This window comes from Pangasianodon hypophthalmus, chromosome 1 (genome assembly GCF_027358585.1).
Source record: "Pangasianodon hypophthalmus isolate fPanHyp1 chromosome 1, fPanHyp1.pri, whole genome shotgun sequence".
Taxonomy (NCBI): domain Eukaryota; kingdom Metazoa; phylum Chordata; class Actinopteri; order Siluriformes; family Pangasiidae; genus Pangasianodon; species Pangasianodon hypophthalmus.
The window spans coordinates 7,379,545-8,441,731 of NC_069710.1; the positions used below are offsets into that span (position 1 = coordinate 7,379,545).

Consider the following 1,062,187-nt stretch of genomic DNA (forward strand, 5'->3'; position numbering starts at 1 on the left):
GGAACAGCAAGAGAACCTGCCTCAGAAGGTCCCAAGACTTGCAACCTCGAACTTCGCCTGAATCAACTTTTCTCCCAGCCATTCAGACTCCATCCTCTCTCTCCAGCGACGATCAATAACTCCTCTAACATCCTCCAACTCCTATCCGACTAGAACCTGCTGACCAACACCAACTCCTTCCACTCATCACCTAAGCAAAGCAAGTATTGATACCTCCCAACTTCATTTAAGCTGGTGCAGTAAACCTAAAACCCTTTTTCATTGACTAATGCTGATATAGAATGATGGCTCACTCAGGTCAAGGTCCAGTAAAATTGTCATGCATATGCTTCAGAACTCAACTCTCTGGTTATTATCACTGGTTCTTCTCATGTCATATCCCCACATGTATGAATGTGTATGTCTGTGTGCGTGTTGATTGTGTGTAGTAAGTTAGGATGTGTGTGTGTTCATTGTGTGTAGTAGTTTAGGATATGTGTGTTGGTCGTGGGTAATAGTTAGTATATGTGTGTAGTAGTTTAGCCTGTGTCTGTTGTAGCCTAGTATAATAAAGTCTCGTCTATGTTCAAGGTGATGTTGTGCTGTGATTTTCTGCTCGCCATCTGAGTTCCTAGGGTGCCCGATCAGTAGTACCGTGCTCTATAAAGGTTGTCCTCAAGGGAAGTTATTACTGTCGACGGCCGCGATAGTAATGACTTGCCAGAGTGAATAAGACGCCTCGTCAAAATTATTTTGATAAAATTCCCTAAGATAATCAATATTACTGTTTACATTAATGATCTTTACATCATAATTACTGTTCAACTATTCATCCAGCGATAAGTTGAAATTAGTGTATTTATTAATTTTGCAAGGGATATTTACCTCCGTGGCCACCGCCAATAATATCCTAAATATAGTGAAACACTATATTGAGAGCACAGTAACAAGATTCCTTGTTACCAAAATCCTTCCCGGGTTTTGGCACCAACGTAACAAATTCAACGATTGGCAAGGAGGAGGCGGGAACCGAGTGAACTCAAACGTAAAGTTTAATCATAAACAGAAAATAAACAGCACATAAAACACAAAACCCGCATGTGTGTGTGTCTCTCTCTCTCTCTCTTCTCCTCACCCCAGCTCAGTGCAACACAAAATACTCTTTAGTAAAATTCCCCAAAGGTGTGCATTCCTTAAACTGCATTCCTCTCCTCTGACACTAATTAGCATACTGGTCTCTGAGTTATGTGATTTGCAAACTTTCTACAAGTCAAAGTTAGACTTTGGTTATGAATTTTGTAACTTGGATATAATAACATTGTACTCAAATTTACTTTGTGTTCCTGGGGAGAATAAAGGTCTCATTCCCCCCCCCCCAAGTTATCAGCTTTACCATCCTGTTGGTGAGCCATCTGGTCTTGGCCAATGGCCTGAACCAATGAGTTTGAATCACACCTACCTGAACAGAATGTATTACCCAACGTTTTTGTAGCTGTTTTGAATTACTAATTGTTTGAATTGTGCAAGCCAAGCCTGCTAATTGAGAGTACAAAACTTATTTTTCCCACAATTTTGCAGATGTGTATTGAAGTATTTTTTGTTTTCTTGCATGTTTCACTTCTCCTGTACTGTGAAATCTACAGTATAGTGTTTACAGTTAAAATGATTATATGTTTTCCTGTTTATTTCATCAAATCATGCTGTTTGAGCACATCAGTATTTCACTAATGTTTTTACATATAGTATCCAATATGTGTGACATATTGGTGTTATTTTCATGAAAATTATGATCCTTAGGCCTAACAATAATGTAAATAATGTTCATAAAAATGTTTTACTGTTGTATTCTATAAGTGCCTGTTAAGAGCATTCCATTTATTGGCACAAAGCATTGAACACTGAAATAGATGGCATCACCCGGTTTGAACAGAACCAACCATTGCATCCAGAAGAGGATAGAGTTGATTACATGCACACAATATATGTACACTGATAAAGAGACTCAAAATGACACACATTTAAAAGTTTTTTTTTTTATTGTATGCTGGGTTAATTCCTTTGTAACTCTGTACAGACATTCCTTGTTCAGTTTCACTGAACACAAACTTGTTTATGATGAACTTGTCTATTCATTTGTGTCACATTGTCTTACCTGAACTCCTACGAACCTAGCATTTGTGTACTTACCTACAGGTGGGTTACATTACCATTCAAGTCAAATGGAGGGCACTGTCGAGCACTGTCGAGCATATGAAAGATTAAAAGTACACCGAAAATGCTTTTCCTTACGTCAAAATGAAAGGCATTGTTACATTTATACCTATCATGGAAAAAATGTATTTAAAACCATTGTTCCAGATTCTGCCATTGTTCCAGGTTCTAGACAGGAGGAAAAACTGGAAAAACAAAGCTCAGTATAATAACTTTGATTCTTCAATATGCACATTGATCCAAAGCATGCTCTATAATGGAATTTTACTGAACTCTTCATCAGTATTGCTTTTATTACTTTTTGTTTTTGAATTTCAGCATGGAATACTGTCACCAGCAATTAGTTCCACACCACTTATGAAATGGTACGTCAAAAATAATTATTAGACGTAGGCTTGAACAAATCTGTGTGCTGTCCTTTGCATCCTTTTAAGGGTCAAATGGCTTGACTGAAATGGCTTGCTTCTCTTTTTAATTTGAATACAAGTGCTTTTAAAGTTACCATGTTTGCATTTAAGATGAACAAAAATGTCACCAGTCATTCAAATCCCAAACAGGATAATTAATTTGGAAGAGTTCAAATGTTATTCAGTGAAGATGCCCATGTAAGCATGAAATCAATATGGCATGAAAATCAAAAATAAATGAGTGTACCGAGTGAACAATCATTTGAAATCTACTGCAGCATTGACTGTATCCTTTAAAGCAGTGAACTGGCTCTCACATCTCATGTTTTACATAATGTATATGACACTCGCCAGATTTAAAATTATATATTGCTGGGGTTCATGACCTAAGGGAATTCTTTTTTTTTTCTTTTTTTTTTAACCCAGATTCAGCTGGCTCTCAGCATACATTATCTAAAATAAGCTTTTTATTGTTCAGTAATGTCTAATGAGTCAGTGGGTCTCTAATGGGTCTAATGAGTTGCAGTGTGTCTCTCATTTGCCCAGTGTCAGTTTGCTAAATGGTCAAATAGCTCCTAGTTTTCTTTGCTTTGGTATAGCTGTAAAAACACATATATATATTAATTATGGTAATGTGTATATTGTTAAAACACTTAAATTTCTTTTTTTCTTTGTGTGCTCAAATAAAAAAAGGTGTGCTCAAAAACTCCTTGTGAGCATCTTACTAATATATAATACTGATTTCATTTACATTTGACTCTCATTTAATCGATCATCTGGGCAGAAAAGCATTCCGCAAAAACTGCAGCATGTTACCGAAGTTTTTGATACTTTTCAGACATGGTTTCCTCTGTGATCTCACTTATCTAAAATCAGACACATATTATTCCTGATCTACTACTCAAATCTCCTAAAATTGTCTTGCTTATCTTTTGTCCAGTGGTTGAGAAATATTAAAGTTTGCTGTACTGAACTCTAGAATTTTGCAGAGAGTGATATGATACTGCAGTCCAATAGTATGCCTTATGTCTCCTTTATTTCATGTTGTGTCTTTTCCAGGAAATTCAAAAAGCACAGACATATAGACATTTCAAGGAGTAGGCAAAAACTTACACTGTAAGGTAAACTTTCTGCTGTCTTATGCAAAAGTAAAAGCCACTAACAGATTTGACATTACATTTGCATTGATGCGATGTGACAATCTATGTTAAATGTTACTGTCACAGTTTGGTAGAAAAGACCCATAGCAGTTTTGGGCAGAATAAAAGGAAAATAAGGTTGAGAAGTGGGAAGCAAATAAACAAATTCAAGCTTTCAGAATCTCTACTGTTTTGTTCTCTTTTTGTTCACAGAGACAACATTTGGCAACATGAGGATGGTCGATGCTGTTTTAGTGTCACCTCCAGAGCCATTTGTACTACAATCCAGAGACCAATCCTGTGTGCCATCCTGTGTGCACTATGGCAGCTTTCGTTTGAAACATACCTGCTAGTAGTCGGACTTGAAAAAGTTGCTGGTGCATGGAAATATCATCCTCCTACACTGCTCAGTGGGAGAAGGGTGTCAGATTTTCCAAAAAAAAACAAAAAAACACTCAGAGTAGATGCATACAAAGGCGCCATCAAGGCTTTGGACTAGAAGGGAGCATGGGATGATTTTCATCCTACTCCTACCTGGTCCTGAAGGAATTCTGACCAATCATGCCATTGAATGACTTAAAAGCTCTAGGGTAAGCATAGAAATTCAGACCTATACACCTATATACTGTAAGAACAGTTATAGAAAACAATGCTGAAGTGCAAGAACTCAGGACTCTAGTGTTATCTAATGCTAGCTGATGCACTAACACTCACTCTTAAAATTAAATCTGCCAAAGAATGTGCAGCAAAGTATGTGTAGCAGAAACCAAACTTACAACTATTTTTTTCCAAAAAAGAGCAAGCTATGCTGCCCTGATGAGATATTAGAATAGGTTGCCGATATATAGCCACAGATATTGTGACAGCATTGTGGGAATTGTGGGTCCACCATGCATGTCACATGTGCTCCAGACTGCCGATGCAGATGATGTCAAAAAATTATTTAATCACTTAGCCAAATGGTGCCACTTCAAGTCTTGCACCACACACTATTATTAATACAATGCAGCCCCACACCACCATTTTTTTTTTATGTGTCCAGAATATCGACACAAATGCTGTGTGCCCCTGCTGCTTGATAATGAATGTACAGTCAGGTCCGGAAGTATTTGGACAATGGCGGAGTTTTTGTGATTTTACCTTTATACACCACCACAATGGATTTGAAATAAAACAATCAAGATGTGATCGAAGTGTAGACTTTCAGCTTTATTTTAAGAGGTTCCACAAAAATATGGCATTTACCATTTAGGAATTACAGCCATTTTAAGCAAAGTACCTCCATTTTCAGGGGCTCAAAGGTATTTGGACAATTGACTGACAAGAAGTTAATTGACCAGGTGCGGTCCATTCCCTCATTACTTCAAGACAAATGAAGCAGATAAAAGGTCTGGAGTTGATATCAGGTATTGTGTTGGCATTTGGCAGCTGTTCGACAGGAGCTACCAATATGAAGTCCAAGGAGATCTCAATGCAAGTGAAGGAGGCTATCATTAGGCTGAAAAAACAACATAAATCTATAAGAGAGATAGCAAAAACCTTAGGTGTGGCCAGATCAACAGTTGGGTTCATTCTTAAAAAGAAAGAAAGCTCTGGTGAGCTCAACAACATCGAAAGGCCTGGAAGACCATGGAAGACAACTAAAGTGGATGATTGCAGAATCTTTTATTGGTGAAGAAAACCCCCTTCACAAGATGAACAGAATTCAAGAATACTCTGGAGAAGGTAGGCGTATCATTGTCGAAATCTACAATCAAGAGACGACAAGGTGCAAACCACTGGTAACATTCAAGAACAGGAAAGCCAGATTAGACTTTGTCAGAAAACATCTAAAAAAGCCTCCCATGTTCTGGAATAAGATTCTTTGGACTGATGAAACCAAGATTAACTTGTACCAGAATGATGGGAAGATAAAAATATGGTGAAAGAAAGGAACAGTTCATGATCCAAAGTATACCACATCATGTGTCAAACATGGTGGAGGCAGTGTTTTGGCTTGGGCATGTATGGCTGCCAATGGAACGGGCTCACTGGTGTTTATTGTTGATGTGTCTGCTGACAGAAGTAGCAAGATGAATTCTGAGGTGTATAGGGCTATACTCTCTGCTCACATTCAGTCAAATGCTACAAAACTGATAGGATGCCGCTTCACAGTGCAGGTGGATAATGAACATACTGCGAAAGCAAACATACTGTGAAAGCAACTCAAGACTTTTTGAAGGCAAAGAAATGGAATATTCTTCAAAGGCCAAGTCATTCGCCTGATCTCAACCCAATAGAGCATGCTTTTCACTTACTGAAGACAAGACTGAAGGCAGAAAGACCCACAAACAAGCAGCAACTGAAGGTGGCCTGGCAAAACATCTCCAGGGAGGAAACACAGAATTTGAGTTTTGAGAACATGGGCTCCAGACTTCAGGCAGTCACTGACTGCAAAGGATTTTCATCCAAATATTAAAATTATGGTTATATTTACAATTATGTCACTTTGTCCAAATACCTTTGAGCCCCTGAAAATGGAGGTACTTTGTTGAAAATGGCTATAATTCCTAAATGGTAAATGTCATATTTTTGTGGCACCTCTTAAAATAAAGCTGAAAGTCTCACATCTTGATTGTTTTATTTCAAATCCATTGTGGTTGTGTATAAAAGCAAAATCACAAAAACTCTGTCATTGTCCAAATACTTCTGGACGTGACTGTATATATGTATATATATATATATATATATATACTGCCTGGCCAAAAAAAAAATCGCACAATCTAATATTTTGTTGCACTGCATTTAGCTTTGATTACGGCACGCATTCATCCTGGCATTGTTTCACCAACCTTACGCAACTTCACAACATTTATTTCCATCCAGAGTTGCATTCATTTTTGGCTGAGATCTTGCATTGAGGACAGGAGAGTCTAACCACTCTGTAAAGTCCTCTCCAGCACATCCCAAAGACTCTCAATGGGGTTAAGGTCAGGACTCTGTGGTGGCCAATTCATGTGTGAAAATGATTCCTCATGCTCCCTGAACGACTCTTTCACAAGTTAAGCCTGATGAATCTTAGCATTTTCATCCTGGAATATGCCTGTGCCGTCAGGGAAGAAAAAGTCCATTGATGGGATAACCTGGTCATTCAGTACATTCAGGTGCTCAGCTGACTTTTTATTTTATTGCCACACAATGAGGCTGCGCCTAGACCTGACCAACTGATGCAACCCCAGATCATAACACTGCCTCCAGAGTTTTGTACAGTAGGCACTATGAATGACGGGTGAATCACTTCATGCATTTCCCTTCTTACCCTGACACGCCCATTGCTTTGGAATAGGGTAAATCTGATTTTATCAGACCACATGACCTTTTTCCATTGCTCCACAGTCCAGTCTTTATTGTCTCTAGCAAATTGAAGTCATTTTTTCTGATTAGCCTCACTAACAAATGGTTTTCTTGTGGCCACACAGCTGTTTAGTCCAAATTCTGTAAGTTCTTATCACATTGTGCATGTGGAAATGCTCTTACTTTCACTATTAAACATAGCTGTGAGTTATCCTGTCGATTTTTTACATCATTGGTGTCCAGCTACCTTCCATCAAAGACAATCATCACAAACTCTTCTTACAGAGGGTGAGAAATATAATCAAAGACATTTCTCACCTCAACCATGGTCTGTTTACTCCTCTACCATCTGGGAAACGCTATGGGAATCTTCGCTGTCGCATTAGTAGACTCAGGAGGAGTTTCTTCCCATCAGCTGTCAGCCTTCTGAATTCCGAACTCAGGCGCTGAAGTGTACACCCCAATTCTGATCCATGTTTAAAAAAACTGTACTGTACAATATTAATGCTGTGCGCACTCTTAAATACAATCTGTATCTTGTCATTTGCACTACCATGGTAACCCTTGCCCTTACAATTCATTCAGAACTTGCCTCCTTGCACATTACTGACTAATTACTACATGCACCTTCCATATTTGCACATATATATATATATATGTATATATATATATATATATATATATATATATATATATATATATATATATATATATATATATATACATATATATATATTTTTGTGTGTATACAGACACACACCTCATATCTCTGTACAGTGGTACAATGCACCTTATATATTTGCACAGGGCGTTTTGCACTGAGCTGGTCTACTTTCTCTACCTCATACCTTGCACATGTGTGTATATATATATATATATATACATATATATATATATATACACACATATATATATATATACACTATATTACCAAAAGTATTCGGTCACCCATCCAAGCATAGTGCAAGTGCAAAGCGCATAGTGCAAAGAGGTCGTCGACTTTCTTCAGAGTCAATTGCTACAGAGCTCCAAACTTCATGTGACCTTCAGATTAGCCCAAGAACAGCACGCAGAGAGCTTCATGGAATGGGTTTCCATGGCTGAGCAGCTGCATCCAAGCCACACATCACCAAGTGCAATGCAAAGCGTCGGATACAGTGGTGTAAAGCACGCCGCCACTGGACTCTAGAGTAGTGGAGACGCGTTCTCTGGAGTGATGAATCGCTGACGCTTTTCCATCTGGCAATCTGATGGACGAGTCTGGGTTTGGAGGTTGCCAGGAGAACGGTACATTTCGGACTGCGTTGTGCCGAGTGTGAAATTTGGTGGAGGAGGAATTATGGTGTGGGGTTGTTTTTCAGGAGTTGGGCTTGGCCCCTTAGTTCCAGTGAAAGGAACTTTGAATGCTTCAGGATACCAAAACATTTTGGACAATTCCATGCTCCCAACCTTGTGGGAACAGTTTGGAGCGGGCCCCTTCCACTTCCAACATGACTGTGCACCAGTGCACAAAGCAAGGTCCATAAAGACATGGATGACAGAGTCTGGTGTGGATGAACTTGACTGGCCTGCACAGAGTCCTGACCTGAACCCGACAGAACACCTTTGGGATGAATTAGAGCGGAGACTGAGAGCCAGGCCTTCTCGACCAACATCAGTGTGTGACCTCACCAATGCGCTTTTGGAAGAATGGTCAAAAATTCCTATAAACACACTCCTCAACCTTGTGGACAGCCTTCCCAGAAGAGTTGAAGCTGTAATAGCTGCAAAAGGTGGACCGACATCATATTGAACCCTATGGGTTAGGAATGGGATGGCACTTAAGTTCATATGTGAGTCAAGGCAGGTGACCGAATACTTTTGGTAATATAGTGTATATATATATATATATATATATATATATATATATATATATATATATATATACACACATTGCTATTTGCACTAAACTTAGATGCTAAACTGCATTTCATTGGCTCTGTACTCTGCACAATGACAATAAAGTTGAGTCTAATCTAATCTAATCTTAAAAAAAAAGTATTGTATATATATATATATATATATATATATATGCACAAAATCCTCGCAAGCTCCACAACATCTTTTCTTCACTACTCAAACCACCGGCTAGTCCTGCTCCATCCTCCCTGATTGCTGAAGACTTTGCCACCTTTTATGATGGGAAGATTGAAAAAATCTGCCAGACATCTGGTCATGTACCAACTGCATTCAAGGGAGCAAGTTATTCCCCTCCTGAAGAAACCCACTCTGGATCCCTCTGACATCAGCAACTACTGACTGGTATCACTTCTCTCTTTTCTGTCTAAAATCGTCAAATGAACCATCTACAATCAACTGTCCCTCTAGCTTTCACAGAACAACCTCTAAGATCCTAACCAGTCTGGCTTCAAAGTGGCACAGTTCCACAGAGACTGCCCTTTTGGCCATCACTGAGAAGCTACGTGCTAGATCAGCCAAACTGTCATCAGTCCTCATCCTCACTGACCTTTCAGCAGCGTTTGACACAGTGAACCACAAGACTCTCTTGTCCACACTCATGATTCTTGGAATTCGTCGTGCAACATAGCAATGATTTGCTTCCTACTTGGAAGTTGATCATATCAGATGACATGGAAGGTATCCACATCTGCTCCCCACAGACTCTCCACTGGTGTCCCACAAGGCTCAGTACTTGGTCCTCTTCTGTTTTCATGCCACTACTATGCAGATGAGACTCAACTCATCCTCTCCTTCCCTTCCTAAGACACTCATGTTTCTGCTCTGGTCTCAGCATATCTGGCAGACATCTCATCATGGATGACAGCTCATCAGCTGAAAATTAAACCCAGCAAAACTGAACTGCTGTTCATCCCAGGTGATTCATGCCTATGTCAGGATCTTGCAATCTCCCTGGACAACTCTCTGATCTCACCTTTGGTTACTGCATGCAACCTTGGTGTAACCATGGACAATCAACTGTCCTGTTCCTCTCACATTGCTAATCTGAGGAATATGAGGAACAGGACAGTTGATTGTCCATGTCTGAACAGCTGAGTCACTTGCAGTTTTCAAATGATGTCTAAAGACTTACCTCTTCCTAAAGTATTTAAATTAGCACTTAAAAACAGCATTTAGCCAAAAAAAAAAAAGAAAAAAAAATGTCTGAGTGCTTGTTACTATATGACCTCCCCAACACAGTTTTTGGACTGATAGTATTCTTAGTCTGTGACCTAGTGAACCAGTATCAGAATGTATTTATTGATAGAGGCTTTCCAAAACACTTCTGTAAGTCCCTCTGGATAAGGGCGTCTGCCAAATGCCATAAATGTATGTATATATACATTTTTATATATATATATATATATATATATATATATATATATATATATATATATATATATATATATATATATATTTTTTTTTTTTTATTATTATTATTATGTTTGAAGGCATCTTTGCTTTACAGCATTTCTTTGCATATGCCTAAGACTTTTGCACATATCGTTTCCTACAGGTATAAGAGTAATTAAAGATGAATGTGACAATGTTTAGCTCTAGGGAAAGTGGTTTCATTATCAAAGATAATGATAGCATAGCATATTTGCCTTTAAATGTTTTATATGCTATGTGTATACTTCTAACACCCCTGCATAACACTTCAGTCTATTTAACACTGCAAAAACATCTTAGCAAATATGTATAGAAATAGGTTTGATTGTCTTACATTTGTAATATAATAAACTCATAATGAGAAATATTAGATAACTTTTCCTTTATTCAACATATCTTCACTTGCTAAGATACAATATTATGCAGCAAAAAAAAAACTAAAGCTAATACATAGGGTTGTCTGCAAAAATATAACACATCCAAAACAAAATCCTAATTTTAAATTTGCCCAGGAACTAATGGTCACTTTTTGTGCCATAGACAAATATATGAAATATACTCTGTGTGACGGCGGGCGGGCAGCCCGTTCACAAAAGGCACACATCGATCCTCGCACGACTGCCGGCAGGGTGCCGAAAGGACAGCACCGCTTCAGCACCCCTATTGTTTTGGACAGCCAGAGAGCGCGTGGCTGCGAGGCAGAGCGAATTAATTCTTCACGGCTGGCAGACAATCTCCACCGTGGCAGCAATCTACCCTCCTGGAGGAGCCAGAGGGATATAAAAGGAGCCCGCGGCAGTGCAGCAGGAGAGGTAGGAGAAGTATTCAACACCACTAACAGTTGTTTCTTTTTCTCTCTTTCACCTGCACTCAACCTCACCAGCCCCTTCACATTTGACTAACAGCTGCACAACATATCACTGTAAATAAAAAAGCACATTCCCCTAACCAAAGACCTCTCTGTGCTGTGTTCCTTTGTGTGCTAAGGTCTCACTCATCACAAGTGCTGGAGAATGAGGGCAGCACAGCATACAGAGAGAGGGGCGGATAACTTCCACCAGTTGCTGCAGATGAGTCTGCAGCACCAGGCCAACACCGAAAAGCTGGCCCGTTGACTTCAAAACACCGCCAGAGAGCTTATAGAATTGAAGAAGATGATCAGTGCTGCTGCAGTGGTCCCCCTCCCCGACCCCTGGCATGAGGCCCAGCGCATCTTGTCTAAGCTGATGCCCAACAAAGATGTTGAAGCCTTCCTCCTGACATTGAGGGGGTTGCCCAGCGGGAAGACTGGCCCAGGAAAGACTGGGTCCCAGCCCTTGCTCCACTTCTCACCCACCAGTGCAGTGGCAGAGCTCCATAAGTGGACATATAAGCCCAAAGCCACGCCAAGGAGCCAAATGGACAGCCTGCTGAGGATCACAAAACGGTGGCTCCACTTGGAGGTAGCTGAGAGGGTGGCTATGGACCAGTTTCTGAGGGCTCTGCCGCACGAGGAGCAGAAAGCCATGGGGAAGAGAGGAGCCCAACACCCCAGAGAGATGGTAGAGGCACTGGAGCGAGCGGTTGCTACTTTGGAAATCAGCAGGGGTGAAAGGCGAGAGCTCCCCCGCCCCCTACTAGCTTGATTCCTGTAACACATAACCCCTGGGGAGGGGAGACCCAAGCCAATTCGCTCCACCTATGAGACGCCACTGGACGTGTCCATGCCCACAGAGTCACATCCTGCTGCCCCGCAACCCCCTAGATAAGCCCTGGCTGGCCGGCTGTGTACTCCATAATGCAACGACTCCCAACTACTTCTCAGTATGAAGATCGACAGCTGCCCAGTAATGGCACTGCTGGATTCAGGAAGTACCGTAACTATAGCCCGGCCCTCTGTTCTGCGCACACCGAGGCCCTCCAGCGTCCTAAAGGTAACCTGCGTCCACGGGGATGTCAGCGAAGTCCCACTGGCCCAAGTCACATTCTAAGCACCCCCTCACTGTGGGTCTCCTCCACGAACTCCCCATTCCTCTACTACTGGGCCGAGACTGGCCAGGGTTCCAGCCAGGGCAATGCGGGTGACAAGGAAGAGGAGAACAAGGACAACGCAGCCACGTATCCGATGAGGAGCCTTAAAGCACCTGGCTCATTCACATCCCCTCAGACGTCACCTTGGGGCTCAAAATACATCGGAAAAACTAAAGGACCGCTTCATCTGGCCTGGTATGGATGCTGAAGTCAGGGCCTTCTGCCAACAGTGCCCCCAGTGCCAGTGAATGAGCCCCCAGAAGCTTGCTCCTGCACCACTTATTCCTCTCCCCATGATCGGCGTCCCCTTCGAAAGGATTGGCATGGACCTCGTAGGGCTGCTGCCAAAATCTGCCTGGGGTCATGAATATGTACTAGTAATTGTGGATTACACCACCAGATACCCCAAGCCACCTCCCGTAACATCGCGCGTGAGCTCCTGCTCCTCTTCAGCCATGTGGGCATCGCAAAGGACATCCTCAATGACCAAGGTACGCCATTTATGTCTAAATTAATGATAGATCTGTGTCGGTTGTTAAAGGTTAAGGACCTTAAGCACCTGAGGACGTCCGTCTACCACCCACAGACGGATGGTCTGGCGGAATGCTTCAACCAGGCCCTGAAGAGAATGTTTCACGGGGTGGTAGACAAGGAGGGCAGAAACTGGGACCTGCTTCTCCCCATGACCTCTTCGCTGTCCGGGTGATTCCCCAGGTCAAGTCAAGTCAAGTCAAGAGGCTTTTATTGTCATTTCAACTATATATAGCTGACGCAGTACACAGTGAAATGAGACAACGTTTCTCCAGAATCTTGGTGCTACATAAAACAACATCGTCACCTCACACAACATAGAGATACAAAACACAGAGCTGAGGACTAGACTAAGTTGTCCTAGCCACATAAAGTGCATCGTGTGCAACCTAGTGCAAACAGTGCAAAACAAAACAGTGCAGAACAGACAACACGAGACAGTGCAGGACAAGTACTGTACAGGACAAGTACACAAACACAAAATAGCAGCAACCCGTAATCTACTGTATATATATCTATATACAGTGCAATGTGCAAATTTACAAGTATTGAAGTGGCAGTGCCAGTGATGCAAAAAGAACCGAGCAGAGCAGCAGAAGCAGTGGTGAAATGTACAATGTAAACAGTAGAACAAGCCAACTTGTTTGTAATAACTTAATGAATGTATGAAGTTGAATGAGTGTGTGTGTGTGTGTGTGTGTGTGAGTTTAGTTCCAGTTCAGTTGTGTGTGTTGAGAAGCCTGATGGCTTGAGGGAAAAAACTATTGCACAGTCTGATTGTGAGAGCCCGAATGCTTCGGAACCTCTTCCCTGTGGGGTCGTCCACAATGCTGTTGGCCTTTCGGATGCAGTGTGTGGTGTAAATGTCTGTGACAGAGGGGAGAGAGAATCCGATGATCTTCTCAGCTGTCCTCACTATCCGCTGTACGGTCTTGCGATCCGAGACGGTGCAATTCCCAAACCACGCAGTGATGCAGCTGCTCAGGATGCTCTCGATGGTCCCTCTGTAGAACATGGTCAGGATGGGGGGTGGCAGATGGGCTTTCCTCAGCCTTCTTAGGAAGTAGAGATGCTGCTGGGCTTTCTTGCTGATGGAGCTGGTGTTGAGTGACCAGTTGAGGTTCTCCGTCAGATGAACACCAAGGAATTTGATGTTCTTCACAATCTCCACAGAGGATCCATCGATGTTCAGTGGAGAATGGTCGCTCTGTGCTCTCCTAAAGTCAACAACCATCTCTTTAGTTTTGTCCACGTTCAGAGATAGGTTGTTGGCTTTACACCAGGCTGATAGATGTTTCGCCTCCTCTCTATATGCTGACTCGTCATTCTTGCTGATGAGACCCACCACGGTCGTGTCATCGGCGAACTTTATGATGTGATTTGTGCTGTGCATTGCTGCGCAGTTGTGAGTCAGCAGAGTGAACAGCAGCGGGCTAAGTACGCAGCCCTGAGGGGCTCCAGTGCTCAGTGTGGTGGTGCTGGAGATGCTGTTTCCGATCCGGACTGACTGAGGTCTCCCAGTCAGGAAATCCAGGATCCAGTTACAGAGGGAGGTGTTCAAACCCAGTAGGCTCAGCTTCTCGATCAGGTGCTGAGGAATGATTGTGTTGAATGCTGAACTGAAGTCAATGAACAGCATTCGAACGTATGTGTCTTTGTTGTCCAAGTGGGTGAGAGCCAGATGGAGAGTAGTGGTGATGGCATCGTCTGTTGAACGGTTAGGATGATACGCAAACTGCAGTGGGTCCAGTGAGTGTGGAAGGTGGGATTTGATGTGCCTCATGACAAGCCTCTCGAAGCACTTCATAGCGATGGGTGTGAGTGCAACGGGATGGTAGTCATTGAGGCAGGAGACTGAAGACTTCTTAGGCACTGGGATGATGGTCGTTGTCTTGAAGCATGTGGGAACAACGGCGCTGCTCAGGGAGATGTTGAAGATGTCAGTAAAGACATCTGCTAGCTGTTCTGCACATTCCCTGAGCACCCGGCCAGGGATGTTGTCTGGTGGGTTGACTCTGCGTAGAGTGTTCCTCACTTCATCTGCGGTTAGACAGATCACCTGGCCATTGGTAGGAGGTGTGGTCTTCCTTGCCATCACGCTGTTCTGTGCTTCAAACCGGGCGTAGAAGTCATTCAGCACATCTGAGAGGGAGGCGTCACTCTCACAAGCAGGTGATGTTGTCTTGTAGTTTGTGATCGCCTGGATGCCCTGCCCCTTGCGCCGAGTGTCTCCTCTGTCCTGAAAGTGACCGTGGATTTTCTTGGCATGTGCGCGTTTTGCCTCTCTGATGGCTCTGGACAGTTCAGCCCTTGCTGTTCTTAAGGCCGCCTTGTCCCTTGCTCTGAAGGCGGAGTCTCTGGAAATTAACAGCGCACGCACCTTTGCAGTCATCCACAGTTTCTGGTTGGAGCGTGTAGTGATGGACTTGGAGATGGTCACGTCATCAATGCACTTTCCAATGTAGCTGGTCACTGATGATGTGTACTCCTCCAAGTTAATAGAATCATCGTTGGTTGCAGCCTCCCTGAACATATCCCAGTCAGTGCACTCAACACAGTCCTGAAGAGCAGAGATGGCTCCTTCTGGCCAGGTTTTTACCTGTTTCAGAACCGGTTTTGAGCGTCTGACAAGTGGTCTGTATGCTTCAATTAGCATAACAGAGATGTGGTCTGAGTATCCGAGGTGGGGGCGGGGCTCCGCGCGGTCCGCGCCGGGTATGTATGTGTAAACAAGATCCAGCGTGTTTACCCCTCTCGTAGCAAAGTCCACATGTTGATGAAATTTAGGGAGCACTGTTTTGACAATGTTTTGACACTGTTTTGACAACTCCGACAGTGAAAACGGTGGTGAATTCCCGTGGTAAATAAAATGGTCTACACCTTACAGTCACAAACTCCACTAGCGATGAGCAGATGCTGGAAACCAGCACAGAGTTCTTGTACCATTCCGTGCTGATATAAACACACACACCACCACCACGAGTCTTACCGCACAGAGCTGCATTTCTGTCGGCTCGAAACGCGGCTAGCCTGTCTCCGTGAAAACAAGGACGCAGAAGTCTCTGAGCTCTCGCCGTGTAGTCCGCTGGAGTCCAGTTTATTATCCAGGGAGCAGATATTTAATAGAAAAATGGACAGGATAGCCGGCCGGCTAGGGTTAGCATTTAGCCTAGCGCGGACACCTGCCCGCTTACCACGCTTCCGCTTCCTCGAGCACCGCTTCCAATGTCCTCTCTCCTGGTCACCGGCATCAGGCGACGCCGAGGACTGGGGGCCTGGTCTATGTAGCCGGGGTCGCAGTAAGCCGAGGTCACGAAGTTTGTTAAATACATCATCATGTAGACTGGTTGCTGCATGATTTCTGTACTGTACTAGTGTCTGGCGGTCGTATACATGAACACAGTTGTCTTTGGTGTTCATGTACATCAAAGGGTCGTGCTAAAAACACTAAAAGCACCATTTTGGATCCGGAGAGGCCGCTGCGAGCTACTGCCGCGCCGCCGCCCGGCTTTACCCCATTCAAGCTCCTCTTCAGACGGCGACCTCGGGGACTGCTGGATGTGGGTCAGGAGGTGTGGGAAGAGCAGCCTTCCCCCTTCCGCCCACTCATCGACTATGTCCAGGAGATGCAGGAGGGGATAGATCATGTCAGGCCAATCATGAGGGAGCATATGGAGGCTGCACAAAGAGAGCAGAGGATTTTCGCTCTACCTAGCAGAGATTCGTCTGAGTGTGCCTTGGTCCACCAAGGAGAGGAGCTCACGCCAGCTCAGTCCCAGGAGCTGACAGAGTTGGTGGACCAGTGTGCTGACATCTTCTCCTCTGTCCCCAGCAGAACGCATCTGGTCCAGCATGACATCAAAACTCCGCCAGGAGTTGTGGTTAGACAGCGGCCCTACCGCGTCCCAGAAGCTTGCTGTCAGGCAATTGAGGAAGAGGTCAAACGGATGCTCAGAGATGGAATTATTGAAGAGTCAACAAGTCCCTGGTCCAGCCCGATCGTTGTGGTGCCCAAGCCCGACGGGAGCATCCAGCTGTGCAACGACTTCCGGGGGCTAAACCAGGTATCAGGCTTCAACACGTATCCCCTGCTGAGGGTGGAGGACCTGATGGAGCGACTGGGGAGAGCACGGTTCATCTCCACACTCGACCTCACCAAGGGATACTGGCAGGTGGCCCTGAGCCAGGAGGCCAAGCCAAAGACAGCCTTCACTACCTCCAGGGGACACTGGCAGTACCGGGTTCTCCCCTTTGGGTTGCATGGAGTGCCCGCAACATTCCAGCACCTCATGGACATTGTCCTGAGACCACATAGGCACTATGCAGCAGCCTATATAGACGGTGTGGTAATCCATTCCTCCACCTGGTCTGACCACCTCTACCACCTGAGGGGAACTCCGGAAGTTTGGGCTAACCGCCAACCCAGACCCCCCCCAATGTCAGTGGGGAAGACGGCCCCCTTTCTCCTCCTGCTGTGCTTGGGGCTCTCTAAAAGCTACCACCACCAACCCTCCATCTCCTCAGAGTGCTGCAACACAGAGATTGCCACACCAACCTGGGAGGCAACCTCACCTGCACTCAACCTCACCAGCCCCTTCACATTTGACTAACAGCTGCACAACATATCACTGTAAATAAAGCACATTCCCCTAACCAAAGATCTCTCTGTGCTGTGTTCCTTTGTGTGCTAAGGTCTCACTCATCACAAGTGCTGGAGAATGAGGGCAGCACAGCATACAGAGAGAGGGGCAGATACCTTCCACCAGTTCCTGCAGATGAGTCTGCAGCACCAGGCCAACACAGAGAAGCTGGCCCATTGACTTCAAAACACCGCCAGAGAGCTTATAGAATTGAAGAAGATGGTCGGTGCTGCTGCAGTGGTCCCCCTCCCCGACCCCTGGCATGTGCTAAGGTCTCACTCTTCACATCTGCCTGACTAAGGTTTTTAAACAACCTATATTTTAGCATTTTTGTTTAATAGACCTCACTGGCAATACTCTAAAATCTGAAATCTGGCAATACTCTAAAATGGAATAGGTTTATGTGGACTGAGAAATCCATCCATTCATTTTCTATACTGCTTATCCTACACAGGTTTGTGGGGTAGCCTGGAGCCTATCCCAGGGAACTCAGGACATGAGGCAGGGGACACCTACCACACATGCCTTTGGCCTGAGGGAGGAACCTGAGTACCCAGAGAAAACCCCCAAAGCAAGGGGAGAACATGCAAATTCCACCCACACAGGGCAGAGGTGGGACTCAAACCCCCAACCCTCGAGGTATGAGGCAACAGTGCTAACCACTGAGCCACCCTGTCCAAAAGCTTTTAACCGAGAGTATATGCTTAGTATATATTTATACTAAGTTACAGTTGTGTTTTTAATTAATAGTTTTAGACTCTCTGTATTATATTATATTATATTATATTATATTATATTATATTATATTATATTATATTATATTATATTATATTATATTATGCAGATTTGCTGAGTTGGAGTGGCACTGCTGTGCTTGAATCAGAGTCTAAGTAAGAATTAATGGGCATGTTCTCCATGTGTGTCTAAAGCTTTTTTGTCTGTGTCTCTCCCTGTCAAAACAGAGTGATGCAAGTCAGGGCTGTGTCATGTAGGCAGGCTGTTAGCTCTCACTCTCACAGCTAGCACTCATGTGATAAGAGACCTTGTTCTTAACACTCTGAGAAAACTCGAGAAAATCAATTGTTCTAAGGTTTCAGGCTGCCACAAATCAAGGATCGCTTGTGAGTTTCTGACATGGCGCTTGAGACCACATTATGCTGAATTGTCAATGCAAAAGTGTTATATTTGGTGTACAAGTCTATGATTAAACAAAATTAACAGCTTCTATCTTAACTCTATTTGGTTGCATTGTCAAATTAAATTAGATGTCAGTATCCATTTGGTATAAGGTTCAGTCTAATTCTAATGTTCTATTAACCTTCTGTTGTCCATGACATAGAGAAATAGGACAAGGACTTTTTAAGACTTTTAAGGGTCATTTAGAGCACTAAGCCAAAATAAATACTCTCTGCATCAATTAATTCCTAAATGTCATTTGAGTAAAAGACACAGAAAGTTATGATCAATGATGAAACACCACCCATACTCATATGCCTTGTGTGTTGGAATAACTGAATTGAAGTCAAGAATTGTATGTGTATAAATATATATGTGTGTGTGTATATATATATATATATATATAGTCAGGTCCATAAATATTGGGACAGTGACACAGTTTTGGTAATTTTGCCTCTGTACACCACCACAGTGGATTTGAAATGAAGCAGTCAAGATGTGACTGAAGCGTAGACTTTCAGCTTTAATTCAAGGGGTTTAACAAAAATATTGCATTAACCGTTTAGGAATTACAGCCATTTTTTACAGAGTTCCTCCATTTTCACAGGCTCAAAAGTAATGGGACAATTGACTGATAAGCAGTTTCATTGCCAGCTGTGGCCTGTTTCCTCCTTATATCATGATAAATTAAGGAGATAAAAGGTCTGGAGCTGATTCCAAGTGTTGAATTTGCATTTGGTAGCTGTTCATGGGAACTCTCAATATGCCGTCCAAAGAGGTGTTGATGCGAGTGAAGGAGGCCATCATTAGGCTGAAAAACCAAAACAGACCTATCGGAGAGATAGCAGAAACTTTAGGAGGGCCAAATCAACAATTTGGTACATTCTTAAAAAGAAGGAATGCACTGGCGAGCTCAGCAACACCAAAAGGCCTGGGAGACCACAGAAAACAACTAAAGTGGATGATTGCAGAATTCTTTTCTTATTGAAGAACAACCCCTTCACAACATCTAGCCAAGTCAGGAACACTCTGGAGGAGGTAGGCCTATCATTGTCAAAGTCTACAATCAAGAGCCACCTTCATGAATGTAAATACAGACAGTTTACCTCAAGATGCAAACGGCTGGTAACACTCAAGAACACAAAGGCCAGATTAGACTTTGCTAAAAAACCTCTAAAAAAAAGCCTGACCAGTTCTGATGCAAGATTAACTTGTACCAGAATGATGGGAAGAGAAAGGTATGGAGAAGGAAAGGAAGGGCTCAAAGCATACCACATCATCCCTCAAACATGTGGAGGCAGTGTTATGGCATGAGCATGTTTGGCTGCCCCTGGAACTGGGTCACTGGGGTTTATTGATAATGTGACTGTTGATAGAAGTAGCAGGATGAATTCTGAAGTGTACAGAGCTATACTTTCTGCTCAGATTCAGTCAAATGCTGCAAAACTGATAGGACAGCGCTTCACAGTACAGATGGATAACAACCCAAAACATACTGTGAAAGCAACCCAAGAGCTTGGAAATTAAATGTTCTTAAATGGCCAAGTCAGTCACCTGACCTCAACCCAACTGAGCTGCTTTTCACTTACTGAAGACAAATCTGAAGGCAGAATGACCCACAAACAAGCAGCAACTGAAGATGGCTGCAGTAAAGACCTGGCAAATCATCTCAAGGGAGGAAACTCAGCATTTGGTGATGTCCATGGGGTCCAGACTTCAGGTAGTCATTGACTGCAAAGGATTTACCTCCAAGTAATAAAAATAATCCCAATATTTATGATTATATTAGTTTGTCCCATTACTTTTGAGCCTGTGAAAATGGAGGAACTCTGTAAAAAATGGCTGTAATTCCTAAACGGTTAATGCAATATTTTTGTTAAACCCCTTGAATTAAAGCTGAAAGTCTACGCTTCAGTCACATCTTGACTGCTTCATTTCAAATCCACTGTGGTGGTGTACAGAGGCAAAATTACCAAAACTGTGTCACTGTCCCAATATTTATGGACCTGACTATATATTTATTTATATTTATTTATATATAGTCTTGGGCACATGCAAAGAAATTTTAAGATGCCTTAAAAATAATGAAATTAAATGTTTCTACATTTAAAAAAATTCTATAAAGAGCGATAAACTGTAATAAATGAAACAAAGTATATATTTTGTGTGACAACCCTTTGCTTTAAAAAAATTACTAGTCTCAGGTACAATTTGTACAGTTTTATAAGGAAATTAGCTGTAAGTTTTACCGAGCATCTTGCAGAACCAGCCACAGTTCTTCTGGAGACCTCAACTGTCGCACTTGCTTCTTATTTTTGCAGCAAAGCCCAGCAGCCTTCATTATGTTTTTTGTCTGAAAAGTGGTCTCTTAAGTAATATGCTGCTTTCCTTATTGACATACATATATTTTCCCCTAACATTTAATTTTGTGCTGGAAAACTAATGTTTGGAAATCTAAAATGTTTTTGTACTGACTTGATAATGTAGACGTCATAAAATAAAAATCTAAAACAAAGTTTGTACTAAAAAAAAGTAGGGTGCCTAAGACTTTTGCACAGTACAGTGTGTGTGTGTGTGTTGATATATCAAAAAAAATATCGCTTGTGAGAGTTGTGCAAGATGCTTAGATAATTATGAAATTTATATTTTTTTCTTTCTTCTCCAACTACTGAATTTTCTTTTTCCATTTCTTGCAAGACATGAACACCGGTATGCTAAATCCCATTTATGCTTGGCTTATGTCCCTGACCTTCTTTTCATTTACAGGAGAAATGAATGTGAGTCATTAACGGAATAAATGCAATGTTGTGGAACCAAACACTGGCTCGAGCAAACTGTGAGCTCTTTAATGCAGGTCACTCTCTTTTGAGAGTATATGTTAATTACTGTTGGAGTGAAAAATTGGCTGACATGTCTACTGGCATGAGTGAATCTATTGACTCTCAGTGGATTCACCAAAACAATAATTATTCTCTCAAAGAGTACAAATAAAGGACGACAGTGTTTATGCAAGCCTCATAATTTCCAGACACTTTAGTGTAATTGTCATGGGTAAGTAAATTTCGATGCCTATGGCTAGTTATGACCAGTTTTTATATTGAATAGGAGGGCTATAAAAACCTACCTATCAGTGACCTGCTGTTACTATTATGAGACAATTAGGACTGAGCCTTATAGAATGAGGGCTCATCATAGGCACAAACCTATAAGGCATACTCACAGCATATTTATTGGAAAACAAATACAATCCATAGGTCATTGTTTCTTTTAGGTCAAGTGTTTCAAGTCCATAATAATGCCATGTCTCTTCTGAGTAGTAAGCATGGTAGAAAACCTTTGCTTGGTGTTAGCCAGCTTCTTCATTCAAACACAAACTTACATTTCTGTCATTTGCACCTTTTTGAAATTTTTGCTTTGACTGGACATGCTTAGTCGATTTACTTGTAGTTTCAAAGGCATTTTAAAAAATTAATGACCGAGAAAGAGTGAAACCCCTATATTAGCTCTGGTGCAACCAGTTACTATCAGATGTCTGAGTTGAGTCTACCTGCAATTAAAGTGTCACATGATCTAACTGTAAAAATATGTGTTCCTGGGAGGCTGCAGAGTTTGTTAGAGAAAATATGTAATCAAACAGCATCATGAAGACCAAGGAGCTATGAAAACAAATCCACAGAAATATCAATCATGATTTGATTTGTAAAAATAAATAAATAAATAAATAAATAAATAAATATCAAACTTTGAACATACAGCACTCACCATTTTTATTAAATTTATTAAATTACACACAGGTGAGCTTTTCAACCAACTCATGTTTGCGCCAGAACAATTTAAGGGATTTCACAGCAATAGGCATAAATATGTATGCAATCAATTTTTGTAACAACGTATGTTGCCCCATACAGTATTTCACATATTGTCTCATGACATATAATCCCAATCAATTCCATGTTCACTATATGTAATCATTTGCTACACCTGTCACTGATATGCTATATGAATCTACAGTCTGGGCTAGAAAGAAATCAGCTCCAGGATCTGATTCATACATGTATTTTTTAATGATGGCTGGTGGTGCTATTGTTCTTAGTTCCAATAAATAAATTAATGAATTAATAAATCCACACCTCTACAGAGTCCTCCTTGCTACAACAGTCTCTCTGGTGGTGTAAATAGGAAAGGGAAAAATTATTATTATATGTATGATGAATGTTCTCTTGCCAAGGACACTACAAAACATGACCCACCAACCTCAGAATAACCAAGAGAGTAACCATCCATATGATTCCAAGGACAGCCTTTATTATACATGACTAAATCAGTATTACAATGCCTTATAAACCCTGTTTGATCAACAAACTCCCTTATGTATCACTCGGAGTGATGGAATCTGTCACTTTATGTAACTTAATTGTATTTATTTGTGTTTATCCCATGGCACCATCTGTTAATTATTCACCCCACACAATTCCATTAATTCTCATCACGGTTGATATTAGAAACACAATATTATGGGATTGAAGAGCAGGGAAAGAGAATGGCAGGGACTGATTGCAGTGCAGATGGCTATGACGTTTGGGCAGATGGCACGTCATACTGATTATGCCATAGTCTTGGCTGCTTGTGAACATGATGCATTGATTGATTCAAGGCAGGAAATGTACAATGTTTGGGACAAGTCAAAGTAGGTACATGTTTGTAAGCATACATATAAATATATGAAACACTGCATCACTTTCAGTCTCTAGCCACCTGTCTAACTTGTCTTTGCAACCAGCCACCTGCTATATTGTAAAATTGCCTTTCCATTAAAGTGGTTTCACATGATCTAATTGCATTCTATCGCACTTATAAGTTCCCACTGTCCTTCTTCTATCCATTCCCCTGCATTCATCTTCCATCTTTGACCTTCTATTATCTTTCTTTAGGCTTGATTGGAATTATCAGATGTTTACTGAGGCTAGCATTATGTATAGAAGCAGATGGATAGACTTATACATTATGGATAGAACCAGAGCAGATTTACATGGCAATGCTTATACAAGGACAGTGTGGCAACTGAGAATATGGTATGTGTGTGTCTGCAGTAGGCGTTTTCTTTTCTTTTTTTTCCATTTTTCAAGTTTACATGAAATACCTCACCACTCCTTTAAAAGTGCTTATTCTTAAGAAACCACTGTGCATAGGCTATATGTCAATACAACACATAGCTATCAGTAGCATTTCTCAGTTTTTTTTGTCCTCACAACAGGAAAAATGTCATAGGTCAAGTATGTGGGTTGCTTCTATGTTTCTGACTAGAAGTTGTGAGGATCTTTGGTGGAAGCACATGACAGTCTGTATCTGTAACGAAAGCACGCTGTTGCCTGCATACATTTTAAAGATGATTTACAGCCTCTTTGTATGTAGCCAATGAGTACGAAAATTACTAGGTAGTTCTTCCTCAACATGTACCTGAGGTTTACCTGTGCATCATGCACTGCAGTTGGATAAAAATAATAGACTTCTCTTTAGATCTGCCCTTTTTCCCAAATTGAGAGGTTAATGCATGATAATGTTTTCTGTTGCACTGCAGGCACTGCAGAAAAAATATCACCTCACTTAATTTTAAAAAATCACCTTATTTAACTAATTTTGGTAAAGCTGGTTTATTTTTTCTTAGAGTTAAACATAATTATGCCAGCTGTTACACACAACTGAAACACATCAGCTTTAAGAATGGACCTGTGTGCACAAAAGTTTAAAAGTGCACACAATAGGTAAAACTACAGGTGAAACACATTAATTCATCTACATATTCATAGTGTTATTCTACTTTTAACACATACAATATGAGGCCATTATTTCTTGTGTCATAGAGACAGTATCACCAAATTGTTTATTCGAGTGACCTATCTAGCTAGCTAACTTTAGGTAATAAGCTCATTAGCCAACTTTGCTGACATTTTCATGTCATGGTTTTAGATAAGTAGGTAAGTAAGTAGGGAGTGTTTTTGTATTATTCAGTAAAAGCTAATTTAGAAGTTTTGACTTAAGTGATGTCAAGAGCAAGTACCTGCTAGCTAGTACCAACATGATCTAATCGTGTATTTACAAAACTCTGAATAAAATTTAAATCAATGCTCTCACCTGAACTGAGGATCAAATCCAGGCCACTGATGTTCTGCAACAGCTATATCACCGCTGCACTGTTCTACCGCACGTTAGTCACGTTAAATTTAATACTATAGCTCTAGTTCCTGTCAGTGCTAACCTCCTTGCAAGATTTCATAATGTAATTGGTTTACATTAATAATATGTGAATTGATCATGCTCACTCTACATAATTCAATCTAGTAATTAGAATCTTGTTTAAATTAAGTTTAGTATAAGCAATGAAATCACGTTTTGAGAAACGTAATATTTTTATGTAAACTATACGTAATATATTCTCTTAAATCTGACCAACTACATATTCCCTTTTTTCAGTGTATGTATAATGACAGTTTATTATTTTCTTTCCAGCAACTTAACGTTTTTGTCGCTTTTGTTTCTGCTAACTAGGTCTTATTGCTCACTGACAGTTTCTTCACAAATTATCTTAATGATGAAGGTTCAGTTTAGAAGCATTCCATATTCTTCTTAAATGGTTTGTTACCATGAGTTTATTTAGCACGCTCATGGGCCTGATCTGACAGGCGAAGCAATTAGACTTTTACAATAGCAGCTGTTACCCATTATACATGTGTTAGATAGTTAAAAGTCACCCCAGTCAATAAATTATTGTCACCCAATGTGACTCCCCTGGAATGATACATTGTGTCAATCATGAGCATCCTCCAGCCTAGAGAGATATTATCAAAGTCTCCTTAGGAGAAGTGATGGTCAAACTGATGTGGCATGCTGATTATTTGATGATGATGTGATAAGATATGAAGGATTAGGAGAGAGGGAGGGAAAGAGACCTCCCAGAAGGTGGCAGATGTTCTGTCTCCTGAATATCTCTATCACAAGACCCTGGCATCTCAGATGGATTGAATGTGACATACATAATCGGCTCTCTGAAAACCATGTGTATTAACAGATGTTAATTACCTTGCCTTGCCTTGTCTTAACAATCTTCCTAAAATCACTGTGGTGATGCTATGGCCCTTGTCTAAAACCACCTTTCATAAAAGTGTCTCTTTTACATCAATTGTTATTACATTATAAGGCTTCATAGACAGCGATCACTGACATTTCTCCACTAATGAATGATGTAGTAGTATGTTCACAAATGATGTTTGCATAGTTTGGTAATTTTGTTGACAGATTGCTATATGCTTTGGTGTTATATCAAAGTGTCAACATTGTCAGGAGATTAAATTGCCCCGAGTTGATAGAGGATTCTTCTCTATAGCATGCTCGGGCAACATTAGTCGTCTCGATTAATGCAGAACCAAGATCAAACATACTGCAACCTTGACAATCTACCTAGTGAAGTATTTCCTATAATTATGATGCATGATACACATTATTAGAGAAATATCTAGGGTGGTTTCCAGCTCAGTTCTCAGAATGATGGAAATGAATTGGCAGGTGACCAGTGTGTCAAAAGTCAGCACATAAAAGCTGCCAACATTGAAAAGAAACCACTGTTATCTTTAAATATTGTTATACACACTTAACATTTTCTGAATAGTAAACATACATATAAAATCCTGGCATATAAATGCTCTGAAAAAATCATTTAAATCTATGTAGCTCCCTGCTCACTGACCAGAACACAACAGTGTTATTTCATAAAGGCAAAATGCAGCATCTAGGGAAAATGTTTGCCAGAGGAACCTACCATTTGCTTCTTTCTGACTACAAGAACTGTTGGGGCTGAAAGCACTTCTTTTTGCATTTTCACAGCTGGTCAACATAAAATCAGAAACCAAATCTCTGTCTGACAGAGAAGTAACCATTAAGGACATAGCTGAAGAAATCCTCTGAACCCCTTTATGCTTTGTGGAATGTAAAATTAATCTCTGGCGGCAGAGGCGTGGTTGAACACCGTTTGTGACTGGACGGCGGAGTCAGGGATAAGGAGCAAGTAATTCTATGAATGAGACTACACCTGTGTGTGATTAATGTGAGTCTATTTATATGTTTTTCAGTGAAGGAAGGTGGTGTTGAGCGTGTCTACACTGAGCTGCTGCGGCAGAGCAGAACCTTGTGCTTGTGTTGCCCTTTTTACCGTGAGTTGGTGAGCAAAACACTGAAAAGCACTTCAATAAAAAGAATAAAAGATAAAAAAAAAGAAGAGAAAAGTCATGCTCTCTAAATGCTGCCTCCTGCATCCAAATTTCCCTCCTTACCCACCAGGGTGTCACATAATCATTACATGCATTTTGACTCATTTTTGACTCAAGTTGAAGGTGAGGTAGGATCCAGTAATGCAGAGCTGAGCACCTTGTTCAAAAGCCTAACATGATTCTCTGGTAATCTGGTAAATTGCTGTTGTGCCATGTTTTTTTTAAATATTTTTTTCTTTAAGATTTTTTAAATAATGGATTTAATGGTGCTCCGTTGGATGCTTGATTGATACTTTTCTTGAACTTTGTTTTGATAGCTCCCTGGTCTTCATGGTGTTTTTTGTTTAAGTATATTTTCTAACAAACTCTGGGGTCTTCCAGAAACATGTGTATTTATGTATATTGAGATCATGTGACAACTGCACACTGGTGGACTCTATTCAACTAATTATGTGACTTCTGATGACACCAGAACTAATTCAGGGGTTTCACACCAACAGGAGTGAACACGTATGTATTCACAACATTTATATTTTTCATTTTTAAAAGTTTTACAAGCTATATTGATCCTGTCCCCAAACTTCAATATTATGGATTGTTTTGTGTAAATTCATGACATATAATCCCAATTAAATCCATTTCAGTTACAGGTCCAACCATTACAAAATGTGGGGAAAGTTCCAGGGATATGAATACTTATTGCAAGTTACTGTAGGGTGTCCTGCTCTCTTAATATCCACAACTAACTTGACAGGGACTTGACTAACAAGACTGGAAGTGGGTTGAAGAAATTTTGTCTGTAGAAGCTCTAAAGCTGGTGACCTAGTCTCCAAACAGTACATTACTGAATAACGACATATCACAAACCACCAAGCAGCAAACTGTACCACTGGAGATAGGACAAGTGGCACACATACACCACCAATACCTGCCCTCAGTGATAGGAAACTCCAGAAAGGAGAGTATAAGGGTATTATCAGTGTTGTTCTCACATTCATCTTATTCCTCCTTTTGAAAGAGAACCGAGGACAATGGAGATTTCACACAGCATCCCTCCCTCAAATGAGAGTTATGTACAAAACCTGCCATTTTCAAAGCACTTCTGTCGTAATGCAAAATAAAGTAAAATGGTCAAAATGCTGTTTTTGATGAAAGGTGTGTCAACATTTTTTGTTTGTGTACACAATACATAGACATTTACAGAATGCTTTCTCTCTCTCTCTCTCTCTCTTCTATATAAACATCCTTAAGGACAGTGTTTTTGAAACATAATTTAAACAGCCTTTCCACATTCATTTACATCCTATTGCAAACAGAAGCTGTTTTTTTATGCAGCTAGAGAGACAGCAGAATAAGAATGAGACCCAGAAGGATGAGGAACACTGATGCAACCTTTAATCAAATTTGGGCAAGTTTGAAATTTTAGCATTCCCTCATTTCTTCCATAGATCCACTGATTTCTACATTTATAGATTCCATTACGAATCCCATTGGATATAAGCTCCTTAGTATGGAGGTGCAAGTGAGGGAAGACAGAAGAAATAGCTAAATTTTAAATTACAAAACATTTCAAACATTTTGTGAGTGACAAATATGAAAGACTTTTCAAAAATGCCTGTATCCTAACCAGACTCATGTTTATTCTCAATCAGCAGATGAAATTCTTTGACAGAGAGAAAATGAAAGCTTAACTTTACACAAAAATGAAACTCTGAAACTTGCTAGGAAGGTTTCATTCATATCCAAACCTGCACTTGATTTTGATCATTCAGCCCTAGAGTGCTGAATTGATCATCCGCTTTACTCATTTATCTTCAGATTCCCACCTTCTGCTTGGTTTGCTTGTTTTTTAAGTTGTCCTTGTGTAATAGAAAATGTCAAAACAGCTATTTCATTAAATTTCTTCAAAAAGCTGATGCCAATCAGGAACAGAGCCAAATAACAAAAAGGCTGAATCATGCCAAACTAAAAAGTGCTCAAAATAGGGAGAAAGGGGTGTTTTTTCCTCTCTCTCTTTATATTTTTTAACATTTATTGACAATACGCAGGCTGAGTGCTTCACTTTTGTACATACAAAAAAGAGAATCAATTCATTACTTAAGGAATTGTTTCAGTGATTCTATTAACATGGTTTTGGGTTAAAACACAGTATATAATGAATTACTGTAATAGAATGTTCCTGGTTACTACTTTTCCTCATTTCTTGTTTCAGTATCACTGTTGCCACAACCTTGATCTTTACCTTTGTGTAGCTTGGTTCAGCCATGCTTTGTTTTCTTTGCAATTGCAGTTTTGAGCACAAAAGCGAGTAAATTTTTCTCAAGGTTACAAATTATCTATTGGGAATCAGGGAATATACTGTAGATGTCTTTCTTTATTAGAGAGGAATACATTCTTAGAAAAAAAGGGTTGGAACAAAGGTCTGTAGCCACTACAGCTACAGAGAGCCCAAATGAAGAAGCAGTGAACCAAACACTTGACTGCTGAGTCCAACACCGGAGTCAGTATCCATCAGGACAATCCCTAAAAAGATTGGTCCCACAAAAGAAACAAACTAACTTATAACTGATCATGGTGGTAAATTAGTATAAAATTATTTTCTGTTAAGATATCTTTTAAAATGTGTACTTTCTACAGGCTACTGCTTCGCTCCAACGACCATACCCATTCTCTTAAATAAAAAAAAAAGGGGGGGGGGGGGGGGGCATGCCATAACACTTCCTCCACCATGTTTGACACGATGTGATATACTTTGGATCATGAGTTAATCTTGGTTTCATCAGTCCAAAGAATCTTATTCCACAACATGTGTGGCTTTTTTAGACGTTTCTGGCAAAGTCTAATCTGGCTTTTCTGTTCTTGAATGTTACCAGTGGTTTGCACCTTGTTGTAAACCCTCTGTATTTACATTCATGAAGGCGTCTCTTGATTGTAGATTTTGACAATGATACGCCGACCTTCTCCAGAGTATTCTTGACTTCTGTTGATGTTGTGAAGGGGGTTTTTCTTCACTAAGGAAATAATTCTGCGATCATCCACTTTAGTTGTCTTCCGTGGTCTTCCAGGCCTTTTGATGTTGTTGAGCTCACCAGAGCTTTCTTTCTTTTTAAGAATGTACCCAACTGTTGATTTGGCGACACCTAAGGTTTTTGCAATCTCTCTTATAGATTTATGTTGTTTTTTCAGCCTAATGATGGCCTCCTTCACTTGCATTGAGATCTCCTTGGACTTCATATTGGATGCTCCAGTCGAACAGCTGCCAAATGCCAACTCAATACCTGATATCAACTCCAGACCTTTTATCTGCTTCATTTGTCTTGAAGTAAAGAGGGAATGGACCACACCTGGTCAATTAACTTCTTGTCAGTCAATTGTCCAAATATCTTTGAGCCCCTGAAAATGGAGGTACTTTGCTTAAAATGGCTGTAATTCCTAAATGGTAAATGCCATATTTTTGTGGAACCTCTCAAAATAAAGCTGAAAGTCTACACTTCGATCACATTTTGATTATTTCACATCCATTGTGGTGGTGTATAAAGGCAAAATCACAAAAAAGTCTGTCATTGTCCAAATACTTCGAGACCTAACTGTATATATATATATATATATATATATATATATATATATATATGAGAGAGAGAGAGAGCGAGAGAGAGAGAGACAGGGGACTGCCAAGTAACCCTAACCCTAACCCTAGCACTTTTTGATGTAAAGAGGCAGAAAAGCAAATGCTATTAGAACGAGCTTTTTCTTGTAATCAGAATACACCACAGACTTAACTGGCTGAGGTGTAATGTCCCATAATGTGCAGCATGGTGTATATCAGTCTGGTGGCTCAAGGTCCAAACTTCCTCTCCATAAATGTAATTAAATGACGAACTATAGTAAAGTAAGCATCTTATTCTCTATGAAACTGCTTGCAGCTGGTTTACAGCCTTTCACTTCTTTTTATAAGCGCTTTAGCCTACTGTAATTATACTTTACTCATGTTGCTACCGATTTACAGCATGTTAAACAAAATGCACTTCACATGCTATCTTTTAATGGTGGTATGTTGGCCAAATGAAAGCAGTAATGTGGGCCAGTACTGGGACATTACTCATTTGTTACCTGGTTGGCCCACAAAAGCATCTCTGCAGTCCTGTGACCAGACAGAAATGATCTGGTCACCCTAGTCCAACATGAGTCTATGGGAATCATAAAGCTTAAGCAAAATGATAATTTTATCAGACATCATGCATTTTGAATGCAAACAGACTGTTTTTGCTCTTCCAACATTATTTCTTTTTAGCAAAGAAATTGGATTTTTTTCACTGCATGTCTGTCAACCATTTTGTAACATGGGTTGTGCTGTGTTCTTCCTTCACTGCACAAATTATTTGAACTACTCACCTACCATTAGTTAGCCATCTAAAATATAAGGTCTGGCTGAAAGGAAATGGGTTGCTCTGCTGCAACCTCACAGTGCACTTTCCCCAAGGTTCTACACATCTCTGGGTCTGTCAGACATAGCTAGCCTACATATAGCTAGTTAGGTGAAATATAGTATAGAAACAAAACTATAATTCCTATTCATTCATTCATTACACAATCACTGTTCTCTATGTATTTTATTATCTAATATATGCATTTGTTCTCCAGTCTATCAAAAAAGTTGCACAAACCAGACAATGTTAGCACACTAGCTACAACCCTCACCAGAGCTTATAAAAACACAGATCATGCACTGGGGGCTTGAGTCACACACTCGCCAATATAGCGAAGTTTGAAATACAAAAAAAAAAAAAAAATCAAAGAAACTCACCACCACATACCATTACTTACCAACCACCATTAGACACTTGTTGCTATCATGAGTTCTCTAGCTCACCAACTTCTCAACTGGGTAATGATACAAACTCACAACAAGGATAACCATCTGTCTTCTGTCTATAATCTATCATTCACTAGCTCCACACCAAATTAGAGAACAAATAAGTATCTTACCTGTTTAGTAAGTGTAACATCCAGAAACAGGATGCAAGTGCAGGTGCTTGGCAAGATATTTATTATTATACAGTACAGGGATTAGGGTACACAGGATTATCACATGTGAATCCATAATCATAAGCATGGCAAACAGTCAAAGATCAAACCAGGAAACACTAAACATGGAACCAGAAAACTGAAAAAGAAACATATCTAAGATTTAGACTACACAAATGCATTATATAAAATAAGACTTTACAACAAACAATGACACAATAGGGTATACATAGACAAACTAATAAAGGACTAACATACAACAGGTGAGCACAACTAAGCAAAAGACCAACAGGACAGGACAGGGGCAGAGACAGGACTGGATCAAAAACCAAAAGAAACAGTAGCACATGCCATATGTTGCCATGGAAACCTACACATTAATGGGTGAAATTGTGACAGTAAGAATAAAGCTAGACCTCTATCAATCCTGAATCATTTTTCTTTTATAGTGTAGTATCAGATACGCTCTCCTTCATTCTCTCACTTCTTTTTTGCTTTGTCTACACGCTATCTCACTCATTCTCACTGCCAATCACCATATAGTTGGCCTTGTTTTGTGTCTGAAGTTGGCCCATGATAAAACTAGACATACAGTATCTGAACTGATGTATGTCTACAAATTTCCTCCTAATTCTGACCCAACACCCCTAACACAGTTCTGACTGTGAATTACTCTTACAGCATTCTCAGGACGACTCACAGCAGCTTGGAAACCTCATGTTATATAGTATTTTTTCTTTGCCGACTTAATAATCATGCTTTTTTTTGTTTGTTTGTTTGTTTGTTTTTCAGTTTTAACAAAAAATGCAATGCAAAACTCCTGTAGCTTTAAATAAGGATCTGCATAATATCTTATTCTCTAAAATTAATACATATGACATTATAACTATATGTTTTTGTTTAATGATGGTTTACTTATTCTGATAAAAAAGAATTAGTCACCACTACAATACTAAGTACGCATGCAACTATAGCATCGTTCTCATTAGTGGAACACATATATAAGATATGACTTAATTAGACTTAATTGGATTTCAATTTCAACACTCACAAATATCCTTGTACATTGTATTAATTCATTATGGCCTTCCAGAATCCCTGTTCCCATCATGAATACCAATTGTGCCACGTGTCCATATTCACCCTTCAAACAACCGTTCCTCTGCTCTTCACATATTTTCTTATTGGAGCTGTTGGAGATTTTGGAGCTTAACTGCAGAATCAGGACAGCATTTTACATTTTTCAGTGTCAGACCTGGATAATGACTGCCTTTTAATAACGGTGCAGTGCCTCAAAGAGACTACAGTTTCTAATTAATTTACTGTATGGTGGCTTATTCCCAATTACTATCACCACCAATATAAATTGAAACAACCATTGTGATCTGTAATGAGGATATAGGCTAACATTATGGTCATTGTTGTGCATTCACATAGAGTCACAGTAACATTTTGCTATCATCATGTAATATATACACTCACTGTCCACTTTAATAGGAACACCTGTACGCGTGCTCATTTATGCAGTTATCTAAGTTTTGGTCAGTCTTGGCTGACAGGAGTGGAACCTGATGTGGTCTTCTGCTGTTGTAGCTCTTCCACCTCAAGCTTATTTGAATTACTTCCTGTCAGCTCAAACCAGTCTGGTCATTCTCCTCTGATCTCACTCATCAAAAAGGTGTTTCAGCCTGCAGACCCTCCTCATTCTTTTTTGTTTTTTTACACCATTCTTTGTAAACTCTAGAGACTGTTGTGTGTGTAAATCCCAGGAGATCAGCAGTTTCTGAAATACTCAAACCAGCCCATCTGTTACCAACAACCATGCCACGGTTAAGGTCACAGAGATCACAATTTTTCCCCATCCTAATGTTTGATGTGAACATTACCTGAAGCTCCTGACTTTATTTTATGCATTGTGCCGCTGCCACATGATTGGCTGTTTGGATAACTGCATGAATGAGCAGGTATACAGGTGTGCCTATTAAAGTGGACAGTGAGTGTATATTCATATTGTTGTTGTTGCCATGCAGTACTGTATGTTTTGTGTTGTAGGATCAAGGATGAAAACAGTATATATAATATATTCTAATTAAGCAATAATATCTAACTACAGAATAGTATATAGTGCAGTGGTCAACAAAAGTAGCTAACGGAATCAGTAACAGACAAATTTTAGCAAGTCTACTACAATGAGATTATCCTCATAGCTACCACAGACCCACTGGCTTGACTTTACGTACCACTGGGGGTCCCCAGACCCTACATGGTTGTAGGTTACAGTGAGAGAGTTGTCTAGAACATTCAAATGACACTCCTCATACTACCACACCAAAACTTCTCCACTGGGATACCTCAATCTGGTGAAAATCATTCTCCAAGCATTTTCCATAGCAATTGCACTGCAATGACATACGCTGGGGTTCATCCAAATGGTACCCAACAATATTAAAGACCACAAGCTTATTAAGTTGTGGCAGTTTCACCCCTGTAATGAGGAATATTCTTCAATTAGCCTACCAGTCCTTTATAAAGGAAGCAGTATAACCCCAAACCACTGGTCACCAATGAGAATAAAACAGCAGAGTTTAATATTTAAGGATTCATTTGTCACATCTAGGAAAATAAAACAGTCATTATTCTTTTATTTGCTAATTTGCTTTTAATGATATCATTACACAATTCACAGATTTTCTTTTTGTGTGACATTAGGAGAGAGCACAGCTAAACACTGAAAACACTTTATTATAACACACACACACACACACACACAAACACACACTTATCCAGAAACTTGATGTGAAAGTCACTGGAGTTTTTATTAGATTTATTGCTGGTTTTCTACCTTTAAAAAAAAAAAAAAAAAAAAAAAAAAAAAAAAAAAAAAAAAACTCTTGTTTCCATGTGCATGTCCTGTTAAGGTCTCTTCCTTATGTTGTCTCAAGGAGTTTTTCCTTGCCACTGTCACCTCTGAATAGAATTGAACTAAATTTCTATGTATTAATATTCCATTGCAAATTTCAATACTGTCTGTGTTTAAGTATGTTCATTCCTAGTAAACATTATTCTTTTTTCCCTTTTGATCCACTTTCCTCCATCCACAGTTTATGTCACATAAGCTACTGACTCTTTTCTATATGTTCTCAGAGTAGGATTAGGCAAGAATGTTTGTGACATCATTCTGAAAATAAGCATTAGTGCCACAATTAATATGCTATATTGTATATTTCTTTCGTTTCTTATTTCACACATTGACATTAAACCAGAAATCTATAGACAAGACTGGTACAGGTAAAATATTATATGGCATCCAGTTTATCCATCTCCAATAGATGTTACAATGAGGTAATCAGTGCGTGCAGCTCAAGGGACAGGATCGGAGTGGATTTAACAGACACACTGTAAATATTGTTCAATGAAAACTTTATTCCAACGTGTGGCCTTAATGCCCAGTACAAGCCCTGCTTTTCAGGGTTTTGTATCACCCTGTCAGTGGGCTCCACTGAGTAATGGTGGGGTGGGAACCTCTCATCATCCCACTTAAGTACTCTGTGTGATAGATGTAGCGGATATCACACAATAATGATTTACATTGATACCATGATCTCCACAATGAAGGACAAGCCTATTCCGAGTCTATTTATCAACTTGCAACTATTGGCTTGTTCAAATTTTATCATATAAAGCGTTGTATATTATCTGACAAGATTCAACACTCAAAAGTGTTGCGTAAAAGTGCACAAGGTACACTTTTCATCACAGAGGAACCCAAACTTCACTTTGATAAACACTGAAAACTAAGCAGAGTTAGGGATTACAAATTCTGGAATATATTTTTCTTTGTTTTTTAGTAAAGTGTTTTCAATAAAAGCTTTGAATTCTCATAATTACCTAATATAATTGCCTAATTTAATAGCAATTCAAGTATGCACATTTTATACATAACTTAATTTCATATGCACTCCAGTTTGGTTTGCATGTAATTGAATTGAACAGACTATATATACATCATGTCCAAAGCCTTACACAGGTGACCCTCATAGCGATCTCTCACCAACAGCAATCTGTTGCTAAGGTTATTCATTAACTTAGCTCTCCTAAATTAGGCCCTTCTTAGTAACAACAGACCAAAACAAGATGCTATGTGTCCACTGTGCGCAGCGCTAATATCTCCCCAGGTGCCTCACCACATGAGGGGCACATATGTCTACAACACAGGAAGGGAATGAACCTGTCAATCATGAAATCATGGATTTTAAATAAATTAGTTTCAGCAGTTTCAGCTGAGCCTCCAGGTAGTTTAATAAATAGTTTAAATAGTTAAATAACCTTAAATTGACACTTCTCAGACACTTCTTCCTGATGGTGCTACATTTGCTTTCCTTCATGTAATGTCCTGCTAACCTTACGAACTGACTCATCTGTGTTTTTAACTTGGGGACCAGACAGGCTACAGTTCCTGCAGTTTTTTTTCTATCTGGGGTCACACATACACATTCTCCCAGACAAACCCAATATACCATATATCCTTCCACCTAATTGCACGCTTCATTGGTTTGGCCGTGAGCTCTGCCTGTCTCAGCGATTTCAGAATGCAAATGCTGCACATGCCACTTCTAATCATGACTGAAAATTGTTATACTTTATATCACCCAGATATGTGGTGTCATATGCATATAAGTCTTGGCATTTTATCCATTAATTGACGAAACACCACAGGGCACAGGACAAACTGAGCTGAAAGGTAACAAATTGGTGTATTTTCAAACAGAATGCTGAAATATTGCTGAAAATTTCCTATGGTGAAATGGGAATCTGGCACTAGCTCTTGAGCAGTACCCTGCCAATCCACTGGTTTATTGATGTGTTTATCAGTGGAAGGTAGCACAAAGGGGCATTTGGGGGAGCAAATACAACAAACACCCTTGTAAATGCCCAGCCAAATAAAATGGGCACATAACATAACACAGTGATTTATAAACTCTGAGGTGACAAACCGCTGAGGTGTTAACTTTACCAAGGAAGGGCTGGGGAAGACAGAGATGATATCTGTTGCACAGGTTTCTCAAAGTCTGGGGGCAGGTGCCACGTAAGTTTCGTGAAGTCTGGGCATACTGCCAAATGAATTCTGGCCAGCTGTACCACCACTATAAGGGATAACGGTTGATGGCATTGACCCCAGCTAGTCATTGCGACTTCATGATCTCCCTGGGCTGGTTCTTTCATTAATTCATTCATTCTTTCATTCATCTTCAGTAACTGTTTTATCTGGGTCATGGTGGATCCGGAGCTTATCCCAGGAACACTGGGCATAAGGCAGGAATAGCCTACACCCTGGGTGGGATCAACAGTCCATCACAGGACACCATGAACGCACACACACATTCACACACTCATTCACAACTATGGGTAATTTAGAATAGCCACATCACCAACTGTTTTTGGGAGGGGAAGGAAACCAGATAACCTGGAGAAAACTCACAAAGGCCCCGTTCACAGCTGATCGTAAGTGGACAGTTCTAAGAACAGGTGTGAACGCGGTCAAATGCATCTCAAAGATGTATTGTGATTTAGTTACTCAAACCACATTCGGAGGTCACCTGGAACACATATGGCCAAATCAGATTTGTAGTGTAAACACAAATGATTTTTGATGCATCCTGGATAGCAGCAAAGGACCACCTAATTGACTGTGTCATTACCTTAGCCGGAGACTGCAGTTATTGCGAGACTATTTGGTAATTGCGATAAACTGCTAATAACTCTTCACTATCCATTGATAATAACTCCCCACTGCCTTTCTAATATGTACCCATAGCATTCTATGGGGTCTTCTGGCTAAAACAGCAGAAACAAAAGCAGGCGATTTTTATAGCTTCTTTCATCATCTCATCTGCGATTCATTTTGTTATCAGACCACAAGAGCGAAGCATTTGAAAAAGACTGTACGGTACATAAAATAGGATTCACAGGACATTTCTGCCTAAAAAATGCAGCAGAAGGCTGCCATAATAAATGTCTGCGACACCCTTCCTCCTGCAGAACTGATGTATGGAATCCGAATGCAAGTTGTTACAGGAGACGCAATTATAATGCCAGGTGTGAAAGGCTATTTGTACTGGATGTTCAGATCACATGAGATGGATGTTAATACCAGGTGTGAGCAGGGCCACAGGCACAAGGAGAAATTCTGCAGATATTAAGCCAAGGTCAGGATCAAACCAAAGCCCCTGGAGCTGTGAAGATGCAGCACTACCCACTGTACTACTGTACCACCTATTGGGCTGGTTCTTGTCCCATAAAAAGCACAGTCTATAGACATCAAGGAGTTGCTACGCAATGGCAATTGGGTGAGTAACATTTTGATCCAGAGCTCCCTGAAGCAGCTTTGTTGTCATTCAATGTGAATCCCACTCTTTCCATGGTGGCTTCCCACTGAAAGGAATACTCTATTTGTGCCATGGCTAGCAAATTCTATACAGCCATTCGGGCCATCCCCTGACAGAAGGGGAAGTAATCGAAGTGGATGGTTATCCCCGAACCAAGCACAGGCCACAGAGGTCTTTTAGAAATCAATTAATTCCTCTGGGTCATCTCCTGCAGCCATCTTATTCAAGAGGCCAGCCATCACTGGCACCTTGTAGGACAGGGGCGGTAATAGCCGCTTCAGCGGATCCCCAGGGTAACGAGAATTATTGACACTGTCAATAGTTATTGCAACCTGCTCCCATGTGCAACTCACACACAAAACTCTAAATGCTGAAAGTTGATATGGTGACAAAATTAGCACAGCACAGAAACTGATTGAGTCTCAGTGTTTAGCCTTGCTACCTATCATCATAATGAGGCAGTAGTGTGACCCACATAGCTATTTTTTTTAATTAATTAGCTTGTAATATAATCAGACTATTTTTTTGGCTTAGTAACAAAATAGTGCTGATAAATGCTTAATTACAGTTTGGAGCAATATCTCTGCTTCTTATTTGCTGGTTGTTAACAATGCTTGGTAACATTTTGCACTGAGGTTCTCTTAACTAACATATCAACTCAAGCATGTTCATTAAGGTGCTGGCTCATATTGGTCATTGTGGGCTTTATTTTATTCAGTGATGTGTAGGAACTTTGAAAATGATATTACCCTAAGATGTGTCTTTTCCAATACAGCCAAAAATAATACCAAGAATGCAGCACTTAGGGTTAAAACCACCCTGACATTAGAGAACTATAAACTCCACTTTCTGCCTTCCAGATATTCATAAACTACCCTGAAGTAAGTACCTTCACCTTTGAAGCTTACGTGAAGACATCTGACACATACCTCAGAAGACTGCTCACTCAGTCTGCTTAGAACCTTAAAGTAAACCCTTGAGACTCCCTGCTAGCGTCAAGATGGCCAGTGAGTTACACCACCACCAGGCCACTCCATCCCCAGGGGGGCAGAGCCATAAAAGATAAGACTGTCCCTCCAAGAACACTTGGACAATGGAACAGAAGTTTATCCAATTCTTCAGTATTTTATCACCGAAGACACTTTCTTTTCAAATACACAAAATCATAACATTGCTCAGGACACTAATAAACTCCCTTTTCATGCACTGTGTTGTGTGTGTGATAATTATGCTTAATGAATGTGTTCTTCCATTTTATTGAAATGCACAGGGATCTCAACAACCAGGTCATATTTGGTGTCAAGTCTAAGCTAAGATTATGTTTAGAACTATAGTTCCACAACCACAGAACACTTCTGTTTCATGATATAGTCATCTTATGAAAATGCATAAGGTTGTCTCCAAGACACAGTCCTTAGGGGTGATGTGAAATGAATTTGCACCCTAGAACATCCCTTTTGACAAAAAACCATCTTTAGACAAGCTGATTCAACTGAGGATATGGCTGGACCTTTGGCATAATTCTCACTGAAATTTGAGCAGACAAAGGAACAAGACTTTCATAATCTCCAGACAAACAGACTTGATGCCACTATATATAGATATGCCACTTGATGCCACTATATATATATATATTCCATTCTCATATATATTTTTTATTATATTGGTGCAAACCTTTCTTCTTATTATTAAACTTACTTTTACTTGTGTGTGTTTCTCTCTCTTGTCACAAATGAGTTCTACAAACTATTAACAAACTCACTTCATAGATCTAAATGAAATATCCTTCAGATATTAGGCAAACTATTAGTATTGTTTATCTTGTTAATGCAAATGTCATCAAGTCATATCTCATTTTCATATTGTTTTGTTCATTGGACTGGTGCCTCATTTAACATAATTATTATTGAAAATAATTTCTAATATTCAATTTAGTAGTAATAATTTACCGCATCGCTTACCCTAGAGATGGCATGAACACTGCTCAATGCAGATGTTAACTATTTGGCTTATTTATGTTATTATTTTTTGTCAATTGTCAATTGTTTTACCTGTAAATCACTTTGTTAAGGTTACTAATGATGTATTAATGCTAAAGTACTTGGTTTGTTCATTGTTTGTTACTAGAAAACATTTTCAGGAAGAATATTCCTCTTTTTTTTTTTTTTTACACCCACTATGCCTTTCTTCTACAGTCTAACCAAATATGTACTGCTGTCTTGTGAGTAAAGGAACTACTGCTGGACACACAAAGAGAAATTGTTTTCCTCTGCAGCCCACAACATGTTTTTATCTCACAACTTTTGTTAAACTTTTTTTTTTCTATCCAGTATATTAGTTCCTATCTTATCTCTCATGGCTTTTGTCAGCTGGATTGTCAGAGTAGTTGTTTTGTGAAGCCTGATCTAGCCACACTCTCAAGACACAAAGGCAATTAAATCTTGACAATCATGGAAGTCATCTCTGCCTTTATCAATCACCTGCTGTAGGCTGCCTTAAAAAGATTTTAAGGCCTTCTCTCAGTGTATTGATAGGGGTTTTCAAAAACTGCTGACAACAAGCCTTCGGAGACTTGAGTCAATCAGAAAAGAGGAAAGTTACAGAAATGTTGCCTACAATTGTCAGACTTTCCTTGTCAGACAGAGTCCTAAAAGATTCTAGAGTCATGCACTGAGGCAGGCCAACTAGCATCCAAGCTTGTGACCCCATGAGCCCTTTGCAAAGTGCTTTTAGGTCAGTTTCACATGTTTTGGGAGGCAAAAATGGATTAAATAAAATCTGTGCTTATAGGTAGCAATAATGTATAGAATGCTGTATAGAATAACTGAACACTGAGGCTGTGAATAGAATAGAATATCTTTTCACGAAAGAGTCTAGCATGTTTGAAATGGCAGTGCAAATCCAAGGGATTTTTTCAGTATCTAATATACCCTTGAACTGCAAAGTGTCTAATGTTTGCTTCTAAATTCAATGTATTTTTAAAGAATGTTAAGGCAATTTATAGAGTGTACAATGGAAGCTGAATTTTGTACATCAGGTAATTAAATATAATTATCTTTTAACATCTGATTTGGTTTAGCTTTATATTTACAATCTTTAATTCTGCTCAGAATAATACCTGGTGGTTACTGTTACAGAAAATCCAGGATTACATTGACTTAAATTTGGAGACAGCTTGCTAACCAAGAAGTTCTGGTTATGGTCAAACATTACATAAACCACAACATGCCTGACCTCCATTGAAATATAAGACAGCAGTGGAACCTTTGTCCAGCTGCTCTTTGGTCTTGAAGCCTATGACATTATGAAAGGGCAAGTCTGGATTGCATACAAATGGAACCACTGAAAATCTGATGTCTCTTCCCTTGCAAGTGAAATATTTCTTAGAAAACCTGAATGTTATTGCAAGATGGCTGTGGGACATTTTCAGTGAGCTACCTTCTTCAAGGTTAAAAGAAATTAAGTGGAGCTGGAGCCGACTGGAGTGTGTGATGAATAAGACAAGGTCTTAGCATCATGAATCTTTAGTTTGTTCCTCCTGCTACTGTGGCCCATGTGTCATATTTTATTGAACAAAGGAGACCCTGGGGTAAGAGGTTCATTACCAATTCTCTTCTGTCCCACTGGTTGTGTTGATTACGTATAATTTTATGATGTGAATGACAGCAGCTATGAATATTAGCATAATAATGACAAAGCATCTTTGAATATTAGCATGATATGGACTGGGCAGACTTTCATTCTTAAAGTAGTTAGCTGATAAAGACAGGGGAAGTTTGTGTGCTGATGTTATCACAGCCTCTAATAATCCAGTTGTGTTGCATGAGGTGCAAAAACACCACGGATGCACAAACATATTCACACACTCGCTCATACATGGGAGCAATTTAGTGAAGCCAATCCACCTACCAGTATGTTTTTAGGAGGTGGGAGGAAACCTACATGGACAAGGGGAAATGTGAAACTCCACACAGACAGTAGCCTGAGCTCCAGATCAAACTGGGGACCCTGGAGCTGTGAGGTGGCATTTGTATAATTTTCTTTTGGTAAGAACATTCTGCTAACAGAATTGGAAGCTTAAGTTTAATGTTTAATGTTTAAAATGATTACTAAAATATAATAAAGTTTAACAACATAATAAGTGATACAAAAGTCGTGTTGCTTGAAAGATTGTGGATCTTCTCTGAACAGGAATGTTTCAGTTTCCTCACCAAGCTCTGATGCAAAATTTGAGATGATATAAGCGTGTGAAATAATTAATTCTCATTCTATTGGGAATTGCTGAAACTATAGAAGAATTTCCTTCCTGTTCTCTGAAACATCTGATAGTTGAGTCAATAATGGGATACCACTAATTTAAAGGCAGCAGCTGTGAGTCCATGCACTGTTTTGTTTGCATAATATGAGATGGGTAAGTACTAAACAACACTGGTCTGAAGTGGTAAAAGAAGTACATCACTGAAATTATGCTCACATAGTGAGACTGCTAATCTAGTGTCATAAGGCACTCTTCAACATTTTCAACAAAAGTTATACATGATGGGCTTTCATTGTGCCCTTTTAGTAATTAAGGTCCCATCTAGTTTTCTTCTTGTTCATTTTGCTGTCCTGTTTGTTTGCCCACCTCTCCATGTATAAATAATGCATGCTACAGAAGAATCAAACAACAAGCTAACAACCCCACTGTGTCCAATACCAACCATCAAATTTCTGCCATGCCGCATTTTAATTAAAAACACAGATTCTGCATATGTAGATATGAGCATGATCCTACTTGCTGAGGCTAGGTTGAAAAACTTCACCACCTTTAATGAGCTCTTCTATAAGAGACACTGAAGAAACGGAGAGCTGTGTTTCTTCTGTGACCTACATTCAGCAAATCAAGCAAAGAAAGAATAACAACTAGACAGCAAACAAGCTACTGCCAACATGCTGTGTATTCTGAGCTTTAATCCTAGTGGTAATAACCAACAACAAATACAGTCACAGTCTATTATGACTTCATAGGTCAATGCAAAACCTAATGATTAGTAAATTATTTGTTGCTACAACAGCAGTTCCAACTACCCGAAATCTGAGCATCTCACATTGAAAAGTAAGATGATATTACAAACTGCCGAATACAAAGTAATTGTTTTGGAGATGTTATTAAGAGCTTAAATGGAAGAATATACATCTTCAGACACAGGCACAAATGATTAGGGTCCAAGAAATTAAGCCTACAGGTGGCTAATCAGTAACTGTTCAGCTTCACTGGTTTCTAATCTAAGGACACTAAATCTAATAGGCCATTGTTAATACTACAAATATCTCAGATTTTCCACTTTCCCTGTCAGTATGGACTGAATAGGCTGACCTACACCAAATTAATGTGACTAAATTTGTTTTATTTGCCCCATCATGCTAAACTAGGAAATCTCGTGTCAGACTACAAATTGTTAGTCAGCTATTTTCTTGAGATTATTTTGTACTGGCTGTTTTAATGGATAATGGTGGCAGCATGGTGGATCAGTGGGAGCAGTGCTGCCTCACAGCTCCAGATCCCCGAGGTCCCCTGTCTGTGTGGGTTTTTCCAGGTTCTCCAGTTTCCTTCCACCTCTCAAAACATGCTGGTAGGTAGATTGGCTAAGACAAATTGCCTCTAGGTGTGAATGAGTGTATGCATACCATCCTGATAAAGTGGTGTCCCATCCAGGATATAGTCCCAGCATAAAAATAGTTACTGAAGATAGAAAGATGAATGAATAAATGTTTTAGACAATGGACATGGTATCATAGCTACATATTCTTTGTTCTGATTGGCTAATTGTGTTTGTCATGAGGGAATGGTCTGGCGTGCAAGAATATAGAAGAACAAATCTAGGCTCATAAAAACATCATCAAAATAATCATTACATTATTATCACCTAGGTAGCAGCATAACTAAACCTCCCAATGCTCACAGCATTCTGCACTAGAACATACACAAGCAGTTTGTAACAATTTATATCAAATCATATGTAAATCATAGGTAAAACAGCAAATGTTAGGGTTAGTGGCAAGGTAAGCATTCATGTGATTTCTTACAATTTCTTTCTTATGATACTGAACCAAATAAAACCACATCATCTTCACTCATTTATATTTTTGCAAATTTTTCAAGAAATATAGATTACTGTTTAGAGTTTTACATGTTTTCCCAGTGTCTGTGAGAGTTTTCCTGTGGGTTCTCCAGTTTCCTCCAACCTCCCAAAAACATGGTGTTAGATGGATTGCCTACATAAATTACCCAAAGTTGTGAACAAGTGTATGGATATGTGTGCATGGTGATCTGCAATGGACTGACATCATCCCCAGGGTGAATTCCCACCTTGAGTCCAGTGTTCATGGGATAAGCTTTGGATTCACCATGACCCTGACCCAAATAATGCAGTTACTGAAGATGACTGAACACTGAAGCCAGTCACAATCATTGCTACAGAGCAAAACCTAGATGTCACGTCAACTCAGTCAACAAACTCAACTTCCCTGAACACACAACAACCTACTACGCTTCCCAGAGCCTACTTACATATCACCTCACAGCATAAAAGAGCCTCTCACACCACACTCGGTGCAAAGTAATGATCAGTTTGTTTTGTGCACCTGACATTACCAAGCCTGTTATTTCTGTGATCGCTATTCTGGTTGTGACTTTGCTAGTTTCCTGCTTTACGTATTTCGACATAGCCCTGTTTACATTGTTTTCTGATCGCCTGACCTATGCATGTTTCTCGACCTTGACTTTGCTTCATGTTTGTGTGCCTGCATTTCATTAAAATGCTTAACTGCAATTGCATCTGTCTCAACCTTCTCTAACATGACACTCTACTGTTTTCAAATTCATGCAGGATGGTGTCAGAGCTTAACCTGTGCTATATTCAGAATACTTACAATATAATAATCAGGCGGTGTACATTTGTGCAAGTGCAATGCATAAGCACTCTGTGGTCTGAACCTCCTCTCTTTCCATAGTCAACACCCAAGTTTAGTGGTATTTAGTGAGCAATTTAAGTTGTTTTTTCCCTTTCCCTGTTGCTATACACATCGTAAAATTATAATATTCACACTATTATACATAATCTTTGCCACATCATCCTTTATTCTCAACTTCATTCTCATACCATTGAATGTTAGAATGATGGGAGAAGACAATGTCACCTCATTGTCATGCTGTTTTTGCATGTACATAATTCTTTATTGTAAATTCACAATTCTTTGCTGTAGTAAGCCTGTTTAGTATAAAGTTTATGAACACTTTACCTGAAGTTTTGCTCTTAGCCTCTCTAGCTCATGGCATTAATGGTATTCAGGGATATTGTGAATAGATCTGAACCAATAAAGAGTCATTAACATACAGCAGGAGTGGGCGAAGATGAGGATTGTACGAAGGGTCAAAACATTAGGCTGAAGTGAAGCTGAATTGCTAATAAGGGATCCTACAAGGAGTAGAAATTGTGGCCTGTGGAAGTCATATGTACAACTAAATTGCATAAAATGTACTCATGTAGGACGTGAGTGTAATAAATAGATTACATAATGTGTAATAAAAATATAAATGGTGTTTTTCTTCAGGCTTTTAAAAAAAAGATCACCTTGATCTTATATCTGTAATACTTGATCCATAATCTGTTCCAAACCATAAGCTATGTAACAGACAGGGCCAGCTTTCACGTAGTTTAAAAGACAGGCTGATTTTTTATATATAACTTCAGAAAATCAGTGCATGCTATTTTGACAGTTTTATCTCAGTACACATAAAATAACAGAAATTCATACCAGCGTTAATTTACTTATTTATATCAATACTGCATTTTGATGCAGCCAATAGCTTGATGTTAAATTCCTTTAACCTTACTGGATCAATTATCACTATTTTGTTTGAAGAGTGTCCTGTTAGGCAAGCTTTGTTCAATCAAATGCATTACATATTTGAATAACCACAAGCTGTGAAAATAAAATGTTGTGCTATGTCATTATTTAGAATTATTATCTGATTATTTTTGACTTAATACTTAAGACCACACAATATATCAATAAGAATTTATCTAATATTAGATAGAAAATAAGATAGACATTACCTTAGAGGAATTCCATAGACAAATACAGTATGTATATACATGTTCAAATACATGTTCAAATGGCATGTTCAAAGATTTGTCTCCTAACACTTAAACTGACAGATTTCCATAATGATCATTGGGATTATTTTGGCTATCTGAATTCAACATACTTATTTATACAATAATACAATAACCTACAGTTCATTATATTAATATAGTATTCCTATTAGCACTGTCACCATCACACCATTAATTGGAACTAAAAAGTTCATTACACTGAGATTGTTAAACACATACTGTAAACATGGGGGGAAAATATATATATATATATATACATACATATATATATATATATATATATATATATATATATATATATATATATATATATATATATATATATATATATATATTGGCTGTGATCGTGACAGAAAATAATCAATAATTAAATAAAATGAATATGCTTTATTGAAATAACATGGTATTAAATCAAATTAAGGAGATATGAAGTTATATCAAAACAAATTGAATAATATCAAAACATCTTGAAATAGTGAGTTATTACTTTGAATTGCTTTCATTAATAACAATAGGTTTATAATTTGCATAAATAAATAAACAGATGTCATTTATTGTTCCTCAAGGGAAATTTGGATGCTAAAGTAACATATATAATAGTGACGTACTTACACTTACTCACAGACTCCATGCACCAACAAAGACATCTTGAAAAAACAACAACTACAACAACAACAGCCAGAAAACCTCAGAATTTGTTATGGATCATGTGAAAAACATTCAGTGGTGTGTAGGATATGTGGGTTATTGTTTAGGGATACTGTCCTATTTTTCTCACTGAGTGACTCGGGACAAGGTTACATGCTGGAGGGAGGCATTGTGGAGACTGATGGCAGTCAGCTGAAAAGAATAACTTTTCCCAGAACACCTTGGTCAAATGAACTCACTGCACCCACCTGAATCAATATTCAGATGCTGTATATAATAGAAATAATTCATTCTAAATCCTGGGGCATGGCTTATACACGCTTAACACTGCATGACACGTCACACCTGAATTTCCACTCTTCTTTAAATCCACCTCTGTTATTGATCTTAAAGAGGCCTCTTGGTGGAATGGAAATAACCAGATTGCTGGTCTTTTTCAAATAAAACTTGACACCTAGTGCATTACATAAAATTATTACTGCAGATGAATGAATGTATGAATGAATGAATGAGACCCTATACACTCACAAAACAAAAACTTTGTTACGCATTCCAAAAGTCGAGAGATCAAGAGGAAGATGGGAATATAATTAAGCCATGACTTATGACTTATTTATAACCTGACAACAACAATTGCCAGAATGTGTAAGTAATCCTCTCTTTCTCTTTCTCTCTCTCTCTCTCTCTCTCTCTCTCTCTCTCTCACACACACACACATAGAAAGTGATACTCTTCATTTGTCTTTTTTGCTCATCCTCCCTCAGAGACTGATGGTATTAATAATTTCACCCCTGTGAAGTCCAAACTTTTAATGATTTCCAGCTTGGCAAGGCATCACAAGTAATAGATAGGGCTTCACTAGCAATCTTTAATGATTAAATTTGTCAGAAGGAAGAATTTTCTTTTTTTGCAAGGGAAAAAAAAGTAAAACATCTGCAATTATGAGAAATCCCCACTCTGTCACAGTCATCTGTTCTAATCATTACAATAATGATTTACCCCTTTGTTCGTGACCCTTTTCTTTTTATCTCTTTGTTCAGTTTGATTTATATAATTTTACCAGAATTAATGAGTCATTGAAATGTCTCAAATATAGATAACCTTTTATTAAAGTTTGATGGATATAGCAGGTGTCTCTACAATTCACTGCCTGTCTAAACCTCACCTGATTCATCAGAACAAATCCCTGTTTCCCTGTCTAGATATCATTGTAAAGATAAACATTCATTGAATACTATGAATTCATGAGTTTGGCAAATGGCCCAGGATTTGTGATGAATTCATCTAATTAAGGGCTATTACTTATCAGATGGCTCAGAGTGCAACATTAATCATACTTGAAAAACTGCAAAGGGGTGTAAATTTGGTCTTGCTCTTAGGAATATGAATAAAAGCGAGTTATCAAGCGATCAAACATGAGAGCACTCACATCTTGAGTGTTGGCCAAGTTGTTAAGAGTGACCACAATTACAACAGGAAGAGTGTATCATCAACTTTGCTGAGTTTGATAGATGTTTCCAGTTAGATGAGAATATTTTCCTCATTATGGATGTAATTTTACCATGAATAACCGCATCAAGCTTTGCATACAAAATGAAAACCACTGAAACTGTCCTATAATCATTGTTATTAATTTGCCTGCTCGATAATTTGCCTGCTTTGATCTTAATTTTGGTTCGTCACTTAATATCTGTTTCGTAATAACCTTATAGGTCCAAATAGTTCATTTAGTTGTCACAATTTTGTGAAACTGAGCATCCACAGATCGTACGGTATATCCATACAAAAACTAGGACCATCATTACAGCTTTCCTTTTATAGCTTCTTATTATGATAAGGCAAGAAGGAGACTTACTCAGATGAATCCTGACACGTTGCTCTGAGTATGTGTAGGAACTGTGAACTGTGGGAGCTGAGAGTATTTTTAATCATGAGCAAGTTCCAATTGTTCTCTCTGAATAATTCTGCTTCATCTGATTCCAGCTGTTGGAGATCTTCAAGTCAAGAGGGAAAGAGAGTGTGACAGCTGTGGTACCTCCAGAGAAATGCTTTCAATGTCACACGGGCTGACAGTAATTTTATGTATGTTTAACAGTCCATTATTCTGTTAAAATATCACAATTCTGTCACATAAACCTCCTGTTTATTTAGTGTTTTCCCCAGCACCTGCTCAACATCCACCATGGTCATACATCTTGATTATTTCTTAATCTTCTTAATCTTCTCTAACTGTATAATCCCACTATCTTGTGTCACCCAGAGGTAGGATGAGTTCCGTTTTGAGTCTGGCTCCTCTGAAGGTTTCTTCCTTATGTCATCTCAGGGAGGTTTTCTTTGCCACTGTTGCTTCTGGCTTGCTCATTAGTGATCTACATCTACATAGGGAGTTTTGGTAGTCTGCTTTGTGACAATGTCTACTGTTAAAATTTGCTATAAAAATTATTGAATTGAATCATTATTGCCATCTAGGTGTAATTTGTTTATTTCCCAGCTCCCAGTACTTTTTAGTATTTTCTGATTTTCACCCTAACCACCCTAACAATTCGTATCTGACTATGTGACCCTAGGTGGTATGGTGTTGCCCAAGGTAATGTTGCCATCTCACAGTTCCACAGTCCCAAGTTTGATCCTGAGCCAGGGTTACTGTCTGTGTGGAGTTCTCCCTCTGTCCGTGTGGGTTTACTCCAGGTTCTCTGATTTCCTCCCAAAAACATTCTGTTAGGTGGATTGGCTACTCTTAATTGCCACTAGGTACAAATAAGTGTGCAGATGTCAGTGTGCATGGTACCCTGCAATAGACTGGAACCCCATCCAGGGTGTATTCCCACGTCATGCCCAATATTCGTAAGATAGGCTCTGGATCCACCACGACCCTGACCAGGATAAAATGGCTACTGACGATGAATGAATGTGACCCCTGTCTATGCGTTCTTTGATTATTGGTTGTGGGATGGCTTTTGCCCATGTTTGGCTCCTGAATGTTATAATCAATGTGTTCCTGAGCATGAGTCTCCTAACAGACTATGTGGGCTGCTTGTTTTTTTTTTTTACTTGCATTACTGTCTTTCATTTAAATGTCTTGGGGTCAAACATACTACCTGAACAGCAGCACTGAACAGCTCAATGAATTAATGACTGATTCAACTCCTGAAGGACTCGCTAATTAGCTAATCAGAGTTGGGAAACACTAACCTGCACAGTGCTGAGGCCCTGCAGACCAAAAATTTATGCCCCTGTCTTAGAACTAAGGTCCTAAAACTTCCTGATCCCACATGCGTCACTTCTGACCATTTGGTCGATAGCTGAATTATGTTTTTGAGGAAAAACTCAATGGGAACAAATGATCCGTTGCCATTTGGCCACCTACTTAACATTTTTAATTTACCCAACTTGTTATGGATTACTAGAGACTTTCCCTCTGGGAAAGAAACACTCTAGCATTTTCTCTCTGTTTCTTTAATTAGCAGAAAAAGCTAAACTAACAGTGTCAGTGCAGATAAAATGAACAGAATACATGACATTAAATTGAAAGGTCACGGGTAGCTGATTGCTTCCAGCTGGCTACAACAGACTTGTTCTTTTTAACATGAAACAAGTAGGAATGCATAGTAGGATCCATGTCACATAATGGAGTAGAAGATTCTGTCAGGTGTAATGAACCCTCATTAGAGTAGTGTATCCAGACACCCTCTTTAGGTATATACTGTGTAGTGCATGAAGAGAATGAAAGGATGATGATGGACCTTATGTAACATTGTGTGAGGCTAGTATTTGTAAGATAGGAAATAGCACTCCAATGTTTGATGCACTAGATGCAATAGCAATAGCAGATATTGTTCATACTGTGGTGGTCAGAATTGTTTTTCTACCAAGAGAACACCAAAATTGCAGTATGGTGAGCTACTAACACTCTGAAATTCCTCATTATAAGATATCAGTTCACTTCAAAGTAAAGTCTATTTCAAAATTCTTAAAGTTTTTTGGCTCCATGAAACCTTTACTATTTTGTAGATTAAATACAATACAAATGGTGTCTCCATTATATTTTAAAAGAGTAATAACAAAGAGATTGAAAGATATTTTAGTTTTGTGTGACCAAACCAAGAGGCAAACCAGAATAACATGAACGAACAGAAGGTCCAAGTCACATCAATTAATGACTGACATACCTCGAGTATATATATGATTAGCTGTCACCTCCTCTCACTGTACACTATCTTGTTTTGGATCCTTCATAAAATCTCATGACTCATAACACTGCTAAGTTTATAATTCTTATTTTTACATGTCCTTCTCTCCAGAGGACTCCTGGCTCTTCTTATTGGTGCAGTTAACAATGTGTAGCAACTTGATGCAGAAACACCCTCAGTTTTCTGCCTCTGAGCATGTATATATGTACTTTCTTTTTCCACATTTTTTGAGATTTCATAGTTACCAATATTGATTTTGAATATGAATCAAGTTGCACTTTGACTTACTCCAACACTTGTCTTTTGCTGTAGCTCTCTTTGTTCTTCCTAAAACTATCTTGCACTGTATTTTGTCTATTGCTGGAAACTCACTTCTACACTTCTACACTTCTACAGCAGTTATATGACTATCAGCTACTATAAAAGATGCTTGATTAATCACTTTGGATAAAAGTGTTTGCCAAATAATGTGCTTCTATGTCTTCTAAGTACTAGTCTCCTCTCTAGTTTGCTTTCTGGTTTTATATATAATAATTTCAGTCATCTTCTATGTAGTAGCGAAGTCTTGCCAACCATCCTGTAAGCGTGACTGTTTTTATTCCTGACTGCCAAATGACCCTTGCCATGTTCCTTGATATCACCTTTGAGTGGTCTTTTTGCTTGTGTTTGCCTTGACTACCTGTGGACCAACCATTGCCTGCATGATTTCCTCGAAAATCCTTTGATTAATCATCATGCACATGGGTCCTATCTCTCTGAGTCTCTGTCATTACAATGTGAGTAGCATCCATCATTCATTCATCTTCAGTAACTGCTTTATCCTAGTTAGGGTCATGGTGGGCTTGAGGTGGGAATACACCCTGGATGGGACCCGGACTATTGCAGGGTACCATACACATACACACATTCACACTCTCATTCAGTCCTAGGGCAACTTAGCGGCGCCAATCCACTTAGCAGTATGTTATTAGGAGGTGGGTGGAAACCAGACAAGGACACAGGAAGAACTCCACACAGGCAGTAACGTGAGCTCAGGATTTAACTGTGGATCCTGGAGCTGCCAGGCAAAAATGTTACCTATATGAATAGTAATGATAATGTCAATGTAAATACAAATGTGTACAGTATATGACCTTGTATAAATAAGTGATACATTATCATTATATGTTACAGGGCAAATAAATAGAGAGAAGCTACAATGACCTCCTGTGACTTCAACCGCTTGCTGCTTTAGAAACTACACAAATGCATTCACTTTTCAGTCACTGCATTCTTCAAAATATGTAGTCTTTAGAGAAATCTATATTAGAATACAAAGGAAGAGCTAGGCCATGTTTTCTATGTTGTCTGTGCTTAGAGTCTGCTGCATTCTTCAAAAAGAGCAGTCATTAATGCAATCTATATTATAATACAAATGAATAGGTCATGATGTTTATGTTGTCGGTGCTTTCAGAAGATTGATAAGATTTACTTTAGATGTCTAAGTGGTGGTTTCTCTGACTTGTAGCACTTAACTTGAATAGGCAGCTAGGCTGTGTCTTGCTCTGCATTAATCTGGCTCAGGTTGTTCCATACATAAATTATATAATTTAATCTGTTAAGTCCAGATGTGTGGGTTAAGTCCATGGTGACAGAACAGAATCACTAATTTGCCCATATTGTAAATCAAGCGTATGGTGGAATTGCAGGTCAGTTTCAATGATAGGCTCAAGCTCTCCAAACCTAATTCCTTCTAAGTATGTAAAACAAATACTTCCTTGGACAGATCCCCTTTTTTAGACATCCATGAACAACTGGGAAGCATTTATTCTGGCCCGCTGTCTAGACAAAACCATGCACAAGACTCAGATTCACAAGATCCTTGTTAAAAGTAAAATGCATAGATTTGCCTGTATAAAGAGTTTTATACTTGTAAATGTAAATGTCAAGTGTCATAAGTGTGCCTTCTTCCGTGACTGCACCCAGGAGGGGAAAAAAATCTTCTCAGAATTTTACCAGTTAAGAGCTTGAGCTCAACAGCTGGAGATTTTAGTGTATAAACGCTTCTGACCCTCCATTACCACTGTCAGAGTTGGTAATGGTGCAGCCATGAACAATAATAGCAAGGACCCTGAGAAAAACGCAATCACTTGTAAAGTAATAAGTTGGGTTATCCACATACACCATGAGGAAATCAGCACCTCACTGAAAATGAACAGATGACTAGTGGTTTGTTTGAAATGGCTACATGAAGCCTCAAATTCAGAACAAAACAAAAGAACAATAAATTAAAAGCGATCATTGTTCTGTGGAACAAGTAGTGCCTTGATGTAACCACTGGCAATTACATAAATGAAAATGCAGGGATAAAGAGTGTTTTTAAGGTATTATTATTATTATTATTATTATTATTATTATCATTATTATTATCACTGCTGTGATTCAATAAAGCCGATTTCTATCAAACCTATAGTATGTACTTACATGAATTAATTAACATATAATTCCATTACTATTATTTAACGTAAGCTAGCACAATGTAGCTAACATTAATTATCTGACCCTGTTGCTTGAATAGACAGTGGCTTGGTTATTTAGCATATGATGTTACAGTTAAAAACAATCCCTCACATTTAATCCTTCACATTCACACTTTAACATCCCGAAGTTGGAATCAGGTATCTGTGCATTCGCATGTTGGCACATGGCAAACATACAGCAGTGGTGATGTGAACCAGCTGTGGAGTGTGTAAAGTGGAGAATCAAAGTTAAAACTATAAAAAAAAGCTACAATAGCGTCATCAATTCCCATCAAACCTGCTGTCAGAATTGTGTACATGCACTTGAAGTCCTAGCTATAACTATACCAGACAACATTTACTATATTAGGGAAACTAGATGTACAGTCAGGTCCATAAATATTGGGACAGTGACACAGTTTTGGTAATTTTGCCTCTGTACACCACCACAGTCAAGCAGTCAAGATGTGACTGAAGCGTAGACTTTCAGCTTTAATTCAAGGGGTTTAACAAAAATATTGCATTAACCGTTTAGGAATTACGGCCATTTTTTACAGAGTTCCTCCATTTTCACAGGCTCAAAAGTAATGGGACAATTGACTGATAAGCAGTTTCTTGGCCAGCTGTGGCCTTTTTCCTCCTTATATCATGATAAATTAAGGAGATAAAAGGTCTGGAGCTGATTCCAAGTGTTGAATTTGCATTTGGTAGCTGTTCATGGGAACTCTCAATATGCCATCCAAAGAGGTGTTGATGCAAGTGAAGGAGGCCATCATTAGGCTGAAAAACCAAAACAGACCTATCAGAGAGATAGCAGAAACTTTAGGAGGGCCAAATCAACAATTTGGTACATTCTTAAAAAGAAGGAATGCACTGGCGAGCTCAGCAACACCAAAAGGCCTGGGAGACCACAGAAAACAACTAAAGTGGATGATTGCAGAATTCTTTTCTTATTGAAGAACAACCCCTTCACAACATCTAGCCAAGTCAGGAACACTCTGGAGGAGGTAGGCCTATCATTGTCAAAGTCTACAATCAAGAGCTACCTTCATGAATGTAAATACAGACGGTTTACCTCAAGATGCAAACCACTGGTAACACTCAAGAACAAAAAGGCCAGATTAGACTTTGCTAAAAAACCTCTAAAAAAAAGCCTGACCAGTTCTGATGCAAGATTAACTTGTACCAGAATGATGGGAAGAGAAAAGTATGGAGAAGGAAAGGAAGGGCTCATGATCCAAAGCATACCACATCATCCCTCAAACATGTGGAGGCAGTGTTATGGCATGGGCATGTTTGGCTGCCAATGGAACTGGGTCACTGGGATTTATTGATAATGTGACTGTTGATAGAAGTAGCAGGATGAATTCTGAAGTGTACTGAGCTATACTTTCTGCTCAGATTCAGTCAAATGCTGCAAAACTGATAGGACAGCGCTTCACAGTACAGATGGATAACAACCCAAAACATACTGTGAAAGCAGCCCAAGAGCTTGGAAATTAAATGTTCTTAAATGGCCGAGTCAGTCACCTGACCTCAACCCAACTGATCTGCTTTTCACTTACTGAAGACAAATCTGAAGGCAGAATGACCCACAAACAAGCAGCAACTGAAGATGGCTGCAGTAAAGACCTGGCAAATCATCTCAAGGGAGGAAACTCTGCATTTGGTGATGTCCATGGGGTCCAGACTTCAGGTAGTCCATTGCAAAGGATTTACCTCCAAGTAATAAAAATAATCCTAATATTTATGATTATATTAGTTTGTCCCATTACTTTTGAGCCTGTGAAAATGGAGGAACTCTGTAAAAAATGGCTGTAATTCCTAAACATGTTAATGCAATATTTTTGTTAAACCCCTTGAATTAAAGCTGAAAGTCTACGCTTCAGTCACATCTTGACTGCTTCATTTCAAATCCACTGTGGTGGTGTACAGAGGCAAAATTACCAAAACTGTGTCACTGTCCCAATATTTATGGACCTGACTGTATGTGTAGGAATGTGACACATCTTATAGAAGAAAAGTATGCACTCCATTCACATAGTTAGTGATGATTAATTGCTTTTGGCAGTGCTGCTGTCTTTTGTAGAGACAATATGCCTCCCACACCTTCACCACAAGCTTTTGTAATGACACATGGCAGGATCCTAGTGATTGGCAATAGCAATGGCTGTGGAAAAGCCACAGAAATAATTAATTTCTGCAATTATTGTATATTTAACATTGTGCATAAGCGTACTTGACAGTAATGAGCCGTTCATAGAATTTTGCAACTGTTCATCATCAGTGTTCATCATAATTGTGGATTTAATAAGGGAAATTTTTGTGAAGACTATGAATGCATATCTAAATGTGAGTCTGCAGACCTTTGGTGTTATCAGTAAATAGTTAAATTTCATAGACTGTAACTATACTATGAAATATATATATCTACTATATATATTATATAATTATATTATGCAATTCCATAAAATTATTGTGCCATATAAACATTCTGAAACAAGTATTCTGACCAATCATGTGAATTACATTTTTTTCCACTCTTTTTTTTTTAAATCCTTTAAAATGTATTAGGACATTATAATGTGCTTGACTCATATGTGGAAAATTGTGCTGCAGTTGGCTGTCTCAAATGCATGCTGCCTTATAGAAATAAACCTGCCAACCCTTGTGGATCTGTTCATCACTAAAGCCAGGAAGCAAGCTGGAAAAATCATCACCACCACATATTTCAACTCTTTCCCTCCAGCACGTGCAGATCAATGTGTAACTAGACCACCAGGTTCTGGTTTCATAGCATTTCATTTTTTCCACAAGCCATGATGCTGATGAATGTTTAATCCTTCCATGCATATGATAACTATGCTACTGTCAGCAATGCGTAACAAAATGCAATAACTTGTACTTACTGTGCAACCTCTCCTGTTTGTAGCAACTGTGAGTGTATAAACACTGTTATTTGCATCATTGTCCTGTAACACCTTAGTACAGAGTCACATATTGACATTAATTCTTGACTGATAAGGAGTGAATACAGCAGTTATTTGGCAATATAACAGCTTATTATTTCTTTATTTTAGATTGTATAGTTACATTAGTTATATAGTTATAATGTATAGTTAGATTACATTGTAGGTGTTCCCTGCTTCTCTTTAATAACTACTTAATAAACTGCTAATCTTGTTGAACTGCTGTATTCGCTACATATATGCACATCTACTGGCTATAAATGTTTTCATTTACCATCTATTACTTAATATTTGACACTCTATACTGAAGTGCTAGTCAACCAATTTACCTTGTGATCCTGATACAGATACATTGATATTTCCTTAGCGTACTTGATACAATGAATGCTAGGAATAGTTATAAATGTTTTCTGTATTTCGGTAATGAATCCAAACCAAAATGCTGTACTGAAATAGTAATGTTTATGATCATTTTTTTTGTGCAACCCCAGTTTGTATCAAATGTATTTTAAAGTATACTTTTAGTGTCAGTCTAATACACAGCTTAAATTATTAATTCCCAGTAGTTAACCACCTTTTTTTTATTTCAACAACATACAGAAATACGTTTTCAGGTGCTACCACCAGAGTATGTACCTCCTGTACTCCCTACATCCAAGTAAGATTTGTTTAAACACTCAAACAATAGCCATAACTGGACATTAGACCATCGACAGGAAGATAAATCAGCCAAAGAAAGACTAAGCTGAGGTCTAAAGGCCAGTAATGATGATGAAGCAGCAGAGAGCAGTGGAAGTTTTGTATAGTGTTGGTTGTGATAATTGTACGGCAGCACTAAAAATAAAACAAACAGGACCTGTCTGTATATGAATATGTGTGTGTGTTACTTCAGGCTATTGAATATATCATCAAATGGAATAAAGAGAACAAAAAATTTGAAGAAAAGACAAATTAATTGCAGGTCTTTCCTCAATATGTTCAACGTGGTGCCGTAAAATCCTTAATCCTTTCAAGAAGGTGTGTTCTTGAAACCTTTCTCTTCAAATATTTTGGCCTGTTCTTTTGGCTAAACTGAGAAATTTTAATAAAGGTAGTTCTACCCATAAATGAACTTCATTAATATCAATTAATGCAATGAATGAAATTAAAACACAAACAAGGGGCTGATATCAATTAATTCTTAATATTAGATCTTATCCAAGCATTTCTCTTTATTTTAGCTCTCTTATTTATATTGTGGTAGGTGCATTTGTAAAACTTAACTATTATAACTGTTCAGTGGCTAGGGTATGTGAAATTGAAGTAAACCCACAGAATTAAACTGACATGTCATGGACACAGAGTAGTTGGTGACCTTGAGGAGAAAATGAGGAGATCTTAAGGAGAAAAATAAACCTTAAACACAATTATTCTAATATTCCACTCACATAATTGAAGAAAGTACACAATTGTGTTTATTTACCAGTCTTTGGCCAAGAATTATTTTGCACACATACGGTATATACATTTGTCATCCATCATTATAGGGAAAAAACAAAGTGCTTCCAAAACAGATACAGTACTGTGCAACAGTCTTAGCCACCCTAGCACCCTAGCACCCTTTTTAGTACAGACTTTGTTATAGGTTTTTATTTGATGTCTTCTACATTATCGAGACAGTACAAAAACCTTTTAGATTTCCAAACATTAGTTTTCCAGCACAAAATTAAATGCTACAGAAAAATGTTTGTATGTCAGTAAAGAAAGCAGCATATTATGTAAGAGACCACTTTTCAGACAAAAAACATAATGAAGGCTTCTGGGTTTTGCTGCAAAAATAAGAAGCAAGTGCAACAGTCAAAGTCTCCAGTAAACTGCATCTGGTTCTGCAACACGCTAGATATCACACTGCAAATCTCACTTTGAAAACAGAATGTAATGCAGAGTTATTTACATTTCTCAGATTTAGCATATTCCTTCCTCCAAACCAGCAGTTGCATTTTAATGACCCTGTTATGCATGTTTCACAAGATAGACAGCAGTAATAAATGATACAGCCCCTGTGATAATTATACAGTGCAATTCATTTGTCTTAACACTGGACAGAATTGGCACAGGCACACAGCCACAAATGAGAAATGTATTCTCTTGTTTCAGATGATTTCCCTTTTCTTCTCAAAAGGAATACATTTTGCCAAAAATCAATGTGTCTCAACTGCTTTCATACACATGTTGCTATTGATTTAGGGGTATGCAGCAAAATGAAGGGAATGAGGACATTTAAATGTGACAAGTAATGTGCTGAGAAACTCGTCTATGTGTGATTCCTTCCTCTCTATACATAATACAAACACAAACACATGCACACACACACACACACACACACAAACTCAAATAGCCATGATGACTGTAGCTCTCTGCTCTTTCCACTAGCTGAATCATTACCATAATGCCAGGGCTTCATGCCAGAACAGCAGAGAAGACCTTCCTCAGACTTGATGTAACAAATGGGTCAAAGGGTTTTTAAATTGTGTGCAACCGTGCCATTGCCATTCTGCATTGCAGCCATGCACGGGTCTGACAGCAAATTCTAATTAATGGAAATCGGATGCTTGAAATGAACTCCCACCACTTAACACAGAAAGACTTTAAACCTGATTTATTAGGCTACAATAATCCCTTGTCATGCAGCTCTTGCTAGGCCTACACAGTCACAGCTGTAGCATTAGGTAAGCAGAAGTGGAAGTTAAATGGGGACTGCAGTTACAATGCTTGACTTGTCTACTGATTTTTAGCAGCCTCTAGCTGTTATTTATATATTTTCCCTTCAAAAATGTTTTCCTTTGTAACCAATATGTGCCTACTCAGAGGCATAAAAGAATTTCCCATTACACAATAGGACGTGACGCAGTGGCGCAGGAGATGGCTTTGCTTCCTCACAGATTGAGGGTACCTGGTTTGATCCTGAGATCAAGTTACTATCTGTGCAGTCTTTGTTCCCCACCCATGTCTGCGTAGGTTTCTACTGACCTCCCAAAAACATGCAGGCAGGTGGATTGGCTATGCTAAATTGCCTCTAGGTGTGTGTGTTTGTTCATGGTGCCCCAGCCAGGGTGTAATCCCACCCAACACCCATTTTTCCTAAGAAAGGCTCCTGATTCACAAGGCTAAAGCAGTTTATGAAGTTCTGAATCTGGATATTATTTCAATTAAAAACAATCAATAGAATCAGTTCAATACATGTTAAAAGTTTGCAATCTTGCCATAGTTGCAGTGAAAGCAGACAGTGTGAAACACAGTGAGAAACACAATGAACGTTTATGCTTATTTGGACAAGTCACTCAGCGGGAAATGCGTAATGAGGTATGAAATACTTTCCTTGCTTGATCAGGTAATGAGGTATTTAAATGCAAACCACATTCTCTGCATGGCTAAGCTGAAGGTGGACAAAAGTCCAACACGTTAAAAGAAGTGAACCAACAAGATTTGGGAGGCTGGAAAAATTAGAAAACTAGTCATGCCTCCCCAGTAGTCTATTCTCAATAAAGCTTAAGAGAAAATGAAGCAGAATTATCTTGCTGCTGCTCCTGTGTCTTTTATGAACAACAAGATGGGTTTCTTTAAAACATCTGTGCTATATCTGAAGTACTTTGTTTACACACTTCCAGCATCAGTGTGAGAGTCCATGGAGACACAAAGGCTCAGTTATATGACAGAACACTCACTCCTCCCTTGGAAATAATTCAACAAAGAGCATCCTTGTTATGTGGTTATATAAGTGCTCACAAATATGTTTACAATGAATTTAACTTTAAACCTGAGAAGAAAAAAAATGTCTGTGATGCTGAGATTTATTCAATCTTTTAATGACAGCCTCCACAGGGGTGGACACAGTCATGGAAACATGCCAACAGCATATTTTAAAGTTGTTTATATCTCTATTAAAGATGTCTGTTACCTTTATGTTTCTAAAACAATATAAGCAATCTTTTAACTGAGAACATGTGGTTGTCCATATTGTAGGTGTCCATGTCACAGGCACAGCCATTTGTTTCACTAGTTCACTACATACAGTATACATCAGTATACATCACAAACCTCTGCTCATTGTGATGTATTGCCCCTAGCACATCACTATTGAACTTACCAAGCATGTATCTTTTAGTGCATGCTATTCTAGTTTTGACATTGATTGTTTAAGTTATCGAGTTTGCTTTGTCTGGTCTAGTCCATTTGTTGATCACCTGAACCATGTCATGTTTTTGACTTTGTCTCTGCCCTTTGGATTTGTCTGCCAATAAACCTGCATTTGCATCCAAACCCCTGTCTGCTCATGGCACAGCTGACAACTACCAGATTGTATTGTTGTTTGCTTTTCATTGGCTAGCCATTTTGTTAAGACTCCACATTCATGCCATTATATTAGACCTGTGTTTCAGTTTATGTGCAATATATGATAACTACTAACTAGCTAGATTCATCAGTCAATATAATTTTTAGTGGAAATTGTGAAAGAACAAGTCATGTTCGTTTATATATATGTCACTTTTTGTAAGCTGAAATTTCATGAAAGAAAACATTTAAGATGTTTAACTTTATCATGGATGGCACAGTGGCACATTGGGTAGCAGTCCCCAGTTTAATCCTGAGATTGAGTTACTGTCTGTATGGAGTTTTGCATGTCTTCCTCATGTCCAAGTGAGTTCTCCAGTTTCCTCCCACCTCCCAAAAACATGGCAGTAAATGACTTGCCAACTCTAAATCGCCCTTAGTTGTGCATGTGCATGTCCCATCCAGGGATGAGCACCAGATCCACCACAACCCTAACAAGGACAAAACATTTCATGTCTCATTTTAAGATTCACTTTACAAGCAGTCTACATGACATGTACCTTCTTCATACAAACATACAGTAGACGTACATAAACATCATCATTCAACAGACATCTTAAACAGCTATCATAAATACTGCTTTTGGCATTGCTGATGTAACATAGTCAAGTGACAAATATATGTGCTATAACACTTTCCAGGAAGATTTAAATGATCATGCTACAATAATCGACTCTGTAGCTCGGTGTACTTCTGTCATTATTATTAAAATTACTTAATGAAAATTTGTTTTCAACTGGTTCATTGTCGTGGAACTAAATTCACACTAATTTATAGCAGTTTCGTGTTTTTCTCATAGACTTTCACAAAAATCTAAATTATAATCATACTCATAATCACATATATGTCAGATATGTCATAGAAAATATGTGAAACATTATTAAGGGTTTGAGATAATATGCATAACTATGTTGTTACACTGTAATGATTTTCAGTATCAAAACCTTTACAATCGACGCTGATATTACCAAATACAGGAGAAATTGCAGAGCATATTTTGGCAGACCTGACATTTTTAAGCTCACTATAATCTAAAAATAGTTTAAAATATGAACTCAGTGAAAATAAAAAAACACACAAAAAGCACTTATTCTTCGTGTTGCCCTTGCTTTTACAGTGGTGTGAGAGAGGAAGGCAGTAGATATGAGAAATTTTCTCCGGAATAGCAGTGAGAACTAAAATGATAAAATGCCCACTGGCATAGTTTGTCTTGCTCAACAGAAGCTGTAGATTCAGCGCTTTTTTTTTTTTTTGACCTAACAGACTCTTGGGCTCATGTTCTTGCTCTCAGGAGTCATACAGGTCAAAGCCATTGTTTCTTGCTTTAATTCAGGGGAAATACTTATATATTTATCATGTGGCAACAACTTTTCTGTTATCAAGAACTTATTGTCTGCAGCTGGTGGTTCTTCGCTGGTTGGTCTACTAGTGTAATCTCTTAAAACAATTAGGAAGATTTGTTGTGAGTTGGCTTCCTGCCTACACCAGCCCTCCAGTGTAGAATACAAATATCAGGTCAACGCTTATAATTCCTTTCTTTCTATCCTGTGCAATGTTTGTGAAGGATATCCGACTGTTATGACTTATTGACGTACCACCACCACTTCCTGCATCCTAATGAGTTTAAGTTGCAGAGTGATGTTCATCAAGATGGATTTAAACCTCAGTCAGTCAATCAAAAACTCTACTCTATACTCATAAGCGGCCAAGCGTTATTTCTTCAGATATCTTGGGAAATTGCTTGAGTGAACGCACTTGTGCCTCAAGGGACAGAAAAAAACAATGTTGTGAGTTTCAGTGAGCTGCGATATTGGTGAGAAAACATTGAGTCAATGCATACACACAATGGCCTGGGAAGTCAAGCTGCAACAGCAGCATGATTGAGTGTATGGAAGAGAGAAACATGCCATTTTTCAATCTCAAGGACCTCAGAACTTTCACCTCCCCTACTTTTCCTCTTTAACTTTTGAACTTTTCCATATTAACTTTTGTTACCCCATAGAGTATAGGTGATCAAAGTATAGACAAACTAAAAGATTTTGCACCCTTCTGCTTATCCACATGCTTGCTCAAGGTTTATACAAATTGTACTAAATCCCTGCATTTTTACTTTATTCTCTTTCAGAAAAAAATTTTGAATATCACACTTCGGATCACTATGATTAGTCCAACAACATGTCTAAGCACAAGTGCATGAAAAGGCCTTTAGAACTGTAGGTGTAAGGACTGAATGGTCGTTATAATCAAGGTCAATTATGAAGGTTAACATCATTATGATTTTTTAAATGTGTTTCTTCATGTGATTCATATTGTGTGATGTTAAATATAATGAAATTTGTGCTGCATCTGAATAATATATTGCGTAATATGTATTGTAGTTTCACTCCATTTTCATTTGTAGTCTTTGTAAATACATTATCTTATTTAGGGTGAATGAAGTCTATTGCTGTGTATACTCTGCTCTAATGTGTGAAGATGGCAGCTGGCTGTATTAGAGCAAAGTGGTGGTTTAGTGACTCTAAATTGCCACTAGATGTGAATGAGTGTGCAAACATTTGTGCAAACCTGTGTGCATGTTGCCCTGCGATGTGCTTGGGATAGGCTTTACAGAGAATCCATGGGAATTTCTCGTGAAATCAGGGTGGCGCCTCTAAATGTGGGTAATATCATATTATTCATTCATACAGTACTTTGCTAAAGTGTTAGGCACATGAAAAGAAATTTTATAAAGTAAACATGCTTTTGAAAATGGTGAAATGTCTGAAAATATATATGTTTTTAATACTATACATGGTATAGGCTTAGTGGTTAGCACATTTGCCTCGCACCTCCAGGGTTGGGGGTTGAATTCCCGCCTCCACGCTGTGTGTGTGTGTGTGTGTGTGTGTGTGTGTGTGGAGTTTGCATGTTCTCCCTATGATTCAGGGCTTTTTCTGGGTACTCTGGTTTCCTCCCTCAGTCCAAAGTCATGTTTTGTAGGATTGGTATCTCTAAATTGTCCATAGTGTGTGAGAATCCCAGACAGTCTCAGTTATGTTTCTGAAAAGTTTTTCTTCTTCTTCTTCTTCTTCTTCTTCTTCTTCTTCTATTTCCTCTTCTTCAATCAGGACAAATTAATTGTGTGTATAGACAAAATAATCCAGTTCTTGACTCAAAGCCTATGCTACTCTGAAAGGTAAAACTTTTACAATTTTAATTCATTAATGAACAATGTATTTCATTTTATTTTTATATTTATATATGGGATGTCCACAAGAAAGTTTAGTTCCTATTATCGCTTACATTATGAACAGTTGTTCCTTCACCAGCGTCTCATTTATTTTCTCTCTCTTGAAGTTAATACCCCAAAAAACGCAGCTTGTTTTTTTACGAAGAAACCAGAAAGCGTAGATTACTCTGTCCTGAAGACTTTTTTGTGCCGGGAAAATTTACAAAGCACAGTGACTGTTACATAAACATCTTCAATTAAAAAACTTGTTGCGTTGTCAAACAACATTAGTCTGCTTATTATTAGCCTGAGATTATGAGGAAAGTCCACATTACAGGTCCCTGTATTTGAGCTGTTACTATAGAAACAATAATGTATTAGAACAAATGCATTAATAGAAACCAATTGTTTACGTTACAGCCAGAACTACTGTCTGAGCCGTGCGGTTATATACTGTATAATAAATCCACAACTTCTGACCAATCAATTTCAAGAATTCTCCTGTGCTATGATATAAGTAATTATATGTAATTGACTAAACTCTTCTCACTAGTGTAGCATTAAGCCACATAAGACATCTTCAGCCTCTCACAATGCAGACAATTTGCAGTGAAAATTGTATTGCCATCCTCTCTTGAGATAACCTGACCAAATGAAGGCCAAACTCCTTAGCTACACTGAACAAAGTAGTAGATTCAGTAAGTGGCAGACATGAGCTCTGGTGTTTCATCCAGGCACAGAAGCATATCAGGAATCTATCAGCGAGAGTGACACCAAACCCTCCCCTTGGTGGAACCATACCATAACAACAAGCTGTCTTTGCAGAAAAAAACATGACAGGCACAAAATATCAAATGCCAGTTATAGTTGGGACAAGAAGGCAAATGAGTGACATTTCATTCACCTTAGTCTAGAGTGCAATATGAAAAAAGAAAAGAAAAAGAAATTGACCTGAATGTTGAATTTGTCTGTAGTATATTGATGGAAAGAAATTGAAATGCACTCATATAACATAAAATTCCAATCTGAAAAAAGGGTATGTGTTTTATATCAAAAAGTAAGGGTGCAGATATTTTGGGGAAAGTGTAGTTCAATTGTGGTTTGACACATCCATGTTTGCATGCTGTCACTGAACCGAGAGCTGAAGTAATGAGCCGCTGCTATTGTGATGCTGTTAAAATGGGCTTTATTCAGCTTGTAAGGTCAACTAAAAATACTGAAGCAAAGTTTCACTTTTCAAAAAACCTTCTTTTTATTGATCTTTTCTACTGGAAAGTTGTATGATCTGAACAACTTTTAATTCGCCAAACATTCGATTTTGATTCAGACAAAGCTGGTAATGAATTTTGGAACGTGTAGACAATAGTAATGTTCATTATACACTTCAAAGCTCTGTATGATTTCTGTAATTATAAAATGTCTTTTAATCATAATGGTGATGGTGCAGATAACAGCATTTCTTTATGTCTTAACACCCCTACCCTCAAAAATAAAACACAAACACACACACAAGAAATAGGTCTCGATTTATTTAATAGGCAAGGGGAAAGTACTGCAGAATACTATGATTATCAGTTTGGGGGAAAAAAGAAAGAAAGAAAAATCAGTGTTTGATATGGCCTTAACATAATCGATAAAAGCTGGCAAGTATGAGAAGCTTGAGTTCTCTTCCACAAAGTGATGCATTGGGATGAAACAATAGATTAGGAATCCTCCAGTGAGTGTATAAACATAATGAATTCGTGTAGGCTTCAAAAAAGTTTGTCTAGGCAAAGGTGGCTTGCCACTGAATGATAGGAAATAATTGGACTGGGACTGCTGCTATGAGACTGAAGTGAAAAGGAAAGGGGGAAAAAAGAACAGTGTGTTATAAAATCTATAAAGCAGTACTCTGATCTGCCGCAGAAGGAGATGGTCAGTAGGTGAAAATAATTGGAACATGGTCAGAGTAAAATTCATAAAGAGACTGAAATAATGAATAAAATGTAGAATATAATTGCATTAGCTGCAGGGCAGAATATCAATTGCCTTAAAGTCTAATTTGATAAGTCACTAATTAAGTTACCATCTAACTTTTCGTACGACCATTCCCTAGGTGATACGTCAGATACTTGGATCAAGTTTACAGGGGAAATTACTGATTTCTTCTAAATTAGCTCAGACTGACAAAAGGGACCTGCACTATAAATAAGCAATCTATAGAAACTGCTTCAGTAATATTATGATATAGACAGTGATATTATAGATAAGAATATAAAACAATCAGTCACAATTAATGACAAAATTCATAGGTAGGGCTACATGACAACATCATAAGCTTGTTATTATCTTACACAAACCTACATGAACATTAAATGGCTTTTTCCAACAAACATTAGACATACATTTTTTTCTTGACCTAAGGTTGTGTTATGACTGTTTCCTGGATGACTTGGTGATTAAAATCAAAGCTTCTGGTAAATGCATTAAACATACTGGGTGTGAGGCCAGAATAGACCTTGGATGGGACACCAGTCCATTGCAGGGCACCACACACACACACACGCACACACCCATTCACTGCTAGGGCCAATTTAGCATAAGCAGTCCACCTACTAGTATGTTTCTGGAAGGTGTGACGAAACCAGAGAACCTGGAAGAAATCCACATGAACACAGGGATAACAGGTGAAACTCTTCACAACGCTGCCATTGTCATTACATTCTAACATTATTGAGCTGGGAAAATGTGACAACCTTTAATCAACAAAAATCTGCCATTTAACTGATATGTGAATTTAATCAAAATTGACACACAGCTAACGGCTGTTGGAATAGGCCTTTATAACTATTTATGCTGTTCTATTTCAGTTGTTGGGAAGGGCTTCTGGTAGTGCCATGTAGCTTGTCGAATGCTGTATGGAGTTTAAACAGTAACATTAAGACATAATGTTTTACAATTACAACATCAAGAATGTTGTGGCACGGAAAGCCGAAGTGCTGCCCAAACAGATGCCATAAACTCATTTGTATGCTGAACAAAATTAGCTAGCTAAATGCATCCGTTATGGGCAGCTCCACAGTAAGAACATGACCTAGCTATCTAGTTAGCTATCAATTTTTTTGATATGGAGCTACATAGGATTGTTAATGCAATATAAATTCTGCATGTTAACTAACTAGCAGGCTAAGCTGGTTAAATTCTTAATTAGCAAGCCAACTACACTGATATCATAGGTGGTTATTTAGCTAAGATGAAATGAGCACTGCAAAAACAGAGCTCCTCTGAATAATTATCTCTCCTAACTGCCTGTGACCACAGCCATCTTCTGTTGGCTTGGAAAGGTGGCTGATTTGATAGTATGCAGTAAAAACAAACGCGTTTATGAACACTATTCCAAGTCAGACATGCATCAACACAACATGCCATTTTAGAAAACAAATTCTGGCTCTGCTTTTAAAAATGACTATAGTCTCCTGTTATACATTTATAACCAGGAGGCGTGGCTAACATCAGAGTGACGTGTCTCATTCAAGGGTCTATTCCCACCCCCCGAAGTCTCAAAATTCATCTTGATTCATGAGCAAAGTGTAGTCAAAGCAAAGTGCGAGCATGGGTCACTGCTGACTGCATGCAAAATGGAAATACACTCATACAGCAAAGCTTCTCTGTGCACTCAACTCACTGCTCCACAATCGCAAATAACTTTGTGTGCTCACAAATCACAACACCTCCCACTCTCTGTTAATAAATATGCTTGCTAATATTGTTCTGCGCACTCAGCTCGGCCTCCCTCATGCTCTCTCTTAATGATACTCTTTAAATTCTGTAAATAATGTGTTATGGAAACATTTCTGTGTTTTATGCATAGTTCTCCTGCAGAAATGTCTGTATATGTGAAAATAACTATCTATTAACAAAATATTTTATCAACTGAAAATATGATGAATGAATGTAGCTAAAGCAAAATATTTCTCATTAGTTAGTTAAGTTAAATATGTTCTAATGGAAAGGTAAACAGACAAGTACATGGACTATTAACAAATATTCAAGAAAATAGGAATTTAACTAAGGTAATTTTTAAATAAAAATAGAATATCAGAATAAAAGATTAGATATTAAGAAGCATTTGTGAAAGTAACTAAAAGATGATGAAGTGAAAATATACATGTAGGGTTTGATGAAGCAGAAATAAAATAACTATTGTTTACAGATTGTTATATGTAACATATGATATGAACATTGTACTGTAGTGCAGGGATGCTGTTGGCGTATCTTGTTGTGCTAGCTTTGATGGCTCTGAGTCTTCTTTATCCACAGGGAAGTGGCTGGAAGAGGTGATGTCTGGGGTGAGAAGGGTCAGCTGTAATCTTCCCACTGTGCTTCATGACCCTGCTGCTGTAAATATCCTGAAGTGTTGGCAGACTACATCCGATGATCTTCTCTGCTGTCCTGATTATGCATCGGAGTTTGGCTTGCTTTTGTGAGGTGGAGGATCCAAACTAGATAGTTATAGATGAAGTGAGGATGGACTCAATGATCGCTGTGTAGAACTGGATCATCAGTGCCTGTGGTAGGCTGAACTTATTCAGCTGCCTCAGAAAGAACATTGTCTGCTGTGCTCCCTTGGCCATGGAGACCATGTTCCTCTCCCATTTCAGGTCCCTGGATATGGTGGAGCCAAGGAACTTGAGTGACTCCACAATGGAAACGACAGAGGCATTGATGTCGAAGGGAGGTGGGGGAGTTTCATCTGAAATCTACCACCATCTCCACAGTCTTTTGGATATTCAGTACCAGGTGGCTGTGAATGCACCAGGGCATCAGCCACTCATCTTCTTTCCTGTAGGCAGACTCTCCAACATTGGTTATGAGGCTAACCATAGTGGTGTCATCCACAAACTTCAGGATCTTCGCAGACAGTTCCTCGGAGACACAGTCATTGGTATAGATACTGAAAAGAAGGGGCAAGAGCGCACAACCCTGCAGAACTCCAGTACTGATTTACTGTAATTCACAGTATTTTCACTTGACATAGTTTTTGATGCAGTTGTACTGTGTTCTATTAATATTGTGTTTTCCAATGGATATAAATGTCTTTTTAAAAAGTCTTAGTTATTTTCAAAGGATGAGATCATTAATGCAATGAATGCAGTCAATATAGACTTGCGCTCTATATGTAATGTACTTCAGTGTGATCTTTAATGAGAATTTCACGCTTTGATTATCACAGAGAGCATTATTCGCACATTTAAGCTTCTCCATTTTTTAGCCAATATAGATATAATTAGTTTATTTATGACAGGTAATAAGCAGAGTCAGATTTTTTTTCAACATTCAATTCACAAGAGTCTTGAATGGATAGTCAACTATTTGGGTCTGGGCTATGACTCACCACTTCTTGTGATATACACATGGATTTATGTAATTGTCTATATAAAGTTCAAGGACTATTTAGCAGCCATTTTGAAGCTGTAACTATTATGTGTAGATGGAAGCATGTGAATTCCCCCTAAGCATGAGCCTAATCCTGAGATGATTGTTCAGCTCCATTGATTTTCTCTGACTAAGGATCCTCTCAGGCTCCTGAAAATTAATCATTTAGCTCTGTGGGAGAAGGTGAAATGATTGCAGTCCAATATAAACATCCATCAGGTCCCATAGTGCAGCCTAAAGGAGAATATAAGCAGTGTCTCTCCTATTGCCTCTATTCCTATAAGCTTTGAAACCTGGACACCACACACTCTGAAAGGGCTCCTCAAATCATTGACCTTTCTTCTGTCTTTTCACACACAAGTGCCTGGGTTGGACCTGCAGGGCTGCCACTGCACAGATATTGGTTCTCTATGAATGGGTTTGAAACTCAGATGATGAATAAGATTGCAGCATTGTGCTGTCAGGATGCAGGGCTTTGCAGTGGAAAGACGAACTTTCAGAAAAAGCAGCTCTAGGTGCGACTGCTCAGTGTTCAAAGAGCAGTTTCACTTTTATATTGGTTTGAGTCTAAATATCACTTATCAAGGTTCAAGGTTCAAGGTTCTTTATTTGTCACATACATATTACGTACATGTGACGTAATGTAGTGAAATGTTTTTCCTTAGTGCCTCATCCCACAGTGCAACAATGATACATAATAAAAACTAAAATAAATAAAATAAAATAAAATCTAGTAGACTATATGTAAGAAAGTTTAGCAGCCTTTAGAGGAATGAATTGTAGAATATGAATATGCATAAATAGAATATGTTTAAAAAAACAGATAGACAGAGCAGTAGTGTGCAAAAAACTTGTCTCATAGTGCAACTGTTTCTGTATAGAAATACACAGAGCTGTACAGTGTTAAAGAGTTTTTATGTAGTGTGCAAAAAATTAGCAAAAAAAATTATCAGAGAGATTACAAATTCTTAAAAATTCTTATAAATTCTTTTTATTACTATTATTTATTAGTATAATATTATTTATTATAAACAAATAAAATGAAAAATTATTATTATTATTATTATTATTATTATTATTATTACACTACTACTACTAATAATAATAATAATAATAGGGACCCCTAAGTGGCGCAACAGAAAAGTGTTAGCCCTATCATCAGAAGAAATTTGGAGCAAAATTGGCCACACGCTCTGGATGGAAGTGGTGGCATTACTCTCTCACATCTGTCAATCATAGTAACACTAGTGAATCATGGGCATCTGTAAGCTCATGTGTGTGGAAGGGGATGGTTAGTGATTTCCTCCAAGTGTGTTCAGCACAAAACAACAGTATATAGACTATTGTCTATATAGTTTTGTGTTTCAATTTCAGGTCATATAGAGTAGGACAAAGCATCTAGTGCAATCTTTTGTGTTGTCATCATGAAAACCTGTCTCAGTCCAGGCCTTGTGATTGTTGTTCTGCCAAGTGTTTGTGTTTTCCTACTCTCTTGCAGAATGGGAATATAAGTTCTTGTAAAATGCGGTCATGCTGTTACCACTCTTTACGGAGAGTAAGCACATATATCTATCTGCCAAAAGGGAGGTAGATGGATTTGATACTCCTGGGGAAGTTTGCAGGTGTGAAGCAGAACTGGTCATATTTTGTTGTCCATGTGATAGTAGTGCAAATATTTAAGAGGAGTATTTATTTAATGAGGTATCTAGTGGAAAATTATCAGCTAAAATAATCAATTTCTAATTTGACTGAATCTGAATCTGAATCTGTTGCTAAAAAAATGGAATGACCTTGCCTCATTGTTAAAACATTGGAGACTCAATGACAAACCCAATCATGTCTCAAACCCAATCACTACTCATTTGTTGCTTGTGTGGTTAAAGTGTATTTTATCATTCCCTTGCTGATGAGGCTTGACCATGCTCCTCATCTCTCATTCCCATGAGCCACTCTGTTAACACCATACACCTGCAGCACATCTTATCCAGTGCCACAATAAAACCAAAAAAGACAGATGGAGGTGCTCAAGAAGCCTCATGGAATCTGTGTGCGTATGCTAATGTTATCTGAGTATGTTCTGATGTACATACTCAAATAACATTAAACAATAACAGGAAACAAGTCTGATTGAGAAATACACAGATTGAGAAAAACGTACCCTGACGTGTTCATCCATATTTGCCCCATTTGCTTGAATCCAATGTCTTAGTGAAATGAATTAAAACAACTTTGTTTCATAAAACATCATTTATTGAATATATTTGGCTTCTGAATCGCATTGAAACAAAGATAAAAGGAAGTTTTAAATAAGTAGTTTCAAAGACAACAAACAGCTCAATATTTTTTGCCCCTAAAATATGATGGTGCCAAGCTTAACAGTCTCATTACTGGCAAATGAAGGTCGAGTGTATGCTTTCACTCATATTCCTCCTCAGCAATCTGTTGGTTTCTTCACAAAATAAGCCATATCTTTGCCTCATCAGGGAGAGCAGAGGGCAGACAAACATGCATTTGCAGAATAAACTCTCCTAACTACACAAACATTGGGTTCATCTGGGTTTCTGCTAATAGCTTGGTTGCAAATATAGGAGTTTAGTGAAAAATGAGAGGCCTCTGATGTGGGCAAGGGAAAGACTTTTTCTGTCTTGGCAACGTCATTTGTGAGTCACTGCTCCTCTTTTATGCATCTCACTCCTTTTCTCTCATTTGAGTCGGCCGTTCCTCCATTTACCAACCACGGATTTCTCTCACTTTCCCATGTTGGCTATTTTTTCTCTTTCATTGTCATTTTTCTTCTCTGTCATCCTTTTCATCATTCCCTGGCTCCTTCATGAACACATCTAAGCCTTCCAAGAGACCAACATATGGTGCAGGCTGCTAGCTGCATATAAAAAAGGAGAGTGCTCCCTGGTGAGAAGAGATTATTCAGGGCAGCTCAGGGCCACCCAAAGAAAAAAAAAAAAAAACTTATTGTGGAACTGCATACGTATTAAAGCACCACAGGAACAGAGGAATATTAACGTACCAACTGCCAAGCAGGCATTTGGGAGCTCTTCAGGAATGACTACCCTAAGTAAGTCACTCTTTGTTTCAAAAACCAATGAGATTATGGCACCAAAAGCAAAACCAGAAGAGACATGCTGAAATATAGCATTGTTGACAGTCTGCACACCCCCACATTCAGTGAAATGCAGTTGTTTGCAGCTGTGTTCTCTCTCTCTCTCTCTCTCTGTCCAGTGGAATATATTCATATCAATTCTAGCAAATCTTGTTTCAGCATCAAAGCAACAATATGGTATGGAGATAGGCCTCTTTATGCATTGTACTGCTGCCACATGATTAGCTGATTGGATAATTGCATAAATGAGCAGGTGTACAGGTGCTTCTAATAAAGTGTTTGGTGAGTGCAACAATCCATGCTACACTTTGATTAAAAAACCAGACAATTTCAGAGAGCCAGTTTCAGAGATATGGAAGGAAAAGTGTAATGCAATGTCTCTCTTTCATACACGAAACCTGTGAGCCATCTGTCAAAGGCAGCAGCTGATGAGGCTCTCCAGTTCTGGCCTGATCCGGTTTTGAATTATCAGGGGAATAGCTCTCAGTTTGCAACTGCTGCACTCGTTCACTAAAAGTTATCAATGGCAGACTGTAATGGAAAGATTTGAAAATGGACCATTTCTATGCAGTGCATATAATGCATTAATAATTCAGAGAATGCTTGATGTATTGGGTGTGAAAGCATTTATGTATCATGATAAATATTCAAAGTCGTAAATGGACACTGCATCACAGAAAAGATGATTTAAGATATACAGTGTGTTAAGTACACATTGGAATGTGTAATGAATAAATCAGTTTAAAATGTACTTTACTCTCACTGAACAGCATAAGAACATTTTGCTAGAGAGAATGCCACTTATTCAAATGTAGCAAGTGTGTCATCTTTAATATTAAGTAGGATTATAATGAGAGAATGTAAACATGTGTCAGCAGATGTGCTCAGAGAAAGAGCTAAAGTAGGTAAGACGTTAGCGAGGGGCACAGAAGCCCAGCAGGTGCTGCTCTGAATCTGTCTAGGTTCCTCACAGTCACGCTCAAGAAAAACAAAACGGGCATTGCCATCCGCCCACTCTGACAGCCCCAAGATTCACACAGCCGACAATGTGAAAAGACCTCTATGGTTGCAGGGGTGCACACACAGCTGGCTTAGCTTCTTACTGTTGCTCATCTGTTGCACCACTGATCATTTTACTTTGCCTTTGGGCAAATTCAATCTGGATTTCTTTATTCAGGAGTTCCTCTAGTTTTAGAATAAATGCAGTACATTGCACTGAATAGAAAATATTCTGCTATTTCACCTGTGAAATAATCAGAAATCAAAGCTATGGGGAGCTGGAGGGGAAGATTAAAATCTATTTGCTTATATTAGATTAAAAAAATAGATCATACTTGTTTAACAGATATGTCTAACATTGTAACATTACACGATTATAGTGGGAGACCATGTTTAATGTATTTTTTCCCAGTAGTTCCCAGGGTGATAGGGCTCCTGCTGAAGTCAGCACCATTCTCGCAGACTAGTCCATGTCTCCTCCAGTGTGGATAATGATCCCACTATATCTTTCTCAACCACCTGCCATGCAACACTAACAAGAGCTTCAACCCACCCAGAAAAAAATACTAATCACTCACCTCTGCAACAAGACTGACACTGAATTGGCACATACCTTTCTCAGCATCTTTACAAAACATATAATTAATCCAAAAATGTCTTTTGTTCGAGTGTACCTTTCAGGGATAATTCATCTTGACACGAATCATCAAACTGCACTTAAATGTAATTGTACATAAGTGGATCATAGTGTTCAACTTAATTCAGCAACTTTAGTTCAAAAGTTACATCAGTGTTTACACTTGGAATGTTCTGTGTTTACAGACTCATGCTACACAGATGCTTACATTTGCAATTCTGGGCAGAGTTTTCATGTTTAGAGCAGGTGTACCTTTCAGGAATAATTGTTCTTGACCAAAATCACCAAAATCGCCCCAGTTGCATGTAAATATATTTGTACAATCCAACTATAATGCTACACAGATGCTTAATTTGAAATTCTGGGCAGACTTTTCATGTGTAGAGCTCTTGGGACAGTGACTAGGAAGCATATTACTAAAAAAAAAAAAATCAGGGAATAGAAAATGCAGACTGATAAAGCAGACCCCGTCCCCCTGTTTTTGAATGAAATACGATGCAGCATAAAAGCAAGCAAGAGGTTAAAAATATAGTTTAGACTATTACGGCAATATGAGAAGAAGGCAAAGGTTCAAATAAAAAAAATTAGTACTATAATATATTAGACTAATATACAAAGTCCTATTGTCATGAACAGGACACGTAAAAATGTGTGATAATCATGTTAATTTGCAGTCACAGCCAATAAAATAGCATTTAATACAGCCTATTCTTTTTTCTCACCATGAACTAAAAATATCCTTGCCTAATATTTTCTACCTACAGCAACAGAAAGAATGTGTTTAAAGAACTGTATATGCTGTTGAGACTTGCAGGAGAAGTGGCTGACTTTTTTTATTTCATAAATTGGAACGCGCATTGATGTGACAATGAGATACAAATTGAGGTCATGTGTAAGTGCAGTGTACTCTTTTATGCTTTTTTATGCTTTATGCTATTTTTGAGCTTAGGAATTAATGAATTGTGCCCTTGTTTTGGTAAATGTGAGTTCTTCCTAGAAGAAAATGTGCCGATGATTTAATAGATATCTGCTATCTGCTGGGTTTACACCTCACTGTAAGACTGCAGTATAAAGTTTGAAATAAGTATTGTTCCTATTAATACTGTCTGTTCCAAGCTGCTGTGTGCTCATCAAAAAAAATGCACAGGGACAATTCTTATGATTAATTGGTTCATAATGTTATATACCTATATTTAATATTGCCTCAAGTGGCATTGCCAAAATTGAGTGTATTTAAATTCACGGTGAGAAAACACCAGATGAGAGAATATCTTTTAGAAGAATGGTGTTCGTCCCTCCAGTACAGCTCCAGAGATGTGTAGAATCTATGCCAAGGTGCATTAAAGCTTTTACGGTGGCTTGTGATGGCCCAACATCTTACTAAGGCTCTATAATTAATACTGCTAGTGTTAAATAGCTCCATGTTGCTTGTTTTCTATGTTTACAGCTTCCCTTAGCTCCCCAGATCATTTGCCTTAATTCGATTATGTTTTATCTGTAGTGTGCATTATTTCAAGTTGGATAGGGTTTGGTTGGATTGGATTTTATTTTCTGAATCTGTATTAAGCTTTTACTTAATAAAGCCTATATATTTGCCCACTGTGGATTCTGACCATATTCTTTGGAAATGGATGAATAAGCAATAAAATTGAGCATTTATCAACTATGATAACAACCACATGCTCGTCCAATGCTGCATTCTTTAGCTAGGAAGTATCTTCTGAAATCTGCATATAAAGAGGGAACATTAAGAGTATATTTTTATGTTACAATATATCTGAAAGTAAGTCTTTGTAATGTAGGTAATGTATACTAGGCTTGTGTAACCTTCATATGGATACAAACCTCCTTTGTGTATCCTTTCAAATCCTTTAATATCACCTTAGGATTCTTTGTCACTTATTTGAGGATTCTGTGGATTTGCACTTTTGCTGAGCTTTGTAGTGTACTCCTAGGGAGAGCAGCAACAGTATTAATTTCTTCCATGTGTAAACAGTCTGTGTGCCTGTTAATGCTGTTCCCACTCATGAGCTTCCACAATGTTTTTTTTTCTGTGGTTCTCTGAAACCTCTTTTGATTGGGCTATATATATATATATATATATATATATATATATATATATATATATATATATATATATATATATATATGATGTATATATATATATATATATATACATCATTCTTGGATAGAATGATGTTCTGAACAGCAGGTAACCAAGATTGTGTGTTTTTATATGGCAGCACACGTCTAATACCATCATTAGAACAACTGGCTCCAATAATCTTGTTTTCAAGAGAACATTGTAATCACATGCATTAAGAGGTTCACTTTTTTTTTTTTATTATTATCTTAATGGTTTAATCATGTGCTTAGTTAGGACACACCAGAGATGGGGAGTCAAACAAGGGGTTCGTCCTCAAGTTGCACTTCAACTGACTCACAGTTTGACCAAATTTGAACTTAACTGACATGAGAATTATAACTTGTTAAAGGTCACCCTGGAAGCAGAAAGGTTGAATAAACCATGACTGCCAAAATAACACAGTAAATAAATAAACTGCTCTTTTTCCAACCTTATGTAACAGCCATGACTGCCATGTGCAGTAATTTATTGTGGTGCTATTTAAATACAGCTTGCAATGGTAAAGTGCAACACTGGAAAAAAAAAAAAGTGCAAAACATCAAACAGTGTTAGAAGTGGAGCTGTTCTGATAGCACAGTTAAAGTCCCTGAAAGGCAAGTTACAAAAACAGGTATCCTTGGTTACAGAAGAAATTGCAGAAATGGGATCTAAAATACCCAATTGTGCTACAGATGGATGGGTTTTGGTTATCCTCACGTGATAGGTATGATTAATGTATCATTAAGAACATTAATACCATATTCAGCTATTGATGTGTTAGTTTATTGTCACTCATCTGCTTTATTTTTTAAGGACAGATTATTCATTATGTCTTTCTGGCTAAACACACTATACAGTGGAACTATTATTATTACTTATATCTCATTCCAAGATAGTGTGGGATGCATGTAAATGTGCCATTATAGAAATGATTAGCAATTGAGATTACTGAGTTGCACCATGAAAAAAATATGACCAACAGAAACCACAAACAACATAAATGCAGATTTTTTTATATGCTGTTGTTTCTGTCTGTAATTGTCTGAGCTGATATTTAGTAATGCAGTAAGACAGTAAAAACTTTGTCCTTTTAAACAGTAGAGAAAAGGGTATAAAATTTTAATCATATTTTAATCTAATAAAAACATTAAAGTAAATCACTGTGCAAAATATTGATTTTCATTGGGCAGAGTATATTGTTTTGATGGATAAGTTCAACCCTGCTTTTACAGGGGACATTGTCCTGGGCTCAGGTTCAGGTGGAGGCCATTGACATTTATTTGAAAAATATGTTTGTCCCAAGCAAATTTGTTAATAAAAAAGTCTGGGTTCACATAAAAACAGTGGGCTCCTTAGTGGTACAACAGATAAATGTTCACCCTATCATCTGGAGATCATGGGTTTAATCTGCGAGTTTGCAACACCCAGACAAGGGAGCATAATTTTCCATGCTCTGTAAGTAGGAGGGATGGAATACTCTCTCTCTCTCTCCTCTGTCAATCACAGTGACACCAGTCAATCACAGGCATCTATGAGCTCTGGTTTGCAGAAGAGGGTAGATAACACTTTCCTCTGTGTTACACTGATGTGTACTTGATGTATAAGGGGAATCAATATGTTATTCACAGGGCTAAAAAGGTCAACAGAGAGTACCTGAACACTCACACATACATTTATTGGTAAATTTGAACAGAACATGATTGTGAAACAAATTCTTAAAAAAGAGACTGGGCAGCCTTTGTCCATGGTAATGTATAACTTTTTTTTCCACAACCTTTGCTTGGCAGTTGACACCTTCATACCCATTTTTTTATTTGTTGGTTTGCTAGTTTTAGAGATCACCATTGTGGCGTTATTGTGAATGTAACAGTAATCAAACAACTATCATAATGAAAACCAACTATACTAGTTTTAGAGATCACCATTGTGGCGTTATTGTGAATGTAACAGTAATCAAACAACTATCATAATGAAAACCAACTATACTAGTTTTAGAGATCACCATTGTGGCGTTATTGTGAATGTAACAGTAATCAATCAACTACCGTAATGAAAACCAGCTAGTGCTTTGCATATTTGCATGTCACACTCATTAGCACCCTTAAAGGTCTAATCCTAGATCCTCCCCTGATGTGCACAAATAAGGTAAATTTGGTTAGAGACAGTATGTATCATTTCTAATATTTAATAGAAGTAAGGTTGTACAGTGTGCACTGTAGTGTTTTCCTTAGAAATAATACAGCAGAGTTTACTTATGTGCAATAAAACCTACAGCTAACAAGCTGAGTTTTAAATAAAGTGCATGACTAAAGACTTGAGACTCAGATTTGCAAAAAATAACTTGCGAACATCTCAATCAGGAAGTGGCAATGTAAAGTTACATCATTATACTACGGCACTATACAATATTGTATCTTTTAAAAAAAGTGGCCCTGGAGATCTTGTTGGTTGGAGGGTATGGAATGAAGGGGACATATGGGCTTTTTCGGTTGTTAAGCCTGGCAAAAGTCAGCAAGTACTCCTATGTCACTTTCAGCTGCATGAAGTGTAAGCAAACTTAAGAAGACTTCCATAAGCTCAGTGGGTGTAGGCACCCACTTTCCCAGGAGACAGCATGCCACAGTACTAGCTGAGATCTGAGGAACATCTTGGCACCATATCAAACAAGGTATTTCCTTTCTGCTCCATGAGTGACAGTTTGTGCAACCTCCTTACACAAAATTGTGGCCATAATCATAAGATGTTGTCAGTAATTGTAGGGTAGTCATTGACTCAGTCATACAATGTCTGTGTACTGCCTTTCCCATAAAATATTCACCTGTTTTAGCAGAGTGAGTCATCTATGGTCCAGTCACCAACTTCACCAGCTTCCTCTGCTGAGGGGTGTATTTGAGTACAAGGCTTAGTATGACACAAATTAAAAGGCTATATGTGGAAGTATGTGACACCACAGACCTCCAAACCCACAAAGAAGAATAATGAGTAATCCAAGGAAATAGGGGATGACAATATGAAAATGAATATGTGCAGTAGTAATTGAGTAGATAACTATATGAATGGTAATTACACTATGTAATAATAAAAAAATCTATAGTAGGTATAAGTCATAAATATATGTAGGAGATATATACATTGTATATACAACAGTATCCAGATTATCCATGGATATTATACAATGTATATACAGATAATATACAGGTATATAAAGACAGCTAGGATATACACTATGAATCTTCAATTATATAGAGATAATACAGAATATACAGTATAGAATAGAACTGCAGGATAATTACAGGCATTAAAACGTCAGTGGCCTGACGGTGTAGTGTAGAGTTCAGTAGGGGTTGTGGGGAAGAAGCTGGCGCTGAGCCAGTGCAAATGTCTGGTGCAAATGTTCCTGTAGCTCCTCCTGGATGGAAAGAGGTTGAAATGTTTGTGACTGGGATAGGAGGAGTCCCTGATGATGTTGCATGCTCTATGCAGACATCTTCTTTGCTGAAGATGTAGCTGGGCACCAGTGATGGGTGGTTTTCACCACCCTTTGTAGGGCTTTTGTTTCAGACCCCGTGGAGCTGCCATAGCATACTGTAATAGAGTTCCACAGAGTTCACTCCAAAATGACTTCAAATGTATGTTCATTATGATTAAAATTATTTGTAAAGTGTTAGACTATTGTGTAAAGTGTAGGACTATTTAATTCCATTTTTTTCTCTTTTGAAAATTTTCTGATGTTGACTGTCCTATATTGTATAATGTTAACTAAGTTGAACATACATTAGTATATTTTATTACACATTAATGAACTCCCTTGACAGAAAGTGAGGGTGCTTTCAAGTAGGAAAATCAAGTCGAGACAGGAGCACCGGCCAAAAGATTACTCATGTCAGATAGAAGGAAGGGGCGGGGCCTCTGGGGTGTCAGTTAATATTGGAAAATGTAAAATATACTCAGTTGTCAATCATATGTTGATATGATAGTATATACTCAGTTGTCAATCATATGTTGATACGATAGTTGTAGCGGTGTACTCCGATGCTGAAATGTGGAGTTCCTACACAAAATGTGTAAAGGTTGTCAAGTCTGTGAAACTCACAGAATCCCCTTTTATCCATTCCATAGGAAGAGTTGCCTTACTCACAAAGCTCACTTGGACAAGCCAAGGCCAATATGTCACCCAAAGTCAATACCTCTCCTCAGCATTACAGAGATAGATATGTACCTGGAATTAAAAGAGACTCCATAATCAACAGATCAGCAGATCAGATAGCACGGGGCAGGGGGCATTTGGGGCCCATTGATTCAAGCCAACAAATTGAGGACCTTATATGAGAAGAGACAATTGGAAGGGAGTACTGAGATTTGTTTATAAATACTTTATTCCTCCTGGCAGGAGGGATCTGAGGTTTTAATGAAACTGTCAGGGGCAGTGAGACCCTGACGAGAGCCCAGACAGTACCGCCCATCAGACACACACACGTACACACACAAACAGGGCTGAACCATGGTCCTTGCCAAATATAATTATGTCCAGATTACTACAGCCTAAGATCCCTCTGGGTTCTCCCTCCACCCTCCACCCTCCACTCCCCTTCTCTCGTTCATTCTGTCTCATTCTCTCTCTCTCTCTTCTTCTTCATCCTCTTCTCTGCAATGCAGTGCAAACACAGCAGTCCAGTTCTTCTTCATTAACAAAAATGAGATTATATAACCCAAGAACTACTTTGACATTCACACTTACATCGTTCTGCAGCTCCTGGATTTCTATAATTCCGTGTGCAAGTTGTACTGGAGAAGCCATCGTGATGGAACAAATTGTAAATATGCATTCAGTTTAAAAAAAAAGTAAAGAGAAGACATCAAACACAAACACACATCCTGTTCAATATGGACTCTGTGTATATTTATTCATAAGCAGACAAGGATCAAACAATGGAGAGGGGCTATTTGCATGAGGTGACTGAAAGTGTGCTATTGGATTCCTTTCATAGTCTCTTTGCTGAGTCAGCATACAAATCCTTTACAACATTCACCTCCCAAAGACAAAGACACAGCCTCCTAGAGCACGTTGGGTCTGAGATAGCCATTAAAGGTACACATTGCGCTGTACTGATTTAGATAGACAGCTTTTTTTGTGGTCTTAAGAGCACTGCACGGCAAAGAAGTGCAACCAAGGACTTGCATTGATCTACGGCCCTTATGCGTCAGTGAATTCACAGCAATGATGCAAATGACTCACTCTCTTTGAGTCAGCAGTGCTTGGTTGGAACTCTTACATCCCGGGATTTGCATTGCGTTGTATACACAGTGTACAGAGGTTGTGAAAGCTTTTAGATGAAGCTTCATCAGCTGTAGGAGGTTAAACCAGCTGATATTTTACTTTTGTATGTTGAAATCATTTATTCTCTGAGGTTCCAAAGATCAAATATTGATGCACATTGCTGTTGAAATGTCTCACCATTGCAAATTAAAAGTCCCAGGTGTTTTGTGAAGTAATCAGCTATCCCTTTTTCTTCTTTCCAATATCGCATGATTGCTACCAGCCAACTCCCTATACTTGATGCTTTAGGGCTTGTAATATTCTGTGCATTATATCACAGAGTGGCTTGCTAGTATCATTTTTATTTATTTGTTTGTTTGTTTGTTTGTTTGTTTGTTTTATTTATTTTTGCCAGACCATTTGCTAACTTAAATTGATCCATCAACTTAAAATGGATTAAAATTACATTTTGACCGTCAAAAGCCTGACCACATGTGAACACATTTAACTGAATTACCAATCCATTAGATATATACGTGTCGACTGAATTCCATTAAAGCAACATCTGGCTTATGTCTGGAAACAGAAAATGGAATACGAATTATGAGTTAATATTATATCTATCATGCATTACATGATAGATTGTGGGGTGTTAAATATTAAGTTGAAATAATAAGATAATGACTAGAAATAATAAGATAACTTAAAATAATAAAACATTAAATAGAACTTATGAGTTATTAAGTCAAAATATTGGCATAATATATTGAAATCATGAGATAATAACTAACAATAATGATACAATATATTAAAAAAGTAAGTTATTAAGTCAAAATAATGACTTGTTGAAATAACTAGACATTAAGTCGAAATAACGTGTTAAGTCAAAACAATGAGATAATAAGTTAAATAAATTGCATAATATTTTGAAATAACAAGTAATTAATAAAGTCGAAATGAAAGATTAAGTCAAAAATAATGATATCACACTTCAATAAAAACTTTTATTATTGTTTGTCTCCATTTACCTGCCCAGGGACTGCAGATGGAAATTAGTTAATAGCTAACTCTGCTGCACACCATATTTTCTCATTTGAGATTAATGGCTTTTGTACATGGTCCCTGACAAATAAACTTAAACCATTTTTTCACAACTTGTGCTTCAAGGCTTCCATAGGAGTGAGATAAATGGTCTTCGGATGAAACCGAGTTTATTTGTGAGAATCTCTTCAGCATATGCTGTACTGCTTCTCTGTAAATGTTCAATTTAGCTGTAATTAGGTGCTGGAATAAGCCTTGGATAGGTTTTTCAGCAGGTTTTTCAGGAGAACAATTTGACCTCAAACCATTTCACAAAGAGCCTATGACATTGTTACAAACAGCTGGGAAACATTTTTTTCTGCATCATATTCAAATCACTGCCAGTAGTGACAGTAATATAGAGAGAGTCGCACTAATTAAATCAATATCAGGTGTGGTCATTAATAATTATGAAGCCTGATTATAATTGAGAATCATCTCAGTAACTTTCAGTAACTTTCCGTAATTCTTATTCAAGAGATATTATGTTGCATTTAATACCTGAAAAAAGAAGCATCAGTGGTCTGAGTGAGACATATTAAATCTTCAGATTGATTCTTTCAATTAGACTAGATAGTAAAAGAAAACTATACTTTACCTTGAATAAAGAAATGTTCCTCTTTCTTCATGACCTCATTCTTGTTTGCCAGCTCCAAATAGGGCTCATATTAATGCCCTTATTTTTCTTTGTAAGAGCAACTATTCTTATAGCCCATGTTCTTGAAATAAAAGCAGCTGTTTTCCAAAGTTACATAAATTCCCACTCCACTCTGTTTTGCTTGCACAATGGGGCATGTTGTTTTGCATAAGCATATTTAGAGCTCTAAGGTCCGGTGGCTGTGTGGATGCTGAATTAATGGTAGTGTTGGAACAGATCCGAACCAGGTGAGCAATGGTGAGCTACTCTTCTTCATTTATCAGATCTAAAAGAGGGCTGACACGCCACACTGAGCGAGAATGTGCATCCCGCAGCTTGGCTCCATGTAAATGTTTTGAGTGAACAAAGCAGTGCATCACATAAATATGAATAAACCCAGTCTGTCTGGTGCTAAATGAAGTTATGAGAATAATTCTAAGGAATGTGGCAATTTGTCATGTTTTGGAAATTTAATAGGATAATGTACACAAGTATATTCACCATAGCCTGCCACCTGTCTCTTCTTGGAAAATGAATCTGTGCAGACAAATGCTGTGAGAATCTTAAAACAGTAAAGCAGGAATATACACTACATATCTAAACAATTCATAATATGCCATAGATGAATATAAGTCCTTGTATATTAATTGTTCATTTTTTTATTTCAAAGATAAAAACTGTTAATATGTGTATTGTGCTTGTAAAGGTACTTGCGCAACTTCAGACATGCAAAAACAGAAATTCTACCAAATAAAATGATTAAAATCTGTGTAAATTGGTTCATAACTACAGCCACTAAACTCACCACTCACCTTCTAGTTTTCAAACAGGGAGACCGTGATCCAGATGTACTTTGCTCTCAATTTCATGGTCTATTAGGACTCATTCTGCACAGAAAACCATGCGTGTAATGCACAAAACAGGCGTACAAACCTAAACATGCAATTTTTATTTGGCATGTACATGGCAACATGGAAAGTGTACACTGCCAGGCAAAAAACTGGACTCATAGAAGAGATTTCTTTATTTTTACTATTTTCTGCTATTGCAGAATAATGATGAAGACAGTAACACTATGAAATAATACATATGGAATTATGCAGTAACTTTTCTTATTTTTGAAATTCTACAGTATTTTTAATGAACTTTTGCACACCCATGGCATCTTTTTAATTTGATTCATGAGTGAGATTTTCTTAAAATTGCCCAGAAGGCACTTGTTGGCTGCTTTCCTAAGTTCTACATGAAAATTTGTCTGGGGGAAACAGTGTAGTTTTAAATAAAACTATTTGTTTTAAGTAAAATATATATATTTTAAGGGTTTTTATTATTATTATTATTATTATTATTATTATTATTATATTACAGTTTACACTCTATTGGCAAGTAAATAATTAAATACAAAAAATAACAAATGTCTCATAAAATTTATAAATCATTGTGTTTAAGGACCTCTTGGTCATCCATGAGTGCTTTATTAGATAGATAGATAGATAGATAGATAGATAGATAGATAGATAGATTACTTTATTAATCCCAGAGGGAAATTCATAAGAGACTGGAACACAGTTTAATTTCACGCTTTTATAAAAAAAAAAAAATAAAATAAAATAAAAAAGTAGCTTATTCTGTACACAGCAGTCTTTTCATAGCTTGGAATCTAATGACATATCAGTTGCATTAATGCTCTCTACACTGTTTACTTGCTCTGACACAAGTGCCTTAAAAAAAAAAAACACTGGATTTATTAACAATTTTGTTTTCATTACAGAATGCATTTCCTCTTTAGTCCTTAGCTCTTTGAAATCTCTATGGTTGACTATTTCTAACATTTCTCAGCAGCTTTCAAACTGAAATATGCACCTCAAGCAGAGGGCATTTAGTAAGTGGTCCCAGATGCAATTTGTGTGATAACCTACAGCCTTAGTGAATTAAACATTAATATCAGACACACTGTGAGTGCATTTTTATGGTGGCATCAAGTCACATTTTACATCACGCCTTCCCACGTATGTACATCTGGTCTTGCATTACTATAGTAAGTGTACTGTGTGTTGTGTTCTTGTCTTTGTATCTCTCCACGCTCTAGATCATGCTGTAGGTCTCACAGGTCTTTTTTCTACACAATATAATCATAAACTGACCATCTGTACACTATAACATCTTTCTCATCCCCAAGCTTCTTCTACAGAGATAATTATCTAGAGATAATTAATATCTCTATATATTTCAATTTAGCTCATTTTAATGGAGATTCTGCTTACTGGTGCTTTGACACACTGAAAAGATGAGCTGGCATGACAAGCGTCATTGACTCAAAACAGATTTAGAATATTCATCTTCATAATTTCAAAAATAGGATTTCTGTTTGCTCCAGTTGGGATTGTATTCTGTAAAAAGCCTCCTACTAGAGTGGCAACAGAACCTGTAGATGTATGTAGATTAGAATAAAAGGTTCATATAAGCAACAGTTTCACCTATTAGCTTTATTAATTAACCATGTAAGATTATGATTCCCCATGAAAGCCAGAAGGATATGAACCTTTAACATTAAAATAGTATGTTAATAAGCATATGTCAGTACATATGTATGTCCATCATACTTCTAATGTTTTTTATTAAAAAATGATTTTATCCTTAGATTTGAAGATAGATTTGCGTGACTTTGTTCCAAGCTCAATAAAAAGGAGCTAAATAAGAACATGCTGACTAATTCAGTAATTATGATTTCAGAAAATTAAACACATCATTTGAGATGTTGATTTAACTCATGGGGACATGTAGGGCACTAGCAATGATGGTTAGCTTACTGATGCATTTCAAATGAGTAATGTTGGACCACGATGGGGCAGCAAGTCTTAGTAGCTAATCCATTTCCATGTTCTCTGTGGTGATAGTTCATTAACTGGTCCACGGAAGTGTGGTTGCTGCAACTTTTATCTCGTCAGAAGCCCTCCCTGGAGAGCACTATCATTTTTTCCTGAGCGCTCTAGGAAAGAGTGGCCGTGTGCTTTGCGCCAGTGCAACTTTGAAGGAAATAACAGATGGCGTTGCGCAGTGGAGGAGATTACCAAGGTTAATGATACTGAAAAATTAGCGAGATTGATGCATAATTACAATGATGGATGAAATCAAAGCCATCCACTTGAAACTCCATTAGAGTGATCACATCTCAGCAGTTGTTTGCGCGATCTTAAGAGACTGAGTTGTTATCTAAATGTCAGGCAATAGGACGGATCATGAGAACTCATTGTCATGTCCAGTTGAGACATCCCGGCATGTCAGACCTCTCAGCGGAAGGATCAATGATAAATCATTCCCTGGGTTAATGGTCTTTCTATACTGACAGGATTATGAAGCTGATTGTGAACCACGCAATTTCTCATGTTGATGATCAGAGCCAATGGTGCTGAGTTTACATAATGTTCTCTGAACAATTACTAATGAATTCTTGAATATGGAGATATAACATCCTGTGCTAAGCTGTACCTTTCCTTGTCACTAGGATGGTGGCCCTATGGGAACATGGTATCTTTATCCTGTGAAGGTGCGTGTATTGAATCTTTAAAGCTTACTCTAAAAAGCTAATTAAAGATACAACAGTCATCTTTAAGGTCCAGTTATGTACTATTAATGTGTGTCAGTCTGAGAACACCTGTTGCTACAAATTAATTCTAACAAACAGACAAAAATTATGAAAAATCCTGTTTTAGTCCAAAATTTGGACAAATTTTCTGCCTATAACAAACTGATAACTTTAAAAAGCATAAATATATTTCACAAAAATATAGAAGAGTTTGTAGCATTGCCTTGGATTTCTGCAAACATCACCATGAGCCAATTTAAAAATTGATAAGTCTGCCTAAAGATATTTTAATTGTTAGTTTGCCAGCTAAGTGTGCTTTCTTCATGTCAAAAACATATTTAAAGTTGGCAACTTGCATTTAAACGTTACATCAATAGTTATTTAGGGGTGTAATGATTTTGCAGTGACTGAAATGAATCATAGCAACAATCATAAACCAAATATTATTGATTATAACTCATTATAAAACAATTATTAGTGAAAAAAGACAGACAGCAGGTGTGTTAAAAAATAATTTATATTTTTAAAGTGGTGTGTATTAGGTGATTTGCCTGTAACTGTGACACTTACAAATCATCCTTCTCTGTGTAATAACTGCTCACGGTATATCCCAGATTGGTCACATATTGTTCGGAGCCTACTCAATCAAATCATATAGTATTTTATCATATGATATTGTATTGTATCATAGCAGATTCACTGGTAACCTTAAGTATGAAATTGTCGCCTTATGAATCTAAATCGTATAGTGTTGTATCATACTGTATCGTATCAGATTCAGAAGTCAAATATTGAATAGTTACCTTAAGAATTGAATTTGTATCATATTGCCATAATTGTCATAATGCCATTCTACAATTTTTGGGAGTGTATTTAAATGGCTAAAATGTCTTTCAAGGTGAAATACTGTGGTTACAATGAGTTGTCAAACTGTGGCTCTGGCCTTAATACTGCTCCTCATGTGAGCCAATATTGAGCAAGAAAAATGGGCTTAAGTTCAAGTTCACAATCACACTTAAATGAGGCACTCCTGTTTTCAAAAAACTCAGCCCTGTGAATGCAAATCCTGTACAACCGAAATAAATAGCATTTGCTTTTAAGCATTAATGTGGTGGCGTCTTTCAGTGGAGTCTTTAAATGCAGCTCCCGTTTTACATTTAGGAGTAACCAGATTTTAAAATGATTTAATTTTCCCAGTGATTGAGATACACGAAAAAAAGAGAAATGTATTTCAATTCATGAAAGCCTGCAAGATTTCACCATATGAAGGATTTTCCCAGACTGTCACACATTTCATTTTAAAATGTATACTATACTGATGTGGGTTCCACCCAATGATAAGAAAAAAATACATTTTACAGTTAGTCTTAGCATTTTCTCTAATGTTCAAAAAATATTTGACTACATATTCCCTTTTACTGTGTTAACCATTGCTTTGAATTTTTTTTCAGAATCTAATAAAAGCTAAAAAAAAAGTTGTGTAAGATTTTAAATGCAAAACTTTGCCATTGTAAAAACTAGTCTATTCCTGTTGAGCATGCAGTATCTATCCAATTAATTACCTCCACCTCTCAGTTCATGTTTTCTTCTTATACTGTGATTCATCACACAAAGCTGCAATACTTGTAAACATCAGGGAAATGCTCCCCACCACTTCTGACACTTGTGTGACTTTGTTCATCTTTTGAAGAATGGTACTGAAATAAATAAGAGGAGGACTCGGACAGTCAACATGATTACACTCTCATTGTGCCATCGTCTCTATAGCTCACTCAAAAGCATTGACTCACATTCGTCTATCCTTCAGATCCTCTACCTGATCCTTAACTATCCTTAGCCTCTCTACAGGTGTATCTGATGCTGGGTATGAAGATGGCTGCCATGAATTTTCATGTCTCCACCACTCCAGTTTGAGAATACTACAAGAAATATGACAGCACTCAAAAATATATATCAGTCTATTTCTTCTAATTCTAACCTCCCATCCCTGAAGAGGCTTTCTTGGCGTAATGTTGTGTTAAACTATTATGTTGTATCTTATATGCTGTGGATGTATTCACAATGCAAAGAGTGTGAGCTAAAAGCAAGAATAATGAGAAATTGTCTCACATCAACCAGTAGCAACAAACAAATCTGATTAGCAATTTGTATATCATGATCATTTGCAACTTTTAAGATCAATTCACTGAGTGTTTCAACAAAACTAAACATGATCTGAGTAAGCCCTGACTCCTGCCAGCTCTCATAAAAGGATGGCATGAAATGTGCACTAATATAATTAGCCATACATTTATAATGTGATTTTCTTCAGACTCATCAGCCAAATTTAGACCATGACTAAATGAACATCAGCAGACTTTGAAAGTTTCATGTGGCTAAATTTACAGTCCTCCCTGTAGTTTATAAGTCTTGTCTTGTTGGGCTATGAAAAATCAAGGTCAATCCTAGGTCAAAGTCAACACTTTAGTGAGCGAGACTCAGGTCAACAGTGGATAATATTTTATTTCAATATACAACTTTGCTGTCCAATTCTCATTTACTAGCAATAAAGTTTTTACAAGCCTAATGATAAGTACTCTAGTTACATCAGGAAAGAATTCAATTACTTTAAGACTGTGATGACAGTCCATTATGGTCCAACTGTGCGAAAAGGACGTTTTGGTGCTCTTCATCCTCTATGAAACTTTGCTAGCTAATAACTCTTTTGTAAATGAATGGACATACCAGACTACTTAGCAACTGTCATACGTACTTATTTGAAGAGGTCGGGAAAATGCTACTACCAGCACCAGAAATGCCAAAAAAAAATATGCATAATGGATTTTATTATTTTATAAATGAAAATTTTGGGGAAATCTGGGAAACATGGGAAAAGTTTTTGCATAAACATGTGGAGACCATGCCAGCCTGAGTATACAGGGTCATTCAAGAAAATGGTGGACATACAAAAGACTAAGACTACTTTTCACTGAAGTTGTTGCTGAAATATAATTTCTAATGTAAAATTTTGTATTGAAATAGAAAGTTAAAATGCAAAATTGAAGCAACTTCACTCAGTCATTTAAGCCACATTGTATGTATTTTGGTTAAAATTTCTACTTTGTAATCAAAATCTTTTATCTTGGAGCACTTTTCAACTGTTGACTGGGCATTTATAACATTTATTTATAATATTTATAATATTTATTTCCATCATGTGTTTGACATTCATTCTTAGAGAGACTTGTGTAATGATAGCAAAGGAAACTCATCTGTCCCCTGCTTTGACAGGACTGAGTTTCCCTACAAATTCAACTCATTTGGCAGAAATAATTCATCTTAAGCAGTGCCGCAAGTCCTCCATGCCCTTCTGAGTGGACAGGGGCTGTGCTCCAATTACTCATAAAGTTACTATGTAGCTCTAATTCAGAATTAAGCCACAGCTCCTTCCCAATCAATAGTCCTCTAGCACTGACCTGTCTTAATATGATAAATTATGCACTTGATGTTTAATTTCCCTACAGATGGAGTATTGACATGGGTTTAAGGAAAGTAGATGTGCACGTTCCTAAGACATTGTATTTTTAAGGAAAGACTAATATTTACCGTGATATTAAATATCGATATCATTTGCCTAAAATTGGGTCAATACATTAATCTAGTCATATTCAGAGCCTGTCTGATGGATTGTATAGATAAAGTGCTGAATTGTAATTTCATGTAAGTTCCCTCATGGTAGAAATTAAATGCATTTGAAGAAGAGAGAATATAAGTAGAAGGGCATGCACTTGTATGGCCTTGAACATTACCTGTCTAACTAGCCCATATTACATTAATTTTTCTTCCGGATTTCCATTTTGTCAGAATCCCTGTAGTTACACATTCATTTTTCTGTTTAATATGAAGTCAGTGCTTTTAATTTCATTGCTACACTATATGAAAGTCAATGGAGAGTGTGATGGATTTCTAAACATTTGAGTGCCTCTTTGAACTAATGCACTGCAAGTCCTTCCCTCCCAATTGACAGGGCATCAGCCCAACATAAATCTCAGTCATCTCCATCTGATATTAATTAATTTCTCCACATATTCAATATTCTGTGCCGCTCTCAAAGGAGAGGCGGCCCCATGGACATAGGTCATTTGACTATGATTTAACTGGGGTGGACAAGGCAGGAGGCAGAGTGGTGGGTGGGTGTGTGGAGAATATTCACAGACAGCATAATTAACTAATGAGCATGCCCCTGTGAGCAAATCCATGACTGATGGTATGCCTGATTGGCTGGGATGCTAGAAAGAGGGCAAAATGTCCCCATCCATTCTTTGACCTAGTGCTGACTGACAGGCTTCTGTCTTTCCCTCCCTCCATTAACCAGAGGCCCGATGGTGAAACTCCAGCAGGTCAGGGCAACTTATGTTTGATAAATCAAGCCTTATTAGGCTGACATGTCATTAGACTGGTGGAGTTGACAAGGGTTTGAAAGAGATTGTTCAACATGAATGACACTTTTAATGGTTTATCTGTACAACTTCCTTTTCTTTGTGATTTGGGAGTGGTGTCAGAACTCCCACATGATTAAGATTAGCACATTGTATTGTATGCATGGCCAGCTGGTATAAATGGGCTAGCAGGGTTAAGCCCTCTATCTCTTTTAGCATCCACATTGTCTTATTTGGTGTTAACAAATGGCTTAAAGTCTTTGCTGTTTTTTCTCTCTCTTTTTTTATTTACTTTTGTGCAACCAAAAAAAAGCACCATCAATGTTATAAGTAAAAACACACAGAACGGTATGATGTAGAAGCAAGCCTGGAGCTGATTTCTTTCTAGCCCAGACTGTAGATTCGCACAGCTTATCGCTGCCAGGCTTGTCAAGTAATTGCACATCAAGAAATTCTCTTAGACTGTATGGAAGAGTGCTCAAAATTTTGCACAAATAGTTAGATTTGCACATATTGACATGTTCAGTAATCTGTTTATTCTGTACATAATGCTAATCTGGATTTTGAGTTGTATATACTCATCTTTATTTATCTACACATACAGTCACCAGTTACTTTGAACACCTAATCATGTGGCAGCAGCACAGTGCATAAAATCATGCAGATACAGATCAAGAGCTTCAGTTACTGTTCACATCAAACATCAGAATGGGAGGGTGTGATCTCAACTCACTGAAACCAGGTGATGTTTTTCCAATCTTCAGCTGTTCGGGTTTGGTGAGCCTGTGCCCACTGAAGCCTCAGATTCCTGATATTGCCTGATAGGAGTGAAACGCAATGAGATCTTCTGCTGTTGTAACCTATCAACCTCAAGGTTGTGCATTTTGAGATGCTTGTCAGTTGACCATGGCTGTAAAGAGTTGTATTTTCAGACTTCCTGGCCTTAAATAATTAAACCAGTTTGTCTGGCACAAACAACCAGGCCATGGTCAAAGTCACTGAGATCACATTTTTCCTTCATGGTCATGTTTGATATGGGAGCATTAACTGAAGCACTTGACGTGTATCTGCATGATTTTATGCACTGCATTGTTGCCACATGTTTGGCTGATTGGATAATGAGCTGGGGTATATATATATATATATATATATATATATATATATATATATATATATATATATATATATATATATATATATATAGTACATGCCTGACCATCACACCCATATGTGTTTCTTATGTGTTTCTTATGTGCCCACAACTGTATAGAATGTCTTCATATGCTGTAACTTTACATTTTCCCTTCACTGGAACTAAGAGGCCCAAACCTGTTCCAGCATGACAATGTCCCTGTGCACAATGCGCGAGCTCCGTGGTTTGCCAATGTCAGAGTGGAACAATCAAGTGTCCTGCACAGATCCCTGACCTCAACCACACTGAACACCTTTGGAACACCGACTACACAGCAGGCCTTCTTGACTGATCTCACTAATGCTCTTGTGGCTGAATGGACAAATCTCCACAGCCACACTCCAAAATCTAGTGGAAAGCCTTCCCGGAAGAGTGGAGCTTATTATAACAGCAAAAAGGGACTAAATCTGGAATGGGATGTTCAACACAGACATGTGTTATGCATGTGATGGTCAGGTGTCCACAAACTTTTGGCCATGTAGTGTACCTATATATATGCATAATACTGTTTATGCCCATGATGAGAGCCCATGCTAAAACCATAAGGGTTTCATAATAGTAACCCTGAGTTACTGAGAGTACTTTTTTTAGTACTTCCACCCAATATTGTGACCAGCCATCACTTATTATATGTATGTATGTAATTAGATATGTATGTATACTTCCAGTAGCAATAGCTCCAATTACCTAGTAATAATTGTCATCCTTAGACATTAACAAATGTCTATCTTACATTATAAAAAACAAGAAAAACCTGACATTTGTAAATCTTGAACAGAAATATGAATGCATTCAATGAACACTTGCATCTAAGCTAACTGGTGATACATTAAAGTGACTGGACATGGTGGTATAACCTTGAAAATATTTTTTCCACTATCTGCAAGGCATCATCATTTCTAAATCAAGTCCCTGTTGAAGCACATCGTCACGATTATACAAGAAGTCAAGTACTAATACTAGACTTTTGAGAATGATTGAAAAATTCCACAGATGTCTACAAATAACATGATGATGAAATAGCATTTTGACTTTTGGTAAATAAATGTTATCACATCTAATTCTCAGACCACAATCCTCACAGGACGAAAGACTACAGTTTTACTATTTTTCCTTTCCCAGAACATCTAATTCAACTGATGACGAGAATTAATATGTTGACTACATGAATTAGAAGGAATTTCTAGGAAAAAGCTTAACAGTACTGGACAGTGGAGTGGTCCATTCTATAGAGTGGAACCTGCTTTAAAGGGACGCAGCTGGTGAATCAAAGTCTGATCATTGGTTTTTCCCAATGTCCTGTCTGTCATTTTGAGTCAGGCTGCAGTGACTCACTTTCTCAGAAACTAAGCCCAAGGTGTTGCATTACTCTGTGTGATCTGGGCTGATTGCATTGTGCTGTGAAGTACTCATTCTGACACTGCATTGCATATAACAGATTTATTATGCTTTAGCGTTCAATGCCACTATGGCCAGGGTGTTGTTCAATAAGATACACAAAATACATAGTTTGTTTCTGAGATCAGTTTTGTGCTTATTCATATAAATGATAAACCAGATTACTGTCCTATATGAAATGCATCTGTAATATTCTGTCATCAGTTTTATTGTTTTAATTATATAATATACAAATTTAAGGCCTTGTACCACAACTACATTGGCCTACTGATATCAGTTAAATATATAAATCAATGTATTTTTGTTTTGTTTTACATTTTCTTTGTAAAGTGTATTTAAGAATGCATTTGATGCAATATTTCATTAAATACAGTATATGCTATTTTTCATTTTACAAAAATTCCTTTTAAACAATAGATGAGAGGATGTTCATGTAACGATTTACCAAAATATAATTTTTGTCATATGGATAAAAATTACATTTAAAGTCAAAACTACACAGGAGACTAAGAAAAGTCTGGCTTTAAGAACAGTACATGAAATTATGTGTATATGGATTATACTTCCTTTGAAGGCTAAACAAAATGACTTGGCACAGCAAACATGTCATTTTGGGAAAATGTCCAATAAACATAAAGCCAGAAACCAACAGAATTCCAATTAATATTTTGGCATGAATTATTATGACATCTAATAATGTTCTCTATTATGTTTTAGGAAAGAGCCCTAATGATATAAAGTATATGCGCACACACACACACACACACACACACACAGGTTAAAAAGGTTAAACCATAGGTTTATGGTTTAACTCAAAGGTTAAACCATAATAATTTCTCTATAATAATTATTGATTATTGAATTATTGAGTCTTTATAAAATTATAAATTATAAATTATGCTTATTTCAATAATTATTTATTTCCTTTTAGGAAGGAAAATGGAAAATATCCCAAAATCAAAAATTTGACAATTACAGACTAAATCACAATATGCCTCTGGTGTTTATCCTTAATACAAAAAATATATATTGTAGACAAAACTGTAATGTATTTAATTTAATAACCACTGTAAACCATTTTAACTTGGGACATCTAATCCATTATTGTTTCTATGGTAACAACAAATTCACAGCGACTTGTATTGCAGATGCTCCACATATGTCTAACATTAAACAGATTTTTTATTTTTTTTTTAATGTTGTTATTTTACAAATGATGCTTTCTATAAGTAGACATTTATTTAACATTTATGAAAGAAGACTTCAGTCAGTTTCAGTGCTTTAAAGTAACAATGGAAAGTTCAGGGCAAAGGACTTCTGGTTTCTGGTTTCAGTTATGTGCCAGGCTGCTTTTTTAATTTTTTTCTTCATATTAGATTCAAGAGAGAGAGCAAAAAGAGACACTGGGGAAATAATGACTGCCTGTATCTGTTATAGAAAAAGTGACAGGAACAGGAATTAACATGTCTCATGTATGTTAACATTAAATCTATGAAGAATATGGTGTTCAAAAAATAAATTGTAATCATTGGCAAACTGCTGTGGGATGCGAGGAATAAAACACTTCAGAACATGCTGTTTGGCCACAATCACCACCCTGTTGTTGATTATTTGATTACTTTGGGAAATAAGTGCCCCAATCTAAAATTTAATATATAGAAATTTAAAACACATGTTGAGCTTTTAAAAAAATGAAAAATTGGAAAACACAGCGGTATAGTCAATGGTGTTTGAACAAAAGTATAAAAGTTTAAAACAATAATAATAATAATCAGACTTTTTAATAATTATTGATAGAAATTCTATCATATAATATTATATTATATATAATAAGTCTATTTCCCTTTAGGAAGTATAGGTATTAAAGTTATAGATGTTATAGAAATATCTAAAAATTGACAACTCAAGACAAAATCACCTTTTTGTCTTGTCTAGCCTTTACAATAATATATATAAATTGTATAAAATTTATATTTATATATATATATATATATATATATATATATATATATATATATATATGTATGTATGTATTGTAGACAGAAAAGAAGCATGTATAATTAATTTAATAATTTCAAGTGAACCATTTTAACTCTGGGCTATCATACACCATTTTGTGGGGAAAATAAACGAGTAAAACTCTTTGAAAGCATGCCAACAATGTGCCAAATCTCTAGCACAGTACTGATATTTTATTTCTCAACACATTCGGAATGATGTCAAATAAAAATCCAATTATTCCCAGCTGCCACACTAACATACCTGTGACAGCCAAAAAAATGGAAGTGTCAGATGTAATACTGTGCTGCATAGCTGCTTCGCCAGCATACCAGCATATTTGTTTCAGACAACCAGGATAGTAAGAGGGTCGCTTTCACATCTGGAACATCATATCTCATCGGCAGATGATAATCATATGCGTAATAATAAATCTTTCAATTTAGCTGTGAACTCTGTTCAGCTCTACATGGCTTAAATCACAAGGTAGCCACTCTAGACTCAAATTAAAGAGAGTGGGTAAATATGGAGTGACATAAATAAACATTCAGAGAGAGAGAGAGAAAGAGAGAGAGAGCGGTAGGGTAAGTATCATGCTGTGTTAGACAAATGAGGTGTTTGTGAGCTGCGGCCCTGGGTTCTTGGTATGAGAACCGTAAAATTATTAGGTCAGCTAGACCACAATAGTATTCAATGTTTCATCAGTGCAGGCAGTAATAACATGGCAACTTGGAAATATCAACAAGGAAATGGCAATACTTTAATTGCAATTATGTAAATTGTCACAGCATGAAAAACAGCAATTTTCAATAATATGGGTCATGAATAGAAAGAAAAAGGATGAATATTTGGCTTGGAACACAATGGATGTAAATGTCACCAATAACTGTTCATTTCTAAGGACTATTCATGGAGCTGTCCTGTGCCCTGTGTCATGTACAAATCCACCTTGAAACCCTAATGAGATTCACAAGCCTTGTGTTTTAGAAAAAAGGAAGACTCCGGCCAGGTTGGATGTGAGAGTGGGGCTTTTAATAAATGATTCAGTCAAAACAAACCCAACACAGAATTCAGAAATAAGTAAAACCACAAAGCTAGTGAAAAGGGTCAGACTAGAAATAGACTTAGAAATATCCTGTGAAGGCTGCAGTGAAACTTTGTCAAGACAAAGTATTCAAGTGACATTAACAAGGACTCCGTCTCAGTATTGTTTACAGCATGTCCTTGCTGACTTCACTGTGTGACTTACAAAAGTGGTCCACTTGCATCTGAATGCACCCTGGATGAGCCACCAGTCCACCGCTAGGCCTGAATAGTTATATAGAGACTAAATGGAAACGTATTCCCAAAAGATGCAAATATTTTTTTAAAAAAAATTCCGAGATGGATGGCATTCTCCTGAAACACCACCCAATCCCAGTGTTTGCATGTCATAGCATAATATTAAAGTATAAACGTTTGTTTTTAAATTTCTAAGAGCAATATGTGTATGTATGTGTTTGTATTATCTTTAAAATAAATTAAACCTAGCTATTTGCCCTGTTAACATTGGCACTCGGAGTTAGCTTGCTAAATTTTGCTATTCGTTTGACAAAGTACAGTTAAGCGAACAAAAAAAAAAGGGCCTTAGTTCTATTTTTAAAAAGTTACAACTGTAGCCAGATTTAGCTGTTAGTGGTAGCTGAATGTTATGGACTAAACTTACTGACTTGACTTTGGTTATTATTAACTTAGTGTAAAAGAGGAGAAGTGAGTAGCAGAGAGCAGATTTTTCAAGAGGAACACACTTGACCTTGGTCTGGGTTGCACGTACAAACAGCTTTGTGCATCATTCTTTCTCTATTTTGAAAAGTGTCAATCTTGTACCTAAAGTCTAGAGATATGCTGATTCGATCCCCTTGGGCCTCCAAGAGGTCATCTAACAAACTGAATAAAGCACTGACACGGCCTTCAAGTCTTTCAGAGTGTCTCAAAACAGGGAAAATGGAAAGCGGAGTTGATAAGCGCTCGATAAACAGAGTATTGAATTGCTCTGTAGGTGTTCGTGATGACATGGTGTGGGCTGTTGTACATACTTAAGATTTATAAAAGAAAAATACATTTTCTCAGACAGAGAACCGGTTCATGGTTATATATGGTCACGGTTCAGACTCATGTTATGTATGTCACATTTGAGAAATTTAATTAACTGGTTGGCTCCTTTTGCTATTCACTACCAGGACTGTGTAGAGTAAATAGTTTCCTGTTAGCTATGTGAGTTTAAAAATAAATTCACATGGAAAAAATCAATACAGGATTTATCACATATCATACCACAGAGCTGTTAAACCAGTCAGAAGATGGTGATGAATTTTCTATAAGAGTAGCTCTGACAGAAGTAAACCAGAGGTCTGTATTAATGCACTCATTCTAAAACATTATTATAAGCTTTCTGTACGGAGACATTTATTTAACATTTCTGAAAGAAAAATTCAGTCAGTGTTAGTGCTATAACGTAAAGCTCTTCCTTTACTTTTCTGTCTCAGCAAATGTTCAGGACAGAGGACATTATGTTCACAGTTTCCGAGTTATGTGACATTTGTGACATTAAGTTACATTTTTCTTCTTTTTTTTCTTTCTGTGAGCTTCAAGAAAGAGGGAGAGAAATGAGATGCCAGTGAGGGAACGAGTGTCTATAGCATATACAGTGAAACTTGTTTCATGGATATTCTATAGCATTAAATGGATAAACGCTACAATGTGTTGTTCAACAAATAATAAAAAATAAGCAAACTGTTGGCAAATTGCTGTGGAATAAGAGGAATATAACATGAGATGTCCTGTTATGTAGTTGAGCAACAGGAACACCTGTACTCTCAGTGTTTTTTGTTTTTCACACCAGTCTGCATAAACTTGAGAGACTGTTGTGTGTGAAAATCCCAGGAAATCATCAGTTTCTAAAATACTCAAACAACAACCATGCCACAAAGATCACACTTTTTCTTCGTACTGATGTTTGATGTGTACATGACCTGTATCTGCACGATTTCTTTTGCACTGCGCTGCTGCCACATGATTGACTGATTAGATAACTGCATGAATGTGCAGTTGTGCCAGTGTTCCTAATAAACTGGATGGTGAGACAAGTGGACATTCTGTCTTTACCTAGATTGAGCCTTATAATAGAAAGATTAGGTAAGGTTAGGTTCAACGTTATCGTCATTGTCAGAGTACAAATACGGAGACAACGAAATGCAGTTAGCATCCAGCCAATAGTGCAAATAGCAAATAAGATAACTGAGGTAATAAGGTTAGGGTGCAATAAGCTAACAATGTACAGGTAAAGGTAAACAGTATGATGCATACCAGTAATGCAAATGGCAATTAAGTTAAATGAAATTAATAAGAATTATGGTGCAGTAAGTTGAGATAGACAGTATACAGGTAGAGGTAAACAGCATGCAGTATGATGCAGTGGATACATACAAAGATAACAAAATACTAAGGTTACAGTATCTATGCTATGTTTATGCTAAATTTTTCTCACTTGGATAGCGGCAACCTCACTATTTTTTAAAGCTGTCAATAATAGAATAATAGACGAATAGGGGCTTAATATGTCTGCTTGAAAAGGTGAAAGGTGCAAACAACAAAGTGAAGCTGGTAAATTAAGTACAATGAGGAATAAAAATCACATGCGGACCAGATTAATGGCTGTGTAAGACACTCCTTCACTTTCACTCCTCAGCACACCCTAAGTCCAACGAAAAGGTCTGCAATCAATTTTAAAACACCACGAAGCAGAGCTAGCGCGTGGTATCATACATCAGCAGCGCCTACAATTCTCGATAAAAGACGTTATTCACTGTTTTAAGGGAGAAGGTCTCGACTCATGAAGCTCCCCTGCTGATCCCTCCGCCAGCCCCCTGCATGGACGGAGAGGGATCCACTCTGACCAATCTGCAGACTTCAGCGTTCCTTGGCCCATGATGTACGGCTATTGCTAGAGGCTGTAGTTCACAGAGGAAGAGCGAGCCTCCCCCTATTGCCGTTAATGATGATCAAACAGGTTGTGGCGATGGCTACATGCCCCCCGCGCCTGTCTGCTCTCCATGCCAAACAAATTATTCTAATGCTGCAAGCATGAAATTAAACCTGCAGGGAGGGATGTGCTCGCTCAGCCCAAGCCTGGCTAAAGGAGTGTGTGTGTGTGTGTGTGTGTGTGTGTGTGTGTTTATTCATTCTTATCATCCACCTTTCATATGTATTATCTGCATACATTTGCACCAACAGTTCATGTTTATCTTTGAGAATTCTGCATTTCTCTGAGCCCAATGCTTTTATTATACCAAGCCCAGGATAACAGTCTGATTAACTATTTCCTGCTCACCGTGAGTGTGTGTCTGCGTGTGGGCCCATTTTTATATCTTGCTGGGAACCTACTGTCCCCACAAGGATAGGAATATCTGAACATGTTGTGTGTGTGTGCGTGTGTGTGTGTGTGCGCGCGCGCACTGGGAAAGGTCCATACTGAGCATAGCCGAAGGACAGGATTGTGTGCAGATGAGACCCAGAAAAGCTCTGACCTGAAATCACAAGATCTCGCCTGAAAATTGCTTTCCCAGTGTCTCATATTACCTGGTAGTTCAGTATACTGAATAGATAGATGAATAAATGGAGGTGAGCATAAGTAGTTAGACAGATAACAAACTTAGATACATATACAGACCTTCTGCTGTTGCTCTATAAAACATTGGTTTTCAGGCAGCAATACTTCCACCAGCAGTTCACAGTTAAGACAAATGAGTGAGAATGTGCGCAGAGGGTTACTATGGTTTCTGATATGAGAGGCTGTTTGTGGCCCAGCTGTTCTGTGCAGCTGCTGCTCAGTGCCGTGTTCATTAGCTCCCTTCACAGGCCACTCGCTCTACATTCAGGCCCAGCCAAGGATGAATTCAAGGCAATCACAATAATAGGTTGGCCAATCAGGCTAAACTGTCTTCAGATGCAATTATTTCTGGCCTGTTTTTCACCAAGAACATGTCGGCACCTTGAAAAGGCACCCACACTCCTATGTAATAGGTGTGAGCCAGAGGTATCAGAGTCCAGCCCTGGTTAGCCACTACACTGTTCATCAAACATGTCGAATTTAGACCATGAAACACACAACACTGTGTTTTGCATAACCAACCTTACACTCTTAGAACCCTTAAAGGAAAACTTCACCTTGAAACACTTTTTTATTTCTGTTAAAATATTTATAATGCTCAGAGATTCTGGTGTGAATTTGTTGGTCGATGCTGTATTTTCTTTATTCCTGTGGGGGGGGGCATTGCTTGAACATTTACACTGATGTTTAATAGGAGAAAAAAAAATTCAACTATCTCAAATATAAGGGATAATGGTCAGTTTTGTCTGTTAGCACCTAAAAACAAAAGAGCAAAGGCTTTTTGTCTCACACACCATTTTCCAGCAATGATCAATATCATATTAATGTGAACTCAAAGGTGGAAATATTGGAGACAGCAAACCCTGGGCTCAAAGCTCCAGAATGGCATCCCGGATCTGGTGTATTTCTACCTCACATCCAACATTCCTGGGATAGCCAGGACACAGGAAATGGGGTGCTGAGGATGCTGCATTAAACTAAAATTCCATGATATTTTTTAACTGTAAATGCTACAATGATAATAATACATAGAAAAACAATGAAAAACATAAACAAACTTTAAAATGAAGTATGTTGAGGAGTTTTTGTGTTTGTATTCTGTAGCACATGTCCACCTTTGGAGTGCTGCTGTCAACTTAAAGGTGAAGTGAATAACACTGATTATCTCGTTAATGGCACCTGTCAAGGGGTGGGATATATTAGGCAGCAAGTGAACAGTCAGTTCTCGATGTTGATGTGTTGGAAACAAGAAGAATGGACAAGCATAAGGATCTGAGAGATTCTGATAGAGGCCAAATTATGATGGCTAGAAGACTGGGTTAGATCATCTCCAAAATGGCAGGTCTTGTGGGGTGTTCACGGTGCAGTGGTTAGTACCTAACAAAGTGTTCCAAGCGAAAGGCTAGCCCATCTGGTCCGATCCCACAGAACAGCTACTGTAGCACAAATTGCTGAAAAAGTTAATGCTGGCTATGATAAAAAGGTGTCAGAATACACAGTGCATCACAGCTTGCTGCATATGGGGCTGAATATCAACAGACCAGTCAGAGTGTCCATGCTGACCCCTGTCCACCGCCGAAAGCGCCTACGGTGGGCACGTGAGCATCAGAATTGGACCTGGACCATGGAACAATGGAAGAAGGTGGCCTTGTGAATCATGGTTTCTTTTACATCCTGTGGACGGCCGGGTGCACATGTGTCGCTTACCTGGGGAAGAGATGACACTAGGATACACTATTGGAAGAAGGCAAGCTGGCAGAGGCAGTCTGATTCTCTGAGCAATGTTCTGCTGGGAAACCTTGGGTCCTGGCATTCATGTGGATATTTCTTTGACACGTATCACGTACTAAACATTGTTGCAGACCAAGTACACCCCTTCATGCCAACGGTATTCCCTAATGGCAGTGGGCTCTTTCAGCAGGATAATGCGCCCTGCCACACTGCAAAAATTGTTCATGAATGGTTTGAGGAACATGACAAAGAGTTCAAGGTGTTGACTTGGCCTCCAAATTCCCGTCTGTGGGATGTACTGGACAAACAAGTCTGATCCATGGAGGCCTCACCTCACAACGTACAGGACTTACAGGATCTGCTGCTAACATCTTGGTGCCAGATACCACAGCACACCTTCAGAGGGGGGATATACACAATATTAGGCAGGTGTTTTTTAATATTTTTAAATTGTTTATATATATATATATTTTATATTAAATTGTTATATATATATTTATATATATATATATATATATATATATATATGTCATAGTGCATAGTGCATGTCACATGTATGCTGCTTAAAATTCCAGCACCCCAATTTAAAATGCCTTCCTGCATTTCTGCTGGATAGGCTCCGGATCCACGATGACCCTGACCAGGATAAAGTGCTTACTGAAGATGAATAAATGAATAATTATCTTATAATTATGGAGTTTGTACCATACACCACTCTTAGACCCCCCAGAGGGACAATCAAAGTCTTTATTGTCTTTGAGTGTAGAAGCTTCTAAAACCTAATCCAGAGTCACCCCACAGAAATATGTAAGGCATGTTGTACAGAAGTACATGTTTGTTCTACCATGTTTTAATCTGTAATAATAATTAAGCTTGCTTTCTAATACGAGCAGTCTCTGTGTTGTGGTAATTGATTGCATTTGAGCTTTTGTATCACTGCCAACTGAGTTTCTTACCATGACAGCATGGGGAGAATTTATTGGCATGCACTACAACTGTGCAATCAAAAAAGCATGACCAAGAAATGTTTATTAAAAGCCAGAGCTTTCTTTTACTCAAAATATTTTTAATTATGCAGCATTTGACACTGGGCAAATCACTCCCAGTTATAGATATGCCAGTGAAACACCACACCAGGACAGTTCAGTGATTTATGCGAGCAACTGAATTTTTATTTAATTGCTGTGGGTAAATTTCTTGCATTAATGAATGCTTTAATCTAATGTAGCCAGTGTTTGTTGGTAAACTATGCTGTGATGTTCACTGTATGGTCCAAGATTAAGCAGAAGGGAGAAATTCTTTTCCAGACCAATCTGGATGGAAAGCCTACATATGCTCGTGCTATAAACAACATATTGCTTACATCACTTCCGGTCTCTCAGGCTGCCTCTGCAGTAATTAATGGGAAAAAATCAACCCACACGTTTAGTCACACATTTTGAGTTTGGCAAAGGATAAAGAACCCATACGAAGGCTGTATGTACAGCATGTTTTTTTTTTAATCTCCTGGTCTGAAGTTTCTTCTGATTGAGTTGATATTGCTCATAAAATAATAATAATTATAATAATAATAATAATAATAATAATCATAATAATAATAAAACAGCATCTCACTCATCAGTAGAGGAGAAAAAAAAACTCTTGATGCTTCATATTTATGTTTCTGGATATATAAATAAATAAATAAATAAATCTGTAAATAAGGTAACGCGCGGTTCGGTCCCCGGAGGCTGCGCGCGCGCGCTGTAATTAAAACGTTTCCGTCTCGCACGCGCCGCCGAGTGTGACGCAGCACAATGCAGGTGTTGGTCTCGCGGGGTGGGGGGGTCCGACGGAAACGACAGAAAAGGCACGCGCGTGCGTGCATGTGTGCGTGCGTGCCCGCGCGCGCTTCTGAGCGTGTTTTGAGCCTGCAGTATGGCATCTCACATCCTGCTCTTTTTAATCTTCGCTGCACGGCCCAACAGGCACTGTAGGAGCTCTGCGTGTTTGTGTGCCTAACTATCAGGCTTAATGATACTGAACTTCTGCCTAATCAGTTTATTTCTTCCACGATTGCCAAGTTTTGATTGACAGTCTCCAGCACGACCCTGGTTTAAAATCAGCCCAAATTCATTATAACCCTGTGCTACGCTAGCTGTCAAAACTCAATTATATTTTCCAGCCCAGAAGCATTTTCATCAGTGGTATGTCCAGATTTTTGTAGCCATGAGCTTGCACAGGGGATTCAAGAGCAGCAGACTAAGTGGTGCCATCTCTTAGGACGTTTTCATACTTGCGTCATTTTTGTGCACGAAAATTTGCAAAGTGATATCATTTTCCTCAAGCAGTGAGGAACAGCGCTTTTTGGATGCATGGCATGTCATCATGCAGGAATACCTACAAACAAGGAGTATAATATAATACACTTTGTACTGTAGTTATGCAGGCATGCATTTTTCTCTCTGTTTTAAGTGCAAGCACTTGCACCACAAAAGTGAGTTTTATAGTGTATATCAATATATCTCCTCCACTGATCATAACAAGCCTTTTCTTCAAGTAACATGACAAGTTGAACCAATCATGTCGTCTGCATGCAGGGCCGAGACAGGATAGCTTCCACACTCGATGCAGACCAGATTTTCACACAGCTTCCACACTCAATGCAGATTTTGCTAGCATCAAGTCCCAAACAACCATTTTCAAGAGGACCAGGGGTTGCTTCTCTGGAATGCTCCAAGGTTAACCCACCCTGCATCTGTTTTTTTTTTCTTTCGTTAAATGCAAGGGTGGAAATGACCATGATTGTTGGCAGTACGAGGATTTGAACCTTCTGATCAGCAGCCCAAATCCTTAACCACAAAGCCACCAATAAATGAATTGTTTTGCCTGATAATGGATTTAATTAAAACCTACAGCACTACAATGATTACTCAAATCAATATGTTAGATATGACTAATTGACTCTAGAAGTACTAGACCTCTGGGCGTCACAACCTCATGGGTCCTCAGTTCGATTTGGGCCTCACGTTACTGTCAGTGTGGAGTTTTGCACGTTCTCCGCATGGGTTTCTGTTCAGGTTCTCCATTTTCTCTCATTTCCCAAAAACATGTCCTTGGTGGATTGGCTACAGAAAATTGCTCATAGGTGTGAAGTATATGAATCAGTGCGTGCACGGTGTGCTGTGATAGACTGGCGTCCCATCCAGGGTGTACTGAATGAATAAATGAATGAATGAATGTTTTGTAGTACTTGATACACTGTAGATTTAGTGAAAATCTACAGCTAGATATGATTATCTATGAGCTAGATATGATTAATTAAGCCTGCATGACTTGCATAGAAGTAACAGACCTCACAGGAATGTGACTGGGTGTCAGAGGTGTTGTGGCCGTGCCATTCTCATCCCAGCCCTGGGTGTTGTTGGGAACATTCCTAATCAGGCAACACTGAATTTTTGATGTCACGCTTCCTTCTTTTTTTGCCTGCAGATGAGAAACCTGACTGAGAGGATGAGTTGCTTTTATCGTCTTTCTTCAGATGAGCCCAGCAGTCGACAAGAGACGAAACAAAGCATTAAGATGTTCCCAGATTCAATCTGAGTGGAACCAAATGCTCAATGTAGACTACAGTTTCTTTTACTCCTCTTTGTTCCAGCAGGAAGGCACATGATGCTTTACAGTTGTAATAGCCTATTTAGAGCATGATGTTAAATTTCCTCCCATTCTGAAATGAAATATGTAACCTCACATTGATCCAGCATCAGCACAGTTTTATATACAGGGACGGTGGGGGAGGTGGAGGTGACTCACTGAAGATGCTTACAAAAACATCATTGAGCACGCACACATTTAGCGGAATTACTGCACAGCCCTCTAGTGGAACGTTATTGGTACTACCTGACTTCCAAACAAGTGTCATTTCGATGTCCAGAGTAGAAAAAAAATGTTGTTTAATAAAGCCTGGGACACCTACCTGCTGCCAAGGTGCAGTGTGTGAAGCCAAGCTGCACTCAGATCTACGTCTTAACTAATCACAGCACAACACTGTAGCTAAATGATATCTAGTTTTCTCTAGGTGGGCTTCCTCTGGCTAGGAACATGAAAGCTTTTGTCTAAACCATAACCCAATTCCAGTCCATGAATTTAATCTAGTGAAGGGCAGAGTAGGATTGGAGGAAGGGAAATAATTTAATATTCAAGTCTTCCATGGTATTTCTGCACATTAGTAATGCTCTCTGTGCAAATTACAGAGGTGAGGATGTTCGTGAATACCAAGACATGAAATCGGATTTGTGGTGTCACAATCATGGAGTGCCATTTTGGCAAATCCTAGAACACTCTACACTGGATCTTTGGCTCAGTGTTCTCTCAGATAGGCATGTCCTATAAGCATGCATGCAGTAGGTGAAAAGTAAAAATAAATAACTCAACAGTGTCCCCTTCTGTCTGTTTTGGAAGGTGAGTAAACATTAAAATGTGGCTCTTTCTGCTGACAGCAGCTTGACAGCTTTTAAATGTTTCCATTTTTTTTTTTTTTTTTTACAGATTTCAGCACATATCCATATGTCATGTCCAAAATGATTCATGATTCATTTATTTTATGAAAAGTTCCTTATCTCATGTATCCACAGCAGAGTTTGAGGGAAGGACTTTGAGGGGGCATGTTCTTACACACTGGAGCAGAGTTTAATGCCTGCAAATGGTCTGTTGTTGGTGTAAGGATACTTGAATGTAGGAACCACCTTGGGAACAAACCTGCAGCTCCACAGTGTTTAGGACCTCTAAACAAATGAAAAAGAACTGCATAGACCTTTACCTGCAGTATCAAAGCATGCCCACTAGGTGACTATACTGTCCGGCAGTTTCTAGTCTTTCTGTCCTGGTTCGATTTCTAAATACTGAGAACTGACTGCTTAGGATTTATATATCTTAGTTTATCTGAAATAGGAAGCATTAACGAAGATGGTTCCCATACTCACTCAGGAAAATGACATTATAACATGACATATATTATATAACATTATATAAAATAACATATATTAATTATAAATATCAGACGGAAAATGTGGTCTTTAAATATATACATATATATATATATATATATATATACACACACACACACACACACACACACACAGTACTGTGCAAAAGTCTTAGGCACCCTATTTTTTTTTAGTACAAACTTTGTTATAGATTTTTATTTTATGTCAGTAAAGAAAGCAGCATATTACTTAAGAGACCACTTTTCAGACAAAAAACATAATGAAGGCTGTGGGTTTTGCTGCAAAAATAAGAAGCAAGTTCCTTTCCTTATATAATTGCACTAATTGTACCTGAGACTACTATTTTTTTTTTTTAAGCGAAGGATCGTCACACCAAATATTGGCTTTGTTTCATTTATTACTGTTTACTGCTCTTTATATATTTTTTTTAATGTAGAAACATTTAATTTCATCATTTTTGAAGGTATCTTTGCTCTACAGCATTTCTTTGCATGTGCCTAAGACTTTTGCACAGTACTGTGTGTGTATATTATATATATATATATATATATATATATATATATATATATATATATATATATATATATATATAGACCACACTTATATATATATAAAGACCACATTTTTCCTCTGATATTTATATTTAACTTAACACCATAACTCAATTTTGCAGATTTTTTCTGGAAAACTGACAAAAAGCAATGAATTTAAACCATTATCACTAATTAATAAAATAAGAGTAAAGCAAATGATCAAAACAGCAGTTTGTGGTTAATTTTGTTTTATGTCTGCATATAACTATTGCTGTAAAACTAACAAAATTGGGTTTGAAACTTGCAACATTTTCTTTTTAATTATTTATTGCATTATTATCTATCTACCCATCCATCCATCCATCCATCCATCCATCTATCTATCTATCTATCTATCTATCTATCTATCTATCTATCATTAGTATTATTACGTAGTAGTAGTAGTTGCAGCAGTAGTAGTAGTAGTAGTAGTAGTAGTAGTGGTATATAAAGTAACAGGAGTTCATTCTAATGTACACATATTTCATGAATTGTGAGTGAGGAAAAAGAAACCTTGATGAATCATAAGCTAAAAATACATTTTCTTCTGTTGTTTACAGAACGTGAAGTGTGCCTGTTGTTAGTGTAAGGATACTTGAATATAGGAACCACCTTCACTGTAGCTTTAATATTACGTTTCATTGTATAGAAATTGTACAAGAGGTTAGATTAGTTATTAAATATGGAAACTGCATTGGGCGCAAAGTATAGTTTGTTTTGACATATTTATTCAGCAAGAGATGCTGCTACTAACCTCAGAGAAATTAAAAAATTCTTGTTCTGGTTTGGCTCTATAAAATCCATAGCTATTATAGAGGCAGATATTCATTTTTTTATTAATCCAGATCATTTGCATGGTTCAGTAACATACAGTCAGTAGTTAGTCAACACACCAGCATTTATATTGTGCCATATATAAGTAATAGACCTCTCAGGATTGTGATTGAGTGACAGATTTGGTGGGGAAAGGCTTGTGTGGCCATGGTTTTGAGTTTTATGTACTGCTGCTCTTAAATGCCCATTAACTATGATTCAAAAATGAATGGTTTTGGTTATGAATAATTTACATATTGCCTGTCAGATATAATCACAACAACCGTCATACAGCCACTTTTGATTAATGTCTCCCATTCCCATTCCCTGCCTTGTCTTGTCCTATAGAGCTGCACACTGCAGACACGTCGTCTGAGTTTAATGCTGGCCAATGAATCATTTCAAGATACGTGCTGTCTGCGCTCTCATTTTCTGAGGAAAACTCTGGACACTTAAATTACTACACAAACAGGAAAAAGTGATGCTGGTCATTGTATCTATTCCACCAGAAAATGTGGCTAAGTGCATTTCCATTGAGCCTCGGTCCATGTAATAATTCTTTTGGGACAGTTGGACAGTTATATCTAAATTATGGTTTGATTATCAGATTTTCCTTTCTAGGGTTATTTCAGGCCACTAAGTGGACATAAAACCTGACAAAATACTGGGAAAAGAGTCCAAATTCAATTAAATAAATAAATAAATAAATGCAATACAATCAGGTGAAGACAGAATTTTTATCATGTAACTTACACAGATGTAAACTTACATAAACCATAATATATGTTTCAGTGAAAAAGTAATAATTATACTTAATGAAATATTAAGCAATTGCTGGTTGTATCACTGCTTGAGTTGTCTTTAATAAATGTGAAAGGCATGCAGATGAGCACTCCAAAGATATTCTCCCAGGCTCAATAATTCATAAGAAATATGTAAGATCAGATGGTATGTTGTAAGGAAATGCCTTTGTTGTTCCTGAAATATTAATGGTAGAGTTTGGCAAGAATGAGATATGGAGTAAGATTATGTACATAGTCCAACACAGTTAAAGTAAGAAGGATGTTAATCTTATCAGTTCACTTGCTTTTTCATTATTATTATTATTATTATTATTATTATTATTATTATTAAGGTTGCATTCACTTGGGAAACATGCAATGAATTCCAGACAACAAGTAGCTAAGGAATAAAACACTTCTTTGATGAATAAAAATGTAAACCATTAGCAAATTCACTGTGGTATAAAAGGAATAAAACACTTTGTGATGTGCTGTTATTGGAAAGTAATCAACAGTGGGGTGGTGTGATGTGGTTCAATGTGAAGCAGAGTTATTATCACCACAAATAATGTTGATTATTATTTTCCTATAACAACACATCCCAAAATGGCTTATACCACAGTGATTTGTTGCAAAATGTCTGCAAAAGAAGTTAGTTCCTATTCCTGCTTTTGTAACAACAGCTATAAACAGTCGCTCTGTAGATAATAAGAGAGAAAACAGCATAAACAGACTCATAAACAGGTCAAAATGATCATTTTGGACTCAAGTAATGTTAAAATAAAGAAGGAATGTTTACAGAGCTTTGACTGTAAGTCAAGGATGTTAGTGGATGTCACGTCCTCTTACAGTATGTAGTCCATTGGTGAACTGCACTTCAGGTGTTGCTTTATTCTCCATGCACAATAACAGCATATCAGCAAGATAATGTCGAAACGCCTCCTTAGTAACATGAACATTAGCACGAGAATTCAGTCAGATATACTACATTGTAGGCTGGATGCAGGTTTTCACTATGCACTAGTACTCTATTTCCCTTCCTCATCCCCATAATAATACAATATGTACAATATTTCCATTAGGTATTTCATGCATTTTCAGTTAAATACAGATTGTTATGTTATGGATAAAAAGAAAAGCCCTACGTCCTGATGACTTGCCTGCGATGGAAGACTTACAGTGTTACATCTGACTGTTACGTAGCACTGAAACTGGAGACTCCTTCCAAAAATGCCAAATTAAGGTCTACTCATAGAAAGCCATGTCAACTATTACACTTTTTTTTTTCCAATCTGTTCATGTGGAGTATCTGCCATACAATTTCCTGTGTGAGTTTTTACTAAAGAAACGATAATTAATAGAAAGAAAAAAACGGATATAAATATAAAAACGGATCTACTGTCAGAGCTGCTGTTATAGAAAATTAATCAACACCTTCTGACCAATCAGAATTGAGCTGCTGCTGGGGCAAGACTGCTGGGGCATAACAAAATTTACACAGTGACACATGGTCAAAATGATTGTTTGTTATTTCTTTCTTTGTTTGTAGATTATTTCTTTAGCAGATATCACTGTCATGACGTGCAGGCTTAAAAATCCTCCCATTAATCCCACTGATACATGTCATAAGGTATCCAGATTGAGTATCACTTTTTCTGTGGATTGCAATTTGGAGAGATCAAGCGATATAGTATGGCCAAAAGCAGACGAACACATAAGTAATGCCAAAAAAAAAAAAAAAAAAAAAGACTACTAAATGAAAGCACTTAGCTTTTTGAAGAAACTGTATATTGTTCATGGCCCTTTCTTTGATGCATGAGCTTTTATAATGATGTAACTATATGTGATAATGATTTATGATATCAGTATAAGCCTTATATGAGAATTGTGATCTGGATGCAGGTGATAAATTCTTTGGGGAAAAAAAAACATTTGGCATCTTATTTGGTCATTCAGTCAGTGCTGTAACTTAGCATCTACCGTAGGTTACAGATTTGTCTAACATCAGAGTGCTTTATTTGTGATTAAAGGTATTCCATGTTAGGAAGCTAAGTTCTTTGCTACTATCCTGTATCGCTGCCTCAAATTAAGGTCATCATGTCATCATCGTGATGATGATGATGGAACATGTCAATGTTCTCATTGATAATCCATGTAATGAACATGGATTCACAACAAGATAGGAATATTTGCATGTTTGGGTTGTAGTTTTATATTAGGTGCAGTATCTCCAGCTCTACAAAAGGCACCTAGATTAGTGATTTTCCACATCTGACAAAAACATCACCAAAAATAAATAAATAAATAAATAAATAAATAAATAAATAAATAATAATGAATAGGTGTGCATGATAATTGCTGAAATGAAAATTATGATTATTTTGCACATTATTTAAATAATTATTTAAGATTTTATTTTATTTTATTTCGCACTTTATTGTGTCATTCTTTGAAACCAACTGAAAACTCTGTGCACATTATAATCCCATATTCTTTCAAAGGTATGATGATCAAAATAACATTGCTCTTTGGTCACACAGTGGATCACTTAAATGCTAATATAAATAACAAGAAAAGAAATAAATGTCAAAAAAGGGGAAAATGAGTGAATGAATGAACGAATGAATCACAGTTTTAATTAAATACATCAAACTCAGTTAAAAAAAACAATATCTAACGTTCATCAGTTAGCACACTTTGTGCAGGATCTAGCTAGGGTTAACTGATTGAGAAAGCTAAAAAATAAATAAATAAATAAATAAATAAATCAATAAATCACCATCATGATTGAAGAATAAGAGGAATTTTGCAGAAGCCATCCTGACAGTGGAGTTCACGTGCTCGCGGGTGCTGTGGTGGGCGGAGTCAGAGCGCGCGTGAGAAAAGGCGGACGCTGATTGGTTGCTGTCCATGGTACCCAGTGAAGGCGAGCAGATGGGGAGAACGCGGCAAGCCGAGCTGCTTTAGCACAGCGGTTTACTGTGTGTTCACTTCCGTATGGGAACCTGCAGCTAAAAACATTAGCATGGGGAGCACACCAGCATGGTCAGTGATGGGAGCATGATCCCCAGGCAGGCTTTATTCTCCCAGGTAAGCCGCTTTTTTATATCACTCTGTGTGACTGTGCTTAGAGAAGCTAGTATAAGGCTTTCCCACAGCGGCAGGTCTTTAAACATGGCAGAAACCACTGGCTGGCTGGCCAAAGGGCTCATAACACACTGATTACACTTAACCTACTATAAATAAATTAAACCACAAGCTATAAACACACCTGAGCCATTTAACACAGAAAAACATGGCCAGATGAGTAGTAAAGTGTGATTGTATAAAGATAGCATTGAAAATATTTTGTGTTTTAATGTTTTCATAAGGAATAATACACAACAGGGTGTGCTGCAACAGGAAAATAATCAACGATCTTTCAGTGAAGTGACACAAAGTGGAGTTATTGCTATCAATCCGAAGTATGTTCCGCACATCCCAAAGTGTTCCCCTATTATAAAACATCGTTTGCCAAAGATGACATTATTTTATTAATTAAAACAACAACATATTTGGGGATCCTGAAGGACTCGTGGTTAGGCCTCGGCGTTTTCACTGTCGCGGCCCGGGTTCGATTCCTGAGCCGGGGAACCGAACCCCGACTGCTGGTGTTGTACACGATAAAATTGCACAATAAAGAAACAATAACATGTTAGAATGAGCGCATTAATATAAAGCTGTGATTTGCCTTGCAGTCGGAACATCTGTCAGAGCTGCTTTTATAAAAAAATGAATTAACATAATAAATCTGTGATTTGTCATGCAGCTGGCACTACTGTCAGACCTGCTGTTAAAATTATACAACAGTTAGTTCCGGTCCACTAATTTGATTGGTCGAGCAGCGTTCCAAGAGTGCCTACATTTATTATAACCACACTGGGGTGTTTCGCTGTGTGTATCACTCCGCTCGTCTGTATTCGCCATGTAAAATTCTACTTCCTAGTTCAGAACAGTTATTACAGTAGTGTTCGTGATGTCATCAGTGGGCAAGGCAACGAATCATTTTCAGGAATATAACGTTTGACTTAAAATATAAAAGCTCTTCAGATGAAGATGAAAAGGAAGAAGGGAAGGCAGTTTTACCAGAAGCACCTTTAACAGGAATGTAGAAAGCCATGAAGTGTAAGTGTGGCTAAATAGACAAAACATTTGGCCATACTGTGTCAGAAAAGTCAATCACTTGACATTATTTTCTTGCTTATAGAACTGTTGTATAAAAGCAATATTGTGAGTGCGATATTACCGAATTACCTTTTGACCAATCTGAATCCAGCTTTCAACAGCACTGTGATATAAATCATTTTAATTTACTGAGCAGTCTCTGTCAGTCTCTACTAAGGGTTCACACAAACACTATATTGTTAATTCATGTTTTTGACCTCCCACAGAGTTAAATGTACAGAATCATTTCTGGTGGTTGCTTGAAGAATTGAACTTGTTCTATTTTCTCAGAAAGCATATGATGTAAGATATTCTCCCCGTCAGCCAATGATGCAACTTACACTATATGGCCAAAAGTATGTGGACACCTGACCATCACACCCATATGTGGTTCTTCCTCAAACTGCCACAAAGTTGGAAGCAAACAATTCTCTGTAATGTCTTTGTATGTTGTAATATTACAATTTCCCTTCACTTCCCTTCAACTAAGAGACCCAAACCTGTTCCAGCATGACAATGTGCACAAACCAAGCGAAATGAAGCCATGGTCTATGAAGGCTGGAGTAGAAGAACTTGAGTGTCCTGCACAGAGCCCTGACCTCAACCCCACTGAACACCTTTGGGATGAACTGGAACGCAAAATGCACCTCAGACCTCCTCATCTGACATCACTGCCTGACCTCACTAATGCTCTTGTGGCTGAATGAGCACAAATCCCCACAGCTACACTCCAAAATCTAGTGGACAGCCTTCCCAGAAGAGTGGAGGTTATTAAAGGTGAAAGGGGGACTAAATCTGGAATGAGATGTTCAACAAGCACATTTGGCTGTGATGATCAGGTTTCCACAGACTTGGGGCCATATAGTGTATCATCTCCCTATAATGAAGCATTGTGTTTTATATATAAGCTTGAAGCTTGTTTTCTCTTACTGCTGACATTGTGCAGACCTACTGTGTATATTCTACTAGATCAAGCCATTGCTCTTATTAATATGTCAAGTGAAGATTAAGAAGATGAACATTTGCCTTTTTGTGTTACAGTTTTGTGTTAGGTCTCAGTGCAGGGTTAAAGAAAAGGCACTAGATTTATTGTACAATTTGGTGACTTCCTGGCTCTGATTCACTCCTCGAGTTAATTCTTAAACTAATTATTACATAAAAAGTGAGGCATTGTGCTGTGCTCTGACGCTCCAAGGCTGTATTTATAGAACCAGAACCTTGCTTTAGTCCAAAGAACCTCTTACGAAATGGTCCCCTACACAGACAAAGCATGTAGGCCCTAAAACTTCATATGATTTTATATGATCTAAAAGTAGTTAGAGTTTAAGATGAAGTTAGTGATTAAGACAAGAATTAATCTCGTTAATTTATTTATCAAGCTAGATTGGAACAAATTGTTCAAAGGAGCATTTACAGATGGAATGGCATAGCTATGACAATACAGTTAGTTCATAAAAGAATTGTATCCTACAAGAGCTCCTACAAGAGTTTGTATAAGTTTGAATTTTTATGTTTATATTACCGATTATGTTTAATTTAATTACATACACGACTTTTGTATGGAAAAAACGAAAATTTTCTAAATGTTGTTTGATACTAATGACTTGGAGGAAAGCAATCCAAAACAATCTAATGATGAAGATAAATAAGTCTAGCCATATAATTAGCAGAAAAGAAATGGCGCCCTAGAAAAGGAGGAAGAGTTAGTGAGTGTTTGTGGTCGCCAATGCACTGCAATGGCTGAGCTGCATTACTGGAAGATATAGCACTCACCATGCCTAGGAGGCAAGCTTTCACCATTTAGTCATCATTTTGATGTTTTCAGGTTGCTTTTTTTGGTTTCATTACATATAAATCAGCTGTGCCATGAACGCTCACTTTGTGAGTGTAAAGGAAACGAGAGGTACCGAAATGTTTGTAAATCTGGTGGGAATTTTTTACTTTATAAACATTTTTTGCTTTATGAAAATATTTACAGACACCTTCATTAACAAAGGAAACTTACTGTACATATTACTGTCAGAAATGAGGAACTTCCAGATGATAGAAATCCTCTCAACCTGTGTATTTGAGAAAGGTATTTGAGAAAACAAAACAAATATTGTGTTTTTGAAATTTTGAATTTTTGAACTTAAAACATCCTTTTTATATTAACAGGAATCATATTTGTCAGTAAAAATTCACTCTTCTCTGAGATGAGGAGAGAAGCACCCTGCTGAGTCAGACAAGTTCATATAATTTATATAATTTAAATATTATCTGATATCTTACACTGACATAACAGTCTTTTGGATTGGAGGATAGGAACAGTTTATAATAGATATTCCTTCAGATTTATACTCAGGTCTCAGCAGAAGGTTAATATCATAGCAGAACTTAAAGATTATACATTTATTATATACTGTACAGTTAATCTGCATAATTATTGGCACCCTTCATGTAAATGAGCAAAATAGTATACAGTAAAGCATAGAATTTGTGATATGAGCTTCAACATATGGTGCAACTGTACAGTATACTTCCGTTTTAACACTATATACTTTTTTTCCCAAACAAACACAATAGTTACACAACCCCAACACAATAGCTTCACAGTAGTTGGTGAAGCTTAAGAGAGAATAGAAAATAACAGCATTCAGACTCTTCCTGTCATGGCTCTTAGGGCTGGAGAAACTTGTAGAGGGATCTTGGACTAATCTTCCATGCATTTCAAGATCATTTATATTCTGAGCATTGTGCATGTGGAATTTTCTCTTAAATTCAGACCATGGGTTTTCAATAGAGTTTAGACTTCCACTGATTTTGTGTTTTTGCAACCATTACTGTGTTGATTTAAAGTTATATTCAGGGAAACTACCTTGCTGAAAGCTGCATTTATGGCCAGGTCTTAACCTCCTGGCAGAGGTAAACAAATATATTTCTACACTGTATAAAACCCAAATTGAAAAAAGTTTAAATGACTGGTTTTGTTGTCTTGGTTGAGCAAAAATCCATGAAAAATCAGGACAACTATGTCTAATACACTTATTCAACCTAACCAAAGATTTTTTCTCATAAACTTAAAAAAGATGAGTTTTGTGAATGATGCTTTGCAAGTTCATCAAAAAAAAAAAAAAATCTCTGCAAACTTATTAATTTGAGTTAAGTCAATATCGAGTGAAGCTTTGCAACATTTCTGGAGACTGAAATCGATTTTAAAAAGCTGTTTCAAGCATGATTGCAGTTACTGTAAATATTCTTTGTGGTATCAATAATTTTAGGACATACAGTTATTCAAAGAAAGAAGTTCTTATGAGAAAGATTTGTTGTTGGAGGAAAGGTAAGTGCCGTTTATGTGGAAAATGTAAATCACTGTGTGTGATGTTTGTTTTATACGCATTTACTTTTGCCCATTCTCTTGATAATTTACAATAATTCTGGTGTTGACTGTGTATAGTGTATGATTAACATGGCATCTAATTGGTTCATTGCTTGAATGTGTTGAATTTCATGTTGTTCAACTTTAGTGTAATTAGTTGGTCAGTGTTCTCAGAAGCCCCGGATCAATAATGTGGTGAATTTTGGTAAGTGAAGGAACTGCTTTGTTGCTTTGTTTTGTATTAAGTAGGACTATTGCTCCTTGGATGATCCAGTGGGAAAGATGGAGGGAAAGGACAAAACACAAACTAAGAAGTGTGGCTACTTTTAATGTAGTTGAGGTCAAAAGTTTACATCCCCCTTTCAGAATCTGCAAAATGTTAATTATTTTACCAAAATAAGAGGGATCATACAAAATGCATGTTATTGTTTACTTAGTGCTGACCTGAATAAGATATTTAACATAAAAGATGTTTACATTCACCACATTAACTTATTTTGTCTTCTGGGAAACATGTAACCATCTTCTGTAGCATCTGAAGGGCAGTACTAAATGAAAAAGTATGATATTTAGGCAAAATAAGAAAAATGTACACATCTCCATTCTGTTCAAAAGTTTATTATTATTATTATTATTATTATTATTACTTTTAAAGTAATAGTTAGCAATATAATATGATACATTTACAGTCTGGAAAAGCCATTCCAAGATACACAGCAAACAGTTGTAAAGCACCATGGCACACTTTTATTATTTTATTTTATTTATTTATTTTTTTTCTTTAGGAAAATGGGTTAGAAAGGACACTGCAAAGCATTGTGTGTAATGAAGATAGTTTGTCTTTGTGGAAAGCTCCATACAGAGAAACAGGAAGTGAGTGCCAGAGGCGCTGGTTGATAACCTTACAAGAACTCGTCTCTCTGAGAAGATCTGACCTATATTCGTGTCGGTGCTACCCACACGCGCTCAGACACAAACACTGTCATGCTTCACTACACTCTCCTCCTCTGAAATTGTAATGTAATGTTCAGAGGTTTCATCATTTCTCCAAGCGTATGTTTAGATTTGCTGGAGAATGGGAGAATGGGTTACTGCTTTGTTGCCTCACTTATGTACACCAAAATGCAATTTAGTAGGCAAGAAGTAGGAACAAGCCTCAAGTGTAAGAACATTCAAGTTGTTTCATTTATATATTATATATGCTAAAGATGTGAGGTATGAGAAGCTATTACTGTGCATGCTGAATGAATCTGTAAGCAATAACCTTTATATATATATATAAATATTATATATATTTATATTCCACTTGCTCATTTCTGCTTTGAGGTTCTGAATAAACAAAGAATACAGCAGGTATTTAATATATTCTGCATGTTTTAAATATGACATTAATCCATTTCATAGATAGACGTGAATGGTTTAGCAGTTCAGCAATGTTAGATTTGGTTATCATTAAGTTAAATATCAAAATAATATTCCTCCCTCCGAGTGTAACTGCACTATTGTTCCACTATTGTTCCACGAGGCACAGCATACCAGCACATCACTCTATTTTCTGTTTAACAATGCACAGGGAGTGTGTGTAACAGGAATGCTCACTTTTAGTCCTGTAAGACAAAGCCAGGATCATTCCCACTATATGGATTAACAGTGTTGAAGAACATTTGCTCCCTCCAGGTGAGAAGGTGTCGATACACAAAGATCAAACTTAATATTTGGACCAGTTTTGATCTTTTTGGTTGTGCGTGATAGTTTGCTCTTGGGTACAACCACAAAATGCCACTATCAGGTGTCACCCAGAAGCGGATTAGTTCCCTTTTAAGGTTTTTCTCAAGGTTTCTTCCTCATTATCATCATCTCAGGGAGTTTTTCTCTATCGCAGCCACCTCTGGCTGGTTCAAAAGGGATCGAGTTCTATTACAGATTTCTGGAAAGATAGTTCTATAGTTCAAACTGCTATAGAAATACAATTGGACAGGCTCCTCAAGGAGATACACTTGCTAGATGTAATAGGTGCTAGAGAATATTTTTTGCATGAGATATCTTGTTGATGTTTAAGAAGAAATAATGCAGTTCTCATATAGCAGCTTGGAATTCTACAGATATCCCTCATATATTTTTAGTAACACTTTACTTGAACCCTGCGTCATAAGACTGGCATTTGTGTCATAAATGTGACCACAGCTCTATAGCCATAAAAGCTGTCATAATGTTTGATGTCATCACAGTTTACATCACATATTAATTTTTGCTAAGTATGCGCTAGTTAGAATTTGTGCGATTATAGATTACAATATTATGATAGATGGTTTGAAAATTGTAACTTAATGTCAATTGTCAGAACACTTGACAGAATAAGTGCTGCATTACTCTGACCTCATATGAAATGCCAGTTCTTTCATGACATTTTATTCTAGTCTATGGTAGCATATAGGAGCTTGTAATGATATTTGTCGCCACATATATACTCCGTTAAGGGGAAAAAGAATGGGCGAAGCCCAAAATGGCAAATATTAAGCTTTTAATGGTCTTAACAGCAAATCATTGGTCAGAAAAATAGCAAGAATTCTGTAAATGTTATCTCATTTACACCAGGGTCTGAGTACAGTATAGAGGCTTTGTTCATGTTCATTTCATAGGGCATAAACTGTCATGACATTAAATGTTATAGCATCTTTCATGACAGTTATAGGTTAGGGTAATATGAAGTCTATGAATATCAGTGGGCATAATCTATAATGGCAACTCATCTACATTACGACATAGAAACCCTTGTGTTTATAAAGTGTTTCCTTATCAGCAAGGATTCCAAGTAGAACCCATTTAAGAAGCAAAAAAAAAAAACCTAGTGTACCAGGGTCTTTTGTTGAATAATAGTGTTTATCCTACTTTTGGTTCTACAGCATCTTCTACAATCTAATGAACATGTACTTTCCCATTAAGACCTGCTAGAGATTTCTGCAGGAAATCCTTTCATGCAGGGAGCAGAGACAAGAACAAAGCAAGCATTTGGGAAGAAAGAGTCAGCAGATTAAGGCTACTGTGGATCTAGATTAGAGAGTGGTACTAATTAGCCATTAGACATGATGTGCCTTGTGAATACAGAGCCTTAAAGTGCACAAATAGGAAATCCGAACCTTAGATGTGATTGTATGGGTTCATTCTTGCAACAGCAGACACTGAATAATCAGTGAAGTAATAATTATGGCAACAGCAGACACAGTGAAATTGGTTTCCTTTCCCTCAGAGATTGCTTGCTGAGAAATCTCAATAATCCTGAAGGAGCAGGAATGTGGCTGCTTGGCTTCTATGGCTAACAATGTCCTCAGAGCCTTGTGCAAGGATTTCCAGTGTAAGGATTTCCAGTGGGGATTATGGAATAGATGTGACTGCACATTGCCTTCATATGTAGCCTAATAATACAAAGGAAAGGAGGTACATCTACCCCAGTACTATATTTGTGTGCAAAAGCAGGTCTGTGTATCTGTGTGTTTGTGAATGCTTATAGAATATTAAGATTTCTGAAGAGAGTCACCATCATTGCACTCCAAGTGTTAGTGGGTTAGAAAGCATCCATCCATCCCCAAGCGCGATGCGCTCATGCGTGTAGCGCCGTCCCACTCCCACTGCTGATGGAATTTCAGCTGTTATGGCACCGCCACTATTTTACAATATGCTTCTTGCACGTTCAGCTCCACAGAGAACTGCTATATATGTCACATCATAATGCCATCTTGCTTGCATGCAATTTGTGAAATCACATTGAAGAATGAGAAATAAAGACATCAGGAAAAAGGCTGTAATGTGCTGCTCTCTGGGTAACATTAGATTTGTGTAATACAAAACACACTCTAAATGGTTCAAAGCCTTGTTATTTACAATAAATGAGTTGGTGCTTATATTGAGAACTTGTTCTTGAACATGATGAGGTTTCTGTCATGTTTAGTTCTTTTAAATGTGCACTTTTACTAGACATTCATATTATTCATTATATAGGCTCTATCACTAGTATACTGTATAAAGATTTTACAGGTTTTACAGGTATTCTATAGGTATATAAGTTGCAGTCTGGGTGAAATTCTGACACTTTCTGCAAAATATAGTTCTAAAAGCTACAGACATTCGTTAAAAAAAAAAATCTCTTTTGCATGTATCTTGACCACAAGTAAAGTTATAGCATTTAAAAAAATAGTAAAAGGGAAGAAAATTGCATGTAAAAATATATTTCCAAATGCAGAGTAGGAGAATCTTAGACATTCTGAAATCCTGTATCGGATTACAAACTGTACTGATTAGATTTATGTCCATTTTGCTACACCATGCAGCTATCCAACAACCTGATTAAAGCATGACGTTCACTGTGTGAGGAAATCACACATCCGCTCTAGCTAGCAAGATTTTAGACATCTTAAAGGCATGTTTAGGTTTAAACTGTCTCTTTACTCAAAGATTGAAGTAAAAAAAAAAATAATAAAATTCAGTGTAATGTTGGTAATATATATTTATATATTGGTAATATATTTATGGTTTCTTACAGTTGAAGTATCATAATATGTTGCAGGCAGAAAAACCCAATTCTGACCAAAACCTGATTTTTTATCTTTTTCAGCAGTTTGCCAAAATTCAGCCACAGTGACATCTGATGGGTTTTCCCAGACCGCCACACATAATTGACCTTCTTTACTGTGTTTCCGTAGAATCAAACGTAAGCAATAAATGCTGAATTATCTTAAAATAATAACAAATTGGGATTGGCATTACAATTGCATATTTGTTTATTTGTACATTATTCAGTACTGAGTCACTTGACTGATAATGGCTCAATTACAGGAATATCACAGTGGTGGGGGGGGGCCTTGAACTGTTCTCAGAATTGACTCCTCATGAGCTGTGAATCTTATCTACCACTTAGTTCACTTAAATAATGTAGTGAGACACTGCTAAGAGTAGGAGAAACCTTCTGTCGGCTCTCAGACGTTGTAATGCTATCATGGATCAGTGATGTCTGAGCACATTTTCTCGGACATCACTGAGATCTAATTTGATGTGTGGGTTTCTTTACCTGTGGATCCATCCAGTCACAGATGGATTTTCCATTCAAGCTAAAGCTACGAAAGAGACTCGAGTCCATTTTTAGTGATGGTTGTTTTAGAAGTAACGAGAGTGCTTGTTTCAGCTTTTACTTAGTGTAAGCCTTTTGTGTTAGCCTTTTCGAGTCTGCTGGTCTAAACAATTGATTGCCATCTTATTATTTCATCTTGGGGTTGTTTGGATATTAAGCATTCTTAGGAAAATTCACAGATGGACTGAAGAATGCTTTAGGGTACTAGATTGTGTACAATCAGGATGAGCAAAAAAAACCCAAAAAACAAAAAAAAAACAAGTGTGTAATAAATAAATTTAATCATTCACTTAGCTCTTTAAAAAGTTTAAATACCATTAAGGAGTATTAGTTAAATTAACAATAATTTCATAGTCATGGCAAAACCATGTGCTTACAGTCCTACATCTAATGAGTACTTTATTAGTTTAAAAATGATTAAATAAACCCAAGCTAACCTAATTATGGTATGATTTGTTTCTCTAATTTTCTTAAACATTCAACAGATTCATTAAAATATTGTCTAACTGTCTTGCTTTTATTTCTCTCTACATCCGTGTTAATATTTGCACTGTGTACGTCTGTGTGCATGTTTTTTTTTTTCAGTGCACTGCAATGTATAGTGGTTTCTTTACCTACCATGAGATTAAACTCTTTATTCTTAACAGAAAGCACATTTAGGCTTGATAAGGAAGAGGAAAACAAAAGACCATGCAGTCCGTGGTTATGGGTATCGCATGATGAAACCTGACAATCCATGTTCTTGTCATTTTTGGTGGTGTGTATTATTGTTCCTTTTTTCAGTTAATGGAAATGTATGAGTATACTGTAGACTCATCCAAAAGAATCTAATGTCCATTGAATACAGGAAGCATATAATAACTGACAGAAATTCCTGCACACTAGGACATGTTCTTAATTTATAATATTTGCAATGCAATACTCGTGTTGTTCTGTCAAGAGTATGTTCACCACGTGTTGTTCTGTCAAGAGTGTGTCAGCGTGTCAGTTTTAAATTAAAGCAAGGTCTCACATTTTGAATGCATAAAAAAACTGGCTGATGTCATGCCAAAAAAAAAAAATCATGATCACATCATCTTTGGTGTGTTTCATTGCATCGTGTTAGTATTTGCAGCATTAGTTCCGAATGGTTTACTAACCTACAGAAACAAATAATCAGCCAGTCATGTTTAAGCTCTACAGCATGTCCCAAAAGTCTCCATACATAGGGGAAATTAACACTTTTTAGCAAAATGTCTTCCACAATTTTTCATACTTTCATAGGGTCATGGGTGCCCAGGGCCCACTGATGCACGTAGGGAACCGAAGGCTAGCCCGTCTGGTCCGAGCACACAGACCATGGACCATGGAGCAATGGAAGAAGGTGGCCTGGTCTGATGAATCACATTTTCTTTTACATCATGTGGATGGCTGGGCACTTGTGCGTCGCTTACCTGAGGAAGAGGTGCCACCAGGATGCACTATGGGAAAAAAGCAAACCGGTGGAGGCAGTCTGATGCTCTGGGCAATGTTCGGCTTGGAAACCTTGGGTCCTGGCATTCATGTGGATGTTACTTTGACACGTACCACCTACCTAAACATTGTTGCAGACCAAGTACTGCACACCCCTTCATGGCAACAGTATTCCCTAATGGCAGTGGCCACTTTCAGCAGGATAATGTGCCCTGCCACACTGCAAAAATTGTTCAGGAATGGTTTGAGGAACATTACAGATAGTTTAAGGTGTTGACTTGACCTCCAAATTCCCCAGATCTCAGTCCGATCTGTGGGATGTGCTGGACAAACAAGTTCCATCCATAGAGGCCCCACCTCGTAACTTATAGGACTTAAAGGATCTGCTGCTAATTTCTTGGTGCCAGATACCACAGAACACCTTCAGAGGTCTTGTGGAGTCCATGCCTTGACAGGTTAGAGCTGTTTTGGTGGCACAAGGGCGACCTACACAATATTAGGCACATGGTTTTTAATGTTATGGCTGATCAGCATGTAGCTATATATATATATATATATATATATATATATATATATATATATATATATATATATTATTTTTTTTCCAGATAGCCATTAACACCACCTTTGATAAAAGAAGAACGTATTGAAATCATTCTCATGGCTGGATCAGGAAATTGTCGCAAGGTTGCGATGGACTTTAACAGGAAACATAGCAAGCACATCACAAGCGACGTTGTTGCCAAACTGGGAGTCAAAGTTGGGAGAGCCGACTCCATGTGTGTTTACAAAAGAAATGGAAATCATGTAAAGGATGTAAAGGATGTAAAGTTACATTTTGCTAAAAAGTGTTAATTTCCCCTATGTACTGTATGGAGACGTTCGTGACACCCTGTAGAATGGGCCAGTGAAATTCACTACATTTTTTCTGCGCTCCAAAATGTGAAATTGAATGGGTTCAATTATGATATTTTTTATTGTCCTTTTTTTAACCACTGGTGTGTTTAGACTTTGTGTTTTTACACGATATGTATTCTACAGTGTCTACAATAAATAAAGTGTCTACAATAGTACATTAGTAACTTAATAATTCACCTGGAAGCTGTGTTCTGGGAGATTGTGTTGTGGGAAAAAGACAGCAGACGTGTGTGTGTATGGTGTAGTGGGAAGTTGTGCGTGAGTAACCTCTTGACCCTCTCTTCAGGATTTGATGTGCTTTGAGTTGGCGAGTCATTATGCTGCTACACCTGTGTGGTGTTAAGGTCAGTGCCCTTCACAAGATATCATCTTCATCCTCCTCACCCAGCTTTCACATCACGCCACTTTCCGTGTCCATCAAGGCCCAGTGTGGGGTCATCTCAGCCTTGAATGTGTGAGAGTGTGTGCAATTTGTGCTTTTTATATTAGAGAAGTAAGTGCTATGGATGTTTTGTGTCTCCGGCTGTGTCATTATCTGTAATCACTTCATCCTGTGTGCTTTTTTCAGATGACATTTCTTTTCTGTACAAATTTCTCTTTCGCTTGTCTTCTTGCACCAAGCTTCATTTGCACCGAACCAAATGTTCTTTAGGTATGCAGATTGGCCCCAATTTTAAGGAAAGTCTGATAAAGGTCAAGCTCTCAAATCATTACCAAAGTTTGTGAATGTCAGTACAAAATTTCATCATGTTCAGAAGGTGATGCTGGTAAACAACAGGTTTTTTATAACCACCACATTGAGACAGTGCTGGAAATCACATAGATAAGATTGATGGAAATTTCTTTTTAGTGATGTCAGTAGTGTGCACCTACAAATTCACATCCATCCATCCACCTTCTGTACCACTTATCCCAGGGGACTCGAGGCATGAGGCGAGGGACACCCTGGACGGGGTGCCAACCTATCACAGGGCACAATCGCACACACTCACACACCCATTCACACACCCTATATTCAGCCTACAATGCATGTCTTTGGACTGGGGAGGAAACCCCCGAAGCCCGGGCTGAACATGCAAGCTCCACGAACGCAGGGTGGAGGCAGGACTCGAGCCCCCAACCCCGGAGGTGCAAGGCAACAGTGCTACCCACTAGGCAACCATGCCTTTCTTTTTTTTTTTTTTTAAACAGTTCTATAAACAAGAATTTAATATCGAGCTACTGATGTTCCAGACACAATATAACTAAATACACTACTAATATTAACCAACTACCCTGGTTAAACATTTGTGGAGACCTGATGATCACACCCAATTGTGGTTCTTCCCAAACTGTTGCCACAAAGTTGGAAGCACACAATTGTATGGAATGTCTTTGTATGCTGTAGCATTACAACTTCACTTCACTGGAACTAAGAGTCCCCAAGATGTTCCAGCATGACAGTGCCCCTGTGCACAAAGCGAGGTCTGTTAAGACATGGTTTGCCAAGGTTGGAGTGGAAGAATATTCTCCACTTTTATATGCGCTTACCTTTCTTTAAATGTTGTTGTTTCTTGTTACATATACAAGACCAGGGTAGATCAGAGTGTGCAGGACTTTTCTCCCTAATTATTCCTAATTAGATCCTCATTTGAGGATGGTAATCAACTAAAGCATTGAAATTATTAACCCAGACATCCAGAAATTATTAATCCAGGCTTGGGATCAAACCCAGAACCCTGGAGCTACATGTTGGCAATGCTACCCACTATGCTGCCTACAAATTATTCAAATATGACAAAATTCCTGACTTCCTGTCACATCCATCCTACATTTAAAAAACATACAAAAGGCATCATTGCATCCTTCATGACTCATCTATCACTGAATAGGATTTCCCTATTCCCATTCATTGAAATATGTCGTTTTAAGTTTATACTGTTTATATCATCCAGGCAGTTGGTACTAGCAGATCTGTTCTACCTATATTTCTTGTTTTTAATGATTATAGGCTCTAAAATACCACAAAACGATGTGCCTGATTGGCTGAGCCAATTACATTAACATAGACATAGACAAAGCCATGCTCATAGTAACTTTATCCACATGAAGCTGTGCATTAGATCTATGCGAATGAGTCTAAATGGCCTGTGATAATTAATATAAGTAGGCTGAAGATACTGAAAATGTCTTTCACTTCTCTCTCTCTCTCTCTCTGGTCTATGAGTACATTCTGCACTAAAGGCCAGTAAGACATAGACATAGCAACATCATTATAACATGTTTGGCATTTCTGTTTATATATTTTTTTCTGCAGAACCTGTACCAGAGCAGGTTTCTGACTGCTATGTCCTCGCCATCCCGGAGCTCCCAGAGCCATCGTCGGTGTAAGAACAGGGCACGCTATAGCCTCACGGCTGAGCAATGCCCCCCCATCGACCCCAACAACCCCTTAACCCTGCCACGATCTTCTAGCGACCCAGACCTGGTGTCAACCCACAGCCGCTCCACCCTCACAGTCAGCACCTCGAGCTACAGCATCGGCCAGCCTCAGGACATCCTCATCTGCTGGGACATCAAAGAAGAGGTGGACGCCGGAGACTGGATCGGCATGTACCTGATCGGTGAGTTATCATCTAATCTGTACAAAACAATCCAAACAATCTGTAACCTATGCTAAAATGAGATGCATTTTTGTGAAGCTTGTTGTGAAAAAGTGCACTTTCTGTTCTCCTGTAGATGAGGTTCTCTCCGAGAACTTTCTGGAGTACAAGAACCGTGGGGTAAATGGATCCCATAAAGGGCAGATTGTTTGGAAGATTGATGCCAGCTCATACTTTATGGAGTGTAAGTATTCCCTACTCTTTCTTTCTTTCTCTCACTCAGTCATCTGGCAGCTCAGATGAGATGTCTTTTTTTTGGCAGAAATGTATCTCCTTTTTTTCCTGCATAATACAAAGAAAAAACAATCTCCAAATCCCATGTATAATTTATGTAGAAAAAATGAATTTAACTTCAGGATTAAAACATCTTTTACTGCCAGACCTTATCATCATATACAGTATTTACTTCCTAATTCTGTAAGTGTTGTCACAAGTTGTCCGAATATAGGCTTTTCTCTGACTATTTCTCAGTTTTTCTTCCATCCTAGTGTCACAGTGTCATATTGTCATATTATGCAAAGTGTCTTGAATATGCAAATGATGTGTGGTTCTTATTTTGATTTATATCTCTGATTAGCCACAGTGTAAAGTATTTTTTGATGCTCCTGATAGCTTACCCACTAGGTCGCTAGGAATTCGCTAGGAATTCTTCTCCCATATGCAGTCATCACTACATGAGCCATTAGGACATGTAAAATAAAACAAATGTAAAAATCCCTTATGTAGATGTTATTACAGAATTTTATTTGCAAAATAATCTTACAACAGGCTATGGGAAAAAGTCTGTGACTGAACATTTGCAGTGTTAATCAGATTTCAGTGAAAGTAGGCAGTTCTTGGCCAAGTTTACTGAAAAAACATACTAGAACCTCTAGTGACGTCTGACTAGCGAGACTAGCATGATGCTATTTAAAAATGATGCAGTAAGTGCTAAGTGCTACTCCTAAGTGCTATCGGTAACTGGCTCAAACAGGAAACTGTTCCACATTTATCAGGAGACAGTGGGCCAGATGTGGGCTGCTCAGTGAGCAGCTTGTGTGCACAGTGTACTATGAATGCTTATTGAGCTCTTACCATTTTTAGAAGGCATAGGAACTACACATGGGGACATATTTAGCTTGGTTTATGCATTTTTGAGAACACTTTTGAGAATTCCACCATACAGTCAAAGGCAGCTAGTATAAATGAGCTTGAGGGCTAAGCCCCCATGTATTACAAAGATAAAAGACTTCAGTATAAGGTTTAATTTTTGGCATCCACATCAGATTAACTGCTGTTATCAAATATCTTAAAGCGAATTATTTAGGCTTTTTTTTTTTTTTTTTTTTTTTTTTTTTTACACAGAATGGTGTAAAGAAGCGAGGCTAGAGCTGAGTTCTTTCTAGCCCAGACTGTAGATTCATGCAGTCTATCAGTGGCTGTCATGTCAGATGATTACATAGACAGAAACGCTCTCTTAATTTGATCTTCTTTTGGGCTGAGCCCATTTTGTTATCTGAGCCCATTTTGCACATCTGTAACAAATCGTCAAGAGTGTCTGAGAACGTGCATCTGAAATACAGCCTTGGTTATAATGAACGTGAATGAAGTGGATTATTTACTCTATCATGCTATTTTTTCCTCCCAATATGCCTTTGAATGTAAAAGTAGATAGACTGAGAGCACACTAGAATGAAAGTACAATTTAGACAAAAGGACAGATGAGAGAACCGCAAGTTTAGTGGTTTTTGTTTTGTTTTGTTTTGAATGAAAGGATAAATTTTTTTTACAAATAAAAATTTTATGTTAACCATGTTTGATATTTGGCAGAAACATGATGTAAGCCTAGTAGGACTTTATGTACTTAAAACATGTGTCTAATAATTCATCATTCTTATTACTGTATGCCATCAATGAAACCTTGTGATATAATGGATCGCTCAGCTCCAAATGTATAATCATTAAGCTATGATTAGATATTAGATTTCAGCCAACTCATCTAACATCATGACCAGGCATCACTGCATGCAGTACTGTGCAAGCCTTAGACAAACGTAAAGGAATTCTGCAAAGCACAAATCACATTTGGAACAAATTAAAAAGAAGTAGAATAATACAAAAGGTTCATCACAATCTCAATAATGTTGAGAGCAGGGCTCACTGGAGGCCCTAGCATCAGTCCTTATTCTTTGTTATGCTGTAGATCCTTCTAGGTAGGAAATAAATGTATTGAACCATTTGCTATACAGTAAATAGACTTAGCTGACCACATAAACCTGCAGTCTATAGTCTCATCTGCTATCTACACTTTTGTGTATAACATTTTGAAAGTTGAGTTTACAAAATAAATGCATTTAGTTATAAAGGTTTTACAAACATGTTTAATTAACCATAATTCTGCCCATGTTTCATTTGCTAAAGCTTGCACTATTAAGTTAAAATCTTATTTATAATTTTATTTTCTTTCTCTCATTATATAGCTGAGACCAAGATTTGTTTCAAGTATTACCATGGAGTGAGCGGAGCACTGAGAGCCACCACCCCCTGTGTAACTGTGAGAAACCCTTCTGCTATTGTGAGTATACACACACACACACACACACACCCACACACACACACACACACACACACACACAGGATTGCTGTTGTCTGTGACCCTAATAAAACATGACAAATGATATCACATGGGTCAGTGAGGCTAGTGACCTTGTGGCTAAAGGCAGGAATCAACAAAGCACTAACAAGACATATTTACATTCAAAGCCCATGTATTGGCATAGAGTTTAGTGATGCTCTAATAAACAGGTGAAAAGATTATATTTTTTCTGTCAGAAGAGGCGGTCTATGGTGACCTGTAGCGGCTGTCTAGAACTTAATCTTCCATTTTTACAGATACTACATCAAGAAGCTTAGGCGATCATTTTACATACTTCAAGAATCACAAAGGATTACATAACACATCAAGACTTCCCATACTGATCTAATCAGTTGCTTGTATTGACTATACTTGGAAGATATATTAGGTATTTTCTACAAAAGATCCATTCTCAAATGTAACATAAAGGTAAGTCTTTCCACTGAGTAAATTCGTTTAAAATTTCAATCCATAGCATTTTTGTTGAGGATTCCTTTTTACTAGCTAAAAGTAGTATTTTAAGTAGGTATTTATTATTTTTCCCCATGAGTTGAAGCACTTCACCGAGGTAAAAGGAACAACCATGAAAACACAAACTTAATTCCAAATGTATTTTTTCTAATCTCCCTCCACTAAAATTCAATTATTGGGCATCCCCAAAAATATGAGAGTGGCCAGCCGTCTGGGCGTCTCACTGTCGTCAGTATAGTCGCCTTTTACCTAGCAACGGTTTTCTTTTAGGAGTGTAGACATCCCTGACCAGATATTTCCTGTTGAGCTCCCTCAGTCGTCTTGAGTTCAACCATGTAAACAACTGATCACAACAATTATCCCAGTTCCTATGGGACAACTTCCTATGAAATTGATATATTGCATTCTTTCTCAAATTTTAATTTTACATAGGTTGATGAGTACCTTTTATTTGTATACTCCTGTATATCCTTAAAATCAACTTCCTATTTTCCCTTGTTTTGGATTTTTATTTGTGCTTGTGACAGATAGAAAGTTAAACCAGATTTGTTTACAGACTGTAAAAATGTCCTTTCTTTTTATTTAAACTTAAAGTGCTGCGTTTTTAATAATTCTGGGTTTATACAAAGTGGTGATACACCCATACATTTAAAGGTTAATGGACTGTGTTCTCCAGAGGATAAAAAATTCTCTAAGTTTGTTTGTCCTGTCCATAAAAAGATCACTTATCCACTTATCCAATGTGAATATAACAGAGAAGGATATTCTGTACATCATGTCCTGGAGCGTGGTTTCATCCAGTTTGAGTGGCTTGTACTTATGAAATAAATGCTGCAACATCCACATCCATGATGTAGAGGCGGTGATTAGCACACCTTAGGCTCACAAGCCAGGCTTCTGGGTTTGGCTAGAGAGTCTGGTACTTTTCCGTCACTAAACCTTGCCAGTACCTGGCCACTTTTACTAAAAGACTCAGACTGACATTGCAAACGTATGTCAACCATGTTTTAAGGTAAACTAACTTATAATTCATTGTTGAAGAACTAAAACTCACATGTCTGAGTGAGCAGAAAAAAGCTTCATTCTTCAGACAACATACTTTATTGCATCAGCAATGGATAAGATACAATATAGTCTTTTTGTTGTTTTTATTTGTTTTATATTGGCTGTAACCCAAAATTATGTAACAACTGGGAACCATATACTTCAAGTATGCTAGTGAAGTCATGAGCAATTTAGTGAGTATTTCCTTTCAGTTGATATCTGTTACTGTTTTGTAGAGGTGACACACACATAGAAAACAATACTCATAGAACAGTGTGAGCAGTGAGCTTCCACACACACATACCAAGGACAGAAGAGACAGGGCCACAGAGGCTGTTCTACAAAATGCATTCCAAATGTATAATACTGTATACTTTCACACACATGGAGACTTGATGGCATAAACCTTTTTTAATAGTCATCTTGTTCCAAAAACCTCATTGTGTCTTGATGTTGAACGCTTGCTTTCCCGTGTACATGGAGGTATGTATACAAGGATTTGCTTATCAGATAGTAGCCTTCAGGATTCTGAAGCTGGTGGCCAGATAACGGTTCACAAAGCTGTCAGATCAGGGGCCAACCCAGAAAAAATGTTCACGTGCAATTTATCTGCAGCAGTTTCTACTTGAATGCTCCATATGCCACATTCTGGACCAACAGTTTAACCACATCAGCTCTACCAATTCACTGTTTGAATAAGATCAATATGTAATAAATAGTTTGATCACTTTTTTAAACTTATGCAGCATAGCTCACTTCATGTGTCATGTTTGGGCTTTATGATTAGACATATGATTAGACTTACTGGGCTCTTGAATTAAGCTGAACAGTCACAATCAGGGTTGCAAGTCACATATTATGGTAATGTGGGTATTTTCGAAACACTGAAAGTCTTTAGGGTGTAAATTCTTTAGGCTACAGAGACTACAGAGGCTTTCCCCATTTTGAAAATACCTGATAGATTTTAGTCCCTTTAGTTACTGCCTTTGGTAAACCCCAGTTCGTGATGGCTGTTTTTGTTGCATGCTGCATCAGCTCATATCGTCACTTCATAATTGATCGATTTAATTATGAGGAAAATGTTGCACACGGTTCCTAGTCTGCTGCCTTTAGGGCAGCTGTTCGTTGTTTCCGTCTATAAGATTAATGTGTCGCCTTTTATTTGTCTCGCTGACCCTCTGTTTTTCTCTCTCCCAGCTTACAATGCTTCTCTGTCGCTAAATTAGATTAGAAATTAGAATGGTTTTAAAAGTCATGGCAATCAGTCACTGCATGTCCAGTTTTGTCCACAGTTAGTACCTGGCATGTTGATGCAGACTCCATCAATCGTTTGCCATTCTAACCTCATCCACACACTTCTTTTGCTCCCTGAAGCATAAAGAGTCAAGACATTGTCCTTTCAAGATCATTATCCCCGGTTAGCATCCAGCTGAAGAGTTTCCGGAGATAGAGTTACTGTAGCCCACTGCTATTGTGCTGCCGCCACCCCAGGAAATGCTGAGCACCCCTGAACTTGATCCCTGTGCCCTTTCTGGGAGCAGCATTTAAAAATAACTGCTGGCGGAAGCAGGCACAGAAAAACCAGGTGTGAAAGAGAAAGTGAAGCCTGGATGACAGGCAAATGGACTGCACACTTCTCCATCTATACTCATGCACCCCATTTACACACTGTCTTCAGTGCTGAGTCTGGGGCAGGCTGAATTTGGGCTGATGTCACCCAGTCAGACTGAAGGCAAGAGGAGGAGGAGGAAGAGGACTGAGTGCTCCGTCACCTGGACGCCTGACTGGGTGAAGGTACATCATCCTGTTACTGTTATAACACCGGCTTAGAGGGGTGGAGGTATGAGGATGTGGATGTACAGTAGATGGGCAAGGTTCAGGTAAGACGGCAGCTTTAATATAGATTTTTACATGTGGTCTCAACAAAGTTTGATGAGAATAGAAATTGATAAAGAACCATATTCAGCTCAGTCTCTGATTTATTTCTGCTTGAGTGTGTGTTCAGTTGCCAGGCTGCTACTTCACCTAATCTCATATTGTTATTATTATTTCTCTCTATTATTAATATTATCATTCCAAGTTAGCCTTCTGTGACTCACAAGATCGACAGTTTGATTGATGGTTGTGTTTAGTTGGCACTGTTTTTGGTCAGTTTGTGAAAAGTTCTCTCATTTCTACCAAAGTTGCAAGTCACTTTGCATGAAAGCATCTCTAATCTGAAGCGATTAAATGTAAATGTAAAAGTTGAACTTACTGTATATTACTGAGAGGCAAAGGAGAAGAAAAATTTAAACTTACAACTAGTTACTTCTTGCATTCTTGGTTCATTTAGCAATTTGGTGTTTCATTCTTGAAAGTCGATCAGGTTGATCAGGTTTAGACTTCCTTTTAACTATGCGTATGGAAATGCAAGATTGCAGCTCTGCACTTCCTGTGTCCATTCGGCATGTTTACTGAGCAAGTCTGAAAATAATTACCATGATGCTTGCAGTACTGTAAGGAGTAGGGACAATATGGTGCAATGTGATGCGATGTGCAGAACAGACTGAAAAAAACAGAGCTGTGTCTCAAATCATATACTTCTGTAGTATTCTAGACATTTTAACACTATTAGAGCTAACCAATTTTCTTATTAAGGTTAGTGTTTGAATTTTTTTAAAGCTCTCGTAGCCTTCAAACGTACTGAAATGTCCATTTTGTGTACCAATATACCGGATATTGTAGATTAGTAAATACTTTTGAATGCAGTGTCATAGTTTTCTATTTGAGATGGTTCATGACAACAATTGTGATGGCAGTATAAAGAGAATTAAAGAGTTTGTTCATGTGTTTACCATGTGCATGAGTTCCCAAAAATAAATATGCGTCCCAAAAATAGATGGCATGAAATCGCAATACATTTTACAGGTCGACATGGAAACCTAACAGATAGGGACGTTTTGGCATTGACACAGGCAAGTAATTGCATACATAATCATGTGTAAATTATACACCTGGCCTTTTTACTGTCTTTCCATCGCATTTGTTTTTATGGTTGGATGGGTGGATGGGTGGATGGATGGATGGCACTTATAGTCTCACTCTAAAAATAAGATTTTGAGTGTGTTGCATTCATTCCTCACATGTGGCTCTACTCAGCTCATGTTCTTTTTTTCTGAATACTCTCAGAAAACATTTTTTCAGCATCATCACTCTGCACTTTCAGCAGATGGGAAGAAAGTGTTTTTGGCTGTCTGTCTCTGGCACATGCAGCTCGTGCCTTATCTCAGCATAAGCACATTCAGGCAGTATTGTTCTTTTTGTCCTTTAGGATCAAATGACTGAGGCTTTGATGATGCTGCTGCTGACAGGACAGAGTGGAGTAGCCTTTCTTTTCTGAAGGTGATTCAGTGCTGCTCCAAGTTGTTTTTTGAGGATGATGATGAGGATGATGATGACAACATTTGCAGTTCCTTTTATAAAGGCGGAGTTTCCATTCATTTCATTTAGAATCCTAAATGAACACAAAACTAGATTATTGTTCCGGGTTTTAATAAGCTAGACAAAATCAGTTGCAAAAAGGATGTGTATATTAATAGGAGTGTGACTTCCTTTGCATGTGATCTTTTATAGCAATGGAATATGTATGAGGTGAACAGATGAAGGTGGCTGTGTTTGTATTCCTGCATAAGTGAGACTGTCAGGAGCATGCTGTATATACCGGCAAAGTGGCTTTCTCTCCAGACAGTTCAGAAATCAGTTAGGGAAAAACGCAAGATCATGGGTAAGCATGAACAAGCATCAGTGTACCTTAGGTCATCCTGTAAGTCCAGGCTCTGGTTTTTAAATAGATGTATATTTATGTATGATGCTCTCTGCTGTTGAAATGTGCTGACTCACTGCTGCATTAGGATTTATCCATCATACTGCAAGGCCCGCCTTTTCTTCTTTTTTTTTTCCTTTCTCTGGCCATCACTTTCCCCCTTTCCATCTCAGTGCAAGTCTATATTGGAAATCTACACACACGCAAGCACACAGAAGCACATTGTTCATCCTCCGTGTGGATGGTTTTTAAAACAATTACACACAGCACAGCTGAGCATAGATTTAAGTGGTATGTGCTTTGACTGGGCTAAACTGCTGCCACTGGATCCACTAAACATGTCTTACACTTGACTGTGGGCATAAATAGTAGGAAAATTTGACCTCCCCATATCTTTCCTTCACAGTGAGTGAGAGCAGAACACCTCTTCGCTCTGAAGGTAGTGCTATAATAACATGCCTGGTATTATTAATGGATGAGAATCTGGTTTGAAATGCATTAAGATGACAAAAGCGCTTTCGTATTTGAAGTTGTTCGTTTGCCGCTCCTAGCATCCTTCATGAAAAAGAAAATTACACCCTGAAACACATTAACTGCATTCATATTGGAATATTTGTGGTATGTTTAGTGATTCTGGTTCTAATTTGTTAGTTGGTGCTGTATTTTCATTATACCTGTGAGACTCTGGACATTGATAGCACAATTACAGTGGCATTTAATAGGAGAAAAATAGTCAACAATCTCAAACACAAGTCAAAATGGTTTTGCGGCTTAGCTAGTTGGCAAACTACAAGATAAGAAGCATGATGGTGTTGGAGGTATTACTGTGAATGCTGAAACTTTGCAAGCTGATCTGTTTGAGCAGTATACAGATGAAGAGGTGAGAGCTGGACAGACAAAAAGACTAAAGCGCTGCTGCATCAGTCTCTTTAGGTAGAGATGTAGCAAGGGCTAAATCCCACTGGCACAACTCTCAGCAAAGTGAAAATAGAACAAAATGTTGACTCAGAATTAATTATAAAGATTAATATGACAGTTATTCAGGGTGTAATTTTCCTTTAATACAGAACAGTTTATACCAAATCCATTATATACTCCTCATCTGACAGAATAAAGATACAATTCTGATTCACACTGCATCATTCAACTCACCACATTTGCCTCACCCATCCCCAACCTGCCATGTAAGCTTAATTCAGTTTCACTGGCAGAAAGCCCATGGACACAGTTTATCTCTAATCAATCTGATACTAATGATGGGATTTCAGGCTCCAGCAGATTATTTTATTCTGGCTGTGTATTTAAGTAATCTGTGAAGAGTCTGGTGTTGCTGTGCATCTGTGTCATGGGGGGGAAGACTTCTCTGTTTAACGGTCAATGGAACAGGATTTGCATCTCATTTTAGTGCCAGTGGGCCAAACACCTGCTCTTCTTTCAGCATGTTTGCTCTAATTTTCCTCTCAGTGCTTATTGAGCCTTTAGATCTCATGGAGGCTTCTATTATAGCGGTTTGTACAAGGGCTATCAAGAGCTTGCGAGAGAATTTGAGGAAGACAGCATCTTGTCCATTTTGCATGTTTTCCTTAATGAATATGCAATTTTCTATGCAAAAGGCAAAATACAGGGTGGTATCAATGCAAGCACATTAATTTAGCCCCTGTAACGAGTTACTAAAGCTACTAAACTTCAGGAGTGCAAATTAAATTGTAGGTATTAAAGTGGCATAAACATGTTGCTGCCAATTAAAAACAAAACAAAACCATTATTTTATTAATAATGTGAAAAGATGAAAAGACTAGAGTTTTACAAAATTATCACTAAATCAATATAGTCTGCATATACTGTAAATTTTCAGTAATTCATGCCAGTTATACAATTTGAAGCAGTTGAGGTTTAAATGAGTGAGTCTCCTTATACGTAAATTTACACAAACTCAGGAGCTGGATTTTCATGGATACCACATTTCTTCTAGAAATGCGAACCAGTTATGAATGAACTCATTTGTATCCAGCCTAATAAATAAGCCTAGTGTGTGAATATGAAAGAAGGGCAGTGAAAAGGTTGTCTTTAAATATACTACAGTATATTAACAAAATACACACTTGTCTACACTCTACACTACACTACGTTCATTTTATTCTGAATGCTTCTTTACTCTTCAGAGTCCCTCAAAGATTCAAGCTCATGACAGCTATCAAAAACAATTAGTACTCACATTAGTACAATACCTCATTTAACTTTGTCCTCTACTACGTTGCATTTCACTTCATTTACACAACTATTCTTTAAATTATGTCTACTAATTGCGTGCACAATTTATAGCAAAGCACACGTACACACAAAGTTGCAGTCTGTATTCAGGATCTTAAAAAATAAAGACCTTAGTCTAGCAGATAGCATATTATTATTAGTTGAAGTTCATTTGAACAAACTAATCAAAACTACTAAATGCACTAAGTCAAACCCTGCAAATGTGTAGACCTGGCCAGACGTTGTCCATCAGTTCATCCATTAGAGTTAAAACTCAGTCTCTCCATGATGAGCACGCTGCTCTCTGAGACTGTCTTGTCCCTGTTCTTCCTGAAAACCGGACCAGTGAAAGAGTAATGAATAATGTAAGGTACTCATCTATAGCCAGCCTACCAGAATGGTGTATTAGCACTGTAGCGTAGAAGAGGAATAATGGAGAGGAATTAGAGAAAGTGGATGGTAGGAGAGTGTCTGAGTGTCTGTCTCTCTCACAGCTTCTTTACTATTTGATCAGCTGTCTTAATGCTTTCAGTTCTTTTTAGTTTATATTTAATATTTGTGCCTTAGTGCAAGTTAAGCAAGACTATATGTGAAAGCTTTTTTTTTTTTTTTTTTTTTTTTAAATCTTTCTCTCTGTTGATCTCTCTTCATGTAGGTCTTGAAGCCTGTGATGACTCAGGATGTCACTCAGAGTCTGGGCAACAGGAGGCTCATCAGCTTCTCCCTGTCAGGTAGGTTGACAGTAAAATTCTTCTTTTATTTACCAGTTGTGAAAAATATTTTTGTTAACCCTGAATTAAAGATGAATCATAATTGAAGTTATAGATATGTATATGAAATTGCACTATGTTGCAAACCTCACCAAAACTAATAATTGTGATATGTATTGTGACATCCTATTTTAGGCATGTAGCTCACTTGTAACAATAGAAACCCAGAGGGAGGGAGGGAGGGAGAGAGAGAGAGAGAGAGAGAGAGAGAGTGTGTGAGTGTAATGTAACAACTCAATGAAATCAGGCAGGTAATGATTAGTACACAGGTAGTCATGGCAAACACAGGCAAAAGGACAATACAAAGGGCAATATCAACAAAAAGGCATTTGTCATACACTCAAGAAGGCAGTCAATAAAACTCAGAACTCTATACAGGATGATTGGCAAGACTTCGCAAATACTAAGTAGAATTCATGGGTTTATACACCTGTGAACTAGGAAACAAACCGGAAGTCAATGAGAGAGCTATAGGAGTACTGAGGAGATGCCCTTTGCTGGTGGGAAAGGATAGCATTTAGAGTTTTAATATTTTAATATGTCTGAGAGTGTTACTGAGTGTTAAGTATAGTAATGGTCTTTTTTTATTTTCACACCCGCCTTGCTCCAGTAGGTGGCTGGAAGCTTGTACATTCCCTTGTGTATGGAAAAACACTGAGCTAATATTAAAGACTTCACTGTTGGTTTAAAGTACTTACATGCTTTTGGATGCATAACATGCAAGCTTAAACATATATTTACAAAGGCATATCTAATATGTCATATACAAATCTGATATCAGATACTGTTTTTTACCTTAAATGCTCAACACACTGTCCATTACTTTTGGATTCGGATCAATTTACAGTATGTGTATTGGAGAAGCTTAGCATAAGCTGGTAGTCTGTCTAAATTCACAATTTCAACAAGTTAACCAAAAAAATGTCAATTTACCAGAGATTTTTAACCTGTGTAGTTGTATTTTAATTACACTAAGGGATCGTTTTTTTATTCCTCTAGAAAATCTAGAATCATCTTCAGTTTGTCCTTCCTTTAAGGCCAGTAAAGGTTCTTTGTAAACCCCCACAACAGCATTTCCCTATCAGAGAGAAACCTATACAGCATTGAGGATCCATTTCTCTAAAATTGTCTCTCATAATGTCAAGAACTAGAATAACTATTTTGCCCGTCAGACTTCATCATATAATCTCATACATCTAATCCATACCAGAACCTATCCAAGAAGTGCAGGCCCTGCTAACATATTATGGAGTGTAAACTCCTTATGTCTGTGATGCCCAGAGATATGCAGGAAATTATTCAGACCTTCTGCCACCCTGCTGCCAAGATAACTGATGTGAAGACATGAGATGTGCTTAGCACCTGGTGTGCATATGCCGATGTTGCAAAACAATGACACAGTGCCACATGGACACACAAACACACACACATCTAATGAACAATATGTCATTTGGCTATGGAGAGGTGCCATGACATTATGGGATTTATAAGGTTTTGTGAGACTTTGGGAATTCTCTATGTGGGCTGAAAGTTGTTAAAGACTAATACTAGGTTTGTTAAAGATTTATACTAGCTTTGCAATTCTGGTTGGTGAGAAAGTGTTGATTTTTTTCTGTAACAATACAGCTCTGACAAGTAGTGCTGGCTGCAAGGTAAATCCCAGGTATAGTGTTTTAATCCACTATTCCAAATCCATTAGCATTTCTATAGTAACAAATAATTCGAAAGAACCTGTAGCATACTGCATCATTTATCATTTATCATTTATCATTGTGGGGCAGTCATGGCCTAATGGACAGAGAGTCGGACTTACAACCCAAAGGTGAACCTGAAGGTTGTGGGTTCGAGTCTCAGGTCCGGCAGGGATTGTAGGTGGGGGAGTGAATGACCAGCGCTCTCTCCCACCCTCAATACCACGACTGAGGTGCCTTGAGCAAGGCACCGAACCCCCAACTGCTCTCCGGGCGCCGCAGCAAAAAAAGGCTGCCCACTGCTCTGTGTGTGTTCACTGTTTGTGTGCACTTGGATGGGTTAAATGCAGAGCACAAATTCCGAGTATGGGTCACCATACTTGGCCACAAGTCACTTCGCTTCACTTAATAAACAGATATTTTAAAAAATATGTTGTTTACTACAAATCGAATTGTAACATTTATGGAAGGAGTCTCCAGTGTAAGATTGGTTTCTTGGTTTTCCACCATTGGAAAGTATTTAGGACAGAGTGCTTCTCGGTAACATCTCAAGTTGCAATTTTTATATTATTCATTTCAGTAGAGAGAAAAAAAAAAAAAAAAGAGGCTGGTGAGGGAACAACTGTTTGTAGCTGCTATAACGTAAATGATACCAGGAACATACTTGTTTCATGGATGTGTTGTTCATTTTTAAATAAAAAATTGTAATTGTTGGCAAATCAGTAACTTATAAGAGGAGTAAAACTTTAGGACATTATAGGAAAATAATCAACTTTGGAGTATTATTATTATTCTATTGGTGATGGATCAGCTGTTTATAGCTGTTATAATGTAAGTAATATCAGGAATAATTTTATAATTATAAACAGATTAAAATTACAATGTATTGGCTCTTTGTTGTACTTTTTAAATTCACTAGCACTAGGCTAATACATAATAAACTTTTATCATCTGAATGTTTTACCCAGCTAGGGGTTTAGGGTTTCCAATTTGTACATGGTGCAGTAGAATTGATATAGAATAGAAATCGGTGTGTGCACCGATAGAATCGATCTATAAAAATTCTGACAAAAACATCTCAAAATAATCATCTTCCTCCTATTAGTAAAAAAGTACTACTCCCCACCCTTATAGTGTCACCCTTCCTTTAAGAGCTGCTTAGCTGTCTTATATTTTATTCATAGTCACTTTTCCTGCCCTGGGTAGCAAGTCCACTTTAACATGCTGCTACACATACTGTACACATTACTGGATTAGAGAGGGCATTGACATTCCCCAGCGAGCTGAGAGTTGATCAAGCTGCAGTGATCCTGAGCAGAGAAGGACACAAGTGGCCCTGTTGACACAAATCTTGAGTGATCTCTCAAAACACTAGACATGACAAAAATAAAAACAGCCACAAGTGACATTCTTATTACTAGGAAGATTGGTGTGTGTGGTGGTCTGGGAAAACCAATACAACCTGAATTTACAGCAAAGAACCAAAAAGATAAAACTGGGTTTTGACCAAAATTAAGTTTTTCTGCCTAAAATATACCTTGACACCTCATCGTGAAGAAACCATAAATGCATTTCATGAAAATGCCATGCTAATGTTTAGGGGATCAAGCACCCAAGGTACGTAGGCACCCTATTGTTATTCTATCTTGTCTCCTTCTGGCTAGGGTGTCTATGGCAGCCCATAGAACCGTCTGTTAAAAAGTTGTGAAATTTGGCACACTGATTGGGGAGGGTCTAAGGAACATTCTGACCAAATTTGGGCAAAGTGCTGCCAACGCCCTAGCGCCACCATTGGGTCAAATTTTGGCCTAATTTGGAAGTACCTTTATAGTCATAACTTTTGAACTACGTGTCTAAAATTTGAAAGCCCCTGGGTGTAGATGAGTTCAATGCACCCTATGATGTCGATTTCCATCTAATTAGATTTTCTAATTGTTTTATTCCTCTTGTACCACAATTTGTCAACACTGACCATTTATATTTATTAAAGGACACACCATACATTATCATTTTAGAGATATGTTTATTGTTGTCACTTATGCTATAGCAGCTATAAACAGTTCCCCCTACATCCTCTCTCTTTTCTCTCTTTTGTAGTTAATAAGACAAAAAATACTGATTGTAATATTACTGAGGAACCACAAAGTGTAAAATCTTTCACGCTGAAAAATTTCCTGCGGTGGAAAGCGTAAAGTTACATCTTTACCTCTGATTCTTACAAATCACTGACACTGGAGACTCCTTCCAAAAATCCTAAATAAAATGTCTTATCAAAGAAAAATGCACCATATCATACTTCACAATTACACACTTTTTAAAATCTGTTTAAATGAATCATCCTCCATACAAGTCTACAAGTAAGTTGTTAGAAACAATAATGTATAAAAACAAGCACATTAATATAAACCTGTGATTTGCCTTGCAGAAAATTGATGAACACCACCTGACGAATCAGAATTGAGAATTCAGCACTGCTGTTTAAGTAACATTACAGCTGATAGACAGATTATATCTGTAGATAATAACTTGATATCTAAGATGTCAGAATATGAACTATCTGGTCATTGAGTAGGGGTACTTTTTCCATTTTTGGGACTTCAAGATGTATTATTTTTATTTCTCCATTCAGACAGGGATAAAAAAAAAAAAAAATCCATCTGTTAAATGGTATTTAAATACTGGTCACATTTACAACAATTATAATTTAAGATCCAAAATATTTTTTCCTCAAAAAAGGCACAGGTAAAACATGCTTATCTGAGTTGCTCAGATCTACAGCCAGTGTTTTTTTATTATTATTATTATTTTTATTTTGGAGAGCACAGGCTCACTCAGACATGCTTACCATCTCCTGTTCTCTTGTTAATGTCAGACATCCAAGCAGTGGGTCTGAAGAAGGGGATGTTCTTCAATCCTGATCCATATTTGAAGATTGCAATCCACCCTGGAAAACACAGCATCTTCCCTGCTCTCCCCCACCACGGTCAAGAGAAGAGATCTGGCATCATCTGCAACACCATTAACCCTGTCTGGAAGAGAGAGGTCAGCCCTCATCTCATTTCTCTACTCCACTATAACCATGTGCAACACACACACACACACACATACACCACTGGAAGCTATAACAGCAGTTTGGGTTATATGATGGAACAACAATGTACAGTCTGAACAATTTGTGGAGATATTTGGATTTTCAAACATCGTTTGATGTGTCTTATGTTAATACACTTGCTTTGTAGCGCACTGAGCCCTGACATCAGAGTTTTCCTTTCCTGCTTTGTTGTCTTTGATTATGCTTTTCTTTCAGCTTTCGAAAACTAAAATGCTGCTTTCGACAGTTCAAATATTTTGTCTTTTTGATTTTTGTCTCCATGTATTTTAACACAGTCTTTAAAGGAGTCTGCTTATTGGAAGAAAAGAAAAAAAAAAAAAAGAGAGAGAGAGAAAATGACAAACAAGTAGTAGATAGATCATTAGATGCAAGGAGCTCTGATGGATAATGAGGTTATTTTTATTAGAACTCCAGCTTTTGACTTGAACTCTAACTTCATTTTGGCAGTTATAACATTTAAAAGTTCTTATTATTTATGGTATCTAAGCCAAGTGGTTTTTAATTGTCATGCCTCTATATAGTGTACATCAGAACAAAATCTCATTTCTCCAGGACCATTGTACAACACAGAACAGTACGCAAGACTACATAAAGTGCACTACACAAGTGTGAGACAAGTGCAGGAGAGTGTGTGTATGTGTGTGTGTGTGTGTGTGTGTGTGTATATAAAACACACAATATACACAGAACATGTAAACTATTTTGTAGTGTAGCAGCCATAAGTATAACAGCAGTATTGGCAGCAAAAAAACACAATAAAAGTGTGTAATGCAGCTTTGTAAGGTGCAGATGTGCAATGTTTTCGAGTCATACTGGGTTTGGTGTTTGACTAGCCCATGTGAGCACTGAGAGGCAGCAGGCTGTTGAGTAATCTGACTGCCTCAGGGAAGAAACTGTTGGAGTCTGCTGGCGGTGGCACGGATGCTCCTGTACCTTCTGCCAGACAGCAGGAGGGTGAGGAGTCCATGAGAGGGGTGAGAGGGGTCATCAGCAATGCTGACGGCTTTACAGATGCATCAGTTGTTGTATGAGGTGTCGATGGTGGGTAAAGAGACTCTGAGGATCTTTTTGGCTGTTCTCACAATTCACTGTATTCTTGCAGTCCTGTCATTTAAGGCTGCCTACACACTACCTACCGTTTTTTTTTTTTTTTTTTTTTTAAAAAAGACTCTTTTTTCCACTGGAACTTTATCCTACATGTTTGTTTCTCACACTTGCCCCCACGCTTTTTAAAAGCAGTCACATTTCACTCACCTTGCAGCCTGTTCCCATAGGATTACTATCCAAGTGTGAAAGCAGCCTTATGGGTGTATGACATGAGCTAGCTCCATTCTTACCTACACAGTTGCATATAACTATAAAGTAAGCCCCCTGTCATTTTCCTATTATCAGGTCAATTTCCAGAGAACATATCTATGATGTTACCATGGTAGCCGCTGATCTCTGCCGTTTTCTCAGAACACAGCTAGATTCCTTCACATGCAAATTTGGTATTGTTAACCCCAAAAAAAAAAAAAAAGACAGGCAACGGTGAACACCTGAGAATATACTAAACTGAATCTTAAAAAAAAATAAGAAAAGAAAAAGAGCTAGGAGCTGGAGTACACTAGGATACTAAGAGAATTGGGGAATCAAGGTGGAGACAAATAAATCTGTCTGTTTAGTGACAGGACTAGAAAGACACCAAGAATTGCATTGCATTATCATATCGTATCATATTATATTATAATCCTTCCTTCCTTCCCTTCAGCTGTGTGTTTGTAGGGGTAGGAGTGTGAGGGAGTGTTTGTTTTCCCCTGGATCATACCAGTCTTAGCTCTGTTAAGAGTTCAATTATGTGCTTAATCACATAATAAAAACATTTTACTGTACAGTCGCTGATTAGACATGGCTTCTCTGTCCTCGTTAAACACCCAGTTATTATATGTGGATTGAGACTTCCATGCCATACTCCAACATACTTCATCTATTAGTTTTACTGTAGCTACTGAGTCATTCATAACACACACTTGAAAAGCTACTTTAAAATGAAATAACCAAACAATAAGTCAGGAGCATAAAGAGTTAACTCCCAAAATAGATTTCCAGCAGCCAGAGAGTCTTAACCATCCATGAAATATATAACTTATAGCGTTAGGCAGCCATCAGCACACCATGAGTGTGAAATATGGCTTCATCTCAGACTCAGTGCATGGCTGATCGTGCAGAAATCCCCCACAGTGTGGCATGTGATCTCGAGACTGATGCTTCTCTCAGAGATAATGGAGCCATTATGAGCCTTGGGAACCCTGGTGCCTCGAGCCGAACCTGATGTGCACAGCCACTGGGGATTTACGCAATACTTTTCTAGTTCATGCTGATACACTGTATTGTTTCACACTGTCCGTAGCTAATGCCCAAATTGAAGTATATATAAAATGTGAAGGCTAAAATCGAATATCTATCAATAGCTCAGCAATGAAACTATTAGAGTTGGGCAATGAATTGTACCAGGAGGTCTCGACGATGGCATAAGAATGATGTACAGCAGATTATTACAAACACATTTAAAGAAAAGATAGGCAGCTGCATTCATGATTTCTAATTTCTTAAGTGTTTCAAGTGAGTAATACACGACTGGGTCGATACTGTAGTCAAACAAAACAAAACAAAAAAAATCCAGTTGTGAGAGCTGTCCTTTTGAGTAATACTTTCATGGTACATGAAAGTCTCCTGGAGCTTATTCTACTTTTGCAGGGGTGAGTCATATGAAAACATTAAAACTGCAGCATAACTTACAGAAAAAGTACATTAAATTTGTAGCTGCAAAAGTTTACTTACCAGTTTATTACTGGTCCATTGTTCTCAGTAGCCCTTTCTACTGCTACCTTATACAGTTGTGTGGCACTTACTTGCAATAAACAATGCAAAGTCAAAATTAAGGTTTTTATTTGACTCACCCTCATAGTTTCTCTTCCAAACATATTTGGGGGGGGGGGAATGGATGATGGATTATGCAGTCTATGTTCACGTTCACTACACCCAAGACTGTATTTCGCATGCACCTTCTCCTTTACTGTTGATGACGTGTTACTGATGTGTCAGTGAAATGGGCTGAAAAAAAGCTCCACCCAAATGGAGATAAAATCTGCAGGGCGTTTCACTCTGTATAACCACCTGACAGGACTGTGTGGGCTAGAAAGAAATAAGCCCCAGCCTTACGTCCTCACACCATTCTGTGTATTTTTTTAAATAACACTGATGGTGCTGTTATGCTTGATATTACAAAAGTCCAAAAGAATTTTGTTAAGACGTTTGTTAACATCAAATAATGTGACGTGGATGCCAAAAATTAGATTTAATGAATATAAAAATTCTACATACCCCTGTTAAAATGGCAGGTTTTTGTGAAGTAAAAAAAAATAATTAAACCAGGATAAATCATGTCAGAACTTTTCCCGCCTTTAATATGAAATTGCAAGATATACAAATAGTGAAAAATGATCAGAAACTTTTTAGAGGGGGAAAAAAAACCAAACAAAAAAAAACCTTACAATAACCTGGTTGCGTAAGTGTGCACACCCCTAAACCAATACTTTGTTGAAGGACCTTTTGATTTATTACACCACTCAGTCTTTTTGGGTAAGAGTCTATCAGCATGGCACATCTTAACTTGGCAATATTTTCCCACTCTTTCTTACAAAAACATTCTAGATCCACCATATTGATTCAAGTCTGGGCTCTGGTTAGGTCATCCAAAAACATTGATCTTTTGGTTAAGCCATTCCTTTGTTGATTTGGATGTGTGTTTGGGTCGTAGTCATGCTGAAAGGTGAAATTCCTTTTCATCTTCAGCTTACCACCAGACACCTGAATGGTTTGCACTAAAATTGACTGGTATTTGTAGCTATTCATGATTCCCTCCACTTTGATAAAAGCCCCAGTTCTGGCTGAAGAAAAGCAGCAGTAAAGCATGATGCTGCCACCACCATGCTTCACCTTGGGAATAGTGTTCTGTTGGTGATATGTCGCATGCAGAGAGTAATCAGTACTTGTCAGATATTTCTACAGCTCCTTTAATGTTGCTGTAGCTCTCTTGGCAGTCTCCCTGGTAAGTTTTTGTCTTGTCCTTTTGTAATTTTTTTTTTCCCCCTGTTCGTGGTAATGTCACTGTGGTGCTCCATTTTCTCCACTTGTTGATGGCCTTCACAGTGTTCCATGGTGCATCTAATGTTTTGGAAATTCTTTTATACCCCTCTCCTGGTCGAATAATTTCATACAGGCTTTGTAAGCTCTTTGCAGACCCTGGTCTCAGCAGTCATATGAAACCAAGATGACCTGAAGAAAAGTCCTACAGAAACAGCTGGTCTTTATTTGGGGTTAATCAGAATAATTTCATTGATGACAGCTGTATGATAATTACTTTTGTACATGAGATTGAATGTGATTAGTTCATTCTGAACACAGTCCATCCCCAATTATAAAAGGGTATGCATACTTGCGCAACCAGCTTATTGTAACCTTTTTCGATTTTTCTTATTTTTCCCTAAAAAGGCTTGATTGTTTCATTTTATTTTTATATATTGTAATTTCACATTGAGGATGGAAAAAGTTCTGACATGATTTAGCTTAGTTTCTTTTTTTTTTTTTTTTTTTACATCAGAGTGCAGGGTCAGCCATGATACAGCGCCCCTGGAGCAGAGAGGGTTAAAAGCCTTGCTTAAGAGTCCAACAGTGGTAGCTTAACGGTGCTAAGGCTTGAACCCCGACCTTCTGATCAGTAACCCACATTTAACCACTGAGCCACCACTGCCCTTCCTCTTCAGAGTGACAGCAGCTGTCTCTGTCCAAATTCTTTACAGAAAAATGACTCCTTTTTATATGAAAGCATGTACAGTACTCATGGAGGGCTGTTTCATTTCTCCATGTGTTTCTCTCAGTCCCTCTGGGTGGGGAAAACATGGGGGAGGGGAAGCTATATGCTCAAACGTGGAGATTGCAGCAAAGCGTGACTGTGACGCAGTTAAACGGATCTCCTCTATGGTGAGACCATAAATCGTATTTCCTCTCCCTCACCAGCGATTGATTGGACTGAGCTTGCACTCCTACATACTGCTGCATCCTCTTCTTTTCTTTCCTGCCGGCCACTCCAGTCTTCAAAAGCAGGAAGCACATAGGTGCTCTGATCGACCCTCTAAAATGTTTGTCCTACTACCTTTGGGAGGACTATCCTTTAATTTATTTTTATTTAATAATGCCATGCTTACACCTAAATCTAATCCTAACCTTAACCTCAATAGCCAAAAGGTAACATTTTGGCTCCAAGTGTTTTTTTTTTTTTTAATAAAAGTAAAAGCTGCAGTTTTTGAAGAAAAAAAAATGACTATCCTTTTGGGGACATTTGGTCCCCAACAAGGTATAAAAACATTCTCACACAAAAACACACACACACAGCAAGGTTATTCTTGAATGATGCAATTTCTGCTACTTGCAGGTAATGCCCTCCAGGTTGAATACTAATTTTATCCTCAATTCTGCAATGCTACTTGTTCAGAGACTATCAAGTAGTATTACACTAAAAATCAGAGGTTAGTGGATATTGTATAATGAATTTATAGTCAAATAAAATGAAGTAGGGCTAAATAGTAGAGGGTTGGTGTTCAATGGAGAAAGGGCATATTTAGTAGTGCTCACACCAAGCCCTATTGCTGCACTGTTTCCTCATCCAGTTTTCAACCGTTTTGAATAATACATTGAATAGGCACAGTTAGGTACAGCCTAATTTACATACTTAAATCTTTAACCTGTACACCTTAGATTCAGCACTTGAGTCATTTATGCCAATTTATGCATTTAGCATTCCTGCTATATTTATACTGCATAGTGTACACCCTGGAAGGGGCAATTTAGCAGAGCCAACTGACTTACCAGCATGTTTTTTGGAGGACTTGGAGGAAACAGGAGGACTTGGAGGAAACAGGAGGACTTGGAGGAAACAGGAGGACTTGGAGGAAACAGGAGGACTTGGAGGAAACAGGAGGACTTGGAGGAAACAGGAGGACTTGGAGGAAACAGGAGGACTTGGAGGAAACAGGAGGACTTGGAGGAAACCCAGTGTTACATACTAGGGTAATCTTCTACCCTTCCAGAAACCCAGAAAGTTTTTTTTTTTTTTCCCCCCAGAAAGACTATTTTACTGCCACACCATCAGAAATTATAGCCAACAAACAAGAAGCATTAAGCAAGGTCAAAAACAATAGAAAAAACCCAACACTAACTCCCCAAACAAAACTACCTTCACAAACATAAACAAAAAGAAAAGAAACTACAAAATGGTTCCCTAACTCCCTTCCAAACCCAAAACCAGGAAAAAAAATGATAAGGAAAATGGCACTTACTTCCATCTGGCAGTGGTGTCAACAAGAACATAGACAGTAGACAATAGACACTCAGTAGAAGTTTATATAACCAACTAACATGAAGTAATTACACTTTCTTACACAAACTATTTGCAACAACAACTGCACACCACCACAAAGAAAAAGAGAGTTTGCCATTTTCTTTTCCTCTTCTCTTCGTGTATTCCATGCAAAGGAAGTGCCCCACCCGTTGTACTCAGCGGCCTAGCATGGTGATGGCTCCCCCTGGGGATATGGAGGACAGCTGTGAGGCAGCAATGCTACCTGCTGCACCACCATGCTGCCCTAAATTCTGTAATATCTTTAGATTTTCCATTACAGCTTTCAGTTGGCTGAGAGGCGATGGTGAATACAGCGCAGATGGAGTCAGTGCTCGGCAGAGCGATTATTATAATGATAGTATCTGTCAAACATGCACACTGTTAGAGTTTTTTTCACCATATTGTGTGGTACAGCACAGTATCATACCCATAACTACATATTTCTATGTATGTATGTTGTACTGTTACTGTGCCGGATACTGGGATATCGAACAGGGACATATGGCTAGAAATAGTGCAGACCATTGATTAATTTATAATGCAGTCATCACAGAATCATCGTGGGTCATTCCTCGGGTTAGACAAGTATTTTGAAAAACTTCTAGCTAGATCTGTTTGGTAATCATAGTCTGCAAAAAAAAAAAATTCTCTTTGATTTTCAGTTTTTTCTTAAACTCTTGCTGTATGTGTCTCTTCACATAAAACCAAATGCTGAGCAAAATGTAAAGCAGGCCTTAAAACTCAATGTTAATGTTTACTGTCAACACAAATATGATGAAGGAAATGATATCACCACTCAAAAACCTCTAGAAATCTCCTCCCACTTTCACTGGTAACTTTATATGATGATGACTGTGCTGTACTGCTTGGTTTGGTGAATAAGACAGCATTTTGCATCACAAAAATTATAGCCATATTTCAAAGAATCCCACATATTTTTTAATCTTCTGGTAAAGCGTTATTGGATCTGAGTATATAATAAGCAGCTGAGTGTTTGATTCTTGCTCCAAATCCATTTATACCTTCCGTCTTAATGGCCCAACCCAGCACTTTCTTTAGATCCTCTCTAGATGAAGTGAGAGTTGAGTGCTATGACACAACATTGATTAGATTGCCTGGAAGCATCAGATAACTCCTGTTTGTTTTTGGTTGTTTAATGGTTGGTTGCCATGATTATGCTATTTTTGGCAAATAGCTATCTACCATTTATGACATGTATAACTTATATATGGAGCTCTGTAAAAATTTAGAAACCTTATAGGTTCTGTGGTTGTCCCTCTGGGAGAACCTTTACATGTTTTACACTATATGGCCAAAAGTATGTGGCTACCTGACCTTCATGCCTATATGTGGTTCTTCCCCAAACTGTCAATGCAAACATGGAAGCACACAATGGTCTAGAATGTCTTTGTATGCTGTAGCATTAAGTTTTCCTTTCACTGAAACTAAGAGGCCCAAACCTGTCCCAGCATGACAATGCGCCTGTACACAAAGTGAGATCCATGAATACATGGTTTGCTAAGCTTGGTGTGGAAAAACTCAAGTGGTCTGCACAGAAATCGGATCTTAACTGCACTGAAAACCTTTGGGATGAAATGGAGTGATGGCTGCACACCAGGCCTTCTTGTCCGACATCAGTGCCCAATCTCTTGGCTGAGTGGCTGAATAGGCAAATCCCCACACCATGTTCCAAAATCTAGTGAAAAGCCTTTCCAGAAGAGTGGAGGCTGTTGTGCAGCAAATGCAATATTAATGCTCATGTTTTTTGAATGGGATGTTCATTACTCAGGGTTCCACATATTTTTGGCCATATATTGTATGTAGAACTCTACAGCAAAGTGTCACAGAGTGTTTTATCAGAAAGGGTTTCGACTAAAATCTTTTTTTGGAAGTTAAGAAGACTTAATTATTCAATAAACCATTAAAGAACTCTTGAAGAACCTTGTTTTCTATGGGGTGAGAATGTGGTTGAAGTAGAGAACATCAAGGTTGTAGCCACTGTTAGAAAAAGGACAAGTTGCTAAAAACTTTTTTTAATCTCCTAAAACAGGTCACACTAATTGTTAGTAGCCTGACTGTATGGTTTCCAGAAGCAATATGCTGGTTCATTGGATCCATTTGATTTCCCTGTAGCCTTTGCACCATAGTCTGCTCCCTGAACATTATGCAACACTAGTGGGCACAGTTATGTTATTAGTATCCATGTTATTGCTTAATCTGATTTCTATAATAAATAGATGGGTGATTTTATACCACAGCACTGTTGAATTCTTAATTCTGTTTGGTTTTCTATAACAGCAGCTCTGACAGTAGTTCTGGCAACAAGGCAAATCACAGGTTTAGAATAATGCACTCATTTTAATGTGCTATTGTTTCTAGAGTAAAATCTTACAAAAGGACTTACATGGTATACACTCCACTATGCATCCATAAACATATAAAAAAATGAATGAAATTATTGATATAGTGAAGTTTTTTGTGAAGAGATGTTTGTCATTTTTCAACAAAGTCTCCAGTGTCAGTGCTTTGTAACATTCACAGGTAAATCTGTAAGTTTTCTTCAGCATGGAGAGCTTTGTGGTTTTTCAGTGACATGACAAACAACATGATAACAAACTTGTTTTCCAGACGTTCAACAACATTAACTGTAACCATAAATGGATAAAAAATTTTTACCAAAGTGTTCCCAAACTGCTGTGATACAAGAGGAATATAACACTTCATGCTGTTTTTGGAAATAATCATTTTCTCCTCTTTCTTTGGCCTGCACCATACCACCTTGTTGTTGATTATTTTCCCAGAACAACATGCCCCATTTTCCATCATAATTTTAGCCAGTACAATATGTAATGACACACGATTGTATATGTAGTTCTTGTAGTTCATATTTCCTGCAAGGTTAATCAATAAAAGCTTACAGAGCATTAGCAAGCTATCAAGCACCAAGTTAGATAGCTTAGCTAGCACTCTAGAAAATGCTTGCATTAACTATAACTAATATTGAAGTGCACAAAATAAATGTATTCGTTTTCGGTTCGAAAATTTTAAAATCCTTGATATACAGTATACACGCCTGTAACTGTATCACAACAATTACATTCTGTATTACTGTTCTCTCCATAGAATATCCTAATCTTTGCCTGTTATGTTGCTTAGCAACCAGTGCTTACTGCTAACAGTCTACATTGTGTAGCAGAAGAATTGTTTGCTTTTTAAACACTGGATTTTTAATAATATATTGTTGCCATTTTCTGAAAGCAATAAGCCTGATTGCTTTATTAATCTATCTTTATAACATTGTCTAATGTGCCTAGTTAGTTGACATTAAATCAGTTAGCTCACACTCAGCATTGCTCTCAAATGTGAGCAACATGGAGAGCAAAAGCGCCACATGGGAACCCATTCACCACACCACAGCCTTAGGCAGTGGCCTGTACAACCGAATGGATGAGCCAGCACTGCTTTCCAACACACTACAGCAGTTACTTTCTGGTTAATTATTAGAAGAATATCAGCTGCTATCAACTTGTCTTTCTTTTACTGCTGTTCTTTAGAGAGCATCATTACAGCAGCTTTCCACGTGGCCCCAGGGTGAAAAAATGCAGCATTTCAGGAGAGATCATTACATTCCCCTTCTGCTAAAAATGTCTCAGGATCTATAATAAATGGTAACACGATATGGATGACCTACGTTTTTTTTTCTTTAAGCATTGATTAGGAATTATTGTGACAGCCCGAGGCTAGCCTGATATAATGTCTAGCTGTTGTGCCTTGATGAAGAATTTGAGAAGCCCTGTGTTGCTTTGTGGAGACTGATTTAAGTTAGCACATACTTTTAACTTTTTTTTTTTTCCCCCAACAGCAGCAGACCATTCTTTTTTTCATATGTTTAATTATTTAAAGTGCAGTGTTAATTTTTAAATACAGAAAGGCACATTTACATACCTATGTGAGTGTTTGGGAGAAATGAATGGTCTTAATTAGGAAAGGTTGTGGATATTCCTGCTTTTTGTTCAGCTAAACAGCAGGGAAAAAAAGTTCATTTGAAGTCAAGTTCATTTAAAATTGAACAAAATGGACGATAAAGCTGCAGGGGGCTGAGAGGTGACTGCTATGTGATTATTGCCTTTATATGCACATATTACATTACATTACATACATCATGCAGAAAATGGGAGAAAAAAAGCAAAGCATTAGATATGATGTGCTTTAAACTAAAGACTCTGCTTTCAGTAATGAGTTTCTCATGCTGACTGCAGTAGAAATATAATAAAAGGTCCCAAGAGTAAATTGCCTGTTAGTCAGCCAAATTTTCATAGTGCACTGCTCTGAGATGAAAGGATATGGCTTCTTCTCAGAATTACATAAAATTTATCGCTTAACCTGCAGTTGAATTAAACCAAATGCTCAGGCTACATTTCATCATCTCTGAACAGCAGTGCTGCATAAAGTGTCCTACACCTCACAAAGCAGAATTCTCCTTATGTCCTTGGCATTTGGACCGAGTTCAGGTTTATCCCACAGACTTGGCTAAGGCAAGGCTTTTTAAAGAGGCTTATTCAACATGCAGGCACTGCTGCTTGGCTCGGCGTCTTAAGCACTAAGGGTAGCTCCAGGGACACACAGGTTCTGGGTTCTGCTGTCCTTCAGCTGTGCAGGACAATAGTAGCTGATGAGAGGAATTGTCACAGCTCATATCAAGTCCACTACCAACCTATTTGATTTCAGGTCATGAAACTGATCCGTATGTAGGTATGTATATTCACTGAAGCCTCTCTCTGGGTTTCTCTTCCATTCAACCATAACACTTCATTAAACAATTAATACTTAATTAAATGCATTGTCATGTATGTGAAAGGTAGTCCAGAAAGCACCCGTTTAGCACCCGTTTTAGTCCAGCTTCCAGTTCCCTTCCTTTTCAAATGTGGTGCCACTTCTGCTTTAGCCACATAGGAATCCAGCACATTCTGGAGAGACAGAAATCGGGCAAGAACAGAGAGGTTTGATATTTTATTTATATCATGTACATACCATGATGTGCCAATAGAGGTACATTCTCTAACTGTAGCTGAAGTGTGGTTCAAGGGTTAGTGTCACCATTCTTCCATGAATGAGTAATGTTTAGGAAGCCTTTTCTGCTGTTGTATTAGCTGATTCCACAGCTAATCAAAAGCTTTTATAATTATAGATGTCTTTAGTCAGGTAACTTTAAAACAATATGAGCATTAGAATGCAGAACTGTGCAGGAGCAAGACACCACAATCCCCAACCTGGTGTTCAGAATGTGTTCACAGTAGCATCCACATATTAAAATATCAACGCTTAGAATTGCTGTTCATTTGTGAATGCTTATACACTATATAGCCACATATGGGTGTGAACCTGACCTTCACACCCATATGTGTTTCTTCTGTTGCCACAAATTATTGCCACAAAATTGGACGCAAACAATTGTCTAGATTGTTTTTGTATGCTGTAGCATTACAAATTTTCTTCACTGTAACTAAGAGGCCCAAACATGTTCCAGCATGACAATGCCCCTTTTCCACAAAGTGAGATCCATAAAGACATGATTTGCCAAGGATGGAATGGAAGAACCCGAGTGGCCTGCACAGATCCCTGATCTCAACCCCACCGAACACCTTTGGGATGAATTGGAATGCCGGCTGCGCATTAGGCATCCAACGTCAGTGCCCAATCTCTTACACTCTTGTGGCTGAACGGACAAATCCCCAGAGCCATGTTACAAAAGCTAGTGGAAAGTCTTCCCAGAAGAGTGGAGGCTGTTATAGCAGCAAAAGGGGAACAAATCAATATTAATGCCCATGGTTTTGGCCATACAGTGTATCAGCAAAGCTTATCTGAATCACACCACACTGAAGTGAGTTTGGTTTTGTTATCTCTCATGTTTTAACCCCTCGATCAGGGGTGTTGGCTGCAGGTTTCCTTTCCAACAAATCAAGAGCCACACCTGCTAGGTGATTGAAGGCAAAGATCCTGTGACTAAACAGGTAGAATCAGGTGTGGCTCTTCCTTAGTTGGGACTAAAACCAGCATCCACAGCAGCGCTTTGTGGATAAATTTTGACACCCCTGTCCTGGATGATGCATCTGGTAAAAGCCGTGGTTCTCCATACAGTTATTGGCCATACCATCACCATAGAGCAAAGTAGGACAGCCTAGCAATGCTGAATGGGCCGACAGTTTATGAAATTGGAGTGTTAGACAGTATTAAATGTGCAGTACGTATAGAGGATGTATCTGCAGCATTCAAGTAAAGATGAAAAAGAGAGGAAAATATGGGGCCTTAATATAAAAGTACATGATAGCCTTTTGTTTTGCTCTATTTTCACAGAGATTTAACTTTGTCTCTCTGCCCACGGACGTTTTGGAGATTGAGGTGAAAGACAAATTTGCCAAGAGTAGGCCCATTATCAGACGCTTTTTGGGCAAGCTGTCTGTGCCTGTGCAAAGGCTACTGGAGAAGCATGCTATTGGGTAGGTGTCATACAGTAAATAACATGATCACTTAATGATACGTTTCTTGGAGCACTTATAAAATGGTGTCTTTTCGCAATTTTTTTTTTTAAATAATACCTTAAATTTGCTAAATGTCTTTATATGTGTATGCATATTTTCTAGAAGACTATAGGAATAATTTATTCTAGTTTCAATTCCTTATTCCTTTTTATCTCTTCAGATATTTTCCTTTTCTCAGTGACTTATATGTCAGGAATAGTAATAATTGTGTGTGGGTGTGTGTTTCTCAACAGAGACCGTGTGATTAGCTATGCTCTAGGCCGCAGGCTGCCAACAGATCATGTCAGTGGCCAGCTGCAGTTTCGCTTCGAGATAACATCTTCTATTCATCCAGGTCTCCACTATTTTATTATATCAAGTCTGTATTTATGTATGAGACTGGTTACTATGCAGAAAAGCTGTTTAGGAATAGATTTCTCACCTTTAGCAACAAGTTGTCCGGATCTTTCTTGCAGATGATGAGGAGGTGTCTGTTAATGCAGATGGTGCTGTGACCCCTGACCAGCAGGAAGTGGAGGAGCTGAATGTTGACCCACCAGCAACTGCTGACTTGGATGCAAAAGATGAAGATCTAAATGAGCTCAATGAGAATATCTCGCTGGATGTAGAGGCACAGAATCCTTTGCCCCTATCTTCTTCCACTAAACCTAGTTCTCCTGTTCATATTATGTCTAGCACAGAGGAATCAGAGGAGGCCGGAAATCTAGAGGAAGCACCAAATGAAGAGAACAGGCCATTGGAGGATTTGTCATGCACAGTTCAGCTCACTGAACATCAGGAGCAGAGCCCTGAGGAACCAGCTGAGGAGCTGGGAGAGGTGCATCATGAAGGAGATGCAGAAGTTACAGAAGATATTGTGGATGCTCATGGAAATGAAGCTGCAGATCAAATAGACACAAGAGATAAGGAGGCGGATGAAGAAGCTATTAGGATAAGGAGAGAGGTTGAAGATACCAGAGAATTGGAAGGAGCTACAGGCTCAGAGCAGACAGAAGTAAGAGAAGAGGGAGAGAGTGAGAGTGTAGAACCACATTCTCCAAGGACAACATGTATGATGAAGCGAAAGGCCATGAAGCGCCGGCCTTGCTCGTTGCCTGTCTCTGAACTTGAGACAGTTATTGCCTCATCTTGCACAGAACCTGAGACGCCACGGTCGCACTATATCCGTATACACCACCTCCTGCACAGCCTCCCCTCTGCCCAGCACGGCTCCCAAAGCCAAGACGATGAGGAGACAATCGATCCAGACTCTTCTGAGGATGTCAGTCTGAAACCTGCAGAGGATGAAAAGGAGGTGGCTGATGAGAATGAGGAAGGATCAAGCGAGACTAGGTCTCCATCAATAGTCCCAGAATGTCTTGGACCTTGCTGTCGAAGGACTCTGCCTCCGAGCCTCTCTATCGAACGGTTGTCTGAGCTCAACCAGCTCTTGGACGGCGAGACCCGCTCACGGTTAGAGAGTGAGGATGGGGAAACTGAAAGTGTTGGAGGAGGCCACCGGGTTCACAGGGAAAGTGAGTGTGAACTGTGTGACACCTCCTGCTACAGCACCTCATGTTATAGCACATCCTGTTACAGCACCTCCTGTTACAGCAACTCAGGTCACGAGGGACGAAACCGCTTCTGCAGCCATACACGCTTGTCGTCTGTGGACAGTACACGTCTGTCAGAGAGCACCGTATTTTCCTCGCAGGAGGAAGAGGAGGAGAACAGCGCCTTTGAGTCAGTAACAGACTCAGGACAGAGCCCAGAGGCAAGGGAGTTGGGAGACGTTTCCACCCACTGGATAGAGGAGCAAAATGAGGGAGGTCACTCTCAGTCTCCAGTAGCTGGACCCAGTGTTGGGTCACCAGGTGAGGAAGAGATGTACCTTTATCATTTGAAAAAAGAAAATCTGGCTTGGTATTGATTCTTATTTCACTTGGCCCAAAATGTGGCCTCAATACCACAGTTGATTGATTTTCAGTTACTTGAATAACTGCCATAATAATAACCATTGACCTGAGATTTACCCTCCTTCTCCCTCTGTGGTACAAAGATCATTGTCACTTCACCAAATTTACAAGGATTTAAATTGACATTTGTTGGTTTTTCTAGACCATTTGGGGGTTAAGTACTCTGCTCACTAGCACAGTGGTTGGTAGATAGTGTATTGGCTGACTTCTTCATGACTCATCCACAAATACTGTTTGAGTCCTGTGAGTTTGCCAACATGTCTGGTAGGGATTTATGTAGTGACATTGGAGAAAGTGATGCAATGTGGTACTGTGGTAACAAGTCAGCTGATTTTTACAGGAAATGTTGATCTGTACTGTCTTTAAAATAGTTTAATTTATCTGCCGTTAAAATAGTTGAACTAGTAACTAAATATTTCCTGTGTTATCCTGAAAGCCATTGAAATTCTCCAGTTTGATATGATTTTAATTGACTATACTACACTCAGTGGCCATTTTATCAGGTACGCTAAACATGTAGATGCACTTTCAGGGTATATAAATACTGAGTAATTTGTTGCTATGTACAATTTATCAGCCCACCAGTGGAAAGGGACCACCACAGGACCACTGCTGACCAGATATTATTAGGATAGTGGACTATTCTTGGGGTTTTAGACACTGTTTACACTTAATGCACATTATTAGACACTCCAAACATGTTGGTGCACTGTGTAGGTGTACAGTTAGACATTATACAGTAGCTCATCTTTTTCCATGGCAATTGTCATCTAACACTTCCTCTATGTATTAGTATGGCCACAGGACAGATGTTGTCTGAGTATTTTTAGTTGTCTTGCAAATAAATTTAAAAAAAAACTGCAATGGGTTCCCAATTGGCGCAAGAGACAAGTGTTCATGAACTTCTAACAATGTCGCAGCCATCCGTAGCTGTGTGTCTAGAGAGCGAAATTGGCCATGCTCTCTGGGTGGGAGTAATGTCATATTCACCCCATAATGCAATCCTGTTTTTCCTCTTTCTCTTTGAGTTTTTTCTATTTTGAGCAGTTTACTTCAGCATCTCATTGGCAAGAAAGCCACTTTCATCCCTAAGCAGTAGAGATCACTTTAATATGAATTGATAGAATTCGAAGTTGATATAATATGAATTAATAATATGGAATTTCTGAGACAAACACCCATAAAATGTATTAATCATTGTACCCTCAGAACAGTCTGAACCAGACAGTACTCCCGTGGATGTTTTTCATCATGTTTCTCATCTTCCAAGGACTTTCATCATGTTTTTCCATTTCATTTTTTTCTTTCATGATTGTCCATGTCTCTTAGATTATGAATAGTGAATCTCCATTTTTAATTTTCATCACCTTTGTAGGAACTAGTCACCGTCCAATCAGTCAGCTTCCTGCTATGCGGGCCACCTCCCACCATTACCCCAGTGTTGATGAATCATTGCCGCCAAGTAAGCTAACCTCTGCCACTCCTTACCCTTTCTCCTTCATTTACATCTGAGGCGGTGTGTGTGTTGTGTGTGTTTGTGTGTCACACAGAGTGTGATGTGTTGGTAGATCTTACGAATTTGTGCTTTTGGGATGATAAGGTAAACACTCAATTGGATCACTGTTCAAGTGGTTAAATTTATGCGAACACTGTTGCTAGGCAACTGGTAACTATGGAGACCAAGCATCAAAGTTAGCTAATAACTGAGACTAAAGATTTAGCCAGCTAGCACATTGATATTATGTCTTAAATAAAGACAAAGCAAATGAATAGGAATAGCAAGATTTCTCTCAGATAAATTACTAAGAAGGATTTAATTACAGAATCTTAATTGGAATCCACAATATTAAGAAATAATAATAATAATAATAATAATAATAATAATAATAATGATAATAATACATTTATGCCATGCAAAAATGGCGAAGTTGTATCACAACTCGTGAAATTTGAACACAGCATGTGTACATACAGCCAAGAATTTTAAATTTCACTAGTAGATTGTGCTTCCCAGAAAATTGTAACAACCCATAGCTTTTCCCCAGCGTCCTACACCTTTTCCATTTAAGAGCATTTAAGGACATTTAAGGTTTTTAAACCCCATGGTTACATGTGTTTATCTAGTAATAGAGCAACTTGTTTGGACATGTTGTAACCTCTCCTTATATTTAGCTCAGTCAAATTGCAAAGACATGGCATACATGGAAATAGAGTAAGGAGTATAAATATATAAGAATCCTTATTGTATTAGAGTCCTTTATTGACTTGAATCCTTATTGACATGGCCTTTTCTGGGATGTACTATATGCATCAGTATAATGTCACAGGACTTCTCAAGGACCCGCAAGGCTCCAGAAGTACAAACAATCTCCTCTCTCCAGTGATCAGATTTACACTGAGTTGAACTCACATATATAGTCAAGTATGTCATTTCCAAAATGACAAACCATCAGGGGACTGTCCTAAATCCAAGAATTTAGGAAGCTGATTAGAAATTCCACCAAGCAGTCTTGCTGGCAGAAGTGTTTTCAGCAGAAAGAAAATGAATGCAGTTTGCATTAGCTTGCAGGGTCATACATCACACTTAAGAATGATGTATCATTCAGAAATATGGCTCCATGCAAACTGCAATTGGCACTCTGCCAGGATAAGCATAGGAAATATTAAACGGCAGGTTTTCGTTCCTCCAGAGAATTCATGAGTCATATTCCTTTTATACCATGCACTATTGATATTCAATAACAGCCTCTTTCTGTAAAATGCCCCTCTCCATGTGAAGTGCCCGCAGTGTATTTGAAGTAAGTCAAACCCTGCTGCTCTAAACTGAGAGAACCGTTCCTCTCTGAAATGTTCTCCTTTCTGCAATTGTCACTTCTGTGTTTTAGCAGATTGGACGCTGGTAATAAAAAAGCTGCTAGGAACAGTGCTGAGCTTTGGATTTTCCCATGAAAAGGGAACATGTCCAATATGATAAAAATAGCCTGCCTCGAAAATACTTCCCCCCAGGGGGCACTTCTAGAGGACACTGTGCTACCCCTGTGCTACCACGGGCATTTATCTCTATTTTGAAAAGGAAAGTAACACAATCAAGACTAATCACTCATGACTGAGGAACAATAAATCTAAAAAGTCTCTTTGGGTCTCTAGTTTAGAATATGCTTAATCATTAGGGATTAATATCATATTGCACCACAGCGCTGTTCAGTTCTCGATTCTGATTGGTCAGAAGGTGTTGATCATTTTCTATAACAGCGTTTATCCAAAGTAACTTACAGTTGAGGGTTAAGGGTCTTGCTCAAGTCACAATCAACTTCCAATCAGTAGCCCAAAGCCTTAACCAGTGAGCCACCACTTCCTCTTTTATAATTCCATTATTGTTTCTACTGTATAGTAACCATTCATGCAGAGGGACTTATATGGCAGAACCTACACATAATCTAGGACTAATAATAAATATATATTTTTTAAAAATGTGTTATTTAACAAAGAAAAATATATAATCATTGATGTGGTGAAGTTTTCTGGGTGGAGACATTTATTTTAAATTTATGGAAGGAATCTCCAGGTCCAGACTTTTCTTCTCTGTAAAATGACAAGTTGTGTTTTCTTTTTTGACTTATTAAATATAAGAGAGATTAAAAAAAGAGAGGTTGGTAAAGGAATTAATGTTTATAGCTGGTATAATGAGAACTGATTTGCCTTGTGAACATTCAATGACATTAAACACAAATATTTAAGATTAAATGTACAATATATCCTTTAATAAATGAAAAGTTGTAATTGATGACAAATTGCTGTGGTGTAAGAGGAATAAAAGACTTCGGGACATGCTGTTGTGATGGTGGTGTGATGGCTACCACCCCAAACTCTGTTTTATTTCTCACATATGATCACAATATACTATTTTCCTGATGCGTTCTAAAAAAAACTTCATAGAAAAGGATTCATTACTGTATGAGTGATGTGTTGAGGAGTCCCTTAGTAAACTCATTTGAAAATGACTGTAGGATGGACGTGTTCAGGATTCTTAGAGCTGCCTTCCTGTACTAGACTATTACATGGAGTCATAATTCCTCTCTCCTTTGCTTTGTCATCTCTTCACTGCACCAGCTAAGTAATCCCTCAGCTCTCAGCCCATATGCTGAATTGCTTCCTCGACACAACACGTGACTGCAGTGTTCAGCACTATAATGGCTTTTTCCTAGGCTCTGTATGCCTATTTTGAAATATTTGTTGGCAATGCATCACTGGGCTAAATTCAAACATATGGCTCAGACCTCCCCATGCGCTCCAAAACATTGGCTCCTCCTGCGCTTAAGATTAAAGTCGGAGATAGATAGGGGGTAGGAGAGAAGGCGAGAGGTGATTAATATGGAAGAAAAGAGTGCAGCAGAGCAGCAACAAACAGCAGGTGTCTGAAAGAGCCGAAAAAGTTCAAGCTTGTAAGACACGTCCCAGAACAATGTGATATTTGTGTTCTGGCAGTAGTTACAGTCTGGAGTCCCACCACACTGTTACCCACAACCCACAGCTGCCTAAAGACCAACCATTAAAGATATAATGGTCTGGTTCCTGGTTCAGACCTATACCAGCAGCTATTCAAGCAGCCATGTTATGTTGGTCAGAACACTGGATGCCTACTGGCTGCATGATATTCCCTATTTGGCATAACTTGGTGATTTATGAGCACATGACTGCAGGTTTTTCCTGAATTTACTTCCCCTGTCTTACATCTATAAAGTGATGAGCCTGGATCACATGTGGGCTTTAATGCCTGCACTTTCTGTGTGTTGCGGTTTGGGAGCACTGATTTGTGTACAGCGGGAGTTGCCATCTCCCGAGCCGTGCTGTTCAAACACACTCATAACCAGCTGACAGTGTGACGGAGTGTTTGCCTGGCTCAGGAGATAAATCAGAGCTTGAGCGCTCTCTCCTCTGTGCTGGGGCGTGCCACTGAATATGCTCATCGCTTTATTTACAACCATCGCCTAGTCAGAATGTGTGTGTGTGTCTGTGTGTGTGTGTTTGTGCTATAAAAAGATTGTATGGTTGCCTTTGTGTGTGATCTCCCTGATTAAATGTGTTTGTGGGCGTGGGTATAAGTTGTTTTTGTATAAATGCTATGGAAGCCACACATTGTTTAAAACCACACATTGTTTAGAAAAAAAATTGTGAAGTGCTATGTCCTTATTTTGACTTAATATCTCATTATTTTGACTTAATAACTTATTATTTCAGGATATTATGTCCTTATTTTGACTTAATAGCTCATTATTTTGACTTAATAACTTATTATTTCAGGATATTATGTCCTTATTTTGAGTTATTATGTTATTTCAAAATGGCCACATTCCATCAATTTAAGTGTTGGGAATCAAAACCTTGACCGTACCATGTAAGTGACTTACTAATTAGTTGTATACATGTCAACTGAATTCCACTAAACCCACATTTGAGCTTATTTACTATCTAGGAAGCAGCACAAAGAATAAGAATCATTATTACTATAAGCTAATATTCAGTAAATTAATCTTACTGATAGATTGTGGGGTTGAGATAATGAGAAATAGATGAGAGTTGAATATGAGAAACTTTAAAATAAGATATTACATTTAATTTATGTGTAACTAATGAATGAAATAACAAGTCAAAATAATAGGATCTTAGGTTGAAATAATTACATAGCACTTTAATTTTTTTTTCCAAATTTCCAGTTCAGGGTTTTCTGAGAAAACTACAAAAAACTGCAAAAAACTGAAAAAAAAAAAAAAAAACTGATTTATGCAGTGTGGGTTGCTGGGATTTAAAAGTCATGCCAGCATTTGTGGTGTGTCTCGGTATATTTAAGATGAGATTATTGTCAGTATAATGCTAAGGCTTAAGCTTCATCTCAGAGTCAGTGTAGGTTTAGTATAAAAGATTAGCAATAAACATAAGATTGCTTTTGTGTGCCTTTTTCATAACTCTAAGTCTTCTGCCTCTCTCTCCCTCTGTGTGCTCAGACTGGGAGGCCAGGATAGACAGTCATGGCCGTGTCTTCTACGTCGACCACGTGAATCGCACCACCACATGGCAAAGACCCAGCCATGCAACAAAGTGTCCCAGCATGCACCGCTCCAACTCCATCCAGCACATGGAGCAACTCAACAGGAGGTATTTTAAAGAGAGTAGTGTAAAGCAGTGTAAAAGTTTCTTGAATAGCAGGATTTTTTTTTGCATAGAAATCTTTCAGCATCTGTATGAAGTGTTCGTGATGCTGTAGAACAGGAGAATATGCGCAGGTGTGACTGCAGGTTTTCATTGCAACCAAAGAGGACGGTCATTTGAAGACCAAGATCGATCGATTCAACAAGTGAAATCATGTGTGGCTCCTGCTTTTTTCAATCAAATTCAGCCACACCAACACTTTCTGGATGAAATCGAAAACCCCTGTTTTAGAAGATGAAACCAGTTGATATTAAAATTCTAATGTTCAGTCTATAGCGCATAGCTCAGGTCCTTAACAACCTGTGACCTCATTTCTACTCTCCATAGTATCCTTCTTTTTTTTCTGCTTTGAATAATTTACCAATACTCAAATACCCAAATTTTGCCATGTGTGTTTGTAGCAATGTAATGAGACATCACTTATGTTTTAGGTTCATATAAAAACGTGTGGTGGTGTTATTCACAGTTATACCATATATATCACTTATTGCAAGAGTTTTACTGCTGTGTATGAATATGGTATAGAGAAAAGTCATGTATCTACATAATACTCTCCATATTATTTAAATTATTGCATATTGGCATAAATTAAAAACTACGTCAATAGGTTTGGACATGCAATTGCAATATTTGTTATAATTTCTACTGATTTTTTTTTTGTTTGTTTGTGTGTGTGTGTGTGTGTGTGTGTGGGTGGGTTATATGCCACCAACAATTTTTCCTACCAAAACATACACATACTAAAACATCTTCTGCATGATTGGCAAATCAGAAGTGTCATAAACCTACCAAACCAAACACCAGCAGCTTGGTGTGAAGACTCTGTAGCTCAGCATGCTATGCTGCCATCTAGAGTACATAGTCGTAGATGCACAGTTTATGAATTCATCGCAGAGCATGTGTTCAAGCTGATCTAGGACCTGTTTTCCGTTTGTCAAAGGTGTTGCTGGTGATGCAGAATGAGTGAGGAGTTCATAGTTCAAGTTACTGAGGAGGTCAGAATGCCCTCAGGAGCTGTCATTTAGTTGGTTCACAATGATCGTAACACAATAAATTAAGGAACTCCGTCTATCTATAGGGCCAGGTCTCTGTAATGTCTACTTAAATTTAATCCATAATCCATTTTTCTTGCTTCTATTGTTAAATGTTTCTCATATAGAAAACATTACTGAGGAGCTGCAGTATATTCTAATTATCTTTCAGAAATCCTGCACTTTATAATACATTAGTTTGTGGTCCAATTTTATTTTTTTTTTTGTCATGCAATCTCTATAGTGGTTTTCTGTCTTTGCTTTGCTGCTCAGATATCAGAACATCCAGAGGACCATGGCTACTGAGGACGAGTTTGGTGGCCAAAGGCTGGACAGCAGCAGCAGCCCAGAGTCCGAGAACGACGTCCCGTCTCAGCCTGCTGGTACTGCAGCTCCACATAAAACATCTTCACGTCAATGAAGAAACCATTTCTTTTGTTAAAAGTCTGTCTCTCTGGCTAGAGATTATGTCTCATAGATTTAGACTATATTCAATTTTTTATCAAAAGTTATCTCCTGACATATGAACCTTTAGATATCACATGTATCTGAGATTATTTCCAGGCCTCCTTTAACATTTTCTACAATTCACTCAGATGAATAGCTTGTAGTGTTTCCTCTAGTCAGCATGGTCATGGACATGTGACTACAGTCATCACCATGTGTTCCATTAAAAAATAGGTCGTGATTTTTTTTGGGTTTTTTTCTTTTTTCTTTTTAGATTCAAGGAGAGAAGGCTCATCCTCACCAATGAGCAATCAGAAGATCACTCTGCTACTGCAAAGTCCAGCAGTCAAGTTTGTCACTCATCCAGAATTCTTCACCGTCCTCCATGCCAATTATGTAAGGAAAAAAGAGGACATTTGTTATATATTGTGATAGTGAGTAACGGCTATTTGTGTAATTCTAGTACCTATAAATAGCTTACGGTTATGACAATAAAACTATTAGTGTTGAGCTTTATAGTACAGGGTCTCACCTTAGGCATGATATAGTGTACAGTATGTGCATGCATATAGGGACAACACACTCACACAGAGATAGGCAGCTGCAGTCATGCTTCCTAATGGTTTCATTAGGAAATGGTCCATTATACTGTGTTTCCTCCAAATGGAAAGCATGATAAGCAAAAAGTCATTCTTGGCTATGCTTGCCCATTAGACAGCTCTTATGGTCAAACTAACCAACACAAAATATACATTTCTGTCAGTTGTCCTTTTGTGTAATTTGTACTTACAACGAACAGTATTGCACTTCATTATTGTTCGTTACACCCTGCATTGTATTTCACTTGCACCTGCTCACTACTGATGGTGTGTGATGGTCGCGTCAGCGAAGCAGGTATTAAAAAATTGCCTAAATAAAGCTCAAATCTGAAATCTGATGGTGGAGTTGTATAGAGGGAGAGGAGGGTTTACTATGTATAATCACTTAACACAATTGTCAACGTTATAATGGGAATGTGGGAAACTACAGTATGGGCTAAAAAGAAATCAGCCCCATCCGAAATACCATCCAGCCATTTTTCTTGCAACCATTGGTGGTGCTATTGTTCTTTGTTTTGTATACAAAAGTATAAATAATCAGCTTCCAAGCATTTTAACAGCAAAAATAGTCGTGTGGATGCTAAAAATTAGAGCTTTTTTTTTTTAAAGAAGGCTTAGCCCCACTAGCTGGCTGTGGTGAGAGTATGTACAGACTTTGTTGTGTGTTAAATATATGGAAATGGGGACAGGAGATATTTTTGTGAGAGGATATTTTGGACAGTTAATTTAACCACAAGAATGTGTTTTCAGGTGAAAGACGATGCTGTTTGATTATCTATTATTAAAGCTACCGTACTATTGATTAAGTCTCCTGAGGTGACAGACAGAGACAGTGGATATAGGCACGGGGTTCTAGCTCTGCTCAGTTGTGGTGCACAAGGCAGAAAATAAAACGTAAAGTATAAATTTGGCCTTTACCTTGTACTCTAGTCCTTGACTTGTATGTCTGATTTGAGTTGCGCTTGTCTTGATTCTAACTTGGATTGGGCTTGTTTATCTGTGACCAGAAACATGAATTGGATTTGAGCATGTAAGACTCAGGCTTCGACTTGGAAATATTTCTGCAATGTTGCATGTGCTAACATGGTATAATTATTTTATATAAATAATTTGTCTCTAATATTAAAAGAATGTTAACTTGGAGTTGGATGTTAAGACTTGGACATGGGGGGCAGGGCCTTGTTTACAGCGTTGCCTTTATCACATGATTGTACTATCAGTAATCCTCATGGTCTGTGCCTGTGGTTAGCCAAGCTCTTATATATGGATCTGTTAATTTGTGAATATAAAGTCAGAATTGATTTTTTGTTCTCAGCATGTGCCTACTGAAAACAGTGTAATAACCTCCGGTCAGCGATTTCCAACAACCAAGTCCTTTGTTTCTGTCAATGTGACCTTATTTATGGACATACTTCCTTCTGGGTTACAACTCTGATTTTACCAATTAAAGCCGCACACTGCCAGTGTTTATTGAGCTGTTAGCGAAAAAATACATACACACCTACACTCTGTATATGACACACATCATTCTATGTAGTCTACACACAGCCACATTTACCATGCTGTCAATCTGGCTCATTTGCAGGGGGCGTACCGGATGTTTACCAACAGCACCTGCCTCAAGCACATGATTCTGAAAATCCGGCGAGACGCTCGCAACTTTGAACGCTACCAACATAACCGCGACCTTGTCACTTTCCTTAACAAGTTTGCCGACACACAGCTGGAGCTGCCAAGAGGCTGGGAGATCAAAGTAGATCCACAGGGCAAGGTGAGCCTTTCAACAAAGTCACAACCCAGGCTCCTTTCACTACCGTGTCTATGTATATATCCATCTAAAATCATAACAAATGTGTACTGTATATATCCTTTCAAAATTCTAATGTTCATTAAATCTTTTTAAAATCATGGCATATGGATATGTCTTTTCAAATTCATAGCATGTGCATATACTAATACATGCATATGGGCTGTTAAAAGCCCCTGGGTGCCTTCTTTTCATTCTGTAAAGGAAATATGCTCTCAAAAACAAATTCCATTATTAAATAAATATTTGCTGTGACCATCCTGTGCCACCAAAATTGCATCAGTTTTCTTATCTTTGCTGTTACGCAGTACATTAAACTACTTAAAAGTCTGACTTGCAGTGTGCAATTGTGTTCTTTTCTCTGTTGCAGTCATTTTTTGTGGACCACAACAGTCGAGCCACCACCTTTATCGATCCCAGAATCCCCTTTCAGAATGGAAGTTTGCCTAATCACCTCACACATAGGCAACATCTACAGAGACTACGCAGCTACAGTGCTGGAGAGGTGGGTGAACACACACACACACATTCTGTACTCTTACACACTTAGTCATAGACATGGAGACTGTGAAAGGGGCAACCAGTAGAATAGACCATTTGCCTTTCACTAAACACGATGAAGAGTGATTGTGGAAGTGTGGGAATAACTCCGAAACTTGGGCTGGTGTGAGCGAATTATCGCCCCCAAATAATAGGGAGGAAATGGGGAAGTGGTGGGTGTGGAAACTCTGTCACTAGTAGAGAAACTGATAGATGAATTTTATAGGAAGTTAACTAGGAAGCTTCAGGGGTGGTGTTTCTCCTAAAGTTCAGTTATATAATGCATAACTCCAGGTAAACATGCTTTGATATATTAAAAGGCAGAGTGTCAGAAATGACATAGAAAACAACATTTATTTTAAAATCTGGGGGAAAAAGTTATTATTATTTATTTCTGTATGTGTGTGTAAGTGGCTACATGTTTTTGTGCTTGTCCACAGGCGTCTGACGTGTCCCGCAGCCGAGGTGCGTCTCTCATAGCCAGGCCTGGCAACAGCCTTGTTGCTGCCATCAGGAGCCAGTACCAGAATGACTCAGTGCCCTTAGGTCAGTGTCTCACACATACACACACACACATACAGTTTCTAAAATTAAACAAATTTCTTCTGCAAGCTTCAAAAATATTTGCTTTTAAAAATGCAAATGCATTTGCTTTTAAAAATGCAAATGTTATGGCTGTCAAACACACTCAGGAAGTTTGGTGTTTTGGTGTTTTCTTTAAGTTGAACCACATACTGTATCACCTGTTACAATTAATCTGCCTTCGGTCATATTTGGGCAGTATTACATGGAAGAGATAAGATAGCTGAGTAATTTTAGATTTTACAAGCTGATGTCACCTTTTGCCCTGTGTACGTGGAGTTTGTATGTTCTCCCCGTGCTTTGGGGGTTTCCTCTGGGTACTCCAGTTTCCTCCGCTGGGCCAAAGACATGTGTTGTAGGCTGAATGGCATCTCTAAATTGTCTGTTGTGTATGAGTGTGTGTGTGTGTGTGATTGCGTCCTGCGATGGATTGGTACCCCGTCCAGGGTATCCCCCACCTTGTGCCCTGAGTCCCCTAGGCTCCAGGCTCCCTGTGACCCTGTGTAGGATAAGGGGTACAGAAAATGGATGGATGGATGCTACAGTCATCCTTCTGACAGTCACAAAGCAATGGATGCTTCATTAGTCACCACATCCTCTATGAAGTGCAAATACAGTCCTTGCCCTAACTCATTTTTCGGACACTTTCACATCCTTATGTTTCCTCACGTTGCTAAATCCGACTTCTTGCACAACTACATGCAGGTTTTTCTCAGTAGTTGTCAGGTACTTCAGTGCTGTGGCCCCAAGACTTTGGAGTGCTCTGCTTCAGTCTCCCTGTGGCTGCTCTCCTACTGCATCTCATTTGATGACAACCTTTTTCACACAACACTATCCTTCTCTTTTTACTCTATATACCTCAGTGTTTTTTGTTTGTTTGTTCTTCTTCTGTCTCTTTTGTGCTTCTAGTTTATAAAGGGATATGAGAAAGGCACCATAGAACATCATAAAAACATATTTTTTTTAGAAAAGTAAGCAAGCAAACAAACAAAAAACAAATAAATGGTTGGCTGATTGATTGATTGATTGATTGATTACAACACAGCAATTTGCCTTCAGTTGTAATTTTTAATTTATCAATGTAGGACACAGTTGTGTTGTGGAACGTCCACAAGACAAGTTAGTTCTTGTAATCATTTACTTATAGCGGCTATAAACAGTCATTCTTTCACCAGCCTTTCTTTATTCTTTCTCTTGAAGTTAATAAGATGGAAAAACGCAGCTTGTTACAACATGTTACCGAGAAAACGAAAGTCCTCGATCCTGTGGCAGAAAATTTTCTGACCATTACAAAGCACTGACATCCAAGATTCCCCAATATAAGTCCCTGTAAGTTAGCTGTTACTTTAAAAATATAAAGTAACCTGCTGAGCAATAAGATTGGAGAATTCAACAGTGCTGTGGTATAATCAATTTTTATAATATACCTTACTATCTCTTTTGGATCTTTTGAGTCTGGTTCCTCTCAAGGGTTTTTCTTGCTACTGTGGCCCCTGGCTTGCTCATTAGCAATCTAAATCTACATTCGGATTTCTGTAAAGCTGCTCTGTGGCAATATCTATTGTTAAACGTGCTGTGCAAATAAAATTGGATTCACCTGAATTGAATTGAGGTGGTATAAATGTGAATATTACCTATGGGGTATTTGGTTTGTTAAGCTGAAAAAATCATGCTCTGTGGTGGTCAGGTGAAATATATACACACTATAAGGACAAAAGTATTGGGACACCTAACATTTGGGACACATTAATATGGCGTTGCCCCCGCAGCTATAACAGCTTCCACGCTTCTGGACAGGCTTTCCACAAAATTTTTGAGTGTTTCTATGGGACCTTTTTGCCCATTCATCCAGTAGAGCATTTGTGAGGTCAGGCACTGATGTTGGACAAGACAGCCTGGCTCGCAATCTCCATTCCAGTTCATCCCAAAGGTGTTCAGTGAGGTTGAGGTCAGGGCTCTGTGCAGGCCAGTCAAATTCTTCCACACCAAACTCATCCAATCAGGTCTTTATGGACCTTGCTTTGTGCACTGGGGCACAGTCATGTTGGAATAGAAAAGGGCCTTCCCCAAACTGTTCCCACAAAGTTGGAAGCATAGCTTTGTCCAAAATGTCTTGCTATGCTGAAGCATTAGCATTTCCCTTCACTGGAAGTAAGGGGCCTAGCCCAACTCCTGAAAAACAGCCCAATACCATTATCCCGCCTCCACCAACTTTACAGTTGGCACAATGCAATCAGGCAGGTAATGTTCTCCTGGCATCTGCCAAACCCAGACTCACCCATCAGACTGCCAAACAGAGAATCGTGATTTGTCACTCCACAGAACACATTTCCACTGCTCCAGAGTCCAGTGGCGGCGTGCTTTACACCACTCCATCCAACGCTTGGCATTGTACTTGGTGATGTGAGGCTTGCATGCAGCTGCTCGGCCATGGAAACCCATTCCATGAAGCTCCCGCCTCACAGTTTTTGTGCTGATATTAATGCGAGTGGAAGTTTGGAACTCTTCAGCAATGGAATCAGCAGAGTGTTGGCGACTTTTACACACTATGCGCCTCAGCACTCGGTGACCCCGCTCTGTGACTTTATGTGGTCTTATGCTTCATGGCTGAGTTCCTGGTGTTCCTACACGTTTCCACTTTCCAATAATACCACTTACAGTTGACCGTAGAATATCTAACAGGAATGAAATTTTACGAACTGACTTATTGCAAAGGTGGCATCCTATCACAGGACCATGCTTGAATTCATGGAGGTGTGTCCCAATACTTTTGTCCATATAGATTGTATATATAATGCGTGTGTGTATGTTATTCACTTCACAGACAGGTGAAGTGAATAACATTGATTATCTCATTACAATGGCACCTCTCAAGGGTTGGGATATATTAGGCAGCAAGTGAACAGTCAGTTCTCAAAGTTGATGTGTTGGAAGCAGGAAAAATGGGCAGGCGTAATGATGTGAGCGACTCTGACAAGCACCAAATTGTGTTGGTTAGATGACAGGGTCAGAGAATCTCCAAAACGGCAGGTCTTATGGGATGTTCCTGGTATGCAGTGGTTAGTACCTACCAGAATTGGTCCAAGGAAGGACAACCGTTGAACTGGCGACAGGGTCATGAGTGCCCAAGGCTCATTGATGTGCATGGGGAGCGAAGGCTAGCCCATCTGGTCCAATCCCACAGAAGAGCTACTGTAGCACATATTGCTGAAAAAGTTAATGCTGGCTATGATAGAAAGGTGTCAGAACACACAGTGCATCGCAGCTTGCTGCATATGGGGCTGCGTAGCCGCAGACCAGTCAGAGTGTCCATGCTGACCCCTGTCCACCACTGAAAGCGCCTACAATGGGCACATGAGCATAAGAACTGGACCATGGAACAATGGAAGAAGGTGGCCTGGTCTGATGAATCATGTATTCTTTTACGTTTTTTAAGATGGCTGGATGTGTGCGCGTCGCTTACCTGGGGAAGAGATGGCACCAGAATGCACTACAGGAAGAAGGCAAGCTGGCAGAGGCAGCGAGATGCTCTGGGCAATGTTCTGCTGGGAAACCTTGGGTCCTGGCGTTCATGTGGATGTTACTTTCACACGTACCGCCTACCTAAACATTGTTACAGACCAAGTACTGCACACACCTTCACGGCAACAGTATTCCCTAATGGCAGTGGCCTCTTTCAGCAGGATAATGTGCCCTGCCACACTGCAAAACTTGTTCAGGAATGGTTTGAGAAACATGACAAAGTGTTCAAGGTGTTGACTTGACCTCTAAATTCCCCAGATCTCAATCCAATCGAGCATCTGTGGGATGTGCTGGACAAACAAGTTCAATACATGGAGGCCCCACCTTGCAACTTACAGGGCTTAAAGGCTCTGCTGCTACTTCGTGTCAGATACCACAGCACACCTTCAGAGGTGTTGTGGAGTCCATGCCTCGATGGGTCAGAGCTGTTTTGGTGGCACAAAGGGGACCTACACAATATTAGGCAGGTGGTTTTAATGATTGGTTGATTAGTGTGTGTGTGTGTGTGTGTGTGTGTGTGTGTGTGTGTGTGTGTGTGTATGTGCTTCTTGTTCTGAATGCGTGTAGGAAACTGAACAAATCTTTATTCGTTTTCTTTATCAGCCTTTATCAGCCAAAATAATGATCACATCTTCATGGAACCTGAAGTGTGTATTTGCACTGATATTCTGCCTGTCGAATCATTCAATTATCAAAGCAGCTCGTTTAGCTTGCGAGCAAGAAGATGTAATGTGATGCTTCCTCAGTGTAATGCTGGCTGTCGATGCCAGTGCATGGGAAATAGCTAAGCTAAATTTACTAATGTCTTGCCTCAGGATTTCCTTTAGAGAGAAGAGAGAAACCCTCGCTGGGGAAGTGCTGTAACTGGGCTGTAACTCTAAATGGCTGATGGCTTTTGGAAGGCCTCATTAACTCCAGCTTGAGAGAGAAAGTACACACCTGCAGCTTTTCAGAGTTGCACTTAGCCATTCTTTTTGTGCAGTCATTCAGAGGAGAAAATAAGCTTTTTACCAGAAAATCAACCCTGCAAAGCTGGCTACAATGCCAAGGGAATTTTCCTTTCTTTGTAGAGCTAAAATGTCACACAGACGTGCTACACAATTTGTGTTTATGTTGTTCCAGTACAGCCAGTTGACTGCATGAAGGTTTTGTAATTAGTTGAGTTGAATAAGGTATTAATTCTGACAAAATGCTATGGTCTGCAGTGTTATGGCCCTCCAGGAGGCTGCCATCTGTCAGCCCTCAGTGTTTAATATCCCTTGTGCAGAGGATTAATGCACAAATTAAGCACATTTAATCAGACAGATAAATGTTGCAACCAATTGCAGAGATGTGGATAAACAACTGGTAGGACTTTACAACTTAATGTGGACACATAACCTAGATTTCCAGTTGAGAAAATTTGGGAAATAAAATAAGCCTGAAATAACACATTAGTGAGTGTTCTGATGTCAGAAAATAACCAATGAACTGAAGGCAAAATACACTATGATGTAAAGTGGAGTGGTATTTTCCACCAAATAAGATGGCACGTAGTTTTTGTATGTTTTATTATTTTATTTAGCTAACTTACTAAATTACTTTATGCATAATTACAATCAAGTGCAACAGTTAACATGAGCTGATATCATAAAAGACAGATATTTGAAGAAATCAAAAGATTTAACATGTGCAGATGGGTGACAAATTAAAGGAAAAACCAACCATGAGCTTCAATGCACCTCGGAACTGTACTGGGAGCAATGAACACCATTCTTTGAAGAGATATTCCCTCAGTTGGAGTTTTGATGATGGCAGTAGCATATGATGTATCTTTGTCATATGCTCTAATTAATAGTTTAGCGTGACATTCATCTTTTCTTTGTTGTCAGTTGCAAGAGCTGGAGCTAAGCATATAGCTAATGAAAATTAAATTCAACATTTCCAGTGATGTTGAATTTTTTTTTTTCCCAGTGGGTCATCCCTGTCAACATTATTAAAGTGATTAAATGTGAAGTGGTTGATGCCAGGATCCTCTGCTCCTAGCTGTGCTCCCCAAACAAATTGCAACCCGTGTTAAAATCCATGTCATTCATTTTTCTTGTTTTTATTTAACAACCTAGCGCATAAGCTTCTCCAAAGCCATTATTCATGCCTGTGGTCATGCTTTAATTATGTTTTTGACTGGTTCTTCTCAAGGGTTTTTCTTGCTACTGTGGCCCCTGGCTTGCTCATTAGCAATCTAAATCTACATCCGGATTTCTGTAAAGCTGCTCTGTGACGATTTCTATTGTTAAATGTGCTGTGCAAATAAAACTGGATTCAGCTGAATCGAATTGAGGTGGTATAAATGTGAATATTACCTATGGGGTATTTGGTGTGTTATGTAACATGCTGAAAAAGTCATGCTCTGTGGTGGTCAGGTGAAACCACTGGTGCCATAGCCAGGGTGTGTCCTAGTCTAATTTGTGACCATCCATATGACTGTAGCAAGTATGTGACTAACACATAACCACTGTTCTTTATTTTTCTGTTTGCATGACCTACCTGCAGATTAACCCCTCTTTTTATCTGTTACAGCATATAATGAAAAGATTGTGGCTTTTCTACGCCAGCCGAACATCCTGGAGTTGCTGCAGGAGAGGCAGCCTAGTTTGGCCCGCAATCACACACTCAGGTGAGGAGTACTCCGACTTCATAAGAATCTTTCTGTATGAGAATGGAGTGTAAAATCACTTAATCATGTACTGAAGTGCCTGTGTCACTGAGCATTAGTTTAACACCCAAACAGACCCTGACAACTATCACGTTTGGGACGCCCTTCAGCAGCGGTGTCAGGTCTGTGTGATATATAAAAAAAAATAAAAAATAGCCCGATAAAACTTAAACTCTGACCACCCCAAACCATCATTTTACATTTACCTGATACTTTTATCCAAAGTGACTTAAAAATCAACACAGAGTACAACTGAGCAGTTCAGGGTTAACCGCCTTGCTCCTGTTGAAGGACCTTCACTGGCAGCATGGTGGTGCTGGGATTTAAACTCGTGACCTTCCAATCAGTAGCCTAAAGCTTTAACCACTGAGCTACCACTGCAACTGTTTAACAGCATTAAAAATGTTTCCTTAAACATCCAGGTTCATGTATTATAACATGTACTGTATATTGCCCTAAATAAAGAATACCTTTTAGAATGAGTACACCAATTTGCTGTCTTACAAGAAACACATTCATACAGTAAGAAATACTATTTTTATTTCATATGAGTCTACTATAGTTTCCATACCTTTATTTTTTTACTGATACACCATCTGTTAATTCATTTCCATTTTATTTCTAACAGCCCGCATAGAGTAAGTATGTAATAAACCATGCATTTATTTGATTGTATTAAAAACTTCTTACCTATTTGGTTTACACTGATATAATTACTAAACTCCAAACTGGAATCAAAAGACATCAATCTGGAGCACCACGCCAAAAGTAGCCACAATTATGGGAAAACTGAGGACCTGGAAATCCTGCCCTTCATTGTCTTCAGACATAGATCATTGTTTCTTTATTTCCACTTGACTTGGTTGAGTAGTTTTGTAGTAGTGGCTAAAGTTTTCAGAATAACACATATGCCTTGCTAGCTAATAAGCTAGCTACGTGTCATTGAACACAAACACAGATACACTATATGGCTAAAAGTTTATAGTCACCTGACCATCACACCCATATGTGGTTCTTCCCCAAACTGTTGCCACAAAGTTAGAAGCACCCAATTATACCGAATGTCTCTGTATGCTGTAGCATTACAATTTTACCTTCACTGGAACTATGAGGCCCAAACATGTTCCAGCATGACAATGCCCCTGTGCACAAACCGAGCTCCATGAAGACATGGTTTGCCAAGGTTGATGTGGAGGAACTCGAGTGTCCTGGACAGAGCCCTGACCTCAACCCCACTGAACATCTTTGGGATGAATTGGAACACCGACTGCACCCCAGGTCTCCTTGCCCGACATCAGTGCCTGACCTCACTAATGCTCTTGTGGTTGAATGGACAAATCCCCACAGCCACACTCCAAAATCAAATGGAAAGCCTTCCCAGAAGAGTGGAGGTTATTACAACAGCAAAGGGGGACTAAATCTGAAATGGGATGTTCAGAAACCACATATGAATATGATGGTCATGTGTCCACAAACTTTTGGCCATATAGTGTATGTTCACAGACAGATAATTCAGTTTTAATTGTAAATATGCTCCTCAGACAGAGTGACAGTTTGGTCCACCGTGTTTATCGAAACATTAGTGGAACTTGTGTCCTGTGAGCACAATTGCAGGATTATACCGGGATTGTCCTTAGATTTGGCCAAAATGAAGGACCTCAGAAGGCAGCTGTCTTATGAATGAGCTTTTAATTATTTCACCACTGTGTGTTATGCAGCCCAAAAATGTTGTTTACCTATGTAGAGTCTAACTTTGGAATGCAATATAAGTTTAAGAAATATTTATCTTAAAGGTCAGTGTTTCCTAGAAATATTTGCGGGAGCAAAAAACAGGAAGGGACATATTACTGAAAACATAGGTCATGACATTTATCTTTACAGAAAAGATAGGACAGGTATAATGATCATGTGATCACTACGACAATCTCTGAGAGACGACTTAGATGAGTCTGGGTCACCGTAATTTATCTTCTATGCATCAGTACTATATGGTACATGCTACTGTGTTTACTGTCAGTGGATGATGGATGACATGGCTGCTGTCCTCAAATGTGATAAGAGAAACGTTTATGTTGGGCTTTGCAGTATAGAGTTACACACTGAGACAGATTCCTATCTTCCAAATGTGGACTTCTGATCGTTGTCTTAAAAGCATTCCTGAACGCCACCTATTACAGCTCCATTCAGCAAGGTGAAATGCATTACCTGTGTGTTTAAACACAATTAACATTCCTCGAGCCATTCAGGACTAAATAAAAAGGAGCCGAAAATTGAAGAGTTGGACCAGAATAATATCCTGAGTGTCCTATTTTGTTCCTGCAGGGAGAAGATCCATTACGTCAGGACTGAAGGGCCACAGGGGGTGGAGAAGCTGTCTTGCGATGCAGACCTGGTTATGTTGTTAAGGTGTGTTTCCTTTAATAAAGCCCCACGAAGTGAGAGCTCATGCAGCGTAAACCTCAGTGCCGAGCCTTAATCTTGTCCTTAACAGTGATTTGACACACACACACACAGGCTAGCATGCAGTGCAGTAAATCTCTGTAGTCATATCAGTATCTAACTGCATGTTTGCCTGTTTTGTTAGGTTTCTTAAAACAAGTACCTGTTGAAGTTGATTTACTCTCTGTGTGATTTAATGATTCTGGTTTGGTTTTCCATGACTGAACATTTCTTGTCTTGTTTTCTGTGATTTAATGTTTATATGCTGCTTTTCTATGATTAACTGATTATAAACTGCTTTTTCAAACACATGCTGGTTCTAGACTTGTGCTAAATTATCCTGTGAGAGAGATAATTATCCATTCAGATTCTTTAGTCTAGTACTAGAGAGGGAACTACAATTACATTTACCTGTCTAGCAGATACACTTTTCCAAGTGAGGCAAAGAGAATTTACACTATATGGCCAAAAGTTTGTGGACACCTGACCATCACATTCATATGTGATTTCTGAACATCCCATTTCAGATTTAGTCCCCCTTTGCTGTTGTTATAACCTCCACTCTTCTGGGAAGGCTTTCCACTAGATTTTGGAGTGTGGCTGTGGGGATTTGTCCATTCAACCACAAGAGCATTAGTGAGGTCAGGCACTGATGTCGGGCAAGAAGACCTGGGGTGCAGTCGGTGTTCCAATTAATCCCAAAGATGTTCAGTGGGGTTGAGGTCAGGGCTCTGTCCAGGACACTCGAGTTCCTCCACACCAACCTTGGCAAACCATGTCTTCACGGAGCTCGGTTTGTGCACAGGGGCATTGTCATGCTGGAACATGTTTGGGCCTCATAGTTCCAGTGAAGGTAAAATTGTAATGCTACAGCATACAGAGACATTCGGTATAATTGTGTGCTTCCAACTTTGTGGCAACAGTTTGGGGAAGACCCACATATGGGTGTGATGTTCAGGTGTCCACAAACTTTTGGCCATATAGTGTACAAGTGAGCCAAAAGACAATGCAAGCACAGAACATATACAGCCAGTTTCATAATTACTGGTATCATTGATGTAGATAGATTATGGGAAATGTTTTTGTGGATAATTTGCTTAATTACACTGAAAATATCTAACCTTTAATTGTTGTTGTTGTTCTTCTTCTTTTGGCTGATCTCGTTAGGGGTCGCCACAGCGGATCATTGTTCCGCATATGTGATATGGTACAATTTTTAATCCAGATACACTCCCTCTCACAACCTTCCCCAATTTTATTCGGCTTGGGACCGGTACTGGGAGTGCACTGTCGTAGTTCCCTGGCCGGGAATCAAACCCAGGCCGTGGCAGTGAGAGTGCCATGGCCTAACCACTAGTCCTCCAGGGACCCAAAATATTGAACCTTTAATTGAAGTAAATTAATTCTAAAAAAAAAAAAAATCAGCCTTTTCAAAATGTATGTTTTTAACAAAGCCACATGGATGGTCTTGTTAAAAGCTTGATTCTGTGGCCATTGAACCATTTAAGTGTGGATTTGGTAGATGTTTTGTACCATTGTCCTGCTTGAAGATTCAACCGCAACCCATTTGTAGCTTCTTGGCAGAGATTTGTTCTTGGCAGACAAATTTTCATTTAAAACTTCCTGGTACTTCATGGAGGCCGTGATTCATTGTACCCTAACAGTACGCTAGTATGTGTCCTACTTAACCATCCTTTTCATGCCAAACCCTCCATGCGTGTTGCCAAAAAATTAATTTTGGTCTCTTCTGACCATAGAACCCAATTCCATTCAAAGTTCCAGTGAACTCCAGGTGCTTATATTTGTAGTTAAATGAAAAATGCATGCTGCCATAAGCTACAGCTTATATTTTTATGGGATGAAGATGGCTAACATGCAGTAATTACACTAATACAGAAAAACAACAATAACACACAATATGTTATTCTGAGGTCATCAGCTAAGCTTAACTTGTAGCATCCTGTAGTATCCGGTGTTCAGCTCTGTTTCTTATCTCTCTGCAGTCTGTTTGAAGAGGAGATTATGTCATATATCCCGGCTCACCCATTCCACCCTGGCCTCAACTTCTCTCCGAGATGCTCTCCTGGAACCTCACCTCAGAATTCACCAGGTATGTGTATGCTGTACTCTTAAAAAAAAAAAAAAAGCTGTAGATTGATGATACTGTCGACCCTGGCAAGAACTTGTCGATAAAGGTGGGGGAACTGATTTTGTTTACAAAACCTATTATTGAAGCTAGAATATTATTCATGTCTGTTGACATTCTCAGTAGCTTGTATAATGAATACTTTGCAACTAGGAATAATTTAATACAGACACATAACCTAGAGCTAACAGTGTGTTTGTATTGGCAGGACTGCAGAGAGCCAGAGCACCTGCTCCATATCGCAGGGACTTTGAAGCCAAGCTGCGCAATTTTTACAGGAAGCTTGAAGCCAAGGGCTATGGCCAAGGGCCAGGAAAAATCAAGTATGTGTGTGTGTGTTTGTGTTTGTGCAAGTGTGTGACATTGGGATTAGTTTTTAGTTGATAGTTACATTATAAAATTAAAGCAGCTCTAAACAGTTGCCCTCTGTCCTGATACAAACATCTATTTTTTTGTGAAAGGTTGATCATCAGGAGAGAGCACCTACTCGAAGGCACCTTTAATCATGTGATGGCATATTCACGCAAGGAGCTCCAGAGGAATAAACTCTACATCACGTTTGTGGGAGAGGAAGGGTATGAATCGTGGCATTACAGCACTTCCGGTCTGGTTCCACCATAAAAACATTGCTGTTTTCTCACACCATGTAATTATATATATATATATATATATATATATATATATATATATATATATATATATATATATATATGTATATGTATATATATATATATATATACAGTCAAGTCCATAAATATTGGGACAGTGACACAGTTTTGGTAATTTTGCCTCTGTACACCACCACAGTGGATTTGAAATGAAGCAGTCAAGATGTGACTGAAGCATAGACTTTCAGCTTTAATTCAAGGGGTTTAACAAAAATATTGCATTAACCGTTTAGGAATTACAGCCATTTTTTACAGAGTTCCTCCATTTTCACAGGCTCAAAAGTAATGGGACAAACTAATATAATCATAAATATTAGGATTATTTTTATTACTTGGAGGTAAATCCTTTGCAGTCAATGACTACCTGAAGTCTGGACCCCATGGACATCACCAAATGCTGAGTTTCCTCCCTTGAGATGATTACTGCAGCCATCTTCAGTTGCTGCTTGTTTGTGGGTCATTCTGCCTTCAGATTTGTCTTCAGTAAGTGAAAAGCAGCTCAGTTGGGAAACATTTAATTTCCAAGCTCTTGGGTTGCTTTCACAGTATGTTTTGGGTTGTTATCCATCTGTACTATGAAGCGCTGTCCTATCAGTTTTGCAGCATTTGACTGAATCTGAGCAGAAAGTATAGCTCTGTACACTTCAGAATTCATCCTGCTACTTCTATCAACAGTCACATCATCAATAAACACCAGTGACCCAGTTCCATTGGCAGCCAAACATGCCCATGCCATAACACTGCCTCCACATGTTTGACGGATGATGTGGTATGCTTTGGATCATGAGCCCTTCCTTTCCTTCTCCATACTTTTCTCTTCCCATCATTCTGGTACAAGTTAATCTTGCATCAGAACTGGTCAGGCTTTTTTAGAGGTTTTTTTAGCAAAGTCTAATCTGGCCTTTGTGTTCTTGAGTGTTACCAGCGGTTTGCATCTTGAGGTAAACCGTCTGTATTTACATTCATGAAGGTGGCTCTTGATTGTAGACTTTGACAATGATAGGCCTACCTCCTCCAGAGTGTTCCTGACTTGGCTAGATGTTGTGAAGGGGTTTTTCTTCAATAAGAAAAGAATTCTGCAATCATCAACTTTAGTTGTTTTCTGTGGTCTCTCAGGCCTTTTGGTGTTGCTGAGCTCGCCAGTGCATTCCTTCTTTTTAAGAATGTACCAAATTGTTGATTTGGCCACTCCTAATGTTTCTGCTATCTCTCTGATAGGTCTGTTTTGGTTTTTCAGCCTAATGATGGCCTCCTTCACTTGCATCAACACCTCTTTGGACGGCATATTGAGAGTTCCCATGAACAGCTACCAAATGCAAATTCAACACTTGGAATCAGCTCCAGACCTTTTATCTCCTTAATTTATCATGATATAAGGAGGAAACAGGCCACAGCTGGCCATGAAACTGCTTATCAGTCAATTGTCCCATTACTTTTGAGCCTGTGAAAATGGAGGAACTCTGTAAAAAATGGCTGTAATTCCTAAACGGTTAATGCAATATTTTTGTTAAACCCCTTGAATTAAAGCTGAAAGTCTACGCTTCAGTCACATCTTGACTGCTCCATTTCAAATCCACTGTGGTGGTGTACAGAGGCAAAATTACCAAAACTGTGTCACTGTCCCAATATTTATGGACCTGACTGTATATATATATGTATGTATATATATATGTGTATATATATATACACACAAGGATGTGAGAAAACATCAATGTTATAAAATTTATTTAAAAAATTTAAAAAATACATACATAATTGTAATTATAATTGTTTCTTTCACCTTACAATTTTACTTAAGTTATTTTACTTAAGTAACCAAAACTTTCTTATCCTTTTAAGTTCCTTCAAATTCACCGGGTTACAATGTTTCTTTTTTGTAAATAAAATCACAAACACGTTTTATAGATCAAATTCTTTTCTATATTGAATAATACATTGCAAAAAAAACCATTTAGTGACACCAATTGACACCGAAGCACGTGTATATTAACAGATACCACCATAACACACCCACCCCAACTGAAACCAGTGTAAAAATGCATAATAATGGAATTGGTTGTTGCAATTTATGATGCAATAACTTTTAGTAGCCACATATTTAATACTGACTCAGATTTCCAGCTCTTCTTTGTTTCTTCAACGATTACGGCAAATCCCGTGCAGTGAAGATTTTTATATCCAGCATTCAGCAGCTTAATTTACATTAAAAAGAATTTAATCATAAAAATATGCTGCGTGAAGTCTTATAAGGCCAAACTTAAGTGTTCAACATAAATTTTGACTTATATTCATTTTTAGTTTACAATGTATCTTTGGTAGTATTATTGATATATTTTTATCCTAGTAATAAAACATTTCATGCTTAGTTCTGGTCACTTGGTTTCTTTGTCTTGTATAGTCTGGACTACAGCGGGCCTTCGAGGGAGTTCTTCTTCCTGCTGTCTCAGGAGCTCTTTAACCCATACTACGGCCTGTTCGAGTACTCAGCCAACGATACCTACACCGTCCAGATTAGCCCCATGTCTGCCTTCGTAGAGAACCATTTAGAATGGTGTGTCATACCATACTCTCCCTCTCTCTCTTTCTCTCTCGCTCTCTCTTTCTCACTTTTATATGACTTATTTTAACATTATGACTAACAAACAAAATGTCATGTTTGTTGAAGAAATAGTGATGAAAGAAAAGAAAATCAATGATAAGTGTCTTACTTTTATTTATCTTTATCTTTTATATTTGCTTCACAGGAATGGCAGACAAACTCTTGTCTATTGATGTGAATGTTCCCACTTATAGGGTGACTAATAGGAAAAAAAAACCTGCTAATATATATGGCTACCTGTAGCTGATACCTAGCAAATCAGGCAATACATTAAGATGATATTGTATTAACACTTTATATGTTATGGATTACATGTAAGAGTGTGCCAGTCAGATAAAAGTGCGCCAAGTGCAGTACCTAAGTAAGTAAAGTTATATAAGAGCATTAGGTGATGTAAGTGTGTTCACTAAAGCTGTCCTGCCGCACAGGTTCCGCTTCAGTGGACGTATTTTGGGCCTGGCACTGATTCATCAGTACCTACTGGATGCATTCTTCACCAGGCCGTTCTACAAAGCCCTCCTTCGACTGTGAGTCTTCTGCTCAGCACGCATTAAACCCGGCTAGATCACCTGTTTTATGATTACTTAAATTATGATTTTGGTAAAGGATCTACTGAGACCTAAAAAAAGATGACTTCATGTGTGTCAGAGGAAGATTTCTATCCTGCCATAGGTGCTGCGATAGGTCATGTGATCTCATTTTCATTTTATTTACTGTCTCTGGTCTGATCAGTGAATTAACATAATAGCTTGAATAGAATAGCAAAGAATATTTAAAAAGGAATGGGAAGAAAAGGAAGTACTCCTTGCATCAAATTCAGAATCAGTGTATCTCATCTGTTTAGAGTCCATGGCACTAGTCAAAAGTCATAACATAAAGCACTGTTACAAACAAAACTAACCACTTCAAATGGTGTTATTTATAGCCATAATGGTTACACATTAACTGGTATTGTAACGGTTGCTGTTCATGTTAGTTCACTATCTGGAGCTTTCTTGTAAACAAGGATTTTTTTTTAACTGGACCTTTTCAAATGTATTTGAATACCCCGGTCTAGATTAGAATTTAAACTGTACTTTAATTGCAGTAGATTAACATGCATGCAAACATTGCATGTGTGCTTTATTCTGGACAGAGCGACTGATTTGAGTGATTTAGAGTATCTGGATGAGGAGTTCCACCAGAGCCTGCAGTGGATGAAAGATAATGATATTACAGACATTCTGGACCTGACCTTCACTGTGAATGAGGAGGTCTTTGGACAGGTACTGCATGCCTTACCCCAATATTGATACATCTGATTCAATATGAAATAAACTTCTATCATGTGTGGAAATTTGTTGCAGTTTTTTTTATTTTATTCACAGTAAACACAAATGATCTCAGAATCCATAGTGGAAAAATACTCATAATAAACACAGTACGTTCCAAAGGGCGATATAACAGTGCTTTATGTACACAGGTAACGGAGAGGGAGCTGAAGTCAGGAGGATCCAACATCCAGGTTACAGAGAAGAACAAGAAGGAGTACATTGAGAGAATGGCCAAGTGGAGGGTGGAGAGAGGGGTGGTGCAGCAGACAGAAGCGTTGGTTCGGGGTTTCTATGAGGTACGCAAGCACATTTGAACAACCAACAGTTCATATTGAAATTCATACAACAGTAGTAGAAACCAATATGAATCTTTAGCTAGGTATTTATTTTTGGTGTAGCTATTTAAATAAAAATATATGGCAAATGAATAAATATATGTCAGAATAATATGGCAGAAATGATAGATGGAACAAGAGGATGATACTCTACACTGAACACTACACTGAATTCTACACTTTCCTTTTTGCTATTTCTGTTTCTTTAGTGTGTATCTTATACCTGGAACTGTAAATACAGTATACCTTAAAGATTATTTATGGTACATAGTTAGGACCAATGATGTATCTTAGCCTTTAGAGTAAAGATTTAAAGGTACACTATGTACACTGTCCCAGACGAAAGACACTATACATACTAAAGCTACAAAATTAAAACATTGAGAGCACTACCACAGTGTCAAGGAAAGGTTCAGTTTAGCATTTTCTGAGAGTTTAATTACAATAATGTTGGCAGGGTCAACATACATTAGTGAAAAAAATATAGTTAACTTCCAACTATGTACTTTACGTACATTTATACTAAACTCCATGGTTAATTTCCAACATATTTATTATTGTTGTTATTATTATTGAAGACTTAATCCTGATTGGTCAGAACAGCAGCTCTGTCAGTAGATCTTGTTGCAAGGCAAATGATAGGTTTATATAAATGCATTCTAATATGTTAGCTTTTATACTAGCAACTTACACAGAGACTTGTATGGCAGATACTCCATGTAAATGGATTAAAAAAAAACATATAATTGTTGATATAGTGAAGATATAGTGACATTTTATTTAGCATTTTTGGAAGGAGTCTCCAGTGTCACAGGTAAAGTTGTAACTTTAAGTTTTCCACTACCTACTACAATGTGTTGTTCTCTAAGAAATAAAAATTGTTAGCATTGGCAAATTGCTGTGGTATAAGAGCAATAAAACACTTGAGGACATGCTGTTGGAAAATGATCCCATTGCAGCACCCTGTCTTTGATTACTTTCCTATAAAGGCATGCAGCATTGTTTTTTTTATCCCTTATTTAATGGATGAATAGGCCCACAAATAACCCAAGGACATCAGTTGTTAATAATGGAGCCTGACTGAGAACTTTTCTAAAATGAAATTACAATATCTCACATGTAGGAATGCTTGATTGTACCAGTTATGTTTTCGATCAGGTGGTAGATTCACGTCTGGTGTCGGTTTTTGATGCTCGGGAGCTGGAGCTGGTCATTGCAGGAACAGCAGAAATCGACCTGAATGACTGGAGGTCCAACACAGAATATAGAGGAGGTGAGAGTGTAATGCTTCAATGAATATATTGGCATTGACATTTTATGAGCTGGGGCGTACTCCTAATGTGTCTTGAGTGAGTCATATAACATCATGCTGCTCTGTCACACTAGCTGGTCACCAAGAACTGTCATTTAAATATGTAAATAATTCATATATGTCTTGATACAGCAGCAGGGCTGTCAAAAAGCAGTGACACTGATATTTATCCTGTTGCAGAGGCCCAGTTCTGTGCTCTATTTATTTCTCATCTAAATGTCAGCTGTAGTAGATGACATTCCATGCCAAAAATATTCATAAACATCCATAAGTCATTAACCTCCAAGAGCGCTGTGGTGGGATTGCCAAAACACTCATCTGGCCCTTATTACAGCCTGAGCTCTTAATTGCCCATGCTAATTATCTGCTCCATTTGAGCCATTTAACCCGCTTTTACTCAAGACATCTGCAATCAATCAATCTGGAGTCCAAAACACCTTGTCCAACCTTTGCTGCCAAAACAAGCCATCTGTTTGTCTCACTCACAGTTTATTGCCATAAGTGGAATTTTTGACATTGGTTTTAAAAAAAAAAACCCTCAGTGATATTCTCTTGAACCTTCTGCCTTGTGGTGGAATGACCTCATCCATAACTGTGACACCACTACTAACCTTTCACAGACAAGTCCACATAACACATTTTAGTCATGTTGACAGGGGCAGGAGATGAATGTGTTCTCTGATAAATGATTCCATCCAGGCTACCATGACGGACACATCGTGATTCGGTGGTTTTGGGCGGTGGTGGAGCACTTTAATAACGAACAGAGGCTACGTTTGCTGCAGTTTGTGACGGGTACGTCCAGCGTGCCATACGAGGGCTTCGCGGCTCTGCGTGGGAGCAACGGCCCACGCCACTTCTGCATCGAGAAATGGGGCAAGATCACCTCTCTACCCAGGTATGAAAAAACTTCATTCCCATTAATCCATCAAGTTCCATCAAGCTGCTGTGAATTTTTCTGCAAGGTGTGTCTGCTAGATAACGTTTAAGGATGAACCTTGTGTTTAGGGCTTCAGCAACATTCCAGTGACTCAGAAACACTGTGAATATTCAGCCTTCAGATATGTGTCACCTTACTGACAGTTAGTGACAAAACCTGCTGTGGAACTATGCAAAATTTAGAGCATTTTGTTACCTCAAATGATCACCAACCGCACGAGGGAGCAGAAATCAGCGTCTGCTATTATGAGACCATATAAGGTTCAGTTAATTAGTTAATTATTGCTAATTACAATAAGGGAAAAAGGAGTTTCCATTATGAAAGTGAAAAGCAATTGGTGGAATGTTTTTAAATTCTAAAATTACCAAATTTTTGTGTCATTTATAAATGACATGGATCCGTAGAGGGTAAAATAGCAAGAAGCTTTTTTTTAATCTGTTTAGATTAAACAGATTAATCTGTTTTAATCTGTTCTGGCTTAGATCATGTGGATTGTCCACCATACTACCGTGTCCAAGCCCATGTGAATGAGTTGTTACTATAGAAATGAGAACATATTAGAATGAGCGCATTAAAATAAACGTATCATTTATGTTACGGCTGGAACTACTGTCCGAGCCGTGCTGTTGTAGAAAATCTACACCTTCTGATTCATGAATTCAATCACATTGTTGTATAAAATGTCTTATACGACAGCGTGGTTGAATTCTCAAGTCTGACTGGTCATGAGGTGTGCATTATTTCTGTATAACCGCACGGCTCGGGCAGTCATGCTTGCTGTATCATGAATGTTAGGATTATATTAATGCATTGGTACTAGTTCGTTATTGTTTCTATAGTAACAGCTCATACACAGGGACTTGTACAGCACTCGCTGCACATAATGTAAGACTAATAATGAATGGATCTTAAAAACCTGTTTAACAAAGAAAACGTAGAATCATTGACGTGGTGAAGTTTTTGTTAGGAGATATTTAACATTTTTGGAAGGAGTCTCAGGCGTCAGCTCTTTCTAAAAGTCACGGTGCTTTGCAAGGTTTCACAGCTCAGCGAAGTCTTCATGACAGAGGAGTTTACGCTTTCCGAGAGAGAGAGAGAGAGAGAGAGAGAGAGAGAAGTAGATGCTGGTGAGAAAATGACTGATTGGCTGTCATGGCTATAATGTAAGTGAGAACAGGAACAAACTTGTCTCTCTGACGTTCCACAAGATTAAATCTAACTATAAACTGTTAATATGTTGAAATACATTAAACATTGTAATCACTGGCCAGTGGCTGTGGTATAAGCAGAATCACACACTCCAGACCATGCAGTTATATGAAAATAATACACTTTGGCATGTTAATGGCCCTCTGTTTTGCTTCAGGCTGTATCCCACCACCCCAGCATGGATTATTTTCATATACCAGCATGGTCTGTCATGTTATTTCTTACATAATTGTCAGATAGTGCCATATAAGGTCTATAGTTTTGTACAATGTCTGTTCACATTTCCACATATCAGCAGTATGTGCAATAAGTGACCATTTTATCTTCCATAAAAACACCCAAAAAGGTCACCCACTCACTCATACTCAGTAAAGTACAAATAGCTCTTAGCCCAGAGGTGTTTAAGTTGAGATTAAGTGTGTGATACATGCTGAATCACTCTCACATGTCCTCTCTAGCTGCGGGACAGTGTTCACTCACAGCATGATCACAGATCCCCTTCACTCGGAATCATAGTTTATATCTTTAAAATGTCCCAAATCAGTTTTATGACCTGAAGAAAGGGTACCTGATTCACATTTCTCATTCTAACTCAAAAAGTGTTCTTTTTCAGGCCTGATTTAGGTTAAACTTGGGGTTAAAAAATTATTTTGCTCCCTATAGCTATAGGTTATCTTCTCATAGTCCATAAGGAATAGAAATGCCACATGTTTGATAGTATATTATTGATAGTATACTCCAGATTTAATGAGTTAAACATTAAATGTTGTGATTAAAAAAATTCCACTTAAATAATAAAACAGTATAAATTAGAAACCTTAAGAATATATATAGAAAAATTGCTAATTGTTGGCCTTTATCAAGAAGTGGTAATTAAAATGTTCTATAATTCCTAAATGATTAATAAAACTGATAAAATAGTTAATGCAATATTTTTGTTAAAGCTCAAAATTTTTGTAATTGTTTGAATTAAAGCTGAAAGTCTACACTTCAATCACATCTTCAAATCTCAGGTGTGGTGGTGTACAGAAGCAAAATTACAACTGTGTGTGTGTGTTTGTGTATGTGTGTGTGCGTATATATATATATATATATATATATATATATATATATATATATATATATATATATATATATATATATATATTTGTGTGTGAGTATGTATACACACACACATGTATACATACACACTCACTGTCCACTGTATTAGGAACTGTACACTGTACGCCTGCACATTCATGCAGTTATCTAATCAGCCAATCACGTGGCAGCAGCCCAATCCAATAATCTTCCAGATGCAGATCAAGAGCTTCAGTTAATGTTCACATCAAACATCAAAATGAAGAAAAAGTGTGATTTCAGAAACTGCTGATCTCCTAGGATTTTTCACCCACAGCAGTCTCTAGAGTTTTCACAGAATGGAGGGAGAAACAAAAAACATTGAGTGAGTGAGTGACAGCTCTGTCTTGTCAACAATGTCAACAATGTCAGAGGTCAGAGGAAAATGTCCAAAAAAGACAAACAAAAAAGACAAAATATTGTGTGCGAGTAAACTCTACCTTGTCTTTTTCTTTATCATTTTCATGTATTATCATGTATTTATTATCATGCATTTTAATATGTATTTATATGAGTATATTATTAAAAGAGGAGTAAATGTAGTTTCCATTCGTTGGCTGTTTTTCCATTTGTTCCCCCTGATAGCTGTTCATCAGTGCCATGTGAAGTGGATCAGAGCTCAAGCAACAAGTAACAGACTACGAATGGGAATAAGGAGCGTATTCAACACATCACTGCCTACTCAAATCATGCCAACCCCTTTACAAAATCTTTCTTCTCGAGATATTCGGATGGATGTTTTGTTTATTGGCCTCATTTCTTTGATCATTCCCTGGGAAAAATGAAGTGAGCCAGTCATTCATTCAGCGAAGACTCAAAGAAGCCGCCCTTATCGCACTGTTTAGACTTTTAAATAAAGTTACCCGAGATGACAAAGTGTGTCATCCTAAAATTGCCCGTTTGAAAAGCTTTCACTGATGCATCTAAAGTTTCACCTTGAAATGTTGTTTTTCACAGAGCTGCAATGACAAAAGGAAGAGGCGGCGGATCAAAAGCAAGCCGCTGTCAGCAGGCAGTGCTGCACCGAGTTCATATTTCACTGGCACAGACAGAACCGACTTGTGTTTGGCATTGCATGGAAGAGCATCAGCACAGACTGAGCTGAATAAGTGCAATATGAGGGAAAAGCTAGTTCCAAATTTGCATATTATCATTTAAACAGCTGCACTTTTTTTCATTTTCAGCTAAATACACACCACTGTACAGTGACTTGCATAAGTATTCATCCCCCTTGAACTTTTCTATATTTTGTAATGTTACAACCTGGAATTGAAATGGACTTAATAAGGATTATATTTCATGAATCAACACAAATAGTCCATAATATTGAAGCACGGGAAAGTTACTATAGCTTGCAAAATTATTTACAAATAAAAAAAGTTATTGCGTAAGTATTCACCCCCCCTTCATATGAAACCCCCATGGAGCACCATTACAACTTCACCCACTTCAATATTGTCTATTTTGTGTAGAATGATGACAAGATCCCACTTACGTCCATTTTATTTCCAGGTTGTAATGTGGAAAATGTTAAGGGGAGTGAATACTTATGCAAGCTACAATATATGCTGATAGCAATGATATAAAACCTATAAAATCAGAAGCACTGATTTTATAGTCACTATTCTTCATATAACGTGAGAAAGAATGATCTTTAAATCTGCTTTTATTATTTTTTTAATGCACCAGAGAATTCTGAACTGATGCAGATCCTGGAAGTGCATACCTGCATAAATTCACTTGCTTAACCCTTGACCTTGTGGTTTGTTTGTTTTTTTCTCTCTTTTTCTTGCAGGGCTCACACATGCTTTAACCGACTGGATTTGCCTCCGTACCCTTCGTACACCATGCTGTATGAGAAACTGCTGATCGCCGTGGAGGAGACGAGCACTTTTGGTCTGGAGTGAAAGATTCATTGACAATGGAGAGACTATATTTTGTAAACATACTGTGCTTTTGATTTTCAGTGCCCGTATCCTCAAGAGACTGCTATTTTATAATGAAATCTATCTGAGGATTCGTTTGGGATTTGTGTTTGTGAAATTATGTTTGTATTTACCTGAAAATGCATGAAATACCTAATGGAAATATTGTACATATTGTATTATTATGGGGATGAGGAAGGGAAATAGAGTACTAGTGCATAGTGAAAACCTGCATCCAGCCTACAATGTAGTATATCTGACTGAATTCTCGTGCTAATGTTCATGTTACTAAGGAGGCGTTTCGACATTATCTTGCTGATATGCTGTTATTGTGCATGGAGAATAAAGCAACACCTGAAGTGCAGTTCACCAATGGACTACATACTGTAAGAGGACGTGACATCCACTAACATCCTTGACTTACAGTCAAAGCTCTGTAAACATTCCTTCTTTATTTTAACATTACTTGAGTCCAAAATGATCATTTTGACCTGTTTATGAGTGAACATTATTCGTAAAAGACACTGAGATTAAAGGAATAGGGACACACATAATCACTGTGATCTGAACAACGTTAGGATCTCAAGTCCCATCGCTAGCACCTGTTCAGTTACAGCTTGACGTGATATTAGATTGGAAAGCTAAAATCTAATTTCTATCAATAGCCCGACAAAGAAACTGGTAGTTTGAGCAGTGCATTATATCCCAAGGTCTCACAACTAGGCAGCTGCATTCATGATTTCTAGTTTTTTTTAAGTAGTTCATGTTCATAATGACTTCAGAATACGAAACATGGTAAAGAAAAAAGTTGTAACTCTTTCACTGAAATGAAAAAAGAAAAAACACTAATCCTATAGTTCTGACATCTGTCCTTTTGTGTCCTGTGTACTTTGACTGGACAATGTGTGCTAAGTCTATACACAAAATGAATTTCAGGGTGGAAAAGGATTATAGAATAAATAATCCACCTTGTTCACATTGTTTGAATCTACAGTCTGGGCTAGAAAGAAATCAGCTCCAGCCTCACTTCTCTATACCATTCTGTGTACATTTCTTATCAGTGACGCTTGGTTCCACAAAAATCCAAAATAATCTGCCTTAAATCGTTTGTTCACAGCAAATAATCTGATGTGGATTCCTTATACTGATGTCCATTCATCAGTTAGCCAGCAGACTGAAATTATGAAGCAGTCACCTTTCTCTATCTTATGTCAGTGTCCTCTCACTGCAGGAGGTATAAAGAAAGCAGGATGATCTGGGTGATGTAAGGGAATTTACAGTATACCCAGATTAGCATCTTAAATACTAATCTCTTCAGGATGCTCTGGTATTTCCAACTCCAAAATAACATCTTGAGTGTTTTCACTTGAGAATTCTTTCATGATAAGTTAATGATGTTCATCAGATGATTCAGATGCACATTAAAAGGCATGATGTTGTTGCTTCAATTGTCAATCACATCTCATTCTTCAAAAAAAAAAAAATTAGGACCTCTATTTGCAAAGCCGAGAAAACAGATAAAACAGATGGCATATCACTCTTATACTAGTATTCATTAAAAATATGTCAGTGGTTGCCAATATGCCAAACTACAGACCCAGGACTGGGAAAAACTGGAATATGCAATGAACCTTTATAAGGAACCTTGTGCATTTAACATCATTATTTTTCCTTTCCTATGAGCATTAGCCATTCTACGTCCATGTTTATTTAGAGCAGTATACATTATTGAGACCACTGAGATATCCATATTAACCCTTGTAGACATTAAGAACTAGGGATTTACTACAATTTCCAATATGGCCTCTGATACTGACATCTGTAGGTATATACAGTACATATGCTTACTGTGTTAATGTATTTATTTTGTAGCTCATATCTGCTTTATGTTTCATGATACTTATTATAATGCAATGCCTTTTTCAGTTGCTTGATTCATTTTTATTATTTATTGTTTGTGGTGTTGTTTTTTGTTAGCATGGATGTGATCAGATGATGGTGACTGACAGTAATGTGAATTGATGTCATTCATTACTTACAATGTTTTATAGCTTATTTCAATGTGTACACCTTGTGTGTGTTAATTTATTTGTTGTTGTTTTTTTGAAGGGACCATTAATAAATTACAGACAAGTTTTAATAACATTATACCAATGCCTGTGATCTATTCCTGTAATGCACTGAATTATTTAAATATGTAACTCACAACTATATTTAAATTGTGTCATCTAATAAAAAGATCTTTATAAATTAATATTTGCCATTCAATATTATGTAACTTGTCCACACCCCTGTTTATTTTGCATTTTCGTTTATTCACAGTGATACATTTATTTGTGTGTGAATAGTGTGTTAGTGTGTGGTTATGCTGTGTGTAATGTGCTTTGCACTGACACTCTCCAGTTCTGGAATAGCTATCAGCTAGCCAACGTTAAACCCTAACATGGACCATATGTCATGGAAAGTATATTTTCCTTGTTTCTGTTCTGTTTTAAATATTTTGACTTCTGTTGCAGCTCTATTGTGCGCACACACACACAGACTTAGTATATATAAATCACCAATAGGGCAGCACGGTGGTGCGGTGAGGTGAGGTAGCGTTGCCGCTTCACGGCTCCAAGGTTCCCAGTTCAGTCCTGAGCTTTGGTTTCTGCATGGAGTTACGCATGTTCTCTCTGTGTCTCTGGTATCCTCCCTCCTCCCAAAAACATGCCAGTAGGTGAAACTGGCTATAGATTGCCCCTAGGTGGGTGGGTGAGTTTTGTGAATAGTGCCCTGTATTTCTGCCTCACGCCAAGTGTTGAATTGACTCTGACCGGGATAAAGTAGTTACTGAAGAAATTCTGAAGAAAAATTCTCCAATATTAATTAAATATATTTACCACTTAAGACTTGATCTCTCACATTTTGCTTCTCCTGATTTAGCTTGTTTCATCCATTGTCATTCTTCTCAGCCTTTCTTTGTTCTTCATTATATCACTGGAAAATGAATATCAATTAAAAAAAAACTCTTTTAAGTGCATTTTGCTTAGCTTTTTTTTTTTTAGCCATTGCAACTTTTTCACTTTACTAATGGTGTGGTCAGGCAGCCCGGTGGCACAGCGGATAGCATTGCCACTTCACCACTTCAGGGTCCCCAGTTTGATCCTTGATCCTTGAGCTGAGGTTAATATTTATGTCAAGATTTGTGGAAAGTTCTCCCAGGGTCTGCATGGGTTTCCTCCAGTTTCCTTCCATCTCCCTAAAACATGCTGGTAGGTGAATCAGCTATGCTAAATTGGACCTACACTCCTGGGCAAAGGAAAATGGGCCAAGCCCAAAATAGCAAAATATTAAGGTTTTAATGGTCTTAACAAATTATTGGTTAAGAATTAAACAAATAGATAAAGGAACTTAGTATGAGAGAGCTTTTCCCTTTGATTTCTTTAAAAGTTTAAGCCTCGTGGCCGTTGATGGGCTGCATCAGGTGTGGCAGATAACCAAATAATGACCAAAGAAAAAAAACATCCCAGAAGATATTTTTGGAAAATTTTGTACACCAGACATGTATTAGTTTGAATTTTACATCAAACATTTTAATCATTATCATGATTTTATCTTTGTGTACAAGAAGACTATATAAGTGAATTTCTCTGTTTCTAGCTTCTCTGTTTCTAGCTCACTGCAACAAATTAAACAAATAATTGGTGGCACAGGAGCTCTCAGGAGTGCATTTGTTTAATTCTTGCTAATTTTCTGATCAATGATTTGTTGTTAAGACCATTAAAAGCTTAATATTTGGCATTATGGGATTTTGTCCAGGAGTGTAGGTGTGAATGTGTGTGTTCATGGTGCCCTGTGATGGACTGGTGTCCCATCCAGGGTGTATTATCAGGATAAAGTGGTTACTGAAGATGTAAGAATGAATGACACTGTGGCCCACAAAAAAGTGTCTTAAGTCTCATGATGATGATGGAAAAACTTCAGTTATGATTTTGCTGGTTCTGCTGGAAGGCATCAGTAATATTTTCTACACTGGATGTAAAGGGCTCAGTAGGCCAGTTTGTTTCCTCAAGGATGCAGTACAGCTTCATCATTTCCCCTCTCACCAGCAGGGGGCGGATTTGCATAACCTGTTCATTTGCAGTTTTTGCACGCAGACATTATCTGGTCAGTCATTCTAACCTATAACATATGAAACTCAGCTTTAATTTAGCTGCTGAGCCCAGAATGTGTAGTTATGTGGGAAACATTAGCATGTTAGCATGTCCACGCTGCCTATAAACGCCTTACTGTTAGTCAGTTCCTATTATTGTTATTATTCGAAGTTTTTCAGCATTTCGTATGTTTTTATTTGCGTCCATCTCATTTTCACGTCGTGTAGTCTAAATTACATTCAAAAAGAAACGTAAAAAATGTATCTTTTTGTCAAACATTTGAAGGGAATCGGATTTGACATCTTGGCTCAGTGCCTGAGGGAAACCCTGATTACAAAAGCCCCGCCCTCTTTGACTGAACTGCCTGTCAATCAAGGCTGTTACCACGGCAACGGAAATCAAAGCGCGTTTGCAGGGAAAAGGCTGAGAGAGAGAGAGAGAGGGAGAGGGAGAGACTGTAGTGGATACACACACTTCACAACCAAGATGAAAGTTTGGGAGGTCGCTTTGTTATTATAAAGCTGCAGTTTTGTTGAACTCTTGCCGTTGTGTTCGGCTTCACTTGTCGCTTACAGTCAGCTGGTCTTGTTCATTCGGTTAGCCAGTTAGCTAACTACTGAAAACTAACTACCTAGAACGAAGTTCACAAAGTTGCCTCTTTTTTCGCGCGTCGTTAGAGTTAGAAGCGTTCAGAGGTGCATTATCAGGTAAATTACACTTCATAGCAGTAATTATTCCGCCGTTATGATGCCTGAATGTCCGTCTCGGACCGTCGAGGCGAGAAGCCGCAGCCGGCGGCAGGAAGGCGGTCAGAGCCGCTCCGGGTTACTGTGCGACATCCACAGTGTGATCCAGAGAGAGCCGTTCACCGAGCATTACACTCTCATCCCGGGGAAAGAGCTGGGCAGGTACTCACACACACACACACACACACACACTCACACACACTCACACACACACCTCAGAGCACATGCTGCAGGAGTTAAGATTTGATTTTCACCACACTTTCGAGTCTCCTTCAAACAAAAACAATCCAATTAAGTGTATTTATTTATTTATTTATTTATTTCCATACCAGGGGTCCTCAAACTGTTTACAGTCAGAAACTCCTTATACATTTTTGCCTATTTTACAAACCAACTAGTCAAAATATTAGGTATACTGTCTTTAAAAAAAAAAAAAAAAGTGTGTTCAGTAATATTTTGGAGTTATTATTACCTAGAACCAGGGAGTTTTTTATTTATTTGTTTGTTTTTGTTGTTTTTTCCTTCTTCTTCTTTTTAAAGTGCATTCAGAAATGTTTTGGAGTTATTATTGTCTAGAGCCATGGAGTGCTTTATTTTTATTTATTTATTTTTTTTAATTCTGAATCTTTTTAACCCATGTTATTAGAACTGTTTCTGGATTCCAGCTGATATTGTACAACATAGGCTTAATAATAAAACTTCTATAACAGTTATTCGCAAATTCAGAAAGTCACAGACCCTTTGGTTATGCTTCATGGACCCCCTGAACTACGGCTCTGTGTAACTCGTATACACTGGACTGAAATGTTGTTTCTTCAGGAAAGCACACAGAATGACATCAAGTGCAGCATAACAGTGCAAGACAAGTGGAAAACATCTACAACAAATACACAAGACAGTGCATGCTAATTAGACAAGACAGCAGAACAGTATTAGACGGAAGAAAACAGTGCAAAGAATTGTCTATAAACTGTAAAGTGTACATTATAATGCAGTAGGAAAAAAAGATGATGAAAAAGTGTAGCAGCAAGATCAGCCCAGTAAACATGTCTCATAGCAATGCTTACAGGATCTGCAGTTTAACCAAATACAGATCCCTGGACAAAGCTTGAAATGTTTAACTCTTTAAGTGTGAGGTTGTTCAAGCGAAAGGGCATTGTTAGAGCGTTTTCACACTCAGGTGAGTACGGCAAGAGTCGACAAACTTTAATGACATTGTCTGGCTCTGGTTTCCTGGTGTACCCATCTTTTACCTTGTGTAGCCTAAAATATATCTTAATATTCAACATTTTGCATTGTAAAACCATTCTTGTAGACTACATGACTCTCAGTAACACAACTTTAATAAGTCACTGAGCTCCTTACAGGCGGTTAATTCATCACTGGTTCACAAACATGTTTAGTGGGATTTCTGAAACTTATGTCCATCCTTGATATTTATAAGGTGTTTATAGGATATATTGGTATTTGCACATTTATCTCATTGAGTTAATGCAGCTTTCTTGTTTTATATTGTTTATATGTGTGTTTAGGTACAGGATTTCTTCTAGGTTTTGTTCATTTTTGTTGACATGCTTTTTAAAGTTTTTGACAAAATGGTGACCCTCACTTCAACCCTTTTTGCGAGGATTGTTAGTTAAAAAAAAAAAAAAAAAAAAAGCTTGGATTAGGTTAGATTAGATTAGGTTAGCAGGTCTGTTGGAAAAAGATCAGCGTTAGATGACTGAGGCATCTGAACTACTTCTCTTGAAGAATCAATATTTTAGGACTGATAAATGAGATGGGTTCTCTTATCTCTGGTATTTGCTTGTAGGTGTATTGGAGTCCACTGTGGGATCAGTGCTGCTGCTGTCACTGACGTGAAGATCCACTGTCGTTTAAGCAGTTCAGGTCGTCGTTGCAGTATTTAACTGTGACAGTAACGATAGCCTGTGTTCACTATCTTCACCAAGAAAAAAAGACCATTTCTCCCTTAACAAGCGACCGGTAGTAGTTTTAGAAAATGTTATGACCTCTAGTGGTTTAAATTTATGTAGCATTGATTTTGAATCAGGGTGCAGCATGGTCTGGTTACTAATCCAAATGAAGAACTATCCGTCCCCTCGTCAAGTATGTTGCATAATGGTACATGTGAATGCAGACAATCTTTGGAAGATGTGAGTGGCTAGCGGTGGGGCATGTACTGGTGGAGTAGTTGTTAAATTACCACCTTGTCAATTAGTAAAACAATACTGAAAATGTGCAAAATTATTTTAATATTTAATCACTTTCAGTAAGCATCAGTCAAATTCACACTTATTTATAAAGCACTTTAAAACCACATAAAACACCACAAATAGCCAATATCTGTTCCACACCTAATGATCATTATAAAGTAGCAAAGTCTTCGTTAAAGCGATACGTCTTAAAACGTAACAATAAGCTCAGAAATATAATCTGGTGCCAGTCCATGTAGAGCTTTAAAAACATACAACAGCACCTTATACTTTATTCTGAATTGAATCAGTAACCAGTACAGAGATGCCAGAATAGGGGATATGTGTTTCCTCTTTCTTGTATTAGTCAGGAAACCTTGCTGCAGCATTCTGAGCCCTTTGCAGGCAAGAAAACGAAGACTGACTTACACCCAGATACAAGGCCAGGGCCGTCCCAAGCATGGGGCGAGGCCCAGTGTGAGTTCCTATCTTGTATATGATATTTAATACTACTACAGTGAATCCTTGATCAAATACACATAAACAGGATTTCAACACGCAAAACTAAATCCGACCGTGCCACGCAAAGTAGCGTCACACACAAAACAACAAAAAAACAGTATACCGTATATAGCTCATATAATGTTTAAGAATTAAGTCTTACTTCATAAAATCAACTAAAACTTTATAATCAATCAGAATGTTTCATTTTTTTTTTTTACTTTAATTTTTTATTATTATTATTTTAAATATTTCCCATGGCCGTGGGCCCCCTAGAGGGCGGGGTTTGGTGTAGTTGCACCAGTTGCATCACCCAAATGACAGCCCTGTACAAGGCATTACAGTAGTCAAGGTGTGATGTAATAAAAGCATGAATTACTTTCTCCAGGTCATGAAATAAGACAGATTTAAGTTTAGTGATATTTTGCTGTTGAAAGAAATTGTTTTTCACAGCTGAGTTTATTTGCCTTTATTTGTCAAACTTTAGTTCTTTGTCAAAAATAAAACCCAGATTTTTGACATAGGAATGCAAATTAGATGCCAGAGGTCCTAACCAGACTCTCTGCAATATTATTTACACAGCTACTAGGGCCAAAAATTATGTCATTTTATTTCATTTAGTTTTTGTGTCATTTAGCCAGAGAAAGTTGTTGTCCATCCAGCATTTTACATCTTTCAAGCACTCGAAAAGAGATTTAAAAAATACATCCTCACCAGACTTCAAACGGAGGTACATCTGTGTATTGTCAGCATAAAAATGGTACGAAAAATACCATATTTTCTAAAAGTAGAACCAAGGGGGAGCAATATATAATGAAAATAATACTGGTCCCAAAATGGAACCTTGAGGGACCCCACAGGTGATAGAAGCTGAAGATGATGAGAAATTTCCAATTTTGACAGAAAATGTTCTGTTGTGTAGATAAGAGGTAAACCAACTTCAGGGCAGTTCCTTGGATGCCAACCTGCTGTTCAATAAGAATAGTATGATCAAGCATATCAAATGCTGTGCTAAGATCCAGCAGAACTAAAGCAACACAGCTACCACTTTTAATAATAGGTCATTAGCTATCTTAAGAAGAGCTGATTCTGTGCTATGACCAGATCTAAAACCAGACTAAAATTTATCCAAGACTTCATTCCTGGTCACGTTCATGTGGAGCCAGAGCTTATCCCGGGAACAGTGAACATGAGGCAGGAATCTCCAGTCCATTGTAGAATATTTTAACACGGACATGAAAAAAAAAAAACGTGTAATGGCTTATTTTGCGCTAAATGTGCAGGGACTCAAAGGGTACAAAATACAGCAACCTTGATCTTGGGGAAAAAAATAATTACAAATGAAAAAACTAGTAGACAGTCGCTACAATACTACTAAAGATCTTTCTTCTTTTTTTTTTATTTTTATTTTTTATGGCGGTCATCTAACTTGAGTGCTGACTCTTTCTAGCTCCACCAATATATCCCTGCTGAGTACTGTTGGTACCCTGGCAAAAACGGTAACCAAATTCAGCATTGTTACTAGGTTACTGTACTTGGCAGTGGAAGTAACAACACAGTGTAGAGGTCATGGCCTTTTTACCCTAGCGTGCTGTTACACATTGTACAACAAGCATTACTATTAGCAAGTATTACAGGTACTGTAGAAAGGTTTTGAACTTTGTCACACACTGATGAAATTCTGTAAGGCAGCCACCCTCTTGCTGTATAATGTCCTAACACATCTTACTGAAGAGTTAACATCACCCCATCTTCCCTTGGTAAAAGAAATGATGAAACCCTGAATTATCCTCACATGCAGTGCATTTGAGCTCGGTCATGTGACGGAAAAAAGAAGGGCCACTGTTCAGATGGTTTGTGGCTTTGAGGCACACGAGTCAGCCTAATGCTCCTCGTCTGTATCATTGCTTGTGGGCTGTCGTCTAAGCCAGGCAGCTTTCAGAGTGCAAGACATGCAAATTTCACAGCTGAAACTCGTTCAAGAACAAGAGCATTGTCTGTGATTTTGCACAGAGTTGGGTGGGGGCAGGACAAAGAATAAAACACTGGAAGTCTCTTGGCATTTCCTCCAGACCTTTCAGTTTAGCCATCATTCAGTCTGATGGCACACGTGCGTGCCCGCATCTTTTTCTGAACTTAAAAGCTTTAAACTGGGGTTTCAGTGTCCGCTGAAGGAATTGGGATAGTTCTTTTTTTTTAACTGAGAAAATAACATTATCGGACTTTGAATATGTTTAAAAGTTTGCAGTAGAGCCTTTTGAATGCAGGTTCCTCAAATATCAGGTAAAAGAGGAAACATCATACTAAATACGTTTTCCACTATATTCATTTTCGAGTGTAAAAGCTAAGAGGCAATAAATCTAGATCTACCTCAAACTTCTGTCACTGTGGGTACGTTTAGTATGTTTGGGCTGGCTTAAAACAAAAGGCCTTAATGTCGTACTGTATATAGTGCTAAAAAGTCTGGTTTAATGATCTACTGTGCTGGTCCCTGCTGAGTGGGGAGGAAATGTTGGGCTGTCTGGATTTTCAGCTCACCCGTGGGATTAGACTAATTGACATATTTACAGCCAGGCTGTAAAACCATCAGTCATGTGCAAAGTTGTTAAGAACGTCAATTGATACTTTTCTCAGTGTTCATGCTCACTGAAACAGATTTATGTTTTGAGAATGATTGGTATTTTTTTTTTTTTAAGTCTGGAACTTATGAGGCATAATGACAATACAACCCAGTGTTAGACTACTGAGCATTAATGTCAAAGCAGAAAATCTAACCAATCACTGTAAATACAAAGAATAATTAAGAATATAGTCTTTCCCGGGGCAGACAAATCACAGGCCAAGGCTTTTTTTTTTTTAAATAGTTTATAGTTGCCTCATTGGCTAAGAAGGCTATTATTTTAGCTCTTCCCTCATTCAACATCCAAAGAAAGAACAATAAAATACTCTTGACTTTCAGTGCACAAGTTTTTCTTTGTTTCTTTATGCTTATTTAAACAAATATCTGTGCTTCATATACTGCATCACCTCAGTGCTGTAACTTTAGTCCACGCCACTCCTTCAGAATGCCACCCCCTGCTACACACATCAGCTTTTAGTCTGATTAATTAGCTTGTAAGAATGACATACAAAAACGACGTGCAGCATAAAGCTGTCATATGTAACCCTCTAGCTAGCAGAACACACAGTCACCTCGTGGTTAAACACATAGAGAAGAAATAAGGACGCTAGTCAGAACTGATTAAAAGTCGAACATTGGTCAGTGGCTTTCTGACATTTTGTTGAGCGTGCAAACAATGCTGCTTCTGACTCGTTCTTGGGAAAGTTTAATGACTACGGTCGAGTCGTCTCCGATGTGGGAATTAATTCTGCAATCGACTTAACTTGGAAGTGGGAAGTTGGGGCTTGTAAATATGTCCTTTTTTTTTTTTTTTTTTTTTTAAACCCCTGTGCATTAGATCTACAAGGGAGAGCATGGACACCTCCATGTTCATCTTTTGTTAGCAAAAATCTTGCAAGCTAATGTACATATTTACCTCGTCAAAACAGTGGACTGTATAGTCAGTGTTATAGATTTAAAGAGCAAATATGGATGTTGACTGAGCTAAAGCAAAAACTAGTTTATTACTTGTGTGTGTGTGTGTGTATTTATACATACAAATAATAGTGTATAGGTCTGTTAAATGTAAAGACATGCTACTCTGTTTACAGCCGATGCTGTGAGCAGCCATGTTGATGTGACGTCACATGCTGAACTCTGGGTTGAGGAGACCTTTCTGACTTTCTTTGAATTCTAAGTTGATGGCGTTTTTTTTATTTGTTTGTTTGTTTTGATTTTTTTTTCCCTTTTTCCTCTTCCCTTCTACTCAGAGTTATGAGTTTTAGTCGCATGCAGCGTTGTGTACTTGTTTGTGCCTGTATTAATGCACTTAATTAGCTAGCTAGCTTGGTGTAATTTTTTTATATTTATGTTAGTTACCAATCCTTCTCAGTCACGTATCCAGGCAACCAAAACATGGGCCTGGGCAGCACACTGGAGCTTTTACTTGGACAGTGGGCAAACTAATGGATTTATGATTTGTCCACCCCTACTTTGAGTGATTTTCTGTGGAGTTTTTGTACCAATGTCAGTGGTCTATTCTGCTGGAAAAATTCTGCTCTGTTATAGTAAAACCCACCGTATATATAAACCATGAGGTGAAATCAGAGTGGTTATGTGGTTTCTAGATTTACAAATATGGATAATTGCAGGCTTGTCACACTGCATTCCACTGCTCAGGGAACACCCAGTCCTGTCAGATCACTACTATAATGTTGTGCAGTCCCTTGCCAAGTAGCTTAGCTTAAAATGCCTTTGCCTGGTGTGTAGAAACTAGAAACACATTATGCGCTGCTAGAGAATAGACGCGAGTTTATTTGCTCCGAGATAACCGGTCTTTGAAAAATGAGATGTATAATTTTGTGTGCAAACATTCGGTAAGCCATATCTAATGTTCCAAAGTTCTTAGACTGCAGGGCACACAGCTTTAAATGGCAGCCTGTCATTTGACTGCATTACCACTGCTTTGAATTGAAGCCAGTTAAAAGTTTTAGTTTAGCAATGAAATTTAATTGGAGATTTATTTTTTATATAGACAAGTGTGGTTCTTAACTCATCTACGTTTGTTTGAAGAAATCCGTCTCAATTCTTACCAGTGTAGTAAATCAAATCTAGCTGTAGTCTGATAGAATTCTGTGCTAATAAATATTGCTATTGCTAATATGTTTTCTTTTTTTTTTTTCTTTTTTTTTTTTCTTTTTTGGGGGGGGGGTTTGCTTTGTTGAAAAAGTCTTACCTTGATTACAATTGATACTGTCATCAACATTATTTAGCTGCTGTCACCCACTTTACAGCAAGTTGATGGTTTGTTATCGTTGTTGTCATTTCATGGATTGTGTTGTGCAAAAACAGCAATTTTCAGTTGTTCACCATTCAGCTGTTTCCAGAGTAACAATTTACTGCTATTTCTTTGCACATGCTCCATGCAAACAGCCAATACTTTGCTCTGTACAATTGCACAGTTAGTACATAATCCAGATGTCTTTAGAGAACTCATTACAGCCGATTCTGGTTAAGACTATAAGTGCTGTCCATTCTAAAGTTATGAGCCCTATGCAGGGTGTTTCAAAGCTATTTGTATTTGGTCGTTCCAAACTGGACACTTTTTTCTTCATGTTTAGTGCTGTGTAAGGTAAAAGCCCATAGCTTTTGCATTTGTATTTGTTTGCTTCTCCAAATAAAAAAAATTTTCAAAAATCAGATTACATAAAAACATTCATTCAACCGTTCATTCAGTTTCCGTATCTGCTTTATAATGGACTAGGTCACGGTAGATCCTATCCTGGCTTGAGGAGGGAAGAGAGCCTGGACCACGCACACAGCAGCTCCTAAATCAAACAGGTCAAACTGTGTTTCTTTGTCCATTTAATCATTATTAAATTGCAATTCTTGCTTTTTTTTTAAAGTCTCAGTCTCAAAAACAAAGCCTTTGTGTTCCAAATGGTTGTTAATTTTGACCCCTACAATATTCTCACTGTGAAGAGTGGTGCCTTCGTTGTCAGTCAGGCATAGTGTCGATTGCTTCATAATGGACCACGGATTACAACTGTTTATTTGGTAATACTCTACTACTGTGCTAATTGTTAATGTGAGCTGATTAGACTATAAGAAAAGAAAAAATAAATCCCAATCCTGAAGCTAAGCGGAAGCTCTACTTTATCCTGCTCATTATGTGACTACAATTTAACACAGAGTATTTATTTGAAGTAAAGTTTTTTTTAACCAGGATTTTGTACATGCTTGCAGTGCCAACGCTACTGCTGAAAGGTATGCCAGTAATAATCACTGAACATGTGCTAATGTTACCTAATGTGTCTTTAAGTATCACATTATGTAACACTTTTCAAAATGCAAATTAACACACTAGCCTTTACCGATGTTTCAGTATTAAGCAAAGCAAAAATTTTTGATAACCTCCTGCTAATGGCATAAATAATCAAAGAAAAATGTCATTAACGTTAATATTAGCTATTGTCAATTCCCTAAGAATTGTTTCTAGCTGCATTTTTTTGTAGCTTCCAAAAATGGATGCAAACAAAAGTCATTGTGTATACAGCTCATCCAGTGAAGAAAATGAAGTCTGTTTTTATATAAAGCTTTTACATGAGCGAGTTCCCTAGCTAAAGTGTGCTAAATACTGCTCATGTTTTCACAGAGCATTCCAGAGATCATCTGAGCCCTCAGTGGCTGTTCAGAAAACAAAATCTGTCATCTTTAATTAAGGTCAGACACCTCATAGGTATTTGGGAGGGCTTTGTTTACAGCCTGTACTTCTCCTAGTCTGGCCATCAGCTAAAGTAGCATGTCATCAGCTGAAAATGTCTCACCCTCCCTCGTAAATCTCAAGGCCGCTGCGTGCGGTTCCGTCTCTGGTTGGGGTTTAAGGGCCTGTCGGATGTGTGCAGTGTGGTCCCTTTCACTTACGCCACAGGCCCCCCTCTTCCTTTCCCATCTCCTATTCTTACAGAAAGGAGCTGTCTCAGGCCTGACAGCTGAGACGGGATACCATGACATCATTGCTCCACTTCTCACTTTGTTTGGGTCTCAGGCTCCGATGGCAACATCTGCGGAGCACCATGGCAATGGTGAGAGGGGACAGAAGGGGAGGGTGGCCATGTGAAAGCTAAGTTTGTTATTGAGGCCCTTTGGTGAGGAAGACTGCCATGCTTCCATCTCACCAAGTGTCAGAAAGACTCCCTGTGATGCCCATTGTTTACACACTGAGAATGCCATGCTAAACTTGAGGAGGCAGTCATAATGTTTATTCAGTTTGACTGTTGACAGATGACCTTTAGACTAGTTGTCAAATAGACACCACAATCCCAATTAAAAACAATTATGACTTTGCCACAGGTTCTTGTTTTAAACTACGGATATTGTTAGAGCTTGTTTTAAAGGAGCAAGTTTACTTTGCAAGAAAAGTTCCCCAGTGGTGGACAAATGATAAATTCATTAGCTTGGAGGCAAGTGTGAGCTCCAGTGTCCTGCTCAGTGCCACGTTTTAGTTGCCCAGAAACCTAAATGATCATAATAAAATGTGGCAAATAAGGTCATGTAATAATGTATGGTAAGCTAGTTGGCTAGGTAAGTGTATTAATACAGAATAAGAAAATGAATGAGCAGCCTATACGAACTCCAAAAGAGGGGGCAACTGTGTAGCCATAGTCTCTCCTGATAGAGTTTTTAATGTGTCACACTGTGTTTGAGACTTTGCTTTAAAAAAAAAAAAAAAAAACCAAAATCACTGACAAACATTTCAGCTGTGAGCTGTGGTGTTCCTTCATTCCCTCTTAAGGAAAGATCTAGGTTAGCGTCTTTATTTTCTCTTGACATGATGAACTGTGAAGTGACGTATTGTGCTAGCAGGAGAGTTAAATGACAGCTTTTCAGTGGGCTTTATTTTGCTCAGTTTTGTCATTGTTTCCACAAACCTGCATGTTCCTGTTTCTGAAAAGACCCTCTGTTACCAGTGCATGCTAACTAATCCATGTAGTAAAAATTGTTCATCTGACACCCAGATCATGTGTAGGCTGATGTGTGTGGTGCAGCAGGTGGTGGGATTCGGGAACGCATGCTATAGTTACAGTATCGCGGTGCATCTCAACCACCATGAAGCTTGTTACAGTTAAACACAGCTACAAAACAAATGAAAACTTTTCAATAAGTAGGGTTTTTGTTTTTTTTAAATCTGGCTATTGAACTTGTCCTTTGGGCAAATACAAATATAAAGCTACATACAATTTGAAATCCTGGCTGATTGGGATAATTCAAAGCCAGCAGTTTAGGCACACCATTTACCAAATTTACAAGGAAAGATGCCAATGAAGTTCATCTCAAAAGCGATTTGTCTGTCCCCACTACTTTACAGCAGTTCTTGCTGTTTTTTTTTTTTTTTGTTTTTTGTTTTGTTTTGTTTTTTTTTTGTGTTTTTTTGCAGCATTATTGCCATGCATCGAAACGAGAGAGATGCTGAAAGGACACAGGCACATCTGAAAACTTTTGCTCCATGACACAGATGAGGTAATGCACTTTCCCAAAGTATTTAGAAAATGTCTGCCTGTGTGCCTGGAGACTGTGTGAATAGGCGCCTCTTTCTCTATGCTGAGGTCACATGTCAGAGTTCATTAATTCCTCTTGTCATAGCCATAGAGTAAACAGGCCTCTGGTTTCAGTCCGGGAGCTTTTTCCCTCTCGCAAGAAGGGATTTCGGTCATACTTTTGTGGTTTTGTTCTTGAGATAAGGTTCTTTTACTCCTGTCAAAGTGGCTGTAGTTACCTTATTACCTAAGCTGCTTCTAGCTGCCTAGGTGACTAATGCAGCGTGAACAGCAGCACTTTCGCTGATAGGCTTGGCGGTGAAATGTACACAAGCAAACTTATTTTCTGTTTACCCAAGAACTCTCAGCTATGATGGAGTGAAATTCTGCTTTGAAATGTTCCTTAATTTTGATTACCTGAATTCATTACTGCTACATTGCTAATAAACTATAAAAAGCAGGTGGAGCACATACACACACACACATGCACACATATGCGAAGAGCCTTCACTGTTGAGCATTCTGAGAGATTACTTCTCAAAATTGTGATTAAAGAGGTTTATTTTTAATAAATAGTGATTTGAAAAGAACTAGTTGTCATTAATGTCTAGGTGGTAATATGTATTTTTATTTATTTATTGTAATGCCTTACCTACAACAAGCTTGGGGTTGCCAGATCAAATGCAGTCCAAGTAGTGGTTTAGATGAGTCAACCAGCTCCTTGTGACCCACCCAAGGCTGGGGAAAAAACTATAGTTAAAAAAAAAAACAAACCCTAACTTAAGGCCATTTTTCTGACTCAGGTGGTGTAACCCATTGTTGAGTAGTTATGTGTTACCTGGCAACACCCAGTGGGTTTTTGGCACTTGTTTGTGTGTCATACAATTAACTATGCAGGAAATAAAGGAAACAGTGCCTTCATTAACTCTATATCTGTTATTATAACTGATTTGTCTGTTATTATAACTGAAGTGATTTGAAAAATGATGTATTTCATATGTTGATGTATGGAAAAAAAAAAACAAACAAGTGGTGGCCAGATTTTTCCCAAATCCAGATGGTCTCAGGCCAACTGGATCAGTAAGCTGTATGACTACATGAAGATCTTTTTCAAACCAGTAAATTAATGATAATCCTGTTAGGATTTGCAGACCGAAATCTTCACTGATGACCTTTGAGGTTGATCTACAGAGCCGTGTAGTTGAATAGACATTCTATACCATATCATTTGACTGTTTTTGCATTGTCAACAGGTAACACACATAGTTACGGATTTTCTCTAATAAGTGTGAATGAGATGTACTTCAGCTGGATAGTGTCAGAATGTCACCGCCCTGACGTCATGTCTCTAACATATCCCTGCCAAAGGCTCTTTGCCAAGCTCCAGTCTTACTGAGTCCATCTGTCAGCATCCTTAAAGCTTGCTTTTAGACCTACTGTCGTCTATTGATCCCCTTTACTTAAGAGTAGGAGTCAGTGCTCTTGTGTTAATTTGAAAGCCATCAGAAGCCTTCTGTCCACGTTGCTGCTAGTTGATGGAAGTCTGTCAGTAGTAGAGTTTACAGATATGCTTTTTCAACAGGTTTAAGCTCTATCTGTTTGAACCAATACATTTCAAAAATAAACCCTTTGCATTCTTTATGTATATTTCTATATTAAGATGGAAATCTGCTTTGACCTCTATCTTACTTAGCAGGTCATGTGTCTTTGTGTGGAGGTCTGTCATAAATAAGACAAAGTATTTAAGCTCCTGGTATGTAAAGAAATCCAATCTTTAGTCATCCAATACATGACTGCCAAAGCATGCCACATTCAGTATTGTGTACAAAAAGATGTCCATTAAGAGTCAGTAAAGGTAATGACCTGGGCTATTGCATAGTTCCACTCTTTAATGTTTAATGCTGTGTTAAATGGGCATGGTTGAACCCACCAAAAGCATCATATAACAAAAATTATAAGATGGCCAAGCGAGTCTTTTTAAGAGACTTCTTTGGGATGGTTTGGAGTAACTTTCCTGACTAGGATTGCAGACCTATATAGACTGTGGCCCTTCTGTCAACCCTACAGCTGCACACATGAAAATCATCTCTTTCAGGGTGTTGTCTGTGTGAGGCCACTGGCTTTGAAAATGTGCTGACACTTCTCCAGAAAAATGCTGTGAGCATTTTTAAAGACATTGTAGGCACAGACTGTCTACCCGGCAAGAGTGAAGACTTTAAACGGCTGGGAAAACAGAGTGCGTATTTTGAATCTCTCACTATAATAAGACTTATCTAAGACTTATCCAAACCAGGGGTAAACAAATCATGAATTTGTTAGCTAGTCCACCATGCAGGTAAAAGTGCCAGTGTGCTTGCCCAGTCACATTTTTGGCTGGAATCTGTAGCCTAGACAATCTAATCTAATCTAATGGACTAAGCTAAAATGTGATGGCTAACATATCGTGATAACGTATGGTGAGTTAGCTAGTTGAGTGCATTAATACAGACTAAGGGAAACAAATATAATTATCATTATCTAAGTTTTAATGTAACACACTCTGTTTGTGTCCTCGACAAAAAGTCATGAAGTCGTTGACTTTATTTTGCTCAGTATTTACGCATACCTGCATGTTTCTGATTCTGAAAAAAATTATGCTTCATTGTCATGATAATTAATCCACCTAATAAGGAGCGGATTGGTGGCTATCCTGTGATGGGAGAGAACTGGCTGGTGGGTGGGAATTGGTGGGAAAAGTCCAAATTAGAAGCATAAATGAAGCATACATTTTTTTCAGAATCAGAAACATGCAGGTCTGTGAAAATACTGAGCAAAATAAAGTCAACAACTTCAACGAAAATGGGGAGAATGTCAGTATTTTTTTTTTCTTTTCTGGTTGTTAAACCTACTTCTCTGCCTGGCAACTATGAATAAAAAAAACTATTAGTCCGAACACAAAAACTGCTTGTCCTTGTCCTGGGCATCTGATTTTTTTGTCCATTCTTTCAAACATCATCCTCTTGTAATTGCCTAAACAGTCCATTTTTTTGTACAGTTCACAGCGTCATGAAGGCTAGGCTAAGGAAAAAAGAAGGCATATGAAACATTTCACCTCAAAGCCCAATTTCTCCTCATGGTTGAGCAGCGAGATCTGTGTAGCAATGGCCATGCCTTGCCTGATTAGCTGCAAACCTCTGGAGTGGCTGGTTTTATGTAAGGGGATTAGAGACGCTCCTTTATTACATTCAGACTTGGCATTCCTGTTTTTAAGAAGCCAATCTTTAGCAGCAGGGGTCAGATTAGCACACTTCTATAGGAGTAAAGGCACGCTGTAACTGTGCAGTCAAGGTCAATAAAATCCTGTTAGGTTTTCAGATGAGCGGAAGAGGCGATATCGCTCCTGAGTCAGTTAGCCTCAATCAGGGTGATTAGTACTGGTCTGCTTAGATTGTGTGTTGGGGTGGGATAAAGGTAGACTTAAAGATGTAAAATCTATCATGTATTACCATGGTTGTCAAAGTGGACTTAGTGAAGCATAGCCAGGGGTTCTGCAAACTGTTCGAATCACGACCCACAATTATAAGTAAAATCGAGTTTTATGATTAATTTCTTATAGTTATTAGCCTCTGTGACTGGTCACTTGAATGGTTTTAAACCCAAAAACAAGTAGGGCTGATAATGTCAACATGAATCTCATGACATTAATGAATTTAATAAAATGTGTTCTTTGACTGGAATGTTCATAGACAGACAGACAGACAGACACAGATGAGCCTGAAAAATTATTTAAAAATGTGATAACCTCTGGTGTATTCAGTCTTGCAGCTATACTTTGCAAAACAAAGATTTGAATGCCTCCACTCTCAGTTGATAATGAACTAATAACGCTTCTTATAGTGTAATCAGGTGTTATACTGGATGGTTGGAACCAAAGTTTGAACCTTTAGAATAGAGACGAGAAACCATTAACAAATTAGAAAGAGGGATGGGAAATATGGCAAAACAATATCACAGATATGTCGACAGTACTCTCCAAAAGTGCATGGTGATGTAGTTTATCACATTTATCAGACATTTATTTCTCTTCCTTCCACCTTCCATAGTTTCAAAGAGGAAGGTAGTGGCAGCTGTATGTAGTAAATCTGTAAGTGAGGCAGACAGAATGGGGCTGAAAAATGGGGATGTTTCCTGTGGGCCCTGAAGCCCACTCCCAAGTCCATGATTCTCTCATGAGTGCTGTCAGCAGCCATTTCTGTCTGGGAGCAGGAGGGAGCAAGGGATGGATTACCACCAGAAAAGCAGATGCAGCACCATGCTATACTACAATATAGTGAATATTAGTGATTTAAGTAGTCAAGTACTTGAAAACAGGTAATTAAATATTTGATCTTTAAAATAAAGTTCAACCAAGTTCACCAATTTAATAAACAAAGTATACTTCCTATCTTAAATGTTTCAGGTTTATTTTTATTCAACCTGGTATCCTGATCTTTTTTTTTTATATATATATATATATAAAGTGTCACCATGGCAGCATTGGCAAAATTACAAATGGCTTCCTATCGACTATAATATGTGCTGCTTTATAGTCTATAATATAATACCATTATAGCACCTACCTAGTCTGTTACATGCCCAACACTCAGCAACACAGTCACACTCATCAAGATGAAGCCAAAGATTCTTCCTTGTCTGCTACCTTCATCACGAGCTGCGTGCAAGAGTTGCAGTCTATATGCACAATAATAAAGCTATAAAGGGAATTTATTCTGCTTGGAGGAGTGTCCAAATTCCATTTGCAATTGTCTACAAGCTTGTTAGACTTTACAGGAAGAGAATCCTACATTACTGCAGTTACACATCATTGGCTCATTTCAGAAATCATGTATACATAGAGATAAGCTGTAATTAATGAAGTCATGGAGGCTTGACTTTCATTTTTAAAAGTATAGGGGAATTAATATACAACAAAAAGAGTCTTTTCTACATATACTGTACCATTTGGCAAATGGAGATAACTGGCAAACTTACAGACAGGAAAAATAGATATCTTGTTATCCATCCAACAACTGGATACAAGCTTTGTTGTTCCTGCAACATGATTTCTGTGATTTCAAATGCATGCAGATGACTGGATTGGCACTTTCTGCTATTTGTTAGACACGAGACTGAAACATCAAGTTCACACAGTATCCAACTGTGAGAAGGAAATGCAGAAAAGCACCCTGCAGATCAGTCCTCATACCCATACAAACCCTTTCTACTGCTGGCATATTTGAAAGCTGGTTGAAAGAAGAAGAGCTATCATATCGCTAACCCACTTGTCTCTGAAGATGAGCATTAATCATGCTTTGAAAGTGCCAGATTGAATGAGGTAGTGTGTTCATGGTCAAATATGCACAGAATCATTCAGCCATAGTGCATTTGAGTCTGGCTTGCCGCATTGTAAATCACTCTTGTTTAAGTAGGGATTTGTCTGGTGACAGCTTTCTTCCAAGGTCACCTTCCAGTTCAGAGGAAGTCTTTTTGTTGAACAAAACACCAAGCCTATCACAAGGTTAAATCAACAGCATTGCAGTGGAAAGGTCGGTTTCTCACACTGAGATGTTTTAATTTTGACTATATCATGAATGGCTCATTGTGTTGGTCCGTTTTTTTTAGCGTAGAAATTACTTCTTTTTCTCCCAGATACTGAGACAGTCTTAATCATGGATGGTATAACTATGGTGAAACAAATTATTAATTAGGATGCTTAGGGCATAATAGATCTCAGCAGGGGATGTCATCTTGATATATAAAAGGTTCCCCCAGGCAACAACCACTGTCTGTGTGTGAGGGAGAGAGTCTCACCTTTTGAACATCCTATCCAAAAGTGGGTCACCCACCACAAAGTGGGTACTTGATTGTGAGGGGGGAAAAAGGGAGGACTTGGGCAGCTTTCATTCCTTAAAAATGCAAGTAGGACAAAGGCACGTTCAGCCTTGAGGATAACAAGTGTGCCATCCTTAAACAATTGCTCACCCCCACCTAATACACTTTTAACCACCCTCTAGCTCTTCTTTCAGTGGCATGAAATAATAGTCTGAATAAAGGGTCTGTGTGTAGCCTACAACAACCAATATAATGCAAAGGAAAGCTATCCTTACCAGCAGGTCTTAAAGTTTTTTTTGTTTGTTTGTTTGTTTTTTGCGCTTTAATGCATCAGCATGAGGAGTAAAGTTTGTTTCAAATTGTGGTATGTTTGGTGATCCATTACATTCTTTGGTGTACAGTTTCTGCCTTATTTTCATTCAGAATTTATCATTTGTCCATTGCTGTGTTGTATACGGAATATGCGGTGAGAGGTCTGTGTCTCTCACTTCACTAACCGAAATGCACTTCATCTCTCTGTCACCTCCTCACTCTCAGGGGGAAGTTTGCAGTGGTGAAGAAGTGTGTTGAGAAGAGCACCGGTCAAGAATATGCAGCCAAGTTCATGAGGAAGAGGAGGAAGGGCCAGGACTGCAGAGCAGAGATCATTCATGAGATTGCTGTGCTGGAGCTGGCATCATCCTGCCACCGAGTGGTCAACCTGCATGCGGTCTATGAGATGCCCAGCGAGATGGTGCTTGTTCTAGAGTTGTGAGTATATACATATAGAGACGGCATAGCCTGATGATTTGTTTAGCAGTACTTGATCAGCAGTGGTGAATTAAGATTTAATCTAATACATTTGTTCTAAGACAAAAATGCAGTTCAACATCTATAACTTGCCGAATGCCACAGATACATAAGTGGATATAAGGCAATACTTTTCGGGTTTTATTGTGCTCACACAAGCTATTAGACTACGTAGTTTTGCAGCATTATAATGTTTTTAGTAAGCCTGATAAATACCCAATAATAAATGAGGGTGGGAGATATGGCAGAATGGTACTTGAAGACATCCCTCACGATACACCATATATAGTATATCACAATATAGAAACATGCTGAGATAACAAAGTGGCAATAATGGTCACTATGGGGTCAGAGATTTTTTTTAAAAAATATTGAAGTATTTCAAAAAGCAAAGGAATAAAATTTAAAATAATTGGTACAAATTAGTTTTTAATCTCCATTCAGTCTTTTTTGCAGTGAGTAACAAATAAAGTGATAATGCTGATACTTGAAAAGTGTACCATGTTACTGTATCACAATATCAATATAATAGTGTCATATCACCCAGTCCTATATGTCACTTAACTCTTCAGAACAGGATGCATATTTATCAGGAACTGTAAATAATATGATTAACATGTGACTAAAACCAAAATATGGTTTATCTTTAAAAAATGGTAACAAACAAATGTTTGCCATATTAATAAAGAAGTATCATTTGCTATTTGCTTTTATAAGTGGCTACCTGGGAACTAGCAGATTGCATAGTGTGTAAAGATGATTAAGATGAGTGAGCCCGCACGTGTTTGCCCTACAGCTTCGTCAATGCTGGGTGACCTGTTTCCCAGTGCCCAATGTGATTGCACTGGCCCTCTGTACACACACACACAAACACACATGTCCATATACAGAGAGAGAGAGAGAGCGGTCACTACAGTTTGTTGAATCTGCAATGCATAGACTTTTCTAAAATCATTGTATCTCAATCATGAGTCCTCTGCTTAATGAGAAGACGTGAACACATGAGAGATTGTGGTGAAGGAAATGAAGTGTGCAGGTTAGAAGTTAGTAGGGGGAGCTTGGTATATGCATTCAGTATAATCATAATACTTACTTAATTTGAGTACGCAAGCTGTATGTACGCATTGTGTTTGCTATACCTTTATGGTTGAAACAAAAAAAGAGGCTAATAATTTTACCCAGAGAAAACAGTTTGAAGAGTCAAGTAGTAGCGTGCCACAGGCCCTTATTACCACAGTGCAAAAATAGCTTATTGTTTCAGATATTCCAGATATAAATCACTCCAGACTGTGATTCTGAGCACCATTTAATTGGCTCTTCATTTTCATTTTGTTTGACTGGATTTAAGAGACCTACAGTCACTCTGTTTTTATCGCATCATTGCCAAACGTGAAGCTTGACTTGTCTTATCTCCACTGGCCAAAGAAGGGTTCTCCTAAATAAAAGATTGCTAACAAGAATCTGATAACCAGTATGGCAGAAATGGTCATATTCATTCACATTACCTATAAATATAGGTAATAAAAGTTGTTGTACATCTGTTCAGAGTCATCTGCAAGCCTCATTCATAGAGCAGCATGACTTCTCCTCTTTCACCACCTCTCTCTCAGTGCAAGGTCAGTCTCATTTCCTTTCTCCCACCAGTAAATGGCATGCAGTCAGTTCCCTTTTAGTTCAAGTCCATCATCTGACCACTCTCACACCCATGTCCCAACAGCAGCTGGTGATGAAAGCTGCTCACTGAATTGGAATTTGGGCTTTCCAGTTGATCAGCCATATCATATTTCAACTCTGGAATGATTAGAATATTTCCAGGTATTATTGTGTTCCAAGTTACCTAAAACAGTCTTAAAAAAAAAAAAAGGTTCCAAAGCCCTGAGAGAGAAATGTGAGTTTGAGAGAAGGTTTTAGTGTGTGTTTGTGTGCAAATGAAACAGAAACACAGATTTCACTTATAATAAGCTTAGAGTAGAAGTTTCCTCTCGGTCTCTGGCGCTTAGCCATCACTTGGCACCTTCTGCAACTCTTAAACCTTAAGAGCATACAACATCCAGGTTTACATATTTGTGTATGTATGTATTGTGTAGTTGCATGTATGAGGGCACACCAGTTTTTGATGAACATCAGCCAAGTCAGATTAGTTAAAAAGTAATTTAGTTCATCCTAAATGCCTGAAAAATCAACAGAAGTTCATTAAAGGTCTTTTTTGGGGGGTGCAGGAAATGGGCCGTAATGCATTGCGCTTTTGTGAAAATCCATCATGTTAAATGAGAGCAAACCTAATAAAAAGTTAGTTGTTAGACCCTTTTCATTCATCCCGTTCCCCCCACTTATGGGTCTATTTTGGGGCACTGGGGCGATGTGGGGGAGGGAAGGGGACTTTGGCTTTGGTTGGGGTCAGTCCACAATGATAGAAGCCTATTCATGGTTAATGGTGTTTTTTTTTGAGGGGGACTTCATCAGCCTCGGCTCAGTAACATGCCCTCATTGCACTGTGGCCTCCAGCTGAGGGCTCATAATGTAGTATGTTGTGCAGCGGCACGTGATGGCCTGGACCGTGGACGGATCTTGCACTGTATATTGCAGCTCCCATGTGTAATGATTGTTAACAGCTTCCATGCATGTGCAAAAGTGTCTATCTTCATAATAAAAGACAACTGAGGATGTAGTAGATGTGTATTAGTTATGTTTTGTGCACTGCAGAGTTTCCAAAAAGGGAAACAATGTAGGATCTGGCCTGATTGAGCAGAAATCTAAACAGCAAAACAATGCGACATGACAGTGCATCTTTCAGCAACTGCCGCTTCTGCATTACACTTAATACTGTCACATGCACATAATGTAATCTAAAGCCTCCCACTCAGTGGCAACAGAGGGACTGTATTAAACATGCATTTGCTGTGTCTGTGCATCTTCTTTCAGCTGTTTTCTCCCCCAGAGTGAGAAAGCAGAGCAGCTGCAGCAGCCCACAGGTGATATGTGAGCCTGAAGGCCTTGCCTAGAAGAATGCGGTGGGCGTATATTGAAGGAGTTTCACCGATGGGGAATACCCAAACATGAGTCACGCCCAGAAACTGTAAGGTTTAGCAGCTGCACTTGTCTTGCTCCTGCTCAGACGACCCGACTGTCAGGACATGGTCCTCTGCAGTGTTTATGCTGGTTGCTGTGAGATATGATGATTATCTTAATGGACACAGTGGCCATTATCCTTAATGTTTAATTTTCTATAACAGCAGATCTGACAGTAGTGTCAGTCACAAGGTTTATATTAATGCTTGTTCCAATACACTATCGATTCGAGAATAACAACTAGCACAGAAACTTGTATGGTAGATGCTACCCATAAACAGATTTAAAAAAAAAAAAAAACTTGTCTACTTGATTTATATGAAGTTTTCAGTGAGGAGATTTTTGAAGGAGTCTCCAGTGTCAGTGCATTGTAACACTGAGAGGTAAAGCTGTAACTAAGTCACATGAACTAAGCTTCATGATGGAGAGCTTTGTGGTTTCTTTGTAACCCAACAAGCTGCATTTTTTGTGTTAATTTCAAGAGAGATAAAAAGGCCAGATGAGCAAACAACTTTTTAAAGCTACTGTTTAACATGAGTGAACAGTTACTAACTGCTTTCATGGATGTTCCACAACATTAAATGGGTATGGATGAAATTGTGGTATAAGAAGCATAAAACACTTCGGGACATGATGTTATAGAAAAGTAATCAACTTTGGGGTGGTAACAGTAACTCTGTGTCAGACCACCCTGTCACTGATTATTTTTCTATAACAGCAAGTCGTGTTATATTCCTTATATTCCATAGAGCTGTGTATCTTAACTCCAGGTGCTGGGGAAACACTTGGTTTTGAACATTTGTAACTGCTGCCATGCACAATCGTAATTAAAACCTCTATTTAATTTTGAGGATATTTACGGAAGTGGTCAGTTCTGAATTTGTAAGTCATGCAATTCTTAATACACATAAATGGTTTAGTGGTGGACTTTAAGAAGACCAGTTCCTTGTAATCTTCTCTGCATTTTCCAACTGGGTTACAGATTGTAAAACTTTGCTGCTATTTTTCTGCGGCCAGCATCAAGGAATCCTTTGATGTAGGCTTAATTGCAATTAATTACTCAGACAGGCTCAACATGCTGTACTCATTTGACAGTAAGCAGCGGGATCTAGAAATAGATCCGCTGGTAAAGCTCACTCCTCTTTGTAATCTGTTAGACACTTATTGTACAAGAACAGCTTTCATATTTAAAAGAGCAATGAAAGGCGTCTTGCAGGGTCAGTGCCTGGATTTGTGTGTGTGTGTGTGTGTGTGTGTGTGTGTGTGTGTGTGTGTGTGTGTGTGTGTGTGTGGTTAGATTAGTGAAAGCTAACTCCATGCTGTTTGAGTACTGTGGTGCCCGGACATGCCCTTACCCAGCCAAAAACGTGACCTACTTATGATTTGGCCAGATTTTCATTTTTCCCTTCTCCTTTTAGTCTAGTGTTTAGAGTCTAACGGCCTGGCTGGGCATTTCTGGACTGTAATTAGTGCAACCTCACAGTGGAGCATTTGCATTTTTTAAATCTTCAGAAGAACCAGAAGGCCTGGCCAGCTTTGAAATCCATCACAATCTCCAGCTGGTCAAGTGCTAATTGCTTTTCCCTACAAGTCTATTTTATTAGTGTTAGGGAGGTGCTGTTCCTGCTGTTTGCTAAACCCGAGTTGCTCATTTGAAAGTTAAGGCAACATTGACTAATGTTGACTAAAGTCTGATTTCTATCATATCACAGGATGCTTTAGATTATGTCATTTTAAGCACATTAGTAAGCATAGCCTTATTTGCTGGTAATATAAAAATACATTTATGCCCAAATAGTGTGATCTGTAGCATATAATATATAGCATACTCTGTTTATGTATCAGGTGTGTAAAAATCTCCATTTGTACCCTACTAAGGAAAAGCATCTGACAAAAATTATCTAGCTTGGATGGCTTATAGCATCTATGTTGTTATGGACATCAAGGGCTTTTTCATTTCTTCTGTATTAGTAAGTGGCTTTTAAAAATCAAACCGATCCTGTACTCACCCAGAAGTGCCAGTTTATATAAAAGACTTGACTAACATTTTATCACCTAATATCAAAATGAGCATGCTACTTGATGATTTCCATTCAATTCCATTCAGTTTTATTTCCATTAGGTTTTATAGCCCTTTTAACAGTATACATTATTGCAAAGCAGATTTACATAAGTCAAAATGTAGATTTAGATCCTTAAAGAGGAAGCCAGAGGTGATAGTGGCAAAGAAAAAAACTCCCTGAGACAACATGAGGAAGAAATCATGAGAGGAACCAGACTCAGAAGGAAGCCATCCTCTTCTAGGTGACACTGGCTAGTGCGATTATAAATCAATACAGTCTACAGGTGTAGAAGAATAAAGACACACACTATTAAGTGTGTTGAAAGGATGTTCAGAATTAGCTTATTGGAAATATAAATATAATATAATATATTTTTGGGAAGTGCAAATGTTTAGGGTTTTCGTGTGGGACCATCCACAGCAGCAGAAGGAGAGTCACAAGTGCACAGGCTTGAAGCAGAAGTGGGGCATCAGGATGAATCAAGCCGGTCCAAATGCCCTGTAGAAGTCGAAGGCAGTAGGAGCACACATACCACTCGAGAGAGAGCAGATTATTAGGTATACCCTTATATAGTGGTTTAAAAGGGTGTACGTTGCGGGTCCAAGTGGTCTAGGTATAATAACAAAAGGTAAGATGCTTTGGAAAGCAGATCCACATACTAGAGCTTGGAGCAGGAGGTCCTGCAACAAACACTGAATTAAATACATACTCAGTGAATTCTGAGACCTTTTGCAAATCTGGCATGAAAGACTAAAGATTAGGTTGTGTTTGCCAAAACATATATGGAGAATCAAGTACAAAATTTTCTCTGTGCTCTGTGTGGTTTTATCATCATCATTGTAATTCATTATGGAGAATTACTCTGTTTGGTGAGTGTTTATGAGAAAACTGCAGAATAGGATTACAGACCGTGCAAACACTGATCCAAGCTTATCCAAGTGCTCACTAAATCCTACACGTGCATGCAGTTACATACACACATACTGTACATGCAGCTAAAACAAAATGCTTAAAAAGGTAAAAGAACATCCCCCTGATATTCATGGGATTGGTTCTTAAAGTTCATCATTAAAGGTTTTACAGTCTTAGTGTGTATCACTGCAGTATGTTTGTGCATTAATCTGAACTCTGTAGTAATCTGTGCTCATCCATTTTCAGCCTAACCATCAGCCACATGGACACATGAACATAAAACAATATATAGCCCATAGCGAGACCCAATCGACTCCAGCCTTGTGTTTAAGGTCACTCATTCTCTCTTGGCCATGCTGTAATTGAATTTGACATGCCGTCTGCTCTGAGAATCTCAGTGTACATGCGATTGTCTGGCTTCTTCTAAGGTTTTGCCTTCCTTTTAGTCATTAATGCTGGCTAGACTACTACCAGCATTAATGACTAAAAAGGAAGACAAAGGAGACTGTCTGAATAAATGGCTAAAAATGAACTAATAACATTTTATGTTATCCTTTTTTCCCCTCAGACACAAATGAGTGGACACTGGCAAGGAAAAGAAATGACCCCAGAACAATTAATAAAGAAGAAAAAAAGTTGTCTTCATACGCTATGTTTAGCCAGCACAGTAATGTGTCTGTAATGTCTTGCTGTATGTGTGTGCATGCACATGGTTGTGACTGTGCGTGTCTGTTCCAGTCATTACAGCACAGTCATGCACTTGTGGTGATTTACACTGAGGTTAAATTAGGCCAGTACACTTAAAGACATCTGACCTATCGGTGATGAGTATAAGACTTCCCATCTTCTACTTTTACGGTAATAATTCAGTGTCGGTGTTAAAAGGTTATCACAGAGCAGCCTGCATACCTTTTGGAGGAAGAGCTACCAGGTGGTCCAGAGGCAATAAACGCATCTCTCCTTTTTTCTGGAATGTGACATTTAACGGAGCACATAAAGAAAAGATGTCTGTTGCTCACTCTACAGCTCTGAACCCATATGACCTGCACTCATTAAAGTCCTTGCATGCCAAACCAGGAAAATCTATAGAACTATAAATATTTCAAGTTTAGCATGTAACAAGTGTTGGGAATTATGTTTTATGTTTGCATTTTTAGTGCTGCTGGTGGAGAGATCTTCAACCGCTGTGTGGCAGAGAGGGACGAGGCCTTTAAGGAGGAAGATGTGAAGCGGCTGATGAGGCAAATCCTGGAGGGCGTAGCTTTTCTTCATAAGAACAACGTGGTTCATCTGGATCTGAAGGTAACGGGTTCATCGTGTCAATAAGTGAACACTATCAATTTAAATAGACTTTGTGTTACAGGGTGGTGGTGCACTTATGATGCATAGTACAAAAAAAGCTCTGCAGCTATGGTCATGGCTTTCAAAAGTGGCTTTTAAAATGTAACTGGGGAATATGTGATGCTAGAGTCCACCTAGTGGTCAACTGTTGTCAGTGATTTATTATTATTTTTTTTTAAAAGGAGCAATGCATTGTATATTGTTTGTATATTTAAATTTAATCAGCATTTACACTTAATTGCAGATAATGGAGGCAGCATTAAGACTTAAGATTAAGTTTGTAAAAAGTCTTAGTCAAGAGTGTTAGATATAAGTCTTAAGGAGCATTTTAGTTTATCATTTATCTATCTCATTTAACACACCTAAGTAGCTAATCAGATCATTATCAAGATGTGATATTTTTTTTTTTAGTGACACCAATTTTTATGGATTATGTTAGTAGCTGTGTTTTCAATCACATTCTTCACAGTTTTGAAAATATGGAAATAAACTTTGAACAATGAGGTGCCAACACTGGTCGGTTATTACACTCAGAGGTTGTAGCCTGCTCTGCATGGTCGAGGGTCAGCTGCCAAACTGAAGTGCAATTTGAAATTTCCTAAATGCACTGAGTGAGAACTGCACTACACCGCAGATGCAAATTAGGAGCAAAATTTTAGAACAGACATTTTCCGTTTTACCAGTGGTTGTGGCTGTTCTATAGTAATTTGTCACATACATGTAGTGCCATTTGTAAGTGTTCAGTCTGATATGTTACTACTTAAACAGGCCAAGGAGCTGTGGCCTATTTAACGAGTTTTTTTTTAAACCTCTATAGCCACAGAATATTCTCCTGACCAGTGACAATCCTCTTGGGGACATCAAGATCGTGGACTTCGGCCTCTCCAGGATGGTGAGCAGTAATCAGGAAATCCGAGAGATCATGGGCACACCTGAATATGTTGGTAAGACATGCTGTGGCTTGTAACACTCAGTTTTGAATATTCAATATCCACGATTTTAGTCTTTTTACTCCTAATTTTTTTTTCCTCCTTTCTAGCCCCAGAGGTTCTTAATTATGAGCCCATTAGCACAGCCACTGATATGTGGTGAGTAGTCTTTCTATAAAGGTATAAAGTACTTGGATATGTAATTCACTAATGATGCTTAAATGAGGCCAATAAGGCTATTTAGTGCACTAGATAAAGTACAGCATGGCGTAATGCTGACCTTCTCAGTATGAGTGTAATGACTGTGGCCAGGACTCATAAGCAGCCCTGCAAGTTCAGCCTCTTGAAAGCCATTATCATAAAATGTTATGCTAGTTTCATTTTCGTCTATTTTTTCTGGTAGGAGTATCGGTGTACTTGCCTATGTGATGCTGACTGGTACGTCTCCATTCCTGGGAGCCGATAAGCAGGAGACCTTTCTCAACATCTCCCAGATTAACGTCAGCTACACAGAGGAGGAACTGGAATGGCTGGACAAGGCGGCCATCCACTTCATCAAGTCCTTGCTCATCAAGGAGCCTGAGTATGCACAGCGACAAATCTCAGAATACTACGATCTAATATTAGCACAGCTGTTGGAGTTGAATTAGAGGACTTTAACGTCTTAGTATCAGAGGTGCATTAATCATAAATTCATTAGCTAGCCCACCCCACAAGCTCCAATGTTCTTACACAGTCCCATATTTTTGTTGCCAAGAATTAACCTAATTAATTAGGCTAAAAATGGTAACAAATAGTCATAACACAAATTGTCATTCAAATTACTGAGGAGAGGAAGTATAGCCATATCTCTGTATAGCCATAGTCCTTATCCTCTTCTCATATAGCTCTTCTCCTTATCCTCTTCTGATGTAGCAAGTCTTTGCCTAAAATTTTGGCTCTGAGCTGTGGTTTTTATCTTCTTGCATCACATATTTAAAATGTTATTTAAATTTGGCCATGACTTTGTTTTTGTTCACATACTATATGACTCAACTGTTAAAAGTTCATGTGATCTACTGATGGCCAGAATGTATCCTGGGTTGATGTGTGGAGTTTAGCAGTGTGCCCATTGTAGCCTCAGATTCCTGTTCTTGGCTGACAGGAGAGGAACCTGATGTGGGCTTCTGCTGTTGTAGCCCATCCACCTCAAGGTTCATTTTGTTGTGCATACTGAGATTCCTTTCAGCTCACCACAGATGTGAAGAGTGATTATTTGAGTTATTATAGCCTTCCTGTCAGTTGGAACTAGACTAGTCATTCTCCTCTGATCTCTCTCATAAACAAGGTGCTTCTGCCTGGAGAACTGCTGCTCACTGGATGTTTTTTATTTTTCTCACCTTTTGTGTAGAGTGTATGTTTTTTAGCTAGAGACTGTTTTGTGTGAAAATCCCAATCAGCAGTTTCTGAAATACACAAATCAGCCCATCTGGCACCAATAACCGTGCCACACTCAAAGTCCCTGAGAAGACATTTTTCCCCAGTTCTGATGTTGGATGTGAACATTAACTGAAGTTTGTGACCTGTATCTGCATAATTATATGCACTATGCCACCACTAGATGATTGGCTGATTGGATAACTGCATGAATGAGCAGGTTCTCCAATTAAAAGTGTATAAAAGCTTTGCAGAAGTTAGTTAAACATGTTCTTTCTCTGACTGGTAAATGGGAGAAATAAATGCTGGTGTTGACTTTATCAGCATCCTAATGAACCTACTTGTCCACCTGGCAAGTATAAATAAAACCCATCTCATTATGTGTCTTTATGTTTGTGCTGTTACAGTGATAGAGGTCTGACTTTCTAGTTTTGTATGACCAGTGTATTTGAGCACATGTTAAAAACAGAATCCATCTTGTTTGAACAGGGATCGTGCCACTGCAGAGCAGTGCCTGAAACACCAGTGGCTACAAACACAGGAGCCAGAGTCTGCAGAGGAGAAGGGGAAGAACACAGCCTCCTCCATCCCTGAACCAGTCAGCACAGCTGTCTCTACTCAGTGCAGTGACGAGGATGTCGCGGAGGAAAGCAGACTGACGGAGGAGCTCATCGTCATGGCAGCCTACACTCTAGGGCAGTGCAGGCAGTCCTCAGACAAGGAGAGCCTGACCCCGGAGCAGAAGGCCATCTCAAAGCGCTTCAAATTTGAAGAGCCCTTCCCAGGCCTGCAGGAGGTGCCGGGAGAATTCATCTACTAAACCCCACGATGGCCAGCCAGCCACTAAGCTCCAACTAACGCTGCACTTCTGACAAGTCTTTTGTTTTGTTTTGTTTTTTTTGTCTTCTTCTCAACTTTTAACCCACTTTGTTAAATATTTTTGTTTTTATTTTTTTTATGTTACTTTTCCTAGGTTTTTTGCTGTTTTATTTTTATGGATTATATTATAAAAGACTAAGCCTTTGTGTATGGTGCTTAGTTCCTCTCTTTTGTGTGGTGTTTCCCCCTGCCTGTGCCATGTTTATTGATCTGTGACAATGTAGGCCATCACATCTCTCTTATATACATGTCCTATTCCTTGTTTTCCTTGCTTCCGTTTCCTTTATCTATTTCATTACATTTTCTTTGCCGTTTTGGTAAATGTGTATGTTGTTTGTGCAGGGGGAGAGCAGGGCTGGTGGAATTATGTAAATTTAACTAATTTTAAGAGTTATGTCTATACTTTTTATGTTGTGTGTTCAGTTCCTGACAGGTTCTTGTTCTTGTTCTTGTCAGGCTGTACAAATTCCCACATGACACAATGTATATTACTGCCTTTTTAAATGTCCGTTTGTTGTGAATTGGTCAGTGTAAAGAGTATATCTTTTGAACGACAACACGTTTGACAGTGATTGTCCTGATATTGTAAATAAATTTCCTCTTTGAAGAAGTTCTTGTCTATTTGTGTGCTAATTTGGGACACAGTGATGGTGCTGTTGTGAGTGTGAATGAGTGCACAGTGAGACAGGGAAAAAGGGCTGCGTGAAAATCAGGACATTTACACTTCCTTGCTAGACTGATGCACTTTTCTCTATTTGCTTCTGAAGCTGTCTTTTTTGCATTTCCTAAGTGCTGGCAATGTGAGAAAAACTGCATATTATTATTGTTATTGTCGTTGTTCTTGATGATGATGATGATATTATTATTATTATTATTATTATTATTATTATTATTATTAATAGTAATAGTAATAGGGTTGCATTTTGCTCAATAGCCAAGAGATGGCGGTGTTGACTAATCTAATCAAAATGTGAGAATTTCTCTGGTAAATATCTAATTTTTCTCATTTTTTAATTTAAAGATTGTTTCCCCACATATTAGGACACTACTCCCAATATACAAAATACGTAGTAACAATAATATTTAGCATTTTAATAACAAAAACAAAACTAATATTTAGCAATAAAAATCCTGAGCAAAAATGTTATTTTATTTATTTATAGTTTTAATTTCAGTGTAACAACTTTGTTTTCATGTCTATATGAGCATTTTTATTTCTATATGAGCATTTATTATGTATTTATTAATTCCCTGGCCGCTTGCTGCAGTTACATGTTAAATGTAAACCTCTAGGCTTAATCCCAAATGACTCTCTACAGGACAGATAGTGCACTATAGAGGGCGTAGAAGCCTTTCATTCATGTACGCGATATTGTACTTCTATAGGATTTACTGAGTAGGATACAGGTTTATGTTCGTTAAAAACAAAAAAACAAAAACCTTATCTCTATCCATTCTTAATTCCGGTGTGTTAGTGTAGCAAGTCGCCATCACTGACCGCGCAGAGGTGAAACACACACATACACACATACACACACACAGCAGGACTAACACTAGCACATCCACGTCAGGACTCCATACTGCTTTAAAGTCACCGTGGAAACCCTGTCCACCACCCCGAAGCGGTTCAGCATGAGCAGGGAGACACACTGCCGCTGTTTCCGCTAGTAATCCGCTCAGTTTCCGCCATGAGCTCGGACACGGAGGCAGAGAGCTGGGCCGAGTGCCTGGATGTGGCCGTGAGGACAGCGCTCAGAGCCGGCCAGGTAGCACACACATTACCGCTCCTAACACCTAAACACACACACACACACCGCTCCTAACACCGATATATACACATTACCGCTCCTAACACCTAAACACACACACACACACACACACACACCGCTCCTAACACCGATATATACACATTACCGCTCCTAACACCTAAACACACACACACACACACCGCTCCTAACACCGATATATACACATTACCGCTCCTAACACCTAAACACACACACACACACACACACACACCGCTCCTAACACCGATATATACACATTACCGCTCCTAACACCTAAACACACACACACACACACACACCGCTCCTAACACCGATATATACACATTACCGCTCCTAACACCTAAACATACACACACACACACACCGCTCCTAACACCGATATATACACACAACCCTCCTAACACCAATATACACACATTACCGCTCCTAACACCTAAACATACACACACACACACACCGCTCCTAACACCGATATATACACATTACCGCTCCAAACACCGATATATACACATTACCGCTCCTAACACCGATATATACACGTTACCGCTCCAAACACCGATATATACACATTACCGCTCCAAACACCGATATATACACATTACCGCTCCTAACACCGATATATACACATTACCGCTCCAAACACCGATATATACACATTACCGCTCCAAACACCGATATATCCACATTACCGCTCCAAACACCGATATATACACATTACCGCTCCAAACACCGATATATCCACATTACCGCTCCTAACACCGATATATACACATTACCGCTCCAAACACCGATATATACACATTACCGCTCCAAACACCGATATATCCACATTACCGCTCCTAACACCGATATATACACATTACCGCTCCAAACACCGATATATACACATTACCGCTCCAAACACCGATACATACACATTACCGCTCCTAACACCGATACATACACATTACCGCTCCAAACACCGATACATACACATTACCGCTCCTAACACCGATACATACACATTACCGCTCCAAACACCGATACATACACATTACCGCTCCTAACACCGATATATACACGTTACCGCTCCAAACACCGATATATACACGTTACCGCTCCAAACACCGATATATACACGTTACCGCTCCAAACACCGATATATACACGTTACCGCTCCTAACACCGATATATACACGTTACCGCTCCAAACACCGATATATACACGTTACCGCTCCAAACACCGATATATACACGTTACCGCTCCAAACACCGATATATACACGTTACCGCTCCAAACACCGATATATACACGTTACCGCTCCAAACACCGATATATCCACGTTACCGCTCCAAACACCGATATATACACATTACCGCTCCAAACACCGATATATCCACATTACCGCTCCTAACACCGATATATACACATTACCGCTCCAAACACCGATATATCCACATTACCGCTCCTAACACCGATATATACACATTACCGCTCCAAACACCGATATATCCACATTACCGCTCCTAACACCGATACATACACATTACCGCTCCAAACACCGATACATACACATTACCGCTCCTAACACCGATATATACACATTACCGCTCCTAACACCGATACATACACATTACCGCTCCTAACACCGATACATACACATTACCGCTCCAAACACCGATACATACACATTACCGCTCCTAACACCGATACATACACATTACCGCTCCAAACACCGATATATACACATTACCGCTCCAAACACCGATATATACACATTACCGCTCCAAACACCGATATATACACATTACCGCTCCTAACACCGATATATACACATTACCGCTCCAAACACCGATATATACACATTACCGCTCCTAACACCGATATATACACATTACCGCTCCAAACACCGATATATACACATTACCGCTCCAAACACCGATATATACACATTACCGCTCCAAACACCGATATATACACATTACCGCTCCTAACACCGATATATACACATTACCGCTCCAAACACCGATATATACACATTACCGCTCCAAACACCGATATATACACATTACCGCTCCTAACACCGATATATACACATTACCGCTCCAAACACCGATATATACACATTACCGCTCCTAACACCGATATATACACATTACCGCTCCTAACACCTAAACATACACACACACACACACCGCTCCTAACACCGATATATACACATTACCGCTCCTAACACCTAAACACACACACACACACCGCTCCTAACACCGATATATACACATTACCGCTCCTAACACCTAAACATACACACACACACACCGCTCCTAACACCGATATATACACACAACCCTCCTAACACCAATATACACACATTACCGCTCCTAACACCTAAACACACACACACACACACCGCTCCTAACACCGATATATACACATTACCGCTCCAATCACCAATATACACACATTACCGCTCCTAACACCGATATATACACATTACCGCTCCAATCACCAATATACACACATTACCGCTCCTAACACCAATATATACACATTACCGCTCCTAACACCGATATATACACATTACCGCTCCTGACACCGATATATACACATTACCGCTCCAATCACCGATATATACACATTACCGCTCCTGACACCAATATATACACATTACCGCTCCTGACACCGATATATACACATTACCGCTCCTGACACCGATATATACACATTACCGCTCCAAACACCGATATATACACATTACCGCTCCAAACACCGATATATACACATTACCGCTCCAAACACCGATATATACACATTACCGCTCCAAACACCGATATATACACATTACCGCTCCAATCACCGATATATACATATTACCGCTCCAATCACCAATATATACATATTACCGTTCCAAACACCAATATATACACATTACCGCTCCAAACACCGATATATACACATTACCGCTCCAAACACCGATATATACACATTACCGCTCCAAACACCGATATATACACATTACCACTCCAAACACCGATATATACACATTACCGCTCCTAACACCTAAACATACACACACACATTACCGCTCCTAACACCTAAACATACACACACACATTACCGCTCCTAACACCTAAACATACACACACACACACCGCTCCTAACACCGATATATACACATTACCGCTCCAATCATCAATATATACACATTACCGCTCCAATCACCAATATATACATATTACCGTTCCAAACACCAATATATACACATTACCGCTCCAAACACCGATATATACACATTACCGCTCCAAACACCGATATATACACATTACCGCTCCAAACACCGATATATACACATTACCGCTCCTAACACCTAAACATACACACACACATTACCGCTCCTAACACCTAAACATACACACACACATTACCGCTCCTAACACCTAAACATACACACACACACACCGCTCCTAACACCGATATATACACATTACCGCTCCAATCATCAATATATACACATTACCGCTCCAATCACCAATATATACACATTACCGCTCCAATCACCAATATATACATATTACCGTTCCAAACACCAATATATACACATTACCGCTCCTAACACCAATATATACACATTACCGCTCCTAACACCAATATATACACATTACCGCTCCTAACACCAATATATACACATTACCGCTCCTAACACCAATATATACACATTACCGCTCCAAACACCGATATATACACATTACCGCTCCAAGCACCGATATATACACATTACCGCTCCTAACACCAATATACACACATTACTGCCCCAAACACCAGTATACACACAAACTGCTCCGAACACCAGTATACACACACACAAACCTCTTCAAACACCAATATACACACAGCACTCCAAATACCAGTATACACACACAACCACTCCAAACACCAGTATACACACAGCACTCCAAATACCAGTATACACACATAACCACTCCAAACACCAGTATACACACAGCACTCCAAATACCAGTATACACACAAAACCACTCCAAACACCAATATATACACATTACCGCTCCTAACACCGATATACATACACACTGTTCCAAATACCAATACACACCACTCCAAACACCACACACACTGCTCCAAACACCAATACACAACACTCCAAACACCAAACACACTCTGCTCCAAACACCAATACACAACACTCCAAACACCAAACACACTCTGCTCCAAACACCAATACACACCACTCCAAACACCACACACACTGCTCCAAACACACACTACGTTAAACGTGATAAAACATACATAGGCATTTATTTAGCACACAGGAACCTATATTAGATGTTCTGTTACCAGATAAAACATCACCCGAGCACTGGCTGCTGTGCTCTTCATGGGGGAAAAAAAGTGGTGCAATAATATAACACACACTCGAGTTTCAGATCTCTCACTTTCCAAGCGACTAATGCTACAATATGCGCACAGGAACTGTTATGAACATGTTATACCTATTTACATTCTGATATACATGTCTCATGTCATGCTTACATCTATTACAGACTACATTACAGTTGACCTTTTGCTGCTGCTGATATAAACGCACACTCTTTCTCTCTCTCTCTCTCTCTCTCTCTCTTTCCTGTGATATAAATAACCCTTGTGTTTCTTCTGATAAGAGGCAGAATGTAAACAAGGTCAGGTTTCCGCTGACAATACCACAGTTCCTCTACAGACCAAATTATACAGGCTGGCCTATGCAAGACAGACTGCATGTCTGAAACAGAGTTACCAACTCTTTTCAGGGGAAAGTATCTAATGCACACTCAAAAAGTCGCTAAAAGGCGCCAGATGACGCCTTAGAGTAATTTCCATATAGTCAGATTGGTTAATTGGTTGCATATCAAAATGTGTTACATGAAGAAGTAGGATTTTATGGAGATACTTACAGTGGAAGAGAACAGAATAGAGTTTCATTAGAATAGAAAATAAGTAAGGAATAACACACAACAAAAGGTGCTGCGCAGTTATACAAAATAATCCACGCCAGGGTGGTGTGATGCGGCATAACACGATGCGAAGTGTATTATTTTTGTATAGCCCCACAGTCTGTAGTGTGTTATTCCTCTTATACCACTGTGATTTGTGAACAATTACAATGTTTAATTTACTCATGAACAATGCACTGTTTAATTTACTCATGAACAACGCACTGTTTAATTTACTCATGAACAACGCACCTCTACCATTGTAGAGGTTGATAGTTACATATAATGTTGTGGAATGTCTGCGAGACAAGTTAGTTCCTGTCAACTTTTTATAACTTGTTATTTATAGCAATTATAACTTGTTTTTTCATAGAAAACATAATTTTTGTTCATGGCATCACAAGCTAATCATTTACATATTTACAAATTATTACATTTCCTATCAATAACATAGACAAAAAAGAAGCAGTAGTAGTAGTAAGTCGTAAGAAATAGTCAAAATGTCTCCAAATCTAGTGACAAGGTTTCTAATTTGGTAACACTGGTCCATAAATAACTATATTTTTTTTGCTATGTAGTGCACTAGTTATGTTTTTTGCCATGTGTAATAATGTCTGAAGGTCTTGTTTAAAATAAATGAAAGTGAAAGTGAAGTGATGTGTGGCGAAGTATGGTGACCCATACTCGGAATTTGTGCTCTGCGTTTAACCTATCCAGGTGCACACACACAGTAGTGAATACACACACACACCGTGAACACATGCAAAATAATGCACCTTGCAGTTCATAGTGAATAATGATATGGGTAATTTTCTTTCTTTCTCCTCCTTCTTCTTCTTCTAGGTGTTTTCAGCTTGTGGGGCCAATGGGCACGTGATGACAATGAGATGAGAAAAAAATTATATATAGCAATTCATCATTCATCCAATAGAGGGGGTGCAGCTTTCTCACTAGTAGTCTCAAGACACAAAAGCATAATGTTTACAAGTATTGTCTTGGTCCGCGTTCATGCGATTCTCTACGAAGGACCCCCTAATACTGATTATAACCACAGCCCGAGTCATTACAGCGAATTCTTTGATTGAAATGCAGTAATACAAAACCTATTTTTGCAATGTGATAAAATGATGGTTGTTGCTTACCATTAAACTGTAGTGTACAAACCAGAATTCCCAGGTGATTTGGCTATGCTCTGTTATATGCAATCGAATTAGACCTCATTTCAAAGTTTAATGTTTAGAATTTGTCCATTAATGGAGCGGGATCACCATAGGATCACCACAAACCAGATATTATGCGAGATGGACTATTCTCAGCACAGCAGTGATCCTGACGTGGTAGTTAGGAATGCACTGATCCCACTTTTTCCACATTAAAGCTGTAAACATTGGCTAATATTAGTTGACATTCTCACTGTATCAAAACCAATTCCCTACCAATCTCTAGTGTGTAAGTTTGGTAAAGTGTGGTTGCAGATAATTTGTGTAGTGGTCCTCTCTCCCTCTCAGATGGTCCGCGTGTCCGTGATGCAAGAGAAGCGTGTGAGCAGTAAAAGCACTCCTACAGACCTGGTGACAGAGGCTGACCAGCACGTGGAGGAGCTGATCATCTCCACACTCAGGGAGAAGTTTCCCTCACACAGGTAGAACATACAAGAGAACTCTGAGCTGACAGTCCCAGTGAAGGAGGTGTGGCCTCTGTGTCTGTCAGTCCCAGTAAAGGAGGCGTGGCCCCTGTATGTGTCAGTCCCAGTGAAGGAGGCGTGGCCTCTGTGTGTGTCAGTCCCAGTGAAGGAGGTGTGGCCTCTGTGTCTGTCAGTCCCACTGAAGGAGGTGTGACCTCTGTGTCTGTCAGTCCCAGTGAAAGAGGCGGGGCTTCTGTGTGTGTCAGTCCCAGTGAAGGAGGTGTGGCCTCTGTGTCTGTCAGTCCCACTGAAGGAGGTGTGGCCTCTGTGTCTGTCAGTCCCACTGAAGGAGGTGTGACCTCTGTGTCTGTCAGTCCCAGTGAAAGAGGCGGGGCTTCTGTGCTTGTCAGTCCAGTGAAGGAGGTGTGGCCTCTGTGCTTTTCAGTCCCAGTGAAGGAGGCGTGGCCCCTGTATGTGTCAGTCCCAGTGAAGGAGGCGTGGCCTCTGTATGTGTCAGTCCTAGTGAAGGAGTCGTGGCCTCTGTGTCTGTCAATCCCAGTAAAGGAGGCGTGGCCTCTGTGTGTGTCAGTCCCAGTAAAGGAGGCGTGGCCTCTGTGTCTGTCAATCCCAGTAAAGGAGGCGTGGCTTCTGTGTGTGTCAGTCCCAGTGAAGGAGGCGTGGTCTCTGTGTGTGTCAGTCCCAGTGAAGGAGGTGTGGTCTCTGTGTGTGTGTCAGTCCCAGTGAAGGAGGTGTGGTCTCTGTGTGTGTCAGTCCCAGTGAAGGAGGCGTGGTCTCTGTGTGTGTCAGTCCCAGTGAAGGAGGCGTGGTCTCTGTGCTTGTCAGTCCCAGTGAAGGAGGTGTGGTCTCTGTGTGTGTCAGTCCCAGTGAAGGAGGCATGACTTCTGTGCCTATTACTGTCAGTGAAGGAGGGTTTTCCGTGCCCAGTGATGCATCCTTATAGCTAGCACGTCTTTCTTTCAGAAATTTGCACAGTACTGAATCACACATATCGTGTCATATTGCGCCACATATTTTTGTTCTGTAGTTGTTCCATGGTACGCCTAATTGGTACTTCAGTACTGTGTAATTTTATATTATATATATAAAAAATCATTCTTTTGTTATGTGTTGTAAATATGTTGGTATTGAATGACAGTATTGTAAATATACAGTATAGGTATACTCTATGTGAAGTTTGAAAAATAATATGACACAGTCTATTGCTGGAAATATCAGTTTAATAGAACGATAGAGATTGTTTTACAGATTGTTTTCGCTTCATTTCAGGTTTATTGGAGAGGAATCGTCTGCTGCAGGAGAGAAGTGTGTTCTCACAGATAACCCTACATGGATAATAGATCCTATTGATGGCACCTGTAATTTTGTTCACAGGTACATAATGTGCAGTACTATAGTTGAGACCGCCAACTAATTAATTATTAATTTCAGGAACATGGCTTCATTTAAAATACATGATATTTAATTTGCAGTTTTCCCATGGTTGCAGTAAGCATTGGCTTTGCAGTAAAGAAACAGGTAGATCAATGCCAAAACCCCAATAACATAAATATAGCTTCACTTTTAACAGTAGACATCCGGGTGGATTTGTGATGATTGTCAGTCACTGCATGTGCTCTGTAGGTTTTTATGTTTTCTATTATAGAAAATATACAGAATGATCATTTGTACTTCACTAATTTGCAGCTGGAGTTCGGTGTCATATACCACTGTTTTGATGGAACGTTATACACAGGCAGGAGAGGTCACGGGGCATTCTGCAATGGAGTCCGACTCCACGTTTCAAAGGAGAAAGGTTGGTGCTATCTTTTTGAATTCTCTCTATTTTTTTCTAAAGGTTGTTCATTGCCATGGTCTTAATTAGCTGTTGTTTTTTTTTAGATCTGTGTGAAAATAAACTGTTTTGAAATATGTGTGCAAATGAAATCTTCCCAAATGACCCATTCCTCCTCTTTTTCTCAGATGTTTCCAAAGCTCTCATTCTAACAGAGATTGGGGCAAAGCGAGATCCTCTCACACTGGATGTCTTTTTGGGGAATATGAAGCAGCTGCTGAGTACACCAGTCCACGGGTGAGACACGTTTATTTGTGCCAAAAGATGCTAATACTTCCATATGAAAAAATACATTTCTGAAAAGCACCATATGGTTGATCTTTACTTTATCTTTACATTTCCTGATCTTGACAATCCATGTCTCCCAGAGAATGGGACAAAAACAAATCACAAATCACCAGTCATTTAACACTTTTATTTCACCTTGTCCCTCTCGGGCTACGTTTGCCAGAACTTATATAGATGTATTATTTGTCATTAAGCCACAGTGCTGTTGACTTTTCATTTCTGATTGGTCAGAAGGTGTTGATTCATCTTCTATATCAGCAGCTCAGACATGTTCTGGCTGTACACTGCAAAAAATGTCATCTTAGCATGTGAAAATACCTTGAAAATAGAAATAATATTTCCTATTATAAGATTACAATAAACCAAATATAAGATTATTAAACCTATTTCAAGCCATATGTACTCATTTCAGGCTTGAAATAGGCTTCTTCTATTGGCAGATAATCTTACTGATTTTAAACATTTATTTCTAAAACAAAGCAAAATTATTTGCCAATAGAGTAAGAAAAACTACAAGCTTGAAATGAGTAATAATGTCCAGAAATAGGTTTAATTATCTTATTTTTGGTTTATTGTAATCTTATAATACTATATAAATTTGACTATATTCAGAATATTTTCACTTGCTAAGATGACTTTTTTTTTGCAGTGTAGTTGAATTCATAGGTTTATATTACTGCACTCCCATATTAATCTGCTCGTTCTAATATTTATATGGAGTCTCCCATGTCAGCACTTTGTCACAAAGGTAAAGCTGTAACTTTAAGCTTTTAACATGAGAAAGTCTTCAGGATAGAGGGCTTTGCACTTTCTTTTTTTTTTTGTTTTTTTTGTTTTATTAACTTGAAGAAAGAGAAAAGTGAGTGGCTGCTGCTGCATGAGTGATAACAGGAATTGACCTCGGACATTCCACAGCATTAACTATAAATCGTTAAAACATGCACTATGTCAGTGTTTAATAAATTAAATGTGCAATCACAAATTGTTGTGATATAAGAGGAATACACTCGTTGTTAATTACTTTCCTAGCCCTATCATGTTTTATTTCTTATCAGTGATACATAACACTCTGGACAAGCAAAAGAACATTAGACTGGGTTGAATATTGGTGTTATGTTAGTTAGTTAGTAACTAGGGCTTTAAATTGCAAGTTTCATGACGATCTACAATGTAATATCGATTCTTTTAGCCAGCGATTCGATATTTGCTGATACCTCAATGACTACAGCGATTTGATCGATTCAGGGGCCTGTGATCGACATTTTAAATGATTTTTCATGTTCACAGAAATTAAGTGGAATATGAGCTTTTATTTAACAATTCCTAATTCATAAAGAAAGTAATTATAAACAAATTGAGTGTATAGCTTGAATGAGTGTATAACTTAATTATTGGTACCATCATTGGCAACTTCATTTACACTTGTCTGCTGTAGATATTGGAGTTGAATATTGAGTTAAATATCGAGTATTTTTGGTAAGTTAATTATGATATAAAGTCTCAGTCATGTCTTGTAATTTATCATTGTTGTATAGTATTATAGTATTATATGTTTCCCTTTCTGAGTGGCGCAACAGAAAAGCATCGACCCTATCATTGCGAGTTCGAATCCTAATGATGCTATCGCCATTTGTGGCCGCAGGGTTAAGAGAGCAAAATCAGCCATTATCTCTGGATAGCAGGGATGATATACACTATACGGCCAAACGTTTGCAGACACCTGACCATCACATTCATATTTGCTTATTGAACATCCCATTTCAGATTTAGTCCCCCTTTGCTGTTGTAATAACCTCCACTCTCCTAGGAAGGCTTTCCCCTAGATTTTGGAGTGTGGCTGTGGGGATTTGTCCATTCAACCACAAGAGCGTTAGTGAGGTCAGGCACTGATGTCGGGCAAGAAGACCTGGGGTGCAGTCGGTGTTCCAATTCATCCCAAAGATGTTCAGCGGGGTTGAGGTCAGGGCTCTGTGCAGGACACTCGAGTTCCTCCACACCAACCTTGGCAAACCATGTCTTCATGGAGCTCGCTTTGTGCACAGGGGCATTGTCATGCTGGAACATGTTTGGGCCTCTTAGTTCCAGTGAAGGTAAAATTGTAAGAGACATTCGGTGTAATTGTGTGCTTCCAACTTTGTGGCAACAGTTTGGAGAAGACTCAGATATGGGAGTGATGGTCAGGTGACCATAAACTATTGGCCATATAGTGTACTTTCACTCCCCTGTCAATCACAGTGACACTAATCAGTCATGTGCATCTATGAGCTCATATATGCAGAACAGGGTAGACAGTGGTTTCCACTGAGTGTGTTACACTGCCCTGTGATGCAGTATGAGCAGCAGTTTGAAAAGATGCTGCGGTTGGCTATGAGTGTCTAGGAGGAAGCACATGTTTGCCTTTACCCTCCCTGGTTGGAACTGTAGCTGTCGTGTGAAGGGGGGTGGGGGTTGTGATTTTGATTTTTCACCAGCTGTCTTACACCAGGCTCATTTGTGTGTTTGGGTGTGCTCAGAGTGAGGATCATAGGCAGCTCAACTCTAGCACTCTGTCAGGTTGCGTCCGGAGCAGCCGAGGCTTACTACCAATATGGTCTGCACTGCTGGGACATCGCTGCAGCAGCACTTATCATCACTGAAGCAGGCGGCTGTGTGATCGACACCACAGGTCAGCACACTCTTTCTTATACTGCACACCACAGAATTATTAAACTGACTTTTCAGACAAACATTTCACTTCCTGTTTAAACTAAAGCATGCTCTCTCGATTACCACAAACTTGATTTTGACCAGAATCCAAATGAGAAATAATATTTACACAGAAAGATTTGGCAGTAATGTGACTGGATTTTTCCATTCAGAATGATGTTGATTTGATTCTGTAAAATAGCAAATATTACTGCCAAGTTATTTATAGCTAGTGTTATGTGAATTCCTTGAAAGGATGTTGGATTTAGTTTGGGATTTGCACACGTATAAATAATGCCGTATTTGGTTAGCATTATTACAGTTGTGGATATGCATAATGCTTTTGATCCAAAGCATCCAGGCTTTGGATTAGTGTGACAGATATTCCCTTCATTCAGACAGAATCTGTAATACCCTTTTTAAGATATTTCACTTGATATCAAGAAGGTGTGATTGGAAGTGATTTGCAGTTACGTGTAGTATAATGAAGAGGTATAGTGTCATTATACTACGGTGCTGTGGAGTTCTCAATTCCCATTGGTCAGAAGGTGTTGATAATTTTTTTTTTTTTTTGGAACAGCAGCTGACAGGTTTATATTAATGTGCTCATTCTAATACATTAGCGTTTCTATAGTAACAATATACACAGGGACTTGTTTGTTGGCTGCTTCATCTAAATGGATATAAAATGTGTGTAATTGTTGAATGGTGAGGTTTTCTGTGAGTTAGCATTTATGGAAGGAGTCTCCAGTGTCAGTACTTCGTAAGATTCAGAGGTAAAGTTATTCCTTTAAGTCTGTTCGTTTGACATGGGAAAGTCTTCAGGACAGAGGCCTTTGCACTTTATGGTTTCTTGGTGACATGACAAGTTTCAAGAGAGAAAAACGAGAGGCTGGTGAGGGAACTGTTGTTTATAGCTGCTATAAGGTAAGTGATAACTTTTTTGGAGGACAGTCCACAACATTAAATGTAAATATGTACATATGAAAAGTATGACATGCTGTGGTATAAGAAGAGTAAAACACCTGTGTTATAGGGGAATAATCTGCTTCCCATCAGGCCACATCTCGCCACCTCATTGTGTATTGTTTTCCTATTACACCGCCCTCCAACACAAACTATATTATCCCTTATACAGTATTCTCCAATAAATGTACAGCAAATAGCAGGGATCCCAGAGCCTTTATGTCTTTAATGGAGGGCTCAAAAAGCACCATAAGTTTGTTGCCATAACACACTGTTATGACGGCCTGCTCCCTATCACGTGGACATCTGGGATTACGTTGTGATCTGCTAGAACATAGGAAGAACCTCTTTATCTAACTTGAGAACATGAACTTTTCAGACATTAATCCTCTGTGTGTGAGGTAATCACTACCGACATTATCACATCAAACAGCTTTTCACATCTGCTTCATACTTTACTGAATACAAACTTTATTCCAATCCCAGATATTTGTCTCTGTTGGAGATATTTGTACAGCCTACAAGGCCAGGCTTATGGCCTTATGGAAGGTGGGCAGCAGTGTGTCATGGCAGACTACGTTGTGTGAGAGTACACAAAGAGCTTCTGTTGGAGAGGGCAGTGAGGTCAAGATCATGTGGTCAGCCAAATGCTTCACCTCTCACTCCGTCTGTGAGAAAGAGATAGAGGAAGAGGTATGAGGGAGTGAGAAGCTAGAGAGGAAAGAGGCAAATCTGGGAGATCTGTGTAAAGGGAGTTGTTTTCACTGATGTCTGATTTGCAGTGTATTGACTCTGACCACGTCACTCCATTGATCTAGAGAGACGTGAGCTCAGTAAAAAAAGCAGTTCCAGCGCTTTCTCATTCAGACACTGTCCACTGTTAGTGACACTGGCTGCACTGATTTGACAGCCTTGTCTGGTTGCACTATAACTGACAGTGGCAGTGACATTGGGTATTGGTTTTCTACAATTTGTCAGATTCATTTTCTTCTGTAGGTTGTTACTAAAAAATAAACTAGCACATTAACTGAGGTTTGTCCTACTGTTGTTAAATATGATTAAAAAAAATGCCAGTTTAAATACAAATTTAAATCTTCTATCACCGTGCTGCTGAATTCTCAGCTCTGATTGGTCAAAAGGCATTGGTTAATTTTGGTAAAAAATAGTGCTGGCTATAATGCACATCACAGGGTTATATTACTGCACTAATATGTTATTAATTCCATAGTAACTGCTTCTTCACAGGGACTTGTATGGTGAACATGCCACATAATCTAAGCATAATAATAAACAGGTTTAAAAAAATGTGCCGTTATTTAACAAAGAAAAACGTAATTTTTGACATGATGAAGCTTTCTGTAAGAAGATTTAATATTTGTTTATAATGTAATGTTATGTAATATTATATAATGTTTATTTAATATTTATGGAAGGAGTCTCCAATGTCAGCGCTTTGTAATAGTCAGTAAGTTTTCTGCCAGAGGAGTTTGTGCTTTTTCTGGTTTCTTAGTAACACTGGTAGGCTGGTAAGAGAAACTCTGCTTTGTGCCATCACATCACCCCGTCGTTGATTATTTTCAAGTTAAGCATTCTCTGTCCTGTTTTATTCCTTGCATAATATTTACATATTCAAATGACCCATATGTCACTCAGTCTAGAAAAATAGGTCTGAATAATTGCAAGCCATTTCTGCCATACTTTTAAATTACATATTCATTTTCTAATTAAATAGTACGAGTACAAATCTTACTTGGAAGTAGTTCATTTCCAGGAGGCACATATTGAAGACTGTCTTTTCTTAGATTCATCTCAAATGGCATTGCATTGGTCATATGCAACACTAGGTAGGATCTACAACACCATGTGTATAATGAGTATGAAGCTGTTTGGGATTTGACCTCACTGTGTATTTAAAAATAATAATAATAATAATAATTCCTGTTTGAGTTCAATCTAAAAATGGTATATTGCCTTCTCCTTAATTCTCTGTGCTTAGGAAAGTGATACATCAACACATAACCGTGGGCATAATTCTTCCTACATCTTGTATTTGTATAGTGATTTATTATGCAATCACGTTTTCTTTTTCATGATGAGAGGAAGTCGTATACTGATGGTTTATAGCAGTGGTCGCTCTGTGGTTAAGGCCCTAAATCCTCCACTGCTTCACTTGTAAATTGACAGGAATTAAAAACATCTGCCAAATATGTAAATAGACAGTAGAAAGGCAGGGCCACCATCATCTATGAGTCCTTGCATTGATTAAACTCTGTGTGTACGTAAATGCTAAAACACTAATACACTTCTCTCCCAGGGGGTCCTCTTGATCTCATGTCCCGCCGTGTTGTAGCTGCTGGTTCCCAGGAGATAGCAGATTACATCGTCCAGCAGCTCAAGCCAATCAGCTACGGGCGTGATGACGATGACCCCTGACCCAGTGACCAGCCTTGAGCCCTTCATCAGCAAATCTCAGCCTTTTACCTCAAATCCCTACAATCCTGCCATGTTATCTGCAGTGTCTTTTATGCAATGCTCTTTTTTTATAGAGTTTCTGATTTTTTTTCGTCACTCCACCGGAGGACTACAGTAATGCCTTATATTGCAGTGCTTTTTCCTGAGGAAATATATGAGTGAATAAACTGAACCTAATTACTTACTGCACTGCACATTCCTGAGCATTAGTAAGGATTTTAGAAACTAGGTCCCATTATGCAATTCATGTATTTACTCAGGAATTAAACAAGTCTTTTGTAATCTAAGGCTTTAACTTATGTAAGAAAAAGTAACCACTGTATAATGACACAAAATGAAAGATAATGTAAACATATAAAAAATTATCATTATTGTGTTTATTTATTAATACCAGTGTGAACATCTTTGCTTATGTAGTTTACTGTGTTGTGTGTTGCATGGTCAACAAAGTTCAGTGTATTCCTACAGCTTCAGATTTACTCTAGGTTTGGAACAGACGAGTGTTTTTCATACATGTTCTTCTGTAGCAAATGAAAAAGCACTGAATATAAGGAATTGAGGTTCCCTGCTGTGGGTCCAGCATTTTATTATAGTGAATAATGCACCATAATAATCGTAGTGTAGCTCCCATAAAGCCTTCACCATGTGGCAGGAATATGAAGTGGATTATTCTCTATACTGTAAAGCCACAGCACCTGTGAATAAATAGACGCTGTAGATAGAACATTCAGGAGTAATTTCACTTGGATTAAATGGTTCAACCACAAACAACTTTCAGGAAATTTTCACTGTATTCACTGTAACAGCTTACAATGATTACAGTTTACCATTTAGTAACCCATGCTCCATTTATGTAGACTCCATATGGACTAATCCACTACTTTGCCTGTGAATTTGAATGATCTAATCAGCCAATCATAGCGCAATGCACAAAATCATGCAGATACAAATTAACAGCTTCAGTTATTGTTCACATCAAACATCAGAATGAAGAAAGAATGTGATCTTGGTGACTTTGACCGTGGTTGTTTGTGCCAGATAGGCTAGTTTGAGTATTTCAAAAATTGATGATGTGGAATTTTTCACATGCAACAGTCTCTCAGGTTTACACAAACTGGTGCAAAAAACAAAAACAGTTCATAGAAAATTTGTTCTTTTCCAATTTTCAGCTGTCTAGTTTCGGTAATCCTGTGCCCATGACAGTGTTCAGATTCCTGTTCTTGGCTGACAGTTGCAGAACCTGATGTGATCTGCTGTTATAGCCCGTCCGCCTCATATGTATTTCGGTTTCTTGGTGATGTATCAGTGTATATCAGGGATACTTTTCTGCTCAAGAGTTGTTGTAAAGAGTTACCATATCCCTCCAGTCAGCTTGAACCAGTGTGGCTATTCTCCACTGACCTACACACAACAAGGCCTTTCTGCCCTCAGAATTTCTGCTCACTGGATGTTTTTTTGTTTTTCACACTATTCTCTGTAAACTCTAGAGACTGTTGTGTGTTTAAAGGACAATGGGTAGACCCATTGATAAGATTATACACCCTTGGTGTAGACTGTAAATACTGAACTGTAATTAAAGTTTTAATCTGAATTTGAGTGACCAGCCATTAGTGTACTTGGCTCTCACATGAAGGGGATAAGCTGTTTTAATATTCACGGTTTACCTTTTTATGAATTTTATAATGAGCCACTACACAAATAACAATTTGTCTCCTTTCAGGGCAGTACCTGTGTGTGTGTGTGTGTGTGTATGTTAGATGAGCATTCCTCACTGATCCCATCTTGTTGTGAACTGAACACTAATGTACACATAGTACTGCTCTTTTATTGCCTACAATGTTAGCACCTGTATGAATTTCAGGTGGTCATACAGTCAATATCCAGTGTGTGTTTCAATTGAATTATAAATAAAGTTTGAAGACAGTTTAACAAGTTTGATGACTAATTCTTTGCTTATTCTTTATGGATGATAAGTTGATAAGAATTCATTAAATTGTCTCAGCTAAGCACTTTTATTCCAGTCACAGTCACATGTCCCTCAAAACAATGGGTGGCATGGGATGCCACATCACACACACACTCATACACTCATTTACACTGAGGGGACATTTATAGTGCTCAGGCTTTCTACCAGCATATTTTTGGGAGGTGGGAGGAAACTAGTGTCTGTGGAAAAGAGCTACTCTCATCCTTCAACTAACATACTGTACCTGATATACGACACTCACCAGTCACTTTAATAGGAACGCCTGTACACCTGCTGCCTCGTGCAGTTATCCAATCAGTCAATCATGTGGCAGCAGCACAATGCATTAAATCATGGAGATACAGGTCAAGAGTTTCAGTTAATGTTCACATCAAACATCAGAATGGGGAAAAAAGTGTGATCTCTGTGACCTTAACCGTGGCATGCTTGTTGGAGCCGCAGATCTCCTGGGATTTTCACATGCAAGTCTCTCAGTTTTACACAGAATGGTACAAAAAGCATCCTGTGAGCAGAGGGTCTTCAGGCTGAAACATCTTGTTGATGAGAGAGATCAGAGGAGAATGACCAGACTGGTCTGAGCTAACAGCAAGTCTATAGTAACGCAAATAATACAATTCAATTCAATTCAATTTTATTTGTATAACGCTTTTAACAATGGACATTGTCACAAAGCAGCTTTACAGAAATAAATGGATTCACAAAAATATATTGTAAATATTTGAATTTATCACTGTGAATTTATCCCTAATGAGCAAGCCAGTGGTGACGGTGGCAAGGAAAAACTCCCAGAGGTACAAAATCTATTGTAGGTACAAAATAAGCACTCTATAAAACTGTGGTGAGCAGAAAAGTGTCTCAGAACATACAACACATCAAACCTTGAGGTGGATGAGCTACAACAGCAGAAGACCACATCAGGTTCCACGCCTGTCAGCCAAGAACAAGAATCTGAAGCTATCATGGCTAACCTGACTCACCAAAACTGGACAGTTGAAGATTAGAAAAAGCCCAGGTGTTTTTTTTTAACCTTCAACTGCCTAGTTTTTGTGAACCTGTGCCCAGGATAGCCTCAGATTCCTGTTCTTAGGTGACAAGCCTTTCCACTTCAAGGTTTGCTGTTTTGTGCATACTGAGATGCTCTTCTGCTCACCATGGTTGTAAAGAGTGATTATATGAGTTACTATATTCTTCCTGGAAGCTGAAACCAATCTGGCCATTTTCCTCAGACCTTTCATCAGCATGGTGTTTCCACCCACAGAAGTCAGCTGTGGTTGGTGTTTCTTTTGGTGGCTTCACAGGAAGCTCACATCTTCATGTTTAGTGAGAAGAGCCACACAGATGAGCGTAATACTGGAGCTGGACTACTCAAGACCACTGATTTACACTGATTATTTCAAAGCAGATCTTTTAAATATATGTTTACACACAGCAATCAAATTTATTTAGTCATTTGCTCTTTAGCCGATAGGTGGAGCTCCTCTTCTTCTGGATGTTACACGGTATACTTCACTTTCATTTCTTTTCTTAAGCAAGTCAAATTAATAATAATAATAATAATAATAATAATAATAATAATAAACACAGTTATTACAAGAAAAGGGCAGTATAAGCTATAATCTGAAACAGACACTAAACTGCCACTTTGCATACAGGTCCATGCTCTATTATTTTGAATAAATTTTCAAGATTTTAGAGGAAGGTTAACTTTCTGACCAGTTTCTTGCTCTCTCCTTTAATCAGCATGTTCTCGCAAATCGACTCTACAGAGCTTTCGATTCTCTTGAGAGTCGGTTCCTTTTGAACGACTCTTTTAGGTGTGTGAGCAAAATGATTCACAAGCACGAGCCACATGTTTTTTTAAAGATATTTCTTTCTTTCTTTCTTTGCTGTATTGCAATGCATGTTATTAATGAAGCAGTGTGGTGGGATATTTTAAACTGAGCTAGATTGTGAATCGTAAATGTGGGTTTAGGTAAACTGATATGATTTCACAAGAAGGAGTGTATTTCTGTTTTTATGGACACAACAGAAGTATGACACAGTGAACATGTATACTGTACAGCTACTGTAACGGTCGGTGATAGAAGCTTTACCCTATATAACTGTTTATTTATTTCTGGATACAGATTTTAGTGGTGAATCGAAAGAAGCCAAACGAAAGAATCGACTCACTAAAACGAGTCGCGAAGCCTTTAATTAGCATCCAGATTTAGCGCTTTTAGGCTCAGTTTGGATGTTTTTAATGGGTTTGGTGGTATATTTGGGATTTTGTTTTTTCATTTGTTTCGATATTATTTTATAGGCTGATTATGAATATGGTAAATTTGGTGTTATTGTGCAAAAAAAAAAAGAAAAAAGAAAAACAGCTATACCGTATACACAACACTCCATGTCAACACAGCTGTGGCTCTAACGGTCGCGTTATGGTGAACACTGTGTTAACACTGTGTCCTAGATTGTTTACTACTACAGCTACAACTAAACACTTAACCAGTAAACACTGTGTCTAATTAGCATTCTACCTGCAGCTTAATTGACTTACTGTCCTCACACAGGCCTAATATTTAGTACATTAGTAGTCCGCTGTTTGCTTCTTTCAGCAGCTCACTGGAAAACAGAAGGCGGTGCCGCGGAGTTTCTCCTCCTCTTTTGATTGGCTGAGCCGCCTGTCAATCACGTGCTGGTCCGGTTCATTTTCTCAATGATGAGCGCGTTGAGATTGAGAGGGATTTCTCCTACAGCTGTTTCCCAAACGACTCTCACTTAAAGGTCTGAGTGTTACTCTGGAAACCTCCAGCAACGCGCTTGGGCGTCTAAAGCAACTTTATTTTGAACGTTTTGAAGCTTTGAGTTTGTCATGCAGGGACTACTTGAGACTAGTATTTACTTTCGGACCTGAGACTATGATTTCTGCTGTCAGCAGGTCATGAGGAGAACCTGGGAGCTGGACTTGGCTCCTTTACACTGGCATCTCACGAGCTCACATATTAAACAGACTGAGAGTGTGTGCTGCAGATGTGTGGGAGGATTTGGATCTGTGGAGCAAAAAAGAGCAGAAACCCGGACAGAAAACTTTCCTCATGAGGACTCAGTGAAGGTCCAGCACTGGAGTTAATGTGGTAGGACAAGAAGAGCATGATGCACTCTTATCTTGTGCTTGATGACTGGACTTGAGCTCTGATCAGAAGTCTATAGGAGTTTAAAAGAAAGACAGCAGAGGTGTGGGCAATTTGATGAAGCTGAAGGTGTGGAAGATATGGCCTCTGAAATGGTATGCGGACTCATCTTCAGACTGCTTCTGCCAGTCTGCCTTGCTGCAGGTAACTGACTACTTACAGTTAATTAAGTAGGTTTAACTGTTCATTAGACCACACACCTGATCTATGAAATGGAGGACTTGTGTATAAATAGATTTACGTTTGAACAAAACTCTTCACACAGAGTAGACCTTTTAAAAAAAACAGAATTCAACATCACCATCCTTGATTATAATATATCAGTGTCTGTCCTTCGCCTTGGTAAATTTCACATCTATTCGCATTTATGTGACAGTTTTAGTTGGTTTTAGAAAGATCAGCTCCTTCTAAATCTATAAAACACCAGACCATGTACAAGTCTAGTACAGTCCAGTCTAGTATATTCAGCTCCCTCCGGCCTCATTTCTTAAATTCTGCGTTAAAAGCTGAAACTGTTGCCATTGTTTTAAAGTCTAAAACAGTCTTAAGTAGCCAAAGAGCTGTCAAAATGTCATTATTTTTCATCAAGTGGCACTTGAAGAGTAAAAGCAGTTGCTACTGTTACATCCTTTTTCACTCCCAGCCCCGAATTGTGTGTGTAATCTTTTACTTGTCAACTTGAAATTTGATTGATTGAACATGCGGGTGTTGGCCAAACTTTTATTACGATAAAATGATACTCCTACTACTCCTACTCCTACTTCTACTTCTACTCCTACTCCTACTACTACTAATAATAATAATACCACAAACATTGTGTTATTCTTGCAGTTAATGTACTAACTAATCAGTTTGTTTTGTTACTCTTTACAGGTAGTCAATCAGGGAATTCAATAAAAATATTTTGTCATTTATGCAAAAGAAAGAGAGAACTTGTATTCTTCTTCTTCTTCATTATTATTATTATTTATTTATTTTTTCCATTGTGTATCAGACTTAAATATGTTTGTTCAAAGTATTATAGAGCATAAGAGATCTCTAATATGGATAAAATGCACTATAATGGAATATAGAGGTTTTTTTTTACACTTTATTTAGCATTGAGGATCAGATTTTTTGAACACACGTCTAAGGTACAATATGTATTTTATTTGAAATATGGTATTTAATCATTTTAATTGGACAGCTATGCAATATGTGCTAAATGTGTCTCCTAAAATAAGTAGGAGACACTTATTTCATAAAGCAGAACATAAACACTGTTGTGCCTTAACGCAAGTGAGAATATGCATTACTTTGCAGTGTTTCATCTTTTGATAGGTTTTTTTTTTCATTATCTAAATACTTAGTTTATTGTACAGTATATGTTCACGTTATCCACTACACTGTTAAAGGCATCTGGCATTTTATATATTAGAACCAGCACCAAACAAATGGGCTTTTCATGCTTGTATGCTTTCTGATCTGGAAGTCTTCTCGTGTGATATGGACAGACGTGGCCTCAGCTGAATGTTTGCTTTCTATCCGCTGAGACTGACGGAGAACTTTAACCAGATTGTGGATCAGCGTGTGTGCCGGAGAGGTAGTGAGCCTTTAGCAGAGACATGAGAGACTTTTCCAGCACATTGACACGTTTACTTTGTGTGTTCACTTGATACGTTGCCACAAACGTTCCTCTCTTACTGTAATCTTCTTCATCCAGACAGCAACATGGTTCCTTTAATATAGCCCAGGGAGTTCTTATAATTGGGCTATAAAAATTCCATGTGTACCTGTTTCCTATGCTGGTTTCATACTACACATAAACCTGAAAAACACAGGATGTTTAAGCTCACAACAAACACACTCACAGTTACAGTGGTGTATGGTGTGTCTGGAAGTGATGTATAACATTTGGCAAAGATGCTTCTGATATCTATAATTTGTCTCATTGTAGAAGAAATGACTTTGGAGTGTGGAGCTAGAACTTGGGTTAGACGTTTTCAGCTTCAGAGTCATTGTCCTAGAGCTGCTGCTGAAGAGACAAAGACTCTTTCAGACTTTTTCCCGACTAATGAGTCACAAAATCTTTGCATGTGTGTCTCAGCAGGCTTTTGGGAAGTTTTAATTTTGTGAACTTATAATTGCTAAACACATTAACCTGTAATGTACACTGCTTATTTTTGGTTAAATGTCAAGAAATGGATTCAAGTGAAATCCTCTAGAATGAGAAAATCTGCTTGTGAATTTTTATTTTATTGGGAAAAAAAATAATCGAGAGAAAAAGGCTGATCTGGATCACTCTAATTAGGCACATATGGTATATTTGTCTTACTGTGTAATATCAAGCCAAGACAAATCTAGTCTTGCCGCAACCTCTTCACCAATCAAGTGTGCTTGCCTTAAATAAAGCACTCATTTAAAGTCCCATTATCTAAGAGTGGATGATGAAGTAGTCCTTAAATACAAAGATTTAAGTATTAAACACTTATTTAGATACCAATAGTGAATACATTTTTATACAATATTTAAAAAATGTATCTTCTATGATTAACTTGTGGAATGTCTACATAACCAATTAATAATATTAATAATAATATCAGAATTATATTGCTCAATTTATTTCAAAACAGGGCTTTTGGCTAAAGCGACCATCCATGTCATGGTCTGCAAAGGACTGCTGTGTATCAGCATGCTGTCAGATACAATGGCTTTTTATTCATACTCTTCATTGTTTGAATGCACGTCTTGCAAATCTTTTGGCACCAGAAGAATCTGTGCTTTTCTCAGTCCAGATACTGCTAACTGTCCCCTCAACATCTGCAGTGCATGCCTCATGAGTTTTTAATCAAAAAGTCTTGTTTTTGCAGACACACGCCAGGCCTGGGCTTTTTAAACCTCCTACAGTCGAGAGTTACAATCGAAGTCCAGAGTTTCCCACAAGCCAAACGCCCTGGAAAGCCTCATTTACAATAGCCACAATGACTGTTTATCTCTGCTAGTAGCTGGGTCAGGGCAGATCAAAGAGTTCACCAGCGAGTCTGGAAGATCTGATATTGGCCAAATTTATAGACTTTCTCCTCAGTTTCACATTCTGAAAGTTATTCAGCTGTTTTTAAGGAGTTTAAGTTTAAACGCAGCTACTTTTGGTTCAAAGAAGGAAAGTATTTGGTTGCAAGAGTGACATTATCTTGGCAATAGTCATAATTTTTCGCTGTAATTTGCGACTGAATACAAGTGGATTTGTTATTAATGCTCCTTTTCTAAATAGCAAATTACCAAGTGCCAAGGATTTCTGCTTCTAATCTTACCAGCCCTCAGCCTACTGACCTTCCTCAGTCCTGTTTTTTTTTAAATTCCAGCTCTATAAACATCAGAGGAATAAGTTAAAACATATAACCATGACTGGTAAAACTAGTGAGAAGGTGACCATTTGTATGAGCATTTCTTTAAACATGTTAGTCCTTCAGTGCGTCCCTCTTGTGTGGGCTGAGAACCTGGACAAGGCTCGTTTTGCTAATACTTAAGTATTTCTTTGCAGTTTTCACTTTGAGCAAATGTTTTATTTACTCTGTATCAGGCTGTATATAGAGATTGTAAACTTTACAAAGAGTCGTTTTGTAAGTTAAGGTGCGCATTGACAGAGTGATGAACTATATTTGCATAGTGAAGAGTAAATCTGTTCAGGTTTCATGCAAGGAAGGAGTCATGATTTTTTTTTTTTTTTTTTTTTTTTTTTTTTTTTTTTTTTTAATTCTTGACTCAGGTATGAATAATATAGTTAGAGCGGTGGTCTGTCATTAAAAGTGCCACTGAGAGAAAATCTGAGTGCAGAAACATTTGACCTGCCTTTATTATGGTAGCCTTTTGTGAATCTTGTTTGACAGCTACCATAAAGGATACAGTTGTATGAGACTGAGTTGTTTACTCTCGATAAAATACAGTGTAAACAACTCATTCCCATAAAAAAAAAAAATTATAGGGATAATGACTGAGAGCGAGGTTTGACTTCATATGAAAGCGGTCCTAAGAAAATGCACTAATGACCACTAATGCTGGCTCTCACACTAACCTAAACACCTTCAACTCCCAGGATACACTGGCATCCCAGATTTTTACAGACTTCCTTTCCTCACTCTTGTAACTATATACAATTCACAGTAGTAATGGAATAGATGAGAAATAAGATGAAATGTTTAGCTAGTTGTTATTTTAAAGTGTCTGAATTCTTGCTAATTTGTAGTGCTGGTGTGTAATGTGTCTAGAATCTGATTCAACCTTTTAAAACAACAAAGAACAGAGCTAATTTTCAAGAACAGATTAAGCTGAGTTTAAAATCAGTGTATATTATCCATAGAAGTTCCCTGCTTACATAGAATTAGGCTTAGTGTGTATGCAAAAATCAGTCAGCAGTGTGTATAGTTCACATACCATCCCATGTTCACATTCAGTCATCATTAGTCTGTACTTGATTAACAGTCTGACCAAAAAGGGTCACAGTTAAGATTCACATGACATAGTGCCCTTTACTAAGGTTAGATGTCGTCTGACTTTATGCCCTCAGACACAAATTAGTCTTCTGGAAAAGAGAATTTGGGAAAGGAAATGAAAGTTTAAACTGACTAGACTGCATCCAAAATATGTAAGTAAATAAGTAACACAAACTAAAAGTAAATGAATGTATATCCTTGATCTGTGTATAAAACACACAGTTGTATGTAATTCATCAACATGAGACTTGAGAGAGTCTTAACTTGCTGATAACGGCTGTGTCTCATTAAATAGCAGCACAGTCACAGACTAGGCACCGTTTCTTTCTGTCTGAGCAAACAGGCCCTCAGGATAAAAGTCTGTAAAGCTCTCTCAGTGTGTTCCAGCTAGAATAATTTGAGTATAAAGTCTGCATCAGTTGTTGGATTTTCAGAGTTGAAACTTGCCATTCACAACGTGTTTAAGAAGTGCTTAAGAGGCACATGGAAGCAACGAGCTTGTAATTTTTTTAGAGCTACAGAATACGTGAAGAGGGACTGCGATTATTTACAGCCTAAGTGTTTATGACATTGAGTACAACTGCACAATATTGGCAAAATATAATCTTGCTATTGCGATAGGCCTTAGACGATATATTAAAAGCGTATGGCATGGTTATGATGTAAGATTGCTTTCCATTATATTGACCTATATTTTTTTTGTGTGTGTGTGTGTGTTCGGATCATGTAAAAGCCGTTATTCATCGAACCCACTGCAGAAACACTGATGTGGAGCAGCTGAGATTAGTCAGGATGTTCACAGCATGCAAGAAAACATTCAGTGATTTGTAAGATGGTTCATATGCATTTTGTGACCCTCTGTGAAAACTCTATTGCACAAAGGTCAGGTTTGTGATAAACTATTAAGCCGTTGCATATAGAGTATAATATGTTCCAGTGTTTTGTTTCAGGAGTCAGTCTTGGTAATAATCCTTCACTTTGTTATGTAAAGCCTGAATACATAAATCCTCAACCGCTTCACTTTCAGAGACAGTTGTGATAAGTCCAGAGTTTCTTAAAAGAGCACGGTGCAAAGCATATTTGGCATAAATCAGATTTTGATCACCCATGTGTTCCTTCTCGGTGTTGCTTTTTCTTCTCTCTCCTCATAGTAGCACTATTCATTCAGTTTTATCTTAACCGTTTCCTGTCTGTAATCTGACAGTTCAGTCTCTGAAATACACTCAGTCACCTGAAAGCACCTTTTGTGCATGCTCGTCCTGCCACACTAAATCCTTTTTTTTTTCTCACCACAGCAATTAAATAGAGGCTACGAGGAACAGGCCAGCTGTATATCACACCTCCGAGAGCTCATATTCGAGACAGGAAAATAGGGTGCAATTGCTTGTTGCTTGTTTCTGCAAGTTCTGCAGTTGTTACAGAAATCGACTGCACATGTTCTTTTGTTTGATTTGGTACTTGAACTTGCATATGTAGAGATCTAGTGTGTGTGTGTGTGTGTATATATACACACACACACATCTCTCTCACATATATATATATATATATATATATATATATAGGGATGTACAATATAGACAAAAGTAATGTATTGTGATTATAATGCCACACACTACAGTTACTATACACCTTTGCAACATATTAAAACAAACACGATTCATGCATTCATTTGATCAAAATGAATCATTTCTTTGGTTTCTGCCAAAATTTAAGATTGATCAAAATTCCCGCAGAAAACTTCTGGAACCTGAAATGATCACAGTAAAGTATTCTGACACGTTAGAGGGTTCATTTGCTTATATCAAGTCTCTGCCGTAAAAATATTACAAGGCTAATATTTCTATAACAGTTAACAAACAGCATAATGTGCAGCACACAGTTAAAAGTCAAACAAGTTTATACCACAGCATGATTGAATTTTTGCTTCTGATTGGTCAGAAGGTGTTGATTCATTTTCTATAGCAGCATTCCTGACAGTAGTTCTGGCTGTAATTCAAATCACATGTTCATATTAATGTGCTCGTTGTAATACTTCATAATTTCTATAGTAGCATCTCATTTACAGAGACTTGTATGATGGACACTACACATAATCTAAGACTAATAATAACCGAATTTTAAAAAACATTGTTATTTAACAGAAAAATGTATATTTCATACGGTGAAGCTTTCTGTAAGGAGACGTTTGTTTGATATTTTATGGGAGGAGACTTGCGTGTCAGTGCTTTGTACCCGTCAGTAAGTTTTCCGCCACAGGAAAGTCTTCAGGACAGATGACTTTCTCACAGATGACTTTCTTGCTAACGTGACCATTTGCGTTTTAGTCTTATTAACTTTAAAAAAGAGGAAACAGGCAGGCTGGTGAGGGAACAGCTATTTGTAGCTGTTTAATGTAAGTGATAACAGGAACTAACTTGTTTCACGGCTGTTCTACAACATTAAATGTAACTATACCCTAGACGTGTCATTAGTTAATTAATATAAAATTGTAATCATTGGCAAATTACTGTTCTATAAAGGGAATAAAACACTTCACTGCTGTTATAAGAAAATAATCAACTTCTGGGTGGTAACAGTAACTCCGATTCGCACCGGGCCGCATCACACCACCCCGTCATTGACGATGTTCCTATGACAGCACGACCCCAAGTGTTTTATTCCTTACATAACCGGCATCTACATTTGTCATTTTTCTTAATGATACAGGTGGCTCCTTCTGCATGGTAACACACTCACAGATTTATTTATGTTTCTGAAAAAATCTCTACAAGTGCTCATCTATGTGTAAATGAAGCCAGACATGAGCAGATGTTGGCAGCAGGTTTTTGCTGCTGGCTGAGATTTTGGTGTGTGTGTGTGTGTGTGTGTGTGTGTGTGTGTGTGTGTGTGTGTGTGTTGAAGCTGTCCTCTGTGCTGCTGTTGGGTGCAGCTGTGAGCCTGGTGTGTTTGTGAGACGTGTTAAGTGATGAGTGGACTCTCTGAAGGTTAATAATACAGAGCTGTTGCACTATGGGATAAAATGACTGATTGTTTTTCTAATGTGCTTGTTGCAGTCATGTGAACATTATTCAGTAACAGTAAGTATGGCAGGAGGCTTTTTAAATTGTCAGTGTAAATATATGGCCTGTAAAAGACAGATGAAAGCAGATTTGTTTTCTCTGAGCACGTTGCATTTGATTGACATGTGAATAAGCATGTCAGAGAATAATATGATGCTGAAAATTTGGTTCAGTTATACCCCAGCGATGCTGAATTCTCAATTCTTGAAGGTGTTGGTTAATTTTCTATTCATTTTCGAATAGAAGTTCTCGTAGTAGTTCTGGCTGGCTGGCTTTTGAGTCTGATTCCTCTCAAGGTTTCGTCCTCATGCCATCTCAGGGAGTTTTTCCTTGCCATCATCACCTCTGGCTTGCTCATTAGGGATAAATTCAAAAATTTAAAACTTACATCCTGAATTTATATATTTCTGTAAAGCTGCTTTGTGACAATGTCCATTTTGATAGAGTGACATTTTGTATGAGGAGCTGTTTGAACAATACATGATAAATTACAGTAACTAACTTGTTTCGTGGATGTTCCATAACATTAAAATAACTATAAATGAATTAAAATGGAGTTGTATGGAGTTCTTTTATAAATACGAACAACTGTTTGCATTGGCTGTTGTATATAAGGAATAAAACACTTTGGGATATGCGGTTATTAGAAAATAATCAATTTTGTGGTGATAATGGTTATTTTCCTATAAAATTACATCTTGTTGTGTTTTATTCCTTCCATATCAGCTGTAAATTCCTCTTGAAACACAACCTTTAGGCTTAAAGCAAGGCATACTGTTACTTAATGTAGCGATAGGTAGGTTTAGATGTCAGAAACTTTGTCAAATATAAGATGAAATTTAAGGAATAAACAAAATAGAGTGTGCTGTTAAAGGAAAATGATCAACAACAGGGTGCCTTTACCACCCCCTGATTTTCTTTTTCCATAACACCATGTCCACCAAGTAACACCAAGTGTTTTATTCTTCTTATACCACAGCAATTTATCAACCATTTCCATTATTAGTTTATTAAAGAATACAGCCCTACTTTTCACTGTGTATAGCAACTTCAATGTTGTGGAACATCCACGAGACAAGTTAGTTCTTGTTATCACTTACGTTATAGCAGCTATAAACAAACAGTTCCTTTTCCAGCCTCTCTTTTATTTCAATTTCCTGAAGACAAAAAAAATTAAGCTTACCAAGAAGCAGGAAAGTGGAAAGATCTCTATCCTGACACTAGCGATCCTGGGCCTTACTGCACGCACTGACACTGGAGACTCCTTTCATTGATGGTAAATAAATGTTTTAATGACTAGTACGTGCATTAATATAATAATATGATATGTTTTCTGGTATATTCGTTTGTACTACACCCTGTTCTGGAAATTTTATACACTGGAGGATCAGCAGCTCTGCCCTGCATGAGTCATGTGTTACTGCTGACCTTCACTTGTGACTAATGCTACTTTGGGCTCAGTTTAAAATGAGTAAAGACAGAGCGAGATTGTTATACAATGAACACCATTGTGAGGATTTCATTGTTTGTTCACATACAAAGTTTGAACAACGATCATCTCTACCTTAGCAGAATGACTGCAAATGCAGCAATAAAATAGGAACAGAAAACAATTTGAAAAAAAGTTATTTGAGAAAAGAAACTGTGAATGTGTGTGTTAGCAGGATCGGGACACACATACACACACACACACGCACCATTCTTGCCTCACAACCTCCTATAAATTCCCTAGCATCAGTGAACTGACACATTTATGTTTAACATTAATATTTAGCTCTTGTATAAAATTTGGTATTTTGTTAATAATTTTTGGACATATTTAGTCATCTTTGGTATTATTTCAATGTCAACACTGGCTTATTTAGCTTGGATGTGAAAGTCCACATCAGGAATGTTGGCGCGTTCTGAGACAGCTAACCAAATAGAAGACTTTAACCTCAGAGTCCGGTATAAAATGTGTGTATATTTTCAGGTAAGCATGTTTGACTTTGTTTTGTGTTTCACTCTTCTTCATTACTTAATAGAGTACTTGGTTTGTGGCTTAGTTTGACGTCGCAGTCCATTGAAGTGTTATAATATACTTTCAAGTAAAAAAACACAAACTTGGGGATGGTAATAGATTTTTAATGAACGATTTTATATATTTAAAAAATAATGTAGGCAAGCGGAGTCGGGGGAATTGGGGGTGGCGGAGGGGGGTTGTATCTATTTCTTTTTTTTTCTGTTTAATTAAATTAAACATTGTATCCCAAAATATTTTCCACCTTTAAATGTTAGACATACAGTTTTGTGTAAATCAAATGGTAAAAATCCCTATTAAGTCTGTTTCATTTCCAGGTTGTACCACTATAAACATTAAGGGATGTATATATTTATGCAACATAAATACACTGGGATCCAGAGGTCTGAGAGCACTATTGAAAATGCTTTTCTAATTTAATACAACAATTTTCATTGCAAATTATATTATTGACTTGAGTGAAAAGTAGAATCTTTGGAATATTTAAATGAATTTCAGAGTTTTTCAGTATTTGGTATGTTCTCCTTTGTGCTTTAATGACAGTGTGCACTCGAGCTGGCATGGTTTTGTCCGAAACCATTTTTGTGTTCCATTTTAGATCCGATCCATCGGAGTGTTGTCTGAACACGAGCATCAATAGAAGAGATTAGGCATGAGGAAAATCTGACCTTTTGCACAAAGCAGTTAACATAGTGCAGACTCGTAAATATTAAATATGCAAGATATTGACCATTTACTTTCTATGTTTCTAAATATTTTAGAATTCTAAAGCCTTCTGTTTATTTCCAATTTTAAATGAAAAAAAAAATCTCAGATTTTCAACATAGTCTCAGACTTTTGGACCTACTGTATATATGAAACATACGAAATAGGATGAATATATGTCTTCAGATGAAGTGCCAGACTGCGCACCAAGGAGCCAACACGATAAATAATAGGATTTTTAATAATGTCGACTCCATACAAAACATTAACAACTGCTGCACATGTAATTCTGCTACACAAAATAAAATTCATACTAGCGTTTGAAAGAAGCACAAACTTAGTTAATCAGCATAAATGAAACATCAAAATCTTTACATTTCCACACTGCCAATCCCAGTCCTCACCCTAACCTTAACTTAACCTTAACCTTAATTTTTCACATTTTTGTGTGAATTTGAGCTCATGTTGAGGGAGCTCATGTCTCCACACACGTTTTTGATACGTTGAATAAAAATCCCAAAACTCATAAGACCTCCTTCTGGTCCCAAAATGGTTAGTCATACATTTGTTGTTTCACAAAGGGCTCATTTTTTTGTCATCTTGGCTGTAATCTTGGTTTACTGACTCATCTGAATGAAAGAGTACAGTGGTCTATAAGATTGCCAGCAGGGATTGAATGTTTCTCTCAGACACTGTTCGAGGCCAGAGCTCTTCCCCACACACGAGGCACTTAGACGAGGAAGGCCACGGCGGCTCTGACTCACACACAGCGACTCAAGAGAACCATTGAAATGCTCTGAAATGTTAAACAGTCACTGAATTGCAAAAGACTGGAATTAGCCAAAATGCTGAACTAAGTCCACTGGTTTTGACTGTGTATATACTGCTAGGTGATTCAGGGGTTCTAAAATGCTCTGATATTACTGAATTATAATGCGCATTTCTCCATTAGTTATCAGATTTCATGGCTGGCACTCCTAATCAAATGCACATGTTACAGAGAAGAGCTCACAGTCTTAGCCACACATTAATACCAGCATGTTTATACAAAGTCATAACAAGCCATAATGAATGTCAGTCCTGAACACACCGTCGTGTGGAGCGTAGAACAATTTGGACCTGCCGCACACAGAGGGCCATTCTTATCATAACTATCTCCAAATTCTAAGCACTTATATTCAAACAAATCTTTCAGCTAAGGCGTAGGACCTGTGTTGAAAAATGAAATAAAGGTTGGTTAAGTGGACCTCCCACTGACACGACTGCCGAGGGATGTTTACTTTGTTTTCGTTTTATTGTAAAATGGCTCGTCTGTCATTTCTCTGCTGTAACTGATACTCCAGCAGTTCTGTTGAGGGCCTGAGCTTTGAATCAACAGCTTTGTTCCATCATCAGATTTTGATGGAAGCAATACACCATTTTCTTAACTCATAGTTGCATGTTAGCTATCTATCATATCAATCCTGAATCACTTGTGGCCCTACAGGAGAATCGGGATTTTAAGGAAAAATGCTTTATTCAAGGCATGGATGGATGGTATGATAGATAGATCTGTAATGTCATGCAGATATTGTACAGTACAGCTGATTTATTATGTATGGAGTTACATTGTGGAGTGATATTTATTGGGAAATTGTCCTTGAACTGAGTAAGGGAATTGCTGGTTGTATAAAAATGCCATAATAAGCACTGTGTGTCATCTGACATCCTGTCTCAGGGACTTTCCACCGCTTGCAATTGTCCTACGATGCCAACAATATTTGAAGACACGCATATTCAATAAGTGCATTTATTGCTGCCCATATGCATTCTTTGTTTTATTTTATTATTATGGCATATAAATATGACTATTTTTGTTATACTGATGTAATATAATATGTTTGAAGCTATGTATATATTTTAATTACTATTCAATTTATTGGTACTTTTTATAGTGGTGTGTAGTATAAAATATAGAAATAAAAATTAAATTAATTACTGAGGCACACAAATAATTAATCCATTAATAATTATTTTCATAACAGAGGAATAAAGGAGAATTAATCTCTTATCTCTCATAAGAGATTTTAACTCAATGGAGCAGTAAAAGGAGACATTATATTTATATATATATAGAAATTTTTTAATCAGAGATGTAGAAGTATCCAAATTCTTTCATCTGTGTAAATAAATACTCTTTAAAAAAAGTTAAAATACAGCTTCAAATTGTTCAGTCGACTTAAATTAGGAAAGTTTTGCATAAAATTAAAGTAATATTTAAGTAAACTCTAAAATTTACTAAAGGTATGAAGGTAAAAGTACAGGAAAGATTCACAAAAGGCTCAAGTCACACTTCAGTGTGATTTTAGTTACTGGTGGCAAATTAGTGTCTCTTTCACCAAGGGATGTAGGAAAAACATTAGCTAAGGCGAACTAACACATGATAATACTGACAGTACGAACTAGCTGAATGCTAATAGTTTGCTGTCAACAATACACACACTGCCTTGATAAATACAAAATGTACGTAGCAGCAGATAGATTACAGTGATGGGTATTAGATCTCATTCTCTCTGTCGCATCCGTTAGAGTTTAGATTTGTCAGGATTTGTTAGCTGTTTGCTACTAAAAAATTGTCTTATGACTTCATAAATATAAGATTATAGAAAAGGTAGTGATGTCATGATTGACAACGTAGTGAGTCGAAAGGAGAGCTTTTGAAATGTAGTAAGGAAAAAAATCTAAATAATTGGTTGAAAGAAAACGTAAGCACAGATATATAAAATAATTTAATAAATGTGTTAAACCCCACCTCAGTTCATCTCTCAGTTCAGATCCACAGTGGCATTGCTCCTGAATTCATCCCAGTGTTGGTTTAGTTTGCATTAATTCTGTTTATCTTCTGATAAGCATCAATTTTTACAGTGCAGCCTTCTGAGACTGTAATGGATCAAAAGAGATATGGGTTTCACTGCTTTAATCCCAGTTTGATACATTTACAGTTGTAAAAACAGGGTTTCTTAGAGTTTTTTTTAACAGTTCATAAAATAAAACTATCTATCACACATCTATCGTATTTTTATCAATAGTCTGTACTCAAATAACAACCCCATTCATGCTATTGGTTATATTGTTGGCATGAGGTGCTAACTCTATTTAACCTGAACTCTGTCGAGAAGGCGATGGTCCGTAGACATGAACACAGAAAAATATGCATCTGGTCGCCTCTGGGCATATCTGAGAGCCAGGCGTGTTTCATGCTTGTTTTAACTTGCATAATGTATTCATGGCCAATGAGTGTTAGTGTTTGCAGCAAGGTAAAGAAAATAAACGTGCATCGTTTCAGGAGATGGTGCATTTGTAATGGCCCGGGGCCCACCGTTCTCTCTCCAAACAGCCAGAGTCCATGGGTAATTTGAAGCACTGCCACTGGCTAGTTCCTTGTGTTGTTGCCAATATGAGGTCACCATCTGGGAGGTGTTAATGGTGGGCTAATCCTGCTAATACCGCAGAAACGAGCTCCCGTCTGGAGATCTGAAAAAAAAAGATCTGCATCCAAGAACCTGCTAGGAAATAATAAATAATTGTTCACTGATATGGAGACGCGAAGCTGGCATAATATTTATCCCGATATGAAAGCAAGACGGAAGAGAGGGTTAGATATGAAACGTCCAAAATAGACAAAATACACACCCTCCTCTGAGGGTAACTGATAAGTCCATGTTGAGTTTTATTGAACTGTTTAGTGCAAATGAAAGATCCATTTTCTGCTTAATAACATTGGATCTCTTGCTTTCAATCCCAGAGACAACGGTTTTGGTGCGGTCAGAAACTGGCCACAGGGGGACAGTGGGGTGGTTGCCCATTACAGTTTCAGTTATATTTAATTTCCAACTTTGGAAAAGCCAGGATGTGGCTTCAGATGAGACAAACCCAAACCTCTCCCTCTTTGCTTGCCCTCAAACAATTAGCGTTGCACAATTTGTCAGAGAACACAAGCTTTATGTTTTCAAGGAAATCAATGAAAACAAATGGTCCTTGAAAAAATACACAATGGCTCACAGCTTGCAAAGCTTCAACGGGAGTGTGGAGAAATAGAGCCAAAACAATTGCAGTGTGTCAGAAGCACTCAGTGTGGTGACAGAGCGAGGACTCTGGGTCCAGCATTGCATTGGTTCCTGCTGGTTTTCCCACCTAGTTTCAGAAACAGGAAGTGTATGCAGCGAGCCAGTGCCTGTATGTCATCAGTCTCATTAAACAAAGCGTTATAAGCCTCATTTAGTATAGTGCGGATTGCAGGTCTCATGTCAGGGTTAGTTAAGGTGCAGAGCACATCATCTGAGAACGCGGAGTGGCAAAAACAATGAGGGGATACGCATTAGTTAATGCTGCATTCGACTCACCTCATAAGCAGAGATTTGCAGGATGGAATGACGTATCGGTCGATCTCTGTGCCTTCGACTATATGAAGTGGAAAAAAACATGGACGGCTCTATTTTCGTCATTTGTTAGCAACAAGCTAGCTAGCTAACTGCGATAAGGGATGTACATTGTCCTCCTCAAAATAGCAATCTGTGTAGCCAATGCTATAGACTTAACAAGCGAATATGTCTGTATGTTGATTGAGGGAACTCACAGTTGAGAAGAATACCCCAAGTTGACGAGAAGGAATTTCAAGTCGACGAGGTGCTTTCTTTGGCTTTTCCTCATTGGAGGTTGGGAATAACAAGTTGGAAACTCTATTCGAATGCAGTCTTAATAAGTCTCCTAAACCTTAACCTCTAACTCAACAATACACACCCATCACTAATCCTACACAAAGGCCTGCTAATAAAATTGGACCTTGTCTAACTGATTAAACTTTCCTCCTGAATTCCATTGCCTTTCAGCACCATTCTGCATTCTTTCTCCTCTGAGGATGATTATGATGTTTGATAAGTTAGTCATAATAAAATTGATCCACTCACTTTAATGCATAAATGGATAGAGATGTGGCATAGTTGTTTAGAATAATAAGAATGAGCTGCTGTATGTCCCTGGAGTTGCATCCTCATGTCAAGATCTCGTGATCTCTCTGGGGAATTCTCAAGCACTGCAGATTTGGTATGGGTGTAGTTAAGGACAACCACCTATCTGTCTCTCCTCATATTGCGAACCTGATTTGGTCATGCAGGTTACTCCTGTACCTCATCAGGAGGATTCTTTTCCTTGGAGGTCACCAAACAATGGACACCCACCTACCTGAAGGCACAAACCTCAAACCTTGCTCTGCATAATGTCCCCTCTTAGCTCCTAGCATAGCTCGACCCACCATCCCTCTAGGTACAAGGAAGACAATCATCATGACTCTTCTCTATCCTGGCACCCACCTTCCCCTGGATGTCTGAACAACTGAGTCACTGTCTGTCTTCAAAACAAGACTAAAGACCTACCTCTTCACCAAGAACATAACGGAGCAGTAAATCCTGAAAGAGATGGGGGAATAAAAACAACAACAGACTTTGTTGCTGTACTAACTCATTGTTGTATTATCTCTTCTCTAACAAGGTTTTAACTGGATAGAATTCTTAGACGCTGACCTATTTGTACTATGAGGATATGTTTTTGATAGAGACTATAAAGCACTTCTGTAAGTTGCCCTGGATGATGGTGTCTGCCAACAGCTGTAAATGTGAATGATGGCTGTTGTAAATTTTAGATATCCAGCTCTTATCTGTTTGTTTAACAGTGTAGTCTGAAATATTCATTACACAATACTATTTAGTAATTACAGTGGATAAAAAAAGTCTACACACCCCTGTTAAAATGGCAGGTTTTTGTCATGTAAAAAAAATGAAACCAAGATAAGTCATGTCAGAACTTTTTCCAGCCTTAATGTGAAATTACAACATATACAAATTAAGCAAAAAAGCATATAGATACTTTTGTACAGTAAAAGGAAAAAATTAAAAACTTACAATAAACAGTGGCATAAGTTTGCACACCCCTAATCCAATACTTTGTTGAAGGACCTTTTGATTTATTACACCACTCAGTCTTTTTCGGTAAGAGTCTATCAGCATGGCACATCTTAACTTGGCAATATTTTCCCACTCTTTCTTACAAAAACATTCTAGATCCATCAGATTGTAAGGGCATCTCCTGTGCACAGCCTGCTTCAGGTCTGGGCTCTGGTTAGGCCATTCAAAAACATTGATGTGCTTTTGGTTAAACCATTCCTTTGTTGCTTTGGATGTATGTTTGGGTCATTGTGAAAGGTGAAATTCCTTTTCATCTTCAGCTTACTAGCAGATGCCTAAATTTTTTGCACTAAAACTAAAATGGTATTTCTAGCTATTCATTATGCTGCCGTCACCATGCTTCACCATGGGTATGGTGTCCTTTTGGTGATGTGCTTTTTTGCACCAAGCATACCTTTTGGAATTATGGAATTATTATACCTTTTGGAATTGGTCTCATCAGACCATAACACATTTTGCCACATGGTTTAGGGTGATTTAGTTGGGCTTGGATGTTTTTTGTGAGAAAGGGCTTCCATCTAGCCACCCTACCCCATAGCCCAGATGTGAAGAATACAAGAGATTGTTGTCACATGCAGAGAGTCATCAGCAACTGTCAGATATTCCTGCAGCTCCTTTAATGTTGCTGTAGGTCTCTTGGCAGCCTCCCTGGTAAGTTTTTGTCTTGTCTTTTTGTAAATTTTGGAGTGACATCCTGTTCTGGGTGATGTCACTTTGGTGCTCCATTTTCTCCACTTGTTGATGATGGCCTTTACAGTGTTCCATGGTAATCATCTAACGTCCATCTAATGCTTTGGAAATTCTTTTACACCCCTCTCCTGACTGATATCTTTCAACCATTGAGATACCATACAGGCTTAGTAAGGTCTTTGTGGACCATGGACTCAGCAGTCATATGAAACCAAGATGCTGTGAAGAAAAGTCCTACAGAAACAGCTGATCTTTATTTGGGGTTAATCAGAATAAGTTGATTGCTGACAGCTGTCTGATAGTTACTTTTGTACATGAGATTGAATGTGATTGGTTCTGAACACAGCCACATCCCCAATTATAAAAGGGTGTGCATACTTATGCAACCAGCTTATTGTAATTTTTTTTTTCCTATTGTTTTTCACTTAATTTTTATACATTGTAATTTCACATTGAGGGTGGAAAAAGTTCTGACATGATTTATCTTGGTTTAATTTTTTTACATCACAAAAACCTGCTATTTTAACAGTGGTGTGAAGACTTTTTATATCCATTGTAAGTAAATCTTGTCTCCCGTTGAGGCTATCAGGTCAAACTGGTTAAGCCTTTGTATGTGTGTTTTGGTTTTAATTACTGAATAGTTGCTGAATAGTTGCTCAGTTTTATTCTGATGCTGCATGTATAAGATTTTCATGCATCTAGAATTAAACAATGTCTGACAGTGTGCCTGAGTAAAATGATTTGACTAGGAATATACAAATGTGAGTTTTTACTCTTTTCGCATGCCTCTGAAAATTTGGATGAATGTCTCATGGTCTGTTGTTAACACTGTTGGAATGTCAAATGCTACAAGTGTAAATCAGAGCTAGCAGCAGCAGGCCTCGTTATTGTCCTCAGGGGATTCTGTAACACTCTGTATGATCTCAGTCCTTTAATACTCAACTCAATGGTGCTATTTCTGCCACTTGTAATTAGTCTATACTGTAATAAGGGTTCTGATTTAGGCCTTAAAGCAGTCTGTTGTTTGTCTGTAGGCATCGGAAACACTATGTCACTCATCTTCTCTGCTTTCTTTTTGTTATAGCATGTCTGTTCCGGTACAATGTGCTGTCTTTCGTCTACCTTATCTACCTCCTGCTCATCCCGCTCTTTGCAGAGCCGACAAAGACAACAATGCAAGGTGAGATTCCAATACTTACAAGCTCGGAAATAAACACTTGCTCACTGTTTACTCCAAAAATAGGCATTGCAATGCTCCGTGTGTGTGTGTGTGTATGCACAAATAACAGACAATGAATTTTTCCACTTGCCTCTAAGAACTTTGTCAAGTCTCTGGCAGTTTTAAAGATACAGGGTGTTAGATGTTTTGTTTTTTTTTTTTTTTTAGAAAATGTAAGATTTTGGTAGAAAAGTAGGCAAGTAATACACATTCAATGACACTTCAGGTCTATGGCTATGTCTCTAGATAGGAGATGTTAAGTACTTATATAGAGTGCCTAAATAGTATTGTATTGACGAGATTGGTATACTGACATACTACATAGTCTATGTATTATGTGGTTTTGAATGTAGCCCAAGCTGAAAAAAAAATCCATCTGTGGCAATGATTGAGATCTCCAAAATATTGCAGAAGTAAAGAGAGTAAAACCAGTATTGTACTAGGTGGAAGAGCAAAACCTCCTTTAAAAAGAGCTTGTCTTTAGCTAGCATGCTAGTGTTAGCTTTTAGTTCTCTAACCTCGGGTGATTTGTGCTTTATTGCAATCCCGCAGTGCTGAGTTGGTGAAGTGCTGCTTCAAATGCCCAATGTTATTGTGTTAGTTTTGCGTAGAGCTGAGAGTAGCAAGCTAGCCAGGCCCTGTTGAAGGAGAACCTGTTATGATCATCAGTATGCTGCTCGTTCGGGTTTGTGGAGTGAGTTACGAGCTGTCCAAGGCACTACTTGACCTTAAGGTTGATTATCATGAGCAATCTGGCTCAAAGACAATTGAAAAGAAAAGGCTTCTCAGTTGCGATGCCTCTGTTATGAAGCAACTCTGTGTACCGGAAATTTGGGGATGTGTCTTTGGCTGTACTACTTTCAGGTTTGATGATGCAGGATATATCTGAGCTGGCATATGATGTTTGTGTTCAAAATTTCCTGCCAGTTAGAACCCAACAGCTCTGAGGGGCAGCTCTTAGCAGCTCAGGAACATCATGTCCTTGACTGAACAATACTTTTGTTTTCATTGTTAAAAAAAAAAATATATATCCTGTATAGTTATAATGTGAATGTGTTCTCAGATTCAGCACAAGACTGCTTGAGAGTTTGAGGCTGTTTTGAGTTTTTCCAAACTTACTAAAGAAAATACGATGATTGTTTTAAATTATTAACCACCTCAGTGAGGCTAAATGAACTAAGTAGACAAATGTCAAAGCAAGTGCCAACTTTTAATACAATTAAATGAACAAATAATTCTGTTGCAGATGTAAACTATAAAACAGAGGTGCATTTTGAATTTTTCCACCCAGAAACTTTTTCATTCGAACGTAAGCCACAATTTTAATAGCAGCTACCGAATGTGCATAATCCCGTTGCATAATTCGTTTATATAAAGCTTAGTCAGAGCAGTTGGGTAAATTGGACCTTTGTGGTATGAATTTCATGAGTAATGGATAGCGGTAAATGGAAGGAAGTGATTGTCCAAATTAAGGCATTGTCCATTTATGACATCTGTGTGTTGCTATCGTGAAACCCATAAACCAGGATGTGTTTCTAATTTAATCCTCTGTGGAACCGAGTTGCATTTTCCAGGACTGAGCCAAACCTAATTGCTTGCTGTTTAAACCTCTGAATCTCACAAACTATGAATTCTCTGGGATTGAGAGTTCAGATATGGGATATGCGTATGTCTCATGTGATGGTTGGCATACTGTACACCCAGCGCATTCTGTAAGCGTTTAGAAATAACTAAGACATCAGCTTATAAATCAATACAAGAACTTATAAAACCAAAATATAGCAACCTATAAATGTTGCATTGTACTGTGCACATTACAGGCCCACACAGTGCAGCTGTAGGAGCCAACTTCCAACTTCATTTTAACCCGTGTTAAGGACCAGTCAAGGCTGTTTTAAGAAATGAGACACTTTTCACACCCAGAGTGCACTGAACATACCAGCAACAGGCAGTGAAAGCTCCACTGAGTGATCTGTGTGAGGAGGAGGAGTGTCTGAGCAGGATAGGAATGCAGTTTGTGCGTGTGTGAGTGTGTGTGTGTGCACATGTGTATACGCTTTCCTTTCACCCCAAACACCCCCACACATGTGTCATCAGTTCACTACTTCAACCATTACTTCATCACGTCCGTCGGTTGAACCCCGGGCCACATCAGCACACTGCATGCTGGACTCAGATTGAACCTAGCTTCCTACAGTTAACAATTCTTTGTTTGATTTTCTCAGAGAGTACGAACTTTTTCATGCATGCATGCATGCAATCCTCCTCTAGTATAAGACAGTCGTACTTTAGTGTTGATTTAGTACTTGACACTATTCCCTTTTCTCTTATCTTTAGCTTATCCCATAATTCATACTTAGCTTAATCCTTGTGATTAAATCAGAGATTTTATGCACAAACGTTGGACCACAATTGCTTTATCCATCATACTTTTTCAGTCATTCATCTTATTCAGTAACCGCTTTATCCTGGTCAGGGTCACAGTGACTCCAGAGCCTATCCTGGGAACAATGGGCTGGAATATACCCTGGATGGATGCCAGTTCATTGCAGGGCACCATGCACACACACACATCCACACACTCATTCACACATGGGGGAAAGATAGTGTAGCTAATCCACTTACTGCATGTTTTTGGGAGGAAACTGGAGAACTTGGAGGAAACCCACACAGACATGGGGACAACATGTGAAAAGCCACACAGACAGTACACTGAGATCAGGACCCTGGAGCTGTGAGGGGCAACACCACTTGCCCTTCCTTCATGCTTGCTAAAGTTACCATGATATATAATGAGAGGAACATAATAAACCTTGTTACTGGATGAACAGAAATGACCGGTGGTGTACTTATTTTGTACCATTAGCATCTGGTCATTTAGAGTTTCAGGAAGTCTCTCTTGAGCAGTCTCTCTTCCTCAATATCTCTTCATCAGCACTTACTGACACATTGTTTATGGAGGCAAGCTGCTATAATCAATCAGACATGTCAACAATAGCAGGCTTTTGACAGACTGTAAAAGTAAGCCATCACGTTTTTGAGACTGATGTTCGCTGTTTATTTAACTGACTTAAGAACACCTTAGATGTAGTTGCTGTATATCTTTATGTTCTGCGGCTCCACAGGTACACAGTCCATCGTCTAGGAGATTACATTACTAAGTTCACTTTGGCATTAACTCAAACTGGTCAGTATTCAGTCTGCTGTATGTGTAAGTAGTAAGTATTGCCTGTGCGTCAACTGATTTCAAGTGAACTGAATGTTAAGAGGCGTTAAAAAGTTGTGCGAGCGTCTTGAACGAGAACGGCACAGTTCCTAGACAAGTTCCAAGATTGTGTTTCCAATACACTCATCATGTAAAATAAAAGTGACCCAAACTGTGCGACAGAGACTCACATTATAAGCTTCCTAGGACGATTCCGATTTTTTTTGCTCAGATCCATTTGTCTTAATGACACACATTTGTAATCACAACTGACCCATATCTTTAATTACAAATCTCCTGGACAATTGTTCACTAAGTTCCTTCCAGTTTTGCTTGAATCAGTTCCCCACATATCAAATAAATCACCAATTTCCTCATCCTTCCATTGAATACAGTCAGTGGTGCTGCTGTCCTCCATTGTTGTTTTGCAGTGCTGCTGACGCTGAATGATGACGACGACAGTGATGTGCGCATTACCGTTGGGAAAAAGCCACAGGATTTCCAATCTGACCATTCTCATTCATGGCTCATGGCAACATATCGGATATGTATCTGAATTAGAAAAAAAAATCAGATTTCTGACACATTAAGACAGAAAATTTCATTTGTGTGACATTTCAGCATGTGGCAAAATGACATGTACGATTTAGTAACCATGAATATGGTTGAGGTTTAAGGTGTGTTGTGCTTTATAATTTTTTTGCGTTGTTGTGTAGCTTTTGTTAATCAGCTCTGCACAGTTCTACATTATGAGCTTTGTCACTTGCTGTGAGCGCCTGCTACTAGATACATGAACAAAATACACTGTGGTGATGTTTTTAGTCATTCTGTGAAGCTTGCATTGACCAATCAGCAATGTTTAATAGGGCAAGCTCCTCCACAGTAGCTCCTGGTCTGTGCCTACCCTGGAGCGGGAACTAAAAAAATGGCCATGGTTTCAGGAAATGAAATCAGCTCCTGAGTTTGTGAAAAATCACCTAGGCTCCTGAAAAGGTTTTTACAGTTTGTCTCCTACTCTTGATTGCTAGCTTTGGCCCGATTCCCGGTTGTTCTAGTGAGACCAGAAGAGGTATGGACAGGACCGAGTGACTGACCTGACGCAGCAGAGTCAAAAAGATGTTAAAGGAAAGCAAGCACCATTTTGGCAGTGATTCAGTGAGCTGTGACAGCTTGAGAAATTAAGAAAAAGCAGGAAAAACGAGAGGAGTCAGTGAGAAAAGTGCCTGTGAGAGGTGAAAATGTTTCATTTCGGTATATGCTCCCACATACCACGAAACGTCCTCATATCGTGCACTGCCTCCATCAGGCCTGCAGTGAAACACTCCGTAAAAACTTCTGAGCATTATTATACCTCCTGTATGAGTCAATATCACATAACATTGACGTTTTAAGGAATATTGGCAATGTTGAGGTTAAATCCCAGAAATTCTACACTGCCTCAGCTGGGCCTCTAAACAGCCAAGGGCACCTCAAGGGTGCTGTATAATGACTGATATTTCCTGCTAAACTGGAACTTTGCTGTATTTTGAACATGTGTATATGTATATCTGCAGTAAAGTTGAACTGAATTAATTAGGGGGAAAAAATCCACCCTGAACAAATAATAGCTAACACATGATCTTCAGTGGCATCCAACACTTATTTTATAATGAAATTCTGAAGTTAGTTTTTTCATCAAAAAAAAGTCAGTCTATGTTCATTTTGTTAATGGTTTCCTACATTACCCACAATGCCATTCAACTGCCTAATGATAATGGTGCCAGTCAGATTTAGCCCTTGCTTAATCTCAACCTAAGGAGAGCTCTTTCACCTCCTCATCTGTACAGTTTGCTTAAACGGCTCACCGTCTAGATCGCAAACTAGCTGAGCCAAGTCTCTTCAATAACTAGCAATTGTGTCATACAGCTGCATTGCATTCTGGATCTTTGAGTCCAGCATTTGCAGCAATGTCCGCACTAATTCTACACGCTGTCCCAAAAGTCTCCATACCTAGGGGACTATATACGCCAGTACCATATCTCTTGTGCCTTCATCAGTGGATGTTCATGGACGTCCACTTCTCGGTTCATCCGCAACACTTCCAGTCTTTTCGAATTCGTTAATAAGTTTGGTAGCAGTGTCGTGTGTGATGTGCTTGCCATGTTTCCTGTTAAAGTCCATCACAACCTTGCGACAGCTTCCTGATTCAGCCATGAGAATTATTTCAATACGCTCTTCTTTTGTCAAAGGCATTTTTAAAGGCTATCAGAAAAAATATATATATAAATTAAGTGTAAAAAACTTTGGAAGGCATTTTGCAAAAAGTGTTAATTTCTCCTATGTATGGAGACTTTTGGGACACCCTGTATATTTCTCATTAGTACGACATTAAACACTGGAAAATGCTGAGTAGAAAAAGAAATTCTTGCTCTTTTGTTTTTAGCAGCTAACAGTGAAACCTTGTGGTTATCACTTATGTTTGAGATGTAAATTTTTTGTCCTCCTGTGATGTCTGAGCAGCAGACTACTAACTTCTCACATGAATAGTGAAAATACAGTAGCACCAAACAAATTAGCACCACAATCACTAAACGTATCACAAATATCATCACTCAATCACAAATATTACAGTATAAGCCTATTTAATGTGTTTAAGGGTGGAGTTTTCCTGAATCACTAGTCAAGTCAAATCGAAGAAATTCAGCTTTAATTTCTACATGCTCACTGCATTAAATATTTAAATAATAATGATTATATCTTTAACATTATCGAACACTCTTTCCATCTTTACTAAACATAACCTTATATCATATTTTACGACTCCTAACCCCAATATGTTAACACAGTCCAGGAGACACTTGAACAGCGATCTGCTAGACCTTTTTCCCTCTGGAAGGTGTGGAGCAGTAGATTTATGCTGGTCTATAGACCATAAGTGCCTGTGGCTTTGTCCGGCTTGTGGCGCCTCAGTGCGGGTGTTTGTTTGGTTAAGAGAGCACTAGAGCAGGAAAGGGGAGAGACAGTCTCTGTTGGTGCACCTTGGCCGGCCCTTACGTCATCACCACCAGATGTTGGCTATTAATTATAACGCCAAAACTGCTTCACCTTTCCCGAGGCTAAATTGTTACAAGGTGATGATTTTGATTGAGTGAAAATTACAGAAGATGTGTATTCCTAGTTCAGCTGAAGCCTAACAAGATCCTACTTCAGTGTAGATTTAAGCAAACTGATGTTATATCTATAAAATTTCTATAACAATTCCTGTCATTTCAATTCCTTGGCAATATGTTACTGCTGTACCGGCCATGCTAAATTCATTTAGCCGAACGTTGAAAATCGACCTTAAATATGGTTATCTCAAAAACATTGACCTTTATTTAATGTTTCAGTGATTCAACTTGACATTTAGACTCAGACTTCCAGAAAGCACCTCGTTCTGTAAACACACTCGCATGCCGGTTCTCTCCAAAAACCTGAGGGAAGAAAACAGCAGCTCAAGGCCACAAGGCCATCCTCCGCTCTCGCCTCAAAACAGATGCAATCTGTCCACTTGAGGGAACGCAGGAGACAAGATGGCTTCCTGAGGAAACAGAGCAGAATGGAGAGGTCGTAGGAAAGGGACCTCGACCCTCGTGGATCTCCGTAAGCCAGCTTCACAGCGCTTCCTCAGGAAGACGATGACTCACAGGGCTCAGTGGGGCAACAGGCTCGTTTTTCAGTTCCGTCCTACTGATTTCAATCCAACTTATTCTTTTAGCTCTCAGTTAACCTCAACAAACAACGTTCATGTGATTAAACGCTCTTTAATTTGTTTTCATATTTAGTTTCACAAAAAAAATTGTAAGTTTAAATGTTGAAGATTAAATACTAAAGGAATTCAAGAAGGAATCTTAAGTATCTGCCGATGTGCCTACAGCACGGCAAAATATCCTTTGGAGATATTCAGATTTGGACTCAGGAAAGCACTGGCTCTTTGTTACTGATTCTGTGACTCAGTGTGAGCTTCTCGCTCAGTGTCTCTCTCCCTCCCTCCTACTCGTTCTCACACACACTTCAAGAAAAGCACATATCTCAGCTGTGAGTCACGTCATAAAATGTAATCAAGGGCTGCTTGAGTCGGCTCGTGTCTTTTACTGGCTTCATATGTTATGGTGTTAAGTGCAGATCAGTTACGGTGATTTAAAAATGATTCAGATCCAGATTCAGATACAGAGAGGTTCTGTGGCTGACAGGTGAAATTAAACGCGAAGCAGAACTTAAAATATGGTATCAGATTCATCACATTTATAATAAAGGTGAACTTTGGAAACATTCTTTTTCGACAGTGCATCTCCTGAGTCTCCTATTTTATTTATTTATTTATTTTAAGAAAAAGGGTTGTGCTAGCTTTTCTAAAATAGAAACAGATAAGTTGAAATGGAATCTGGCGGATCTTAAAGATTTAACAGCATAATACATTTAGTGTGTTTTAAAAAGGAAACATTACTGCATTAGTTTAGTGCACTTAATGAGTCTAACTCACGCTGCCTCTCTGCTCCAGGAAATGGTGTAGACATTCTGCTACATTTTACATGGTAAATACCTCAAGGCCCCTTTCTTTCTTTCTTTCTTTCTTCTGCCTGTCTGTCTGTCTGTGTGCATTTCTTTCTGTATGTCTTTCTTTCTGTCTGTCTGTCTGTCTTTCTTTCTTTCTTTCTCTCTTTCTGTCTGTATGTCTTTCTTTCTGTCTGTCTGTCTGTGTGCATGTCTTTCTTTCTTTCTTTCTTTCTTTCTTTCTGCCTGTCTGTCTGTTTGTATTTCTTTCTTTCTTTCTTTCTTTCTTTCTGCCTGTCTGTCTGTCTGTATTTCTTTCTTTCTTTCTTTCTTTCTTTCTTTCTGCCTGTCCGTCTGTCTGTTTGTATTTCTTTCTTTCTTTCTTTCTTTTTACTGCATGTGGTTTGTTGCAGCTTGCACTTATCTTATAAGTTATTAAACTGTCTGCAGTGATTTTGTTTTGAAATTTGTGTGAATAGATGAAATTTAAATATGAAATATCAGTGATTTATCAGTGACTAAAATGCTCTGTATTTTAAAGTCAGTAGATTAGATCCTACACACTTTAGGGTGAAATGACTTTCGTTTCTGCTGTCAGATGGCGTTTGACAGCTCTCGATGTACAAGGAAGAAGGAGTTCATTCATTTCATGTTATGGAGTCTGATTTTGTGGAATTTCTTTTCCGAGTGCACTGAGGCTCCAATAATCTCTGGAATGTCCGTTTTAACTAAGATTAAGGATCAGAAAAAATATATCTGATAAATAGTGGTACACTAAAGTGCAGTGATGCAGCAAGTGAACAACTTCTAATAATTAATTTGAGAAGTTGTATTGCGTCAAAATGAAAAACACTGCACTACACTCTTAGGAAAAAAAAGGTTTCTCAAATATTTTTTATTATTATTAAGTATTATTTTTAAGTTATTACCCTTATTAAGTGAAGGGTTCAAACTGAAAAACCTTCAGGGTTATAGATTAAATTTTTTACTAAGCATGTACACCATATTCCAAATTATTATGCACATGCCATTTTTGTTTGTTTTTCCTAAACAGTCATTAATTAATGATTACAGATTTTTTTTAATCCAATTATATTATAACAATTATATCATAATGTGGATGTTATGACAAGTGAAAGTACTGATAATAACAACAGCTTTATTGAGATTTTGAAAAGAACACAAAATACATTGTGCCAAATAATTATGCAGAATGCAGTCTGAGAACATTCAATGGGTCATAAAGAATTCAGAACAGAAATCTGTTATATTTGTTTTTTTGCAGCATGGGATAGTGCGTTGTCCTGCATTAAAATTATTTTATTTCGGGAGGCACGATTCTTCTTTTTATACCATGGCAGAAAATGGTCGGTTTTCCACATATCTTGCAGAGGTTCTTCCCAAATCATCACTCCGCCACCTCCTTGCTGACGTCGCAGTCTTGTTGGAACAGGGTGGCCATTCACCAACCATCCAGATCTGGACCATCCAGTGTAGCACGGCATTCATCACTGAATAAAACTGTTTGAAAATTAGTCTTCATGTATTTCTGAGACCACAGCAAACGTTTCTTTTTGTGAGTTTTGGTTAAGGGTGGTCGAAATGCAGCTTTATGCACAGCTACCAGCCTCTGGAGGATCCTGCATCGAGAGGTTCTTGGGACGCCAGAGACACCAGCAGCTTCAAATACATGTTTGCGTCTCAACAAAGCAGCCCTTTTTTATAGCTGCCCTTTTAATGCCATTAATTTGTCTGACTGAAACTTTCCTTAATAAGCCTTTATCTGACTGAACTTGCCTGTGCTCTGAATCACTCATAAATCTTTTCACAGTTCGATGATCTCTATTCAGTTTTCACGAAATATCAGTCATGTTCATGCCTTTTGCAAGACGTTGCACTATTTCACACTTTTCATCTTCAGAAAGATCTTTCTTCCTCCCCATATTGCAGAAGAGCTTAATAATGTGGAACAACCTCTTTAAGTAGGTTTCCCTTTAATTAAGATCAACTGGCAAACTAATTACCAAACCTGATTGAGATTGATACCAGCTATCTAAAATGATATGAGAAATAAAACAAACACTTTCTCTGAGAAATAAAACCTAAACGTTTATTTTACTGAAATCCTACTGATATGTCACTTGCATAATAATTTGGAACACGGCGTATGAAGTCATGCGAGTTGAAATCTTAGGACTGCCAGAGAACCACAACAAGGCCTTTAAGAAAGACCCTTTCCTTTTGGATTTAGATTGTGTTCTACTTCACTTGTAAGTCACTGTGGATAAAATGAATCTACAAATTGGCACACGCAGTACAGGAAGGTTAAATGTATTCATATACATCAGTGCTGGACTTCTTTACTTGGGCCCCAGTTGAAATGGTTGCTGTCCAACAATGAATTGATTCAAATCAATTATTTAATTCGTTACATGAAAGCTTCTCCCAGTGGAGCAACATTTTACAGTTCATCTGATTTTGTTTGGCTCTCTACTGTGTTACACGGACAGTACTGAATTTCAGATTAATGATGCCAAGTATGCCAATAATGGTAAAAGCTTATAGAGGCCCTGATAGGATTACCACATGACACTGGACTTCCGCGAAACATCAGTAATGTGTCTTTGTAAAAGCTTTTTTTTCAGTCTCCAAGAACATCCCATATTATGTTCGCATACAGAAGCCAAGTTGCAAAACATGCATCTCTGATTCACATGAGCCAAACTCTCAGCAGGGGGCTTTCTAAATGACCTAAGCAGTTCACTCCTAATTTTGGCAAGACAAAGTCATCAGGGAATGGTGTATAAATACAATTAGACTGATGAAATTTCAACATTCAGGGTGACAATATTACCGCTTTGGCACGCGCAAGGAACTTCATAGAACACGTATTCTGTTGGTTTAATCCAACTTTATAACCTTCCTTATGATCCACACAGACGTATTTAGAAAGTCTAACTGAAGTAGTATTGGAGCACAACACAGAAACTCATTCAATCATCACAGAATGGATGAAGTAGCCCATCAGGGGGAAATGAAATCAGAGCCTGTTGGCCAAATGGCGAGCCGATAGGCATGCACTAACACAACCTCCTTTGTTCTTGCGTGCCGACATCACAAACACATCTGGTCCATATTTGAGCTTCCTGTGCCAGGATCAGCCTCCAGCAGCCCAGGAGTTTATCCCTTGTGGTGTTTTTAAGGACATTTTACTGTTGTATCTCTTAAAGCTCTGCATGGTTCCACACTCCATCAACACATGTGCACAAAAGCAACTATAAAATTGACTAGATTTTTAGTTTTAGCTACACGTATTGATTTAATTCATTTTTCCAAAAATGCCCCTTATACACCTGGTAAAATTCCATATCCTCCCTTGCTACCTACACAGATATCACCTTCCCCTACCAGTACAAATTATAAGCATATAAAAAAAACACAATACATACCTGTATGTAACATTAGCATTAATGTACAAAAGGGTTGAACCTCTTTATTAGCAATAACTGGTGTGAATATTTTTGCTTTAGTCTAAGTGCTGTTGCTTTGTCACCTGGTACGAAAATTTTTTTCATGACTGTAACAAAATGCTATCTTCTGTTTTTAGACAAATAGCATATAGATAACTTTCCCTGGTTCTCTTCTAAACAGTGTATACGCCTGTGTTTTAGATTTAAAGGCATCTGTTAGTAATACAATGGTGTATACTGTATTTTGTAATTTTACATAAAACAAATAGACTAAAATCCATTTTAACAGTCCCCTAGTTGTTAGAGAACTGCTGTAACCCATTCAACCTTCTGTAGTGTTAGTATCTGGTCAGATTAGTTACTAAATATCTACCTTTATGTCTGTTTGTTTTGAATGGTGGTGCAGTAGGTAGCGTTGCTGCCTCATAGCTCCAGAGTCCTCGTTTCGATCCTGAGCTCAGGTCTGTCTGTGTGGAGTTTTGCCTGTTCCCCTCGGGTTCTCTGGTTTCCTCCCACTGTCCAGAAACATGGCAGAAGGTGGATTGGCTACACAAAATTACCCCTAGCTGAGAACAAGTGTGAGAATATGTGTGTGCATGATGCTCTGCGATGGACTGGTGTCCCATCCAGAGTGTATTCCTGCCTCGTGCCCAGTGTTCCCGGGACATACTCCAGATCCGCCGTGGCCCAGCCCAGGATCAGGCATTTACTGAAGCTGAATGAGTGTGTTTTTGTCAGCCACAACACCTATTCAGTCATAATTTTGGAACAGTTTAAGGCTAAGTCGTTGCATGGCTTTGTAACAATTGATTTTCCCTTTTCATTTGCTGTTATGAATAAAACACATTCTAATCAGAGTCAAAGCCAAAGCAAACCATAAAAATGAACAATAAAAATAGCATGGCTTCACGGGGCCCTGTAAAACATTTTCACAACAGTAAAGCATTGTAAAAAGAATGACACCTTGGCAGACGTAGCTTGGCAATGTGCACAGCATCGTTTTAAGGTTTCCACAGTGATTACAGGTAGGTGCTGAAATACAAGGCTGAGTTAAATGTATACGTGATGTATAATATCTCTTTATTTTAAATAGGAAAACAATGTTCAGCTTTAATGAGAATCATAGTAATCATAGCTATAATCCACTTGCCATAATATTCCTCTTGTTTGAACGCCAGAGACACAAAACTTGTTTTGCTGAAACACATAAAAACAGCATGTATGCGTATTAACACAACAGTTATACTGTAAAAATGTGACTCATAGGAATAACAATTCTAAGTCACTGGGACACTTAAATCAGAAGTTTCTTTTTCCCCTAAATAAAGAAGCTGAAATGTTGAAGATGTTATTATATAGACATGAAGTTTTTACTATGTGAGTGTGTTCTGGTTAGTACCACTTTTCTGAAGTACTCTGTACTCTGCTACTGTGGAGGGTTTAGTCGTGAGACTGTTTATGAGCCTTACTCTTAAACGTGATTGTGGATAGGCTGCATGTGACAGCTTGTTGACCCATGGGGTATTACCTGTGGGAGAGGAATGGAAGTGTAGCTTTAGCGTGTGTTTAGAGGAGTGCAGGTCTGCACTGTGTCTGTGGTCTGGCTGTCTCCTTCATCCAGACACACTCCAACGCAAAGCCTTACTTTCAGTCACACTCTATGCAGTGGCCACTTTTTCATTTCAAGTGGCCAGTCATCACTAACAGACGTCATTATTTAAGCGCTGTGCTTTTTAGCCCAAAGGGTGAAAGTGCAAGGATTATCTATTACTTTAACGAATCTCGTGAAATATCCTTGTTTTGAATCCTTTATTTTTACACAGAGATGGTGAAAGTTCTCAAATTCTACTCAAGTGAAAGTGCAAATACTCATATGCATAAAAGTTCTGATAAAAGTTGAAGTACAGCTACAAATTCTTCAAGTAGAAAAGTATAAACTCTTAAACTATGAAAGTCGCAATACAAGACTGCTGAAAAATTGATAAAAGACTCAAATGACACGGTGGTTTGAATCTGTGATGATAAATTAACACCTTTTTCAGCAATGAACCTAGGAATGTGGGAAAACTTTAGCTAAAGCTAAGAACAGCTTTTTTCCTAATCTCTCAGATGTTAGCTAGCATGATAATAACGCTGAGCATAAAAACTAGCTAAATGCTAAACTCTAGCTGTCACGATACAAACTGCCTTGATCGATACAAAGTGTACGTAGCCACAGATAGATTACAGTGAGAGGTGTTTAGTCTCATTCTTCATGTCACATCAGATGAAATTTACATTTGTTAGGAATTTCGATCCACTCCTTGAAGCTGTCTGTTGCTTAAAAGTCAATGTATGACTTTACAAATATATGTTTATAAAGAAACGTACTGATGTAGTGTGTATTTAAGTGTAAAACTTCTTAAAGATGAGTAGATATTTTCTTTTGAAATGTAGTGAGTAAAAGCCAAAAGTATTTGGTGAAAGAAAAACTCAAGTATATTAAGTACTGTAATACAGTAATTGTACTTTGTTGCTTCCTACCTGTTTTAATGTGTGCCACTGCAATACTACTGTATATACTGTATATTTTTATTTAAAAAAACTATGAAATTCTGTAATACGAATTTAGTTTAAGTTTTGTTTTACTGAAAATGCTTATGTGATTCATGAGCTCTAAATTTAATGAAAGGACACTTTTTCATGCCTGTAATGTAATTTTTAGAGCCACTCTAATATTTTAAATCTCATTTTAAACCTCACATAAAGGGTAGGGGAAGTAATTCCAACACACTTCCATCCACACAGGATATCCATATTGTAAATTTTGGGGAAATTACCAAAGTAATATCTCCTGGATTTACTTGTGAACTAGAGAAGTAGTTTGATTATTATGGATATTCTTCTAATATTATATTTTTATATAATCTAGCTCAATTGTTATCATTTAATTGTTTCACTAATAAATTATTACTAACACATTGCAGTGTTTCTCTAAGTGTCTGTGGTTGAGTTTGTGGCTGTGTTTCTGTACTATACTCAGAGTGCCACTATATCAAAATTACTGACTTTTACAGTGACCGTGATAAACAGTCATCAACATCCACCCCCAGCTGTTTCCATCCGTGTGTCCCATCACGTCATATACCAGAGGACAAATCAAGTCCAACTTTTTTTCTCCTGCACGCATGCTGTTTCAGTTGAAGTTTTCTGAAAATGGCACAGCTCTGAGCTCACACTGCGCTCAGCGGTCTTTGCATGACGAACGGTCTACTGGCTGCCAAAAACATCAGTGGTATGTTACTACTGAGAGACAGAGAGAGAGAGAGAGAGAGAGAAAGAGAGAGAGAGAGAGATGTAAAGCAGGGTGTATTACTGCTAACAGTGGTGGATTATGGCAGCTCTTTCACATAACGTGTAGACACAGAGGATCGCAAGTGTACTTTCACCCAGACAACTGGATTTCTGGATTTCCTCTCCATATGAGAGAGAGCCACAATCTGGGCCCAGAGCTTTTCAAATCTTTATACCTCTTTAACAATAATTCATTCAGTAGCACTGCATGAATTTTCTTTAGGAATAAATGTGAGAAAACTTTATATTTAAAACGCCTTTACAGTCACTGATCATCTGGGGACACGATGTGCATCAGTGTCTCACGTTTTCCTAAACACACCTGTGTCTCTCCTCCAGGCCACACAGGACGCTTGCTGAAATCCCTGTGCTTCACCAGTTTGACCTTCTTACTGCTGCACATCATTTATCAGATCACCATCAACAGCCTGCTAGCAGGAGACAACATCGAGCCCAACTTCAACTGTAAGTACTAGCCTAGTCTGTCTCTCAAAAAGATATTGCGGTGTAATAAATGCATTTAAACATGAACTCAGCCGGACTCTGATCACTGGTGCAGGAGACCAAGTGTTAGAAACTCTCTCCTGGATCTTGTCTACCCTGACACAAGGGAGGGGGGGGGTTTATCAGAAACCCCAAGACTGACTAGGCATTTACCCAAGCAGCACTGCTCATAACTGGCACGTAGCAGTATACACGATCTCTGAGCAGCTATAAGCCACAACATCTGCGCACAAGATGGAGAATCAGCACATAATGAAAAGAAAAGTGTTCGAATCCAGCAGAAGGGAGAGAACGTAGAGTTATACAGTCATCGGTCTAGTGTCCACGCTGCAAAAATTATATCTTAGCAGGTGAAAAGATCTTGAATATGGGCAAATTGATCTAATATTTCTTACTGTGAGATGATTATAAATCAAACATAAGATTATTCAGCCTATAGACGCTTTTGCTTCTTTCTAGAAATAAATGCTTAAAATGAGAAAAAATGATCTACCAACAGAACAAGACTATTTCAAGCTTGAAATTAGTAACAGAATGTCTAGAAATAGGATTAATAATCTTATATTTGGTTTATTGTATCTTATAAAATACGAGATAGACTTGGCTATATTCAAGATATTTCTTCTTGCCAAGATGTCTTTTTTTTTTGCAGGGCATGTGCTAGAAAGCTCGCCTAAACAGTGAATTTTCATCAGAGACTCTCACTGCTTCTCTTTCGGGCCTTTTTTTCAATTCAATTCAATTCAATTTTATTTATATAGAACTTTTAATAATAGACATTGTCACAAAACAGCTTTACAGAAATCCAGATGTGGATTTAAATCCATAACGAGCAGGCCAGAGGCAACAGTGGCAAGGAAAAACTCCCTGAGATGGCAACGGAGGAAACTTTGAGAGTAACCCTTTCTCTTCTGGGTGACACCGGATAGTGGGATTATAAATCATTATAGTATACAGTTCTAGAAAAGTACATGCAAACATTACTAAGTGTGTTGAAATGATGTTCAGTATGGAAAGACTGTGACTCCTGGGATGAGCACAGGACAGTGTGTATGATTACAGCAGCAGGTCTTAGGTCCAAATCTACAGTATCCACATGAGCTTATCCACTAAAGCATGGGTGGGATTCAGGCATTTTGAAATCCAACTAATTCATAAGAATAATAACCATTTTCTTGTAGAGTTTAAAATTCTATTTAAACATCATAAAATAAAACCCTACCAAGCCCACAATACCTTATTTAGTCTATGTGTTTTTATAAACAGCATCATCTCATTCTTGAAAATTTGTATAAAATATAACGAAGGTAAAGATTAGAAGGGTTAGAGACGGAGTTAGCGTTTAAGGTCTTTAAAACTGGTTCATCAGCGTGAGTAGTTGAAGTATTCCCAGGTGCTGGTGTCCACCATTCCTAATGTACCGGAAAATTGAATGATTTAATTCAGACTGTTAAAATGGTCATGGTGCGGAATTGGATCTAATGACTTTTCTGTCTGTTCAGACCAGGTCTAACTGACGCCAAGTATGTGGTAAAGGAGTGCTGAAGCCCACAGCTGGTATATGAAACACTTTATAATGCTCTGATGGAGCTCCAGAGATTTAAACGTACAACGTTAATATCTGTATATGTGTCACATATTTATGAATATTGTGTTGTTGCAGCTGATCACAGAGAGAGATGAGGACACACACATTCACGCATGGTCACAAATCACACAGACACGTAAAGCTGTCTTGTTGAGGTTAGAGGTCAGGTGCATTGACAGCTAGACGGAGATGAACAGCATTGCTGGAACACGTACTCACTCAGAGCAGATGTGCTGTGTCGCCTTGTGTGGTATACAACACACTGTGAGCCTAGCCTGTAGAGCTGTCAGATATGGCCAGTAATCTTAGCACATTATATAATATGCATAACATCTGATATCTATATTTACTGATAATTCCTGTATCTATTTCCTGATGCTTAATCATAAAGCAGAATTATCTTTTGGATATTTTGAATCATAAAATATTATTATTATTATTATTATTATTATTATTATTATTATTATTATTATTATGGGTTTTTTTTATATATAAATTAAAAATGAACTTTAAAAAATTTGACAATTCAGCCTTGATTTCCATAAATATCCTCATTGTTATATCGTCAAGGCTTTTTTTTTTTAACCCTCTCATTCTGTCCATATCTCTTTCTTAATTATTTAGGAATTATGTCATGAAAGCATTGTTGTTAAATGTTGAACATCTATGACCCTACCCTTAACATTTTGGTGTGGACACTAACAGTTTTTGGTGTGTATTGCTGTATAGGTATAATCAAGGATTAGAAACATTACAGGGAACAAAAACAAAAACCGAACATTTTTCATTGAACGTAATTGAAACCATGAACAAAATCGCTCTAAATTGTTTCCGGAAGGAAACATTATTTTAAAAATTGATTAACCGGCTAGTAAAGGTATTTTTCTGTTCCAGTGTTATTTCCAGAAAGTATAGCCTAAACCTAGGCATTTTCCCAAAAGGCATAAATTCCTGTCCAGAGTTTGTCACTTCCTGCACACCTGGCTACAGGCAGATATAACGCCAGATAGCCGCTGTAGCTGGCTTCTCAAAGCTGGAGCGATGGCAGGAAAATCTGTACAAAGTGTTTGTTTCCTATGATTCTTCAAGCAACAAATCACAATGCAACGAAGAATGCTATGAATAAGAAATAGACATTTCTGATTAATTGAAGTGTTTTATTTAGAGCAGAGTAGTGTAGCATATGTAAAGAACTGTTTTTTTTTTAATTATTTTTTATTTTTATTTAGTTTCAGACTAAAGAGGAGCACTGGTGCAGGAATCTAAAACTATTTTGTCCGTTCAAAACGAACCAAAATGAAAAATAAATCTTTTCTGATTCCTACCTGTAATAACGTCCAGTGATTGGCTAGCAATGGGAGTTTAATTATTTTTTACTTTGTTTTTTTTCTTTCTTTTAAAAAGACAGCAATGTTTATGGTATAGCTATCGATTTTGGCAGAGGTTAACTGATGCTAGCTGTTTTAAAACATTAAAAAAACCACTTACAGCCTGCCCCTTTTAGCCCCTCCAATACACACTGCAACATTAGTTGGTTGGGGTTTTTTGTTTTTCTCTCGTTCATAGAGCCTCGTCCAGGGCCACCACTGAGGCGCGAGCTTCTCCTCTGAACAGATATTCTAGTGAATCTGCCAGAAAGCGAGGAGAACTAAAATATTATTAAAAGTGTTCTCACCTAAAAACCACTGACCCCAATTTTAATAAACAGCAACATTTGACCATGAACCAGATATGAGTGCTCCGTCATGCAGCATTAATGAACTGCCTCTTAAGTTATTCACATTCTGCAAGTTACAGGATGTGAAACAGAAAGGTCCACCTCAAATTAGTTCAAATAATGCGTTTAATAAATTGTGTTATGACTGGCAGACGAACTCGCTGACCCCAGTACATAAGTTCATGGACTACTGGTGAACCCAGCAGATTTACTATATCAGCTATGTGTAGTAATAACAAATGAAACTTAGTGAAAACTTGGAATGGGATTAGAGCATGCGTGAACATGCACATTTAGACACACACAGACACTCACACACACTGGACACATTGTATTCCGGTATTTCTTTTCCTCAAATGCATTGCACACCACCAATAAAATCAAATAAGTAAAGGATCTGTATTGTATTGGGTTCTATTTTTCCTGTCCCCACCTCAATTGGTCTTCTTCTTCTTCTTCTTCTCTCTGTGTTTCTCAGCAGTGTTTCACACCTGAAGGGTAGGATTCCTCATTTACTGCTGTCTAAGGCCATTATCCTATTCATAGCTCTTCTCCGATTTCACCCAGGGTTTCCTGGTGTACCTTTATTTAGTAGCCAAAGAGAAAACTTGCTCAATATTTACAGGTATGCATGTGATTTATAAGCAGATTCAAATATAGGAAACTTTTAAAAATAAATTTTGTGGTTGCATAATTGTCACCTCAGAATACTTTATGTAAACGTGTATATTCCTCCACCCGGTCTTTTACCAGTGTGATTCTGAAACATCCAACCAAAATCCAAAATAGCCAAACATTACAAAAAGGTGAATATAACAGCACATAAAGTAACAAATATGACTAGACCATTGTCAATGCACTAACTCTGTGTCATATTAAATTCAATAAATGTGTGATTCTGGAGTTTATTCCATTGGTGAATGCCTGTTTTTGCTACTACCTTGGTCAAGTTCAACAAGACATAGGCTGCAAACATTTTTTGCATGTTAAATCAGAAACATACAAGAAACACATTCTGAGACAAACAGGCCTCTGCGATTGATAGACATGCATAAACCATTTCCTTCGCTCTTGGTCAGCAGTGGCCCCAAGTGGGATGAGTGACTGATCTCCAGCTGGACTCACCACGGCTCCCATATTACCCAATTTGTTTAAAGTGGATCTGGTGCTGCTTCAGTTGTGATACACAGTGTGATATAATGGTGTACACATATACGCTCATCCCAGTACATACAGTAGAGAAGCTCAGCGCCTGGTCTGTCCTCGTCCATACGCCGTCAAGAGGAAGCAGCAGCTGAGCCGCAAATGACGTCTGGAAACAGCTGGTATTTGGACAAACCACATTAGATATACACATGGATAGAGTTAGTATAGGCTAACAAATTCTGTCATTTTTAATCCTACATTTTAGCTAGATATTTTACAATATTTTACAAAGTCACTTGTTTCCCATTGGGCAATATGTGCAGAAGTCTAGACAGGAGGTATTCAACTACCAAAAAAAAAAAACATGACTGAATAGTGATGGAGCACAATTCAAAGTGGTTATGTTTTGTTTTGCACTGGCGCTTTTTGTTACCACTTTTGACTAGCGCCGTGGACTCTGAACAGAGACATTTGTTTTGAATTTAAAGCAGAGAAATAACACCTACTTCTCTGTCCAGTAGTCTTAAAATGATCAATTTCCCCATTGACTTTTTTTTTAAAACAAGCCATGCTGTCATTTCACTAATAACGCCAGAGAGGATAAATATGATTTTAAGATAGGAAAGTCTGTGAATATAATTCCCTTTCTCTGTGAGCTGCTTTTAGATTAGTAATTCAGATAAATGCATGTGATTGGCTGCTGTAGAGGATCTGCTGCAAAAGCCCCAGGGGTTCATGTTTAAAAAGTTTGTTGCTGAACAGCAGCCAGTTTTTTCGTGTGTTGATCGGCTGCTGCAATATTTTTTTGGAGGGCTCAATTTGATCCTGCTGGATTCACACCCAGACTGTGGCCCACCAGTTGATGAGCTCTAGTCCTCTGGAACTGAATTGAATAGAAACCCTTTAAATACTACGCTGTGGACTCATTAGCGTGCATCAGTTTTATATTACAGTGCAATAAATTATTCATCTATAATATATAAACTAACTCCTGCAGAATGTCAGTCTGTTTGGTTCATCATGTGCGCGTAAAATTTTCTTCCTTACCAATTGTTCTTCACCCTTTCCCTCTACCTCTGAATGAGACTAGTGTTAGAAAGCTTCTGTCTCTTACCAACAAACTATTACATGCATTGCATAGGCAATAACTCAACACATTTATGTGAATCCTGCTCTACTTATCATCAGCTTCCTCTCCTGTCTCCTGACCGCTTTTAGCATCTCTTTAAATCTCTGTACAATGATAGATGCCAAACTCATGCCAAAAATGACATCTCCCACCCAATAGCTGTTGGCAGTGAATAAATTTCAGCTAGTTGTCAAAAAAAAAAGGAGGCAGTGTGCTTCAGCAGTGCATCCCTTTGAGCCGGGCCGCACTGAGGTGCAGGAAAACAAGCACTCTTTCTGTAGAGGGGGAAGCTTAGAGATGAACGGGCTTGAAAAATGAGTCCCTGTGCTCAAAGGGAGTGTTGTGGCAAGAGGTGAGTTCCTGCATGAAGCATTCCTAATCGGTCAATGAACCAAACAGCACAAACCACTCCCAGATCATCTCTTCTGTCTCACAAAGTATTTAATATTGCACTTGTAAAAGTGAAGATTAAGTCATTAATCACATTAGGTTTCAATTAATAAACATTGATGGTTAAGAGGTGTTTTAAGAGGTGCACAAATCCTATTCACTGTGGTTGTGTTTATATTTACAGTATATGATAAGGGAAATGTTAACTGATTGATACGATGTTTAACTCTGTAAATTTGTTATTATAAATGTTTAGAATGTGAAAGCAGTTTGGGTTTTTTGACACCCTTTTTGTAGAATTTATGAGAAAGGCTGTTTAATCAGTTTCTATGTAGAAGTTTCTGGAAATGTTATGTAATCGGTCGCTAAGCAGTAAGAATCGAGAAAGTTCTTATCCGCAAAGTGCTGGTGCAGGTTTTCGGTTCAGTCATGCTGAAGCTTGATTCCCCTTTTAATATATTTTTCTTGGTCTTCAAATGACTATAAGACTTGGCTCCTATTTGGTTGGCATGAAAACTGGTTCTTTGTGAATAAGATTGAAGATGTCTCTTCTAGAAACTGTGAAAATACAGAACACTATACATATCAAAATTCAGTGTGTTCCACTGTCACTGAGAGTGAGTAACTGAAGAGTCTCGTTCCTCTTGAGGTTTCCTCCTCACACGTCAATGAGTTTTTTCTTGCCACTGCCAGGGATCTAGATCTAAAGCCAAAATTCATTCTGCTTTAATACAATGTATATTATTAAACACACTAGACACACCGATCAGCCATAACATTAAAACCACCTGCCTAATATTGTGAAAGGTCCCCTTTGTGCCACCAAAACAGCTCTGACCTGTCATGGCATGGACTCCACAAGACCTCTGATGGTGTGCTGTGGTATCTGGCAAAAAAAACGTTATCAGCAGATCCTTAAAGTCCTGTTTTTTACGAGGTGGGGCCTGGATCTGACTTGTTTGTCCAGCATATCCCACATTGAGATCTGGGGAATTTGGAGGGAATTTGAGGTCAACTCATTGTCATGTTCCTCAGACCATACCTGAACATTTTTTGCAGTGTAGCAGGGTGCTTTATCCTGCTGAAAGAGGCCACTGCCAATAGGGAATACCATTACCATGAAGGGGTGTGCAGTACCTGGTCTGCAACAATGTTTAGGTAGGTGGTACATGTCAAAGTAACATCCATGACCCTGTCGCCGGTTCACCTTGGACCACTTTTGGGAGGTATTAACCACTGCCTACCGGGAACACCCCACAAGACCTGCTGCTTTGGAGGTGCTCTGACCCAGTCGTCTAGCAATCACAGTATGCTTGCCCATTTTTTCCTGCTTTCAACACATCAACTTTGAGAACTGACTGTTCACTTGCTGCCTAATATATCCCACCCCTTGACAGGTGCAATTGTAATGAGATAATAAATGTTATTCACTTCACCTGTCAGTGGTTTTAATGTTATGGCTGATCGGTTTATATTCATTCATTTATTCATTTTCACTAACTGCTTTCTGCTGGTCAGGGTGTTGGTGGATCCAGAGCCAATCCCAGAAACACTGGGCATGAGGCCAGCTTGGAAGGGACACCAGTCCATCGCAGTGCATTATGCACACACATTTCCACACTTATTCACACCCAGGGGCAATTTCGAGTCATCAGTTCACTAACAGGCATGTTTTTGGGAAGAAACCAAAGAAACCCATGCAGACATGGAGAGTTACCTGAGCTCAAGATTGGACTGAGGACCATGGAGCTGTGATTGGTTTGGCAAAGTGAGAAATTGTAGAAAAATTGTGCCAGCCATGGTTGGAAGAGCACTCATTTGTGTTTGTGTGTGCTAACAGTAAAAATAAATGAAGAAAAGCTGCTCCTTGGAACAATCCTCAGTGTTCTTGGAAGTGCTTCACTCCTTCCAATCACCTAATCTACAAAATGAATTTTGGCAGCACAGTGGTTAAAACGTGACACATATACACAAAAACGCTGTGTATGTATATAGTAAATCATTTGTATAAGGAACAGAAGAAACATCTGTATCGGTATTATTAGAACTGCTTTACATAATTCAGCTATGAGAGTGGATGTGTAAAATAATGAAAGTTAACAACATTAAGCCTCGAAAGTTAGATCATGTCTTACATATTGCTTAATCATTTGAAATGATTTGGCGTAGAGACTTTAAATTGCATCTCAACTGAGAGACCCATGGCTTTCTGCAGAACAAACATCATGATTGCATGAAAATCAAATCAGTGTAGCAGTGAAAATGTGTTTCGTATGTTTGATATTTTGTTCTGGTTAGAAACAAGCACTCCACTGCGATTTTGTATTTTTATTTATTTGCTGTTCGATTTTCAAGGAGAAAATTAGCTGTACTATAAACAGCAAGCCTGCAACTTTGAACCAATAATACGTCTTTGTTATTCAGTCTCTACACCAATCAGAAGATGGTTTTTGTGTATGTCCATAAGAGTTGTAAACCATATAAATGGGTCATTTCTCCTAAACTAATAATAAGCATAAGTATCAAAAATAGGCTTAACTACAGAGTCATATGAAGCGGATGATTATAAGACGTTGTTAGTCATGGCTGTTTTAGTTTGTTGTGGCATAGCTAAGATCTGTGTACTGGAATGTATTAGGATGTTTTTAACCTGACTATTTACTTTTACAGTGAGTTTTGTATAACTATATATTATAACATAAAGGTTCTGAGTGTAGTTATATGGTTTGCTTATCAGTTAGACTCCACGTATAAGGGCAATGCATAACCATGTAAAACGGTTCCTATAGTTTTAAGTTCTCAGATGGTAAAAATTCTTGTGGCAGGCGAGCGCAGTTTTACACAGCATCTCCAGCCAATCTGAAACACATATTGTGGAATGTGAAAGTTTTTTTTTTTTTTTTTTAAAGCCCAATAAGCCCACTAATGAGACATAACTCTGTCTCCCACATCACTGTGACCTCCTGTCGTGACCTCTTGGTGTGAATTAATAAGCCATTGTGCGCCTCTCTGGCGCATGTGTAAGCTACAGGAGCTTTGTCCTGATGCCAGAATCCTGACTTTTCAACCGTCCCCAAGCTGAAAAGCAGCCAGTAATAATAACAACAATGTCCCAACGTGTTCTGGTGTGTCATCAACAGCTCATGAAAAAACGCATGATAAGAATCATCTTCCCCAGGACGCACAACCCACACACTCTAAAAATACGCCGACGCTCTAGCCCATATTTTTTTATATGAAGCCGCTAACAAAGGGCAGATATAAATCATTACCCACGCGAGGTTGGGGTAATGATGTAGTACTGTATTTGTGCATCTCGCAAGGGTGGAGTGATCTTGGATAGAATTTCATTCACAGAGACTCCAGTAGTTTGTGCAGATGCTTACAGTCTTGATGCTCTCCAAAACGTACAAGTTTTTTTTTTCCTTCTTAAGCTTTGGTTTTATTCTTGTTACAAGATTTTGTTGATTCACAAATCTAAGTGACAGTCACATTAATACGTATTATGAAGAACCGTCTTATGTCATGTCAGATGCATGTGTCTCATCAAGACATACATGTATACATGTGAAACTCATACACTCCTATAAAGAGTTATATGTTGAATGGCATGTTGAAAACCATTTTTAAACTTTAAATCTTAAAACTTTTGAAATTATTTTTTGAGTTTTTATTTTTTTGTTGGAATGGGATTAAGTTGTGATATTTAAGTGTTTAGTTTTCTCGCCTCTGCTTGTTTAGTGTCATATTTTTCTCTCTTTCTAGTCCTATGAAAAGTCTGGTTTCAGTAACACTTTTTTTTTTTTGAACTGCACTCTTTGCCGAGCTTTGGCATGCACTCCGCCTTGGCAGTGGCTGTGTTTCAACAATAAGAAACCACTCGCTTTCTGCAAGGGATTGGTTTTAGTGCAACTATGCCGCAGGTGCCTTTATAAAAATAATTTCTGAACTGCTTGGTATTTGAGCAACAAAAGCGTACAATTTCAGGGAAAGGCAGGGATCGCCCAGTTTATTTATTTCTCATTGTAGCTGTATGTGACAGTGTAGCATTTTTAACACTTTTAACTTAAGCACCAACTTAAAAAAAAAAAGAACAGAAAGCAAGAAGGCTTTTATTTGCCCAAGAGGCTCATTGGCATCAACATTTGTTATTATTCTTTGCATAGAACATTGTTATTAAATCAGCACACTCTGAATTGAACAGGCTTTATTTAGACTTCTACCCCATCCTGTGTTCTATGCTTTCCTGAACTTTATTGTCTTTAAATTCACCACCAAGGCCTTGAGCTGATCCTGCAGCTGCTCTCCTCCACACCACACTTACAGTCTTCTGCCTTACACACACACACGCACACACACACACACACACACACACACCTGACAAAACACCACTTCTTAGACTACCAGAAACAAGGAGAGGAAAAGAAACAGAAAAGGTTACAGAGATTAAAGTTATAAATTATTTATATATTTGCAGGTTCAGACATGCATGGATAGTTGGAGAAAAGTTTTTGAAAAAAAACCAGAAAATAAAGTAAAAAAGAATCATTGTTTGTCGCAACCCTCAATCGTGGGGGTTGTATAATCACATGCTTTAGATTGACCCTAATCCATGATGTTTGAGAAAATGTAAGTATTGTATTGAAGAATAGATGTTGGATAAGAATAGATGCTGAATGATGTAATACAACCAACTCAGAAAAGGTTTTTTCCTTCTAGATGCAGATTTTATTCAATTGTGAGTGATTTAAAAAGAGTATGTGCATTATCTATGTCATTTGCAAAGTAGAAAATAATATTTAAATTCAGTTTTTGTATGTGTTGTTTGTTTTTTGAAGAGATAGGATAACTTAGAGAATCTCAGGAAGGCCAAACTGAAACCAAACCTAGCCACACGTGTATACTTGCGTATCCGGTACAACACTGATTTAAGGATGTCAGGAAACTGTACAAAGTACAATATGAACATGAGATAATAGTGTATGATCTGCTCATATGGTTTTCACATGTGGTGAATATCTAATGTGAAACAGTTTGATCATTTTGGTGTACTGAGGCATAATACTCATAAACCTTCTGAGTCTTCCTCTTGTGGAAATGGACTTCTGTAAAAAATTTAATACATGGTCACCAGATGGATTTATTTGCTCACACAGTCGCCCTTACTGAAGGGACTCTCAGATTTAATAAATCATATTGCGGGTGCTAAATTTCTTTTTTATTTATTTAATTTTTTTACTTTTAAGTAGAAACGCCCCCAAATTGCATATTCATTAAAGCAAACATGCAAAATTGGACAACACGTGCTATTTTTGCCAAGATTTACATCTCCGTAGACCCTGTTAGTAAATCAACCTGCACGTTTGCACGTTTCTATAAATACAAACCTTTAGTAAATTGGGGCTAGTATAGGCAAAGCACTAAAGGCCGGTTCATACTGAAGAGTTTTCTCAGGTATGTCTCACACTATTTTAAGCAGTGATTAATCCACACTAACTCTATTAAGGGTTAAACCCCATCCATCCTGACTTGAGTGAATACAGATGCACTGTTTGACATTGACACCATTATCAACACATATACATTTACAGTACAATGAAATTCATTTCTTCTCATATCCAATTTGTTCACTGTTCCACTGTCTCATGTTATGTCTGTAAGTGAACTGTATTGTAATTACAGCTAGTCGAACGTTCACACGTGCCCTTCCACACCCATTAAATTGACCCATAGACATTGCTGTACATACGGACAGTGGTTTAATTGATAAAAACACAACATCTTGTTGCACTATTCCCACCAAATACACAGCACTACTAAATGTAACTGAGTCTTAAGTGGTGTGGAAAGTCGCTTAAGTCAGGATAGTTCAGTATGACTATCCTTTAGAGTTCCTAATATATTCAAAGACCTAGATGGCGGCGCTCCATTTAATCTAAGCCTAACAATAAGATAAAAACAATAAATTGTTTTTATCAATTTTAATTTGGGTAGCACTTTTAACAATAGAAAAGCAGCTTTACATAAATATATATATTCCAGATATGAATGTTAAATTTATAAATTTTCCCTAATGAGCAAGCCAGAGGCAACAGTGACAAGGAAAAACTCCCTGAGATGACATGAGGAAGAAACATTGAGAGGAACCAGACTCAAAAGGGAACCTCATCTGGGTGACACTGGATAGTGCGATTATAAATAATTTCTCTTCTCTAACTGTACTATATAGTCAAAAAGTGCTAGTTGTGTTAACTTATGAGCGATTATAAGCATCAGAGTCATTTCTGGATTCATTATAGTTTTAACTTAAAGTCTGTTGTATCAAACTGCAGATATTAACTGTTCAATGAGAACGAATTGTTCTTAGCAATTTGTTTCTTTCAGTATTCAGGACTTATTTGCAGTTTTTCATTTATGTGACAAGCTAATTGGCTTATTAGCTTCGAGACAGCAAGAAATAAAGAGAGTTTGCTGAAGGAATGACTGATGATAGCTGCTATAACATAAGTGATAACAGGAACTAGTTTTGCAGTTGTTCCACAACATCACTTGTGGATGATTCCTTCATGCATGAGAAGTCTGTCTACTTCATTTTCATGTATGGAGCTGGTCACAAGTTGTTGTTTTTTATTGTACAGTTATGCAGAGCTTTGTAATGCTGAGTCAGAATACACCATGAGCTCAGGAGACAGAAAGCTGTAGCACAAGTTATGATTTTTGAAGCTAGGCAGCTAAAGATTAAGGATGATTACTTCTGCCTGATTTTTTTTTTAGGGAGCAGCAAGAACACAAGCACACTATACCTAATGAAAAACTAGGTGAAAGGATAGGAGAGAGGGTTATAGGAGGATTGGGGAGTCAGGAACCTTAAGCACACAGATCCAGTTTGGAGTTGAGTTTGTGGAGAAACCAAAACTTTGAAGTTTCACGCAAACTGACCAGAAAGTGCACACAGCACCGATAGAAAAACATTGGCTGGATGTTGAGCTAGTATTTTAGCCTGTCACTGAGTAAATCTTGACTCAAGCCTTTGCATTAATGAAGAGGAAACAAGTCCAAAATCAAGGTAACTCATGGATCTGGTTTCAGCTCTGCTCCCAGTTTTAATGCTGCTCTGAGGCACTGTACTATGTAACTCTATGAAAAAAAACTATAACGAAAAAAAGACACACAGAGAGAGAGAGAGAGACGGGGGGGGGGGGGGGGGACATCATGTGCTGTGCATGTGTACATATTGGGTGTGTCTAAATTTACTAAAAATAAATCATCAGTGAACCTCAGAGAAAACATATACACTTCATACAGTATTATTGTTGTTAAGATCAATACACAAAAGACACTGTAAAATCATTGAGACCCTCATGTCAGGTGCCCAAAGTAAACAAATACGTCACAGGTGTCTGTTGTAGTGGATAATGTCATCTTTCTATCATCAGTCCAGGGCAATACCAGTGCATGATGTGTTGCTTTTGGCACTCAGGTGGTACAGGCGGAGACGCTTGTAAATTCCAACACAACACCAACATGGTGAAAGTGTACTGTATATACGCAGGTTTTAACACCTGTCAGTGTAACGCAACATACCTGAACAATACTGTCTATTGTGCAGAGCATTTCATCTTTTGTCTTCTTTGGCACTTTTCTGTTGAACTGATGAAATATCTATGAATGTATGCATGTACTGGTGAAATATCTTGAAGATGATAACCCAAGTTGTTTTGCCTTGACTCACTAATACTATACACTCAGAGTTGAGTCACGTGAACATAGTGAGGATTAAAACCCAAAATTGCACACAACAATATTCAGACATTAACGTACGTGCAGAAGTAACTGTCCATGGAGTGTCCCTAAAACAGAGACAGTTTAGTTCTGACAGTTTAATCTAAGCATAATGTCACATTAAAAGGAATATTCTGGGCTGCAAATATACTAAAAAGAAAACTAAAGAATGAAATTTGCCACCAATATTAAATACATAAATAAAACAATATTAATTTATTCATTACTAAGTCTACAATTTTTTTTTTCTCAGAGGAGACAGCATCTTAATATCTTAATCAGAGACAGTCCTTAGGTGAAGGTCCAAATTTTTTATGTATACAATTTTGAATGAAATTAAAGTGTGCTGGAAATGTAGCAGATAAGTGCTTGGTCAGCTTATCATTTAAAGCATGTTCATGTTTTCTTTGAGCACTTTGAATTATTTATTTGTGTGTTTAATTTATGTACTGCCTATATATGTAACACCCAATTTTGCTTTACAAATACATAACACAATGTAACGGCATAAAACTTTAAGGAGTAGAAAGAGAAGAGTACTAGCGTTAACCAAAATAACTAAAACGTTGGCATTTTTTTTTTTATTTCAAATTAAATGCATGATTATATAGTATATCCTATGTGCATATTATATTTTTTCTATGCCTCTAAATATGGAGAACTTTCTTCACATAAATAATGACATAGCTTTCAAAATTTGCTGATTCTGAACATCGTCCTCAGTTACTAATCATCTGGGAAACTGCAAAGCTTCAGAGATATCAGTGACACTTGTTTAAACTAAAAAAAAACAAAACGTTCAGTGCCACACAAAGACATTAAAGAAATCTTTCAGCACCTTTTTTTTTTTTATTTATTTGACATAGAACATTTGTAAGAAGTGCAGTGTTCCCAGGATAGGCTTTGGATCCACTGCATCCCTGGCCAGGATAAAGCGGTTAGTGAAAATGAATACACTCACACATTTTAACCTAATCTCTGCGTTTGTGGTGTATGTGAGAATACCACAGCCATGAATTTCATCATGTCTCACTGTAGTGAGAAAACTCAATTTATAATGGGAGACTAAGGGCAGATTTTTGATAAGTGGTTAAGTGGTTAAAAAGATGACTATATAACACAAATTCAAATTCAAAAATGCAACAATACAGTACATCTCAGGGTGAGAAAGATACTAGAAAAAGTCTTAACAAAGCTGTTCTCATGGAGTTTTACCCAACTTCCCAATACTGGAGCAATACAGTAACAAGGAATTCTGGGATTATCCATGTGCAATCTGGTGGAAATGGAGGCTCTATCATGTTTACACTGATAAATTGTAGCCACCAACCAACTGTTCAAACAACTTTGACTAAAGACTTCATGAAACCATTGTGCATAAAAATATATTTTGCACATACACTCCTGGGCAAAAAAAAAAGCACAAAATGGCAAACATTAAGCTTTTAATGATCTTAACAACAAATCATTGGTCAGAAAATTATCAAGAATTAAACAAATGCACTCCTGAGACCTCTTGTGAATATTAAAAGCTTAATATTTTGCCATTTTGGGCTTGGCAATTTTTTTTTTTTCCCAGGACTGTATATATCTTATTGATTTCCCAGTAACTGGCCTTGGAGCTGCATTATAAGTGAGTTTTAAGTAAACAACCATTTTCTTCTTTTCTCAGTGCAAGGAAACGTGGTGAAATTCTTGTCTGTGGTCTGTGTGTACATGCTACAGATGTGGTAGATAGAGATTAGCTTGAAAAATGTTGAAAAAAAACAACAGAGTTTTCTTTTCAATATCCAGGGACCACATGAAATTGTCTGTTCATTGCTCTTGGAAGGCATAAAGTTAATATCAGCCATTCTCAGACACACACTGAGTCTTCAGAAGGCTGTGTATGTAAACACATTTCGCACTGAGCTTCAGTATAATCAACAGACTCTCCATCATAACAGGAAGGTACAGTACGTCATGTGTGGACAGCTTGCTTCGGTGCTTTTATCCTCTCGATCACATGTGAGATTGAGCATGATGCAGAAACCATGGGGAAAGGGGACTAGAAACTGGGCTCACTCCAAACGTACTGATTTGTTATGCATGGCCTCCGACAGCTTGCGTCTGACTCGTGAAGCTGCTCAGCTCCCAGGGTATGTGTTGCGATTTGAAACACATGCTTTCTATCAGTGAAATGTTGTAAATGAGGTGTGAATCACTGCGTACAGTGTGTATATCTCATACACCCTTCTGTACAGCACTTTCAGGATTGAATGAAATCCTCACAACTGAGTGTTGCCTGGTTTAAGTGGCCATTTTTAATGACATCAAATGACAATGGTGCAGCTTGTGTGTATTTTTTAAAAAATTATATTTCACTTTATTCAAGCCTTGATAGACACTTGGTAACATAGCAATTAAAGATACAAACATTATAGAAAAACATGAAATATTATAATCATATATAGTTAAATAAGGTCTATCTGCAGACGTATAGGGATATATGCTGTCAGGAGCATAACTAGGAACTATCAGCCCCAAACCATTTAAAATTTTATATTGTGCTTTGTATATAAGCAGAAATATATATATACATACTTACATACACATATATTTATATACAGTGTATAAATATATATATATATATAATATATATATATATACACATAGCATATATATTGTATATATCCTTTGTATATATACAGATTTTAATTATTTGCCACTAAAATTATCGCAATAATGGCGTGGCTTTGTATACAATACGTTCATGGTTATTGCTATACTCTACCCTGTTGTATACTCTTATATCACTGTTGTGTATCTCTGTAGTTTATATTCAGTAAGTTGTTTCTGCTTTTTTTTTTTCCCCGCAGGTTCATCATGGGAGAAATCAATAAGACAGCTGGGCTTTGAAAGGTAGGAGTGTGTTGCCTCCAGATTATAAATTCAGCTGGACAGCGTTTACATGTGAACGATGACAACAGACAATTTACTGTTTGCTTTGATCTGCATGTTTTCATTGGAGACCACTCTTTCTTTGCCACAACAAGCCAGGATATTAGACTGAAGAATATTTTATCAAGCCATGAACATAGAAGAAAAGAACATTTATTCATATGACAGTCACTTTTATCCAAGCGTGAGGCAGAATCCAGTCCAACCTAAGCACAGAGCTGTTAAAGGAGCCGACAAATTTTGCTAACTTACCACACACAAGTGTAAGATACTTGTCGGAAGAACAGAGGAAGAAAGAACTCCCCACACACACACACACACACACACACACACACACACACAAACACACTACATCTGCCAAGTTAAAGAACTTCTATTAGAGAGCCAAATAATACACATAACCACAAGTAAGAGCAACACACTGAGTATCTGTGCAATTATTTGTACACACAATCACACACATATACACAAACACATACCACACTTACATACTGGCCTGACTGTAAACAGAGCTATAAAATAGGAACAGGAAAAATAGGCAGTTATTTGAGAAAACAAACTGTGATGAACTGTGTGCTAACAGGACACACACACACACATACACACACACACACAGGGCCAGATGTGCGCACATAAGAAGGCTGCACAAGACACGACTTCAAGCAGTCCCAAAATGCATTGGGTCTGTCATTAGATTAGATTACTATAGCTGTAGCTCATCACTTTCTGCATGAAGGCACAAAATTCAAATTTCATAGATAAAGGAACTTAGTATAGGAGAGCTTTTCCCTTTGATTTGTTCAAGGACTGCATCAGCTGTGGCAGATAACCAAATAATGACTAATCTTTTAAGAAAAAAAAACATTCCAGATGATATTTTTGGAAAAATTCTGGACACCAGACATGTGTTAGTTTGAATATTGCATCAAATATTGTAATCATTATCATTTTAATCATTTTATCTTTGCTTACGAGAAGACTATATAAGTGAATTTCCCTGTTTCTAGCTTTTCCCCAAACAGTTCACTGCAGCAAAAGTAAATGAGCAAATGTGGCACAGGTCTCAGGAGTGCATTTATTTAATTCTTGCTAATCGTCTGACCAATAATTTGTTGTTAAAACCATTAAAAGCTTAATATTTGCCTTTTTGGGCTTGGCCCAGTTTTTTGCCCAGGAGTGCACATTTTAGTCTAATGAAAAGACTGCTGTATATAGAAGTATGTAACTGTATTCCATTTATATTTACATAGTTTTTCTGATTTTGCCTTTATACACCACCACAGTGGATTTGAAATAAAACAATCAAGATGTGAACGAAGTGTAGACTTTCAGCTTTATTTTAAGAGGTTCCACAAAAATATGGCGTTTACCATTTAGGAATTACAGCCATTTTAAGCAAAGTACTTCTATTTTCAGGGGCTCAAAGGTATTTGGACAATTCACTGACAAGAAGTTAATTGGCCAGGTGCGGTCCATTCCCTCATTACTTCAAGACAAATGAAGCAGATAAAAGATCTGGAGTTGATATCAGGTATTGAGTTGGCATTTGGCAGCTGTTCGACTGGAGCTACCAATATGAAGTCCAAGGAGATCTCAATGCAAGTAAAGGAGGCCATCACTAGGCTGAAAAAACAACATAAATCTATAAGAGAGATAGCAAAAATCTTAGGTGTGGCCAAAAATGAACAGTTGGGTACATTCTTAAAAAGAAAGAAAGCACTGGTGAGCTCAAGAACATTGAAAGGCCTGGAAGACCACGGAAGACAACTAAAGAGGATGATCGCAGAATCCTTTCCTTGGTGAAGAAAAACCCCTTCACAACATCAACAGAAGTCAAGAATACTCTAGAGAAGGTAGGTGTATCATTATCAAATCTGCAATCAAGAGACACCTTCATGAATGTAAATACAGAAGGTTTACGACAAGGTGCAAACCACTGGTAACATTCAAGAACAGGAAAGCCAGATTAGACTTTGTCAGAAAACATCTAAAAAAAGCCTCACATGTTCTGGAATAAGATTCTTTGGACTGATGAAACCAAGATTAACTTGTACCAGAATGATGAGAAGAGAAAAGTATGGCGAAAGAAAGGAGCAGCTCATGATCCACATCATGTGTCAAACATGGTGGAGGCAGTGTTATGGCATGGGCACGTATGGCTGCCAATGGAACGGGCTAACTGGTGTTAATTGATGACGTGACTGCTGACAGAAGTAGCAAGATGAATACTGAGGTGTATAGGGCTATACTCTCTGCTCACATTCAGCCAAATGCTACAAAACTGATAGGACACCGCTTCACAGTGCAGGTGGATAATGACCCTAAACATACTGCGAAGGCAACTCAAGACTTTTTGGAATATTCTTCAATGGCCAAGTCAGTCGCCTGATCTCAACACAATAGAGCATGCTTTTCACTTACTGAAGACAAGACTGAAGGCAGAAAGACCCACAAACAAGCAGCAACTGAAGGTGGCTGCAGTGAAGGCCTGGCAAAGCATCTCCAGGGAGGAAACTCAGAATTTGAGTTTTGAGAACATGGGCTCCAGACTTCAGGCAGTCATTGACTTCAAAGGATTTTCATCCAAGTATTAAAATTATGGTTATATTTACAATTACGTCACTTTGTCCAAATACCTTTGAGCCCCTGAAAATGGAGGTACTTTGCTGAAAATGGCTGTAATTCCTAAATGGTAAATGCCATATTTTTGTGGAACCTCTTAAAATAAAGCTGAAAGTCTACACTTTGATCACATCTTGATTGTTTTATTTCTAATCCATTGTGGTGGTGTGTAAAGGCAAAATCACAAAAACTCTGTCATTGTCCAAATACTTCTGGACCTGACTGTATATGGTGAACTGAAGCTCTGTTCATGTACAAAATTACTACAAAATTTCACAAAAATCCTGTTTAGTGTGTTGAATTTTTTGTCAGAAAGGAATTTGATGTGAGGAATTTGATGTACGAGTTTGTGACATATGTGCTGTAACGAGGGTTGCCAGATCTGTTTGACAGTACTAACCTAATGGACCAGTAGTTTTAAAACAAATTAGTTGTAGTTTGACAGACAGACAGATAGACAGACAGGAAAAAAAAAGTACAAATATACCAATTCTACACACCTGGCAACACTGCCTGTAATGCCCTGAATAACACATTGTGTGGTAATTTATTTGGGGAGCAGGGGATTTGGGGAGCAGACATAATTCTGCACAAAAGTTGTGCGCAACCTTTACTTGCCCGGTTTGGTTACATTGAATGGAATATTTGATCAGCGACACATTCTATTTCTCCACCCATTTTTGTACCGACATCTCATTTATTTTGTGGAATCCTGCCAAAAATCCATGCGTATGAGGAAGAAAAGTGCATGTTGCGTGTTGTCAAGTGCATGCTGCATAAACTGCTCCTTTAGGCTCATATGCCAGTTTCAGAGTGCACCTGAAAACAGCTTAGTACATCTGGCCCATAGTCAGAGAGACCCATGCATAAAAACCCATGCATGCTGAATCTCGTAGAAGGTTGGGAGGGAATCTGCAGAGCAACGCTAAAAATATTTGGATGTCCTGTCGGTTTATTCGGTTTGATTTTATCATTTCTCAGACTGTCATTTCTTAATTGAACTCACCCCATTAATGTTAATCAAAGTTAGATTAGGAGATGAAAACAAAGACCATATCTCTGCACAAGGCACCATCCAACAGCAGCCTAGACGCCACTCATTTATTTCACAAAATCAAAGCTCTAAACGGCACTATCAGAGATGACTGGCAACAGATGCATGTGATTAAATTAGTCCTTAGGACAGGTGGCACCGTTCAAACCAGGCTCATTTAGTTTCTTTATAATCATGTTTGCAGGACTGATATTACGTATTATTGGTATTATTTGACTGGCTGTGTGTCTGTTGACCACCACGAGCAGCTTTTGGGGCCTGCTGTGGCTCGACCATGGCGGCTGTCTGACTTCCCTCCTGTTGGGAAGTGACAGTTGGAGAGAGAGCGAGAGAGAGAGAGACAGAGAGAGATGACTAATGATTCGGATGAATGCCAGTGAGCCGAGGGTGTCTGAGAGCTGCTTGGTGAAAAATGGCCTCCACTTAAAACTTGAGCTGTGCTCAGACCTGGGCCTCAAGACCTGAGAGCAGATGTAGAGAACATTTCATTAGATGCTCTCAAAGAATAAGTTAAGCATGCTGCCACGCATTCATCAGGTACTTTACTATTCTCTGTTTGCTTTAGTAGCTATTTGCAGCTGCATGACATGCCACTCACCTGGATTAATTGTCAACTTGAAACCTTCTTTTTACATTGTATTGACTAAGACGGATGCATTTTATTCACCTACATGCATCACAGCATGTGAAATGTGCATGTGTGGGGTTGCTTGGAATGTCCTCTGCATTAAATATATCATATGTACTATATACACTCAATGACCACTTTATTAGGAACACTTGTAAACCTGCTTGTTCTTGCAGTTATCCAATCAGCCAATCATGTGGCAGCAGCACAGCACATAAAATAATGCACATTATAACAGATATGATCTCAGCGACTTATATATATATATAATCATGATATGGTTGTTGGTATCAAATGGGCTGGTTTGAGTATTTCACAAACTGCTGATCTTTTGAGATTTTCACACACAACAGACTCTAGGGTTTATACAGAATGATGAAGAAAACAAAAAAACATTCAGCGAGAGGTTGTTTTGTGAGATGAACGCCATTGTTGATGAGAGAGAATTGCCAGACTGGTCTGAGCTGATTATGGTAACTCAAATAAGCACTCTTTACAACCGGGGTGAGCAGAAAAGCATCTCAGAATGCACAACACATCGAAGCTTGAGGTGGATGGGCTACAACAGCAGAAGACCACATCAGATTCCACTCCTGTCAGCAAGAACAAGAATGAGATGCTACAGTGTGTACAGGCTCATCGAAACTGTACAGCTGGAAAAAACAAAACAAAACAACAGGCTGTGTTGGTACAAAGACAATAGCACTATGGTATAAAATGAATTCATTCATCTTCAGTTATCACTTTATCCTGATCCATTGATAAAAAACTAACTGTAGAAGTATAGTACAGACCATTTGCACATGTAATATGAGGAAATGATCACAATAGTTAGATAATTACATAATATGCATGTCTACGTCTCTAAATAAATTAGCAAAGGAAAAGATGCTTCCTTATATCTAACGAACATCCTCATATCCTCTGTCTTTCTGTTTTTATTTACATCCGCTGATGCAAAAGAGGAAAATCTGTCTATTTATTGTTTCTTGGTTTAGCCTTATTAGGTGGCTGTTTGTTCTAAAAATCCTCCAGATAACTAAATTGCCTGGGGTCCTCAGAATCTGCCTCACAAAATGAATTCCCATGAAAAGTTATGTCGATCCTCTGAATAAATACGTGGGAATAAGTTTTTTTGCTGTCTCTTATAAACAACCATGCACAAGACACAGTACAAGCTACTGTTAAGCGTAACTGGTCTAACGCATTGGACTAAATTTACGTTACTTGTTAAGTACGGGAAAAGGTTTGCAATTTGGACTAAATTTATGTGACCTGTTAAGTACGGGAAAAGGTGTGCATTTTTTTTGGCGAGGTTTCCTTTCACATTCAGATAAGAGCGTATCTGATGCTGGGGCATGCTGAGATCAAGCAGGCTTTTGTAGATTCTGTTGTTTGGTGGTCTGGACGTTTCTGCTAATCATATCAGCATTTCCTGTCATGTTCTGAAGCCAGCAGAATAACAGAACAGGTGAATGTAATGAGTTTCCTTTAAAATATTTTTGTTCAAATTTTATGCTGTATCTTCAGACAGGCTATTTTTGCATCAACGTATTGCTTTTTAGTATTTAGTTTAAATGTTTGTTTGAAGTTTCCACATTTATTTTGAATTTATTCTTTTTAATAAATCATATTTCACAGATACTCAGTGCCTTCTAATGAAGCTGATCATTATTTAGGAAGTCAACCATCATTGGATACAGATGACAAATTGATGAAATAATGATGATAATAATAATAATAATAAGAAGAAGAATATATGAGCCATTAAACACTATCAAAATAAATCTGATACATTGCCTGTATAAATGGTATTGGTGCAGAATAAATTAGGTTGTTTTGCTTGAACCAGTGATAAAGGTCATTAAAACACAAGGGAGATTGCAACAGGCATTTCCCTATCCTCAATGCCATGTGAGCCCTGAATCGTAGCACTGTGCTGCATGTTGGCTTTGGACAGAAATCAGCCAAAAGCCTCGGTGGCCATTTCTGCCCTGTGTATTTGGACGGTTTCTTATTTGCTGTGAAAATTATTAAGCAGTAAAAGCCACACTCAGAGGCCTTTATTAGGGATTAGCGGGAAGTGAGCATGGCGTTAATGCTAAAATCTGTACTCGCCAGCCTCATTACCATATGACCTTAGGCAGAGGAGAAGCTTCCTGAACTGGAGGTTATCATCACGTGAAGTTCTGCTCAGCCTGGAAAATAAGAATAAGTCATGATCATCTGGTTATTTACTCACATCAATTAATCACCATGGCCAAAACAAGTAGTGTATTGTGAAGGTCGATGATTCATCCTTCACTTTATTAGTACTTTCCCTCTTTTACTTTCCTTCAACCTTGTTAAATGGCTATGTTTAGGTGTTCCGTGAAGCCAGAAGAGGGTGTCTGAGAAGCTCAAAGCTAAAAACAAGAAAAATGGGGTGTGTTTGTGAGCTGTCAGTGTCCTGAAACAGACCGCTGTGCGACGTTGTGGCTTTGCCAGCCTCACTGACTCACTCTGCAAACAACAAGGCTAAAATGATTGAGACTTGAAGCCAGTCAGGCCTCCATTTTCTTAGCACAGAGATGGGATAAACAGAGCAAAGTATAGCAGGAAGTTGGAATCGTGCCGGGTAAATCTGAGCTAGATTAAAGCCAGACTTGTGTGAGGATTAATCCAGATCTCTGTGCAAGCTTGCTAGGTCATGAATAATGTATAACCCATGATCTGTGTCTTTTATATTCTGCTTGTCTGCATGGTGTGTGCTCAGTCAGCAACCAAGCTGACAAGAAGCTACTGGTGGAGCTGGAAAGGGAAATTATGTGCATATTATTTCTCCCTGAGGATGTTAGCCTGTTGCTAAACAATCCGGGAACATCAGTGTTGCGTGTCTCTCTCCTGACAGCGGAACAACTGGTAGCCTTACATCCGAAAGATGACAATTACTGAATGTCAATTACTCCTATTAGCTGTGTTTCCAGATCAAAGCAAGCAATCAGGTTTCAAAATAAATTGGGAGAGGGATCAAATAAGAAATAATCCATTTTCAGGGCTAACAGTCTTTATCAAATAGTCATTACACTGACACTGATATTATATTGCTAGTTTCTTGCAGTTAGGATGAAGTGTAGCCCATTAAAGTCCTGGCATATCATTCAGTTATTCATGTTAAGTAAGGAATAAAATATCACGGGATGTGGCGTTATAGGAAAATAATCCGTGACTGGGAGATGCGAAGAATGATAATTGAACTTTTTGTCCTTTTAATAATGTGGAAAATCAAAACAAATTATTCCCTATAGACAATGTGTCCCTCACCAGCCTCTCTTTTTTCGCTTTCTTGAAGTGAATAAGAAAAAAATGCAGCTTGTCTCTGTCCTGAGCATGTTCGCATGTAGAAAAAAGTTACAGCTTTAGCTCTGACTGCTACTGTGCTGACACTGGAGACTCCTTCCAGAAATGCTAAATAAACGTCCCCTTACAGAAAACTTTACCACATCAACAATCACACTCACTTACTTTCAATAACTGCTTTATCCTGGTCAGGGTCATGTTGGCTCTAAAGCTTATCCCGGAAACACTGGGAGTGAAGTGGAAATACTCCCTGATTGGGACACCAGTCCATCACAGGACACCATACACACAACCGTTCACACAATCTTACACACATAGGGGCAATTTGTCTTAGCCAATCTACCTACTGGCATGTTTTTCTGAGGTGGGAGGAAACCAGAGTACCTGGAGGAAAGCCACAGAGAACATGCACAGGAACTGCACGCAGTCAAGAACCCAAGCTCAGGGTCGAACCTGCGTCCCTGCTGCACCCCTGTGCTGCCCCCGAATGTCCGTTATAGAAGTCCCTGAGAAAGTCGTTACTATAGAAACAATAACATATTAGAACAAGTGAATTAATATAAGCCTGTGAAAATCACTCAGACCTTCTTGCCAGTCATTTAAGGTCAGATTTGAGAATTCAACATTATAAAGCATATTATTCTGTAAATATAAATTATTCCCTAACTACAGTTAATCTAATAGGTGAAGAGTTATAAAAGTGAAGAGGTCTAGACTCAATGATTGGACATGGGAGTTAAACCTTAGCACCGCTTTAATTCAGCAAAAGATTAAGCAAGAGGTAAGCTATGTTACTGAAAAAAAGTTTCAAGGTTATCTCTGTAGTATCACAGAAGGTAATCCGTTTTCTGATGTTCTTCCACAGCTATTTTCTGCACCATGTGATATGCACCATGTTTTTCTATTTCACATTCTCAGATGTTGTCTGTGTTTTTTCTTTCTGTCGTTCACTTACATTAATTTCTCCTTCCGCTAATTGAGCGCTAGTGAAATCTTTGGCCCTTGAGCTTAAAGACTGCACTGGCTGCTCGTAAGATTTTGACTCTTGAGCATGCAGATGTACAGCCAGGACAAGCGTTAAATGAAGATCCAGAGAATGCCAGTGAGGGAAACTGGAAGAGATGTCACCATGCGGCCAGGAGATTGGCACTAGCTTTAGAACACTGACATGGTGGGCTTCTCAAATCAACATGTTGAGATGATGCCTCTTGGCATTACATTAGTAAAATATCTCTGATTTTAGAGAAATGGCTCTTAGTTGCACTCAGCTCTGTGAACAGTTTTTGTCGGTGTGTGGTCCAGATGCTCTTCTCTGGGGGATGTTTGAAAAAATTTATTTATTTTTCATAAATTTGCTGCTCTATTTAGAAGTAAAGCCCAACAGACATTCACTAGGCTAGAGCAGTTTAGGAAAGTTAGTCACCATATTATTTTATCAGCATATTGATTATACCGTTCTAATATTTTATGGCATGTTAAAATGTCTGTAGATTAGAAAAATATCAGTCTAGTTGCTCAATCTTCTCAGAATTGCTGATGATGATAGGCCACTCTCACTGCGGATCTCTCTGAGAGAGAAGATTGGATTACGCGACAGCCAGAAAGCCAGCTGGACCTTTGAAATTTAGTTACAAATTAAATTTCATTTAGTAACAAACTTGCCTTCATCAACATGTTGACCTGCTATTGTGCCCACATTTTCTCTGTAAGTTTCTGGTATTTTACAAGTCACCTCTATTAATATTTAATTACATAATAATGGCCATATAATCTCTTCTGTGGTAGAAATGCACAAAACACATCCAATCTTTAATTTAATAATGGCTAGCAAACAAATATGTCCAAAAACTAAAGAAATATTCTAGTGAAATGTTGTAATGGTTATAGTAACTCAAATAATATAAATGGTAAAATATTATATATGTGAAAATCGATATGTATTGTTTTAGACCTTAGTCCTGATCCTATTGACAAACAGCTTAAGAATTTAAACTTGGCATGCCTTAAAAAAGACTTTACAAAGTAAACATGTTTTAATCATTAGACAACTTAATGAGGGACATTCAAGAAAGCTAACTATAACATGTCAACAGGGGTGTGCAAACTTTTGAGCATGCTAATAAACATAACTGCTGAATTAATTGCGCTGATGTTTAGGCTGTATGTTGTATTTAAATAAATCACAATGAAATAAATATAAAATTCTGTGTTGTAAGGTAAATTGCAAAATAGAGGCACTTTTTTAAACTCAGAAACCAAGGGGGTGTAAACTTTTGCACTCAGTTATATTTTCTGTTATGGACTTTTTCAAATTAGAATAGTCCTGATTCAATACAATTGCTCATTGTAGTTTATTGAAGTACAAATAATAAAAAATATCAAGCTAAAAATCTTTATTCTACTATGGAACTGAATCATTGTTTAGTTTGAGAGCACATATATGCACAAACCACCAATATTAAAATAACATAAGATGAGCTTTTAGGCGCTATGTATGAAGATACTGAAAGCAGAGCTTTATTTAGGTCTCATGCTTCCTTTTAAACAGTTTCAACTTTGCCTTGCTGAAAGCTCAGGTTTTGTGGTATTTGAATCCTGGATCCTTTCTTGCGCCTGCTGTGGAGATGGAGGTATTGTCGGTCGACGTGATGGCCCGTAGATCCTCCAGACAGTCCATTATCCCCTGCTGATGTTCTGGCTGCAGTGCCAGCTAATGACTGTTCACCCCCCACCAGCATCTAACCCGCAGTCATCGAAGAGTAACTCAACCCCAGCACGAGCGAGACTCCAACCACTGAATAAATGCAAGAATTATAACCACTCAGCGCCTTCTAAAAGCAAACCAAAAACACAGATTTTTGTGTGGAGCCAACAATATTCTGGGTGTCTCTTCTAATTGGTGCTTTCACTGTGAACTTTGATAGCGGCTCTCTTTAATTCTTTTTATGGGCCAAAGTTGCCTAGTTAATTCACCGCACTGTCTTATACCCAAATCAGTGCCATCTGTAGGACCTTCATTTTGCCAGCTCATGCTTTTGTCTTTATTAGCGTGCTGAGATGAAAGGTGGCCTTAAGCAGCAGTGCAAACTGTTTAGATACAGGGAGGCGCCTTTGGAAAGAGTCTGCGATGGACGAAGCAAATCGCAAAATACTCGCGTCAACTAGCGCCGTCTGTCACTTATTAAATTTTATGAAGCAAACATGGTAGACTTCAAAGAGGCTGCACAGTCGCCGACATTTCTCTTTGAAAGCCGGATTACACGTGGAGCAAGTCGCATGTGTATCCAAACATTTGTTTAGGGTTGTATGAGTCCCAACATCAACAAGGTGCGAGCTGATTTCCTGGTCAACCGCCACTTGGCTGCTTATCACTTATTTGAGCTGTTTTTCTTTTTCTCCTTGGGCTATTTGTAATTTATAGAGTGATTGATGAGAATACAGTGTGCAGTAATTGACAAACAAGATATAATTCAGATGGAACAGGAATCAATTTACTGTTTGTCCTAGCATATGTTAGCATTAGACGTAGCTACAATGGAGTGTGTTCCCACTGTATTGTGAAATGGTGTTGCAGACTGTTGAGTCACTGTATGACTGTGGTTTATGGGTCTCTGGGCAGCCATCAGTGTGGTAATGCACTCCAGTTTACCAAAAGACCTTCAACTCTTAATGCCATATAACCTAACCTTGTCTATGTAAAGCTTTTATAGATCTGAAAATGAGGGTCTTGCGGAATGGAAGCTGAGTGATGCCTGGATAGGGCAAGGATGAAACAAGTGAAGTTTCAGTTTTCAGGACAGAAACGTGCAGCTCTATAAAGAAAGGCTGATCTCTGGATTGAAAGGATTGCTTCCAAGCCAGGAAACTCGAGCCGAGAGAACGGCGAAAGGCTGTAGTTTGCTTGAGCATGGAAATGAGAACCAGACGGGCTAGCGCATTAACTGAGGACACTGGCAATCACAGGCCTTCATTGTGGCTTAGAACATTTTTGTGCGTGTTGGTGAGGTACTCCAGCTCATTGTTGCACTAAATACCATATTTAACAAGATAATTTGGCTCAAGCAGAAGTTTTGGGATTCAAATGTACCTTTTCTAATTACAGTGTTTTTAGATAAGATATATTTTATAGAGTTTTGACTACTGGGTTGAACAGAGTGCCTGAAAATGTCTGAAATAGTATAAAAACTGACTGTGAACTGGGTGGTTTGTAGTTGTACTTACCTATAAATATCTTAGACACATACTAAGATTATAGTAGAGTATATAGAAGAATAATACAATATACAAATAGTTAATGTGTTAAGTATATTTGATTAATAGAAAGACAAAGCATAATTTATGAAACATGTAGATTTAAGTTAAAAGTCCTAAACACCTGGATAGGTCAGTATGAAGACGAAGAACTGTGCAGGCACATTGATGCAACACAGACAAGGATCAAGTTGAAGTTTAACACCATTAGCTCCAGCTTGGAAACAGTCTTTCTAACATTTTTACGTGTTTCTTTACAGTGTCCGGGGGGCAGATGCAGGTAATGGCATCCGTGTTTTCATCCCAGACATTGGCATGTTCATTGCTGGTCTGGTAACATGGCTCCTGTGTCGCAGTCTGGAAAAACCTCCAGGGAAAGACATCTTGCAGCATAACACTGACTTTGACATGGGGAACCAGGTGAGTTTACACAACATTTGATGCTTTGAAGGACTTGTAAGGTTTTCTACAGAAGGTTATCATACTATCAGTGAGCCTGACAGTGTAAATGATCAGGATTATTCTCTTATTCTTAACAAGGCCATACATTCAGTTAAGTATGTTGAGCTGGATTAGGGATGGGAAATATGGACATGTCAGCAAAAGAAAATCATGACAACATTTGGTTTCAAATTAAAGGAAAAACTGGTGGCTCTGTTTTGCTATTAGAAACATTTTGCTGGGATGGTTTGGCTCCACTTGTCCTCTTAAAATGAAGAATACTATATGGCCAGATGTATATGAACACCTGAATATTGAACATCCCATTCCAAAGCCACTGACATGAATATTGAGTTGTTTATCCTTATAACAGCCTCCACTCTTCTGGGAAGGCTTTCCACTAGATTTTGAAGCGTGGCTATTGGCATTTCTGCCCGTTCAGCCACAAGAGCTCAAGAGTTTGGGCACTGATGTGTGTAGTCGGCATTCCAGTTCATTCCAAAGGAGGTCAGTGGGGTTGAGGTCAAGGCTCTGTGCAGGACACTCGAGTTCTTCCACTCCAGCCTTAGTCACCCATGTCTTTATGGACCTCACTTTGTTCTCAGATGCACTGTCATGCTGGAACAGGTTTGAGCCTCTTAGTTCCCATGAAAGGAAATCTTAAAGCTACAGCATACAAAGACCTTCTAGACCATTGTGTGTTTCCGACTTTGTAGCAACAATTTGCCACATGCCATATGGGTGTGATGGTCAGGTGTCCACATACTTTTGGCCATATAGTATATAACTGTAAGTCAATACTACAATGAAACATTTTTATCCTAATAGGAGTGGTATCTTTCAGGATGACCTCGCCCCCATCCGCAGGGAACGAGGGTACACTGAATGGTTTGCAAATTTTATTCTATGGCCTTCACAGGCCCCAGATCTCAACCCGGTTGAACACATGAGATTTTGGACCGATGTGTTAGACTCTCTACCATCATCATCAAAACAACAATTTAGGGAATATCTTTTGGAAGAAAGGTGTTCGTTGCTCCAGTACAGTTCCAGAGATAGAGTGTAGAGTCTAATGATAATAGTGTAATGGTTCATAGTGGCTAAAAAAACACCTTAATAACACACTGTCATTTTTTTCCCTTTAATTTGTCACCTATCTCTATATTGTGCTGCTTAGATTTGTAAAAAGCAAAGCAGCAGTGCTGCATCATAGTACAACATTATTTCTGTTTACCTTATAAATAATAATTTATTTAACGTGGAAGGGAGAAGGGTAAATAAAACATTTGGAAAATATCTTGGCCTCCAATAAACTCCTGGGAGTACCAATAGAGTCTGTCAGTGTAATAAAAATTTAACTAATGATACCCGTGATATCTCAGAAAAATGCAGTGTGATGGAATTAATAGTGATATGGATATTATACTGTCATACTGGCGAGCCATAATCCAGAAAACGATGTTCTTCTCTGATAACTAGGACAAATTTTCCCTGCTGGTACATTGTTTGTTGCCCACTCCTTACTCGTATCTAAGTTGTTCTCTTTGTTCTATATGAGGCTAGTTGATTAATACTTTCTTGGAGCACACAACCAGAGGCCAGTAATACATCTTAATCTTTTACTGAGGGAAGCTGCTCCCTTTCAGCAAGATAGAAAGGTCTCTTCGGTGATAAATTATAAGCCACAGTTATTAAGAGGATAATAAGGTGAACTCATTACTGTCTGGATGAATACCAACCAGAGACATTTTCATAGTGCACAATTTCTCCCAAGGCTGCTGTTCTTCCCTCCCAGGATGGACCAGAGACACTCGGCCTGGAAACCTTCCTAAATGAAGAGACTGCCATTGCGTTAGATCAACTAACGTACACTCTGTGCCATTTACTACTTATCTGGTGGGGCTTGTGGATTGAGAGACAATGTGGTTGGAGATGTGGAGAGTGTTGTGAAAAAACATGCCTCTGAGAACCAAATAGAAATCAGTTTTACTGTTTTTACTGATGAAGCATCCAGTTTTTTTCTTGATGTCTTGAGTTGTAGAAAGCTCTCATGACAGTCGTAAAACATCAGGGAGATCACAGGGTCTGTTAATTTAGAACTAGCAACCCATATGTGGTCATGGTGGCACTTCATGCTCAAAGATTGAAAGATGTTCAGTGATTTTTGCTAAATTATTTTTGAACTCGCTATAATGCACTGCAGTGGGCTGCTTTGATGGAACAAACCCAGTAAAATAAATTACTCTTATAATAGAGACTATAACTGAGAGGCTCACACTGTATTATCTGGCAGTATAAAGGCTATAGCACATGATCCTTTCATTTCTAGTGTCGGGAAACAGGTGCTAACATGGAAATAATTATTCTATTCTATGCTTCTTTTTATTATCTTCTATCATTATCCATTTTTTCCATTGTGTTTCACTTTTATGACAACGAAAAGATCCATATAATCCCCTGCAGATTCCTGGAATGCTACACAAGTGTCAGAATCATTCTCTTGCTGTACAAATTAAGTTCACATTCAATATAATGTGCACAAGAAGTTAATTCGTCCAATAAGAGCACCAATATTTAAACAGCATCGATTTCCGCTGAGTGCCAGGTTTGAACTTGAGCCTCTCATTGATTTTAAGATTCTCCGGTTCCTATCATAATAGTCGTACTGCCTTGGGCTCTGGCTCTTTACTTGTATGACATATAAAATAATGGAACAGATCATTTTTGTGGAGAAAGAACAGGAAATCGAAACATCGCACTGGTTAATGAAAACATGTTAGAAATCTTAATGGAATAAATAAAGGGTATTCTTGCCCTGGAGAGTTCTCATGTTAAAAAATAAGGTTAAAGAAATGCAGTTTGTTTGTTTTGTTTTTTTTACAGTAAAATACTGTAGACATCCTTATAACAAGCTGTTGATACTGTTGTAAATTACATTCAGATTTAAATTTAAGGCTTTACACCCTGTTTTAAAGGCTTTTTGTCCATACCTTATAGAGATATGTTTAGTAATTAAAGAATATATGCTGTTATAGGAAAATAACCATCAGTGGGCGGTGGGATGCAGCCTGATGCCGAGAGGAGTTACTGTTACCACCCTGAAGTTTCTTACTTTCCAATGAGAACATGTTCAGAAATGTTATATTGTTTTTACATGACAGCAATTTGCAAGTGATTAAATTTTTTATTTATTAGTGAAAGACGTACTTTTAAACTGTTTATACTTATGTTTAATGTTGTGGAAAGGTCTGTGAGACAAGTTAGTTCCTGTTATCACTCAAAACAGCTATAAACAGTCGTTCCCATAACAGCCTCTTGAAGTAAATAAGACAGAAAAGACAGCTTGTCATGCTACAGAGAAACCAGAAACCACAAATCTCCTCTTCGGAGAAGGTTTCTCTTGTCAGAAAACCTAAAGTTACAGCTTTACCTCTGACTGTTAAGAAGTGCTGACACTGATGACTCCTTCCATAAATATTAAATAAACATCTCCTTACAGAAAACGTCACCGTATCGATGATTATACATTTTTAATTGTAAAAAAAAAAAAAACACATTTTTTACATCTGTTTTTTATTAGTCTTAAATTATGCAGAGTGTCCACCTATCCCTTTGAATTAGAGCCAGCAATATTGTCAGAGCTGCTGTTATAGAAAATAAATCAGCGCTTTCTGACTAGTCATATTTGGGAATTCGACAGTGCTGTGATATAAAATCACAGTATCACACAAACACCCTAAAATATCCTGTATATACATGAAAAAAAAAACACCACTGCATCACTGTCCTTTTTTTGCCTAGCCTTGGTTTCTTGAGGACTGCCAGTCCTGCTCCTGTTTGTCCTGGCAGCACTGCTCTGGCCTAATTCCTCTTCTACTTGGCATGGAATTTGTTTATTTTTGATGATTCCCCTCTGCCATGTCTTGTTTTGCAATCAGGGCAGTATTTATTCAGGTAAATGGCCTGTTTGACAGGAGGACTGATGGATGTGGAGTCAGAAGGGAAACGGACAGGTGGAGCCTGCAGACCGATGGGTTGTTTGTGCTAGAGAGGAAATACTTGCTCAATAATAACCCTGGTCTTATATCTATGAAGCCACTTAGCATCTTTCTTTGGCCCAATATCTGTCACGAAATGCAGATCACTGCTTTGGTTCCTGGTGGCGATCCACATTTAATTCTGTTTTGGAGCATTGCGGTCCTGGTCAAATGGATATTTGGATAGCAGTAAAAATGTGTAATCTGGCATGCATGCTGAATAATTTTATTATTTTGGGTCACACAGAAGTGTTCATGCTCAAAAATACATTTTTGCACGAAATGCAAATAATAGGAACACCTGTACCCCTGCTTATTCATGCAGTTATCCCAACCTGCCGCAGCAGAGCAGCACAATGCATAAAGTCATGCAAATACAGGTGAAGAGCTTCAGTTAATGTTCAGAAAATCAGAAAATCCTTGTTAATGAGAGATCAGAGGAGAATAGCAGACTGGTTCGTCCTGACAGGAAGTCTGTGGTATCTCAACTAACCAGTCTTTACATGTAGTGAGCAGAGAAACAACTCAGAATGGCCAACACACCAAACCACAGTGGACATTTGAAGATTGTGTCTTTTTCCAGTCTTCAGCTGTCCAGGTTATGGAATAGACTGAGGAATTTAAAATGGTAGTAAGTTCCTGTATACTTAACTCACCAATAAGGCATAATAGTTTTACAGACAGGCTTTGTTGGAGATTTTCACATGGCTTTGACAAACCTCACATCCTTTGAGGATGCAGTGAACACACACCAGTAAACTGTAAACTGTCGTACATGATTTTAATTCCATGAAGCTTTTTAGTCATCCAGGTCATTTTGAAATGTCCAATGATAATAAGCCAAGGTGAATGGACTTATGCTATAATCCTGAAAAAGTTATTTTCATTCTGAAGACTATATGAAGTTCAGTTGTATGTTTATCCTACTGGCTGAGAAAATGCTTTCAAATATAAGTAAATGAAGTTTCCAGATATCAGTATTGCAGTCAATAGTAACTAATTCCATTTAATACTTGGTGTGTTTCCCTTTGCCATTAAAACTGCAGTTCTTTAGGGTAAACTGTTTAACAGAATTCAACTGGTAGGTTTTTTGAAGTATCTTGGATGCTTTGGCTCCTTTTACTTGTCCAAGACATGTCCAAGACAACCTCAATGATGTTTTTTTTCTCCAGAATCAAAAAGCTATTACGTAAAATGTTACATACTGACATACAGACATTCCTGTAACTTTTTTTTAAATAAATGATTAAAATCTGAACATTTGCTCTTATCGGCTGACACACAAATGCAGGTGACATGTAACTAAACATCTAAGACAAAATGCATCTTAAATGTGTGGGGCGTCTGTGACTATGACACACATCTGCACATGAATAAATGTGCATACAGAGCTATTATACTCAATTGTTGTCCATAAAAAGTGTTTTCCGTAAAAGTCTGTATTGTCTAATTATAACAGCCCCTGTTAAAACAGGCACTGTTATTACTAACAAATGTGTAACTTGGCAGCAGGACCCTCAAACAGCCAATTTGGCTTCCATAAATTAGCCAGAGGAAAATTTGGCCATGACAAAGATATTTCTCTAATCTATGATAAACTGGTCAGTTGATTGAAACTATACAGTATATTTTACTTTAATATACGAGTGAAAAATGTATTGGAATTGGGTTAGAATTTTGTATCTTAATGTAATCTTATATAACTGTATCTTACTTGATCCTATTCAGTTATTCATCTAAAAGCATATTATTCAGCATCTATATAATGAATTATAAATTACTCATTAACTGAAGTGATAGTTGTAGGAAAGGTGTGGTTATGAATGTGAGGAATGTAAGTCTTGGGAGTCTAAGGGGTTAAATTCTAGTAGAGCAGAAGTTAAAGTACAGATGCTTTATTCATTATTGGCAAATGCTGATTCCTTAATCATTATCAGCAGCTGAAGTTCAAAAGTTACGTCAGTGTCTGCTGTAAAAGAATACACTTCACTCGAAGTAATTTGGCTGTGTCTTCTGATCGTTTCAATGCAAAATAAACTCATTTTGTGGCGTTTACAAGGACATTATTATTATTATTATTATTCAGTGAATAGTGTCATATTTATCTATTTATTATTGCTCTTTAATGGCATTCCATAAGAAATTAGATTGTATTCACAGCCCAAAACATTGTGACACATTGTGCTTATATCAAACTATCAGACTTGATCAGACTTGATACTGCTCCTCTCTCATGCTGCTTTTACGTAAGAAAGATGGGTTTATGTCCAAGATTAGAATTACACATAACTGAGATACACCTCTGTTTTAAGCAAACTTCGCCCCATTGCACAAATCTTCTGCTGTCCAAGCAGCACATAAAGCCATAGCTGTGCCAAACGTGTGAATACCGACGTGCACAATTTCGGTATCAACACCTCAGCATGCGCATGCGCAACTCAACCCTGAATACAGCTTTTTATGAATATTTTTATAACCCCTCGACTTTAGATCAAATGTAAATTCAGTCTCTGTCAGGAGGGAGTATGAAGTATCTCAGTACAATGCTGAATAACTGGCGTAGTGCACTATCAAGACATCCTGCCAGTGAAGTGGGTGCTGAATAAACTTGAGGGAATTTTGGTGAATGCAACATTAATCCTGGTACAATATTTATATAGCCACACTAAGCTACATGTGCAGTGCGGCTACACTTCCTCACTTCAGCGTGTTTCACTGCCATTAACAATGAATGTGCATTCCAGTGTTCTACTCCATGTGTGTTTGTGTAGGTGTGTAAATCAGTGGTGTGTGTGTATGTGTGTGTATGTGTGTGGGACTGGAAAGAAGGCCACATCTGGAACATATTAGCTGATGTGTTTTCGGTGGCAGCGACGGTGCTTAAATTACCATCCTTCTCTCTCCTTTGTCTTTCTCTTCCTCCCTCCCACTCTTCCTCTCTTCTCACTGTCTGTTTCCTTCTCTCTCTTGTCCTCTTTCTTTCTTTCTTTCTTTCTTTCTCATGCTAAGTTACTTTTGTGTTGTCAACCAGATGCCAAACTGGACTGCTGAATCAGAATAATTACAGATCACAAACAGACATGTATAGCCGTAAACACACCATCATACACTATTTAAACTTTTACTCACTACCCTGAATTATGGGCTCTCTCTTTCTTCTCCTCCTGTCTGTGTCTGTCTGTCACTCTTCTTTTTTTTCTTACATGGAAGTGTTTTGTCTTGATGTGTAGTCTAAGGGTGGTAATAAGGTGCAGTGTTCTCCCCCCTGGCCAAGAAGTTTATGGATAGTGACACACAGATAATTAAAACCAAATTCCACCGTATGGCCTGTAGTGGAGTATAAGTGCATGCTTTTTTGTATGTGTGTCTGTCTGTATAACAGAAATATCCTGTTTTCCTGTAAAATTTACTTTATCAATGAATTTGATTGTATGTGCACTTAATTTCAGCACCATGGACAGCACACACGATTTGCATTTAATTAGGCATTTTCTATTAGGCAACATTTTAGGAAGTTAGTGAAGTAGCCTAGTCAAAGGAATGTCCTGTAAACACATTTAGTGACTGTATTTACCGTGACTTTTTGACTCCTTTACACTGACATTGATGAGAATGATATATTAACGGACATCTTGCGCCAACGCATGCCAATGGTTTCAGGTTTCAGTCATTCATGCTAATGTTGAGGAAGATGAAGAAAAAAAGCTAACTGTATTTTTCAGCACATTTTCTGTGCAGCTGTACAATGAGGATGCGCTAGATGCACTGGAGGTGCTTGCTTTTATCCCATGCTATATACTGTAATGTTGAAGATGTTTTTCTGCTCCTCCGAAGACTATACCAGATGTCCAGCTGACATGGTCTTTGCATGGTCTTCCCCCTCACAGCTCCAGGGTTCCAGGTTCAATCCTGAGCTCGGGTTATGGAGTTTTTCATGTTCTCCCTGTGGCCACGTGGCTTTCTTCTGGGTTCTCCAGTTTCCTCTTACCTTCCAAAAACATTCTAGTAGGAGGATTGGCTACTCTAAATGAGTATGCAAACATGTGTGTGATGGTGAAGTGACCCTGAACAGGATAAAACGGTTCCTGATGAATGAATTTATGAACAAAAACACCTATTGGAGGGTGCATAAAAAATAAAAAATTTCTGTTTCTAGATACCAAAATTGCTGTCAAAAGCAAAAGACAAAGAATATTTAGTGTGAAAAACCAGCAATATATATCGATGCATTTTCTGAAGGATTCCAAAAATTCTTTCTAAACGCACGCTTTGAAAGTGTTTGGACAATTACTTGGTAATTTATTATCCATCAACGAAGACCCATTTTCATTCTTTAGCAGTATTTTCTCCTTTTAAGGGAATTTTTTGTGTCTTGGAGAACCTTCCAACGTGATAGTGTGTTTGTGTGCGCACAGGTTAATTAGGTTAGATTGCACAAAATACATTTCACCTACAGCCCACAGAAATGTTTATGACAAGCCAGGAACGCAAGTGAGAGTGCTTTCAGATGGATTCTAACATTTCCTTGGAAACACAGCCTTTAGATAATTGGTGTCCATCGATGACGACACATTCTCAGTGTTTAGAAACATTTTTAAGTGAAAGTTTTGGTGAAATTGTGGAGGCGGGGGCGTGGTCGAGCGCCGGTTTGTGAATGGAGGGCGGAGCCAGGAAAAGTGAGTGGTAAGGACCTACACTTGTGCGGGATTTCTCTAGTGTTCTGTGTTTCGGTAAGCGACAGCAAGGATAAAGGGGGGAGAGACGAGAGCCACGAGAAAGAGCCGAGCAGCACAGAGCCGAGTGTGTGTGTGTGTGTGTGTGTGTGTGTGGATAATTTGCTTCATAAAATAAAATCGCTGAAAAGCAAAGAAAATAGTAAACGAAAATAAAGAGCTCCTTTTGAGTTGACCCAAGCCTGCTTCCTGTCTCCTCATGTTCGAGCCAACCCGTAAGAAATAAAGTACTTATCAAAGTTTCTCACACTTTGCATGATTTAATTCGTTTGAAAGTTAAACAGATTTAGTTTAGGCTATATGTGAAATAGAGTGAAATCCAAGCACACCGTTTTTAATCGTTCAAATCTGGAATTTCTTATAAGATAAGGTTCAGTATGTGAGATGAAACTCCTCAGTCTTTCACTCTGGATGAATGCATGGCATAGCTGATATCCCTCTACATACAGACACGGGCCAACACCGCCAAACTCACCAAATGCAACTCATTTAATCAGTGTGGATGCTCAGTGGTCTGAGTTTAAACAGATCACAGAGGGATTTTTCTTCCTTTCGCTCAGCCATGTGAAAAAGATTTGTTTGTATAACTTTGCCCATCTAGATAACTCCTTAATGGTGCTGCACAGAGATTTCATTCACCACAGTGGTATGATAAATACAGTGGGGTCAGACATGCTGGGGATTTTTACCTTGCAACTCCAAGATACTTTTCATTGGTCCACTTGAGCTTTATTTATTTATTTATTTATTTATTTATTTTGTTTGGTCGTATTCAATCTTTGCTTGAACAGAAGAAGGCTGTAATACATTTTTTAAAAAATTACTTCGCTACAGTTACCAGAGAGAAAATAGTAAACTATTACGCACGCTGCCTGAGAATGACATTTGGAGGAAATACTCCTAACAACTTTGAAATTGAGATCATATGTGAGTCAGTGTCTCATACGCCATCTTAATCCTTCACTAATGAAGTTTGAAGAACTGTTTGCTTTTTCTGAGACTAGGAAACTCCAATTTTTGCTCTGTGAAGGATGGTTTTTTTCAAAGTATTGAGTGTGTGTGTGTGTTCAGAACCAAATCATGTTGAATTTTATGCAGCCAGAGTTTACATCTCTGTTCCAAGCAGAACATTAGTGTCTGTTGTATGCATTGTTTTTGTAACAGGACTCTAACAGGCTGAATTGAGTCGTGTTGAGTTATAGTCTCTTGTGATTAAATCAGCTGTGCTTTGTACGCCTGGAGTGGAGTCACTTTGGTATGCTGAAGCCACTCAAAGAGATTAGATTTACTTTAGATTAGATTGATCAGGTACTGGGAACTTTTCTTTTTTTTTTTTCTAGTTTGGCCTATGTGCAGTGTTAACATATACTGATATTTTGTATTTGTTTCCCATTAAAGTCAGATTTTAGCAATGCTTGGTGTTTTTTTTTTTTTCGATTCAGTTTAAATGAATTTTATTTGTGTATCAGTTTTAATAATCGAAATCATCACAAAGCAGCCTTAAAGAAATGCATATGTAGAGTTATAGTTAACTGCTACAAAGCACTTCTGTGTATTTTCAAATGTATTAAATGTTATATACTTTGGACAGAAGCTCTTACCTGTTCGTCAGGTTGTAGTGTTCCTACTGTGCAGATGAAGATCTTTTGAACACTTACTGACTTACAGAAGCACTTTATTCTCAATCGAAACATGTCGTTATGCTAGTACAAAAAGGTCACGGTCTAAGAATACCATCAAGCCAAAAACCCTTGTCAAGAGGAAGCTCATTTAAGTGCTTAATTATTTTTCAGAGACAAAATGAATGTGTTGGCAATACACGTGCCTTATTGTGTGGAGTATTTCTCATTCATGTTTTTTTAAAGCTATTGGCCTATATGTACAAAAGTAGGAGAGATTTGTTTTTTTTTTTTTTTTTTTGGCTGTGTCTTCTCACAGAAACATCTCAGACAGGAGTGTTTAACTCCAGTCCTGAGCGAGGTTCCCTGGGGACAGTTTAACATTGACATTAGGACTGGATTTAAGAAGCCCTAATTTAAGACTTAATAAACAGACACGATTTAATCAAGCACAGAGATGTTCATCTTGTTCCACTCCTGTAGGAAGTATTTAGCTTGGTGTAACTTTCTAAGGTGATACTTTGGCATAACACATCAACTCATATCATTTTTAGAATGAAAACACAAAAAGACCCACACTTTTATTTACCAGTTCTGTAATGAATGCAAATAATTACCTGGTATAGTTATAAGAAAACATAAACAATACTTTAATTTGTAACTTTTTTCATCACATTGGCTTGTTAGGTAAGGAATAAAACACAATGAGGAGTGCTTTTAGAGGAAAATAATCAACAACCAGGTCATGAGCTGCAGCTCGACACATAGAAGTGGATTGTTTTCCTCTAACAGCACATCCAGAAGTGTTTTATTCCTTTTATACCGCAGCAATATTACTAACAACACTTCCTTTTATTCCTTTTATACCGCAGCAATATTACTAACAACACTTCCTTTTATTCCTTTTATACCACAGCAATATTACTAGCAACACTTCCTTTTATCCCTTTTATACCACAGCAATATTCCTAACAACACTTCCTTTTATTCCTTTTATACTGCAGCAATATTACTAACAACACTTCCTTTTATTCCTTTTATACCGCAGCAATATTACTAACAACACTAACAATTTTTTAAATGTATTAAATAATGACACATTGTAATATTTTGTCTTGTTGTGTTTACATCTAATGTTGTGGAACATTCTAGAAACAAGTTAGTTCCCTTTATCACCTAAGTTATATTAGTTATAAATAGTCGTTCTCTCACCAGCCACTCTTTTTTTCCCCTCTTTCTGGAAGTTAATAAGAAACAAAAACGCAGCTTGCCATGTTACTACGAAAGTCGTCTGTCTTGAAGACTTTCTCATGCCAGTAAACTTAAACAGAGTTGTATCTCTGGCTGTTACAAAGCACTGACACTGGAGACTCCTTCCAAAAAATGCTAAATAAACATCTCCTCATAGAAAACATCACTGTTTATGTAGAGCATCCACCATACACTTCCCTGTGTAAGTCGCTACTATAGAAATGATTACGGCTCACATTCGAGAATTCAGCAGCGCTGTGGTATAAATTTATTTAGCACTGATATGTTGATTTATAGTTCTTGTTCATGGTTTACTGGGTTTTAAGTGCTGTATGTCCTTGAGGGTGTAACATTAGACTGCAGAGTCTTGAAATAAACGAATCATGTTTGATATTATTGATATTTGCTTCCTGCTTATGTATCTTTTGTGTACATATTACTTTAAGTACAGCCAAATATTTTGCATCATAAATGAGTCAGACCTCTTCTTAGCTCTTCCCTCTCACATCTGTTTAGGAGCAGGATGACGAAGAAGAGGAGGAGGAGGAGGAGGAGGAGGAGGAGAAAGATGAAAAGCTCGAGCTGGAGCCTGAGCTGCACCTCGAGGAAGACTTTGAGTTGGGTGTTGAAGACTGTGAACTACCTGATGAGGAGTTAGAAGCAGGGCAGGAAGAGCTGGAGGGGTTAGAGCCTGAGGAAGAAGAGGAGGAGAGCACCAAGATGAAGATCCTGAGGCAGATAGCAGAAGTGGCATCCAGACTAAAAGAAATCATTGGAAATCTGATTGCGACTGCAGGGAAAGTAGTCGTAACCGTATTACTGGGCCTTACAGGTACATATACCTGGAGAGTGCCTGCTGTATATCACTAAAACCACACTCACACACACACACACACACACACACACACACTTAAACTAAATGTAAGTGATCAGAGAAGACGTTTTTTTCTGAAATCTGCTTCTTTAGGATTTTACACTCTTAATAAGTAGTATTCCATAAACATTGCCACATATACTCACTGACCAATTTAATAGGAACCCCTGTACATCTGTTCATTCATGCAAATCTCTAATCAGCCTATCATGAGGCAGCAGGTCAGTGCATAAACGCATGTAGGCATGGGTCAAGAGTGTCAGTTAATATCAAGATCAAGCATCAGATCAGGGGAAAACTGACCTCAGTGACTTTGACCATGGCATGGTTGTTAGTGCCAGACAGGCTGGTTTGAGTATTTCAGAAACTGCTGATCTCCTGGGATTTCCTAAAATAACTGTCTAAACTTTATACTAGAGAATGTTGTAGGGAAAAAACACAAAAACTGCAAAAACAAACAAAAAACACCACCCAGTAAGCAGTAGTTCTGTGAGAGGACATTAATGAGAGAGGACAGACTTGTTCAAACTGACAGGAAGTGTACAGAAACTCAAATAATCACTCGTTACAACAGTTGTGAACAGAAAAGCATCTCCGATCGCAGTGTTACCCAGTTTTAGAGCGGGGTTCCTAATAATTTGGTCACTGAGTGTACACTTGCCTGAAATCATATCCAGTTCAGTTCCTAATGTAGTTAAGGTCACAGTATGAAATATTGTAATGTACAAACATCTTGATTTAGATTTTTTTGTCAGTTCTATGCAAATGATGCATTAAAGTGACAAACACAAACAACGGGCTTCAGGTTATTCCTCAGACCAAGACAGCGTAGTCTGTCTGATGAAACGTCTGATCCTGAACAGTTTCTCTCTACATTTAGTTCTCATTCAACAGCATCAAAACATGGGAGAAATATACATTTTACTGCAATATTATATACATTTAAACAAAAGCAACACTGTTATATGTATAAATTATACAGTATACTTTTTAGTTGTTCGTTACTAGCATCTCTTATCAGAAATTTTAAGAAGTTTGGACAGTCCACAACACGTGACAAAGGTTATGCGGGCAGCCATCTTGAACAGAGCGGCTCACATTTGTCTTTAGCTCTTCGGTATATTTGTAAATACATAGTATCCATACTGTTTTACAGAATTTTCTTTTCTTTCTTTTTCTTTTCTTCCAGATATATTATTGCTGATTCATTTCATTTTAAATTAAGATGATGTAGCTCAATGTTATTTAAAGAGCACACAAAGGTTTCGACATGTGTTTTATGGAATAGATTTTGGCTGAGATAGACTTCCATTTCACTGCCTCCATTAGCTTCATAGTACAAAACTAAACAAACAGACGTCAGGCACCAGCAATGTCTTGGCTGATCTACATTTGGGAGAAATGGAGAACTGTTTCTTTGAATATTGATGGTCAAAACTTTATTGTGCTCTGTATCGTCCTGCAGGCATCATGTTGCCCTCCCTCACCTCTGCCATGTACTTCTTTACCTTTCTGGGCCTGTGCACGTGGTGGTCTTTCTGCCGCTCGTTTGACACGCTGCTCTTTAGCTGCCTTTGCGTGCTGATGGCGATCTTCTGCGCGGGACATCTCATCATCCTCTACCTCTACCAGTTCCAGTTCTTCCAGGAAGCCATTCCTCCTGGAGATCGTTATGCCAGGTCAGACCACCGGCATCGTATGCATCCACTGAGGTTTCTCTTTTCAGTGTTTGTTGTAGCATTCGGAGTAGGGGACTAGGGTATTATTTTGCCATGTAGGTCTGACAGTATTGCTGATTTATGTCACTGCTTTCTGAGGTTAATTTGTAACTCCATATTTGGCAAAGCCTTTTCAGTTAGTTTAGGCTTTGAATTACCGAATGTCGCGTTTGATTTCATTATAGAAAGCAGAATGTTATACAGGTGCTGTAAAACAAGGTCCATAAAACGTCTCAAGGTTGATGGTCTGATTTTGGTCATGCTCATTTTTGCAGTTAAAAGGCTTTTCAGCTGCACGCTAACCTTTCCAGCATGAGACGCTGTCATGTGACCTGTCTTCACACTGTGACCAATGAGATTACAGCTTTATATAAATTGGATCATGATATGAAAAAAACTCGAGAATTGATGGTGATGGGATCAATCTAATGGCCACCTGCATGAGTCATATGATGTCTGTGTCTGTGTGTGTGTGTGTGTGTGTGTGTGTGTGTGTGTGTGGTACGCAGCAGATTGCTGTCCATCACTGAAAAAACTGTCCCCTGAATTTTCTTAATTCAGTTGTGTACATAGGTTCCACGTGAATGAATTAAGATGCATTAACACAGTTTGTTTTCATACAGCCAACATGATCTGATCATGTATTTTTAAAGTCCTGGAATAAAATCAAACTCACTTGAGCTCAGGATCGAATCTGCATTCTTGCTGCTGTGAGGCAGCAGCATTGCCTATGGCGTTATCATGCCACACACGGGTTAATTAAGTTAAATTCCTACTTCCTGTCAGCACCAACATCCTCACCAGATTTTATAGCGTAATTGACGTTAATACTGCATCAGTTGATCACGCTCACTCTATATTATTCTGACTAGTAGATTAGATGCTTGAAAAAAAAGGAACATGTGGTCGATCAGATTTAAGAGAAAATAAAAAAAGATAAAAAAAATTCTCATTAAAACATGAAGACTAAATTAGTCTAATCTAATTTAGTCTTCATGTTTTAATGAGAATTTTTTTATGTAAGTTATACATTATATTTTCTCTTAAATCCGATCGAGCACATATTCCTTTTTTTTCAGTGTGTACAGAGTTGTAGGGTTTTGGCCTCATTCCTCACTGAAGCATTACGCACCCATCTGCTGTCAGTAAATACTCAGCTGCTTGATTAAAGGCAGAATAAAACCTCTAAATCAGCCAGGTAACAATGTGTTTGACAGCTGCACAGGGCAGACTAGCATACCATCTTTCATCTGTGAAATTCTTTGGCCTGGCTGAAACTGCTGAGACGTGAATGGAGAGAGAAGTGGGTGTAGTACTGTAACTGTACTGAGAATGTCTAGTGGAAAAACACTGAGTACCAGCATGGGAGGAGAATATTAAGGGAATATTTCAGCGTTTTTTTCAACCTAATTTCTATCTAATGCATGTGTAGCGTATGTGTGATAATCAGTCATTTTGATGCCTTTTAAGATTATTTCTTGTCACATTGCATTAAATGAGCCCCAAAAATTGCCAGACTGCGCGATATATTTTCTCCATGTGAAATTATAAGAGTCATGAGTCATGCACAGTGATGCAGCATGGGTTTTACCTCTTCAACTGGGAAGAATGAAATAGTTTCACTTTGTCATAATAGTAAAAAAAAAAAAAAAAAAAAAAAAAACTTGACATGTTTGAAAAGAGCATTTTTTTGCTAATTAGCTAGCTACCTATAGCATACCTGGAAGCTGTAATTAATCTTCCTTTTTTGCTACTGAGTATGGCAATCTAGTATCTTAACTCACAACCAAAAAAATGATTTTCCACTATCTGTTTGCGACAGTAAAATTGGGCAATTGTCTCACAGTATAAAGCTGGCTTAAAGGCAGTTGTTGAACTCCATTGATAAACATTCAAAATAAGGAGCTACTATATAATGCAAATCCAAAACTACAGCCTTAACAGTCTAACATTAAAGGTCCTTGAATGAGGCAGATGTGAGAGAAAATCATACCAATGCTGGTTTTATGACATTTTGTCCAACACTAGAGCAATTATTGTGGTTACTTGTGCTTTCTCTATGGTTGTATACCATCCATGTAAAAGTAATCCCATCACTGAAAGGACAATATATATACAATTATACAGATTTAGAGCTTCACTCGCAGACAGATTTGGATAAAAAAGAATTTAAAAAATACATATTTTGCATAAATTTTGATTGATTGCTGTAACGAGTGCTATTAAACTTCCCTAGCTAACAATTATTGGTAAGATTTCTTTACGGAAATATGAGAGTGAGTCAAATGAAAACTTCTTTTTTATTATTTTTGTGCATTGTTTATTGCAAAATGTGTGACAAAATTGTATCAGGTTTAAGACCACAGTAGAAGAGGCTACTGAGAACAATGGGCCAGTAGTACGTTTCTACAGGTTTAATGTAATATTTTGCTAACTTATGTTGAACTTTTTTAGGTTTTCATTTGACTCACCCTCATATTCCTAGAAGGTAAGTTTGTAGTTTAGAGAACGTTGTGTTTAAATGTTCCCAGAACGTTTTGAGAGCAGTGCTTGACTTTGTTAACTGAAACAGAACGTTCCCAGAACATTACGAAATGGTTTCTAAAATATAAATAATAACAAAAGCCGAAACACATGCTAATATTAGGGAAACGTTCCGTGTTTGTGGAGTCCACTCTAAACACATTTTAATATATCATTTTGATATATTTTAAAGAGCTAATAATGTGGTTAGCTATCAGTCATATATTCCCCATAAGTATAGCAGGTCAAAGAGAGACTCAGTGAAGATCTGATAGAGACAGATTGTGTATTGTTTGATGTTTATGAAGTTGTTTGTGTGATTGTGCGAGTGTTATACACTGTGCTCGGAAAGGCAGTAAGATCAGATTTTTTTTTTCTAAGTGATACATAGCTGACCTTTATCTTGAAGTCGTAACAGAAACAAAAATCCGACCAGGATTTTTTTTATTATTATAATTATTATTATTCTATGAAAAACCAAGTGTGGTCTATACCCTTTTGTTTAAAAGTGTTGCCTTACTTATTCACAGTTCCTCCCATATAACTGGTAAGAAATGTGAGTCACCATGTACTGTGTAGGTTTGAGTTTGTCTTCCTGTATAGCTGTATATTATTCTATAGAAAATGCTAAAAGCTCACTCAGAAACTCACACTAAGAGAAATGGAAGTGGGAGCGACAGCCTGCGAAGGTCCAGGTGGTTCTCATTACGGCAGGATGCCTCTTGGCCTGTGCTGAAATTACACAGCTGGTTTCAGGGAATTCTGCACAAATCGCTGCACAGAGAGGAGAGAGAAATACAGAAAGTGGGAGAGCGAAAAAAAAGACAAAATGCTGTAGGAGTTAAGTAGATGCAATTATTCTAAATTAGGTCTTAATCAAAGTAAAGCCACTCAGTGGCGTGGAGCAAGCAGTGTGCAGGGTGTGTACGGTATAATATTTCTCAAAGCACACCGCTTCGTTTTCCCAGGTCTCATTAGTGGTGGACTAATTGTGTAACTGTTGTGTTATAAATGCTTTGCAAATGTGCCCTGTAACTGAACGCAGCTCTATACATCATCTCTCCAGAAGGATCCATCCCAAATCTGCTCTTTGTTTCAAGTTTTTTTTTCTTCAGGTTAATTTGGGAGCTGTTAAGCAAGATTACAAAATGAAGAATTACGCCATGACCTAACAGCGCAAATAAACACAGGCGTTTTGACCTCCGGGGAAGCGAAACTTCAATGTGTTAAACATTTTCACTTCATTCTCTCAATCTAGGACAGAAGGCAGCATACGCATTCAAGGCACCATAAAAGGCAGATATTTTACATATGTGAGCTGCAGAATGAGGTTTGAAACACATTCAGGGAATTTGTGTGGTTAAACAGGCTGAACAAAGAAAGTAATGTAGACACAGAGGAAAACCTTAATCATTTAGACATACAAAAAGAAGAAGGGGACTGACGGTGTGCAAAGACAGTAAAAGATTTTATAGAAATCAATAATATTTAATAGATATAATATTTAATCCGGTGAATGATTTCTCTCTTAGTTAAACCGAATATCTTTTCAAATTAATCTACACCTCACTCTAATACACTTTCAAAAATATAATACTAACCTGTATCTTTAATTGTCACTGTGGTGGTACCCTCAAGGGTACACCTACTGTACGTTTAATATGCAGTTTCTCCTGGAAATGTGGATATAGTGCACCGTTAAATATGTTTAGACTGAAATTACTTTTTAGAATGAAGCTTCATGCACTTTTCTAGGTAGAACGTGCATACTGAGCTCTGAAGCGGTGCAACAAGCGAGCCAGGGGAGTCCAAGGGAGCAAAATTGGTCATGCACTCTGGGTCATAAGGATGGCATACTCTCTCCCCTGTCAATCACAGCAACAGCCAACAACAGGGCGTCTGTGTGCTCAAGTATGCAGAAGAGGATGCATAATGCTTTCCTCCAGATGTGTTATACTGCCTTGTGTCAGCATGAGCAGCAGTTCGACAACATGTGTTTGGATGGATTCGTGTGTGTTAAAGGAAGCAGCCTTTACCCTCCTGATTGGTAGTTGTTGTATGACAGGGGAGCTGGCTGCTAGGTGGGAATTGGCCAAGACTATATTAGGGAGAAAAGTAAAAAAAAAATAATCAATCAATCAATCAATAAGATGCATACAAAAAATACAAAAACTCCAGGTTAGTACCCTTTTTTTCTTCGAGTCTAGTACAGCTTTGACTTTAGGAGGTAAAAACAGAACTGCTATCTGAAATTGATTAAGCCGAAATAACAATAAATAAAATAAAAGCTTTACAATCCGCTCGAGCTTTGCAGATTTCTTTTCACATTTCCAGCCTTTAGCAAATTTCCTTATCCAGAGCGACTTTCAGAAGTGCTTTGTAGTCTCAATTAAAAACACATCCTCATGCTAATACAAATCAAAGTTGTTGTTTTTTTTTCCTAGCCCAAGTGTGCATCCGTTTCAGTTTAACCCAAAATGCAGTAATGAGCCACAGAGGGCAGAAAAATAGCAATTTAGAAAACCACCATGTTAGAAGCCACTGGAGGCCTTTGTAGTGGAGTGTACAAAAAACACGTCCCTAACAAACGGTATTAATTATTCCCACTTTTGGTCTCTGTGGAAGTCTTCTTTATATCTGACATGGAAATGGGTTTAAACAACAAGCTGGAGCAGCATCCTAAAAAAATCCCACAATACCACAGTGGTTCAGTAGTGTACCTTTTCCTTTCCTCTTGAATAAGTGTTCAAAATAAAATACGAGCTTTCATTATTTCTCTGCATCTACAAATAATTATTTCATGATGGAAGTATAGCTTGGATGATGTCCATCTGCTTTGGAAGATACAAAAAGACTTTGCTTCGTTTGGATCCTGTAGCATACAGCATGAACTCGAATCCATAAGCTACACGCAGGCACTCGGCTCATCCTAGAGTTTAAGCTTCATTCTTCATTGTGGGTTTTATTTATTCATAACCATAGCCAAAAGTGACTGGTCGTTTAAATAATTCTGGTCGTTTAAAATGCTTGGTAACAAATGAAACTGAATGACAGTTGGAGAGCTCGCCCGTATTGTTCTCTTTGGCTGCTCTTTTGTTTTAGCCCTTTTGCCTCCTTCTTTTTATTTTTATTCTCTTAAACAGGAGGCTGTTGTTTTTGATTTGCTCCTCAGGCACTCCAGCTCTATTGCCAGAGCAAAAAAGAAACAAGAGTAGAGGAATTGTAACTTTGTATATTGAAGAAAAGCAGAAAGATCTGGTGTGGATTAGCAGCCGAGAGACTGAATACACCATGCTGTAGAGGACAGACTGTCCTCCGCGAAGTCGCAGTAATGATTATTTGTGAGAAAGTGATTTCACATAAGTGTCGAAATGCACATTTTGTTTATACAATGAACTGTTCCCAAAGATACACGATTGTGACATTTTACCAACAGCACCCTAACTCGACAATCTTTTGCTTCTCTATCTCAGTCTGTTCGGTATTTCTCCGGTGGTGCTGAGTGACTGCTCCCACACCTGGATGTTTAAGGTGAACCCTGAGCTTGACTGGCACCACTTCGTCAATCCCATCATGCTCCTGGTGCTGTATTACACGCTGGCCACGCTCGTCCGTCTGTGGCTGCAGGAACCAGTGGACACGGTCAGTCTCCAGACAAGCTCTCTGATACTAAGGGCTCAGTTTAATCATTCAGATTGGAATTGGCAAACTGGATCAAAAATGAATTGATGCCGTGGCAAAACAGTGATTAATGACCCTTTGAAGTATTTTATTTATCATAATCATCTGACTCAAACATCATTTTCTGTTTCTGATCATTTGTTTTCATTTCTTGACTTTTATTCTTCTGTAATTGAGATTCCCTAACTCATTTGCAATTAAGGATTTAATCCTATTTAGCGATTATGGTCTATATTGCTTATCCAGCAGGTAAAAGAGAAAGAGGAGGAGGCTAAAGTAACAGAGGAGAATGAAGAGGAGCCTCCTGTAAGCACTCAGCTCCATCAGACAGCAGAGAAAAGGAGAGAGATGTGGAGGATGGCACGCTATCTCCCAGACGAGAGAAAGGTAGAATGGATATTTCCTGTTTCTTATGACAGAACCACTATAAATAATAACATGCACACATCTCTTATGACAATTAACCAAAAAATGATGGTTCCTCACTGTAATAATGTCATCTGTACGCCACTCACAGGATACACAGGATACCCAAGATAAGATCGCACAGCTTATTTAGTCAATAACGTAAAACTTTTCAACACAGATATCTTGCAGCTTTCCAGCTGTCTTGACATTTTCTGCTTTGCTCATCTCTTGGCTACACACACGTATGCTCAGCTCATTGCTCAAGAAGAGGAAGGAAGAAAGAAAGAAAGAGAGATCACATTAATATACAGAGAAAACAGGGCTTAGGTGTGCTATGCTGGTCATTACCTCTGTAGCTCATCCCCCAGACAGCACCCTCCCCCTGCAATAAACCACACCCACACCTGCTTTCTCTCATATTTAAACCCAATACATAATGTAAGTAAGTAAATCTTATTTAAAAAAGCACATAAAAAATGACCAGAGTTGAACAAATTGCTGTCTATACTGTAGTTAATATCATATAAAACATGCTTTAAAACATAGGTATAAAAAAGACACTGTATGTATAAAACACTGATAAAAGGAGAAATATAGTATGTGTGTGTGTGTGTGTGTATATATATATATATATATATATATATATAAATATATATATACATAAATATATATATATATATATATATATATATATATATATAAATATATATATATATATATATATATATATATATATATATACATAATAGCTTTTAGAAAACGATCACTGATAAAAGCTGTTTTTTTTACCACAAGGTTGATTTGCCGATCAAATCTTCTTCACCCATGGTCTAACACATTATGCCAATACTCTTAAATTATTTACAGAATATTTGTAGATGTGGATGCAGTTCTGATGTGTTCTTATTTATCTGCAGAAAATTGTTTCTCATCCCGGTCTTACGTCAGTATCCTCAATGCACGCGTTATGTAATAGAAATGATGTCATAAGATTAAAATAACAGTGTTAGAAAAGGAACAGAATAATATACAGTAGTGGACAACATTTCATTATAGCTCACAGATTTATAAACATGCTGTACAAATTTGCTGAAAAACATGAAATATTTACTACATGTTTAAATCTGTGTTAATATGTACTGTATGTGTATTAAGGATAAGCAATAGAGCACTATGATATCGATATAGAGATGTGATATTATATTAGCACAATGCTGAGAGTGCCCTGAGATTGACTGGGGTTCCATCCAGAGTGTATTCCCGCCTCACACCCAGTGCTCCCAGGATAAGCTTCGGATCGTCCGTGCCCCTGACCAGGATAAAGTAGTTACTGAAGATGAATGAATGATTGAATCCTGATGAGTTCTGGGAGTTTAAGGGGTTATATTAATCACTGATACCATAAAGTACCACAGTTAAACCATGTACTGGATAACCATAAAATGCACCAATAAAAAAATACGGTGTTTTATTGTGAAACCACTGTAAACGAGTGAGTTTTTATAAACAGTACCTTTTTGCCCAGGTTTTAGAGTGGCATCTTTATTTCAAGTTCATAAATTAGATTTTAAAGTATTAGTTTTGCTTGCATCATGATGCACTGTAACTAAATTTAACAAATTGTATAACTATAGACAAGCTATGGGCCTGTTAGCAATATGGGCCTATATATAGTGTGTATTATGTTGCAAAAATGATGTCTTATGCAGCTGCTGAAATGCATTAATGGATATTGAATTGTCTCTCAGGTATTGATTGTGACGTCCAACGGAGGCCCCGTGGATCTGATGACTATGTCACGGGAGAATGGACCAGTTTCTGCAGAACTCTACTCCACCCCAAAATACAAAAGTCAGGATGAGTCGGACGAAGGTTAGTCATCCCTTACAGTGGACAAAGATATAGAGGTGCAAATTCACGTCTCATGTATATATTTGTACATTTTAACATGTGAATAAGCCATAGAGACATGATATTGCGGTATGTAGGGAATAAAACCCAATGGGGGATGCTCATATCGAAACCACAACCATTACAATTACAATTTTCATTTCTTAAAGAACAACGCATCATACTTTTTAATCTGTTTATAGTTACATTTAATGTTGTTTGTTAACTAAAAACTTAATTATTACTGGAGCTATAATAATATTTGGAACATTTGCCATGCATGTTTCAGTGGAAGTTGTTACCATAGAAACGATAATCTATTAGAATTAATATAAACCTCGCAGCCATTACTACTGTTAGAGCTGCTGTTAGTGAAAAATAATCAACACTTACTGACCAATCAGATTTGAGAATTCAATATGGTATAAGTTAACATTAAAATTTGTGAGTATTGTGGAAATAGGTCTTGTGTGTTTTCATAACGGTGTAGCTACTCACTGTAACAAGTAAATGTTTAGACGGTAAAATATATTATTGTTAAATAAGTACATTTTATGGCTTTAATGTTTTATGGCACTTTCTTACAGGTATCCCAGTATATTTTTGTCTCGTCCCCCACCTCTATTATGCAAATAGTCTGCGTGACACTAACAGACAAAGTATTGTTGTAAATTGTTGTTGTATTGTGTTTGCAGAGAGAATGGACAACAGTGTGTATGAGATCAGCCCTGTGCTCTCAGGGGTCCCAGGTTCGCCTGAGAGGACCGTCCGAGTGAACGCAGTGGTCAAGATCTTTCGCTTTGTGATGAAGCAGAGCTACATCTGTGCCCTGATCGCCATGATGGTGAGTTTATACTAACTGCAGTGTTTTAAGCCTCATTAATTAAAGCTTAACTAACAAACTAGCAAACGCATAGGCATAGGCATAGCTAAAAATAAGCCAGATTTCAGGACAGAATTATATCTAAACTCAAAACAACCTCTAGCTCCCACAGCCTATAGTCTAATTAAGCCATTCGTGCTTCTCTTCCTCACAGGCATGGAGTATCACCTACGTGAGCTGGCTGACCTTCGTCTTCCTCATCTGGTCATGCACCTTGTGGATGGTGCGGGACAGGAGGAAGTACGCCATGATCACGTCTCCCTTTATGGTTTTTTATGGGGATCTGCTCATAGTGCTGCAGTACATCTGGAGCTTCCAGACTCTGCAGCCTGTGCCGGGCCTCTTCCTCAAGAAGGAGGTGCCCTTTCGGGAACTGGGCTCCAAGGTAGGAAGCGTCAGTGGAGAGTGGGTGTGTGTTTTTGTCTGTGTCTGAATCCAGTTACTATGAATGGACTTACAGAATAAATAGAGTAAAAATGAAATGAGACTTTTTGTTTGAGGTTTGTGACTAACATTTGCTTCTTTAAACTTGTACTGGAGCAAGAAGGCTAATAAGTATGTTTAAATAGACTACCAATTTAGCATTGTGTAAGTGTCAAACACCTGCCTGAAAATACTGTTTGTGCATCAAGAGTTTCATAAATTAGCAGAATATGTGTATACTGAGATAACTATACAAATTAAATAGAAACTTTATTATCATTCAAGTTACTTTGAAAGTGCAATTCTGCCCTCAAACTTTAGGCCACACCTCCACCCCGAGTCTGACGCTTGCATGTAGTGATGCCAGGCCCTGAAGAAGTCAGCTCTGCAATGTCCTTTTGCACAATTTTATATATAACCGTGTGTTACACAGTGTCTGAAACCACACAGTTCAATGATGTTTTGAACAAGATGTTTTGAACAAATTTTCTTCAGTGCAAAGGTGAAGCCAAATTTAGACACTTTACCTAGCAACAAAGTCTTAAGTTACTGAGATTTATGTAATTGTGTAAAAATTAATTTTTGGCTAATTTTTGTTGTCCGTGTTCCTGGTCTCTGGATTCACTCTGAACAGGATAAACTGGTCACTCAAGATGAATGAAAGTGGGTTAATGAAAATATTAACACACTGTTGTCTAAATTGTGTGCCTCAAAAATTATTTTTAGAATTCAATACACCTTTATTTATTGCATAGGGCAATTATGAACACTCTGTAAAAACAACCACCCATACACAAGACTGCCAGTAATGGCATAATACCCAGACGTGCTTGCAGTCTAAGCCAAAAATAAATAAATAAATAAATATTCTATTTTTTTATTCAGTAAGTGTATATCAGAGGGGAGAACTGTGATTACTCTTACATCTGTGTAAGCTTTAGTGATGTCCTGATGACAGCAAGAAGGGCTTGTGAGATTACGTATGTTGCAGTGTTTCAAGTATACATTTCAATTTCCTAACAATTTGCTGGTCACAAAAGAATCCAGATCTCTCTTCTTCTTCCTGATGATTTTTAAACAAATTTTAACCATAATAATTAAACTTTTCTTTATTGCCTCTATTGCCCAATTCTTCTGGTTTATGAAACAAATTGTTACTTCTTTTTGAATATAACATTCTACACAGAGAATGAAACATAAGAAGAAAAGAAGTCTGCCAGTTCATTCAAATCATCTCACACACACACACACACACACACACACACACTATAATAAAAAAAAAAAACCTGGATTCTCGCCTTACTGCCCTGCATCCAACACTTGTCTTTATAGCAGGCCGTACTCGCCTAGAGACAGGCTTAACACAGGAACCAAGAACATCCTGTTATGGTAAGATCTTCCAAATAGAGTCATTGGTAAAGATTTGTATGGATCCAGAACAGTATCATAACAAACATCAATTTTAGTGTTGCTCTGAGTTGTTTTATAGCTCACATCCTGATCATACTAATCCTACTTGACATTATATAGAAGGACAGCATGTGTAACATAGTTCACATTTTCACTGATATCAAGTCAGCGTCTCTGGACAGTATTGGTCTGACCCTAATCCATTATCATAAACACTGTTAGTGATCATAAAAAATGTATAAAAAACTCCCATGTATAATTAAAAAAATATTTCTTTGTGTGTATGTAGATCATGTGTCTTCTGAGTTTCTGGCTACTGCTAAGACAAGCTTTGACAGAAAGGAGAGAGAGACAGAGAGACGAGACACAGCTGTCTGATATCAGGGTGGAGGACAGCTCACAAGGTGAGACCTTTTCCTCTCGATCAAAATTAAACTTCCTGAGCAACTTCTTTTACTTCCACTCACATTCATATTCCTGCTTTCACGCTGACCAACCTTACGTCTGTCATCATACCCGTGGTATCAGGTCAATAAAAGCAAAAAATGGTGGTTCGCATATCAGAGTAAAAAAAGAGCACATTCGTATAGCATCCTCTAACAGATATAAGAGATATGCAGAGAATTGCGTGTAGCCCAACAACATAAAGCAAGCTAACGTAGGTCATGTGATAACAGCAGTAGTCACATGGCCTAATGTTAACAGCAACCAGTGAGCTACTGTAATGTAAATGTGCTCTCATGTCAGCTGGAAATACTTCACACTAAAGGACACGTTTGGAACAGGAAATGTTTAAATATAAAGAGACTTGAGTATATTTTTGTTGGAATAGATCTGATTATACTTTATATTTTATATTTATACTTGTAATGTAGGTGATTTTTATGTGAAAGAGTTTAACTGTATTAAAAAAAAAACTTTCCAGGTTTTGTTAAGTCATGTTTTTAGCTACAGTATATATTTTTTTTCTGTATTTTTATTGAAATGCTTTAGTTAAAAAAAATTAATACTTTTTTAAAGAAAAATATTATACTATTATAAAAAATATTATACTATTATTATCAGATCAAGGTTTCAGTATTGATATTGAAGAAAAAAAAAGTGGTATTGTGCCATTTGGTAATATACGTGTGTGTGTGTGTGTGTGTGTGTGTGTGTGTGTGTGTGTGTGTGCTCATTACAGAGAAATATATGGATGGAGAGGTTGGGGAACAGAGAGAGATGATGGATGTGTTGGGCAGTACGCTCATGGCCATGTTGAATAAGTATTGGATCTACATCTGTGGAGGAATGTTCTTTTTCGTGAGCTTCGAGGGACGCATCGTCATGTACAAGATCATCTACATGATGATGTTCCTCTTCTGTGTAGCGCTCTATCAGGTGAGTCAGTAGTATCTGTCTGAATACTGAATAGTTCCCCATTATTAAGCTTATTACAGTAGTTGTGTAGTCTTAATACTTTACTGTTAGTGTTAATGCCTCTTTCTTAAAAAAAAAATGTGCCATTCTGTAATGTTTATGTGCAGCTGAACTATGAGAGGTGGAGATGGATGCTGAAGTACTTCTGGATGTCAGTGGTGGTGTACACCATGCTGGTGCTCATCCTCATCTACACATTTCAGTTTGAGTCCTCTTTACACGTCTGGTCCAATATGACTGGCTTGAGCAAAGAGAAGTGAGTATAAATGTATGGGAGGAGGATGTAAACATGTGCATGCACACATCTGAGTTGCTATTGGCAGGGTGAAAATATGGGCTGTACAGAGAGGTGTGTACTATGTGGTGGCCTGGGAATCTTATATCTTAAATCTTATATCTTAAAATTATAATTTTTTAATATTATTTTTTTATATTTTTTTACATTTTTGTGTATGTAGTTCTGGAAACAGCAAGCTTTTCTGAACTGAAATCAGTGTTTATTTTGCACATATCCCAGTCACAAGTAAAGTTTTTTACATTTAAAACAATATCTATTTATGGAAAAAATTTTAAAGATTTGGTTTACCATAGGAAAGGCTTATTATCATTTTGATTATTAGCTTCATCCATATCAGTGCCTCTCAACACCTGAAGTTTAAGTCACTCACAGCATTTAAACACAAGGTAACATCCGAAGGGTTTTCCCAAACCACCATACATAATGTTATAGTTTTTTTTTAACAAATAATTGACTTTATTTTAATGTAATTTTAAGACTTTTCATTAAAAAGTAAGGTTGAACACTGTGTGTAAATAATCTCACTGAGCTCTTTGTGTGTGTGTGTGTGTGTGTGTGTGTGTGTGTGTGTGTGTGTGTTTGCGTAGGCTGGAAGATCTAGGCCTGGAGAGGTTCTCTGTTCCAGCTCTGTTCACACGAATCTTCATCCCCACCTCCTTCTTGTTGGTGTGTATCCTCCACCTGCACTACTTCCATGAACGCTTCTTGCAGCTCACCGACATCAAGGCAGTCGCAGACAAGCAGAAAAGCACCATCTCCAGGTGAGCCCAGTTAGACAACAAGCTCAAACCTGATCCTGAATGTGTCCTCTGTATGTGTAGGGTTGCTCAGGAATTTTGTGTTCAGCAGCATTGAGGCATTCCAGTAATATACAGCCTATTTCATATTTTCTGAATGGCATACCAAAGATTCTTCTGAGGGTTCGTTGCTAAATTCATCTCTGGCTCGCTCATTAGAGATCTACGCCCAAATTTCTGTAAAGCTGTTGTTGTTGTTTGTTAAAATTGAATTGAGTTTACCTTGTCTTTTTCAGACTTGTGCATCTTGATGGCAGTTTGGCAGATTTATCTATGATAAAACCTGAGTTTAACCCCTCTGTAAAAGATGAAGAAATGGGGGAGAAGGTGGATCTTGACGAGGAGGAGGATGACATTAAAATAAGAGAAGAGGAAGATGAAGAGATATGCGACGTGTACTGCAAGACGGCGAGTTTCTCCTGCCAAATACTGTCAGAACCAGAACCTGATCGGGCAGACGGTAACTTTTACACTACACAGTCCATCAATTATTACTTTTATTATTGCCCTTATATATTTTACTGAAATACGTGTCAGTGGATCTTGGGGTTTGGAGCCTGATGTGTATACGCAACAGAATTGGGGTTTAACTGTAGGATAATGGTCAGTCATCAGTCAGTAAAGCCGAATCATATCGTACGCAGTAGGGTTAGAAATTTGTCTACTGACTGAAATGTGAGAGGGAATAGTTCATCAGAAGGCCAGAAAATCTAGGTTCTCAACTCCACTCAATACATAACTCTGTCACTTAAAAAAAAAAAGTTTTGTTTTTTTTTTTTACTTCCAATCACTTTCACTTCATTCCTTCCAGCCAAATTCCACACACATGAGCAGTGATTCTGTATAGTGATTGTTTTTAACTGTCAGTGAAATAATGGTAACATGACTGTGACAATAACTGACATTATTATTATTATTATTATTATTATTATTATTATTAACCTTTATTTTAAATAGTGCCTTTAAAAAGGCTTCTCAAGGTGCTTTACGTAAGAGTATATAGACACGTGTCAAAAAACAGTTAATAATAAAATATAATTCAAATATTAATAACTATAATAGTAATGATAATAATTAAATAACAAAAACAAAAAATAAAACAAAATAATCAAGTAAAAGCAATCCTAAAGAAATAATTTTTATTATTAGTTAACATGAACAGACTATGAACTTCAACATTAATGCACAATAAGTATAGTAAGTAATTTACACTTGTATTATTTTTATAATTAATAAACCAAATAAGACAAATAATCAACCCCTTCATTAACCAAAGTTCATACTACTACCGTATGTTCATACAATGTAAAATTAAGTTCACATTAATGAACATGTTGTCAGAAAATTCAGAACTGAGTCAGAAGCAATTTACAATATTTACACCTGGAGGACAAAGTTCAGTAGTAACTTGCTGTAATTGAATTATTTGCTGTTTGAAGTGGAGTTATTTATTCAATTTTAGGATTGAATATATATTAGTCAATTTATAACTAAACATATCAGTGAATATGTGTTAACTTACTTTGTTGACATTACGTTAATGCTTTATTAATGCTGAATTTGTTAATAAATAATACAGTAAATACTTTTACTTAAGGGAACCTTAATGTTATTATCGAATTATTCATCTTTAACCTGAATCTGAATTACACAAATTTCAATGAACAAGGGTTAGAACTGAATCATTAATATATCCTGTAATAATAAATATATCCAAATTTATTCAAGTCCTTGAGCTCCAACAAAACCGCTGGCAGAGGCCTTTACTGCAGACACACTTGCGGACAGAGCAGCACAGGACAGGACCAGAGAAGTAAACAGACAGGAGTAAAAGTGTCTAGACTTGTTTGATAAGTAAACACACTTGCAGACAGAGCAGAGAAAAAACACTCTTCTGCGCCATTGTCTACATTCAGTTTGGAAGAGCAGAGTGTTTCTGTGACACCTATTTTAACACCAGCTTACACCGCATGTCTACACTTCCAGCCTAGTATTGTTTTTCAAATTCTTTACTTTATTCTTACTATCTTATTTAAGAAAAATATATTTATGATAATTTTTTCTCATCATACACTTTTAATAGGGAAATCCTCTGTTTTACATAGAAGCTTTAAGGCAACTAAAATGTGTAATGCTCCAGTTTCATAAAACTCCTTCTTTTAAAAGTCCAGATAAGCAGCTAACATGACTAAATGGCTAAATGAATTACTGTTTAACACTATTAGTGGCTATATAAATGGCTTATAAAGAAGACTCTTCACACTAGTGCTACCACTTTTGACCAGCTCCACAGAAAAAAAAAAATACATTGGTGGTAAATTTTTTTTTTAAACAAGCCTTATCGTCATTTCAGTCAGACCAATGTTTCTACCCCAGGATCTCAGGTATGGGCCAATTGGCATCCTTCAGCTAAATAAATAAATAAATGCAAGAGGATTGGATAAGCCACAACAGAGGATATGCTACAGAAGCTGTGATGGTTCATGTTTAGAAATCTGGAGTTCCTGAACTTCAGCCAGATTTTCATACAGTGAATGCTCCGCTACTGTATTTTTTCAGTTCAGCTGATACATTGCTGAGTCCACATTCAGACCATTCAGATCGTGTTCCACCAGTTGGTGACCCCTGATTTAAGGGTTTCCTCAAACTGACAATTCAAAGAGGCTTCTAGATTTAACCTTTTTTCCAAAAGTGTATGTCTGTGCTTCCTTTGAAGCTTTCTTATGTTGGTTGTTGTACCACAAAAAAAGATATCTCAGGAAACATATTTAAAATTGGAAAAGTACATATCTTTTTTTTTTTTCTTTCTTCAAATGAATAGCCAGGTAAGACCTGAACTGAGTTTGGTCTTGCTCCCAGTGTACCAAAGTTTCCAACAACACTTTACTTAACACAGAGCAGCTGCTTTGAAATACGCATAGCTTACACCAGTGTTGATCAAAAAGGTTTGGCGTCATCAGAGTTTTTCATCTGCTTACATTTTATAAACCTTTTTGTTTCTTCATTAATCAGGAAGTGACATAATGTGTCAAAAAATGCCATGATGATTCATCAGTGTTTGAGGATGTTGCGTGGTGCTCTCAGGAATTTACTGCTTTTCCTCTTTGTTGTCAAGAAACTAGACTAAATGTTTTGCTTTACACCAGCTGTTCACCTCATGCCCTCAAAACATGACTGCAACACCACTTATGGGTAGTAATTTTTGATAAATGGATTATTAAGTGTGCCGTCTACAGCAATCGGTCTCTGCCAGAGTTAAGGAAGAGTGGCTGAAGTACAGAAACATGAAATAATGATGATTGAATGATATTGCTTATACACATTGTTCTCTTGACACCAAGGCCCACCAAGTGTTGTTGCTATTCTATTTAGAGGATCCATTCTTGGGTTTTCTCACCTGTAAACATTCCTGCTGGTCTGTTATTATCTGTGTCAGATTGTAATTGCTTTTTGGAGTAAGTCACTCAAAGCGCTTGGTATATTGTTCCACACATGCAGATCTGAGGAATAAGTGGCACCTGGTGATGGACCGTCTGACCGTGCTGTTCCTCAAGTTCCTGCAGTATGTCCATCAGCTGCAGCTCTTCATCTGGTGGCTTCTGGAGCTTCACGTTATCAAGATTGTGTCGTCTTACATCATCTGGGTTTCTGTCAAAGAGGTGAGCTCACTGGTGGTTATAAAGAGAATGATTTGGTGCAGAGTTGATAGGGTTTGTTGTAGGACTTTTCTTGGATGGTATTAATGAAGCAGAACTGACTCTGACTTATGGGTTACATATGAACTCATTGGTCTAATACTAGCTACTAGTGTCCTAATACTCTCACTTTGAGCCTAAACAATGCTACTGATCTTGTATAGCTCAATACATACTTGATCTGGATTAATTACATTTGGGTTTTGTGTAGACCTGGAGTGAAAGTTATCACAGTGTTTATATTCTGTGTAGGTATAGGCTGGGAGATGATTGTTTTCTTTCTGGGAATCATGATTCATATTGACGCCGAAGCTTAGATACTAACACAAAATTGTGTTTGGTCTCCCAAGTGGTGGCAGTATCTACCGTTTTGCCCTGTATTTTTGTGAGTTCGAATCATGATAACGCTTCCTCTTGAACACTTTGCCATGGAAAACTAAAAGTTACAGTTTTACCTCTGACTGTTACAAAGCGCTGACACTGGAGACACCTTCAAAAAATGTTAAACAAATGTCCCTTCAAAAAGAGTTTCACCATGTCAGTGATTATGTTTTTCTATGTTAAATTTTTTTAAATTTATTATTAGTCTTAGATTATGTAGAACGTCTGCTACACAAGTCCCTGTGAATTAGCAGTTTCCATAAAAACAATAATGTATTAGAACAAGTGCAGTAATATAAACCTTACAGACAGTACTACTGTAAGCACTGCTACTATAGAAAATTAATTAACGCCAGTGACCAGTAAGGGAATTCAACAGCACTCTGCTATAAATAAAATATATCCATTTTTTCAACATATGCTTAATATTGTACTGTATTTATTATTTACAACATATGGTCTACATGTTCACCCTTACGCTCTACACATTTTCTCAGCCGCTGTATCATTTTTGTTTTGCGGATTTTGCTCAACACATTCAGATTGACATATTTGCTCAACATATCCCCATTGTTTCCTGACTTTTCGGACTTCCTGTATATAACTCATCTTGTAGCTCTGCCAACTAGCAATAACTCTATATAATTGTATAAATGACTGATTGATACTGTTTATGATATAGGAAAGTTGTAAGTAAGTGTGTAATGAGCTTGGTGTTGTGTTACCAGGTGTCCCTGTTTAATTATGTTTTCTTGGTGAGTTGGGCTTTCGCTCTGCCCTTCAGCCAGTTTCGCCCTCTGGCCTCCAGCGTGTGCACCGTTTGGACCTGCGTCATTATTGTCTGCAAAATGCTCTACCAGCTCACCTCCATCCAGCCTGCCACATACTCCAAAAACTGCTCCATGGTGAGATACAAATCACACACACACACACTACTACCCTACTATAGCACCGCAGAATGAAGGCATGCACACATATAGTATACAAACACACGCAAAAACACTTGAAGTGAAGTGAAAGTAAAACACTTGTGTGTAGAAATGAAATACCGTGTGGTGTGAGTATCTCATCAGTATTCATTACAGTTAATTGCTTATGTTGTCCTCTCCTCCTCCCTTTATTCATCCTCTCTCTTTCTGTCTCAGCCGGATAACTATACAGATGTTCAGAGGTTGGACATGGCCAGGTCTCTTCTCTACAGCAGCCCTGTAGACCCTGCCAACTGGGTCGGTCTCAAGAAGTTCTCTCCATTACTGGAGAATTTAAGGGTAGGCTTAGTGTAAAACCACAAACGGATGGCTATGTATGCTGTTTTGTTTTCTTTAATATTTCACGTGTCTTTCTGTACAGAATAACTTGTTGATGTTGGCCCTACTGGCATTTGAGGTAACTGTCTACCGGCACCAAGATTTTTACCGTATGAGAAACAACCTGACTGCTCCTGTCACCAGAACAATCTTCCACAACATCACACGCCAACACCTGGATGATGGCATCATTAATTGTGCCAAGTACTTTATCAACTACTTCTTCTACAAATTCGGCCTAGAGGTACTACATATCTGCATCATTATATGAGTTTCTATATGGGGGAATTATTCTGTATTACTTTGTTTAACATGGAAAAGAAGCTTCCCGTTTTTTCTTTTGGCCAGCATACATAACTGTAGAAATATAGTCATATTATAGTGATGTTCTATTACAGAAGTTTTCTGTGTTTGTAACCTAAACAAGAATCCTCCTTCCTCTAGACCTGCTTCCTGTTAGCAGTGAACGTCATTGGTCAGCGGATGGATTTTTGTGCAATGCTGCATGCGTTCGGGTTGATTGCAGTGCTGTACCAGCGCAGGAGGAAGGCCATCGCTGGGGTCTGGCCCAAATACTGCTGCTTCCTGGCCTGCATGCTCACCTACCAGTACCTGATATGCATTGGCATCCCACCAGCAGCCTGCTCAGGTCAGAGGGCAACACATGGCCCTACAGAATAGCACTTAGTAGTAGCTCAGGTTTATTAAATGTTTTAAATCAGTTGTAAGAAATTGGTTAAGTGTTGCTTTAACTATCCAGCTACTGTATATAATGGCTGCTGAATTACAATATTGACAACATACTAAAGGGTATGTTGCATGGGATCCATAGGCTATCCATTCATTCATCTTCAGTAACTGCTTTATCCCGATCAGAGTCACTTTAGATCCAGAGACTATCCCGCGAACACTGGGTGCAAGGCGGGAATATACCACGAATGTGACTCCAGTCCATACCAAGACCTCAGGCACACATGTTGAAAGACTCATTCATACATATGGGCAATTTAGTATTTGCTAATCCATCAACTGGCATGTTTTTGGGAGATGGCGGGAAGCCAGAGAACCTGGAGTGAACCCATGAGAATATGGAGAGAACATGTGAAACTCCACACAGATGATACATTGAGCTCAGGATCAAACCAGGAATCCTGGAGCTATGAGTATAGACTAACACCTATATACTCCTGAGCAAAAAAAAAAACTGGGCCAAGCCCATAATGGCAAATATTAAGCTTTTAATGCTCTTAACAACAAATCATTGGTCAGAGGATTAGCAAGAATGAAACAAATGCACTCCTGAGGGCAAAGATACTCAAAGATAAAATCATGATAATAATTAAAATGTTTGATGTAAAATTCAAACTACACAACTAATGTGTAGTAAACTAATGTGTAATAAACTAATACATAACAACATTTTCCAAAAATATATTCTGGGATGTTTTTTTTCTTTGGTCATTATTTGGTTATCTGCCGCACCTGATGCAGCCCATCAAGGGCCACGAGGCTTAAACATTTAAAGAAATCAGAGGGAAAAGCTCTCTCATACTAAGTTCCTTTATCTATTTGTTTATTTCTTGCTAATTTTCTGACCAATGATTTGTTGTTAAGACCATTAAAAGCTTAATATTTTGCCATTTTCAGCTTGGCCCATTTTTTATTTATTTATTTATTTTTTTGCCCAGGATTGTACATATAATAATATCAAATGATATTTCATGTATATTTCAGACTATATCCAGTGTATATCCTGTGTCAACTGTCTGACATTTACCATTCACAATAGGATAAAATAATTCTAGTAAATTATAGTAATAATTCAGTTAATAAATAGAGGAAGTATCATTTATATGACCAAATAATGTACATAATCTACATTAAAATAAATAATGTACATCCACCAAATAATGTACATCCCCAAAGATACAAAATAGGACAGAATCTTTAATATTTCTCTTAATATTTCTCAGGAGAGTACTGTTTTGGTTTTGTGTTTGCTCTAAGCGAGAGCCTCGATAGGTAGTAACGTGGGTTGAGATTTCGCTGCTCCTTGTCGCACCACTCTACCAAAGTCCATTCACATGTGTTTATTTCTGGCAAAAAAATAGCAACTGAGTGAGAACAGAAAAGATGGGCTAACATGCTGCACAGTCAGCTAATTCTTCTGTCTTTATGTGGTTCTTCTGTCTGTACTGTGGTTCAGACTATCCATGGAGACGTCCATCATCCAGCATGGACTCCAACGTGGTCAAGTGGCTCTATCTGCCTGACTTCCATACCAGACCCAACCCTCTCTTCCTCCTCTGTGAGTGGTGGCATGCAGAGGACATGCAAGGTTTTCTCTGAGACCTGATCAATGCTCCATTCTAATCCCCTCTATATCTCTCTCCATCTGTAGATGATTTCATGTTGCTGCTGTGTGCATCGCTGCAGAGACATGTGTTTGAGGAGGAGAATGATCCCGCAGTGCGTCTCCTGGCTGGTGATAATGTGGAGATCTGCAGAGACTTGGATGCTGCCACCTTCAGTCAGCATAACCCTGTCCCTGATTTCATCCACTGCAGGTAATACTACAGTGAGCAGACTAGTCAGTTACTCTGTACATCCCTCATTCTCATATACCGTATTGAGATAACAAGCTCCTTATCATCACAGATTTTCAAATAGTGAGTTAAGTGAAGTGTTCTTTCTATGAGGTCTCTAGTAGAGACTCAGATTCAGTTTATGCTTCTAATTAATAAAGATACTGTAGTGGGATAAGCCAAACAGCAACATGTTACAATAGTCCAGTGTAGATGTTCTGAAAGCATGCGCTAGTTTCTTAGCGTCATGTGACATATTTCTTATTTCGGCTATGTATCTGAGATGATCACAAGCAATTTTAGACATGTTACTTACATGGGAAATATGGTAAAGCAGCATCTAGAGTTACACCAAGGGCCTTAATTGTAGCTTCTGGTTTTACAGAAAAGCTATACTTAACATACTTACTGATGGCAGACCTACAACCTAATTACTGTCTTGTCAGAATTTAGAAGAAGGAAGTTTCTATTCATTATCAGAGTAGAAGTGGAAGCCAACATTATTACATGTTCAAGGGGTTAGATGTAAATAGAGAATAATAGGGGACCTAAAACAGAACCTTGTGGGACACCAGGATCTGAAAAATCACCAATTATGCTAACAAACTGGTGATAGTCTGACTTATATGATCTAAACTAGGCAATAACTTGACTGTCCAACTGTGTTTTCAAGCAACTGTGTGGTCAATATTGTCAAATACCGCAGTCAGGTCCAACAGCACTAAGACAAAAAGCTAGACTCCTCTTAGCTTATCCTCCTGGATTTCGTGTAAGTTCCAATTTTCCCACGTATATTTCTGGATCTGTGCCTTAAGACAGACTCTTAGATTGTGATTTCTCACACATGAGCTAAAAAAAATGTTGGAGGTTGTTCTATACTATATAGACTCCAAGAGAAAAATCAGATAAAATCACACTTTTCAGCAATCCCATTCATCACATCAACATTGTTTTGACATTCAAAGTGAGACGTTTTTTTCATGGAGAAGAAAAAAGGTCCTCAGTAGCGCGCTGCTCTCTCTCCTGCTTCATATCAGATAACTCCAGGATGTTAGTCACTCTGTACAACCCGTAATGACTTCACCAGTCTTTGACAATCTTCACCATGTCCTGTAACCCAGTAAGGTCTGCAACATGAACCTTGCTCACAACCCATCACTCATATAAGTAGAAATCCACAATCGTGTGGCGTGTTTTGTGGCAGCTATTTCTACTTGGATTCTGCACAAGCTCATTCATCAGTGTAAGGCAAATGTGCCGAGCGTGCACTTTCTGTGCTGCTTACAGCCAGTTTAAACAAATGAGCAAGAAGGTGTGATGATTATGAGGGCAAGGTTATTGATGGTTTTCTGAAAAAGAGCTTTGGGTTTTTTTATTCTGTGATTCTTTGAAAGTGTTGGTTTGATAAACGTACTAAACAGAAGTATGTGCATTGTCAGTCAGAGGAATTAAAAATGTACACAGCATTCCAATAAACGAAGTCACTAGATAACTGCCAAACTAATGGGCTTCTGCAGTATTCATTTTTCAATTATATTTTCGCACAAGTATGTGTGTTAGTCAAGCCCCAAACATCCTCGATAATTAGAGATATGAGCTAAATGTTTTTAATTATTGTTGATAATATGAGCTCAATGTTTTTAATTATTGTCAAAAACAGAATGACAGAGAGGTTGAACATTACTTGGCAGACCATTTACAAGCTAGTAATAAGCGAATAATTCAAAGCTAACAAAAATAATATTGTGAACTTTTTCTGTGTAAGAAAACAAATTTTTTTTTACTTTTTACTTCCAGTCTTTTTGAATTCGTTAATAAGTTTGGCAAAAGTGTTGTGTGTAATGTGCTTGCCATGTTTCCTGTTAAAGTCCATCACAACCTTGGGACAGCTTCCTGATCGAGCCATGAGAATGATTTCGATACGTTCTTTCCTTGTCAAAGTGTTTTTAAATGATATCTGAAAAAAAAATTTATATAAACTAAGTATGACAAATTTTGTAAGACATTTTGCTAAAAAGTGTTAATTTCCCCTATGTATGAAGACTTTTGGGACACCCTTTGATAAACATCTATATGTCTATTACTAAATAAGATTGAAATGGATTAAATACTTATATCACAGAAGCCTACACACAAACCCAGTCACACCTCCCTCTCCCACATCCTCCTTCTGTGCCTCTTTTGCTCTCCTTCTGTTTCTTTTAGATCATATCTTGATATGCTAAAGGTGATCATGTTCAGCTATCTGTTCTGGTTCGTCCTCACCATCATCTTCATTACGGGGACAACACGCATCAGCATATTCTGCATGGGTTACCTGGTAGCCTGTTTCTACTTCCTGCTCTTTGGTGGAGAGCTGTTACTCAAGCCTATTAAAACCATTCTGCGTTACTGGGACTTTCTCATCGCATACAACGTGTTTGTCATCACCATGAAGAACATCCTCTCTGTGAGTAAACCACATCCAGACAGATAGATATCAGGGAAGGAGGTGCTGTAGTCTTGAATACCATCCACTATAATCTATGATGATCCAGTACAAAGTGCACTTAAATATCATAAATATGATTTCATGAACAGTCATAAAGCCACAGCGAAAAAAAATAGAAGAAGGAGTTCAGTTAAGTTGTATGGGTATTTGTGTGTGTGTGTGTGTGTGTTTTGTGCTTTAAACATCATTTCCTTGCACCACATGCCTGGAATGTAATAAGGCCAGATTTATGAGTCTGATGACACTGCTCCATCTCTTCTCACTTCTCAGATAGCTGCCTGTGGATATATTAAAGCCTTGGTGGTTAATCACTGCTGGCTCATCCAGCTGTTCAGTCTGGCATGCACTATAAAGGGCTATTCACGACGTAAGTTATCACCTAAAGCATCCAAAAGCTTTCTGAGTCTATTAGTTGTTGCAGTAACAGTCACAAAAAGTGTGTTTTCAGTACTTATTGTGTAAATCATGCAATTAAATAATGAATGCATTAAATTATTTTTCCTGTCTCTTGTTATTAGCGGAGCAGCAGGCTAATAAACAGTGTGAACTGCCCAGTGATGAAGCAGGTATCATCTGGGACAGCATCTGTTTTGCCTCCCTGCTGCTGCAGAGACGGGTCTTCATGAGCTACTACTTCCTGCACGTGGTGGCTGATATCCGCTCTTCACAGGTCCTGGCCTCCAGGTATACACACACACACACACACACACAGTTTACATTTTACATTCCACATTCCATACACACTGTGGCAGTGAAATGTGAAGTTTCAGGTTCTTCAGTTTCGTACTGAACAATGAATTAGTACTACTGAAAAGCTCAGTTAATAAACTAACAGTGATAGAAGTGTGTAGTTTTGACTCCAGCACATTCCTGACAGAGCACCAGGAAGTATACCAAGAGTCTGGTGATGTTTACGACTTACAGACCTCTGGAAGTCATTGACTCCAGAGGGCCAAGCAAACAAGTGCAAAACATGCCAGTGTTATTTAAGATTATATTAGTATTCAAACTACATCAAGCTGGATAAGCCCTAAGCATAACAGCTGTGCTTAAGATTATGCTAATATGTATATATGTATTGAAATATGTCTAATCGCATATGTGTATGTACAGAAAGAGCTGTTCTGTTATGCTTCTTACAATGTCAAAATAACAAAAATGTATGTAGAGATAATTACTGTAAATTAGAGTCCCAGTGTCATATTCTTATCCAGCAGAAGAAGAGGAATGCACCTGTACTGATAGAAAGACATAATGTGTATGCTGTAGATCACTTTCTGTGCTTGTGGACTGTTGTAGGCCTTCACTTTCTATTTGCATGACACATTTGCTTAAATGATTTCCTTAATAATAATAATAATAATAATAATAATTACAATGAAAAATCTGGGACCTTGGTGATCTAGCAACTAAGGATCCCATGCTGCTGTGGCCTGGGTTCGATTCCCAGGCTGGGAGTGTATTCTCAGTGCCGGTCCCAAGCCCAGATAAAAAAAAAAATGGGAGGGTTGCATCAGAAAGGGCATCCGGCATAAACCTGTGCCAAATCAAACATGTGGACCAATGACCTGCTTTGGCAACCCCTAACAGGAGCAGCCGAAACAACAGCAACAGCAATGACAAATCTGCTATCATTTCTGAATGTAGTTGCTGTCTGCAAGATTTTATTCATGCACATATAATTGTTATATGGTAACGTTTGTTGTGAAAGGTAATGTCTCTCACTTATCTATTAATAAAGACTAATGCTTAGGAAAGTGTAAATGTTCTTTTAAGAAAAACAAACCAAAAACTCCTGCCAGATTAACAAAGCTTTCAGTAATGCTGATTTTCTTTGTACTCATAAGCATATTTTGATAGAAGCCACCCATAAGGTGCAAGTTAATGACACCCACAAACTACATGAAAGGCAAAAGTCAGTGCTAAAAATGATAAAATGACTAAACAGTGGAAGAGCATAGGTTAGTAATACAGTAGTAGTAGTGAGTCTCCTTATATGTAAATTTACACAAACTCAGAAGCTGGGATGATTTTTCATTAGTTTGGGGGGAAAAAATTACAAATTTTTACCGATTTACAAATGAGTTCATTTTTATCCAGCTTCATAAATGAAGTCTAATGTTTATTTATGGTGCTAAATTCAGAATTCACTGTGTTTTACACTGACTGTGTTTGACACTGACCTCAAGAGACCAGCTGTTTGTCATTGAGTAGCTAAAGCATTAGACAAAGCCAGACGCATTAATCTGAATCGTGTGGTCTTTATTCTCTGTGTCTCTGCATCTCTCGCTTTCTGTCTCTCTCTCAGAGGAGCTGAGTTATTCCAGGCCACAATGGTGAAGGCAGTGAAGGCACGACTTGAAGAGGAGAAAAAATCCATGGACCTGCTAAAGCGACAGTGGGTTTATACAACACCTCATAGTTCACACGTCACTATTTACTATTCTTGAAACAGTCTTGGACCATTATGGATATTATATTTACCTAAGGAGTAATACCCTGCTTTGAGGAGCTAGAATGTGCTTTAAAAATATCTTTTTTACCTAGTTCAGCTAGTTACTCAGTTCTGGTGTGCAGTGTGCACGTCAATAAAATGCACATTTTTTTAAGTTAGTGAATAAATAATCTAATTTTATATAACTTGAAAGCTGGTCATTATAATGTAGGATTATGGGTGATATAAGATTCCTACTAATTCTGAGAATTTGATTTTAATTCGTAGAAATGACAAAACAGTAACGATTTCTTTCACTGTAATATCCCAAACTCTGCTTTAACTTAGTGTTTTGTTGTCCACATTTCGGAACTGGTGCGCTTAGTCAGTACAATGTGTTTACAGGACATCTGCAGTGTGTTTATATGAGACAAAAAGGATCTTTCAGCACCAGTACGCTCTGCCTGGCTTTACTTTCCCCCCTGTTGAAAGACAAAGCACTTAGCACTTCTGCACATGCCTCAATATGAAATAACTCTCTCAGCCTCTTTCCCCAATTAAGGCCTGGTGTTATTACTATAATTCTGTCCAAGGGGAAAACTCATTCAGCTCAACCCAGTGAAACCGGACATAGTAGGGACTGTCGCCAATCTCTCTCTTGCTCTTTCTCTCACTCTCACACAGGATGGACCGTATTAAGAGCCGGCAGCAAAAATTTAAGAGGGGAAAGGAAAGGATGTTGAGCTTGGCACAGGAGAGTGGCGAAAGTCAATCACTGTCCAAAGAAGAAGTGGAAGATGACGGTGTGTGGTAGAGTGTGTCAGATAAATATGTCTCATTTGACTGACCTATGTATTTTGATACGCTGACTGCATGTTAATTTAATTATATGCAATTAATTAATACATACCGTACATTAGTCTTACTTCTTTTACACTGAATATAGTGTTTTAAAACATACAGTTAGGTATTGTTCAATGTCACATTTCATTTCGTCAGAAATAAAGCTTCAATGCAGCAGTCAGGTTTGGGTTTGAGTGTACTGAAAGTTCACAACACAGACGAGTTCATAAATTCCACAGGTGCCTGAGCTTAACTACCGCCTTAAATGCACAGCAGCACAATTGAAAACATATGAGCTCACACATACCAGACGTTAGGACAAACTCTCTTATCCGTGCGGGGCTTCTTAAGGTTCATGTGTGCTTCGTTGTATTGGGTTTTGCAGGAGAGACGAGTAAAGAGATGAGAAAAGGGAAAAGGAAGCAGTGGTGGAGACCCTGGGTTGATCATGCCTCCAGTGAGTGCTCACACATTACTTCTTATCTTTTATAATGGTCATTTTAGGCAAAAAAAAAAAATCATTGATTGATCGGTGAGCTTCCTTGGTCAGGAGTCCAAGAGAGTGAAATTGGCCATGCTCTCTGAGTGCGAGGGATGGTGTTGCTCTGTCCTCTGTCAATCACAGCAACACAAACCAATCATGGGTCGGTGAGTTTATGTATGCGGAAGAGGGCAGTTAGCACTTTCCTCCGAGTATGTTCAGCTGCCCTGCAACATAGCATGAGCAGTAGTTCAAAAACATGTGGTGGCTTCACGTGTTCCACTGGAAGCACATGCTAGCATTCACCCTCCCTGAATGTGTGAAAGGGGAGCGCTAGCTAGAGATGACCAAATTGGAGAAAATGTGGTAAAAATACAAAAAGAGTGTATACATGTTTTTACGTTTCAAAATAGCCACACTGTTAACTGTTAACTGTTGTTTCAGTGGTGAGAAGCGGGAATTATTATTTGTTTGAGACGGACAGTGAAGAGGAAGAGGAAGAAGAGGAGAAAAAAGAGGAAGAACTACCTAAGAAGTCTGCATTCCAAGTTAGTCATATGACATATTTCAGTAACATTTAGTACTTATTTTCATTTTTAATACTGTTAACACCTTCTGGTTTGTTTTTATGAATTTAATTTGCCCTGTATATATGGACCATGCAAAATCAATAGTCTAACCCTTGTGGCTCTTCAGCACTGAGATCATGTAGACATTTTGTTTTCTCTGCATTTAACAATGTTTCTTTATTTGTCAGACCACTAACTGCTAACTTCCTGTATGGAAGCGTGGAACCACCATAGTAAAGACTACACGCCATGTCCTTACTAACTCAGCCCCTGCTCTGTCCTTCTTATAGAGAGCTATCCGAATGTTTGCCTCTGCTTTGCTGGCTTTACCAAAGTCTGTCATTAAGCTCCCCAAAACTATACTGCAGTATGCAATCAGGGCAGCCAAGGTACTTCCACCAGGCCTAATATATCTCTCCTCTTCCTCCATTTTGTACTGCTGTGCCATTGTTCTGTGTGTGATATTTCTTTCCCTCTTTGGTCATACCCAGCCTGTGTGCTTCGTTGCACACTGAGTTTTCCCGACACTCGCTTTTAGTACTGTGCATTCAGGAAAACTGGAGCGCGGTCTGAGCCTGAACGGCCGAGCATTGAGGAATGTCTCACAGCTTTGTATGTCTGTTTTCCAAGCAGCTTTGCATGTGAAGGAAGTGCAGTGTAATGTGCTTTACTGTAGGATGCATGAGAAGCAGGGCTACTTTTCAGGGGAGACTTGGTTTTGTGTTGGTTGATGTTGAGGCTGTGTTTTTTCTCCAACATAAAGCACATTTACATAGCTTAAAACATTAAAAACAGAGACATCCACTACACTGGGTTAAAACACACCCTGAGCCTTGTTTTACACGTTGTGTATACCTAGTGGCCAAATTGTTCTTGCATACTTGACAAGAGATCACAAAAATAATCCAGATCATGACGTCCAAACACTAACCAATCAAATCTGTTCCCTCACCTCTTCTGCCTGTCTTTGGCATTGTTCTGTCTCTTCAGTTCGTGTATCATGCATGGATCACAGACTCCAAAACAGCTATGAAGGAACGCAGCAAAGAGAGGCGGCGTTTTTGGCAGAGATACACAGAGGGACGCAAAACCAAGAAGGACCAGCGGGAGGGTACGTAAAAGATCCAATCCAGATATTTTATTCAGAACAAGGAGAAGAACTGGCTGGCCCGGAGTGATTCAGTTTCTTCTGTCCACACTTGCTGCAGTTATTCTTCACTCTTCTCTGTAGCACACTTTCACCCCAAAATGGCATGTTTTGATCATGAATAGAAATTTTGTGTTTGCTTCTATATGAGGAACTTAATACAATTCTGAAGGGCTTGAACAATTCTCTCGCCGTGGTCTTTAAATGGGTGCCATGCCATGTCCAGTCCTGAAAGCGGCCAACTCTGCATTGGCACTCTTCCTTTCAGATCTAGGCGTTTTCAGGAGGGGGTGCTGAGAGATAAAGACCTGCATGTTGCATTTGCTATGGTCAATTCATCCCATATGATGGCTGGACATGACCCCAGAGGAGTAACTCAGCCAAGTCAGCCAAGAACTTCAAGCATAAATGTGCCAGATACAGTTAGTCAAAAAGTTGGAAAGAGTGTGCCTATTAGGATTATATTAACATGAAGACACCTTTATTTGTCACATATACATTGCAATACAGTGAAATTCTTTTCTTCAGCTGGTTAGGAAGCTGGGGTCAGAGCACAGGGTCAGCTATGATATGGTGACCCTGGAGTAGATAGGGTTAAGGGCCTTGTGCAAGGGCCCAACAGTGGCAACTTAGCAGTGCTGGGGTTTGAACCCCCGACCTTCAGTAACCCATGTGCCAATATAGGGATAAGTCAATATAGGGATGTCAAAGTTTTACGAAATTCTTTGTTAGGAATTTTCTTAGACTTATTCAGAATCTTGAGGTTGATGTATTTAGTTACAGGCTTCATTCGGACAATGGAAACACACGCTGAAAGAATTCTGCAGCCATCATTAAAAACCCCTATGTACAGTAGAGGTGTAACGCAATGACACTATCTGAATCTGTATGTGCTCCAAATCATCATATCTGTATCTGCATTGCAGTTTTTGCCCGGACTGGGTATGGCCTAAACCGGAAGGATTATTTTTAAAAATACAGATGTGGACAGGACTGTTTTTTTAATCCCACTCGTTCAGTTATTATTATGTTTGTAACTGTCTGCAATATTATCTGACAAATTTAGTTGGATCTATTTCCCAGTCAGGATACACACCGTTAGTTTGAACTAGAATCTGTGTTTGTTTTTGTTTAATATAAATCACCTGTTCATTCAGAATAATATATACGTATTCATTTACATCCCTAGTGTAGTGATACTTCACAAACCTTTCTGAGTGTAGCTCACACTTTATAACTCAGTGACATTCACACGTAGTCATTTGAAACTGAGAAACTGAAGAAAAAACGAATGCCTTCATAAATCAACTAGTAGTTTTGGGTGAAAACTACTAATAACTAGTGTCTAACACTATACCAGCTTCAATACCATTCATAAAGCCATATAAAGGCTTTATAATTTCAGAGTTTAGTGATATTAGTTTAGTGATATTATTTGCCTCTCTTCAGCAGCTCATGTAGCCATTGAGGTGGGAGATCAGGTGGAGGACACAGTTGAAGAAGAGAGATCAGATGGGCCAGGTACATCATCCTTGTGTTAAACTGCACATATTTACGTACAGCCATTAGCTTTTGGTTAACCCCTACACATTAAGATTAAATCAGACATGAGTTACACATGATAAATTTAAAAAGGGTATACTTATATTCTTTCTATATCTGTACACTTTCTACTGTTTGTTGACTCACAGCTTTCCTTTACGTTTCCAGACAACATCCTGAAGCGTGTGTTTAACATAGTGAAGTTTTCCTGGGTGCTCTTCCTGGCATTATTGGACAGTTTCACTGCCTGGCTCAACTCGATGTGCCAGGAATACATTGACATCTCAACTGTGCTGCGTACTGAACGCTGTATGCTCACACATGAGGTCAAAAAGGTACTGATGCTGCCACACAACCAGCCTTACCAAACATGTCTAATGCCACTAGAGCTGGACGATTTATGATTACGGTGATGATTTATACCACAGCTCTGTTGAATTCTTATTTCTGATTAGTCAGAAGGTTTTGGTCCATTTTCTATAACAGCAACTCTGACAGTAGTTCCAGCTGTAAGGTTTATATTAATGCACTAACTGTAATATGTTACTGTTTCTATAGTAACAGCTTACACAGGGACTTATGGGATTTAGAAATGCTTGTAATCATTGGTATGGAGAAGCTTTCTGTAAGGAGACATGTCTGTAAGACTGGATGCACCAGTAGGTCCTGGGACTTGATAGAATTATTAACTTGCGGGCTTTCAATCATTATCACACTAAAACTACCCACAGGCTATGAGCTCTGTGCCTCTTTAACATAGCATTTGCTTAGAGTACTCAGAATTGTTTCTCAATTATAGAAACAAATAACAAAGCAATTGAGTTGCCAAAGTGTCTTCAGTCATCTGTTGCTAGCAATAAGCATAAATATTTCTCACATCCTGTGGGAGGACATGCTACAACTGGCAAAATTACATCATCTGGCAGCTCCACTTCTCATTATGAGAGCAACTGACTGTGGTTAAGATGAGGAGATGGTGTGGAGATGTTGATTTAGTATTTTTTGGAATGACTCTCCAGTATCAGAGATAAAGCTGTAGCCTTCATGATGGAGGGCTTTGTACTTCGAGGTTTTTGGTAAGAAATAACAAGCTGCTTTTTTGTTGTATTAATTTCAAGAGAGGCTGTTATGGAAACGACTGTTTATAGCTGCTATAACATAACTGATAACAGGAACTAACTTGTTTTGTGGACATTCCACAACACTAACATATCTATAAATGCATAAAACATGTAACGTGTCATTCTTTTATTGATAGAAAATTGTAATTGCTGGTGAGGCACTGTAGAATAAGAGGAATAAAACACTTCAGAATGTGCTGTTACTGAAAAATATTCAACTTTATGGTGATAACAATAATACTGCTTTGCATTGAGCTACATCACACCACCTTGTTGTTGATTATTTTCCTATAACAGCATCCTTGTCATCATGTTTTAAACTTTACACAACAGATTATTCATCAACTACTTTTATTTATTCAGTAACTACAGTCAGTAAATTGTAGCACCACATTGGTGTAAACAGAGAGGTTATGGGGGAAAAATTCACTTTAAAATAAGCCTTTGGATGCAATTGCTATAAAACCACATGTAGAAATAGAACCCACTGTGTGATACTGAAATGTTTTTCCCTAACGTGTTCAGGGAAACACCCCATCACGAGGGATCATACACATGTATTACCAGCAGCAGTTGTGCAGACCTTCATCCTCTGAGACTGTTCTGGAGGGAGCAGAGAGACTGCAGGTTCACCACGGCTCTGTCTCAGCACAGCATCAGGCCAGAGAGGACGAGGGCATGAGCTCTCTTCCCAATAAAGACAGTCTGACCAGGTACATCATTACAAAGTACATCCCTATACACTCACAATTAAACCATGCAGTGCTCCCTTCACCTTCTGTTTCATTGGATTATATATATATATATATATATATATATATATATATATATATATATATATATATATATATATATATATATAATTACAAAACCTTTTTTCTGATGTTGGGGTTTCTTATGCAGCATTTTTTACAGATTTCCGGAGGAATGTATTTAATCCATTTAGAGTAAGGCTGTAAAGTAACAACATAAGTGAAGTGAAGGGGTCTTTATACTCTATGAAAGCACCATAGATTTGTCATTTGGCCTCCATACAGTTAAGATCCAGCAGGTATTCCTCACAGCTTTCTTCTGTTGACAGACCACTTTAGCCACATGTCAGCACACTTTATATTCGGATTTACTTCCAGGGAAACTGTTCAATGTTGTATCAAATAAAAAAGCTTTCATCTTATGCTTAAGTCAAGTGTTTTGTAGAAACTGACAAAAACAGGGCTCAAATAACTGTGTTATGCTCAAATGACCCAATTATCCCAAGTGTTTCTATGACAAGATGAGAGTTTTGCAAAATAGAGAGAGGACAAGTTTGGACAAGAAGTATGTTTGTTAAGCATTTTACATGTTGGTACTGCTTTACACAATACAGAGTACTATACACACGTAGGTCCATAAGTATTTGGACAGTGACACAGATTTCATGTGATTGAAGTGTAGACTTTCAGCTTTAATTCAAGGGGTTTAACAACAATATTGCAATAACCGTTTAGGAATTACAGCCATTTTTTACCGAGTCCCTTCATTTTCACAGGCTCAAAAGTAATTGGACAAACTATCATAATCATAAATATTAAGATTATTTTTAATACTTGGATGCAAATCCTTTGCAGTCAATGACTGCCTGAAATCTGGAACCCGTGGACATCACCAAATGCTGAGTTTCCTCCCTTGAGATGCTTTGCCAGGCCTTTACTGCATCCACCTTCAGTAGCTGCTTGTTTGTGGGTCTTTCTGCCTTCAGTTTTGTCTTCAGTGACAGTGCATGCTCAATTGGGTTGAGGTCAGGTGACTGACTCACCATTTAAGAACATTTCATTTCTTTGCCTTAAGAAGTTCTTGGGTTGTTTTCACAAAATCTTTTGGGTCATTATCCATCTGTAATGTGGCGCACCATCCTATCAGTTTTACAAAATTTGACTGAATCTGAGCAGAAAGTATAGCTCTATATACTTCAGAATTCATCCTGCTACTTCTATCAGCAGTCACATCATCAATAAACACCGGTGACCGGTGATAAAACTGCCTCCACCATGTTTGACAGCCATGTGGTATGCTTTGGATCATGAGCTGTTCCTTTCCTTCTCCATACTCTTCTCTTCCCATCATTCTGGTACAAGTTAATCTTGCACCAGAACTAGGCAGGCTTTTTTAGATGCTTTCTAGTAGTCTAATGTGACCTTTCTGTTCTTGAGTGTTACCAGTGGTTTGCATCTTGAGGTACACCGTCTGTATTTACATTCATGAAGGCGTCTCTTGATTACAGACTTTGACAATGATATGCTTACATACTCCAGTGGGTTCTTGACTTGGCTAGATGTTGTGAAGGAGTTTTTCTTCACCAAGGAAAGAATTCTGCAATCATCCACTTTAGTTGTGTTTCATGGCCTTCCAGGCCTTTTGATGTTGCTGAGCTCACCAGTGCATTCCTTCTATTTCAGAATGTACCAAAACGTCGATTTGGCCAGTCCTAAAGTCTCTGCTATCTCTCTGATAGGTCTGTTTTGTTTTTTGAGTTCTACTTATTTTTCTGGGCTTTCCTGTTGCAAAGCTGGCTGTTTTATGGTTTGGCCTAAGAGATGGCCAGGGCTCTGTTGGGGATGGAGTCTAAGTGAGGGAATCAATGAATAAATAAATAAATAAATAAATAAACAGCTAAGAGCCTTACTTTTTTTCCCACATCCCTGGCTGGCAAGTCAACTGCTACCACCCATTGTCTACATTGGTTCTTTCTCTGGGAACACCACAAAGACCAGAACAATAGGAACAGCTAGAGTGAAGTAAGAGACAGAACTCCAGACCCACAGCCAGTTCCAACATGGCTTAAACAGTCAGTGAGTCAGTGACTGAGTGAATGAATGGGAAAGAATGGCTATCTCTATAAGTGATTGGGAACTAGTAATCTGGATCAGGGTAAGGTACCTTGAGCACCCTGCCTCCACCCTGATATCTTTTATAGCTCCTGCCAAAGAAAAAAGGCAAAGTACCCTATGGTTAAAAAAAACAGATGTAAATTGTAATTGGTTCAGCACTGCTCAGTGGGAAAAGGAGGGGGCAAAATAGGTCTTAATGCAATCTGTAGCCCATATCTGACTCTAAACAAATCCTACATCTATAGCTGCTGCTCTGCCTTTTTGCAATAGCTATCAAAGCCATCAAGGTGTACGAGGTCGGCACAAGCCACCTTACCCTGGGCCAGCTTTCTAGCTTTCCAAAGGAGTTTCGGAGGCCTGGGCCTTCTTGGTTTGTATCTCAGGTTTCTCTTCGTTCACACATAAATCTTTCACCTTTTACTAAAGATTTCTGTGGGGAGCAATGTTGATGAGTTCTACTTATCAATGATGGGCTCCTTCACTTGCATCAACACCTCTTTGGGCCACATATTCAGAGTTCCCATGAACAACTACCAAATGCTACTTTTATCTACTTAATTTGTCATGAGGAAACAGGCCATACCTGGCCATGAAACTGCTTATCAGTCAATTGTCCAATTACTTTTGAGCCTGTGAAAATGGAGGGACTCCAAAAATGGCTGTAATTCCTATTAATGCAATATTTTAATTTAACCCCCTTGAAGTAAAGCTGAAAGTCTACACTTTAATCACATCTTGATTGCTTCATTTCAAATCCATTGTGGTGGTGTACAGAAGCAAAATTATGAAAATTGTGTCACTGTCCAAACACTTATGGACCTGACTGTGTATATACATATATATATATATATATATATATATATATATATATATATAGGCCAATAAAAAAAGACTATATTAATATTTGGTGTAACCACCCATTAAATTTGTATTTTTTTCTCAGTTTTTATATGTTGTTCTAATTCTTTAAGAATTTTCCAGTTCTTTAGCAGCTCTTATTTGCTTCTGCTTCTGCAAGTCCCACAAGCCTCCATGCTTTTTTTTCTCAATATGTCATTACAAATCATTAATATGACTAGTGATGCATGACCTCTGTGGTTTGTGTGTTCACATTTAACTTCTGCGGAGTCCAAATGAATCTACCAACTGTGTTAAACAGTAAAACATGAAATTAAATCAAGTGAAAACCTGAGCTTCAGTGTGACACTGCTGAATCCTTTAGACACCATCTTAAATCAGTCGTATGGTCATGCAACCTACAATCACAAAAATTCCCTGTGATTAAGAGAAGCCACATGTGTATGTTTTTGTTCTCTGACTGTGTTTGCAGTGTATACACTGAGTCCACGATAGCGTACAGCCAGTCCACATTGGAGTCCAGTGAGACCGGTGTGGACCGCGTGCCCAGGACGAGCGAGAGGCATCGACCCAAACTGTGTCGCCTGCAGGGAGTGGAGCTGTCTTCCTCCTCTTCCTCCTCTTCCTCATCATCGGCAGAGAGTTCAGCCAGTGCTGCAGTCAGGTAGCACCAAAAAATCTCCACACTCCACACATTAAAACTCAAAACTCCAAATGTGTTTCTGAAGTGTTTTTAATCACACTTCTAATGGATCCCATATGTTTCCATTTTGTCTAATGTTTAAATCCACAACTCTGTGAGTAAAGATGTGAGCAAACCCTGATTGTGATCTATTTTCTTTTTCTCTCTCTCTCTCTCTCTCTCTCTCTCTCTCTCTCTCACTGAGTAATGTGAACAAATTCAGGGCCTCTTTGTGAGAGGAAAGTGGCTAAAGTAAAGTGGCTTTACTGTCTTTAACACAAGACGCAGGTGGCTGTTAGACACTGGGATTTTCTTTTGTTGTCTAAATGAAACACACATTACAGCGTGGGTGGTTTCTGTTTCTGCTCAGTGGTGACAGACAGGAAGGCAGTTTCCAAAGATGTTTCCAAAGCTCTCTGATCAATGTGCAATATACTGGAACTGGGTCACTCCATGAAAACCGCAGCGAAACTGTGACACGAGGGTAAAATTCTAGAAAAAGACATTTTGAAGAAGACTTCCACCCTTATGCTGACATTACCATCAGATATAATGGCATATGGGTCAAAAGATAACATCTCCACTCAAACATGAGTTATGAGGCGTCACATTTACTGCGTTGTGCATGTAACAAGGAAAGAAAAATAACAATGAATTTATCAATAAACATTTTATTTAAAAAAAATTGGAAAATATTTGACAAGTCAATAAATAACATTAAGAGAAGTTTGAAAATAATCAACAAGTTGGACTAATCTCAAGATCTGTTATATTTGTTATTGTTGTTATTGTTTCATATTAATTGTTATATTATTGTTATAACTTAATATTTCAAGATAACGCTTTAGTCTATTTTCAGTCCAATCAAAAAGAAGGTTCAGAACATATACAGGTTATCAGTGTAACTTACCTGGACACGAACATCACAGGTTGTCAGAACGCTTGCGACCCGCCATGTTGATTGTCGTAGGAGATCCATAAGTACTCTCGGTTGATACACATCATGCCTGAATGTGGGGTCTGGTGGGAAATTCGAAGCTTGGGAATAAGGCTTACTTATAAATCTTTAATGTTTAATGTTAAAGACGCAACATTCTCAAAAAAGGACATGATAAAACTACAAACCTTAAAATGTTGATTTTATCTATAATATTAAGTTCTGGATTTTCCTCTTGCTTTTTAAATACTATAAATTGTGCTTGACTGACTGACAGAGAAATATTTTTGTTACTAATGGGAAACTTGTTTTTATTAAAACAGTTACATTCGCAAAAGACCTCACACCCAAAACGGTCTGTGACCCTGAACAACCATTCCCATACATAACTGTTAAGTAGCCTCTGTACTAAAATAGGAAGACTTTTATTACAGAAAAGGGTAGGAATTAAAGCAAAAAAAAAAATAATAATGACTTTATCAGATAAGGTAAGGAATATCATAATAATTACAAAATGCTTTTCTCTAGTGTTCCAAGTGTGTAATACTTCACACAGTGGACACCTAATAGTCACGTAATGGACACCTAATGGTTTTTCTATTCACTAACCACCGATTGCTTGCTTCTGTCATCCTCTTTCCTCTTACGACAGTGAAAACACACAGTGCACAGCATTATGCTCTCGTCAAGGCACTGGTGATACCATCGAAGAGCATAGCGATGCTAGAGAAAGCCCTCACTGTGGTGCCGGCTGGACCCCCACAGACCTGCCTGAGCCCTCAGCTATCCGGCGTTGTAGCAGTGAGGTGCAGACTCTCAAAGGAGGTTTAGCGTCAGAGTGGGACACTGGATTAGCATCCGAACAGACGACATGGCCACAGCTCAGTAGGTTCCCTTCTGAGGCAGATATTCCTCCGTCCTACAGCAAGGCCACAGGTCTGGACTCTGTGTGTGAGTCAGCAGCTCACACTGAAGAGAAAAAGCTCAGGATAAATGCACCAGACAACAGCACACTCCCCTCACTGAGCCACGAGCTCACAGCCAGTGAACTGCTGCGCAACAGGTGAGGAAAACCTTGTGAAGCATAGCCAGGGGCTTCTCGATTTTTGCATTTTGTTACAGTGACGGAAATCATAACTCGTCATTATTTTATTTATTATTGAGTTCTTATTGTTATTAACCTGTTCGATTATTCCAATTGAATAGGTTTTATCCTAACCTCAAAAAACAAGTAGGCTGTTAAATAATTTGAATATAAAAACTTGAATATAATGGCAATATTAGTCTAAGGTACATATTTAAATGAGCTTAATATTTGAATAATTGGATTATGTTCACAAAATAAGTCTGTACTGAAGTGGGTCAGTGAAATTTGTCTAAACGGTTAAATGAGTCTCTGTCAGCAAAAGGTTTCGAGACCCCCAGCTTTAACCAAATAAACATGAATAGATGATATAATAATTCTATTGTTAATGATGTATCCCTAACTCTTGTACTGAGTGTCTTAACTTACTAATAGTGTGATCATTATCTACAATTATCCAATTATCTAAGGGGTCATACATATAAACAGCAAACTTAGGATTCTTTAATAAATAGGATTAAAGCTGTTAAAGCTGTTATCGGAGTGCAGTAAATTCTGTATATAAGGAGAAAAATGTGTCAGCATGTTTGGGACTCAAAACTAGCTCAAGACTAACTAACTAAACATTTAGTAGTGAAGTGTCTCAGAATATGAATCAATAGAAGCTAATAATCATGCTGAATTATGTGTAATATATAGTAATAAAATTTAATAACTTTAATTTTATCAACATTACTTCATTACTTTGTCACTAAAACAGTTTAAATACTTACAACATGATACATGATACAAGGAGAAACACTAACACCTTCTAATGGAAATTGAGATTAACTAATAGCACACTAAAAGAAATCCATTAATTGAGCGACTTATGTAAATGTCATAATGAGAAATGTTAGATAAATTTACTATATTCGAAATATTTTATCTGCTAAGACATACTTCTGAGTTTTCCCTAACATGTAAAACAAAAACAGCTGTTTGTAGTGAAATTTTGGACACCACATTATGTGCTGCTACAATGATGCACTGAATCATGAGCACAATGAATACGTAAGGGAAGGCTTTCCTGTGACACCCTCTTGTGGATGTTTCACATCAAAGCTGCAGAATATTGTGGAAGTAGCAGTGTATATTGTGTAGTAGTGTCAGTACGTGTGGTAAGGATAAAATAAACCATGATTACATGTTGCTTTATTCAGCTTCATCTGGTGAGTTTGGTCAAATGCTCTGTCCTACATTTCCTCATCTACAGTCTTTTACCATTGCTTCTGTTTCTCTCCAAAAGGATGTTTTATGATGAAGAGCTGGAGGAATCTGAGCGCTTCTACAGCTCCCAGCCACAGATCCTACAGCTGTGCTACGCTCTCTATAACATGCTGGTTGCCCACTCAGAGATGGTGTGCTACCTAGTCATTATCCTTAATCACATGGTCTCAGCCTCGGTGGCCACGCTGGTGCTGCCCATCCTCATCTTCCTGTGGGCCATGCTGTCTGTTCCCCGGCCCAGCAAGCGCTTCTGGATGACTGCAATAGTCTACACAGAGGTACAGCTAACACCGTCAACTCCATTAGAACTTCAGTAACACCATCATCTGTTACAGCTTCAGTAACACCATCATCTCTGCTACAGCTTCAGTAACACCATCATCTGTTACAGCTTCAGTAACACCATCATCTCTGCTACAGCTTCAGTAACACCATCATCTGTTACAGCTTCAGTAACACCATCATCTGTTACAGCTTCAGTAACACCATCATCTGTTACAGCTTCAGTAACACCATCATCTGTTATAGCTTCAGTAACGCCATCATCTGTTACAGCTTCAGTAACACCATCATCTGTTACAGCTTCAGTAACACCATCATCTGTTATAGCTTCAGTAACGCCATCATCTGTTACAGCTTCAGTAACGCCATCATCTGTTACAGCTTCAGTAACACCATCATCTGTTATAGCTTCAGTAACACCATCATCTCTGTTATAGCTTCAGTAACACCATCATCTGTTACAGCTTCAGTAACACCATCATCTGTTATAGCTTCAGTAACACTATCATCTGTTACAGCTTCAGTAACACCATCATCTCTGTTATAGCTTCAGTAACACCATCATCTGTTACAGCTTCAGTAACACCAACATCTGTTATAGCTTCAGTAACGCCATCATCTGTTACAGCTTCAGTAACGCCATCATCTGTTACAGCTTCAGTAACGCCATCATCTGTTACAGCTTCAGTAACACCATCATCTCTGTTATAGCTTCAGTAACACCATCATCTGTTACAGCTTCAGTAACACCATCATCTGCATCAGCAGGATTTTGAATTTCACCAGTCACTAAACTCATATTTGTTATTACATTTTTAAATGACAGCTAAGATGACAGGTTGCAATCAGAAAACTACTACTATTCCTATGAAGGTAACTTTTTTCTTTCTTTTTTCCACATCTAGGTGACCATAGTGATAAAATACTTCTTCCAGTTTGGTTTCTTCCCCTTCAATCAGAACATAGAGTTGGACAAGACCAAACCGTTCCACCCTCCTAATATAATAGGAGTCGAGAAGAAAGAGGGATATGTCCATTATGACCTGGTCCAACTGCTGGCACTCTTCTTCCATCGCTCAATTCTGAAGGTAGTTTTTATATTTATGTTTATATTAAGCATTATACTGACCCTACTATTATGAGGTTCTATCTGGGTAAACAGCAGTTTTAAGAAGTCAGGCATCAGAGTTTTGACATTTCACCTGTAGTGTAGTGCTTTTGATGAAACTTTATCAAGTTTACTTTAGTAAATAGTTTACTTTATTCAGTTGATGTCGAAATCAGTTGACAGGTAATAAATTATTTCTAATTTATAGAAAATCACTTTTCAGTTTCTTTTGATTCTGTAAATATGAGATGTTTAGTCATTTTACAAAAAGACAGCATTTCATCATATTTGCACTGCATGTTTTATTTTTATTTGTGTGAATCTATTTTCTAAAACATTATATTCAATTTTTTAATATTTTATTTTTATGTTTAATTATTAAGGAGTTGTTCGTATTAAACCACATTAAGATCTTCATAGAATTTTTCGTTTATAATGAATCAAAACACAATTAGGTAATAACAATTTGCCAACCATCAGGTTAATAGTACAATTCTTAATAGTTAACAATTTTTATGTTAGATAATTATGTTAGATAATTTATTCCCTTCTTTTACTGTATTAAACTAGAATGTTCATTTTTATCACCTCTGTCACCTCTTCATCCAGGTTCATGATTGGTTGTTTGTGTTAGAATGCCCTAATACCAAATTTATAGATGATTTTCAAGATATTTTTTAGTTTTAATCAGAAAATTTGTGAAAGATTAATAACACCAAAATGAAAGTGTCTTCCAGTAATGAAATTTCTGTGAAATCAGTTTATTCATCTTCTTTTCAAGGATGAATTTTTTCTGCAGTTTGCTTTTATATTTTTAGACTTCTCTTTAAAGTAATATGCTTTTGATTTTAATTTTAGTATAATTTAAATTAAAAATCTGTTATTCACTCGAATACAGAATTTAGGTTTTTGTGTTATTATTTCCCAACACATTCACTGATATGACTTGTGTAACAGCCGTGTAGAAGCTGATGTGTGTATTCACTCTCCTCTTGAATCAGTGTCATGGTCTGTGGGATGAGGATGACACCAGATCAGAAGCTAAAAAGACACTGTACAGTCACTCAGACTCGGACAGCACAGAGAAACCCCCAGTCCGAAGGGAAAGGACTTCAGTGACCCGCAACACTTTAATGGAGACTACACACATCCGCATGCCAAGAAAACTCTCAAGCACGGCCTCCGCCATGCGCCGGCAGAGTTCCAGTGCAGGATCACACATTTCTCACAGATCAACACGTTCCAGAGGAGGTTAGCACACATAGTGAAACAAATGCAAGAAAGTGTTTATATTTTGTCTTTTATATTTATTACATGTTTCATTCCATGTTTGTGTGTGTACATGTCCACAGGCAGTTCAGCCACGAGGTCAAGTGTGTCTCGAGCGGGCAGTGTGGTAGGAGTTCAGCAGAAGAGTCGCAAAGAGCTCATTTTGGAGAAATTCCGAGAGCAAGTCATCAAAGCCAAGAAATTCACAGTCAAAATGTAAATGTGCATCATGTGTGTAGTTCTGGTTAGCTTCACTCCAGCTCTCAATGTTCCACATGCATTAACCTGCTCTATAAAAATGATTTGATTCATTTGTAATGTATTCCATGAAGCCTGTTGAGTATTTTATGTAGCAACTCACTAGCATTAATGTTTTATTTCTGAAGCCAGATACACTGAGGATGCAAAACATCCATAAAACCCTTGTTATGAGTTTCATGTTATCTTAAAAATGCCTAAGCACCATGATTTATTATTATTAATCTTATTTATCACCACTACATACAGTAATTGTTTGACATATGTGTGATTTCAGAGCCCTGGATATCTTCATTCCAATTCGCCAGTTCTTCTACAATCTGATCCACCCAGAATACAGCGCAGTGACAGATGTCTACGTGCTCATGTTCCTGGCTGATACCGTCGACTTCATCATCATCGTTTTTGGATTCTGGGCTTTTGGGGTGTGTTCAGCACCGCTATTACCTCTGTAGACCTGAGTGTAATATAGGAGCTCACCCACTGATTCACTGTATGTGGTCAGTCATTTATTGGGTGTGTCCAAAATGTAATAAATGCTCCAGTTTGGCTGTATACAGAGGCAGGAAGACGTCAAGTTATGTCTGAATTGAATGTTTGCATTGGCTACTACCTTCTGACCTACATGTAACCTAGATAATCCTGTGCATCGGCCCGGGTGCAGCAACTGGCCTGGACAATAATGGTACAAGAATGTACTACTGAATGGGAGCAGTTTATAAACAAATAACTTATATGTTTTTTTTTTTTTTTACTCAGGAATTTATTTCTAGTGAGAAATAGCTGCTGTTTTTACAGAATGTTCTATACAGTATTCAGTATGTTATCTTTGTAATGCTGCTTTCTAAGACACTCTCTTATGAGACATACAGGCAGTCGGGCCTTCTGTTTCAGAAGTTTTATGGTTAATTCAAATCACAATGGAAAACAAAGATATGGTGAAAACCTAAGTTACCCAAAATGTTTTGAAGACTGTAGCTTTTATCCTGTGTTCAATAATAAATTGCTTGATGTGGTGGTTTCACAGGAAAATGCAATTAGACAACAGAAAAATGCCTGTAAGTTATACTTCCATCAAGAAATTCTAATTTTATCGTCAGGCGGCGGAGATGGTGACAGTTGCAGGTTAAGAGTCTTTATTTTCAAGCAGGCAAACAAATCCAAAACGTGGAGCAGATTTAGAGTCAGGAAACAGGCAGAAGTCAGGCGATGTGCAGACAGAGTTCGTAACCATAAATACGTGAGCAGTAGAGCATAAGGCTTGGTATCAACAGCTACAGGACCATTTCCTGCGATGACGTGACATTTATACAGTAAATATATTCATTCATAGAATTAATAGCCATCCCCTTTTCCTGGTAAATCGGTGTTGCATGGCCTGCACTTGCATATTGAAAAATTATAAGCATTCATATTTTATAATGAAATTAAACTCACGTGTCGTATTCAACACTAACTCAGCTTTTCCAACAAGATAATCATCTCTCTTTCATGTTTCACTTCAGTGACTTTTTTTTTGTACTATGACATTGGAGTTGTTGTGTTGAGAAACACAGCATTTTTAGAAAGTTTGGCATGAATTTAAATGCCGCCTCTCTCCATGTCTTAATAGAAACACTCTGCTGCTGCAGACATCACATCGTCTCTGTCTGAGGATCAGGTCCCTGAAGCATTCCTCGTCATGGTCCTCATCCAGTTTGCGACTATGGTGGTGGACCGAGCACTCTACCTGAGGAAGACTGTTATGGGGAAGGTCATCTTTCAGGTCATACTAGTGTTCGGTATCCACTTCTGGATGTTCTTCATACTTCCAGGAGTCACTGAGAGGTAAATACTTCCTGTCTACATGCAGGATGAAACTTTTCCACAGTTTCCATAGAATTTATATAATAAATATAAATTTAAAAAAGTATCCTCAGTGCTTTAATTGTTTTGTTATTTGTTCTGCTAGGCGTTTCAGTCAGAACATGGTGGCTCAGCTCTGGTACTTTGTGAAGTGCATCTACTTTGGTCTATCAGCCTACCAGATCCGCTGTGGCTACCCTACACGTGTGCTGGGCAACTTCCTGACCAAAAGCTATAATTATGTCAACCTTTTCCTCTTCCAGGGGTGAGAACCATCACACACATCACTGCCCTGCCTCGTAAATACTGAAAAGCAAATATACAGATTATGCACATTAATAAATTAGGCTGGACTGATGATTTTACAGCATTTGGGGAAAATAATACAGCTGGAACTTGAAGTGTCAATTTTTAAAATCTGTTAACCCTAAATTTAAAATTTGATTGAAAATGAAATCAGCTGTATTTAAAATGAATCAACATTATGTGTCCATATAGTCTCTGCAGTCCTCAGTAAATCATCATGTCTGTGCGGGTTTCGCTTTCAGGTTCCGGTTGGTTCCGTTCCTGACTGAGCTGAGGGCCGTGATGGACTGGGTTTGGACAGACACTACTCTGAGTCTCTCGAGCTGGATCTGTGTGGAGGACATTTACGCACACATCTTTGTACTGAAATGCTGGAGGGAATCAGAGAAAGTGAGAAATATTCATTTACATTTTACAACATGTATGCATTCAGAAAAGTGTCAGATTAACCAAAAAAGGAGGAGTGAATATAAAGTACATGGATGAAGCAGTTGTGATGCAGTGTGTGTGAGCATGCTTTTATACTGTATCGCAGTGGAGACCCAATGTCTCACAAGGACAGGAGTATCTGATGTGGGGACATTTGGCTGGTCCCCACCAAGTAAACCCCGCAATGATAGTAAGGCAAACATGCATGTGTGTGATTCATCAGAGATATCCTCAGCCACGTGGACAAAAGAAGAAGAAGGTGGTTAAGTATGGGATGGGAGGTATGATCGTCATGTTACTCATCTGCATCGTCTGGTTCCCGCTCCTCTTCATGTCTCTGGTCAAATCAGTGGCCGGCGTCGTCAACAAACCCCTGGATGTCTCTGTCACCATCACACTGGGAGGATTTCAGGTGCATCTTCACTTTAGTTTTACTTTAGTTATTATATTTATTCATGCAGGGATTATATTTATTCATGCAGGGATAAATTTTCACCCCCTTGAACTTTTCCACATTTTGTAATGTTACAGCCTGGAACTGAAATGGACTTCATTGGGCTTATATGCCATGAATCTACACAAAATAGCCAATTATAGTTTATTAATTATTAAGTGTGAGGGGAAAATCTATAATATTTTTTTAAAATATTTACAAATAAAAACATGTAAAAGTGTGTGATTGCATACATATTCATCCATGTGTGAAACCAAGTAATATTAAATGTTAAAATAGCTCTGGTGCCATCAGAAGTCATATAATTAGTTGAACGGGGTCTACCTGTGTGCAGTGAAAGTGTCACATCATATCACTATATCTGCACCTGTTCCTGTAAGACATGAGAGCATCATGAAGACCAAGGAGCTAACAAAGCATGTCCAGGACAAAATTCTGGAAAAATGTAAATCAGGGTTTAGTTATAAAATATGTATATTATTTAAACATCAAGCACAACACCATTAAATCCATTATTAAAAACTGAAGAATATGGCACAATAGCGACTCTGCCTAAATGAGGAGTTCAAGGGGTGAATACTAATGCAAGGTGCTGAAGGAAATAAATAATTAAGGTGACAATATTCAGCAAAATAAGTTATAATACTGGGTCCAACTCACTGGTTTGATTCAACTTTCAGTTCATCACTAAATATAAATCTGTGTACATTAAAGACTGACTTTATTACTGTGTGTCTTGCAGCCAATCTTCACAATGAGTGCTCAGCAAAATCAACTGAAGGACATCACCGAGGCAGAATTCCTAGATTTTATGAATTCCTACAACTACATTCCGGTATGTTTGCATAAAAAACACATAGCTTGTATAAAACTACTTCGTATTCACAACATGTATTATGTAAGAAATCCCCTTCTTGTCTTGTTTCCAGAGTGCAATGCAGTTTTTGGAGGCCTACACTGCAGAGGATGTGACAGTAGCTGAGTTAGAGGGAAGTTCCAACTCTCTGTGGACCATCAGCCCACCCAGCAGGAAGAGCCTCATGGAAGTACTGAGCAAAGAGGACCAGTTTCCTGTCACCATGTCCTGGACTATACAGAGGTAATGAACACATCACAAAATACAGTGTATGTAAAGGTAGTGTGAACTCACCACTGTGAGAGAAACACTAATATTGCTGCCCGTCAGTGAAGAATACAAAATGTGGACTTTTTTAGAATATATCAAGGTTTTTTGTGCATCGTGTCTTTTAGGAATCTTAGTCTTGGGGCTAAGGCTGAAATTGCCATGGACAAGCATGTTACATACCTGGATATGAATACAAGACAAGAGTTAATAGAGTTGCTGAATGGAACAAGGAACAAAGCTGTGTGAGTAGAACTGCTGTACTGAGTTTAATCAGTATTTCCACCGAAGAACATAAAGGCATAAAGCTGTGTTCTGTTTCATGTTGCTTACAGAGTTATAAAACACGTCTTCCCCTGTTTCATTCGAGCACCCAGTGACTCAAATGCAAAACCTATAGAACAGCTTTATAAAGGTAAAGTATGAATCTAAAGAGCATTTTATTTGCTGATTATTGGGATATTGCAAATACTGTTCATTTTACTTTCATAGAAATACATCAGTATTTTCCTGGGTAATCTCTATCCACCCAATCTGTATGTGTGATTACTGCTGAAAATAATTTACACGTTTTCCAGTATGGCGAAATGAACGTGAAGGCTGTTTACTCAAATCTCATTTATAATGGAAGTCTAATGGCAGTTCAGTTAAATAAATAAATAAATAAATAAATAAATAACTTTATACCACAGCACTGTTGCATTCGTGATTCTGATTGGTCAGAAGGTGTTCATTAATTTTCTATAAAAGCAGCTTTGACAGTAGTACCAGCTGTAGGACAAATCGTAGGTATTTATTAATGTGCTCAATCAATATTAACGGCTACACAAGGACTTGCACGGCAGATGCTCCACATAATCTATGACTAATAAAACAGATTTAAAAAAAAAAAAAGTCTTGTTATTTTTAACAAAGAAAAAAAGCATCTAATCTGATAAGGTGAAGTTTCCTGTGAGTTTATTTAACATTTATGGAAGGAATCTCCTGTGTCAGTTCTTTGTAACGGTCAGTATGTTTTCTGCCACAGGAGAGGACAAAGGACTTTGCACTTTCTGGTTTCTCAGTTACAATACAAGCTGGTTTTTTTTTTAGCTGCTATAATGTAAGTAATAACAGGAATTAACTTGCTTCAGAAGTTTCACAACATTATAATATTATCTATAATATTATATATAATCTATAATATATAGCAATATATTATATATAATATAATCACTGGCCAACTGTTGTTGTATACGAGGAATAACACTTTGGGACATGCTGTTATTGGGCCGCATCACACCACCCCATTGTTGATTCTTTTCCTATAACAGCAGGCCCCATCACGTTTTATTACTTACTCTCAGCATGAATAGAAATCTACAACCCAATACACATGCTGATGCACTTCTGTGTTTACCTTCAGTTACTTTAACAACATTGTAACTAGAAATTTGTCTCTCTAAAAAGTAGTCCCATCTCAGAAAGGCCCAGTTATATTCATTAAGAGCTTAATTTACAAATGCATATTGATTAAAGAAGTGTTCTAGAGAAATACAGATTTTGCATACATTTACTGTCCTTAAGCTCCCATTATAACCATGTTTCAGATAAACAGTTTGGTTTTTTTCTCAGTACAGAGAAACTCAATGTTGAAATTCTTGTCAGTGGTAATCAGATACACATTACAGATGTGGTACCTAGAGATCAGTTTGAAAATGGTGTATTCCTATACTGATTTTCATGCACAAGGCATTTGTGAGAAGATCAACCAGCTCTATCCCTTACTGTAGAGGGTGACTATAAGGACATCCTGTTGGACCTGGAGCGCACCAATAACAGCAGCGGTGAGATTCAGGAGTGGTGGATCGTGGACCAGCCATCTGCAGAGAAGATCAACATCAGATCTGGAGCAAAGGCAGAAAGGATGGGGGAGGCTGGACTGCAGCTGTATGTCTTCAATGATAAAGTTAGTCCTCCCAGCCTGGGCTTCCTCGCTGGCTATGGGTAAGATCAGACAAACCTATATAATAATAAAAATAATAAATAATAAATATAAATAATAAAAATATAATTTTTTTCTGTACTTTTTCCACCCCAACTTGCCTACACACAGCAGAATTTAGCAGTAAGTCATATTAAAGTGTTGTTACTCTTCTCTCTCACAGTATCATGGGTCTGTATGCCTCCGTGGTGCTGGTCATAGGCAAGTTTGTGCGTGAATTCTTCAGCGGGATCTCACACTCTATCATGTTCGAAGAGCTGCCCTGTGTGGATCGCATCCTCAAACTGTGCACTGACATCTTCCTTGTGCGAGAGACTGGAGAGCTGGAGCTGGAGGAAGATTTGTATGCCAAGCTCATCTTCCTCTACCGCTCACCTGAGACCATGATAAAGTGGACCAGGGAGAAGACTAAATGACCCACAAGAGTCTACAGGGAACGAGAAGAAACGAAGCGCAAGATGAAGGACGTGCCGGCAGAGGAGTGTGTCCACATCATCAGTGCGCTCACACAATAATGAATAAGAAAACAGCCTCCAAATGTGGAGTCTTCAACAATGTGACCTACAGGTTTAGCTAAACTGAACCTGAAAAGCCAATGGACTGGAGGAATAGAGCAGCTGCCATAAACTTTAATAAGCAGGGCTAAGCTGTGTTCTAGCACACCCTACCTGTTCAAACAGAAATGAACTGGATTGTGCAATATACTGTCATGGTAGCTGTAAACACAGATATGACAGAGCAAGAATGGAACAGTGACTGAAAGACACTAGCCACTTTTGACTCAAGAGAAAATTATGAGAAGTTCTTGGGTCCTTCGTAAAAAAGTCAAATGACATACCGCCAGGATTCATTACTAGTGTTTGAGAGTGTGAAGAGAACCACGTGTGGGAACCTGATGACCATGTTGTCAGGAGTGTCATCTCATCAAAACAGTATATAGTTTGTTTTTCCATATATGGCAAAGAACAGCCACAGCATCAAGAACTCTTCTGTCCTGCAGTTACAGATGCTCTGTGTACAGTGGGGAGGTATTGTGGTTCACTGACCTGAGCATAAAGCACATTTTGGAAACCTGGTGTCTGAGGTGTCTTTTCTGTCTGAGCCATTCATTTAGTAGTTGTAATAATCAAGATCACACTTTGGGAAAGGACAAACATTGGGGTGTCCATCAGAAATGGGATGCTGCAGGACCCACTTAAAAAGCTGCTAGAGCAGGCGGTCAGGTGTGTAGCTCACAGGACAAAAAGGGCATGTTTATTAGCATGGGAGAGTATTGGATGCTCGTGCTGCACTGTGTGACACATTTATCACGTTCAGTCTGTCTCCAATATCTGCTTTCTCCTGGCCAGAGTCATGATGCTTTAACTTACTAATTTGTTTATGTCATGGGAAACAGAACCAACTGAGTTCTTTGCAGGAGCAAACAAAATAATAATACCTTCTGGAGTGGACAGCATTGGTCAAATTTTCTGTGGGAACAGGTGAGATTGGCCAAACTATCTACAGGAGCAAGTAGAAGAAGGTCAAACCTTCTGCAGGAATGGACATGACTGGTCAATTTTTCTGTGGTAGCAGGCACAACTGGTCAAGCGTGTGTGAGAGTGGGCGGCATTGGTTAGGCGGAAGAAGGTGGGATTGCAATTTCAGGAGCAGGTCTCATTGGTCAAGCATTTGTGGGAGAAGGGCAATATTGGTCAAGTGTGTGTCAGCGCCTACAGCACTGGTCAAGTGAGGAGTGCGTGAGTGGGCAGGATTGGTCGAGCGAGTGCAGGCGTGGGTGGCATTGGTCAAGCCAGTGTGGGAGCAAGTGGGACTGGTCAAGCCAGTGTAGAATCAGGAGGGAATGATCAAGCCAGTGTGGGAGTGGGTGGGTCTGGTCAAGCCAGTGTGGGAGCAGGTGGGACTGATCAAGTCAGTGTAGAATCGGGTGGGAATGATCAAGCCAGTGTGGGATCGGGTGGGACTGATCAAGCCAGTGTGGGATCGGGTGGGACTGATCAAGCCAGTGTGGGATCGGGTGGGACTGATCAAGCCAGTGTGGGAGCGGTTGGGACTGATCAAGCCAGTGTGGGATCGGGTGGGACTGATCAAGCCAGTGTGGGAGCGGTTGGGACTGATCAAGCCAGTGTGGGAGCAGGTGAGACTGATCAAGCCAGTGTGGGAGTGGTTGGGACTGATCAAGCCAGTGTGGAAGCGGTTGGGACTGATCAAGCCAGTGTGGGATCGGGTGGGACTGATCAAGCCAGTGTGGGAGCAGGTGGGACTGATCAAGCCAATGTAGAATCGGGTGGGACTGATCGAGCCAGTGTGGGAGCAGGTGGGACTGATCAAGCCAGTGTGGGATCGGGTGGGACTGATCAAGCCAGTGTGGGAGCGGGTGGGACTGATCGAGCCAGTGTGGGAGCGGGTGGGACTGATCGAGCCAGTGTGGGAGCGGGTGGGACTGATCAAGCCAGTGTGGGATCGGGTGGGACTGATCAAGCCAGTGTGGGAGCGGTTGGGACTGATCAAGCCAGTGTGGGAGCGGTTGGGACTGATCAAGCCAGTGTGGAAGCGGTTGGGACTGATCAAGCCAGTGTGGGAGCGGTTGGGACTGATCAAGCCAGTGTGGGAGCGGGTGGGACTGATCAAGCCAGTGTAGAATCGGGTGGGACTGATCGAGCCAGTGTGGGAGCAGGTGGGACTGATCAAGCCAGTGTGGGATCGGGTGGGACTGATCGAGCCAGTGTGGGAGCAGGTGGGACTGATCGAGCCAGTGTGGGAGCGGGTGGGACTGATCGAGCCAGTGTGGGAGCAGGTGGGACTGATCGAGCCAGTGTAGAATCGGGTAGGACTGATCAAGCCAGTGTGGGAGCAGGTGGGACTGATCGAGCCAGTGTAGAATCGGGTAGGACTGATCAAGCCAGTGTGGGAGCAGGTGGGACTGATCGAGCCAGTGTGGGAGCGGGTGGGACTGATCGAGCCAGTGTGGGAGCAGGTGGGACTGATCGAGCCAGTGTAGAATCGGGTAGGACTGATCGAGCCAGTGTGGGAGCAGGTGGGACTGATCGAGCCAGTGTGGGAGCGGGTGGGACTGATCGAGCCAGTGTGGGAGCAGGTGGGACTGATCGAGCCAGTGTAGAATCGGGTAGGACTGATCAAGCCAGTGTGGGAGCAGGTGGGACTGGTCAAGCCAGTGTAGAATCAGGAGGGAATGATCAAGCCAGTGTGCGAGCGGGTGGGACTGATCAAGCCAGTGTGGGAGCAGGTGGGACTGGTCAAGCCAGTGTAGAATCAGGAGGGAATGATCAAGCCAGTGTGCGAGCGGGTGGGACTGATCGAGCCAGTGTAGAATCAGGAGGGAATGATCAAGCCAGTGTGGGAGTGGGTGGAACTGATCGAGCCAGTGTGGGAGCGGGTGGGACTGATCGAGCCAGTGTGGAAGCGGGTGGGACTGATCAAGCCAGTGTGGGAGCAGGCAGCATTGGTCAAGCAAATGCTGAACAGGCAGGACTGCTCAAACATGCGGAAGTGGTATTTTAAAAAAATTAATTAATTAAAAAAAAACAAAAAAAAAAAACAATATTAGTACTAGAAATATAATACAAATCACAACAATGTAAGATTTATATTTTATATGAGAGTTTTGTTGGGTTCAGGAAAGTGTTGCACTTTTTTCATCAAAATGTTGATTCGACACATTAACACAGTACGTTTACATGCAATTCAGACATTTTTGAGTAAGAGTTTACAGACAGTTTTTCATAGAACATGCACACATCATCTCAAAGCACAAAGTGGAATTATAAGGACAAAAAAATTGTACGTGCTATCTTCTAACAAAATCTGTCACACTATACATCAATTTCTTCCAACACCTAGCAAAGTAATTTCTTGCTAAACTACTTCAAAGAGAAATTGTTCCCTGAAGTTTCAATTCATAGAGTATGTTTTTCCCCATAACCAATATGCACGAAAAATGCATTCTGTTAAGATCCAGGAAGTAATATTAAGGCATTTCATGCACCTTTTTTTTAATCATATAGTCATTAGGCATACCTTTTGTATATAGTCTGGATTTGAATGTGTAAACACATGAGGGAAGAAAAGTGGCTGAAGAGTGATGTCAAAATAAAGTAAGTGATTGATTAAGGATGGATTTTTAATAATTAACGTTTCCTTTGACTATTCAAATTTTCAGGCACGATTGTTTTCAACACTGCAGCATGTAGGGTAAACTGGTATCAAGATTTGAAATTATTTTAAATATCACTCAAATTTTAGTACTGATTTTAGAAAATTTATACTATAATAATAAGTTCTAGTGATGATTGTCATGGTAATACTTGGTAATTTTTATAACAGCATGTTACCATGATAAAAATAAAAAACACAGGTTATATTAAATAAGCTTTTGATTTCATGTCACTATAAAACACCTATTACTATATAGTATTTTGGAATTTACATATATCTTCTTTTCTTTTATTATTCTTCATAAAGATATAACAGTATTACACACTGCAAAACTTATTATTTAACTTCATAAACACATGAGAGAGTACTCTTATGTCAGGAAATGCAAAAGCCAGAACTTTCAAATCATCACTGTGATGACTGAATGCAACGATCATGCTTATGCCTCAGTACTCAGGCTGCAGGTGATATGTATGTACTGCATACTGCCCTTTTTTGCTGAATTTATTTGATGAGGCAGATCAAACCATGCTAAGGCTATGGAGAGTGTTTCCTCCAGCAGCTCGGGGAAAGACATGGTGCAGTAACAGAAACTACACTCTGAGTGGAAAGCTGCTCTTGAGTGTTCAACTACATCCCATGATGAAATAATAGCCTTAATGCCTCAATCAGGAATCTCAGAGGCAATGAGCAACAACGTGCAAAGCCACACCCCCTACGCTAGTAACACTCAGAGTGGATTAAAGGAAAACTCCACCCTGAAACACAATAAATACACTTACATTGAAATATTTGTACTTAGCAACTGTTGTGTTAATTTGCTGGTTGATGCTGTATTTACATTACTACTGTGAGAAGTTAGGTGTTGTCTGCTGCACTAACGTCAGAGAGGGATGTTGCTAGCACAGTTACAATGGCATTTAATAGGAGAAAAAAGTCAAAGATCTTAAACATAAAGGATAACTGTCAGGGTATGGACCATTTTCCTGCAGCATTCAATGTCATATTAATGAAAACCCAACGTAAAAGTATTGGAGATGGCAAACGCTGGCTTGCTGGCGTCAACTTCTTTATAAAATAAATCTTGGATGCCATTGAAGAGAGCATATTAAGTATAAAAATTAATATCAGGGTGGATTTTTCCTTTAACCTAGAACTTATTTTGGCTGTGGCTCAATTCACCAATTCCTGATCAAGCATTAAAGCTAAACATAAAATACACAAAGAAAAAGATGGGGTTTATTTTCAACAGCAGGATGTACAGTCCTGGAAAATCTCTCCATCTGACTGAAAATGGATACTGGGATCAGCAATGTTATGGACAAACTAACTAACTAACAGAGTCCTCCTGCATACTCGTCCTCCTCTTCCTCAGGCTTATCAGCTCCACTGTTCACTCCTCCGTCTCCAGGAGCAGCAGCTGCCTTCTTCTTCTTCCCTCCTCCAGGCACATTGAGAGTGATGGCCAGTTTAGCATACTGGAAAACAAAACAGTAAGGTCTACTTGACAAGTGAAACATAAAAGGTAAGAGTCGAAGGTGTGAATATATTAATGAAAGGGACATTACAGCAGATAATCTCAGCTCCTAACATAACAATCAGGTATTTTTACATGTCCTGGGAGCTGAAATAGAGAAGATATGGAGTGCTGGGTTTGGAAACACTAATATAGACATAACCTACAAAACACTAGATACATTACAGAACTATTGGCACCTTATCAGAATTAATCTTTAACCCGATTACCATAGTGAGTGACATTTTGAGCTTACATGTGAACACACAGTATAGCTTTATTTAAACATAATTAAATATTAATCAAATAATCAAAAATATTATTCAAACATAAAAAGAATACTTACATAATGATTTTTCCTGTAAAATCCCTACAGTTAATATTTGGAAATGTCTCCTTTACAAAGAACAGCAGCAATGAGCCACTTCCAGTGAGATTTGGAAACACATGTAGAGGAATCTGAAATCAATCCTTGGTGCATAACATTAATCACCTTTACATTTACAGATTTGTGCATGTCTCAGCCTTCAACAGGCATTCAGGAAAGTTTAAATCCAGACACTGAGACGGCTGTTGCAAAGCACTCTGTGTTCTTCTTTCAAGATTTTCTCTTGTGGAAATGTCAATCATTGTATGTAATATTTATTCATACAATATTTTTGCTCATTCTCTTGAAGGGTGCCAATAATTCTGGAGTTGACCCCAGTCGTGTCAATCCTTATAGAAGGCATGGAAGTGACTTGACAAAAACATGAAGAAACACTACGTAAACCGTGAAGTGTGTAGGATGCATAGTGTGTAGGATGCACTGTTTGTTACAAAAAAAATAATTGAGTCAGAGAATCAGTTCAGCAATTCACAAAAAAAAAAAAGAAAAAAACAGAGCTGCAGGATCTCAACAATGTACAAACATCTGAACTATCAGGCTAATATTTGAGCTCTAGCTAATAGAGAAGCTCATATTAAATAAGAGAGTTTGCTCATTCACTTGGTACTGAGTAACACACTGAGGAGTAATGATGTGTCGTTTGTGTGTGAGTCGACTCATATATGTGATAAAGACTCTTATTTTTGGTTTGTTTTTTGGGGGGTCTTGTTGGGGGGGGCGGGGGGGATAGTAGTGGGGGAGTAGTAGATGTAGGCAATGGCATTAATCAAAATGCTTCGATGGAAACCTCTTTTTAACATCTGAGTTGTTTGCTGAATTGAGCGTGAATAGTGGTAAACTTTGGGAGAAGAAAGAGTCGATTCGCATGGGTCAGATAAGCCAAATGAGCTGAATCACTGAAAAGAGCCAGAATTCCCATCACTACTGAGGAGTCGACAATAACGGTGGAAGAAACCGTAATTACATCCTCTGAAACTCAAATACTTGGGCCGCAACCCAAAATGCATACTACGGTTCTATATACTGTATCAATACATTAATGATGTTATTATAGGTATTTTGGCATTTCTTTTAGTGTGCAGAATGTAATCTGAGATGCAGCCATAAATTCTTAGTGAAAGTGGATTACTTCACTCTTGTATTACTGCAGCACAACCCCGTTACAAAATGGAGCTCACGATACCATTTTTCTGCCAAAGAGGAAAAAAAACTCCTAAATCTACCTTTAAACAATTTTAAGTCAGAAAGCTTAAAGTAATGAGCTCATGTTTTCAGGCAAAGCCAAAGTAACACTCACGTCATTGTCCATGTATTTGAACAGTGGGGAGTTGCAGACGCGGGCCACCTGCTCTTCATCCTGCTGATCATATCCCTGTAACAGCTGCTCCAACGCAACACAGTCCTCACTCCCACTGAATCCTGGGATACTGTAGCTTTCCCTCACACACTTATCCGCTGCTACGTAATCTCCTCTGTGTAGGTGAACCAGCACTTGTGCGATGGTTTTCTAAACGCAACAGAACAAAAAGATCCGCTACATTATGAGGTATGTAAATGCTGAACTGCTGATTCAGAGGACTGGGTAAAACAGGTCATACCTTAAAACATGTCGGGTAATTTTCTATGTCTCTGTACATGTTCTTCTCCTTTTGGATCGACAATGCTGCTTCATCAAATCTTTAGGAGAAAAGAAAAACAGGAGAAACTGTGAATCAGGACAAAGTCCAGCTATAAAGTGGATATTATACACTTTGGAAACATGAGCTTGCTTTACTTCTTTTGTCTGACGAGGAGTCGGGACGCTTTGCCGAGCAGCTCCACAGCCTGCCGCAGACGTTCCTCATTCTGTAACAGAAAACATTAACTTCTCAAAATTATGCTGATAATCTGATATACTGTAGTATTTACACAATATTCTTATCAGGAACATTGGTATATGTTCCAGTTTGGATGAGAGTGCATGGACGCACACAATGTTCAGGTAAAGTTAGAGCTCCCAAGAAAAGTCTCTCTCACTCAGAAGGCAGCATAAGGACACCTAGCTTCTAAGGTCCTTATTTCATTTTTTGACACTTTATGAAGGCAGCATCACATGGGTTCTCCTCAGAGAAGGCCATCCTATAATCCAATTCACTGAACAAGCGTTAGTAAAAGGTTTGCAAAACATGGTGGGATGGATTCAAATTAATTGAACCATGTACTATGCAATCAGAATCTCACCTGTTCATTTGTACATGTGTGAACTAACTAAATAGTGAGCTGTGTTTGTTAGGTTAGCTTTCACCTGCCAGGGTTTTCAGACTTAAAGAGGCTGATTAAGTACGAATGCATCATTTCAAACACATGAATAATTAATTTTGGTCTTTGTGATTAATAAAGGATCTTTGTGATTAATAAAAGGTCTTTGGGATTAATAAAGGATCTTGCAAAAGCCTTAGATTATGTGGTTTAGCCACCTATTACAGAGCATACATGCCTCTGTGAATGAGCTGTTACTAAAGAAAAGATAACGCATTAGAACAAATTCATTAATATAAACTTGTGATTTTCACTGCAGCTGTCAGAGGTGCTCTTTTAGAAAATTAATCAACACCTTATAAGCAATCACAATTAAGAATTGTAATAATAAAAAAAACTGTAATAATAAATAGTTTTCTTCCCATATTTCCTATCTCGATATTCAAAGGCATTTTACAATAAACAATGTTTATCACAATATTCAGTGACAGCAAAGCAGTAATGACCCATCGTGAGTCACTATATATTTATTAATCATGTACATCAATCACTTATTTAGCAGATAATAGCAGATGATACCTCAATATGATATCTCAGATATAGCAGATATATTGCGAGGTAATGTAATGTTATATGTATTATTATATTATATGTAATGTTATATTATTTTGTCATATAGACCAGCTCTAATAATAAAGCTAGGCAATTATCACAATATGAAAATGTAAATATAGTTGACTACCTGCTGATCCAATCAAATAAAACCTTATGATCATAAATCCAAAAGCTAAAAGTCAGTGATGTTTTCTTGCTCAACCATTTTACAGTCACTCACCTCAAACACTGATGCAGCTTTCTGATAGAGGTCCACAGCTTTGGCTAAATCCACAGGTTCTATCAACCTGCCAATCATATTGTCACTATTATTCTAATAAAATACAAATGATACCTCATTCTAATGGTGTAAGGTTATACAAATATTTAAGTGATCTATTATAATAATATTTAATCACTCACTTTCCAGCTCTGTCGAGAGCCATGGCAGCAGTGTCTGGTGTGCCATTCTCTATGTACATCATACTGGCTTTCTCTATGTACTGAATTGCCTCAGGCAGCCTCTGCATGTCCTGTAGAAGACAGAAGCAAAATACACCATGTTAACCTTTACTGAAGAGTTATACTGGCAATATAGAACGTTATAATGACCCTATTTGGATCAATTCCAAAATCTAATCAGTTCGTCTGCTGGTTGCAAAGATATTTCCATATAAATCCTACAAACATTAAAAAAATCTTTCCTGACATATCAGGCTAACGAGCAACTCAAACGGGCAGACAGACAACGAGAAAATATAACGCCTCCACCACCTAGTGGCATAAAAATAGGAGCTGAAACTCTCATTAGAAAATCTGAGTCAGGATTGAAGACACGACTGGCAAGTATTGTTGTGTCACGACATCTAAGAGCCTATCAGGGACCGATGTGCAAATTCAGACCATGCAATGCTGGTTTATCAGGAGAAAGGGGTGGTCCCTATAGATTAGGGGGTGTTACTAATTTGCATATTTATATTGTCCCCGGTGGTCCAGAGGCTAAGGATCCTGTACTCTCACTGCCGCGGGGCAGGGAACCAACCCAGCCACTGTGCCGATCCCAAGCCTGGATAAAATGGGAGGGTTGCTTCAGGAAGGGCGTAAAACCTGTGCCAAATCAAAAATGTGGACCAATGATCCGCTATGGTGACCCCTAATGAGAGCAGCCAAAAAAACAACAACAGCAACAACAACTAATTTGCATATTTATAGACTATTGATTTGTTGATGAGGGCGTATTTATTCATTTGCTGTTATTCATTTCCCCTACTGCTACTGAGAGCATCCTCACCTCCTCTATCACCATGTGGTTCCTGTCCTCCTCTTTTCAATTCAAGAAACTATTACAGTGAGTAATTTGTACTCCTGAGAAGCTATCTTCAGGTAAGCACTACCAAACTGTATGCACCAAGAGAGCTCGTCACCACGACAGCTTCTTCCCGTGTGCTCTCAAGCTCATCACCCCGGACCAGTGATGTTTCTGATCTCTACAAGAACTCACCTTCAGCATCATCCCGGCCTGCTCGAGGGCCCTGTGGAGAAATCAGAGATCAGGTTCAGTGTCGCCTGTACACACACATGCAGAAATCTATGATGTCTGTTAAGTGCTTCAAATTCTTACTTTGCAGCATGGAAAAGACTGTAGCATGACTTAAGGAGAAAAGTCCAGCAAGAGCATGATGTATTTTTAGTCAACACTGTGTGGATTAGGTCTCATTCAGCAGACACAATACACAGTATTATTAACTCTATAATAAAGGTTAAATGGGACACCATATCCAGATGCGTTTAGCTAGGAAAGCCACTGAGAGGTAAAAGGATACGTTCTGTTGTTGGTGTGAGCCTCTGCCTCTTGTAAGTAAGCATCTTTTGCTTCTTCAAGTTGTTTGGCGTTTTTGAAAGCGACAGCTGATAGTAAACAGAAAAAAACGTTACAGAGGAGAAATACTCAAAGCGTGTAAAAGGAACACAGCGGCTATATATGTGTGGTACTACAGAAACTTCACATCTTAGTAAAAAGAAAATCTAGGGCTGCACAATTAAACCTATCTAGCTCATGATCAAAATATTTGGCTTCCTTAATTCATTAAACATATCCAACTGCAATAATGGTAAGCTTAGCTAAAATGTATTTAAATATCTGTTTTTATTATCCCTGATGAAAATGAAATCACATATACATCGATGTGTAGAATGTCATTGTCTATACAGGTTAATTTAGTATAGTTTAGCATTGTCAGTTAGCATAGAGCAGTTTTATTGTGATTCAAAGTTTATCCATTTGAAGAAATGTAGAAGAAAGGCTGCTTTCTTTCTATATAAAATAGCAAAATATTACAATGAGTTAAAATTTGTACAAAATGCAATACAACATTGGGATTATAATTTTAGCCATGATTCTGTAGTGTAATGAAGGGTGGAGAGTGACAAGTGGAAATCCCTCAGTCCTTGAAATATATCACCTGATCAGTCAATTAATAAATTCTATGAATTGAATAAATCCAGCAAGACGTACATCATCAAAGCATTGAATAAATACATCATTCCTTGAATGGTTAAATGAATTATTCACTGAAGCATTTATTTATTTACTGATTTATTTATAGAAAGAGGTATGGGTTTTATGATAGTGAGAAATCTCTCTCTCATTTCTCACTATCCGCTTTCCATACAAGGTTGCAGGACAAAAAATTGGTTTTATTTGCTCACTTTGTAGCAGAAATACAATATATGGCCAAAAGTATGTGGACACCTGTATGTGGTTCTTCCCCAAACTGTTGCCACAAAGTTGGAAGCACACAGTTGTATAGGATGTCTCTATATGCTGTAGCATTACAATTTCCCTTCACTGGAACCAAGAGGCCCAAACCAGTTCCAGCATGACAATACTCCTGTGCACAAAGCGAGCTCCATGAAGACATGGTTTGTGAAGGTTTGTGTGGAAGAACTCGAGTGTCCTGCACAGCGCCCTGACCTCAACCCCACTGAACACCTTTGGGATGGACTGGAATGCCGACTGCACCCCAGACCTCCTCATCTGACATCAGTGCCTGATCTCACTAATGCTCTTGTGGCTGGATGAACACAAATCCCCACAGCCACGCTCCAAAATCTATAGGGTGTCCAAACAGTCAGGAACCAATGAGAGCAAAACTACATATACTTAATTTCCATCCATCCATCTCTGCATAGCGTCGTGGGGAGCCTGAAGCCTATCCCAGAGGACTCGGGGCATAAGGCCAGGGACACCCTGGACGGTGTGCCAACCCATCACAGGGCACAATCACACACACTCACACACCCATTCACACACTACAGACAATTTAGAGATGCCAGTCAGCCTACAACACATGTCTTTGGACTGGTGGAAGAAACCAGAGTACCTGGAGGCAATCCGTGAAACATGGGGAGAACATGCAAAATCCAAGCACACAGGGAGGAGACGGGATTCGAGCCCCCAACCGTGCTAACCACTAAGCCACCATGCCACCTATACTTAATTCTGCATTTATTACGCATTTTCTCAGGTGCTGTATCATGATTTTGCAAATTTTGTTCAGCATATTCAGATCGACATACTGACACATCCTTTGGTTCCTGACTTTTCAGACACCCTGCAGTGGAAAGCCTTCTCAGAAGAGTGGAGGAAAGGGGGACCAATTCCATGTTAACGGCCATGGTTTTTGGAATGGGATGATCATACGGGTGCGATGGTCAGGTGTCCACATACTTTTGGAAATATAGTGTATGTATGTATGATGTATGTTTTAGATTTGTTTCAATGGAGGCCAGCATTCAACTTCTAAATTATGTAAAAGGAAAATACTGAGATATATTATTCACATTATGATGTCACAGTGCAGCAGCTTGTATAGAGGAGGATTAATGCATCACTGTGTCAGTATACTGTACACACTCTGTGTGTGTGTGTGTGTGTGTGTGTGTGTGTGTGTGCATTAAAGGCTTTACCTGCTTTAGCGTACTCTGACGCAGCGCTGTCATAATCCGGCTTCCACTTCATAAAACTGGTCTTTAAACTGAAATATGAACATTCAGACACAAGGCAGGACACAGCAGATAGTGTGTTTATACATCTGTCACTCTGTCACTAGCGCCATGGAACAAACAAAACAAACAGGACCGTAAACACTTACTATTTTTCCGCTTTCGCGATGTGCTCATGGGCCTCGTTTATTTTCTGAGCCATGCTTCTGATGCAGCTCCTTTCACCATGTAGTGTTTATATTAAACTAAGATCTACGCAGTAACATAGAACAACCGGTTTGTTGTGATCTTTCCTCCTGACGTGAGATGACAATTTTGTTCACTTCCGGGTCGCAACTGATGAGCGTTATTGCCCCGCCTCCTGCTCTGCGATTGGCTACTTCACTGTCCAGTTAGGAAAACGCTCGTGACAACAAACGAACAGAGAGCTTCCGGCGCTAGAGGGCGCTCGAGGCAGCTGTGCTGACGTGATGATGTTAGTAAAGAAAATGGTCCATTAGCCATTTTTAAAAAACCCAAAATAACAAAATAAATACTTCCCTGCTACAGCTATACATTTTAACGTTGATTCCTTATCGATATTCTTTGAGAAAGATGTATGTAAATAAAAGTAAAAGACATTTCTTAACAAAGATAAAGTGTCCTTCACAACAACCATGTACATGTTTCAGATAGATAACTTTTAATTACATTTAAACATATCAATAATGCTTAAATACACTTTACCATGAAGTATAATTACTAACATTCACCTCATGGCCAAAAGTTTGTGAACACCTGATCTTCCCGGACCTGTTGCCACAAAGTTAGAAGCACACAATGGTCAAGAAGGTCTCTGTATGCTGTAGCATTATAATTTCCCTTCACTGGAGCTAAGAGGCCCGAACCTGTTCCAGCATGACAATGTCCCTGTGCACAAAGCGAGCTCCTGCAAAGCGAGACGTAGTTTACTGATGTTGGAGTGGAAGAAGTCTAGTGTCCAGAGCCCTGACCTCAACCTCAAAGGTGGACCGACTCCATATTAATGCCCATGATGTTGGAAGGAGATGTTCATCTGGTTGTGACGGTCAGGTGTGCACATACTTTTGGCCATATAGTGTATTTAAAATTCTTATGTGTTTAATTAATGTGTGAATCCATTTAACATCCCGTGTTTGAAAACCTTCTTTTTCCATAAGTCGTCCATTTTGCATTATGAAAAATGTACATTTTACTTCCCACTACTTTCACTCAACCCTGTAAAATGAACACATTCACCCCATCAAATATGTGAAGCATTTCCCAAGTCACATAGTCACAGAAAGTTGCATCATCTGAACTTCCTGAAGATTAGGGGAAGAAAAAAAGTAAGTTCTCTCATTCTTTTTTTCTTTACTGTTAATAATCTTGTGATATTGACTGACAATGGGCCTCATTTATCAATCTTTTTTACTAAAGGTGTGTGTAAATGTTTGCACAAACCAAACTGAACTAAAATTTTCCATCAGACTCACAAAAGTTTCGGTAAGGCTGATTTTCTTCATACTCATATGTGTATGTTGATTACCCGTAACGTGCAAAGCGCGTTCCCAACACAGCTCATTTGCATTTATTGACTCCCACAAAATGCCATAAAAGTTCAAGTGCACAGACAGCTGGGAGCACCAAAGCACAGACCCTCCTGTGTTTACATGATGGCATTTCTTTTGTCTTAATTGATTGATTAATCATATTTGTCTTAATTTATTGGTTTGTACTGGCTCACTTTCTTTATTTTTTCTAATATTTTTTTATTAATTCCAATAATATAAAAAGACTGGTTTTCACATAATGTTCTCAGTAGTGATTTTCATATCTAGTGAACTAGCATGAGGATATGTTTTTGAGAGAGGCTCCAAAGCACTTCTATAAGTCACTCTGTTTAAGGGCATCTGCTAAATGCTAAAGCAATTTAAACTTGACAGTATATTCTATGTATAAAAGTGCAGGAATCCATGAAAAATATTTGACTGAAGTCAATCAAGTCGAGGTTTATGTTAGTTAGTCTTCTTATGCGTAAATCTACACACATGCAGGAGCATTGAGTAGGATGCATATGTTTTTTTCAGGGATTTTCATAAATACCAAATTTCTTGTGTAAACGCTTATACAAATGATTTAAATGAGACCCATTGTCAGTTTGAAAGTAAAAACCATGTCACTCTAAATACAGACTGAAGCAGAAGCAGCCTTTATTTGTCACATATACATTACAGCACAGTGAAATTCTTTTCTTCGCATATCCCAGCTTGTTAGGAAGCTGGGGTCAGAGCGCAGTGTCAGCCATAATACAGCGCCCCTGGAGCAGAGAGGGTTAAGGGCCTTGCTCAGGGGCCCAACAGTGGCAGCTTGGCAGTGCTGGGGCTTGAACCCTCAACCTTCTGATCAGTAACCCATTTGCTAATTCTCTCCTAAAAAAAAAATCAACCCTGTTACTTTTAACCCATTACAGAACAAAATGAAGCCAGTGTCAGCAAGAAACCTTTTAAAAATGAGATTTTGGCCTCAGATGGATCAATACATTTTTGAATGTCAGAGTTATCATCATGCTAGCTAATATTTGAGAGATGTTAGAGATCACAAATTGATAGAGCACAAATTTACCATCAGTAGCTAAAATCTTCTTTTGTGAATTTTACTTGTATTTTTACTCTCATACTTTTTTTTTAAATTAAGTATACACTTTACTTTAATTTTATACACTTAAATTTACTTTTTAAAAATAAATTTAAGTATACATTTCTACTTTACGCTAAGTGAAGAATTTAAAGCTGTATTTCAACTTTTACCAGAGTATGTATTAGGAGGAGTAATTGGTCTTTTACTTGGGTAAAGAATACTTTTACCACATCTGCTAATACGGTCAGTCTTATCCTTCAGATCAGCTTCTGTACTCTTTGGAATGCAGGTCCTGAAAAGTGTGTAATGAAACAGAAGTGAAGTGTCCAGATTTTTAACCATGGGAAGGCAAAGATGGGGCTCAGAGCACACTTAGGGCACTGCTTAATTATGTGTAGGACAAAGCTGAGTCTAATTTGTTTCTCAGTGTAAAAATAAATACCCACATAAGGCTTCATAGTTACTCTGTAGCTCCTAATAACCAAAGATTTGGTCAAAACACAGCATCTGAATCAGATATGAGTAACAGACATCTCAGAGATGATGTGGCAATTGGGGTGGCAATGCTGTTTTAAAAGACAACAGCTACCATATGACCATTTTCAGTATAACACTACACTACAAGGAAGCCACAATGGACTTCCCATAAAGGTTTAGATGTTTGGGATGTCTGCTGATTGGGAAGGGAGTATAGAGGACATCTGAAGCTTTCTAGTGTTCCTAAAACTACTTTGGAATTTATTTAGGCATGTGCGACCATAGGGAAATCGTAGTGGAAAAGTGTTTAACATCTGGACCTGTAAAGTGGATTTATATTACTTAGCCATTACACAGTTACACAGAGGAAGTATTAATGTATTATAATGTGATTCCCACAGAATGACGCCCATATTGTTGCGAGGCTGAAACACTGGAATGAATGGCAGGTCTGAGACCTTTTCTAAACAATTCATGAGTCCTTAATGATTTTTGGTTTTGCTTAAGAAATGGCTCAAGCTATGTATTCCTTGCACTGGTCTGTTACAAAACTTGCAGTTTTGTTGGAGACATTGTGATTTTTGCCGAAGACCTTTTGTGGTATACGGCAATGATCTTCTGTTGATATATCCTAGATAGTGAGCTTTGAATTTGAGTGACCAGTGCTTCTTTTAATTCCTCCAGTCCATGTATGCATGACATATGACCTCATGGACATTTTAAATCTAAACTGCTTTTGTCAGGTCAATTATGTTGACTGTAGTAACATAATGAGGTTTGGATCATGAGCAAATTAAATTCATGCTTAATCATGTGGGAAACTGACAGTTTGTAGTAATCTGAAATAAATCGTTTCATAAATGGCTCCAAATGACCCAATTTTTGCATCTCTCTGTGAGTTTGTACCATCAGGGGGCAGCAGTGTCATTGTGGCTTTGGACCAGGGAGATACTCTCAGAGGTCAATCACAGATATTAACCTATTTCTATATTCTGCAGCCCTTTGCATGTATCACATTAGCCCAATGTATCATTTATAGACCAACTAACATATGAATAGTCATTAGCATCATCACAGTATGCACATTTATAATGAAAGTCCAACCTTTAAAGCATGTTAAATAAGTAGCCCTTTATTTATAGCAGCAATACTTTCTTGTATCATTCATCATTTCCTTCAACCAACACCTCTATTAAACTGATAATAGCAAAGCCCTTCTATTGCCATAATTATTGGGGGCATTTAAAGGACCCATATTATAGAAAACTGCATGTTACATGCTTTTAAATCAGTTTGTTGTACCATGTAAACTTTGATATTTAGATACGGAAACTAAAATGCAGCCTGGTTCAGCATGAGACATCACTACCATGAACACAATTACAAATGCAAATATATAACAGAGGTACTGGTGCATGCAGAAGACGTTGGTGAACACAGCAAAACGGTGCTAAACATATCTTTACCTTGCCTTCCAAAGGATCTGGAAATGAGAAAGTAGTGGCTTTTTTTCATGAGGAATTTGGAAATTTGAGCTTATCTATTTTAATCTGGATTGCTTTTTGATCAAGGCACCACACTGTGCAAGTTTTGCTGAAATGTTACTGCTTATGGTTGAATAAGGCATTTCACCTAACAGCAAACACACAACAGGACTTCATTTCACTGTAATATTTCATAAGTTTTCCTGATGTGTGTACTTTTGTAGACCCGAATGGGTGAATAACCATTTTAAATAAGAGGCAGTTTAATCTGGGCTACTGATAATTAATTTTAATTTAAAGTTAATATTCACAGACCATAACTATTTGCCTGTTTGTCTAATTATCTCTACATTTTTACAGCTTTGTAACAGCTGATGATTCTAAAGATGGATAAACCTGCCACTTTATTCTATGGTTGTAGAGCAGATGCCATTTAGAGTCTTCTGCAGATTTCCATACTATTTTACATGTCACAGATAGGGGGCATGAAGAGGTCAGCCAATCAGCACAGAGGTTACTTACATATGTCACTCTTAAAGGCACAATACCAATACAGCCCATTTGATACTAAGGGACAAAAGAGGTTTGAAAATGGTCATTTAGAAGTGAGTTACAATTGTTTTTTACTTCAGCATTGTAGTGTATGGGCCCTTCAGCAAAATACAATAAAAACATGTTTGTTTTTAATGCAATGCTAGCTATTGTCATATATGATTTTTAAAGTGCAAATATCCACATAAAACAGTATTATACAAACACCATAAAAGAAGTATGGACATAGTTTAAAAAAAAATTTAAAACACAGATGTTTTAGATTAAAATAAAGCAAAGTACCTTTGGACAGTGGTAATGCCACAGACCCAGCATGTTCCAGATTTACAATTTCATTTAAAGCTTTTGGAGACATATCGTCTTTCAAAACCAGACAGACATAACAGACATTAGATAGAATACCAGTAACCTTTTTATCTGATAAATATTATTACACACATCATGTAGTGGCAAGGTAACTATTTTTACAGACATATTGCACACCTTGTCATCTTTAGCCTAACACACTCTCAACAGCAACCAACCGTAAAGCTGCGGTAAATAAACCGCTTGTCAGAAGACCCCCATGTGCTCAGTAAAAAGCCGGGTTGGTGTGTTCAATCACACAGCGTCTGCGGTGGCGTCGTATCAGCCGCAGCACCTCTGCGGGCACTTCACACTCCTGTACATTAAGCATCTGCAGTTCAGGACATCCTGTAGCTAACGCCTTCAACCCTCTGCCAGTTACACTCTCACATCCTTTTAGACTGAGCCTTCTGAGCCCAGCGCAACAACGTGCCAACACCTCAAGTCCCATGTCTGACACCAACGGGCATCGGCCCACGTCCAGCGCCCGCAGCTTGGGGCAGCCGTGAGCAAGATGGCTCAGGCCCTGATCCGTGATACCTTCACAGCCCCGAGCATTCAGGTAGCGCAGACGTGGACAGTAGCGTGCCACATAGCGCAGGCCTACGTCAGTGACGCGGCTGCAGTGCGCCACGCTCAGATGACGGAGCTGTCCCTCCATGCGGGCCACCTCACGCAAGCCAAAGTCGCCCAGTAAATGACAATCACTCAGACTGAGCTGGCGCAGAGCAGGGCAGTGAAGAGTCAGCTGGCGTAAGGCTTCATCCGTCAGCCGGGTGCAGCGGCGCAGATAGAGATGGGTGAGCAGTGGGCAGTGAACAGCGATGGCACGCAGACCTTCATCCTCCAGAGATGAGCAGTCTGTCATGTCCAGATAGCGCAGGCCGATCTGCTGTCCGTGGAGTGTAGAGAGGGGCAGTGAACTCTCCTGGGTCAGATTTATACATGTCACTTTAGGGCAGCCTGAGGGGAAATAGAGATACACTGTGAGTGCTTCATCTTAACTCTACTGTTCTGTTCGCTTCCAATGCCCAGACCATGTTTTCCAACACATCTGCAGTCCAATTGTACTGTTTATTAAAAAACCTAATATGCAATATCCTATCTCAATTACTATCAAGGTAGGTAGAAAAATAAAGCCTTAAAGCCCCTACATAGAAATCATCCTGATGGCAGGTGTTAGTGTAATATGTGTAATGTAAAAAAGGAATAAAGTCCCTTGAATGAAGGTAATAAATGAATAATCAAAGGGCCATTTTTATTTCACTTTATTTATATATTTTTTTAATTTTATCTCACCTTGCTACTTTCAATGTCATAAGGACCTGAACCTAATCAAGTTTTCTATTTCAATTTGTTTTCATGTTATGAATCCATTTATTTGTTTATTTCATAACACACTCTAAAGAAAAGCACTATCTACCCTCTTCCACATACATGAGCTCACAGACTCCTGCGATTGGCTGGTTTCGCTCTGATAGACAGAAAGGATGATGTCCAAGTAAGAACCCACAAATACACATTACACACTGTTTCATGTGGCCACCGTATTGCTAGGACATTCTTCTGACATTCTCAGTCGATGTCATAATTTAGATTATTATTCAAGGACTCAAAAGATTTTTGTGGTATTTTTAAGTCGACTCATGTTTTACATCTGCTTTTGGGAGTAGAGAAAAAACAAAGAAAACATACAAAAAGGTAGGAAAACACAAGGCAACATTTAATATCAAAGGAAACATTTGAGTGTCTGTTTTCCTTCAGTTTAAATTGATATGGCATCTTTCTTTTCTCACTCTCAGCATGCATGACCACAACTAACAAAACCTATTCATATGACAAAGGGTTTACTTCCTTTTCTGAATGGTGCACCAGTAGCTTTGCCCACCAAGGATTTTTTGAGTGTGTCAGTGCATTAATGAAAGCAGCAGACCGGCCCTTCTCCTTGAGGTTAAGACTCTCAGAGCTCGGCAGTCCTTCTCCCAGAGGGAACTGTAAGACTGGCAGTAATTCCCAAATTCTTTAATGCTTTTCCCAGCTTTCCGAGCAAAGCAGCACTGCTATGAATTACTCTCCCAGCAAATCCAACAGTGTACAGCGTGATGGATGATGGCAGCGATTCGGCATCATGAAATATAGATTATACGTTGATAAGTTCAGCGTGTCGACTAAGCCATGTTGGTGAATCATCCATACCACATGTCTAACTATTACGCAACATGAAATACACATAGTTCTCTCTAAAAACCCTTAGCACTTTATTTCATTCATTCATCTTCAGTAAACGCTTTATCCTGGTCAGGCCATGGTGGATCAGGAGTCTATCCCAGGACCACTAGGCACAAGGTGGGAATACACCCTGGATAGGACCTTTGTCCATCCCAGGCACCATGCACACATAAATTCAGACACACATTCACATCTTGAGGCTATTTTATTGTAGCCAATTGACCTACTGCCATGTTTTTTGAAGGCAGGAGTAAACCAGAGAACCTGGAACGCATAGATAGTAACCCAAGCTTAGGATCAAACTGGAGACCCTAGAGCAGTGAGGTAGTGTGAAGAGGTAGAATTCCTTACTGTTAATTATTATGACTCAATTATGAAATCCATGCTGCTTTGCTTACCTGAGACATCCAGGTGCTCAAGGTTAGGACAGCGGGACACGACATCAAATACTGCCTCATTAGAAATGTTATAACAGCCTGCCACCTCGAGGTGCCGTAACTCAGGACAGCACTGAGCTAGCACACGCAGGCCGCGATCAGACAGCCTCAGACATCCGCTCGCCACCACCATCTCCAGGGTAAGACAGACATTGGGGGTGTCCTGGCACAGGCGCTGAGTGAGGACCTTCAGGGCTCTGTCGGCATGGAGTAACTCTCCGCTCAGTTGGATGGTTCTCCAGAGACGTGGGTCCCAGGCCAAGCTGTACCAGCGGCGGCACACTCGGGCACAGCGACACAGTTGCGGAGTAGACAGGTGAGAAAAGATCTGCAACAAGACGGGGTCTGGAAGAAATTCGACAAGTGCTGTCGAGTGAGATTTGGAGGCCTTTTTGCAGCTTCCTGGAGGAGCATGGACTATAGCGACAGTTTCTCTAGGAATGGTAGGGGATGGAGATGGAGATGGGGATGAGGATGGAGACTCATGGCCATTGGGGAGAGTTTGAGGAGAAAGATGAGAAGGACTCAAGTTCAGGATGAGAGCAGGACTCGGGGTGCTGTGTGTCCTCATGCTCAGGTCTGAGTCTGGAGAGAGAAAGAAATAACAACAAGAACACTTATTATTACTGCTTAAGCTTTGATCAACACATTCTAATGTATTCAAATGTAATGTAAACCATCACTTTTAGTGTGAAACACAGTCTGATTAACTTATCATGTGTGTCCATTTCAGCCTGGTTTACCAGATGTCATCAAACACTCAACTTTTTCACTGAAGCTTTCAGCCCAGATCTGGAGGGCATTTCCACAGCTATCATCTCAGTGCAATTTTGTGTTGATCAAGTGTCACTTTTATCTTAAATGTCTCATCAGATTGTTCAAAGGGAAGACATTAGATGGCATGTGTGGTGTTTCGTGATTGGTCGTTATAAACACTGAAAGTCATACTATCAGCAGATGTCACTGATTGCAGAGATAGAGAGCAAACATATGTAGTACCCAGTGATCGCTTGGCTGGATCTCATCAACACCAGTGGCGTGACATGAGGTCTCTCAGTCTGCATTAACATCACTCTTTATCCGATTCTCACATCGCAACTGGCCCTCGAATCCAGCATGCTCTTCTCAAGCGCTAGCAGAAATCCCATGAACAAGGTGTTACACCAAGCAATTATGAACTAAAATATCTGGGAATTAAACAATAATACCTTGGTCTCGGATAAGAATCTTTAGTCAAAAGTCAAGGCAAAGATCTATCTGTGTTAGATTTGAATGCTAAACTCTTTGCTAGATAAGGAGATATACTAAGTCGGGAAAATTCTTATAATCTGTTCCTGCTTTCCCATCCACTCTGTTTCTCCATACAAGAAAATATCATAAAAGCAAAAACCACTTCCAAAGTCTGACTTGTACATGCATAGTCCCTGTCTCCACGAACTCACAATAAACTGCTCCATTTGCAGAGTTTTGGGAGATGATCCTGGTGAGGAAATGAGGGTTTAAATGTGATATGCCTTTATGTACAGGAAATATCTTTATTATTGCACCTGGTCTTCTCAAGGTCTTTTCGTAAGGAATCAGGATCAGTCTGGAGGAATTAGTGAGGCATCCATAACACCAGGCCCAACAGCCCATCAAATTCCCCGCTGCTCTGCCATATTCTGGTCACAAGACTGCATGAGGAAAACATTCATGCAGCTGTAGACCTACCTCGTGTTCCTTTTCTCAGAAGATAAATTAGTGTCAGATTTTCATGTTAAAATTTTGTAATGAGCTCTCATAAACTACTTTGCATGTAATGAATATTCCAGTCTTTATTTCTCACAGTGCTGGGTGAATTCATAGGTGCAAGTGAACACATACATTGTTTTAAGATGGTGGCAGTCTGAGTGGCTGACTTGTAGATTTATGCATCACTATGGGCAGACGGATCCTCTTCTTAACATTTTAAAGCATAAATGACACACAAATCCTCCTGTTTCTCTGCCTTGTAAATCTCTGTGACTATGGTGTGTGTGTGTGTATGTGTGTGTGCATACAGTATGTCACATAAATTTGTATTCCAGACGTGACCCAAGACCATGTTGACTGGAGGCCAGGTCATGATGACATACACAGATTCTCTCTTCAGGGGCAAAATGTCTTCACTGGGACAGCAGACAGCTTTCTGAAAACTAACCAACCATCCAACCATCTCTTAGACATGCACAGACAAACCAGGGATTTACTCAGTACTATCTAGAGAGTACTATGAGGCAAATGAAAATAAATTAGCTATACATAATCTATTATTGTATGTCTGTATAGTTTTAAAGCCCTGATGCCAAAACATTTTTTGTAAAATTATTTATCTTGGAATAAAATACACATTCACTGAAATTCATTTTTGTCTAGACATGTCTGCGTCCCATGACGATTGTAGTTTCAAATGAATCGAGTAGCATGAAGTTATTAAAAAAATATTAAAAATTACATACTTTTAACTGTTCCTCTGACAGACTTAATCATAAACTGGTTTTAGTACAATGACAATATGACGCACTCCAGTGGAAATATTTGTCTAACCTTAGCTCACTTTGCTTTATTGCTTTTAGACTAATGAAAAACGTAGAGATGACTTTGGCCAGGGATGCCATATTTTATTTAGCCATATGTCTTTGACACACATTGGGCCTCATTTATCAAACCGGACTGAATTTATTAATAAATAGTTCGCAAGGGCATTTAAACAAGAATCATGGTAAAATGTATGTATCCTACAAGAGCTCTTGAGTTTGTGTAAATTTATGTATAAGAAGACTCACTAATGTGAACTTCGATCGATCAGCTTCAAGTTATATATATTTGGCATGAGTTTTATATAAGGATTACACTTAGTTATTTGAATAACACACACCATTTTAATGAAAAAAATATGAAACAGCCAATTCATGTTAATAATTTGAAAGAAAGCAATCCAAAAGATATCCATAAATTAAAACAAATAAGTCTTGCCATTAAATTATGCCACATTATAAAAGTTAGTGTGTGTCTATGGTAGCTGATGCGCTGCAGTGGCTGAGCTACATTACTGGAAGATTTCAGCCTTGTGAGTTTTGCCCTTTATGGAGTTTTGTGGCCATTACTAAATGAAGATCAGCTGTGCTGTAAACACACTTGGTAATTTACAGTTGATTGACATTTATCAACATACACACATGAATATGAAAAAATCAGTGTTTTGGTAATTTTGATAAATCTATGGGAATTTTTAGTTTGTTTTGGCCTGCAAGGACCTTTACACACAACTTTACTAAAAGATTGATAAATGAGGCCCAGTGTGTGTTATTCATAAATGTTTGCCTGTTTCTGTTCAGATAAATACTGTATGCACTGAAATCCTTTTCAGCAAAGAGCAAAACATTTCTGGACTGAATAATTATAATTATTATAGGATCCATAAATTGAAAGATGTCCTAGATTATCACTTGATTACAACACTCAGTCTCCACTGTGTGAAAGTTCAAGGTCAAACTAGTAATGAAGAGCTGGTGTAATAAAGAGGAATTTCAATTAATATTCTCCCACTGTTTGACTACTCTATCCCGGATACACTGAAGCACACACAAAAACGAATCTGCACTGAATGTGCCCCAGGACAAGATCAGCTTCAGTATGAAAGAGAAAGCTGCAGAAAAGGCAGACAATTGAAACGGGAGAGAAGAGGGATTAGGTCAATCCCTGCTCAATGCACCAGCCCCTCTTCAACAGAGATCTTAGTCCTGGGTGGTCTCCCTGTGTAGCCTTTCCCAGTGGATCTGTAGCATGTAGCACATTCAACACATTATACACAGCTGGAATCGACCCCTGGAGAGGCAAGTTCATTTCTACCATTGTGAAACAAGTCCTTTCCAAGCTACCTGTTAAATTTCAGTACCACTCTCCCTGTAGCTGCATTTAAAGAGCTACATGGCAAAGGGACCACATCTGCCATGGGTTTCATGCTTGTCATTCCTGCATAAAAGACTTCAAGATGGTCATTGTGTCCCATTGTGTTTATCCTCAGACTTTATAAATACTGAAGCAGTCTTTGGCTCGTATCCAGTGTTTAAAGGCACGTACAGTCACGGCCAGTTTATTCTGCTTGGCCAAATAATATTTACTCTAAACACAAGTCCATATACAACACACAATATAGCCCAATTAAATTATAAAGCATGATAATAATAGAAGCTGGCATTGTGTCTTATATATGATTCTCTACATGGTTTGTCTAATGTGAATGAATAAAAAAAAATTCAAAAGCTCTGTTTAAAGAAAAACTCCACCCTAAAACACATTAAATATGTTTATACTGAAATACTTGTGATGTGCTTAGTGATTGTGTTGTTCATTTATTGGGTGGTGCTGTATTTTTGTTATTCCCGTGAGAAGACAGTGTTTATGTGCTACTCTGGCATCACGGACAAACATTTCCAGTGCCGTTACAATGGTGGTTAATAGTAGTAATAGTAATAGTATTTTAAATGATCTCAAACTGAAGGGATAACAGTCAGGTTTTGCTGTTAGCTCCTAAAAACAAAAGAGCTTCTTTTCTCACTCATCAATTTCCAGTTCCAGAAATAGTTGAGATAACAAACATTGGACCTAAAGTTCCAGTGTGCAACGCAGCTATACAACAGAGTTGTGCTGAGTTACGGCAGAGACTTGGCTCGGCTAGTTAGTGATCTACGAGATGACGAGCCTGATGGCTTTGACTGCGGTATTAGCGTGAAGGTTGAAGCTTTAGAAGCTTATCCAAATATATACAGATGAGAAGGTAAGAAAGTTGGATAGACTAAAGGACTAAAGTGCTGTTGCATCACTCTCTTTAGGTAGAGATGAAGCAAGGGTGAATTCCCACTGGCCATCAGCTCAGAATTTCATTACAAAATAAATCTCAGATCACTTTGAAGATCTCATATTAATTATAATGATTAATAAGTGAGTCATTCAGGGTGGCGTTTACTTTTAAATTAGGATTAGATGTGCAAATATGTGGTGAATGAATCTTTACCGAGGTGACATTAAGTCATGATTTTGAATAAAAGTTCTGATTATTTTATTCCAGTATAATTTAGATAAACATTCTCATTATTATGACTTTGTTCTAAACTGGTAGAAACTGGGTTATATCTCCAGGCATTAATTCAGACAACTGGCATTCCCAAAGTGACTTTCAGACTTGTTAAATCTAACTAATCTCATTAGTGTTTGCATTGACTCTGCCTTGTGCACTCTTAGAAAGTTAGGGACCCTTATGGGTTTTTCAGTTGTCCATCTGGAGGAACCCTTAAAGGTTCTATGTAGAACCATACAACTGAGTGTTTCTCTATCAGAAAGGGTTTAAAGAAGAACCTTTTTAGGAAGCTAACACAAAATGTGCTATTTTGCTCATGTGAAAGACGCAATTCTCTGTAGACCTTGTTAGTAAATCAGCTTGCACATTTTCAACAAGTTTGCACATAGTAAATCAGGGCCTTAGTGAGGTAGGTTTCATGTTTCATTATCACAAGGAACAAAATTAGTCAAATAGTGTATGTTAAGATATTAACTTTCACCCCTTTCATTTCAAATTAGTTTTCATTTTTACACTGTAGTGTCAGGTTAGCGCCGATAGTGACGCGGGACTTCAGTACCCAACAGCCACTGCACACCACATGTTCCCATCATGCACGAAATCACATGATCATGAACACCTGAACCACATTTATGCACAGTGAGCACTAGAATTTAAATAATGGTTGTATAGCACTCTTCGTCTAGGATCTGTTGTAAGTAGAGATGGTGTCGGTTATCATATCCATGCCATGTTCATGTGTATTCATGTTTGTCTACTTTGTATTTGTTACATAGCCCTAGTCCTTGTTCCTGTGTGTTTCACAATTAATAAAAGACTCTGCACTTGCATCTGTCTCCAAACCATCTGTGACATGTAGATTAGTTGCTTTTTTGAAGGATATTTTTGAATATATAGGAGTTCTTTGGTTCTGTAGATTGTAATTTTTTACATACAACAACCATGGGGTACGCAAGCCTATACACTCATCTATAAGTCAGAATTACTCCTGTAGTCTCTATCTTATGTTTTACAGGCCCAGTGATAATGAAAAACCAAACCAATACAAATGAAAAGCCCTGGACAGCTTTGTCCCATAGTCTATCCAAAGTAAACCACATTAACCTCTTTGTAACTGATGCTACTCTACATTTTCTTAGTAAAGAATGAATCACACTGAATTAAATACTCCACACCAATTGCCAACCAATGGCTCACTTCTTCCTAATCAACAGAACGTACTTGAACTTGGGATCCATCCATTCAAGTCATGGCCAAGAAGCAGTTTCCAAAAACACTAATTAGTCTACATGTGTCCCTGATCAGGCAATGGTCCATAGTCATCTAATCAGAAAGGAGATAATTAGCCCACCTACTTGTACTCCATCTTGTATCACAGCTGGCAGGAACAACTAGATCAAGACTAACTTTGGGCTTGTTTTCTTTAGCTCTATTCTGGGACTAAGTGGCTGTTTTTTTGTTGTTTTTTTTTTCTTTTTTTTCTTTTTTGAAAAGCCCAGTGTAGTCCTTGGTGTAAGTGTAGACAAAGTGAGGTCAAAAAGTTATCTTCAGCTATCATAGGAAAATCATGACTGAGACTTCAGTCACACTTGTTCATTATCAAGTGTTTTAATTTTACTGGCCTTTTAATTCATAGAGCACATTATGTAACTGTTCTATTTTGTAACTTTGTACCTATGTATTTACTACAGTTTCATGATGATGATGATGATGGATCAGTTAAATTCAATTCTGTTTTATTTATATAGCACTTTTAGCAATGGACATTGTCACAAAGCAGCATTACATAAATCTGGATATAAAATTTAAATTTATCCCTAATGAGCAAGCTAAAGGCGACAGTGGTGAGAAAAGACTCCCAAAGGTGACAAGAGGAAGAAACCTTGAAAGGAACCAGACTCAAAAGGGAACCAGTCCTCTTCTGGGTGACACCAGAGTATGAATTAATGAAGGAGTTTAATGACACCAGATGGTCAATATGCGTAAGGTCCCAGACAAAATATTAGCTGGATGCCTTGTTGCACAATGTCAATACACTGCACACCTGCATGAATTTAACTTAACACAAAACCAGATGGTCAGTTCTTCTGTGCTTCATGTCCAAGCAGAACATAACACTGACATTCCAGGATGACAACTGGAAATACAGCTGCATGATTCTTAATGAAATAGGAATCACAATTTTTGGGCTTAGAGACCACAATTCTCACTTATGATTCTTTGACCAATTTTGAAAGGAACAATGTGTATATTTATTCGATTGTTACTATAGCAGAGCCAGGTAGCTACGTTTTCCTAGCAGATGTTTATGAACGACGACTTGCCTGCATTTTGAATTACTGATTTACTGCACATTAGTACTGCAGCCCAAGTCCTGAGAAAAATAACTACCGTTAAGCATATTAGGGTGCAAAAGGACAGTGTGTCCTCCCAAAGTGAAAAATAAACCCACAATATTAATGGCTGGTTAAATAATTAGTCACAGCAATGTTTCTGTTCTTCTGCCGAGAGCAACTCTTAAGAAATTTGTGGGTGAAAATCAGTCTTGATAAATGCTCTCTATGTGTAATGAGTCATAAGGAGCCCATTCATTTGTTAACTTCATACATATAGTCATTGTTTAGTAAGTGGGAATTTGATATTCAGTATATAGTATTAAACATTTGTTTGGGACAAATTTGTTCCTTATCATTACAAGGGTCATTTTATTATTTTATAATTTTTTATAATAATTTTATTTGGGTCATTTTTATAATTCATTCACAATTTCCTGTACTGTATAGAGTAGCCATGCCGCTGTGCTTCAGGTGAGGTCATGAGGTCATGTGGTACAGTGTTTATGGTTATTGTTCACAGTGAATTAGGGAGAATAGTGGAGAACTGTTTTGTGCAATAGTTGTACAAGTGCAAATGCACAAACTATGCTGAATTGCATGAAGAAACAAATCAAGATAATGGTTTTAATATGTTTTTTTTTTTCAAAGATGGAAGGTGCCAAATCTGTAACTTGTTCAACAAGCATGATGGAACACTGGGACACTTTGAGTGGCCTGCAAAATCATCAGACCTCCACCCCATAAAATACTTGTGGTATCATTTGGTACAGCAGGAAAAACATTAATATAGGCACCAACAAACTGAAGCTGCAGCCAGTCAATGGAAGAGTGGACTAAAATGGACAGGAACACAAGACACTGACAGGATTGGTGCTGTTATTCAGCCAATGGGAGACATAAGCAAATGTTAGGAAAGAAATGACACGTGACTAATTTTTTATCCAGGAAGATTATATATAACCAATTATCCTTCTGGAATTAAGAAAGTCAGTATAGTTAAATTGGTGGCATATATAATCAGCGCTTTTGACATCAGAACACAGCAACTACAGTTTAAAAAGGAAATACAACTTCAGCAGTTTCAGTCGTTTATTAAATATGACTAAAACCTAACAGCGAAGAAGCTCTGAATCTTTTCCCGGCATCACTCTGAAGCCAGAACATATTAAAGTTTAACTGTACCCACTGGGTTTGTAGTGTGTGGAGAATTAGATTTGGGATTTAAATCCAAGACTGATTATCTTTTTAGACCGAATAGGAAATCAAATCATAAACTAATCTTCATACCAAAACTAATATACACTCAAGAGCTAAACAGAAAAAGAGAGCCAAAGCTCTGAACACCCACATGAGACAAAACACGAAAGAGGAGCCAAAGTATCTCAGACAAAACAGAATTGGTACATTGGAGGGAAAAATGTGTACATACCCTGGAAAGGTTATCAGAATCAAGACATGCCGCAAGTATGACGTTACCAATCTAACATGACCCAATCAGAATTGCTGAATTATTCATAATATGGATGTTGTTTATATTTAATCAGACTGCTGTTTGTGAGCATATAATGAGACTCATATCTCTTCCAGCAATCTGACCTTGACATGAACCGCTAGTAGCTGCACATGGTCGAGGAATCCACATGTTTGAGATATCAAAGAAAAAAAACAAGTTAAACATCTGGACTTTGGTTTGGATAGAGCACATTAAAGAGGGGAAAAATACATGTGAAAGAAAACCTTCTGCATTTCAAGTGGGTAACCACAGCAAGGTATTTTGGCTGCCACTATTTGCCAGTGATTGACAAACCAGCAGGGATCAGCATTTGGGCTCCTGAACGGACGTCCCTACAGAGCAATCATTAGCTACTATATTTCAGTGATTTGAGCTGTAACTCATAAAGCTGAAGATAATGGCTCACACCCCATTAATGCGTTACTGAATATGACATTAAATGGACAATGGTGGGAAAGGCAAATATGTTAGCCTAATGTGTATTTCAGAAATATCGAAAGAAATGTGCATTTGAAACTTTGTGTGTTTGAAGCATATTTCAATAGCATTTTGACATTTAAATCTTATTCCCAAAATACAGGGCCAAGTTGGAGACCTAAGTAGGAAACTTAAGTTCAAGAGGTACATCAGTAATTATGCGGATGAAGTTATCCATTTCCAGACGGCTAACACAGCGCTTAACTTTATTCTTTTGGGGATGGCAAATTCAGATTTTTAAACTAACCTAATTGTACTGTATAGACTAATAAACAAATGAGAAGAAGAAAAAGATTCAAATAAACCTCTAAAAGTAGTCGAATATATTGAGACTGATATACTGTTTTATTGATTTTTTTTTTTTTAATGATTTAATATTGCCCTCAAATCACGGATCAGTTTTTTGTGTGTATTTATTCTGCTTAAATCATGAATTTTATGGTGAAATATTAGTTACAACAGATATTAAAACTAGTGGTGCTGGACTAAATACTGCCTCTCATTATAGCAGATACTGCACAAGCCTTGTGTTCAAGTTTAGAATCATGAATAACTAAGACAAGGTGGGCAGCACTGCTGACTCACAGCACCAGGCTCCCTGGTTCGATCCTGAGCACGGGTTACTCTCTGTATTGAGACTCACGTGTTCTTGCCATGTCCTCATGGGTTTCCTCTAGGTTCTCTGGTTTTCTCCCTCCTCTCAGAAACATGCCAGTAGGTGAAATGGCTATGCTAAATTGGCCCTAGGTGGAAACGTGTGCGTGTGTATGGTGCCCTGCCTCTCCTCTAGTGTGTATTCCTGCCTCACACTCAGGATAGGATCCATCATGATCCCTACCTGGATAGAGCAGTCACTGAAGATGACTAAATAAATGAACGAAATAACTGATACATGACTCTGGTTTTGTTGAACTCCTCAATCGTGTAACTGTGCAACTGTCCAACCACTGTCCAGAAATTAATTTCAATATTACTTCCTCACTATACATGTTTAACTCAACTCTGCATATGGCCCATAGTCTTTTTCTTTTAAAAAGAATAAAGATTTTCTTCCAAGAATGGTCTTGATTCATCTAATAAGGCAATAAAATGGCTACGGAACCACTGTCAGGTCTAATTAGTACATAAGTTGAAGATGATGTACAGAGAAAGGGTGGATATTTTTAAAAATGAAAGGCCCTTTTGTATTGTCATTGAGCCAATGCGCTGTACAAAACCAGTAAAAATTGTACAGCATGGAGCAGCTGTGGGCTGAGATGAACCACTCCTCCCAAAATTCTCCCATGTTGTAAGTGCAAAATCCTGCACTCATGCCAACGATCTACTGCAGTACTGCTTGGCCAGACCGTCATACCCATCAGGTACATGCCAGCTCGCTTGTGACGAGTGCCTTTCCATCTGGCTTTTTTCATGCACTTTTCATTCTGCCAAAGAGTATCCACAAGCATGAGAAGATGTGAGAAACTTTCTGCCACTTGCTGCTGAACTCTCACTGGCAAAAAGAACACTGGATGTCACTTCTTCACAATAAGGTGAAGAGGAAATAAAATGTGAGACTGAAAAATGGTATGACACCGTGATGAAAAAAACACTGTGCTGCTTGGTAATGAGGCCAAAGAAACAGACTTATAGAATATGCGGCTTTATAAGTCTGTCATAAAACTCAGTCAAAAAGTCAAGAGGGAGCGTTAAATAAATCCACAAGAAAGGAAAGAGGCGGGGCTGCAGATGACTTGTAATATACGGACAAATATGATACGGAAATAGCTTAGGTAAACACAATTCTCCCAGTGTTCTCCAAAACATCCAACAGCATTTGGGGAAATAAGTGGAAACCCAGACGGCCGAATTTATAGCTACTCATTGGCAGCCATGCTTATCCAATTCAATTTACAACTGAAACCAGATACAATTCAAGCAATTAAGGATTAATGCTTAGCATACAGTAAGTGATTCTCTTGCAGTCTTGGGATTTGTATCTATCTATTATTTGTCCAGCACTTTTAACTATATAACAATACACACTGTCACAAAAAAGTCCTGGTCAGGGTCACAGTGGGTCAGGAGGGAACACTGTTGGGAATACACACCGTACACTACGCCAGCCCACTGCAGGACCCTATGCACACACATTCATGCCTAGGGGCAATTTATCATTGCCAATAAACCTCCCAGTATGTTATGGGAGGTGGGAGAACACAAGAGAACCTAGAGGAAACCCACAATAACAAGCAGAGAACATGCACAAAAACTCCACACAGGCAGTAACTCGAGCTCAAAACAGATTTACAGACAACTGGATGTAGATTTAGATCCCAAATAAGCAAGCCAGAGACATCTGTGGCAAAAACTCCCTGGGACGACATGAGGCAAAAAAATCTTGAGAGGAACCAGTCTCAAAAGGGAACTTCTTCTTTATGACACCTGATAGATCTTTCAGATCAGAACAGCTCAGAACCATAACCATTAAGACACCACAACCCATTCACACGGTGCTGACGTTCGTCTGTTCATAACCCAGCATCACTTTCAATATGCAAAAGGCCAAGATCACAGTGACCACATGAAAGAGCTTTCATGCCCACTCACTGGAAAAGGAAGGACAGTGTCCAGACTGAGTGTGTGTAGTTGTCTTCTGACTTCTTGCTGGAGAGCTCACAAAAAAATTTAAAAAAATAAATAAAAACATAAACCCACAGCAAATTCCACCATGAGTGCTGCAAAGCAGTGACGGATCCTGGCATAGGCCAGGATAGGCACTGCCCACGCACACAGCTTTCAGACACGCTCTTCACTTCGTTATAGTTCATTTGAGGTAGTTTTACACAGGATTGTGCCCGCTCTCTGTTTTGTGTGGCATGCAGGGCTCAACCCTCTCACTGAACATTCATTCTTTAGCAGCTCCTTGTGGTACACCTCTCCTTTCTGCCACCCCTCACACTTCTGCTGCTGTCTGTCTGCTCATGAAATGTCACCTGCTAGAAGCATCAAATAGGGGAGGGATGATATTTTAATAGCACCATACAAAAAAATTAACTAAGTGAAATCTCAAAATAAAATGCTTCCTAACTCCTGATGTACAGTTGCAATTTCCTTGGATTATTGCAAAACATTAATAAATAACAACGAGAGACTGACACACTGTACACCACTAATGTGGAATGGTTTCATTCATCATCATTACCTCATAGTATCATACCTCATTATTGCTAGTATCATACCTATCTTGCATTCTTGCACATTTCTGACTCTTCTATTTATACCATGTCATTTTACTATAATTATTCACTTGCCATTTGTATACTGCACATTATCCCTTTTCTTTGTCAGTTGCACACACACACACATATACATATACAGATATAATATCATGTCTGATTTCGCCTAGGGCTTGCAGTTCCCCACATTCTCCTCTCAGTTTTGAATTCAAGTTTTCTTTAATGGTTCCCCCGAGCAGGCCTTGATTTGGGGTTCTTTTCAGCAACCTCATGTCATTTTGTGACCCATGTGGCAGAGTTTTTTTTTCTTCTAAAGCAAGTTTTACTAGTAGTGTTTCAAGTTCTCAGATGTGTTTCTAAGGCAAAGCTGTAACTTAGATAGCTGCTCACTACATTACCAGTGAGCTGAGCTTGTGTGTGTGTGTGTGTGTGTGTGTGCGTGCAGCCTAAAGCTGAGCAGAAAGCAGTGAGCTGAAAAGCTGTGACGTGATTTGTTTTGAAAGTTTTATGTTACTGTTTTATCTACCATGCCAAGGGCACATGCACAAATGAAAAAAGCTCACATGCACTCTTACCCTGGGTCTGCTGTGTTCTGTATGCAGCATACTGTCAAGATTGTTACACATCTTAAACATCTTACTTTAAATTCTTGCGTAAGGAAACACACTGGAATTGTACCTAAGTGCATTATGTGCCAAAGTCGATCTCAAAAGCCTGAAAATTCAGGGTACACGTGAAACTGTGTTCACAGGCATAGAGTGTTGTGGTGAAATGGGATGTTTGGATGCTGTCGCCCCCCCACTCTCACACGTTCACTCAGGTTTGTCGACGGTGGAGTGGCTGGCTGCCTTATGTCCCAGGGTGCCCTCATGTCTGTGTTAGCTTCTGGCTCTCCCTTTCAGTTATGCTGTCATAGCTAGTCTTGCCGGAATCCCTGCTTGCACTCTGCATGCAAAGTATATTGTGCTTAACCATTAGAGGACAAAAGCTCACCTAACAATCTCTTCCTTTCTCTCCATCTCTCTCTCTCCCTCACTCTCTGTCGAGCTACACATGCTACTTCTGAGATGCCAGTGATGCCAGTGATCCTGACCCCTTCTGCTCCTCGACGCTGCCTGACCCATCCTGATGCCCTACTTCTGGTTGGAGTTCTCATCGGTTGAGTTCGCTCGCTGCTGCTGGGGGTGGCCCCATATGGACTGCCTGAAGAACTGTTTGGATTGCTGGGGATGGTGCCACCTGGGGGCCGTGGAGATGGCTTGGGGATCACATATGGGCAGCTGTACTGTAATGGCTTGGGACTGCGATTGCTGTAGTGGCTTTGGGGCTGCAGTTGCCACGAGCAGCTTCGTACTCAGGACTCCATCAGTGGACAGTGGATAGATTTTAACCAGCCGGACCTCTTGCAAATACTGTGATGAATTTATTGGTTGCACAATTGCACTATTTGTCCATATAGTACACAATAGAAGGGATTTATTTATAATTGCACTATCCGTTGCACCCAGATGAGGATGGGTTCCCTTTTGAGCCTGGTTCCTCTCAAGGTTTCTTCCTCATATCATCTCGGGGAGTTTTTCCTTGCCACCGTCGCCACTGGCTTGCTCATTAGGGATAAATTCACAGTGATAAATTTAAATATTTACAATATATTTTTGTGAATCCATTTATTTCTGTAAAGCTGCTTTGTGACAGTGTCCATTGTTAAAAGCGCTATACAAATAAAATTGAATTGAATTGAATTGTTATGCTGACTGGCTGGGGAGTGTTCAGAGGATGAGAGCAACAAAACAGAACAAATAAAACTATACTATGTCCATGAGGGATGGCATGGTGGTTCAGCTTATAGGGTCCACGATTTGATCCTCTGGTTACTAGCTGCATGGAGCTTGGTATAGGTTTCCTCTGGGTTCTCCGGTTTCCTTCCACCTCCAAAAAACCTGCTGTTGGGTGGACGGGCTATGCTAAATTGCCCGTAGGTATGAATGAGTGTGCGAATCTGTGTGTGCATGGGTGCATTAATGCCTCATCCCCAGTGTTTCCAGGGTAGACTCTGCATCTCTCATGACCCTGAGCAGTGTACTGAAGATGAATGAATAAATGAATGAATTAATAAGACCATGCAGAATCACAGTTCTGCGAGCAAAAGTACATGTCTCCTTAAACATTGCACGCACACGTCACACACAACCCACACACTTCAAACACCATGTGCTTGCTAATAATATGAGACAAAATATAATAAAAACTTGTATTATGGTCTTTTCTTGGACACAGAAGCCCGAATTCTAAAATGGATGAGGTTTGGATATGTAGTTTTAGGTCACACAGAGCTAATTTTTGACTCCCCTCTAACCATAAAGTCATTGTAAAATATTCCATGAACAGTCTTCAAGCAGTCAATTAAAACCAAGTTTGGGAACCCAATAACCTTTGGGATGGCAAACGCTAAAGAGTCAGCTGAGTCGGTTTAAATGGCAAACTCTATAGTTTAAATGGCCTGACGCATACGAGAGGGCGAAGTCTTGTCAAAGTCAGCATTTTATGTGATAGCCATGCTTTTATATGCATTTAGTAAGAATGTGGAGGTACATCAGGGTGTCTTTTCCAAGCAGTGCCCAAAACACGACTCGGCCACACATCATTGTGTCAAAACTGAGTGAAAGAGATGCATAGACCATTCTCATGCCATAAATACAGACAGAGTACATTTGGTCCAAGTTTGTAGGAGCCAAACCCTCACTTTCCTGCTGGGCTCTCATATTCCTCTTCCAAATGAAGTCTTTCCTGATCCATGTCCAACAGGCTTATTATATTAATGTTGAATTAGATGGCTGAAACTCAAACTGGATGAAAAAGAAAAAAGTTGCCAATATAATAAAACTGGTAGGTGTTACTTTCTACTAGATTATTGAGGTGTTTGAAGAGGTGTGGTTCTCCACTGAGCAATATGACATTGTGTAATAATTGGATTATAGCATGCACACATGGAAACACATAGAAACAGTGAAATACTTCTCAGGAAACTTTGCAATGTTGGCTTGACAAATTGAATAACAACAAAGCGTTCTGTATTGGTGCCAACTAGGAAGTTCAGTGGACATGGTTATAGTATGAAATTATGTTATTGTAGGGAGGTATTTCACCAGGAAACAGTTTAGAGCACATAAAGAGGACGTGGCCTCATACTGAACATTTCGCTCCAACGGGATTATCCAGTTACGCTAAGGAGCATAGTAATACATTATTACATTTATTATCTTTTAGGTTTGCTCCTTGTGATTCACCTGAGAAGGATCAGAGTCCTTACAGTGTGGAGTGTCTTATATACAAACTGTTTAGTGACCACATAAAAGCGTCCTGTAACAGGATCCAGTTTGGATCCAGACAGAGTCATAAAGAGAAGCCATCTTCCATACGAAACTTGCTCGTTGTCTTACTCTTGTGCCTTACTCTTTTTGTTTATATGAGGTAAACTCTTTTCACTCCTGCGTCTCTCGTTTAATCGGCTGCTGGCTTTTATTTGTTTCAAACAATCCCACTTTCTTGGAGAGAAAGGGAAGAGAGGAGGGTGAGAGAGCTCAGTGAGAGATAAGGGGGCCTTGAGAAAGGGAAGAGGAGTTGAGGTTGTTACAGGACGAGAGGAATGTATCCTTATGCTTTTTCAAATAACAATGCTTCATGATGTTAGAAAAAAAATGAGTTTCCACATGAAATTTGCTACCTTTATCATAATAATAATGAAGCCTTGTCCATTAATTATATTTGGATGCTACTGTAAGGTTCTTAATAAGAGTTTTATATTGAAGACAGCTGGCAGTAGGAGCAAATGTAGACTCTGTAAACTGAAGGTTAATGCTGAAACCTGATGCTGCAGTACACGTATTGCACTCCCACTTAGGGTAATTCTTCAAATCAAGCTTAACACATTAAACTCACAACTTAGACTTTATATTTACATTTTATCTATTTAGAGTTACATTTATTGAAGTGGAATGTCAAAATATAAGTTAGTTCCTGTTATCACTTACATTATGGCTACTATAAACAGTCATTCCCTCACAAGCCTCTATTTTTCCTCTCTCTTGAAGTTAATAGGACAGAAAAAAAAAATCCAGCTTGTCACGGTACCATGAAACTGCAAAAGGCAAAATTCCCTATCCGTAGAATTTCCTGTGATGGAAAACTTGAATTTACAGTATTTCCTCTGACTATTACAAAGTGCTGACACTGATACTCCTTCCATAACTGTTAAATAAACATCTCATCAAAAAGCTCCGCCTTATCAACAATTACATAAAAAAGTTAGATTTCCTTTATTAAAAATCAACACTTTTAAATGTTTTATTTCCTTCTTGTTAGGTTTAGATTATGTGAAGTGTCTGCCATACAAGTCCCTATGGACATGGTTACTGCTGTACATATACAATAGTGCATTATAGCAAGTGCATTAAAACCTTTCATTTGTCTTGCCACTGGTAATATGATCAGACACTGTGCTATAGAAAATTAATCAACACCTTCTGACCAATCAGATTTGAGAATTCAACAGCACTATGGCATAAAAAAATTAGTCAGTCACCATATCAGTAACACTGGTGCAGAGGTACATCTGAACCTGAGAAGCCATTCGGATGTGTGTTACAGGCAGAACACAGTCTAGATGTACACTATAGATGCTTCTTGAAATTTCTAACTAGCAAAGACTGAAAAGACTGTCATTGGTCTTTCTATGCCATAACCACTTAATCAGATGTCATACACACTCACAGTAGTTACAAGGTGAAACATTTGTACCATGTTGTTTAATTGGAAAAAGAAAAAAGTATTTACAGTATTCCTCCATCATTCTTCACCTCATATTTACTTTGGCCATTTGCTCTATTACAATCAGGAAATGGTGATTTGTTGGAAATGCTTGGTCTTGGATGTCTAATCTGGTGTTATTTACAAACCCCCAATAGTAATTTGCACTGTCACTTGACTCTATTTAAAACTCCATTACTTTCAGAGCAGTTTTTTGGGGCCCTGTAAAACAAACATCCATTCAGACCTCCATTTTCTGGCAAGGAGAAGATCAACACTGACACTATGCACCATGGATATGTTTGTACTACAAAATAAATGGATGAAAACATGGAAAGTGTTGGCATTTGGCGTGTTTACAAGCAGTAGTATGAGAGCATTACAGTGTTACAGATGTATGGAATAGTCCGGAGAGTGTTTAGACTGCTTTGACATGCTCGCCTCCATTGACCCCACAGTACCGAAAGAAAAAAAAGAGAAAAGGACCACACTTATTATCCACATTGAGAGGACACGGTACAGTGAGTTTAATTACTTCAGATGGAAATACAAGTCGGCTCTTGACCTAGGAAAAGGGAATATCTGTTACATAAGACAAAAAAAGAGTAATTTGCTTCAGTATAGGGGAGGATGTTAAGAGTGTGTTGTGGGGTGACTGGAGTGACGTGTGCTTCAAAGATCATCAGTTGGAGAACTAATGAACAATGATTTAGTGTTCTACTGATGAGTGTTTCTTCCAGCTGTGCTGACATGTCCCACAATTGGAAGGAACACTTGTAATGATAAATCATGTTTCAAAGAAAGAACAAATGACACTGATATTAAAAAATGAGCTGAGCTTCAGGATGTTGTGGCCCATAACTATTCTTAAAAACTGCTAGTTAATGTCATTTATAACATAACTGACCCTAGATTAGACCCTTAAGGAGGTAATTTCCATTAAATTCACATCATTATTTATCTATTATATGACATTCTGCATATAATCACTAGTACCACGAGATGAGTTTTTACAGCCAGTCAGCAACCACAACCTGTCTGAACCATCAGCAGTCCTCTGAAGAACATCCTCCTTCCTAAAATCCAGATCTTGTGTCCATGATCCTTGTACCACAAAGTGAACAGTGAGGATTTATTTCAGTTTAATTTCCCGGACGTGGGAGGAACACCTTGGATGTGGTTGAACATAACAAAATCCTCTGTGCTGAGAACATCTCCCGGCTATGATGTATTCGTGCTTGAAACAGTTTAATGTCCATAAATCTTCAGAAGCTTTCAATTAACTTGCTTTGCAGTCAGTACTATCCATCACAATAAGATGGGTTCTTTATGTTCAGCTATAAAATGGTGTTTTTGTCTGTTGGATTATCTGTGCCAAAACATGGGATTACTCTTGTAAGTGTTCATAGAAATAACCTATTAGTGTTGTGTCATTTGTGAACGAGTCGACTCTTTGACCTGGCTCATTTAGGTGAACGTTAGGAGCTGATTCATGTATTGCATATAAGAAAAGGCATAATACTCCCTTTTTAATGCCCTTTCCTCAATTTGGTCATCTGCCAATTCCAACCCAGTAGCTAACTCTCCCCTGTTACACGACAGCTACCAGCAGGGGCGCTAACATGTGCTTCCTGCGAGCCTCATGAAGCCAGCCATTGTAACTTTCTGACCTCATGTTACATCGCAGAGCAGCTGAACACACCAAGAGGAAAGCACTAAATTGCCCTCTTTCTCATGCATCCTCATGCATCCATCCTTCACAACCCGACAGGACAGCCAATTTGGCTCTCTTGGACTCTTCAAATAAATTTTATAGCAAGCACAATACAAAGTATAGTGTAGAGTCAAAAAGGCAAAGCCCGTGAACTTTTGGTAAAAACTGGCAAGGAGCAGCTGGGCAGCTGAAAGACTCAGCTCTTACTGGTGAACTGAGCTGACTGCTCTGACTCACTGAAAGGGTCAGAATTTCCATCACTATGACCAGTGGCTTGAGTCCAGACAAAGCAAACTGATAATAACATCTTCTTTTGTAAATAAGCACTTTTGAACCAAGGAATAGGTTCATGAAGGTTATACAAAAAGATGCTCAGTTATATTGTAATTACATGGCAGGAAATTTTATATTATTGATCTTAAATTATAACATGGGTCCATTTGACCTTTGAGAAAACATTAAATACACATAAAACAACTCTGTCTCGCTTAATATGTTGCCTTTTCAGCGACTATCAAATGGTTCACAGAACAATAACTTAAAATACCAAATAGAAAAGTGTCTTATGGTGCTACAAAAAAGGGCTAATAACAACCCAAGACCCAAAGCAGTGAGTTCCTTCATGTACTCTCTGTGGTAAAGGATTTAAAGCCATGCCCCAAAGCCACGAGCATGCCAAAGAAAACCATCGATGACAGCCCTTCCCAGGCTAGGCCAGAATTTATAATGCTTACATTGAACCTGGTTTCTCCCTGAGGAATGTGCAGCATAGAGCCTGGAAGTAAATCAGGCAAATTCTCATTCCTAATGAACAGCAAGATGTAAATGTGTTGAATTAGGCTATTAAAAAGGTGAAAATAAAACAGTCTAATGAACAGAACACCTGGTTTGGTTAATGTTCTTCTCATAAAGTGATTTTTAGGGATAACTTATCGTTTTTCATGTAGTGCTTGAAATAAACCAAGTTTATAATTTTTGGATGAGCCAGGCCCATCCACCATCTGTTCTGTCCACAAACTGAACAAAGAAACACCACAGAGTCCATAACAAACTGAGGGTGCAGGTGTTCAAAATACCATCCAGGAATCTCTGAATCACCCAAGCCTGACCCAGAATGCAACAGCTTATTTTTGATTTACACTTTTTTTATGTCAGGAAATATGAATAGCTTGTGTATGATGGCATGTAGACAGCATTCTCATTTTGAGATGGGAAGTGCTGATTTTGAGTTTGGTTACTTCTAAGACCTTGTAATTTCCATGCAAGGTAAGAACATTTTTAACAAAATTAAAAAGACAGGTTTTGATCAAGTCACTTTGGTCATGTTGTTTCCAGTTCAGAAGGTGTAGCACAGACAGACACGAACAGACACGAACAGACACACAGACACGACCAGTTTGTCTAAAATCTCCCAGAACTGTTCAACTGGATTGATATCTGGTGACTATGAAGATCATATCATATGATTTACACCTGTTTTTCACCCTCATCAAACCATTCAGTGAGCCCTCGTGCCCTGATGATGGGGGCGGGGTCATCCTTGAAGACATCACTCCTATCAGGATAGAAATATTTCATCATAGATTAAAAGTGATGAGTCAGAAAAAAACTTCAAACTGATTCACAGATATGATTCTATCTTAGAGGGCAAGTGGATCCCCCTCACAGCATAACAGAGCCACTGGTGTACATCCCAGAAACAAGGATACAGTTCTCACTGAGTACCTGGCACTTATTATTGCAATTACAAGCAAAGGCACAAGAAGATTGGGGCAAAATACAGAGTTGGACTCGGCCTTACTGGCATCCAGCCTCGGAAAACTGAGTGCCACACCATAATGAAAACAATGCCCGCCTGGAAGGCTGTTTTGCAAAGAGCAGTACTTGTGCCCAACCACACACTGCCCTTATAACTGCACCATTACTGCCACTATCAACAAGATGGCTTTCATTATAGGGACTGATAGTGGTATAAAAAAGAAACACTAAATTCCTTGGAAAACGTTTCTACAAGTGAGGTTGAAGGCAAAACAGGAAGAGGTTCTGCAGCTAAGAAGTTAGAAAAGCAGCCTGCTAGACAGGACAGCAAGTGTCGACTCCTGGGAAATAATGCTTCGACTGTTCAGCATGCTTGTTTTTTGATGTCATGTCTATGTTTAGTACATGGAGGGCTTAAATCTTATATCTATCAATAACTTGACAATGAAACTATTAGGTTTGAGCAGTGCATTATATCACAAAGTCTCACTGACAGTACAATAAGAATGATTTGGGGCAAATTGTCTCACACACACACGCACACACACACACACGCAAAGGCAGATATGCCTGCTACATATTTCATTTCCAAACGGAAAAAAATGGATGATAGTAAATTATACACCTTGTTCAAGTTCATTACACCCATGACAGAATAATTCACTTTAAGACATTTGCTAAAAGCAAATAATCTGATGTGGATTCCAAAAATGTAATTTTTTATCGATGTATTTTATGTTTGAAAGCCAGTGAGGCTCATACACACAAGAAGACATACTGAGAAGTATCTTTGCAACAGGTGAACACATCAAAATAGACACAGAATACTGCATCAGGAAGGGATTATTATCATTGAACCACTACAAATTTACAAGTTTAATGGTGTTCACTTTTAAAAAGTCTAATTTACACATTCTACAAGATTTGAGCATTTGTGACCAGAGAAATTTTGCATAACATAAAGATTACCAGTAATAATTTAATAATTTTAAAATAAAGCTTGCAAGTTAAAATTGCAAATGCAGCCAATCTGAGAATTAACACCCTTTTTTGTTGGTTCACTATTATATTAGATTTACAAGTAAGACACTACAAGTACTGCATTTAGACCAGTGAATAAAAGAAAGAAGATTTTCAAAATAGAATAGATGAGATACATTAACAATTTATATAGTAAGCCTATAGTATCTTAATGTTTGCAACTGATTTAAGATTTTACCACAATAATTCATTTAAGTTCAATCGTAATCTCACTTGCAATCTTCCTTTAAGGAGCCAATTAGGAAACAAAATAGTTTCTTGCATTCCAGCAGGTCTAAACCCTTCACTGGCAAACTTGAAAGGACTCATTAAAAAGCTTTCAGCAGAGAGCACATCCAGATAAGACAGTGCAGTTATAAGGTATATGTTTTGTTTTAAATAATTTGCTATATAAACTGCCTGCAGGTGCTTCAGGTCTTATGGGAACAGCGAGTTTCACAATGTTTTTGATTTTAGGTTATCCACGAAACACACAAGTACATAAAAAATAGCATTTCATAAGATGGGGAGTGTTGAGCAGGGAGTTTTGCACATAATGAGGACCAGATGCCTTACCTTCACTGGCAGTTACATTCCTGGGAGCTTTGGTGGGTGTATGATCGGTGCTGGAGCTCACGTCGGAGGAAATGCTGGAGCTTCCTTTACCTGCGTAACCAAAAACACAGTAGAACATGATTCATCATTGTAAATGTCTACTTATCTGGATGGCATCGTATCTATTTTTATAATGTGAAGGTTTATCATGATGCTGAATCACCTTAACAGTGAGAAAGCCGGTGTTTGCTTATATAATATATAAAGACGGGGATTGAAAGTTCCCACTGCAAGTCAATATTATGACAGATGCCCTAAAAATGTAATCAGACATCCAAGCCTTGTTGGCCAGCCATTTGTTGGATAATTACCAGTGGCATTGTGTGTTATTTTTAATCCAACCTGAGGTTTGAGGTTTGCATGATTAAGGATTTTGAGGAAAACTCATTAGGAATGCACTGGAGATGAGCTAAATCTTTTTCGGTTTATGCCTTCCTGCCAGTGAAAGAGTAGCCAGTATCCAGCACTGGAACAAAACATGGAAGAATTTGCTCAGTTTTATCACTTATGGGTTTTAGTTATGTTATGATCCCTTATGGTAGCACTGCCTTTGACACATTTAATCTTTGTTGACCGCTCATGCAAATCAGAGCAAAAAAGAGACCCGGGGCATATTACCAAAATTATACTTTAAATTACAACAATAAAATACTATGTGTATGTGGTGATACATGTAGAATGTAACCACATGTAAATTGAAAATGGCAAGGACAGGAAATAGTGTAATCTTATGGATTACTTGGGAGCCAATTTCAATGAACAAGTATCATGAAAGAAGACTTTCTTAGCACATCATTTCGCTGAAACCAAAACCATCAAAAGTGACCAAATGCAGTGAATTTATAAGCTTGTCATAGAATGGTATGTGCACTATTTTCATAATATATTCATTCATTCATTCATTCATTCCTCTTCAGTAACTGCTTTATCCTGGTCAGAATCATGGTGGATCTGGAGACTACTCCATGAACACCACTGCATGGATGAAAGGCCAGTCCATCGCAAAGCACAGTGCACACACTCATTCACATCTAGGGGCAACTTAGCATAGCCAAACCACCCACCTGCATATTTTTATTTCTCCAGAGGAAGCAAGAGAACCTGGAGGAAACCCATATAGACTCAGGGAGAAAACATGCGAAACTGCACACAGTCAATAACCCAAGCTCAGGATCAAACTGGGGACCCTGGAGCTGTGGGGCGGCAAAACTACACAGCCAAAAAAGTTCCATTTCTCTTGAATTATTTGGCAGATGCTTTTATCCAAACTGATTTAAGTGATTAAGAGAGGATACAGTTCAAGCATAGAGCTCAACAGTTGAGAATCTTGTTACAGGGTCCAACAGTGGTTCTTTGGCAGTCCTAGGATTTGAACTCACAATCTACTAATCACTAGCTTAAAGCTAAACCTCCACTATCCACCAGTACAACTGTCATTCTGCCCTCCGAAGAAAATAGTCCATTTACCAGGATTACAAGAAGAATCTCTTGATCTTTATTTGTCCATAAAAGGGCAGTTTTATAGATTAATTATAGTAAACTTAACATACAAATCTATAGATGTTTGTCTTGCAAAAAAAGGGCTACAGCAAGGTCTTTAGCAAAGACTCTGGAGCCACAAATGCAAAACCGGCAAAAATGTGTGTTCGTGTGTGTGTGAGGGGCCTGTTTTATGGTGGGCCATAAACTCAAACCACCAGTGGCTTCGTGCAAAATCATTGTGGGCCTTTATTCCACATGAGGCGTTCACCATGTAAACAAGCCTTTCTTCACACGCTTTCTTCAAGTGCTCATCATACCTACACACACAAACACACAAAACAGTTTACATGGCCACAATGCTATGCTGCACCATTACCATCATGCCTAACCCACATAGGACTAGCATTAGCCTTGCTAAATTTCAAACAAGCCTCTAATATTACAACTGGTGTGGCAAAGCCCACCTTATTGGTAACGCCTACACAAATGCCCCATGATAATTCAGTCATTTCCAGCATTTCTTCTTTGGTAAACCAACCAGCGCTGTATTGTGGCTAACATGAGACGGGCTCCCTTCATCACGACCGTTGTAAAGACATGTGGTGAAATCACCGAACCAGCACATCTGCTTCGTTTTCCACATCAGGCCCCAAAATGTGACTCACAAAGCAAGTGGATGCAATTTGCTGTACTGTCAAATGGCCTCAATTGGTTGAAATTATGAATGCACATAGCTTTGTTCACGCTATCCTATTCTGCACAGCTTCCTAACGAGTGGTGAAATTTATTATGTGAAAGTTGTAATTATATAGTTGACTAAAGCTACCCAACACTCCCCATCTATGAAATTAAGAAGCAAAACCACAGAAGTCTGGCAAATGATTTTCTCTCAAATAGAGTTACTGTCTCTGCTACATACCATGTGCTCCAGTGTATGCTAAGTATAAAACCCCAAAAGAGTAATAAAGTACAGAATAGTAGTCGGTATATGATGAGTAGTCAGCTGTTTGTTGACTGTGGCTCACAGAAATTTCCTCCTTTGCATTGCGATCTTAATCAAGAGCTCAAGACTAACCTACTGAGCTCAAAGATGTAATGATTTACTCCAATGGATCACTCTTTCTTGCTTGGCTACCAGTGGTTTTCTTCCATGTTGAAATGCCTGGAAAAGGGGACATTCCATCACTCTATCTTCTATGCATCCAAGTGAGTGAGTGAAAGTGCTTCACTCACACAATATGAATAGGAATATCATCAGTCATTTTGCCATTACATAAACAGCAATTTCAGCTCACTGAAATATAAGAGCTAAACATTGAAAAGACATTTGCTTGCATTGATCAGTTTGAAGAACTGACCAGCTCAGCTTTTGATCCTGCAACCTTCATACATTCTCATTTGATTGAGGATTGTGGTATTATTGAGTATTCCAGATGTACACTGAAATAAGCAGGACTGAAAAGCAATCCCAAGTCTAATCTGTTCACCTTGGTTCCTTTCCATCAATGGTTGAACCTCTTAAAGGAACCTAAAACCTATCAACCTGAACGTTATCCTCTTAGTCCGGTTAAGCCAGTGAAAAGTCTGGCCTTTTGATCAGCCTCACTTCATTAGCAAACCTTTAATAAAAGGACTTTTTTTTTTTTGGCAAGATGTAGATCTTCCAAATGATGTGTAAAAAAATTCACATGCACAAGCATTTCCATTACTCAGGAGCTTAGCACCCATTGACAATTATTTTCCAGTGATCAAATGTGAACATTTGAAACAGAGACAGATACAGCTTGAATTCATAAAGCAGAGGTTTGACTCTGCTTCTGTACAGAGACCACAGGCACACCTAATCACTTTCTGCTTCAAATTTTTGTGCATGGTTTCTGAATTCTGTTTAATTAAAGCAAAATAATGGGATCATTGCACTTGGGAATAAATCGGATCTGTTTTCCCAGTCATATTTCACTGGTCTTCCTGTTTAAGATGCAGAAAGCTGGGCTGCTTCCCAAAAACCACTGACAAGGATTTATTTCAGTGGAATCCTTCCTATTTTCCTATTCAACCCACTTTTCCAGCAGATACATCCATGTCACAACTGACTGAGATGCGAACGTGAGAACACCCTTGAGAGTTTAGCACTGTGGTCTCCCCCACCATTAACATACGCTCACCACGTGCCAATGACACATTCTTAAGAAGTGGTTTGGGAAAAGCTCCAGGGCCAAGAGACCTGTTTGCTTACTTTTCTGGAAAACAACCTGTCAAAAACTTTCACCAGTTTCCTGCCTTATGCTTATGTAAGGTGCAAAGAGAGCTTTGTGGAGTGGTTGTTAGCTAAGTGAAATTCAAGACGAGGTCGAGCTCAAGTACAGATGCTTGTGGCACAGATGGAGAGAAATGGCATTTATAAACCCTTGATGAGGTATCACGTAGTGCAGAGATGCACGTGCAAGCCAAGTTACTCATATATGTCTGTAATCCTGTCCAGCTTTTAAGTCTAACCTTTCTGTAGTAATTAATTGAACTGAAATACACTCTGGCTAACATGAAGACTGTCTTGAGAAATGCGCCAGTAGTGAGCCAGATGCTACATTTCTAAATTTGTAGATAATAAATTCTGTCCATGATTGGATCCATATGATCTTCTAGCTTAAGATGAAATGGATAAATCAGATTTGCATTTTCTCCCTCTTTTTGTCGAGTTTTGACAAGCAATTGGCATGTTACCTTTTGCTGAAATATTGGGTCAGTGTATGAATTTAGGTCAAACTGGAACTTAAAATATTTGCATTTGGCTGTAACTTGTTAGCTGCCTCAGGTAAAACATCAGGCTGCCTTGCTAAATGGAGTCTAAATCTGTATCGTTTTTAGAGCCAGTTCAAGCAGCCATTCTCAATGACAAGGACAGTTTGTCCTCATTCACTTTATTTGGCACATCTGAAGTTCACATATTCTTTTGTTTTCACTGATTTTTCTATCAATTGCTTGCACATCTTTGTTTCATTTAAGCATCTTTCTTTGTGCTTTATGACGGGATGTGCAGTTATAGGAAAATAATCAACATCAAGTGGCATCAAGTGCAGTCACTGTTACCACCCTGAAGCTGACTATTACCCTATTACAGCATGTTCTACATGTTTTATTCATGTTATACCACAACAATTTCCAACTTTTACACTTAATTGCATTAAATAAACAACATGTTGTACTTTTTATCCTGTTAATGTTGTGGAATATCTGTAAAACATGTGCCTGTTATCACTTATGTCATAGCAGCTATAAACAGTCATTCCCTTATTTTTTTTTTTTTTTTGCTTGAAGTTAGTAAGACAATATACAACACAGTTTGTCATGTTACAGAGAAATCAGAAAGACCTTGCCTGAAGACTTTGCCTTGTCGGAAAACTTGAAAACTGACACTGGAGACTTCTTCCATAAATCTTAACTACGGTTACGGAAAGCCTTGTTACAGAAAGCTTCACCATATCAACGATTACATATTTTTATTTTTTTTAATGACAACTCATTTCTTAATCCATTAATTAGTTAGATAATGTGGAGCATCAGACATACAAGCCCGTGCGTAAGTTGTTACTATAGAAACAATAATGTATCAGGATGAGCACATTAATATAAACCTGTGATTTGGCTTGCAGATGGAACTACTGTCAGACCTCCTATTGTAGAAAATTAATCACCAGTGTCTGACCAATATTTTGCCTGGCTATTATTATTACTACTAATCAATAAAGAATGTCTACTGTTGCCCTGACTCTGTGCTGAGATGGAGAATTACAGGCATTCATGTCTACGTTTGTCTGTAGCTGCTTCTTTTCATTCTCTAAAGGAGGACAAGTTTAGGGCAGTGTGTAATATGATTGATGATTAAGTTGTAGGCATCTGGTCTGTAGGCCTACATTGCTGTAGATAATGAGAAGTGGTCAGATGAGAGAGAGAGAGAGAGAGAGAGAAAGCTGAAGATCTTTGACGCTTCCCTCAGGGTTCCTCAAGGACTTGACTGAAGCTTAAAGTTTAAGTTGGCCAGTTAGCTCACTATGTCTGAGCGGTAGGTTGTGCCCCAGATGTGGATGTTTGCCTTGGACTGTTGAATAGTTTAACGTTTAAGCAAGTCTCATGGCTGCTCTAGGGAACATTCTTAAAAGGCAAATCATGACAAGGATTAATATTAAACTGACTTTCATTTTTAAGTATATTCCTGTGAACAAATCACTTCATGAGACATTTTAGAAGTAGCTAGTGTCTTGGTTCTCAAAGTGGGGTCACCTAACACCTGTCCATGGCATAGAGGAAGCAAGCATACTCATCTATGCCTTTTTTCCCCTTAAATTGACCGTTATTAAAAGAGCTATAGTTATAATCAGAAATACCAGGTCACTCATATAGGCAAAATGTTGTTTATATATATATATATATATATATATATATATATATATATACTGTATATATATATATATAGTCAAAGTAAATCTAATAATGATAAGAAGAATACAGCTAGGAAGTGTGTTTGGGTTCTGTAGGTGAAAGGTTCAGGAATATTATACAGCCCTTATGGCAACAACAAATAGGCTAAATGTGGTGATACATATTTGTCTAATGTGCTTAATATTTGAATAGTTGGGATAGTATACATGAAATAAAACCGAGATGCTGACATGACTAGCGGATTTATTATTATTATTATTATTATTATTATTATTATTATTATTATTATTATTATCATATTTGTTTATTTTATATTATTTATTTATTTATTTATTTATTTAGCATTGCTGCAAAAAAGTGCCTGTGTACAGCTTTGAGAAGTTTGACTGCAACCATCATGCAAGCCATCCTGCAGTGTCTGCTGGACTACAGAAGGCGCACAGGGATGCATCAGAGAGTGCACCGGAGTCTCTAACAGCTCTGACATGCTGATGTATGTGTCTTGTGTGAAATAGCCTGGTAGAGGTTTGGATAGATGACCTACCTTCGCTTCCGCACTGTTTGCCGTTATTCGCTCCCATCCTGAAGAGCGCATTGTCTATCCCCAGCACACTGCAACACACATGACGCTTTCACACTAACACGAATACAAACTCAAAACAAAAAAAAAACATCCATTAATAAGTATTTCCAAGTTCAGGAGCGCGATGAGGAAAGAAAGAAAGATGTGTAAAGTTGAGCACAGCCATCCATAACAGCTGCAACAGCTGCAACAGCTGGAGCAGCAGCAGCATCCTGAGAGCCGGGCTTCCAGCCTGCAGTCCCTCTCTGCAGCCCCTCACTGCAGCCCCTGCACTCACACTTCAACACACACTGACTGATGTGAGCACAGGGACCTGGAGTTCTCTCTCTCTCCCTCTCTCTCTCTCTCTCTCTCTCTCTCTCTCTCTCTGACACAGGGATGTCGGGGCTGAACAGCCGGCTTTTAAAGAGACCGCAGACATTAACCCTCAATGCACACAGCTTCATTTCATCCAGAAAACACACCTCTCCACTACTTCAGCTCTTCTCTCCTCTTTACTCAGCAGCTCAGCTGACATGGTGAGTCTTCAGTCAAACCAAAACTGACCAAACACTTAACCCTTTCATGCAGTAGTGTCTACACTTATGGACAGGCAATTTTTAAAACAGTCTTTTTTTATGTTTTAGGAAAATATAAGATGTACATCATCTGCAAAACAGTTACGAACATTACTGTAAATAAATATACGTTTCTGTAGCTCTCTTTCTACATAAAATAAAAAACAAACAAACAAAAAATTAAAGAAAATTAAAGCTGCAAGCAGCATTTTGGGGGCCAAGCACCCAGACTCGGTGAGCCACACATTCGCAGACATGCTACAGTTGTTGCCTAAGCAATCACAGGAAAGCAGAGCCATAACTTTAGGAAACGAGATTTGAGAGTGGTTTGTAGTTTCACTCATGATGTGTAGGTTTTGACCACGGACAGTGGTGGAATTCTCTGACTGTAGGAGGAAAGGTCTAGCTGAACAAATGAGCAGCAGGGTGGAATTGCTGTAGCTTTGTTCAGACAGGTGTCAAGATGATGTGAGCCAAATGTGGTGAAGATTGGACAAAATTTGGAGGAGGAGGAGTAAAAATGGCGGTTAGAGATAAGCATTTTTAGCATGTTATTATAAATTTTGACCAGTAGGTGGTGCTAAAATTTGTTGCATAGCCTCAGGTCATGGTCCTGAAGATGCCTCCCAAGTTTTGTGTCAGTGAGCAAAGTCTTTGCTGAGATGCAGCCTCACTTCCTGTTTGGCGGCTTATTGATGTCTTAGGGTGCATTGAACTCGTCTCCACCCTCGCTTTTAAAGACACATGGTTCAAAAGTTATGACCATAAATTTACTTCTAAGTTAGGCTCAAATTTGACCCGATGGTGACGCTAGAGCATTGGCAGCACTTGGCCCAAATTTGGTCAGAGTGTTCCTTAGACCCTCCCCAATCAGTGTGCCAAATTTCACAACTTTTTACCAGACGGTTCTATAGGCTGCCATAGACACCCTAGCCAGAAGAAGAAGAAAAAGAAGAAGACATCAACATACAATAACAATAAGGTGCCTTCCATGTTTCACCCCCTAAAAAATGTTTTTGTGCCAGACTCCACGTATCACCGTAGATTTTTATTTTTTTTTAATTAGTGCTGTTTTTGGGAAGATGTTTTTTTTACCTCCTTGTGTCATGCAGCTGTCCTAAATGCAACTGTCCGTTTTTAATTATTATTTCAGGCCTACTGTTTTAGCCTCTTTTTTTACTGATGGACAATCCTATTAATTTTTAATATCAGTAATATTTCAATAGAATCAAAATTTATATATTATTATTATTAGATGCTCAAACATGTTCCCGCATGACAATGCCCCTGTGCACAAAGCGAGATCCATAGTTTACCAAAGTTGAAGTGGAAGAACTCGAGTGTTCTGCACAGAGCCCTGACCTCAACCCCACTGAACACCTTTGCAATGAACTGGAACAGGCCTCCTCTTCTGACATCAGTGCCTGACCTCACTAATGCTCTTGGGGCTGAATGAGCATAAATCCCCACAGCCACACTCCAAAGTCTAGTGGACAGCCTTCCCAGATTCTTATTCAGCCTTCCCGGTTATTAGCAAAAACGGACTAAATCTGAAATGAGATGTTCAACAAGCACATATGGGTGTGATAGTCAGGTGTCCACAAACTTTTGGCCATATAGTGTACTTTCAGTAACTGAGACACAGAGAAATCAGTTCATTTATACCACTGTTTCTACAGGAACCTAAGCATTGAGATCATTCATTCACTGATCTTCAGTAACTGCTTTATCCTGCTTTATCAGGGTCTAGGTGGATCAAGAGCTTATCCCAGGAACACTGGGCACAAGGCAGGAGAATTCACCCCTGATGAAATGCCCGTCCATCACAGCGCACCATGCTCACACACATTCACACAGTAATTCACACCGAGGACAAGTTAGCATAGTCAATACACCTACTGGCATTTTTGACTCTAGGAGGAAACCCACACAGACACAGTGAGAACTTGCGACATTAACACATTAACTCAAGCTCAGGATCAAGCCAGAAGCTCGGAGGTTGCAATTCTTCCCACTGCACCACTATGATGCCCTGATAATTATCTTGGAATCATGTATTAGGACATATTGGAGTCACTGGTGTTGAGACATGGATATATTCCATTTTTTCATCCATTCCCACTGAATAATTAACTGGAGGCCATGTATTATTTATGATGTTCCCACAACATATAAGTTGTGGGCTCAAGTTACACAGTTCATGGCCATGACTTTTGTATCTTGTGGCCACAACATCATTCAAAAACTCATTTGTGGCATGCTATTGACAGTTCGTAAGAGTTGCCTGAACAGTCCACGCCCTCATAAAAATAGCAGCATTTACAGCTGTGTTTAAAGAAATACTGCAACAATTTTAAACCTTCTCTCTGTCAGCAACATCTTAAGCATATTTGTGATAAGATAATACATTCATAACGTTTCTCTGCTGAGGAAAGAACTGAAAACCCAGTGACTTGACTGGATGACTTGAAACTCACTTATAATGCAAGTCTAAATGTTGAATTCAGTCAAGAAATATTTAAAATAAGTGATGATATAACAAATTCAAAACTACAACAGAGTTCTTACTATAAGATATGACTCTTATGTAAGGAATAAAACACAACAGGGCATATCGTTATAGGAAAATAATCAACAATGGGGTGGTGTGTTTATTATGTTGGATAGACCAGTCTATTCTGACTTAGTGTGTTCTGACTTTTCTAGCTGATCGGAATTACGGAAGCTCAAATTGGCCAAAATTCCCTTGACTTCCAATGAAAATTTTTGGACTGTTATAATTCCTAAACCTTTCAAGCTACATTCACCAAACTCAGCACAGCCCTTCAGGCTATTTTGACTTATCACGGTATTTTTTTTAACTGATCAGACTTACAGTTTTCCCATAGCAAACAATCAGAAATACCCCTATAGACTAACACTGACAGAATGTTCAGAGTCTGGCTCGGCATGTTCAAGATTTCAAACTCCAACTGTCAAAACTCACACACCTGAGTGCACACGGCCTGGAGCCCCTCTTCTCTCCCTCTCCCTCTGTCAGTGTACCTGTAACAGAGACTCTCACTTCATCTATTCTATCTATCAATGCCACACACTCTCTCCATCCTTCTCTCTATCAATCTACCAGTAGCACACACAGTCTCTCACTCTATATCTCTCTCCATCTGTCTACTTGTGTCCCTCTCTCACTCCATCTGACTACTTGTATCACTATATTCGTCATCTATCTTTCCACCAGTAACTGTCTGTCTTTCTGACTGTCTGTCACCCTACATTTCTTTCTTTGTGTCTTTCAACTACAAACTATCTTCAAACTTATGAAACAGTTTCAAACTTTCAGACTGGCTTTGTCAAGAAAACATCAAAGTCTGTCATGACAAACTTTACCTGTCTAGTTCAATGATTTATTACATTTATTATTAATTAAAGAATGACATGTTATACTTTTTTAAACCAGTTTATAGCTACATTTAAAGTAAATAAGTTAGTTCCTGTTAACACTTATGTTATAGGAGCTATAAACAGTTGTTTCTTCACCAGCCTCTCTGTTTTTCTCTCTGATGAATTTAATAAGACAAAAACACAGCTTGTTAGATTACAATGTGCTGACACTGAAGACTCCTTCCATAAATAAATATAAATATAAATATTTCCTTCCGGAAAGCTGCACTATATCAGTGTTGATAAGTTTTTCTTTGTTAAGCAACAGCACATTTTTATTGTTAGTCTTAGATTATATGGAGCATCCAACATGCAAGTCCCTATTAATTAGTTGTTAGTAGAGATATGATAACGTTTTACAAGCATATTAATTCTGGTTACTTACGCTTTCCCAAGTTTTGTCATATTCTTGCACACACAATCAAGACTGGACTACTTTATCTACGTTGGCATGTAACCACAAATCCTTCCAAAATTATTCCCACCTATTAAAAAAAGACCAATTGTACAGATTATACAGAGATTATACAGATTTAATGTACAAATACCTTTGGCTAAAAAAATCATGAGTGTTTTACAAGAAGATGCATTTCAACAAATACCCAACAATTACCTTTGTAATTATAAAGTATAAACTTATATATTAATAAGTATTAACTTATATTTTCCCCCTTTCTTAGTAATAGAAACCATGCTGAATTTTATATCTGTGGTAATCACACATACACGAGAGTGACAAACACTGACATATTGCTTTAAGAGCCTTGAATCTGACCAATGGTAATTTATTGATCTGACTAGGTTTTTATAAATCCATGCATAAAACATGCATTTGTTGCTGCTTTGTGATTTAATGATTTGAGGACATAAAATCATCTAATTTCTGCAACTCAAGTCTCTAAAACTCAACATTTTGGTGCAACTAATATAATGCCTGCTATCCAAAATGTTTTTTATAATGGTTATTTTTCATTAAAGACTCATATTCTTCCAGTAAACACATATCTTAAGAATTAGGAGTACACAGAAAAGGATAATCCATGTGTCAGGAATGCCTGATGAATGAAAACAATGTGTTCTGTTAAAATGCTTTCATATGCACTTGTCATGTGGATGTGGTGTGTGATGCTTGTGTTCTCTCTTTTCCTTGGGGTCATGGAGTACAAATGGTGCTCCATGATCCAATTTTATTCTTCACATCAACATGAATGATGTAACAAGGACACAGGGAGAGATGTTAGATTATCCTAGATCAGCATGCTCGCACAGAGACAATTATCCACATGACCCAAGGTCCACAAAGTACACTGACAGTGACTAAGGCTTTATTGTCTGGCCTATTGTAAGTCTCTTAGACTTCCTGAATGAAATTAAAATGGCTGACCTCCATCAACGGAAACTTTATTGTGCTGTGCAGGAACCCGAGCATAACAAGGATGAAACTCATATCAGTCCCTTTCATTGTCTTTATGGAGCACAAAAGGACAAGGCCTATTACTGCTTTAAGTGCCTGCTGGGATTAAGATATGCAGTATATACTCTGATATAACCAAATAGCAACATTTATTTATTATAACAATATATATTAAAAAGTATCAAGATCTACATTTGGATTTCTAAACTAAATGAAGTTCAAATAGAGCTAAAGAAATAAAGATGCTTTCCTGCTTACCTAGTCCATGGCTTTAAAACTGCATGAGAAAAAGTCTGTAACATCCTTAATTATTGGCAACTTTCCCTTTTGCAAGGAACATATTATAATATGGCCAAACCACAAAACTTCTGAACTTTATAAATGGTTTTGGACGAACACATCTATTCATTCATTACAGATCTGAACACAATCTCTGTAGCATGGCTAATGTCTGAAGAGACTGTTTTTCCAGGAGCAGATTTGAGAAAATTCTAGGTACAACAACTACTTTTACTTGTTTATTTGGCTCGCATGGTACCAATCAGTGGTGTGCCGGCTGTCTGGAACAGGGTCAAATGCCAAGCCCAAGAAACCCTTAACAGCCAAATGCCTCAGCAGCATGCAATAGAAGAATGCTGTGTACTTCCTCTTTTAAAGGTCTTTCTTACACAGATTACTAGGAGGCATGGCAAATTTATTTTTATATAAATTTATACACACACATACATTATATATATATATATATATATATACATATATACACATATATACACATACACACACACACACACACACACACATACATACATGTATGTATAAAGGAAGACCTTCAGCCTCATTTATTACAACCTAACCTTTTTACCCTAGTATGAGTATTTTAACCATACTGGATCATCATGTGATGATGTTTCAATGCACAATGAAGCTATATTTAGGCAGAACAGATGCTATGTATTGCTGAAAAAATGTGTTTAGATACAAAAAAATATCTCTAGCTCTCTGGGAAAATTCCAGATTATGTGACATCTTCCATTTAAAATATCTTTATTAATGACTTTCTTCAAAACAAATAATTTACTACATATCTCTCAGGCATGATCATCCTTTCCACTACTCTAAATCAGCTCAGCTGGAAAGCTGCTGGCCACCCAGTGTGAATAAACACCCACAGAGGCACAGGGCGAAGGGTTAGCAATTGCATCTGTATTAGCACCATCAACTGCCGGAGCAGCAGCTACAGACATGACATAGTGGCCAGGGTTAGAGGGAAGATCGTCCTCCCCCATGGGCTCAGGGGAGAGCACGGCAGAAGGGAGGACTGCTGGAGTGTTTTCTACAGCACAATGTGCCGGTGTAGAGGATGAACTCTCGGCTTTCCTAGAAGAATCAGGTTCAAGTGGCAGTTCTGGAGCCCTCAAGCTGGATATCCTCTTCCGTAAAGCTCTCAAAGTGATGGGGATAGACATGCACCTAGAAAGAAAGGAATGCATAAGCCCACCTATAATGAAACATACATATAATACTTCTGTTCATAGTTACGTTCATTAGGACTGCACAATATATCAATTTTTAATCATGACGATAATACTGGCCTTTCCAGTGCTGATATTGTAGATATAAACTGGTTTCACAGAAGCTGTGAGTGCTGTGGTGATAAATAGCATCATTGGAATGAAATAACCAAAACAACAGTCAAAATATTGACTGTTAGCCAACATAATAAGTCTTAGTATGGTTTTGGACCACTACGAGTCACAAGAACAGCTTCAATGTGCCTTGGCACAGACCCTACAAGTCTCTGGAACTGGAGTCTAGAGATGAACATCATGCTTCCAAAAAATATTCCATCAATTGGTGTTTTAATGATGATGTTAGAGAGCGATGTCTAACACATCGCTCCAAAATCTCCTATGTGTGTTCAATTGGGTTGAAATCTGGTGGACAGGAAGGCCATATCATATGATTTATGAATATTTAAATCACTTTCATCCCTATCAAATCAAAAGTGATCAGTCAGAAGAACTTTGTACTGATCTGCAGTAATGCTTTTCTCTAAACTGGGGACAAGTGGATCCAAATCATGTCAATTCATAACATTTTTTTTATTTATTTTTTTTTTTTTTATGTAGCACTTATAACAATGGGCATTGTCACAAAACAGCTTTACAAAATTCCAGATATAGAGTTGCATTTTGAGCTCTAATAAGCAAGTCAGAGGCGACAGTGGCAAAGAAAATCTCCCTGAGATGACATGAGGAAGAAACCTTGAAAGAAGCCAGGCTCAAAAGGGAACTCGTCCTCTTCTGGGTGACAGCGGATGGTGGGATTATAAATCATTACTCATACACAAGTGCATACTACAGAGGCAAACAGTACTGAGTGTGTTGACAGGATCTTCAGTATGAGCGTAAGGGTTTTTTTTTATTGCTTCAATTCTATACTATTCAAGTGAAGTTATCCAATGAATAATGAATGAAACTTGGGTATAGAATGAATTCAGTAAGTGCAAATCTTTAGGCTATCCAAGTGAGACCATCAACAGCTATGTTTAGGGGATCCCTGTGGTACCAACCACAGCAAACTTCAGGCTACTCATGTGGTGCTATCAGTAGCAAGTGATTCTGAGGTGACGGAAGCTCATAGAAGAAGTGGAGTATCAGAAAGGATCAGGCAGGTCCAGAGGTCTAAAGGAGACAGGGGTCATTATGTTCTGTCCTTGCTCGTGTTTTTCTCCTATCTTAGCCTTGGGCATTACCTATATGGTCTAACGCATGTCCTTTTGCATGCACACATCAGTATAAAAGCCAGCTGTGTCCAACTTTTGTTCAAAATATATAGTATAGTATAGACCACTTAAAAACTATGAAGATGGATTTGGACTGCAACTGATACAAACAGTTTTTCTACAATGGCTTAGGACTGCAATTGCCACTAACAGTTTTGCACTCAAGTCTCCATCAGTGAACAGTTAATAACTTCAACAAAATAGACTTCATGTGAAAACTATAATGAATTTCCTAGTTACACAACTGCATTTGTCCATGTAGTACACAGTTATAGAAGGGATTTATTTATAACTGCACTATCCGTTGTCACCCAGATGAGGAAGGGTTCCCTTCTGAGTCTGGTTCCTCTCAAGGTTTCTTCCTCATATCATCTCAGGGAGTTTTTCCTTGCCACCGTCACCTCTTGCTCATTAGGGATAAATGTATACATTTAAAATTTATATGCTGAACTTGTATATTTCTGTAAAGCTGCTTTGAGACAATATCCATGGTTAAAAGGACTACACAGTTAAAACTGAATTGAACTGAACTGAACTATAGAACACCCCATATAAAAATTACAAATAAAGAAGGTCTTATTTATTACTTATAAAGAAGGTCTTATTTATCTGGGCAGTATCTGAGGCATCAGTGGCTAATCATGGTGAACAAGAAGCACTTGATACTTATAGTCTAGAAATTGTTCTTGACCAAGACCTGACCTTCCTAAAATACAGCAATGTGTTTATGTGCTTTGCGAGGTGGGGGAATAATGAATAAAAAAAGGACTCCTTCAGTGCATTTTAATAAATTGTAAGACATATTACAGTTGCAATATGTTTGCAATTTTGTAATGAATTATTTTAGTCATATCATGCAGTCCTAATATTCATAATTCAAGTTTGGAGTACTATACATGGAAAAATACAGTGTAGCTGATACTGTAGCTGTTTTTTATATTGATAAATTTATCATATTTTCTTTGCTATGCAGTAAAATGTATATTTTCGTACCGTGTGAGGACTCTGGAGATATAGTCATCTAGAGAGTGATCCACTGTACCAGGCATTAGCAGCTTGCAGCGCAGCTGACGACAATCCACCACAGAAACGAGCACTAGACGCCGATACACAGAATACGGAGGACAAGAAGAGAGTGAAAAATCAAACAGCATGTGGTGTGTACACCATGAAATATTAAATCAGGTTTCATCCACCACAACAGACATAAAGTAAGCACATACAAACTGCCAATGTGTCGCTGTCCGGGACGCTGAAGGTCACAGAAAAGCTGCAGTCAGACTCGGGTAAGATTTCACCACTAAGGTCACATGCTAACTCTGCCATAAAGACGTTCACAAGTTCAAGAACAGATGTTACATTATAAATTCAGTGAGTTTCTACATGCATGGTTAACATGCTACCTGGCTGGTGCTTAAGACTGGTGATGCAGCTCGCCAGTAGGGTGTTAATGGCAGACTGATACCGGAGAAGGTCCAACAAGGCAGGCACGTGGGCAGGATGGGTGAAAGGAACTGTGTGAATTAGGGATCCTTTCCAGATGTCACACTTCCACTCAGCATCAGCGATCAAATAGCTGTGAAACTCAGCATCTGGCAGAGACTAAGAGCAATTTCCAAATCCAAGTTTCACATTTTGCAGCTGCATATGAAACCACTGAAATGCAATGACGAGTTTGTGGTTTATATGGTTTATACAGATATCCAGGTGATTAATTTGTCCACTTTTAATGAGTTAAGGCAACTGGAGATGTAAATTTAAAGATGTTGCACTACTCATTTGAGAGGATTCATCAGTTCATCTGTGGTGGGAAATTCCTTGGCAAATTAAATCTGTGTTATTCATGCCTAAAACATCATGAAAGTCATTAAGGTCACATGACTCTCACTGCACCCGGTGGTATCATGGTGCCATGTGGCACCCTAGAAAAACCCTTCACATATACAGCTTTTGACATTTTCTACTATATATAGTTTTAAGAACTACAGGCCTTCCTGAACTGAAATATATTCCACTTTGGCACGTATCTCAAGCACAACTGGTCTGTTTCAGTTAACCCCAAATGTCAAGAGGAAGAAAACTGCTTTTAAAGATTCTATTCCAATTTCACTGAAAGATGCCTCTCCTATCTCTCCTATAACCTAATCGACTGATGGAAAAACAACACTACTGCCAAATGTTTTTAAAAGAATTGCAAGTTTACAGTGAAAAATGAATTCTGTCTCATCATCTGAGGTAAAAGTTACATGCAGCATTTAAACACGAGCCTCATCACTGTCCCTTCACTCGACTGATCTCTTTCAATGCCAATATTGAGTGGGAAATAATCGCAGATTACTTCAGTCAGTCTTGTCCAATTGTCTTCTTATGCCTTTTTATTAGAACATTTAAACATTTTTAACTTATCCACATCATTTTGGTGAAATATAATTATGTTTCGGAAATGTAGAGAAGTATATTTTGGCAGAAAAACTCAATTTTGGTCAAAACATGATTTTTCATCGTTTTTCCAAAACACTGCTACAGAAATATTTGATGGGTTTTCCCAGACCGCCACATACACTTGATGCTGTGACATTTATGCTTAGCTCTAGTTACAGAAATAAAAATCATGAGAATAATAGCAGCATAGATAATATTCTTTACTCTGAAATGGTGCTTTGACAAGTTATTAAGTATAAATAATTTAAGAATATTAAGTATAAATAATACAGTATTATGTTTTACATACTACAAGAAAGTGAGCATCTTTTCCATCACATGATCTCTCGTCCTCTAGAACAGCCGACTGGAGCAACTGGAAAAGTGGCTCCCCCTTCAGGTCAGCATCTGGGGGAATGTCTAAGGAAGATGAATCAGGATCATTTGTTAGCATCCTCAAGGACACCTTCAAGGACATGAAATTAATGCAACTACAACTTCATGCTTTAACCAGAGTGTATATCAATCCAATCAAACACTATTTCATCCTGTAGTGCTGTCGGAGACACCTTCTAGATAGATTAGTGACCTGTTATCTGGCTCATCTTGTGGATGAAGGTGTTGAGCATGGGCACTGGCGGCTTGATTTTGAGAAGGAACAAGGCTGGCATGGACTCGGAGCATTTTTCAGACAGCGGGATGAAAGCAGGAAGCCTGAAACATATTCAACGGGTGAAACAGAAATTATTTAAATCCATTACAGATAGACAAGAGAGCGAGAAAGAAAGCGAGATAGAGAGCGAGACATAGTGAGAGAGAGAGAGAGAGAGAGAGAGAGAGAGAGAGAGAGAGAGAGAGAGAGAGAGAGCAAGAGCAAGGAGAGGTTTTTTAAGATGCCATTGTCTACTTTCCCTACTGACTCAGAAGCATGTAATACCTATAGGAAGGAGTGAATTTATAATAAATGAGCATTTGGTCTCAATAATAAGCACAATAATGCAACAGGCAATTTCATTAAAGATTTTTTTTTTTATATAATTTATTTATTTTGAGTGTATTTAATTATACACATAAAGTATTTTATTGCTATACACTGATGAACAGCTTTATTTGGCGATTCTTTGTGATCCAAAAATGTAATTGCTTCATATCACAATGATTTCTGGGCAAGTTCTGCTCCCGAAATCTACAGTGCATACCGTGTCCCTCCAAGGTGTCAACATCAAACTTAATTTGAGCTAATATAGTAAAGGAACAACCCTTAAACCAGCGTCTGAGATTCACCCAAGGGGAAATGGCGAGGGCAAGTCACCAAGGACATTTTAAAAACAGTAGTGAAACAGGGCACTGGAGTCTACAGGTACTGCAGTTAAATATAATACTAAGTTAAATGTAATATATTTAAGTATACAAGGAATTTGTATAGGGAAGTATATAGGGAATTTGTCTCACCATCAAAGTATGTTTTTATAGCATAGTAAACACCAAGCCTCACTAGCTGATACAGATTTTATCTAGTGTGGCACGGTGGCACAACGGGAGCGGTGCCCCCTCACAGCTCCAGGGACAGTCCTGAGCTCAGGTTACTGTCTATGTGTCTTTCTGTGCATGTTCTCTCAGGGTCCGCATAGGTTACCTCAAAGTACTCTGGTTTCCTTCCACCTCCCAAACACATGCCCTTAGGTTATGTTTTTCACACTTTGGGTGCAAAAATATATATGTGTGTGGGTGTGTGTGCACGCGCATGGTATCCTGCGATGGACTGGCATGCCATCCAGTGTGCCTCACAGCCAGTGTTCCTGGGATAGGAACCATATTCACTGCGACTCTGAGCAGGATAAAGCGCCTACTGAATGAATGAATGAATAAATGAATGGGATTTTAACTAATTCAACATCAGGTAGCTAATTTTAACGTTCCGTGAACACCCCCACCCCATCTCATATGAGGTACCACATGTGAATAATCAAATTATTCAAGGGCATAAAAAATATAGCCTTATATTTTTCAACCATTCATGAAAATCTGAATTTAAGACCATTTAAAACAGCCAACCATTCATTTGCAAAATGTAATTTCAAAATGATTATGACCTTAAGAACCCACAGACATCCTGAAGTCAGACGAGTCCTACATCTCATTACGCACCCTAGTGAGTCCACTTGAGGTGGTGTGGGAATCAGAGACTCCATCTGTAACCTGTGTGTAGCGGCACTGACACCCACCACCACCAGGGCCGTCTGGCTACGGCTGCCCTCCCCTGTCACAGGAAAAATGAATCAGGCAAGAATCCAGCTTCTGTAAACTCACTAGAGCACCACATATTGGTTTAAACTCCTATAAAATGCATTTGTGGTTATTATCCCTCCTAGGTCTTACAACTCTATATAGCCACGAATTATGTACCTGGATGTAACCGCTCCATCAGAGCATCTGAGGGGCTGATGTAGTACTCAATGCTCATTGGGCTTCCTGGTAAGGAAGGGATACCATTACATTCCATACGGACATCCATTCATCACCAAAAGCATTGAAGACACTGGCACTTTACCTTCTCTGCTAGGTGTAACACTTCCAATTCTGCCATTCAGAACCATATCAACATGAGCGTCACTCTCTATCAAACGTCTAAAAATTAAATACATTTCTTTTTTTTCACTCTGGCAAGGATTTACACATTTCATCTGATATTAAAATATTTTGTTCTTCATACCTTGGTAAATTGGAGATCTTCAATAGGTCTTTCTGCAGATGCTGAAGGGATGTGTACACCTTTAGCTTGGTATCACTGCGGGATAAAAAAAATGCACATAAAAACCTAAATAAAATAGGTTGGTGGTATTGATGCATACTTGGTGCAGTAATACCCGTCGCCTGGTATGTTGTAGAGAGAAGCAAGGTCATCCAGCTTGAGTGAGAATTCCTTAAATTTCTTCATCCTATATTGATAGGAAAAAGTCAGTATACACCCACTGACCGCTTTATTAGGAACACATGTAAACCTGCTTATTCAGGCAGTTATCCAAACAGCCAATCATGTGTGGCAGCAGCGCAATGCATAAAATTATGCAGATACTGGTCAAGAGCCGCAGTTAATGTTCACAGCAAATACCAGGATGTGGAAAAATGTGATCTCAGTCACTTTTTAATGCACAACAGTCACTAGAGTTTACACAGAACTGTGCAAAAAAAATTAATTATATATATATAATTATGTGCAGAGGGTCTGCAGGCGAATATACTTTGTTGATGAGAGAAATGACAGAAGAATGGCCAGACTGGTTCTAGCTCCCAAGAAAGCTACACAAACTCAAATACGCACTCTTTACAACCGTGACGAGCAGAAGAGCATCTCAGAGCGCACAATACACCGAAACTTCAGGTGGATGGTCTACAAAAGCAGAAGACCACATCAGGTTCCACTCTCGTTAGCCAAGAATAGGAAACTGAGGCTATAGTGGGTACAGACTCACTAAAACTAGAAACTAAAAAGGGAAAACATTACCTGGTCTTTTTTCCTTTGCAATTTCAGTGAGCCTAATTGGATAATTGCGTGAATGAGCAGGTGCACAGGTGTAGCTTTTAAAGTGGTGAGTTGGTGAGTGTATGTCTATATAGATATGAAAAAGAATTTTTTTTCTGTCACAGTTTTTTTGGCTTACACAACAGGAATAATTTATGCAGTAATTTCTTACCTTAGCAGCTGACAAAGTGATGCATTTGACTAAAAAAAGAAAAATGAGTAATTAGTCAAACACTAAGAACAAGTGACTGACTCCTCATAATACATCTGCATTCTTCATACCTCAGGAGCTGCTCCATGCTGAGCGACTTTCACATCCTCAACCTCTCCCCCAGGCAGCAGCAGCACCTCCACATAGAACAGATCAGCTGTCAGATAGCACGCAGTCTCTGTGGGACTCAAGTGGGAGCCCAGTCTACAGAGGTCAGACGTTCAGCATGTAGTTAAGCGCTCATGCATAAACTACATATGTTGGCTAGGAGGTTTGGTTTTTCTCATTGTTTCACTAAGTATATGAAGACATTTTTATGACTATTCACATCCTAAGTCAAGGAAGATTTACAGTGACTTATCACCACAACTCATACTACTCAGATACAGTGTAGATGAGGTTTAAAAAAAAAAAAAAAAAAAGAACAGACCTAACTTAAAGGAAGGCTTAAAGGTGCAGTTTGCAATTTTTTAAAGGCTAGGGACAAAAATTATTTGCATTATTTAGATTAACATCATTTAATTTTCATAGAAAAACAGTGATTCACTATATTATGGCTGACTGTGTTGTGCAGAGATAAGCAGAAAGATGACAAGAGATGGACAGAAAGGAGAGAGATTGTTGCTTGCAATATGAAAAGCCCTAGATTAAGTCATCATGCACGCTCTTGGTGTGAGGAGGTCTCTATTGAACATGGGGATATCCATAACAAATATAGGCAAGCATTTGGAGAAGACACTGTCCCACCCTTTCCTACAGTCTCTACTGCTCACACTCGCTCCAGCGGTCTCTACTGCTCACGCTCTCGCTCCTACAGTCTCTACTGCTCACGCTCTCGCTCCTACGGTCTCTACTGCTCACGCTGTCGCTCCTACGGTCTCTACTGCTCACGCTGTCGCTCCTACGGTATCTACTGCTCACGCTCTCGCTCCTACGGTATCTACTGCTCACGCTCTCGCTCCTACGGTCTCTACTGCTCACGCTCTCGCTCCTACGGTCTCTACTGCTCACGCTCTCGCTCCTACGGTCTCTACTGCTCACGCTCTCGCTCCTACGGTATCTACTGCTCACGCTCTCGCTCCAGCGGTCTCTACTGCTCACGCTCTCGCTCCAGCGGTCTCTACTGCTCACGCTCTCGCTCCAGCGGTCTCTACTGCTCACGCTCTCGCTCCAGCGGTCTCTACTGCTCATGCTCTGTTCCCTAGACCATGACTGGCCATCTGCTGGCGTCAAAGAGGTGCAATGATAATCAGTGATTTCACGCTGTCTATTTTACAGGGAGAAAAGAGAGGCTTGTCATTTTTTTAATTGCAAATGTAATTTCCCCAGGTAGGCAGGAGAGAGCTCTAAAATTACAAACAGCTCCATCAACCAAAAGTGGTAGTTGTATTAAAGAGTTCAAACCCTCTCTGTTTGGCAATCATCTCCAGTCTCGTCACCATGGCACTCAGAGAGGTCACTGTAGATTAATAAAGACACAAAAAGAGCACCTCATCATAAATAGATTCATTATTGTTTGTTCCAGCATGCACAGTTCCTTGGATAGTACATTGTTTGTTCCTTTCTAAACAGGTTCTATCTAGTATGCTTTAAAATACAGCCTCAATGATTCCCTTACAGATAAGCAGAAGAACTTTTTTCGAGACCAATATTTAACCTTTTTTCTCCCCCTAAAACTGCATTTTTCACTATTTCAGCGTGATGGATGATGTGCTGGAGATTATTACCATTCTGAGCTTCCTGGAGTTTCTGCAGGCATCTCGTGATTGGCCCACAGTGCATAATGTCTGTTCTAGATTTCTCCTGGAAAGGCAGAGAAAATATATTTTTTTAAAAATGAACAATGTTTTAAGACACTAAGGACACTAATCAAATTATGTGGAAAACTGTGCTGATTGGTTCCTACTAGCTTCAAAAATTCACCTGCATTCAATCATTTCTGGGTTAAAAAAAACAATCTATTTGTATTTTGATTTATATATTGTATCAAAAGACTGGCAGTAATGTAGCGGTATACTGATGAAGCTTGCTAAAAGCATTACAGACTTGAAGCAGACTCTCATGACCTCAACATTAATATTGTTCTGTTTAAGACTGTACATTGGGAGTGATAATTTTTGGGCTTTGGCTTAGCTGTTAATTCTCCTCTGGGCAGAAACTTTTAATGGATATTTTCAATAAAGTCAAAGGCCCAGGACCTAGGCCAAAAAATCTGGGGTTACACTGTAGAAACTTTTGGGTGGAGATACAGGGTTCATTTATTGCGTTCATGTGGTGTAATTATTACCATAAATCACTGTTTGACTGCTAAAAGTCAAAGAACTATACTATACATGCTACCATCCTGGTTTGCTTTTGCTTCCTGCTAGAGAAAAATGTCTGTTTGAGGTTCAGTAATCATTTAAATGAAATCACATGAAACATAAATGTGTACAGTAAATTAAGGTCACCCTGAAAAATTGAAGAAACAAAAAGCAGAACCGCCTCTGTGAGCACGCAGAAGCAATACTCTCCTCTTCCAACCTCCAGAGAAGGAAGCAGCTGTTTACGTATTAGTTTGGCACAGGGCTGTTCCGGCCACAATAGTCTTACTTAAGCCCTGCATCTGGAAGACATTTGTTAGGCTGTGCACGCAACTCGCTCAGCAGCCCAGCAGCGGTCAGAGCACCAGGCTAGTGCTTGTGTAACTGGTTAAGACATGGAATATCACACAGAGGAGAATATGACTGAAGCAAGCAGATGGTCAGTATTACTCTCAACCTTGAGCTAAATCACACCTTACATCATCCCGCATCTAGCAGGCTCTTAATATTTCATGTGAGAGCAGACGATTTGAGGTTTTCCTACCATGCATCTGTGCACCAGCTGAAAGGTCTCACTCCATGGTTTTTCTGCATATTTGGACCTTAATCCAGATAAATAGGTCGTCTTCAGGACTAGGAGGTCAAATGACAAATGACAGTGAATAAGTAAATACTATATATATATATATATATATATATATATGAAGTTTCTATCTGGCCCTTTGGTTTTAAAAGGCACACTCGTTTACACACAACTGCAGATACAGTATGTGTGCCATGGGCAATGTGATGTGTTGCTGAACATTTGTTCAAGTCCATGAAGTTCACTGTTCCTCTTACCATCCACTTTTGAGTCCATCTCAGCTGTTTCTGGTTTCTGCTTTCTTCTAATGAAGAGGAAGCAAACAAGGCATTTGCATTCAGGATTAGATTATAGCTGAACTTCGCACATAATGAAACAAAACCCTTAATAGCTTAAGTATAATAGCTATACTGCCTTATTGTATTGTTTTGTTCATTATAAATTAATTTCTAAACCGTTACTACAGACAGTACAATAATACCACCTTCTCACCTTCCAACATTTAAAAGCATGGCTTATGTGCAAGCCTATTTACGCATGCGCAGAAGCATCCTACCAGCGCGTCTCCACGCTTGTCTCTACAGCGTCGCTGCTTCCTGTTCGAATCCAGGAGTCGACTCCGCTTCCTATCCCAAGCGTCGGGAATCAATGGAGTCGATTCAAAGAGTCGGTTCCACACACTCAATGAACTTCAGGTGCAGTGCTGAATGAATCGGCACTAACACCACAGCTGTGTAATATCAGCTCTTTAATAGTAGATTATGAATCTAATGCCACTGTTTTCATTTATGTGAACATTGTTTTGGACATTCAAGTGTCAGATTTCCTTTATGGCTAACAGAAGTTAAACATTAACACGTTTTCTTGCTTTGTTTGTCCACTTCTTCAGATCCTGAAGTTCTTTTGCATTGGCGACGATATCAACAAAATCCAAAATAATAATCTGATTTCTGCTGCAAATTGGACGTTTTATTTTATTCTGCTTTGTTTTTCTGAAATACTGATGTTAGTGGCATGAAGATGGAGGCAGACATTTGCCAAACTTTCTCACGTGTAAGCTGAGGAAGAATAACAGTGTGGAACCGACTCTGAAGCTTTAGAATCGATTCCCTATTCCCAAAACCTTGGAACTGGAGAATCGATTCATTCATGGAATCGATTCCCAGCCTTACTGCTGTCTGACCCTCCTGTCCCGAGGCGGTGGTCTTTAAGCATTAGGCTAATGACTGGCGGTTTATCCACCGGATTGGTGTCAGTTTGGCTAAACACTCGGGGTTGATAAGAACATTTTTAATCACAGTCTGGATCCGGGATGTCGGGCTACTGAGTGTCACCTGGCTGTAGGAAGAGAAGAGCAGGGAAGAGAAGAGAAGAGAAAGGCTCCTCCTAGATATATTGTGTTTAAATTTGTCTCTTTGTTGACCGGCTCCTAAGAAGCTAAGGTAATTTTGCTCCTTGCAGATATGTGCTGCATGCAGAACTGTTAAATACTGAAAATCTGAATGTTATAAACATGTTTACAGACACTGGATTCAGAAGAATAGTAGTAGCTATCTAGTTAGCACTACAGTCACATAACGCTAGCCGGCTAGCTCATGGACTGAATCTCAATGGGGTGCGTTATAATAACTGATGCACTCTGTAGAGTGTGAACTGATGCTTTTAACTCCCTACTTAGTGCACTACATGTGCAGGACAGAGTCGTCTGGATTGGCAGTGATGACTAGCGAGCTAGTGGCTAAGCCTGATGCTAATGTAGCATTAATGTCCAACCCATGTAGTCAATTAGCTAATAAATGTAGCTCTATGATACAAACTATGGACTTTACACTAACATTTTCAGTTGTGAGAATGTGAAATACTTCATTTTTGTATTATTTATCACTTCTTCATTTATTTCTGAGGGTTTGTCAGTGACACTGCTCTGGATTTATATCATCCTTACATCAGCTTTACCAGCTTTAGACAAATGTTTTAGCTTTCTGCCTGAATAAATTGTACATATCTCTAATGGTTTTAATGTTTTAGAGGTTTTTCAGCTATCTTTATATGTGACTAGAAGAAGGCAGTGTGTGATGTACAGATATGTGAAGAACTGATTATACCACAGCACTGCTGCAGTCTTAAATCTGATTGGTCAGAAGCTGTTGATTAATTTTCCATAACAGCAGCTCTGACAGTAGTGCCTGCTGTAATTCAAATCCCAGGCTTATATTAATGCACTCTTATATAGTCTGATAATACACTACATGACCAAAAGTACACTCCCGGGCAAATTAAAATGGGTCAAGCCCGAAATGGCAAAATATTAGCTTTTAATGGTCTTAACAACAAATCATTGGTCGGATAATTAGCCAGAATTAAACAAATAGATAAAGGAACTTAGTATGGGAGAGCTTTTCCCTCTGATTTCTTTAAAAGTTTAAGCCTCGTGGCCGTTGATGGGCTGCATCAGGTGCAGCAGATAATCAAATAATAACCAAAGAAAAAAAACATCCCAGAAGATATTTTTGGAAAATTTTGTACACCAGACATGTAGCTATTAGTTTGAATTTTACATCAAACATTTTAATCATGATTTTACCTTTGCGTACAAGAAGACTATATAAGTGAATTTCCCTGTTTCTAGCTTTTCCCCAAACAGCTCACTGCAGAAAAAGTAAACCAGCAAATGGTGGCACAGGAGCTCTCAGGAGTGCATTTGTTTCATTCTTGCTCATTTTCTGACCAATGATTTGTTAAGACAGTTAAAAGCTTAATATTTGCTATTTTGGGTTTGGCCCAGTTTTTTTGCTCAGGAGTATATGTGGACACTCGACAATCAATCCCATATGTGGCTCTTCCCTAAACTAAGCATACAGTTGTATAGAATATCTTTGTATACTGTAGCATTATGATTTCCCTTCAATGAAACTAAGAGGCCCAAACCTGTTCCAGCATGATAATATCCCGTACGCAAACCAAGCTCCATGAAGACATGGTTTGCCAAGGTTGGCAGAGTAGAACCCTGACCTCAACCTCACTGAATACTTTTGGGATGAATTGAAACGTGACTGCACTCCAACCCTCCTCACCCAACATCAGTGCCTGACCTCACTAATGCTCTTATGGCTGAATGAACACAAATCCTCACAGCCAAACTCCAAAATCTAGTGGAAAGCCTTCCCAGAAGAGTGGAGGTTATTATAACAGCAAAGGGGGAAGAACTCTGGAACAACAAATCTGGAATGAGATGTTCAACAAGCACATATGGGTGTGACGGTCAGGTTTGTTCAAACTTTTGACCATATAGTGTATGTTATTCCTTCCACATACACAGATTTAAATGTGTCATTGATGACATCGTCATGTTTTCTGTGAGGAGATGTTTATTTTGTAGTTTTGCAAGAAGTCTTCAGTGCTTCATAATAGTCAGAGGTAGAACTGTAAGTTCTCCAACATGGGAAAGGACAGATGGCTTTGCGGTTCTGGGTGACATGAGAAGCTTTTTGTCTTATTAACTTGATGAGAAAGGGGGGAAAAAGAGAGGCTGGTGAGGAAACGACTGTTTATAGCTGCTACCGCATATATGTTTTGCAGACATTCCACAACATTAAACTTAACAGATAAAATGTACAACATGTCGTTCTTTAACAAATAACAAAATTGACTTGTTGGGGAATTGCTGTGGTATAAGATGAATAAAATGTGCTGTTATTGGAAAATAGCAATTTCGGGAGGTAAGAGTAACTCTGCTTCAGGTCAGACCACACCCCGTTGTTGATGATTTTCCTATAACAGCATGTCCCCAAGTATTATATTCTTTACTTAAAAGATCACCTTATGCTTCATGTCGCATTGTTTTGCACCATGTTATCATTAGACGTAGAGTTTAGAAGTATTAACAATCAAACAAATGTCATGGATGAGCTTTAAATGCCTTAGAGCAGGGGTTCTAACCTTATTTCTCAGCTGAACCCCTTAAACCTAAATGATTTGTGTTTGAGTACTCCTGGAGATGTGAAGCAAGCTAACATTACGTGAAACTTTTTCCTGTTGAAAAAGTTGGTTTTACTCATTTACAGCTTTTGTCGTTGTTTTAATCTGTGCAGCCTTGCCATGAAATATGGTTTTATAACCAGACTTTGTTTCCAAATGTTTTTAAGAATGGCTTCATACTTTCATTAGAAAGCTACTTCAGATATATAACACACTTGGGAAAGGGTTTGGCCTTGTCACAGTCCATGCATGTGAATCCAAATTTTTAAGTACTCATCGCTGTACAGAACGTTCCCCTCTTTAGCAATGTTGTCATCTAACTTGTGCTTGGATGTTCCTCATCGTGAGTTTCTTTTACTCACAGTGTGTCCATTTTAAGTGCTTTTAAGGAGTTTTAAGTATGAAGACACTTATAGCCATGGCGAATAATTTTACTGTACACTGTAATTTGTTCACTCTCTAAAAGGAAATGACCCATGAGTAGTTCAAACAACTTCAATCACTTTTTACATTACAATAAAAAAAGCTACAATAAAAAGCTTACAATAATACTGATATTAATTAATTTTGTTTTTAACTGTAAAACTGTATATTATTAACATAATAATCTGTTATTTAACTTTATTTAGCTTTAAATATATTATTAAAATTAATCATCTCTCTGGGAGGGAGCAGGGTGGCATACACTCTCTCCCCTGTCAATCACAGCGGCAGTAGATAATCGTGTGTATCTCTGAGCTCATGCATGAGGAAGAGGGCAGATGGCGCTTTTCTCCGAGCGTGTTGCGCTGGCCTATGACACAGCGTGAGCAGCAGTTTTGCAAATATGCACATGGCTGGCATGTTTATTGCCATCTCACATGTAACTCCTATTAAAAAAAGCTGAAGAGATTGGCTACTAGCAGGTTGTGGGGATCCAAAAACCAAAGACTGGCTTGATCAACACTGCATCATTGCCATTTTCTGAGCATCACATGACCAACAGGAATCCACCAGGAAGCAACCTTCAGGTGTTTAATATGCCCAATACTGATATGCATTTTATTAAAATCTTCCTGTTATGTATCAGGTGTCAGGTCATTTAACAAAATCTGAATGGTGATAAAATTCTTTCAGACTCTTACCAAAACATTGCTATATCAGACAGTGGAACTGTGAATGCATGAATAAGACATTAGGTACAGTGATTCCGACTTTCTTTAGCACCTGCATAGTGTCTGCCTCTTAAAATATTCTCTTGGATCAATTCTGTCCTCAGCTGTGATTACTTGAGATCCTTTTCTTTTTCCAGGTGCCAGCCTTGGTCCTGAACATTATCTTCTCCAGACTCCAGAGTCCACGTTGCTCCTCATCACGTCTGTGACTTAGACCATTTCCCTCTTCCCGATCTCTCCTCACTGCTTCTCAGCACTCTCCTACATCTCCCATAATCCTCCTCTCTATCCCTGACCTCCTGAGTTGCCATGGCAACCGCCAAGCCAAAAGGGCAGAACTCTCTGGCCCTGCATAAAGTGATTATGGTCGGCAGTGGAGGTGTGGGCAAGTCAGCTCTCACCTTGCAGTTCATGTACGATGAGGTAAGAACACCAGCACAAAAAAGCCTTTATACAAACGTATTAAATAACAAGACAAATATGTTCAGACATCAGATTCAATCAGGAAATATTGCTTTTTGCACGCCTCAGCTAATTCGACTTTGTGGATTATCGGGTAGGGCTGGAGGCCATTCTTCACCATTCTTGATAGGAATAAGGAGTTATTATATTTGTGTTATTGATCTGTTGCATGTTACCAATATTATAGCAGTGTGAAATAACCTTGATAATGTTGTGTCTATACATTTTGAAAATGGGATTATTAAGTGACCATGCAAACTGAGCTATTAATGTGATAAACAAAATGAAAGAAAGGACTAATTGTAAGTCGTTGCAGGAAAGTATGTAACATAAATAAAATAATAATTTTCAATTCAGTTAACTAAAGCCCTGTTCTGACTGGGTTAGTTTTACATGGGAAATCTGGGTAGAGTGAATATTTTCCTTTTCCTGTTTCCTGTTTGTGTGTCTCTGGGATTTTAGTCCCTTCTGAATCCTTCATGTCAGTATATTTTACAGATATACTGAATTTGCACATACATCTGGAAAAGCTATGCCACGGTTTACTTGCTTCCCACTGAAAATTGACTGAAGCCAAGTATTGGTCAGTGTAAAATGCAGAACAATAAGCTACTGATGACATTTAAAAGGACTTTTGAGGGTTTTAAGGTATGTTATTGGGTTCCTAGCATACGTACAACCTACATACATATTATGGGAACCTGCTAATGCATGGCCACAAGCCCAACAAGCCATTATAATAAAGGTCAAAACAGTTTGCATTAATATTAGGTGTACATAGTATGCATGTATCATGCGTACAGTGGATATGAAAAGTCTGCACACCCCTGTTTAAATGGCAGGTTTTTGTGACGTAAAAGAATGACACTAAGATAAATCATGTCAGATCATTTCCCACCTTTCATGTGAAATTGCAAAGTATACAAATAAAGTGAAAAACAATCTGAAACTTTTTAGGGAAAAATAAAAAACTTACAATAACCTAGTCGTGTGCCCACCCCTAAACTAATATTTTATTGAAGCACCTTTTGATTTTATTACACACTCAGTCTTTTTGGGTAAGAGTCTATCAGCATGGCACATCTTGACTTGGCAATATTTTCCCACTCTTTCTAGATCCATGAAATTGTAAGAGCATCTCCTGTGCACAGTCCGCTTCAGCTCACCCCACAGATTTTTAGTTAGATTCAGGTCTAGGCTCTGGTTAGGCCATTCAAAAACATTGATCTTCTGTTGGTTAAGCCATTCCTTTGTTGATTTGGTTGTGTGCTTTGGGTCATTGTTGTGCTAAAAGGGGAAATTCCTTTTCATCCTGAAGTGAAGTGAAGTGAAGTGACTTATGGCCAAGTATGGTGACCCATACTAGGAATTTGTGCTCTGCATTTAACCCATCCAAGTGCACACACACAGTAGTGAGCACACACACCGTGAACACACACCCGGAGCAGTGGGCAGCCTTTTTTGCTGCGGTGCCCAGGGAGCAGTTGGGGGTTCGGTGCCTTGCTCAAGGGTCTCACCTCAGTCGTGGTATTGAGGGTGGAAGAGAGCGCTGGTCATTCACTCCCCCCACCCACAATCCCTGCCGGACCCGAGACTCGAACCCACAACCTTCAGGTTCACCTTCGGGTTGCAAGTCTGACTCTCAATCTTTTGCCCCAAGTCAATCTTCAGCTTACTAGCAGACACCTAAAGGTTTTGCACTAAAATCAACTTGTATATGTATCTATTCATGATTCCCACCACCTTGATAAAAGCCACATGGTTTGGTGTGACTTAGTTGAGCTTGGATGTTTTTTTGTGAGAAAGGGCTTCCGTCTAGCCACCATATATCATAGCCAAGACATGTGAAGAATACAAGAGATTGTTGTCACATGTAGAGAGTAATCAGTCAGATATTCCTGCAGCTCCTTTAATGTTGCTGTAGGTCTCTTGGCAGCCTCCCTGGAAAGTTTTTGTCTTGTCTTTTTGTAAATTTTGGAGGGACATCCTGCTCTCGGTGATGTCATTGTGGTGCTCCATTTTCTCTATTTGTTGGTGATGGCTTTCACAGTGTTCCATGGTACATCTAATGTTTTGGAAATTCTTTTACACCCCTCTCCTGATAGATATCTTTCAACAAGTGAGATACTGTACAGGCTTAGTAAGGTCTTTGTGGACCATGGACTCAGCAGTCATATGAAACTAAGATGATGTGAAGAAAATCCTACAGAAACAGCTGATCTTTATTTGGAGTTAATCAGAATAATTTCATTGACAGTTGTATGATAATTACTTTTGATCATGAGATGCCACATCCCCAATTATAAAAGGGTTTTTTTTTTTGTTTTTTTTTTACACATTGTAATTTCACATTGAGGGTGGAAAAGGTTTCACAAAAACATCTTAATAGGGGTGTGTAGACTTTTTTATATCCACTATACATTGTGAAGACACTGCCATCTTTGTGATTTATACAGAGAGCAAATTGAATCATTACTACAGATGTACTCCAGCAACACTATTTAAAAGACATGTCCGGAAACCTGAACTTGTACCTGATAGTACTTTAATTTAATTTCCATTGACCTGACATATTGTTATCAGTAGTAGTCATTTTTTAAGGTGAATAGTCAATTTTTTTCCTTACTTGTACAATTAACCATGGAAGATATGTAGACCATGATCAGAAACAGTATGTTAAGCCATGGCCTTAGCAAAAGTTGATTAAATCACTGAGAAAACCCTTTTGGAAAACTGACTTCCAGTCCAGAATGCTTGTTTGTGTTTGGATGTGCCTCCTGTCAGTCATTTTATAAACACTATTCTCTACGACCCACTGTGGATCCTGGGGCGATTCATCTTGATGAATAGGGGTGGGAATTATTCAAATATCGAACCCATTTAACCGTTAGAGGCCTAATCTGGAGGAAAAAAAGACTAATCTTTTGCCTAATGCACCTTTAAATTTGGTAAAATTGACTGAGGATTAAACAAGCTGTGATTGCACAAGTTTTCCTAGTTCCCCCAAAAACACCTGTCCAAAAAGCTTAATTTTACTCATCCTAGTACTTTTTTCCTTCTATGTCTCAGTTTGTGGAGGACTATGAGCCTACGAAAGCTGACAGCTACAGGAAGAAGGTAGTCCTGGATGGAGAGGAGGTTCAGATCGATATACTGGACACAGCAGGTCAAGAAGACTATGCGGCCATTAGGGACAACTACTTCCGCAGTGGAGAGGGCTTCCTCTGTGTCTTCTCCATCACCGAGCTGGAATCATTTGCTGCGACTGCTGACTTCAGGTAGAGTAACCTTGTACAGTAGCACTGTGTCTGAGCATGCTTGGTTAACACTGTTAAATATGAACGATGGAGAGGCCATGCTGAGCGATACCTACCCTGTGCAGAGAGCAGATCCTGCGTGTGAAGGAGGATGAGAATGTACCCTTCCTTCTGGTGGGGAATAAATCGGACCTGGAGGATAGGAGACAGGTGAGCGCAGACGAGGCCAAGAGTCGAGCTGAGCAGTGGGGTGTGTGCTACGTGGAAACATCCGCCAAAACCCGCGCCAACGTGGACAAGGTCAGTATTCTGTGATGGAGCCTGAACGGAGATTCAGTTCAGCTCAGGTGTATAGACTCAAGGGATAGTGATTTTGTGTCACATTCAAAAACAAAGCCATGTTAAAATGTCACACACAACTTCTCAGGCTCGTTCAAACATTCTAGAAACAAATTCAGATCTAGCACTAGGTTTGTTCAGATTAGCGCATATGACTGATGTAGAACTGAAACCCATCTCATTATCTCCTTCAAATCATTGCAGAATTTTAATATTTACCAACCAACGTTTTCACGCTGGTAAAGGAAAAAACGCCAGGTGTTGTGTTTTTTTTTTTTTTTTTTCTCTTTAATGTAAGTATGTGACGCAGAGCAACTCCAGATACAGACTGAAAACAATATTTGAACTGAGATTTTCTCACTTCTATGCAAATTACTTACAACATGGTACAGTGAAAAAATCCAAATGATTGGGTCTAGTGAATGCCTCCGACCAATCCTAGCAGTCGTACAGCACAAGAGCCTCTCTACTCTCAGCACTTTCACTCCTACATGCCCTATCTGGTGCTCAAAAATGGAAATGCTGTGGTCTCATATTTTCCTGTTTTTTTTTTTTTTTTAATACATTTTCCCATTCCCACCCACTACCTAACTCTCCCCTGTCACGTGACCTCTACTAACCGGGGAGGGGAAAGGCTAATGCATGCTTCCTCTGAGGCACGCGAAGCCAACCACTGCATATTTCGGAACTGCTGCTCATGCTTTGTCCCAGGGCAGCTTGATGCACTTGAAGGAAAGTGCTATCTGCCCTGTTCTACATGCATGAGATCACAGATGGCACAGAAAGCACAGCCAGTATTGCTCCATTAGACACCATTAGACAAATTATAAATTGACACATTTTCGTTAAATTCCAGCTATTGTACAAGCACAGTGATACAAGTGGGATGAACTATCACATTACCTGCACAATGACATAAACAAGACGATATAGTTCTGCACGTAGAACTGCATGAAGAGGAATAGTGTGATAGGTGTCAGACAAGAACAGTCTACAAACGTACCTGTCCTATAAATAAATAAAATAGTGCAGTAAGAAGAGCAGTGCAGCACAGGAATTACAGAGGACAGTACAAGTATGAAATGCATCAGTTATTTTTATAGAGAGACCCCCTGCCTACCTTGAAAGTTGCTTCAGTTACCTTACTGGAATGAATCAGTTTATTTGTAGATGAATCAGACCTGAAGAAAAATCTTACAAATATTCCTTGGAAATTAACACCATCATTGTGTTCCAGCTCTTCTGTGGGTGTCAGTCATGTGACAGTGTTGCTTACTGTGTGCCATTGTGGATGTATACATCACTCTCGTCTTTTCAGGTGTTCTTTGACTTGATGAGAGAAATCCGTGCCAGAAAGATGGAGGACAGCAAGGAGAAGAACGGGAAGAAGAAGAGGAAAAGTCTGGCCAAGAGAATTCGAGAGAGATGTTGCATTTTATAGTAAAAAGTGCTTTAACAATCATTACCATGCTCTTCCCTAATGTTTTAAATATGTAAATATGTCTGTTCTATATTTCACCTCACAGCCAGCTAATCCTGGCGTGTGTGTGGGGTTTGCAGCGTTGTCACGGTGATTGTGCGTCAGAGCCGGAGATGGTTTCATAGCGCTTTAGAGTTTCGCCTCAGGTGAAGCTACTAGGAGCTCTTTTTCAATTTCCGCCATGTGTTCCGCCATTATGTACCAGAAATCCACAATATCTTGTGGAGAGTCTTTGCCACATGTTGGCAAAAGTCACGTTTCAAATTGCTCTCAATCCAACCAGTGATTTTTACAGGTTCGGCACAAGCCCCGGGATCCTGATGCTCGATGAAATCCTGAACTGGAACCAGCGGGTCAAAAAAATGTGGACCACTCGTGTAAACTATGACCCCTGTTTTGGATTCAGGTCTATTATGTCTGGGCTATTTGTTCACTTTTTTTGTGAAAAAGAGGTCAAATAACCCACCAAACAGACCTTGAACTGCCTTAGAATGAAATCAGATGGAAATATGGTCAGCGGTCACTAAGTCTCTAATGGGCCATTCTGTGTCCTTATTGTAAAAACATAGTTTTTAACTTTAAAATTTAAATATATTGTTGTTACAGTTAAAATGGTGTGAACTGATTGGCTGTCAGTTGTGATAAATTGTTGCTATTTAAATGAAAAGCACAGTAACGTCTTTGCTAGCTATTAACCCAATATCAAACACTGACACTTACGAACTATGAGACACTAGCTGTGTGTATGTTTAACTTATAGTTTCCCCCTTTATTTAATTTTATGCTTTTTGCTAAACTTGTGAGAAATGTGAATTGGCAACAGGAAGTTGCTTGCAAAGCATCTTTGGGCCATTTGACTTCCTGATGCCTTGATGTCCAATGTGAATGTGAAGCTCCGTATTCAACCTTTTAATCAAGTGTCATATTGGAGCAGTAGTTTGCAGGGAATGCCACTGACCCTGTACAGCGTTATTTTAAACTGTTAACACTGTGCAGGGCTTTGTTGTAGTTTGTAAAGGTGGTGTTTTGCAAGTTGTTCTCTGCCATAATATCAGAGATACAATTTACAAAAAAAAAAAAAAAAGAAAAAAAAAAAGCCATGAGTAATGCTAATGCCCTGTAAAATATCACTGCAATGTTTGTCTTTTTCTGTGTGGTATGTGAAGTGGTTGTTGTTGTATGCTTTATTCTGTACATCTTTTTTTTTTTTAAGAAAAAAAAACACATCAAAACACACCTTATAAGATAATTAGATTAGATTTATGTTTTAAATCTAATTTAAATTTATGCCATCATTATGTTTTTATTTTGTTTATTTTTATTGAAGACAGAATGACTGATTTTATTTTAGACATTTCAAAATGTAAAATATTAGTTTCACTGTACTCTTTGGTTCATACAGTATATTCTATATGTATTTCTGTTGGTAATATACCTCTTTTGTACTGTATTGCTTCTTAGCAAATGCTCTAACATGCCAATTGCTTAATTTACCAAAACTGTCAGATTTAAGTGTAGTTGGAGTAAAGGCTTGATGTGTTAGCTCTCGCCTTCAAAACATGTTAATAAGAATCATAACTCCGTATTCTTCAGTAAATCCAGCTGGAAACACTAAAAAAAGCCAGGCATGTGTTCTGCAGTTTTTTTTTAATGGACAAGTGGCACTAAAGGTTCTAGATAATGCAACACATCATTGCTGGGTGTGTGATTTTTAAAAGTGGATAGAACTACTACTGCTTTGTAAAAATCTGAAACCTTGGACACTCTGAGCAAACCATTTTGTAGATTTGATCAATTTTGTAAACTTGCTGTTGGAAATCAGTCGAGATACTTACACCAGTAACTACCATGATTTATTGTGACTCGTAGTTCACGGTTAATATGGTATCAAATGTTGAACTGTCTCTCTGTTTAAGCTTAATATGTATGAAATACTGTATGTTGGAATGGTGGCGTGAGATAACCATGGTGGGCTTTTGTAGCAAAATTACTAAGCTGTGCTTTGCCTGCTTACTTACTAATCTTGTTATGGTGCTAATTTTTGCTTATTTGCAATGGCTCAAACTTATCTGTTCATGTTTGTGCAAGGATGTGCACACGCACACAAGATTTTTTAAAAAGTGTATGAATGGTGTACATGTCCATACAAATTATTACATTGAATTTAATACATCCCAATTTAATTAATGTACAGACTTGTTAAAATATTTTCTTTGTGTAATACATGATCTGCCTTATATTTGGCAGGAACCATCATTCCCATTTGTAGGAGCAGTGAAGATAAGCTTTTTTTTTTTTCTTGCATTGCCATTTTTAAAAAGCTTAGTTTGTTTGTTTCTTTCTAATCTTATCTGTTTGCAGCTCTCTTCTTCCAGCATTAATTTTCTGTCAAAAGTCATTGTACACTGATCAGCCATAACGTTAAAACCACTAACAGGTGACGTGAATAACACTGATTATCTTGTTACAGTGGCACCTGTCAAGGGGTGGGATATATTAGGCAGCAAGTGAACAGTCAGTTCTCACAGTTGGTGTGTTGGAAGCAGGAAAAATGGGCAAACGTAAGGATCTGAGCAACTTTGACAAGGACCAAATTGTGATGGCTAGACGACTGGGTTAGAGCATCTCCAAAACAGCAGGTCTTGTGGGGTGTTTCCAGTATGCAGTGGTTAGTACCTACCAAAAGTGGTCCAAGAATGGACAACCTGTGAACCAGTGACAGGGTCATGGTCGCCCAAGGCTCACTGCAAGGTGAGAGTGCCCATGCTGACCCTGTCCACTGCCAAAAGTGCCTACAGTGAGCCCGTGAGCATCAGAACTGGACCATGGAGCAATGAAAGAAGGTGGCCTGGTCTGATAAATCATGTTTTCCTGTACATCATGTGGATGCTCTGGTGTGTGTCGCTTACCTGGGGAAGAGATGGCACCAGGATGCACTATAGGAAGGAGGCAAGTGATGCTCTGGGCAATGTTCTGCTGGGAAACCTTGGGTCCTGGCATTCATGTGGATGTTACTTTGACACGTACCACCTACCTAGACATTGTTGCAGACAATTACTGACAAGTACTGCACACCCCTTCATGGCAACGGTATTCCCTAATGGCACTGGCCACTTTCAGCAGGATAATGCGCCCTGCTACACTGCAAAAATTGTTCAGGAATGGTCTGAGGAACATGACAAAGAGTTCAAGGTGTTGACTTGGCCCCCAAATTCCCCAGATCCCCAATCGAGCGTCTGTGGGATGTGTTGGATAAACAAGTCCGATCCATGGAGGCCCCACCTTGCAACTTACAGGACTTAAAGGATCTGCTGCTAACGTCTTGGTGCCAGATACCACAGCACACCTTCAGATCTGGTGGAGTCCATGCCTCAATGGGTCAGAGCTTTTGGTGGCACAAGGGGGGGATCTACACAATATTAGGCAGGTGGTTTTAATGTTATGGCTGATCGGTATATATGAATGCACGGCCAAAATTGTTATTTTTATTAATCACTGATCAGTTTGCAATTTATGTAACTTATGCATTTTTTGTACTGTATATAGGCTTCTAATGTGACACTTCCAGATGATTTACACTTTATAGGTTTACAAATGACCATGTAAATCAGTTTAACTGCATCGCTTTAAAACTTTTTGCTCTAACTCTGCCTCCTAGCTCTCTGCAGCAGTTGACCACACCCTATCTCACTGGCACCCACTTTTTTGTTGTTGTTGTTGGCTGTTGCATTAGCCATACTCCTGTGTACTTGTCTGTCTGACTTGTGTACTGTGAGCCATTGGAAAGAAAAATAAATTGAAGGTGATGACTGTTTTTTTATAAAAGAAAATGGTTATTCAGACTCTGTTTTAAACATGTTTACATAATTCTGATTTTGACCCATGTTACGATCTTAGTATAAATGCATAAATACTATTCACATGGACAAGTAAAGAAAACCCAGCAAGGAACAGACTTATTACTTTTTGCACCTGTAAAATCGTAGTCTTGTCATATGCACTATATGGCCAAAAGTTTGTGGACATCTGACCATCACACCCATATGTGGTTCTTCCCTAAACTGTTGAAACAAAGTTGGAAGCACACAATAGTCTAACATGTCTTTGTCTTTGTTTTCCCTTCACTGGAACTAAGAGGCCCAGATGTGTTGCAGCGGAAGTGAGGTCCATGGAGATATGGTTTGTGAAGTTTGGAGTGGAAGAACTTGGGAGTTCTGCACAAAGCCCTGACCTCAACCCTACTGAACACCTTTGGAATGAATTGAAACTTGACTGCACACCAGACCTTCTCCTCCAACATCAGTGCCTGACCTCACTAATGCTCTTGTGGCTGGATGAGCACAAATCCCCACAGCCACACTCCAGAATCTAGTGGAAAGCCTTCCCAGAAGAGTGGAGCTTATTATAACAGCAAAGGGGACTAAATCTGGAATGAGATGTTCAACAAGCACATATGGGTGATGGTCAGGTGTGCAGAAACTTTTGGCCATGGTGTATTTGATCTTTCTGTGGCTAAAAACAAGCTTTCAAGTAGTAAATACTAGGTGAACATACATCTTATTTACACTTTTTTTTTCCACCGGAATGAAATATTTGTTCTTAACTACTGGTGGAAGTAAGAGAATCTTAATCCCACATGTAGGCCGGACTCGCCCTCTGGTGCTAAGGGGATGTACTGCAGGATTTACGCAGTTCAGAGAAGTTAATAAGTGCCACGGCTAGCATGCCTGCTGGATTGAAGGCCTTTACAGTGCACAGAGGCCTTGTAGTAACATGTTATCAACGCGAGTTTCGCTACACACACCAAAAAAAACCCTGAAATTGTATTATACCAAAATCTTAAATACTTAACAGATGGTATTTTAAATTTTCTCGTAATTATAGCAAATTATCTCTCTGGAAGCAGCATTCTTTGTTTTGTTTTTAAATTTATATTTATATTGTTGAATCTGCTGAAAGGGAATGTAAGCTAGCCAGCGGGGGAAGCCTAGCTTTGCGTAGCTACTTCCTTGTTAGTGAGAGTCAGTAGTGTGAGGGCAAAAGCGTCAAGAAGTTTCACTCTGAAAGAGTACACGAATTCTTTTCTTTGCTTTGTTTTTCTGCGGGAATCTTATTTTTGGCAGGTCACAACAGCCACTGAACACCACTCCTGTTTACAATGGAGAAACAGTGAGCGGTATGAAGCCATGGAAGACGATTTGAAGAAGAAGAAGAAGAAGAAGGCTCTTCATGCGATGGCTCGCTAAGTTAGCGGTAGCTAGTCAACTGCCTAGCTAATCACAGTTAGCCGGCTAGCACATGCTGAAATGCTCTTAACTGGATTATCCAGATCTTGTCTCGGGTTTTGGACCATTTAAAGAATATATTCTTCTACAGATTATTTGTTCGCAGTACTGATGCAGTGGATTGGCTTTTGTGCAGAAGAGACAAAACCCGCGGCTGGAGGAGACTCTGGCTATTTTAGCTAGCTAAATTGGCTAGCTATATAGCTAGCTACCAGCTATATTTGTTTCAAATGTTTTGCTTTGTTTTTACCGGGGACCGGTCACCTGGAAACAAACATTTCAGAACGGGGATATTAAACTCAATCAATGCCTAATCCGGAGATTTCTCACGACGGTCGGGGCCGGAGCCCCTCGGCACAAAGGAACCGCAGACATGAGAGGCGGAGTAAAGCTCCCGGGAGCGGCGGTGCTAGCGTTAACGCCGCCCGGCGGGAGAGGCACCGGGACGGGAAGCGGCGCTCGTCGGCGTCACGGCGCAAGAGGCGCAAGCACGGCAGGGAGCGAGAGGCGCGGCGCTCGCCTGAGAAACCGGACGGCTTCGACAGGGACGGGGACGTTCACGGTCTGGCGGTGGAGTACGACGACGTGAGCTCGCAGTCGGAGCGTTTCTCGGGCAGTCCGTCACCCAGAGCGGACCAGTGGGCCGACCTAGCCGAGCTCCGAGACGGCGACGTGACGCCGGGAAGGAAGTCGCGCAGAGAGCCCGACTCCTCGGGAAGCCGACAGGACAGGGACTTGAAAATCAAAGATCAAAAATCGAGTCGTGAGAAGGAAGCGCTGTCCAAGTCGCGGGATCGGACGAGAAACCACGACAGCAACGGCAAGAAGTCGTCCGCGGACAACAAACGCGAGGCCAAGCGGCACAAAAGCAGAACCAAGTCGGACAAGGAGCCTCCTTCTGCGTACCGAGACACGCCGCAAGCCTACCGGGGCGATCGCGACGAGCTGCGGCCCTACCGAAGAAGCCCGGGCTTTAATAAAGCCGAGAGCCCGTACTCCTCCTACCCGTACGGCTACCAGTCTCCCAGCTACAACCAGTTTTCGGGCTACGGGAGCAAAAGGCTCTCGCCGAGCTCGACCTACTACAGCCGGGACGCGGAGCCGTACAGCGGCTACAGCGCATCCAAGTCGCCGTCGAGCAAGCGGAAGCGCTCCCCGGGAAGCCCGTACGCGTGGCGCCGCTCCCCGAGTCCTTACGAAGTGTGGGAGCACACCTCCAGCCCGTACAGCCGAAAACGCTCCCGGAGCCCGTACAGGAAATCAGTCAGCCCCAGTTCTGAGCAGAGGTAACGCCACACACACACACACACACACACACACACACACACACACACACACACACACACACACACACACACTTGTATTTAACTCTATGCTTCATTTAAGCCGTAAAGGTGCTGGCATGCTTCAGAGCTTCCACTGATTTGCAGTCTCAGCCCAGTGCTGAAGCTGCTCCTCTGGGGCCTTTTCTCATATCTGAACCGCACACACTGGTTAATACATGCTCCTCCTTCATGTAGGTGCCTCGGGTAGTCAGTTCCTTTATTTTTCCTCCACACACACATTCCTGCGTGCAGCAACAGATCAGTGATCAGTCAGATTCATTTGCACAGAGTCCTATGTGGCCATATTGTGTAAAGTTTGTAGTGTTATACTGTCTGTCAGGCCAGAAGTGAACTGAACCAGTTGCTTGGGGAAAAATAAGTCATGCTGCTTTATACTCTGACCCAAAAAGACATCATCTTTCTCTTTTAGTAAGCTTGAAACTCAGCTGTAGGATGAACGTTAGCATTTATGTGTTCAAAAAAACAGTGTTATGTAAAGGTCATGAGCTGCCTCTAGGGTGATCTACATTCACCTATCTGTGGTGACTAATAAGTAACTAACAACCCGCATGACATCCTCTGGTTAGCTGGCCTAATATGAAAGGCTTTATGGAGTTTGGTTACACATTTTATACTTCTGTTTCTCTTAATGGGCAATATGTCTGATCTTTTTAACATTTGACCTTGGTTTAAGCAACTAAAGACTGGCTAAAGTTTTCACAGAGGTCATGAGATGGTCGAACTTTGATCTAGTTGAAGACACAGCCTTGTTTTGTGTGTGGGTGTGTAAAACTAATTTATCGTGTTGCAGGGCCCCATTCTGTGGAATTACAAGCAATATTAGCCACTACATAACTCATTTCTGAGCGATGATAGCACCCCAACAAGTGTCATCGAAACCTTTTAAACTATAATGTTTGATTAAACTTCACATGACATCTAATTTTTGTGTATGGCTGACTTTTGTTTACTTGTTCCTGTTCTTGATTGTATTTTTTCACATAACACGTTATTGAGGGGAAATTCAAAGCATGCTTGAAGCCGCGATGTGTAGAATTGAGTGTGAGCATTTTGGTATAAAGATCAGTTTCAACACTAAGCTCTGTTACATACGTTTGCTGTCATGGTACAGTGGAAAATCTGTTTAATATTAGTATATGTGTTTGTGTTGCTGACAGAAACCATCCTTTTATAGGCTCCTTTTTATTGTTTTGCTGATTATTTAGTTGATATTTAATGATTGCTGAGTTCTCCCAGGTGAAATGAACTAGTTGCTTAATTAAGCTGTGAAGAAAATGAGAGATGTTAACATGATCTACTTTTAAACTCTCATGTTTGCTGCTCCAGGCGTCCAGGGAAATCACGCTCACGCAGCCCATACACGTCATCACGCCGCTCACGCTCTCGTAGCCGTCACCGTCACTCACGTTCTCGCTCACGGCCCTCCAGCCTCTCACCCAGCACCCTCACGTTCAAGAGCAGCCTGGCTGCCGAGCTCAGCAAGCAGAAGAGAGCCAAGGCTGCTGAGGCCGCACGCGCCAAGAGCTCCAGCAACGCTTCAACCCCAACCAAGGGCTCATCTTCCTCTTCCACTGCGCCCCAGCCCAGCCCCATCACCAATCACACAGTGAAGAAAACACGGCCCCCGTCTCCTCCTCCGGCATCTGAGAAGGGCCCCAGAAGCCCTGCATCAAGCCAGCCACAGTCCCCTGTCGACAAACCCACCAAGAGCTGCTCGGAGGTGCCTCCGTCTGGCAGGGAGGGCAGGGTGAAGGAGGACAAGAGGAAAGGACAAGCTGCTCAAGGGAAGGAGAAGGAGAAAGGGAATGCTCCGGTGTCCTCACTGTCCTCTCTGCCTCTCCCCAACTTCATAGACCACATAGATGGAACTGATAGGTCTGTACTATTTATTTGTGTTGCTTGTTTCTTTGTGAAAGTATTTGCATCATTTATCAGCGAAATTGACCCCTTTTTGTCTCTTATTTAGCTTGAAGAACTCTACACACTCAGGGAAGAAGAAACCAGAAAAGAAAACCCGCCATCTCCTGACTGACCTCCCCCTCCCTCCAGAACTCCCTTGTAGTACGCTCGGCTCGCCTCAGAGCCCACCAGAAGAGAAAAAGGCCGCCACATTAAGAAGGAGGCCAAAGTACGTCATCACAGAGCTCTAGTGCAACCACACACGCTTTGCCATTTTCATGTTTGGTGTCATTTCCTTCATCACATATGCTCCTGTGGAGTTTGGAGTTTGTGTGAATGTTTGTAGTCAAAGTCAACATTCACAAATCACATCACAGAATAGTGGGTCATCTGATTTCAGCAACGACCATCTCTTAAAAGTGCTCATGTAAACAGCAGCTTAAAGCGGTGCTCTCATTTTAAGAAATCTGATTATGACACCTGGCGTGTATAAAACATTTGTACAAACAGATTTGATGGTGAATTCCATAGATTTGTTTTTACGTTATGTGATGTACAATTTGGGATTTACAAAACTTGAAACTGATGTGAAAATATCCTTAGACAGCTGCAAGCAGAAAGGAACAAATGGAATTCCCAATAAAAAAAGATGGACAAATAGACAGAGCATAAAACTATCATTTTAAAATGGGCTATTAATAAGTTAACTATGTGCTATTAGTAAGTTAACCAGGATTTGCCTTTGACCTCACAGGTCTGATGTCATTAATCACTAATGAGGTTAATATGTAGGCAGAAATTTGAGAATAGTAAAGTGCCATAGATGTTTTTTTTATTTTTTAAAGAAGATCGTATCAACATGACATTACGCAGAAAGTGCCTACATGTTCCTTTTTTTTCGCCCACGATTAGTGGCTTGTGAGTCATGTTTGGCTACCAAACATTTTCACAGCCTCCCAATCAACATAGTTAGATTTCCCACTAACTCCAGGAGCCTATTTAATGTGCCAAATAATATATTTAACACAACCGTAACTTTTTTTTTTTTTTTTTTTTTTTTTGGTCTGCGGGTGACACTTTAACAGAAAATTAACACGACTGGTTAGTTAACCTGCCATTTTTATGTTGTATAAGGATCTAAGGGTCATTCTATAGGTGAGGTCCATGTGCTCCTTCATATGCACATGATTTTAATATGATTTGCGATTAATAAAGAGGGCACAGTTAGGGGGAAAAAAGTTCATACATTGAAAAAAAATTTGACCATAAAGTGATTATTTTGCACATCCAAACATTTGTTCTTAGCCATAAATCCCAAATGTAATGTCAGATTAATATTTCTCTTTTCTGTGTGTGTGTGTGTGTGTGTGTAGAATATGTGGTCCACGCTTTGGAGAGATTAAGGAGACAGAGATAGATTGGGGAAAGCGATGCGTGGACAAGTTTGAAATCATTGGGATCACTGGAGAGGGTACCTATGGACAAGTGTACAAAGCCAAGGATAAAGACACAGGTAAGATTCTCACTAACTAACAGATTTACTTCTAACACTGTATTACTCCCATTGCTGCAATACCTGTTTAAATGTAATGGTTTAATGCAATAAAGACAGCTGTAGCACTGTCTAGTTTCAGTAGTACTTAATAGTACAGTAGTGCATCTTGTTCACGTGTTAAACAGGAACTTTCGTTTACGCTGCATCAGATTCAGCATTGCGTTGACTAGCATTCGAAATCCTTACTTTTCTTATCTCTCTCTCATTAATTAAGCTGAGATGGTGGCTCTGAAGAAAGTACGATTAGACAACGAGAAAGAGGGCTTTCCTATCACAGCTATCAGGGAGATCAAGATCCTACGGCAGCTCAACCACAAGAGCATCATCAATATGAAGGAGATTGTCACGGATAAAGAAGATGCTCTGGACTTCAAGAATGATAAAGGTATGTGCTGTGTGCATGAGGTAGTGAAAAAAAAATCAACTAGCCTTCGTTTCTTACATTTGATATGACCTTAGCATAAATAATCTAAATGAACAAGAGGCTCATAATGAATTGTCAGATATCTTGAATATCAATCAGCTCTGAAACTTGTCTAAAGAGAAGGGTGTCAAGATTTTGGCTCTTATGGGCCGAAGCCTGGTATCATGGGCTTCTAGCTGAATACCTTTTAAAAAGAAGCATGTTTCAATAAAATCGGGAAGCAACTATTATACAGGAGCTGTTTATACAGTTTTATACCACAGCGCAGCTGAATGAGCCAGTCTTGATTGGTCAGAAGGTGTGTGTTATTTTTGTATAACAGCACGGCTTGGACAGTAGTTCCGGCTGTAACATGAACAACAGGTTAATATTAACACGCTCGCCATAGTACGTTATTGTTTCTATACTAACAGCTCATACACTTGGACTTGTACAGCAGATGCTCCACATAATCTAAGACTGATAATAAACAGGATGTGCTGTGTACATGAGTTAGAAAAACATCGTAGTCATCCATTGATCCTTACTTCTGTTATCGTCAGTGAAATGAGTGTGTATTGATTGTGAACCATGTCTGACAGGGGCATTTTACTTGGTGTTTGAGTACATGGACCATGACTTGATGGGGCTTTTGGAGTCTGGCCTAGTCCATTTCAACGAGAGTCACATCAAATCCTTCATGCGGCAGTTGCTGGAGGGTCTGGACTACTGCCACAAGAAGAACTTTCTGCACAGAGACATAAAGTGCTCTAACATTCTGCTCAATAACAAGTTAGTGTGCTTTAGAAAGTCTATGATACAAAATAACAGAAAGACAGTTTGTTCCTGGCTCGACTGAGTATGTTATTGTGTGTGATGATTTATGAAATTGTTGCTGATTGTGTTCCCTAAATAACACCATCCAAACTGGCATACTTTTAATTCATATTCCCTCTTCATTAGGGGGCAGATAAAGCTGGCGGATTTTGGATTGGCTCGACTCTACAACTCTGAGGAAAGGTCAGTGTTCTCACGTTAAGCTTGAATAAGACTAAAATTAGACTAAAGATTAACACTTTATGGAATTGCACAACGATCATCACAATATTTATGACTTTAACTGCATTTTTTTTTTTTTTTTTAAATAGCCGGCCCTACACCAATAAGGTGATTACTTTGTGGTACCGTCCCCCTGAACTTTTGCTTGGGGAAGAGCGGTACACACCTGCCATTGATGTGTGGAGCTGCGGGTAAGAGATGAACGCTATCGTGGAGATCTATATAGCGAGCCCGCCCTTACCGTTTCCAGGGTTTAAATTTCCTGTTGCTATGTTTTCTTCTATTCCAGGTGCATTCTGGGTGAACTCTTCACCAAGAAACCTATTTTCCAAGCCAACCAAGAGCTGGCGCAGTTAGAGCTAATTAGGTAACTTGGTCTTCATCCTCATTTTCAGAGTCATAACAGTTTAAGATGTATCTGTCTCACAGCTTGGTTTGATGTCGCATGCTGTTATGTACTAACACCATTTCATTTTCTCTTCAGTCGTATCTGTGGCAGTCCTTGTCCTGCTGTGTGGCCCGACGTCATCAAACTGCCATACTTCAACACCATGAAACCAAAGAAACAGTACAGACGCAGGCTCCGTGAAGAGTTTGCTTTGTGAGTAACAGCACAAGTGATTTTAATACAGGGAATAGACTTGAACACATTATTATTGAGAGGTGCATTGCAACATTCAAACCATAATGCAATGTAATATCTTTTTGGCCACATAGTCTACTGACTTTATGGTGTGGTTGATGCTATGTAAGGAATAAAACGAAAGGGTATGCAATCAACTACCACCCCGTTTTATTTATTAAAGCACAACACATCATACTTTTTGGAACACTTTCAAAACAAGTTAGTTCCTGTTATCATTTGTTGTTTCAGCAACAGACAGAAATGTGGCTTGTCATGTTACTGAGAAACCACAGATCTCTCCACATTAAAACTTTCCTGTATCTGAAAACTTAAAAGAACAGCTCTACTTCTAAAGCCGCGTTCAAATAATGAGTGTTTTGTGCTTCGCTCATCTGTAAGGTAGGAGAATCATACGAATAATAAGCTTTATTACAGCGAGGTTGAGGTGGTGCAACGTCCAGACCAGTTTGAAAACAGATCATTCATAGAGCTAGTCCATTCTGCATGTTTCTAAATCCAGCATTTATCTAAATCTCAGAAAAATGGTTCTGGCTTTGGTAGTCCTTTAGAGAGAGGCCAAAGCAATCGGTGTGCACCAACCAGAGCGCTGCTGCCAGTGGCAAAGCAGCACTGCAGTTTTCATACAGAAACAGTGGCTTCACAGGAACAAAGCAGTTTTGCCACTGATTATCTGTAAGCACCCTGTTATAAAAATAAATAAATGTCTCCTCACAGAAAACTTCACCACAGCAATTACACACATTTTCAATCTATCAAAACTTGTGGCATGTCTGCCATACAACTCCTGTGAATTAGCTGACCAATGAGAAGTCAGCAGCCCTGTGTTATCAGAGGCAGACCCCTAATCAACCCCTGATGTGAAGTGGTCCATTTAAGTGCACTGGTGTTTGGCCATTTAATACCGTTTGATTGAAACAATCTGCCTGTTTTCAGTTTAATTCCCTCTTGCAAAATATTTCAGTTAGAGTTAGTGGAGTTCTAGTAAAAGGGTATTAATAGCCTTAGAGTGTCAACGGGCACATTGTTAAATGTCCCTTACAGACAACCCAAAACTTTTGATCTAATCCATTTCGGCTTGAGAGATTACTAGTTTCTCACCCACAGCAGAGAGCTTGTGATTAGACACCTGTTTCATCTCCTTGTATTACAAGTGACAAGTCAAAACATCCACATCATTTGTTTAGTGTTTAGTTGGCTTTCATTCATTTCAGCATTTCCATCTATAAATGCAAAACCCCACATCGTTTTAGAAAAGAGATCACTCAGTATAGAAACAATGCGGTGACTATTTTACATTTCATCATGTCACTACTGAAAAGTAATATGGAAAACATGAATGTTGCACATTTTCTACTGCAATGACTGCATATCAGTGTGCCATACTTTGTACACAATGATGTAGTTATTTCATTTAGACTGTAAGACTACTATGAACTTCTGAAAACTTCTGCTGGTTGTTTGCTTAAGAGGAATTTCATTTTTTTTTCTCCCCCAGTGCTAAATGAGTTTTTCTTTTTCATCTTGTTGCCCTGCTGTATTTAGTATTCCTCCGACAGCCCTGGACCTATTTGATCACATGCTGGCTCTGGACCCCAGTAAGCGCTGTACTGCAGAACAGGCTCTCAGCAGCGACTTCCTGAGAGATGTGGACCCTGCTAAGATGCCTCCACCAGAGTACGAGTGCCATGTCATTAGTTGAAAAACCTTTCCCTTGCTATTTTCTCTAAAGTACTTTCTTATTGATCAGTACTATATAAATAAAATGTTATCAAGGTGGACAAATCCATATATTTATTAGCAAGCCCACTGGGCAAGTAAAAGCCCCGGTGTGCTTCCCATGTTTTGGTTGCCTGGAAACCTCATTGACAAGGCAAAAAGTGATAACTAATGTAACGTAATAAACTGTGGTGCATTAATACAGACTAAAGGAAACAGATTATTACTTGATCAGTACCATCTTCTATAATTATTTAACTAATAATTATATAACTTTAATGTGTGCACATGTGACACAAATGTCAACAGGTCGTTGGCTATCAACTGTAAGCTCTGGTATTCTGTCCTTCTGTTGCATGTAAAAGGTATTATTTGAGCTCAGCTGGTGTCTTTATTTTCCTTCAGTATGTTTAACTGCAAAGGGACTGTTACTTGTAATAGAAAGGTTCATCAGTGTTAGCCCATACCTATGGGATTCTCATCCATGTGTGCAAATTAATCTGCCTCTTACAAGCTGTTCTACCTTTAACCAGATCGTGCCTCAGCCATGTGTGTAGTGGAGCAGGCAGGATTCTGAACGAGTGGCACGTGCTGTAGTTTTTACTGATTTGTCCACCCTTGATTATAGACAACACATGTCGATGTCGCACTGGAAATTGAAACAGACACTCTCTCTGCCTTACCAGTTTCTCATGTGTACACTTCTCCTTCTGTGTCTCCAGTCTCCCTCTGTGGCAGGATTGTCACGAGCTGTGGAGTAAAAAACGTCGGAGGCAGAAGCAGATGCCGGAAGAACTAGCTGCTCCAAAAGTTCCACGGAAAGAGCTGGGACTGGACGACAGCCGCAGTAACACACCTCAGGGTTTCCCTTCTGCTGGAGGACACAAAGGGCCCAGTGCCACTGCCGCTACCATGCTGGGTAACATAAGACCCCCTCTGCTCTTCAGCCGACTGATATACACCTCAGAAGTTTCAGTAGATATCAGTTATACACAAAGGGATCTGTCCCTGTGGATTTTGTTTATGTACTAAATATTTGTGAATTTGTTCCAAGCTTGGTACACTTACAGTCTTTGCCATATCGAGCATGTATTTAGTGTTAAATGTTATTCGTCTTGCGGAGATGCATGCCTGTTAAATTCACACTTAAAGTAGCAAGTCAGCTGTTGATTATTTAATCAACTGATTGTTAATTGGTAATGTTACAATTAGTTTTTACAATTATCATAGTGTAATTAAGAATCACCACCAGTGATCAAGTCTGGTATCCAAGTCTGAAAAGTTTAAAAAAGCTAGTCCAATTTGATGCAATGTATTTTTTACTTTTATGCCCTAAGAAACCTGTTATGTCTCCCTCAGACCCCAAAGGTCCTAATTCTCAGCTGACCCAGGAGCAGCTGGCTGTGCTTCTGAACTTGCTCCAGTCTAAGAGCGCCCCAGCAGGTTCTGCGCAGCTCTCCCAGGCCATGGGCTTTAAGATAAACCCTGAAACCCTGCAGCACCTAGCCAAGGCTCTTCTCCCAGGAGCAGCTGAGCCGGAGAGGCCACCGGAGCCTCCTGCCCAGTCTCAGTCCAAAGCCTCCAAACCCCCACCCCCTGTTCCAGCAGTGGGCGGAGCCCCCCGAACCCCACCCCTGCCCAAGCCTCCGTCACCCCCCACTCCGCAGCAGCAGGGCAAACACGACGGAGATGTCTCAGCCGCAGCCACGCAAACAGCCGTCACTATGCTGCTCGCTCAGTTTCTTAAGGTCCAGCAGAGTGCAGAAGCCCTTGGGACGGAGGGGGCGGATGCAACCATTTCTACAGCAGTGGGGGCGGCTGCCCCACCTCTTCTCCCGACAGAGATAAAACAGCCACCAGAGCCTAGCCCTGTTTCACCAGGTAAAACCATTCCTCCTTCTAGGATCATTTTGTATACAAACAATAGACATTCAAGTTGACAGTTTCCATTTTGTAACTTATTTAAAAATTGGTGACCAAATGAATTCCAGAAATTGTACCTGAATTCTAGCAGTACTAGAATACTACAGTGCTGTATGATGTTAGGTCAGAAGGTGTTGATGAATTTTCTGTAACAGCAGCTCTGACAGTAGTTTCAGCTGCAAGGCAACTTGGAGGTTTCTAATGCCACTCGATCTAATGTTATCTTTTCTATATTAACAGCTTATTCCCAGGCACGTTCACATAATCTAAGACTAATAATGATTATAAATGTTATTGATCAAAGAAAAACATACAGTTGATATAATGAAGCTTTCTGTAAGGAGGTTATATTTAACCTGTATGGTAAAGGAGTCTACTGTATCAGCACTTTGTAACAGAGGTAAAGCTGTTCCTTGAAATGTTCTTAACAACTTAACACCTAGCACTGAATATAAAAGTAAAGCTTCGTAACAGGCACGAATGGTTGACTGATTAGGTACCCACCTAGTTGATTAAGTTAAAAAAAAAAAAATGTAATTTTACATTAAATTATGAATTAATGGTATGTGTCATTGCTTGTAACTGCTTGTTCCCCTTTTGGCTCATATTGAGCATGAGACATGATGAGTTTCTTGGCCTGCAGGGAACAGTGACCAAGTGTGGGAATATGTACAGAAAATAAAACTTTTAGACAGCATGCAAATACAACAAAAACACAAGTGTACACTATGAGAGGCTGTTACTTGGTCAGGTGATATTTATGGGTGTCTACTTTAAGTAGACACCCATTGTAAGTACTCATTTTCTAAGTAATGATGAAATAATGAAGTGATGAAATGTAAACTGTTCTTGGTGGACTTGGACCTTTGGACCCTAGTTGTTTCTTTCTTGGTGATGAAATAATGTTTTTTGTCTCTTGTCTTTCAGCGACTGAGGGGAGCGGATCATCCTCCAGAGCTCCTGAGCCGCTCTCCATCCTGCCTCCTGATCAGAGGCCACCGGAGCCCCCAGAACCCCCTCCATGTGCAGACCTGGACTACCGGCAGGCCCCTGAGAGCCAGCCTCTCCTGTCCTCTTCCTGTTCCACTTCTGCGGGATTAGGAGAAGCAGCACGGCCACCCGAGCCTGATTATCCTCCTCCTCCTCCACCGAGAAGCCACTTGCCTCCTCCACCCTTTCCCCCTACAGGCTTCGGAGAAAGCTACCTCAGCCACATGATGGGAGGAGGAATACCCCCTCATGCGCATGCTCATGCCACATCCTCTGCCCCGGTGCCCTTCCCTCATGGAGCAGCACCAGGTGGCAGTACTAGTGGAGCTTCTGCAGGAGCCAGTGGCAGTATGGTGTTTAGCGGAGACAAGGACCATCGCTTTGAGTACAATCATAGTCCTATACCCGTGGAGGGCCCCTCCCACCCCCCTAGCATACATCTCTACAACCCTGCTATTGGCCAGAAGGATGGAGGAGCACCGCCCCCTTCTATTCCGCCACCACCTCCAGGCCAAGTGTGGGGCTCCCCATCCCAGTCTGGAGCTCCACCCCTTCCTCTTGGGTACGTCCCCCATTTAAACACTGCAGCACTAAGGGGGAGGGGACTCCCATATTGATTGGCTCCCAAGAATGGGAGGGACAACACAGTGACACTCACACCTCAGAAAAGGACGACTGTAAAAGAAGCAGTTGCCATCGATCAAGCCAGCACTGAGTGCACTACAGAGGCACACTTAATTTGTAATAATTCTAATTATGGATGCAGGCAGGCATTTCATTAGGTTACTGTGGCTTGAGCTGCAGATAGAGGGGTGTGAGATGAGAGGGATTACTTTTCCTCCTCACCCTTTTTTTTCTATTAGTTACCCCTCTCTATGATTTGGTAATCTATCAAACTGCTGTCTTTTAAATAAAATTTGACCTTTTTTGAGCGTACATTTACCAGCCTGGGTAAGTGTTTTTATTATCTGTACCTTAGTGGCGCCTTTAATTGCATAAGGACAGACTAGTATTACAATGTTTTGCACTACTGAGTAAAGTAGGTGGAAACAACTAAGATATGAAATGATTTTGATGTGCTGTATCTGCACAAGATGAAATGACCAGTAATGTAGTTTTTTTTTTTTTTTTTTTTTTTTTTTCCCCTAATGACTTAACATTGGTGGGCTCGGTCCATTTTTCACTGGAGGAGCTTTTTAAAAAAGCACTTGGCTCCAGTGAGATTGGCAGCACTTGGGTGACTAGGCTCCTTTAAATTGGTTTGTCTACTGAACAACTGAATGAAACAAAGCTGTATTTTCTCACCAGTTCCACCAGCCATTGTCCACAGCCATTGTAAAATGGAACAAAGAGACCAGTTTAATCCAATTTCAAAAAGGAGAGGAGCGGCAATGTGGTTTTTTGTTTTTTTGGTTTTTTTTTTTTTTTTACTAAAATGTTTTTGTTCTTTTGGCAAATGTTTATTAAAGAAATGCCAACAATGTATGTCCTGTTGTCTGTGTTCTTGTAGTGTTGATTAGGCACAATCGAACGCAGACTGCTAATTTACTAAAACTGTCTCCCCATCGCTTGTATCCTCTTCACCTGTGAGTTAGTACTGCATTCAGCAATTCAGCACTGTAGTTTTTTTTTCTTTTGTCTGCTTGAACAGCTAGCTGCTTCAACTCCACAAACCAAACTCATGAGCTGAATTGGGGCACACCACTCAACTCTGCACTGCACAGAGAGAGAGAGAGAGGGAGGTGTTTCTCCTGCCCTAACACACCTGCATCAGCTTCCCTTGGTTCAGTTATGGCTTTGTTTTTTTTTTTCAGTCTGATCTAAGAAGGGAGAGTAAATTTTGTGTGACTGAAATTTTTTGAAGCTTCTGAGCATTTAGTAGATGCCTTTATCCAGAGTGACTTGAAGTGCTTTGTAGTGTCCATCAGATACATGTTGTCATGTGATTACAAATGGGCATGGCCTAAGAATACTACAGAGAGGAGTTGGTATAATGCATTAGTACAGCAAAGAAAATAGTCACAAGGATTTTAAGTGCTTGGTTCACAGGCAGGTCTTCAGTCATTTGAAGATAGCCAGCAGAAGTTCATTCCACCATAGAGAATAATCTATGTATGTTTCCCTTGTATCTTGAAGGATCGTGGGTCAAGTCAAGCCATGCTTGAGGCTTTAAGGTAAAGTGGTACAGAGTGTGGTTTCATTAGTGCCTTCAGGTAAATAAGTGTCTGTTTTTGGCTTTCTAGGCAAGGATTAGTGTTTTAAATCTAACCCTGGCAGCTACAGGAAGACAGTGGAGGGAACACAAAACTGGCATGAGTTTTAGAAGAACTTGGGGAAACTGAAAACAAATTATGTGGCTGCATTCTGGTTGAGTTGCAGACACTTATGGCATGCAGGGGAAGACCTGCCAGGAGTGAAATGGAGTAAACCAATCTTGAGATGACAAGGGACTGAACAAGCGTATGAGTAATCTCTCTCTGGAAAAGAATGGCCAGATCCACCTGATGATGTACAGGAGTAATCTGCATGACTGAGGTTAAAGCACTGTCAGAAGGTATGATATGAGTCCTACAGGGAAATCACTAGATTTTGACATGGGGTTACTGTATATCTCCAGGGATATACAGCAGCTCAGTCTTGAAGTTAGCTCAGTTTTTATACACCAGTTGTCTCTTTTTTTTTTTTTTAGTAATAAATTTATGCACAACTGTAAATGATAATCAATTTATGATTGTTGCCTTTGATTCATTTCAAACATCGCTTTTTAAATCAATGAATCAATCCAAATCATCTGATCATTACCTCAATATGAGATGCAAATTCAGTTTACACCGATGAGCCATAACATTAAAACCACTGAGAAGTGAAGTGAATAACATTGATTATCTCATTACAATGGCACCTCTGAAGGGGTGGGATATATTAGGCAACAAGTGAACAGTGAGTTCTTGAAGTTGGTGTGTTGGAAGCAGGAAAAATGGGTAAGTGTAAGGATCTGACCGGGTGACAAGGGCCAAATTGTGATGGCTAGATGACAGGGTCAGAGCATCTCCAAAACAGCAGGTCTTGTGGGGTGTTCCCAGTATACAGTGGTTAGTACCTACCAAAAGTGGTCCAAGAAAGGACAACCAGTGATCCGAAGACAGGGTCTTGGGCACCCAAGGCTCACTGATGCGTGTGGGGAGTGAAGGCTAGCCTTTCTGAGCCAATCCCACAGAAGTGCACAAATCTCTGGAAAAGTTAATGCTGGCTTTGATAGAAAGGTGTCAGAACACAGTGCATTGCAATTTGCTGCGCATGGGGCCATGTAGCCGCAGACTGGTGAGAGTGCCCATGCTGACCCCTGTCCACCACCGAAACAACAAACAAGCAGCTACTGAAGTCAGCTGCAGTAAAGACCTGACAAAGCATCTCAAGGGAGGAAACTCAGCATTTGGTGTTGTCCATGGGTTCCAGACTTCAGGCAGTCATTGACTACAAAGGATTTGCATCCAAGTATTAAAAATAATCCTTATACAGATAATTGTTAGGTTGTCCAATTACTTTTGAGCCTGTGAAAATGGAGGGACTCTAAAAATATCTGTAATTCCTAAACAGTTAATGCAATATTTTTAAACCCCTTGAATTAAAGCTGAAAGTCTACACTTTAATCACATCTTGATTGCTTCATTTCAAATTCATTGTGGTGGTGTACAGAAGCAAAATTATGAAAACTGTCACTGTCCAAATACTTATGGACCTGACTTTTATAGTGCTTTTAATCCTAACTTTAAATTGTATTCATACTGTTGCTACTTTTCAGGAGCTTTTGCACATTCCAGTACACACTACACAAAATAATTTATTATTATTATTTTAACACTGTTTCAATTAAACCATTATACCTTACTAGTATAATAAAACTAATCCTTTTTATACTTAATTTTTTTTTAAACTGCTAATTGTCCATGAAACTGCTAATAAAAGCTGGTCAGTGTGAGACAAAGGGTAATGCTCTAGTTCAATAGATGCCAGAAATTTCTAAAGAGTCTTTAGAAATGAAAGTGAAACAGTCCCAGATCTGAATTATATCTAAGTGCATTACTGTGCAGTGTACCAAAGAGGAAGAAATCATCTTAACCCATATTATGTAGCTTTGTCATCACATACCATTTTCTATTCATTTCTGAACATCACTCAGCTTTGTACCTTAAATTTATGTGGTTATTAATCTGTCTCTGCCCAAGGTGTTATTAAAATCATAACAATGATTTCACAGGTTTTTTTTTTATAGAGAATCATTATAGGCAGTATGAATAAATGAGGTCCTTGGTCTGAGACAGTCAGAAGCACAGAAGTAACTCAACTAAAATTAGTGCTTGTCCTTCTGCTGCCCTCTACAGGATCACTTCCCCATTACACTTCCTCTGTACTGAATTATGAAATGAAATTAAACACAAATTTACTTTTGTGCATGCTCTTGATCCAACAAGTGCTTCATGCTCATGATCTTTGCAAGATTGTAGAGAAGTTTCTACCTCATGTCAGAGTAATGATAATTCTCGTTAATAAACAAACGTATGATGTTTTTAAGAGTCTGTTTTAATAAATAAATTCAAAACAGCATGGCAATAGTGAACATTTCAAAAGGCACTTAAACATAAAGGACTAGGCTAGGATTTGAGGCATTGTGGGTAACATAATACTGCATTACACATCAAATATCAAGAATTTTCCAGTTATATGTCTTGGTAGTTGCAAGAAAGACCTCAAAATGGCAATTTCTTTATTTTAAAAGTAAACACATCATCTTAAACATTAGAACAGAATAAAACATTTAACCACACAACCATGTACCATGAAAGTTTTCACAAATCTAATATATTTTTTTAAATGGTATCAGTGGTTTAATTTTTTTTTTAAAGCAGAGATTTATAACCTCAACATCTCTTCTGAGAGGAAAAATGTCACTATATCAGAGAACATTATTTGCATACATATGCAAATATTCATACTTGTATGCCAAAGTAAATCAGCAAGTAATGATATATCTGTTTTGCAGGAGAAACTACACTGTCAATCATTATGCAGTCTGACACGCCCACAATGTTTTGGTTAAGTGGAAAATAGGAGTTTTCGTATAATAGCTTTCAACTATAATTAAACAGAAGTTTAGGATATATTTCCTTACTCTACAACTGGCATTTGTTTATTCATTGACAGATTTTTCTTTTGTAATCACACTTTTCTTTCTATTTTGCCAGAGGCTTTAACTGCAGACATCAGTAAACATACTGATTTCAGGACTACATACAAACGACTCTCAGTAAAGTACACAATCTTCCACAGACACAGGTTGAAGGCAGATATACAAAACGTTGCAAAATTGCTCATTATATAACATCACTTGTAGTAGAGAATTAGATTGAGAGAGAAACTCTGAACAAAAGCCATGAGCGTTTGAGTGAAATGCCCCTAAAGCGTCTGAGTGTGGCATAAAATTGTTGTATTGTTGTTCTGAAACGAGAAATGTTCTAAACATTGAAATATAACATAACATAAAATAACATAAGTCTGTAACATGCCTTCAATACATGCTAAGCAAGTATCTCTAGATTCATTGACATAATTAAAAGAAACCCATACAAATAAACAGTACTCCTGATTGTCATGTCAGACCTTACACACTCAGTGATGCTGCTGCGTAACGCTTTTTAGCTGTCTCTAACATGAAGACTAGCGGAAATGAAGACTAGCGAAAATAATAATGTATATAACTGTCGCAATAAAGGTTCGCTTCATACCTTATGTATCGCTTATGAAGGACTAATAGCTGTCTGTGTCACACAATGTTCTCATGAATGTGTGAAACAAAGGGAAATAATACAAACAGTACTCTAAACAAGAGCTTCAGATGCTGATAAAGTCTTTACAAACTGTACATGTTTCGCAGTAAAACAGAGGAGGCACAAAACGCAGTGCTACAAAATAAATGCATAGTTCTACAAAATAAAATGAAAAGAAATTTTAATGGGAGAAAATATTTCAAACTGAAATGAAGAACACTGCTCTGAGCACAGTGGAGCTGAGCATTATTTGCCTTCATATTTGGGATTGATGACAGTTGTAACAGCACTCTTGTAGATTGGATTTTCGCCCTGTGAAAAGCAGAAACATGAACACGTGAAAACAGGCAGAGCAACAGGATTTTGAAGATTCAGTGGTCTCAAGTTTAGTCCTGTCAAAAAGCAGAAAAACACCCAAATTCATTTGTTAAGGATCTGAATGAAAGAGTGAAACGGATGCAATAGTACAAGCTTCAGTAAGATGATTAGTAGTTCATCAGTAAGATGATTAGTTCATAACACATTTCTCTGTTAAACTAATGGACAGGGAACATGAGTTGTAGTAGCAATGTACAGGTGAGTGAGGTGTCAAAAATAAATCTCAATATATTTAATAACATTTTCATAGTACTCAATATGTATCACAATATTTGATTTTTAAAAAGTATCATAAAGGGGGGGGGAAAGCAAGAATAGAAATAGAAAGCAGAAAATTTGCTTTCTAGCTTAGTTTTTCCAACAAAGTCATAAAAAAGAGAAGAAAAGGAAAAAAGGAAAACACAAATGATTATGCTGAGGTTTGCCACAAAAAGAAGAAAACAGAAAAAAATTTTTTGCAGAAATTTGTCACAAAACAATGGCACCAAAAAAGAAGAAAAACAGAAAAAAACATTTGGTTTTGGTAATTTAGGGCAACAAGAGGGCAAAAAAAACATTAAATATTATAATAAAACAGTATAATCAAAGTATAATTTAAAAAAGAAGAAATGCAGAAAAGAAAATTTGTTTCTGCTGACATTTGCTAAAAGGGGTATAAAAAAAAATTAAAAAAAAAATTTTTTTTTTACACGATACACGATTTTCCGTACATTTACAAAACATATTTAACCTAGAACAAGCGGGCAAAAAAATCAACCAACTGTTAAAAAATATTTTAAGTGTATTGTGATGCAATCATCGCACCACTATCATATTGTGATTTCATCCAACCCTAATGAAGTACTGTAGGATTTTTGCTCTCACATCCCTAAAAACTAACCACGAGTTTACAATACAGTAAAAAAAAGTAATCCATTTCAAAGTTTTACTTATTAAAAATATAAATAATTATAAATAGTTATTCACACAATGATTTAAGATAAATTCAGTTTTAAGATCACAAGCCACAAAAACGAGCAACAAAATGAATCTCTCTCACACACACAAGACACAAAAAAGACCATGCAGAGGCGAGCAGAAAGTAATACACACTTAAAGAGCTGCAGTTTTATGTCCATAGTTTGGATTCTGGAACTTATTAACAGGACTCTTGTAAATTGGATTCTCTTGCTAAGGAAGGAAAAAGGCACAGAAAGAATTTGAAGGCAAGATGGAAAAGGGCAAAGGAGATGAAAAACACAGCAAAAGCAAGAACAAAGATGATAATGAGGAGCCAAGTGGAAGAGGAGTGATTTTACTGGAAAGATCTTGTTTGAAATTCCTTATTATTTCACAACCATTACAGCGACTGCTCTTTACAAGATGGAAACTCTTAAAACAATTAAATGAGCACTAGGAAGTACAGTGTTGATGTGTTCTGATGTCCTCTCAAATAGGACTTGATGATATTGTTCGATTCTGACCTATTTGTACTAACATGAGGATGTCTTTGATGGACACTATGAAGCATTTCTGTAAGTCTGCCAAAGCCTTTAAATGTAAAAATCTATTCCCTTTCCCTTTTGCTTTACTCTGTAAATGTAGAGGAGAATTCTGCAGTCCTCGGAACTACTACATCCAACAAACTCAACTGAGAGAACACAGCCAGCAACATTTAAAAAAAAAAATAAAATAAAATAAAAAAATTCAAATACTGGTCTCATAACAACAGCTGAAACCACTGAAATCATTTTCACGTCATCCATCACTGTGTGCACAGACTACAACAAACTGCCTGCATGGCTGGCTAACCAGCAGCAGGGCCAGGAAAGCAATCACCCACACATGCCTCCTGCTTCACAAATTCCCCATCAGATTGTGCAAGACACACCATCTGATGGTGTCTTTCCAAAACACTGTTTCTGTTTAACTGGAAATACCCCCTCCACTGCACAAATAACTCTTTACTCAGCAGTGTGCTTCTTGACTGTGCAATATGCTTACTCATAAAGTGCATAAGGCCAATAAGCTGCTTCCCTCTTTAGTTCCTGCTGTGTTACACTCAGTCACTCATCACTCATCACATTCACATAAACATACATACAGTAAGACAGCACAGTTACTTATTTTGTCTCTGTTCAAAAAAAATAAGTGTAAACAAACTTGTAAACAAGGCACATAGATATTGTGCAAGAAGGTGAGGAGGTGCCAGTTAAAATGTGCCATGGGGTTCTACTACTACTACTAATAATAATAATAATAGCAACAGTGGCAACACACGTTCAGCTACTACTACTAACAATACAAATAATAATAATAATATATATCTAATATTTAATAATAATAACAATAATATTTAATCACACTAACACTTTAGTTTCATAGTTTCATTACTGCAGTCTTTCTTTAGTCATACAGTAAGCATGATTTCTTGGAGTAGGTCAGGTTCCTGGATCACCATTCCTTTGTTCTTCCTTTAATAACCCAGTCTCTGATTATCTCTGATGTCATCACTGTGAGTCACTTCTCCCATTCCTGAAAATTTCCTCCAGATGCACCAGTCAGACCGAAACCAGACGAATTACTCACGAGTTCTTTTAAAATAGGTTGTTAAGACAAAAACATAGGTTGTGTTGGTTGGTAGTTAAAAAACTCATCAACATCCTAACAATCTCTTCCTTTCTCTCCATCTCTCTCTCTCCCTCACCCTCTGTCGAGCTACACATGCTACTTCTGAGATGCCAGTGATGCCAGTGATCCTGAGCCCTTCTGCTCCTCCTCGCTGCCTGACCCATCCTGATGCCCTGCTTCTGGTTGGAGTTCTCATCGGTTGAGATCGCTCGCTGCTGCTGGGGGTGGCCCCATATGGATTGCCTGAAGAACTGTTTGGATTGCTGGGGATGGCGCCACCTGGGGGCTATGGAGATGGTTTGCGGATCACATATGGGGAGCTGTACTGTAATGGCCTGGGACTGCGATTGCTGTACTGGCTTTGGGGCTGCAGCTGCCATGAGCAGCTTCGTACTCAGGACTCCATCAGTGGACAGTGGATAGATTTTAACCAGCCGGACTTCTTGCAAAAACTGTGATGAATTTATTGGTTGCACAATTGCACTATTTGTCCATATAGTACACAATAATAGAAGGGATTTATTTATAATTGCACTATCCGTTGCACCCAGATGAGGATGGGTTCCCTTTTGAGCCTGGTTCCTGTCAAGGTTTCTTCCTCATATCATCTCGGGGAGTTTTTCCTTGCCACCGTCGCCACTGGCTTGCTCATTAGGGATAAATTCACAGTGATAAATTCAAATATTTACAATATATTATTGTGAATCCATTTATTTCTGTAAAGCTGCTTTGTGACAATGTCCATTGTTAAAAGCGCTATACAAATAAAATTGAATTGAATTGAATAACAGTCAGTCTGCTCAAAGATGTCTAAAACCTCGCTAGCTGGGTGTGATGTCCTCACACAGTGATCCAGTTATTGAATAGTTAATTACTGTTGCAAAAATGGAAATAAGCATACATAATTCAGTTTGTAATCAGATACCAACTCTCAAAATGTCCATGATTTATATATATATATAACATTCCTTTACATGAGGGCTTTTAGCACTTTGTATGAGAAGCTATCAAGCCTAATGCATTGCCTAGCTGACCTAGTGTTAGCAAGCTTCAGTTGTAGTTTAGCTAAATATGATCAATGTTTCCATATTTTCAACAAATGAACAATTAATTTAATATGAACTGAAATGCAGAGCTACATTACATGCCTTTCGACAAGTGCGCTCAGGTGGGAATGCAAATGGATCAGGAGTCAGAGAAGTAGGATACAGGAATAGGAGACACACTGATGACATCAGAGGGCAGTGATTGGTTAGAAGGAAGGTTAATCCTGGAATATGTCTTACTTGAACAAACAGATTCAACCATATGATGTTTTAAGTATGCAATGAGTGTGAGTTATATGGGTTAAATGTTTTATGTATGTTGATGGCTAATCTGTTGATTTGTCGAGTCAAATTACTGCTTCAGTAATCTCAGTTTTAAAGTTTATATAGCACAGTCCAAAATCTCGTAATGCTTTACATATAGAAGATGAAACAAAGTATTTCTAAGACCATGTGTGATTAAAGAGATCTACACTTATTACTATATTTAGCTATGAATCTATTGGCTATGCTACAAATCATAAAATATATAATTAACAAGATAAAAGAGATACTATGAATAGGACAAGTCAAACAAGTACTTTAATTACTACTTTCAATTTTTAATCTGAATTTATAAAGCATCTACAGACCTAGGAAAGTGTGATGATATCTGAGAGTTTAAAGGCAAGATAAGAATAAAACTTATTCTTGGCTTAAAAAAAGAAAATACATCAACAAATAGAAACAACTACAAAAGCGTCCCTGGAAAAAACACGATGGAAACCAGAGCACTCAATATAACTGTCCCAACCTTCATCACAAGCCACACACAGCCTTTGAAGTATTTTAATCACAGGCCCTGACAGACAAAGTGGCTGAACTGTAACTGACACCACGGCCTTTGCGTTGCCATAATAAGAGCCTCATGAACCTTTACGGCCCTGCCCATGTCACTCACACACACTCGTACGTTAGAGAGGCAGCGTGATTCATCAAAGCTCCTACATTTGCACTGCCTACACTCAATAAAAAATGGACTTTTGTTTGAAAGTGTGACTGGTAATCTGTAAAATAATGATAGTATCTGAAAGTTTAAAAGTATTGGTGGAGGCATATCCAAACATGAAGTGTTGATTTTTTTTTTAATCTTTTTCGTAGTCTAAATACAGAAACGACATTGTTTTTTTTAGTCTAAGACTAAAAAATGAGACTGTTTTTTATTTCTGACCTGCAGAGGGCAGCACTGAGTAACCGAGCCTTGTAAATCTATTCCAAACAGACCACACCTCGGAGAACCAAACTCTCCAAATCCAAAATGGGTCTGTTCTGTTTTCCAGCTGCTAGAAGTATTAACCCAAAAATATATTCAAAGCCAGCTGGCCTTTGAATAACTTTACCATGAACTAAAGACATAAGAATGGGTTGAGACATGAGATAGGGAAAAGAAAACAGGTTTTAGACACAATCTTAGTCCTGCTATCTTTCTATCTAGAGGAACAATACATTTAGCTAATGTAACAAGCCTTATCAGAGCAAGGAACTGTAGTGTTTTAAGACTAGGATTGAATACCAATAGTCTAAAACAATGACTGATCTCAGAAGTAATCAGTTATACCCTATAAAATCTGAGATGAAAACAAAAAGCAGAGGCGTTTTTCTTACCATATCCCATTTGGCATTAATTTTCTCTTTCTCAAACTTGGCAAACTCGCGGCGGTCATGAATGATCATGAGCAATTTCCAGATTAACAGAAGGGCTAATCCAATCAGCACGATTCCTGCAACCACTCCAGCCACAATGGGGATGATATCAGGAGCAGCTGGGCATTCTGGGAAACAAAGGATTATGATTATGAAAATGATGCAGCAAATTTCTACTTCTCCGACACATTTCAGTTCTAGTAAACATACCAAAATTACACAATACATTTGCTAATTGATTTCCCTTTAATATAAACGGCCAGTTTGATCATGTAGACTTCTTTTTACATTTTATTACCCAGTGTTGGCAATTAAATCTAAACAAGCGCTCTATATAATAATTAAAGGTTTGTATTTAAGGATGTCTTGATCATCCCCTCTCAGATTGTAATGCACTTTATTAAAGGCAAGTGGTGACATAGTTACTGTAAGACTGTAAGTTACTGTAAGCCAAGATTTGTCTTACAGTCGATATTAGACATTATTATTAGATACTAGTATCAAGTGTAAGACAAAGATATGATGTGTGCTACAACATACGTCAGCCTTGTCAGCTTTTTCCAGATAGAGCTATATTTCTCTGTTCATTTATACCTATTACTTGGAGTATTAACTTGAACCAAAATATTAATACAGGATGCTCAAAAACCTTTGACTGGCAGTGTACACTTCTGAGGTGCCCTATGGAGTATATAGGAAATCTGTGGCTGAGAAATTTGTAACATACTTTTGTTTGTTGTGTAAAGCTTGGCAACATTTTCAAAATTTACCTAAAGTTTCGACGACATGGACCTCGGTGTGGTTAGTGACAGAGTAGGTGTAGTAGAACCAGCAGTCGTTAGCGTCTCTCTCCTTGCAGTGCATGAGTGGGAAGGCTTGTACAGGCTGAGGCAAGTCATCTGTATCTTTCACTTTAATCAGAGTGAAGTAGTTGCAGTCTCTCTCACAAGTGTCTTCCTTTTCTCCTGTACCAAAGGCTCGGCATTGCACACATGCCCTGTGAAAAAACAAGCTGTTATACATCTGCCTGTGATTAACTTTCATTCATTCATTCATTCATTTAATCATTTTCCTTTCACTTTTCCTGGTCAGGGGTTGTCGTGGCAACAGGCTGAGAAGGTCACACCAAACTCTATGTCTGTCCTCTGCCACAGATTCCAGATCCTCTTGGGGATCCCCAGGCTCCACACCCTATCACAGAGACTAAGCTGCCAACAACCATGGGGAGGACCATCATTTCTGCCACCTGCTATCTTTCTATCTAGAGGAACAATACATTTAGCTAATGTAACAAGCCTTATTAGAGCAAGGAACAGTAGTGTTTTAAGAGTAGGATTGAATACCAATAGTCTAAAACAATGACTGATCTCAGAAGTAATCAGTTATACCCTATAAAATCTGAGATGAAAACAAAAAGCGTTTTTGTACCATATCACATTTGGTATTAATTTTCTCTTTCTCAAACTTGGCAAAGTCACGTCGGTCATAAATGATCATGAGCAATTTCCAGATTAACAGAAGGGCTAATCCAATCAGCATGATTACTTTATTTTGACTTTATTCTATCAGCAAGTACTCACCCACAGAAGAGAACTTCGTCTGCAAACTGAGTTCCTGCTTCACCACCATACACTGCTACAGCAACTGTAACACTGCTGCCACTGATCTGATCTGTCAAGCTCACACTCTCTTTTATCTCAAAGATGCATAACTTCCTCCACCAGGAGCATGTAATCGATCAACTTGTATACAGGAATGAGTATGGAGTCTGTGGTTAGTGCTCTATATATATATATATATCCTATACCACAGCATTGTTGAATTCTTGAATCTGAAGGTGTGGATTAATTTTCCATATTTCCATATAGTGCCAGATGTAATATAAATGCTTTATATAAATGTGCTTGCCTAATTCAGTTACATTTCTATGTATTTATCTCATTCACAGGGACTAATTATAGATGGAGTAAAAAAAAAATTATGTTATTTCACAAAGAAAAATGTACAACTGTTGATATGAAATGTACAGTAGGTGAAGTTTTCTGTAATGCGACGCTTGTTTAACATCTATGGAAGGAGTCTCGAGTGTTAGCACTTTTTTGACTGTCAGTAAGTCAAAGTCTTCAAGACAGAGGACTTTCTGATTTCCAGTTATTCGGTAACATGACAAGCTTTTTTGTCATTTTAACTTTGACAGAGAGAGAGAGAGAGAGAGAGAGAGAGAGATTGGTGAGAATATGTTTGTTTACAGTTGGTATACTGTAAGTGATAAGAGGAATTAACTTTGTCAGCACAGGTAGCGTGTGAACGGAAGTGGTGAGTGGTGAGACTCTACATGGTGTTGCCCTGCTACTTAAACTTCAGTCTTCAGAACAGTTTGTGGATAAATGCTTTGTGGAATACACAACCTGAAAAACAAGCCAACCCCAGGAAATGCAAAAAAAGACTAACCACTGACAACCCAGGAAACAGCGAACTAAACCTACTCGAATCCATGCACAAAGAAATACAAGAATTGAGAAGCCAAGCAGAAATCATCACCATAAGAAATGAAAATACAATACAATACACCACCATACAAACTCTTACCGGCAGAACGGACACATTCATCAAAGAAAATAAGAACCAAAAGAAATCGTACTAGACATTCAATGCTGAAGCATGAGAAAAGCATAATCTTTTGTGGAATAGAGGAAGACACCACAGATGACCCAGAGGGAAAAAAAACTTTATGCACTCAGCCCTAAAACTTTTTCTTGAAACAGTCACCAAAATCATATTTCTCTGCATTAATAGACTCGAATCGAAAAAAATAAATCATCGTCAAGACCAATTATAGCAAATCCGAACATTTCAAGCAAAATTATATGGATTATAAGCAAAGGAAGGAAGCAATCACTGAAGGAGAAGCCTAAAATCAACTAAGAAGAAATGGAGAAATGGAGCATTGTTGAAATGAAGTGGCTGCTGGCCATCCGTGGTGAAAATTTAATTCTGCATCAGATGAATATGTGATACATTATTTACATCATCCTAGAACTATCTCAACTTGTATCTGTTTAATTGTTTAAAAAAAATGAATCTTGTAGCATTTGTATCAATGTCAGATCTTTTATCGGTCAGACTCTTTAACTGATCTATGCTTGGATTTTTTTTCTCCTTCGCAATACAAAGCAAATAAACTGCTTCGGGTAAAAGGATTTCTATCCGAAAACCTCCCTGTTAAATCTGTTGGATTACAGCTCTTGAGAGCTTGATGGAGGTTTCATACACTTACTTGTGTTCAGTGCAGACTCCAGGGCAGGTGGGGCAGATCTCACACGTGGGTCCCTGGAATTTAGGATCAGTGCACCTACAGGTTCCACATTCACAGATGCCTCTGCCATTACAGATCTGATTATTGGAGGCCAGACATGTTGATGTATCCAAGGAGCAGTCACATGCACTTCCTGTGTAGTTAGCATCACAAATGCATACTCGGCATTCACAGCGGCCGTGGCCTAGCACAAGACAGGGACAGACATTAACAGATTAATACATACAGTGATGGTAAATCTTCAGTGTTTTCAGTGGTACAGTTCAGTGGAGAGCATTTATTACCTCCACAGAGCTTGTTGTTGGAGCGGTCGCAGTTGAAGTTGTCACACTCGCAATACTCGCCGCTGTAGTACTCCTCAGGGTTGTCCCTCTTCTTACACTCGCACTTGCCACACACACACTCGCCGTTGTTGCTGCAGAGATCGGTGCCGTTGTCCTTGCGGCAGGTCTTTTCCAGGTCCTCGCTGGACACCTCATCTTTCCAGCACTCACACTCTCGGCCAATACGATCTTTATTGCACCTAGGCACAGGTAGAGAATTTTAACATTGAGCAGATGCTTGTAGGTTACTGCATTCAGTGGTGCTATATTATAATCAGGCATTTTTTGGTTTATTCCTGATTGTCTATAAAAGACATCTCCAAGGATGTTTACTTGTTATGTGTATATATAAATTGTTCTAAAGTGCTTTTCTCTGCTTGTCGCTTATAACTTCTAGACACTTATGAACAGTTTCCCTCAGTGAACAATCGATCGATCTATCTATCGATCTATCTATCGATCTATCTATCTAGTGCATTTTCACCACAAGATGGCACACAATTGACTGTCATCAGTATTCAAAAACAGACATCACATAGTAATTAACATTGATTTTACCATAGTGCTGCAGAATTCTCAAATCTCATCAGAAGATGTTGATTAATTTTCTATAACAGCAGCTCTGACTAAACCTCTGAAGTATCAGAACAGTAAACTGACAGTTAATCAGTTAATCAGCAATACCAACTTAACTTATTACCCTGGAGTCACTGAAGTAACAGTAGCTTACTCTGATAAAACAGCAAATTCACTAGTAGTAAGCTCAATAAAGTAAGAAGCATTCTGCACATCACTTCAAGCAAGTCTTCGTTTAAGTGGTTTACATATTAGTGTAAACCACTTAAAAGATCTGAGCAGGAATATGCTGATTGAATATTTAATTTAATAATACCCAAATCTAAATTATTTGCATACAAAATGTTTAAAGACTAGGGACAGCAGTTGGAACATGATTATAGATAGTTTTCTTCAGTTTTTTTCCTTTTTACTCTTTAGCTAGCATTAGATCATCACAAAGTGTCTAACTTCTCTTGATCTGCCGTTACTTGCACTGTGTAATGATCTGCTAAACACGGTAGAGAATGCAAATACACTCACCAGTCACTTTTACAGGGACACTTTTACACTTGCTCATTACCTAGCACAATGCATAAAATCATGCAGATATAGGTCAAGTGCTTCAGTTAACGTTCACATCAAATATCAGAATGAAGACAAAGTGTGATCCCTCTGACTTTAACCATGGCATGGTTGCTGGTGCCAGATGGGCTGCTTTGAGTGTTTAGAAACTTTTGATCTCCTGGGCTTTTCACACACAACTGTCTCTAGAGTTTACACAGAATGGTGCGAAAAACAAAAAACACTGAGTGAGCAACAGTTCTGCGGGTGGAAACACCTGATAACAGAGATCAGCAGTTATAGAAATACTCAAACCAGCCCATGTGGTACCAACATCCATGCCATGATCAAAGTCACAGAGATCACACTTCTTCTTCATTCTGATGTTTGATGTGAACACTAACTGAGGCTCTTGACCTGGTTCTGCATGATTTTTAACATGGTGCTGCTGCCACATGACTGGCTTTTTAGATAACTGCATGAATGTGCAGGTGTACAGATGTTCATAATAAAGTGGGCAGTGAGTGTATATTTGTGGTGTCAAGTAGATAAAATCAGTGGTTTTGTCTGTGATCAGGTAGATACTTGTCCCAGCTGAGTTGAAAAAATGCACTAGGTACAGATTTTCACCTTTCCTGAGTGTTGCTTTAACTCCTTATAGACTAACAAAATAGCAGCAAAATAAAAAAATATATTTGTATTTAAATATAAATATATTTAAAATATATTTAAAGTGGCATAACAATGAAATGATCAGAAAGCACATTCTGAGCAAAAAGACAGACTGAATAATAAAACCTTTCTCCAAATATAGAAGCAAAAACATTTCTCTATGAATATATTCAGCTTTATATGTAAATTATTTGTGCATTGACAGATCATTACCTGCAAGCGCCACATTCAAAGGTGCCGTTGCCGTTATGGCAGAGGTCACTGCTCACAATGCCTTTCTTCTGGCACTCACAGTCACAGATAAAGCTCAGTTTGATCTCCACTTCCTCAGTGAATCCCAGAGGTCTGATCTTTAGGATCTGAGGTTTGCCTTGTTTGGGGCAGCCATTAACGGTGATGTTTATGCTGAAGGAGACCTGTCATCCAAAAAGATAGAAATTCAATGACAATAAATAACTTTTATCTTTTAGTTAAGAATTATAATTTATAAAAAATACCACTAAACACAGACGAACACAAGATGATCTTTATACTATACTATACACTAAAGGTTCAGTATTGTTTACAAACTGAATCTCTTAGACATATGTCCATTTCGGTATTACACGTATTCAACGACCTAATCAAACAATAACATTCACTATGTGGGGAAAGCGAACTTAGTTAGCTTAGAAAAAAAAATGCATTTAATCAGACTGACCATTTTACCACCATGTTTGTTAAACTAGTCTGATCTTTGAAAACTGCTGAGAAAAGTTTAGAAAGTTATCAAAAACATCTCTATACCATTTTGCTGAAATATACACCATTCAGCCATAACATTAAAAGCCACCTGCCTAATATTGTGTAGATCCCCCTTGTGCTGCCAAAACAGCTCTGACCCATTGAGGCATGGACTCCACAAGACCTCTGAAGGTGTGCTGTAGAATCTGGCACCAAGACGTTAGCAGCAGATCCTTGAAGTCCTTTAAGTTGCAAGGTAGGGCCTCCTTTATAAAGCACATCCCACAGATGCTCGATCGGGGATCTGGGGAATTTGGGGAATTTGGGGGCCAAGTCAAGACCTTGAACTCTTTGTCATACTCCTCAGACCTTTCCTGAACAAATTTTGCAGTGTGGCAGGGCACATTATCCTACTGAAAAAGGCCACTGCCATTAGGTAGGTGGTATGTTGTCATGAAGAGGTGTACTTGGTCTGCAACAATGTTTAGGTAGGTGGTATGTATCAAAGTAACATCCACATGAATGCCAGGACCCAAGGTTTCCCAGCAGAACATTGCCCAGAGCATCACACTGCCTCCGCCAGCTTGCCTTCTTCCCATAGTTTATCCTGGTGCCATCTCTTCCCCAGGTAAGTGATGTACACGCACACAGCTGAACTCTATTACCATGATGTAATAGAAAACATGATTCATCAGAACAGGCCACCTTCTTCCATTGCTCCATGGTCCAGTTCTGATGCTCACGTGCCCATTGTAGGCACTTTCGGCGGTGGACAGTGCATTGGCGGTTCTTTAAGATAAGCAATGTTATTCACTTCACCTGTCAGTGATTTTAATGGTATGGCTGATCGGTGTATTTATGTTTTCTTACAGTTAAGATGTCAAAAGTACACTGGGGAGAAACAGAGTTTCTTAGTATTTGGTATGTCCCCTTTGTGTTTTAATGACACTGTGCACTCGAGCTGGCATGGACTCCACAAGTTTGTACAAAAACTTATGATCCATTTTAGATTAAATCCATTGGAGTGTCATCTGAGCACATGCTTTGATAGAAGAGATTAGGCATGAGGAAAATCTGACCTTTAGAAAATCTGCAGCTAACATGGTCAATATCACAAATTAGCTAACATTTTAATATACAAGATAATTCATATTTATTTCTTTGTTTTAAATATTTCAAAATTCTAAAAACTTTATTGACTGTTTTCAACCTCAGTTACATAACCAAACCCACGAGCTACATAATAAGATAACTACAGATGCCAGGAGCTAAACAAAAGTAGAACAAAAAAATGTGGATCCTCTAGCACTGATTTATTCATCAACGCCCTGCAGAAGCTTTTCTATTCTTACCTCATCTCCAATTGAGATGTTGGAGCATTTGCGCCCCTCCTCTCCAACACTCACTACTCCATTCTTGCAGCGGGACTGATATGTGATGGTGACTCCTTCAGGCAGTTTGCTGTTCTCTAGAATCACCTCTGAAGACAGAGACTACGGGGTAAGACGAAACATAAAGACATAAAAAGAAAAGGTCACTGAGTGCTTTACAGGTGAATAAAGAAACAGTTCAGAATGAGTAAGCCGATATACTTACATTGTACGCATCAATAATAAGGTTGATCACGTTGCTGGAGTTTGCAGACAATGTTCCCACAGCAGACTTTGGAATGAGGTTTTTCAATTCCTGTGGAAGACAAAAAAAACCTGAAAAATGTGTTGGGGAGTGAACCACAGGATGGAGACAGATATAAAACACTGCAGTCTAGGACAGACAAAAAAGGAGCCTGTATTATAAACGACACGTTCACGTTCCAGGCAGGAATTCTAAATGGTGATTTCAGAGCACGGAAAAAGCCAGGTCTTGAGGTGGAAACTATTTTCAGAGTTACGGCTATCCAAAATACCGAGCGAGGCGGACTCACATTGCTCGAGACTCAGCTGACAATTCTCAGTGAGAATTCAGGTCTCACTACAGACAATTATCTGCTATGCACATTATTAATGAGTTTTTGCTAATACATTACATTAAGCTTTTCTTATTGAACATTTACTGCATTAGTGTGCATAAAAACTAAAAACTTTAGCATTAATACACCATGTTAACAGTAACAATTAACAATATAAGTAACGTATTAATTAGAGTTTGTATAATTGAAAATAAAATACACCTAAAACATTGGATAAAAATGTTTATCCAATCCATGACTAAAAATAAAGACCAAAATAAAGCAAATTAGCAGAAATTAAATCATAGCATATTCTTAACTTACTCAACTCCAGGTGTAAACACTGGAACTTTTCAGCCTCAGTTCTGATTAATTACTTAACACCAGAATCAAAGTTTTGGTTTATATTTTTGGTCATCGTAGGCTTAATTTTACTCACTGATGGGATAAACCTAGGCTTATGATGGTGTTGATTAATTGGCATTTTGTTTATGATGAAAAAAAACAATTACTACAAGTTTACATATATTAATACATTAACATGAGTTTGACTTATGTTGTTAATGTTACCTACTGTGTATTAATGCTGAAGTACAATCTTTGTTAATATTAACTAATGTGTTAAATAATGCCACTGAAGGAAACCTTAATGTAAAATACAGTACCACTATCTATTAATCAAAATTTTGGTAAATTCCATAAACAAAAGCAAGGGAGAAAGTCAATAGAACATTAGAACGCAGATGTCATAAGCATGCATTTATAAACTTCAAAAAGATGGGACTTTGCCGAACACAGTAATGATTTCAAGTGAGGAAAAAAAAAAAGTGTAAAATAAACTAACATCAAATATAATGCAAAGCACATACATGCACACACACAGTGTTTAGTGACTGAAGGAAGCCTACTTTATAAACAGGCTGAAATTCCTCTGTGACAGCGAAGATGGTCTGGATGTTGTTTTCACTCAGTTTCTGCACCAGATGTGCTATCGAAGGGTAATCCTGCAATAAACCAATAAATCAATGAACAAATACCCAATTATCTGAATATCACCAAGCAATGAGTGATTCACACAGTACATACATAATGGTGGCTCATGGTGTACATGTTGTTTTCCAGGTGACATTTGCCATCATTAGGAAGCACAATTCCACCTAGCTTTCCATCTCCAGCAAAGTGGAAACCTGCATCCGTAGAAAACACCAGCAAACGAGTGACATTTCTCCAGCCAATGTGCTCCTGAGAAAGAAAGAAAGAAAGAAACAAATGTAGTGAAAATATATACATGCATCCAACAGACAAAAACTTGATCACTGCACAAATGTTCTATTCAACACTATTCAAGACTCTTACAGAGAACTCTTTCAAAACCAACAAACCATTCTATTAAACGTATTCATACAATAATCAAATACATTTTCCTCTCCTCAAACCAACTATAATTGGTCTCTCTCTTTATCATTGTTTCTCATCATGTTGAAGAACAAATAGATTCCCTATTCATTCATCAAATATACACTGCACATTAAAAACTTCTGAATACATGGAGGTTTCTTCAATTGTATTTGAAGTTTACCCACTTTTGGTAGTTAAATAATAATAATAAGCATTCTATCAAAAAAGAAAAATAATAAGCATTCTATCAAATAACTAAATCTTTGTATTTCTGGCTACAAGTGCCTAATCAAAGTGATCCAGTTAAGATCTATCTTTAATCAACTAAATAAATAGTCACAAATATTTCTCAGTTCACTTGTACCTATTTCTTATTTAGATTTTTCTAATTCTAGAGCATTTCACTTGAACTAATTTTTTGAAGTTTATCCAAAAATGTTAATAAGACTTTTGACTGGCAGTGTAAAATTTTAGAAAAAAAAATCTAATTAAATCTAAAGAAATTTTAAAGCTCTCCAAACTCACCCCACACACAGCGACTTGCATTATGGCATCAAACCCTCCCTCTGGAGAGTCCAGATTGCCTGAGATCTGCTGCTGGCCCACCAGCGTGTTGAACTGCTCGCCATTACTGGTGAGTTTCAGCACATTCTTGTAGCTGAAGGGACTTGTGCAGTTCTGGTCCCCGGTGCAGGGGTTCAGGAGCTTAGCAGGGGTGGTGCTGATGTAGGGCATAACCGTCTTCTCCACAAACGAGCCAAAACCTGACAAAGAAATGCAGAAATACCCATCATGAAACATTTAGCACACACATACACTGTCAAACATTTTTAAAAACGCTGTACATTTTTGTTAAAATGTAAGAAATACTCAGGTATTCAGGTTCAGGTTAAATACTCCAGGATTAAATCTGTCAATGTGAACATTGTGACTTTTTATTTTATTGAAATAAAAAATGTATTTTATTTTTATTTTATCTAAGTGAAAAGGCAGACTTGGATCGCTATAGGCACTTGTAGCACACAACTTTCATTTATCTTAGAGTTGATATCAACACCGTCTAAGACAAATTTAAGCTTACAGTAACTTACAGGACCTGCTTCACCAGTCAAGAGCACTTCTCATTAATAATGCTCTCAGTGATAGTCTCATTAGAATCTGAGAGTGGACGATAAAGATGACCCTAAATACAAAGATTTGGGTATTTGATAAAACACTTAATTAATTTTTTCTCTATTTAATAGCAAATAATGGGTAAACTGTAATAAAACCTAAAAAAAAAAAAAACTCTAAAATACCTTCTAAATGACATTTAAACAGGTGCAAGTACAGTATACACTAACCAAGTGATTTTCTAAACAAGTACAAGGGATTTTAGTGCCCAAAATAAGATAAAACGAGTGATCTCTTTTTTTTTTTTTTCTTTTTGCACTTCTGCCTAATTAATACACTTAGGGAAGTCTTCCAGGTAGTAATCCAGGCTTACAGTAATTAACCATCTAAACTCCCATGATCCCATGGATCCAGATTCACATTCCTCACTCTCATAACTATAAAACATTTCATATTAGTTTCACTGTTATACTTAAGCAATATCAAACAAACAAGAGTGCAGTTATACTGAATATCAGCATCAGCCATGATTCACTGCAGATTTTGGTTTTATACAACAGAAATTAATATCCTGTAACTGACATTTTGGACACAATATGGCCAAATGTTCTGTTTATTTTTGCTCCACTAGCAGAAATAGATCCCAAAGAAGCCACACTCACTCACATCGCCTAGCTGGCTAGTTGGCTCACAATGATTTTTACATTCCCATTAAAGGTGCTTCCAGTAAAACTGTCGTCCCTTCTTCCTTTTCATCTTCATCTGACAAGCTGTCACATTTAAGACAAAAGTTATAGTCCTGAAAAATATCATATGCCATGTCTGCTGATGACATCACTAACCCTACTATAGCGAATGTTTTGAACCAAGAAGTGGAATTTTACATGGCAAACACAGATGACTGGCATGATACACACAGTGAAACATCACACAGAGCGGTTATAGGGAATGTAGGCACTCTTGGAACGCTGCTCAACCAATCAAATTAGTGGACCGGAACTAACTGTTGTATAATGAATAATACATAGTTTTAAGTCTTAAGGTGGTAAGCAGGTTTATGGCTAATCATGGTCAAAGCATTAATTTATTATTAAATCATGGTTAGTGAGACAACATGTCCAGGTTTTCAATCAGATATTACATTACAGTTAGCTTATTTGTGAAACACCTCTAGTAACAAAAGTTTAGTGAAATACCCCAGATTTGAATGCTTGCTGACAGGAAGACCTACACAGATCATGTTTATTCAGCACTCAGCATGTGTTCATTAGGTAAGATGCCTCTGTGTTTATTCACTTGCATGTTGTTAGTAGATCTGCTAAACTGGTCACCAGAACAAATGGTCACTAAAATGGCTATAATCAGTGTTTTTCTTAGTAAATACAAGCCTATACATTTGTATTATATGCTAACGTTTAGAGACTACATATCACAGACCATAACACCCATAATGTACTTAGATGCCTTTTAATTACAAGATCAATACTCATTTTCCCATTCAAAGCCTCTTTGCTATAATTTAAAAAAAAAAAAAAACAGAAGCAAGAAAATGTATTAAATGTCACAAGAGCCTCCTCTCTGCTTTCTGTTTTCCTGCTGCTCTAGCTTTACTCTGAACTCTCCCCTGTATACTGTTCACATTAGTTCCTCATCATAGTCCTGTTCGCTTGTTTCATAAAATCTTTTGCATGTTTCATACTGAAGCTCTTATGTTTTTTTTCTCCTGGTTTTCCTGGAATCACCTAGGTTTCAATTGTCTCATAGTTCTCCAAATGTTTTTCTGATATTTTCTGGTCTGGTCTTGTGTCCTGCTTTTGGATATAAATGAGGTTTTGTTTTTGATGAAATTGTCTGCCTGTACTCTGACCCAAGCGTGATATCTTTTCACTGATGGGTGGAAATAGTAAAACAGAAATGCTTATCATTTACTTGTCTCACCTGCCAAGAAAATGCAAACAAAAATAGACCTTTTATTTACTTTTGGCTGACTGGTTGGAGTGTGGCACCACACAGACAGAGTTTCTTTAAAATATTTTTCTTATGCAAAAAAAAAAAAAAAAAAAGTTTTTCACCAAATATTACAAAAATCTAACTTAATGTCACCCTAACTTTAGGTTCAATAATCATTTTCACCAAAAGTAGTTTAAAAAAATTATTTAAACACGACAAGACTCAAACTTAAAAACAGACCAATTCTGAAGTCTGATGTGATCTTGGACATCTCCAGCATCAGGCTGGTGCCCAGGTTTTTGACATTTTCCAGATCATCCTTCATGGAGTAGGACAGGTCCATAAGGTAGTACAGGTCAATGGGATAGTCCTCTGCTCTTTTAAACTTTAGATCAATTGTTTGTGGTTCTCCTACACAAAGAGAAACATATTCTTATTCAGCCACATCACAAACATTCACCATTTATACTCTCCCATAGTATATGTATGAGGTTTAATCACAGAATTACAGATTTATATCATGAAATATGGATTAGAGTTGAAACACACACCGGATCTCAAGCTGACCGCAAGTTTCTGGGGCTGGATCTGGGTGATGTCCTCGGGTTTGAGTTTCTCGCCTCCTTTCTTGCGGTTGGTCACAGGTTTGTTCTTGAGGATTTTTAGGCTCCCTTGAGGGTTTTCAATCATTGACACTGAACATCCTCTCTTTCTCAAGGACTCAAGCTCATCACAGCGTGCCGACGTGGGCTCGCCCTGCTTCAGGAACTCCTGAAAGGCAGGAATCGTGAGTAAAAAGTTGTAATCTCCACAGAGAATGAATCAAAGAATCAATGTGTCAGTGAATCAATTAATAAATCAATCAGTGATATTCTTAAAAGTATGCCACAGAGACTGCCTTGGAAATTTGGTTGTGGCACGTTACTCTAAATCACATGTTCCCTCTTTATTTATCCCTTTAATAGGTAAACACTTTTAACAGAGAAGTAAAAGTGAAATGATAGCATACAATTTCTACACATTAATAATTTCCTGAAAAAACCAAAAGCCTTCAGTTGCAACAAAGACACACTGGGTCTTCGACCAATAATTTGATGATGCAGCAATAATAATGTATTGATTTTTACTGAATCATCCATGTTTTCCAAAATCAATAAAGACACTGAATAAACAAAATACACTGACATTTAAGTTAGCAAGTTGTCATATTAATACATAAAAAACACATACGAAACCAGTAAATAATAGCCACATTCGCTCAGCCTCTTTCGCTTTCTCACCTGATAAAGATAGGTCACTATTCTTGGTATGATTTTCGCATTGTCAAATGCAGTGTGAAAGAGCAGCGAAGTATCATCCTCGCAAGATGTGACAGCGCACTCCTAAGCCTTTGAATCGAGATTAGATTATTTAAACCTGATTTTTTGTGTTTTGTGTGCAGTTTTGTGTGTCTTAAGGGCAGCTACTTCCTCTGGGAAGCTCTGAACCTCAACAGTACAGCTTCTGCTCCATATGACTGTTCAGAAGCGTAACAGAACACATGCAGGGAATTGTGCTGTTCTGCTGCAGTTGTGGATGCTTTCCCAATTGATCCAGGCAGCTTGGAGGTCTGGTTGTAAATCTGGGTCATCCCAGCCTCTCTTCTGAGCCCACAGCTATTGGATGATCACCTTAGCTCTGGTGGTGAAAGGTAGTATGAACCCCGATGGATCATATTGAGACAGCAGCAGCTGCTAGGCTGTTCTCATAGTCAGTGCTACATGCTCAATGAGCCAATACTGATAGCAAAGGGTGTCAGTTGCGCAGTTCCTCCCGAAACCTAAGGTGGGCTACATAGGGTCAACACGGTTCTGAACTAACCACTATTCTGAAGCTGAGGACTGTGCTTCAGTTGGAATATGAGCTACCATGGCTGGATAACTGATAGCCCACTATCTGAGGTCGAATCCCCCTGCTGCTAACGTACTGTGCAACTGATCCTCTGTTTGCCTGATGTTGCAGAGCGAAGATGGCACAACATGGACTGCTTGGTGTACCGAACGTGCCACTCATATACATCTGGAGGGTCCTCACTCTGCAGCTCTCTATAAATGAAACGAAGGAAGGGTCTGTCTTCTGGCAGCAGACAGACCTGATAGAACATGCCCAGATGTCTGCGCTTACAGCAACATAATGTTCCCTGAATCTCAGGAGAATGCCTAAGAGCAATGGTCCAAGTACAGGACCTGACAGGAGTTGATCGTTTAGCAATAGACTGTGATGTCTGAACAAACAGTTGAAAACCAATTGTGGCTTATTTGTTATGGTTCACCAGATGGTGGGCCTCTGACTAGGTTTCTTCCTTATGATTGAGCTTGGCTAAATAACCTGCCCGGAGGAGCTTAATAATCTCTCTAATCTCTGAATAAATTGATGCCTTCTCAGGGTCTTTCTTGAGTCTTCCTTCAGTGTTCCTAAGATTGGCAAGAACAGTTTGTATGGAGCCTTCGAGTTTAAGGGTACCAGGTTTCCAAAGAAAAGGGAAGGTGTAATGTTGTTCTCCTCTGACACTGACTTGCTGAGTTTGGGACTCAAGAAGCTGCACAGCCTCTTTATCTTTCCTAGATCAGACAACCAGTTTCTCACAGTGATAGGGCAGAATATCAGGTTGCCATAACCTTTCAACATTTCGGTAGAGAAGATCGACTGAGATGGCAGCGGAGAGGAAGAAACACTGGTGCATTGGTGCATGCAGTACTAATTTCTGCTCCTTGAAGAGCCCACCCAAGCGCTGTATGGACTGCTACTGGAACCCCTCTGGCTCCTTGGCAAATAGGCTCTTTGGTCATAATAAGATGAACTTGGTATGATCCTATAAGCACCAGTTGACATACCTTGTGAAATGACTGGAGTGGAACTCCCCTTAGATGTGCATACCTCTTCTCAAGTTCCCCTGTTCCACCAGCTCTAGACCTGAAGCTGTAAATGCTCCAATCACCTGATAGTGTTTCGATTTTATTTGTACAGCTCTTTTAACAGTGGACATTGTAACAAAGCAGCATTACAGAAATCCACATATAAATTTAAAATGACCATACCTTACCCCTAACAAGGACCTTGACAAAATATAGCTGATTATCTTACTATTGATTATCTCACATTATCTCACATTATCTTACTAGCTTCTGTGCTTTGAAACATGTAACAGCCATGCTGTGTATCTCTGCTCAGAATCTCGTCACTATGTCTGGTATAGTGACTTGTATTGGCCCTGCAGCTCAGAGCACATTTTTTTCATTAAGTGTAGCAGACGTGGAGAATACAAGTAGCTGTACTTGGCGTTCTCAATTTTGCCCTTAAACCACATAAAACTCAAGTGCTGCTGGAACATTCAGTTCAACCACTATAGACCTGAAGAATGGAGCAGGCTTGTGAAGAAGAGTCGACACTGACAGCTTCTGTTTATAAAATCTACATTTTTCCAGTCACAATATGTTCACTGATTTATTCATTGACTAGAATAAGTAGGATGTAGAGATGGATAACTCATGAACATGCTTTGTGCATTATCACGCAAGAATTTCTCTTTCCCCTAACGGTTTTCTAACATCTGTGACAAATGAAGGAGTCAGATAAGAAGAACATGTGAGCAATACTTACTGTATCTGTGCACCACCCACACTTGGCCCCTACTTGGATGCAGTCACCGCAGGACTCAGCGTTAGCCTTGATGCACTCGTTCCCCTCTGTGGAAAACAAAAGCAGCGTGGATGAGTTTCAACAACTGTCGTCATGCAGGAAAAACAAAAATCCTCTGGCAATGAGCACTGCCTCTCCCACGCCCTTTCATTCAGTACTCTATGGTCCTCAGTGGTTAGAGCTAGAGAGAGACCGGGATGTGTTTCCATTATGTTATGATACTTCAGTTTCATCTGGATAATGACATTTAAAGGCATGCACTCTTACAGACAGAGAGAAAGAGAGAGAGAGAGGGTTTGTGATCATTATAAAATCCAGTTTAATCATCTTGTTGCAATTAAACTATGAGATAGTATGTTACATAACTTCAGTCTAGACTTCATTAACTTCAATTTAAGATTATTAAGTGTGAAAGTTACCTGGCTGGGCGTTGCTGTAGCATATGACTCCTAACAATGCTGATATAAAAAGTAGTTTAAGGTCCATCTGAAACAAGTGGAGGAAAAGAAAAACATAATTATATAGCAGCTGTACAAATCATACAGTTTACCTTAAATTATAATGAATGAATGGATGGATGGATGGACCTAGACTTTATTTAAAAAAAAAACCTCTACTGATCCCAAGGGGGAAAAGTGGGCACTACAATAGCTAAAGAACTCAAGACTTTAAATACACAGATACGAAAATATACACCTAATTTCACACACACACACACACACACACACACACACACACACACACACACACACACACACACACACAGGGCAACAATATCAATGCAGAAACAAATCCTTAACTGAAACATTAATGTTCAGTGTATGTAGGATGTGAGGTTATGGCTTGATGGAAAATGCTGGTGAGCATTTCTGATATTCTTGTATTTCTCATATTCTTCATTTTATTCAGCAAGGCATGTTTTCAGAATATTCAAGGCACATTATTGTAATAATACCATGAGTGGATTGTTTCACGACATAAAATGTTAGAGACAAAATGTCAAATGACTAAACTACACAATCAAATAACTGATCTTTGTTTGACTGATAACATTAATAATGATAAATAAAAAACAAATGTTCTAATAATCTTCTGAGATTGAAATCTGTAAATCGGCCAGGTTAAACAAATATCTAATTAATTCAAATTTGAAAACACTTATAGACTTTGTTTTTCTAACTTCCTGCAGTTCATTTAGTCAATTCATTCATTTTCTACCAAATATGAGTTTTTTTTTTTTTTTGAAAAGGTATGTTCAAATTTCTAACTGGAAGGAATTGAATAGTGTTAAAGGTGAAATGCTATTATCTAGTTTGCTCATCTTAATCTTGCTGTGGTTTATAGTTTTGTTAGTCAGAGTTTGCATTATTATTTTTCAACATTCCAAAGTGTAATAATGCCTTTGCAGGCTATTTGGCAAAATTTCTAAATGCCAAGATTTTTTCCCTAAGGAAATGAGAGACTGTATATTTTCTTCATGTTTCTGTGAGCTATTACTGTAAGCATCACTGCCTCCAGTGATCTTTATTGAACTGACAGCCGAGTATAATGGTGTAATGTTAAGTAGAAATAGCACTGATTCAGTGCCCAGTATTAGTATCGGGCCAATCATACATCGGCGATTCTGTAATAAAGCTACCAAGAAATATCCCAGAATTGCTTGTAGTGCAATTTAAGATAGCGTAAGCATATAATGTTTTATAATATAAAGCATAGCTAAATAGCTAACTATTTAACAATATTATACTACACAGTTCTTTTATTTTAAATTGTCTAATCACACTTTAAAAAATATAATAAAAATTAAGTAAAAAAGCTGCAGTTCTGTATAAGCAATGTTGACTATTATGTATTTCGTCCTGCTGGGTAGTCAAGTGTTTGAGCATTGTGGTTATTTTAGATGACCATGTTAAACTAAAATGAAAAATAATTCATTTTAAAGCTTAGAAGGTAAAAACAATATTGGATCAGTATTGGTCGATACTGAAAGTCTCTGTATCAGTATTGGAAAAGAAAAGTGGTCTCATGCCATCTTTACTTTTAAACAGAGTTATGAAATAACTGAAGTTCTAAACAGACCATACCTATAAACTCCCATTGGTCTATTTCTGTACTACCCAAGACTCAACCCAAAACTCCAGCCAAGGTTCCCCCATGACTCTTCACATCATCAAGGTCAGAGTACTTATTTGACACTAGAAAGAAGTTTTAACTAGCAAAATCATTTATGTGCAGTGCTAAGAACAGAATGACAATATGTCTTTCACTGCAGGCTCACTCAATAAACAAAATGAACAATGAAATGCTTTCAAACTTAAATTTAGAAAATTCTGAATATCGCACCTTTTACAAAACTAAAAAACTAACATTTATTGAACAAAACGGTAGTGCGCATTAGTCAGTGTCTGTTCACAGATAACCTAGTAGTCTGTATGAGGACAGATCATAAATAGCTTCAGCACATACCACATGACACTCTGCTTCCAGGTCAGAGGTGAGTTATACAGTGTAACGGATACAAGTCACAGTTATAAACCTTCACCTAGCAGCACTGCTTTTCTATTCTGAGTTTCAGAGGAACCAGTGCTGATTTCACTGCTTCCTTTTTTACATGGCATTCCAGCCAAGAGTTCCTTCCTAGGAGCGCTTTCCTTCGCCTGAAATAGTTCACTCTTTTTAGCACTGACATGTCACTATGGGAAAAACATGCGATGTTGGGATAACTTACGCTATCTGGATAGATGTTTCTGTTTTGCAGGATTTTGCTGCTGCCACAGAAGCACCATAGGTTACACAGGCATGCGAGTTACTACAGAGTGGTTTAACACAGTGAGAACTACAGAGGGGTGTAAATAGTTGTTGACGGGGGTGCCGTGGAGCAAATGGTCCATAACTCCTAAGATGTGCATTGCAAAACAGCAATTGTGTTTGATTAGGATTACAAAACTCAAATTGTTCAGCTTCACCTATTTGATTTTATGCTAATCCAAAACAACCTGCACAATTTTAAAATGCAGCTGAAATCACAGCAACTGACCTTCACACATTCTGACTCAAACCAATCAAAGTTTGTTGGCACACCCCCAACATATTTTAATGGACAGCTCCATGTTGGAAAAAGTGCTCTACATTTTCAACACATCTTCAAAATTTACACGGTCTGTGGTACAGAGAAACCTAAGTTGGGATTTGGCTCAAACTCACATCTGATCTTTCACAGACTTGACACACCATAAACAATGTTGCTTCCTGTCAAACAGTTCTTTACAAGAGCCACTAATGTTGGTGAAATGCTATAATTCTCCATCTATTGCAGTTGAAACCATGTTAAAGATTAAAAAGAAAATCTGAAAATCGTCACTGATAGCAATATTAAGTACCAAAAGGTCTCGTTATAAGAAAACGATCAAAGAGTTTTATCTGTATAATGTTTTTAATAATGGACATGCAACAAAGCAGCTTTACAGAAATATATAAATTCCTGATACAAACTTTAAATTTATAAATTTATCCGTTACAACCCCGAAGTTGATCTTTTCCAATAATTGTTTTATTCCAGTTACACCACAGCAATTTGCCAATGCTTACAATTTTTTAGCTATGAAAAATCAAAACACATAATACTTTTTATCCATTTATAGTTACATTTAATGGAATGTCCTGTGTCAGAAATTTAACCGCTTTACCTCTGACTGTTACAAATTTGGTTCGATTTTTGGCTTGGTTTTGAGATGAGTGTGACTTCAATCTCAGCCATAGACTTACATTAAAATAAAGCTGTTATAATTTCCTCAAAAACCAAATCATCAGCACAAATTAGCACAAATAAAAAAAGTTTTATTCCATTTCTTTTTTCAATAGGGTACTAAATTCATAGAAGTCTACAAGTCAATGGAAACTTTACATTGGCTAATTTTATCCACCAATTGATATATTAATTAGAGTCTAGTTAAAACACACACACACACACACACACACACACACACACACATTCCTAGATCCCCTAAACTGGCAAATGTGCTCCCTATGAGCTAAAAATCTTCTGTTATGTGCCATGTCTCTCCTTATTTGAAACCTTTTTATCACTTATGTTGTATGTGTACATTTTATAATATAACACATAAAAAACTAAGAATAATAACAAGACTATATAGCATTTGTTGCTGGATTCAATTTATATCCATATAAATATATCAATTTAAATGCAGTTTCTCATACACAAGGTGGGGCCCCAAGGTATACCGATAGCCACCCAAGTATATTCGTCCCATTTTAGAAATGCTTCACACTTTGGTTACAAAAAGGAGGTGAGCAGAGCAGAGCAGAGCAGAGCAGAGCAGTAGTAACAGAAACCAACAAGGACAAACAGCTGATAAAGTTTCTCCTTTCTTGCTAAGTGTTCCATGATTGTTTCATGCTCTACAAGTGTGGTTGCTTGTAACTTTGACCTGTATATAAAAAACACCCACACCTTCATAACACTACTCAAACTGCAACTCGCTTCTGGCCCAACACCCAGGTTTATTTCAGAAGTGTGGGAAACACTATAAATCTGCTTTTTGAATGTTTTAAAGGTTCTGCATTAAGTTTCATTTTAGCATACAATGTGTAATGTATAGTAGAAAATTATACTAGTCCTGTCATGACCCCAAAACACTTAACTGAACATATGAACCTGTCTCGGTGCCATAAATAATTTAGATACATTTGGATCAGGGACATCTGTTTACCATTATGTCTCCCCGCCCCCCCAACCCCTCCCCCCACGGCCCCCAAAAAACAAATTCTGCTCAACGGCCATTTCTCAGATAACACTGACATTCAGACTGGGTGAGAGTTCAATACACAAATGGCTTTGCTTCCAGGTAAAGGATTATTGATTTCTGCTGCATATGGGACACAGAGATGACTCAGGCTGATTCATTTGCTGTTTTAGGCTTCTTATATCAGAGTTATATATACACATTACACTGATTTCACCTCCTAAAGACTCAGAAGCACTTTGCTTGGACATTTGTCTGCATGAAATCATAAAAAACAGAAGTCAAGAGCTTCAGTTTATGCTCATATCAAACATCAGAATGAGGAAAAACAATGTGATCTCAGTGACTTTGACCATGGTTGTTGGTGCCAGACGGGCTGGTTTGAGTATTTCAGAAACTCCTGAAATTTTCATACACAACAGTCTCTAGAGTTTACACAGAATGGTGTTGGGAAAAAAAAAAAAAAAACATCCGGTGAGCCTCATGGATGTGAGAGATCAAAGGAAAATAGCCAGACTGGTCTGCCTTCAATATAACTCAAATAGCCACTCTTTACAATCATGGTGAGCAGAAAAGCATCTCAGAATCTTAGACTACATAGGCACAGAAACTGGACAGTTGATGACTGGAAAAAGCCCAGGCAATGTTGCGTTGAATTTACTTGATATGTATATCCATATGAATAAAAATATAACCTTAACACAATTTTGTCTTTTAGGTAATTAACTTTTGGCAATAATTTTGTTGATGTACTATATATTATTAACACAGAAATGATATTTGAATTAAATAATTTCAATGCATCACTTTTTTCAGAATATGGCCATAAAAATTCAAATTTACACATTCATTAAAGGACATGTCTTTCAGACACTCTGAAGCGCAGCACTTTACTGAAACTAGCACAAAGGAAAAGAACTTTACTGAAACTAGCACGAAGGAAAAGAAAAGATGCAAACGCTCTTTAAATTGGCATCACACAATAGGAGGAGAAATCCACATTATAATGGCATGAAGATGGAGTGTAAACAAAGTATGCTTGTGCTACCTCAAAATTACATGGCATGTCTACAGGCATAAAGCTGGAACAAAGCAAAACATGGCAGCTAGGTCTGACTGAAGTGCAGGAGCAAAGAGTCTGACAGGAGTGTGTGGGGTCAGACTAGAAACACTCCTCCCCTTCTGAATAGCACATGTGGTTCACATTAACACTCAATGGGTAGAGGTGAGGCAGCTCTGGAGGAATTTCACTCCGTTACTCTCTGAAATCATGCACAAGCGATTTACTGTTTTCAACATTGCTACTACAGGGGTGCTTTCTTTTACAAGCTTACTGGGAAAACAACTGTGTTTCACTGTTGACAAAAGTCAGCTGAAGACGGGAAAGAATGCTATTGAGAGCTACTTGTATACTTGAATACTTGAATATTTCAGAACGTGGGTTGTGCTACGATGCTCTGATTGATCTAAAGCCTTTTGATTAATTCAGGGCTGTGCCCTAAATCACATTTTATGCATTAAATAGCACCGATACCATTGGCGTACCAACATACCATAAAGAAGGGTACAATGTGGTTTGGGACATGGCCTAAATATTTGAGACTGTGAGGATAATTGCTGTTATCACCATTCCCTCAGGTTTATAGGCAGATTACATAAATAAAAGTTTCATCGTTTTTAATCAATCTACTAACTTGTCTGACATAACCAAGTTTGGAATTATAAAGTACAGAGAAACACCAAACATGCATGGTTAGCCACTAAGTGGATAACAGTAGCATGCTGTCTAATACAGAGCAGAAAATAAAAAGACAGATCTGTAGATAAAATACACATAACTCATTCAACACACCTCATTAGCCACTCTCATGAGTTCTTTAGCTACATCTGACATTAATTTTAAATAAGCATATACTAATAAAACCTGTAAAGTATCAGTTACTTTGTACGTGTGTGTGTGCGTGCGCGTGTGCACATGTGTGTGAGTGTTAGGTTGATCCATTGCTCAGAGCCCATTATACACCAAGGACAGACAGTGTGTCGGTCAGTAAGACCAGATTAGCTCAGGTCTCTGTGGCACTACTGTAGAAGGTCTAAGCTTTCTGACATTAGACTGATGCTATTCTCATCTGCTTAGCAAAAAACACTGGCTGTAATCATGACCTGTGCTGAAATTCAATTTAATTAGCGCTGAGTAATTTTCACGATTAATTTGAATTAATTTTTTTAATGCGATTTTCAAAATGTTCTAATCGAGATTGTAGCACACACACACACACACACACACACACACTTATTTAAATCTTTTAATTAAAACATCCATTAAAAATTTTAAACCAATACAAATGAAAAACACAGCCTTCTTAACCTGATAAATGCCTCCTACATCCTGCGCTACTCTCAAACTCTGTGCACTTAGATTTTAAAAAAGACTGCCAAGATAAACAGGCAGCACTTTGCCGAGGACTGAGCTCTTAGCCAAGAAAGGTGCAAATATCACTTCAGAGATATGGAATTGGTGCAGGTTTGAAGTCAGATGAACAAGTTTATGTAAAATATAATGCTGCATTACATCCTAAGTGGTAATTCACCAGTCGGAATTGTCATTTTCGACCTCGGCATATTCGAAGGTTGACGCCCCCTTGCTCGTATTTTTGTCAGCAACTCGGATGAGTGATGTATATTTTCCTTCTCAGATACTGAACTGTATAGTCAGTCTTTTAGATTTAACAAACAAATATGTCTGTATGTAGATTAATCTAAAGCTAATACTTGTATATACAGTATAAGTCATTTACATTTACGATATTTGGCATATGCCCTTATCCAGAGCGACTTACAAAAGTGCTTTGAAGTCTCTATCAATAAATACATTCATTTAAAGGTAAGAAGTTTTGCTTTGTTTATTTCTGATGCGGTGTGCAGCCATGTTAATTTAATTAATTTCACTCTGTAAACGGGGAAGGAACTCGACTGTTGAGAAGAATACCCGAAGCTGACTTCTCAGTTGTGGTGGCATTTCATGTCATGAAAGACATGATCCCTATTTACTCTGTCAAGAAAGAAAGGTTCACTAAGTTGAGCAAAAATAGTAACAGCGCCATCTATATCAAATAGCGCAAACAATGTTTTTTTAATATCCTTTCTTTAAATATTCTTTATTTAAAAGAACCATTGTTTGCACTATTTGCTATAGATGGTGCTGTTACTATTTTTCCAAAGTCCATTCTAATAAATAAAAAACTTTATAAATAAATTGAGTAATTTTTCAATTGCATTATGTAAGAACAAAAAAATATCGAAATCATAATCGAGGATTGTTCATGAAGTTGAAAAAAAATTGAGATTTTTTTGTGCAACATCACCCAGCCCTATTCACAATATTAAAATATTATATTACATTGTATAGAAAATATATAGCCTCATGCAGCAAGTACAGAAAAATCTGTCTACAATAAAAGGAAAGAAACCAAGACCTTAATAATGCTGCTTATGTAGGCACCTTCATCCTAAATGAAACACAACAGCAGTGATAATTACATGCATACTGAATATTGCAATATACTGCATAAGAGTTATCTACTGGAAACGTGCACTAAAACTAAACCTGGAAACATGCACTAAAACTAAACCTAAACTAAACCTGGAAACATGCACTAAAACTAAACCATTCGAAAACCAACACAAACTGTAAATGCAAGACTATGCTGTGAAAAATAAACAAATGTAAATTTGACCTTTTTGTACAGTGATAAGCTAAATAAACAGCCTTCAGCCTCTATTGACTGTTTTTAGCCTGAAACACAGCTCATGTCAGTTAACTCCATAGTTGAATATGGCCAAGTAAACATCAGTTAATTAGGGTCGATACTAACAAAAACCCACCAACTCCGAATTGTGAATTAAGTACTTTAAGCTCTGCTTGTAAAACACCAGGAAGGCATCAATTTCAAGGGAAAAAAAAGAGAAACAACTGTTTGTGCTTCAGTGTGGCTTAGCAGCTGGAGAGAGGAATGCGGTGGAAATTCTCCCCTGAGACATCGTTCATCTGTGCAGCTATCCATCAGCAAGGTATAAGATGCATGTGGAGTTTCTCATGCATTTCTCATGCATTTGGAGTTTTTCTTTTGTCTTCTGATCTACCCATCAACAAGGTATAAGATGCATTTGGAGTTTCTCTGACACTAAAAAAATGACAAAATATGTCTTGCAAAGTGAAAACATTTTTAGGAATACCGCCTATGCTTAGTGTTATTTTTACAGTGAGAGACAACCATTATTACAAAAGAAGATTTTTCTTTAGTAAAGTAAACCTCCATTCAAAAGTATTAGAAAATACAGAACTGTTAACATACACTTCCAGTCTAAAGTTTTTGAACATGTGGAGGTTTGCAGTTTTACGTTTTAATTACAATTTGTCACATATATTTAGTAAAGAACGAGACTCTAAATGAGTGACAAATTAAAGACAAGTGCACTTGTTTGGTGAAGCTTTACTGTAAAACTATAAGTTACTCTAAGCCTAGATTTGTCTTACAGATGATATTAGACAGTGTTAGTATCAACTGTACAGGGCTGTGAAAAAATATTTGCCCCTTTCCTAATTTCTTCTGTTTTTGGGATAATGTTTTTTCCCAAAATGGAACATTTTGGAAGACATAGGTCCCATTACATTTGCTGTAAAATCTAACACAGCATTCCACAATATGAACATCATACCAACCAGGAAATGTTAACCATAACCCTAAGCCACCTTGTACCTATTTCTTACATTTTCTGATTCTGGAGTATTTGAAGTTTAACATCTTTGGGTAAACTCCAACCCATTTTGTGAAGTTTAACTAAAAATGTTAATACACGTTGTTTAAAAACTTGGTCGTTGCAGGCAGCGTATGTATTTTTTGTCTTCTGACTTATGAGTAAGAATCTTTACCCTTCAAAAGAAACAATCACGACATTTTAATGTGCACATTCTAAAAAGAATTGAGTAATTGAGAACACTAACAATCATCCTCTAAAACACTAGCAAGGAACTGGATTTGAATTAAAAAATAAATAAATAAATAAAATAAAATAAAAATAAAGAATGAAATAAAGCATGTCTCCCCACAAGAATATACTTTATTACAGTGATGAGAGAGCAGTGAAATTTCCATTACTCAGCAGTGCAGCCCACATCCAAATCTACAGCAATTAACTTGGACAGAGTCATGGAATAAGCAGAGACGAGGGCCAGATGCTCAGCCTGAGGATAGACAGAGCAGAACTGCATAGTAGGAAAAGTAGGAAAAGGAGAAGAAAAGGAGAAAAAAAGGAGGAGGAACAGTAAAGGGTAGCCTTTCCAAAGAAGGAGAATGAAAAACCTTCTCTTTTAGCAGCGACCTCCCTGACACAGGGACTGAGAAAGCAGAACCAGGACAGCCGCACAAACATCTTGTTCATCCTCCCGCCCGAACAGAGAGCCAACACAAGCATGACATAACACCCACTTAAAGCTGGGGGATTATGGAACAATATCCATGTCTAAGGAAAAAAAAAAAAAAAAAACCTGTCCATGGACTCAAAATATAGCCCTTCCTCTCTCTAACTCCCTCAGAGCTTCTGTTTCCATGCTGAGTCTTTCTAAATATGATTCTCATTTTCATTCTGCAAAAGTCACATATTAGAAAGAGTTGGATGCTCAAATACAAGTCAAATACAAGTCATGTCTTTATTTCTGCACACCAGTAGTTCATGTATGTGCAACTACTCTGAAAAGTGTTTTGAATAGGGATGGGTGATATGACAAAAATATCAAATCATGACATTTCTATGATACATGATATGCTTCACGATATATGGATTTGGTAACAAACTGCCCACAAAACAGCAGTGCTGCATTTAAAAAATACCTGTGAAAAACATGTGAGTTCAGTGCTACTTTAATTTAATGGCAAAAAAAATTAATTATTTCAATATCAAACCTCCCCTTTATTTCCAAGGTCCTTGAAAAGGTTGTAGCACAGCAGCTATGCTCATACTTACATAGGAATAACATTCATGAAATGTATCAGTCAGGATTTAGGCCTCATCATAGCACAGAGACAGCACTGGTAAAAGTTGTAAATGACTTACTACTGGCCTCTGATCAGGGTTGTGTCTCCTTGCTGGTGCTGCTTGACCTTAGTGCAGCTTTTGATACCATTGATCATGCTATTCTCCTCAATAGACTAGAAAATGTAGTAGGCATTAAGGGAACAGCCCTTTCCTGGCTCAGGTCTTATTTGACTGATCGTTATCAGTTTGTAAACGTAAATGGTGACTTCTCTTCTCATGCTAAGGTAAAGTTTGGTGTTCCGCAAGGCTCTGTTTTAGGCCCACTGCTCTTTTCTTTATATATGCTACCTCTGGGCAAAATTATTCGTAAGCATGGTATTAGCTTCCACTGTTACGCTGATGACACACAGTTGTATGTTTCAGCAAAGCCAGATGACAGACACCAGCTTAATAAAGTTGAGGAATGTGTAAAAGACATTAGAAACTGGATGCTTATTAACTTTCTCTTACTTAATTCTGACAAGACAGAAGTACTTGTACTAGGACCACATGCAGCTAGAAGTAAGCTTTCTGATTACATAATAACTCTGGATGACCTTTCTGTTTCATCATGTGCAGCAGTAAAAGACCTTGGTGTGATTATCGACTCTAGTCTTTCTTTTGAAGCTCATGTAGATAATATAACTAGGACAGCCTTCTTTCATCTCAGAAATATTGCTAAAATAAGAAATATATTGTCACTACACGATGCAGAAAAATTAGTTCATGCTTTTGTTACCTCTAGGTTGGATTATTGTAATGCCTTACTGTCTGGATGTTCCAGTAGATGCATAAACAAGCTCCAGTTAGTCCAGAATGCAGCAGCGAGAGTCCTTACTAGAACCAGAAGATATGACCACATCACCCCTATCTTATCCACACTGCATTGGCTCCCAATCAAATTTCGTATTGATTATAAAATACTACTATTGACCTATAAAGCACTAAATGGTCTCGCGCCACAGTACCTGAGCGAACTTTTGGTCTTTTATGATCCGTCACGCCTACTCAGATCAAAAGATGCAGGCTATTTGTTGGTACCTCGAATAATGCGGGCTACAGCTGGGGGTAGAGCTTTCTCATACAAAGCCCCACAGTTATGGAACAGCCTTCCACTTAGTGTTCGGGGCTCAGACACAGTCTCAGTGTTTAAGTCTAGGCTGAAAACATATTTGTTTAGTCAAGCCTTTTGTGAATAGTTTTCTTAGGTACAGGGGCAGGTCTGGAGGGTTTCACAGGCATAGAGTGTTGTGGTGAAATGGGATGTTTGGATGCTGTCGCCCCCCCACTCTCACACGTTCACTCAGGTTTGTCGACGGTGGAGTGGCTGGCTGCCTTATGTCCCAGGGTGCCCTCATGTCTGTGTTAGCTTCTGGCTCTCCCTTTCAGTTATGCTGTCATAGCTAGTCTTGCCGGAGTCCCTGCTTGCACTCTGCATGCAAAGTACATCGTGCTTAACCATTAGAGGACAAAAGCTCACCTAACAATCTCTTCCTTTCTCTCCATCTCTCTCTCTCCCTCACTCTCTGTCGAGCTACACATGCTACTTCTGAGATGCCAGTGATGCCAGTGATCCTGACCCCTTCTGCTCCTCCTCGCTGCCTGACCCATCCTGATGCCCTACTTCTGGTTGGAGTTCTCATCGGTTGAGTTCGCTCGCTGCTGCTGGGGGTGGCCCCATATGGACTGCCTGAAGAACTGTTTGGATTGCTGGGGATGGTGCCACCTGGGGGCCGTGGAGATGGCTTGGGGATCACATATGGGGAGCTGTACTGTAATGGCTTGGGACTGCGATTGCTGTAGTGGCTTTGGGGCTGCAGTTGCCACGAGCAGCTTCGTACTCAGGACTCCATCAGTGGACAGTGGATAGATTTTAACCAGCCGGACCTCTTGCAAATACTGTGATGAATTTATTGGTTGCACAATTGCACTATTTGTCCATATAGTACACAATAGAAGGGATTTATTTATAATTGCACTATCCGTTGCACCCAGATGAGGATGGGTTCCCTTTTGAGCCTGGTTCCTCTCAAGGTTTCTTCCTCATATCATCTCGGGGAGTTTTTCCTTGCCACCGTCGCCACTGGCTTGCTCATTAGGGATAAATTCACAGTGATAAATTTAAATATTTACAATATATTTTTGTGAATCCATTTATTTCTGTAAAGCTGCTTTGTGACAATGTCCATTGTTAAAAGCGCTATACAAATAAAATTGAATTGAATTGAATTGAATTATTTCACAGTGAAAACATTAAAATTTTATTTTAAATCTTATCATTTTAATGATGCCTTGTGAACTGCCACTCACTGGATGTTTTTTTTTATTATTATTTTGCACTATTGTGTGTTAACTCTAAAGACTGTTGTATGTGAAAATCAGCAGTTTTTGAAACATTCAATCCAGTCCATCTGGCACTAATAACCATGCTATGGCCAAAAGTCACTGAGATCACATATTTTCCTCACTCTGATTTTTGATGTGAAGCTTAAATGAAGCTCTTGACCTGATTTTATACATTGTGCAACTGCCACATGAATGGCTGAACTGCTTGACACCCTACGTGTAGACAAATTCTGACATTTTCTTACATATATATATATATATATATATATATATATATATATATATATATATATATATACATATACATATACACACACACACGCACACACACACACACACACATACAAACACACATGCAAAGTAATGCTGTAGAGCAAATATGCCTTCAAAAATAATGAAATTAATTGTTTCTACATTTAAAAATAATACTGTACAGAGCAGTACACAGTAATAAATGAAACAAAGTCAATATTTGGTGTGACGACCCTCTGCGTTTAAAAAAAAAAAAATTGTAGGCTCAGGTACAATTTGTGCAGTTTTGGAAAGGAAAATGAGCTGGTAAGTTTTTATGAGCATCCTGCAGAGCCAGCCACAGTTCTTCTGGAGACTTTGACTGTCGGAAGCCAGCAGCCTTTATTATGTTTTTTGTCTAAAAGTGGTCTCTTACGTAATATGCTGCTTCCTTTACTGACATATATTTTTCTGTAACATTTAATTTTGTGCTGGAAAACTAATGTTTGGAAATCTAAAATGTTTTTGTACAGACTCGATAACCTAGAAGTCATAAATTAAAAATCTATAACAAAGTACTTTGTACTAAAAGAAAATAGGGTGCCTATGACTCCTGCACAGTACTGTGTGTGTGTGTGTGTGTATCTAAAGCAACTGCTATATATTGATTTTGTTTGCATTTAATTTAACGTGTAATAAATAAAATATAAAAACAATAAATATGACCATGAACACTACTCATCTCTTTAAACTTTATGCATGTAGGCTGTATTCTAGTATATTATTAGAAAAAAAAAAAAAAAAAAAAAAAAAAAAAAAATATATATATATATATATATATATATATATATATATATATATATATATATATATATATATATATATATATATATATATATATATATATATATATGTACACACACACACACACACACACACACACACACACACACATACATATATACATCTATACATGTATGCTCAACACTTGATGTTCAAAACCTGATCTTTCTTCATCTTGATCTTCTTTCAACATTATTCAGCCGCAGCAACATCCAATGGGTTTTCCCAGACCGCCGCACATTTGTTAGATTCATTAGAGCTTTTTTTATTCCTGAACCTTTCACCAATATGAATGTTGAAATATGGATTTAAAACATTTTGCATTGAATTAACATTTCTTACTCAAGTTTAGTTCAAGTGACCAGTCAATCAGGTGGCAATAACTAAATAATAACTAACACAATATCAGTGATAGTTGATAGTGGCCAATTCCACAGTCTCCACAGGTATAATGTTATTAAAATAAAAATCATGAACACTCTGACTATGCCTCACAAACCCCACTTTAAGAACCTCCAGCTAAGAATCTCCACATCTGTGTGCATGCACTATAAACACTGGTTTGTAGGGTGAAAGGTTTAAACCAAGACCTGACCTAGGCATGGGGTCACCAGGACAGGAATAAACACTGCGTAAACGAGGAGCTGCTTGAAAACCACTGTAAAAACTTTACATAGAGCTAAGCAGCAGACACAAGATCCTCATGGCTTTAAATAAAACTGCAGACAGAAAAAATCCTGCTGGTCTGCTAAATGAGAATTGGTCACATGAACTATAATCTGATATTATCATGAGTACCTAAAAGCACAGTGAGGGCAAAATCAGTACAAATACTATTAGTCTATGGAACTTTTGTCCATCGGTCATCATTTGTTGTGATGACTTGATTTACCTATTTGCAGATTACAAAGAAGCTCCAAGCACACAAGCAACTCAGTGAAATGTGCTTTATATCAAAACACAGGCATGTATTTTTTTTACTTTTCATTTTTAAACCTTCACTCTGTGTTGAGAGTGTCGCACCGAGTATGGACACACAACGGTCAAATTTCTCGAATCACCCCGACTATGACCAGGATAAAGCGGTTACTTAAGGTGAATGAATGAATGAATGAATAAATAAATGAACGAATCATTAACATTAAACAAAATTTAAAAGTTTGTGAAAACTTTATTTGTGGATTATTTAATCATTAACAAAGTAGTGAGTTCACCTCATCCCTCGTTCAGAACTGTTTGTGTAAGCGTGGTTGTGTGCTGGCAGCTCTGAAACTGCTGAGCTGACTTTTCACGCTGGTTCAGAGATGAGAGTAGCTCATATGGTGGCTTACAGCCAAAGCTCTATGCGGTTCAGAGCAGAGTGTTAATCTGAAACCCAGCCCTTTTCTCTTAGCCAAAACCTACACTCTCTACTTCCATCTAACCATTTGGATTGGTGATACTGCTGGACCACAAATAAAACAAGAAGTCCTGATAAAGGAATGGTTGTGATCAGCATCTTGACCTGAATAAATCTGATATGTGAATGTAGCTGAGGTCGCTTGTATGATTTATGATCTGGGAAACAAAAGACACAGCCACACACCCATCTGTCCCTGTTATTACGCTAGTTCACTGATTTACACTGCTGAAGACAGGAGAGGACATGGAAACAGATATCCACCACTCCTTGAGAGGAAATTTAGCATGGCATGAGAACCAAGCAAGAAATCAGTTGACGAAATGGCAGGCGGATTGAATCGGTCATCACGTGCTATAAATAAAGTGTTTTGCAATGATTTATGATGAGTGAATGATTTAAAATGTGAGGTGAGGACATCGAATACAGAAACACATCTGCACTGTCCTAAGAGCTGTATGTAAAGCAGGAAATGAAATGTCTTTTAATTAAATGAAATATATCAAAGAAGCTGGTTGGTGCACTGATTGGTAAAGGGTAAAGGTCTATACGATACAATACATTACATAGTCTCTATCAATAAATACATTCTGATACTGGCTCACTAGGTCACAAACTAGGAATACCATCAGCCCAAAAACTGGTAATATAGTAACAAGCACTCAGACAATGCAATTGTTTTTAAGTGCTAATTTAAGTACTTTAGGAAGAGGTAAGTCTTTAGACGTCGTTTGAACACTGCCAGTGACTCAGCTGTTCGGACATCTAGGTGTCACAATACAAGTGACACACAGGAAAGCAAGAACAGAATGCTAATAATTATAAATAGAAGTCTCCATTGACTCATGAGAAACATCAAATAAGTAAATTTTGATCCTCTAGTTTGTGTTCATAATTGTTCCTTTAAGTAAGTGGTTAAAGTTTTGTCCCATCTAACCTTCTTCCCCATGGCCATGAGGAGCTCATTAAAGACACCCTTCAGTCAGCTGTGTTTAGACGAAAGTCACAAAGCTGCCTGCAGTAATGATAATGACTCTCAGATGTCTCATGCCAGCAGACACAGAACTTTAGGTCTTCATTATCACAGTGCAGCACATTTTATACTGTTATTTAACTAGCACTCTATCCTAGTTTAAGTGTTTTTTTTTTTTAAAAAAAAAGCATGTTTTTTTGGAGACTGCAGTGAACATTTGGAAACAACAAAGTCTCTATTATCCACTGCATCGAGACCTTGTTATGCATGGTATTTGGGTGAGAGCAGCATTTCAAATGAGAAAGTGGACAGCAGAGCACTGACCACATGCCAGACCAACACAAACCAATTTCAAGCTAATTCCGTTTGTGATGTGCTTCTGGCCTGCGTGAACACAAGCCACATTGTGAACGACAATGGTCTTTTCTACATGTGGGAAGTAATTTTTTTTTTCCAAGAAAGTCTCTGAAACTGCAGTTCAGTGTGAGAAGAAGCAGAGAATGAAGTCTGAAATCTGAAAACACAGACACTGACCAATGGGTTTTCCATTTCCATTAATAACCACATGTAACGTTCAGTTACACAGAAAGGGGAATCTTCACTCATGCATGGGAAGAGACACTTCTCATATCTCATAGCAATTGCTAAACTTCAATGTTTGCTCAATCTATTTTGTGGTATCTGTAGAGATGATAAAGAAAATGAGAAAAAGCGAGGGCGAGCAGCAAAATGAGGTTTTATAATATTCATATTTTTGCTGTAGTTGAAACCATTCCATTAGCTAGCAACAATTAGCTATAACTATATTGGAGTGATTGAAATGGCCAAAATTTTGGACATTTATACAAAAAAAACCAAAATATTAACCTACAAAGTTTTTCATGACGTGTGTTGATTGGAGACACACAAAACAATCAGAACTATTAAGGTCTGTTGTAAACAATACTGCAAAAAACAACAGGCCTATTAAGATGAAAATATCTTTAGGAGTGTTTCCAGAAACTCCAGAGAATGTTGTTTACAAAAGCATCTCATAAGAAAGTCCATCATAATTCAAGCAAGAAGGCAGAAAAACAAACCAGAGCCACAGAATTGAAGATTTTTTCAGACTAGAAGTCTTTGTGGCCTGGGTCAGCTGGCTCAAAAGGTTTCAAATGTTTTAAAATTAGAAACAGATTTATTATATAATGGACGCTCTGACTTAGTGGTTCTCTGCCATTTTTGGAATATTTTTTAATTATCATACACCAAGCAAAATATGTTCATTTTACTATGCGTATATGGTAATTATAGCTACCATAAAACTTCAGCAAAAAGACTCACACTGCTGATTGTGTGTATAAATTTGCAAGCAAAGATGTACACCCATCATTACAAAGCATTATTTTGGAGTCCATCAGTGATTACTCTCAACATGGACCATAGTCTAATGTACAACAAAATTTAATTTGTGAATAAAGTTTTTCTGATACTCTTCTATAAAAGGTGTATTTGCATCAAAATACTTTTTCTGTGGTTTGGTTGTTTTTTCTGAAATATGGTTTCTGTTCTAGGGTGAATGATAGGGTGATTCCATCTCAGAGGAAACGCTCTGGCTTTATCACGGAAAAGCTATTTATAATAAACAATCAGATACCCAAATGAGTGTGTTGTTCTTGTATTTGCTGCTGTGAAATACGGCAAAAAAAAACTGGCAATATTGCTCGTTTAAACTCCACTGAACTTGGCAGAACGTTTAGCTCAAAAAGTTAATGGAAAACAGTTCTGTATTATTTCCCACCTTATAAAATTCAGAACATAATTCTATATTTATACTTGCAAGTGGTGCAAAAGGCTACACCCAATGATCAAGACGTTGCTGTGGCCAGTCAGAAGTGGCTCCTGATGACTGGGCAGGAAAGAGTACTTTCTCTTTTGTTAATCAAAACAAGGGTTCTCAAACAGCCAGAGATCCCATTAACTTTAAAATAAAAAGAATTGCATAAACCCTTAACCACCACCACCACCCAAAAAAAAAAAATCCATAAACTACTGAAATATTAGGCTCATTATTTAAATATCTGCAATAATATTTTGGCTAATAGTGCTTCCTGACCTTTACTTGTTTCTGAGTTATCAATTTAATGGATTCCTCAAAGGATATGAATTAAAATCCATTCAATTCAAGTAACCAGTCAGATGGATTAAATGACACTAAGAACTCAATAATCCATTTAACTATGATAAAAAAAAAAAAAAAAAAAAAAACAGATTATTTTTAAATTATGGGCAGTCTGGGTGTCCATGGACTTCACTTTAACACCACTGGATTTAAGCGATTCTAGCTAATTACAGATCGTGTGTGCTTGTGTGAGAGAGAGAAAGAGACCATATTCTCTTTGCCATCATCATTCACAAATTAACGGGAGACCTACCCCAGATTCTGAATACAGTTGGCCACAAATCTACTAAATCATATCGTAGCACAATCAGTGGTATCATCAAAAATATCTAACCGTTGCCTTATGAATCAAAGTCATATTGCATTGTATTGTGTGGAAGCCTTTACACCCCTAATAAGTCCTTCTTTAAAACCATTAACACCTGTAGCTTTTAACACCAACAAGTTACCGACAAAGGACAAACACAAGCAGATTTGTACACACACACAAACACACACACACAGACACACAACAAAAAAATAGCACTTGTGTGCAAGCAGATGTCACCATGAAAATATCTCTAACCATCAAGTGTTTCTGTGCAGCATCTGGAGTGTCAATCAGTGAGCTGGCAAACTCAGTCTACATACATACATACACACACACACACACACACAGAGCAAGTCACACAAACACTTTCCTACAATTAGGTTTATCTCAGAAGTGCTACACCCACTCTTTCAATGTAGTTTATTTTTACACTCCACCCACTCCCATTAGATCTCACTCCAAAGCCCCTCCCCCATACACATGCCTGTTTGCTTTCTAAGAAAACATGGATGAGACTAAGAAAGCACTATTATGGGTGTATACTGTCATTCCGAAAAGCAGTTTCACAAGTAATTCAAGAATAACCCTACTAGGTAGCTATATAAATAGCTAATGTTAGTGTTTGCTAGCTATATCTCAGCAAACGATGGTCACATACAGCCTGTGAAACATCTGTGTAACTTAATGCTAGCTTATTAACATTACAGCAGTGGCTGATATCTGTTACTAAAGTATATACTGAATATCTGTGTGTGTGTGTGTGTGTGTGTGTGTGTGTTCTATTTCATCTGCTTCAACTGTTGGTTTGGTCTCCAGTTTATTTTTTAGTCTCTCCTCATAATTAAGAGCATCAAAGTACTTTTTTCAAAATGAGATCAATAAAATTAACTAAGCTAAGCTGCTTACTAGCTAGCTATATTTCACTGAAGAAGGTAGCGACAGTTAGACATCATCAGTAAGTAAACAAAAAATAAATGCAAACAACCAAATATAACTTTAGAATTGCTAATTTATTTACAGTGACAAAATAACAAGCAATACTACTTGTGTAGGGGGTTAGGGGAAGCCGGACTTCCCATGTAGTCTTAAAGCAATCGCCTCTGCTACCTAGCTAGTGTATATTCTATGGTGACAGGAAAAACCTGAGATGATAACAATTTCCACCACAATAAATACTGTGTAGCAGAACTAGAGCTAGGCAACCGAAAGCTCCAGTGTGCACCCCAGTCAAATGCAGTGGCTGCTCGGAAATATCAGTGAATAGACTAGGTTAAAATTAGTAGCTAATGTAACGTAAAAATATATGCTGGGCTAGACAGCCAGTTAGGTGCATTAATACACACTAAGAGAAACATGTCTATATGATTATTATCTTCATCTAACAATGTTTCTAGTGTAGCACATCATGTTTGTGTCTTCAACAAAAAGCCAGCATGTCGTTGACCAGTGTTTCTGCTATGAGACATGATGTTCTTTCCCAGACTGTAAACCATCAACTTTAAACATACATACCAAATGAAAACTTTTGTTAATAATGGGTAGTTATTTTTATGTTTTTTAAAGCTACTTGTACACCAGACAACCATAAATAAAAACTAATAGCCCTGACAAGAATTCTGAGGAACCAAAAAAGGTACTGGATGGAGGTTTTAATTGAATGCGGAGAGTGTGTTATACTCAACAGACACACGTTGTAGCAAGTCAAATAAATAAGGAAGTAACTGACCAAGGAGAGTATTATAAATTCAATTAAACATAAGGAGAGTTAAAATCTATTATTTAAAAGCTTGTGCATAGCAAATTTACTAGCTGAACATTGCATAATTCTTACTATTACATTTCTACATTTGGCAAATGCAAATGAGGCCAAACTTGGTTTGGGTGTTTAAGTCTCTTTGGTAGATTGTGTGGTAGATTTCGGCTTTAAGGCCGCAGTCAGACTCAATTTCACTGATTAGCTCTTCATCATATGAACACAGAGTGACTAAACTGAAGCTTCCAGACGCCTGGTAATGATTAGCCTGGCTGAATAACCACACATTGGAAAAGGAGTTAAAGGATTTTATTTCTGACAGGCACACCACTCCATTTATCTATTTATTACTGTGACTGAAGTTTATGAGGCAATGCTACAGTAATATCTGGTGTGGACATCATTATTTCAGATTTTACTCTGTCGAAAGCTATTGATTTAGTTGTGCAGCAAACTATCGGAAGGTCAAACATTTGGATACAAATATTGTGTTTTTGTTTTGAAGCTTGGGTATCCTTCTCATATATGCTCCCTGTAAACAGAAATGGCTAAAAATCTTGATTTCATAATTGCCAAGAACACACAGAGACCTTCACTGCTTGCATTAACCTGTGGTCAATTATTTTACTCCACTGCCATTCAACAGGCTGTTACACTCTTTACTCTCCTAACCTGCCAATGTTTAAAACAAACCCCCAAAAACATAAAGAAAAATATCTTGTATGTGTAAGTCAATGCAACTGGTCTTGTGCTAATATTTCTTACATTTCAACAACAATGAGACAGTTATCTGTTACGTATTATGGAAGACCTTAAACAAACTCAGTAGGCTTTTTGGAGCTGTATAGCATAAATATAAGGACTACTGACCATCTAACTATGCAGTTACAACAGAAATTGGTTCATTTTTGACTGGTGCATAGGGGTTCTCTCTTTTTCTCTTTTTTAACCACCTTTAATTATACAACCTTTAATTATAAAATAAAATTACACATATGCTCTTACACATACGCCATTATTAACATAATCCAACTAATCAATCTAAATGTGTACAATTATATTGCACCTAGGTATTAGAGACATAGTGCTTTTTATTCCTGAAGTTTCCACTGACAGAACACATTAGGTTCAAGCTGACATTAGTTACAGTCCCACTTGTTTTTGAGTTATTGAGGTTTGGATTAAACCCATTCAATTCAAGTGATCAGCCAAACAGACTACTAACTATAAAAACTCAAACAAATATAATAATTTTGACATTGTGGGTTATTTTTTTGCCCGAGTGTAACTCAACTGAAATCACAGACCCCATTTTGAGAACCACTGCTCTAGCTTGCCTACTTTTAGAGAAACACACTGGGAAGGAGACGCTGCTTTCTTTTTTTTTTTTTTTCCTTGAAACGAGAGAAGGTTTGGACGTGGAGGGTTTTTTCCCCTTGCTTTTTATATCCGCACCACAGTATTCAACTGCTGTAAATGCTCTCATCTCTGCTACTTTCTAACTGGGTATCTAAATGTAACACACACACACACACACACACACACACACACACACACACACACACACACAGTAGTAGTAGAGGTTTGCTAACATTGTGAGGACCTACCCTTGACATATGCTGTTAATTAATGCTATGCCTACATCTCAACCAAATGTAAACACTTTGCCTCTTTTAGTTGTTTAATTTTAAAAAATATAAATAGATAGATAGATAAATAAATAAATTCCTCGTGGGGACCGTCAAATGTCCCCACAAAGTCAAACCTGTCAGATATTCTTATCCTTATGGGACATTTGGTCCCCATAAAGCTTTAGCCCCACACACACACACACACACACACACACAGTGAGGATGGTAAAGCCTTTCCATTGAACAGCTCGCTTGATGATGGACAACAACTCAGACCCAAATAAAACAACAGAAAGTTGAAAATGTAACTAAAGTAAAACTAGAAAAGCAGTTCACCTCTACAATGTATTCTTCACTTTCGAGGCCTCATAAGCGTTTGCTCTCCGTTTATCCGGGCTGTGAGTGTACCTCGGGCTGAAAGCTGTCCGCTCCACGCCGAGCTGAGCTGAGCTGAGCTGAACTGAGCTGAGCTGAGCTTCCTCACCGCTTCCGATCACTAATCACACAACAACCCGATTAGTCACTCATCCCAAAGCGAATTTAAACACTCCTACAGCATTAACACTGCTCACACTCATCCACAACTCCACATAAGTGTGTGTGCTGCTCCACAGAGTGAGAGGGAGAGAGAGAGAGTTGAGCAGCACTGAGTCACTCACAGATGGAGAAGAGAGAAGTGAAGCAGCCAGAATAGCGCCCCCTATTGAATTTACAGTGCCAAAGTCCAAAAGTCTGGGATTGCATTAAAACAAAGGAAGTAAATGTTCACTATCTTCCAAGATTCTGCACTATTTCTAGGTCCCTGTTTAATGTAAGCACATTTGTGATATTGACCATGTTAACTGCTTTGTACAAAAGGTCAGAATTTCCTCTTCCGTTGAAGCATGTTTTCAGACAACACTCTGATGGATCGGATCTAAAGTGGATCATAAGGTTTTGCACAAACTTTTGGAGTCCATGCCAGCACAAGTGCACACTGTCATTAAAGCAAAAAGGAGAACATGCCAAATACTGAGAAACTCTGAAATTCATTTAAATATTCCAAAGATTCTACTTTTCACTCAAGTTGTTGTCTATAATATAATATGTAATGAAAATTATTGTATTAAATTAGAAAAGAGTACAAAACACAAGCATTTTCGCTAGTGCTCTCAGACTTTTGGACCTCACTGTATATCTCCCTCTCACATGCACATTATTATGATTATATTAGTAATAATAGTAGCTAGTAGTACTACTAGTTGTGGTATTACAACAATAATAACAACAAAAGAAGAAGAAGCAAAGGAAGAAGAATAATATGTATGGAATAAAACAGGGCTTGCTCTTACTTACTCACTTTCAGTAACTGCTTTATCCTGATCCAGAGGCAATTCTGTTAAAATTGGGCACAAAACAGGAGAATTCACCCTGGATGGGACGCCAGTCCATTGTAGGTTACCATTTAAACACACATTCATACCTAGGGGCAATTCAGCATAGCCTATCCACCTACCTGCATGTTGTTGTTTTTTTAACATTGGGAGGAAACCCGGAGAGCCAAGAGCAAATCCACAGAAACACGAGGAGAACACGCAAAACTCCACACAGAGAGTAACCCCAACTCAGAATCAAACCCAGGTCCAATGAGGCAGCAATGCTACCCAATGCGCCACCGTGTTGCTTATTATTATTAGTAGTAGTTGTAGTAGTAACAGTGACAACAACAACAACAATAGTACTAATGTTTTTGGGTTGTGGAGGAAAACCAGAGAACACAGAGGGAACATGAAAAACTTCACACAGTCAGTAACCCAAGTTCAGGATCAAACCGGGGACCCTGGAGTTGTAAGGGAGCAACAAATAACAATATTTAATGTTTACTTATAGTTTGGTCACTTGAATCTAACAAAAGTTTTAATAAAATGTGTTCAGTGAGTGTAAATTTCAGGAATGAAAAGCTCTCTAGCTCTAATAAATAGCCAAAATATTTACTGTACACATTTGAATAATGAGCCTAATATTTGAATATATGAAATGGAGTTCAAGATTATAAAAAGTTTGAGATCCCTTCCTACGGTCAAAAACAAGAATCAGCCGAGACCTTTCTGAACAACCAAAATGACCCACGGTAATGTATAATGTGCATGTGTTTATTATTCTTTCTCTTATGTTCTTGAAGATTACTGAACCGTACTTGTCGTTTTGTGGTTACGTGTTTAGCGTGATGCGTTACTGTAGGGTGGAACCTCTATGAGCAGTCGACCTGTGACTTCTCACTTTCTTACCAACTGAAAGTGCTTCAGACAAAGGTAGCATCTGTGTGTGGATGTATGTGTATGGGTGTGTGTGTTTGAGAAATGAGGAGGTAATAGCGTTTCACCAGTTTCCTCAATAGAAGCTACACTGTTTTATGTATCTATCTATCTCATACACAGAAAACTGGTCCATATTAGGTTAAAGAGGCAAACCATTCTATTATATACATTGGATTTATACATGTAACCGTCATATTTGAACAAAGACTGTTTGTGATCAGTATTTATAGCACTCCAAAATACTGTCACGTGGCCAAAATCTCATGTTTAGTTTTGTTTCTAGACTATCTTGCTGTTGTTTCTGATGAGATGGTAAACATTAATGTACCACTGTCAGCATCTTCAACTGTTCTGTGCTTGGACTGAATTCTGCTCTACTTGTAAGGCAAATTGATAAAATACATGGAGAATTGAGTAACATTTTAAAATAATTTAGTGAAATTCCTTATGAATTTTTGTGTACTTTTAACTAATAAATATATAATATATGTATATGCATAACTTGTGTATAAAAAGGTTAGTGCCTTGATCCTGAATTCTTGACCTGTATCTGACTATAGACTTCTAGTCTAAAGCTGATTTCTCCAGTTTTTTCTGATCTCTCTGTATCATTTCATATTTATCATATGAAATTTTGCAAATACTTGTAAATAATCTCAGCATAATTGTGTCTTTCAGCAATGAATGAATGCCAGTATTTGATTCAGTGTTACCAAATGGACATATTTCGTCCCAGCACTGGGATATCACTGTTTTACAATCTGGTGCTCCCTACTGGCGACATGATTGTTAGTACATGCGAGTGACTTCCTGAAGGAAAAATGTCCTGAAAAGACTTGAAGGAAGCATGTGTCTGTGTGTCTTGCTGGTTTCCCCGGTTTCACATAAATAATAGACAGATTGTAAATTGAGAAACTCCACTGGTTTCTCTCCAGACTAAAGAATGAATGAAGCCACAATTAACATAAAACATCCAAATGCTAAAGTAGAACTGAAAATGATACAAAGAAAGCAATGAAAAAAAAAACATAAAATCTCTGACAAAATATTTCCAGAACCCATGGAAGAAAAGCAGCATAATTTCCAAAATCTGATCAGGCATAAGCATGAGTGAGACATCCAAAAGAGACATTTCCCCCTTTTCTCTGGCGAACCATTCTGAAACCTCAGCATTATGACAGAATGACAGCAGAAAGGCAGAGAAAGCACCTGATTTAATCCACAAATACGTACTGGTAGTCTGCACACACATACACACACACACACATATATATAAATATATATATATATATATATACATGTATATATATGTGTGTGTGTGTGTGTGTGTGTGTGTGTGTATATATATATATATATATATATATATATATATATATATATATATATATATATATTTACATTACTGTAAATAAACAACAAATAAAATATACAGGCAGGGAACTAGTTAACTGTATTGCAATAAATGTTACTTCCATACTTTTTACAGTTCTGGCAACCACAGCTGCCAGGATTTACAATAAATTTAACAGAATCTTTTTTTAAATTAATTTATTTTTTTACAGTGTGTAAAAGAAACTAGATTGAATTAATGTTTTTAGTCTAACTATTTTCTACAAAATGTGTAAAACAGTCTACATACTTCTAAGGTTTGAGCATTACACATTGCGGACAGAGTGTGCCTAATGAAAAACGTTCTGTAATGTGGGCTGGTGTATTGTATATAAAAGTGAATTCAGCCTGTAAGTGTATTTGAATTAATTATTTAATGTATATGAAATTCAGCCTCATATGTTCATGCCAAACTAATTAATTTTAAAACTTTGTGAGGAGGAGACTAAAGATTAGCTCCTTTAGGGACTACAGAGCTATGCATAATGTAATATATCAAAGGATAAAAGGTAAAAAGCACCAATGCAACTCTTTTGACACATTGCAATGAGCCATATCATCATATTCCACCATTAAGGAAATTTACACCAAGCTATTCAACATACCTACCTACATACATACCTAGTCTAATTTAACCAAAGATTTTTTTAAACAATCCACTGGTTTGCAGTGATGTACTTTTACATTAGTGTATAAAAAGGGAAAAGCCATCATGGTTTTGGTTGATAACACTGCCTAAGATTGTTTTTAATGATCTCTTAATTTCACACACCTGATTCAGACATATTTGATTATGATTTCAATACTGTACTATACTATTTTAAATGTACAGTGGAAAACAAATCAAAAACCTCTTGTACATTGCAGACTTTGTCAAAACTTCTTATTCTAATTTAATAAGCACATCACTGTTTTTTCTATAGAAAATATATTAAATATTAATGCTTTGCACTGTTGCTTCAAAAGATTTAACCTGTATTGTGCTTTAATTTTATAACCCAGCTAATATAAAGTAAGCAAGGAGTTTACAAGTGAGGTAACTTGTTTATTTTGTATCTGAAATGCAATTAGACATATTTCTCGACATTACTTGACATATAGTTTTTATTTATTTTACTTAATATCTTCCATCCCCTCTAATGCAAACATATAAACTTGCCAGATTGGCGTAGCAAAGAGTTCTATGCATAAGTCTATAATTGCATGCTTTAAATCTCATTCATCTTCAGTTATTGCTTTATTGCTTTATTTTTGGTTAGGGTCACGAAGGATCCAGGGCAAGAATACAACCTAGACAGGTTTGACAGGTCATTGTGATAAAAGTGAAATAATGCTATAGTTACCAAAAAGTAATATATATCTTTCTAACTAGTTAACCCCTCATGACCCATGATATATTGGTATGATATATTATTAGCACATTATTTAGTAATGGCTATGACTTATTCAGTAACTTTATTGAAATTAATAGAAAAGGTTTGTAGTTATGAGTGCAAGTGTAATTCTTGTCTAGTCTACAAAAAACAGATCGTAAGTGTTGAAGGGTGTGATGTTTTGCACATGAACTGTTATTGTAGCAAGTATATGAGTAGAGTGTAGCTTTAATCAACATCACAGTTTATCATGTCTTAAACTGTGCAATTTTGCACATTATAGAAGTGTGAAATGCGAAACCTTGTACTGTTCTAGTGTTCATGAAGGCTTTAAACTGTGCACAAATGCATGTAAAAAAAAAACAAGAAAGAATAATAAACAGTAAAAAAGCATTATTTAACACCTTTCCTTGAATACTGCATCAGTTCTCTGTCCTTGTGAGGTTTATGAGAAAATCAGCTTGTATGTTGCTTCAGGAAACTTTGAAAGCTTACAGTTCTTTTGTACACATTGGCTCCTACTTGCTTCTGTCTCCATAGGCCTCCATACTGTGTGAATATTTAACCATGAACTATTACTTAATATTCTTTTTTTAACAACATAGAGCATTTCTCTGCAACATGTTTGGAAAGCTAAAAATGACTCTTTTCTACTGACACATTAATGTAGCTATCACATTAACTCCATTACCTCGAATTCCTCATTACAAGGATTATCAGTTGATCTGATGCATTGCCTTGCTCTCGTGCTGCCTTCAAGTCCTCTTGGGAAGTTTGTGCATACGAGTTCAGAGGCCATGATTATGACATGGCATGCACTCAAGTGACTTTGGTTGGAAAAAAATGGACAGTGTGAGAATAAAATTGGATGGCTTGAGAAAACCTCTTTTGTTTAATATATATTTTTTGTTTCATCAACAGAAAGAAGGTTTTTAACATGCAAAATTTCCACTTAAATTTTAAAGTCACATTCACAGTGGGGGCCACCTTGACTTTTTATTGCTGACACACCGCCAGCTCAGAAAGTCAGGTATTAGAGAAAAATATGATATGCACACTGTTCTAGTTTTGATCTTGATTATATAAGTTATTGAGTTTGTTTTGCCTGGTATACAGTGCATTCAGAAAGTATTAAGACCCTTTCATTTTTTTCACATTTTGTTATGTTGCAGCCTTATGCTAAAATGCTTTAAATCGTCACATCAATCTATACTCCATACCCCATAATGACAAAGCAAAAACCAGATGTATGATAACTTTGCAAATTTATTAAAAAGAAAAAACTGAAATATCATATTGACTTATATATTCAGACCCTTTGCCATGACACTTGAAATTTAGCTCAGGTGCATCCCATTTCTCTGGATCATCTTTGAGATGTTTCTACACTTTAGGTGAAATCCACCTGTGGCAAATTCAATTGCTTGGACATGATTTTGAAAGGCACACACCTGTCTATTTAAGGTCTAACAGCTGAAAATGAATATCAGAGCAAAAACCAAGCCATGAGGTCAAAGGAACTGCCTGCAGAGCTCAGAGGCAGGATTGTGTCGAGGTATAGATCCGGGGAAGGCTACAAAAAAATTTCTGCTGCATTAAAGGTTCCCAAGAGCACAGTGGCCTCCATAATTCTTAAATAGAAGAAATTTGGAACAACCAGGAATCTTCCTAGAGCTGGCCGTCTGCCCAAACCGAGCAATCGGGGGAGAAGGACCTTGGTAAGAGAGGTGACCAAGAACCCACTGGTCACTCTGGTTGAGCTCCAGAGATCATGTGTGGAGATTCGAGAAACTTGCAGGAGGTCAACCATCACTGCAACACTCCACCAATCTGGGCTTTATGACAGAGTGGCCAGACAGAAGCCTCTCCTCAGTGACACATGAAAGCCCGCTTGGAATTTGACTGTGAGAAACAAGATTCTCTGGTCTGAGGAAACAAAGATTGAACTGTTTGGTCTCAATTCCAAGGATCACGTCTGGAGAAAACCAGTCACCGCTCATCACCTGACCAATACCATCCCAATGGTGAAATATGGTGGTGGTAGGACCATGCTGTGGGGGTGTTTTTCAGCAGCAGGGACTGGGGCACTGGTCAGGGTAGAAGGAAAGCTGAATGCAGCAAAACACAGAGATATCCTAAATGAAACCCTGTTCCAGAGTGCTCAGGACCTCAGACTGAGCTGAAGGTTCACCTTTGAACTGGAAGAAGTACACAGCCAAGACAACGCAAGAGTGACTTAGGGACAACTTTGTGAATGTCCTTGAGTGGCCCAGCCAGAGCCCAGACTGCCTACAGCAACATTAAAGGAGCTGCAGGAATATCTGTCACGCCTGGCATATGGCTATGGGGTAGGGTGGCTAGACAGAAGCCATTTCTCACAAAAACATCCAAGCCCAACTAAATCGCCTTAAACCATGAGTTATGGTCTGATGAGTCCAATTCCAGAAGGTATAATAATTCCATAATTCCAAAAGGTATGTTTGGTGCAAAAAAATAGCTCATCACCAGAACACCATACCCACGGTGAAGCATGGTGGTAGCAGCATCATATTTAAGTTTTTTCTTTTTAATAAATTTGCAAAGTTATCACAAATTTGGCTTTTGCTTTGTCATTATGGGATATGGAGTGTAGATTGATGTGAAAAAATAATTTAATGCATTTTAGCCTAAGGCTTCAACGTAATAAAATGTGAAAAAAATGAAAGGGTCTGAATACATTCTGAATGCACTGTACTCTGAACCTGCCTGATCCGTCCTGATGCTTCACTTCTGTTGGAGTTTCTGTACTTATGGCTCACGTTCTTGCATTAGGTGAGGTCCCACATGGACACCTGAAAGATTTGCACTGCCCAAAACAAACACACAATCTCATCTGGATACTGTAGATTTGTACCAAAAATCTCTTGCTGCAATCATAAAAATGTTCTTCATTCCAGGACTCTTATTCACAATATGGTCATGCTGAACACCCTTTCAACACCTTTAGTACAGTTTGTCTTTACTACACCTGTATACTGTAATGATTTATAATCTCACTATCTCATGTTACTTACAGGATGCATTTCTTTCCGAATCTGGGTCCTCTCATGATTTCTTCCTCATGTCAGGGAGATTTTCTTTGCCTCTGTCACCTCTGGATTTCTCATCAGGGATCTAAATCTACATCTGGATTTCTTTTAAGCTGCTTTGTGGCAATGCCTGTTGCTGAAAGCACTATACAGATGAAACTGGACAGTCTGTTTGGTGATAGCCTGAACCATTCGCCTTCGAACCCTTTGATTTTGCCATTTGGATTTGTCTGTTTCACCAATAAACCTTCATTTGCAATCCTTGATTGCATTTTCATGTTCATGACAGACTACATCACAAACATCAAAGACTAAATTTATATAAGAAATTGGAGTGTGTAAGACTTTTGCTAACTATGTATAGATGTATTCAATATATAGGGAACTATGTATAGGAAATAATAAGCCAACCGCATCCAGCATATCTTACGAAAACTTTTATTGGAGTTGAATCTTTGGAATGTACATTGAGCTAAGTTGCTGAGAGACAGTAGACAGTGGTGGTTTTCTATTAATGATGAAGTATGTTGAAATACAAAACATTGATTGGCAGTTTGTTTAAGGCCTTGCTGTTTTATTCAGATTCTTCTTCCTACAACAGCAATTGCAGAATCAGTATTGAAAATAAAAGTTTCTCCCCTTCTTCCTGTGTAAAAAAAAAAAAAAAGAAAAAAGAAAAGGAAAAACAAATTAGCACAAATTTTGAATGGCAGGTAAATGTAAACTTTACCATAGGAAATTTGTATACCTTTCCTCAATTAATTTAAAAAATCTCAATAACCATATATTTCCATATATATACACATTTGTATATATACATATGCTGAAACTATGAACAACTGTCCTTTTATATGAATATTTTGGGTTTTTTTTTTTTTTTCAAATGAATGTTATAAAAACAAACACAAACATCTTTAAATATATCTATCAGTGCAACATCGTTTCTTTTTTTTTTTCTTGATGCTGCAGTATGCTTTCTTAATTAAGCCTTAGTGAAGCTAGTCCGCCTTTAGCTTCAGCTAACACATATGTAGAATTGAGAAACAGGGTCATGGCATTGCAAACTACTGGAGATAAATGGATAGAGAACGTGTTTGCCACAAAACACAGCACAGAAACATACCAAGAAACCTTTAAAACGAGTCAGTTTAGGTGTGTACATGTGTGCGTGTGCGTGTGCATGTGCGTGTGAGAGAGATAGAGAGAGAAAGAGAGAGAGAAAGGGAGTGAGGTGGAGTGCTCTGGGTTGTACTACATGTGATATGAAGTTCTTAGATTTTATATCATTGCATATTTTGACTCAGTCCTTCATATGCTGTTCCCTTTTTGTTAAGACCAGTGCCTTATCCAAAGCCAAGCTGATGCATGTCCTCTGGATGGCATATGCGGCCCTGTGTGATTTGAGGCAATAGCCCTTTGGTACAGACGCAAAGGCCAAAGTGATGATTCCTGTATTAAATCATACACAAGGCAAAAGTCATGCTTATGTGATGATAGCATTATCATCACACCAACCAATCATGTGTGACATCAGCAAGGACGAGGAGGATGAGCGCAGTCCAGAGGACAAAGCCTGTGATGAGAGACACGCTATGATGGATCGCCAAACACAAAGATGATAGCGCCATTCTTAAACACATCCTATTCCCATTCCCATTCCTATTCCCTATTCCCAGGACAAATGGTGGAAGTGATGACGATGTTGATTTGTTCTTTGTTCAGCAGCCTTCAGTAAGGGGGGAAAAAAACAGTAATGATCTTATAATCCTATACTGTATAAGTCTATACCCTTATACAGTGTCCAATAATGTATAATCCTATACTGTATAAGCCTGTACCCTCATACAGTGTGCAATAATGTATAATCCTATACTGTATAAGCCTATTTCCTTATACAGAGTGCAATAATGTATAAAGCTATACTGTATAAGCCTATTTCCTTATACAGCATGCAATAATATATAATCCTATATTGTATAAGCCTGTACCTTCATACAGACTGCAATAATATATAAACCTATACTGTATAAGCGTGAAATAATGAATAATTGTGACACTTTACGGGGTGGACTGGAAATAAGGAGACGGGAAGCAAGTTTGGGGCAACTCAAAAAGGGGCTCTTTATTTTTCTTCACTATTTCTGTCGATTTTCAGCGATTTTATTTCACTATGCACACATATACACACATGCGCACACACACGGCTCTGTGCTGCTCAGCTCTCTTTCTCTCTCTCTCTCATGGCTCTCGTCTCTCCCCCTTTTATCCTTGCCACCGCTCACTGAAACATGAGCAAATTTATAATTACCCTATGATGCATCAGATACAGTCAGGTCCAGAAGTATTTGGACAGTGACACAATTTTTCGTATTTTTGCCTCTATACACTACCACAATGGATTTGAAATGAAGCAATCAAGATGTGATTGAAGTGTAGACTTTCAGCTTTAATTCAAGGGGGTTAGCAAAGATATTGCATTAACCGTTTAGGAATAACAGCCTTTTTTTTTTTTACATAACTATTCACTCGAATATTCACATACTAATCCATTTTCTGCATTTTGTAGCTTTTAATTTCTATCTACAGTATAGAGTCTGAACTGTGCATATATTATCAACAGATCCGTTAAGCAATGCACAATGTCTGTCAACAAAACTTAGTGGTGTGTGAAAATAAGTCTAATGTATTTGTAATCATCAAAGATGATGCGTCATTGTTTTTCCGGCCATTATGCCGATAGTGAACTGCTATGAGGGTTATACTCAGTGATAACACAAGAATTTCTTACCTCATGATGCTTCTGGATTAAATCCCCCTAGCCTTGAATAGTAAAAAATCAATTAAAATGTTTGAAATGTTGAATTTAACACTATTCTGTCTACAGCAAAGCAACAAAGAAGAATAGAGAGTTACAGAGTGTAAAAACCAAAAAATTCACACTGCCATGATTCACACATTCAGGAGAAGAATCTTAAGCTATGATGTGACCTGCTTTTCCTTCTCAACTCACTTTAAGAAGCCTGGCTTCCTCTGCAACGGCATTTTCGGCCTACAGGAAACATGAGAGAAAGCAGTTAATGAAACCCGACATATAAATACAAGATTAAGAAGAGTAACTGTATTCATCTGGTGTTGGGCTTTTTATATATATATATATATATATATATATATATATATATATATATATATATATATATATATATATATATATATATATATATATATATGTGTGTATTTTATTCTCACTGTATTTTACAAATACAACTGCAAATCATCCTGAGTGCAATAAAACTATGAATAAATAGTGCTGGGCAATTTTCATGATTAATTCAGTTAATTCGAATAGGTATATATTTTTTATTAATACATTCATAAATGCTATATAAACGTTTTAACCCAATATCAAGGAAAAACACAAACTTCTTAATATATCACTTCAGAGATATGGAATTGGTGCAGGTTTGAAGTCAGATGAACAAGTTTATGTAAAATATAATGCTGCATTACATCCTAAGCGGTAATTCGCCAGTCAGAATTATGTCATTTTCGACCCCGGCATATTCCACAGTTGACGTCCCCTTGTTCGTATTTTGTTAGCAACAAGCTAGGCAGCTAACTCGGATGAGTGATGTACATTTTCTCTCTCAAACACTGAACTGTATAGTCAGTCAAATGAATATGTCTGTATGTAGATTAATCTAAAGCTAATACTTGTATATAAAGTATAACATTTAAAGGTAAGAAGTTTTGCTTTGTTTATTTCTGATGCTGTATGCAGCCATGTTAATTTGATGTCACTCTGTAAACGGGGAAGGAACTCGGATTTGAGAAGAATACCCGAAGCTGACTTCTCAGTTGTGGTGGCATTTCATGTCATGAAAGACATGGTCCCTATTTACTCTGTCAAGAAAGAAAGGTTCACTAAGTTGTGCAAAAATAGTAACAGCGCCATCTATATCAAATAGTGCAAACAATGTTTTTTTTAATATCCTTTTAAATATTCTGTATTTAAAAGAACCATTGTTTGCATTACTTCCTATAGGTGGTGCTGTTACTATTTTTGCAAAGTCCATCCTAATAAATCACTTTCTAAAATTATGCAATTTATTTATAATTGCATTATGTAAGAAAAAAATTTAAATCATAATCAAGAATTGTTCATAAAGTTGAAAAAAAAAAATACCGGTCCAGTGTTTGGTATCATAATGGCATGTGTTGTGTAACCTTTAAGCATCCAGCTTACAAAAAGCCCTGTTTCTAATCTTGTTTGTCCGAGTTAACATAGACCTACCTGAGGACAAATCTCATCAACCATGCCTGGAATAAAATTTACTAATTCTGTAAAAGCCTACCATAGTTAAATTGCATAGCTTAAGGCCTGGGTGTGTCACTTCATGCAACTGATTTAGTTTTGAAAAGAAGGATGGCATCAAGCCAGAGAAATAATAAATATCTAATGAGAATTTTGTTGTTTAGAACAGTCCTAATGACTGTCTGAGACACTCTGTGACCAAATGTGTCTGCTAATCAAGTATTTTAAAACAGTGTGTTTTTGGGTATCATATTTGCCACAAACTCACTGATAACAATAAAGATCCCCAAGAAGAAGAGCACAGCAGCGAAGACCAAACCGCCAATCCGCACCGACTCGTAGTCTGAAAGGAGAAATCAGAGGATTATATACAAACAACGTTAATAGAAAATATATACAAACAATGCATGTGCATAATCTGCACATAATCATTTAAGTATGCAAGAATGCAGACACATCACAGTTTAGAGGTTCAGTGGGATTCTTGAGTGGCACCCAGTATCTATGCCCTAATCTAACATACCTAGCCTGTTCATTAATACATTCACTACAATCTGAATAAGGGAGCCAAAATAATTTTGAAACTAAACTGTTCAGCTTGGTCGATCTCCAGAAATGTGGTTCAGTACGTCTGAGCAAAGCAGTGACGTTAGAAACTATGAGAACTGCCTTGACGATAAAGAACCACATGCTTAACCCGCCCATCATTATCAGGATCTTTGTCTCTTCTGGCTGAGGAAAATTACTGGAGAAGTAAACTACTGTTTGGTAAACCCTCAAGTGCATTTCCTGATCTAAAACTCAAAAACATGTATTTACTGAGGTTACATTTCACTGCAGTAAACACTGTATTACTGCCAATAAGCTTCTTTGATGCCACTAGCCTATAAGAGAAATACAAATGTGGACACTTTTTGATATGATAAGCCTATTCAAAATCATGGGTTCCGGTGTATCATAGTATCTGCTTAAAATGTCACATTTTCAAAGAGGACAAGAAATGACAGTGCTGTGACAGGGAATATATTAAAACAATTGTGTTGGGGAAACTACCACAATAAGTATTCTTGTTAAGAGTATTAGACTCCAGTAGCCTGTCAAATTTATAAATATATTTTTCATCATTATTCATACCATATACCATTAATGGCATAGCTGGTTTGATCAGCATTCTCAAAATTAAAAAAAAAAACAAATGTTTTTTTTTAAGCTCATGCTGTGCATTATAAGTTTTAACACTTCATTGCTGAAATATTTTACTGACAAAAAAATAAAACAAAAGCTGGCTTGGAGATCCTTTCTTTGGCATGGACTGACAGTTAAAAAAAACTAGCTATTTTCTTATGTATCAAACTAAAGGTATTAAACAAACAAATATAAGAGCAATGATTGAGATTCTTTGACTCGGTTTGTAAAAGCCTGGCCCCTGGGGTGAAGTTTTTCCATCTACTTCAGCAAACAGAGTGAAAACACAAATACACACTGACCTTCCCAGATGTTTCCTGATTAGGAGGGTACATTTTGAAAGCCACAAATCAAACTCTATCATCCAAATTTATTATTCATTCAGTCAAAGTGTTAGATAAACGAAAAGCACAAAACTGCAGGTGGTCTGATGAGGCTGTGCATTGAAATGGTGTAGTGCAGACCTCCTTCAGTATGCTCTGTCCATTTTCACTATCCATCAAAAACTGGAATTTCCTCTGTGCTTTGTGCCAGATCATTTCCTAAATAGATGAACTCTCACTCCACTTACCATAATGAAATGGGTTGTCATAATCTGGAAAGAGAAATAAATAAATAAAAAGACATGACACTTGTCTGTTCACACCACAGTGTTTAACACACATTACGCATTATTAAGATTACCAAAAGATTTGTACAAAGATCATTTTGGTGAGAGAAAGTTTTCCTGCAACAGCTTCCCTACTCTGGTGAAAAGCTAACTAAACTGTGACAAAGAGAAACCAAAGTGGTTCTTATACTTTTGGTAAAACAGGCTGCGGCTCAACACCTACCAAACCAGTAGTTTCACACTCCAGAATTTTGGCTCTACTGGAATGTACTGCAATAATAACAGCTCACTAGCAGAGGATCTTCACAAACATTTTCCTTCCCCTGCTGTGGCTCAAACATTCTGTTTTACATCAAACAGATTTGGCTCGGACCTGGAACCTTTCTCAGTCATGTCTAGTGCTGAATTATTGTGATTTAAATGTATGTGATGTAAAACATTCTTACCGTGGGCATCATCCATCGTAGAGGCTGGAAAGAGAAAGCAGAGGGGAAATCATTACAGAAACAAGAAGAGAATGCAATGCAGTGTAAAGTTCTGGAACTAATGGAAATGTTTTACGATAACTGAATTAGTTAAGAAAGCATTGTGATAAATGTTGATTTAAAAGTTCCGATAATTGTAAAAAAAAAAAAAAAAAAAAAAAAAAAAGCCAAAAAGAAGCCTGAGTTTAGGCTTATATAACACTATGGCATTCCCATGCACAAAACACGTGCACACGCACACACATTCTCTCTCTGTCTCCAACTCTTTCTGTCTCCCTCACACACACACACTCTCTCTCACACACACACACACAAATGAAATACTATCAATCTATTTATTACTGTAGGTTTATTACTCCCATGGCTACGCATGACTACAAAAGGAAGTATTTTATGTCTTTAGTTCTTTTATGTAAGAAAAAGATTATTTTGCACAACAAAAGATGTTTCCTCATGGAGACCAAGAAAATGTCCCCACAAGGTCACATATGTCTTTTTCTTTTTTTTCCTTCATCACCATGGGAACATTTGGCTAATAAAACAGACGACACAGACGCTCTCACATAAACAGTCCCACCATGCCAATGTCTTACCAAAAGCAGACTACAGCGTACAAAGTGGAAATATGAATCCTTAGTTTTATCTCCAAGCTAATGAATGGGGTTTTTGTTAAGAGAACCAAGAGTAGTTACCTTAGCACCACCACCACCCCTCCAAACCCGAACAAAGAGGCTGTGTCAGATTCAACATTTCAAACAACACAGTGCACTTGTGTTTATATGTCGAATTACATTTGCATGAGCACAAGAAAAGAGAGTCTGAGAAAGGTGCAAAGGTCCACTTATTCTCAGGAATCTCCCAGAACAATGGGGTCTACATTGAAGTCACCTACTACTGTGCACTGGCCAAATCAATAATAATAATAATAATAATCTTTAAACATTCTGTAATGTGAATTAAGTTTAAGGCTGATAAGTCTTACAGACAAGAGTCAAGCATCCAACAAGTTAAGTCAACAGACAATGTGTCATTCTTTGACTAGGAAAAAGCTGTTTAAAAAATACTGTATTTAGAATATAACATATAGATATAATCCTAAACAACTATACCATGGTACCAGTTAAACTACAAAATGGAAAATGTCATTCTTAACTGTGAAAAACAGAGAAGTATTGAATGATGCAGCTAAAGTTTTTCCACTCATTAATTCATTTTGAGCAATTTCAGAGATTTGTCCTGGTCAGGGTCTCAGTGGATACAGAGACAATCCTAGGAACACTAGGCATGAGGCGGGAATCCACCATGGATAGGACACCAGTATGTCGCTGGGCACCATGCACACACACACGTTTTTTGGAGGTGGGAGAAAACAGGAGAACCCAGAGGAAACCCATGTGGACATTGAACCTTTTTTCAAAAAAAAAAAAAAAAAAAAAAAAAACAACCACTGTTTTCTTTCACAAAGTTACCCTCACAAGAACTCTAAGCTTTAGTACTTAGAAAATGTAGCACTTGAGGGTCTGTGTGATGATCAAATTTTACACTCTTTTGCAACATTTAGAACACTCACAGCCAGTAGTCAGCTGTGAGAAGTATTTCATTTTACTTGAGGCAAGCATAGTACTGCAATTTGTTTAACTTTATGCGCATTACAGTAATGAATCGTGCAGACATTTTGGTGTACCCTGAGGCAGAGCATGTTTCAAACAGCAAGAACCTTAAAAATGCCAAACAAAGCTTTGCCAAAAACAGCCGGAGAGACACATTCCTTGTGCACACCTCTAAGCCTCAACTCACTTACCTGGCATCTCCCTGCCAAAAGCTGAGCCTGCACACGCACATACACACACACAGGCCAGGAAAGTGCTGTTAGGGTGTCTTTCCTAGACACGGATTAATCCAAGTCTTGAAATAAAGGGACTTTTCCCTGGGCCATCACCATTAATGCTGTAATTTACCCCAGGCTTGCTCCATGTAACTTATTTCTAATTGGTGGAGATGGAGAGACAGATGTTGCTTTTTGCATCTTCTCTACATTATCCCTCCAGCTATCTGCTTAAAAACAGGTTACGCTGAGCAGAGAGCAAGTTTGAAAATGCTGCAAGCTAATCTCAACAGCTCACAATAGTCAAAGATCCATCAGTGGATGCACCTGAAAATGAAATATTCCTCAAAATATTACCTTTTCACAAAATTACATTTTGTACCAGCCTTGGCACATAAATTAACTAGTAAGAGTATGAAAAGCAGCACAGAGAACACAAAGAAGAAGAAGAAGAGAAAAAAAAAAGGCACTCACCCAAAACTGGAGCTAGTTGGGAAAAACAGAACAGCACTACTAAAGAGAGCTCCATCTCGCCTGAAAAACAAGAGTGTATGTGTGAGAAGAAAAACTGTGTATGTGTGTGTGTGAGAGAGAGAGAGAAAGAGAGAGAGAAACACACCCACCTGCACTCTTATACAAGATTATATACTGCTGCTCTGAACAACTTAATGTACAATACACTGGAGAAAATATGGCCCTAGAGGGAAAACAATGATTTTCCAAAACAAAAAAAGGAAATGGGAAAAAAAAAAAAAAAAAAAGCAATCATTATATGTCACAACACTCCGTTCATATGCCATCAACAAAGAAAAAAATACTGGTATGAGATTTAATCATGGTAGTCAAGAAAAGCATGGTAACAATGTCCACACATTAAATCTTACATGTAACCAAGCATATTTTGGTAAGGTTTATATGGATTATTTTCATTTAAAAAAAGTAAGTACATTTAACTGGTGCAAATTTAACTAATAAATTTAACTACTGCACAAATAAGTAAATCACACTTTTTTTTGTTTTAAGTAAATTGTACTTATTTATTTCACACAAGAGAAAAAGTACACATCTTCTAAAAGTTATCATTACCACTTAATGGCCTATAAACACCTTAAATGCATCCAACCAGAAGCTGCATTGTAATCGGTAAATGCACTAATAGCAGCATTCATAAAGACTGAATTGGCAGAATCCAACTTTGCTACTTAACTGATTTGCACACACACACACACACACACACACACACACACACACACACACACACACAAAACATACACCCGACTGAGAAACACAAACAGGGTGAACCATGAAAACTTTACAGAAACACTTGTGCTTTCAAAACATTTCATAGAACAATAGCTTTGCCAACACAAAACAAGAAATATTAAAAACACCCATCTATAATGCTCAAAATTAAATCAGTTTAAACGTCGGCAAACACATATGCAAATTCAGTTCAAGTAAACATTACTTCTTTTTTCTAGTTTCATGAGCACTTGCAAAATAATATTACATTTTACCCAGTAAAGTAAAGAGTAAGTAAAATATACATTTGGGTTTTAGCATGAATTAATTTAGTAAAGAAGTTAAAGCTATTAAGTAATTCTAACAGCCTAATTTGTGTGTGTGTGTGTGTGTGTGTGTGTGTGTGTGTGTGTGTGTAAAATCAGAGATTTGTTTGTGTCTCATTTACTGAACCACTAAGTCTTTTTTTTTTCCAGTGAAGGTGAAAGGATTTTTTTTTTACTGAAGTCAGATCTCTTAACAATTCCTGTGAAACAGTACATGTTCCCAGAGACATTTCAGAATAATCCCCAAAAATTAACATTTAAACTCTTTCTTGTGAGCTGATGAGTTTGGTCAGTGTCTTAGAGCACAAAGAACAATAAAATGGCAGTGTAGGAGAGCTCCATGAGCTGAACTGGAACATGCTGTAGATAAATAGCTACATTACTAACAAATCTTTGTTTCTCAACTATTTTGTATTTTTATTCTATAAAAATAGTGGATGAATCAAGGCTGTTAGTCCAGACTATTCATTTTTGTCATACTGACCAAACACTTTATTAGGAACACCTGTTCACCAACTCTTTCAAATTATCTAATCAGCCAATCATGTGGCAGCAGTGCAATGCATAAAATCTTGCCGATACAGGCCAGCAGCTCTGGGTTATGTTCACATCAACCACCAGAATGGGGGAAAAAAAAATGTGATCTCTGTGATTTTGACCATGTCAGGATTGTTGGAGCCGGATGGGCTGACTTGAGTTTCTATAACTGCTGATCTCCTGAGAATTCCACGCACAACATCTCTAGAGTTTACACAGAATGGTGCAATAAAGAAAAAACATCCAGTGAGCGGCAGTTCTGCAGATGGAAACACGTTGTTGATGAGAGACATCAATGGAAAAAAGCCAGGCTGGTTTGATCTGACAGAAAAGCTAACAGTAACTCTGATAACCACTCTATGCAACTGTGGTGAGCAGAAAAGCATCTCAGAATGCACAACACATTGAACCGTGACGCAGATGGGTTACAACAGCAGAAGACCACATCAGGTTCCACTTCTGTCAGCCAAGAACAGAAAACTGAGGCTGCAGTGGACACAGACACACCAAAAGTCGACAGCTGAAGACTGGAAAAACATAGCCTGGTCTGACGAACCTCGATTTCTGCTGAGGCACACAGATGGTAGGGTCAGAATTTGGCACCAACAGCAATCCATGGACCCAATCTCCCTCGTGTCAATAGTGGGGAATGGTGTAATGGTGTGGCTAATGTTTTCTTGGCACACTTTGGGTCCGTTAATACCCATCAATCACCGCTTGAATGCCACAGCCTATTTGAGTATTGTTGCTGACCATGTGCATCCCTTCATGGCCACAATTTACCATCTTATAATGGCTACTTCCAGCATGATGATAATGCACCATGTCACAAAGCAAAAGTCATCTCAAAGTGGCTTCATGAACATGACAATGAATTCAGTGTTCTTCAGTGGTCTTCCCAGTCACCGGATCTGAATCCAATAGAACACCTTTCGATGTGGTAGAACAGGAGATTCGCACCATGAAAGTGCACCAGAAAAATCTGCAGGAATTGTGTGATGCAATCATGTCAATATGGAATTTTGGAATGGAAAGGAATGTTTCCAACATCTAGTGGAATCCATGGCACGAAGAATTGGAGGCTGATTTGAGAGCAAAGGGAGGCCCTATAGTGTTCTTAATAAAGTGCTCGGTATGTTTAGACTAAACCATAACACCCTCTAAAATGACCATAACACCCTCTAAAATGCCATTGTCATTGTATGCTGCAGCATTATGATCTCTGTCACTGGAACTAAGAGGCCCAAACCTGTTCCAGGATGACAATGCCCCTGTGAACAAAGTGAGGCCTATAAGACATGGTTTGCAAAGGTTGTTGTGGAAGAACTGTAGTGGTCTGCAAAGAGCCCTGACCTCAACCTCACTGAACACCTTTGAGATGAACTGGAACACCAAGTGCACCCCAGGCCTTCTGGCCCAACCTCAGTGCCTGACCTCACCAATGCTCTTGTGGCTGAATGGGCACAAATCCCCACAGCCATGCTCCAAATTCTATTGGAATCTAGTGGAAAGCCTTTCCAGAAGAGTGGAGCTTATTATAACAGCAAAGGTGGGACTAAATCTGGAATGGGGTGTGTGATGGTCATGTGTCTGCATTCTGGCTTTTACCAGGTAGGTTAATTACCATGCATGGATGACAGACAATATTTTCAGAATCAGGAACATTCTAGTATGTGAAACCGAGCAAAATAAAATGCAGCCTAAAGCACTCACATAACTCCTGCTTACTACACGCAGTCCTGGCTACACAGACAGAAAATTAGAATCGTCAGACACAAATAACATCTTTTATGTGCAACATGAAGACAGAACACCACATCTCATAGTTAAAATTTTTGCCATTGACTTGCTGACTTTCTTTTGAGGGCACAAACATGAATTGCTATATTAGAAACTTTGTTATCATGTACTTGTTTGTTTCCCTTTGTCTGTTTAACTTAACTAGTCAACTACATTATATTATCTACCACTTTTTAGCCTAGTCAGTTTCTGGGAAACCAAAACATGGGACTGGGCAGCACATTGGAGCTTTTATTTGCCCAGTGGCTAGATAATATATTTATGATTTGTCCACATCTGTATATTAATAATCCACAATGTCAATAACTTCCTGTCCTATTCTGTAATATCAACTATATTCTATCTCACAAAAAATTAATTAGTCAGGGATGCATAAGATCTCAGTGTGGTATTCTTAAACTATTATGACATGTGTCAAAATACCATTTGACTATATTTACAGATTACAAATTATGCAAGACTTTCCATAAAAATAGAACACATTATTGCTTGGGTTACAAACAACCACATTTCTGGTCATCTCTACTGCTGGAAACAGGCTGGAAAAATCATAGTAATTTGCAACAAAAATCATTTAAATAGGTGTAATTAGAAATATTTTTGTCCATTTAAACAGAAATACCTTCAATCATTCACTATAAAAGTGTTTCCTATTAATTACCTAGACTGTGGCAGCTCGCCACAGTCTAATTTGTCCCGCCACAGTTTCATAATAAAACGAAAATATGTTTACACTTCTCATAATAACATAAATGATCTCTGTATTGTGCCGCTGCTTCAGCAAAGCATCTCTCACGCCAGGTCAGTCAGACCCTCCCCCCGGTCAGTCAGACCCTCCCCCCGGTCAGTCAGACCCTCCCCCTGGTCAGTCAGACCCTCCCCCCGGTCAGTCAGACCCTCCCCCCGGTCAGTCAGACTGCTCCCCTCCCCTCCACCCTGCTCCCCTCCCCTCCACCCTGCTCCCCTCCCCTCCACCCTGCTGTACATGCGCATGCTCACACACACACACACTGGAACCACCTGGCTGCATCCGAGACATTAAGGCATTTTGAGGACACAACATTGTTTGAGGTAAGTAATGTTAACCTCTCATATAACGCTCTCCCTCTGTCTAGATACCAGGATGGATGACTATGATTCACAGACTGATGATTCATTACAGATCCATCAATCATATTGCGTGTTCTTACCTCCCACTTTCACATGACGAATATCCCATATAAACTTGCACATTCTGTCTCCGTAAATAACTAACATGTTTCTACAGATGAAAAATGAAGCCGATGAATGTAGGACTATGACAAATATATGGTTTGTATGTGTATTTCACGCAATTTGGCATATTTTTATAAGAATAAAGGATGCTTATATGAGAAATACTAAGCAGGGGTAGCGTTTAGCCTAGTATAGAAAGCTACAAATAATACACTTCTGCCTCATTACATGATCAAAATCCACATTAGATTGCAATTGGAAGTTATTACAAACACTTGTGTTTGTTGTTTTAAAGTGAGTTTTGAGCAAAAAACATTAATAATTAATCTCATAAACTGTCATTATAGCTATTAATAACAGTCTGAGTAATTCTGAGTCTTGAACAGCAAACTCTCAAGTGTCGGCTTTCTAAAGATACCTTGGTTATGTGCGTAGCCAGAAGGACTCATAAGCAGCAACCTTTTTATTCTGCAATTGCACTTGTCATTCCGGTGTCAAGTGTCAGCTGTGAGAGAGACTTCTCCACAATGAACAGAGTAAAGAAAGAAGGCATGGCAGTATGACTGAAGTTGCCGAGATGTGTGCCAAACATTTAACCCCATTGTACTTACATGATAAACTGCATACTCTTCTTAATAGAAAGAAGAGTACAAACAGTGTGCTCCAAATGCACCTTTTATTTTCATGCATTTGGCTAATTGTAGTTATCTTAATTTTCAGGTCAAATCAGACCTTCGTAACAGGCTGCAAGGAGAGCACCTGGCTGCCTGCCTCAGCGTCTCCACCAATGGGCCGAGCCCACAAGAATTCAACTACAAAAGGGCATTAGAACTGTTTTTCTCAAAGCTCAGGAAATGTCCAAATTCAGGGTGCAAAGTTTGCCAATCGGGATGTAGGGAGAGTTGATCAATACTATGTCCTCCTCATCCAGTCTATTGTTTTTGTTTTCTAAAAAATAAAACGGTTCAACACAGGTAACCACTTTTGCTTAATTTCTTTGATGGCTCAAATGTATGCTCTAGTCGATTTTGTGTTTTGACCATTTGTGAACCACGTTAAACTCCGTCACGTTTATCATGCTTTGTGGGTGTGACTTTTTTTTGTCGTGTCATCACCATTCATATCTATGCAGCCAATGTGTTTATGATCAAATTACTACTTGAGCACAAAATTGTTTACAAGAGCACGAAGTTCTTCATAGATCTAGCTTCTTACTTTTGTTCTCAAAGTGCACCAGATTGATGCATTTAACTTAAAAAATGTACAAAATGTTCTTACAGGGAAGCACGCCCCTGGATCCCCCTAGAGGGTCAGAAGTCCACCCACCACAGTCTCACAAATTCCTGTGGGAAACACTGCTATAATCTGATTATATACTTGATTATATGATTATATACTACCTGAAACATAATTTGACCTGAAAGTTACAGGCTATTTTTTTCTGTGAACTTCATAATCTTGAACGTTTAAACTCATCTCCAATCTACAGCTCTCTTATACCACAGACTAAACATTATAACATGTAATGCTTCTGCCACTTTAAGCAAAGTTTTTTTTTTTTTTTTTTTTTTTTTTTTTTTAATGTATTATTGCAAAATAGATATTATAAAATACAATACATGACCTCATCATACACAGCAGGTCATGCCAAAACATCCCTGGTCAAAAAAAAAAAAGCAGAAAAAGTTAATTAAAAGATATCAAAATCGGGTACTGGAGGGCTGCAGGGGTATTCTTCCTCTTTTCTTAACAAACCAAACCAAATACAGCCCACGAAAGATGTAAGGATTCTTCGGGATATTCGATGAGGCACAATGACAGTTCAATGCAAGTCTGTCACCAATGGACTAATTAGTGAAAATTTTTACAGCAATACCATCTGTTAGGTTAATCATTAATATTTTTTTTTTATAATAAATCCCTGTGCTCATGCTTCTGTAGATCACCCATGCAGACAGGAGCATATCACAGTATGAAATGAAAACTCTGGTGTCTTTAGGGTTGGCCTCACAGCCACAGAGCCGTGTTTGTGTGTGCATGAGGCAGACTCGGTCTGTTTTAGCGAGATCATTTACATCACCCCCAGCATGCGGCTAAGAAAAGCAACTGATCTCTATTTCAAGACTGGCACCTTAAAAATGATGGTGTGCTGAGGGGTGGAGGGTTGCACTGACTGATACATGCTCACAGACTCAATGTTTGTGCTGTGACTCCAGGCCACAAGGCCATGAGGGGACGGCAAATATTAGTCTCTCACTGCCTCTCAGAAAGTTCAGGACCGAATATTTACTTTAAGAAGGGTACTGATTGTTTGCTTACTGAAAAAAAAAAATACATCTTTGGGATTTACAACAGGAACAGCACACACAGCAATTCTTTCATTCCCCACCCCCCTTCACTTTTTTCCATGCGAAACAATATAACAGACATAATTTAAATAAACTTGTATACTATCATCATTAATACAATTATTTTTTTTTACCTTTATTTCAAATGCAAGAGCTTTGCAAAACACATGTAATACGAGACAACTGATCACGTGACCACTACAAACATTGCTAGCAAAATGTACTTTTACTTCTGCTTTTTTCCCCCCTTTTTGTTTGTTTGTTTTGTTTATCATTTAGAATTCATTGAGCATTCATAACAATCTACTGTTGCTATTTATCAGGCTATGGTAAGATACGTTTTCGGACGTAAACTTATATAAAAGAGCTTTTTAAAGAAGTAAGCCCAGAGCCAGACTGAAACTGTTTTTAGCTGTAGAGCAGTTTAATGTTTTTAAACTTACCACTTAATGCAAGTCTTCAACGCCGCGTGAGGTCCGAAGTTAGGCGCGTGAGGTGAAGCACAACGTTTAATTAACTTCACTTACGTTAGTTTACAAGTTCGAATACCTTAAATACCTTATTAAAACGCCTATTACGGGAAAAAAATCTTAATATCAGCTTTGAAGGCAGTTCGCAGTCTCAGAAACTGATGAATTATCCCGACAAATCGGCGTTCTTCGATGCCTCAATGCAGCTCCTTCAGTAACTTTTCGGATTAACTCACATCCGTCTCGGGTCCCAAACTTCATCCCGAATAGCTCCCTACTTACTACAACTGTTCCCTACCTAGAATATGAAATAATGGACTTCTACAGCCTACGTAGGGCACTTTGTCCAATAAGAAGCCGTTTTGGGATTGAGAAGCGACCAATCATACCAGAGTGTGATTGAGCCCGTTATTTTGGTTATTTGTTCCTTACAAGAAAGCTATGAACTTTGTCCTATTTATTAACTTTTATTGATTAACTTGACTTAATTTTTATGTATTTAAGTATTGCTCTCCACTGTAACATCATGGAGTTAAATGTATTCGGATATTTGTCTTGAACTTCTATAGTATACATTTCTAAAGTAGCAATGTTATGTAGCACTGAACTTTATATCATGATAAATAAAACCTGCTTTCATGGTTTAGCCTGTTGGTGGTTTTCACATGCTATCTGCAGTTGCTGTGTGAGAATTCCGTGCATTCCACAGAAGGGGGATGTGCTGTTACTTGCAACAAGCATACTAAAAAGGAAATGTTTATTAGGGCTAATTCCTACATGCCCTGTTTTGGAATACAAGTGTTATATTTCAATAAGAATTGTTTAACAAGTGCTGTCTGCTTTTCAATCCAGACAAAGAATAAAATCAAGTATAATCAAGTATAACAATCATAGACATGACACATCATAGACACATTGAAGCCACGACAATTCACCACTTCTAACCACCAGGGGAGAATCACCTGGATACCTGGTTGTACCTGAGCACTGTCAAGACCTGCCGACAATCACACAAAGTGACAGATGATACAGTATTTGCAATAAATAACAGTCATACAGCCATCATTCCTTTTCTTCTTCTTACATCATACACATGTCAGACCACCATTAAAAGCTCTCTGCATAGCAGCTTGTCACTATGTTCTGAACTGCATTTAACCTGTCCTTCAAGCTGCATATAGACTCCTATCATCTCCTATATTCTCTTCTGCCATGGTGAGAGAATTTTGCCTTACATTCTAGTGCCCTTTCTGGAAAATGCTGCTAGCCCTTACCGCACCTACACTACTGAGCTAGCTACGTTAACCTACGCGTTAATTGCTATCACAATGACACAACGGGGCTAGAGTTGGTTTCAGCTGATTTCTTCCTCTGCATTGTTGCAGTAAATGATGCGCAACCAACAGCTCTGAATGCACCCTTTCTCACATCACATGTGGTGATGGAATTGACTATGCCACAGTGCAAGTACATTAGAGAGAGCTTTAAAGGAGGGCAACTACAATGGGCTTACTGGCATGTGCTTTAACAGTATGACAGTGCAGTATGACAGACCAGGAGCAGGTCACCTTGAGCCACATGTCTAGCATTGATACATTGCATCACTAGTAGTCTCACCAGATGAAGCTCTAAGACCAGCTTTGCAGATGCATGGATACTACTGCTAGCATTGCAACTAAAACTCTGACCTTGTGCAAGCACTTGACAGGGAGAGTTATCCCATTCACCCCACAGGATGGGTCCTATGCAGCACCCAGTTATCAGGATATTGACATATTTGGATGACTGGACTGGACAGGACATATTTTGGATGACATTGGACTTCCTATAACAAAGAGTCTGTGGCTGAGACGTCATCATCTCAGTGAGCGGGGCACAGGCTCTAGCATGCAGCGCAAACTTGCCAAAAAGGATCTGCTTGGGACCAATGTCTCAATGACTGGAGAGAGATAGTCACCATGGACACCTCCCTGACTGTCTGGGAGGCAGTGTGGTGTTTCAGGGGAATGTGTACCAGCTAAAGGTCTATCTGATCCTAAAATTCTTTTTACAGGTTCTGAGACACCACTTGCTAGTCCGGCATGTTGTGACAGTCAGATATATCAATCATCATGGAGGCACAAGGTTGGAAGGTTGTCTACACTTTGTACAGAAGCTCTTCAATTGGGCCTATCCAACCTCACTGAGAGCAATGTATATACTGGGACTGTACAGTGGTGCAGCAGCCCAAAATAGGACAAGATCTGGGACAAATTTGGCAAGGAGCAGGTGGACATTTTTGCCAAAGCCAAGTCAACTCACTGCAGATTGTGGTTCTGTCTAGCGGAGCTGGACAGCCCACTAGAACAGGATGCACTGACCCAGTCCTTTAAAACCAATCCAACAAGCCTATGCAAGTTGCTGAAATGAAATGAGAGTCTTTAAAAACTAGCAATCACTTCGAGAAAAAGATTGGGAGAGCTGCATGCTTTGGCTATAAGCTCTCTTTGCATGCATTGGTGGCAAGATGACTCCAGAGTTTCTGCCCAAGATCATATTACACAATTTTATAAACCAATCAATTGACCTTCCAGAATTCTATGAAGGCAAACCTGCAGAGCATTCCCTGTTGTGTCCAGGGCATGCCCTTTGGTGCTCTTTAGATGGTGGACATGTGATCCTCAGACCTCTAATAGAAGAAGGATACAAGGAGGTCCCTTATCTAAGCAGAGTGTGGCCCACTGGGTGGTGGACATTGTCATCACGGCCTATAAGTGGGCTGGACACCCGGCCCCTACCATGACATGGCACTCTACAAAGATAGTCTCTTCATTATGAGATTTACTCCAGTGTATTACTGAAATGCTGTGCCTTCTCCAGGTTAATGTCGCCACATTATCACATTATCTATATTATCTATAGTCAGCTCCTGGTATCTATAGTTAGCTATGATATTTCTCAGAAATTATAATAACTCAGGTTTTTTTTGCCCCAAAGGCTACAACTTTAAGGTCTTTGGCTGAAAGCCCAAGCATTACAGAGCCTTACAGGGGTCAAAGCACTGGTAAACACAGTAATCCTAAAAAAAAATCCATAACTACAGTACACAAACAGGCAGGCTGAGGCCAAAACTATAAAAATAACAGAACTCCAAAAAACAAGGAACCACAGATAGATGCTGTAGTGATAGATACACTGGACTTATATTTAATGATTAGGCAGCTACTTTTATTGAATGCAACTTACAAGTGAAGTCCGATTTTGTAGTTATTGGGTTAGCAGTGGCTCTGTGACAGGCCTGGAATTTGAGCTCACAAGCCTCTGGTCACTAGCATAGAACTTTTACAATTGAGCTACCATTGCCTTATATAGCCACTTTAAGGGAGGCACCATCCAAGCACAGTATACAAGCAGCATAGTACTGAGACCTCTCGGGCAGTCCTGGGATTTTTACCGCACAATCAGTGTATAAAGTTTATACCACTGCCACTGTATAAAAAACCAAACCATGAAGTATATATAGGGGTACTAAGGAGTCCTCATACCTAATAAAAGGTGGGTGATTATCACTGGGTTTGTCAGTGTTGTGTACAAGCTGGAATAAGCCAAACAGAAATTTAGGAACAATCCAGAACATTGTGGAACCTTTCTGATCAGTCCTACATAAATGTTTGCTTTAGACACCACAAGATTTTTAGTTTTACTTCTTGCAGTACAATAACTCCATATGGTTCCATATAGTTGCCTTCTGAAAATATATCTTTTATCTTTTACAATACTTTTCTTCTGACAGTTGACAGATGTGCTCTTGATCAACAATACTGACTTGGGAACCTGACCAAGTCAGGTTGTTTTTTTATTTGTTCATTTGTTTGTTTTTCTGTTGAACACATCCTTGTCTACACCACTTACCTGCAGTTTTATTGCTGTCCACATGGCAGCACTCTGAGATGCCACTGGATTCTCAGTTCTACTGTATTGCCAACAAGCAGGTTTGCATTACTGTCGAATGGATAGAAAAAAATAGCATAAAAGTAAATAACATTAACAAATAATTGATAATTAAATAACAATTACAAATTCAAATTAATGAAACTGAATAAGGAAACACTATGAATGAAATCAGAGTCAGCAGAACCTGAATTTATAATGCTTTGGGGAAAAATATGTGTAAACTTTCTGTTTTTGAAAATTTTAGGTTAAAAATATGGGTAATAAAAATTCACATTAAAAAATTGTTTTTGTCGGTGAATCCAAGCATGGTTTCGCTGTGGAAACCTGCGTGCACATATATGTGGGGTTTTACAGTATATGGGGTATAGTTATATAATTTTTTTAACATTGAAACACTTTTTTTCAAGCATTACAAATTCAGGTCCCAGTTCTGCTGACCCTGATTTCACTCCATAAAGCACTCTGTTGTAGGGTCAAACGTTTAAGGAGTCTATTCTTAACCTTTTATCTAAGGGTCTGTGTGTATGTGTAATTCCATTTCATGTAGATTTAGATTTTTCAGCCTCAAATTAGTGGACTAATACTAATTCAAATTAGTGGACTAATACAACTATATACCACTATATACCACTATATACCACTATACCACAGTGCTCTGGAATGCCTAGTTCTGATTGGTCAGAAAGTGTTGATTAATTTTCTATTACAGCACAGCTCTGACAATAATGCCAGCTGCAAAGTTTATATTAATGCGCACGTTCTAATACATTAACATATTGTTTATAGAGTAACAATTTACACAGGGACTTGTAAGTTGTTATTATAGAAACAGTATATAAATAGTGGATGCTCTACATGTACAAATTAAAAAATTGTTTAATTGTAATTGTTGATATGTTGAAGATTTCTGTGAGGAAACATTTTTGGTAGTCTTCAGTGTCAGGACTTTGTAACAGTCAGACGTAAAGCTGTAACTTTAAGTTTTTTTGCAACAGGGAAGTCTTCAGGGCTTTCCAGGTTCTCAGTAACACAACAAGCTACTGTTTTGTTTTATTAACTTCAAGAGAGAGAATAAAAGAAGCTGGTTAATGATAAAATATACATAAATGAATAAAACATTAGAAATGAATAAAAAAAGGACATGTTCTTTAATTAATAAAAATTACTAAAATTGTGGTAACAGTAACTCCACTTCACATCGAGCCACATCACACCGCCTGGTTGTTGATTATTATAACAGCAAGCTCTGACATATTTTACTCCTTACTTGGCCTAAGGATTTTATCCAAGGCAGCAAAGTGTTGCAGGTGATTCTTTTTGCAAATGTTGTTTAGCATTAAACAACTTGTAGAAATAAGCAAGAAACAAACAGTCCTAAGCATTTAGATATTTATTCATAATTTAGCATCAAATGTGTTTGTTCATTATGTTCCTCTATGTGCTCTGAATGTCTTGGTAGTGAAAAGCAGAGTGAAATAAAGAATGGTACCCAATTATGCAGTAACGTAAGCACTGCTTTACACCTCATAGCTAAGCTTTGTTTTCTGGGCTGAAGGGAAGGTCAGTGTCAACAGTGACTTGTTCCAGAAATAGGTTGCGACCGCTGCGTGTGTGAGGTAAGCAGGTGTGCCCTTGTCAGATGCTGGGTCGCTGAAACAGGCAGGTGTGTGTGCCTGTGAAAGTGAGGAAGAGAAAGAGCTGGCCCTCCAGGAGAGTGATGTAGACCTTGAACTCTTATTTTAAACTAATACAGATTTACTCAACCATTTGCATTAACAGAAGTGTTTTGTCCATGGGAAAGGTGATGTTTCTGCACATAAATCTGCACATAAAAATAATAACATTCAGCATTTTACAGGTTTCAAATTACTCATTGGTGTTTCTGAATGAGTGCCCCAATACTCATCTGCATTAACTGAATTTAGCCATGCATATGAAATAAGATTTTCTTTTTTAAGTATTGTCACACAAATAGATAACATAAGAGTCTAAACAAATAATAAAAGATATTTTGTCTGACAGGGCAATATAAAAGCCAAGGTTAAAATAAAAACCATATACCAACAATAAAAAAAAATAATTGCAAATATATGTAAAGAATAGCATACAATGGACCATGCTGTTATAGGAAAATAACACACAGCAGGGTGATCAAGTGAAGTGGAAAAATGATTTATAATCACACTATCTGGTGTCACCCAGATGAGGATGGGTTCACTTTTGAGTCTGGGTCCTCTCAAGGTTTCTTCCTCATCTCAGGGAGTTTTTTCTTGCCACTGTCACCTCTGACTTGCTCATAATTGAATGGAATTCAATTATTTGATAAAACTTAACATAATCTGATTTACTAAATGCAGGGCATTGGAAAAGGGATGTATTTAAATGCTGTCTACCATTTTTTTTTCACCATGTCTAAATCCACTAGACATACCTGAACTGAGGCATAATCTCTTATTATTATTATACAGAATCTTGTGTTCCTACACTGGTCTGTTAAATCAAATTCCTTTAACAGTAATAATTAGCCATTCTTGAGATTTGGTCAAATATCTGATTAAAACCCCTTCTAAAACTATAGTATCTTTAAAGTATTACCATTTATCTAATTGCCTTGTTACATGAATAAGTCAAATAAATTGAACTGTATTTTAGTTTGCACACAGGTCATTTTTTATTTCTTACTCTTTTATTTTAGCTTGACAAAATATGTTAGCTGTAAAATATAAAAGACCCCACCAGTCTCTTTTAAAATGTATGGTCTTCACCAGATGGGTTTCTTGTTAGAAATTGGCTCTTTTAATCTGCTTTACCAGTAAGAGAGAGCAGATTAGTATCTTTGTTGCATATGCTTGTAGAATTGCCAGCAATTCCCCACCCTTCCAAATATTTACCCCATCCACCAACAGTTATCTTATTGCAAACAATAAGCATGTTACATATTCAATATGGATAAGCTTGTTTCTCTTTGGCTATGCTAGTGTAATTAACATTTTCCTTGGGTGACCTTTGAGAGTGAAGTTAGAGGTTATCATCTTCCACGAGTCACCAAACCAAATCTAAAATGACAATATCAATATTTCACTCTCCTTAATTTTGTAAAGAACATGAGGAAGAAACCTAGAGTGGAACCAGACTCAAAAGGGAATCCATCCTCTTCTGGGCAATAGAAGTTGTAGAAGAATAAATACTAAGGTTGATCATAGGATGATCAGTATGAAGTTCAAGTGAAGAAGAGTCCTGGGATGAGCACAGGAAAGAAATTATAATTACAACAACACTTCTTAGAAGTCTACAGTACCCAGATGAGATTATACACTGGAGCAATTAAAAAGCTATTAAAATGCCTGAATAAACAAATAGGATTTAGACTGAGACTGTGTCTGATTCCAGAACATTAACAGGAAGGCTATTCCATAGCTGAGGGGCTTTGTAGAAAAAAGCTCTGCTCTCTGCCGTAGTCTTCATTTTTCTTGTTGCTAATAAAGAGCCTGCACCTTCTGATCAAAGCAGATGTGTAGGATAGTAATAGACCAAAATTTCACTCAGGTATTGTGAGATTAAATGATTAAGTGCTTTATAGGTCAAATCAGTGCAACATTTTACACAACATTTTAGAATTACAGTAGTCCAACCTAGAGGTAACAAATGCATGAACTAGTTTTCTTGCATCGTTTAATTATATTTCTTAGCCTAGAAATGTTTTTGAAATAAAAAGGTCATCCTAGTATTACTATGTACATGAGCATGGCATCAATAATCGCACTAAGGTATTTTACTGCTGTACTTGATGTAATTGAAAGGCCATACTGAGTAACTACATCAAAAGAAATCTTATTTCTAGTTTCCTGTGGCTCTAGTAGTACTTCTGCCTTTCATCCTTGATATTTTACCAGCATTTTGAAAATTTATCGAGTAATTAAAAAAAATATCTGCTAAACAGGATATCATACAGTCAAGGCCCTGGGGAACTGACACCTGAAATACTATAAGTGTTTCACTGAGTTCTGAGATCAGCATCATTAACAGATTGGTGGAGCCAGAATGGCAAAAAAAGAAAATTAGGCTCAGAGATCAGCTTGAGCAATGAATATTTTCTTTTGTTCCTTTGGATAATGGGGTTTCTTGGTCTTTTAAATATTTTTTATGACTATGAATGAGAAAAGTTCCCTGCAGACGTGTGCATAAACAGGGGCTCAGAACACCTTAAAATTACACAACCTTGCTTTTAATTTCAGCAAAAGATGATTTATACTTTTTTTTCATCTGTTGCCACCTTTGTGGAGCATAAAACCACAAAAAGCCCCAAACATGTTATTCTGGACATTATTGAATTGAAGTTAGCAATAACAGATATTTTCCCCTGGGTAACTGCAAAAATGCTGGTAGTGGCTGTAGGCAAAAATAAAAATCCACCATGTTTACCCTTTTGTGGTGGAATCCTAGTGCCTGCTTTGAGCTAGTAAAGGGATCCCATGGCAACGAATCACAGAGTCATTCTGATTAACTTCTGTTTCTTGCATCCTACTTCCTGTTTACTCATTTGTCATCAGTAATCATCAATTTGGTTGTAGGAGACTATGACACAGTAAGAAAATGGTGCTAAGAAACACCAGCACCATCTAAACGGTTACAAACTTACTAAAGAAGGCCCCCCCCCCCCCATACCACCAAAATAGCTCTGACCCATCGAGGCATGGACTCCACAAGACCTCTGAAGGTGTGCTGTGGTATCTGGCACCAAGATGTTAGCAGCAGATCCTTTAAGCCCTGTAAGGTGTGAGGTGGGGCCTCCATGGATCAGACTTGTTTGTCCAGCACATCCCACAGATGTATGATCAGATTGAGATCTGGGGAATTTGAGGCCAAGTCAACTTTTTGTCATGTCCCTCAAACCACTCCTGAACAGTTTTTTGCAGTGAGGCAGGGTGCATTATCCTGCTGAACGAGGCCACTGCCGTTAGGGAATACCGTTGCCATTAAGGGGTGTACTTGGTCTGCAACAATGCACATCCCACAGATGCTTGAACGGATTGAAATCTGGGGAATTTGGAGGCCAAGTCAACTCTTTGTCATATTCCTCAAACCATTCCTGAACAATCTTTGCAGTGTGGCAGGGCGCAAAAGAGACCACTGCCATTAGGGAATACCACTGACATGAAGGAGTGTACTTGGTCTGCAACAATGTTTAGGTAGGTGGTAGGTGTCAAATTAAGAGAGCAGAACATTGCCCAGAGCATCGCTCTGTTTCCGCTCCCTTGCCTTCTTCCCAGAGTGCATCCTGGTGCCATCTCTTCCCCAGTAAGCGACGTACACGCACCTGTCTGTCCACATGATATAAAAGAAAACATGATTCATCAGACCAGGCCACCTTCTGCTATTGCTCCATGGTCCAGTTCTGATGCTCATGCGCCCATTGTAGGTGCTTTCGGTGGTGGATAGGGGTCAGCATGGGCACTCTGCCCGGTCTGCAGCCCCATATGCAGCAAGCTGACACCTTTCTATCATATCCAGCATTAACTTTTTCAGCAATTTGTGCAACAGTAGCTCTTCCGTGGGATCAGGCTAGAATTCGCTCCCCAAGCACATCAGTGAGCCTTGGGTGCCCATGATCCTGTCGCCGGTTCACCGGTTGTCCTTCCTTGGACCACTTTTGGTAGGCACTAGTCACTGCATCCTGAGAACACCCCACAAGGCCTGCCTTTTTGGAGATGCTCTGACCCAGTCATCCAGCCATCACAATTTAGCCCTTGTCAAAGTCGCTCAGATCCTTACTCTTGCCCATTTTTCCTGCTTCCAACACATCGACTTTGAGAACTGACTGTTCACTTGGTGCCTAATATATCCCACCCCTTGACAAGTGCCATTGTAACGAGATAATCAATGTTATTCGCTTCACCTGTCAGTGGTTTTTAATGTTATGGCTGATCGGTGTATATATATATTTCACAGGCCATTTTCACAGGCTCAAATGTAATTGGACAAACTACCATAATCATAAATATTAGGATTATTTTTAATACTTGGATGCAAATTGCAATCAATGACTGCCTGAAGTCTGGAACCCGTGGACATCACCAAATGCTGAGTACCCTCTCTTGAGATGCTTTGCCAGGCATTTCCTGCAGAGGCCTTCAGTTGCTGCTTGTTTGTGGGTCTTTCTGACTTCAGTTTTGTCTTCAATAAGTGAAAAGCATGCTAAATTGGGTTGAAGTCAGGTGACTGACTCACCATTTAAGAACATTCCATTTCCAAGCTCCTGAGATGTTTTTGCAGTATGTTTTGGGTCATTATCTATCTGTACTGTGAAGCGTGTCCTATGAGTTTTGAAGCATTTGACTGAATCTTAGCAGAAAGTATAACTCTATACACTTCAGAATTCATCCTGCTACTTCTATTAGCAGTCACATCATCAATAAACACCAGTAACCCAGTTCCACTGGCAGCCAAACATGGCCATGCCATAACACTGCCTCCACATGTTTGACAGATGATGTGGTATGCTTTGGATCATGAGCCCTTTCTTTCCTTCTCCGTACTCTTCTTGTCCCATCATTCTGGTACACATTAATCATGCATCAGAACTGGTCAGGCTTTTTTAGGGGCTTTTAGCAAAGTTTAATCTGGCTTTTCTGTTCTTGAGTGTTACCAGTGGTTTGCATCTTTAGGGAAACCATCTGTATTTACATTCATGAAGGAGTCTCTTGATTGTAGACTTTGCCTACTTCTTCCAGAGTGTTCTTGACTCGGCTAGATGTTGTGAAGGGGTTTTTCTTCACCAAGAAAAGAATTCTGCGATCATCCACTTTAGTTGTCCTCCGTGACCTTCCAAGCCTTTTGGTGTTGCTGAGCTCGCCAGTGCACTCCTCCTTTTCAAGAATGTACCAAAATGTCGATTTGGTCACTCCTAAAGTTTCTGCTCCCTCTCTGATAGGCCTGTTTTTTTCAGCCTAATGATAGCCTGATGGCCTGGCTGAAAGTCTACACTTCAATCACATCTTGATTGCTTCATTGCAAATCCACTATTGTGGTGTACAGAGGCAAAATTACATAAATCTTTTTTACTGTCCAAATACTTATGGACCTGACTGTATATATATATATATATATTTTCAAGATTTTATTTGTCACATACACTGGTATATATAGTATATAACTTGCAGTGAAATGAAAACCTGTCCTACTCCTCTTTATACTGTGCATTTAAATAACTAAATGAATAAGAAGTAATAAATAATAGGAAATAGGATAATAAGAAGTAAGAAATCCTCATACAGGAATGTGCAAAATAATGAATGTACAATATATGCAGTATGTTATATGTGCAAAATATGCAAGCATGTTACGTGTAGTAACAATACAAAGTGCAAATTGCAGAGTTTCAATGGAGTGCAGATTGACTGGAGAATGGGGTGCTAAGGGATCTGTATGGTGGACATATCCATGTTGAGGAGTCTGATAGCTTGACTATGATGACCATTGGACTATGGAAGCGCTTGCCTGATTGCAGCAGGCAGAACAGACAGTTACCGGGGTGGGTGGAGTCTTGCAATGATTTTAGCAGCTCTTGTACTGCATTACCTGGTGTAGATGTCATGCAAAGAGGGGAGATCAGACTCGGAGATGTGCTCAGTTAAGCGCACCACTCTCTGCAGGGCTTTGCGCTCCTGGGTTGAGCAGTTTCCATACCATGCTGATATGCAATGAGTCAGTAAACTTTCTATAGCCCCAGTATAGAACGTTTCCAGGATCGCTGGGGAGACCCTGAATTTCCTCAGCAGTCTCAGATGGTACAACCGTTGTCTGGCTTTATTCACCTGAGCTTGGATGTGATGAGTCCAGGTCAGGTCCTCAGAGATGTGTACTCCAAGGTACCTGAAGCTGCTCACTCTCTCCACGGGGGTCCCGCTGATCTCGAGTGGGGTGTAGTTTTGCTGCTGCCTTTTCCTGAAGTCCACAGCCAGGTCCTTGGTTTTGCTGATGTTCAGAGAGACAGTTAACTTGGCACCGAGCTCCAAGTTTCTCCACCTCATCATGGTAGGTGGCCTCGTTGTTGTTGGAGATGAAGCCCATAACCACTGTGTCATCAGGTGATAGAAATGGAGCTGTGAGAGGACTCACAGTCAGGTGTGTAGAAAGAGTAGAGCAGGGGGCTCAGGACACAAACTTGTGGGGTTCCAGTGCTCAGGGTGATGGTGTTGGAGGTAAATTGGCACACTCTGACTACCTGGGGTCTGCCTGTGAGGAAGTCCAGAACCCAGTCACTGAGGGGGGCATTAAGTCCGAGGTCCCTGAGCTTGGAGGCCAACTTGTGTGGGACTATAGTATTGAAAGCTGAGCTGTAGTCTATATACAGAGGCCTGTTGTTGCTGTCAGTGTGGGTGAGGGTGGTATGTTGGGCGTGAGAGATCGCATCCTCAGTAGACCTATTGGGGTGGTAGGCGAACTAGAGTGGGCCAGTGGTGTCAGGGATGGAGGAGCATATACAATATATATACGCATATACATTCCATTGAGAGCCATGGGATCTGTATTTATAATACTCCAAAATCATCCTAAAATTAACTTCCAGTGTCACCAAATCCCAGTCCTAAACTCTAAGAGCACATATCTCCTCACTGTCCATTCTCAGCCAGCTTGACTAGCCACTGTATTACCACATCACACAGAGATGGAGACCAAGGGTGGGCAGTTTGTACTGTCACACTGGCACACACTCTCAGTGTCAACACCAACCGGTGTGCTGCACACAACCGGTTACCATGGCAACAGGCTCATAATGGTGCCACCTCTGGTCCATGTCTCAATGAAACATAATGATGCTACAGACGCTGCTTCTTGTGCCCTGGGTATTATTTGTGTGCAGTTCGGTTTGTGTCTTTATGTTCTCTGTGTGCGTTTGTGTGTTTTCATGCCTGATTCTGTGCGTGTGAGCATGCCTGTTTGTGTAGTGCCTGTTTGTGTCATGCCTGTTTGTGTGTGTTTAAGCCTTTTTGTGAGTATGATATTATGTGCATGTGTATATGCATACATAGTTTAAATTGCTTCTCCATCTCTATGATCTTACCTGCAAATGAAATCACTGTCTTTCGTTTCTCTCCTCTCCATCCCTTCCCCCATCCCTCCATTTATTCTCCTCATTCTCCTTTGTGCACTACCCATGTGACTACATTTTGGTGTTCATTGGCTGGTGGTGCAAAGACATTGAGTCATCCATCCAATCTACACTGTCCTACCTCTCATATAAACATAAGCAAAAGCTGCATGCTTATGAATTAGAACTGTGTCTGTATGCCAGGGAGGTGCAACCCTCTCTCTCACTTGTGTTTTGAAACAGTCATTGTCTACTGCTATTTTTTCTTACCCTCATCATGCTGTGACTAGCACTCGATCTCTTTGCATCTTTTCTATCATTCTCAGTTTACATGTATGTGGCTGCAGTGCTGGAGCAGAAAACATGGTTGTAACACTGGCACGTAAGTACAACATTTACCACCACACACAAGGCTGGCATAATTTTAATCTTTATTTATTTATTTATTCTTAATGCACTGCTGAATGCAATTAATTTTATTATACTCATTATTAGTCCCTATTCATGATGCCATATCGAGTATATTTGCTTTATTTTGGCACTGCATCTATAGACATAAATAAGAACAGGCAAATTTGTTCTATCTATCATTTATAGCAAACATTTGTGTGTTGATCTTTATGAGACACTGGACTCTTTATCTTAAAAGTCACTTTTTAAACTTAGGAAATAGAAAAACCCATGTGTACAAGTGTCCTCTTCTGATAAAATATAATATTTGTGGCTTGCCTACCTTTCATCTTGCTTGATTTGTTTTAATATGACTCTCATTTGTTTAGACATCATGATCAGACCGGCACTCATACTGTACGACACTTGCAAAGAGTCAAAATTTGTATTAGTTTCTATTGTTCAAAAAACTTCATCCCACTTAAAACTGACACTTGTAATTTCAAGATTAAGACACTCAGTAAAATTTCAGGCTACATTTGAGATTTGATTGTATATAGAAGCATAGCTAAGAATATGAAGATAAAGCTAAGCATATGAGCACAAAACCTCATTTCATTTGAATTTTTATATTTTTTTAGACTTTCTGAAAAACATACTTATAATTATTATCTTTGCTTTATTCAGTCTCTTTCTTTTCTGTACACTTGTATATAAGATTTTAAGTTGAGAATAAAATCATTCATGTGTTAGGCTGAAAGTGTGTTTTAGGCTGCACATAAGATTTGATTTCAGTAAGTTCAATTTGTCTAGTTAGACATAATGTCAATTACCACACACCTCTAAGATGTGAGAAAGCAAAAATGGTGTGACACATTGCTGTGAGAATTCCAGCGGGATCCTCCTTATGGGTCACTAAAGATTGATTAATTGAATACTACACACTGAATACTACTCATTGCAAATTCTGCTGAAATTGTGACAGAAAATCTGATACAGAACAGAAGTCAGCATTACAGCATGTACAGTCTCAGTAATTTTTTTTTTTTAATTTTATATTGATCTGAAGATTGTTGATGATGATGATGATGATGATGATGATGATGAAGATGATGATTAAAAAACCTGATCATTAAGATTGGTCATTTTGACAAATCCATTTTAGAATGTTCAGATTGATTTGTTCCTAAACAAATAATACTAGTACTATATTATACAACTACTATATTAGAAAAGGGTAAAATAGTATAACAAAAACTGTGACATCATGCCATGAATGGTATATAAATTTCAACTCATGCTCAGGTAGAGACCATGGATGCTGATGATGATGACAATGATGATGATGACCATGTGTGCATGAGACTGTTAAAGTTCTCTTGAGAAAGGCATTTCAGCCATAGCTACTCCCATATCTCCCTTAAAAGCTTAGCCTTTCAAAACAGCAAGAAGTGCTTAAAAATCTGGGGGAGAAAATATGTAAACCTCCATGATAATGATAATTGTTAAGGTTCACTATTGCAAGATTCCTGCAGAGTATAATCAACAATGTTAAACACCAAGGTTCAGTTTAAATTCAAAGGTAAATTTACACCCTGAGTTCTGAATACTAATTCTGAATACTAATTTTAACATGTTTTAAGATGTTTCCTGCTTTTTCATGATCCCACTTGGGAGAAGTGAATTGAAAGTGGGCAGTTCTAGATTTTAATTATGAACAAAGAATGCAAGGTATGCTTAAGTGCATTCAAATCTAAACACATTTTTCAGACAGGCTATAAAATTGCAGGCTATAATATTTCAGATGGACAGTATATGTGTGTAAATTGAATAAGGTAATGACTAAAGCTTGGAAGTAAATGCACTTGGAAGTAAAAATATTAGCTTTCTCCTAGCTAATATTTATGAACATTAATATACATATTAATGTTTATTATTGTTTATGTGCTTGACTAAAATGTGTTTATTGTTTACTTTTGTAGATGGTGATGCTGGAGGTACATTAGCTTCTCCTGACTACAACAGTAAAATTTAAAGCTGTCCCTGTCATACTTTTATACTGAAGGTTGTAAATGATGAACCAGGATGAATTAAAATCACGTACAATGCAGTAAGCACTTCCTCCTCATCTGTTCAAAAGACTTTGCATGTTGGTAGTTCAAACTATGATGTATTACATTAGATGTCAGTGTGCTCCCTTTTACATAACTTCTCTAAATGCTGTGTCTACATTTGGGAAAAATTTTAAGGAAGCCTGTTCAAAAGTTTTCAAATTTTTAAAATCATAAGTTGGTCTAACTGAAGAGTAGGAGAAGTAAACAATTTCTAACATCTGAGACAAAACAATTCAGGTGTAAACTGAACAAGAGTGTGTGTATGTGTGTTTTTGTGTGTAATACAGCCATAAAAGTTGGAAAGGACTCTGGCATGAGGCAGATAATACATTGAAATTATGCAGAGTCTGATTCTTTTGCTAAATAGATCATGAATAATATAAGAAATATGCTGTTAAGAGCCCATATTAACAAACATACTCAAACTGATTATGAGCATGCAAAAATATTAACAAACTGAAATTGCTTATGCATATACTTATTCCATGCTGCTAGTAGGAGTATCCCCATGCTTACCTGTCTGCATCAACAAGTGTGTTTTCTGTACAGAGACAGTTTTTTACTGATGGCATGCTTACTGTTTATATATATACATTCACCATCACTTTATTAGGAATACCTGTAGACCTGCACATTCATGCAGTCATCCAATCAGCCAATTATGTGGCTGCAGCACAATGCATAAAATCATGCAGATACACCAGAATGAGGAAAAAGTGTGATCTCAGTGACTGACCGTGGCATGGTTGTTGGTGTCAGACAGGTTGGTTTGAGTATTTCAGAAACTGAGTATTTTGCCATTTTCCTGGGACACACAAAGAATGGTGTAATAAACAAAAATCCAGTGAGTGGGAGTTCTGAGGTGCAGAAACACCTTATAAATGAGAGAGGTCAGCGGAGAATGGCCAGACTGGTTTGACCACACAGGTTGGCCTGATAACTCAGCTAAACACTCTTTACAACTGTAGTGAACAGAAATATATCTCAGAATGCACAACACATCGAACCTTGAGGCGGATGGGCCAGCAGAAGACCACATCAGGTTCCACTTATTGTCAGCCCAGAACAGGAATCTGAGGCTGGTCTTTTTCTAATCTTCAGCTGCCAGTTTTGGTGAGCCGGTGCTCTATGTAGTCTCAGATTCCTGTTCTTGCATGACAGGAGTTAAAACCTTAAAGGGAATCTTAGGTACACATTACACACGACAGTCAATTGACCACAAAAAATGGGTTGCAACTAAACATTAGCAAAGTGTCCCAAATGTTTTGCATGCTCATGGTATGTGTCTTTCCATATTTCTGTAGTAACACAAGTGTTTATGGCTACGTCTTAGGGAGTTGCGTGACAGGCTCCAGCCAGAGGTGGCCGAGCTGATCAAGCAGCAGAGGCTGAACCGGCTGTGCGAGGGTGCCTGCTTCAGGAAGATCAGCACTCGCCGCAGACAAGGTGAGCAACTTTTACTGTCAAACAAATTCCAGCACACTTCCTCACTTCCTGATAAGAAAGCGGTGACCAAAACATTGCCATGGTGCCAAAGACACATGTACCTATGGCTAAGGTACAATATATTACAATTAGACTACAGTGTTGTCTTTCTTTATCTCTATTTCAGATAAGTTTTTGTATTGTCGACTGTCTCCAAATCACAAAGTACTGCACTATGGGGATGTAGAGGATTTGTCACAGGGACAAATCCCCCATGAATCTCTACAAGAGAAATGTGAGCCTCTTTGGTGCACTATTTGTGTATTTGAATAATAACTTGTTGTATTCTTCATTAAATTTGCAATGTAAATTCCCTGCAGTGTGAAACACTCGTAGACCTACATTCTTTAGAAGAAAGCCTTATCTTATGTACCTTAACTATGTTAACTTCACCTGGAAACATGGGTCTAAATATAATACATAATTGGACTGTAATTAGAATAAAAGCTTTAAAGGTACTCTACATGCACCTTTCTAGAAATGGATATGTCCTAAATGTACAAAAGGTGTGCCCTTAAATGTACCACACCAACAACAAGGACATTACCCTTTTTTCTGAGAGTGTGTGCCAACAGAATCTTTCTCCTTATGTTTGTTTTCAGTAACAGTAGCAGATATTAAGACATTGATAACTGGGAAAGATTGTCCTCATGTGAAGGAGAAAGGAGCGCTAAAGCAAAATAAGGTAAATGTTCACAATGAAAAGCCCATTCAATGAAGAAGATGCTTTTAACGAATGATGCTAGATGTAAGAGGTGAATGATACAGGAAAAATGTAACATATTTGAAGACATTTCCACAAAACTCTCTGTATATGTCTGTGTATACGGCATGCTTATGACATGCTCTCTCACCATTTTCAGCTCTCTGTGAGCATTTCTTGTTATGGAATTTTGTGGGCATCACTAATGCAAATCAGCTGTGCCATGAATGTGGCATGAATTTATTGGCGAGTGTCATTTATCAGCATACTCACGTGAGTATGAAGAAAGTCAACATTAAATAAACTTTTGTAAATCTGGCAGGAATTTTTTGAGTGGTTTGGCCTACAAAAACATTTCTAAATGACTTTACTAAAAGATAAATGAGGCCTGATGTCAGGACGAACAGACCTCATCTTAAGACTGTCCCAAAATGTGTTCAGAGATGAATGAATACAGTGTGATGTTGAAAGTGTATGGCCACTTTTACACCTTCAAATAAGATCCATGAGGAGGAGACACACTTCGTAGAGTGTGTCACAATAGAGTAACCTATTTCCCAATAGGAGTAACCCCTGGACTAACCCCTGCCTAGAAAAGAGAGCACCTCCATATTTTACTTTTATGTGTCTGAGAAATGACTGACTTCTGTCCCGTCCAAACAACACCATGGGGCATGTACCAGGCACAGCAAGGGACTCTCTGCAAGCTCACCTTCATTGAAAGCTACAAGGTCAATAGATTGATTCAGTTGGGAATAAATCTCAGATTCAGCCACACAGTCACCACAGAATCATCGGGCCACCAATGTATACAAGACAGGCTTATCACCAGTGCATGCTCCCTAGCTCTCTTAGCTTAAGTGATTGCTATCAATAAGGCAGATTTTAAAGTCACCATCTTCAAGTCAGCGTCACACAGAGGTGCCTAAGGACGGTCTTTAAGGGACTCTAGGACAAGGTCCATCCCACAATGGGCTTCTGGGGACTATTATAGTTAAAGGTGATTTGTTTGCTTTAAAAAGACAGTAATAAGTCTGTAAGACCCTAGAGAGATTCCATCCATGGTTCTGCAGTGCACTGTGATGGCTGCCTCATACACCTTTAAGGGTAGATTGCTGCTGTTTATTAGTCTTGGAAAAAGGTAAACATTAAGTAGAACACCATTCAAAGTATAAGTTACACTTAATAGCAGACAAGGGACTGCTGGATCAATGACCTCAGTTGGCAATTCAGTGCAGGACAATTCAGGGGCAGGACTCAGGAAAGTGCCAAATCCCAACATCCATTTGGGACAGCACATCTGCTTCAGAGAGAAAGCTGCCAGGATGTTCCAACAACTAGCAAAAGTAGCAGTGGGAACCAAGGCCTTGCGCTGGCCATCTTCGGGAGACAAGTAGGACTCTGTGGCTTAGTTGCTGAATCACATTACTAACTTACTATATCCAAAGCAAGTAATGATAAAGAGAGATTAGCAATGCAAAGGACTCAAGGCTTTTGAGCACCACAGAGCCCAGTAATGTTCCCACCGAGGTAGAAAGGAACGAGAAGACTGTATCCCCAGCTTTCGTGGATAGGCTACCTGTAGCTCTGACTGTGATCACAAGCTGTTAAGCTGTTAGTTTAATACCTATGGTTACCAGGAGCCTGGTTTGGACCAGACAGTCATCACAGTCATGATCATGTCGCCTCTGGAGCTGATTTAAAATATTTTACAGTACCCTCATTCATTCAGTCTTTCTTCTAATTCAGAAAAACCCTAAAGTATAACTTTGCAGCTTACCTTAAGATACCCTCAGAAGTTAATTTGCTGTCCCTGGAAGTGGCTTTGGAGGACACAAAGCAATAGTGACAGGGCTGCCATCTGGCATGGCACTGTCCCTTCAGAAAAAAGTGCTAATAGGCACAGCGGGGTAAGATTAAAAGTCAGACACAGAGGTCTAATGTGAATTCATTATTGCTCTTCTGCTCTGCAGGAGGTGCCTGAGCTTGCTTTCTCCATTTTATATGAGTCTGATGAATATTTGAACTTCATTGCTCCAGACAAGTATGAGGTAACAACTTTTAGATTAGTTTGTATAGATTTCACTGACCCTTATTCTCACAGGAGTGGTCCAGGTTTACAATTCCCATTATTGTAACTACACTATATTGCCAAAGGATTGTGGACACCCTTCCACCACACCCATATGTGTTCCTTCCCCAGACTGTTGCCACAAAGTTGGAAGCTCACAATTTTATAAGATGTCTTTATAGGCTATAGCATTACAATTACATTTCCCTGGAACTAAGAGGCCCAAACCTGTTCCAGCATGATAATGCCCCTGTGCACAAAGTGAGGTCCATAAAGTCATGGTTTGCCAAGGTTGGTATGGAAGAACTTGAGTGTCCTGCACAGAGCCCTGACCACAACCCCACTGGTCACCTTTGGGATGAACTGGAATGCTGACTGCACCCCAGGCCTCTTCGCCTGACATCAGTGCCTGACATCACTAATGCTCTTGTGGCTGAATGAGCACAAATCCCCACAGCTATGTTACAAAATCTAGTGGAAAGCCTTCCCAGAAGATTTGAGGTAATTATAGCGGCAAAGGGGGGACAAAATCTGGAATGGGATTTTCAAAAAGCAAATATGGGTGTTATGGTCAGGTGTCCACAAACTTCTGGCCATATAGTATACATACCATTCCAATTAGTTTCACAGTAGTTAAGGAATACCTAATGTTTAAAAGCAAATTAATGCAACATGTAGCCCACCGTTTCTTTAAATACTATATGTTAATTTTCAAATATGACTCGTTATATCTCATCTTTGACATTCTGTTCATTGCTCATCAGTACTGCATCTGGACAGATGGCCTGAATGCTCTGTTGGGAAAAGAGATGACAAGTGAACTCACCAAGTCAGATATGGACACACTGGTTACCATGGAGATAAAGCTCCGCCTCTTAGACCTTGAGAATGTTCAGATTCCTGAAGTTCCGCCCCCTGTACCCAAAGAACCCAAAGATTATGACTTTGTTTATGATTACAGCCAACAGCACACTTGAGAGGCACTGCATCACAGCTGTTGGACTATAATGTATTTACTCTTGATCTACAGTGTGGGCCAGGACAAAATAAAGTGTCTCCATTTCCTGGAAATTTGAAAGGATATTTTAATCGAAAGGTTTGGAAGAGGCTTTGGCTGGGATACTGTCACTGATTCACAAACCTTCTCATACTGACTGTCCTGCTTTCCAAGACTGTTTGTAATACTGATTCATCGATTTCCCCCATCTTAAAGGCTGTAACAACACTTTATGGGCCTCAGTGATGTTTGTTAGATGACCCTAACAACCCTAAGGGTTTGTTTGATAGCCTTCTAGGGCCAAGGGTATCAAGTTAATTTAACTATAGACTTCAGGAGCAGAACTTGTCAAATGTAGCTATTCCTGAGCAGAAACATAAGCAATAAATATCTAATATTTCAAAAATATGGCATTTGTTTTATTTTCCAATTGGATTTTATGCAACCAAGTCCATTTAAATATAACAGTTGATGATATAGTTACTTTATTCTTTATGTAGGTAAGCTGATATTATATTGTTTGAAAGAAAGAAAGAAAGAAAGAAAGAAAGAAAGAAAGAAAGAAAGAAAAGAAAAAACAGGCCATGTAAATTCCCAAAGGAGATTTGCTGCCAAGGTTAAGTGTGTTCTGATTGAAAAATCTGCTCTACACTATACACTTCTTCTTTTGTGTTCTGTAGCCACTTATCTGAAGTATGCAATATAACTTCTGAGTCAGGACACAATGATGAAAAAAGTGTGTTAAAACCGTATTGAAATGCAGGGTTGATGTAATTGCCAATAATATTTCTTTGCAGAGTAGGAAGTACCAATTTTGTTGACCACACCAAACACATCTGATGCAACTGTTTTAATACCCGTGTTGTAATTAAACTTAATGTTTAATTACTTCTGAATGTATGTGCATGGTGCCGTGATGGACTCATGTCCCACTCAGAGTGTGTCCCTGAACAGGGACCAGGATAAAGCACATATTGAAGCTGAATTAATGAATGAAGGAATAATATTTATTTACTAGATTAGCTTATACTTAAAGCTCCTACAGAGTGTCTACAAACTCCTGGACTATTCATACATGGTAATTGATTAGTATATGCTAGAAAATAGAAACAGTGTACTGTGTAATTTGCTACTATGCAATATGGATGGAGAATTTTGTCATGTTAGTGGCTCTGATGGTAATGCCATAGAGTTTTTTCTTAACATATACTGTGTCCAGAATTATACACTTCTACTCTGACAGTATGTTAAACTAGTGATAAAAAATCTTAATAATCAAATTAGATGGCTAACATCAGATTCTCATCAATCCCACAGTTCTCACTATGTTAAGAGGCACGGATTCTGCGGCACTCACTGAACTTTGAGAAGATGGTGAATGCAAGTACTACTAGAAATAAAGCATCAAACACTTTAGACAACTTGATTCTGTGTACAAACAGCTCATATGCTTTTACCATTACTCTGCACTTTCTGGTGTGCCATAATAAAATATTACGTCAAACTGACATTACTGGTGTTACACGTGAATTTAAGATATCTTACACAATGTAAACAAAAGTTTGGGTTTGTTGGGCCCACTAACCATGATGTTGCAGTCTGTCCAAAAAAATACCATTTTTGTGTCGTGAAGTATATCTCTCACCAGAGACAAAGAGGCAAATAGTCATTACTGTTTATTTGAACATAACATTGTGGAACACATTTTAACCTCTTAAAATTCACAGTACAAAAAAATTCACAATGTCAGCTGTAAAACCAATCAAACAAAACACAGTGAATATAATCAATATTCTGACTGTATATTCAACACAATCAATATTCTGAAATGTTATTCTGATGCTACAATCAGCATATCTTTATCTCTAATTAAAATAAGTACATTTTATAACTACCTGCACTACTCAACCTGTACTGAACTGAACTGAACCTGTAGCTGTGTTCCTCACTTGACCTCAATCAGCAAAGCCTTTTTACCATCACTGTATTTAAGCTCATTGTTACTTGATATTTTATGTCTGTCTTATAGTAACTTCAAATTACTTAGTCAAGCCTGGCAAAAGCTCAAAATGAAAAGTATACAAAGTATTCAATAGCACCGAATTTACAAATCTCAGTGCCTTTATGCATCTACTTAGTGGTGTATTTGTATGTTAAATTTTGGGTCTAATAATTTGTTGTTTTGAAATAACTAATAATTGTATTACTTCACTCATTTTTTATTAAGAATTGTATGCCATATGACTATTTTAAAATGACCCTTTTTCATTCATTCATTTATTCATCTATATTAAGTGCACTCAGGGTCGTCTTGGATCCTGAGCCAGGAAACACTAGGCGGAAAGCAAGTTGAGCCAGCGTTTGAGTCTATATTAATGACAATTTGCTTTTTAAACTTGCAATATTGCAATAATTTTTAATAACTCTATTCAACAACTTTGTCTTTTACATGCTGCTACATTCAGTAGTGTTTTGCTGTTTATAACTGTTTACACTGTTAAGTTATTCACACAATTATGCCACTGTTTTCTGTATAGTGTGCAGTGTGTATAATTTGTAGTGTTTTGTCACATCACTAAAACTGTAGTTGTGAACATTACTCTTTAACACTATTTGCATTTATATATGTATATAGCCTATACTGTACTGTTTATAGCCAAGAAGCCTATAGAAAATGTATATATCGATGGCATGACAAAAACTGACTTTACTTAATTCGACTTTTAGGAAATGTCTGTGCGAATTCAGAAGAGATTATATATACCAAATACTGTGATTACACAGGAAACACCTACAGATGGGTGACAAATTGAAGATGATGGGAATGATCTCTTCCAGGATGACAATGTCCCCTAACCCAACTGAACACATGAGAAATGTGTTAGACAGCGTCCAACACTACCATAAGTAAAACACTAATTGAGAAAATATCTTTGGAAAGAATAGTGTGCATCCCTCCAGTACAGTTCCAGAGACAAAGAGAATCTCTGCCAAGGAACACTGAAGTTTTTCTTTTAATTTGTCACCCGTCTGTATGTGAGGCACTTTAGTGATGCAGAGCAGTGTTAGTTGTTTAAGTGGATGTTCTACTCAAGGTCACAGATCAGGGCTTTGTGATACACGCTTCCTATAAGAAGTTTCCCTTTGTACGGAGTAGCCACTGAAGATCCTATGAGCACACTGCCATTATCAGAGTACACTTGAGTCACCACTGGCTCATCAGAGTGGATATTCTGAATACGAATGACCTAAAATAGAGAGACAAATATCATATATAAATACACAAATCCTAGCATTTATATGACATTTACATGAAATACTTGATATGATAAGACCCAAAGTATACTACCAAAATGTGGTATCATTTGATATTTCATTATTAAGTTTGGATCTCAATGTGCATCTTCATAGATGATTAAAGATCCAATGTATGAACTAATAATTCAACACTATTCAATTACTATTACTATATACTATTCAATTAATACTATACTAAAGGTGTTACCATGTGATTACCAAAACCATGTGATTCAGGATTGTATAGACAGTTTCACTTTTTTTAAATATTCAAAATATTTTAATATCTTTGGGCCTCATTTACCAATCTGGATACAAACAAATTTATTTGCATATTGTGCATAAGAGAATTTACACAAGAAATTTGGTATTCACGAAAATCCAGTTAGTTCCAAAAAAATGTCTACAAGAGCTCCTGAGTTTTTTACGTATACAGGGACTCAGTGTAAACCATGACTTTTCAGCTTCAAATCATGCGACTGGTAATGAGTTACTGCAATTTTATACACTTATTACTGTGTCTCTTTATTTCAATTAAACTTATTTAATTGAAATATTTCACTTTTTATTTCACTTATTTACAGCGTTTCTTTATTTCAATTAAACAAATAAATCTGCAAAACCCAGTGACTGCATATTAAAATAAAATTATTAAAATATAATTAAAGCAAGTCAACACAAAATAATGCTGCGCAATACTTAAGAGTCAGCACTAAGTGACGGGTAAGTGACCAATCTGGTATGTCTCTATCTGCGCCGTGCTGTAAACCCTAGTGTGCTGCATGTCATCATCAGCTTCTTCCTGATTACATCAGGTGTCCTTATGAAAATGTGCAAAAGGCTGAAGAGCACGTTGGTGTGAGAGACAGTAGCCGAGACACAAAAAACAATTAAAAATAACAGTTTTCCTGTGTGATGTGTTTGGTTTACATGCTCATCGGGGTAGACATCTTTTTCATGGCAAACCATTTTCTTTTCATATCACTTAATTTACAGTTAATTCATTTTTTCTGTGATTTGTCTCCATATTTTAGGCTTTTCTGGTGCTGTTACACTGCTAAATAAAATTTCTTAATGGTGTATTTGTGAGTCAAAACAACTTCTACTTATAAATCTGAGAAAATTTATTTTCTTCTGTTGTTCTGTCCTCATTTTGCGTTTTCAGCTTTCTGTGCACTTTCCTTTATATGGAGTTTTGTGAGTGTCACTAAATGCAAATGAGCTGTGGCAAAGTGCAAATGCACTTTGCACTTTATGGTTGATTGGCATTCATGAGTATGAGGAAAATCAGCTTTTGCATGTCTGGTGGAATTTTTCTGGCAGATTAAAAAAAAAAACATTTATACATATCTTTTCTAAAAATAAATAATGAGTCCCTTTGTTGCCTTCACTCTCTCTCTCTTTCACACACACACACACACACACACACACACCTCTGAGCCAGGTGGATCATTCGGATCATTTAGAAGCAATTTGACTCCATTTGGGTGGCAACCCATCCACAAGTCTCCAGTTTTACTCTCCACTTCGATATTGTCACAGAGGGAGCCTACAGCAACTTTCTGTAAACCAGGGAATATGACAACAGTTCCAAACAGAAAATTTAAATAAGAGATAACGCATGTGAAAACAAATGGGGTTGTATATCCCCTTCATGCATATTCATCACACTTTATGCATACCTTCACACGGGATAGTGTGTTGTCTTTCTGGATGTTCAGCACAACAATACTGTGATCCATTAAATCTGACACATACAAATGCCTAGCCCAAAAGAAATAAGTTTTAAATTGTTTGTGTTAGGAAAATATCTTTTTAACATTTCTCAAAGACTTACTTTTTGTCAGGGGAGATGTTGATTCCATTGGCACTAAAAAGTCCTCCTGCCACAACATGAACTGCTTCAGGACTATAATACACCACGTTACACCAGTACAGAGAGAGCAGCGCTTCCAGAGGCATCAGGTACTCATTGGTGAAGTAGTGATCATTAGTGGCGTAGAAATTCTCCACTCCCACAGCTACAATGTCATTCACACTACACCAATGCAATTTTACAAGAGAAAATGTATGAGAACTCAGGAATGGATTTCTGCCAAAAATATAGATAGCATATACTGAAAGAAAGTCTGTGATTAGGATGGACATACTTATGCAGCAACTCATGCTTTATAGTCTTCATGTGCACTAGAGTGCTTTCCTCTTCGACATACTGAAATATTTCAACCTGGCTATTTTCATGTGGATGATTCACCACAAATAAATATCGAGAGCCATCTGCAACAGGATTTCGTAACAGTGCTTTTGATATACTAGACTGTATTGAGGAATTCTGAAATAATTATGTTGAAATTCCCTATACCTTCTTCATCTGTATATACACTGATTCCATGTGGGCCAAAAGATGCTGTGTCAAAGTCTCCCTTGATGTGGAGCTCTATTGGATCTGCTCCAGAGGACGGATTTAGCACATAGATCTTTCCAGGCGCGTCTGTATAACGAGGCAGCCCTGGGTACTTCAGACCCTATGGTTGTTGAATTTGAACATAATATAACTAAATAAATTCAATTAAAACGCATGAAAGCAACAGCAAACAAAAAAAATAATAACCAACAATAACCAATACAAATAAATCCAACACATTAAATGTATAAATTATATATATATATTTGCCACAATTAATTCCATAACCATGTTATCAAAATTGTTTAAAGATATAAAGTGTGTGAAATAAGAGGAACATACAGAGCTTATGAAAGCCTGTCCATCTTCAAGTATGGTGATGTCCTCGGCTCCAATCTCTGCACATCAAAAGAGTGCCATGTTATTTAACACATTTATAACATTACACTGTTGTATTATCAAATCTGATTGGTCAAAAGATTGGTTTTTTTTTATAACAGCAGCTTTTACAGTAGTTTCAACTGCAATGTAAATCACAGATTTATATTAATTATTCTGGATTTTTGTGTAACAAGTGTAATTGTTGATATGCTGAAGTTTTCTGTGAGGAGATGTTTATTTGTCATTTTTGGAAAGACTCTTCAGTGTTAGAGCTTTGTAACAGTCAGAGGTAAAGCTGTTCAGGAAAGACAAGGGCTTTGCGGTTTCGCTATAATCACACAAGCTCCATTGTTTGACTTATAAAATTCAAGAGAGAGAGAAAAATGTTAGGCTAGTGAGGGAATGATTGCTGCCGTTGCTGATTACAACAGCAGATTAGGTCACGGACGTCCCTGTGCCCAGAGTGACCAGAAGGTTTTGAGTTCAAATCCCAGGACGGTCAGAGAGACACTGGTGGCCACTTGTGTCAACTGTAATTCGATTAGGATAAGATTTATTTGATTACTGCCGACACACATATATATATATATATATATATATATATATATTATTTTGATATACGCTGGTGTACAGCGTTGCCACATTTTATGGAAATTTCATACCCAATCAGCCATATTTTAATCACATTAGGCTGGAAAAAAACTGGCTTACAGTTTACTGGTTTACAGTAGGAAAGAGCTGGTAGGTGGTTATATATCATACACTCCGACATACATCACGGAAAAGTATTGTTTATTGGTCTGAATAACAGACATGTCATGTCTTTTAACAACATTTAGTTTCAAATGAAACTAAATGTAATACCTAATAATTTAATTCTTAGCATTTTTCTGTGTAGTAATGTTTTAAAACAGTATCAGTCGTGAATCATGAATTGTGACAAAAGTGTACACAATGTAATATAGGCATTTACAGTTTACAACAGTTTGCATACACAGTGGCTAAAGACATTTAAACTCAATTTTTCACATTTCCACACATTTATTTCAGAATTTATTTACTACATCAGATTTTCAGTGGGCCAAAAGTTTACATACGCTTTATTAGTATTTGGCGGCATCGCCTTTTAATTGATTAACTTAAATCAAACACTTCTCACAATACTTTTCCAGAATTTTTGCTCATTCCTCCTGACAGAACTGGTATAACTCATTCAGGTTTGTAGGCCTCCTGCTCTGACATGCTTTTTCAGTTCAGTCCACAAATTTTCTATGGGACTCAGGCCAGGGCTTTGTGATGACCCTTTAAGACATGTTGTGGAATGGAGGAACTATGGAGGAATGCTTAGGATCATTGTCCTGCTGGAAGACCCAGCTGTGACCAAGTTTTAACTTTCTGGCTGATGTCTTGAGATGTTTCTTCGGTATTTCTAAGTTTTTCTGAAGTGCACCAGTCCCTTTCCCATCAAAACACCCCCACAACATTATGCTGCCACCCCCATGCTTAACAGTTGGGATCTTGTTTTTCAGATTAAAAACTTCACACCTTTTCTTCCATACACAGTGCTGATCATTATGGCCAAACAGTTTAACTTTTGTTTCATCTGACCAGAGAACACTCCTCCAAAAGGCTGTTGATCACCTGCAAACTTCAGTATGGCTTTTTTATGCCAGTCTTAGAGCAGAGGCTTCTTCTTTGCACAACAGCCTTTCACACCAGGGCAGTGTAGGACTCTCTTAATGGAGGTCCACAATTTTTTTTTATCTTGGCTGAGCTGCTTGGATTTTCCTATGGTATCACGGGCTAAAAGGCACCCTTTGCTCTAAAATACGGCTAAAGATTCACTCCCAATTAACTGCTAATTATGACAGTTGGCCAATCAGAACCTTATAAAGTCATTCTTTCAATTTCTGGAATCTTCCGGACTGTTTAAAGAGACAGTCAACTTGGTGTATAGAAGGAAAGCTTTGACCCACTGGAATTCTGATATAGTGAATTACAACTGAAATAAATCTGTCTCTAAACAATTGTCTTAAAATTACTTCTGATGTGAACAAAATAACTGGCCTGCCAAATGAAATGTATGGTAACTTATGCATGGAGTAGTGAAAAACTGAATATCTTCAGACTAGGTGTATGTAAATATTTGGCCTCAAGTGGATCTACAAAAGTTAAGAGTTATTTAACAAATAAACTTGCACTATCATGGATATGTAAGTTTTCTGTATGAAGATATTTATTTAACATTTATGACAGCAGTCTCTTGTGTCTGTGCTTTGTAATGATTTATGCCACAGAAGATTTATTAACTTCAAGAGAGAGAGAGAGGGAATGAAGAGGCTTGTGGGGGAAAAACTATTTGTAGCTTTTGTAACATGATAAACTTGATAACAGGAACTAACTTGTCTCTCGGATGTGCCACAAGTAGAACTCCATGCCAACTCCATTCACAGGGATACCTCCACCCCAGGAAATCTAGTCCTTTTGTTACTTATTTGTATGCCTCAATACCCCTAAAATATACTTCAAACAGGAAGGAAGCTATTGAAGAAAAACTATTTCGGACTTATGCCTTGCTGTGACCTTGAACCTGTCTGGATCAATTCCAAAATCTAAGCAGGTTACAATGATAATTCCATACTAATCATACCAACATTCAACAATTCGTTCTTCAGATGTCACACTAAGGAGAATGACTAGGTGGTGGAGCTATAATAAAATTTGTAACTGTCATCAAATATTTGAGGTATAAGTGGAATAAAACACTTTGGGATGTGCTGTAATAGGAAGGTAATCCGCTTCCATATGGTAACGGTATCCTGCTCTGAATTGTTCCCCTACTTTCCAGAAGTATTTTATTCGTAACATGGCTAGTGTTACATACACTAAGTTGGGAGTCGGTTTTAACTACGACTGATGGGAAATAGATTCGGTCCACATTCTTGGTCTGGCCTGCTTCATGTCAATCTAAGATGATTAACTATTTTAACACTTACCTATTCCTTTTATCAGTTCACAGTTAGGGAGGTGATTCTGGGTGAGTTCTCTATAAGCCAGTGTTGTTTTTCTGCAGGAGACAAACATTGGAGCCATATATACAAATGAAAACTGATGCAAGCCTAACACTAGCTACGTTTACATGGACACTAATAATCCGATCGTAATTGGACTAGAAGCACAATCAGATCTAAAAAGTCACATGTAAACACGTCAATCGGAATGAATTGGTCAAAACCGATTAAAATTTCATTCGGATCGTAAGGGGTGGTTTAAACCTCTTCTAATCCGATGGAGAGGACATGTAAACACTTCATCGGGTTGAAAATTAAACCAGATAGTTCTGCGCATGTGCAATGACGTACAAACACGTAATGACGTATGACGCACGGCTGTCAGCGGTATTGGGGCTCTGACCGCAGCCTCACCAGATGCCATGTTCCCCTCCACCATGGAGCATAGTGTCATTAATGACTGTCGTGTCATCCTAAAATTCTCCTTCCACTCCTCGTCTGTGAAGTGGTGCAAAACGACGTTGTCCCACCAGTCCTTGCTTCGGACCCTCATCCACAGACGCCTTGTTCTGGGCTCGGGAAGGGGCATTTTAATTGCTTGATAAATACACGCAGCACCGCACAAAACATCACGCGCTCGTCGTCTTCTAATTAGCAGCTGAAATAGGCAAATGTTAAGTCTGCTTTTTAAAACGAAAAAACGAAGCAATGGCGAGAGAGTGGCTGCTAGTATCTGCGTGTTGGATCGGCGGGAAACGTGTAATCGTGCACTGTGCGCATGTCAGAAGATTCTGTCATGTAAACGCGCATATCAACCCGATTACTTTATTCAGCGTTCTTGTAAACACTGCGATCGGATTAATCAATCCGATTGATTTCATTCCGATTGAAACAAAAAGTGTCCATGTAAACGTAGCTCTGTCATTACAACTACCTTAATTACAGTACAGCACAGGCTATAGGCCCACCCTGTACCTAGAGCCTGGACACTACTAACAACACAGAGCTCACATACACTCCATATAAGAGCAGGACGTGCATTTTAACCACTTATTATTGAATTGTTGTTATTTAAAAAGGGAAAAGTAGTACATGGTGAGTTGAACACTAAAACCAATAAATCAGGTCTCACGCAATTTTCACTTGAAATGTGGACCAACCTTAGTGCAAAAAATCGCTCTCCAATCAGTACTGCTAGAGCTGCAACCAGAACCGTCAGTACCATTAACTTCCCCATGTTATTTTTTACTTCATAAGCAGGTTCTGCTTTGATGCTGCTTCTGAAATGGCGCCACAACTGAAGACTTCATTGATTCGATTCTTTCGAACTAACCGTTTAAGTGAACGAACTGTTTCGATTCATTTGATTCACCACCATGACGTATAACTGTTCTACAGGCTATACAGTAAATAGGTTCAATTTAAAAAAGGTTTGTTTCGACCACAGTATCATACCGTGCTTTATATATCCTAAGCAGGAAATTAGAACCATTTAAGGCCACTTTTCCAATTCTCAGTCCAGGTTTATTAAAGAAAGTGCTGGTGAGCTGACAAGATGTCGCTAGATGGCGATATTTTCTGGTAAGTGGTAAGTTTAAAAAAAAGCAAAGTCCTGCATGTGAGGCTTTGTACTCAAAATAAAAGTGTTACTTGTTTTTTAGGCATTTGAATTAATTGATAATTATTAAATAATCTCTTAAATGTAACACTGCATAATCTTGAAGTAGAGGTAAATGTAGAATTCACTATTACACCATATAGCAGCTTTTTTTGGAGAATAGATTCAACCAACTTGCTTTAAAGAGTCGTTCGAAAAGAACCGATTCGTTCGCGATTCACTACTAGTTCAGCGTGACTATCTAATGCTAAAGGTCAAGAGAACATCCGATTTGATTTGTCCAATTGGATTGTCGGGATTTCAGTGAAAAGATATCACAAAAGATATTAGCGTAAAGAAAAGCAAGCCAAAACATTAGGCTGCACAGTCCTCCTATCACAGTGCACGTCTATAACCTCAAAACAAACGAGTACAAGAAAACATGTTCCTCTTTGAATGAAACTTCTTTGAGTGGGACCTGGAACCCTCCCTGAAGAGAAAAGGGAAACCTCTACAAAGATCTCCACAGAGGCAATGGAAGATTGAACTATTTTTCCTAAGAGGGTAGATTTGCAGACTTTCTCGACTGAACCTTTTCATGCACAGCTCGAAGTTTTCCCTGCTGCTCCATACATAGGGGACTATATACACCAGTACCATATCTGTTGTGCCTTCGTCAGTGGATGTTTGTGGACGTCCACTTCTCAGTTCATCCGCAACACTTCCAGTCCGTTTGAATTTGTTAATAAGTTTGGCAAAAGTGTCGTGTGTGATGTGCTTGCCATGTTTCCTGCTAAAGTCCAGCACAACCTTGGGACAGCTTCCTGATCCAACAATGAGAATGATTTCAATACATTCTTCCCTTGTCAAAGTGTTCTTAAACGATATCTGAAAAAAAGATATGGAAGACACTTTGCTAAAAAGTATTTCCCTTGTGAATTCACATAGTGAATTCAGATACACTACATGGCCAAAAGTTTGTGAAGACCTGGCCATCAAACCCATATGTGCTTTTTGAACATCCCATTCCAGATTTAGTCCTCCTTTGCTGTTATAATAACCTCCACTCTTCTGGGAAGGTTTTCTATTAGATTTTGGAGCGTGGTTGTGGGGATTTGTCCAGTCAGCCTCAAGACCATTAGTGAGGCTGGGCACTGCTGTTGGACGAGGAGGCCTGGGGCACAGTCGGCATCCCAAAAATGATTTTTCTTGGGCATCACAAAATATGATCTTGGTCTTGACTGAGAGTTTGTAAAAAAAAACAAATAATAATAATAATAATAATTTTTTTTTTTTTTTTGCATACACAAAGTACGACAAGAAGTAATTCATTGTTTTAGAAACATAGCCTAATGCAGTGCAAGAATGAAGCCAACTATTTGAAGCAAAGGCTTGGCCTCAGAAAGTCTTTTTATTGGTTGTTGGACTTGATCTTGACTTGGTCTCATTTTCATTTGGACTTGATCTTGACTTGGCCTCGACCCCCTTATGGCTTGGTCTTGACTCGATCTCAGCTTGTCCTGGTATTGGACTTGACAATGGAGGTCTTGAGTACAGTAACATGTATCATGAAAACTAAACGGAACACACTGACTGTGACATTGCACATAGATACTGCCTTGCACATAGATACTGCCTGATGAAGACTTATTAAATAGCTAATAGCCTCCTAGCTAATAGACTAATTGGTAGTTAGCAAATACTTAGCAAATTTTATTTTTTATTGTATTATAGAGGTTAAGATTGTTTCAATCTTGTATTGGCAAACCAGCCTCCTGTCTTACACCCATTTCTTTGTTAAAACTAGTATATAAGCTGTATGTCAGTGTAGCCTATAAAACAGACTTCTTCAGCCATCATAACACCATATGAACACCTGTAAAGGATGACTACCGCAAACTTCTGCTGGAATGGATTCTATGCTTATTACATTTGAGAGGTTTTTTTTTTTTTAAATTGGCTGACCTTCTTGTAAATGCACTACTGTGAATGAATGAAATATACACTTACTAGCCACTTTAATAGGAACACCTGTACCCATGTTCATTCATGCAATTGTACAATCCGCTAATCATTTGGCAGCAGGCACAATGCATAAAATCATGCAGATACAGGTCTTCAGTTAGTGTTTCATTTCATGTCAAAATGTGATCTCTAGGACTTTGACCATGGCATGATTGTTGGTGCAAGATGGTCTAATCTGAGTATTTTAGAAACTGCTGATCTCGTGGGATTTTCACGCACATCAGTCTCTGCAGTTTACACAGAATAGTGCGGGGAAAAAAAACAGCGGATTTTTGTGACGTTTTTCCAATCTTCAACTGTCCAGTTTCTCTGAGCCTCTACCCATTATATCATCAGATTCCTGTTATTCCTATTATTTTTGGAAAAATAATAACTTTGAGTAGTGGTGCTAGTTTCCTGAAGGTCAAAAGGAAATCTCACTGTTTGCGAGCCACTGGAATATATAATGTATTTCCTTGTTCCTTTGATCATCATTAGTCATTAAGACATTTAACAATGAGGAGACTATATGAAAGGGAGTCAAAACTTTTAAACCTGCATAGAACAATACTGCAGAGGCATCAAAATGTAAAGGATAGTGTTGTGATATTCCTATTTAGATCTAGATAACGTGCTATAACAAAACCTCACAACACATCACAAGAACTGGAAAAAAATAGTCTGTACAAACGTGAGTGTATTTTTTTATATGGCATAGTACATTAGATTGGCATGATTGGATTGATTCTTTGGTAACCCTCACTTCAATATGGTTAATCCACGTTTTTACACAAAGGTAGTGTGACTGTATGATTCAGCAAATATCAAGCACTGGGGTAGAGGTCTCACTGTAGTTGAAGGCACTACTATAATTCTCAGCTGAGGTGTGGCTTTCTGTCTATGCAAAAATACCTTGCCGTACTGGTCATGCAAGGTACAAAGTTTTGCGTAACATGCCTGCTTATGTGTGAAAGGGGTGAAGCAGTGTATATTCTTGCACTGAGCTGCTGTAATATGATCTATCTATCTATCTATCTATCTATCTATCTATCTATCTATCTATCTATCTGTCTGTCTGTCTGTCTATCTGTCTATCTATCTGTCTAACTGTATGTTACAAAATGCATTTTGGATAAAAGTAGCTGTGTAAGCAGTGAAACTACATATCTATCACACTGCAAGCCATATATACTCACCAATAGTGAAAAGATCTTCCTGAAATAGGTTAAAGATTGCACATGTGAGAGCAGGACATGTGACAATGTGAAAAAAATAGATTCATTTTTCCCCCTGGAACTGAAGTGGAGGAGAGCAGAAATAGCTCCTCTTCTATCAAGCAAGCTCTGTGTCCTGTGTGCTCTACTTTTGCCAGTGATTTTTTTTTATTTTTTTTTTTTACCACCTCCACAAAGGCATGGCATAAGAGTGTTAAGAGGCCTATAAACTGGTAAATATGAAATCAGCACATACAGTACATAAGGCAAGACACTACAGGTAGAAATTATTTTGTTCACATCATGTCTTAAACTGTAGTGATAAAAAATGTCAAAACTAAACAGAAATATGTTTATTTCACTGTTTTTATCCATTCACGACCATTACATTGTCTGAAAGTTAGCAACATTGAAGAAGGCTTTAAGCCCCACCTGCTCAGGACAATCACATCATATTTCACTCCATAGTGTCATATATCTCTGAACAGTTTATTTCCTGATACGTAAATAAATGTGTCATTATGATATACAATTTTTGTCAAATTCTTGTAAAACCTTTCATAAACCACACTGAGTAGAGAAACACATAAAATCACATTGGGTTTTAAACCTATATTCAAAACTAAATTTCTTTTTTTCTAATGTTGATAATTGTTGGATTTATGTTAGATTTTATGCTGGAAAATTGTATTAAAAACAATTTTACAATTTTCAAGGTATTTTCCTAATTAAACATTTTAATTATAACATCATGTATCTTTATTTAATTATTTCCAGGTCTATCACATCTCCTTATGACCAGGTAGTCTACTCACTTAATAAAAAAACAAGTTGCAAATCAGAGAAAACAACTTCTGCATTGATTTGTTGATTGATTGAGTTACTAGGATAAAAAGTATCATCCTTTTTGCAAATGTGAAGGCGTAAGAAGATACTGTGATGCAAACCATTAATATTGCTCCAGCTCTAGTTCTTATTGTCAGTAAATTCAGTTATTGTGATTTTAAACCAGAATGATTAAAGGCCTACTGCGTGAATAAGTAAGTATTAACTATTTTGTGAGTGTGACTAACACATGGCCTACATTTCTTGCATATTTCCTTGTCTTGGGTTGCCATTCATCCTCTTTTCAACCTGTCAGTCCAGTTTTTATCCCCTTGTGCTATCCTGACTTATGGAAAAGCTCTTGCAATAAAATTCCACAATGGTTCATAATAGTATGCACCACTGTCATTTTGTCCTCTAATTTTGTTGCTTGGACAATGGTGCACACATTGCTGTTAAAGGATTCCTGAAAGTTGGGGGTGCTGCATCGCCCTCAAGGTCCCCAATTCCTGTGTCATCAGAATTGGTTTTGTCGCTCATTGCAGGTGTGGAAGAAGTGTTACATGTGTCTTTCTTCACGAAAAAAAAAAAAAAAAAAAAACAGAAATCCCTCAACCCTTTCAGACTTTCATCTTTACATTCTTAGGGGGTCTCCCCTCGGTCCTCTCTGTAATCTGCACTCTGCTCTCTATGTAATTGCGGACAGACTGTTCTTGCTCACAGTCTGATCATGTCATGCACTGACATTTTCAGTCACCTGAAGATCTGAAGTCACCTGTTTCTTCACATATCACACTAATGCAGTGATGAGCATCACAGTGACTGAACATTCACTTTTGACCACAAATCTATTTACAGATCTCAGTGCAGATGTTATTTTAGCCACTGTTCCGACTGAAATGCAGACAGTTGAAAACCATTGTGACTGAAGCATTATTTTGCATGGATGGTTTACACGCCATCCATGCTGGAAACTTCAGCTTAGTCTGACCAGTTACCAGATACAGGCTGAGCTGGTCAAACTGGTAGACCATCTTTGCAAGGTGGTACATGCTTGTACAAAGGAAGATGTTTTTGAATTACTGCTAACTTGTCTACGTTTGTAGTTATTTTTCAGAAAATAAGACAACAGTAAGGCAATTAGAAAATCTCAGACAATTATTGATCAGTTTAATCAAATAATAAGAAAGATGGAAAAGAATTTAACAGCTGCTGGAGAGGGTCTACTAGATTAATCAGCTCAGCCTGGGTCTTGGCAGCTGGTAACTAACTGGTCAGACTAAGCTGGATTTTTAAGCAGGAATAGAACATGGTAGGACATGGTAGAATTGCTTAGTTGTATCACTTGTCTGTGTAATTAACCACTCGTTTAATTCTCATTAATCTGTTACCCGTATGTACTATACAGTAGCTACGGTACATTCTAGTACGGTTGGACTGCTTGCTAAAACACAGGCTGCTAATTCAGGCGTTGCCTTGGTTACCGCTGACGTAATGGCGCCCGGCTCTCGCTCAGCCCCTGGGGCCGGTCTGTGATTGGAGGGAAACCCCGTGCAGAGCGCCACTGACCCCCACGAGAATCAGCTGTGCGCAGCAGTTAGCCAGCTTTCGCTTAACAACAGCATCCTCATCCATCACTCTCATCCAGGTAAGACATCTTTATCATCTCTGTCGCTTGATTTCCTCCTGTTGTACTGCTTCAGCGTTACATCCATAACACAAGGCTTACGAATTGTCCCTGTACCATTATGTGACATAAATTAGCTACAGTAGCTCGTAAGGCAGTCGCTAGCTAGTTATCGCCTTCAGACTGGGTTAACTCGGGTGGGATGATGCTAACCTGCTGAAAATGACTGATGAACGGCGCATAATCAGTTAGATAGAAATGTAAATGACGATTGTAGGCGTCTTTTTTTTTTAAAAAAAAAACAACATATCCGTCAGTGAGGTGGTTAGAAGCCTGAACCGGGAGCTCATTGAGTGAGTCGCGAGCTCACAGACACACAATAATGCCATTTAGCCATGTTCCGCTGTTTTAGCAGTGCCATTCAATTCCTGATTAACGCTGCAGAACCAGCTCCCAAATCAGGCGAGTGAGTAGTTAGGCAAAAAAAGAAGAAAGAAAGTATGACTCTCGTATTGAGGAGATGTTCCAGATTGAGCATGAAAAAGGGCAGGAGCAGACATGTCAAACTTGCTGCTGTGAGCGCGCGCTGCGAAATCGCGCGGGTTCGAAAGCATCCGTTATCATGGATAAAGCTCTTTAGCTAACTGGCTTTGTCCAGACTTTTTTTTGTTTTTTTTTGTTGGGGGGGGGGGTCTTTTTTTTTTTGCGCTTATCAATCTGAATAGACATGTTGAAAATGTGTTGTATAATGTGAGAGCGAATGATGTGAAGGCGGTGACGTGACGCTAAGCAGCATAAGCGCTTTTCACTGAGGAGGCTTGTAGTGCTGAGCTTGTTTATCTCAGAGCTAAGCTAGTGATCTGATGCGGGTTCACTCTGAAGTCAGCTCCTCGTCTGTATTCCTGCCTTTTTTCAGCTTCTCTATTCGTTAGCTGTAGTGCTGTAGAGCTTAAAGGCTACAGGGCCACTGAGTAGCTGAGGGAAGAACTGGGTGTGGTGGGGAATAAAGGCACATCCGCATTTTTCCTGTATGTTAGTGCCACTTCATTGCAAGTTCCCTGTGGATGACATTTTTCCCGGAAATATTGCAGTTGTCGTATTTCTGCTTGATTCACTGAACCGTGCGTGTTAATCTGCATTACTCAGAACGGTAGTTATCTGCCTAGCTTACTTGTCATGTCTTCTTATATAAAATGAACAAGGACGAGTGCAAAAATCATGTTAAAAAAAAAAAATATATATATATATTACATTGTATGTGAGTTTTATTCGATACTCCTAGAAAACGATGAAATATTTGACATAATAATAGAGTCCAGTGCGCTGACAAATTGTCCTACCTAGCCAGACGTTTCGCGCATGCGCACTTTTGCACACCCGAAACATTAATGCTACTTCACATATTTTAATTCTGGAGGCAATTTCTGAACATAAGATAAACCTGTCAGAATATGAACCCTGGCATTTTCTGATAAGGTCACAGTAATACAGGAGACAAAATACTTGTGCTATTGTTTTACAAAGACCTACAAATACACCCTATGATAGGACAGTTTGATAAATCATTACAATAATGACACTTTTTCCGCCACTTTACTTGACACATGTCCCCAGAATGCCTTTATTTTTCTAGCTTCTGCATAATATAGAAGAATCTTTGAATAATGTTGTAAAAGTAGATATAGTAAATGAGTTTGCTTTAAGGGTCTAATATTATTGTCTCAGGATATTGCAAATCACTAGCTCAAAAAAAAAAAAAAAAAAGGTTTTTATTGGACGTATTCCACACTACATGGGTCACAGGAGCCATTATTTCATTCCCTATATAGGACACTTGTGTAGGGAATTCTCAACCATTTGGGATACAGCCTAAATTAAACCAGTCACGGAGGCAATCCTTTTTCCAACATCCTAATCAGTCAACATTGTGTTGAATATCATAGAATATCGGAAAATGCCCAGTGTATGCCAAGGCGCAAGAGGAAATGAGAGGTTAAATGAGGAGCTAAAGTCCATAATATGGAAACACGTGTTTAACAGGCATCATTATAAATGTTTTGGCTTACTGACCTCATGGCCTCTCTGATGTAATCAGGTGTTTTTATAGACTACTTCATGGGGAGCAGTGAGCTGGAGCTACATACGTGTCTGTACTAGGCTGTTTAGTAAAAGCCTCACTGCCCCAATGTTGCTTTTATTTACAGAATTCAGCAGTATATTTTATATATATATAAATTGATCGGTTCTGGAGCTTCCCCTGCATTGCGCATTTTAGTGTATTTATCACACCCATTTTAACATCAGAAAGAATTTGTTAATGAGTTGGGGCAAATGTGTGAACAGCATGCAGATGTACTGGGAGTAGGCTTGTGTCTTATATATAATCATCACCTAACCTCACTTATAATGGTGAAAAATGACCCATGGAATGTGTCACATTTTCAAAATGCAACTAAAATTTGTTTTGTTAAAAATCTCTTGACTTTATATATCAGATTGCACACCTTGTTAGATTCATTACATTTACATAGATTACATAGTTATATTACATTTCTGGGAATCTACAAACCCACTTACACCAATCAGCCATAACATTAAAACCACCTGCCTAATATTGTGTAGGTCCCCCTTGTGCCGCCAAAACAGCTCTGACCCATCGACGCATGGACTCTACCAGACCTCTGAAGGTGTGCTGTGGTATCTGGCACCAAGACATTAGCAGCAGATCCTTTAAGTCCTGTAAGTTGTGGGGCCTCCATGGATCGGACTTGTTGGCCAGCACATCCCACAGATGCTCGATCAGATTGAGATCTGGGAAATTTGGAGGCCAAGTCAACACCTTCAAATTTTTGTCATGTTCCTCAAATCATTCCTGAACAATTTTTGTAGTGGGGCAGGGCACATAATCCTGCTGAAAGAGGCCACTGCCTTCTTCCCATATCTTCGCTTCCTGGTGTCATCTCTTCCTCAGGTAAGTGACGCACATGCACCTGGCTGAAAACGTGATTCATCAGACCAGGTCACCTTCTTCCACTGCTCCATGGTCCAGTTCTGATGCTCACGTGCCCAGTGTAGGCATTTTTGGTGGTGGACAGGGGTCAGCATGGGCACTCTGACCGGTCTGCGGCTACACAGTCCCATATGCAGCAAGCTGCGATGCACTGTGTGTTCTGACACCTTTCTGTCGTAGCCAGCATTAACTTTTTCAGCAATTTGTGTTGCAGTTGCTCTTCTGTGGAATCGGAGCAGATGGGCTAGCCTTCGCTCCTCACATGCATCAGTGAGCCTTGGGTGCCCATGACCCTGTCTTCGGTTCACCTGTTTTCCTTCCTTGGACCACTTTTGGTAGGTACTAACCACTGCATACTGGGAACACCCCACAAGACCTGCCTTTTTGGAGATGCTTTGACCCAGTCTTCAAGCCATCACAATTTGGCCCTTGTCAAGGTCGCTCAGATCCTTACATTTGCCCATTTTTCCTGCTTCCAAACCATCAACTTCAAAAACTGACTGTTCACTTGCTGCCTAATATATCCCACCCCTTTGCAGGTGCCAGTGTAACAAGATAATCAGTGTTATTCACGTCGCCTGTCAGTGACTAATGTTATGGCTAATTGGTGTAAACCAAACCAGTGCCCACATCCAATGTGGAGCAAGGGTAATAATTATATTTTGACTTGTCCATGATATAACTATGCATCATAAAAAAATTGTAAATAGTCTTATAACTAATTTTAACTGGTTTAAACTAACACATGAGGTTCTTAAATATGAGAAAATCTGAAAGCTGAGGGAAATAAGCATGCATAAATTTCCTTCTAGCTCTTAGCAGCCATGGACACAAGTGAACTAGTGCAGAAGGCCAAACTGGCAGAGCAAGCTGAGCGTTATGATGACATGGCTGCTGCCATGAAGGCGGTGACGGAGGGCGGCGCAGAGCTTTCAAACGAGGAACGCAACCTGCTCTCGGTGGCCTACAAGAACGTAGTGGGCGCACGCCGCTCCTCCTGGAGGGTGGTCTCCAGCATTGAGCAAAAGACCGAAGGCAGCGAGAAGAAGCAGCAGATGGCCAAGGAGTATCGCGAGAAGATCGAGAAGGAGCTGAAGGAGATCTGCAATGACGTGCTGGTAAGGGTGACAATTTTTTTTTTCAAGTTGTTTGTAGGCACAACAGATCAAGATCTCATGTGTTATATGTGATTTTTAGAGTATATACAGTATTCTTATTGAACTTCAATGCAAAAATCTTTTCCTTCATAATATCGCTGAAGTGTTTGAAAATGTACACGCACCAATTAGGCAAGTGGTGATGTTGCATTATTATATCAAAATAAATGCTCAACGTTTTTTGCCATATAGTACTAGAAATCTGTAGTTTTTAAAAGGTATTTAATCTTTGGTGAAAGAACACCTGTTGCTTCTATAATGTAAGTGATAACAAGAACAAACTAGCACTTTGGGATGCGATCATTTTCTTGTAGCAGAAGGTCCTATCATGTTTTATTCTTTGCATATAACATGGCTGTCTATAAGTACATGCCTAAAATCATAGTTTATTTTGGTCCAGAAAAACTCAATGAATGTACCTATGAATGGCCAGCTGGCAGTGTATCAGGCTACCTGTTTGCTCAATCCAAAGTAATGGAGGGTGATAATCTTCATAAGACTTTACTCTAATTAGTGCTCATGAGCACAGGAATTCTGCAGCCAAGCCTGTCAGCTTAGCCTCGATCTCATTTGTCCCAGACACAAGTGTCCTCAGTGAGAACACTCCTCAAGTGAACACTTAAATTAAAAAGGTAGGACAAAGAAAAATACATCTACATTTGTTCATTTGGAAGACACTGTTATCCAGTGACCTACAGTTAAGTATTAAAGGTCTTGGTCAACGGCCTAACAGTGGTTATAAGGAGGACCTGGGGTTTAAAATCTTCTGATCATTAAAATCTAGTGCACACTACATGATTTTAGCCCCAATTTCCCAGTTCCAGACTAATTTTGGAACTTAAACCAGCTACACCCTCAAGCTCGGCAGCTACTTGTTGCATGCCGCAGTGAGAACTGTTCGTGTAATGAGCATGGTTCAGCGACGTGATTTTCTCAGTTTGTGAGCGATTGCCAAGGCTTGATATTTTCAAGCATATTTAATTTTCTGCAGTTGTAGTTGCAGGTAAAGCAATGAGATACAGCCAGAGAGAGTGTGAGAGAAAATGAGATTCATCTGCTATCATGCGCAGCAGATCCCTGAATCCGGTTTATTATCTATTTGTGTGGGAGAGTCAGCGCAAATTTTAAACACAATAATTTTGCTTCTATAAGCAATTGTTTGTCATGTCATACCCAGATGATCGTTAGGAACACCAAAAAAAAAAAAAAAAAAAAAAAAAGTGATTCATGTGGGGACGTATTATAAATGAGTACCAAATAGTTACATGATATATAGCTGTTTGTGAGAAAAATGTAAACGGGTCAGTGATTCTGAGATTTTGAAAGTCGTGTAGTGTGCACTCCGCCTAACCCAGAATCTTACCCACTGAGCCGACACTGCCTCCTGATAGTAATGTATCTGTTCTCCAAAAATCCCCATGAATGTGCAGCTGTGATCTAAGACAAATGTGGACTATGTTGGGGGTCTAGTTTGGTGGGGATACATCGGCTAAATGTAATGCTCGTCATCATATGGATCCTATAATTTCTATTCATGTGTGGAACAGAAAAAGAAGATGTGGATTGTTATGCCATAAGAATTCATTTGGATATAAGCAATGTTTTAGTTCAGGTTTTTCTTTTCTTTTCTTTTTTTTTTTAAATCTATGTTCTATTTTTTATCTGTATGTATGTATGTATGTATTTTTACATAAGATGTTTTTTTATCAAGGGTGTTTGATTTGAATATTTGTCCCCTGAATTAGTGTTTCAAGGAGTGTGTCTAAAGCTTTGGGGAAGAATACTTGGCATGTTTCAATGATTTGGAACCTCGGAAATTTTTAGCTCACCTTTATGAGTTTTCAGTGTCAGGAATGGCATTAGCAGAATCACTGATGCCTCAGCTGTAGATCTCAGGGACATTTTTCCACTAAATATTCATAACATTAAAAAGTAGTTCATGTTGCATTTTAGGTGTGAACTTAAACATTTGTGTAGAATGAGACAAATATTGCCTTATTATTGGTTTTGTTGGTACAAATAAAATATTTAGTAGTAGTAGCTGTAGGAGTAAGTAATTCCACCTGTAGCTCCTGTTTACACCTAGTATTAACAACACGGTGTACCTGTGTTTTAGCCTGCTAGATAGAAGATAGAAGGTTCAAGCTCATGTCTGGTAATTTTATTTTTTGTTTGTATTCTGAACATTTCAGACCATGACGTTTGTTTAGATGAGCTTCCTTGTGCTTGAGATTGACTGTGCTCAGTAGCTACGTTTACATGTAGCCTAATAATCTGAGTGTTAGCTCAGTCAGAATGAAAAACATTCATGTAGACTGATTGAGGTCAGTCAAAGTGAATTTTTATTTTATTGACACGTTACAGATTTTAATTTATTTTAAATAATTGTGATGGTTGGATGAGCAGTGGCATGGGCATCAAACTAACAAACTAGCTTGGGGCATGTGAATTGACCTCAGTTAGTTTTCTTGGGCAGTTATTTCCCAGACAGTGGCATTTAAAGTTGTTAACATTAGAAAATGAGTAAAGGCATTTTACTGATGAATCTATTCTGTGCATTTCGTGTTAACCAGACCATCCTTATCCCAGAATGTTGTGCAAATCTAAAATACTGAGCAACTTAATTGTGGTCACAAATTCTTCTTCTGCCTGTCAGTAGTAACACTTGGATAAGGTTTTGCTTTGATGAAAATAATAAAGTCATTAAAAACACAAGCAGCATGATTAAAAAGCTGAACACACTGTCTGGACTCACACCCTTCCTGTTGTTATAGTAACGTTGACACTATTCTCCGCTCCCTGTATGCGCAGAACCTTGGATCACATTACAAATAGCATGTATATAAATGAAGATTGTCTACAAACAGACAAGTTTAGGATATACACAGTTCATTCATAATATGCAAAATTCATTACACACTAAACACACTAACTGTGTGTGAGTGAGTCCATGCGATTTGAAATCTTACCTGCTCCTGCCAGGTTCTTTCATGTTGTCAGTGTTTTGCCTTTGTCCAACTGACATGGCACAGGCTTTAACACACCAAAATGAAAACAATGACAATGAAAGCACGTGTGAGGCTGGCTGACCTCACTGGCTGTGTGTGAATTACTGTGCTTGATTATCATGTGATCAATGTGACAGGGCATTTACCAGGCTAACAAAACTATTTGATGCTACACAGCCATGAAGCTACAAAAGCATAAGAGGATTTCTGTGAAGAGTAGCGTTTTCTAAAAGAACAATTCTCTGATTCATTTGGTGTTCTCTGCATTGGAATTATATTTAAGCATATAACCTAACAGAACTATAAAAAACATAATCCAAAAACATAAAAAAAGCAACCAGCCCCATGTCTGTCACTTTTCATTTTGGATAAAAATCACAATTTGGTCAATTGCATAATATTTAAGAGCCTGCTTAGGTTGAAAGAATCTACTGGACTTTCATCAACTGCTCAGGAGTGGGAGCACACACGCTGTCTAATGTATTTTGAGACTTTAAAGCTCTCTCGAGGGCACTGGCAAGTTTGTACGCTACAGTGGGTTAAATGCTTTGTTTCTGAAACTACTCCATGGGGTCCCCAGATTATCACATGTAACATTATTATGCTTTATTGTTATTATTATTATTATTATTACTACTCCCTACACACCTGAACTGACTATTCAGAGTGGCTTGATAGAGATGTGTTGGGCAGTGAGGACTGCCATAAGTAACGTTGGCCATATATATTAGTCATGAGCATATAGGCAACAAACAAAGCATTCTTGGAAAAAATTTTTTTTTTTTTTTGTACCTTCATTCATGCGTATCAGGTTCAAAATAGATATTTTTCTTTTTAATGGAAATGATTATCGAGCCTTTCATCATAATTTATTATATTATGAGAACAGATTTGTCTGAAACTCTTTCAGGTTTATTTCAACCTTAAATTAACCTCAACATCACCACTCCCTTCAGTGTATATTATTATCTTTCGGATGCTGTACCTGTCCTGCTGTAGTATTTCCGATTTCTGACACCTTGCTAAGAGTGATATGGGAGTTACCTAAAAACTACGCTTTTCTGCTTTTTTTTGGATTTTTAGGTTTGGCAGCTTTTGTTAATCGTTGTAGTGAAGCTTGAGAAAACTAATACTAATTTAACGATTAACTAGTGACATAGGCTGTATGTCTGGTCACTGTATGCTATATAGCTAAATTTATCTTAGGTCAATCTACGAGTGTAAATTTGTTAAGTATGAGAACAGACAGTTGCACTCAGTTTGAAGGACTGTATTTTCAGACTTTGATTGCGCTCAGTAAACACAACTAAAGGCTTGCCTACTCAATAGCTAGTCAGCAATAATCCAATAATTCAGATGCTCATATTGTCTCAGCTGTATTGTGTCAGCGACATGGATGTGGTACAGTTGGACGGTGAAGTTGAGCTGAGTCACTCTTGCACATGTTCCACTGTATGTGAAGGGTGAAAATGTCAATCCTGCTTTGTCATATGATAACCATAAATTTGTTCATTAACTAAATATGCAGGCTCTTTGGCTAAAAGCCGCTGAAGAACATGTCCTTTTTAATGGACGTACTGAGAAAGACGGGGGAACTTAAATTTTTTAATAAAAAGGATTGTAGTGAAGGTTTTTGTGTTTTTACTTAACTTCTGTTACACAAAACTGATGGATCTAAACCATGGCTGTTGGTAAATATATAGCCTTAACATTGTTGATTAATGGCATCAGTGTCCATAGATGTGCTGTTCAGCAGCCAGTAGAAGTTAAATGAAGTTGGATGTGTCAAAATATCTTCTAAGCCAGTGAAACAAACTTTGCACAACGCTTGTCCAAGCTAAACTTTCAAACCAGTGTGTCATTTTTATGACTACAGAAAAAGGAGAAAACCATTCCAGGAAGCAGGAAAAATGCTACCTGCTACCTAGTCCACAAATCCTGGATTGGCAGTGTATCAAAGTTCCGGGAGAGTCTTGGACTAAGGTCCAATTCACACCTGGCACTGACATGTGTCCTGGATGATCAGATCACAAGTGGACAGCCGAGACGTGTAGTCGTTCACACCTCACATTATGAATGCGTCTCCAGTGACCACTTGTGATCGGATTTCATACATCGTTTCCTCTGGAGAAAGGCTATCATGCACATTTATTACTTCAGTCTTCCGCTGCATTCATTTTCAGGCAGAAATGTCCCGCAAATTATATTTCATGAATCTTTATGGGCTGTTTCAAAAGTTTTTATTGCGTGGTCTTCCACTGTATTTATTTTCAGGTAAAAAAAAAACGTCCCAATCCTCATCAGTCTCATGTACCTGTACAGACTGTTTCAAGCATTTTAATCATGTGGTCTGCTAATGAATCTTAAAAAATAAGAGACGAGACCACGAATGAAGCTATGAAGTTCAACTGCTTTCGTCTCTGCTGTTATAGCATCGTCTTTTTCCATTAGACTAGCGATGGAGAGCATGATTACATATTTTCTGGCTAGGCCAGTGATGCAGTTGGTCCTTCCTTGCTGTCCGGGACGCACTGAGATGCATTCACGTTCACACTACAAATGTGATGCGTCCCAGACCACCTCCAAATGTGGTTTGACTGATTGGATCACAGTGCGTCTCAGAGACGCATTTGACACTGTTCATACTGGTCCACTTGTGAAGCCATCACCCAGGACGCATGTTAGTGTGAACGTGGCCTAATATGCACATGTCTAAGTTTGTTTTAGGCCTTTCTGTAATATGTGTGCCCACTCTGCAGTAATTCTGTATGTTTTGTAGGGATGTGCGTTTGTATCTGAATACCCAGTTGCCCTAACAGAGTCACCAGTGTTTGAATACTGAAATCGCTACTGAGGTATTTGTTATACCCTGATGTTGGTGGTAAAATCAGAAAAAGTTGTGTTTTGTATTTAAGGAAAGTATTTTGTTGCAGAGAGCAATACTGTTATGCTTTGCAAGTTAGATGTGTGATCTGGCCAGTCAGATCACTTACATGACAACAGACAGTTAATACATTTCCTATAATGTTCATTACAACTGCATTAAAAGTGTTAAACTACAATGAATACAAATTGGGTAATTTTGGTTTGCAGATTAAGCCTATTTTACAAACAAATGAATAATAGCCAAGAGTAAGCAGCTCCTTAGTTTATACTTCAGCCTTGGTTTGTTTAGCAACACAGTACAGTGGCTTAGTGCAAACAGTTGTTGTTTGCAAAATATGCACCAAAAAAAAAAAAAAAAAGCCAAGCGTGTCAGAGGAAACCCAAAGAATTAATTTAATCACCAAGAATGCACCTCATAGAGTGTTCCAAAATCCAGATAACAAGGTGAGCACACGTGAACAGCACCGTGGCTAGGAACACAGCTGAAATGATGCATTTGAAAAAGCACTCTTCATGAAAGAAACAAGTAAGTGCTGGAAAGACATCACTGATGCCATGACATTTTACTTGGTCAAAGATATAATACCCATCAAACCACCATTCCCAAGCTGTACAAAAAATACCAACACAAGTGCAGTAAAACCAAAACAATGAAACATGAATCACATTTTTAAAAATGTTAAATAAAAATAGTTGTTTGCAAAGTATGCAAAAAAAAAGTCAGGAGTGTCAGAGGAAACCCAAAAAATGTAAAACCAACTGAGATGTACTGTATTCAGTATTTAAATATATGTAAGTACTCACCTATCTATTTATTGCACATTTAAAAACTAAAGACATTAGTAGAGGTGATGTAATTTTTATTTAACATTTTTAAAATACAGTATCCATGCTTGATTGTTTTCAATTTTTATAAATAATTGCTCACATTTTGTTGGTAAATGCACTTTATTAAAATTCATTTGAAATATGTTGGCTAAGTGGTCTCTTATTCTTGTTCTTTGAGGTTATGTTTTGTAGTGCTTTATTTTCATCAATAGGGAAATTTATTGATTACTGATAACATGGGACATGTTTTGTGTTTTTGCATATATTGTGTTGTTCATTCCTTCCTCCTTCTGTTTGTCTCTCTCATGTTCTCAGGTTCTTTTGGACAAATATCTGATCCCGAAGGCAACCCCAGCTGAAAGTAAAGTCTTCTACCTGAAAATGAAGGGCGATTACTACCGCTACTTAGCTGAAGTAGCCGTGGGAGACGAGAAAAACTGTAAGCCACTCACTCAATTCCTCTGTGATCTCATGCACTGAACAGGAGGTTAGGTCTGAAGCACAAAGCTGGGGGATGAAACACTGCCATAATCTAGATCAGCATGTTAAGAAGTAGCTTTCTTAGTTAAACATGTTTACAGGCGTTAGCAACCTCGTGGACACAGTTGTTCAGAACCATGTCATTTTTAAGGTTTATTTTTCCCTGAGGTAAAAGTGTAAAACCCATCTTGAAAAGGCACGTTAGTCATCCTCTACTGAACCACACCCTTCTCATTTTTTCCGTCCTGCAAATTACAGCTGTGAGTGTTAAGCAGTAGCATAACCTTTTTCAACAAAATGCTAGATAAAAAGTTTTTTTATTTGTGTAAATGTTATATTTTATTCCCCTGTCCCTGCAGTCTGAAGAGTCTGAAGCCATGGAAGTGCCCTAGCACACACTTACCATAGGGCATTGTGGTTTACACTGTGTAACCACTTCCTTTTGCTTGAACAGTACACTCACGGGCAAAGGAGAGGAAGTGATGAGGCACAGAGGTTTTAGGAGGTTAAGACCCATTCATTAAAATACTGTATTCCTTCTACTACTCAGTGAAGTTTTAGACAAAAAGTTGACTTTGGTGGTTGTAAACGATATTTCAGTGTAGATGAAATGCCAGAATGGAGAAAACCATATGCATTAAAATAAATAAATAAATGTGCGTGTGTACATTATATATACATTGTGTGTTAATGTGGACCAGGCCTTTGATGCGAAAAGATTGTAAATACAGTGAGATGATTCTAGTTTCTGGCTTCCAGTAAAGTGAAGAGGGGTGAATCATGTTGAATCATCTAGTCTTTTTGTGAGTATGGAGAGTCCCAGACTAACTGCCTTCCTGTGCCAGGAAGTTTATGGGACATCACGTGTCAGTGAAGCATTGAAAACATTCAAATGAGCATGTCTATTCACTGTTGCCGTGGTTCAAAGTTTATCAAGCAGCTATCTGTTTCTCTCTCTCCAAACCATTGTGGCCTGAAATTAAAGAACAGAGATTCTTCTTGGTGTATAGAGACAAGCATGAGTTTGAAGTGTTATTGCAGTCAGGCTTTATTTAGCTTGCTAATCTGGATACCATTTATTTATTTATTTATTTTGAACCCTTGTCATCTATACTTCAACCTGCTTCAGCAATTTTTTTTTTTAAATATAATTATTGTACTAAAAATAGATATCAGAGATTAACACTTTGCTGTTTAATTGCATGTAGCTTTGTGTTGCATTTCTGGTGTCATCTGATGAGCCAGTGCAAAGACCATTGATCCATCTGAGAATAGAGGAAGTTCTGCTAGTTATTTAATACATTTATAAAACAGACAGTCAATTGTATTCGCCAGAATGAGGAATAATAAGCTCTTTCTTTTATTCTTTCATTCTGTCTAGATCAGGGTTATCGGTTAGATTGTGACCCTCTGAGGGCTGTCTGGTTACGTTTGGATTTTTGTCAGATTCCTGTGACTTGATGAAAAACATGTACATGTTTTGTAGAATAGCAGTTACTGGTGATGAATGAATAAATGTGTTTTTTTTTTTTTTTTTCCCCTTCTTCTTTCAACAGTCACTTACCCAGCATAATGCACACATAAGATGTAGAGATGGCACAGTACCACTTTTTCTTTTCTGATACCCATACTGGCACGTGGAATATCAGTCAGTACCAATACCCATCCGATTATTGTTCTCTTTACAAACTACCAAGCTTAATTTTTTCCTGAAGCACTTCACAGTAAACTTTCACACAAATATCACTGACATTGTAAATGTAATAAATAAAATTTTTTTTAATAAAAATCAGTCCTAACAAAAGAAAAAGGAAAAAAAGAAATAAATTTCTTTTCCAATTTCAATCATTGCCATTCTGATCCACCATAAGCCTATGCAGGTCCTCCATCATGTCTTCCAGTTTGCAGTTTTAGTATTTTTAAGGTTTCTTTGGCCTTTAGTAATCTGATGATCGGACCTTAAGAACACAATATGCTCTTTGCGTAACCTGACTAAGACTCATTATTGACTGGTTGAGTTGTATCATTAAACTTAGTTCAATGTTAAGTTTTGTAGCTTCTTAAAAGTTGCGGTCAGGTCCAAGGTGGTCTTTCTGTGCAGGAAGCCCTGCTGCTATTTTGGGACAGTGTGTGCATGTGGCATTTGCGTAGGTTACACCATAGCATGCAAATAATGCTTAGATTGTGTTTTGACACGTTTTTGAAATTTTACTTTGTGTGAAACACAAAAAAAAAAAAAAAAAATAGACATGTTCTAGGTCACCTGCTCCACCCAACAAACGTTCAGCTCAGTTTTACTAACCGTATGTAATGCTTTCACTGCCTTAGTGTTTGTCATGTCATGAAAATGAGATTGATCAGCACAAAAGTTTTTAGAGAAATGACTTCTTGAAGCACTTGTGCACTTCTTGAGTTGCACTAATGCAATGTTTGCTGATACTAGTATTGCCATATCAGCCATTCTCATAGTTATATCATTCATTCTCATAGTTTATAATCATTTTAGACCAGTCACAGGTATTGCTATTGATTTATCTAGTTTTTCTTTAAGTAGGCCCATGTACACTAATACCGCTAGGAATGAGAAACCCTTTCAGCAGGGTAATGTTAGTAATGAATAAAACTGAATAGCCACAGCCTGATAGCAAATAGGATCATGATAGCCACATAATTGGTAGTTACCAGGATTCCTGCCTCTACAGCCTGGAATAATCTTGTTTAAACTTCTTCTGTGCCAGCATTGTAATGAAGATAGACATCATAAGCCAGAGTATCACTGATCAGCAAATATATACTTTTGACATTTGCCTAAACTAGCAAGACACAAAGGAGGTGACTTTCTGGCAAAACACAGTGTAAAGTCAAATATTTAGGACATATCAAAGTTTTCAGACCCGATTCCAGATATTTGCCCTGACTTGCCACAAACCCAATAAAGAATGTGTACAGAAGCAGATGAATTCCACAGAGGTTTTTATTTTACTACTGTTGAACACAGCAAAATTTAAAAATGCTATATAAAATGACAGTTTTTTTTGTGTAACCTTTGATTAGTTGTGGAAGGTGTATGAGTATAAAAAAGTCAGAGTAAAATTTTTAACCAGTAGAGACTTCTGCAGTTAAACAAAACTACAAATGCAGTGGACTTAAAGCAGCACCCTACTTGCTGTAAAACTAGCACATAGTTGTTGGCTTATGTTTGTTTGAACTGCTTTAAGGCCCGTGTTGTGCCCCCCCCCCCCCCTTCATTTTTTTTTTTGTTTTCCACAAACGGTTTCACTTTCTTTTTCTGGATGTCACATACTGAACATATACTGATGGGGGCACATAACCTTTAAAAAGTGTTTTAAAGTGTCTATTATAACATTGTATGTGTTGATTGTTACAGTAAATCATATTGACACATGCCTGTTTCAGTGTTGGGCTAGCTACTCTTTAAAGCTTTGTGTTTGTTTGTTTCTTTTTTTTTTTTAAACTATATTGATGCAACTCTTTTTCTTTTCAATTCTCAGCTATCATCACCAACTCACAAGAGGCCTACAGGGACGCATTTGAGATCAGCAAGGCGGAGATGCAGCCTACACACCCGATCCGTCTGGGCCTGGCGCTGAACTTCTCCGTCTTCTACTACGAAATCCTAAACTCTCCTGAGCAGGCCTGCAAGCTGGCCAAAACGGTGCGTGGTCAACACAAAAACACCTCTACACACTCATTGTCCAACCACCATGTTGTATGCAAAATTACATTGCACATAAGAATTTCTTAGGCTTAAAAACAAACAAGGGGAAATATTGCAGAAAAAATTTTACACTTGGTTGAAGTGGAATGGCTGGCATATCAACGAAGATAAGGTGCATTAAAGAATGAAAATGAATTTCTTAAATACCTGATGGACTGAGGGAAACAGTGATGGACAAGCAGTCATGGAGAGACTGGAACACACTTGATATAATGTGGACATACGCTTCGGTTTTCTTTTCATGTCCTTTCACTGACTTTTTGTAAGTTTGATTATGGGAACACATAGCATGTAGACCAGCAGTCGATGCTAACCTAGTAGTTACCTATGGTGTAGTAAAATTCATTAGATAAACATATTAGATTGGAAATATATCACCTGGTCTTTTTCCAATCTTCAGCTGCCTTTTTCTCACCATTCAGTGTAAACTCTATAGACAGTGGTTTCTGAAATACTCAAACTGGCTCCACCAACCATGCCACAGTCAAAGTCACTGAGATCACGTTTGTTTCTCCATTCTGGTGCTTTATGTGAACATTAACTGAAGCTCTTAACCTATATGCACGATTTTATGCACGATTTTATGCACGATTGACCTGCTGCCACATGATTTGCTGATTGGATAATTGCATGAATGAGCAGGTTTACGGGTGTTCCTAATAAAGTGGACGGTGAGTGTATATAGTGCATAGTATGCCATCTGAGACACAGCTCATGTAATTGATCAAGTTGAGGCAGGAAGCCACAACTGAGTGAGTGTTTTTCTTTAAACACTGAGGAGGCTCGAAGATGAAGTGCCATTTTTTTTTTTTTTTTTTTCACATTTTTCTTCCTAAATTTCCTCTTAGGCTTTTGATGAGGCCATTGCAGAACTTGATTCACTCAATGAAGAATCTTACAAAGACAGCACGTTGATCATGCAGCTGCTGCGAGACAACCTGACAGTGAGTTTTCTGACCTTTGCTTGATACAGTTGTATGTGTGATTATTCTCCAGGCCTGGCTAATTCTCAAATGGTACAGGCTTATTGTTATTGCTTGCTAGGAACAATAAGAGAAAATAAGCCATTTGAAAATATGATATTACATGTGCTATGTTGAAACTAGGTGCTATGTAGCCATCTAGTAAATGCTGTGCCCTGAGGAAGTCATGACGGGTTGATGAGTCAACGAGAGCATCTTAAAAACATTACTGAAATGCAGGGCAAGTGAATTTGGTGCTGATATTTGTCTTCCCTCCTCAGCTGTGGACCTCAGACAACCAGGGTGATGCCGAGGACACCGAGGAAGGAAGAGAAAACTGATTCCCCTCTCCATCTGTCCTTCCCCTGACATCTGGCTTTCATCATCCCATCCATACTGAGAACACCACATCAAGCTTCTGCCTCCTTTAGTTCTTCCTTCCTTCCTTCCTTCCTTTTTTCCTTCTTCCTTTCCTTGTCACCATCATTAATCCACCTAGGGATCTGTCTGTAGGGAGGTAGGGGTAAAGAAAGGGAGGTGGAGGGGAGATTCTGGGGGTTGTTCTGGGGGGAGGGAGTGACACTCGTCTGCTAGTGAGCTCATTAGTGTGGATGTGTGCAGGCGAGGGCAAGTTCTCAACTCCAAGTACTGTCTTTTACATTTGTATATCCTGTATGTCCATTGGTCACGGAGTTGGAGTGTTTGCCGTACTCATTATGCACAGCTGCAATTTTTATAAGCGTTCTTTAAAAAAAAAAAATCAATAAAAACAGCCCTAATCTTTAAGCAGAGAAGGAGTGGCAGTCTAGGTAGTAAAGAGACAACATCTGCTACACATGTTAATACAGCAAGAACATACTGATTTAAAAAAAAAAAAAAAACAAACATTCCATTTACTGTCACTCTGTCAAGTTTGTGTTTTTTTTTTTTTTTTCTTTCTTTCTGTTGCGGGTGACCTTCATATTTCACTCTTCTTTACTCTTCTTTAATATTACGAGGTAGAAAGGACCCCTAAGATCAAAGAGCACATAAGCTTGATACTGATACCGTAAGACTGCACAAGCAGAGCATCAAGCATTCCTACGTGCATATACAGTTATTATTTTGTCCTGTTAAGGTTTGATTTATTTTATTTTATTTTTTTTTCCTTTGATAATTTTTGATACTTGCCTGAACTGCATGTGGCTATGAAGTAGTTAATGGGGGTGGGGGTGTTATTGTTGGGCTGGCTAGCATTTTTGTTTTCATGTCTTTGCTATTTTCACATGAAACACCAAGCATAAATGTTATTTGGGGGGAGGGGGGATATGTAATTTCATCTAAGTGTAATAAACAGTAATAATTTAACATTTTAATATGTTTGCCTTTTTTCATTATTAAAAGCTATTAAAAATCTGTACATCATCTTTAATCCATCTCACTTTAAGATGGCACCACGGATGAAAATGAGCAATTTCCATTAAACAGCACTTGTGGAGGTTTAGAATGTAGCCGAAGTGCCAGCATCAGTGGTTTGGTCGTATTGCAACGGCGGTACGGGAGGTGCCTGAAGACTATATGTTTCTGCTTTTTCAGCTAAAGCAGCATTTCAATCCAAACATAAAAAAAATTTGCCAGCAAAGGCAATTCACTGGAACACAGAACATGAAAGAAGCATTCATGAACATTTATTAGGAGGAAATGCCCCCAGTAACATTCTGACTCCTTTTATTTAAATATAGCCTAATGAAACTTGCTTAATTCTTGACTTTCGTTAAACTTTACCCACACTTAAAACAAGGCCAGAGCACTGACTGTAATGTTTTCCAGTTTTCTTGAATTCAAGCTGAAAGTGAGGAGCATGAAGACAAAATCTAGGAATCATTACTAATTTGTACAAAGTTAAATTGACATATTCCTTAAAGAATATTAAATTACAACACAGTAAAAACAAAAATAACACAAAAAAGTTACTTTTTACTAATAGTTAATTAGGAAAAAAAAATCAGTTCTGAGGGAGCATCAAAAATCTACTAGCCCTGTGTTAGAGCCATATACAAAGTTAACATTAGATATAATGTAATGTAAATTAGTGTTGATTTTGGAGAAAAATGAAGTAAATAGTTTAGAAGCAGGATATCCGGGTTTAAGGATTTCTCGAACAGATAAAATACATAATTGGCTTTAGGCTGTTAAATGATCAGGAGCCTTTCAGCTGAGTAAACTCTTGTAATACTAGTTTGTGATAACTGAAGAAATTTACTCTCAGTATTAACTGCCCCAATGGTGATTTATGTAGATTTCCTTTGCTCCTTGAAAAACCCATGGAGGTTTTGCAGCCATGGAGTTTTGCAACACATGGAGTTTTGAAGCCATACCTATTATTTTATAGGTATGTGTTCCATGTGCTCCATGTGTTTAAGCATCTGATGGACAATAGGAGAATACACAAGCCTGTAACTGTAGTCCAATTTGTGAACATTAATTTGTGCCGTTCTGAAAAGATCTCAGTTACCATTGTTAATCTGTTGTGTATCATCTTTGAGGAGAAAGTAAAAACAAAACCAAGAACCTCAGGCACATTCACTTTAATTGTGAAGGAAGTCTGATATAGAATAGAGGTGGAACAGTATGAAGAATTATATAATATCTCCATACAACCCAATATGATGTCTTACAGTGTATCATGGTATCAGTTTACAACTTTATATTGCCCTTCAGTGCCTTACATATGCATGTACTGAGTTATTTGGGCTGGGAACCTGCTAGAGTATTAGATTTTTCACATGAAAAAAATCACCTCTTTAAAAAGTTCGTTACTCTGTTAAACATTCCTAGTACAGAAATTAGCACACATTTCTTTTTCCAACAGAAATCTGAACAAGGCTTAGGAAAAACATTGATTATCTCGTTACAGGGGCACCTGTATAGGATATATTAGGCAGCAAGTAAACAGTTCTCAAAGTTGATATGTTGGAAGCAGGAAAATGGGCAAGTGTAAGGATCTTAGCAACTTTGACAAGGGCCAAATTGTGATGGCTTGAAGACAGGGTCAGAGCATCTCCAAAACAGCAGGTCTTGTGGGGTGTTCCCAGTAGTGGTTAGTACCTACCAAAAGTGGTCCAAGGAAGAACAACCGGTGAACTGGCGACAGGGTCATGCGTGTCCAGTGCTCACTGATGCACGTGGGAAGCGAAGGCTAGCCCGTCTGATCTGATCCCACAGAAGAGCTACTGTAGCACAAATTGCCAGTGATGATCTGGGCAATGTTCTACTGGGAAACCTTGGGTCCTGATTTTCATGTGGATGTTACTTTGACACGTACCACCTACCTAGACATTGCTGCAGACCAAGTACACCCCTTCATGACCATATTCCCTAATGGCAGTGGCCTATTTCAGCAGGATAACGTGCCCTGCCACATTGCAAAAATTGTTCAGGAATGGTTTGAAGAACATGACAAAGAGTTCAAGGTGTTGACTTGTTGCCTCCAAATTCCCCAGATCCCTGATCGAGCATCTGTGGGATGTGCTGGACAAACTAGTCTGATCCATGGAGGCACCACCTCGCAACTTACAGGACTTAAAGGATCTGCTGCTAATGTCTCGGTGCCAGATACCACAGAACACCTTCAGAGGTCTTGTAGAGTCCATGCCTCAATGGGTTTTATATCTATACATTGATCAGCCATAACATATATACACATACAGTATATAGTTTTGTAACTGTCTGTGTTGGCCATATATGAATTATTTGATACATTTTTTGATATTTAATATTAGAAATTATGGAATTCATTATGTTTTTTTTTTTTTTTTTTTATAACCCATTAATTGGTCTTTTTTTTGTTTTGCTAAATCAGTTTAACAATTTAGTACATTTGTACATTTCAATTTCACTTTTATTTATATAATTTTCAATAAATATAGATTTCGATTTAGAAACCTTCCTGAGATGACACAGGGAAGATGTGTAAGCATTTCAAGTTTTATGATAGAGTTACTGATTTGAAAAAAATTCAAGTACTGTATAGAATACATAGTTTATTTAAAAAGAAAAGATAAGGGATAGCTATTGGTTGTAAATTAGCAAATAACCAAATTGGGAGAAAATAGGGTAAAAGGAAACAAACAACAAAAGTTGTATAATTAAAACTCACTACATAAAAAATAACTACAATTAGTCACAAACTGTCCTCAATACATAAAATAAGCCTTCTAATAGTTATGGTTCTTGTCTTTTTCAATACACCAAACTGCTGAAAAGAAACATAGATTAGTAAACATGAAAGTAAACGCATGTCTGTTACGTCATGTCTATTCCAAAAGACTGTAAAAATTAAAGTACTAGTTGTCTACATCAACTTTATACACTATGTAGCCAAAAGTATGTGGACACCTGACCGTCACACCCATATGTGCTTGGTGAACATCCCATTCCAGGTTCAGCCCCCTTTGTTGTTATAATAACCTCCATTCTTCTGGGAAGGATTTCCACTAGATTTTTTTAACATAGCTGTTTTGTAACATTTCCACTAGATTTTGTAACATAGCTGTGGGGATTTGTGCTCATTCAGCCATCATAGCATTAGTGAGGTCAGGCACTGATGTTGGGTGAGGAGGCCTGAGGAGCAGTCTGCACTTCAGTTCATCCCAAAGGTGATCAGTGGGGTTGTGGTCAGGCCTCTGTGCAGGACTCTCGAGTTCTTCCACACCAATCTTGGCAAACCGTCGCAGCAGAACGTCGCTTTTTTGCACAGGGGCATTGTCATGCTAGAGGTGAAAGAAAATTGTTATGCTACAGCATACAAAGACATCCTATAAAATTGTGAGCTTCCAATTTGTGGCAGCAGTCTGGGGAAGGAACTTGTATGAGTGTGATGGTCAGGTGTCCAGAAACATTTGGCTATATAGTGTAGTAAGTTCAAACTGATTGATATTATGGACCTTGCGTTCTATGAGATTACTCTTCCAATTCCCTAAACAGCAACTGTGCTTTGATTTGAAAATTTTCAGCATGCTTTTACGACTCACTCAAGCTAATCAGTCAGGTTTTAATGAATGAATACCTCTACTGTAGTGCCTTGCTGATTTCACAATTATTTATACAGATTGTATCACATGCAATGCAAAGTAATGACATTCCGTTAATTAGAAGGTAGTGTAAGATTTCATGGAACAATTCCAGCCATAGACAGGCAAACAAGAACAATCACTGCTAAGTATAGCAAACTTTGTCCTTTTGGGAGCCGAAAGAGTCGGTTCTCTCTGGCGAGTTAAGCCGAATGATTTGACTCACTGAAAAGAGTCGGGATTTATTATTTATTCATTCTTTACAGGGCACTGTATGCATACACACACAGGAAAATGCAGTGTAGCCAATCCACATACCAGCATGTTTAATTCAAATACTTGTGATCTTGTCAGAACCAAATTTTTCTACCGGAACCCAAAACACTGAGCCGATGTTCCCTAACGACCATCTCTTTATTTTGGTCCTTCGTGTCTTGCCCGGATCAGGAAGAAGTAGCGTAGGCTAGGTCAGCGTGCTAATCAGCATTCTAAAGGTTGTGCTTTAAATAATTCATTAATATTTAAATAAGCTTTAAATTTATAATAAAATGTCTGAAATGACTTGTGACAATTTTTAGCTTTATTTTATTAGCATTATGCAAAGATAGCAGGAGCTGGCCGCCAGCCGGTTAATTGTGAAACCTAAATAACAGAGCACAACGTAAATAACATTACACAGCCTATGTAGGCTACCTATACAGACAACAAGGCGACGTTTGGACTTCTGCCTGTCAAGTAAGTAGCTGTCTTGTCATTTAAATTAGGTTTTCATTGTATTTGTATTTTAGTCCTGTGTGACTGACTCATTACGCTACATTTCTGACAGTTTGTAAGTAACCGTAGCGAAATGTCGGAGTCTGGGCACAGCCAGCCCGGAATGTACGGACAGGGACGCAGGAGGCGAAGACGGAGAGACAGGGAGCCTGGACCGCCTGGACAGAACCTCTCCGGACCGAGTCGTGACCGAGACTACGGCCCGCGGGAGCGGAGGGTAGGATTGTTGCTTTAGGTGAGTCGGGCATTACATCAGAGTGTTATATTAAATGCGATAAAGTGTTTTTTTTTTTTTTTTGCACGGTGTTTTTAGGATGGGAGCGAGGAGCCATCTGGTCCACTTCTTCAGAAAACTCCCATTATTCTGGCCAAACCACCAGGAGAAAGGGTGAGTCTGTAGGAAACCTGGACGTGACATCACTACTAGGGACTCATCTGTTATTGACTTTACATTGTTTCCTATGCATGCATGCATGTATTAATATTCATCACAGTAAGCACATTATCTGTTCAGGGTCATAGTGGATCCAGATCCTATCCTGGGAATACTGGGTATGGGATGTCGGTCCATTGCAAGGCACCATCCGTACACACACATGTTCACTCAGTCATTGACACATAGGAGGAAGTTAACATAGCCAGTCCACATACTAACATGTTTTTGGAGGGTGGAGGAAACCCACATGAACATGAGAACATGTGACGCTCCACACAGACGGTATCCCGATTACAGGATTGAATCAGGGACCCGAGAGGTGGCAGTGCTACCCGCTGCACCAATCCTGTTCAAAATCTGTTATATGTGATCAGGGCCAGTGGATATCATTTTGCCAGTATAGGTGAAATGACACGATTTGCCTGTCACAAGAAGAATTTCAACTCCGTCACTCATTATTGGACACGCAGTGTGATGGGAACAGTGATGCCTGATTAACTGTACAAATGATCTCTGATTGAGTTGTCAGGGGATTAGATTAATTTTGATATGAGAAATTTTAGTTGCATGTCTTACAGTGTGAGCAGCCTCACAATGTAAGACATGCAACTAAAATTTCTAATATAAAATTTACCCTGCCACAGCTCAAGCCCCCTGCCTGCTGTGCATTTTGTCCATACACCACGCTCTTTTTGTGCCATTTGGCCAACTCTCCTCGCCTTGCACAGTCACACAAATTCTGGAAATGTGAATTGATTTCATAACATTCATATGGGTCACATTTCGCATGCAGCATGTAGTGTGAGTTGTCACCAGGCAAGATTTTAAAATCGTGCACTGACTGGCTGGTCTTATTTTTTTTTTCATGTGGTTGTCACAAGTTTGAATGCAAATGACATCCAAGATAGTATAATTGTCCGGCTCTCTGGGTGAGAAGAACGCCGTTGTTTGCCTCTCCCTCTTTTGACCAGTGTGAAAGTATGTGAGCGTCAATTTTAAAGAGATGCGCTGACAGGCTTCACATGTGTCAGTGGCTGTGGTAGGGGGATAGGGGGAAGCTTTGATAATTGGATAGAACTTGGCAATGACTAAATCTGAGAGATTTAGCAACAGAACAGAAGCCAGTGCCACATAATTGATGCACAATTTGATACACAAATGCGTCAAACACATCTCTTCATGGTTTGTTCTAATGTCTACGGTTCAAGCACTTCTAACCTCCAGGTTCCCAAAGAAAACCATATACACCATCCTCTCTGTATGCACCGTCTCTTTCTAATTAACCACAAAATAACCACAAAATGTAATACTCTGCCATCAAAAGTCAGTCAATCCAAATGGCACAACAGCTTTTACAATTTTTGCTGCTGTGATCAAGTGCCACTCTGAGCAACTGCCTTGTTTTCGGCACTTGGATGCGTGTAGTTGTGTTTTTATCCAATCCTAGAATCTTGTGAGTATTAAATGCTTACACAGCATCCTAGAACTGATGAACAACTTAGGTCATCTTTTAACTAATGGTTTCCTGTATAAAGAAGATAACAGCAAATTTAAAAAAACAAATAAATAAAAAAAACTTTACTCATTACAGTATGGTGATGATGCCCAAAATGCCATATGCCATGACATAACACATTCACTAAAAATGCTGCTTGTGATATTTTTGTTATAACTCGAACATTCCTTTTATATTTTCCCTCAGTGTGTTAATCTGTGCGTTAGCAACCTCAACCTTTTTCATGCCGATAGTGCTCTTTTGATGATGAACATGTGTTCTTTCAGGCAAAGCCGAGCGCTGCTGTCAGCGGTGCCCCGTTAGAGAAGCCAATTATGCTGATAAAAGCCAGAGATGAAGGAGGCAAACCGGGCACCACACCAGATGCTGCTCCTCCAGTTTCTGGCTCTGGAGCAGCAAAGCTGGAGAGGGAGGGTCAGCGTCCAACACAGCCTGTGTATCAGATCCAGAATCGCGGCATGGCTTCAGCTGCATCTACCTGTGCTGTTGATCGTGAGTTTTTCTCAGATGCTTTTTTTCTGTCAGTCACAAACTCGCACAAGGGGGCTTCTTGTTCTGTTACAGATTTGCTGTCAGCCCACCTGCATTCTGCATGTCTCATTACAAAGGCCGCTGTTAATACTTGGCTTAATTTTCCGTTGGCAGCTGTGATTGGTCAGACTAAGCTCCTCCCTGCTGAGAAAATGAAGCACAGCATTAAACTAGTGGATGACCAGATGAATTGGTGTGACAGTGCTATGGAGGTAAGTGTCAATTTAACCCTGTATCATCTGAAACTGTTTGGTTGTCAGGTTTTACTTTTAATAAGGTCTGAAATCTGATATAATTTGAGGTGTTTCTAGTTTAACCATGTCCATGAAGGTCAGTTGTATTAGTTTTTTATATTCTTCTGAAAGACTTTAATTTTTAAAGAGACATCGATACATATCTGTATGTAAGTTCATTGCTAACTGTGTGTCTCTGTGTCTTAGTATCTACGTGACCAGACTGACATGCTGGTTGTGGGAGTCATTGGGTTCCAGGGGATGGGAAAGTCCACCATCATGTCTCTCCTCTCAGCCAACATGCCTGAAGAAGACCAAAGGTAAATGGTACACCATTGTTTTTTACTGTGTGACTGGTGTTTGTGTTCAAATGATAGAATTATACAGCTAGATATAAAATTAATGCTGACAACCTAATGAAGGTGATTACAATTCTGAATATTGTATTTTAAGTTAGTGAATAACAAACATGTATCAAATAGTGATGAATACTTAAATAAATATAATAAATGAATATAAATAGATGAAAGGCTATTAGATGCAGTGATATAATACGGGTTGCAAAATATAAGTAATTTCCTGGATCATTTAATGTCCTAAAGTTAACAATCACACCTTAAATGAATTTTTAAAAAAAAAATCCACTGCTGAACTACAATGTAATGTCAAATAACACACATATTTTGGTCGTAACAAATTCACAGACCTGCTGCTTTTATTTGTGAAAATAAGCATGGCAGTGTGTTCAGACATGAGTCATGTGTGCAGCCTGTTTACAGTTAAAGCAGCCTCAATACCCGTTTTGAAGGAACCAAAACAATTTTAGCTGATAAGTATATTTAAATTAGCCTGATAGAAGGCTGAATGTTGTTCAACTTTATAATGTAGTCAACTAAATTCTTAAGGACATCAAACTTTCATCAGACTTTGATTAATCATTAACAACCCTAATAGTAATTAAATAGAAATAGTCACCAGATAGCTATCAATAACTAAATAGAGTAACTGAATAGTTAATATTAAATCTAATAGCCAGTAGTACCTAAACAGGGTAACTAAATTGTCAAAAATATAAATGCTACTTTTCTATATTACATGGTTTTCTACAAGCCTTGCATGTAGATGGTATGCTTTTAACCTAACCTGACCAAACTTTAATGTGTGCAGTGTTGGTCTAATGGAATATCTCTTTTCACAATGTCCCATATATTCCAACAGCCCATTGTTACCTCAACTGTGCTGCACTTTAATGTAACAACACGAGTGCATGCATTTTGTCTCTTTCAGTATCTTTTCTCAACTGATCATTATAAGTGGAGTTACTGACAGTACTGATCACACTGAAAATAAAATTCCTTATGTCTAACTGTGTAATTGCCATGTGCTGCACAGGGCGTATGTGTTCAGGGCCCAGACACAGGAGATCAAAGAGAGAGGGGGCAACCAAACGAGTGGAATCGACTTCTACATTACACAAGAGAGAGTGATCTTCCTGGACACACAGGTTAATCTGAGACTCTTGGCTTTTTTACAGAGTGGTTCTCACTGTCCATTACTGATACTGGAGTGTTCTTGCTGTTTTCTCTCTCCTTGTGTGGTCTTTACTGAGACTGGTTAGGTCATTATGAGATAGAAATCCTTTTAGAAAGTCAAGGGTCATTTTTACTACTCATCTGAGTGGCTTTATTAGTTCTGCGTTAATATCAGTTTAGATCACGACTTCCAAACCCTCGTCCAGGAGAACTTCCTTTCCAACTTATTTCCAACTTAGTTTTCTGCTCTAACGCTCCCAGTTCAGCTCTGGAAAGGCTGTTAATTAGCTGGTTAGTTGAATCAGTGTGTGAGCAGTGAAACACTAAAAAGTGCAGGACTCCAGGACCAGGGTTGGGGTTAAATGTGTGGTGAAATGTCCTTATACATGTCACATTTATCACCATGAATAACTACTACCAATTTTAAACCATGTAACAATAGCTTCATTTTGTCCTGAGAATTAATGAAGTCTCTCTGATGAGTTGTGTTATCTATGGTACTGCTAATAGATGTTTCAAGATGACCAGGATGATTAAATATACATTTTATACATCTCCCTTACTGCTATAAACAGTCAGTTAGCCCCAACTACACTCACTGGCCACTTATTCATTATGCTTATTCATGCATTTAACCAATCAGCCAATCATGTTGCAGCAGTGCAGTGCATAAAATCACGCAGGTGCAGGTCAAGAGCTTCCCGCTGTAGCCTTAGAGTCCTGTTCTTGGCTGACAGAAATTGAATCCGATGTGGTCTTTTGCTGTTGTAGCCCATCTGCCTCAAGATGCTTTTCTGCTCCCTACAGTTGTAAAGAGTGGTTATTTGAGTTGCCGTAGACTTCCTGTCAGCTCAAACCGGTCTGGCCATTCTCCCATCAGCAAGGCATTTCTGCCTGCAGAACTGTCACTCACTGAACTTTAGAGACTGTTGTGCATGAAAATCTGAGGAGATCGGTAGTTTCTGAAATACTCCAGTGGACTGTCTGGCACCAACAACCATGCCATAGTCAAAGTCCCTGAATGTTCCCCCATTCTGATGTTTAATGCAAACATTACTTAAAGCTGTTTACCTGTAACTGCATGATTTTATGCACTGTGCTGCTGCCGCATAATTGGCTGATTGGATAATTGCATGAATGTACAGGTGTTAGTATTAAAGTGGCCAGTGAGTGCATGTGTGTTCTTATTTTGGGCTTGTGTTATTGAAATTTCTTGTTCTGTGCTCTTTTTTCAGCCAATTCTGAGTCCTTCCATCTTGGATCATCTCATCAATAATGACCGCAAGTTGCCACCAGAGTATAACCTGCCACACACATATGTGGAGATGCAGGTCAGTCTATAATAACTAGGAAGTATGCTTCATTAATAATTAATAAAAGGTGCTCAAAAAAGAAATTTACTAAAACTGTTCCATTAAAATCTAGTTCTCATTCAAGTGTGTGTTTAACTTCTGTGAAAGCCTTAGCAAAAGATAAAATATCCTTCAAATTTTTGTAATTTTGAAAACATCATGTTCTTTTAGTCATTTATTTTGTCCTATTTCTCATTTGTACTTGTGTAAGTTTTGCAAAACGGTTGAAATATTTATTTAAATTAATGTCTTAAGCTGTATACAAAAGCCTTAGCAACTATCAAAAATGTAAAAAGTATGTTTCTTAACTTCATTAACGTCATTGTCTCCTGGTATGTCTTTAGTCTCTACAGATAGCTGCTTTTCTCTTCACTGTATGCCATGTTGTAATCGTGGTTCAGGACTGGTTCACAGACATTAACCTCTACAGGTAAGAAGTTGTTTTTATTCAGGACATGCTGTAATGCTTGTGTACATGGTGTAGTGCTTCAGTTATGCCATTAAAATAGTTAATGGTCAATGATGTCCACTATCTAACCCAAATTATCACCAGTGGATTTCCAGTTATGAGATTTCTAATTGTTCTTTCACATCTGCTATTTTTTTTTTTTTTTTTTTTTTAAATAACAGGGATCTGTAATAAGGACATGTACAGATATATTTCTCATAAATATAAACCTTATGGACCTTCATGCTCTACTTACTCTAAAAACAATTATTCTCAATGGTAGCTAACCAATGATTGGTTATCGTTGTATATTATCTAGAGAAAATACCATGAACAATAAATTTGGTATGAATTGTTTTCTTTTGCTAATCAGGTTTCTACAAACCGCTGAGATGCTGAAGCCTTCGACTCCATCTGCCAGCCACGACAGTGTTGGTTCATCAGGACCAGATGATGGATCAGAATACTATCCTCACCTCAGTAAGCCTTGTTATACTAAGATCACTTCAGTGTTAACTCTTTGCTGTTATTTTACTGCCAAAAGTCAGGTCACAGTCATTTCACGTGAGTGCATGATTAAATAGATTTCCTTTGCTTATGCAGGAATATGTGTATGCATCCAAATTTTCACACATTTTTTTTTTTTTTAAACAATTAAATTATATTGGAGGCATGCTAACATTGCTTAGCTGCATAACTGCCGCTCTTGAATTTCTCTCCTTGCTGTCAGATTTTAAATGCAGCAACACATTTTGTCAACCAGTAAAAATAGGTTTTGGGCTCTTAGGATAAAACCGAGTGCACTACCTAAATGATTAAAGAACAAACTTGAGTGAGGACAAGTTCAATTTAAGAGCTTGCATACAATTTTGTATGAGAACAAAGGAAATCTGCGTGAGAGCTTGCATTGTGCTGAAGACAACAGCTTAAACAATGTGACTAGAGACTATAGAACGCAGGAGAATCACACATTTGTTAGCTAGGCCACCAGGCAAGTGAAAGCTGCCCAGTCCCATCTTTTGTTTGCCCAGAGACCTAACTGCCTAGGCCAAAAAAAAATGGTAGCTAACATAAAGTAATAAAGTATTACCAACTAGTTGGCTAGTTAAGCTTAACTAGCCAACTAGTTGGTAATACTTTTTATTACTTTGTTAGCTACCATTTTTTTTTTTGGCCTAGGGTATGTCTTTAATCTAAAGACATACCAGGAGACAAAAGTGTATATAAATTCCCGTGTAGGGGACAACTCTGCTATAGTCATTATCTTCTGTACGAATGTTTCTAATGTAGCACGTTGTTTGTGCCATTGACAGAAAGTCAGAAATTCATTGCTCAGTATTTGGCTATGAGCAGTGGTGTCCTCTCTTCACATTACTTGTAAAAGATTATTTGAGTGTGGCTAGCATCTTTATTTTCTCTCGACAAATTTAACACACCACTTTATTTTGTTTGGTTTTGTCAGTGCTTCCACTAAATTTGTTGTGACTGTGTTTTGTAGTTTTCTTGCAGAACAAAGCAAGAAGGGAGGAGTTTTGTCCCCGAAACCTGAAAGATATGCACATGGTTGTGGACAAACTGATGGCCCACTCCCACCTGAAATATAAAGGTTAGTCCAGAAATCTTCTTAGCACTTCTAACATTTAGCAGCTTTACAGAAGAAAAAGTGTCCTTCACAGATCCTGAATTCAGCAAATCTTTATATTTTACTTTGAAATACACGTTCTTTTATTTTTAGCGTTTTTAGTTAGCATTTTCTGTTTTCACTTGCTCTTACATTACAGAATTTTTATTAAGGTTTAATTTTACATGTAAAGGATGTGCAACTGTATCTTGGACATAAGATGCAGCGTTTATTATTATTATTATTATTATTATTATTTGTTGTTGTTGTTGTTGTTGATGCTTAGCTCACTGACTGTGCTGATGATGTGTTGATGCTTCTTAGGCATGCTGTCCATGTTGGACTGTAATATATTCCCTGGACTGGATCGAGACTACTTTGAAAATGAAGTGAATCTCTTCCTTTTGCCAATTTTGGAGAATGATGGAGATGAAGCTTTGACAAGAGCAGGTCTGAAGATTTTTAATTTAATTAATTCATCATTTTGGAGAGTGCCATATACTGTAGAACATGGGTGAATATTGGGCAGTAACTCTAAAACCTTTCTTTTGATCTCCTAAATTGATGAAACTGATTTCTAACCTTGGTTTCTAGAAAATGTGGCCAATGCCATGTTAAAAACATTTAGCTGATGAGTGTGTTTGTGTTGGGTATTTATGCCAGGATCTGGATCTGCTCCTCTTTTCTCTCTGCTGCCTGGCTACAAAGGCCACCCGAGCTTTTCCTCTCTGGTGTCCAAACTGCGTAGCCAAGTCCTTGCCATGTCCCGCAATCAGCTCTCCCACACCATCCTCACTGAGAAAAACTGGTAGGCCAAGTTGGGTTTGACAATCAAACAATGAACATAAATAAAGATTCTAGGATTCTCTCATGACCGGATTCATGAAGATGAGTGAAAATCTGAAGTTACTGTTGAGCTTAAATGTAGTCATGGATGTAACTATTTATTCTTTCAATGACATTCATAATATACACTTAAATCACTATTTTTCTCATAATTTTAATCTCACAGCAGTTTTCAGTTTTGTAAATGCCTGTATCAGGGTCCAAAAGGCTACACTACTACCATTTCGTTATTTATCTTTTAACTTATAACTGAGACAGTTTAAAGCTTTTTGCCATTTAAGAAATTCTTCAATGAAATGAAAAAGTCTATCTAAATAATATGCTATTTACTTAGACCCCCCCCCCCAATTTAAGTGCTAAGAGAAACTGTTACCTGTAGTCATCACTTAACACTTAATGACTTCTGACGTAATGGACTTTATGATGTTAATGTATGTGACTTTTTTATATATGCACAGGTTCCATTATGCTGCCAGAATTTGGGATGGGGTAAAGAAATCCTCAGCGCTATCTGAATACAGCCGCTTACTGTCATAAACCAGACAAGACACACGTCTGGAAATGGCAGCTGTGGAGAAAGTTCCTCATCTTCACGTGCACAGTGTTACCTTTTGATACACAGTGGGTCTGAAGCAATGTCCTTCATGTTCGACTAGAACAGGGCTGACTCTTCACTGGAGCACTTGATGTTCAGACACCAGCTACAGGCTGCACACACTCTCTGTTGTAGCTTAAACATGGAAATACAGCAAACATGCTTACTAAGAATGTTGGATCTTCTACCAGCTCCCTGACTGTGCTGGATTTGATCTATCAGCCGTGGTCTACATCAGAGGTTTAGGGCAAAGAGCTGAACTCTGAAAAGCACTGCATTTTTGAAAAGAGAGGATCCCTTAAGAGACTTTTTAGTAACATTATTTTTTTTATTTTTTATTCATGCACTCACTTTCATTAACTGCTCTAACCTGCTCAGGGTCATGGTGGATCCAGAGCCCCTCCCTTTAATGCATGTTATCTTAGCCAATCCACTTACTTGGCATGGTGGGAGGAAACGGGAGAGCCTGGGAGAAAAAACCCACACGGACACAGGGAGAGCATGTACAGAAACTCCGGACCGACAGTAACTCGAGCTCAGGATCAGACTGGGGACCCTGGAGCTGTGAGGTGGCAATACTACCCACTGTGCTACGGTGCTGCCTATTTATTTGCTGTCAATTAAAAAATGTAAAACATAAGTTGTAAGATTAGATTTTTATGGAAAAAAATTACTAGGTTTAATAAAACAACACAAGTTTAACCAATTGCATCAACAATGCTGAAGGTATTGAACACCTTAATCTGACTGCTGGATTGAGAAACAGTCTACTAATTAAAAATATCCATTTTACAGTGTCTTATCCATTTATATCAATTAACCACATTATTATGCTGGATCTAGCCATTATAAGATGCATAAATTGTGTCCATAAGGGGATGCACATGGTCAGCAACAGTACTCAAATAGGCTGCCTTCAGCTCGATGGGTATTAAGGGGTCCAATGTGTGCCAGGAAAACATTCCCCACACCATTACCACCACCAGCCTGAACTGTTGAGACAAGGCAGGTTGGGTCCATGGATTCATGCAGTTGATGCCAAATTCTGACCCTACCATCTGCATGTTGCAACAGAAATCATGATTCATCAGAACAGGCAACATTTTTCCAATCTTCGGCTGTTCAGTTTTGGTGAGCCTGTGCCCATTGCAGCCTCAGATTCCTGTTCTGGGCTGACACGAGTGAAACCCGATGTGGTTTTCTGCTGTTGTTGCCCATCCACCTCGAGGTTTGATGTGCTGTATGTTCTGACTTGAGATGCTTTTCTCCTCACCACAGCTGTAGTTATTTGAGTAACCATAACCTTTTCAGCTCAAAACCATCTCTCATCAACAAGGCTTTGCCACTGGCAGAATGGCCACTCACTGGATGTTTTTGTTTCACAATTCTGTGTAAACTATAGAGACCATTGTGGCTGAAAATCCCATGAGATCAGCAGTTTCTGAAATACTCAAACCAGCTTATCTGGCACCAACAACCATGCAACAGTTAAAGACACTGAGATAACTTTTTTCACTGCAGATATTTGATGTGAACATTGACTGAAGCTCTTGACCTGTATCTGCATGAATTTATGCATTGTGCTGCTGCCACATGATTGGCTGATTGGATAATTGCATGAATGAACAGGTGTACAGGCATTCCTAATAAAGCGGCCAGTGAATGTATACAAAATGTGACAACAGTATAGTTATGTCTAAAAATCTTGCAAAAATAGTCTTTAAACAAACAAACAAACAAAAAACCAGCAGATTTGTTGCGCTTGATACACTCATAGCAGTGTAACACCTGCTAAGATGCCACTGTCGTCAGGATCACTGCTGTGCTGAAAATGGCCCACAAATGGCACCCAAATAGTAAATGGTCCCTGATTGTGTGTAACATAAGCAATAGTCAGTAAATTTACATGTACAAAGTGACCTATTACGGTAGGTATACCTGATAAAATGGTCAGTAAAGACATAAGGTAGGTTTATCTAATGACGTAACCCTGTGTGTGCGCGCGCGCGGGTGCGTGTATACTATCGATAACTCGGTCTATCCTCTAGTAAGCCTTACTTTGTGACGTATTTCCGGCTCCATAAACGTAATCCGAATACGGAGGAAACAGGGTCGGATTGATGTTTGATCATTACGCCAGTTTATTTTGTGTCACTTTAATTTCATAATTGCCGTTTGGCACTTTATTATTAAACAGTCAACAGTCTTTCTCAATGTGGGGAGCAAAAATGTCCAAAAATTGATATTGCTGGCTGCCGGCAAGAAAGTGGCTGTTTGCAGATCCTGCCAAAACACCCAAATATTAGACACAAGTGGACGCAGTTTATTTTTTCCCAAGAACTTCAGACATTAACTAACTATCTGTTCGGCTCATTTCAGCTCGGGTTACTTTCTCAGCAGCTCCCAGGATTTTAAAAGTTATTATCAAAGGATGAAGTCATTCCAACTTTACTGGACCTGACTACAATCACTCACCATGTACGTATTTCAGTTTTTAAAAAACTTATATTTTAGCTAGCTAAATAAGTAGCCTACACTAAGCGGCTTCTCGCACAGTTACTCTGGTGGAAATGCGCGAGCGTCTCACTGATGTATTTAATGGCATTGATGACATGCACAACTTCCGGAGAAGAAGCCGCTACAGCCCGGAGTGTGGGCGGAGCTACACCGAGTGGGCGGGGAAACGCTTATGATTGGTTGAAACACAAAGGCCCGGGAAAAGCGGGTGATGTCATTTTCATGCGCAACAACCATTCACTGATCTCTGCAGAACTGTTTTGTAAATTAGTGTGACTATATATATATATATATATATATATATATATGATCTATAAACATAGAGCTAGAAATAAACTGCCAGTTGCACCCTTCCTTATTCTCAATTTTATACATACAGATTAAATTAGGTATAGATGTCTAATATCTATATTCTCCAAGTATCTATGTAATGAAGTATGTATAGTTCATACGCCAGTATGCAAGAGTGATTAAAAATAAATAAACAAATACATTAATAAATACTACACTATAATAAGTCATGTTGGGACAGAAGGAAGAGTCTCAGAGTGACATGTAGGACTAATGTCGGTAAGGTGTGCGAGGATTATGTTGAGGTTTAAGTCTGAATGAAACTCTCGAATAAAATCGTGTAAACCCAACTTTAAAAACACGTGACGTCTTGGGGGCGTGGTTGCCGGATTCACACATGAAACAGCAAGTCAATATTAATAAGTCTTCTTAAAGGCACAGTAACAAAAGCAACTTTACCATTAGGGGAGGTAGACGCAAAAATGTATTAAAACTCCATTAAGTATTTTACTCTCTCCCACACTTATTAAGTGGGGAGAGAGTACAATACGTTATTTATTTATTCTTTTTACCTAGGCCTTTTAGGTCTCGACAAAATAAGAGACAAGATTTAAATTTAAATTACTACATTATTTATATATATATATATATATATATATATATATATATATATATATATATATATATATATATATATATATATATTAGTTGTTATACCTGTGTAAAAACGGACACACCAGACGTGTGAGGGAGAGAAGTGACTTCTCTGAGACTGCATGACATCTCTGATACTCTCTCACTTTCCAACACTGGGGTGTCAGAGAAGTCATTAAAATTATTTATGCATAAACAAATAATCCTAATGTCTTATTTGTTCTTTTCATGTAGAATACAGGGGCTATAACTGTGGATATAGCAGTGTAAACAATGAATATGGAAACGGAACTGATTTTTATTCTTATGAAAAACGGATTGAATTGACTGACGGACCAACGCTTGCGCAGAACTGAAAGGAAATAGCGTCTCGGTCGGGTTTAATTGAACGACCTGCGCTTGCGCACATCCTACCACAGGGTGATCTCACCAAAAAACGTAGCGACGATAAATTATATGCAATGATAGAAGTATGTAGAACAGTGAAGGTATGGCGAGTACAGTATAACTGTTTGTAAAGGATGGAGGACTGACAGTCTCCCAAATTGCAGCTTTACTAGTGCCTCAAAGCAAACTGCGGTGATGACATTTAATCCTCTTGACATTTTGGTTAGCTTGCTAAGAAAGTTTGAAAAATGCGGTAGCTGGCCCAATATTCTTCTGTGAAACTGCGCACTCCGCCGTTTCTCTCATCAAAACTACTTGAATCTGGATGATGACTTAAGGCAGAGACTTCATCGGTTTAGGTACAACTTTCCCAAGTTTCCTTCTTCTTGGAGGTCACTGGAATGATTGACTGAATTTATCACTTGCCCAACATTAGACCCACAAAATAATTATATTCAACCAGCGATTAAATTGCGGTTTTTATTTATTTATTTTTTTTTGGATGTATTAATGTGTGAATGGAGTGTGTTAGTAAAAATGAGTAACTGTTCCCAATCTCTGACGGTGTTTCAGCTGTGCAGTGCCGTTGCCATGGAGATCGCCTGTAAGGAGAGGGCGCGTGCAGTTGGTGCTGAACGACAGCGAGATGAAAACACAGTTAATGAACAGAATGAAGTAAGTTGCTTGTTAAAGTGGGAACAAACTGAGCAATACAAGTCTCAGGTTTATATTTCTGTACAAATATATTTTGTGCTTAATTGTGTGACGTGTGTTGGCCAATATTGTATTGATGCCACATTTACATCATTACAAAAATAGTTTATAAGAACGGGCATATTAATTTGAACATGAATTTCTAAGAAATATTTATAATGTTAATTGATTTGTTGTGATTATTTTGTTTTAGTGCACAGTGACCTGGAGTGTACCAAATCTGGAGGCCTCTAGTGAGGAGGAGGTTGTTTCGGGAGGATTCAGTGATGATCTGTGCTGTGAGTGTGGGAGAAATGTTGCTTTTCTGGACCACCAGACTGAGCATTTTATTAAGCACACAGATGAAGTGTGTTGTCACTTGTGCCAGATGAAATTCTCCCATATGAACGCACTGGCTTTGCACCTGAAAAATGCCCATCCCAAGTACCATATTTTCTGTAAAAGCTGCAACATGTACATGGGGCGACATCCACTAAAGCAGTGGACTGTGGTAACTGACAAGACCCCAGAGACCCCAAAACAGAAACTTCTGGATGAGGAGGTAGAGGAGGTCATAATTGAGAATGAGGAGGTGGAAATAAAGTATGTGAAGGAGGAAGAGGAGGAGGTTGTTGTTGGAAGGATGGAAGAAACAGAAGAAAACAGCACTACAGAGACTCCAGAGGATAATAAGATGGTCAACAGAAACTTGCATGATCATACCTATTTCTCCACACAAACATATAGTTCTATCAGGGAAACTACAAATAATGTTGTTATGTACACCAGCAGTGAAAATGTGCTTGTTTTTATTAATAAAACAGACACTAGTATATCCCCTAAAGACTTATGTACTGAAAGTGACCAGCAGGGGACCCCAGTGGATGATCAGACGGTGTGTAGAGGCATACATGATCATACTTACTTTTCCATTCAAAGCCTTGCAAATCACATGCCTCTAGAAAAACAAGTATCTGCCCATAACACATGCAGTTTCTTTTGCAAAACTGCAAACAATGTTATAAACTCCAGCACTGAAAACATACATGTGTTTAATAATAAAGCAGACACTAGGATATCCCCTAAGGACCCAGAAAGTACAGAAAGTGACCAGGATCAGATACGGAAGCATGAGTTGGTGTGCAGCGGCTTGCTTGATCATACTTACTTCTCCAGACAAAGCCTTGCAAATCACACTGTTCTCTCAAAAAGAGTACCTTCACCTAACACATGCAGGTCAAGCACGCACAAAGCCAACAAAGAAAAATTGTTGAAAATCCAAACCCACAGAAATAATGTCACTATGACTGATGAAGAAACCACTCAGCGCTCTAGCGCAGCTGTGTTGGAAGCGTCACAGTTGGAGTATAATATTAAGGTGGAGGATGACCTTTGTGAATTTGAACCCATTCAGGAGGATGTAGTAATAGGAGAATATGAGGAAAGTATTCAGAGAAGTGACCATGAGCACAGTAACTCTTTACCCATTGATGACTTGATATACACATCTCAGGATGATCTGAACTCAGATACAATGTCTTGCACATCCACAGACAATAATGGTGACACTTCGGAGGAAAGTTGTAAAAGTAAAAGTTGGAGTTCTTGTCAGAAACAGAATTGTGAAAACACTAACCAGAAATCACTCGGCTCTGTAGATTATGTGAATTCAAATCCTGCAACCAGTTTATATAAAGATCTACAGATCTGCACTTGCTGTGGCCTTAGCAAAGTTCTCAACACAGAAAAGTCTATGGAGCGGTGCACATGCACACAATTTACATGTTCTCTGTGTGGAATTATGTTTGGCACTGAAGAAATGTTACTGAACCATCAAGCAGAGAAACACCCTTTGGCCAAATATATGTGTGTGAGTTGCCTGCAACTATTTCCCAACCAGAATATTTTCATACAACACGTTTGTAGCAAGTCCAGGGGGTTCAGTGGAAAATCATTAACCCCATCCAACAGCTCAAACAATGCAAAAGAGCCATTGCTCATGATTCTGAACTTTGTGCCCTCACCTGCTGCTGTGGAGTCTTCTAAGCAATCCCCCAGGAGTCAAAGTGTTAACATTCTTAACACGGCCCAGAATCTTGGAACTGTGTCAAATTCAACATCACATTCATTGCCCAACAGTCCAACCACCTCTGCCTCCCAAAAGGTCCCAATACAAGTCATGGCCACTAGGTCATCAAGTTGTGCCCAGAAGAAGAAGGTGACATGTTTAGTCTTAAATGGAGACCAAGGACAAGAGACGACTCGCATTTCTACAGTCACTCAGAAACAAATTGGACAGGTGCAGGTTTTAAGTCCGTTGCAGGCCAAAGTGCTATCTCAAACTCCTTCTTCTTCTTCTTCTTCTTCTTCTACTACTACTACTACCACCCAGATCCTCCTTTCATCCCAGGGCCAAGGACAAATGACCCCCATTTCTACAGTTACTCAGACAAAAAGTGGACAGATGCAGGATTTAACTCCATTGCAGACCAAATTGGTGACCCACACTCCTACAGGCAGTGCAGACTTGATGACAAGCATTGTCTTGCCTCAGCAGGACCCATCATTCGAAGTCCACTTACCTCATCCTTTTCTATCTCAAGTCTCTAGCTCAATGTCTATCCCATCCCAAACAGGCCAACTACCTGAATCCAGTGTTCCCTTCTTGGATGTTTGTAGGTCTTCTCCATCTAGCCAGATCCTTCCTTCATCCCAGGGGCCTTTAAAAATAGTGGCCATGTTTGTGAACCAGAGCAAGGAGCTGGCTCTGCAGAAGCGTATGCGCCAGAGTTGGCGCTCCAAGGCTGTGTTCCCATGCCGCCAGTGTGGTGCTGTGTCACGCCAGTTCTCATTGGGTGTGCGCCACCGCTACCAGCACCGCGGGCCACGCCTCCACAGATGCCAGTGTGGCCGAGCCTTCCAGCAGCGCATGCACCTGCTCCGCCATCAGGTTCAGCATGCCGAGGCCACACGCTATGTCTGCGCTGCCTGTGGCCAGATGTTCTGTGGTACACAGCAGCTGGCCTGCCATAGACCCCTATTCAGGATCACACCATCAAATAGGAAAAAACAAGCAAATAAAGAGTGCAGGAACATGTTTCAGTGCTACTGCGGACATTCCTTTACGAGACCTGCTGCCTTATTGTGGCATATGTTAAAAAACTCAAAAGCCCGCAAACCACGCTTAAAAGGTTTTAGACTTACTTGATTTTGCTGGATTCTTTACAGTAAATTACTGTTTAAATTGAAGTTGCTTAAGTTTCAAAGTGAAATGGAGTGCTGTCACATATGCAGTGAAAGAGTCACTGAAGATTAGTAGAGTGGTTAGATTTTTCTGCTGTTAAGTAAATGGACAGTTGGGCATCAAAATCCCTGTGGTGTTGGACTGGATAATCATATGAGTTATTGTGGTGAGTCTGATTAATGTACACTCATTACAACAGACCATTTTATATAAAACTGATGCTTTGTGAATGTTGTATTTGCTATTGGGTTTCAGTTTCTGGGGCAGAAAGTGATGTCTTTGCCGTCTTTGTTGACATTAGATGGGCATCTGTATTTTGCCCAGAGAGAAAGTTTTTAATGTCTTTTCAGAGGTGTATATTAGCCCAGTAATTGATGCCTTTGGTCAGTCAGTGCTCACTGACCACACCACTACACTCCTAGGAAAAAAATCTTGAATCTTTAAGAATTCTTTGGTTTGTGCCTCGAAAGGAACCCTTAAAGGTTGTATGTAGAATCCTACAACAGGGTTCTCCAGTACCCCTTTAGGAAGAAAATAAGCTTTAACTATCTAACCTCTGAGGAACCTATTTTTTTTTCCTGAGTGTGTGTTTGATAGTGTGACACTAAGTGAAAGCATGCTAGTGCACCCTAATCTAGAAATCATTTTCATATGCAAAATTTTTAACTTTTAAGTGGCAAAAATAATGAGTTGGCAAACTCGTAAGAGTGCAATGGATATATTTGCCCACCAGAGGGAGCTACTTCCAAAAAGACATCAAAGTCAGCGTCTCTTGTGGAGAACACTACCTCAGTTTTAATAAACTTGAAAACAGGATTTAGTAATAAAGAGTTTTTCCGTTACAGCAGCGTCCTTGAGACTGTGTGAAGTCATTTCATGGTGGGACTACAGTTTTTCCCTCAGTTGCTTAAGGAGGACTAGTGAAATGTTCACTATATTTTTAAAACACTCATGCAAACATCACAACAGGAACAGCTTGAAACTATATTAATTCTTATTTTATAACAGTTACTTCCAGTCCACTAATTTGATTGGACAAGTGGTATCCCAAGAGTGCTGATATATATTATAACAGCACTGGAATATTTCACTGTTCATATCACTCTGCTTGTCTGTACATAAATTTACAATTCTAGCAATAGTTCATGACACTGAAACCATTACTACACTTACTTCTCTTCTGTGCATTGCAGTCTACAGAGCTGTGGATTTTTGGGAACTATTTTCTTTGACAGAGCAAAAAATTTACAAAATAAATATAAAACTTTTTTTAAATAAATAAATAAAAATAAATTGTAATTCCACAATTTCTGTTGGCTAAAATCACAAAACTGTTACTTTAACTGGATATATGATAAAGTATAATTGTTCATGTGATCAGTAGACATATCAATAACAGTTTACTGTACACTCATATCAGGTACACACTTTGTTGTTATAGGTGTAAAAATAATAAAATAAAATGGAATGCCATCATCTTGATATGACGTGTGAACCAATGCATCTCATATGAGAATGACAAATTGTTTTTCAGTGTTTGATGGGGTAGGATGTATGCTTAAGCAACTGAAGAAAAACTGCGTAACACTTTACAGAAACGTTCCATTAAATAACATGGCATTAGTTTACCATTAACAAACTTCAGCATCAATAAACCATGTTAATAAAGTAACAAAGTAACACGTGTATTGACTTTTGTTTAAATGTTAACAAGGTACACCTGCGGTGACAAATTTTTGTTCAAGCCATGATTAAATCCATATAAAGTCCATATAAATTAACCAAAATTACTTTATTAAATAAAAGGTGTAAATATTGGAACTCGGTTCTTAGATTGGCAGTTAACAAAACATAATAATTAAGGTGTTATATTGATCATTGTGGGCTTAATTTTACTTATTCATGTTATTATTATGGTATGAACCTTTTAATCCAGGTGTTGTTTATATGATTTATTAAAAACAATTAAGTGTTAGTTACTTTGCTAATGCTACTTATGGTATTTTAATGCTGAGGTTCATGGTTTGTGCAACTGATGTGTTAAATAATGTTATTTAAGTAAACTTTAATTTAAATTGTTACCAAAAGCTGCAAAATCTGTACAGTTACTTCATAGAGGTGTTATTAATTAGGCATAAGCAAAAACCTATGGCAGTTTTGTTTGGTTGTATTTGCAGTACAATTGTTGCCTGAATGTAAAATCAGATGGAGAAAGTAAGAATGAGATTCCTCTGTATAGAGTATTGCATCAAATAACAGAACAGGACATTTACTTTTCTTGGCTCTGTAGCAGGATTAATCAGAATACTTCATAGAGCTTACTTTTTCTGCACCTATTATATTACAATTGTGATGTGCTAACACTGATCCATTGAAGAAAATGACAGGAAAAGTCAGTATTATAGAATAGAAGTCACTTGTGTCAAAGAGCAAAAACCACACAGAGCCATGTTTAAAAAAAAAACAGTTTGTGGTTACAAGAACTATTTTTATTTCCACAGTTATGGAAAAACAGTTTTGTCAAATTATATGTCTCAGACAGGATTATAGCATTCTTTACTAATATAAGTCATAGTTATTTATTGAAAGTGCTACTACTGATACAAGGGTGTCTTTACTTTTATCTTGGGCACCAAATGGGGGAATACAGAGCCACATGCTACTGCTTATCTGTCAGTAGTTAAAAAAAAAATTGCCATGCTTAATTGCCATTATTACCATTGCCATTATGGCTTTTAATTCTTGTGACTGGTTTAACATGTTAGTTTTAAGTACTTTTTGTTCTGTTTGATTAGTGCTGTGTAATTAAGGATTTTTAAATAAATTTACACATCAGTTATATTGCTTCATTACAGCAACTAATTCCTGGCAAATTAAACAGACCATTTTCCTCTGAACTAAGTCAAAATATTTTTGCAATAATAACTGGTTTTCTATTTATCAATAATGGCTACAATCCAAAGTCTAGGCTGCAGCCTGAATACTTCGCTCTTCTGTCAGAAAAAATGAGAAAATTCACAGGGGGTTAGGGTTATTACATCATTAAAAAGCCTCCAACCCTGTAATTGCAACACAAAACGTTAAGTGTATTTCAATTTGAATTTGCAATTTAACTACTGTAAGGTATATTTTAGACTAGGTCACAAAACTACCCTAGCTAGATTTGGCAACACTTTTTTTTCTTACAATTTGACCACTGCATACATTTATATACATATATAAATACAGTGATATTGTGGCATCAACAAATTTAACTCAACCTGGCCACTGCCATTTCTAGAAGGTTCTAGAACTGTAAAATTCATCTAAAATTCAGAATATAGGCCAATGCTGTAAAACATCAAATGTTAGTCTAGATTGTTGCCTGAAACAAAAAAAAAATGCTGTATTTTATTCATTGTTTTCAATTTTTTAAACTTTAAATCAGATATGGATTGAATGGAAGACATGGATTGTCTGGAAGGAGCTACTACATTTCCTTGAAACATGAAAGCCACTGAAGTAACCTTCCTAAATCCCTTTAGAATTTGAAAACAGAGAATTTTGGAAGCTGATCATTATTTAAATTTGCTTTTATGCCATACCTGGAGTTCAACCCACAAACTTAGAGAGGACCATAGTAACTGAGTCAATGATAAGTGTAACATGGTGCATTGAAGGAAATGTGTGGCTTTACAACATTTTAAGTGAAGTAAATGGTAAGCAAACAGGATATCCAGACAGATGTCGTTCTTACATGATTTCAAACAGCAAAAACATTAGTCTCAGTTTTAATAATGCATTCTTTAAAGAATAAACACAGCTGGGCAAAATCAGTTAATGATAACTGATGAAATAAAAACAGTTCTTGGTCATAGACTTGGCCTAAGTGGACTGTACTGGCCCTAAACTGGACCTGCTGGAGTGGGCTCAAAAGCTTTAAGACCATTTTGACTTTTAAAGCAATATGGAATTTAAATAGGAACACAGTTTCACTAAACCTTCAAAGCATCAAACACTGAACCCCTTCCCTTTTGTTTTTTCAGTGTTGCAGATATAGATACACATAAATATTGTCATAAATACATTTGATTTTTGTCATAGTCCCATATTCAACAGCAATAATCTGTTTTCACAATAATTTGTTCACAAAAAAGTCCATGTAGCCACTACAGCCCCGGAGGTCTGTGGAAAAATAAATCATAAGTCCTCCATTTATGCTGATCCAAGTAGCTTTGTGCAGTTTTGATCTGAGCCTCCGCTGTAGTGTTTCGTAGGAGAAATATGCCACGTCACCTGTTTAGAAAAAGAATACAAGTAACACACAACCTCATCAATTACCTTTTTCCATCTCCTTACATCTAACATAAATGGAATGGTATGCGAATTAATGCTATGAATGCTGTATAACTGTATATAATGCTGTATATGTTTTAACACCTGGATACCTTCCTGTGTGCGTGCACACACATGCCAAGAACACAATGTCGCATCATGTCAACGACTGTCTGCCCATGGAACCTTCTTGCCAAGTTTGTAACCAATATTCTATTTCACCACGCCTAACTGCCAGGCGCGATGTTTTAACACCTGGATAACTGATACCAAAGTGTCACAAGGAACTGACTCACCCTAAGACTGATTGGATTCTGTCATTTCTGATTGGAGACTGTCCAGAAATGACAGCTGCAGCTCATACCTCCTGGAGGAGCATGCCTCTAAGTACTGCCCATGGGGTGGAGATACTCCCCGTAGTGTGTCAAGTCATGGCAGCGAAAAATGGTGAAAATGGGGCACCACAATGACACTACCAAGAACAGGATGTCCTTCCAAAATTTATCAGGGAGGCTGCGAAGAGACCTACGGCAACATTAAAGGAATGCTGCAGGAATATCTGCCAAGTACTGGTCACTCCCTGTATATTACAACAATCTCTCTTTCACATGGCAGGTCTATGGAGTAGTGTGGCTAGACTGAAGCACTTTATCATGAAAGAAAGACCCAAGCCTGCTTAAATTTTGCCAGCAGCAAAATGAAATTTCAACAGCAGGTTTTGCAGAGTAGGAAGCTGCCAAGGCATTCTCTCCATCATTGAAGTCAGCAGAGGACACCAGGGCCTCACAGGCCACTTCAGAGCCATGAGCAAGACTCTTTGTCCTGATTGCTAAATTCTGTGTGAGGTTGACAGAATCAATGGTAGAGGTGGAAACACATGTATTAGGCAGTGAAGCCAGTCATGGGCCAGTGCATCCTGACCTAACAGATTCTAGAATCAGCAGAGTGGTATATCAAACTTCCCTGAGATTTCAGACACCACACCTGGGTGTAGACGCAACTCTCCTGGGTGTCTGTGCTGACTTGACAGTGCATCTGTGGCACTACTGTGCCATCCCAGATAGTGAGGATAACCATCAGTGAAGCGTGCCATCCAATCTCATGCTGCCCTGGTGACTGATATATTCGACCGCTATGACATTCTCTGAATAATTCAAGATTCAAGACTTTTATTTGTCACATACACAGTTATATACAGTATATAACTTGCAGTGAAATGAAAGCCTGGTCTACTCCTCTATAGACTATGCATTTAAATAAATTTTTTTAATAAAAAATAATCAATAATTAAGAAATAATAAAAAAATTTAGAATAAGATAATAGAAATAAGAAATATATGTACAGGAATGTGCAAAAAAGGATGTACAAAATGCCAGTATGTTACATACTGTAGTAACAATGCAAAGTGCAGTGTGCGGCGTGTCAATGGCGTGCAGAGTGACTGGAGAGTCTTTATGGAGTCTTATGGAATCTGAGAGGTGAACAATTCCTTAATGAGGAGTCTGATGGCTTGAAGAAAGAAGCTCCTCCTAAGACTCTCAGTTTTAGCCATCAGACTACGGAAGTGCTTGCCTAGTTGCAGCAGGCTGAACAGACAGTTACCGGGGTGGGTGGAGTCCTTGGTGATTTTAGCAGCTCTAGCACTGCATCGCTTGGTGTAGATGTCATGCAGAGAGGGGATAGCAGACCCAGAGACCACTCTCTGCATTGCTTTGCGTTCCTGAGTTGAGCAGTTTTCATATTTGCTGATATGCAATGAGTCAGTAAACTTTCTATAGCCCCAGTATAGAACGTTTTCAGCATCACTGGGGAGACCCTGAATTTCCTGAGCAGTCTCAGATGGTACAGCTGTTGTCTGGGTTTGTTCACCTGAGCTTGGATGTGATTTTAACAATGGACATTGTCACAAAGCAGCTTTACAGAAATAAATGGATTCACAAAAAAAAGATATATTGTAAATATGTGAATTTATCCCTAATGAGCAAGCCAGAGGCAACGGTGGCAAGGAAAAACTAGCTGAGATGGTATGAGGAAGAAACCTTGAGAGGAACCAGGCTCAAAAGGGAACCCATCCTCATCTGGGTGCAACAGATGCAACAGTGCAATAATAAATAAATCCCTTCTATTATTGTGTACTATATGGACAAATAGTGCAATTGTGCAACCAATAAATTCATCACAGTTTTTGCAAGAAGTCCGGTTGGTTAAAATCTATCCACTGTCCACTGATGGAGTCCTGAGTACAAAGGTGTTCGTGGCAACCGCAGCCACAAGGCCACTACAGCAATCGCAGTCCCAAGCCATTACAGTACAGCTCCCAATATGTGATCTCCACAGTCCCCAGGTGGGACCATCCCCAGCAAACCAAATGGTTCTTCAGGCCGTCCATATGGGGCCACCAGCGAGCGAACTCAACCGATGAGAACTCCAACCAGAAGTAGGGCATCAGGATGGGTCAGGCAGCGAGGAGGAGCAGAAGGGCTCAGGATCACTGGCATTTCAGAAGTAGCATGTGTAGCTCGACAGAGAGTGATGGAGAGAGAGGGAGAGATTGTCAGGTAAGCTTTTGTCCTCTAATGGTTAAGGACAATGTACTTTGCGTGCAGAGTGCAAGCAGGGACTCCGGCAAGACTAGCTATGACAGCATAACTAAAAGGGAGAGCCAGAAGCTAACACAGACATGAGGGCACCCTGGGACATAAGGCAGCCAGCCACTCCACCGTCGACAAACCTGAGTGAACGCGTGAGAGTGGGGGGACGACAGCATCCAAACATCCCAGTTCACCACAACACTCTATGCCTGTGAACCCTCCAGACCTGCCCCTGTACCTAAGAAAAAACTATTCACTAAAGGCTTGACTAAACAAATATGTTTTAAGCCTAGACTTAAACACTGAGACTGTGTCTGAGCCCCGAACACTAAGTGGAAGGCTGTTCCATAACTGTGGGGCTTTGTAAGAGAAAGCTCTACCCCCAGCTGTAGCATGCACTATTCAAGGTACCAACAAATAGCCTGCACCTTTTGATCTGAGTAGGCGTTGCAGATCATAAAAGACCAAAGGTTCACTCAGGTACTGTGACGCGAGACCATTTAGTGCTTTATAGGTCAATAGTAGTATTTTATAATCAATACGAAATTTGATTGGGAGCCAATGCAGTGTGGATAAGATAGGAGTGATGTGGTCATATCTTCTGATTCTAGTAAGGATTCTTGCTGCTGCATTCTGGACTAACTGGAGCTTGTTTATGCATCTACTGGAGCATCCAGACAGTAAGGCATTACAATAATCCAACCTAGAGGTAACAAAAGCATGAACTAATTTTTCTGCATCGTGTAGTGACAATATATTTCTTATTTTAGCAATATTTCTGAGATGAAAGAATGTGATCCTAGTTATATTATCTACATGAGCTTCAAATGAAAGACTAGAGTTGATAATCACACCAAGGTCTTTTACTGCTGCACATGATGAAACAGAAAGGCCATCCAGAGTTATTATGTAATCAGAAAGCTTACTTCTAGCTGCATGTGGTCCTAGTACAAGTACTTCTGTCTTGTCAGAATTAAGTAAGAGAAAGTTAATAAGCATCCAGTTTCTAATGTCTTTTACACATTCCTCAACTTTATTAAGCTGGTGTCTGTCATCTGGCTTTGCTGAAACATACAACTGTGTGTCATCAGCGTAACAGTGGAAGCTAATACCATGTTTACGGATAATTTTGCCCAGAGGTAGCATATATAAAGAAAAGAGCAATGGGCCTAAAACAGAACCTTGTGGAACACCAAACTTTACCTTAGTATGAGAAGAGAAGTCACCATTTACGTTTACAAACTGATAACGATCAGTCAAATAAGACCTAAGCCAGGAAAGGGCCGTTCCCTTAATGCCTACTACATTTTCCAGTCTATCGAGGAGAATAGCATGATCAATGGTGTCAAAAGCTGCACTAAGGTCAAGCAGCACAAGCAAGAAGACACAACCCTGATCAGTAGTAAGTAACCAGTAGTAACCAGGTCTCTTGGTTTTTCTGATGTTCAGAGAGAGACAGTTAGCTTGGCACCAAGCTTCCAGTTTCACCACCTCATCAAGGTAGGAAGTCTCATTGTTGCTGGAGATGAGGCCCATAATGACTGTGTCCTCAGTAAACTTGACAATAGAAGTGCAGCTGTGAGAGGACACAGTCATGTAGAGAGAGTAGAGCAGGACACAACCTTGTGTGGCTCCAGGTAAAATTGCCCACTCTCACTACCTGGGGTTTGCCTATGAGGATGTCCAGGATCCGGTCACAGAGAGAGTCCGAGGTCTCTGACCTTTGAGGCCAACCTATGTGGGACTACAGTACTGAAGGCTGAGCTGTAGTCTATAAACAGCAGCCTCACATAGTTCCCTTTGTTGCTGTCTGTGTGGGTAAGGGTGGTGTGTAGGACATGAGCTTTGGCATCCTCAGTAGACCTATTGGGGCGGTAGGCGAACTGGAGTGGGACGATGGTGTCGGGAATGGAGGAGCAGATGAAGTTTTTGATAAGCCTCTCAAAAACCTTCATGAAAAGTGATGTGAAGACTACAGGATGATAGTCATTTAGGCAAGAGGGCTTATTGTTCTTTGGCACAGGGATAACAACAGATTTTTTTAAAGCAGGTGGGGCTCACACACTTAGCTAGGGACTCGTTGAAGATGCAAGTGAACAAACCAGCAAGCTGATCAGGGCAGAATCTCAGTACACAGCCAGAAATGCCGTCAGGATCGGCCACTTTCCTGATGATCACATGCTTCAGAGCCCTCCGAACCTCATCCTCTGAGACGGTGATTGCTATCTCAATTCTAACAGAGCTGCTTCCTTCTGTAGCACAGTTAGCCTTGAAGCATGCACAGAAAGAGCTCTCACCGAGGCGGAGGATTTGCATCTGAAGGTGCTGATAGGTCCTTAGTCCCTGCCACATGCATCAGGAGTCATTAAGCTGGAAATCCACCCGCTCCCTGTACCTGAGTTTAGCAGCTCCTGCTGCACGTCGGTGAACACAGCACACCGCTTTGTACTTGCTCGTATTCTCTGACCTTGCGTTGTACGTGGCCATGCACGCACACTGTGGCTCGGATTGTTTTATACACTCAGAGTCTCAGGTTACAGAAAGTCCTTATAGTGACGACGTGTGTTGTTTCCTCAGTTAGCATGCTAACAAAGCAAACTCGTTGACATCAGCAGAACATGTCAGTCAACATTGTCAAGTGCATCCCGTAGCACAGCTTCTGATTGGGTGGACCAGCGCTTCACTGCCCTCCTCTTCGGAGCTTCCTGTACTAGTCTTTATTCATATTCCAGCTTGAAGAAAATGGCGGCAGGTTCCAATTTACTGAAAACCGTTAGCGAGTTAGCTTTGTAGCCATTACTGAACTGAGAATAGCAGTGGTCCAATGTGTTTGCCCCTCTAATTGGACAGGAGATAAAAGTCCAGCATGACCTGCCCAAGGTTGGCTTTATTAAAGTCCCTAGCCATGATGAAGGCAACGTCTGGATGTTTGTTTAGGTAGACACTGAGCACATCATGGAGCTTAGACAGAGCCATGCTTGTGTCTGTCTGAGGAGGAATGTACACAACAGTGGCGATGATCGATGTAAACTCATGGGGCGGGTAGAATGGATGGCGCATAATAGTCAGATGTTCCATGTGAGGTGAGAAGGAATGTGACAGAGTGGTAATATTCCTGGGGTCACACCATTTGTTGTTGACCATGAAACAAACCCCTCCACCTCTGGATTTACCAGCCTCTGCTGTTCTGTCCATCCATAGAACGGAGAAGTTATCCGATGGCATTACAGCTGGGTCTGGTACCAAGGGGGTCAGCCATGTTTCAGACATTGTATGTTACAGTTCCTGATATCCTATTGGAATATTTTCCTGGCTCTGAGAGGCTGGACATATGTGAGCAGAATTCTGGGCAGCACATTTCCCCCAGCACATTTCCCTCTATGTTTCTTTTTTCGTTGCTTCTGGGGAGCTCTTGCATGGCCACTGTTCCCCTCCGTGTTGCGGAGTATCTCAGATGGCCACATTGGTTCGGTGGAAAAAAACATCGCGAAATAGGTGAGTATAGTGGTTACCGATGTTCAAAGGTGTTCTGTTGTCATATATGATTAATGCAGATGTCGTCTGTGCAAAATGAGAGATTAAAAATAGATAAAAAAAAAAAAAAAGTAAATAAAAGCACAGTCTAAGTGGAACAACCAGGACAGTGTCCCGACATGGTGGTGCCATCTTGGAAGAATGGACTAGAACATGGCGGTGTCTCAGAACTGGTAGGAAGAACATACTAGAGCTAGATAAACCACCCTCAGTTCCAGCTAATTGATGTGTTCTATCCTCAAACTGAAGCTTCATATGCCTCCAGTGACTCTGTGACACCACACTGCTCCCCAGCCAGTGAAAGAACGTCTGCTGATGGGGTACTTCTCCCAGGCAGACCCCTTTCTGGAGAAAAGCCTTACTCCTCCAGAGAGTTAGGGCTTGTGCTCCTTTCAATGAGACAAGGATACATTTCCGTCTATGGTATTTAGGGTTTAACTGTAGGCTGATGACCCATTTCTGAAAGTTCCTGCAGCCCTATGGGGAATACTGCTGCAGCTGTGGATAACAATCCAAGCAACTTTATCAAGAGCCAGAACCACACATAGCCGCCTGTCCGAATTTGCTTTGCAAGTTTAATAATGTCCATCACACATTGGGATGACAGAGTGGCTACTATTCTCAATGAACCTAGTTTCATAGTGATTGTGTGGTCTGTTTTGGTAATAGGGAGCTTTTCTTCAAGTTCACTGTGATTGACTTGATCCAAGATGGTGGCGCAGCAGTAGCTCACAGCAGCCGCTCCGGATCCAAAATGGTGCTAGTTTTGTTTTTACTTTTTAATGGCACATGGACATCGGAGCAACCGGTGTCCATGTCTACTATCACCAGCCACTAATAAAGTACAGAAACCATGCAACAACCAGTCTGCATGATGATCTGCTGGAGAAGCTATGTGACCTCAGCTTGCTGCAGGGACCAGGCCTCCAGCCCTCGGTGTCGCCTGATGCTGGTGGCCGGGGGAGGTGTCGTAAGCAGTGTGCATGGCGTGAGTTTAGAGACTGATGCATCTTTGTTTTCACTGAGTCATGGCTCAGCGACAGAGTTTCGGACGCTGGCATTCAGCTAGACGGGCTTGCCTCATGTCGTGCCGACAGAAACGCAGCTCTGTGTGGTAAGACTAGCGGTGGTGGCTTTTATGTTTACATCAACACAGAATGGTGCAAGAACTCGGTGCTAGTTTCTAGTTACTGCTCATTGTTGGTGGAGTTTGTGACTGTTAGATGTAGACCATTTTATTTACCATGGGAATTCACCACTGTCCTTATAATCGGAGTGTAAATTTCCCCCAGTGCTAGCGCTAAGGAGGCACTCTGTGAATGGTATGGGCATGGTAATGATATAAGCGAACTGCAGAATTCACACCCTGATGGACTGTTTATTGTTGCCGGAGATTTCAACCATGCAAATCTCAAGTTAGTGCTCCCTAAATTCCATCAGCATGTGGACTTTGCAACGAGAGGGGCAAACACGTTAGATCTTGTTTACACAAACATCGCCGGTGCATACCAGACAGAGCCCTGCCCCCACCTCAGTTCAGACCACATATCTGCTATGCTAATCCCAAGACATCAGTGACCAGCTACATCAGCAAGTGCATTGATGACGTCACTGTCTCCAAGATCACCACCACACACTCCAACCAGAAGCCATGGATGACCGCAGAGGTGTGTGCGCTGCTGAGGACCCGAGACTTCAGAGCAGGCGACAAGGCGGCCCTAAGAACAGCGAGGGCCAAACTGTCCCGGGCCATCAGAGAGGCAAAGCATGCACATGCACAGAGAATCCACAGTCCCTTCAAGGCCAGTGGAGACATGCAGCGCATGTGGCAAGGCATCCAGGCCATCACCAACTACAGGACAACATCACCTGCCTGTGACAGTGATGCCTCCCTTCTAGATGCGCTGAACAACTTCTACTCTCGGTTCGAGGAGCAGAATGACGTGACGGCGAGGAAGGCCTCCCTTCCTCCCAACTACCAGGTGCTGTGTTTAACCACGGCTGATTTGAGGAAAACTCTACACCGAGATAACCCATGGAAGGCTGCTGGACCAGACAACATTCCTGGCAGAGTGCTTAGAGGATGTGCAGACCAGCTGGTGGTTGTTTTCATGGACATTGTCAACACCTCCCTGAGTAGCGCCGTCGTCCCAACGTGCTTCAAGGCCACCACCATCGTCCCTGTGCCGAAGAAGTCTTCAGTGTCCTGCCTCAATGACTACCATCCCGTTGCACTCACACCCATCATCATGAAGTGCTTCAAGAGGCTTGTCATGAGGCACATCAAGACCCTGCTGCCGCCCTCTCTGAACCCCCTGCAATTCGTGTATTGTCCCAACTGCTCAACAGATGACACCATCATCACCACCCTCCATGTGGCCCTCACCCACCTGGACAAAAAAGACACATATGTTTGAATGCTGTGCATAGACTTCAGTTCAGCAATCATTGCTCAGCACCTGACTGGAAAGCTGAACCTGCTGGGCCTGAACACCTCCCTCTGCAACTGGATCTTGGACTTCCTGACTGGGAGACCTAAGTCAGTCCAGATCAGGAACAGCATCTCCAACACCACCACACTGAGCACTGAGGCCACCCAGGGCTGTGTGCTCAGTCCACCGCTGTTCACTCTGCTGACCCATGACAGTGTAGCAATGCACAGCTCGAACCACATCATCATGTTCACAGATGACACGAATGTGGTGGGTCTCATCAGCAAGAATGTCGAGTTAGCATACGGAGAGGAGGCGCAGTGGCTAACGGACTGGTGCAGAACCAACAACCTGACTCTGAATGTGGACAAAACTAAAAAGATGTTTGTTGACTTCAGGAGAGCAAGGAATGAAGGAGTGTCTGCTGAACATCGGTGGCTCCTCTGTGGAGATCAAGAGTACCAAATTCCTTGGTCTTCACCTGGTTCCTCAACCCTCCCCCCCATCCTGACCATGTTCTACAGAGGGACTATCGAGAGCATCCTGAGCAGCCGCTACACTGCTTGGTTTGGAAATTGCTTGGCACCGTCTCGGATCGCAAGACCCTTCAGCGGATAGTGAGGACAGCTGAGAAGATCATCGGGGTCTCTCTTCCCTCCATCACAGACATTAACACCACAGGCTGCATCCGCAAAGCCACCAGCATTGTGGATGACCCCACGCAAACTCTTCACCCTCCTGCCGTCTGGCAAAAGGTACCGAAGCATTCAGGCCCTCACGGCCAGACTGTGTAACAGTTTCTTCCCCCAAGCCATCAGACTCCTCAATACTCAGAGACTGGACTGACAACACACACACCCAACTGAACACCATCCCACTCTCTTTGCAGTTTTTGCACATTTCTGTATTTACTACCTGCATTTTTGCTGCTACTGTATTTATAAAATATTGTATATAATTTTTCTGTCATTACTATACTCTCTACCTGGCTGCTACCCAATAACTGCCCATATATAGTAAATGTCAATATATAGTATAAGCTTATCTGCTGAATACTATGTCATAGTATGTTATGTTTACGTTCACAGCAATATATTATATTGTTACTCGTTTGCACTACTGTTACATCTGATTCATACTAGAACTGTGTACTAGTCTGTGCTGCACTGTCTGTCTGTGCTGCACTGCACTGTTTCGGTAATTATTATACTATCTTGTGCTGTTTGCACATGTTTGCATGTGCACTTTATGTAGAAGTGTGTAGTCTCTTGTAGTTCTGTGTTGTTTTATGTAGCACCATAGTCCTGGAGGACCGTCATTTTGTTTTACTGTGTATTAACTAGCTGTATATGGTTGACTTGAGACCAAGCACTGCAATGTGTGCAAGGAGGGTCGACATATCTCTGATGTCTTACTGCTTGTTGGGGGAACACACAATCTTGTAACTGCATGTATCATGTAACTATTACTGGTACTAGAGAGAGGCTGAAGTAGAACTCTGAATTTGAATGTCTGTCCTTGGAAGGACAAAATTCCTTTGTCTTGGAAACTGGGGTCTACTCTTTCAATTGTGTCTCTGTCCAAGGTGGAACAAACTTCTTGGAACAGAGAGGACAATTTGATTGGATCTGAAATTGACAAGCCCCTTTGCTCTCAAAAAGTCTGTCTACAGGATCCACTGGTCCAATGTAGTTGCTGCCCAGTGAGCAATGTCTGGCTGTAAAGCAGTGTATCCTAAGAAAACCAGAGCCATTTGTGGCCAGGAGCCAAGGGAGCTAAACTGGCCATGCTCTCTGCATACTCTCTCTTGTCTGTCAATTACAGTGACACTATGCAATTGTGGGCATCTGTGAGCTCATGTATGTGAGGGCAGATAGTGCTTTCCTGCATTTGCCTTACGCTGCCCTGTGACACAGCATGAGCAGCAGAAACTGAAAATGTGGAAACTGAATCAATGAGTGAAAACAAAAATAAATGCAAAAAAGGTTTAGTGTAGAAAAAATATAAAGTGGAGAGAGCTCTGCTCCAATCTCAGTCTGCTGCCAATGATCCAGCTGAGGGACCAAGTCACACCACTCTTGGCAATAGACTGAGAAGATAATGATGCACAACTTCATAACAATAATTTGTAGCTAACTGAAAAAATATATAAAAAGTTTAGATTACTTTTTTGTTAATTTATAAAAAAATATTTTAAAAGTCTGATGTGTACAAGGTGAGAAGAATAAAGGGACAGACAGCCACTGATGATATTTTATAGCAAAATACTACATCATACAGTTACCATGTGACTTTGTGGTAAGGTCTTGGCATGTGTGCGTATGCACACAAGAAGGTATCCATGTGTTAAACACTTCCCCTGGTGGTTAGTAGGGGAGAAATAGAACAGTTATCAAATTGTCATGGTGGTCACATTTGCAATTTCAACAATCTGAAAATTAAATGCACTAGAAAAACTGGGACAGGACTTATGTGGTCTCTTTGAGTCATTAGTAGGCTTTAGACAAACTGCAGAAATTCAAACATGATCTGTCTTGTGTTAGGGAAGTGCACACCCAAAGTAATTTACATTTGATATATTTCATGAACTCTGGGCATATCTGAGACATGATTCTTTACAGCACAGACATTTTTTCAATGTCAGTATGAAAACACAGAAGATATGTACTCCACTTGAGCTTGGATAATATACTAAACTGGATTCTACGCACACTTTTAGAAATAAAAAGTTATGGGTTCTGTGTCCCTCTGAGAAGACCCTTAGAGTGTCTATGTAAAACCACAACAGAGTGCTTCCCTATCAGAAAAAAAATGCTTTCAGACGGATAAGTATCTTTGATGAACCCTTGAAGAATTCTTTTTCTAGTAGTGCACAAGTTGTGACTCTTGGTTCAGTTATACAATATGGGCAAATGTTTGTAGACACCTGGCCATCACACCCATACATGTTCCTTCCCCAAACTGTTGCCACAAAGTTGGAAGCACATAACTGTTGAGACTGTCTTTGTATGCTGTAGCATTAAGATTTCCCTTCACTGGAACTATGAGGCCTAGCCCAAATGTGTTTCAGCATGACAGTGCCCCTGTGCACAAAGCAAGGTCCATAAAGACATGGTTTGCCAAGGTTGGTATGGAAGAATTCGAGTGGCCTTCAGAGAACCCTGTTCTCAACCCCATATAACACCTTTGGGATGAATTGGAATGAAGGCTGCTCACTGCTTTTTTCTTGGCTGAATGGGCACAAATCCTCACAGCCAAGTTCCAAAATCTATTGGAAAGCCTTCCCAGAAGAATTGAGGCTGTTATAGTGGCAAAGGGGGAATAACTCAATATTAATGCCCATAGTTTTTGAATGGGATCTTCAATACTCAGGTGTCCACATATTTTGGCCATATATATATTTGGCCATTTGCATGTCAGACCAATAACCAAGCCACGAAGTCCAAGGAACCCTCTGTGAACCTCTGCGATTAAATTGTGTCAAGATATAGATCTAGGCAAAAGTATAAAACCATTTCTAAGTGGGATCCATCATTGTGAAATAGAAGAAGTTTTGAACAACCAGGACTCAGTATACTGAGGCCAAATATACAGACCCACTATACTGAGGCCAAAAGTTTACATACACCATAATGTCAGAGATAATTTTAAAACAATTGATTAGAGAGATTTATTTCAGTTTTAGTTCACAATATTCCAGTGTGTCAAAAAAGTTTACATACATCAAGTTGATTGTCTCTTTAAACAGTCTGGTAGATTCCAGAAATTGATGTAATGGCTTTTAGAAGCTACTGATTATCATAATTAGGAGTACACCTGTGGCTGTATTTAAGGGCCTACATTCAGAACCAGTGCCTTTTTGCCCTTGATACCATAAGAAAATCCAAGAAACTCAACCAAAACTTCAGAAAAGAAACTGCGTGCTTCTACAAATCTTGTTCGTCATTAGGAGCAATTTCCAAACAACTTAAGGTACCACTGTATCTGAAGGCCTGGCGAAAGGGAGACACCCCTACTGCAAGACAGGCATTAAAAAAACAGATTGAAATGAACCAGGATGAAGACCTAGCCTTTTGGAGGAGTGTTCTCTGATCATAGGACACAAAAATTGAACTGTTTGGCCATAATGATCAGTGCTATGTATGGAAGAAAAAGAGGTGAGGCTGAATAAATACTAAAGCAACACCTCAGTGCATCATCCAAAAAGTTAAAACTTGGTCACAGCTGGGTCTTCCAGCAGGACAATGTTCCTAAGCCTACCTCCATAGTTCTAACAAAATGGCATAAAGACAACAAAGTGACAAATATTTATTTATTTGAAATACCTACTTTCAGACTGGTTGTGGGCAGACATATCCCTCAAGCTACAGGACAAATTGGAAGGCAGTATTTGTCCTTTGTGCACATAGCATGAAACTGTGTCACATTTAACGTTCCCCTTCTCCCATAATTGTCAAGTTTGTGTGGACCTTGCAGGAGTTACAGTACATTAATCCTTTGCTGAATTCAGTTATGGTTAATATCTTTATTACTCTGCACTGAAAGAACACATTTTGTTCCAGTCTGTTGAAATGGCCAGAGAGTTGACCTCACCACAGTTGTTTAATTCACTCCCACCCTTCCTATCTCTTCTACTTTTTTTTTTTTTACATTTTGTTTCCTGTCATGGCCTTTTGATATACCCTTTTTAATCTTCAACACACTTGTAACCAATTTGTATAATAATTTGGCCCTCTGATTCCTGTCCCTGCAGTTGTGAACAATTCTGAAATTTGAATAATTGCCCCTTAACAGTTCATTGACTGTGCCCTGCTGGATTGGGATGATACCTGTGGACAAGGTGGCGGCGCTGCAGTGCTTGGCTCAGCAGCTCGGATGTGCTCTGGAACGACTGGCCCAACTCATCCAGCTTCTGCTCCATAGAGATGATGCGCTGCTCCAGTTCTCGGTATGAGTTGTTCCAGTTGGCACTCAGATCACACATGATCATCTGCATCTGTCCATTAAAATATTAAGACTTTTTAAAAGTTTAAGACATTTTATTTTCAACCAAAAAAGTTGACTTAAGGCCTGGGCTGGATTTGAAATAGCAGCTTTAGGGTCATCAGCATAGAGGTTTAACTGCTACACAGTTTTGCAATAACATACTTCTTTTCATCATGCTTCACTTACTGACTCACTCTGTAGTGTGAGTAAGGACTTAAAAACAGTAAATAACATTGGCAGATTAATCTTCTTAAATCCATAATTGTGGTATGCTTTTGATTGCTGCCTAGTTAAGACTTTAGACTACATTTTTTATCACTACAATATTAATTTCAATTATTGTGCTGAACTCTAAGGTTGTATCTCAAACAGTAGTATTTGAAGATCATTCTAACAAATAAAAAACAAGACTAGGCAAGCCTAGTTTTGCATGGCAGAAGCCTAGCATTTGTCACACAAGTGTTAACGGCAGTCATTTATAGAGGGTCTAAAAGATATATGCTTAGAAGTCTTTGAAAAGTAATTTAGGGTTTGAGGCAATGCCCTTTGTTTCAAAAGAGGTGCTGTGGCATTGTTAGCCAGCTAGCTAAGATAGCTAAGGGCAGAACATGTATTAATGTAAATAAACAACATAACGGTCAAGATCAATACAGCCAGTATGTAACTACAAACGCATACATGCCACAGTACATCCTCACACCCCTTCTTTAAATATAAGTTATTCGCTACAATAACTTTTCAAGCATGGAACTGACACAACTTTAACTAACTTTAGCTTGTGAACAAACTCAATAGATAAATACCAATCATTCACTGCTTGCTAGCTAATGTTATCTACATTGAAATGTGAGTAACTTTAGATAGGAAGATAGCTATGCACAGAACACGCATTCATGTAAGTAAATGAGAGTACCGCTCTCTCTGCAACTATCCCAAAATGACATGGAGGTGAACTAGTTTACAACTCCAGCTATCTCAAAATGATGTGGAGGTGGGCTAGTTTGCAAACAAATGCAGCAGATGCATGTATATCACAGAATGTCCCTGGTATTGCTCTCTGTTTGTTAGCAACAGTTAGGGACAGTGTAAGTACATACAGTATACATCAAGATTCTCCAGAGAAGAGAATGTCATCATTTTGCACTATTGTAGAAAGTGTCATAACTATATTCAGTCAACGAGTCTACACTGTATGAACACCTGAAAATAATGACTAGCCAATGACTAAAAGTCTTGTGGATTCTGTGCAATTTTACAACTGGGACATTTATTCAAATGACTGTGATTTTCAATAAAATGAATAAATTTTAGTTCATATAAATAAATTAAAAATAAAATAATTTCTAGAATTCCAGAGTATTTATATCAACCTTGGAGAGGTCCACCATCTCACTTGTGTAGTCCCTCAGTTTTCTCTGCTTCAGCCGCAGGTGACGAAATCTATATTTGGAAAATATAAGAAGTATCACTGAGGTTAACAGACAGAAACAACTCTAACCATAATTTTTTTTTAAAATAACTACGTTTCTCAGGAAAAGCTGCTAGTGTCAATTGCTGCTCATAGTTTTATGATTTGTTGAGTCATAAATCCTATTTCACGAAATTTCTTTCACATAATTTGTGCGATAAGCTGAAATAAAGGATTATATCTGACATTTCCGATATCATAGTATTTTAAGGCTTGCCTAAATTTGTATGATAATTCAGCATTTCAGAAAACAGAACGGAAACAATATTGCAGGGTGGCTGCTAGGTAACTGCTGAAGCATGTAGAAATGGCTGGCTTTGGTGTGGCACCACATGAAATAGTAGCCTTCAGAAAGAATAAAAAGAAATGTACCATAAATACAAAATAAAGAATAGGGAAAATGGCCATCAGATCAGGCCATCAGACCTTTAGCCATTTGAAAGTCCGAGGTATTGGGCTGTTCTGCCCAGTGTTCTTTTCAAAATATTTTTAGTGGTCCTGCTGATTGTAAAACAGGACGGCCAAAATCCCTCCGCCCTTAGAAATACGCAAAAGCACACGCTCGCATTCTGTCTGGCTCAAACGTGTATGGAAAAGTTTGAAGGCCAGATGCCTTTGCTAATGGTGTTAAACACCGGTTCACAAATTCACACATCTGAACTTCCTGTTCATGATTGGACTGAAGCCTGAGTGATCTCCTTATCAGCAGGAAGTTGAGAGTGCAGACTGTAAACAACAGATTCTAACCCAGATGCACTGGGTTATAGTCCAGTTAGTAACATTATGAAAAGTGACTTAATGCATGTGAAAATCTTAGGATCTCATTTTCAAAATCTTTGAACTTTGAAGGTTTAGTTGCACTCATTGCCTATGGGTATATTGATAAAGTGATCCAACCCAGTAAACAAACAGAAGATAAAGGAATAAGGATAAGAATTAGCAAAATATCTGTTCCATCCAATCACACTGCAACCTCCACCCTGTACAAACACACTAGATGTAAGGTGGGCTGCTCTTTTTCACCAATGCTTGAAAGAAAATCAGCATAAATCCTATCATACGCTTTTATGCCTTTATGGACCCTGGCATATACAGAATGCACTATGGTGGTGAGGTTAGGTTACTTACATACGGATGGCCTCCAGCAAGCATCTCTGGTGGCGTCGGTGTTCGCTGTGCTTGTCCCTGGCCTGTATGGTGCGGTGGAGAAGCCAGCATTCCCTCAGCACATTTGCAGCAGCATTGCGGATCTTTAGCACACAGAGTGACCAGTCTACTTAGTGTTCAACCAATTTTTCCACCAACATTTGTTTTGCACAGCACTATTTACAATACACTTTGTCACAAAGATGGTTTCAGAAAACTAATAACCAAACTCCTAATGGGCAAACCGAGGGAGTGTGGCAAAGAATAAAAGAGGAAGAAGCAGTAGGAGGAGCCTGTAGCCCTTCAATGTGTTAAATATTATTCAGTCATTTATACTACAGTCATAGCATTGGTTTAACTATACAAATTTTAATATAAGCTCAGTGTTTGCTCCTCTAAATACTGTCCTGTAATACTGACGCAAGGTTCACTGCCAAATCCTGTTAAAAGTAAATGCCATTGACATAAAACAAGATGAATTTCTCAAACAGTAGATCATATCACACTCACTCACTCACTTTTAGTAACCACTTTATCATGGAAAGGGTGGGTCACGGAGGATCCAGAGCTTATCCTGGCAAGCCTGGGTGCGAAGCAGGAATGGACCCTGGATGTAAAGTCAGCCCATCGCTGGGCACCATGCACACACACGTTAACACACTCATTCACACATGGGGCTAACCAGCACAGCCAATCCACCTACTGGCATGTTATACCCAAGTCTCAACCTTGTTTCAGTGGATAACCTGACCTGGATATTGTAGACTTGTACCTAAGAACAGCTGCTGTAAGTGTAACGGGTAGTATTCATATTATTCATTACACTATCCAGCAGACAGTAACATTAAGACAAAGTTAATACGGTCATAATTCTGTTCAATATACAAAATCATATTTCAGTTTGTTCAATATTTTGTTTAATGTACAAAGTAATTTAGTTTTAACATTAATTGTGTTCGAAAGAGGTGGGAATGGAATGGGGAAATTGTCAATTAAATAATTGTTTTATTTTGTCGTGGTCATTACAAGGAAGCCCGAATAGGTGGTGATCGGCAAAAGAGACCTGATCCGTTAGTCTGGGATCGACCGCTTACCGCTCGACTCACTTTCTCAGGCGAGATCGCGAGAGTTTCCTCATCTGAGTAAACGTTCTCACTGAGGAAACATCACAGTATCACTCGTAATTATTTCTCCCTATTTTTCTCAGGTATCAGGTAACTAAAATGATTATAATACATTTCTAAAATGAGTTTGAATGTTAAGAGTATGTGTATGTAATCGTTGAACGAGAAAGGGTAAAGTTTCACTGAGTGTGTTAATGTGCGTATATGAGCGAAGCACATGGTGGCCGGGCCGAACACATGGCTGTGTAATGTGATTTCCCCCATGCTGTAAACTTTAACATCGCACATGTGTATTATGTTCCATATTGTTTATTTCGTAACTGTTATGAGTTTTGTGAGAGTATGCTTAGCCGTATTAATATTTTATTTACTGTTACTGGGGAAGAGAATGAGAAATGTTTCAGGGAAATTTTGCATATGGTTATAGGTTAACACAAAGGAATTATATGCACTACTGTAACCGATCTGTTGTGAATGAGTTGTTAAGTGTGTTTAATATAAGAGATCTGAGTAAACGTTCTCACTGAGGAAACATCACAGTATCACTCGCGATTATTTCTCCCTATTTTTCTCAGGGCGTAACATAAGAACTGCTGCTGCTGTAATAATAAAGGCTGCCCAATGCTCATACCAAAAATACTTTCAACACATTTAGTAGTTTGCCTTTACTCTTCTACTACTGTATACTGAAATGATGTATAATTGCACTATCCAGTGTCCAGAAGAGGATAGGCTGTCTTTGTATGCTGTAACAATACAATTTTCCTTCACTGGAACCTAAACATGGGGCCAAAACATGTTCCAGCATGACAATGCCCCTGTGCACAAAGCAAGCTCCATGAAGACATGGTTTGCCAAGGTTGTTGAGGAAGAACTTGAGTAGACTGTGCAGAGCCCTGACCAGAACCCCAAGGAACACCTTTGGATGCACCCCAGGCCCTCTCACCCGACATCAGTGCCTGACCTCACTAATCCTATTGTGGCTGAATTCCCGCAGTTTAAAAGTGCTATACAAATATAACCGAATTGAACTGAACTTAATATCAGGTGTCATGGTGGAGCAGTGGGCATTGCCACCTCAGAGCTGCAGGGTCCACAAATTTCACACATTTTCCTCATGTTTCATGTTTCATGAGTCCCTCCATGTTTTCTGGTTTCCTCCCACTGTCTGAAATCATGTAAGCATATTGGCTATGCTAAATTGCCCCTAGGGTGTGACTGAGTGTGTGAATGCATGTGTGTATAGTGTGCAATGGTGTCCCATCCTGGGTGAATTGTGCCCAGTGTTACCGGGTTTGGCTCTGGATCCACCACAGACCTGACCAGGATAAAGTCAAGATGAATGAATAAATGAATGAGCTGAATATCCTAAAACTATGTTAAGCATTCCATGTGTAGACATTTTCTTCACTGACACAACAATGGTGAAATAATTATTGTAAGGAAATTGCAATGCAAAAACTTTTGTATTAATGTATACCTCTAACAGGTTATATGAGTAAAAAAATGTAATCATGCTCACTACAGTTATACCAGCACTACAAAAGGAAATGAAAAGGAAATTAACACAGAAATGTTTACTGAAAGAACAGGATCCACAACAGAATGAACATGTGGGTTACAGACATTCCTGAGGGTTGCATTTTTTCTGGTCTTTTATTCTATTCTTGTCCATGTAATCCTGCTGAGAGTGCCATTCTAACCCAGGCTGCTCATTATGATGTCACACCCTCACTGGCACAGTTGTGCAGTGGTGTTGGATATTATTAGAACATCCAGATGTCTTCCTTCAAATCCGTCACGGTAAATCACTGACAATGACAGCTAAAGTCCACAGGACACACACACACACACACACACACACACACACACACACACAGCAATTGCAGACATAAGGATGCACCCTGTAACAGGATGTAACAATTGGCAAGGCATGAAGTGAAACCTCAGACATGCAACCATCACCGATAATGGGAAATCATCTTATGTAACATGTGTAGTGCAAATTTCTGAGCATGAAACACCTGACCACCAACAACATATGCCCGCTTGAGGTGAAACACACTTCCCTCCTTTTTTTATCCGACTGTTTTCATCTATGGAAACTCTCCCAGTATCTTCCGCCAAGTGTGTTTATTTTCAGGCTTCTCCTTCCCTCTGATAAGCAAACAGATGGATCCTGTTAGAGCAGTGTAAAGCAATGCACCCATCCTTTCAGCATCCATATGCCCCACCTTCTCCCATCCTCTGTCATAACACAAACTGGCGTGCACATACGCACACCAGTGCATGCAGTTTCCTGTCCACCACTCAAAAGCACACTCAGACTGACACAAGTCCTTTTCCTGACAGCGACCTGATTGTTTCCTGCCTTTGACGCCTTTTGGAGACCATTAAAAGATCTGCAGCCTTTTTTTGCTTGACCACGCTGAGCATTTTCCTGCACTATGGTGACCTTTGGAATGCCCCTTTTAAGGAAAAAATTCTATCTGAAGAGAGTCTAGAAACCATAACACACATGTGGCGTGGAAAATAACACCTGCTTCATCTGTGCCACTTCATCCCTCAGTTCACACCTATTGTTGAGAATATATGGTAATTTTGGTCCCAACTTAAGGAGCTGATAAATCATTAATGTTATTGACATATTTATGAAGACAATCACAGGTACTGTTGAATACCAGGGAATGTTATTCCTATAAATATTATTTGTATCTATAATGCCAAAAAAGAATGAGTAAATTTATGTGTTATTTGTTAGTAAGTACAATTATTATAACAGTCATTAAAGAAGGGGACCGTCAGAGAAAGTCTTTTTTATTTATTTGTTATTGGCAGGGACTTCAACTGAGTAACAAGGTGCTGGTTAATTTGTAATTAAAGTTAGAATGTTGGTGATATAAACTGTTTTATTTTTTTAATTGTGAACTAGTCTGTGCAAAGTAGTTTACAGGTGAGAGTGGGCTTTGGGACTGTTATATTATTGAAGACCTTCCTCACCTCTTTAGAGATCTGGATATCCATCATGAAAAAGTGAACATGTTTCTCTCCTTTGTTCAGTGCCAGCTTCTTCGTCACAACTGCAACTAACATAGCAGTGCACGCTACACCCTGACAAACAGACATACATATAGCAGGTTATTATCTCACATTATCCTGTTGATTCTCAAAGCACTGCTGCACTTAAACATTCTCAACAAGGTACATCAATTCAGAAATGAGATAAACTCAAGCACATTTCAGTTTTAGTAGTGCAGATTATCTTTACCTGTACTTCTCAAAGGCTTGCATTAGTGAAAGAGAGGATAAGAAACAGTCACATAGTGTTGTGAAATATGTAAGCAGGCAATTATTTCATTAAACATCATTCGGCATTCATAAGAGACATGAGCACAGCAGTGAAAAACAAATCAACCTGTAAATCTCCTGTTTTTTTTTGTTCTATAACATGACTAAGCAATATCTGATGGCACAATAATCACAATGTAAAATGTTTTCCTTCTAAACAATTATAAGAGATTATTCCTGTGTGCAGATATGTGTGTGACAGAATGTTAGAGAGGAGGAAGCACATCCTTCCTGGGATCTGTTCACACTCTGTGCAGAGGATATGAGTTATTTGCACACCTCCCTAAAACAGCTGGCACATATCAAACCACACCCCCTCTCAGGCTCAGTAATGACTTACCAGTTCACACACACTTCATTATCACACATACTCTTTGGTTTGATAATTCCCTATCAAATTACACTAAGTCTTAATCCGGGTTTACACTCTATGATGTTGGGTCGATTTAGACACATTTCTGTTGTCCCTGACAATTTTTTGTATCGGATGGTAAATCGTGTGTGAATCATACAGTGTGAGAGGGTAAATGATGCCCAATAAATCCATCCATTCAAACACCCTATACTCTAGTTACAGTACTTGAGTACATGATTCACTATGATGGCACTTGTATAACTAAATCATAATGCTTTTACTTTGACTTGAATATTCAACTTCTCTACATTTATTTTAGATCACTGTTCAGAGTAAAAAAAATATTGCATTTAAACCCAGAAGACTGTAAGCCAAGTAAAAGACAGTATGTGCAAATGTTAAATAATTCAGTTTCGAGAATCAAAATAAAGCATTTCACAGCTTAATATCAAACTTGCGTAAACATATACAGGTAAGCCATTAGCTATCTGAGTGATATAGAATAGCTAACCAGATCTTTTGATGTTTTACTGTATGAAAGCTCTGTATTAAACTTAAGATTTAAGTTTGCTTGCTGTGTTAAATATATTTATATGCTGCTACTGCCTATAGGTAATGCTCAGGATAATGTGTAATGGGCATCTTTGCTAGATAGTTAACTATGTAGCTAGAAACACATATTAATTATGAGCTAGCAGACTTACTAACCAGGGAAGCTACTGATAATCCCAATAACATTTGGCTAAATTATCCAACCAGCTAATGTTAACTTTCTTTATACACTGTTGATAACTGAGGTGGTGTGCACTTCAGCACAGCTCACTCGGTTAGTTAATATAATTGTTCAAAAATGCATTCCTCAGATATGGTAGGTGTACTTGGTTGTATATAACATAGCTGAAATATATGGTATCTTTACTTGGCAGCCAAAAATGATAACATAACAAGGTCAATTTTGTCCTTTCTCTGAAAGCTAGATAGATGATTAAAGAAATATATATTGTTTGGATGCATACTGCCAAAATAGCATAATGTTCATGAAGCAGTTTGTCATTATTATTATAAAAAAATAGAACAAATTAGAAAATAGAAAATAGTTGTAGACATATAAAAAAGTAATCTGAAAAGTAAGTACTCAAGTAGTTTTAAACCAGACAACTTATTTACTCTTACTTGAGTAATTTTCTTGATCACTACTTTGACTTGTGTAGTGTGAACAGTGTCACAATCTGATATACATATCAGAAGCTTAAGTTAAAGTCTGTGACTTTGATATAATCAGCATTGTGGTGGTTACTTGGTAACCATATTCACATGCTGTGTGTTTCACAATGTTGAACTATGCTGTAACTGACAGAAAAAAAGGATCTCAAAAACATACAGGTGATGAACATGGCATTAAATGAACAGTGGTGCTATGTGTCTGTGTTCTTTTGCTTATCCTTTTCTTTTGAAGTTTCAGAACACAAAACTGCAAACTGAGCACTGCCTGCTTGTCAGCATTTTCAGCCTGAGATGAATATTTGCATCATTAGCATTTAACTTTGGATTGTCAAGTGTGAACAGCAGTAAGATTTCTTTCATCGTACAGGGTAAGTCAAGCTTTAGACTCAGTAATGGCCCATTTTTTGTGCAGGCTGTGTCACAAAAACCTTCTGTGCCACTGCTGCCAGCCTCTGATCCCACGGCTTCGTCAGATTCCTCTGAGACCCCCTGACCCTCCAGTTTCAGTACTAACCTAGCAACAGACCCAGGAGGTCCAACATCCTTTTATGTTACATGCAAGTGATACTCTGTAACATGTTTAGGTGTTTTTGTTGCCTTGCCTCTGTAGACCCAGGTATGCCCCCAATAGGTTCTTTGTTCACAGAGTTGCCTTCTGGCAGTCTGGGTCTGTCAATTTCATGCATCATAGATCCAAGCCACTAGCATATCTAAACAAAGTGTTTTGTACAGTTGTGGTATTTGGCACTGTACTATACTGTACTTGGTATTGGTATAATTATTGGTCTTATACAATCTTGGTATATATATCCAAAACTATCTGCACATTTCATGAAAAGGAACACACATGATTGTGTAACAGGCAATAGGAGCAACTAACCATCAATCCATTTTTTGTACTGCTTATCCTACACAGGGTCGCTGGAAGCCTGGAGCCTATCCCAGGGAACATAGGGCACATGGCGGGGGACACGCTGCCAACCTATCGCAGGGCACACTCACACACCCATTCACAACTATGGACAATTTAGAAATGCCAATCAGCCTACACCGTATGTCTTTGGACTGGGGGAGGAAACCGGAGTACCTGGAGAAAACCCCCGAAGCAAGGGGAGAACATGCAAACTCCATGCACACAGGGCGGAAGTGGGAATCGAACCCCCAACGCCGCAGGTGTGAGGCAAACGTGCATAGGAGCAGCTACTTATCTATAAATCATTCTCATTAGAACTACTTTAGTAGTTATTTACAAATAATAGTGAGGATAAAAATTAAAAATACAGTGAGGAGGATGGTGACGGACAGAAAATGTTTGAATTGCACAGTTTAATTAAACACCACTTATAACAACAAGCTGGAAGCATTGCAAAAAAAGTAGCCCTTCCTGAGAGCCACTGTCAAAATGCAGTCATACAGTTTCACCATGCATCATTAGAACTACATTTGGCATCATGTGTTGTGGTCAGATGAGACCAAAATCAAAATCTTTGGTCCTGTACACAATCAGCATGTAAAATATGATGGTGGCTCATTGATGCTCTGATGCTGCTTTGTGGCTTGTGGCTCAGGGGCTCTTGTGAAGATTGATGGCATCATGAATTCTACTATGTATTAAAACATTTCATCCCAAAACCTGGTTGCTTCTGGCAGGAGGTTCAGACGTGGCAGATGTAAGCTTTCAAAAGACAATGACACAAACATACAGTACTTCCAAATCAACACAGAATGGTTAAAAAAATTCACAAAATCAGTGTTTTTGCAGTGACCTGTTGCCTGTTGATTTAAACCATCATGAAAACCTGTTATCTGTATTGAAGACCGAAATCCACATACACAAAACTAAGAATATAAAGGTGATTTAAATGTTCTGCATATAGGAGTGGATGAACATTTTTCTACAAGTATCTGCAACCTTGTTAGACATTAGAGGAAGTGCAGTTATTCTCCCTAGGGTAGGCATCACAAAAGATCAACTGCATTGGTGTGCAGATGATTTTGAAAGAAGTGCACTATGTAAAAGGTTTTTGTGTTTGGAAAAACAAGTTTAAATAAAACTATACAATATCCCTGTATGTTTAAGTTGAAAATATCATTTATTGTATCCTATTCCTTTCATATATAAATTTATGCTCATTTTCAAGAAGAGTGCCAAAAATTGTGGAGGGTATTGTATATGAGAATTCAGGAACTGCAGTGTACTTCAGTAGTAATTATAGATTTAGTACATGTTCAGTGCAGTATACAAAGAAATCCTTCTTCAGCTGTGCCATGAAGGGGCCCCATAAAGTACACAAAATAACATTAGGATTGGAGTTGGTCTAAGGTGAATTTAACACTGCTAATATAAAATATGGCCAATAGGAAATAAAATGTGTGACTTTTTTTTACAGGTGAGTGGGCGATCCCACACATCTATAACTAACCCACTGCATTGTTCCGAATGGATTAGGAAACTTTTTTTTTGCCTTTCGATTTTCCAAGACTTGGATACAGGTTGGCACGCCATCTGGATTCACTGGTGCCAAATGCTATAAACCACCTAAAAATGGCAATGATGGAATGTTTTCCTAAAAAAAGGTACTTATAAAAACAGAGTCTGAGGGAGAGTGAGAGGAGTGAAAGATTATTTTCCACTTGGCCAGGGAGGTGTCTAGGCCTGGCTCAAGCCTCACTCTCTTGTCGTGTGACGCCATCTGCATATCAGCTCTGATCAGAAATGAGGTGAGGAGATTGGTGCTCACACACATATGCAATTTGAGCTCTACGTCACCTCTGTCTCTGTTACACAAACTATCTTTTGTGTATGTACTGCTGTTAGCCTTCCTGCCTCTCTTCTGGTTCTAAATGTTTCTACATTCACTGATTTTGAAAACAAACAACTACCAACATGCAATCTACTGTTTTAAATGTTCTATTTTTTCAGATGTACGTTTCAGCAAATATAAACAGGATTCTAAAATGGATTTCAAAGTTTCAAAGTCAAAATTGCTGAAATTAATTTTCCAAGCATTGAAAAACTTTGCTGAAACAACATATTAAAAATATGTTGAACTTGGGGTGACCAAAGCTCTCCAGTTCACAGGCAAAATGACAGTAGCATTGAATTCTTGAAACAGAAGATGTGTGTTAGTTTGATACAACAGCACAGCTCTGACAGTAGTTCCTGCTATAACATAAATAACAGGTTAATATTAACACGCTTATTCTCATATGCTACCATTCCTATAGTAACAACTCATACATAGGGGCTTGTATGGCAGGCACTCCACACAATCTAAGGCTAATAATAAATGGATTGGAAAAAAAGGTTGTTTAACAAAGAGGAAAGTATAATTGTTGATGTGGTGGATGTTTATGTAACATTTATGGAAGGGGTCTCAGGTGTTATCACTATGTAACAAACAGGAAACATCCCAACATGGGAAATTCTTTAGGACAGAGGAGTTTGTGCTTTCCAATTTCTCAGTCAAATGAAAACCTGCATACTCTCTCTTCCCTGTCAGTCACAGACACAAGCTAATCAGGGGTTTCTGTGAGCTCATGTATGCAAAGATGGCAGATAGCACATTGTCAAAGTTCCAGGAGATGAAATCCATTTATGATTAATATAAATAATCAACCCAGTGGACCCAGAGCCTATCCCAGGAACGCTGGACATGATACAGGAATACACTCTGAATGGGATGCCAGACCATTGCAGGGCACACACACACATTCACACACTCATTCTCACCTAGTGGCAATTTTAGAGTAACCAATGACCTTTGTTTAGGAGGAAACTGGAGAGCCTGGAGGAAACTCACACAGATACAGGAAGAACATGTTACCTCCACACAGATATTAACCCTCTGGATATAGCCAGATCTGGAGCTAAAAGTCTGCTACATTGTCACACCATGGTGCTATAAAATCATTACTGATCACCATCCCAGAGCACCAGAATAAAAAAAATCAATAGTGTAAATTCCTCTAGTAACAGTTCACAGTCTTGTGGTAATTAATCCTTAACACTAATATTCTTGATGTTCATTCTTAACATTCTTAACAGACGAAGTATTGAATTCTGCTTATTTGCTTCACTAAAAAACCAATATTTTGAGTCATTTCAGCATACATCCACAGGTAAGCAGTGCAAAAAATGCTGGGCAATATTGTATTTACCATGACCCCTGCGAAGAGGCAGACCACTTTGCCACAGGTGGTTGAGGGAGACACGTCTCCATAACCTACTGTAAGGAAGGTGATAGCGATGAGCCAGAGAGCTGTACCCATACCACCCGTCTCCACCTGGGCCTGCCTACAGAAGGAGACACCAGCCAGAATGGGCAAACTTAATATATTGATCTAGATAACATGAGTAACTACAGTGGATATGAAAACGCTACACACTCCTGTGCATAGAACTTAACTGAATCCAAGATAAATCATGTCAGATCTTTTTCCGGTAAAGCATGGTGGTGGCACTATCATCCTATGGAGCACAAATCCAAGTCAACAAAGGAATGGCTTCAGAATAAGAAGATCAATGTTTTGGAATGGCCAAGTGAGAGCCCAAATAAAAATCCTACTGAAAACCTGTGGAAATACTTGAAGAGGGCTGTGACCAGGATATTCCCTTGTAATTTGTTAGATCTGGAGCATTTTTGCAAGAAAGAACGGAATAAAATTGTCAAATCAAGATGTGCTAAGATTCTTACTCTAAAAGTGCTGTATTACAAACAAAAGATACTTTAACAAAGTTATTAGTACAATAATTATTACTACAATAATTACCAGATTATTGTAGTTTTTTTTCTTTTTCTTTTCTTTGCTAAAATATTTCTATTTGTTTATCACCTGGATTTTGTTGGTTGCTATTTCACATTAAAGGTGGGATAAGATCTGATATGATATATCTTGGTTTCATTTTTTACATCACAAAAACCAGCAATTTTAACAGAAGTGTATAGATTTGTTATATCCACTGTATATATAGTCAGGACCATAAATATTTGCACATTGACAAAGTTATTGTTATTTAGTCACCTGCAGTATATTGTAGTTGAAATTAAACAATGAATATGAGCTGAAAGCTTTAATTTTAGGGTATTTACATCCAAATCAGGTGAATGGTGTAGGCATTACATCACTTTTTATGTGTTTCCCCCTTTGTCAAGGGACGAAAAGTAATTGGACAATTGGTTGCTCAACTGTTCCGTGGACAGGTGTGTGTTATTCCCTCGTTATTTCATTTAAAAGTAAGCAAATAAAAGGTCTAGAGTTCATTTCAAGTGTGGCATTTGCATTTGGAATCTAGTGCTGTTAATATGAAGTCCAAAGTGCTGCTACTACCACACACCATCATTAGGCTGAAAAATCAAAACAAACCCATCAGCGAGATAGCAAAAACATTAGGTGTAGCCAAATCAACTATGTGGTACATTCTCAAAAAGAAAGAACACAATGAAACATCAACAGGCCTGAATGACCATGGAAAACAACTGTGGTGGATGACAGAAGAATTCTTTCCCTGTTGAAGAAAAACCCCTTCACAACAGTTGCCCAGATCAAGAACATCCTCCAGGAGGTAGGCGTATCTGTGTCAAAGTCAACAATCAAGAAAAGCCATTACCACAGTAAACACACATGATTTACCACAAGATGGACAAATGAGACAAAGATCAACTTGTACCAGAATGATGTGAACATTACCTTATCTGTGATATATAACACTACTTCCACCATGCTATATTATTATATTATTTATTAGTAGCTATATTATCTGCTCAGATTCAGCCAAATGCTCATTGAATGGTGCTTCACACTGCAGATGGACAATGACCCGAAGCATACTTCAAAAGCACAAAAGCAAGTGGAATGTTCTAAGATGGCCAAGTTAATTACTTGAATTGAATCCAACTGAGCATGCATTTCACCTGCTGAAGGCAAAACACCCCAAATAACAAGCAGGAACTGGACAGCTGCAGTGCAGGACTGGCAGAGGCCAAGGAAGAAACCCAGCATCTGGTGATGTCTATGGGTTCCAGATTTCAGGTAGTCATTGGCTGCAAAGCGTCTGCAACCAAGTAAAGAAATGATATAATTTCTGATTTCTAGTTAGTCCAATTACTTTTTATCCCTTACAAAGGGGTCTGTGTGTGTTGGGAGCAGGGGATCCACACATAACTTTAACATTGAACATCAAACACACACCACACAGTGGTGTTTTTTACACAGTCCCTCCATATTCATAGACTAAAAAGTAATTGGACAATTGACTGATAAGCAGTTTCATGGCCAGATGTGGCCTGTTTCCTGTTTTTTGCATTGGTAGCTGTTCATGGGAACTCTCAATATGCAGTCCAAAGAGGTGTCAATGCAAGTGAAAGAGACCATCATTAGGCTGAAAAAACAAAACAGATCTATCAGAGAGATAGCAGAAATTTAGGTGTGGCCAAATCAACAATTTGGTACATTCTTAAAAAGAAGAAATGCACTGGCAAGCTCAGCAACACCAAAAGGCATGGAAGACCATGGAAGACAACTAAAGTGGATGATCGCAGAATTCTTTCCTTGGTGAAGAAAACCCCTTCACATCATCTAGCCAAGTCAAGAACACTCTGGAGGAGGTAGGCGTATCACTGTCAAAGTCTACAATCAAGAGACGCCTTCATGAATGTAAATACAGATGGTTTCCCTAAAGATGCAAACCACTAGTAACACTCAAGAACAGAAAGGTCAGATTAGAGTTTGCAAAAAAAAAAAAAAAAACTCTAAAAAAAGCCTGATCAGTTCTGATACAAGATTAACTTACCAGAATGATGGGAAGAGAAAAATATGGAGAAGGAAAGAAAGGGTTCGTGTTCCAAAGCATACCATGTCATCTGTCAAATATGTGGAGGCAGTGTTATGGCATGGGCATGTATGGCTGCCAGTGGAACTGGGTTACTGATGTTTATTGATGATGTGACTGCTGATAGAAGTACTAGGATGAATTCTGAAGTGTATAGAGCTATACTTTCTGCTCAGGGTCAGTTGCTGAAAAACTGATAGGACGGTGCTTTACAGCACAGATGGATAATGACCCAAAAAATACTGCAAAAGCAACCTAAGAGCTTCTTAAGGCAAAGAAATGGAATGTTCTTAAATGGCTGAGTCACTCACCTGACCTCAACCCAGAGCATGCTTTTCACTTACTGAAGACAAAACAGCAGGTAGAAAGACCCACAAACAAGCAGCTACTGAAGGCAGCAGTAGTAAAAGGCTGGCAAAGCATCTCGGGGAGGAAACTCCATGGGTTCCAGATTTCAGGCAGTCACTGACTGCAAAGGATTTGCATCCAAGAATTAATAATAATCCTAATATTTATGATTGTTAGCTTGTCCAATTACTTTTGAGCCTGTCAAAATGGAGGGACTTTGTAAAAAATGGCTATAATTCCTAAACAGTTAATGCAACATTTTTGTTCAACTCTTAATTAAATTAAATTAATTAAATTAATTGAATTAATTAATTTTTAATTAAAGCTGAACATCTACACTTCAATCATATCTTGATTGCTTCATTTCAAATCCATGTGGTGGAGTACAAAGGCAAAATTACAAAAATTGTGTCACTGTCCAAATACTTATAAACCTGACTATACATACATTTACCGTAATAGGAACACCTGTCACCTGCAATCATGTGGCAGCAGCACAATACATAAAATCATGCAGATATAGGTCAAGAGCTTCTGTTAATGTTTGCATAAAACATCAGAATGAAGAAAAAGTGTGATCTCTGTGACTTTAACCGTGGCATGGTTGCTGGTACCAGAAGGGCTAGATTGAGTATTTCATAAATTGCTGATTTTCACACACAACAGTCTCTAGAGTTTACACAGAATGGTGCAAAAAAAAAACCTTGTTGATGAGAGAGATCAGAGGAGAATGACCAGACTGGATTGAGCTGACAGGAAGTCTATCGGAACTCAAATAAGAACTCTGTATGTGAAAATCCCAGGAGATCAACAGTTTCTGAACGCTCAAACCAGCCCTTCTGGCACCAACAACCATGGCACAGTTAAAGTCACAGAGATCACACTTTTCCCCATTGTTATGTTTGATGTGAACTTTCACTGAAGCTCTTGACCTGTAGCTTCATGATTTTATGCATTGTGCTCCTGCCACATGATTGGCTGACTGGATAACTTCAAAAATGTGCAGGTGTTCCTATTAAAGTGGATGGTGAGTGTATGTGTGCATGTGTGCGTGTGTGCGTGTGTGTGTGTGTGCATTACATTTAACTTTCAGACCGATGCAATGTTCTGACAATTTCCTATGGACACTGACCTTTCAAAACATTAGCTTTCTGGAAGGCACAAAACTACATTTATTGATTAATAACAACACAGTCAAATTTAATTTCTTTTAAATATATACATATATATAAAACTTTTAAAATGCACTTAAATCATGCACTGTACATACTTATTGAAAATTACTTTGCCTCTTTGTAGGCCTCACTACAAAACGAGATTCATTCCCCTGAACAAACCGATGCTCCATTTCACAATCTATGCTGAGTTGGCAGGAAAAAAAGGAATATTTGTCTGCGGTTCTGAAAGGGACCTATTTATAACAAAACTATTACTAAATACTCTTTTCCAAATCAGGACTTCAAATTGACCATCAACAGAGATGGGAGGATGAATTTGTGCCTGGCAATTTGACGTGCTTCCGAGCATGTACATATACAAAATGTGTGCGAGTATGAGCATATGATTGTGTGTGTGTGTGTGTTCTTTCTACCTTTCACACAGCCGTAGCATCCAGGCAGAGGTAAACCAGAAGAGCATGATAAAAACCAGGAGCGTGCGTGCCGGGTACTTGTTCATGAGTACCTTGAGAACGAAGCGGAAAGTGAAGTTGATGTTGTTGAGTGAGCCGATGCTCCTGTAAGAGGCACTCAGCAGCACCTTGCTGTGAAGCAGAATGGCCCGGTGTACCAGATACAGGCGCAAGAACATCAGTGCTGATAGCAGTAGCTCCAACTCCAGCCAGGCCTCCATGGGACTGCTGCAGAGGCACAGCGGTGTCGGAACTGGGAGGAGAGTGGAGGAGGAGGAAGAGTTTGTCGCTGAAGTCAAGGGGCCCAAGTAGATGCCCACTGGGTGGAGGGCACAGACCAGAAGCTCCAGAGAAATGCAAAGCACACGGTTGGTGGTCATGGCAATGCGCCAGTCCACCTGGTTGTGGTCTATGATGAAGAGCTTGTGAGAAAAAAAAAAGCAGCAAGTGTATCAGTGAGCAAGGATTCTTCTATTGATAAGTGTATATAGACAAACGCAAATGATTATATGCTCATTAAAGAACAGAATCAGGCAAATAAAGTTTTTTATTAAGAATTTTTAAAAACTTTAAAAACTTTCTGTTTGTCTACACATCCAGATAATAACATTAGCCTTAATATTTTCCCTTGTAATATGCTAATATATGCTATTCTAATGCTACCAGCATGGTTAAATATGGATTTTTATATTTGTCCAGTACCCCAAATAACTCTTTTGTACAATGTTTCCGGTTTATTGAGTGCTAGATGTAGCTAATATTTTGAGTCTGAGTTACTATGTGTGGAGTTTTGGATGTTCTCCCTGTGGCCACATGGGTTTCCACCGGGTTCTCCAGTCTCTTTCCACCCTCCCAAAAATATGCCGGTAGGTGTATTGGTTACTAGGTGTGAATGAATGTGTAAATGTGTGTATGGTGCCCTTCGAAATCATAGACTTTATCTAGAGAGTTGAACACTGTTTACCCATGCTGGCAATCAACCTCAGTGTTGTGAACTGTTTTCAGGGGAAAGTAGCTAATTCATGCTCAGAAAGTCACTAGAAGTCACTAGATGATGTCACAGACTAATTTGTATATTCACCGAATCATTATGATCATTTGCATATCAAAAGATGTTACATGAAGAAAGATTTTCTGACAATTAGAATAGAATATTCTAATTACTAATAAGAAATACTAATAAGACACACTTATCTGTAAGTCAGTAAGTAAGGCAGATGCATAAACTGTCAAGTGAAATAATGTGTCCAGAAAATAAAGTGACACTGAGTTAATAAATATAATAAAAACAGAACAGTAAAGATAAGTGTAGACAATTCAAGGTAGGTAGACAATGTGCAAAGTATAAAGGTGTGTTGGTGTTATTGTGCTTGTGTAAATTGTCTGGAGGTGTGTCTGTGTGCTTACAATCATAGACAACAGCTGGTATATCAGTTATAGAGACTGATGGTAGCAGGTATGAAGGACCTCCTGTCCTCTTTGCTGCAGCGTGGCTGATCAGTCTGGAGCTGGTGCTCCGCTGACTGGTTAGATAGTCATAGAAGGGGTGAGAAGCATTGTTCAGGATAAGCAGTAGCTTACCCAGCATATTTTTCTGAACAATCAGTTCCAAGAAGTCTAGGTCACCTGTATGGCTCTCCTGATCAGTTTGTTCAGTCTGCTGGCATCTCCCGCCTTAATTCCATGCCCCCAGCAGACTGCTGCATAAAAAATGGAGCTGGACACATCTGACTGATAAAACGAGTAGTGTCGTGCTGCATACATTAAAAGAACTGAGCTTTTTCAAGAAGTAGAGTCTGGTCTGTCCCTTCCTGTAGACTGCCTTGCTGTTATGTGTCCAGTCCAGTCTGTTGTCCAGATGTACACCCATTTGTGTCCCCACCACCTCCATTTCCTCTCCCAGGATGGAGACAGGGGTTAGCAGGGTCCAAATTTAATATGCTATTATGGCATTTTGGATGCAACAACAGCTTTCTAGTGAGCTAACATGGCTAAAAGTAACTCAAAATGATGAGTGAAAACCTGTCATTCCTGCTGCACAGTGGCAAATAAATCTTTTCATTTGTTACTCAGAGACAAAACTAGTAGGTAACATTCATTCATCTTTAAATTGCTCTCCTAACAAACAAATGTGCACAGCTTACTTTTCTCAGGACAGCACTGAGTACACAGTACAGGACAACTGCAAGCTTGTGGTTTCAATACATTAAATAATGAACCAGCATATTCCTGCTGAGGTTTCTGAAACAACTGATTTCAGAGAAGACACCTGCTTGTACTGACATGAAAAAGGCTTCTGCTTTTGTGAGCAGACTATTACCTGTCTAATTTACCAGTGTAAACTATTGTATCACTGACTCCAGAGGCTCACAGTTACTTATTGCCACTGCTGATAATGTGTAGTACTCACTGTTCTGGAACTACTTGTTGCCCACACCATGGAATATTTTCTGCATTCTGCATCATTCACCAGCCATACTTGCTCCAAGTCAACTAACAAATATTAAAGAACATCGGTGGTCTGCTTTATGCATATTCATAAGTGATTGGTGGTAGAGAGAGGCAGAGAAAGATACTCTATGGGAAATAATTAAGATTGTATATTTTTCATAAGTTGCTGTAGAGCACATTTCTCTGCTTCTACAGTTCACAGATACCAGTTATTAATATAGAAATCTCCAGAAATATAATTATGTAGCACCTTTAAAATCCTTGCTTGCCTAATTGCACACCAGATTTAAAAATATGTTTTTTTTTTTTACATACCAGTTGTCTGTCCTTTTTCGATAATAACCATTTTTTTTTTTTTGTAGAGCACAGATACAACTGTGGCTACAGTTTGTGAACTCATATTGTAATAATATGCATTGTACATTTTAATTGTTTTTTGTAAAGCTTGCCTTCACAAAAACTACGAGACATTATATCCATACCCAGATGAGAAAACTTGAGTTAACTTGATGAGTTATTCATCAGGTTTATCAGTTATTTTAATATGTAAGCATACTAAAATTGCTGGCGTCTGTGTTTTGTGAGCTTAGCTCAATTTCTCAATGAAAAATATACATTCTTGTGGTATAGCAGCACCAACACCACAACTGAACTAAGAATTCACTGCCTGTACTGCATGAGGGTCTATAACGATTCAACTAGCAAAGACAAAATTTATAGGACACATTCCTAAAATCTTGGACTCTCCTCAAATGTTACCTGAGTCCAGTGGGAGCAAAATATCAGGCTGGGAGTAGATGCCATCAGGGAAAAGCTTATGTCTTGGTATGCTTGATCGGAAGCAACATGTGATTAAATATGTGAAGCAGGAATCTCTGTGTGATTATTATTAGAATTTTTTACTTACTTTCTCTTACAATTTGACCTCTTGTGTAGAAAAAGGTGTACTGAGCTATGCCTAATAGGTATGGAGAAGATGATAAATGTCAATTCTGCATAACAGTAGGTTGGTTTGTAGTGGTCTGTCCACTTTTTCACATATGCAAAAACTAATGGCATACCAGATAAGGCAGCAATGCTGTACTTATTTGCTCTATCTTTGGGCTGCACTCGCAGATCACTTTCCCATGATATAGACTTTCTTGAACTACACCCAGTCATGGTATAACAGTCATCACACTAATCACCTCTAACTGGGCTTCATCCACTGTCTTCTTTTTATTTAATTACAGAAGGCCCATCTTTTTTTTTTTTAACCATCATTCTTTTGTGAACACCTTAGCCATAGCACCTGAATTACATCATGGACTGGCACTCATAATTAGTGCCAGATTCATATATTTCCAATAATTTGTTGTAATATTGACACAAATGTGTAATAAACCATCCACAAATGGTTTCAAGTCATAGGCTTAAGGTTAAAGACATATTCTGAAGTGGTTTCTTCTGCTAAACATTTAAATCTGTACTCTGTACTCAGTTTATTGTAATTAATTAATTGTCAATTAATTTGTAGTTAAATAAATAAAACAAAGTTATTGGTTTGGTTATTTCTATGCATACAGATATTGCAGTCAGTCCACATTCATTTACATGTGGCTCCTTTTTCTGCACTGTGAAACCAGGCTCAAATTGTGATCTAAGGAGTATCTTCTACCTTTCACCCTTAAACAACATTAAATATTTTCACAACGAGGTTTCTAATTTAAACCCTATTGCCAAAACAAATGTGAAAAATAAATGCTGAACAAGTACATGATTGCTCCCAGTAACCACTGTGACTCAAATGGTTCAGGCAGAAGAGAGTCAACAACTAACTTTGTGAGACTGAAATATTATATTATGATATCATTTACCACTGAACTGCTGTGTACACTGACTATTATTACACCACTGACAAAAATAAAACAGCCAGGTCATTAAGGCCCCAATGTGATATATCAGCAGCTAGCATTAATTCCTGTACACTGATATTCATGAGCAACAAACTTAAAATGCTGGAGCAGATATAAAATGGCAATATACAGCCCCTTAAATATTGTTTATTGTTATTATTCTTCTTTCAACAAAACAGCCCACATGAACCTTGATGTTGGTAAGAAGGTACATTTGATAAGTCACACCACTACCTTATTGGTGATGAAAAACTTCAAATCTCATTGCGAAATTTCTCTTCTGTTTTTACAGGTTTGGCGTTCATTAGGCTAACAGGGCTACGGCAAAGGGAACAGATCTTAATGTACTGTATGGCTAAAATGTACATACTGTATTTTTCTCACAGGAGTGTTAGGTTAAATGCTAGCACTCACCCGGATGTCTTTGTAATGGAAGGCAATGATAAGGATGAGCAGACAGCCAGTGGAGAAGCTGATGAGGCAGTTTATGCAGAGGGCATAGATGGAGCCCTAAGAAAAAGCACAGAGGAAGATGGAAAAAATACATTTAAAACAAAGACATGATGGGAGTCTTTGAGGCATTATCTGCTTATGAATTCAGTTTTTTGAATAAGACATCAAATGATATTCACCAGTCCATGTATCAAATTATTTGATTATTTTAAAAACACTTTTTAAAATGTTTGCTTCTTTCCTTCAATAATACCTCAAAACAAAGGAAAGGTATATGTCTTATGTCCTTGTTCTTTAAAAAAAATTTAACAGAAAGATTTTTTAAAAAATTGGTAGTATAATCACCTGATCTTTAACTTTTTTCATCATTTGTACCCTTATAGCATAACATAAATCGTATGACTATTATTTATTTCCTTACCACAAAATGACATTATACCAGTATTTTGTCACAGCCTTTACTGTCACTTTCCATCTTTTGTTATAATTTTCTATTGGTGTGTACACTGGGACACTTAGTCTTATGTGGGATATCGCCACACCTGTTTCCAGGTATGGCACTATGGCCAGTGACCCAAGAGGCATTCTGGACAGCTCCACAAATTACTACAACCACAGCACATAAACCTACAGCTCCACAAAACTACAACCACAGCACATGCACCTGAACTAAGACTGGGTGCAATCAGCAACAACTAGAGAGCAAACGATCCCTTCCAATTGCCCAGCTGACAGCTTATGAAGAGTTTGTTACTTGCAGAATTGACAGCTTCTTCACTGCAGTAGCTATGGCCTCCTAAAAGGAGGAGAAAGAGAATAAACTTATAGGAGAATAAGTGAATAAAGAGACCAAGCCAACCACCAAGAACCAGGTATGTGCTTTCCTGGAGTTAGCATCTTGTTGTCAGCACTTTTTTTTTTAATCAGAAACTCCATTTTCACACTCTATCCCCTCCTCCTAGTCAAAAAGCCCAGCTCTAGAAGGTAAAGTGGACTCTGTGGCTAAGACCACCTTCTGTCAAAAGCACCAATGTTTCAGCTTTGCTAGACAATGCCAGCTCTGTGTTGACAAAAGACACCAGTGTCACCACAGTGAATTACCCCAGCACTTCCGCCAAACAGCACTGGATGCAGCATAAGGATGCACAATTAAAAAATAAATAAAAGCTCCGCTGCACAAAACAGGATTTTTGCAGGATTTCTTCTTTTATGTTGAAGAAGCTGTTATTAAAAATGTGTAAAAATACAATGCACTAATCCTAACACTTCAGTTAAAGATACAGACATCACAGTTCCAAAGGCATATATGGTTCTCTTATTTTTGTATTTAAGTCATCATTATGAATTACGAACAGCTGGTGCTGTTTTAGTAAACAGCATTTAAAATTACTCATTAACTTTAGATCATGTATTACCATAAAAATTTGAGAACTGGTGTATTTGTGTTATTGTGGAGATAATCTGTACTAGACCTAGTAGGAGGAATGCTGTAGCCAAGTGCAGTTTACCCTGAAGTCATGTGGATTTAGAATAAGCTAATTGCTAACCAATTAATGCAGTAAACAGCAGGCTATTTCTTGGCAGCATTTCAAAATATATAAACCTGATGATTGTGTATTGACAGAATGTAAAAGGTTTGCTAAATTATGGTTTTGTTATGCAGTACATTTCTGTTAGAACTTTATGCCTGCAGAGCAGTGAAGAAAATTTAAACTAAATGAGGTTTAAGCACCCATTAATATGTAATGCACAATTACATTTACTGATGTCATGCTGTCATGGTATCACCCTGTTGACTTTTTTGCATGTTCCTTCCTGGGTTGGCTTGTCATTAACTTATATGATGGATTATTAGTTCCAAACTCATTTGCACCCATTAGAGCAGCCATAGCTGACCAGTGGAAGGAAAGTTCCTGGAAAACTTGCCTGGGTTCTGCATTCAAAAAAGCATCATTAATTGTCATGAGATGGAAGACTTGCATGAGTGAGTGACACACTGGACATTGTTATAATGTGCTAAACCCGTGGTACTGGACTTAATTTACCCTTAAAAAGCATTGCTAATATACTACAACAAGAACAAGCTGAAATTAGCCATTAGTTGTGAAATTTGTCTCAATTTTCCCATCATTCTTGTTTCTTTTGGCTAAAGCCCATGATGTATGTTTTACATGTGTGCTTTGATAATGCAGCTTTATAATCTTATTCACGATCAGTATCACTCAAACAAAAAGGATGAGGACTTACACCAAATGACTAGAGTTCCCAATACATGTTTTTATGGAAAGCATAGAAATGTACTGTACCTATACAGTACCTAATTTTAATGCCTATAATTTCCCATTAAATAATAAGAATTTTAATTTATATTGAAAAACTTTCCAAATTTTAAAAGGATAGGTTTAGGAGCAGGGTCATGGGTCATTGTACAACTTCATTTATATAAAACATATATATAATACATATATATAATACATCTCACACTTCTCATATTTCATATCAAAACTCCATGAGATTGGGTTGAAAAAGGTGGAATGTTAAATATCTATTTTACAGAAGATTAATATGAAATTTAAATAGAGGCATTTTCCACTTGGAAAGCATGTTATATTTTTATTTACTTATAATAGTTATTTCATTTATACTCTTTACAGTAATAATCAGTGACTGTAGGCTAAAAATATACCTTTAGCAGTAATTTCTTTCTGAATTAATTTGGATCAACAAAGCATTTTTCTGGTAAATTTTGGTAAATGCTACAGTAAACCAAATAATTTGGGGGCAATTTCTGTATCTTTCATTTGCAGGTACAATGAGCTGAAAATGACTAATGCTTTAATCCAGGATGTACCATCATTTACTCATCATCAGCAAAACAGTTTTCCATTCTTTCACTATTACAGAAAATGTGTAGGCTATGTGATCATCATTATGACTTACTAGCACTCAGGCGGTGATGTAAATGGAAGTTTTAATGGATTCATTTAACAATTTAAGGAGCTGGACAACAGATCCCGGACAGAGTACAGAACAATTAGGAAAATCTTCAAGGAGGAAGTGTTTGCTGATGCACTAGCAGCCTGTATTGCTTTCCCATAATTTCACCAACTATGTTTGTGTTTGGTTTTATTAGAGTGCAATGCACCTCATATTTAGCCATTTTGCATCATACAGCACTGACTATACCTAAAGGCAACTGTTTGTTGGTGCCAGATGGTATTTCAGAAACTGCTCACCTCCTGGGATTTTCAAGCACAGCAGTCTATAGGGTTTACACTGAATGGTGTGAAAACTAAAAACACAATTGAGTGGCAATTCTGCAGGCAAAAAAGTCTTGTTGATGACAGAGGTCAGAGGAGAATGCCCAGACTAGTTGGAGCTGACAGGAAGGCTTTGAGTGTATATGCCCTCTTAATGAATTCGAATCGTGTTAGAATAGTCAGAATTCAGATATCAGATTTCAGATACAAATTGCTGGGCTCATATTTTCTTATTTTCACTAAACATGGATGATGCTCATGCAGTTCCACATAAATGTCAGTTACACACAATTGAGAGGGAAATCTAGCTCTGCAATAATTATAATGCCTACATCTTGTGTTATCCCATGATATTTAGTATCAGAACTTACCAGAACTGCTACTAGACTACTGCCATATTATTATTACGCACCCAACCTGTTAATATACACTTATATTTTAAACATATACAAATTATTAGCCTGTTTTGAAGTTTATTAGAACTGTGGGTACAATTCCACACAGGGGCTTAAGAAAAAAATTTCTTTCTACGTATTTGTTACACAGACATAACTTATCAGCTTGCTTTAAACACACTGGGTGTGCTCCAAGTGCTGGTGTTTCATAGATAAAGACATTTAAATTAAATGGCTGGTGGACACTGAACATGTGACTTCTACATATGTTGTAGACGATGTAGCTAACTTTCCACTTTATTTTATTACATATTACACACATACGAATTGCTAATTTTAGACATTTCTCGGTGTTACCATATTGTTAATAATGCCAGCGGTACATTGCATCTAAATACACTGAAACTATACTGTACAAACACTTGATAAGTAAGTAATAAATCATGATGGGGCATGCTGATTATTTCCCTATAACAGCATGTCCTGAAGTGTTTTATTCTTCTTATATTCCACAGCAATTTGCCCACAATATAATTTTTATTAATTAAAGAACTTTTAGTCATCATACATTATGTAACAACTATAAATAGTTATTCACTCTCCGACCTCTTTTTTTCTCTTGTAATATTACCCAGAATCTGCAAAGGCCACCATCCTGTATCCCTCCTTATAAAAACTTAAAGGAACAGTGCTGACACTGAAGACTCCTTTCAAAAATGCTAAGTAAACGTCTCCTCACAGAATATCATAGCAACAATTACACACATTTTTTAATCAGTTTATGTGGAGTGTCTGCCATAAAAGTCCCTGTCTAAGTTAGAACAGATTCTGAGCACTCTATTTTTGATGCTGATGTCCTAGTTGGAATACTAAACATACATTAATTTTAATGCGTGCCATCAAGATTAAGATGTTTTTCTGCCTCTTTGATTGTCATAGTGAAAATCAGACCTGAAATTCTGTGCTGGACCCACTGACTCACTGAAGGTCATTCCACAAATCTCATTATTCAACCAGGTGCCAATTATACAGTAAATGATGTGGAAAGATGCAATATGACCACAGGCGGTTGAAGGAGTGCAAAAGGGGGAGGTGAAATGTGGAAAAACAACCATAAATAGTCAGTTTTCCCGCATAAATGGGTTTCCAGGAGAACAAGGGCAGCTTCAGCCGCTCCAATTAGCATGGAATGTGGTGGAGAGGACAACACCTGAAAATCAGCATCTGAAGGTCAACCCTCAAATCCATTATTCAAACAAGCACTAATTCTGTATTAAATGATGTGGAAAAGATGTGATATGATCGTGGGCGGTCTGTCACAAAAAGGGAGGCTGAATGTGGAAAAACTTTGATAACTCTTTGTACATTTCCTGCATAAACCTGTTTCCAGGAGAAAATTCTACTTAAGTATGTCATCACAGCCCAAGGATGAGTTTAGCATCTAAATGGATACTTGATCTATGCAGCTCAAGATGCAAGATGTTTTGAAATAATTTGTTCATTCTTCCACAAAAGTATAATTACTGGAAAATATAGGCGAGCTCATGCAAACGCTGATTAGCTGTCGATCATTGAGATCTTAGGAAAATATGTCTGTTGAGCATATGAGAATGTTTGAAACGTGAGAGCTATATTAAAACTTGCTCGACAAGATCATGTAAACCATGATTTCATGAGAAGAGGCATACACTGAAATAAATGTTAAGGTACAATTTTAAAACTTATAAAACAATAGCAACCGCAATGGCAAACCAATCACAGAGCCCTTTAATAGCTCTAAGCCTGTATTGTGTTCAGTGTCACTTTGGCTGAAGGTGGATGTGGATGTGTTTTCTCTAAATGCACACATGCAACTGTGACTTCTTTGCATGTATTACCAAGTATGTCACTTCTCCTTGTCCATTTATAAAAACAGCAGGACACGTCCACTCTTTCTGGAGACATTTGTGAAAAACCCATTTTCCGTATGGTTTTGCAGTTTATGTCATACAGTTATATTATACCACTTAGGCAGTAGAAATAGAGTTTAAAGGTTTTTTGTTATTTAATCACAAGATTACTATCAACCTTTTGTTTGTTTTTTTTACACAAGTTTTTGTTGTTTGCTTTTGTTGTTATATTTCTTAAAAATGTAACCAGTTCATACTAACAATATTTCAAAATGGCTAATTCTGTACCAGACCTCGGTGTGCACAATGTTTGCATTTTTTTTTTAAACTCAGAACATAATAATTATTACAAAGATTAAAATGTAGAGTTTGTTTCCATTTTTGTTAAAACAGAGAGGATGCAAACATTAGTCTGTGACTCTTTATTGACTCCTGGCCAAGCACACTCAAGGACAAAGTTTACAAGCTGCATTTTCGGTAGCACTCAGGATATCTGGTTTCCTGAGTTAGTCCCTGCTTGGTGGATTGCCACTGTAGCCATCAGATTAGTCTATGTGTACAAGACTGCTGAAAGCCTCTTGATTCTGCTTTGGATATAAGCACTTACCAAATTAATAAAACAACCTTTCAGGCTGAGAGTGTCTAGAGATAAACAATGGACCCAAACCTGTCAGAGAAACTGACAGGACCTAAACCTATCAGAGAAACTATTTTCTCTTTAGGTCAACAAGGCAGCAGTAGCTCATGACCATAGATTTCACTGTGGAGGTATGACACTAATACTGACATAGCCTCAAACAAAATTAAGTGAAAGGCTATCACACTTAACTTTTGCAACAGGCTACTATCTAGTGAATTTTTAGAGCAACCCCATAATAGGCAGTTGAAAATTGACAACATACAGTCAACCAGTCTAGCAGTTTGTTTTGAGCAGTTTTAGATCCTATGTTCGAATGTGTTCGAGGTAATATCATGAACCAGAGTTTACTCATTTCAGCAAAATTTCCAGCCCAACGACATCTCAAAAACCACACGAAGGACATGAAGCTCACCCAAACACTTTGGTAACTGGAAAAGGGAGAAATTTTTCTTTTTTTTCCCCAAGCGTTTGATTGGGCAAACAAGTATTTTGCATGTATTTTTGATGTATGGACTTTATCCACTCCATAATCCCCCTTTACCTCTCCCAAACTTTGCAATACATCTTACAGTATAAATGGTTCTGTACATCATAGACACAGTGACTGCACTTACACTTTGCCTTTTTCGTGAAAATTCCTTAGACTTAATGTCGATGATTTGCTACAAAATAAGATCTTGGCAGCCATGGAAGATTTTTTTTAAACTATCCCAATCTGGAAACCCTGTCATTAACTTTTGTGTCGCCTACTCCTTCCCCAGTAAACTGTTCACAGAGCGAGCATGGGGCATAGAGACTCCTTCCCTTATAGACCCCTATTAGTGCTTATTGCAAGTCCCATTTTTGACCACTAGGTGCAATAACAGCAGTAGTAATAACTCTAAGCCAGGTGGGACAGTGAGTTTGCTGCCCCGCAATTGCAAAACATCTTGAAAAGTGAGGAAATCAATGGAACATCGGCTTTTATCTGTCAAACAGCAACACGTTTTAAAATCACTGGCATTTTAGCTTAATTTAAAAGATATGGAGTTGTGAGTGAGAACTTTATGAAGATTAGTATTTGTTGAACGGATGATATAAATGGTGGGGCTCTTCCCTACATGCCAGTATTGACGAGCTGCCACAGCAAGAAGGGTTTTGGTTTTGCCTTTAATAGCAGCTCATGTTTTAATATTAAAACTCTGTACTGATATATTCAATCTTTTCACTGACATTACTCATCTTTGTGGTTTCTCTGTAGTTAGGTCTGATCCTCAACAGTCCCATCCTGAATCAGGTGCAAGGAAAATCTATCTGGAATTTAACATTGCTGAAAATGCCTTTCCCCTATAGTTCCTTCCTCCCTCCAACAAAAATATAATCACTCTTAATTATTAGACATTAAGTAAATGGAATTATTACATTAGTGATGTCCTGCAGGAATACAGGAGCAGGAATGTGTCCTGAAGTATCTATTACAAGTACGTTTTATTCCTGTGAGTAAAAATAATTTTTAAAAATGTAATAAAAATTATAAAATGTTTAATATGTAGCATAGCTTGTGTTATACTGAGACGTAAAATACTGGAGTTTTACATTGCTGAAAATGCCTTTCCCCTATAGTCTCTTCCGCCTTCCAACAAAAATATAATTAAGTATATATTTAAGTATACCAGGATTCAGTATATAGAATTATATAACATGAGTGATGCCCTGCAGGAATACAGGATATATATCTACGATGAAATATCTACTGCGAGCAAATTCGTGTCAGTAAAAATATAAAAACATTTAAATAAAAATTAGTAAATCGTTTAATAAGACGCCTAGTTTGTCTTATGCGGTGAGACTTTACATCGCTATTGCCCCGCACCCTCCCTCAGACGCCCCCCTTCCCCCTCCCCTTGCCGGTCACTCACCGGCAGGTAAACGGCGGGACAGAGCTCGGCGTGCAGAATCATGAGCAGGATGCCGAGGAGAGCGGCTCCGAGCGCGCACGCGCAAAGGCGCCGCTTGTCCTCGAGCAGGAACTTTCTGTCTCTGAGGCGGTACAAACTGCCGCCCTCGATCGGGCTCATCCGCTTGCCTGGGTGCGAGAGCGACACCGTGATGTCCGTCGTATCGCCGTTGCGGCTTCCGAGCCCGTCCGCTTTGCCGTCAGGAAGCGAGTTGCGCACGCTCATTTCCATACCGGCGCCCCCCGAAAACAAACAAATAAACACACAAGCACGAAACGGCAATGCCTCCCTCCAGTCTTCAGTCACCACCGTCCCGTCCCTCTTTTACCCATTCGAGCGCAGCCGCGTGCCCAACTCGGGGAGACATGATACGGAGGAGACGCACACGACTGTGGCGTGAATAACAAACGTTCCGCGAGACGCACATAAACTCTAGCGCAAACCTCGCGCCCACCTGAGCTCCCCTTGCACACTCCACTCTCTCATTGGCTGGATTCCTAACGGCTGTCTATTGGACATACAAGAGCCCTACGTAAGGTTTCATGTATTAGCCTGTCTAGGGCACTTACGTGCCATTTGGGATTCGCTCCAAGTCTGCGAGGCTGCTTTAAAAAAATGGCCAAAACTGACAAATTAAACGAACAACATCAATCAGTATAAGGTATAGAAACCTATTTTTAAATACCCTATCTAGGGATTAAGGAACCATATCGGATTCGCATCAGGTCTAAGAATACTGCTATCTGCCTTTTAAAGGGCTTTCTACAGACCACAGAAAATGCTTAATAATTATATTAATTAATTTATTCATCTTCAGTAACCGCTTTTTCCTGGTCAGCGATCGTGGTAGATCCGGAGCCTATATCCAGGAAGACTGGGAGTTAGGCAGGGCAGATCGACATTGATCTAAAATAAATGAATTAAAAAAATAAATATATACACAATGGTCATTAATTTAAAAATGACAATGTCTTTCAGTACTTTGCATTGTTTATATTATGTAATAATATATTAATAAAATGTACAGCCGAATGTGTCCTCATTACAAATCCGTAAAGCAGGTGACTGTACCAGGTGCGTTTGGTGAAGTATATAAAAAAAAAAAAACCTAAAAGCTGGTAAATTATTTTTTGTGTAAAGGGCAACCTCTAGTGGAAGGCTAGTTAAGTAGCAGGGTGGCACCTAAAAATAACGCCTAACACAATAGCCTACAGCAGAATAAAACACTGGTTTCAAGTGATACTTGCTCTGACATCTTATGATTCCTGTGCTACAAGAACTTTGAAAATCACCCACTCATTACAGATATAAAGTTTATAGACTGCACACACTTTGAGTAGCACTCTTTTCCCGTTGCCTAACAAGGCTGTGGAAAGCCAAATCCTGAGATTTGAAGTGGCTGGTTATTGGCCTGATAAGATAAGATCACTCATTTCAATGACAAAGTCATTATCATGGCTTGATAAAGGCTTAGATATTCCCGGTCCCTTTCAAGACAAAAACTTCCCATAACTCATACAATGTAAAAAGTCTACACACCTCTGTTAAAATGGCAGGTTTTTGTGGAGTAATAAATGAAACCAAGATAAATCAGAACTTTTTCCACCCTCAATGTGAATTTACAACATATAAAAATCAAGTGAAATACAATCAGGAACATTTTAGGGAAAAATATGAAAACCCAATAACATAGTTGCATAAGTGTGCACACCGTTTTATAATTGGGGATGTGGCTGTGTTCAGAATGAACCAATTACATTCAATCTCATGTTCAAAAGTTATTATCATACAGCTGTCATCAATTAAATTATTCCGAATAAAGATCAGCTGTTTCTGTAGGGCTTTCTTGACATCTCCTTGGTTTCGTCCTACTCCTAAAGCCATGGTCTGCAAAGAGCTTACAAAGCATGTATCTCACTTGTCAAAAATAATCAATCAGGAGCGGGGAATAAAATTTTTCCAAAACATTAGATGTACCATGCAACACCGTGAAGGCCATCATCAACAAGTGGAGGAAATGGAGCACCACAGTGACATTACCAAGAACAGGATGTCTGTCCAAAATTTACAAAAGGACAAGACAAAAATATTACCAGGGAGGCTGCCAAGAGACCTACAGCAACATTAAAGGAGCTGCAGGAAAATCTGACAAGTACTGATTACTGTCTGCATGTGACAACATTCTCTTGTATTCTTCACATGTATGGGCTATGGGGTAGGGTGGCTAGACAGAAGCAATTTCTCACAAAAAATATCCAAGCCCAACTAGATCACCCCAAACCATGTGGCAAAATGTGTTACGGTCTGATGAGTCCAATTCCAAAAGGTGTGTTTGGTGCAAAAAAGCACATCACCAAAAGAATACCATACCCATGGTGAAGCATGGTGGTGGCAGCATCATGCTTTAGGGCTGCTTTTCTTCACCCAGAACTGGGGCTTTTATCAAGGTGGAGGGAAACATGAATCGCTACCAATACCAGTTGATTTTAGTGCAAAAACCTCTGCTAGTAAGCTGAAGTTAAAAAGGAATTTCACTTTTCAGCATGACAATGACTGAAACATACATCCAATTCACCAAAGGAATGGCTTAACCAAAAGAAGATCAATGTTTTTGAATGACCTAACCAGAGCTGACCTGAATCCAACTAAAAATCTGTGGGGTGACCTGAAGCGGGCTGTGCACAGGAGATGCCGTGATATATCCTGTTCTTGGTAATGTAATCTAACGTGATATTTTGGGATTCGCTCCAATTCTGCGAGGCCGCTTATAAAATGGCCAAAATTGACAAATTAGATGAACAACGTCAATCAATTTAAGGTATAGAAACCTTTTTTTTTTTTTTTTTTTTTTTTTACAGTATCTATGGATTAAGGAACCATTTGCCTTTAAAGGGGCTCTCTACAGACCACAGAAAATGCGCAATAACTATATCAATTAATTTATTCATCTTGGATGAACTGGTTTATCTGGTCAGGATCGTGGTAGATCCGGAGCCTCTATCCAGGAAGACTGGGAGTGAGGCAGGGTATCGACATTGATTTACAGTAAAATAAATAAATAAATAAATAAATAAATAAAAATAAAGTGGCTGGCAAATAATGCCGTTTCTAGAAATTATGTTTGGTCCATATAGTCAAATGCGATATGCGATTGGTTAATAAATCATGAACCTGCTAGCCTTGCAACGCTATTGGCCATCATTCGCCTCACCTCCGTCTAACTTCTGTAAATAATGTGAAACAGAAAGCAGTGTAGATGCGCTGAAGAATGGGCGCGAAGCAGCCAGATGGAGCAGAGAGGGAAACTGGCATGAAAAAGAAAAGAACTGCCACTCACTTGTTTTTTTTTTTTTTTTTTTTTTTTTTTTGCACCATTCTGTGTAAACATCTGTCATCAACAACCATGCAACAAAGTCATCGAGATCATTTTTTTCCCCCATTCTGATGTTTGATGTGAACGTTAACTGAAGCTCTTGACCTACATCTGCATGATTTTATGCATTGCGCTGCTGCCTCATGAATGGAAGATTAGATATTTGCATGAGCAAGCATATGTACAGGGTTTCTAATAAATAATAAATAATAAATAATAAATTGATCAGGGACTGCGTATTACAATAGGTGGTCAGTGGTCTCAAAATTTTGTTATGAGTATATGGGGTGGCCTGGGCGAGTGTGAGATTCTTGGCCTGAATTTTTGTCCCAGTCCAGCCATGGTCAATTGCCACTGTAGCCTGCAAAATAATGTGTGTGTACAGGGCTGTGGAAAGCTGAATCCTGAGAGTTGAAACGGCTGGTTATTGCCCTGATAAGACAAGATTACTCATTCGGAGTCATAATCATGATGATTTATGCTGTATGTACAAGTATTTGTAAGATGTTTCCTCATTATAAAGCCTGTATCAGGTGCATTTGGTGCTGGATAAAACTGTAAAAGCTGGTCTAAATTCTAATTTGTGTAAAGGGGAACCTCTAGCGTTGGACTAGTGTAGCACCCTGGCACCTAAAAACGAAAAAACACAAAGAAATGGCATGCCGTTTCCCAATGTAATGTTTCCTAATTACATAATGCCAAAGAAAGTCCAGAGCAGTAATTTCTTAAAGTGGTGTCTGTGAAACATAGTCAAGGGGACCATGTTTTTTCCCCCTCTTTGTTACAGTGCTGGAAATTACAACCCATTATTAACAAAGTTATTATACTATATTTATTATTGATTTCTTATAGTTGTTATCTCGTTTAGTTACTTGAATTGGTTTAATATAAACCTCAAAATGTAGGACTACAAATAATGTCAACCTTCGGTATATATACCCCTGAAAACAAACAAATAAACACACAAGCACAAAAATCACACCTGATTTTTTTCCTTATCACTTACTGCTTTTTCCTAATAGCCCATAAGGTCTTCCCCCTCGATGTCCTCATTTAAGTCTGCCCCCTCAAGCCCCACCCCATCTTAACATCTTGTGAAATAATATCCACTATCTCCCTACTGCCTTCCTGGACATCCTGTAATACAACACTGATCACAGTATCTTGAGCAGAACTTGTACACAATCTGCACTTGATCTGAAGTGCACCTCACTTTTTTACAAAGTGCACTCAGGCTTTCCTGCCTCTTTCTTAAATCTTTTCACGTAACAACAAGATTATAGAATTCACTTGTTGACCAAAATATGTAAAAAAGTCACAAGTATGTATGGATCAGTCCCATAAAAAATACAGTGGAAAAAATATCACAATATCTCAGTTAGGTGTAAAATTTTATATAAAAAGTATTATTTTAATAAAAATATACATGATGGATAACAATAAACATTTACAGTTGTTGCATCATTTAATACGCCTTGTAGGTAAAGGGAATATTAAACAGAAATAAATAGGGTTACAGTAAAAGTCACATAAGAATTACATGAGAAAAAGTAGAAAACAGAGAATGTCACTCAGCAAAATACGAAGTTTACAATTCCAGTGTCTAGAGTTATATACAACAAAGTGCAGCCGTATAGTATAATTATTCTTGATTGTAAAAATATGTCTTTCATAATATATTGATTTAATTATTTAAAGCATGGCTTTCTTACAAAGCTAAGAAATGTTGTGCACTGTACAAAAGCACTATCTTATAAAATGCTGCTGTGAAAAGCAAAAATATAGCAATTAAGTTCTATGCGTGGCACAATATATACTGCTTTTGGCAACACACATCAACATCTACCAGCTGACAACATCTACAAGTGAGTGACAAATTTGCACAAGAAACACTGCATACAATGACCACTATAAAGGAATTTCTATGATTCATTTATGTCTATTTTTATGCAGTTAATTCAGCATCCTGAGAAATATTTTGTCACAGTGAACTGTGAGCTACAGCACTACATGTATTGCACAAAGGTCACAGTATTTTTAGTGCAGCCTTGCTTGCACTCTTTGGATTCAAAACATGCACTTGCATAAAATCAAAGAATAAAGGCAATAGACTGACATACCTGAGAGAACATTTGATGTAGGAATTTCTTTTTCTAAATATCTAGTTATGTCATCAATAGCCTACCTGATTTGACACAATTTGGGAATGTTATTAAAAGTCATGACAAAGGTGATATTTTGACAGTCTTCATATGCAAATGAAAATAACATTGTTCTTTGCACAATAATTTGCATTACAATTATCCATTACAGTTTTCCATATCCAGTGTGGTCCCTGATTAAAATGGTTAGGCTAAAAATACACGTACAAATATAATTGCTTAGTTCAATCATTAATTCATTTTGGATCATATGAAATGCAAAGAAAGCTATTACTACACATCATGTCATTATCATCATATGACACTTTTCTTCTAAATTATTTAAAAATATTTCAATATTTCATTATGAACTACCAACCCAGATGTTCTGTTTATAAATGGGTATTTCAAATTATCCCATTACTACTCTATTGATTTCTAATATATTTTGGGACATTCACTGCTAGGTAATAAACAGAACATGAGGGTTAAAACCAGTCCAATTGGAAAGAGGCTTAACCAGGTATAATACCATCTTGTACTCATCTTTCCTTCTACCCTTTGGCTGCCCCCCAGGGCTGCAGACTGGCATGAGGCATGATGAACTGTGGTTGAGGTTTCTGGAAAACGTAGTAGCCAAGAACAGGAGCAGGTGCGGTAGTGCACATAGTCGTGAGCAACATAGGACTCTTCTTCTTATACTGAGACCACACTGCTGTTGGGTGGTAGAAGTATTGAAGTCCTGCAAGCTTTAGTTAAATAAAGAAAAATTATACACTTAATAAATGCTATTAATAATGTAAATCACATTCAAAGACATATAGCTTTTTAGAAACTGTTCAGTTAATTTGCTTGGTTTCAACTGAAATTGGACAAATCAACTCATACTACATATCAACTCATACTACATCAACAGATATACCAGAAGATCTTTTGGTCTGGTGGCTTATTTACCTGAGATGTTGGGTTTTTCCTCGGCTTTGGCTCCCTCACCCTGGGCCTCATAGCAATTACAAAAGGCTTGTCATCACCCCTTTTCTCATCTTTTACTTTCTCTTTCACGCTCCCCACCTCTCCTTCCTTCACCTCCTCCTCTGCATCACTGGAATCATCCGAGCCGCAATCCGAGGAAGTTGCCGAGTGGTAGTCTGATGTTTCCACATTCACCAAATCTGAGCTTTCATGATGAAGGTCGGACTCCTTATCTTCTAGCTCCTCGTCCCCCTCTTCCTCACTGAAACGAGCCACTGTGAAATGCCTGCAATTTTCACCTGACCTATTGGAGATCATAAAATAAAAAATGTTTTAAAATGGTATGTTATGACTATCACCTTTATTACCCATAATTTCCCTTCATAAGGTCAAAAACCCAAACAATGTAGCTCAGTCTTTGTGGTTAATTAGATTAATCTAACACTGAACCCTCTATTTTTATCTCAATATAGAACCTAGTTCCAGTCAAAGTTCTAGTGAACTTCAGTGTCTTCCAAATAGTTTGTTGGCATGGAGGGAATTAACCATATATTTTCATAACCTTTCTTGCCCATCTCCTCCATGGGTGTCAATAATTTTGGAGCTGACTCTACACTTATACTTCTACACTTACAGTATAAACTTCAGGTGACCATAAAACTAGATTTCATAATTTCCCTGACTGCTTCAATTATTCAAACATGTACCTAATTGTGTGTGATTGTAAATGTATCAGTTCAAGTTTTTCTTTTTGTTTGGTTCTTATGCTTTGACTTCTGTCTCTTCTGCACCAGTGTAACCAAGGACTTGGCTTAAAGGTGTTTCCCAAGTATTAAATAAATGACCTAAAATTAAAAGTCTTTTGGACTGAGTAAATTTACCTTGCAGACACCTCAAGTGGATCAATCCATAATGTAATCTCACGGGGAAGACCCAGCTCTGATGGCCTTAGCTTGCTTTCCTCACAGGCTTGTAGCACAGAGTCATCACATGGTGTGCTCTTGTTTATCCTAATGCATCTGGGGAGGGGCAAATGGTGCTTAGAATAAAATCAGGTCCTACAAAAAGCCTCATATCTTTTACTCCTGCTAGTTAGGTTGATCTAATAAAGAAGAAAAGCTGTATATTCTAGTTATATTAAGAGTTGTTTACCTGTATGCCTGTCCCTTGTTAGGATTTTCCGGGTACCAGTGGTCTGTGTACTTCTCACACAACAGCTCTTCCAGTTTAGCAGCAAACACTTTTGCCTTGCCTTCATCAACATGTCCTCGCTCCAAGGCCAAGCGTTTCAGGAAGTCCACAGCAGCACTCACTTCTCTCTTCATCTCCTTGCTGCCTTAAGAATATTAAAAATTTAAATTCCACCTTAATTATTTCTCATTGTATATTTTCTTTTGCTCATCAGTTCATGACATGATTTTATTGCAATATCAAATTAGTTTCTTGTTTTTAATTGCAAAATACTTTCTTGTTATTTCTGACTGGAGTGTTTGGAAGAAAGAAAAAAGTATGACTATATCCTGAAACAATGTATAGTTTTCAAAAACATAAATATGCACCCGATTATGATGGACTCATTTTACATGCATATTGCTACGCTATATGGGCAAAGGTTTGTGGACACCTGGCCATCATACCCATATGTGCTTTCTGTACATCCCATTCCTGATTTAGTCCCCCTTTGCTGTTATAATAGACAGATTTTGGAGCATGGCTGTGGGGATTTGCCCATTCAGCTACAAGAGCATTAGAGAAATCAGGCATTGATGTTGGGTGAGGTGGCCTGGTGTGCAGTCAGTGTTCCAGTTCATCTCAAAAGTGGTCAGTGGGGTTGAGGTCAGGGTTCTCTGGAGGCCACTTGAGTTCTATCACACCAACCTTGTCAAACCATGTCTGCATGGAACTTGCTTTGTGCACAGGGGCATTGTCATGCTTGAACATGTTTGGGCCCCTTAGTTCAAGGAAAGGGAAACTGTAATTCTACAGCATACGAAGATATCCTATACAATTGTGTGCTTCCAACTTTGTGGGAACAGTTTGGGGAAGACCCACATATGGTTGTGATCGTCAGGTGTCCACAAACTTTTGGCCATATAGTGTACATAGAAATAAAAAAAAATAGCAATTCTGTCTTTTCATTTTTGGGATATGTCAGTGACACAATATTTGAATAATGGAGGTACTTCACTCAGTCTCTTGGCCTGTGCTTGTATTCAGTAAGAATCATACAGTAAATATGAAATGTTACATTGTTATACAAACTAAATATACATTTGTAATTGCTGTAGATTGCTTGTGTTTATGTACTGAAATAAAGGCCACTTTATGCTTTTTGAGTGAGAAGGAACTTGTCTTCTGCTGATAACTAACTCCCATGTATATATGAATACTGGATTTTCCATTACCATTTCCTTTATTGAAAACAGTTTTTTTCTTGTTCTTTTCCTTAATCCAACAGATGAGCTGCCATAAAAGTGAGTGCATATTACAGAATTTGCATAAAGAGTAAATGAGATGCAAATAAATTTAGCACAAAGCTTGGAATTCATAAGAACAAATATAGAAAGTCAGTTACTCTTGAGAAAAACCGAGATATCCTTGCAAAATTACAAAACAGATGTCCTGAACTTAGAAAATGTCCCTAGAAAATGTCCCAAAGAGTTTAGCTTATGCTTGGCATGGTCATACACACAGAAGACAACATCAGATGATTGGAATATATGTGATATTACTATGAATTATGCCAAGAATCAGTTCTGTGTCATTCAATATGCATGATATGTTATCGTGGCTGCTGCCGCCACTGAGGACAGCATTTCTGAATACAAAAATACATTGTAATGTGTGACAGAATTCTCTTATGAACTCAGTACACAGAGACAGTACATGTGTTGATAAAAAGAGCATGCAATATCTAAACTAATGTAAAGCAACAATATAGGGATGCTAAGATATTATAATATAAATAATATAAACAATATAAACAGCTTGCTAACTAATTGGTTAATTAGCAGGTACTATGACAAGTAAAGCAGCTACATAAATCAACACACTGCTTCACGACATATAGGGATGCTCAACTTGTCACTCAGCTGGCAGGAATACAGTGAGAGAAGCCTGGAGAGAAAATATTCAATGTTCTTTTTCTTTCAATCTTTCTTGATTTCTTCAAAGAAGAACAATAATGAGGCATGAATTGTAGAATATGGGATATTGTGGTGTGTATTTCTGGAACATGTGAATTTTTCTTTCTGTTAAAAAGCAAATAGTTCTCTGTTGATTAGCGCATACTATTACAGTATTATGCAACAGTTTGCAACACCCCATCAGTCGGAGTGCTGACAAAGTCTTCTTGTACATACAGACAAGGTACATTCTGATACCCAGAACATAATTTCATGTAACCTTTGCAATATCACTCTATTTCTGCCCACAAATCAACCTGGCATTTTCCATTGCAACTGAACACAAACCTGTTTTAATAGACTGCAACTGTTATAAACTATGTAGAGGATTACTACGCTGATTCACAGACATTTAAGACAAAACATAAGTCAATTATTTCTTTAAAAAAAATCACCCTGTCCTACTGTTAACATAAATTTCAACAAAGCTGTTTATTTAAAAACAAAACTGAATTTTAAAGATAGTTGTGTGCACAATAAAAGTTAAAATTAATATTTATTATATAGATTTATTAAAGTGGTTTGGTGTACTAGTTACTTACAGCACAGTAGTAAGTCATGTTATGTTCACCAATAAATAAACAAATTGACTGCAATTGAAGAGTTTATATTACTAATTTTGTTATGTATGGTACCTGAAGTCTAGTAAAACAATATTTTAGCATGAAACATTTTTGAAACAAGACCATAATGTCCTGCATGACAGAACAACCTTAAAGTCCTTACTGAAGAACAGTTTGTACTCTGTATTATCTAACCTAACACTTATACACTGTAGCTGAGGTCATGATAATCCAAACAATGTTGATTATCTCACTAAGTTGATGGCTTGGCAAGTGACTGTAGAGTAAATGCTCCATGCAACATGATGACGATGGCAAATTGCACAAGCCAAATACACATATAAACTTAACCTAAAAATGTCAAGGTTACTCGTACTGAGGAATGGTGATGAAACATGTATGAAAAGATAGGGTGAGAAGGCAGTAGCTGTTCTAATAAATTCATTGTACAAAATCCGAGAAAATTCCATGCTTCCTATTAATTTTACTGGGTTTGTTGAACAATGTCAAGAACAGTCTGAAAGTCTCTATGCCAGTTAGTCAGAGAATACCTTCAAATGACACCCTAATGACTCACACACCCTGATTAGAGCAGATGAAGACAAAAATTCAACATTTCAGAATGAAAGCCGTCTAAGTAATAAGAGGTTTTACCTAATGGACTGCGTTTTAAATCGTAAGCTAACTTCTTAACACGTTACTATCATTAGGAATTTCAAGACAAAGATGGATAGAATTCACGAACCTTAATAAGTGGAAGAAAACAAATTAACCTGAGTCAACATATTTTATTCTAATTTCTTGCGAGTTTTACCAACTTCATTTCCAGCTATACACTGTTAAATATAGGTTTATATCACCACCTGTCACATAGTGACACAAAAAGGTGAGGAAATATAGACATGGTGTTCAAGCTACAAGATTTGTCATTGTGTCATGCCACATCACGTGGCCGAAACTTGGTTCTTCTTTAAGAAAAATCCCTTGACGGAGGACATTTTTAAACAGTTCATTTCCACAAAAAACAAAACAAAACAAACAAACAAATAAACAAAAAACACAGCGCTAAAGAGGCTTAGTTTTCTTGTTCATTTCACTATAAGTTCTCTTCTTCTTAACAACCTATTATTCTGACATGAACTAAAACCTTCATATAAACCTTCTAGTAATCGATATAGTTTTAAAAAGACCAGAAACAATCCATATCATTAATATGGATTAAATTAATAATTATATAATAAATTCATTTCTCGATTAGATTTCTTTCTAAACATGTACTGTACACGAGGTTATCCATACAGACTATAAACATTAATGGTTTCTGTAACACTTCTCATCTCCTCCTGTTTCTGTCATATTTAACAGCTCGCGTTCACTTATTTATAGTTTGTATATGATTTATTCGACTTTACATTACTGTAACGGAACTCACCTTTAATCTGTTAACCAAAGGATCTTCACTGAAGGTATGGGGTCCCCAAAAATGATGTTGATCCAAATCTCTAAAATCTTTATTGTTTGCCGTTACTTCACGTTACTTCCTTACTACAGTACGCTACAGAGGTCCACGTTTCGTACTGGCTTTGTGCTAAACCAAGCAGACTTTCCCATCAAAAAAAGTTAACATTTGGTTGCGTCTAAAACCGCATACTATATTACTAAACAGTATATGATAACAGTACGCCACCACTTGCCTTACACCGTTTGGACACTACTTAGTACAGTAGTATGCGATTTGGGACGTACCCTATGACTCACTTCCTAGTTCGGGTTTCTTGGTAATGCCGGTTATTTCCCACCCACTTTACAACACATCATCAGAATGACGAATTGATAACGCCTCGGAAACGAACCAAATATGGACAGTCAACGATGAGTTGTAAACAAAGGAATCTTTTTGCATCACATCTAATAAAACCAAAAAATATCCTTTTGATGTTGTTAGAATCGAAATATTTACAGTATTTCATTCACTGTGAAGACGTTCTCAAGAGAAAGACCTTTACAGAAAGTTTGTTCGAATATAATTTCTTTTTTGTTTAATCAAGAAAATAAAATACAATTTTAATACACTTTTATAAAAAAAAAATAGGCGTTTTAATGTGAAATAAAACAATAATCAAGGTTTGATTATTTCAAGTTACTCTGTAATTAGCTTCAAATTAGGGATAGGAATGAACATTTAAAATTTCCTGAATGCAGGTCAGAACTAGAAACTGAGGTTTTGGTTCTAAATAGAAAAAAAAACAGATTTTGAGGGGAAAAACAACATGTTTCCACTCTAAGTTAGTAGGGTTTATGAGGCTTATAAAGGAAATTGACATATACTGTATACATTGTAATGATGCATGCACTGACTTATATAACAGGAAACAAGCTTTTCAAAGATATATGACATGAAGAGATTGTGCTGAGTGGGCAGGGTTAAAGCCTTCAGCAGCGGTCATGAGTGGACCAAAACATAAAATATGTGAAGTAAACATTTTTCACTTTAATTTTTATATTTTTATTATTGCAGTTTAAGAGAAAACATTCTCATTCATACCTATGGCAATTTAGAGTGATTAATAAACCTCCTGGCTTGTTTTTAAGAGGTGGGAGGAAATCAGAGAACCCAGAGAAAAACCCACGACAGACACGGGAAGAACATGTGAAAGTCCACACAGACAATAAACTTAGCTCAGGCTTGAACCCTGGAGCTGTGAGATGGCAGTGCTACCCATTGTGCCAACACACTGCCCTACCAAAATTGTCTACCTGACAAAAGTTTCTACATGTAATATCTTGGCTTCATGAAACTCACTTGTATCTCTGTAAATTCTACTGTTATATATATACATAGGGCTTGCGATAACTGAATGATTTTAATACTTCAAAAAGTTACCAAAGCTACTGTACCACAAATTGCTGAAAAAGTTAATGCTGGCTATGACAGAAAGATGTCAGAACACACAGTGTATCTCAGCTTGCTGCATATGGGGCTGTGTAGCTGCAGACCATTCAGAGTGCCCATGCTGCCCCCTGTCCACCGCTGAAAATGCCTACATCAGAACTGGACCATGGAGCACTGGAAGAAGGCAGCCTGGTCTGATGAAACAAGTTTTCTTTTACGTCATGTGAACGGGTGTGTGTGTGTCATTTACCTGGGGAAGAGATGGCACCAGGATGCACTATGGGAAGAAGGCAAACAGGCAGAGGCAGTGTGATGCTCTGGGCAATGTTCTGCTGGGAAACCTTGGGTCCTGGCATTCATGTGGATGTTACTTTGAAACGTACCACCTACCTAAACATTGTTGCAGACCACACTGCGAAAATTGTTCAGGAATGGTTTGAGGAACATGACAAAGAGTTCAAGGTGTTGACTTGGCCTCCAAATTCCCCAGACCTCAATCCGATCGAGCATCTGTGGGATGTGCTGGACTAACAAGTCGGACCCATCGAGGCCCCACCTTGCAACATACAAGACGTAAAGGATCAGCTGCTAATGTCTTGGTGCCAGATACCACAGCGCACCTTCAGAGGTCTTGTGGAGTCCATGCGTCGACAGGTCAGAGCTGGTTTGTGGCACAAGGAGGACCTACACAATATTAGGCAGGTGATTTTAACGTTATGGCTGATCGGTGTATTATGGCAAGAAACACTCAGTTCAGTAAAGAGAAAAGACAGTCCATTATTACTTTAAGAAATGAAGGTCAGTCAATCCGAAAAATCTCAAGAACTTTGAATGTATCCAAAAAGTGCAGTCGCCAAACCCATCAAACGCTATGATGAAACTGGCTCTCACGAGGACCGTCCCAGGAAAGGAAGACCAAGAGCTACCTCTGCTGCAGAGGATAAGTTTATTGGAATTACCTGCCTCAGAAACCGCAGATTTACAGCACCTCAGATTACAGCCCACATAAATGCTTCTCGGAGTTCAAGTGGCAGACATATTTCAACATCCACTGTTCAGAGGAGACTGCATGAGTCAGGGCTTCATGGTCAAATTGTGGCAAAGAAACCATTACTTCGGAAGAAGAAGTTCTAACTGCCGTGTCTTTGTTAGACGTAGAGAGGGTGAACGGACGGTTCCTGAAGGTGTGGTTCCCACTGTGAAGCATGGAGGAGGAGATGTGATGGTGTGGGGGTGCTTTACTGGTGACACTGTTGGTGACATGGTGACTGTTGGTGACTGATGGTCAAAATTGAGGGCACATTTAACCAGCATGGCTACCACAGCATTTTGCAGAATGCCAAGAGTGTGCAAAGCTGTCATCAAAGTAAAAGGTGGCTACTTTGAAGAATCGAAAATATAAAACATATTCTGGGTTATTTAACACGTTTTTGTTTACTATATAATTCCATACATGTTCTTTCATAGTTTGGATGTCTTCAGTATTAATATACAATGTTGAAAACAATAAAAATAAAGAAAAACCATTGAATAAGAAGGTGTGTCCAAACTTTTGACTGGTTCTATATATGTATATCTATATCTATATCTATATATCTCTGTGATCGTGGCATGGTTATTGGTACCAGAAGGGCTAGACTGAGTATTTCAGAACCTGCTAATCTCCTGGGAATTTCACACACAACAGTCTCTTGGATTTACACAGAATTGTGTGAAAAACATAAAACATTGAGTGAGTGACAGTTCTGTGGGTGGAGATACCTTGTTGATAAGAGAGGTCAGAGGAAAATGGCCAGATTGCCAGGAAGCATATAGTAACTCATATAATCATATAACTGATGTAATCATGGGCACAGCCTTGTCAAAACTGACAGTTGAGGATTAGAAAAAAAAAATCACTTGGTCGATTTCCAGTCTTCAACTGACCAGTCTCAGTGAGTCTGTGCCCATGATAGCCCATGATTGTTCATGGCTGACAGGAGTAGAACCGGCTGTGGTCTTCTGCTGTTGTAGCCCATCCACCTCAAGATTTGATATGTTGTGTGTTCTGAGATTCTTTTCTGCTCACCACAGTTGTAAATACTGCTTATTTGAATCCCAGGAGTTCAGCAGTATTTGAAATACTCAAACCAGCCCATCTGGCACCAACAACCATGCCACGGTTAAAGTCCCAGAAATCACACATTTTCCCCATTCTGATGTTTGATGCGAACATTAACTGAAGCACTTAACCTTTATTCTGCATGATTTTATGCATTGTGCTGATACCACATAATTGGCAGATTGGATAACTGCATAAATGAACAGGTGTACAGGTGTTCCTATTAAAGTGACCACTGAGTGTATATAGATGGTTATATACAGTATATTCACTTAAAGGACTTACTAATTTCAATTAAGTACACATAATTTTTTAAAGTAAGTAAAGATCCTTTCTACACCTCCTTTTATTCAATAATGCATGTATCTTTAAATGAATATAGATGATATGCTGAAGAAACATAAGTTGCTGTTTAAATGTAATTGTTTAAGCTTGCTGCCACTGGTGACTTCCACAGGTATCATTACCTGCTGCTAGCCTCTAATTCATATAGCCACTGCTGTGGAATCATTGTTTTCTAGCACATCACAGCTACAGTGGTTGTGTTAAAAAAAAAAAGAGAGAGACAGAATTAATATAGGATTCATGTAGTTTTTTAAATGCTTCCCAGTTCTCTTTAATATCCATTTTTATCTGTGAAAATCAGCTAACACAGAACACATCTTAGCTAAATAATGCTAATACTGCTTGTCACAGGAGATTATTTGAGGGATGGACTCTCTGGGTGGTCTTATAAGCGGAAATTTCTGCTGACATGCACAAAAAATCCAGAGACATTATTCAATTACAGAATTAAAAATTCCTGCCTCCCAGTCGTATACACTGTTCATGTCCAGAATTAAAATTTCCTCTTGTTCACTCCCAGTCAAGTATTACTTTACTCAATTCCAAAGTTCAAATTTCTTCTTCCTCGTGGAACTCAAGGCGGCTGATACCAAGACCTACCTGGAAATGGTCAATCAAGCGATTGAACAGACAATGGCAAAACAGTTGACCCTTAAAAGTTTCTTCCTAAAAGCAAACAATTCTGACTAGCCTAATCGAGACAGTGAGGAACATGTTGAGATCATAGAGACGTATGATCCTGGTCCAGCTGCAAAGAAGCAGAAAAGTTATACATTTGAGAATATGTGTTGCAAGGTAACGTTTGGGTGCTAAAACAAAGATAAATAAAATGTTATTAGCAGCCCTGTCATAAAGTGAGATTTTTCATGGCACCTTTTGTTTGAACCCACCCATTTTTCACATGATCAGAAATATTGGAACATATGACTGACAGGTGTTTCTTGTTGCCCAGGTGTGCCCTGTTAGATTGATTGTTAAACAATTAATAGCACTGAATATCTATGCTTAGTTTGAGCCCTGAATTTCACCTGTGATGACTGCATTTGCTGTTAAAAAGGACAAACCAACATGAAGATCAGAGTGCTGTCTATGGGAGAAAAGCAAACCATTCTGAAGCTTTGAAAAGGGGAAAAATCAATCAGAGCCAAGCACTGGGCATAGCCAGTACAACAAACAACCAGACATTGAACAGTTCAAGGAAAGTTGATGACAAACATTGTTAGAGCTGTGAAGAAAAACCCAAAAACAACAGTGTGTGTGTCTATATATGTATATATATATATATATATATATATATATATATATATATATATATATATATATATATACACACACACACACACACATCACATCAGCATTCACATCATCAATAAACACCAGTGAGCCCATTCCATTGGCAGCCATACATGCCTATGCCATAACACTTCCTCCACCATGTTCGACACATGATGTAGTATACTTTGGATCATGAGCTGTTCATCTTTTGCCATACTTTTCTCTTCCCATCATTCTGGTACAAGTTAATCTTGGTTTCATCAGTCCAAAGAATCTTATTCCAGAACATGGGAGGCTTTTTTAGATGTTTTCTGGCTTTCCTGTTGAATGTTACCAGTGGTTTGCACCTTGTTATAAACCCTCTGTATTTCATTGGACTTCTGTTGATATTGTGGAGGGTTTTTTCTTCACCAAGGAAAGGATTCTGCGATCATCAACTTTAGTTGTCTTCCGTGGTCTTCCAGGCCTTTCGATGTTGTTGAGCTCACCAGTGCTTTCTTTCTTTTTAAGAATGTACCCAACTGTTGATTTGGCCACACCTAAGGTCTTAGCTTATAGATTTATGTTGTTTTTTCAGCCTAATGATGGCCTCCTTCACTTGCATTGAGATCTCCTTGGACTTAATATTGGTAGCTCCAGTCGAACAGCTGCCAAATGCCAACTCAATACCTGATATCAACTCCAGATCTTTTATCTGCTTCATTTGTCTTGAAGTAATGAGGGAATGGACCGCACCTGGTCGATTATCTTCTTGTCAGTCAATTGTCCAAATACCTCTGAGCCCCTGAAAATGGAAGTATAAAATGGCTGTAATTCCTAAATGGCAAATGCCATATTTTTGTGGAACCTCTTAAAATAAAGCTGAAAGTCTACACTTCGATCACATCTTGATTGTTTTATTTCAAATCCACTGTGGTGGTGTATAAAGGCCCCTATACACACACACACACTGTACTAGTACAATTGTAAACTTAACATCTGGAGCTGAAAGCATAGCCCGTGCTTCTTTTAGCCTACTCTACTCCCCAGAGCTTGCTGTGTCCTGTGTTGCAGGCTCTGAGCCCTCCCCTACCCAGAGAAGATGAACTTGGCATAAATACAGAATGAAATATGAAATGCAGTATAATTAACCAATAAATCTTTAGCATTTCTAAGCCCCAAATATGTAATGCTAGCTAACCACTGCACATCTGATATGATAAAACAGCGGCAATGGGCTACTTGCACAAACACCTCTGCACTATATATACATAATAATTCACTAAAGATGTAATTGCGGTATTTTACAGTCAGTGTCTGCAAGCACTGCAAAGATAAATGTCAGTGATGTTCATGAAAGACTACTTGCAAAGCCCCTTCTAGCAAATGAATTATATTCATCGTCATAAATACTCAACTATGAAGGTAAGAAAATACTTATTAACACAAACAAACACACAAGCTAATGTTAGCCCACACAGTACACTGCAAATTGCTAATTGAATTTGAATAATACCCAAGATACCAGTTTCTAGACACATACATTAAATTATTATGTGTTATTTTCTTGGACAATTTATCATGTCAGTCTGTTTTTTTTTTTTTTTTTTTTTTAAACCATGATAACCCATATGTTTTGAAGGTAAATACTGCTAATGCATGTTAGCCATATTATCAGATGTAAAATATGTTTAGCAATTCCATAATAATACTAATAGTAATAATAATAATTCCTGGTACAGTGCTTCCTGTTAGGTGTTACTATCCAGTGCATTTCTGTCACACACTGGGTGGTGGTGTTTAAATACCTTAGCTGTGCTCAGAATATTTCAGAATATTTCATAATATTTGCCTTTGAAAGTTGGTAGTCTTAAATAAACTGTATGGCCGAAAGACACCTGACCATCACACCCATATGTGGGCCTTCCCCACAAGGTTGGAGGCACACAATTGTGTAGGATGTCTTTGTATGCTGTAGTATTAAACTTTCCCTTCACTAAAACAAGGGCCCAAACCTGTTCCAGTGCCATGCCAATGCCCCTGTTCAAGCCCCCAGTTCAAGCCCCCACTCACTGCTACTGTCTAGTATAGACATAATATCTATACAGTATAATGCCTAGTACATTACAAATATATTGCTGCATAAATAGCTAATTATCACTTGACCATGTGAAATGTGACCTTGGTTTGAAGGATTAGCTGACCAAGCATTCATCTACTACACTTACAACTCACATTAATTTAATTCATAAATTTATCTATAAACATTTGTCTGAATACAGATGTGTGCAATTTTGTATTAAATTCTCACTTATTGTGCTTAACTCAACTCTGCAAAATAGCAACTTAAACATTAGGCCATGTATCTTCTTCAGTGACACTCTCCTGTGGCAAATACAGCAATTTGTCTATATATGGTAAGCAAACAAGACACTCTATCTTAAGCAGCATCACACAAGCAAGTCTGCTGATATTCAGCACACCACCACTTTTGCTTGTGCAGTATTTCTTAATTATTTTAAAACCTGCACCATCAGACAGCGTGTTGTTTACCCACCATATTTAGACATATTGCTGTGTTATAGTTACATAGAGGAAGCAGTACACCATGCTATTAAAATTCTAATTCTGTCATTCCCCACAGGCCCACTAGAGGGTGGAAGAGAACTACAGGCATAGGACAAAATTACACTATCCACCTTTTTCCTGAACACGAAAGTCTTGTCTGGCTCATACCGGAAGCCTGTTTTCCATTTCCGGGCTCCGGTGTTTATAGTCAAATTAGCATATGTTCTTAGCTGATAATGTGACATTAAAGTTGTGAAAATGGCTTTTAAATTTAAATTATACAACTTGCTAGCTATTGTGATTGATGGACTCTATCGGAATCTAATTAGTCATAAATAGGAGTTAATTGGGAGTACACCTGTGGCTGTATTTAAAACCATACCTTTAGAACCAGCACCTTTTTGCCCTTGATAGCATGGCAAAATCCAAGCAACTCAGCCATGGGGATGCCAGAAGGTAACACTCATAAAAAATCAGCCCTGAATGACTGCATGATGAAGGGGGGTAGCATATATGTATATGGGGAAAAAGTAGTGACCCTGCAAAAGAGCATTGTGGAACACTACGTTTTCATCCATTCATTTAACTCCAACAAAATGTACTAGTCTGCTCCTGAGTGGACGGTAGGGTTGACCCTATCATCCGGAGATCGCAAGTTCAAATCCCAACGATGGCATAGCCATCTGTGGCCAGGAATCAAGACAGTAAAATTGGCCATGCTCTCTGGGTGGGAGGGATGGCATACTCTCTCTTCCCTGTCAATCAGTTTGATAGTCAGAAAGCATTTTCCTCAGATTAGGTCGCCCTGTGACACTATGCAGAGATTGGCTTCATGTGTCTCAGAGTAATTGGCAAAACCAAATTAGTGAGAAATTAGGGGGAAAAGCCTATCTAGAAGAATATTGTGATCGATGGTATCAAATTTTGCACTGAGATCAAGTAATACAAGCAAGGAGACAAAATCTTGATTGGAGGTCAGCTGTAGATCAATCAGGATGAAGTTTTGGTGGTTCTCCCACCAGAACAGAACAGCCTCAACTCCCACCTCAGAGACATCTGCCTTGACCACAAATGGAAATTTTGGGTGTAGATGTAATGATGCAGTTTTACCCTTTAAGGTAAATCACATGAGTCAATCTCAATCGTCTTTTCCGGAGTTAAAGCAAAAACTGATTAGTGCAGCACTTCATGCTATCGCCAAGTGATAGAGTGAAAAATGTTCCATTAAAGCATAGCCCAGTGTAGCCTTATGAAATGTGCAGTTGATTGTAGAATTTGTTTCCGTCTTGTCTGAAATATTATATCTAAGCCTTGGACAACTTTTATGTATCATCTTCCTGCATTTCTTTACCATCTCTCTTGTTGTTTTTTCCATAAACTGATTAGTCAATATCCCCACAGCAATGAGTAGTGATTGTACTAGTTTCATCGACTTGTCTATTCCACCCTTAAATTATATTTTAAAACTTCAATAAGTATAAATGTTAGCACCAAAAAAAATTAATAGCTTTAGTTTATGCCCCTCACATCAACGCTGATGGGTCAGGGCTTGACGGATGTATTTCTCCATGGCACCTATTTTGTTGACAAAGATGGAGTACACTTAGGAGCTTAGTAGAGTAATAGAAGGTCTGTGGCAGTGTCCAAAGATTGGGGTGAGGGTGCAGTGTGCCACTTTTCTTGCTGAAAATCCACACCAGGCTTTTGGTTTTTTTCCCTTGAAAAAAGCCACTTGACTTGAGGTCTATGTGCCATTAAAAGAGTGTTGTTATAGAGATGAAGCCTCACTGAAACCAAAGGCAATGGTGATCTCAATGGTGATTCAAGGGACCAAGCCGCTATCTACCTCCAGGTCCAAAGATCCAAGCCTCCAGCTAACTAACTAGCATTTAACATAGCAAACATTCAGCTTCATTGGCATGTTGAGTGCAAGATGTTTGTCATTCTACCTCAGTTGTTAGTAATACTCTTTAGTTATAGCTTTGAGAATATTGGAGCATTAGAGGTACACAGAGAGGGATTGCTAGAGAGGGATTGTGAGAGTGAGAGCAGCATAGTTTCTGTAGGGGAAATCCTATATGCCTTAGGCAAAGATAGCAATCCCCCAACTCTGGCATTAGAGCCCTCACAGTGGGGTGATTCTGTGGGGCTCACCCATGGAAACACCACTCCTCTCCACTTCACCTGTCTTAACCGGTTTGCTCTCCTCAGTGAAGCACCCGCTGAGAAACCTGAGCTCTTGTTATAGGAGACTCTCTCTTATGGCACGTGAAATTAGCTAGGCCTTTAGGGGGCACCAGCAGCTTTAGTTACGTGTATACCAGGAGCTAGACATTGCAGGTAATCTTAGGGTCTTCAACAAACAGGTTTTCAAAGGTAGTTTTTCTTTGTAGTAGCTATTAATATATACCTTTGTCATTCAGAGGATACTAAGAGTAACACTGTAGAGGTGTGTAAATTAATGAAGGTGATGTCTGAAGCAGTAATATGCTCTGGCCCCATCCCAATGTGGTGTGGCGATGTAGCTTACAGCAGGTTAGGGTCACTGAACAGCTGGATCTCCAGGTGGTGCGCCAAAAACAATGTGGGATTTTTAGATAATTGGAGTAGTTTTGAGGGCAATGTTTGCCTGTTAGGGTGGGATGGTATCCATCCCACTTGGGAAGGTGCTGCTGTCATTACTTGAAGCATAGCTCATAGTCTCAGAAAAGGCCTAGTTTGGTGACAGTCCAGAGCCAAGACCAAGGAGCAGACAAGCAGGCTAAACCAACTAGCTAGCTGCCCTGAGTCGACACTTCAGGTTCCACTGTATTGAGACTGTGTTCCCCAAGCTAAACAAAAATGTAGAAACACTCAGAAAGTTTGTTTGATCATACTGAATGCTCAGCCAGCACCTTTGATCTGAAGTTAGGACTGTTAATTATTAGATCTCTTATCTCTAAAGCCCTTATTGTTAATGAAACTACTACTGATCAGGAGTTAAATGTACTGTGTTTAACAGAAATGTGGATTAAACCAAATGAGTATGTAGCATTAACTAGTCCTGGATAGTAACATACATCTGCCTCGTCTAACTAGCTGAGGTGGAGGCATTGCAGGAATTTATATTGATATTCTATGCATCACACAAAATGTGGTCATGAATTCAATGCATTGGGAGTTCTTAATACTAATATAACATATGTAGCTACAAAAAACACATCTACCCAGTTGATTCCACTAATTATTATTTACAAACCCCTATCGGGAAATAAAGAAAAATAATTAGAGAGAAAAAACTAGCACCCTGGTATAACAACCACACATGCGCCTTAAAACAGACCAATCAAAAATTAGATGGTAAATGGCATCCACCTAAATTGGTGGTATTTCATACATGCATGGACGGAGAGCTTCTTGAGCTATAGAAAAACTCTTAGTGCTACTAGATCAGCATATCTCTCCACCCTAATAGAAGATAACAAATAATCCTAAATTCTTATTTAATACTGTAGGAATAAGACTGCCTACTTTCCAGTAGGAAGCATGCACACCATCAATATGTAGTAGCAATGACTTCATGAATTTTTTCAATGATAAAATTGAAAATATCAGGCAGAAAACTCAGAGTATTAAAATAAAGTCAGACAATTTGATAACTAACTATGTAGATGAGAAGATAACCATATTAGATCAGTGATTAGTATGCTTTACTCCCCTTGAGAGACCAAACTAATTACACTAATTTCCTCATCAAAATCATCAATTGTGTACTAGATCCCTTACCTTTAAACAAGCACTACCAGAAGCAATCAGACCTCTTCTAAAAGTAATCAGTTCTTCCTTTAGCACTGGCTATGTACCTATAATCCTTTAAACTAGCAGTTACCCAACCCCGATCAGAAAACCTGACCTCAACCCCTGGCAGCTGTCCAGGTATATACGCCAATATAAAACCTCCCTTTTATCTCCAAGATCCTAGAAAACGTTGTAGCACAGTAGTTATGCTCATACCTACAGAGGAATAACATACATGAAATCTATTAGTCAGGATTTAGTCCTCATCATAGCACTGAGATAGCACTGAGATAGCACTGGTTAAACACAAGGTTCTGTTTTAGGCCCACTGCTTTTTTCTCTATATATGCAACCCCCTGGTAAATTATCCATAAACATGATATTAGCTTCCACTGTTATGCTCATGACACAGTTGTATATTTCAGAAACCCGAGAGACACCAGCTTGATAAAGTTGAGGAATGTGTAAAGAACATTAGACACTGGATGCTTAGTAACTTCCTTCAAATTAATCCTGACAAGACAGAAGGACCACATGCAGCTAGATGTAAGCTTTCTGATTACATAGTAACTCTGGATGGTTCATGGGTATAGAGTGTTTTTGTAAACTGGCATGTTTGGATGCTGTGGTCCCTCACCACGACCCCTCACCACGACCCCTCACCCCGACCCCCCATTCTCACTCGTTCACTCAGGTTTGTTGATGGTGGAGTGGCTGGCCACTTTATGTCTCAGGGTGCCCTCATGTCTGTGCTACCTTCCGGCTCTCCCTTTTAGTTATGATGTCATAGCTAGTCTTGCCGGAGTCCCTGCTGGCACTCTGCGCACAATGTACATTTTCTTTAACCATTACAAGACAAGAGCCTACCTAATAATCTAGCTTCTCTCTCTCTTGCCCCTCCCTCTTTCTTCTGCCCACCTCCTCTCTCTCTCTCTCTCTCTCTCTCTCTATCTCTCTCTCTCTCTGTCAAGTTACACATGCTACTCCTGAGATACCAGTGATCCTGAGTCCTACTCTCTGGCTTCTACTCTCCAGACCTTCTCGTCACTTGAAAATCACTTGCTGCTGCTAAGGATGGAGAGCCTAAAGATCACCATGAGATTACTGTGGACCACATAGAAACCATAAAGATGGATGTGGATGTTCTTCCTTGGATAGCCTTAGGACTGCAATTGCTAACAACAGTTTTGTACTCAAGTCTCCGTCACTGAACAATTAATAACATCAGTTCAATAGACTTTAAGTGAAAGCTATAATGAATTCAGAAATGACTCTGATACTCATAAGTTGCTCATAAATTCCTGTTTACACAACTGAACTTTTTGACTATATAGTAAACAGTTATAGAACAGATTTTTTTTTTTATAATCGCACAGGTGTCACCTAGATGAGGGAGGGTTCCCTTTTGAATCTGGTTCCTCTCAAGGTTTCTTCCTCAGGGAGTTTTTCCTTGCCACGATTGCCTCTGGCTTACTCATTAGGGATAGATTTTGAAATTTATATAATTCTGTAAAACTGCTTTGTGGCAATGTCCATTGTTAAACGTGCTATACAAATAAATTTGAATCGAATTGAAGCTCTACCGTTTGCAAAAGCTGTAAGTAGTGACATTAAAAGGCTGCTTTAATTGGGATCATTGGGAAAGCTGATTGGGTGATGTACATGGATTACTATATTACTATTTTACTATGTACGTGGATTACTATTTTTTGGTTTTGTCTGGACAGAGATCACAGGAAAAAACAGGAAAATATAAACTTGTCTCTCACAGGGGGGACAGTGTCATGTCAATGCCAGAATTGGTGTAACACTACATTTCCTAGAGCACAACATGGCCAACAAATATGTCCACCATGAATTACACCCAACACCCACGATCTTTGTCATATTCACAGTCATCATCATACTGATCTCCACGCACCTGTGTTCAATCACAGCCACAATATTTAAGGACTTACTCACCACCACACCATTGCGACGTATATATTCTGTGTCTTAGTTACCAGTCGAGAACAAGCCTTTGTATTTTGCTATTCTGGTTTTGATCCCTTATAGGCTTCATGCTCCAGTGTTCATTATTCTTCTCCAACCAATAAGAGGTTTCCAGCTGTTCCAATGGGTGTCTCTCCCACAGGCAAGAGAAGAGAGACTCCTACCCCTCAAGCAGGGCAACCTCAATGAACTGGCATGTCAGGACGATCAGGCGTCACTCAACACTCTCATTGACCTGTCCATTCGTCTGGACTTCCTGCCTTCCTCTTTACAACACCTGGATGCCCAGTGTGCAGCTCTGTTAGTACCCTGGATCTCAGCTTTAGAGGGATGACCACCCTCCATCCCCACATGAGGCAGCCTTGTTGAGTGGTCAGCTGATCTTTTGTGTTTATGTATGGGGCATGTACACTATTGGAATCATGAGCTTGTGGAAATCATCCTGTTGCCACCCTTACCATTACTTGTGACAGGGTAGAGTCAGCTCTTGTTTCCTTATAATTGTCTGTACACTGCACTGGTAAGGCACCTAGATGTTTCACTTGGAGCAGTTCTACAGTATCTGGCTTTACTCTGGATGCTGCCTGCAGTGGTAGTTGTGATAAACCATCTGCATTACAGTGGGATGCACTGTCCATGTACTGGATGTTGGATTCATGAGCTGCCATCATCAGAGCCCAGCGTTGTATCCGAGCTGTCGCCATGGGTAGAACTGCTTTAGTTGGATTGAAAATGGTTGTAAGCGGACGATGGTCTATAAGCATGGTAAACTTCCATCTGTACAGATATTGGTAGAATTTCTGTACTCCAAAGAAAATTCCAAGTGCCTCCCTTTCAATTTGAGCATAGTTTTGCTGTGCTTTGATCAATGTTCCCGAGGCAAAAGCTATTGGTTTTTCCTGCCCATCTGGGAGGATGTGAGAAATAACGGTGCCAACACCATATGGTGATGCATCACAGGCTAACATGATTGGAAGCTGTGGATTGTAATGTGTCAAAACACTCTGTGACAGCAACTGTTCTTTCACTTTGCCAAATGAAGCCTTGCACTGAGGAGACCACATCCACTGCTTTCCTTTGCATAAAAGAGCATTGGTAGGGGTTAGACAGATGCAAGATTGGGAATAAATCTATTGTAATAGTTTATGAGTCTTAGAAACGAACTGAGCTGATTGACATCCTTTAGTACAGGCGCATCCACTCTTGCCCTAAACTTTTCTGGTGACTTATGAAGACCATGTGCATCTGTGATGTGCCCCAAGTACTCCATTGAATCCTTAAAAAAAAAATCAAATTTTTCATGTTGGACACATAAACCAAACTCATTTAGTCAGTTTGGACTGACTGCGCCTACATTCCTGCAATGTTGCTGATCATCTGCCTCAACGCCAATATGTCATCTAGATAGCAATGACTGAGTAATCTGAGTAATAGAACATCCCCTTTGACATGGTGATAGTGAGGCATTTGCGTGAATTTTCCACCAAGGGCATCTGTAAGTATGCATTCGTGAGGTCCAGTGTGGTGAAGTGTTGGCCCCCTGGCAGTGATGCGAATTGGGTAATGTACAATACAAAGGGCAAGGTTAACTGTTATCTTAAAGTGCCCTCAAATCCTCACATCCCCTTTCCTTTTAACAACTGGCACAACAGACGTAGTCCAGTCACTACATGTCCCAGGGGAGATGACCTTCAGCTCCAGTAGTCAATCTATTTCAGCCTCTACCTTTGGCTTCGGTGCATAGGGGACATTATGTGCTTGGCAAAATTGTGCCTGATACTGTGGTTTAATGACACAGTAGCTTCAATACCCTTTAACATGCCAAATCCTTTCTTGAAGACATTTTATGCTTTCCTAGCACCGTCCGAAGTGAATCTTTACTCACACATTTTATTTCATGACAATTCAGCCGAATTTTCTTGAGCCACTCTCTGCCAAAAAGTGGTGATGCGGCTCTGTGTGGTGATCTTGCCTTCTGTTTGTTCATTTTTACTTTGACTATGATGATCCCTGCTGAAGAAACCATCTCACCTGTGTAAGTTCTCAGAACAACTTCTGTAGAATGCAGTGGTTTATGGGCTAACTGTGTGTTGTACAGTTCTCTTGAAATCTAGGAAATGGCAGCCCCTGTGTCTAATTCAATTTGTCCTTCTATTCTTGGCTTTACACTGATGGCAATTCCCTTTCTTAACCATTACCTGCAGTGCCAACTCAGTGTCAGCAGTGTCATCATTTGACAACTCTTTCACACCCACGTGATGCATTCTAATTTTTGTTGAAACTTTTTAATCTTCATTGACTTTCCCTTTTTATGTTTAGTCATGTCTTTACTTTTAGTTCTACACACTTGGCCTTTTTTGTAAAACTCATAGATGTGTCCCAAATTCACAGTGTTCACTCAGCTTTTTCAGAACTGTGACATATTATGTTACTGTTTATGACTTTTGGTGACTACTGTTATGAAACCGGAATCTTTCTGCAATTACAATGAGGTTCAGAGAGAAATGTGCGTCCAAAACAGCCACAATGTCATCATATGGCTTTGCACCCAGCTTATCCGGTGCGATTAGTCTACGCGGCAGTCCGTATGTAGCTGAGCCCATTACACTCAGCACCACAGCAACTCGTTTCTCGTCTGAAATGTCATGAGCCAGTTCTCCACCCTCACTCTTAAACAGGAGTTCAACAATCCTTGTTGCCAGTTTTATGTTATGTATTAACAATTTACGCACTATTTTAGAGAACACAAAAGAAATGCAGACACAGTCAGCAGGGGTTTCTCTAGTTACTTGGAGAGCTTTCTATTACCAAACAACATGGCGTACATGGATGAGCTTATAGCATCATCCAGGGTTCCGTAAACATTTTTGTCGCATACATCACACTGGCCATTGTCTGACTTTTTCCTGATTTTTGGTCAACGCGTTGAATTTGTTGCAAACCTTTCTAATTAATCGTTTGTGTACCCACACTTGTGTGTGTCTCTGCTGCCTGACAGATCCAAATATAATTACACTGACAGCATTTGTCGGATGACTGTATCCAGACCAACTTACAGAAATGTTTTGTAGTATCCATCAAAAACATATCCTCATGCTAGAAAAATTGGACAGTGTCTACCCTGCAAAAGCCCTGTTAGAGAGGAGTCAGTACAAGAAGTTGGTCCAGCAATAAAAACAGATTAAGTCAATAGTTTTAAATTAGTGCTCACTTAGGTTCTTATTGAAAAGGTAGTGCTTTGATCTTCTTTTGAAAGCAGTGACTCAGCTGTTTGGATAGCAAGGGGAAGTTCATTCCACCACCTGGGTGGCAGTACAAAAAAAGAGTCTTGATGCACATCTTGTTGTATCTTGAGTGATAGTGGGTCAATTCAAGCTCAAAGGGAATGTGATTTAGAGCAGAGCTTGATAAGTAGGCATCAGTCCACTTCTGATAATGTAAAGGAGAACCCTGCATTACCAAGGCAGGTTAGCATCACCTGAGGTTGGTCAGCTGACGATTGATGTTACATATGACAAAACAAAGCTTTCTGCAACAAGGATTAGATGAAGACATGGACAGATGTTAGTATGAGATGATTTATTTACCATAGTAAGAATAGAGGGCAAAGATAGAACACAAGTTAAGCACAATGAAACAAGATTTGTGTCATGAATTAACTGAAGCTAAAAATATCTTGTCAAACAGAAATAAATAAGTTCAATGGGCAAGTAAACTAGAAACACAGCATGTAGTTTAGATTCAAGGGTTAAGATTGCTCTATGTCTGACATGCCCCCTCAGATATTAATAATTTCCATTGACTAATTCTTATATGACTAATATATTAATAATAGACATTTTTCTTCATCCTCAGCTGTATAACAGAGGCCTGCTGGTTTTGTGCCAAAATACATTGATATTTGGAGCTATCTATGATTCCATCTATCTTGACTAGAGCCCTAGTCCCAGCTAAAGAGAAGTAGCCCCATAGCATGATGTTGCCACCAACATGCTTCACCGTGGGTATGGTGCTCTTGGGGTTAAGCGGTGTTGTTTTTGTGGCAGACATATCTTAGAATTATCCACAAAAAGTTCTACCTTGGTCTCATCAGACCATAACACATTTTGCCACATGGTTTGGGGTGATCAGGGCTTGGATGTTTTGGGGTTTCTGTCTGTCTTGTCCTTTTGTCTATTTTAGAGGGACATCCAGTTCTTGGTAACATCACTGTGGTGCTCCACGTTTTCTCCACTTGTTGACGATGGCCTTCATGGTGTTCTATGGCACATCTAATATTCTGGAAATTCTTTTGTACCCCTCTCCTGATCAATACCTTTTGACAATGAGATCAAGTACAAGCTTTGTAAGTTCTTTGCAGACCTCAGCAGTTGAATGAAACATGAGCTTAGGTTGAGGTTAATTCTGAGCATAGTGTGTCGTCCCCCCCCCCATTAAAAAAGGGTGTGTACACTTGTGCAACCATATTATTGTACATTTTTTTCTTTTCTCTTCTTCCTATTCAGTTTTCACTTGATTCGTGTTGGCTGTTATATCACAGTAAACTAGAAAATTATCTGACATTTATCTTGGTATCATTTTTATGTCACAGGAACCTCCTGTTTTAACAGACTGTAGACTTTTTATATTCACTGTATCAACTTCAGTGATAGAGGTAAGGTAAGGTTTGTGGTAGCCAAATTATGGACTGTGGAAAAATGCTGTGAAAAAATCTAATGTTACTGGTTCAGCTTCATATTTCTAAGCATTTGTGGGCTGTCTTTTTATTGACTTAAATGGGCCATTTCTGGGTTCTTGTATCAATAAAGTCTGTGTGGGCTAAAGCCACACATGCAGCACACTCCATCTTGAAAAACATATTGATTTCACAGTGAGATTTATGTGATCAATAACCATGCCCTTTCAAGATCAGCAGCAGGATAAGCAGACTGTACTCTCACATACTTACCTCTCACGCCCCCCATACCCACAAACATTCACCCTTTCTATCTTCTTTCTCACACAAACATAAACACACAATCACTCTCTGGAACACACCCTTCATATCTCTCTCTCTCTCTCTCTCTCATATACATATACAGTACACACAAACACAAAACACCCTTTGCCTATAGGTATGTCTGTCTTCCTTTATTTTATCTGCTTGCTTATATGTACAGCACCACTGGCTGTCATGCATGCAGATTAATACACATTTGGATTTCCTGTGCACTTCAGGCTTTTCCATCTTTGCAGGCATGTGGAGTAAAGTCTGGTGTGCTTCATCCTTTCCATTTGTTTAAGTGCAGTCAAAGGGAAACTGAAATTGATTTTGAGGTTTGAATGTGGCTTTTTTTACTTAATGCTCATGGTTTGGCCTGCTTACATATGTAATTGTTCTTAGTTTATAAATAGATACCTTGTATAAATGACTTTGATGATTGTGTACAAATAAACTGGTATTTTATTCTTAAATAATCATATTCTTAAATGTAAATAAACAGTTTAATAAACACAGTTCATGTACAATATTGTAAATGACAGTCACCAATCTGTTCTCAGTATCCAAAATTTCTAATATTTCATTAATAGTTCATTAACTCATATAATTCATTGTTCAGCACCTGATATATAGAATCATTTCTTTCTACTTTGTGCATTGCCATATTAAGTACTAAACAAGAAAAATTTAATGATAAACTATTTTGTTAGCACTGAATTATATTTTAAAATACGTATTGTTTGCCATTAATAAAATACATCTCTTCTGAAATTCTCTGATTGTAGTTGTCTTATATTTAATATGTATTTTATCAATTGTATTTAGCTACATATTTAAATATTTAACTTATGTTTACTTACATACATACTTATTTAACCTAACAGTTGCATTTATTGAAATATCCCTAATACACCATCTTGTCCCATGTAAAAATCTGTGAGCTTCTCACTTTCTCTGTTTTGTGTCTCCTGCAGTATTGGAGCAGTTAATTTTACAGTTGTGCCCATGAGAGAACATAATTAAAATATAGAAAATAATTAGTATATTAAAATGAAATAGAATTTATTATATAGTTGCATGCTAGTGTGCTTTTGACATCACTGCTACAAAAGAGGAAATTTGGGGTAGAAAAAATGAAGGCAAAAGTAGGAGGGTGAGTCCCCCTCTCTGATACACTCCTCCTCTTTTCCTCCCACTTAGATATTTCTTCCTAAGCCACCCCCTTTTCCCTGTCCTTTCCTCCTTTCACATTAACACCCCCCTCTCAGCTCTATCACTCATTGGCCAAGCATGCTTCTCATTCAGAAATTTGGTCTCCACTTGAATCCTCGCTTGTCCATTCTTTTACAGTATAAATTTCATCTCCCTCCTCCCCTTTTATCCATAAAGGAAAGGAAAGAAGAAGGAGAGAGAGAGAGAGTGTCTACAAAGAGAGTGATTAGGAGCAAGAGAGAGAAAGAAAAAGCATAAGCAGAGAAGGAGCACAAGAAGGGAGCAGGATCCAACGAAGAGGACTGTGATTAATGGGAGAGAGCAGAAAAATAAAGTGAGGGAGGAACATGGAATGATGGACAGCCATGCTGGAAATGAAACCACAGCTTCTCTCCTCCACTTCACGGTATTTAATGCCTTTATTTCAATATTTTCTAATTTATTAGCCATTTCTTGTAATCTCCCATTTTTCTTCTGTGCATATTCTCCCATCTATTTCTCCAGGTATTTCATTAGAGCATATCAGTGCATATTTTCCTCGTAGTGGTATGAAAAAGAGGCCATCCATGTGGGCACTCTGAGTCATTTTTCTTCTTTCTCCTACCTTCATACCTCATCCATACTCAAATATTGTTAAGAGGAAACCGCTAACCTATGCTTTCTAGTTAAAGCACTGCATCGCTTATCATGTGCTCAGGTCCAGATATAAAGATACTTATTTACTGTAACTTTAGCATTGCACAAATCTAAGATGGCCCGATAAAGGGGATGTAACCTATATATCTATAGCTTACTTGCAGACCCACATGTCAGCTTACTTTTTTCACACTCTGCCATTATGTGCAAAGATTGATGCTTCCTTGGACAAACTGTAGCCTTACTCTCTGGTGCTTGATTTTAGAGTCTTTTTTTTTTTTTTTAAAGTGCAATCCGTTCATTGTATTCCTCCTCCTCCCCCACTCAGCACACTCCCTTCATGATCCTCCAGGTCCCATGTTTCTGTGCCTTCAAAAGGTTAGGTCTAACCACAGTGCCTGTTTGTAGTTAGGAGCTGAAATAAACAGTGTCTAATCATAATGTTTTTCTGGTGTTTGGGAAGTGAAGTTTTCCATAGGAATCTGTGGTGCCTTCTTCCAGCTCCTTCCATCCCTTTCTCCATCTTCATGTCTTTCGTTTTCCCATGCCACCTGATTGCCCCTGTTGAGCAGTCACCGACATTGTATTTAATTCTTCTTCTATATTTCTACATACTACTTTGTTGTACCCGAAGAAGTTCCTGTGCTATGCTGTGTTATGCTATGCATAATATTGTGCAGGCCTAAACACAATGGCAATGCATATGAAATGGCTTACACTTTACTGTGTGTATGAAAAAGTCTCTTGCTCATGGCACATTATTAATGTGTGGGCACATTAATTTGCGTGGTATTTTATTTGCATGTTTGGTTTACTGTGCTCACATGAAGCTTCTGCTTTAGCCCTAAACACGCAAGTGGTAGGTCCGTTGAGCTGAACACAAAACCATTGAGTTAATCTCTTTACCAAGTTGTCTTAGAATACAACATAATTTGCCAATTAGCTTCTCTGTTGTGCACCAGCATGCTAATTCTATTTATTCCGGACAATGTTTTAACCTCAAAAGCCAACATAAGGATTAGCCCAAAATAGCAGAGTCAAATGTGTCAACAATTCAAAAAGGAAACACTTCATTCTGAATGTGACATTACAAATTATCTGAGGTGGCAATGGAGCAAGGTATGCTTTCAGACCTATGAGTTTATAAAAAAAAAAATTCAATGCAATTACTCATAGCAATGGCTTTGATTATATATAGAACATAGTATACAGGGAATGGAAGGCTGTTCAAGGCTATGGCATTCTTCATGGAAAACTGACATCATGTGACCGTGCTTGATGCACTCATGCAGTCATAGTCCATGTTATGCAGATCCCACAGGAATAGATGTACCAACTGTGTTCCAGTTGTACCTTCAGATGGGCTGCTTAAGATTAAGGTGCTTAATCTTAAGAGTGTAGCTCCTGATTTGAACCAGCACCACACTGTTATAGATCACCATGTGACATTTCAGAATGGTATGTTATCAGTGGTTAAGACATGAATATTTCTGTTGTCTACTTTGTAATGTCAAACAGTGTACAAAGGAAAATGTACAATTCTGTGACAGAGGACAGGTATAGTAGGATCCAAAGGCCACTTCCAAGAACTAGTTACATTTCATCAGTTATAATAACATAATGACTTTCTTCACTAATATAAATTAAAAAAGTAAATACTGAAAGCATTAGCTATTATAGCTAATAATAAGAAAACTATTAAGACAGCATCTTTTTAAAATTATTTTTAATCACAGACTGAAACTAAATTACAATTATCACAATTACATTAGATGGTCCTGGTCTGTGAGTTACAGTTTTTTTTGGTGATTTCACAAAACTAGCAAAACTAGTTCTGTTTTTTAATACTCAAATTGTATCACAAACCTATCACACAACCAACAACTCTAGAAAAACTGTTATTATTTGTCAAAATGGTGAGATTTGTATTCAACTGCAGGATTTATTTAGAAAGACAAAACTAAATTTACAAATCCAACTCATATTCAACAAACGTGCAAGAGATCGGTTGAAGAGCAAACAGGAATAAATGGGGGCAAAACCTAAACTAAAGTCAAGGGACAAACCAGAGAAAATTAAACAGGAATATTGTGCACAATGAACAGAAGGCTTGGATTCTAGACAAGCTAGGAGCGAAACCTCAGAATGTTGAGAGTCGAGTCTGTTTAAAGCCTGTGTGTATCATCGAAGACAGGTGAGTCAGTTAGAAGTTTAGTGATTGTGATCTGATGAATAGATGACATGTTAGAACATGTGATGTGGTTTGTAGTTCGGTAAGCTGCTGGCAATTTGAGTCCAGTGTGAAAGTGTTATGTTGCAGGGGAGAATTCTGGGAGTTTGAGTTTCCATTGGATAATGATGTGACATCATTCTTCGTGATCTACAAACCTCATTTGTTGTGAGAACCTTAGTTTGCATTGATGGGTTCTCTCCCAAACTTGTTTGCTTCTACAGAACCAATTATCGACTGATGGAGTCTCGAGAGGGGTGGTATTCCATGGAAATAGTGGAGGTCGATATCTGTGCAGACACTGAAAGGGAGCTGAATGACACAGAGAGTTTTGGGCATATTCGGCCCAGGGGAGATATTGAGAACAGTCCTCCTCGTTATTTGCACAAAAGGTTCTCAGGAATTTTTCAATCCCTTGATTTACTCTTTCAAATTGACCGTTAGTTTGGGGGGGTGGTACATTGAGGTTAAGCTCAATGTGATTCCCAGCTTTTCCATAAAGGACCTCCACACTTGTGACATGAATTGAGCTCCCTGATCTGACACAATATTCTCTGGTAATCTGAAGAATCAAAACATTGGGGTGAAAAGGAGCTCTGCCATTTCAAAGGCTGAAGGTAATGGTGGCAAGGGTATGAGCCACAAGGATTTTGAAAAATGGTCAATGACAACTAGAATGACTGTGTGCTGTTGGGAGGGTGGAAGGTCAGTGATAAAGTCCACTGTAATGTGGGACCAGGGGAGTTGTGGCACCGGTAACAGGAATAGATTCCCAGCAGGAAGGTGCCTAGGGACTTTGGCTTTAGCACAGTCTGAGCAAGAAGAAATTAATTACTGCATATTTGTAATCATAGAAGCCCACCTGTGTCTCGTTTGGAGTAAATGGAAGGTTTTCTGAAACCTGGGCTGGCCTGTGGCTATTGATACGTGTGCCCACATCGTCAACTTCTCTCGAAACTGAGTTGGCACAAAGATCTTGGAAGCTGGGCAAAAGGATTGTGAGGGCATGTTCCTGTAAGCTTGGGTAATTTCCTGGTCAATGTCTCATGTAATAGCCCCAGTGAAGCATGATTCGTGGTGGATTGGTTCTGCGTCATCTGTAGTGGGGAGTGAGGGATAAACTGAAGAGAGATCTTTGGTATTTTTGGAGCCTGGAAGATAAGTGATGGTGTAGTGGAATTGGTCGAAGAACAGTGCCCACCTGGCTTGTCTAGGGGTTAGCCTCTTGGCTGTTTTCATGTGATCCATGAAGATAACGGGCATTCTCCTCCCTCCAGCCAGTGCTGTCATTCTTCCAAAGCCAGTTTCACTGTCAAGAGTTCTCTGTTATTTACAGTCATGTTCATAGTCGTGCTCAGTGGGAGAGGGTTTTTGTGAAAAGAAGGCCATTGGGTGAAACTTAGTTCTTTTACCTTGTTTTTGTGACAACACACCTCGCACTTCAGTTTCAGATGAATCTACCTCCACTATGAATGGTGTAGAAGGATCAGGGTGTTTCAAGATGGGAGCCAAAGTAAACACCTCTTTTGTGTGTTGAAAGGCTTTTGTGTTGAAAATTTTGCAAAGGCCAGAAATCTTTGGAGATCTTTTATTGTCTTTGGGATGGGCCAGTCCACGACTGCTCTGATCTTGGTTTGATCCATATACATTCCTCCCTAACTGATGACATATCTTAAGAAGGAAATTCTGTTCATGTGAAATTCACATTTCTCTCCCTTTACATACAGATGATTCTCCTGTAGTTGGGTTATGTGTTGTTCCAGGGAAGGGGAGTGAATCAAAAGGTCAGCTATGTAGGTTATGACACCTTTCCCCAACATGTCCTGTAAAACATAATTTATTAGTGCCTGAAAAACTTCTGGCACATTAGAGAGCCCATATGGCATGACATTATATTCATAGTGGCCAGAGGGGGTGCTAAAGGTTTTCCACTCGTCTCCTTCACGAATATGAATTAACTTATATGCACTCCTAAAGTCAAGCTTGGCGAAAATGACTGTTCCTTGAGCTGTTCTAGTGCTGCAGGCAGTGGATAACGGTACTTGACAGTCACTTGATTAAGGCCTCCTTAATCACTACAAGGCAAAAGGCCTCCTCTCTTTTTAGGAACAAAGTAGAAGCTGGCAGAGGCTGTATACATAGATGGCCAGATAAATCCTTGTTGGAGTGCTTCCATTATATATTCCTCAATAGATTTTTTTTTTTTGGCGACAGAAAAGGGATAAATGCAGTTCAGTGGGGGCATGGCATTTGAGAGGAGGTCAATGGCACAATCATAGTGTCAGTGAGGTGGTAGGCAATATTTTTTGGCCTTTGGACTAAACACTTCCTTGAACTGGGCATAACAGGGTGGTATTCCTATTGTGGGTTCGGTTTCTGGACTTTCTATGGAAGTGGAAGCATTGAGTGTGCTGGGTAATTTCAGACATGATCGGTGACAGTAGGGTGAGTTTCTTAGTATTTTGTTTCCAGACCAAGAAACAAGGGGATTGTGCAGTTGGAGCCAAGGAAGGCCGAGGACAATGGGATATTTGGGTGAAATTGTGATAAGGAGTGAAAGTTGTTCAGAGTGCATTTCCAGTGTAACAGGTGAAGTGTGGTGCATGATGTCATGATGTTTCCTCCTATTATTGGTTGACCATCCAGACCTTTCACAAGGAAATGAAATAGAGGTGGTATTAGCTCTATCTGGAGTTCTTCCTCCAAGCTTTGCTCCATGAAGTTGCCAGTGGCATCTTTGTCGAGTAGCACTGGAATGACAGAGCAAGTGTCTGAGTAACAGAGCAAGTGCATCTGGGAGAACAGCTGATTTAAGGTAGCATGAATGTTTGCTAACTGCTGCTGTTGCTCCTCCACCACTTTGCCTTGGACTGTGAATGCCTGCTGAAACTCTTTTAATCCTGTTGGATCCATGTTTGGTGAAGTTTTCTGTCACAACAGTTATATTTGGATTCAATTGCAGGATTTATTTAGAAAATGGCAGACAAAACAAACGGGCAAATCCAACTCATATTCAAGAAACATGCAAGAGGCCAGGTGAAAAACAAACAGGAATTAAATTGAAGCAACCTGAATTGAAGTTAAGGAACAAACCAGAGTTTAAAAAAAACAGGAATATCATGCACAATGTATTCAACACTAGACAAGCTAGGGGTGAAACTTTGTACAGAATGTTGAGAGTATGACTGAAGACAAGTGAGTCAGTTACAAGTCTGGTGATTGTGATCTGATGAATGGATGATGTGTTTGAACATGTGATGTAGTTTGTAGTTCAGTAAGCTGCTTGGAATGGCCTGTTAATATAAAAGAATTATTATTATTATTATTATTATTGATGTTGTTGTTGTTGTTGTTGTTGTTGTTATTGTTGTTGCAGAAATTCACAGATGTCTGTATGAATTTACATGAGCAGATTCCTGGCAGAAAATCTATTTAGCTGGTAGTAGTAGTAGTAGTAGTGTTTGCTTTGCATGTGTATAGTAGCGCTGTATTTGCATAATTTTCTAGTCAAGTAGATTGTGGTGCCTTGTGTGTGTGCATGTGTGGCAGGAAGCAGTGGTATAGTGGGGGTTAACATGTGATGGAATGTGTTTTATGTGACCGTAGAGAATTCCTTAGTTCATTATTAATAGATCACATCTCTGCCTTTGTTTTTACTTCTTTGGTCTGTCTTTACCTCCATCACCCCAGCCCCAACATTACCAAATTTTATTCTTTTCCATCTATCTTAGGTCTAAAAGCATGAAATGGAAGAGTGTGTCTGTCTGTGAGTTATATAAATGCAGCGATGTACATTGCTCATTTTGCCACAAACTGGTATTAATATATGATTCATGCTTCGGTGTACCTTTAAATTTAGGGTTGATGAACATATTTTTGTTGTTTTTATATACTCATTCAGTGCAAAGGACTTTACTTGTGTTGAAACAAAATAAAATAAAACAAAACAAAACCCCACCATGACTGAATCTGTTCTGACATCACAGATATGCCATATGATTTTTCTGCTATATGCACTCAAGATGATATTTGTGTATGATGATATACAGTGAAAAGGAAACCTGAAATTGTTGTTTCATAAATATTACTCTGTGATACTAGTATATCACAATGAATATTGTTTCTGGGTGCAGCACATGTCTTTGAATGATTTATGATTTTTTTCTATAGTATATTTTATAAGCAGTTGTTAAATTACTCATGGGTATGAACTATCATTGAGCAATCCTCTTCATAAATTTACCAGAGACGATATCTAAATATAAATTGGTGTTGCAGTGTTATGTCCTTTTTGCAAATGTGCTATATAGCAGATACTATTATATACAGTCTGTCATCCTTGACCAGAAGAGACAGGAAGAAGAAGGTGAAGATGATACCCAGTGCGTTATTTGAGAGAGGTTCAAAAGAGTGCCATGTGCACTCTCTGGAAACTGAAGAGCAGATGTTTATATCTCAGGTTATGTACCTGGGGATTGATGACCAGTCTGGTATGTCTGTGCCTGAGGGTATGTCTGGCACTGACAAATTGTTACTACGTGACTTAGACCTTCAGGGGTTTTACTCCATATAAATTTTTTTACTTTTTTCTGAGAAAAAAAAAACAGAAAAAACAAACAAACCAATACATGTTTAAGAGTGCGTTGAAGCTGAGATATGACAGAGACAGAAACCCTAAGTTTGAGATCATTGCCTCCAGCAGACTTACTTAGCCACTTGTTTAGTAGTACAGGCTGATGAAGCTTTGCGCATAAAGCTGTGATGCATACAGCTCAAATATAGAAGAGCTAATATGCTGGTTAGTAAATCATCTGACACACTGACAATGGTTATACAGTACCACACCTGCTACTGGCCCTTATGGAAATTATGCTTCCAGCAAGAGATGCAGTGGTCACAGAAATCTTACAGACAGCACTTCAAGCAAATTACTGGAGCTGTTAATGCAGATGAGGAGTTTGGTTGCTTGCAGTTGTTTGGCAAATGCTTGTAAATGTTGATAAAAAATTTCTACCATTTGTTTACCACTGACAAGTTTTTATCATGATGGAGCCAAGTAAAAACACATTGCACCAGCTGCTGTTGCCACATTGACAGGTCTTTGATGCACAGGCCAAGGAAGCATTAAAAGATTGCGTCCTTCTGTCTAAGACAAGAACAAAAGACATGATGCAACAGATTGCCCTTAGGCACTCACATGTGCCGGCACAACATTCCTGCAGAATTTGGTTTCAAAGATGAGATGCGGCAGGGACCACATTGGTGGCACCACAGCAGCACAGAACACAGAGGCTGTTTCATGTCAAAAAGGGCATTTTCAAAAACATGGTTTACTGAAACTGCCAGGGTTTCCTTATGTCGTTCCTGAATTCCCTTGAGTAACAGTGGGATGGCTAATCCCTCTGCAATTAGTGCTTTGGCGCATGATAACAAAAAGACTAGTGACTATTAAGCACGTACATTTAAAGAATGGAAGTGGCCAAAAAATTTACAAAAAATAATAATGTACAACGTGCTTAGTAGTCACTGGTCTTTCTGTTAACATGCTCCAAAGCTCTAACTGCAAAGGGATGAACCATCCCACCGTTAGTCATATGAATTCAGGACCGACACTGGGATACCTAAGCCAACTGGCTATGCTGACTGCAGAAGTGAAAAACAGGCAATAGAAATAGTACATGGAAAGCCTAACTGTTTTTTTAAAACTATTTTCTAATTCACACCATTTTGGATATGATAGACTTACATGTCTTCTTAAATTTATTGTTGTTCTGTGTGCTACCCAAACCAGATTGATGTGATTGGTGAACAAACATGACAGATTTGTAACCTTAGGCCTGAAGGTGACAGGTCAACTCCATCTGTGAACTCAGTCTCCCAGAATACACTGTGGCCTACAGACATGACTGCCTTGGACTATGCTATGCAGAATCCATCACAGTTGACACATTCGCAATCACCTGACTTTTGAGTACACTCATCTGTTACCAATCACACACATACACACACACACACATAAAAAGGACTCACACTCACAAACACATTGCAAAGTAAATGCTCAGTTTGTGCTCTGCCTCTGATGATTGCCAAGCCTTATTATCCAGTGTTTCTTATCCTGGTTTCTTGGCTTTGCTAGTTTCCTAGTTTTCTGAGATTTTACTTAAATATTTATGCTGTTTGTGCCTTGTCTGACCTATGGATGTTTATTGACCTTGATCTTGCCCAGCATTTTGGAATTGTGTGCCTGCCTGTGAGTAAAAAGACATTCAACTACATCTGCATCCATTTCTGCCTCCAATTATATGACAGATTACTTTGCTGATAATATGGATGCAGCAGGAGAGCCGGATTGGTGGCATGCTATCAGGATACATGGACAGCTGATGGGAGAGCAGTGGCAGCGTCTAGCCAGCCTTGTTGCTAAAGTCAACCCCCTCTCACAAGCCCTTGCCTTCACAGCGTCCCTCCCCAGTGCCCAGTACGCTGATTCCAGCGCCAGACATGTTCACAGGTGACGCATCCCTCTGTAACAAATTCCTTCTACTAGAGCTGAATAATATCTTGTGCTTCATGAATCCGCTCACCGGCAGAGCGCTGGACCATGACGGTGTGGGAGCAAGGGGGCTAACCCACATCCTCTTATGAGCGGTTCACAGAACTATTTCGCCATGTGTTTGATCACTCACCTGAGGGGAATGAGGTGGGAGAGCAGCTTGTCGGTAGAGGATGGAATGACGCAGCCCTGAAAGCCGCATTTCACTGCGGTCAAAACCCGGACATGCTTATGGAGATGGCGTGCCACTATGAGCTCACCCTAGACTCCCTGATCGACCTCGCCATTCACCTGGACCACCTACTTCACAACCGTCGCCCTCTCCAGGAGACTGGGGGCTCTCTGCATGTGAACATCCCTCTTGAATCCATGCAACTAGGGCACACCAAGCTCAGCAAGGAAGAAAGGAAGAAACAATGTCATGAGCACCACTGCTTCTACTACGGTAGCCCCGACCATCTCATTGGGCTATGCCCGCTACATGCTAGGTCTGCCCTCTGGCGGGAGCTCCAACCACCGCATGGAAAAAGTGAGTTCATTCCAGTCTTTATCTCACCATTTGACAATGCTTCAGGTTTCAGTACAACATTCAGGTGTAAGTGTCAGGTGTTTCTGTTTTAACAGCGCTAATTGTCTCTGGGTCAGTGGGAAACTAATCGACCCGGACACGGTGACCCGTCTGAACACCCTGACCTAGCCATTATCACGCCCTATAAATATCCATGCCATTGATGGAGGGCCCATCGGGGGAGGCACAATCAACCACTGTATACAGCCTCTCCTTCTCCAAGTCAGCACGCTCCACCAGGAGCAAAGTTTGTTCTTTGTGACCATCACATCCAAGCATCCTATCATCCTGGGGTTTCCCTGGATGCAGCTTCACAACCCCCAAATATCTTGGATGGACAAATAAATCACCCGCTGGTCAGCTGATTGTTACCATCACTGCCTCCTAACACCTCTGCTTTGTGTGGCTTTGACCTCTGTGGAAAGCCCAGAGCATCTTTCACCCCTAGATACCCTAGGCCCACCAAGAAGTATTCAGTAAGGCCAAAGCCAGGGTTTTTTACCTCTTCACTGCACATATGAATGTGCGATTGAGCTACTGCCCAGAACCACTCCTCCCCGCAATAGGATCTACCCATTCTCCATTGCGGAACAGAAAGCCATGGAGTAATACATCCAGGAGGCATTACAACAAGGATACATCTGACCTTCAGGAGGGAAGGATCAGGCCTTGCACTGACTATTGTGGACTCAACCAAGTCACAGTGAAGTACTGATATCCCTGATAACCCTGGTCCTGGCAGCCCTCAAACAACTCTGTCCTGCTCAGATATTCACGAAGTTGAACCTTCTCAGTGCATATAATCTGGTGCACATCTGGGAGGGAGATGAGAAGAAGACTGCTTTTGGCACCACCTGCGGCTACTATGAGTATTGTGTCATGCGGTATGGGCCATTTTGTGCCCCTCAACTGTTCGTCAAAGGGGAGAAGTGGAGTTTCACAGGTTTCGCACCATCTCATTTCTGGGCTATATCATTAGCCCAGATGGACTTTCTATGGACCAGGTCAAAGTCTCCACTGTCATTGAATGGCCCATGCTCAAGATTGTCAAAGACCTGCAGGGATTCCTTGGGTTTGCAAACTTTTATCAGTGCTTCATTCGGGGTTTCAGCTCCATTGCTAACCTCACTCCTCTAGAAGGGGGCGAAGTGTCTGGTAGCCGCCAAGGAGGCCCTCAACCAACTGAAAACAGCATTCACCACACCGCCTATTATCAGACATCCTGACCCATGGTGGCCCTTTGTGGTGGAAGTGGATGTGTCAGAAATGGGCATGGCAGCCATTCTGTCCCAGTCATTTGGAGAAAAACCCAAACTGCACCCATTGGGAACCAAGAGCTACTGGCAGTAAAGGCCCTCGAAGAGTGGCGCTGACCTCCTGGAATCCCATGGCCACACCATCCTGGTCATTATCAACAGAATTCTCAAAATCGATATGCCTCATTCCACTGCCCAGCTTGCCCACAGCCTTCGCCACAGCCGAGCTCCTGTTCAGCCACAGGTTCAGGTATTTTGGGATTCCAGAGGACATTGTCAGGGACCAAGGCACTCGGTTTACCTCTCGAATTTGGTCCAGCTTTATGGACAAACTGGGAGTGACCGTCAGCTTAACATCAAGTTACCATTTGCAAACTAAAGGACAGGTGGAGAGGGCCAATCAGGAAAATGGCCACTTCCTGAGAACATTCTGTGCCACACAACTAAACCTTTCCAGTGCTTGGATACCAGCCTCCTCTGTTTCCTTGGAATGCTAACCCAACCAATTCACCAGCAGTGGACGAATGGTTCCAGAGAAGTGGATAGGTGTAGGAAAGCACCCATCTAGAACAAGTGGTCACGTCAAATAAGGATAACCAAATGAGGATCAAACAGGAGTCTGGCTCACCACGAAAGACCTCCTGCAAACCCAAGCTTGCAAGAAAGTAAGCCCCAGATAAAGCAGCACCCTTAAAGATCTTACAACAAATCATAGAGGTTACCCTAAAAACTGGACCTGCAATGAGACTGCCTCAACGCCCCTTCATTCCATGTTTCCTGCCTGAAACCCATCATAACCGGACCCCTAGCCACTGACATTCCACCTCCTGCCCCTCCATCCCCCCACGACATCGAAGGCCAGCCCACATACCTGTATATCTACTACATTACCCAGATTACAAACATGGCCACTATGGACTACAACACCCAGCACCAACAGAGACGGTCACATTCAAGTTCACCATCTTACAAATTACGCACCCGTTCACAATTACAGACCACAGTATATAAGGGCTCTCAATCCACACTCACCTTGAGAAGTATACATTCTGTGATTCCCTCCAGTTCTTTACCAAGGCTTTGTATTGCCATAGTCTGCCAGGTTATAGATCTTGTTTTGTGCTTTATGTTTTTGCCTTAGTCTTGCGTAGTTAAACACGTGACTCTGTCTGTTTTATGACTGATGTTTAATCAGCTTCATAGACAGCCTGAAGATCATTGAGATTACTGGGGATGGTGCCATTTGGGGGCTGTGGAGATGGCTTGGGGATCTCATATGGGGAGTTGTACTGTGATGGTTTTGGACTGCAACAAAGTGGACTTCATGTGAAAAATGTAATGAATTTACTGGTTGAACAATTGCACTATTTGTCCATGTAGTACACAGTTATAGAAGGGATTTATTTATAATTGCACTACCCATTATCACCCAGATGAGGATGGGTTCCCTTTTTGAGTCTGGTTCCTCTCAATGTTTCTTCCTCATATGCTCATTAGAGACAAATTTACATATTTACAATTTATTTTGATTTAATTTAATTTGATCGTATTTATTTCTGTAAAGCTGCTTTGTGACAATGTCCATTGTTAAAAGCGCTATACTAATAAAATTGAATTGAATTGAGCTTCACACAGGTTCCAACAGCGAAAAACAATTTCACACTTACATGTTAAATAAAATGTTTACAGTTTTATTTACGTTAAAGTATCTAGAATTATTGTACATTTAATGATTTTGAGATCATCTTTTAAAAGCATTCCAAAACGTAATGCATCAACCAAAGGTCGTGTAAAGAAAAAAAGTGAAATTGCAGCATAATAATCTGTAAAGTGTTCAATTGACTGATTGACTGAGAATGATTTGATATCCTAACACCATTGATACTGCTGACTATTATGGTTGAATAAATTGGTTTATTCAAAAAGAACAATGTTATATTTATTGGATTTCTGTGGAGTTTATGCTTTACTTACACATACATAAAAATGCAGCAAGATGGATAGAAACTGGCAAAAGCAGAAAATATGATAGGTGGTGCTGTGAAAAATTCTCATCACAAGGTCAGAAATGACTTAAAAGTGGCTACTTTTTGATATCTGGTTTAAATAATCATTTGCTATTGAATCCTCCTTAAATAGTTACATAAGCCAGTTCAAAAGTATTCTACTTAAGGATTAAGAGTGTATTTAGTGCACCTTGCAGAACAAAAATCCTCCTGAATCAGAGGAAATATCACACACACAAGCACATATAAAAGATAATGTTGTTTCCAAGCAACCAGTCTATATTTAATGCCAAACTATATATAATAGTAAAATGATCAATAATGATTGCTAATGATGAGCACAGTATCCTGTGAATTTCTCAAACCTTGGAATATCACAACCACAAACAAAATTAATACATTCACATATCCACTGGTTAGGACACACTTTAAACATTGTACACATTAAAGAAGCAGAATAGCAAATGTGTGTATGTGTGCATGCATGGGTGTGTTATACTTGTTCCTTTTTATCAGCATGCTTGAAACTCAGACTTTTAGAGGGCATAGATGGTGAGCCAGAGAGAAGTTGATATGGTCATGGTCATTCAGCAAAGTTTGAAATGCTGTTCTAAACTGAAGCCTGTCTGCTCTCTCAGAGAGTTCAAAAAAATCAAAACCAGGAGATCAAAGGTCAAATGTCAAGGTGTAGAAAGCATGGTTTTTCCACCTCTCTCCTCCAACAGATTTCTGGTTTCTGGTTCATCCTCCCTCGCCTGCTGCCCCTTACAATCCCAGTAAGCCCCCAGCTCCCCCTAGTTTTGTCCCAGTTAGAGGCTCGCTGTAACACACACACACAACATTCAAGAATTCAATAATTCAAGATCTGAGCCACCCCCATACCAGAAAGTCAATAACAATACTGGAATGAATCTTTCTTTCTTTCTTTTTCTTTCTTTCTTTCTTTCTTTCTTTCTTTCTTTCTTCCTTCCTTCCTTCCTTCCTCATAGTGCCCAGACTGTATTACTGTAAAAACATATGCTTTTGCTGTTAAAATGCTCTCTCTGTCTCTCTCTCACACTCACACATATCTCTTGAGTATGTTATTGATCTAAATGCATTTATCTTTCATTTATCCACTAAACCACCAATCCCACACCAACTGCACACAAAAAAGAACAGTCTCTCTCTCTCTCTCTCTTACATGGTTGTTTTTTCTTTTACTTTTTTCTTATGATGAAATGCTTTTACTAACTTATGTGTGTTTTTTATATCAATAAAATTTTATTTAAAAGTCTCTCTCACATGCACGCACATATACACAGTATATCTCTACACAAAGTTTCACTCACACAGTATTACATTTACTAATAACTCAGCTATTCAATCTAATAAGACTTCTTGTATGTTAGTATATAATTTCTGGACTCTTGTCATTTTCTGAAAGGTTTTGTATATTTGATTCTGATTCTATTACACGTTTAAATATATACTATCAACATAAAATGTTAAAATAACTTACTGGCCAAAGAGACTTTCAGAATTGTAGCTAAAGGTCTCATATATAAATGAAATATATAATATTTAAAGAATGTATGCTAGAAATAAAGATACACAAACACAAGACAGAAATTACAGTATAGCCATAATTCAAATTCTTTTATGGTTTGCAGCTTACTGACTTTATTTGAACAGGACCTGTATGTATTGTTTTCCTGTCCCACTTGAAAGCCTGCAAGTGGTTTTGAGCCTTGTTTGATCGACCTATCTTGAGCCCCACTTTCAATTAGTCTGGTTGGTGGCAGCCAGGTTGCCATGACACCAGACTGTTTTGCCTGACCTTTGACCCCTTTAAGGAGTGCTGTGGTCAGCCAGGCATTACCCATGTGGGGCCAATCGAAAGGGGGTAGAAGGGCAGGTGGGGGAAGGGGATGAATATTTCTCACTAAAGTCTGTTCCTCTAAAAGGCTTCTCTACGCATCCACCTTGCATGCAGCAGCTGATGTAACATCCAAACACACACAAGCACACATACACACTCATACCGGAGTTATAGTTTTATTTATTTTTTTTTTTATTTCTCACCTAAGTGTTAGAGAAACTTTGAATACGTCAGACACAAAACCCCATCTTTATACAACAGCCTCAAAAGTGTGAATCCACTACTTATCATTTATCAAAATGCTATATACTGTAATTATGATGCTTAATTAATAGTTGATAGTTCATATTCACTAATACAAATTGATAAACCCTTGTTTAAAATTGTAATCTATCTAAATGTCCATGAATCATTTGATCTTTTTTTTTTTTCCAAATAATTGTGTACTTATTGCTGGTAAAATGATAAGTAGTATGATCCTAACTTAATTGTGGTTGTATCTTTATTAACCTTGGACTTCTTGTCCATGGTAATTGCAAAAACACTACAAATGCAGTAGCTAGGGACTGGCTTGAAAGATGACATCGGACTTGCCCTCTTTGTGTGTTTATTTTTAACTTATGTCTGTCAGTTAGTTATGTAACAAGATATCAACATCTCTCTTAGTCAGGTCACGTTTCACTCAATTAATGTGGTTATGTGTCATCATTGCTAATGCTTTTAGTACATTATATTATTAGAACCTGTATCACAACATTGTATTAGAAGCAGTTCTTGGTAGTGGACTCTAACTGCATAGTATACAATGTTTCAGAAACTGATCAGCTATATTCTTTGAATGTATGTGCTTTTCATACATGCTAGAAAGGCCTAAATTAGGCCAAGCAGCCATAATTATGCCGAACAAAAGAGAGTTAATCTACAGGAAGGGCTGATTCCGCCACAGTGAATGCACAAGCAGCCTTTGAAATTACTTATTCACAGAAAAGAGCAGAACTCATCCTCCTGTCCTCTGAGGGCTGTGGGTGATATGCAGCGATAGCTCTGATCAGATTAGTGCTAGCTATATTCTCACAGACTGTGACTGACCCAAAACAACAGATAATGGCACTTTGTGATTCTTTGTGATTGCCTGTACTTCAGTGTGTTAGCTTTGCCTTAATCAGTTAAGCCTGTAACATTTGTCTTTTTTTGTTTACCCAAAACAATTACTCACTGTACTGAAGTCATGTTTGATCTGGGTGTAATGCTTATGTGTGATTGATAGTGGCCCATTTCTGAACCCTTTCATATCACTTGTGTGAATTTGTGGCTGTGGTGAAGGATTTACACTGCAGAGAAACACAGAGACCTGACAGACACTGGCATGAAATATGAATCACATACCACTGAATAGAACCTGAAGCTTGCATATACTTAAATATGCTTGTGCGATTTTTATGTTGTATATGATAGGAAAATGTGTACAGCACATCATGTAATATAAAGGCAAAGCCATTTAACTGTCACATCACTTGAAAACATAGTTACAAACCATAGACCGTGTCACCTGATTCTTCACATGACCACATCCCTGTTCCCAGTCTCCTGATTACTAATCATGCACACCTGCTCCCAAACACAATAATCCCTTTAAATAACCCACACATTCTCCTGTTCAGTACAAAGTGTCGCTCTTGCTTTCTGGCAGTGACAATGGTAATGAAGGTTTGTGCCAACCAGCTGTGTGGGATCCTCCAGCACCTCTTCAACCTGAGCCTTCAACAGAAGAAGGTGCCAGTACTGAGGAAAACATCCTGCCAGGTTTGTGTTCCAAAGAAGACAGCTCCTCTCTGAACAATTATAGACCAGTAGCCCTCAATTCACATGTCATGGAGGTCCTGGAGAGACTAGTGCTTCAGACCTCAGGTCAACTCTTTTCTGGATCCCCTGCAGTTTGCTTACTAGCCATAGGTAGGCGTGGACGATGCAGTCATATATCTACTGCAAAAGGCCCACTCCCATCTGGACTACAACAATACCACAGTGAGAATCACTTTCTTTGAACCTGTCCTGCTGAGACAGAAGATGAGAAGAAAGCAGTTGAACATGTCCATAATCTCCTGGGTCACAGACTACCTGTCGGACAGACCCCGGGTTGTGTGGCTGGGAACCTGCCTGTCTGAGCACCTGCTGAACAGCACTTAAGCACCACAGGCAACCATGCTCTCCCGCTTCCTCTTCATCCTGTACATTGCAGACTTTCAGTACAGGTTGGGTCTCTGCCACCTTCAGAAATTTTCTGACGACTCTGTGGTGTTCAGGTGCATCAGGGATGGACAGGAAGAGGAGTACAGGGACCTAGTCAACAACTTCATGGAGTGGTGTGGGAAGAACCATCTCCTCTTCAATGTGGCCAAGACCATGGAGATGGTGGTGGTTGACACTTACAGATACCTTAGTGTCCATCTTGAAAACAAGCTGGACTGGAACTCAGAGTCTGTGTACAGGAAAGGGATGAGCAGACTCTACTTTCTGAGGATGCTTGGGTCCTTTAATATTTGCAGCAAGATGTTAGAGATCTTCTACCAGTCTGTGGTAGCCAGTGCGGTATTCTTTGCCGCAGTAGGCTGGGGAGGCGGCATCAGATCTGGAGATGCAAAAAAATTAACAAACTAATCAAGAAGGCTGGCTCGGTCTTGGGCTGCTCTCTGGATGGTTTTGAGATGGTGGAAAAGAGGACACTCAATAAACTCAGCCATTTTGGACAGTAAACAACATCCCCTCCATGACCTGCTGGTTAAACAACAGAGCTCCTTTAGTAGAAGACTCATTCAACTCCACTGTAGAAATGAGCGGTACAGGAGATTGTTTCTACCAACAGCATTCACACTGTACAACAGCTCTTCGCTGTGCTGGGACACTATTTTGGACAGAGCCAGTATTAAGATAAGCTCATTGGACAATAGTTGAACTTTACCACCATTCTATTATTCATATCCATATGCACTGCCACTTTACTTCTATTCATTTGTCCCTTTTCTTTCCTGTTCTTATATACAATACTGTACAGTATCCCTATTCATTTTATCACTGTTTATAATGTTTACACTGTTGATAATGTTTGCACTGCACTGCCACTTTAATTCCCCTCAAGTCTGCTGCTTATATCTAGAATGTTTACACCCCACTGCACTACCACATTGCACTCTAACACTGTATTCATTTATTGTAAATGTATTATTATTTATTCTTATTTTGTTTCATTTATAATGTTAAATTACTTTTAGTGTACTTCTAACTCTCTGTGCTGATGTAATAGGTGAATTTCCCTCTAGGATAAATAAAGTGATCTATCTATCTATCTATCTATTTTAATGTTCTACACAATAATGTAATAATGTGTATGTAGTAATGTAATAATATTTTTGCATGAGGTGTTGTTTCATAAAAAGTGCATTTTTTCTGCAAAGCAAAACTTTGACACACACAGAATTAATATCTGGTGGACCATCCTTTGTAGAGAAAAACAGCACTGAGGTCTTCCTGTAGTGTGTAACAAGGCTGGAGACACTGATAGAGAAATTTAACCTACATTTTAAGCTTCTATATATTTTCAGGGGGGCGGCACAGTGGTGCAGTGAGTAGCATCAATCCTGAGCACGGGTACTGTCTGTGTGGAGTTCTGCCTGTTCTCACCATGTTTGCATGGGTTTTCTTTGGGTTCTCCAGTGTGCTCTCACTATCCAAAAACATGCAGCGTGGCAGCTTAACTATGCTAAATTGCCCCTAAGTGTAAATGAATGTGTGAATGTGTGTGCATGGTACCCTGTGATGGACTGGCATCCCATCCAGGAAGAATTTTCCCACCTTGTGATAAGTGTTACTAGGACAGGTTCTAGATCCACTGCAACCCTGACCAGAGTAAAGCAGTTACCAATGATAAATAAACTAAATAATATAATTTTAGGTATGTACACTACATTTCAATTTATACAACAGGTTTTCAATATGGCTTATAACTGAGGTTGAGACTGATCTTGCCATTGCTCTGAGTAAATTATCAGGCAGTGAAAGACAGAAGGTGTGCAAGAGATATGCAGTAAGAAGTATTCAGCTGATGCAGATGAGGTGGAGAGTCTAATGTAGCCCTGCGCATGGGCTTCATTGATATACTCCTGCATTGCTTGGTTTTCTGTGCCAGAAAAAGGGTACATGCAGTTTCGAGGGGGCATGGTTCCAGGCATGGGGTCAATGGCACAATCATAGGGATGATGGGGAGGCAGACCATTGGCTTTGGCTTTGCTAAACACCTGAACATATTCTTGATATTCAGGGGGAATAACACTTTGCAGGAGGAGTCAGGCCTCTCGATGGATGTTGAGGCAGTCATTACTGCTGGTATGTGGAGACAGGTGTCTAGGCATTGTGGAGACCTGCTAATGATCTCTCTCTTGGACCAGGAGATGTGGGAATTATGTGGCTGCATCCGAGAGAAGCCAAGGACTATGGGATAATTGGATGTGATGGTTATGAGGAAGGAGATGATGTCATGATGTAAGGCACTGACCTGAAGTTGGAGTGGGTTGGTACAATGAGTTATGGATCCTTCTCCTATGGCTCCAGGGCTTGGGCATGAAGAGGGTTTGCAGAGGTTGAACACTGAGGTTGAGCTTTTCTATGAGGGTTTGGTAAATTAAGTTTCCAGCCCTGCCAGAGTCGATCAATGTCAAAAAGGTAGAGAGACCTTCTGAGTGACTTATCTGAACAGGAATGGAAAATACATGAGGAGATAAGTATTTAGATGGACTCACCATAAGCAGGTGTTGGTTGAGGATGGCCTGCTCCTTTGCTGGTTTTTGATGAATGTGGCCATGATGAGCATTGTGAAATTCGGTGCTGAGTGTCTTCACAATAGAAACAGAGTACAGATCTTTTGCGCCATTTGCATGCCATAGCTGTGAGCTTGGCTTGGCCAGTCTGCATGCTTTCAGTGGGACTGATGTCAGGGAAATCTCTTCCTGCTAGCTTGGGAACCTGATGGTTATGAAGTAGCTGGTCTAGGCGGATGGAAGGGTCGATGAGTGAAATGAGTGGATTTCTGTTCATCATGATATGCAAGTTTAGTATCACAAATTATCTAGGCCTTGGTGATATGCCACCTTGAACACCCATGAGTGTTCTGCAAATGTTCTGGCGAGTTATCTGAAGTCAAGAGCATACTCAGCGGCACTGCGATTACCATGGACCATGGACAGGAGCTGTTCTCTGATTTCCGTGCCTTCAGATGCATGACCAAACACATGATGGAATTACTCGATGAAACGGTCATAGGATGAGATGTACTCTCCACCCTGTGACCAAACAGCAGTTGACCAGGTTAAGGCTTTGTCTGTAAGCAAATTAATGAGTTGAGACAACTTGCATTGTCTTCGGACAGTCTTTCCTGCTTGGAGAAGTACAGGGAGCACTGAAGCAAAAACACCAGGGATAATGTTACACTTGTCAGGGGGTACGATGAGAGGGGGAGCCGAAGGTGATGGTGAACCTGTTGCAGCTCATGGTGGTGTCTGTGTGTTGGATTGTTGTGTGAACTTGGTGCTTAGCATGGCTATCTGCTGTTGTTGCCCCCTGACTGTGGCCTTGCACCACTAGCGCTTGTTGCCAAACTAGCATCCCTGCTTCCTCCATGCTACAGGTGAAGGACACTGTCATGCGGCAAAGACGGCTGCAGTTGTGGGTAATGTTTTTATTGAGGTTGGCAAACAACAAATAAATCTGAAAAACTTGGTCAAGGACAGGCAGTAGGACAGGCGAGTCACAAACACAATATCATAGGCAAAGGCAACTTGATGACTTGGAACATCAGATGGAAAAATACAGAGCTGAGAAGATACTTCGCAAAGAGTGAGTGTATTGATTATACTTATATATGTGAGTGGCAATCGAGATGTGCGTGATCAGTAACCTGGTGACATAACATTAAATAAGACAGTTGAGTGTTGTAATCCTTGGTAGCCATATTTGTGAAAAGTTGCCTAGAGTGTTCAAAGCTTCACCAGGAATATTGTTTTAAAAAAATTCAATAATTTTCAAGGTATTTTAACACCTGGTCATTGCTTAAATCCATATGTTATATTATGTTGTTAATGCCTTCATTTTTATTCTAAAATATTAGAATATTTTAGAATAATAATGACTGGTATTGTATGTTTGGGAAACAAAAATAGTATGAAGATGAAGATTATTGTTTGAGGGAAGGTAAGTAGTTTGTTTATATGTTTATATAAAATTATTATAATAAATACAGGGTGATGCCCTCAATGAGTACAAATATTATGGTTATTTCCCCACACAGATTAATATTTGGAGTACTGCTGCAGTGTTGCAATGCATGTAATGTTATTAACTTATAATTGATTTACTGAAAACCAATATTTTTCATTGTAAGATTAATGTACCAGGCCTTTTCTTAATGTTCTTCTAGACATACATGCAACATTGGTGAATAAACATTCTCTGTTTCTGTTCTGTTTCAGGAACTGGCCTTCATGTTTCATCTGTTCATCTGTCTCTCCTGCCTCTGAGACTCCAGGTGTGCTTTGTAACATGTTCCTCCTTTTGGCCATATGAAACACATTTCTTCATCTGAAACCACTTTTTAATTAATTAATGGATTGCCAATTGATCAAGATAATGTTTTCATGTGATTGCAGTAGAGCTGTTGTATGTATTTTAAAATCCTGAATATACTGTATCTTGGCTTCATCTCAGTTACAAGTATATGACTAATATTTATAGAAATAGATATACAAGCCTTCCCATGCTTGGTGATGCTTATGATGGGTGCCTTCCCATGACTTCGGGCTTTGGCAAATAAGTAAAATAATTTGGAAGAAACGTGCCATTTACTTATAGACTACTTGTATTCTTTCTGTCTACACTTTTGAAAGTTCTCACTTTATATAAATGCTATCTATATATATGTATATATGTATATATGTATCAGCCATAGCATTGAAACCACTGACAGGTGAAATGAATAACATTGATTATCTCATTACACTGGCACCTGTGAAGGGGTGGGATATATTAGGCAGCAAGTAAACAGACAGTTCTTGATGTTGATGTGTTGGAAGCAGGAAAAATGGGCAAGAGTAAGGATCTAAGCAACTTTGAAAAGCACCAAACTGTGATGGCTAGAAGACTGGGTCAGAGCATCTCCAAAACAGCAGGTGTTGTGGGGGTGTTCCTGGTGTGCAGTGGATAGTACCTACGAAAAGTGGTCCAAGGGAGGATAACCGGTGAACTGGTGACAGGGTCATGGGCACCCAAGGCTCAATGATGCGCATGGGGAGCAAAGGCTAGCCTGTCTGGTCCGATCCCACAGAAGAGCTACTGTAGCAAAAATTGCTGAAAAAGTTAATGCTAGCTATGCTAGAAAGGTGTCAGAACACACAATGCAGTTTACTACGTAGGGGCTTCATAGCCAGAGACTGATCAGTGTGCCCATGCTGACACCTGTTCACTGCCAAAAGCACCTACAATGGGCATGTGAGCATCAGAACTGGACCATGGAGCAATGGAAGAAGGTGGTCTGGTCTGATGAATCACATTTTCTTTTACATCATGTGGACATCTGGGTGCATGTGCTTTGCGTACCTGGGGAAGAGATGCCACCAGGATGCATTATGGGAAGAAGGCAAGCCAGCAGAGGAAGTGTGATGCTCTGGGCAATGTTCTGAAGGGAAACCTTGGGCCCTGGCATTCATGTGGTTGTTACTTTGACACATACCACCTACCTAAACATTGTTGCAGACCAAGTACTGTACACCCCTTCACAGCAACGGTATTTCCTAATGGCAGTGACCTCTTTCAGCAGAATAATGCACCCAACCACACTGCAAAAAGAGTTCAAGGTGTTGACTCCAAATTCCCCAGATCTCAATCTGATAGAGCATCTGTGGGATGTGCTGGACAAACAAGTCCAATCCATGGAGGCCCCACCTTGCAACTGACAGGACTTAAAGGATCTGTTGCTAACGTCTTGGTGCCAGATACCACAGCACACCTTCAGAAGTCTGGTGGAGTCCATGCCTCCATATATATGTTTATATATTTATATATATATATATATGGGTTAAAAAATGATGTTATTCACTGCAAGTGTCCCATTACATCAAAGCCAGGTAAAATGAAAATGTAAATCCCAGATTCCCCATTACACCCATCCCATCTCTGTGCCACCTACATGTTTAGGACCCAAACATGACTGACAGCACTTCCATGGTGACTGCTTGGCACCTTGCCAAACTGCCAGTGGTTACCAGGGCACTTGTTCCTATGGCAACCCTTTTTAACAACTTCCTTTCCCCCCACACACCAGGATATATAGAGAAGGCTTTCTGAAAAGGAAAGAATTGTATGGATTTATGCTAAATGAAGATTTCAAAAATTGGTATACTTTCAGCCTGTACACTGTAACTATTGCTTTCAACATCCAACATATTTGCACAAGCAATTCAGTGAGCTTGAGTTTCAAATACCAGATTTTGTGTCATCCCTCATGAATTCTGTTTATCAGCAGGTACAAAAAAATCACTACAAGGAATGAGAAACCTGTTGTTAAGATATTAATTGTTATGAAATGATATTTTTCAAACCAAATTATATAATTCCTCATGAATATAAGTTCTTTGCTATTATTTACTGCTGCAACTGAGAGGATTATGCATAAAGGAGCCTCATTACATAAAGCAAATGGTGGAGACAATCTGAATTAATTAATTTTCTCTAATTATTTCTATGGCAAAGGATCAACAGAATCATTTGGTCAATCAAACCTGCAGATGAGCAAAAACACACACATTCAGTGAGATCAATAAGACACAGCGTTCTCATACTCCCACCTTTAACGAGTTTCTGCACACCCTCATATCACAATTTATCAACTTTACCTGTGTGCGGGATGGCTCAGGGGTACTATCAGTGCAAAGCACACAGGCATACACATGTGAGATACACTAATACATGTAGTAACTGATGGAGGAATTATCACAGACAGACTGTCATAGCTGTAAAGAGATGAGCTAAATTCAAGAGACTAGGGCCCTCAGACACAGAGAGGCAAAATGGAGTCAACTGGCAAAGCCAAGACTTGCAATGTGAAATTAAGAAAGAGCACAAAGAGAGATGGTGGTATACAGAATAAGGAAGAAAAGAAGTCTACACAGGAAGAACCACCTGGCATGTGTGTGGGGGCATTTTGGGACAGGGGAAAAAGAAGAGAATTAAGGAAGACAAAGGGGGAGGGAGAGGATCCGGCAGCAGTCAAGAGGCCTCACAAGGGGATTAGCAACTTGAGCTGCATCCAGGAAAAGGGGGTGGGGGAAAGGGAAGAGGGTAAAAAAATCCACCTGGTTGTGCATTAATGGAGGCTCTGGCAGCACTGTGGCATTTTGCCACTGGCCCGACTTTGAAGTGCTCATGTGTCTTGTTTTTTTCCTCCCAACGCTCTCTTCAACAGTGGGGCACGGTGGCAGGGCAAAGTGTGGTCACTGCGTTTTGTGTTTGGGATGAGGCCTGATCCAGTTGGACATGCAAATTCTTTCAGGAACTCCTGAAGCATGCACACATACATAGTTGATAAAAAAAAAATCAATCAATCAGTAAAAATAATAATAATAATAATAATAATAATAATAATAATAATAACAATAATACATAGAGTACATACATACAAACATACATACATATATAAAAATTAAAAATGTTAAATAAAAATACATGATTTTTAAAACAAGGTAATATACTTTTTAAAGAATAAACATACCACAGGAAAATGAGAGAAAACACTATTTCTACCAATGTAACAAGATGGTTGTTTAGTATACCTGAGAATGTGATATCTATACAGCCTTTGCAGTTTTATATAGTGTCATGTAATATCATCGTATTTGGAAGTAAATATATATAAAGAAATTAAATTTTAAATAATTATATGTTATTTCATTTATAATAAATTAAAATAATAAATAAAATAAATAATCAGATACAGTGATAGCATAATACTGGGTTAGAGGATTAGCACATCATACAGTTTAAATACAGAATTATATGGGCAAAAAGTTGACAGTTTTAGGTATTAAAAGGAAAGAAAGTAATTTTGGAATAATTGAGGTAAGGATTTCCAAAATCTGAGTTTGAGAGTAGTAAGAACCATTTGAGATTTTAAAAGCAAGCTTTTGTAAGGAATTCAACAGGATCTAGGTAATGAGAGATAACCAGTGATAGACTGGAGTTGAATAGAGAATCAGAGTCCCATAAGTAGATCAATTTGTGTGGCTGATTACTGAGTTTTGAATAGACTGGAGACTAAAAACAACTTGGCAGCAATGTTGAACATACCCATAAAGAGGCAAATGATCACATCAAGGACTTGAGAGACATACCTGAGGGAGCACAAGAGAGCTCTCTTATCTATAACCCACTTGACCTGATTGCAGTAACAGTGCACAGGGTCCACACCTAACTGAAACCTTAATGACTAGTTAGAACTACAAAGTGCTAATAATGGTGATCAGAGTATCCTGTTTGTGGCATGTGTGTATTTAATATTAATTTAATTCTGCATTTCTATGTTTCAATGACACAAAGGCATAAAGGAGGCATACAGAAGATAATCATCTGTTGTACGGTGTGCACTTGCTAGTGTGTGTGTGTGTGTGTGTGTGTGTGCGCCACATGAAAAGGAGGAAGACTTGCTGCAATTTCTTGTTTGTTCACAGGAGGGCAATACCATAAAAATGTCAGCCATTTTTATGCTGTTCTTCATGTTTGTGATATTGGTTTCAGATACACTAGATTTTCTAGAAAGACTATGTAAATGAAATTTCATGAAAATGGAAGTCAGGGTGACTTTTGTAAGAATTATGATGGATAAACAGACTATTATGCCATCTCCTTGGACAGACATTCTGAGGAACTTATGATGAGCTCCCTGGCAGCTTCAGCATGGAGAAGAGCTTTGTGTGCCACAGACTGAGGTAGTTGGTTGTATGGTTTCATGTCGTAAATTGCCTGGAGATAACTGTACAGCCTTCTAGCTTTCCCTGCGGCAGCACTCGAACACCTGTTACAATCCCACAATGCTACTGCAGCTAGGAATAAGACCAGAGATGTAATTATTATTATTATTATTATTAATAATAATAATAACAATAACAATAACAATAACAATAATAATAATAATAAACTGTGATTTCTTATTCACACCTACAGACACTTTAACAAATTGCACATGATCGCTGAGGTACTTCTTTAAGGCTGTGTGCTCAATATTGCTCAAGTCATGCCCTGATCAACATCCCAGAAACAACACAGACAACGTACCTACAAAAACAAAAAAAAAGAGAGAGAGAAATCACAGTTGAAACATACAATTGTGAACTTTACATAAACTTTCAAGACAAAACAGATGATAAATTGAGGAAATGATGCACAGCACGCACAAGGGCTTGACAGGTGAAAAGAGGGTTAGGTGGTGTTGTAGGATTGTGTGAAGAGGTGTGTTGACCTAAGTGTTGAAAGATGCTATTTGTTTTGCAAGTACTAGGGCCTAATTCCATGTTATTTAAACAAATATTTGGAGCTATTGCCTCTAGTGTTGACTATGAAAATGGTGATGTCACGGCACATTATCATTCCCTTTATTTAAATAAAGATGCACAGGGCATTGAGAATCTACACCACACAATTCTTCAAAGAGATGAGGCTTGTTCACTAAAGTACCTTAATTCTACCTCTTGAGACTCCAGCCAATTCTTTTTGGGTGCCATACCACCCTGAATATGAATGTGTCAGCCAAAAGGCTCGGAGCATATTAAGATTTTGCAGCCACTTCAATTGTTCTGGCTTATGAAATATGTACCCTTCAAACTTTCATTTTCACTTAAACATGATATTAAGGTTGTTAATGTCGTCTGGACTGTTTTTAAAAATCATTTTAGAAAATATGCCATCCTGAGCCATCTAATTATACTCTCACACCTTTTCAAATATAAAACAAATTTGCTATGTAGCTTGGTACTAACCATATAACCGATATAACCAAATATGCTGTCATTTATATGAATATTTGTTTTTGTAGTTCCTTGATTTATAAGTGGAAAAAAACACAGAGGGTTAAATATGTTATGCAAAGTTTATTTTTCTATAATTATATTTTGTATATATACATATATATTATGTAATTTTATATTGTGTGTCTTTCCCGTGACCATCTCTCCGTCCGTGCTCAGAAAGCAGCCGCCCACCACCCCCCGCCTTTAAATTGTCCAGTGCCCCCCCCCCCAGTGTGTCTGGCTAATGGCTTAGCCAGCCAGCATCTGTATTGCATTGCAGCTCTCTTCCTCTCAGTTTCTATCTTTCTCTTTTGTCTCTCTTTTCTTCACTCTCTTACTCTCACTCTTTTTCTGTCTCTCTTTCACCCTTCCTAGGGGAAGAAGGGCATATAACATTGTTTTACTGATTTGACTTTCTTTGTGACACACACATAGTTCATAAACAATCATGAACACCCTTGTATACACACTTTGCTTAATAGTGTGGATTTCTGTGATTGGAGATGTAGGAAGGTAGCATTATACATACTGTATATACAACATTATAGGATATAGAATTTTGCGGTCTGGTGTGTGTTTTTTTCTCGCATTTTTCTCCTCTCACTGAACCCAGGATATAATTTTTGAGCTTCACATTCCTGTAAGTAGCAACATGTTCCAGTAATATATAGTATTCATGTACATGTCTGTGATAGGCCGTTAATCATTATCACAGTATTGGCCTCTGCATAAGGTTGCAGTGTAATGCATTCAGAAAATGAGACAATGCTATGACACATCACGGCCAGGTCAGATGGAAATAAGAAGTGACAAACAGTGAGTAAAAAATAGTTGCGGTATATATAGCCATACAGTTGTGCGAGTGTGTTTAATAGCAGTATGTTTAGTTTGGACGTTATATGCTTTGCAATGATTAAATAAAGAAAATAAAATACTCCCTTTATATATCCAGATTTAATTTATTATTTAAATGAGGACTCATAATCTATAGCTATAGCTATTTTCACAGTCTACTACACTTTCATGTTGCTTCTCACTACTGTCTGAAAATCTTTATTCCAGAAGGCCATGACTCTATGCCTAGCAGGCATGTTGGCTCCAGAACAAAAGATTTCAGCTACATTAATTGCAAAGGTGCACAGGGTCATTTCTGTTTTGTTCATCCTTCATCCTTGCTTGGCTGGAATGGCAATTGCGATAAGACTCTACTGTTTGAGTCTTTTTTGCTGGTCTTTGTCTTATTCTGCAAGCATCATGAGGAATATCCTCCTCATGTACTAGTGTTTTTATATGTTATAAATCACATTTAAATAAGAACTAATACTGGCTTACTGCTTAACACAATATACCATGGTTAAGGTTTTAGTGCAGTAGCTATATATATATATATATATATATATATATATATATATATATATATATATCTCATGTTATATGCATTTATTTGCAATCTGCAGCCTCCTGTTTATAATAGTAGCACATAGGTTTTATTCTATTTTACTTTTATGAATGCTTTTGCACACCTCTGTTGTATGAATGAGCTGCATGAAACTTTAACATGGCTGTAGGCCTTTACTTAATCAGAATTACTATACTAAATGCAGTATCTCAGACAGTCCCACCTCCAGCAGATAATGTGTATTATTTTGCATTTTCAAAATTGCAAAATTGCATGACTGTTTTGTTCATTTTGTTGTACAGGAGTAAAGCTCAAAATGAGGGGCATGTGTATATATTGATTAAGAGATGCAAGCACGTGGGATGATATTTTCCTCTGCTTCATCTCTCATCAGTGCAATGCTTCGTTGTGATCCTGACCCTCCCCCTACATCCCTTCTCCTCCCTGCTGTCTCTTCTCCTCTCTCCTCATCTGCCCACTCCCTGCTCCCTCTGTCTCGCACACATTTCCTCTCCTCACCAGACACACCACACACACACAGGCGTGTGAATATGCAGTCTGCAAGGCCGGGGGGGGGGTGGGGGGGGCTTTTACTGAGACATGGTGCCTGAAAAAATGTGAGCAAGGGGAGAAAGATGAAGAGAGTAAAGACTGTGAGAATGGTGAGATGAGGGAAGAGACAGAGAGTCAGGAAATGAGACTCATTAGCAGGAGGGAAAATCGCAAACCCGTATGCATTCACAGGTATGTTTGTAGCATGTGTTTTAACAGGCTACATTATTTTTGGCACTGTAGATTATAGGATGGGGGTAAGTTGATTTAGCATGACCGTCTATTTGCTATTATGTTCTTGATGTGTATTTTTATTTTAACTGTCTTTGTTTCTGGTGACTCTTGGTCATCAAGGAAAGAGAGACAGAGACTCTAACAGGATGCACTTGGAGAACACATTGTTCCTCTGAAACACTGTTGCTGTCCATCTCTGCAGATGTAAGATGCCACCACTATGGTAATACTCTTTCTATACCTGTTCACCTCTCAGCCTTGCTTTGTAGCTATTCTTGCATATGATTCAGGATGTACAACAAGCTGTTCCATGGTGAATGTTTTTGCATAATGGAACCAAGCATGTGCACGTGACTGTAGCAAAGTGTTTACTGTGCATTTACATGCATACCTAACCTTGAGTTTGGCTCAAGTGCTGTACATAGAGTGGACTGAACAAAGTGCAAGGTGCCATGACTATTCCTCAGTATTCATTACCATCTTATGTCCCCATCTTTCATTACTCAGTCTTGTGTCAGTGATAGCTGTCTACCCACAGGGGGTGCCATACTCTTTTTCTGGATTTAAAGTGGGCTTAATGTAATATTTGTCTAAAAAACAAACAAACAAACAAAAAACAAGGACTTCTATCAGTTAAACATTGTGGAATATTTTAAACATTAATTGCAAATTATGTGGATTATAAATTAAGGGGATGTTGCAGGTTCTGTATTTTTGGCCTATATTTTATCTGATCGCAGAGGAAATAATATATCCCATTTGGACTGTGACGGTATAGGGGCTTCATTCCTGTTCCTTTGCATAGCTTTTATTTCATTTCATTATTTTATGTTCTTTATGTATTTGTGTGTATGTATATGAATCTATCTGTCTATCTCTACCTAGCAAACATGTTTAATATGGGATGTTGCTAAATGTTTAAAAAAAATGCACAACCTTTTTGTCTCAGTCAGTAAATGTAATTGAGCTGAAAGAGCTTAGAAAGATTATGGTTTACATCCTCCAAGACTGCACAACCTCACTGCAGCAAAAATATCCATTGACATCCCATGGTTTTATTATAACTGACAACGTTTGATGCAAACATAATCCAAAGCCACATTTTCCTATTGTGTGTGGAGTAATGGAGCAGCACTGTATACTCTCACTGTGCAGATTTATTAAGAACACCTGTACATTAATGCAGTTATCTAATCACCCAATCATGCACCAGCAGCAAAATTTAAAAAAAATCATGCAGATACAGGTCAAAAGCTTCAGGTAATGTTCACATCAAAATGTCAGAATAAAGAAAAAGTGAAAAAAAAAAAAAAAAAAATTGTGCAAAAACAAAAAACATCCTGTAGGGTCTGCAGGTTGAAATACATTGTTGAGAGAGATCAGAGGAGAATGACCAGACTAGTCTGAGCTGAAAGGAAGTCTATAGGAAATCAAATCAGCACTCATTACAACCACAGTGCACAGAAAAGCAACTCAGAATGCACATCACATCAAACCTTGAGGTGGGTGGCCTACAACAGCAGAAAACCACATCAGGTTCCACTATCAAATAAGAACTGTCATATGGACAGTCCATGGAGATGAATGCACATGCAGGACCTCTTTAATGGGTAACAAAAGAACAGAGAAGCAAACAAAACACAGGAAAAGAACCAAAAACAGGAACAAAGGGCTAGGATAATGCTAGGCTAGGCAAATAAAAACTTAAACTAGAAAATAAACACTATTAACAGTGCAAACAATAACAGTAATCACAGACACACACAGATATGTGTGTGTGTGTGTGTAATTTTATATATATATATATATATATATATATATATATATATATATATATATATATATATATATATATATATATATATATGCACAGGCACAAACATTAACTTAATACACCAACAAAAGAAGAAGGAACAACATGGAACTTAAATAGTAAGCCTGACTGGGAAATGCAAGACAGATGTGTCGAATCAAGGGAGGAAATGGAGCAGATAACCAAAGAAGAAGATCAAAATGTGAACAAGAGAGCCCTCTAGTGGTCTGGGGAGGAATTGTCCATGGAGGCCATGACAAGAACAAGAATCTGAGGCTATCATGGGCATGGACTCACTAAAACTGTTGGAGACTGGAAAGAGACCAGGTGATTTTTTTTTTCTAATCTTCTAACTGTCCAGTTTCAATGAGCCTGTGCCCATGATAGTCTCCTATAGATAGATTCCTGTTCCAGTACTCTTGGCTGACAGGAGTGGAACCCAATGTGGTCTTCTGCTGTTGTAGCCCATCCACCTCAAGATTCAAAGTTTTGTGCATACTGAGATGCTTTTCTGCTCGTCATGGTTGTAAGTAGTGATTATATGAGTTACTATATCCTTCCTGGCAGCTTGAACCAATCTGGCCATTTTCCTCTAACCTCTCTTATCAGCAAGGCATTTCCATCCACTGGACTGTCGCTCATGCAGGTTTTTTTTCTTTTTGCACTATTCTGTGTAAAGTCAGCAGTTTATGAAATTCTCAATCAGATCTTCTGGTACCAACATCCATGCCATAATCAAAGACCCAGAGATCACACTTTATCTTCATTCTGATGTTTGATGTGAACATTAGTTATGCATTGTGCTGCTGCCACATGATTGGCTGATTAGATAACTGCGTGAATGTGCAGGTGTACAGGTGTTCCTAATAAAGTAGATGATGGGCATAAATTCTCAGGGAAAAACTTGCAGTATGTATAGAGCAATAGAGAAGCATAACTCAGAGACATTGCCTTTTAAAAATTCACAGCCATTTCTCAGCATACATCTCCATCCCTGAGACCCTTAACCTGTGGTGTAAATGCAGGTCACAGGTGAGGTGGTCAGGAACGGGGCAGCATGCAATGTCATCAATTATGTAAGACCGAGAACCATTCATGAACTCCTATTTACTCATATTTGACTCATGATTAATCATTTGATTTATGATTCAATTTAGATAAGCACAAAATATTGTTATATAAATGTGTTAAATATATTAAACACCAATGATATCTTAAGCCTTCTCTTCCATTCTATTTACTCTCATAGTTAATAATGCAGTGAAACAAATGTCTGCAAACATTAATTATTGGTTCTGGAAAGGAGAGCAACTTGCAGAGCATTTTATTTGGGTCCCAACTGTCATGGTTGCCCAAGGGGGCACACTCTGTAGGCTGGCTTTGTGTTCTGACCTATGAAATGGTCCAGTCAGAAGAGAGCTAAGGGTCGTGACCTCATTGTATGATCATCTTCGAAACTGTCTTCATGTTCAAGAATTATTAGAATGAATGTAATTAAAATGCTCAAATTGTATACCCTGAATTATTCCAGTGTAAACAGGGTGTCTGAAAAGTCAGGAACCAATGGGAGTTAAACTACATACATATATGTATATTTTGTATTTATAATTTATTTACTTATTTATTTACACTTATTTTTTTCCTTACAGGTGAAAAATGGCATTAACATTGGGTGAAAGGGTAAAGATAGTGCTTTTTGTTACTTCTTGGTACTCTCATTGGTTCCTGAATTTTTGGACACCCTGTAGAAAAGGAATCAGATTATGATATGCAAAGACAGCTTACAGTAGTTCATACATTCATCAATCTGGCAGTGTTCTCTGTCTTAGCATTAGTAATCCTCTTCATTTTATCTTCTAGCATTACAGATGTTGTACATTTCACATCCTACCAGGTATTTTTTTCTTGATACTATCATATTCAAACCCAAATTATGATAGTATAAATATACGCAATTGCCATGTTGCAGGACAGATGTTTCAGAGATGCCAAATAGCAAGTTACAGTTGTCATTGTTACAGAATGATATCAAATTGCAAATAACAAAATGAGGAAAAAAGGTACACCAAAAACAAATTTTGCTGAATGAGCAGTTCCAATCAGAATGGCCCCAACTGACTTACAGACAGAGAGACGATGGACTGATGAACCGCTTGTCCTCCACCATGGGCTCCTGAATACTATTGATTGCCTTGTCTCAGAGGAGACAGAAGAATGCATTAGCACCCAAGTTGCTCACTGCCACTGGAAACATATCAACTTCGTGTATTAGGCACCCTGTCTGGTTTCTATGGTGACGGATGGAGGATGGACGAAGTAATGAGTGAAAAATTGGGGGGTGTATGGGAGGAGAAGGAAAAGGAGGAATAGGGGGGTTGGGGGATATGGGATGCAATGGAACTGCCTTGGGGCATATCGTCTTTCTTGCTCACCATCTTTCTTACACACACAAATAGACTGGCTGGTTTCTAATCTATACATTATACCTACTTCATAAAGACAAAATGTGCTTTACCCTTTTGTGTGCTGTCATGTTGTAATTTGCAGTGGTCATGGTCATGAGATTCCTCCTCCATTGTTTCATTTGATTATCTGCTAAATTATAGACTTTCTTTTAATGTTTGGCTAATATGTTATCAAATTCTAGTCTCCCACAGAAATGCATGCACACCTGCCACTACAAGCACAAACCCTGACACATCTGTGTTCCTCACTCATTCTCCCTCTGTCTCCTCTCCCTATCTTGGTTTGCAGAAAAACAGAAAAAAATGGTGCATTGTGAGAGGGTTCTGAGACAATGAGTTAAAGACATGGCTAGCAGAGAAAAGTAGATCAATGTGTTCACCTTTCCTCTTCTAGCTGCTCTGTTTTAGAACAAGAAGTTGCATTGTATAATTTACACATCCACAACACAACAAATTTAACTTTGTTCTCTTGAACATTGTACTTTTTGGATGTTGTACTCTTTAGTTTTGTTAAAACATGAATCAAATGCAGGCTGACTTTATCCCTTATCCCTACCTGTAACATTTAAAAATTTCAGTAATTAAAATCCAAAATACTTTGTGATTTAAACATCACAGAGATTTTGAAGAAAAGTTCACTTACTCCTTGAGCATAACATCATTATTCTGCAGAACTCTTTCATCTGTAGGTTTTTGCATTATGATGAAATAGTGATAGAAAGTTCTAAGGATTTCAAATGTAAACACAAACAAATAAGCAATGTTTGGATTTGTTGTCAGGTTACTATTTTTAATGTCATTTTTTTGCGTAGGATTAAGTTGTTACCAGTGCTTTATAGATCCAGATGACAGTGTCCGTCTGTGCTGGGGTCACATTCTCAGTGAATATAACATTCGTAATATAGATGCCTGTTTCAAAACTCTGGATAGAATATTCAACAACGATCCAAGCGTAATCAAGGCAGCTAAAGTAGGTAAGACATTCAACTGACCTAAGAAGAATAATGATGAGTTACTACCAACTGATGAGTTACTACAAATCGGTATTAAGACCTCAGACATAACTACGAGCTTTACTTGGACGATTGCGCAAGTTTGCTAGAACAGAGGTGTGTCTCGGTTACGCACAATTCTGACCTTGAACTCGCACAATAAGTCCAGTACTGCTGTCTGACGGTTTGTTGAAATTCATGTTTTGTACAAAGAAATACATTAAAAACTATGGAATGCCATTCGAGGGAAATAATCATGGCACTAATAATTCGAATTAATCATCCCAGAAAGTCCATAGAATTTTTTGGTTTTGTTTGCTTGTTTGTTTGTTCGTTCAGTTTTTAAAATAATTAATTACTTTTTTCACAGAGGGGATCGGAAGAGACACCATCTAAACTGAAGTCATATCTTGCGCGCTAACAGTTTACACTTTCTCCCGCTTCATTCCTCGTTGTACAAAAAATAGGCTGTGCTGGATAATTTCATAAGCTATCGAATGTGGGTGGAAGCCATAATTTTAAATGAAGACAAATGTGCACTGATTAATAATATAACTACTAAGAGTAATCATACAGCAATATGCTGGCAATATACTAGCAATATACTATACTGCTTTTTTTTTCATGCTTAAAGACAAGTGCTTGTGTTTTAAGGCGATGGTCTAGACACTACTGAAAAAGACACCTCAGTAGTCTCAGGCACCTTTACTCAATAAAATCTGGCAACGTCGTAGTCGTGAACAATACACAGTTGATTTTATTAATTTGAATGAGCCTCCCAGGAAATCAACTTAGTATGTGCAAAACCCATCTCTAAATATAGAGAACTTTTATATGTGACTATGACCCTTGGTGTTTGCCTGCTTCACTGTCTCTTTGTGTGTTGATTTGTTCTTTTCCCAGGAAGAGGCTATGACACAGTACTAAAAGAGATTTTGAGGGCTGAAATCATGCCTATTGTGGAAGAATTTCACCAGAATATGAATAATGGTATCAGTTGTTACCAACTCTTGTTACCAACTCTTTTAAACTTTTGTACACTCTGCTTGTGATCTAATTTGAGCCAGACTTAACCGCTGATGAAATTCTATCCACAAACAAACAAACAGACATAAATAAATAAATAAATGTCCATTCACCACACACATATAAATACATTCTGTGTGTGGCTGTAAAAAAGTTATATAGCTCTCTTTTTCTCTTTCCTCATATCTCTCAGACACAGTGTATGAAGTTAGGTTGCAAGCTGCTGCAGACACTTTCATCACAATGGCCTCTGGTCTGCCTAGAGGTGAGATCAATTCCCTTTTCCTCTTTGTGTACAAAACAATATAGTTCTTAAGTGGTCATATTTATTAGTACTCCTTTTTGATATGAGCAGTTCTATATATTATATACTATATAATGTATATATACTATATATTTACCATACCCGAATAACCTGATTGACCTAAGCTTAATATTTGTTAAGATTCAGACTTGCTTATGGCGAACCACCTGCTGGTCACCTGTTCCTTTTTTTTCATACCCTGACCTTTTTCAAATGAGTGGCACCCTTTTTATACTTGTTTAAAGGTTGTATGTCTCTTTACCTGCTCACCTTTTCCTCATTCTTTTCACAGCTTCTGGATGTTTCCCCCCTTGTGGTAGGTGTTCATCCAAATTCTCATTCTTCTATGAAATATAATATTAATATTAGCACACATGTTAATAATCCTGCAATTTTGTCAGGTTTTCAGGCTCACGGCACTGTCTATAACTGCATGACTTGTCAGTATGACTCATGTGAATTTCCCCTGGATTGCCCATGTGAGTCTATTTCGCCTAGTCTCTCTTCTACATACAGTGTATACATGCAGTTCAAGAGGATATGAAAGCTAGGTCACTATCATCAGACAGTTGTTTTATGAATGCTTTTCTCTATATTATATTATATTATATTATATTATATTATATTATATTATATTATATTATATTATATTATATTATATTATATTATATTATATTATATTATATTATATTATATTTGGTAAAAGAGGATATCACTATTATACAATTTTAACACTGAAGTGTATTTAAATTTTAAGAGGCAAGCCAGCAGGCAAAACAGTGGCTGGTGGTTAATTACTGTTGTAATGTTACACATACTGGGACTACCCATGTCATTTACCCTTAACTTACCCTTATAACAAACTGTGAATTATTCTCTGATGATTCTTTCTGGATTAAGCATTGTCTCATCTCATTGTTTTATTCGTGAAAGAACATGAATAAAAGCACTTTTAAAGCTTTTGGGGTTTTTTACTTTTTTGGGTAGGCTGTATGCACAAGTGTGAATGATATTAACTCTGAGATGACTCAAGGTCTCTGTGCAAATGATTTGTTGAAAGAATTGTACTGGAAAATCTCTCATGAATTAACTCTCTTTTATATATGCACAAATTTCCTTCATGTTTTGTGCAAATACCATGCTGCCTTTCCTGAAAACCACAATTACCTAACCATGCAATCATCCATTTGTAGCTTTTAAATCCCTTCAATATTCTTAAGAGTTATTTCTTGGCCTTGGCACAATTTCACAGAAAAAATTTGCATGTAGCCTTTAAGCCCTTAACTCCATGATGTGAGGTGATAGGCCTCCTCCCTTGCACTATGGTGTTCATTTCCACCAGCACAGTTACAATTACTGTGAGGCAAATCATCCTCTTTACCACTCTCCCTAGAGGCTCTGCTTAAATATTATAATTACGGGAATGGTATGCAGACCAAGTATGCAGCCCTTTTAATTCCTTGTAATTAGAGGGAAGCCTTGCTGCAATGTGACATGTTAAGAAGCCCTGCCTAGAGTATGTACTATATGTGTAATGTTTATGTCTATGTGTGTCTTGATAGTGCAGGAAATCACTGTGGAGGAAAACAACAGAACTCAGATGTGGTGTCATGTGCCATTTATTTTGCCAAGTGACATACAGATAGTTTGGAGGTATGCAGAGGTAAGGAAAGTTATATTATTATCAAATATACTATTTACAATTTATAAACCACTGTTTCAACTGTCAGTTCTTAATGCACAGAATCCCATCAATCCACATGTCAGAAAGTCAAGACAAACCAAGTCAAATAGGAGGGTACAATTTTTTAAATATCTGTATAAAAACCTTCATCATGTGACTACCAACTTGTCCTTTAAGATCAAGACACTGTTGATGGATCAGTTTGAGGAGGTGACAGTTGGCATGGATAAGCTCTTCTCCATACCATCGGCCCGACTGGAGCACTCGGGCACATATCAGTGCGAGATCTTTTCTCAGGAACGCTCACTGGTCCGCATCTACTATCATCTTACAGGTTTGAATATTTGAACATTCCCAGTGTCTATTTCACTTGCTTCCATTGTGGGTTGAAGCAAACTTAATCTGATCTTGATGTGCAATCTGTGAATGATTTATTTTTAAGCAACAAACATGAATTTTTTTTTTAATCAGCACACTAAAACAAGGATTTAGGATATCTAAATATGAGTTTGAGAGTGAGTTTGAGTAGTTTGCATATTACTCATGACTCTTATTCACTTGCAGTTCTCTTATTCTTTGTTCAGTAGCACAAGTTTCAACATAATTAAGTTTGAACACATGAGTATCAGGTAGTAAACTAAGGACCAAATGGCCTAGGGTGTTGCATTGTTAGCAGGATATTTGTAAACTTGAAACTAAATGTGTGACAAAGTTGAATATAAAAGTTGACACTTTTTTATGTATCTGTTTCTTTGTTGGTGTGTTTTTGTGTATTACTTGTAGAGTACAGATGGTCAATATACATTATGTGTGTTACAAGCAAATCTGTAATGTGTACTGCAGAGTAGTGTCTGTTACTATTATCACAAAAATGTGGTATAGAAAAACTCAGCTGTTATGTCCAACACAATTCAGTTGTTTCTATGGATTGCTATGTGAATGAGTGACCACATAAACTTTCAATGAACGAAGAACATTTATTCCAAATGAATATTTACTCCAGCTCATATCTATCTCTTGTCTTCTCTTTCTCTCCCAGTTGTTCCTAATGAGGTAGTTGGTCATGCAGAACTGCAGGATGTGTTTGATAAGGCTCTCCTACCTGCAGGACAGTTCCTACTTTCGGCCTCTATACCTCCATTTTCACTGCTGAGGCTGCCTAGTCCAGACCTCCTCACCATCTGTCTGACATCACTGCTATTGCTGCTGTTCCTCACTCTAGGGTAATGCTAAGTTCAGATTTGTCAGTGTGTTTGCCAGTTTTGAACAATGTGTACAGTAGGGTGACAGTGTGCTAAGAAAAGGAAATCTGAAATAGTTATCCCAAAGTGCAAACTTATAGACAATCGTCACCTCCCTTTTCAATTCCTGCAATGTTCTGAATTATAATTAGATGCATATTATCTTAACTGCTAATCCCTGCCTCAATTTCAAATCTTTTCTGGATCATTCATTTGGTATTTAGTACATTCTTGTATTTATCTTTCATTATGTATACCATAAACAGTTTTCCCCTCACAATTTTCTGATAGACGTCCCACACCAGCCCATGCCATATCTCAGAGTTCTTTATGATGTTAGACCTGATTCACAAAGCTAATCTCACTTTTAACCCTTTACTCTTTTTCAACCAGACGACACTCAAGTCCCCTATTTGAATCCTGGTTTCACTCAAGATTTCTTTATAATATTTTTTCAGGATGCTTTTTCTTGCCACTGTTGCCCCAGGCTGCTCATTAGGTTTTAGTTGTTTTTAAAAAATGCTGGTTTCCATGTGGTGGAATAGAAAAGTGAGTTCAAATCCTTATGATACCCACTGGCTGAGTGTCCGAAAGAGCAAAAGTGCCAGTGATTTCTGGGTGGGAGGGATGGCATACACGCTTTCCCCTGTCAATCACAGTGGCACTAGCCAGTTGCATCTGTGAGCTCATGTATGTTGAAGAGGGTTAAAACTGAAACTGAGATTTTGAAGAGGATTATCTACTTTTTAAGGAACAAACCCTCCATTTTTAATATTTTAGAACTTTCCATAACCAGATAATTAAGCAGCGTTATGTGTAATTTAATATCATCTTCTGTTGAATGTGTTGCATACAAACATATATAACATACATATATAATCTGCACAATTAATGATAATTTGAACATGGAATTCTGTAAATGCATACACATATATTGGGGTGAAGGGACTTTAAAATACAATGAGATACTTATATATTTAAAACTGGTTGTATGGTTTGGTTGTACTAATAAAATATCTATCTACATACTATTAAAAATTAAAGTCTGCCCCTTGTATACAGTGAGATGTTTCAGTGTGCATCTAATTCATGTAATGGATATGGACACTTAAACGTAACCCTTAGTTATTATTATTTATTATCCTTAGTTATTATTACTTTGTTCTGTGTTGCCTTCTCATTAAAGATTTAAATCCTTAATCAGAATCAAAAGTAAGTGAGGCAGCAGCATAGAGTTTGAAGATGTCACACCTCATTTGTCACATAATTTTCTCTATATATGCACCTATTAGTGTTGGTAATCATGTGTTGTATTCATGTATAATAATTATTTTTATAGGTGAGAATTTACCAACAATGACTACACTAAACGGCTATGACACAAACAAATCTGTCTCTGCTTCTCCTAAGGGTGCTGTACTGGTGGTCTTCTAAGAAAATGGACTGTGAACCAGATCAAAAACATGAACTACACTGGAATACATATGTATTTCAAATCATTGAACCAGACCAATAAAAATGTTCTAATAAAATACTACTGAAATGGCCTGTAATTGTTCACCACTAGAGGATGCCAAAACCACATGCCTAATGTAGGGCTGGCTTCTGACGTATCTGATAAATTTGTCTAAATTTCGTGACAAATTAGTGTTCTGATGGAATGTGAATCATTTTGAGAAATGAGCCACATCAAATTCATTCATAGAAGAGTTCTTCATTACCCTTATTTTTGAGTGTAAATTACTCACAGTGCACTCTCAGCAAAAAAGCTTTTCTTGACACTCAGGTGGTACCTTTATCTCTTGTACCTTTATCTTTTAATATGTAATATGTATCCATGGAATCCAGTGAAGCTGGTTGGGATCTACTGGATATATCAAACATTTATTCATATATAGCGAACTCTGAAGAACTGTGCTACTTTTTGTATTTAAATCTTCCTTTGTTTTGTCTGTGAACCTGTATGAATGTGTTTTCTAGAAAGCACAAGAAGCTGAATAAATGAAATTTGTGTCAATGATGGCCAGTTTGGTTGGTTTTATAGTACTCCTTGTGATGCTAAACTTAGTCTGATATTACTCATTTCTTGGGTGTGCCCCTTTAGAGTGGGATTGGCACATTAGTTTGGTTCACTGCATCTCACTGCCAATAGCAACACAACAGGAACATGCCCGTTATTCCAGCTAGGCAACAGATAAAATCAGACAAGAGAGAGAAATACCCAAGAGACCGAATACTGAGATCTTATGTCTTTCTTGGTTTTAGGTAGGGTGAATGAGAAAAATCATAAAAGCCTCTGCATACTAATCCTAATCTTTTGAAATTGTCCTAATCATACACATGCTCATTCCCTTCCTATGGTAAAACAGTGGAATAAAAGAAAACAAGCATCATTTCACATGGCCTGCACTGGCACATTTGAACAGATGTTCTTATATTGTATGATGCAAAAACATTTGCCTGTCATGTGTTCATTACTAACTCAGATTTTCCAGTGATATTTTAAGCTCTGTTTGGTGAAAGGAAGTAGAAATTTCTGCAGTTTAATCTGTCTGCACACTCAAATAAACTCCCCTGAAATGATTTAATCATAAAAAAGGTACATGGGTCTGATATATGCAATGTTCCTTAATTGAAAAGCAACTGAAGTACAAATTATATTTAGTTAGTCTTAAGTTTCTTACAACCTTATCATTAACTTTGTCTTTTCTTTGTGACCCACTTGAGAAAAGAACATACTAAAGGAGAATGGAGAGAAGAATATCTTAGTGCTATCCATAAAGAAACTACTCTTTTAGTCAAATTGAGAATGTATGGTATGTTGATCTACAGTGATTTCGCACGTTAAACTTAATCCTTAGGCCATACATCATTCTGTTTGGTGCTGTGTTTTTAGAGGGTTCTATCACAGCAATGGTAGAGAAAAGGCTTTGGAACTATCATGCTTTTCTCTGAAATGGACTGAGCAATGTTTATGGCAGTATGGTGGTTAAACTCCAGAAAGATGACTCTTAGAATTCACTAAGAGTTGATTCCCAACACCTTCACTGACTATTCACTGACAATTTACCAACTTTATTTTATAGGTAATTATATTATAGTCAACAATGCTTCATCTGTAGCTGTTAGGCTAGTCCTATCCAACATATTTGGATAACATAGTGAGAGCAATAGTGAGAGCTTTAACAATCCAAAATTCTGACGGAAGCTTGTTTCAAATGGTATCAAAATGATCTGGTAGGGATTGTAGGTGGGGAGAGTGAATGACCAGCGCTCTCTCCCACCCTCAATACCACGACTGAGGTGAGACCCTTGAGCAAGGCACAGAACCCCCAACTGCTCCCCGGGTGCCGCAGCAAAAAAAGGCTGCCCACTGCTCCGGGTGGGTGTGTGTGTGTGTTCCCTACTGTGTGTGTGTGCACCATACTTGGCTACACTTCACTTCACTTCAAATTATTTGAAATGGATAATAGACTTTATGAAACTACCTGTAGTTAATATAAACATTAATTTTACATTGCCATACAAGCACTAATAAAGGCCATATTTTTGTGATCATCCCTGCTGAAAAATCCAGCATAAACCAGCATGAATTCCATGTTGGTCCAGGCTGGTTAGTGCTGGTTACTGCTGGTAATAGCTGGTGAACCAGCATAGTCATGCTGTTCTCAAGCAAAATGGAGCTAGTGAAGCTGGTTCACCAGCATGGTCTTTATGGTGAAGGTGGTTGATCAAGATGGTCTTGCTGGGTTGAGTACAAGTTGGCCAGTTGTCTGTATGCAAGCAGCACTGTGGGGACAAGCACTGTTTTTGCTTGTGTATTTCTACATTTAACACATTAATAATACAAAGTAAAAACAATATAAGATTAAAACACATATTGTATTGTAATATACACCGATCAGCCATAACATCCACCACCTGCATAATATTGTGTAGGACCCCCTTGTGCCACCAAAACAGATCTGGCACGGAGGCATGGACTCCACCAGACCTCTGAAGGTATGCCGTGGTATCTGACACCAAGACAACAGATCCTTTAAGTCCTGTAAGTTGCAAGGTGGGGCCTCCATGGATTGAGACTTGTTTGTCCAGCACATCCCACAGATGACCTATTAGATTGAGATCTGGGGAATTTGGAGGCCAAGTCAACACCTTCAACTCTTTTTGCAGTGTGCCGGGTGCATTATTCTGCTGAAAGAGGCCATTGCCATTAGGGAATACTGTTGTCATGAAGGGGTGCATGTGGTCTGCAACAATGTTTAGGTAGGTGAAAGTAACAACCACATGAATGCCAGGACCCAAGGTTTCCCAGCAGAACATTGTCCAGAGCATCACACTGCCAGCTTGTCTTCTTCTTCATAGTGCATCTTTCCCACTTGTTATTCACTTCACCTGTCAGTAGTTTTAATGTTATGGCTGATCAGTGTATAATTATAACTTTGTAATTTCTTATGCTCCCTGTTTTGAAAGTAGAACTGAAAAGTGGAATTGTTTTTGTTATGGTTATGTTATTAATCAATCATCTGAAGTTTTAAATAACAAAGAAAAAACATGACTCACAGTTTATTCAAGAGAAAAAATATTAAACATCAGTAGTATGTTACTACAATCTTGTCTTACAGAACCATCTTGTGTTGCATAAAATTTTCTTAATCTTCAGAGAACATAACTGACAACTGTACAATACATGCAGTGATCCGTTTAACATAGTGCACAATATTTTACACATACAAATATGTCAAAAAGTTTCAAAGGATCTGTACATAAATCAGTTAAAAAAGAGCTTGGGTACATTGCAAAATACAAACATTTATAGATATGAAAACAAAGAAAAATGCTAAATCATAATCATAAGCAGTCTGTACAATAACAGGGGTTATGAGAAATGCTTTTTCAATGTTACAGTTAATAACAACATGATAATGAAAGTTGCTGTTTTTTTAAAGACTAGTCCCTGTCATGCACATTTGGGAACTCACATATGTAAGTATGATCAGTGGTGTGCAAAATCAAGCATTTCTGCTCTAATCTGTCCACTGAAATCAGACATACTCGGGCAGAATCACTTCTTCTTGCTTGACTGATATGTGGCACGAACGCTATGCCTAAGTTATTTCTCTGTTGCCATTGGACGTAAATGATATAATGTGCAGGATTTCTCCATAGCAATCTTTCCTTCTTTTACTTAGGCTGTAGCTTCTGCTAGTATACCCCAGACTCTTATGCACCATTCTCCTATGCACACCAACTTCATCAGGAATATGTGTCTCTGCAGAAAGGAATACACCTTTTATATATCAGGTTATATCCTGCACTCTGCCACTATCCAAAACAGTTGTGACTTGCCATGTTGAGATTTTTTTTTCACTTTGGGGTGTTCTAAACAGAATTCTTGGACACACTCACTGATGGTATATTTTGCTGTAAAGTGTGGTATACCTTTGTGTGACAGAAATTTGTTAACAATCTGTAGTGCTACACATTTGGTTCTGTGGACTACTTTTAACAGCCTACCATTTGCAATTTGAAATACAAATGCTGAGTGTGCCCACAATGGACCCCAGAATTTAACAGACTTAGCAAGGTGTGTAAGGAGATGCACATTAAATGTCATTGATGCTTCCCCATAGAGCAACTGAAATTGTACCACAAATTCTAAGAACGTCTCATCTGTTTGGTTGACATCTTGAAAAGAGCCCGGCTCTTTGAGAAGCAGAAATATGGCAGACACCAAAAGGCTAAGGTGCTTTATATAGCGTGTTTGGAGCAGTCCATTTAAGACAGGCAGGCTGTAGAATAGCAGCCACGCTTGTCATTCTGAGGCTTTACAAAACTTCAGATCTGTAAGGGGTCTGGGCAGTCATGTAATGAGATGTGGTGATTTTATGTTCCTGTGATGGCGGGCAGCCGGCGCACTTAAATCAGCAAGCGTTCCTCACTCTACTGCCACTATCGTACTGAATGGACAGCCCCACTTTAGCACCACCCTTGTTGTAGAGAGCACGGGAGCGCGTGGCTGCCAGGGGTGGGGTAATCAGTCATGGCTGGCAACCAATAAAGGCAGCAGCTCCTCCCTACTATCTTGGAGACGACGGGGGAGTATAAAAGGGGCCTGCGGCCAGGGTAAGACAGACACACTTATGCCCGTGACTAACCCTCTTCTCTGTTTATTTTTCCTAGACGATGAGGAGGACGATTCCTCAAGCTGTCGCCGGCACCCCAGACTGTCTGCCTGCTGCCTGCAGAGCCCCTTCGGTCCTACCACTGCCACACGGCCATTTCTGCACCGTGTCCTTTCCAGGGAGGACCACAACCCTGATATCCAGCACCAGACTCACTCTCCCACAGTGCCACCCACTTACACTTCCCCCATCTGTGAATGAAGAGCAATTGGTTCACCCCAATTCCCTCTCTCTTGTGGTTCATGCTCAGCCCTTCGCACATGCAAAGCACTATACTGGTGGAGAATGCGGGAGTGAGCATGGACCCCAGCCACAGCACCACAATGGATGTTCTCCAGCACCTGCTACAGACCAGCCTCCAGCAGCAGGCTATGACCCAGGAACTAGCCCAGGGGCTATGGCTCACCACCCAAGAGCTGCTGGCTCTCCAATAGGGCCACTCAGCCACTGCCATCCCTCTCCCCGACCCCTGCCAAGAGGCCTCACGCCTCCTCACCAAGATGACGGGGGACAATGATGTTGAAGCCTACCTCCACACCTTCGAGCATACGGTGTTCCGGGAAGGGAGGCCAGAGGAAGATTGGGCTTGCATCCTGATCCCTTTACCTCTCTGGGCCCAGCTGGCCTACCATTCCATGGACCCCCCTGAGGCCGCCAAATATGACCAGCTGAAGGGCGAGATCTTAACATGCTGCGGGCTCTCCTCGACCAGTGCAGCGGCAGAGTTTCATCACTGGGCCTAAAACCCCAAGAGCAATCCTAGAGGTCAAATGGACCATCTGCTCCGCATCACCAAGAGGTGGCTCCAGCCCAATCGGTGTACTGCTACGGAGGTCGTCGAGCGGGTGTTGATGGATCGCTTCCTAAGGGCTGTGCCACCCAAAGAAAGGAAAGTCTTGGGCATGCGGGGATCTCAAAACCCCGAGAGATGCTAGAGGCTTTAGCCACCTTGCCCTAGCCACCCTGGAACTTGGCAGGGGTGAGTGGTGTGAGTTCATCAGGCCACTGCCTACCTGGCACCTAGCCCCACCATGCTGCGGGGAGAGGAGGCTGACTAACCGCCCCACAAGACAAGCCCATGCCTACTGAACTGGACACCACCACCACCAAAGTGGAAAACCCCTGGCTAGACAACTGCGCTGTCCATAAGGTGCCCCTGCCCTGCTCACCAATGGTTCAGTTTTGAGTCGGTCGGTCTCTGCTCTTATGGACTTGGGAAGTACTGTAACCGTCGTCTGCCCTTCTCTCCTCACCAACCCACCAGCGGAGAAGGGTGTACATATACATGGCGATGTCCGGGAGGTTCTGGCCACCAGGGTCCTCATGCAAAGTCAGGCCGGGGAGTGGTCAATCCTGGTTGGCCAAAAGAAAGGAAAGTCTTGGGCTACCTGAGCTACCAGTGCCCCTTCTTCTCGGGCGAGACTGGCCTTCACACTTTGCCAGGGAGGGGGATTTTGGAAGAGAGCAAAAGGGCGATGATCGGCTAAAGCACTGCTGGAGCCAGGTGCAGATCATCGAGGGAGTCCAACAAGACCCAGACCAGTGCCTGCTGGCATCCTACTTCCTGGTCTGCATGGGCCTCCTCTACTACCACACGGAATGGAGAGGACAACCCTGTGACCTCCTGGTGGTCCCCCACTCCAGAACGCCGTCCCTCCTGCACCTGGCCCACTCCCACACTCTGGGTGGCCTCCTGGGGGCCTGAAACACCCTGGAAAAACTATGTGACCGCAGAGGACGGCCTACAACCGTCCAGCCCAGCCCCAGGAATTCCAGCCAGGAGACCAGGTCCTCCTCCTTCCCAGCACCTCCAGTAAGTTCCTGGCCCACTGGCAATGCCCGTACATGGTGCTCGAGAGGGTGGATCCCATGAACTACCACCTGCAGCAACCAGGTAAGAGAGCAGATACCCAGCTTTACCATGTTAACCTGCTGAAGAAATGGACTGACCCAGCACCTCTGGTGTCTGCTTTCATGGGTCTTCCCACAGATCCCCCAGAGGGTACCTTGGTCCACTGAGGAGACGAGCTTACCCCAGCCCAGAGCCAGGAGCTCTTGGAGGTGGTGAACCAGTTTTTGGATGTCTTCTCCTCCACCCCTGGCCTGACCCATCTGGTCCACCATGACATCAAGACCCCTCTGCCAGGTCCACCAGCAGCCCGTCGTCAGGCTATTGAGGAGGAGGTCAGCCGGATGCTCCATGACCGGGTCATCAAGGAGTCCACTAGCCCCTGGTCCAGCCTCATCGCCATGGTGCCCAAGCCTGACAGAAGCATCCAGCCGTGCAGTGACTTCTGGCGGCTCAACCAGGTGTGGGACTTCAACAGTTACCCCTTCCCTAGGGTGGATGACCTGGTGGAGTGAATGGGGAGGGCCCGATTCATCTCCACCATCGACCTCACAAAGGGATATTGGCAAGTGGCCCTCAGTCCAGAGGCCAAACCAAAGACAGTCTTCTCTACCTCCTGCAGGCACTGGCAGTACCGGGTCCTCCCCATTGGGTCTCCCCTCCCCAGCAACATTCCAGAGGTTAATGGACATTGTCCTGTGGCCCCACCACCAGTACACTGCGGCCTACCTAGATGATGTGGTGATACATTCCTCCACCTGGTCCGACCACCTGCACCATCTTAGGGAGGGCATGAGTGAGCTTCAGAAAGCTGGGCTAACCACCAACCCCTGAAAATGTCATCTGTGGCTCACGGAGGCACAATACCTTGGGTACCGCATCGGCAGAGGGCTCCTCATGCCACAAAAAATAAAAAAAAAAACACAACCGACCACCAAAAAATATGTGCGTGCTTTCTTGGGGTTGGCAGGGTATTACAGATGTTTTGTGCCCAACTTCTCCTCGATTGCCTCTCCCCTCTCAGACCTCACAAGGAAGTCGGAAGCTGACCCCTGCCGAAAAGAAGTATGCCACAGTGGAGAGAGAGAGGCCCTGACTATCAAGTGGGCCAGTAGAGGAGCTCCACTACTACCTGGCAGGTGTCCCTTTACTCTGGTCACAGACCACGCTCCCCTCCAATGGATAGCCAGTGCTAAGGACTCCAACACTCGGGTAACATGGCGCCACTTCAGCACCACCTGTGTTGTGGAGAACACAGGAGCGTGTGGCTGCCAGGGGCGGGGTAATCAGGCATGGCTGGCAGCTAATAAGGGCAGTGGCAGCTCCCTACCATCTTGGAGACGATGGTGGGAGTATAAAAACGGCCTGCAGCCAGGGAAGACAGACACACTTGGGCTTATGCCCGTGACTAACCCTCTTCTCTGTTTATTTTCCCTAGACGATGAGGAGGACAATTCCCCAAACTGTTGCTGGCTTCCTGCTGCCTGCAGAGCCCCTTTGGTCCCGCTGCCACAGCCGTTCCTGCACCTCACCCTGTCCAGGGAGGACCACAACCCCGAAATCCAGCACCAGACTCACTCTCCCACCCTGCCACCCACTTACCGTTTCCACACCTGAGAATAAAGAGCACTTGGTTCACCCCAATTCTCTCTCTCTTGTGGTTCATGCTCAGCCCTTCGCAAATGCAAAGCACTACTGTTTTCTATGACTCTCATAATGTTGGGGCTTCCAATGTAGTAAGGTTGGTCACTATTATACAGAAGAAGCTCTGTGAGCTGTCTAATGATGCCAAGTAAGACCAAATGCATGTAGTCTGGAACAAAGCCACAAATAATATCAAAACATGTTTATAAGGGGAGAGGGACCCTTTACTCCTCTCATACTACTGTTGTTAGCTAATGCAAGTTCCATATCAGGCAACATTACTTTGGCATCTCTGGCTGCATATTCAGTTGTTGTTGCTGTATACTTCACCTGGCGGTCTACTAGGGTACCAGGATGCAGGCAGAATCCACAAAGTACCCATTAAATTGTGTGGTGTATGGCTGGTCTGGCTTTTGAATCCACACAACGACAACAACACAAGTTTACTAGTTATGCATTCTTCTATTCTCCAAGTCACACCTTTGTACACTAGATCTTTGGCCTGATCAACAAAAAGGTTTGAGAAAAATATGCATAACTGGTTCCTGGGCCCCAAACCAGAGGGCTGCCAACATTCAATTCAATTCAATTCAATTTTATTTGTATAGCACTTTTAACAATGAACATTGTTACAAAGCAGCTTTATAGAAATAAAGGGATTCACAAAAAAATATATATTGTAAATATGTGAATTTATCCCTAATGGACAAGCCAGAGGAAAAACTCCCTAAGACAATATGAGGAAGAAACAGAAGACAGGCTCAAAAGGAAGCCCATCCTCATCTGGGTGCAACAGATAGTGCAATTATATATAAATCCCTTCTATTTTTGTGTACTAAATGGACAAATAGCGCAGTTGTGCAACCAGTAAATTCATCATAGTTTTCACAAGATGTCTGGTTGGTTAAAATCTATCCACTGTCCACTGATGGAGTCCTGAGTACGATGGTGCTCAGGGCAACTGCAGCCCCAAAGCCACTACAGCAATCGCAGTCCCAAGCCATTACAGTACAGCTCCCCATATGTGATCCCCAAGCCATCTCCACAGCCCCCAGGTGGCACCATCCCCAGCAATCCAAACAGTTCTTCAGGCCATCCATATGGGGCCACCCCCAGCAGCAGCGAGCGAACTCAACCGATGAGAACTCCAACCAGAAGGAGGGCATCAGTATGGGTCAGGCAGGTCTGGGGAGCAGAAGGGGCCAGGATCACTGGCATCTCAGAAGTAGCATATGTAGCTCGACAGAGAGTGAGGGAGAGGGAGATGGAGAGAGAGGGAGAGATTGTCAGGTAAGCTTTTGTCCTCTAATGGTTAAGGACAATGTACTTTGCATGCATAGTGCAAGCAGGGACTCCGGCAAGACTAGCTGTGACAGTATTACTAAAAGGGAGAGCCAGAAGCTAACACAGACATGAGGGCACCCTGGGACATAAGGCAGCCAGCCACTCCACCGTCGACAGACCTGAGTGAACGTGTGAGAGTGGGGGGGCGACAGCATCCAAACATCCCACTTCACCACAACACTATGCCTGTGAACCCTCCAGACCTGCCCTGGTACCTAAGAAAAAACTATTCACAAAAGGCTTGACTAAACAAATATGTTTTCAGCCTAGACTTAAACACTGAGACTGTGTCTGAGCCCCGAACACTAAGCAGAAGGCTGTTCCATAACTGTGGGGCTTTGTAAGATAAAGCTCTACCCCCAGATGTAGCCCGCACTATTCAAGGTACCAACATTAGCCTGCACCTTTTGCTCTATGTAGGTATGGTGGATCATAAAAGACCAAAAGTTTGCTCAGGTACTGAGGCGCGAGACCATTTAGTGCTTTGTAGGTCAATAGTAGTATTTTATAATCGATACGAAATTTGATTGGGAGCCAATGCAGTAACAAAAGCATGAACTAATTTTTCTGCATCGTGTAGTGATATTTCTTATTTTAGCAATATTTCTGAGATGAAAGAAAGCAATCCTAGTGATATTATCTACATGAGCTTCAAAAGAAAGACTAGAATCGATAATCACACCAAGGTCTTTTACTGCTGCACATGATGAAACATAAATGCCATCCAGAGTTATTATGTAATCAGAAAGCTTACTTCTAACTGCATGTGGTCCTAGTACAAGTACTTCTGTCTTGTCAGAATTAAGTAAGAGAAAGTTAATAAGCATCCAGTTTCTAATGCCTTTTACACATTCCGCAACTTTATGTCATCTGGCTTTGCTGAAACATACAACTGTGTGTCATCAGCGTAACATTGGAAGCTAATACCATGTTTACGAATAATTTTGCCCAGAGGTAGCATATATAAAGAAAAGAGCAGTGGGCCTAAAACAGAGCCTTGCGGGACATCAAACTTTACCTTAGTATGCGAAGAGAAGTCACCATTTATGTTTACAAACTGATAATGATCAGTCAAATAAGACCTGAGCCAGGAAAGGGCCATTCCCTTAATGCCTACTACATTTTCTAGTCTATCGAGGATAATAGCATGATCAATGGTATCAAAAGCTACACTAAGGTCCAGCAGCACAAGCAAGGAGACACAACCCTGATCAGAGGCCAGTAGTAAGTCATTTACCACTTTAACCAGTACTGTCTCTGTGCTATGATGAAGCCTAAATCCTGACTGATACATTTCCTGAATGTTATTCCTATGTAAATATGAGCATAGCTGCTGTGCTACAACATTTTCTAGGATCATGGAGATAAAGGGGAGGTTTGATATTGGTCTATAGTTAGACAGCTGACAGGGGTCAAGGTCAGGTTTTTTAATCAAGGGCTTGATAACTGCTAATTTAAAAGATTTAGGTACATAGCCAATGCTAAGGGAAGAATTGATTATCTTTAAAAGAGGTTTGATTGTTTCAGGAATTATCTGTTTGAAGAAACATGTTGGTAAGGGATCTAGTCTACAAGTTGATGATTCTGATGGTGAAATTATTGAGATTAGTTCAGTCTCTCAAAGGGGAGTAAAATATTCTAATCGTTGATCTGATATTATTATATTATCATATACAGGGTTAGTTATAAAACTGTCCGGTTTTAAATTAATAGACTGAATTTTTTTGCCTGATTACCATTGAAAAAATTCATGAAGTCATCACTGCTATATAATAATTGTGTGCGTGTTTCTATTGTGGTCTTTATCCTAGTTAATTTTGCTACAGTATTAAATAAGAATCTAGGATTATTTCTGTTATCTTTAATTAGGGTGGAGAGATACATTGATCTAGCAGCACTTAAAGCTTTCCTATAGCTCAAAAGTCTCTCCTTCCACGCTATCTGAAATACTACCGAATTAGTTTGACGCCATCTACGTTCTAGTTTTCAAGTGGTCTGTTTTAAAGTTTGTGTGTGATCATCATACCAGGGTGCTAGCTTTTTCTCCCTAATTATTTTTTTTTAAAGTGGAGTTACCTTATCTAGCGAGTTGCAGAACGTTGATTCTAAGCAGTCAGTTGCCTGGTCAAGTTCTTCGGGATCAGACGGTGATCCAATCATGGTTGATAAATCTGGCAGATTACTGATAAAACTGTGCAGTTGTTGACGTGAAAGTACGTTTGACACGGTGACATGGCAAGGTGCATATATTATGATTAAGATACATTTTAAATGAGATGAGGTAATGATCTGAGATAGCTTCAGACTGTGGAAATGAGTCTATATTTTCTATATTTAATCCGAATGCTAGTATTAAAACATCACAATCTGGAATTGAATTTTGAGCGGGAGCTCATTCAAGTGGAGTTGTATAGGCCAAATTGAAAATTTCGAAGAATTGTACAGGGGTGATCCATCTGAATTAAAATTAAATGAGAAATTGTTTGGGTCTGACAGAACTTCACCTGCTTTTGACAACTGTGCACACATGTCACAATCATATATGTCAGAGATGACGTGTTCAATTGACTTTGACCTTTCATATCTGTAGGGTTTATCATTTGAAATGTGAGGATTTTGTAGTAGTGCCTGGATTTGAGGTGCAATTGGTACATTGATGAAAAAACTAGCGCTGTTCAGGGTACTGATTTCTATGGGATCACTACACTGGAGCCACTTTGTAATAATTTTGTCTATAACATTTTGTTGAGTACCAATGTATGTTTTACAGGATTTACAATAAAAGTGAAATTCAAGAGTATTTATAAGTTTTAACAAATTGTGTAGTTGAGTCCCTGAATGTTATGAAAAAAAGAACTAACCCCCTTTCATCAAACTGCATTTTGACAGTTCTATCGTCCCTCCCCTTTTTATCCAATCAGAGCGCACTGTGGCGGAAACTCTCGCCCCCCTTTCGACTGATGAGATTCTTCTTTTTTTCCAGATGTCCCGCCCCGATCCCCCTCCCTAATTTTTGTGGGTCTGTTCACACGCATCTGTGTTCCGTGCGGGGGTCCGTTCACGCGCTTCAACACCCTTTCTCTCTCACCCCCCTCACCCCCGGTCTGGGGTCCGTGCAAGTTATCAGGCCAGCGCACGAGGTCGGATTTCAGGCGGCTAGTGTCATGCCGTTCTGCTCTTAAACTTTAGCTAATATTTAATACATCTTAGATAAATTTGGATTAAAGCTAGCAAAAATTCACCAATTGAAAGAGTTTAGCAAAAAAAAAAACACAGTGCTTAGCATCAGTTAGGTTAGTCTCGCTATTTATATTTAGCCACGTTTTACCAAGAAACATATGGGGAACATTTAATGCACAATGTACAAATTATTTATTTGTTACTGCTGTGTATAAGTGATTTATTTGAAGCTAGTCAAAGTTGATGGTCATAGTGATGAACTTTTTTTTCCCGTGTATTGTGCGATTTCGGATCTTTTATTAATACTTTATTTATTTATTTTTGTAACATAAACGGTATCCCTGTTATATGCAAAAAATAGATTTTAATTTGAGCATCACATTTTATTCTGTTTCCCAGCGCGATCCTCATATTCTGAAAATATATTTTATCCTCATACTCTCTTTTGTCAGCTGAAAATTATATTTTAATTCATGTACCAGGATTCATTCATTCTGATTCTCTGCGGCCGCAGAGCACGTGTTGACTGAGGGGTCGCGACAGTCTACCCCTCCACCCTCTAAAGAGACGATATGAGGCGTCAGGTGTATATGGTTGCTCGAGAACTTGTGACAGGTGTATCGGTGGGAAAAGAACTTTAGGGTATATAAGAAACGAGACATTCTAACATTTTCCATGAAGAAATTCGGGGATCAACATGATGGCTCATGGCAAGAAAACTTGTTGAAATTATAAGGTATTTCTTTTCTCTTAAAAACATTGTTTAAATAAACACTTTATGTATTCTCAGCTTTAAAAGTTCAAGCTGAAATTCACCAGGTGCCTGAGTATCAGGGTAAGCTTTTCTATTAATTTTTCTTTTATTTTAACCCTTCTGTACTTTTTTAAATATGTTTTTCTCTTTAATAATGTTACAGCGGTAGAACTAGAGGGTATTAGCCTCACTCTGATGGATCCAGGTACCGTATCTCTCTCTGTGTTTTTTTTGTTTTTGGCCTCTGTTATTTAGTTCTGGTGGAAAGCGACAGTCTCGCCGATGATTTGGATTTGATTCTAACTGGGGCTTTGGCAGCGATCTCACGAGATCGCCGTGTTCAGTCCTCTCCTCCGAGAAGTGGAGATGGCGTAATAGAAATATCAACAACTCCGAGGGCAGTGAGGCCGCAAGTCGCGAGCGTGACACCCATCTTAAAAATCTGTGACGCGCCCCAGCGAGCGAAGAGACGGAGATTAGTCAGTAAGAGTCCGTCGCTAGTGAAGAGGTTATTTACAGGTATGTCTTTTATTTCAATATTTAATATTCATACATATATATATATATATATATATATATATATATATATATATATATATATATATATATATATATATATATATATATATATATAAAGGATCATTAGACATTCTTCTAATCCTCTACAGATTCAGTCGAATCACCCACGTGTTCACCCGCGTGTTCAACCAGGGAAGTGGGTCGTGGATCTCAATGCGTGATTAACGGTGTGTTTTTAAAAAAAAAAAAATTATATATATATATATATATATATATATATATATATATATATATATATATATATAATATATAACAATTATAATATATATATTATATTAATTTATATATAATATATATAACAATTGTTTTAAAAAAGAAGGCTCGTATCAAAAAACTTATTCACACACACACACACACACACACACACACACACACACATATATATGAATGAATGTTCACACACACACACACACACACACACACACACACACACACACATATATATGTGTGTGTGTGTGTGTGTGTGTGTGTGTGTGTGTGTGTGTGAATACGTTTTTTGATACGAGCCTTCTTTTTTAAAACAATCAGAGACCGAAGCGGAGACCGAATCGGATAACGGCCCAGAACCGAATCAGGAAGCAGAGCGATGACGGAGAGAGCGCCAGAGTCCCACTAGGCCTCTGTTTAAGCGCAGGTTTCCTCAACAACGGTTTAACGGTATGTCCTCTATGTATATATTTATATTACATTTCTTCTTTATATACCTATACGTATAAGATTTTGATAGGGGTTTTTATTTTTTTTTCAGCCAACGTCTCTAACCAGGAAGGGAGACCTGAACGGGTCCGTCGGCTGAGAATAGCGCCACCTCTCCGCCAGCACCGTGACAGCGGAATCTTGCGGCTCGCCGAAATAACGAGCGATTTGATTCGCGACCTGATTCGCGACTACAGCGCCACGTTTTCTAACGCGTGTGAAAAAGGTTTTGTGTGAAAGGTTTGAATGCATGTCCGTGTCGAGGTATATTTTGATGTTGTGAATTCATGTTTTTGAATGTATGTTAGCGTCAGGGAAATATTTCTGACGTTGTGAATGCTGGGTTATAGATAGGGGAAAATTATATAATAAAAGTGTGCAAGAAAAATAAAAAAATCATTTAACCCTGAGGTGTGACGTTTTATTTAGACCCCTCGTTAAAAGTAAAAGCATACGAAATAAGCAAAAAACATAACACTATAAAACACTATAAATATATAAACACTATAAAACATATAAAATAAATACGTATATCATTTAAAATTTATATATATATATATATATATATATATATTTATATAGAAGTCGTAGCCCTTCTATGCTTAACCTTAATTCGGCAAGAACCCGCTCTAAAGTCTCATCAATTTTTTTTTTAAATTCTATATGTATTTTTTATTTTTTAAATAATATGTATTATATATATATATATAATACATATTATTTAAAAAATAAAAAATACATATAGAATTAAAAAAAAAAATTGATGAGACTTTAGAGCGGGTTCTTGCCGAATTAAGGTTAAGCATAGAAGGGCTACGGCTTATTCGCCCCTCCTTTTGCATAGACATGCGGCAGGACATATACGATAACGCCTCTGTGATTCTCTTGGTCGATGACGCAAGAGTCGTAGCTGGGAGGGGGGACTTGGTACAAGTAAGTGTAGAGGGCGAAAATGTAAGAGTTCACGCATCGGTAGTTGCTGACGGCACGGGTGAAAATATTCTACCCGTTTTTGAAGATATACTCGATCAGATAGTACAGTCGAACACGGGGGTTGCGCGAGCGAAAGAGTGGATCTGATTGTTCAGGTGGTGCGGAACCCTAGAGGCGGTGGAAAACGTAAGAGAAAACTTTAGACTGCGAAATCATACATAAAAAAAAGACGTCACCTGTACATTACAGGGGACCACGGAGATCAGCTCTGCTTCGCCATCAGTCTAGCTCACGTGTGTAATGGCAGTTTCACAGACGGGCAGTGCGAGAGACAAGCTAGAGAGTGGCAGCGAGCCGTCGGTCTGGACGAACAGACACCCGTCACTTTTAGCGACGTGCGAAAATTCGAAGACATTTTAGAACGTAAAATCGTAGTGTTTTACAGAACGTCTAGCACCCTCTTGCATTTCGAAACATATTTCCCCGACTGTTCCCAATCTTTGTTTTTGTTTTTACTGGATAACCATTATTACAGGATAAAAAACCTCAAGGGTTTTATAGGTAGGCGATTCGTCTGTAATTATTGCTACAAGGGTTTTAATTGCTCCTATGCGCATACCTGTCGGGGCTATTGTCACATATGTAACGATGGGGAGTGTCCCATGCAAGAGCACATACCGTAGAATGCTCGGACTGTCTCAGAAAGTGTCATTCCCCAGCGTGTTTCGCTCATCACAAAGAAGGTAAGAGTAACTTTGTAACGGGTAGGTCGGTCAGTCTCTGCGAGCTCATTAAAAAATGTGCTAGATGTGGCCGGTGTTACAACACAGGACCGAACTCCCGTGTAGGAAATGGTCATCGTTGCGCTAAGCTGAAATGTAGAATCTGTGGGGAGATGTTAACGAGGGAGCTGGAAACCGACCACAGGTGTTACATTCGCCCTCTCCCCGTGAGCGCCGACCGTCCCGATTTGATTTTTTATGACTTTGAAACGTTCGCCACAGAGAACGGCGTGCACGTACCTTTTCTGGTGTATGCGAAAACGTTGAAAGGTGAAAAGAAGTGGTTTTACGGTCATGGGTGCGTTAAACATTTTCTTATGTATTTCAGAAATGAGCGCTACAGACGTAACGTTTTTATCGCTCACAACGCCAAAGGGTTCGACAGCTATCTGGTTTTGAAAGGTATCCTGAAAAAGGGGTTATCGCCTCGACGTATTCTCATGACGGGGAGTAAAATCCTTAGTTTTGAAGACCCTCATTACCAGCTAAAATTCATAGACTCTCTGTCTTTCCTACCCATGCGTCTTAGCGATTTCCCAAAAGCCTTAGGTTTCGCCGATCAGACCAAGGGGTATTTTCCTCATAAATCCAGCTCGGCTGGGCGTCTCGAGTACGTAGGACCCTACCCACCCGCCTCCGATAATGGGGTAGAACGCATGTCGGAGCGGGAACGTCAAGATTTTCACGAATGGTACGCCGTGGCTGCGCGGGGCGTTTGTAACTTTAGAGCGGTAAATTACTCTTTCCTCTGTGTCGCACATGTGCAGAATCATGCATGCAGAGAGACCCTTGCTCGCATGATGATGACGCCCGAGCATTGACGGGTGTGTGGGTCTCTATAGAATTTAACAAAGCCTTGGAGATGGGCTACAGAGTGGCTAAAATCACAGAAGTATGGCACTTCGATAAAAGCACCTCTGTGTTCACAGGGTACGTACATGCATTTTTAAAAGGAAAGCAGGAAGCGTCCGGTTACCTGCCTGAAGCTAAGGATCGGGTCAGCAGGGAGAGGTACGTCAGCGAGTATCTGGAGCGTCAGGGGGTCTGATTAGACCCTGAAAAGATAGAGGCGAATCCGGCCAAGAGACAGGTGGCTAAACTCTGTCTCAATAGTCTTTGGGGGAAGTTTGTTTAGAGAGACGATCTGCTCCGCACCGAGATAGTATCGGATCCTGAAAAGTTTTTCAGCTATCTGTTTTCCGGTAAATATGTGATCGATCACTTTGATGTTCTGGACGACCAGAGAGCATTGATCATTGGTGGAGATTTGGCGACCGTTGCATTCAGCCCCCAGGCAGAAGGAGTAATGTGTTCATAGCCGAGTTCACCACCGCCCATGTGCGTGTCAAACTGTACGGCTACCTGGAAAGGTTGAGGGACAGAGTTCTTTACACAGACGCGGATAGTTTAATTTATTTGGTGAAGGAGGGGGAGACTCCTTTAGAATTGTGTAATTACCTAGGTGAGCTGACCGACGAATTGGACGGGGATAGCATACTGGAGTTTGCGGCAGTAGGGCCCAAGAGTTACGCCTATCAGACAAAGAATAAAATAAAAGTGGTGATGCGCGTCAAAGGGATCACACAGACCGTAGAATGTTGCGAGAGAGTCAACTTTGACAGCGTCAGAGATCTGGTGGAGGATTACCTAAAGATCTCCGGGGAGGGAGGGGTGGCGGGCGCTATCAAGATCCCTCAGCACGGAATAACTCGTGATAAAAAGGGTTTCTCGTTAAAAAACTCGACATTTCAGAAAAAGTTTCGGGTTGTATACGACAAAAGACGACTCTTTCCAGACGGTACTACTCTGCCGATCGGATATTAATCTATATTTTTTTGGAGGGGCAAATAAATAAATAAAATGTCACATCTCGAGGTTATAGAAGAAACAGATTTCGAACACAGGTTCATCTGTCCTTTCTCTTGTATAATAGCGGGCCCTAGTGGCTGTGGGAAAACCTGTTTTGTAAAGAGTGTGCTGGAATGTTCTGAACGTGTCATGAATGTCGTACCCGAAAACATTGTATGAGTCTACACTTCTTACCAGCCTATGTACGATGAATTGCAGAAGATGAATAAAAAGATCAAATTTGCCAAAGGGCTTCCTGATTCTTTCGAAGATGAAAACCTGTTTCCTCAGGACTTAAACCATTTGATCATTCTGTACGACGTTATCTTTCAAGCATCCGAACATCCTGAAGTGGTTAAAATTTTCACTCAGTACAGACACCACAGAAACATGAGCATCATGATGCTGACTCAAAACGTGTTTCAGTGAGGTAAACACAACCGTACCATCAGCCTGAACAGTAATTATCTGGTATTGTTTAAAAACCCTCAGGATAAACTACAGGTGAGCGTATTAGCGCATCAGATCTTTCCTTCGCAAAAGGGTTATTTCTTGGAATGTTTCGAAGACGCCACCAGAGATCCTCACGGTTATTTAATCATCGACCTCACCCCGGGGTGCCCAGACAGATACAGGTTGAGGAACGGGCTGCTTCCTCACCAAAGCTCGACCGTGCACGTCCCAAAAATGTCATGACGGCTCATATAAAAAGGAACGCTCCCTTGCTCGCGGCTCTGTACTACAGCGCTCCCCGGAAATGTAAAGAGATTCTCGAATACTGCTCTCCCGACTTCGTCAGAACCCTGTGCGAGATCTCTTTAAACCTTCTCAAGGGTAACATCCCCTTAACACCTTCGCAATACAAAAAACTCAAAAAGTGGAGAAAAATTATCAGGCTGTTGGCGGATGAAAAAACCTGTTTAAAGAGCAAACATAGGGTTCTGAAGAAACAGACTGGAGAGTTTCTTTTACCTTTGCTCTCGACCGTCATACCTCTGATAGGGAATCTTATCGGAGGGCTCTCTAGTAGACAATAAAAAGTAAAATGACTTTGAAGAAAGCTCGGAAAATGTTTCTCGTCTCACCCCGTCGGTAAAGTGGCCTGACACGGTCTACGGTCAGAGAAACGGCCGAAGATGATTTGAACGATAAAATGAGGGAGGTGTTAAACGAGCCGGGGCTGAGTTCTTATGAAAAAATTAAAAAATACGACACTTTGTTGCAGAGATATTTGACGTTGCTGAAGCAGGATCGGCGAGATGAGCGTAGAGTCACTCTGACGTTACGGGAGCGAACTGAGGCTGGAGGGGGTGGGGAGGTTGACGAGGAGGAGAGGGCTCGGGTCCCCGCCGGTGTGGGAGACCCACACCCCTCCTCTTCTCCCGCTCGAACCGCGCGTGCCTCCAACGGGGTCGATTTCGACCGTACGGGCGATGAGGTTTTGAAAAGCCTACCCCCTCGGGGTCGCAAGAACACCACGTACATCGTTGAGAAATTAAAGGAGAGCGGCGGGGGATGGAATTCGAAGGGGGAATTTGTTTATAAGGGTGAGACGGCGAAAGGGTCTCATATGATCGATTTATTCAAACATCTTTCTCTCAGTGCAGTGATGACCGCATACGGTAGACATAGACCGTTGTAACTGAGCGCTGTGGTACTTGATATTTTCAGAGCGTTTTTTCCAAAAACTGCAGGATGGTCGAAGGGTAATGCGCAAAGTCCGGGGGAAATCCGTAAGAGTCAAAAAAAAAAAAAAAGTGGCTTCACCCTCCTTTTCCAGGGTTAATGCTAACCAATGCTCACCGGGCATGTGGCAGGGTGCGTGTTGACCACGAAGCAGGCGGGAGGTCTAAAGGACGGATTCAGAGAGGGTAGGTGGTCGGAAGCCCACACGCCACGAAATACGTTCCTCGGAAGATGCCGCAAAAGACTCTCTAGCTGAAGATTATCCATGTTTAGTAATAATCCCCCAGCACCTGTCTTTTAGAGTCAATCTCTAGAATAGAATCGTAACAAACGTATACGATAAGAGTAGTGGTATTCGCTAAAGAATCTCATCTCCAGTCTCAAATTACCGCTCTATACGACCAACAACGCATCGTTGTCGTCGGCTGGGTTGAGATTAAAAGCTAACAGGGCGTATCCTTCGTTAAATTCGCTGCAGTTAATACTCAGAGGTAAATCTTTCAGATGTCTCCCAGTAGCCATGAACATGTTGTAAAACTCTCTGACGGATTGTCTGTTGTTGAATTGGGGCTGGAAAGCCTTGGCGGGGATCTGTCTACCATCCAGGTATTCTACGTCGTTATGTACAAAGTTAAACGGGGACAGGTCTCTTCTCCCCGTGAACGCTTCATGGTGCACCATACCTAAAACCACGTATTTAGGAGTGGTTCCGAGAAATAGATTCTCCTGGTTACATATCCTAGAGTTTGCTGGGATGGAATAGGTTTTCACGATGACGCGTGAGAGGGGATAGAGAGCGTTGGCTTTCATCAGGGCCGCCGCATGCCCTAACCGCACGGCAGGGGCTACAGTCACTTTTTTCACAAAGAGAGACGCTCCCAGCACGTTCAGTCGGAATCCCGAGTCGTGCGCTCCCATGAGACAGAAAGTGTCGCCGGCGCATGTCAGTTTGACCCTCAGGTCGACCGAGTTCAGCAAAAGTCTCTCGCAGAAAAATATGTCCCCGTGGAGAGGGCCGAGCAGGTGCACTTCTCTAGAATTAGTACTGAATTCGGCTGTCTTGTTTAATCCTCTGTAAGGACCGTTGGCGATCGCTACAGAATCCATGGCTCCCGCAGTGTCTTTGTAAAAAAGACTCCTTGTACTTACCGTACAGGTTCTGAAACACTCGATCGACGTTCTCCAAGGTCACCTGAGCAGGCGCCATTTTAATGCTGCTGTGAAAACTGTTATTGTAGCTTTTCACCAAGTCCTGCAGCACGTCGACGTATCGCAAGGTGTTGTTAGCTGTGAAATATCTCCACATTCGACCTTTTAAAGTACGATTAAATCTTTCGACCACCGAAGCTTTGAGTTCGCTGAATGTGGAAAAATGCACTATGCCGTGTTTTTTCATCAAACCTTCAAAAGCCTTGTTAAAAAATTCTTTTCTGGCGTCGGTCTGTAACTTTACAGGTGTCTGGCTTTCGGAGAAAACAGATTCTAGAGCCTTTACCACCTCCATGGATGTTTTTCTTTTGAGAGTTCTGATGTAAGCTTTCTTGGAAAATACGTCTATGACCGTTAAAAAATAATTGTACCCGTCGTTATAATCCGATAAAGCCTGCATATCGCACAGGTCGGCTTGAAATTGGTTCAAGGGACACGGGGCAAAAACTCTATTTCTAGTAAAATGTATTCTGGCTGGTTTGTGTAGAGTATAAGCATCCTGCTCCGATAAAAAATCTTTTACCCTTTCCACAGACGGCGGCTTCCCCTTTTCATCTCGCACGGCCCTTCGCAGTCTTTCTACCCCTCCGAAGCTACCAGGGTCGGCCGGATCGTAATATGCTTTTCTCATCGCACGCTTCTCGGACATGGCCTAACCGAAATGAGAGAAAAAGGCGAGGATTGAGATTCAAATTCTTTTTATACACACAGAGAGAGGCGAGATTCTTTATTCAGACTCTTGTAGTAAAGTGGGTCTATGGTTCAGCTACCCACTAGATGGCAGTAGTAGGTATTTGTAAGGGAATTTTCATGTTCGCAGGGAGTGAGGAGCGAGCAGGCGCATGCGTCAGAAAAAAAGCAATAATGTTGTTAGCTTGGGCAGCTTATTTTCATGTCTTCAGGTATTGTTAATAAAGACATAAGATACAGAACTGATGGCTCCGCGTTACTACAACTTTTTATTCAACTTTTTTTATACACACACACACACATTAATGTTATTAATGTTTTATCATAAACAAAGTTTGAACCAAGATTGAATGGCCCAGAGTACTGTATAGTAGCTGCAAAAACACACTGAATAATTGAATATATAATAGTATAGAATAAAATATAAGAGGTAGCAGCAAAAAAACATACTGAATAATCGAATATATAATAGTATAGAATAAAATATAAGAGGTAGCTGCAAAAAACACTGAATAATTGAATATATAATAGTATAGAATAAAATATAATAGCTAGCAGCACAGCAAAAAAACACACCGAATAATCGAATATATAATAGTATAGAATAAAATATAAGAGGTAGCTGCAAAAAAACACACTGAATAATTGAATATATAATAGTATAGAATTAAATATAAGAGGTAGCAGCAAAAAAGCATACTTTACAATCGAATATATAATAGTATAGAATAAAATCAAACACACGCGTGCAAAAACTATATACATATACGTGTCAGCAATAAAATCAAACTACAAGCGTATATAATAGCTAGCAGCACAGCAAAAAAACACACCGAATAATCAAATATATAATAGTATAGAATAAAATATAAGAGGTAGCTGCAAAAAACACACTGAATAAATGCATATATGATGGCATTGAATAAAATCAAGTTAACAGGAATAGTGGCAGTCCATGACCAGCTTTATGAAACGCTCTATTCTCTCCTCGTCAGGTTTGATTTCATCGTACATTCGGTAGATGCGCTCGTAGATCGATCCTCCTGATCTATACCCCAGCAAAAGAATCTCTGCTGCCGGCCCAATTACGTCGCCCTCGCACGTCTTGTAAAAACCGTAGCTCTCCATATATTTCTCAACGGCTTGGACGAACAGTGAGTTCCACTGCATCCGCACCACACCGTGAAAGCAGGTCTGATATATGTCGTCGGGTGGGTCGAGCAAGCACGTGTGTTGTCTCTGGCTAGGATGACTGATCTGACAGCCGTTGCATTTGGCTTCGGCATACATTCTCAGAACCTTGTTGAGTAAATGAAGCACATGATGAGGATGAAATGATTCCAGACATTTGAAAAACTCGATCCTCTTCAACCAGCATGAGAGCGGCGCGTCAGGGTCGTCGATGAACGTCCGCAATGGGTCATCCAATCCGCAGGGTGAGTTCTCGTTCGAAGGAGTGTCCTGAACATCCATCCCCGCAGGATCCTCGCCAGCGTGCTCCGAGACGACAGTCTCCTCGCGCCCCGAGACGACAGGTTCCTCGGAGCGAGGGAGTGAAAGCTGTTGCGAGAACTCAGGGGTCGGGGGAGGGGTCGGCGGCAAAGGAACGGCATAACTCTCCTCCAGAGATGAAGGATGGTCGGACATTCCGTCTTCTTCTTCTTCTTCTATCCCCCTCAACACGATCCGGGTAGGCCTGATTCTCTTGAGCGCTCGTTCACAGCAGTTTTCCATATTTCTCGTTCTCTCTCTCTTTCGCTCTTCTCCTCTCTCGGTCGAGTCTTCTTTTATACCATAAAACGAAGTAGAGCCCGACCCCTCCCACCCCCGGTAATACGATCCGTGTTGTGGGCGAGTGTCTGCGCGTGTTCAACAATGGCTCATTTTTTCATCGCTCAGGGCTTTGTTCCACTCACGACAGCTCCGAAAGAGCGAAGTAATTTTATAGTCAATCTCACCCGTCTTTTCCCTCCACGTTACAAGCGGCACGTCCAACACGGTATGAAAAACACCACAGTACGAGCTGAAAAGATCCAGGACAAAGTACTCTCTGGGTTTTTTACATACCCCTTCTCTCTCCATGTTCTCCACACAGCGACTGGCCCTGTAGAACCAGCGCCCTGTGCCTGAGGCTCTAGTCATCCAGATAGCCATAAACCTGACTTTTGCTCTGAAACCTCCGGGGTGCTGGGAAAAGTCTCCGGGAGAGAGGCCCTCCCGTTCCCTCTCCATTTTCCTTCATCCTTGTCAAAATTCTCAAGGACAACCTTCTTTAACACACCCCAGTCGTTAGAGGATAACGAGACTAGACACGTCGAGACCCCCGGTCTCTCCCCACACTTCACCTGATAAAGCTGCAATTCCCCGGTTTCGTATCTAAACACATAGCCCCATCGTCCACCCTGTCCGCAGAAATCCAGAGGCCATTCCTCGCACAACGGACCCGCCGGTGGTGCTTGCGTGCGGCGAAGATACGCATTGGTTTTCCACGGGCCGTCTTTGTCAGAATCTTGAAAAATCAAAATAATAGTCTCACTGATAATAGAACACCCGTGATGGGCCATTAATACTCTTTTCGCATATAACAGGGATACCGTTTATGTTTCAAAAATAAATAAATAAAGTATTAATAAAAGGTCCAAAATCGCACAATACACGGGAAAAGGGAAAAAAAAGTTTAAGAGCGGAATGGCATGACACTAGCCGCCTGAAATCCGACAGATGCGCGTGAACGGACCCACAAAATTAGGGAGGGGGATCGGGGCGGGACATCTGGAAAAAAAGAAGAATCTCATCCGTCAAAAGGGGAGCGGGACTTTCCGCCACGGTGCGCTCTGATTGGATAAAAAGGGGAGGGACTTTGTGACGTGGCGCGCTCTGATTGGATGATAGAACGGTCAAAATGCAGTTTCATGAAAGGGGGTTAGTTCTTTTTTTGTTATGTCTGGCTGCATATGTCATTATCATCAGCACTGCCTCGGTTCTTGTGGTAGTACCTGCAGATGTAAGTATGGAGTCCATGTCTACATCAGGGTCAGTCTGTCAAAATGCATCATGCTCAGGAGTGTGGACTTCACTTTCTGTGTCTCTTGCAAAAGTGGAAACACTGTCATCGCAGTCATCTGGTGCATGGTCTGATGTTAAAATAGTCTGGAAAACCCAAAACTAAACATTATTAAAACAACATTCAACAAGTGACACATGCTGTTGTGACAGTCTCATGTTACACCACATTATCACAGTGTGGCATGGGATGGTAGAATGTAACTTCACCTCCACATCTGCAATACTGGAACCTTGACTGTTGTCATGATGCAGAGCGGGATCATCAGATACGGGTAAGGTCTCTATAATGGCAAACTAACATGTATTACAGAACTATTTCAACATGTACTTGTACCTGCAAAGATATCTTCTTAAAGGAAACGACATAAACTGAATAGTCACAAAATATAAACAATATAATTAAATATAAACAACTAGGACTGCCATTGAGTACAAATATCAAAGTATATGTACAATCTGAAACCTTAAATGTAATTACATACATTAGAACTTCCACCCCTTGTTCTGCAGTTTGGAAGGGGGACTTCATCTGTGCTCTCTGGCTCAAGATACAATTTATATATTTTTATATATTTTCTCTAAAAATGGTATTACACATAGTTATATGAAATGAAAGCCAAAATGAAATATCAGATAGTGGTTTAGTGTGCTACTTGTGGGTTCTAGCCCAGCAAAGAGCAAAAAGCAACTGGCTAATTTAAAAAAAAACAAGAATGATTTGTAGTTTCACTTATGATGTGAATGTTTTGACCACGGACAGTGGTGGAATTCTCTGACAGTAGGAGGAAAGGTCTAGATGAACAAATGGGCAGCAGGTCGGCTTTGCTGCAGCATTGTTTAGGCAGGTGTCAAGATGAAGTGAAATTTGTTGCATAGCCTCAGGTCATGGTCCTGAAGATGCCTACCAAGTTTTGTGTCAGCGTGCAAAGTCATTGCTGAGATACAGCCTCAATTCCTGCTTGGCGGCTTCGCTGTCAGATTTGTCAGCCCATTACGGACAAACAGTTTGGAATATTCAAAATCCTTTTGATAACTTTTTTGAGGTTTCCTCTGAAGATGATATTTGCCAAACTTGGTGATGATTGGAGAAAATTTGTAGGAGGAGTAGTGAGAAAACAGTTTTTAACAAAATCCAAGATGGTCAACAGGAAGTACACTTGAATTTCAGATGTTGGTGTGCCTTCACGTCTGCATACTTAAGGAAATTATAGGAAAAATGAACTGTGAATTTGTCACAAACTCTTCAAATGATATAAGGAAAAAAAATTAAAGTTGTTAGAGTTCTGGACCACAAGGTGGTGCAGTCACAAAACTTCTTGCGTACATCCAGGGCATGGTCCTGAAGAAAGTTATCAAGTTTCGTGATGATATGTAGATGTATTGCTGAGATCCTCACATCCTGTTTTTTGCATTTGTAAAATTTGAAGGAAGAGTAGCAAAAATGGCAGTTAGATGTAAGTATGTTTTTTAGCATGTTATTGTTACTTTGGACCAGTAGGTGATGCTGTCATGAAATTTGGGATGACTTTTGAATCCAGGGATGGCTTTTAAATTTTGGACACACAGTTCAGAAGTTATGACCATAAAAAGTACTTCCAAATTGGCCAAAAAGCTGACCCGATGGTGGTGCTAGAGCACTGGCAGCACTTGGCCCAAATTTGGTCAGAATGTTGCGTAGACCCTCCCCAATCAGTGAGCTAAATTTCACAACTTTTTACCAGATGGTTTTATGGGCTGCCATAGACACCCTAGCCAGAAGAAGACGAAGAAGAAGAAGAAGAAAAGGTAGAATAACAATAGGTTGCCTACGCACCTTCTGTGCTTGCCTCTCTAATTAAGCAACTACATACAGATACAATATCATGATGCCATGGCACTGTTGATGAATCACTGCAATTTCTCAAACACAGTTTTGTGGGAATAGTCTGCTGATTAGATATGTTTTGTTCATTAATGTCTCAGTCTTCTTGAGCGCTGCCATCCACTAAGTTCGGTGAGATCCATTAGGGTTCATTATGTCCAAGCTAGAGACTTCCAGCTTTGCAGTGCATGCAGTACTGCATGATTAGGCTGCACCTTTGAGCAAATTATGCAACTAAACAAATAATTTAAGTGAAGGAACTTCACCAACATAAGTCACTGAACACACTCAAGAATTTCAACTTTAATGATGGCAGACAAGGGTGCCTAAAGGTAACCTGCTGCCTTTGTCCAGTTCATATTTCTGATAGAAAGATGTGACAATATAGTGCCTCCTGGGCCTATGTACCAAAGACATGTGCTAGTGGCAGGTGGTGCAGACTGTTCTCACTCTGGCAATAGTGTTTGAGCCAGCTAACCTGTCTTCTCATCTGCGTTCACAAACCCAGTGATCTACTGCACTTCTATGTCCTGAGCTACTTGCTGGACAGATTTACATTCAGGGCTTCATCAGACAGTTCTGAAACATGGTGAAATAGAGTAGGCATTCAATCAGTAGTACTGAGCAGAAGATCCAGCTTCAGTTCCACAAAGGCAGTCTTAAAATCAGTCTGCAGTGCGTTCGCTGCTGCTGTTGAGCCACACTCCTGCATTATGCTCTGATCATCAGAAGTCTCCAGTGGTTGGCTATCAGCACCCTCCATCTCTACTCATTATTTAAGTTTAGAGATTGAGATCAATCTTTTAGTAAAGTTGTGTGTAAATGTTTGCACAGGCAAAACCAAAATAAAAATTTCTGTAGGATTTACAAAAGTTTCGGAAATGCCGATTTTCTTCATTTTCTTCACATTGCAGCTTGAAACATACCAGATCAGTCATTTATCGGTCACTTAGTGCTGGCTCTGGTAATGTGTTGCACAGCATTAAAAGGAGATGCCGTGGGAAACGGAACCGACTTCTACCCCACCAGAGTCATTGCAGCATGTCCTTATTTTATACAGTGGCCTTCTTAGTTGAACGTCAGGTCTTATTTGCTTTAATTTATGGATTTATGTTTGCTTGCTTTCTTCTTTTTTTAACAACTGTTTTATTGACTTTTCATTTCAATACAATAAAGAAGAACAACATGCCCAGAGACTTTTGAGAACATAAAGTACACTTAGGAGAGGAAGACAAATTCATGTAAAATCAAACGATTCAAATAAACCCTATGTAGTAGTTTCCAATGGATCATTTGGTGATTAGGATTTTCTGAGGACAGTTTAAACATTCCCCACATCTGATCAGAAATGAAAGCCTGTGCTTCATTGTTAAAATCCTTAGCCCAAATAATTATAATAGAAAGGGTGAATAGGTAATTGAGAGTCCTAAGGTAGCCCATATGCCCAGAGGGCTGATCTAATATGTAAAAACATAAAAAAAACGAGGTACCTGGTAAATTATATTGGACTTTAATATCATGAAATGATTTCAGATCTTTATCATCATAGATATCCACGGCCCCTGGAGAACTAGTAGTTAGGCCACTGAGCTCTCACCGCTGTGGCCTGGGTTTGATTCCCGGCCAGGGAGCCAACCCCAGTGCCAGTCCCAAACCCAGATGAAATTGGGGAGGGTTGCATCAGGAAGGGCATCCAGCATAGAAACTGTGCCAATCAAATATGCGGACCAATGATCCGCTGTGGTGACCTCTAACGGGACCAGCCAAAAGAAGTCTGGTACATTACCTGACAAAAGATGGTAGTTATGGAAGATAGGCGAATGACTGTGCCAGATTGTAACTCGTTGTAATTGCCTTTCAATTTCCCTCCAGGTGGACAGGAGGCGAGTTATAATATGGCCAAAACATAATTTATATTGCCTTATACTTAACGTATATTAAGTGAAATACCAGGAAAAACAAGATGGTAAATTCATAAGGAAAGACAAAAGAGTCCTCAATTGCCCTCCATGACACTGAAACATCAGGATCAAACCAAAATGACAAAGGGAGAAGAGTGCTATAATATGGTTCTTTCCCAGTTATACTTTGTGCCTCAGTTGTTTTCTTCCATTAAAGAATTTCTGCATTTGTGTCTGCCTTCTTGGACTCTTCCTGGCCCCCACATGACAGGAGTGTTTGCAGGCTGAAACACCTTGTTGATGAGAGAGATCAGAGGAGAATGACCAGACTGGGCTGAGCTGACAAGAAGTCTACAGTAACTCAAATAAGCACTCTTTATAACCGCAGTGAGCTGGAAAGCATCTCAGAATGCACAACACATTAAACTTTGAGGTGGATGGGCTCAGCAGAAGTTTGTTCTAATGCATTTGAAGACATTAGACGTTCATTAGAAAAAAAATGGCCATTTTTCTCTGACCTCTAATATCAACAAGGTGTTTCCAAACTCAAGACTGTTGTGTGTGAAAATCAGCAGTTTCTGAAATACTCAAACTAGCCCATCTGGCACCAACAACCATGCCACAATTACAGTCACAGAGATCACACTTTTTCCACATTCTGATGTTTGATGTTAACATTACTTGAAGCTCTTGACCTCTATCTGCATGATTTTATGGACAGTGAGTGTGTAAATATGTAAATATTATATAATTTATATAATATTAATATATAAATAATTATAATAAAATATATGTAAATATAACCTACACAATCAACTAAAAATCCAGTGTAACATCAATAACGTCAAATAAGGAAATACTGTATCAAAAAATCCTATTCAAATACCCACACTTTTCATCAATCTCACCCTGCTCATTATCTGGGTCACGTCTCCGGCCTGAGGACCATATGCATACGTATACACCCCCTTGAACTTTTTCATATTTTATAGTGTTACAGTCTGGAACTTAAATGGACTTCATTGGTATTATATGTCATTATATCACAGCATGGTTGAATTCTCAAATCTGATTGGTCAGAAGGTGTGCATTTAAATGGAATTTAAATGGAATTAATTGGGATTATATGTCATCAGAAGGTATGCATTATTTTTGTATATCTGCATAGCTTGGACAATAGTTCTAGCTGTAACATGAATACAAATTGCATATTTTTTGACACTGAGGACCATGTTACCAACTGTCTAATATAAATATGATTATAAGACTACACAGGGCAATATTAGTCACTTATATGTGCAACTTGTGTGTGTTGTGATGGTTTCTGTTTATGATACTGACAAGAGTACATATTTAAACAACTACAAAGGCATTGCAGACATTATCTTTGCTACCCTTCCAGTTCTTCTCAGAAAGTCCTGGGTTTCATTGATATTCCCCACTCGTCAGAACTATTTTCCAAATTGTACTACCCTGTGTTTTCAAGTATGTTGGGAATATGATGCAAACATTTTCCTATTTAATTAAATAACTAATCTTCAGTAAAATTCCTCAATAAAACCATCACATATGTGCAGCCCAGACTCAATGGGAAAAACAACAGAACCTTATGATGCAAGCAATGAGAATGAGACAGGATGGGTGGGATGCAGAAAATAACATTCCCCAAAGGATTAAAATACTCTGTTTGCCAGAATCCACCCACAATGAATGGTCAGATGTTTTTTTTTTTTACCAATTCTATCCTTTCATAAAGAGTTGCTTTAACTGTAATGGGTTGGGCTGTAAGTGCAAAACACATTAATAAACTAAAAACACAACTGGAAATTCACAATAGCAAATCCGAACACAGAAGAGCAAAACCAAAACCACACCAGCAAATTCAGAAACGTATAAGAAAAACCAAAAATACAACATCAAATTCAGGAACACAACAGCAAATGTGAAAACACAGCGGCAAAATCAGAAACATCATTAGCATAGTTTTTCTTAAATGCTTCAACACACTTGAACATAGCCATTTTCCCAGAACCTAAAACACAATCCCAAAACACCTCACTCATCTGCTTCCATCCCAAAAGCAAACATTAAACCCAAAATCATTTACATTTTAACTAAACCTTTCATTTAAATGGAGCACATACACACACACACACACACACTCACACACACATATACAGACATAGAGAATGTCTACTATACAAGCAGGATCAATTCCCTGAACACAAAAGCCTGTTACTCAGGTGAATGACTTGCTAATGAGGGTAAATATGGACTTCTGAACATTATGAACATTATATTACAGCCCTCAAAATACAATGTGGAAGTATACAGGTACAATAAATGCTGCAAAACCAGGTTTCACATTTTTATTTCCTAAGATTTACTCTATACAAAAAGTGCCGTTACAGAAAAAATATATACATGTAAATATAACCCACACAAATCAACTAAAAATCCAGTAAAGTATAACATCAATGATTTCAGATAAGGAAATTCAGTGTCAAAAAAATCTTATTCAGGTACCCACACTTTTCATCAATCTCAGCCTGCTCAATATCTGGATCTCTGGCCTGGGGGCCATATGACCTCATCCGCAACCAGGTATGTAGAAGCCAGGCAGGTATTATACAGTGACTTGCATAAGTATACACCCCCTTGAAGTTTTCACAGTGTTACAACCTGAAATTTAAATGGAATTAATTGGGATTATATGTCATCAGAAGGTATGCATTATTTTTGTCTATCTGCATGGTTCAGACAGTAGTTCTGGCTGTAACATAAATGATGGATTTATGTTACAGTTTTTCTTGATTGCTTAAACACATTTCTTGAAACTATGCCTCATATTCTCAAAACAGTAAACACAAATCCATAACGTCTCACCCAATTCCCCAAACATCCTATTATCAGGTCAAAATGAAGCTCTACACCCAAAACCATTCACTCTTGCTGAAAAACCAAACTTTGCCCTCAGACATCACACACAAGCCCTCAAAAACACACACACTACAACACAGTCTTACACACTGTTGCAGTAAATTCAAAACAATATTTCCAAAACTGGTAAGTTATGTTGCTTGTGGTTCCCCCCCTCAAAAACCTTTTCAAATGATGAACACAAAAGACACAACCAATGTATACACTGGCACATTTTTATTCATTCATGTACTACACAGTACAACACACAAAAAAAAAAATTATTCCGCCTCAGCATCCCGTCTTTGGTCTGGGTCAGGCCAGAGAATCTCGTTCACATCACAGGCTATATTGGCCCTAGCCAGGCAGCGGGGGTAAAATCCTCTTGCATGTCTGATCCACCCCTGGCACTCATCTACTGATATGCCTAGGCAGGCTTCTTCCATGGCCTGGAGGAGGTGAACATGGATATAAAGGTTCTCGGTCATACACTTTCCACCACCATGCTGAAAAAACTCCTCTACTGGGTTTAGAAAGGGAGAGTATGCAGGCAGAAAGATGTTTGAAAACCTCGGGTTATTGGTAAACCAGTCACGAACCAGAGCAGCGCGATGGAAGCTGACGTTATCCCAAACAACAACGTAGTGAGGCTGCTCTGGCTGTGCTGGTTCCCTGTGGTCCAGCTGGAACATATGCTCTCTTAGACCATCAAGGAAAGCAAGGAGGAGCATAGTGTTATAGGGTCCTAGAATGGCATGGCGGTGAAGAACCCCTCGTTGGCTGATGGCTGCACAGATAGTGACATTCCCTCCGCGCTGACCAGGGACATTTACAATAGCCCGATGGCCAATTATGTTCCTCCACCTCCACCTCCACCTCCTCCTCCTCTCCCTCCTCGACCTATTCCTTCATTCTCCAAAACTCAATGAACTGATTCAGGCCCTTTAATCTATCTATTCAAGGATCTGATTGATGTGTGTTCAATTTTGACTCTTAGCGTTTTCACCTGGGGAATTGTGTGCTAATTGAGCTCAACATGTGCTGACTTGAGTGAACAGTATTGAATGCTAGTGCTTTCAAAATGACCACATGGTGTACGCAATAAGAAATTAACGGATTTGTGTGTAGAGTTCTGCAGTGACAGCTCAACAAATCTGACTCGTGTAAAAACTGGGGAGTAGTGTTTAGAGTTTAGGGAATTGGGTGTGCTTTTTGATAAATGGCGTTATGATTTTGAATTTTTAGTACAAAAGCCTGGTTATAGTGTTTTAGCAATCGAGAAAAACTGTAATGTGTTTGTTCTAATAATTTACTGTTTATATAGTAACAGCTTATACACAGTAACAGCTTATACACACTTGTATGGCAATGCTCAACATAATCTAAGACTAACAATAAACAGATTAGAAAAAGTGTGTTGTTTAACAATAAAAAATGTATAATTGTTGATGTAAAGTTTTTTGTTAGGAGACATTTATGACATTGGGCGTCAAAGCTTTGTAACAGTAACAGTGCATTGTAAAGTTTCCTAGCACAGGAGAGTCTTCAGTACAGAGGAGTTTATGTTTTCCGGTTTAAAATGAAAGCTGTGGGGTTTTTTTGAGAGAAGAAGAAGAAGAAGCATGTGAGAAAATGACTGTTTATTGTTGCTATAAAGAATATGCCTAAAGAATCAGCATTGTGAAACCAGGTACTTCTGGAAAACAATCGATCAATTTGCTTATAAAATTCTCCCAAACACTGAACATCTCGCAGAGCACCATTAAATCCATTATTAAAATCGAAGGAATATGGCACAACAGCAACTCTGTGTCCAGAATATTAACAGGAAGGCTATTCCATAGTTGAGGGGCTTTGTAGGACAAAAAGATCTGCCTCTGCTGTAGTTTTTATTATTGTAGATACTAACACAGAACCACTAAAGCAGAAGTAGCAGAATTATACAGACCTTAAATAAGCCTTTAGACCCTAAATGTTTGCTCAGGAACTTTGGGGAGAGACCATTCAATGCTTTCTAGGTAATTAGTAATATTTTATATTAATGTGAAATTTTACTGGAAGCCCATTTAGTGTGGATAAAATAATATGTGTAATCTGGTCACATTTCTGGTTCTAGTAAGGACTCTGGTTGCTGCATTCTGGTCTAACTAGCTTGTTTATGCACCTGTTGGAACATCCAGACAGCAAGGAATAACAATAGTCTAAAATAGAGGTAATAGAATCATTAAGTAATTTTTTGCACCATGTAAAAACATTATATTGCTAAGCTAAGAAATATAACGTTTTTATATGGTGCAAAGAAAATTACTTTTATAAATTATAGATTAATCCAGAAGTAAATATGGCATTTAAATACATTTGAGTAGTGATACCTCATTTCATTTAGACATTTCCACTTTACGTGGCAAACGCAGGCGAGCAGAGTGATACAAACAGTGAAATGTCCCAGTGCGGTTATAGTAAATATAAGCACTCTTGGAATGCTGCTCAACCAATCAAATTAGTGGATTGGAACTAACTGTTGTATAATATATTATATTATATTGATGTGGTAGCCCTCAACTGCCCAGTACAGAGGTCTGACCTCAACAACCCTGAACACTTTTATAATGAACTGGAACATTGGCTGCCTTCTCACCTGACATCAGTGCCCAACCTCACTAATGCTCTTGTGGTTGAATAGGCAGAAGTCCCCACAGACACTTTGCAAAATCTAGTGGAATGTCTTCCCAGAAGAGTGGGTGCTGTTAAAGCAGCAAAGGGGAAACAAATCCATATTAATGCCCAAGGTTTAGGAATGGGATAGTTTTTTTCAGTGGTCAGGTGTCCATATACTTTTGGTCTTATAGTATATACGGGGTATCCGGAAAGTCAGGGACCAGTGGGAATATGTTGAGCAAATAGGTAAATCTGAATATGTTGTGAAAAATCTGCAAAAACATGATACATGGTACATGATGATATATGCTATATATTTGTCTACATATAAAACTGCATAAAACTGCCTTTTTAAAATATAAAAATATTTCTTTCATTCTTTGCATGGGAAACAAGTATTTCACACATATTTCTGATGTACGGCCATTATACACTCTGTAATCCCCATTTCCCTCTCCCAATCTTCTCAGTATATCTTATCACACAAATGGTTCTGTACATCATAGACACACTACACTACACATTGCGTTTTTGTGGAATATATATGGCTTTTTTCTTGAAATATTATGACTTTATTTTCAAAATCTTGTGTAAAGTCAAAATATTTCAAGAAAAAAGTCATAGAAAAAATTAATTGCTGTGGAAAGGGATGAGCAGACTCTACTTTTTGAAGAAGCTCAGGTCCTTTAATGTTTGCAGCAAGATGTTTGTGATCTTCTACCAGACTGTTGTTGCAAGTGTTGTTTTCTTTTTGGCAATATGCTGGGGGGGCAGCATTTGAGCCAGAGAAACAAAGAAAGCTCACGAACCTGATAAAGAAGGCTAGTTCTGTCCTGGCATGCCCCTGGACAGTTTTGTGGTTGTGGAAAGGATGACACTATTATCCATCCTGGACAATGTGTCACATCCCGTCCATGCCCTACTGCTCAAACAGCAGAGCACCTTCAGTAAAAGTCACAGCTCCGCTGTACCAACAACAATCACCCTATACAACAATTCATCACTGTGCAAATACATTATTGTGCACTAGAGTGTTTTCCTAGAATAAACTCATTGGACATTTTTGCACTGGGTTGTATTCTGCTTACTGCACTGATGCTACTGCACTAATATTATTGCACTAATATTATTGTGGGTGCTCTGTTGATCACAGCTACTCTACTACACATCTGAGGTTCCATACCTGCTGTTTTGCACCTTTTGCACTATACATTACACTAATCATTCATCTTCCCTGGGGTTAATACTTCAGTATTTGTACTGTGTATATAAGGTTTTAATATACATATTTTCTACAATTATATAAATATTCAGTTAAAAAATCTATAGAAATATCTATAGGATTGAGATCTGGGGAATTTTGAAGCCAAATCAACACCTTGAACTCTTTGTCATGTTACTCAAAGCATTCCTAAACAATTTTTTTCAGTGTGGCAAGGTACATTATCCTGCTAAAAGAGGCTGCTGCCATGAAGGGTGGTCTGCAACAATGTTTATGTAGGACCCAAGATGTCCCAGCAGAACATTGCCCAGAGCATCATGCTGCCTCTGCCGGCTTGCCTTCTTCCCGTAGTGCATCCTGGTGCCATCTCTTCCCCAGGTTAACGGCCCACACGCACCCGGCCATCCACATGATGTAAAAGAAAATGTGATTCATCAGACCAGGCCACTTTCTTCCATTGCTCCATGGTCCCATTCTGGTGCTCACGTACCCATTGTAGGCGCTTTCAGCGGTGGACAGGGGTCAGCATGGGCACTCTGACCAGTCTGCGGCTATACAGCCCCATACACAGCAAGCTGTGATGCACTGTGTGTTCTGACACCTTTCTATCATAGCAAGTATAACTTTTTTCAGCAATTTGTACTACAGTAGCTCTTCTGTGGGATCAGACCAAACAGGCTAGCCTTCGCTCCCCATGCGCATCAATGAGCCTTAGGCACCCATGACCCAACCGGTTGGTGCATATCACAGCAATGAAAATTTTCTGGCACATCAGCACTAGTTAATTAGTATTTGAACTTAATTAGAAGAAAGAACCACACAAACTTGGACGAAACTGACTCTTTTGTTGATGGAGAATTCGTAGGCAGTGTTCATTTTCAAGGCTATTGATAGTGGAAACAGCAACATAACAGTAACTCACACACTCAATACAGCAATCCAGCGCACAATTTGTTATGGAATATTAATTCACAATTGGGTTTAAGTTTATTGTGCATAGTCCATAGACCATAATGAACTGGGGGCTCAGAGCCCGCCAGGCTCCGTCTCCGTAGTCCATCTGGATGGATAATTTTGATTATTATTCATCTACACACCCTCTTTAGGCAGATGAAACCATGCTGCCTTGAAGGTAACCACTGCCTGCAATTTCTCCTTCAAAAAAAGAAACAAAATCTTCACCTCAACATTTCTCATTTTTACACATGAACATTACGTACCAATTTGGTCATAGTACTATGCAACGGTATTCTTGTAACATTACGACTTTTTTCCTGAAATATAATGACTTTATTCTTGAAACCATGTCTTTTTTTCTAAACAGTGGCCCTAAAATGCCATTGTAAATACAGATTCTATGATAAAATGATGACTATAATAGTTTAAAAGAATTCATCATGTTCAAGCAGTACTTCACTATTTCCCAATATAATTCCAATGACATTCACTGCTGTAAGTGCATGTATAAATAGGCTAAGTATAAAACTAAGTGCAAGTGCAATATATGAAATATAATTTTGACACTAAAGCATTTCCAGCAATTTCATTCTGTGAGTTTCTTCTTATCATCTGTAGTCCAAAATGATCCACTGACATTAGTAATTGCATAGGATCTTTCAGCTATTGTCAGATATACACCAATATAGTGTGCCTGAATGAAAGTAATTTCAATGTAATGTAATAAGTTTGTAATGTATTGTAAAAATTGCATTGTTAAATGAAATTTACTGACTACAGTTTTTGTGTCTCAAGTAAATCACAACTCTCAACAGCATAACTAGGTTGTTAAAGGCCAAGAGCACATACTTAATCTACTTAATGTGTGCCACAGTGCACAAGTATAAATACTGTATTGGTCAATATTTCAAACAAATAATTTGAAACACAAAATTTGTATAATACAAAGTAATTTTGTATAATACAGTTTGTATAATACAGGGTAAATTTGTATAATACAGAGTAAATTTGTATAATATAGTTTGTATAATACAGAGTAAATTGTATAATACAGTGGCAATTCTTCATATTACAAGATGATTTACAAATTATATTAATATGTTATAAACAATCCATAACAAAACAAGATAAACAAAAACATAAATAAACATTGTGCACACAAGTTAATACATACATGTAAATAAATGAATGAATGAATGAATAAATAAATAAATAACATAAATAACATAAATAACATAAAATGCACATGAAAATTATACTACACATTCACATTGTAAGTCTGTGAACGTTTTCGGCACAGTCTACAAATCCATACCCAGTATATGAAGACCATTATAAACCAGTAACTGACATATGCCACAGCACCATAGATCAAGTATTTGATCTCCTCTTTTTTTGCAGCTGAGTTCCAGTCCTGCTTGCTTTCCCTATAGATTGTGTAGCTTAAACCACTCAGCAGGATGGCTGCCCATATTGACAGGGGAACGAGAGGGATGTAATTTCCTACTAGCTTACGGCGGCCTGAAGTGCCCCAACTGTTCTTATTTATGGTAATCATGGCAAAATACTTAGTGGGCAGAAGACTTGTCATGTACAGGGCAGAATAGAGAGACATGAAGATCATCACTATGTTTTGTCGCAAAATGCAAGCATAGGCTGCCTTAATCAGCCCAATTAGTTGAATGCAGCAAAGGGCCCATAAGATGTTCCACAGCCTTCCTATCCAGAACAGTCGGATCATGGTGGCTGTGACAAAGAAGGGGAAGATTCCAGCCACAATAGACTCATAGGTCATCCAAAGGTTATGTTTGTGCCACCACATGCCATTGTAGAGCCACTCACGAAAATATGACTTTGTCCACCGCATCTGTTGGTTCAACCAACGCAGGAACTGGGATGGTGTCTCTGTATAGCACTTTGAGCGAGCTGTGTACCTGATGAGACAAGAAAAACAAAAGTACATTACTGTTGAATTATTGTATGCATGTCAGAGATTACTGTGTGGGTTAAATTCACTGAAAGACAGTTAATACAACTATCTAACTGTCTAATGGAAGCAAAAGGTAAAGCACAATATTTACTTGGTAGCATAGCCCACGCTCAGCATGCGATTTGTAAGATGGCGATCATCTCCAAAAGTGCAATGTCTGCCAAGAAATGTTTGGTTGTACCAAGCTTCCAAAAACTGTTGCAATAGGTCATTTCTATACATACCTGAAAAAGAGAGCAAGGAGTACAATGAGGCCTAAATATAATATTTTTTAGATGCTATGAATTATTATTGTTGTATTATTATTCTTAATCTTATTATTATTATTACTCCTGCATAAATATTAATTGTATTTAATGTATTCAACTGTAGTTCAGATCTAAATACTTCTGATTAATTATATAATTACTTATTACAAACTAATTATATACTTCTCACTCCTTCTCATTTACCTAAGGGGCCACTAATACAAGAGACACAGTCAAAAAATGACTGGCATGCTCTCTCAACATTAAAAGCCATCCAGTATCGCAGACTGCTCATGAAGCTGATGTAAGAGTCTTTCAGGTTAAGGATCATCACATCACCACCCACAGCACCATATCTCGTGTTACTCTCAAGCACCTTCACCAGTTCTACTGTTGCCAGGGGATCCAACTTTGTGTCTGAATCACACACCTGATGGATAAAATGCAGCAGAAGAGGAATGAAAAAAGAGAAAAGATCATCTTCTGTACTAGAAACAAGTGACAATATAACATATACTCTCATTCTTTGTAAAATCATTTCTTGATATAATCTGATGTAGATACTGCTTACCTGTATGTAGTCCACTGAAGATCCCAGTGCCTTGAATGCTGTGTACATCACTTCTCTCTTCCCTCCCCACTTTTGCATAATGCAAACACACTGCTTGGTTCTGATAATCTCTTCCACCTCCTTGCGCTGGGTATCTTCCTGGGGATCCACCCCGGCTGGCTGTGTGTGGTAATTGTTCTGCCACACATAGCAGCTGGGATCCTGATCTGCAAAAATCTCCTGGAACATCTCCATCATGTAGCTGTCTTCTTCTGTATTACCATCCACCACCATGACAATCCGGAGCAACTCGGGTGGATAATGGAGTGCCTTAACTGATTGTAAGCAGTCCCGCAGGTACTTTGGGTCTTCCTGGTAAGCAGAGATGGTAAAACCAACAGTCTTGGTGTAGGAACAAGCTTCTTGTCTGGTATGCATCCGCCGGTGCTCCACAAAGGCAAAAATACTCTGGACCAGAAGATGAAGACATAGCAGAAGACCGTACAAGCCAAAGGCCATAATGCCATACTGGGATGCTAAAATATTTACATGGGTAATGTAAGCCCACAGTACCACTCCAACTACTAGGAGGGCAAAAAGAAATGTAAAGAAGATTCGTACACCAATGCCTAGCTTCCATAAAAGTGGTTTGATGTCCATTTTATCTCACAGTCCCTAAAAAAAAAAAAAAAAAATTATAATGCCATGCAAAATTATTTAATAGAGAACATACATGTTGAGATCTTAGCAAGAAGAATAGGTCAGTTTTAAAGTGTAACAGCAATTTGTAATTAGATATTTAAATAGGGAAATACCTCATGAAATCACCTGTTTATTCTACAACTGTCATAACCACTCAACAAACAGAAATAACCAAACCAAACAATTTATTAGTCAACACGATTATATCGTATTACCTTTCATCACTACAGGATGTATCAGAAATTATTGAAAAAAAAATATTACATTATTACAATTCAGTCTGTCCAATGTTGTCGTTCAAATAATTCAAAACAAAATATAAGCAAAATGCTACTCTATATGACGTAGTTAAATCTGGGGGAAGGGGGGACTAAAAAAGGAAAACAGAAATCAAAATATTGAGACTCTGATATTCAAGAGTGGATCTGAAAAAAATCGTTGTCACTTACCTATAAGCTGTAACTTAAAATCGGAGGTTTCTGCAGTGACTTCTCCCGCGATTTCTCCCTTTGTGGCACTGTGCACTGGTGGCAATCTTGAGCTATTTATAAGGACACGTACCCGCCCACACGCCTTCGGTCACAAAAAACGTTGAAAACGAGACTTCTGCGTGTGGTGACGCGGAATAATTACTTTGCGTACGTCATCCTCATATACCAAGCTAAAAAAATCATCAGGTCTGGTGGCCCGAAGCAAAAACTATGCACGGAGTTACTAATTCTTGAGCAGTTTTGGTAGCGTTAAGGTCAGCGACCCCTTCCGAGTAATTGTTGGCAAATTGCCGTGATATAAGAGGAATATTATCTCTGAAATTCATTTTAAAAACTACTCAAAGTACTACTCAGTTTTAAAGTTTGTATATTTCTTTAAATGTTTATCTACATATGATGATGATACTGACAATTATTATTATTATTATTATTATTATTATTATTATTATTATTATTATTATCAGGCCTATTTTTATTATATCATCACCCTCAGCACCACTACTTCCCGCGTCCTTGCAACAGAACACATAAAGCCTAAAGTAAATAAAGATCTGTTTATTTAGAGAGATATTTTAGAGAGTTTGCATTTATTATGTTATAATCTTCTTACACTTGATGTTACACTGATTTAGTACCTAGACTTAGACACTGGTTTACTCAGATTTACATTTCGTGATAGATGTCACCTGAATAGATTGGCTTCTGACTATTTGTGGGTTGTATGCCCTCATTTCTCTTTTACTTTCCTTTAAAAATGGAAAGCAGACGTTTAAAAAAAACTAAAAATAAAAAAAACGAAATAAGTCTTTTTCTCTCTCTTTTTTTTAAATCTCTTGTTCTATTTATAACTCTTCCGGCACACCGACTTAACCCACACTCAGATCTCAGGCTGTTGACGTGAGACTTCAGAGCTCCTCCTTATTGTATCTAAAAATAAAGCTCTTTTTATTGTTATAAACCAGGTTTGGTTTGTCGTCCAGTCAACGGGTGGGGTATTGGGGATGAGTAAAGGAAGAAATTACTTCTTAACAAGCACATAGTGAAGTCACAAAAAATGTGCTTTTTTCGTTCAGTTAACGGGCAGGGTATTAGGGATGTGTAAAGGAAGGAATTACTTCTTAAGAACTAAATAAGTCACAAACACCTTGTTTTTTTTTTTGTTTTTTTTTTTGGTGATTCCTTAATCAAAATTCAAAATTATAACGCCTAACTTTAATTAGGCCTAATCTGTATAGCCTACTTACAGAATGTGTAGCCTTAATACGATGATAGTGGTGTGGTGGGAATACATAGAAGCTTGAAAGAGGGGAAACTTACACTAAATAAAGTTTTACAATCAAAAAGAAAAATAACCAAAAAAAGAGAGAATAATAAAATAATAAACGCCTAACCATATAACTTATTAATGAGAGCGCACTTACGAAGAAAAAAATACACATCCCCATAAGCACAAATACATCTTCGCGGCGTCTGCGCGACATCTCTATTGCTATTGCTTGTAATATAACGACATTAGCACATGAACATATTTCTAGCCTAATCACATGTTGGCTCATAATATAAAAAATATTAGTGCTGTAATATAGAGCTACCTCTTTTCCCCTATATCTATTTACCCTAAATAGAAAAAATATTTCAGGTGGCTTACTTTAACAAACATTGAAAACTAAATGCATATAAATTTATTGACCTAACAGTAGTACTATGGAATCCATTTTATATTATTGTTGCAATAAATACATTATAATGAGAACATATAGTTTTCCTAACAAAAAACTGAAACAGATCCTAACACAACTAAATGCATATACTGATCACAAAGATGTCTTTGTGTGTATAACATATAATTTTCCATAAATACATATGCAAACAAAACCCCAAAGCAATCTGATTCTTTATGAATCTCCCCTCCTCTGTCTCAGTAGGATCCACAAGGATTGGCTTATTCATTGTTCCAGCTGTGTGTTGAACAGATAAAAAGACAAATACAATAGATACAATACAATGTCTGGCATCAACATAAAGTGTTAAATTTTAAAGTAGAATTTTAGAATAAGCATATGCATTCCCTTTAACTGATAAACTTGGACAAGCAGTAGAAAGCTGGCCCATCCATTGGCCCTAGTCTCCCCACCATATAAACCCATGGCACAGTTTATATGGTGGGGAGACATTTGAATGTAATTGGGCTTAATTAGTCACTATACCATAATCTGATAGCAGGGCTGTGCAAACTACTGCCATTTTTAAATTGCCTAAGAGGTATTTTTAATGTAATTAAATTAAAACTTAGCCAACTGCTAAGAAAGATTAAAAATTTGGTTCATATTTTGAACACTGGGTGTCGCTATCATGTAAGAATGAATCTGAAATTCCGGCTACATTAAAGTTGCCAAGCTACTGGCAGCACCAAAGACACAAAAAAATTGAAAGTGAATGCAAAACATTACAAACACAATGACAAAGTTAATATATTTTTTAAGAGATCCACATATACACAAGCAAAATTTTTTTTCTAATGACGCTGAACAAGAGCTGACTGAGGTCTAAGATAACATTCAGTCACCTTTGTGACATGCTTTGAATCTCCATGACAAGACTTGACAGCAATGTTTCATACCCAGGCATCACTGCTACCATTAGATTTATTCATTTGTGAGTGAAATCTATGTACACAACTTTGTCAAGCATTTAGCATAAAGTGCTTGAAACCCACCTCCTGAGGTGAACAAAAAAGCAGCATTAGTGGTAATAAATATAATTAGAGAGTCTGTGACCTGTGACTGCACTTTTCCCCTTCTATCTGGCCCCAAATAAAGTTTGGAAACCCTTGGTTTAAGAATAAGGAAAAAGACTATGATTAATTTGTATTTACCAATAGTTCTGCCTTTTAAATTGATCACATTTACTTTTGTGTGCTGTATGCTCACTCCAGGGTCCCCAGTTTGATCCTGAGCTTGATATACTATCTGTGCACAGTTTTGCACATTCTTCCCATGTCTGTGTGGTTTTCCTCTAGGGTCAAAGAATCCCTTCCTCCAGAGGTTTTTATGGCAGGTGCGTTGTAAATGTAACTAATGAGCAGTGACCATTTCATCCTGATCAGGGTTGCAGTGGATCCAGAGCCTACCCTGGGCATACTGGGCATGTGAAGGGAATACACCTTAAATGAGACACCAGTTCATCACAGGGCAGCATACACACACACACACACACACACACACACATTCACTAGGGCATTTTATGTGTACACAATCCATTTTTGCGAGGTGGGAGGAAACTAGAGGTCCTGGGAGGAAAAGCACATGGACACAAGGAGAACATGAAACTCCACACAGCTCAGGATTGAAAAGGAGAGACTGGAGCTGTGAGGCACTAACACCTTTTACCTTTTACGTTTACTTCACCACATTATATGCAGAATTGTGTGATTTCTCTAACAACACAAATTTTGTGACAATAAATACATAAAGCAAGTTACATCCACACCTCTCTGTAGACTTGCACTGGAAGTGAATAATATCACCAGGAGTTTATGTATCATAGTAGCTAGTAACAGCAGCTAATGCAGTATATAGATTTCATTTATTTATGGGTCTAGCAGGCTGGAGGTCCTGTGCAGAGATGCCCATTATGTGTGCTTATTAAAATATCAGTGCATGTTCTGATAGTTCTCAGCTTGGTCTCATCAGTGAGTTCAGATGGTTTCTGAGCAGTGCTTAATCATACTTTTGTCTTGTCCCTTCATTCAAGCTATTTAATCAAATATCAATGTTCACCATCATACAGACTGGGCGACAGACATTTGGGAAAGGCAGGAAGAGAAGTCATTATTGTATGAACAATTTACCGCCATGTTCATAACTGTTCTGCAGGATTCTTCTGCATGGCCAAGAAGGACAGAAGGTTGAGGCCATGTATTGACTATAGAGGATTGAACCAAGTCACCAAGAAATTCCTCTATCCCCTGCCTTTGGTGCCAGCTGCACTGGAGTGATTGTGTGGAGCACACATTTTTACTAAGCTGGAACTGAGGAGCGCATACAACCTCATTTGTATTCGGGAGGGGGATAAATGGAAGACTGCTTGCTCCACGACCACTGGCTACTATAGGTCATGCTGTATGGTCTAGCCAACGCCCCAACTGTGTTCCGGTCATTTGTCAATGAGGCTCTCCGTGACATGTTCCACAGGTGTGTGATAGTCTACAATGATGATATCTTGGTGTATTCTCACAGCCTGGAGAAGCACAGTTTGTATGTCAAAACAGAAAAGTGCCAGTTCCTGTCTCCATCCTAAGGATGCATGATTACAACAGAGGGTGCATGGAGGAAGAGAAGGTGCAACTGTGCAAGACTGGCCCCCACCTAAGGTGATAAAGGATCTTCTGAGGTTCCTGGGTTTTGGCAACTACTACCAAAAGTACATCAGGAACTTCAGCATGATAATGGCACCTCTCACCTCCCTCCTCAAGGGTGCTCCACACCAAGCATCCCGAGTCCAATGGCCAGGTGAAGAGACTTAACCAAGCGGTCTGGTGGTATCTGTGTAGTTACTGTGGAGACTGCCAGAACAACTGGTGTAGGTACCTCCCCTGGGGCAAATACACTTAGAACTCTCTGGTCCACTCATCATCCAGACTCACTCCTTTGCAGAACTACCTGGGGTATCAACCACCATTGTTTCCATAGACCCTGACACAGGGAGACATACCAGCAGTAGATGAGTGGTTTTGCCAGAGAGAAGAAGTTTGGGAGTCAGCTCTTGTACATCTGGAGATGTACTCACCTGGTCATCTGCTGCTGAGCAGGCATTCACTTCCCTCAAACACAGATTTACTAAAGCACCCATCCTCCACCAGTCAGATCCTTCTCTGCCGTTCATTGTGGAGGTGGACGCCTCAGAGTTTGGCATGGGAGCCATGTTGTCCCAACAGCAAGGAGCTCCCCCAAGATGTTCCCAGTTGCCTTCTACTCCAAAATCTATCTCCAGCAGAAAGGAATAATGAACTGGGAAAACCTGGAGCTCCTTGCTATCAAGCTGGTTCTCGAGGAAGGGTGCCTAGACGGGGCCCTCATCCATTCATTGTCTATATACAGACCATCAAATCTTGGAGTACAGGTCAGGAGGGCCCAACACCTGTCTCCTCACCAAGGCAGTTGAGCTGTCTTCTTCACTCAACTCCAGTTCACCATTTCTTACAGACCTAGATCCAAGAATAGGAAAGCATATGCTCTATCCAGAATCAATGATGCAGAACCAAAGAACAAACCATCATTGAGCCTACCTGCTTGGTCACTCCAATCCTCTGGGCGATTGATCAGGAATTCTCAAGAGCAGCAGAAGATGACCCTGTTCATATGTTCCAGTATTTTTGATCACTTGAAAAATGGGTTGGTTCAAACAAATGATGCCATGTTATAAGTTGTTTAATACATCTAGATGTAACTATTGGGAAATGAAATCTGAAATTCTGATGTATCTTTTCATATTCATCTTTTGATCTCAAACCCAAATGTCTTCAGTGTAGAGCAAAAATAAAAGAAGTCACCTTCATGGCCAGGTGTGGCCTGTTTCCTCCTTATTTCCTGACAAATTAAGGAGATAAAAGTTCTGGAGTTGATTTCAAGGGTTGAATTTGTATTTGTTAGCTGTTCAAGGGAACTCTCACTATATGCAGGCAGTGTTATAGCATGGGCATGTGTGGCTGCCAATGGAACTGGGTCACTGTCGTTTATTGATGATGTGACTGCTGATAGAAGTAGCAGGATGAATTCTGAAGTGTATAGAGCTATAACTCCTGTCCGGATTCACTCAAATGCTGCAAAGTACAGATGGATAATGACCCAAAACATACTGCGAAAGCAACTCAAGAGCTTCTTAAGTCCAAGAAATATAATGTTCTTAAATAGCTGAGTCAGTCAGCTGACCTCAACCCAACTGAGCATGCTTTTCACTTACTGAAGAGAAAAAATGCAAGCAGAAAGACCCACAAACAAGCAACAACTGAAGGCAGCTGCAGTAAAAGCCTGGCAAAGCATCTCAACGGAGGAAACTCAGCATTCGATGAGGTCCATGGTTTCCAGACTTCAGGCAGTCATTGACTACAAAGGATTTGCATCCAAGTATTAAAAATAATCTTTATATTTATAATTATATTAGTTTGTCTAATTACTTTTACGCCTGTGAAAATGGAGGGACTTTGTAAAAATTACTGTAATTCCAAAGCAGTTAGTGAAATATTTTTGGTGAACCCCTTGAATTAAAACTGAAAGTCTACACGTCAATCACTACACTTCAATCACTACACTTCAATCACTACAGCCTGTGAAAATGGAGGGACTTTGTAAAAATGACTGTAATTCCAAAGCGGTTAATGCAATATTTTTGTTAAACCCCTTGAATTAACCACCATGCACAAACTCAAGTAGAACTAATTAGTTGGAAATACATTTCTATAATGGGACTAATATAGTTAAATTAGTATAGTAAAATTTATAATGTAAAGAAAAATGCAACTTTCTCTAAATGTTTGTGCAATATTCTTACTTGCCTGCTTACTCTGCTCATTTCAATAAGTTGAACTTGAACTGATGAAAGGTGAACTTATTTGATTACTTAATTGAACCTCAAAAGATTAATTTAGATATTGCATATAGGAATATTTAAGCTGTATTACAAATCTCTTGCATATAAAGAGCTCCTAAGAGAATGAATCATCATGAATCACAGTACTCTGCTCGAATAAGAGTTATGAATTAAGACTAAAGAACACAGTTTATAATTGGGAAAACATTCATTTATACAGTGTAGTGTTTGTGTATGTCAAACAGCTTTCGCATGACTACACATTGCAACATTCAGGTTGCATGCAATTTTATGTATGTAGCTAATGAGACTAGATTGAATGATAGCACCACAGACAGGAAGGCTGTTATTATGTTAGTATATGAGTTCCTCTTTTTTAATTCTTCATTATATGCACTAAAAGTAAATTATTTTATAAGCAACAGAGCACAAACAAAATTTTGACTGTGTCATTGCTGCACTATTGAATAAAGAGCTAGGAGCTGATTTGCTAAATATTTGCTGGTGTTTTTTTTACACAGTAAAAGCTACTGACACTAAAGATTTCGTTGTCTAAAATTAGTGACCACTTCAGTCAGTGTCTTGTATGCAGTACCCTCTTCTGGTTGAACTATGATACCACCATAGTACAAATGAAAGCACACTTTGCATGTAACCATCACTCATTCAGTTCATGTGTATACATCTGATATTCAAATGTATATGAACAACATCTTACAAATCTTCATTTTTAAAATATTTACAAAACTCATATTCAAAAAATAGTTAGATAGTGTGGTAATATAAATTCAAAACCATGTGAAGAAGATTAAGGTTATGATTAGAGATGATTTTGGCATTTCATATGACGTAATTTCAACCAGCACTATTTATATTCAACCCATGTACAGATTGGACTAAGAGTTCAAAATGGTAAGGAAGTATTTAAAAAAAAAAAAAAAAGAAAAAAAAAGGAAATGAAGTTGCATAAGATACATAACACATTGTCTGATTTTGAGCCAATTCTATCAATGCAACTATTTATATTTAAAGATATTTTGATTTTGTGAATGCTTTGATACATGTATAGTATTTACAACATCAAGATTTTGAATCAAAACCTACCAAAATCTCACCTGGAATGGTTATCATGTATTAGTGACTGTAATTGCTTTTAGTGGCCTTCAGGTGGCGCCATTATGCTTAAAGAAAGACTACATACGGCTAGTGAACACAAGCCTGATGTCTGAATAAGACACATTTACAGTTTTTGCCTTATATCTGTAGAGCACAGCATGTAAGAGTCATCCTTCCTGGTGTGTAGATTGTTTCTGAAAATTATAGTGCATTGCTCAAGTAGTACTTGCATAAAACATACATAACAAGACAAAGGTTGTTGCAAGTGCTATCTTTTGCTCACCAAATTTACATATGAATCTCCCTTAGCAAATCAGTGGAACAGCTTTCAATATACAACACGCACGCACACACGCCACAACACACCAGGATGGTAATTCCACGAAGCAAGCTAACTGGATAAGCCAGGCTTACTTGAACAAGCCCGGCTAATTTCCGTTACTTAATACCCTCATAAAGCTGATTGAGTATACCAAGCTTCATCAGAAATACTGACTCCACAATTTATAATAGTTTTGATTGTTTAATGGAATTAGAGTTTTTGCGATGCTTGATTTTTATGAGTGGTCTCATTTATTTAAATGTGTGTCAGGCCCCCTCTATTATCAGTGTTTAAGAATCAGGATTCAAGATTTATTGTGTTTGTATTGATTAATCTATATATATATATATATATATGTGTGTGTGTGTGTGTGTGTAGGGAATATGAATGTAAATATTTATACATTTTTCTTACATGTTTCCTTTATGAAAATATAGTTTTGTGTTCAGATAATCTTGCAACATAACAAAGGGCACTTTTTTAAACTCATTGTTATCTTCTACTTTCAACATACCCATCAGACATACTGCATGCCACTTATTAGAGCATGATATTAATTATTGCTGGCCTAAAAAGCAACATATTTTAAGCACTGCATTGTCAATTTTGCTAACATAGTTAAGTATTTATCAGAGCCAGACGGAAAAACAGTCAAATGTAAGGGTACATTTAGCACACCCTGTGATTATGTGTGCTTAAGGGTTATATATAGTGCATTCCTATTCCACAAAATTTCTCTTCTTCTCAAACTGTGACACAGTTGGTTTGCCTTTATTTGACTATATTTTATATAAATTGGGAAAAAATGACACACAGGTGACACAGACTACAGAACTGTGCATTACAGTTTTGTAACACAAATAAAATGAGACATTCCCTGGTTAATTTGCAATTGTAAAAATATAGTATATGCTACTATCATGTGTCAAAGACTGCTGCAGTTGCAGGTTAAGATGTTTATTAGGACACTCACAATGTAAAAAAAAAAAAAAAAACAGACACAGATTCAGCAAACAGACTAAATCAGGCAATACCAGAATCCAAATATGAGAAACATGCTCAAAATTTATACCCAGAAAGGCTTGGTACATCAGGTAGGAACACAGAATGATACCTTGCATTGTAACAATGTACAAAGTCTCTATTTATAGTGTGTGTGTGTGTGTGTGTGTGTGTGTGTAATGATCGCCAACTGAGTGCAAATAGGAAGCCAGGTGAGCTAGAACATGACAGTAAGTGTGTAGTCTGGGTGTTGTAGTCCAAAGCGGCCACATTTGTAGGCTGTGAGGTGTCCCGTGAATTGAAGTCCAATACCGATTCAAGCCTTGACATGACAGGCCCTTACTCACAACCCCCACTTTAGGCATGATACAAGAAATAATGGGGCTAAACAGCAGTAATGTGACAAATCAAGTTTATAGGTGACCACTGATTCATCATAGGATTTTTAATGGTCTGTCATACATGGGGTTCAAATTTTTGCAGCCATGGGTTGTTCTGATGTCCTTGGTGAAGAGCCAGGTTTATACTGGGGGGTTGGTGAGGTGAGCCCTGAGCTGATCTGCAAACTCTCGGTGGTGTGTGCTTTCCCACACTTGCTCGCACTGCCTAAACTATTCTTCTAGTGCAGGGGAATCAGTGAGGTTAGCATTCCAGGGAAACACGGGTGCCTTTGAGCCAAGCACACATTGAAATGGGGGTAGCTGTGTGGCAGAATGATGGAGGGAGTTTTGGGTGTATTCGGCCCATGGGAGGAACCATGCCCAGTTGTCTGGGTATTGGCACATAACGTCCTTAGGAATTAGCTGATTTCGCTCTCTGAGTCTCTCTCTCTACCTGTCCATTTGCTTCTGGATGATAACCTGAAGTTAAGCTGACTTATACCCCTAGTTACTCCATATCATAAGCTGTTCCAAGCTGTTCCACACTTGGGAAGTGAACTGAGTGCCCCTGGTGCTCACTATGACCTCTGGGATGCCAAAATAGCAGAAGACATGATTGAAAATGAGATCCACTCTCTCAAAGGCTGTGGGCCTTTGTGAGTAATTATTTGGAGAAATTATCTTTGATGACCACAATGACTGTGTGGTTCATGGATGGGGGAATTTCTGTGATGAAATTATTTGCTAGCTGTGACCATGGTCACTGTGGCATAGGTAACAGGACGAGTGTCCCAGCTGGTAGGGGTCTTGGACTTTGGCCTGAGCACTGGATGAGCATGAGGAAATGAATATGTGTATATCAGACAGCATATTGGGCCATGACAGTTTGCTCTGAAAAATTTGGTGGGTCCTGTGAGTGCCTGGATTCCCAGTCACGGGGGATGTATGTGCCCAGGTGATGAGTTTGTTTCTCAAGGTCAGTGGCACATATCTTTTCCCAACTGGGCAGGAAGTTGGGACCTGTTGTTCTGGCATGTGTGGGATCTAACTGTCAGTGTTCCAGCTTATAGCACCCACAAAGCATTACTGTTGGAAGATGGTCTCAGGATACAGATATGATAGTGAGTCAGCTTTCATATTTGTTGGAGCCTGTTTTTTATGAAAAGGTAAATTGACAATGGGTGAAAAAGAGGGCCCCTTGTGCAAGGCGAGAATTCAGTCACTTTGCTGTTTTTAGGTACTCGGGGTTCATGTAATCTGTGAAAATGATGAAGGGGTACATCGCCCCTTCTAGATAGTGCTATTCCTCTAATGCCAGCTTCACCATGAGTAGACACTGGAACACTGATGTGGTGTTCCCAAAGCTGTTCCAAGGCTGAAGGAATAGCAGGGCAGAGGATAGCAGTACTTGACAGTGATTGGGTTGAGCCTTCCATAGTCAATGCATGACCTGAATCTGCCATCTTTTTTTCTCAACAAAGAAAAAGTCTGCTTATGCTGGTGAGGTGGAAGGGTGAACATAGCCTTGTTTTCAGCAAATGAAAGTGGGGGTGTGCTTCCTGCCATGAGCTTGATGGTACAGTAATAGGGGTGTTGGGTGGTAGGCCACTGCCTTTGGCTTTACTGAACACCTCATTGATCTCTTGGTACTCAGCAGGAATTTCCACCTGGGAACTCGTTTCAGGGCTTTCCACTGAAGTTGAAGTGGTTAGGAGACATGCAACATGACGACAGTTTTGATACAGTGTGCTGACCAATGGGTGATTTCTTGGTCATATAAAAAAATCACCATTGAGGTGCAAGTAGTGGTGGCTCGCTCAGATGATGGTTGTGGCACTTTGGGTGTAGCTCAGAAGAGAAATTGTGCTATGTAGTGGTCAGGGTTGACACAGTAGTAGCACAGTCTCTCCCTTTTTGCGTCATTCATATTCCACACCACTCGGCTTGGTTTGATTAACTTGCATTAGTTTAGGAGTGTTAGAGTTGGACTGTTTGGTTGTTTTGAAGAAGTTGGTCCAGATGAATGAGCGAGTCCAATGATACTCGATCATCATCAGGCAAGCTCGGTGATGACTTCCAGGTTCAGGTCATGGCAGTTAGCATTTTTGTGCGCTGGCTCATTCCATCTCCTGGTGGCAAGGGTGTGAAATTCCAGTGCAAACTCAGTGGCTCTTCATTCTCCAATTTCTTTTCCTATCTGTAGAGTGATCAAAGACTCTCTGGAACAGTTCTATACAGCAGTCATATGATGTAATGTGCTCCCCTCCATGAGACCAGACTGCTGTTGATTAGGTTACCATTTTGCCTGTTAGTATGCTGATGAACTGGGCAATTCTGTGTCATTCAGGAACTCCTTCCTGGCTGGAGAAATAGAAAGAGCACTGTTGCATGAAACCCTTGCACTGGGCTGAATCTCCCAAATACTCGTCAGGGTGGGCTATGAGAAAGGGAACTGAATGTGCTGGAGCCGCAAATGCAGCTAGTGTGGGTGCCAGTGTGCCAGTTAGCTGTGTGAGTTTGGTGTTCAGCATGGAGAACTGTTGTTCTTGCTCCCCGACTTGCTGGCCTTGTGCCACTAGTGCCTGCTGCCAGTCATGCACACCTGCTGCATTAATATTGTGCGTATAGTATTCTCTCATGCATTGGAGATGGCTGCAGTTGCAAGTTAAGATGTCTATTAGAAGACAAAAAAAAATTGAGACAGGGTCAAGGTAAAAAAAAACATAGAGGGACAGGTGATCAAATTAAATTAAATCAGTGATATTTATGTAAGTTTAATAAGCGATACTTTGCATTGTAACAATGTCCAAAGTGTCCATTTATAGTGTGTGTGTTATGATCACCAGGTGAGTGCAATCAGTAGCTAGGTGAGGTAGAATGTGACAGTAAGCGTGTAGCCTGGGTGTTGTAGTCTGGCACGGCATGTTTGTAGGCTGCGAGATGTTCTGGGAATTGAAGTCTGATGCAGATTCCAGCTTTGACATAGCAGTTACTAGTAAATGAAAATACTGTAATGAAAATGTAAATGCACAACACTAGTGTGAGGAAAACATTTGTAAAAATGGGAAATGTATATGCATTGCATGAAGCTGGGCTTTTCCAATAATACTGCTTGAAACCATAGTCAGGATCCCCACATGGCCTGGAAAACCTGTAAATAGATATGTATAGATAGTATTTCAGTCATGAAAAACATCTGAAAAAAAAAGAGAAAATTGATAAAATTACCTGGAAATATTAATGAGGAAATATTAATCATGGGAAAGTTTGATGTTTGGCTGTTAAGCAACGGATATTGTATATAGGACCATATTTTCTCATATACACTTTAAACTATCTATTTATTTAAAGATTAATCTGTTTTCTACTATTTTAGAATAATAATGAAGGCAATAGCACTTTAAAATAACACTTCGGAATTATGCAGTGGCCAAAAAAGGGTTAAAAAATCATAACTAATTTTATACTGCTAATACACATCATAGGTTATTTCAGCCATATTTGGTGTACATAGCCTAGGCTTATTTATGTTGTGTCATCATTAATAAATAAGAACAAAATGTGATTTCTGCCTTTCAAAACCAGGGTGCATATTACACCTCAACTGCAGTCTTTAGGCACTGAATTAATTTTCATCCTGTATGAACTTCCCATTATATTAACCTTAGTTATTATTAGTAGGAAAACAAATTCACATTTACAGAATTTGGCAGAGGGCCTTGTCCAAAGCAACTTCTACAAGTTCTTTGTCGTTTCCAAAAAAAAAAACCCATATCCTTACATTAGTGAGTCTAAGAATATCATCAAGCTAAAACCCTGTTAGTACAATGAGTTGATGTTGACATAAAAACAGTACAAGTCAATTTAAAAAAAAAAAAAAATTTAATTATTGCTCATTTAAATGCTTAGTGAAGAGGTAAGTCTTAGTCTTGGTTAGACAATCAGTGATTCAGACAGCAAGGGGTTCATTCCACCCAACCCAGTCTAATAGGAAAAGAAGTTCAGATAAAACTTATTTGTAGCATAACTTGTATATGATTAATTGAATAAGACTGATCTGTAATAAATACTTTTACTTTATTTTTTAAGATATTGACCATGGACCACTTCATGTGTTCTTCACAGCATATAGTTACACTTAAACAGCTCATGATATGAGCCTAATTTATCCTCTTCTTGTATGTATTAAAGACAGTTAGGCTTGCATGTTATGTAGGAACGTAGTATGGAAATTTGTTTCTCTGTATATTTTAGCAGGTCATTCATCTGTATTCTTTTACAGTTTTCATTGCAGGTACACATTTTACACAACAGGGTAAAACAAGACACTGCACTGGACCAATAGTTCTGGATTTTATTCTGACCCCGGACCCCACTGTCCCTTAGATAAACCAACTGACCTTCAAGCAATGGTTCATGTTTTACCCCTTGGTCATGGCTAGACCTCCAAAGTTCAGCAGCTACATCCAGGCCATCACTTGAAGGTTCTATTGTCATAAAATCAACAGCCAATACCTGGTTTGGCTTAAAGGCCAGCAGATAAGCCATAGAGGCACTAGTCAAAGGACAACTGGACTTAGAGACACCTCACTGGTTACAGTTCTGGTAATGCTCCTGAATACCAGCACTCACAAAAGACCAATAACACTGTCTTCATATCAACTTGGTTCACTCCCTACCTTGATGGCCATGGGGGTAATATAGCAGCTTAAAAACCTCTTCTTGCAGTGTGTCAAGTATCATTTACTTGCTACTTGATTTCAAAATCAAAAGCTGCTTGTTGGGAAGCCCAGCACTGCCCAGTTGCCCCTAGTTTGGCTAAATTCAAATAGCTCAAGGGATTATTATCAGAGTAAACTGTACACTTCAGAGGAGATAATCTCTGAATTTTTCTTGCCCACTTTAAAGCAAGAAACTCACACTTCATTGAACTGTAATTTTGCATATTTTTCTCTGTTGGCCTAAGTCTTTGACTAGCATATGCAGCTGGTCTCAACTTATCATCACTTTCCTGGCTCAGCACAGCCCCCAAGCCTAAATGACTTGCATCAATCTCAAGTACACATGGTTTAGAAAGGTCTGCATGTGCTAATACAGGAGCAGTTACAAATATTCGTTTCATTTTATGAAACCCTTTTTCACACTTTTCCATCCAGCACTGCTCAATAGGTTTGCCTGAACCCCTTTTCTTTTTCGTTCCTCACAACTCTGCCAAAAGACAATGCAACAGAGCAGCCAATTTTGCAAAACCTTCTATGAAACACCTGTAATAACTTGCAAAGCCCAAGAAGGACTGCAACTCAGCAACACTGCTTGGTCACTTCCCCTCAGCCACGGCACTACTCTGATCTGGATCTGTGGAAACTCCATCCTTGGAGACAACATGCCCCAGGTAGTTGACCCTCTGCTGGGAAAAACAAAACATTTCTCTAGCTTAGCTTTTAAGCCCTCTTGCTGTACTTGCATGAGTACCAGTTCAAGTCTCTCCAAATGTTGGGTTACTGTAGAAGAGAAAATGATGATATCATCCAAACACAAAAATAATGTCTGAAACCTCTGGTCATCAAACATGTGTTCCATCAATCGTTGGGACATACTTGGGGCACAGCATAGCCCAAAGGGCATGAAATGATTTTGATTGAATTTGAATAACTCAAAGGGCATGCAGAAGGCAGTCTTACCATTGTCCTTCTCTGCAAATGGAACCTGGTTATATCCACTTGCAAGGTCCAACATTGAGAACCACCATGCCCCAGACAGAGCATCAAGCAATTCTTCAATGCAGAGTAGAGGAAAAGCATCTTTCCAAGTCTTACTGTTTAGTTGCATATAATCGATAAGATTAGTACAACCCAAGTCTCCATCATGAAAACACAGTATGTTAATTGTACAAGAGAGATCTCACCTGGGACTGCTCCTCTGCAGACAAAATCCATTCAATTAATTGCCTCCACACTCTGATTTGCCTCACCAGGCTGAGAAGCAGACTGTGCTTTCAGGGGCCTCCAAGAGAAAGATAGTGAGAGAGAGAAAGCCAACCAGCACAGAGCTGTGTGTGTGTGCATGCATGTGTGTGCTTATAAAATAAAACTGCTGAAAAGCGAAAGTAAATGATAAAGAATAAAGTGCCTTTTGGGTTGTTCCAAGCCTGCCTCCAGCTTCCTCATTCCCTACCCGAACCTGGGAAGTGTTACACTGGTGCCGAACATGGGGTACTGAGGAAGAACCACCATCATGGAGTCCTCACCACTGGCCCAGATCGTCCCTCACTGGCAACCACCAGAACCTCAGGCCTGCCTCAAGTTACGCAAAGAGCAGGAGCAGCACATCCAGGCCCTGGTCCAAGCCCAGGCAGAGGACTGGCAGGTGCTCCAGAGCCTGGTCCAGCAAGTGGGTACTTCAGCAGCAGCCCCAGCGGCCACAGTGACCACGACCCTCAGTGCGCTGGCCCAAGTCCCAGTGGGTAGCCCACTTACTGCCGCTCTTCTCAAGCCCAACAGCTTCTGGTAGTGAACCTGCTGGAGTACCCAGACCTGAAGTGGGTAATATTGCAATGGGTCCGCCACACCCCCAAACAGCACCGTCTGCGTTTCCACTTGCTGACACTCAGCGAGCTTGGCTGCCCTTTCGCCTTCGCCCAGAAGCTCCAAGACACCTGCCGAAGATGGCTGCTGGCAGAACAGCGTGGTGCCGAAGTAGTAGTCAACCTTGTGCTGCTGGAGCAGTTCATCGTCCGACTACCAGAGGGTACGGTGGAATGGGTCCAGTGCCACTGTCCGACATTGCTAGACAAGGCAGTCCAGCTGGCAGAGGACCACATTGCAGCGAATATAGCTTATTCAGGGCAGTACTAAATAAAAAACAAAATGCAATTTTTATGATCCCTCTTATTTTTTAAAAAAGTATTAACATTTTGCAGATTCTGCAAGGCGTATGTAAACTTATGACCCCAACCGTATATACAGTATATATGCTGTGTTTGGTGAATGCCGTTGAGTTTGTCCCTGTGTTAGAAAATTGTTGGTTCCTCTGTGTTCTTCAGAGGATGAGGTTCCTATGATGTCAGACGAGTTGGTCATTTGTTGGATGCAGCTTTGAGTCTGGGCCCTTCATCTAAGTACATTATACTAAAGGAGCATGTTTTTTTTTTCTACCCCATATTAAAAGAACATGCTTTTTTCTAGACTAACATATGCTGTTTTATTTGAGCCCAGTTTTTTTGCTCAGTTTCCTTGCAGATGTCCTTCTCTAAAGGTCCTGGGCCTACAAACACCATGTGCCTAGCAGATGTCTGCTCATTCAAACATGATGAAATAGGGCTTGGTAAATGTGGTCAGGCATGGAGAGAAAAGAGAACCTTTTTTATTGCACTGTGAGAGCTATGGGCCTTGTACATACCATTGATGTATAGATCAACCCTTCCTCCTTCACAACTGGCCACACACACACACATATTTATATATATATATATATATATATATATATATATATATATATATATATATATATATATATATATATATATATATATATATATACACACACACACACACACACACAGTCCCTGTCTCATATGTTTATATGTTGTGTCAAGATGAATCCCCGTGTTTTGTTGGTCATTGCCCGTTTCCTACCACAGTGTGTGCTATTCTTGAGTATTTGTGCTCCTGATTTCTACTCAGACTTTATGGTTAGATTTGAACGAGAGGAAATGAGACTGGCTTGTGAGCTTGTGTTGATGTTGAGGTGGAGCACAGAAGTTGGGGAGAAAAGTCAGTTACAACATTCCTGACCTCTCTGCAACCATGACACATCCGTACATAACTTTCAATCTGTTTGCCCACAATCCAAATCAACTTCAGAGGTTAACCCTGATGGGCGATTTCCGCTCTTCCAGTTACCTTTGTCACATTATGCATCCAGTGGTTAGAGTCAGTGACTTTTTGTCTCATAATTTCTACATATATTCAATGAATTCTCTCCGCATTAAACAGTGCTTACTGACCATCACAGCTGACTTATAACAAAGCAGTGGATGAATTATTTTGGTGGTGTGTGGTAAGTAAAATGCACAGTGCAAAGATGTAAAAGAAAACATTTAGGGACCATAATGGTCTTTTGTAATATAGTACAGCAATTCTGTCACAGAATTCTGCTGCAAAAGAAACTAGCATACTGCACGCATTTATAAGCAAGAGTCTTCATTTAGAAACCAGAAGTAGAACACATTGGAGGAAATCCTATTAGAAGCAATTCTTGTTTCAATCTGAGAGGTGTTTTTGTTCTACAAAAAAATGAAATACAGAAAACATGCTGGTGTTTACCTCAGCAACTACAAAAATACTGGGTGGTTTTCTGTGTGGTGTGTCATTAGATTTTTCACTAGCCTGAAAGAGGAGTAGGTTCATGAGCACTTAAAATCTGACCATTTTTTGCTACCACACCCTGTTTGCATCTGCACAAAAGAATCTTAACTGAGGCTCTGTCCCTGTGTCAAACCCAATCTCAGCATCACGGTCCCACTAGTTGTTTTGCACGCCTAAATTGGTATTTATGTTGGAATTTTAAATTGCAAGTTGGGCTGGCAAATCAAGAAGTGTGGTGAACTTGGGTCTGTCAAAGCTGCCCTCAAACTATAACCTTGGAGTAACTATTAATATCCTTCACAGACACCATGATTTTGTATGACTCATAACAGCTTTAAAGCACTGAACATTGAACTAAGTATAATAAAGTAACTAAGTAATAAAATAAAATAAAACAATGCTGATAGATTAAACAGTGTATGTATGTATGTATGTGTGTTATGAAGTAATTACAAAGATAACCGTAACTAAAGGATAAAGGCATATGTCTGTGCTTAACACAATATTTATGTTTGATTTTTTCAGATTTTTTATTCAGCTCTGATTTCACTTCCTCTATGGCAAAACAAATGGTCTGATCCCAAAAGGCATGTCTTTCCCTTCTCCAAAATGCATTAAATTACAAGGAAAACCACAGTGAGGGAGTGGGGGAGATGTTGATTCTCCCACATATGTGCTGGCATTGTGCTTTTTAAGCAGTGGTTGTACTCAGTCACTCTGGCTTCCATTCCTTCTTCTTTTCCAATCTCCACCCCCATTTTCCTGTTTCTACTCTGTTCTCTTTGACTTTCAAATACACATCTGACCAGTTTTCAGGGTACACCATATGGAAACAGATCGCAAATGTTGATTGAAGAATATGGGTTATTAGGGTGTATCCATGAGCAAGTTAACTAATTACATATGTGCACATTGATTTACACATGAATACACATGCCTTCAAATAAGAGGCGTTTGTTGTATAGCTCATAAATTTTTGTGTTATTAAAAATCTAGTGTTTTTACAAAACTGTTTAGGCATAGTATATTCTCATAGCTTATTGTACATAATCTCAATTGTACGCTTTGAAAAACTCAGTGCTGTGTGTCTAAATCTTCAGCGAATTTTTTGAAGTTCGATCCCACAAAAAAAGCATGTCTCAGTTTTGTGAGTATTTAATAACTGAAAGAAGAGTGGAGGGTGCATAGGGTGAAGTATCGGACCTTCCCAGCCCTGTTTCTTTGGAAGACATATCTGCTTAGCTGTTCCTGGGGTCCAGGAAAAGGAGAAGTACACACTCATCTTAAGTCTAAAAATGCACTTAGCCACCTACACAACCACACAGCTTGAACTGATTATAGCTTTCCCATGATGTTTACCTCCATAGTTGTGGTTTTCAGGCTTTGGCAACTGCATGTGGTCACATGTGTGTTGTAAGTCCCGTGTGCTCCCTTGCCAAGCCTACACATAAATGTTCTTTATTTTATCTACTTTTCAGTACTATCAAATCATGGTACTGCAAATGAGATGCTATGAAGCTAGGAAACTGAAAACTCTTTCAGATTTGAAATTAGCACTTTCATTACTCTTATCAAGTGTGTCAGGTTGGCTATTCATACAATCTAATGTATGCAGAGGAATATGAATAAATGGGGGAGAGGAAAGCCTAAGCATGAATGCATTTCTGTTAGAAAAACTTCCTAATATTTGCATTCCAATTGTACCATTCTGCATTATACAATGGCCTCTGTAATGAATCTGTAAAAAAAAAAATCCCCTGAATATACTGAATAATATTGCGAATATTTCATGAACACAAGAAGAAATATCCCAATTACAGAGGTCATCTATCTTCTTAGCTTTTCTTTGGCTGCAGGAGGTTTGATGTGATGTGAATTTTTGTATTTCTTTCAACATGAACATGTTGAAATCAACTGGGTCACTGAAAAGTGGTCAAAGTGGGTGTGCTGTGGACCTGCTTTGTTTGTTTGATCCCTTCAAGTGTCCTTGTAATATACATAAACCAACTCCATTAAAAAGACAGGAATGGTCATGTTTGTGTTCATCTTTGTGTGTATACAGAATCTGTGTGTTAGTGTGCATGTTAATGTTAATGCAAACAACCAGAATGATGGAAAATCTCTTTTCTTCTGCCTATAACATTCTTTTAAGAAATCATAACTATATTTCACCAAAACATTGGGGAAAGGTTTGGTTGGTGGGATAACTTACTTTCTAAACTTAAGTTAAAATATTAAGTTAAACTTAAGTTAAAATATTATAACTTACTTTCTTAAGTTTTCTGCAAAGATCATTTCCCATCATAAACTTCAAAGAAATAATTATTTGATAAATTGTCACTTATGTTGTGTTGTTTCTCTAGGTAGATTAGGTTACAAATGTAGAAGTAGACAGAGTATTTGCTTGCAGTAGCCTGATATTATCTCAGAATGATATTAAAACAGTTTGATATAATTCCAACTGAGATCATATGTAGATGACATCATATTTATTAAGGAAATTTTAATAAACGGCTATACACTGGTCAGCCATAACATTAAAACCACCCGCCTAATATTCTGTAGGTCCCCCTTGTGCCACCAAAACAGCTCTGACCTGTTGAGGCATGGACTCCACAAGACCTCTGAAGGTGTGCTGTGGTATCTGGCCCCAAGACGTTAGCAGCAGATCCTTTAAGTCCTGTAAGTTGCAAGGTGGGGCCTCCATTGATCAGATGTGTTTATCCAGCACATCCCACAATCCCTTGATCGGATTGAGCACTGGGGAATTTGGAGGCCACGTCAACACCTTGAACTCTTCGTCTTGTTCCTCAAATCATTCCTGATTCTAATTCATCCCAAAGGTGTTCTGTCGGGTTGAGGTTAGGACTCTGTGCAGGCCAGTCAAGTTCCTCAACACCAACCACGCTCATCCATGTCTTTATGGACCTTGCTTTGTGCACTGGTACGCAGTCATGTTGGAACAGGAAGGGGCCATCCCCAAACTGTTCCCACAAAGTTGGAAGCATGAAATTGTCCAAAATGTCTTGGTATGTTGAAGCATTAAGAGTTCCTTTCACTGGAACTCAGGGGCCAAGCCCAACCCCTGAAAAACAACCCCACACCATAACTCCCACAGACTTGTCCAATGGATTGCCAGACAGAAAAGCATGATTTGTCACTCCAGAGAACACATCTCCACTGCTCTAGAGTCCAGTGGCAGCGTGCTTTACACCACTGCATCCGACGCTTTGCATTGCATTTGGCGATTTAAGGCTTGGATGCAGCTGCTCGGCCATGGAAACCCATTCCATGAAGCTCTCTATGCACTGTTCTTGAGCTAATCTGTAGGCCACACGAAGTTTGGAGGTCTGTGGCCATGGAAGTGATTGGAACACCTAAATTCAATGATTTGGAGGAGTGTCCCAAAACTTTTGGCAATATAGTGTACATACATATATTATATGTTTTCGAATTTTTTTCCTGGGAGTTTCTTGCCTGCGTCGGTGTCTTAACTATACTGTTTCTTTCTTTTTTAAATCAATAATTTTGCGCTATCGTTTTCATCTGTTGTATTTTTCACGTTCTCTTTTAAAATTTTCATATTTTTTTTCTCTCGAAGAGCGCTTTTGTAATTTGCCAAGACAGCGAGCGGAGGCCATCCACACCGGATCCACGCTGTCTAAAACAATCTCAACAAATCTTCGACTAAGGTGCGTTAAACAACATGTCTAACATTCAGCTTGTTGAGTGTTTTGAGTGCAGGAGGTTTAGTCACTCTTCCTTCGTCGTTAGTAATAGCTTTATTTGTGATAAATGCATGTTAGTTAGCTCTCTGACAGAGAAGATTGCAGCATTAGAGGAGCGGATCCAGACACTAGAGAGGGTTAGTGAGAGTGAGAGCAGCGTAGTTTCTGTAGGGGAAAGTCTGGATGCCTTAGGTGGAGTTAGTAATCCCCCAACTCTGGCCTTAGAGCCCTCACAGCGGGGCGAATGGGTGACTACTCGACGGCATAATCGCAAAGCCAAAGCTAATGCTAAGGCTCGCCCACAGGAGCACCACTCCTCTCCACTTCACGTGTCCAGCAGGTTTGCTCTCCTCAGTGAAGCACCCGCTGAGAAACCTGAAAGAGCTCTGGTTATAGATGACACTATCTTGCGGCACGTGAAATTAGCTAGGCCTTTAGGGGCGCCAGCAGCTTTAGTTAGGTGTATACCGGGAGCCAGGGTGCCGGACATAGCGGGTAATCTTAGGGTCTTAGGCAAGCACAGGTTTTCAAAGATAGTTATCCATGTGGGATCTAATGATATACGCCTTCGTCAGTCTGAGGTTGCTAAGAGTAACATGGTAGAGGTGTGTAAATTAGCGAAGGCGATGTTCGATGCAGTAGTATGCTCTGGCCCCATCCCAATGCGGCATGGCGATGTAGCTTACAGCAGGTTATGGTTGCTGAACTGCTGTATGTCCAGGTGGTGCTCCGAAAACAATGTGGGCTTTATAGATAATTGGACTATCTTTGAGGGCAAGGCTGGCCTTTTAGAGCAGCACCTTCCCGAGTGGTGTCCATCCCACTCGGGAAGGTGCTGCTCTCATTTCTTGCAGCATAGCACATAGTCTCAGAACAGGCCTAGTTAATCGGTGACAATCCAGGGCCAAGGCCAGGAGCAGACAAGCAGGCTAAACCGACCGTCTGCTAGCTGCACAGAGTCGTCACATAGGTTCCACCGTATTGAGACTATGTCCATTCCCCGAGCTAAACAAAATTATAGACATACTCAGACAGTTTGTTTTAGTAACCTAAATAACATAAAATTAAATCATAATGAATACATAGCCAGCACCGTTGATCTGAAGCTAGATCTCTTATGTCTAAAGCACTTATTGTTAATGAAACCATTACTGATCAGGAGTTTGATGTACTGTGTTTAACAGAAACGTGGATTAAACCAAACGAGTTTGTAGCATTAAATGAAGCTAGTCCTCCCGGGTACAGTTACATACATCAGCCCCGTCTAACTGGCAAAGGAGGAGGCGTTGCAGTCATTTATAATGATAATCTAGCCGTCACACAAAAACCTAGTCATAAATTCAACTCATTTGAAGTTCTTTATACTAACATAACATACGTAACCACTAAAAATAAGTCTACCCAGGTGATTCCAGTAATTATTATTTACAGACCCCCAGGGCCATATTCAGAATTCCTATGTGAATTTGCGGATTTCATCTCTAACCTGGTTGTTTCTTTAGACAAAGCATTAATTGTTGGAGACTTTAATATTCATTTTGATAATCCAGATGACCCTCTAAGAACTGCAGTTGTGTCCATTCTTGATTCAGTAGGGGTAATAGGACCCACCCGTAGTGGTGGTCACACTCTTGATTCAATACTAACATTCAGATTAAATATAGAAAATATAGCCTCATTTCCACAGTCTGAAGCTATCTCAGATCATTACCTCATCTCATTTAAAATGTATCTTAATCATAGTATATGCACCTTGCCACGTCACCGTGTCAAACGTACTTTCACGTCAACAACTGCACAGAGTTTTATCAGTAATCTCCCAGATTCGATCACCGTCTGATCCCAAAGAACTTGACCAGGCAACTGAATGCTTAGAATCAACATTCTGCAACTCACTAGATAAGGTAGCTCCACTTAAAAGAAAAATAATTAGGGAGAAAAAGCTAGCACCCTGGTATAGCGATCACACACGAACTTTAAAACAGACCACTCGAAAACTAGAACGTAAATGGTGTCAAACTAAATAGATAGTATTTCAAATAGTATGGAAGGAGAGCCTTTTGAGCTATAGAAGCTCTTAGTGCTACTAGATCAGTGTATCTCTCCACCCTAATTAAAGATAACAGAAATAATCCTAGATTCTTATTTAATACTGTAGCAAAATTAACTAGGAATAAGACCACAATAGAAACACGCACACAATCATTATATAGCAGCAATGACTTCATGAATTTTTTCAACGGTAATCAGGCAAAAAATTCAGACTATTAATTTAAAACCGGAGTTTTAAAACTAACCCTGTAGATGATAATATAATAATATCAGATCAGCAATTACAAAGTTTTACTCCCCTTGAAGAGACTGAACTAATTTCACTAATTTCATCATCAAAATCATCAACCTGTATGCTAGATCCTTTACCTACTTGTTTCTTCAAACAGATAATTCCTGAAACAATCAAACCTCTTTTAAAGATAATCAAGTCTTCCCTTAGCATTGGCTATGTACATAAATCTTTTAATTTAGCAGTTATCAAGCCCTTGATTAAAAAACCTGACCTTGACCCCTGTCAGCTGTCTAACTATAGACCAATATCGAACCTCCCCTTTATCTCCAAGATCCTAGAAAAGGTTGTAGCACAGCAGCTATGCTCATACTCACATAGGAATAACATTCATGAAATGTGTCAGTCAGGATTTAGGCCTCATCATAGCATAGAGACAGCACTGGTTAAAGTGGTAAATGATTTTCTGCTGGCCTCTGATCAGGGTTGTGTCTCCTTGCTTGTGCTGCTTGACCTTAGTGCAGCTTTTGATACCATTTTTTGATACCAGCTCAGGTCTTATTTGACTGATCGTTATCAGTTTGTAAACGTAAATGGTGACCTCTCTTCTCATACTAAGGTAAAGTTTGATGTCCCGCAAGGCTCTGTTTTAGGCCCACTGCTCTTTTCTTTATATATGCTACCTCTGGGCAAAATTATTCGTAAACATGGTATTAGCTTCCATTGTTATGCTGATGACACACAGTTGTATGTTTCAGCAAAGCCAGATGACAGACACCAGCTTAATAAAGTTGAGGAATGTGTAAAAGGCATTAGAAACTGGATGCTTATTAACTTTCTCTTACTTAATTCTGACAAGACAGAAGTACTTGTACTAGGACCACATGCAGTTAGAAGTAAGCTTTCCAATTACATAATAACTCTGGATGGCATTTATGTTTCATCATGTGCAGCAGTAAAAGACCTTGGTGTGATTATCGACTCTAGTCTTTCTTTTGAAGCTCATGTAGATAATATCACTAGGATCGCTTTCTTTCATCTCGCTTTCTTTCTATATTGCTAAAATAAGAAATATATTGCAGAAAAATTACTTCATGCTTGTGTTACCTCTAGGTTGGATTATTGTAATGCCTTACTGTCTGGATGTTCCAGTTGATGCATAAACAAGCTCCAGTTAGTCCAGAATGCAGCAGCAAGAGTCCTTACTAGAATCGGAAGATATGACCACATCACCCCTATCTTATCCACAATGCATTGGCTCCCAATCAGATTTCGAATTGATTATAAAATACTACTATTGACCTGTAAAGCACTGAATGGTCTCACGCCACAGTATCTGAGTGAACTTCTGGTCTTTTATGATCCGCCACACCTACTTCAATCACAAGGTGCAGGCTCCTTGTTCCTCAAATAGTGAAGGCTACAGAAGGGAGCAGAGCTTTCTGTTACAAAGGCCCACAGTTATGGAACAGCCTTCCAATTAGTGTTCAGGATTCAGACACAGTCTCAGTGTTTATGTCTAGGCTGAAAACATATTTGTTTAGTCAAGCCTTTTGTTAAATTTTTTTCTTAGGTAAAGGAGCAGATCTGGAGGGTACACAAATGTGTTTTGGTGAAAACGGATGTTTGGATGCTGTTGACCCCTCACTCTCATGCATTCACATTTTTATCCATTAAATGACAATGAGCATACCTAATAATCTGTGTTTTTCTCTCTCTCTCCCTCTCACTCTCTCTCTTGAGCTACACCTTCTGACCCCTTCTGCTCTCTGTACCTGCCTGATCCATGCTGACACCTTACTTCTGGATGGAGTTCTCATCACCTGAAAACCACCCGCTGCTGCTGAGGATGGCCCCATATGGACAGCCTAAAGATCAATGAGATTACTGTGGATGGTACCACTTAGAAACCATAAAGATGGCTTAGGACTGCAATTGCTATGAACAGTTTTGCACTCAAGTCTCCATCATTGAACAGTTGATAACTTCAATAAAATAGACTTCATGTTAAAACTATAATGAATTCTGAAATAACTCTGATGCTCATATTCACAATTTGCTCATAAGCTCACAAGTTCCTGGTTACACAATTACACTTTTTGACTATATAGTATACAGGGAAATTATTTACAATCCCACTATCCTGTGTCACCCAGATGAGGATCAGTTCCCTTTTGAGTCTGGTTCCTCGCACTGTTTCTTCCTCATATCTTCTCAGGGAGTTTTTCCTTCCCACCATCACCTCTGGCTTGCTCATTAGGGATAAATTTGTAAATTTATCAATTTTATCCAGAATTTATACATTTCTGAAAAGCTGCTTTGCGACAATGTCTATTGTTAAAAGCGCTATACAAATAAAATTGAATTGAATTGAATACTGTATGAACACATCACTCAGTCAGTCTTTTACTAAACATAACAGCTATTACTAGATTCTTCCCCACTGAATTCACTAACATTTCCTTGGTTATGAACAGCTTGCACTGCATGAATGGTGCATGTGAACCCCATGTCATTTCTGTCTTTTATATCTTGCAAAATTATAGTTATTTTGTTCATATTTAAAGTATTGATATATGTCTGTTAATAAAATCACTGCGGTAGGGAAATAACATCTATGCTGATACATAGAATAGGAGATCTTCAAAATGGTTGTCACAAGTAAATTGAATGTTTGTCTTTATTGTTAAGTTTTGATAGTACAGAAACACATTGTAATTTATCACCAAGAAGATACTGTCTTTTTTGTTCACAGTTTCTAAAAAAGCTTTATAAAAAAATGCAATGTAAAACAAAATTCTGAATAGTCACAAAAATGGTCACAATTCACATTCAAGTCTGCTTGTGGGAGCTGTGGATATTGCCTGACATCAATCAAGGAGTATAACTAAAAATCTTAGTCTGAGGCAGCCATATTTTTGTAAGAGCATACTGCTTTTGGAGACTTAACCAGTGTATTCTTTGCCTAGGTTCCAAAATAAGCAGTGAACAAAATGTCTCTGTCTGGTCAGTGTTTAATTTGGCTGAACTTCTTTTTTAAAAGCTCAAGTGCCAAAAAGGAACTCTTTATTTTTCTAGTTGCTCAACCAAGCCTTTGTTCAGCAAATTTATGTTGGGTCATATTTATGTATGAGTTGTATTTCACTTCCTGGAGGGTTGTCTTTAAGAAGGAGTCACCCTGGACAAACAAAGATATATGTTGTCACTTATGCCCTCTAATAAAATATACTAAAATATAATTGTACTTTTGTGGGGTGCTTTATATGTTGAATTGACCAGTCAACAAGAGAAACAAGAAAATACAAAGCTCATAAATTTTTAGCAGTGACACTAATAATTTTATTTTGAGTACTTCCACCTTTGATTTTTGCTAGTCCCCACCTTTTCTCCCTAGTAGAAAAATCTATACAGATGGGATGCAGTGTGTGATGAGTGTAAAGGGGAGGGGGAGAGAGAGAGAGGTACAGATCACTGTTAAACTGTGACACTAACTCCATTAACATGCCAAATCTCAAAATACAGAACTCCCCCAAGACCACTAATGTACAGCTCTATATCAAGAACTCCCCTGTAGGGGGCACTGCCTTGTAGCAGGTGGGACTTGCGCAAGTTTATTTTGAATTGTCACGCTTTTCAAAATGAAGAGAACTTAACAGTCTGGAAGCCAGAAGAGAAAGAGAAAACAAGAAGAAGCAAAACTGTGCTACATGGCAGAGATAATCTAATAATGAAATAATTAAGGATGACAACTGTATGCTAAGCCATTAAGTAATGTAACACTAGCCCAGTATTCTGGCAAGCAAGCAGCAATTTAGACATTAGTACTCAGTTTGGTGCATATAACATTCATTAGTTAGCTAGCTTTCTTGGTAGAATTTGTCATTTTGCTCAAATTGTCTTGATAGTTTGGCCTTTTAAAGTACATACAGAGTTTAAAAGCCAACACTTTGCCAAAGGTGCTCTGTTGTAGCCTGTGGGATATAACAATGATTTATCTAATTATCTAATAATCTTGATTTAGCACTACATCTAACATGCAGAATATAACACAAACACTTTAAGACAGTTATCCTATCGTTCATATAATTATGTATGAATTATACACAATAAGAACATATATAATCTTATATATCCTATCTCAGTGAGAAGTCAAGCAGACATTGTAAGAGTAGTTGTATATAGTTTTAATAGTGAGTAATTTTGAATATTTTTTGAGTCAATATTTAAGACAATCATGTTAGACCCTAGGGTTGAGCGGATAAAAGGCAGGTCTAATAATCTAATATTGTTTTTACAGTTACAATCAGTTACAATCAATGTAATAATATTTCACTGATTGTTGGTACCAGATTTAAATAAATTATTGATTTTTGCCATTGTAATTAGCATTGTTAATATGTGTGTAATGCAAAGCAGTGGGTGATTAAATAAGAGTATTATAGGGTTAGAATTTCAGAACCAAACAGTATTTGCTCTGTGAGAATTTGGCCCCAAATCTAACTGATGGCCTTTGGTATAGAACCTTCAAAATGTCCTCATCTGCTTCCTAAAGAACAGAGCTAGCACACAACAGTGCTCCTGCAGGGGTACAATAACCTGCATACACTCTACAAAGGCCATCTGCTTTAACATAGTTTTGAAATATAGGTCAATAAGAAATTCTGAAGACCTGTCTTGTCTTGCATTGAGGCTTAATATATTTAAGTAAGGAAAAACAAAAGGCAGACCCTGCTGTTAGGAAAATAATCCATGCCTGGGCGGTGGGATATTTCCCAACAGGAAGCAGAGGACAGAGGACAATAATATCCCACCAGCTTCAGGAACTGTCTCACCTTCTTTTTGGCAGTTATTAATTTAAGAAACTTGGACACTGTCCCTGTTGTACCAATTGCACATTTCTCTAGATTTGCCATTAGCATGTCTCATCTTAGAACTTTATAAAAGACTTGATAGGTTGCAAATTGCTGCAAATCCAGGATAGAATGATATCACCTAGGTAATTCAGTAGCTTGCCAATATAAAGCTTTGGATATACATCCACTTTGATAAAATATTTTTAAAAAATAGTGATAATTCAATTCAATTTTATTTGTATAGCGCTTTTAACAATGGACATTGTCACAAAGCAGCTTTACAGATATAAATGGATCCACAAAAATATATTGTAAATATTTGAATTTATCACCGTGAATTTATCCCTAATGAGCAAGCCAGTGGCGACGGTGGCAAGGAAAAACTCCCCGAGATGATATGAGGAAGAAACCTTGAGAGGAACCAGGCTCAAAAAGGGAACCCATCCTCATCTGGGTGCAACGGATAGTGTGATTATAAATAAATCATTTCTATTGTGTACTATATGGACAAATAGTGCAATTGTGCAACCAATAAATTCATCACAGTTTTTGTAAGAAGTCCAGCTGGTTGAAAATCTATCCACTGTCCACTGATGGAGTCCTGAGTACGAAGCTGCTCGTGGCAACTGCAGCCCCAAAGCCACTACAGCAATCGCGGTCCCAAGCCATTACAGTACAGCTCCCCATATGTGATCCCCAAGCCATCTCCACAGCCCCCAGGTGGCACCATCCCCAGCAATCCAAACAGTTCTTCAGGCAGTCCATATGGGAAAACTTTGATAAAAATATTCGGCCTAGGAAAATCAACACAGAACTGGTCAGCAATGTCCTTTTCAGACATGGAAAAATATTGCATTAACTATTTAGGAATCATAGCCATTTTTTACAGAGTCCATCCATTTCCACAGGCTGAAAAGTAATTGGACAAACTAACAACCAAAAATATTAGGATTATTTTTAATACTTAGATGCAAATCCTTCACAGGCAATGACATCCTGAAATCTGGAACCCATGGACATCACCAAATGCTGAGTTCCCTCCCATGAGATGCTTTGCCAGGCCTTTACTCCAGCTGCCTTCAGTTGCTGCTTGTTTGTGGGTCTTTCTGCCTTCAGTTTTGTCTTCAGTACGTGGTAAGCATGCTCATTTAGGTTAAGGTCATTGGACATTTAAGAACATTTAATTTCTTTGATTTAAGAAGCTCTTGGGTTGCTTTTGTGTTTTGGGTCATTATCCATCTGTACTGTGAAGCACCGACCAGTTTTGTAGAATCTGAGCAGAAAGTATAGCTCTATACTTTTATAGAAAGCTAATCTGGCCATTCTGATCCTTAGTGTTACCAGTGGTTTGCATCTTGAGGTAAACTGTCTGTATTTACATTCATGAAGGCATCTCTTGAATATAGACTTTGACAATAATACGCTTCCCTCCTCCAGAGTGTTCTTGACTTGGCTAGATGTTGTGAAGGAGTTTTTCTTCACCAAGGAAAGAATTCTGCCTTTATCCACTTTAGTTGTCTTCCAGGCCTTTTGGTGTTACTGAGCTTGCCAGTGCATGCCTTCTTTTTAAGAACGTACCAAATTGTTGATTTGGTTTTGTTTTTTCAGTCTGATGGCCTCCTTCACTTGCATTGACACCTCTTTGGACTGCATATTGACAGCTCCCATGAACAGCTACCAAATGCAAATTCAACGTTTGGAATCAACTCCTTTTAGCTCCTTAATTTGTCATGAAATAACAAGGAAACAGGCCACACCTGGCCATGAAACTGCTTATCAGTCAATTGTCCAATTACTCTTGAACCTTTGAAAATAGAGGAACTATGTAAAAAAATGGCTGTAATTCCTAAAGGGTTAATGTAATGTTTTTGTTAAACCCCTTATAATTAAAGCTGAAAGTCTGCACTTCAATCACATCTTGATTGCTTCATTTCAAATCCATTGCAGTGTACAGAGATACCTATGGACCTGACTGTATTATCTGGGATTAGAGTAGCAGTTACTCATTTGCTATATATATATATATATATATATATATATATATATATATATATATATATATATAGTGAACGTTGCAGGTTAACTTGTTTTATTAAAACAACAGCAAACAGGCAGAAGTCAGGCAATGTGCCAACAGAGTTACTTGGGCAAGAGACAAAGACATTAACCAGAAACCAGAAATGTAGCCGTAACCATAAAAACAATAGTATAGAACTAGAAGGTTTGGTATAGACAGGTACATGACAGTGAGCATATACTTTGTAATGAAGTGGTAGAATAAGAGTCCTTATATACTTTGTGTAACTGAGTCCAGGTGTGTGTAATTAATATGATGGTGAACGTGAACGTGAGAGAGTTTGCGATGTAAGGATGCTGTAGTCCTCAGTGGCCATGTTCGTAGGCTGCGTAGTACTCTGGGTGTTGTAGTCGACGGCCATGTTTGTAGGCCACTCTGTGTTATCTAAGAAGCTATGCCACTTACAGCGTTGACGTGATAGAACCCCAACCCACCCCACCCCCCTCCTGTGTTACGTGATCTTGGAAGCAAAGCTTAAGCTTGTAGGTAACTTTGTTGATCCTTTGGAGAAATGGGCCAATGTAACAAGGTGTCAGCTTTTTGCATCCATGTGTGACTTGGATATCTTTAGTGGGGATCCACTCTGTCCCCGAGTTCATATTGTGGCATGGCACCTCTACATCTGTCTGTGAATCCTTTGTTCACCTGTGCTGTTTGTTCCAGGTGTTGGTGTGCAACCTTCCACACTTGCTCACTCCATTTGAAGCATTTGATGCCTGCAGGGGAGTCGGAGGGGTTGGTGTTCCAGGCGAACAGGGCAGGCTAAAAACACACTGGAATGGTGGCAGGCAAGGTATGTGCTCATATGATGAGTTTGCTTCCTAATTGAGTGAGCATGTATTTTTTTCCCTGCTGGACACTGACTGGGGGTTCTCTGCCCTAGGGTGTTATCCTGGTTGATTTCCAGGATAGCCAGTCTGCTTTGGTGTTCTTCGATCCTGGATGATAGGAAAGGGTGAATTCAATCTTGAGAGGAACAATGCCTACTTTGCCTGATGTGAGTTGAACCTTTTAGCAGCCTTGATGTATTCTAGATTCTTGGGTTCACGAATGGGTGTTGGGCTCCCTCCAGCCAGTGATGCCATTCCTCCAAGGGCAGTTTCACTGGAAGGGGTTCTCTGTTTCCTATGTCGTAGTTCCGTTCAGCCGGGGATAATTTCTTAGAGAAGGCAATGGAAGCTTAGGTCCTTCACCAAATCTCTCTTACCACACCACCTGTCTCTGAAACATTCACTTCTGCTATGAAGAGCCTGGATGGATGTGGGTGCTTCAAGATGGGGGCCGACATAAATGTCTCCTTTAGGCGTTGGAATGCTTGGTCAGCAGAGGGGTTCCACTGAAGCTTGTTGGGCTCTTTCTTGAGCAAGGCTGTGAGGGGCCTGGCGAAGGAATCACTCCAGGAATCTCTGTAGCTTATTAACAGTGGTGTGGATAGGCTAGTTTGTTATGGAGGTGACCTTGTCCCAGTCCATGAGAACTCCTTCCTAACAGTGGTGTGGATATGCGAGTTTGTTATGGAGGTGATCTTGTCCTGGTCCATGAGAACGCCTTCCTAACAGTGGTTTGGATAGGCCAGTTTGTTATAGAGGTGACTTTGTTCTGGTCCATGAGAACTCCTTCCTTGTTGATGACATAGCCGTGGACATGTGGAACTCACATTTCTCTCCTTTGACAAAGAATTGGTTTTCTAGAAGCCGTACTAGAACCATTCTGAAGTGGGTTGCATGGATTTCCTTAGATGGGGAGTAAATGAGAATATCAATGTAAGCGATGGTGATCCCATAGGACGACACTGACTATTGGAACACTGCTGGAGCACAAGAAAGCCCATATGGCATGATGCAGTACTTGAAGTGGTCAGAGGTGGTGCCAAAGGCCATTTTCCACTCATTACCCTCCTAGATATGGATGAGATTGCAGGCACTGTGCAGATCGAGCTTGGTAATGATTTTGGCCTCTCTGGGTTGTTCCAGTGCAGCAAGGACAAGGGCAGACGATAACGGAACTTGACAGTGACTTGGTTTAATCAATGCATAGTTTGAGACCTCCCCCTTTCCTTTCCACAAAGAAGAATCCAGCAGATGCGGGTGAGGTGGAGAGACTAATGTACCATTGTTTCAGGGCTTCTGTGATGTAGTCATCCATAGCTTGAGTTCCTTTAGCAGAGAGGGGGATAAATTTGGTTACAAGGATGTGTGGCCCTGACCATGACCTTAATTGTGCGCTTGACACTGACTAGGGGAAGGATGGGTGCTGTGCTATGAGTCATGGACCCCCCTCCGATAGGTCCACCGTCCAAGGCTTGTGTGTGCGGGGGGTTGCAGAGTGCATAGGTTGGCAGTTTCAATCACAAGACAAGGGAGCTGTCAATGAAGTTGCCAGCCAAGCCACAGTCAATCAGTGCTGAAACAGTAGAAACACTTTCTGAGTGTCCTATCTGCATGGGTATGGCAAAATTTTGGTGTGAGATAATCTTAGGAACACTCACCATGTTGGAGTGAGATGGCTGATCAACTCTCTGGTTCATTTCAGTCACTGCCAGCGGCTAGGGTGCAGAATGTCATTGCAAACTCTGAGGTGCTCTGATGGCCTTGCTTGAGCTTGAGGAGTTGTTCACCCACTTCTTTACCCTCCTGAGAATGGTCAAAAACTCACTGAAAAAGCTGAAGGAAGCACTCAGGGGAGGTGGTGTGCTCTCCTCCTTGGGACCAGATGGCTGTAACCCATGTGAGTGATTTATCAGTTAACAGGTTGATGAACAGTGTAGTCTTGGTTCTCTCAGCCACTTCCTCCTGACTGGAGAAATAAAGTGAGCACTGAAGCATAAAATCTTTACATGAAGTGAGATCACCTGAATATTTGATGGGGCGTGCGATGAGCGACAAGGCAGATTGAGAGGGTGCTGCCGTAGTAGCCCGCATGGGTGTCAGCCTCAGTGGCCATGTTTGTAGGCCATGTAGTACACTGGGAATTGTAGTCAGCTGCCATGTTTGTAGGCTGCTCTGTGTTATGTGGTCTGGGAAGCAACACCACTTCCAGTGTTGACGTGACAATTGGGATGATGCATTTTTCCTGATACTGTTTGAAAGCTAATAGCCATATAGCTACACTATAAGCACAGAGATATGGCAGTGAGGTGAGGCAGCTGCTGGAGTTTACTGCAAAAGAAAAGTAGATCAGGATTTATAAGGTGTAATTTCCCTCATTATTAACGTTATTTAAATCTTTTCAGTGGAATTACTATAAAAGTATTTCATGACAACGTTTTTAGTATGGAAAGATTGTTTGATGGTAGATTGTCCCTTAAATGACTAAATATAAAATTAGTGTCGTCACCGCTCCCGCTGTTGTCTGATATCCACCTGAAATGCACAAGGGTTTCATGCTTACCAATTTAACTGTACAGATCAGGAGAACAGTCATTTTATTTTATATATTCTCCACCAACAAAATTAACACAACTCATTTTTAGACATGAATGTAACTTACATCAAGTGCAGCACACAGGCGTTGATTTTAAACCATGTTTCACAGCACGGTCAAGCCAGCCATGATACAAACTGGAGTGCACGTATATACACCGGTTTACAGTAAATGCCTGTTGTATGGAGAAAATAGGCTGGATAGTATGAAAATGTTAAGCAGTAGTTTAACATTTCAGTATTGTATTTCCAAGTTCACATGGGCCAAATGAAACGAGGCTGTGGGCCAGATTTGGCCTACAGGCCATGTGTGGGCCTTGTGTGTACCCTAGATACTAGGTAGCTAGCTTTTTTTTGGCCAGGATATAAACTTGTCATGACTAATGTATTCCACATATTTATAATACATGATACATAAGATGTACTACTGTAACAAAATAAAACATAAAGGTAGTTCAAATCATGTACAGGTGTTTATAATTTAATTATTTTCAAGATCTCCAGATTACCAAAACCATGTTTTTACCTGCACGATTCAGGTCATTTGGGACCATCCTAAAATAAGTGGAGAGAGGAAAATGGAAGGGATATAAAAGATACATGAATGGATGCATGAAACACCCCACAACTATGGTTAAACAATGCATTGATGAATTACTAGAATGTTACTTAGTCTACTGGTCTACTACTTAGTATGTAGAGATTTTTTTTACTAAGTGTACAGTTGTCATATAATTTTAGATATTGATGTTGATATTTGTTTAGTAAATCCTGTGTTATGCTTCTATTACAAGAAATAAATTGTTACTTGCCTTTTAGTGATGGTTTTACTATGATTTTTACATAATCTGTTGATACTGAATTTTTGAAAAGACTGAGTGTGAATTTGGACATTGTTGATGATTTTCTAAACCTTGCTATTGTTGACATTTCTGTAGAAAATGAATTATAGACCATAGTGCTTCTGTGGGACTTTAGTGCTCAGGTTGGGAATAATGAAGGAACTTGAAAGGGCTTGACTGAGAGGAACAGCCTCCTGGATCTGATCATGTGTGTTGAAATGTTGAAATTACAACCCAAGATAGTGTGGCCATGTCCAGTGGCCATCTTGCTTGCTCCCTCTTGCTCTTTTTGTGTGTTTTGTTGTCTTCCATGACATCTTTGTTACTCCTGTGATTTCACATTATGTATTTGATCAACAGATGCTCATAGGTTTACATAGGTTTAAAGTCAACATACCATCTTATGGACCTTCAGTTCTCTGATGTTATCTCATCATTGCCTGGGGGAGATTTTCTGGAGTCACGACGGCTGCGATAACAATGGATGAAGCACTCCCAAGAGCAATAAGATTGAGGAAAATGGGCTGGCATTTGGAACAGGCTGAGGACATGAGCACATCAACCAACACTGCCCAGTATTCTACCTGCTAATGTCCAGTGCTTAGATAATAACCTGAACAACATCAAGATGGGGATCAGGTAATAGCGAGACATCAGGGACAGTAATGCCCTTTGTTTCATTGAACCATGACCGTCCTCAGCGGTGCCAGATTCTGCAATGCAGACTGCTGAGTCTTTTTCCGTTTATCTCGTGGACAGAACAGCAGCAGTGTGAGAAACAAAAGATGGTGTAGTGTGTGTAGTGTGACAGTAGTAGTGTATGTAGTGTGTAGTGTGTAGTGCGACAATGTTGTTATACTAGCTCTCTCCTGTGCACCAAACCTGGAACTACAGACAATTAAATGACATCCGGTTTACCTCCCCCAGGAGTTCACATCTCCCCCACTTGGATTTGGAGAAGGCCTATATTGTGTGCCTCAACATTTGTTGTGGCAGATACTGCAGGAGTATGGGGTATCTTGGTCACTACTTTGTGCAAGACAGTCTCTGCATGAGTGCATTGAGAGTTGATTTCTCATTCTTGGTGTTAAGTCGAAAATATTAAAGTGATGTTGGACTCTGTCAAGGGTATGTCTTATCTCCACTACTGTTTGTGATTTTCATGGACAGGATAGTAAGACACAGCTAAGGATGGAGAGCTGTCCAGTATGGTGGACTAGAGGTGACATCCTTATTATTTGCAGATGATAAATGTTCCTTTGGCAGTTGTTCCCTTGGCACCATCTGAAGTAGACCTCTGACGTGCACTTGAACAGTTCACTGAAGTGTCAAGTGGCTGAGATGAAAATCAGCACCTCCAAGTTTGAGGCCTCTCCCGGAAAAGAGTGGAATGCTTCAGGTGAGGGGAGAGTCCTTGCTCCTAGTGGAGGAGGTGGCTCAGGCACCTTACAAGGTTGTTAGGGTATTTTTATTAATGGCAAAAATGCTTAAACAAATTGGATTTTCACAAACACTAGGCCACATCCCAAACTGCATACTATCATACTAAATAGTTTGTCAGTACACCATAGGTATCATTACTATTTAATCATAGTACTTAGTGTGTATTATGGGGTTCTCTCTTTATGTATATTGAGTTGATACTCTGAGTCATGAGATTGATCTGCAAGATGTGGCAAAACCCATGTTAAAAATGTTCTAAGTGTTCTTAAGTAGCTTAGCATTAGCATTTGTCTACCAGATTCGAAAATCTTACGTCCAGCAGCTTTAAACTGCCACCCTGCAAGAGAATATAATTCTGTGCTTAACAGCAGAGGTTCCTGAAACTGGTCCTTATGGTATGAGTGAGTGATCAGTGTGGGGCCAAGTCCTAAGATCCCACACTCACTGCTGCAAGAGAGAAGATAAATATAGATCAGGAAAATATGGTTTAGGTGTATCACATCAGCCATTACCTGTCCAGCTCAATCCAGACTGAATGATTTCCTTTGCATTTAAGTAACGTTCTATAACAGATAGCGCTTAGTGTTTTTGACCAAATTAATGCGACCCTATACGATTGGTCGGTAACGATGAGACGGCGTGACGTCTCATCGGTTAAAGACAACGACTCAGTTCAGCAGAACAAAAAAGTTGCAGAGCGCTGCAGACAGAAACCGCGTGAATGTCGTACCTGCAATCTGCACGCACTTATTGTAAGCTCAGATTGCGTCTTCAAAATTTTCTTTGAACACTGCGGCGAAGGTGGCCCGTTTCTTCAGTTTGAGTTGGACGTCTGTGCGGCGGTTCTGAGGATTTATTTGGGCGATTTGATACTCTGGGTAAGCTTTCTTTGGTTTACTTGTTATTTCTTTGATTTTACTTCTTCTTAAATCTAATTGCTCGCTCAAACGTTGGCCATTAGCGAAGCAGGTTACTATCTTCTTACATCTAGCCGTTTGATGATTAAACTTCATATACATATGCATGAGTAGTTGTTATATGCGCTGTAATACAGTACTGAATATAAAGCCAGTGGTAACTTTGAATAAAGTTAAAAAGATAACCTGCAAATAAGTAGCGGTTTATTAGTGAATTTATTTGGTGTGTTATAGGGTTCTATTATTATTATTATTATTATCATTATTATTATTATTATTATTATTATTATTATTATTATTATAAACTGTCTGAATAATTTCTTAAGGAGTGTTCTTGAATTTTGTTTTCTGAGGGACTTATTTCAAGTTAAAAAAAAAACAACAAGGAAAAGTACATAGATATCTTAAAGGTGAGGAGGTAGCAGAATTTTCCAAAATGCATATGTTTAAATACAAATCACAGTCTGCTTTCCAAGAGAATGACTAGCGTAAAAAAACTGCACTGAAGTGACTTTTATGATATCGGTTGATTTTTATTACATCTTAATGTTGTTTGAACAACATATGGCACCTCTAAATTAAACACTTTAAAAAAAAAAAAGCCCAATACCAGTAAGAGCTTTTGAGATATTACTGTGATCTCTGTGTCATTAAGAATATACACATTGCTCAGTTTCTAAGAATTAGGTCAATTTGAGGTGCTACACTTGTGACCTCAAGTGGACAAAAGTAGAATAACACGTAAAAATAGTGCCATCTGAAACTCAAACCTTTGTAATATATTCTGAAAGGCATTTTCAAAAACTGAATATTATTTTTCTGCCAAACCAGGTTGCACAGATTACTCCAGCCATTTCTGTGTTGTATATGAACAGGACAGAGATGTCTATCTATAACAACTTCTCCATGGGTAACGGTTCAGAGGAGGACTATTACGATGACTATGACGATGAGCATGCAGAACTCAGGCAATCACTCAACATCATGTCACTCATAGTCTACTGTTTAGCCTTTGTGCTTGGAGTGGTTGGGAATGGCATTGTGATCTGGGTGTCTGGATTCAAGATGAAGAAGACAGTGAATACAGTTTGGTTTCTCAACCTGGCAGTAGCAGACTTCCTTTTCACTGCCTTCTTGCCTCTCAGTGTGGCTTACACAGCCATGGGCTTCCACTGGCCATTTGGACGCTTCATGTGCAAGCTCAACAGCACACTCAGTTTCCTCAACATGTTTGCTAGTGTGTACATCCTGGTGGTGATTAGTGTGGACCGTTGCATATCAGTTGTGCATCCAATATGGGCCCAGAACCATCGAAGTGTCAGCTGTGCATCCGGACTGAGCCTTGGTGTCTGGGTATTTGCTTTACTCTTGAGCTCTCCCTACTTTGTCTTCAGGGACACTGCTCCAGACTACAATAATCCAAATGTTATCAACTGCTTTAACAACTTTGCCTTTTCTGATGATTATGAGACTATAGAGGTGGTGGAGCTCCGTCTCCTACGGCACCGTGCTATGATCATCACACGTTTTCTCCTGGGGTTTGTAGTGCCTTTTTCAATCATTGTCTCCTGCTATGCAATCATCATCCATCGCCTCAAAAGAAACCGCTCAATGTCTGGTCGCACAGGGCGCCCTTTTAAAATCATTGCTGCTGTGATCACAGCTTTTTTTCTATGCTGGGCTCCATACCACATCCTGGTGCTGATCGAGATGGCTCACCACATGGCCCCCAAGAATAGCCCCACCCTGGAGCATATAACTACTATTGGCATTCCCATAGCCACTAGTTTGGCTTTTCTCAACAGCTGCCTGAACCCATTATTATATGTGTTCATTGGTCAGGATTTCAAAGATAAGGTGCGGAAGTCTATCTTGAAAGTGCTGGAAACAGCATTCTCAGAGGAGGTTTCACGCACTAACACCTGCACAAACTCCATGCTCAACACTCGCATCAAAGAGCAAGGAAGCAAGTCATTTTCTGATGTAGAGCTGTAAGAAACAGATGCAAATACTCTTTTTTTCGAGGAGAGGGCATACTTCATTGCAATTTTGGCAACTAAAAGAAACAACCTTAGAATGTGTACAGAATAAAGGACTGAAATAAAAACTGCAAGCTGCAAACATTTTGGTCCATGAATAACTAGAAAACAAATTTTAACCGCAGTGCAGCTTACACTTATGTACATATGGGCAATGTCCCAAATCCACTGTTTGGTCACTATTTTGGAAGAAGATAAGTTCTTGGTCTTCAAGAAATCAGTAGTTATTCCTCATATTGAAGCAAATGAGCTACAATATATCACTGTCAGCTTAAACATCAAGGAAGTATAAAATGTTAGGACATAAGTATGGAAGCCCAGAAAGGCCATGAGGTTTTTTTTTTTTGTAATCTATTGGATTGTAATCTATCTTTCTTGATCTCAAAATAACAAAAGTTTGAGCTTGGCGTGGAGTTGAGAAGGCAGCTCAGAAGTCTGCAACTATACTGTTGTAGACATTATATTTGTATTCTAGTTCAAAGCACTTCTGTAAGTTGCTCTGGATAATGGTATATGCCAAATGCCATAAATGTAAATGTTATAGTGATCCTGAATGGGTGGTCAATTTCACTGCCAGCCTATTTGAGAGACCGGGACGTCTCCATGGTTATCGCTTGATGTTTGAGAGATGCTGCTTAAATGGTTTGTGGCTTACAAGATAAGTGGTGATCAAAATGTTTGGAAAAGTATGTAATTACTGTAGAATCACCATAATACCAATTATATGACAGTGTCCCACTGGCCACAATAATGTAATGCTAGTATGCTGCTGCTATGCCACTGGCCACAGTGATGTAATGTAGTATGCTACTGCTGCATGATCTCGGAAAATAAATTATTATCGCGAGATCAAGAAAATAATGTATGCGCTCAAGAAATCAACTTTTGTTATCTTGGAATCACAAGAAAAATAAGTTGTGATCTTGAGATAACAGTACAGAAAAAAAAAATAACTTATGGCCTTTCTGAACTTCCATACACAATACATTGATTTAGAAGGCCAAGTTGACTTTGGTTTTTGTGGGATTACTGTTAGAAATTATATGGTAAATTTACAGCAAGCATGTTAACTAGAACTGTATTATTATTTTTGTGTTTTAATATTACAGTTGGTATTATAATAAACTGGATACAGAATGTTCTCTGTACATCCTCTGTCCTCAGCATGATGAAGACCTTTAAATATGGTACTTGATTAAAGTACCCAATACTGATTTTTGTGTAGTACAATTTATTCCAATAATAATAACTGTATTATTTCCATGTCTTGCTAATCTTTTATTTTGTTTAATATATTTAATCAGTAATTTTTCATGAGATCATATAAGAATGTATTGTATTACTTTTTTTAAAATATATTTTTGCTGAATGTGCTTTGTGGTTGTAAAAAAATTAACAACATTAAATGCATCAAGCAAAATACTTAAGCCTGCTTTAGTATTAACCTAATTTATCATTCAATACCATAGAAAGAAACAAAGGGTTGGCTAGGTGTGATGTGCTCTTAATTACTTTTTTTTTAACTTGACTATCAAAGGAATAACCCTCTGACCCTCCCTCCCAGAAAAGCAGAGCACAAGGATGCTCCCATTCAGCGCCAGCTACTTAGAACATATCAATCTTTATGTGGGGAAAGTTCTCCAAGTGCTTAAGATGATTTTCTGGGCAACCCATTCAATATAACTAATAATTTAACAATATGGCTTCCACCCTCCACCCAGCTGTTTGCACAGGATGTAATCTATTTTATCAGGCTTTTAATTTGGTTTTTTGATTTGTTGAATTAATAAAACAATGCCAAAATCTTTGTTTAATTCAATGCATTTTGCTATAGAGAAAACCTAAAATCCACTCAGACATCCAGGTTAGCTTACGTTATCTGGTTGGCTAGGGTTATCAGTTATACTGTATTTGTTAATTAACTGTATTTGATAATTATTTGTATTTAATAACATTTAGATTCTCTCCGTCCTGACAGATAAAATTATTTAGCTAACAGCTAGCATTAACCATGCTAATTATGAACATTTATAAATATGGTTTTAAAATCATGTCAGGTCAGCTCATGTTACCTAGATGATCAGCATTAACAATCAGCACTGCAATGAAGTGACTGTAAAGTGTGGCTAAGGCTAATGCACCTAACCTGCAATGATTTATTCACATTAATTGATGTCAGAAAAAAATGTGCCATTTGGAATGGTTAAAATGAACAGAAATTTTGTGTGATTTTATAAAATCATATCATTCTTTTAGTATTTTAAATCAACAGAGAAGAAAAGTGTGTGATGTAGCAACTAATAATCACTGCTAATAATGTTTAATAACAATGCATGTCATAACAGTTCTATTCTGTTAGTGACACCAAAAGTACGAGAGTGTATTACAGATCATAGTACCCAAGAATACTCCAGCTGAGATTAGCAATAACTTCATAAATACTCACAGTAAATGGTTGAAAAAGTAGTGAATTTAAACATTGGATTATGTTAGTTATGTAAACGTCATGTGACATTTATATTACATTAATATTACATTAATATTACTTCTTCATACCTCACTTTAATTTTTAATGTCATACTGATTTGGTTTTTAATATGTAATAATAGCATGCTCCTGTAGACTAGTCAATGAAAGTAAATTAAATATTTTAATAGCATGTTAATGTTGTGTTTGTATGTACACAGTAGCATCACACAAGCCCAGTACTTTTAAAAGCTTTTTTTTTTTTAATTTATAATAATACCAAGTTTAATTAGAAATTTAGTTTTAAATTTAGTTAGTATTTAATACAGACTGACTGTTTGAGAAGAGCAAAAGTCAAGAAACTAGGACGGAGCTGATCTAGAAGACAATATAAAGCAGATTTGGCCTGCATCTGGACCAGAGGACCACTGAAAAAATGTTGAAGCTGAGCCAGTGCCGGCCCAGAAATCAGAATACAGATGTGGACACCACCGGCCCAAATATTATTAGAGGGCCAAGCACTTCTTCTTCTTCTGGATATGGTGTCTATGGGAGCCCACAGAACCATCTGGTAAAAAGTGGTGAAATTTGGCTCACTGATTGGGGAGGGTCTAAGGAACATTCTGACCAAATTTGGGCCAAGTTTTGCCAACACTCTAGCGCCACCACCAGGTCAAATTTGGGCCTAATTTGGAAGTACATTTATGGTCATAACCTTTGAACCGTGTGTCCAAAATTTAAAAGCCTCACTGAGACAAATTCAGTGCACCCTATGACATCAATTTCCGACTAATGAGATTTTCCGCCGTCTTGGATTTTGCTACTCCTTGTACAAATGTTGTCCAATCATCACCAAAGTTGGCACACATCATCTTCAGAGTAAGCCTCACAAAAGTTATCAAAATAATTTTGAATAGTCCAAAGATTTTTGCCCATAATGGGCCAACGAATCTGATGGTGAAGCTGTCTAACAGGAAGTGAGGTTGTATCTCAGCAACGACTTTGCAGACTGACACAAAACTTGGTAGGCAGCTTCAGGACCATGACGTGAGGCTAAGCAATAAATTTTGTGCCAACATCAGCTACTGGTCAAAAGTTACAAAAACATGCCAAAAATGCTTACATCTAACTGCCATTTTTGGCTACTCCTCCTCCAAATTTTTTCCAATCCTCATCACATGTGGCTCACATCATCTTGAGATCTGTCTGAACAAAGGTTATCAAAGGAATTTTGATATTCAAACCCGTTCTCCTGTAACACGCCTTGCAAATGCAAAAAACAGGATGTGAGGGTGTATCTCAGCAATGCATCTACATATCATCACGAAACTTGATAAGTATCTTCAGGACCATGCCCTGAATGTACCCAAGATGTTTTGTGACTGCACCACCATGTGGTCAAGAACTGTAACTTAATTTTTTTTCTTTATATCATTTGAAGAGTTTGTGATAAATTCACAGTTAATTTTTCCTATAATTCCCTGGAGTATGCAGAAGTGAATGCACACCAACATCTGAAATTCAAGTGTACTTCCTGTCGCCCATCTTGGATTTTGTTAAAAACAGTTTTGTCGCTATTCCTCCTACAAATTTTCTCAAATCATCACCAAATTTGGCACACATCATCTTTTTTTTGTGCACACAAGCCTCACAAAAGTTATCATAAGAATTTTGAATATTCCAAATGGTTTGTCTGTAATGGGCAAACGGATCTGATGGCGAAGCCGCCAAACAGGAAGTGAGGCTTTATCTCAGCAACAACTTTGTGCACTGACACAAAACTTGGTAGGCATCTTCAGGACCATGACCTGAGGCTATGAAACAAATTTCGTGCCAGCCCCACATACTGGTCAAAAGTAACAATAACATGCTAAAAAAATGCTTACATCTAAGTGCCATTTTTGCTGCTACTCCTCCAAATCTTGTCCAATCTTCACCAAATTTGGCTCATATCATCTTGACACATGTCTGAACAAAGCTACAGCAATTCCACCCTGCTGCCCATTTGTTCATCTAGACCTTTCCTCCTACAGTCAGAGAATTCCACCACTGTCTGTGGTCACAACATACACATTAAGAGTGTAAGTACAAATCACTCTTGAATCTCTTTGCCTAAAGTTATGGCTCTGCTTTCCTGTGATTGCTTAAGCAACAATTATAGCGTGTCTGTGAATGTGTGGCTCACCGAGTCTGGGTGCTTGGTCCCCAAAAATGCTGCTTGCATCTTTAATTATTATATATCTTGTCTAAATTATCTTATAATGCCTATCAGAATCAGACAAAATCTATAGCTAAGTATGTTGTTTATAAACTAAGAGTTTTACTGAATTTTACTAGAAATAACATTCAGTGTGTCCCTTTGTCTAACAAAGCTTAATCTTTTGCCTACATAAAACTAAAAACATCCCACCCCCATTAGTTTTTATTCAGTCCAGTGGGACCCCAGTCCCAATGCACACCTCTAACCTTTGAAATCTATATCCTGAAATCAACAAAATTAACTTTAGATATTGAAAGGTATTGAAACCGATAAGATCACCGCAAATGAAAAGTGATGGGAAAATCCTTTTCCCACGAATTCTACTGGATATAAACTGCCAGAACAAAACAATTATGTGCCATTCTTTCCTGCGAAGAGACGGTCTTAGTGAGGAGCAACAAAATTGGCAAATAAAGTATGTGTAGGTGAACTATGCATGCCTTTTAAATTACAGTCATTTGAGCACACTCATTACAGTTCCCATTTTAGAGCTATGCTGTACCTGACAAAAAACAGTACAATATTAAGAGCAGGCAACGTGTTCTCAAATGTAAGACTACGTTGGGGTCAACACAATGCAGTGAGGCACTCTGTAGTGGCACCAGAATTCAACCTATCACTTTATCCACAATCTTTGGAAAAGCAGATTGGTGCCATGATCTCAGCTGAAATGTGCAACATGGAGTCAAATAAATCTTTCTCTGCAATCCTCCACTGATGCAATGGTTGACTTGACTGAAGTCACTTCAATAATCAGGACCAACCTACGCACCTTCTTCAACATTATATGTGTGCGGACCTTTTCTCAAAGTTAAACAAACCATAAAATACATAATTAAAACTAAAGAAAAGTCATCAATAAGATAAACTTGAAATGAAATTAAGAGATCAGACCAAAATTTGCTAGCATAAGCACACTGCCAAAACTAATAATCAGTTTCAATGTCAGACCTGTATCTCTTAAATTCTATGGATTAATTTAAACTTCTCACTTTGTTGGAAAGTAAGTGCTTTAGTGGCAAGGACCATACTTTTTGCCAAGGTATATTCTCTACAATACCATCCCAATATGGCATTATGTTTGGAATCATAACAATGTCTTTCTGAAATAAAGCTCCAATTTTCTTGTTATTACATTGCTGCTTTGTTGAAAAGCACACACTCCAAAAAAAGTATCTATTAAATGAAGAGACTGATCAAGTGGCCATGGAAAGTTAACGTCCCTCAGTCACTCCAGCTGGAATAACATCAAATACAATTGCATATTCCTTAACAAAATAAAGGAATTTTATATTTTTGCAGGAATTCCTGATAACTATATGGCCTACCATTTGAGTCAAGAAATTGGCCAACTACAATTAGTTTGTTTCTGAACCATTGTTAGACAACATACAGTCAATTTTCTTCATCATTTTCTTTTCTACTTCCAAAAAGAGAGTTGCATAAGTTACTCAAGATAATACTTCAGCTTTTGAAAGCAGAATTCTACCTTTGATAGTCAAATCTCTTTGCAACCATGCATTCAGTCTCTTTTGTGTTTTTTCATTGAGGGGAATAACGTTTAACTGGCACCTCATATTCTGAGCTTTAACAAGTTTATTCCTAAATAAGTAATCTGATCCTTCACTGGAATATCATGGATAAAAGAGGCATCACATTCTTTAATGGCTTTTTTTTAAAAAAGCTCTAGAGCGAGGGAACTTTGGGAGGCATTCTTTAAAAACAGCATGGCGTCATCGGCCAACTGGCTAACAATTATGTGTCTGTCAGCATTTATTAGTCCTTGTAATGAACTACTGGAAATATGAAGAGTGAGAAATTGAGAAGCAATCAAAAATAAATACAGAGAAATTGGACAGCCTTGGGCATGTACCAAATTTTAATCAAACAGAACTTCTATTATTTTTATATAATGTTTTGATAGTTTTACAAAAAAAATAAAGCCATGTTTGACTGAATCGAAAGGTTTAAAGAAATCAAGAAACACCATAAAGCTATCATCAAAGCCCTATTGAGATTCATCTATACTGGAATTTAATAACATCTTTAACATATTTAACAAAAATAAGGGCCAATACTTTATAATCATTATTAAAAAGAGTGATAGGGCACCAATTCTCTCCGCATTCCTTATCTCTGTTGGGTTTTGGTACCAGAGTAATGATCCCTTGAGTCATACTTGGAGGAAGTCTATCTCTATGCTTTCATTAAAGACCTTAACCAAAAAAGGGGACGGCTGTTCAGCAAACATTTTATATAATTGAGAGGTAAGACCATCACATCCAGAACTCTTATTATGCTTTAAAACTTTAAAAAAAAAATTCATCTTGGGATATTCTAAAATCACATGCATTCCTATCTTTTGGTGAGATAATACAACTTATCGCACTGGTGTGTATTGGCACTTATCTGGAAAATTTTCTCTCCAAATATCAGTCAACTCAAATTTGTTAATAAAGCATTTGGAACTGACCTTGCTGGTGGGCTTCTGTCAGTCACATTATTCATGAATTTTAAAATCCCAACCCAGGATTAGAGAGGCATCCAGATATTTAGTAGGTAAGTAAGTGTGAAATTACAAGAAAGTAAGTGTGAACTACAATTATGAATTTGTTAACTGTGATTACTATTATCAAGAAGTAACTAGGTTTCCAAAATACTCCTATTAAATTTATTCCTTTAAGAAAATCCCACCCCAGCTGAGTGCTCAGACCCATGTGCTAACCAAGCATCATTACCCCATTGTGACTTGCAAAAACTTGTGTCATTGGGAGTTGAGTGACTTCCTTGGAAGAAATAAAAATCTGTCTTGTGCTTTTTAGCAAACATAAAGCCTTTTGTTTTACATTATTTTTAAGACCGCTAGCATTAAGAGACAATAAAGGCAATAACATGTAACACATCAAACACATACCCTGACAACTGACAAAATGCTAATAAAAACAGATGAACCTCTATATAAAGGTTCAAGACTATAGTTTGCCTATCTCAGCGACGGACCATCAAACCTGAACATGACTGAGGGCAGGTAGGCTTTTCATATTTTCTACATAGTTTATTTTCTACTTTTATGATTATATTCCTTTCTCCTACTAGCCAATCTTTGTAATTAAATGGGCAAATATAAATTCCAAATGTATCACAATGTATTATAGTGGTCTTCAAGAATAAAGAGTACTCAGATAATTTTATCCCCACATTAAGGTTGAAACATTTGGGTAAGTCTACTCACTGCTTTTAACGTTATTACAAATCCAAAAACTTCTTAACCAATGTGCAAGTTCACTGTTCTGTGTGCAAAATGTACAGAAAACATGACACATCATTTGATTTTATGGTGTTATCACATTCTTCACTACTCGAGCCAGAATGATCAAGCCAGAATGAAGTCATGATACCTTGCTTTATTATTCTGCCCGAACAAATAGGGCTAGAAAACTGAGATTTGTTTAGACTGACATGTCAATACTAAGACCATTCAACCACGGAAATAGGCTAAAAAGCCAGCCTTCTTTATCAACTCACATATTTACAACTTTTTTACCATCAATATAAGCAAAGGGACCCCTAAATCCTGCATTCTTCCCTTCTTTTCTTACTCTCACAAGCAATCGCCATAATTTGTTCCAAGCATTCTTTGTGCTCTGGGTAAGATCTTCAATTATCCTGATATTTCTGTCCTTGAGGAAGACAGATGTTCTTGCATCCTGCCAGATTTTATTCCCCACAGTACACAACAGGAATTGCATGATGATGCGATGAGCTTGTATCTTTGGAGCGGGGGGACCCAGCCTGTGAGCAATGTCCATAGAGTAAGGTCAGCTATGTAAGGAGAAACTTGGCTGAGCAGGTCAGCAAGAGTTTTCTTGACATTCTCCCTATGTTGTTCCTGAATCCCTGCAACATGCAAATTCCACCTCCTTTTGTATGCATCCACATCATCAGATCTACAATGGAGCACTTTGTTTTCTCTTTCCAACATTTCCACTTTACTTTGCAGTGTTTTAACTTTGTCAGACACATTATAAACTTGTTTCCCCAAGAATCTGTTACACTTTTGATGGAGTTTGTGTTGTATTTGACTGTTGCCTCAAGAGACTGCAGTTGACTCTACTTGCATTTTTTTTCAATTCTCTCCATTACTGCCAGCAGTTGAGAATTTGACACAGATTCTACAGACTTTTTTGTCTCACGTTTTTCTGACTTCTTTGCTGGCGGCTTAGTCGTTTCTGTTGTCAAGGATAGCTCCATCGGTTCTGGCACTTCTTCCTCAAATACAGCAACCAAAGACTTTTTGGCAAAAGAGTTCATTACTTCTTGAATGTTGTCCTCTAGCACTTTTTACCATCAAAAGATGGGATACGAAGTCTAAAGCATGTTTCAATAGTCGCTGTGTTCACCATCGTTTGACTAATGAAAAGTTGTTAGAAAGTTAGGTTTGATGCATCACATTGCTGAGCTTCACCAAAATGATGCTACAGCAGCACCATCTTGGTTCCCCCCAATCCTGCCTTTAGTCTGGACTCCTCACTCATTTTTTTTCAACTACCAGTTCCTTCCCCGTTTAAGGAGTGAGGTCAAATCAACATGGCCCCTCACACTGTGAACAGTGTACCTCTTCTACACACTGTTTATAGCAAAATGGCTTTAGATCAATTAATATACAGACACAGTACTTGGTTAAATCTAAACCAGTGACCGTACTAATCACTGTTTTGAGAAGGTAATGATCAATGGCTAGCTTGTCGCTAACACTACTTGCTTTTGTCCGCTATACTGTACTGTGCTGCAGTTTCAGCCCAAAATGTTGCATGAATGTTTGACGTTCACTACAGTAGAACAATATCAGTAGCCACTCAAGGCTGTAACTGTAAAGGTGCAGTTAAAGTAGCGTTTTATGAGCGTTAGGCGGTCTGACAGAGACATGCTTTAGTGCACGCATCCTCGTTTTTCTTCCACTTCGCACATCGGACGTGCCTCGACGGGAAATGCCTCATTACCACCTGCAAATGATCACTTAAAAGGCACCACGAACTCAGCAATACAGCGCCCCTTGCGGCAACGCTCAGGTTGCAGCTGGAACATGCGTTGCGTTATAAATTTTGTCATGACACATCTGGACGCAACGACACGTGAAACTTACTTTGCGTAGCTCGCGTCGATACGTAGGGTATGCTTTGGCCCTAACTCGGTATACACATTTTGGAGGTACACGCCAGTGTGCCAACATTTGTTGCGAGACTTACCGAGAGTACGCACATGTACACAGCGCATGCGCACGTTTGTGCGCATGCGAGTTTAAGCGTAATGCGTGGACTTCAGAGCGTCAACTTTCTCGTGTATGTGCTGTGCTGAATTGCGTTGGCAGTACTTTTTGTGGTAAAACTGCGATTACGCTGCGAGATGAATCAACACTGCATACAAGGACGACAAAACGTTGAAATCACAAAGAATGAAAGCGGTTAGTGCTCGTTTCAAAGCAAGGCATCTAAATCCTGCTAAATATACATAGTGTCATTTAGCCAAGAGCTTCCGACAGCTGGCTAATTTTTAGCTAGCATACCAGTCTAGCTATCAGAGTAGCTCGCAAAATGGCCCTGTCTGCAAACCATCATCATGATTTTTCATGTGATTTTACAGAACAGTTTAGTTAAAGGTTTTAGCTGGCTATATGTATGTTTCATTTGATCTAATTTGTAACCGATTATAATATGGTTAGCTTAGCTAACAATGGTCGAGTAACGTTAATAGCTATGTAGCTAGCTAACTATTATGGGTAGCCTACTGTACCGCGATAAAGATAGCTTGCGATTAGCGGCTCTTGATTCAGTGGGGTGTTGAATCTGCGGTGGCGTCCACCTGTAAGGAGCAGTGCAGTCTATCGGTTCTGATCTGTGGATTCTGATGACGTAGTCCTCGATTACGAACACTGCACATATTATAGTCGTAGTCTTTATTTTCTAAAGTGTATAATGTCAAAAGCTAGCCACTTAGAGAAATAAAACCTGCTTCAAATTGATCAGGCTGATTTGTTAAAAAAAATTCACAGTCCTGTTTTTCTGTCAGTGGAAGTTCGCCAGTCAGAAACAGGAACTATAGGCGTTTTTGACTTTGAGACGCTATTTGAAATACATGTACCGTAAATGTCCATGAAAATCCACTTTAAATCTTTCAATCTACAATTTTGTGTTTAAAGTAAGAATGATATATTAATTTTGTGATGTGTATGGGTGTTAGGGTTTGATACGGTATTAATATAGCAGACTAGTACCAATCTAACCAATATCAGGTTATTAATGGACAATTTAAAAACACAAGATGGTGGTGAAAATTAAAGAAAAACTGTATAAATCTTGGTACAAAAGTCACTTTCCACATCCGAATATGTAAAAAGAGTGGATTACACTGCCAGATAATTCATGTAAGTTTTAGCTGAACTAAATACTGTGTTGAAAAAAAAAAAGGGGGGGGGGGGGATAAGAAACGTGTCAAGTGACCATATACACACCGATGGGCTACAACCACCTGCCTAACATTGTGTAGGTCCCCCTTATGCCGGCAAAAAAGCTCTGACCTGTTGAGTCATGGACTCCACAAGACCACTGAAGGTGTGCTCTGGTATCTGGCACCAAGATATTAGCAGCAGATCTGTTAAGTCCTGTAAGTTGTGAGGTGGGGCCTCCATGGATCGGACTTGTTTGTCTAGCACAGCCCACAGATGCTCGATCGGATTGAGATCTGGGGAATTTGGAGGCCAAGTCATCACCTTAAACTCTGACATGTTCCTCAGACCATTCCTGAACAATTTTTGCAGTGTGGCAGGGCACATTATCCTACTGAAAGAGGCCACTTGCATTAGGGAACACCGTTGCCATGAAGGGGTGTACTTGGTCTGCAACAATGTTTAGGTAGGTGGTATGTGTCAAAGAAACATCCACATGAATGCCAGGACCCAAGGTTTCCCAGCAGAACATTGCCCAGAGCATCACACTGCCTCCACCGGCTTGATGGTCATCTAGCCATCACAGTTTGGTCCTTGTCAAAGTTGCTGAGATCCTTACCCATTTTTCCTGCTTCTAACACATCGACTTTGAGAACTGACGTTCACTTGCTGCCACTTTCTGACAGGTGCCACTGTAACGAGATAATCAGTGTTATTCATCTCACCTGTTAGTGGTTTTAATGTTATGGCTGATCAGTGTGTGTATATGTAACCTTTTAGCCAAAACCAACTAATATGTAAAATAAGTTGTTTTATTGTTAGTTATGCATTGATACTTTATTATTATTATTTTTTAAATCAGATTGCATTTACCCTTGGCAAAAAGTAATCTAATGCAAATTTGTACTGACTGTTTTCTTTGAATTATGTAGGTAGGGGTGGGTGATATCTAAAAATAAACATAACAATATTGTAAAAACAAATCATGATAACCAATTACATCATCCATTTGTAAGTCTGTTTATAGCAATGTTATTAAGATGACCTGTTTGTCATTGATTGCATTGGTTTCCTAATTTTATCCATTCTAATCCTCATCCCCCACACATTTCAAAAACTGCACTCAAATATACAAACTATTTATAAGCTTGTGTGTCCTACACATGGCTTGAAAACTACAAAACCCAGAGGTTTACCCTTATAGAGTGGCATGATCACTCTGAATTGGTGGAAAGACCAAAGCAGAAAGTAAGAAGAAAAAACTGACAAGGATGTACAAGGATTATGTCATCATATTTAATCATCAGCAATGTAAAATCAAAACAGTTTTAGTTCCATTGTAGAATAATTCAGTTTTAAATTATATATCAGTGAAATGCCTCATAAATAAGAAGCTATAGTTTTCTTTCTAGCATACATATTTTACATGCTCTTATGCGATTACTTTGCGAAGACATTATTTAAGCTGCCTGCTGCCTTTGCTCATATTTTGTAGCCTACAACAATAACCAGATTCATAATTCAGAGTATTTTTGTTAACATTGTTGTTTTAACCTAAATTTTTTGTTCACTTAATCCCTTAGACCTCTAAGGAAGTTTGCAAATGTACTTGTGTAAAAAAAAAAATAAATAAATGGCAAAATTGCTTCTCATTTTTTTTTTTAACAAATACATTGCCTTTTCTCATTGAATTTAAACAAGTTGGTAAACAAAATCTAGTTAATAGTAGTGCAGACTAGTGATCTATGCATTTTACTGAATGTGTGGTTTCTTAGAAAGTCTGTTCCTGATATCTGCTATTTGAAAAAAAAGAGTACTGAAATTTAACACAGTTTTTTCTGTTTGTATTGCTATAGAAATCTAAGGAGGAATATATTGTATGTGTTGGCATCTGTTGGCTGAAGAGGTCAACGTGCATCACAGAATAAGGGTAAGTGAACCATGAATTTCACAAATTATATGTATTATTGGAGATATTTTAATTATTCTAAGTATGAAGAAGGTCATTCCTGGATTACTTTGATAAGAAAATGTTTACATTCTACTTTGGCTATTTATAAAGCAGATTTTAAATTGTTTTATGCTTTATGATTCAGTATAAATTCAGAACTTTTCATAGCTTGTCTATAATTCTACTGCAAACATAGTGCTTGCTTGTGGATTATGGTAAGCCCAGCTATAGTTTTCTTTCTATTGGCAACACTGGTAAACAAGATGCTAAATGAGCACTAGAGAAGGAACAGTTATGGAGCTTTGTGAGTGGCTAGGAATGCCTTATTATATTGTAATTATTAATTTACTGATATTATTTATAATATGGTGAACACAATGAGAAATGCTTTGAGCCTTACTAATATTAATGATCTTTCATATGTGTGACTTATGCCTGAATTAATCAGTTTAACATAGATCATTTCTAAATCCTTGTTTATTAATTTGCCTTTAAACCTTAAACATGTGAAAAACAAGGAAATGTTTTGGTTTTGTTTTTATTTTCAGTAGTTATTGAAGGAGGTGCAACAGTGCAGTAGCCAGCAAGTTGAAACGTTCAAAAAGAAAAACAATGTATATTTATTATATATATTTTATGATTTTCAACTAAGGTGAGTCATTAAAAGCAAGTTATCCAAAAAATACAATGAGATAATGAATATAAGACATGACGACAATAAAAAAAAAACACTTATAGTTTGTTTGTTTAAAAAAAAATATATATATATATAAGGTCTTGGAGATCATTGAAAAAAAACACAAGCTGGGTAGTTACATACTATAGAGAAATGGACATAAGCCTAATCAATTTGGTTTGTAAACAAATGCCAGCTGTCAAAATGTCTGCATGCACCTGCTCCGTCACATGGTCAAAACGGAAAACAGTGCTTACACACTCTTTACAGGTGACAGTGGACAAATTTTTTTTTTTATGCTTATATAACCTCATGTGTGAACGTGGTCCAATGTTTCTTAGAAGTCAGTGTGATCCGATCACTCAAACAACCTTCTGAGGAGGTTTGGGACTCATATGAACACATAACATTTGTAGCGTGAACACAAAAGGGTCTCGATGCATCCCGGCTGGACCACAGAATTGACTGTGTCATTGCCCTAGCCGGAAAATATGTAATTATTGCTGTTTGGAAATTGAGCTGAACACTACTGTTCTCCACTGCTAGGTTAATGGATATTAAAGGTGATGTTATAAGAGCAGAGAAAAAAACAACTGCTTATTGTAGCTTCTTTCGTTCACCCTATTGTTTGGAGAATGTTTATAATCCTGACGATGCCACAGCCATCTGTGGCCAGCAGTCCAAAAGAGCAAAATTGTCTGTGCTGTCTTGGAGGGAGGGATAGCATACTCTTTCCCCTATCAATCACAGTGACAGTAGCCAATTATGGGCGCCTTTGAATTCATGCATGCTGAAGGGGGCGGATAGCTCTTTCCTCCATGGCGCCCTGTGACACAGCATGAGCAGCAGTTAAAAAAATGCGGTTGACTGGCTTCACGCGTCTCAGAGGAAGCATGTGAAAGCCTTCACTCTCCCAAGTTTGTAGCTGTCGTATGATAGGGTAGACCTAACTGGTGAGTGGGAATTGGCCAAGACTAGATTAGGGAGAACATCGGGGAAAAATCAGTAAGTTTTGTTTGACCACGGGATTGAAATGTTTGAAACAGCCCCGTACATTTACATGAGATAGGATCTGTGGGACATTTTGTGGGAAGACTGGCATAATAAATATGCACAACACCCTTCCTCCAGTGAAAATGATATACGAAATCTGATCACAAGTGGTCACTGGAGATGCATTCAAAATGCCATGTGTACACAGCTATGAATTTCCCCTGCCCACTTGTGCAGGGGGCAGCATGAATAGATGGTCCTATACCACGTAATGGATGGCAGGAGGGTGAACAGGTGATGGCAAGAGTGAGTTCAGATCCCTGCAGATGTTCGCTTAGTGTAGGCAAAGTGATCTGTAGAAGTCCACAAAGGTTGGAAGCTGTATTCTGATTATTTTCTGAGTAGTACAGATAACTCGCTGCAGAGATGTGCAGCTGGTGTACCAGACCAGAACACAGTACATCAGCATTCTTTCTGTGGTCCACTGGCCGCTGTTGGGGCAGCTTGGCTTTCTTGAGCCTTCTCAGACAGGGTAGCTGTTGCTATGCTCTTTCAACCATTGAGATGGTGTTAGCAGCCAACGAGAGGTCATTTGAGATGTGGACACCCAGTAAGTCTCTTCACCATGTCTCCTTACAGAAGGCTGGTGATTCGTCATCACAAGACTCCCTAAAGTCAATGATATAGATTCAAGATGGGGTAGGAGGGCAACAAACAATAAATTACAAAGACAATAAAAATACAAAAGATATACAGTAAGGAACAAGGCAGGAAGAAGAATAAAAATAAACAATACACAATAGCCAAAGTCAATTTACAGTCTGAATAAGAGAACCCGTATGCAATAAGAACAGTTAATAAAGTTAATAACAGTATAATAAAGCAGTGCAAGTAACGATAAAGTGGCAGTAGTGTAAAGTGTCAAGTAGTGGTAAAGTCTCAGTGCAAAATGTAGTGTTTAAAGTGACAATGCTTATTAATCCAATTAGCATGAGGTGTGTGTATGATAGTCCATTTGGTAAGGTGCACGGTGCAATTGAGCAGCAGGGATAATGACTATTGATCAGTCTAAAGGCCTGGGGATATAAACTGTTCAGGAGCCTGGATGTTCTGGCCGCACTGCTTGCCAGACTTCATGAGGGTGAAGAAATTGAGGGTGGGGTGAGTGGGGTCTTTGATGATGTTTCTAGCCCATCTGTAGGTCCTTCTATTGAATATGTCCTCCAGTGAGGGGAGATGTGTCCCTGTCATTTTCTGAGCCAGCCTTATCACCCTCTGTAGTGACCTTCTATCATGTGCTGTGCTATTGCCAAACCATACAGCAATGCAGCAAGTTAACACACACTCCACAGTGCATCTGTAGAAGTTAGGGAGTATTTGTAGTGACATACCAAACTTCCTCAATCTCCTAAGGAAGTACATTCTTTGGTTGGATTTTTTTCACCAGTTGAACTCCTTGGTCTTGCTGATATTAACGCTCAGGTTATATTCTGAATACTATTTCACAAGTCTTTGTACCTCTTTTTTTTTTTTCTTTTTTTTTTTACAGACTCATTGTTGTCAGAGATGTTCTCAGCTCAATCACTGGTCTGTCATCTGCTAACTTTATAATGGTGTTTGTGGCATGAGTAGGTACACAGTCATAGGTGAAGAGGGAGTAGAGGAGTGGATTTAGCACACACCCCCGTGGTGTACCAATGCTTAGTGTTATTGTGGAGCAAATCTGTGTGCCCAATTTGACTGCCTGGGGTCGATATGATAAGAAGTCCAGAATCCAAGTATAGACATATGTGCTAAGGCCTTGGATGCATGGCATGCCATCATGCAGGAATACCTGGAAATGAGGAACCGGTCTCTTATAAGAAGACTTTTAGCCATGTAGGCTGACATGATGTGCAATTTTTGCAATGCTCTCAGTGCAGGCACTCGCACCACAAAGGTGAGCTAAATATAGTGCACCAGTCCTAAAAATGTCTGGTTTTATAGATCAATAACAGTAATTACATTTCCACAGCATCATGAAAGTAGAAACAGGAAGTAACGGTGACAAGCTGAACCAAGCATGTTACCACCCTGAGCACAGGACAGCCTCCACACCTGATGTGGACCACAAGAGTCTGCCTACCGAGATGAGGTACAGTGGCTGTCAGAGTGGTGCAGAGACAACAACCTGCTCCTGAATACAAGACGAAGGAGTTAGTCATTGACTTCAGGAGAAATAAAACTGACATTCAACCAATACTGATTGGCGGGGATTGTGTGGAGAGGGTCACAGACTTCCGCTTTCTTGGAGATTTCACTGAGGAAGACCTGACCTGGGGTGTGAACACCACAAAACTGGTGAAGAAGGCACAGAGAGAGTCTAGAGAGTCTCTACTTCTTGAGGATCCTCAGGAGGAACATCACCACCCAGAGTCTGCTGGTGTCCTTCTACCGGTCCACCATCGAGAGTATTCTCACATACTGCCTCTGTGTGTGGTTCCCCAGCTGTACTGCAGCACACAAAAAACAACTACAGAGAGTTGTCAGGTCTGCCGAGAAAATTATTGGGTGCCCTCTCCCTACCCTAGAGGATCTACACAGTTCCCGCTGCCTCAGAAAAGCGCAAAACATAATCAAAGACACATCCCACCCCGGTCACTCTTTGTTCAATCTGTTACCGTCAGGCAGACGGTACAGATCCCTTAAAACGAGGACAAACCGATACAGAAATAGCTTATACCCTGTAGCTATACAGTCTGTAAATGCCAAATGACAGTGTATGTTCATGCCAAACTGTTAAATGTTTTGCATTTGAAATTTGGAATTGAACTGTGCAATTTTCTGAAAGTGCAGTATTTCAAGTCTGCAATATCTCTTGTTGGTGCAATATTTTTAACTGTGCAATATTCTTTGAGGCCATATGTAAAATAAGTGCAATATTTTAACTGTTCAATATTCTTCTTTTATTTATTTTATTTATTATATTTTTATTTTATTTTACTTTCTGCACTGAGAGTACTCACTCGATTTCGTTGTACATCCATTGTTACAATGACAATAAAGAATTACTTTAACAGGATTCACTTGAAGTGAACGCCAAACCTCCGTTTTGATGACGCTTGCACTTCACCAGTCATACCAAACTCTGGGTTCAAACAGCCCCAAGTTCTAAAAAAAAAATTTAGTGTGGCATCCTCTCTAGATGAGTAGGTATAACTGATGTTCTGATAATAAGTAATGGACAGGATATCTTGCCACATGCGCTGGTCATCTGTGTGAATGAAGTGGTGCTTGATCTGCTGTTTGTGAGTAGCTGAGGCCTTCTTTATGCCTTTTCTCAGACTGGACGTGGCCACACTGCATGCCTCAGTGTCCCCAAATTCTGGTTTCTGAATTGTGAATACATTTGATTATCCACAGTAATGTTAGTCTAGCTGTAAAACAGCACCATGGTTGTATACTCCCCTGGTCCATTGTTGGCTGTGGGTCTGATTGCTAGGGTTAGAAACCAAGAAAAATGATAAGTCTGTCCCAGATGGGGGAAGGGTAGGGCCTTGTATTGGTGCTTAGTATTTGTGTAAACGTTATCTAGTGTATAAAGATCTATGGTTGTACAGTGCAAATACTAGTGAAATTTTGGAAGTTTGAATGTTAGGTTGGTCTGATTGATTCTACTATTGTGAATGTGCCATCAGTAGGGGCATTTTGTTGTTTACTAAAGGCATAGTGCAGTTTTTCTATCACTAGCTTAGCATTAGCTTGCGGTGGTATGTATACAGCCGGGAAAATAAAACAACAGTTAACTCCTGCAGCAGATTAACACAAAGGTCTGCATTTCAACACAAGGTATTCCACATCTCGGGAACAAATATTGTTCAATTGTTGAATTTCTGCACCAGTGCACCCCCAATTTGGTCACAAGCTAATTCCCACCAACCAGCTGTCCCCCATCACATTTCAACTACCAACAGGGGTAGGTGAAGGCCAACATGTCTTCGAACTGCTGCTCATGCTATGTCTCAGGGAAGTGTAAAACACACAGAGGAAAACTCTATCTGCCCTCTTCTGCATACATGAGCTTATAGATGCCCACGATTGTTATGTCGCTGTGATTCACAGGGGAGAGAATATGGCATCCATCAACCCACAGAACAAGGCCAATTTTGCTCCATTTGCTCTCTGCCATGGATGGCTATGGCATCATTCGGATTTGAACTAGTGATCCTCTGACAACAGGGCAAATGCCTTTCTCTTGCGCCACTCAGGAGATTCAAACCAGGCATTGTTATAGTAAATCCGGTCTGCGCCATGAATCTGATGGCCTGCAAGCTCAATAAGTGCATCAGGGATCATTGAGTCTAGCCAGGTTTCCTTGAGAAGCAGAATACAGCAATCACTTATCAACATCTATGTGGTCAACTTTAGGGTTTTTTCACACTCTGCTTATTTCAGCCAATTTAAGTGGACATGGTGCTTTTCCCCCACGATCTGGGCGATATGTGAATGCTCCATAAGGGCTCAGGACCCCCAAGATGCGAACCCAACTCAGACCATCTGGGGAAGTGGTTTGAGAATGGTTCGTTCCAAGTCTGATTTTTGGTTTCATTTGTTGACTACTTGTGAATGCAAAGTGTGCCCAACGCACTTCTCAGAATAATCTTTTTTTTTGTATAACCTTTTTGACCCCCCATGTTTTCTGATACATTGCTCATATGATTTTACAGCTAAGCTGAGCTCAAAAATTTAAAATGGTGTGGTGTGAGTTGTGTGGCCAGAGGAGACAGTGAATCGGTGAATCTCCTGAACATTTCAAGTGAGGCTTATATACAGAACCAGTTAGTTATACAGTGCCATCTGAAAGTGTTAGAATGTTTTTAAAAACACTGAAGACATTTACGTTTGAGATCAAAAGATGAATGAGACAATAGATCAGATCTTTCATTTCCTGATATTTACATCTAGATGTGTTAAACAACTTAGAACAATGCATCTTTGGTGGCAGACCACCCAGTTTAGGTGGGCAAAAGTATAAGAACAGATAGTCTTAAATAACACTTAATATTTGGTTGCATAGCCCTTGCTTGCAATAACTGCATCAAGTCACTGACTGACTGACATCACCAAACTGTTGCATTCTTCTTTTGTGATGCTTTTCCAGGGTTGTACTGTAACTTCTTTCAATTGGTGTTTGTTTTGGAGGGTTTCTTCAATACTGTTTCCTCTTCAGGAGGTAAAATGCATGCTCAGTTGGGTTAAGGTCTGGTGATTGACTTGGCCAGTCTAAAACATTCTACCTTTTTCCCTGATGAAGTCCTTTGTTGTGTTGGCAATGAGTGTTGGGTCATTGTCTTGCTGCATAATGAAGTTCATCCCAATTAGTTTGGATGCATTTTTCTGTAAATTGGTAGACAGAATGTTTCTGTAGACTTTTGAATTCATTCTGCTGCTACCATCATGAGTTACATCATCAAGAAAGATTAGGGAGCCTGTTCCAGAAGCAGCCATGCAAGCCCAAGCCCTGGCTCTACCTCCTTCATTCTTGACCAATGAGCTGGTATGCTTTGGATCATGAGCTTTCTTTTTCCACACTTAGGCCTTCCCATCGCTTTGGTAGAGGTTTATCTTGATCTCATTAATCCAGAAAACTCTGTCCCAGAACTTCTATGGCTCATCTTTGTATTTCTTCCAATTCCAAGTTCTGAATTCCAATCAGACCTTTCAATTCTTACTGCTAATGTGTGGTTTGCATCTTGTGGTATGGTCTCTATATTTTCAGCTCTCAAAATCTTCTTTGAATGGTGGATTGTTGTTGTGGGGTTTTTCTTCACAGCTTTCACAGTGTTTCTGTCAACAACTGCTGTTGTATTCCTTGGCTGACCTGTTTGATGTCTGGATGTTAGTACACCAGTGGTTTCTTTATTTTTGCACAATGCTTGTGCAATGGCTCTGATCGATCGGACCACACGACCCCACAGTAAGCCGTTTGAGTATTTATTTTTACTTAATTTCTGTTAGGTAACAGAAAACTGGAGCTATGTACAGAATGTACAGCAACCTGCAAGTTCTTTATCCATGAAGTAAAATGTGAAGCAGATGGCGACCACTTTTTTCACAATGAACAAATCAAGTGGACCACAAAATGAACAACGGACAAACCATACTCTCGTATAAAAAAAAAAAAAATAATAATAATAAATAGTAAGAACATTGAAGATTGAAGGTTTTGCAATGCTTATAGGCTTTTGTGATTCTCCTACATGGTCTGGGTTAATCAAAGGAATTTCAAGTTAAAAAAAAAAAAAGCTATCAAAATCACGTTTTTTTTCTGTAGTAATTTCAGTGTATATCAATGGATGTGGAAAAGCACACCTTTGTCTGTATTAAGCCCCTCAAATGACTGGGCATGTCAAATAAAAACTATCAGGCACAAAGAAGTATCTGTATACCCCTGAGACAGGACTGTGTTAAGGCACAGATCTGGGAAAGGGTACTGAAATAATTTTTGCAGATTTGATTTTCCTGAGGAATGTAATTAAAGGTCTTGTTGGCCAACCAAACCAAGCAAAATGGAAGTGTTTCGGCCAGGTAGGTGGTTCACTAACAGAAATCCAGAGGTCTTGTATAGAGATGGGAAAACCTGCCAGAAGTACAACAATCTCTGCAGCACTCAACCAATCAAGCCTTTATGTTAGAGTACAACCTCTCTTCCTATTCTGGAGAATGCCTCAAAGCATTTACTTGTATATTTACCTCATTTTGCTGACACTTTTATCCAAAGGGACATAAGACTGGGGCAGGATACACCAGAGCAGTTGAGGGTTAAGGGTCTTGCTCGAGGACCCAGCAAACACTTAGTGGTGCTGGTATTTGAACTCTCAACCTTCTGATCAGTAGCCCAAAGCCTTATCCACTCATCCACCACCCAAGTTATTTGTTCTGTTTTATCAGTAGACTAGTGGACAGTTGGGTTTACTGGCCATAGTAAGAAAATAATCTCTACTTCCTACTGACATTTGTAAAACAAAGGTTATCATTTGGCAAGTTTAAACATAATGCACTTCATGGCGGTGTGACTTACTTATCAGCTGCGGTGCAATCTGGCAGAGGGTAGTAATTCATATACTCATTCTTTTCCTTTAGTCTGTGTTAATTCATTTAATGAATAGCTAACTACCTAGCTAGTTCTTGCATTATGTTAGCTACCACATTTTAGCCTAGTCAGTTAGGTTTCTTGGCAGCCAAAACATGGGGCTGGGCAAGTACACTAGACCTTCCTCTTGCCCAGTGGGCTAGCTAATGAATTTATCATTTGTCCACCCCTGCTCCAACGTTGTTGAGCTTCCTGTCTGCCTTTCCCAGAGTTGCAGAGGAAAAGGTTAATAAACATCACCCTTTTAGGTCCATAAACTATAAACTTTTATCTGGGGCAATGACGGTTCAGTGGTTAAGGCTCTGGGTCACTGATGACAATGCTAAGTTCAAGCCCCGACACTGCCAAGCTGCCACTGTGGGGAGCAAACCCCTTAAACCTGTCTGCTCCAGAGGTGCTGATATCATGGCTGAACATGCTCTTTGATCCCATGTTCGTAACAACCTGGAATATACAAAGAAAAGAATTTCTCTACATTGTACTTTCATACACTATATGGCCAAAAGTTTTTGTACGCCTAAGCATCACATCCATATGTTGGCCTTCCCTAAGCAGTCGCCAAAACGTTGGAAGCACACAATTGTCTATGATATCTTTGCTTGCTGTAGCATTACAATTTGCCTTAACTGGAACTAAGGGGCCTAAACTAATTCCAGGAGGAAAAAGCAAGGGTTCATGAAGACATGGTTTGCTAAGATGTAAAAGAACTCAAGTGGCCTGCACAAAGCCCTGATCTCAACCCCAATGCTTTGGATGAACTGGAATGCCGGCTGCATACCCAGGTTTCCTCGCCCGACCTCATTAATGCTCTTCTTGATGAATGGGCAAAACCCTATAGCCATATTCCAAAATCAACTGGAATGCCTTCCTGAAACAGTGGAGACCATATAGTGTATGTGACAATTAAGGCAGTTGTCTTATCTTATGTAACTAATTGGTTACATAAGCATTTCTTGTTGGCACCATTTTTATTTTCTTTGTTGGGGCCTCCTTGTCATGACAATATATACCACACCTTCAAAAGCCCACCTTCCTCAGCAGTGAAGAACTAGGCAGGTGTACATGTTGTCACAATATGCATGAACATCAGAATTCTTGTAATCCTTTGTCATCAGTGACCTCACAGCATACAGAGGCTTATCTTCTGCTGTGAGCCTTTTTTACCGTGTTGATTTTTGAAGATAAAATGTTGCCAAAATGTTGGAAGCAGTCAAAAAATGATGTCTAACTTGGATGGTTTGAGATTGAGTTTCTATTTGATTATTATGATCCTTTGGTAAGCATGGCACAGAAATTTTTAATCATTACAAGGCATTACTGTTTTGGTAGGATTGCCATTATAGCAGCAGTAAGTGAAATTTATAAACAAAAATCTTTACTGGATTAATGTGAAATCATTCTACTTAAAAGTTGTATAGCATCTTTGTTGTTTCATTTTTTATAGTTCAACAAAATGTATGAATGCATCTTGGGGCTTGGATTATTGGCTGTGATAAACTTGGGTACAGGCATAATGTCAGGACCATTCTGTCTTTCATTTGGAATGTTTTGAACTGTTTTCATGGCCTAGGAGTACATACCCATCACCACACCTGTATCCTGTGGGGGCATATCTTTTGGAATTAGTGGGCTGTGGTGCTGTCATTCAAGAGTAGTCTGTACAGGAGCAGACATCACTTCCACCTACTACAGTGCCTTTGGTGGTTGAAAATGTAATTCACCATACAAACCATTTATTGAGATCTGAATGACTCGTGTTTCCCTGGCCAAGCTGCTGCACAGATACTTAATTTGGCAATATACTTTAAACAAAAAAGGTGCTTAGACAGTTTTGTACTTTGCGATGTAAGTGTCTTTTTGGTTTAGGCATGTCCCAGATAAGGCCCCGAGTAAAAAGGGAGGTCCACACAGATTTGAAATGAATTTGTTTGCAATTCAAGTCTAATTACCCAAAAGTGGTAGTCATCCCTATTGTCCAACATCAGGCAAAGTACATTAACCAAAGATTAGAAGGTCCTGTTATTTACTCCCTGTTTTTTAGGCATTATGCATTTCGGGTTTGCTTTTGTGATTCTTGAAATGAATTTAACAATTAATTTTGTCATTAATTCATTCACAATTGAATGCAAGTTGTCTTTTTGTTTTAACTGCAATGAACATTCTTTCCACCTTTGCATTATATGTTTTCAGTAAGAATCTAGAGGTCATGATCAGTGGATGTATACAGTAAAAAATGTGTGTATATGCCTGGTTTTACACACAGTGAAATAAGCCTTTGAATGATGAAATAAAGAAGGACAAATAGATATTACTGAAATTCCTTTTCACTTGACAGGTGTCTTTCAAGGGAAGTCTACGTCCACTGAATTAACATTTGCACGTTCATACCTGACTCATGTTCTCCCATTCTCTTTTTTAGATGCTAATATCCTGACTCAAGACCACAAGCCAGAGAAAGAAAGGAATACCTTTTATGCTTGGTATCCAGTATTTCTGGATCCCAGATTGCAGTCTTTTCCATCTGCACTTTGGGGATCATGGACTTGATGAATCAATAACTTCCTTAATAGAAGTGACAATGGGAAGAATTCATGGAACTTTATAACATGTGAGCATGTACTAGATCTCTTAAAATTGTACTTAGTTTCAAATGCAAAGCTTCGATGTTCATAGAATTTTCATATCTACAGTTTCCAATTTATCTTTCAGGAACACTTGAATGTTAAATTCCTCCCACATCTTTTCTCACTTTTTTTGTTGAATTGTTCCCTATATCAGATTTTAAGCAAGTCTTGGTTGAACAGACATGGCATACCATTCACTTGATTTTTCAACTGGAAATGATTTCATCTGCACAGAGTGTGGTGAAGGGTTTGGCCAGTACCCGAAACTGATCAATCACATGGCTAATCATGGACCCATTGGCCCATTTTCTTCCATTTCTGAAACTGCAGCTAATGGTTGTGACAAACCTATTGAATTTGCACTTCATGAAAATGGAACACTCACAGTGGTTGATAGATCTGCTTTATCAAACTTCTCATTCTTATTTGGAAAACCCATGTCAAAGCTATTGTCGAACCCAGCACATTATCAGGATTCCTTGCCTTCAGCTAAAATGGCAGAAAGAGACCATACCCAGTGTAGATGTGAGAGATGTGGTCAAGTGTTTCGGAACCAGAGAAGTTTACAGCAACATCAGCGATATCGTCCCCTTGAGCAAGGGTTTAAATGTACCTTATGTTGCAAGGTTTTTTATGATAGAGAGAGCCTTCGTGGGCACCTTCAGAATCATGCTCATGAACGTTTTTACAGTTGTGGACATTGTGGAAAACGATTCTTAAGACAAGAGACCTTGTTGTTACATCAGAAAGAATGGCATGGGTCTCTTGGATCCAGGAGTTCAAGTAAATTTGATGAGGACTGCGAAAATGGTATAGATAAATCATATCCTTGCAAGATTTGTGGCTTGCGTTTCTTTTGGTTATCGGACCTGCAGAGCCATCTGCTTAATCATTCTCATATCAGCAAAGCAACTGATGATCCTACACAAAAAGAGAACATGCAGGAACCGGATGAGAGTAGCCCTAAGAAAAATGCCTCCCATTCTCCTGATGATTCTGCTGACCGATCATATCGTTGTGGCTTGTGTGGAGGACACTTTAATTGCTTGTCAGATTTGAAAGAGCATCATCTTTCAGATCATCCAGATGAGGACTCTTCTGAACCAGTACCTGAGATTAGACGACAGTCTGTTAATTATTATGGTATAATGCGTCAAATGGTTTCAAAACACCAAACTCAACGACTGGATCTATTGAGGCCACGAATGAGAGGTAGACCAAGAGGAGGTGCTTCCAGAGGTAATCCACACTCTAAGGTATTCCCTTGCAAACAATGTCATCGTGTTTTTGTACACTCCAGTAGCCTTTCCCGTCATATGCGATACCATAAGGGAACTCTTCATACATGCCTTTATTGTGGTAGACACTTTCCGCAAAGATGTGACGTGACAAGGCATGTTGCCATGTACCATAGTTCAGACATAAAACTTAAGACAGATGGGGAAAAATTAGACCATGAAGATGAAACCGCTACACATGAGTCACCAAAAACGCAGACAAGCAATGACAGTGATCATGAAGGTCAGGACAATGAAGACCAGCAGTCACCAAAACCACCAGACAAAGAGGAGTTGCCAGATACTCAAGAGGCCTCTCTACTCAAGCCACGGATGACCTACAAATGCAAAGACTGTGGTCGAGTCTTTAGGCTGCTTAGTGTATATCAGCGACATGGGCGTTACCACAGAATAAACCCTTCTCGGGTATTGCTAAGCTGTCCTCGTTGTCCATGTCGCTTTACCTTCCGCTCTGCTCTAGAGCGCCATCTAGAGAATCATGATAAAGAAGGGTCTGAGAAACATGGTCAGGAATCATCTCCAACTGCAGAGACCAATACGGAGTATGTAGAAAATGAAGACGATTTGAGTGTTGAAAGGAGTGAGTCAGAAGCTGATTCAAAAGAGAGTACATCAACAGACGTATTGTATGAATGCACTGAATGTACGGAGACCTTCACAGAGCTACAGCTATTCCTCAAACATCAAAGCACTCATGGTTGAAAGATATTTGAAGAGACAATTTAATATACCTTGAACTGTTGATTAAACTGTTTGATACAATGCCACACCTGCAATGTGTTGTACAACAAATCAAGTACATAGTGATTTCATCAAGGTTTTTCTGAATTAAATTCGTGTTTTAAAATGATGCTATTTTGAGAGGGTGGGGGTCAGATCTTGCTGGAATCAAAGAGAATGCTAAACTGGTACTGGAAAATTGGTACTTTGAAACATTTGTTTCCTACAGTGCTAATTCTAAGCCACCAGTTTTCTACCCATCTTTATTTTTTCCTGTTACTCACTAACCTTTAAATATTCAATTTGTCAGCTACAGAATCTCAGAACAGCTCATAACTGCCGTTGCAGTATGTACTTATTTGATACTGAATGTCTTCAAAGCTGCCAGTTACTGATGTCCAAGTCCAATCCCCACTGATTTTGTGCACATGTTTTTCTTACTTCAATAATTACTGTCCAACAGTGTACTAAATATAGACACAGCATAGAACATGGGTAGAAATGTTTAGTTTCCTTCCCTGCTTTCCTTTAGTAAGCCCTGATTAAATTATTGGATGGTACAATGGTCATAGAAATATGTGTTTCCATTCAGTTTATAACAATTTATAAAACAGGTGTTTTGTTTGTGTGTGTGTGTGTGTATATATATATATATATATATATATATATATATATATACACACACACACACACACACACACACTGTGCTATCAAGTAATATAGCTTCCTTTGCAACAATTGACTACGTAGATAACACTGAAAAAAGTACTGCTAAATTTATTGCTGGCAAACAGCCTGGTCCTGCCTGGTTCAGGCATTATTGTCAGAAGTCCAGGCTGAAGTTGTGTTTGTTGCGTGCAACAAGTTTTGTTGGAACCCAGGGTACAGTGCTAATTAAGTTCACTGATGCAGTACATATTGCAGATTTGTTTTGAGGGCTCACTTGGGACTACTGGGCTGGCAACTAGATAGCTGAAGAGAAAGCATGCTTGTCTACAAAAGTCCCTTGCCAAGGTAAAGTGCTTTTAATTCAAAAGACTAACTTGTAATATAATTACTGCATTTGCAGGTAGGAGACCAGTAGACATTTGAAGTCAGATCTGACTTTTCCTCTGACTTTATCCTGTTCTGCTGTAAAGATTATACATGCAAAGCAGGGCTCAAAGAAATGGACAGGCTGTTTGCACTTCTACAAGCTCATTCTGGGACAGTGGGTTTTGGTCCATGAGACACCTTTGCGCCACTATGTAAACAGCAACTTTATTTGAAAATTCCCTGGGACTGATAACCATTGTATGGGAATATAACTGTATACCTGTTGTGTCCAAAGCCACAGACTATGTTCTTCAGTGAATACCAGGGTCTAAAATGAAGTATAGGTGATCATTTCCATCAGTTCAGCACTTCAGTATTAATGTCTCACTTTTTATGCACGAGTCCCTTACTGTTCTGGCAAATTGTGGAAACTCTTACCAAATGGCAACCATATTTGTTTCTGTGGTATGTGGGTAATTTCTTTTTTTTTTTTAAATAATGGTTGAAACACAACTGCAGATCTCTTGTGTATTTGTATTAATAAAATTTGTTATCTGACGTCATGTGGAATGTATTTTTTTATGTTGGTCCATAAGGGTGGGGTGACTAAAATTTCAAAAACAAATGTTCCATAAATTCCAAAAAATATTTTTTACTTTGGTATGTACTAATATGTATACACCTAAATTATTGTCATTTTCACCAGAGCTGACAAAATGCAGATGCAATAATGTCTGTTTGCTCTACTAAAAGTGTACAAGAATGATGAACATAAAAACAAAGTGCACCATCACATTTAAGTCCCTGATATCTGACAAGGTGTTTTGTCAAGGACTGTGGATTCTTCTGATGAGTTTACTTTTTATGAACCTAAATTAGGTACCGTGGTGCAAAGATACTGGCCACTGAGTAGCCATTACTAAAAGTGTAGTCATGGTTTAAAGGATGTCAAAGTCAAAGCAGACTTGACCCTAACATTCATGCAGGTCCTAGGGCACACATTGGGTCAGCCGTTTATTACAGCAGCCTGTTTATCCAGTTTAATTCGTGTACATAGGGCTCATGATACCTCTGGTGCAAAAAACAACCCTGCTCTACCCACCCATAGGTCAGCTCACCACCACTTAGAATTGGGTTTGACAGTGCATTGTGACCTACTTCATCAAATCATAACATTTCTCATTTTGCCAGAGAGACAGATCTGGGTATATGGACCTATTTATTACCAGAGGTTCTCACTACAGTCCTAGAGACCCCTTGCCTTGCACAGTTTCTCTACCCTCAACTCATTAAAGACTTAATAGTTAACTGAACAGTTGGTTTGTATGTGCCAGCTGTAGCAAAAATTCAGCACACAGGCGCAAGGTCCACAAGACTGGAGTCTCGCCTATTACTATTGTTTATCAGGCTCTGGTGTTCATGACAGAATTCTAATCTTGCATATCCAGGGAATCAAATTTGTGTTCTTGTTACTTCTCTGAAGAAGGAAAAGGTTTTCAAGTTGACAGGGCCTCCCATCACTCCTGAAGCAACATAGGGTTATCAGGTAGTCAAGGGAAGAATGGGGCCATAAAACATTATAGACAATATTTCAATACATGAGCATATCCTGGTACACATGATTTAACCTGCCACTTTCGAGTCCATACTTAGTGCATTTAGCCTGGCCAATTCACATGCAATCAACAATACACAAAGGTATAAACTTGGCTCCTTACTTGCTAAGACAGACATCAGGGCACTACAGATTAATACTGTCAAATTCTGTTGGATGGTATGTTCAAGCTTGAGTCACCAAGTGCATGAACCATTAGAACAAGCAGTATGAACATTGTCAGGACTTGGAGGTAGCACCCTGGAGCAGGTACGCCAGACAAAAAAAAATGGCTTGACAGCAAATGGTGGTCGCTGCCGTCGTCGGTCATGTGGCCAAGTCTGGCAACAACCATGCAGCCATCTTACACAACCTGAGCTGAAAGAACATGCGCAAAGGCAGCACAGATTGCGCATAATGGACGCTGAAATGGAGGCCCCGTAGAACTGAAGGCGGGACCTACGCGCTTTTTACTTTAATCTGATTGGTTTAGGTGGTGGTGTCGCGAAATATCCCGGGTTTCTGCACATTGTTTGGGGATGTGTTGTGTGGACGAAATTAAAGGCAAATTATTAATTATTCTGTAATTTTAATATTGTACTCAACTCCTTAACTATAAGGACTTGGGTACGTACGTAGTACTCTTCGTTGGCTTGCAGGTTGCCTTGGTACGACGGGAGCAAGGAAACAACACCTTTCCTCAGAACGACGGTAAGTCGCTAGCTATGAGACGTGCGGACATTGAATGTGTGCTCTTGCGGGAACCTGACGCTGCCTGCTGAATTTAGCTGAATGATAAATCACGCAGATTCAACGCCAAGCATGGAGATAACCAGCTAACATTTGCGTCGGTAGTAGAGGAGGTTATATCTAACTTTATTTGCAGTTCTGTTTAGTTAATAAAATGTTTTGGTTAAGGTCACGTTCATTTGGTTTGCAGGGGCTCCGTTTTAGCCCAAGCCCATGGTCCATTTTGTCTTGTGACTGATACCATAGCTAACTGTGTAGTGCTAATTTGTTAGCTACTAAGTTGTCATACTGGGGAACTAGCTAGTTGCCTGATATGGTTAGTGATGCTGTTGAAGTTTATAAAGAACGAAATTGTTATATCGTTATTACTGCATATAGAGAGAAAAAACTCGGTATCCTGGTTACTTGGGAGCTTCTAAATAATTTATTTGAACCAGACCAGCTAGTCAGCTTTGGCTGGCAGTGAACTTTACCTCATTAATAGCTAGCTATTTAGCTATCATGTAAGTACATAGGCTAGCTACTTCCGTCGTAGTTGTTTGTAGATGTACTAGCGGGCTAGCTAGTTGTTATAGGCAAAAGCTCAAGACTTTTTTGAATGCTTAGTTTTATTAAGCTTCGAATTGGTTCACTTCTTAAACTAACAGATAATAGATGGCTAGCATGTAGTTAGTGATGGAAGTAACACGAAGTGAGTGAGTGTTTAAGTTTACGTGACTTTGCTCCACGGTCCCCTTAGATGATGCTCTTTTGATGCTTTGTTAATGCCCCCGGCTCGATCGACCTCAAATATACCATTTTGTGAGGTATTACATCACCTGTGTGTTTCACTGGATTTATCTTACATTATATAATAAGTAATGTCCTTTATAAAAATGTGTAATAATTATGTGTTTTTATTTTTAGAGAGTACCACAAGACTCCACATCACAAGTATCAAGATGACTCTGCTGAAGTGGATGTTGAAGCTCTAGATATATACAACATGGTATGTTATCTGGGTAGTTTAATTCTGTCTGTATTTCATGCTTCTAAGTACACTGATCCAAATAACAGTGCCTTGATTCCAGGTCACAGTAAAATGATGTTTGAAACGATGATTGAATAAGCAATGTAGCCACAGAAAGCCTTACTCAGTTGAGGTTCAGAAGCCTTATCATCTATATATAGGAGAAACTTGCATGTCATGAACTTGTCGCCACCACATTTTGAAAAATCTTAGTTAATAGCGTGTCGAACTAACTTGTCCAGACACTTTCTAAAATTATCAGCTTGGCTCTATTCATGTTGTGAGTTTCTCAGTGTGGCTATTAGGTAATCTGTGAATTTAAAGTGCAAGATTTTATATTGCTGCTGTAGCTATTTTATTATAACTGCCGATCACACTCCTTAATTTGCTTTATTTTTAAAGTGTGTCAATCCTAGCAACTAAAGACTCTCAATGCATCCATTATTCCATTGGAGCATTTAAAAAAACTAATGTGCATTCAAATGCTAGTACCACTTCTATAAGACACACTTAACTGTCTTGACAAAAAGTAAATAAATAAAATCTTGAACATAATAAATTTTAAAATGTTACTAATTATACTCTTACTGATGAGTAATCCTTTACAGTGTATAAAGCCATAATGACATTCTCAGTTTGAGTCCTCCAAATATTCCTTTCACATAACTGCCAACCTGCACAAACGTCATCCTCTTTAAATTGAATAAACTCCAAAAAACTTTTTTTTTTTCTTCCCCTGCAAAGGGAATAATGTGCAGGAAGATGCACAGACAAACCAGGTTTGCTGATAATGACATTCATTCTATGGAGCTTTTAATTGGATGAATAAAGGCAAAAGAAAGACTGACCTTTACATTCTATCTTCCATTTTAAATAAAATCTGGAGTCATTAGTGGGTTGGGAAAATGTGTTTTTCTATCCAGTTTTTTTATGATGTCAAACTCTTGTCCATTTCTTACTAGACTGATCAGCCATAACATTAAAACAACTGAAAGGTGAAGTGAATAATATTATCTATGACATCTATATCATATCATTACTATGGCACCTGTCAGGGGGTCAGTAAACAGTAATTTTGCAAAGTTGATGTGTTGGAAGCAGGGAAAAATAGGCAAGTGTAGGGATCTGAGTGACTATGACGAGGGCCAACTTGTAATGGCTAAACGACTGGGTCAAGACATCTCCAAAACGGCAGGTCTTGTGGGGTGCTCTTGGTATGTAGTGGTTAGTACCTACCAAAAGTGGGTCATGGGCGCCCAAGGCTCATTGACGCATGTGGGGAGCGAAGGCTAGCCCGCCTGGTCCGGTCCCACAGAAGAGCTACTGTAACAAAAATTGGTGAAAATTAATGCTGGCTATAGAAAGGTGTCAGAGCACACAGTGCATCGTAGTTTGCTGTGTATGGGGCTGCGTAGCCGCACACGGTCAGAGTGCCCATGCTGACCCCTATCCACCACTGAAGGCACCTACAATGGGCACGTCAGCATCAGAACTGGACCATGAAGCAATGGAAGATGGTCGTCTGCTCTGATGAATCATGTTTTCTCTCACATCATGTGGGCGCCCGGGTGTATGCATCATTTACCTGGGGAAGAGATGGCACCATCTCTTCCTATGGGAAGAAGGCAAGCCAGCGGAGGCAATGTGATGCTCTGGGCAATGTTCTGCTGGGAACCTTGGGTCCTGGCATTCATGCGGATGTTACTTTGACATGTACCAACTACTTAAACATTGTTGCAGACCAAGTACAGCCCTTCATGGCAACCCTAATGACAGTGGCCTCTTTCAGCAGGATAATGTGCCCTGCCGCACTGCAAGTGTTGTTCAGGAATTGTTTGAGGAACAGAACAAAGAGTTCAGGGTGTTGTCCCCAGATCTCAATCCGATCGTGCATCTGTGGGATGTGCTGGACAAACAAGTTCGATCCATGGAGGCCCCACCTCACAACTTGCAAGACTTAAAGGATCTGCTGCTGATGTTTTGCTGCTAGATAACACCTCACACCTTCAGAGGTCTTGTGGAGTCCATGCCTCGATGGGTCAGAGCTGTTTTTGGTGGCACAAGGGGGACCTACACAATATTAGACAGGTGGTTTTAAAGTTATGGCTGATCGCTGTATGTTCGCTTGGTTTTCCTGGCTAGCTTGTATGTAAAAATCTAAATATCTAAATGCATTTATATTTCCATGCATACTTTTGCTTTGGACTTGTTCAACTAGCCTTGTTGCATCTAGTCTAGCTGTTGCTCGAGCTTACTGTTGCAGTGTCATAACCAACGCTTTTTAAGCTTTTCACCAGCTTTTTTTTTTGCTTGTTGATGTATTGAAATGATATGTGGGAGAACGATGTAAGTAAAAATACATTACTATAGTTATCAGTGGTAAGATGCTGGTCTGAAATGATCAACCTGATCATTTCAAAATTGCCCCTAGAGATTTAACTAGATTTTGGTTCCATATAACTCAGTTTGTAAGGGTGAGGTATAGAGATTATGTAATGTATGTCCCACTGAATAGAAACATTTGAACATTACCATCTATATTACTGATGGAGAGCAAGACTAGGTTAGTCTTTTTTTTTTTTTTTTTTTTTTTTGCTGGATGATGGTTTTCCCATTGGATGTTCAAGAAGTTAGTCAGCTAGTGATCAGCCACTTACTCACTGCCTCATTCAGTCAGTGACCATAAATGCCTCTTCTAGGTCAGGATGCAAGGCTCCAGATCTTGTGCTGACGACAGGCGCAGTTTTGCTATATAATTTTCTTGCACTATTGTAATTCTGTCGAAGTTACTGAGTATCATTGTATAAGCTCTTTTTTGGAAATTTCCCTGGATAGCATTTTGAAATGCCTTTTAGAGCAACTGAATCTGATTGTTACTAGGACTTTGGAATAAATGTCACTTCCTGCTGCATCATTATTTAGTTCTTTGTGTACATGTTACAAACACGTTCACACCCCTTGTGAGTGCTTAAAGGGACAGCTATCTGAATAGATGACTAACAAATGGCAGATTACCTGCGAAGTCCTGCGTTATGACGTCACTTTCTCAAGTCCTATAGTCATTGTTCTGATCAGCAGCAATTTTCCTTACGGCTTTAATGTTTTTGTTGATTGTCTCTTTGTATGGGGCCTACTAGTGCCACTTTATTTATAGTACCAAAATTTGATCAATTATCAGTTGGCAAATCACTAAGAAGCTGATGAATTATGATGTGTACAGATTGATGGATAACTAAAGCAGTAGATAAAATAAGAGAAACTAATGTATTCTCCATGGGTTTATTTTAAAATTCTAGCAACTACCATTCCAAAAGGGAATGTACACAGTTAAATATGGTTTTGGTTGTACAGTAATGTCACTGTAAATTGAACAACCTTTACAGACAATTCCCCTTGTTTATCAAAGTTGCATACAGTGTAATCCGAGCTAGGCATATGGACACCCTGGCATCAGACATGGCTCAGCTGAAATCAATGATTCTAGAAATGAAGCCATGTACACTGGAAGCTTGTGCCCTTCAACAGAGCCCCCTTTATAGCCCAAGATCTATAACTTTGTTCCATTCCTTGTCCGAGGAGGGTAAGATTGCTATGTCTGTGGCCGTGTCTGGGAGATTTTTCCAAGGTGTGAACCGTTAGTTGTACCCCAATGTTGGATTGGTCTAGTTACTAAAATAGCTGCCACACTTGAAGTGGCTTATTAGGACTGGATAATGATGTGCACGGCCTTGAATGTGTCACGAGGTAATAGAAAGCTTTAAGGGCTGTTTTGGGAGTTGTATACTATGACCAGCCCTCTGTGGGCAAGCTTTAGCTAACATGCCCGATCACAAGCAGACTGATGTGATGTATGCGTTCAGGGCCCTTGCAGGTGCCAAAGAGCTCCTCACTGACTCTAAACCGCACCCCCTACCCCTAAAGGGTCCTGCAGAGCCTGCTCATGAAAGGCAGGGGTTGCCAGTGAGACACTTGACAGCTGATAACATTCAGTGGGTACTGATGACGCAGAGATGTCACAGGGGTCCAGACTCCAGTTCTGTTGTCGGCCCCCAAGCTTCTCCGGGTCAAGGCCTTGTCAGCCTTAGAAACAAACAAAATTGCTGCTCTAACCCACTCTCTCTTAGATGGATGTGATTGAAAAGGTCAATCCTTTGATTGGACCTACGATCAGAACAAGGGGGCACCATTCCGTTATAGATTTGAGGGTGCTGAACTGCATATTCATGCAGTCTTGTCTCCTCTTAAGGCCACAGACATCAGGATACTGCTGCAGTTGGAAGGCTGGCTCCTATGCACCCCACCTGGGAGTAGGCCATTGGACTGATATACTCAGAAAAGAGCGCTCTCACCAAAGTAGGCCACACAATACATTGGCCTGAAACTAGATTCACTGAGAATGTTAGCCATCTGGTCAACATGTGGCAGATATCACACACTCCAGAAATATTCATGCAGGTTACTAAGGGCAGTACGGGCTTCTTTTGAAGATACTAATACCGCTGACTGTAGCTGCCTTGGGTTTGCTGGAAATAAGAACCTTTTGGTAGCAGGTCATCAGCCTGTGGCTAGACCACAAATACCAGAGACAGCGATGCATCCTTGTCTCAATAAGAGGGGGTCTAGCCCGCTGGTGATATAAGGCTTTTCTCACAAAGAAGTCCACTTGGCAGTGGTCCCCCATCAGAGAAGGCCTCCATGGTCACCTCTCTCACTCCCTGGAGAGCAATGTGGTGAGACAGGGGACATGTGTAGAAGAACAGAATGTGTGCTATGGTAGTATTTGGACTAAAATGTATCTATTCAGTCCTCAGATCAACTATTCAACTGTCACAAAGTAAAGACTAGGGGGGCTCCCCTGTCTAAACAAAAACAAAGATGGCATCACCATTGTTTCCTGGCAGGCTGAACTGTTTGTGAATGTGCTGAACATGTATATGAATTCACTGGAGAACTCTATTTATCTCTCTATTTTTTTTTAAGTGACTGCATGTTGTGCTAGCAATGTATTTATGACAGCACTGCACTTTATTATACTTCATTTCATCAGTTTTTCCACATACCTGTGAGTTCCTGATTTTGAAAAGATTATGTACCATCTGTGCATGATGATCATTCCTCTTAGTAACAATCATTCTACTGTCATCTAGATATCACTTTGGCTGACTACCGATACTGCTGATTTGTGGAGTTTGTCTGTTTCACATGGTCAGCTAGTCTACATGCTACATTGTATATCAATAGACAGGTTGATTGTAAATTGTAATTGTAGTTGTGTTTTCTGTTTGTGGACGCATAAATTGTGACAATTCAAATGAAAATGCAAATTGCATATTACCGTTTGCATTTTACAAACATACAAATTTCAAATAGAAAAGCAAAGTCCATTTGCAATTGCATTTCCCATGTCTTACGAGTTATGACCATGTCATATCAAAATGTAATCGCAATTCCATTGTCAGTCACAGTCAACGGCCAGGAAGGAAAATCTGCTGAACAGACAATTGTTCTGATGCTTGTATATAATATATATACACAAACATGTATAATCTCAATTACATTTTGAAAATCGCATAATCTTGAAAATTGCCCAGCACTATATTTAATTTTGTTTTTCTATTTTAGAAGAGAAGTGTTTTGTTTGTTTTTTAATTCCTTTGAAATTTTCCTTTTCATGTAATAAATATATACTGCATTTACAGTACAGGAGTTACAGCACTTTTTATATGTGGTCCCCCTGTTTTTAAGGGACGAAAAGTAATTGGACGATTGGCTGCTCAGCTAATCCATGCCCAGGCCTGTGTTACTCCCTGATTATTTCACTTACAAGTAAGCAGTTTAAATGGGTTAGAGTTGATTTCAAGTGTGGCATTTGTATTTGGGATTTGTTGCTGTTAACTCTCAATATTGCTGGGTGAGTTTCGTGATTAATTTGGTTAATTCGAATTAATGATTTATTGTGTTTACTTACACATTTTTTTAATTTAAAAAAAATCTATAAAAGCTATTTAAAATTTTAAAACAATACAATGGGAAAATGCAGCCTTTTTAACCTTATGCTGCCTCCTATAGCCTGTGCTGCCCCCAGGTGGGGACAGGTTGTAGTTTGCTGAGAAATGAGCTCATAGCAAAGAATGAGCCTGGTAAGTGGTAATTTGCTGGTCGGGATTGCATCATTTTCAACCTTGGCATATTTGACAGATGAGGTTGGAAAAAAAATGGACGCCTCCATGATCGTCTTTTGTTAGCAAAAAGCTAGCCAGCTAACTGTGATGAGTGATGTATTTTCTTCAAACAGTGAACTCTTTAGTCATTGTTATAGGTTTAACAAGAGAATACACTATATTGCCAAAAGTTTTGGGACGTCTGCCTTTACATGCACATGAACTTTAATGACATCCCATTCTTAATCCGTAGGGTTTAATTATGGAGTTGGCCCACCCTTTGCAGCTATAACAGCTTCAACTCTTCTGGGAAGGCTTTCCACAAGGTTTAGGAGTGTGTTTATGGGAATTTTTGACCGTTCTTCTAGAAGCGCATTTGTGAGGTCAGGCACTGATTTATGACAAGAAGGCCTGGCTCGCTGTCTCCGCACTAATTCATCCCAAAGGTGTTCTGTCGGGTTGAGGTCAGGACTCTGTGCAGGCCAGTCAAGTTCCTCCACACCAAACTCGCTCATGTATGTCTTTATGGACCTTGCTTGGTGCACTGGTGCGCAGTCATGTTGGAACAGGAAGGGGCCATCCCCAAACTGTTCCCACAATGTTGGGAGCAAGAAATTGTCCAAAATGTCTTGGTGTGCTGAACCATTAATAGTTTCTTTCACTGGAACTAAGGGGCCAAGCCCAACCCCTGAAAAACAACCCCACACCATAATCCACCAAACTTTACACTTGGCACAATGCAGTCAGGCAAGTACCGTTCTACTGGCAACCGCCAAACTCAGACTTGTCCATCGGATTGCCAGACAGAGAAGCGTGATTCGTCACTTCAGAGAACACGTCTCCACTGCTCTAGAGTCGAGTGGCAGCGTGCTTTACACCACTGCATCCGACGCTTTGCATTGCACTTGGTGATGTAATGCTTGGATGCAGCTGCTCGGCCATGGAAACCCATTCCCTGAAGCTCTCTATGAACTGTTCTTGAGCTAATCTGAACGCCACACGTAGTTTGGAGGTCTGTAGCTATTGACTCTGCAGAAAGATGGCGACTTCTGCGCACTGTGCGCCTCAGCATGCGCTGACCCCGCTCTGTGATTTTTACGTGGCCTACCACTTCATGGCTAAGTTGCTGTTGTTCCCAACTGCTTCCACTTTATAATACCACTGACCGTGGAATATTTAGTAGTGAGGAATTTTCACAAATGGACTAATTGCACAGGTGGCAACCTATCACGGTACCACACGTGAATTCACTGAGCTCCTGAGAGCGACCCATTCTTTCACATATGTTTGTAGAGACAGTCTGCATGCCTAGGTGCTTGATTTTATACACCTGTGGAATGGAAGTGATTGGAACACCTGAATTCAATGATTTGGAGGGGTGTCCCAAAACCTTTGGCAATATAGTGTATGTCTGTGTGTTGACTGATGTAAAGCAAATATTTGCATATACAGTATAACTCATAACTCATGCTGTAAGCAGCCATGTTAATTTGACATCCCTCCATAAACATCAACAGTCCAGCTGTGGTAGACAGCTGCACTAACAGTAACTTGTTCGTAATTCAGAAATAGAAGTATATCTTTGTTTAGATGCAGGGTACTCATTTATGCTGTGTACTGTAAATATTAGGACATTTACAATTTACAGAAAGATAGCAAAATTGAAATGTATTAATTTCAAAAATGTAATTTAAAAAAATTTATTTTTATATTTATATGATATTTAGGTGAGGAAAAGCATAGAACAGGTAGTGTTAAAGTAAATTAAAGTAAATAACACTTAATATTTGGTTGCATAGCCCTTGCTTGCAATAACTGCATCAAGCCAGTAACCCACTGACATATAAAAAAAATAAAAAACTGTTGCATTCTTTTTTTGTGATGCTTTTCCAGGCTTGTACTGCAGCTTCTTTCAGTTGTTGTTTGTTTTTGGGGGGGGGGGGTTTGATTTATGGTCTTAACTAGTCACTACATATAGCCACAATCAACATACATTTTTACGGGCCTTCATTTCAACTAGCAGTCGTATTGATTTAGGGTAAATGCGAACGCTAACGTTACCTTTTGTCGACTCCACCCCGTGGATTTGATGCGAGGACTGGGTGTTTTCGGATGAGATGTTGAAGGATCAAACTTGTATTGTTGTGGTATGCCAGTTCAGTCTTACAGTAAACACACTGTACAGAGTTTTCTTTCGGTTTTAGTTTGAAATGATCCCAAACTTTGGAAACTTTCTGCCGTTTTCTTTGGCCTGAATCTTCTCCTCGCCCCTCGCTGTTTTCTCGCCGTTCCTTCATTTTTCATTCTGCCGCATCATTTCTGTTTACATCACATGTCCAGCGTTTATCGGGTTGTGCGTCAGTCATAATGGTCCATGGGGAAACACAGTGTTCCGTGTGTAGTTACAGTAAATGGACTAAATGAAGCCATTTTTTGTATTATAGTTACTCGATTTACTCGAGGAATCGTTTCAGCCCTAGATACCACACAATGTAGTGTACTGGCAGCATTCATTGTGCAAAAATTGCCACACAAAGAAACAGCAGCAGCAGAGCACCAAATGTTGACACCAACCAAAGTACGGCAGACTGCAAGCTGTGTTCTGCCAAAATATAGAAGGAGGTACAAAAACAAGTTCATGCAATACAAGTCATTTGCTAAAACATCTGAAGACTAAACATAAAAGTGAGTATGACAAATTTACCCATAGCTGCAGCACCCAACAACCAATTTTGCAATAATAGCAAGGAGAGAAAAATGTCAGGAGATAACCCCAGGGCTTTGAAAATAACAGAGACACTCCCCCAATATATTGTTCCTGAGGATCAGCCACTGTCGGTCATTGATAACGTGATTTCAATGCCTTCTTAATGTTTTGGAGCCCAAGTACAGCATTCCCAATCGTTATCATTTACCAACAGAGTCTGTTAGTAAAGTTGCACGAATTTGTGAAAAAGGATATCCTGAGCTTGTTACATGGCGTAACAGCCGTCAGCTTTACTATTGACATTTGTACTAGTAGTGTGTGTGTCCAATGTCTCACATCAGCTTAACTGCACAATGAATAGACGGTGATTTCGCTCTCAAACGGGCCGTGCTGCAAGCAAAGCATTTTCAGTTTCATACAGGCAAGGCAATAGTGAATGTATGTGTGGGAATGCTCGAAATTTGTGCTGTTCCAAAAATTTCTGTCCATGTTGTGCTCTGTGATAAACCCAAAAATATGATAAAGGGGACTGATGCTGGACTGCTGAGCCTTTCATGTGTTGCTCACACACTCCAGCTCGTTGTGACAGAGGGTCTTCTATCACAGCAAAGTGTTGCTGATGCTGTGGTGTCGGGTGCAAGATAGTTGGCCACTTTGAAAATTTCGCGTTAGCATACTCCTGCTTAGAGGACGTTCAGCTACAATTAAACCAACATATTAAAGGACAGCAACAAGACGTGCAAACCCATTGGAATAGCACATTCTACATGCTGCAATCTCTAATTGAGCAGAATCGCATCCTTGGAATATTTGCATCCGAATATGATCTCCCTGACAGCATCATTTATTAACCAATGGAATCTACTGAAGAAGATGCTAACTGTCTTAGCACCATTTGAAGAACTGACGTGACAGGTGAGCTCTTCAGATGCATTGGCCTCAGATGTAATTCCTGCTGTCGCAGTTTTACAGAGATTACTGTAAGAAAGAAAAAAACGAGGACCATGGAATAAAAAGTCCACATTGCTTGCTGCTGTGTAGAAGTGCTTTTCCAACATGGAGCATAACTCACTCTACTGCATCGCAGCTATACTAGATCCAAGGTTATTAACTAGTCTGTGTGTAATATGTGCATTCTAATTCATTTAGATTCATTTATAAGATATTAAGACGGAAGAATGTGCATTTTATGTGGTCAATTTTTATTATTATTACTATATTATTGATAATTTAGTTCACTAAATTTCCTCTTAACTTGTACTTTTAGGTAATTTTTGTCTTTTCTAATTTTCTTGTCTGCTAAAAAATCATTTGATATACAGCCTAGTGTGCATATCCTCAGCAAATGTGTTTGCTGTTGTAGATATAAGGATAGGTTCTTTTCAAACACCAATAGTGCCAAGGTGGCCAAAGAAGTGGTGATGCTGGTACTACAGAAAATGTCCACTGGAGAGGCAGCCAGACTTAAGGAGCAGAAGGAACTGCCTACTAAAAGGCCTTGCAAGGGCCAGCCCAGCAGCAGTCTGGATAGTATGTTAGATGAAATTGCAGACGAGCATCTGTATCGCTGAGCAGTGTTCCAGCAGCTGATGCCATACAGTTGGAAACGTACCTTTTAGAAACCACCCTGCCTCGTACAGACAAACCCTTTCAGTACTGGTCAGTTAACTGGTCATTTCTTAGAAGATTTTGCAGTATATCTGTGAATTCATGATGCCATCAGTGAAGTACAGTTCTCCCACACCGTCAGCACTCATACATCCACATATAAGAACTTTATCACTGTCGTGAATCATTTTGGGGGTAAACCATGCGCTTCTCACTGTACTCCTCCCCCTTGCAGAGCCATATATTTTGGGCACCATCGGATCCAAAGGGAGTGACTTTAGTCTCATAAGACCAGAGAACAGATTCCCAAAAGTCTTCGTTTGTTAATATGGGTCTTCACAAAGGCTAAACAGGCCGCCTTGTGCTTTGGCTTCAGTAGTGACAACAACCATGGATGCAGGATGTAGGATGCATCTTACTTTATTAGATGACAGTCACTTTCCACAGCTTTTGCTAGCTTTGAGGCACTTGCTTTGTGATTTTCCTGCACTTAGCAAAAAAATCTTTGATGTATCAAATAGATTTTTTTTTTGCCAGCATGGTCTGGGGATGATCTATGTGAAATTTCATGAGGATTGGATAATTGCTCTAGGAGGACTCCAAAAAAGTAGGTTTTTGACATGACTCAAAATGGCGGACAGACAAAATGGCCTATTGTGGAAAAGTGTATGACAGTCATTGGTCTATGTAGGAACTAAGGAATCAAAAGAGGTGAGATTCATGGCTATTGGATGAAATTATAAGCATGTATGTTTACAGTGGCACATATAAACCTTCGTCACAATACATCAGAGTTGCACAGATACAGCCTCAGATCCTTGTGTTTCTCTGATTTACTACATTATATACTTCCTTTCCTTTTTTTTTTTTTTTTTTTTTTTTAAATTCAAATTTTGCACAAACCTCTCAGCCCAAAAGGCAAATATGTCTTTGGTAACCTTGTCTAAAAACTGCTGAAATGTGATTGGCAGATGGCAACCATGTTTTTAAGATGCACAGTTGTCCTCATGGACATGGACGCTACATGCCAATTTTTTAATTCAGTCAGGCCAACAGTTCAGTTTGGTCCATCAACACAAAATCCATAATTTATTGATGGCATGGACTGAATCGGAGTTGAATTTGATGAAAATCATATGAATGGTCCAAAAAAGAAAAAATATGCTTTTTTCATATCTTGTGAGCACTAGGTGACACTGTTCGGAAACTGTTCAGGTACTATCAAGTAATGATGGCTGTGACACATACTAAGCTTGGTCTGAATATGCCAAAGCGTTACGGAGATATAGCCTTACATCTATTTTTGCAAAAAGTTGTCCATGGAGCTTTATAATTTCTTGGGGAAAAATTTGAACACGCATAAGAATAATAGAACAGTATGCATAATTATTTAAAAAAAAAAAAAAAAAAACTATATATCGTTTGGGGCTATTCCAGTCACATTGAGACTCCTCGATCACTCCCATCTCCAGCATTTTATCTAATTCGACCTTTTTTTTTTAAAATTCAGGTAAGCGATATGGATGGCTGCACACAACCACTCTGGAGGGGTCTCTACATGGTGTTCTATGAGGTTTGTGTGACCAGACAGGGGAGAAAAAACACCCAAAATTTTGGGTTGCAACTTGGCCTCAGGTTGTCTCTAGAGATTGTCTCTAACTGGGACCAGGGTGGAATCAGCTATCTTTGGACACTCTGGCCCCCACTCCTCTCTCTCTCTGCTTCTGCCATCACCAGAGCAGCAGGACCCACCTCCTCCATTCTTTTAGGAGCTTAAGGTGGTGTATTGACCATGCATTTCCCCTGTCTGTGCACATAACCTCATGGTTGACTTCTCCTACTCGCCATGTGACCTTAAAGGTCCCTTGCCACTTTGTGAGTAATTTCGAGCTGGGAGGTGGGAAGTTGTATGAGGACTTCATCTCCTGGTGCAGACTGTCTCAGTTGGGAGCACCTGTTATAGAGCTGTTGTTGCCTCTCCTGGGCCTGGAGCAAATTTCCTCGTGATAAATTCCACACATTAGGTCACTTTTCTCACAGGTCCAAGATGTCTGGAACTTCATTTTTACTCAACCTGATGTTACATCAGCACTTTCAACTTTATCTGTTTGTTTACTGGAAATACAGACCTGGATGAAACAGAACGTCCTACAGTTAAACTGTTCAAAAACTGACGTTCTATTGATTGGCACTTCAACTGCTTTAAATAGATGTAAAATGTAGATTTTAAACTTACAGTGGATGATTGTCAGATTCTCCAGTCTGTGCAGGTGTGGAATTTGGGTGTGATTTTTGATGCACAGCTGACTTAACACTCATTTTAAGAATGTTACTAAAGTAGCTTTTTATCATCTTCGGAATATTGCACGTAAAAGACTGTTTCTCTCTATGCCTGATACAGAAAGGCTTATTCATGCCTTTATAACATCTAGGCTTGTTTATTGTAATTTACTTTTTGTAGGGTTTTTGATTTGATTAAGAGGCTGCAATATGTGCAAAATTCAGCTACTCGTGTTTTAACTTACACACCATCCTGCAGTCATATAACTCCTGTGCTTTCTCGACTACACTGGCTTCCAGTTCAATCACGTATTGATTTTAAAGTTCTTATCTTAACTTATAAAGCAGTACATGGGCTGGCCCCAGAGTATATTTGTAATTTGGTCTCAGTGTCCACACCATCTCAGTCTCTTTGCTCTGCTGGTTCTCTTACTCTGTACCAGCCTCGTTGTAAACTCAAAACTATGGGTGGGAGGTCATTCCTATTAGGAATGCTCCATCTTTTGATTGTTTTAAGAAATTACTCAAAACATATCTCTTTAGTGAGGCTTTCAAGTTATAATCTTACAGTTGTTGTCATTGTTGTTATTGTGATTGCTATTATGGTGTTGTGTTTCTTTTATTGTTGTTTTATGCTGTTGTAGCGCCTTAAGTGTAAGAAAGGCGCATTATAAATAAAATTTCTTCTTCTTATTATTATTATTATTATTACTGGGTTTTGGACCATCTTCCCAGTTGTCTTTGATCACATCCAACCCACAAGGGGAAAACCCTGTGGAGTCCTGGAGAACCTCATGGAAGCTAAATAATAGGGCTTCCAACCATTTGTCCCAATTTCAGCTATGTTCATGCACGGACTTATAAATCATGTTCTTAGGTGTTTGATTAAAGTTCTCCACTAACCCGTCCATTTGGGAATGTTAAACACTGGTGTGGATTGCTTTAATCTATCATAATTCATAAAGTTTGTGTAGTGTACATGACACAAATGATGTGCCTTGGTCAGTCAGGATCTCTTTTGGGATCTGAACTCAGGAGATTCCTCGAAACAGTTCCTCTGCTACGTACACGGTTTCGGGATATGTAACATAGTCTACCAGACTTTTTTACGGCGCCATATCCTGTGCTGACCAGTCTAATGGTCCATGAAATCCTTGCCAATTCTCTCAAAGGGGATCTCTATAAGAGGGAGAGGTCGCAACAGTGCATTTGGGATAGCCGACGGATTCACCAGCTGACATTCACAGAAAGACACACACCGCCAATGAACATAACCATGAATGCCTGGCTAGTAAAAACAAGCCATTAGCAAGGCTAGTGTTTTCTCTACCCCAAGGTGCCTTGCCACTGAGTTATAATGAGCTGTGCAGAAAAGCAGTTCCCTATGGCTTTTCATTACTGACATCTGGGTCCGGTTTGAATGTCCTGGCTTACTCTGTATAATCGGGGAAAAGTTAGTGCCGTCCCTGTTTTAGTTTGGTGGTTAGGAGGACCCATATGGTCTGAATCTGCGCATGCAGACGTGGTCCTTGGTGAGTTGGTCGGCGAGTCTGATTCCAATGTTCCGGCTGGCAGCTGGTGGACGAACTGCTCCAGGGCAGTGAGCAGGGTTGGGCAGGGTTCAGTCGCAGCCAGCATTTGCAGGAATCGCTGGGTCGTATTTGAACGGACGATCCTCCTCCTCTAATGACATGGACGCGCCAATGATGTTCCAAACCACATAAAAATTCTAAAAAAAAAACAAAAAACAAAAATAAAACAGAAACTTGGCAGCTTTCCAGGGGCTTGGAACGCTCAGTTCCTGTGTCACCTACACACACATCCACATGCTTCGGCCCTGCTCACTGAGAGAGAAAAGAAAGAAGACCATCATGTTAAATATGCATCTACAAATGAGAGGCAGGTGTGCCACATTAATTTACTCATTCCCACACACTCCCTCTGCAGACTCCCTCTAAACCATATCCCCACCTGCCACAGGTCTCTTATAAAGTTTTAGCCCAACTAGCAAAATGCTTACCCCAACAAAATGCTTACCTCCAAATACCAGAGACTGATGCCTCTGATTCTATGAACGGATGTTTCCTCTTTAAATGCTGCAACATGGATGTTGTGTGAAAAACTAGCTCCATTTTACAGAGGCTGAAGACAGCTTTATCTGTTTTGAGCATGACGTGTTCTCAAAATTTGCAATCTTCACTAGTCTCTGCCTGCACCGCCATGATGAATGAATGGATTTTTGGATTTTTTTTCTCCCATTTCCTGCACACAGCAATTTAATGCTTGGAAACTTTGAGGCAGTACATTTATTCAAGTCCCCGATGAGTTACCTGATGACAGCCTTACACATGGTTGAGCCTATAAGGTGAATACCATTTACTAAGGGTATATATAGCATTTGTACTAGGAGCACTTCAGAAGTGTTTCCTAAATCAGCGTGCTCGGTTGATGATTCAGTCTGATGGGCCAGATCCATAGACATAAGTGACCAGGTTGAATATGCAAAATTTTGTTATTCATCTAGGACAGCAGACCAACTCATAAAGGAAGCTGCCAGAGTGTTTCAATAAGCAACAAAAGCAGCCGGTAAACCAGTTCTTGCCCTCTATCTCGAGGCCATAAGTATGACTCTGTGCCATAGTTACTGAATCCTACACATACTGGGAAGAATCAGCACTAGGAGGCCAGAAGAGTATATAACAGGAGGTGAGGCCAGTTGAGAAACAGATCATCCTGTCCCAGAGGGCTGTCCAGCTCTACCAAAGAGAACAACAGCTGCCACAACCAGCTTGACTGGGCACAGGCAAAGAGGTCCACCTGTGCCTGGCCAATCCTTTCCCAGCGCTGGGTTATCACCTCTGCTGTGGAAATCCCACTCCCCTGGATGTGTGTGCAGCACCATTGCAGAGCCCCAGCAGACGAATTGCTCCATCAAGCAACTTGTGGGCAGCTCCATCTGAGGAATGTCTGTTCAAGGCAAAGATTCACTAAACCTTGTGCTGCCCTGGTGGTTGTTATAAATGACTGTTACAATGCTGTCTGAATGGTACAGAAGGTGGCAGTGTTTGAAAACTGTCAAGAAGTACTTGAAGACCAGATTTCAAATTATGCTGGTTGATGTGCTTTGATGTGCTCTGACCTTATACTGGGGTACTACATGCCCCCGGTAACCCTGTGGCACCCAACAGCTCCCCAGCCTGAAAAAGAAGCATTTGGGGTTATTATATGTATCTTTTCTGAGTTCCCTTTGAACCTGATGGCTACAATGAGAGCATTTTTTTGGAACTTTGTTGGAAGCACACAGGAGCCAGATGACCTGATACAGCAGTATCCTGTTGCCATTGGTCATCAAATGACTTTGAAATGCTTCACCATGTCATCCTCCCTCTTTTGAGCAAGAATGTAAATTATAATTGAATCCATTCTTTGGCAGAAAGCCGAATAGGGACACTGGCACTCGAAGCAGCTTCCTTTGGCCTGATCCATATACTTTTAACAGTGCTAACCACACTCACCATAGAGCAGAAACCAGACTCTTTGTTGGGTGTGGTTAGTTGTCCCATATCTTGGCTCAGATGCTCCACTACCAGAAATTAGGTTTCTGTTAGCTCTTTAACAGAGGAGTCAGCAACTGCAAATTAGAACAACTGCTCCAGTGCTAGCAGCCGAAAAGCCTGTGTATGCCACACATGATGTGATTTTGTAATGTTTCTCTATGGAGTCATCAATATGTCCACACTCAGCACTCGGGCATCATACCTCTGTGTGTAGTGCTTCTTGAAACCACAGAGCTAGGGCAAGGGTGAGCTGGGGCTTGCCTGAATTTCTAATGGAAGCTGTCCTTTCATTGTGGTATAGCAAATCCTGTTGTCACAGAAAAATGCATTTAAAGACATGGGCTCAGCTGCACTATCAGCACCTGCTCAAACCACAACCGTCCTCAGGGTACCCATCAGTATAGGTACTATTGCACCTCTAAAATAGGTGCATGCAAGTGAGCAGTGGCATAACCAGAATCCCCCCCAGGTGCTACAGAGACTGATTAAGTTGAATGTTGTGACTCAAATGGTAGGTCATCATCAGCCTGAAAAAACCCTGGCAAAAATGTTTACATTTATCTGATAAGGGACAGGAAGGATGACTGGCCACTGAGCTTTAAATATGAGGAAGGCTATGTTGAGTAACGCAAGCTTCAAGAGTTAAACTGTTTATATCAGTGCTTACAGGTGAACCATGTCTGTTTTTCATTCCTCTACAGAGCATAACTTGCACTGCTTTTTGTACAGAAGGCTGATTAATTTGGGGAGCCTGGGTCAGATTTAGCTCTGAGCCAGGATCCAAATCTGCCAGTTAGGCATGATTTGATCGCTGCCAAGGCTAAGGCACATATGCCTATGGTAATTTATTTATTTATTTATTCATTTTTTGTTTTTTAATAAAGAGATTTGGACAATGTCTTCATGAGTGCAAGCTCTGTAAATGATTAGCAGTGGTTGACAACAAAGTGCAGTTTGGACTTTTACAACATTTTGGTTTCTGGAAATCCAGCGAAAGTGTAGAAAATGTTGATGGAAAGGAGAAAAAATAAAGGGAGTACCAGCTTAGGCAAATAAGGTCATGCAGTGTAGTATCTTGAAAATGCCGTGCATATGTCAGTGCACTGGAGCTATCAGAAAATACTTCCTAATATCCTTTTGATCTAATTTGAAAAAGTTTAACATTACATCTATAGACATATTATGAAGTTATAGTGCAGGTGTGAAAAATTGGGCATCCTGGACAGCCACCATCTGTCGGATGCCAATGTAATCTTGATGTCTTGCATGGAAGGCCACAAACCACAGAGCCAACCTGAATGCAAGGCAACAATATTTATGAAAAGTTAAAATCATGGTGGCTTTAAGCAGGTGGACCAAAGATATGTAGTGTTGAGTTATGAAAATCAGTATGACATTTATAGAATGGTTTTAGAATAGGAAGGCAAAAGATTTAGCTAGTTGGCGCACATCCCTATGTTATATCAATCTAACAATCTAAGTTAAACAATCAAGTTTTAATTCTGGTTTGCCTCTTATTCACACCACAGAATATACAAGCCAGTCTTTTTTTCTTTTTGATTTTTGCTGCAAAATATCACAGAAAATTAGCACAGCAAGCAGTGTTTTTATAGTTTGCTCTGTTTTTGTCACAACATTTGTTCAAAGTATTGTGTGAGTTGGGATTGTGGAGCAGGACTGATTTAATGAGCATAAACTGAATGTTTGCTGTGTTGTGGTAGCAGGCATGCTATCTGTGTCTGCATCAGTTTAATACTGTTTAGTAGGGGTGTAACAATACATCATGAAACGATGCACTGTGATGCAGAAATGTGCTATGGAAATGTGAGATTCACATAGTAGACATAAGCATTCTTTTAATTATGTATTGTAGTTGCACTGTTTGAACACCAGAGATTCCAGTCTGCACATCCTATAGAGTTAAAATGTATAGAGAGCACACTAGTCACGTGATCGTGTTCTTTTGTGGAGAGCCTGTGAGAACTGCACTTGTGAAGTCCGATAGCTCCGGATTGCAACGACCAACAAGCATTAAGCATTATATGGTTACACAACCACATTATAATAGTAAAAAGAGCTCTTTAGTAGCTTAAAACCAGCACCAAAGGCCATAGAACTTGGGCAATTTAGCAGACTTTGGAGCTCTGCTTCTGCTAAGGAGCTTATATTTCTGTCAACTGTGTGTATGTCCCCTAGGTCAGACACTTTGTTTATTCAATCAAAAGTTTTCGTAGAATCTATAAATTTATCTATTTTTAAGGTATGGTGAACTTGTAGTAGTAGTAATTTATATATAATGCATGTCTCATGTCTCGATCTGCATGACACAACATCATCTTCAGTGGAATTGGAATGAAATCCTTAATGTAACTTTCTCCCTTTTCACTTTTGGGGGTAACTAGATTTTAAAATGCTTTAACTTATGGCTGAGGTATGTGCAAAAGAGAAATGTATTTCATTTCTGAAAATCTTGCAGTTTTAAGAACTATACAAAGTAGAAAATGTAAATGGTGTATACAGACCACAGCACGTGTTATCCAAGTCTCTTGGATGCCTCTGTTTTTAGATTTATTATACTTAGTTGGATTTATTTTTCCTTTGTGCAGTTCTTTGTAGTGGTGAGTTGCATCCGTTCCACTGATGTGCTGTGGATGAAGTTCAGTGAGTACTCATTTGGTACTTTTTTTTTTTTTTTTTAATCAGTAACACATAGTAGTTTAATAATATATGTAAATTGTTTTGCAGAGTATCTCCTGACTGAAGATGCAACACAATGACTCATGGACAGAATTCAAAAACTATCTGACTGAAGGTTTTTGAGCAAGTCAAAGGAGCGCTTTGGACACATCGATCAGTGCACTCAAGAAGGAGATGACCTTTCAAGTATGATGGATTCTGTAGAAATTCCCACATCAGAATTGAACTGTGTGAATTCAGTGGCAAATTCTGTGCAAGACACAAATAATGAAACAACGCATGATGGGGAAAACCATGTTTGCTCTGTGAGAGATCAGCCAAGGTGTATTACACCAGAACAAATGGCTTTTTCAAAAATTGATCCACCTGTGTTTGATAAACCTTTGTACGGGACAGCACTAGATCCTGCATTGTTGACCGTGACTAGTCTTGAGGATTACTCAGATGTTAGCAGCTGTTCTGAAGCAGATTTCGGCCGCATTTTGAACAACTTGGAAAAAAACCCTGACCAGTCTTCTGAGTGTCAGAATACAGGGAGTTCTAGGGATGAAAATGATTTGGAGAAAAATTGTCATGCTGGAAGACATAATACATGTGCAGCAAGTGACAAAAACACAGAAAATCAAGATTATGTCTGTAGAGCATCTCCTGAGACAGAGGATGAAAGACGTAGTGGCAGTTTTGACAATGTGATAGAAGGTGATAATCAGGAAGAAAGGTCCTTCTTAAATCTTGAATATCAGTGCTCCAGTCTTACCACAGAAAGTGAAAACGGATGCCCTTTGAAAACCGAGGAACAAATGAAAGGAGGATTTCTTATCCGGAACACAGACTGTGGTGTTGCTGAAAGAAGTAAGAATTGCAAAGACACTACAACTACTCAGATAAGTTCTGTGTGTGCCTTGGATTTAAATGGCACAAAGCGGAGTATAGAAGGTAATGAGAAGTATGCAATTAGCACTGGAAATACAGGTGTACAAAATGATTGCCACTCAAAAGGGATAAACAACACTTGTGAGATCAAAAATAATACTCCAGAATATGAATTAAAGTATGATGTTAAAAACACTGCTCATGATAATGAGCCAGAGTACAACAGGACAAAGAGCAGTCAAGAGGTTGAACACAGCAGTTTTGAATTCTTACAGTCATGTTTTGGTTTGAGCAGTCTGGACCAGGCAAAATTAGACCAAAATGCTGCAAACTTTTCGTCGTCTGGAAGTATGATTCATCAATCCCAGAATTGTGAGGTTAATCAAACACTACCCCCAGTTCTTTTAAGTGCTACACTTGAATGTGTACCCAGAGGTCAGATAAAAGAGGCAGCAGATGATGGTCTGCAGGAACCCCCTATACCAAGTACTTACAGTAGCACTTCTGTGTCTCAGGAACCTGGACAGCAAAATGACTCTAGAGAAGACCAAATCACCAGAATTAAAAAGAGTGCTTCCTTGTTGTCATCCAAGAAGTTAATGAGAAAACTACAGCCTGTTGTCCTTGTGAAGACAACTAAGCGTAATGTTAAAGATGGAAACATGTATCTTTGTTCTGTATGCCAGAAGAACACACAGAATTTAGATGAACTTATTGAGCACCACCACTGCAAACACTCTAAGCATACATTTCAGTATTGCCTCACCTGTGGAGCCTATTTTTCTAATGGATCGTTGGCAGCACAACATTTGTGTGAGCAAATTGGGCCAAAAGATAAGCAGCTGTCTGATACAATATTGTCAACTACTAAGCAATTGACCGAGAAGCTTAATGCAAAATACCTATGTAAGTACTGCCAAAAACCATTCGTTAAAATGTCTTATCATCAAGATCATGAGCAAAGGCATAGGATTGTAACACAGCATAGGTGTGATTGTTGTGGCTTATACTTTCCTCATGCAAAAAAACTTATTGCTCACAAACGAAAAGTCAAATGCACTCCTTTGATACTAGAACCCAATGAACAGAGAAAAAAATGTTCAGAAACAGACACAAAAAATCCAGCTAAACCAATGTTTACATTTGGAGTTGATGGTTGTCAGATTGGGCTTCACGATTGTTTTGTGAAACTTGTGGACATAAACAAGAAGCCATCTCCACAAAAAATAAATTGTCCTGTTTGTGGAAAACGGTTCAAACTCAGAGCACAACTGAAAGTACACCTTAGATCGCACACAGGTGCAAAGCCTTTTAAGTGTAATAAGTGTAAGAAGATTTTTAAATATTCCTGGAATCTTGACAAACATAAAAAGGAGCTATGTTCTGGAAACATCACAAAGCAATACACTTCTGAACCATCTATTACAGGTAGATTTGCTTGCCCCACCTGTCCACAGATTTTTAGGTACTCCTACAACCGAACCCGTCACATGCGACAGCGGTGTTTGAAAGAATATATGCATATAGGGAAAGGAAAAGTGGGAAACCGGTATAAATGCCCCTTATGCAATGAAACCTTTTCCCTTGCTTCTAATCGGAATAGACACATTAAAAACACTTGCTTTCAGCAATATAAATTACAGAGGAAGACAAACAAAAAGAAACTGGTCAAGGAAAATATCAAAGAAGAGAAAGAGGAAAAGCAAGTGCTGCCAACAGAGAATTTGCCATCTTATAAATGTAAAGTGTGCCCAGCTTCATTTGCACATAAATCTGGAGTCTATAGACACATGAAGAAACACTCACTGCTTCAGTGTTCTACAGTACCAGTGGGCAAACATGACAGCCCTACTGATGTGAAAGGATCAGACTCTAATAATGAGAGACCTCAAAGCCCAGAGTGTTCAAGCCAAAAGCCTTCTGACATGGCCACTAGTCACCCATTCCTTTGCAGTTTCTGTGATAAATGCTTCAGTTCAAGTGACTCATTGAAGGATCATCTGCGGCTACATGGGGGAAAGAAACCGTTCCACTGTTTGGATTGTGGTAAAAACTTTGGAAGGCGTGGACACTTAATAGCTCACAAAAATGTTCACAAGCGAAGGATACAGTGTTCTGTCTGCAAAAAAATTGTGCCCACTATTGGAGATTTGTTGAAACACAGACAATCCCACATAAAAAAGGGTATGCTTCAGTGCCCTGATTGCCCAATGCAATTCAAGTTTCCTGTGTTCTTGCTTCGACATGTTGCAAGCCATGCAAAGAAAGAAGCCATGCTGAAATCATCTCTGCCTGCTGAAACTCCATCTAAAAAGTCTACAGATGAAAAAGTTAAAGAATTTAAGGAGTCCTTTCACTGTGGGATATGCCAAAAGTCATTTGTTGATTCCAAAACACTGAGTGAGCACTGTTTAACTCACCTTCCAAAACCTTCTGTTTCGAAATGTCCAGTTTGTAAGCATAATTTCACAAGTCGAACTGCACTGATTCGGCATATCCGTCTGCACACCGGTGAAAAACCTTTTCCCTGCAAGACTTGTGGAATGCATTTTCACCGGAAGGAACCCCTCCAAATTCATCAAGTGAAATGCAAGGGATTGCAAGAAAAACCTCTCTCTTCATCAACCACAGCTCAAACACAAGAGAAATGTGAAGTAAAAGCAGCATCAAAGTCAGAAAAAGTTCCAAAAAAATTTACTTGCTCATACTGCCCACACATATTTACCATGTCAGGTAATTTGAAAATGCACGAAAAAGCTCACTTGGCTAACAACCTTGTACCATGTTTAAAATGTGGGAAATATTACAAAAAGAATAAGATCTATGGACATCGGAAACGCTGCAATGCCAAGGAATCCACTTCTGTGACTTTCAAAAGTGAAAAATCTGGAAATGCACACAAGAGTGAATGCAAAGATAACAATTTGGTTGTTACAAACAGAACATGCAGAATATCAAAAGAAATGGGGACAAATATCAAGGACAGTCTTAAGGAGCAATGCCCACATTGTTCCAAACGTTTCCAGTACAGATCTTACTTACTAAGACATCTTCAATCTCACTTGGGAAAAAAACAGTTTGCATGTAAGCATTGTGGTCAGAAATATGGCAATCAGAACTCCTGTCAACAGCATGAGGTTTTATGTGATGGTGTGTTGAGGCAACATGAAGCAAAACAACTGAATGAATCTGAAGAAACCAGAGTCATGCCAGATAGTGCAGCCAGTCTAAAGGAATGCACAGTAATCATAGGAGAAAATGGTGAGCAGTTGAAGTGCAATTTTTGCACAAAAACCTTTACAAAACCTAGATATCTCAGACGGCACATTCTTACCCACACAGAAGTCAAGCCATATCGTTGTAAAACATGTGAAAATTGTTTTTCTCGATATGATCATCTGAAACATCACCAGACACGATGCAGAGGCAAAAAGCAACAACTTGAGGTGCATCCTGAACAGATTACTCTTGACCATGTTGGCTCTCAAGCCAAGAGACAGCCGCAAAGTGATGTGTTTGAATGCAGTACTTGTTCAAAGAAGTTTTCTACAAACAGCAACTTAACAAGACACATTTCCATGCTACATTCTACTTTCAAACCATTTTCCTGTAAAAGATGTGGTACTGGTTTTACCTCTAAGGACAGTCTGAGGAGACACAACGTCAGGGTGAACTGCAAGATGTCCTCAGCAGAGTGCCTAGAACCAGTGCAGATGCCAACCAAGTCAAATACTTCAGTGCAGTCTTGCAGAGAAACATCCAAACTCATGCAACGTATAGAGGGGCACTACTCCAATAAATGGAAGTTCCAATGTGAATACTGCCCTCGACGCTTTAAAACCCAAACACAATTAAAATTGCATACTCGCCTTCATACAGGGGAAAAGCCATTTGGATGTGCCTGTTGTGATGAGCGTTTCATCAGAAGAGACTATTTAAAACGGCACTTGACTAAATGCAGTGGGAAAAGAGAAGGTCCTAAAGTGCTTTGTGACAGATGTGGCGGATTGTTTACTCAGGAAGCTCTTGAGATACATCAGAACAACTGTATCATCACCTTAAAGTCCACTGACTGCCCTGTAAGTGTAAGCAGTATTTCCAGCCCTTCAAAGGTCAAGGCATTTTCCTGTGTCAACTGTAATGACCGCTTTTTGTTGTTCTCCCAGCTTCAGCAGCATATTTTAACAAAACATAGATCTGATGGACTACAGCAGTCAGGTATCCTTGAGTATGAGCAGTTATCAAGTAATTTGCACATTAAGGAGGAACCAGTAGATGACAATTATTCTGAGAACTTGCCGAACAGCTGTCAAATCTATGATAATAATGGGCATGAAAATACTGATGGTGAAAGAGAGAAACCATTTGAGTGTGAGCAGTGCAACCTGAGGTTTATAACCAACAGTGGGCTTGGTATGCATATGCGCACTCATACAACAATATATCCTCTTTCTTGCCAAAAATGCAACAAGGGATTTTGGAGCAAGAATGTACAACAGAAGCACATGAGAAAATGTAAGGATTTGGAAGTCACAAAGAAAGAACCTAACACAAAAGATCTGATTTCATCAGAATTAGAGTGTACTCCTAATGATAAAGTCCTAGTCTTTAATAAAGGCTCCAACACAACAGGAACTGGGGTACTCCAGACAAAGTTTTCATGTAAAGACCAGGATAAAGGAAGTCTGGACAAAGGAGAAAATGCAGTTGTTCACAAATATCAGTGCTCTGAATGTGAGCAAAGTTTTACAGATGGTCTCATGCTTATAAGTCATCTTGAGGCTCATGGCCGTGAAGACCAGGAGCGTAGATTAGGCAAAAGCCACCGCTGTCACATTTGTGGTAAGACCTTTGATCAAGCAGGTGTGCTGCAAAGACATGTGAAGACCCAGCATCAGGAAACAGTTAAGAATACCTGCCCTGACTGCTTTAGAAGCTTTCGCTATCCCTCTGATTTGGACATACACAGATCTTGTCATGACCCTAATCGGCCATTTGTTTGTAACACATGTGAGTTGAGGTTTTGGACTTCTAAATCCTTGAGTACTCATCAAAGGCTGTCTCACTCAGCTAGTGAACCACTCAAAACAATTGAGCCTACTCTGAAAACTGATAGGGTATCTCCTAAAGTATTTACTTGCCATCCCTGTAATAAAATTTACACTGTCAAAAGATCATATATGAAGCACTGCAGGGTTAAACATAAAGGGAGTTCAAAAAGCCTTGATAGCCTTAAAAGTGCTACCACTGAACATCAGTTGAGCAACAATGAATCAGATGGTAGTGATGCAGATGATAAAGATGTTAGTGATGATGACTCTGACTCTGCCCCTTATTTTCCTTGTCATGTCTGTGGTAAAACATTCCTGACATCAGAAAGTCTTGAGGATCATCAGAGATGCCATCTTGGTGAAAAGCCCTATGAATGTGAAGAATGTGGCAAATGCTTTGTTCAGCTTGTAAATTTGCAGCAGCATCAACGGAGTCACAAATCTGAGTTTCAGTGTCAAATGTGTGGTAAAGGTTTTGTTTCACTCTTTGCATTGCGCAAACATAAGCACACTCATGTTAGAAAACGTCCCCATCGATGCACAAAATGTCATTTGAGTTTCACACGGTCTTCACAGCTGACAGAACATATGATCACTCATCGTGATGAAAATTTTCCCTGTGATCTTTGCCATGAAAATTTTTCCTGCAAATCAAGCCGAGCAGAACACCGGAAAATCCACACAGAGGCAGAGGAAGAACTCCCTCCTTTAATTCCACCCGCAAAGCAGACTTCATCTCCACCAGCATCTATGAGCCCTTCATTAAGTACTGTTCAGCAATACAGATATCGCTGTGAAATTTGTCAAGTGCGATTTCTAGATCCTGAGCAGCTCTCGGAGCATGGCTGTAATCCAGCAAAAGAGCGCCCATACTGGTGTAAAGACTGTAACAAGCATTTCTTGCATGGTTCTCACCTTAAAAAACATCAGCTCACTCATCAGTTATCTGGAACACGGTCCTTTCAGTGTAATAGTTGTCACATGAGCTTTAGCCACCGTCATCACTTCCTGACCCATTTGCAAACACATGGTGGTGAAGAATCTTCCAAATCTCAAATTGATGATGAAGTGAAGATATCAAACACTGATGATTCAAATCAGGACAAAATTTACAGATGTCCAATTTGTCCTGAGAGTTTCTCTCAAGTGTTAGAGCTGGCAAATCACCTTTCTGTTCATGCAAACATGTGCAATGTTTGTAATAAGACATTCTCAACTAAGCAACAACTTGAGAAACATGAACAGTGCCATTTGTCTGCAGCTACACAGTATGAGTGCACAGAATGTGGCAGGAGTTTTCTTGGAAGTGATGCCTTTCGCCAACATTATTGTGTTCACCAAAAACATCTTTCATGTTCATCCTTGTCAACCACTGATAAAAAGAGATGTTTAGAAAATTCTTCTGAAGTACTCACTAATAATGAGGAGGAGGAAGAGGTTGATGTTGGTGAAGACTTTTATAATTGCTCTACCTGTAACAAACGATTTCCTTCTAACATCAGTTTACAGGAGCACCAAAAGTTGCATGAATTTGACCGTCCTTTCAAGTGTCTGGTTTGTGGAAAAGGCTTCGCCAAAAAGAAGTATCTTACACAGCATCAGCAAATACACAATGAGCGGCCCTATCAGTGTGATTTGTGCTCCAATTCCTTCAAAACGGAACAATCACTTTTGTCCCACCGTAAAACCCATGATGCACATCGTAAATACCACTGCTCAGTTTGTGACAAATCATATAGAACGCCATATGATCTTTCAAGGCATGAACAGAAACATCCTGAATTACAAACCTTTAGTGAAGTAAGTGGTGACCACAGATGTGATATGTGCTATAAATCTTTCAGTCTGCTTTCTCAACTGAGACAGCACCAGGAAACACATGTTGGACAAGTTGTATATGAGTGCACTGAGTGCGACAAAGCGTTTGCTTTTCCACATCTTTTAGAAGAACATCAGCAAACTCATGGGACTTCAACAGATTCTTTCCAATCCCAGTCACCATCTGACATTCTCTTTCAAAGCCCAGTTGTTGAGTAGAGTGTACTGTAGGGTATTTCCTGCAATGCAGGTGATTTAGTCATTCAATTTTCTGAACACGTTAAAATTGTATAGTTTCTTGACTCATGTTGTGGGTTCACGCTTTTCCATGTTAAGTCATATGCTTGTTTTCCTAGGTTTCTCATCAGTACTCTCTGATATGTACATACGCAAGCGGATTATTGTTTTTACTACTGCAATTCAGAGAACTACTTACCGAATTTCTAGTGTTTATAGAAAACTCCAGATAAATGTAAATTATTATTGTTGTAAAATTAAGAAATGGATGTGGGGTAAAATTTGCATGCTAGGAATAACTACAGGAAATGCTGTGTAAATATTACATCGCCACCAAATATTATATTAATGGGGTTTATGCAGCAGAATTAAATATCCATCCATAAACTGTTTACCTTTTTTTTTTTTTGGTAGTTATTCGAGTCTTTTTTTTATTAGACGTTTTCTGTTAACTTTTGTAATTTGCAGACCTAAGTTGTTTTGAATTCATTTTATTTTATAGTACTTTTATGTCATGTCCTGATAACTGGTTTTACAGACATCTATTGCCCATGTAACAAACTTAGTCGACATGAAATTGATAGGATTGTTAGAGTTGTGTATATGCCTTTGTATGTTAAGGTGTGATTCTTGGTATCTACTGTTTTCTTAGTAATATTTTATTCTGTTTTGTTGATAATGATTACTCTTACTTTTGTTTGCTTAATGGGTGGTTAAGAGCACCTACCAAGCACTTCATGACTTGATGTAGTTACTCAACATGGCAAGTGACTACATTTGTTTGTGTATATATCTATGTATTCATATGTAACTTTTTTTTTTTTTAACAATTTTTTAGACAGTTATGGTGTATTCAATTTTCAGACTTGGACAATAAAGCCATTTGAATATACCTGTCATTGGTTGTCTATATCTGTCACAGTCAGTGACTGAAATGTTTGACTTTGAAAGTCATGGATTGCGTCAAAAAACAAAAAAAGTTAGGACAGGCAATTTTATAGTATCAAAGTAGACTGCCAAATCCTGATGTTTGTATGCATATCTTATTGATGGTTTTTAAAAGAATTATGATGCCAAACCACTTTGGAAGATCACAATATTGCCAGTAACAGTAGACCAAAAGTTGACCAGGGAGGTAAAGCTAATTATAAAGCGGTAGATGTCTACCTAAGAAACCATTCAGAAGTTGGTAGTACAATGTGTCTTAGTAAAAATGTGTCAGAGCAAAACTACCCCTGCATTCACACTAGCAAGTGACAAGTTGCTCATTTCGCTTGTAGTTTGTCTCTTGTGGACGTGGGGTGAGCACTACTGTTGTCTCTTGTGCGAGTGTAACATCCATCCAGTGTTTTTACTTCCAATGAGAACGGGTAGTAGCCAAAATGTATAGCTCACAGTGCACAATTTGCTACGGTACATGATTTGTTTTTAAAGTGTATTTAAAACTAACTCTACTCTTTTACTAAATTGAAAAATCATACAGATTGCTTGTTTGATATACATTATGTGCTAGGCTTCATGTTAGCTTTGTTACCAGTGTGCTCTAACTGTACTAGCTACATACATTCACCAGAGGCACCACTACACTGATCAGCCATAACATTGTCCCCCTTGTGCTGCCAAAACAGCTCTGACCTGTCGAGGCATGGACTCCACAAGACCTCTGAAGTTGTGCTATGGTATCTGGGGCCAAGAAGTTAGCAGCAGATCCTTTAAGTCCTGTAAGTTGCAAGATGGGGCCTCCATGGATTGGATGTGTTTGTCCAGCACATCCCAACAGATGCTCGATTGGATTGAGATCTGGGAAATTTGGAGGCCAAATCAACACCTTGAACCCTTTGTCATGTTCCTCAAATCATTCCTGAACAATTTTTGCAGTGTGGCAGGGTGCATTATCCTGCTGAATGAGGCCACTGTCATTAGGGAATACCGTTGCCATGAAGAGGGGTACTTGGTCTGCAACAATGTTTAGGTAGGTAGTACATTTAATTCAATTCAATTTTATTTGTATAGCACTTTTAACAATGGATATTGTCACAAAGAAGCTTTACAGAAATGAATACATTCAAATTAAGTTAAACCAAAATAAACTGTAAATATGTGAATTTATCCCTAATGAGCAAGCCAGAGGTGACAGTGGCAAGGAAAAACTCCCTGAGATGATATGAGGAAGAAACCTTGAGAGGAACCAGACTCAAAAGGGAATACTCATCTGGGTGCTAACGGACAGTGCAATTATAAATAGATCCCCTCTGTAACAGTGTACTAAATGGACAAATAGTGCAGTTGTGCAACCAGTAAATTCACCATGGTATTCACAAGAAGTCTGGTTTGTTAAAACTATCCACTGTCCACTGATGGAGTCCTGAGTACAAAGCTGCTCATGGCAACTGAGCCACCACAGCAATCACAGTCCCAAGCCATCACAGTACAACTCCCTATATGAGATCCCCAAGTGGCACCATTCCCAGCAATCCCAATGATCTAAGGCCGACAGCATCCAAACACCCCAGTTTACCACAACACTCTATGCCTGTGAACCCTCCAGACGTGCTCCTTTACCTAAGAAAAAACTTCACAAAAGGCTTGACTAAACGAATATGTTTTCAGCCTAGGTTTAAACACTGAGACTGTGTCTGAGCCACAAACACTAACCGGAAGGCTGTTCCATAACTATGGGGCTTTGTAAGAGAAACATCTACCCCCTGCTGCAGCCTTCATTATGCGAGGTACCAACAAATAGCCTGCACCTTTTGATTGAAGTAGGCAGGGTGGATCAAAAAAGACCAAAAGTTCACTCAGGAGCAATAATCAAAATAATCCAACCTAGAGGTAACAAAAGCATGAACCAATTTTTTTTTGCATCGTGTACTGTCATCATATTACTTATTTTAGAAATATTTCTGGTATGAAAGAAAGCTATCCTAGTAATATCTGAATGAGCTTCAAATGAAAGACTGAAGTCAATAATCACACCAAGGTCTTTTACTGCTGCACATGATGAAACAGAAAGGCCATCCAGAGTTATTATGTAATCAGAAAGCTTACTTCTAACTGCATGTGGTCCTAGTAAAAGTACTTCTGTCTTGTCAGAATTATGTAAGAGAAAGTTAATAAGCATCCAGTGTCTAATGTCCTTTACACCTTCCTCAACTTATTAAGCTGGTGTCTGTCATCTGACTTTGTAGAAACATATGACTGTGTGTCATCAGCATAACAATGGAAGCTAATACCATGTTTATGAATAATTTTGCCCAGAGGTAGCATATATAAAGAAAAGAGCAGTGGGCCTAAAACAGAGCCTTGCAGAACACCAAATTTTACGTTACTATGCTTAGAGAAGTCACCATTTACATCTACAAACTGATAACGATCAGTCAGATAAGGCCTGAGCCAGGAGAGGGCCTTTCCCTTAACACCTACAACATTTTCTAGTCTATCGAGGAGAATAGCATGATCAATGGTATCAAAAGCTGCACTTAAGTCAAGCAACACAAGCAAGGAGACACAACCCTGATCAGAGGCCAGTAGTAAGTCATTTCCCACTTTAACCAGTGCTGTCTCTGTGCTATGATGAGGCCTAAATCCTGACCTCTACATTTCCTAATATTATTCCTATGTAGGTATGAGCATAGCTGCTGTGCTACAACCTTTTCTAGGATCTTGGAGATGAAGGGGAGGTTTGATATTGGCCTATAGTTAGACAGCTGAAAGGGGTCGAGGTTAGGATTTTTAATCAGGGGTTTGATAACTGCTAGTTTAAAAGCCAGTGCTAAGGGAAGAATTTTTTATCTTTAGAAGAGTTTTGATTGTTTCTGGAATTATCTGTTTGAAGAAACATGTTGGTAAGGGATCTAGTCTACAAGTTGATTCTGATGGTGAAATTATTGAGATTAGTTCAGTCTCTCAAAGGGGAGTAAAACATTCTAATCGTCGATCTGATATTATATTATTATCTACAGGGTTAATTAGAAAACTGAATTTTTTTGCCTGATATTTTCAATTTTACCATTGAAAAAATTCATTAATTCATCACTGCTACCAATACTGACTGGGGAAGATAGTGCCAAAGAAACATACATTTACATTTACATTACATTTATGGCATTTGGCAGACGCCCTTATCCAGAGCGACTTACAATAGTGCTTTGAAGTCTATCAAAAATACATTCTGATAACATACAAAGTCATTGTTTGAGTAGCAGAGCTCTTCAAAGTTTACTGTGGCAGACTGTGTATTTATAGTTATCTATACGAAATATCTGCAGAAACAACGGCGTCAGCAGAGAACAGAAGTGGTGGTTGATGTCTGTCACAGAGGGGGATGTGAGGTGGAAGAAAGCTGTGGGGGACACCGTCATGGAGCATGAGGTGGTTTGTGAAATTGATTGATTGACACTGATAAGACATCAGTGCAGGTGCCCTCTCCGGCTGCAGGAGTGATCGAGGAGCTCCTGGTTCCTATTGATCCCGGATGAGCCCCCAGAGAGCTGATAGGTTTTCCTGGGTTCACGTAAAATCAGGAAGAAAAGGCGCAGGCCAAATTTCCACCACACTGCTGCTGAGGCATAAGACTACATAGATAGGGGCATAAGGCCTCTAATAAGAGTATAATAAACATGTTTGCTGAATTAGTTATTTTCTTAAGCAAAGTCTGGGTTAGTTTATCAGGATTACAACATGAGCAAATTCTAGAATGACCAAAGAGTCTACAAAACCAGTGTCTAGGAACGTTAGCAGTTCTGTTTCCTGTCAGATTATCAGACATGTCTTAAAGCTAATACATAAGTTTGCTGTATGAGTATGTGAAAAGCTGAGATGAGATGAGGCCCCCTAAGGGCTGCTTGATTGCGGATGTTCTCCCGTCTTAGATGTCACTGGAACAGGGCACCCTTTCAACCTGCTGGTGTGGTTCCACTGGGGTTGCGAGTCTGTGAGGACGGCGGTGCCTGTGACAGCTACCACTCATGGGAAGGCCAAAGGCTGCTTCCCCCAATTTCCTGGGATTGAGATTTTTTTACCAGTACAGCATCAAATGGGAGAACGGTGAGTCAGCTTATCTGTTTGGTAGAGGGAGAGAGGCAGAGCCATGACCATGCACACTGTTCAATTTCTCAATCAGTGCTTGCGTGTAATCACCGACAATCACCTCCAGGTCACCTGAATAGGAAACTCCAGGATTACCTTTAGTCCAAGGGGTTGGAAATGGCTGGCCCATAATTATCTTAAAGGGAGATAGTTGTGATTTTGGATGCGGTGTCATGCGAATCTCATAAAGAACTGAGGGCAGGAGATCCACCCAGTTTCAGCCATTCATTTGTAATAATGCTTGGTGAGTGTCTTTAATAGTTCTATTTTTTCTTTTTACTATCCCTGAACTCTGGGGATGGTAGGGAATGTGAAAGTTCCAGTCAATGTTGAGATATTTACAGAGTCTCTGAGTCACTCTGGATGTGAAAGGCATACCGTTATCGCTGTCAATTGATTGTGGGAAATCAGGTATGATTTCCTTTGCCAAGATTTTAAAGATAGTGCTTGTGTTCTCTTTTGCACAAGCAAAGGCCTCAACCCATTTTGAGAACTTATCAACAATAACCAGTAGATATTTAAGATTTCTTACAGGTGGCATGTGTGTGAAGTCAATCTGTAGAGCTTGAAAAGGAGCTTGTGGAGGAGGTAACGTGTCATGTTTGGTGGTTTTACCCTGAACATTAGCCCTAGCACAAATTAAACATGCATCGAGTAGTAATTTAGCAGTTTTAGAATTGTTTGTTGATGTTAGTAATCAACCCCCTTCGTGCGATGTGTGAAATACCATGAAAATGGCACACGAGAAATGGCAAGACAGAGCAGGGGAGTGCAATGCAGCCTTGAGGGCAACGAATGAGTCCGTCCTCATCTGAAGGCGAACAGTTCTCATATGACCAAAAAGAAAGATCTTGTTTGGTAGCCTGTGTTTGTTTAAAAAAAAAAAAAAAAAAAAGTCTCAATATCTAATGGAGTCAAAATGTGGGTAAACACAAAAAAATGTTGCTCTTTTGTGCACAAAAGGCGAGGGCGTGCCAACTTTGGCTGCCTATTTAGCTACTTCATCAACTAGGGAGTTACCGCGAGCCGTTTCAGAATTTCCTGGGTCGTGACCCTTGAACTTAACAATAGCAAGATGTTTAGGTAATATTGAGGCTTCTAAAAGGTCAGAAACCAGCGTGGCATGTGAAATGGGCTTTCCATCAGCATGCGTGCCAAATCTTACCAAAATCGTGAGCTACACCAAAAGCATATCGCAAATCAGTGTAAATAGTTACCACTTGATCTTTAAAAAGACAGCATGTCCTTGTCATGTTTGTGTACAACATTAGGCAAAGAGCAGACTGTATAACCACATACAGTGGTATTGTTAAATATGTGGATACCACCCTCCAGTGGGTGTTGTGAAAGATCTGCATGCATAGATGATGACTGAGATTTCAGTAAGGCAGTTCTGCTCCAGCCAGCCTTCGGTGGCCTGTTCTTCTGAACAGGAGCACACGAGGTGGTGGAGCAGAACAGCAGGGCTATTTTGGGCTGTTACTGGTTTTATAGTGAGATTCTGTGTAGCACAGATGATGGCGTCATATCCAGAATGACGCTGTGCGGTCATGTATTGTGTCTGAATATTTATAAGAATGGTGACTTCCTGATGCGGTGCATGCAGTGTGAGTGGGTGTGAAAGGACAACTCTTTCAGCATCTGAGACCAGTACAGCAGAGGCAGCAACTGAACACAAACATGCAGGCATACCTTGGACCACAAGGTCGAGAGATTTGTGTGCAGGCATACCTTGGACCACAAGGTTGAGAGATTTGTGCTCTTGGACCAAGACTCCCGCGGCCGTGCCCCTGTCCTTGGTGACATAGAAAAGAAACGGAGCATACCTTTCTTTGGTTTGGGTGGATGGACCTCCAGTATGGCTCTCAGACGGTCAGATGAGAGTTTGCTCTGACCTTGAGAAATGAGAAACCCCAGATACTGCACAAGAGGCTGACAGAATTGGAGTTTAGAGAGCGAGGCCTTGAAACCACACTGGGCCAGGTATGTGAGGAGGACAAGGGAGCCTCTGCGCCTTTCCCTGAAAGCAGAATGCCCGCGTATTGCAGGAGAGAACATCCTTCTGGCAGGACAAGTGATGACAACAAGGAATGGACCACAGGTGAGAACATAGCCAGTGAGTCAGTGAACCCTTGAGAGAGGCTTGTCCAGGTATGCTGATGTTGCTTGAATGTAAAGGCAAAGATTGGCTGCATCTGCCCACTAACAGGGATACTGAAAAAGGCACTGCAGAGGTCAACAACCTTAAAATGGTCATGATCATGTGGAATGGCAGATAATATAGATGAGACATCAGGCACAATTGGGCTAATAGGAATCACTAGATCATTAATGTGGCGCAAATCTTGCATAAAGCGCCAGCGCTTACCATTAGGTTTCTATAGGTGACAGGGGTGTTGTAGGGCGAGCAAGTGGGTTTAATAACCCTGCTCAAGCAGCGAGTCAGTGACAGTTTGAATACCCTCCTACTTCTCCACAGAAAGAGGATATTGTTTACAATACACAGGGGTTGACAAATGAAGGTTAGCAACATAAGGTGGTACCTGTACATGGCCTATGTAGTTGGAGTGCGTGGCCCACTGTTTGGATGGAACCTCAGAAAGCTTGGTGGGAATGAAGCGGTCACTGCAGGCCTCAGACACACACGGCGGAAGAAAAACAGAGATTAGGTGGTGTACTGAGAACAAGATGTCCTTCTTCAAAAGATAAACAACAGTTCAACATGACCCAACAGATTGAATGGCGAGGAATGGAATGACAACGAGTTTTGAGTGAGAATGTCTTGGGGCAGGTGACAGGAACCCCATGTATTCCCACAGAGTTAATACATGAATTTGATACAGGCCCATTGTACTGTTTTCCAAAGGAGGTGCATGTGGTACACGTGTCAACCATAAAAGGGTAAACAACACCTTCAACACGTAAATTTACAATTGGTAAAGACTTTGAATCAGAACGCAGTACAAGGGACAACATAGAAGGGGTTCCTTCCTTCTGTAGGATTTGGTGCTGTGAGTTACAGGTTCGTCCGGGCATATCATCACTGTGTGTGCAGCCGATATTCTATCCTGTTCCCGGTGTCTCACGCGCTCTGTCGGTCACTCTATCAGTTGCTCTATTGTTGCCCTCTGACAGAGTAACAATGTTGTAGCATGACGAACTGCTTCTGGCATATCAGCTTCTCAGTGTGTCACAATCAGGAACAATCTGAAATTTGAGATGAGGCCAAGTATCTTCCAAATCAGATACTTCAAGACCACTGCATCCCACAGGAATGAAATTATTAATATCAACGCACCAGCGTTTGCTGAGTCTGTCACAGAGGGGGATATGAGGTGGAAGAAAGCTGTGGGGGACACCGTCATGGAGCATGAGGTGGTTTGTGAAATTGATTGATTGACACTGATAAGACATCAGTGCAGGTGCCCTCTCCGGCTGCAGGAGTGATCGAGGAGCTCCTGGTTCCTAATGATCCCGGATGAGCCCCCAGAGAGCTGATAGGTTTTCCTGGGTTCACGTAGAATCAGGAAGAAGTCTGTGTTCGCACTGCTCCCACAACCTATGTACCGGCTGGGGAGGAGAGTGCCAAAGAAACACAAAAAGTCAGTGTTTGAGTAGCAAAGCTCTTCAAAGTTTACTGAGGCAGACAGGGAGTATTTATAGTTATCTATACGCAATATCTGCAGAAACAAAGGTGTCAGCAGAGAACAGAAGTGGCGGTTGACGTGTTTCACAGAGTGTACGTACTCTAAACATGTTTATTAGAAAACAGAAGAACAACAAAAGATATCACAAGGTCAGCACAAAGCATCTCAACATACACTGCTCAAAAAAATTAAAGGAACACTTTGAAAACACATCAGGTGTTCTATTGGATTTAGGTCAGATGAGCGTGGGGGGCATTCAATGGTATCAATTCCTTCATCCTCAAGGAACTGCTTGCATACTCTCACCACATGAGGCCAGGCATTGTCGTGCACCAGGAGGAACCCAGGACCCACTGCACCAGCATAGGGTCTGACAATGGGTCTGAGGATTTCATCCCAATACCTAATGGCAGTCAGGGTGCCATTGTCTAGCCTGTAGAGGTCTGTGCGTCCCTCCATGGATATGCCTCCCCAGACCATCACTGACCCACCACCAAACCAGTCATGCTGAACGATGTTACAGGCAGCATAACGTTCTCCACGGCTTCTCCAGACCCTTTCACGTCTGTCACATGTCAGGGTGAACCTGCTCTCATCTGTGAGAAGCACAGGGTGCCAGTGGCGGACCTGCCAATTCTGGTGTTCAATGGCAAATGCCAATTGAGCTCTACAGTCCCGGGCAGTGAGCACAGGGCCCACTAGAGGACGTCGGGCCCTCAGGCCACCCTCATTACATCTGTTTCTGATTGTTTGGTCAGAGACATTCACACCAGTGGCCTGCTTGAGGTCATTTTGTAGGGCTGTGGCAGTGCTCATCCTGTTCCTCCTTGCACAAAGGAGCAGATACTGGTCCTGCTGATGGGTTAAGGACCTTCTACGGCCCTGTTCAGCACTTTTAGAGTAACTGCCTGTCTCCTGGAATCTCCTCCATGCTCTTGAGATGTTCTGGAAGACACAGCAAACCTTCTGGCAATGGCACGTATTGATGTGCCATCCTGGAGGAGTTGACACTGTGACACTGACCCTAGCCAAATGCAAAACTAGTGAAAAACAGTTAGAAAAGATGAGTAGGGAAAAAAATGTCAGTGGCCTCCACCTGTAAAACCATTCCTGGTTTGGGGGTCATCTCATTGTTGCCCATCTAGTGCACCTGTTGTTAATTTCATTAACACCAAAGCAGCTGAAACTGATTAACAACCCCCTCTGCTATTTAACTGACCAGATCAGTATCCCAGGAGTTTAATTGACTTGATGCTATACTCTAATTAAAAAGTGTTCCTTTAATTTTTTGAGCAGTGTATATTCATACTATATCAACACCTTATCTAGCGTGTAGCGGAACGTTGATTCCAAGCATTCAGTTGCCTGGTCAAGTTCTTCAGGATCAGACCGTGATCCAGTCATGGTTGGTAACTCTGGGAGATTACTGATAAAACTCTGTGCAGCTGCTGACGTGAATGTATGTTTGACGCGGTAGGAAGGCAAAGTGCATATATTATGATTAAGATACATTTTAAATGAGATGAGAGAGTTTCAGACTGCGGAAATGTGGCTTTTTCTATATTTAATCCGAATGTTAGTATTAAATCAAGTGTGTGACCACCACAATGAGTGGGTCCTATTACATTCTGATTAACCCCTACTGAACCTAGTATGGACACCACTGCTGTCCTCAGAGGGTCTTCTGGGTTATCAAAATGAATATTAATGTCTCAATTAACAAACAATTAATGCTTTGTCTAAAGAAACAACCAGGTTAGAGATGAAATTCGCAAATTCACGAAAGAATGTCTGGGTATACTTATTTTTTGTGGCTACGTATGTTATGTTGGTATAAAGAACTTCAAACGTTGAATTTATGACTAGGTTTTTGTGTGACGCCTTATTATTATAAATAACTGCAATGCCTCCTCCTCTGCCAGTTAGGCGGGGCTGATGTATGTAACTGTATCCGGGAGGACTAGCTTCATTTAATGCTACATACTCATTAGGTTTAATCCACGTTTCTATTAATCACAGTACATTAAACTCCTGATCAGTAATAGTTTCATTAACGATAAACGCTTTAGACGTGAGAGATCTAATATTTAACAGTCCCAGCTTCAGATCAAAGGTGCTGGCTGTGCATTCGGTTTGATTTAATTTTATATTAATTAGGTTACTAAAACAAACTGTCTGAGTATGTCCATAATTTTGTTTAGCTCGGGGAATGGACACAGTCTCAATACGGTGGAACCTACGACTCTGTGCAGCTAGCAGACGGTCGGTTTAGCCTGCTTGTCTGCTCCCTGGCCTTGGCCCTGGATTGTCACCAATTAACTAGGATGCATTGACAAGGTGCCCTCGCTTTCTGTCATGGTGAAATGAGATTTTTATAGTTTATTAATGTGAAATAGTCAGTGAATGTGTGTATGTCTTAACAGGATGTCCTTAGATGTTCTCCCTGCAAAGAGGGAGATGATAATGACAGATGCCTCCTAGTTAAGGTGGAAAAATTAGTCTTTATAGTAGCATATCAGCATGAATGAAATGAAGTGAATGTTATGTGAGTAGGTTTGCAATGTTTATTGAAGCCCTATGGGGTTACTTACAGTAATGCTGATTGGCAACAATGATAATGCTCTACTGGTCAAATTTATAGTTGTATGCCTTTTCCACCACAGCTGTGGAGAACCCAGTGTTCTCAATAGCCCTGTTCTGGCCAAAATGACCATGATTATGCCTACTGTTTAAGATTACTGATGGGGACTTGCTGTCCTAGATGAATGAGTCACTGGGGCACATGTGACCACACACTCTGAAATTGTGGGTCTGGCCCATGAAAGTGACCCCTGACCATACTCCATAAACCTGATAACAATTCATTTAATTGTATACATTTTTCTCACTTTCTGACTATGGTGAACTGTCTCTTTCTTGATATACCTGCATAGTTGATGAATATCTGAGTATCGAACACTAATTATAAGGCTATTCCATAGCTGAGGGGGCTTTGTTGGAAAAAACACTTCATTCTAGGTACTGATAAAGAACCATCAGCTTTGGATCAAAGTGACATGGTGAATAATTGTAATGCTCAGGAACTTAGTGCTTTATAGGTCATTTGTAGTATTTTATAATCAAGACAGCATTTTACTGGGAACCAATGTAGTGTGGGTAAGATAAGGGTGGGTGATGTGATCAAACTTTCTGGTTCCAGTAAGGACTGGCTGCTGCATTCTGGACTATTTGGAACACTGGAACTAGGGCTGTCACGATATTAGATTTTTCACACCACGGTTATTGTGGCCAAAAGAATTCATGATATCGATATATCGCGATATCTATAGAAACCTTTGGGGAAAATCTTTATCAGTCAAATTATTTTTTTACTTTATTTAGTTTTTCTTTTATACCCATGCAATGAACATAAGGATACAGATAAACAGGGCACATGCATTTTCACTTCTTACATTCTCAATCGATGGCAAATTTTTGTGGAGGAAGACAAGCATGTTAAGTTTCTCTGGTTTCAAACTGGAGCGAAACACTGTCTGAGTGTTTCCTGAATCACCCTTTATTTAAATATAAAAACACAGAAAACCGCTGTTAACAGGTTAATGTAACATTTCCCATTCCATGATTAGTAAAATAATCGCAATTTACTCTCTGTAAAAGGGCGTAATCCGCAGGGTGATGGACACGGAGGTGGGTAAAAAGATTAGTGGTGTTGCCCCCCCTTTGCACTGACCGTAGCCCGACAGATTTTGCAGATTGGGTTGTCTAAGGAGCTGTTTTCTTTGAAGCCGAAAAGCTCCCATACTGGCGAGCTTATTTTTTTCGGGTGTGGACAAAGCCTCTCACTCTCCCGCTCGGACGACATGATTGTTCTCGGAGTAGCTGTGTGTGCTGCGTCGTCTTCTTGTTTGACAGGTGTCAGCGTTAAGGCGCAATACTGACACCTGGGAGGTCAACAAGGTACTGGTGCTGGAGAATTTACGTGTCATGTTATTATAAGAGTCCTGTTCATTTTAAATATTGTGGTTATCGCCAATACCGGTATATCGTCACACCCTAAATTAACACGATGTCGATATTTCATTCTTTGAATATCACGGTTATTGTCAATACCAGTATATTGCGACACCCCTAACTGGAATATCTGGACAGCAAGGCATTAAAAAAGTCCAACCTAGGGGTATCAAAAGTATGAACTACATAGCTAGTTTTCAAATTGTCTGACTTAAATTAACTTGCTGAGATTCCTAATGTTTTTTTTTTTTTTGGTCATAAAAAACTAATTAAGTCATCACTACTACTGCTTCTATGGTGGTCTTGTTCCTAGTTAATTCCAGAAATTGAGTGTCTAGGTCAATTACTATGACTTGCACTGTGAAGCTAACCTGCTCTGTTTAGTTTACTTGAACTAAACTAAGTTTTAAGTCATAAAAATGAGCTCCACTTCCAATAACAGTTGGCAGAAAGGGTGTGCCCTTCAATAGAGGATTTAGTAGATACTGCTGACTGCACTGTTTGATTAGACCCAATTAGATATTTGATGTTTCATTAGTAATATTTTCCTGAACAATATTGTTTCTTGTTATCTAAAATGCATTTTCTTTAGTTTAATTTTTATTGCATACATTGAACCGTTTTTTTTTTTCATACAAAATACAGTATGTCTTGGAGTTTTTACACATTTTCTTCTTTCAAAATAAGTTCCATAGTTTTGTCAGTTAAATAAAAATGCAAGTCAAGGCTTCAGGCAGTGAGTAATTTAACACTATTTACAAGATGTTTAAATATAAAGGAAGGACACATAATAATAATAATAATAATAATAATAATAATAATAATAATAATATATTATTAATAATAATAATTATTATTATTATTATTATTATTATTATTATTATTATTATTATTATTACACATTGTCTAATCAAAATACAAATGACATGAAAGGACAAATGGCAGAACCATAAGTTTAGTGTGTTTTTTTGGTTTGAACAAAAGAGTTACAATGGTTACCATGTTATTTGGAGCATTACAGAATTGAAACACTAAAAATTATAAATTTTATAAAATTTATAAAACTAAAATCCACTAGTGCAGCTAACTGTGTGTGTATATATGTATATATATTTAGATACCTTAACTGACTTAACACAGGAAATGTACAAAAAAACAGGCTTTTTCAGTTCAGTCCACAAATTTTTTATGAGGTTCAGGTCAGAGCTTTGTGATGGCCACTCCAATACTTTTAGACTTTTTTTAATACAACTTTGGGAGGTATGCTTTGGATCATTTTCCTGCTGGAAGACCCAGTTTCTGGCTTATGTCTTAGGTTTTTGCTTCAGTATTCCTAGATAATCCTCCTTCTTTGTGATGCCATCTATTTTCTGAAGTGCACCAGTCCCTTTTCCAGCAAAACACCCCCACAACATGAAGCTGCCACCCACTGGGTGCTTTACAGTTGGGATAGTGATGTGTGTTGCTTTTTTTTGTTTGTTTGTTTTTTTTTTTAATTAAAAGCCTCACCTTTTTTTCCTTCATACATAGTGCTGGAAATTTTGGCCAGTTCAGTTTTTGTTTCATTTGACCAGAGAAAATTACTCCAAAAAGCTAGCTCTTCACTCTGGCTTTTTTATGCTAGACTCTGTCCAAGTCTTTTTTTTTCCCTGAGGTTTTGGCTGTGTTGCTTGGATTTTCACATGGTGTCAAGGGCAAAAAGGCACTGCCTCTAAAATACAACCATACGTGCACTTGCATTTAACTATTAATTATGACAAGTGGCCAATGAGAAGCTTCTAAAAGTTATTACATCAATTTCTGGAATCTTTTAGACTGTTTAAAAACACAATCAGTTTGGTGTATGTAAACTTTTGACCCACTGTGATTCTGATATACTGAATTAAAGCCCGAAATAAAGCTGTCTCTAATCAACTGTTTTAAAATTACCTATGATGTGAAAAAAGTAGTCCTAATTGACTTGCTAAATTAATGTATGATGAAATGCGTGGAGTTGTTTTTATTTTTATTTTTTTTTATACAACTTACTTTTTGTATCCACCGATTATGCAAAATCCACTGTCTTAAATCTCTAACTGTTGGTTGCATTGTGCACTTTTTACAGTAAAGGAAATTTAGGACATCAGAATAGAGCAAGCAGCCTTAAAAAAAAACGAGCAAACATTAGTGGTGCATCTGAACTCAAATATTCCACAAGCATGTGAAAGTAGTATTAAATCTGTAGTTGCACTATCACAGCATGCATAATTGTAACCATTCATATTTTTCTCACTCTGGTATGAAACACGCCACATTCTAGTGCTTCTCAGCAGTCCAGCTTAACCATCTCACGTGTAACAGTGCTATCGCGTAATGGGTTTTATCAAAGTCGTTCATTTATTCATCTTTTGTAACTTCTTTATCCTGGTTAGGGTCGCGGTAATCAGTAGTCATATTTTCCTCTTTTTGGGTTACCTCGTAGGGCTTTTATTGTGAATATGCCTACTTCCGCTTTCTGTCTCGGAACGCCCTCGGTACAGCTGGTCCGTCCATTGCTTACTAAGACGGCGCACTGTACTGACAATGCGTGGCGATTAGCTAAAACTAACCATTGTGTGAATGTGATGTCCATGGTCACAATGCTGTGCAACCTGGAATGATGACTCAAGTAAGTCCTCACTGCTCATGAGTAACATGTTGTTTTTAAATGCACGAATACTTAGCAGTGGTAAACTAGTCAAGCTCATTAGCAGGTCCCTGGTTAGGTCTAGAAGGAATGACAGAAAACAGATTTTGCTAGATAAGGTGTTGTTGTCTTTGATTTTCAAGATGTAAAATGGTCTTTCGCTGGTCTTTATTGACTAGTGGTTCTGACAGCGCTCACTAGAGCCAAAATTGTTTTTCTCGGCAAAGATTTGTTACCAGGATGCGCCATCTGCACTAGAAGGCCTACTGCGCAGGCCTAGGGTGAGCGCGCGCGCGCCAGCCACACTATTTGCAATTATTTAGCAAACGGAAAACCTGCCCTGCTCGTAAGTTGAGATTTATGCATGAGAGAGCTGTTGCACTGTTCATGTCAAGTCGGAATTAATCATGAAACAGTTCGCCACTTGTGAGGCAAGCCTATTTCCATAAATTTACCACCTAGTGGCGCGATTCAATCCTTTTGAACGAATCCTTTAGTTGAATCAATCGGATCAACTCGCAAAAGACGGTTTTTCAGCTGCACGATACAGCAAGCATAATAGGTGTTCATGTGCTGCATTTCACTTGCTTCGTAAATGTTAATTTGCAGGTCGGAATGACGTCATTTTCGACCTCGGCGAATTCGACGTACGAAGTGGGGAAAAAACATGGACGCTTCCATGTTCGTCTTTTGTTAGCAACAAGCTAGCCAGCTAACTGTGATGAGTGATGTATATGTTCTTCCTCAGCCAGCGAGCTGTATAGTCACTGTTTTAGGTTTAATGAGCGAATATGTCTGTATGTTGATTGATCTAAGGCTAATACTTGTGTATATACAGCAGAACTCATTTAAAGGCAAAACGATAAGAAGTGCTACTTTGTTTATTTCTGATGCTGTGCGCAGCCATGGTGATTTGATGTCACTCCGTGAATGGGAACGAAACTTTTAGTTATGAAGAGAAGACTACCCCAAGTTGACGAGTTGGAGTTTAAAGTTGAGGTGACATTTTCTTTGGCTTTTACTGTTTGCGGGTTGGGAATTACAAGTCGCAGCCAAAAGTCCAACGCAGTGTAATACAACAGTTAGTTCCGGTCCATTAATTTGACTGGTTGAGCAGCATTCTAAGAGTGCTTATATTTCCTATAACTGCACTGAGACATTTAACTGTGTGCATCACTCCACTCGTCTGTGTTTGCCACATAAAATTCCTCCTCCTAGTTTGAAAGAGTTACTACAGTAGAGTTAGAGACATCATCAGCAGACATGGCAAACAGTACTTTTCAGGAATATAACTTTTGGCTTAAAATTTGAAGCTCCTCAGTTGAAGATGAAAAGGATGAAGGGACGCCTGTTTTACTGGAAGCACCTTTAACAGGAATGGACAACTCAATGTGAGCGACCTAGCTGATGTGCTATAAAGTGAGTGTGGCTTCTTCACGATCCATTTCCGGTAGCGGCACAAAAATAAACAAAACATTTGGCCATATCTTGTCCGAAATGTCACTTACTCAATATTAATTTCTTGTTTATAGAACTGTTGTATAAAAGCAATATCACTCTTGCAATCGTGCAGTTATACTGAATAACAGCATAGCTGTGATTAGCTACGGCACTCGGCCTATGGGCCAATATTCAGTATAACCGCACTCTTGCAAGTGCGACATTGCTTAATTGACCCCCAAACAGTTGCCACTACCCCTGTTTTCCATGTAAGATTTTTGTACTTATGCACTTTCTGGAAGCCGTTTGTGTGCTCTGAAATAAAGACTGTCCCATTCAGAAGGCAGCAAAACACAGCTGCCTGTTTTACCAATGCTATGCATAGTTTGTTCTCAGTTCTGTTCACAATGGACAAGAGCCCCCTGAAAAGACTAAAACTATGCCTGACAGAACTGTTTATCTGAATGTGCAACTGTGTAGTTCTGTTTGGCAGAATTTTTTTTCCTGTATATTAAAATAAGAAGGTGTACTCAAGCAGGTTCTCAAGATGCCCATTAGGTTTTAGTAAGGCCTAATTACTTGAGCTACTGAAGTTTGGATTAAACTCATTCTATTCAAGTCACCAGTCTGACATGTTAATGACTGCATAGTATGTTAGTTACTAAATATAATAAATTTGACTATGGTGGGTTCCAGCACTGTTAATTAAATAATAATAACTAAAACAAAAAAAAAAACAGACTCCATTGCTATATTTTTATTTGTAAATAATTTAGCATTTTGCTTCTGATTATGTATGTCACTTAGACCAGGGGTTCCCAAACTAAGGGTCATGACGCCGCATGGGATTGCTTGGTTTACAAATAGGTTCATGAGTGAAACTCAGTCACCCTTTTTTGTTTTATTCATATACAGTGTTTCCCACAGGATTTTTTTGAGACTGATGGGTGGACCTCTGACCATTTAGGGGGGGTTTTGTATATTTTAAAGTTAAATGCATCAATCTGGTGCACTTTGAGAGCAAAAGTAAGAGGCTAGATCTATGAAGAACTTTGTGCTCTTGTAAACAATTTTGTGCTCGAGTAGTAATTTAATCATAAACACATTGGCTGCATAGGTATGCATGGTGATGACACGACAAAAAAAAGTCATACCCACAAAGCATGATAAACGTGACGGAGTTTAACCTGGTTCACAAATGGTCAAAACACAAAATCGACTAGAGCATACATTTGAGCCATCAAAGAAATTAAGCAAAAGTGGTTACCTGTGTTGAAGTGTTTTATTTTTTTTTTTTAGAAAATAAAAACAATATACTGGATGAGGAGGACATAGTATTGATCAACTCTCCCTACATCCCTATTGGCAAACTTTGCACCCTGAATTTGTTCATTTAATTTTCCTGAGTTTTGAGGAAAAACAGTTCTAATGCCCTTTTGTAGTTGATTGAGCTCGACTCATTGATGGAGACGCTGAGGGAGGCAGGCAGGTGCTCTCCTTGCAGCCTGTTACGAAGGTCTGATTTGACCTGAAAATTAAGGTAACTGCAGTTAGGCAAATGAATAAAAATAAAAGCTGCATATGGAGCACACTTTCTGTACTCTTCTTTTAGTTAAAAAGAATATGCAGTTTATCATTTAAGTGCAAATGGGGGCTCAGAATTACTCACCCTGTTATTAATAGCTATAATTAGTATACACATATCAATTTATGAGATTATGTATTTTGCTCAAAACTCACTTTAAAACACTGAGTGTTTGTAATAACTTGTGATCTAATATGGATTTTGATCATATAATGAGTCAGAAATATATTACTTGTAGCTTTCTATCTTTATTAGTCTAAAGGCTAGACCTGCTTAGCATTTCTCATATAAGCATATTTTTCTTATAAAAATAGCCCAAATCGCATGAAAAACACATACAAACCATATATTGTCATAATCGTACATTTATTGGTTTCTTGTTTCATCTGTAGAATTGTTTCTCTCTTTTAGTTATGTACGGAGTCAGAACGTGCAAGATTATATGGGATATTTGTCATGCTGAAGTGGGAGTTATGAACACGGGATATGATTGATGGATCTGTAGTGAATCATCTGTCTGTGAGTCATAGTCATCTATCCAGACATCTATCCAAACATAGTCATCTATCTAGACAGAGGGAGAGTATACGACACTTCATGCTCATCAGATAATTTTGTGGAAAATGTATAGAAATGATGATTCTGTCTAAGGAAATGTCAAGCAAACATGTGGGAATCCATCAGTGTTTCGGCAGATGTGCACACCTTTGAACTAAAAGTCCTAATGAACGTTGTTTAGCGAAGCTCTGTGATCACAAATAAATGGAAATAGACGTGATTGTATATGTATGTGTCTCGTTATTTCATTCGAAATATCAATAACTACCGGTTTGATTTTGCATGTTTGATATGTACTCCTGACAGAAATGAAGAAATTACTGTCACTGTACATTTTTATCATGTGGTCAAATGTTGAAGCTAAAGTCCTAAATCTTTCTAATGATTTGCACTTTAAATAAGATCATTATGGTAATAGCATGCAGTGAATGTAAACAACAACAACAATTAAGAGGTTAATGTTACTTACCTCAAACAACGTTGTGTCCTCAGAATGCCTTGGTGTCTCAGAATACAGTACTATGGTTCCAGTGTGTGTGTGAGCAGGCATGCGTACATCAGGGGGAGGGAAGGGGAGCGGTCTGACTGATTGGAGTGAGAGATGCTTTACCAAAACAATGGGGGCAAAACAGAGATCTTTTATGCTATTATGAGAAGTGTAAAAAAAAAAAAAAATCGGTTTATTATGAAACTGGCGGGACAAATTAGACTGTGGCGGGCTGCCACATTCTAGGTAATTAATGGGAAACACTGCATATACCTTTGCTAGTTCCTCAGCAACATTGAGAGACTCAGTGGAACAACAGAAGTCAACAAAATGAACATGAAAATATGCAAAACATTTATTGAATATTAATTTACAGGACCTAGATTGTAAATCTGCTATTAAAAAAACATAAATTGATCAGGGCTTGGGTTAGTAGAAAATCCATAATGTCCATTTGGGGTTTTGCGCTCCCAAAAAGTTTGGGAACCCCTGAAAGTATTGTAACAGGATTTTAAAAAGTTGACATTAGGCCTAATTGTGACAAGCAATGACTGTCAGTTCCTTTTCTTTTGGTTGCTTTTTCTGTCATTTTTGACAATGTTTCTGAGCCACAAAATAGAATTTATTAAATTGATTATAGAGTTGTTTGACCTTGTTTTTCCACTTATTTCTAGATTAATGGTTAAAAAAAAGTAAATTTCATCCATTTTAAATAAAATCTATAACACAATAAAAAATGAAAAAACTAAAGGGGTCTAAAGTTCTTTCAAATGTGGAAAAGTAAAAAAAAAAAAATAATAATAAGACAACCTTTTACACCACATGGGTCATGGATTTATTTTAGTCTTACACTGTCAAAACCCATCTTTGTCTTGGTTTATCAGCCGCAAACAGTCCATCTTACAGTAGTGAGAAAACACTGAAAATTAGGCCTAATAAATATATAGTGTTAGAGGCCATTTAGCAGTAAAAGATTAACCTGTAGGCTATGAGAGAGAGAGATTCCATTGGATCAAAAGTTTAAAAATGCAGAAGTTTACTGTGTCTTTAAACAGTCAAAGATTACAGAAATTGATGTAATTTTACCTATAGCTGTAAAAGGGCCTCCCTTTAGAGACAGCGCCTTATTACCCTTGCTACCATGGGAATATCCAAGCAACTCACCCAGGACCTCAGAAAGAAAAATTCTGGACCTCCGCAAGCCCGGTTCCTCCATAGGAGCAATTTCCAAAACGGCCATAAGCAGCTGTATGCAAATATAAAAATCTTGGGATAGCACAGGCACAAAAAAAAAAGAAAGCACAGAGAAGAGGTACAAATTAACTCTCAGGGATGAATGAATTTTGTTTTGAAAGTTTCAGCTGATCCCCAAGACAACAGTAAAGCAACTGGTCAAAATAGTAGGGGTATAATGATATGGGGTATCATTTCATTTGATATGAAGCTCTCAATTCGATACATATGTGAATTGAACAGTATTTTTGGCTGCATAAAAGTAGACTATTTTTCATAAAATACTGCTAATACTGCATGAAGTGAAATAAACTTTTAAACTTAATCAAGCCCACTCTCCTGCCTCTGAAAAAGTATCTTCCTCTTTGGCTTAAATCAGGAGAGGCTAAGCTTTTTCAAATGATGTTTTTCATGAGCCGACAGGCTAACATACTAGCATATTAACTGCTACATTGAGCAGCAAGCAAAAACTGGAATATTCCCCCAAAACTGGTGTGTGGGGTCATTTCGGCTTCCACCAAAAAAATAGTGCTAATGCCGCAATCATATGGATAATATGGTGCAAGCAAGCAAACTCTGCTGCTTTCAGGTAGCATTTTTTTGCTGGGCTAAAGAAGTCACTGCACCCAGTGTGCATATTCTGTAGTGGAGAATACAGGATTCAAAAACACATCTGGAGCTAGAGAGAGCTATGTGATTCTTAGAGCACAATTAGCCAACGGCAGAATGTGAAAAGCCCTGTGCTTCAGAACGCCACCTAGAGTCACATCAGTGAAAGCTTAGTCATGTTTAATTTTGTTACATTCTAATGCACACTTTTTTTTCATTATATGCTACTAAGAGTCTGAATAGATAATGTTAACACTGTCACAATAACAGTTATTGTACTTTTATCAAGTTGAATGTATTAACAAGGAGAAAATGGAAACCTAAGGCACATTCAGACAATGCTTATTTTTGCTGGATTTAAAATGTATCGTATCACGACACCAAAGTTTTGTTATTGAAATTGAATTTTTGTGAATTGAATATTTGTGGATGCACAAAAAAGCACTGATAATTAAACTACAGTCCTTAATAAATTATAAAAAGCTCCCATTCACTGCTCCTTACGGTTTCTGTATGCCTTTAGGCATATTGTTTTACTTACGTTTAATTTGATCGTACCATTTTATTTTGACTTTACAGATCTTACTTGTGCTACCACTGTTTATCACTGCGTCTACACTGTGAGTGAGGAGCACAATGCGGCGTTCATTAGAAATAGATTGCTCCCGTTATAATCAACGACAGAATTTACACTGCAAGTGTGTAAATACAGCATATAATGAAAATAAACTTGAATGAAACTAAACCTTTTAAGCTATTTGCAGCAATTTCCCCAACCCCATGCACACAGTGGAACATTTTGGATATATACTTTGGATATAAACATAAGTTTGTGCTTGTGCATCACTGTTGTGCTTCCGTGCCACCCAAGCTCTGCTTTGCAAAGTTTGCAGGTTACAGTCTTCTTCACGGCATTTAATATAAAATGCTCCCATGCCTTAGAGGACTTGGGTCGCACACTTTTTTCCACTTTCACTTGATGATTACACCTCCCTCTGATGGTGACTGAGGTCATGTTGGGCATAAAAGGTATCATTGGCATAAACAGCAAAATGAAGAAATTCATTTTTGTTGACTCTAGGTATTTTGTTAAAGCTAGCGGCGTTGCATTATGTGCGTTTGATGCCATGTGCCATTGACTGGGAAACAGCTTATATTTCCGGTTTGTGAAAAAACGTTAGTGTTCCATTTGAGATGATACTGCCCTTCTAAAATGTATACACTAGATGGTAGATTACATAGTGTATAGTATAAGTGCGTAGTGTATAGTACATCATTTGGGACACAACTTGGGTCTGTACTTTCTGGCATTTTTCCAATGTGTGTTTTCACAACAGAAGTAACGCAATGAGTGATGTTAGGAGCAGTGTGAAGACACAACTGAGTGAAAGTTGAGTAAATGTTTGTAAATTGTAGCTTACAGTACTTAGTAGTTTTTGAACAACTCTTATTGAGAAATAAAAATTTAAAGCACCTAAGAGGAATTAGAGGAACTAAAAACAGAATATTATACACGTTCTCAGGAATTTTTGAATATTGTTTTCCAGAGGATTCTTTTCTCTCTTTATGTGGTGACAGTTAGACATCCAAACTGTCCATCTAAAAAGCGTATGAGCGCATCATTTTGCTTTAATTAACCAACCCTGATACCAGTATGCTGTTAAATTTGCATTTACATTTGTTTGAGATCCTATCACAATGCAAGTCTGGGTACCTCTAGATGTGTTACAATGTTTGTGTGCGCTTCCACCTGTATATTTTTTTTTTCTTCCCCCACTGTAGTCAAATTACAGTATATCTAACCATGATTTGACTGCCAGACACATTTAATACTCACTGTTTAATTGGTAAGTTAAACCCTTGCAAGTGTATGTTGCACTAAATGAAAGTTTAATGTGAAATTGAAATAATGTGTACTTCTAATGAAAGTCTGTCTACATTAATACCTGTGGGGTTTTTACCGCATTAATGTCAGTTACACAAAATTGAACAGGCTGCTCCTTCCCTCATCATTCATTGTTGCCCAAGATGTTTGGCTGATGCTATTTGTGAACTCAGTGTCCATGTGAATCAGCTTGGTGCGAACGGTTGATAGCAGGGAGGAATCACTGGTCCTAGGTAAGAGGGAAGTTTAGGATCACTTTCTAATGTCTTCCTCTCACATTATTGGTTTCATTTTTTGCATTTCCTTGTACAGTTTGTCTAGTCTCTCTTCACCCTGCTGTTCAATGCTCTGTATCTTTTGCTATCTACTGATATTCAATCTGGTATTCAAAGGGGTTTTGGATTTGGGTGGTAGACTCAATTCAATTTTATTTGTAGACAGTAGGCCTAATTTATCAGTCTCTTTTGCGTGTAAATGTCTTCTTAAGCCAAACTGAACTACAATTTTTCAATGGATTTACAAAAGTTTTGGAAACACTGGTTTTCTTTTTACTCGCACGCATATGAAGAACACCCATAAAGTGCAAAGGGCGTTCCTGACACAGCTCATTTGCATTTAGTGACACCCATGAAACTCCATAAAAGGTCGAGTGCACATAGGGCTGGAAGCACGAAATGACAACTACACGGTGAAAGAAAAGGCAGAAGTGGAAGTTATTTTGACTCACTTCTATGCCAAAAAAAAATTAACAATGTAGCATCACCTGAAAAAGTCAAAAACTAGAGACTAATTACAGAAAAGGTGAATTAGGTATGAGTTAAATGAGATGACAAGAAAATGGTGTGACTTATCTACATTGTACCCAGGTGATCATGCAAATAACACAGGGGAAACTTCTATTTTAAAATAGTTTTAAGTGTCTTGGCAGACAGGCTGGAGATGCACAGCATTAAAAGAAGATGCTGTGGCAAAGACCTGATTTATAAGACAGGTTTCATCCTCCCAAGAAAAACCCATATCGGTTATTAAACCTTCCCCTCATAAGTGTGACCTTACTCTTTAGTCAGTTGAGGCTTTTTATTTATTTATTTATTTATTTTTAAAAAACAGCTTACAGCTATGCACAGACAGAGCAGCCAGTTGTCTGTTTATGTGGCAGCATTTCGTTGTAGTATTACTATGTGTGTTTGTGTTCGTTTGCTTTCTTTGTTTTTCTTATTCTTTAATTAATGCTATTAATAAATAATGCTATTAACAAATTTCTCAATGATATTTTTAATCTGACCTAGTGATTCAGTGATGAGTATGATGCAATGAAAGTTGAATCTTTAGAAACCTGATTGAGACAGATGAAGAACTGAGGGAGCTCGACAGACTCAAGAATGAAAGGTCTTTTGCACCTGTTCCCACAGCCTGTTCCCTCAGTTTTGCTAACCAAATTTTGGCCACCATTGATTGTCGCATATTAATTATAAATATTGATGTGCAATTTGTTCAGAGTGGATTTTACCTTTAAATTTTCATGTTCAAATTTCACATAAAAAGCTGACACATTTGCAAAGTGCCTTCAAAATTATGCCACCTGTTTTGGAAATTATAAATAATAGTTAATGAAAAGAACACGGTAAGCAATTTTTGTAGTGAACTCTTAAAAGAATTCACTATTTTCAATACTGACAGTTCATCCTTTTTAACTGCAGGGAAACCTGTTTGGAAATATGTTGATATGCTTTCTGTTTTTTTTTTTTTTTCTTTAGGAAATCTACAAGAATTGGCACAACTGAGTATATAACACCCAGTACTGCCTCCCTCTTGCATCCCGCAATGCTTGGGCTACAGGAAACAAGACCTGCTGGGACTTCCTCCACTAAATCATACAGCTGTGTGGCGTGCTCAGCCACGTTTCATGGTTTAGCATCTCTCTTGGTACATCAAGCATCTCATGCCAGTGAAGTTTCCAGTCCACTAGGGGCTACATCACCTATTTGCAGTCACTGTGGTGGATTATTTGCAAGCAAAGATCTTCTTGAAAAGCACCGCTGCATGCTATTGCCCCCTCCAGTAACTCAAGATTTACACATATGTGAATGTGGGGAAGGGTTTCCGGAAATTGGTGCTATTCAGGAGCATAAAAAGATACATGAAATTAAAACTTTTACAGAGTCAAATAATGATTCTACTATAAAAATTGAAGTCACGACAGATGGCAGCCGCTCTGCTTCAGTTCTCCCCTCTAAGAGCTCACCTTCCCATGGTACTGAGGAGTCAATTCATGAAAGCCCACAGACACTTTCTGAAAATGAGAAAAAAGAGTGTATATCTACGTCAAATGTAGCTCCTATGCAGCATCCCATCTCACAAGGACATCATGATGGGTTGCTACCAACATGTGTATCCAATCCTATGATTTCCACACAAGCACATAGCGAATCCTTTAAAAATAAAGCTAAGCTTATGGAAAATGAAAATGTGAATAGTTCTGACAGTGAGGAATCACCAGACCAGTCAGCAGTAACAAATAAGAAAACACTTCTTAAAATGCTTGCCTCTGCCTATATGAGCCGTAGACAGCCAGCCCAAATTAAATGGGGCCAAAACAAGAGGGCCCTGCCCCCCCGAAAAGTTTCACCTAGGGCACCTATACAAGCTCCAACAGCTATGTCAGCATCAAGCCCTGAATGCACTGTTAATCAGTTAAGACAAAAGGTTGCAAAATATGCCCCCAATCGAGAAGGTTTTGTACCATCAGACAGGAACTTCTCAAACAAAGGCAGTGTTGTATCTATGACCAAGGCTTTGTGTCCCGTGGTGGCACTTGAGACCCGTCAGAAGCTTTGCAGAGACAACGTTGAAGGTAGATATCAGTGTGGGATCTGTCGTAGGGTTTTTCAAACCAAGGACAGCTTAATAATGCATCATGCCTTGCATAGGAAGGAAAGAGTAAAATTTTGTCGCCGTTGCCAGCAATTTGTCATCAGTGTAATTTCTGTTCCGGATAGCCATATTTGTTCTGGCTATGCTGGAACAGCCAACTCTTTTCCCACAATAATGTATCCACGAAAATTATTCCACTGTCAATTGTGTAATCGGAGCTATACAAGGCGCCACAGGCTTAAAACACATAAATGTCAGTGGATAGCTGCTTCGGCCCGAAAAAATGCCACAGTCTACAATATTGGAGGGGGGTCTAATGCAAGAGAACAACTCTTGTCAGTGAAGAACTCAACAGACCATGTAAATGTTGCTGTGAACACTGAGGGCATTAATTCTATAAAGACTGAAGAAAGTGCAGAATCTCCAGGGCAGGACAAATTTCAGATGAACCCTAACTCTTTTAAGTCTGAAACGTCACCCAAAAGTTTCCCACCTTTTCTTCCCAATAAGTCTAAATTTGCATTAGTGCAGTCAAAGGAAAATGTTCATGAAATGTTGAAAAGAGAGAATTCCGTTAACTCTTCAAACTCTGAAACTGAAGGAAGGGAAGGGAGTAACACAGAAGGAAGTGAATCATTAGAAAGAGGCCAGTGGACTGTACCACTGGATGATGCTGAAATTGATGTGCTGACTGATGAAGAAAATTGCAGTAATTTAGAGGTGTCACCCAAGGAAAACACTGATGATGAGGTCATTATTTTAGAACCATCTGTTAATTGTGGAACAACAAATTCAACACATTCAACAAGTAAAGATTTTCAGGTGCATATTTCTGATAGTGGAATAAGGCGTTTTTCCTGTAACAGATGTCAGAAAAGCTATTCTAGGCGTTTTACGCTAAATCAGCACCTTATGATTTGTAGATCAAGAAAATTAATGGACACAAATTCCTATGGAACTGTGTCGGCTAATATCCTTGGCATGAAGAAAAAGTTTCCATGTCCCCATTGTGGTTCATCATTTACTCGCAAAGATAATATGAATATGCACCGAAAGAGGTGCCAATCCATGAGAGATACAAACACTCTGGAGGGAAATGGGATGTTGGACAAACAAAATCAAGCAGCCCAGGAAAACATATTTGTGTTGCCACCAGTTTCCAAGAGCCAAGTGAGACAGGAGGGCAGTAGTAATGTTGGGGGTGGAAGCTGGGGCATTATGTCTTTACCGTCTGTGCTCCCCAGAAAAGTGACTTGTGAGTGTGGTGCTAGTTTTACTTGCCCTAGGCTTTTGTTTGAACATTTGCAAATGCATGCACTAGAGTCTTACATTTGTTCCCATTGTGGTGAGAATTTGCAGTCTTGGGCCGATTTTGAAGCACATCAGCAATTACATCTGCAAACTTCAGGGCCGAAAATTGAGGACAAAGGGTCACAGCAGCAATTACATGTGCAGCCTCAGCTTCAACAAGAGCCAAATATTCAGACATCAGTGCAAAATACAAAAAAGTCTCAAGATCTGTTTAAATCACGTTTAAATCACAGACCCCTCACAGGGCCATATGTTTGCCATAGATGTAAAAAGATCTTTAGACTACGCAAGTCTTTGCTAAGGCACCTAACACGGAGTTGCAAGGGAGATTCTACAGCTGAAAACAAACACTGTTGTTCCCGCTGTGGCATGACTTTCCAAAACTCTTTAGCTCAAGATATCCACATGCATGGCAACACTTGTACCCCTGCTTTCAAACCTCTTCGTTGCCCAGTGTGTGTACGTTGGTTCAGCAGCCTTGAAGGACTCAAGAGACACTTGTTGTCACATAGCCAAGAAGAAAGTTTGACTTGTCAGATTTGTGGTTGCAAGTGCTCAAGCCAAGCTGCACTTGAGGAACATAAACGGAGTGTCCATAGCACAAACAAGGATTCTGATTCACCTACTGTTCAGTCAGCACATGTTTCACAAAGCAGCTCATCAGATGCCTTTCGCTGCCAGATATGTCAACGCAGTTACCCAAAACTCCAATCCCTGAAAGACCATCTAAGAAAGGTTCATAGACCAAAACATCTAAACCTAGTCAGTATTGGCAGTTTTGAGTCCAAGGAATTGTCAAAAGGAATTGTACAGCAAAGTCAGACCAAGCAGTTTCAGTGTCACGTTTGTGCTCGCACCTACCAAGATATTCAGTCCTTGAAAAATCACAGGAGGAGGGTCCACCGTATTCTAGGAGGTGGACTGCAGCCTTCAAGAGGAAATCTACAGCAAAGTCATTCCAATCCATTTCAGTGTCAAATCTGTTCACGCACCTACCCTGACATAAGGTCCTTGAGAAACCACAGGAGGCGGGTTCATCGCATCCTGGGTGGTCTTGGTCTTGAAATATACAAAGGGATTGCTCATCAAAGTCAGAGCAGTCTTTTTAAGTGCCAGATTTGCCAGCGCAGTTATCCAGACCTAGGAGCACTAAATAACCACAAAAGGAGAGAACACTGTATTTTAAGGGATGTACTTGAGTCAACAAAAATGGATGCCACCCACATGGAACAGTCACAGTCAGATGTTTTTCGTGTCACAGATCCTAGTGGGAATTTTGAGCCTATTTCATAACTATGGTTTATGATCAATGACATTTAAGTTAGAAATAACACGTACTGTGGGACTTTTTTGTGCACTCAACTTTGTACAATTTTATTAGCATTAAGAAATAGTAAAGGTAATAGCTTCAAAATAATTCATCTGTAAATATGTTGGATACTTTCTAAGGCAAATATTCCTTAGCGGTGTTAAAATATTACTCATTCCGTTGTTCTCATTTCATTAGTTGGTGGTGGGTGGTACCACCAGTAGAAATAAGACACCAGTAGGATTGTTTTTCCAATACTATCTCTCTTCAATACCAATAGACAATTAGCAAAAAATAAATAAATAAAAGAGAGAGAGAGATACTTCCCAATTGTTAAATGTAATTGGCTGCAATCTGTCAATTACTTTGCTGGAGTGTTTCATCACTAGTTTTTGCTTGCATTTTAGGTTATTTTACTAAACATTTTACTAGAGATTAAAGATTAATACTAATGAGTAACAGCTGCAAGTGTCTGAATCTGGTAAAGTGGAAGCATGACTTCCGTGGTTTTATTGACATGCCATAGATTTAGCCATTTTACTTTGAACTACAAAAACAATGCTATATACCTGGAGGAGACCAAAAAAAGGCACTGCATGATGCCTCCCACAAGAGATTTTATTTAGCAATCATTAATAAAGCAGTTATATTCTTAAGCGTTTCATCAAGAATCTCAGCCTCTTGAAGAGTTTTGTATCATTACCAGGCCACAAGCTTCAGAATCTTGGCTTTCCACACTTATGTATACAGTGGGCCTCATTCATCAAGCTGGATATGAACAGATTTTATATGTAAATCATTTGTACGAGTGTTTATACAAGAAATTTGGTAATCATGAAAATCCCATAAATTTGGAAAAAAAATTTCATATTCTATTCATGCTTCTGAGTGTGTGTAAATTTCTGCACAAGAAGACTAAGTAATCTAAACCTTGACTCTAATAACTAAAAACCATATAATTTGCATGGATAATTCCACTTTTATATCGAATATACTTATTGGGTTTAAATTGCTTAATTTTTTATTACGTTCACAGCATTTAGCAGACATTCTTATCCAAGGCAACTTATAGAAATGAAAACTTGTAGGCAACTTATAGAAATCAAAAAAACATCCTCATGGTTGTTCACTAGGTCAGGGACTAAAAGGCTTGCTTATTATTATTATTATTAATATATATTAATAAATATTTTTTATTGGCATAGAACTGAGTCAAAATAACTTCTACTTCTGCCTTTCAGCCTCCAACCTGCCATTCATTTTATTTTCCCAGCTGTCTGTGCATGTGAACTTTGATGGAGTTTTGTGGGCGTCACTAAATGCGTTCTGCACTTTTACGAGTGATCAGGTGATCAAGTTCCCAAAATCCGTTCGGCTTAGCTTATGCAAACATTTACACACAGCTTTATTAACAATTGACAAATGAGGCCCATTGAGCTTTTTGGAGCAAGATGTGATGCGTCACTTAAGAAAGGTCAACAAAGATCACATTTTCATAATGATGTGTGTATAGTGATGTACACCTGTTATCACCTAAAACATCATTATATAATATTTTGGCTGTCACCTATTTCAATGTAAATAATCATGCTTTTTTATTTTATCTTTTTTTTAAAACCTTTCTCTCTCTCACACACAGACATGGAGCATTTTAAAACATTTGATAAATGCATGAACAGCTGAAAAAACATTGTAAATAAAGGTGTTATTTGTAATCTCAGTGTATCGTGAATGTATTAAAGTTTGTTTAATGGAAATGTTTTGGAAGACTGTAACTCCCTATTGTACAAATAAATACTGTGGCATTGTATGATTTTAGGTTCTCTAAACATTTAAGTGTTCATTTACTCATATGTTTATTAAATATTTCATTTTTATTAAATATTATAACCTTCAGTCTTCTGGAAGGCTTTCCACTAGATTTTGGAACATGGCTGTTGTGATTTGCCATGACAGACCGTGTGGTTATACAAAAATAATCCACACCATTGACACAAAAGGGATTATTTTCAAATAAGTCTGCAGTGAGTTGTTTTATGTCTTATAACAATTTGCCAATGATTAATTTTATTAATTTATTAATGAATGACACATTGCACTGTTTGACTGTTTATAGTTATCTTATGGAGCACCCAGAAAAGTTTGTCTCTTGAAGTTAAAAAGTAAAAAAAAAAAACAAAGAAGAAGAAGCTTGTGGTAATATGTAAACAAACCAGACAGCACAAACTCCTCAGTCCTCAGACTCTCCAAGCTGGGAACAACACTTGTTAAAAAAAAACTTTTATTATTTGGTTTATATTAGTTTATATTGGTGGAGTGTCCACCATAGAAGTCCCTGTGTACGAACTGGTACAATGGAACAATAGTATATTATAGGTTTATAGTAATGTGCTCCTTATCATTTATGTTACAGCTTGAACTACTGTCAGAGCTATGCAGTTATCTAAAAGTAATACATACCTTTTGATCAATCAGATTCCAGAATTCAACCACACTGGTATAACATGAAGTGCTACATGCAGTTATCATAAGGAAGTCAGTCTTCAAAACCTAATTGATAAGACAATTAATTTGGATCCTATCCTGGATATAATGGAATTTACCAAGGTAGGGGATTCAGAGACCAAGGTGTCAGTTTGTATCAGTTTGTAAACAACACATATGTCAATCAAAACAACATCAATAAACCAAGTGTATTATAGGAATTTAAAACTTAGAAATAACTTTGATCACATTGTTACCTAATCATATATCTTATGTGTGTCTCCAGTTAGCCTGATTTTAAACTAATTGCTGCCTTGCATATAATATACAAATCAGTTTGTAACATTGTTCCTCGTTCCCAGTTTTATTCAAAAGATGGCTAGTTTTATTCAAAAGAAGGTACAAGATACCGTGTAACTGACAGGTTGTTGTATGATTGTAACACTGACAGTAACAGCCACCTCTCCTTCTCACGCACCCCACTAAGCTGCATGCATTTAAACTGCAAAAGGCATTTAAATGCAGTTGAATAAATTGCAAGTACCAGCACAAATGGAAGGTGGATATAAAGTTGGGTCCATAAGTATATGGACAGCGACAAACTTTTTGTAATTTTGCCCTTGAACACCACCACAATGGATCTGAAATGAAGCAATCAAGATGTGATTGAAGTGTAGACTTTCAGCTTTAATTACAAAAATATTGCATTAACTTTTTAGGAATTACAGCCATTTTTACATAGTCCCTCTATTTTCACAGGCTCAAAATTAATTGAACAATTGACTGAAGCAGTTTTATGGCCAGGTGTGACCTGTTTCCTGCTTATTTCATGACAAATTAAGGAGATAAAAGGTCTGGAGCTGATTCCAAGTGTTCAGTTTGCATTTGGTAGCTGTTCATTGGAACTCTCAATATGCAGTCCAAAGACATTGATGCAAGTGAAGGAGGCCATCATCAGGCTGAGAAAAAAAAACAAACCTATCAGAGAGCAAGGGGAAACTTTAGGAGTGGCCAAATCACCAATTTGGGACATTCTTATAAAGAAGGAATGCATTGGCGAGCTCAGCAACACCAAAAGGCTAGAAGACCACGGAAGACCGGTCAAGTGTATGAGCACAGAATTCTTTCCTTGGTGAAGAAAAACCCCTTTGCAGCATCTAACCAAGTCGAGAACACTACCGAGGAGGTAGGTGTATCATTGTCAAAGTCTACAATCAAGAGATGTCTTCATGAATGTAACTTCAAGATGCAAACCACTGGTAAGATTCAATAACAGGCCAGGTTAGACTTTGCTAAAAAAAAAAAAACATCTAAAAAAGCCGGCCCAGTTCTGGAACAAGATTCTTTGGACAGATGAAACCAAAATTAACTTGTACCAGAATGATGGGAAGAGAAGATTGTGGAGAAGCAAAGGAAGGGCTCATGATCCAAAGCATACCACATCATCTGTCAAACATGGTGGAGGAGGTATTATGACATGGGCATGTATGGCTGCCAGTGGAACTGGGTTACTAATGTTTATTGATGATGTAAATGCTGATAGAAGTACCAGGATGAATTCTGAAGTGTATAGAGCTACACTTTCTGCTCAGTTAAATGCTGCAAAACTGATAGGATGGCGCTTCACAGTACAGATGGATAATGACCCAAAACATCAAAATAAAGCAACCCAAGAGCTTCTTAAGGCAAAGAAATTCAACGTTCTTAAATGGGAGAGTCAGTCACCTGACATCAACCCAATTGAGCATGCTTTTCACTTACTGAAGACAAAACTGAAGGCAGAAAGACCCACAAACAAGCAGCAACAGAAGGCTGCTGCAGTAAAGCATCTCAAGTGAGGAAACTCAGCATTTGTCAGTGGGTTCCAGACTTTAGTAATTAACTGCAAAGGATTTGCATTCAAGTATTAAAAATAATCTTTATGTTTATAACTGTTAGTTTGTCCACTTATTTTTAAGCCTGTGAAAATGGAGGGACTCTGTAAAAAAAAATGCCTGTAATTCCTAAATGGTTACTGCAATATTTTTGTTAAACCCCTTGAATTAAAGCTGAAAGTTTACACATTTATCATATTTTGATTGATTTATTTCAAATCCATTGTGGTGGTGTACAGAGGCAAAATTACAAAAATTGTCACTGTCTGAATACTTATGGACCTGACTGCAGTTTGTAGCTAGGGTTCAGTGATCAAATGCTAACAAACTGGTTCCTTCAGACTTGGGAGCTAAATAAAATTAGCTGATTATCTAGTAAAACTTATATACAGTACCTTGCAAAAGTATTCGGACTAATTCTCACATATTACTGAATTACAAATGGTACAATTGAAATTTCATTCTGTCTGATATTTTATTTTAAAACGTGGTGACACTGGATTTATGTTGGGAAATATTTTTATGAAAAATAAAAAACTGAAATAATTGATTGCCTAAGTATTCAACCCCCACACATTAATATTTGGTAGAGCCACCTTTTGCTACACTAAAAGCTTCAAGTCTTTTGCGATACATATGTACCAGCTTTGCACAGTGTTTGAGTGATTTTGGCCCATTCGTCTCGGCAAATTTGCTCCACGTTGTTCAGATTGTTTGGGTGATGCTTGTGGACTGCGATTTTCAAATAGTGCCACAGATTCTCAGTGGGATTGAGATCAGGACTTTGACTGGGTCACTGTAGGACATTTGCCTTTTTGTTCTTGAGCCACTCCAATGTTGCTTTGGCCTTGTGCTTGGGATCATTGTCCTGCTGAAAGGTGAATTTCCTCTCAAGCTTCAGTTTTTTAGCAGACAGAAGCAGGTTCTCTTGAGTATTTCCCTATATTTTGTTCCATCCATTCTTTCTTCAGTTCTAACAAGATGCCCAGTCCCTGCCGATGAATAGCATCCCCACAGTATGGTGGTAAAAGTTTACTGGGAAGTTTTAGGTTTGCGCCTACCATAGCGCTTTGAGTTTTGGCCAAAAAGCTCTGCCTTGGTCTCATCTGACCACAAAACCTTTTCCCATATCACAGCTGGGTCACTCTCATGCTTTCTGGCAAACTCCAGACATGCTTTCAGATTGTAGTTTTTGAGTATTAGCTTCGTTCTTTCAACCCTCCAATATATGCAAGTGTTACGCACTGCTCTTGATAAGGTTGACTGATTACTCCACTCCCAGCCACTGACCTCTGTAGCTCCTTCAAAGTGATTGTTGGCCTATCTGTGGCTTCTCTAAGTCTCCTTCTTGTTTGGCGCTGAGTTTTGGGGGCGGCCTTTTCTTGCCAGAGCCTGGGTGGTGTGATACAGCTTCCAATTCATGATTATTGATCCAGTAGTGCTCACTGGGATATCCAAACACTTGGATATTATTTCGTACCCTTTCCCTAATCTGTGCATTTGTATTACTTTTTCTGTATTCTTCATTTTCCTTCAGATTCACAGCATGACCAATGAGCCTTCAACAATGGGGTTTTTATCCAGAAAATGTGACAGAAACTTTAATGATTCACAGGTGGATGACAATGGTAAGGTAATATATATATATATATATATATATATATATATATATATATATATATATATATATATATATATATATATATATATATATACATACACACACACACACACACACAGCCATGTGATCAGCCATGACATTAAAACCACCTGCCTAATATTGCCTAGGTCCCCCTTGTGGCGCCAAAACAGCTCTGACCATTGAGGCATGGACTTCACAAGACCTCTGAAGGTGCGCTGTGGTATCTGGCACCAAGTCGTTAGCAGCAGATCCTTTAAGTCCTGTAAGTTGCAAGGTGGGGCCTCCCTCCATGGATCAGACTTGTTTGTCCAGCACATCCCACAGATGCTCGATTGGCTTGAGATCTGGGGAATTTGGAGGCCAAGTCAACACCTTGAACGCTTTGTCATGTTCCTCAAACCATTCCAATTTTTGCAGTGTGGAAGGGTGGACTGTTGTGCTGAAAGAGGCCACTGCCATTAGGGAATACCTTTGTCATGACGGGATGTACAGTTGAAAACAAAATTATTAGCCCCTATGAAATATTTCATTATTTTTCAAATAATTCCCAAGTGCTGTTTAATGGAGTGAAGATTTTTTTTCAACACAACATTTCTAAACATAATAGTTTATTTAGGAAACTTGGAGTGTTTGTAAAACAACTAGAAACAAAATTATAACCAAGAATAAAAAAGTCTACAGGTCAAAATTATTAGCCCTCTGATGTTAATAGTCAATAGCGTATCCTTTTTGCTTGATAACAGCCTTTAGTCATTTGTTGTAGTTCTCAACAAGTTTCAGGCATGTCTCCTGAGGAGTTGCAGCCCATTCCTCCTTAGCAAATCTCTCAAGCTCCTCCAGATTTGTTGGTCTCCTGGCATGGACTCTGGTCTTCAGTGTGCCCCACAGATTTTCTATTGGATTCAAGTCTTGGCTTTGTGCAGGCCAGTCAAGAACATTCACTTTGCTCATTTGGAGGTAGTTCTTCACCAGAAGTGAGGTATGCTTTGGGTCATTATCATGCTGGAAGACAAAACCTCAACCCAAACCAAGTTTTGTTGCAGATTGCCTGAGGTTGTCTTTCAAAATCTTCTTGTAATCTTCCTTTTTCATGTTTCCTTTGACCCTGACGAGATTCCCAGTTCCAAAGGCACTGAAACATCCCCACAGTATTATACTCCCACCGCCATGTTTCACGTGGGAACGGTGTTCTTTGGGTTGAGTGCCTCTCCCTTTTTTCTCCAAACATAGGCAACATCTCTGTGGCCAAAGAGCTCTAGGTTTGTCTCATCTGACCAAAGGACATGTTTTCAGTAGTCATCATTTTTGTCCAGGTTGTCCTTGGCAAATTTCAGTCTAGCTTGGAGGTGTCTCTTCTTTAGAAGTGGAGTTTTTCTTGATCGGCAACCTCGCAGTCCATTCCCGTGCAGGGCTCTAGTGACCGTCTTCGTTGAGACATCAATCCCAGACTTGACTAAATCATTCACTAGTGTCTTGGCAGTTGTTCTTGGGTCTTTAGAAACCTCTCTCACTAGTTTTCTTTTCAAAGTTTTTGAAATCTTTCACTTCCTACCTCTGCCAGTCTTGTTCTCCACTGTGTGGGTCTCTTCAAACTTCTTGATAATACTTCTCATGGCAGTTCTTGACACTTGAAAACGCTTTGATAAACATGTATATCCTTCTCCTCCTTTGTGAGCATTAACAATTCTTTTTCTCGAGTCTAAACTAATTTCTTTTGTCTTTGCCATGATGACAGTACAAATTATTTTACAAGTTGTTTTGCAAAATACTAATCCTCAGCTTAAAGTGAAATTTAAAGGCTTGAATGATTAATTAGGTTAATTAGGCAAGTGATTGGACAACAGTGGTGTGTTCCGTAGCCAATCAAACAGATCATTTCTTAAGGGGGCTAATAATATTGACCTTAGCAGTTTTTTATTTTTTTTTAAATAATTCTTTTATTCCAGGCAAATTAAAAGAAATAAGGCTTTCTCTACAGGAAAAATATAATATTAAATACTGTGATAAAATTCCATTACTCTGTTAAACATCACTTGGGAAATATTTGAAAAATAATTGAAATTTCATAGGGGGGCTAATAATTTTGTCTTCAACTGTACTTGGTCTGCAACAATGTTTAGGTAGGTGGTACGTGTCAAAGTAACATCCAGATGAATGGAGGAGCCAAGGTTTCCCAGGAGAACATTGATAAGGGCGTCACACTGCCTCCACCGGCTTGCCTTCTTCCCATAGTGCATCCTGGTGCCATCTCTTCCCTAGGTAAGCGACGCACACGCACCCGGCCTTCCACATGATGTAAAAGAAAATGGGATTTATCAGACCAGGCCACCTTCTTTCATTGCTCCATGGTCCACCACTGATGCTCCATTGCAGGTGCTTTTGGCGGTGGACAGGGATTAGCATGGGCACTCTGATCGGTCTGCGGCTACACAGCCCCATACATAGCAAGCTGTGATGTACTGTGTGTTCTGACACCTTTCTATCATAGCCTGGATTAACTTTTTCAGCAATCTGCGCCACAGTAGCTCTTCTGTGCAATCAGACCAAACAGGCTAGCCTTTGCTCCCCATGCGCATCAGTGAGCCTTATTCGCCCATGACCTTGTCGCCAATTCACTGGTTGTCCTTCCTTGGACAACTTTTTGTAGGTACTAACCACTACAGACCAGGAACACCCCATATGACCTGCCGTTATGGAGATGCTCTGACCCAGTCATTTAGCCATCACAATTTGGCCCTTGTCAAAGTTGCTCAGATCCTTACGCTTGCCCATTTTTCCTGCTTCCAACACATCAACTTTGAGAACTGACTATTCGTTTGCTGCCTAATATATCTCACCCCTTGACAGTTGCCATTGTAACGAGATCATCAGTGTTATTCACTTCACCTGTCAGTGGTTTTCATGTTATGGCTGGTGTGTGCGTGTGTGTGTATATATATATATATATATATATATATATATATATATATATATATATATATATATATATATATATATATATATATAGTGTAGAGTGTAGAGTGTATTATGGTTGTGTTAACATAGTAATTGTTGGTTGTCCTGTAGACCCAGAATGCAGATGGACTCTCTGATCACAGACAGGGGACAGCAGCAGATAAAACGCTGGTTGGTAGTACGGTTTCTTAGGTTTAAAAATTTTCACATTATGATAACAGTCTAAAAGTATCATGGTGTCATGGTATTAATTGACTATTTTAAAAACATACAACCCTGTGGTGAAAATAAAGGCAAATATTTATTGAGATTTTTGTACAAAGGTCTCTTTGCACATCCTTGTATATGTAACAAAAGGAAACAAACAGATCAGTTCCACTAATTGTTCTTCTTTCTGTGTCATAGCATAATTATAAACAGTTAAAAAGCAAGGATCGTGAATTTGAACCCCACACTGGGCACCAAATGCAGTCACTTGGGTGGTACAAGCTAGTGCAGTCTCAATGCCGGTCCCAAGCCCGGATAAAATGGGAGGGCTGTGTCAGAAAGGGCATCCAGCATAAAACCTATGTCAAACCAAATATGCAGATCATAAGCCAGATTTCCATAATGGAGACGGGTGATCTGCTGTGGCGACCCCTAATGGGAGCAGCTGGAAGAAGAAGAAGAAGAGGAAAAGCACACTGCAGATGGTGAGGTTATATGAAAATAATCTGCTTCCGCTTTGCCTGAGGCTTCATAGCACCACACTGATGTGGATTATTTTTTATAACCTCATGGTTTGTCATGTTTTATTCCTTACTTATAAGCTCTCGCTTAAACCCACATGCATTCTTTTTTACTTACTTATTGCCTTATTTAGTGTGCTTGCACCCTCAGTTGCTGCTAGCATGTGTATCTTGATGGCATTGTAATACATAGTATAGTTAAAATTTTACAAAATGAAATTGATATCAAGGCTAGTATAATTATGACTAATACATACACTAATTAGCACAAAATAATTAGCACAACATACATTATACGGCCAAAGGTATGTGAACACCTGACCATCCCACCGATATGTGGGCCTTCCCCAAACTGTTGCCACAAAGTTTGAAGCACACAGTCAGGAATGTCTTTGTATGCTGTAGCTTTAAGAATTTCCCTTTACTGAAACTAAGGGGCTCAAACCTGTTCCAGCATGACAGTGCCCCTGTGCACAAAGTGAGGTCTGATTTGCATGGGATAAACAATCTCTCTATAAATCACAGAGATGGGAGTGTCTTCATAATTAATGCATGCTTGTCACACTAAAAATTCCATGCATATTACATATGCCTCTGGGTGTTAGTGCGCACGTGTCTATGTTTGTTTGCTTGCTGCCTTGATAGCTCGCTTGCTTGCTCTCTCTTTCCCTCTCCTTTTCTCTGCAGCTCTCTGCCTGATTGGTGGACCGAGTGTCAGTCAATCGATCACGGGGATGTCCCCGAAATGGGAGGAGCCCTATCTTTAAAGAGCGCATGGCAGCGACGACGAACCTTTCGCTCTCCCACACACACACACACACACACACACACACTATTTATTGACTTAGTGGTCTGTTTTCATTTTCACAGTGATTGCTTTGCTACATTTCTATGCTAAGCTTCTGTGTTTGCTATTTGTTCTGTTTGCCTATGTGTTAATATTTGCTATGTTAGTGTTGTATTGTCTATCCTATCTGTACACATCGCTGTCACATCACGTGGTGCAACCCTATGGAGGAACAGGTCAGCAGGTGCGTGCACATACATAACCCTCATGTAGGAATCTCTCTGTCTAGACACACTAGGTAAGTGGGTGGGTACCACCTCTAGTATTTTTGAGGAAGCTTAAAGTAGACTATTAGTAGCTAGTGCAACCAAAGGCGTTCTTTGAGCACTGTTCATCCAAATTTTATTCCTCAAGATGCAGCGTGATGTCTCACTGCTAGGCAACACGATTAACTTGATGCATGAGATTTTTGTCATTGTGGACCTCTTTTCTGGGAAACATGTAACTATCTTCTGTAGCCTCTGAAGGGCAGTACTAAATGAAAAAATACTATATTTAGGCAAAATAAGAAAAATGTATACATTCTGTTCAAAAGTTTTCACCCCCCGGCTCTTAATGCATGTTTTTTCCTTCTGGAGCATCAGTGTGCATTTGAACCTTCTATAATAGTTGCATATGAGTCCCTCAGTTGTCCTCAGTGTGAAAAGATGGATCTCAAAATCATACAGTCATTGTTGGAAAGGGTTCAAATACACAAAAAATGCTGGAAAACCAAAGAATTTGTGAGACCTAAAGGATTTTTCTGAAGAACAGCAGGCAGTTTAACTGTTCAGGACAAACAAGGGACTCTTGAATAACTATCAGTAAACAAAAAAACACAGCTGTGGATCATTCAGGTAACAACACAGTATTAAGAATCAAGGGGATGTAAACTTTTGAACAGGGTCATTTTTATAAATTCAACTATTATTTTCTCTTGTGGACTATATGTAAACATCTTTTATGTGATATATCTTATTCAGGTCAGCACTAAATAAACAATAACATGCATTTTGTATGATCCCTCTTATTTTGGTAAAATAATAAACATTTTGCAGATTCTGAAAGGGGTATGTAAACTTTTGACCTCAACTGTATATTGCTTCTGGACCAAATAAACAGTATCGTGCTGCATTCAGTTAAAACTCACTTTTATTTCAATGTAATTTCCATTTGTAGTTGCAAAGCAACTCTACAGACAGTGTGTATGTGTGTGTGTGTGTGTCCAAAAATCATGAAAACAAAAGTGAAACTTAACTCACGCTGCAGTGGATAACAATTAACAAATAAACAACAATCCACCTAGCACATCTCGCTGGTGCATGCTTAATGTGCTCTGAAGCATGGTGTTTGATCATCTCCTTGGTTGCGTGGAAAAAGACAAAAAATTATAAATGTGCAGAGGCAACCTGTAGTCATACACCAAGTCTACATATTTATATGAAAAATATCAAGGTTTAATCAAGATTGTAAATACCACCTTCCCAGCTTTTTCTCTACCAACTGTACTCTAACCTAGCTTCAGCATGCTGCTCAGACTTTAAAGTCGTGCCTACTTCAATTCAATTCAATTCATTTTTATTCGTATAGCGCTTTTTTACAAAGGTCATTGTCTCAAAGCAGCTTTACACAAACAAAAGTAAAGTGAAGTGTGTGTGTGTGTGACGTCTCTGATGAGCGAGCAGGGCGACGGTGGCAAGGAAAAACTCCCTGAGATGGTGATAGGAAGAAACCTTGAGAGGAACCAGACTCAACAGAGAACCCATCCTCATATGGGTGTGTACAATGTGAGTTTGTGTAGTCCATAGAAAACAGCTGAAGCGTCTTCGTGGCAGTGTGAAGCATTGCCGGTGGACAGGTCCAGAGTGAAGGGGGGGAGGTCTGGATCACCAGCAGCTCAGGAGTGATGCTCAGCAGAAAGAGAAGGAAAGTGGTTAGGTACACTCACAGTCACCGTGTGGAGATAAAACGTAATGAGGAGTGCAGGGGACTCTGGCAGGACTAGCTATAACAGCATAACTAAAAGGAGAACCAGGGGGAAACACAGACATGAGAGATCCCTGATATGTAAGGCATACAGTCACTCTGCCGTCACAAACCTGAGTGACTAACGAGAGTGAGGAAGACAGCATCCAAACACACCAGATCACCATAACACTCAACATCCACGAGTCCCCCAGATCTACTCCTTTGTCTAAAACACTAGTCGCTAAATGCTAGGTTAAATAAATAAGTCTTCAACCTCGACTTAAACACTGAGACCGTGTCTGCTTCACGTACATTAACTGGGAGGCTATTCCATAATTTTGGGGCTTGGTAAGAGAAAGCTCTGCCCCCTGCCGTGGTTTTGGCAATGCATGGTACTGATAGACAGCCTGCATCCTTAGAGCGAAGTAGGCGCGGCGGAACATAAGGTACTAACATATCGCTTAAATACTGCGGAGCGAGACCATTTAATGCTTTATAGGTTAGGAGTAATATTTTAAAATCAATGCGGAATCTTACTGGGAGCCAGTGTTATGTAGATAAGACTGGCGTGGTATGCTCATACTTCCTAGTCCTAGTAAGGACCCTCGCTGCTGCGTTCTGAACTATCTGAAGCTTATTTATGCATCTAGACGAACATCCAGATAGTTAAGCATTACAGTAATCTAATCTGGACGTGATAAATGCATGGACTAGTTTTTCAGCATCACTTAGCGAAAGTATATTTCTAATCTTAGCGATATTTCTGAGGTGGAAAAATGCTAACCTGCTTACATTATCTACATGCGCCTCAATGAGAGATTAGAGTCTATAATCACACCGAGATCTTTTATTGTTAGACTACTTGAAACAGAGAGACCGTCTAAAGTAACAGTGTGATCTTTAAACTTACTTCTAGCGGCTTGTGGTCCTACTTTTACCAGCTTTGTGACCAAAAGTGTACAGAATTAAAAAATTGATAACATGCAACTTTAATAACGTTGTCTACTGTCTTGCATGTGCCAAAGGTGGCATCCAATATGTAGGAAAAACAAGGACTAAACTTAGATTTAGAATTAATTACTTTTGAAAGGAGCTAACTGGGTATTACTTTTGAAAGCTGCCGTAGCATAAGAAAATATTCACGACTGTAACATTGACATTACTTTGTTTCTGGCTGACTTAATATGCCCATCATGTAGGATGGCTAATGTACTAGCTAGCTAACATTAACTCTTGTACCTAGCTGACATTAGCTCAACGTGTTAGTTTGCTAGTACTAAGTTGTTTAGACAATGCTTGTTTTGTCGCTTCTGCTAACATTACAGTTGTGAATATTTTCTAATGCTATGGCAGTTTTCAAAAGTAATTCCCGGTTAGCTTCTAATGCTAACTATGACTGAAACCAATATTTAGCTAATGTTAGCTAGTTACTATGAGAGGACAATTAAGCTAGGTTAGATGGTAACACTAACTAGCCACAGCAGGTTGAAGTTGGTTTACAAAAAGAGACAAAAAAGTTTTTTTTGTGGACTACACAGTGTGATACCCAGAAGCCAAGGCTCTTCGCAACATCTCAGCATGCAGCGTTGCGGATGCACTCTTCCGTTTTGTCTCCCGAGTCGGGATCCCAAAAGAGATCCCGACTGACCAGGACACACTTCGCGAACTGTATGAATTATTAGGGATTAAATCAATTTGCACCAGTGTTTACCATCCACAGCCAAATAGGCTGGTCGAACGCTTTAATTAAATGCACAAGGTCCCACAAGCCTCCATGGGGTTTTCTCCATTCGATTTATTGTACAGGCACAAGCCTTGGGGCATCCAAGATGTTATCAGGGAAAATTGGGAGGAGGGACCTTCTAACAGCAAAAACAAAATTCAGTACGTTCTGGACCTGAGAGCAAAACTCCACCCCTTAAGTCACCTAACATAGGAGAATTTGTATCAGGCCCAAGAAAGACAGACCCGACTATATGACAGGGGTAGCTATAGGATTTTGCACCAGGAGATAAGGTACTCATTTTACTACACATGTCAAGCTCTAAATTACTCGCAAAGTGGCAAGGATCCTTTGAGGTCACATAGAGAGTTGGAATATATATATGGAAAGAAGGCAAGCCAGCAGAGGCAGTGTGATGCTCTGGGCAATGTTCTCCTGGGAAACCTTGGGTCCTGGCATTTATGTGGATGTTACTTTGACCACCTACCTAAACATTGTTGCAGACCAAATACACCCTTTCATGGCAATGATATTCCTTAATGGCAGTGGCCTCTTTCAGCAGGACAGTGCGCCCTGCCACACTGCAAAAATTGTTCAGGAATGGTTTGAGGAACATGATAAAGAGTTCAAGGTGTTGACCAAATTCAAACAGGACACCTTCAGAGGTCTTGTACTAAAATGTGTAACGTGGGGAGGTCGACAACGGAGTTGGGGATCCAAGTGCAAGGCTTTATTTACAAACATGGTCAAAACAGGCAGGGTCAAGCACCAGCAAACAGTACAAACAAAGGCAGAGACAAAAGAGTAATCCGAAACACAGGCAATGGTCAGGGCAGGCAGCAAACAATCAAAAACAAGGAGAACAGGCCAAGGGTCAAAACACAGGTAAACTAGGAGACACGGAAACATGGAAACACAGAAACACAGAAACTAGGAATGGCTATAAACACACAGACACAAACAATCAGCAAACTAGGTGCGTGGGTGAGCAACTTTTATACAGGACAACAACCAATGAAAACAAGACACATCTAACCCAGGAACCAATCCGAACGTAACACACAAACAAGGGTAGCACATGACAGAGGTGGGGCAAGGAACACATGGGAAATGGAGTCCTGAGAACAATGGCAAGAGTCCGGGGTGGAGTGCCCTCTAGTGGAGTTCATGGGCACTCCAGCTGGCAATCATAACAAAGCCCCGGCTTCCAGACGCTCCTCAACAGGAATAGACATGAGTCCAGGAGGGGGGTGGAGCGGAGGCGGAACAGGGGGAGGGATAGAGGGCCAGGTCCATGTGGAAGTGGAGGAACAGGGGACTGAGGCAGAGCGGGCTGAGCAGGGTACCAAGGTGGGGCAGGCGGAGCTGAAGACAACCAGGGCGGAGCAGGCGGAGCTGACGAGCACCAGGGCGGAGCTGAAGGGCACCACAGCTGAGCAGGTGGATCCGAAGATCCCCACTGCAGAGCAGACGACCACCACAGCTGAGCAGATGGGTCCAAAGATCCCCACGGCAGAGCAGACGACCACCACAGCTGAGCAGATGGGTCCAAAGATCCCCACGGCAGAGCAGACGACCACCACAGCTGAGCAGATGGGTCCAAAGATCCCCACGGTGGAGCAGACGACCACCACAGCAAAGCAGCGGAGAGCAAAGATCCCCACAGCGGAGCCGACAGCCACCACAGCAGAGCAGATGTCCACCAATGTAGAGCTAACAAGGCAGGTGCCCACCAAGGCGGACCAGGCGGGACTGGAACAGAGAGCACAGAGAGGTTAATAACGGCCTCTGCGGTCGAGACAGGACAGGCTGACAGTTCAAAGACAGCCTCCATGGCCATGACAGGACAGTCAGAGAGTTCACAGAGGGTCTCCTTGACCGTGACAGAACAGGCAGAGAGCTCGGAGACGGCCTCCTTGGCCGTGACAGGACAGGCAGAGGGTTCAGAAGCAGACATCGCCGACTCGGTAGGTTCTGCAGTGGAAACTGCCACCTCGGGAGGAGCTGGAGCGGACGCTGCTGATTTGAGAGGTTCTGCAGTGGAAGCTGCCACCTCAAGAGCTGACGCAGAGGCCGGCGACCTGGGAGGTTCTGCAGTGGGAGCTGCCACCTCCGGAGCTGGAGCGGGTTCTGGAGCAGTTTCGAGGACTGGAGCGGGCTCTGGAGCGGATTCGAGGACTGGAGCGGGCTCTGGAGCAACCTCATGGACTGGAGTGGACTCTGGAGCAGGCTCAGGAACAGACTCACAGACTGGAGCAGACTCGGGGGTAGATTCACGGACTGGAACAAGAACAGAGCAATATGTAGCCTAAACACACAGGATGGCGACCGCCATTACAGGGAGCACTGAGGAAAGGGGAAGTGTCTCTGTGACGACCAGTGCTGAAGCTCTTGGAATGCCTGCTGCACGCACCGACATCAACGGTGGGTCCGCCAGACTGAACACCAGCCCTTGGAACGCCTTGGTGTCTTCAAACACAACATCCACAATGCTCGGGAATACTGGAGTGGCATCCGTGATGGCTGAAGACTGAGGCTTGACATCCATAATGGCTAGAGGCTCTGGTGTGACAGGCATCTTGGGAAGAGGCTCTGGGCAGGCGGCCATCTTGGGAAGAGACTCTGAACTGGCGGCCATCTTGGAAAGAGGCTCTGGGCAGGGGATCACAGAACAAGTAGGTGCAGAAAACACAGGTGTGGCGACCATAATCACAGGACCTGCTGGTGGCCATGATGGGTCAAGCTCCGCTGCTGCCGGAGCTTGCCACTGTTGGCCTCCCCCCAAAAAAATTCTTTGGGGTTTCAAAGTCCTCTGCCTCTCCCACAGTAAAAGGAAAGCCACATGACAACAAAGCATAGTCCGTAAAGTCTCTTAAACTACAGTTAAACTCCCCTCCAGGTAATAGTGACTTTGTTGGCTCATTGAGACCAAAACGGAACAAGTCCTTAAAATCATAAATCGGCACTCGATACGACAACTCACAGAACAGATGAACATATTCCTCAATGGATAGGTCCTTTTGCTGAAGGTGCAGTAGTTGATCGACTGGGTCCATGATTGGCTTGGAATGCACAAAAAAAGCCGCTGGATCCGGGTGTGGCTGATTATTCTGTAACGTGGGGAGGTCGACAACGGAGTTGGGGATCCAAGTGCAAGGCTTTATTTACAAACATGGTCAAAACAGGCAGGGTCGAGCACCAGCAAACAGTACAAACAAAGGCAGAGACAAAAGAGTAATCCGAAACACAGGCAATGGTCAGGGCAGGCAGCAAACAATCAAAAACAAGGAGAACAGTCCAAGGGTGAAAACACAAGTAAACTAGGAATGGCTATAAGCATACAGACACAAACAATCAGCAAACTAGGAGCATGGGTGAGCAACTTTTATACAGGACAACAACCAATGAAAACAAGACACATCTAACCCAGGAACCAATCCGAATGTAACACACAAACAAGGGTAGCACATGACACAGGTGGGGCAAGGAACACATGGGAAATGGAGTCCTGAGAACAATGGCAAGAGTCCGGGGTGGAGTGCCCTCTAGTGGAGTTCATGGGCACTCCAGCTGGCGATCGTAACAAAATGATTCTGATTCTTACATTTCTTTTAGGACAAAAAAACTTTGAAATATCTGAGTACCTTCTCGTTCTGCTACGTTTCCTAGCTCATCCCTTCTGCAGAAGTATGCATGAGCAAAAATCACGCTAAAAGTCGAGCTAACTTATTAATTTCTGACAACTGCTAGTTTTTTATTACTTTGATTTATAAATAATCCTAAATCAAACCTAAAAATGGTGTGTGTGTAAGCAGGAAAATTAACAAATTGTGCCAGACTTTGGCCCTTTAGTTAATTAAACTTGATGGCTTTGTTTATTGTTGATGATGACCTATAACACATGAAATCTACTGTATATGTGGAAAAAGAGGTAGCTCAGCAGCATTTTTCCATCATTACGTCAGTTTAAGCTTCAATGTGAGCAAACCCAATCTTACGTAAATAACACGTAAGGTAACGCTTTTACATCTGAGGATGGCACATCATTTGTACAATTGAACAAGCCATCTGCATCACCATATGCCTTTCTAGGTAATAGTTTTATATATGAGATATATGAGTAACTGCTTTATCCTGGTCAGGGGCACAGTAGATCCAGACTCTCTCCCAGGAACACAGTCTGTGATGTGTTACACTGATAGGATAGTTTAGCTGGGTTATTTGTTTAATTGTTGGGTTAGATATTCCAGACTTGTGACAGCATTTTAAACTTTAATGATCCAGCTTTTAATGGACAGAACTTGCTGAGTTGATATATCCATCCTACTGCTTTCTTTTAAAACAAAGTTAGTGATGTTGTTGACTGTTTTCTGTAATTAATGTCTGTTTCTTTAATATACACAAATAATTAAACTCATCCCAGTCAGTTACTTTAAGTTAGCAGATGTTATTTTTGTTAGCTTATTGGCTCGCTTACTGTAACTATAATATGCAGTCATGTCCCAATAGATGGCAGAACACTTAATAATGTTAGGTTAGCTACATTTAGTGGTGACACAGTGCATATAAGCTTATAGTCCCATTTGTAGCTAAATTTGTGATGTTTTGTAAACACATTGCTGCAGTTTTGATGCTGCTCTGCAACCTCTATGCAGTCTAGTACAAACAGGCAATGCATCACCACGAAACTTGATGAGTATCTTCAGGACCTCTAACTGCCAATCTACATCTAACTGCCATCTACATCTAACTGCCATTTTTGCTACTCCTCCAAATTTTGTCCAATCTTAACGAAATTTGGCTCACATCATCGTAAAACCTGTCTAAACTGTCTAATTCTAGCTGCTATTATACAGACAACACATGACTGACAGGGTTTAATATCAATAGCATTTGTATTGAGCAATTTTCAATTAAAAAAAATGCAATATAAGACAGATACAAGTTTGGTGCAGATACTTGCACAAAGTGGGGAAAAAAGGTCCAGCCTAATGAGAAAAAACATAAACGCCTTAGATGATTTTAAATTGCAAGAATGACCACAGGTCAACGTAGCAACAGACAACACCACAGGTCACAGCAGCAATGGCAGCTGCAGCAGCAATGCCACCTGGCTGCACATTTGTTCATCTAGACCTCTCCTCCTACAGTGAGAGAATTCCACCACTGTCCATGGTCAAAATATTAACATCATGAGTAAAACTACAAATCACTCTTGAATCCCTTTGCCTAAAGTTATGGCTCTGCTTTCCTGTGATTGCTTAGGCAACAACTGTAGCGTGTCTGTAAATGTGCGCCCCAAAAATGTTTCTTGCAGCTTTAATTATTTTTATTTATTTGTTTTTTGTTTAATATAGTGAGCAAAATGTACTGGTTTGCTGACTGGGGACCTAGATCTATATCTGTATTTCTGTGAAGTTGCATTGTTACAATGTCTGTTTTTAAAAGCAAATAAAAATTTAATTGAACTGAATTGAAAACTCTTGAATAAGGTTTTAAAAACATACCATGAACATTTTTTAATCTAGTGACTATATCTTGCTCCAAAAAAGCTCAGTGTGTAACAAAGTGTAACATACAATATGTGTGCATACACAGACGTGCATCTCACCACTGAGATTGCAGCCTTTGAAGCTTGTAACCAGAAAAGGGTACAGTAAATCACAGGAAGCCATTCCAGGGGGGAGTATCTGAGGCTGAGAATACTGATCCCTCAGCCAATCGTGTACTGATGCTTTTGACTGTATGTAACATTGTCTCCCATTTATTACAATTATCTCAGTACAGTATCAAATGTATCAAGTACAGTACAGTCTTAGTCACATGCAAAGAAATGCTGTAGAGCAAAGATGCCTTCAAAAATAACTAAATGAAATGATTCTACATTTAAAATACTGTAAAGAGCTGTAAACAGTAATAAATGAAACGGAGTCAATATTTGGTTGATGAGCCTTAGTAGTCGCAGGTACAATATGTGTTTTTAGTTGGTATGTTTTACTGAGCATCTTGCAGAACCAGCCACAGTTCTTCTGGAGACTTTGACTGTTGCACTTGTTTCTTATTTTTGCATGCAAAACCCAATAGCCTTCATTATGTTTTTTTGTCTGAAAAGTGGTCTCTTACATAATGCTGCTTTCTTTACTGACATACAAACATTCTTCTGTAACATTTAATTTTGTGCTGGAAAACTATGTTTGGAAATCTAAAATGTTTTTGTACTCGATAATGTAGAAGTCATAAAATAAAAATCTCTAATAAAGTTTGTACTAAAAAAATAGGGTGCCTAAGACCTTTGCACACTACTGTATATGATGATATGCTAGGAATTACATGACAATTATACAAGAGAATCAAACAAGATATGGCTAGGAGAGGAAGCAACAGATGATCTTTGTTTAATCATTGCTTATGGCCCACTTGCTTCTGCTCCCACTTCAGACATTGTTTCAGACTGCACTTCTCCAGCTGCTGGTTGTGGGTGCTTGGAACCAAGATATCTGTTGGTGCCTGACATTTGCTACTAAAAGTAGAATTTTGAAGCATAAACTTGCTGTCTTTAAGGAGGAACACTATTCTCTGAAGTTTTCAAAACAAAGTTTTAAACAAAACATTACAACAACTTAACTGTTTTTTAAAAGTTGCACCCTAACCCTTGCATAAATGTCAGATAAGGAATAGAAAGTGATACACCCAGGCCAGATCTTGGCCATCAGCAGAGGGTATCAATTTGCAGTGTGTAATTAGTGCCTTAGCATCCACATCCACTGCTGCTGTCCTTTAATTTAGTCAAGCTGTGGCCTGAACACACCAGCAGCACCCTTTCGAACTTCTCCTTCACAGGACACCATTACACTCTCTGAGGAAAGTGCTACCTTGCCTCTAATGTATATAGTACATGAGCTCACAGATGCCCAAGATTGGCTACAGTTGCTGTGATTGACAGGGAAGAGTGTATCCTTCCCACCCAGGGAACATGGCCAATTTTGCTGTATTGGATTGCTTTCTAAGAGCAATTTCCTAGAATACATAAAGTAGTAGTAATGCTTAGCATACACAACTAGTTTAACTTTTGTTTCAGTGAATATAAGTAAATTACACCCTAGTGCAATTGGGAATTCTGACTTAGTTGATCATTTCATCGCATATTTCAAAGTCAGAAATGGCTTTTTTCCCTAAGTTCTGCATACATGTTTTGTAGTGTTACATCCTGGAAACGAAATGGACTCAGTTGGGATAATATGTCATGTAGTATCTAAACAAAATAGCCCATATTACTGAAATGGGGGCAAGAATCAACATATTTGCAAAATTATTTACAGATAAAAACAAAGGTAGTAATTGAAGAGATCTTAAGTAGCTGGAGAGATTTGTTCAATCACAGTCCAGATAAAGCTGTGCTTTATGGAAGGGTGATGAGAAGAGAAAAACACCATATGAGTTTGCCAAAAGCACGTTGAAGGCTCAGAAAACATGTGAGAAAAGATTCTCTGGTCTGAGAAGACGAATATTGAACTTCTTGGATTTGAAGAAAACCAAGAAGAAAGCCTGTTCTAGTCTGCAAGACACTGGATACTGGGGCGGAACGTCACCTTTGAACAGGACATTGACCATAAACATACTGCCAAAGATACACTGGAGTGGTACAAACCCAGAACCTGAATATAGTAGAATGGCCCAGTCAAAGCCCAGACCTCAATCCAATCTTTGGCAAAACTTCACCATTCATCAACGGTCACCATCCATTCTCAAAGAGCTTGAGCAATTTTGCCAAGAAGAATGTGCAAAAATATCAGGATCCATATGGATAAAGCCGCTAGAGACGTATCTCAGGAGACTTGCAGCTGTAATTGCAGCCAAGAGCGGTTCTACCAAGTATTGACCCAAGAATACTTATGCAACCAAAAACTTTCTGCTTTTTTGTTTAATTAGCCTTTGTGCCACAAACACTGAGATATTTTTTTTTATGCAAAACCAACTCACCCGCACACTGAATCCCAGTGAAGCCATCCATCTGGACAGGACCCAAATTGACACAAAAGCTTATTGTCCAATAAGCATTAATCTTTGTTCACATTAAAACACAGTGTACTATCTACCATAGGATTCCCATAAAAGCCAGGTGTCAGTGGAGTTCTATCAGGCTTCAAAGGAGATTTTGGGATCTCATAAAGGTGATTCTGCACCAGGTCGGTCACACTCCAGAACTACAGCATCCATGGTTCAGATTGTTAACCCTCCAGGACGCCTGCCGGTGGTAATTACCCAACGGAGGGTGTGATGTCAGCTGAGTTGTTGACCAGGTGGTGCTGGAGCAATTAATCATGTGCCTGCCTGTGGAAACAGCTGAGTGTGTCCAGTGCTACCATGCAGTAGCACTGAATGAGGTGATCCAGCTGGCAGACAATCACCTGGCAGTGTATCCGGGGTAGGCAGACCCTCTTTTCTCACACTCTCTTTCTCTCCCTTAACTTCAGTCTACTCCTATGTCCACTTCTCAGAAATGAGGAGCTCTCTCTCCTAAACCCATTTCTCTGCCCCAGACTTTTGGCTGACCCATTTCGTCCCAATCTCTCCCACCTCTCCTTCCAGTTCTCCACCTCTTTCTATGACCAAACAGTGCTCAGGAAGTCTCAGGAGCTGCAGAGAACCTGCACCATCCAGGATCAATGTCTAGTTATGGAAGTGATAAGGCACTTCCTCACAGCTCCTCAATGTGCCACAGGCTTCCCCTGATTAAGCATGGATGTACCATATACCTGCTGGTATTTAAATGATAACATATCAGACAAATTTTTGGGGCCAAAAGCATATAATAAAGGTGGCAGTTAGTCCACACCTCACCTATTCACTGATTCTGGGGACTAATTAGGCAAGGTTTCAGGGGCTTTAAAGAAGTGACTTCTTTGAAGAACTCAAAAGAGTGGGGAAGGCTGACCCCCTACTCTCTGTGGGGAATGCCCTCAATGGTTTCCTCCCCTTGGAGCAGTCACAAGATGAATCCTGAAAACACATTTTCATTCAAGTGAGAGTAATTGATGGTCATTGGCAAAATTGGCCTTGTCCTCTGAGTGAGAAGGATGGCATACTCACAATCCCTGTCAATAGTGGGACCAACCAATCGTGGGCATCTGTGAGCTCATGTATGCTGAGGAGGGCAGATAGCACTTTCCTCAGATTTTGTAATGCTGCCACGTGACAGCACGAGCAGTAGTTGGGAAAAATAGCAGTTGGCTGGATTCATGTCTCTTGGAGGAAGCATGTGTTAGCCTTCACCCTCCCCAGCTGGTATCTGCCATGTATGGGGAGAGCTGGCTGGTGGTTGAGAATTGAAAGGTGACCAAATTGGGGAGAAAAATGGGAAAAAATATATGCTCTGCTGAGTGACACAGAACACTCAGATAAATGAGGAAAGCATCCAGGTGCTGGTGCCAAGGAGCCACAGGGAAATGCTTTTGGACCTCCTTGGGCCATTAGAATGGAGTACACAAGGGCATCGCTTTGTGTTTGTTGTATTATCCACCAGAACTTAGTTGCCAGAAGCTGTGCTTCTGGCTAACCATTCTGAATACCCAGGGCACTACTTTCATGTCACACACACTTCTGAAACTTTATGAATTCTTAGGGATTGTCAATTCATACCAGTGTTTACTATCCTCAATTGGAAGGACTAGTCGAACGATTTAATTTCAAACCTTTAAAAATATGATACACAAGTTTGTGCATGCTCAGAATTGGGATAAGTGACTTGAACCCCAGTTATTCACAGTTATTCGCATGCCTGTGAGGGTTTTTCCCATTTGTATTATTATATGGGCCCAGGGGGTTTGGTTGAGTTTTTGAAAGTGAGCTGAAAAACATGGTGAAAATATGAGCATGATGTTTTCTTAAAAAAACTGTCAACTGTCTCCCGAATCCTCCTTCCAGGGTTCTACAGTGGTGCCAAAACCCTGAAGGAGGTACCAGACCCAGTCATGGAAACTTCTCCGCTTAGCAAGTTCGTTAAGTCCCTCGTCAGCCTCCACTAGATGCAACATTAAGCCCTCCTCAACCTGCTCTGTGTGCAATCGCTCAGGAGCAGGCCAAAAAGCGATGAGTGCTCTAGATGCTGCTGCAACAGGCTGGACCCTGGAGGAACATCGACAGGGTTTCCGGGTCCTGGAACTTGAGGAGGTTGGTGCCTGGTTGTCTTCACGCAGCAGCTCAAGGACTCCTGTCAGCAGTGGATGCTGGCTGAGGATTGGGACGGCAAGGGAATTCTCAATCTGGTGGTGCTGGAGCAGGAGCAGGAACAGTGGAGTGGGTCCAGTGCCACCAACCAGTATCCCTGGACATCCAGCTAGCGGAGGATCACCTGCTGGCTTCTGCAGTGGCAAACGGCTCTCTTTTTTCAATCTGTTTGTCTCTCTCCCCCTCCTCTCTCTTTCTCTTCCCCCTTCACTTCCAGCTCCCCAAGACCAAGATGCCAGGACCCCGAAACCACCCTGAAACCGGTTTCTACCCCACTTTTCCTCCCTTAACTTCTCCTTCTCCTCTGATGCCTGCCCCAGCTCTCTCTCTTCACACAGGTAGAAACTTCCAAGCTCACCAGGCCCAGTGCAAAGCCAGGGCAGGTTTGCTGGCATGTTGGGGAAAGCCGGGCATTTCCAGGACCAGTGTTCCCTCATGAAAGCGGGAACACTGATCTGGATCCCTGACAGCAGGCCTCTGCTGATCAAGCAGGAATGTACTGCATGTCAGTGAGTATACAAGGGAGTACACCTCAGGCCTTAGTGGACTTGGGGTGTAACCAGACCACTGTCTGTTATAGCATAATTCAGTGCAGGGCATTGGGAAATGCATGATTGGTGAAGGTGAGGTGTGTGCACGGGGATGTTCATGAATGTCCATTGGTGCTAGGCATTATTAAATCCTGAGGGGCAAAAGCATAGAGTAGACGTGGCCATTAGTCCTTGCCTCACCTATCCACTAATTATTGGGACAAATTGGCCAGGGTTTCGGACATTGGTATGAGAAATGTTTGTGGATGGGTCCTGCAGTAGAGAGGCACAGTGTGGAATGTGTACAGCGTTAGCTGGGGAGGCAGTGCCAGGGCTGTCAATGTCATCTCTGCTTCAGGGAGACACAGAGGGTGGGGAAGGTTCCAACACTCCACTCTTCACGGGGATTCCCCTATGGGATTTCCCCTTGGAGCAGTCCAGTGACAAGACCCTGAGGCAAGCCTTCAACCAAGTGAGTGTAACTGATGGTCAGCAAATTCATCCTAATTTTGCACTATCCCACCCATATTTTTCAGTTATTAAGGATAGGTTATTGTAGAACCCAGTGTGTATGGGTGCGGAGGAAGACTCAGGACACAGGTGGAATTTCAGCCAGGTTCACATCTATTGTTTCCACTGCATTTTTTAAGCACATTTTCAAAAACTCAACACAAACCAACTGAAAAGAGGCCGTCACTAGCTTGCAGCTTTCCCCCTGTCCAACTTCAAAGTTCAAGTTCACGCTCCAGCAGTGTGTGTGTGTGCGTGCATGCATCAAACATTAGAATGGGGAAAATTTGATCTCTGTGACTTTAATCATGGCATGGTTGTTGGTGCCAAAAACCACCCTGGGAGAGGAGTATCTGTAGGCTGGAACACCTTGTTGATGAGAGAGATCAGACGAGAATGACCAGACTGGTCTGAGCTGACAGGAAGTCTATAGTAACTCAAATAAGCACTCTTGACAACCGTGGTGAGCAGAAAAGCATCTCAGAACGTACAACACATCAAACCTTGAGATGGATAGGCTACAACACCAGAAGACCACATCAGGTTCCACTCCTGTCAGCCAAGAACAAGAATCTGATGCTATCATGGGCACAGACTCACTGAAACTGGACAGTTGAAGACTGGAAAAGACCAGGTGATTTTTTTCCTAAGCTTCAACTGTCCAGTTTCAATGAACCTGTTTGGATAATTTCTTTGACATCACCAGCCTGCTGACTGACCTGACTGGACGGAGCAGTGCGAGCAGGCTTTTTGTTAGGTAAAAGCGTTTTTGTGTGCGGGCCCACTGTTCCATTGTCCTGATTTTTCTTTCCCTTTTGTTTGTCAAACAGAGTCAGACAGAGGGCTGGGGCAGTTTTGACTCAGTTGGTGGAGGGGGAGGAGTGCCCGTTACTGAGTTGGAATCTCTCAGTAAGAGAGATTAAGTACAGCAAGATAGAGGAGTGTCTGGTGTAGGGTATGTAGGTGGGTAAATTATTACTATTAAATATTAGAAATTGTTATTATTTTTCATAATAATTCTATTAAATGGGGCATCAGTCCAATGGACAAAATAATAATAAACTGTGCATGTGCACCCATTATGTTTCACCTGTGTTTCATTTATACTACATTGGCAATAACTATGCTAAACAGAGTGAAATAAACTTCACTTTCTTTTTTAAGTAAGATGAATTTACTACTACTCTACTCTTGTACTTGAAACGTCTGGAAAGGCAGCTTCAGAACTTCTGCCACAATGTAATTTAAAAGATTTGTGTAGCAGCAGCTTAGTCTAGTAAAAATGGAATACCTGTTTTTTAATTTAAGCCTAAGATTTAAATCTTCAGCTTCCACATCCCTCACCACTGAACACTAGTGGGTATGTGACTCATTCTAATAGCGCATTTGAGTGTTTTACTTTCTCATCATATAGCACACTCCCTGTGGTTTCGCTGGTTTCCACTGCACCCAGCTTCAGGTCTGAGTGAATAATGAACTATGCTGCTGGATTCACATTCATGCAACCAGTGTCTAAGCTCCATGGAAGCCAAGGACAAACACCACTACAATCAGTTCTAAAGACAGTGTGCTCCAACAGTGGCACAGGAAGCGTGTGGAGCCCCACTGTCAGGAGAATACATCAAGTAGTTGGAAATGAGGGTGGAATGTTTAGCCATAAATTTTTTTTCTGCCAGTTCTTAGACATCTGAGACATTGTGTCTGTCTTTCCACTATTGCTCTGATCTGTTGACCCAAATGGACAGAATGATTTGGCACACTTGGCCAGATTACCTGCATCAGTTTCTTTGGCCCCTTGGAGTTTACAGCAGGTGGATGACTGGTACACGGCAGTCCTAGATATGCTTCTGAATACAAAAGCCACTAATACAAAGGCGTTGCTCTGGTGGAAACTGTTCAGCAAATGTTGTGCATGCAATCGTCTGAATCCAGTGCACCAGGGACTACTAGACAGCATAAAGTCTCCATCTGCATTGAAGGTGTGGCAACCAGTGTAGCATCTCACTGCTGGCTCATAGTAACTTGCCACAGCCTTTCTGAAGGTAGCAAATCATCTTTGTGTGCCACATGAACACTAGTTACGCGTGTAACTGTGGTTCTAGGAACACCAGATACCCGCCATTGTTTCTTGTCATTCAGAACAATCACCGTCCTGCCAGGAACTTGGCAAGTTTCCAGGGAATCTATAAGCATGTGGCTACGGTATTTACATTAAATATTGAGTCACGTTCACTTTGTGACTTTGTATGCCCCTGGAGGTTATCCAGTATTCATGCAACCAGAGTTACGTACATAACTGGCATTAGGGTCTGAGTCTAGGACCTTGGGTGTGCTATATAAGAAAAGAGAATTCCTGTAATGTATTCCCCTTTCCCAGCAACCAGACTAATGAACGATGGGCTAATCAAAAAGATGGGAAAACTATATCACTTTTATTGGTTTGTGCAAAGCAATAATATAAATCGATTACAAACAATATGACAACTAACAATGTAAAAGAATAATTCTAAGGAAGTTTTAATTACCTATTGCATCCTAATGTATCCTACCAAGACAACACTTTAGATTTCTTCAGATTTTATACTGTTTGGTAAAATGGTGGTTCCATTCTTTTTAAATCCATAATCATCATCCTGCAACTCAGGCTCAGTTTTTACAGACAGACTGTGGGGAAAAGTTGTCATTTTAAGATTCACTTCTATTGGCTCACTTTTTATTCCTAATAGCTTTGCACAATCATAGGTCTTGATGTTGCAGATGTCTTGAAACCGAAGGGTCACTTCACTGCAGCTTCTCTTTGCCAGATAATTTGGATCACATCTTTGCTGTTCTTGTTTGGCAGACATCTTTGCTACTGCCTCAGGCTTTAGCAAAGTCACCTTAATTTTGCACCAATGCATCCCAAGCATCTTGATCGTGTCATATCTTTTCCCACAAAGGGCACAACTCATTTTTTTATTTTGTTGCATCTCATTTGGCATGCTGTCCAAAGTCCTGTGAACTCCCGTCACACTTCTTACTTGAGACAATGTCTTTGAAGTTTCCTCACTATTGATTAGGTTGGTGTGGTTGAGGTATATATGGTTGCTAAGGTTCCCCAGATGACCAAATTTTATAGAGCAATGTGGACAAGGATAGGAGTCAGCTAATAATGGATCTCTCTGCATTTGGCCAATAGTAAACCTTTTCGAAAAAGCTGTTTGAAATGACCCACACCTGTGGTAAGGTTTTGGGGGAACACTTCCAATCAAAAGCAACCCACAATGATTGCAACCATAAATGTAGGCCTTATAGTGACTGTTAACATGCTCAATGAGCTGGTCTTGTTTGCAAAATACTTCTTGGCAAATTGCACACATGTATTTTCCTTTGGAGTAAAATCTTCGAATAGTCTCCAGCTTCACAACTGGCTTGAAATGCTTCCACAGGTTTATAGTTTGTCCACTTTTGTACCTGGGTTTAGGAGAAGGCAAACATGCAAAATGAGCAGTGTTCTGAACAAGACCAAGGTTCTTTGCTGTTGTCTCTAACAACTTCAACTTTGACTCTTGTTCTTTAGTAGCAGTTATCCTGCTCTGGATGGCACTTTGATGACTTGGTACACAAGAGCCTTTATGGCTGTGGAAAGTACTATGGGCCCACATTTCAGGATAATTAAGGAAACTAACACCACATGAGCAAATGAAGTTTACAAAAGGGCATGTGTGCTCTTCAAGTGTCAACCTATCAGGGAACATTGTGTCACAGGCCAAGCAGAAGGCTGGATTAACGGGTTTCCATATACTGTCCCAAAGATCTGTATTGTTCCCTGAGGGATGGTACAACTCTCTTGAAATCTTGAGTTCATTACTCTCCGTAAGTATTTGTTTTTGGAATTCTTCCTCTATCAGGGTTTTCACATCTATAGGGGAAAGAGAGGAACACAAGCTTTAAATAATTGAAACCGATCATCATTCCCAAACTTTTTAAATACTGCATAAATAGTAACTTGTTTTCAAAAGCACAATTTCTTTATTTAATGTTTTATTCTTTCAAGTTGCTGCACAAATACATAACTGGTAGAAGATGATTAATTTCAGTCAACAAATATATGCATCTTTTGCACAATGCATGCATCATATATGAATGTTTTTACTTGGGTTCCTCAGTATAGCACGAGCAGTAAGAAATACTACTACTACTACTACTACTACTACTAATAATAATAATAAGCTTTAAAAAATACTGATCCATTCATAATAAATTGTGACAATTTGTGGCTTAATATCATGGCACCTATCAGAATGCCTTTATTCCAATTTCAGTATGATACTGCCATCAAGGTGGCAGGTTTTGGAAATTGCCTGATGCAGTCATCCTTTTGTAACCAAGCCTTCTATCTGCAAGCTTCCGTTTTCAAGTATACAAAATGCCATAGGCAATAACAACATGCATGAAGACAATTTGCATACCATGTTCAGTTGCTTGATCTGTGTTGTGTCAGACATCACACACAGTCATAGCATACAACATGTAACAGTGGATCACAATGGAATTTATGTCAAGTTTGATCAACAATATCGAACGACTATCAGCCCCAAAACTCAGTATGGGATTGGCAAATTCCAATAACAAAAACACATACACATCACAGTAACCAAAATATTTCTACAATGCATTCAGAAATTATTTAAGTGCCTCACATTCTCATTTTGTTGGTACAGCCTTATTCCAAAATGTATAAAATACTTGACCTGCAAAAATACTCTGGTTTCACAAAGTTTTGTAAATTTATAGGAAAAAAATAATTATATATATATATATATATATATATATATATATATATATATATATATATATATATATATATATATATATATATACACACTGAAATATAACATTATGCTACGATGCTCAAAATTGAGATCATGTGCATCCTTTTTTTAGTGATCATCTTTGAGCTGTTTCTACAACTTGACTAAAGTGTAGCTGTAGTAATTTAGTTTATGGGACACGAAAAGACACGCCTCTGTTTATATAAAGCCCTAGAGCTGACAGTGCATGTGCCAAGCTTGTAACATACTCAAACATTTAGGGTTGTAATGACTGCCAGTGGTGCTTTAACAAAATTCCGAGAAAGTACACTGAATATTTGCATAAATGGTTTAATTTGTTACTTTTAAATACATTTACAGAACTTCCTGTTGATACTTTTGACCTCTTTATTTGCTATCATTTGGTTGATTGAAGGGGGGGGGGGGGGGGGGGGGGGGGGGTTAATCCTTTTTAGAGCTGCAACATATGAAAAGGGCTCTGAGCATATTCTGAATCCACTGGTATATGCCATATTCTGGTATATCCATAATCCACTGGTATATGACAGAAGAGTAACTGTATAAGTATGCAAATTTTTACTCTTTACATAATGTACAATGTATAGCAAGAAAACGTATTCCTGTTTCACACCCAATGTTCTCAAGAGCTACAACATAGGTTGGCTTGCTGGCCTGCAACTTTGAAATTATGAACAGAAAAAAGCACCCATGTAAGGAAAGTTTTCCTTAGACAGTAAACCATTTCTAGCAAAAACACATTGCAGCAATAACACATAGCAGCAAACAAGGATAATCTTTGTTCACAAATTGAGTTTATGTTAAATTAAATGTAATTGGTATTAACAGTGAGCTGCAATTCTTTCACCATCAAAGGAAGTGTGTCATGTCTCAGCACCGAAACTGCAAACATTTACAGTATAATCAACATATATGTGTGGTATAAACCGATTACAGTGCCATGTTAGGCATAGATATGTACGAGGCGCATCAATATGATGGTATATTCTTGTACTGACACAATGGATGAGTAAAGCGTTAAACTTTATTCATTCTGTGTGGACATCAGTCTTTCCAGCAACTAACACAACATGTCAGAAGTGTCAGCAGAGCTGCATGATTGAGATGTTTTCAGCAGCTGTTGGATTTTTTTTTTTTTTGGTGGAAAGAGTGAGATCAAGAGGAAGCAAAAAGCATGACTGGTTCACATGCAGATAGCTAGCAATGGATGCAGGGGATGGATTAGCAGCAGTGCAAGTACAACAGGCACTGTGGCCTATCCTGTGTCACTGACCACCACCTTCACTACCCAACCCCTGGAGCCATTTAAAACTGCTGGAGTGGGAGAAGTGGATAAGACAGTTTGAAAGATTCTGACTGGCTAGCAATCTCCATGGTGCATCGGAGGCTAATCACGTCAGTCTGCGTGGGAAAAATTTGGGAACAATGTCATATATGGGCAAAATTTAACAGAAGAGTGCAGCTAGCAAATGAAACAGTTCATCACCATTCTTTGTCAACTCTAAAAGCTGCATGATTTTGAGCACTGCGCTGCTGCCACATGATTGGCTGATTAGAGAACTGCATGAATATGCAGGTGTACAGTTGTTCCTAATAAAGTGGAGGGTAAGTGTATATGTAGTCATTAATTTGCATACTCTGCTACTAGGCAAGCCAGCTATAACTAAACTGGAATTAGTGGCAAGGCTAGACAGCATAGACACCCAAACACTGAAAGAGTCTTGCGCCTTATTCTGCACTGGATTAGATAGGGTGCAACAGCCATACACCATAAAACTAAAGACAGACACAATGCCATAGTCCCTCTCTACTCCCAGACAAGTCCCAATACCCCTGTGAAAGATGAGCTGGAGCAGTGATGAGCAGTGAAAGATGAGCTGGAGCGCATGGAACATCTTGGTGTAATAACTAGAGTGGCCATGCCTACTGACTGGTGTGTGGGTATGGTGCCAGTTCCAGAGAAAAATAACACTGTGCAGATCTGCATGGACCTCATTAAGATGAATAAGGCAGTATGTAGAGAGAAATTAATTTTATCCTCAGTGGAGCAGACAGTGGGTATGTTAGCAGGAGCACGTGTTCTGTAAGCTTGATTCCAATATGGGATTCTGGCAAATACCGCTGTCAGAAGAATCTGCCAAATATACCACCTTCATCACACGATTCAGACATTATTAATTTAATTGTCTGCCATTCTGAAGTGTCTCCCAGGTACATTGTTGCACACTGATGATGTCTTTATTTGGGAAAATCACAGCAAGAGCACAATGAAAGACTGCACTCAGTGCTAGCAAGACCCCAGAAAGCGGGCATCACACCTAACCTAGGAAAGTGTGAACTCAACAGAATAGAGGTGACTAGTTTGGGTCATCTTATATCTGCCAATGGTGTCAAATCTGACCCAGACAAGTGATGTAACTGAAACTGAGAGAGCTGTCCAACAAACGTGAACTGCGTAGCTTCTTGGAAATGGTCACCCAGCTCGGAAAATTCATTCCTCACCTAGCAGAGAAAGACAAGCTGTTCAGAGAAATGTTTTCAAAGAAAAATTAATGGGTCTGGGGCTGCACCAAATGCCTCTGACAACCTTAAAAAGTAGCTGACATCCCCTAATGTGCTGACGCTATATGATTGCAATATAGAACTGAAACTGTCTGGAGACATGTCATCATTTGTGCTGGGGGCAAAAACAAGAGGTGGAATGGAGGCCAGTCACTTATGTGTCCAAATCATTGACTGAGACTCAACAGAATTATGCCCAAGTTGAAAAGAAGGCATTGGCTTGATCTGGGGATATTCAAGGTTTAGAGACTACCTCATTGGGAAACACTTCAAGCTCGAGATGGACCACAAATCCCTTAGTGAGTCTGTTGGGAGTCCAAGCTCTGGCTGAACTTCCACCACTCATTCAGAGATTCTGTATGAGACTTCTGAAATATTCCTACTCAATTCAACATGTTCCTAGTAAGACACTGCTTACAGCTGATACACTGTCACATGCACCAGTGAATCATAGGGATATAGCAATCAGGGTGAATAAAATCCTACAAATATCTATGTAGACAACATTATGAGCAGTTTACCTGCCAGTCTTGCTTATATTTCAGAGCTCCAAAAACAACTCCAAGTGGATAGCACCTGTTCCAAAGTTATGGCCATATGCCAAGCAGGATGGCCACACCATTGTACTGTGGATGGGGTTCTGAAACAGTAATGGCTGGAGAAAGCATCACTAATGGTTCATGATGGATTTCTTCTTAAAGACCCCAGGCTAGTTATACCCTCTGCTATGTGAAACAATATCTTAGAGAAAGTTCATGAAGGACATCAGGGCAGAGAATCTCATGTTCACATGATCTGAAGATGTAGTGGTGCATCTTAAATTAATGTTTGCTAGTGGACCTTAGTTTTCAGGGAGCAGGTTTTCCCAGTTTGAAGAGGAGTATGTTTTTAAGCATGTCACCAGTAGCCCAAGGTATCCTCAAAGTAATGGGAATGCTGAGCATCATGTCTAGACAGTGAAATATGCGCTCAAAAAAGCACAAGATCCTTATCCATCACTGCTAGTGTATAGAGTAACACCCCTTAATAATGAGTAGTTCAGCACAACTACTGTTGGGCCGTAGCCTTCGGACCATGGTTCCCCAGCTTCCTTCTATGCTCCTTCCAGAGCTTCCTGACAGAGTAGATATAGCGTCTAAAGAAAGGAAGAGAAGGCAAAAAGATGCTGCAGGGCTGCAGTGTCCCACCCGGTATGGATGTGCGAATTGCAGATGCCAAATCACAAGGAACTGTTCTGTCACCTCACACTTACCAAATGTCACCAGCACCAGGACTGGCAGAGAAATAGTCAAAACTCTGAGAATGAACTGAATGAAGAGCTTATGCTTTGTTGTGCAAAGGACAGAAAGTGTCCTACGTAAACAGATTCCTGAAAAGGATTTTGAACGGTGGTGAACGGTGTAGGAATTACAGCACATTTTATATGTTGTCCCCCTTTTTAAGGGACCAAAAGTAGTTGGACAAACTAACAATCATGTTGTTCTTCTTCTCCTTCTTTCGGCTGCTCCCGTTAGAGGTCGCCACAGCAGATCATTTGTCCGCATAATTGATTTGGCACAGTTTTATTTCCCGGGTGCCCTTCCTGACACAACCTTCCCCAATTTTATCCGGGCTTGGGACCGACACTGGGAGTGCACTGTCGTGTGCAAGCCCAGTGGCTGGGGTTGGTTCCCTGCCCCGAAATTGAACCTGGGCTGCAGCGTTATGAGCGCTGTGGCCTAATGAATAGTCCTCCAGGGACGGACAAATAACAATCACAAATGACATTATCATTTTTAATACTTTTACTTGGCTGCAAATCCTTTGCAATCAGTGACTGCAATAACTGGGTTTCTTCTCTGGTGATGCTCTGCCAGGCCTTTACTGCAGCTGTCTTCAGTTCCTGCTTGTTTTGGGGAAATTTTCCCTTCAGTTTTGCCTTGAAATGCATGCTCAAGATTCAAGTCAGGCAATTAAAAAGTATTAGGTTGCTTTTGACGTATGCTTTGAATATCATATTTCCTTTGCAGGTGACAGGTGACCCAACAAGCTAGCCCTGATCCAGAAAGTGTAAATCAGAAATATTCATAGACTGTGGCTGGCAAATTTGGTTTGAGCTAAAGGAAAAATAAGCAAATGTTGGATAGTTGGATTGTGGAATCATTGCATAGTTACAGCCAAGCTGATATCCAGCTTGAAAGCGTTCACTCTTGTTTAATAATGCTAACATAATAACTTCATTCACATTAGAAGCAACTAGGTAAGGCCTCTGTAGATTGTATTCCAGATGTCTTTTTGACATCTGAAGTAATAATTTCATTTGGTGCTTTTTTATTACCCAAGGATACATGTATATGTAACGATTAAATTTTCACAAGATTATATTTTGACATTTCAAATTGTAATTTGTATTTGTTAAAACTGAATTCTAACAACAGACAAGTCAACTGGTCCATGTAAAAAACTCTCTCTATAATAACTTTATGATGATATAATTGTATAATACTAAGTTTTAATTAATAATTGTTTAACAATGTATATTAAGTTAATTATAAAATAATACTGTAATAATGTTTTTATAATAATATATTATAATAATGTCAACTTTTATAATTTACTTTAACATGAGCATTTTTTCTTCTTCTGGAAATCTGAATACATACTAGCAAACATATTCCTCACATATAAATGAATGAATGAACGAATGAACAAACAAACAAAAACAAACTATAAATTCCTACTAGCAATATCTGAATCCATACATACAGTACTGTGCAAAAGTCTTAGAGACCCTGTATTTTTTGGTACAAACTTTGTTATAGATTTGTATTTTATGACTTCTACATTATCGAGTCAGTACAAAAACATTTTTGATTTCCAAACGTTAGTTTTCCAGCGCAAAATTAAATGTTACAGAACAATGTTTGTATGGCAGTAAAGAAAGCAGCATATGTAAGAGACACTTTTCAAACAAAAATACATAATGAAGGCTGCTGGGTTTTGCTGCAAAAATAAGAAGCAAGTGTGACAGTCAAAGTCTCCAGAAGAACTGTGGCTGGTTCTGCAAGATGAAAACAAGATAAAAGTTACAGCTCTTTTCTTTATAAAACTGCACACATTGCTCTACAGCATTTCTTTGCACGTGCCTAAGACTTTTGCACAGTACTGTATAATTCATTTGTCTTCACTAACTCCCTAACATCCTGTTAGGGTTTGTTGTCGATCCGGTGCCTACTGGGCATGTGTGAATACACACTGGATGGGATGCCTATCCATCGTAATACATTCACATCTATGGGCAATGTAGTGTAGCTAACCCACCTAATGGCATGTTTTTATGGAGGTGGGAGGAAAATCTAAAACTTTCTGAATTTTCCTCTTTTTCACTAGGTTAACTTTAAATTGTTTAAACTGATCTTATGATATTAGGAAATTATGGGTTTAAATTCCATAAGGCAGTAGTTCTCAAAGTGGGGTCCGTGAAGCATAGCCAGGGCATTCTGGGTTTTTAATTTAGTTACAGAGGTGTAACTCACAATCTGCCATTATCACTGACGTTATATTAATTATTGATTTTGTCTCTTTGTCTACAGTAATTTAACTGGTCCCTTGAATTGAATGAGTTTAATTTAAAACTCAATAACTCAAAACAAGTAGACTGTTCATGAAATAAATCCGTTATGAAGGAGTTTGTGGGATTTATTTTACAGTTATAGGGATCACTGTCTGCAAAATGTTTATTCCTGTGAACAGAAGAAATTAGGCACACGGATTACACTGTTGTGCTATTAGCTTTGAACAACATCCTAAACCTGCATATCACAGCCTTATGTCATCGCAAATGTGCATTTAGACCTACAAAACATGTGCAAAGATGCTTTAGCTTATTAGGGACAAACACTGTTTACAGTGTTACTGACACTGTTGTTAATTAGAGATAATATAGCCACGTAGCCTAGGCTATTTTTTCATGTTTTTACCTTGGTGATCCGACGTGTGCCGGCCACAGGCGCTGGACAAATCCGTACTAGACATCATCTGCGTTTGCACATGCACAATACAGGGCTGTTTTCAAACAGACCATGCAGCTGTTTCGTTAGAATACTTATTTTATTTATAGGCTATTAGCCTAACGTAGATACCGACGAGTCTTAACCTTTAGCGTGGTAGTGATGTGTCGTTCGCGAATGAGTCGACTCTTTTAGGTGCGCACTGAGAACCGATTCGCATAAATGAGTCGTTTGGGTTTCTTCTCTTCTGTGACATTGTTATAGGCAATGTTGCTACTCATTGCATAGTTCATTAACCAAAGGTTACCACCGAAACCTCTAGACGTCTGAGCTGCTCATTAACGTGGTCTGTCAGCCTTGTGTCTGAGCCTCAGCCGTGTGTATGAGGCAGCATGACAGGAGGATCCGCTGCCCCGCTGCCTGCTGAAGATATTCTAATCCAGTGTATTAGGGGAGGCTACCAGATATTGGGATAAATATAAAATTAATCTTGTTAATGAAGCACAGACACGGCACCACAATAACATTAATGCAGGAATACTTATTATACCTGTCAATGGACATCTGCAGTGTCTTTCTGATTCATCACTTATTTAAATAACTATAATGCAACGCAAAATAATAATGTTTTCTTCAATAAAAGGTACAGTAAGATTCAGCCATACTTAGGCAAAGAACAATCACTGGCTAAAGTGCTTTGTCAGGTATGGAAACGAAAAAAAGCACTTGAGTCGTTAGGGAGCCGAAAGAACCGGTGCTTGGTGTCGAGCTGAGTCAAATGATCCGATTCAAGCATCGCTGCACCGCGGTAACGCCGGGGTTTTTCAACGAAGAAATTGTGTATAAACCGGCGACCAAGTGCTTCACTGCCTCTAGTGTACAGGAGTAAAAATACAGCTATAGGATATACCTTGCATCTTCCCGCTTTTACACTTTTTTTTCCAAGTAATTTAACAGTATGTCCAATTAATCAGGAAATGGTTTCGTTTGAACACATGGCAGCGTTGAATTTCCGGTGACAGTTTACCAGGACAAAACCAAAAAAAATACAATTCCCAGAAAACGGTCCTGTCTTTGGTCACAGTGGCATTAAATCGACTGTCGCCAAGCATTTATGTGGTCTAAGACCACCGATCTCAACTCAGGACCCAGCTCCAGATCCACCTCGACCCTGACCAGGATTAAGCGGTTAGAGTGAGTCAGTGAGTCAGTGAGTGAGTGAGTCAGTGAGTCTGTGAATCAGTGAGTGAGTGAGTCTGTGATTTAGTGAGTCAGTGAGTCAGTGAGTGAGTGAGTCTGTGATTCAGTGATTCTGTGAGTCTGTGAATCAGTGAGCGAGTGAGTCTGTGAGTCTGTGAATCAGTGAGTGAGTGAGTCAGTGAGTCTGTGAATCAGTGAGTCTGTGAATCAGTGAGTGAGTGAGTCAGTGAGTCTGTGAATCAGTGAGTCTGTGAATCAGTGAGTGAGTGAGTCAGTGAATCAGTGAGTCAGTGAGTGAATGAGTCTGTGAATCAGTGAGTCAGTGAGTGAGTGAGTCTGTGAGTCAGTGAGTCAATGAGTCAATGAGTCAGTGAGTCAGTGAATCAGTGAGTCAGTGAGTGAGAGAATGACTTGGGATGCAGATGGAGTAACTTGACTTATGGATTTTTTTTTCCCCCCTCAACAAAAGCTATTTTATCATTAGGCTGTTTATTTAGTATTTGATTTGGAGCTTCTTTTAAAAGCATTTTACACCAGACCACAAAAAGCATTTTACACCAGACCACAACCTGCACAAGGCAAGCGTTTATTTTCTAGCTGTCAATCAGCGCAACTCAAACCTGTCAATCACCTCACCATCACGCTCCGATAAATATAATCCAATAACTAGCTTTTGCGGGCTGGATGCAACCCTAGGCGCCTCATCTCCTAACTTACACACACACACACACACACACACACACACACACACACACACACACCCTTTGTGTGCTGAGCGCTCTGCTAAGGGTTTATTTATTTATTTATTTATTTGTTTATTTATTTAAAAAGGAATCAGCAGGTACAAGAGAAACAAAATTACAAATACTGCGGAAGGTTCCATCTTTTCCTAGTCAACGTCAATTATGACTGAAAGTACGGCTTTTATTTTAACTTCCGTTTTATTCCAAAATAAAAGTCAAACTTTTAGAAATAAGTCTAATAGTTACACATAATAAAGACAAGAATAAGTAAGCAACATTAAGTGGTAGTGGCTGTTTAATAATTATATCCGCTAGTATTTTCAAGGTGCACAAACTCTTACCTTTTATAGCCGGGCTGCACAAACAAAACATAACAAAACAAAACAAAAAACAATGGAGAACAAAAAAAGAAAGAGTAACCACACACACACGCACACACACAGCATGAAAAACAACAACAGTAGAGCAAGACATAGCCTGCAACTGAAGACAAACTGGAGCAGCAAATAAACAAAAATTAAATGTAGGCTCTGAATCACAGTAGGCTGAACAAACATATAGACACACAAAAAGGCAAGTAGCTGCTTTAAAAAGCAGATGCAGTGAACTCTGCAGTATTTCATACCATGTTTCTCTCATGTATAGTTCATAAGATGCCGCAAAGAAAACTAACTACTACAACATATTGGTTGCAAAATACTTTTGTTTCTATATGCTGTATTTAACATATCCAAATGCATTTTCAACTTAATGGTAAATTCATATTTATTTAAAAATTTAAACCTCTTGTCCTTGCTAGTACAGGTCACTTTCATAGTTTGAATTAAACTATGTCGCATAGTAAGACAGTCCAAATGCACAAATTACTTATAATGTAGGCTTGCGACCTTTAAAAAGGATTTCCAATACCAGCCATATGAGAACATTTGCATTGGTACAGGTGTATCAGGTATTGTGTTCTACATTTTCTAGCCACATTATTTAACACAACTAACTTCTTGGTGCTTATATGAGACTAGAACTCATTTTCCAACACATAATAACAATTGTGTTATTCAGCCGGTCTCAGATTCCAGTCCTGGAAGGCCACAGGACTGCAGAGATTAGACTTCTGCCTTATTAACACATTCAACCTGATTCAACTGATGAACCTAAGGGTTAAATTTGGTTTGTTAGAAGTGGGAAAACACAAATGTCTGTAGGACTGCAACCCACAGCACAGCAGAGTTTGACATTACTGCTCAAGCCCTTCATTAGTGTCAGTTTATGATCACAGATCCTCTGTACGTATACTTGAATACTTGGTTGGTGATTTCTGAAACCAGCAGTGATACTGTTATAAAATCCCTGCACTGCTGCTGTGCCTGCTACACACATGCCAACCCCACATGCAACTATGACACTGCTGTGCTAAGAAAAATTATATATTGTAAGTGGTGGTCCGTTTACCTGATGGCTAAGGCATTGGGGAGCCGACAAACTGTGCATAGTAGGAAATGGTCTACAGTTAATAATTGTGTGCCTACAAATCTAACTGGTAGGTAAATCTCGCCATATTTATTGTTCCCCTCTTGAGTCTTTTATTCTAAAAGAAGTGACTTCCGGTGGCCGTCGTGTAAAACTGGCTAGTGTTGTCTTCGCAGGTCTACCGGACACTTGAAAATTGACAATACGTTGAAAATGCAATGTTCGTGACTTGTACATACTTTGCCGACATTGTAGAAGAGTAAGAGTAAATGTGTATGGTCGTTAAAACAGATTACTCCAGGAGGAGTACTGCAGTCGAGGACTTTGGTGTATTGTAATTAAATGATCCCTGAGGACCCTCGCCGATTGTGCGACGTGCCGGATGCAATAGCGCCTCCAGTAAGTCGCGGTTTGTCACATCGAGTAAACACAGAGAAACCCTTTCTCAAAAAAGAACTATTTTAGCCACTTTAACACACTAATAGTGAGTATGTGTGAATTGAGTGTGCATGCGGGGGATGACAGATGAACGGGTGAGCAGCATCGTGTATAAAACTCCATGCATGCAGAGCTGTAAAAGCCTCAGCGACAAGCTGTTCTTAAAACGCATTTATACACCGCGCAGACATTCCGCTGTTACAAAGCTGCACGGATACATTACACGTCAGGATTATGATTTCCTTATCTAGTTCTGCGTGTTGCTAAGCATTTCGTTTAGAAAATTAAACGCCACAGTTCCATCAACCGCCTGAAGTCTGAGTTAACATCCAACCTGACGCTGACTTGATGTACCTGAAAATGTTTGCCGGAAAGTTTCATGTGGCTCGTTTGAATTACCCAAATATTCAAGCTGGGATGTAGGTTAGTCTTAAAGTACACAAATCCTTAAAACTGTATCAGAATGGCTTTTCTGTTCTCTGCACTCTGAAAATCTGATGAACTATTGATAAGAGTTGAAACTCATGGGGTGCACCCTGTTCTACGTTGTTCACTCATATCCTGCCCTAAGAGGCTTAAAACCGGGCCTTAACTCGGAGTAGTTGCAGGGTTTTCATTACAGTAGACCAATTAGAAAATATTCAATAGATTCTGTGGTCTGTACCGCTAAGAAAACAAATGTAAACGGTATAGATAAAAGCAATAATCAAGCATTACTATGTGTGCCAGCCTCTTAAAATAAAACAACAATAAACAATCACGCGCAAATAGCTACTAATAACAAGTTCACATAGCCATTAGTAAAGATTTCACATCCAGCCAGAAGGCTAATTATGATTGTTAAATTAATGAAATTATCTGTCTGTGACAATAATAATAATAATAATAATAACTGTAAATTATTTCATTTTAGTGTGGATTAGTATTATTTTTTTTACTATGTTTTAATATAAATATGGTTAGTTAGGTCACACTCACAAACACAGTCCCACATGCTGTGAGAGCTTAAAAAAGGTTGTTGTTTTATTGTGGGTTTTAGGACTTATGCTTACAAGCGAAGCAAAGGAGAAAGGGTGGAACTCCAGATGGATGCCAAGCAGCAGTATATGGTAGGGCTGGGCGGTATACCTAAAAACCTGATATCTCGATATTTTTCAGAATTTTGACAATATTCGATATATATCTCAGTATTTTTCCATTTGCCCTGCTATAATTAAAAAAAGTGATTTTTTTTTGCCCCTATTAAAAAAAACCTGATTGGATAGACTAGCTATGGTTATAAAGGACATAAAAAATGTTTAGTGCAAAAACTCACAGTTAAAAAAAAATCTACACCTAGTGACCACTTATTGCATTTTACTAAATGAATACAAAAGGAACATTTTTAAAATCATAAATATACCAATATAAAACTATCAAGAAAATGGTATAAAAGTGCAATCTTCCATTTTTTTTTTTTTTTTTTTTTTTTATAAGTAGATAGCATTTTCAAGTATGTTATTTTACACTCACATAAAACTCATGCATCATTATGTCCGAATAGAAAAACATGAAGAAAAAGGTACAAATCAGGCATAAAAGTGCAGTCTGCCAGTTTCTTAAAAGTACCAGTACTACATTTTACACTGATGTAAATTAACACAAAGATTGATATTCAACCATACTCAAATGAACCAAAATAACAATATGAAAAGCACAAAACAAAGTGGAGTGCAGGATCAGAATATTTAGTCATTGAGGTAATCCAAAAGCTTTTGATTGATTTGGTGAGGTCAGTATCCTCCTCTTGAGGTGCAAGGATGTTGGTGTTGAACAGAAAAAGCACTGATTTGATACAAGAAACTGTCATATAGTCCTCACCTTACAATGCATCAGTGAAATCTGTAAGTGACCGTAGAACTTTGTGAACACACTCCAGCACCTCAAGGTCATGCCAGGTAGGCACTAAATGTCTTGTCTTTTTATCAGAGGCATTGACTTTGTTTATGGCTGTTTCTTGCTCCAGGACTTGAGCAATCATTTGTTCCCTGGATCCCCACCTGATAGGTGACTCTGTAATAAGCTGGTGCCTTGGTAGACTGAGGTCTTTCTGGACAATGGCAAGTTCTCTTCTCCTTTTCCAGCTGTGTGAGAAGCTGGCCACAATTTTCTTGGACATACTAGTACTGCGTTCAATGTGGGAATCTCTCATGCTTCTCCCTGTGAAAATATTTTGGAAAAAAAATTTAGTATACAATCCATTTCCTTTAACCTAACTTTGTTAAGAGTCAAACTATTCCACAAATGAAGTTTGAAATCAAAGCATACACCATGCTCACTCCCAGACAAACACACACACACGCACACACACACACTTTGGAAAATTATTCACTTGCAGTTTAGATTGACATATAATTCATCATCTTAAAATACTTACCAACAGCAAGTTAAAGGCAATGTCTGAAACACTGCAGCTTTGTCCACTTATTCAACTCAACCGCTTTGACTATATTGCTCCCACTGTCAGTTGTGATGCATACTTGCTGCGCCTCTCTCAAACTCCAAGACGCAAGTGCATCATCTATTCCATCTGCAGTGACCTCTCCCGTGTGTTCATTGGAAGAGTAACTTGGTTTGCAGACAAGTGGATTTTAGCTCCCAGTCATCAACAAAATGTATAGTTAGACTAAGGTATGGCTTGCAGGTTTGGCTCGTCCACAGGTCGGAAGTGGTTGCAAAGTGCGTTATCTGAGATTCTGTGACAGCTGTTCGGGAACTTTAAAATACAGTTTCGGGAGCGCTTCCTGACCAAAGTATTTATGACGCGGCAGATTATATCGGGATCGATTGTCTTTACACAGGTTTTTGCACACTACTGACAGGTATCATATCTTTGGCTATGTGAAACGTAACCGCTAATGTAAGTTCTTCCCACTTTTTACTATTTTTTGCATAAGGCACATCGCAAGAGAATGATTCAGCCAGCTTTGTTTGTTTTGGGACGATAGGCCTACCAGATTTTTATGGCAGATGAAGAGGCCGAGGCTCAAAGAGTCTCATGCATTGCTCTTGTGGCACAGGATGCTGCTTGAGGTCATGAAAGAGATTGGTTATGCTACCAGCCTTTGTGGTTATTTTCTTCTTGCACAGCTTGCAAAAGATGGTATTTTATTCAGTAGCTGTTCTCTAAAAACCCAATCATCCCCATATAATAGATTGTGCATTTTTTTGGGGGACTAAATCATCATCCTCTCCCGTGTCTCTTTCCACACTTGTGTCGCTGTTGCCATTTTGCTTATGATGTGTAAACAGACCCTCCCCATGTCTTGCACTGTCATAATCATGAGACAAAAACGGGGAGTGAAATTGGCCTATTGGCACCGTCTTTAGAAACGTAAGCTTAATTTTCACTTTTTCACAATTCACGAAATTCTCTAGTTTTATATTGTCAGCAAATTTATCGTGATAATATCACTAATATTCAATGTATCACCCCCCGAGTATGTGGGTAAAATTAGTGTTATTGAAGTGTTGGATCCATATGAACTCCCAAGTAGAGTGGAGTAATTCTTGGGATAGGCTACCTTTTCTTATATTTTCAGACATCTTTTCACATATGATGTGTGGTTTGAGTGTTTAATCTGTTAACTTAAAGCATTTCAGCCAAAATGTGATAAAACAGTTGTATGCACCTAAAAGTGCTCTCATTGTTCTCCGTGGCATATTTATTATTGTTTGTCCTTCTGTGCTATTGAGAGTTAAAATAAGCATATATGCTCACCAACCACTTTATTAGTAACACCTGCACATTCAGGCAATTATCCAATCAGCCAATCATATGGCAGCAGCGCAATGCATAAATTATGCAGATACATGTCAAGAGCTTCAGTTAATATTCACATCAAACATCAGAATGGGGAAAATGTGATTTCAGTTATTTTGACTGTGGTATAGTTGTTAATGAAAAGAATCTGTTGAGCAAAATCTGATTTGACATGGAATCACTCTATAGTAACTGATAAGCACTCTACAACAATGCTGAGCAGAAATGGCAGAATACCACATCATGTTCCATGTCAGCCAAGAACAGGCATGTGAGGCTACAGTGGTCACAGGCTTACCAAAACTGGACAATTGAATATAGGAAAAACTTGGGGGAAAAAAATGGGGAAAAAAGATGCTAGTCTTTTTTCCAATAGTCCAGTTTTGGTGAGTCTGTACCCATCTTGACATTCCTATTTTCATAGATTAAAACTATTTTGTATTTTAGTAATGTAATTAGAGTAATATTGTTTTGAATTAAACTGGATATATATATATATATATATATATATATATATATATATATATATATATATATATATATATATATATATATATATATTTATATATATGTATTCATATTCTAAGTGATGATTCTGCCACAAAATATCTGCACAGTTACTTAAGAAATATCACATGAGAATCAGTGTTTCACTGGGAAACAGCACGACTGTGATTATCATTCATCTGCCCTTACAGAAATAGTTATTTTCATTGGTGGAGATGAAAGATAATCATAGCTGGGTATGATTGCATTAGCTAACAGAAGTGTTTCCAAGCAACAACAGGCCAGCTTTTATCAACATTTACACAGGATAAGTCAGCCTACTTTATATATATATATATATATATATATATATATATATATATATATATATATATATATGATAATCCTGGATGGATATAAAAAAAAATAGAGAGAGAGAGACTGCGTGCCTAACCACCTGCCTAATATTGTTCAGGTCCCCCTTGTGCCACCAAAACAGCTCTGGCCTGTCGAGGCATGGACTCCTCAAGACCTCTGAAGGTGTGTGTGGTATCTGGCACCAAGACATTAGCAGCAGTTCCTTTAAGTCCTGTACATTCCGAGGTGGGTCCTCCATGGATCAGACTTGTTTATCCAACACATCCCAAAGATGCTCGATCGGATTGACATCTGGGGAATTTGGTGGCCAAATCAACACCTTGAACCCTTTGTCATGCTCCTCAAACCATTCCTGAACAATTTTTGCAGTGTGGCAGGGCGCATTATCCTGCTGAAAAAGGCCACTACCATTAGGGCATACCGTTACCATGAAGGGGCGTACTTGGTCTGCAACAATGTTTAGGTAGGTGGTATGTGTCAAAGTAACATCTACATGAATGCCGGGACCCAAGGTTTCCCAGCAGAACATTGCTTGCATTGATTACATTGCCTCCGCTGGCTTGCCTTCTTCCCACAGTGCATCCTGGTGCCCAGGTAAGTGACACGCACCCGGCCGTCCACATGATGTAAAATAAAATGTGATTCACATGGGCACTCTGACTGTTCTGCAGCAAGCTGCGATGCACTGTGTGTTCTGACACCTTTCTGTCATAGCCAGCATTAACTTTTTCAGTATTTTGTGCTACAGTAGCTCTTCTGTGGGATTGGACCAGACGGGCTAGCCTTTGCTCCCTATGCACATCAGTGGGCCTTGGGCGCCTCTGACCCTGTTGCCAGTTCACCGGTTGTCCTTCCTTGGACCACTATTGGTAGGTACTAACCACTGCATGCTGGAAACACCCCACAAGACCTGTCGTTTTGGAGATGCTCTCACCCAGTCTTCTAGCCATCACAATTTGGCCCTTGTCAAAGTCACTCAGATCCTTACGCGTGCCCATTTTTCCTGCTTCCAACACATCAACTTCGAGTACTGACTGTTCACTCGCTGCCTAATATATCCCACACCTTGACAGGTGCTATTGTAACAAGATAATCAATGTTATTCACTTAACCTGTCAGGGGTTTTAATGTTATGGCTGATCGGACATAATCCGACATAATGTACTGGACATCAGCATTAATACAATATCAAAATTACTTGCCTGGAACAAACCATTGCATAATGTTTTTATGCCTCCCTCTGTGTTTTCAGGTTGTCTGTCTGTCCATCCAGGATTATCATTAGCTTGATATCTTGAGAACAAATGGTTGAATATTTGTGGGATTTATATGGAATTGTCATTGTGATCAACAGATCAATTGATTAGAGCTTGAAATTGATCCAAACAGGGTCAAGGTCATAGCAAGGTCAAATATCTGAAATAGTTTTTCTTGACTAGCTTCCTTTATATTTGAAGTATATTTTAAGGGTTCTGGCAGACATATTAGTAACAAGGACTAGATTTGGTGGTGGTGAGGCATCCCTGGTGATGCCATTGGCACTCTGTTCAACTTGTTTAGATTTGTAGACAGATGTACAGGCTGGGTGTAAAAGAAAGCCCAATAACAAACATTTTAAAATAATATAATAATTTTTTATTTTTAAAGCACACACTAGATACATACCTTCTTGCTTTGCACTTTGATTAATCAGTTAAGGCTTTCATCCTTTTTTCAGTCTATGTATGTAAATATGATTAGCTACTTAATTACTGAATTATATCATAAGAGTAAGAGAAAAGGTTGTCTAATGAGCTAACTAATGGAATTCATTCATTTGAAGCAGCTAATGGAGAAGTGTTAAGTAAATTTCCAGCTCATCAGTATGAAATTACCAGGAGCACACCATTTTTAAAAAAAAATTCTGTAGTGTAGAAAGCAATATTTTTTTTTGTATAACTGCTCAAACCCAAGCCATTTGATGTCTCTTTTCTTGCAGAGAGCTCACTTCAAGTTCCTCCTTGCTGAAAAAACTGTAAATTTTTTTGTCTCTGTATCTTGCTTTAATGCCTCATAACTGCTAGTTTTAAAAATATGGCAGTCCTACATATAGTGTTTGCTCACTACATAGGATGTAACATATAGTGCTTTTCTACACATGGTGCTTCAGAAATCTGCTCGATAAATTAACCATTAACCCACATGTCTCTGTTTACACGGTTAAGTGAGCCGCACCCTAACTAAGTACCATACTGAATCTGGTTACCCTCCTTGCCCAGGTACCTCTGGGTTGAATCACTGGATTGAAGCAATCTTCAGTAGTGTTGTGACTGCCAAATTTTCTTTTGTCAAATGTCTTTTTTTCTGGCATGTTTAAGAGACATCTAAATTTTGTCATACAGTCTATTGTTTCAGATTTGTTTTTTGCCCACAGTAATTTTTTATTGCTATTTAGCATAATTTTACATTTCTTACTTATGATCTAAGCAAATTCCACCATCTTTAAGTTCCTATTCACTTAGTTTGCTCTCTATATAGAGTATAACATAATGGTGCTAGTGCTCTACATGCATAATGTAGAATGCAATTTTAGATAAAGCTACAGAAAATGTGAAACTCTTTTGTGTTTCTGTTTTATCCCACAACTGTATGCCTTCTTGTGCACATGCATTGTAAGTCACTTCATCAGTATTTGCAATACCATTGACATACAGGTACCATTCCCTTTCTTCTTCTCTCCTAGTAGATGCTTAGTGTTTTTTTTTTTTTTTACGATACACAGAGTAGTTTGCAAGAATCGCACTCTTGCAGCCAGTTTCTGAATCCTTTGACAGCCTAAAGCGGGCAGCAGCTACCAGTTTAATGCATAATAAGAAGCTGAAAACAGTCTGAGCTACCTTACAGGTGAATTAGCAACTTGGCTGCAGGTGTGGCTGAGCTGCATTCACTGATTAAGGAACTGAGACCATGCAGCTTGGAGGCTCATGTCCTTCAATAGAGCACAGCCATTTTCAACTCCATCCAAAGCAGCGTCTGAAACTGTGTCTGGGTCAGTCCCTGCTAACATGCATATGCACACTGAGGCCAGGATATGGGGTGATTCTCCACTAACCTGCTTTATGCACGCTGTTAGGTGTGGTTAGCTTTTTGTGCAAATCAGCCCTTTGTAATCTGCCACATATATTGGAATCTTACTTTGAGTGTGTTGCCAAGAGGACCTGGATAGTAATGTTTTGGTTTAAAAATCACAAAACCAGTCAAATGGACCATCTGCACAGCACTTTTAGGTCATCACGACCTGGTTCTATGTTCCAACATCCACAAGGGCCAGGCCTAGCTCGCACAAGCTTTAGGCAGGGAAAATCAAGCCCTCAGGCCACTGAAGCAACACTCCTCTTATTTTATAGGTGGATTCATGGACAAACATACATGTGGACAAACATACAGCCAGTATACAGATAATCCTGGATTCAGATTTATTACTGATCGATGCAGCTTGTAATAATGCTATGGTCATACCTCCATTGTGCAATGCATGCTTTTTGAATTTTACTTTTCATTAAAGTACTGTACTAATCAGTTAGGTGGTTACATAGCAAATGTACCTGCTACTACTCCACCACCTACAGAGAGTTTTGTTGGGTATCATTATGCAGTGGGAAATGGACAGATTCTCAACCAGGGCAGGCATAGTTCTGGATTAAAAATTGGATTGAAAAAATTATATTCAAAGCAAAAACTGAATGATGTTATATTGAAGTGCAGAAAAGATGTGTAATATCCATTCAAATATATGCAAACATATATATAAAATGTTAACTTTTAACACTATCCTTTCTTAAACTTTTATTTTTGTTAATTTCTTTTTTGCACTCATTTCATATCTGGTTTAAAAGCTTACTTGTATAGTTTCTCTTCTATTTCATTTGTATGTGTTAATTTAAAATCTTTATTTCTAATCTTACTTCAGGTTCCTGGTGGTGCTGCTGCATGTATGGAAAGACAAAAAAGGACATCAAGCGAAGGATTTTGGGATTGGAGAGCTTGGCCAATAACAGAACATAGATATAAAAAAAAAACCCACTATGACACTTTTCCATTTTTGTTGCCATATCTCTACGTCTGAACAAACAGTGTTAAAGGCACAGTGGCTTTTTGAACTGCTTCACAATTCTTTCACTCAAAAGCAGCTTATTTACAATGATTACTTTATTTGCTAGTCATATTGTGCTGCCTAGTATAAAGGCACATGGAAGTTAATTCTCTTCTGACACTGCAGAGGAGAATGTCAGGTGCTGAACTAATGAAAAGATCGCATGAGGATACAATGGATGAACTAGACCAAAATCCCACAATGAAGGAGTCTTCCACAATTGTGGAGGACACATGTATGCCTAACAGGTCTCCCATAGGAGACAACAGACAGCATGATGATCCAGTGGACATTTATAACAAGGACTCTTCTGATAATCATGAAAATCAATGTACTGCTCCAACAAAGTCTATACATGACCCTACAGAAATACAAGCACCTAAAGACAAGCCTCTGTCTGGTATTTCCTATGATGAAATGTCTATATTGAAGGACGGTTCAAAAAAGGATGATTCTGATAGGAAAATGTTTGACACCAATCACAAATGTGACAGTTTAGAGGTTGAACTTCAGAGATCCTCTTTACTTATTGAACAGTCCAAACAAACAAGTGAGGAGAATCACGTCTCAAATAGCTTATCTCCTATACATGTACCACTTCCAGAGGCTGAGCAGAAGCACGGTGGTCAGCAGTGCAATCAGAAACCTTTGACTGTAGGTGAATGTCATTCTGAAGAAAGTAGTGCAATGAATACAGATAATTCACTTGAAAGAGATGGTTCCTCATATCGTGGCCGTCCACGTAAGGAAAAGCGAGTTATTAAATGTGAATTCTGTGGACGCCCATTCAATCATGCATCAGCTTACATAATCCACCGGCGTGTCCACACGGGTGAGAAGCCTTTCAGTTGCCAGGTTTGTGGTAAAGCCTTTGCTCAACTCTCCAATCTTAGATCGCACACAAAGATCCATAATGCACCTAAAAGTTTAACCTTGCAAAATTCTAGCATATATCAAAACAAAGCCAATGTTCCCAAGAGTGTGACACCACCAAGAGAGAACCAAGTGAGCAGGACTCCAGTTTTTAGAAATGACTGCCCAGACAAAAGTAATGAGCCTCTCAATAGAAGCAGAAAACCTGTAGCTTGTCCTATCTGTGGAAAGGTCTTTCCCTACAAATCAGTGCTTAAAATACATCTTCGGACTCACAGTGGAGAAAAACCATACTCTTGCAGAGTGTGTGGCAAAGCATTTACACAGGCATGCACTGTTCGCGTCCATGAAAGAGTACACTGGTCCATCAAACCTTTTCTATGTTCCAAATGTGGGAAAGGATTTTCACAGATTGGAACACTGAAAGGTCATACCTGTGAGGGGAAAAGGCAGACCCATGCTACTTTAAAAGAAATGGAAATAGCTGGTGTTGTAACCTTCAGGTGTCATCTTTGCAAAAAGTGCTTTAGCACAAGAGATGAGTATGATGTTCATGTGCAAGCACACACAGATAGTCACCGTTATAACTGTGATAGGTGTGGTCAGAAATACAGTCTTCGTTCTGAGCTTGACACTCACATAAAACATTGTTTTTCCATGTGGCTTGCAAAGACAAAGCCACATAGTCATTCTTCAGTCAAGGTAGAAACCAAAACCACTGAGACTAAAACAGATCAAGGCTCACAGGCTGCAAATACAGGATTCATACCCATAAAAGTGCAGAGACCCAGCTTGGTTGAAACTTGTAAACAGGAATACCAGAGTAAGCAGAGTAAAATGCCACAGTCTGAGTTTTTCCAGCCTCAAAAACGTAAGAAATACCCTTCTCTGCTGGCTTGCCCCCCTAAGGTGATAGCCACCTCTGCTTATGATCCTCAAAACAACCTCAGTCATTGTCAACCTTTTAAAGCAAGTTACATTGTAGCTCTGTTAAACAGTTTGGACCAGAAATCTGACCCAAGGAAGTATTTGTGTCCACGCTGCGGACGGCTTTTCAGGCATGTAGGAAGACTGAGAGCCCACATGCTAAGTCATGCTCGAGGTAAGAGCTTCACCTGTGGCCACTGCGGGAAAATCTCAGAAAACTGGATTAACTTCTGGCGTCACCAACGCATGCACAAACAAAGACGAGGCCGCTTCTTTTGTCCAAAATGTGGTCAGGGTTTTCGCTTTGCCAGTATCTACATGGAGCATCTGCAACAGCATCCCGAGCTTAATGCATATTTTTGCCCCATCTGTCCTCACACCTTTTCCAATGCTACAAGTTTGAAGAACCACCAACAGGAATGGCATCAGTCAAGCATGCCTCATTTATGTGACATCTGCGGGAAAGGTTTTTCGACTTCCTTAGTACTAAAGCGTCATCGAGTAACGCATTGTTTTAAAAACTCACAGGTGGATATGCCTTATGTGGTTGATGTGCAGCCGATGATGAAACCTTATGAATGTGGTAAATGTGCTGCCAGTTTTAAAACCCTGGATTTACTTTTCAGTCATCAGCTCTGTCATTCACCTAAAGGCCTGAGCTATCGAAACAATAATGGGCATGAACACGTAAAGAAGGGACAACAATCTCCACCTGACAAAAACAACTTCCACTTTAGCATTTCTACATCTCATCAAAATAATACAGAACCTTGTCAAAATCTCATTCATGGTCATCGCTTCACTTCCATCCCTCCAGATCCAGTACAAACACAAACCCAGCAGGGAACGGATATCAGTAATGCACAAAATATGATGACTTTTCCACTTGTCTCATCAGATTCCATGCCTACACATTTAGGAACAAAAGAAATAAAAACCTCTATGTGTACTTATGTGAGCTCTTTGAAAACTAAGGAAATGCACAGTGGGACTACTCTAGAGTCCAAATCAGTTCACAAAGCTGGGCATCTAGTGTGCACAGATTGTGGTGCTTGTTTTGCTTTTCTTCCAGCTTTACATGAACATTACTTGAAACATGCCAGAGGAGAGATATAAATATGATACCATCATAAAGGAATTCTCATCATACTTTTTAGAGGACATTTTAAAACATTGACCACAAGCACTGCATGGGAGATATTTCATTTACTACTCTAAACTCTAAAACAGTTTCTACTAGATGTAGAAGTGCACAATTTGTCATAGTATTAATGTGAATAGTGTGCTCCTATAAGAAAGACAGACATCTTTTTATCAAATGATTGTAGGAAGTATTGCCTGCAGTTGGATGTTAACAGTGAAATATCAGTTCTTTTAGGTCTGTTGAAGCTTTAATTATAGCACTTAACTATTTGTGTAGTTAAGAAAAATGTCTCCGAATGATCATGGTCTGGAATATCTAAAACATCCAAGTTTAAATAATAGTTTAGATAGCTGTTCAAAACTGCTGTACATTTTTGTGATTAAAATTGGTTTGGAAAAACAGAAGTCATCCATTATAACATGGTGGTATTAAGGGTGCTCCATACTCAGAAGTGTTTTTTATTTTGTATATCATGTTTTGTATAGTTTTTAATTTAATATATCTGTACTTTTTATACCCAAAATGTATTTTCTCTGTAGTGCATGTTTTAAAATAATCCAATAAAGCTTCATGAAAGAAGAAGGAGATAAGTAGGATTTGATTGTGAAATTCAAGCGGTGTAGACAATAATATACCATGTACCTTATGGCAAATACAGAAGCTGCATAGAATTTAGGTGGGCTAAAAAGTAATTGGTGAGTCTTCCTCTCCAAAACTCCACCTGCTCCATTTAGTCAGAAAACACACCGCTGATCATAAAGTCTTAGAGAACAATGAAACAGTACCCGCAGGATGTGTATGGCAGTGACTGATCTTATTATTTGTTTGTTTTTGTTTTTGTGTGTGTGTGTGTGTGTGTGTGTTCATATGCCTGCCATTGGCTGTAGGTCTAAGGCCATTTGCAATATCTCTCTACATAGTCCAGATCCATTCTTTTGTTGTCTGTGTACGTGCACTATCCCTACAACATTTTGAACACTGACCACACTTTAAAACACAGAGTGATTATGGATGGCTTTAAAAGGACTCGTAATGCATTGGATATTATAACTGTATGCTAACTAACATGTTAGCTAGACAGATGACTGTTATGTGCATGCATTTGTCACTTTACTTTTGAACTAGGGCATATCTGTTATTGTTGTGTTATTATTATGGCATTGAATCTAACATTCATTAGTTTCTCCATTAATTGGACTCCTATATCACTCCTTATTCACCATCACTGACAGTCTGCAATGCTAAAATGCAGTGTCAAGCCAGATATTGTGTTCTGTTCAAAGTGAATAGGCTGTTCGTGCATAACCAGAGGTGCGTCTCACTCTCCTGGCTAATTGTGTAGATCAGCATATGAATAATAGATATTTTTCTCTTTTCCTGGAAAATATCTAGGTCACGTGTTTTAGTAGTTTACCCGTAGGCTATAGCCATATCTTATAGCCAGTGGAATTTAGGTGGCAGCTGGAGTGGCAAATACCCTGAACTAGTTTTCAGGTAAATGTGAACATGTAAAGGAATTATACTTGAAAAAACTCTAACAACACCCCTCATTATCCAAACATTTTAAGATTGTTTAGAAAGATATACATTTTATATTTGTATTCTGCCACCACACCAAGCTTGCGTCCTCCTGTTTAAATCCCTGTAATATTATTTGATGTATAATGACTAATGGAACAGTGTTAATTTAAAAAAACAGGACATATTTCCAAAGGAATTCCATCATCAGTTATGCGTGCAAAATGTAATTAAAGCACACTGCAGTGAATCCATGATTTTCTTTTGGATACCTAAAATCTGAAGAGAAGTTTTTCTTTTGTTTTTGCTATTTTCCAAAATTTAAAATAATAGTGATGGCATTAAAACTATGTTTTAATCATATGAAACTATGCAATGCTCACTAAAACCATTTAGACCCGAGTTCCATCACTGGGACTTCATTGTTTTTGAGATTTTTGTTTTTCGCAGTTGAAGACGCCATTTTAGTATGACTGGAGAGGCAAAAGGGCAAGAAATTGTTGTTTTTTAAACAGTTTTTAAATTTGTGGTGTGGACAAGGCCTAACCTCTACACTGCAATGTATTGTTTACATATTTTCACTTGCTCTTCCATGGAGCACTTGGCTGAGATTAAATGACTCATGTGCATTTCCCTTTGCGGAGGTAAAAGTTACTCAGGTTATTTATTCAGATATATTTGCTATTATTGTAATGAACATCTATAACATTACAAAATGCAACATTTGAAGGAATTAATTGCGGCTCATGGTGTCCCTGATCCAGGCAGTGTAGTTGCAGACTTTGGTGTAGACACCAGGCTTATTCTGGAGAGCGCAGCCGTAACCCCAGGACACGATACCCTGCAGCTGACCGTTACACACAACTGGGCCACCAGAATCTCCCTGAAAATGGGGAGGGAGGGGGCAGGAAGGGAATGGATTAGTGATTAATGAGAGCACAAAAGAAGTAGCACAAATGTTCTATTCTTGGGTTTTCACTTGTGAATGTCAACACTAATTTATCGTAATGTAATTTATAATTACATACTTGATGTGTATGCTTTATATTATTAACATTAAATTATATTTATGTTTATCTTTTGTATTTTTAAATAAAAATGACTTTCACTGATAGACTTGTTCAAGCCATAACCTCATTACCTGGCAAGAATCTTTGCCTCCCTCAATGAAGCCAGCACAGAACATGTTGGAAGTGATCTCACCAGGGTAAGCATTTCTGCAAGTGGTGTCACTCAGGATCGGGGCATTCAAGCACCTCAGATTGGAAGGGTAGTTTGCTTTTAAAAGAAACATGGTAGCCTATTGTAGTCACAGTTGTTATAACCACATTATAATGTACAGTGTTCATAATGAGCAACTCTGGTAAGCTGTTGACATTTATTCTTATTATTCTTATTATCTTCTTCTTATTCTTCTTACGCTTATGTAGTAAGAAGGGGGAAACTTGCTTATATAAGTACTGTGTCATCCTAAGGGAAGAATAAGTGAGCACTTACTGCCACTGCTGAGGGTGTTTCCCCATCCAGAGATGAGGCACGTTGTACCGGCAGAAGCGCAGCCAGAGGGCAAAGCCACAGTCGCCACATAGCTATTCAGGGTGGCAGCCCTGCTAAGCTTGATGAGCATGATATCATTGTTGAGAGTGCTGCTGCTATAACTGGAGTGCCTGATGACTTTCTCCGAGCTAATGAACTGCTCTGTTCCTTCATTGACATCAATGTTGTGCTCCCCCAAACGCACCTCAATACGCCTAATTAAAAGGACACAAACAGTCTTAGTAATCCTGTACATACAATCTCTGTTGGGAATATAATGAAAAGGCTCTATACTTCAGTGGAAACAAAGTATTAACCCTCTGTCTGAGTTAGAATTTTAAGTGTATGTGAAACAATACTACTGCTGCAAATTATTAAATTTGACTAAATTACTAAATACTGTTTACAGTAAATAGTGATTTATTCACCTTCACATTTTTCCTATCTGTCATTTGTACTTACACATGTACACACACATCTGACATCAGCAGGATACCTGAGCATGAGAAAGGATTCCTAGGATACACTCAAGATCCACTGTGTCCTTGACCAGGTTACAGAGTTTATAGACAGTGAATGAGAGAGAGTGAAAAGGACTTTACTTACGTCTTATAACAATGAGCAGCTGACAAGACCCACAGATTGCTAATCAGAGAGCCTCCACAAAAGTGGTATCCAGCATTCAGAGACACCTGATACGGCACACCATTCTTTCTGCACTCATACCCTCCAACAATCTTATCCTCCTCATCAACAGGGGCAGTGACTTTGTAGTGGGGAGAAGAAAGAAAGATAATAAATGCAGGTTATATATTACAGACTTCAAACCAAAAATATGTAAGCCAGAATATGAAACAGAATAAATTTCAACAAATTCTATTAATATGCAAAACAGAAAAATACAATTGGAACATACATGCCACTGCAAACAGAGAAAGTAAAATGATCCACTTCATATTTGGAGTCGGTGCTGATCGGCAGAAAGCTATGTGGAAAACATAGCTTTTATATTTTTCTCTTATCTCTGAATTATTTAAATCCACGGATTAATGATTTGCCTGCTTGAGAATGCACAGATGGCCATGCAAAGATAAATTTACAGCTATATTTAGTTTATATCAACTGTTTCATGAACTCATTATTCTTTCATTTTTATTCTTAATCTTTTACTTTTAATGAAGCATAGTCTAATATAACCAATGCAATGGATTTGATTGTTTTTCAGTGGTTGTAATACACACTAGTACATTTTATTGCATTAAGAACTATGTATTTCTGTCCAAACTTCACAGAATTAGCATTTAGTATTTTCCATTAAACTATTTAACTGAAACTGTTCATAAGCCCACTACCATGCCCTTGAGGAAATAAATCAGGTGTGTTAGAGCAAATCATACCTGATTCAAATCTAATCTAGATTAATTAGCTGTTTTAGAGCAGGGAACACATTAAATTAAGAGTTACTGTACCTTTTAAGGAAGGGAACTGGAAAGTCCTGACTGATTAAGGATTTAGTTTTTTTTTAATAAATCATAAAAAAAAAAAAATAAAAAAAACTTACTTGCAGAAGAACTACTTTACAGGCCCAACACATATTACATATGTGTTGGGCCCATAAAGTAGGTCTTCTGCAAGTGTTAGGTAAGTAAATCTAAAAAAATATATATATATTTATTATCTTTTTTAGATTTACTTATCTATTTACTATTTAGTTGCAAGGTTAAAGCCCTAATGGAAAAAAGAAGGCTTATCACATTCACATACTGAAAAGACCTCTGGATCACAGCTTGTGTGGAAACCAACATCTGTCAAAGGAACAACGTATTTTTATGTTGGGTTATCCACAAGTCCGTTTTCTTTTGAAAAATGGACCTATTATTTAAATAAGTAAGTAAATTCTTGCATTCTATGGTGTAGTATTTCTATATAAAATGAATTGTTGTTCAAGTTTATTAAACAGATATATTTATAACATTTCTAGTATACAGACTCGGGTTTTTTATTCGCAAAAATAGTTAACAGTTAAGTTTTTTTTTTATTTGCAAAAATACAAGATTATGCAACCTAGAAACATTCATTATAGAAATTCACCATTAAAAATTTAAGCTAGCACTGAAACTGAAAAAAGATAAATAAAGAGTGAATTAAAACAAAGACAGGAAAAAACGAAAGGAGCCATGGGAAAAGACAGAATTACACAAAAATTTGTGTAAAATGGCACAAAAAGTGCAGTCTTTTTATTATTATTATTATTATTATTATTATTATTATTTATAGATGTTTGAATAGAGTCTATTGTTTGGCTTCAGTTTCAACGAATGTCAATACAGGCCTAGAATTACTATATTTACATTTATGAATAAAATAAATGTATGCCATAATAACAATAATTAAATTAATGACAGCATATTAACTGTTTTTGCTGTTGTCGACTCTTAGGAAATGTGTATAGCTCATTGTTATGATCAGACGTCAGGGCTGATGTGACGTCACATTTATGCGACAGCTCTCCGACTCTGTACATGTAGCCACAAAAGATTTTCAACATAGACTTTACGTTTTTAAGGTAGCTTTTTAATTCTTTCTGTGAGTTATATACCATCGGCACAAAGGTGAGAAACGACGTCGCTTATTCAGACAACATTGTTTTTGATAGTTACGGTGAACACGGTTTTAGTCAGTCAGCGGTGTTCATTTGCCAATTACAAGCTACGGTTGCTAGCTAGCAGTTAGCTTAGCTAATTTATGCCGGATGCCCATCCATTGCGGATGTGGTGCAGAAAAAAGGAGCACTTATGCGACAGATTAAGTACAGGCCATGGTTTAATTCACCTTTTTGGGTGTGTTACTCTGGCTGTGTTGTGTTGCTTATTGATTTGTTTTAATATTTAATAGGTTTTATCAGCTCAGATTTTACCCCTTGTTTTCAGATCCGACTTCCCTGAGATGAGCTCGATTGCTCACTATTGGCGCTGCATAACACCTTTCTCATGTCGATTACTTTTACATCTCGATTTTTAAACATAACTTTTTTTTTTTTAATTTAAAGGTGGATGTTAATTTTTGTGAGTTCTGAGACAGGGTCACACAGTGAATTTTAGTCCAATGTTTTTTTTCTCCAGAATATATGCCTCCCCAGTTGGTCCAAAGCCACTTATGTTGAAAGACAGTTTGTGTCCTCTATACCAGGAAATAGTTTTCCCTTCAGCTGCACTTTTATAGCTACATTCTTCAGTCACCTATCACTTTGGAGCTGGAACATGACTTTAACTGAGGCAAATCATGCAGTGTGCACACTCAGTGAACACTAGTTATGGCTGAGTGTGATGGCACTTTTGTGAATGGTGCTGCATCGGCTGTGACCCATGAGTGAATATTATGAGGAGGGCGGGTTGCTGTATGAGCGCTCGCCTCCCATGCACATTAAAGTGGAGTCGCCTGAAGGTGCCTTCGGAGGTCGTGTCTCGGAGGATGGCTTCCCCCGTGAAGACGATGACTCCGAAGGCAGCTGTGATCACGCTGGCCTGCCTTTCAACGTCGTGGTCGTGCATCCCAACATTGTTGCTCCTGGAGTGGCTTCTGATGAACTGATACCAATTCAACAAAGTAAGCTGCACCTATCCAGTAATTTAAGCACTTTGAAGCTGCCAGTAGGCCTTCACCATCAGATAGGTGACTAATCGAAGGCATGCAAATATTTCAAATTCAGATGGTGGTCTTCACAAAGATTTGTTCACAAAAGGTTTACTGGATATTAGAAAAAGTAGTAATTTGTTTTAAGGTTGTCAGTTACATAAGTCAGTCACAATACAATACGTCTACACATTGATAGGTTTAAGACAGGCTATCACAAACATACTTTCACTAATTGTTTCCTTTAACTCTCAGTTGGGCCTGTTGCGATTAAAAAAAAGTTCATCAGATGATCTATTGCCATGCATATAATTACGATTAAAGTGTTAATTAATAACTGTATTGTACTGTATTGTAGTGGTTATACCATAACCACTGTGGGAAGTGGTTGCTCAGTGGTTAAGACATTGGACTTCTGATCGAAAGGTTGAGAGTTCAAATCCCAGCACTGCCAAGCTGCCACTGCTGGGCCCTTGAGTAAGGCCCTTAACCCTCAACTGCTCAGTTGTATAAATGAGATAATTGTAAGTCGCTCTGGATAAGGGCGTCTGCCAAATGCCATAAATGTAAATGTCTTGTCTTAAAGAGTATGTAAGTTAATTACAAAGTTGGTTTTACACAATTTTTGGCCTGATTTTGCTGTCACTGACAAAAAAAATCACACACCATAAAAGACGACTTTGGTTGTGACTTGAGATCGATTGTTATTACAACACATAATGTGATATGCTCACCAGCAGCCGATTTAATGCCACCATGACCAAAGACAGCCAACAACGTGCTGGTCATGTCAGAAATTATTTTATTCCTGACACTGCCAGCAGGAGAACAGCATAGGATGACTTGGAACTTGAAATGCAAAATGTCATGTTTGAGCAAGAGATCATTTAATGTACTGATCATTTAAAGTATTGCTCATATTAATAAATACAACCTTGTCAGCTTGCGTGCCTGGACAGAGAAAATGCTAATGGACAGAGAAAAATATCCTTATTATATTAAGCTCCCTTTGAAGAATGAGTCCATACTCTTTTACCCAGCCAAGAACAGCTCCAAACTCTTCTTTGCCCTTTAAAGGGTGTTTTCTCTAAGTATAAGAATGTATGAAGACAGAGAGAATACATTATCACAGAGTTTGTTATAGAATTTGGCCAAGCTTTAATTGGAAAAATCTCATACACTGTGACAAATAATCATCTTAAAACATAGTGCAAGTAACAACTGAAATAATTAAGCAATATTGCTCAAGCAAGACTACTGTTGTACTGAATATCAGTACTGCTGTGATTCGGCCATACAATAGCACAGTTGTGAGTGTGATAATGCTTTTATACAACAGTTCTATGAACAAGAAATTAATATCAAGTGACTGACATTTCAGACACAATAGTGCAAAATAGTTCCCAAAGAAGTCACAGCTGGACAGAGTGTTGTGTGTAGCCATGCAACACACAGACTGACTGACAGCCAGTAGTAAGTGTAGTAACGGTTTCAATGTAATTTTCAATTTCTGTGTGATACAATCAGTGAAATATCCCAGTGCTATTATACTGAATATCAGCTCTCTTGGAATGCTGTTTATACAATCAAATTAGTGGACTAGAACTAACTGTGGTATAACTGAAAACATTTTACTGACGCACCCAAAATGGTTACTAGGTTTACTGTAGCAGTAACTACAGATGGGTGACAAAGGTAAAAAAAAAATTGTCTTACACTGACACAAGTGTGCTGGCATGGTTCGGGAGTCACTGAGTCACTGCAACTCAAAACAGAGTTACTCTGACTGATCACCTTCATCCTATGATGATGCCTGCTTAGATAATATCATGTGGAAGAATGGTCTTCCATACCTCCAGTCCAGTTCCAGACACTTGTAGAATCTGTACTAAGGCATATTGAAGCTGTTTGGGTGGCTCCTGGTGGCCCAACACCTTAGTAAAACTTTATGTTGTTTTTTTCCTATAAAGCTGCAGTGTGTACGATTTTTAGGATTTTTTTAAATAAAAAAAACATTACTGAGTCAGTGGACCAAAAAAAAAAAAAACTGTCGATAATTATGATTTAGTTGAGCCGATGTAAGTCTCCCTGACAATCCTGTAATAATAATTCACAGTCAGCACTGTGTTAGGGCAGTCGGTTCAGAATTAACAGGAAATTTGTATACATACATCAAACACCAGCTCAGATATTTTGAAGCACCATGCCCTGACTGCAGACATGAAAGATGTTTGGCTTCGATCCAGGAAAAAGAGAGAGTAAGAGCGTGAGAGACCAACCAAATGGGAGTCAGTGATTTTTAGGTGTTTTTTTTTTTTTTTTTGCTTAACAGATAAGACATTTATTTGTTCTTTTATTTGGTGGGAAGCTAGAGGTGATAGTCAGCAGATTTCTTCTTGTAGAATTTGTATCAGTATTTGCAAGTTGTAAAGTTGTTTAGTAAGAGAACTCATGATAGCTGGCTAGTGACTAACATGAGGTGTTTGTGTTTCTCTATTTTAGTATTTCAGACTCAGGTGTGTTGGGTGAGAGTGAGTGATCTGGGGCATCTGCTAGTCTTGGTGTGTATATTATTTATTCTGTGTTTTAGCTAACATTCTAACACTGTTTAGCTCATACCTGTTCAGCTCAACATTTTTGACAGGCTGGAGGACAAATATACAGAGTAAATTAAAAAAATACACCCAGAACACAGATTGGGTAATAAAAATACACACATAGGAAGTAACAAGCGGTGACAGTTTTGTTCTCTATTCTGTGATATAGATACACTATATGGCCAAAATTTTTTGGACACCTGACCATCTCACTCGTATGTTCTTATTGAAGATCCCATCCCAAAGTCGGTCCCCCTTTTGTTATAATAACCTCCACTGTTCTGGGAAGGTTTTCAACTATATTTTGGAACGTGGCTGTGGGAATTTCCCATTCATCCACAAGAGCAGGAGAGGTCAGGCACTGATGTTGGGTGAGAAGGACTGGTGTGCAGTCTGCATTCCAGTTCATCCCGAAGGTGTTCAGTGCGGTAGACACAAGCCTACATAGCAACAGGTAGCAGAGTAACCAATAGGTTCTGCTCTTTCACCTTGGACTCATGTAGATTTGCACAATTTTTTTTTTTATTCTCATAACAGTTCTGTAGTACTGTGGACATACTACTCTTATGTGGTTTGGGGTGTGGTCTAAATTCTCTCTAAACGTCTGTGATTCTGTGAACGTCTAAATTCTCCAACTTGTGGAGAAAGAACGCAATAAGACTGAAGTTCTTTTAGTAACTCAAGCCATCTGAGTCCATTCAGTTAAATCATTAAGAAATCATTCATATTTGTTCAATGTGTTTCAGTTTGCCCTGATATGCAGCCTGATCATGCCACCATATAAGGCAGACAAAAACGAGCAATTTAAAAATAGTTAATAATCATTGCTATTTTGTGTTATGTTATAAAATTATTGTGTGTGCATAGAAAAAGACTCATTTTCACTCCACCCAACATAGACCCATAATACTGCATGCAGTAAATGGCTGGAATCTACCCAAAATTGACTCATTAAACTGATTGACTCAACTTATATACTGAACAAGAGAGGAATTAATCTCCGAAAGATTTACTGACTCAGGGGAAACAAAAAAAAAAAAAAGTAGGGTCTGTGACAGTTCTTGAATGTTTAAAAAGACAATGTCGCACAAATATATAATCCTATGTAAATTCTGTGTTTGATAATCATATATAAGTGCTATTTGCTGAGTTGCTCCTACAGGAGTCGGTAAGCCTTCATTCAGTGAATGCAGTTGCAAAGCCCCTAAGCAGCACCTGAATGAAAGAAATGACTGCATAAACAATACTGATTTGTTCATGTTAGTGAATCTTTCAGAAGACTAAAACATATCTAAGCATAACCTATTTTCTTCCAAAAACTTACATCCTGCAGCTTTAATATGTTACCCATTTCTATGTAAATAAATAATTTACAATTCTTTACTAATGAACTAAATCTTGATCTACATGTTTGTAGGTCAGTAGTCCATAGACTACTGAGAGTGATATGAGAGTGCATGGATTTAATTGAAATTTATCATCATGTTTACAGACTATACATAGAGTTATATAGAAACATACAGTCGTGGACACTAACAATTGCAACTGGCACAAAATATTGTGGTTATTTGCTTATTTTTTCTGCCTATTATTATTGTTTATACTTAAAAACTATTTCTAGTTGCAGAATTTAAAACACACTCTTTGGTCATAAGAACAATCTTATTTTAGTATTATCAGCAGATTGATTCCCTTTATTAGGTGATTTTCTTGTGATGGAGCAGAGTAAACACTAAAGCATGCTCTTAGAAGAAGTACTCTTAGCCCTCCAGAACCTGAATTTGAGATCCCTCAATCCCATGACCTGGTTAATTTCTAAAATGCCAGTATTGGTTGTGGGGAGTGTTTGTCACAAAGCTGAAAGAACACCATGAATACAGTAAAACTTCAGAGTGTGAAGTCATTGTGATGGCTCAGTCTCTTCATGGCCTGTTTACTTGGTATGTGGGTCTTGCTTTAGTTAAATAGTTTTTCTTTCTTTTCTTTTTTTTTTGTCCTGATGGACAAACATTCTACTGGCAGCTTTAAAGTTTGGGGGTCAGATGAGGCAACCACAAAGTCTTGGTGTGCATTATTGTTTTATGTCCCATAACAAATTACTAAGCAGATTTGCTATTTGTTATATTTGTATTTTAATGTTTTTGATTACCTTTTGGCTAATGTAGTAGTGGCAAACACAAAAATGTGTTGCTTGTCTTTATTGACATTTCCACTTTGTTTACACATTTTTTATTGCGATCTTTATTTATTTCTCCACTAGTTGGCCTTTAATACTTTCCATAAATAAGTTTTAAATATTAGACTGAATGCACTTTATTAAACCAACACATCACCATTGCTAATCTGGTTATTTTTATAAAATAACAATAAAAGTCCAGCTCTCATGCCAAATTTTCCCATATAATCAGTTAATATTTTCCACCCTGGTAAACTGAGCAACTGTTGTGGTAGCTGTTTACTCTCAGCTCACTTATGGCATGCTTTGTAAAAATACTCACAGTATACAGCAACATGTTTAATACATTTGCTTTTCACCATCAGACAGAGGTGTTTCGGCAGCGCTGGCTTCAGGGGGTGCAGGTAAAAGGAAGAGTAGGTTTAGCGGTGCTGAATTGGAGGTGCTGGTCTCAGAAGTAACCCGGTGCGAAGGGGAGTTGTTCGGCCCAGCCGGCAGACTCAGGCGGCGTGAGAGAGAGAGAATATGGGCTGGAATCTTGGATCGTGTGAACGCTGTGTCCCGAGTTCCACGCACCCTTCGGGAAGTAAAGAAACGTTGGGATGACCTGAAGAGACGCAACGGTGGAAAGCTGGCAGATGCAAGGTTCCGCTCATGGCTTCCATCCAGTAGAGGGAGTGCAGTTCTGGGAGGGCCTAGCCAGTTGAGCCCCAGGTTTCACCAAGCCCGACAAAAATTGAGTACAAGGGGAAAGGCCAGTTTCACCTGTTTGTCTGACACTGATCAAGGTGAGGAAGGTTAACCCCTTGCATAAAAATTAGATTTGCATTGTTCAGTTTGTTTTCTTTTCCAGTACAGTATTTTGTGTTTTCATGTGTCTTTTCTTTTGCTGGTGTAATAACATGAACATAAGTGTACCTTTGGAAATGTTTCCCCATAGTAGGACACATCAATATATGAATGTTTGTAATATAAATAAATTATTTATTTATTTATTTTTTTAAATATACAAAGAACAACAAATGGACACTTAATGCACTTGATTTGTAAGTGAATTCATTCATTTATTCATCTTCAATAGCAGGGACTACTGATGCAGAAATGCTACCCCGCTGCGCCACTATGCCACCCCTCTTTCTACATGAACAAGTTTTATAACTACCCAGTCCATTTTTTCTTGAAAATTTGAATTGGCCACCTTGAAACCCCCTGCTGCATTTCTGAATTAAATTTATTCACTACCAGTGTTTCTGTTCAAGTGTGTTGCCATGTCACATGGTGTTCTAAAATAGGGAAAGTTTATGATCTTGGGGAAATAAATTGTAACTGAGTTTCCTTCTGTTTCAGTTACAGGTGGGGATGGTTCTGAAAGAGATGGCTTTGAAAAGGAGGATGAGTCTCATGAGCAGGAAGGTGATGAAGGAACCAATTGTGAAGGTGTAGATAACAGCATGGAAGACAAACTGGGATTAGGCCTTGGGTTAGGAATAGTCCCGGCCCCAACATCTGAGCGCTGGCTTCCTCCTTCACCACTCTATAGTGCCCCCTTCCTGAATGGTACTCCTCAGCCTAGTCCAGAACCATCACTTGGAGCCCATCAGGGCCCCATTGAGCCTCCTCCTTCACGCAGTTCCTGGCTGGAGGATGAACTTCGGGGACTAGGGGAAGCAGCTGTGCAGCTTGGAGATCGCCTCGAGCAGAACTTAAGGGAGTTTGGTGAAGGTTTCAGGCGTGACATGCGGACACTTGTGGCCTCACAAGAGGCTCTGACAATCAGCTTACAGCAAAATAATGTGCTCTTGCAGAGACTTTTGGGTCTTCTTGAAATGCAGCAGCAAACGCAGCCTCCACAGCACCAAATTCCACATCATCAGCTTCCGCAAAGATTGTCTCAAGAACATTTGCAGCATCGACAACAAGAAGATCTACCACAGCAAATTTTATCCCAGGAGCTTGAACAACAAATTCAAAATGCAAGTGAACAAATATCAACAGCTGCTACTTCTGTACCCCTACCCCCAGATATTTTAGATGGCACTTCCCAGCCTGAATCAACAACTGAGAGGAATGCCCAGAGGCCATGTCGGGGTAGAACAGGAGACCACAGACGGAAGCGTAGGCATTAGATATGTAAATTGTCCTGAAATACTGTTTATTTCTACAAAGGTTTTATATTAAGATGTTGCAGATTAGTAAGAACGTTTTATGCCATGTAAAGCTACATTTTGCCTGTTGCAAAAATTATGCTATTAAGTTATACGTAAAAAGATTATAAAATTGAAATTAATGGGTTATTCTGTGTTAAATGGCTGTGGAATTTAGTAGAATTAGTTTACACAACACAGCATGGAATATTGATTTACTAGAAGAAAATTTATTTTGGTGACAGGTATGAATTGCCTAGAAATCAAGGTTGTCTTTCCATATAAAAATCTACATGACAGAACACACATTCCCAACCCTGGTCCTGGAATACCCTGTCCTGCACATTTTAGTGTGTTTACTGCTCACTAATCAGCTAATTCACACCTCTTCCTGAGTTGAAGTGTACTTGTGTGTGCGCGCTTGTGTGTGCTTGTGTGTGCTAGTGTAAAGAGCAGGGCAAATGCTAAAATTTGGACAGAGGGTTTTCTAGGACCAGATTTGTGAACTTGTGTGATAGAAGATTCACATACAAAAGATGTGGTAACCAGAAAGGTATAATTATAGAACTGACATGCAAAGTCTGGTTAACTTACAGCATGGTCTACTATTATATACACTCACTGTCTATTTTATTAGGAACACCTGAACTTTCAAGCATTTATCTAATCAGCCAATCATGTGGCAGCAGCACAATGCATAAAATCAAGTAGATACAGGTCAGCAGCTTCAGTTAATGTTGACATCAACTTTAAGTATTTCAGAAACTGCTGTCCAGTTTCTGTGAGATTGTACGCAAGATAGCCTCAGATTCCTGTTTTTTGTCTGACAGGAGTGGAACCCAATGTGGCCTTCTGCTGTTGTAGCCCATCCATCTCAAGGTTTGATGTGCATGCTGAGATGCTTTTCTGCTCACCACAGTTGTAAAGATGAGTATTTGAGTTACTATATCCTTCCTGGCAGCTTGAACCAATCTGGCCATTTTCTACTGACCTCTCTTATCATCAAGGTGTTTCCACCCACAGAACTGCTGCTCACTCAATGTTTTTTGTTTTTCACACCATTCTGTGTGAAAGTTTCTGAAATACTCAAACCACCCCATCTGGTACCAACAGTCATGCCATGGTTGAAGTCAGAGATCCCAGTTTTTCTTCATTCTGATGTTTGATGTGAAAATTAACTGAAGCCCTTGACCTGTATCTGCATGATTGTTTGCATTTCGCTGCTGCCACATGATTGGCTGATTAGAAAACTGCATGAATGTGCAGTTGTACAGGTGTTCCTAATAAAGTGGACAGTGAGTAGTTTCATATATTAAGAGTATGAAAATGCAGTTTAAGACATTGTAAATGTCTTCACTGTAAATGTCTCCCTCTGCTCATTGCTGGTGGGCATTTGTGTTGCCTCTATGGATCTGGTTATGGCTAATATGTATGTGTGTTAAATACATTATATATACAATGTATTTATAGGGGAGTACTTTTTAACGTCATAGCCAGCCATAAGAATAAACTGTAGAATGTGCATTAGCTGTTGACTTGGCTAATTTGCTCAGTCTTATTGGCAAGCTACCTAACTAAATAAGCAAGAAGCTGTTGAAAATTTACATTTTGTAAAATGTTTGGTTATTATTACAAACAATGCGCCTCATTTATCAAACTGGATACAAACTAATTTATTTGTGAATCATTCACAAGAGCTTTTACACAAGAAATTTGGTATTCGTGAAAATCCAAGTTTTGTGTGCGCCCCTTTAGGAAAATCGGTTGTGCCATGAACATGCTTGGTAATTTACAAAATTACCAATTTATAAAATTTACATGTGATTGGCATTCATTGACACACCCACTTGAATATGAAGAATATCAGCGTTAACTAAAGGTTTGTCAATCTGGCTGGAATTTTTAGTTTGGTTTGACCTATGAAAAAAATTTACACACAGCACTACTACGAGATTTAAAAACGAGGCCCAATACTTATAAGTATTGTTTAGTTTGTGATGTTTAGATGGAAGGTAGAGGTCTTTTAGCTTGGATTTGTTGTCAGTTATTTTGAAAATCAGGCTAACCTTGGCTAATTGGCGTTCAAGCAATGGCAGTAAATGCAGTAAGTGACTTTGCTGCCAGCAGTTTCCATAATAGTAGAACAGATGTCTACTATTCAGTTTAAATTGTGTAAAACATTTTGGGTTGTATGTTGCCTCTTACCATTTTGTAATCATGTGGTGTGCTGCATAGCATAGCATATTCCCAGCGTAGTGGGAAGAAGCAGTGCAGTTGGGATGGCAGAAAGACACATGAGCATTTATAGTTGAACATTACATGTTTATAGACCCACACAGTCTTTATGAGGATGAAGGAGTAGATACATGCGAGTAGGAAATATATTTAAATATTTTCTAGTCATGATGTACCCTTTAAAGCAAACCCTTCGAAGGTCAAAATTTTCATGTCCCACTTCACATCACTATATTTTTTTCAGGTAACATAACCATGGTTCTTACTATATTAAAGGGCCTGTAAAACATTATAAGTCAAGATTCTATGTTTTCTTAAATGCTAAAATTCTGGGATTTACTTGAAGGGTTTGTTGTTTCTTGTTTTGTCCAACTTTAAATTATTTGATGGCCACCCTTAAAGAATCTTTCCATCTAGGTAACATTTTCACAAACAAATATTCAGAATATTGACAACAGTTGTTGTCACTTTATATCCCTATATAATGTGACTACGAGATCCGTACCCAAACCTCTTTTCTGCAGGTTATTTGACATGGAATAACCCTGATGCCATTATATCTTCACTGACATGTTCTAAATATATTCTTAAGTAGCACATTATTTCATTTCATTCACCACTTCCTGCCTTTATTTGTTCAACCTTGTGTTCATTTAATAATTGACACGTTAAACAACTTTTAATGGTTATGTTTGGGCAAACCCAGTAAGTAGCTTTTTTCAGAGACAAGATGTGAATATCTGATGTTGAAGGATATTTGTATTGTTTAATGGTTAATTTAAATGCTCTATAAAGAGTGCACTATTAGGTTACAAGGAAATATTTTAAATGAAATGAATAACCACTTCATGCTCTACTATATTCTCTGCATGCAGTGCAATGTAGATTCAATAGATCGTTGAATATATTTTGTATATTTATAGCCACATCATGTAAATAAGAAAGATCTTTACCTATAAGACATGTCTGGATATAAACATGGATTAAAGGGGATGTCAGCTAATTAAGTAGCTTGTCCCTTACAGCAATATACTGTATTTTAAACATTGAAATAATGTTTAAGAGGAACATATATATTAAAAGACAATGTTATCTGCTATATTAAATACCTTACAAGTCATCTGGTATAAACATGTTTCATTGTGTAAAATATTCCCTGGGGTCAAATGCTTAAATGCATCAAATATGTACATCTATCACTATGTTGTCAACAAATATGATATTGAGATTGTGATATTGAAATATGATACTGAAATTGTGACAGGGTAAATTAATAGACATAGACAATGTTGGACATAACATCTATTAAGATCAAACATTTATTCAATACTGTCTTTAACATGCCTCTGTTGACTTCCCCCTAAGGACTTACCTACAGTATATCCCAGGCAGCCACTTAATAGCCCAAGGATGAGGAGAGAACTACAGGGAGTGATTTTCCATTCAATTAAAATGTTATCATTGTAGTTAATGTGGATTTGCATCTTGGAAATACATAGTTATATTAGCTTGGCAACTATAGCTAACAGAAAAGTAGTTGTAGTAATAATAATAAGTCATGTATAGATAGAGTACTTATATACATATTTACTTTTGAAGAACTGTTTTTTTGTTTGTTTGTTTGTTTGTTTGTTTGTTTTTACCATTTTTAAAAGGAAATTAATGGTAGGTTCTGCTCCTCAAGCTTATACTGTATATACATTGGCTTATTCCCTTGGGCCTCCGGGAGCTAATCAAGTAAAAGAACCATAATTATGGAATTTTAAAGATAAGTCTAGGATGGCCAATAAAATAGTATGGATTAGCATCTTTCAATAGGCTGTGGTGCATATACACCCGTCTGCCATAACATTAAAACCACTGACAGGTGAAGTCAATAACATTGATTATCTTGTTACAGGGGCACCTATCAAGGGATAGGATATATTAGGGAGCAAGTGAACAGTCAGTTGTCAAAGTTGCTGTGTTGGAAGCATGAAAAATGGGCAAGTGTAAGGATCTAAGCAACTTTGACAAGGGCCAAATTGTGATGACTAGATGACTAGGACAAAGCATCTCCAAAGCAGCAGGTCTTGTGGGGTGTTCCCGGTATGCAGTGGTTATTACCTACCAAAAGTGGTCCAAGGAAGGACAACTGGTGAACCAGTGACATGGTTGTGGGCGCCCAAAGCTCATTGATGCACATGAGAGTGAAGGCTAACCTGTCTGGTCCGATCCCATAGAAGAGCTACTGTAGCACAAATTGCTGAAAAATATGATAGAAAGACTATGATAGAAAGGTGTCAGAACACACAGTACATTGCAGCTGTGTATGGGGCTGCATAGCTGCAGACCAGTCAGAATTCGCATGCTGACACCTGTCCACTGCTGAAAGTGCCTACAGTGGCCAGGTGAGCATCAGAACTGGACCATGAAGCAACGGAAGAAGGTGGCATGGTCTGATGAATCACGTTTTCTTTTTTACATCATGTGGACAGCCAGGTGCATTTGGATTGCTTAACTAGGGGAGAGATGGCACCAGGATGCACTGTGGGAAGAAGGCAAGCCGTTGGAGGCAGTGTGATGCTCTGGGCAATGTTCTGCTGGGAAACCTTGGGTCCTGTCATTCATGTGGATGTTACTTTGACACGTACCACCTACCTAAACATTGTTGCAGACCAAGTACACCCCTTCATGGCAATGGTATTCCCTAATGGCAGTGACCTCTTTCAGCAGGATAATGCACCCTGCCACACTGCAAAAATTGTTCAGGAATGGTTTGAGGAACATGATGAAGAGTTCAAGGTGTTGGCCTCCAAATTTCCCAGATTTCAATCTGATCAAGCATCTGTGGGATGTGGGATGTGTAAGTCCGATCCATGGAGACACCACCTCACAACTTACAGGACTTAAAGGATCGGTTGCTAATGTCTTGGTGCCCGATACCACAGCACACCTTCAGAGGTCTTGTGGAGTCTTGCCTCGATAGGTTAGAGCTGTTTTGGTGGCACAAGGGGGATCTACACAATATTAGGCAGGTGGGTTTAATGATATGGATGATCGGTGTATACTACACATACACACTACGTGGTCATTTCACCATATTAATTAAATTACTGTGCCAACAATGTGACATGGAATTATGAAATATTTTCTTGTCCTGCGTACACCTTTGTTTTACTTTATCACAGTTTTGAAAAGCAAGCTCTGAATAGCTTCTATCTGGTGCACCAGTGGGAATTTTGGGTTCTCCATCCTTGACCAGTTTTGTTCTGTAGTGTCCCCTTGAGCAGCTGGTCTGCTCAGTGCCCTTGGGATTCCTTTTCTTTATCTCTATGTCCCTGTCCGCTGAGCAAGTTCTGCACCTAAAATCTGCAGTTACGTTGACTTGAATCCCTGCAATGTTGGGATGGGGGATGATCTGGATCTTGATTCTCAAATGTTTTATTTACTGATTGCAATTTTTAATATTCTTTATTTAATTCAAATTTGTATGTGATGTATACCCTCTGCTCTGCACATCTAAACCATTTCAGATGAATATTCATATTCAATATTCATAGGCACAGGAAGTTGTTGGTTGGCAGTAAACATTCAAAACAGTAGCGAAGAACCATACACCATGTGCCTCTATTTATGTGACTGATAACATTGTTTAATGACAGGATGTCCAATTTAAAATTAGGGCCATGTTGTTCAGTTGATTAGTCGTAGCTGTGAATAGAGAGGGCTGGATACCCACTAGCAACTCCAGGATCACATAATCTTGGGTAAGTGAATTTATATGAATTTACATACTTTAAAGTGGCATTGTTGCAAGACATGAGTCCATAAATCATATCAGGGTGTAAGGTCTTGCACCACTAACATTAAGTTAACAGCTACACAGCTAACTACAGCTAAGTAGCTAAATTGCTGAAATTACAGACATCTTTGTGCCTTACATGGTAACATTTCTGTGATATATCTGCTCAGAGAAGGCATCCATGTATACCTACATACCTCCGTTGTTTCATATCTGTTAACAACGCTGATTAAGCTAATTATTGCAAAGCATGATGCTTAGCCAACAATAAGGTGGTGCTAACTCAAGCAAATATGCATTAGGTGAATTTCTGCTACTTTACCCCTTGGGTACTAAAATGCAAATGCTTACTTATACAAGTTAGATGCTGGAAACCCAAAGTATGTGTACTCCTGACCATGACACCCATATATCCTTGTTGAACATCCTATTCCAAAGGCATGGCATTAATATGGAGTTAATACCTTTGTGCTCAGGGGCATTGTCATGCTAACTCTCAGTTCCAGTGAAGGGAAATTGTAATGCTACTGAATACAAAGACATTCTAGACAATCATGTGCCTCCAGCTTTGTGGCAAAAGTTTGGGAAGGGCCCACAAATGGTGGTCATGGTCAGGTGCCCACATACCTTTGGCCATATAATGTCACCACTCTTTGGATCCTATGCACAGCCTTACCTTCACCAGCATTACAGCTCTACCTGGTATTGATGAAACTACACCCTGACCTGACTAACAGGGATCATGCATACAGGTTTCACTGTAATTGTTGAACAATATCTGTAATATTCACTACTGGCTGAATGTAATGGCCCGGCACCTTAAGTGTTTAATTCACTGGCTTACTAAGAAGGATGTTCAAAATAAATCTGCCAGCTACATTCAGAAAGCCAACTTTCAACTCAGTCTTGTGCATCATAGAATGCAGTGAGGTTTTCATCGATAGACCAGACTTTTAACTGCAATTACAAATCCCACAAGACCATAACATTTCTTCTTGGTGTTAGTCTTACAGAGGTTGTCGCTTTTCTTTCAAAAGCCTGGAGTTGGAGAGTGATAGTTTTAACACTGGTTTAATTAATCTTTTGGATAATGGGGACATCATCCAAGGCATACGCGTATATATGGGGTTTTACGGTAACCACCAGGCGCTTGGTGAAAAAGCTGCCGCACATCAGATAAGATGTAGACACAAGAAACGTTTACTTGCGCAAAGTCTTTCTTACTGTTCTCGGAAAAAGATGTTATGTAGAGCAAAGTGTGCACGTAAACTTTTCTAGTGTCTACATCTTAACTAACACAGTCAAGTGGCAGCTTTTTCTTGAAACAGCGTTTTTATTCACTTTTTTTTTTTTTAACATTAACATGTAACATTAACATTTAACATGAACTCTTTATCAGCTCCTTTGGTGAAGGTTTCGGTATATTTCTCTAATATATTTAGTTAACTGATACTAACTACATACTTGTCTAATGTTAGTGTAGTCAGTCACACACCTTTACAGATTTTATTTCACAATAATGAACTCAAAACATTCTTTATTTCGCATGTGAAAAAGTGAGGCACACCCATACGAAGTGAACGCGGGTACAAACGCGAGATTTACCACACAAACACATTAAACCTTGTAATCTGTATTAGCACCACAATGCAATCTTGTGGTTTTTCCCCTCATTCTCGGTAGCTGTACCCAAGTTCCCTGTACTCCAGCACAGCAGGGGGCGCTCGTGGGAACAGCCAGGAAACCTGCTGGAAAAAGTGCCGATGACGTCACAGAGGAGCGAGACGGGGAACATTGAGTAAAATATGGCCGCTTTACGGCCTGAGCCCGAAGAAAGCCTGGACAACCAGTGCAATAACAGTGATTTCTTGGAAGATGAACGCAAAGAAGTTGAACGCGAGGGTACAGCAGACGAAGCTCCTGAGTCAGAAGAGGATTTTTTTCAAGAAAACGCCGACGCAAAAGAAAGGAAAGAGTCTGCAGAGGCACTGAACAATTCATCCGTTCATATTGGCTTTGTACGAAACGGAGAATCAAACCCGTGCCGTGAATCTGAGTCAGCAGTGCCTAAGGCACGTGCTCATAAAGCCGATGATGCTTCCCAGGATGAAGATCTTGGGCTTGTTTGGTCCGAGTCAGAAGAGGAGTTGGATTCGAGGGCATGTAGCCTCTCGGGCAAGGAAGGCACGGGTGAGTACGAATTAGCCTGCATGCATTAGCCTGTCGGATTTATCACGTGTTAGATAATTATATATTGTAATACAGTAGCTGAATCTTGTTGCACAGTTATAATTATGCATCCAGACAAAAATAGCTTCTTGCAATTGGGCGGCTGTTTGTCCAATCAGAAGTGGACTTGACTTCTTCGTTCAGCACCATGGACACATTGGACAGCACTGATAAGACGGCAGATGTAGTTCAAGAGGTTAGGATGCATGACAATATAGTAGAATCACATAAAACCCCAATCTGCTTAGAGAAGAATGAGAAGCAGGGCAGTGGTCAGTGTTCCACATTTGAAACAAAATGCTCAGATGTGCTTTGTGTTATTTTACTGCTAGATAAATGATGAAGACATTTAATACTGCTGCAGTCATAAACCAGTGAAAGAGACTAGTTAAATAACTACATCACAGGCCACATTATTTATTTTTTATTATTATTATTTGCATTATTTATATTCTTTCTATATATTTTTATTTACTTTTATATGTGTGTGTTTATTTTGTTTCTGTACATTTTTAGGAGGTAGTGTTTTGGTTCCTTAATCTAGCGTACGGTGCATTTACTTCTTTAAACATATATTTAGGGGAATAGAATATTGTTTGCACAGTGCTGTGAAATACTCATATCTAATTGGTTAATTGTGGCTAACAGGTGTTTTACCCTCAGTTCACACTAGCAGGTAATAAGTCACTCATGTTGTTTGTCTCTTGTGGGCATGCACTTTCCAGCATTTTTAGTTCCTATGAGAAATGATAGTAGCTATTGTATATAGCTTCTAATGCTAATTAAACTAACCCTAGCACTAGTTAAACACAAAATAAACAATGCATAAATCTGTGTGTAAATTGGTTGTTTGATTTGAATGTTATGTGCTAGGCTTCATGGGCAGCACTCTGTGGCACAGCCAGCAGCGTTGGAGTTGTGAGCTGACAGGGTCCCCAGTTCAATTCTGAGCTCAGGTTACTGTCTGTGTGGAGTTTCTGTGCATGTTCTCTCTGTGATCACATGGGTTTCCTTCAGGTTCTCTGGTTTCCTCACACTTCCCGATAGCATGCCAGTAGGTGGATTGGCTAAGATAGATTGCCCCGAGGTATGAATGAGTGTGGGAATGTGTATGTGAATGATGCCCTGTGATGGACTTTCCAGGGTGTGTTCCTGCCTCACGCCCAAGTTTCCAGGGATGGGCTCAGGATCCACTGTGACCCTGACCAGGATGAAGTGGTTATTGAAAGCGAGTCAGTGTGCAAGCAAATCAAGCTAACTGTACTTAACTTGTTGCAAATTTTTTTCTTTCATTTTTGCACATCATATCATAAATGGGAACTAATTGCAGGTAGGAAGTTGTGAGTGTGGAACTGAAGAAACATCGGACTACATGTCCCATAGGATAGTTCCGAGGAATCATTCAAGCCAGTAATTTGTATTTGTCACTGCATACCTGATTTGCACAAAACTGATCAAATACATTTCAATTGAGATTTTGTCACACTGTCGCTTTTGCTGAAATTGTGGTTCCGTGTCATGCTCATACATAGAAATTGAATGGTCAACTGTCACTTTGTCACTTGCTAGTGTGAACGTAGGGTTAATTGACCACTTAGTCCTGCTGCTGATTCATGTTTCTGTAATGTAACACCCACACTTTTTATTATTCAGCAATCTGCTAACATCTAATATATGTGTTACACTTATCCTTCCTGGCAGCTTGTACAAATCTGGCCATTTTCCTCTGACCTCTCTTATCAACAAGGTGGTTCCACCCACAGAACTGTTGCTCACGCAATGCTTTTTGTTTTTAGCACCATTCTGTGTAAACTCTAGAGGCTGTTGTGTGTGAAAATCCCAGGGGATCAGCAGTTTCTGAAATGCTCAAACCAGCCCATCTGGCACCAACAACCATGCAACCGGTTGAAGTCACAGGGATCACATGTTTTCCCCATTCTGATGTTTTATGTGAACATTAACTGAAGTGCTTGACCTGTATCTGCATGATTTTATGCACTGTGCTGCTTCCACATGATTGGCTGATTGGATAACTGCATAAATGAGATGTACAGGTGTTCCTATTAAAGATACTTGTGTGTGTATGTATACATGTACATACATCCATACAGTCCCCTCTGAATGTATTGGAATGGCAAGGCCAATTCTTTTGGTTTTTTTTCTATACACTGAAGTCATTTGGGTTTGAGATCAAAGGGTGAATGAGACAGTGGATCAGAATTTCAGCTTTCATTTCCTGATATTTACATCTAGATGTATTAAACAAATTAGAACATTGCACCCTTTGTTTGAATCCACTCATTTTTCAAGTGATCAAAAGTATTGGAACATGTGACTGACAGGTGTTTTGTGTTGCCCAGGTGAGCCCTGTTAGATTGACTGTTTAAATAATTAATAGCTCTGAATATCTACTCTTGGTTTGAGCCCTGAGTTTCACCTGTTAGGACTGCATTTGTTGTTAAAAAGGATAAAAAGACAAGAGAGCTGTCTATGGGAGAAAAGCAAGCCATTTTAAAGCTTAGAAAAGAGGGAAAATCGATCAGAACCATTACACAAGCATTGGGCATAACCAATACAACAATTTGCAATGTCCTGAAAAAGAAAGAAACCACTGGTGTACTAACAACCAGACATCAAACAGGTTGGCCAAGGAAAACAACAGCTGTTGATGACAAATATTGTGAGAGCTGTGAAAAAAACCCCAAAAACAATAGCCAGTGACATCACCAACAACCTCCATAGGGCAAGAGTGAAGGTATCACAATCCACCATTCGAAGAACACTTGGAGAGCAGAAATATAGAGACCAGACCACAAGATGCAAACCACTCATCAGCAGTAAGAGTCGGAAGGCCAGATTGGAATTTATTAAATTAACCAAGATTAACTGTTACCAAAGTGATGGAAAGACCAAAGTGTGGAGAAAGAAAGGGTCTGCTCATGACTGAAAACATATGAACTCACTGGTCAAGCACAGTGGAGGTGGTGTCATGGCTTGAGCTTGCATGACTGCTACTGGAACGGACTCACTAATCTTTAATGATGATGTAACTCATGATGGTAGCAAAATGAATTTAGAAGTCTACAGAAACATTCTGTCTGCCAATTTACAGAGAAATGCGTGCAATGTAATTGGGAGGAACGTAATCATGCAGCAGGACAATGACCCTAAATTTACTTTAAGACTATCTGTTTCAATACTTTTGGTCTGCCACCAAGAGGTGCCATGTTCTAAGTTGTTTAACACATCTAGAAGTAAATGTCAGGAAATAAAAGCTGAAATTCTGATCTATCGTGTCATATTGTTTAATCTCATACCCAAATGTATTCACTGTATAGCAAAAACAAAAGAATTGGCCTTGCCATTCCAATAGTTTTGGACGTGACTGTAAATGCAGAAAAAAGAAACAGTATCAGCTTATTTACTTTAGTGTTGACGTATTGAAGGGTAAAATCCTAACATTCCAAATCACAAAAAAATTTACAGGAAAAACCACATGCAATATGCAAACAGTGAAAACCATTTGAAAGCAATTGAGATGCTGCAAAAAATGTTACTTTGCCTGTCTGGTTGGCAAGCATAAATATGTCATGTGCCCTACCTATCTGTGCACACATACCTATTTATATATTGATAAATCCACAGTGTTTTTTTTTTTTTTTATATATATATATCTGCATGTGTAGGTGAGACATGTATTTCCCTATTTACCTAGCTGAATGATTATTGAAATGTAAAAAAAAGATTACTAAGCAAATATCCTCATCAAAAGAACAAGAAATATTATAGTATGTTGTTTTTGCATAGGGCATGAACTTCATCAAGGGACACCAGAGGACCAGACAACAGAAGACCTTGGCTTAGATACTGGGAGCACTATAGGACATGAAGATGCACTAGTACACGATGAGGAGGAAGAACTGACAGATCTGAGTGTGGACATGGAGTGTGATGGTGACTCTAAGGAGGAAGAGGACGAAAAGGAAGAGGAAATTTCAGAAGAGGAAGAAGGAGAACCCAAAGGTGAAGTGCAAAGTAAAGAACCTGAAGAAGGAGAGGATAGGGGGCCAGGTGATGATGAGGAGTGCCATGAGGCTGATGTTGTGGACAAGCAGCGGAAAAACCGCCTGAACTGCCGGGACTGCGGCAAAAGCTTCACTCGACGAGAGACATACGACCTGCATCGCCACTTCCACATGCATCAAGATGAGCAGGCTTCTCTCACCTGCAAAGAATGTGGCCTCACCTTTCAGCATCGCAGCAGCCTCATCAAACACCGCAGCGAACACAAACAAAACGGTATGCCAGATTCAGCATTAGTCTCTTACAAGCGGTCTCAGCTAAAGGAGTTCAGGGAAGAAAAGATATTTGAATGTGACCATTGTGGTGATTGTTTTGCATCTCTGATCCGATATAAGCTTCATGCCTGCCAGCAGAGCCTGGAGAAGCCATACCGCTGCCCGCTGTGCCGCAAAGAGTTCCAGTACAGAGTGTCCATTAATGCTCACATGCAGAGCCATTCATTAGAGTGTCCTTACAGGTGCCTCGAGTGCAATAAGGGCTTTCAGTGTGCTGTGACATTGCACATCCATCAGCGCTCCCATGCTGCCCTTAAACCTTATGAATGCCCTGATTGCGGCATGGTCTTCAGACACCGCTCGTTCATGGAGGACCATCGCCGCAAGCACACTGAAGAAAGGCCACACCGGTGCACCATATGTGGCAAAAACTTCAAATACGGCAGCCTTTTGCAACAGCACCAATACCTTCACACTGGCCAGAAGCCATACCGGTGCACAGAATGTGGGAAGAGATTTGCTTTTGCGCAGAATATGCGTGCACACTGTCGCCAGCACAAGAAACTCACTAGTTCTGCTGGTTTTGAGGCAGCTATTACAGAAAATAATGAAATGCACAATGATACAGGTTTAGGATCTATAGGAAAAGAGAACACCAATACAAACATGGAGCACCAGCGGAACTGTCCACTGTGTCCTCAGCTCTTTTACAAAGCAGCTGACCTAAGGGCCCATATATTGACACATGAGGCAGAATATGAAAAATTGAGTAATGGAAAAAAAAATTACAAGGTGTACTCCTGTCCCAATTGTCCTCTCCAGTTCTTGGATGAATCCACCTTACAGTCACATGCCTTGACTCATCAGATTATAGTAACTCCATTGAAGAGGGAGGTTCTCAGTGTAGCAAGCTCAGCTAGCACTGATAACATTTCAGCAGATGGAGAATGGGGAGATCAGACAGAAAAAAAACCTTTAAGATGCAGAGACTGTGGCAAAAGCTTTCGTTACCGTTCTGTTTTAGAGCTTCACATGCGCATACACAATAGGGGTTACCAGTGCCATGTTTGTAAAAAGTCATTCCGATTTAGCAGCTATTTACAGCAGCACTTGATCATCCATTCCGGCAAGAAGCCATACAAGTGCCCTGACTGTGGAAAGGACTTTGCGTTTCTTCAGAACATGAAGACTCACCAGAGACTGCATCAGCAGAAACCTTTTCGCTGCACACAGTGTCGCAAGGGCTACAGTGATGAGAGTCAACTGCAGCGCCACATGCTTTGCCACTCAGGAGACAAGCCTCACAAATGTCACATCTGCAACAAGAGTTTTGGTTTAGCATACCTACTTCGTGATCATCTGAACACCCACACTGGGGAGAGGCCACATCGTTGCCAAGAGTGCCATAAATCATTCCCCTGGCTCAGCAGTCTCCTTGTTCATCAAAAAATACACGCACGTAAACGTCAAGGAGCAAGCCAGTCCTACTCTTCAACTGTTGGTTCCCAACGAGGGAGGACAAGTGCTGTCGGAAGGGGCAGGAGAAGTGGTAGATGGGTTTCAAATTGGCCAAGAATGGGAGGAAATGTGGACAGGGTAATGCCGCTGCAACAGGCTCCTTTTACTGATCAGATTTTGCAGGGTTCAGTGCCAAACTTGTTGGGGCAAGAGTCTAATGTTTTTGATTCAGATAGGAATGAACAAACTCAGCTTATGCCTGTTCAGTTGCAACAACAGTGGCAAATTCAAATTCACTCACCGCTACAACAGCAGTCTAAATGGTTATCTGAAGGACAATCTAATAATTTCAGGCACCAGTGGCAATCAGCAACACATCTCAAACCTATCTTGCCGAAACCAGACGGTCTCCCCAAGATTGTATCTCAACAGCAGAGTCCTGGCTGGGCTGAGGTGGCACCACCAGGTCAAGCTGGCACAGCTCCCAAACAGCTTCCAGAGAACTGCACAGCACAAAATAACTGTGACACAGCTTCAACTAGCACATCATCCCCTACTAGGGGCTGTACTGATGGCCCATCCAAGAGTGAAGCAAAGGTGCAGCAACAACCTCCTTCATGGGTTAATTCACCTTCCTCAACTCCAAAGTCACCAGGCACTGCAGATGGGTCTTTATCATTGGATGCGAAGACACGTTCACCAGTGTCAAACACTCAGAATTCTCCAAACCATGGGTTAAATATTCAAGGCCAACAGTTATCACAGTGGCCAGTCTCTGATTTAGCCCAAAACACTAACATGGGACTTGGTTCATCAGGAAAGGAAAATGTAATTACTTTTAGCTTAAAAACACCAGCAGACACACAGCAGGTTAACACAGAATCTGATAAATCTGAGCAGCCACAATTACAACAGTCATCTACTCTAGCCAGTGCATCAATTTCAACACAAACAAGGCAAAATGCAGATGCAGTTGATGACAGTGCTGCTCTTAAAAACACCAGTAAGCCTTTGAATACTGTAACTCCTCTTGAAATGTCCAAGAGTGTAAACTCACAAGAAAAACCTGTGAATGAAACAGGGGCTCAGCATCCCCAGCTTCATATAATGCCAACCCCTTCACAACAGCAACATCAACAATTGCAGCTGGTCTTGCAACCCCCACAGCAAATTCAGCTTCTACAGCAGACAGTGCAGCAGATGCAACCTGAACAATTACAGCTTCTTCAGCAACAGCAGTTTCAGCAGCCCCAAACAAATACATTAGGATCAGTCAGTGTTCAGTTTGGAGCAGCTTCTTTTTCTCATGGGAATGGAAGCACAGTGTTTGGCTTCCAGACCACTCCAGTTGTTTCCCAAGCCCTGTTAAATGGACCAGTGCAGCAGGGGTCACAGCAGCAAGCACCTCTAGTTTCTGCCTCTCAGATCCTTTTAAATCAGGCCTCTTCTTTTATTACCTCACCACTCCCTCTGGCACCTCCTCTTGCTTTGCCAGGTACTCATCCCATCCATTCTATAGCAGGGCAACTTCCAGGTCCAGCAGCTCAGAATATCTTCTTCACTCCACCAGGCATAATCAATGAGAGACCAGTAATGCCACAGGCTTTGCCCTCAACTCATGTAGGACAACGAACTGAACCGAACAAACTTATCGGTCAAATTTCATTTGCCACAGATCACCGTTTTCGTTGCATGATCTGTGGATGCACGTTACCTGGAGAACTAGAATTACAGGTGCACTATATGCAACATGTACAAGGTGAGGTCTGATTTGTATAATGTTAACGTCTCTCTACACCCTTAAAGTTTCTGGCTGTTAATGTGCCAAAAGGACTGTTGTAGATGATGCTTGTTGACTCATTTCCTCAATTCTGAATTTCTCCTTGTATTCTGACTGTGTGAGATGTGAAGTGACCATCAGTAATTAGTCAGTTAATGGAAATGATATTTGCAACATGTTCAGCATATACAAATACATAACTGAGTTTATTTCACTTTGCAATGAAAATATCACCCATGCTAAACTATTGCTTAGATTTTTAAGTAGTTTTTTTTGTTTGTTTGTTTGTTTTATAATTCCCAATTATAATGTTGGATGATGTATATTCCCATCTGAAGCATGTTTAGTGCTTATACAAACCCAGGCCAATGTTCTCAGTCTGTAATGACACATTGCACTTATTCATTAGAGTTGCATAGAAACAACTGCAGATTTCAGCGCACAGACTGTAATATGCACAAATCTATGTGTAATTCATGAAACTCATGAAATTCATGTCATACTACATTCCAAAGAGCCTTGTTTTTTAATTAACAGAAAGCCCAGTTTATGTAGTTGTTGTGACAGTGAACCAGGAAAAGAAAAGGATTTATCAGGCCATCCAAGTTAGAAGGGAATTCCAAGAAAAGGAGGAAAAATTCAGTGAAGCCAAGTTAGAGGTGCTTTTGTCCAAAGTTGGTCTAAATAAAAATACAGTGTTAAGGTCAAAATCAGGTATAAATCCAAACTGTTTTCCATTCTCACCTGCTGGTTTGTGAAGTGTATTTATGGTAGAGTGTTTTTATTCATTCTAAATAGGTCAGATTATACTCAAGTTAGATTTAATTAGCTTTATTTATAAATAGATGAGCCAAGTATTCACCCTGAACAAATAAACAAATCTCTATTTACTATAAAGCACTAAAAGAAATTAATCAAACACTAAGAAGATGACTACCAAAATGAATAAAATCATGTCTGTGTTTAAAATAAAATCATGATGTGTTCAGGTCTTGATATGAAGGTATATAAACTATAACTAGTATATATATATATATATATATATATATATATATATATATATATATATTAAATTGAAAAAATAAAGAAAATGTCTTTGAATATCCTGCCTGTCCAAGTCGCCACATCCAGGACAGAGCTTTATGGTGCCTCTTGAACATAAATGTGCTTATAAATTTCTTAAATTTCTCAATAATTTCTTATAAATGATATTGTCACTGTTTTTGATTATTTAACATTATTTAACTGCAAGTCAAACATTTTAGGTTGTTAAAATGTTGTGCTCAAATTTACACATACCGACCAGACATGAATTTCATCAGACATGAAATTTGCTTATGTTTTATGATCAGATTTGACCACACGCAACTTTAATGAATAAGGGCCATTATGTGTAGTCATATGTTCACATCAGTTTCTCGTTTTATTTACTGTACAGCATTTTGTGTCAACTCTCTGAAACACTGAACTGCTTTTATTGTTTAAGGCCTGTATTTGTAAGTTAAAATGGCAAACACAGGAGGAAAATATCACTAGGACCTTCACGTAAGATCACTGAAAGTTATCTGTCTACCTCTGTCTGATCCTTGTAGTTTTAGATTCAATAAATTTTGATTTGGAATTGATCATATTGATGCTTTAGTGTCTATAATTGTAATACCTCAGGACCCATCAACCCTAGGAAAGTTGAAAGTTAACAATCATTAAAGTAATATGCTGCTCATATTAAATGTTTCTACATTTAAATGTTCATGTAATTCTTTGTTACATACAAGCCTGCCTTATAGAGTTGGAATCATGCTGTTAGTAATTTGTACTTGAATATTGTCATTCAGTCTTGACAAAACTGAAATTGAATTTGAGATTTGTAATAGAGGAATGTAAAATCCTAAACTGAATTTAGTTTTTTCAGGATTTACAGTTAAACATTTTTGAAAAAATTAAGCAATTTCTAAAACTTTCAATCTCTTAATTCATTTACATTTTTACCTAAAATGTTTTGAGTGAATTGAATGAACACAGAATTACATACCTAACACTGACTGATGTTGAGTGTGTAATTACACTTAAATCTTATGCTAGCTAAAGTATACAACAGAGGACTGGTGTGGGTGCATTGGCAAAACAGTTCTCATTAGGCTCTGTGTAAAATATCCAAAGTCTAACTAGGCCTGACAGAACAGTTCTGGCATTCTGAGGGTAGTACAAATAAGCCTGCTTTCTTTTGCTTACAATCATCCTATTAAAACCTTTTTTTTTTTTTTTTTTTTTTTTTTTGCCTTTATTTCATCTTGTCTTTGAACATTTTTACTGCTGAATATATAAAAGAGGACACTGAAAAACATATGCCAGCTTGTATTCCCAAACGGCCTTCCGTCCAAGCACTACGTAGGCCCAACTTAGTCAATCCATGAAACACAAGTTATATAGACAATCACCTTCACACTACATTATTCAGTTTCTTAGAAACATAAAATCACCCATTGTTTTATAGCCAATAGCATGTATTGCAGCCAAGAGAAAACAATTGAGACTAAAACATTACTACAATACTGTTCACTATAGTCAAGTAAAAATCAGACCAGTTATTGATATTGTTAATGTCCTACTCTGAGTAACTAATATTTTCTCATAAAACCTTTTCAGTTAAGTGCAAAACCAATCTTCACTGCATTTTGCATTGTCCTGCAGCCAAGTTTCGCAAAGCCTCCTCTTTAATAAAATGTTGCTGAGTCAGAGTAGTAATCAAATTGTTTTTCCTAAGACTGGTTTCTTTTTATTGTTTATGCAATAAAAAGAAATCGCAATCAAGGTTCATTAGATCTTGGTGAGGTAAATGTAACTTGTATTTAAGAAAATGCATATAAATACTGTATTTGAAATAAAAAGTACAATAAAAAAATAAATAAAAAATATTTTTACATGCTTAACCACTGGTACTACTGATGGTTCTGCTCTCTTCACTTTTTTGCACTTTTTTTAACCCGATGCTGTCACTACAAGATTTTATATTTACTGGATGATGTGCAGTTTCTACAAACCACCTTCACTGTATTTTTTTTTTTTTTTAATTTTTTTATACCATCCACATCTGCTGCAAACTTGCGTTCCGATGAATATATCTGCATATTGTTAATTTGCCTCCAAGCTCTCTAATTCCCCCTGAGTGTAGATACCCTTGCCAAATAGACCATGTTAATTCAATCAATTGCTTAAAACAGTTGTAAATCTATATTTAAAGGAGCAGTTTGTAATTGAAAACTCTTTTCATTCTCTTTTTATTTCCTCCACTTTATAATCACCTCCACCCCATACTGTTAGTTTTAGCATTTAAATTAAATGCAATATTTCTCGATATTTAAAATCTATGGTTTAGATAACTCTTTCTACTACCTTCAAAATCAAAATAATCTAATCTGACCATTTCCCCAGACAACAGGGGAAGCAGTCAGACTGTGGCTCGAGCCAGCCCCATGCCACTCTGGAGTTTTTCCATCTCTCTCTCTCTCTCACTGCAACATAGTTTTCAGTAACTGCATACAGGTGTGACACTCGCCCTTTACCTGTGCTTTCTCCATCACTCTTCCCCTGCCTGGTTAGGGATGCAGTGGATCTGGAGCCTATCCGGGCAACAAGACAGGAATACACCCTGGTTGGTACACCAGTCCTTAGGCACAACATTTGCACATCTAGGGGCAATTTAAAAATCAATGCATCTACTGGCATGTTTTAAGAGGTGGGAGGAAACCAGAGAGCCAGGAGGATACTCCCTGGATGAAACTCCACACACACACACACACCATAGTCCCTGGGGCTGTGAGGTGGCAACGTTGCCTGCTGCACCACTGCGCAGCCTCTAAATTATTGGTAATTATTTCTTTTTTATACAACAGTTAGTTCCGGTCCACTAATTTGATTGGACAAGCAGTGTTCTAAGAGTGCTTATATTTAGTATAACTGCACTGGGACGTTTCACTGTGTGTAATCACTCCACTTGTCTGTGTTTGCCACATAAAATTCCACTTCATATTTCGAAACGGTTACAACAGTAGTGTTAGCGAAATCAACAGCAGACATTTTTCATGAATATAACTTTTGTTTAAAATATGAAAGCTTGTCAGATGAAGAAGGGAAGCCAATTTCACCAGAATGTACAAATCAGTGTGAGCTAGCTAGCTGACGTTCTATAAAGTGAGTGTAGCTTCTTCAGGATCTGTTTCCACTAGCGGAGCAAAAATAAACAAAACATTTGGCCACATTGTGTCTGAAATGTCAGTTACTCTATGTAAATTTCTTGTTTATAGAGGTGTTGTATAAAAATATTGCACTTGCAATCATGTGGTTATATTGAATATACAATTTTCAGTATGACTGCACTCTTGCTCGTGCGATATTGCTTAATTAATACCTAGAACTGTACTGTCTTATAACTTGTCACATTCTTAGAAAAAATGGTTCTTTAAATGTTCTTAAAAGGGTTTGACTTGGAACTCTTTCTGATAGGGAAACACTGTGAGTATAAGTACAAGTTTTTATTAGTGAAGTGTCATTCACAAACTAGTCAACTCTTTGAAGTTTGCTCTTTTAGGTGACCTACAGTAGCTGACTTGCATGTCTGAAGAGCAATAATATATCCTTTTGCTCAAAATTCATACGTATTCTGTTTTATGATTCTCTAAAACTATTAATCACATACAGGGCATCGAAATGCATCAAGTGAATCTTATCAGCATGTGGGTTCTTTGGTACAGTATAATGATTTAGAGACAGTTGTAGCAGAATGCTAAGATATGTGTTTGAATTAGATATGTGTGAATGATGCAGCATGTGGGTGTGACTGCATTACAGCCTCTTATAATGATTTAAATAGTGCAGTGTACTGGGGACGTGAACAGTTATCAGAATAAAAGTAGAGCTATCTTCAAATTCTACCCTAATAATAGTTAAGTCTGTGCTGTACATGTGCAATGCTGTTGTGTTTAATTCAGAGTGTAGGCCTAATCACTGTTCTGTATAGGCAGATCATTTATACAGCTGGACAATATGTCATCCATCCACCCATCTATTTTCTGTACCTCTTATGCTGCATAAGGTCGTGGGGAGCCTGGAGCCTATCCCAGGGGACTTGGGGCACAAATTAGGAGAAACCCTGGATGGGGTGCCAATCTATCGCAGGGCACAATCACACACAGACACATGCACCCATTCACACACTACAGACAATTCAGAGATGCCAATTAGCCTACAACGCATGTCTTTGGACTGGGGGAGGAAACCTGCGAAGCACAGGGAGAACATGCAAATTCCACGCACACAGGGCAGAGGTGAATATTGAACCCCTAAGCCTGGAGGGGCAAACGGGTCACTGTCATGCTAAAATCGGAAATTCCTTTTCAGCTTCATCTTACTAGCAGACACCTGAATGTTTGCACCAAAATTGACTGGTATTTGTAGCTATTTATGTTTCCCTCCACCTTGACAAAAGCCCCAGTTCTGGCTGAAGAAAAGCAGCCCCAAAGCATGATACTGCCACCACCATGCTTCACCATGGGTATGGTGTTCTTAATGTACCATAATACATTTTGCCACATAGTTTGGGGTGATTTAGTTGGGCTTGGATGTTTTTTGCGAGAAAGGGCATGGTCTAGCCACCATACCCCATAGCCCAAACATGTGAAGAATACAAGAGATTGTCACATGCAGAGAGTAATCAGCAATTTTCAGATATTCCTGTACTAACCTGAATGTTGCTGTAGGTCTCTTGGCAGCCCCCTGTTAAGTTTTTCTTGTCCTTTTATAAATTTTGGACAGACATCCTGTTCTTGGTAATGTCACTGTGGTGCTCCATCTTCTCCACTTGTTGATGGCCTTCACTGTGTTGCATGGTACAGCTAATGTTTTGGAAATTTTTGTGTACCTCTCTCCTGATCGATTACTTTTGACAGTGAGACCCTGTACAGGCTTTGTAAGTTCTTTGCAGACCATGGCTTCAGCAGTCAGATGAAACCAATAAGATGTGAAGAAAATCCTACAGAAACAGCTGATCTTTATTTGGAGTTAATCAGAATAATTTCATTGTATGATAATTACTTTTGAACATGAGATTGAATGTGATTGGTTCATTCTGAACACAGCCACATCCCCAACTGTAAAAGGGTGTGCACACTTGACTTTTTTATTTTTCCTTTTTTCACTGTAATTTATATGATGTAATTTCATATTGAGGGTGGAAAAAGTTCTGACATGATTTATCTTAGTTTCATTTAACAGGGTGTGTAGACTTTTTATATCCACTGTATATATATATATATATATATATATATGGAATATTTATATATGGAATAAGCCCCTCATGGAAGGGGCTTTCATTTATTTGTCTCATTTTATTATTTATATATATATATATATATATATATATATATATATATATATATATATATATATATAAATAATAAAATGAGACAAATAAACGAAAGCCCCTTCCATGAGCTCACAGGTGGGTTGTGATTGAGTTTAATTAGATCCTCGTTTGCTCTCTCTGAATATCCCGGATGTTCTCTCTGGATCGCTCGACCCGAATTTTTCACTTCTTGAGTTTTCAACCGTTTGATTTTTTTTTTTTTAATAAAAAGGAATTATTATTCTCTCTCTCTCTGCTGGCACAGTACGTTACACAGTTATTTATAGCCTGTAACCTGAGAGCGGAAGTTTTAACAGAAAAGTCATTTTGTTTTCTGAGTGTAATATTCTTTTCATTTTTCAGTTAGTTTTGTGACTAAATGCCTGAGGAAAAGTGCCATGCTATTTACCTCTAGTCGTGTAATCGTGCTTGTGAATAGCTTTCAGCGAGATTTTTAATACTTTACAAAAGTAAACACTCAGAAACAAGTCGAATGAGGTGCTTCTGGATGAAAATGAAACTCTCCCTCAGCAGGTCATGTTTATGTGTCACAACCAAACCAGAATCCAGTGTGCGCAGACAATATGGCGGATCAATCCCACAATGCACCGTGATGTCGATTCCTAAACACTGTGTTATTAGTGTTATTTGGCTTTAACGTTAAAACACGGTAGTATGTACGTTTACAAATGCTGAACGTTACAGAAGTGTGTACAGAGACGGATAATGTGCAGTAAAATAAAGAGTCTGCTTGTTGCCTACAGTAACATCGTCTCTGTGGTGTGGCAGAGTAACAGTTTGACCTGCTGTCTGTTTACAGGAGACAGAATCCTAATGAAACACCTTCACTAGCTCGTTCAGGTACAATCCCAATAGAAGGTCATGCTTTTTCTTTTTTATTACAAGGCTCGTCATTGTCTCAAGCACCAGATGACCTTTTCATGTTGGATTATATTGCTGAACTCGACCGGAAGTCCATCGCGAGGTTATTTAACGTTATTCCGCTTTATTATTTTCCACCCGTATTGTGACATGCGCTTGGATTGGTTAATAGCTCATACAAGCAGCGCACTAATTGGATGGTAAAAGGTGGGTTTATAATATTAAAGCAATGGAGGTGCTAGTATTTGAAATATCTACAAGTAGCTTAAAACACTTCGAAATTGCAAAACATCAATACTCTACCCATTTAATCATTGGCTGAAAATAAAGCAATAGAAACATTTATAATTGCACATAGTGATTGACTGTAAAACCAAATGTACAGTGGTAAGCATTTTCAATATTTAACTCTCCCTAAAATGTCTTTAATATGGAAGATATAGTGTAGAGTTTAAATGTTAAATTCAAATGTCACTTCTTTCATTATTTATACAAATTCTCAATATTTTATCCTTATTTATCAAAACGAGAAATTCAAAAAGCATTATATGGACCAGTTTTCGCCTGTTATATTATTTCTAAGATATTTATGAGTGGCCTACAGTTGCACTTTAACATGGAGATTTTCTGCTCATGTGGAAAATGTACAGGAGGCCACTTGTTGAAATGCACCGACAGCTCAGACCTGTAGCACAGTGCAACACTCCTCGTGTGGGACTTTATTAACTGTATTAAGAAATTCTGTAATAGGTTAATGATGGTCTGTTTTGAGTTTCCCACTACACTGATTTTAAAGATGCACCAGAAGATTATGAACGTGATGACAGTGCTGACTTTGTTACATTATTTGGTCAGTGAGAAATGTCCATGCTTTAGATGAAATGTCGCGCTGATGGTGCTCCGGCTCGCTCGCGCCCTCTAGCGGATGTTAAAGCTGAAGTTTCTCAGAAGCCAATCCTAGCGCAGAAGGAGGGATCAGTCAGAATAGCGGTGGTAAAAGCAACAGTCCGGGTTGTTTGCTGTAGCGCCCCTCCTAGGTCCCTTCCCGCGAAATGCACTGTGCGTTTCCGTGAGAGAGAGAGAGAGAGAGAGAGAGAGCGAGCGAGCTAGCTAGCTCTCTCCTGGACCAACATGGCTGCTGTTTACTCAGAGAAGCAGACCAGGATGCGAATAAACGTCGAGAAAGTGTCGTCGGATAAAGGAAAAGCCTCGTCTCCGGGGAGCAGCGCGGCCTCGGCGAGCTGTGACGGAGAGTTAGGAGTGGGAAGCAGCAGTGTGGGACGCGCTGGAGGAGCCGGCAGCCCTGCACCGGAGGCACCGGAGGCCCAGGAGCCCGCAGCAGCGGCGCCTTTAAGCGCTGCAGTTCCTGAGATAAGAATAAAAGAAGAGCCGGTGGAGGAAAGTGAATATGTGACGGTGCATGTGGAGGATGTCGGGGAGGAGAACTGGGGAGAGCAGTCGGGCACAGGAGCACATTTCTCGGGCAGAGATGACCGCTCTGATGGTAAGCGGCTAGTCTCCTGACTACCAACAAAGCAGCTGGAGGGCCGCCGCAACACCGCGCGGCGCACGAGCGCCTCCTGACCCGCGTCCAGCTCTGTGCTTTAAACACGCTCCTGTTTGTTAATGTGCACATTTCTGATTTCAGCTTCACCTGAACACACTCCAGAGTACAGCGCTTACTCAGGGAACGGTATGAGTAATGACACAGGCATTTTAGCGTCATTTAAATCCTAAATCGCGTGTGTTATTCAGACGTTTATGGAAAAACACGCCTTTTTACATGTATGTACATTTAGCAGATTTTTTTTTTAAAACTATAAAAGAATTGCGACTTAAACACAAAGTCAAGGCGCGTCAGCGGCGTTAATGTTTCATGGCGAATATCTGGCATTTAACCCGAATGCGATGGTCACGTGGGTTATGTGCCCTCAATGGCTGTACCGCAGTGCAGTATGGGAAGTGTAGTTTTAACGTATTAGCGAGTTGTTGTTTTTTTTTTTTTAAACATTATACTGTTCTTTCACGTATGTCATGGGACACGTTTGTCTCTAGGCAAGCTGACTCGCAGCAGATCGTAATATAACGTGAACATGAATGTTAAAGAAGTCAAGTAGAGATGATAAAGAAATATGCAATCTAGCTGAAAAGGGGGAAATTTTTTTAAAAAATCTCAGTATTCAGAGGTTATTTCATATGAGACGGAAAAAAGTAGCAAAACTGATTTTTTTTTGTTATTTTAAAACATCTATACCACAGCGCGGTTGAATACTCGAATCTGATTGGTCAGGAGGTGTGCATTATTTTCATATAACCGCACCGGAAAGTAGTTCCGGCTGTAACGGGAAGAACAGCTTAATATTAATGCGCTCGTTCTAATACGTAATTGTTTCCATAGTAACAGCCCAAACACAGGAACTTGTATGGAGGAAGTCCCACTTAATCTAAAACTAATAATAAACAGATTTTAAAACCATGTTGTTTAACAAAGTAAACTGTATAAATGTTAATATGGTGGCTTTTTTTAGTAGAATTTATTTAACATTTATTGTAAGTGCTTTGTAGCAGTCAGAGTTTCCCAGCAGGGGAAAGTCTTGAGGCAGAGGAGTTTAAGGAGTTTAAGCTTTACAGTTTCTTGGTAAAACGAAAGCCTGAGAGAGAGAGGGGGGCTGGGGAGGGAATGACTGTTTATATACCAGCTATAACACGTGAGAACAAAATTAACTTGTCTCTTGAACATTAAATCTAACTCTAAACTGTTAAAAAGCACAACACGTTCATTAATAAATTTAACATTGTAATTGATGGCAAATGACTTTGTTATAAAGTGGAATAACACACTGTCTGTTGTGTGTTATCCCCTACGGTCTAATATTTTCTTTTTTTGTCATCTTGTTTGTTGGTTTATTTGCATATCTTTAAATAAACCAGTATCTACTGTAAATCTGTTTAAAAATAAATAAATAAATAATTAATTTTTTTTTTAACTTCCAGTAAATAAGATGGTTTCTAATGCCTTAGTGTTCGTGCATGGGGTTTGATTCCTTTCCCTTTCTTCTGGAAACTGGACTCTTCCTGACCTGCCATTTTTCTATTTTTAGGGGATTGGCTATTTTGCTGTGAAGAAAAGAGCGAGGCCTTTGGGAACAAGGAGGCGTATGTGGAGCATCGCCGGGAGCACACCCACGATGGCCCCATAGTCTGTCTGGACACTGACTCCCAGTGGGACAATCTGCTTGTTTCTACAGATGGAGGTTGTCAAACCTTGTGCTGTGCACTATGCGGTTGCAAATTTTCAAACTCTAGAGAGTTTTTTACTCACCAGCTCAAACACCGTAATGACATCATTAAACAGGAATCAATTTTGGAGACTGGTGAGGGTTTATCAAAACAAAAAGTTTTTGAGTGCAAAGACTGTGGTAAGACATACTCATCAATTGGCCAGTGCCTTAATCATCAGCGTTCACACAAGCAGGCCTCAAAATCGGTTTTCCATCAGTTGGCCCATTTAAAGAAAAAGTCCTTTCAGTGCCCCACCTGTGGCCGCTCTTACTCTCGTGCATCGGCTCTTGATGCACATCGCCGGTGCCATGAGGAGAAGCTGTTTAAGTCAAGAAACAGTGAAGGGGAGAAACACCTAGCTGATGAAGTAACAGTTAAAACTGAAGACACTGGTGACACAAGTTCTGAACAGTTAGAGGAGTCTCCAAAAAAACTTTTTGAGTGCTTGGACTGCGGAAAATCTTTTCGCACTATGTGTGGCCTTGGGACACACCAGCGATTCTCTGTCAACTGTTCAAGCACTACAGTTAAGGTGCGCGTCAAGCGTTCGTTTGACTGCACTGAATGTGGAAAGACTTTTCACCGTCCTATGGCAATGGCCTGTCATCAGCGTTGGCATAAAAGACGAGAGCAGCTCCACGGTAATGAGCAGCCATTTCAGTGTAAGGAATGTGGCAAGGTGTTTACTTCATTAACATTCTACAATAAACACCAACGATTGACTCATAGTAAAGAGATGCCAGCCAAGAGTTTCCTTCATCAAGTCTTTCAGCTCCAGAAGAAGGCTTTTGAATGCCAGGAATGTGGTCGTCGATTTTCTCGTGCTTCTGCATTGCATTCACATCAGCTCTGTCACACCGATGTGTTTGGTGACATTATGGAGGGGGGTTCTCAAAAGTCCTCTGCTGGACAAACAATTGTGTCATACCAGAATAACCAAGACAAGGCTACTCATTTTGCCGGAGCCACAGTGTATTCGCAAAACATCATGCAAACCAATGTTTTACTAAAAGAATTAAGGCGTGAAGGAACATATAGCACAGAAGATCATAAAGCAGAAGATGATTTTAAACCTGTCGTCATAGCAGCTTCTGATAGTCATAGGCATGACCATGGCTCCCAACAAAACCCTGATCTTGAGTTGGTGTGTGAATCAGACCAAGAGGAAAAAGACTTTAATTTGAACCCATGCAAAGAAACTGTACTCTTTTCTCAGCCAGTAGATCCAGAGATTGATGTAAACATTGTACAGATAGACTGTGTGAATTTCAGCGAGGGATTAGGAAACACAGAGATGGACCAAAGTCCTTCACAAGAGGCTAAGAAGTATGAATGCTCAGAGTGTAATCGGACATTTGATAAGGCCGTTTCCTTGCGCTGTCACATGTTATGGCACAGAGGAGGAATGGGGAAAAAATCACGTTACCGTAGAAAAATTCACATAGCAAATCCCATCAGGAAAGTTGGGATGAAATGTGAGATTTGTGGCCATGAAAGTTTCACCAAAGCTTCTCACTATGTTCATTTGGGAAAACATGAAGACAGAAAACCCTACAAGTCTATTATGTATCAGCTTGCAAATCTGCAGAAAAACAGCTTCAAATGTGACGTATGTGGAATGCATTTTTCTCGCCTCTCTGCTCTGCAGTCTCATCAGCAGCATCACAACAAAATGAAGAAACCTTATGAATGCTTACAGTGTGACAAAAGTTATTCAAACCTCAGTACTCTGTACAACCATCGGAAAGTTTGCAGTGGTAAGGAACCTCTTATCACCAATTCTCACAATGACGAAGACAGAAAGACAGAGCAGTTTAATCCAAGTAAGACACTATTGGGTCCTAAAGTTCATCATTGTAAAAAATGTGGGAAAGGGTTCTGGTCTATGGGAGCCTTCTTTCATCATAAACAGTATCATCCACAATGTGCCAATAACGCTAGCAGTTCAGGAGACACCCTTAAATCTGAAAATGGACACGTAAGACGCAAGAGACGAGGTCGTAAGAGAGGTATGATGAGCAGTCACAATCGTAAACCTCGCGTAATGTCTGATCGCATCAAATCAAAATTGTATAAATGTGATGTTTGCGATAAGTCATATCGTGTTATTGGCTGCTTTCTTAAACATAAGCTTATCCACCAAAACCAAGGTACCCCACCTCCAGTAAAGTCATTTGACTATCAGGTTAAACAATTGCAAAAGAACATGTACAGTTGTCCTGACTGTGGGAAAAACTTTTCTCGTGCTATGGCACTTCAGTTCCATATGAGAAGCCATGGCTATGAAACAGGCCTTCCTGTGGAAAAAACAAAGTTGTCCAACAAGTCTGATGGATCACAGTGCCCAATCTGCCATATTGTTTTCAATTGTGAGACATCATTAGAAATTCATCAAAAACACTGCATAAAAGCAAAAGGGGAACAGATGGAAATGTGTCAAGAAGAGAAATTGGACAATCTCAGTGCGCCCAAAGAAAATAAAAATGTACAGAAACAGACATGTGAAGATATGAAAGACATGTCTGAAAAAGTACTCAAAATACCATCTGTTACATCTGACATGAAATATGCATGTGATGACTGTGGTAGAAGCTTTTCTGTTGTAGGTGCACTTAATTTTCATAAAAGAATTCACCGTAAAGCTCCCATTTCCATGGAGTCACAGTCTGAATGTGTAAATGTTTCCCCCAGCAAACTCGAAGAACCAACAGCCAGGGCTCCGTTTTATTGTACAGAATGTGGGAGGAAATTTTCTACAAATTCTGCCCTCGGTACACACCGGAGATGGCATAAAGACAAGAAATTGGCCAGATTTATATTAAAGAGTAGTAAAATGTCAAGGAAAAATATGGAAAATGGTCCTTTTTTATGTAACTTGTGTGGGAAGGGATTCTTCTATCTGTGTGTGCTCCGTCGGCACCAGAAATATCATCCACCAATTGTGGCCCAGCCTGACCCAGAACTAAATCTTAAAATTACCGAACTTCTCAGCAGTGCTTCTCCAAAGAGCAGCTTAGACTGCCCAGACTGTGACGCATCTTTCATTAGTGGATCTCTCTTAGCAGCCCACTTTGCCTCCCATCATGCTAAGCCATCTGAGGTTGAAACTAAGCAACAGGTATATGAGCCTCCCCTTAGTGTACAAGTGTCAGATAAACCTATTATACCAATCGCAAGTCCACCCACAGCTACAACCTTGGCAGTTGGAGGAGACAAACCAAAGATAAAATACCACTGCCTCCAATGTAACAAGAAATTCGTAAATGCAAGAGGTCTTCGTGCACACAAATGGCAGAAGCACAGGAGGACCAGAGGACGACCACCAGCAAGCATGAATGGAGGCATAAAACCTTTTCCTTGCTCACGGTGTGAGAAGCGCTATGGATCGCAAGGAGCCCTGCAGAACCATCAACGGTCCTGCAATGCAAATAATGGAAGTCTGAAACAACCATATAAACCAGATGTAATGGAGGAGCAGCCGTTACAGCATAGGCCTTTAGAGTCCGGTACAAAGTGCCTTTTCAAATGTCATAAATGTGGTAAAGCGTTTCCCAGTGAGAAGCAGCTGGATGCCCATAAAGAGGCAGCAAGGACACGCCCTCACTGTTGTGCACTATGCTGTCGTGGCTATTGGACTGAATCTCAGCTACAGCAGCATCTCATTTGGCATGATGAAATACGGCGACGTCTCCCAACTGAACTTCGTTACAGGCTTAATAGCTCTGTAGGGTCGGGATCTTCAGCTAAATTCCAGATCTCAAGCACAAACCTGGTATCCCCAGCAAAACTACCTTCAACTGCTACTAATTTGCAGATGGACAGAAATTACAAATGTCACCAATGCAGCAAAATGTTTTTTTCCCCACATGCACTTGAGGAACACCAGGCTCTCCACAAGAATGAGGAGCCTTATCGTTGCTCTCTTTGTCCAAAGACATTTTCTGAGATCAAAGATCTCATTGATCATCACCAGGAGTGTTTGGGTGATAAAGAATTAGGAGCCACTCCTTTACCTGCTTCTTCTCGAGATACAGAGAGCCTGACATGCATTGAGTGTGGGATTTCTTTCAGTCAGGAAACAGACTTACATCAGCATTACATTGATCATGCACGTGGAGAGTTCTGAAAGTTTTGGGTTAATTAGCCTGAGGTAGTTGGATTACAAATTTCCTTTACTCTGCTTAAAAAAATATATATAATTACTCTAGTTTTAGCGTGTGCAGATGAATTGGCTCCATTAGACTGTATAAATTATATTATAGCCTGTTATGTGACATTTGCTGCACTTAAAACAATAGTTGTCTCAATGCTGAGAATTTTTACATATGCTCAGTTTTCAGAATGGGAAGTAGGGGCAAAGTGAAAAGTAGTTGTAATCAAACATTTTCAAGCTTTGGTGATCATTTAATGATAAGTCTGAAAGAAGAAGAAGCCTGTCTTGTAAATGTTCCAAACGCTGTTGCTTACTTTAGTTATTCAGCAAGATAACTCATTATGATATTAAATAAAAAGTAGATATATTATACATCCGAAGTCTAGTCTATGATAATTTTTTAAAGCTTGTGGCATTGAACTGAAACAGCAATGTTTGGAATTAACATATGGAATGTGCCCCTTTATTTAGATGTGAATATATATGTATAATTTTTTTGGTCACCTACACACAGTGGTGGTCTTGTCGTCTACTGTATATAATTAATTGGTTTCACTAGCTTTTATGTTTTGATAATCCTCCTGGAGATTAATTAGAATTAGCCTTGAATCAGCCAAACTGTTTGGTGAATTTCACTAGCTTAAATGGTGATAAATGATGAATTCATTTTGAAGTGATCTGTTTGAACCATTTCAACATAATTCATTGGATATTTAACAGTGGAATTCATTATGATGAAATGTTTTGACCCTTTTTGTATTAAATGGAAAGTTGGCAGGATTTTTGGGTTACACGTATCAAGGACACACCTCATGTGAATTTACCAGATGGACCATGTCTTTGGAGCAACATTTAGTGTAGTGGTTCCCAGCTGTTGTAATTAATTTGCATTTGTGCTGTGCCTAGTAGCATATGCTCACAGTGTTCCATGTGTGTTCCTACTCATGGACAGTTATTTTCCAATAGCAATGCTTTTTATTTCACGACTTTGCTTACTCTGTGGTAAAAATCTGACAGTACATACCCAAGTCATATATGTACTGTTTTTACTGATTATGCCTTAAAGCCTGAACTTATTTGTTTAAAAATGCTTTTAAATTATTCATTGCTCAATCATTTTTATACATTGGTTTCTTGTTCAGTATATTCATCGTTTGCCATGAGTAAGCATTAAAATGAATGTCGATATGACTGCCGATATCTTTTCTTAAAGTGATTACCTGTATGTATTTAGACCTGACTTTTTTTTTTTCCCCTCCCACAATGTTGAGTGACTTTAGAACAGCCATTACTTACAGGGACAAGCATGATGTGCAAGGTGTCTTTGTTGGCAAGGAATTCTGTTGTAATTATGTGTAGTGTATTTAAACACAAGAAATGATTCTACGAAGATGAGCGAATAAACCTGTGAATATGCTACTACTTTTATGTTGCACACTTTCACATGAAAACAGTAAGCAATAGTATGAATGACAGAGTACAAAATGGTTTACATAAATTTTTACTACAATAGAATATGGAAATGTAATTGAATGTAAATAGAATATGGAAATGTAATTGAATTTTAGTGTAGATTTGTTTAATTAAATGTATTTTCCCCCCTCAAATTTTCCTCTGTCCTCCAGTAAGGCCGAACAGCATGAGATGCCAGTACTGCATGCAGCAGTTTACTCGCTGGGAAGCATTCATGCCAAATCATGTGGTGGTGGACGTAAATTTAGTGAGGGAAAGCAAAAAAATGCTGCTCTGGAATTAGTTAAGAATGGTTAAAAAAGTATGTGGACACCTGATCGTCACACCCATATGTGGTTCTTCCCCAAACTGTTGTCACAATGTTGAAAGCACACAATTGTTCAGGATTTCTCTGTATGCTGTTGCTTTAAGATTTCCCGTCACTGGAATTAAGGGGCCCAAACATGTTCAAGCATGAAAGTGCTCCTGTGCACAAAGCGAGGTCCATAATGACATGGTTTACCAAGGTTGGTATCGCTGAACTTCAGTGCATAGAACCCTGACGTCAACCCCACTGAACAACTTCAAAATGAACGGAACGCTGACTGTGCACCAAGCCTTCATGCCCAACATCAGTACCCAATCTCACTAATGCTCTTGTGGCTGAATGGGCAGAAATTATGGACACTATATGACCTGACAGACGCACGATTGGAGTAGACCTTTCCAGAGATGCATATATGTGGTTGGAGAAACCTGTCTGTGTAATCTCCAACCACATATATGCATCTCTGGAAAGGTCTACTCCAATCGTGCATCTGTCAGTAACCATTAAAAGACTCACAACAATAAAAACAAACCAGAGGAATTTCATACAAGGGATTTTGGAAGTGCATTCTTATCCAAGAAGTCTGGCCAAATTTATGAAATCTCTCAAATCAACCGATCCTGATGAGCTCCGTAGTGACTATTGAGATAGATGTGACGAGTCATTCCTCTCGCTGATATTTATGGAGCACCTGCACAAGCAGAATCACTCCTGGTGTCAAAGGTGCACCAAGAGTTTTAACAATTCATAAATGTTACACAGACACTTACTCATAATAGAAGTTTCAGTAGAAGAGTGGAGGCTGTTACAGCAGTAAAGGGGGAACTAAATCTGGAATGAAATGTTTAAAAAGCGTGTATGGGTGTGATGGTCAAGTGTTCGCAAACTTTTGGCCACATAAGTCTAGTTTCAGTTCCATATTCAAAAGTAATAAAAGTCTTTCTCACGTGAAAATGGCATTGCTTAATTTCATCAGTTAAAACATTTACTGTTTAATGCTTGAGTATATTTAAAATTAGCTACATTTTTAACTTTAAGTTGAGTATATTTTTGGCTGGATATGTCCACTTTTAATTGAGTAAGATTTTGACACATTTATACTTTCACATAAGTAATTTATACAGCTCTGGGTACTATAAACCTGATACGTGCTACCTCTGTCATAAGAACCTTTCTCAACCAGTTAACCTAGCAATGCAAAAAGCAACTAAAGGAGCATATAGAGGCAGGAGAAGTTTCCTTTGGAAAAAAGTAACTCCATTTACAGGGAAGACAGAGGAAAGTGATCATGGCTTGTCGTCTTCTTCCTTTTCCTTTCCTTTTGCTTCTTCATCTTCTTTCTCCTCTTAGCAATAAGCAGTGTTTGTCTTATACATAAAAACATCAGATTCATTTTGGTAGTACCATGAGGAACACTAGTAGCCTACAGTAGTTCATGAAAACAACACGTAAATACAGTTTCATCTGTTTTTAAGGTGCTGTTGGTTCTTCAAGAAGTAGACAACAACAGTGAGTAATGATCCATTTAGACTTATCTACAGCACAAGCCGATCAGTTGATCATGTCCTGTTTAAGCTTTTCTAGTGAATTATGCATCCGTACTGCAGTGCCTGAATTTGCCTGCACTTTTACTCTCAAAATACGGCCTATGATTCCAAAATCACTGATAACATGATCTGTGCCAAGTACTTGGAGGGAGGTCAAGATTCATGCCAGGTAAAATCACAGTAGACCTGTCAGAATGAAAGCATTTTACAATGATTTATTTAACTGCAACCCTCTTTAATTCTCAGTATGCTGTTTAGCAATAGATGATGACCCAGCTTATCTGTTGATTTATCTAGCAAAACAATATATTTTAAGAAAAAAATCTAATATATCTCCATCTCACTTAGTTATTAATTTTTCATTTTCTAGAGTTCCATGTTAAGAATTGTTTTAGTATTGTTGCATCTCAAGGAAATAGATTTTATTTATTTATTTCATTCAGTCATTCATCTTCAGTAACTGCTTGATCCTAGTGAGGGTTGCAGTGGATCTGGAGCCTACATTCAAGTACACAACTATTAACTAATGAGTACCTTAGTTAGCGGTTATAATACAGATTCATTCACTTTTTAGGTTATGATGTATTGCATTCAATTATTTTCCTTGTCTCTTTTTCCAGGGTGACTTTGGTGGTCTTATTTTGTGAAATGGGGAGCTGAAAGGTGGTATGTCCTGAGACTTTGGATGTGCTCTCTCTGACTAAAGTCTGTTGTTACACTGACTGGGCCAATACCATCATGGCTACAAACTAACAGAGAAAATTATACTTTTAAAAATGGTACTTTGTTCAATGTTCAATCTCATTATGCACAATAAATTAAGATTAATACATAATACTTTCCTCATACGATCATGTCATAATAAATTGCTTCTTTTTTCACTTACTTGACCAGACATTATGTAGGCTTAGGTATTTACTATATTTAATGTTTGGTTAGATGTAGGATTTGCATAAGGTTAGATATGGGCTATAGATTGTATTAAAAGCTGTTATGTAACCTCCTCAGTTCCATTTTGTCTTTTTTTTTTTTTATAGCCATTTTTCTGTTGTTTTTAGTATCAGATGCTCACTGTCACTTTATTAGGAACACCTGTACACCTTCACATTCATACAGTTATCTAATCAGCCAATAATGTAGCAGCAGTGCAATGCAAAAAAAATGTGCAGATGCAGGTCAAGAGCTTCAGTTAATGTTCACTTCAAACAGAATGACGAAAAAGCATGATCTCTGTTGCTTTGATCGTGGCATGGATTTTGGTGCCAGAAGGGCTGGTTTGATTATTTCATAAACTGCTAATCTCCACACACAACAATCTCTAGAGTTTACACAGAATGGTGCAAAATACATTGAGCGACAGTTCTGTGGGTGGAAACGCCTTGTTGATAAGAGAGGTCAGAGGAAAATGGCCAGATTGGTTTGAGCTTCCAGGAAGGATATCGCAATACAAATAAGCACTCTTTACAGCCTTGGTGAGCAGAAAACATCTCAGCCCATCTTGAGGTGGATGGGCTACAACTGCAGAAGACCACATCAGGTTCCTGTCAGCCGAGAACAGGAATCTGAGGCTATCATGGGCACGGACTCACGGCATAATTAAAAAAAAATATTTAAAAAAAATCACCTGGTCTTTTTCCAGTCTTCGACTGTCCACTTTATTTATTTAGGCAGTCTCTGTGTGTGTAACCTTATTTTTTTTTGACAGGTCTACCTGATAAGATAGTTTGAACAGTTGGTAGCTTTCAGTTCAAGAATATTTTGCTAAACTTTACTGGCTGTTCTGAGGGAAATGCTCCATGACGTCACAAGTAGATATTAACATATACATATATATATTCACACCCTGACCATAGTCTGTCGTGCTCATTTTGGTTTAATTGTCCCAGTAGTAATGAGGCTCACTGTAATTGTTTTGCTGTTGGTGTTTGTGCGTAAGTGGAAGATCTTTTATTTCTTATTCAAGAGACTTGTAGTGCCTCATCTGAAATTATATCCAATTTTGTCAGTTACTGAAATAATGATTTGACGAGATTATATTTTGTTAATGTCTGTTAAAATCTTTGTGAATTAGACCACAGCAGAGCTGAAGATGATAAGATCATCGGGGGTTATGAGTGTACACCTCACTCGCAGCCCTGGCAGATTTATCTAACCTATGATGATGGACAGCGCTGGTGTGGCGCATCCTTAATTAACAACCTATGGGCTGTGTCTGCTGCTCACTGTTACATTCCGTGAGTATCTCACAGCACTTTTTCTATTTTCCCAGTTGGAGAATGTCAGCAAACATGATACTCTGATCAAAATTTAAATGTACTGAACCTGAATAACTGAAGCCATGATTTTAATATCGGCGTGTTACTACTGTATGCTGTGATTTATATGTACTAAAAACTGATGAACTAGATGGTGCTTCCTTTGCAGAAACAAATATTTCTTCCAAGCACACTGCCCAAATGAATACCAAGCACCCCATGGCGTATTGATATCCTAGAAAAGGGGACAGCATATTGAAGTCCATCAAAGTTACTTAAAATTAAAACAGCAGCCACAAAAATGACCACAGAACTACATTTATATCAAGAAATACTCATGTAATTTCTATGTATTTTAATGAAAACTTTTACATTTATTAAATATATGTGTATTTTATCTGCAGTAAAAAAAATAATGCAACACAATCATTTTTTAAAAAAGCAGTTAATGTATTTGAAAACTTCCATTCTTAGGGCTCATCGTCTTGCTCTTCACCTGGGGGAACACCATCTGTTCATTGACGAAGGCACAGAGCAGAGAATTTGGGCCGAGAAGGTCATACCACATCCCAACTATAATGACAACACATATGACAATGACTTCATGCTGATCAAACTGAGCCAGCCTGCAGTTTTTAACCAGTATGTGCAGCCTATACCTCTGGCGTCCTCTTGTACAGTGGCAGAGGAGGAATGTCTGGTGTCTGGCTGGGGAAATCAGATCAACACTGGAGGTAAGGCAAAAAATAATATAAAATAGATGCGAAACTTTATGAAAAATGTGTGTGATAACCTTACTAATCTAACCTATGGTTTTTGCTGTATCACAGGATCAGCTCATGATTAAAGTGGCAGTAGAAAATCATTTTAGTGCCACTAACAGGACTAGTAGCACTGTTAAGAGGAACAATCAGCCTACAGTAGTTTACTGACTTATGTGTTTTCACTTATTTTTAGCTGCTGTTGGTAAATAGACAACAATGCTTTTATCTGAACTTTAATTTGCAACACAAGCTTATCAGTTGATTATGTCTTTTCTAATCTTTTCCAGTGAACTATGCATCTGTACTGCAGTGCCTGAATGTACCTGTACTCCCACACTCAAAATGCGAGGCGGCCTATGGTTCTAAAATCACTAATAACATGTTCTGTGCTGGGTACTTGGAGGGAGGCAAAGATTCATGCCAGGTAAAATCACAGTAGAACTGCAAGAGGAATTAATTAATTAATTTTAAAATTATTTATTTAATTCTAACCCTCGTTTCTGTGTTCTGTTTTGTTCTTTGTTCTGTTTGTTAATTAGAAATAGATGTTGACCCATGATATCCCTAGATTTATGTAATAAAACAATTTATTTTAAGATAAAAACCTAATATATCTCCATCTGAATTAGTAGTTTCATATTAGAAAGTTTTACTTTTGCATTTCAAGGAAATCGATTTTAATTAATTATTTGGCCCGTGAATGGCACAACAGAAGTGTGTTTGCCTGTTGTTAGGAGAACTGTGGTTGTGAGTCTAAAAGAGTAAAATTGGCTGTGCTCTCTGGGTGAGAGGAATGGCATTACATTACTGAAGATGAATGAATGGATGAATGAATAAGTGAACTGATTAATTAAGTAACCAATTCATTCTTTCACCTTATCCACATTATTCATTTAATTATATTTACCCCTCCCCCCAAATTTGTTATTTGCCAATTCCCACCCACTAGACCACATGATACCTACCAACCAGGCTAGCACTTGAAGCCAGCCATCACATCTTTCTGAACTGGTGCTCATCCTGCATCACAGTGCAATTGAACACGCTAGGAGGAAACTGCCCTCTTACAGGTACATTATCTAACACCCACAATTGTCTAGTGTTGCTGTGATTGACAGGGGAGAGAGTAATGCTGTAATGCCATCCCTCCCACCCAATTTTGAGCACTTAGACTCACAACCAGGTTCTCCCAGTTCTGTCTGTTGTGCCACTCTGGAGCCCAATAATTTCATTTCGAAACAGATTCTTCCAAGCTCATTTTTGTTTATGATATACAAAAAAAATACATTCACTGCACTACAGATTCATTCACATTTTAGTTTATGATGTATTGCATGTACTCATTTCTTTTTTTCTTTTGTTCCAGGGTGACTCTGGTGGTCCTGTTGTATGCAATGGGGAGCTGAAAGGCGTCGTGTCCTGGGGCTATGGATGTGCGCTCCCTGGTTTACCTGGTGTTTATGCTGAAGTCTGTCGCTACATTGACTGGGTCAATATCATCATAGCTACCAACTAAGAGAGAAAATGATACTTTAAAAATGGTAAAACATAAAACTTTGTGTAGTCAGATAAAACTATTTATGCTCAATAAATAGCCATTCCTTGACATCTACAGTCACGTCACATATTGTTTCATGTCCTCATTCATGTGTTGACAGAATGATGTCAGCAAATGATCATCAGCTCTAAACTTAGAAATCTGCTCAGGCAAAGGACACATGTGGTTTATTCAACCCCATTCACAATATGGTCATACAGAACATCCTATATATTTAAAATGAATTTTGTAACTTTTGCTTTTCATTGCATGACTGTATTCTGTAATTGATCTTGTTTCACCCAGAAGTGGATTTAATTTCGAGTTGGAGTCCTCAGTGAGTGTTTCCTTGCCATTATTTCCTCTGGCTTGCTTATTATGAAGTTAAATTTCCATCCATATTTCTGTAAAGCTGCTTTATGAAGATGTCTCTTATTAAAATGCTATGCTAATAAAGATGACTTGAAATTGAATTAAGCAAAGTAGGAGCACATAACAAATTAGAGGCAGATGGCCCAAAAAAGAGCCACAGCAGTATCACATTTCAATACCAGAGATGGTAGATACCACATAACCTACTGCTGTTACTACCGGTCACTATCATTGACCTCAGTCTATAAAATTAAAGGTAAAAAAAGTAGTACTTTGTGTTAATAGTACTACTCTGTAAAAGGGAACTTGTGTAGTAGACAATAATTATGTAGCTTAACCAAGCTCAGAAGCATTTTTGGTACACAGTTCCGCTGACTTTCAAAATACTTTTAAAACCATTATCAGAAGCCAGGAAATCATAGTCACTACAGTTTATCCTACTCTATTCAAACCAACTGGTCCACCATAGGAGGTCTTGTCTTTTCGGTTTTCCAGGACAAGCCCCTGATTATATCAAGTGTTGTAGACCAGTTGGGTTGTAGCAGGGGCTCCTGAGAGGGCATTTAGTGATGCCTCACTGTTGTGTAGAGGAAACATCATTCTGTTCCCTGATATTCAGTATACCTTTACCTTAATTAATTAATACATATGGGGTCCTCCACTTTTACGGTCAACTATTGCTTCTAACAGTTACTGAATATGAGCTTTTCCTCTTATTCTTTGAAAGGAGAACACATCTATGTATCTGTAAAACTGCATTGTAAAAGTAGGCACAGCTAAACAACAAATTTTCTTCAGTACCTTGTTTGGCTGTCCTGAAGATACACTATATGGCCAAATGTTTGTGGACACCTGATCATCACACCCAAATGTGTGCCTTCCCCAAACTGTTGCCACAAAGGTAAAAGCACACAATTGTCTAGAATGTCTCTGTATGCGATAGATAGATAGATAGATAGATAGATAGATAGATAATGTGAGTCATGGGAAAAGGGAAAGAACACCCTCCTTCAATTCCATGTTTTTTATTTATCAGGGCCTAAATAACAATTATGATGTCCTCACCAACTTATATGAGCAAACAAATAACCTCAGGTGACCAAAAAAAAAAAAAACCAGAACAGATCTCAATACGTTATTTTTTCCCAAAAAGTAAACCAACCTTCAGAAAAAGAGTTGGAAAAATATAAGTACCATAATTAAGTAAGTAAGTAATAATGGGCCCAAATTCCCACAGCCATGCTCCAAAATCTAGTGGAAAGACTTATGAAAAGAGTGGAGGATGTTATAGCAGCAAATGGGGGAAAAAATCTGGAATAGGCTGTTCAACAAGAACATAGGGGTGTGGTGGTCAAGTGACTCTATAGTGTATCAATGACTGACACTCTCTGACACACAGATGCTATAAATCTCTGAATGTTTATGCATTTCTTAAAAAATTACATTGCTGGTTATTTCATCTATTTGGCAACACATCACATAAGGTATATACAGTAAATAAATAGTCTGTTTTCTGTTTTGCATATGAAGATGTTCAACTCATATATATATATATATATATATATATATATATATATATATATATATATATATATATATGATTATATATATATATATATATATATATATATGATTATATATGATTGCATATGATATATGTCATATATAGGGTTGCGGGGAGCCTAGAGCCTATCCCTATCCCAGGGGACTCGGGGCACAAGGCGGGGGACACCCCATTGCACACACACTCACACACTACGGACAATTTAGAGATGCCAATCAGCCTACAGCACGTCTTTGGATGGAGGGAGGAAGCTGGAGTGCCTGGAAGAATCACCTGAAACACAGGGAGAACATGCAAGCAGGGCGGAGGCAAGAATCGAACCCCAACCTGGGAAGTACGAGACAAAAATGGAGGGACTCTGTAAAAAAGGGCTGTAATTTCTAAACGATTAATGCAATATTTTTTTAAACCCATTGAATTAAAGCTGAAAGTCTACACTTCAATCACATCTTGGTTGATTTCAAATCCATCGTGGTGGTGTACAGATGCAAAACTATGAAAATTGTGTCACTGTCCAAATACTTGTGGACCTGACTGTAGTTTAGCTGATAGACTCATTTGTGGTCTTTGATTGTCTTCTAGTGGAAACATAATGTAACAACTTGATAAAATTCACAATTTACTCTTGAGATTTAAACTCCACACATCTACATAATATCTTTAAACAATACAAAGTATGAATAATATAATTTTGAAAAACTTAAACAGACGAATTCCAAAAAACACAAAAAGGAAATTATTCTTTACTTGATAGTTTAAAAATTATTAGACAAATTTACCAGAACCATTATCACATGTTTCTATAGTTGTCAGGTCAACCCATTCTAGTGACTCTAGTTCCCAACAGGCACCGCAGCCTCCAAACATGGCCGCCCTGGCTCCATTTCCCACAACAACCACACACACACTTTTGATTGTGCACATCTGCATTCAATCACACACACGCACACACAATTTAAGAGACTCTCCGTCACAAGAACTTTGCGTAGTATACACTCAATAACTTTGTGTCTCTGACGTCACCGAGCCTGTTTATTCTCTGCCTGGTCTTTGTCGGTTTTGACCTTAACTTTGTTCTTTGTGTTGTGTATTTGCCTGCTCTCAGATATCCTGTTTGTTGATCGTCTGACCCAGGCCTGTCCCTGGTTTCTGATTATTGCTTTTTGTGGTTTTGGATTGTTTGCTCAAGCTCTGATTAAACGCTGTCTTACCTGCAGCTGCATCTGTCTCAGCCTTCTTTACATGACAATAGGCCCGTTAAGTTTATTTAGCTATGTACACCTGTTGACTTTCATAGAATACACGATTATCATTTTGGAGGATTTTCTTCAAACACTAAGCTGTGTTTAATTAGATAAGCAGTGTGACGTCAGACAGTTGACTACTGTAGCACATACTGACCAGTAATCAACAGTCTGACGTCACACTGCTCTAATTAAACAAGGCGTAGTGTTTGAAGAAAATCCTCCACGGACAGGTTTTCCTCTTTAATTAATTTATATACATTAATTTATTAATAGGCTAGATTATTATTCATTAATCATAATCCATATATTATCTGCTGTTTAACAGCACTAGACTCTTTGGACCAGTGGGGCTGCAGAAGGAGAAGAAGAAGAAATTGTGCAGGTTGACCATTAAGCAGCATTTAGAAATTTAGACCCACTCACTCATCCAAACCAAAAACCAACCTGTATACTTAATTTAGTCCTAAAAATGACTACTTGGTGATTTCAGCCGAAATCCCGTTTATTCCGTTACAGAGAGAACACGAAAAAAACAAAAAGGAGTCATTTTTCCCTTTTTTGTAAGTTTCAGTTTAATGCAAGAAACAGATTGTTATTATGTCCACAGACCCCACTGCAGCTCTGACCAGGACAAACCACTTCATTAAGATGAATGAATCACCTGTAGTTCCATAACTGCAAACAACAGGCTAAAATGAGCTAAATGAATGTTACTCCTTCTTGCCAATTCTTTAAAAAAAAGTTTTAAAGACTTTTTTTTTAGATTTTTTTAAGCTTTCCAGACCTTCTGTGCAATGGGCATTTTTTAGAGAGCTGTAAAGGCATTTTTCACTCACTCACTCATTTACAGTAACTGCTTTATCCTGATCAGGGACACTGTGGATCTGGGGTCTATCCCAGGAACTCTGGCATGAGGTGGGAATACACCCTGGACCACCATTCCATCATAGGGCACCATGCACACACACATTCACATGCTCATTCACACCTAGGGGCAATTAATCTTAGCCAACTCACCTACTGGCATGTTTTTGGGACGTGGGAGGAAACTGGAGACCCCAGAGGAAACCCATACAGACACTGATGAACATGCACAGAAACACACAGACAGTCACCGTGCTGAGGATCGAACCCTGTAGCTGTGAGGCAGCAACGCTACCCGCTGTGCCACCACGCCACCCAAAAGTCATTTTATACCATGAAAAGTAAAAATATTGTATGTCCTAGGGATGCAGTGTTACACAAAAAAGGAATATCTAAAGAGGGCATTTGTTCATGAACAAGGCTGGCTCTAGCCTTTTGCCCCAAACAAAGTGAAGTCTGAATTAAGACTTATCCCCATTTTCAGGTGGTGTTGAAATGGTAGGTGAATAAACAGCTGTATTTGTATGTATTTGTATTTGTATGTTGTATGTATTGTATTTGTATGTATCTCCACTGGATAAATTAAATGAATAGAGTTTTGCACAGTCTTTTTTTATACAAATTTAATAAATGGAAAGTGCTCTTTCAGAGGCACTGGGCATAAATAAACATGAAAAATGCTGATTGAGTGCCTCTGCAAAGGACTACAATATCCAAGAGCAACTGCTGCCCCCCCCCCCCCCCCCCCATGACGTCACACACTCCGGTTTCGTATTGATGTGGTAGTAGCTGGTGATGCTTGCAAAGAAGAAACAATGCAGGTAGGCTGAATGGGCCAAAATAACAGCACGTTGGTAACCTTTTGTGCATTAGAGTGACTGTAATGAACATACTGTATCGTCGTAGCATAGCATACGTGTGTGTGTTTTTGGTGAAATGTATCAGTAGGGTTAAGTTAGCGTTATAAGGCTAAATAAAGCAGAGGTAGCCTAGCTTCAGCTTCCATAGTTAGCTTCTGCTTCAGCCTCAGCTTCAGCGAACTATGGGCGTCGGGTTTGCTAGCATTAAGCAGTTATTAGTCGGAATCATTTTTTTTTAGTTTTTAAAGTATTCACACCATTCTGGTGCTATTAATTTTTGTAGTGGTGCACATTCTGATTGAATATAGCCACCGTGCACATTCCCTAAATAACACATTAGTGGGTAATGAGCACTGTTGGTCATTATGGCAAACCTTTATTCATTCTGAGCACAACATTCAACCTTTCCTTACCACTTTCCAGTTTTCCTACTGCCTTTCGATTAAAGATACTCGGAAAAGCTCCAGTCTCTCGCCTAGATTGTTGTCCATTGTTAGTATCGGTGTGTATACCACTGGTATTATTATTTGAACTGTCAGTCTTGTTAAATATTCCAGCCTTAAACATTTGCGAATATGTTGTGTGCATTTCAGGAGTTTTAACTACTTCTAAGTCTTCATTGATTGGATTCCTTCTGGAGCTGAGGATCATGGAGCTCGCCAGTCAGTCAGTCAGTGATCTGTTTCTTGCTAAAGGAGATATGTCTCTAGCTTTGGAGCATGTGGCTCCTGCAGGAACAGCATTAGATCACACAGTACAGGACATCACAGCCCAGATCATCGGCCTGGGAGAGGGGAAACTGGACCTTTACGTCCCATCAGAAGCAATACTTGAACCAATATCTCCAGCGGAGGTAGTGCCAGAAGAAAATGCACTTGCAGTTTCAACATATGAGGCTACTGAAGATGAAATAACTACTCATCCATTTCAGTCAAATCAGTCTTCAGATCCAGGTATGCCAAATGAGATAATAGAGGTCAACAGTTCAGTATCAGACTCAAATCCCAGTGAAGCTTCAGAAGGTTCAGCTCCATCATGTGAAGTGTCCCTTGAAGACTTGACATCTAACCCTACAACTCCTGGAGAGACAGGAATCTCTAAAGAGGATAACAGTGTCAGAAAGTTCATCCCACCAAAGAAGGACAGAATGGATCCACTAAAAATGGACATGTCCAAGCCTACCGTGATCCCCCTCACCTGTAAGTTTACCTGACTTTTATGTTGATTACTGTGTATGAAATGCATTGGCTTTTAGTTATTGTCATGTTTTCATTTTTCTGTTCTTTCTCTACTTGTATTGAAAACAACTTGAACTTGCAGTATGCTGAGAAGTTATTAGTTTATGATCCATTTGCAGCATCTCAGCTCTCACTGCAGTGTTTGGAGTGCCATATCATCTTCAGTGACAACAAGAGCAAGCAACGTCACCTCAAAATGAACCACCCCACTGAGTACGAGCAGTGCATGCTTGGAGATGCACTGTTTGCATGCTATGTGTGTGATCGACATTTTACCTGCTCTACAGAGCTCATGGCACATCAGCGTGCTCACACAGAGAAGCAGCCCTTTAAGTGCCCCATTTGTGGAGAAGCCTTCAGCCGATCATCTGAGCTTACAAGCCATAAGAAGGTGCACTATAACAAGCAGGGATATACCTGCTCAGACTGCGGCAAGCTCTTCAAAACCCTTACTTTGCTTAAGTACCACCAGCGCGTACACACTGGAGAAAGGCCATATGTTTGCATACATAAAGAGTGTGGCAAGAGATTTACCATGCCCAAAGCTCTCCAGAAGCACCTGGAAGCACATGAGAAGGAGGAGACAGAAGGTGTAGAAAACTTGACAAATGCCACAAGCAAAACAAAGAAAAAGAGGAGTAAGGGTAAGTATTATGTGCGTCTAAACAGTTACAGTCGGTACTATTATTTACTGTGGCACATTCAAGTTTTCCTGCTGCAGGAACTTTCCGTGGACATACAACATTTACTGACATGAACCTGAATCGTACCATTGTTTTGCACTGGGTGACAATCTATATTAGAATGCATTCACATGTAAAGCATCCCTCTCAATGATCATAAAATTCATGATAATTGCTTAAACTTTGTCTATGTAGAATTCATGTCTGGAATCTGGTTTGATAGTTGATGGAAAAATTATATTTCTTTTTAGATCATAATATGGAATTATAGAATAATAACCTTTATATTTTACCACATTTTAAGCAGATTACCTGTAGAGTTTAAATGGGTCCCTGGTGGTCTATAGCGGCTAAGGATCCCACGCTCTCACTGCCCCTGAGAGTGACAAACCCAGCCACTGGGAGTGTACTCTCAGTACCAGTCCCAAGCCCGGATAAAATTGGAGGGAATGCGTCAGGAAGGGCATCTGGCATTTAAAAAAAAAACTGTGCCAAATCAAACGTGCGGACCAGTAGTCAGCTGTGGCGACCCCCAACAGGAGCAGCTGAAAGAACAACAACCTGTAGTGTTTAAGCCTCTTTTTGAGAAAGTCTTCAGGTTTTCATAATTGAATCTTTATTAGCAGTGATGAGTTCTCAGCCTCAGATGCTCTACGCATGGTGTACAGCTTCAGAATGTTGAAGGTTGCAATCTAATTGCCTGTCTGCATTTCTGGGTAAACGCACTTCTGTGCAGTAGTTTTTACCCAGATAACAAACTTTTGAACATTGCGACACAGTGAGATTTTTGGAGCATGATGTAACCGCTGAAAATACTTTAGCGAATCCTCTATATTTTGTTTAAAGAAGTTAGTGGGGAGTAAACCAGATATCCTCACCTGTGTGCCGACAGGCTACAAGTAGAGGTCTCTGATTGGTTCTGTTTCACCCCTTTCTATCCAACAGAGGCAGTGTGTTACACCTGGATACCTTCCTGTGTGCATATAGTATCATATTGTGATTTACAATGCAGTATTTGCAATAAATATCACCATCATACAGCAATCATTCTCTTTCCCTGTGCACATGTTGGACTACATAGCTCTGATACGGAGCTATCTGCTTAGCAGCTTGTAATCACAGATGACCTGTCCTCCAAGTGTGGGCATGGCATCCTCTCATTTCTTTCTACCTTGGTGAGTGTTCTTTCTTATATATTACAAGAATTTTTCATAGAACACTTTCAAGGCTCCATAGCGCCTGTGAGCCTCGAGTTGGTTTGCCGTCTTTAGCATTATTGCCCTGCATTTAGCTATTCAGCTGCCACTCTCTGTTCGCGGATGTTCATTTCTACAAATACTGAGTTTCCACCATATGGAGCACGGCACTTAGTGCACCTCTTTTTGTCCCCTGAGTTCATTCCTCAAACTTTTTTGATTGCCTCTGCATTTTCTCCTTAGCATATTCCATGTTTCCATCCAACTAGCTGATTAGCAGAACTTGTGGCTAATGTGTTGCTAGAGTAGTTGAGTGGTTTTACCCTTGATATGGCATGTGCTGTTTATTTATGAGCCTGCTAATTTAGCTGGATTCCTGCTAATTTGCAGCTTCCTATTTTATAGTCAGTATTCCCTCCACATAAAGTAGTTACTTTTCCCATCACGTGGTCGGACTGCCCCATAGTCACTTTATAAACATACAACAAGCCTTCTACTCATTTAGCAGTTGTCTAAATCTCTTGGAAGTGGAGGCATTAACTATGTGCTCACTGCCCTGGAATTGACCATTTCAAGGACACTGTGTCTGTCCCAAGACAGCATGTGTGACTTGCATTTTAAAAAAATGAAACTTTGCATTTTAAAAAAGAACTTTACCATACTAACTTCTCCATAACATAACTGTCAGGAAATCGACAAAATGTCACTACCTTTTACGCTTTTCTGGCTTTCAAAAACAAGTTTTTTTTTTTTTTTTTTTAAATAGTTTCAGGTCCTATTTGTGTGGTTTCTGAGATGTAGGTGGCCTGGAATTTTGCTGCAACCTGGCAACCCTGGGTAATATTAGCTCTTGGTGTGCGCTTCACTGACAATGGGAAACACACATCGAACACAGCTGAAAAAGGTCCATCTAACACCGCTCACAACAAGCTGCTAGAATGTATGCTGGATGACTGTCTAATGTCTACTCTCAATTGCCTATTATGGGGTTACTCTAAAAATTCACTAGATAGTAGCCTATAGCATAAGTCAAGTGTGATAGCTTCTCAGCTTAATTTTGTTTGAGGCTATGTCTTTATTAATGTCGTCCTGCCCCACCAAAATACAAGCAGCTGCTGGTCTGGTGTGTTTGTGCCCTCAACAAAACTTAATGGCAGCAAATCTTTGGATGTCCTGTATAATGCAGCCTGTGTTGTGTTGCATCTTTTGTTTTTTGCTCTGCATGTGTTTAAATGTGAGATGATGGTAACTGGAAAGAGGTTAATTTCACTTTAGTATTATAACTGACATCAATTTAATAAACATTCTTTTTATACCTAGAGCAGCATTGTTCATACTAAGCTTTATCAGGCTGATACATTTATTGGATTGTATACAGTGGTAACATGTATTTGTAATAATCAGACAGTTTGACACAGACAATTTGCACAATATATTTACTTACTCATAGTGAGAAAGCACAAACATGAAGCTTCAAGCTCCAAAGGAAGATAGACGTACCGGCCAGTAAGAATTGTATGAATGAGTTGCAAGCAGAGTAAACTGAAAAACTTAATTTGTGTAGTAATCTTATTTGAGATTATGGCTTCTTTTCTTAATTTTTGTTGGTTGGTGCTCAACTTCATTTGACGTTAAACATGTTTGAAAGAATTTTACTTTATGCCTAAAGACATGTAATGCGGAAACATACTTCTGGGTTCTGCATGGCACGTTCAGAAAAACAAATTAAATCCATATACAACTACAAAATAAAAAGCATAAATAATTTTTTGTAAATTATGTATTAGGACAGATAAATCAGTTGCCTTTGTTGTTTTACACTACTTTTGTAGAAATGGGATTTAAAAATCCCAAATGTGTTACTTAGTAATAGTCTACGGTTAAACCTCCCACCACTACCTGGCCTCTAAATGTGTGGGATTGATGAGTGTCAATAGTGAAATAATGTTAGACAGTCTTTGTAACAGATAGAGTAGCAGAAACATGTTTTGACAGCGTGAGAATAGGCTCTGTGCCCAGTATGACCCAATATGTCATGGTCCCTGAATCATGTCTAAGGCCAACCCCAAATTTTGTAAAATATGCAAGTAACAAAATGTAATGAAAAAAATTCATTAACGTTATACATGTTCAGAATAAGAGAGATAAGTTTTTTGTTAAAGTTTTCATGAAATTTGCTTTTGCTTTGAACTGATAGCCATGGTAAAGATGGCTGTGGTCCAGGTAGGTTCGGGTATAATGGCACGATGCAACCTAAAACAGCACCTATTACAATAGAATTCACTATGTAACAGCTCAAGGACTTATTGACAGCATTCAGGCAGGGCCAGACTCTGTGGTGTATCTTCTGGATAGAATGATGACTCATAAGCAGTTCGGGTTTAGCAATAAGCCTGCTACTGATACTTGTGTCGTGACACTTGTGCTCTCACCAGACTAGGTACTACTCCAAATGTGTGCTGCCCAAAGGGCTGAGTGCAGATGCACTGATGATGGCCTGGTGAGGACATTGCAGATGGCATGCAATTGCAATATATCTGCTCTTTTGCTGCTAGCATTGGTGCAGTTCCTTGACCCCAATCTTGACCCTACAGTAAAGGAGCTGATTGACTGAAGAAAGATCAGAAGTCAGTGGAACACTTGGACAAGGATATGGGGGCAACTCTGCTAACTTGGTTTATGTGTCACCAGGCATGTGCAAATCACTTGTGTGGAATCTGCTTTGCTTGCCTGTGTCACTTTTCCCCTGTGTTAGTAAATAGGTCTATAATTGTTTGGGGGGGTGGGGTTGGCGATGTGTCTGTACACCCTGATAAACATCTGAGAGAATGGTCTAAATCAGATTAGTGGGTCCTGATGGGTCCTGACGACATTGTTTTAGTAAAACAAACTACAGTAATGCTGCCGACCCCCAGCTTTTTCACGGCTTAAGAACTCGTGCATATCAAACTGCTCACACTGCTCTGTACCAGATTTCATCCTTGTTGGACTATAGAAGTGCAATAGAAAAGGAAGATGCCACGGTTTGAAATAAAGGGCTCTATTCAAGTTGCCCTTTCTCTAAACAAAAAAGAAATTAATTTTTTCCTGTTTAATAGAAGGTTGCACCAGGTCCTGAGAAAGCTCCTTTTTCGTCTGCTACAGGTGACTGATGTAGTCCAGCAGTGCAGGCGTAGGGCTGGTTTAAATGTGTGGACTTGCCTGAACATTTTCATGTTCCCATTACCCCTATTCAGGCTTGTGTGGCGTTGCCCCTGAATAGGCTTGATATTTCTCTGCTCACACTTTTCCATTTAAAAATTGCAATAAACAATATAATCTTCCAGAACTAACAGCCTAAAAAGAAGACAATAAGGAACACAAACATTTCCACCATTTCCGATTTAGGAAGAGCACAGGAGTGCATATTATCACCTGTGTAGTCGGGAACTTTGTCAATTGCGAAAACTCAGGTGGATGGTGGAGTTTTAGGTGATTCTCCAGTAATGAAGAGTAAACAGTCATTCTAGATTAATATGAGACTCATATTATGTTTTATTAGGAACAGAAAGACTGCACTTTATGCATATTTTTGAATGATAACTTGCACTAGCGAAGTCCGATGTTAAATTTCAGAACTCCTATGCAAAATGTTTGAAAGTTGGCAGGTTTGGTAATATAACATAATCAGAATAAACATCACTGGATACTGTGGCAGAGTACTATCCTGTAAGGATGATTAAATTGTTATATTGCATACACCTAACCCAGCTCAAAAAATCTTGTACTTCCAAGGGCAGGCACTCCAATTCAAAATCCAATTCAAAGTAGTCAAGTTGGGACTGGTGGCCCATTAGAGAGAAATATTCACCACAGGTGCCACTCTTATAAGCTATGGAGTGGTTTGGTAGCACAGAGGTAATAGACAGTATGAGATATGGTCAGCCACATCAACCAGCTGGAATTGAAGGTTGTGTCTCAAGATCTCAATTGGGTTATGGTCTGGCGATTGACTTGGCCAGTCTAAAACCTTCTAAAAACTTTTTTCCCTCTGATGAAGTTCTTTATTGTGTTGGCAGTGTGCTTTGGGTCATTGTGTTGCTGCATGATGAAGTTCCTCCCAGTTAGATTGGACGCATTTCTCTGGAAATTGGCAAACAGAATGTTTCCGTAGACTTCTGAATTCAGTCTGCTGCTACCATCATGAGTTACATCATCAATAAAGAATAGTGAGCCCATTCCAGAAGCAGCCATGCAAGCCCAAGTCATGACACTACCTCCACTGTGCTTGACCGATGAGCTTGTGTGTTTTGGATCATGAGGAGATTCTTTGTTGCTCCACACTTTGGCCTTTCCATCACTTTGGTAGAGGTTAATCTTGGTTCTGGAACTTTTGTGGCTCCAATCAATATTTCTTTGTGAATTCCAATCTGGCTTTCTGATTCTTACAGCTGATGAGTAGTTTGCATCTTGTGGCCTCTATATTTCTGCTCTCGAAGTCTTCTTCAAATAGTGGATTGTGATACCTTCACCCCTGCCCTGTGGAGGTTGTTGGTGATGTCATTAACTGTTGTTTTTCTTTTATCAGTACATTCCAAATTCTTGTATTGGCCCAATGCTTGTACAGTGGCTCTGATTGATTTTCCCTCTTTTCTCAGCTTCACAATCACTTGCTTTTCTCCCAAGGACAGCTCTCTATTCTTCATGTTGGTTTATCCTTTTTAACAACAAATGCAGTCTTCACAGGTGAAACCCAGGGCTCGACCAAAAGTAGACATTGCAAATAATTGCAAATTATTGCAAATAATGTTATACTTCACAAAGAGGTGTCCAGGTGTTACACTCTGCCCCTGCCAGTTATCCATGGTCCATAGAATCATATCAATTGAATTGCCTCCATCTGTTAAAACAGGTGATTCTTGGCAACACTTATTGAAGAAATGTACCAGCCTTTCTAGCAAATGCATGCAAAGCTTGCAGTGATGTATACTAATATATAATAAGCATTTTTACTGGGTTCTTTTGTTCTATACATTTTACATTCTTTTTTATTTGTTGGTATCAAAGCAGTTCAGTCATATAAATTAATTGAAAAATTTTCCATGTTTAAAGACCATTTTAAGGCTTTCCCAAAGGCATGGCAGAAACTTTCTGCATGCAAAATGCATTCCTTGGGCATGAGTATGGTATATGATTTGTCATGAGTAACAAGATATTTATACAGACAAATTTTTACTGTTCCAGGTACATCCTCTAGGAAATATGCATGCTCACAATGTAATGAATCTTTCAAGACAGCCAAATCACAGCTGCATCACAATAAGACAAGGCACTCACAGTGCTCATCCATTCTACCATCCAGCGGTGCTGTGGCAGCAGGAAGCCCATGTGTTACAACTCTGACTGAAGTAGTTCAACTACCTCTACCACACATGGAAGCCGCTGGACAGGCAGTACAGCAAATAGGCCCACTTGGAGTTGAACAGATTAAAAGACTCATAGAGAAGATGGGAAATGTCCAAAAAGTAAATCAGCTGGTCATTCTTGGTCTTGATCAGTTACCTTTGCAGGCACAAAGCTCTGGAATTCAACAGTCACAGGGCCTCATACAACCATTGCATTTTGATTTCACACAGCCAACAGTTCAACATGCTGTACTTCAGCAGGCAGGGGACAAGAAAGGACATGAAGGGACAACATCAACTGGAACTGAGGAAGACACATTATTAGAATCATTAGAAGTTGAGGTTGCTGTTGAACAAAAGAAAACTGTGGTCCAGGGTGAGACATCTATTTCTGCAGAGTGTCCAGAGAAACAGGTGACAGTTGTTGAATCAGACATGACAGGAATACAGGGAAATGAGGTTCAGTATGAACCTCTGCCAGAAGTGACTGAAAAGGACATTTTACCTCCTCAGTTGGATGACAGTCATCAAATTCTGCTTACAACAGAGGAACAGCAGATTCAAGATGCAGTAGATGTCAAAACTCCAGAAACAGGGAACGATTCATCTTTGACTTTGAAAAATGATTCTGAAAGTAGAGTAACGAGTGAGGAGGAACTTGTGATCAAGAAAACAGACATCACAGTGTCAGAGAAGACCAATACTAATGCAGAGACAAGTCAAAAGGACTCTGAGGCTGCAGATTCATTAATAGAACTTGAGACCCAAACTGTGCAGGGGAATGTAGTTAACCCTGATAATGAACTGATGATGAACACCAGTGCAGATCCTCTAAGTCAAAAGGCATCTGAGGCACTAAGTTCATTAGTAGAACCTGAGCCACAAACTGGGCAGAGGAATCTAGATAAACTTGATAAGACCAATTCCAATGTAGAGTACCAATGTCAAAAGGCAATGGAAGCAAAAGATTCATTAGTAGAACCAAAAACTGAGCAGAGAAATCCTAACTTTGATAATAGTCAAGAGATTGAAGCTCAGTTAGAGCAACAGCATTTAAAGGAAATTCTGTCATCAGACGATCAAATATTACAGATGAATAAACCTTCCCTTAGCAATATACAGCACGATCAAGAAAGGTCTCCCTTGGAGCAGGCACTCTTTATTGAATCCGTTGTACAGCAAAGCAGAGTGGAAACCAAAGACCAGACTCTTTTGGCAGAAGATTCCACATACATTAAGAAGGCACTGCCAATAAAGAAGAAAAGTTCTAAAAAGCAGGTGATCCCTAAGTCCCAGTACTTGGAAACTCAGGATGAAGTTGCAAAAAGTTCATTACCCATAACACCTAATCAGAAAATTAGAACTGTATCAAAGACACCAAAAAAACAAGAGACGACAAAGAAACATTTTGGATCTAAACAACATAAGAAAAAATATTCAAAGCCAAAGCTGTTAAATATATCCAACAACAGTCTGTATAAAGATCAACAAGACATAGATCCAGGAAATGTGCCTGTTCTCATACACAGTGAGACTGAAAAGTTGAAACAGAAACAGAAAGGAAGGAAATCTGAAAAGTCTACTGGGCTCATCCATGCCCTTAATCTCCCCTGTGAAAAAAAAGTAATGAAGGTGTCAGAACAAGCACTTCGAGGAAAACCACAGAAAAGAAAGTTTGAAAACCAGAGAGATTTGGTAAAGAAGGGAAAGTCTACCCAGGAGACCCAGCAAAACGAAACCCCTGTCCCGAAGAAGAAAAAGCGAGGCAAAATTACTGAGGCAACTTCCCAAAAGAAAGCAAAGAGTAACATCACAGCGAAGAAAGTAAATAAGAAAAGCCACAAGTTAGCAAAACAAAGGGAGAAGGATAAAATTGTATCGGAGACCAAAATCGTAGATCAAATAAAGCAACAGGCCTTGCTTTTGCTGAAAGGTCATAAGCAACCACAGCTGAAGGTGCACAAGTTGGATGCTAAGACCACAGGATTAGACCACCAACTAATACATAAGTGTCAAACCAAAGAAATTTATGGTCATGAGACTTCAGTGGAGCCAGCAAAGGAAGCGATACAAAATAAATCACTGCAAGCACTCAGCCAAAAGAAAAAGAAAGCAAAAACAATGGGAAAGAAATCCAAAGTAGATTCAAAGCAATCTTCTCATTTGCAAACATCTCCTATTAACTGTGACTTCCATTCTGGTGCAAAGCAAAAAGTTGTGAGGAAGCGTAAAGCTCCTGCAAAAATAGATCAGGAAATTGCACTAAGCCCTCCATTTTCTCGGCTCATAATTGGGTGCCATGATTGTGGGAAGAGCTTTTCAGAGGTGTCTGCTTTGCAAGAGCACATGGCATTGATGCACTCTGAAAATGGAGCCCTCCAGTCTATTGTATCTTGTGATGTTTCTGAAATGCCCACAGTTAACCTGAGGCCAAAAGAAATAATGCCCACAAATACAGTCCACTCGAGCAACTTCGAAATACATGTACCAACAGACTGGGATGTGGAGTCGGAGATGAGAGAGATTGGTTTAGGGGATGAACAAAGGAATGAGCACAGGCTTTCATTCCCAGCCCTTAATCCTTCACCTTCTTTTCCAATGACAACAACTTTTGTTGAAGTAGAGGGTAAACAGGATGACACTCTTAATCAGGAGCCTCCACTTGGAAATAAAAAGGCAATTGGAAAAAATTCTGCCTGTCATGTTGAAACAAATAAAACTAAGCTAAGAGAACCGGAAAACCTAGATGTACACTTACTTCCACCAGTCTCACTGTCTGAGCCACACCAAAGCATGGATGTTAAAGAGGCATTGCCTTCAGATGTGAATTTGGTCATGGTTGAGGACCAAAATGAAGGAGATTACCATATATCCACTAAATTATACAGCCTCTCCCAAAATAACTCCCACAAGGTCTCTGATCCACAGGAAGGGCTAGCAAGCCACAATACACACAGTCACAATCCATCTTTTATTCAGAACCAGTTGTCAACAAAACCTGTGAATCTAGCATCCACTAATAATGCTGGGTCTCACTTAACAGAGCAATCAGAGATTAAGCAAGAGGCAGACGAAATATCCGTTCAGACAGTAGCGAGCCAAACAAACACTTCTATGACAAGAGGTAAAAGAGGACGAGGAAGCAAGGGTAGGGGAAAGAGGCAACTTGGAAAAAGAAGTTCTACTGAAAACAGACATACAGAAGAGATGGTGGCCAGTGAAGAAGACTGTCAGGTTGTCTTTGAGCTTTATTCACTTACATGTAACAGTGAGGAAAAGAATGAAGAAATACTCAAAAACAGAAAAGCCACTAATGCCACCGCAGCTTCTATACACTCAGCCTTGAAGGAGTCTTCAGAGGTTCGTGAAGTATACGTCTTACCACAACCTGCTACCGCAAGTGCTTTGGAGGTGATGAAATCAGTAAATGGTTCCCTAACTCAGAAGTCTGGAGAACATGACAAGAACAGTAGTTTCTCCAGTAGCTTAAGGAAGGGGAGAATCTCTGTAAACTGCCAGAGTGGAATGAGAGGACAGGTAGGTTTATGTTGAGTATGCAATACAGACATCCTAATTATATGTTATACAATTATTTAAAGTAAAATACAATATACAGGAACAATAGCTAATGGGGTTCAGCCAGCAGGATTTATAGCCTTCTTATTGTATACCTTTGCAGTACATGCAAACACCTACAGAAATGGAAGCAAAAAAATCACAGAAGTCACAAAAATGAGAGTAGTACTTTTTCAAAGTCTGAGTATTTTTTTTTTTGTTTGTTTGTTTGTTTTTGCAGCATTGTTTGATACTAATAATATTGCTTGTGGGTCTAAGTCTTTTTAATATATTTAGTGGAAGATTTACTCTATTAAATTTGTGCACCACTTTACGCACATGATGTGACGAATGCAAATGGTTTGAATCAAGAATTTTTATTTGATTCTTATTCTGAGATGAACTTTTGTTATGTATGTCTTCATTGAAGGGCAATCAACAGTCAGATAATGGATTAACTTCTGCTGGCACCTCTACTGATGTGAAAATAGAAGCCAGTACATCTGTTCTCACACCCCATGATGTCCAGGCTAATGATGGAGATTTTTTGCAAGGAGTCCAGATGATTTTGGTAAAAGCTGAGGATCAACAAATTTCAAATGATCCCCACATTTTACAGGAAGCTCAACATATGCAAATTCATCACAATCCATGTCTAGGTAAGTATTTTTGTTAAGTCAAAATACATTTTAATATTTTAATCTAATTAATCTAGTTGTTTTGCAAGTTCTTTTGCAGCTGTTGTTTATTTTTGAATACCTTTTCTTATCACACACTCTAAGAAAAGCACCTGGACCGTTCCACAGTTGGAATTTCCTCTGGTTCCCCAGCGGTGGCTCAGTCTACTGCTAAGCAGTGTATTTTCTACCCTGTAAAGGAGGAGGAGGGGGAGATGTTGGTGGAGCCTCAAGTTAATAACCAAGAGACTTCAGGTTCAGAAGTGTCGGACGAGAGGACAGGCCCATGTAAGATCAGTAAATATTTAATGAGGTAATGAGAGTTTGGAAGTGAAGTTCTGGACAACATATCACTAATTTGTCATTTCTACCAATCTGTAGGGGGTGCACCCGGATTAGAGGAGTGTGAGATCAGGATAGGATACCCTCAAATGGAAATGCACCATAATTTATACTCAAGCACTGAAGAGGGTAAGTAACAGTGGTATAGTTTAATTAAACATTTTGCTTTAACTAGAGCTTATTTAGGCTTGTGCAATATGATTTTTCCCTGCACACAATTTAACATAAAAAAAAGGTTTAAAAAACAAACAAACAAACAAAACAGTTTAAACATCCAGAACTGGCAGGAAAAAAAAAGACACAAGAACAAGTATTTCCACGATTTCTGGTTTGAAGAGAGTACTGGAGGGTAATAATATTCCCCATAGTTGCGCACTCGGAATCTGCAGATTTTTTTTTCCGTAGTAGTGAGCAGTAAACAAGGAGGATGGGGCTTCCAGATTCATGTGTTGATTGGCTCATCTCCCGTTTTACTGAGGAGAAAAACACTGCTCTTTTGGTGTATTTTTGAGTAATGACTCGTATTATTGTACTCCGTTCTTGAATTGCAGAACTCCCATGCAAAACTCATAAACGTTGGCAGGGTTGGTGATATAATCAGAGTAAACATCACTGGATATAGTGGCAGTGTAATATTGTGTAAAAACAAGTAAATCATTATATTTCATTATATATAAGCTTAGTTTATTTATACTTTGCCTTCTATGAATGTGCAACTGTGTCACATGCAGGCAGTGTTGGTGCTGAGCAGCAGAGCCCCGAAGATGTTCTAGAATTCCTTTCCCAAACATCAGATATGGAGGACTTCGATAGTGTCAATTCTGAGCCAGAAGCTGAAACTCACATTATGTCTTGTTACCATGGTATCTATGCCAATGGAGCAGTGCGACAGTGTGAAATGTCCAGCACTGAGCAGCCTGCAAAAACCTCTGAGTAAGTCTTGTTGCCATTAATAATTATATTAGGAAAAGTGCCCACATTTGTCTTAAGTGTAGCTTCTGTTGCTCTTTTTTCAATAGAAATACAGGTTGTCCTGATGCAGACGACCAACGGGCAAGCAGTAAAGAGCACTGTGAACCCATTGACTACTTCATTCAGTATTTTAGTTGGAATATATGGAAGGATATTGCAGCTTGCACAGGGCAAGGGTCAAAATTGCTAAAGCCTGTTACCGAAAAGGAGGTGGCCCAGTTTGTAGGAATCCACATTGCAATGGGAACCCTAAAGGTGAGTAATAACATTCAGCCAGGTCCATAAATATTGACAAAATTATAGTTATTTTAACTGTATACCACAGGATATTGGCAGTAAAATTAAATAATGTGCAATAATGCACATTAAAATAATTGAATGTAATTTAAAATTTAATTTAATTTTAAAATAATTGAATGTAATTTAATTTAAATTTAAAAATATATATTGTTCCAGTTGTGTTTTTTAGACTTGAAATTTTATGCTAAATAAACTGGTCTACATCCTTCTCTCCGATTAACCCTCAGTTTCCAAGCATGAAGCTGTACTGGGATGATTTCACCCGAGTGCCACTGATTGCTGATGCCATGTCTGCAGCCATGTTTTCTGAACTTGCATCTAATCTAAGATTGGCCAGTCTTAAAGGGGATAGGCCAGACTGGAATGGACAGGATGCACATAAGGATCAGGATGCACATAATTGCACAGAGACTTTGGTATCCAAGAAAGATCCCCTGTGGAAGGTTCAGGCAATAGTGAACCGAGTTCGAGAAGGCTGTCAAGCACTTAAACGAAATGGAAACTATGGAGTTGACCAGTATCTCCTTCCTTTTCAGAGACACCCAACACACTCATTACATCACACAGTCATGATAAATGCTGCTGGGTTGGTCATGGACTTTAGCTTGCGTGTCAGTGACTGTAACAGAGAGGAAATTGTTCAGAAAATGGTTTCTCGTGAAAAAAGTGATAATCAAGGAATGGTATTTCTTTGCAAGCCTGAGCTATCAACACCTTCCATGTTGGAGCATCTCCTAGAGGCAGGAGTGCGTAGTGCTGGCAAGGTTGGTGGTGCTAGGGGGCAAATAGGTGATGAGTTTGTCACTTCTGATGGGAAACTAAAACTGTTCAGATGCCATCATGGCTTTATCCTGTCAGCAGTAACAAAGGAAAAGTCCCGCTCAACATCGCTTGTCAGTGGTTTTGAGAGGGCAATCAAAGCTGCAAACCTGAACAGAGATTTGAGAAGCCTTTATCGCACACCATGCACAAGCCCATCACCAAGTGCCTGGCCACAATCTGTACTTTGGGACCTTATTGATCTGGCATTAGTTAATTCTTGGCTACAGTACAAGCAAGATCAAAGCCATCTTCCAGAGCCACTGTCACTTATGGCATTCCGATTGGAAGTTTCCAAAGCTTTAATTCGTTCCAGCAACATTGCTGTGCAAGACTCCTCACCCCCATATGTTCCACCACCAATACGGTCGGGATCAAATGCATCCAGAGGGCGTTCGGATGTCTTTGAGACCCCTTTACCTGATGCAGCCACACGATATGATGGATTGGGCCACTGGCCAGAACAACTTTCCGAGGGTGAAGAAGCCAGGTGTAGATTTGGAGGTTGCGAGCAAATGTCTAGAGTACGTTGTCTCAAATGCTGTGTTTTCCTCTGTATTTCTCGCAATCACAACTGCTTCCTGAAGTTTCACAGTCAAGGAACTACATGAGTCTACTAAACTGCTCTGATGATAGGCCATATTATTCTTTTCTTATTTTTATTTTTATTTATCACCATGATTTGTTATTTGGTTTTGACTGGTATAGGGCAGTTTGTCTGGTGTAAGTGATGGTTTGCTCTGTCCTGATTTTGCTAAAAAAAAAAAAAAAAAAAAAAAATTTTAGGTAAGTGGATCAAATATCCTTTCTAAGGAGATTTTTTTACAACACCTTCAGGGGTATAACAAATGTGTTTTCTTGATAACAAAAAGTGTACCCCAGAGTTGTTTTATTGAAATAAATTATTAAAGTAAGTTTTGAAAATATCTTTCTTTAGATTTTACTCTGGTGACCTTTAGTCACACCATTTTTAGTGTTAACTTATTTATGTTGGCTTGATGAAGGCAAACCCTTTGCTGTTAAAATTTTGGTTTACATAGTAAATTACTGTTGTTAATTTTTTACCGTATTTGCACTGTGTTCGTCTTTACCCCAAGTCAGAGTACATACACAGGCCCACAATTTGTACGAAAATATAAAGTTGTAATTGTACAGTATGATCTGTGAACAGATTCAAGTTGTGATTTTTTTTTTTTTCTTTCAATATATGGTAGATGTCAGTGAAGAATGTATAGTGTCAGTTTGGCTTTTAATTTCGAATTGTCAGAATGTTTTATGTTTTGTCTGATTTTATTTTTGTAATTAATTAATTGCTAAGTGAAGAATGTGTTTGTTGGTGCTTTTTTAATCTTTTATGGGGCTATAGCATTATGTTGACTGTTATGTTATTTCCTGCAGTTTTGAAGCTTGGTGTGTTATCAAGGTGAAATAATGACCTTGCAGATCCATTAATTTATTCATACTGTCCTCTTCCTATGGAACGAATTTGAATTTGTCCAATTTCTTTAACAGAAATATTAGAAATGTCTTGTGTATTTTAAGAATAAACACATTAAATGAAATGAAATAAAATTAAATTAAATCTACACCATTGCTACTTAACTAGGTTAAGTACCAGAAACTAAAAATACTGTATAGTGTAAGAGTCATCTGGAAGCGAAGGGAACAGTGTTTTGAAAATATCAGTTAAAGATGAGCATGTAGTTTGTTTAGAGAATTTGCAGTGATATTTATACAAATCATTTATCATTTCCTAATGCAAGTTTGCCATTTCTGTTAGTAAGTCAATTTACATGAATTAGCAGTATAGCTCTTAGTCTTAGCAGAATTTCTTGAAAAATAGACTTACAAATGAAAGGGTTAATCCTATTGATAATAGTGAAATTTGAGTATGATATGTAAGCAAGTTGTCTAATAGGAGTTGCTGTGGCTAGACTCACTGTGTCTTATCTTAGGAGCAGTTTAAAGTTTAAATATCCAGCAGTGCAACAACTCCAGGTTTATATCAGGAGTTCTTAATTTTTTTACAGCCAAAAAAAAAACTTTAACTTCAAGATATATATATATACACATACAGACCCCTTAAGATTTTATATGAGCATAATAGAACTATTTAAATATCAGGGTTATTTTATTTTAAATATCACATTTTATTTTAGATATCAGATTTTTAAATACATTTTTTAGATTAAAGTTAACTTTAAATTATTCACAGAGTTAACTGAGGTTTTGGAGCAATGCCTGTATTCTTGTTTAGTTTTATCACAGTACTTCCATGGAAACTTCAACATCTGAGCTGGTCTTTAGCATGAAAGGTGAAACGCTGAGGTGCCTGTGTGTGTGTGTGTGTGTGTGTGTGTGTGTGTGTGTGTGTGTGTGAGTGTGAGAGAGAGAGAGAGAGAGAGAGACAGGCAGTATGACAGGATCCGCTGCACTGCTGCTCGTTCAAAATGTGCTATTAGATATTACATTATTTATATTTTATAAGTGTATAAATGTAAATTACATATGTATACTATTATTAGATAAATAATGTATTAGAGGAGGCGATTGCTTGCAATTTTTAAAAAATACTTTGTGAAATGCAATGCAAAGTAACGCTATTTTGTTTATTAAAATGTAGCGTAAGATCTCATGAAATAACTTTAGCCATGCTGAGAACACCCACTGGTCAACACAGCGCAGCGCAAGCTTTTGTCTGATTTAGAGAAATGTCAATGAGCCGTTTGGTAGCCGAAAGAGTCGGCTCTTATTTGGGGAGCTGAACCACGTGATCTGACTCACTAAAAAGAGTGTGGTGTCTGCGCATGCGCAGTTTCCCTCCATAGGCCCATTATCTCCGCTAACCGTAGGCTACAGTAACATCTTCGACCCACTTGCGCCCCCTTTACATTATTTGCAGGAGTAGTTGGTGCTGGTGTTTTCCCTCCATAAAAAGTGTAGCTATATAAGGTAAGCATGTGGCCTTTGTTGTTTGTGGTTTACCCCTTTTCATAGTTACAAAATACTTTGCACATGACTTGTATATGCACTGGTTGGTTAAGAATTTGCTTAGCAGCCAGTTGGCTAACCAATACAGGTCAACAGTTGGCTAGTTTATTTCTAAGGGTGTTAGCTTAGCTCGCTATCAAATTAGCTAAAGCATACATATACGACGGTTTGTTTGGGAACGGATGCACTCATTAAGTTAGCTTTTTCAGTAACCAGCTACACCAGCAGTGAACTTGGTGGCGGTTTGTTGCTGGTCCCGGAGGCAGCTCTTCCCCGGGTGTCTGTTTTCATGCAGCAGAGAAAAGGCCATGTCACTTAGGCCCTGGTTTGTTAGCGTGCTTAGCTAATGTTTAACTGTTTCGCAGCTTATTACTAACTCCCTACGACGTCGACACGCTTTATTTGATTCTCCAGAAAAAAAGGACATGGGCATTTTGCTATTTAACTTCCCACGCACTGAGTAAAGTCAATCATTTACATCTGTCCTGCTTGCTGTTAAAGCTAACTGGCTAATTCGTTAGCTAGCCGTGCCGTCGCTGTTGGTCACGGCAGAATTTACATGACGGGGGATTGTTAAACTTTTTAAATATTAGCTACCAACTACTATTATCTGTTTAATGATTTCTTCGGTATTAATGAACCAGCTCTAATTATACACTGAAGAGCAGCTCGATTGTGCGAACAAAGTTTGATGTAAGCAGAGTAGGTTAGGAGCAGATGGCAGGGGAATCATAAGCTGTGGAAAAAACTCAACACAAATCAAACCCCAAAAAAAGAAGAATCTGTATCTCGAATATCCGCTGGTTTCCCTCCAGCCTGCTTGCACAGCTGACGAAAGACTTTTATCCGAAACCTGTTTCACTGGAAACTTTTTATACCACTCTGAGCTACTTTTACCACCTCTACCATTATTACTGAACTTACTTCTTGGGTGTGTGTGTGTGTGTGTGGTGTGTATATGTACAAACAGTTATATATTCTGTACTGTGCAAAGGTTTTAGGCACTTTATATTTTTTGGTACAAACTTTGTTATAGATTTTTATTTTGTTATAGTTTTTTATTTTATGACTTCTACATTATTGATTCAGTATAAAAACATTTTGGATTTCCAAACATTAGTTCTCCAGCACAAAATTAAATGTTACAGAACAATGTTTGTATGTCAGTAAAGAAAGCAGCATATTATGTAAGAGACACTTTTCAGACAAAAAACATAATGAAGGCTGCTGGGTTTGCTGCAAAAATAAGAAGCAAGTGTGACAGTCAAAGTCTCCAGAAGAACTGTGGCTGCTTCTGCAAGATACTCAGTAACACTTACAGCTCATTTCCTTATAAAACTGCACACATTGTACCTGAGACTACTATTTTTTAAAGCAAAGGATCATCACACCAAATATTGACTTTGTTTCATTTAGTACTGTTTACTGCTCTTTATAGTATTTTTTTTTTATGTAGAAACATTTAATTTCATTATTTTTTGAAGACATCTTTGCTCTACAGCATTTCTTTGCATGTGCCTAAGACTTTTGCACAGTACAGTGTGTGTGTGTGTGTGTGTGTATATATATATATATATCACATACATACACACACACAGTATAGGTAAAATGTCACTATCATATTTCATTATTTAACAAGAGCAAGGAAACTTTTCTTCAGTAATATAGTATTTATGCCTCTCGCTTTAAATGGAGAAACGATAGACCTCATCATGAAGCAGCTTACAAATTCAGCTGTATATTTATATTCTGATCCCTAATGACCTCGTCAAAAAAATAAAACTCCTACCTCAACTTCATCAGGGAAACCTCGAGAGGAACCAGACTCAAAAGGAACCCATCCTCTTCTGGGTGACACTGGAATTAAAACCATTATTCCTTCACAATTACATACTGTCATATTCATAAGGCTGTATATTATTGGTGTTATGGTCTTTATAATAACAGCTATTCAAGTAGGTTTGTAAATATGCATGTGTTTCCTTCCAGTAGTGGACATATAGGCCCACTCTTCAGAATGGATTCTGATATACTGAAGATAGAGGAAATCGTGATGGGAGGTGGGGAGACTGCTGCCCCTGCTGACGTGAACGCTGAGAAAGCGGGGAAGCCCTACACCACAATCATCATCCAGGATCCTCCTGCAGCCCCTGTCATTCAGTCCTGTAAGAACTGTTCTTTTAGCCTTGAAGAGGCTTACGATAGCCAGGGCAAAGATAGGATAAGTATAATTGTATTGGATTGAAAGATTTTGTAGAGTTGTATCGCTTTCTAGTACCTTGAAATTTCGGACAGTATTTCCTGGATTACTACACTTCTGAACATGGATCAGCTTTCACATCCCGCAGTGGAGGATTAAGTGTGCTTTTGCAATGTGCATTGTGTCTCAAAGGCGCAGTCTAAAATTTTGGGGGTTGCAAGTGGATTTGGGGGGTCCTAAGATTTTACTGATGGTAAAGCTGTAGTATGTGCGAAAGCATGTGCTGTGATCACAAAGTGCAAGAAATCCCATTAATGCACCACCTTTTTTTTTTGCATGCTTTTATGCATTTTATGCATAATGCAGGAAGCATTTGCATTTCATGCAAGTATAAATGATTAAACAATAAACAAAGAAAGTTTATAAAATAAAAAATGGGACAAATCGACGCTTTCTTCTGCATTTTCAGCTAACTGAAATGTAATCATGGAACACAAGATAAGGGACATTTTTCCCAGCAGTTTTCTTATTTACAGTAATTACCAGGAATATTTTGTGCAGTGTTGGCCATCTAGACATGTATTCTTATTGTATGTGTTAAAATTTCTTCTTTGGCTCAATTTACAGACCAGCATGAGAGCTTGCAGTGTTTCCAGTGTTTTATAACCTTCTGTAATTCTAAAGCCAAGGAGAGACATATGAAGAAGAGTCACCGTGAAGAATACAAACAGCAACTGCAGCAGGTTAGTTTTAGATCATTTTAAATCAATGAGTTCCTTAATATTTTAAGTAGGGTTGTTAGTACCACAGACACACATTAATTTTTAAGGATCCATTAATGCCAGTGTTGGTATTAGTCTGATACCATGCTTATCTACTCATTAAAATGTACTTGTAAAAAAACTGACAACAGCAATTCCTATGCAATGAAAACAATAAAATGTTTGTGACATCCCTTGTTGATTAATACTGAGTAGGTTACTCATTTTGGTATTGGTGTTGGCGAGTACCAAAAAAAAAACATGTACTCCTGCGCTGTCCAAAAAGTCTTTGTATCGATGTATCCCTGCAATTTTTTTTTTTATTGTAGGTCTTGGTTTGTGTGGTCATTGCAGTGCTTTTCAGAGTAGTTGGAATTGTTCAAACCAAACAGTGACCTAAAACCTTTGCTTGTGTCTGGTTAAATGGCCTTTTGAGAGAGTTGTGTGTTATAAAATTATAGAGTATATTTTGTTTTTTTGTTTTCTATAGTGTGACACACTCTTCACCTGTTATGTGTGTGATCGCACATTTCCATCCTCTGAGGAACTGACACGGCATCAGTCTACTCACAACAAGGAAGACAAGCCCTTCAAGTGTGCACACTGCAGAGAGAGCTTCCGTACATTCTCAGAGGTGAAGGGATATTCCTATGAGCTTTTTCTCGTTGTCACTAGTCACGTTTACATGGACACTTTTTGTTTCAATCGGAATGAAATAAATCGGATTGATTAATCCGATCGCAGTGTTTACAAGAACGCTGAATAAAGTAATCGGGTTGATATGCGCGTTTACATGACAGAATCTTCTGACGTGCGCACAGTGCACGATTACACATTTCCCGCCGATCCAACATGCAGATACTAGCAGCCACTCTCTTGCCATTGCTTCGTTTTTTCGTTTTAAAAAGCAGACTTAACATTTGCCTATTTCAGCTGCTAATTAGAAGACGACGAGCGCGTGATGTTTTGTGCGGTGCTGCGTGTATTTATCAAGCAATTAAAATGCCCCTTCCCGAGCCCAGAACAAGGCGTCTGTGGATGAGGGTCCGAAGCAAGGACTGGTGGGACAACGTCGTTTTGCACCACTTCAGAGACGAGGAGTGGAAGGAGAATTTTAGGATGACACGACAGTCATTAACGACACTATGCTCAATGGTGGAGGGGAACATGGCATCTGGTGCGGCTACGGTCAGAGCCCCAATACCGCTGACAGCCGTGCGTCATACGTCATTACGTGTTTGTACGTCATTGCACATGCGCAGAACTATCTGGTTTCATTTTCAACCCGATGAAGTGTTTACATGTCCTCTCCATCGGATTAGAAAAGGTTTAAACCACCCCTTACGATCCGAATGAAATTTTAATCGGTTTTTAATTCCGGTTGAAGTGTTTACATGTGACTTTTTAGATCTGATTGTGCTTCTAGTCCAATTACGATCGGATTATTAGTGTCCATGTAAACGTAGCTACTGTTCATGTCTGTGTCCTGCTGGAGTCAAACGCTCTTGCTCTAAGCTCATCATTGTGTGATGTATTCAGTCCTCACAAATGTGCGGCAAAAACCTGTCCCAAACAGCAAAACTGATGAAAAATTAGTTTCTTTTTACTTTCTAAACTTACTAGTTTAAAAGATACAGTGGTGACAATGGTATACCCAGTTTCTCTTGGATAAGGAGCCAGTTTAATATTAACACACTGGTAAAAAGTCACTGTCAAAAGATGTCTTAAAACCCTGATAATTAAGTGTGATTGCCTCACACAGTGAATGTCATGATTTCATGAAGTTGTTGGGTAGTTATGTGCCACAGTAAAATGGACCTATGCCTAAACAATTGTTTGTGATTAGATATCGACCTTCAAATTGCGCCTGAAGCATCTGCACCTGCCCCATCATACCAAAACAGAGGAATGCTTACACATATTTTTTTTAAATGTTTGAATGACCTTATATGAGAAATTAAGCTGACAGCAGAGAGCTGAATGAAATAATCAGCTATTTTTTCAGCTCGTTTTTAATGTTTTAACACAATTTTAACACAACTCTCTCTCTCTCTCTCTCTCTCTGCATATTTAATTTAAACATTTATAAATGCTATTTAAAAGTTTAAACCAATATGAAGGAAAAACACAGCCTTCTTAATCTGATAAATGCCTCCCAGAGCCTGCACTACTCCCAACCACTGCGCGCTTAGATTTAAAATAAATGCTAAGATAAACAGGCAGCACTTCGCTGAGGACTGAGCTCGTAGCAAAAGGTTCAGATATCACTTCAGAGATATGGGTTAGGTACAGGTTTGAAAAGTCAGGTGAACAAGTTAATGTAAAAGACAATGCTGCATTACATCTAAGTGACTTGGATGTGTGATGAACATTTTTTTTCTCAAACAGCGAGCTGTATAGTCAGTTGCAGTGGCATTTCATGTCAGAAAAGACATGGTCCTGATTTACTCTGTTGAGAAAGAAGGGTTCACTAAGAGTTCTATGGCAAATAGTGCAAATAATGTTTTTTAAATATATCCTTTGTTTAAATATCCTTTATTTAAAAGAACTATTGTTTGCACTACTTACTATAGTTGGTGCTGTTACTATTTTTCCATTCTAATAAATAAAACACTTAAGTAAATTTGTCATGTTTCAATTACATTATCTAAGAACAAAAAAAAAAAAAAAACATAATCAAGAATCGTTCATAAAGTTGAAAAAATTTGAGGTGTGTTTTTTTTTTTTTGGCCAATATTGCCAAGCCCTAAGTATAATAGCTAACAGTGGTCAGTCAAGTGAGGAGCGACGATGAGGCTCGTGTTAAATGTTGTGAGTGACTTTTACCACATGTGATGAGACTGAGACTGATGTGGAAGATGCTGATAATCAATGTCTTTACACATTTGTCATCGCAAGCTTAGAAAACTTTGATAAAGCGTCACTAATGCCATTTTTCAATAAATAGATTGAAATATAAAGGTGGATGGGGAAATGTGGTGATTCCCAGTCCAACACAAAAATATGATGAATCAGGTGTCTGCTACTTGTTCTCGCATACTACATATAGTCCTAAACCTTCCATGCATAATAGTCCAGGTATTTTTTGAAGTACCTTATGTTCTTGGCTGCATTGCAACAAAGAAGCCATTTAAGGCTGTAACTAACTTGTATAGCCTAAAGCTCTTTTTATTATCAGCTCATTTTAATTGGTCAGTTTGTCTTCTCATGTCTGTAGTTGACCACACACCGGCGGCAGGTGTGTCCTGAGCGTCAGTTTGTGTGTAAAGAATGCAACGAGACATTCCGGAGCCCAGCACTTCTCCGTACCCACCGTCTGGCCCAGCACCCCGCGCGCCCAGATGGAGACGACACTGACAACCCCAGCAAAACCCACCGCTGTGGCAAATGTGGAAGGGGATTTGAAGAGGAGTCTGAGCTGCTGCATCATCAAGAAAACCATGCGGCAAACCAGCACTGCAATGGTAGTGGCCCTGTCAAGAGGCGTGGCCGGCCTCCCAAAGCAGAAACAAGCTCAGCAACTGTAGAGAAGAAACAAAAACAGGGCAAAAGTGAAGAAAATGAAATGGCAGAGAAGTCAGAGGACATGCCCCCAGCACCACCAGCTGCTGAGGCAAAACCTAAAACAGGGGGAAGGAGAGGACGGCCACCAAAATCTGCTTCGCAGGATCCCAAAGCTGACGAAGATAAATCTGACAGCAAGAAAACAAAGGCTGCTTCTCCGACAGCTCGCCAGATCCCATGCCCAGAGTGTGACCTTGTTTTCTCTGCACCAGCTCAGCTCCGGGTGCATAAGAAAGAGAAGCACACACAGCGCAAGGCACATCCATGCCAAGAATGCGAGGAGAGCTTTAACCGTGCTGAGCAGCTGGAGGCCCACATGGCCCGTGCACACAAGGCTGGCCGTTACTCCTGCTCAACATGTGGCAAGAGCTTTGGCCGAGAGAGCAACCTTAAAGCCCACCAACAGAGCCATGGGAAGGAGGATGAGAAGTCTGCTGGGGGTGGCAAGAGATAAGCTGAGCATGAGAGAGGAATGAGGCTTTGACACAAAGGGGTTAGGGTTTCAAGATTATTAAAGCAGACTTTAGTGGAAGAAGACGAGAAAAACATGTTTTTGTTTATAGGTTGGAGACAGGCTTGAGATGCTTTGAGTGGGTGAGACTCTTTAGAGTTTTTCGTGGAAACTGGAAACCCAAAAGTCCCATATGGCTTCCTCATTTCATTCTGACATATTTTTATAGCTGTGGCGTAGTATATGGTTTGGGCCACAATTTAAAATGTATAGCATAATCAAACCCATGTCTCTCATATGCCAGAATTGTAGGGGCATGAACCTGATTTAAAAAAAAAAAAAAAAAAAAAAAAAAGCCCACTCATAGTGAAAGGCTTTGCATTTGGCTTTTATTCAAATATTTTAATGTAATTTTTATAAATATCATGAGTGAGTTGTTTTTACATTTATTTTTTAGAAGTTTGGGAAGGAAGGTATGCCTAAGTGGAATTAGTGTTTTCTAATGGCAAGCATCAGTTAGCGAATTAGCAGATTATTTAATTTCATGTTGCACCACAAGGTGTTAACTTTTAACTTTGTTACCTGTGACTAGAGATTCAGAGCTGAGATAAGAGATGATTTCCCATGTTACCACATTTTGTTTTATAAAAATTTCTAATTTTATTTGTTTATAATCTGTGGCTCCTAATCATGAAGATGCAGAAAAATGACATGTACAGAACCTGTTGCTATGTAGAAGTGAATTCAGTCTTTTTCCAGCTACTTGTTTTGAGAAGAGATACCTGGTCTAACACTTACATGAGCTAACTTTTTAATGGTGCACATGTACTCTGTAAGTCATTAAAACTTTAACCAGCAATTGTATTACTATGACTACTTGATAGGGATTGTTCAATGTGAACTTTATACCTCTCATTTTATCATAGTAATGCAGATAAATTTTTAAACTCTTAAATGCAGCTATATGATGCACAGAATAGGTTTAATTGTTCTAATTTGAGCAATTAATCAGAAGAGTTAGCTCAGGTCTGTCATCAGTGTTATTAAGCAAGTAAAAATGTTTCATCTGACATCTGTAAATTAATACATACACAGTGGCCCATGTTTTGATGATTTTTTTTTTTATTTTTTAAAATTTTTTTTTTTTTTTTGAACTGTTAGTAATGCACAAACTTTGACCACTGTAGCCCTCTGGAAAAGATGTGTCCTGCTATGTCTTTAGTGTAATTTTCCCCTTGTTGCCTAAATGGTTTAAAATTAAAGAAGACCACCTTAAGGAGCTGCTATGGAATCAGTGTGCAAATGTTTTATGGTCCAGCAATTTCTCCGTTCTGATTTTTGTCTTATTTAGTTGTCATAACTCTGATTCATTCAGACTGTTCAAGCAAAATGAATCAATTGCTCTGAACCAAATTAATGTTTCAAACCCAGGTATTGGGACAAGCACGTGGTGGAAACTGACAGATCGGATTAAGGCATCGTGTATTACATTTCACTCTTGGATAATGCTAATATTTTCAGTCTTTGATAGATTAGATATGTAATGAGTTTTAAAGACATGACAGTAACTGTCTAGTAAGTTTTTGTCTCGTCATTCCAAAACTTGTGCTGAGAACAAAATAAAGCATCATTAGACGTGATGTGTTGGTTATAGACTGCAGTGCGCGTTGGGACAAACAATAAATAAATAAAATCTTAATAATGCACGACAGGAAATGGAAGTCGATGTATACCGATGCTTCAGCATGTTCGCTATATGTCATTCCAACTTAATGTCTACGTTATCTGAAAACATTATTTTTACTTTTAAGTCATTTGTAAAGTTCACATTTCAGTAGTGGCATGCGGAGGGAAATTACCAAAACTGTGAGAATCATCTGCAAATATTGGCTTTGTACACCATTCATGAATGATGGAATAATGCAGTCAAACAACTGAGTGACACTTTTTTCAGTGTATGGATGCCATCTCCAAATGTGCGGTCTATTATTGTCGACAACCATGAAGGCCAATAGTCTTTATAGAGCTACAAAAAAGACATACTGCTCATGTTTGCGAGTTGTTTGTCCGTGGTCACCAAAAAGAGCCGTCTTGATATGCAATTACATTTAAACATTTTAGGCTGTGGGCCAAGCCCCAAAAACATTCATTTCATTTAATTCTGTTGTGGAGCTATGTTCTTTTTTTGGTGTCCATGTTTAAAATACACTATATGGCCAAAAGTATGTACCAATTCCTAACCAATAGGCATTAATATGGAGTTGGCCCTCCCTTTGCTGTTATAATAACCTCCACCGTTCTGGGAGGGCTTTCCACTAGATTTTGGAGCGTGGCTGTGGGGATTTGTGCTCATTCAGCCACAGGAGCATTAGTGAAGTTGGCCGAGGAGGCCTGGAGGGCAGTCGGTGTTCCAGTTCATCCCAAAGGTGTTCAGTGGGGTTGAGGTCAGGGCTCTGTGCAGACCACTCGAGTTCTTCCACTCCAATCTTGGCAGTCTATGTCTTTGTGGAGCTCGCTTTGTGCACAGGGGAATGTTGTCATGATGAAACAGGGTTGAGCTCCTTAGTTCCAGTGAAAGGAAATGGTAATGCTACAGCCTACAAAGACGTTCTGGAAAATTGTGTGCTTCCAACTGCTTCTCTTATATGGGTGTGATGGTCAGGTGTCCACAAACTTTTGACCATATAGTATAGTATTTCCATTAACGAGGTAAGAAATGTTGACAGTAAAGATTTATACATATTTTTGTAAAAGGACAAAGTGTAAATTTCAGGCTATATGTTAGGACCATCAGATTAAGAACACCTTTTACTGCAAATTTTTTTTTAATCTCAAGGTATGAAACTGTCATATGGAAAATGTCATACAGTAAAAGGTCTTCAGAGCAGATCTATGACCTACTTTTTTTATATTATCAGTTTTACCACAGTGGCAGCAGCAGTGACAGATAATGATGGCCTACAAAAATTCATTAAAACTTTTTCATTTTGTTCTAACATGTATGTATTCATTTTTACATTTTTTTATATACATAAAATGCCTGCATTCTTAAGAATGTCCAGTTATCACTCCCCACACAGTATCTAGCCGTACCTGTACAATGTATTGCCACACTTTATCCTTATGTGCACAATAACACAAACACCTTTGCTACATATCTGAAAACAAACCCCTGGAAATATCAGCATGAAGAAGAATGTGCAACGAAGGTCCGTGAGCATGTAGTCTCCAAAACAACAGGCCCTGTAGTAAGTTTCACAGAAAAAAGGTTGGACCAAGTTGTAACTATGATTGTGCCTTAACATTATAGAAAGTGTTGTTGCAAAAAATGTGCTGTTTTAATGTAAGCCTGTTGAAGCTTCAGGATCAGCTAATAGCCAATGCTATAGCCAATTTACAACTAAGATGAACATCCAGACATCCAGAGAAACAAAATGTTTGTATTTAGCATGACAAAAATTCTGCTTACACTCTACCTGTGTAATGTAACAGGCTTATATGCTTTAATTAAACAAACAAACAAACAAACAAACAGAAAACTGCAAGGTGCAAGCAAAATTGCAGCTACAAAAAATGAAATAAATTTGAGCCAGTCTTTCCTCAGTTCCGAGCCAGGGATTGATCAACTTTAGGGTTTTTTTTTTTGTTTGTTTTTGTTGTTTTTTTAGCTCTCTACCACAGTATATTGAAGTTTAAATTAAATAATAATATTTATGGCAGTTATGACATTTATACTTCAGGCAATCATTGACTCAAAGGATTTGCAACAAAGTATTAAAAATGACTATTTGTAGGTGGGCGCACATAAAAAGTGCTTTAATTCCTACACCGTTCACCCGATTTGAATGTACATACCCTCAAATAAAAGCTGAAAGTCTGCACTTTGAGCTCATATTCATTATTTAATTTCAACTACTTGTTGTGGTAGACCCTCTGTATTTGATTGCTGACTTTGATATGCCTGCCTCCTGGAGGGTGTTCTTGATCTGGCCAGCAGTTGTGAAGGGGTTTCTTTACCAGGAAAAGAATTCTTCTATCATATGCCACAGTTGTTTTCTGTGGTCTTCCGGGCCTTTTGATGTTCATGAGCTCACCAATGCATTCTTTCTTTTTAAGAATGGACCAAATAGTTGATCTGGCCACAGCTAATGTTTCTGCTATATCTATATGATGGCTTGCTCCACGGGCAGTGGCAGCTGTTTGGACTTCATATTGAGAGTTAACAGCAACAGACTCCAAATGCCACATTTGAAATCAACCTTTCATCTGCTTACATTTAAGTGAAATATTGAGGGAGTAACACACATCTGGTTAAGTTACTTTTTACATATAAAAACGTGCTGTAATTCCTACACGTTCACTCGATTTCGATGTAAGTAACCTCAAATTAAAGCTGAAAGTCTGTACTTTGAGCTCATATTCATTATTTAATTACAACTCCTGTATACTTTGGTAGACAGCTAAAATAACAATAACTTTGTCATTGTACAAATATTCCTGGGCCTGCCTGCGCATTCCTGAGCCCCAGCTGACCCAGTGCTGTGACAGATTCACTGAGTGGAGCTGACTGAGGCAAAAGTCGACCAATATATCAGTCTGTTATTCCAGTGCACTGAATAGTTACAGGATATTTTCGAGTTGGAAAAGGTCTACAAAAATGTGACAGTAAAAACACATGCCAACCCCACTTGAAATAATATTGCTTGTGTTTACGGCAGAACTAGAGTTTGTGTGGTATTCCTCCACACTCCAGTTCAGTAGGTGGCGGTGCTGCACTTTAACCTGGTCTCCCAAACGCCAAAAACACCAACGAAGAAGAAGAAGAACAACGACCACACACAAATACTTAACGTTTTTATCCTGTGGAACAGGTTGTGTTGTGGTTTTTTTTGGTGAACTTGGAAGCAGTTCTTCACCTTGTGAAGGTAAATGTCAGCTTCTGGATGAATCGTCTGTGAAATTGAAAGCGGAAAAGTGAGAGGCGCGTGTTGAGTAGCAAGGTTAGCTAGCTGCTTTCAGCTACACCAGCCTGTTCTAGTGACTACAGCAAACGACCACATTCACTAATCCTTTTCACACTGTAAAGAAGCGCATGCAGAAAGAAAAGTGTAAGCTCTTGTGCTCCTCTCCTCTCACAGGCAGACATGTCTTCAGAGCTAACTATTGACATCCAGCTAACAGAGTTGGGCTTTTCAAGCTGGGATTTTCAGGTTTTAAAGCAAAAGGAGACACACCAGACTTCAGACCTGGAATATGCATCTTCATCATCTTCATCAACAACAGCGTCGTCAGTGTGTCCCATGCCAGTGGAAGTCCTCGCTGATGAGGAAACAGCTGTAGGTCAGATCACTCCTGTTGTCTGTCCAGACTCCTTTCCCAGTGATAATGGCTCTCTGGTTAATGCCAGTTTAGTTCATGGAGACTCCACAGAGACTAGTACAGGTGAAAGCAGCAAGAGTGTTTGTGAAAAAGGAAGTGGACATGTGGGAGAAATAAAAAGGAAATGTCCATGGTACGATGAAAAGGCCGATGAGCAGCTTAAAGAGGATAAAAAGAAAAAATTACACAAAGATCAGAGGAAAAAAGACAAACTCAGAGAACGAGGAGCTGAGAGGAAGCTGATGAGTGATGTTGACGTTTCTGGGGAAGAAGAAATTGAGGAGGAAGAAGAAGAAGATGATGATGATGACTTGATGGAAGATGAGGAAGGTGATGATGTTTTGTCTTCAGGTGAGTGAGTGTGTAAAAATAGACAGCGTTTGAACATACGATGTAAATAGTCTTTGTTATCATCTTAGAAGTAGTGCAGTTATACCTAAGAATTCTAGAGCTATACTGCATAGACACCCAGTATATTACATTATGAAGTACTTTAGACAATTAGGTAGCCCTAATTTGAATGGTTTTAAAATTGTGAGTACTTATTTGATCATAAGGCTGAATCTCTGAATACTTTTATATGTAAGAAATAAAACATGATGGAGCATGCTATTACAGAAAATGAATCATCATCTGCCCAGTCAGAATGAGAATTCAACAGTGCTGTGGAATAAGTATTCTCAGTACTGTCAGTTGAGCATTGTACCTTTTATTAATGGCTCTTTCGAAGGACTAGGTAATTTCCATCACATGAGTTTGTACCACTACTAAGTGAGTATTTGTTCCATTACCAAGTAAGGTGTACTATACCCTCAGTGGATATAAAAAGTCTACACACCTCTGCTAAAATTGCAGGTTTTTGTGGTGTAAAAAAAATGAAACTAAGATGAAGCATGTTAGATCTTTTTCTACCTTTAATGTTATACAGCAACCGACAACATTCAATTGAATACAAATAGAAATGTTTTTTGGGGGGGAGCTCACAATAACCTTATTGCACAAGCATGCACACCCTTTTATAATGGGGCATGTGATTGTGCTCAAAATTAACCAATCATTTTCAAACTCAAGCCCAAAAGTAATTATCATACACCTGACATCAGTGAAGTGATTCTGATTAACCCCAAATAAAGTTTTTGTAGGATTCTTTTCATCTTCTTGGTTTCATCCGACTGCTGAAGCCACGGTCTGCAAAGAGCTTACAAAGCATTGTCTCATTGTCCAAACATATCAGTCAGGAAAGGGGTACAAAAGAATTTCCAAAACATTAGATGTACCATGGAACACTGTGAAGGCCATCGTCAACAAGTGGAGAAAATGGAGCACCACAGTGACATCACCAAGAACAGGACATCCCTCAGAATTTGACAAAAGGACAAGACGAAAAACAGGGAGGCTACCAAGAGATCTAAGGCAACAAGGCTGTCTGATGAAACCAAGGTAGAACTTTTTGGGCATCTTTGGCACAAAAACAAGACTACTTATCACCCAAAGAACACCATACCTGCTCTACTCAAGATAGAGGGATCAGTGTTTTGGAATAGCCCAGTTAGAGCCCAGATCTAAATCCTGTCAAAAACCTGTGATATGACTTGAAGAGGATTGTGCACAGGAAATCCCCTCGCAATTTGAGAGATCTGGAGTATTTTTGCAAGGAAGAGTGGAATAAAATTGCCAAATGAAGATGTGCTGATTTGGTAGACTCTTACCCAAAAAGACTGAGTGCTATATTACATGCGAAATGTGCTTTAAGTATTAGTTACGTGGTGTGCACACTTATGCAGCCATGTTATTGTAATTTTTTTGTTTCTGCTGTTACTTAAAGGCAGAAGGTCTAACATTAATCATCTTGGTTCATTTTTTTTACATCACAAAATCCTGCAGTAACAGGATTGTAACGATAGGCTTGATAGGATTGATATTCATTTTTTATACGGATTTGTGAGACAATACATGCTGTGAATGAAATACAATTTGAGTTTATGCTGTAAAATATATGTGATAAGACATACTGACATTAATGCACAAAAAAACCCTCCTCTCCCATAACAAAATTATTTAGAATACACAAAGAGACAGAGTTGGGAAACAAATTGTTAGGCTACGCTATTTGGTTTTGCCATTTGGATGCATTAGTTGATTGGACCAGCTGTCTGAAATGGAAAGCAGAGAATACAAGCCTGAGCTGGAACAACTCAAATGATCTCATACGTCTTGCTTGGGAAACATTACTGTCTGAGTATTTACTGATTTTGTTAGTAACTCAGAGTCAAACCTTATTGTACATCTTCTCAAATGGAAAAAATAAACAGTTGCTATTATGTCTCCACAGACACAAATGGTCCAGAAGAGCATCGTTGCCAGATGTGCAGCCTCACATTTTCTACAACGTTCCTCCTACATGAACATTTGCACATACATAATGGTGTGCGTCTGTACCGATGTGCTGAATGTGGCAAGCAGTTCTGCCACTTAGTGAACTATCGTAAGCACCTGCGCTCCCATGCACAAGCATCCACTATCCAGTGCATCATTTGTACAGCCCAATTTACAGCACCGGAGGACCTGCAGCAGCATCTGGACACAAACCATTTTGAGGACAAGTTCTATCAGTGTGATCTCTGCAAGCGCATTTTCACCAGCATGGCAGAGTGCAAGAAGCACGTGCAAACTCACAAGCGGCGCACAAAACGCTACCCATGCCCCAAATGTGAACGCAGCTTCCGCCATCGCAGCTCTATGCTCTACCACCTCAAGCGACACAATAAAGGTGTATTCCTCTGCACTGACTGTGGCCTGGCATTCTCTACAAAAGCCGTCCTCCTGCGCCACAGCTTTCATCACCTGGGCCTTTTGCCCTACACCTGCATTCGTTGCAAACGCCATTTCCGTTTATCATCTCATTACATGAAGCACGAGTGTAAACCAGAGCAGCTGCAATGCGTGGCATGTCTCGTCGTCTTCAAGAGTCAAGAGGACTTCCTGAAGCACAAGAAGGACACAGGTTGCTGGGGTCATCAGACAGCCCTTAGCACAAAGACAAACGACATCCGATGTATGGAGTGTGGGCAAGTCTTCGACAGTTCAGAGGAATTAAAGAAGCATGCTGGGATGCATCAGAGGGTCATGAGGTGCTCGGAGTGCGGGATGGGTTTCCGCTCATCCATTATGCTCATGTCGCACATGGGTGGTCATGCGGCTACGCGGCCATGCCTCTGCAAAGAATGCGGCCTGGGCTTCTGTCATCAACAGGCTTATGACAGCCACCTTAAAACCTGTGGGCTTGTGAATCCAGCAGAGGTAATTACATTTATTATATTTTTCCTTATATGCTATTAACTGTATAATACGCAGTTAATATTTTTGTAATTAATTGGTTTGTAATATGATTGTTTTATATTATTATAATATTTATTGTAATTATATTTATCATTTTTCTACAATTTTATTTGTGTTATGTTCTTTAAATAGGTTATGTATTATATTTTTAATGTTTTAAGTACATTTTTTTAAATATTTGAATTAGCTAATCATGTGACAGCAGAACAATGCATAAAATCCTGCAGATACAGGTGAAGAACTTCAGTTAACATCAGACATCAATCTTTTTACTATACCTCCAATTCTCTTTGCAGAACAGACAGACCATGCTGCCCACATCTTGCCAACAATCCTTCATTCACATTGTTCCTTTATTTCTGTTTTTTCTTGTTTTTGTAATAACAGTGCAGATGATGGACAATAGACAGATAGACAGATGATGTTTATTTTTCATGAGAAAGCAGTATTTGGGGATCAGTCATGTTTCACTTGGGATCTAATGCAAGCACACTGCTACATCCACAAAACAACAGACAAAGTAAAAAAAAGTCATGTAGTGTGAGCAGCACAGCATTTCTGAGATTTTTAAAATCATGTAGTGTCCACTAGTCATTAGTTTAAAGTTTGTTTGTTTGTTTTTTTTTTCTGGGCACATTAATATGGAATTCACTTATTGTGATGCAGTCTCAGGTGTTAAATCTTTAATTTAATATATTTATTTTATATAAACAATACAGTGAGAGAAATTAATAGAAGCACAATGAATGAAATCACATCTGCCATGTTTTAGAGGTGAAAAGACCTGTCCAATACTCTGTGTCCAGGTCAGGACGCTATAGTCCATCTCCACTGAATGACGAGCTGCTAAGGCTGACCCTCATCTGCATATTCACATTTACAAATTACAAATTTATGTTTACATTTTAGTATGAGGTACTGCACGCAATAATTATTCTAATTATGATATTGGTTTTTATTATTTACATAAAATATTACTCTCAAATGTACACACACTCCAATCAGAGGGGATTTTGATTATACAGATAAAGATGAAATTAATAAATAAGGAAACTGTCATGGAATTTGCATACGTGTATTTCGTGATCAGTTTTGACTATATCCATCTTTGATGAATAAGGCCCAATGTGCCTGCCATCAAAAAGTACAATGTGGTTTTCTCAGCAATTAGCACTGCTGCTGAGTGAGAACTTGGTGAACAGTATACTCTTGATTAGTACTACCACCAAGAAACGGCAGCTTGCCAGCCAAGACCCCATGTTGAGATCTGAATGGAAGGAACCCTAATATGTAAATGATGGTGTTAACTTTAAAAAGATCAAAAGAAGAAATGTCAGAGAAAGAAAAACAAGCAGCGATCAACCAATTGCTTCCATTTCCAAGGGCCGTACAAAGCTTACAGATGGGAGCAAAGTGCTGAATTCCAGCCATGGAAATATCTTTGGCCACACTGCATCAAAATAATACGAGCAACTATATAGCTATATGTGCAGATTTTGAAAGAATGTAATGGGGAACATTAATTTTATTTCTGATCCCAAATGTGTTGTGTAACCTTTTACATGCTGTCTGTTTATTGATAAAATGCTCTCAAAACTAAACAGACATTTATAACAATGTTTTTACAGATTGCCACAAAGAAGCAAAAGCCAAATTCAAAGAAGAAGGAAGCTGTCACCACTCCTAAAAGCAAGGAAATTCAAACTGTACCACAGTTTGTGCACCTGCATCCAACTGCCATAGTAAGTGGCCAAACAAAACCTGCTGAAGGTCTGACTACAGTCACTCTAAATAAAGAGCCTCTTTCTCCTATACCAGTGGTTATGCTTTTGCCTGCACCCTCTACGTCTGCATCCGATAGCATCCAGAAGCTTAATTCCGAAGTCTCAAAGAAATCCCTGTCGGCTCCACAGGTCATTCACATTCTATTACCCTCTAATAACAGTTCTGTACATAAAGAGTCTGACAAAACAGTACTGTTAAAAGACATGGCTAGCCATGTGCCTGGCTCAAACATTCTTTTGCCTTCGACATCAGAATCTGTGAAAAATGGAAAAACAGGATGGACACTATTAGAAATTCCACGCACATCTGGTTCAGTAACTAAAATATACACAATGAAAAAGGAAAATGAACAAGTGGCTGACATCAGATTGAAGCCGATATTGCACATTCCACAGTTGAATGCAAAGAATGAGCAGAAAAAGAAAGTTTTGTCAAACTTAGAGATCCTACAAGTCTTGCATATGATGAAGAATAATGTTTGTGGCGATAAGAGGAAGGAAAGTCTACCCAACTTGACCACTGCAGCATCAGACAATGCAGAGATGAAAGCAGATGATGAAAAGCTGAGACGGTCGAGGCTGGAAAAAAGTAACCCCTCACTTGAAAAGACAAGAGATGTCCAATTAACAACAAACATAGAGAGAGATAGTCTTAGTGCTGTGACAATGCAGCCTCGTTGTCCTGACTTTGATTCTTCAGCAGTGATGCTTGACAGTTCACCACGTAAAAGACAGCCTAAAGAGGATCGAATCCCAGAATCATCGATTCATTCATTATCTGAGTTCTCCTTAAACTTGGATGAGTTATCGTCTAAGAACAATGTACAAAAATCACACAAACTCCCTGAGGAGGAAGACTTGGGTCTGGATAGAGCACAGTTGATGTTAGGTGATGAATCTGATATAGTGCAGTGTGACATTTGTGGAAGAATGATTTCGGGAAAAGACTTGGTCCAACATACTATGAAGCATTCAGTCTCTTCTGTCCTCTCTACTTCCTAGGTCCTGGATTTTGTAAACTTGAATGAATGGTACAGCTTAATTTCACTGTAAGAACGTTTATAAAAAATAGACGACTCTGAAAAGCTTTCAGAGTCATCCTACCTTCCTTCCTTTTTCTCTTCCTTATAATTTAAAACACAGGAAGTCATCCTATTGAATCCAACATTATTAGGGAAAACAATAATAGACTGGCTATGTGTATTCATATGAATGAAACACTGAATATTACAAAATTGTTTACTGATTATGCAGATAATTTGCACAAATGAGTACTATTTTACTTAATGTTGCTGATATGTTTTGTTTTGTCTGCTGTGTATGAAGATCAGGACATTGCATTTAATAGATACCATACATTGCTTTTAATAGATAATTATCTTCAGGTTCAAATCAAGCTGAACTGATTTTATGTTCTATTTTCTTTTAAACCTTTTTTTTAAAAAAACTTGTTTTTAATATAACAAGTAAAACTGGAGTTCATGATGGACGTATGGTTTTAGTTGATTTGAGTTACTTTTTGGGAGCGGGAATAAAAATGCAATCAGATGTTCTAGTTTTGCCTTAAATTTTTTTATTTTATTTATTTATTTTTTTGCATGTACACTATATGGCCAAAAGCATGTGGACACCTGAACTTCTTACTCATAAGGGGTTTTCCTCAAACTGTTGCCACAAAGTTGAAAGCATAGAACTGTATAGAATGTCTTTGTATACTGTAGCATTATGATTTCCCTTCACTGGAACTAACGGGCCCAAACCTGTTCCAGCATGACAGCGCCCCTGTGCACAAAGCGAGCTCCATGAAGACATTGTTTGCAAAGGTTGGAGTGGAAGAACTCGAGTGTCCTGCACAGAGCCCTGATCTCAACCCCACTGAAAACCTTCGGGATTAATTGAAATGCCTACTGTTCACCAGGCCTCCTCGCCCGACATCAGCACCTGACTTCACTAATGCTCTTGTGGCTGAATGGGCAAATCCCCACTCCAAAATCTAGTGGAAAGCCTTCCCAGAAGAGTGGAGGTTATTATAACAGCAAAGGGGGAACCAAAAGCATATGTGAGTGTATGGTCATGTGTCCACAAACTTTTGGCCATATAGTGTACTTTACGAATGTCTTATTGTGAACCAGTTACTTGTTAACATGTTATCCAGCTTTGTGAAGACCATTCCAAAACACCAATAAGCTGTGAATATGGAGTTTACCCAGTCGTTGTCTTTCAAATTGAGCTTTAGTGCCCGATGTCATCAACAAGGCCTTTCCGCCCACAGCACTGCTGCTCACCGCATATGTTTTTCTCTCCATTCTGCGTAAACTCTAGAGACTGGTATGAAAGTTCCAGGAGATCAGCAGTTTCTGAAATACTTCAATTCAGCTTTTCTGTCTGCAGCAACCATGCCACGGCAAAGTCAAAATAAAAGAGCAGATGTAGAGGTGTTCCTTATAAAGTGGATGGTGAGTGTATAGCAGCTCTCATACTGAATAGGCTTCACACTATTTAGACAAGACAATTTTGAGAGAAATTCACAAAATGACCATATAATGTAGTATTTGATGCAGATAATGTTGTGATATGGTTATATACTGTTGTACATGTCGGACCTAATGTGCAGTCAGAGCTATGGGTACTCTGTCCTCCAAAGCTAGCAGTAGGCTCCCATCATCTCCTTGTATCGTATCTCAATGTCTGTTGCCGAAGCACTGAATACAGATGCACTGATGACATTCTAGTGAGTTCTTACAACCCTGTCTCTCCCATCGTGCGTACAGGCATTTCGTTAGCCATTCTGCTGCTTGCAGTGGAACAATTACCCCAATCTGCAGCTACTGACCCTTTTTTGACAGAGATGATTGAAAACTTGCTCTTGATAGTGGGGCAGCTAGGCAAGGATACAGGGTGGCCCTCCACCAATCGATGCTAAACATGCAACTCAGCCCTGTGAAACCTACCTTGGTTGTTGTTTGTGCTCATGCCCAGAGAAGCCTCAGAGAGAAGAGCACTGATTTCTTTAACTAAAAAACCAGCAGAGCCAAATGGAACAGCCATATGGCACCCTCAAATTGCTACAGCCTGGCTCATTGGCTGGGCACCCACATAAGTCCATCAGTCATAACATTAAAACCACCTGCCTAATATTGTGTAGGTCCCCTTTGTGCCACCAAAACAGCTCTGACACGTCAAGGCATGGACTCCACAAGACCTCTGAAGGTGTGCTGTGGTATCTGGCCCCAAGACGTTAGCAGCAGTTCCTTTAAGTCCTGTAAGTTGCAAGGTGCGGCCTCCATGGATCGGACCTGTTTGTCCAGCACATCCCATAGGTGCTTGACTGGATTGAGATCTGGGCAATTTGGAGGCCAAATCAACACCTCCAACTCTTTGTCAATTTCCTCAAACCATTCCTGAAATATTTTTGCAGTCTGGCAGGGTCCATTTTCCTGCTGTAAGTGACCACTGCCATTACGGAATACCATTACCATGAAGGGGTGTACTTGGTCTGCAACAATGTTTAGGTAGGTGGTACGTGTCAAAGTGATATCCACATGAATGCCAGGACCCAACATTTCAGGGGTGAAAACTTTAAGCCAGTGTGTGGCAAGGAAAATGGTTTCCCAGTAGAACATTGCCTAAAGCATCACACTGTCTGCTTGCCTTCTTCCCATAGTGCATCATGGTGCCATCTCTCCCCTAGTTAAGCAATCCACATGCACCTGGCCATCCACATGATGTAAAAGAAAACATGATTCATCAGACCAGGCCACCTTCTTCCATTGCTTCCTGGTCCAGTTCTGATGCTCACCTGGCCATTGTAGGCACTTTCAGCAGTGGACAGAGGTCAGCATGGGCACTCTGACTGGTCGACAGTTATGCAGCCCCATATGTAGCGATGCACTGTGTGTTCTGACACCTTTTGGTCCTAGCCAGCATTAAACTTTTTCACCAATTTTTGATACAGGAGCCTGTCCGTGGAGGATGGGGGGCTGCCAGCGGACCCTTCACATTGCTCGTGGGGCAGTAACTAGATCATACCGGTGACTTCTTCTGATGACTATCATAGGAGTACAAACTTCAATTTTGCCATCAGCTCCCAAGCTCTATCCCTCTGCTTTTGGAAATAGAACCCACGTTTCGGAACAAGGGTTTCTTCTTAATGTACTTCCCAGTTCAGAAGAAGGAGAGTGATTTCCATCCAATTCTAGTTTCGCAAAGGCTGATCTTTGCAAACACATGGCAATCAGGACACACTGGACACACAAAAGACAGGTTAGGCCATTGAAGCTTGTTTTTTATATAATTTCAGTAAGAAGTTTTGGTGTAAGCGCCCATGTTGTCAATATTCATGTAATTTCAGTTTTCATGTAATGCTTCAATCATGTTTATTTAACCACAAGTAGGTACATATTATAGGACTATGTTTTTTCACACTGAACACAATTTAGGTAACATAAGCTGTTTTTCCTCTGGTTCATTTTGAACTTTGTAGAGTGCTGGAAAAAAAATTGTAGCGTACTTGCTCATTCAGTTGTGCTCCATGCATGCACTGCAAAAACCTTGCCCACAGCTGTGAAATGGAACATTTAGATACTTTAGAACATTTACATTTCAGGGGTGAAAAACTAAGACAGTGTGTGGCAAGGAAAATGGTTTTAAAGCTATGCCACTGACTAACTTTTACTTTTAAAATTTATTATTATTATTATTATTATTATTATTATTATTATTATTGTTGTTGTTGTTGTTGTTGCCTAATATACTTTGACACGTGACTGCATTTTTTACAATACATTAGGCTGTTCATTTTTTAGACATAATGCAAACAAGATGAATTCCAGTAATATGGAATGGAATAAATACTTGTATCTAGTTCACCATACAGAGATTGTGGATTTGCCCTGACCTACTTTGACTGCCCTGTGATTTTCAAATAAAAACCCTGCACATGCATTCAGTTCTCTGCTTCTTATCTGACAATGTTTCAAAAAGGCAGTAGTCAGAACACAAAATACAGAAAATACCCTGAATTTTATGTAATAAATTATTCAATATATTTTCAGGATATTATTAACTTGTAGCATATTACCAAACATATTGATGCATATATAGTTGATAGTAAATGTACCCCACCATGTAACCTTTTGCTTACCATTATATGTGCATTTGAATATAATTTAATAAATATTAAAGCCCATTTATTGGGTAAACAATGGAAGTGTAGCTAGCCAAACAGTTTATTGTAAGGAAAGCGAAGAGAGAGAAAACGTTAGAGAACTGAAAACAGGCAGTGAGAGAGCTGGTAAAGGAGCATGACTAATGTAGTGAGATGAATCATAATGGTCAAAGCCCATGTTCACACTCCCCAGCATTTTCCAGAAAACATTACTGCCAAAAACAGTACACAAAATTATATTAACTGCTCACCACCATGTATCTGTCACAAACCATCTAACAGAAAAATATAAAAATCTTAGAGTCCCATAATAACAGAATGCACTGTATGAATTCAGTACAAGTTTAAAGGAAAAACTTGTTGAATCGAGTACAGTCAGAAATCCCCATTTTAAGATGTTTGTTGATGATTAGAGAGGCACATTCTTATGTTCCATGTATTAACAGCCTCCGCCCACAAAACCTTGTGGTGTTCAGTGGAAAGGAGAACTGCTGCTTCTCATCCTGCCGACTGATCTTTAGGTGAGCTTCTTTTCAGTAAGCCTTATTTAATTTTCACTGGCAGCCTGATGGAGTTTTACATTTATATTGGCATAACATAGCCTAATGATTTGCATTCTGTTTTATTTTGGTAGAAACCTAGTTTTTTGGTGGAAATATTGTATTTGGCTTTGAAACTTTTATTCAGCAGAGCACATTTTAGTAGCAAACATGCAGTCTTTGAGCAGATAAACACAGCCTTGATTATACTGCCATTATTTGTAAGTAACAGAACAAACCCTTCTTCTTCTAATGATGAGGTGACAAAATTATAGTAATACAGGACCATTTATTGAAACAATACAATGTGTAATGATTAGCTTCTCATAAGAGTAAAAAGGGGTGAATGCAGGTGATACTGAGCTCAGGGATACTTCCCTGTAGTGGGTTTATTTTTTGTCATAAAAACAGCAAGTCAACATTAATGTTACTTAAACTGTGACTCAGAACGCATATTTTTTCCTGTAACTTTTATGCTTTGTGGTCGTAGTTGACTAAACATAGTAGAAATCCGGAGTCATCAGTGGTATGAATTTTGTGAAATTCTCCAAAATTAAGGAAAAAAGTTTAAATATTGATTAATTAATTAAACTGTAATTTTTACTTTAATCCAAATGAAAATACAAAAAAAGGTTTTGTTAGATATGTAATTTTACTTTTTACCTAAAAGAAAAAGCCTAAGACATTATCGTGTACATTCTGGCCTAACCCCAACTAATACACTGAGCTAATTTAAGTGTTTTCACTTTCAGAACAGCATTAATTAGCCTGGACATGGGTTCTACAGAATGAATGATGCATATTGAAGGGATGAAAGGTGTTCAGATACGCGGGGCTGTTCAAACGTCCTTTAATGTGTATCAGGGGTCAGTGTACCTTGTGAATTCCCCACAGCATCATACTGTCACTACCAGCCTGTATGATTCACAGCATACTTAAGACTTTTATGTAAACAAAGTAAGATACATGGAGTGTTCGGACATAACATGTTGAATTTGGATGTGATCCTAACTGTTATTCTTAAGTGCTCTAATCAACAATCAGATATAGAAAACATTGTCACAGATTACCTGAGTTCACTTTATACACATACATAACCTAGCCTAGATTAAATATTATAGGAGGTTTTAGTGTTTACAGTAATAATGCAAATATTGAACTAAATGTCTTTAGTTCTAAGGAAGTATGGAGATACAGGCATGATGCAGTATAGGAGCTGATTTAGTACAAATGGCAGTGAATTATCTGATGTTTCTTTCAGAGGTGACTAACTAGGGTGATTTAAAGACCACCATTTTTAATAAATTTGAATTTAACATGGTTTATCTTGGGTCAAACACACACGAGTGACTTTAGATTCTTTGTTAGTTTGCTCTGGAAATTTTCTAGTTTAGCCCTCTTCATGAGAATTTATGTCTAAATCTCTTAACAAATGCAAAGGATTCCATGTACGTGTACATGTGCATAGTGTGTTAATGTTTTTACCTCAAAGGTAGTCAGACTCAGACATATAGGTATTAGGCTATTGCTCGTGAAGTTTGTTGGTGAGACCGTTTTTATAAACTGTTGGTTTATTACTTATTTGCAGGTGAAAACAAATCAACACACCATTTACAAGAAATGACAAACCAAGGCTTTCCTATGTGTCTTTTACTTTTTTTCTTAGGTAAGTGCAGTGGGTTTTTTCACACCTAGGTCTTTTGCTCACACATGAAGTGAGACCACCATAGCTGCTTTTTGCTAGGTTTACTGATTTCCTGTGGTAACACACTGTGTGCTTCCACCTTGCAAGCGTATGAGTAACTTATTCCACTTCATGTGTGGAGAGGTTGTTTATGAACATGTGGTGTTTGTTTAAACCCATTTAGATTTGTGTCAACTCTTATAAACTTTATGTCAGTGTGCTTCTGTAGTCCCAACCTACAGTACAGAAAATTCGAACCCATTAAAAACAGTGCTGCTCTTTTTTGAGCCAATTTTGTCATCTGTGAGTGTTGATTTCCTGTTAACTGCTACTACATTTTTCATCTTTAAAAGCAGTTCAGTAACCTATTTTATTTCAGGTTGTGTTGATTATTATAGTAACGTATGTGTCTAACCCTGGATACTTCAAGACTGGACAATATGAATACATATACACGTGTAGGTGGATAAAAATCTTCTATTAGTCAAAAGTTACTAGTCAGTGGTAGTGGATTTCTCATTGCTTTGTCAAGTCCAGTGCCTTGGAAATCTAACTTTACTACTAAGAATCTAACCCTAGTACTGACCCCTAAAAAAGTAATCCAAGTACTGATTGCTAAGAATCTAATGCTAGTACTAGCTACTAAGAAAGTAATTGTACTGACTACTAAGAAACTAACTATAGCAGTAACTACTAAGAAACTAATCCTAGTACTCACTACTCAAAAACTAAACCTGGTACTGAATACTAAGAAACTAATCCTAGTAGTGACTAAGAAATTTTCATCAAATTCAGTTTTTTTTCCAGCAATTTTTGACTGATGTTATTTATATCTGAATCTCTTTATTTGTTTTATCTTTCACATTCTTTCTCTCCTGTCTGTCCTAAGCCATGATCAATGCAGAAGAGACAGGTAAGCATTATGTTTTCTGTTCGTTTTACACACTTTATATTGCAGTGCTGCAAATTTAATAGAAAAGGTGATGTTTTTATCCTTTTTCCTGAAGGGGGTTCATGCTATCGGATAGCTCCAGGTACACTGGCAGGCGTGGTTCTTGGTGACATCACACTTACAATACTGATTGTCGCTGCTACATATTACTGTGCTAGTAAGCGTAGAATCAAGAAGGAAAAAGGTAAATCATGAAAATTGCTTCTTCTAATGGCCATTTTACCCAGTACCATATGTTATCTATTTGTAGTGACATTAACATGTATATGCATGCTTTCACAGCTGATAAAGTCTACATGAATGTCAGAGCGAACTGCAAACAATAAGGAATTTAAGAGGATGAAGATCTGACAGTAACAAAGTTATACTTTCCCATTTGATAAAAAAAAGGTTTGCATGGTCCTCCTCTCAATTTTCAGACCAGAAGATATTTATTTGTGTTATATTAAGCTGTTTAAAAAAATTGTCCAGCACAGTTGCTTCATCCAACAGCTAATAACTAGATGCATTTGTATTAATGTAAATTTACTGTATTGTTTAATACCCAATGCTTTGAGGAATTCTTCTTTGAGATAGAAATTCTATATTAGACAAATGGTATTTCTCAGCTTAATTTTATTGGTGAACAAATACAGTGGTATCAGTTGATCCGAAATGTTTATTTCACATCAAAATATAATGTTAAACAATGAAAAAATGAGATTTGTTTCTCTGAGGAAATTATTAGCGTGTACGCTTATTAGGCAACTATAGGTGTGCACAATTATTAGGCAACTAAATTTCAAATAATTTTTTCACTTACTTGTTTATTCTTCAAACTTAAAGTATAATCAATTTAACAAGTAAGTAACAAAAATTAATATATAACAATTAGTAAAAAAAACAGTTTTGGCCCTTCAATACTATTCAATGTTGAATATAGCCACCATTCTTTTCAATAACTGCCATGAGCCTTCCATCTATTGCATCTGTCAGTTTCTTGATCTGCTAATGATCAATTTTATCTGAGGCAGCCACCACAGCCTCCCAAATGCTGTTCAAAGAGGTGAGTTGTCTTCCCTCACTTTAAATCTAAACACTTGAGAGTGGCCCAGAAGTTCTCAATAGGATTTAAGTCAGGTGAGGAAAGGGGCCAGGTCATCATTCTGTCAACTTTGTTGCCTTTGCTGGCTAGCCAAGTAGTATTGTACCTTGATGTATGCAATGGAGCATTGTCCTACATAAAGAACATGGCCTTCTTGAATGTTGCTGACTTCTTCCTTTACCACTGCTTGAAGAAATGTCTTCTAGAAACTGACAGTAGGTTTGGGAGTTGATTTTCACTCCATGTTCAACCAAAAAAGGTCCAACTAGCTCATCATTACCAGCCCACAGCAGTACCCCTCCTCCATCTTGCTGATGCCCTGCTCGAACTTCTACTCTGTGCCCAATAATTGGTGAGAGACAAACACCTCTCACGGATCTCTTTACTGTGGCATTAAAAAGGAAGGCCTCTGTTATTGTGGGAGACTCTTCTCATCCCCTGTATAGTTCTTTCCAGTTACTTCCCTCTGGTAGACGGTATAAAGTGCCTTTAGTAAAAAGGGCCAAGTATAAGAAGACCTTTATCCCAACTGCGATTGGTATTTTAAATAGGATCTTAAAATGAATTTTTTATGTATTATTATAGTTGTGAAGTGATGTGTGTAATGTAAAGTGTTGTTGTGATGATTATTTGTATTGTTTGTGTGTTGAGCCTTTTGTTTAAAGACAATTTTCTACCCTATTTGGGATAGACAATAAAGCTTTTGAATTTGAATTTGAATTTAGTGATCTACCCATGGGCCCACCCCTCTGGTCCATCTAGAGTCAATCTCAATTCATCTGTCCATAAAACTTTTGAGAAATCTGTCTTCAGGTATTTCTTGGCCCAGTCATGACACTTCAGCATGTAAGTCTTATTTAGTGGCGCTCATGTTTCAGCCTACCTTACCTTAGCCATGTCTCTGAGCACTTGACATTTTGTACTTCTGGACACTCCTGGAAGGTTGCAGTTCTGAAATATGGTGGCACAGGAGGTTAACGGGTTCCTGGTAACCTCATGTTTTATTCTTCTTAAGTCTTTTGCAGATAACTTGCGCCTTTTCTTCTCCACGCGTTTTTTTGTGACCATGCTGAGTATTCATAACGAAGCATATGATTGTCCTGTGGTCATGCCTCAATAATTTTGCAATCTGCAGTGTGCTTGTCGTAGCAAGTAATGAAGATCAAAGATCACTCTGGAGAGCAGGGGTGTTGAGGCCAATAGACTTTATTCTTTCAAGAATCAAGCCGAGCAGTTCTCTGCAGAGAAAGCTACTCAATTCTTCAGAAGGACATTCTTACAGTATATACATTTACATGAAAAAAAAAACTTCCACACCCTGTTTTTCACAAGACTCAACATTCCCATATATGCTTATCTTATTGTTTAAGGAAGCCTTACTCACTTAAATTTACAGTTTGTTCCTGCTCTCCCCACTTAGCAGGATACCAATGCCTATGTAAGGTCATATAGATCACTTTCAGGCCTCCGTGTCACCTTGTGCACTATACCAGTTCCATACATCTATAACATTGATTAAATATTATCAAATATGAGTATACATTTTGTGGTTAACATTTTATGGTTACAATATTCCTATATGCTGCATCCCTCTTATAGGCATTTTACAATTTTTGACTTTTCAGTCTCAGTTAAATCTCTTTTTTGGCCTATTTTCCTGGGGTAGTGAAGCTACCTAATAATTATGCACATCTTATAGAGGGTGTTAATCACTTTAAGCCACACCATCCCCCATTAAACAATTAAACATCACCTGTAAATAATTATACCCACTTGGCATTCAGGTTTATTTGGTTAAGAGTTGGATAATATGCATAGAGATAATGATCAGATCATAATAATGACTTGCCTAATAATTGTGCATGCAGTATAAATGACTTAAAACTAGTTAGATTTTTTCTGTCTGTACATTTATGTAAATAATTTTAAATTTATGAATAAATTTATTTTTGTCTCCTTTTCTCCCTTTGTTTGTTTTACTTTTTCATCTGGGGTGTGAAATAGAAAATTCATAGTATGATAAGCCAATTTCACGGTTTGCAGTAAATCACTGTACCTACTTTCAATATGTAAAACTACAGCGAATGTGCAAGTATTAAATTATTTGGTTCACTAAAATGTTTAAAGCATGTTAAGGATTGTTAACTCCTTAAAGTCATATCTTATTATTCTACAGTGAAGCTAATAGTTAATTGTTTCGTTGTTACGAGAGCAAAGAATATAAAACAAAGTCTGGACCTGCCAACAAGTCCTGTACATTTAAGGTGCTAGCTATTAGCTTTCAACATAAAAACTTAGTAATACATTTTCTCAGATTTTTGCCTTTAAAAAAATTTTTGAGCCTTCATACTTTGTATAAAGTATACTTTGTGCTAATATAAATTGAGTCTCATCTTTTCTGACCAGCCATGCCATAGCCTTGGCAAGTCTTATGATAGACTGCTAAATACCCTGCTAAATATGTCTGGGTTGCCTTCCTGGCCACTATCATACAGTTGGGGCCATCATGTAACATGCATACAGTGTATAAAATTGTGAAAATACAGGACACATATCCACATTATATTGTTGCACCAATCTTGTACATCATCTAACTAATCCTTCATACTAATAGTTCTTACTTACGTCTGTGACTTACATCCTGTTTTTAACCACTGATTCTTTCTCTTGTATCAATAATCTTGTATTGGTGTGTTTATCTAAGTAAAATTAAGTAGAATTGTTCTGCACTGCACTCTGTGCATCCGGTGACCATCTAAAGCTAAGCAGTCTCTTTCTCTTTCCTCCTGATAACTAACCAAAGGGAAAATACTTGAGCATTTTGTTCTAATCTTTTTTTGAGATCCTGTGCATTTAGCAAAGTCAGCAGTGCATCTCAGACTAGAACTGGGAGTCAGCTTGACAAAGTTATGTAAATATACACTACAAGGCTAAATATATGTGGACACCTGACTATACCCATGTGTGGGTCTTCCCTGTAAGCACACAATTGTATAGAATGTCTTTGTATGCTTTAACATTATGATTTCACTTCACTGGAACTAAGGGGCCCAAACCTGTTCCAGCATGACAATGCCCCTGCACACAAAGTGAGCTCCATAAAAACATGGTTTGCCAAGATTGGAGTGGAAGAACTCGGGTGTTCTGCACAGAGCTCTACCTGAACCCCAACTGAAACTGAACACCTTTGGGATGAATTGGAAATGCCGACTGCGCCCCAGGCCTCCTCGTCTGACATCAGTGCCTGACCTCACTAATTCTCTTGTGGCTGAATGAGCACAATTCCCTACAGCCATGCTCCAAAATCTAGTGGAAAGCCTTCTCAGAAGAGTGGAGGTTATTGGACTAAATTTATGATATGATGTTCAACAAGCACATATGAGGTAGTGTATCTATTTACCTAAGTCTGGTCTCTCAAGTGGAACAATGGAAATATGTTCGCCCCATATTCCTCTCATATACTCTCCCCTGTCGGTCAGTGCTACACTAACGAATCATGGGTGTCTGTGAGCTCATGTGTGCAGAAGAAGGTAGATAGTGCTTTCGTCCATGTCTGTTACACTGTCCTGTGATGCAGCATGAGCACCAGTTCAAAAAAGCTGCATTTGGAGGAAGTATAGGTTCACCCTGCCTGGTTAGTAGCGGTCAGGGAGAAAATGGAGAAGAAATAAAAAAACAAAAAAGAATATTCAGAGTAAGTGATTTAAGTTAGCAACT

At 38.9% G+C, this 1,062,187-nt stretch overlaps 36 protein-coding genes, 2 long non-coding RNA genes and 1 other non-coding gene across 102 annotated transcripts; 27 read left to right on the forward strand and 12 right to left on the reverse strand.

The window, feature by feature from the left end:
* Window positions 1–112,866: 112,866 nt before the first annotated feature.
* On the forward strand, window positions 112,867–193,253 carry LOC113526984 (E3 ubiquitin-protein ligase HECW1). 3 transcript variants are annotated; one of them, XM_026914451.3, is made up of 29 exons: window positions 112,876–113,012; window positions 125,262–125,319; window positions 127,272–127,578; window positions 127,694–127,801; window positions 130,077–130,171; window positions 138,454–138,529; window positions 143,132–143,301; window positions 156,165–156,307; window positions 156,583–156,683; window positions 156,805–158,202; window positions 159,680–159,766; window positions 164,307–164,457; window positions 165,816–165,925; window positions 166,264–166,385; window positions 168,174–168,359; window positions 168,766–168,900; window positions 169,376–169,481; window positions 175,599–175,695; window positions 178,057–178,140; window positions 180,177–180,283; window positions 180,528–180,642; window positions 180,781–180,894; window positions 183,386–183,538; window positions 184,015–184,113; window positions 184,722–184,851; window positions 185,049–185,195; window positions 186,393–186,507; window positions 187,246–187,444; window positions 191,610–193,253. In XM_026914451.3, exons 2-29 carry the CDS (start codon window positions 125,293–125,295, stop codon window positions 191,719–191,721), a joined length of 4,794 nt encoding a protein of 1,597 aa, XP_026770252.3. In that variant the 5' UTR covers window positions 112,876–113,012; window positions 125,262–125,292; the 3' UTR covers window positions 191,722–193,253. The 3 variants fall into 3 exon arrangements, with proteins under 3 accessions (XP_026770251.3, XP_053092337.1, XP_026770252.3); XM_026914450.3 differs by lacking the exon at window positions 125,262–125,319 and having other exon boundaries at window positions 112,867–113,012; XM_053236362.1 differs by lacking the exons at window positions 125,262–125,319; window positions 159,680–159,766 and having other exon boundaries at window positions 112,867–113,012; window positions 190,772–193,253.
* Window positions 138,408–149,873, reverse strand: LOC117598440 (uncharacterized). Its single transcript, XR_004579108.2, has 3 exons — window positions 149,749–149,873; window positions 143,105–143,288; window positions 138,408–138,522 (listed from the first exon to the last, which is right to left on the reverse strand). It is a non-coding gene; the product is annotated as an uncharacterized LOC117598440 (long non-coding RNA).
* A 3,016-nt stretch (window positions 193,254–196,269) lies between the features above and the next one.
* On the forward strand, window positions 196,270–225,311 carry stk17a (serine/threonine kinase 17a). Of its 3 annotated transcripts, XM_026914456.3 has the most exons (8): window positions 203,435–203,793; window positions 204,681–204,757; window positions 213,841–214,053; window positions 221,294–221,438; window positions 222,295–222,421; window positions 222,517–222,565; window positions 222,810–222,989; window positions 224,312–225,311. In XM_026914456.3, the coding sequence occupies exons 3-8, from the start codon at window positions 213,908–213,910 to the stop codon at window positions 224,640–224,642; spliced, it is 978 nt and encodes a 325-aa protein (XP_026770257.2). In that variant the 5' UTR covers window positions 203,435–203,793; window positions 204,681–204,757; window positions 213,841–213,907; the 3' UTR covers window positions 224,643–225,311. The 3 variants fall into 3 exon arrangements, with proteins under 3 accessions (XP_026770255.2, XP_053092988.1, XP_026770257.2); XM_026914454.3 differs by lacking the exons at window positions 203,435–203,793; window positions 204,681–204,757 and adding an exon at window positions 196,270–196,783; XM_053237013.1 differs by lacking the exon at window positions 204,681–204,757 and having other exon boundaries at window positions 203,429–203,793.
* Window positions 225,312–226,005: 694 nt separating this feature from the next.
* On the forward strand, window positions 226,006–243,281 carry impa2 (inositol monophosphatase 2). 2 transcript variants are annotated; one of them, XM_034302924.2, is made up of 8 exons: window positions 226,006–226,467; window positions 232,942–233,095; window positions 234,365–234,469; window positions 234,568–234,613; window positions 234,782–234,890; window positions 235,058–235,166; window positions 237,731–237,882; window positions 241,183–243,281. In XM_034302924.2, exons 2-8 carry the CDS (start codon window positions 232,962–232,964, stop codon window positions 241,299–241,301), a joined length of 774 nt encoding a protein of 257 aa, XP_034158815.1. In that variant the 5' UTR covers window positions 226,006–226,467; window positions 232,942–232,961; the 3' UTR covers window positions 241,302–243,281. The 2 variants fall into 2 exon arrangements, with proteins under 2 accessions (XP_034158815.1, XP_026769797.1); XM_026913996.3 differs by having other exon boundaries at window positions 226,008–226,467; window positions 232,962–233,095.
* A 2,033-nt stretch (window positions 243,282–245,314) lies between these two features.
* On the forward strand, window positions 245,315–373,101 carry LOC113526703 (piezo-type mechanosensitive ion channel component 2). Of its 4 annotated transcripts, none has more exons than XM_026913993.3 (52): window positions 245,315–246,647; window positions 264,530–264,625; window positions 279,524–279,649; window positions 296,299–296,341; window positions 308,535–308,694; window positions 320,872–321,187; window positions 322,695–322,908; window positions 328,944–329,112; window positions 329,401–329,538; window positions 331,308–331,431; window positions 332,145–332,293; window positions 332,487–332,717; window positions 334,455–334,569; window positions 335,349–335,545; window positions 335,692–335,840; window positions 336,470–336,643; window positions 336,916–337,139; window positions 340,178–340,338; window positions 341,484–341,660; window positions 341,901–342,023; window positions 342,106–342,306; window positions 342,507–342,711; window positions 344,269–344,370; window positions 344,464–344,629; window positions 346,853–347,096; window positions 347,409–347,505; window positions 347,657–347,822; window positions 349,447–349,536; window positions 350,257–350,375; window positions 350,801–350,872; window positions 351,341–351,444; window positions 352,456–352,576; window positions 354,062–354,133; window positions 354,323–354,489; window positions 355,801–355,988; window positions 359,473–359,664; window positions 361,272–361,682; window positions 362,992–363,250; window positions 364,160–364,342; window positions 365,364–365,613; window positions 365,715–365,847; window positions 366,167–366,314; window positions 367,502–367,716; window positions 367,841–367,999; window positions 368,283–368,430; window positions 368,693–368,881; window positions 369,666–369,758; window positions 369,853–370,022; window positions 370,175–370,291; window positions 370,382–370,461; window positions 371,819–372,032; window positions 372,194–373,101. In XM_026913993.3, exons 1-52 carry the CDS (start codon window positions 246,584–246,586, stop codon window positions 372,444–372,446), a joined length of 8,478 nt encoding a protein of 2,825 aa, XP_026769794.3. In that variant the 5' UTR covers window positions 245,315–246,583; the 3' UTR covers window positions 372,447–373,101. The 4 variants fall into 4 exon arrangements, with proteins under 4 accessions (XP_026769794.3, XP_026769795.3, XP_026769792.3 ...); XM_026913994.3 differs by having other exon boundaries at window positions 354,065–354,133; XM_026913991.3 differs by having other exon boundaries at window positions 245,316–246,647; window positions 329,398–329,538.
* LOC113527014 (U5 spliceosomal RNA) lies at window positions 358,519–358,633 on the forward strand. Its single transcript, XR_003402835.1, has one exon. It is a non-coding gene; the product is annotated as a U5 spliceosomal RNA (small nuclear RNA).
* A 108-nt stretch (window positions 373,102–373,209) lies between the features above and the next one.
* LOC128321111 (spidroin-1-like) lies at window positions 373,210–375,552 on the forward strand. Its single transcript, XM_053241670.1, has 2 exons — window positions 373,210–373,253; window positions 373,782–375,552. The coding sequence occupies exons 1-2, from the start codon at window positions 373,210–373,212 to the stop codon at window positions 375,550–375,552; spliced, it is 1,815 nt and encodes a 604-aa protein (XP_053097645.1).
* Window positions 375,553–375,629: 77 nt separating this feature from the next.
* On the reverse strand, window positions 375,630–385,282 carry napga (N-ethylmaleimide-sensitive factor attachment protein, gamma a). The gene is made up of 11 exons (XM_026913995.3): window positions 385,097–385,282; window positions 384,912–384,979; window positions 382,766–382,850; window positions 382,564–382,581; window positions 382,444–382,474; window positions 381,366–381,475; window positions 381,184–381,250; window positions 379,885–379,955; window positions 379,709–379,787; window positions 379,408–379,617; window positions 375,630–377,684 (listed from the first exon to the last, which is right to left on the reverse strand). The coding sequence occupies exons 1-11, from the start codon at window positions 385,147–385,149 to the stop codon at window positions 377,541–377,543; spliced, it is 936 nt and encodes a 311-aa protein (XP_026769796.2). The 5' UTR covers window positions 385,150–385,282; the 3' UTR covers window positions 375,630–377,540.
* Window positions 385,283–390,151: 4,869 nt separating this feature from the next.
* si:dkey-192l18.9 (F-box/LRR-repeat protein 7) lies at window positions 390,152–422,485 on the reverse strand. Its single transcript, XM_026913505.3, has 4 exons — window positions 422,127–422,485; window positions 415,625–415,714; window positions 393,070–393,693; window positions 390,152–391,405 (listed from the first exon to the last, which is right to left on the reverse strand). The coding sequence occupies exons 1-4, from the start codon at window positions 422,161–422,163 to the stop codon at window positions 390,669–390,671; spliced, it is 1,488 nt and encodes a 495-aa protein (XP_026769306.2). The 5' UTR covers window positions 422,164–422,485; the 3' UTR covers window positions 390,152–390,668.
* Window positions 422,486–428,406: 5,921 nt separating this feature from the next.
* On the reverse strand, window positions 428,407–440,024 carry zgc:111976 (uncharacterized protein LOC553663 homolog). 3 transcript variants are annotated; one of them, XM_053237146.1, is made up of 18 exons: window positions 439,896–440,024; window positions 439,661–439,707; window positions 439,365–439,453; window positions 438,245–438,320; window positions 437,922–437,976; window positions 436,589–436,721; window positions 436,479–436,507; window positions 435,651–435,722; window positions 435,497–435,571; window positions 435,335–435,411; window positions 435,190–435,255; window positions 434,932–435,043; window positions 433,373–433,497; window positions 433,094–433,203; window positions 431,766–431,820; window positions 431,586–431,681; window positions 431,356–431,458; window positions 428,407–429,047 (listed from the first exon to the last, which is right to left on the reverse strand). In XM_053237146.1, exons 1-18 carry the CDS (start codon window positions 439,913–439,915, stop codon window positions 428,693–428,695), a joined length of 1,695 nt encoding a protein of 564 aa, XP_053093121.1. In that variant the 5' UTR covers window positions 439,916–440,024; the 3' UTR covers window positions 428,407–428,692. The 3 variants fall into 3 exon arrangements, with proteins under 3 accessions (XP_053093121.1, XP_026770118.2, XP_026770117.2); XM_026914317.3 differs by having other exon boundaries at window positions 428,409–429,047; window positions 431,766–431,964; window positions 435,335–435,363; XM_026914316.3 differs by having other exon boundaries at window positions 428,411–429,047; window positions 431,766–431,964.
* On the forward strand, window positions 439,149–451,110 carry ralaa (v-ral simian leukemia viral oncogene homolog Aa (ras related)). 2 transcript variants are annotated; one of them, XM_053237149.1, is made up of 5 exons: window positions 439,149–439,259; window positions 444,673–444,958; window positions 448,067–448,275; window positions 448,380–448,554; window positions 449,912–451,110. In XM_053237149.1, exons 2-5 carry the CDS (start codon window positions 444,845–444,847, stop codon window positions 450,032–450,034), a joined length of 621 nt encoding a protein of 206 aa, XP_053093124.1. In that variant the 5' UTR covers window positions 439,149–439,259; window positions 444,673–444,844; the 3' UTR covers window positions 450,035–451,110. The 2 variants fall into 2 exon arrangements, with proteins under 2 accessions (XP_053093124.1, XP_026770121.2); XM_026914320.3 differs by lacking the exon at window positions 439,149–439,259 and adding an exon at window positions 440,546–440,845.
* A 314-nt stretch (window positions 451,111–451,424) lies between these two features.
* cdk13 (cyclin-dependent kinase 13) lies at window positions 451,425–468,376 on the forward strand. Its single transcript, XM_034305477.2, has 14 exons — window positions 451,425–456,644; window positions 458,031–458,579; window positions 458,671–458,832; window positions 459,977–460,116; window positions 460,373–460,543; window positions 461,164–461,353; window positions 461,525–461,581; window positions 461,710–461,811; window positions 461,910–461,987; window positions 462,105–462,221; window positions 463,809–463,940; window positions 464,705–464,901; window positions 465,342–465,863; window positions 466,833–468,376. Exons 1-14 carry the CDS (start codon window positions 455,665–455,667, stop codon window positions 467,510–467,512), a joined length of 4,077 nt encoding a protein of 1,358 aa, XP_034161368.2. The 5' UTR covers window positions 451,425–455,664; the 3' UTR covers window positions 467,513–468,376.
* Window positions 468,377–471,458: 3,082 nt separating this feature from the next.
* On the reverse strand, window positions 471,459–517,795 carry itgb1a (integrin, beta 1a). 2 transcript variants are annotated; one of them, XM_026913769.3, is made up of 17 exons: window positions 517,499–517,795; window positions 495,097–495,163; window positions 494,639–494,724; window positions 491,551–491,770; window positions 491,240–491,410; window positions 488,462–488,700; window positions 487,625–487,780; window positions 487,447–487,542; window positions 486,187–486,276; window positions 485,943–486,083; window positions 484,081–484,283; window positions 482,038–482,276; window positions 481,715–481,937; window positions 479,208–479,434; window positions 478,399–478,565; window positions 474,191–474,268; window positions 471,459–473,032 (listed from the first exon to the last, which is right to left on the reverse strand). In XM_026913769.3, exons 2-16 carry the CDS (start codon window positions 495,161–495,163, stop codon window positions 474,191–474,193), a joined length of 2,403 nt encoding a protein of 800 aa, XP_026769570.1. In that variant the 5' UTR covers window positions 517,499–517,795; the 3' UTR covers window positions 471,459–473,032. The 2 variants fall into 2 exon arrangements, with proteins under 2 accessions (XP_026769570.1, XP_026769573.1); XM_026913772.3 differs by lacking the exon at window positions 474,191–474,268 and having other exon boundaries at window positions 517,499–517,794.
* Window positions 517,796–525,711: 7,916 nt separating this feature from the next.
* fxyd6l (FXYD domain containing ion transport regulator 6 like) lies at window positions 525,712–541,939 on the reverse strand. Of its 3 annotated transcripts, XM_026914150.3 has the most exons (10): window positions 541,618–541,939; window positions 534,330–534,403; window positions 534,181–534,240; window positions 533,683–533,709; window positions 531,843–531,866; window positions 531,358–531,381; window positions 529,870–529,944; window positions 528,300–528,338; window positions 528,078–528,109; window positions 525,712–525,935 (listed from the first exon to the last, which is right to left on the reverse strand). In XM_026914150.3, exons 3-8 carry the CDS (start codon window positions 534,233–534,235, stop codon window positions 528,301–528,303), a joined length of 243 nt encoding a protein of 80 aa, XP_026769951.1. In that variant the 5' UTR covers window positions 534,236–534,240; window positions 534,330–534,403; window positions 541,618–541,939; the 3' UTR covers window positions 525,712–525,935; window positions 528,078–528,109; window position 528,300. The 3 variants fall into 3 exon arrangements, with proteins under 3 accessions (XP_026769951.1, XP_026769950.1, XP_026769952.1); XM_026914149.3 differs by lacking the exon at window positions 534,330–534,403 and having other exon boundaries at window positions 541,618–541,936; XM_026914151.3 differs by lacking the exons at window positions 525,712–525,935; window positions 534,330–534,403 and adding an exon at window positions 527,386–527,570 and having other exon boundaries at window positions 541,618–541,936.
* On the forward strand, window positions 538,576–540,796 carry LOC128318737 (uncharacterized). Its single transcript, XR_008302198.1, has 2 exons — window positions 538,576–538,682; window positions 539,547–540,796. It is a non-coding gene; the product is annotated as an uncharacterized LOC128318737 (long non-coding RNA).
* A 12,392-nt stretch (window positions 541,940–554,331) lies between the features above and the next one.
* Window positions 554,332–562,990, forward strand: si:dkey-56f14.7 (engulfment and cell motility protein 1). Of its 3 annotated transcripts, XM_026914219.3 has the most exons (8): window positions 554,332–554,423; window positions 554,995–555,050; window positions 557,041–557,168; window positions 558,506–558,618; window positions 558,785–558,892; window positions 559,260–559,342; window positions 561,334–561,411; window positions 562,196–562,990. In XM_026914219.3, the coding sequence occupies exons 3-8, from the start codon at window positions 557,131–557,133 to the stop codon at window positions 562,406–562,408; spliced, it is 633 nt and encodes a 210-aa protein (XP_026770020.1). In that variant the 5' UTR covers window positions 554,332–554,423; window positions 554,995–555,050; window positions 557,041–557,130; the 3' UTR covers window positions 562,409–562,990. The 3 variants fall into 3 exon arrangements, with proteins under 3 accessions (XP_026770020.1, XP_026770023.1, XP_026770022.1); XM_026914222.3 differs by lacking the exons at window positions 554,332–554,423; window positions 558,785–558,892 and having other exon boundaries at window positions 554,434–555,050; XM_026914221.3 differs by lacking the exons at window positions 554,332–554,423; window positions 561,334–561,411 and having other exon boundaries at window positions 554,436–555,050.
* Window positions 562,991–564,089: 1,099 nt separating this feature from the next.
* LOC113526829 (serum paraoxonase/arylesterase 2) lies at window positions 564,090–572,839 on the reverse strand. Its single transcript, XM_026914217.3, has 9 exons — window positions 572,682–572,839; window positions 571,507–571,577; window positions 568,472–568,527; window positions 568,088–568,250; window positions 567,876–568,002; window positions 567,563–567,763; window positions 567,408–567,489; window positions 567,159–567,287; window positions 564,090–565,676 (listed from the first exon to the last, which is right to left on the reverse strand). The coding sequence occupies exons 1-9, from the start codon at window positions 572,756–572,758 to the stop codon at window positions 565,515–565,517; spliced, it is 1,068 nt and encodes a 355-aa protein (XP_026770018.1). The 5' UTR covers window positions 572,759–572,839; the 3' UTR covers window positions 564,090–565,514.
* A 5,810-nt stretch (window positions 572,840–578,649) lies between these two features.
* Window positions 578,650–595,662, forward strand: ywhabl (tyrosine 3-monooxygenase/tryptophan 5-monooxygenase activation protein, beta polypeptide like). The gene is made up of 6 exons (XM_026913511.3): window positions 578,650–578,809; window positions 582,611–582,916; window positions 589,993–590,116; window positions 593,670–593,833; window positions 594,745–594,840; window positions 595,140–595,662. Exons 2-6 carry the CDS (start codon window positions 582,623–582,625, stop codon window positions 595,197–595,199), a joined length of 738 nt encoding a protein of 245 aa, XP_026769312.1. The 5' UTR covers window positions 578,650–578,809; window positions 582,611–582,622; the 3' UTR covers window positions 595,200–595,662.
* Window positions 595,663–599,469: 3,807 nt separating this feature from the next.
* On the forward strand, window positions 599,470–610,584 carry smg9 (SMG9 nonsense mediated mRNA decay factor). The gene is made up of 14 exons (XM_026913510.3): window positions 599,470–600,644; window positions 600,736–600,900; window positions 600,997–601,071; window positions 602,902–603,127; window positions 603,281–603,378; window positions 603,607–603,719; window positions 604,792–604,903; window positions 606,167–606,262; window positions 606,628–606,713; window positions 607,105–607,211; window positions 608,230–608,337; window positions 608,677–608,802; window positions 609,016–609,160; window positions 609,657–610,584. The coding sequence occupies exons 2-14, from the start codon at window positions 600,757–600,759 to the stop codon at window positions 609,733–609,735; spliced, it is 1,515 nt and encodes a 504-aa protein (XP_026769311.2). The 5' UTR covers window positions 599,470–600,644; window positions 600,736–600,756; the 3' UTR covers window positions 609,736–610,584.
* Window positions 610,585–610,770: 186 nt separating this feature from the next.
* si:dkey-79d12.4 (uncharacterized) lies at window positions 610,771–618,421 on the forward strand. Of its 2 annotated transcripts, none has more exons than XM_026913569.3 (3): window positions 610,771–612,271; window positions 614,216–614,317; window positions 614,550–618,421. In XM_026913569.3, the coding sequence occupies exons 2-3, from the start codon at window positions 614,234–614,236 to the stop codon at window positions 617,541–617,543; spliced, it is 3,078 nt and encodes a 1,025-aa protein (XP_026769370.3). In that variant the 5' UTR covers window positions 610,771–612,271; window positions 614,216–614,233; the 3' UTR covers window positions 617,544–618,421. The 2 variants fall into 2 exon arrangements, with proteins under 2 accessions (XP_026769370.3, XP_026769369.3); XM_026913568.3 differs by lacking the exon at window positions 610,771–612,271 and adding an exon at window positions 613,427–614,001.
* A 1,625-nt stretch (window positions 618,422–620,046) lies between these two features.
* Window positions 620,047–666,327, reverse strand: kcnn4 (potassium intermediate/small conductance calcium-activated channel, subfamily N, member 4). 2 transcript variants are annotated; one of them, XM_026913571.3, is made up of 9 exons: window positions 665,794–666,326; window positions 657,673–657,768; window positions 652,874–653,334; window positions 648,264–648,399; window positions 642,176–642,286; window positions 638,034–638,155; window positions 636,808–636,877; window positions 635,281–635,447; window positions 620,047–621,854 (listed from the first exon to the last, which is right to left on the reverse strand). In XM_026913571.3, the coding sequence occupies exons 1-9, from the start codon at window positions 666,061–666,063 to the stop codon at window positions 621,851–621,853; spliced, it is 1,437 nt and encodes a 478-aa protein (XP_026769372.1). In that variant the 5' UTR covers window positions 666,064–666,326; the 3' UTR covers window positions 620,047–621,850. The 2 variants fall into 2 exon arrangements, with proteins under 2 accessions (XP_026769372.1, XP_026769373.1); XM_026913572.3 differs by lacking the exon at window positions 642,176–642,286 and having other exon boundaries at window positions 665,794–666,327.
* A 4,324-nt stretch (window positions 666,328–670,651) lies between these two features.
* Window positions 670,652–677,763, reverse strand: si:dkey-79d12.5 (protein BTG3). Of its 2 annotated transcripts, none has more exons than XM_053237043.1 (5): window positions 677,499–677,763; window positions 673,471–673,650; window positions 673,200–673,337; window positions 672,301–672,622; window positions 670,652–672,095 (listed from the first exon to the last, which is right to left on the reverse strand). In XM_053237043.1, exons 2-5 carry the CDS (start codon window positions 673,641–673,643, stop codon window positions 671,901–671,903), a joined length of 828 nt encoding a protein of 275 aa, XP_053093018.1. In that variant the 5' UTR covers window positions 673,644–673,650; window positions 677,499–677,763; the 3' UTR covers window positions 670,652–671,900. The 2 variants fall into 2 exon arrangements, with proteins under 2 accessions (XP_053093018.1, XP_026769116.3); XM_026913315.3 differs by having other exon boundaries at window positions 673,471–673,654; window positions 677,499–677,762.
* Window positions 677,764–697,244: 19,481 nt separating this feature from the next.
* On the forward strand, window positions 697,245–752,751 carry spaca6 (sperm acrosome associated 6). Of its 21 annotated transcripts, none has more exons than XR_008301926.1 (13): window positions 730,299–731,837; window positions 732,759–732,845; window positions 733,075–733,146; window positions 733,478–733,501; window positions 733,587–733,664; window positions 734,748–734,848; window positions 735,047–735,203; window positions 735,909–736,092; window positions 742,294–751,147; window positions 751,322–751,585; window positions 751,735–751,812; window positions 752,174–752,302; window positions 752,394–752,751. XR_008301926.1 is itself a non-coding variant. In XM_026914277.3 (12 exons), exons 3-12 carry the CDS (start codon window positions 726,806–726,808, stop codon window positions 737,624–737,626), a joined length of 846 nt encoding a protein of 281 aa, XP_026770078.3. In that variant the 5' UTR covers window positions 697,246–697,595; window positions 718,818–718,873; window positions 726,706–726,805; the 3' UTR covers window positions 737,627–737,642. The 21 variants fall into 21 exon arrangements, 17 of the variants coding, with proteins under 17 accessions (XP_053090998.1, XP_026770078.3, XP_053090992.1 ...); XR_008301925.1 differs by having other exon boundaries at window positions 742,294–744,189; window positions 744,286–751,585; XM_026914277.3 differs by lacking the exons at window positions 730,299–731,837; window positions 742,294–751,147; window positions 751,322–751,585; ... (1 more) ...; window positions 752,174–752,302; window positions 752,394–752,751 and adding exons at window positions 697,246–697,595; window positions 718,818–718,873; window positions 726,706–726,808; window positions 730,259–730,292; window positions 737,521–737,642.
* Window positions 752,752–775,284: 22,533 nt separating this feature from the next.
* On the reverse strand, window positions 775,285–778,069 carry has1 (hyaluronan synthase 1). 2 transcript variants are annotated; one of them, XM_026914286.3, is made up of 5 exons: window positions 778,013–778,069; window positions 776,883–777,536; window positions 776,516–776,741; window positions 776,155–776,287; window positions 775,285–776,007 (listed from the first exon to the last, which is right to left on the reverse strand). In XM_026914286.3, the coding sequence occupies exons 2-5, from the start codon at window positions 777,519–777,521 to the stop codon at window positions 775,332–775,334; spliced, it is 1,674 nt and encodes a 557-aa protein (XP_026770087.2). In that variant the 5' UTR covers window positions 777,522–777,536; window positions 778,013–778,069; the 3' UTR covers window positions 775,285–775,331. The 2 variants fall into 2 exon arrangements, with proteins under 2 accessions (XP_026770087.2, XP_053092003.1); XM_053236028.1 differs by lacking the exon at window positions 778,013–778,069 and having other exon boundaries at window positions 776,883–777,713.
* Window positions 778,070–814,655: 36,586 nt separating this feature from the next.
* On the forward strand, window positions 814,656–824,103 carry fpr1 (formyl peptide receptor 1). Its single transcript, XM_026913395.3, has 2 exons — window positions 814,656–815,355; window positions 816,226–824,103. Exons 1-2 carry the CDS (start codon window positions 815,107–815,109, stop codon window positions 817,387–817,389), a joined length of 1,413 nt encoding a protein of 470 aa, XP_026769196.1. The 5' UTR covers window positions 814,656–815,106; the 3' UTR covers window positions 817,390–824,103.
* Window positions 824,104–827,286: 3,183 nt separating this feature from the next.
* si:dkeyp-84f3.5 (uncharacterized protein LOC334144 homolog) lies at window positions 827,287–845,588 on the forward strand. Its single transcript, XM_026913698.3, has 4 exons — window positions 827,287–827,620; window positions 830,458–830,531; window positions 841,773–841,961; window positions 842,132–845,588. The coding sequence occupies exon 4, from the start codon at window positions 842,160–842,162 to the stop codon at window positions 843,975–843,977; it is 1,818 nt and encodes a 605-aa protein (XP_026769499.1). The 5' UTR covers window positions 827,287–827,620; window positions 830,458–830,531; window positions 841,773–841,961; window positions 842,132–842,159; the 3' UTR covers window positions 843,978–845,588.
* Window positions 845,589–847,036: 1,448 nt separating this feature from the next.
* Window positions 847,037–876,264, forward strand: znf1035 (zinc finger protein 1035). Of its 2 annotated transcripts, XM_026913697.3 has the most exons (5): window positions 847,357–847,487; window positions 848,114–848,180; window positions 848,281–848,362; window positions 867,303–867,357; window positions 867,442–876,264. In XM_026913697.3, exon 5 carries the CDS (start codon window positions 867,582–867,584, stop codon window positions 875,352–875,354), a length of 7,773 nt encoding a protein of 2,590 aa, XP_026769498.3. In that variant the 5' UTR covers window positions 847,357–847,487; window positions 848,114–848,180; window positions 848,281–848,362; window positions 867,303–867,357; window positions 867,442–867,581; the 3' UTR covers window positions 875,355–876,264. The 2 variants fall into 2 exon arrangements, with proteins under 2 accessions (XP_026769497.3, XP_026769498.3); XM_026913696.3 differs by lacking the exons at window positions 847,357–847,487; window positions 848,114–848,180 and adding an exon at window positions 847,037–847,335.
* A 12,788-nt stretch (window positions 876,265–889,052) lies between these two features.
* im:7147486 (zinc finger protein 227) lies at window positions 889,053–905,964 on the forward strand. 7 transcript variants are annotated; one of them, XR_008301907.1, is made up of 3 exons: window positions 889,057–892,202; window positions 893,666–893,763; window positions 894,220–900,329. XR_008301907.1 is itself a non-coding variant. In XM_053234831.1 (3 exons), exon 3 carries the CDS (start codon window positions 900,405–900,407, stop codon window positions 904,056–904,058), a length of 3,654 nt encoding a protein of 1,217 aa, XP_053090806.1. In that variant the 5' UTR covers window positions 890,604–890,765; window positions 891,687–892,202; window positions 900,338–900,404; the 3' UTR covers window positions 904,059–905,964. The 7 variants fall into 7 exon arrangements, 4 of the variants coding, with proteins under 4 accessions (XP_053090805.1, XP_053090806.1, XP_034159369.1 ...); XM_053234831.1 differs by lacking the exons at window positions 893,666–893,763; window positions 894,220–900,329 and adding an exon at window positions 900,338–905,964 and having other exon boundaries at window positions 890,604–890,765; window positions 891,687–892,202; XM_034303478.2 differs by lacking the exons at window positions 893,666–893,763; window positions 894,220–900,329 and adding an exon at window positions 900,338–905,964 and having other exon boundaries at window positions 890,604–890,765; window positions 892,097–892,202.
* A 17,662-nt stretch (window positions 905,965–923,626) lies between these two features.
* LOC113526766 (zinc finger protein 271-like) lies at window positions 923,627–944,437 on the reverse strand. Of its 3 annotated transcripts, none has more exons than XM_026914097.3 (2): window positions 944,317–944,437; window positions 923,627–933,442 (listed from the first exon to the last, which is right to left on the reverse strand). In XM_026914097.3, the coding sequence occupies exon 2, from the start codon at window positions 933,276–933,278 to the stop codon at window positions 932,103–932,105; it is 1,176 nt and encodes a 391-aa protein (XP_026769898.1). In that variant the 5' UTR covers window positions 933,279–933,442; window positions 944,317–944,437; the 3' UTR covers window positions 923,627–932,102. The 3 variants fall into 3 exon arrangements, with proteins under 3 accessions (XP_026769898.1, XP_034162611.1, XP_026769897.1); XM_034306720.2 differs by lacking the exon at window positions 944,317–944,437 and adding an exon at window positions 941,475–941,767; XM_026914096.3 differs by lacking the exon at window positions 944,317–944,437 and adding an exon at window positions 940,895–941,272.
* A 37-nt stretch (window positions 944,438–944,474) lies between these two features.
* On the forward strand, window positions 944,475–958,866 carry si:dkeyp-84f3.9 (zinc finger protein 184). Of its 3 annotated transcripts, XM_053234874.1 has the most exons (4): window positions 944,475–944,733; window positions 949,536–949,901; window positions 950,187–950,307; window positions 953,388–958,866. In XM_053234874.1, exon 4 carries the CDS (start codon window positions 953,667–953,669, stop codon window positions 956,484–956,486), a length of 2,820 nt encoding a protein of 939 aa, XP_053090849.1. In that variant the 5' UTR covers window positions 944,475–944,733; window positions 949,536–949,901; window positions 950,187–950,307; window positions 953,388–953,666; the 3' UTR covers window positions 956,487–958,866. The 3 variants fall into 3 exon arrangements, with proteins under 3 accessions (XP_053090849.1, XP_026769273.1, XP_026769272.1); XM_026913472.3 differs by lacking the exons at window positions 949,536–949,901; window positions 950,187–950,307 and adding an exon at window positions 945,812–945,881; XM_026913471.3 differs by lacking the exons at window positions 949,536–949,901; window positions 950,187–950,307.
* Window positions 958,678–960,627, reverse strand: prss1 (serine protease 1). The gene is made up of 5 exons (XM_026913477.3): window positions 960,485–960,627; window positions 960,175–960,334; window positions 959,530–959,783; window positions 959,174–959,310; window positions 958,678–958,915 (listed from the first exon to the last, which is right to left on the reverse strand). Exons 1-5 carry the CDS (start codon window positions 960,522–960,524, stop codon window positions 958,766–958,768), a joined length of 741 nt encoding a protein of 246 aa, XP_026769278.1. The 5' UTR covers window positions 960,525–960,627; the 3' UTR covers window positions 958,678–958,765.
* Window positions 960,628–962,028: 1,401 nt separating this feature from the next.
* Window positions 962,029–973,680, forward strand: si:ch211-261d7.3 (nuclear apoptosis-inducing factor 1). 3 transcript variants are annotated; one of them, XM_026913475.3, is made up of 4 exons: window positions 962,033–962,180; window positions 962,691–963,174; window positions 968,340–968,762; window positions 969,322–973,680. In XM_026913475.3, the coding sequence occupies exons 2-4, from the start codon at window positions 962,934–962,936 to the stop codon at window positions 970,098–970,100; spliced, it is 1,443 nt and encodes a 480-aa protein (XP_026769276.3). In that variant the 5' UTR covers window positions 962,033–962,180; window positions 962,691–962,933; the 3' UTR covers window positions 970,101–973,680. The 3 variants fall into 3 exon arrangements, with proteins under 3 accessions (XP_026769277.3, XP_026769275.3, XP_026769276.3); XM_026913476.3 differs by having other exon boundaries at window positions 962,029–963,174; window positions 969,328–973,680; XM_026913474.3 differs by having other exon boundaries at window positions 962,032–963,174.
* Window positions 973,681–977,401: 3,721 nt separating this feature from the next.
* On the forward strand, window positions 977,402–987,532 carry zgc:66448 (uncharacterized protein LOC327401 homolog). The gene is made up of 2 exons (XM_026914343.3): window positions 977,402–978,327; window positions 982,174–987,532. The coding sequence occupies exons 1-2, from the start codon at window positions 977,943–977,945 to the stop codon at window positions 985,890–985,892; spliced, it is 4,104 nt and encodes a 1,367-aa protein (XP_026770144.3). The 5' UTR covers window positions 977,402–977,942; the 3' UTR covers window positions 985,893–987,532.
* Window positions 987,533–994,175: 6,643 nt separating this feature from the next.
* Window positions 994,176–1,002,041, forward strand: si:ch211-261d7.6 (zinc finger protein 721). Of its 2 annotated transcripts, none has more exons than XM_026913413.3 (2): window positions 994,176–994,688; window positions 996,286–1,002,041. In XM_026913413.3, the coding sequence occupies exons 1-2, from the start codon at window positions 994,316–994,318 to the stop codon at window positions 1,000,590–1,000,592; spliced, it is 4,680 nt and encodes a 1,559-aa protein (XP_026769214.3). In that variant the 5' UTR covers window positions 994,176–994,315; the 3' UTR covers window positions 1,000,593–1,002,041. The 2 variants fall into 2 exon arrangements, with proteins under 2 accessions (XP_026769214.3, XP_034160902.2); XM_034305011.2 differs by lacking the exon at window positions 994,176–994,688 and adding an exon at window positions 994,714–994,877.
* Window positions 1,002,042–1,005,719: 3,678 nt separating this feature from the next.
* Window positions 1,005,720–1,008,588, forward strand: LOC113526417 (trypsin). The gene is made up of 5 exons (XM_026913415.3): window positions 1,005,720–1,005,877; window positions 1,006,018–1,006,180; window positions 1,006,676–1,006,935; window positions 1,007,253–1,007,389; window positions 1,008,332–1,008,588. The coding sequence occupies exons 1-5, from the start codon at window positions 1,005,838–1,005,840 to the stop codon at window positions 1,008,479–1,008,481; spliced, it is 750 nt and encodes a 249-aa protein (XP_026769216.2). The 5' UTR covers window positions 1,005,720–1,005,837; the 3' UTR covers window positions 1,008,482–1,008,588.
* Window positions 1,008,589–1,013,296: 4,708 nt separating this feature from the next.
* Window positions 1,013,297–1,030,617, forward strand: LOC113526741 (uncharacterized). 2 transcript variants are annotated; one of them, XM_053236615.1, is made up of 10 exons: window positions 1,013,297–1,013,370; window positions 1,014,003–1,014,608; window positions 1,014,767–1,015,291; window positions 1,021,750–1,025,447; window positions 1,025,896–1,026,124; window positions 1,026,248–1,026,430; window positions 1,026,524–1,026,613; window positions 1,027,216–1,027,417; window positions 1,027,504–1,027,711; window positions 1,027,984–1,030,616. In XM_053236615.1, exons 2-10 carry the CDS (start codon window positions 1,014,059–1,014,061, stop codon window positions 1,029,184–1,029,186), a joined length of 6,888 nt encoding a protein of 2,295 aa, XP_053092590.1. In that variant the 5' UTR covers window positions 1,013,297–1,013,370; window positions 1,014,003–1,014,058; the 3' UTR covers window positions 1,029,187–1,030,616. The 2 variants fall into 2 exon arrangements, with proteins under 2 accessions (XP_053092590.1, XP_053092592.1); XM_053236617.1 differs by lacking the exon at window positions 1,014,767–1,015,291 and having other exon boundaries at window positions 1,027,984–1,030,617.
* Window positions 1,030,618–1,031,380: 763 nt separating this feature from the next.
* Window positions 1,031,381–1,039,826, forward strand: LOC113526875 (zinc finger protein 84-like). 2 transcript variants are annotated; one of them, XM_026914296.3, is made up of 5 exons: window positions 1,031,381–1,031,527; window positions 1,033,556–1,033,731; window positions 1,034,394–1,034,509; window positions 1,035,018–1,035,161; window positions 1,037,745–1,039,826. In XM_026914296.3, the coding sequence occupies exons 2-5, from the start codon at window positions 1,033,584–1,033,586 to the stop codon at window positions 1,038,543–1,038,545; spliced, it is 1,209 nt and encodes a 402-aa protein (XP_026770097.1). In that variant the 5' UTR covers window positions 1,031,381–1,031,527; window positions 1,033,556–1,033,583; the 3' UTR covers window positions 1,038,546–1,039,826. The 2 variants fall into 2 exon arrangements, with proteins under 2 accessions (XP_026770097.1, XP_026770098.1); XM_026914297.3 differs by having other exon boundaries at window positions 1,031,386–1,031,527; window positions 1,033,559–1,033,731.
* Window positions 1,039,827–1,042,807: 2,981 nt separating this feature from the next.
* wu:fe05a04 (zinc finger protein 883) lies at window positions 1,042,808–1,053,428 on the forward strand. Of its 6 annotated transcripts, none has more exons than XR_008301372.1 (4): window positions 1,042,812–1,044,272; window positions 1,046,254–1,047,221; window positions 1,048,889–1,051,500; window positions 1,053,000–1,053,428. XR_008301372.1 is itself a non-coding variant. In XM_026913312.3 (4 exons), the coding sequence occupies exons 2-4, from the start codon at window positions 1,043,687–1,043,689 to the stop codon at window positions 1,050,044–1,050,046; spliced, it is 2,712 nt and encodes a 903-aa protein (XP_026769113.3). In that variant the 5' UTR covers window positions 1,042,812–1,043,467; window positions 1,043,681–1,043,686; the 3' UTR covers window positions 1,050,047–1,053,428. The 6 variants fall into 6 exon arrangements, 5 of the variants coding, with proteins under 5 accessions (XP_053088200.1, XP_026769114.3, XP_034158995.2 ...); XM_026913312.3 differs by having other exon boundaries at window positions 1,042,812–1,043,467; window positions 1,043,681–1,044,272; window positions 1,048,889–1,053,428; XM_053232225.1 differs by lacking the exons at window positions 1,048,889–1,051,500; window positions 1,053,000–1,053,428 and adding an exon at window positions 1,047,557–1,048,878 and having other exon boundaries at window positions 1,042,808–1,044,272.
* A 1,103-nt stretch (window positions 1,053,429–1,054,531) lies between these two features.
* Window positions 1,054,532–1,060,432, forward strand: hcst (hematopoietic cell signal transducer). Of its 3 annotated transcripts, none has more exons than XM_026914461.3 (5): window positions 1,054,532–1,054,732; window positions 1,056,339–1,056,416; window positions 1,057,324–1,057,347; window positions 1,057,442–1,057,570; window positions 1,057,669–1,060,432. In XM_026914461.3, exons 2-5 carry the CDS (start codon window positions 1,056,371–1,056,373, stop codon window positions 1,057,710–1,057,712), a joined length of 243 nt encoding a protein of 80 aa, XP_026770262.1. In that variant the 5' UTR covers window positions 1,054,532–1,054,732; window positions 1,056,339–1,056,370; the 3' UTR covers window positions 1,057,713–1,060,432. The 3 variants fall into 3 exon arrangements, with proteins under 3 accessions (XP_026770262.1, XP_026770263.1, XP_053088202.1); XM_026914462.3 differs by lacking the exon at window positions 1,054,532–1,054,732 and adding an exon at window positions 1,054,739–1,054,971; XM_053232227.1 differs by lacking the exons at window positions 1,054,532–1,054,732; window positions 1,056,339–1,056,416 and adding an exon at window positions 1,056,426–1,056,892.
* Window positions 1,060,433–1,062,187: the final 1,755 nt, after the last annotated feature.

Coding starts and splice junctions, on each gene's coding strand:
- napga (XM_026913995.3), bottom strand. CDS start 385,149: ATGGCTCAGAAAATAAACGAGGCCCATGAGCACATCGCGAAAGCGGAA. Junction 381,476..382,443: donor AGGCCGGGATGATGCTGAAG/GTGAGTTCTTGT, acceptor TGTCTTCTACAG/GACATGCAGAGGCTGCCTGA. Junction 379,788..379,884: donor CTCCTCGTCAGACAAAAGAA/GTAAAGCAAGCT, acceptor TTTCTCCTAAAG/ATTTGATGAAGCAGCATTGT.
- LOC113526703 (XM_026913991.3), top strand. CDS start 246,584: ATGGCCTCTGAAATGGTATGCGGACTCATCTTCAGACTGCTTCTGCCA. Junction 342,712..344,268: donor CCCACCAGCAGCCTGCTCAG/GTCAGAGGGCAA, acceptor ACTGTGGTTCAG/ACTATCCATGGAGACGTCCA. Junction 347,823..349,446: donor TCACAGGTCCTGGCCTCCAG/GTATACACACAC, acceptor TCTCTCTCTCAG/AGGAGCTGAGTTATTCCAGG.
- LOC113526829 (XM_026914217.3), bottom strand. CDS start 572,758: ATGGGGAAGTTAATGGTACTGACGGTTCTGGTTGCAGCTCTAGCAGTA. Junction 567,764..567,875: donor AAGCATGAGTTGCTGCATAA/GTATGTCCATCC, acceptor GCATTGGTGTAG/TGTGAATGACATTGTAGCTG. Junction 565,677..567,158: donor ATGATCCACCTGGCTCAGAG/GTGTGTGTGTGT, acceptor TCTCTATTTTAG/GTCATTCGTATTCAGAATAT.
- si:dkey-79d12.5 (XM_053237043.1), bottom strand. CDS start 673,643: ATGAAGAGAGAAGTGAGTGCTGCTGTGGACTTCCTGAAACGCTTGGCC. Junction 673,338..673,470: donor AACAAGGGACAGGCATACAG/GTAAACAACTCT, acceptor GCCCCTCCCCAG/ATGCATTAGGATAAACAAGA. Junction 672,623..673,199: donor CCACTTGAGGTGTCTGCAAG/GTAAATTTACTC, acceptor GATCTCCAATAG/GTCAGGTGAAAATTGCAGGC.
- zgc:111976 (XM_026914316.3), bottom strand. CDS start 439,915: ATGCTTTTAAATGTTGGAAG. Junction 439,454..439,660: donor GATGGACTCAAAAGTGGATG/GTAAGAGGAACA, acceptor TTGACCTCCTAG/TCCTGAAGACGACCTATTTA. Junction 431,459..431,585: donor CAGCGACACATTGGCAGTTT/GTATGTGCTTAC, acceptor ATCGGCGTCTAG/TGCTCGTTTCTGTGGTGGAT.
- kcnn4 (XM_026913571.3), bottom strand. CDS start 666,063: ATGGAAATGAGCGTGCGCAACTCGCTTCCTGACGGCAAAGCGGACGGG. Junction 657,769..665,793: donor GTCCCGCCGTTTACCTGCCG/GTGAGTGACCGG, acceptor GCTTTTTCTTAG/GGCTCCATCTATGCCCTCTG. Junction 636,878..638,033: donor TTGCTGGAGGCCATCCGTAT/GTAAGTAACCTA, acceptor TTCCAAATATAG/ATTTCGTCACCTGCGGCTGA.
- LOC113526984 (XM_026914450.3), top strand. CDS start 112,965: ATGGTCAGTGATGGGAGCATGATCCCCAGGCAGGCTTTATTCTCCCAG. Junction 143,302..156,164: donor ACCCTGTCTGGAAGAGAGAG/GTCAGCCCTCAT, acceptor CTATTTTCACAG/AGATTTAACTTTGTCTCTCT. Junction 175,696..178,056: donor GCCCGCAATCACACACTCAG/GTGAGGAGTACT, acceptor TTGTTCCTGCAG/GGAGAAGATCCATTACGTCA.
- LOC113526741 (XM_053236615.1), top strand. CDS start 1,014,059: ATGGAGCTCGCCAGTCAGTCAGTCAGTGATCTGTTTCTTGCTAAAGGA. Junction 1,014,609..1,014,766: donor TACCGTGATCCCCCTCACCT/GTAAGTTTACCT, acceptor ATCCATTTGCAG/CATCTCAGCTCTCACTGCAG. Junction 1,026,431..1,026,523: donor GGACGAGAGGACAGGCCCAT/GTAAGATCAGTA, acceptor ACCAATCTGTAG/GGGGTGCACCCGGATTAGAG.
- si:dkeyp-84f3.5 (XM_026913698.3), top strand. CDS start 842,160: ATGGCATACCATTCACTTGATTTTTCAACTGGAAATGATTTCATCTGC.
- stk17a (XM_026914454.3), top strand. CDS start 196,620: ATGATGCCTGAATGTCCGTCTCGGACCGTCGAGGCGAGAAGCCGCAGC. Junction 214,054..221,293: donor ATGGTGCTTGTTCTAGAGTT/GTGAGTATATAC, acceptor TTGCATTTTTAG/TGCTGCTGGTGGAGAGATCT. Junction 221,439..222,294: donor TGGTTCATCTGGATCTGAAG/GTAACGGGTTCA, acceptor AAACCTCTATAG/CCACAGAATATTCTCCTGAC.
- ywhabl (XM_026913511.3), top strand. CDS start 582,623: ATGGACACAAGTGAACTAGTGCAGAAGGCCAAACTGGCAGAGCAAGCT. Junction 590,117..593,669: donor CGTGGGAGACGAGAAAAACT/GTAAGCCACTCA, acceptor TTCAATTCTCAG/CTATCATCACCAACTCACAA. Junction 594,841..595,139: donor TGCTGCGAGACAACCTGACA/GTGAGTTTTCTG, acceptor TTCCCTCCTCAG/CTGTGGACCTCAGACAACCA.
- fxyd6l (XM_026914150.3), bottom strand. CDS start 534,235: ATGGAGCTCTCTTTAGTAGTGCTGTTCTGTTTTTCCCAACTAGCTCCA. Junction 533,710..534,180: donor CCAACTAGCTCCAGTTTTGG/GTGAGTGCCTTT, acceptor GTGCGTGTGCAG/GCTCAGCTTTTGGCAGGGAG. Junction 531,867..533,682: donor TTTTGGCAGGGAGATGCCAG/GTAAGTGAGTTG, acceptor TTCTCTTTCCAG/CCTCTACGATGGATGATGCC.
- si:dkeyp-84f3.9 (XM_026913472.3), top strand. CDS start 953,667: ATGGAAGTTAATTCTCTTCTGACACTGCAGAGGAGAATGTCAGGTGCT.
- LOC128321111 (XM_053241670.1), top strand. CDS start 373,210: ATGCTGCAGGACCCACTTAAAAAGCTGCTAGAGCAGGCGGTCAG. Junction 373,254..373,781: donor CTGCTAGAGCAGGCGGTCAG/GTGTGTAGCTCA, acceptor GTGAGTGGGCAG/GATTGGTCGAGCGAGTGCAG.
- im:7147486 (XM_053234830.1), top strand. CDS start 900,405: ATGCTTGGGCTACAGGAAACAAGACCTGCTGGGACTTCCTCCACTAAA.
- impa2 (XM_026913996.3), top strand. CDS start 226,390: ATGAGCTCGGACACGGAGGCAGAGAGCTGGGCCGAGTGCCTGGATGTG. Junction 234,614..234,781: donor GCTTTGCAGTAAAGAAACAG/GTAGATCAATGC, acceptor ACTAATTTGCAG/CTGGAGTTCGGTGTCATATA. Junction 234,891..235,057: donor CCACGTTTCAAAGGAGAAAG/GTTGGTGCTATC, acceptor TCTTTTTCTCAG/ATGTTTCCAAAGCTCTCATT.
- LOC113526875 (XM_026914296.3), top strand. CDS start 1,033,584: ATGGATTCTGATATACTGAAGATAGAGGAAATCGTGATGGGAGGTGGG. Junction 1,033,732..1,034,393: donor AGCCCCTGTCATTCAGTCCT/GTAAGAACTGTT, acceptor CTCAATTTACAG/ACCAGCATGAGAGCTTGCAG. Junction 1,035,162..1,037,744: donor GCTTCCGTACATTCTCAGAG/GTGAAGGGATAT, acceptor TCATGTCTGTAG/TTGACCACACACCGGCGGCA.
- wu:fe05a04 (XM_026913311.3), top strand. CDS start 1,043,687: ATGTCTTCAGAGCTAACTATTGACATCCAGCTAACAGAGTTGGGCTTT. Junction 1,044,273..1,046,253: donor TGATGATGTTTTGTCTTCAG/GTGAGTGAGTGT, acceptor ATGTCTCCACAG/ACACAAATGGTCCAGAAGAG. Junction 1,047,222..1,048,888: donor GGCTTGTGAATCCAGCAGAG/GTAATTACATTT, acceptor ATGTTTTTACAG/ATTGCCACAAAGAAGCAAAA.
- hcst (XM_026914461.3), top strand. CDS start 1,056,371: ATGACAAACCAAGGCTTTCCTATGTGTCTTTTACTTTTTTTCTTAG. Junction 1,056,417..1,057,323: donor TCTTTTACTTTTTTTCTTAG/GTAAGTGCAGTG, acceptor GTCTGTCCTAAG/CCATGATCAATGCAGAAGAG. Junction 1,057,571..1,057,668: donor TAGAATCAAGAAGGAAAAAG/GTAAATCATGAA, acceptor ATGCTTTCACAG/CTGATAAAGTCTACATGAAT.
- si:dkey-56f14.7 (XM_026914219.3), top strand. CDS start 557,131: ATGATGAACCAGGATGAATTAAAATCACGTACAATGCA. Junction 558,619..558,784: donor CAGCACTCGCCGCAGACAAG/GTGAGCAACTTT, acceptor TCTCTATTTCAG/ATAAGTTTTTGTATTGTCGA. Junction 558,893..559,259: donor TGAATCTCTACAAGAGAAAT/GTGAGCCTCTTT, acceptor GTTTGTTTTCAG/TAACAGTAGCAGATATTAAG.
- fpr1 (XM_026913395.3), top strand. CDS start 815,107: ATGAGACGGCGTGACGTCTCATCGGTTAAAGACAACGACTCAGTTCAG. Junction 815,356..816,225: donor TGGGCGATTTGATACTCTGG/GTAAGCTTTCTT, acceptor CTGCCAAACCAG/GTTGCACAGATTACTCCAGC.
- zgc:66448 (XM_026914343.3), top strand. CDS start 977,943: ATGGCCGCTTTACGGCCTGAGCCCGAAGAAAGCCTGGACAACCAGTGC. Junction 978,328..982,173: donor CTCGGGCAAGGAAGGCACGG/GTGAGTACGAAT, acceptor GTTTTTGCATAG/GGCATGAACTTCATCAAGGG.
- si:ch211-261d7.3 (XM_026913474.3), top strand. CDS start 962,934: ATGAGTGAATATTATGAGGAGGGCGGGTTGCTGTATGAGCGCTCGCCT. Junction 963,175..968,339: donor ACTGATACCAATTCAACAAA/GTAAGCTGCACC, acceptor TTTCACCATCAG/ACAGAGGTGTTTCGGCAGCG. Junction 968,763..969,321: donor TTTGTCTGACACTGATCAAG/GTGAGGAAGGTT, acceptor CTTCTGTTTCAG/TTACAGGTGGGGATGGTTCT.
- LOC113526417 (XM_026913415.3), top strand. CDS start 1,005,838: ATGAGGCTCACTGTAATTGTTTTGCTGTTGGTGTTTGTGC. Junction 1,006,181..1,006,675: donor GCTGCTCACTGTTACATTCC/GTGAGTATCTCA, acceptor TTCCATTCTTAG/GGCTCATCGTCTTGCTCTTC. Junction 1,007,390..1,008,331: donor GAGGCAAAGATTCATGCCAG/GTAAAATCACAG, acceptor CTTTTGTTCCAG/GGTGACTCTGGTGGTCCTGT.
- cdk13 (XM_034305477.2), top strand. CDS start 455,665: ATGCCTAATCCGGAGATTTCTCACGACGGTCGGGGCCGGAGCCCCTCG. Junction 460,117..460,372: donor AGCCAAGGATAAAGACACAG/GTAAGATTCTCA, acceptor TCATTAATTAAG/CTGAGATGGTGGCTCTGAAG. Junction 460,544..461,163: donor GGACTTCAAGAATGATAAAG/GTATGTGCTGTG, acceptor CATGTCTGACAG/GGGCATTTTACTTGGTGTTT.
- spaca6 (XM_053234972.1), top strand. CDS start 731,624: ATGTTTGGATTTGTTGTCAGGTTACTATTTTTAATGTCATTTTTTTGC. Junction 732,846..733,074: donor TCACCAGAATATGAATAATG/GTATCAGTTGTT, acceptor CATATCTCTCAG/ACACAGTGTATGAAGTTAGG. Junction 733,502..733,586: donor TGGATGTTTCCCCCCTTGTG/GTAGGTGTTCAT, acceptor CAATTTTGTCAG/GTTTTCAGGCTCACGGCACT.
- si:dkey-79d12.4 (XM_026913569.3), top strand. CDS start 614,234: ATGGAGATCGCCTGTAAGGAGAGGGCGCGTGCAGTTGGTGCTGAACGA. Junction 614,318..614,549: donor CAGTTAATGAACAGAATGAA/GTAAGTTGCTTG, acceptor ATTTTGTTTTAG/TGCACAGTGACCTGGAGTGT.
- LOC113526766 (XM_026914096.3), bottom strand. CDS start 940,952: ATGATGTCTAGTACGGATTTGTCCAGCGCCTGTGGCCGGCACACGTCG. Junction 933,443..940,894: donor GCACACGTCGGATCACCAAG/GTAAAAACATGA, acceptor TTTCCCCTATAG/ATGTGAAAACCCTGATAGAG.
- si:ch211-261d7.6 (XM_026913413.3), top strand. CDS start 994,316: ATGGCTGCTGTTTACTCAGAGAAGCAGACCAGGATGCGAATAAACGTC. Junction 994,689..996,285: donor CAGAGATGACCGCTCTGATG/GTAAGCGGCTAG, acceptor TTCTATTTTTAG/GGGATTGGCTATTTTGCTGT.
- prss1 (XM_026913477.3), bottom strand. CDS start 960,524: ATGAAGTGGATCATTTTACTTTCTCTGTTTGCAGTGGCAT. Junction 959,784..960,174: donor GCTGCTCATTGTTATAAGAC/GTAAGTAAAGTC, acceptor CCTTTTAATTAG/GCGTATTGAGGTGCGTTTGG. Junction 958,916..959,173: donor GAGGCAAAGATTCTTGCCAG/GTAATGAGGTTA, acceptor CCCCATTTTCAG/GGAGATTCTGGTGGCCCAGT.
- has1 (XM_026914286.3), bottom strand. CDS start 777,521: ATGGACATCAAACCACTTTTATGGAAGCTAGGCATTGGTGTACGAATC. Junction 776,742..776,882: donor CTTCAGTGGACTACATACAG/GTAAGCAGTATC, acceptor TTTATCCATCAG/GTGTGTGATTCAGACACAAA. Junction 776,288..776,515: donor TTGTATTAGTGGCCCCTTAG/GTAAATGAGAAG, acceptor TCTCTTTTTCAG/GTATGTATAGAAATGACCTA.
- znf1035 (XM_026913696.3), top strand. CDS start 867,582: ATGATGGATTCTGTAGAAATTCCCACATCAGAATTGAACTGTGTGAAT.
- smg9 (XM_026913510.3), top strand. CDS start 600,757: ATGTCGGAGTCTGGGCACAGCCAGCCCGGAATGTACGGACAGGGACGC. Junction 603,128..603,280: donor ATCTACCTGTGCTGTTGATC/GTGAGTTTTTCT, acceptor TTCCGTTGGCAG/CTGTGATTGGTCAGACTAAG. Junction 608,338..608,676: donor CTCCCACCTGAAATATAAAG/GTTAGTCCAGAA, acceptor GATGCTTCTTAG/GCATGCTGTCCATGTTGGAC.
- si:dkey-192l18.9 (XM_026913505.3), bottom strand. CDS start 422,163: ATGGGAGCGAATAACGGCAAACAGTGCGGAAGCGAAG. Junction 415,715..422,126: donor CAAACAGTGCGGAAGCGAAG/GTAGGTCATCTA, acceptor TTGGTTACGCAG/GTAAAGGAAGCTCCAGCATT. Junction 391,406..393,069: donor TGAGCACCTGGATGTCTCAG/GTAAGCAAAGCA, acceptor ATTTCCCCTCAG/GCTGCCCTAAAGTGACATGT.
- itgb1a (XM_026913769.3), bottom strand. CDS start 495,163: ATGGACCTTAAACTACTTTTTATATCAGCATTGTTAGGAGTCATATGC. Junction 486,277..487,446: donor AATTTCAGCCTGTTTATAAA/GTAGGCTTCCTT, acceptor TGTCTTCCACAG/GAATTGAAAAACCTCATTCC. Junction 484,284..485,942: donor ACATCTCAATTGGAGATGAG/GTAAGAATAGAA, acceptor TTTGGATGACAG/GTCTCCTTCAGCATAAACAT.
- ralaa (XM_053237149.1), top strand. CDS start 444,845: ATGGCAACCGCCAAGCCAAAAGGGCAGAACTCTCTGGCCCTGCATAAA. Junction 444,959..448,066: donor TGCAGTTCATGTACGATGAG/GTAAGAACACCA, acceptor TCTATGTCTCAG/TTTGTGGAGGACTATGAGCC. Junction 448,276..448,379: donor GCTGCGACTGCTGACTTCAG/GTAGAGTAACCT, acceptor TACCCTGTGCAG/AGAGCAGATCCTGCGTGTGA.